General features: G+C 36.3%; 1 protein-coding gene, 1 long non-coding RNA gene and 3 pseudogenes across 3 annotated transcripts; 2 read left to right on the forward strand and 3 right to left on the reverse strand.

Annotated features, from left to right (window-relative positions):
- Positions 1-102,172: 102,172 nt before the first annotated feature.
- On the reverse strand, positions 102,173-278,262 carry DPH6 (diphthamine biosynthesis 6). Of its 2 annotated transcripts, XM_068548892.1 has the most exons (9): positions 278,181-278,262; positions 274,803-274,897; positions 262,122-262,315; positions 171,810-171,883; positions 167,609-167,727; positions 135,479-135,540; positions 111,778-111,872; positions 104,961-105,048; positions 102,173-103,785 (listed from the first exon to the last, which is right to left on the reverse strand). In XM_068548892.1, the coding sequence occupies exons 1-9, from the start codon at positions 278,219-278,221 to the stop codon at positions 103,732-103,734; spliced, it is 822 nt and encodes a 273-aa protein (XP_068404993.1). In that variant the 5' UTR covers positions 278,222-278,262; the 3' UTR covers positions 102,173-103,731. The 2 variants fall into 2 exon arrangements, with proteins under 2 accessions (XP_068404993.1, XP_068405001.1); XM_068548900.1 differs by lacking the exons at positions 102,173-103,785; positions 104,961-105,048; positions 111,778-111,872; ... (1 more) ...; positions 167,609-167,727; positions 171,810-171,883 and adding an exon at positions 245,495-246,000.
- A 10-nt stretch (positions 278,263-278,272) lies between these two features.
- On the forward strand, positions 278,273-624,448 carry LOC137767672 (uncharacterized). The gene is made up of 5 exons (XR_011074556.1): positions 278,273-278,517; positions 287,596-287,695; positions 310,854-310,958; positions 597,811-597,880; positions 624,246-624,448. It is a non-coding gene; the product is annotated as an uncharacterized lncRNA (long non-coding RNA).
- On the reverse strand, positions 312,967-313,555 carry LOC137765026 (MARCKS-related protein-like; annotated as a pseudogene).
- Positions 624,449-762,630: 138,182 nt separating the features above from the next.
- Positions 762,631-763,163, forward strand: LOC137761295 (COP9 signalosome complex subunit 5 pseudogene; annotated as a pseudogene).
- A 364,143-nt stretch (positions 763,164-1,127,306) lies between these two features.
- LOC137761387 (inosine-5'-monophosphate dehydrogenase 2 pseudogene) lies at positions 1,127,307-1,133,025 on the reverse strand (annotated as a pseudogene).
- Between the last annotated feature and the right edge of the window lie 20,408 nt (positions 1,133,026-1,153,433).

Below are 1,153,433 nucleotides of genomic sequence, written 5' to 3' on the forward strand. Positions count from 1 at the left end.
GATGGAAGGTTTGAGGAGAAAACACTGTTTCCAGTTTTTCAGCTTTCCTTGAAGGCAGGAATGTCAATGTTTTTATGCTCAGATAAGAGTGAAATATACCGCATGATGTTTAATTAGTGCCTTTGAGTCAGTATAAAATGAGAATGATTCATAATACAATCAGCATTTTAAAAAATTCCAAACTATAGGCTTTCTATGGCATTTTGCTCCCTATCCTCTTTTTCCTCCCCTCTGGGAACTTGAAGAGTCCCTAGAATGACCTCTTTAGATGCTAAGCTTTCTCTATAGCACTTTACTGTGAAATCTTTTTCTCCTGAAAGCTGGAGGGAGCTTCCTGAATGACTGATTGGTGAGGTGTTCCCTGGACACACTGGTGCAAACACCGTGCAACCACTGATTGACGTGCTCACTCTTTCACGAACACATTCATTTTCTCTTCTCTAACTCACAAAATTTCTCCATCCCATGATGCATTTATGCATCCATTATCACTGTCTTTCCATTTTTAAGCAGGTGAAAAGTTAATGCTTATAAGGTTATAAGGCTTATAAGGCAGGCCTATCTTCACATATATCCAGAAGAGTGTTTCCCTAAGGGTTTCTTCTACTCTGATTAATCACAATTTTAAGACAACTTTGGAATTATGAAAGAAGGTAGCGTGTGATGGGGGAGTGAAGCTAGACTTCTACTATATACTTGGGTTGAGTCAGCTATTAACACCAGGGCTACAATGGGGGTAAGGAGACCAAAATTCTAGTTAGGGTCCTATCATTGCCTATGAGCTTGGGAAAGTAAATTTAACTTGTTGGAGTTCAGCTTCCTTATGTGTAAAATGTGAGGACTGAACTCAATGGCTCTGAAAGCTCCATCTAGCTACAATACTCTATGATTCCTTAACTGCCACCGACAGGTAGTAACATTATGAAGAAATCTGACACTCATGAGAAATTTAGACCAAAGTCAGTACACTTTTGCGGGGAGGTTAATCATGGTACAAATCATGAACGTGATTTAAATATGAACAACATGCCCACTCAGGAAAAATATAGACAATTTATAAAGTAATCTATCATATAACTCAAGATTCTATAAAACCAGAAAAAAGTCTACAATCCACATATAGTTTAGGGGCAAACATTAATCTTGCGAATATTTCTGGGTCATTGTTTACATTGGGGTAAGGAAGAGAAATTATGAGGGAAAGTAGAAATTCAGTTTAAAAACTGGCTAGCTTTTGGGTTTACAAACGAGAGAAAGCCTAATCTGATGCAAGGGAAGGTTGTTTTTATTTTCCTAGAAGACTTATTTCCATATGGCTTATCACTTCAATGAACTGCAGAACAGCTCTTTCAAATCAACCAAATCAACACATTTTAACTTTTCATGAAATTAAGCATTTTGAAGTGTTTTAACTCAAGAGCCTCCCACAATAAAATAACTTACAGTGTTATCTATAAGAAATTAAGATCACATAAGAAGGCTTAAAGAATGTGATCTAGGACATTCTGAAGCAAATGCTAAAAGAGTCTGAGAGATAAGTTTCTTCAGCAGGTTAAAACATACTGGTGAACATTATTTCTTCAATCATTAGTTCAGGTAATATTTGTTGAGCACTTAGTTGTCAGGCACAATCTATTGTTAATTTTGTTCACCCATATATCCTTACTAGAGATGACACAGATTCAGACGATAACTTGAATATTGTGATATCAGTTCCCATGCTCCACCCGTTTCCCTGTGAGAATCTCCCTTTTGAATAGTATTTTCTTCGAAGCTCTGCCTGTCTTTTACTGAGCAATGGGATTAGTGCCATACTGCAGTAAGCAATTTGTTCATCCTTGGAGAGCACATTTGCACTACCCCATGAAACAGGCATTTAAACGATTTTATTTGTTCACCTGTGTTGAACATTAAGGGGGTAAATTTTCAGTCCAGGGATTTGGCTTTAAAACTCCAATTGATGTTAATGAGAATTGGTAATGAGCCCCTTTTTCTTAATTAGTGGCATCATACCTGTGACTGTAGGAGGCATGGCTCAGAGGTGGGGAGCTTAACGAGGTGATAACAAGGAGAAAATTGTTTAAGCCTGGATTTTGGCCTGGTCCATACTTTACTATGCAAACATACTTTAGGAACTGATGCTTTAAAGTAAATTTATTACCTGGCTTTTATGGCCCTGTAGACCTTCCCTAAGAACAATCTGTCTTTTCTATAAAAATACTCTTGTTCCATAGAGAAAGAGTGACACAGAAGAAGGTAAACCAAAGGAGCAAGAATATGATCGGATTTTCTCTCCTTGTTCATGTAGAGCAAATTTGATGTTGAAACAAACTATCTCTTTCTGTTCTGTTTGCCTCAATTAAAGAATACCACAGCTTATAAACCTCATTCCACACTGAGGGGCAAAATTCCTTTCTTCAGGTAAACTGAACCTCTAAATATCATTCAGGGTATTACAGGGATGATTTAAGGAAATAAGAGTCTGACTTTTATAGCATCTTTCCTTGAATATTATATGAGCATTCTGGTACATGGGTAAAAACAAAAGTTTTGATCTTGCATATTATACCTACTTGAGATGCTTCTTACTGCTACAGAACATGACCTAATCCAGGAAGAATAAAATGATCACAGAATAATAAAATTTTCACTGTACCTAGCGAAGGACATAAAAGTTGGATTATTGATTTTGTTTGAATGATGTGCTGTAATTTCATATGCCAACACAGTGGAGCACAAATACTGGCCTGCCAGCTTTCACTACTGGAACTCACTTTCTTGCCACCAAGTAACTTCTACCAAGTCACAAAATAAATCTGGATTTCTTAACTTACTGAAAATGAATCTCTTTAGCCCCAAGTATTTAATAGGAACTTCAGAACTAAAGTAGATCTGCTTCAATCGGGAGAGGAAGGGAAATACCCAAATGCAGATCTGTTGTTATTTCTCTAGTTTACAGTTATTCCATGCCAAAGATAAAGTAACATGCATGCGATTTCTAAATCTTTATCTCTTTGCTCCCTTGACATATCTGTTTCTGGTTCTTCAAACTAGTTTCACTGTGCTGGTTTAAAAATATTAATAATAAAAGTAAAAAGCTGTGCATCAAAACAAGAAATAAAAACCAGGTAAAGGTCAAAGTGGCCAGGTGTGATCACTGCATCTACTGTTTTGCTTCAGCTGTCATACATTCATAGACCCAAATCTGAAACCTGGATTAACTGTCTAACAGTTAAATTTGACTGATTTTTAAGGGGAAATGTGTGGATGACAGTATAAAATCAATGGTAAACAATGCAAAGGGCATAACACATCAGTTTGTCCATGATGCAGTCCTTATGTACAAAAAGTATATATTAGAAATCCACATGTTACTATAGGCATATGGTATGCAAGTCACAAACTATCTCTGACTTATTTAAATGGCAAGACTTATCACACAAATGTACATACCAACAAAATTAGAATTTTACGCAATCAAGAGGAGCTGTTTGTATAATTCCCAATAATGGTCACATCATTAAAGGGCAAGTAATTCTTAAATTTTCATGCATTGCAATTTTTCTCCCTTGCTCTAGTAATAACTCTAATGAAAACATATCTAAAGTATAAGAATTAACAATGAATAAAGATGGTGAGCTTGCAGGACTACAGGAAGCTGTAGAATTATATTATGAAATTCCAGATCTTTGGAATATTTTATACTCACTTGAAGAAGAAGTGGTCCCTATCATACAGAGGTTAATATAGTGGCTGAACAAATTAGAACTGTGCTCCTTTTACCGAACAACAGGATGGCCCACGTACTTGCAGGGACTACAGTCTCTAATGTTGTCCCTCGAGATAGCAGCCTCTTACGGAACCATATTCATTACTGTGGATGAAATTACTCCACTACCTGGACAAAACCTGGCATATTACAGGGAGTTAGGAAAGACGTGGAGAAAAATATCTAGATTGAAAAAGTTGAGTATTTAGGTTAAAAATACTAGGTTTGGGAATGAGAGAAATTTTCATGGTTGCATTCCCTTTTCAAAGCATAAATTCCTTTCCTCAAAATAAAAAGAAATCTTAAAAATACTTAAAGAGATACATGGTATAAATCTACATTCCTGGGGGTAACAAAGGCATGGATAAATTATTTTATGTAAAAATTCTTTATGGTGGAATGAATAATTATTAAAACTTTTAAGACCTTCCACAGTCTTTATATTGGTTATTTTTTACTTCTCGTCTCTTTGCAGGACAGATTTATAATCTTGGTACTACTTAAATAGAGTGGAGAGTAGAAAGTAATATGCTGCTCCAATTTGGGAGTTAAGAACAACTTTAAAAATAGCTTATTAGTTCTGAATTTGGAGCTGATAATGTCTTTTCTGCTATCATTTAAGTTTGTGTGATGTGTTAGGGAATGGGGAAAACTGGCACAACATAAAATTAGATGAAAATACTTACAAGCACAGCATGAGGTAATAGGAACAGCAGTCAACCAACTTCTGATAAAATTGTATAAGATATAAACTAATGGCTTAACATCCCCAGAAGACTAGAGCTTCCTGTGTCTTCGAACAGAAGGCCATGCCAACAAGGAGTCCCACAACAGGGAAGAGAGGCTTATTGTTAAAATAGACGACTCAAAGTGTCAGTTTCTTTGATATTTAACAAACATCAAACTATGAGTTTGGGCTTATTTTTCCACTAATGTTCATGTAACATGGTGGCCCAAATTTATGCTACATGCCAATATAGTCTCAAGGTTTTGAAGGTACAGGAAACACATTATGCAAAAGTTCCTATATGATATTTTATAACTAATATTGTTGAATATTTTTTACATTTCTCTTTTAAGAATGAAATTAGAGTAATGGTGTTTCAAGTATTATGTATTTAAACCTTTCATTAAGCACTTACTATGTATCATTTGTGGATGAATCTGTAAATATAAAGACAAGCAAGATCCAGGATCCAAGAAGCTCAGAATAAGAAAGAGAAGAGGAGAGTGGAGGAAAGCATTGAAATAATAAATATAATAGATATATTAGAAGTGCTTTAGCTGAGCCATTTGTAAAACTTTGTAATCATGCAGATACGAAAGTAATTTTTCACTATGATTTTTAATTTTGCATATGGCATTTTACATTTAATTTTTATATGTGTATTCCCATGTATTTCCAGTAAGTCACTTAGTGAGGTGAGTTAGTCACTTTTGATTTGTATTACCAGTAGTTTTCATGAGTAGTATCAAGCAATCCACACATATATTCCATTAATCCCTCTTGAGAAGAAGGTCATTGTTATAAAACTGATGGCAGGCTGTGGACACCTGGAGGTTTCTTTTTGAGAAACGATTTTGAAAAATAGTGTCTCTATTTATAAAACTAAATTGAATCACCATTTACACAACCTCCCATACTAGACATACCAGCCCTATCCTTGGTTTCTCTACTTTTTTATTCCTCTTCCCCCAATTAATTGGTCATGGGTTCTTGTCAATTCTCCCTCAGACATGTCTCTTTAATCTGTCAAAGTCCTCCCAGTTCCCACTGCCACTGCCTCAGTCCAGACTCCCACCATGTTTCCCTGCCTCTCTTCTCTCATGTCCTCCCAAACCCAGCTGTCAAGTTTTCTTTCCAAAAAACAAGGCCGATCATGTCACGTTCATACGTAAGAATTCTCTACTCGCTTTGGTGTCTGGAGGATAAAACTCAAACTTCTGAGCTTGGATACAAAGGCCTTCACACTTGGGCTCCAATCTACCCTGCCAGTACACTATGTGCCCTTGCCACATCCAAGACCCTGTACTTATTATCCTCATCCCCCAGATACACTAGTCTCTTTCACAGAAAGCAAAATTGTTCTCTCTCTTTGGAATTTCCCTATTTCTTCCTCTGGAAGTTTCTGAGACATCCAGTAGCTTGTCAGCTACTAGGTATAATCTTTGGTGTCTCTTTGAGCTGTCAATAGACTCTTGTCGTCAGCATTCCCATAGTGCTTTGGAGCTTATCTTTGTAGCTGCCTTTACCATTTTGCTCAGTAATTTATCAGCTTACTTGTCTGCTTCCTTTTATTTCTGCCTTATCTTACTCAAAATCTCTAGCTCCAACCCAATGCCTTGCGTACCGTTTAATACATATATACATCCATTAAACCAAATGAAACTATGGCATTGGTCTCAGTGGTAACACTAACAATATTACTATTAATAAACAATACCAATAGCAAATACTTATATAACACAATGTGACAGACACTGTTCTAACTGCTCTACATATATTAGCTCATTTAAACCTCATGCCGATAGATACTATTATTACCTCCATTTATAGAAAGAGGAAATTGAACCATAGGGAAATTATTTGCCCAGGGACGTTCAAGTACCCCCACATTTCCATGAATAACGTTCACTGGTTTTAAAAGAAATAAACATATAAACAAACAAATGAAGATTTTGTGTTCAAATTTTTTTTGGAAATCCTGGGTTAAATAAACAAGTTTCTTTCTTGCAGACTTACAGTCTTTATTCTGCCAACAAGCATTGTGATAATGTGAAACTCCATTAAGGGTATATATATATATATATATATATATATATATATATATATATATATATATATATGCCCAGATTCTTTAGACACAGAACATTTTGGTGGCCAAGCATCTTGTGGACCTAGAGATCCGTGAAACACACTTTGAAAAACACTGCTGGAGGGTTAGTTAAGTTGACATAATAAAATCTGTTATCAATTAATACTTGCATGCCTCTTTCTCTTCCTCTCCTCCCCCAATCCTGAGCTAGGTCACAAGTTCTGTGGTTCTGCCTAAGGGCAGAGGTAAACAAACTGTCAAAGACAGTAGTTAGTTTCCTTTCTTCCTTCTTTCATTCAGATTTACAGAAACTTTAATTACATGTTAAGAAATACATACTCTTCATAATTTTTTTTTACTGATGGTCAAGTATAGTTCTTAATCTTAAATTATAGTATAAAGGTTTTTATGTTATAGCTAGAAAACTTCAGCAACTTTCTATGTCCAGTTGAGAAATGTACATTAGAATTGTATCAATCTTCAACTGAGCTTCTATGTGCTTCGAAAGGCAGCAAGCGGGATGTGTACAGGGTTAGGAATAAAGAGACTTGGGTATGCACCAACTAGCTGCGAGGTCTTACTATATGCCTCAGTTTCTTTACCTGTATGCTAAGAATTTTTGAGTAGTAATCTCTCAATCTAATCTAATTCTAAAATTCAAATACATGCAAATTGCTCCTCCAAATTCACTGAAGCATAGAATAGAAAAATATTAACTAAATATCTAAACTACATTGGTGGGAGTTCTTTCTCCATATTATAAAGAAACTTCTACCGAAGAAATTAAATATAAATAGTAGGTCGTGGAGAGCATCATCAAGAGAAGTGAAGAACAGGAGGAAAAATAAAGTAAAATTTGTACTGCTTCCTTGGTAAAGACAATTTTTTTTAGGCTAGGGAAATGGCAGATTCTTATATTCTGGTGTACAGGAACTATATGAATAAAACATGGCTGTGCAAACGAACTCACAACCTTATTCCAAAGCACCATTCGGGAATAATACGCTTAATGTCTCATCAACTTCCCCAGAAAAGTGAGAGTAAACCTGTGCACACAGACAGAACAACCATAACAAAAACCAAGGTAGAAATAAATCTGCTATGGGGAACAGATTTGATCGACATTTGAAGGTTTTCAAAACTCTAAGTAATATGCTAGTCACAAAAATATTCCCACATTTCTGCTTTCTCCCATCAGTCTATGCCTTAAGATTCATCTGTCAACTTTGATGAATCGTTTTAAGTATCCCTCCAAGCCTAAAAATCCAGACCACAGAAGGGCCCTCTTTGCTTTGAAACTATCTGATCAATTCATAGATCATTTACCTGCCAGGATTATTTGGTGAAGGTAAAGCGGCACATCAACCAGCAGCATCTGAGGGCTGAGGCGGCAGAACGTCAACAACAAATTGTCATTGGCATTCCATTTATGAACCTTCAAACGGCATCAGATCTTTTCCATGGGAAACCAGATCAGGTCAGACTAGAGCTGAATATTTCTTAACAAGCTAACCATCAAAAGAATTTACGTTTTGAATAAAAAGGCTATCATTTGTTGATTTGAATATCAAAGGGATCCACTGCAAACTCCCAGTCTAGAAAAACCTCCCTAAGCTACACTAGACAGGTGTTTAATAATCTATTATTAAGGCACTATTTCAGGTTACTCAGAATTACAAAAAATAGCTGTAACTATGAAGCTGCAAATGGGACTGCACAAAGAAATGAACGCTATTAACATACTATTAACAATTCAAAAGAATGAGTTGACATACCAATCAAACTTGTTAATTGACTGTCAATGGCCTGTCCCTGAATATACAACATGACTGCATTATAGATTTCAAATGCTGACAGGAAGACAGTTCCATTTGCATTAACTTCATAAACTGATCAACAACCAAACTGCCACATACATTTATAATGGGAAGCTGAATCATTTCAATATTCATGGAGCTCTGTAATTGTAAATTAGGTACTGGCAAACAATACAATACTGTACATATTCTAAAATATCCTAAATTTCATTGACCTACTTTCATCCTGATTTCAAAAGACAGAAAAAAGTTTCATCTTGAAGTGATCATTACTTTAATTTATGGTTTGTGCCTCAAGCAAAATTTGTTTGCAACCCAATTTGCAACTGTGGTTTACAGTTGCAGTCTAGAAGCATCAATGGTCTAGAAAATAGGAAGTATAAAAGGTGATGCAAAAGTGTTCCTGCCTTACTTGGGGTTTTTGAAAAGAGAAATATGAAGCAAGACGGTATCATACTTCCTTAGGTGACAGTCAAATGATCCATTATGACAAGATATCTAGCAAATAAACATTAACATAATGAAAAGGAGGTTGCATGTTAGTCCTGCACTGGGGCTTCCTCAAATCTACTTAAATAGACCTGCTGCACTGAAACCATACTTCAAAATCTTCAATCATCCATCAGTTTGAGAATCAATAGAGTATAAGTGAAGATAAATGAGGGCTAAAGATTATGCCTAACAGAAGGCTTCATGAGGAGTGATCTGAAATTCAATAGTTATCAGCATGCAAATATTCCTTTCAAATGCTTTTATGGCCTCTTCAAAAATTAACACTGATTTTTTTTTTTAAAAAGCTGTTTCCCCAAGAGGTAACTGTTACTTTTGTCTCAGATATTTTTCTCTAATCATTATCTAGGCGTCACTTCTCCACCCACTAGAAGTCGCTCAAACTTTGTTGAGTAATCCAGGAGAATTTGAATGTGTCCTCACGATTTTGGATGCACCAGTTTACTCCCACTGGCTTCAGTAAAACCTGTATTAAAACTTTTTTTGACTTTTCAAATCATTGCCTGTTGCTAAATAGTTAACCAAATGAGTTTATTAGTTAAGTGAGGGTCCTGCTAAATAATTTGAATGTTATTCTTAGATTATTATTCATCCTATCAACTAGGATGAATTTTGTCCAACTAAGCAATAATAAATTGTAAATGATATAAAAAAAGTAAATATTTTTAATATTTTGTTTATATTATATTTTATTTATATATTTATATAATATATTTATATATATTTATATTACATTATATTATATATATTTTATATTTTTATATTTATGATATAAAAAGTAAATGATATAAAAGTAAATGATATAATGATAGACATTTACATATAAATGAATAAATGTAAATAAATATGTATGTGTATGTATACACACATTATATATCTGTGTGTATATATAATAAATTTTAAATTTTAGAATCATTTTAGATTTCCAGAAAAGTTGCAAAGTTAGTACAGAGAGTTCTTGTATAACCCGCATCCAGTTCCCCTTATTGTTAACATCTTACATTATCATGATACGTTTGTCACAACGTGTGGACCAATATTGATACATTATTATAAAGTAAAGTTCATATTTTTGGGGAGTTCCTTAGTTTTCACCTAATGTTCTTTTTTCTTTTTATGCCGCAAGATCCCATCCAGGATACCACTTTTAGTCATAATATCTCCTTAGGCTCCTTTGACTGACAGTTTCTCAGACTTTCCTTGTTTTTGATGACCTTGACAGTTTTGAGTAGTACCCGTCAGGTACTTTATAAATTGTTCTTCGATTTGGGTTTGCCTGATGTTTTTCTCATGGTTAGACCGTGATTATGGATTTTTGCAAGGAAGACCACAGGAGTAAACTGCCATTCTCATAAGTAATATATTTTTATCTTTGAAAGTTCTCAGGATATTCAATGTACTTAAAATATAATATTTTGTTTATTTAGAAATAAAAGGCAAGTTACTTACATCATCAGTAATAATCTACAAAAGCGGCTGTGTGGATGTAACAGAAAGGCCCCCATTACTAATTAGTAGTGGAGTAGATGCCAAGATCTGTATTCACTGTAGGATTTAGCTATGTCTGGGCATGTCTACAGGACTGGTAGTTTGGGTCCACTAGGGATCCATTTGCAAAAGTGGGAGTCAGTAGGCTACAGATGGGAGTGGAAGAACATGCATCTGACCTAAGGGAAAACAGAGAAGTTTACAAACACGCGTGTGTGCGTGCGCGCGCACGTGCACACACACACACACACACACACACACAGACAAGCTTGCCCATTGACCCTGGGCAAGCTTGTGTGTGTGTGTGTGTGTGCATGCACGTGTTTGTGTCGTAGGGGCGAGAATAGGGGTAGTGGTGATTTCAACCATATCATTTCTAAATTTTATGGCAAGAAATATGCAAAAAGAGCATAAAGAAAAATTTAAAAGAGTCTGTTGATAGACATTAGAGGCAGTGGGCCCACTACTTCACCACTGATAGAACGCTAGTAGTTTGGTAGTGATCCGGGAGAGTGTTGGTGACTTGGGAAAAGAATGGGTACCATTAGCATAAAATTCTGTGCCCTCATTTAGTGTCAGTAATGACACGAGCAGGTATCACCCCCTAGAGACAACATCTGTATTGCAAACCAGGAAAGGAGGAGAAAAAATAGTAGAAGCTCCATTAATAGCCAAGGGTGTTAGTTTTTCATGTTTATGTAAGCTATTTCTTAGGAACATGTAATATCTTTGGGAAAAAAATTATAGGGTGGGATTTTTCTCAGGGAGGGTAAAGGATCTAGTCAGAGATATACCAGATTAGACAACTGCTTATCTATAGGCCTGAAAAATATAGGCTAGAGCCAAAAGGCCCTGAAAGATCATTTACATTCTCTGAGTTTCCATAACCATGAAATAGGATCCAACATACCTCAAGAGGTTGCTGTGAGACTGTGTAGATGTGGGAATGATTTTGAAAGTATAACGACTTCTTAAGTAGGTTCTTTGGGTTATATTCAACTCAGGTTTAAGAAATAGGGATTTATATAGGGATACAAGGGGCATTATAGGAAAAGAACTTCAGAAAAACGTCTCATGAGTACTGGAACTAAAGTCTTGTTTTGGATTGAAGGCGGTTTTAAGAACCTCTATAGCAGCTGTTCAGGAATTTTCTATTCATTCAAACAAATATACAGTTATTTTCTTGGTCTCAGTTTTTTTGAGTGTGTATTTTCTCACTTCTCCTATAATTACTTCTATGGATTGACTGGTGGTACTCCTAAATAATTTAAATGTGTTATCCTTAGAACATAAACGCAAGCAATAAAGGGAACTTCTCCAAACAGCCATGTAACCCACCATTCCACAGAGCTTCTCTTCCTGTTAGGTTCTGGTTTCTCATGGATTACAACTTTAGCTCTCCTATGCAACATTACGCTTCCCCCTATTTTATGACATCTTTTTATGCATTCTACCTTAGCAGTCTGATACTAGCCCAACCCATATCTTTTGGGGCAGGAGATTATTCTTGTCACCTCTTAGTTTGTGCCAAGCCACTTGATAAGGTCACTGGATGACGGATGGAATAGCTGACCTTGAGCCTTGGACAAAAAGTCACTGATAGTGTGAGAGATAGGTGTGGGGCTCATACTCTGCACGAAGAGCAGGTTAGAACTTTCTCTGTAAAAGAGATGGACAGGACAGTGTCTCTTCGAAGGGAACCATGGACAAGGCAGCTTCCACAAGAGTAAAAGACTAGTGTAAGACATGAAAAAAGACACTGTGATAGTGATATCAGTTGGCTGTACAAATTCTAAGCCAATACTCTAAAATCTGCTCCTCAGAAAATCACAGAATTTTAGAGTTGGAAAGGATATTAAAAATCATCTGGTCTACACTTTTCATTTCATAATTTTTCATTATGTAAATGTATACTGAAGTATTTAGTTATATAATATGTACATTTTCACTATATAAACTTCTCATTTCATTTTTTTAGTGAGAAAACTGAAGTCTGGGTTAAGTGTCTGCTAAGTGTCAGTTAAAGGCCAGAAGGTTCTTTAGAACAGAGCTAGGCTTAGAGCGTAATGTCCCTCTTCTATCCCAAGCTGTCTCAGGAAGCTTAGAGATATGCTAATGTAGCAATAAACCCTTATCAAGATAGAAATTCAATTTTCTATGAACCATTCTCACTCTTTTTCTCCAATACTTGGACACTTATCTTTCTCAGGGTTTCATAAAGACTTTGTTTTCACTAGTTGATGGTATACTTTATTTACCTCCCCAATCCTTTCACGTTCCCTTATATATTTACTGCCCCTAGTACTCCATAGTCTTCTTTTCCTTAAGATTCCTCCTATGTGATCGTCCTTCTGTCCCTTTCCCTGCTTGAAATCTATTAGGCTGTGTTCTAATTTCTATCACATCTTTGTAGAGGCAAGCTTAAGCCAATACTTTTTGCCCCACTTCTCTCAAAATCTATGGGGCAACTGACAGAAGAGAATTATTGGCTTAAGTGTGAATTATTCAAAGTGGAGATTTTGCTACAAATATAACTATGACTATGCATGTATACTGCACTTCCCATGAGGAGGTGCTGTCTTTGACACATAACCTATCATATAAAGAAAGGATAAGTTCCTGTAATTAATGATAGTATTTATTCACAAGTAATATAACATAGATAATAAGATTTCAATTATGAAGCACTGCTTCACAGGATCTCTTCTAGAATATGCTCTACAGCTCCCTTTTACATTTGCAATAGTGAATACACTGACAATTTCGAACAAGTTAGCTGATATACAGAAATAAGTAATGCCACGATGTTTACTATGCAGAATGCAGTCAAGAGCCTTGAAGCAAGGTCCTTCCCTTCTTCCTCCCCCACCCCCCTGCAAAAAAAAAGCAATAAGCAGCCAATCTCAGTCCTAAAAGAGTCATATGCTTAAGTTTACACAATCTTAGTATAGTTTCTCAGATGTTTCCTCAAAACTCACTCTACTTTAGTTATGGTTACACCAAGCTTCTTGTCTGTTTTTTCTGCCCACAACAAGTTAGATCCAACAAATTGGAAAGAAGCAGGGAGGAAGTCACTAGACTCAGGCTCACGGATGATAATAAGAAACGACAGCCAGTAAACTAGTAGCCAGGGAGGGGATATAAGGGCTACATAAAGCAAGTACGAATACCCAGAAATCCAAGCAGGGATAAATGGTCCTATTAACCTCAACCGCTTCTGGGAGAACTGCTTTAGAATAAAATAATTAATATTCTTCATGTGACCACAAATCTTTAAGAACAAATAAAATCTTCTGTACATTCTTTTTATCATGCAGGGTAAAGTGAAATGTATTTTTAAAAGATTTTTTATTTAAAATATTTAAATAACATAAGTAATCTAAATACTTCACTTACATGGAGTATCTTTTCCTCTGAATTTAGAATAAATGAAGTAGCTTTGTACAGTGGTTCCTCAACTCACTTCTGCTTTGATGATACAAATTTTCATTTATTTTACCTAGTTCCTTTTTTCTCCTTCCCTATCTCAAGAGGAGACTTCCTTACAACAAAAATTGAGAAAGCCTCTCAATTCCTTCAGAGTATCCTTTTTTGTTTGTTTGTTTGTTTTTGTTTCTGGATGCACTGGGCCTAAGGACATCAATATGATGTGTAGAGGACTCCAGCAAAACTGTTACTTAGCGATATTCATATTTTTTCTGGAAGAACGCTAAGTCATTCTTTTCACTTTATGTATTTTCTATATATATAATATTTTAACACCTATCCACCCTTATAGTTATTCACAGGTTAACTACTGATTTATGAAAAGAAATCCAGAAACCAAAGCCCACATTCTATTAAATCATCTCCTCTTGGAAGTCACTTCTGCATACCTTCTTGCCCCATCCCCTATCCAGATGACTTAGTTTTTTTCTAGAATGGGATGCCCAAAATACATTCCTTATGCAGTTTAACTAGGCTTCTATAGAGAAATTTTATCCTTCCTGATGCAGCTCAGCGATAAAGCGTGCCTCCGAGCATGGTGCCCATAACCACACCACTGTCTTTGCTGTCATGCAGAACTAGAAATATTCAGCTAATCTGAAATCCGGTATTACCTCGAAGTCTTTGTTGGCTTTAAGCATTTTTTCCCTCCTCTCAAATCTTGTTTTGCCCTGTTTCTCATGTTGACTATCTTTTGCAGAGGCCACTGCATAATTTCTCAGTATTCTGTAGTTCCACCTTGATAGTCACAGACATAGATTTAATTACTCCAAATTATTAGGCATAAACTTTACATATATAATGGAAGGGCTTAAGTAAACCGATATCTCAGGATGAAGTAGAAAAGTAAATCTAGAAAGTTAGGGAAAAAGAAAACTCCTCCTTTGCATTACAGAAAAGAATGAAAATTTTAAGTTAAAGTGACCCAAAACATGGATTAAAAAAGTTTTCATTGAACTTACTGTAGTGAAAGAGAAGTGAATACCATGTACATATAAAAGGTGATATAGGGTGGAGTCATATAATAAAGGGTCCTCTTGAGAACAACTGTGTATGGCCCTTGCACTTATCTGTGTTCAGTATCCTGGGAGTTTTATGTAAAACGACTAATAAATATGTTAGAAAGACTACTTATAACTCAAGATTCTACAACAATCAATAAGTTTATATACATTTGTACCATTTTTTCATTTCATTAGATACTTAAATTAGATTTATTAATAGAGCCCCTTGCCAACTAAAGAATGTCACTCACTTGCCATCTGGCTCTACAAGAATTAGGTCACTAGCCACTGCAGATGTTGACTCCAACACATGCTGAAAGGAATTCAGGATGCAGATCAGGAATGAGGTACTCTGTGCTCTGGGAAAAACTGGCAGAACAGGCCTTCAGATAGTTAGATAATTTCGGGAGGGAATTTTATGAACCCTGTTTCTTGCATCTCCTCATACCTAGAAAAGCACTAAAATCATTAATGAAGACATCTGCTCCTTGTGAGTAGTAGCAACTTTCTACTGAGATGTGTGCTTGATTGCACATACCCGCTTTGCCAAATCATATATACACTGACCTCCCCCCTACCTCCCTGGACCAGTTCCTCGGGATTATTTGAGAGGCTGTCTCCCAGGCTACAGTCTTCAATAAGTCCCCAAATAAAACTGAACTCGCAGTTCTCAGGTTGTGCATTTTTTTTTAGTCAACACCCTTAACATTTCCTATTTGAAAAGTGATACCAAATTTTTTCATGTAACCTCCAAAGTGCTTCAAAAATAAGATGAACACATTTCATAAAAATTTCTAATTCTAATAGTGACTCAGAATACATTTAATCAACATTAACTTTTCCTAGTAATTTTGGAAAAATTGGAAAAATAGAAAAAATATTCCCATAATTTTTCCTAATTCTTTAAAAATTTTTCTAAGTGATTTTTTAGAAATCTTGATGAATAGCCATTTATGCAAAATTTTCTTTACTTCCTAATTGTACAAATATCTCTTTGTTTTCTTGCCAACCTCTAGAGAGATCTTTACCAAGATACTTTCCAGGAGTCTGCCACTAGATTACTCTCATGCCTACATGTCTTAAAGAAGAAAACTAAAATGGGAAAACCATGCACAATTTTGCCCTTACAAATAATTAGAAAATTAAAATTTTACCCTCGAATAAGGAATACCCCTTTAAAATATCTGAGTCTTGGGGAATTTCAGCTCAGGGTGGATAATTAAGTGCCAAAAGTAAGATCTCTACATGATAAGGAAAAAAGACATGAAAACTTTCTAATGAAGAGAGACAGCTCAATGGATTTGAACTCATTACTTTTGTAACTAAGGAAAATATTTTATTCACTAGTTTATCATACCAACTAATAATAATACTCTATCTATATATCACACTTCATCCAGCGATCTCAGACTTCTTATAAACATTTCATTACTCTTCACAACCCCCACTGAGACTATGGTACCTGGGGATATTAAAGGTATAAATTGACTCTAGAAAGATTGTTTCATACTTTCTCTAAATTCATAAGAGGATAATACCAAGAAAATATTTTAAATGGAACATAACAGTTCATAATTTTTTAATGACCTTTTTTCTAGTCCATTCTGACTTTTCACTCATACGGATCAAGTCTCATTTTACAATTCAGGATTAAAGGAAGGATACAAGTATTAAAATAAGTATTTCTTACAGTTTTCTTTTTTCCTCTAGAGCAAGGAGAAAAAATCTACTTCAAGAACTTATGCAGTGTGTTTCTCCAATGCTTTATAAAAATAAAGAATAAAGCTTTGTTTGTTTTCTTTAGTACTATCTGCTCATTAGAAATTAGATTTCATTTGACATTTATTTCACCTAAATTTTTCTTTTTCCTACTACAGGCAATGCCACTCTTCCCTTTCAATATTTTCAAAGCTTTGCTCAAAATAGCATTTAACGTTTCCACTCTGACCTAACCCAGTACTTTAATATCTTTTTTATATTACCCTGTGGCCATGCATAAACCGTAATGGACTCTCTTTTACTCTCAGGAAATACAGGTATACAAGTGTTGTTTGAAAAATAAAAAGGTTTGCTATTTTTAACTTTAATTGTAGATAACAAAGAAATTAAGTAGCTTAAGTAGCGCCTGCATGTCCCAGTCGTGTTGCTGAACTTACCCTCAGACTCAGTGGGTGGGAACAGAGCAATAGTCATGTGGATTGGCCTTTGCATGAGGTATCAGTTTAACAAAACAAAGCACAACACACATATTCATTTGTGCATGTATTCATTCAATGAACATTTACTGAGCTAGGTACTGAGAACACAGAGATAAATACAACATAGTCAGGACTGTAATGGGACCCCAATATAATGCCAATACTGTGTGCAAAGGGTTCTGAGAGCAGAAAGGCAGAGTATCTAGCTCTGTTGGGGGTCAGGGAAGACTTCCTTGATGAGATATTTGGCCTCTATCATCTGATTATGAGCATAACATGAAAGGAAGGGTTTGGAGAATCCTCCTGAACATTCAGAAATGATTGAAAGTATATGTCAATGTTTATAATTATTATTGAGAGAAACAATTATGCCCTTCTAGACTGGGTCATGTTGTCTGTAGTCCACACAGTTAAAAATAATCCATCATGGTTACTAGAAAAATGACCAAACCTACGCTACAGGCTCTAGTGGTCAGAAAATACAAAATACAAAAACAGTACTGTTTTTGACGATAAACATGATAACTTTAAATTAAATGTAGAATATAATGAGAATCAAATAAGATACTTAATTCTAAAGTGTTTTAAAAAAGGAAAAAGCACAATACAAATGTGAGAAGCCATTATTATGAAAAAGCAGTAAACTTTCAAGCCAGTCATAAAAAGCCAAAAAACTTCCTTTTGGTAATCCTTAAATTAAATTACATTTTTCAGAATGTGTCTCTTTCTTGAAGGCATCCACAATCTTCCACATGATGCCTAAGTGTAGCCAGACTGAAGTGACATTCTTTAGGCATTTCTTCAAAGAAAGGAATAAGATCTGACAGATTCCTTTGCACAGGGGAAAAGGCATAGAAGGACAAGGTCTGGTGGGAATCTTAACATTACTCTCTCCATCTGCAAGATAGTCCTTCTCTGCTACACTGTGATAATAGCTTCTGAAGGTGTTAGCACCCAGAAAGACATCTCTCTGTCTTTAAAAAAATTACATAGCTTTCACTTTTGGATTGAGACTAATCTGTTGTCTTTAAAAACATACACACTTATCCCCATACTATGTTAGAGTTCAGTTTACAGATACTAACTTTCACTACTTGACAGGTTAAAAAAACCCAACATAGTCTTTCTTTTATGTTGCTGTCATATGACAGTTGTGGCATTATCAGTATTTTGAAATAATGTAACAGAACACCTAAATTGCTTTGTTAATGTTGAGGAGTGTAGATGGCTACCTCAATAGTCCACGTTTATTGTTTCAACTGGTTGACTCTGAATACAAGTACTTCAGGACACATGTAAGGAATATATTTTTGTAAAAGTATGTGTAATATAAAAACATCTAGGCCCAAAGTAATTTCTACATAGAAAGTAATCCAAAAGCATTTCATTATATCATGAAAGGCATGGACTGCTCTTCAGTGGTGTTTGCTATTGTACCAAATGCATAGTTATGAGAGTAGCCAATGGAGATGCTTATTATATACTGTGGACCACGACACCCCAAATATGATGCTTATGGGTCTACAAAAGTTTGAAATAGACAGTGTACGGAATAGGCAATCATACTATAGTATACATACACAGGAGAGCTATGGTTGCAGGAGGGAGAAAAGAAAGCATGGTCAGATTAAGTATTAAATTAGCTTGATTGGCTTTCATTGGTTTATAGGTAGATATAATGAAAAAATCAGTTAAGATATATAAGGTACGGCTACAGACCCACTGTTAATCTGTGACAAAGCAGGAATTAAACTTTATTTTAGTTCTGAACTATCTGGATTTTGTACTTTCAATCGATTAATATAAATTTGATACTGTACCAGTCAAAAATCCATTCTCATCGGTCAGTGCCTGTTCAATAATGATTGCTATATTTTGAATATTATTCCTTGTTGGCGTTAAATACCTAAAAGAGGTAGACCGGACTACATACTTTCATTATGATTTTATTTAACAGTACCATATAAATATACCTTAAGAATTTGCTTATATAGAGAAGGCTGTATAAAAAAAACCTTGTTACTTTACTAATTTACCCCAAACCCAAACTTCTTTGTCTCACTAGTTCTTGACAAATTTATGGTTTCTTTGTCTAAAATCTGCCTGCTTTGTTCGTTTCTTTAGGCCTTATTTCTATGAGACCTCTGTACGTATGAATTAAATTTTGTTTTTTTTCTCCCACGAATCTGTCCGTGTCTATTTCTTATTTGACCAACCAAGAAAACTCAAGAAAGGTAGGGGGGAAATTTCCCCCTCCCTGGCAGGTTCATGCACTCAAGGGGTTTACTAAGATATATAAAATGGTTAGAGGACAGTTAAGTGCTAAACTGGGTAGAAATAATTATGAAAATCATAGCTATTCAGAGGAATTTATAATCACCGTGGGGAGAGGTAGTAGAATATTTGAACGAAGAGGCCAGTCGCTAACTGGTCTTGAAAGAATGTAAGGATCTGGATAAAGAAAAGATGAAAAGTTAACAATCCAGGAAGTGGAAATGTTCATGGATGGAATAAAGTGCAGTGAAAACAAAACAAAACAGAGAGCAATGAAAAATAAGGCTGCCGGGGGCTTGATTCAAAAAGCTTTGTAAACCGTGGTGAGTGGGCAGGGAGGAGATGCTGATTGGATTGGGTCAGATGCCCTGACCTGGACTGGGCCACTTTTACTTATGTGTGCCAAAAGTCACACACAAGGGTACAGATGCTCTTTGCTGCTTTTCTTCTACCCTTGAAACTACATCTGTAAAAGAATTAAGGCCTTCCTCTTGGGTCAACTAGCACTCTCTCTCTGTCACTCTGCTAATTTTCTCACCCATCAGGCTGAAGGATAAGCCCTTCTCAAGAAAGGTACTTATTCCTGCCTCTCAGTCTGTCTGTCTCTATCTGTCTTCCCCAATCCTACCAGCACTTAGCTTCCCAGGAGTTCTTATTATCTCAGGCTTTATTCTGGGATTTGTTTATGGCAATATCTGGCCTTTGCAGTGTGGAGAAGCTGGGTTTAGGCCTAAACCTCCAACTGCTCATCAGTTTTCTAGAATAATCTAGAGGTTCTGCATACCTTGCTAGTATTACATGTAACTCATGTTCTCATTTGCCATTGCTCTTTGTATATTTATTTCCCTTGAGAACCTCACGAGGGCAAGGTGTGAATGGTAGGACAGGATATGGAAACTCCTGGGTCTCTTAGGGCAATGCTCTAACAGGATCTTAATGTTACCAATTCAATCTAACAGAAGCTAGGCAAAATAATTTGAACTTGATGTAGTATGTTAAAAGAAACTGAAGGGATTTTGAACAGTAGAGAATCAATAATAAAATAGTTTTGTAGTCATATGTGCAGGAAGAATTAGGAAGAAGGGAGATGGAGACAGGTGGACCAGATGGAACACAATTGCAGTAGCATATATCTAAGGTAATAAGGATGGCAATGGAAGGAAGGATGATGAAATGCAGATCTGAGAGGCATGATTAAGGAAAAAATGGCAGAACGTGGTGGCAAATATGATATAGATGTGATGATGAAATATGCAGAGATGACTTGAAGGCTCCTCTTTTGGAAGCCTGGAAGGCTGGTGATTTTATAGCATTAAAGAGAACACTGGGGGGACCTCCCTTGGGGTCTAGTGGATAGGACTCTGTGCTCCCAATGCACGGGGCCCACGTTCGACCCCTGGTCAGAGAACTAGATCCCGCATGCATGCCACAACTGAGCCCGCATGCCGCAACGAAGACCCAGTGCAGCCAAAATAAATAAATAAATATTTTTAAAAAAATAAAATAAAACAATGATTAAAAAAAAGAGAGAACGCAATAAAGAGGAGAGTCTTTTCTCTTTCTCTCTCTCTCTCTCTTTTTTTTTTTTCCTTTTTTTTTAAAGGGAGATGTAGAAAAAACTTAGTGAAGGTGAGGTGACTACAGGATATCTTCTAATACCGTATTTTTCTGAAACACAATATTAGAAGGCACAAAGTTATACATGAAGTCATGCTATAGAACCATAAGGACAGATAGGCTAATTAATAGAGGGTATAAAAAAATAAATAGAAGGTCTAAAAAGGAACAAAGGGCCAGTACCTGGACTTTGTGGGAGTAACCACAGGTAGGGTACATGAGGAGGAAAAGATAGAAAAAGCCAGGCTGGTAAGGTAGGAGGAGACCAAGGAAAGGCCATTAGTTAGGTAAAGGAGAATGATATACAATTAAAATAAGGAATATTAAGTAGGTTACATGTGAAACAATGCCAAGATGGATGTTATCAACATGAAAACCACTTTTTGATTATATAAATCACTTAGCAAATGATTATATTGATGCATCATTTAAAATAACTCCTTCATATCAATCCCAAAGTCCTTTGCTGCTATTCAGACTCATTCTCTGTAGCCTATGAAAGTAGAGAGCACATTGTAAGGATCACCTGAATGAAACCCCTTCATATGTTTGAAGACTATTAATTATTCTTGAAGTCATTCCTAAGTTAAATGATTTCGATTCCTTAAGACCTATACTCCTTGTTTTCTTCACTGCTGTCCTATGAACTCTCCCAAATTTATTAGCTATTGATTGTTCTGATTATAGGGTCTGCCTAAATCTATAGGAGTAGGGAGAACCTACGCAATCCCTGAAATCTTTCAACCCAGTGAGCTGTTTAGACTTATTAGTCAGTAAGAATAAACTTATTTCATTGAGTTTCAGGACCTCATTTTCTGTATTTTTTTTAAACATTATCAAGGGTATGTTGTTAAATTCTTAAAAATGTTAACTGGAATACAAGATGTAATAATCCATAGAGCTGTTAGAATTCTATTCACTGGCACCAACTAGAAAAATAATAAATATGCAATAAAAAGAAACAATGGAAATAAAAGCTTGTTATAATCTCACTATAATCTTCAGTCTGTGTTATGTTGAAGTGGAAAGTCATTTTCAGAGAAGCAATATTGTGGACAGAGTGCACCCCGTCCTGCTAGTCTTGTTAGCTATTTTGTTATTTGTATAGTAAGGTAAAGGCAAGATAATTTCAAAGGAGAACAGAAACATCTGGGCTTTGGTTTCCAAATCCTGGAAGGAAGTAGGTGAGGTGGAATGTTACAAATTTTTTCCAGCCTTCAAAAACTGTACTTCAAGTAGTAGTATGCTGATAATACAGTTATGGCTATTTTTCAGTAGTTATTTCTATACAGCTTTTAGACAATGCATTTGGTCCACAGTAGTGGAAACTTTGTCTATTTTATTTCTTTAAGGCCATCGAGGAAAAGTTTCAATTGTTTCTCAAATACCCTTTGATATCCTGAGGTACTAACTGTTCCTTCAAAACGCTCTTGCATATGTAGGGAACGGCAACTGCCTAGAAGGATCCAGTTCACCACATATTTTTATTACGGTCATATTTTCTTAATAAAGAAACTGGGAAACAAAGCCACTATTGTTGAGCTTCTAACACAGACAAAATACTTAGATATATTTTCATTTAATTCCCATAGCAGTTTTATGATATAAGCATCATTTCCATGCTACAGCTCAGTAAACAGACTCAGAGAAGTTCAGTAACTTGTCAGAGATCACGTCGCCTGTATAATGGCAGAAGTGGGGGTTGAAGGCAAGACTGTCTACCTACAAATCCCTGTTCTTTAGTTTTTATCTGATCAGATAGAGAGAAGGAGTGAAAGTTGAGGTGGGGTATGAACATGCCTATGAAACCACTATCAGCCAAATGTAAGGCCTTCCTGAAAAGGGTTAGTTCAGACAAACTTCGTTCACATCGTGGAGCTAACCCTTATCCCCACAAAGCTGCCCAAACCACAGACAGTTCCCTTAGGAGCAGAGGGATTCAAATAGAGGTAAATTGAGCCAAACAAACAACTAAGCATTACCCATCTTTCCTGTTTTTTCTTTTTCCAGTTGGCTCCCTTGCTTTTCACAATTTGAAGACAAGCAGAAAGAAAACATATCTTTTGCAAATATTTCCTTAGGCAAGAAGATAAAACAAGCATCCGATGAAAACACCCTCAACAATTAAACTCACTTCAAAGGAAAGCATCTGAATCAAGGTGCCATTTCAGGGGGGAACAACAGTAAAAGAAGATGAGTGAACCGAGGCAGAGCATGGCTCACCCATCTTGACCACTAGTGCAACACATATTGAGCATAACAGCAACACATAGTGACTGTTTTTCTACTTCTTTAATCAATATTGTTAGGTACTATGCAGGGCAAAGCTGATCTACGTTGGTAGTAGAATTCTCTTGCTCAGACATATGGGATGGGGCCTGAAAGAACTGTATAATGGAAACTCTGGGGCTGAGGGCTGCCTATATTCCTCTCTGTGGACTGAAGAAGCCGAGGAAGCTATGTTGCAAGATGAACAAATACTGAGATAGAAGGACAGATGACAGAGGGAGTCCTGTTGGCTTCCAGAGGGGAAGTTTAGCTCAGTGTTCAAGGGCATGGACTCTATAGCCAGACAGCTTTGTTTAAACGTGGCTTCATCATTTATAAACTACGTGACCTTGGGCAAGTTACTTAACCTTTTTCTGCTTATCTATTTATAATAGTACCTATTTCATAGAACCCTTGTGAGCATTAAATAACCTAATATATGTAAAGTGCTTATAATAAGGCCTGGTACCTAGGGAGTAAGATGCTAAGGACTGACTTGTGTTCTCCCAAAATTCATGTGTTGCAGTCTTAATCCCCAATGTGACTATATCTAAGAGTTAAAACTTTTAACAGGTAATTAAGGTTAAACGAGGCCATAAAGATGGAGTCCTTGACTGATAGGACTGGTGGCCTTACAAGGAGATCTCTCTCTCCCTCTTTCTCTCTCTCTCTCTCTCCCTTCATGTATATACACTGAGGAAAGGCATGTGAGGACATAGAGAGAAAGCAGCTATTTGCAAGCTGCTTCTGGTCAGGAAGAGAGACTTCACCAGAAACCAGATTGGCTGGTATTAAGATCTTGGACTTCCCAGCCTCCATAACTGTGAGAAGTTTCTGTTGTTTAAGCTGCCCTGTCTATGGTATTTTACTCTAGCAGCCTAAGCAGACCAATACACACGACATAAACCTTTGCTATCATTATTTTTCTGGTTTCAGTTCCTGGTTCTAGTTCTAGCTCCTAGTGATTTTCAGAGGGCTGGCCAATTCCTACCTTGAGGTTCTAGGAGATAGTACAGCATCCTCATAGTACATTTCCTACTGTTTGCTTAAATAGTCTAAGTAGGCTTCTGTAATTGATAACCAAAGACTCTTACCAATAAACGACACTGTAGGTTAGGGTAGACAAAAGTCACTTGCAGCTCATGATTGGGATGAAAGTATCATGGAAAAGACGGAATTTAAGCTGGAACTTGAAAATGACTAAACTTTTAAAAGGTAGAGAGAGTGAAAATGCACTGATAGCAGAGACCAGAGCACAGAGTTGTGTGCGCTGTGCACACCACAGCAGGTACACATCAGGCTCAATGGTAATAATCCAAATATGAAATTTGGATTATTCTATATTTTTCATAGCTATGGAGAACTATTTGCCAATGTATCTTAAACATATTAAATAAAGGCACAAGTCTCAAATTTAAATATCTAGATGCTGTAATAAAACCTAAGGCATTGTTAAATAGGTAAGGTAAAAATTATTTTTCTCTTTTGTGTTATGTTCAGTGAGGATGCAAATCCCATGAGTTCTCCCAGTTTTATTCATAATTCTCATTGCAAAGCATCAGTTTTTTAAAAAGTTCAAGTTCTCTCAGATGTCACAGAAAACGTGTTACCTCTTCTAGGTCTTTGTTGGACAGATAATTCTATGCCTTCTACTGATGAATGCTTCTTCAAATATAATATTAAAATAGACAAACAATTGCCTACCTGTACCACTTCATTTACAATTCTGAGTGAGCTATCTTGTAAAAATCAAAAGGGCATTGTAAGTCTTGTTCCCTTAAGCAAACTCTTATTTACAGATCTCAAGGGTGAATTTCATCACTACTTTCTTTCAAAACTTTAAAGATAATCAACCCATTCTAAAACAAACTTATCAGGTATATTCCCCCAAATAGCTCATAAGACCCAAGAAAGACACTGCCTGAAAACTATTATTTAAATAGTGTCATTTAAATATGCATTAACATACTTTGACTCCAAATAATTTTTTTAAATTCAGAAAACATGTGCTAATAATACATTTGTTAGCGTCATTTAAAATGTCCTAGAGGAGACATGCCTTTTGACCTGAGCAGGCGGCTGGCAGGCAGGGAAGTCATTTTCTTTTCTACGGCTTTTAGCAAAGTCATGACCTCTCAATTTTCATTCTTCTTTCCAAAAAATCGGCCCACTGTTCAGGTATCATCCCTTTTAGGAAGGCATTCATGAATTCCCAGGCTGGGTAGGAAAAGTTCTCATTCATTCAGTTATCTGTTCATTCCTAAAACACTTATTTGCCTGTAAGTGTCAGGCAAAGATTCTAAGCAAAGAATCTCAAAGAGCCGATACAGCTTAAGGAGGAATGCACAGTAGAGACATATACTGTAGATATTTCGGGTAGCCTATGTCAGCCTTTCAATACCGTTTGGTTAAGATATTGTCACATGCCACAAACTGGCTTTTTATTGTTTGTTTTCACTTAAATTCATTTCCTTGTATATTGTCTTCGATTAATAAAAGAACAACTTCGGTATCGTTTTCTTGAAAATGCTTCAGGATTTAGAGAATATTCAAGAGTATAATATTTTTCAATTCATCTTACTAGTCCTTGCTTCTCCAAGACAATCCCCAAATCTTCTGTTCTCTCTTCATAAAAAACTAATATTCCAGATCTTTACTTGCTTTTGTTATTCCTAAGGCATGATGCAGTTTCTGCACATAGATTTTAAAGGGGCTTAGTCTTTACTTTTTTATTGGTTTCCTTCTTTCCCAAACTTGAAAAATAATGTACGATAATAACATAGATTTGAAGTCAGCTAAAATTGAGATTCACACCCTTATTCCACCAGTTACTAGCTATGTGCTTCTGGACAAAATACACAACCTCTCTGAAACTCAGTTTCCATACCTGAAAATGGGAACAATAACATTCATCTGAAAGAATGGCTGTGAGGATTAAATGACAAATGTTTAGCTTAGCATGAAGAATACACTGAGTCTCTATGGCTTTGCCCCTGGCCCCTGACCAGTTTCTTTATTAGATCTGAACTACCTTGCAGTTAAGAATGGCCCAGCTATCCAGTGGAGCCAGCCTTCTTCACTCATTGTTCTCATTTACATTCTGGATGTTCTCTCCTAGTAGCCGTATGGCCTTTAAGGGGCATGTCATCTTTTTCCTGGCCTTGACATTATCACATTAACTCCCTTTCCTGGCCAGAAGCAAGCTTCATGTATCCTCCTTTTACTGGTCCAGCTCTCTCCACTTTTCTTGGTGCTCCTAAATGACTCATGACTCCTATGGTCCATCCATCCCCTCCAACTCCAGGGTAAGATCCTACAGAACCCCGTCATCAACACCAAAACACTTTCAACCTAAAGTATAACCAGTGGCCACCATTTCTGGCAAGAAAGGTCTACCTATATTCATTGGGCATATAGCATTGTGCACATGCATGCACTCGAGCAGACAGTCCAGACAACTTCTAATGCCTTGGAAAGCTAGTTTTGACACCTGTATATAAGATATATGCCATAGCAATATAAATTGACAGTAGGGAGAACTAGTTCTCCAAGAGTTACATTAGTGATTCTTTAGGCTCTATCTGTGCTGTGGTAATTTCAGATGCTTTAGTCTTTCATCAAGCATACATTTTAGAATCCATGAGTTTTAATCCAGTTCCAAGGGGCTAACAGGACCTAGGAACACTGTTTCTTTTCTGGACACAGTTCTGTTCTGTCAACAGGGAAGCTTTCCATTGTAAGAGTGATCTGATCACCTTTCACAGTAAGACTAGTGGTTTTTTTTCTTTTGTCATCTATTGTCACTCATCAACTGCCATGCACTTTCAGACATTTTGAGAGCTTGATGACATCCCACCCTAAAAATTGTTCAGTGTGATCTTACTAGATATTTACAAATAATATATTTCCCACATAGTATACGTAAGAAGACATCCTCTGAATCATCTGTGAGGGATAAAATTACTGTGTGTGAAGGAAATGAAGTGATGCTTTTTTTTTTATTCCTAAGGTAAAATGACTATCATTCTGCTAAATTCTTATCTGAAATGCTACAAGGAGCCTGTCTACATCATGGACTAATAGACTGCAAAAACTGTCTGGGCAATAAAGATGGTGGTTTAAAAATTAATGAAGAAAAAAAATGAGAGAACACATTGCTTTATTTTATAACTTCAGAAACATTTTAGAATATAAATTATACATACATTTTATAAATTATTTTATAACAGGCAATAGACCCTTACTTTTTTTGGGTGGGGTGGATGGTGAAGGTGGAAAAGTAAGAATAAGTGAGGGAAGGAACACTTTCTTTTCCCCATAATCTTAGTAAAAGGACTTCAGAGCTTATATGGCAAGTTTGAGCCAGAAACAAGTACAATGACTTTTGTATTAAAACTTATGACAGATATAAAAGGAACATTCTTGGGTGAGCCTCCAAAACTTATATACATTGAAATGTATTAGAGATATCTACCCTGGTGGTGAAAAGAAAACTGTATTTAAAATAAGCATATTTTATTCCTTGCCTTGATTATTTTTTAGTTGTTTCCCATTACTAACGACTTTTAAAGAATTTATAGTAACCAAATATTTTTCTTTAAAACATAACTTTTATATAAAAATCCAATAAATATTAAGTAATTACTTAATCTGTTTCCTTTATATTTAGAAATGAATACTTAGCCTTAAATTCTGTGCACAGTGGTTTAGTTAACATTCTCATTTATTTAAGGAAGTTACCTATCTACCTTGAAATATCTACAATAGACGTCTCTATGGCACAGGCTCAATGACATTCTTGGCTGACTCAATCATCATTTTATCTTTGATTTTCTTCCTTGAGACATCTTGCCCACCATAGAGAATCCTAAAGGACAACTCTAAAATGACTGAGTTAATAGGGGCAGCTATTGAAGCTAGGGCAAAATGGAAAAAGCATCCAAACACCATTAATAATCTCTGAGGCATTAAGTGTATTAGAGAAGACAGGTCAATGAAAGTAGAATGGAAAATGAATGTAGTTATCTTCCTTAAGTCAATTGTACCAGGAAAAATATCACTTCATTCTCAAATAAACCAGTGATTTGGGTTGAAGCACAGACTAGGTGGACAGAGAACCATAGACTAGATATCCTTTTGTTAACTTGAAGATCACCATATCCTTTGATAATACAATGCATTTTCCAGGCAAGCACCAAGAACTGGATTGAGTCCAGGTGTAATGACAGCGCATTAATAAGCTAATTCCTTTAGCTACCTCTTCATTTTCCGAGGCTCATTCGCAGAGTGGCAACGCCATTAACTCTGGATGCAGTGCTTTGCTCAGTAAATACTTCTTGGTTAAACTCACTGATTGGGCCTTCTCTGCTCACTCTATCTCTCTGGGAAATAAACTCTAGCGTGGTATCCTTCATAGGACACAGAGGAGGCACCATAAATAGTAGGAGAATATACTGACTGAGTGAACGAATGACTGAATAAACAGTTCATAAGACAGCGGAGTTAAACTAGCACTGCTAGCTTAGTGGTCACTAGGTAGAGCAACAGAATAAAGCTTAAAAATACTGCAAAATTTGATCTATCTATTGCATTACGCTGGTTAATCAATTTAGAAAACTTTATATGAAAAATATAATTAAAACTCTTATTTTATTAAAAATTTTGGGAGGTGGGTGGTGAAACATACATATTTGAAAAAGTTTTTCATCATTTGTCATGATATTCTGCAAAGAAAGCTAATAATTTCTTTGCTTTTTTTTTTGTTGGTTTCTCCTCTGAAGGTTATGTAAGAGTACTATGGCTTTGACATTTAGGGGAAAACGCTGAAGAAGTTCTAATCTAGGCAAACTATTGGGCACTGCAAGCACATTTCCTGCAAGGAAAGAAATTTCGCAGAAGCAACAGGTGCCTTTTTTTTTTTTCACAGTAGTCTCCATCGAAAAGAAGATAATGGAAAAAGTAGTTAAAATGTGGCATAGACAATAAAAATGGAGTCTACAATCCCAACTCCAAATGCACCAAATATTGTACAGGATATCTACTTATGGGCACGATGCTGAAATTTGGGCTGAAATGTTACAACCCAGCAAACAGGCTTCATTAAAAAAATCTTTTTATGAGTCAAGAGATGATATATTAGAGAAACAAATGTTCACAAAAAAACCTACCTTTGGACAGTTGGGACCATAAAGCAGTTATTATCTCTGATTATTAAAACAGTTTGTTTGAAAGCAATCAGTTTTGAAGAATACAGACAGGAGGGCAAGCTTTAAAACATATGAAGGTTATATAGAGGGCTATTATTTTACAAACAACAAATGATTTAAAATGGTCTGAACTAACAATTATTCAGAGTCGCTTTCATGTTATAGAACTCAATAAATAATACTTTTTAAAAACTTCACACAGTTCTTCTTGATCTACTTGTAATTGTAGGGCATTATTAGTTTCATATGTATCATGTTTCCCGATACTGGGTGTTGAAAGATTTATTCATGTTGAGCTGTGCCCTGAGGTAATTTTAGTTTTCGTAAAACCTAATTCCACAATTATAACCATCTGAGAAAATGAGTACTCTTCCTATCTAGCACTGTAGTAAGAAGAAACATTTTTATTATAAGCCTGATCCTCACAAGTGATTTTTTTTTCATTTTCCTTAAACTCCTTACTTAAAAAATTTTTTTCTTATTAGACCCTCAACCCACAAATGTTCAACTGTCATGAAAGATCAGTGTTACTGAACTGCCAGCATTAATCTTTTGTTTGAAATGTATAAAGAAAGACAAATAAAGGAGACACGGCAAAATGTCTCTGTGAAGTAGAAGCAGATATTGGAATGATAAACAATATAACCTGCAAACACTAGTTATAATGTTCTTGGGTTGAAGAAATTCCTAAATATCAAAGACAGTGGCATCACTGTCAGGTGCTCCATAAATAAACCATGGACAGTTCCTGACATTGGACCTTTCCTTCTTGCACTGCTATGCTAAATAAGCATGCTCTCCTTGCCTGTCTGAATTCTACATGCCCATTTCCAGAAATGCTGCTGCAGATAAGTAACACTGTCATGTTCGTTTTGTCAACTACATGCCGATTATCCTTTCCTATCTGCAGTTTGGGAACATTATCAAGGTCAGAGGCAATCTCTCAGAAAACCTTTCTTAATGTGGCTGTATTTGATAATTTCTGTAAGGGGCTTCAATCAATAAGCTTTGCAGAAACACACAGGTATTTTCCAAGATCTGACTCCTAGACCAGGGAGAAAGGAAAGACTTACCAGTAAGGCTTTAGTAATGTCAAACTGAAAAAAGAGTGAAGTCAATCATTCTGCATCTTTTCATTTATTCACTGAAAATGCCTGCCGATACCAGAGGATGGCCTATCCAGTTCTTTGAGATGCTTCCGCAATGACCTTACTTTCTCTACCTTTCTAACCTCTTCCTATGTATTTTATTTTATTTTGACAAATCGTTTACGAAGCATTTGCAACTGATGCACATATCATAAAATTATTTCTGCCAAGCTTCCTCTGTGACCTGCCCGTGGGACATGACACGCTCCAAGATGCATCGCTCTATCAACCCGCATTTTTCCAGGACAATGCAAATTATGACAAATTCCATCATCCTGCATTACGTGCTTCATGCTAATCTCACTAATTCTAAAGAATCAGGAGGGCTTGCTGTTCTGCTGAAGGGCATACTGTCTGATTGAATGATAGGAAAACAACGTTTGCCATCCCCTTCTCACAACCCCAGCTGTGGCAACCACTGCCTCACTTCTGCCAGGCAACTGCTCTTGCTGTGTAACTTCCATACGAGAATTATTAACTTCATATCAACTGAGCTGTCTTACAGGAAAAATACATAATCACCAATCAAGATAGTTCTCAAGTCCAGAAAATAAAAGGCATTTGGTGGTAAAATGAAAAGAGAAAACATTTTTACTGACTGTTGGATACTCTATTCATTTTTAGCTATTTAAAATGAAGAGTTAAGATCAAACTTATCATTTTAAAAAATCAGACAGTTTCTAGACTGGAATGCTTTTGATTGGAAGTTTTTCTGCTGCTGGGTCACTGCAAATGGCCACCTGAGAAGTCTTAAGAGTCAGACAGCTAACCTTGAGGACAATCCCTCTGTGCTTCAGAAGGTGGCAGTATTACTACATGAAAGAAGTCTAAAGTCTATGTGCTATTCTATGACCACATTGCTGAAATAAACATGTTTAATTCCCAAAGAAACATATATTTTATCCAGTGGCATAATTTACTTATAACATTAAAACTCAAACATGGAGCAATTTGTAGCAATAACCATGATTATGCTGTTAGTGGCCCAAATGTCACTGTCTAGATTAGGCTAAATGATACCTAGCACGGAAGAGCTTCTATGATTTATTTTTTATGATCATGGGTAGAACTTGCATGCTTAACAGGCTCACCAGAAAACTGTCTTCAATAAATAAAAAAGGATGAAAAGATTGAAAGAATCTCATATTATTGTTTGGAGATGTGATTGTAAAAAATTGTCACAGGAATGAGGTAAATTTTAAATTGCAGAGACACTTCCCCCACCCCGCCAAAAAAAAAAAAAAAAAAAAAAGGTAAATATCTTGAGCATTTCTAATGTTATGTTTCAGATTTTAAAGTATTTCACTGCATATAAATCACCTTATAGAATAGTAAATTAAAATACATCTAAGCTGTATTTATGAGTATCTTCTGAAAATGTCAGAACAAAATAAAGACTTTTAAATACATGTAATGCACTAAAATTGATTATTTTAACTACTTCTAGAAAATGCAGTAAATACAAATCTGTTGATAAGTGTTAGGAGTAAAATATCCTATTCAAACCTTCAATAATTTACTTTTGGGGAATTATGGTCTCATGTGTAATTCCACCTGGAAACTACATACTATTATAGACCTTTTTTGGCCATTATCATGTATCAAATTGAAATTGCTATGCATAATCAAGGAAGAAAGAATGTAAACTGTACTATCTAAGGTAGGAAAAGGATTTTACAATAAACACACATTTTACTAGTTACTGAAGTAAGGGCAAATTTAAGTCAGCATTTATATCTCTGCTTTAATAAAATGCTGCCTTATTGGTTTAATGTTTTAGTGGGTCCGTATAGAAGCTTCATAGCACACAGCACAAAATGACAGGAAAGTATTACTAAGAAGAGACAGGAGGATCTTTATCTTTCTACTTTACTCCCAGTGAGACCCAGACCCCTCAGAGGAATAGACAATGTGAGCGTGACTTCAGCAAAGGCACTGGGCACACCCTGTGCATGCTGTGGCTTGTTGACATGAACCAGGGCAGGCAGACACCAATAATACATGAAGTGCGGTTCAGAGGCAATTAGGATCAGTTGTCAAGGCCAGGCCATTAATGAAAGAACATGTCAGAGGAGCTGGAGACTTCAATGGTTGAGGGCAAGAAGGCGATTTAGTGTGACAGATCGAGTCCTTCCAATGTCCTCAGTGGTACATGCTAATACCAGCCTTAACAACCTTTTGTGGCAGTGTATAATGCGACTAACATGGACTTTGATTCAGCAAAATGACTGCTGCCACTGTTAGTCTGTCTCATTCGAACAACAGTAAAAGCATTGCTACAAATAATTATCCACTTCCGTCCCTCCCTCCGCCACCTAATGCATCGCCCTTTGTGCATGCCATAGTGTTGGTCACTAGAAGGCTGGGGTGTTTTTCACTTCTGGTTTATATGATACATGGTATTTTTTATTTGTTTCTTTGGTAGCAGTATAATCCCGGCTAATCAATTACAATGGATTTCAGAAGGCAAAAGAAATAATTAAACTCATCCCATTCTCAGGTAGTTTTCATTAAAAGTTCCCAACACAAGTCAAATGTGTCTAAAAGAAACAATGTCCATTATGTAAGTTACTTACAGGCAATAGGGGAAGTTGCTTACCTAGGCTCCAAAACCATTAGCAGAGAATTAACTTATTCCTCAAAGAAGTGAAACCAGGAGTTACAGAAAATCACCTCACTGACATTGTGTTTTGTCTTTACAATTTGATAGTAATTTAAAATAAAAACCTACATGCCTATGACCTGACAATCAACAATGAGTAGGAAAAATGTTAAACACTGGTTAGGTAAACAATAACAAGGGAAGCACAATATTCTCACACAGTTCAGCCTATAGATTTTTATGTTATGATAAAACTCCACAATATCACAATCTTAAATTGTTTTTATGTATAAATCCTGTAATTTTTAAATTTTTGGCTCTTCTTCCATATTTTCTGCTTATTTGGATAAGATATTCTTATGACCTAATGGAGGGTAAGTGGCAGAAGTTTTCTTATAAACTCTTAATGTTCGCAGTCCCTCCCAATTTTCCAGGATTTACTTCCAGCATTCCAGCTACAAAAGATGATGTTGTAATACCTTAGGGCTTAAGGCAGATAGCTCAGCCTTGTCTGTTTATGAATGACCAGACAGATACGAAGAAAGGTGTTTGGGTAGAGATTAATGGGAATCATGCTGTCAGGGTGGTAACTTTTTATGATACGTACATTTTTTTTTCTGGGTCTTATTTTTTCTTTTCTTCTGAGATAGTCTTCACTTCTTTATTTCTGATTTCATATACCACTGTTGTTTTTCTTGTGATTTTGTTCAATTCTCTTTGCTCACTCTTTTTTTCTGACCTCAGCAATCGCCACCCCTTTCCCCTACTACTTGATTCATTACCAGCTTACGTGCTTCCTCATATAAGCACTTTTTCCCTTTCTCAGAAAGCTTTCAGAACTAAGCCTTCAAAGGAGTACTAGGGCTTCCCTGGTGGTGCAGTGGTTAAGAATCCGCCTGCCAATACAGGGGACATGGGTTCGAGCCCTGGTCCGGGAAGATCCCACATGCCGCAGAGCAACTAAGCCCGTGTGCCACAACTACTGAGCCTACACTGTAGAGCCCGCGAGCCACAACTACTGAGCCTGCGTGCCTAGAGCCTATGCTCTGCAACAAGAGAAGTCACTGCCATGAGAAGCTCGCACACCACAACAAAGAGTGGCCCCCGCTCCCCAGAACTAGAGAAAGCCCACGCGTAGCAACGAAGACCCAATGCAGCCAAAAAAAAAAAAGAGTACTAGTGTTAAAAGTTCAAACATTCAAATATTCATGCAATCCCAAAACACATTGCTATAAATAAATAATTATTTTAATAAAAATATACTTAGGCAAAAAGGTTACTGTGCTAAAAATATATTTCCTTTTAGTTGTATCCAAAGTAAACATACTTTGCAAACATCTGGCAGTGTTATTAAGCCATTATTACATTAAAAATATACTGTGAATGTAAATTGTCTATCTGGTCCTAAACAATGATGAATATATCCCCTTATAGAGAAATTCAGTAGATGAATGATCAACTCTTGGTCAGTCTATAGGACATTTAGCTTAAGCTCAGCCCTCCATGTCCGGGTCTCTTTTGTAAGACAAGATCTTTCTGCAGCCTGATATGAGAGTATTTGATACCTGTTTTTCTCCCTGAACTGTTAGCACTATTATGATAATGGAACTGATTCAGCTGGCGACAGGAACGAGTTTTCACTATTTTTTCAGGCTCCTAGCCTTCATGACACAGAAATAGACCTACTGGGCTAAAAGTTAATAGCACAAAGCTAGGAATGACACTCCCCAGTGGTAGGACTTCAGATTTTGCTGAAATAACAATGACTATGTTTATTCATTTGTATAATAAAACATTTCAAATCTATCAAAAGAAAATTCTGGGAAACCTCCTATTAAAAAAGTACAGTTTTTTGAAGTGAGCGAATTTTTTGAGATGGCCTTTGATACTGTGTTCAGTCTCTCTCCTTCTTTTTTGAAAACCTGGTATTTGTCATCTGTCATAATGTGTTTACTTTGAGTACAACATTTTAAAGGTATTATTTTGTTTTCTAAAAACTCCGAGAAGATTTGTTTTCCTTACAAGCATAATTATATCTAGTTTCTTCTATCAGTGCTTCATATTTTAATAATATGTTGCCATTTGGGTACAGCTATAACCATAATAATGAACATGGGGCTCAAAGATCACTAAATATATAGATGGCATGAACCATTAGCAAGAAATATTCTACACCATAGAAATCACACATTAAAAAACCCTGAAATTCACTATAGAATTTGCTGTTAAGCAAGGCATCTTTCTGTGTAATTAACATAAATCTCTTTACAAAACATGCTAGTTTTAATAACAAATAGGGACATTTTACAGGAAAAATAAGGAATAGAATACAAATAAAATTATAATATGAATAATTTAGTTATCTCCTTCTCATATCTCATAATGATATTGTGTAGCTATAATGGACCTAAACTGGAATTATTTCCCTTAAAAAATAAGTTTATCTTTTTTTTTTTCTATATGCCATTGAAATTCATATCATCTCTTCCACACAAAAACACATAATTAATCTTAATTGGTTCCAACACTCTGAAGAGAAGAAATGGAATTTGTGGTTTCTCTCTTCTATGTGTGTTAAGCCTTTCTGGCCACAAAGGCACCATTTAGTAAATTACTTCCTCCAAAATGCTGGCCAGTGGCCTCTTGGCCTGAAGGAGTTAATGCAGTTGCAAAAGGTGAGTCACTGAATTCCTCTGTGACAGAAAGATGAAACTCAGCGATTGCTCAGAGGTCTCCTACTCTGCTATTGAATGATGATCCAGTAAGGAAAAAAAATCACTTCTCACACGCAGGTCTTAACAAGAAAAATGAAGAGTATGCACTATGAATGCACAGAGGGGGTGGGTGTGAAAGGAATGTAACGCTGTTCCTGACCGGTACAAAACTAAAATGGAAACAGAATGAAATCTTCCCTGGAGGTGATTCTTCAACTTTGTTATGACTTTTGTCAAAGATGTGCTAACTCTGTACTACTGTCTTATGATATTTGTCTTGGGTGACACTTGGTAGCATAAGGGAAGAGTACAGTTCCCACAAACCTTTGGCATTCCAACCTCTAGACTCCAAGTCTTACTCAGGTAGGAGAGAACCCCACATCCTAGGTAGTTAAATCATCTGCTCCAACTTGACCAACTCTGTCTTTCCCAAATAACTGTCTTTGGCATGGCCACACTCCCTAAAGTGCCCCAGTTCCTGAATCGATTCCAAATATGGCCCATTGCTTCCCGGCTTCAGAATGTTGCAATGCTACTTTCTATCCTGTTCTCTCATTCTTCTCACCCCACTCCACCCCATGCCAAAAGCACCTCCTCTCTCCTAGGTGCACCCTGTCCCCTCAGACACTTACAGAACTGAAACAGTTGTTATTTCCTTAGTCAGGACTAGGTTCTTACAGGAGTTATCTTTGAAGTTGTCTCTAGATTTTTGTTTTCCCCCCAAATTTCCATCTAACAACCCCTCTGGTGATTATTGGTAATTAATATAGTCTTTAGATAGTTCTCTGCTTTCAGACACTAGGTTCACAGTATTGTCCCCTCAAGATCGGCTAGGTTATGTCCATGAGGATTGAGCTGTAAACCTTCAAAAGGAGCCTCACTAACTGCAGCAAGATGTCCTCCTTGCAAATTCAACAGTATCTCCTGTTGGTCCTCTTTAGCTCCCTTTGTACTGCTTCACTCCTATCCCCCAGCCTTTTTTGGTCATCAACATCTTCTAGCTCTGATTTCATTAATTCAATTTATCATTGCTGAGTACCTGCTATATGCCATACACTGTGCTTGAGATACAATAGTGAACAAAAGCAGGTATAGTCCCTTTTGTATGGAGCTTAATCTAGTAAAGGAGTCAAGTTTGATACAACAATCCCACAGATAGGCGTAAAACTGCAGTTGTGACACATGGATAAATAGATTAAAGGTGAGGTGCAAGGTGCTGTAAGAGTCTGGTCAGGGAGGTCATATAGACTGACCTCCCACCTCTCCCTACACTATCATCAAGAATAATCAGATCCATGTTCATTTCAGTCCAAGCCTCCCGAGTCATTTTCATTTGACTGCATCTCCCACCCATCTCTGACCTCCCAAAGCCTCCCCCTGGGCCCTACAGAAGGCCCAAACCATCTCACAGCAATAAAATTCCCCATATCCACTATCCCTTCTCTCAAATTTCTCTTCACCTTATTGCTCACAGTGAAACCAGGCTATATTCCAAGTCCACATCTTCCCCTGAGGCTTTCAAAATGGAGCTCTTTTTTTCTTCCCCACCCCACACTCTAGGACTTGGGGCTGGTGTGTCCTTTCCAGTTCCTTAAAACCTATGGCCTCTTAGAAGCACAAACCACCAGCAGACTGTATCACCACTTCCCCTACTTTATATCCTCAAGCACCTATCACCTTATCACCGAACTCATTCATGGACTAAGAGAGCATCTATTTCACTGTCTTCCACTGTGCCATTACTCCTGTCATCCTTGGTGGCTTCCATGTCGAGACAGATAATCCATCTGCCTGTGGACTCTCAGGGGTCTGAATCGTACATTTCCAACAACCTGTGTCCCCACTCCACCTTAACTACCCATTCCTGGGGTCATTAGAGTACAAACTCTAATGTAGACTCTAATGTGTTTACAAAACTACAAGTTTTGGTCCATTAGTAATCATAAAAATAAATAATCTTTGATTTGATTTAATGAGTTATAAACAGTTTTTTTTCTTTTAAGTATAACATAGATTAGATTTTAAAGTATTAGCTTATTACATTGAGTAAGGTAAACATTGTTTCATAAACATTTCTTTCAGTTACATGTCATATACATATGAGCATTCTAAGTTGCTTTGAAAATCATATTATTTACTGTGTCCAGTCCAAAAAGTGTGAAAAACACTGACCAACTTTGTCATCACCAATAACCAAATTACTTTCAAAATCTTGATTTTAAACATCTCATTTGCTAACTACCACCTTCTAACTTTAGAGTTTACTTGTTCCAGTCTCCTCCTTCTAGATTTTTTAGAAGACTTCCAATTCACTGACTCTACCACTTTTTACTGTACTCCTACCTCCCCCTTCATATGCTCTCATCCCTTCTTGCCTGTCTCAGATTCCAGGCTCTATTACTTTCATCATACCTTTAACTCCTTTGCCCTTTGCTACTCAGTTTTATTTTTTTGTCAAAACCCCAAAAGCTACACGCAACTCTCCAACTGCTTTGTGCCACCATCCAAGCTGCTGAATGTTGCTGGAGAAAAACACATGATTGCGCAGGCAGGCACCACATTAAATTTATGATCACAGATTTCAAGCAGGCCTTTCTTGTTGCCCAGTCCTACTACATTTCCCTAGTATTTTAACTTTCCCATTCTCCTGACAATTTTATTCCTCATCTTCTCTAAGCTGATGACCTGGCTTCTTATTTCATTTTCCCAGTACCAAATCTACAAAGAGATGAGCCCGCATATTGCACCTTCCCTTAGATCACAATAGAATCATCCCTGCTTCTATTTAAGATTAACCACTCCACTTAAAGTTCCCATCCATCTTGCCAACACAAAGGCTTGGATTCTGAAAATACTATTTATCTGTCTTATGTGTTCAGTTTTATCCTCTCATTTGGATTATACCCATTAACATAAAAATATGCTGCAGTGACTTCCACCTGAAAAACAGTAATCTCTTGACCCCAATTTGCAACTGCCCTATTTCTGTTCCTCTATATGGCAAAAATCTTTGAAAGTGTCGTCTATAACCACTGTCTCTTCTCCCACTTGCACTTTAACCAATAGCTATCAGGCTTTTCTCTCCACCAGTCTGTTGAATTCAGTCTTGTCTAAGTTCTCAACAACCCCCATTTTGCCAAATCCAGAAGTCCGTTCCCCATCCTCACCTTATTCTATTCAGAGCAGCATCTGTCCTGCTGCCTAATTCTTCTTTATTGTTCCCCATCGCCTCATTCTTTAAGTACTTCCTTCACTTCTGAGATACCATACTTGGGTTTTCTTTTTATCTCTAACAGATAGAGATCCATAAAAGGAGATTAACTGATCTTATTAAGAGTGCTTCAGGATTTGATCCCTCTTCCTTTTACTCTTCTGTCTTTTCTCTATAGGTAACTTTATTCAGTTTCTAGATTTTAATCTCCATCTAAATGCTATGACTTTCAGTTTTATATCTATAGCCCTGCCCTCTCCCTTGAGCTCCCGACTCATATAATTATTTACCTGCTTGATACAGCCACTTGGATGTCTACCAGATATTGTAAAGTTAACCTGCCCCGGCCAAAAAAAGCAAAAACAGAAACAAAAACTCAATTTTCTCCCACCCCCGCCAAACCTGCTCCTTCTCTACTCTTCCCTATCTCAATTTATAGGACTACCATTCATTTGATGGTCAAGCCAAATATCTAGGCATCATCCTTAATTCCTACCTTTCTTTTACCAACCATTAGCAAATTCTGTTAGCTCTACCTCCAGAATATGTGCCAGATCATCCCTTTTTCTTCATCTCTTATCCCCACCTCCTACCTCTTCAACCTTATCTCTATTTTCTTTCTCACTCACTATGCTCTCCCCACCCCAGCTCCTTCCTGCCTCTTTCTCCAGATCTTCACACAGCTAATCCTTGGGGTAAAGACTTTCCCGACTCTCTAACCCAAAAGTGACACCTCTCCTAATTATTATCTATCTCTGTGTCCTAATTTATTTTCCTCACAGTACTTAGTAGAATGGGAAATTATCCTATTTGTTTGTGTATTTAATGTCTGCTTCTCCATTAAAATATAAATCTATAAGACCAGGGCTGCATATTCAGCTCCTAGAATGTAGTTGAATGAATGAATGGGAGCTGACAGTGTGGTTGAGGTGGAAGGAGCAGCGATGGAGAAGGAATAAAGGGGTCAACACTATCAAATATGCACTTCTAAGAAAATATCCCTCTGGCTGGAGAGCCAGAGTGATACCACGACCAGTGAGGAAGCTGCTAGCATAATCTGGGTGAGTAATGATGGGAGCTTGTACTAAGACTCTGGGGAGAAATGGCAAGAAGTGAATGGATTGCAGAGATATTTAGGAAGAAGATCATTTGATATCCTATCACATTTGGATATGAAAAATGAGAGTAAGGAAAAGGGAGATTTGAAGAGTGTCACCAAGGTTTTGTGTTTATGTGTCACCGACTTAGGGACATTGGAAGAGGCCAAGGTTCAAGGGAAAAATCATGAATTGTGGTTTGGGCATGCTAAGTTTGATTTCTCTTGACACATGTGGGAAGAGATGACAAAATGGCATTAGATATAAAAGGCTGGGGCCTCCCTGATGGTGCAGTGGTTAGGAATCCGCCTGCCAATGCAGGGGATATGGGTTCAAGCCCTGGTCTGGGAAGATCCCACATGCTGCGGAGCAACTAAGCCTGTGCTCTACAACTACTGAGCCTGTGCTCTAGAGCCCATGAGCCACAACTACTGAGCCCGTGTGCCTAGAGCCTGTGCTCTGCAACAAGAGAAAGCCACCGCAATGAGAAGCCCACTTGCTGCAACTAGAGAAAGCCCACGTGCAGCAACAAAGACCCAATGCAGCCACAAAAAAAAAAAAAAAAAAAAAGTCTGGAGCTCTCCATAGGATCCAGCAATCCCCCTCCTAGGCATATACCCAGACAAAACTATAAATCGAAAAGATACATGAACCCCCATGTTCTTAGCAGCACTACTTACAATAGCCAAGGCATGGAAACAGCCTAAATGTCCATCAACGGATGCATGGATAAAGAAGATGTGGTGGAATACTACTCAGCCATTAAAAAGAATGAAATAATGCCATTCGCAGCAACATGGATGGCTCTAGAGATTATCATATTAAGCAAAGTAAGTCAGAAAGAGACAAATACCATATGATATCACTTACATGTGGAATCTAAAATACAACACAAATCAACATATCTACAAAACAAAAACAGACTCACAGATACAGAGAACAGACTTGTGATTGCCAAGGGGGAGGGAGGGTAGGGAAGGAAAGGGAAGGATTGGGACTTTGGGATTAGCAGAGGCAAACTATTATACATAGGATGGATAAATAACAAGGTCCTACTGTATAGCACAGGGAAGTATATTTAATATCCTGTGATAAACTATAATGGAAAAGAATATGAAAAAGAATATACATATATATAACTGAGTCACTTTGCTGTACAGAAATTAACACAACATTGTAAATCAACTATACTTCAATAAAAAAGTCTGGAGCTCTAAGGAATGATCTAGACTAAGGAGATAAATTTGTGAGTCATCTGTATATACATAAGTGGTAACTGAAGTCATATGTATGGATGAGATTACCGAGAAAAGAAGTACAGCATGAAAAAAGAGCCTAGAGCTGAACTCACAAACAAGAGCTCAGCATGCCCGGCAGCCTTCATGCCTGCCTCTGCTTTCATCCTTCTATCTGCACTTAAATTGACTTATCACCAGTTGACCTATATTTTCATCTTGGCTGGTGCCAGGCTCTGCTTTTTTCTGTCCATAATCAGTAGTGGTGATTCACCTATGCTGTTTCTGGCCTTTGTCCTCAAGTGGTTTTACCTTTCTGTAATCATGTTAGTCTTCAAACCCCCCAAAGACTCTCCTGACTACATGGCATCGTTCACCCTACTACACAGAAGGCAGCACAGGGTAGTGGTAAAGAGCCAGAAAACCTGTGTTCAAAATTTGGTTTTGCCAGTTCCTAGTTAGTTATTTATCCTTTCTGTGCTTTGGTTTTCTCGTCTGTAAAGAGAGAATAATAATACCATCTATCTCACAGGATTATTGTGGGAAGTAGAATTCGTGTGAAACCTTAAGGATAGTTTTGGCACATAACTCGTAAAAGCTCAATAAATGTTAGCTACTATGATGATATTTGCCAAGGTAACTGACAAAGCTAGCTTCAAGTCATCATCACTGGTCTAGAACCAGGGTGGGTAAGAAAGGAGCTGGAGTGAGGGGTGAGTTGAAATAGTACTCAGTAAGATAGTCAGGGATGGCCTCATAAAAGATAATCTGATGAAAAAGGAGCCAGACATTCAGAGGCAACATCAAACAAGAATAAGCTTGGTATGCTGGATGGACATAAGTAAAAGATAGTGTGGTTGGAGAATGGGGAAAAGGGAGAGAATGACAGGAGATGAGGGAGATGGGTTCTATCATATAGTGCTCATAGACCACAGTGAAGAGCTTGGATTTTATCCTCAACTTAATGTAAAGTACTGAATTATGTAATCAGATTTACATTAAAGCTTTTTTATAGTATTGTGGTAAGACCATGTAGCATGAGATCTACCCTCTTAACAGTACTGTTAAGTGTACAATTTTTAAGTGTACAATATAGCATTGTTATCTATAGGCACAATGTTGTACAGCAGATCTATAGAAGTTATTGATCTTGTATAACTGGAAATTTGTATCTGTTGATTAGCAACACCTCATTTCTCCTTCCTGCCAGCCTCTGGCAACCAACATTCTCCTTTCTGCTTCTGAGTTTGACTATTTTAGATACTTCATATAACTGGAATCACGCAATATTTGACCTTCTATGAATGACTTATTTCACTTAGCATAATGTCTTCAAGGTTCATCCATATTGTGTTGCATATTGCAGGATTTTCTTTTTTTAAAAGGCTGCATAATATGCTATTGTATGTATACACCACATGTTTGTTATCCATTCATCCATCAGTGGACAATTAGGTTGATTCCACATATTGGCTACTGTGGAACATAAGAGTGCTAATATCTCTTCAAGATTTCCATTCTTACGGATAAATACCCAGAGTGGGATTGCTGAACCATATGGTATTTCTATTTTTATTTTTTTGAGGAACCTTCATTTGTTTTCCATATGAATACCATTTTGCATTCCCACTAACCCAGTGTACAAGGGTTCCAACTTTTCCACATTCTTGTCAACATTTGTCGTCCTTTTCTTTAAATGGCCATCTTAATAGGCATGAGGTGATATCTCACTGTGACTTTGATTTGCATTTCCTTGATGATTAGTGACATTACCTGTTGGTCATTTGTGTATCTTCCTTGAAGAAATGTCTGTTTAAGTCTTTAGACCTTTTAAATTCAGGTTACTAGTCTCTTTGCCTTTGAGTTGTAGGAATTCCTTATATATTTTGGAAATGTACCCATTATTAGATATATGGTTTGCAAATATTTCCTGCTATTCCACAGTTTGCCTTTTCACTATGTTGATTGTTTCCTATGCTGTGTAGTAGCTTTTTAGTTTGATGAAATCTCACTTGTTTATCTTTGCAGATTTATATTCTTAAAAGGTCACCTTAACATTGTAAAGCAACTATACTCTAATAAAAATTTTAAAATAAATAAATAAATATGTCAAAAATTTCTTAGAAAAAAGGTCACCTTGAGTACTATGTGGAGAATGAATTTTGGGGGAAAAAGGCAAGAGGAAAAGTGGGGAAATCTGATAACACAGCTGTTGCAAAACCACGGAGAAGGATGAAGGTAGCTTGGACTAGGATTGTAAGGGTGGGGAAGAAAAACAGACTCTGACTCGGTTCTAGGAGTAGAAGGGGCAGAATTTGTTGGTGCATACAGTGGACGAAAGAGGAAACATGGAAAATCCCCAGGTTTTTGGCTTGAACAACTGGGTGAATATTTATGATGTGATGGGGAAGATTGAAAAAAATGAGTTTGGGACATGGGTGGAAATTAGGTCAGGTTAGTAAACTGTTATGTTGCTTACTGTCTTTTACCCTGCATGGTAAGTCTGGATATTACTCACATAGTTCTGGTGACTGTTTCCTTACATTAGTACTGAGGATCAGCGTTCTAAAATATTCTTTGCAACATTTGAGGACTACAAAATCTCCTTGATCATGATTTCCCGTGCCCCTGTAAGGTCACGGGAACATACAGTATCGTTATGCTGGGTCCTATTCAATTACATTGTCTGCTTCATAGAGTACCACTAGTACAATGCAACAACCTATTCTATCACTATCTCTCAGTTTGAGAAAAACCATCTACTTTCCAAGTGTTAGAATTGAATGATCACAATGGAGTTAGTCAAGCCTATTTCTTGACCTGAGCAACAACAAAATAGTCTTGTTTCCAAGTCAAAAAAAGAATATGAGTCAAGAACCAAGGACTTTTCTGAATTTAACACTACATCACGCTAATTCTTTCAGATAGTACCTTTAGGTTTAAAGAAATTTAAAATTAAATGTATTACTAAAACATCCCTTCCAATATTTATTTGACCACATGATTCAATAGGTGACCATATACTTTGTCATCCAAGCCAGTACATTTTTGAAAGTGAGAGAAGGAGTTATTGATAATTACAGGTAAACAATATTCCTGGGATTGTCCAGGCATATTGGGACCTATGGCCACTCATTTCATAAAGCATGATACTTTAAAAATGAAAGTCCAGAACAGCATATGGTTTCATTTAGCTAAATCAGGTGGTAAAATATAAAGAATAAAATGAAAGGAAAATCAGGAATTCTGCATCTACTTAATGTTCCTTCTTTTCTTTGTCTTCTGTTCTATTGATTTAAATATATTTATTTGATTGATTTAATAACTGAGGTTTTGAAATGTCTGATTACGTACCTGTGACTTAAATTTGTGGCACAAATCCAGATACGGTACTCATTTCATTATATCAACCTAGGTCAGATACTAGTGCTTTAAAAATATAAAGAGAAAAATAAAATAAAGAGGATGCTACAGACATATCATCTATACGTTCAAAAGAAAAACTAAACTTATTTCAAAAACCAAAATAATAAAATTATAAAGGTTAAAAAAACTAATTCTAACATTTATTGTAGTTAATAGATAAAATACATATATTAATAGGTTTATTAAATATATGCATACAAAGGAAATATTGTTTACAATTAGAATAAGACTATCATGTCTAAGCTAAATCTGGCCGAATACCAAATCTTTAGTAACCAAAGGGAAAAGGTTCCCCATAATGTAAACACGTACGTGGGGATGTTTATTTTCTCATTTCAGTTTCATTTTCAAAATATGCTGTATTTTCTGTGAAACCCATTTTTCATCTGCCCAATTACTAGCACTCTTTTTTCTACTATCAAAAATGATCATTTGTTTCTTTATTATAGTAGATAAAACATCCTTTCATTGTTTCAGCTCACAAGCTGTGCAGATCCTACCCACTGTTCTTGCCTCCAGCACTTCACATTATTGGTGTATTATTTCATGCATGCCCTACTCTTTTATCAATTGCTTTTGAAGTAATGTTAATAGACTAGAAAATTGAGACATTTATGAAGTATAGGCAGTGTTTATGAAAAAATCCATAAAATATGACACAGGCAAGACAAGATAAAAGCAGCATTTTAATAGATTATGGCAAAGGGATCCTGTCAGAGTTGACAACTGACTCCTTCGAGATCACTAATTTTTATGGGATTAATTCTGTGGTATAAAAAATGAAGTTAAACGTCCTAATTAATCTGTAAATAGCATACCCACAATTAAACCTTGTGGCCCCTTCTTGGATTAGGACTGCAATTTTTGAAAAGTAATTATCTCATATTCATAATGAAGAAAGTTTTGCTGCTTTCATTTTTTTTTTTTTTTAAGGCATTTCAACTAAAAAATCCACCTGGATTTCAACTCGAATAGCAATCTTCCGATAAGAAAATCAGTTCACAGCTTGGTGTGCAGCCACATCCATTAGACTTGCAGGCGATATGATTATGAACGGTTTATAGATTAAGAAAATAAAATTTGGAGACATGGTACAGAGGTGAGGTAGTGGAGGAAAACCTAGAGTTTCTCCATATTTGAGCAACTGTTCTTTATTCCACAATTTATAGCACCCAGAAAGGTATTTAGTTCCCTTCTGTTATGGAGGTGATAACATGTGAGGCCCTGTCTCTAACACAGGAGTTAGAAAGTACATTATGTAGGAGTTAGAAATAAAGCTGTTGTCCAGCTTTTCCTGACACTGTGGCAGGGTGCTCAAGAAACGTTGGTTCCATTTCCCTTCCCTTCTTCCCCTTTAATATTTGAGTTTTAATAATATGTAGTCAGATGGAAATAAAAATTTATGAAATATTAATTATTTTTGAATATTTTTAAAGGCTTAATGTTAACAATGCATACTAGCCTTTATGATTCACATTCATTATTTCATTGCATCCAGACAACAGCTCCAGAGACAAGTATTATTGCTACCACTTTGTTAAAAATAAGGAAACTGAGGCTCAAAGATGTTAAAAGAATTACCCTAATCATATGTATATGATAGGAGATAGAACAGATTCTTGCATCTAGATCTCCTGACTTGAAATTCTATGCTTTTTTCATTATAAGAATACTGTGAGGTTATGTCTTTGCAATCAGAAATAATCTGTTGATACAGTAAAATATTCTATCAATTTTGGTGAAGAGAAAATTATTCAAATCAGTGAGCTACCAAGTTAAAAAAAGGGTTTAATGACTACTTACTTTCCATTTGGACATTCAGCTTTTTGGAGGAATGGGAATATATGGAACCATCTTTTTTTTAAGGAGGACAGATATTTTCTTCTTTGAATCCCATGAGAAAGTAGGATTGTGAAAGTTAATCACTTTTTTCATTGATAGTCTATGACCCTGGCAGTAGGTAAGCTGTGGTTGTATTCTTTTAGAAAATAGTGCAGCAACATGGTATACTACTATCATATTTGAGAGAAAGATCTTTTAAATTGCTATTACTTGGCAAAGTAGTACCAATATTAGGAAAGCAGATACCGACATTCTCAAGATGTAACAATGTCATTTTCTGATTGTTTTTAGTCTTATTATAAATGGTTTAAATATTTTGGCTGAACTGATCAGTTGATGTGGTTAACATGATTAAATGACTTATTTATTTGATGCTTAACTGATGGAATCCATTTCACACCAGAGGAATCTTGCAGTCTACCCAAAATCTTTTGCATTTCATATTAGAAAATAAGGAACCGAGAGACAGGAAGTGATTTGCTCAAGATCAATACAAATTATGCTGCAGATTCCTGACTAGAACTCACTTATGATTCCAAGTCCAAGTTCCCCTCCAATAACTTATCTTATCTGATTTTATCGGACTATTATTCAGTCAAAACCTTGGCTATACACTGAATGGAACATTCTTCAACAGGTAAAACATTTAAGAACAGTTAGGCCCAGTATTATAAACGTGATTGCAAAGAGAAGTCCTAAGCTGACAGAAAGAGAAAATAATAAATGGCACCTTTTTCATCTCTAAACTCTCTAATACCAAGAAAACACCTTAAAGCCCTTGCCTTGGGTAAAAATATTTGAAATGCCAAATCTGGTTATTAATTCATCTCGATGTGTGTCGGGAAGGATTACTACAGTTAAGTATATTCTAAGCTTGTTTATACCCAGCATTACTCCTAAAGTTCCAGTAAGAGTGCCTATTTTTATTTTTATTTTTGAAGTGACACTAACCTGAGAAGAAAGAAAAAAACAGTATGTTTAAGCCATTCTTCAAAGTTCATCCATGAAGCTATTTTGATGTTTTTTTTTTTTAAAAAAGGAGACAAGCTGCAGCTAAATTAGATAGCTTCACTCTCACATTCTCTGAATACAAATAACAAAAGGACGTGATGTACTTACAGAGTTTAATAATCAAATTTGAAATCCTGCTTATTCATGCAGTTACTATGTCCTAGAATTGAAAATAGAGACAACCAGTCACCGAGGATCACTTTTAACATGATTGTTTTCACATCTTTATTTAAGTGCAAATGGGGAAGCCTCCCTGTATGGCATGGTGCATGCGACAAGGAATTTTCACATGGCCAGCTCATGTACTCAGTAATGCCACAGAGACAGGCATAAAGGTTTTTTTAAGTACTTAATACTCCTTACTAAATAAATAAAGTTGGGTACCTCCGAGTCAAAGAGTTGATTCTACTATATATGGTGGGTGATTCATTTTAAATATCTTTAAATGGTACACAGTGACTCTTTTCTAAGGTATGTAATGCCTCCATGTAATTATCAGTAACATTTCTTACACTCACAAAGTGTTCAATATCACTGATAGAAGACAATGACCACAGTCTTAAAGAAAGTAAAAATATCTTTCATGACTTTAACTGCAACATACTCTGCACTAGCAAAACGAACATTTTCCAAACCACTTTTGTTTTCAGTTCCTGATTACTCCCATGACTCAAACCACTTAGATTTTATGTTTTAGATTACTTCCTTTTACATTCGATTACCACATCAGAAGGGTCATAATTGATTTGAGATCTACCATCTCTCTGCTTGCCACAAAACCACCTGTGTTAAGAGTTTGAGGAATTTTGATGCAAGCATAGAGGAAATTATAGACTCCTGGTTATTGTGCTTAGGCCATTTTAAAAACCTACTTAAATATCTCACATCAATAGGATTCTATATATATTTCTAAGAAAGATCAGTTACCTTTTATTTTTCAACTTTTGTAAGAAATTCTGTCCTTTCTTACAGCCATCAACCAGAAGACACAAAGTAAAATAACATGGAAGTAGAAATAGAAAATTAGTATGTTGGAACAGAAACACATATATTGTTGGATCTCAAGGGTCAACGTGGTAAATCAAGTTGTGTAATTCTTTTGATGGTTATTCTGTAAGTCTTGTGTTAGGTAATGGTATTGTTGGAACAGTAAGCCTTTAACATCTGTGCACTTTGGATCACCTTAAGCCAGCTGGTTCCTCTCAAAATTGCTCATCTTTTGTTCTTATTAAGTTCTGACCTGGGCCCCTAGCCTTAAGACAGCTATGTGCTTTCTGCAGCCAGGATATCCTCTTCAAGACTGTCAGACAATTTCAAATGATTGATGTGCTAGTCTGGTGCTCTGGTATTTTTCCCTTTTGTAAGTCTCCAGTAAATCTACAGCTCATTCTATAAGAATGCTAATTAGGTCTACTCTTACTTAACTTCATGCACATTTTTCTTGTTTTCCTGTATCTTTGGAGGCAAGCTTGAAATTTATAACACAGTGTGTTTCTAAAAACTTTTTTTACAATATTACATACAAATAAAACACATTTTCCACCAAAGGAAACAATTCAATCAGTAAACTTAGTTGACTCTCTTCCCTCTGGAACTGTGCTGCATCCATTGGACAAACCTGAAGCATGTTTCCTAGGTCCACTCTGAAAATTAGAAATCATTTACTCACTTGCCTTTTACTCCTTTCCCCTGTTACTTCTTACTACTTTTACTCTTATTTGGATGGCGCTCTACCCCTTCCCTCATGATCGGAGGCAACCGGTACAGGAGGTCTTGCACTCCTTTATCTCTGAAGCCATTTTGGTTCTGCTCCAGAGGATCACTGAGGGAATCTCATCTCACAAAAGCCACGTGACTACCTGAGTCACAGTCTTCTATCAGGCAAAGCCCAAGCAAGGCAGAATCTGGCTCTTTTAGGTTGTCAAGCTTGCTTCCTTACCATAGAGATGTTTTCATATAAAGACAGACCTCCATCAATCTCAGGGCATTAATTCTAAATCTCTTGGCTTAACACATATAGTACCACGTTTCCCAAACAATCTCATGATTGATTGTCCTTTTTGGGCCTTGCATAACTTCTCATTCTGAGGCTTAGAACTGAATTTCTGGCTTAAACTTTTTGCTTTCATTCTTGACCATATTTGGATTTTTTCCTCTAAATAAGTTACTTCCCTAGTAAACTGCTGGGCCACTAAGGTTCCCAGAGCCCTATAACTATACGGAACGCATCCAACATGTGCAACTTGAGTCCAAAAGTAAGACCTGGGTATCTTACAATGGATACCATTGGGTTAACAAACACAATTGGAATACAGATGGACGATTAGGAAAAAAAATATCTATTTAAAATTTACTTGTATGTAAGACAATATTCTTATTCTTAGAAAAAATACACACTGGAGTATATGAGTAAAAGACTATGCAACTAACTTTTAAAAGGTTCAGAAAAAAATGTGTGTGCACGTGTATACACACATACATAAACACATTCATAATATATACATGGTATAGGGCTTCCCTGGTGGTGCAGTGGTTGAGAGTCTGCCTGCCAGTGCAGGGGACACGGGTTCAAGCCCTGGTCTGGGAAGATCCCACATGCTGCAGAGCAACTAGGCCTGTGGGCCACAATTACTGAGCCTGCGCATCTGGAGCCTGTGCTCCGCAACGGGAGAGGCCGCGATGGTGAGAGGCCCATGCACAGCGATGAAGAGTGGTCCCCGCTTGCCACAGCTAGAGAAAGCCCTCGCACAGAAACGAAGACCCAACACAGCCATAAATAAACAAACAAATACTTTAAAAAAAATGTATATATATATATATACATGGTATATATATATATATATATATATATATATATACACACACATATATATACATACATATATACACACACACACATACACATATGCAAAGAGGGGGGGAGAGAGAGAGTGAGCACACTCATCTGATAAAGGAAATGGGGCAAATGTCAACAACAGGTGAATCTGGCAAGAAGATATATAAGTGTTCTATGTACCATTCTTATTTTCACAATTCTTCAGTGAGTTTGAAATAACTGCAAAATAAAACCAAAAAGAAACAAAAATTGTGCTTCAGAATGCCAATAGCTTTTACATATCAAGATAGAGTCAACTATGGTGAGGGGATGGAAAAGACCTGAGGAAGGCAGGGGAATTTGTGCAGGAGACAGAAGTCTCTTAATTGAAGTGCCTGGTGGTCAAAAAGAGAAAGAAAATACTTGGAAAACTCATAATTGGAAGGGCAATTCCTATAGAGATGAGAGTACATTCATATGCCCAGAGAAGATTTCTTTATTCTTTATATACCATAAACATTAAGGAACTGAAATATTTGTATTTTATGGGGATGTGTAAAAAATGACTTTGTGTATTAATGTCTATGCTATTTGTACTTCTACACATTAAATGTAATACATCTAACTTGAATGTAACAATAAGAGGATCAACACTATGGATAGAGTTAATATGTGCTTATCTGAAACTTATCAGATAAAGAAAGAGTGCCAAAATAAACAAGCCGAAATGAGAAGGGACATTCAAAGTACATTATTGTGTTACTGGAACATCTGGTACTAACACTGTCAAGTTTACATATGTTCTCAAATACTTATTTATGTAACAATCAAATGCTAAGCATTCCAGCTGCACTTGTAAACTTTTTATGAACTGAAGTCATACGCTCAAGCTCAGCTAAACATACTTGACAGAGGGAGGAGCGTGAGGAAACTGTTAACTCTCGGAACTGAAGTTTCATTGCAGTACGACCTTCTGGCAGTGTTATGGACCAGTGTTTGGTGTGACAACTAAGCTGCTGGCTCATGTGAGATTCATTTCATTCTAGTAAGTAGAATCAGAAATATCCAATCAATGGGTCAAAATCATGATTTAGCAGCTACCTTTTATGGACATAAGTTAGTCAGGAAAGAAAATCGTATACAGATTAAAAGAATAAAGCAACATGATGATACTGAGTCATTAAGAAAAGAAATATTTGATACTAAAGTGAAAAAATATTTTCCTCAACACATCCTAGAGCTAGCACGGGTAGGCTGATGGATTGTGGCAATGCATAAATTAGAAAAGATAGCACAAAAAGAGGAGGCGCCGGGCTTCCCTGGTGGCGCAGTGGTTGAGAATCTGCCTGCCAACGCGGGGGACACGGGTTCGAGCCCTGGTCTGGGAAGATCCCACATGCCGCAGAGCAGCTAGGCCCGTGAGCCTCAATTACTGAGCCTGCGCGTCTCGAGCCTGTGCTCCGCAACGAGAGAGTCTGCGATAGTGAGAGGCCCGCGCACCGCGATGAAGAGTGGCCCCCGCTTGCCGCAACTACAGAAAGCCCTCGCACAGAAACGAAGACCCAACACAGTCATTCATTCATAAATAAATAAAAATAAGTAAATAAAAATAAATAAATAAATAAATAAATAAATAAATAAATAAATAAATAACGGAGGCGCTTTTGTATGGTGATCATCTGATATTGCTCCTAATGAAAACTAATGTATGAAACTTGCCTCCTTAGCGATGGGATAAACTATTTTAAACCCACTTTAAAGAGTACAAAGGCAAGAACAGAGGGAAATAAGTATTTCTACGCTGTTTTTCTCTTCTACTAACAAAAGAAACTGGATAGACATTATATTTCCCTAATCATCGTTTTGATCCAATTTCTAGAGTATGCAATATTGCAAAAAGGAACTCACATTGTTCTTTATTTTATGAACAGAAGATCTAAAGTGATTTCTGCCAGGTTGAGGTTAAAAGGACATATTTTGGGGGAAAAATATGAATTTCCTCCCCCCTTGATCTGACCAGCAAGATTCTGAAAGTTTCCTTTAGAATCAACCAGATGTTTCAGAGTGATGCATTGATCTTGAGGTGTGAAAATCTGGAATCTATGTGATCTTCCTGCATGCACTTTACTTATGCCAGCACTTGCAATCACAAACCTTGGGCCTAGCAAAAATCTTTTCTTTCCCCCGTGTAGCTTTAGAATAGTGGCTTTCAACCTTAGATATATATAAAAAATCTCAAACCTAGGCCCCTCCCTAGACCAATTAAGTCAGAGTGAAACTCAGGAATCAGCCCCATGTGATAGTGCCAAGACTGAGAACACTGCTTAGAATGAGGATGGGCATTCTTTAGGGATCATGGGATTAGTTTTGCAAATATAGCATTTCTGCAAAATAATTTGGAAGCACTAGGTGCTCTCCATCCTCTAACTTTTAATTAGGTCTGGAATCTGGGATTATTAACACAACAGCTCTGATTCTTCAAAATATACCTCTTCTCCCATTTTGAGAGTACCTTAAGGGTTGGCAGGTGAGGATAGGCAGTCTAGACTTCTAAGCCCTACTGTTTCCTCCATTTTAGCTGAAGAAGAATGGAACAAGAACAATGGATTTTTTTCATTTTTGAAAAATTATGAAAAAAAGTAGTAAATTTTGCCTATAGAACTACATTGTTCAATCATGAAGGTGATGGAGAGGGTGGGGTTTAAGTGGCATCTTAAATCATAAGGAGAACAGGACTTAATAATGTTTTAAAAATGCCTTTTAGAACTTTTTGAAACAATGTGGCATATATATGCAAATTTCGGGGCAAACAGTATCAGCCAATGGAATAACTAGAATTCAACTTCAAGAAGAGTGACTCTAAGTCCCCCTCTGCCTGGACAGTTCCAGGTTATACCTATTGTCTCAGAGTAGTTACTAATAGTACCTTCTTTGATGCTCAAAGCATCCTGTTTGGATCATAAATTACATTATAAGGAATTAGAGAGTTTTTATTGAGCAGAGAACTCCGTCTAAAAGTAGAACCAAGATACATGAATTACATATAGTAAGTACTCAACAAATATTAGCTGCTACAAGATTATTGTCATTATTATTAATTCACAAGCAACAGGTTTTAAAGACGGTCTATGTATGAAAAGGAAACAAAAATGCACACCCCAAGATTTCAATCATATCTCTACAATTGAATACTGTTTTTCTCTACATTCCCACATGTGGTCATGTAGTGTCATCTCTGAAAATAGATGGCAGTCTTCTTACTCTTTTTTTGTATACAAAAATGTAATTCAAGATTAATTACTAAAGGCTTTTTGTCTTCAAAATGTCAGAGGGATTTGTATAATGTAAAGATAGCTTTTAAATTGTTACCAAATAAATGGCCTTCCTTATGATTATTATTATCCGAGATCAGCAAATTACCTTCAATGCTTTGGGACAAGAAGGCAAAAAAATAAAAAATAAAAAAGACAGGAATGGCATTTAGATCTGCTTTAAATACAGCTATCTGAAGTGTTCTCTTGTTTTGACTTATTCCAGAAGGAAAACTTAAAACAATGAGTAAATGAGTATAAGTTACAAAGAGGCATATTTTAGCTCAACATAAGGATTTTTAAAATAGAGTTGTCCAACAGAATGGTTTGTTTCAGGAAATGATGAGCTCCTTTGCTGAAGATATCCAAATTGAGACCGGATAAGCATATGCCAAGGATGCTGCATGAAACATTTCTGCACTGTGTGGGAGATTAGCCAACAGAAGATGATGTCTTAGGTTCCTTCCAATGCTAAATTTTATAATATTATGTCTATTCCAAACATTAATAACTACTTTAATGATACAAACTCTGAGGGCCTGGTTAAGAAAATGAAAAAGAAGAAAAACAAACAAACAAACTTCTCTTGCGTTCCAGGGAAAGCAGACTATATGAAGGAGCTTTTTTTTAATGCTATGATAAGAAAAGTTAGTACATTTTAAAAGTATATGTTTTATGATGCATGCAATTATTTTATAAGATTTAGTACAAACAATAAAGCATGCATTTCTACAAGTAAATGAACTGAAGAATAAGAAATCATTTGCTGAATTATTAAATTACACCAAACAAGAGAATAAGAAGCTAGGCAGAAAGCCACTGAAGGACTTGCTGAGCAAGGTTTTCTACAGTCTTACCGTCCTAGGGGGACAAAAACTATAGTTCAGAAACTTCCAAGGGGGAGAGATCTTGATTAAAAACTCCAGGATCTCAGTTAGAAACCCAGGTGTCCACATACTAGAAAAGCAGAGACAAACAAAAGGTAGATTGAGCATCACCAAATCTGCGATTGAGTCCTAGAATTAGAATATGGTAATCTGCCAAGATTCTATTGGCAAACCAGACCCATAGAGAAAGATAACATTATCCAGAGCCACTACAGTTTAGCAAACATAATGTTTGATACTAATAACAAAATAAGAAAACAGACGTGACACAAAATAGGACAGGAGAAAAAGTCAGATCAATTGATGAACCGTTTATTGGCATTATCAGGTTGGATAAAGAGAGCTATAATTAGGTTCAAAAAATAAATAACATGAAGAATTTATAAATTCTAAAAAATCAAATAGAAATTCTGGGACTAAAAATGTAATAACTGAAATTTAAAACTCAATAGGTGGGCTAAAGAGAATATTGGAAGATGAAGAGAGGATAAGTGATCTGAAAGAAATACCAGAAAGTATTTGGGTTGAAATTTGGTGAATAAAAGAGATGAAATACTAAAAAGTTTACAGCTTTAACATAAGATGAGTAAAAAAGTATACCTAATTGGCATCCTAGAGGAAAAACAGGACAGGAAAAAAAACTGAAGAAATAAAGGCAAAGAATTTCCAAATTGAAAGACATCAAGTCAAAGAAAACTGCAATAAGTCACATCACAGCAAAACTGCTGAAAAAAGACAAAGAAAAAAATGTCCAAATTACAGAAATAAGAATGATAGCTGACTTTTCAATGGTAATAATGAAAGACAGATAACGGAATGACATTTTCAAGTTGCTGAAAGAAAAATGTCATCCTAAGATTTTATACCCACCAAAAATGTCCTCCAAAAGTGAAAGTGAAATAAAGACATTAGCAAACAAACAAAAAAGCAAGTGAAATTGTTGCCAGCATATGCCCACTAAAATAAATACAAAAATGAGTTCTTCTGGAAAAAGAAAAATAATTCCAAGGAAACACAGAAATTCAACAGGGAGAGTAAAAACTGTGGGTAAATATAAATGAATACTGACCATACAAAATAGAAACTATGATGTGTTCTGAGGAATAAAACATAGATAGGACTAAAATGTTTGATAACAATAACACAAAGAACGGTAATATATGGATTTAAATATTCTAAGGTCCTAGCATTTTCCAAGAAGTTTTAAATGTATGAAATTATATTAGGTTGTAATAAGTACAAGTTGTATGGTGTATTCTTTGGGGTATGTACTAAAACATATAAAAGAATGTATACCTAACATGAAGAAAGTCTGATTAACCTTAAATAATGTAAAGAAGGAAAAAAAAGAAACACGAAACCAGTGAGAAAAGGAGAAAATATTGGGTTGCCCAGAAAGCTCATTCTGGTTTTTCTGTAACATCTTACAGAAAGACCCAAACGAACTTTTTGGCCAACCCGATAGTTAGACGATAAGTATAAACACAAATCCATGACTAATTAAAAGAACTGCTCCGGGCTTCCCTGGTGGCGCAGTGGTTGAGAGTCTGCCTGCCAATGCGGGGGACACGGGTTCGAGCCCTGGTCTGGGAAGATCCCACATGCCACGGAGCGGCTGGGCCCGTGAGCCACAATTACTGAGCCTGCGCGTCTGGAGCCTGTGCTCCGCAACAAGAGAGGCCGCGATGGTGAGAGGCCCGCGCACCGCGATGAAGAGTGGTCCCCGCTTGCCGCAACTAGAGAAAGCCCTCGCACAGAAACGAAGACTCAACACAGTCATAAATAAATAAATAAATAAATAAATAAAAGAACGTGAATTTCTTTAAAAAAAAAAAAAAAAAAGAACTGCTCCAATTAAGTGGCAAATAGTTTCAAACTGGGTTAAAATTACAGCTAGATGCTACTTATAATGGACATTCTTTAAATATAAGAATAGAGAAAATTTGGAAGTAAAAAGATGAAAAAGTACATACCATGGAAACACTAACCAAAAAAATCAGTGCAGTGTATTTATTCTACTTTGAAAGTGGATGTATAGTAAAAGGATATCCATCAGAAAGATAAAACAATTCTAAACTTGCTTTCACATATCTTCAACTATCTAAAGCAAAACTGACAAAGCTTAAAGGAGAACATAATCCCATACAACCACCTCTCTCAATTACTGGTGAAGAAAGGAAAGAAAAAAATCAGCAAAGCTATAGAAGATCTAAAGAATATTAAAAAAAAAAATTAAAGTATAGTTGATTTACAATATTGTGTTAATTTCAGGTATACAGCCTAATGATTCAGGCTTTTGCAGACTGTATTTCAATGTTACAAGTAATTATAAGATATAGGATTTAATTCCCTGTGCTATACAGTAAATCCTTGTTGCTTATCTATTTTTTTTTTAAGATTTATTGATTAATTGATTGATTGATTGATTGATTGCTATGTTGGGTCTTCGTTGCTGTGCTAGGGCTTTCTCTAGTTGTGGCAAGCGGTGGCCACTCTTCATCGCGGTGCGCGGGCCTCTCACCATCGCGGCCTCTCTTGTTGCGGAGCACAGGCTCCAGACGCGCAGGCTCAGTAGTTGTGGCTCACGGGCCTAGTTGCTCCGCGGCATGTGGGATCTTCCCAGACCAGGGCTCGAACCCGTGTCCCCTGCATTAGCAGGCAGATTCTCAACCACTGCGCCACCAGGGAAGCCCTGCTTATCTATTTTATGTATACTAATTTGTATCTGTTAATCCCATACTCCTCATTTGTCCATCCCTCTTCCCTCTCCCCTTTGGTAACCATAAGTTTGCTTTCTATGTCTGTGAGTCTGTTTCTATTTTGTATATGGATTCATTTGTGTTATTTGCTTAGATTCCACATATACGAGGTATCATATGGTATTTGTCTTTCTCTGACTTATTTCACTAAGCGTAATATTCTCTAGGTCCATCCACATTGCTGTAAATGGCAATATTTCATTTTTTTATGGCAGAGTAATATTCTGTTATATATATATATTACAACTTCTTAGGCCAGTCATCTGTTGACAGGTACTTGTGTTGCTTCTGTGTCTTGGTTACTGTAAATAGTGCTGCTATGAACATTGGGGTGCATGTACTGAAGAATACTTTTAATAAACCCTCCTTAATTGGCATATATACAACCCTGCACAAAATAATAAAAGAATACATATATATATATATATATATATATATATATATACATATATATATATATATATATGAATCATTTACCAAAATTGATCATGTGCTGGGCCATAAAGCAAGCCTCAACAAATTGCAAGAGACTAAAATTATCTAGAGTACATTCTTTGACTATCATTTAGTTAAGCTAGAAATCAATAACCAAAAAATTACAAATATATTTGTTTCATATTCCAAACTAAGACTATAACAAATTGGAATTAATTCATATTTATTTTTTGTTAATTACCAAAAAAAAAAAATTTAAATAGTGTTTTAACTTTTCATAGATCAAATGATATATAGAATTGCTTTTCTTAATTATTTTTGCCTATATATCAAGTTTCCCCTTTTAAAGATGTCACTATATATACTTGGGATCACTAACATGATAAAGATTATAGTTGAATTGAAAACTTTGTTATTAAAAAAGAGCTAACTTGTCAACTTCCTTCACATATTTAGTTGATTGCCACAAAAACAAGAAAACATGTCTACTAACCTTGATAGACTGACTGTATGGTCCAATGCTAGCAGGTGCCCAATGAGAAATATTCTGAACATGCGGAATCTCTTTAGGATGAAAGAGACCATCATCAACCTTTATGTCACTCTGGCGGATAAGGCAATCTATTGAGAAAAGTACTTCTTCTGGCAACACAGTTTCTACACATACTCTGAAAAATAAACCAAATTTAAAAGAACAACGTAAAACAAAAAAGCAAAACCAAAACCAAGAAAACCAATGTGGAAAGGATCTTCTCTCATTGTTGTAGTTCAAGGTCACTGATGGAACCTAAACATTAATTTCTTGTCCCTCTAAAAATTCTACTGAAGTGACAGTAGAAATATAAATCTAAAAATATATCTGTAGCAATGCTGCAAAGTTAGAGGGTACTACCAGCATGCAAGAATAGGAAGGAATTTATGGAAGGAACAAAATTGGGAAAGAAAGATTAAGAAAGAATTGCAACAAAGATGAGAATTTGCAGATCCAAAAAGGGAACAGGAAGGACATTATGGGCAATAAATTCTTATACTTTTCACCTCTTTGCCATTTTACCTGGGATTATGTGAGAATTAGTCCATTCACCCTTCCAGTTCACTAAGCTGATCTTTGGCTGTTAAGTCTACTATATAGCCTGAGTGATTTTTTTTTAAAAATCACTAATCATTTCATTTTCATAGCAGCTTTTTTTAAAAAAAAGCTATTATCCACCTGAATGTCACTAAAGATATTAAATAACTTTGAAGTTTTCTTTATTTCCCAAATTAACTTTGTTCCCACAAAGGTTACATTGTTTTATTGCTGAGTTTGATGTCTCTCTGTGCTTGGGTTGGTTATTCTTTTTTTTTTTAAATTAATTAATTAATTAATTTTTAAATTTTTGGATTCATTGGGTCTTTGCTGCTGCACGCAGGCTTCCATTTCTCTACTTTCAGCGAGCGGGGGCTACTCTTCGATGCGGTGCGCAGGCTTCTCATTGTGGTGGCTTCTCTTGTTGTGGAGCACGGGCTCTAGGCGTGCGGGCTTCAGTAGCTGTGGCACGTGGGCTCAGTAGTTGTGGCTCACGGGCTCTAGAGCGCAGACTCAGTAGCTGTGGCGCATGGGCTTAGTTGCTCCGCGGCATGTGGGTTCCTCCCGGACCAGGGCTCGAACCCGTGTCCCTTGCATTGGCAGGCAGATTCTTAACCACTGCACCACCAGGGAAGTCCCTTGGGCTGGTTATTCTTGAATGTTTGGTTCTTGGTTATCTATTTATATTTATAAGCAAGGATCTTGATTACTGAGCATTGTTACCGTTAGTGAATTTCAAGTGACAACATTCACCTGATTCTGAGAGTGACAATGACTACATGGTGCTGGCCACACTGTCAGGCTGGTTTGTGTACACTGTATATCTTTGGGGTGGGTGTACTTCCTTGTCTTCTGGGGCCCATTAATCAGGGGAGACTCTACCTCATCAAAATCTCCTTTGGGACTCTCTCATATCTTATTTGGATTTCCAAATTTGTGGCTTCATCCTGTACACAGTAGAATCATCCTGAAGGCAGGACACTGGTGCAATTGTTCTACCACCCTAGCCAACCAGACATAACCTATTCTTCTCAGTTCCCTGCAACCTTTTATCTTGGGCTTATTTATAGACTCCTTTTGTTCTGGAGGATATTTTCCATCTCTATGGGGCTGCAGGCTCCCCTTTGCTGGTATATGCCATCAATCTTATCCTATTTGCTTTATACCTTACAGAAATTTGCACTTCTGATGGCACCCTTCCCTGCTTTCTAAAGTTGCTATGGATTTATTATTGTTTTACAGTTCTTCTGTCATTTCAATGAAATTTTGGTAGGATAGAAAGATAAAAGCTGTCAAAATGTGAGTCAGCTCTCTTGAACCAGTATATAAATTTCTATGTCAATTCACTTGAATTATCTGACCTATTAAATAAATGTAATCTGATAGCACTTCCTAGTTTACTGAAATGGGAGCCATCTGTCTTAATTCCAACTCTCCACTAATGTTTTAGTAAATTCATCCAGACTCTGCTTTTTCAATCTTGCTTCAGCATAAGAAGTATACCCCATCCCTTCTCTACTCCTACCCTCTTTTGTATCTCCAATCTTTCTCCTGTGGGCTCTTCTTTTCTCTTAAAACAGATTTTAAATTTCCCTATTCTAAAAATATCTCTTCCGTTTCACCTCCCTCCTATCTTTCACAGCCCTCACATTAACTCCTAAGCCCAAAGAGCAATAAACATTGCCAAACACTCACCCTTGAGGAAGCCTTCCTGGGAGTTCCCTGATCCTAATGCTACTGTGGTCCTTGTCCTACCTCTATATCAACTCTTTAGTCTGAAGGTAGTGGGAGAGTGGGGATTCTCTCAATGTTGTGTGGAAAGGGTACTAATGCCAAAGATAGAGAAGAATCATGGAAATTGATCAGAAATAGGAAGAAAAGAATGAAAAACAATGTTGAGGCCCTCATAAGTCAAACCTATGTTCTTTTCTTAGTCTTCATTTGCAGTAATGAATACTACTGAACCCTGACTCTCGTTGAAGGTATCTTCCCAAGGATTCCATGGTCCTACTTGAACTCGGTCCTCTTCCTACCTCTTGGATAATTCCTTCTTAGTCTGAAGGGAGTCATATAGTGGGGGAGGTTTCTATAATAGGGAGGGCAATCTGTAGGAGTGTCAAATATATATATATATATATATATATATATATATATATATATATTTTTTTTTTTTTTTTGAAATTGATCAAAACTTTGAAGGAATAGATGGAAAACAGGACAAAGCCTGAGAAAACAGGGTTGGAAGCAATATGAATTGAAAGGTGGATTTAACCAGTTAGTTGGGAAACAAAGCAGAAATAACCCTTGGTTTCAGAGCCAATGAGATCTGAATAGGAAGTTGTAATCTTAGTGCTGCCTACATGGTGGAATGGCTGGCAGATGTCAGGCGCTTAAGCCCTTAACTGTAGCAAATCAGATGAGCATTTCCAATCTCATCTGCCTAATGGGAAAAGAGCTTCTCATATATTGAGTCACTGTCCTCCCCTGGTTCTGGGGGCAGATGGATTAGCCTGCTCATGGCTGGATGCTGCTCACTGTGGCTACCTGGAATGGGCCTAGAGCAAGGCAGAGATCTTGGAGAAAGTACCAATTTCCCTGCTTAATGCCACAATACTCTATCTTTTTATCCCATGTCTACTAAGTCTTAAAGCATTCTCTCATCAGTAAATTCTTTTCTGCCTATTTACTTCTAGTGGGACTTGGGTTGTTTTATAGAAAAATTATTTTTATCTCTAAGCTTGCCATGGAAAAAGTCTTTTTACTTTCTTTTGTTTTTAAAATATATGTCCCTAGTATAGTGTTCTGCATCAAAATTAAATAAATACCTATTTCTAGAAAACTTCCTATAAAAAATTAACTTTTTTGTCAAACAACTGGAATTTCTTGAAGCATTTTATATTGTACAATCAAAACCATTTTTATTTTCTTCTTTCACTTTTTAAAAATAATTAATTAATTAATTAATTTTATGTTTGATTTGTTGGGTCTTCGTTGCTGTGCACGGGCTTTCTCTAGTTGCGGTGAGCAGGGACTACTCTTCATTGTGGTGCATGGGCTTCTCATTGTCGTGGCTTCTCTTGTTGCGGAGCACGGGCTCTAGGCACGCAGGTTTCAGTAGGCGTGGCTCACGGGCTTAGTAGCTCCGTGGCATGTGGGGTCTTCCTGGGCCAGGGACTGAACCCATGTCCCCTGCACTAGCAGGTGGATTCTTAACCACTGCGCCACCAGGGAAGCCCTTCTTTCACTTTTTAATTTGAAAGTTATATATTCCAAAATAATTGGAAAAGATAATTAAATATTAGCAAATTGTCCTGATTAGTCTTGTGCAGGCAAAACAACAGCAAAACATCTGATGTTTGGTTGTTTGAGATTATGTCTGAAACCATTTATTTTAAGGATAAGTAAAACAAGGCCAAATTAGACAATTTGAAAATGACCATACACTGGAGGTATAGAGATGAGTAGAGGGAGTAAAAGGAAGAGTGTACTGGTTCCATGAAGATTCATTCTTTACCTCACTGCCAATGTCACTTTCCAATATTAATTTTTCTCTCCTTATATCCCAGAATGCCTTTATTTCTTAAGCCTTACCATGAATGTGTATCTCCATTTGTGAATTACTGACAATTGTTGTTAAGAAATAGTAAGAATTGGTAAATAAGAGAGGGAAATAAAAGAAACCTATGATAATAAACCATGCTAGAAAACATGAAAACCACATAAATTTGAAAAACAACACAACCACTATACCAATGGGAGAGAGCATGATAACGAACAGGTTTCAAAGTCAGGGATATCAGAGCATGAACCTTGAGTGAGGATTAAAGGAGATAACCAGAGAAGTGCCTGGTATCAGGCATTCGGGCAACTTTCCCTTCATGTAGCAGTAACAGTTACATACCTTGCAGGCAGGCAATGCTTGAAGGTGGTCACACATGCTGAGTTAATAGATGAGAAATCTTTCATGTTTTTCAGATAGAGATGGACCAAAATAATATCTTTGAATTCCAATCTCTCAGATTTAATAGTAGCTGCAGGAGGAAACATATATCTGTAAGTTTAGGAAAACCATGAAAATTATTAGTGATATCTTGAGTAGATTTTATACAAAATACTTGCCATTTATAATATTTATATTCTTGACAATGGATTAGTGTGATTGCAGTATTTGGTGACGGTATAATGCAGAGGTTAGCAAACTTTTTCGATAAAGGACCAGATAGTAAATATTTTAAATTTTGCAGGCCAAGAGGCAAAATTGAGGGTATCATCTGGAACATAACAAATTATAGAAACTCTAACAAAATGCAGAAAACAAATTGCTTTGTTAACAAAATTCAAAATGTAATAATAGTAATTGAGATCATTAAAAAATACATGTCTACTCATGAGAAGAATGAAGTTCTCTTTTTTTTTTTTTTTTTCTTTTGGGATAACATTTCACTTAATAAGGGTTCTAAGTTAGTATTCCCTGGCATCAGCTGCAAATGTTCATTTGTAAAAATCCTTCTTAGCTTGTAGGTGGTATCAAAATGGCAGCAAGCTGGCTTTGGCCTATGGGCCTTAGTTTATTGACTTCTACACTAATGGTCTTTAAAGCTACCATAATTTGGCCTTTTATAAAAAAAGAAACATGACTTTAAACTTTAGGTTTTATGAAATAAAGCATCTGCAACTTATCAAGGTTTTCTTCCTGTATGAACTTCATGTTAGTAAGATTAAATCAGTGAATATATTTTAAAGTGTTACCTTATGCTAAAAAAAACCCATTGATTTTTATTTCAGAATACTTCCAATGAGTAATATCAACGATTTTAATACCTTATGTCTTCGCAAACGATAGCCAGATTAAGGAAATAAACCATTACCGAAATTTCAATGAAAACAAATTGATCTAATTTCTGACTTCTTAAATTGCTTGTAATGTCCTCTACACTAGATCTGAGCTTTGGACACTTCCCAGTTAGATCCACTGAAAATGATAGATTATAAATACTAAAAAGTTAATACCATTTTCTTAAGGATTGTTGATTGTTTCCGTATACTGTTATCCCTTACTTTCTCCAAAGTTCTGGAAATGAGATAAATCTTGATTGAACCAAGAAACTAAGAGGATTTAAGAAGATAAAGAAGTAAGAAAACAGAATCACCATCTGTTGAGACTGAAGATTACTAATAAAACAGAAAAGGGCAGTAAAATTCTTGGGATGAACTGAATCCTGGGATGATCATTGACTTTATGGGACTTAATTATTAAGGAACTTGAGGGAAAGTACTTCTCTTTAAGGGTATTCCAGTTAGAACTTCGAATTTCAGGCAAAAGAATGCTTAGAAGATAACTGAGCAGCTAATCATCAATAAAGCAGATAAAAGAAGTAGGATTTAATGTATATTATATATTTTGAATAGAAGAAAATAGAAAACAAAATAACCTTCAAAGAGCTCCATATGAAGATCTTAAGCTGCTTTTAAAATTAATATTATTTCATTCTTATACACTGAAACATTAAGTCAAATATAATAATCAATTTGCTTCATGTACCAGCAAACAGCCATTCTTGGGATGCTGCATTTCTTTTTTTTTTTTTTTTTTGTGGGCCACTGAGTTCACTTATTCAACATTCACTGGCTATATTCTTTCTTGAAGTACTAAGAAAAATGTAAATTATTACAATGTAATAATTTGTAATCATTATAAATTATTAAAAATGTAAATTATTCTGAAGTGTTATAGCTTAACATGCAAGTTAATACTTAAAAGTGAACCAAAGTTTAAAAAAGGTAAAGGAAAATCCCTAGGCAAATATTAAAGATTTAGTATCAAAAGCTAAAAAAAAAAAAAATTCCGTTTTTGAGGAACTTCTTGCTTCAAGAATTATGAAACATTTGACTATTGGAAGATTTTCACTTTTTGTACATTTCAAAGAAAAGCAGACTGCTATTTTTCTGAGTTGTAGTAAAATTCTGTGGAAGAGTAGAAATTCAGCCCAGATGAGCTTTTCCCATTCCTTTCTGTTTGGTGATCCTTTGATAAATATGACACCCAACAGCATTTATACCTAGGAGACAGAGGATACCACTAACAGGCAAAGGATTTAAAGTTCCCATGTCAGAATCCTTCTACAACTTCTCTTAGTCTAGAAGTAAAGAGAATTAGGAACTTTCCTCACCCATATCTTTGGTTTAAACAGTGTCTGATAGCTGCAGAGAGATTTTGAATTGGAACTCATGTTACACAAACTGTATCTACATTTGGGACTTGGGGCTCCCAACCCAAAGCTATTCCTTGAGGAAGATGTGCAGGTTATAAGGGTTTCCTGCCCCATTTTCTGGCAGCACCTGGCTGGTTTGCTTGCCTACTAATAACCCTTGGGATGGAGCTGCTTCCACTTGTGATGTGTGTGGAGACACATACGTCTTTGCACTGCCATGTGGGAAAAACTAGGTATCCTGCTAACATGCAGCTACTCTCAAACTACAGTAGGTAACAGATAGGCCAAAAGGTCCACTATTTTATACATAGCTTCCCAAAAGTTGAAGGTCATCTGTTACTGTGGCCAATCTCTTTTTTCTGATCAAGTCTGTACTGGGTAAATGTGCCAAGGAGTGCTACTTTGGGACCATCAAGATACGCTATTGCTTTTTAATCCTTTGGAGATTATCCTTCCCATTATTCCACTGGACTATCTAGGTTCATGACATTTTAATGCTAAGAGTTTTAAACTGAGGGATTTCCACATAGAAACCTAATTTTCATCCTAAAAATTAATTCATAAGAAAAAATTTTATTTATTTATGCACCTGTAAACCTCTCACTCCCAAAATGATTTGAGACAGCCACTTGTGAAAATTTACCTTGCTGGTAACTTTGTTAGAATCTGTTATCACACTAATGTTATAAACAAGAGATAATTGACCAAGACTCTGAAAGTGCTTAGTCTTTTGCATTTAGAAGACGATTTCAACTAGTCTATACTAAAACAAACAAACAAACAAACAAGCAAAAAAACTGGGTTATGGATATCTGAGTGTGTTTTTTTTTTTTTTTTGAGTGTGTTTTTTATATAATATTTTTGATCATTTTTGTATGTCTTGAACATCCCATAAATTTCAATAACGATAAAAAGCTACACCATATTTGCCATATTGGTAAAAATAAAAGACATTAATAATAGCCAGTTTGGGCAAGTTTTAGCAAGTGTGACTAAGCTGGAACTCTTATGCACATTTTAGTAGGCATATAAATTGGTTCAAACTTTTTGAATAGCAATTTAACAAAGTGTTCATAGTCCATATTTGTAATATGAAACATAAAATACAGCTTTTGGAAGACAACATGGTCTTCATGATCTTGAGATAGGGAAAGATTTTTCTTAAATGAGACAAAGAAAGCATTAACAAAAGACAAGAAAAGGAATGAATTGTTCATCAAAAGACATCATAAATAGAGTAAAATGGGAAGCCACAGTATCTGACACAGCTCACATCTAAAATAGAAAAAGAATTCTTGCCAATTAATTAAAAACTATGACAGATAATCCTGTAGGAGAATGTACAAGAGACCTAAACAGACAAGTTACAAAAGAAGATATCCAAATGGCTAGAAAACATGATCAGAGAACTACAGATTAGAAATATATTGGCATACCACCATGTACTCACTAGGATGGCAAATATTAAAAAGACTGACAATACAAAGTGTTGGTGAGGCTATGGAGCCAATGGAACCCTAATACACTGCTGGTGGGAGTTCAAATTGTTTTAAACACTTTAGAAAACCCAGCAATTCTACTCAATAAAAATGAATACACATTTGAACCAAAGATATGTACTAGAATATTCATAGCACTATTATTTGTAAACCCATAAAATACCCAAATGTCCATCATAGAATGGATAAATATAGTACATCCACACAATATGAATGCTTTTCAGAAAAAAAAGAAAAAGGAAAGTAATACCGCGACTATTTATACAACAATATGGATGAATTTTATAGCCACAATGTTGAGTGAAATGAAGTGGAAGAAGCCAGGCACAAAGAACACATAAGAATAAATAATAAATATTTACTTTATATAGAGCTCAAAAACAAGCAAAATTAATTATCTGTGGTATTAATTGTGAGAATGGTGTTCACTGTCAGGAAAGGGAGAAGGAAAAGTGACTGAGAAGGGCACAAAGCTGTGAGGAGGACTTCTGCAGTCTTCATAATGTTTTATATTTTGACCTGGGTAGCAGTTACACAGGTGTGATCCCTGTGAAAATTAACTGATTTGTATATTTGAATTGTGCTCTTTTTTGTGTGCTAATACTTCAACGAGAATGTAAGTAAAAAAGCAGTTTATGGATTTCCTAAAAGAGATCCTCTCAATATCATTTCATTCATCCTGAGGCGACTGAAAAGATGCATTTCTTCTTGCTTCTCAATCTGTACTGCCACCATCTTCTAATAAGTTTTGGTTGTATTATACCTGTGTTACTTAATATTTTCTCTCACTGCCATTTCTGTATTACTGCATTTCTTTTTCCTTAGAGTGGAGAATGTAAATCTGATAGTATCCAAGAGTCTTTTGGGTTGAAGTTTTTTCTGAATAATTTTATCCTTATTAACTGAAAACAATTTCCTTCTATTTTTCAAAAACTATCTCTCCTCTACCACCTATTTCTGTTCTGTTTATTTGAACCTGGGACCTTCCAGATTTTTCTTCCATGTCTCTCAATTTTTCTCCCATATTTTCCAAACTTTTTGTTATATATTCTGGGACATATCCTTGACTGGTAGGAAGTTATCAGATTATTAACTTATTCTTGTGTTTTGAACTATATTATATGCCTCTGAACATCACGTTACCCTCAGGTTAAATATACTTACTTGTAGGAATCCAAATAATTTCTTGAATGAATTTACCAATATGTTTGGGAACATCTTAATTTTCACTGAATTTTTTAAATTTTCACTCAAATATGTTATTTAAACATAGTTAGTGAAAGAATAAAGGAAAAATAATGAAGACACTGCTTCTGGATGAGTTAGAAAAGGATTTTAAACTCTCCCTCCTCAAATCTTGTATAATGCAGACATAAAGTAATTAAATAGGATTTTTAAAAAATCAGTATGTCAATTTCTGAACATGACATTTAAAAGACATTCTATTTAAGGGTGATGTTATTAATGTGCAACACACTTTAGACGTCATTTTCCTATGAATGCCTTTAAATCAGCTTTCTTATAGAGAATTTTGGCTTTATGTCTGGATTGAAACATTTTTTGATTGTGTTAAAATGAACATATTTGTGGAACAAAAGCCAAGAAAATGTGTCACTTGGGGAAAGAGAGGAAAATATTTTGTTTTCTTTTTTTCTTGGGATATTTTTGTTTACAGAGTGAGCATAGGTTGTTATCAAACTTCCAAATCTGAACAGTAGAGGTGACTTTGTCAGCATCACTTTGTTCCCAAAGTCAGTAGCTTTCCAAAACAGTGCAGTTGCCAGCTCACCTCTTTACTTACTGCTACATTTAGACACTTTAACAAAAGTCTATTGTTCACTTTAAGTGGTATCATTTCATTTTTATGTACTGTTTGCCTAAGGTGAATTTATTTATAAGTAAGAATTAATGTTTTAAAGTGATTCTACTACTGAATTGCTTTAACAACAGTGAGAACTTATTTTCACAGTCACTAATTAAAAACTAAATGCAGCACCGGAATCCATCCGGTATTTGTTTTGCTTCAGCACTGAGAAACTATTATTAGAAATCCACTGGAAGTAATTTATTTTATAACCTATGACAAATGTCTACATTTAAATTTCTCACTTAAAAATTTAAAGCTAAGTAGCTTGAGAAAAGTACCTGTATGTTTACTTAATCCTTCAATAACAGAATTAAAACATAGGTATATCACTGACTTAGGGAGAGGCCATATAGAACAGAGGCTAAAAGCAGAAGCAGAAGGGCCAGTTGCTTATGTGTATCCCACCAACTGACTAGTAGTGTAAACTTGGCCTAGATAACTTCTAGTTAACCCAGTTTCATCATCTGTAAGATGGGGATAACAGTACCTAACTCACAGGGTTGTTGTGATAATTGAGTTAATACAGGATCAGGCACATAGTAAATACTAAATAAAATTTAGCTAATTATTCACTCTTTATAGTGAGGAGATAATAGAGAATTGTCAGAAGATGCTAAATCAGTAGAGATATAAGTGTATTGTATAAAGTCATGTCATCTTCCAAAAGACCTATAAATAGAAATTCACAGGAGCAAGGGGAATATGAGGAAAAGATAGACACCCCACTTTTCCTTAAATCCAACAAAAATAGGATGAAGAATATAATAAAGATACGTGTATCAGTTAAATACAAAACCATTCCGTCTTCTCACCGTGCCTTCTGTTATTTTCAAAGCTTTCCAACAATTCCCTTTATGACTTCAAACATTTCCTGTGTCCTATCTCCCAAAGACTAAACATACACATGCAATCATATGAAGCTGAGGAACCTGTAGACCCCAAAAAGAGAAGTAAAGGGTACCAAATGTAACAAACTCCTATGCTTTTTCATCCCTTTGTGATTTTGCACTGGGTTATGTAAAAATTCCTCAGGTTAAGCTTCCAGTTCCCTAAGCTGATGTTTAGACCTGTTCTATTTACAATTCATCCCAAACTAATATTTTTAATTTTTTAATTGAAGTATAGTTGAGTTATAATATTATGTTAGTTTCAGGTATACAACATAGTGATTCAATATTTTTATAGATTATATACCATATAAAGCTGTCATAAAATATTGGCTATATTCCCTGTGTTGTACATTACATCCTTGTATCTTATTTATTTTACATCTAGTAGTTTCTGTGTCTTAACCCCCTTCCTCTATCTTGTTCCAGTCCAATCCTTCTTCCCACTGGTAATGACTAGTTTGTTCTCTGTACTGTGAGCCTGTTTCTGTTTTGTTATATTCATTCTTTTGTTTTGTTTTTTGGATTCCACATACAAGTAAAAACACAGAATTTTGCCTTTCTGTGTTTGACTTATTTCACTAAACATAATACCTTACAGGTCCATCCCTGTTGTTGTAAATGGCAAAATTGCATTCTTTTTTATGGCTGAGTAATATTCCATTGTGTATATATGTTACATATATATATCTCACATTCTCTCTATGCATTCATCTGTTCATGAACACTTAGGTTGCTCCCATGTCTTGTCTTGGCTATTGCAAATAATGCTATGAACATTGTGGTTCAATGTTTTCAAATTTGTGTTTTTGTTTCCTTCAGATATATACCTAGGAGTGAATATTGCTGGATCATATGGTAATTTTATTTTTAATTTTTTAATATAAATGGTAAGAGTAGGCATCCTCGTCTTGTTCCTGATTTTAGAGGAAAAGCATTCAGCTGGAAAAAAAAAATCTAGGTTAAATGTATTCCTCTCTATCTCTCACCTATCTTTTTTGCATAATTATGGGTATTATTTCCACTAGACTCTAAATTCTGTGAGTGCAGAATATAAACCTATTTCATTCTCTGCAGTAAACCCAGAACGTAGCATGGTACTTGGCACAGAATAGGCACTAAAAAGTGCTTGCTGAATACATGTTATGGAAAGAAGGAATCCTAGAGTTGGGCTGGACAAAAGAAGAAAAAGTGATAAAATAAAAAGGTGATAAGAGGAAACAAAGACTTAAAATTATTTATCAAGAAAGATAAATCAAATAAAAAAATCATTCGCTGGACATACCACCCAAAGCAATCTACAGATTTAATGCGATCCCTATCAAATTACCCATGACATTTTTCACATAACTAGAACAAATTATACTAAAATTCATATGGAACCACAGAAGACCCAGAATTGCCAAAGCAATCCTAAAGAAAAAGAACAAAGCAGGAGGCATAACCCTCCCAGACTTCAGACAATACTACAAAGCTAAGTAATCAAAACAGTGTGGTACTGGCACAAAAACAAGACATATGGATCAATGGAACAGGATAGAGAGCCCAGAAATAAACCCACACACTTACGGTCAGTTAATCTTCAATGAAAGAGGCAAGAATATACAATGGGAAAAAGACAAGTCTCTTCAGCAAGTGGTGTTGGGAAAGTTGAACAGCCACATGTAAATCAATGAAGTTAGAACATGCCCTCACACCATACACAAAAATAAACTCAAAATAGCTCAAAGACTTAAACATAAGACACGACACCATAAAACTCCTAAAAGAGCTCATAGGCAAAACATTCTCTGACATAAATCGTACCAATGTTTTCTTAGGTCAGTCTCCCAAGGCAATAGAAATAAAAACAAAAATAAACAAATGGGACCTAATCAAACTTACAAGCTTTTGCACAGCAAAGGAACCATAAACAAAACAAAAAGACAACCTACAGAATGGGAGAAAATATTTGCAAACGATGTGAGCAATAAGGGCTTAATTTCCAAAATATAGAAACAGCTCATACAACTCAACAACAAAAACAACAAAAAATCCAACCAAAAAATGGGCAGAAGACCTAAATAGACATTTCTCCAAAGAAGACATACAGATGGCCAATAGGCACATAAAAAGATGTTCAACATCACTAATTATTAGAGAAATGCAAATCAAAACTACAATGAGGTACCACCTCACATGGGTCAGAATGGCCATCATTAAAAAGTCTACAAATAACAAATGCTGGAGAGGCTGTGGAGAAAAGGGAACCCTCCTACACTGTTGGTGGGAATGTAGGTTGGTCCAGCCACTGTGAAAAACAGTATGGAGGTTCCTCAGAAAACTAAAAATAGAATTACCATATGATTCAACAATCCCACTCCTGGGCATATATCCAGACAAAACTATAATTCAAAAAGATACATGCACCCCTATGTTCATAGCAACACTATTCACAATAGCCAAGACGTGGAAACAACCTAAATGTCCACTGACAGCTGAATGGACAAAGAAGATGTTGTACATATATACAATGGAACACTACTCAGCCATAAAAAGGAACAAAATAATGCCATCTGCAGCAACGTGGATGAAACTAGAGATTATCATACTAAGTGAAGTTAAGTCAGAAAGAGAAAGACAAATACCATATGATATCACTTATACGTGGAATCTAAAATAAGACACAAATGAACCTATCTATCTATGAAACAGAATCATGGACATAGAGAACTGGCTGGTGGTTGCCAAGGGGGAGGGCGTTGGGGGAGGGATGGAGTAGAAGGCTGGGGTTAGCAGATGTAAGCATTTATATATAGAATGGATAAACAACTAGGTTCTACTGTATAGCAGAGAGAACTATATACAATATCCTATAATAAGCCATAATGGAAAAGAATGTATTAAAAAAAAGAACATGTATGTATGTATAACTGAATTACTTTTGCTGTACAGCAGTAATTAACACAACATTGTAAATGAACAATTAAAAAAATCATCTGAAACTAGTGCTACAAAATGATTGCTAAAAAATGAAATTGAAGAATCCTCATAGATAACAATCTTTAATATTGAGATTTTTTTCCTATGAATTGTTCCAAATGGGTAGGAACAAAATTCCATTAGTCCAAGCAAGGATACTTCCTTAGGAGTCAGTAAAAGATATTAGAATGTATAAATTAATGGTTTTGAGGAGCACTTAAGCATGGCAAACCATACTATCAGATGATTACAATATACATTAGCTATATTCACATTCAGAATGTGTTGATTTCAAAGACTATAACACACAAATGTTATCTGGTAATATTTGCCATTCTTTAAAATCTAGGGAAATAGATTTGTGAAGGATGAGAAGAGTGTCAGCTTTCAAAAAAATTAATACAAGACACATGCATTCTCCATAAACTATTTATGTTAAGAAGCAACTGTCTTAATTTTAATATTACTTAAGCTCAGCTGTGAAATTTTAAATTCCTAAATTTAGATTTCTAAACTCCTCTGGCAAAATTTGTCTTCTTTGGGGGTTATTAAATCAATTAACCTTGCAAAGGGAAGGTTAAAAGGACTTCTGTAGGCTACAATCTCACAGCATGAAAGAGAACAGGCAGAAGCCTGAGTGAACTGCTGGTAGGGTTCAAGGAAAGGCTTGTGCTAGCAGATGATCAGCTCTGTTCTTGCTAAAATTTGGCAAAGAATTACACTGTGGTTTCTTCAGATGACAGCATCATAATTCATTTAGCTCTCCCCCTACCTTTTCACAAAAAGGCCAAAAGCCCACAGGAAATGTGAGCACTGACATTTTCTACCCAGGATCAAAAACTGACTATTTTGCCAGAAATTGAAAACACTATAGCTAAAACAGTAAATACATAGCAATGTGTTGAAAGAAATAGGCTGCTGGACTGGCCAGTGACACAATCCATCATTTCTATTTTAACTTCTGATAGATAGAAAGGTTAAAAAAAAAAAGATAAATATATGTTCGGACTGGCAGATTTCCATGCAAATATAATGAAAACCAAATAAATTTTAAAGAATCTCTTTGTATTAATTTACAGATTATGACCTAAAGATTTACACTAAACGCTGTGCCTTTAAGGCAAGTTTGATTATACATTTCTATCTGATTTCCAGGCAGTTAGAAGCTAGCTTAAGGGCCATCTAGAAGGCATGATTTCTTTTCTTTCCACAAAATGCTAACGCTTCTTTATCATTCTGTATTCAGTCATGAATTCAGCTGCACAAGCCAAATGTAAAGATTTTATGGGGTGATCTATCATGCGAATTCGTGAACAAGCCTTCTCATGCAGTCACTAAGAGTGATTTCCATTTTTATGAATGAAAAAGAATCTTGCATAAACATTGTTTATTTAAAGTTTTAAATAAAGAAAGATGCAAAACAAAATGGGAGCATTTTGTTTTATATGTCAATATCTTACAAGAGGGGCAAAGTAAGGAATCTGGCTCACATGATTCCCAAGACAGCAGTATCTCCTTTGCATTAAGTACGTAAATGAGATTTATGGCCACTGACCTAATCTTAGATGCCAAAACGTACAGTAGGAACAGGCTTCTGAAAAACTTAACTTAAAATTATGATGTTAACAAAAGCACTTTAGGAAGCAGACAACACACCCGGCATACATGCACACGTTAATCTAAGATACATGACTACAGAAAGAAGCCATGGTTATTTGCATAAAGCTTTAGAATGCATTTCAGAGATAATTCAAACACACAGGTTTTACTTTTTTTCCCTATCACCTTGATGTTTATGAATTTCCAAATAAATACATTATCACTAGACAGTTGATTTTCATCACTAAAGATCACTTAATACCAGATATTCATAGATTCTGGTTTGGGGAAGGCTTAGAATTAAAATAAATAAATAAACCTGTTAATTGTTTTTCTGAATTTTAAAAGCAGTTTCCTTACTCACTAAGTACTAACTAAATCAGCACCTTGTAGAGAAGAAAAGGCTTGAGCTGCTGCAATTATAACACTTTCTTCACTGAATGAGAGAAAGGCGGCTATAATGCCACGAATCCACTGGTAACCACTTGGAGATTTTCCTGAACTCATTGATTTTTGACCTGAAAAAGAAAAAAAAGAAAGAATAAGAAAGAAAGAAAAAAAACAGTAAATGAAACCTATAATGACAGATGTCAAATCAACACTTTCCTAATATAGTTCCATAAAACAGAACTCCTGGGAGGAAAATAACATCCTGCAGAATAAAATGTCAAGTTAAAGAAACACATTCCTTCCCTTATCACTGGGTTTTAACAAGTGAATTATGCATAGTTAGAGGAGGTAAACATATAGTAACAAATGTTTTTCAAATGATTTCAAAAGTTTTTAACTTTTAAATATAGAGTTGAAGCTCTGAAATGTATTAATACACTTCAGGTATACATAAATATATCATCCCTGAAACAGATAAATTATGCTACTATGTAACTTGTGCATAGGGTTAAAAAGATTTTTAAAGAGTACCATTAAAAAATTGAAGTTAAAATGCAGGATTAAAAAGAACACTGGGTTTTATAAGTTATCTGTACATTCAATTCTAAATTCCTGTCTTAGTTTAGACTGTCCCAAAAGAGGGTCTAAAATAAGAAGTTGGATGTAGGTAACTTATTTGGGAGGTAAGTCACAAAAAGCTGACTGAGAAGGCATGGAGAGCAAGACAGGAGAGGAAAAGCCAACAGTGCTATTGAGTGGGTTAATGACCTGAGCAACCAAGGATCAATTCTACTGGGAATTCTCTGAGGAGCTCTGTAGAAGGTGGCTCAGATTGCTCATCTGAAGGCTATCAGGCTGGTGTATTTATTCACAATATCCTGTCCCCCATTAGTTGAACGCTGCTGCAAGTGCCAATATTTCCCTCACTCTTCCAGGCTTCCTTGCACAAGGGCTGAGTAAGCTCCCTTGGCTTCAGAGGAAGCCCTGAGGCAGAAGAATGGAGAAATGCACATCCCAAGTTTTGGTAGAACATTGCCAGTGTACCCAGAACTATTTGGCAGTGCTCGACAGCATGTGACAAGGGCACCAAAAACCTGTGCCTCAGATGCCAGGTCACTACAAAAGTTATCACTGCATTACTTTGAATCAGCTCACAAGATGGAGATTAGTAAGACTCTTCATAAATCTAAAGTTTTTACATTCTAAAATACATTATTATTCCTAATTTTAAAAATCTGAAAACAATCTAATTTATAAAAATGATTTATGTGTTCGTATAACCAATACAATTTCCTTTTTTTTTTTTTTTTTTTGGTGTGTGAGTGTGTGTGTGCTTTCAGAAGAAATTCATGTTTAAATTAGACAAAAGGATAAATTTGAAGTTTAAAGAAAAAGAAGCCACTGATGCTAAAAGACAGAAAGAGAAAGTATCACCTAAATAGGTATATGACAAATAATTTTCACATTGTTTCTATACTACAAAATTATTTAAATGGAAAATAATGTAATTTGATCAGTTTTATTCTTTTTTATCTCAGTAAAGAACAATCTGGTTTGGATTAACTCCACATTTTCCAACTAGCTGCTTCAGCATCATGAACAAACACATTGTCTTAATTGTACTTTTTTTTTTAAAGGCCATATATCATAGTGGTTAAAATTGCTCAGGCCTTGGGGTCAGATGCCTATGTTTGAATTGTCTCTCTTCAACTTACCAGCTGTACAAAATGGGGACAATGATAATACTTAGTTATATATTTAGTAATTAGTACTTTAGGATTAAATTATATAATACATATGAAGCCCTCAGAAAAGTGTCCATCTCATAATAACTGCTCTGTAACATTACAGATTATTATTATTATGTTTTGCTAATAATCTACAAAAGTTAGGAGGTAAAAAGTCATTAACAGTAAGTGTAATTATGTGTGCACTCATATACAATTATACTACAAAGCAATAAAGGAGAAAAAGACTCTGAGTAAAACATAAACTCACTATTTTGTAGAAGGGGAGTCAATGATTTCCAGATGAGAGGCGGAGTTTCATTTTGGTCTTCTTCCTCTTTGAGAGCAAGGATGTTATCCTCATTACAGTTCACCTCACATGAGCAGTTACCCATAAACAGCCTGTCTGAGGATGTCAAGTGCTCAGAATAAAGATTAGTGAGCAGAATAAGAAATGATGAATCAGGAAGCTAAAAAAAAGATGAAATTGGATAGATAAATGCAACTTACATTTACTCAAGAAAAAACGAAAAGGAAAAGCAAGAAGTTTATCCATTAGTAGGAAAACACAATATCTGAAAACGGCAAACAGTAGATATTGGTGACACAATGTGGTCAATGACCAATGTGGAATAACAGATTACAATCACACAAATGACTGGTGTATTACAATCATGCAAAGGAGCAAAAGCATTATAATACAATAGCATAGAGTTAGGTTGTGAATTGCTCAAAGAAAAGGGAAAAACATCATGAAGCTATTAAAGGCAAAAGGGACAACGTAAAAAAGCATCAATTAAAAACATTAAAAAAATTTTAAATTCCAGTAGGAAAAAAGGTTGATCATGCAGTGGCAGGCCAGCATTAGAAAGTCATATGTTAGCACAATTACTATATAAGTTCAATTAAATAAATAAACATATAAACTAATACCATAGTCTAAAGTAGGACACAGTAATACAAATAAACTTAAAGCACTGAGCATACCTTTAGGAAACTAAATTTATGTTCAATCTGGGATAAATTTGTTATTGCATATTGGCACAATAGATCTAAATTACTATAGGTATCTAATGGGCATCAAATAGGCTTCTTCAAGTTTCCTAATTTTGAATTTAAAAGTAGAATAGAGAAGAATATTTTTTTGAGATTCTATAATTGCAGCTCGAAAAGAAACATCATTTTTTTTTTAAAGATGAGAACTAAGGTTACTTTAAAGAACAACTTTCATCAACTAATCCCAACAAACTATGCATTGAATTTCCAGTTTGGTTTAAAATAGGGAGACATACATAAAATATATCTTGAAGTAAATTTGTATTTCACAATAGAAAATAAAGTACATTTTCTCCCAGTTTTTAAAAGTTGTTTCCAAGCGGTTTTTAAAACTGAGTTTTCATATTAAAACATAGTGTTCTTATTATATGGGTTTTCATAATATGAACCTGAGAAAAAATGTTGAATGTTTTTCTGTAAAACTAACCAATAAACTTTAGAAAAGTAAAATTATTCATGCTCATCTGGTCTGTTTTTTTCAATAATTTTAAATGGAGGTTCAGTAATTCCATGGGTTATCTGATTTCCTTCCTTCAGATACAGTCAAATGAGAGGGCAACTCAGTCCAGTATTCCTGCCAGCCAGCTTTAACATTTATCTACTCAAGGCTAATCTTACTCACCTATACTTTCACCCACTTCTTATCCTCACTGGATAATACTGAAGAAAATCCCAGATATCATAACAGCTCATCTGTATGTATTTCAGTAAGTAAACATACAGAACTATTTTTTTCTTTATAAATATAACCACTATACAATTATCACACCTAAAAAATAATTCTTTAATATCATCAATTATCTTGTCAATGTTCCCATCAAAATTTGATGAAATGTAACAAAATGTAAGATATCTTAACAAATAGTACAGTAAATGGTCAAAGCAAAATCCATACCCAATCTGTATATGTGTCTTAATTTTTAAAATACATTTGGTAATTAACTGAATGTTGTTTTCATATGAATTATTATCAAGTAAAATTCTTAAGTATCCATTATTATTTACTTTAAAGTCTCCATTAAGCAATACAGAAGGATTTTGACCTTAAGATTCAGTACTTGCCAGTGAATTATCTCCAATGTGTTCACTTTTTTTCTGTGAATAATCACCCTAACTTTTATTTGTATATGCACACAAACTGACATGGGATAATGCTACTTCTATGCCCACCACACAAAAGTACATGATGTCTTTCTAGATATATTGCTGCCTCATTTTCTGTTATATACTGCCTCATGTTCCAACAACTACTTTATCTATAGTAGCAACGAATAGGTAAGGCCCTGGACTACTTTAAATCAATCACTCATCCTTTGACAGATTTAAAAAGTTGGCTAATTCACTTCAACTTAATAAATATTTATTGAGTGCCTAATAAATGCTAGGCTCCACGATGTTATACGTACTGTTATGTGAGCAGTCAATAGGCAAGAAATGATCTCCCCTCTCAACAAGTTTACAATCTAGTCTAGTAGGAAAACTGTAAAAATATGCCAAAGCAATGCCCATGTAACCTATTTCTAAAATTAGGAAATGTGATGTTTAAAAAAATCCCTAACAGCATTTGTTTCTCATCTGAAAACTGTGATTTTACTAAGGAAAAAAATGAGGAGAGGCAAAAAGCTTTGCATATAGGAGGCCGTTCAATTAATAGTAATGGGACTAAACTGATTAACCTAGGTTTTTTCTGGATAAGGCATTCATTACTTTTCCTGTTTAATAACAGTTAGCTGTGTTTAAGATGGGTTAAACAACTTGTAATTAAACCTGAAGTAATCAATTAAGATAAGTTTGAAACATCAAGTCTATGTTTTCTTATTAGACAGCTTTCTTTTTTAGAGGTTTATGATTACTACTGATGATAAAGAGAAGCCAACTGGAAGGCAGAATTGTAAGCACATACACTAAGCTCAAAGAAGATATGTAAATTGCCAATCCTAAACTCATTAAAAATTGCTCTCTTTCTTTAGAAAAATATCTGTTCCAGGCTGAAAGCCCCATTATATGCAATGGAACTGAACCTTCACTTATAATTAAGGTTGGGTCAAAAGTCTAAACCAGAAATTCAAAATACACATAAATACTTGACCCGAATAAGGAAAAAAAGTCTCCAGTTAAGTGAAAGCTGTATGTTTGAAAGTTCTCAGGAGACTCAATTACTACCCCCCATTCTTTTAGGAAACATAATTCAGGAGAGGCTTAAAAGGAAGTTAAAAACATGCTAGATTCCTAAAGAATTTATATTCTCTCCTTAGATATTCACTTATTTAGGCAAATAAATGACCAAGTGATAGAAATTGAATTGACGAAAAGAAGCAATTAAATAGTATATGAAATAATACATTGTATAATATTTTCCTACATGTGGATCATGGTCTAAATTATAAATAAAGTAAGAAGGGTGTTACTGGAGTATGTAATTCTGTTCTGAACTTTATTTGGTTACAAAAAAGGTGCGAAATTATTTATGTATTATGTCACAGTTACAGAATGTGCAAAAATATAGGCAGATATCAGTTCCTATCTTATTTCAAACTGAACTTGAACTACCTTTTGGACCTAATCCAGGGAAATTACTTTTAAAACAGCAAAGAATCTTATTTTTGAAGTGACTTTAATTTTTTGTCTTTAGTAAATTATTAGAAAAAAGAGTCGTTTTTGAGAAGAAAATGTTTTTTTATAAGGTTGACTTGGATCAACCACCCATAAACTCATACACACATATAAGACAATCAACAGAGACTGTCAAATATGTAGCTGCAAAGTATCATACTAGATAGCATTTGCTTAATAAGGATAGATTTCTTGATATAATGTGGCACCCAACATACTAACATTCATTGTGAAAATACAATTAATACACTCAAATAACAATTTAAACATTTTCTATGATTAAACTAGCCATTTTCTAATTGATATTATTAAATATTACTATGATTATTTAATATTACCATTATTAAATATTAGCTAATTTCTAATATTTGAGACTGACCTACTTTTGGGGGGTACTGCATTAATCATTATTTCTTCTTGAGACATTTTTTTTTTTCTATTCTGTCCACAACTACTTTAATGCTTCCAAGGACTTACTTTGATTCCTCATCCCACTTTTAATATATTGAAAAGGACAAATATAACAATTAAAGCATCATACTGAAAAAAATATTCTTCTGTTTTCTCACAAAAATTCTGTATTTGCAACAGATTGAGAAGTTTCCCTCTACCTTTAACATGGAAGTAAAAACTGTATCTTTAGATTATAAACCATTAACATATTTTTAAAAGATTATTACGTAATTTTAGCACAAATAATGAAAATTTAGAAGCAAAAATATAGAATTCCTTCCTAACAAATTATTTTCCATGTTTCTTCTTGTCCTTTTTTACAGACGCATGAATTTTACACATCTACATTCATACTATAGGCACAATTATACTTTTATCATTTAAAGATATATAATATGCAATTATCAATGTCATACACCCTGTAAAATAAATACTGTCAATGGATATATACTATTCCAATGAGTTAATGTGCTATAATTTAACTACTCCAGTACACAGAAAAAAGGCAAGTGTGTCCATACTTAAAATACTTAGAAGCATACCTGGTATACAGTAAGTTCTACTTAGTGCTGGCTTTCATTATTATCATTATTATTGTTATCATGCTATTATTATTGTAATTATCATTGTTCTTAAAGTACAGGAAAAAAATGAAACTTGAAAAGAATAAAATGAGATATAAAATATTCAAATTAAATTGATATGTATATGTTCTTGTGAAATCCAAGGGAATCAACTAAAAAGATACTAGAAATAATAAAACTTTTGTAAGCTAGTTCTACAAAACAAATCTATAAAAAAACCAGAAGCTTTCTTTACGCAAACAATAACTCATTAAAAAACATAATGGGGGCTTCCCTGGTGGTGCAGTGGTTGAGAATCTGCCTGCCAATGCAGGGGACACAGGTTCGAGCCCTGGTCTGAGAAAATCCCACATGCCGCGGAGCAACTAGGCCCGTGAGCCACAACTACTGAGCCTGCGCGTCTGGAGCCTGTGCTCCGCAACAAGAGAGGCCGCGATAGTGAGAGGCCCGCCCACCGCGATGAAGAGTGGCCCCCACTTGCCGCAACTGGAGAAAGCCCTCACACAGAAACGAAGACCCAACACAGCCATAAATAAATAAATAAATAAACCCAAAGTTTAAAACAACAACAACAACAACAACAAAAAACATAATGGAAGAAAATCATAATTATATCTAACATTTATTGAACATTTGTTAAGTGCCAGGCACTGTTGTAAATATTTTAAATTTACTGTATTTACTAATCTAACCTTCAAAACCACATTATGAGGTATATGATATCATATTTCATCAAATCTAAGACATCACTGTTAAGACTTACATCATAATTTCAAAGATGTTAAAAAAATGGAAAAAAATGTGCCCTAGAATCACTAAGATACAGTATTATCATTCCTATTTTATAGAAGAAACTGAAAGAGAGGTTAGAAAATTTGCTCAAGGTCACTCAACACAAAAGTGGAAGCACTTGAACTTTTTCTTGTTATACATAAATAAAACCATTTTTCTAACTTTACCTTGTATCCAGAAACCTTACAAAACTTAATTCTAAGGATGTGTCTATAGATCTGCTCTACATTTTCTACTTATACAGTCATAATCTGCAAACAGTGATAACTTTATTTCTCCCTTTCCCTAACTTATACATTTATTTATTTTTCTTACCTTCCCCCCTGGCTGAATAGAAGTGGTGATTTTAGGCACCCTTATCCTGTCCTTAAACTCAAATGAAAAGATTTCATCATTTCACACTTAGGTATGATATTTTCTCTATCTATTGCAGATGATCATATGTTTTTGTCTTTGTTATTCTTTTAATATGGTGAATTCATTAACTGATTTTCAGCTATTAAATCAGCCTTGCATTCATGGAATAACCCAACTTGGTCATGGTGTATTATTCATTTTATATATCACAAGTTTAATTTGATAACATTTTGTGAAGGATTTTTTAAACCTATGTTCATGAGTGAGATTGATTTACAATTTTCCTACCTCTTAATTTCATTATCAGATTATATTATTTCCAAGTATATTAAAAAAAAATTAGAATCATGAGTCTAATGCAAACCAGTATTAAATATCAAAACTGGTTAATGTCCTACAGGGCAGTAATATTGTAACTTTTGGGGTTATCTTTTTCTATTTCACAGAAATAACTCACATCCCTACTGGACAAAAATCTATATATTAATTAGTAACTTCATAGATTCTAGGCTTTAATCAGTAAATAGTAAGTTTATAAGTAATAAGTAATAAATTAAAGTTTATTTCCTAGAGAATAAATGCTCCTTGAGTGGGCTTTTCAGCAATACTCCAGAATAACATTGAAAGGACGTGTAGTCAGTCATCCTTCCCAAAACATTTTCAAAAGAAATGTCAATTATATGTAATAGAATGTAGATACTAACCTCGTAAAATGAGTCCCCTCTTCTGTTTTCTTGAAAGGTTTCTGTATGAAGGAATCATAATGATGTCTTCCTGTTAAGATTTCTGGGACTGATTATTTGTGCCTTCACTCTTTTTATCTCTATCAGTGTTGCCACGGATTGATCGAGTTTAATCATTTCTGAGAACCACTTCTCTGCCTTAGTGGAATCATGCAGCATTTGTATTTTTGTGACTAGCTTATTTCATGTAGTATAATGTCCTCAAGGCTCATCCATGTTATTCATATGATGGAATTTCCTTCTTTTATAAAGGCTGAATAATATTCCATCATATGTATATACCAATTTTTGTTATCTGTTCATCTGTTGATGAACATTTAGGTTGTTCCCACATATCAACTACTGTGAATAATGCTACAATGAATGCAGGAGTGCAAATTTCTTTTTAAGACCCTGATTTTAATTATTTTGGATAGATACCCAGATGTTGGATTGCTGGGCATATGGTAGGTCTATTTTTAATACTTTGAGGAAACTCAATACTTTCTTACATAGCTGCTGCACCATTTTACATGCCCAGCAAGAGTGCACAAAAGTTACAATTTCCTTGCATCTTCACCAACATTGGTATTTTTTCTGTTTTTTTGATAGTGGCTATCCTAATGGATGTGACTTGATATCTCACTGCAGTTTTTATTTGCATATCTTTGATAACTAGTGATGAGGAGCATTTTTTCATCTGTTTGCCATTTGTAGATCTTCTTCGGAGAGATGTCTATTCAAGTCTTTTGCCCATATTTAAATTGGATTGTTCTTATTGTTACTGTTGAGTTGTAGGTGTTTTTACATATTCTGAATACTGGTATGGTTTGCAAATATTTTCCCCCATACTGTAGCTTGTATTCTGTTGACTGACTCCATTGCTGTGCAGAAGTTTTTAAGTCTGATGTTGTCCTATTTGTTTCATATTCTTGCTTTTGTTGCCCGTGCTTTTGGTATCATATCCAAGAAATCACTGCCAAATGCAATGTGATGAAGCTCTTCCCCTATGTTTGCTCTAGGAATTTTATAGTTTCAGGTCTTATGTTTAGGCATTTAATCCATTTTGAGTTCATTTTTGCATATGGTGTAAGGTAAGGGTCCAAATTCATTCTTTGGCATGTGGATATCTAGTTTTCCTAGCACCATTTGTTGAAATACCATGCTTTCCTCATTGAGTAGCCTTATCATTTGTGTTGAAGATCATCTAACCATGTATATGAGGGTTTATTTCTGGGCTCTCTATTCTGTTCCATTTGTTTACATGTCTGTCTTTATGACAGCACCATACTGTTTTAATTACTGTAGCTTCATAATACGTTTTGAAACCAGGAAGTGTAAAGCCTCCAGCATTGTTTTGCATTCTCAAGATTGCTTTGGCTATTGGAGTTCTTTGAGATTCCATAGGAATAGTACTTTCCATTTCTGAAAAATAAATGCCATTGGGATTTTGATAGGAATTGCACTGAATCTGTGGATTGCTCTGGGTAGTGAGGGTAATTTAACAATATTAGTTTTCTAACCTATGAACATGAGATGTTTTCCCATGTATTTGTATCTTTAATTTTTTTCAGCAATGCTTTGTCGTTTTCAGTGTATAGATCTTCCATCTATTTGTTAAGTTTATTCCTAAGTATTGGGTTGGCCAAAAAGTTCGTTCGGGCTTTTTCTGTAACATCTTAAGGAAAAACCTGAACGAACTTTTTGGCCAGTCCAATATTTTATTCTTTTTGAGGTTATTGTAAACAGGACTGTTTTCTTAATTTCCTTTTCAGATTGTTTGTTGTTGGTGTTTAAAAGTGTAACTGAATTTGTGTGTTGATTTTGTATCTTGCAACTTTGCTGAATTTGTTCATTAGTTCTAATAATATTTTTGTGGAATCAAGGTTTTCTGCATATAAGATCATGTTATCTGCCAACAGAGAAAATTTCACTTCTTCCTTTCTGATTTGAATGCCTTTTATTTTTTCTTGACTAACTGCTCTGGTTAGGACTTCTAGTACCACGTTGAATAGAAGCGGTGAGAGAGGGCATCCTTGTCTTTTCCCTAATCTTAGAGGGAAAGATTTCCGTTTTATTTTTTGTCATTGAGTATGAAGATAGCTGTGGGCTTTCACCTATGGGCTTTATTATGTAAAAGTAATTTCCTTCTCGTCCTAGTTTGTTGAGTGCCTTCATCATGAAAAGGGTTGAATTTTGTCAAATGCTTTTTCTGCATCAATTAAGATAATCATGTGGTTTTTGTCCTTCCTTCTGTTAATGTGGTATATTATATTGACTGATTTTCATGTGCTGAGCCCTTTGCATTCCATGAATAAATCTAATTGGTCATGGTATATAATTCTTTTAATGTATTATTGAGTTCAGTTTGCTTGTAGTTTGTTGAGGATTTTTGCATCAACATTCATCAGGGATATTGACTTATAGTCTCCTTTTCTTACAGTATCATTGCCCGATTTTCTTTTCTTGCAGTATCTTTGCCAGGGTATTGCTGGCCTCATAAAATAAGCTTGGAAATATTCCCTCCTGTTCACTTTTCGGGAAGAGTTTGAGAAAAATTGGTGTTAATTCTTTAAATGTTTGGTGTAATTCTTCAGTGACACCACTAGTCCTGTGCTTTTCTTTGTTGGGAAGTTTTTGATTACTGATCCAATATCCTTACTAGTTATAGGTGTGCTTAGATTTTAAATTTCTTCATGATTCAGTCCTGATAGGTCGTATATTTCTAGAAATTTATCTATTATTTGTAGGTTTTCCAATTGTTTGGCATATAATTGTTCATAGTAGTCTCATACTTATTATTTCTATGATACCAGTTGCAATGTACTTCTATTATTTTTGATGTTTGTTATTTCAGTCTTCTATTTTTCTTCGTCTAGCTAAAGATTTGTCATTTTTGTTGATCTTTTCCAATAACCAACTCTTAGTTTTGCTGTTTTTTTCTATCATTCTTCTGTTCTTTACTGTGTTTATTTCTGCTTTAACCTTTATTATTTCCTTCCGTTAACTTTGGGTTTAGTGGGTTCTTCTTTTTCTAGTTCCTTGAGGTGTAAAGTTAGGTTGTTGATTTGAGATCTTTCTTTTTTTTTTTTTTCCGCAGTCATCTAAAAAATTTTCTTTAGGTAACATCAGTTTAAAACATTATATAAGTTTCATGTCTACATTATATTTCTACTTCTGTATACAATACCGTGTGCTCACCAGCAAAAATTTAGTTTCCATCCCTCAACATACAGTTGAGCTCCTTCACCCATTTCACCCTCTCCCCCAACTCTTTCCCCTCTGGTAGCCACTACTCTTCTCTGTATCTAGGTGTTTGTTTTTGTTTAATTTGTTCATTTATTTTATTTTACTATTGAAAAAATATATTTCACATATGAGTGAAATCATATGGTATTTGTCTTTTTACATCTGACTTAATTCACTTAGCATGATACCCTCAAGGCCCACCCATGTTGTTGTATGTGGCAATGTTAAAGCAGGCAGTTACCTAGATATGAGCATAGAAAGGGGGGCACGGGCCAAATGGCAGGAAACCATACAACCTGTAAACAATGGGGGTCCTTGGGCAGAAAAAGAAAAGCAGGAACCTCCAGACTGACAGGAAACCACATATTTTGGGATGATAGCGTCCTAGAGGCAGACAAAGAAAGGTGGGAAAAGTTGGGAATCTCCAGTGTCCCAATGTAACCTTTTGCTCATTATGCTCTCATTACAATAAAATTAGCCTTGCAGATAAGAAGCTTCCATCATGCACCGATGCCATGACACTTCCAATCAAGATTAAATAAGGATATAAATCCCTCCTCCCCTTGGAAGATGGAGCTGGGATGAAAATCAGGGAGTATGACCCCCACACCCCTCCCCCCTAATGAATATTCCACCCCTTCATTTCTATGGCCCACATAACTGGCTTGCCAAAGAAACTTGGGGCAGCTACTGACCTGAAATTGCCCGCTCTCCCCTTGAGAGTGTACTATCACTTAAATTAATCCTCGCTTTATTTTCTTGACCTCCCTGTCTTGTCTCTGAATACTTTCTGTGATGAGACAAGAACCTACACTCCAGTGTCAGCAAGATGTAGTATATATACCACATCTTTTTTATCCATTCATCCACTGATAAGCACTTAGACTGTTTCCATATCTTGGCTGTCGTAAATAATGCTGCTATGGACATACAAATGTGTATATCTTTTTTAATTACTGTTTTTGTATTCTTTGGGTAAATATCAGCATAGAATAGCTGGATCATAAGATAGATCTATTCTTAATTTTTGGAGAAATCTCCATACTGTTTTCCATGGTGACTGTACCAATTTACATTTTTACTTATGGTGTATGAGGATTCCCTTTTCTTTACATCCTTGCCAACACTTGTTATTTCTTGCCTTTATGATAATAGCTATTCTAACAAGTGTGAGATGATATCTCACTGTGGATTTGATTTGCATTTCCCTAATAATCAGTGACATTAAACATCTTTTCATGTGCCTGTTGGACATCTGTATGTCTTCTTTGGAAAAACATTCAGCTCCACTGCCCATTTTTTGATTGTTTTGTTGTTGTTGTTGAGAACTGTATGAGTTCTTTATATATTTTTGGATATTAATGGTTTATCAGATATATGATTTGCAAATATCTTCTCCCATTCAGTAGCTTGTCCTTGTTTTGTTAAACGTTTCCTTTACCATGCAGGAGCTTTTTAATTTGCAGTCCCATTTGTTTATTTTTGCTTTTGTTTTCCTTGCCTGAGGAGACATATCCAGAAAAATATTTTTCAGACTGATGAAAAAAAAGCACACTGCCTGTGTTTACTTCGAGTTTTATGTTTTCAGGTCTTATCTTCAAGTTTTTAACACATTTTGAGTTGATTTTTGTTTATGGTGTGAGATAATATTCTATTATCATTTTTTGCATGTGGCTGTCCAATTTTCCCAACACCATTTATTAAAAAGACTATCCTGGGCTTCCCTGGTGGTGCAGTGGTTGGGAGTCTGCCTGTCAATGCAGGGGACATGGGTTCGAGCCCTGGTCTGGGAGGATCCCACGTGCTGCGGAGCGGCTAGGCCCGTGAGCCACAATTGCTGAGCCTGCGCGTCTGGAGCCTGTGCTCCGCAACGGGAGGGGTCGCGATGGTGAGAGGCCCGTGCATCGCGATGAGAAGTGGCCCCCACTTGCCGCAACTGGAGAAGGCCCTCGCACAGAAACGAGGACCCAGCACAGCCATAAATAAATAAATAAAGTTATTAAAAAAAAAAAAAAGTTGAAAGCATCTCGGAGAGCAGAAAACGAGGGGTGAGAGGAGTAAAGTCAAGGCCGATGATTTAAAAAAAAAGACTATCCTTTCTACATTGTTCTTTGCTTCTTTGTCATAAATTAATTGTCCATATAAGTGTGCATTTTATTTCTGGGTTCTCAATTCTGTTCCACTGATCTATATATCTGTTTTTTTTCTGCTAATCCCATGCTGTTTTGATTACTACAACTTTGTATTATAGTTTGAAAACAGGGAGTGTGATACCTTCAGCTTTGCTCTTTTTTCTCAGTGTTGCTTTGGCTATTCAGGGTCTTTTGTGGTTCAATTCAAATTTTAGAATTTTTTGTTCTGTTTTTGTGAAAAATGTCCTTGGGATTTTGATAGGGATTGCACTGAATCTGTATACCACTTTAAGTAATATAGACATTTTAGGAAGTTAATTCTTCCACACCATGAACATGGAATATTGTTCCATTTCTTTATGTCTTCTTCAGTTTCTTTCAACAATGTCTTATAGATTGCAGTGTGCAGGTCTTTCACCTCCCTGATTAAATTTATTCCTAGGTACTTTATTCTTTTTGTTGCAATTATAAATGAGGTTTTCATAATTTCTCTTTCTGCTAGCTCACTGTTAGCATATAGAAACAACGGACTTTGCACGTTAATTTGTATCCTGCAGCTTTACTGTATCTGTTACTATTTCTAATAGTTGCTTGGTATAGAATTTTCTATAATAAAGATCATGTTATCCACAAATAGTGACAGTTTTACTTCTTCCTTTTCAATTTAGATGACTTTCATTTCTTTTTCCCATCTAATTGCTCTAGCTAAGACTTCCAATACTATGTTGAATAAGAGTGGTGAGAGTGGGCATCCTTGTTTTATTCCTGATCTTAGAGGGATAGCTTGCAGTTTTGCATCATTAAGTATGATGTTAGCTGTGGGTTTGTCATAGATGGCCTTTATTATGTTGAGGTAGGGTCCTTCTATACCAATTTTCTTGAGAGTTGTTATATAAATCGATGTTGAATCTTGTCAAATACTTTTTCTGCATCTATTGAGGTGATCATATGATTTTTATTCTTCAATTTGTTAATGTGGTGTATCACATTGATTGACTTGTGGATATTGAAAAATCCTTGCATTCCTCGGATAAATCACACTTGATCATGGTGTATGACCCTTTTAATGTATTGGTGTACTCAGTTTGCTAGTTGAGGATTTTTGTATCTATGTTCATCAGAGATATTGGCTTGTAATTTTCTTTTCTTGTGTTGTGCTTGCCTAGTTTTGGTATCAAAGTAATGTTGGTCTCTTAAGACGTGTTAGAAAGCATTCCCTCCTATTCAACTTTATGGAAGAGTTTGAGAAGGATAGGTATTATATCTTCTTTGAATGTTTGGTAGAATTTACCTGTAAAGCTATCTGGTCTTGGACTTTTGTTTTCTGAGAGGTTTTTGATTACTATTTCAATCTCTTTACTAGTGATCGGACTATTCAGATTTTCTATTTCTTCATGATTTAGTCTTGGAAGGTTATATGATTCCAAGAATTTGTCCATTTCTTTTAGGTTGTCCAATTTGTTGGCATATAGCTGTTCATAATATTCTCTTATATTACTTTGTATTTCTGAGTATCCATTGCTATTTCCCCCCTTTCTGATTTTATTTATCAGAGCCTCCTGTCTTTTTTTCTTAGTGAGTCTAGCTAAAGCTTGTCAATTATTTTTATCTTTTCAAAGAACCAGCTCAGTTTCATTGCTCTTTTCTATTGCCTTTTTAGTCTCTATTTCATTTATTTCCACTCTAATCTTTATTATTTCCTTCCTTCTACTGAATTTGGGCTTCATTTATTCTTCTTTTTCTATTTCCTTTAGGTGTAAGATTAGATTGTTTAATTTGAGATTTTTCTTGTTTCTTGAGGTGGGCTTGTATTGCTAAACTTCCCTCTTACAACTGTTATTGCTGCATACCATGTAAGCAGCATGCTGTATTTTTATTTTCATTTGTCTTCAGATTTTTAAAAAATTTCTCCTTTGATTTCTTCATTGACCCAATAGTTGTTCAGTAGTATATTGTTTAGTCTTCATATAGTTGTGATTTTTCCAGCTCTCTTTTTGTGGTTGATTTCAGTTTCATATCATTGTGACCAAAAAAGATGCTTGATATGACTTCAGTCTTCTTTAATGTATTGAGACTTCTTTTATGTCGAACATATGGTCTATTCTTGAGAACGTTCCATGTGCACTTAGGAATGTGTATTTTGCTGCATTTGGATCCAATGTTCTGTACAAATCTATCAAATCTATCCAGCCTAATGTTTCATTTAAGGCCATTGTTTCCTAGTTGACTTTCTTTCTGGATGATCTATCCATTGATGTATGTGGGGTGTTAATATCCCATACTATTATTGTGATGTCAATTTCTCCCTTTAGATCTGTTAATAGTTGCTTTATATATCTTAGTGTTCTTATGCTTTTGTTGCCTCAAATTACCCCTTTTTATGTTGTGAATTTGTTACCAAATTTAAGTAGCTATAGTTATTTTTACTGCTTGTTTCCCCTTTAACCTTTATGCTACATTAAAGTGTTTAAAAACCTATTCTGATACAGAGTTGCAATTTTCTGACTCTATCACTTTACTCAAAGCTTCGTGTACTTTTGCCTTTTTGTTTCTGGTAGAAGAGCTTCTTCCAACATTTCTTGTAAGGCAGATCTAGCGTTGAACTTCCTCAGCTTTTATTTGTCTGAGAAAGACTATTTCTCCTTCATATCTGAATTATAACTGCAAGATAGAGTATTCCTGGTGGACCAATTTTTATTTTTCAGTATTTTGAGAATGTCATTCCACTCCCTCCTGGCCTGTAGAGTTTCTGCTGACATATGTGCTAACCTTACAGGAGTTCCTTTGTAAGTTACCATCTTTTTTCCCCCGGCTGCCTTTAAAATTCTTTCTCATTGACTTCTGACAATTTTAATATACTGTATCTTAGAGAATGTCTTTTTGTGTTGAGGTAATTAGGTATTTTCTTAGCTTCATGGACTTTTATATCCAGTTCCTTTTCCAGGTTTGGGAATTTCTCAGTTATTAAAAAACAGCAACAACAAAAACTCTCTTCTTCTGGGATGCCTATGACCTTATGGTGCCCTTCCTAGAAGAGTCAGATAGCTTTTGTAGAATTTCCTCACTTTTTAAAAGATCTTAATTGTCTTTCCTCTTCTACTTGTATCATTTCTGTAGTTCTGCCACTGAGCTCACTAATTCTCACTTGCATGGTCTGCTCTACTTCTAATGCTTTCTAATGCATTCTTCATCTTGTTTATTGAGTTTTCCAGCTCCAGACTTTCGTTTTGCTTCTTTTTTAGACTTTCAATCTCTTCGGTAAACTATTTCTTCTGTTCATTAATTTTATTCCTAAACTCATGGAACTGCCTTTCTGAGTTTTCTTATAGCTTGTTGAGTTTCTTCATGACAGCTATTTTGAATTCTCTATCAGTTAGTTTGTAATATTCCATGACTTTACTTTTGGTTTCTGGAGAAGTGTCATTTTCTTTTTGTGATACAGTGTTACTGTGATGCTTTATGATGCTTGATGATTTGTTCCTCATTTGAAGTAGTGAATACTTTTCTTCTTTAGATAAAGCTTTTTTTTTTTTTTTTTTCCAATAACGGACTCAACAGGTTGGATATTAGAGGTCTTTCTTTCCTCAGTAGGCAGTGCTATAGCACAAGTTTTGGTCTCCCTTACTTGGGCTGCCTCTGGTTGTGCTTTAGAGATGTCACTTTCCATCCTCCACTGCCTCCGTCATTCAGCGGTGTAGCTTAGTGCCCTTTGTTACTGCTTGTTGTTGGCGCCAGCATCTGTGGTACTGGGGTGGCAGGTGCTACTCCTGTGTTGGGGATCTCCTGAGTCACAGACTCCACTGCTGCAGAGGGAGGGGGTTAGATGGGGGTTGCTGGCGTTGTCAGTGCCTCTGCTGTGTCTGGAGTTGCTGAGTTTGTGGCTGCCACTGTTGAAGGTGGGGAGCAGGAGGGCCTAAGTCGTGGGTGTATCGGCTGGAGAGATGGGGTCACAGGCCCTGAACCACTTTTGCCCAATTACCTGTGGCCACGAGTACTGCTGTGGCCAGGAGGACAGAGTTGTGTGTGTTACTCCTCTGTTGCTACTGGGTTTGCTAGGGCGGCAGGTTCAGCTGTAGTGGCTGAGGACCCAGGATAAGAGGCCTTGCCTCTGCTGCTCCCTTGGTTTTGCCTCCCTCATGTGCTGGAGTCCACCCACCTTTAAATGTACAGATGTGTGAAAATTCTGCAGTGTTCTGGTGTGTTAGGCAGAACCACTTTTGCTGACTTGTGGATGTTTTACTGGTTGCAGATTAAAAGGGAGCAACAAAGGGTGTGTCTCACCTGACCATGATGCTAACATCACTGTCTTTTTTTTTTTTTTTTTTTTTAAATTTATTTATTTATTTTTGGCTGTGTTGGGTCTTCATTTCTGTGCAAGGGCTTTCTCTAGTTGTGGCAAGCGGGGGCCACTCTTCATCACGGTGCACGGGCCTCTCACTATCGTGGCCTCTCTTGTTGCAGAGCACAGGCTCCAGACGCGCAGGCTCAGTAGTTGTGGCTCAGGGCCTAGTTGCTCTGCGGCATGTGGGATCTTCCCAGACCAGGGCTCGAACCCGTGTCCCCTGCATTAGCAGGCAGATTCTCAACCACTGCGCCACCAGGGAAGCCCCCTGTCTTTGTTTTTAATGTATGTGTTTACCACTATACATTTACCTCTTGGTACTGCTTCTGTTGCATTTCATAATTTTTGGTACGTTCTGTTTTCACTCTCATTTGTCGGAAGATATTTTCTAATTTCTCGTGTGTGTGTGTGTGTGTGTGTGTGTGTGTGGTATGTTTTGACCCACGGGTTGTTCAAGAGTATATTGTTTAATTTCAACATATTTGTGAATTTTCCAGTTTTGTTATTGATCTCAAGTTTCATACCATTCTGGTTGGAAAAGATATTTGGTATGATTTCAATCTTCTTAAATTTGTTAAGAAGTGTTTTGTGGCCTAACAAATGATCGATCTATCCTGGAGAATGTTCCTTGTATGTTTGAGAAGAATGTATATTTTGTTGTTGTTGGGTGGAGTGTTATTTTAATGTCTATTAGGTCCAATTAGTCTACAGTATAGGTCAAGTCCTCTATTTCCTTCAGTATAGGTCAAGACCTTTAATCTGGTTGATTTCTACATTATTGAAAGTGAGATACTGAAATCTCTACCATCATTGTGTTACTGTCTATTTCTCATTTCAATTCTGTCACTGTTTGTTTCATATACTTGGGTGCTCTGCTGTTAGGTGTACATATATTTATAGTTGTCATAATGTCCTGGTGAGCTGTGGTTTTATCATTATAAAATGTTCTTCTTTGTCTCTTTTGACAGTTTTTGACTTAAAAACCTATTTATCTGATATAAGTATGGCCACTCCTGCTCTCTTTTAGTTACCATTTTCATTGAATACCTTTTTTCATCCTTTCACATTCAGCCTATGTATAACCTTAAAGTGTATGTCTTATAAAGGGCATATTGTTGTTGTTGTTGTTTTCAATACATTCAACCACTCATTTGGTTTTCCATGAGAATTGTTCCACATGTAGATGTAATTTTTGGTGTTTTGTAGATGGTGAGCTCCACGTCCTCCTACTCCACCATCTTGATCTCCACCCTCCCCAATGTCATTTGATTTGGAGTTTAATCTATTTATATTTAAGGCAATTAGTGGTAGAGAGGATTCACTATTGTCATCTTGTTAATTGTTTATGTCTTATAGTCTTCTATTTTGTCACCCTTTCCTCTTTTGCAGTTGTCCTTTGTGTTTTGTTGATTTTTTTTTTTTTTTGTAGTGACACACTTTGATTCCTTTCTCCATTTCTTTTGTGCATTCTCTATAGGTATTTTCTTTGTGGTTACTATGGGGATTGCATCAAACATCTATAACAATCTATTTTAAACTGATAACAACTTAACATTAATCACATATAAAACTCTACTCCTTTATACTTCCTCTCTCTTACCTTATGTTAATGATGTCACAACTTATATCTTTGTATATTCTGTATCCTCTAACAGTTTTATAGTTACTTTTCATGATTTTACTTATAATATTCTATGCCAGAATTAGAAGTAATTTACACACCACCATTACAATATTATAAAACTCTGTATACGTCTATATATTTACCTTTTATTCGAGAGCTTTACATTTTCAAATGCTTTAGTGTTACTGTCTAGTGTCTTTTTTTTTTTTTCAACTTGAATAACTCCCTTTAGCAATACTCATAAAAAAGGCAAGTCTAGAACTCTCTCAGTTTTTCTTTAACTGGGAAGGTCTTTATTTCTTCTTCCTTTAGACTTTTCTGTATGTTTAAAATTTTCCTTAATAAAATGTTGGAGTAAATAAAATAAAAATAAAGTTAAGAAAATTTCAAACAAAAACTTAGAAAAATTATTACTAGCAGACACACCAAAGCATAATAAAGTATGTTAAGGTTTTAACATAAATGTTATTAACTAGAGTTAAAATATTTATTTCTTAAGGATAAATATTACGGTGAAATGGACAAACCATAAGTGTACTACCAATGAATTTTGACAAATGTATTACCATCATCCTGAAAGTACCTTCACTTTAATATATTTTTTTAAAATTTATTTATTTATTTTTGGCTGTGTTGGGTCTTCGCTTCTGTGCGAGGGCTTTCTCTAGATGGGGCAAGCGGGGGCCACTCTTCATCGTGGCGCGCGGGCCTCTCACTATTGTGGCCTCTCACTATTGCGGCCTCTCTTGCTGCGGAGCACAGGCTCCAGACGCGCACGCTCAGCAGTTGTGGCTCACGGGTCTAGTTGCTCTGCGGCATGTGGGATCTTCCCAGACCAGCGCTCGAACCCGTACCCCCTGCATTGGCAGGCAGATTCCCAACGACTGCGTCACCAGGGAAGCCCCACTTTAATTTTTGAAGGATACTTTTTGCTGGCTACAGATTCTAGGATGATGGTTATTTTCATTTAGCTCTACCAAGAATATGACTCCATAGTTTTGGATTCCCTTTTTTTCTGTTTAAAAGTTAGGTTTCATTCTAATAGTTGCTTCTTTGAATGTAGCCTTTTTAAAAAATGCATTTTGATTATTTTCAATTCTTTTCCTTGATTTTTGTTTCCAGCAGTTTTATTATCACACACCTAAATATGGATCTCTCTTTATTCCATCTGCAGTTCATAAGAATTCTTGAGTCTGTACCTTAGTGTGTTTAATTAATTTTGGAAAGTTCTGAACCATTATCTTCTCAATTTGTGCACTTTACCCATTATACCACTCCTCTCTGACACTTTAATTACATTTTAGACCTTTCCACTGTTCTTATTTCTCAACCTCCAATGCGTATTTTTTATCTTTGTTTCTCTCCATGCTTCATTCTGAATATTTTCTTTTGACTTCTAATTCACTGAGTCACTCTTTGGATGTATCTACAGGCTTCTGGCAAGACTCTTAGCCTTTCCCTACCCAAATCCAACCACTCACAGCTCACCACCACTATCTGGTATATGACCAAAAGAACTAGTCTTGCTACCCTAAATCTGGGTTTAAACCTGTCACCAGAGCAGCCTAAGATTCTCAGATCATGTTTATTTCCATCAACTCCAATCTTCATTTCTATGGGCAATGAGGCAACTTCCCCCATCCCCTCTATTTTATATTATTTGATTTGTTTATCTGTCTCATTCCACAGGATAAAAGCTCCACGAAGGAAATGATTTTTGGTTGTCCAATTCGCTATTGTATCCCCACTGAATGAACAGTGTCAGGCATATAAATGTAAGCACCAAATAAATATATTAAATGAATAACTGGTATACCACATCTCTTTTATGAGAAATCATCAAAGTGAAACTTTATGAGAACACCAATCAGACACTTTATTTTTTAAAACAACACCAAGAACAAAAAGCTATATGGGAGAACATAACAACTAAGTAAATATTAAAGAAAAAAAGTTAGTCAATTAGAATTTGAAGGAAGAGAAGGAAATCAACTGATTGGTTATTTTTATGATCCTGCCCCAAACTGATTAAATCTATCAAGAGTTGGGTTCAAAATCTCTTCTACTGCCCAGTTTGATTCATGACTTCCTGACACACTGATAAATTGTTGGTACTACTGAAATCTATGCATTAGGGGCAGAAACGCGTTAAGTAGCTCTCTAAACTTGGGTGAATCTGACGCTTGATTTATTAATCTGCTCCAATGATCATTTATGGCAGCATTGGCACAGTGGTACCTAAGGCCAAAATCTACCTGAATCCCAAGTTATATCAATAAGGTTTATAGAATAAGGTTTTAAAACCTGCTAAATGCCTTGCTCCCTCCTACTAGATCAGTTTTCTACTCTTTAGCTTGAGGGCAAAAGATGGGGAAAGGGTGGGGTGTGGTAGAAAAGTTGTGCTGAACCAAATGTTGACGAATAAAAGTCATCCTTTACCTTTCTCCTTCTTTCGTCCCTCTGTAAGGAAATATTTTTGAGGTGGTATAGAGACTGTGGCAGCATATCTCCATGGCAGGGATCTTCAAATTTATACATGCGTCTATGAGCTGTGAGAGTAAATTCCCATGCACAACATAATCAAGAGGCCAACCATCCAAATACTTTTAGTCCGTCCGTCCGTCCGTCCGTCCGTCCGTCCATCCATCCATCCATCCATCCATCCATCCATTTATTTATTTACTTATTTATTTATTTATTTATTTATTTGCCCCAAGATTCACTGCTCAGACTTTACTATAGGATCAACTAGATTTCAACCCGCATCGTGGGTACTGTTTTCACTTAAGTTATGTGGAAAGTTTTAAAGGGCTCTAGTGCATCTCCTTCTACCGAGACTACTAAAACGCTGTAGAATAACATTTAAATACTCATTTAGCACTGATGAACTCATTTGCCTCATTTTCTTAATCAAATATTTTAAAATTTAAAAACATATGCTCATTGTAAGAAGTCATAATTACAGGTATATAAAGAATTAAGCTTCTCTCTGTTTTTCCCCTTCATGCTCCCTTTCCCCAAAGAAACCAATATTATCAGTCTGGTTATTATGTGCTTACATCTTACTATCCTTAATCAAATATAATTAAATATATAAGCTCCTTGTCTCCACCACTATATTTTAGAAAAACAAGATCATATCCTACACATTACTTTTCACCTTGAATCAACAATATATTATGGCCATAACTTAAGTTCAGATTAGCCAGGCTAGTGAACTATCATAATGCTGGGAATAATGATTACTCATAATAACTTCAATTTAAAATCAGAATTAGAATTGTGCTGTATTCTGTCCATAATTATAGTCAATTCCATGTAGGCCTAACAGTTTTTGAAATAGAGTCGGTGCTCACAGATATCTGTTAGATTGAAGAGAAAAATAAAAGCACAAAGATGATTTAATGTTATAAATTTTTTCAAGATATTTGATGAGGTTTCTGAGAAAAAGCAAAATAAAATGAAAGACCAAGAATGGTCCATGAAATTATGATGTCTTTAAAAGTTACAACCAGGGGCTTCCCGGGTGGTGCAGTGGTTAAGAATCTGCCTGCCAATGCAGGGGACATGGGTTCGAGCCCTGGTCTGGGAAGATCCCACATACCACAGAGCGGCTAGGCCCGTGAGCCACAACTACTGAGCCTGCGCGTCTGGAGCCTGTGCTCCACAATGGGAGAGGCCGCGACAGTGAGAGGCCCGCGCACCGAGATGAAGAGTGGCCCCTGCTCGCCGGGACTGGAGAAAGCCCTCGCACAGAAATGAGGACCCAACACAGCCATAAATAAATAAATAAATAAATTTATAAAAGTTACAACCAGTAGGAATATGAGCTTTTATAATTATATAAAATATATAATTGTCCCATGGGTTATTTCAACAAAAAACAAAAGCACTAAGTGATAGTGGGGTACGTTAGTAAAATTGGGGCTAAATTTCCGTGAACCTTGTCTCTCTAAAAATGCAATGGCTTTGCCAATAATTAATTTGAAATATTATTTCTCATAAAGCTGTTTGAAAAATCTAGAACAACTACATAAGGAAGAGCTTCTGAATTGTTAAAAGTCTTTATTCTTCTGTTAAAGGTTATGCATTTTAATATGATCTGTTGGCTGATTTATGTAAAGCTTTGTATTTTTCATTTTCTCAAGCCTGTCAGAGTAGAGATGTATGGTTCATTTTAGCATCAAGTTTGCCATAAGCAATAAAGTCAGAGCCCCCAAAAGAAATTTTAATATAGTTCCCCATTTTTAACCTGGAGCTTTTCATTATTCAGTTATTTTATTTAGGATCCCATGTTTAGTTGATATAATTTTTACACTCACATAAATAAATAGTTTAACTTAAAGGTAACATTTAAATAGGTTAATTATTCAATAGAAAAGTTTAAGGGTCATTATATATAAAGTGCAAATCTTAGTGATAACTTAAATTTTACACTAACAACCTCTCTCTAAAGGCTGTATTTTATGTTCCAGTTTGCTTGGAGCATTTTTCTCTAACAGGATAAAAGAAAAATGGTATGCACCATGAAATGGAAGCACGTCTATAAAATTCTGTAAGAAGAAAAAATGAAGTATGAAAATAACAATCAGTTAAATTAAAAAATTCTTATTGCAGAACTAGTTGCTGTTGTAGGGGGTATGAAGATGAAAAAAGCAGAGTCCTTAAGAGATTTACAATCTAGTAGAAATAATAAGTCCTTAAACAACTATAACATAGGCTGCTTAAATTAATGGTCACAAGAAAGGAACAAACAAAGTATTAGGGCAGTTCATCTGGTGTGACTAAGTGTATAAGAGTATTTGAATTCAGTCATACATCATGGACAGGATGTAAACAGTTACAAAAGACAGATAGAATAAGCAAAGGCAAGGGAGGAGAGAAGCAGAAGGCATGGTAAGGGACTTCTCCAATGGTTCTGTATTACAAGAGCAAAGGTACATGTGGGGGAGTCCTGGGAGAAAGACTGAAAAAGGATGTTATGGCAACATGTCATAGCTAAACATCTTATTTACTGAGAAAACAATGTAGTGCCATTACGGATTTTTGTGCAGAGAAACAAAAACTAGAAAGAAAAATCTAATATGGCAATGAAGTAGAATATGGGGAGAATAAAAGCAAGGAGTCCACTTAAAGAAGTTCTACCTTGTCCAAGAGTTTGGGCCAGATACAACTTTAACTAGAGAGATGGGCACGGAGATGGAATAGTGTGCAACAGGCGTCTCCAAACCCTGGGCCACGGACCAGCACTGGTCCGTGGCCTGTTAGGAACTGGGCCACACAGTAGGAGGTGAGCGGTGTGCGAGTGAGTTAAGCTTCGTCTGGCTCTCCCCATTGCTTCCCATCGCTCGCATCACTGCCTGAACCATCTCCCACACCCCCAACTGTGGAAAAATTGTCTTCCACGAAAATGGCCCCTGGTGCCAAAAAGGTTGGGGGCCGCTGGTGTACAAGACATTAAAACTAACTTATAAAGGATTAGATAACCAACTGAATGTTCATGGTAAAGAAGAGATGATTTGTTTTTTCTGTGCCTGAGTTACTGGGGGGAAAAGAGTCGTGTTAAATAACAAAAAACAAGGAAAAGGTGCACTTGGAGGGGAAAATGATTTCAAAGTTTGTACATAATGAGCTTGATACTCATTGGCAGTCATGTCCAGCAGCCAGTCAGAAATAAGGATGTAGAGTTAAGGGGAAAAAAAAGATAGTAGTAGAAAGTCCAGAAAGAGAGTGCTTGAGAATTATCTGCATAGAGCTAAAAAGTAAACTTGTGGGAAAAGACAGAGTCTTTGTCAGAGAAAATACTGACAAAGACTAAAATGGAGCCATAAAAAGAACTTGAGGCACATATATATATATATATATATATATATATGTATATATGTTGAAGGTAAGAAGCAAAGAAGCTATTGAAGAAGACAGAAGAAATCTTGAGAGAGTGGAAGGAAAGTCAGAATAGTACAATGACATATACACATTATAGGAAAAAATTTCAAGGAGATGGTAGTCAATATTATCAGGGAAAATGGTTAACAATTATGAAGACAGAAAAGACCAACATCCAAGTAATTGAGGTCAAGCTAGATTGCAAATGTGTTATAAAGTGAATAGAAACTAAAGGAATTTAGGGAACAGATACGGATTTTCAGAGTGGTATTCAAAGTATACATTTGAGGTCTCACTATTATTTGGGGTAGAGTGTTAATTAATTTGTTAATATGAATTTAAAATAACAATGTGAATTTGATAAAACACGTGGAAGAATATCTGTCATTTTTGCCCTCTAGCATTTATTCATCTTTCTTTTGTTAATTATACTTTGTTTTCCCTCTATAGAATCCCCTTCTCTACTACCTGGGTGGGCTCAGGAGTAAAGCTGGTGACTTGGCCAATGCTTTACCCAATCCATTGAGATGTAGTAAAATTTCTGGGAAAGGAACTCTTACTTATTTCTTTCCTGATTCACCCTAAGAATGCCATCTCAAAGCCTGATATTAAAAAAAAAAAAAAAAGAAAAAGTCCTAAAGGAGGCAACATTTAACTGATTAAGTTAGAACGATGAACATTAAAAAGGATGTCTAAGCACATATACATAAACATATATACATAAAACTCTGATGAAAGAAATCAAAGAAGAATGAAATAAATAGATATTACATGATCTTGGATAGTAGGATTCAATATTGTTAAGACGTCAGTTCTTTCCAACTTGATCTGTAGATTCAATGTGGTCCCATTCAAAATCTTAGCAAGTTATTTTGTGGATATCAAAAAACTGACTCTAATGTTTATATGGAAAGGTAAAAGACCTAGAATAGTCAACACAGTATTGAAGGAGAAGAACAAAGTCAGAATCCGACATTATCTGACTTGAAGACATACTATAAAGCTACAGTAATTAAGACTTTGCGGTACTGGCAATACAATAGGCAAACAAATCAATGGAACAGAATAGAGAGCTCAAAAATAGGTTCACACAAATACAGTCAACTGATCTTTGACAAAGGAGCAAGGCAATATAATGGAGAAAATATAGTCTTTTCAACAAATGGTGCTAAAACCATTAGATAGCCACACATAAAAAAAATGAATGCAGACGCAAACCTTATACCCCTTCACAAAAATTAAGTCAAAATGGATAACAGACCCAATTGTAAAATGCAAAGCCATAAAAATCCTAGAAGATAAAATAGGAGAAAACCTAGATGACCTTGGGTTTGGTGATGACTTTTAGATACAACACCAAAGGCATGATGCAGGAAAAAAATAATTAATAAGCTGGGCTTCATTAAAATTAAAAACTTCTGCTCTGTGAAAGACACTGGCAAAAGAATGAGTAGACAAGCCATAGACTCGGAGAAAATATTTGCAAAAGACATAGCTGATAAAGAACTATTTCCAAAATACATAGAAAACTGTTAAAACCCAATAATAAAAAACAGAGAGTTCGAATAAAAAATTGGCAAAAGATCTAAACATACATCTCACCAAATATGATACAGAGATAGCAAATAAATACATGAAAAGATGTTCCATGTCATACATCGTGAGGCAAATGCAAATTAAAACAGCAATGAGGGGACTTCCCTGGTGGTCCAGTGGTTAAGACTCCACACTCCCAACGCAGGGGGCCGGGTCTGACCCCTGGTCAGGGAACTAGATCCCACATGCCGCAACTAAGAGCTCACATGCCACAACCCAAGATCCTGCGCACCGCAACTAAAAGATCCCACAGGCGGCAACAAAGATCCTGAGTGCCAAATAAATAAATAAACATTAAAAAAATAAAATAAAACAGCAATGAGATACCATTACACACCTATTAGAATGATGAAAGTCCGAAACACTGACAACACCAAAAGCTGACAAGGATGTGGAGCAACAGGAACTCTCATTCACTGCTGGTGGGAATGCAAAATAGTACAGTCACTTCGGAAGACAGTTTGGTGGTTTCTTGTAAAATTAAATATACTCTTACCATATAATCCAGCAATCACGCTCCTTGGTATTTACCCAATAGAGTTGAAAACTTAAGTCCACACAAAAACTTGCACATGGATGTTTTACAAAAGCTTTATTCACAATTGCCAGAACTTCAAGCAACCAAGATGTCCTTCAATAGGTGAAAGGATAAATATTATTATGGTATGTCCAGACAATGGAATATTATTAAGCATTTAAAAACTTACGAAAAGACATGCAGGAACCTTGAATGCATATTGCTAAGTCAAAGAAGCCAATCTAAAAATGGCACATACCATATTATTCTAACTATATGACGTTCTGGAAAAGGCAAAACTATGGAGATAATAAAAAGATCAGTGGTTGCGTGCAGGGGTTGGAGGTAGTAAGTGATGAAAGGTGGAGCATGGAGGATTTTTAGGGCAGTGAAAATATTCTGTATGATAACATAATGATGGATACATGTCATCTATAGAATGTACAATGCCAAGAGTGAACTGTAATTTAAACTATGAACTTTGAGTGATTACGATGTGCACTGTAGGTTCATTACTTGTAACAAATGTACCCCTCTGGGGAGGAATGTTGATAATGAGGAAGACTATGCATATGTGGGGGTAAGGGGTAAATGGGAAATTTCTGTACTTGCCCTCCAATTTTTCTGTGAACCTAAAACTGCTCTGAAAAATTGTCTTAATTAAAGAAAAAAAAGAAAAAAAAAAAAGAAATGAGCTGTTAAGCCATGAAAAGACACAATGGAATCCAAATGCATATTAGTGAGTGAAAGAAGCCAATCTGAAATGGCAACATACTAAATGATTCCAACTACATGATACTGTGGAAAAGGTAAAACTATGGCAAGAGTAAACACATCAGAGGTTACCAGGGGTTAGAGGAAAAGGAAGGATGAATAGGCAGAGCTATTCTGTATTATACTATAATGGTGGATGCAAGTCATTATGCATTTGTCCAAACCCATAGAACGTACAACACCAAGAGTGACTCATCATGTAACTACGGTCTTCGGGTAATAATGATGTGTCCGTGTAAATTCCTTGACTGTAACAAATGTACTGTTGTGGTGTGGGATGTTGACAGCTGGCGGGGCTGTGCATGTGTGGGAACTCTCTCTCTGTACCTTCCGCTCAATTTTGCTGCAAACTCTAAAAGTAGTCTGAAGCCAGCATAGGTAATACCGAAAAACTGCATTTTTTAATCAGTTATAAAACAACCGTAAGAGTTAACGGTATTCTTCTTGATTGTCCAATAATGTTGAAACAATGAATATATTCAAAACAAAAATGGTGACGCCCAGTAGAATAAACTTGATTGGCTAAATACAGTGATTGCCTTTTCATCCTCATTTTCAAATGCCTTTGCATTAGGATACTATAGGCAGAGATGAAAGCAGGAACAAGAAAGAGGAAAATAAACCAGTGTGATGAAAGCGAAGAAATGTTACAGAAATGAGGATTTCAGATGAAGTAAAAGGGGAAAAAAGAAGGTACCAATCACAGAGATCATGGATTGGATGTTAACCAATTAATCAATGGTTCTATCAACTTCTGATAAAGATAAATATTTCTAGGGATAAAAAAATGTAATGAAAAAAGTGGGACATTATAATTGAGAAAATGCTATGTGATTTTTAAAATATAAAAATACCAGCTTAGTAACAAAAATGCTTTTCAAGAGTTATGTATATAATTAGATGTTCTGCAGTTGTCAGGTACTGGGGACACCTAAGGAAAAAAAAAAAAGGAAATGCACCATATTTATTCAGTGTCAGTGAGTACTGCACCTTAAAAGAAGTAACATTCTTTTCTGCAAGAGGGCAAATGGACAGAGAAGACCAAAGCAATACCAAAATAGTGTGAATACTGAGCTATTTAGGTAGAGGTGAACATATAATGGCTAATGTATTTAAACCAGAATTTGGTGGGTTTGATTTTTTTGTGTGTGCCCATGGCAGCAAAAGCAGCAGAGACCTAGAAGTAAGAGGCTCCTTTCAGTGGGTCTGAAAGATGTCTGGATAGTTTAGCTTCATTCTCTTGAGGTTTACCAGTTTTTTGGTAAAAGGTCACCAATAGTCATCTTTCAGCCCAATTCAATCATCTCTTTTCAACCCTGTCTTTTCTAGTTTTTCTAGAGAAATGGCACCAAATATTATTCTCTACTTTTGGAAACTCTTGCTGATTGAGAGATTACTGGGGTTCCCATTTTTCTCCTTCCTTTGCCAATCATTGATTCTCTTGGTTCTTCAGATCCTCTATCACATATATGACTGTGGGTGTGCCTCAAGACTTGATGACAGAACACGAAAGATGCAGACTTCTTCCAATCATCTCCTCAAGGAGCAGAGCTTTTAATCACAGGGTCTAATCTAGACCTTAACTATTCCACAAAACATTTTAAAATTGACTTCTGCTGTATTTTGACAGTCAATGTATTTAAAATAAAACTATCACACTTTTTGCTTCATTTTCCATCTTTCATTTGTACGTCTGTTCCCCTGTATATTTTTGGAAAAGCTTTAATTTCTCCCTTTCCTCTCCTCTTAAACTTTGTATAATGAAGATCCAATTTATCCTCAAACCTTTCCCCTAAGGCTGATGCTCAATAACCTAATTCTTAATTTTCTAGCTGATTTAATATTTGGTTATACACCGTCCTGTCTTCTCCTTGATTAATGTATATATGATTCCCTTTTCAAATGAACTGCAAACTCTTCAGAAATGTAATATCTTTTATATAATATAGAGCTCTTAAAACTATAAACATTTGCAGAATTCTTACTGAGGATTTGAAAAAAATCACTTTTTACCCTTTCATTTGTTGTTATAGAATTACATCTATAGAGACAACGCACATATCTCAATTTTCTCTTCAAATCACTGTGAATCTTAGATTTACTTGCCTTGTCCTCCAAGTGCAATTCTAAAAAGCGTAGGTAAGCCACAGGTGCAAATGCATCAGCTGAATGTGTGACTACTTCTGATGAATCCCTGAAATAAAAAAATTTTATAATACATTTATCTACTATGCAAAATCTGTTTTGTGGCAAGTTACTCTTACTAGTGACTAGAAAAGACCAAAAATCCTCATTTATTTCCACTAGTATGCTATTGTATACATATTTACTATATAATTAGTGATTAACATCTACTTTTAATAATCCAATATTTAATTGGGGAAAAGATTGAGAATACTAAACTTTCAAAACTAAGTAAAGACCTTTTCATCTTTATGAGGACACACAGTTCAACTTTCAGGTTCACTCAAAGCTCTCCGAACAGTTTTACAACTTGAAACTTCTATTCAATTTCATTTTCACAAATTTGGTTGGTATGGGCTACCATTAAACAGTAGTGCTTTATCTTCATTATTCTTTTCATTTTCAAGAGGTAATTCATCCAGTGTTTCACACAAAATCTCAATTATCCTTCACAAAGGCAGTACTGGTGATGGTTTTAAGCTCTCGATGAACTCTTCACACTGCAATATCATTGTTATTAAAATTGATTGTCTGACATAGTAATTACCACATTCAGGTAAAATAGTATGAACTGCTTGCTGGCACCATATGGATACATGTAAATTAACTCAACTTTTATCAAAGATACCCTGTAAAGCACATATGAATAACTAAGATTATGTGTGAAGTTCTAATAACTAATTATCTTTTATTGTTGTTTATTAAGAAAGCAATAGTGTTTTTGCATTTTAACTCAAATTCTAAAGGCAGAAATTTCTCATATCTCTTTAATGCCTTAGGAACTAGTTCCAATGTTTATATTAGTACACTGTTAGCACTTTAACCATTGTTGTTCAGCAAAATAAATTCTTACTTTGATTCTTTTCCACTAATGTAAAATATTTTTGAATTAACTTTTGTAATGCAAAGTTACTTAGCGACAATAGAAGAAATCTCAAAAGACTAGGATCCGATATATTAAATTTTCATAAGCAAAATCTGTTTACTTTTCACTTGAAAGATCAGAGATAGAGAAAAAACAGTTTGATGGTTAAAAAAAAAAAAAAATCAACTACCATTCATGAACCGTTAGTATCAAATACGTATCTTGTTAGTGCTTTAAAAAATTACATTAAAACAGGCTTCTATGACTTTAAAAGAAAAATATTATAATAGAAATAAAATCATTAGAGTCGGGATCATGAAAGAAAGTAATAACCTGCCTTCACAGACTACCTAACCGAAAGATGCTTCAATGTATAATGAGCAAGAGGAGAAAGAGAAAGAAAAGAGGAGACCCTCTTGCTTTCTACCACCTGTCTCTCTGCCTTGTTAACTCTAGTCTAGTTGTCTTGTCTATTTACTCCAGAGTTGTCTGTTCTGGTCCTATCTTGGCTCCTCAATAGATTCAAATTCTAGTTCCTGTGTCTGACCTCATTCTTACATTAAATTTCAATCTCTATGTTCCCAATCCCAGCTTTGGAAACTGACCCTGAGCCTGAATTATGCCTGATGTAGGCGGCTTGGTCTTGATATCCCTGACAATGGGTACACCAAAACCATGATTAACCTGAACCAGTGATGTGTCAGTGGAAAGGGTTTCAGGCCCTCCTTTCTCTTGACAGTTATTCCCACTAGAAACAGAAGATTGACAGCAAATAGCTCACTTAATTGATACAATTATTGCATTCTGAATCAAGATTGTTATCCAGAGAAAATATATAACATTCTGAACACTAAATGAAGAGGAATATGGTTTTTATGGATTCTATTAAATCCATAATCTCTAATTGACTAATGTCATTTCACTCAGTTATACAAAGCTAGAATCAACTGGGAGACAGATAGTAGATTCAAATCAATGGCTTTTAGCTTCAAACAGAATAATGCCACTACTGCTCTGCTTTTCTTTCATGAACTATCACCTGAAACTCAACTTTCAAGGGTCTCCGGTTTCTGTCTGCTTCATGGATTTCTCTGAAACCTAGAGCAGAATCTGCTGGAATACCCTCAGAGAGACCCAGAAAATTAAGAACAACTCTACCACAGCAAAAATGCTTTCCAGTTGGCTACCCTCCTCCTCTTTCCCTATTAATACAAGTAATCAGTGCAGCCCCTTCCTCTTACACAACTGAGGTTTCTCGGTAGGCAAGAGCTAGATCCCATGCTCCCTTTCACTGCTGTGTTAGGCTTATCCCTAGTTATGACTTCAAAAGGGCAGCTAGCTGAGTCAGGTCTGAGTCTCTCTTCCCTGACTACAGGCTCTCTCTCGAGTTAAGAGATCAGGCCCTAACCCTCTCACTTCAAAACCCTGATATTTTCTCTTGAGGCTCAGCCATGGTCTTGGTTCCTACTTCCCCTCTGAAAAGACAACTGCACGCAGATATTCCCCGTGGGCTCACACTTATCCTCACAAGACATTTCCAACGTCATTTCTGTGAAGGCTTGCCTGACATCTTCAGACAGTGCTAGTTTTCTGCTTTATGTGCTTTGGTAATGCATTTACAGACCTTTCATAACACATCCACTGTATTATAATTATGTGTCTGTGTGCTTGTCTTCCTTCTTAGAGAGGGACCAGGTTTTGTTCATCTTTGTCTGCCTGTCTCCCCACACTCCACCTCTGGCTCAGTGCAGAATACACTGCCTTATTTTCAATCATTTGTTGAATAAGCAAATAACTGTATAGTTTAACTTTGTTAAGTATCTTCACATTTACACAGTAACTATTGACACTATCAAAAACCCACACTGATTTTTCAATTACCTATCTTCACGCAAATATGTACATTTTCATACAGGCATACTGCATATATATGGATACATGAACATAAGCATATATGTATACCAATAACAATATATAGTTATCTCTAGCATAATAAAAATAATTATATAAATTTAAATACAAGGAAAATGGTTCATAAATTCTAATAAATTCCTAAGTGATACAGAATAGAAATGAGAAGGCAGATAAGGAAAGTACTTGATTCATCCTCACGGCTAAATGCCATATTACGATGCTCTGGGCTGAGTTCTGTCTTGAATAGGTCGAAACTAGGAGTAAGTGGGGAAGATGAGTGCATCGTGTTTTAATCATAGAATTTAGTTCTCCTTTTCATCCCTCCTTCCTTCCCATTGTTTCTTCTATCCATCCATCCATCCCATACACAGCAACTCTGTAGCAGTAGTATATTAATATTGACAATTCAAATGGAAATATGGGGTTGTATCAAAGATTGACATTAAAATTGTGTTCATTAACAGTGAGAAGAAAATTATCACCTTCATTAACACATTGGGATTTTAGTTCCTACTTTTTTTTTTTCAAAATACTGGCTATATTCCCCGTGTTTTCGTTCTTACTTTTGATATGCGTACACATATATTTCAGAGTAAGAAATAATAAGAAAGTAGGTTTTTTTTTTTTAACTTATTTATTTTAGGCTGCGTTGGGTCTTCATTGCTGAACGCGGGCTTCTCTCTAGTTGCGGCGAGCGGAGGCCACTCTTTGTTGTGGTGCGCGAGCTTCTCACTGCGGTGACTTCTCTTGTTGCAGAGCATAGGCTCTAGGTGCGCAGGCTCAGTAGTCGTGGCTCACGGGCTCTAGAGCGCAGGCTCAGCAGTTGTGGCTCACGGGCTTAGTTGCTCCGCGGCATGTGGGATCTTCCTAGACCAGGGCTTGAACCCGTGTACCACGCATTGGCAGGTGGATTCTTAACCACTGCGCCACCAGGGATGCCGAGAAAGTAGGTTTTTTATTTGAGGACCTACAATTGTCCTCTTTTCTTAAAGACTAGGCTGTAATTCCTTTTGTCAAGGCTCCTCAGGAAAAAACTCTCATTTTCTGATCTAAAAATTTGTATCTAGAGGTGAGTAGTCACATCCTAATTGATGTGAAAAGTAAATTGTAAAATGTTCTAGTCAAAAACTTAAAAAATTACTTCCACACAAAAACTGTTATACCAGTGCTTCCTACAAGATTTTAAAAATGTTAGTTGGAATTCGGGGCAAAATGTATCTTATAATAAACTTCTAGAACCACCCTAATTTGTCTAAATTATTTCATTACACAAGAGATTCTATCTGTGTTTTTGAAAAAAAAAACAAAAAACCACACACCCTAATTATAATCAAATCATTTTGCATGCAAAAGTTTATTTTTTCTCCTCATAGAGGTAGTCTCCTTTTTTGACATAAAATTTTGAATTAGACATTTAAAAGGGGATTCCTAATAATCAACTAGTTGTATGCTAATTGTGGAAGATCACTACTATGTCAAATATAACAGGAGAAATTATTAAGTTTGTCCCCCCAAATACATTCTAACTGACAGGATCCGGTATGATTAATAGTCAATTGTTAACAAGTAGTTACCAGGTCTAAACTTATGTTTTAATTGTGTCACATGGAAAACTATCTCTAAATAAAATAACTTTAATTTATATACAGTTTTAGAATGTGCAATGCATATTCATTCACATCATCACATTTAGTGCTTATCAGATAGGTATGATAAGGACATTTTCTATTTTAAAGAGAAGGAAAGATTTTGTATATAGCAGGTGACATTCTTTTTCCATTCAACTACTACAACCTCTAGTTATAACCTGAGAAAGGAACACATAAAAGTGAAATAGGGTATTTAAAACTAAACAATAAATGAAAAATTAATTCCACGATATTTAACATTTATCAGTGCCTACTACTGTGTGTTCTGAGAGTTCAGATATGAGGACAAGCACTGGAAGCAGTAACAACCAAAGCCTTTAAAAATGGAAGGATTTAGCAAAGTGGGGATAAATGGGAAGGCAATCTAGCGAAAAGAAGTCAAATAAGAAAGTTACGAAGCTGAGGTGAGGCAGAGCCTATGAAGAAAAAAATCAAAGAACATGCTTAAGCATCAGAATCAGATTAGTGATTAGCTGATAACTGAGTAAGAAAGAAATGTCAGTTCTTCCCCTTCTGTTCTCAAGGTACACACGCATATGTTAGCACTTACAGTATTGCTGATTTGCCTCTCCATTCTTACAGAAGAACTTTTACAGAGCAGGGTGGCAGCTTGCAGAGTTCCACCCACATAATTATCCTCAACAAATGATTATCCAGTTCAATTGAACAGCTCATTTTGGCACTAGAGGGTTCTAATACACCTTCCCTGACATCCTTCTCTTCAACAGCATGATTAACTCCCATCATGTCATTGTCTCAGTCAGGTTGAGGTTTCTCTATCTACACAATGATGAGGTGAAAGATTCATTTTTCAGGTCTAAAGTACTATGATAGATAAACCTTCTGGTTATGTAGTGTAAAGCAGTACATTTCTTATAATTCTATGTTGTCCATAAAGACTTCTGGGTGCTCCAGGACCTCAAGTTGTCTAATAAACAGGAAGAGTATTATTCTTTGGCCTTCTTTCTCTTATCGTGCTTTTTATTTTTTTCTAATTTGGTTAGTCTAATAAGTATATTGCAAGTTTCCTATTATACTATAATTTCACCCTAGCATGGAAATGTTTTTCTTGAAAAACCAAACAGTATTATTTCATAGAAGTAATACCTAAGGCACAGTTCATTCAATGAATTGTTTTGTGATCATTGAAGCCAGAAGAAATACCTCCCGTTTATGAACTTATTCTTCTGACTCTTATCCTCTACCATTTTGTGTCACAATTTTATGCAGATGTGTCTTCCTTCCACCCTTCTGGAGACAGGAACTATGTTTCAACATCAGTGGTGCCCAGTAGAATGCTTTAGACATAATAGGTACTTGATACATATTTGCCAAATATATTATTATTATGTTTGATGATTATTAATGGAAGAGAGGTTAGAAGAAATGAGAGAAGCAAGAGTGGGTGAATATTGCATAGGGTAATGAAAAGGTCATGGCTATGTTTCCCAAGATAAATGTAATTTTTAGAAAATTCACCTGGAGTTGTCTTAACTTCTTAGAACATTCTTTCCCTCATTATTAATATGTACAAAGAAGTCACCTTTCAGTGTTGAAAATATTAAAGCTGTCCATTTGATACAAGATTCTAGTCTTTCATCAAATGAGGTTTCTGAAATCAAGCATAATTCTGACAATCTTTTCAAGAAGCTGAAGAGCTTAGGAAAAGCAAATAAAGTGCTCTCTTAGCATATGAGAAGAGTGATATAAATTAGAGTATGGATAATAATGTTAACAAACTGAAGAAAGTTCCTATTTTTTGCTACACGAATTTTAACAATTTATGGCAAAGAAATCACACTATTCACCATAAAACAGAATTCATTTAAAAACAAAGTTCATATGTAAAAATAACCCCAAATAATTGAAGAGAAATGTTTAGTATTACCATTCTAAGTTATTAAAGCCAAGAAAAAGGAAAAAGAGAACGGAGTTAATGGAACCCACAGGCTACTGATGTGGCAGTTTATCAAATGTAGCTGTAATGAAAGATAAATAATACAGGCAATTCACACTTCATGAAAGGATGAAAGTGTCAGTGTGTAGGTACCAGTTTTACTGCAGGCCATAATCAGCAAGTAAATGAAAGTGCAATGTCTAAAAAGTTTATAGGCTTCTATGAAGGCCTCCTCTTGTCATGTATTGATTTAGGTATTCAGACGACTTCACTGGTATTAAACAAATTGAGTGTTTGTGAACTTGGAGGACATGTTCTATTTCTCTTAACAAAAGTTGCCTCCAGCTTAATGTTACGTTGCTTCCATCACTTAAATTTGAGGAAGGGGAAGAAAATGCTGAAATGATATCTTACACAATTATTTTCTTCTTAAATAGAGGGCAATCCAAAGTGAACGTTTCATACTCTCCACCTTCTCCACAAACATGGACTCCGTACTTCTCAGAAAGCTGAAAATAGGGAAAAAAAAGAAAAAGAAAAAGAAAGAAACAGGAATCTTAAAATTAGTTAGCAAAAATGCTCACTTAACTTATTTTGTCCTAAAAAATATCCATGCCAGAAACTTTAATTCCAAAATAGATTGTGAGCTACAGGAAAATAACTGTATACTTCTGCTTAAAATATGGGTTTAAACCCATATGAAAAATGTTATCATAAAGCATAGCATTTTTAATAATCACCAAACCCTTATAAAAAGATGTAAGGGACCAACATTTTTGTGTAGAATGAGAAAGCTTGAAGATTACTATAAAGTTTAGGAATGCCACTAGCTTTAGCTTCAAAGGGAGGCTAAGGAGGAAAGATACTAAGTAATTACGTAGTAAATGAGAATATATGCAGCCAAACTGTGCTTTTCCCTGCCCTTTGACCTATATGTAGAAGGGGAAAAAATGTTGTGTTTAGAGCATTTCTCAGAGACACAGAGAATGTAATCTAAGGCCTTTCCTCGGGCCTGGGCACACAAAGAAGTCATAAACATGGTTATTATGCTTAAGGTTATTATTAATAGTAAAGTTCCAAGTTCCAACGCTGCAGACAAGCCCTAGGAAAGTATAACTCCCAGAAAGGTTGGGATAGCTTATAATGTTGTCTGATTAAACCTGAAATTAAAACAAAAAAATAAGCAAAGAAACAAAAAAATTCCCCGTGCTTTGCACTGAATATAAGCTGTGTTATTTAAATGATCCTGATACTGAGAGTACAATCATCTCTTCTTTGGTTGGTACATGGCTGGAATCAGTGCTGGGGAGCACTCTCACTGGCTGTGCCACAGAATCTTTCTGCTCTTGTGCGGAGGCTTTATCACTATGATTCCATCTCTTTCATTCTGAATTTCATAGCTTTCCCTGCTTACAGTCTCTCCCAGCCCAAAGTCCTCACAGCCCAAAGGAAGAGCGACTCCACGGATGTTCTCTGTTACTGCCAGTGCTGGGACTGTGGCCTAAGTCTTCGGTTTTACCTGCATAGTTACACATTTATTTATTTGGTTATTTTTGTGGTTGTGCTACCATTCCAAATCCATTACATTTCAACTACTGACTACGTGTCCTTCGGGATTTAAAGCACACATCTATGAAAATTCTACTACTCCCTCTAAGGATCAATAGTAATGTGGATGACCTGTAAAGCCAAACAGCAAGAGAAGTGAAGGAAAGAAAATGGGGTGGCATTTTCTATAAGAACTCACAAGAGCAAAGTAGATAAATGAAGTAGGGAATCAGCAAGGCAGAATTACGGCAGCTGGTCCTTATGAGAGCAGATAACAGGAATACATTACCGTAGTAAACCAAATTAAATTCATGTCTGCTTTGCAATAAAAAATGTAGGAATAATAATGGGATGTGGATTTCAGGGGTGTTTCCTTGTTCTGTCAGCTGGTGCCCGACCCCTTCTGTACTGATCTCCCTTCACTGGTCTTCCCATTCTAGCAACTGTCTACCAAGTGAACCTTCTACTCTCACCTTTATGGACAGTCTTCTTACGTGGGAGTATACCTTAACAATCATTGGCTTCCTTTTATTAGAAAATGTTTCACTGAAGCTTTGCAAAATTTCAATAATCTACCACCAAAGAATAACTGGATTTTTAAAAATTAAAGTTGGCATGGCTGCTATCCTACTGATATCCTTCTATTAGTTCCTAGTAAAAATAATGCAAGCTGCTATGTTAATCCAACACAGTACTAGGAAATCTAAAATACGGACTCATCCAGTGATATTTCCAGTTCACGTAATATATCTCCATAATATTCATCCAATCAGTTCTTCAACAAATATTTATTGAACAGTGATTATTTGGCAGGCCTTGCTAGATGAAAAAGATCCAAAAGTAAACAAGACAATGTCCCTGGTCTCAGGAAGCTTCCTAAATATACTGCACCTTATATTGTAATACCACAATATGATGAAACAGTGATGTCACTTCTATGAATAATATGTGCAATCTCTTCTCCCCACTACTACTGGTTCACCAGCATGGACACAGATTCCAAGTCGAGAAATTTGGGTAAAGAGCCCAGTGGTTTTTATGGCTGATGAACCAAGAAGTAGTCTGTGAATCCTTAGGATGTCTTTTGCAGCCCCTCTAAACTCTACTAGCTTCAAGCTCTAGTAGATGCAAGTATTTAGAAAATTCGATCTTTATTGGCTGACTTCCAGCCAGTTCCAAGTCCCTTTGATGTCCTGAGAGGCCTCAAGAAGCAAAGTTTATGTTAGCCACTTTCTTTAAGCCACTTTCTTTATCTAAGACATAGCACCCTGTTAGAAATCAACATCCTGGTAGCACAAAAGCATGACGTATGCATGTGATAAAAAAAGGGTCAGTTTAGGTAAGTAGAGAATCCAGATGTGTACATTCCAGAGACATATTTGTGGTACACAACATTCAATTTACTCTTCTAAAACATGTAGGCCAGTGTTACTCATATCTACACTATTCACAGAAAGTAGCAACTTTATTCTAACATGTTTCAGGTCTGTGTTTGGGTTTCAACTCAAAATTAGCATTATTGTATGACAGCACTTAATCACTCCAAATACAGTTTTTGCAGTTCACTTTGATAAGTTTCTCTGTCAATTTCATTGTAATTGAAAATACTAAATAGGTAACAGTTTTTCTAAGGTTTAGTTTCTCGCTGAATTATCATGATTCTTTCCATAATTTAAGTACAAACGATAGCAATCTATATTGAAAAATAAAAAATATTTTTCATATTGCTATTTGACCATTAAGGTCTAATGTCCATTAATGATTAAAACATTGTTAAATAGTTTCAGTTAGTATGTAAAAAGTGGAAGTAGACAGTTGTTATCACTGTAACACCAAAAATATGCCAGATAGGCTACAAAACCATGCCTTTGTGTTTTACCTACAGAGATCCGAGAATGCAAAGAAGTCTGGATGAACTAACTTCAGGTCAGGGTAAGCCTTTCCTAGATGAGTGAAGATCCATGGTCACTCTCCTAATGGGGGAACAGACAGAGTAGAAGCAAACCTCCATAGATGAGGGACGTCTATCAGTGTACACAAAAAGCCAAACTCTTATGGCCATCTGTGGACCTCTGTGATGGATTATTAGAGTCCTGAGGAGACCCAGGGAGTGTGTACAGCCTGCCAGTTCTTTTTCACAGTCTTAACTAAGTGTACACGGTAGCTACACGCAGAGAGCTAGGGCCAGGGCAGAAAAGGGGAGAGAGGTCCCTTTGAGAACACCTGCCCATCAAGTCTTTTCTACTGAACTTTCACTGTACCAAGGACTGGTGACAGGGCAGGAAGACAGAGAGATTTCAGCCAAGACTTGGAAAGCCAGAGAGGAGGCAGGGACAGGCCAAGAGCAGTAAGCCCTTGAAAAGGCACAAAACACTGGTAGCAGGACTTTAAAGCAGGGGGACGGGGTAGGGGGGGAGAAGGAGAGAGAGATCTCTAGACTCACTGGAGCACAGATCACATGCCCTGATAAAGGGAGAGACCTTATCCTGCTTTCAAAACGTTTCAAACAAGTAGCAAACTGAAACAACTCAAACCAGACCCAGCTCAACTGGAGATTAGACTAAAGAGAATAAACATCACAAACTAGCTGTCAGACAGAGGAAGGGGTGTGACTTTTCCGGAGTGAATATTTACTTCAGTCTCTACTGTTCTTTTTATTCAATATCTACTATAATATATATAAAACAAATTAGATGAACAGTGAAAAAGTTAAAAATGTGACCTGTAATCAAGAGAAAAACAAACAAAACAGAAACAGACCCACACATTAACCAAATATTGAACCCAGTAGATAAGGACTTTAAACATAACTACTATAAATACATTAAAGATTTACTGGAAAAGATAGACAAAATTTACGAACAGAGAGTAATTTTAGCACAGTTGGAAAACTAGGGATAGACAGCTGTAGGTTCATATTCTAGCTCCAACACTTACTGAGTACTGGACCCAGGATGAATTGCTTAAGTTCTCTGAATTTCCATTTCCCTAGGTAATACCTGCCCTTTGGGGGATGTTGTATTAGAAGATAATAATACATCCAAAGCTTTTATTTAACCCAGTGCCTAGTGCACAGGAAGCAGTCGACATATGTTATCGTTTCTCTATTAATTTGCCATTCCCTTGGACCTTCTACTCTTTACCTATATACTCCCATCTTTGAGGACCATGACCCCTACTATATCTATTACCTCTACTGCAAATGGCTCTTGAAGCGAAAACCCTAGCCATCAACCCCTCTCCCATGTATTCGCTCCCCCCATAACAAACGTTTATTGAGTGTTTTACTTGGGAGCATTGTTGTCTTACTTCAACATGAATAAAACACAGTTCTTTATTTTTTCCTCAAAACCTTCTCTCCCTGCCCAATTTCTGTTCAATCAAGCTTAAAATACTGGAGTAGAACTTAATTCCTTCCTTTCCTTCTGCCACACAGCCTACATTTTAAAATTTTCATGAATTCATTTATTGAATCTACAAATATTCACTCAGTACTTATTACGTGCCAGATGCTCTTCTATACATTAGGCATATGGCAGTGAATGAGAAAATGTACGCACTCCCTTCCATTCTAACATCCTTACTGATCACTTTGCACTTGAACTATTACAATAAACTCTTGTCTTCCTGCTTTATATTCACCCCTCCCAATCTACCCTACATGTTATCAACACACTAACTTTCCTTAACAATATGAGATGGCATTCATCCACTCAAAAACTTTTGGTGTTTGACTATTGCCTATTCAATGGAAATCAAGCTCTGTAAACTGAGAGTCAAAGACTTCAGCCATTTGGTCCCATCATTCACAAGAATACCAAAACATAAAGCTAATACACTGAATGGGAAAATAAAGTAACATAAAGATTCAAAAGAATCTTGACTGGCTGAAAAAAACCCCAGAAGATTAAATCTTAAGAAGTGAAATATATATGTGATAAACATAAACCCCAACAGGCAATTTCCTTCTCTTCAACTTATAGAAATCACTCTTATCGCCTGTGGGATTGTCCTATGCTGCCTTGTGACATATTTCTGTATTGCATTACTATGTACTCCTTGAATTTAAATGTTTCTCATGAGACTATAAGTTTCTAAATTTCTTAAACCCTCTCATAATTTTTTCCTAGTAGTGTGTAGCACATAGTACACAATGACCAAATGGCTGTCTTCTCTGTGGTCCGGATACCCTGTATACTCCCAGAAAAGGGTCCAATTGGCATGTACTGACAGGTCTAGTTTCAGACAGAAAGTAAGCCATTCCCAAACAGAATTATCAAGTAAAAGGGAGGAGTGATACCGAGCAGGGCCCTGTGGGCCTTCTGGGCACAAAGCCTTTCTGTGTCTCCCATTTCTGTGATTACAGGAAATAGCCTTCATTCAGCCTCCGGAACCTTCCCTGAGTTCCAACATGCAGATTCAAGCAGTTGTTAATTAGGGAAGGGAGGGGATATGAGACAAGGGAGAAACAAAACAGTCAAGAGAAACAATAGTGCAGCCTTGGTGCAAGGTCCTGGTTCCCCATCAAAGGATACACACAATAATATCTTTGAGCTGTTTTGCAGATACTGAAACCCCCTCCAGGTGGGAGAAAGTTAACGGTTAATGATGGTATGCTGCCCACAAGCATGTAGACCCCAGACCAGTTGGAACCTGAAGGTTGATGAGCCTGACTCCTACTTACCTTACCACCAACCCATCAGAAGAATGTCCATGAGCTGATCACACCCTCTTTGAACCATTACTATAAAACTTCTCACTATCCTCTCCAAGTTGGGACACATAGTTTTTCGAGGCAGGAGCCTGCTGTGTCTCCCTTTGTCTGGCAAAGTAATAAACCTATCCTTTTCTACTTCACCCAAATCTCTGTCTCCGAGATTTGATTCGGCACCAGTGTACAGAGAAGCTGAGCTTTCGGCATCAGGAGAAAGTTACTAATTGCTTTTTCTATATCGTTAGAAATAGGATAAAAATTTTCTATTTTTGGAACTCTAAAACTGAATAAAATTTACACATGGTTGTCAATGTTTTTCTTATCTCATTACCCACTGAATCAGGGATGTCACTATCTTTCCCCCTGTCTTTAACCATTTGGGGAATGTTATATAGAAAAAGATTCAGATCAGATGGCCATTGGATACGATTAATACACCTGTTATTTTGTCTGACATCAGTCAAACTGGTCCCATCCTTTGTATAAATACAAAGGTATAAAGCTAACACAATCAATAAAATAAAATAAAATTTCAAAAGGATCTTGACCAGCTGAAAAGAAATATGTTGCTGTTTTCTAACCAGTTAAATTATTTTTGATAAAATAATAAGATCATTTTTTACTTATTTCACATTATAATTTCCATTGTATAAAAGTATATTCCTTGCTTCACATATATCTAAATTGTGCTGTGTTCTCCTTTGGATAAAATTTTTATGGAAGGTGAACATTAATTTTCCAACTAACTATTGTTAAGATAAGCTTTCTAAAACACATTTTGAACAGATGTGGCTGACTTGGGTCATTTCATGGCTTATAAGAATGCCTTGGAGTCTGAGCATTTAAAAAGTGAATTCCTAGTAAATGAAAAGGAAATTACTTATATGATTCTATTTTTTCTGGCACATTTATTCATACAGATAAATATTCATATTCATAGTAACTCCATTTGAACTCTACTAATTATTGAACTGAAAAGGTTATGGGCATCATGATTTCCCTGTTTAATTTTTTTATCCCTTTGAAAGACTGTAATAACCATAATTGTGAGAATTTCTTATTAAATCAAGATATTTCTTCTTTTAAACCTACCTCATTTGCTGTTACTAATCTTAAAACTGACAAAAAAAAAAGAAAGGGCCAAGTGAAACTGCACTTCCCTCATCCCTCCTACCACCTAAAGAAAACCATGAGGTTTAAAAAACTCACCACAATTTCATTTTATAAATGATGTGTTTAACATACAAAATAATTTCATGCTGCATATATTCATTCATAGCATTTATTAAAGAAGTATTTATTGAATGTCTACAGTAGGTCTGGCATTGTTTTAAGTGCTGGGGATAACAATAGGAGCAGACATAAATTCTGCATAAAACAGCTTACTGTCTGGAGGTACAGACATAAAGTTAAACAAGCAATTACAATAAAAGGTAGGGATTGCTTTGGTGGATGCATGAGATGCAGTGGGAATATAAAGCAGGGGACCTAACTGGAAGGAACTCAGAAGGCTTTTCAAAGAATCTGAAGGATGAGTTAACCAGGAAAGTCTGGAGAGAGGGAGGGAAAGAGAAAGAGGGAGAGGGAGAGGGGAGAGAGAGAAAGAAGGCAGGAGAGAAGAAAACTGTTCCAGAAGGAACAGCATGTGTTAAGTCCCAGAGCACACGATGGGTACTAGAAATTGAAGTAAGTTTGGCATAGCTGAAACATAACTAGATGAGTAATAGTGGAGAGGTGAGGCTGAAAAACTAGAAAGAGGACAGATGTTATGGGGCTTCATATGCCATACTAAGTTATTATCCTCAGGTCATTGAGAACCCATGGGGATGTTTTAAACAGAAAACTGACCTGATCTCATTTGTCTTTTAGAAACATCATTCTGGCTGCACAGTGGAGAATGGGCTGGAGGGCAGAAAGTCAAGGAGCAGAAAGAACTGAGAAGTTGCTGGAGGGATCTCGGCAGGAGGTAAAGCTTTCCTGAACTGGAGAAGTAGCAGTGAGGATGGAGAGGAGAGGGCAGATATTTTGAGAGAGATTTTCTAGGCTGAAATAAGTGACTGGAGAAGTGAAGAAAGTTTAAAAAAAGTAAGAAAAATTCCCAGCTTTCTGCATTGGGAAACTGGATGGATGGTGGTCCTGTTTACTGGATTTTAGTATAAGTAGCAATGTGCTGGGACACTGTCTAACGACCTTATCTTTTTCAAATTTTATGTAGCATGTGATACAACTGATGTCTCAAATCTTTGTGATTATTTTCCTTAGGCTTCCATGTTACTGTATTTTCTAAGTTATTGCTAGGCTTCTCCAACGCCTTTCCCTCCTGCTGCTCCTAAATTATAAGTAGCCCTCATGATTCTCTCTATAGTCTTCTTTATCAATTTATTCCCTCGGATAGCTTATGCAGTCCACGGGTTCAACCATCACCTTTATGTTATTCTGCTGCTGCAAACACAAACACTGTCACTACTAATTAAAGACAATTTGCTTTATGCCTTAAAGTTAAGAAAATGATGAAATTATCTTATTTAATCTTCAAAATGCCTTTTAAGAATAAAAAAGAGCATAGGCTCTGAAATCAGATAGACTTAAAGCATAAATTCCAGTTCTGCAACTTCCCAGCTCTGTGACCTTGGAAAAGTAACCCACCCGCTAAGTGATTCCTCATCTGTAAAATGTAAACATTAGTAGTAGCAACATCATAGGCTTGTTAGATGGTTAAATAAAATAATGCATAAAAAGCACTTACCACAGAGTATGGCACTTAGTAAATACACAGCTTAACTATAAAAGTAGGTAAAGCACGTATTGTAGTGAGGCACGGTGAAAGCAGCATTGCATAATTGATTAAAAGCAGTAGCTTTGGAGACACACTGCCCTTGGTTCAAATCCTAGCTCTGTCACTTTGTAGCTAACGTGATCTTAGGTCATGCAAACTCTCAGAGCCTCAGATTACTGATCTGTACAATGGAGATGACAACAGCATCTACCTCATAGGAGTGCTGTTTTCAGTAATAAAACCATGTGAAAAAAGTGTCTAATATACTACACAGCACATAATATATACTCAATGAAATGGCTACTAATTTTATTTTCTTCCTTTTCCAGAGGTGAAAACTAGGTTGATTTGCAAAGGTTATGTAGCTTAGAACTAAACAAACCCAGAATTTAAAGTTGTGTCCTGACTCTGATAAATAACAAACCTTAGTCTTTAGCCTGAACATCTCAATTGTGTGCCAACCTCATAGTTTAAAAACATATGCCTTTGGTTTACATGTTATAATTTAAAACTCAGTATGTTTAAGACCAAGCTTATCATGTTCTTTCTCAACCCTGTTCTCCTCTGCAAGAATGTGTGCTTCTAATTTCCCCAATCATTACGTGTGTATTAATCTTTGATTCTTCCTTTTCCAGCTTCTGGCCATTTGGTGCTAATTTCTTTTTCATTCTTCCAACAAAATCTTTCTTTTAGTTTTGTTCTCTCTCTCCATCCCTACTGTCAGCGGTTTCATGCTCTAAGCCCTCACACCTGTTTCCTATAAGAGCACCTTAGACTCTTTCATTTCCAATTTCTTCTACTCCCAATCCATGAATGCTACTGCCAGACTAAATTTCCTGAGATATATTTTAGTAATATAAATCCCTGTTGATGAGCCTTCTATATCTTGCTATTTCTTATCCCAAATCGCTTGGTCCATCTCTCAAGGCCCTTTATGATTGGGTCCTAAATTCCCACCTCACCTTTTTCTTATTAATCTACCAATACCAACTCTTAGTTTCATTTAAACCAAGTTCCTCATTGTCCCTGCATGTCTTCTTGCCAAGGAATCTTCTTCATATTGATTCACTTTGTTGTTACCACCCATGTAAATTTCATCCATCCTTCAGACCAGTTTAAGTGCTGAGGCTTCCATGACATCGCCTTCAGCTACTCTAGGTCATGTGGTCATCTTCCAACTCTTAGGTCCCAATTACATTGACAGTAAATACCAATTTGGCTTTATCTGATCCAAGTTATTAGGGTCCTCCCCTCATTTACAAAACTCTAAGTTCCATGAAAAATAACTCTTTGACTTACTTTGTACCCCTTATAGAAGCCAGCATAGAACTGAGCATATAAGAAGTCCTTACAAATACTTATCACTCAATTCTATTAGTACCACATGACACTGGCAGTTAAGAGTTCTTCTATAAAACACAATCAGAGGAATGTGAGGGACAGGTTCAAGGTCATATATTAGAACAGCCACTAACTATGGAGGACCTTCACCTCTTCTCTTTAACTACAGCTATTAATGGGCACTACTGCCAGGTCAAATTCCTTAAACTACACCTTTCAGAATTTTAGTCCCTTCCTCTAACTCCTGCAGTTAGTCCTCATTGTTTAGATAATTAAATCCGCACTTCAGTATTCAAAATCTCTCACGATATGGCTTTGACTGCTTTTTTCAGCTTCCTCTCCCAGTACTCAAAATATACTCCAAACAGTTCAGCCAGTCAAAAATCCTATCCATTCTTAAAGTCCAGTATGGCGGTCAATTTGTCTCTGAATTTACTCAGAATTCTCTCAACAACATATAATTTTCTTTGAAATTCTATGGTACATATTTTTTACTTTTTTTAGAGTACATTTTAACATACCTTGTAATTTATAATAGTCACTGGACTCAACCATAACATTCCACATATCCTTCCAACTCAGTTATGTTCAAAATTCAAAATCTCCTCTCAAGGAAGTTCTACCTCCTCTTGACTTTCAAGGTCAGTTAAAGGTGTTCTTTTCCATAAAGTTAGCAGTGCAGGGAACAAGGCTTAAAATTCTGTCTTTCTCACCCACATTATCAAATCAACTTTAGTGAAATTCTCTTTATCTTTTGCTTTTTAAGTGATAGGTAGCTGGGATTGTAAATTGCTCTTTTGTCAAACCCATAAGGAAGACAAGCTAACTCATATAAAACAGAACTTGAAACAGAGCTTTAAGCTTGAAATCAGCATTGCACATATCTGGCTTTAGCTCTTATAGCACCTAGCTGAGTGGTATACTCCTTAGTCAGTACATATCTACTTACCTTTGACTCAAGGCTAGAAGTCCAAGTTCCCAATTCTATGTGAATAGTTCTGGAAAAAGCAACCAATTCTATATATTCACAATTTTTATATAATATGGTTTCATTCTTCCATTTAGCAGACAACTTTTACTTGGATGATCTTAAGAAATCTCTTGATTAAAGAGTAACGGCTGCTGGTAAAGACAGTGGATTGAATCCATGCATCTACTCCCACCCCCTTCTAAAACCTTCATGGGAGGTATTTCATAAAATGGCATACACTCAAAAAGATGCAGAAAAGCAGAGAGCAAGTGACAGGATCAATAAATTTAATAGAACCAAGAACACTGGATCCTAGGCCGACTGACAGTGGAGAATGCAGAGGACCAAACTAATTCACCCAGTAAAATAACTCCTTCCTCTAAAATAATAAGGTAATGAGTTGGTGGCACTGGGTACCTCTGGAAGTAAAGGGAAAATGTGAAAAGGACACCAGAATAAGAAGGGTTGATTGGCAGTGTGTTTAACAAGCAGTCAGATCCCCAGATCCTTTTGCTCTAGGCTGGCAACTGTCTCTCCTCCACCCTGGCAGAACATTGAAGGTTTATTCTCTGCAGAGGGTGAGACAGAGGAACTAGCCTGGGAGAAAAGAGACACAGCTGAGGGCAGAGGTACTATAATAAAAACAGAGGGATTCAGTTAATGTATGCACACAAGATTCTGAGACCTCTAGCCATTTTCCTTGTTCAACTCCCAGAAAACAAAACAAACAAACAAAAAAACCTGCAGCATGCGTTCACTTCAAGAGCAGGCTGGAGAATCCTTTTCTTTGAAATCTAACTAGCTCAGATTAAATGACCTAGATATACTTCCCTATAGTGAAACTCAAGGTCACAAAGCTCCATCCACACACTTAGTGCTTACCACAAAAATTTTAGGTCCCTACTCTTAAATGTGAGTAGAACACCAAAGATTAGCAGAAACATCTCTAAAATGAAAGTTAGAGACCAAAGTAAACAATGGAGAAAAAGGACTATGCAAGAGAGAAGAAAAATTATAATAAGGATAAAATATTATAGATTAAAAAAAGAACATTCAGAGAACAAAAATAAGCTTTTAGAAATTAAAAATAAGATATGAAAAAACTCAATTAAAAATTCTGAAGGTAAAATTTAGAAAGTCTCCCAGAAAGGGGAAAATGATGTAGGTAAAAATTAAAAGAGAAAAGTTAGAAATTAAAGAAACATCTAAATAATAGGAATTCAAAGAAGCAAAAACAAAGGGGAGGTAAACACCAGTGAAGTAATTCAAGGAAATTTCCCAGAAGTGAAATTTTCAAGCTGAAAATTCTACCTGTCTCAGCACAATGCATAAAAATATGCACACCCAAGACACAGCACATAAGACTTTACAATTCTTGGGGCAATAGAAATATCTTACATACTCTTACAGAGAGATGGAGAGAGAAATAAATAAGGTTGCATACAAATAGTCAGGAATTAGAATGACTTTAGGCTTCTCAACAGCATATACCAAGCTGCAAGGGAATGAAGCAATACTATCAAGATCCAGAAGGGAAAATATTCCAAAAATAGAATTTATGACCTGCTGAAGAACCAATCAAATGCAAGGAAAGAATGAAGACATTTATAGATATGCACAGTGTCTCAAAACACTTACCTCCTGTGGACCATTTATTAAAATCTTATAGAGAATGTGCTTCACAAAAATGAGAATAAAACAAAGAAAAAGGAAGAGGCTGGATCCAGGAAATGAGGGCTTCAACAAAGAAGAAAGGTAGAGGGGTCTCCAGGATTATGAGGAGATGATAGGATGACAGCCTTGTAACATAGAAGGAAACTGGCCCAGATTACATACAGGTCAGAGGGCCCTGGAAAAGACTTCAGGAGGAGGAAACTGAAAAACTACTTAACATGTCTGAACATCTGGCTAAGACACTAGAAAACTGGCAGTGAGTACAGCACTGAATTAGTGATTGGTACATGGAATACTAAATAAGTGAATAAAACAAGACAATTATTAATTCAAATGAAAAAATAAAAAGTTGTACAGGAAAGGTTTATTACCAGAGTTTATTATCTAACTCAGCTGTGTTTTGAATTTTCATAGTTATCATAATTTAAACACTTGACTATTCATCCAACTGGAATTGCAGTATAACTGTATGGGAAGATGGAATGAGGGAAAGAGTACACATATGTGATGGAGGCAGAGGGAGTAAAGATAGCTAAATCTGTATAATCTAGAGTGAGAAGTCAACAAATAGTTCTAGAATTGGGGGAAATCATGAAGTAATACATAGACATGGAGGTAAAAATCAACTATAAGAGATGAAAGTAAGATGGTGAAATGAGTGAGAGGCAGGAAAGACTCAGAGGGTTGCTTCCCATAGCAAAGTTTGAAGGACCACTTGAGAGTATTAACTTTGACAAAAATTGTAAAATAACACAGAATAGGAATACTCTTAACAAACATTTAAATAACAGTCCAAAACTTTTAAAATTTGATGTAATTTTCATATTAAAATTCATCTCCTTTTTTTGAACAGTGAGAAAATAATCCTGGGGGAAAAAAGCACAAAAGATAAAATGATTTTTGACTCCATTGTTCAGATGATAATTTTAGGAACCTGTAGAAATTTAAGAATCAATGACTAAAATGATTCCATAGTTAATTTAGAGTAATAAATATATAAGCCTTGAAGTTGTTGTATTTTTTGATCCAGAAATTACATTCTTAGGGATTTATCTAAAGAAAGTAATAATCAGAAATGTACATGAAGATTTATTAGGAAAGATAATAATCACAAAATTATTTATAATAATTTAAAAATAAATAACATTATTTATAATAATTTAGAAAGAAATATTCCCAACAAGAGATAACTTGTTAAATTCACTATGCTATATTCATATGCAGAATATAAATATGATGGAATCTACACAGCCATTAATTAATGTATTTTCAAAGAGATTTAGTTATGTGGGAAAATAAACACAGCATAATATTAGGAGAAAAAAAGGAAACAAACTGTATGTATAGTTGAACCAAATTATGTAAATACAATATGTACAAGTATTTAATGACATGAGCTTGTGTGTACAATGAACACTGTGTGTACAATAAAACAACATGGAATACACCAACATGTTAGCAGTGTGCATCATGGGGCAGAAGAACTATGCTTTTTATTTGCTACCCTATACTTTATCATATCTCAAATTTTCAGCAATTGTCAGGTATTCTTATATATATATATATTTTTTTTAAATTCCCATTTATTTACCAGTGGGAAAAGGGACAGGGGGAGGGGCAACATGCGGGGGGGGAATTAAGAGCTACAAACTATTACGTATAAACTAAGCTATGGGGATATATTGTACAGCATAGGAAATATAGCCAATATTTCATAATAACTATAAGTGGAGTGTAACCTTTAAAAATTGTGAATAACTATACTGCACACCTGTAACTTACATAATACTGTACATCAACTATACTTCAATAAGAAATAAAAAATAAAAATTCCTGTTTATCTCTATTCTTTTTTTTAATCTTTTTTTTAATCTCTATTCTTTACCCCCATTTTTTTCCTTATCACAGGCAAATATTTAAAAGTATTCCATGTGTATCTCTTGTCTATGTCCTTGCAAATGTATTATTTAAATGTATTTAAATGTATACTATATTTTTAATTTATCTCAATGTTGCTTTTTTTCATTCAGCACTTTGCTGCCATTCGCACACTGAATATATTTGTTTAACTGTAAATCTGTAGTTTGTAAGGTGTGCCTACCATGTTTTAACTAAAAGCTCTCCCGGGAATGGACATCCATGTTGCCTCCAACAACCCCAACCCAACACCATCAAAACTAACCCGGCGAAGGACTAGTCTCACTCATGTCCCCTTAGGGACTGATAGGAGAATTGCTTCATCAAGGAGCATAGGGACATTTAATCTAGGTATTACAATATTGCCCTCTAGAATGGTAGTACCTGTCCACATTCTTAGAGGGGTTCTATAAATCCCCACCTGTCAACAACTGGCATTATCCAGCTTTCGCATTTTTGCCAAACTGGTAAAAGTAACATCCCACCGTTGCTTTAATTTGTATTTCTCTGATACTAAATCAGTTTGAGCATCTCTTCCGTCTGTATTAGGTTTTAAGACACTCTCTTCTGTATAGTGGTTCTCCATAGCTTTTGCCATTTTTCTGTTAGAATTGCTGCCTCACATGTTGATATATGCCAGTTAAAAATCCCTTGAGAGTTTTAAATATGACCCCAATTATAGTGTCTACCCAGTTCTCTGTGTATTTTGTAAGGTAGAAAAGTTTCCAAATTATTCTTTAGTAATGGCAAATTTTACTCATAATAGTAAACACTGCTAACATTTAATAGTAAACATTGCTAACATTCTTTAGTAATGGCAAATTTTACTCGTAATAGTAAACACTGCTAACATTGCTAACATTTAACATTATAAATTTTACTCATAATAGTAAACGTTGCTAACATTTAACATTGCCAGATGCTGAGCTAAGCACTTTATATATCATTTCATTGTTATTACTTCCATTTTATATATGAGAAACTAACTAGATCAACGTTTCAGGTAAGCAGTAGAGTCAGGGGTAGGATTCACACCTGGGCTCCTAGGTACAGAGGTAACTTGCTGATTGCTATCCCACACTGCCTCTTACCCTATGGGATCTGAATGAACTATGAAAGGACTCTTGCCCAAAGGTATCATCTTCTCTCCACAACTCCTGTCACCAACTTCTCTGTAATTCTCACAATTAAATATTAATTATTCCTGCATGGGAAAACATTATAATATGCAAAAATTCCCTAACTTAAAAAATATGAACCCTTGAATATAGCAATATATCCAAAGATTAATATATTAGCAAAAGTGACATTACGGTTAATAAGTCATGTCAACCCACATTACACAGTACATAAAAAGTGGCTCAGGGGATCTGAGGCAGGTGAACACACTGGGTTCCTCTACCTAACCTCTTTCTCTCCCACCCCTGCAAGTTCAAAGGTTGTCTGTTTTCTCCCCTTCTTTTGGACTCCTTGACTATTCATGAGAGTTGTGCCAACAAGTTGAAAAATGAATATGTGGTTGATCTTTAAAATCACTTAATGAGGTTAATCACATTATTCATAAAGATAAGGAGATACAGGCATTCCTTTAAATCTGATTTGTCTTAGACAATGATGCAGAAGATGAGAGTCCTAGATAATAAGTTAAAAAAAAACATACTTTCTAAATTCAGAAAGAAGCTAGAGCTTGACAAATGACTCATTCACTTTTATATTAGAATCACTGTACTATGTGTACATCAGGCAATTGATTGAGTCTCCTTTATGAGCGTATGCAAAACTGAAAGGAAACAAAAAGAGAGCAAAAAACCTGGGCAGTCTGAATTAAAATGTGGATTGTGTCAGATAACTGTTGTGAATGAGCTGAGAAACAAATTTCTAACTGTATAAATATTAAGTACTCACTTTACAGAAAATCCACATACACAGATTAGACTACGCAGAAGCCAGAGAAAAAGACACTCAGATTGCTTTGCATAACTTTCTATAACTATCAGGGAAAAGAATTCCTGTTCAAAATGTACAACTATCCATTTATATTCACCCCTCCCTTTCAGAGCAATTTTAAACCATCCTGAGAAGCTACTTGTCAAAATCAGCAAAAATAATCACAGCAAAGCCCTAAAATCTCTTCAAACGCTGCTTCTGTTCTTTCCTTTGTCTCTTCCACTCCTGCAACTCCAATTACATGTATGATAAACTTCTCTTCCTTACATCTCATATTCTTGTCTCTATTTCCATTCTATTCTCTCTGTGCTTCAGGTTGGATATTTTACATTGCCCTATCTTCCAGTTCTTTAATTGTCTATACAACTGTATCTAATCTACGGGTAAACTCATGTATTGTGTTCTTAGTTTTAGGTATTGTATTTTTAAGTTCCAGAATTCTATTTGATTATTTTATATAGCTTTCAAATATCCCCTAAAATAGTTCATCTTCTCACCCAATGCCACAGTCATTTTAAAGTCTACATCTGACAATTTGGTTAAATAGATATCCTCTGGGACTGTTTCTATTTTGTGTTTTTTTCTTAGTTTCAGTTATCTTCTCAGGTCTCCTGATATGCTTGGTAATTTTTGATTGCCTGCTGAAAACTGTATGTGAGATATTTTAAATCTAAGGCTCTGAATCACGTTATTTTTCTCCAGAGGGAAATAGGCAGTAAGAGTAGGATCAGATCACTTTAATTCACTCTAGGATTGATACGATTCAAAGTTGGATATAAGCATTTGCAAGGGCTGCACTATTTCTGGTTTGCCTTTATTCCTAAGTTAGAGTCCATGTAGGAATACAGCTGAAAACTTGGAGGGTTAAGCAGGTCCATTCCACTTTGGTTTGCCCTGAATTCTAATTTTTGTCTCCCTAGCCCTATGAAGCTGCTGAAAGTCCAAGTCGGCTTCTCAGCCGGAGTTTTCTCCTCAGCTTCTTGGCACTTCTGTAGCATTTTTGAATTAGAAGAAGAGGCAATGTTCAGGGCTTCCATCCTCTCTAGAATTCTGGCCCCTCAAATTATTTCAGTTTTGTAACTCTCTAATGCCTTCCAACATTAATTTGTTTAAATTTCATACCACTTTTATAGTTGTTTGAATTGGGAGAGTTGATCTCATGCAAGTTATTCCACCATAACTGGAAACGGATTTCTTAAGTATCTATTAAAATTAAAAACATATATACTTTTGACCCAGCATGTCCATTCTAGAATTTTATCCTATAGATAAACTCATACATGCCCAAAATTATATGTAATGTTCATTCTAGCATTATTTGTAATAGCAAGACATGAAAGGAATCAATAAAGAATAAAATCTATCAATAAAGAACAGGTTTTATGTGTATGTAATAGAACACAATGATGTAGAAACAAATGACCTGAATTTTCATGTGTTAAAATGGAAGATGGAGACTAATGTGCATAGTATACTCCAATTTAGGCTAAAGTGGATAAACACATGCATATATTTTTTACATATGCAAAAATGTTTTTGACAAGATACCCTAGAGCAGAAAAGAGTTGCTGCTCTGGGAAAGGACAGAAAAACTGGAGCTTGGAGTCAGTGGAATATTTTTCACTATATTTTATAGTATTTGAATTTTTGTTTTTACATATTACATGCCTTAACTTTATAATAAACATTAAGAGAAAAATATTATATAGCATGAGAAGTGCTACATACCAGGAGGCAAAGAGGAAAATGGCAGGCTCAAAAAAGGCTTATTTAAGCAAGACAACCCTCACAGTATTGAACTCTGAATTTAGACTTCAAGGACAAATTGGATTTAGTAGAGTGAAGGAGAGAGAAAGCATGCAGAGAAGGCGAGTAGAACATGGAGGTATGAGGGGATGCTCACTTTAGGGAAATCATCAACTATTCAAAGTTGATGAAGGATAGGGTAGATGCAGGAGATTGTATACCTTACAAGTTTCACTCTTCCCCATGGACAGATTGTGCTGCGTTAGAAGTTTAAATTTTATTTTGAGACAATGGGGAGCAACTCAAAAGTTTGCTTTTTGAAATGAAAGTGTGATATGATCAGATTTGAATTTCATATATATCATGATGGCAATATATGGACAATGGAGGGACAAGGGGCAAGACAGGGAGGAGACAGACTTGAAAAAGAAGATAGGGAAGCACTTTGCTATACAGTAGACACTAACACAACATTGTAAAGCAACTATACTCCAATGAAAATTAATTAAAAAAAACCAGAAGATAGGGAAGACTCTAAAGTGGTGACATGAGGACAAAAAGGAACAGATAATACGATATTAGGAAGGTAGAATGAAAAGGACTTGGGGCCTTATTTATGAATAATGGAGTATGTGAAATGATTTATCACAATTCATTTTTAATTTTTTTTTTTTGGCTTGGATACCTGAGGAAACAATGGGGCCTTTCACTGTCAGGAAACATAAATATGGCATAGATGTCAGGGAAGAAATGTTCGGTTCTTCACAGTTGAGGCTGAGGTGCTTGAAGACACCTAAGAGAGAAAGGTGCCCAGTTGGCAGCTGAATATATGTCTTTTTTTTTTAACGTTTTATTTTGTATTGGAGTATAGTTGATTAACAATGTTGCATTAGTTTCAGGTGTACACCATAGTGATTCAGTTATGCATACACATATATCTATTCCCTGGTGGTCCAGAGGTTAAGACTCCGCACTCCCACTGCAGGGGGCACGGGTTTGATCCCTGGTCAGAGAACAAGATCCCCATGCCGCATGGCATGGCAAAAACAAAACAAAACAAAACAAAACACATGTCTTAGGCATAGAAAGATGATGGAGAAATAGGCTTAACTGTCATAAGAATAAAACTGGTAGTTGAAGTCACGTAGGTATTTAATATCACCACGGGAGGAAGGCTGTGGATGGAACCACAATATATAAGGGGTGGAATATAATCGGAAGCCCCAAGAGGAAGTTAAGAAAGTACTCAGAAATTCAGAAGTGAGTGTAAGGCATACACTCCAAGAGATTAATTCCTTCGGGTAAAATGGAGAAAACTTTATGGAAAAACTGGTGAGCATCTGAGACTGATAAACGGTCAGAGGACAGAGAAAGTGGAAAGGAGTAAGGTCCCAGTGGAGTAAGAAGTATCAGGAGGTCCAAAGGAACAGGAGTAGAAATCAGTCCAAGAGACCAGAGCATACGATTCCTGGATGTGGGAGGAGAGGGTGGTAAATATCAGCCTAGGGAAGTAGGTTAAAACCAGACAAAAGAGGGCTTAAAGTATATACTAAGCAGTTTGGACTTTGTTCTATAGCGAATGGGAGTCATCAAAAGCTTTAGAGCAAGGAATGACAGGTTCATAAGTGAGTCATATGCTAATCTTTCATTTCCATAAATGAATGTTTGATTTGCATAAAATAAATAAAATTCTGCTTTATATCTCTCCCTCCCAACACACAAACAAGGCATATACTCTTTCAGAGAAATCTAGAAAGATAGGACCTGAAGTATGTTGTTGGTATTGAGGAACTAGAAGATTATACATTTGATCATTATGTCAAAATTACCTTGTGCTTATTTAAAGGTCAAATTCTTGGTCCTTCAGAACTGAAATTTCTTGGAATGGGAAAAGAGTATAGGCATTTTTAACAAGGTCCCCAGTTTTCCTCTCAGGTCTGAAAACAACAATAGCAGATTGTAAACTCCTCAACAACAAGGATCTTGTTTACTTAATTCGTCATGTATATTTAGTGCTCACCACAGCATCTGTCACATAACAGGTCCTCAATATATGTTAAATAATTCAAAGATGAGAGCGATGAATGGACAGACAGAACAAACAAATGGATGAAAGAACTAAAGAACTCATGTTTCTGCCAAAATCTTGGTAATATTATTGGAGCTTACATTCTAGTGGAGTAAGGAGAGAGGCAACAGAAAATATACATGTAAACAGATAAACAAAATAATTTGAGGAGACCTACCTTAGCTGGGGTAGTCAGGGAGAGCTTTTGAGCTGAGGAAGTAGCATTTGAGCTGTCACATTATGAGAAAGCATTAACCATGTGATGGTCTGAGGAAAAAAAAAACCTCAAGCAGAGGAAAGTCTTAAGGAGAAAAAGGGTAAATAAAGTGTGCTTAAGTAATAAAAGAGGCATATGTGGCTATGGCTCAGTGAGTGAGTTAGAGACTGGGAGAAAACGAGACTGAAAAGATTGATAAAATGCTCACCATACAGGGTCTCAGTGGTTGTGATCTCACAGGAGTTTGGATGTTATTCTAATTGAAATGAAAAACCACTGAAACTTTAAACAAAATAGTTATATCTGATTTACACTTAAAAAAAAATCACTCTGGCATCTGTATGAATAATGGATCATAGCAGGGCAATGACAGAAGTAAGCAGACCAGTTGGGGGTTGATGGAGTATCCCAGATAAGAGATGATTATGGTCTGGTGGTAGCAGCAGAGGCAGTGAGAAGTGCTTGGATTTGGAATATATTCTGGAGATATAGACAAGATATAGAATATATTCTATATTCTATAGAATAGACAAGGTCATGTTAATGGGTTGGATAGAGTAGGTGAGGGAGAGGAGTGTAAAGAATTTGGATTTTAGCCTGTAGGCAATGGGGACTCATTTAAAGTTTTGAAGTGAGTGACACAATTACAGTAGAATATATTCGAACAACGATCTTTAGGCAGTAGCAAAATAAATTCTTTGAGGAATAAAATGGAAAGTAGAGGCAAATTTGGAGGTATCAGTAATACTCTAGGCTTGAAGTGACAGGCATCTGAATTAAGGTGATGACAAAGGGAACGGCAAGAAGTGATGGATATAAAGGCCACAATCAAGTTTGTAGAGATTTAATTTGCAGTGCCTTTGGGCACTAGAATTTAGCAGAGAAATCTAGGCTAGAAATATTTGGGAGTTATCAGAATAGAGCTAGTAATGTAAGCCATGTGAGTGACTGAGATCACCCAGGAAAAGTCTGTAGACTGAAAATGGGGACTAGAATAGGAATTAGCAAAAGAGACTGAGAGTGTCCAGAAGCAAAGGAGAAAAACTAGGAAAGTGTGGCCTCACGAATGCTGGTACAAGCATTTCAAGAAGAAATGTTTATAACTGTCAAATAAGGACCGAGAAGTGTCTGTTGGGTTTGGTAAAACTGGAGATCATGGGTGGTCTTGATCAGAGCTGTACCCATTTAGAGGTGGAAAAAGAAGTAAGATGCTAGGTATATGAGGCGTCTGAGACGCGAAGAAGTACTATGAATACAGATAACACTTTGAAATTTTTGGTTTTGAAGCAAAGAATAAAGAGAAGTGGCTAGAGAAATAACTAGAGTAGAGGGAGCGAATCTTTAGGATGGGAGAGATGGTGGCATGTTTCAACAGTGATGTGAAGGAGACCATAAAGAGAGAGAGGAGGAAGATACTGGAGGGGGAGGGTTGATTGCAAGGTCTCTAAGAAGGCAGATGCTAATGGGATCTAGAGCACAGAGAGTGGATTAGCCATAGACAGGATGAAGGACACTTCTCGCCGTCACAGCAAGCAAGGAAGGATAGGTGTAAGTGCGCATCAGTTAGAAGGAGTGGTGCTCAGAGGTGGAGGGATTCCTAGGATGATGATTTCTATTTTTTCTGTGAAGGAAGAAACAAGTCATCCTCTCATTGTGAGGAGAAAATATGCAGGGGTTTGAAATTTGAGGAGCGGAGAAGGAATAAAATGACCACTATAGAGAATGGGTAGACTATTTTTCTAATGAAATGTAAGATAGCCAGGTCATGTGAGGAACTTGCTGAAGTTGAATAAAATAATTTCTGCATTTCTGTGTTTAAACATATACGATAACATATAGGTTAATTCACAATCAACATCATGGCAATCCTGAAACTTTACTTAACCTTTTCTACAAAGAATCTCTACATGCTTGAAACCTGAACTCACTTCAAATTTTAGAAGCAGCTTACAAAAGCTCTTTTGCCAAAGCTCCAGTCTCCCATTTCTGACGTTCTCTTTCACCCTCATAAATTTAATTTCATTATTTATCTACATTGTTTTTGCAGAAACAAAATTTAGTCTGATGGTAGTGAACAGATGTGAACATAGATATGCTGGCCACAGAACTGCTGTGAGAAGAGTCCTATCAGAAGGGCATGGAAAGCAATCATGTCCATTAGATAGACTTAAATAAATGACACCAAATTGTCTAGAAATCAAATATAATTTGTCACAATTATATAAGCATTGCATTTTAATTTTAATCGTTACTATTTCCCTGGCACATGTTAGATGCTTAATAATGCTTAATAAAAAAAGGAATTAGCATTTTAGGGATTTCTAAGCATTTGGTACATATTGATAAGCCATAAAATAATCAAATACAAATAAGTCTGAAAGAAAATGTGACATCTATACAGTTAGTGAAGAGCACACCTGCTAACAGTTCATATCACAGCAATGGTATTAACAATGTCCAGAGACAATTCTGATGAAGAACATGGGAGGGAAAAATGATAATAGAGGAGTTCACTTCTGTCACAGAAGTAGGGTGATTTTCTTTTTTCTACCATGATTGTAAAATAAAAAAAACATTCTAATAATTACACTATTCTAGCTAACTTAGCATTGCCATACTAATCATAACATTTGACCCCAATTCTAATAAAATATAATACAGTTAATAGAAAAGAGTAAAAATAACAAAACCTTTCTTTAATATTTAGAACACATTCAGGATTTGACAATGATAAGGGTTAAACAATTGTAATTTGAAGCCTTGGGATAATTTATTTACTACTCTGCAAATTAATTTCCCAATTGGTAAAAAAGAAGAGGTTATATTAGATAACCTCTGAAGGAAGTTTCCACTCACATTTCTGATGGAAATGCACCTGATCAGGTGCTGATGGAGACTATCAGGTACTGTATAGTACTTAACAATGTTGATTTTAATAGGAGTAAACCTCTTGACAGAACAATTTGCTTTTAGGTATAGCTTACTTACTCTTTCAGTGAGCTCAACGAGCTGATATAACTTTTGTAATTAATTTTAAACATACTTTCATATCCGCTAGAGGTTTAATTTTTTCGTAAAACTATATCATCAATGTATCTGAGTTTTTCTAAAAATTGATTGTATAATCATTATATCACGGCATTGTGTATTTTCCTGCTTCAGATGCCTATATTTTGAGAAATAGTATAAATTCTTACCTCTAAGAGATAAGGCTCCATTTGGTCCAGGGTTTTTCCAAGATGCTTATCTGGATCTAAACCTGCCAAGAAAGGTTACATTTTTTTTTACATAACGATTAAAATGGAGGTTTAAAGACACGTTTCCCTTCCCTTGGCTCCTCCTTGCCTAGGAAACCAGTGTATGTGTATTTTAAGGCAAAATGTACCTTACTAGTATTTACTTTTCTATTCCCCTTGGGTAACCGGTTTTCTTGCTCCTGAAAAATAAGTTTCATTCCAATTCATGTCAATTGCACTTCATCAACTACCAGACACATTGTTTCAATCCCTTTTTCATTTCTGAGGAATTGTAATTAGGATGGAAAAAAGACGTATCATTTCAAAGATATGAAATTTAAATCCTTGGTATTTTAATTATTATTATTTTTTTTTACTCATGGACGACAGCGAGAATTTTCTGACATTTCTATTTTATCTGTTTCAAAACTTCGTATTTGGAGAGTAAAAGTAGAAAATAAAAGAGCGGTAAACTGTATCCTTATATAATTAATTCACTTAGTAGCATATGGACACAAACAATTGTATTACCAAATTAAATGACAGCTCATTTCCATGACCACTTGTGTGACAGCGTTTTCCAAGAAAAAACGGAAACACTCTGAAAAATCATTATAGTACCAATAGCATTTGCATAATCTCTGATGAAGATGTTCAACTGATATAATAGCAGAGTTTATGTGGGTGATGGGGTATAGGTAGACTACTGTGGACAACAGGAACTCTTCCCACATTCCAAAACTAACCTGCCAGGAAAAAAATCACATGCCGCAAGTCAGCTATGAAAGGAATGAATTCATTTTAGATATTTACATCCATAATACATGTATTAGCTTAGGTTCATTTAAATAGGCTACTTTTATTTATTATTGGTTTAAACCAATCAGCTTATTAATTATACAAACTGAGTAATAATTTTCTTTTTCTAGTCAAATGCCTTCTTTGTAACATGGTATTTCTTATAATCACATACAGAATAATAAAAGGGAAGTCAGATAAAGATTAAAGATTCTTCTCCTACTGATATTAAATTACATTAATCCCAAAGGAAACAACTCAGACTACTAGCACTAAATGGATTATTTGACTCCTTTCACAGCAATCTTATTCTCAAGATGCATTCATTAAAATCAAAATTTCAATTGGCTGGGTAAACACTTGATGAACTAATTGTTGACTTTGTCCAGTTCCTTTATTCCTGTCACCCTTGCAACCTTTGCAATTCAATGTTTAAAATGAGTAAGTAAATAAAATATTTGAGACAAGCACGTATGTAATCACCACCCAGATTTAATAAGCATTAACATCTTGCCCTATTTCCTCCACAACTTTCCTTTAAACACCACCAACATAATAGAATCTCACAGTATATCTACCCTTAATCAATCTATTTTCCCTAGCCTTCAGTCTTTTGAAGTTGGTATGTTATTTCCCAGCTATGCTTTTATAATTTTATCACAAATGTACATATCCAAAACAATATTTGTTATTGTTCATGTATATCAAATTTTAACACGAATGATAACTTTTTACTTGTTTTTTTCAATTCACATTGTTAATGAGATTGACTTATAGTAATTACTATGGCTCTCGTCCATCCATTTTTACTGTTGTATTGTATTCCATTATATGGATATATCAGAATTTACTTATCCATTTTCCAATAGATGCACAGTTGGGCACTGACTTATTTCTAATGTCTGTTTTGCCACCAGTAAGTACTTTCTATGCTGCAGTAAATATGCTTTTATGTGAAATTACTATTGCAATATGATAGAGGAGAAAAAATATATTTGCTATTTTATATATACATATAATCTTCAAGTCCATTATATATTGCCGAATTGCTCTCCAAAGCAGTATTGTCATCAAGGAAATGGAATTCTTATTTCCCATAAGGTGAAAATAATTAATGTTGTTAGATTTTTCATCTTTGCCAATCTGAGTTATATAGACATATAAAAAAATGTTTTGGATACTTGTTTTAATTTTCATCTTCTGATTACTACTAAAAGTAAGCACTTTTTCATATTTCATTGTCCATTCATTCAGGGTTTCACTTCTGTGAATTGCTTATTAAAATCATTTGCCTATTTTTAATGCTGTTTTTTGATGATTCATAGTTCTTGGTATATTCTGAATGCTAATCCTTCATCATTATGGGCACGGTAAATATCTTCCTAATCAGTGGCTTGTCATTACACTTTTTTTAATTGAGGGAGGGTCTCTTGATAAACATAAACTTTTTAACTTTATAGTAGTCAAAAGAATTGTTATTTAAAAATGTTTTCCTTTGTATTGTAATAAACAATGCCCATGGTCATAATGTTACTCTCTTATATTTTCATTTCAAAGTTTTAAAACTTTGCTATTCACATTTAGGTATTCAATCCATGTAGAATTGACTTTCAGTTATCATAGATGTAGTGTTATAACTGTATCTCTTATTTATGGGTAGGTACTGTTTATGGAATCCCTTCCCTATTGATGTATACGCCACCTCTGACAAACATTTCCATACACATGGAAATCTATGTCATGTTGCCTACAACTTACTTTAAAATATTTCAGCATAACCAGTGAAATACACAAGTGTCTGTTTTAATCTACACTCAGAGATGGTTATTTGGCAATTAAAGGACTCTAATCAGAACCCATAACTCCAACTTCTAGTGGTACAGTTATCTTTATCTTAGACCAGCAAGAGAAAGTTTGCTAATTAACATGTCTGTTAGAAATGATTTTTCCTTGTGAAATTTATTTAAAATATATATAGATTATATAGTACTATGTACAAGGCACTGTTATAAGTGCTCTGCAAATATTAACTGAATTCTCATAACAATCCAATGAGTGGTATTATAATTATCCCTATTTAATATATGAGAAAATAGAGGCACAGAGAAGTTTAGTGACTCTCTAAGATCACCCTCTACCAAGAGATAAAAATGAAAATTCAAACCTAGGCAGTCTGGCTACACAGTCCAGGCTTTCAACTGCCAGACTATGTTGCTTCTCTACGTTGGATTAAGGATGTTTCCATCTATAATTCATTTGCTAAGATTTCTTCGCTGTTCTCATGATCATACTTGCTAATTCTGCTGTTTTATAGCATGAACAGACACCAAATTTTATACATACTTTGTCTATATCTACTGAGATGTGTTCTCTAACATCTTCACCAATACTAGATATTATCAAATTTAAAACTTTTGCTATATTGATAGGAAGAAATGATACTTATCTCCTTGGTATTTTTATTTGCATATCTTTACTCTTGTATGATTGAGGTGGAACATGTTCTTCAGAAATTTGTGGCCAGATCTGTAACTTTTTTTTTAACTGTGAAAATGACTATTTTTCTAATAGGCCACTCATCTTCTTTTCTTAATACTGAAACACTTCTAAACCAAGGCCATTTATTTTATGAATTCATATAAGGCAGAATACTTTATTGGTGATTGGTCTTTTATTTTTGATGGATCTTGTCATGCATCTGGCAACTTGGGGAGTCTCATCAAGGTGCTAGCTTTTTGTTGTTTTTAATATTTTCTCCACTTTTCAATTTCATAAATTTTACTCTTACTTTTGTCACTTCCTTATTTCTGCTTTCTTTGTGTTCATTCAATAGCTTATTTATTTCTAGCTTCTTGATTTGAATGCTTGACTCATTTATATTTACACATTTCTTACTTTTTAAATAGAAAGATTTTAAGTACCAATTTAGCTGCATCCCAGAAGATTTGAAAGTGACACATTTATTGTCATTCTGTTTTCAATATTTTGTCATTTTTATTGTTATTTAAGATTACTCTTGTGTCAAAACATGTTTGTTTACTTTCACTACTTTTTGTTGTCTTCTAATTTAATTGCATATGGTCAAGACTGTAGTCTTTATATAATAATTCTTCAAAATTTGGTGAAGCTCCTTTGTGACTTATGGATGATTAAATTTTATAAATGCCCCATTTGTGCTTGGAAAGTGGATCTGCTGAAAGCAAAGTAAGATTTTATACCTAAACATAAAAAATCATGATCTTGTTAATTCTGCTGTTCATATCTTCTATGACTTTACTAGTATTTGGTTTCCATGAACCATCAGTTTCAAATAAAGAGGTGGTTAAAACCTCCCATTATGATTTTGGTTTTAATAATTTCTTATAATTGAAAGTTTTGTTTTATACATTTGAGAGGTGTGTTGTTATGGACACAAATTCATAATTTCTAAAACTTCTTGGGAGGATTATTCCTTTACCAAGAAGTAGTGAGCTTTTCATCTCCACATATGACTTTTATCATATATTCTATTTATCAACATTACAACACCAGCTTTCTTTTTTTTTTTATATGAGCTATTTTTTTTTTTATTAATTAATTTTTATTTTTGGCTGTGTTGGGTCTTCGTTTCTGTGCGAGGGCTGTCTCTAGTTGCGACGAGCGGGGGCCACTCTTCATCGCGGTGCGCGGGCCTCTCACTATCGCGGCCTCTCTTGTTGCGGAGCATAGGCTCCAGACGCGCAGGCTCACTAGTTGTGGCTCACGGGCCCAGATGCTCCGCGGCATGTGGGATCTTCCCAGACCAGGGCTCGAACCCATGTCCCCTGCATTGGCAGGCAGATTCTCAACCACTGCGCCACCAGGGAAACCCACCAGCTTTCTTTTGTTAACGTTTTTCTGATATACATATAACCGGGTTTTGAAATTTTTTATCCTATCTTAAAAATACAAATTCAAAGAATTGATTTTAAATATTTTATATTTTTTATATTTTACAATATTTTTTGTCTGGACCTGTTTCCATCACCTTATTGTGCACTTTTTGTTACATTAAACTTTATATATATTTTTTTTCCTTTGCCACTTTCTGCCTCATACTGGATCAAAAAGGATATTTTGTCTGTTTGTTTTCTCTGCTGATTAGAAAGCTGTAGACTATTTATGTCAATCCCAATCTCCCAATATATATACACTATTGATACTATGTATAAAATAGATAACTAATGAGAACTACCGTACAGCACAGGGAACTCTACTCAGTGCTCTGTGGTGACCTAAAGGAGAAGGAAATCCAAAAAAGAGGGGATATATGTATACGTATAGTTGATTCACTTTGCTGTACAGCAGAAACTAATACAACATTATAAAGCAACTATACTCCAATAAAAATTTTTTTAAAATGTGATCCTTTTCATCGGTCTCATCTTTGTACAGTGCCTGGAACACTTTCAAGTATAAGCTTTCAAGAAATATTTAGTGAATAAATGCATGTCAATCTGAAAAATAAAAAAAAGAAAGCTGTAGACTGAATTTCTACTCTTCCAGTAATCACTTGTAATTTTTAACATTCATTCAAAACCACAGTATTTAAGTCTAAAGTATTAAATATCTAAGAATTTATGAACCTTAGAATATAAATCTAAGAATTTATTTTAAAATTTTTTTAATCTAAGAATTTATGTTTAGCATCTTTTTTTTTTTTTTTTTAGCCACGCCGCGTGGCTTACGAGATCTTCGTACCCCCACCAGGGATTGAACCCACACCCTCAGCAGTGAAAGCCCAGCGGCCTGACCACTGGACCGCCAGGGAATTCCATTTAGCAACTTTTTGACCACAACAAACTAGCATGTTTTAAACTAGACACTAAGTAAGTTTTACCATTTAAGTTGTTATCACTGTGTTAAATTTTAGTTCCATCATTTTGGGCAAGAAAATGTAAGCTTATGAACACATTTTACAGTGTCTGTGCTCACCATTGTTTGTCATTCATTTCTCCTGGAATTCAATTTATTTCTGACTGAAGTCCATTCTTTATTTTTTCACTGAAGATCTGTGAGTGGTAAACTCTCCTAGTTTTTACCTGTCTGATAATGTCCTATTTTGCTATCTCCACCACATAACAGTTTAGTTGTAATATATTATTACTTCTTTAGGCTTTAGTTGTTCTTAATGAGATTTACGCTGTCAAACGGCGGTTCCCATATAAGGAATCTTCATTTTCTCTGTGCTAGACAGTACAATTTTCAGTTTACCTATGGCATTCTATAATTTTAACACAAGGTATCTATTTTTACTTACACTGCACAGCACCTAATATGCACTTTCAATTCCAAAACTCATCTTTCTTCAAACCTAAAAAGTTTATAGCCATTATATCTGTAAATACTGTTTTTCTGCCTTCTATTTTTTTCTGAAACATCTATTACACAAATATTGCAATTTCCCAATCTGTCCTCCATATTTTTAAATTGGTCTTTCAATGTTGTCTTCTGGGTGAATGATTTTTTTCTGCTTCACTCATTCTGTCTTTGACTTGGTTCACCTAGAGTTTATTCTGCCCACTATTTGGTTTTTTAAATGACTCTATGTTTCACCCCAAATTTCTAATTGTTTACTTTTCACATCATACTGTTGCTATTTCATTTTGAGTGATTTACTTTTCTAATTGATTGTTTTTTCTTTAATGGATGTTTTATTTTTATCTCTTTGAGGTTCTCCTTCAGAGGGGGCACTTTCAGTCTGTTTCCCCACAGGACTGTGATCTCCCAGTTGCTTTTGCCTATTTCCTGACCCTCTGTATTACAGCCCCACAGCTTCATTTCTGAATTATTTTGCATGTCTATTCATTCTTAATTCACAGAGATGTTTATAATGCTTTCCAGCACAGCTCTTTCATACTTTTCCTTCATATATTCATCTATTACTGCCATGGCTTGGGGTAGAAATTTGGAAAACTCAAAGCAAGAATGTACAAGGCCAGCCTGGCAGGAAGTCATTTTTTAGCTGCCCTTCCAATTCCTTGATTCTCATATATATTGGTCACATAGCACATACATATCACCTTAGCACTTAGCATCAGGCTACACATCATTAAAATCATTTAAAAAGTCTCTCATGATTGAACCTAAGAATTTATGTTTTGTGTTCTCTATAAGGGTTTGGGAGTAAATAAATGTCTATCTAAAAGGCATGAAAAGGAATTTAAGAGCATGTGATTTTATACAGGTGGGCAGTGAAAGATCAAGCCAACAATCTTCCCATTTTCCTTGTAGCCTTTTAATTCATTGCAAAATCATCATGCCCCAGTTCTGAACTGTTAAAGTAGAGAAATAGCTGTAATATCTCACTTCAAAGATGGCTACATTCCATGCTGTACCAGTAAAGTAATTTGGCTTGCCTTTAGATAAGAGAGTCAGTAAAATATGTAAACATAAGTCACATTGGGCACATTTTTTCCACATGAATCTGTATTCATCACAGAAGTACACCCTGGTAAAATTATTTCAAGATTTTTGTGTATTCATAGAAATATTTTCAATTTATTTATTCCTAGGATAGCACTGAAAATTCTATGGAGCTAAAACAATTAGAATAGAAATTTAAAACTTTAAGGAAGATTTCAAAATATTTTTCTGAAACACATTATAGATCATTTCACTAGGAGATTATTGTAAAACTATAAGATAGCTAAAATAAAAGAGTTACATTTTGTCTCAGAGTTAATAATGAAATAAGCTGCATGTATGAGTCATTATAGTTTGGTAATACGGTCTGCACCATGTTTGGTGAGGATGAGATGCTGTTACGAGTCATGGTCTGACTATTTAGATCTTTCACACAGGGCAGACCAATCAGTAAGGATACTTCACATACACACATCAATAGATGATTCCAATGGACGCGTAAAACCAAGGAAATGCGGGAACTGAGAAATAAACAATTTTGACACATTGTAAATTTATCAGAGGTTATGTCTGGTGATTTTGGTAGGCATCTTTGCATAAACAATGATTTAGGAGTTCTTATCTCATGAGATGATACTGTTTAACTAGACTATAATTCTTTTCCAAAAAACGTCTAAGTTTTAATAATGAAACTGTCTAGATTCCATACAATAATGTACATATTGTTCTGAATGAATCTTTCTACTTTAAATCAACACTATATATAATATATATTTGGGTCAGGCTACCATGTTCTACTGTAGTTGGTAATGACTACTCAAGTGCTTTTCTCCTGATGCTGGTTATCCTGTGCAAGTGCAATCTGTCTTTGCTTCCATTTTTCTGTTCATTAGAAAGTGACAAGTCATTGGGGACCTCACGATCACTGCCCATAAGACGTGCATTTCAAATTGTTTTTATAAAAGGTTTTCTTGGATAAGATCCAGAGACTCCTAGCCATTCAAGCTCCTGTCCTTGAGAAATCAATGGCCTGAAGCCACCCTGATCTCCGAGATCTCTTCTAAATTGGTATACTATTACACGTGGGATGATATTAGTCAGGGATGCGGTAGGAAGATTATTCATCCTACCCTAGAATACACTCAGATATGGAACTTTTCTCAAGAAATTTTTTACTGCCTAAAACACTGATGTTTCCATAAATATTAAACTATATGCAAATGAAAACTCTTTGCAACTTATTTTTATAAATATAATGGATGATTGAATATTTAATTTTATTACACTTACACATTTTTTTCACAAGTTTCTTCATTTAGAAACATCTTAGCATTGTATGTACAATCTGTATGATATTTAATTTCTCTGAATGGAATAAGACAATTATTAAGATAATTTTAAAACAAGCATCTGGAGAAACAGATCAGTTTAACATTAAAAAAAACCCCAAAACCTGTTAGCTTATCTATAATTATGAAGCCCAAAGATGTTAATCTTTACCTCATGTATTTTGGTTTTGGTATTTTCTAACTAGATGATATGCACAGAGAATTCTGACACTGAAGATCCTTCATAATTGAGAATGGAAAGTCAGGGTCAGATTAGTATCAATAAAATATATTTATCATTGGATTTATGCTTTAAGTGCTTTAGAGAGAAATATTTTACATAATAAAGTCAATGTTTGAGTTAAAATTTAACACAAAGCTTAGACAAAATAAATAACTTCTCAGTTTAATTTACTTGTTTTATCAACAAGTATCCACTTATATTTTTAAACTCAACTAAAGAAAGATGCTAATATACCAATATATTTGCTCTCAAATGATTCTACTATATGGAACCACTTTAGAGTACATGAATATATAACACACCTCAGTAATTTTAAAATCCATCTTATATATTCATTCTATTTTCAATTTTTAAACAGTAGCTATTTAACTGGTAAATGCAGCCAGTCCAAAGGCATAATCTTCTCTTTCTTTGAATAAATGCTAGTATCTAGACCCAATACAATTTCAATACAATTTGAAAATCTCTAGCCTAATCTTTGTAATATCTTCATTCCCATTTTATTTTATATAAAACTATATTATGTAAAAACCCTCTGAGGGACTGTGAAAAGCCTATGAAAAAGCCACAATGGTTCATGGGCTTTTTCCATGCAATTCAACTAAAAGCTTCAATTTATCCTAGTCCTTGAAAAAGATGTTTCTTTTTTAGATTCATTCAATTTAGGTGTCTCTTCTCTAGTGAAGCCTGGGTCATGAATGGACATAAACTGTGCTTCACCAGAACCCTAACAGTCTGTTCAGTTTACCTCCTGAATCAGTCAGATGTGGAATCTGAGTCTCAGTGTGTCTAGCTCCCTTATGAAAACCTTTATAATCACTGAGATGGTAACATTTAATAATGTTTATATAAATATAAAGTATATTTAAAGTATATTTAACTCAAATACCTAGATAAGCTACTTTAAGTTACTAACAAAATTTTCTTCAAAGTGCAGAAAAATTTACTATAAATCCTGACACCTAATCATTTAATCATGACTTATAGACATTCCTTGATGGAAGCTGGGTGGATGAATAAACCCACAAGACCTAGGCACTGGATAACTCCATGCAGAATTAAGAAATTAATTAGGAGGAAGAACCATAATTTGCAGAGCTGACATCTATTTTACTTTACTTGCATGTATCAACGGGAAGCAATTACAATTCAATTAAAATATTCAATTTTATTACTTTACTGACTGACCTTGAAGTTAATGCCTGTTCTATTTAATTGTATCATCTATGAATAAATGTTAACCCTACAATGTTATGCCCCATTATTTTCAATGCATTTTTCAACTTCTCAACTGAATTATATCAGTCAATTTATTGTCTACTATCACGAAAGCAAGTGGAGGTTTATTTCTTCAGGACAGCCTAATATATGATATGAGAGAAACATCACGAAATGTTTGATAATGCTACTTTTAACAGAGTCAAGTAAAATGAATTGTGTTCTCAGCTTTTGTAGCCTAGACTTTTAGTGTAAAATCAGTAGGTGATATTAGAAAAGGTATAATCACTCTGAGAAGCAACTTCTAGTCTGCCTATAATTCTTGATAAATTTCAGTGCAGACAGGAATGGAGCATTCTGTGTATCTTCAAAAGTTAAACACAACCCCTCCCCACCCCCAATAATCTCTTCCTATTTTTACCAGGCTCACTGGCCATCAAAACAAGTGAATTTCATTTAAAAAGCTCTAATGTTTTCGTTGGTAAATATAACCTTTTTGTTCCCACCATTATTCTACAATTGAGCACTTTATAAATATAACCACTATATTTGTGTCAAAAGAACAAATAAAAAAGACTGATTATATGATCTCTAAGGTAAAAATTAGCTCACATGTTTTGAAAGTTGACTATTGGGGGAAGGATCTTATTTGAATTTCCAGATTTTCCATTTCTACAATTAGATCACTAAAAGCTTAGCTATCTTAGAGGTTGTGTTAGGACTCATCTCAACATGTAACTTCTTTCTGAAATCTATGAACTGGTATTGTACTTCAGTGTATGTAACATAAAGGAGACTCAGACACTTCGTGGATTTACTTTTGAGATCCATGGCACCCATGAAATGAATGACCAATAAATCATATTAAATATAATTATGCAGTTAATGATAATCAATACTTGCCGACGATAGCCCAAATGGTCCTTCTTCTACCTTTAAAATACTACACAGTTTTAATATGAAAAAAATGAATAAAAAGTGAAAGATATGCGAGTCAAAGAAATTTTTAAAAGGGGGATTTGAAATATTTATTATAGAAATATCTTCCTAATTTTTCATATTAGTTTTCAACATAATGAGGACTGTAAAGTGAAAGAAGCTTGACATGAGTAGGGAGTGTTTAGAGGGGTGAAAGTTGAGGTTAAAAAAAGTAGACAAGGGGGCTTCCCTGGTGGCGCAGTGGTTAAGAATCCGCCTGCCAATGCAGGGGACACAGGTTCGAGCCCTGGTCCGGGATGATCCCACATGCCACGGAGCAGCTAAGTGCGTGCGCCACAACTACTGAGCCTGCGCTCTAGAGCCTGAGAGCCACAACTACTGAAGCCCACGTGCCTACAGCCCGTGCTCCGCAACAAGAGTAGCTTCTACTGCAGAGAAGCCCACGCACCGCAACGAAGAGTAGCCCCCGCTCGCCACAACTAGAGAGAAGCCCACGCGCAGCAACAAAGACCCAACACAGCCAAAAATAAATAGATAAATCAAAAAAAAAAAAAGTAGACAAAAGCCAAATCCTATAGGGCCTTGTGTTTCATTTTAAAGAGTTTCTACTTGAATTCAAGGTCACAGAGAAATTCTAAGCAGAGGATGACATGATCCAATTAGATCTTTAGTGATCCAATTAGTGATCTTTCTTTAGAAAGATCACTCTAGCTTCAGTTGAATTCCTTGGGAGGAAACAAGACTGATGGTAAGAAGGCAAATAAAGGGATTGTTGCAGTAATTAGTGAGACAGGATGTAACAGACAAAAGCAATAGGTATGGAAGGAAGAGAACAGATTTGAGAGCAACATACAGTAGGTAGGATATATAGTACTTGCTGATAAATTGGGTATCGTGAATACAAGAAAAAGAAAAGGCAAGGATGATTCGCAGGTTTCTGATTTGGTCAAATTAAAAGATGGTGGCACCAAACACCATTTACTTCAGATATAGAACAGAACACAAGAAAGTTTGGGAAGGAAACAAAGGGCAAATTCAATTTTAGACATGTGTTTGAGGTTTCAGGGAATCACCCAAGAAGAGATATTTAATTGGCAATTAGGTATACGGGGTTAGAGCCCAGCATGGAAGTCTGAGCTGGGGATACTGATATAGAAATAGAAGCCACAAGATGAACAGTCAAGGAGAACTTGCAAAGTGAGAAGATAAAATATAGGCAAGAGCTTTGAGGAATATCAAACTTTAATGGGCACTACAGTCAGAGAGCTGTCCAAAATGGAAATCTGATCTGGTCATCTTCATTTTTAAATCCTTCATTTATACTTCTGGGCAAGATGGTTACATGAGCACTGGCATCCAATTCTTTCCTTTTCTTCCTGTGATGGTTAATTTTATGTGTTAACCTGAGTGGGCCATGGGATGCCCAGATGAAACACTGTTTCTGAGTGTGTCTGTAAGAGTGTTTGGGGATGACACTGGCATTTGAATCAGTGGTCTCAGTAAATTGCCCTCTCCAATGTACGTGGGCATTACTCAGTCTGTTAAGGGCCTGAACAGAACAAAGGACAGAGGAAAGAGGAACTCACCCCTTTTTTCTTGCCTCATTGCTTGAACTGTGACATCTCACCTCATCTTCTCCCGCTTTCGGACTGGGATGTACGTCATTGGCTCCCCTGGTTCTGAAGCCTTTGAACTTGGACTGAAATACACTACTGGCTTTCCTGGGTCTCCAGTTTACAGACAGCAGATTGTGGGACTCCTTAGCCTCCATAATCATGTGAGCCAGCTCCTCATAATACACTTCTTTTATATCATGTTGGGTCTGTTTTTCTGGAGAACCCTGCTTATTAACACATGTACCCTCTCCATTCCAAACTCCACTGAAAAGACCACTAAATAAAGGAAGAGGAAAATATCAGGACTGAAACTGCCCAAAACTTGAACTAAATTTTGCTTACTTGAGTGAAGTTGGAATCAAATTCAGAAGAAAGTCTATCCTAAGACTTTTCCAGTGAAAGAATAACTTTCTAGAAAAAGAAGTACAGGCGACTTCAGAGAACCCTAATTATTGTCCATACCTTAGGTCTTGCACTGTGAGATGCCTACCTCACCTGGTTTTTATGTAACTTTACACTAACTGTGACCTATAAATATTTCTACATATTTACCTACATATGTTTGAAACATCAACCAATACAATATTAACTTTCTGAAAGAGATTTTGTCAGAAGACAAGCTCTACAAACTTTATAACATATTCTTGTTCCAAGCAGTTTTAATACGTAAATGTTGGGACCTCAGCTAAGACAGGAAAATCCCACTTTCCAACCATGGCAAATATAGAATGATACTGGTATTTTCTACACACAAATATCTGCTTGGGCATATAGTTATTAAATAGTCTTACTACTACATGGATAAACAGAAAAAGACTCAAAGACTTACCTTTCCAGAAGGAATTTTCAGTGAATTGTTACATATTATCATGAAAGTTATTTTAGTGTAAACTGCCTGACACAGCCATAAAGGCTACTTGCTACAGAGGGATAATTTTTATAATAGCAGGCACTAAAAAAAGATCTTATTTATTTGTGAATATTACATTTTGTATATGTTAAAGAATAAAGGGAATCGGTAGGAATGAAGGTAGAAAGACAGGTTTTAGAATTATAACATGGTACATATTTCTTGGAAGGCTATATATATACATATATATATATACACACACACACACATACACACACACACATACATATACATATACATACAAAGTAGCTTGGGATGGATAGAATCTTAATGTATTAAAAAATTCAAAGAACATATCCATATTAGCACCAAATAGTTATATGCCTAACTTATTTTTAGAACAGCCTGCCTTACCTGGCAAAGGAAAAGATGTGCTAGCCATAAAATGAACAAAATCAGCATTTATTTCCTCTGCTGTTATAATCTGTTACTTCACTTTACAGACTGAGCAAAAGGCACTCTATTCAGAGATGGGTAGCTGTGGGACTGGTAGTATTTGTATTTGAACCTTAAGGAAAGATTATATTGCATATACTCAGAATTTGATATTTAAGACTTGATTTTTTTTCCTTCAATTTAAAATGGTAAATATTTACAACACATTTGGGAGACGTTAAAAGTTTCGACTTTTGATGTTTCAACACCTGAGTTTAAAAATTCTGTGCTACAGTACTTTGTATAAAGGTAAAAATATATTTCTAGTAGCAATTTACACTTGAATGCACATTAAGTAACCTTTTTTAAACAAAATAATTATTTGAACAAAGTTCAGGTGTAAAAAAATGTTATGTTAACCACAGAATATGAAAGAATAATGCAAATTGCTTTCAACCTTTACTGTTCAGCAATCTTTTCTAGGAAGGCTATTGCAACGAATGATTTTAATTATGTCCGTTATTATCCAAATGAATGACAGAAGAGTGCAAGGTGTGGAAGCAATAATTAATATGCCTTACCTTGGCTTATTTGGGCAGTTATAAAAGAAGAAATAGATTAATATAACATATAGGAATTACCGCAGGTGAGTATGCGTAGGAGTGGAACTCAGCCATTGGGATGTCGGTACAATTAAAGCTGTTTTCTAATTAGTATTGGCATCTCTTAATGTTAATCCAAAGGGTGAAACTTTAAAAAGTGTATGTTAAAAATTTGAAGAAAAAAAATGGTTGGCATCCCTCCGAGAGGCAAGTAAGGGAGTTTAAAAACTATGCAGGCTGCTTGGAAGACAGAAAAGGACAGTGGCAATGAGAGACATATACAGAGTGCTCAGTATTCGACAGGTCAAAAGAGAAATCTGTGGATAGTTTGGAAAAAAAAAAACAAAACTGGAAATAATTCCAGAGTCACTTATGAATACATTGAAAGTGTCTAGAATATCTTTTAACACTTGCCTTTTTTTTTCTGAATTAAATACCAAAAATACACTGTCAGGGAAAAAAAGAATTTGAAAATTAAAAGGACAAAAGGTGCCATGAGGACTAAGCAGACAACATGAGTGGTTGGACTAACTGCTGAGTTTCTCCCCATCAGTGAGGACTTGAAATGAGGACATAAAAGGATGAGAAGCAGCAGAGAAGTTTAATTCAGTTTTATTTGGCATTGACCTTTGCTGTACAGGACAGTGGGGAAACGACTATTCCAAGGGCACTTTCTGAGAAAATCAGTGGGGCAGTAGCAGAGAGCAATCTCCTAGGGGGAAATAACAGAGCAACTTGAGAAATTCCACAGTAATAAATTACCATGACCAGATGGTATTCAACTGAGAGTTTCTGAAGGAAATAAAGTGTGAAATGGCTCAGCTACAGATGAGGATATGCAATGTATTCAGAAAACCAGCACCTGTTTCCAAATATTGCAATTTTTCTAATATGGTAGCTCTTCTGTAAGAAAGAAAAACAATCAAATTAAGATTTATAGAATTACAGACCAGTGACTCTCTTGGTGATAATGGAGAAACTGATAGAGTCTAATTAAGAATAGCTTCCTTCAACATCAGGATAAGGTTAACCTGCTAAGGTCAAATCACCCACTGAGTCTATAAAGAGAACACTGTTTCTCTCCATCCTATTAAACCTATCTGGAAATGTCAACAAAATACTAGATAGAAGTAAACCAGTAAATGTAATTTATTTGGGAATTACATGAAGCTTTTAACAAGCTCACATGAAACTACTGGAGAAAAATAAGCACAGTCTTTGGGAGGAGAGGCCACAAGAGAAACTTCTGTCATTAACTGTAAAACTTGCTAAGTAATGAAAACAAAGTTTCAGGGACAATTTTCTTCCCTAACACCGTGTTACCTTTTCCAGACACATATAGATCACCTTTAATTAAAAAAAAAAAAAAAAAGAATTTCACTATACACAAGATGCAGAGTAACAGTAGGGAAAGGAAGATATGCTTCCAAATCAAGAAAAAAACAGTAAGAGACCAACATGCAATGGCAAAATAAGCACGTAGCAAAATTTTTACCTAGCAAATGGAATCTGAATGCCATAACTGAGTTTAAATTTCTCATCACTGTGCTCTGTGTAAGCATCAGATTTTAATGAAAACTAAGAAGTAATAAAGTAATGAGAGTGATTTTTACATAGTCAAATGAGGGCTGTACCTTCAAAGTGGTCGCCTTTGCACACGACATATGCTTATTCCGGTAGTATATATTTGCCCTTAATCAATCCATTTCCAAAATTCTCTCTATAGAACTGCCCTCAGAGCCAGTGGCATATTGTTCTGAAGTTATCCAATGGTGGCAAACCTCCACCCTTCAAGAGTGGAGCCAGAAGCCATCAGAGTAGGATGGAATTTCCTCCCCAAAGCAACCTTAGCTAGCCCCATTCTACAACCTCAGATGACTTCTGTTTCAGCATGAAGGAGCAGTATTATATTGGAAAGGGCAAGGGCATGTAGTAGAAGCTTGAAGAAATCCACACAAGGGCCTGTGGCAACCTCCTATGAAACTATCTGAGAGCTCCAAATGTAGGAAAGTTCTGATACCAAATCAAGACTTGTTTCACTACATAACTTCCACTTCCTCTTAGAATTGTTCTCTGAAGTCACGAAAGTACCAGCAGCCTTTCAAATACTGTGGATTGCTGTAAAAATCCCCATTTTCCTTGACCCAGTAACCTGCTGCCTTCACTTCAGGCTAAATATATAGCTCCTTTAAATAGTCCTCCTATGGCACCATTTCTCGTCCTTTCAATGTTCTGGTCACTCGCCACTCACTGAATTATAGCTGTTTCTGTGTCCCATCTTCATCCAATCTTTCCCCCTGTTTAAAAAAGCAATTTCTGGGACTTCCCTGGTGGTGCAGCGGTTAAGAATCCACCTGCCAATGCAGGGGACATGGGTTCAAGCCCTGGTCCAGGGAGATCCCACATGCCGTGGAGCAACTAAGCCCGTGCGCCACAACTACTGAGCCTGCACTCTAGAGCCCGCAAGCCTCGGTGTCATCTCTAGATATTCTGATTTAATTCCTCTGGGGTGAAGCTTCGGCAAAGGGATTTCTAAAAGCCCAACAGGTGACTCTGATGTGCAGCCGAGGTTGAAAACAATTGTTCTAGAAATTTGACCTGGGTCCCTGATATATGTGTCTATGGAGAGGAGAAAAGAAGAGGGGTAAAGATGTCTTTATTTGGCTGTAACATTCCCAAATGTACTGCACCAGGCTGTCCTGTATAATATATAAATTAACTGTCAGGATACCAGAGCATCTTGCACTGAAAATATTTCTATTTGTCTTTATTATCAGCTTACAAACTAGCACATATGAGGCCCAACATGTTAAGCACATTTCTGAAAAAATACAGCAAGTCATTTTGAATCAAAGGTCAATCCTTTGTATCACTGGGATATAAGGATCCCAGATAGGACTATGTTTCTTTTTCTTTTTTTTTTAATATCTTTATTGGAGTATAATTGCTTTACAATGGTGTGTTAGTTTCCGCTTTATAACAAAGTGAATCAGCTATACATATACATATATCCCCATATCTCCTCCCTCCTGTGTCTCCCTCCCACCCTCCCTATCCCACCCCTCTATGTGGTCACAAAGCACCGAGCTGATCTCCCTGTGCTATGCGGCAGGACTATGTTTCTGTCCTGCCTATGGGCTAGCCCCTTAAATTCCTTATATTGATTAGGAAGTATTATAAAGATGATATTGCATTTTTGATATTAATATTTTAGAATTTTTAAGTTGAAAAATATAACTTTGAAAAGATTAAAGCTAATTACTAGTAGAATGAATCCCTCCCAGAGCAACAGAGAACATTAAAATATCACACACAGCAAAAGGCAGAAAATAAAGGAAAACACAATAAATCATGAAAAATAGATAACATCAAATGGATAAAATAAGAAGAAAAATTAAGAAATAACTTATTGATTACACTATATGCTAGGTTATAAAGCATCCCCTTAAATTTTTTAAAAATTGTGATTGAGTTAGAAATCAATAATATAAAGACAAATAGGAAGCCATCATGTTTGGAAACTAAGCAATACTTGAAACTAAATAACACATTTCTAAATAACCAATGGATTAGAGAAGGAATTTCAGTGAAAATTGGAAAGCATTTTGAACTAACTGATAATGAAAATAAAACTAGAGCTACAATTACAGGAAAAATTATAGCATAAATATATATATATTAGAAAACAAGGGTGAAATTTAGTGTATATGTATATATCAAGAAATTAGAAAACACTTCACAATATATACAAATATATAATTATGTTATATACCTGAAACTAATATAATGTTATATGTCAATTATACTAAACAGCAAATTAAACCCAAAGAAAGTATAAGGGAAGGAATAATAAAGACAGCAGCAGAAATTAAGGAACTAAAGAAATCAACATGTAATTTAGAAAATCAACAAAATCAAAGCTTGTCAATAATACAATCAATAAACCCCTACAAGACTGATAAAGTAAGGAAAAGAACAAATTACCATTGGAATGAAAAAAATGACATCACTCCTAATCTTAGAGATGATAAAAAGACAATAAGAAGCATTAAAAGCTTTATATTTATAATTTTCAAAACTTTGGACAAATTCAGAGAAAAACACAACTTACCAAACTGAAATAAGAAATAGAAAATCTGAATAGTCTTAATCTAACAAAGCAATGCAATCACGAATTGAAAACTTTCCCCAAAAGAAATCTCCATGTCCAGATGGCTTAAGCAATAAGTGCTTCAAAACGCTGAAGAAAGAATTAATACCAATCTTACAGAAAATCGTTCAGACAATAGAAAAAGAGGAAACTTTATGAGGCTTTATGAGGCCAGCGTAACCTTATCACCCACATCTGTCATTACCAGGAAAGAAAATTATGGGTCAATCCTTCTTATGAACATACATGCAAAATTCCTAAACAGAGTATGAGCAAACTGAATCAAGCAATTTCAAAAAAGGGACAATTCACTGTGCAATGTTACATGGCAATATATATAAATAAATACTGATCCAGGCTATAATATAGATAAACCTTGAAAACACTATTCCAAATGAAAGAAGCCAGTCATGAATGACCACATATTGTAGTATTCCATTCACAGGAAATATCCATAATAGCAAATATATAAAGACATAAAGATGCAAAGCAGCTTTGTGGGGCTTAGGACTTGGAGTAGGAGAAGGCTGGGAGGAAATGGGGAACGACTGCTAATGGGTACGGGTTTCTTATGGGGGAGGGGGTACAAAAAATGTTCTAAAATTTGATTATGATGATTGCTGCACAACTCTGTGAATATACTAATAAACACTGAATTGTACACTTTAAATGCGTGAATTGTATGGCATGTTAATTGTATCTCCATAAAACTGTTAAAAAATAGTGTACAGTATATAATAGTTATATGCTCAGACAAAACAGATACAGAACTCATAAGAAATGGGAAGTGAAATGCAGGAAACCACATGTAAAAAATTATTTTTAACTGTTCTCAACAATCACATTAATGGTGGTGGTATTAGCATGGTTATTCTGAGACTGTATCATACATTGTTAAAATTTTAATATCTATATTTATTAATAATGCCGAGTGCCAACATGAGTCTCTTGGAGCAGAACAGATTATTATTACTACTTACATATGGTAAGTAGGTAATACCATTCTGGCTCTTCTGGGCCCCAGGTCTTATCCCAGTAGCAAGGTGGTGAGAATGTGATGGAATTTTTCAAGTAATTCCATCTTCTGTAGGTAAGGTATAAATCTGTATATTTACTTAGGAAAAAAGAGACAGTTGTTTTCCTTCTCCTTCTGAGAGCTTCTTTGTAAAAGTAAAGGGAAAGACTTGTGTCTTCATTTTGGAACGTAAAAAAAATCTCTCTGGGGAGGAATAAACCAGTGTCTGCAGCTTTACAACCCAGGAGATGTCTCTTAAGGTCCTGGTCTCAACCCCCACCCCTGAAATGTAAACACAGACCTCCAGAGGAGTAAATCTCTCTGCAGTCCGCTCTGTCTACTCCAACATACATTAAATTCTAATGCTTGTCTTTTAGCCGAGGTCCCAAGTTTCTGCGAAATTTGCTCAGAAAGCCCTAATTATGCAGAAACATAAGCCTATTTTCTCTACAACCCTACATATACAATGTGGTACAAAATAAATGAGAAATTGAGTTAAACCAAAAGACTGGACTGCCAAGTCAGACTCAAACAAATCCAAGACCTTAGTCAGTATCAATCTTTACTGATAATTTAAAGAACAGAAATAAACAACACAGCAAATCAGGGAGAGGTCCAGGACTATCAGAACATCTTTCCAAGTCCTTCACTGTCACACTGGTTATGCTCTGGCCTACGTTGGCATAAAGGGTCAATTAGAATTATAGCACCATTCTCCATTTCTTGCCCAACAAAACCAACTTTTTCTCATGCACATTCACATTCAGTGACCAGGGTAGTGACCAGAGATTACTGTTCAATTAAGTTGTGGATTCCATCTGGTTTGAGAATTCAACTATATCCCAGATATCCCAGTGTAGGTTTTAACAGCCATTGGCTTCCAGATATCATTGTGCAAAATGCTCTCTTCAGGTCAACACAGCGTTACTCCTTTATCTGGCCAATCTCAGTCAACGCACCATGGAAAGATAAATCCCCTTTATATCTATCTGTGGTACCCGGGCCATTAGAAAACAAATATAAGGGTCACACTGTCCAGTAATGTCCTACCATAATCTAGGCTAATGGTAGTATTCCCGTATACTGGCATCCTTAGCTTGGCTTCTAATACTCCTTTGATCTTTAAAAATAGCAACTTCCGGGGCTTCCCTGGTGGCGCAGTGGTTAAGAATCCGCCTGCCAATGCAGGGGACACGGGTTTGAGCCCTGGTCCAGGAAGATCCCACATGCCACGGAGGAACCAAGCCCGTGGGCCACAACTACTGAGGCTGCGCTCTAGAGCCCGCGAGGCACAACTACTGAAGCCCGCGCGCCTAGAGCCTGTGCTCTGCAATAAGAGAAGTCACCCAATGAGAAGCCCGTGCACCGCAACAAAGAGTAGCCCCCGCTCACTGCAACTAGAGAAAGCCTGCGCGCAGCAACGAAGACCCAACGCAGCCAAAAATAAAATAAATAAAATTAAGTAAATTAAAAGAAAAATAGCAACTTCCATAATGAGTAGAATATTCAATAGTATTTCGTGGGTAAGTATTCAGGCCCTCTCCCTATACTGTTGACTGACACAATGTTCCATGAAAGTAAATATTCCATTAGTCCAGGCATTTAAAGCTTTGCTCTCCCTTCAGGGCCGTTTCTAGATGTAGTCAGTCTCCTGGAAAAGCGCTCCCTCTAGTGTCTATATTTGGACTAGCAGGTTCTTTTCACCATGAAGAACTTCCAGGAGCATTCCATATTTTGGTCTGATGTAGTACCGCAAGACCAGGATCAAAAATCCCTACAGAACATCTTGTACAGCAGAGGCAATAGTAATCAACCCACAACATGTGTTATGACCATGGTACATTAGTGGCATTTGTACAATTTAGGAAAATGGCTTGTACACAAAAATAACGTTAAGCCCCGTAAGATTATCAATTGGTGTATTATACCAAATACAGCTCTGCCTGGGTGTCACAGGTTTTCCATAAATGTACTTTGCATAACTCCAGAGAGAAGTTATAAGTAATATCAATTCATTATATCTCTACCAAATCCATCTCCGTCAAGGGTTGTGTTCCAATTTCCTTAAATGAAATCCATTACATTCACATATTCTGTATTTGAAGGACTAGACTAAGCTACGGCAGGCAGTAAAAATCTGCTCTCCATTATACCTAGGTAGATGTCCTAGCAACATATTGTTTTGCTTTATGCCCACAAAGAGTGCAAAAGCTCTACAGTTCAGAATCCTCCACCTACATAATTCATTAGCAATAATCATCAGAAAAATGATCAGAATGGTAGCTATAGACAATAAACCAATAACTGAGTGGTAACTGTAGTAAACTACCCCTACACTGAACCATCAATTGGAACACTGTCATTTTGTTGCTTCAAATTATCTAGGTAAAATCTTCACGTAGAGCTCATATATCAGCAACTTCCCTTCTCTGCAGAAAAGAGGTCCAGAGTTTTCTCTCAACATAAGTTAAGTAGTCAGCATCAGATCTGAGAGGGATGCCTAAGAGTGTTATTCTCTAGCTCAGAGGCTCTGGCACGGAGGTCACATGACTGCACTCTGCCACAGAATTGTAATCTACTTATAAGTGCTTTTCCATCTCCTCTGATTCCCTCCATTTCCATTTATTACCTGTTTTGACCCATACCCTTTCCCCTATGATTGGCCTTTCTGGCTCAGTAGATGTATTATAAACCCACAGGGGCAGTAAAAACAGCAGCCTTGTTAGCACTTCTCCTTGGACTGACTCGCAGGCTGATGTTACAGGATTTGACAGAAAAAGAATCACAGGACACATGGCCCTGTGTTTAGAGATAGGCCTTAATTTATCTCTATGGGTGAAGCTATGAAATACCCCTAGCAGTCTTTAAGAATAAGCACTGTCAAATTTAGTAGTATTAATATTGTGTTTTGTGCATTGATAACACTTTATTTTCGTACATGTAACTTTAAACTCAGGCCTGGGACCAGTATAGATCAGGCAAAACAAAAGAAAAAATTTGTGAAATAGGAAAAATATATAGTTGTGCACTTGCATCATCTCCCATTACCTCATTCCTACCTCCCAATCCTAGAACCCTTGCCAGTAGAGTCTTGGCATTACTTCCTATCATAGTCAATATTAGCACAAAATAATTTAACTAATTAAGCTAACCATAAATCTTTTTTTTTTCCTTACCAGGCATTTTAATTAACGAGTGCATCAATTCCCCATTCCAATTTTCAAATACATCGCTGCTCTGAGGATGCTAACAAATGTAGTAGGTCCATGAGATATTTCTTGCCCATTTCTGTGTATTTATAGCAGTGAAATGTATACAATGGTCAGAATATCCTGAAGTGGACCAAAAGATGGGGAACTGGCTGCTCCAAGCTTTAACTGTACTTCCCAATGTTGCTTAAGTTGAATAAGGCTTAGTGTTGAATAGGCATCATCTTAGTTAACACTCATTTGCAGTCTCTTGGGGCTTCTGGTAAAGGTCCAATATAATCTACTTGACAGCTAATATGCCAGGCCTTGTCTTTGGGAAATTTTATTCACTGCTCTGTTTATTTTCATTTTTAAAATTCGCTTTAAAATAAAATTCACCAATTTTAAGTTTCAGGAAATATATACAGGCATGTAGCCACCATCATAATGATATGGAACATTTCCACCACTCTAAAAAGTTCATGAGAGAAGTTGTAGGCTGTTCTTTTCCTGCTTTACAGTTAGTCTTTCCCCCAACTTCCAGCATCTGGCAACCAGTTATTTACCATGTGCCTGTATAATTTTCTATTTTCAAAATGTCATATAAATGGAATAATTATAATACGAAGCTTTACTTGTATCCCACTATTGTGATGCGTTGCAGTTTTATTTTCATTCAATTCAAATACTTTCTTCTTTGACTAGTGGGTTATTTAGAAGTATATTGGTTAATTTCAAAGCATGGGGGATTTTCCAGATATATCTGTTAATTTTTGTATATTCAGAGAACATACTTTGTCTGATTTCAGTATGATGACATATACTGAGACTTCTTTTATGATCCACAATATGGTTTATCTTGATGAATGGTCCATGTGTGCTTAAATGTGTATTTTGCTGCTAATGCATGAAGTGTTTTATGAGGGGCAAGTAGGGTGAGTTGATTGGTAGTGTTGTTCAAACTTTCTATATCCTAATAATTTTCTGTCTACTGTACCTGGTTTAGCTATTACTGAAAAAAAAAAAAATGTTGAAAGCTCTGTGTATAACCGTGGATTTGTCCAATTCTCCTTATATCAGTTTCATGTTGTGTATCTTAAGGCACTGTTATGGGTGCACAGATCTTTTCGACTGCTATGCTCTCTTGATAAATTGACCCCTTTATCACTATGAAATGTCCCTCTTTATCCCTAATAATACTCCTTGTTCTAAAGACTACTTTGTCTCATATTAATATAACCATCTCAGCTTTCTTTGAATTAGTGTTACCATGGAGTATCTTTTTCTATCAATTCACTTTTAACCTATTTACGTCTTTACAATTAAGGCAAGTTTCTTATAGAAAGCATTTAGTTGAGCCTTCTTTTTCATTTTTTAATTGAATTTGCAAATCCCTCTCTTTTAATTGGAGGTGTTTGAATAATTTACATTTAATGTAATTATTGAAATGATTAAGTTTAAATCTACCATCTTATTTTTTGTTTTCTATTTTTCTCATCTGTTCTGTTTGTTTTTTCCCTTCCTTGACTTCTTTTGGATTATTTTACAATATTCAATTTACTCTCCTATACACCTGTTTTATTTTTTAGTGGTTCTTTATGGTTTACATTTTACATCTGTAAGTTATCAGTCCACAATCAAATAGTATTATATAATTATGTATAATTTAAGAATCTTACACATTGTAACTTCATTTCACTGTACTTTCCCCCTTATACTATTTGTGCTACTATAATTATGTATCTACTTCCCATATAAACCCCACAACTCACTACCATTATTTTTGCTTTAAGTAATCTAGCTTATCTTTTTAAAAGTTAGGAGAATAGATTTAAAATTTATCTACTCTATTATTTCATTGCTCTTTATCGCCTTGTAAGATTCAAATTTCATCAATCGTTATTTCCTTCTGTCCAAAAAACTTCCTTTAATATTACTTGAAATGCAGATCTAAAGGTGATGAATCCCTCAATTTTTGTACATCTGAGAATGTCTTTATATGGTCTTCGTTTCACAATTTATTTTTACTGGGTATAAAATTCTTGGTGACTTTTATTGATTTTCAGTACCTTAAGATCTAAATTCATTGTATTCCATTTTGGACAGCTTTTGAGGCAAAGCCTGTTGATTTTTTTATCTTTGCTTTCTGTATAGAATTAATTTTTTCACATTGGCTGCTTTTAAGATTTTCTCTTGACCACTGGTTTTCAGCAATTTGATGATAATGTGCCTTGTGATTTTCCTCATGTTTCTTCTGCTTGGGTTCATTGAAATTTTGGATCTGTAGATGTAGAGTTTTCATCAAACTGGAAAAATCTTTTGCCCATTATTTCTTCAAATATTCTCCCCATCCTATTTCCTAGGACACTACACCTAAGTCAGTCTGCTTGTTATGGTCCCACACAGCTCACTGATACTGCATTAATTATTTTCAGTCCTTTTTTTCCTCTATGCTTCATTTTTGACAGATACTATTTGTCTTCCGATTCACTCATGTTTTCTGCAATGTCTAATTGCTGTGTATTGTTCATTTCAGATAAGGTATTTTTGAAGTAGTAGTTGGGCCTTTTTATATTTTTTATTTCTTATCATAATCATGTTTTCCTCTAGTTTTTTGAGCATTATGATCATATTTATAAGAGCTGTTATAACTTCCTAGCCTGCCAGTTCCAAATCTGGGTGTATTTTGATTGATTTTTCTCAGTATTAATCACATGTTCTTGCTTCTTTGCATGCCTGGTAACTAAGACGCAAGGCATTACGAATTTTATACTATGTGTTGGATTTTATTATTTTCCTTTAAATAGTTTTAGATTTTGTTCTGGCATAAGTTAAGTTATTTGAAATCAGTTTGATCCTTTTGAGGCTTGCTTTTAAATTTTGCTAGATCAGGTTCGTAGCAGCCTTTAGTCTAAGGCTCATGACTACTAAGGTGATACCTGTTTGAGGACTCTACCTGATATCTCATGTATGATGAGGTCTTTCCACTGGTGGAAACATGGATGTTTCCAGTTTTATGTGAACTCTGGAAATTGTTCAGCCTACTGTTTTTTGATGATTCTTTCTTCAGCTGGAGGTAGCTCCCTTTCACACATATGCAGATCCATACTCTGCCGAAGACTGAGGGAAGCTTTCTATAGGTCTACAGAGGTTTCTCTCCATGAAGATCCCTTCTGTCTGGTATTCTGTCCCACAAAATCTCAGCCCTTGGTCTCTCTGAATTGTGATCTCTGTCTCCTCAGTTCAGTGAAAACTGCCTGAGCTCTCTTTGGGTTCTTTTCCCTTATGCTGCAGTGTAGAAATTACCTCCAGGCAGTTAGCTAAGACAATTGCAGCACTCACCTCACTCATTTTCCTTCTCTTAGGGATTACAATTTGCTTGTTTTAGCTCAGGTCTCCACTTAAATTCAGATTTCTTTATGGTGGTTCTGTGAATAGGGATGAACAGGATTCCTAAATGATGAATATGTTTTTGCCTAAATCCAAAAGCCCTTCTAGTCTTAGATTCTTGTTTATTAGTGAATTCTGTGGGAGATATCAACTTAATTCTCACATTTTGAGGAACGTCCCATGGTTGCTCCAGCCCATATAATTCTCAGGAAACTCAAAGACTGAGCTAGCCCTTGAATTTCAGCTGGATTTGTCAGCCAGCCTCTGTTTTTCATATATATACTATAGTTCTTAACTCCTCCTGAGTTTCTTCCTCTGAAGAGGCAATTCTCACGATTTTATCAATGCAATGCACTAACTTGGTTGGTATTAATGTTTTTCAAGTCCAAGTCTTACCTCACTGGATTGTGATGATGAATTTATACATCACAGTGGCAGCACAGTAAATGTATATTGAGTTCCAGTCCATGAGAATGGAACATATTGTACATGGATGGACTCTGAAACTGGTATTGTAAAGTAGGTGTTGGTCAGGGCTCTAATGGCATACTAGTCCCCCTGGTCCTTTTGCACTTCCTGTTTATAGTCTTTTTATATCAGGTACAGCTATAGCAATAGGAAGAACTACCTTGTATAATCCTTGATTGCATATTGTTAACCTCCAGGAACTAGCCAGACTAGATGATTAAAAATGAGCAGTGATCTTCTATTGACCTCCTGGAATCCTTATTGCTTAATGTTTACTACTAAGAAGGGCCTGGGCAATTCCAAAGGTTTCCATTTAGCATGGCCAGTTAAACCAAAATGAAGGGACAGACTTAGTACACATCCCCTGTAAAAAGGGTAAGGGCAACATACACTATTCACACATAATATCCATACCAATTATGCATTCAGGTAAACATGAAATGACCACAGGAGAAGCTCAAGAGTTATATTTTCCAATTTTTTTTTTTTTTTTTTAAATCCAATTTTTAACCTTAGCCCTACTTTGGTTTTCTCCACTACAGCATTCCTATATACCACAAATTTCACCCTCAGCCTTTCAGTGCACAATTCTTATCTTTCATAGGGATTACATAGGATACTAAGCCCAGTATCTAACTAAAAAGTTCTGCATTCCACCCCAACAGCGTATGTAGCCTAAGATTCCCTGCTAGGGATTGGGCAAACAGATCTGACTTCTCAGTGTTTTTCAGATTCTACGGCTTTCTGAGAGAATAAATTCAGTCTCCTTTTTATTTTCCATTGTAAATCATGATCCTCATAATTGGGCTAAATTTCTCCAGAACAGATAGAATGAATTTGCTGAAGCATTTTAAAAGGTGGTGCCAGAATGCCTCTCCCATTTTCTAAAACTTAATAGTGCTTTATTAGATCCTTAGTAAAAACTCCATCAATTTCCTACTTTGTCAACCCATTTTTCAGAAGTCATCTAAACAACTCCACCTGGTTGAGCCAGTTACTGTTCTCCTATCTTTTCATTTCTCTCCTTTTTGCCTCCTTTCTTTTGGATAGCTTGGTAGTTTTTCACAATGCAGCCCTATGCATGGTAACTAAGCCAGCAGATCAGTTACTGCCCTGAATAGTCTCTTGGCTTCCCAAAAGCAATGTTTTCATGATGACCGACTCGCATGACTTCATCATTTGTGCCAATGGCATCAAATTATGTGTCTCCCTCTGGTCTTAATAAAGCCAGTCTAGGGTTAATTGTAACTCATACCATTTCTATTATTGCTTTGGAAGGAGTATTCCATTTGTAGTTCAGGGAAGGGGCGAGACACCTACTCTTCTCAGGGTAAGATTGCCAAATCCCAACCATAATGCACTGTAGCAAGTTAGTTGTCATACCGTTCAGAAGTATACAGAATGGACTGTCATATCATCCATCTGCTCAACCTAGATACTCCTTTCCATTCAACAATGTCTAGAATAGTGATATGGCTTCCTGATTGTTAATTCTAAAAATCCATGTCAATAATCATTCCCCAGGCTTCTGCTGGTATTTTCTATAAAGAGCACTAACTCTTAAACAGAATACTCTTAGCATTGAGTAGTCACCTGACTTTGGTCTCCAACTACCTGTATGGTATTTCTACTGATCAATTTAGTTACTTTGTTAGCAAATATATATGGAAGCAGAAGGTTTCCCAGTGATGGGTAAAGATAGTCTCAAGCTTTTTCTCCAACTACTATCTCTTTTTTTGTTGTTTTTAAACTGTCCTGCTTTTACCAGGGCTGCTAACAATAGTTAAGTCCTCATCACCATTTTCTACCCTTTTTTTTCTTGCCAAAAGGTGTCTTGTATATCTGTGGGTCTGAAAAACAAAATCCCACTGACTAGGCCAATTTGCAATAACAAAAGACTGTACTGTGAAATCAGACTCATACAAACCAGAGACCTTACCTAGTATCAAGCTTTACTAATAATTCCAAGGATACAGGCAATCAAAGGGCCAGATGAAGCAGGGAGAGGGCCAGAACTATGAGTGAAGCCCTCCAGGTGTTTTCTGGTCACACTGAACCTGCCGTGAACCAGGTCAACAGGTCAGGTCTCTAAGCAATGCATGTAGCTTACATCACTTACACAGAAAATAGCTACCTCAGTCATAAAACATCTTGATTGATTTCCTATTCAGATAGTTACATACCTTACATGACATGTTCCAGGGAGCCATGCCCCCAAACCCAAAGATTCCAGGTTTGTTTACCAAAACCAACCATAGCAACCAGATACGTCCTGCTAAAGGCAGTTTAAAGATAAGGACTCCTCCCCACTAGTAAATATCATTAGTGATTTTGTTTTGTTTGTTTATTTTTGCCATGACATCTGTAATTAATGTTTATAAGGAGATTATATGAGTTCTTCCTTTTCTTCCAGGGGACTTACCCCAGTTACTGGAAAGAATGGGTTACAGACCTACTACTTGATCTTTTGTTCCCAGTAATTATGGGATCTTCTAATCAATAACATCTCCTATGGCCTTGAGAATCAAGAATATTTTTCACTGTGGAAGAAAGCACAGATGGAAGACAGAATAATTACAGTCCTTATATAGCCCTAAATCTGATTTCAAAATATCATGAACTCCTGAGGTTTTACATATACACATACATATATATCATTCCCCATTAAAAAAAAACCCAAGGTCTTCTTAAAGAAATGGATGTTCTAGGTCTGGGGCAGAAAATGTACAAAATGACACTATATGTTCATAGCAGTACTATTTATAATGGTACCAAACTAGAAACTACCCACAGGCTATCGAAGATAGAATGGACAATTCAACTGTGGTTTACTCCTACAATGGAACACTACACTATAAGGAGAAATGAGCAAACTACTGCATCATTCAATAACGTGGATGAATCTCATAAGCATAATGTTGAGCCAAAGAAGCCAGACACAATGGAGCCTATGCTCTATGATTCAGCCATATAAAATTCAAAAACAGGAAAAACGAATCTACGATATTAAGTATCAGAAGAGCTATTACCTCTGGGAGGGCAAGGCAAGTATTGACTAGGGAGATATTAGCAATGTTCTATATCTAGATTTGGGTGTTGATTACATAGATATGTTCACTTTTTGATAATTCATCAAGTTGGACACAAGAATGCAATTTTTTGTATTTATGTTATACTTCAATAAAAGGTTAATTAAAAACAAAACAAAACATGAAGTAAATCTACATTTATTGACATGGAAAAAAAAAATCTCCAAAACATATTGTTGAGTGAAAAAAGGCAAGTTGCCCATCAATACACAGAGTAAGATACTCTTCATATAATATTTCTATGTAGAAGTACTATGATTGTTTTATGGCTTTTTAAATATTACATATACACATACCAAAAAAGTGATTAAAAAGATGATCAGCATCACTCTGGTGGGTATCTCTGGGAAAGGGAATCATTGGCAGCAGAGGAGCAGATAGAAAACACATCAAATCTTTTCTGTAACCACGAAAATTTAACATTACATGGCACGAATGTTTTCATGTAATACTCATACAATTAAAAATAAATATTTCTAAAAGGCAGGATTGTTCTTAAGTCCAATGTGGAAACACTTCTTTAAATAAGTCTAAAAACCAGAAACTCCTTTAAGCACTAAGCCGTTAATGTGAAAATTTCACGAGTTCACTCACACCTGCAAGACACCAAGGTTGTGTAACACAATTATTCGAAATTTGTTTTTATACGTCCATATAGAATCAACCCTTTTATAAGACCATTCCATAATCTCATGGGCCACACAACTTTGCTGACCCCCTCTGTGAATGGAAAGGTCCTATTGGCCCATTTTTTGTTTAAAACTTTTTCTGAAAATTTTAAAGTGTGTGTGGGGGGAAGCTTGGAAACCTATATTGCATCATTTATGTTTGCGTCTTTACAAGGAATGTGCCACTCAACAAATCTTTCTTTAATAGTGTTCTTGAGAATAACTTTCATCTTTGCACACCTATAGGCAATCAATAGAAACCATGTGCTGTAAATGTTCAAATCGGATCTATACTTTTGTCATTGGGATGTCAAGGACAAATTATCTAAGTTTCATATTTTAGCCAAAAGTTTAATACAGTTAATCACCATCCCAAACCTTTACAGAGAGGCACACACACATCCACACACACAAATGAAAAGACAAGCAATATCAGCCACATACTATAATAAAGGTGGCAGTAAGGTCATATTCTATTGCTCTGTCTTTCTAACGGGGCAGGATCTCTCAGGGTTCTAATCCATTCCATTTTCTAGTAGTAAAAGGGACAGAATATGTACTGTCCAGTGAGGTGTCACATGAACTTCATTACCGAACTATGCAATCTGAGAAAATCCAAAAGAGAGCAAGCGACAAAGAAAGTGAGAGAGCATATTCTGTATACATTCATATAGAAACTTACATGACAAATATATCTGTAGTGAGAACTTCAATCATAAGAGTTATTGAGCAACATTTTCTCAAAAATGAGAACACAACACCACCTCAATGTTTTTCTTTTTAACAGCTAAGGAGATCAACTGCATGTTCTCTAAATAAGGCTTTCCACTAAAGATAACACCTCAATTTCCACAAGAAGAGAGTAGCTTGGTGTTTACCAAGAAGAAATATTATGGAATCTTCCTTTTAATGCTGTTTAAAATGTGAATTCATCTGTGAAATCTTCCACAGCTTTGGACCTTGTTATTTTAGAGATCAGCAAGGTGAACACTCTCAAATGAGGTACATGTTTTAGGCTTTGAGAACCCTGAGGCTCCAGGGCATTTACTGTAATAGGTTCATGAAATAAATGAATTGGGCTCAAATCCCATGGTTTCTTGAAAATGAATATAATTATAAAAATTCAAAGCAACAAATTGAATGTGTTCGTATGCAATATCCATTTTTGAATCAGATTACCACCTGCCTGTTGTGTCCATGCTAACTGATCAAACGACATTTTCTCAAACATGAATTTCTCATCATCCTCAACAAAAACCCACTACGCGGCTTATTTCTGATACCACAAACAAAAACAATCCTTCTATTTCAGCATTATTCAAAGTATGTTAAAAAAAATATAAGGAAAATATCATGTGTTATACCAAATACAGATTTTAAAAAGCTTCAAAAAAAATCAAACTATATTTTCTGTTTCCTATGAATATGATTTCCATATCTTATAAAAAGAACTTAAATTGAAGGACCACAATATAATACCAGTTTTAGAGGTAGTTATATACTAAAATAAGAAAAGAGGCTCACTATTAATCACTTTGGTTAATAATCAAAAGCCCATTTTAAAACTTCCCCTTACTCAATTTCTTCAGCTTGTGACTCCACATTTTTGTATTCTAAGTCATTCTTCCTTTTTACTTGCAACTGCTTATTAGTGAACTCAGATTATCTGTGTGGTAACAGACAGCTCCCTTGGAATTCTGGTTACATACCTAGAGCTGCTACTTTGATGATGATTGCTTGAATGTTAGATGATATCATCTCTCGGAGCAAATCTTCCTGGTTTCTTTGCCAAAGGTAAGCTAAAGGCTGGAGATTAAGCCTTTTACACCTATAACATAATTTTAAAAAAATCAGATGATATCTCAATTTTCTATACTTGGACCCACAGCAATTACTTTGATTTTAAACATACTGCTTCTCTCAAGGATTTTAGCATATAAAATACTTTTAAAAACATGTTTTGCATAATGAAGTTTATATATACAACATAAATATATTTAATTTCCATGGGCTATGCATAAACAGATAAAAATGAAATCTCCAGGCAGATTAGAAATATTAATTTTAGTAAGACTCTAAGTTTAGAAATCTATGCAAAAAAGCTTCCAAATGCTAATGGATGTTTATTCTTGTTTTAGAACTTTCTTGGGTATCAAAATTGTGAAGCACAGGCAAATACATTTATCCTAATAAAATAATTATATATTGATTACATTTATAATACCTATGGTTATATGAATTATTCTTATCTAATAACTGAAATTTTTTTTAAAGAATTTGACTCTGAGAGGGGGAGGGATAAATTAGAAGTATGGGAGTTAACAGATAAAAATTACTATACATAAAATAGATAAACAAGGGTTTACTGTATAGCACAAGGAACTATATTCAATATCTTGTAATAACCTATAATGGAAAAGAATCTGAAAAAAATATATACCTGAATCACTTTGCTGTACACCTGAAACTAACATAATATTGTAAATCAACTATACTTCAATAAAAAAGAGAAGAAAGGTAAAATAAAGATATGTTAATACAAACAAAAAGAATTAAGAAAAAGCATAATCATAATGACGGCAAAAAAAAAAAAAAAAGAATTCGACTGAGTGAAAAGAAAATAGTAAGAACAAAAAGTACATTCATTGAATACCTAGTATGCTGCAGGTATTGTACTACGTATTTTACATTACGTTGCTGTAGAAAGAATGCAGATTTTGGATTCCAGACAAATCTGAGTTTGAAACCTCCTTCTACACTCACTACCTGCATGACTTTGACAAGTCAGAGCTAAGCTCCAGGCCTTTAGTTTCATACCTAGTTCATACCTAGGGACAAAAATATTTCCTTCCAAAGTTCTTGAGAAGATTAAAATATTAGAAAGTGAAGTCACTCATTATTCCTCTTTTCGTCACATTCCACATCCAATCTACCACAATGCAGAATATGACCACTCCTCACCAATACCACTGCTAACATGCTGGTCTGAGCCACCAGTATCTCTCCTAACTTCTTCCCATTTCCATTCTTGCCCTTTTAAAATCAGTTTTCAATACAGTAGCCAGTGTGACCCTTTTAAAACATAAACGGATCATGGGATTTCTCTGCTCAGAACTCTCCCCATTACTCCTAGTAAATTAGACCTACATGGATCTCACCCTGGTTGGCTCTCATACCTCATCTCCCACTACTCTCCTCTCACTCCCACCCGCCACCCCTGGCCTGCTCACTCTTGCCTAACACACTTGCCATGTTCCCTACCTTCCTCACTTGCTTTATGCCTTTGCTTAAATGTCACTTTCTCAGGGAGGACCAATTGATTAAAATTAATGTAGATTAATTGATTGATCAATTAAAAGTAATGTAGATAAAAAATGTAGTACAATACCTGGATAAAATAGGTCTTCAGTAAATGGTAGTCAGAGCCAAGTGCCTTGCTCAAGTCACAGAGTAAGTGGCTGAGATCAGATTGCAAATTAAAAGAACATAGCTCTAAACCCCATCATCCCTAGTGTCAGTAAGGTTTCCTGGCTGACTACTCCAGCACACACTGAACTCTTTCTCAGATAATCCCAGTACCTATTAAATGTACCACACGTTTAGTCATTTACTCATATATGGTCTTAGAAATATCACTCCTTTTTTCATGCACATATACCCTGACCTTCAAAGAAATCAAAATCTTCCTGAATGTAGAGACTTTCATCAGTATATAATTTACCTTTGTAAAATGTCCTGAGCATCTAAAGCAATGTGGAGGCAGTTAATAAATACAAAAATAATAAAACTGTAACTACCCATGTAACACAAGCATTACAGTTTTTGCTGTCCTATCACCAATCTTTAATGCCTACTAATCAAACTTCTCTCCACCTTTTTCAGCTAAAAGGTTTTTTTTTTTTTTTTGAAAAAAATTGTATTCCTTCCAGGCCTTATTGCAAAATTCTTGATTGTTTCTTCGGTATCCCTGATCTTTTGGCTATTTTTAGACTTAAGTCATACTTCTTTAACCTATTTAAATTCTTTAACAGTTTAAAATATCATGGCTGAAATAAGCTTCCTCTGTAAATCACTGTTGTATTTGAGCTTGTGACATCTATTAAGTGTTTTATACCTTGAAAATATAATGATGCAACACTAACTACAAATTGAAGATCAGCTAATTCAAACCTGAGTTTGTAGACCAACAGACTCCCAATAACACTGCTTTACAATTTTCAAGGATTAAATTATTACAGATGTGCTTTATGGTATATAATCTGGGCATCTTAAACCATGTGTTGAAGTGTACTTGAGACTGCATTCTGAGAAACAGCTTGCCTCTACCTATGAGTAATCAATGGGCCCTTCTCCCATTTAGATACTGCTATAAGGCAGTTTCACCTCAGGAGCACATTTTCATTCTGCTCCTTAAAGCTTTCATAAACAGATGTCAGCCCTATCTACAGCTTGGCTACCCAGTGAACCATGTAGGTTTGAACTTATTCAAAAACAAAGATTTTTAAACAAAATAATTCTCAGAGAACATGACTTAAAACTTGATGAGAATAATATTATTTTTAACATATGGCTAAGGGATATGCAATCCATCTCCATCAACAAATCAGCTGTTCTCAAATGTAGGCAGATAGAATGTAAGGAAAACTTTTTCCAAATACACGTTTGACCTCCTCCCCCACTTCCACCTCCGCTCTCCATTCTCCAGAGATTCTGATAGTCCCCCAAATATGAGATCATCATACTTCTTTTCGTTTATTTATTCTTTGTCCTGATTTCCCTTCACTTACTTTTAAAATTCTATATATTTAACTGCCTTAAATTCATTGTGGAATTAGAGAGAAAATAAATAAAGTAAAAAATAAAACTAGTTTTCAAGTCTATTAATATGCGAGTGTTTAATGAGATAGTCAATATGAATGTTTCTTTGTCAAGAACATGAAACTATTACCTAAATACAGCCCTTATCTTATTTCCATTTACCCTTTTACATGGCAAAATCATTTATTTCTACATCGAATTGTGCTCAAGATTAACAGTGAAGTCCTTATTTTCTGTTTTGCTAATATAATGACATGTAAAGTCTCTACACAATATTTTATTTATCCGAATAAATTAAAAATGGAAATTAAATTCATTCGGGGGTGTTTTGCCAAGCCAACATTTAATAATCATTATTTTCATTTGACCTTATGTTTTTTGAGTAGATCAAAGGAGCTGACTATTTTGGTACTTGTACAGACAATGTTTTTTACTAGTACTACATTGCTTGGGAGGTGGGGGAGATGGGAGGAGCAACAATCTAAAAATTCCTTTAAAGTTGAATGGCTTTTTATAGAAGTATTTCAATCTCATGAATATTTTTAGTCAAGAACTGAATTCTAAGGACCAAAGAAGAGATTTCTTAATACATTTTTTTTCTTTATTACTGCACTTTTATTACAAATGATGATGTTATTAAAAGGGTGTACTAATTCAAATAAGGAAAAATTGAAAATAATACTTTGACTTCAAAAAAATCTTTGTTTCAATTTTTTATTATAAATAATTTACTTTTCCTTATGGTAAGTTTTCTCATGTGTTGATATAAGGATAGAAAAAAAGTAAAAGTGCAACTTTTGTTACTTAGGGCAATACATTTAGTTTCATGGGGCATGTAGAATACCATATCTATTTATTATTTGGATATAATTATTTATTTATTTATTATTGGGGTATAGCTGTTTTACAATGTTGTGTTAGTTTCTACTTTACAGCGAAATGGAGTTCCCTGGGTTATACAGCAGGTTCTCATTATTTATCTATTTTATACATATTAGTGTATATACGTCAATCCCATATTGAGTTTTTATTTATTCACATTCTTAAAATACATAAACTTTAAAAATATAGGACAAATTAACGTTTTCTTACACATTTTCTACTCGAACATGCTGATAGTCAGAGAGTATAGCACCTACTGATACTCCCTCTACTTCTTCTTTTTCCTGAAAATAAAGAAAAAAATATGATTAAAAAATAAATAACATGTGGCTTTGCATCATGTTCTAAAAATTATAACTGAACCGTGTTTCATTTAGAAGACCACCTTGAAACAGAATAACTTACTGGAAATGCAATCCACATTCAGAGAAAAAGAAATTATATTAAAAAAATATATCTTTAAGTCACCCTCTCAGCTCTGGGGTGAAATAATTATTCTTTTTACCTAAAATCCAAATAACTGGAGACCATTTTCCATGGAGAAGATAAAGGCAGCACTTCCAAAATGTTTTCTCACTTGATATATTTTTAAAGATTCACTGATGTTTGATAGAAATTTCCAAGAAATTTCTATTTAAGGACAATGTATTCCCAGGTTGAGTAACTTTTTTAAAAAATTTAAGCAATGGTATAAGTAGATAAAGGAATACAATGATTTAATCCATATCTTAAAGTGATTGACATAGGAGCATCCAGGAAGCAGAGATGATAGAGGCATTGCCTGTATAACAGTATAGAACAGTGGATAAAGAAATCTAGGATGAGAAGGAAGCAATGAATTATTATCAGTAGAGCTGAGAACATCTAGCAGTATATCCAGCAGAGTCCCCCAGGGATGAGGAGTAGTCTATACAACACAGCCATTAATGACATGGAGGAGAATGTAAATTCAAATATGATCAAGTTTACAGATGATACAAAGCTAGGATGGATTAAAAAGAAAAGAAAATCAATCAAGTACCTGGATGGATATGGACAACTTGGGGATTTGAAAGGACAGGTCTAAGATGAGATTTAATGTAAAGAAGTATAAAATAATACCCTTAAGGAAGAATCACACACAACACAGGTATAAACTAGGGAAATGTTATCTAGAAAACAGATATGAAGAAAGTGACTGGGGGGTGATTACTAATAACAAACTGAATAGAAATTCTCTGAATAGGCATAAAGGAAAAGTCATCCTAGCCTATGGAGTACAGAAGAAACTACTTCAGAGAGATAACTTCATTATTAACATTGGTCTTTCCAAACTTGGAAACCTACAAAAAAGAACAATAGTGTTTCACATAAAAATAAATGTAATACTTGGAGACATTCTAAAATAACCCCGAATGTCCTAAAATGATGCCATAATAAATAAACAAAAATGCACAACAGGAATCTCTCATGCCTTTGAAGATAAAGCCAATTTAAAATTTCCCCTCTAAAATGATAGAGAAACATCTTCCCAAACCTCCCCAAAATAAAATGATTCTTTCTATTAGATAAGGATTCCAGGAAAAGAGCTATTTCCTTTGCTTTCCTATTTCAGCAACTTTGTGAGAACATTTGCTTGTAACCTTTCTCTAACCTTCCTAGCCATTTTCTTTTCATAAAAGTCATTGTATTACTAGAAAAAAGCATGGCATAGTGATCCTCATTAAATGAAAATATGGCATAGGATCATAGGGTAGTGAATAATGTTACCAAAAATCAAAATTTTAGTTATATTCTTTTACCATATATTGTTTAACTGCCAAAAGAAAATATAAGGTACTGAATAGTATGTGTGTGTGTGTGTGTTTCTCTATAGATCATGAAAACAAACACAAGTCATTGGTGTTCTTCTTTCTAAACTAAGTCAAGCCACTGTTAAAATAATAATTGGCATTTACTCTCCACTTAAAATGTGTTAATGTTCTATAATTCTCATTTAATGTTCACTACAACCCTAAAATAATTATAAAATTCTTCTTAGTCTACATGCATTGTGAACATTGAGTAATATAATACAGATAAGTGACTAGCATCTAGTGAGCACTCAGTAAATATTTTCTTCTGTCATTATCATAATCTTTGTTATCACTAATACCACTTTTATAACCACTTCTGTTACTACTTCTACTATTACTACTACTGACCACCACCACCACTACAACTAGATAAAGGCCTAACTTGACAAACAAAGCCCTTCATTCCTGGACTTTAATCTCTTGCTCATTATCACTTTTTAACTAGCTTACTAACCCATGATAGTTAATTTTATGTGTGAACTTGACTAGGCTAAGGGGTACCCATTGCTGGTAAAACATTATTTCTGTGAGGAAGTTTCTGGAAGAGATTATGAATTCGTAGACTGGGTAAAGAAGATTGCCCTAACCAACGCAGGGGAGCATCATCCAACCTGTTGAGGACCTGAATAGAACCAAAAGGTGGAGGAGGGGCGCATTTACTCTCTGCTTGAGCTGGGACATCCATTTTCTTCTGTCCTCAGACAACAGTGTTCCTGGTTCTTGGGCCTCTGGACTCAGAGTGGAATTTACAACACTGGCCCCCTTGTTCTCAGGTTTTTGGGTTTAGACTGGAACTATATACTACCAGCTTTTTAGGTGTCCAGCCTGCAAATGGAGCACGTGGGACTTCTTAGCTTCCATAATCAGATGAGTTAATCCCTCAAAATAAACCTCTTGCTATATATCTTTATATATCCTATTGGTCCTGTTTCTCTGGAGAACCCTGACTAATACATAACCCTTGACAACCAACTCTACAGTCCAGTCACAAATGTTTCCAACCTAGTGAGCCCTGAATAATCCAAGGATAAGTAAGACTTCTGTTGAATCCTTAATCATTCAGAACATACTACTAATTTTAAAGAAAGAGAGACCTATAAAAGATAAAAATCTATCACATTCTATCACATAGTCAATCTACTCTGCAGAAAACACAAAGCTAAGCTCAGGTCCTACCTGAGCTACCAGACTACCAGAATAAAAGGTGTTATACCAAGGCAGCATAAAGACATAGCCAAATAAATCACCCTGTGACATAACTGAAATAAAAATAAATGTGCTGCAGGGACTTCCTTGGTGGTCCAGTGGGTAAGACTCCACGCTCCCAAGCAGGGGGCCCAGGTTCGATCCCTAGTTGGGGAACTAGATCCCACAGGCATGCCACAGTGAAGATCCCGTGTGCCACAACTAAGACCCTGTGCAGCCAAAATAAATAAATAAATATTTAAAAATAAATAAACAAATAAATGTGCTGCAGAAAACAGTTAATATAGAATCTGAGACCCAGAAATCTGACCAGATTCGAACCAACTTCCCATGATCAATCCCATGCCCACTAAGCAACCTTAGGTTGCCTTGTTACTGTCAATCCCAGAAAGATTATGCTAATCCATAAAAACAAGCATTCTCATCCACTTAACAAAAATGGTCTACGTTATAAATCAACAAATTGGCATTCAAGCCTATATATTAGTCTTAAATGAATTTGGTCTGTATTAGTCTATACTACAGAGACTGATAACTTCTTGGTACATTGTCAAAATCAAGTCTCTAGTCTGGAGAGCTATACCACAGTACTCACCAAAGTAATATTCCCAAGCTTAACCAGCCATGTAACCTCTTCTAACAATAATGCTAATTGTCATGTCATCATTCTTTAATGGTTCATCTAATATTAAAACATGTAACCAAAAATGTTTTATATGTCCATACTATGTACCAGTTTAATAAATAAGATTAGCTCTACTGTTGGGAGATTAAGGCACCAAAACTAAGTAATAAAGAAAGTGATATGAAAGCAAAAAGTTGGGGAAGGTTTCACAGAAGAAGTAGACTTCAGGGCCTACTCATCAAGGATATATTTAATTTTGTTGAGAAAGGAAAGAAAGGTAGTAGGGAACAATTCAGACAGAGTGAAGAATATGAACCAAGGCAACAAAATAAAGTGTTTGGCATATTAGGAGATGGTCAGCAGTGTCGGGTAGCTGGAGCTGAAAGCACACATCAAGAAGTGGAAGGAAAAAAGGATGGAAAAGCAAATTGGGATCAGATTGTTCAGAAATGTGGCTTGCATCCTGAAGGTAACAGAGAACCCTTCCCCGTAGAAAATTTTTTCTAACCAACTCTTGCGGTACAATTCACATACAGTAAACTGCATCTATTTAAAGTGCACAATTCAATGAGTTTTGACAAACGCACACACCAGTGAAACTGCCACCACAATCAAGATTACTGATTACTCCCAAAAGATACCTTGTGCCTCTTTGCAGCCCAACCCTTCCCCTTTACTCCTGGCTTTATACTATTACTGATCTGTTTTATGTCAGTATACATTAGTTTACATTTTCTGGAATGTTATATAAATAGCATCCTACAATACGTATTCTTTGTTTCTAGCTTCTTTCACTCAGTGTGATTTTGAGGTTCATCCATGTTGTATGTGTATCCATAGTTCATTCCTTCTATTCCATTTTAATCCATTGTATGGACATGCCACATTTGTTTATCCATTCACTTGTTGACGGATATTTCAGTTTAAGGTTCTTATGAATAAAGCTATGAATTTTACTTTATGGTTTTGTGTTAATATATGTTTTCACTTTTCCTGAGTTACTAAAGAATTTAACAAGTGAGATATGATATTTATAAGTAAAAAGATAAACGTGGCGACAGTGTGAAGGATTGACTAGAGAGTAGAGAAATAGAAGAAGGAGCCTAATCTGAAAGAACTGAAGAATGGAGATAAGAGGACAAACTCCAAAAATGATTTAGAGACAAAATTAGTAGGACTTGTGAACAGTGACATGAAGCACACATAAAGCATGGGGCCAATGACTGTAATTTAAGTGACTATTAACTGAGAAAGGAAATATATGTCTTAAAAGAAAATACTGAGTTTATTTAGCAACGTACGTGTTGTGTTCAATTTGTTTGCTAGGTATCCAAAGTAGATAAGACCATTAGGTATATTGAGTACAGTCATCCCTCCATATCCATGGGTTCTGCATACATGGATTCAACCAACAGTGGATCAAATATATTTTTAAAAAAATTTTCAAGAAAGTTTCAAGAAGGAAAACTTGAGCTTGTCGCACACTGGCAACTATTTATAGAGCATTTACATTGTATTAGCTATTATAAGTAATCTAGAAAGGATTTAAAGTATGGTAGAATGTGCATAGGTTATACGCAAGTACTGTGCCATTTTATATAAGAGACTTGGGCATCCTCAGATTTTGGTATCCACAATGGGGTCCTGGAACCAATCCCCTGTGGATACCAAGGGATGACTATACTCTGGTGCTCAAGACAGTATAGAGAAAGATGGGGGTGCTGTCAGCATGTAGGAGAACTTGAAGCCACAGGAGCAAATAAGAACCTCAAGAAGCAGGACACAGAGTGAGAAGAGGGCTCAATGTATGACCCTGAGGGTGCAGTGACTTATAAGAAAAGGAAGGAGAAGGAAAATTCAGTGAAGACGTTGAGAAAGAGTGGCCAGGATAATAAGAGACACCACCGGGACAGAGTAATGCTGTGTGCACAGAATTTTGTTAAAATTTCTTAGCATCCCTTATAATGTTTATCTACCTTGGAGCAGGGTTGAGGGTAGTAACGAATATAAATGATTAATGACATTATGTGCTGCTGTTTCTGGTACTCAGTGATGCTACTGTTGATTTTATTATTTCCTGAGTTGAACTTACACATCCATCATCGATAGTGATAATGGCCTGAGCTAAACAGTTTCCACTTGTGTCTGGGAGTCCCTGGGGCTTAGTAATGTGCCAGACTATTTAGGGCCCAGGCCCTTGTCTCTAACTTCTCTATTACTGACATTACTAATTTTTATTTTTATTTTTGCCTTCTTTGTTCTTAACTACTTTATGACAGGAATATAATTTAATATGTGTTCAACTCTCCAAATTCTCTGAATTGTGTTAAATTTAGCAATAGATACTCATTAATTGATTAACCATATTTATTTTACTGAGGGTCTGAAATTTATTCTTTGAAGAATTTGGCAATAATATGTGTCAAGTGTTGTGTTCTTGCTTTCATTAAACATCGACAACTTTCCCCTCAGTGGTCATAACCAATTTCCTAATTGTAAAATACAGTGGTTCTGTTGAACTTTCCACAGAATTTGGTACTATGTATACAAGAAAGAACACAAGTATGGTTGGCAGACAGGCCTTAAAGGCTGGTTATTCTACTTACCAGCTATGACAACCTGAATGGGTTAATGTCTGTGTTCTCACATATAAAATCAGGTTAATAATATTTTGGATTGTTATAAGGAATAACTGAGATAATATATACAAAGCACCTAGCACAAATCTTGGTATATAATAGGAACTTGGTAATATTGTTACTTTATCTTACCTTTTCATCAAAATTCTGTTTCTGTGCACACACCATTATTCTATCCCCATTGTGTGTCTCATTATCACGGCCACTCTTTCTCAACATCTTTACTGAATTTTCCTTCTCCTCCCCTCTCTTCTTACAAGTCACTGAACCCTCAGGGTCAGATATTGAGCCCTCTTCTCACTCTATGTCCTGCTTCTTGAGGTTCTTGTTTGCTCCTGTGGCTTCAAGTTCTCCTACATGCTGACAGCACCCCCATCTTTCTCTATTCTCTCTTGAGCATCAGAGTACAGTTGTCCCTTGGTATCCAAAGGGATTGGTTCCAGGATCCCACTGTGGATGCCAGAATCCAAGGATGCTCAAGTCTTTTACATAAAATGGTGTAGTATTTGCATATAACATATGCACATTCTCTCACATACTTTAAATCTTCTCTAGATTACTGAAAATACCTAATACAATGTAAATGCTATGTAATAGTTGTAAATACGATGATCAGATTAGCTAAGCAGACATCACAAGCTTATTTGTTGCTTAGATCACTCTTTTTTCCCAATTCTGTCAATGTGAAACACACCTGCAAGACTGCTGGTGAGCTAGTCCAGGCAGCTACTGACCTACCTCACCAATCATAACAATAGAGAGTTCACTTGCAAAAACAGACACATACTCATAAACTGGTACAAAACACAGCTTCATTATTACGATTTCTACACCTACTTGTGTGCAAAAGGGCAGTTATACCAAGGATTTATTCAGAAAGAGCAAATATATCAATATATCAGCACTCTGTTTAAGAATCCAAGTCTGAATACAGATGGTCAACCATGCTTCTCACAATACATTTTAACTTCTGGAGACCAGAAACAGACCAAATTGTATAATGCTTACTTCTGAATAGTAATTCATTTTTCCTATTTCATTTCCAACTTTATACTTCCTCAAATATTTTTACAACACGTGTATTACTTTTCAATTAGGGGGAAAATTATTAAAATCCACATATGCATATACATACTCATCTGTTATCCTATGTGCTGGTAAGCTAGCAGACAAAATTATTCATGTATTTATTATACAGTAATTTATAAAGGCCTATTGTGACAGGTCCTATACTAGGAAGGATGAAACACATTTGAAAACAGCACAGTTGCTAACCTTAAGAAGTTAAAATCTAGTGGTGAGGGATGTGGCAGAATGGACACATTAAGAAATTAAGTAAAATAAGTGACATAAGTCCATATAGAGCATAATGGACCACAAAGGAAAGAATTCTTGCTGGGGCAATGATATTAGAAAATACTTCTTAAAAAAAATTATACTGCAAATACTAAACAGTCAGAAATGTTGATTCTTTGCCCTTCTTGACCATAAGAAAATAGATAATAGCTCCTACTACTGTCTTCCTCTACCCTCCTTCATATCGCATTTATGTACAAAATCCACCAAGAATTTTTTCTTCAAAGAAATAAATCTGGATCTAAAAAGAAATGCATAAAATTTATCAGCTAACGAATCTACATAATACTAATCGTTTATCTCCATTTGGTATCCGATTGTGTGGTTCCATCTTCCATAGAAAACAGCAATCAATAATCATCAAAAAAATATGACCATGTCAATCTGTCAAGGCCGCGGGGCGGGTCCTGTGCCAGGCTGGCACCTTTCTTCTGTGGCTCCTGGGATGCTCACTGCTTTTGGCCTGGGCCTAGATCCTCAGAAAGCCAGAGTCCTCTGCTGGGTGGACAGCTGCCCTGAGGGCTCCACGAAGCTCCTGTGAGCCCAGCCCAGGTCTGGCCCTAGAAGTCCAAGCCTTTGCACCAGGCGGGGAACTGCATCAGATTATGAGGACCTGCCCATATAAGTTTATAACCTAGTCCTAAAGCCTTATTAACTACTAAGTCTTATTGACTTATCTTAAAATCAATACCCTAAGGTATCAGGAACATAGACACAAAAGGATAGAAATGGGCTTCCACTCTGAAATGTACTTGACGTGTCCTCATGCAAAACTCTACCATATAACAGTTAAAAGGCACCCAATATAGACATTGGGATGATGAAGGCATTCAGTCATATGGTAATAGTGATAATTACAAGTTTTAAAGGTAGAAATCTAGACCCAAATTGGATTTATTCACTCAATATTCACTTATTTTCATAATGAAAAGTTGATTCACAAAGCCAACAACATAAACTTTTTAAACAACTTTTAAATTGCAACTTATATAAATGAGGATTATTATTTTTTATGTTTTTTAAACAATTCCAGCTCTATTGAGTATAATTGACAAATAAAATTGTAAGATGTTTAAAATGTGCAACGTGATGAAAACAAGCTGTCCCTTTTTACAGATGAAGACTAGGCCTACTTATTCCAAAGATGAGAAGATATGCAGCTTGCATTTATTGGGGATATTATTTTCTTTGAAAAATGCCTCCGTTACCAGTATTATTCTGTTAATGAGTTCCTGCCTGTTGAGAAAAAAATGAACTGCTGAATTCAAAATGTTTTTCATCTGAAAGGCATTCTAACATTTTTAATATGAACCATTCATTAAAGAAGCACACTTGCATTATAGCTCTGAGTGGCGATACTTGGACTTCTGGCAGCATGACATTATTAAATAAGAAACATTTGTGAATGTCAATGATATTCTGGGGACTGGATAACTAAACAAGAAGTTTATGTGGCCAGTAAGGCACTAGATGATTTTTCCTTAAACTTCTAATTCTTCATTTTAGTAGAATTAGACCAGTCCAGGTTAGTAAAAATAACCACAAAAGTGAATATTCTTTTATATGAAATAATTCTGAAAGTAACACTGAGAATTTCCAAGTGATATATTCAGGCGTCTGACTAAAATTTTTGTTTGACTTGTTATTGTTTTTCTTAGCATCATCAATATAAAATATTTCCAAAATGGGAAACGATCACCATCTGGAGTTCTTCCATTAAACAGTGAGCTCATGACAGAGTATTAGGTCACTAATTTGTAGCATTACTGTTTCCCTTTGTGAGCTTTCTCAGTTAAATAGGGAAAAATTTGTTAAGGCTGGAAATTAAATGACAAAGAAACTGCAGAAAATCATAATCATTTGTCATTTATTTCCATTTTAAAATTAATGTGTATTCTTTTACTTTTGAGTCTCCATCTGAGTTGCAACAGTATGACACTCCTAGTTCGTAATAAATCAGTCGTTTGCTACAGAGAGTGTGTTCCAACATCAATGGACTTAGAGATTGCTGGTCATCCTAGACCAAATTCAACCCAAAATGAAACTGAACAGAAGTCTAGAACTACAATTACTTATTATTTTTCCTTGAGTTTCCCAAGAATATTCATCTTGCTAACAAGACAAGGTAACGTTTTGAGGACTTCTGTGAAACTCTAACAACAACAACATAAATAAATAAAGGATTAAATTGTTAATCTTTGTTGGAAGAATAAAGAATCAAGAAGTATTCATTTCTAAACAAACAAGTTTGGTGGGAGGTGTTTAACATGTTTAAAAGCTGCTTTCTGAACTCATTTTCTAAGCTCTTAAGAAAACTTCCTTTGATTAGAGATAACTTTTAAAATGCAACTTATATAAATGGGGATTATTATATTTTATATGTTTTTTGATTATTCCAGCTTTATTGAGGAATAATTGACAGGTAAAATTGTAAGATACTTGAAATGTTCAACATGATGATCCATATTATTGTGAAAGGATTCTGACTTAACACATCTATCACCTCACATATTTAACTTTTTTTCTCTTTCTTTTCATTTTGGTGAGAATATTTAAATCCTACTCTCAAAGCAAACTTCAACTTTACAATACAGTATTATCAACTACAGCCACCATGTTATATATTAAATCCTCTGACCTTATTCATATTATAACTGAAAGTTTGCACCCTTTTGCCAACCTGTCCCTGTTTCCCACATCACCCACCCCTTGGCAACCACCTTTCCACTCTCTGTTTCTATGAGTTCATCTTTAAAAAGAATTTTTTTTTTAGATTCCACATATAAGTGATACCATGCAGTACTTATTGTCTTTATCTGGCTTATTTCATTTAGCATTTAGCACGCCTTCCAAGTTCATCCATGTTGTTGCAAAATGTCAGGATTTCCTTCTTTTTTTAAGGCTGAATAATATTCCATTATATACATATATCATACTTTCTTTATCCATTCATCTGTCAACAATACTTAGGTTGTTTCCATACCTTGGCTATTCTGAATAAAGCTGCAATGAACATGAGAGTACAGATATCTTTCGGAGATAATGATTTCACTTCCTTTGGATATATGCCCAGAAGCAGGATGGCTGGATCATATGGTAGTTCTATATTTAATTTCTTGAGATACCTCCATACTGTTTTTCCTAGTGGCTGTCCAACTTACATTCCCATCAACACTGTACAAGGTTTCCCTATTCTCCACATCCTTGCCAGCATTTGTTATCTTTTGTCTGTTTGATAACAGACATCCTAACAGGTGTGAAGTAATATTTCATAGTGGTTTTGGTTTGTATTTCCCTGTAATTAGTTATTTTGGGTACCTTTTCACATACCTACTCACCATTCATATGTCTTCTTTGCAAAAATGTCTATTCAGGTCCTTTGCCCAATTTTTTAATTGGGTTACTTGGGTTTTTTTCTTTTCTTTTCTTTCTTTTTGTTTTTTTTGGTTATTGAGTTGTCTGAGTTCCTTGTATATTTTGGATATTAACCCCTTATCATACATGCAGTTTGCATATATTTTTTCCCATTTCATAGAATGTCTTTTTATTTTCTTGATGGTTTCTGAGGCTGTACAGAGCTTTTTAATTTTATGTAGTCCCACTTGTTTATTTTTGCTTTTGTTGCCTTTGCTTTTGGTGTCAAGTCCAAAAAAATCATTGCCAAGACCAATGTCTAGGAGTTTATCCCCTATGTTTTCATCTAGTAATTTAAAAGTTTCAGATCTTACATTCAGGCCTTTAACCCATTTTGAGTTGATTTTTATCTATGGTGTGAGACAGGGATCCAGTTTCACTCTTTTGCATGTGGCTAACTAGTTTTCCCATCATCATTTATTGAAGAGACTATTCTTTGCCTATTGTATATTCTTGGCTCCTCTGTCAAAAATTAATTGACCATATATGCATGGGTTTATTTCTGGGCTCTGTATTCTGTTCCACTGATCTATATCTCTATCTTTATGTCAATACCATACTGTTTTGATTACTATAGCTTTGTAATATAGTTTGCCTCCATCTTTGTTCTTTCTCAAGATTGCTTTGGCTATTGGGGATTTTTTGTGGTCCCATAAAAATTTTAGGATTTTTTTATTAACGTCTATAAAAAATGTCACTGGAATTTTGATAGGATTGCACTGAACCTATAAATTGCTTTGAGTAGTATGGTCATTTTAACAATATTACCTTTCTGCTTGAGCACTGAATGTTAAGTACATTAACACTGTTGTGCAATTGGCTTTGCATTTTTAAATGATTACATAGGAATATTGATCAGAAAAGTGTACAGAAGCAGAATAACTACTTAGGGAACCCTAAAGGTATCTAAGTAAGAAATGATGAAGGTCTAAAGTAAGGCAGTGGTTATGATGATGACAAGGAAAAGGCAGACTTGTGATACAAGAAAAGATCAACAGATTTTGGTGGCATGTGGCTGAGAAAGAAATCCAGAATGCTCTCAAGTTTTTGGTTTGGTCACTTGATGAAGAGCAATGATATTAATTTTATAAGAAATACACAAATTTGGGGGAGGAATATGATGAGTACTATTTTGGACATTAAGCCTTACGTGTCTTTGGTCATTCAATCAGAGTTGTCCAATAGACAGTTGAGTATGGAGCTCCAAAAAAAGATATAATTGGGTGGTAACTGAAGCCATAAGAAGAGATGGGGTCAAATGGCAAGGAAGTGTAGACTAAAAGAGGGTGAAAAATGAACCACGAGGAACTATAATATTATAAATTGGGTAGAGAAAGAAGGGTCTTGAAAGAAAGCTAAGGACAGAAAAACAGATGGAAAACTAGGAAGGGAGGATATCACAGAAGACGAGACCAAAGAAGAAAAGTTTACAAGTTCCCAAAGATTGGGAGTGAAAAAGAATAAAACGTGTCCACTGGATTTAGTTGTTACTGACCTTAAGAAGAGAAGTTTTAATGCATTGCTGTTGATGGGAACTAAGTTGAAGCAGCATAATAGAATGGGCAATGAGAAAGAAAATAAATATTCCAAACAGATCTGTTGTAGACAGATGGTGCAACTGCTAGAAGAGAATTTAGGATTAAGGAGGGATACATAATGTTTAGTATTACAAGTTCACAAAACATAGTGGTGGCACCACCATGAAAATCAGAATTTGAAATAACATTTCCGAGTTCAGTCTTACTTCTACTAACATACAGAAATGCTATCCAGGTCAAGAATGACACGACCATAAGAAAATGTATGCAGCTTCATAATCTCTAAAAGTACGAGTGTCCTCCAAAAAGTAAAACAAAACGAGAAAACTTACTTTTACCTCAATAATTGTACTCTCAGAAGAAAAACTTTTTAAAAAGTTTCTAACTTTCCTTTAAAAACATGTCCAAAATTAACCTTATTATAATTACTATAGAAGCTGTGATTTACAGTCAAAAGAATATATGATTTTAAATGTGATCAAGGAAGCTAATAAAGTCCATTATTAAAAAAAGAAAACAGGGAAAGAGAAGACCTGAGTTGAAATACTCAGCTTTACAACATACGAAATAACAAAATCCTGTACAAATCTCAACTCTTATAAGCATAGTTTCTTCATAAAATAAAGATGGTACTCTAGTTCATAGGGTTGTGTGAGGCAACTAGTATAACATACGGAAAAGTGCTCAAATAATCATAGAGCAATACAAATATTTCCTCATTAACCTCCTTTATGTTCTCATTTCTCTGTATTTGTCACTAACATCACCCAGCTTCAAAATGTACAAGTGACCTTAGACTCTCCACCCTCTGTGGGTGCTTACCTGGAGCCAGACAGACATTGAGACTAGAAAGACTCCCCATATCCAGTCACTAGGTATGGCAAATTAGGCATTTTACTGCATTAGTACTAGTTCAGATCCTCTCAGCTCTCCCTAGAATAACAGCAATGGAGCCATCATTGCTCTCTCCACCTCTAATTTCTTCTCCCTCCAGTTGATCCAACTAACAGATTTATCTTCCTAAAAGCAATCCCTTCACACTTCCGTATGGGCCAAATACATTTCTCTCTCTAATCTACACTTATTTACATAAAACCTTTATGTATCTTCTATTTAGACTGAATGTACTAATTTCCTGTCTTACTCTTCTTTCCATTTACAGTTTTCTACCAATCCTCTGGCCCCAATCTCCACTAAGTGCAATCCTACTCATTCTTCACAAACCATGAAGCCTTGCCTGATTCCTCTGATCAGAGGTGATCTCTTCTGCCTTTCACCCCTTTATACCTCTTACTCTGTACACTTCTTGAGGCACTTTACATATGTCATTTATATATATATATATAAAATAACAACAAAATCTATTTTATTCTGTTGGCATCCACAGGCACCCAGTATAGTGTCTTACATTCAATCATCAAAAAAGTACACGAGAATTCAGTCATTTCTATAGATCCTACAATGATAAAAGTAAAGGGATGACTAATTTATTAGCAATATTAGAGTTATACTTTATAAAATTAGCACTTTGATGACTGTATCAGTCAAAGTACAAGTAGAAAAAAAAAAACACTCTGAGAATTTAAAGAAAGGTACAGGGAATTAATTACACAGGTTACAGAACTGAGAAGCCAAACAGAGCATTGCGAGAGAACCCAGGAACCAGCAATAGCAGAAAGCAGTTACTATCCCTAGGCTGAAGGGACAAAGGAGGACTTTTCCAGAGCCCAGGAACCAAGTACCTGGTGGAAGCTGGAACCTCAGTGGGCCTGTCCAATAAGAGCTAGGCAAGAGGCAAGCCAGCCATAGCACAAAATCCACCTAGGCAGAGAAAAAGGGAAGAACCAGGGTTTCTCACTTCCTTCTGACCTTAATCTCCCCAGTGGCTCCTATCTAAGGGAAAGCCAGCTACTGGGGAGCTCTGGAATCTAAGCCCACTAAGCCCCCTTGGGATACCAAGCAGGGTCTGGAAGGAGTGAAAAAAAAAGATATGAAGGCAGAGGCCCAGGACCCGTACAATGACCTTAACAGTATGTAATCATTTAAGAAAATGTTTTTAAAAAGAAAAAAACTACTTATGAAAGTAAAATGTCTAAAAATCAGCAAGAGACAAATCCCAACACACTATTTTTTCTCACTCAGTAGATTATTCAACAAATACAGACAGACATCATCTTTACCTTAATGACCTTACTGTCTAGCAAAGGCTTGCTAGAATAATCAACCTTAATAAATAAGACATAGTAATATATCATAAACTTTGCTGGTTTCCAGCATCACCATATAAATGGTTAAGAACGGTGGGCTACCAGCTCTATTTGAAATGTTCTTTTCTTCTGATTCTCTTAGATACTAATCCCGAAATAGAGAGAAGCAACTTTAACTGACTATACCCAAAATAGAAATTTAGGAGGAATAGTCTTTAAGATGGTCAATTTCAACTATAGAATGCTTTGCCAGAAGTCAGGAATAGAAAGAGAATCCATGTTTATATATGCTAATTAATAAACACCATGTAGGTCACTCAGCAAACAGGAGTTGTCTCATTTTTACATAAAGTTTGGTAACAATCCTGGGAAAGAAAACTCATGGTGCCAGCTTTAAAAATGAAGCAAGTACTTTGATTTACATAAGTTCACCAAATAAATCATTATCAGGAAAAGGACTCGGGTCTCCCAACATTCAGTTATGTTTTCTTTTCATTAAGGAAATGAAAATAAAAGCCTTGATCAGTAATAACATAATCATTATGTTAGAAAAAACCCAGTTCCTCCTGTGTTTCTCCTTTACTCTCACAATACTACCACACTCACAACACTTCTGACACCAATGTCAGAGGAGGGTTGTCCCACATCAAGCAATTCTGCAACACCTGCTGAGTGTCCTACAATTTAACTCAACTCTGACACTATCTGCCTGGAAATAGCATTAGATCCCACAGGTTAAGGGCTCAGTCCTACAAGACTGCCCCCACACCTCCTTCAGATGCCAATTACAAGTAGTAGGTCCCCAGGTTACTCACAATTTCTGTCCCATTTGGCTACAAATCGGAGGTCCCCATGAACATTTTGAACATTCTGAATTTTGAACCAGGTGAATGCATTGCCTATTCAATAAATAAACAAGATTAAGAGCAACTTCAACAGCAACATCCTCTGAATCTTTTTGCCCTTAGCAAATTTGGCAGGAAACTGATTTCCAAACCAAGTTAATTTTTTCCCCTCTTTAAGAGAGAGAAAAATTCAAGGGAAAAATTCCAATTAGCCCTGATCTACATATTATTGCCTGAAGTGCTGTTACAACTATAGAGTCACTAGGTTTAAAACTCTAACAGAATGTTGCCACATAAACATATGGAATTACAAAAAGGAGAAGCAAATACTGAAGACCAGTTACATTCTTAACTCTTCTTTGCCCTTGATAAACAAACAAACAAACAAAAAAAGCCACCAACAGACATAACATTAAAGTTTCAAGGCAGAGACCGTAGTTTTCAGAATTCTTTTAAGGTTAACCCGCCAATGGTCTGCACATGGTTAGGCTAATTAAGTCAAAGCACAGATCTATTTGCCAATTTTTCTTGGTAGATCATCTTTTAGTTATTCATCTTAGCATCCCTGAGGAAAAAGAATGTTGACCACCAGCCAAACAGGGTTTCTCTCAAAACATACTGGAATACTATATAAATGTAAAGAGTTAAATAATTAAAGATTTTTTTCAATGTTATTAGTCATCAATAAGCCAGCATTCTCTAATTAATGAATATTAGCTCCATAACTGCACCAGAAAAGAATGCATAAATAAATAATAAAAAATAAATGCAAAAATAAAATAATAAAGGCCTTCATTCAGAAGATCTTTGATATCAAGAGTTGGGACATCAAGGCCCAGTCCTATGAGCGGAGTAGTTAGAATACTGCCCTTCATGCTACCCGCTCACACTTGGGGGGAAAAAACTTAAACAGCTACCACCATTCTTGATTTTCTCTCTCCTTCCAGCTTCATCCCTGCATCTAGATAATGAAGCACTGCAACAACAGACTTAGTAAAGTATACTATCCTGGTTCTAGGTGCCAAACATTAAATATTGCATAGAATAGGGATAGGATGAGAATGAGAGTTAAACAAAACATGGAAACAGTCTTTTATAAGTCTTCTTTCCATACATACATCCAAGAAATTGCTGGTGTGATTTTCTAGTTTCAGGGTCAGTATCAGCTGTAGGGCAGATTTGGAAATAAACCTGAAGATCAGCAATGATTTCAGAATCTATAAACATCAATGTTTATTTAGTTTCCCTGAACTCTCTGCAATCGAAGGCTCTTGGAAATCATAAAACTGGAGAACCTAATCAGAACCAGTATCCCAAACTTGTCAAGGTCTTTCTAGACCGAGTATTGACTAAGATGACACGCAGTTACAATTAAAGAGACTGCAGTGCTATTGGGGACATGTTGATTAAGTTGAATTATATATTTCTTAGGTCAAATCTTTGATATTCTGAGGTCAATTACAGAAAAGCAAAATTTTTTGATGCATTTGGTGAAAAACGGAATTTTAATGTTGCTTTGAAGCATTTTGTATTTTGCCAGAATTGTAGACATGTTAACATTTTAATAGTGTTAATTTCTGCACATAAAGCATCAGAGTAACCTGAAATTATCACAGAAAATACTGGATAAGAAAGACAGTCAAGAAGAGGGGTAAGAGTGGCAGAGCAAAAATAATAATAAATTATAACATGAACCAAAAAAAACCTGGAAAGAATATTAAAAAGCAATGTAAGCCACAGTCTCTGCCCTCAAGCAGCTTACATGTAGCTGGAGAAAAAGATATATGAATAATACAAAACAGTAAATGAAAAGAACAAAATAAAAAATCTTATAAAAACAAAACAGCAAAACATCGTTGCAAATGACAACCGAGGGTGCATAAGACGTGAAAAGAAAAGATCTGGGACAAGAGAAGGCTTACTAACTTTTAATAAAAGGCATTTTTTAATTTTAAAAATTATTAGATGATTTATAAAAGTAAGAAATATTCCTAACTGTTGAGTTCCTATGATAGAAATAGTATCTTACCAGGTATATATTTTTGATAATCACTAACTATGGGTCTTTAGCCAAGATTCCTAATTTCTCTAGATCTCAGGTCCGTCATTGGTAAATAAGAAGTTTAGACTTGGTGTGTCTACTATCCTGATACTGAGCAGCTGAACTAATAAATATGGTTGTGCATAAAGTTAGGATGATGGAATAACAGATGATCTGAGAATATAGAATGTGACTTGGTCCTGCTCTGTTGAATCAAATAAATAAACCAAATAAATCAAATAAATAAATAAATGAAACATGGCTTCATTTTTCCAAAGCAGGTTATCAAAGAAATTAGTACAAATAAATGCTAGGAAAGATCTTTAATTCTCAAATACCAGAAAATTACAACACTATCAATGTATATACACAATCTAAAAATCTTAGTTTTTTAGGAGTCTACACAGAAGCACAAAGATTGGGCTATTTCTACTTGATAATTTTAGTTCATTGCTATTATTGGGTTGGCCAAAAAGTTCCTTCGGTTTTAAAGTAAAACTAAAAGACACATTTTTCATTTTTGCCAAGAACTTTATTGAACAACGTATTCACCCTTTTGTTCTACTATCTTCTGCTATTTTTCAGGCAACTTCGTAATTTCATCTTCCTAAAACTTTTTATCTTTTTGAGTGAAGAACTGTTCCAGGTGCCTTTTACAGTCTTCCAGGGAATTGAAATTTTTTCCATTAAGAGAATTTTGTAAAGACAGAAATAAATGGAAATCCAAAGTGCAATGTCTGGTGAATACAGCGGATGACTCAGAACTTCCCAGCCAAGCTGTAACAGTTTTTGCCTGGTCATCAAAGAAACATGCAGTCTTGCGTTATCTTGATGGAAGATTATGTGTTTTCTGTTGACTAATTCTGGATGCTTTTCGTCGAGTGCTGCTTTCAGTTGGTCTAACTGGGAGCAGTACTTGTTGGAATTAATCGTTTGGTTTGCCAGAAGGAGCTCATAATAGAGGACTCCCTTCCAATCCCACCATATACACAACATCACCTTCTTTGGATGAAGACCAGTCTTTGGTGTGGTTGATGGTGGTTCATTTCACTTGCCCCATGATCTCTTCCATTCCACATTGTTGTACAGTATCCACTTTTCATCAACCATGTACAATTTGTTTTAAAAATGGAACATTTTCATTACATTTCAGTAGAGAATCACGCATGGAAATACAGTCAAGAAGGTTTTTTTCGCTTAACCTACGTGGAACCCAAACATCAAAGCGATTAACATGACCAAGCTGGTGCAAATGATTTTCAACACTTGCTATGGATATTTTGAGTATGTCAGCTATCTTCCACATGGTATAACATTGATAGTTCTCAATTAATGTCTCGATTTGATAGCTATCAACTTCAAGTTGTCTACTCTACCATGGAGCATTGTCCAGCGAGAAATCTCCAGCATGAAACTTCACAAAACACTTTTGACATGTTCAATGAGTCACAGCACCTTCTCCTTACACTGCACAAATCTTTTTTTGTGTTTCAGTTGCATTTTTACCTCTCTTGAAATAATACAGCATAATATGCTGAAAATGTTGCTTTTTTTCTTCTATCTTCAATATTAAAATGCTTACACAAAGATTCACCAATTTTGATAAGTTTTTTTTTAATGCGCACTGATATGACAGCTGTCATAATACAATCTAACAAAATTGTTTTGAATGATGTTAAAGACAGCTAAGTAAGCACTACTAGAACCATCTTATGTAAAAAACTTAATGAACCTTTTGGCCAACCCAATATATTATATTCAATGTACAGAAGAAAAATTGAATTAAAGGAAACAATCACATTTACCATCACATCAAAAAGAATAAACTACCTAGGAATAAACCTACCTAAGAAGGCAAAAGACCTGTACTCTGAAAACTATAAGATGCTGATGAAAGAAATCGAAGATTACACAGATGGAAAGCTATACCATGTTCTTGGATTGGAAGAATCAATACCGTCAAAATGACTATACCACCCAAGGCAATCTACAGATTCAATGCAATCCCTGTCAAATTACCAATGGCATTTTTCACAGAACTAGAATAAAAAATTGCACAATTTGTATGGAAACACAAAAGACCCCAAATAGCCAAAGCAATCCTGAGAAAGAAAAACAGAGCTGGAGGAATCAGCCTCCTGACTTCAAACAGTATTACAAATCTACAGTCATCAAAACAGTATGGCACTGGCACAAAAACAGAAATATAGATCAATGGGCCAGGATAGAAAGCTCAGAAATAAACCCATGCACACATGGTCACCTAATCTATGACAAAGGAGGCAGGAATATACAATGCAGAAAATACAGTCTCTTTAAGAAGTGGTGCTGGGAAAACTGGACAGCTACATGTAAAAGAATGAAATTAGAACATTCTCTAATACCATACACAAAAATAAACTCAAAACGAATTAAAGACCTAAATGTAAGACTGAATACTATAAAACTCTCAGAGGAAAACATAGGCAGAACACTCTCTGACATAAATCACAGCAATATCTTTTTGGATCCACCTCCAAGAGAAATGAAAACAAAAATAAACAAATGGGACCTAATTAAACTTAAAAGCTTTTGCACTGCAAAGGAAATCATAAACATAATGAAAAGACAACCCTCAGAATGGGAAAAAATATTTGCAAATGAAGCAACAGACAAGGGATTAATCTCCAAAATATACAAACAGCTCATGCAGCTCAATATCAAAAAAAACAAACAACGCAATCAAAAATGCACAGAAGATCTAAACAGACTTTTCTCCAGAGACATACAGATGGCCAATAAACACATGTAAAGATGCTCAACATCGTTAATTATTAGAGAAATGCAAATCAAAACTACAATGAGGTATCACCTCACACGAGTCAGAATGGCCATCATCAAAAAGTCTACAAACAATAAATGCTGCAGAGGGTGTAAAGAAAAGGGAACCCTCCTACACTGTTGTTGGGAATATAAATTGGTACAACCACTATGGAGAACAGTATCGAAGTTCCTTAAAAAACTAAAACTAGAACTACCATATGATCCAGCAATCCCACTCCTGGGCATATATCTGGAGAAAACCATAATTTGAAAAGATACATGCACCCCAATGTTCACTGCAGCACTATTTACAATATAGCCAAGACATGGATGCAGCCTAAATGTCCATTGACAAACGAATGGATAAAGAAGATGTGGCACACATATACAATGGAATATTAGTCAGCTGTTAACAAGAATGAAATAAAGCCATTTGCAGCAAGATGGATGGATCTAGAAATTATCATACTAAGTGAAGTCAATCAGGGAAAGACAAATATCATATGATATCACTTAGAAGTGGAATCTAAAAAGATGAAACAAATGAACTTATTCACAAAACAGAAATAGACTCACAAACTTTGAAAACAAATTTATGGTTACCAAAGGGGAAAGGTGGCAGAGAGGGATAAATTAGAAGTTTGGGATTAACATATACACACTACTATATATAAAATAGATAATCAACAAGAACCTACTGTATAGCACAGGGATCTCTATTCAGTATTCTGTAATAACCTATATGGGAAAAGAAACTGAAAAAAATTGATATATGTATATGTATAACTGAATCACTTTGCTGTAACAGAAACCAACACAACATTGTAAATCAACTATACCCCAATATAAAATATAAACTAAATAAAAAAAAAAACTTTGTGATTACAAAGTTTTCAAGATCTATCCTATGGTATCACTTAAAGGTGAAACTTCTTTAAAACACAGTCTGTGATTAATCAGGTACAAGAGAGACTGACTTTAGATTGAGTTTCACTTACTAGTTACATTGCGTATTATAGAGAAATCCCAATGCATTACTTAGCCTTCAGAGCATTCATTATAGAACAGTTATAGAACACTAAGTGTTAAGAAAAATAATCTAGGAAATATAGGTAGCAAAAGACTATGCAGATATCCACGTAACAAAGCTTTTCATTTTTTGTAACATTTTCTTTCCACGGAAACTACTAAACTTTTCTGTTCTAAAAGTGAACACAATGTGAGACTTTCAAAAACCAAACCAAACAAAACAAAATAAAAACAAATACATTTGTGAATTGTGAAAAAAGACATTTAGAGGTAGCACAATACTTTGTTATAGCTACAAAGATAAGACTTCTTAATTATAGGTTTTATTTTTCATACAAGCTGAAATGATTATGTTATTTTCATTTTTAATATACCCTATGCATAACATTAATGAAAATGGGGAAAAACCCTGGAGGCTTACTGCTAGATTAAAATGTACAATTATACCATAACTATATATCATAGTATAACATTTATTGTCTGAATTACATAAAATTTTAAATAAATCTTTTTTTAGTTTTTTTTGTTGTTTTGTTAAGGGATCTTAGGTGGGGAGTAGATTTTCTCTTAAATATTAACGTGGAGTTACTGTACCTTGTTATACAGCATGAAATGTTTTTCCAAGTAAAAAAATGACTCATATTACGAAGTGTTAAGAGCTATATAACAAACAAAGGCACTGCAAAGGCCCCATAGCATCAGTGTACTCCATCAGTGCAGCATATTCATTCACTAGAGTAGTGCCATCATACACATGGATAGTAGTGATGCACTTGTTCCTGGTAATGTATTACTCTTACAGGTTAGACCAGTGCAATATTTTATAGATTTATAGTACATAGTGATTTCATTCATTTAGAAATTTCATTTCCTTGTCACAGCCTAAAATGAGTTTTCTGAACACTCATGGTAATTTCATTGTCTATCTCCAAAATGTTTTAACTGGCCAACTAACCAATTGTTTAAATTGGTGTGACTATATGGGTTTTCTTCAATTTCACATTCTCACTTCTTATCTAGCCATCTTAGGGCTCAGCAAAAAGAAAATTAGTGATAATGCTTTCAATTTAATTAGTATATTACATGCACTGTAATTATTAGCGGGAAATGTTATATTAATGAATGTAAAAGTTAGCAGTAAATTACCTTGTAGCTATTATCAATTTCCCAAGCTACTGCTCCTTAAGATAACCCTCTCCCTATGGTCCTTCCGGTAATTTTTCTTTGCCTGATAAACACGATGATTAAATAGCACACAGAGCAAACCTTTGATACTTTTTAAATTAAATCCATGCCCAGCCTAAGGGCTGTGTCTGATATCAACTAAATGTGTCAGTTAATCAGATAAAAAATTATCAGTAACTCAAAGAAACAGCAGCCTTAGGCTTCATCAGTGCCAGGGAAAGCTGAACAAAATAAGACATTCAGACAATATCACATTATGTGTAAAGGTTACTGATAAGCCTATAAGTAAACAGAACTGCTTACCACTGTAACAATGTCTGTCTGGAAAGAAATGTTATAGTCAACATTCAAATTACTCTAAATGATTTTAAGGACAAAAAAGTAATTTAGAGAAAAGACTAGGAATATTTTACCCACACATAAAAACAAACATATGCACACATATATAAATGAACCCACAAAAAGATAGTAAAAACATGCACTGGAGTAGGGAAATGGAATTCTTAACACTAGATTCTCTGAGAGGTTTTATTGAAACAGTGCTTATTATCACTGAGACTACTTCTAGGACACTTGAAAAATTATACCAAGTAAACCAAATATTTAATGGCTAAGGGAAAGTGTACGTAAATTCAAGATCATTCATCCACAGAGTTCTACCTAGTGCCTGAAATGATACAATTCCACCAATTTTTAAAAAAAATCTGGGGTAGATTAAACTATAGCAAGATCCTAAATTAATTAAGAAAGCAGACAATTTTTAACCTGTAACAATGAGCACCAACAGTCATTTGCAGTGTTACCAATTAAAATAATATATATCATCAGGGGCCTGGTTATTAATAATAGGATTTAAAAGCTCCTACAATTATTATTATATACAGAGGCTGGCAAACCTTTACACTTTCAGAGCATATTATGACTTTCAAAGCATTCTCAGATTCCTAATTAAGATTGCTTTAACTATAGAAGAGGGCTATCTTATAAACTGATATATCAGTAACAAGTGCCAGAAAGAAACTAAATCTGAAAAGAATGGAAAATTATCTTTGAAAGACATAATAGGCAGTAGTTATGAAAAATCCATTTATAAATCAGAGCAGGAGTCCCAAACCCTCTGACAAAGAAAATTTCAAATTAATACTCCATCATCTTTATTCTTCTCTTCTACTGCGATCAGATAATATATTCAACTTCAACAAGATTCTCATACTCTTTATCAAATGCAACTTCTTAGTAAGTAGACCACTGACAGGAGAAGAATTGGGCCAATTCTATGCAAATACAAACAACTAAACATCAGAGGTCCATAGCACAAATTAAAGTTATTCAACAGAATTTCAAACTTGTTACCCACATATGGATAGAGGATCACTGTATCTTAAAGTTTTACTTCTCAATACATTAAAAAGCTTAATACAGACTCTCTGAAATCACTGTTTTTGTCAAGAATTACCTGAAGTGCAGAGGAAGTGGTTTTGCTTTCCTAACTGCTACAAGCAGCAATGTACACCTTTCAGGAAACACTTGGGACGATGGGAGTTCATCAAGGACTAACACTGCTTAAAGCAGGTTAAAATTTCTCCAAGACGTCCACATATTTCAGAGTTCACCACAGAGCAGCTGAAAAATTATCTTAGGGTTATAGAATGAAATTCGAACCGGTCACCAAGAGGTGACTCAATTTAGCTGCTTCTAGCAATCCCCAGGGCTTTTTGGTCTCCTCTCATACCACAGGGTTTAATTAATGCACACTCCCTCTGACCTCTGAAAGTCTCACATTAATGGACACAACACTGTCCCTCTGAACGCTCCACAACTTCAAATCCATGCGAGAGTATTACTTAACATCTTGTTTAAATAAAAAGAGTAATGATTTACAAGAATTAAAAATTCTAATTGAAAAGAAAATTATCCACAGTTTTATTTGAGACTACAATTACAATACTAGGTCCATCCTCTAAAAGTAATTGCAAGGAAAATAAGAATAACCATTTATGAAAATAATGTATTTATTATGGTTCTAAACACAATTTGCTATATTTTCAAATGTATTTTCCTGAACAGTGAAAATGTTACTCTTTAAAAAATTACTCTAGCACTAGCACCAGTGTCCACATGGTAGAAAGAGCTCCCAAAAACGGCTGCTGCCAGTGACTATATCCCCAGGGTGAGCCACAGCTGTCCCTGCTGCCTCTCAAGGACAGTCTCCAAGACCAGCAGATGCACATGTTGCAATCATGCTTCACAGACAGATCTGCAGTGTAAGACATGTTAAGAGAAATCTTTCTAGCAGAAGTAAATTATATCACATGGAAACCTGGATCTACACAAAGAAAAAGAAAACAGCAGAAACAGCATCTACATAGGTTATTACAAGATACTGAGTATACTTCCCTGTGCTACACACCGGGTGGCTGACAGAGTCTTGGTACTCCAGCCGGGTGTCAGACCTGAGCCTCCGAGGTGGGAGAGCCAAGTTCAGACATTGATCCACCAGAGACCTCCCAGCCCCACGTAATATCAAATGGCGAAAGCTCTCTCAGAGATCTCCATCTCAATGCTAAGACCCAGATCCACTCAACAGCCAGCAAGCTACAGTGATGGACACCCTATGCCAAACAACTAGCAAGACAGGAACACAATGCCACGCATTAGCAAAGAGGCTGCCTAAGATCATAACAAGGTCACAGACACCTCAAAACACACCACTGGACGCGGTCCTGCCAACCAGAAATACAAGATCCAGCCTCATCCACCAGAACACAGGCACCATTCCCCTCCACCAGGAAACCTACACAACACACTGAACCAACCTTACCCACTGGGGACACACACCAAAAACAACAGGAACTACGAACCTGCAGCCTGCGAAAAACAGACACAAAACACAGTAAGTTAAGCAAAATGAGAAGACAGAGAAACACACAGCAGATGAAGGAGCAAGGTAAAAACCCACCAGACCAAACAAATGAAGAGGAAATAGGCAGTCTACCTGAAAAAGAATTCAGAGTAATGAGTGTAAAGATGATCCAAAATCTTGGAAATAGAATGGAGAAAATACAAGAAATGTTTAACAAAGACCTACAAGAACTAAAGAGCAAACAAACAATGATGAACAACACAATAAATGAAATTAAAATTTCTCTAGAATGAATCAATAGCAGAATAACTGACACAGAAGAACGGATAAGTGACCTGGAAGATAAAACAGTGCAAGTAACTACTGCAGAGCAGAATAAAGAAAAAAGAATGAAAAGATTTGAGGACAGTCTCAGAGACCTCTGGGACAACATTAAAGGCACCAACTTTCAAATTATACGGGTCCCAAAAGAAGAAGAGAAAAAGAAAGGGACTGAGAAAGTATGTGAAGAGACTATAGTTGAAAACTTCCCTAATATGGGAAAGGAAATAGTCAATCAAGTCCAGGAAGCACAGAGAGTCCCACAGAAGATAAATCCAAGGAGAAACACGCCTAGACACATATTAAGCAAATTATCAAAAATTAAATACAAATTAAAAATATTAAAGGCAGCAAGGGAAAAGCAACAAGTAACATACAAGGGAATCCCCATAAGGTTAACAGTGGACCTTTCAGTAGAAACTCTGCAAGCCAGAAGGGAGTGGCAGGACATATTTAAAGTGATGAAACCTACAACCAAGATTACTCTACCCAGCAAGGAACTCATTCAGATTCAACAGAGAAATTAAAATCTTTACAGACAAGCAAAAGCTAAGAGAATTCAGCACCACCAAACCAACATTACAACAAATCCTAAGGGAACTTCTCTAGGCAGGAAACACAAGAGAAGGAAAAGACCTACAATAACAAACCCAAAACAATTAAGAAAATGGTAATAGGAATACACATATCGATAACTACCTTAAATGTAAATGGATTAAGTGCTCCAACCAAAAGACACAGACTGGCTGAATGGATAAAAAAACAAGACCCATATATATGCTGTCTACAAGAGACCTACTTCAGACCTACGGATACATACATACTGAAAGTGAAGGGATGAAAAAAGATATTCCATGTAAATGGAAATTAAAAGGAAGCTGAGTAGCAATTCTCATATCAGACAAAATAGACTTTAAAACAAAGACTATTACGAGAGACAAAGAATGACACTACATAATGATCAAGGGATCAATCCAAGAAGAAGATATAACAATTGTAAATATTTATGCACCCAACACAGGAGCACCTTAATACATAAGGCAAATGCAAACAGCCATAAAAGGGGAAATCAACAGTAACACAATCATAGTAGGGGACTTTGACACCTCACTTTCACAAATGGACAGATCATCCAAAATGAAAATAAATAAGGAAACACAAGCTTTAAATGATACATCAAACAAGATGGACTTAATTGATATTTATAAGACATTCCATTCAAAAACAACAGAATACACTTTCTTCTCAAGTGCTCATGGAACATTCTCCAGGATAGATCATATCTTGGGTCACAAATCAAGTCTCAGTAAATTTAAGAAAATTGAAATCGTATCAAGTATCTTTTCCGACCACAATGCTATGAGACTAGATATCAATTACAGGAAAAAAATTGGTAAAAAATACAAACACATGGAGGCTAAACAATACACTACTAAATAATCAAGAGATCACTGAAGAAATCAAAGAGGAAATAAAAAAATATCTAGAAACAAATGACAATGAAAACAAGACGACGCAACACCTATGGGATGCAGCAAAAGCAGTTCTAAGAGGGAAGTTTATAGCAGTACAATCCTACCTCAAGAGACAAGAAACATCTCAAATAAACAACCTAACCTTACACCTAAAGCAATTAGAGAAAGAAGCATAAAAAAACCCCAAAGTTACCAGAAGGAAAGAAATCATAAAGATCAGATCAGAAATAAATGAAAAAGAAATGAAGGAAACAATAGCTAACATCAATAAATCTAAATGCTGTTTCTTTGAGAAGATAAACAAAAATTGATAAACCACGAGCCAGACTCATCAAGAAAAAAAGGGAGAAGACTCATATTAAGAGAATTAGAAATGAAAAAGGAGACATAACAACTGACACTGCAGAAATACAAAGGATAATGAGAGGTTACTACAAGCAATTATATGCAATAAAATGGACAACGTGGAAGAAATGGACAAATTCTTAGAAAAGCACAACCTCCCGAGACTGAACCAGGAAGAAATAGAAAATATAAGCAGATCAATCACAAGCACTGAAATTGAAACTGTGATTAAAAATCTTCCAACAAACAAAAGCCCAGGACGAGATGCATTTACAGGTGAATTCTATCAAACATTTAGAGAAGAGCTAACAGCTATCCTTCTCAAACTCTTCCAAAATATAGCAGAGGGAGGAACACTCCCAAACTCATTCTACAAGGCCACCATCACCCTGAAACCATAACCAGACAAAGATGTCACAAAAAGAGAAATCTATAGACCAATATCACTGATGAACATAGATGCAAAAATCCTCAACAAAATACTAGCAAACAGAATCCAACAGCACATTAAAAGGATCATACACCATGATCAAGTGGGGTTTATCACAGGAATGCAAGGATTCTTCAATATATGCAAATCAATCAATGTGATAAACCCTATTAACAAACTGAAGGAGAAAAACCATATGATCATCTCAATAGATGCAGAAAAAGCTTTTGACAAAATTCAACACCCATTTATGATAAAAACTCTCCAGAAAGTAGGCCTAGGGGGAAATGACCTCAACATTACAAAGGCCATATATGACAAACCCACAGCCAACATCGTCCTCAATGGTGAAAAACTGAAACCATTTCCACTAAGACCAGGAAGAAGACAAGGTTGCCCACTCTCACCACTATTATTCAACAAAATTTTGGAAGTTTTAGCCACAGCAATCAGAGAAGAAAAAGAAATAAAAGGAATCCAAGTCAGAAAAGAAGAAGTAAAACTGTCACTGTTTGCAGATGACATGATACTATACATAGAGAATCCTAAAGATGCTACCAGAAAACTACTAGAGCTAATCAATGAATTTGGTAAAGTTGCACAATATAAAAATAATGCACAGAAATCTCTTGTATTCCTATACACTAATGATGAAAAATCTGAAAGAGAAATTAAGGAAACACTCCCATTTACCACTGCAACAAAAAGAATAAAATACCTAGGAATAAACCTACCTTAGGAGACAAAAGACCTGTATGCAGAAAACTATAAGACATTGCTAAAAGAAATTAAAGATGATACAAACAGATGGAAAGATATACCATGCTCTTGGATTGGAAGAATCAACATTGTGAAAATGACTATATTACCAAAAGCAATCTACAGATTCAATGCAATCCCTATCAAACTGCCAATGGCATTTTTCACAGAACTAGAAAAAAAATTTTCACAATTTGTATGGAAACACAAAAAACCCTGAATCGCCAAAGCAATCTTGAGAAAGAAAAAACGGAGCTGGAGGAATCAAGTTCCCTGACTTCAGACTATACAACAAAGCTACAGTAATTAAAACAGTATGGTACTGGCACAAAAACAGAAATGCAGATCAATGGAACAGGATAGAAAGCCCAGAGATAAACCCATGCACATATGGTCACCTTATCTTTGATAAAGGAGGCAAGAATATACACTGGAGAAAAGACAGCCCTTTCAATAAGAGGAGCTGGGAAAGCTGGACAGCTACATGTAAAAGAATGAAATATAACACTCCCTAACAGCATACACAAAATAAACTCAAAATGGATTAAAGACTTAAATGTAAGGCCAGACACTATAAAACTCTTAGAAGAAAACATAGACAGAACACTCCATGACATAAATCACAGCAAGACTCTTTTTGACCCACCTCCTAGAGAAATGGAAATAAAAACAAAAATAAACAAATGGGACCTAATGAAACTTAGAAGCCTTTGCACAGCAAAATAAACCATAAACAAGATGAAAAGACAACCCTCAGAATGGGAGAAAATATTTGCAAATGAAGCAACTGACAAAGGATTAATCTCCAAAATATACAGGCAGGTCATGCAGCTCAATATCAGAAAAACAAACAATCCAATCCAAGAAACGGGCAGAAGATCCAAACAGACATTTCTCCAAAGAAGATATACAGATTGCCAACAAACACATGAAAGAATGCTCAATATCACTAATCATTAGAGAAATGCAAATCAAAACTACAATGAGGTATCACCTCACACCAGTCAGAATGGCCATAATCAAAAAATCTACAAACAATAAATTCTGGAAAGGGTGTGGAGAAAAGGGAACACTCTTGCACTGTTGGTGGGAATGTAAACTGATACAGCCACTATGGAGAACAGTACGGAGGTTCCTTAAAAAACTAAAAATGAAACTACCAGAAGACCCAGCAATCCCACTACTGGGCATATACCCTGAGAAAAGCATAATTCAAAAACAGTCATGTACCACAATGTTCACTGCAGCTCTATTTACAATAGCCAGGACATGAAAGCAACCTAAGTGTCCATCGACAGATTAATGGATAAAGAAGATGTGGCACATATATACAATGGAATATTACTCAGTCATAAAAAGAAACGAAATTGAGTTATTTGTAGTGAAGTGATGGACCTAGAGACTGTCATACAGAGTGAAGTAAGTCAGAAAGAGAAAAACAAATACCATATGCTAACACATATACATGGAATCTAAAAAAAAAAACATGGTTCTGAAGAACCTAGGAGCAGGACACGAATAAAGACACAGACATAGAGAATGGACTTGAGGAGATGGGGAGGGGGAAGAGTAAGCTGGGACGAAGTGAGGGAGTGGCATGGACATATATACACTACCAAATGTAAAAGAGATAACTAGTGGGAAGCAGCCACATAGCACAGGGAGATCAGCTCAGTGCTCTGTGTCCACCTAGAGGGGTGGGATAGGGAGGGTGAGAGGGAGATGCAAGAGGGGGGAGATATGTGGGTATATGTTTATGTATAGCTGATTCACTGTGTTATACAGCAGAAACTAACACACCATTTTAAAGCAATTATACTCCAATGAAGATGTTAAAAAAAAATTATTCTAATGATAAAATTTATTTGGATATGTGATTACTGATATAGACCTGATATAAATATAAATATGTAAGATATAAATATGATGACCTATTAAACTTTGAAGAAAACAAAATAAAAATTAATCTTGAATTTTAAAAAAAATTTATAGTAATAATCCAATTTTGCTCCTGGGATGAGTTCAAGTCAACCAGAAGACTTTATAACAATATCAGCTTAAAAAAAGCTAATATTAGGTAGATGCTTATTTGCAGTGAAATATGTATGAATTTTGTGGTTTCTCCCTTTAAAAGCTCAAATATTTACACAGCATTTTCCTACAGACAATTCCTTCAGGAAATCCTATATATAAGAATGACCACCATTAGCAACCTGACGATGACTTATATTTAAAACTGAATTTGACATAAACAAGCTTCCCAAACTTTAATACACTAAAGTTATTCTGCAGTGATCAGGTGCCAGTGAACAACCACAACAATTAAGTCTAAAGGCTACGTAGTTTTCTATCCAATACCAACCACATATATATCAAATACATTTGTGAGATTTTACATAGGATGCCTGTAAAACTTATAGCAGTTTTACGTTTTTATCCTTAAATGAAATGTTTAACATTTAAAGCAAGCACTATAAGATTTCACATATGGCATGCTGATATTTAACCTAAAAATTCCATTAAAATAATTTAACAAGAGAAATTAAACTACTTTAATATTTAAGGTTGGGTATTATCTTTAAGAAAATATTATTTTCAAGTAAGTTAAGAATTAAGAATTTGTCCTGTCTTTCTTATATGAACTCTATTACGGGTAGCTGCTAAGTAACCAAATAATAGGTGAAGGGAAGTCTTTTTATATAGAATATTCCAACTAATAAATGAAGCAAGAATGGTAGAATCATTAATATCAACATTTTGCAACCTTTTAAATAATAAATCTCAGCAACAATCATCAACAGCTGATGATGTCAGCATCATAAAAAAAGAGAGAGAATTAAACGTTATGTCTCCTAATGGAAGAACATAAAACCATTTGTGAGTTATAACTAAAAAAAAATTCAAACCTGAATTTAATGAAACTTCTAGATTAGTGCTTTTCAACTGAGCTTTCAGCAATGATGGAAATGTTCTTTCTGTACCGTCCAATACGGTAACCACACGTGGCTATTGAGCATTTGAAATGTGGCTAGTGAGACTGAGGAAGTAATTTTTTAATTTTACTTAGATTTAATTAATTAAAAATTTGATGTATTTAATGACATGTAGCTCATAGCTACCATATTGGACAGCAAAGCTTTAGATTGAACTATGAATTTACAGCAAATCAGAGAACAAAGAAACATACTGCACTACACTGTGGGGATTTTGTCAGTCTGCGGGAACCCTAATGGACAACTAACCTAGTTTTTTCAACAGAGAAGTTAAGAGAGAGAGAAAATATAGATTACAAGAGACTTAAAAGATATACCAACCAATTACAATGCATAAAACTGATTTGGATCCTGATTTAAGCAAGACAAAACAATGTAAGGCATTTATGAAACAACTGAAAACTTGAACACTGACTGGATATATAATGAATTAAGAAATTACTATGCATTATTTTAATCTGTGATTATGGTATTACCATTATACCTAAAAGGAAAATCTTATCTCTTAGAGATAGATGCTGAAATATTTGCAAATGATACATGATATCTGGTGTTTGCTTCAAAATAATAATTGATGGACGTAAGTAAGCAGGTATACAGATGAAAGAAGATGGGTTATTGGCTATGTTGTTGTTGAAGCTCTCTAATAGGTGCCGTAATATTTATTACTTTATATTACTTTGTCTTCTTTTTTTTTACTGTTATCTGAAAATTTTAATTTTTTTTCGTTTCTTTTTTTTCTTTGATAGGTCTTTATTGGAGTGTAATTGCTTCACAATGCTGTGTTAGTTTCTGTTGTACACCCAAGTGAATCAGCCATATGCATACATATCTCCCCATATCCCCTCCCTCTTAAGCCTCCTCCCATCCTCCCTATCCCATCCCTCTAGGTCATTGCAAAGCACCAAACTGATCTCCCTGTGCTATGCTGCTGCTTCCCACTAGCTAACTATACTACATTCGGTAGTGTATATATGTCGATGCTACTCTCACTACGCCAAGCTTCCCCCTCCCACCCTGTGTCCTCAAGTCCATTCTCTATGTCGACATCTTTACTCCTGCCCTGCAACTAGGTTCATCAGTACCACTTTTTTTTTTTTTTTTGATTCCATATATAGGCATTAGCATACGGCATTTGTTTTTCTCTTTCTGACTTACTTCACTCTGTATGAAGTAAGGTGGATGGACCTACTTCACTAGGTCCATCCACCTCACTACAAATAACTCAATTTCGTTTCTTTTCATGGCTGAGTAATATTCCATTGTATATATGTGCCACATCTTCTTTATCCATTCAACTGTTGATGGACATTTAGGTTGGTTCCATGTCCTGGCTATTGTAAATAGTGCTGCAATGAACATTGTGGTACATGTCTCTTTTTGAATTATGCTTTTCTCAGGGTATATGCCCAGTAGTGGGATTGCTGGGTCACATGTTAGTTGTATTTTTAGTTTTTTAAGGAACCTCCATACTGTTTTCCATAGTGGTTGTATCAATTTACATTCCCACCAACAGTGCAGGAGCATTTCCTTTTCACCACACCCTTTCCAGCATTTACTGTTTCTAGATTTTTTGATAATGGCCATTCTGACTGGCATGAGGTGATACCTCACTGCAGTTTTGATTTGCATTTCTCTAATAATTAGTGATGTTGAGCATCTTTTCATGTGCCTCTTGGCCATCTGTATGTCTTCCTTGGTGAAATGTCTATTTAGGTCTTCCACCCATTTTTTAATTGGATTGTTTGTTTCTTTGATATTGAGCTACATGAGCTGTCTGTATATTTTGGAGATTAATCCTTTGTCTGTTGTTTCATTTGCAAATATTTTCTCCCATTCTGAGGGTTGTCTTTTTGTCTTCTTTATGGTTTCCTTTGCTGTGCAAAAGATTTTAAGTTTAATTAAGTCCCATTTTTTAATTTTTGTTTTTATTTCCGTTACTCTCGGAGGTGGGTCAAAAAAGATCTTGCTGTGGTTTATGCCAAAGTGTTTTTCCTATGTTTTCCTCAAAGAGTTTTATAGTATCTGGTCTTACATTTAGGTCTTTAATCCATTTGGAGTTTATTTTTGTGTATGGTGTTAGGTAGTGTTCTAATTTCATTCTTTTACATGTAGCTGTCCAGTTTTCCCAGCACCACGTATAAAAGAGGCTGTCTTTTCTCCATTGCATGTTCTTGTCTCCTTTGTCGTAAATTAGGTGACCATATGTGCATGGGTTTACCTCTGGGCATTCTATCCTGTACCACTGATCTACATTTCTGTTTTTGTGCTAATACCATACTGTCCTGATTACTGTACTTTGTGGTATAGTTTGAAGTCGGGGAGCCTGACTCCTCCAACTCCGTTTATCTTTCTCAAGATTGCTTTGGCTATTTGGGATCTTTTGTGTTTCCATAAGAATTATAAAATTTTTTGTTCTAATTCTGTGAAGAATGTCATTGGTAGTTTGATAGGGATTGCACTGACTCTGTAGATTGCTTTGGGTAGTATAGTCATTTTCACAATATTGATTCTTCCAACCCAAGAACATGGTATGTTTCTCCATCTGTTTATGTCATCTTTGATTTCTTTCATCAGTGTTTTATAGTTTTCTGAGTACAAGTCTTGCCCCTCCTTAGGCAGATTTATTCCTAGGTGTTTTATTCTTCTCGTTGCAATGGTAAATGGGAGTGTTTCCTTAATTTCTCTTTCTGATTTTTTGTTGTTGGAGTATAGGAATGCCAGAGATTTCTGTGCATTAATTTTGTATCCTGCAACCTAACCAAATTCATTGATTAGTTCTAGTAGTTTCTGGTGGCATCTTTAGGATTTTCTATGTATAGTATCAAGTCATCTGCAAACAGTGACAGTTTTACTTCTTCTTTTCCAATCTGTATTCCTTTCATTTCTTTTTCTTCTCTGATTGCTGTGGCTAGAACTTCCAAAACTATGTTGAATAATAGTGGTGAGAGTGGACATCCTTGTCTTGTTCCTGATCTTAGTGAAAATGCTCTCAGTTTTTCACCATTGGGTATGAAGCTTGCTGTGGGCTTGTCATATATGGTCTTTATTATGTTGAGGTAGCTTGCCCTCTATGCCCATTTTCTGGAGAGTTTTTATCATAAATGGGTGTTGAACGTTGTCAAAAGCTTTTTCTGCATCTATTGAGATGATCATATGGTTTTTAGTCCTTAATTTGTTAATGTGGTGTATCACATTGATTGATTTGTGTATATTGAAGAATCTTTGCATCCCTGGGATAAATCCCACTTGATCATGGTGTATGATCCTTTTAATGTGTTGTTGGATTCTGTTTGCTAGTATTTTGTTCAGGATTTTTGCATCTATATTCATCAGTGACATCGGTCTATAATTTTCTTTTTTTGTGATATCTTTTTCTGGTTTTGGTATCAGGGTGATGGTGGCTTTGTAGAATGAATTTGGGAGTGTTTCTCCCTCTGCAATTTTTTGGAAGAGTTTAAGAAGGATCGGTGTTAGCCCTTCACTAAATGTTTGACAGAATTCGCCTGTGAAGCCATCTGGTCCTGGACTTTTGTTTGTTGGAAGATTTTTAAATACAGTTTCAATTTCATTACTTGTGATTGGTCTGCTTGTATTTTCTAATTCTTCTTGGTTCAGTCATGGAAAATTGTACCTTTCCAAGAATTTGTCCATTTCTTCGTGGTTGTCCATTTTATTGGCATATAGTTGTTTGTAGTAGTCTCTTACAATCCTTTGTATTTCTGCAGTGTCAGTTGTGACCTCCCCTTTTTCATTTCTAATTTTATTGATTTGCACCCTCTCCCTTTTTTCCTTGATGAGTCTAGCTAAGGTTTCTCAATTTTGTTTATCTTCTCAAAGAACCAGCTCTTAGTTTTACTGATCTTTGCTATTGTTTTCTTTGTTTCTATTTCATTTATTTCTGCTCTGATTTTTATTATTTCTTTCCTTCTACTGACTTTGGGTTTTTTTGTTCTTCTGTCTCTAGTTGTTTTAAGCATATGGTTAGATTGTTTATTTGAGATGTTTCTTGTTTCTTGAGGTAGGATTGTATTGCTATAAACTTCCCTCTTAGAACTGCTTTTGGCTGCATCTCATAGGTTTTGGGTCATCGTATTTTCATTGTCATTTGTTTCTATGTATTTTTTTATTTCTTCTTTGATTTCTTCAGTGATCTCTTGGTTATTTAGTAGTGCACTGTTTAGCCTCCATGTATTTGTGTTTTTTACAGTTTTTTTCTTGTAATTGATTTCCAATCTCATAGCACTGTGGTCAGAAAAGATGCTTGATACAACTTCCATTTTCTTAAATTTTCTGAGGCTTGATTTGTTACCCAACATGTGATCTATCCTGGAGAATGTTCTGTGTGCACTTGAGAAGTGTATTCTGCCAGTTTTGGGTGGAATGTTCTATTAATATCAATTAAATCTACCTGGTTTATTGTGTCATTTAAAGCTTGTGTTTCCTTTTTATTTTCTCTTTGTATGATCTGTCCATTGGTGTAAGTGGGGTGTTAAAGTCCCCAACTATTATTGTGTTTCTGTCGATTTCTCCTTTTATGGTTGTTAGCATTTGCCTTATATATTGAGGGGCTCCTATGTTGGGTGCATAAACATTTATAATTGTTTTATCCTCTTCTTTGATTGATCCTTTGATCATTATGTAGTGTCCCTCCTCATCTCTTGTAACTGTCTTTATTTTAAAGTCTATTTTATCTGATACAAGTATTGCTACTGCAGCTTTCTTCTGATTACCATTTGCATGGAATATCTTTTCCCATCCCTACACTTTCAGTGTTTATGTGTCCCTAGGTCTGAAGTGGGTCTCTTGTAGACAGCATATATATGGGTCTTGTTTTTGTATCCATTCAGCCAGTCTGTGTCTTTTGGTTGGGGCATTTAATCCATTTACATTCAAGGTTATTATGGATATGTATGTTCCTATTACCATTTTCTTAATTGTTTTGGGTTTGTTTTTGTGGGTCTTTTTCTTCTCTCCTGTTTTCCGCCTAGAGAAGTTTCTTTAGCATTTGTTGTAAAGCTGGTTTGTTGGTGCTGAATTCTCTTAGCTCTTGCTTGTCTGAAAAGCTTTTGATTTCTCTGTCGAATCTGAATGAGATACTTGCTGGGTAGAGTAATCTTGATTGTAGGTTTTTCTTTCATCACTTTAAGTATATCCTGCCACTCCTTTCTGGCCTGCAGAGTTTCTGCTGAAAAATCAGCTGATAACCTTATGGGGATTCCTTTGTATGTTTTTGTTTGTTTTTCCCTTGCTGCTTTTAATCTTTTTTCTTTGAATTTAATTTGTGTTAGTTTGATTAATATGTGTCTTGGTGTGTTTTTCCTAGGTTTTATCTTGTATGGGGCTCCCTGTGCTTCCTGGATTTAGGTGACTATTTCCTTTCCCATGTTAGGGAAGTTTTAAACTATAATCTCTTCAAATATTTTTTCAGACCCTTTCTTTTTCTCTTCTTCTTCTGGGACCCCTATAATTCAAATGCTGGTGTGTTTAGTGTCGTCCCAGAGGTCTCTGAGATTGTCTTCAATTCTTTTCATCCTTTTTTCTTTATTCTGCTCCTCGGCAGTTATTTCCACCATTTTGTCTTCCAGTTCACTTATTCATTCTTCTGCCTCAGTTATTCTGTTATTGATTCCTCTACTGTATTTTTCATTTCAGTTATTGTGTTGTTCATCTCTGTTTGTTTGGTCTTTAGTTCTTCTAGATCTTTGTTAAACATTTCTTGCATTTCCTCAATCCATGCCTCCATTCTATTTCTGAGATTCTCCATCATCTTTATTATCATTATTCTGAATTCTTTTTCAGGTAGATTGCATATTTCCTTTTCATTTCTTTGGTCTTGTAGGTTTTTACCTTGCTCCTTCATCTGTGACATATTGTTTTGCCGTCTCTTTTTTTTTTTTTTTTTTTTTTAATGAGTGGGATTGTGTTCCTGTCTTACTGGTTATTTGGCCTGAGGCTTCCAACATTGGAGTTTGTAGGCTGCTGGGTAGAGCTGGGTCTTGATGCTGAGATGAGGACTTCCATGAGACCTCACCCCGATGAATATTCCCTGGGGTCTGAGGTTCTCTGTTAGTCTAGTGGTTCCGACACAGAGCTCCCACTGCAGGAACTTCAGCCCAACCCCCGGCTCATGAGCCAAGATCCTGCAAGCCACATGGGGTGGCAAAGAAAAAAAAAAAAGAGAACAGTAACAAAATAAAACATAAAATTAGACTAGGAAACTAACAGATATGTTAGAAAGAATATAAAAATAAAAATATTTATGAATCAACAACCAGAAGGTACAATAGTACAATAGTAAAAAAGAGGAGGAGGGAAAAGAGAAAAAAAAGGGAGGCGGGGAAGGCCTTGGCTGTGGAGGGTGGGGCCTAAGCAAGTGTGAGGTTTGGGCAGTGGGTGTGGCCTATGCTTAGGACCCACAGGGCTGGAAAAGGCCCTGGGGGCTGTCGGCAGTGGGGCTTAGGCTCAACAGAACTGAAAGGGCCCAGGCATGCCCTCCACCCCTGGTCTCAGAGGGTGGGGGACCTCACCTGGCAATGCAGCAGGCTTCCTGGGCTCGAGTGGGCAGGGCAAATGCCCTCCTCTCCTCTCCTGCTCCTCTGGTCCCGGAGGGCCCCTCCCACCTGCCTCTCCTGATTTCCCCTTGGCCTCCTTCCTATGCCCCCAAGGGCCTACATGGCCTGGAAGGGGCTTTTCAGGGCAGGGGATCTGCCTGGGAGCTCAGCCTGCTCCCTGGGACCCAAGTGGGCACAGCAATCGCCCTCTGCTCCTCTCCTGCTCCTCCTGGAGGGTCCCTCCCACCTGCCTCTCCTGATCTTCCTGGCCTCAGTGGCACCAATCCTGTCTGGCCTCCACTTCTCCTCCCCCCCTCAGTCCCCCCACGTCCTACCAGTTCCCTTGGGGGTTCCTTCCGTCTCCTTGGGCATCAGGGTCCCCCACCAATGGCCAGCAGGCACCCTAGTTGTGGGGAGATGCTAACCCAGCGTCTTCCCCCATCATCATCTTGATTCCATCCCCCCTTTACCTTCTTCTTAAATGTTTAAAATTTTTCGAAAAAAAAAAACAAAAAGGTTAAAGAAAAAGAAAATAAGGCCTGGTGGATTTACTTTCAGCAAATACTATCCCCACAAAAGCAATGATAAACCTGGAGAAACTGTCAGAAACAACTATCTCGGGGATCTGGAAATTGATCAAAGGTATGTACCAAATTGAGAAGTGGTTACATTGAATACATGAAAAACTACTGAACTTTGGGAGTCTGTGGCATTCTTGCCTGGAGCTGCTCCCATATCAAGGCAGGGGAAGCTGAAAAAATCAGCAGTTTTATTGCTAGAGGAGGCTGACTAGATTTGGAATGAGCCATGGAAAAATCTCCACATCCAGTGGCATCCTCAGTACCAACCGTGATTTCCCCGGCAAACGAAGTGAGAAGACCAGGGACTCAGATAGCCTGAGGCTGCAATCCTGGTTGGGTGAAGCAACGGACTGTCAGACTAGCCAGACATATAACAGGAGACCCAGAAAATGAAATAGCATAGAACCAACTGATAAATTCTACACACATATATGCAGGAGACACCAGAGAGGGCCCAAGCTAGCTACACATTCCTGACAATGGTAAGCCTATGCAGGTAGGACACAAAAGGGAATAGTAGCTGATTATTAAACATTTTATATTTACTATAAAATCAAATAATGAAGATGATGGTACTGGAGTAAGAATAGGCATATAGGTCATTTAAACTGTTAGAATTAAGAGTCTAGAAATAAACCTTCACATTTATGGCCAATTGAATTTTGAAAAAGTTTTCAAGGCAATTAAATGGAGGAAAGAATAGTTTTCCACAAACGGTACTGAAATAATTGATTATCTATGTGCAAATGATTAATTCAAATCCTGTCCTCACACCATATACAAAAAAATAACTAAAAATATATTACACCACAGACTTAAAGTAAGAGCTGAAATGATAAAACACTTAAGAGAAAATACAAAAGAATACCCGAATGGCCTTAGCTTAAAAGCACCACCAAAAGCACAGTTCATAAAAGAAAAAATTGACAAATTGGGCTTCTTTAAACTTAAAAAATTCACATTTCAAAAAATACCATTAAGAAGATTAAAAGATAAGCCATGGACTAAGAGAAAGTATTTGCAAATAATATGTCTGATAAAAGACTGGTATACAGAATATATGAAGAATTCTTGCAACTGAATAATAAGAATTCAAACAACATAACTAAAAAGTGAGTATTACCAAAGAGAACATGAATGGCTAATAAGTACATAAAAGATGCTTAGCATCTTTAGTCATTAGCAAAATGCAAATTAAAACAATGAGATTCCAATACACACTCACTAGGATATCTAAAATCAAAATGTCTACAAGTGAGGTGAGAATGTAGAGAAAGGGAAACCCTCATTCACTGCAGATGGGGATTTTAAATTGTGTAGTCGTATTGAAAACAGTTTGGTAACTTCTTTAAAAGTTAAGGATAAATTTATCTTATGACCCAGCAATTCCATTCCTGGTACCTATGCATGAGAAATGAAAACACATGTCCACACACTTATATGTGAATATTCATAGCAGCATTACATATACTAGCCAAAAACTGAAAACAATTTAATTTTCCATTAATTGGTGAATGGATAAACAAAATGTGAGATACCTACATAATGGAATACTATTCAGCAATGAAAAGGAATAAAACACTGATACATGTACAACATGGATAAACCTAGAAAACACATTATGCTAACAGAAAGAAATCACATACAGAAGACTACATATTAGATGATTTCATTTACATTAAATGTTTAGAAAAAGCAAATCCATAGAGACAGAAAGCAGGTTAATGGTTGCCTCGGGTTGGGGTATGGGAACAAGGACAAATGGCACAGGAAAACTGGTGGAGGTAAAAATGTTCTAAAGCTAGATGGTGGTTGATTGTCCAACTCTATAAATTTACTAAAGTCACTGAATTGTACACTTACAATGAGTATTTTACAGCACACTGTCATTTATACCTCAATGAAACTATAAAATACAAATAATTAACAAGGAATTCCCTAGTTGGGGAACCATCCTGCATGCCATGAAGTGCAGCCAAAATACAAAAATAAATAAATATCAATAAACAAATTTTAAAAATTAAAAAAAAAAAAGTCACTAGGCCCAGCCCACATGCAAAGGGAGAAGATTACAAAAGGGCAGGAACACTAGAAAGCAGAGATCATTGGGGACCATCTTAGAGGCTGTCAAACGCAATAGGTAATGGGTAATTGGGTTAGTTACACTATTCTTTCTACTTTTGTGTATGTTTGAAATTTTTCCTAATAAAAATTTCAAGAAGAGAGAGAAAGTATTATTTTCAGAAACTAAATGCAAGTAAACATTTCTTATTTTTAACAAAATTTCAGAAGTTTCTACAAAGTAGCAAAATAATGAAAATGTCGTTAAATGAAAAAACAATAAAATGATTATTTTAACATTTTTTGACCACTTACCACATACCAGATACTGTTCTAAACATTTAACATGTATTAGTGTAATTTAATTTTTGCAACAATCCTCTGCAGTAGGTATTACTAATATCCTTCAGATGAAAAAACTAAGGTACAAAGAGTTAAATAACTTGTCCAAGGTCACACAGCTAGTAAGTAGTAGAGCCAAAAGTTCCATGGGTGGCAGGGAGGGGGATGGGGATTGAATGGCACATGGGGAACACATCAAAAGTTCAGAATTAGGAATTCTTGGAGAAGGGGATTAAGATTTTTTGTGTTGCCATGTGTTGTCTTATTAATGTTTACATCATTACTACACAATTCGGGTATCAAGATATGTTATTATGTCAAAATAATTAAATGGTCTTATTCTCCCTTGTCAACCCCATTACAGGATCAGGTCATTACAGAGACAAGTTTATTCTATGGTTCACCCTCTGCTCAAAAGATCAGCATGGATTATTTTTAGATGTAAGCAATATTTAATAGCTAATGTAATTTCTCATTTATACATATCATAAATGTAGCCAGCTGTTCTTTTCAACTCTCTTTTGTTCTTCTAACAAATCACATGCCTTCATCAGTCTCTGATCAGTTGGCAGGGCAAGGCTTCCTTTACTCATGCTTCACTCTCCCTCTGTCAAAGTCAAATGTCTAAAAACTGTTTGGATAGAATATTTCTGAATTTATGAAGTAATTTCATATATATTATCTTATTTGATCCTTCTCACACTAGCCTGTAATTAAATTGACAGTTTATAGTATTGCTCTATTTGGATTACAGTAATATGGTAAGTGGGGAATTCAAAACTCACACTGGAACTCCTGCTTCTGAGTCCAGGGCCCTTCCTAGTACCCACTATTCTTCCCTAAATGCTTCTGGGGTTTAGGAGACCACAAATCACTAGTTAGTTTAAGTAATTAAATATTAGTTTGAAAAGAACAAAAAAAGAATAAATTGTACATTATGTAAAATAAAGTTCTACAGGGCCATGAAAGAGATAAAAATGATGAGGAAAGGAAATTATAATCAGGCAAATGGAATTTAAAAATCTGGTTGAGGGCCATAGACATTTCAAATCAGAAAAAAATGAGACTGAATTTTATTAATACTAAATTCCCTAAAAATACAAGATTGATACTGCAACTTTGTGCATAGCAAGCTATAAAATCACCTAGCATCTTGTAATTTCAGTCAATGAATACAGTAAATACATACTTAGTTGTCTGTCCAGCATCTCTTTTGTGCAAAACACCCACCTACCATCCATGTGGTAACCACAACTATTTTTTACAAGATGATTTGGTCCCTGTGGGAATAACTAATTGGTTCAAAACTGGGCACTCCAAGCTGGCCAACAGTTTGTTTCTCAGAAATTTGAAATTGAAACTAATAGATTTCAATCTCAGGCTAAGACGGACTCTTGAAAAGGGAGTTATAACCTTGAAAACTAGGAGCAGCCATGTTTTCTACCACATAATCTGGGGATCTGAGGAAACCAGTCTTTTCAGAGAAAATAGAGTGGATTTTTAAAGAGAAGCAGAAATAAGAGAGAAGAGTTTTGAAAGTACTCCAGTCCCTTGCTCTAGAGTTTTATGGCATTGGCTTCCCTTCTGTCCTTAAAACATTTTTTTCTATCTTAAAACAGACCCAACTAATACATCATAAATAGAATAAGATGCATACTAATAAATATTAACTAGAATTACAACCAAAACTTATTCACCAAACTTTTGCAGGAAAGAGCCCATATCTTTCTCATGTTCATATTACAGTGTACACAGAATAAGATGCTTTTCGTTTACATAATGAAATATTAAATATAAAAACCATTTTTTCTCGTGCAATATATTAAAACTACTAAATATTTTGCTTTGGGGGGATGGAAAACAAATTCTATACCTTCATGTGCAATTCTATTTGTCTAATAATGCACTATTTTTTAGAATGTCAGCAAAGGTTATCTGGGTATGGGATTACAAGATTTTTTAAACATTTTTCTTTTTTTTTTATAACTTAAGATGATGACTAGCTATTTAATTTGAATTTATTTATTTATTTATTTATGGCTGTGTTGGGTCTTCGTTTCTGTGCGAGGGCTTTCTCTAGTTGTGGCAAGTGAGGGCCACTCTTCATCGCTGTGCGCGGGCCTCTCACTATCGCGGCCTCTCTTGTTGCGGAGCACAGGCTCCAGACGCGCAGGCTCAGTAATTGTGGCTCACGGGCCCAGTTGCTCCGCGGCATGTGGTATCTTCCCAGACCAGGGCTCAAACCCTTGCCCCCTGCATTGGCAGGCAGATTCTCAACCACTGCGCCACCAGGGACGCCCAAACATTTTTCTTAATTAACAACCTAATAACGATTACTTTTAAAAAGTAGCAAAAAACTATTTTTGGCAAGCAAACAATTAGACAAAATTACTGAAAATGCATAAGCCCTGAAGCAATGCTCTTCATGCAGGAGGTGCACCTAAACTTAAAACACCCAAGGGTAAAAGAAGACTGAGCATTTATCTTTGTACTTGGACTAAATCTACTCTAGGATCACTGGTCCTTTTTCAACTGCACCTCAATTCTTGGGTGAATCTGCACTTCACTAAGTAAAGTCTGAGATTTCTGTGGCTCCCACTTAGTCCCTCTTAAAGGAAAATATATCCCCCAAAACCAGAAAAGAAAGCAGCCTGAATTGTCAGTTATAAAGGGAGATTTGTAGTGGATCAAGTGAATGTGGAATATAGCTAATAAATGAACTACATTCCATCACTGTAAAACAAAATACCTTCAGTCTATTTGACTAGAAAAGGAAAACTATTATAAATTATTATGTGTACGTGACCACATAGAGCCATAAAATGATAGCAATCTGTTGTGCCAACCTTTCACTTTCTTTAGGTCCAGGAATGTACAAAAAGAATATTTTCTTATAATAAATTCTTCTGTGCCTCTTCATTCATGCTATTTTATTTAGAATTTTTCTTTTCTGAGATAGCCTCCTGGGACAAGCATCTCATTTTCATGAGGGTTCCTGAGAGACTTGAGCATACAGTATTTACTTCAGTACAATGTCAACAACATATTGCAGAACATTTCATCTAAAATAATAATAGAAAATGTTGAGCCATCTTTCCATTTGGAAAAATATATCTGGAAGAATGTGATGTCTGACGAAATCCACAATGCTTAAACACACTGTGCCATCTCAGCTTGCTTTGGGAATTTAAAGATACATATATATGTATATATATTCTTTTTTAAAGAATAGAAAAATGAAGACAGATAAAAGGCTGCGCAACATTAGGGAAGAGAAAATTAATGGATATCGATATACAATGCCTGGCACAGAGTCAACAAGAATGCCATAAGGTTAGCTGACTACCTTGCTTGGTCAAAAGTGAAATGACTGGATTCGTAGATAAAGAAAATTTTTCTACAAAGTAAACTGTTACTGAAATTAATGTCCTAAACCAAGTTCTTTCAAGTTCTTCCTATAATCACTTTCTCAGTGGCATTTTCAATTAATCATCTAAACTTCCATGGTCAACATCAAACATAAGGCCAATGAAGGAAGACAATTAAATTCACCTATTACGTTATTCAAGTTTTTCACTCAGAAATAAGAATATTTGCCAACTAACAAATGAAAATTGTTTATCATGTGGGTGCTAGAAGGTAATCCACAAATTTCCCTCCCTCTTTATCAGTAATAGTAATCTATAGGAATAAGATTTCCTAAGATTCAGAAACATTTTCTCACTAAGGATTATTTCCCATGGCCTTCGCTGACTGAGATTTTCAAGTCTGAGAGCACTGCTGACAATCACTGAGGTGTTAAATAAGTGCATGCTCTTTGCTAAGGGTTTCACATGTATTATCTTATTTCATCTTCATTGTAACTTCATAAGATATGTTCCTTTACTTTTGATTTTACTAATAAGAAAACTGAAGCACAGAGGGATTAAGTAACTTATTCAAGAACATACAACTACTAGGGCAGGTTGGCTCCAGAGTCTGGGCTTGTAACCACTACACTGAAACATCAGGGCAAAGGTGTAGAAAAAAATGAATAATGAAGTCCACTATTTTGGTTTACTAGACACAAGACAGAACTTGACAAACATAGATCCAAATGTGTGAACTACTTTTATCTGATTTTTAGTGCCATCTTTAACATGGTTCTATTTTCTACCTTAGGAAGATCACTAACTTTTAAGTTCTTTATTCAAAAGTAGTAGATTCATGCTGATCTACCAACGTTCTCTCATCCATAGTCACAAATAAAACATGTGAAGTGGCTTGATGTAGGAAGGGGAGTAATTAGGCACAGAGTTAGACAAATGGTTTAAGAATAACAGGAGGGAGAGGAACCATGTACCTAGTAAATGCACAGGGACAAATAATGAAGTCATAATGTGAAGAACTCTTGTATTTCAGATGAGGGTATTTTAATAACATTTTTATTGCTCCTGCTGTATTTTTTGAGTCTGAGATTAAAATGTACTACTACCTATCTATTTTAGGATTCTATTTTAAAATTGAAGATTTCTATCCCAGCCTAACATAGCCTTCTAGAGAAAGCTCTGGAGGCAACTGCCTAGGTTCAAATTATGATTCAATCATTTATTAGTTGTGTGGCCTGGCAAAAGTTACTTATCTTTCTGTGCCTAAGTCTCCTTATCTGTAAAAAAGAACGATAAAATAGTAGTATAGAGTTAATGTAAGGAGTATATTAATACATGTAAATCACTTAGAACAGTGCCTGCTCAAAAGTAGGCAATTTTTATTTGCTCAAAAAATATTACCTTTAGTTATTATTACTATTACAACCTTTAGTTATTATTACTAATAACTACTATTATTATTATTACTATTACTATTACCATCATGATTACTCCTTGTCATCCATCTATTTCTGAATGACATACTTTTTAATGATTTTCAGATTTCTCTAAAATGATAGCTATTTGTGCAATGCACAGTTTAACTTTTGCACATACTCACTATTTTGGAGCACCAAACTCCAAAATACCAAAGCAAAGAAACCAGAGCAGTTATTTCCATTATTAACTGAAAATAAACTGGATAACAACATTAGTTGGCAAGAACTAAAAAAAATAAAAATCATGTTAAAATACTCAAGTGTTAATGATTATAAATACCTGTAACTTTAAAAATACTAGATGGCTGAAATTCTTAACTTTTTCAACAAAACTTCATACTTCAAACAAGAAATTTCTCTTTTCCACCATTCTCCATATCAAAATTATCCATCAATAAATTCTACCAACTTGTCCCCATTACAGTAACAATTAACATTCATACAGTCTAAGAGCTTCAAAGTCAGTTCATGATTAAAAAACAAACAAACAAACAAGAAACATGAGCAATAGAAAGAAAGCTACCGTAGTCTGATAAAAGTGTCTACAAAAAGCCCATGGCAAGTATCTTCTTAACAGTGAAATAACTAAAGGCTTTCATTCTGAGATCAGGAATAAAACTGCCGTTATTCACAGGTGATGTAATTATGCACAAAAATCCAAAACAGTTAACAGAAACACTATTAGATTAATAAGTGAGTTTAGCAAGATCACTATATAATTAATACAAGGTCAATATGCAAAATTAAAATTGTATGTCTATATGTCAGCAACAAATAATTTGATATCACTGTATTATAGGTTGAACTGTGTCTCCACAAAATTCGAATGTTGAAGTCTTAAACCCCCAGTACCTCAGAATGTGACTGTATTTGGAGATTAGTCCTTGAAAGAAGTAAATAGGGTAAAATGAGGTCATATGCATGGGCCCTACTCCACTATGACTATGTCTTTATAAGAAGAGTAGGTCTTCTATACCTTATGTTAGGTCACAGATATACTCACAGACACAGGAAGACCATATGAAGACATAGGGAGAAGGTCATCTGTAAGCCAATGAAAGAGGCCTCAGAATGACAGCAATCCTACTGACACCTTGATCTTGGACTTCTAGCCTCTAAACTGGACGAAATAAATTTCTATTGTTTAAGCCACTCACTCTGCGGTACTTTGTTATGGCAGCCCTAACAAACTAATACACATTGGCATTAGCATCAAAAACACTCAGACATAAATCTAAAAAAATATGTGAATGACTTCTACACAAAAAACTTCAAAACATTAAGAGGAATTAAAGAAGACCCAAATAAATGGAGGGATATACTACATTCATGGATTAAAGATTCAATATTGTAATGATGCCAGATCTCTTCTAATTAATTTATAGATTCAGTATAATCCCAAACAAAATGCCAGTGGATTATTTTTGTAGAAACTGGCAACCTGATCTAAAATAGCTGAAAAAAAGCATAGCACTCTTAAAAAAGAAAAAAGTTGGAGAAATTACACTACCAGAGAGCAAACTTATTATAAAGCTGCAGTAATTTAAAAAGTGTTCTAGGGCTTCCCTGGTGGCGCAGTGGTTGAGAATCTGCCTGCCGATGCAGGGGACACGGGTTTGAGCCCTGGTCTGGGAAGATCCCACATGCCACGGAGCAACTAGGCCCGTGAGCCACAACTACTGAGCCTGCGCGTCTGGAGCCTGTGCTCCGCAACAAGAGAGGCCGCGATAGTGAGAGGCCTGCGCACCGCGATGAAGAGTGGCCCCCGCTTGCCACTAGAGGAAGACCTCGCACAGAAACAAAGACCCAACATAGCAATCAATCAATCAATCAATCAGTCTTAAAAAAAAAAAAAAAAGTGTTCTAATGGCACAAGAAGGAATAAATGAACCAACAGAAGAAAATAGGGAATTCAGAAACAGATCCACATGTATAAGATCACTTAATTTACGTCAAAGATGACAATGTGGTATAGTGAGGTCTTTTCAATATATAACACTGGGACAAATGGATATCCATTTGGGACAAAAAAAATGAATCTTTACCCCTAGTTCACACTATACTCAAATCAATTTCAAGTGCACATCTAAATGTGTAAGTGAACAATAGCTTCTAAAAGACTGTATAGGATAATACTTTTCTGACTTTTGGGTAGGTAAAGATTCCAAAACCAAGGTATAGAGATGCCTTATCTAATAATAAAGGAAAAAATTGATAATTTAAAATTTTTAAGCAGAGTAGAAGATATTTTTCTACCACAGAATAAAAAATATTTGCAACTCACCTATCTAACAAAGGACTTACAATATCAGAAATATAAAGAACTCCTAAGTCAATATGAGAGAAAGAGAGGATAAAACAGAAAAACTGTCAACAGATTTGACAGGGCACTACCAAAAAAGAATATCTAAATGGTGCCTTCCCTGGTGGCGCAGTGGTTAAGGATCCACCTGCCAATGCAGGGGACACGGGTTTCAGCCCTGGTCCGGGAAGATCCCACATGCCATGGAGCAACTAAGCCCGTGTGCCACAACTACTGAGCCTGGGTTCTAGAGCCCATGAGCCACAACTACTGAAGCACACACGCATAGAGCCCGTGCTCTGCAACAAGAGAAGCCACTGCAATGAGAAGCCCGTACGCCGCAAGGAAGAGTGGCCCCCGCTCACCACAACTAGAGAAAGCCTGCGCATAGCAACGAAGGCCCAATGTAGCCAAAAAGAAAATAAATTAAATAAATTTAAAAAATAATATCGAAATGGCCAAAAGACATATAAAAACTTTTCAATCTCAGCAGAGAAATGCAAATTAAAATTATAATGCATAACATTATATACCACCAGAATGAGTAACATTTTTTTTTTTTTTAAAGTGGCAATGCCATGTGCTGACAAGGATGTGGAACAACTGGGCCTCTCATATATTACTGGTGGGAGTATAAATTGGAACAACCATTTTGGAAAACTATATGGTAATATCTACTAAAGCTGAACATATGCATACCCTATAACCTAGCAATCTGACTCCTATACACATTTCTAATGGAAATGAGTCTACAAGTACACCAAAAGATATATACAAAATATTCTGTAACAGCCCCAAACTAGAAAGAGCCCAAATGACCATCCAGAGTAGAATGAATAAACAAAATATGGTATATTTATACATTGGGATATATGCTACAATAAAAGTGCACCAAGTTACTGCTCTGTGCAAACACAGAAGTATCTCATAGACATAAAGCGGATCAACAGAAGCCAGATATAAACTCATAAATATTATGATTCCAATTATTTTATGTTTAACAATAGACAAAAATAACCCATGGTAATTGAAGCCAGGATAGTGGCTGCCTCTAGTGAAGGGAGAGTGGTAACCAGGAGTGGATATAAGAGAATTACTAAGGTGCTCTTTTGTATAAAACTTTGAATCCTTCTAAAATATTCTCTGAAGTGAACCCAAACAAATTTTAAGCAAACTTTTTAATTGAGGTAGAATGCACAAATAGAAAAGTGTATCAAACTGGACACCTTGATGAGTACTTACAAAGAAAACCACCTAAGTAAATTCTACCCAAATCTACCTACTTCAGCCTCTTCACATATCACTCTCAACTTTCACTCTCAGCACTGCAGCCACACTAGCTTTCTCTCAGCCTCCTACTACTCACCAGGCTGCTCTCCTGCCTGCTAGAGGCCTTTGCTCACAGCCATCGGTGGGATGGAAACACTCTTCCTTCCCAGCACTTAATCAGATACTGTCCAATTGGAGAAATTTTCTCACACTCAAACCTCACTTCAAGAAAGCCCTTCATAATCTCTGACCAGTTTAAATTCTTCCTCATGGCCTCATGTACTTCTCCTTTGTAATACTTGTCGTAGCTGCAATTTTATGTTTTAGATGGTTTATTTGATTAATATCTGTAGACACTAACAACTAATTATGTAATTAATTAGTAATTAACATAGACATTAATTACTAGACTCTAAGCAGATGCTCACCATTATACTCCTAGCAGTAAGCATAGGGCCTGTCACACAGTAAGTACTCAATGAATATTTGTTAAATAAATGAATGAAATCGAAAAATAAAATATTATGAAATCAAGAAACAGATATTAGTGAGTTCTTCCTTATACAGCAGTTTTTATTTCTGCTGTTGTTCAGGAGTGAATTTACAAATATTTACAGATTTTGGAAACCATCAATGACACCAAGATACAAAGTTGTCTAGTAGAGTTGGAATCAACTCTATTCTCTAAAATGTGTTCCTTTTTCACACAGCAAGTTTTCTTGTCCTGGGAAGGGTACTCCTAAATTTTCTGTAACCATATCCATAGTCAGAAGTTGAGAAAGTACAGCTCAATAATATGGTTAACTACTGACAGTGAAACCAAAATCAAAACCAAAAAAACCTCAAAAAATCTCTTTTTTAATCAATCTCTATATTTTGGGGGTGGGGGTCGGGGGGAGGAAAGAAAAGAAAAAGAATACTAACCCTGCCAATCGGTCAAAATTTTAATCAACTCTCAATAGAATGGAGAGAAAAAGATAACTCAACATCATAGTTAAAAGTAACAAAACCAAGACACAAACTGATCTTCAAACTTATTTTAGTTAATATTATCCACTGTCATTCCAAAGCCATTACTGCAAGTACGAGGTATTTAAAAAAACAATTACTATTCTACTAACATTACTCAATAGTGTAAAAATCATATAACAGTTTAGAAACACCAAATACCACACGAATGGAAGACCACAGAACAAAAGATTGCCATCTGTTAAAATGGCCTATTATTGTTGACTGTACAGAGCTGTATTCTTTTTTCAATACTAGAAGGAAGCCTATGCAACATGAGTTCATCACTCTGCAAACCATCCTCTTCACTTGCTATAGGTTGAGCAGATACAAGACTCTTAAGCCCAGCACCACGCAAGATCATAGTTTAATAGTTAGTACTTTCTCTCTCTTGAGTTGAGATGTCCCTTAGTTCAGAAGTTAAAAAGCCCCTGCCCCTAATACTATCTCAAATGTCTTTCTAACCACGCTCTTGGATGTTTATAAGTTCACAGACAGGCTTGTCTCAAATAGATCTAGAATGATAAAATGTTTAAAATACAGAACAACAACAACAAAAAAAATCCCCTTTCAGTCTCAGGTCTCTCATTTTTAACAGCAAAGTCATGAGTTTAGATGAGTACTAGAGTCTCTCTTCCCCATCCCTCATTCACTCCTTTCTCCCAACTCTCACTTCTAAAAATAAAATCACCTCTTGGGAGAAAATTAGAGAATCCTCTTATTCCTGGTCTACCATAAGACACAAGATATTTTGCACAGGTTGTCACGTGGTTATCAAAGCATAAGGTTAAAGTTATTTAGAAATTTTCTACTCATTCCCCTCACCCCATCCCACATTTCCCCACTTCCCAGGAAGTACAGTTAAGAAATGGCCACCAGTGGGAAGTACAGGCTTCGCTGTTGATAGGAATGGGCCAGCCTACTGTGGGAGTAAATACAATTTGATCTTTTGATCTTCCCTTTTAGTCTCAATTCATACAGTTGTTTTTACATAGATGTTGTCAAAGTATACGTGTAATTTTCTATCTTGTTAAATCACATGCATTTTTATGTGTTAATATATATAGGCTTTAGCACTGAAATATCCCATTGGGATAGTTAATGGGATATCCCATGGGAATAATTTATTTAACCATTCCCACAATGTTGTAGCTCTCAGAGTAGCAAGTTCCAGTAGTTTGCTCTTCCCTGAGAAAGCCACTCTATACTTTTCTATTTTCCTAAATTTGTCTCTTGCCAGTTCTAGAACACTAAATATAGAATGACCTTGTTCATCCTTCTCATACTCCTTTCCAATTCCCTTTGCTCTTGACAAAATTCCTCTTGAGATACTACAACCAGAACCAAATGAAACAGTCTAAGTGCAGGACTTATAGAACTTACACCAAGGCAGAATCCTCTCTCCCCTCTTCCCTTCCTTCTTCTCTTTCTTTCTCTCCCCATCTCTCCTTCCCTCCCTCCCTTCCCTTCCTTTCCCCCCCCAAGTTATTTTTCTGATGATTATGAGACTTAACTTACTTTTTGGCTACAAATGCATTTTAGGCTGATATGTGTACCTCCTCTGTTCCAACCTACCAGATTTTACTAATGACACAGAATACAAGAATATCTCCGGCCCCGAACCTACACCCATGGAAATCTGGGAGAAGGTTTACATGTGAAATAGTAATTTTTCCACTGTGTGTTTTAGGAGGAAAGGGAAGATAAAGAGGGAAGAGTTAAGAGAGATGGTCTGCTGGCTACTGCTATAGGGGTAGAGGCCCCAGGGTCCTAATGTGAATAGCATGTTTGTCATAGCCAAAATCATTTTAGCAATAACTGAACTTGTTTAAGTATTAAAGAGAATAACTAGTCACAGCAGCAAAGGGAAATCACAGGTTCGTGGGTCTAGCAGATGCTTGCTCCATTACTTTCTGGCCACTGTGTATTTGACAGGTGTGCCTGGTGGGCATAGGTGCAGAGGTGTCATGATGGTGAGCTTCCCATTTAACTCAGAAAGTACCTTGCCAACAGCTGCAGCAGTGTCAATAGAAAGAAGCAGGAATAAGGTTCCTGCAATAACATACCCATAGCAACCAGCTTGCTAAAGCAACCATTCAGTCTTGTGAATGTCAACAAGGTCACAGACTGTAATGCGGCTTGTTTTCCACTGTGCAAAGAGGTTAAGAAGTTGATGAGATAAGAGGTGAAGTTAATAATTTTAAGGAAGTTGTCATTATTTTTCTAGGTTCACCCCTATCATGAATATGAGGACATTTTGGTCCTATCCTTTAAGTAAGTCCTCTATTTTCCAGGATAATGAATGTATCAGTGTATGCCACAACATAATCAGTATCATAACCACTCCATATAATGCTGATGGTTAGGAAGACAGTGATGGGCTCTCCCTTGATTAGAAGCTTCCTATTCTCAGTCCTGAATCTTATACCTTCTATGAGTCAAATCATATTGTTACAGTCAATGAATAGATCACTGATGGCTATACTCTCCACCTAGCAAATGTTTTCAGCATACTAACAAGAAGCTCAATATGATCCAAGTCAATTTAATTAGATATTCACTACCTTTTCTCAGAACTGCATCTGCTGGCAATGTGATCTAGTGATCAAGGAGAATGAGAGTGCTAGGGCTATTTTTATTAACAAGCATATATTGATTTGGGGGTCCTTGTCGTGATTTAAATAATAACTCAACCTATCATTCTACAAGCAGTGTTGGTTATTTTACTACATACTTGTTCACATGAAGGCTAAACTTCCACTGCTTTGTTCATTGGCATTTACTTATTCATTTAACAAATAACTGGGGTACCCAAATATGAACAAGGCACCATGCCTACTCAAATCTGGTATTGCCCAGGATTTTGTTTCTACCAGGAATAAACTGCAAGCCAGCAGATTTGAACATGTACTCTCTTTTCATGATAATTTTTAATGTTAAATAAAATGGGGCTTAGTTCGATTTATGCATTATATGAATTTCTCCATTCAAACGACTGTCCGTGTATTTCTTCCCTTTTTTCCCTCTCATTGCCCGTCCTCTTTCCAAAAGATATTTCCCCTAATTTCATAATGACAATCAATGACAATAATAATAAAAACCTAAGATATGGAAAAACATTAGAAGCTTCCTTTCATGGTTATATCACTTTCTGTTGAAAACCATGGCCTCTTAGCTTGTTTTTTCACTTTTCAGCAAAGTGACTCTCATGAATGCCAGAGCAGCCTTCCTGTTAGCATGAGTATTTAGCTTAGTCAAAAACTCAGTTAGTCCTCTAAACTGCTAACATGGGTCAATTTCTAACAAGTGTAATTCTTCCTAGAAATATTCATCATGATTCACATAAAAGATAAAAAACATAGAAAAGTTAGTTGCACATTACAACTTTTCTTCAACTTCCTAGTGAAAAACAAAGGCTTGGTCTCTGTTATATACAGAGAAAACATTTTAGGAACCATTGAGTTGATTTGTGTACTGGAGAGTCAGTCTAGTTGTTTGTTTCTTTGTTTTCTTAATAAATAGAATAAATATGTTCCTGAAAAGTTAACCCTAAAATAAAACTCTGATCATACTTTTGTTCCTTCATTAAGAAACTCGCAAAACTCAAGTTTTTACGTTTATCTTCTAGAGAAAAAGTAGGAAGTCATTCTGATTTTAATTTTGTTCATATTCTTTTAAGGGTGGCTATATTTTAAAATAGTTCTCAGAGATTTCCTAATCAAAGTAAAAGGGACTACACAATGGGTCAAAGACATTCTTAAGCCAGACCTTAACCCATCCAATTTAAGTTTAGCATGGAACATTCTCAAGGTCAGTTCAATCCTTACACCTAGGCAGCAAATATTCTTGACTTCAATCTCTCATTTGATAAATAACCTAGAATTATGATGCTTTAATTTTCCTAACTGGAAAACAATAAAAACAATGGCTTTAAAATGCTCATTCAGAGGAAAAATTTACTCCTTCAAAGTCTTTTTATGCAAATCGACAATTTTAAATGCTACTCTGCAGTTTTCTATATTTATAATTAAGATACAGGTAATTATACTGGCACCAAGACATCATATGAATCTGTATACTTTATATGAAGCATTCCATGAGTGGAAAATTATTGAATTTGGGAGACAGCTATATGGGGATTCATAATGCTATTCTCTCTACTTTTATACATGCTTAAAATTTTCCTCATTCTAAAGTTAAAAAAGAAAAATTAAGCATTAAATAGCCACCAGAGTGATAGGAAACAAAATACCACCAGAATCTCTACATTACTATATGCAACCACTGTTCTCCTATTGACAAATAATTGCCCATTCAGTTTGTTTGTTTTCTATTGGTGAATCCAAACTATAAGCTGTCCATTTCTCAGCAGTTAAAGAACAGTAAGTAGTTGACATTGGGATATTTATTCATCCTTTGTAGTATAAATTAATGTAAACGAAGTGACAATATTTTAAAGATTATTCTCAATTATTAAAAATGAGACTACTGTTTTATAAATTAAATATAGGATAAACATTTAAAGAGGAATATTTGAAAAATAAAAAAGCTACTTGGAATAACTCTTGAAGCAACTTATACATAATATAGAAAAATTGCAACACTAGACTGTTATGCAGACATTTATTTAACTTATTTGTGGATATCTCATTTTGTTTTTAATTCACTTAAGAAGGCAGTTTAGGCACCTATTTCTATTTAGGATCATTATTAATACTAGAAAGGGAGGACTATATTTGTTTGAATCTATGAACTGTTTTCTGGTATGTGATTCTTTCATCACTGACATAGTTAAGTGACCATCATAAAGTGACTGTATCATCTGTTGTTTGTTGCCCAGAAAATATAATCTTTCAGCAGCTGTATTCATTTAAATCCATACTAATGCTGTATTCTCCCCTCTGAAGTATGGAAGATTATTCTCATAGAAATTTTACTTAGCAATTGCTATCTGCTATGGTTTCTGGAATGCTTTATTTATATATTCTATAATAAATTATATTTACTACTTACCTTTGATATAAGTACATAAGTAATCTGCTTCCTTAAAAGTGATCTTACCTACCAAACATCCCTAATTCTTTTCAATTTAAGTGAAAGTTAAATTTTAAAAACTATCTCCTTTTCAAATTTCTGATTTCTAACCACACATGGGCTCTGGGCAGTTTGGCAATCAGTCCCCTTTTCTTTTCTCCAAAGGGATCATTCCAAATGTTTAAAATTCTCCTCAAATCCCTTAATTACTTCCATCATCTCCACCCACTTGAGGTAAATGGTCTTGCCTCCAAGACCACAGAGAAAAATAGCAAAGGACACATAGTCCTTTATCATTCCATTTCTCCTTTCTAAACATATCTATATTCTTCTGTCCAGAGCTGACCCACGAACCTGTGCTCTTCACACCATCACCTCCGTATCTTCCTGGATCTCATTCAGTCACTTGACTTCAATAACTTCCTCTCTACTGACTACTTTTTCTTAACCTATAAACACATCCCAATCTCTCTCATCTTATAAAATGCGTTCCTTCTACTGATTAGCCATTTTTTCCTCCTTATCAAAACACTTCATGGGAAAAAAAAAACCCGACTCTCAATTCTAAATAATAGCATAACATTAATAATAATAATTAATACAACATTAACTTATTCAGTCCTCATCACAACTCTATAAGTAGGCAGTATTTATTTCCATTGTATGGAAAAGTAAACTGAGGCACAAAGAGGCAAAGTGACTTGCCCAAAGTCACATAGCTAGTAAGTGGTAACTGAGACACCAGGTACCAGAGCCCAGTTCTTTCCCACTATGCAACACTTCATCCCCTGGGTAAGGATACTTACTCACATGATTTTGATTATTAATTATACACTAATAATCACTACCATCAATCTATCCAGTCTTGATTTTTCCCTATTTAGTTTCATTACTTCCTATTTTGAGATACCTTGATCTCAATATATTCGAAAGACCTAGCCTCCATCTCTTTTCTCCCTTATGCTTCCTCTACACTGCTACAAAATCAAATCTATCCATTATGCTTTTTAACTTACAAACCTTCAATGACTCTCCATCACCTACAAAATAGGGTCTCCAAACTCTTCAGCAAGGCACACGAGACTCTTCATAACCTGCTCCAAAATTACCTTCTCACTTCTACTCCTGCAATTACTTACACATATCCTCTAATCATCAAACTCTGAGAAGTATGTACCATGCTTTGTCACATCTTCTGCTGCACACAGAACGTTCTCTCAGTTTGGGAAGTCATTTTTCATTCTCTCTTGATGAATCATTACTCACCTGTATTTTCCAAACCGCCCATCCTGCACCTTCCCCAGGTAAAGCTAATCTCTCTCTCCCACTTCTACATCCCCAAAATATTTGTTTAAAAAAAACCCAACTCTATCATCACAATATAATATTGTTCTATCATTAGTAATATAGACTATGAGCTCTTAGAGAACTGGGACATTCTCTTACTGATATTTGTATCCAGTACCCAGAACACAGCAGTCACTCAGAACACATTTGATAAATGAATAGATGTAGCTCTTCTTTACTATTCAAAATCAATGTGCTCTGCACATGGGAAGATAAATGAATACATCCTAAGAGACATCATAACCTTAATTAATAATTACTTGCCTATAAAATGGCTAAAAACCTAGCAATATGCAGAGACTATTTTTGTTTAAATAGTAATACAAGTATAGACTCTTCCTTGAAGTTCCAGTGAACAAAGAACTCTACCATCTACACAAGCAATCTTTAAGTAAATAGTAAAATACATAAAGGCAATAAGAAGTCAGAAATGTTAGGCCTGTCTCCAAGCCACAAAACTTGATCATGAATAGCCATCAGATTATAAATATTACAAGATATCCACATGAACCAAACAAACACTGAAGTTTTAGTCACAATAGTTTTTCCCGCTACTCTAATTCCTACATGTATAAAATATTTTGGCAATGGTATGACACACTATGGCATTTACTAAATGGTTTACTAAATTACATTTATAAATCACAAAGGCATCAGCTTACATGCCCAACTGCATATAAGTGTGAGGTAGACTGAAGCTGTCTCACTCAGCCTTACGTAGGGGAAACTCATAGGACAGTTTTTGCTTGTAAGAGTAGAGGTAAACTGCCTTAAGTAGATCTTTAAAGAAAAATTCAACCAGAAAGCAATGTGGTTTCCACCATGTTTTAAACAGTGGTTTCCTCTGCAGGCGGTTCCTCTTAATTCTATTGAGAAAAAGAAAAAAAAAAATGCAAAGGTTACAAAATAAGGTGATGAGAGAAATGCAAAGTAGCACAAACAGAGCAATGATGAAATACTCAGAGCAGTTTAGTTACTTAAGCTACAATGAAGTCAATTAAATGTGTCTTATTTCTTTAAAAACTATTGAGTATCTCACTGAGAGTTTTTTCCTAATTTATATTAAATTCTCATGTCAACATTCTTGGATTGCATTTAATAATATGAGTGGTCTTGAGTGATTCTGATCCTGAAGTTACTGCCTTGTTTATACACTAAGGTTCACACATGGGCTGGTCTAAAGTTCAGAGTTCAAAATAATTCAACTTTTAATACATATAATGAAAAATTACACCTAAGTCACTCACCAGAACACAAAAGCAACATTAATATTGCTGTTGTAGACTAAACAAAAGCAGGAGTCGGCAGTCTTTAAAACTTTTACTGTTTTTCTAGCCTCCAACGGGAAGAGCATTTTGGAAATATAGGGCTCATTAAAGAAGCCCTTTAAACTACTGTTGGAACTTAGGATTTTTGCCTTATAGGTGGAACTCTAAGCAGAGATTTAATGATCATTCTTATTTATACTTGTCAGTATTTTAAAATTTGATACTCTGCAAAGAACAGCCGATGTTTGACATCACAAGTTCATTATTAAAACCATAGTATGTCAAGCCCAAGACACAAAAAGAGAAATAAAACTAATTTGTTAAGGAAAAACCTTATCATGTACAGTTTACTTTCCTTCCTGCATCACCAAGTCTGTATTTTTATCTTACCTGCAATTTATGGCCTAAAAATTAAATGAATTAAAATTAATTAATTAAAAATAATCTAATGCAAATATCAAATCACCAAAATCCTAGAACAAAAACAATCTCTAGGAATGCTTAAACAAAAATTCTGGAGCTTAAAAAAGAGCTATTTGCAAGCTGTCCTGCATTAACAAAAGGGCAGGTAATAATGATGGCTTGTATGACAATATTGTCTTTGTTAGTTTAGCCCCAACAGAACTAAAGATTTCCTGATTGTGACTTGGTAATCTAAGTCAACTGAAAAGATTTCTGGGGAAGGGAAACAAAGAGGAGTCTGAATGCTAGCATTTAAGTGGAATATATTACCTAAGTTTACTCTTCAGTGTGGGACACTGTAAATAAGAGGGGCTCCTACTTTGACAGCCCATGCTAGGTCACGACCTAAACTCACTGTACTGGTGTAAAAGAGAAAGTTCTGCTAGAGTCTCAGATTTGCATGCTTCTCTGCTTCACCTTCAGGATCTTGTAATCACATAGGGCCTTACAATGAAGTGTTCACTCTGTACTGTATCTCATTGTCAAGATTTTAAAACAGTGGCTTTTTTTATTGTAATGAGCCAATTATGAGCCAGTCACTCAAGCAGTCATTAACAATAGATTTTTCTAATTGCATTTTTAATGAATTTTATTTTGGATAAAAGCCCTTAAAAGTACCTATGGCAAAGGGTAATCATACATTGAATTAACAGAAAAACCTGTTTAATAATGACTTGTCTTTTATTTACTACAACAAAATAAATTCCAGTGAGAACGCTAAAAAATTGACAGTGTCAGGGAAAAAAGGTTGCAGGGCGGGAGAGGGAGTCGTATTCTACACTGCTAAAAAATAAAAATGAAAACATGCCTTATTCTTTCCTAACTTTAAGGTACAAATGAAACATTATCAACACAGACCTTGCTCTATATTTAGAAAATAATTAGTTATTAATATTTTACCCATAAGCTATTAATAATGCTTAATATAATTATAAAACAAGCTAAACTGACAAGGGAAAAAAAGGCTCATTTCAAATTTAATGTACTCATTTCTATAGATGAATATACAGATAAGATGTTAAAAGTTATTTTTAAAACTGTGTTGTTTAAACAAAACACTACAGTGTAAAAATCTTCATTCACCTCAAAATACTTTCTATGCATGTATGAATGGAAATGTCCTTGCTGAAGATAAAAAATGGTCTTAATGAAAATGTGAATGTATATAGTTTGTGATCAGTCAGATATATAAATGTATTCTTTTTAGGTTGACTCTATTGAAACTTCGTAAGTCTTAATCATAATTAAGAGCTCACTACTCACTGTGATTTAATAAATCATTAATTAGGAAGTTTTAAAGATGCACAGTGACACTAGAAAAATCCTCTCTTTGGAGGCTATACACGTCATCCTCTGCATGGATTAAAAAAATTTTAATCCATTTAAATCACTCATTGGTGCAAAGAGACAAAAATTATAAATATGTATATATACATATATATATATATATACACATATATATTTATATATGTATAAGTAAAACTATTCCCAGAAAAACTGTCACTATACACTCTGATTTTGTTAAGAAAATAAAAACTTTTTTGAATGTTCAAGGTTTTAAAAACCTTGTATTTTCTGCCTCAAGAATGGGCTGACTGAAAGCATGAGGCTCTGCAGCCTCTGGTTAATTAATCTGCGGCTGAATGACAGCGTGCCTAGGGGCATGGCACTGGCATCCCACACAGGGTCCCAACATGCTTTAAGCCTTGGATAGCTACATTCTGCACGCCAAGACTTTACCCAACAAATAGCAGAGAGGCCTTCAGAGCCTTTCTTCTTCTGTCTGAGACATTCCATTTAATTAATGTAATCCCTCTTTATCTTAAAGGTTTAATAAATTTAGGTGAGGCAAAACCAACATATCTATGGCACTGAATGCTGTAACTAGTTGCTCTAACACTTTTCTTATGTACCCCAAAGGCTTCTTCACAAGGCGTAAAGAAAATGAAAGCAAAAAAATGTTCTAACAGGTTTAGAAATTTTCAAACATGCTTCTTGATCTATTAAAAATATGTATATTTGTACAACGTTTAAGAATTCAATTAAATGAATCTGGTGATTTCCATTTCACTAGACTTAAAGATTTTATGTTATAAAAATATAAATCATACACCCACCCCAAAACACTTTGAAAATCACTAATACCTAATCTTGAGCAAGGTAAGGCTATTTTTTAGCAACAGGATACAAAGGACATTCTTCTAATCCCTTTCACTGCCAGAACAAAACATCTTTCAAATCAAGATAAAATCGCTACATCATGAATGTTAGTATCATTCTGAAAAAAATAATACCTTATGACTAGAAAAGACCATCTCTTTAGGGAGAAATGTTGTGTTAAAGTGGATTATTCTTTTAGTAGTGTAATAGAATGGCTTCTACCTACTCCCAGATGGAAAATCAAAATCTACATTTAAATGGAAATATTTTAAAACAGATAGGACAAAAGGCTAAAACCATAAGGAATATCTCCATCCTTACATTTTAAAAATCCAAAATGCTTCATAAGAACTTTTCTGTATGGTATGGCTTTAAGATTTTGTTTGTATGTTTGTTTCATTTTTATGAAGAGCTTGCAGTGCAACATAATTTCACAGTTTTGTGATTAACACATACTATTTGTGGCTATTATATCAAATTCACAAATTGGATGAAGAAGTAGGGTTGCAAAATTTTTACTATTACAAGAAACATATTTACTGTTTAGGCTTGTGCAGACTTAAGAATGAGTCCTGTATTTTCTTCCTATTTTTAACTATGCTATTTTATATGGAATTCTTAGAAGGCAATAGCAGTTTGCTGAAATCAAATAAAATCTGAGTTTCTTCAGCATTGACTCAAATCACCACCATGGTTAGAGTAAAAAGAAAGCAAAATGCTAGGCAATATTATAACAACTGCTCTTTGCAACCTGAAAGATTATTTTCAGTTCTTCAATAGTTGGGGCAATTTTCTTAAATCCTGAAGGAGCCTGACAGCACTGCACATTTCTTAATGCTTGCATTTACTTTTACATTATAAAACAATAAAACAGCAGGATAATGTTCATGCAGTTTAGAGACTTGTAACATTACCACAAATAATTCTACTGTATTATGGCAAAACATAAGCTTTTAAAATGTAGGCTGACTAAAGAAAGGGCAATCTATATTCACTGAAAGTACGCAGGCAAGTAAGGTTGAAAATATAACTTAAGTGTTGTACCTAGTTCTAAAATAATGTTTGAAAAGGATTGAAAAAGCAAAATCCATGCTGGATGAAATCTTTTTGTGATATATTAAAATACAATTAATTTCAAGTGCAGTGTTTACTGGCAAGGGAAAGGCTTCCCACCTTTCTTCCTTGGAGTTTATAATAGAGTACATGGCTTCTGCCACCTCAGAAACCAACCGCATTACGTAATTTGATCATTTTCCTCAACAATGTTGTAAACGAAGATACTCAACAATTACCAGCTTCAAAGATGCAGGTGTTTTGATGGTAGTCACATTTGACTACTGGACTCCAAATAATGGGCCAATCTGAAAAACTTGGCCATATCATCTCCTTTCTAAAATCAGCCCATCAGTTCTGAAACATCTTTATTGCTAGAAGCTGCTGGCTTTTGTACAGGAAGCTGTGTGGATCTCTTTATTTAAAAGACATCTTACTCAAAAGTGTAATGGGAAAAAAACTCTTGCATATGTACTGGGTGGTTTTCTCACTTTCAACAGGTAATTCATTTCAATCCAGTTGTCCGTGATTCTCCTAATGATAACCACAGGGATGAAAAATAATAAAAGCATTTCCCTACAGTAACCTAATTCTCATTTACACTAGAGCCTCCATGCCTGCTCCCAATTCCCCACCCCTAACCTTCACTCCCAAACCTCCCAGCAGAAAATATTTCAAATATCAGTGGGAGATGATATACCGTAAAATCTAATCATCAAAAATAAATCTTGATACATATCTTCATTAGTCTACACTAAGTAGCAAACTAAACTAGGGAAGCTGTATATGAAACATCACAGAAGATCCAAGACTCACGGATATTTTAAATCACCTGCTTTACAATTGCCTAAATTAGAGAACAACTGTAGAAACACGGCAAATTATGATTTAAAAGAAAGTACCTCCCTATCCTTGTAGATATTAGACTTTTATAGCTAATGTGTGAAGAAACTGACTTTTAAATTCAAATATTCCTGTTCTAAATGAATGGTACTCTCAGCAGAGAACCCGTCTAAAACCTCACATTTCTAAGTGTGGCCTCAGACCAGTAGCAATGGCATCACCTGGGCACTAGCTAGAAAAATCTCAGGCTCTATCCAGGCCAACTGAATCAGAATGTGAATTTTTAAGAAGACTCCCAGATGATTCATCTGCACTGAGGAGCTCTGGTCTAAGTTTTTCTAGTTCCACCATTTATTCTTCATTGAGAGACATAAAACAGTGAAGAACAGAACAGCTTGTACTCATAAAAACACATAATATTACAGATGACCACAATTTAAATAATGAAAGAGAAAACAGGGAGAAAATGTTAGCAAAACTTAAGTAATTAAATTAGATCTAGATCCTGCAATCTTTGTTTTTAATACTTGCAAATTCACTTATATGTGTGTATGTGCATGCACAGACATGTGTGAGAGGTGAAAGAGGAAGACAGAAAGGAAAGGTAGAATAAGAATGAGAGAAAAAATAAAAGGGAGAGAATGGAACCATAAGAGTGTACAGAGGATGTATATGTAGATGTATTCAGGGCCGAAAAGTAGAAGAAACTAAGTGAGAACCCAGCAGCTTGGAGAAGAGCAGCAATGCCCCTTCTCAACCACATTCCCACACACTCCCTCTTTTACATGCCCAAGACAGTGTGATGGGAATACTTTTCATCTCCGCAACAAGAAACTACCAAGAAATAAGCATTAAAAGCAAAATATGTCACAGAAATCAGTATTCCCTAATTGTATTAAACAATACAAGTAAACATGGAAAGATTACTTCTGAGAAAGTAAAGAGATCAACAGCACAAGGTAATTATAACACTAAAAAGGTGATTTAATACTCTTTTTCCAAAGTCTAAATAATCATTTAGAAATAGTTACCGTAAAATAAACATTATTTGTTTTATTCTTACAAATGAACGTACTATCCTTACTGTTATTATTACTATACTAAGAGACTAAATTCAACATAGTAGCACTATAGTTTTGATTGTTCTTAATGACATCATAAAATAGCTAACATTAATAACATGAGCCCAAGAAAAAAGAGAAACATTTTCTATTGGACATAAAGTAACAACTTAAACCTGCAGTAATAATTTGCAGAGTGTGAAGTTTACCTAAAATGTTACATTTGACTTTTAAATATATATATACACCTAAAATGATTAATCTACCATGATTAATCCAATATTTTATCATTTATTTAATGAGAGAAAATTAGAAATCATTTCTAAATACTGCCAAACTTAATGATACCAATAGAAAATATACCAGTTGATATCCAGGAGAACATAATGGTTAATCAGAAAACAGAACTTGTTGGAAAAAAATGAATTATAATTAATGTAATATTGTATCTGTTTAAAAAATAATATATATGTGTACATATATATCTGTATATATATCTGTATCTGTATTCATCCACATGGCACATTAATAGTATACAGTGTAGTAAAATTCAGCTCACTTTGCAGCTGACCATCTATGGAATGTAGCTCCATTAAATCACTGGAGACTGACTTCTCAAAATAATAGGGGGAAAAAAAATCACCCTATATCTTGCATTTCATGACTGAGCTTCCCTAATACATATCTCTTTGGTTTTGCTCCAAGAAAAAAATGCAGTCAAAGATGGGCAGAATGCTACTCCCAGCTTGTATTCACCAAATGCCAGGAACTGTAAAAACAGGATTCCAAGTTGAGGTTTCAGATACTTATTAAACAAAGACTTAAAATTTCCAAATATAAATAATATTTGCATAAACAAGTTTATTATTTATGGAAGTCAACTAGGCAATATATATCAATGGCTTCAGAAATAATCATATACTTTGATCCATTAATTCCTTAGGATAGATTTGTCTGAAAAATCTATCCTAAGGAATTAATTTTTTTTTAATGTAGACAATAATTGATATACCCACATCAAAGTGCTATTATTTATAGTAAAAATTAGATTCAACCTAATTTACAAAATTAGGGAATCATTAAGGAAATTATTATACAGCCACATGATGGACTATTAAGTAGCCATTAAATTATATTCATAAAGACGTTTTAGTGACATGAAAAACGCTCCTGGTATTTTAAGCTAAAAAAAAAAAAGCAGTGTATAAAGTTATACACACAAAGTGTGTGTGTGTATCTATGTATGTGTGTTAAATATATGGGTGTGGAAAATATGTCAAAATGTTAACTCTGAATGACTGAATTTTGAGCAAGATCTTTTCTCATACTTTTATGTATTTTCTTTAAGAATCAATTGTTTTAAGTATCAAAGAAAATTAAGTAATAATTTAGATAAAAGACAAGGTATGAAGAACAAGGGTGAGGATACTGCAAGGTTACACTGAAGCTATTCCACTGAATAAAGAAATTGTGTGTGTGTCTGCAAGAGGAGTACCAAGAACCTAGTGTCAGAAAAAAAGAAGCTCTTTCTTCTGACTACCTGAGAGGTAAAAGACAGATGCAACAGTTAAGCAAAAAAACAATAAAAAATAGAAAAAAAGAATGTAGAAAAGTCAGATCTATTAGAATCTAATAATTGGACAAAGAAAGCAAAGGGGATATCATCAATGCCAATGTGATTTTTTACTCTACAAAAGTACCAAATAGTTTCAGTAAATAAGAAAATAAATTATAATAACGCTTAGTTTTAGAATGTTTATTCCAAGTCTTGGACTGAATACAAGGAAAGAAACTAGTTACTATTAAATAATAACAAAACAAATTTCTAGAACCTCATTTTGTTTTCTATGAAGTTGACAGATACAAAGACTGCTGTTTTCATTTCTTTCACAAAACACAGTTAAAACACAACTTTAAACTGTCCAGGTGATAAAAATTATATACTGAAATGTGTACAATCTACAAGCTATGTCTTTTATAAAACAATATTTTAGCTACTATGTTAATTAGTAACAGTAAGTTGTAACTTACTGTGTTTTCCCTTAAACTTTTCTTGACTGTAAGTGCTTCATAATCATTTTCATTTCAGATTGCTTGATTGAACTGGATTCCAAATCAATAACAACATGGAGTAAAGAGTAGTCACACTAAATCCATTATATAAAACAGGGAATTCAGTGAATGCACTGATTTTATACACAGTAGGGAATCAGTAATTATCAAATAACCATAAAGTATACAGAAAGCATCAACATAAGTTTGGTATCTTATAACTGTGAAATCTTCACAAACTAGATTAGTTTTACCTATTATACATCACTGTTTTGTCTAAAATATACACAAGTGACAGTCTGAGAAGAAACTATACATGCTCAATAGCATGAAGGAAAAATCAAGCTACTCAAAGCTGAAGACAAAATTTCTACATGAGCATAAATGTTCAAGAACTCCATCTGAAAACAAGGCCCCTTGATATTAACCTAAAATTAATGTTTAAATTACCTAGTCTTTGATAGAAACTAGTCTATGATAACTCTAAAGAATATTTGAAATTAATGTGATGATGCTTCCATAAATAAAGGGGAGAGGTGGTTTCTGGCTTTCCAAAGCAACTAATTTAAAACAGTAGGAAGTGTCTAATTAATGACCTCAGGATACACTGAATTGGAAGTCTGACCTAATTTAAGTACAAAATCACACTTCACTTTGGCAAAACTAGTACTGTGGTGGAAGCACTGAAAAACTGTTAACATGTAATTATCCACTCTCCATTGTGGAGGACCAGGACAAGGAAGAAGCTTAGAGACTCTAAGACTAAATTGGTTAAAAATAAACTACTAAGTTATTTGAAGGTATTAATCAAAATTATAAGCTAAATCAAGATTCGTAAGTATAATCCACAAACAGGCTCAGATGGAGCAATACTGAGCCTTAAAGACCACAGGACTCTTAGGAGAACCTCAGTGACAATGGCCAGACAAGGAAGGATGAATGCAAACTCATGGAACAAAGGTACACTACAAGAAACATGGAATATTTTTAAAAGAGCAAAGATCTCATCACAAATAATAATTCTGATGAATACGTAGCAGTAACTTTTTCCCTTAAAACTCAAAGTGCTAAGTCCTTGAGACAGGCACTGTGCCTTAAATCATCCACATCTCTAGCAGCTAGACAAAAAAAAACCCTAGAAAAATAACAAGAGAAAAAATAAACGTATGTTAATGTTCTACAACTCACAGAGCATGTGTAAACATTATGAATAATGGTTATATAGTATGTGACTTCCTATCTTTGCACCTCTTGCATTTATCACCTTACTGAAGCTCAAAGAAAAAAGCATACAGAATAAAATCATCTGAAGAATTCCTCCTCACATTGTTTTCTCATATAAACTTTTCAAATTCTACTAATGTGACCATTTTCTGTCTACAAAGCTTTTCCAGTTAATAAGATTTTAGTAGGTGGGCACCTGCAAGACCCTTTAGAAAAACTGAACCCTGGAAGATATTCAATTAATTCCAGCAATATCAAGCTAAAGCAAAGTCAAAAACACACATAGTGAAATGCATAAGCTTTGACATTATATTCACCGATGTCAAAGAAACTGATATCTGAAGCACAAAGAGGAAAGACAATTAAAGACAAAATAAAGAGTAGCAGAATTTCTACCACACTATGCCTGAAGACACAGAAGAGCATGGTTAACTGCTCTAAGAACCAGATCAACAGATAAACCAGGACAGATAACAATGATCTTAAGTTAGTTAACTACGAGCAATGCTCTATTGCTCTAATGCAAAAGAAACATAATACTTAGTGACTAAAAATAATAATAATAATAATGATAATAATGTAATAGTTAACATTTATTGAGGCTTCCTTTATGATCTATTTTACTGTCCCATTAATGCTCATGACAATCCTATGATGTAGGTACTTATCATTAGCCCCACTTTACAAATGTGAAAGCCCCACTTTACAAATGTGAAAGCTAGAGAAATTAACTAAACCAAGGTCATACAGCTAGCATGTGGTACGGTAGAGCCTGGAACACAGACAAGTCTGACTCCAGAGTCCCCACTCAGCCCTTGGAAACAAAGAAAGAAATCCCCAACATTTCTTGTTACATACAACCTTGGTTTTCTGAAATATATGTAATTATGAAGATATCATTGGTCATCATTAAAGTAAAAGGTGAAAATATACAGTGTAACAAGGGCTATCAACCTCTTTTTGGTCTCCAAACACTGACAACGTATTATTCCTCATCACAACCCAGTGATGGAGCTGAGGAGGAAATACCACCCAGCTAATCCTGATATACCCACCTTGAGAATTCCACAGTATACATACACACATCTTTTTTTGTAAGCAATATTACTTATGGCTCCACCCAAATCTTGCTTGTGGCTCCAAAAGATTTTTAAATAAAATGTATATTCAAAGATTTTTGCCACATTTCTCTCATGCAAGACTCACATTAAAAAAATTTCATCACATATTTCAACTTATAATAAAGAAAACTGAATTAGTAAAAAAATAATAAAATGCTATTTTTTTCTCAGGTTTCATTCTTCTTCATTCAGCAGTGGTAATGATCTCGTCTCACATTCTACCACCTTGAAGAAATTTAAAGAAGGATTTTTTTTTTTAGAGGACTGCTATAAAATTATCACTGACATTTTAATTAAAAAAAGACATGTATGTAGAATAAACAGGACATTTCCTCTAACAGTCTGCAGTGGCTGCTCCACTGCTTCTTTGTACAGTCTGGGTAAATCATGCAGGCTCTAACTAGACAGAGCAGCTGTATTTCACTGTCTTCAGTAATGTAATCTACATTTATCACTATTTTAATTAAGCGGATTCCTAATTTGGTACTTCCACTGCAAAGAAAAAATACCTTATTCGTTTTTTTTGGTAGACAGCATCTTGTCAGTCTTGGAAACCAGAATTTAATTTTAAACATGTTTCCTACTGCAACTGGCCATTATTTTAAAAAGAACTACCATATTTGTTTATTAAGAGCTTGTTCATTTTCAATCTAAAGGCTTAAACATTGGTTGCTTCTTCAAAATGATTTAAAAAGATGCTTTTGCAGTTCTCAATGTTAACCCAAGTGATATACTAAAAACAATATGTGCTTTATTATAATATTAAATTCAAGGTTATTCAAAATCAATATGAAGCACAAGTAAGAACCTTACAAGAAAAACAATGCTTTACAGAATGTTGAGAAAATTCAGTTCAGTACTTCCTAGAGAAAGATTATGTTTATCATCGGGTTATGTGAAATGCCTGAATATTTAGTTAAATCCATCACTGTGGAATAAAGCAGCTTTTACGTTTTGAAGACAAGTTCTGAATTTTTAAAAATTCATTTCCCATTATTATTTGTAGTTAGAACAATTTGACTTTAAAGAATAAGTATATGAATTACTCTAAAGGTGTGCTTGTTTTAAATGGTTCACAGAGAAACAATTACTGTAATATTACGTCACTGCATTAAATTGTGAATTTTTTTTTAAAATTAATTAATTTATTTATTTATTTATGGCTGTGTTGGGTCTTCGTTTCTGTGCGAGGGCTTTCTCCAGCTGTGGCAAGCGGGGGCCACTCCTCATCGCGGTGCGCGGGCCTCTCACTATCGCGGCCTCTCCTGTTGCGGAGCACAGGCTCCAGACGCGCAGGCTCAGTAATTGTGGCTCACGGGCCCAGTTGCTCCGCGGCATGTGGTATCTTCCCAGACCAGGGCTCGAACCCGTGTCCCCTGCATTGGCAGGCAGACTCTCAACCACTGCGCCACCAGGGAAGCCCAAATTGTGAATTTTAATACATATGATATCTCAAATCTTATATATCAATAAAAAAGGCCTGATGTTAAAAAAATTTTGTATTCAGCACACATTAATTGTGCATCTTTTATGTGCCAGGTAAAGAATTAAGTACTTTGTATTCAAACCAAAGTAGAACAAAGCCTTTGCACAATAGAGGGGGTGTGTGTGTGTGTGTACACACATATACATTTACAGTACAGTACCAAGTGATTTTTAAACTTTGTTCCTTCGAAGGGGAGGGTCTTTATTGACCCAAGTCCACTTCGACCAGAAAAGCTCCACCTTCATCTATTTTTCACGTCTGTTTTTGCAGCCAGGTGAAGAAAGCAAAAGCCGCTTGCCTAGAAAGTAGAATAAGGGCTCTAGACTACCTCTAAGAACACAGGTAAATGAAAAGTATCCTAACTGTTCCCAGATATACTGAGGGAAAAAAATAAAAGACTCCCTTTTTTTTTGTTTCATTTATTATCAGTTTCACATGTTGCCAAATATTGTTTTGTGGGTAAATGTCTACTAAAGTAAAGTTAATAAACATGGCCTATTTAAGAAGTTTGGGGATGAGGTCTGAAGGGAATTGAAAGTTAATGCACCATCTCACTTTGTCAGTCCACGTTACCAAGGAATGCCATGCCAGCTTTCAGATTCACATAAATCATCAGAAGTTATGAGATCAGAATTTTTAAAGAAATCTATAGTGCATTAAATGTGTTCTAGATTTATATTAAAACTTCCCCATGTAAAACAATACCACTTACCTTCACACTGTGATTTTTGGACTGAAGTTACCATTTGAGCATCTATAATGACTTGGCCAATTAATATACATTATCTCTCATCCCTTACAAAACCTCAAAAGATAAGCTATTTTCACTCCCGTTTGACAGATGAGAAAGCAGGCTCAGACGTTAAGAAATGTGTTCAGTATTACATAGTGAATACAAGGAGAAGCTAGGATTTGGGCCCATGGTTTTTTTTTATTAAAATACTTTCAGAAGCAAAATAAACTTAGCACATGAAATTTTTCTCTTCTAATCACAGCTAAATATGATGCCTTCTATTACTATCATTTAACAGCTGTACATAAAGCTGTTTTACAATGAAAAATTTAGCTATCGACATATATGATCAAAGAGGCTACCAAAAAAGAGAAAGGAAAATCTAAAATTTAAATCAATGCTAATTAATGACAAATACTTTAGTCATTGTGTAACTTCCTTAGTTTGAATTTAAATAATGTCATGTATAAAGCCTGGGTTACCCAATTCAGGACCAAGTAAAAGTTAAGTTCTAGGCAGCCCACTCAGGCTCTAATTAAATAGAAGAAATGAGTACAAAGGAACTAAATTATTTTTTGAAATACTCCTATTGGAACTCAACTTCAAAAAGATATTTCATGAAGAGACGGTAAAGCTTGTAAGATTCCTTCTATCTCAAATTACTCTGATGAATGTCTGATAAAACTTGAGATTTACCACTGGATAACACCAAGAGGTAGCCAATAATTCTAAATGAAAACTCAGAATGGTCTTTTGTTCCCTTTGTTTAAAGTAAAGCCGCTAGTGAAAAACAAGAATGTCTGCTTAGGAAAAAGGAGTCTCTTGTCTGAGCAAAACTTAAATTTAAATATCCTGCTTCTTACCTGAATATTCCAAATCATCTACATTTATCTACTGTTCACTAAAAGACTATAGAGGGCACTGTTGCATTAGCTTTGAAGCTTTACAATAGAAGCTGAGAAAAACGTCTAGAATGTGTAATTTCTTTAAAGAGTCAAATGCATGGTGATCTACTAAGCCTAATAAAGGGAAAAAACCAAAATGTATGTTTTTCTAAAATAGGCTGAACTTCAATGGGGCAAAAAACTTAACAAAAACAACTGTCAAATTGAGAACACCACATTGCACACATTTTGCATTTCCCTTTGTAGTGCTTTCATGAGAAAGGTAACTAATCATAGCACCTCCTTATCCAATGGAAACAGCACCCCATTGCAAAATCCTCTTCACAATCAATAGGAAAACGAATGTGGCACCTCATGCAATCCTTCCATAATTCTATCAACAGAAAGAATGCAGTCTGTTTGCATACTTTTGTCTAAAAGGCCAATTCCATTTGTCCCCTCTTTGGGAAAAATGACAGCTACAGATCAATCACTCTCACATGAAAGTAAACACACTGCAAAAAAACAAAACAAAAAAAGGATCAAAATTGAAATCCTCACCTTTTTTAAACAAAATTCTATTACATGTAAAAACTCAAACTCAAAGCAAAATAGAAAAAACAAGTTTTCCTTCAGAGATATGAATTTTGTGCTATTGTGCAACAGTTCTGGGATATAAAAGAAATAAGTTATATACAACAATATTCACTAATCATATAATTACATACGGATAGCATTCAAGTTTTCCACGTATTTTCTGTCCTCTCACATCATTCCTGTAACAACTCTTTGCAACTAAATTCGATTAAGTACAGTGCCAAAGATCTTTTTTAATATATATGTTTGCAATGTATTACAATGAGGCTAGTATATAAAATACAAAGCTACTTATTACCCTACCACTTAATTTTGTTCCACTTGTTTATTCACCAAAAATTAAAATTTTTGACACAAATAATATAAATGGGAAAGGAAAATTAAATTATTTATTTTGGTAATTTAAAAATAATGTCCTGAATTGCTGAAACACTATACAGCTATAAGAATTAAAACATCATGACCAGACTACTAGAGATAATATGTAAAATGAAAAATGCATTAATATATATCAAATCATAACACCACATTAGAAGTTAGATGAATCAACATTAATAAAGGTACCATCATAAAACTAAGGCCTTGGGAATTCCCTGGCTGTACAGTGGTTAGGACTCTGCGCTTTCTACTGCCAAAGCCGAGGGCCTGGGTTCAATCCCTGGTCAGGGAACTAAGATCCCAAAGGCTGCACAGAGCAGCTCAAAAAAATAATAATAAAATAAAATAAAACTAAGGCCTCTAGTAAAGACTCCCAAATTTCCTAGAAAAACGGTATACAACTCATTTTCACTCTCAAACTTCCAGAGAGATTAGCACGTTCTCTGAAATCAAAGTGCAGAACTGTGAAAGTGTTAAAAATTCTTCAATAATATGTCAACCCACTCATAAATCAAAAAGAGGGGAAGGGGCTTCAGATGGTATGTAGATTTCATTTTATTACCAAAGCCCCAGTTTAACAAGTTATTTTCAGCCAATAAAAGTCAAAAGTAAAGCACTGTTGAAGTGGCCAGCACTGACTCTAAGGCTTTAACTTATTAACTTAACCAAAATGCTACTTGAGTATTGCTCCCTTAAATTATTAATTTATGAGTTTTGCTTAGTCTCCTCCTGAGGCAAGGCAGTTTGTAGGTATATTGAGTGCATGTAAATAAACAGAAAGCTTTTATAATAGTCTAATAATACACTAAACATAATAAAACAACCTCTTTTAATGAACATTGAATGAGCAATCCTATGAACCAAGTTTATATAAATGGGCCATGTAATTTAAAGAAACTGTAAGATCCTCTAGGAAGTAAATGCACAAAACCAGAAAAATTAAACATAAGCCTATTGCTTTTCACTGATCTGATAAAATGCATACAACAGAATCAAAGTGCTGCTGTGACTATGAAGAGTATGTCACACGCAATTTCAAAGAAATCTAAGAGAAATGTCGTGAACTATGAGAAAATTTATTTGCAATATTGTTCTTCATCTACCATAAGGATGATTGAAGAAAGAAAGAAAGAAAGAAAGAAAGAAAGAAAGAAAGAAGAAAGAAAGACAAACAGGTAATGTCTTTAATATTCAGGATATTTAAGTAGATATTTTAGTTTCCTATTATAAAAAGAAATGTAGCATACTAAAATCAATTTTGGTTAACTCTAATTTATGCAAAGCTTGACTGTGAGCAATAGCTGCTAAAAGGATGCAGCATTGTTGATTCATATACAAGCATTTTACTTAACTACACTGGATAATAGCAGTGCTCCTAAAGGAGTATAAAAAGCAAAGTGATTAGCAGTCATTACTGTTAATTAGTGCTCACATTACATTCCTTGGGATGAATCTCCTTTAAGTTGAATACATGGAAAGTTTATTTTTGAAGGACTGCCAAACCTTGCCTAGGTAAGTAGTGGAATAAGCCGTCAACTACCAGTAAGCAAAATAAAAAACAGGGACAGATCAGCATCCAATTAGTATGTCTAAGTTTTTAAACAGGAAAAGGGTTGAGGAGAATGAGTAAAACTGGAAACTCATACTTCACATTCTGCAATCTCACTGATAAAAGGAGGAAATGGTGTGTTTATCAAACTTGCTGTGAGCGCACAGTTCATTCAGAGTCCTGTAAACAATCGCCTGGCTGCCCACTTCCAAATGCATGTGAAAATCTTTGAGATTCAGAGCGTCATATTCAGCAAGCAAGGTCACTCTAGTGATGCCCTGGAAATGGGAAATTAGGAAAACGTGGCAATCAGAGGTTTAGGGCTGACCAGAAAAAGCCCTGAGGCTGGCTCACCATCTTTCACCACCAGTCAGGCTGTCTCTGCCTATTCAGTATTAACACAGCAGGGCTGCAAGTGAATGAAAAGAACCCCACACACCTAACTGGGACATTGGCTTTCTTGTTTAGAAAATGATAGGCATTTGTCATAGAAGGAAAAAAAAACCCAAAAAAACAAACAAACAAAAAAACCCCTCAAACACAGCTTTCAAGAACCAGCTCTAAAAAGAAAAGAAAAACAGGCTCCTGATGAACCTTCAGTAAAGGACCTGGGGAATGGTGACATCCTGTTGATTACCAGGTTTCCTTGACTCCTATACCATTCTGTGCATTTTAAGATGGAAGCCAAATCTTCAACAAAGAAGCTTCAAAAGCAATGCATGTTCATTAGAGGAAAGAATCAAAAATTCCAATGTGCAAAAATTACACCAATGCTCTTAATACTTTCCATATACAGACTTAAAAATTTATCCTTCAGGGCTTCCCTGGTGGCGCAGTGGTTGAGAATCTGCCTGCCAATGCAGGGGACACGGGTTCGAGCCCTGGTCTGGGAGGATCCCACATGCCGCGGAGCAACTAGGCCCGTGAGCCACAATTGCTGAGCCTGCGCGTCTGGAGCCTGTGCTCCGCAACGGGAGAGGCCGCGATAATGAGAGGCCCGCGCACCGTGATGAAGAGTGGCCCCCACTTGCCACAACTAGAGAAGGCCCTCGTGTAAAAATGAAGACCCAACACAGCCATAAATAAATAAATAAATAGTACTTTAAAAAAACAAAATTTATCCTTCAGATATTTTTCTATGCATATATTTGTACAAATACTTATACAAAAATGTAATTATACCATACAGAGTATTTGGTACTCCATATCCTCCTCCTAATAATATATATAGATATATATCTGCAACTTCAGTTTTGATCCTATACAGCATTCCACTGTATGGATACACCATAATTTAGTTTGCCAGCCATTTCTAAATCTTCCAGTACAACTTTATTTCCTTAGAATATATCCCCCAAAGTGGAAGGGCTGGATAAAGAGACAGTATATTTTTTGTTTTCTGATGAGTTCTGCCAAATTACACTCAGAAAGGCTGAACCAATTTCTAGGGCTGTTGGCAGCACATAAGAGTACTCACTTCCCCAAAACCAGTATCATTTCTTAATCCTGCCCAAGTGATAGCTGCATTTTTGAGTTAGTGAGGTTGAACATTTTTTGGCTATTTGAATTTCTTTCTCTGTGAAATGCCTGTTCATATCCTTAGCCCATTTCTCTATTTGCAGACCAGCTTTTAAACATCCAAAAAAAAAGTGATGAAAAGAACTCATCAAATGCTACTTTACGGGATCACCAAAAAGAGATTATTTTAAAGACAAGATGGCAATTGTATGGACACTAAAACACCCTATTAGGATTGGTAACTGAACACGTAGTTATTTTACAGCATATTATATTGTAGAAGAAGACTTCCCAACCCACCTAAAAAGAAAAAGAAAAATTAAAAACTGAACTGGTTTAACGGATAACTAATAAGAACCTGCTGTATAAAAATAAAATTCAAAAAAATAAAAACTGAACTGGTTTTGCAAATATTATTTCAGTGAAGATATCTTTGCTTTCCATAAATGTAGAAGCTATCACACCAAGGTGGCATCATCAGCAATGTTCTGTTGCTGTTATTATCTTTTTTCTTTTCTGTTATTCCAGGAAAAAATTTGAACACAAAAAAATTTGAAGTACCTTATTAGCTACTTAAGTCAAGGAAGGAGGCTGTAACTGTAAATGATAGACAAGTTCCTCATGCTATTATCCTGGATCAAGGAATCAATAAAATGTGTCATTCTTGAGAAAAGTACTAAATATAAGAAAAAAAATGAAAACTGCCCTCCTTCCCTAAAAAGTCCATTCAATTTAGGGCCTTTTCTCACAGAATCAAGAAACTGACAATGCAGCCAAATATACCAATTCCTAATTCATCTTCAGAACCAGGTTTAGATTAGAATGTAATTTCAAGCTACAGATCATATCTTTTCTTTTTCAAACAATAGCCTAAAAACTTGAAAAGCTGTTACCTAGACCAGTGCTTCTCAAACCAAGTTAAGGACCACTTTTTAAAAAAAGATTTCCAAACCTTCAAAGACCAACACTTTTGTAAAATGCAATTAAAATGAATTACAAAAAAAAAATTAAAAAGATAAAAAACACAAGGCCAAATTTTTATTATTAGATTCAACAAATATAAAATTACTCTCAAATTACTATAAAAGTTTCTAAATACTTACCTTCAATTTCTATAAATAGCTGACCTTGAGCCAACAGCAAACACTTCTTCGACTAGCACCAGCCCCTAGACCATACTCTGAGTAGCAATAATCTAAAACTATTCTGAGAGCTTTGAAATGAGATGAGATCGCAGATGATAGATCAATTTAATCCAAGACATAATAACTCCACCTCCCCTTATCAAACCACATACCTGCCCCCTCTGTCTCACTGCTAATTCACACATGCCTTATTGGTCTACATATGTATTATATATGTATTGTTATATGGTAATATCTGCATGAATTAACACATATGTAATGCTGGGAGGCAGCAGAACACAGTGATTAAAAGTACATGTTCTACTTTCTAGCTGTGTAACCTTGGACAAGTTACTTAACCTCTGTATCTCAATGACATATCTGTAACACAGGGATAATAAACCAGGGTTGAGGTAAGGATAAATTAGAATATAATGTGTAGAGATTAGGACAGTGCCTGGCAGGTAGTGCTACATGAACAACAGCAACTATAATTACAATAAGACAAAAATAATTGAAAAAAAATCACATGGCTCTGGGCTTTCTAACAATCAATATAAAGAAGAAACTAAAATGAGTTGTGTGATTTAGTGTTCATACAATAAAAACCGTCTTAATAGTTATAGTAAGGCAAACCATTATAAAGACTAAGTCCTGAGAGAAATTTCACCCTTGGATCGTTATAAAGTTGAACATGCAATACGGTGAAAATCTTCAACAGCATCCCTAGGGCAAATATACAATGACAAATTCTGCACACCTCTTATGGACAAGGCACCATGATGAACACTGCAGAGTATCCAAAGTTGAAAAACACAAAGTTGTGCCTTCAAGAGGCTATAAACTGACAAGGAAGATATAATACCTATGCAAATAATGATGTAACACAAGGCATAATGTAATAACAACCCAAAAAAGTAACTAAGCACAACAGAAATTCAAAAAAAGAAAGCTACATTTGAGAAAATCAGGAACACTGCTTTTTGTATCCCTATCCTTTTCTCTTTCAACATAAAATCCAAAGGCTTATTAAGAACCATCCAGAACACACACAAGGTCCAAGCCTGTTGGCCCTTCTCTGGTCATCATTTCCTACATGAAATTATAAGATGCCACTTTTCACTCTATTATTTTTGAGATCTTAATATTTTTCTTGAGAAATGCCTGACATCCCCATCTGCTCTCAGGTGCTACCTCCATGGTACGTTCCTCTTCACTCTTTGGAAGCCACAGAAGCTCCCTCTGATCTCATAGCACATAGCTCAGTGGACAGTAGATGCCTAACCTGAGTAGTCATGTGTACCCCTAGGCTACAAGGCTTTCTGAAACTGATGGTTAAAATAGTAGTTCTTAAACTTTTGAAAAGAACAGATCGCTGTGAGTCTATGATAAAAATTTGGACCTCTCCCCAGAAAAATTTACATTCACAAAAAATTTGCACAAAATTTCAGGGTTCAAAAACATCTCTCCCCTCTAAATTAAGAAATCCTGTCTTAAAGTATCAAGTTATTTTGCACTGAAGTCCACTAGCCTGATTCCTGCTAGCTTTCTGTGATCAAGCCCAGGTTATATGACCACTCAAAATCAGTACAAGTTGAGTGAGGGTTAAGAAGTCACAAAAATGACTGTAAAACCAATAAAAATCATTAAAGGAGGGAAACTGTGAAAGGCTCAAAAGGGAAGACCACGGGTTATGTACCAAGTGATGATGATTCTTCCTCCTCTCCTCACCACCTTGCAAAATTAGTATGTAGGAAAGAATCCACAAGGGAACTGGTTTTAAAAGAGACCACAGACCATTTCAATGGCTCTAGAACCAATCTTATAGTAGGCAGCAAAGTATTTTGCACAAGGAAGGGAAAATAAATATCTGATAAATAGTTCTGCCTCTTCTGATTTGTCTCTATTTTTATAGAAATCTATAGGGATCAATATTAGCTAAATTTGGTGAAGGTTAGATAGACTCAGATTAGTAAGTCTAATTTAACAACTGCTCATTGAGCACCTACGCTGTGCAAGTACACAAAGTGACCACATGCCTCAGCACCATAGATTCTATGAATAAGGGTAGGAAAATTCTGCTGGCATTGAGAGGTAATTGCTCTTATATACAGGAGTGCACATAATTGTCCCATTTTACTGCCTCTGGACATTCTAAGAGCCATTTTTAAAATCTGTTAATTCTTTACATACTATTTCAAAAGTCAAAATTCTCTAAATTTAGTTCATTAACCCTCAATGAAAGTCCTTGCTTAAGGCTTTTTACAAATGAGTTAATAGCAAATATACTGCTTCAATTTTAAAAATAAAGCATAGTTTAACCCTAAAAGAACACGCCAAAATAATTTTTAATGGAAAAAAAAGCATCTATTAATAAGAACCTTTGTCATCTTTGGGTTCACTTCTTTATCTTCTTTTGAAACAATCCATGCCTCAGTTTACTCATATAGGAAACTAGACAGAAAACATTATTTCCACACATCTCTTGGAAGGTTGAACTATCTGACTGAAAGAGTCTAAAAAAGACTCAGAGGGCCAAAAATTATAGGCAACAAATGTAGTAGAATAAATTCAATCCAATATATAATATAAATTTGCCCCCATTAAAACCTCTTTCACAATTTGAACGATTACCATTCTTTTTCTTCTCTGCATTAATGTACTAATAAAGTCAAGAGGAATTACACTCATCTCCATGCCAACTTGCAGCTACTACTTAATATTAATATACTAATGGAAATTGTATGCAATGAAAAAAACTGACTTTATTTAGCTGTACTGGATTATTTTGGAAGCTAGAGAATAAAGGAGAAAGAAAATCTGAGACTGACATGAAGTTGACAGGCTTTAAAAAAAAAGTAACTTATACAGCATCTTTTTTTCTAGAAACCTAAAGAGGCTCTCATATATTTTCTCATTTATTCTCAAAACAGATAAAAAGGATAAAAGGAAGATATATTCAAATTTTACAGATGGAAAAACTGAATTCCAGAGGAGAATAGTTGAACACAATGCCTGTATAGTCCATAAGAAATAAAAAAGAACGAAATACAATCCTTGCCCCTTGAATTATAACCTTTAAACAAAAACCCACAACAAAAACAAATTACACAACAAAACAGAGCCAGTAGCTCTGGATATCAAGATAGATTAAGTACTATAAGAGAAATACAATGTTACATGAAAGGTCCAGAGAGAAAGATATTACATTCAGTGGGGGCATATCAAGGAAGACATCAAGAAGGAGATGCCATGTTAAAGAAGGAATTGGAGAGGAAAGGTTATTTCTGAATAAAACATAGCACTCAGCAGGAAAGACAAGGACTATATGGGGAAGAATGAGTTCTGACAATAGTCTAGTGCAGGTGGAACACAGGTTCTATGTGGGGGAATACTAGGAAAATATGAAAGATAAGATGAAGTCATACTGCAGAGCACCTAGGGGGTCAATGGTAAACAGCAAAGGTTTCTGATGAGGAGACAAATGTGACTGGATCTACACTCTAGAAAGACTAACCTGGCAGGAGTTTGCAGGATACATTATAGAGTGTGAGAGAGTGGAGAAAGACCATGGTAATTTGAATCCCACCTACATGCATAACTATTATGTTAAAAGCATTAATATCATACATTGTGCTTCCCTGTAGGTGCTTTTATTTAGAGTCAAGAAATATGATGGACTATTTTAGCTGATGTGTACTACATATAACCCTATGAAGAAGATGTAAAAGGACCATCAAGACTAACATTTATTAAGAGTTAATCTTGATTAAATGAACCCAGATTGATATAAAGCACCTTCTATACCATCCTATACCAGATTAAAGAGATGACAAAGATAGGGTGCTGCAAAATTGAGGATCACAATATTTGTAATAGATAGCTATTGTAATTCATTTGATTATCAACAGTGCCCAGTGAAAGCTGAGTAGATTAGCCATGGAACTGTCAGTTCACAAGGTACCTTACATAGACTCCTTGTCACTTTTTATTTAAATATTACCATCAAGCCCTATCAACCCACCTCTTCAATGTCCTCTCTTCAACTTTCCCACTGGTACTCCCCCAGTTTAGATCCTCAGAACCTTTCAGCTAGCCGAGTATCTCAGTTTCCAATTTGAACTCATCTCCAGAATTCCACTTCCCTAATCCATTTCTTACATTATTAGTGGTTCAACCTAATGGTCTTGAAGTTCCCTTCAACCATATAATTCTATGTCATTTCTTTTGCAAAATCCTTCAAGGTAGTGGCTTTCAAACTTGTTTGACCATGACAATTTGTTTAACAGTAAGAAACACATACATACATGTAATGTTAACAGCCTAGCATGCACACACACACGTGCGCATGTTTCCCAAAATAATAATTAAGCTTACTACATACACTGCATTTTGATATTTTCTATTTTATTCTAGCCTCTTTCATTTAAGGAAAAAGATGTGACCACCAAACTGAGTTTGGAAAATACCGCCTTAGGGACTCTTCACTGCCTGAACTTGGTCTAAAATTTAAGACACTCTTTTTTGTGGCTTCAACCTACCTTTCCAGACTTATTTCCCACTACTCCTTGAACTCTTGAGCTCTAGCCAAATTGAACTACTATTTCCCTAATATATCTCATGATTTCCTGCTTCCATGACTGTGGCTAAACTATGCCCTTAATTTGCAACATTCTCTTAGTCATTTTCCATGCTTGCCTTTGTCAAAATTGAAACAACCTTTAAGGATATCAAATGTAACTTTCCCTGTAAAGCCTCTCCTGATTCCCCAACACAGGGGACTTTTTTCTCCTCTGAATCCCCAAGCATATTAAATGCACACTCTAATGGCAACTCTACATTATATTAGTTTCTTTGTGTATATGTCTTATCTCATTAGGGTCTGTGAAAGCAGAGACTACGTCTTGTACATTTTTTTACTCTACAGTAGTGGTACATTATAAGCATCCAATTAATGTTTGCAAAATGAATGACATAAGAAAAGTCTCTAAATGGTAGTAGTATAGGTTAAAGTTAACAGGAAAAGTCAAGGTCAACTAACACATCCCTTTGATTCACTCAATTTTTTCTCACATGTCACAGAACAAGCCCCTATTAAATCATTTCTTACCAATAAAAAAGATAAGCTCTAAATATTTATTGATATTATCTTTGATTTTATGGCTACTTTATGATTTAGGCACTATAAACTTGCTGAATGAAGACATTCCCTACTTAAAAGGGAAAGCTGACATAAAAGTTCAGTTCAAGACCTATCATATTATTGTGTGACCACCAATAAAGTCTTATGTAACAAAAAATGTAAAGGTAACAATAAAGGAATAAAGTAATTTATACTTATAAATCTTTGTAATGTGTTCTCAGTCATTTAATAGAGAACATAACAAAGACATGGTAATAATATAATGAAATAATATAATAATATAATATAATTATATAATTATATAATTATATAATAATATAATATAATAATATAATGAAATAATAGACTGTAGGACAGCAACATACATCTAGCATCTTAGACAACACAACTCCAGAAGTAGACATCAACAAAAGGTTTCTTAAAAAATAAATAGTAGCATAGTCCAAAAAGTTAATAGGACACAAGCATCAGAGGTTGAAAAGCATAAAAGCAAGAAATTTGAAAGACAAGACAAACATACCCAACATACTTTAAAATATATAGAGTAGATGATAAGATAGAAAAAAATCTATAATTCGTAGAAGAAAGGAATACAAGGACATAAAAGTTAGTCAGTTGGTAAATTTATAGAGAGGCAATGAATCAGGCAAAAGATAAAAAGAAAGAGTATATAAGTGCATGTGTAATATACACACACATTCATTGATACTAAGTGGAGAAAGTTCAAAGTTGAGGAGACAGAACGATAGTTTTGCTAGAAAGAAGGAGTCACGTTTTCCAGGCTTTAGGGGAAATCTATAGATGAAGACTCTAGACCTGTGATAAGTTTACAAACTGTAATAATTGATGAGTATGATCCAACATTTTATTTCCGGACAGATCATCCATCATGTACTTTCTCATGCATAGTTGACTTTATCATTGAAAGGGCCAGAGATGACACAGCCTCAATAAAGCCACACCTGGGAGTCAAAATGACACTGGCCTGTGCTAATTCCGAGTTTTCCTATTTGGAGTCCAGAATCAATATTAGCAAAGCATTTCTTGTGCCAAGGGATTAGGCTTAATGTCCAAAATCTTGGGAACCGACAGGGCTTGAGGCAAGCTGTGCAATGCTGAAGAGCCAAAAGCAATCTGTACAGGACTATGGGCCTGTTTAATTAGCACTATGGGTTCTCCCTGAAAATCTTAAGGCCATCTTATATGTGCCTCCCGCTCTAAACCCTTTGGATTTGCCTCAAGCCACCCAATTATCTAGGGTTTTTCCCTGAGATCCAAAGTGAAAAGAGATCCACAAAGTAATTTTCCACCATAATAAGCAGGTTTTCTAAGATATATATACCAAAAATAACTTGAAAAAGTGTCTGCTTAGCATTTTTATAAAACATTCTGCAGCTGGAAATTATTCTTGGTACACTTAATGGTGACACTGCCAAATCTGATAGGACACCCTATTTTGAAAAGTTTCACTATGATGAATAGAAGTTCTATTCTATGAACTATGAATAAAAGTTTCACTTCTATTTAAGCTTCTAAATGAAAAAACAAAAATAAAATGAATTTGCCAATGGTTTTACATCATATTTATAAACAATGTTGTGGCTCCCCTGCATTAGATAAATTATTATATAAAAGATAATTCGTTAAATTTTGGACTAATTTGTTCAACTATCCTTTAAACGTCATCCATATGCCAGGAACATAGCTGGACACTAGAGATATAAAAATGAAGAGTACTGAGATTGTCTTTGAGGGTCTCACAGTCTAGCAAGAGACAATCATATAAACAATCCTAGTATTGATAATATCCTAAGAAGCACAGTAGAGGTATGGACAAGCTGCCAAGGAAGAGACAGGAAGGTGAATTAGAGCCAATTCCACAGAAGGGTATGAAGCAACAAGAGATTCTTCAGGAGAACAAAGAGATAAAGGCGTAGAAAAGCATAGGCAAAGACTCAGATATGAAAAAGCAATCTCCTGGAAACGTAATTAGTTCATTATAACTCAAACCCAGAAGCTTGGGAATGTGGGAATGGCAGGATCAGACAGGCAGGCTTGCAAGGACCTCTTCCTAAAGAGTCTTTTTTTGCCAGGCTAATGTGTTTGGACTTTATCTTAAGGGTGGGTTATTTAAGTATGTATGCAGATCAGCTGATGACAATGTGGTAGCAAGGCTGGAGGGTGCACAAGGCAATATTGAAGGCAAGTGGACCAGTTAGAAGACTTGCACAGTATAGATAAAAAAAACACTTATGGTGGGAATGAAGTCAAAGGGTCAACTTCAGAAGTCACAGAAGTAATATCAAAAGGTCTTGTAGATCAAATGGTTATGGTTGGGGTGGGAGGCAACTGAGAGAAAGTGGAAGTCTGGTAGTGAGGCCCCAGGTTAGACTTAGGTGATGGGGTAAATGACGATGTTTTTAACTAAGAGGGAAATACAGAAAAGTGAGCACGTTTGTGCAGAAAGATAATGAATAAGTTTTGAACTTGTGGAGTTTACCATGCCTACAGGATGTTAAGGTGGAGAAATCATGAGCAACTGAATATATAGGTCCTAGAGTATAAGCTTACTGTTGTAGCTCCAATGGTCAACTATTTTTGAAAGAAGCCAAGAAGGAAGGAAGAGAGGGAGGGAGGAAAGAAAAGAAGGGGGGAGGGGTGGGGAGAAAGGGAGGAAGATCTCAAAAGAAGAACCATTTAGAATGGTTCTCAAGTTTGTAAGCAGTTGGAACCTATTTATTCTCAGGAAACTTGTTACTCTTTACCCCCTGCCACAGTTCAGCCTTCTACCGGCAACAGCCTGCTTTATATCTGGAGACCTACCCTGCCAACAGTGGGTTCTGTTCTTCCCACAGAACCACAGTAGATGTGGTTACAGCAATCACGACTCAGTCTCTTGCTCCACGAACAGCACAGGATCTAGGCCTGTCCAATCAAATGAAATCATTTTCTCCCAACAACAATGCATTCATGGATGATACGTGTCAGGCCACTGAGTGACAATGAAACATAACTGGATTTTCCCTCTAGCTATTTAAGAAGATTAGAGCTTTTCCTACTAGGTAGGAACTAGAAAGAATGTAACTGTGAACCATCTTCTAACTACAAGGGTCCAGACCGAGAATAGAATCAAAAGAAAAGAAAGGCAAGAGATAAAAACAGCCCAGCAGGCGGGTTGGTCATATAGCTTGTATCCTGTTTCTAATCTACTTGAAGCTAAACTTATCTTTAGGTCATTGTCAGTAAATTCTCTTATTATTTAAACTAGCTTGAACATTACTTTCTGCTCCTTATAATCAAAAGAATTCTGACCAATACAAAGAGTAAAGTAGCAATTGATGTTTTCTAAAAATTTTAAATTAAAATCCAGTTTTAAAAAATAAGTTTTTCACAAGCCTGTCTATCAATAGTAAATATTATATCTAAAAAAGAAAAAAGATCATTATTCACTTATTGTTGTATTCAAATTAGAAAACAAGTGTCCACTAGGTAATTTAACATCATATTTAACATCATCAATACCAAGATAAAATGCCTAATGCAAAAAGGAACATGAAAGAAGAAAAGTACCAAAGATTAGAAGAGGAAGACTGAAATTGAATACTCAACTTTGGGAAGAATATTAAATGAATTCCATTGGAATGAAATTAAGAAAGATTTCTGGATTCAGAGATTCCATTAAAATGAAAACAAAGTTATAATCTCCAAAAACCAAAGAAAACAGGGGGGAGACACCAAATGGAAAAGGAATTTCATTTAGTTTTCTTGAGTCAGAAAGCAGAAGAATAAGGAACAACAACTGATAAATCAACAGAGGAAGCTGTAACCTACTGTTGTATGGAAGAGAAGAAAGTCAAGAAAGGAACCAAACGAGGCCACATTATTCTGAACTCTAGGTATAACAAGGATGAAATGCGAGGCTGGAAAAACTCTAATGTCAAAAGCATTCACAGTCAGCTTTCCTCTTGCCTTATGCTTAGATATGAACAAGCAACCGAGACATCTGAGAAAAGCCTACAACATGAAAGAGAAAGAAACATGAGAAAAAAAAAACCCAAAGAAAACATGAATATTTTAGGGAATGAAAGATAATGTTTAAAATCTCTAATCTGTATTTTAAAATGGATGTAGGGACGTTACATCTATAGAAGAAAAAACAGATTGTTATTAAAAAAGGGACAACCAATAAACAAGTTCTTGGCTACTGAAAATACGATTGCTAAAATAAAAAGAAAATTTCAACAAGAAAGCAGGGCATTTAAAATGGAAACCTCACAGAATGTACAACAAAAAGATACAGAGATGGAAAGTATGTGAGAAAAGACAAGAGACATGAAAATTCAATCTGGGAGATTTAAAGTCTGATCAGTGAGGGCACCAGCAAAAGGGAATAAAGAAAGTCAAGGGGGGTAAATCATCAAACAAATAATGAAAGAGCATTTTGCAGAGTCATCCTCATACTGCAATTCTACTGACTCTGCCATTTTTTGTGTGTCATATTTGACAGCATGTTCTCTTCCCTGCCTCCCCCAAAAAAAGCCACAACAGTTCTAGGTCTCACATCCACACATCCCTCTGCACAGGAGAAAGACCTTATCTTCTGCCAACAATCCATCATCTTATGCTTCATTCTATTTGGTACAATGCAGGTTAACAAAATCATCCCTGACCTAATGGCTATGGCCAGAATGCCATGTTGTGACTGGCTTTCACCTGCATTAATGCCACCCTAAACCATCATTAAGAGAAAGAGGACAGAGATATGCTGCTACTCAATAGGAAGTTGCAGAAGGGATACAGGGGAAACAACCTTCAATGTCCAGTGCACTGTTGTGACATTTCAGCATGTCAAACATAAAGACACAATCATAAAAGATAACAGAGAAGAGGGCTTCCCTGGTGGTGCAGTGGTTGAGAGTCTGCCTGCCAATGCAGGGGACATGGGTTCGAGCCCTGGTCTGGGAGGATCCCGCGTGCTGCGGAGCGGCTGGGCCCGTGAGCCACAATTACTGAGCCTGCGCGTCTGGAGCCTGTGCTCCGCAACAAGAGAGGCCACGATAGTGAGAGGCCCGCGCACCGCGATGAAGAGTGGCCCCCGCTTGCCGCAACTAGAGAAAGCCCTCGCACAGAAACGAAGACCCAGCACAAGCCATAAATAAATAAACAAATAAATACAAATTTTAAAAAAATTAAAAAAAAAAAAAAAAAAGATAACAGAGAAGAAAAACGAGTCAGCTGGGGCTTCCCTGGTGGTGCAGTGGTTAAGAATCCGCCTGCCAATGCAGGGGACACAGGTTTGAGTCCTGGTCCGGGAAGAACCCACGTGCCGCAGAGCAACTGAGCCCGTGCGCCACAACTACTGAGCCTGCGTGCCACAACTACTGAAGCCCACATGCTTAGAGCCTGTGCTCTGCAACAAGAGAAGCCACCACAATGAGAAGCCCATGCACCGCAATGAAGAGTAGCCCTAGCTCGACGCAACCAAAGAAAACCTGCGTGCAGCAACGAAGACACAACGCAGTCAAAAATAAATAAATAAATAAATTAATTAAAAAAAAGAGTCAGCTAAAAAGGAACAAATATCATATTAGCATCAAACTTCTCACTGGCAAAATGCTAGGGGACAATGGAGCAATGCCTTCAATGATTTGAGGAAAAATGACCTTCATTCTAAAATATTAAATTCAACCAATTTATCAATCAAATATGAGGGCAGAAGAAGAACGTTTTCAAAATGCAAGGATTTGAAAGTAACTTCTCTAAGGCAGTCTCTTAATGATGGATTCCACTGAAATTAGGGAATAAACCAAGAAAGAGGGCGATATGAGATCCAGTAAGAAGTGGTTCCCAACAGGTGGAGAAAGAAAGAATACATGATCCCTAAACATATTCTCTATAGAGATATGATGTTTAGATGTATCCTTCAGTAACTATTTCATTGCTTTATGTGACTTAAAAGGAAAACACCCACACAATTTGAAAATTACTATATTTTCAGGAAATAATACACGTTATCTACATACCAAACTAATCCAGATGAGAACCAAAATGACATTTTAATATTAAAGAAATTCTAAAGAATAAAAGACTAGCTATATGATAACCAGATATTTTTAAAACAGCTTGATATAAATAAATAAATATATATATATATACATATATATATATATATATATATATATATATATATATATATATATCTACCTGTCATAATCACCTGAAAATCTATGAGACATAAAGGCTTATTGCATTTCTATTAGTTTTCATGACTTCCAGAAAAGTTAGGAAACTTTTAATTCTGTAAATTCTTCCAAGTCTTTCTACTTATTTTCAGCAATTAGTCAATTAAACTCTTTGCAAAAACAAGTACCTCCTACTCAAAAATTAGCTCTAATATTTGGGGGGGAAAAAGAGTTTACAAAAACAAAAGACTGACATACACATGAAAGTCACAAAACTGCAACCTGTTATAAATGAATGTTTAAAATGAAAATGAATCTAAATGCTTTCAATTCTTCATTAATATTCAAAGGATTAAAAAAATGCAATTCCATCTTTTCCTTAGAACAAGTGATGTCTAACTTGAAGAATTATAGCTCCTCTCAATTCGTTTTTTCCATAATTACTCAATTATTCATTAGAATATGTAAGACCACTATTGGAATCTTTTTTTTTTTTTTTAAATTTACTTATTTATTTATTTTTGGCTGTGTTGGGTCTTCGTTTCTGTGCGAGGGCTTTCCTCTAGTTGTGGTGAGCGGGGGCCACTCTTCATCACGGTGCGCGGGCCTCTCACTATCGTGGCCTCTCTTGTTGGGAGCACAGGCTCCAGACGCGCAGGCTCAGCAGTTGTGGCTCACGGGCCCAGTTGCTCCGCGGCATGTGGGATCTTCCCAGACCAAGGCTCGAACCCGTGTCCGCTGCATTGGCAGGCAGACTCTCAACCACTGCACCACCAGGGAAGCCCTACCACTATTGGAATCTTTGCACCATGTTTTATAAATGGATTTAACTATAAAAGCCTGGTTATACAATCTCTTCCATAAAAGCAATATATTTCCAATATTTATGTCCTTAAAATATCCTATAGTAAAATTAATATTTTTGCACAGAAAAAGAAGGAACTATTTAGTCCCAGACAACCTGATAACATCTCTTTCAGCTATAGTTATAATTATCATGTACGAACTTCCAAAGCAGAAGTTGTCAAGATTTAACATTAGCATTAATTTATGTCGTAACTGATGATTACTATAAAGATAATGGCAAAGCATCCATTTCTCCAAAGACAGCATGGATTGAAAGGGAAATTTCTTCTTAATTACTACTAATCAGCCCATTTTTAATTAAACTGATTAGTAATTTATTATCTTTCCCTTTCTTGGAAGCCTGTTATTATCACGTAGTTTCCCCAAAGTTACCAGTTATCAGTGATTTTTAAGCAATCCAATTAACTCTAGTGTTGAGTCCCACCATTCTGTAATATTGGTTTATACTAAAAACTTAATACACAGTTTCTCTGTACCCTGAGAAAGAAATTTTGAAAATGCAGAATTTGCGCTCAGTATTTCACACCTCAAAGTGAATGCTGTCAAGGTCTTAGCTGTGCACATGGGGAGAAGTGAAAACTTCTTTTATGCCTTCCCCTTTGTTTGATAATCAGAATAGTTGTTATTAGCATGTACATCCCCAGAGGGAAGAAATCAGGTCCCTGTGATTTCCTTTGAGAAGTATCTACTTCTTATGCCATCCATAACTAGACAGTAAATTATGTAACAATTCTAAGTGATTTCCCTACCAGTTTCTTTTTTAAGTAATTGACTATCAATGAGAATGAAAAGATAAAAGATAACTGCTTAATATAAAAGGATCTCTATTAATTAACATTTACTAAGTATAGTACTTACTAGATATATGAGTCCCATACTTTCTCTCCTAAATTTTCTGTCTAGAGAAATTAATAATGAATACACATTGACTGCCAAACTCTTATATACAGGGACTTAAGTATTTAATTCATACCTCTTACTAACTTAAAGTAAGGCTCAGTCTCTCCCTTTCTTTAGGTCTATTTAAATTTCACCATATCAGAAAGGTCTTGCTTAACCACACCCTGCCATCACTCGTGATCACCTTGACTCTGCTTCATACTTCTTCATAGTACTCTTCACCACCAAGCATATAAGCATATTGTTTGCTTATTGTCTGTCTCCTTCTACTGGAAAGTAAGCTCCAACAAAACAGGACTTTGTTTGATCTGTTCATTGCCCTATCCTCAGTGCCTAGAACTATATATAACAAGCACATAGTAGGCATTCAAAAAGTACTTGCTAAAAACATGACTGAAAGGTCATCAGCTCCAAAATCCTAAGGAGAACTTAATTAAATATCATTTGATAGTTATGGGTGCCAGACTACACCAAAAGTTCTATTTTTAAATACTATGTAATATAAAGGCATAGTAATAGTTTTCTATCCAAAAAGACAAAATATTCTTTCAAAGGATAGTTGGGCTACTAGCAGTTGTAAATTATTTATTACTAAATAATTCAGTAAATGTAATTTACTAAATTACACACTAAATTCAGTAAAGGTAATTAGTCACTCTGCATACCTTAACAAGTTTCAAAAGCTCATAAAGATCTTCAACCTCATCACCTTCACATTTGGTGTACACTCGTCCTGTATCCATGCTCTTTCCTCTTATGGTGCGGCGATAGAGGGGGAGAGCCATTGCTTCTGCATACAAATCAATGGCGTGATGACCCACTGTCTGATACATGTAGCTATCCAGTTCATCTGACCCCACTGCAACAATTAAAGTGGAAATAATCAGTCAAACAGAGTGAAAGAGAGTGGATTTGAAAGTCCACTGAAGTTTTACTGCTTGGAAAGCAGTCAACACAATTTAAAAGCTTACTACACTATCTCTCTCTTCAGTTATTAAATGAAATAAAATATATAAGAGTTACACATTTGTTCAAGCTGCATCCAGTTCACATCAGCTCTGGTCGTTTCTTCTGCAATTAGAAATACAAGTATACATAAATTTTTAAAACTATATATAGAACGTTTAAAGAGAAGAGTAGGGAGGAGAGAAGATGGCAGAAGAGTAAGACGCGGAGATCACCTTCCTTCCCACAGATACAGTAGAAATACATCTACATCTGTGGAACTGCTCCTACAGAACACCCACTGAACGCTGGCAGAAAACGTCAGACCTCCCAAAAGGCAAGAAACTCCCCACATACTTGGGTAGGGCAAAAGAAAAAAGAAATAACAGAGACAAAAGAATAGGGACGGCACCTGCACCAGTGGGAGGCAGCTCTGAAGGAGGAAAGATTTCCACGCACTAGGAAGCCCCTTCGTGGGCAGAGACTGCGGGTGGCAGAGGGGGGAAGCTTTGGAGCCACAGAGGAGAGCGCAGCCACAGGGGTGCGGAGGGCAAAGCGGAGAGATTCCCGCACGGAGGATCAGTGCCGACCAGCACTCACCAGCCCGAGAGGCTTGTCTGCTCACCCGCCGGGGCGGGCGGGGCTGGGAGCTGAGGCTTGGGCTTCGGTGGATCGCAGGGAGAGGACTGGGGTTGGCGGCGTGAACACAGCCTGAAGGGGTTAGTGCACCACAGCTAGCCGGGAGGGAGTCCGGGAAAAAGTCTGCAGCTGCCGAAGAGGCAAGAGACTTTTTCTTGCCTCTTTGTTTCGCGGCGCACAAGGAGAGGGGATTCAGAGCGCCGCCTAAACGAACTCCAGAGACTGGCGCGAGCCGCGGCTATCAGCGCGGACCCCAGAGACGCTGGGGCTGCTGCTGCCGCCTCCAAAAATCCTGTGTGCGAGCACAGGTCACTCTCCACACCGCCCCTCCCGGGAGCCTGTGCAGCCCGCCACTGCCAGGGTCCCGTGATCCAGGGACAACTTCCCCGGGAGAACACACTGCACGCCTCAGGCTGGTGCAACGTCACGCCGGCCTCTGACGCCGCGGGCTCACCCCGCCTCCTCCGTACCCCTCCCTCCTCGCGGCCTAAGTGAGCCAGAGCCCCCGAATCACCTGCTCCTTTAACCCCGTCCTGTCTGGGCGGGGAACAGACGACCTCAGGTGACCTACACGCAGAGGCGGGTCCAAATCCAAAGCTGATCTCCAGGAGCTGTGCGAACAGAGAAGAGAAGGGGAAATCTCTCCCAGCAGCCTCAGAAGCAGCGGATTAAAACTCCACAAACAACTTGATGTGCCTGCATCTGTTGATTACCTGAATAGACAACGAATCATCCCAAATTCAGGAGGTGGACTTTGGGAGCAGGATATATTAATTTTTCCCCTTTTCCTTTTTTTGTGAGTGTATATGTATATGCTTCTGGGTGAGATTTTGTCTGTATAGCTTTGCTTTATAATAGCTTTATTTTACTTCACTATATTATAGCCTCTTTCTTTCTTTCTTTCCCTTTCTTTCTCTCTCTCTCTCTCTCTCTCTCTCCTCTCTCTCTCTCTCTCTCTCTCTCTCTCCCTCCCTCCCTCCCTCCCTCCCTCCCTCCCTCCCTCCCTCCCTCTCTCTCTCTCTCTCTCTCTCTCTCTCTCTCTCTTTCTTTCTTTCTTTCTTTCTTTCTTTCTTTCTTTCTTTCTTTCTTTCTTTCTTTCTTTCTTTCTTTCTTTCTTTCTTTCTTTCTTTCTTTCTTTCTGTTTTTTCTCCCTTTTACTCTGAGCCGCGTGGACGAAAGGCTCTTGGTGCTCCAGCCAGGCATCAGGGCCGTACCTCTGAGGTGGGAGAGCCAACTTCAGGACACTGGTCCACAAGAGACCTCCCAGCTCCACGTAATACCAAACGGCAAAAATCTCTCAGAGATCTCCATCTCAACATCAAGACCCAGCATCACTCAATGACCAGCAAGCTACAGTGCTGAACACCCTATGCCAAACAACTAGCAAGACAGGAACACAGCCCCATCCATTAGCAGAGAGGCTGCCTAAAATCATAATAAGGCCACAGACACCCCAAAATACACGACCAGACGTGGACGTGCCCACCAGAAAGACAAGATCCAGCCTCATCCACCAGAACTCAGGCACTAGTTCCCTCCACCAGGAAGCCTACACAACCCACTGAACCAACCTTAGCCACTGGGGACAGATACCAAAAACAACGGGAACTAAGAACCTGCAGCCTGTGAAAAGGAGACCCCAAACACAGTAAGATAAGCAAAATGAGACGACAGAAAAACACACAGCAGATGAAGGAGCAGGGTCAAAACACACCAGACTTAACAAATGAAGAGGAAATAGGTAGTCTACCTGAAAAAGAATTCAGAATAATGATAGTAAGGATGATCCAAAATCTTGGAAATAGAATAGACAAAATGCAAGAAACATTTAACAAGGACGTAGAAGAACTAAAGAGGAACCAAGCAACGATGAAAAACACAATAAATGAAATTAAAAATACTCTAGATGGGATCAATAGCAGAATAACTGAGGCAGAAGAAAGGATAAGTGACCTGGAAGATAAAATGGTGGAAATAACTACTGCAGAGCAGGATAAAGAAAAAAGAATGAAAAGAACTGAGGACAGTCTCAGAGGCCTCTGGGACAACATTAAACGCACCAACATTCGAATTATAGGGGTCCCAGAAGAAGAGAAAAAGAAAGGGACTGAGAAAATATTTGAAGAGATTATAGTTGAAAACTTCCCTAATATGGGAAAGGAAATAGTTAATCAAGTCCTGGAAGCACAGAGAGTCCCATACAGGATAAACCCAAGGAGAAACACGCCAAGACACATATTAATCAAACTGTCAAAAATTAAATATAAGGAAAACATATTAAAGGCAGCAAGGGAAAAACAACAAATAACACACAAGGGAATCCCCATAAGGTTAACAGTTGATCTTTCAGCAGAAACTCTGCAAGCCAGAAGGGAGTGGCAGGATATACTTAAAGTCATGAAGGAGAAAAACCTACAACCAAGATTACTCTACCCAGCAAGGATCTCATTCAGATGTGATGGAGAAATTAAAACCTTTACAGACAAGCAAAAGCTGAGAGAGTTCAGCACCACCAAACCAGCTTTACAACAAATGCTAAAGGAACTTCTCTAGGCAAGAAACACAAGAGAAGGAAAACACCTACAATAACAAACCCAAAACATTTAAGAAAATGGGAGTAGGAACATACATATCGATAATTACCTTGAATGTAAATGGACTAAATGCTCCCACCAAAAGACACAGGCTGGCTGAATGGATACAAAAACAAGACCCATATATATGCTGTCTACAAGAGACCCACTTCAGACCTAGAGACACATACAGACTGAAAGTGAGGGGATGGAAAAAGATATTCCATGCAAATGGAAATCAAAAGAAAGCTGGAGTAGCAATACTCATATCAGACAAAATAGACTTTAAAATAAAGACTATTACAAGAGACAAAGAAGGACACTATATAATGATCAAGGGATCGATCCAAGAGGAAGGTATAACAATTGTAAATATTTATGCACCCAACATAGGAGCACCTCAATACATAAGGCAAATACTAACAGCCATAAAAGGGGAAATCGACAGCAACACAATCATAGTAGGGGACTTTAACACCCCACTTTCACCAATGGACAGATCATCCAAAATGAAAATAAATAAGGAAACACAAGCTTTAAATGATACATCAAACAAGATGGACTTAATTGATATTTATAGGACATTCCACCCAAAAACAACAGAATACACATTTTTCTCAAGTGCTCATGGAACATTCTCCAGGATAGATCATATCTTGGGTCACAAATCAAGCCTTGGTAAATTTAAGAAAATTGAAATCGTATCAAGTATCTTTTCCGACCACAACGCTATGAGACTAGATATCAATTACAGGAAAAGATCTGTAAAAAATACAAACACATGGAGGCTGCACAATACAGTACTTAATAACGAAGTGATCACTGAAGAAATCAAAGGGGAAATGAAAAAATACCTTGAGGGGGCTTCCCTGGTGGCGCAGTGGTTGAGAATCTGCCTGCTAATGCAGGGGACACGGGTTCGAGCCCTGGTCTGGGAGGATCCCACATGCCGCGGAGCAACTAGGCCCGTGAGCCACAACTAACTGAGCCTGCGCGTCTGGAGCCTGTGCTCCACAACAAGAGAGGCCACAATAGTGAGAGGCCCGTGCACCGCAATGAGGAGTGGCCCCCGCTTGCCACAACTAGAGGAAGCCCTCGCACAGAAACGAAGACCCAACACAGCCAAAAAAAAAATACCTCGAAACAAATGACAATGGAGATACGACGACCCAAAACCTATGGGACGCAGCAAAAGCAGTGCTAAGAGGGAAGTTTATAGCAATACAAGCCTACCTCAAGAAACAGGAAACATCTCGAATAAACAACCTAACCTTGCACCTAAAGCAATTAGAGAAAGAAGAACAAAAAAACCCCAAAGCCAGCAGAAGGAAAGAAATCATAAAGATTAGGTCAGAAATAAATGAAAAAGAAATGAAGGAAACAATAGCAAAAATCAATGAAACTAAAAGCTGTTTCTTTGAGAAGATAAACAAAATTGATAAACCATTAGCCAGACTCATCAAGAGAAAAAGGGAGAAGACTCAAATCAATAGAATTAGAAATGAAAAAGGAGAAGTAACCACTGACACTGCAGAAATACAAAAGATCATGAGAGATTACTACAAGCAACTCTATGCCAATAAAATGGACAACCTGGAAGAAATGGACAGATTCTTAGAAATGCACAAACTGCCGAGACTGAACCAGGAAGAAATAGAAAATGTGAACAGACCAATCACAAGCACTGAAATTGAAACTGTGATTAAAAACCTTCCAACAAACAAAAGCCCAGGACCAGATGGCTTCACAGGCGAATTCTATCAAACATTTAGAGAAGAGCTAACACCTATCCTTCTCAAACTCTTCCAAAATATTGCAGAGGGAGGAACACTCCCAAACTCATTCTACGAGGCCACCATCACCCTGATACCAAAACCAGACAAAGATGTCACAAAGAAAGAAAACTACAGGCCAATATCACTGATGAACATAGATGCAAAAATCCTCAACAAAATACTAGCAAACAGAACCCAACAGCACATTAAAAGGATCATACACCATGATCAAGTGGGGTTTATCCCAGGAATGCAAGGATTCTTCAACATACGCAAATCAATCAATGTGATACACCATATTAACAAATTGAAGGAGAAAAACCATATGATCATCTCAACAGATGCAGAGAAAGCTTTCGACAAAATTCAACACCCATTTATGATAAAAGCCCTGCAGAAAGTAGGCACAGAGGGAACTTTCCTCAACATAATAAAGGCCATATATGACAAACCCACAGCCAACATTGTCCTCAATGGTGAAAAACTGAAACCATTTCCACTAAGATCAGGAACAAGACAAGGTTGCCCACTCTCACCACTATTATTCAACATAGTTTTGGAAGTGTTAGCCACAGCAATCAGAGAAGAAAAAGAAATAAAAGGAATCCAAATCGGAAAAGAAGAAGTAAAGCTGTCACTATTTGCAGATGATATGATACTATACATAGAGAATCCTAAAGATGCTACCAGAAAACTCCTAGAGCTAATCAATGAATTTGGTAAAGTTGCAGGATACAAAATTAATGCACAGAAATCTCTTCCATTTCTATACACTAATGACGAAAAATCTGAAAGTGAAATTAAGAAAACACTCCCGTTTACCACTGCAACAAAAAGAATAAAATATCTAGGAATAAACCTACCTAAGGAGACAAAAGACCTGTATGCAGAAAATTATAAGACACTGATGAAAGAAATTAAAGATGATACAAATAGATGGAGAGATATACCATGTTCCTGGATTGGAAGAATCAACATTGTGAAAATGACTCTACTACCCAAAGCAATCTACAGATTCAATGCAATCCCTATCAAACTACCACTGGCATTTTTCACAGAACTAGAACAAAAATTTTCACAATTTGTATGGAAACACAAAAGACCCCGAATAGCCAAAGCAATCTTGAGAACGAAAAATGGAGCTGGGGGAATCAGGCTCCCTGACTTCAGACTATATTACAAAGCCTCAGTAATCAAGACAGTTTGGTACTGGCACAAAAACAGAAATATAGATCAATGGAACAGGATAGAAAGCCCAGAGATAAACCCACACATATATGGTCACCTTATCTTTGATAAAGGAGGCAAGCATATACAGTGGAGAAAAGACAGCCTCTTCAATAAGTGGTGCTGGGAAAATTGGACAGGTACATGTAAAAGTATGAAATTAGAACACTCCCTGACACCATGCACAAAAATAAACTCAAAATGGATTAAAGACCTAAGTGTAAGGGCAGACACTATCAAACTCTTAGAGGAAAACATAGGCAGAACACTCTATGACATACATCACAGCAAGATTCTTTTTGACCCAGCTCCCAGAGAAATGGAAATAAGAACACAAATAAACAAATGGGACCTAATGAAACTTAAAAGCTTTTGCACAGCAAAGGAAACCATAAACAAGACCAAAAGACAACCATCAGAATGGGAGAAAATATTTGCAAATGAAGCGACTGACAAAGGCTTAATCTCCAAGATTTACAAGCAGCTCATGCAGCTCAATAACAAAAAAACGAACAACCCAATCCAAAAATGGGCAGAAGACCTAAATAGACATTTCTCCACAGAAGATATACAGATGGCCTACAGACACATGAAAGAATGCTCAACATCATTAATCATTAGAGAAATGCAAATCAAAACTACAATGAGATATCATCTCACACCAGTCAGAATGGCCATCATCAAAAAATCTAGAAACAATAAATGCTGGAGAGGGTGTGGAGGAAAGGGAACCCTCTTGCACTGTTGGTGGGAATGTAAATTGATACAGCCACTATGGAGAACAGTATGGAGGTTCCTTAAAAAACTACAAATAGAACTACCATACGACCCAGCAATCCCACTACTGGGCATATACCCTGAGAAAACCATAGGTCAAAAAGAGTCATGTACCAAAATGTTCATTGCAGCTCTATTTACAATAGCCTGGACATGGAAGCAACCTAAATGTCCATCGACAGATGAATGGATAAAGAAGATGTGGCACATATATACAATGGAATATTACTCAGCCATAAAAAGAAATGAAATGGAGGTATTTGTAATGAGGTGGATGGAGTTAGAGTCTGTCATACAGAGTGAAGTAAGTCAGAAAGAGAAAAACAAATACAGTATGCTAACACATATATACGGAATCTAAGGGAAAAAAAAAAAAAAAAGGCCATGAAGAACCTAGTGGCAAGACGGGAATAAAGACACAGACCTACTAGAGAATGGCTTGAGGATATGGGGAGGGGGTGGGGTGAGATGTGAAAGGGTAAGAGAGTGTCATGGACATATATACACTACCAAATGTAAAATAGATAGCTAGTGGGAAGCAGCCGCATAGCACAGGGAGATCAGCTCGGTGCTTTGTGACCACCTAGAGGGGTGGGATGGGGAGGGTGGGAGGGAGGGAGATGCAAGAGGGAAGAGAAATGGGAACATATTGTATATGTATAACTGATTCACTTCGTTATAAAGCAGAAGCTAACACACCATTGTAAGGCAATTATACTTCAATAAAGATGTTTAAAAAAAAAAAAAAAAGAGAAGAGTAATGTATCCAGCAAATTTTGAATAGTTTATTTGATTAAAGATTTTATTACATAAATATTTTTTCAAATCATTCAAAGTTATTCATGAAGTCACCTAGAGTTGTAGAAGAAACTCTTAATTAAATATGTACTTAGTTAATAAGTGACAAATATTTGTAAGAAAAAAATTTAGATGCTCTTGATATATTCTATATTCTTACTTCAATAAAACATATAAACATATATAAATTCAGTATTGTTAGAGCAGTTACAAATGTGTATAGAAACATAACTTAAGCTAATAAGTAACACAATCACTGGTTGTCACAAGACTCCAAAAATATCAATGAGTGAAATATTCAAAACAGATGAGTCACATCAGACTTCTTGGTTATACAAATAAACTTAGAAATATATTGGAATATGCTTTCTGATTTCTTAACACTCTTGTTTTTAGAAAAAGGAATCATGAATATACACAAAGATTATTTGCAAAGATGTTCATCACAGCATTGTTTATAATAGATTAAAATGATAGTATATTCACATAATAAAATACTATGCAGCCATTAATATAATTTTGAAGAGGAGTATTTTCTAAAATATGTTCTGCAGAATAGAAATTCCATGAGATATTAATAGGTATTGGATGAAAAAAAAGGACTCTGTGGTCAAATAAATTTATAAAAAATGAGGATAAACCATATTAAACAGGTGTTTTAACTGCAGTTCTTCCTAGGCTATTCTTCTTTAAGGTGCTCTAACAAGGGGAGAGTGTATGAATTATCTCTCTAAGTTATCTATCCACAGAACACTTATATTTTCATAGGGTATTTGTGTTCCAAACACAATATCTAGAAAATGCTATGGTAGAATAGTACTTAATGACAGGGAAAATGTTCACAATACATTATTAAGTTTTCAAAAAGTTACAAAACAATGTTTGACATATATGTGTTTCTATATGCATATATGCCAAGCAGGTCTAGGCTTTCCACTGAATGTGAAAGAATTCTATCAAAAGGCATGAAAAATGATATTGTAAGGGCCCTTCAATAATCAAAACTGCCACCATATGCTATCAGATTTTGGCTCACCAGATTTCTGAACCCACAGAACAGACTGGCTTCCATGTACTCACATTATTATTATAAAGCTGTCTAGTCCTGGTCCCAGTAGGAAGGAGAGATACAGCTAAAGTTACCTAAAAACCTTTCAGATTACCTTCATCTCAAGTTTAAACTAGATCTTTAAATGTATTAGTTTTAAAGGCAATTAATACAATCGAATTAATATATTTAAATAACTTTGAGCTACTTAGCAAGAAACTTCCTGATGTTAGCCTAATAATTAAAACACTTTACTGACTTCGAAAACCTGGAAGACAATTTTCCTTTAAGGCTCCATTTAGTCCCAACCACAATGTAACTTTTATTAATGGAAGCTACATAGCAACAATGGTATGAGAGCAAATAAAACCAAAAGTCTCCACTGTTGCCTGAAGCACTTCAATTAACACACCACAAAAGTTCCTACTACAAATTTAAAGAGATGGCTTTGTGAATTTTATGACAAGTTCACATTTATCCCCATTAATGGGGATAAAGTCTTTTCCAGACTACCCATTGAAAACTCAGTGCTGTGAATTTACTTTAACCAACTTTGTACTGAAGTCATCTCTACCAGTCATTCTTCATTAAGATTCCTTTTACATGGTTGGGGGAAAAAGTCAGTCAATGATTCATTCAATAATCACCAACTTCCTGCTGACTTTAAATCACGATTAGCTAAACCCTCTCCATCTACCAACCCACAGCCATCTATTCTCTTCCATTACAATGAGAGTTGCCTCTGATTTTTTCCAGCTTTTACTTTGTAATATTCCAATTCCATTTACTACTAAATTTTTTCTCACTAACAATATTCTAAATAAATAGCTCCATTCCATATGAGGCGTAATTTAAAGATATACTTTGCGTGTCATCTTACCACTCTGCTAGTGAACCCTGAGCACATGGAAGGTTATACAGTCCTCAACTTGGTTAAGGTTAGGATTTTTGGTTAAATGGTTAAACGTAGGATTTTTCAACTTTACGATGGTACAAAAGCAATACGCATTCAGTAAAAACTGTACTTCGACTTTTGAAGTCTCATCTTTTCCCAGGCTAGTGATACGTGGTCGATACTCTGTGTGATGCCCAGCAGAGAGCCACAGCTCCCAGTCAGTCACACGATCACAAGGGTTAACAACCAATACACTTAGAACCATTCTGTACCCATACAACCATTCTGTTTTTCACTTCCACACACTACAGAATTCAATAAACCACATAAGATATTCAACACTTTATCATAAAATACGCTTTGTGTTAGATGTTTTTGCCCAGTGGTAGCCTAATGTAAGTGTTCTAAGCACAGTTAAGGTCGGCTAGACTAAGCTATGATGATCAGTAGGTTAGGTGTATTAAATGAATTTATGACAGGATATTTTCAACTTATGTTATTTCAACATAAGCCTACTGTAAGCCAAGGAAGCTCTGTACGTTAATGATTCAGTACAAGGTAACTGTAATAATTCATATAGAAAAGCTGAAGATAGAAACTCCAGGGAATGAAATTATATCATGTACGTATTATATATTATATAAAACAATCTGCTTTTTAAATCCCAACACCTCTAAAGATAGAAAGCTTAAAAAACTCACTTGCCTGACTGGCCACAAGGGATAAGAAAATTCTTTCCTTTGGTAACAGAACACAACCTGCAAGGAAATTCTGCTTCTTCTTTTATAATATAGAAGTTATAGTATAGTTCCCACTCACCCTTAGTGAAAGAATTTTCTCTTTATTATTTAAAGTCAGAAATAGGAGGTTATTTTCTAAACATATAACTTCGAAAAAGCTATTATTATTAATCATCAGAAGCCCAGTACAAAATCCTAAAGTGTATGTTTACCCCTGATCCTCTACAGGACCTGCTCTATTTCTTCCTATAAAATATTTCTAATCTCTATCTTCCCCACTTCACTTCCAGCATTACTTGGGTCTTAATCAGAGAAGGAAAGAAAATTCAAATATCTGACTGAAATAACTGCTCGCTCTTGCAGGGCTAATTCTAGTTAGTTCATTATTCATCTGTCCACCAATAAACCTTGAGTGAATGCTTATCAGAGGCACAGAGTTGTCCCAAGTGCTGAGGAACAATTAAAGGAACACAAAAGATATGACCTCTCCTCTCAAGAAGCTTACAAACAACCTATTTGGGCATAAAGAAAAAAAAGAAAAAGACAAAATAAATAGAAAACAACTGTAAAATGATATAAAAACAAAAATTCAATATACTGGCAGCACTGAGGAAGGAAGGAAGGAAGGAAGGAAGGAAGGAAGGAAGGAAGGAAGGAAGGAAGGAAGGAAGGAAGGAAGGAAGGAAGGAAGGAAATATTTAGTGCTAGATGCAGATTCAACTAAATTTACTGGGTGCCTACTTCATGCCAGGAACTATGATTAGGGTTTTCACTAATAATTCATCCTAAAATAATAGTAGAGCAAAAGCATGGAATCTTGAAAGAAGTTAAGTAAAGGGGATGATAAAAAGATCTTACTAGAAAAGTAGTAATAGAGTTAGACAAGTGTTAATCTTGCCCTATTACATTTTAGCAGTTAATATCTATGGTTGTATGGGTATAATAAAAGAGTATAAAAAGCAAATCAGTGAATATTTTTCTTTTTTTAAAAGTCTGATTGGGAAAAAAAATTATAATTATGTGTGGTGATGGATGTTAACTTATTGTGGTAATCATTTCACAATATATATATATATACACCAAATCATTATGTTATACACCTAAAACGAATACAGTGTTACACATCAATTATATCTCAATTAAAAAAAAGATATTGTTGCTGTTTGAATTGTGTCGCTCCCAAATTCTTGTGCTAAAGTCCTAAAGGTCATTGCAGACGTAATTAGTTAAGATGAGGTCATTAGGGTAAGGCCTTTATCCAGTATGACTGGTGTCCTTATTAAAAGAGGAAATCTGGACACTGACATGGGCACAGAGAAAAAACAGTTCTAAATGGGGAAATTTCATGGGAGAAAAACTGAAAAAAGTAGCTAAAATAAGGTCTATGGATTATTTGTAGATGTCCTTATTACCACAGACAAATAAAAAGTAGAAATACATTGCTCTATGGCTCTCTCAAGTCTCACACATTTAGCTTACATCTAAGGTGGCTAAACTGGATGCTTTTAATAACAAAATTCATATATTATCATTTATTAATATATGTCTTACTTCCCAAGCTCCAAGAAGCTGTACCTTATTTAACTGTGCATTGCCAACAACACTTGGAAAAGTGTTGTAGTAGAAGAGCAGTGCACTCTGAAGTAAGAGGATTCGAGTCTCAGCTCTGCAAGTTTATTCTAGCTATTTCACCTTGGACAAATTTATAAAACTCTAAGCTTCAGTATCTTTGTCTAATAAAACTTTCTAGGCGTTCTTGCGAGGAGTAAAGGATATGTAATCGAAAACACTTAGCATAGAACATAGCAGGTAATCAGTGCTAAAGATATATGAGTTCCTTTTATTGTTTGCATACTGCATACAATAGAATGCGATTATGAGGTTGGAGTTTCAGTCATTTAGAGAACTTTCTGATAGTTATACACTTACCTTGGTTTTCAGGTGGTCTTAGATTTGCTAAAGCAACAATCTGATGCCCAGCATCAATGCACTGCATCATATTATAACAGCTGTCCTTCCCACCACTAAAAAATAAATAAATAGATGAGACAAATATCAGGTTACTGACCATTATTTGACATAGACTCATTAGATATCGAAATAGAACATTTTTTCAGCTTTTCAGAATATTTGAGGGACTATTTTACATTAGAATGCAAAAAACACATGTAATTTCCATAGCATACGCAACTGATCAAACGACTCTGATTATCTAAGGCTGCTACTCACAAGGGCTTATGAAATTATATGCCATTATAACAAAGACTATGCTAAACAAAAAATGGCAACTCTTTGGTTTGCGATAGTGGCTTTGCTTAATATATAAAGTGTTTTGCAAATAAAATGATTTAATTTTACATTTCAGTTAAACTATTATATATACTTCTCAGATGAAATTTTCTATGAAAAAGTAGGAAAAAACATCTGTTCTGTTCCACTTTAAGAACTCTAACAACGGTCACCATCACCAATTAAAGGATCAAATTAAAGATCTGAGATCCAATCAAATGACAAAGTTTGATGTACTTGGTGGGTTCAAATTCTGTAGAGGTTGAAAGCAAAATGCTGAATTACACTGATAAAGTTAAACATCAGTACTATCAGTACTTCATCTTTCAGCCATCACTACATATGATGGCAGGATAAGGCCTGAGTCATAAATCTGATAAACAGATTGACAGGAAATTCTAAATTCTGGTACCAAATCTACCTACCTGGCAAATCACTTATTCAAGACCAATAGTCATTCATCTATAACAAGGTTGAATGGCAACCTCTATACTATTTCAGTTTAGTGCTCTGTTGCATGTTTCTTCCTTTGTTTTATCTTTGTCTCTCTTCCTTTGTTTTATTCCTGTTTCCCTTCATTCTAATCTTCGCTAAAATCTGCAAATGTACCCCCAGATAATGTTTAGACCTATTTATAAACAAAGAAACCAAGAGACTGATTACCCTAGAAGTTGGCCATTTTGCCTTTTATTTTAGTTCCCAGCATTTGTCAGCCTCTACCATATTCTGATCAGTAACAACTGTCATTCCAGAACTTCTCAAGGGGAGGGAGACTGCAAGGGGCAAAGTGAAGTTACACATCATGCTCTCTCTCCTCAGCTTCTGATGTTTCCCCCAAGTACCTCTTTCACAACTTCTCCTATTGAACCTCACTGTTTTATTTCCCCAGGACAAGATGATCTAATTCTTTACAATAGTTAGAATATTAAAGATTAAAGGGTATACATCCACAATCAGAACTTGTCCTTTTATTTTAAAATATGCTAAGATTTCAAATATGATTTTAAAATAGTATTTCCCAAATTGTGTTCTGTGGAACACTAGTGTCCAACAAATACTCTAAGAACAAAAGGTTTTCAAGGTCAAATTACGTTTGGAAAATGCTGAGTACCTTACTCACTTCTTAGAACATCACAAAGTACATCAGCATGTTAGGGCAGACATCCTTCACAAGATCAGAATTTCAGTTCCCAATTCTGGAATACCAAACTAAGTTACTCAATGTGCTTGGGTTCACATGCTTCATTATAAAATTAGAGAATGGTCTAACTAATCCTCAAGGTGTCATTCAACTGTAAAATTCAATGATGCAATCTTTTGCGTATTAGGAAAATATGCTCTTCATGGTCTAAAGATAATGTAGGAATCTTGGTTTCACTTATTCCCTAGAACACACACACATATCCCATCTCTTAGTGCACACACTAAATATATTTATTGCAAGCAGATTCACTGTATCAAGTTTAAATCCAAATACATTCAAGTGTATATGCATACAAATGTATATATGTATTACGTATGCATTCATATTTGTATGTACATATTATGTTCTGTACTCCTACTTATGTCTTCCAACATTTATACAGATCGTACATTTCAGCAACAATTTTCCAACATTGCCTTTTTTTAAAAGTAATTTGCTTTTTTATTATAAAAGTAACATATGCACATTACAGAATATTTAGTGTAATGGATTATACCAATCTCCTTCTCTCCTTCCCTTCAACATTTCTGAGACTTTAGTTAAGTGTCTCACTTTAACGGTTAAACTTTTGGTAAACTGCATGTGGATATGAATTACTCATTTCCTGGACTGCTTTTTGTTCTTACTTATCTAGATCAAATGAAGTCCATAATGTTGGAAGCTTAATCACATTGTTTACAGAAGAAATTCATTGAAAAAAAAAATATTTTGGCATTATAGTCCAGTATCCTAACAATGGCATTGCAGTAAAAGATGTTATATCGAGTCCTTAATAGGTCACACTATTGTCAGCCAGTATTAATTTCGTAGGTCACTGAACAAAATCTTTCATGAAATCTTCAATGGGCTTTGCATGGTTGCCCTCTATTCATCTCACTCTATACAGATCCAAAACTCATCAAACAAATGTTCAAGTAGTCTAAATTCCCTTTTGCATTTTGTTGTTCTTTTCCCTTTTGCATTTTGTTGTTTTTTTCCCTTTGGCTTCAGTTTACAGATTGAGTATGGAGACATTTAAGCTGACCAATCTTTGGTCGTCATAGGACTTAATTTAGACACCTAAACATGATGGGTTACTATAGATTTCAAACTCCTTTTAGAATATGCAGTATGTTACCGTAAGGTCACTTTTCTAAAAGCAATCATGAGTGTCCAAAGCAATGGCAACTGGATCTCAGATAAAACAGGATAATTCCATCTCTATCACTTGAGCACCAAAGTAAAACACATCTATGCCATAAACAGTCCAGTCACTATTGGGACGGCAGGCGAGGGAGAGGTGGTCTTTTGCGGGAGGGGGCGGGGCTGGTAACAACCTAGGGAACCAGGCAGGGCCCGAGGACCGGCAGAAAGACTGAAGGGAACTATAACAGAGGATGAAGAAAGAGAGAAAAGGGTGGGAGAGACTGAGTAAGTGGCGTCAAGCAGTGCCCCTCAAACTTCACAGCCCATTACAGTTTTTGAGAATCCGACCCCGAGTCGGGTCGGAGTAATTTAACCAGCTCTCGGGCGGTGAGAGCCAGACATCAGTAGTTTTAAAGTGAAACCAATCTGAACCCAAGTTTGGGGCCCAGAAGACCAAGGAGGCGGCGACGGACAGAAAGGAGGAGCGCCAGCCCGGGACCGGGGACCAGCCGGACCGGGCGGTAGCCCGAAAGCTCCGCCTCTTCCTGCTACCGGGAGGACCCGCCGAGCCCCCGACACGCGGCTTCTGCAGGGACACCGTCAGTTCGGCGGTGGCGGCAGCTCCCGCCGCTCAGCAGAAAGGGACTGGAGACTAGCAGGGAGGAGGAAGGCGGCACCGGGGCGGTTACCTGATCAGAGCCACGACCCTCATGCTGGGCGCAGTGCGCATGCGTGTGGCGGGGGCGGGGCGCCGCCGCCGCCGTGACGCGCGCAAGTCCTCGCCCGGGTGTTCGTTCCGCCGCCTGTCAGGCGACCGGTGCTGCGGCCCCTGCGGCCGCCCACGGGGCACCTGGGCGTAGAGTACGCGCCACGTTGGCGCCTAGTCCCTGAGGCAGGGACGTCCCGGCCCGGAAAAGAACGCTGTTTAGGCGCGGCCTAACCACCTAAGTGAGGGCACTGAAGCTGCCTAGGGAAGGGCAAGTCCCGCGTCGTCGCGCTCGGACTCGGAGCCCTGGATTTGTTTGGGTAGGAGAATGTTCAAAGTCCTTTATGCCGCCCATTGAAACACTTATGGACATGCAAAGGGAAAGCAAGTTGGTCTTTATACTTCCTCAGCCACCCACCCACCCCTTCCCCAGAAAGAGCTGCACCTTTTAGTTTTTTAGCTTTTGTCTCCTCAGTGCTTCCAACTTACCTCTGGGGCCACTCCCAGGGCCGCTAGGCTCCCTGTGGTTTGGGCCCTTTGTGTAATAAGCTCAGAAGCTGATTAAGGCTCATCACCAAAGAGCAGTGTCCTTGCAGAAAGAAAATCTAGTTTCTAAATTTATTCACCAAGTATTTATTGAGTGCCTTTTATTTACCTGGCGCTGTTTTAGGCTCTTGGGATACATCCGTGAATAAAACAATAACGTCCCATGGGAGATTGCCAGGTGTGGTTTGCAAGGATAGAGCGGCAAAAACAAACAAACAAAAAACACCAATCACCTCCCTGCGGGAGTTTACATGTGGGTGGTGAAAGCAGACAGTATACTGCCAAAAGGTTACATAGCATGTTGAAACATGTTAAGTGCTGTGAAAAAGAATAGAGCTTGAGAGGAATCAGGAAGGAGGTTGTCGGCCTGTTGGGAACAGACCCAACTGGTCCGCAGCCTGTTGGGAACTGGGCTGTACAGTGGGAGGTGAGCGGTGGGTGGGAGAGCCAGCCAGCAGAGCAAAGCTTCATCTGCCGCTCCCCTGTTGCTCGCGTTATCGCCTGAGCCATGCCCCCACCCCCAATCCGTGGAAAAATTGTCTTCCACAAAAACCAGTCCCTGGTGCCAAAAAGGTTGGGGACCGCTGCTCTAGGCAGAAGAAAAAAACCAGAGCCGAGACCCTAGATGCATTATGTGTTTGTGGAAAAACAAGGCTGGCCAGTGTGGCTGAAGCCTCAGAGTAGTGGGAGATGAGGTTCCAGTGATGGAGTGAGGGAGATCATATAGGTGTTACTGATACCAACCATGGTTCTTGACCTTGCCCAATCAATAGAAGGTGACAAGAAGCCAGACAAGAAATTCAGGCAAGCAGGGAAGAGCAAAAACAAGTAATAGTTTCCCTTGCTCGCTCCCCAGGGGTGGGGGTGGGGGCAGCTGGTTCCTTATATGGGATGAGGGTAGGGGGGTGTCCAGGGGTTGGCCGGGAGTGGTGGCTTAGGTGGTTTGCCCACCCCTTTGGTGGTGTTGCGTGCAGGGGGCATGCACAGCACCCTGCTTTTGCTCCTGACACCCTGTTTTTGCTCCCAGCTCTTTTTTTGGTCTTTTGTATCTTGTTTTGTATAATTTGCCCCAACTGAGCATGCACACAGTTATTTTTAGTCCCTTATAGTTTCCTTGTATTTTGTTGCTCAAGGAGCCGTTTGTCCATGTGAAAGTACTACAGCAGAATGTACCATGTCCCAGCCTGTCTTATTATTACCAACCCTTTCAAGTTGGGCTCCAACAAGGGTCCTCCTGCCTGGTTCGTTCAGAAGCAAAGCAAAGCTTTGTTCTTTGGTCAAAGAATGGAGAGGTGTGAGCTCTCGCTGTAGAAGACAAGCTCTCCCCAACAGGCCATGGGCAGGGCAGCTTTATGAGGTTCTTGTCAACAGGGTGGGGCACAGTTGTGTTCCCGGGGGCACTTTAGACTTAAGTGCTGGGTGCAGCATTTCTGCACAGGGTATGTTGTCCCCATCTTGAATTGAGATGCTGTGCGCTAGGGCTTTTGCCCACGGCCCAGGCAATTTGGGGTGTCGGGCGCAGCAGTTTTGCGCTGGGAACTCTGATTCCACGTGTTAGGTGCAAGGCCTCTGCACACGACCCCCTGTAGGCAAGTGAAACTAGACTAAGCACAAAAGAAGAAGTTAGACCTTAACACCTAGATTCCATCTTATTTTTCCGTGGAACCCCAGTGGGCTTTGCCAGTGACATAGGTTCTTGTAGGCCGCTAAGGACTTCATCTTTTCCTTTGAAGTGAGTGACCGTTGCGGGATTTTGAACAGGCATATGACTTAAAACTTTGAAAGAATGACACTGGGCTGTGTTGCGAATACACCTATTAGGAGGCTTTTACAATAATCCAGGAGAGAAATGATGGGGCCTGGAATCAGGATGGTACTGGTGACTTCGGTGAGAAGTGGGAATGTACCAGATCTATTTTGAAGGTAGAGCCAATAGAGTCACATGGACTAAACATTGGATGCGAGAGGAAGAAAACCATGAAGGATGATGTCACCATTATGAATTAAATAAATAAATATATGTAAGGGACTTGTACCCAGTAAGCATTCAATTTTATTATACTATAATGTTCTCATTAACTCTGCTATTCTTAGTATGGGTGACTAGAGCAGTGACAGTCTGCATACCAATTTCAGCATCTAAAATGCAGTTTTAAAGTTTTGTGATTGTGGATATTTACGAAATGAGTCAAATATTTAAGGAGCTTGCAGTCTAGTTGGGGAGATAAGACAAATGCATGAAACAAATATTCACAATACAAGAGGGCATATTTTGAAAGTAACAAGTTATGTAATGCATATGGCAAGAGTCCCATGAGTTGAATCCACAGGATAAATTCTAGAAAAAAAACAGGACTTGAATGATGGGCAGAAATGAAGAGGAGGAATAGGTGGACCTTACAAACAAAGACAGATAAAGGAATTCAGAGCATGTCACCCCAAAAATGCCCCTTTGGCATATTGATTATTTTAAGTTAAGGGCACTTGAGAAATAGCAGGTGCAATAAGGGCATTCTGAACTCCTTTTTATTTCTGAAAGCAGGAGATAAAAACCCAATGTAAAAGGTGCCTTCTCTGTACTTGGGAGAAAAAAAGATATTCTCTTCCAGAGATGGGAAATGGGGAATCAAGGCCAAAAGAAATCTGTGCAAACAGAACTTGTTAAAAATATGGATTCTTATCTTCCTTTCACCTCTCCGTATAGTTTAGTTACTTTTCTACAATTACCTCTCTTTGTTCAACCTACTATAAAAGCATGTAGGTTCTGCCATCTTTTGGGGGCTGGTGGGGAGGATCTTCATTCTGTTGTGAAGGCTCCCATGTCCATGTAAGAAATTTTAGTAAAAATTGTATGTTTTTTTTGCCAGTTAATCTGCCATAGGCGAGTTTAATTCTTAGCCAGGGAACCTAAGAGGGTTGAAGAGAATTTTTCCTCCCCTACAGGAATGAGTATGGTGTGTTCAGCAGTAGTGGGCAAACCTGCCTGATAAGTTGTAAGAGTATATAAGAGAGAAGGGAAAATAAGTTGGATGGATAAAATGATGCCAGATTATCCAGTGTCATGGAAAGCCAAAATGAGGAATTTCAACACCAGTATTTTTAAAGAAATGCTTTAATTTACTTTGAAACAAATATACTAATCCTGAACATAGTAACATACTAATATTGAAACTTCACAAAGTATTTTTAAAAAGACTCACAAGTTAATAAGGAGAACTCATTTTTAAGTAGTCAATCCATTTGTCGATAAGTAATTTGCCCAAACTTCAAGAAAAGGTGGCTTAGCAGGACCCCTATATGCATAGCATTCTACATGGATAGTGTAAAGGTAGCTGCAGCCCAATCAATGTCAACAAGATAACAGATTTTATATCAGCATAGTCTAAAGTCATTCTTTTTATAATATATTGAAATGACTTGCCCAAGATTTGCCTTTCAAGGGCATTGTGAGCTCACTTCCTACAATCTCAAACTGTTATAAATGACTATGTATTAGTTTATAAAGCCAACAAAATAGGTGAATGGAAAATCAGCCTCAAAAAATCTCAGTTCCTTGCCAGTTTACTTAGGGGAGACTCTTCATAGCCAAATACTGTTGCTGGTAATAAAAAGTTGCAAGCTGTCACTGAATTCTGCTTCCTTGGCAGCACATCTCAATGATGTACTGATTGATAGAGATTCAGATAATCCAATCAAAAACCCTATAGGTAGATACTCCTCAGAGATCTTGAGAGGATTTACCAATACAACTCAAGCCAGTGCATCTCTCTGAAGTCATGCCATACACGGAATCATTGGAAGATTTCCTGGTGAGGATTTAGGAAAAAAGGAATTAAGTGATTATTTGGAAGATTTAAGGGCATCGTTACATGAGTGTCTGATGCATTTATATTAATAATGACAACTTATATGGGCCAGGCACTCTCCTAAGTGTTTTAGGTATAGTGACGTAACTATCACAGCAAATATATGAAGTAGGATACATTGTTATTCCCATTTGCAGATGAGAAAACTGAGCACAAAGAAGTTAAATAAGCTGCCTGTTTTAGTCAGTTTGGGCTGCTTTAACAAAATACCATAGTGTAGGTGGCTTAAATAACAGACTTTCTTACAGTTCTGGAGGCTGGAAAGTCTGAGATCAGAATATCAACATGGTCTGGTTCTGATGAGAGCTCTCTTCCTGGTCTGTGGATGGATGTACCTTCACGTGGTGGAGAGAGCCTTTTCTTATAAGAGCACCAATCCCATTCACGAGGGTCCAATGTCATGACTTAATTACCTCCAAAAGGCCCCACCTCCAAACACCGTCATATTGGGGATTAGAGCTTTAACATACGAATTTTGGAGTAACACAAACATTCAGTCTGTAGCACTGCCTTGAATCCTAGAGCTAATAAGTGGCAAAATCAAGATTCAAACCCAGGAAGCCTAGCTCTAAAGCCTATGCTCTTAACCACTGTACTATATCTGCAACTGAAAAGGCCAGCTTGTTATTTTGGCAAATATATCCTATTTCCAAAATATGTTTGGAAGGACATTGCCATCATTCACTTCCTGAATTTCCTTTTTCTATGCTTCCAAGCTGACCAATACTTTTTCTGAAAGACACAAATTTTTTTTTTAATTGGAGTATAGTTGCTTTACAATGTTGTGTTAGTTTCTGCCGTACAGCAAGGTGAATCAGCTTTACGCATATATATATCCCCTCTTTTTTGGATTTCCTTCCCATTTCGGTTATCACAGAGCATTGAGTAGAGCTCCCTGTGCTCTACAGTCAGTTCTCATTAGTTATCTATTTTATACATAATGTATATATGTCAATCCCAATCTCCCAATCCATCCCACCTCCTCCCTTCCCCCCTTGGTATTCATACATTTGTTCTCTATGTCTGTGTCTCTATTTCTGCTTTGCAAATAAGTTCATCTATACCATTTTTCTAGATTCCATACATATGCATTAATATACGATATTTGTTTTTCTCTTTCTGACTTACTTCACTCTGTATGACAGTCTCTAGGTCCACTCCACGTCTCTGCAAATGGCACAATTTTGTTCCTTTTTATGGCTGAGTAATATTCCATTGCATATATGTACTACATCTTCTTTATCCATTCCTCTGTTGATGGGCATTTAGATTGCTTCCATGTCCTGGCTATTGTAAATAGTGCTGCAGTGAACATTGGGGTGCATGTATCTTTTTGTATTATGGTTTTGTCTGGGTATATGTCCAAGAGTGGGATTGCTGGATCATATGATAGTTCTATTTTTAGTTTTTTAAGGACCCTCCATACTGTTCTCCATAGTGACTGTATCAATTTACATTTCCGCCAACAGTGTAAGAGGGTTCCCTTTTCTCCACACCCTCTCCAGCATTTATTGTTTGTAGATTTTTTTTGATGATGGCCATTCTGACCAGTGTGAAGTGATACCTCATTGTAGTTTTGATTTGCCTTTCTTGAATAATTAGTGATGTTGAGCATCTTTTCATGTGTTTGTTGGCCATCTGTATGTCTTCTTTGGAGAAATGTCTATTTAGGTCTTCTGCCCACTTTTTGATTGGGTTGTTTGTTTTTTTGATATTGAGCTGCGTGAGCTGTTTGTATATTTATTTTGGAGACTAATCCCTTGTCAGTTGCTTCATTTGCAAATATTTTCTCCCATTCTGAGGGTTGTCTTTTCATCTTGTTTATGGTTTCCTCTGCTGTGCAAAAGTTTTTAAGTTTAATTAGGTCCCATTTGTTTATTTTTGTTTTTATTTCATTACTCTAGGAGGTGGGTCAGAAAAGATCTTGCTGTGATTTATGTAAAAGAGTGTTCTTCCTATGTTTTCCTCTAAGAGTTTTATAGTGTCCGGTCTTACATTTAGGTCTCTAATCCATTTTGAGTTTACTTTTGTGTATGGTGTTAGGGAGTGTTCTAATTTCATTCTTTCACATGTAGCTGTCCAGTTTTCCCAGTACCACTTATTGAAGAGACTGTCTTTTCTCCATTGTATATTCTTGCCTCCTTTGTCATAGATTAGGTGACCATAGATGCATGGGTTTTTCTCTGGGCCTTCTATCCTGTTCCATTGATCTATATTTCTGTTTTTGTGCCAGTACCATACTGTTTTGATTACTGTAGCTTTGTAGCATAGTCTGAAGTCAGGGAGCCTGGTTCCCCCATCTCCGTTTTTCTTTCTCAAGATTGCTTTGGCTATTCGGGGTCTTTTGTGTTTCCATACAAATTGTAAAATTTTTTGTTCTGATTCTGTGAAAAATGCCATTGTAATTTGATAAGGATTGCATTGAATCTGTAGATTGCTTTGGGTAGTATAGTCATTTTCACGATATTTACTCTTCCAATCCAAGAACATGGTATATCTCTCCATCTGTTTGTGTCATCTTTGATTTCTTTCATCAGTATCTTATAGTTTTCTGAGTACAGTTCTTTTGCTTCTTTAGGTAGGTTTATTCCTAGGTATTTTATTCTTTTTGTTGCAATGGTCAATGGGATTGTTTCCTTAATTTCTCTTTCTGATCTTTCATTGTTAGTGTATAGGAATGCAAGAGATTTCTGTGATTAATTTTGTATCCTGCAACTTTACCAAATTCATTGATGAGCTCTAGTAGTTTTCTGGTGGCATGTTTAGGATTTTCTATGTATAGTATCATGTCATCTGCAAACAGTGACAGTTTTACTTCTTCTTCTCCAACTTGGATTCCTTTTATTTATGTTTTCTTCTCTGATTGCCATGGCTAGGGCTTCCAAAACTATGTTGAATAATAGTGGCGAGAGTGGACATCCTTGTCTCGTTCCTGTTCTTAGAGGAAATGCTTTCAGTTTTTCACCATTGAGAATGATGTTGGCTGTGGGTTTCCCATATATGGCCTTTATTATGTTGAGGTAGGTTTCCTCTATGTCCACTTTCCAGAGAGTTTTTATATAAATGGGTGTTGAGTTTTGTCAAAAGCTTTTTCTACATTTATTGAGAATATCAGATGGTTTTTATTCTTCAGTTTGTTAATATGGTGTATCACATTGATTGATTTACAGATAAGGAAAAATCCTTGCATCCCTGAGATAAATCCCACTTGATTGTGGTGTATGATCCTGTTAATGTGTTGTTGGATTCTGTTTGCTAGTATTTTGTTGAGGATTTTAACGTCTATGTTCATCAGTGATATCGGTCTGTAATTTTCTTTTTCTGTGATATCTTTGTCTGGTTTTGGTATCAGGGTGACGGTGGCCTCGTAGAATGAGCTCGGGAGTATTCCTTCCTCTGCAATTTTTTGGAAGAGTTTGAGAAGGATAGGTGTTAGGTTTTCTCTAAATGTTTGATAGAATTCACCTGTGAGACCATCTGGTCCTGGACTTCCCTTTGTTGGAAAATTTTTAATCACAGTTTCGATTTCATTACTTGTGATTGATCTGTTCATATTTTCTATTTCTTCCTGGTTCAGTCTTAGAAGGTTGTATCTTTCTAAGAATTTGTCCATTTCTTCCAGGTTGTACATTTTATTGGCATATAGTTGCTTGTAGTAGTCTCTTATGATCCTTTGTATTTATGCAGTGTCAGTTGTAACTTCTCCTTTTTCATTGCTAATTTTATTGGAGTCCTCTCCCTTTTTTTCTTGATGTGTCTGGCTAAAGATTTATCAATTTTGTTAATCTTCTCAAAGAACCAGCTTTCAGTTTCATTGATGTCTGCTATTGTTTGAAAGACACAAATTGTATTACATGAATTAATATATTGCATGAGGTCATGGGTAAGCATTATAGGCCTGAGACTCATTCTGTCTCCTTTAGATATCTTTTTTCTTTACTCCATAATGGAGAATGGCAAATTCAGAAGCTATAGGAGCCAGTCAGATAACATAGATGAGTGCAGTAGGTTGGTATAAGAAAATTTGGAATGGTGAAGACTGTGGCAAACCACTACGCACTCATCACTTTGCTGTAGCTGCCCTGTGCAAATGTGAACCCAGTGTTACCAGATCTTCCAATTTTCCAAGAGATGATAGAAATCTCCATTTTAGTTAACTCCTTTTTTCAGTGTTGGAAACTAATTTTAAAAGTTTTAATCACTATGCACAGCAAATAAAACATATCTGCTTATTATTAATTTTTTAATTTAACTTTAGAGAACAATCTTTATTCCTTTACTCAACTAGTATTTATTGATGGCCTATTACATGTTTATTTATCAAAATTTTAAATGTTTACATGGCTACAGAAATATTTTGCCCTTGTATATGTGCAAAAATGTATAAGAATGTCCAGTGCGGCAAAATGGAAATCTCATCAGGACAGGGACTTTTAAATTATTATATATTTATATATAATATTATTTATTATATTTATTAATTGATATTATTTATTATTCATTTATTGAACAGTCCTTGTATATAGTAGGTACTTACTATATATTTATTCACATACATATATATGTAATTAACCTAAATTTCATCAACAGAACTAGTTAAATAAATTATGGTACCTCCACACAGTGAAATAATATGTAACAGTTAAAGAAAAATGAAAAATTATTTAGGACATATTTTCAAGTGTGAAAAGCAAGTTGCATAAGATGTTTTCATTTATATCAAAGGAAAATTAAGCATACATATGCATAAATATATTAGTAAATATTAAAGGCTCTACAAAGTTATATACTAAACTGTTACAATGATACTTCTGTGAGAAAAATGGGAGGTGGGACTTCTACTTTCACTTCATATAAGTCTGTATTGTTTGACTATTTTTGATGAATATATATGCATTACTTGTATATTTTAAAAGACTAACAATTTAGCTCCAATAACAAGTAAATGAAATAAAATAACGTGTGATATAATTTCTTAACTTTCAGGTTAGCGGAGATTATAAAAAAGCCAAAACTGGTGAGGATAGAGACCAATGCTGGCAGGAATACAGGGAAAGGGAAAATCTCATCCTCAGTTGCTGGAGAAGTAAGTACAACTTTTCTGGAGGGCAATTTGGGACTACATATTAAACCTTTAATGTGCATAAACTCTGACTAAGCATTCCCATCAGTAGGAATTATCTTAAGGAGATAATTGAACAATAGTACAGAGAATGTTCTTTGCAATGTTGTTTATAATATTGAAAAACAGAAAACAACTAAATATCGATAATTAGGGATTGGTTAAATAAATGTACCATGTAAATATAACCATGAGATATAATATGATTGCATTAACATACAAAGAATATACACACACGTATACATAGGCATATATATGAGAGACAGTGCAGAAGCATGGTTAAGTACTTGCAGTCTGGATTCAGACTGCCTTAATTTGAATATCAGTACTGCCACTTACTAAGCTTTGTAATTTGAGACAAAGTACTGAAACCTTTTTTTCTTTAGTTTTATTATCTGTATGGTGGGGTTAAAGTATGATCTACTACACATAGTTGTTGTAAGAATTAAATTAAATAGTTCATTATAATAACAAAGTCTTTTTATTTTACATAAAGAGAGATCTGGAAAAAATTCATTAACATGTTGGTGGTAGTCTTTGGGTGGTAAAACTGAATGGATTATTTTTCTTTCTTATATATACCTTTCTATATCATTTTAATTTTCCAAAATTAAAACCTATCTTTGTAAATAGAGGAGATATTTGGAAGAATGGATGATTGGGAGAGTGGAAGGAAGGAAGGAAGAGAGGCAGGATACCCGACTGCTTCAGGCTAGGTCTCACGGGTTAGGCAATACTCTGATGAAATTACAGAAAAGTATAGGAGCTAGTTTTCAGCTCCATAGATTCAAAAAGTCTTTACCATTCATCCAGTGTAGTTAAGACTGTAGGGAACTGATAGAAGCTACACAGCTTCATGGATGACTCAATAATAAACCAGAATGTACGTAAGTCAGTTGTGTTTTTGCCAATAGGAAAGCACACATTGGAAATATAGCTCTTTCATTGAAACATTGCCTAACAAATGAAAACCACAATGAGATACTAATACATACCCACTAAAATAGCTAATGTAATAAAGACTGACAGTAATAAGTGTTGACAAGGCTATGGAGCAACTAAAACTCTAGTGCATTGTTAGTAGGAATGCAAAAATGGTACAGCCTCTTTATAAAACAGTTTGGCAGTGTCTTATAAAATTGAACACATTTTACCTTATGATCCAGCAATTCTAGTCCTTGTATTTGCTTCAGAGAAATAAACACATATATCAATGTAAAAATGTGTAGTTGAATATTCATAGCAGCATTATTTATAATAGCTAAAAGCATAAAGCAACCCCAATTTTCAAATGAATAAATAAATTATGGTATATTCATACCATAGAATACTTCTCAGCAACACACACAGCAACATGGATGAATTTTAAAAGCATGCTAAAGTGAAAGAAGTCAAACACAAAAGACTATATTTCATGCAACTCCATTTTTATGAAATGCTAGAAAAGGCAAAGCTACCCGTAATAGAAAGAGTATCAGCATTGCCTGGAGTCAGGAATGAGGAGAGGTCATCAAGGGCAAAAGGCCTTAAGGAGACTTTTTTAGGGTGAAGGAATTGTTCTAATACGTCTTGATAGAAGATGTGGTTACACAATTATATGCAATTATCAGAATTCATCAAACTGTACACTTAAAATTGGTAATATTTATTGTATGCAATTAATATCTTAATTAACAAAACAGTTATTGGAAAGGATAGAGTCAGTTTTTATTATCTGATAAATGGTATCATTCCATTAAGTCTCTTTCTCAATATATATATATTATATGTATGAGTATATGTACCATAAGAATTAAAATTTGAAGGAGACCGGAATATCTACATTCATTGGTGGGGCATCCTTTTCCCTTTTCCTTTCATTCTTTTTCCCAAACAATAGGAGTTCTAGAATCTCTATATAAAAAATGTTTTAGGAGTGGCTATCCAGTTAAAAATGGAGGCAAGAGATTATAAGGGGGCTAAAGCCTCCAAAACCATCTTTAGTGGCAGTTGCATTTTCAAATACTATAGTGATTTCAATCAGGCACTAGTCAGTTATAAATATATGAAAGGAAATTTGCACTACACATTAATATTATCAGTGACATATTTTAAAACTTTGCCTTAAGGGTAAGGTTTACTTCTGCAGATAGCTAATTTCTTCATTGTTCTGTTTTACTATAGTTAGCTTCAGAGAGAGAGAGATAACAGTACCATATTCTTGAATTTATTTCCAAATTCTGGCAATCCATTATGTTTAGACCCTATATCTCTTTGCAATCTTCACGTATATATTCAATAATTAAAAATGTAATAACAATTCAGTTTTTAGCCTATGTCTTTTTTATAGACTTCTGATTATATCAAGGTTTAAAGTTATTATAAAATTTTCCTGGTATTACAATGTATGTTTTGGAGTCAGGAAAACCTGGGTTTGAATTCTGGTTCTGAGGCATTCCTTTGTAATTTCAGCAATATGTTTTTACTTCATCTGTGAAATAGAGATATTCACATTTACCTTATGAGGTTAGAATTTTATACATATACATACACACACACAGTGGTCACAGTATCTGTCACATGTAAACCCTGAAGCAAACACTAAAAGATTACGAAGCAAAGATTTATAGCGAAAAAGCCAAAAAGGAGTCAAGATGGAATCCTATAAAAATACTGTATTAGTCCAAAAGAAGGCAAAAAAAAAGAGGATGGGGGGAAAAATGAGACAGAAAACAAATATCAAGATGGTAGATTTAAATCCAGTAATATCAATAATCACATTAAATATCAATGTTTAAATACCTAAAATGCAGGTTGAAAGATTAGACAAGGAAGCAAGACCCAAATATATCATGTTTGCAAGAAACTCACTTTAAATATGAAGACACATACAGGGTAAAAGTAAAAGGATGAGAAATATAAATATGTACTATGCAAACGCTATTCAAAAAAAAGCTGGGGTGACTATATACATATCAGATTTCAGAGCAAGGAATAAAATTAGTCTCTCTCCTTCTTCAGACCCTCAGTCCTCCAGATCATTCCTGTGAGGCAACACATTACCCACTGTTCTGTATCTTTCCAGAATGAGTTTATGAATATATAAGCATATATCACTTTTATTTTTCACCAAAGGGAGCATACTATATTCACTGTTGTGTACTTTGTTTTTCTGAATATATCTAGGGCATTATCTTGTACTGTTATATATAGTTCTATCTCATTCTTTTTATCAACTGCATAGTAAAGAATAAAGTTTATTTTTTAACATCTTTATTGGGGTATAATTGCTTTACAATGTTGTGTTAGTTTCTGCTGAATCACAAAGTGAATCAGTTATACGTATACATATATCCCCATATCCCCTCCCTCTTGTGTCTCCCTCCCACCAAGAATAAAGTATTCTTTTTTTTAAGGTCTCCATCAAAAAAAACCAGGGTGTCCAAATTCTAGCTAATGTGGCTAGGTGAAGCCCCTCTAAAATAAGATTGGAATGTAACTAATTTAAAGAATGCTGGACACCTGCATCTCCAGCACATTCAAAGCTAAGGTCAATATCTTAACATGTCACACTCCTACACCATTACACCAACTCACACTTCTACCAATCTATTGTTTTTTGAAGACATAAGCTTCCACCAATTTAGTCTCCAAGATAATTCTTAACTTCTCCTTCTCCCTTATCCTTCCCCAAACTGTAATCAAGTCTTATAGATTACACTCTCAAGATGTCCCAGTAAGTTGGAGATGGATGATGAAATTCTTTTTGAAGTTCATTGCTACTGATTCAATGTACTGCAAATAAGACTAATATATGCATCCAATTTCAGTCTCCACTGCCAGACGTTTTGTCTGTAAACTTGCATCATAGAAGAAACTTAGAGTTATTTAGTGACAAATTGATACTTCTAATATTCCATATTCAAAAAGTTTCTTTCCAGATTCCTTCTTTATAATTTTATACATTGTTCTTATTTATGAAAATGTTTCTGGTCTGGTAGAATATATAGTGTTGTATAACTATAATGGGGATTTGTGGATCATCTTTCTTTTGACAAGTGCCAAGTACTTTAACAAGTTCTGTTTCATTTGTCCTAATAATATCCCCTTGAAATAGGAAGAAAATATTGTCTTTTCACTTTATTAACGAAAGAACAGAAACATAGATATGTCAAGTAATTAGTGTTTGCCTACAAAGTGTGCTAGTGACAGAGCTGGGACTAGAACCCAGGTTTCCTCATGTTCAAGCCAGATTGTAGGTTTCAGAATCATAAAACTGTCACCTCTGCAGTTTTGCAAAAGTAATAGCATATACTCTCACACATTCTGAATTTCTAGAGCTTAATAATAACCCATTAAAAAAAGAAAAAAAATCTTCCTTCTAATCTCATTGGAAAAGAACATTTCTCAAGAAATGTAGAGAATATGTATTCAACCACTGATTCTCTTCATCAGAACTTTGCTGATGAGCTTAAAATGTGATGACATCAGGCTCAATGTTACACCTATTTTCATTCTTGTAAATTATTGTCCAAACATATAAATGCCCTAGACTCTAAATCAATCATTTGAAACTGGTCGACTACACTCTGAAAATATTGGGAGCATCATAAACATCATGCCCATCTCTCACTTCTTTTTCATCATGGAACATATATAGTCTATACTCATTCATAGCAATATCTCATGGCTCTGGTAAAAGCTTATGAATAAACTTCTCTGTCCAGCTGTGTATTTCTGAGTAATTAGATGAATTAAATAATCCAGCAAACTAAATTCTAAACAGTGACTCAGTGGCAACAGGAATAGTTGAATAAACGTGTTTGTTTAAATGGAAAACCTATATTTCTCTGAAGTAGAGCAATTTGCAAGAAAAACTGAAAAAAACAGTCTATAAAAATAGAATTTAAACTTGGAAAATTTTCATTGCAATTATAGTAATATGTTAGAATTTGATTGAACAACATTTTAATTATGGTCATTTTCTCTTTGAGCTTTCATTTCATAGATTTCTGTACATTGGCTTTGCTCTTTTTGTAGAACTCAATAGATTGAATTTTTATTGTGTTTAGCAATGTGTATTTTGGATTATGTGTGTGCATAATTCTAATATTGTTTTTCATTTCTTATCTCTGTATCTGAGCATGTGCACATGCTTGGAGAATAAGTGATATCTGAGAACTATTCAGCTGTGAGGAAGGAAAGCATATAGTTGACATGATTTAATTTATCTACAGTAAAAAAACATGACAGAAATGAAATAGGTAGGATTTTTAAGCAAGCAAAATATACTATGTAAGCATTAATGTAATGAAAATAGTGGGAGATTTTGATGATAAATAATAGGCAATGAACACTTTAAATTATTCATCACACAATTGGTATTATAATTCTAGAAATTAAACAAAAAAATTCTGTATCTCCTTACCAATATTAATTTTAATTTTCCACATTTAATTTTTGTTTGTACCTATATACAAACATAATTTTAACATAATTGTTATTTTGAGTGGATGTAATTTTGTGTTCTGACTTGGGAAAATGAATACTTTTTATAGATAAGAAATTCTTTGAAAAAGTGCAGTGGATATTAATTTTATTTGATGTTTTAAAATATTGAAAATAAAAATAATGAGGAAGAATCGTTCTCTAAAATCTCCTCCAATTTTTTTAAAATAAAAGGTAGACATATAAATCAATAAAGAACAAATAACCTACCTGATTTGTTTATAGGATTTTCTTTGTTTTTCTTCATCACTGACTCCTTTTTCTCTCTCAGGCAAAAGGAAATTTATACACCCTTAATTCTGCTTTCTTTCGAAATGCAAAATTGTCCAATCAGTTGAAATATTCTAATGCTATTAGTGCAGAACACTATTGTGTGGATGGCTGGGAACATTTTGCCCATATCAGTCCTAGTTAAAAACTCAACATTAACTTTGTATCTTATGGAAAAGACTTTTGCTTCCTAAGACTTATCAAAACTTTTCAATCATCAATGGATGATTTCCCATCCATTGGCAAGATCCCATCTGGTAAATGTAGTAGCTTTTATTACTGTTCACCAAATATTCTGTCTTTCTTCCCTTTGAAGTCCCTTGCTGAGAGACCATTAACCTCTGCCCAAAGATCATGTGGTTTGTTTTGACCAATTAAATGAACAGAGGTGACAGAAGTCGCTTCTGGCAAGAACTTTTAAGAACCAGTACATGGTTCACTGGTTCTCTTTTTCTTTTGCCAAGGGACTGGTAATCAGACTGCTCATTGCTCTGTTAGCTTAAGTCCTAAAACAAAGCCCCTGGCTGTCTTGGGATGTATACTTAGAGTGATTAAGAAGTAAACTTTTGTTGTTGCAAACTACTGAGATTTTAGAGGTCACTGAAATTCGAAGTCCACCAAGTTATCTCAGGGAGGAGATAATCCTGCCAATTTGCATGAGCAGCAAACTCTAAAGAGGCAAAGGAAGAAAATGGTGTCATTGGATCTTTTTAGATACTGGAGTGATGGAAGAGGGGTCAGTCACTCAATAGGAGCCGTAGTGATAGAGGAATCCGGTCATTACCATAATAGTGCACCAAGAAAGAGAAATCACTGACCTCTTTCTGCATCTGCTTTGCCATCTCCTACCAGTGCCTCCCACTGGCTGAATTTCACAGGAAGAGGATAAGGAAGCATGTGGATACAGTTCACAGAGATCAGCCCTTTGGGGTTGGCAGAGAAGGCAGAGTAGGATGAAGGGTTGGTCTTAGAAGGGCAAATAGAAGAACCTATACACCTCCTTATTGCTATATTCCCAATTCCTGTTTGTTTGCCTGGTGCATAGGGAATACTTAAAGATATTTAATGGATGAAAGAATGAAGAACATAGACATTAAAAGCAAAGTAATTAATCTGGATGCTAAGATCAGGCTGCATTTCTTGGCTTTTTTAGGAAATTAGTTTACTTCAATAAGTTGTCTTGTCACTGAATATTGTCATGAGAGGGTTTTAGCTATTGATATTAAATACTTTTAAACCACATTTTGAACTCCTATGAAGAATACTAAAAAGTAAAGTAACTGGGGAAGGAATTGTGAAAGAGATCGTATTGGTATGCAAAATTGAGGTGACTCAATTTGAACAAGTTTATTGAGTAGATAATTAAGTGAAGAAGGTGAGTCAGAAAATGTAATTCATGGCATGCAGTTACACACAATTACTCAAATTATCACTGGTATTGATATTTGGTGGAGTGTCAGCTGGGGCAAGGCATTAGGAGATCATGTGGCTGTGGCATTTGATCACTATGGCAACAATGATGATTAAGAGACTGTGAGATGGGCAGATTATCTCTGTGTTGTAAAGCTTATAAAAAAGAAACAAATAAGCTCAGTGCTTGAACTCTTAAACCAAAGGCATGAAGAGAATATCAGAAAGCTTCTATGGAAGCTTTAAGCAAGATTTCCTAACCTAGAATCCACGTTAAGAATTCATGTTTCTTATCTAAGGTAGGGGCAATTGTTGGGAAGAAGTGAAAACTATTATTTGAAATAGGGACATTTGGGCAGGCATAGATGAGGCTGAGAACTTAGAAACTCAAATTCCTTTGAAGCTGCCTTGACAATGGAAGATGCTTTCTCCCACTGTCTAATGAAACCAGTCTTTCCTTCCAGAAGAACTTTTCAATAACTTCCCTTGGGGCAGTTGCCTCTCAACGGAGTACCTGTTCTCCTCAAGACACTCCTGCCCCATTCACCATGCCTTATTGCCTCCAGGACCATAATGAGAATTAAATCCCAACATAACCATGAGACCCAGCATAATCCTGAGAGAAAATTGCAAGGTCTGCTCTGGGAGATCATCTTGCCAATTTATATAAACAAGAATCTGGCAAGCATGAATTAGATTGAATGCTAAAGAGTTAGGTCAAGGTGAATGAATTGTAAGATTTAATTGGCCAATGATTCTCAAAATGTGGTCATTGGACCAGCCAGCATCAGCATCACTTGAGAACTTGTTAGGAATGCAGATTTCCTAGACTCCATCCTAGACCTAATGAATCAGAAATTCTAGGGCATGGGGCCTGGAAATCTGTTTTAGCAAATCATCCAGGTGATCTGGTACGTGTTAAAATTTGAGAACCATTGGAATATGCTAAATGTATGTATGTGGCCTCTACTAGAATATGAGATTTTAGTACGTTAGCTAGAAAAATTGGGAGTGAGTCAAACGGTTGGCTGGTAAATGAAAGCCTGGACTCAACAGTTTCCTGTAGTTAATGAGTTTAAGATTACAGAACTACCTCGACATAATGTAGAAAAGGAAGCTTGATGGCTTAGAGAAATAAGAATGTTAGAACAGATTTAAAATGTGCAATTTGCTCCACACCCTCTCACCTTCCTTACTCCAGAACATCCTGGAGGACACCTCCTTCGTTCAAAACATACTAAAATGCAATGGGTTAAGGAAGAGAGCACCCTTGAAAACCTCTGTGGTGGCATCCCTAACAGCTGAGGATGGACATGAGAATGTTGCCATGAAAATGAACTCCCTGAGTAGCAGGGCTAAGTGGCTGCTCTTAACTGTCAGAGACAAGGTGGGCACAATTATCCCAATATCCTTATTAATAATAATACCTTATTATTAACAATAATATATTTTATTATTAATAATAATATCTTATTAGACGCAGTTTACAGAGTGGTAATCAGAGTGTTTTGACCAACATGGACATGTGCCAGTGACTAATTGATCACAAGGTCACTGGCAATTAAATATATGGGCAATCTTGTAAGGTGTTTCTTGACTTATATAAAATAAAAACCAATTTAAGTTGTCAGTGAGAATTAGCCTCAGGCCCAGTTCCCAATTCACAGATCTGAAGTCCTTTAATTAAGGAGCAGGCCAGGTCCCTTTGAGGAAGAATGTAGCCCGAAATATGGCCACAAATGGCATCCATGGCTTTTCCAGATTAACCTATGGTCATTTACCAGGATGATTTTTACTGGGGAAGGGAAATCCCCAGTCCTTCTGGGGGTTTTTAGATAGTGAATTTGAGATAATGCTAGTCCTTAGGAGACAAAACACTATTATTGCCCAGTGGTCAGAGTATGGACTTAACGGAGGTCAAGTGATAAATGAAGTCTTGACTTCATTTAATCTGACAGTGGATTCAATAAGTCCACAGACCCATCCTGTAGTTATTTCCGCAGTTTCTGAATATATTAAAAAATAGACTTTTTTATCAGCTGAGGCATCAACTTAGAAACAACAACTGGTGAGTTTAGGTTGCTATGCTATAGAATGTAGTATATGCCTTAAACTAACATTAGATATATAGTGCCCTTTTAGCCAGAATGCAGAGATTCAGGAACCAAAGAATGGAGGTGGGAGTTACCTGTCTTAGTATCTCATATATCAATTAAGTATTCAGAAGATTTAGAAATCCTAATTTCCAAGGTAGAACAATTTCTGCCAGGAAACATAGTCATTGTTCCATTAAATTAAGAGCTGAGTCGATCTTTTGGCTATTTTGGGGCTTCTCATGCTGAAGAACCAACAAGAAGATCTTACTCTATTGGCTAAGGTAATTGCTATGTGGAAATTGGGTTACTGTGATACAGTAGAGGCAAGAAAAACACGTGTGGAACTCGGGGATTTCACTGAGGAACTTACTGTTCCATAAGAATAGTCCGTGGGAAACTGGAATCGCAATAAAGTCAGCACCACTAAGAATTTTAAATTGTGGAAATAAAGGTTTAGGTCACCCTTCCAGGTAAATAACCCCAATCTGAAAAATACATGGAAGGAGTGATGGATATAATTTTAGGTCTCATGACCAGCTACAAAAGCAGATATTATAGTGGCTGTATCATATGTTAATTTCATTTCCCCCCTTTTTCTGCTACTGAATATAAAAAGTTCTGATGGGATGTTAATTATAATTTAAATTTCAGGAAGGGGCATGAATGAACTGAAATCACTCCATATTTATGGAATAGCTGATGTCACTTTTGTGTGAGGGAGTTAGAGTTTTTTCATGTGATGGAGTGGCAAAAATTAATGCTATGAGGCAAAAATTGTAAACTAAGCTGTTTATGCTCTGTCCCGCCCCCCTTCCCATCTATTATGGCATAACAAATTACTTCCCAAACCTAACATCTTAAAAGAACAATATTTTATTATCCCATAATTTCTGTGGGTCAGAAATCCAGACATAGCTTAGCTAGATACTCTGACTCAGGTTCTCTTGGAGGGCTGAAGCCCATCCAAAGACTTGTCTTGTAAAGGATCTACTTCCGAGCTCACTCACATGGCTATTGGCAGGATTCTGTTCCTCAGGGTTGTTGGACTGATGGCCTCAGTTCCTTGTTGGGCTGGAGACTTTTCTCATTTTTTTGCCATGTGGGACTCTCTATAGGGCAGCTCATAAGAAGGCAGCTGACTTCCCATAGAGTAAGGAAGTGAGAGAGCAGGGGATGGTGTCCAATATGGAAGCCCATGATGGAAGCCAGGATGGAATCATATCATGGAAGTGACTTTTCAGCACTTTTATCATATTCTATTCATCAGAAGTATACGACTTTTCCAGCCTCACTTCAGGGGGAGGATACACAAGGGAATGAATACCAGGAGGCAATGATCATTGGGAGCCACTTGGAGGCTGCTTCTCATACCCTCAATTCATTCTCTGCCCGATTCTGCCCTGATATGGATCTCAGTTGGACTGCAACACTCAGGCTCATACCCTCTGGCTTTCTGTTGGGTTTTACCAATGGCAAGTCCAGGCAGAAGAATAAAAGATGAAAGAGAAATAGAGTAGAAATATTTCTTTTCCTGCTTTTTTTCTGCTTTCATGCTGTGTTTCTGGCAGTAGCTGTGCTCTTCTTCCTCATAATTCTGCTCGCCTAGCTCCAGACTTCACTAGGTGCTGGTAACACCATTTCCTCCTCTTCCCTCTTCAGGCTTAGGAATGATTTAGGCTTCCCACAATTGCCAGTCCCTGAATACCTCAACATCTCTTGCTGATTCTTTAATTCTTCACACACATCTACAAATGTTTCTTTCATTAAATTCTTTGGTTTCCCTAATAGCACCTTGAATAGTACACATTTCTTAAGGGAAGAGATTATGTATTATTATTTCTTTAGTCCTAGTGCCTAACATGGTAAGCATTTAATCAGTGTTGGATGATTAAGTGGATGGGTGGGTGGGTAGATGGGTGAACCTAGTTTGAGTAATACGAAAGAAAGGAAAGATAAAATATTTTAAATTATACGAAAATTCTTCACTGACACAGAGACATTAGGCCTCTATGTTTTGTCTGAGACGAAACAGAGAAAAGAATTAAATCTCTAGTGAAAAATGGCAATTTTAAAGAAGAATTTTCTTTTGATGGAGAAGGAAAAAAAGAAACTTATTTAAATCAAGCCAACAAGTCCACAGTAGTGTAAGAGGAGATTTTTCAGAGGGTTACCCAGTTTATGGAAGCAAAATGCATACTGAATTGGCTTAATATTAAATAGCCATAACCAAAGAGTGTGGTTATTTTTATACCATTTCTAAACAATTAAGTTTGTTCCAGCTATGTGTGTCATGAAAAAATTTTTGTCAGTGATTTTTAAATTTATGTTAATGATCAAGGGAAATTAAGCTGATGTTTGAAAGTATTTGAGTTTTAGGCATAAAATGCTCCACATAAAGTAAACCATACTGTGTTCTAAATATTAATGTACAATTAGTAAAGAACTCTGACCGCTTGAAGAAAGACAACTAAAAGTATTTACTGTTAGATAACTTCATTCTGCAAGATGTAATATTGTAGAAATATGGCATTTTCACAATTTACTTTGTCAGGGCAAAGTACAATATTCTCTGAGATTTTGGCTTCTATCATTTTGCCACCATAGTAAGAAATGGCCTTAGTGTTCTGGGTTAGAATTGCCCTGTCAGTATAAGGCAAATTCTAAGGACCATCTGTTTTCTCTCTGTAAAGTGTGTTATAGCAGCCTTGCAAATAATTTTCAAAAATTGACTTGTTCATTATTTTCCCTACCTGCCCTCACCTCAGGAGAAATATATTTGAACAGTAAATTCATAGTCTTTATTACTCCTGAAGCCCCCATGGTTACTTGCAATGGACAAGTGAATAAGGGAATATTTGCAAGGCTGGTATAGAGACCATGAGGAAGAGTAGTGTTTATAGGTAGAATTCATTCGACTCAAAAGCATTTTATTAGTGAGAAATTTATTTTTTAATGTATTTTTATACAGCCCAACTACCTAGCTAATTTATGTTTTAAAAAATCTCTAGGCGTACCTTTTCTTGTCTTAATTGGCAGTTTTATTGGCATAGCGTTGACAACAGCCCTCATTAATACAACATTCATCGCACTTAAAGAAACCTAAGATGGTGTGCTGCAGGGGGTAAAAATATCTCAAACAACTCTGCACCTTCTTCCCAACATTTGCAATCAGTATAATCAAAAAGTTGAGAGAAATTAATAAAGTGACAGAAACCAATAATGTTCAAAACGGAACTCTAACACTAAAAGCCTCAATTTCTTAATTACATCCTCTCTTCCATTTCAAACACACACATGCACAGACCTACATATATCTTAATATCAGCATATTCAAAAATATACTCACTTTTTCAGGCTTGAACTACCTTACAGATCCCCAGAGAGGTGCAAGGTCTAGGAAATTGTTCAGTTAATAGAGAACCAAGAATTCTTTTAACTAAAAATATTTGTAATCAACCTCCCAAGTGGTTAATAAAACATGTGACTGAATGTGAAGCAGGCCAAAGAAAAAAGTGACAAATCCATTTATTTCTTAAAAATCAAAACATTATATTGAGAAATCTGTTACTCACTCACCTGCCAAGTTCTAAGATTAGAAATCTTCGTTTTCACTGCAACAGTTGATGCTACTGCAAACTGCTAAGTCACTTGAGGAACTTGCTCCCTGTTCTATTTCAGATGTTTCTTCTTCGATAACTTTTTAATTAAAAAGCTTTACAGATAACCCTAAACTTAGAGTCATAAGAACAATGCTTTTAGATTTCCCCCCTCTCTTATGTGTGTATATATGTCTATAATTCTCCAGATTTATTAAAATAAGTGCTGTCCTACAGGCTGAAATAAAGCTACAAATACAACATCTGTCTCATTTCTCTAATTATCTCATGGATATCTACCAACGTATTAATTAACTTCTAAATTTCATGACTCTGTCAGCCATACAGTTCCTTCTCTCAGTATCATCTGCTCTCAGTATTGTTCATAGTTTTAAAAATTAAATCAACCTTTTTCTATAGATTTCATTTGAGTATGACTTGACCAATCACTATAGCTATTTAGTCCACCATTTTATTAAGACACTACCTCTTCATGCATAATAGTATCATGGTATATTTATTCCTTTGTTTGCAATAGAGAGAAATGTAATAAACCACTAATAGTATCATGGGTTAAGAGATGCTAAAAGGCCAGAGTCTGCTGTAAACCATTCTTCTTCCTATATGGTGTGGTGTATGAAACTCTCACCATTAGTGTCACTGTTTTTAGTTAAGTTGGATAGGTCATGACAATTATATAATCTAATAATGTTACAAGGAAGTACTCTAATATCACAACAATAACATGCTTGATGTAACTTGAAACCTATCTAAACAAAATAAAACCCATAATCCTTGCCAGTGGGTTTGGGACCAAACTTAACTTTTCACTGAGTCTTCAAATTCTACAACTTTTCCACTATTTAAGACAGATTCTTCAAAACTCCAGAAAAAAATTAAAGAAAAAAAAAAGAATCTTCTTTTTCCCCACACACTGTTACATCGCTAAGGTTTAGAGAAAGCTCCAAAAGTTGAGGAATGTGTGTAAAAGATCTTGAACGACAGAGCTGTTTTTGTTCACTCTCCCTCCTTTGCTACAAAGAAAAACAAGAACATGGGTGACCTATAAGGATAAGGGAAACAGATTTCCATCTGTAAGCCTATAAGGGGCCATTGAAAACAAGGGTATGAAAAGAAGTTTTAAAAGTTATAAGGAACACATTCAGAGAGGAGTTTCAAATGAAAACAAGCAATTAATGAGGTGGGTAACAACAGGAATTGAGCATATGCCAAGGCCTGCCCCCTATCTCATGCCTCTTTGGTGAGAGAAATTGCTTTTTTTCCCTTTACTGTGTAACCCTATCCTGAACTTTGTGACCTTTAGAAGAAAGAAAGATACTCAGGAAATAAAATTAGGATTATCATTGCTGGTAGCAAAATGAGAGACTAGTGGGTTTATTGTTTAGAAACCATTCTAAGAAAGAATACCAAAGCAAGGAAATTAACGTTTGTCTGAAAATGATACAAAGAACACATTGTAGCTGCAAGTCTATACACTGCATAGTGTTCTAGAATAACTACATGGGCAATATGAAATGATAGTTTAAGGAGTTTTCTTATATATGCAGGTACTTAATCTGGATAATTTAAAGAAGTAGTTGTGACCTTGGGCAAATTTGATAATCTCGCTTTGTGTGCCTCAGTTTCCCCATCCTTAAAATAGAAATAACAAAGAACCCATCTCATAATTTGTTTTGTTACTACTAACCTATATAATATATTTAAAATATTTAGAGCTGTGCCTGACAAAAAGTAAGCACTCAATAAATATTACTACTCTGCCGTTAAAAGCATAGACTTTTGTTAAAATATCTGAATAAATACTTCAGTTCTCCAGTATACCTTAAAAAGAGGTTTTGTATGAATGCCTGTAATAGGCTGAATAATATCCTCCAAAGAGATCCTGGTAAATCCTAATCTCTGGAACCTGTGAATGTTACTTTATATGGCAAAAGCATCTTTGCTGATATGATTACATTAAGGATCTTGAGATAGTGAGATTTTCCAGAATTATCTGGATGGGCTTTAAATGTAACCACAAGTGTCCTTATAAAAGAGAGGCAGAGGGAGATTTGCATACAGAAGAAGGCCATGTGATTGATGCCTGTAGCAAAATGATTACTTTGCTGGCTTCCAAGATGGAGGAAGGAGCCCCAAGCCAAGGAATGTAAGGAATGCATCTCTTGAAGCAGGAAAAGGCAAGGAAACAGATTCACCCCCTAGAGTCTCCAGAGGGAGCAAGTCCCTCCTGACATCCTGATTTTAGCCCAGTGAAACTGATTTTAGACATCTGTACTCTAGAACTGTAAAAGAATAAATTTCCCTTAAGTCACTAAGTTTGGGGTAATTTGTTACATCAGCAACAGGAAACTAATGTAATGTCACACATGTTAATTAATTAAATTAACCATGTGCTATGGCGTGAAATGGTTATGGGAAAGTATTATTATCTGGTTTATGTAGTCAAAATAGGGATCTGTTTGCTTAAATTTTACAAACTGATAAGGTTTCTCCACCCTCCTCCTCCCCATCCCAGTGTCCAAAACTGATTTACTGCTCCATTCTCAGGCAGTGAGTGGAGACTTGAATTCAGACAGAGCTATGGGCATTTAGTGGGAGACCCTTTTAGCTTTCTTTCTATGCTTAATTTACCACTTCAGACATGCACACTTTAATTTGCTAATCTGAGGTAAGATGATACTACTTTTTAGGTAGCTGTCTTAAATACAAGCATAGAGACCTGCCACATTTTACAAAGCAAAAAGTGGATGGATCAGGCAGGGAAACTCTTAGTGTTGTGGAAAAGTACTGGCTTTGGAGCCAAGGAAATCCAAGTTTGAATCCTAGATCTACTATAAACTTTGAGACCTTTATCCTCTTTGGATTACAGTTCCCTCCTGCATAAAATAAGAATTTTTTAAAAGGGCCATTTGTGATAAAAATGGTCTCATTTTATTTATAACCAGATTATAGTGCTCCAAGTCCACATTGCCTTTAGAATCAGGAATTCCAATCCTTTTTCCAGAGTCTCCCCTCATTGAATGTTTCTGGGAATTCGTCTCCACTCACTGCCTGAGAATGGAGCAGCAAATCAGATGGTGCCTCTAGCTGGATTTCAACACTGCTGGCCCCTTATAAAATGTTGGTATCTACTGGTCCCAGAGGCCCTGGTGCTACCTCCGCTGCCTGCAGTACTTCTGAGGCAGGCTGCAACATGCTCTGGTGCCCTCTGAGCATATCTACACTGGGTCTTCAAGAAAAAAAAAAAAAAAGGCAAGAATGGATTCTTGAGGTGAATGGCCAGGCAGGAGGTGAAAGATGTCCTTACTTCTATGTTACACTTAGTCAGGGTGTGTTCCATAGCAGATAGCTGGCCACAAAGAGGCATCCTGAAGATTTTATGTTTTTAAGCTCTTTTGATTCTCCCACACGATTATTTTCCCCTGGGCATTATCGCCAATACTGAATTTGATGAATCCAGAAGGATAGTGCCAAGTAAAATTTAGATGAACCCACAGTTGACAAATCCAAGTATTAATTGGGAGATGTCAGCTCTATTTAGAAGAGTTTCTTAATCTCCTGTAGATTATATCAAGAAAGAACTGTGACCTTCTAAGAACTATCCAACAGTGTCACTAAGACACAGCACTTGGCCCAGATCAGAAATGTAATCTCAGTGCTCCTCTCAGCATAAAATAGAATTCACCAAATTTGCAGACGTTTTCCTTAGAACCTACCATACTGCAGATTCTTTAGAATTTATGTGATCCTTATGAGTCCAGAAGCTACAAACCAGTAAACGGTCTTAGAAAACATTTGGTTACCAGAAAACAATGGTTAGTCTTGTCCTCTGACAAAATTTGCACATGACTTATTCACTGAGTCAAGCGTCTCACTGTGGACCAGCCAGATCATTCATTTGATGGTAAATGATTGTACATCTAAACCTGTTAATTAAAATATACAGCATCAGATTTTTTTTTTTTTTCCCATTAGAGAACATCTCTATTGCCTACTGATTGGTCAGATAGAAACAATACCCCAGTTCTTAAATTTTGGAGATGACACACTCCTTCGCATGACAGTGAATGTATGCAAAGCCCACAAAATGTGGTGTATAAGAAATATCAAGAGGCTTTTGTGGTCTGTGGACCTCAGGTTAAAAACTATTGAGACACAAAGAATTTCAAATATGGAGCAAGATTTTCAGACATTTGTGTGACAACACAGAGCTTAGGGCGTCAAATTGGATTTTTGTTGATAACTTATAACACTGAGTTGATAATAATTAGTTGTATTGTGTGTCTTTAATGCATTTGGGTGGTAGAATGGGACAAAATAAATATTATATTTGATTTGGTGTTGCAGATAGATTTTTATTAAAATTTTCTGTTTATATAGGATGTCTAGGGCTGCCTTAAGAAAATACCACAGACTGGGTGGCTTAAACAACAGAAATTTATTTTCTCACTATTATGGAGGCTGGAAGTCCAAGATCAAGGTGTCCGCAGGGTTGGTTTCTTCTGATGTCTCTCTTTGGTTTGCAGATAGCTGCCTTTTTGCAGCCTCTTCTTATGATTGTGCCTCTGTGGGTTCACACTCTTAGTGTCTTTTCATGCGTCCACATTTTTTCTTCTTAGGACACTAGTCAGATTGGATTAGGATCCACCATGTGACCTCATTTAATCTTTATGACTTCTTTAAAGGCCCTATTTCCCATACAGTCACATTCCTAGGTATGGGGGTGGGGGGATGGGGGAGGTAGGGCTTCAACATATGAATTTAGGGGGAGACATAGTTCAGGCTGTAACACATAGTATATGAATTTACTTGCCTTTATTTGCCCCTAAAAGTGTTATTTCAAATTCCAAATTTTCATGCTTGAATTATCCTTCAGAAACATTACATTGTATAGAAATTGCACCTCATTTTCTTATGTTAACCTGATGTCAATAAAACTGGCAATGGTTAATTTGTGGCCCAAAGAAAACAACCACAGACAAAAGGCTTTATAAAGAGAAAATAGTAATAACTGTAGTTTGAAGAGCTTTTCTTGGTCTTAAATGTCATCATGGAATAAGTAATGTAAATAATTAATATGTAGTTTTGAAAAGATTTATAATATTTGTTTAACTGTCATGTTTGCTTTTTATGTAGAAGAATTGGTGTACAAGTTATTCTTGGCAACGGAAAGACTATACAAATTATATTTTAATTCTCACCACACTACTGAGTTTGCTATGTTACAAACATATCAATAATATATTTGCAAATCTGCCAGCTGAGGTTGGAAATTGCAAGGGAGAAAGAATTGGTGGGTTTATATTACAATGGGCTAAAAGAGCAAACATTAGACATTTATTTAGAAATAGTACACTTATTGTTAACTTTCACTGTTAAACTAAACTTCCCAAATGAAATATCTTATATTGGTGTGCATGCAGAAATGACAAAAGGTGAATACAAAGAGGTAAAAATTATACAGCTGAAGCATGGACACAAATCCAAAGCAAATGAAATTAATATTGGATATTAAAATGGTAAATATTTAGGCAATAAATCTTACAATATCAAGGGTATCAGTAGGTCAACTTCCACATTTGTGAAAAAGGTGTCAAAAAGAGACCAGTCTACTTAGTCCTTCTCCCTTACCAAAAATCTTTTTTACAAAGAGGAAATCAGTATTTTGTGAGAATTGGATCTTTTTTTTTTCATTTTCCAATGAGCAACCAGTTTTAAGTAATATTAAAGGCATTTGAACCCAGAAAATATGCAAAATATAAACAAAATTTTAACCCTGTTGCATGGTGCATCAGATGAACGACAGCAAAAATTGCTGTCAGTTTGTGCTTTTTTGACCAATAATTCTCTGTATTTCCTACAAGTAACTTGAGTGATGCAAATGACCTTATTTTTACAGCATGCTTTTATTAAATAGTTTATTATTTTGGCAGACTAATAAAGATTTTGGTATTTGCTTTTATTTGCAATAATATTACCACCACATAAAAAAGGATTTTATGTTCTTTTTGAGGAACAAGGAGGATAAAAGTGGTGATGGATAGCGCAACTGAGGCATCAGCAATGAGCTGGAAATGAGACACATAAATATGAAAGCAGAGCTAAGAAAATAGAACTGCACCCTTGGCCTTTCTTAAAAGAACATGCACACTTCATGGTTCATTCACACTGCTACAGAAACTCCTTTTGTTTCCAGTGAATCAGGGAATGCATGTAAAGTCTGAAACACTATTCTTACTCATAGCTGACTGACTTCTTCTATTTAATTAGACTCATTCCGGGGAAATATCTCCAAGCTTTCTGAGGATGTTTAGATTTGAGGAAAAAAAATAATCAATTGACTAAAAAGTTGGTGGCCGGAGGGACGGAAGGGGAATCAAAACAGATTTACTATTTTTACCATTAATTAGCACAGTGCACCGAAATGAAAGCATTCCACACTGTCGCATCTTAGAGTCAATAGAGCAATTGTGTAGTATTTAAGGATATTCGATGTAGGTGGCTAGGCAATTGAATGTGACAATTAAGGACAAATGTATTAAGGACAAATAATATTATATATGTATATAAACATTGGGTAGACCACATTAGATGGAGGCTTTGGGAATTATAGCATTATATCTTGCCAGTGATGGTACGTGTTTATTCAAAAATTATAATTGTTTTTGTGTTGCATGTTTTCTGACAATGTCAGTATGTAAATTTTACATGTCAAATATTATATATTTATTGTCACCAGAGTATGTTTAGTATTAACTTTATCTTTTTCCGTTAATAACATGTTTCCTTGTAGCAGCATTTAATTGTTACCATGAATGAAAGCAGATTGTGATGAAGAAATGAAGGGAAGGTAAATCTTTTATTCAGGGCCAGAACCTGAATTGGCAGCTCTTAGCTCAGTAATATTCAAATGTGGAACTATTTTTCTTTGCACATGAAAGTGCAGCCAATAGATGAAAGTAGGAAGAAGTAATATGTTGTGAGCTGAGAAATCCACTGCTTTCATTATTGACATAATTCTTCAGATCTTACAGAGGGAGAGAGCTCTACCATTTGGACTCTTGCTGCAAAGACTTACAATAGACATGATTCTGACAAGAGGTTGGTGGTAGCTGAACAGACTTAACAATTAATGGTATGCCAAGGCTGAGTTCAGAGAATTGCTTTACCCAATGCCAATCATTCATTCCTGGCAGTAGCACTTCACATCTTTCCTGGGATGCCGTCCAACCACAGTGGCATCTAAAATATATCGAGCAGTGTTACAGTTGGAGGTGAAATTGAAATTTGCGCCAAACAGAAGTGACAAATTCACATGGCTGAGTGTTGCCTAGCAATCAGGTCCAAGGGGGATGTGGCAATTCTGCGTTTACCCATGGGGGTGTGTAAAGGGGGAAAGAAGTATTTACATTAGAGCTTAGGTGGTCTCACGAGTAGAGCCAGGTGTATGAGAGACTTCATTTCACTTCCAGAGTGTTAGGAGGTAGGAATTGAAGTGGCATAGGGAAAGGAGGGCAGCAGCTGAAGTTGGTAGGATAAGCAGCTTTCAAGTCGGAGGTTCTCAGCAATTAACCTGGGGGAGGGGGAGAGCAGCAAGATGCCAAGATGCCAGACTTGCTTCAGAAATTCATGGCAATTGGCCATCCTGCTGCCTTTTGACTGCAGGCCTCTGATGCACCTCTGTTCAGCTGACACTTGGCAGCTGGGTGGCCCCAGGGTAAAGCGAGCAAATGGTGGCCTTCTCTTCCCAGAAATCCACCTGGGAGCAAAGCTCCCACTGGGCAGCCAGACTCAAGAGGTTAGTGGAAGGAATGGAACACTCAAACTGAAATTCTAACCTTGTGCCCTCATTTACTGTTTCTTTTGGGGGTTTCCCATTCCACCTATTTTTTTATTGGTCTTTTCTTTATCTTGGAGAATGCTACTCAAACTCCCCCTACCCTATACTCTATAGTACGAAGTGACTGTCAGAATCAACGATGAACATACGAAACAGCAAGTGGATACATCAAAATACCAACTCTGGGGAAAGAGACACAGTGCTTGCCCTATAAAATTTTCTCAGGTCACAACCTGAGAAATTTTGTGCAAATAATTTTGTCTTGGGTTTTCCACCCCTCCTTATTTGGAAGAAGAATAAACCTGGAAATTTGTAGTGTAGATTTAACTGTTTAGTGGAGGAACTCATGGAGGTATTACAGCCACCACACCGTAGATTGTTTTCTTCTTTGCCTACTTTTTTGTTGTTCTCTTTCTTTTGAACTGTTAGGACCTCATTAAACTGATGAGTCTAGACTGCACAGCCCTGTGTGAGAGAAGAGCCCAATCTAGACTGAGACGGTGGACATTGTCATTCCCCCCTGTGGTGCTCACTAATCCATAGACTTACTCTTAATGAATCTCAGGCCTGAGTGAGTGCCCATTCCCAATGTTGCAAAACTTCAATACTATGTCTAGGGTGTTTGGCTAAATTTGTATGTAATCTGTTGTTTTCTCAAGGAGACTATAACTTCTAAGGGCAGGAACTTCTAAGGAGGGTCAGATAAGATAAAAAGGTGAAAATGTAAAGTGCTATGTAATTGTAAGGTATTTTTGTTATTTCTATTATGTGTAGTATGCTGCTCATTTCACAATAGATGTTTAATAAATGCTGGTGGATCAATGGACAGACTAGACTCATGGATGAATTGATAATGACTGATGAATGTATAAAACCACACATACATTTAAGAGATTCAATAGATCATAAAGCTGGCTAATAATAATAACAACAACTAAATTTATGGACTGCTCATTTTATGTCAGCCTAAATTCTTTACATTAATTAACTCATTTAATTCTCACAACAACAATATGAGGTAGATATTATGGTTCTCATTTAAAATGAGAGGGTTGTTGCGCAGAAAGGTTAATCAGTTTTCCCAAATTGTTAGTAAGTGAGGAGAACTTCTTTCTAACTGGACTTCAGAAGTGACCTCCATTAATGGTATTAATTACCCATATATATTAAAATTTGGATCTATTCTATTTAATTTCTGTAAGCATGAAAAGCTAAAGCAGAATGCAGTCAGTACACTCTTGTGGTAGGCAGAATAGGACACTTCAAAAATTACCATATCCAAATCCCTGGATCCCCTGAATATATTAAGTTACATGGCAAAAGGGAATTAAGGTTGCAGATGGGATTATGGTTGCATATCAGATGACCTGGATCTAGGGAGAGGTTATCCTGGATTAATCAGGTGGGTCCTATGTAATCACAAGAAAATACAGAAATAATGAAGAGAGAGGTAGAAGAGTCAGTGTCAGAGGAATGCACTGTGAGAAAGACTTGACCGCCATTATTATCTTTGAAGATGGAAGGAGACCATGATCCAAGTAATGCATACAGTCTCTAGAAGCTGGAAAAGGCAAGAAAATGGACTTTCCTCTGGGCCCTGCCCATACCTTGATTTTAACACAGTGAGACCCATTTTAGACTTCTGACCTCCAAAACTGTAGGACAATAAATTCATGTTGTTTGAAGTCATTAGGTTTGTGGTAATTTGTTACAGCAGAAACAGGCGACTAATACAGCTTTCAAATTCCAAGATTACAGAGTGAATTTTGATTTCTCACTAATCCAATGCTGGAGTTTATTGACATAACTTCAAGAGTCAAAAATTGGAAGTCTTGGCCTGATTTAGATTCATTATTAGTCTTATTTTCATTTGAACTATGTACGAGGAAAATCTCTCTACATAATCTATAATTTCTGAACACTTTTTCTCTAAAACAAACAATGTCTATTTTTATTCCATTTTAAGTATATTATGATCGTTAAAATTATGGACATAGGCACCCAAAATTACCTGGAAAAGAGAGACACCAAGTTCCATGGTCTATGATTTAAGCTTTTCTGCCCTGTTACTTCACTTTCCTTCCTCTTTGTCTCTCCTGTTCTTTCCCATCTTCCTTCACCTGTCCTTTGTTTAACTCTCAAAACAATGATCTCCTCAAACCTGATACTTCTCTGGCTAAAGATCCATTAAGAATGCATCCCTTTTTTAAAGCCTCAGTATCCTAATATTTCTATTTCTCTTCTTTTCCCCTTTAGTAATAGTAGTATTAATAATGATAATAGATGGAATCCATTAAGCACTTCCTATGTGCTAATATTGTGATAAATGTTTTACATACACTGTATCATTTAATCCTCATAAAAAATAAGAGGTAAGTACTCTTATTATTTCTGTCTTTCAGATGAGAAAAGGGAGGCATAAAGAAGAAGGTTAGAAACTTGCCCTAATTCTGTTAGCTCAGAAGTGGAAGAGCTGGGATTCAAATCCAGAGAAGTGTCCACTTCAGGTGAGTGATCTTAACCTCACATTCTGCTGCCTTCTGGTTTAGTTTCTCCCCGGAAGCAGCTACTAGACTGCCTCCTATGCAAAAAGTACCTGAATTATGCATAGTGCTTAAGATAACAAAAGATAAAAGTGTTAAGTGCTCTGTCCTGAAGAGAGCCCTAGGTGGTTAAGAAATAAACAGAGTAAAAATGGGGGAAGTTAGAAATCCAGGCAGGTGTTGTACACGTGAAAGCCAAGGTTATCCACAATGGGAAGTAGACCCTGAGAATATCAAGGCAGGGCCCTTGGCTTATTTAGTTTCATATTTTGAGCACTTAGCACCAAGCTCAGTGTACAGTGAGTGTTCCAACAGTGATTTTAAACCTGGGTTTGCTGGACCACCAGGGATGTGATGATAATATTGGAGAATCTATGTGTTTTACAGTCAGTATTCTAAAATGTCAAAGAAAATGATCCATCTACAATGATAAGACTGCACAGACTGTTTAAAGAGATGAGTTTCTCGGCTGTTGGCTAGGATTCTACCAGTTCAGTAAGATTATATCCTGGTTACTTCATGATGACCGGAAACTTTGATTAACAGATATGTATGTGTAATAAAACAGGAAACCAAATATTGCTTAAAATAAATTTGTTTGCTAAACAAAATATATCAAAACATAAGGACTGTGGAGTCTAATGAATTAAAAAGCTTTACTTAATGGTGAAAAATCTGAGAACCGTAATGTGTACTCAAATATTAATTAAAAGTTGAGTGAATAGGTTCAAATTTTGTGTCTCCAAATAGCCCCAGTTATAATCTAATGCTTCTATTAACAGATTAATGAACTACTTCTTGTAGTCATCATACTTTAGTGCTAATTGGCTTATCAGCTCAACTTCTGTGACAGGTGACATGTAGCTGAGATCTGGGCACAGAAGGAATGTGAGTTTTAATCAGAGGGAAGACAAATTTTCTGGAAAGGGCTACATAATTTTATCTAGTAGGAGGTATTAAGGGGCTAATTTCTTTTGGGCTGGGGGGTGTAGGTGTAGAAGAGAGTAACATAAAAGAGGAGAAGAAGTATGGAAAGAAGAGATAATACAGCCAGAGACAAACATTATCTATTACACAATTTGCCTACTCCTAGTACTTTCAACCAAAACAGAAGCAATTAATAAATAATTTCTGGGTCTCTACATTAAAGGACTGTGCCATTCAAAATATGATTCAAAAAAGCAAACAAACAAAATATGATTTTTTTTTTAAAGGGACGACATTTATTCCTTTTCCAAGTATTACAGTAAAACCAGGTGGAAGAGAATGGTTTTAGCAGCTGGGAAAAAAAAAAATTACAAATCTGGGGTTTGGCCATTAAAAGTTATTTACAACAATGGGAGGGGAAAAAAAAAAAGACAACAAGAAGTTGTTTCACATTACATACCTCTCCCCCACCCCAAAGCTTAATACTTCCTTACCAAGTCAAAAAAGAGACACAGTTGATTCACAAGCCAGAGGTTTGAACTTGAGTAAGACATTTATAAACACCTAAAAGGGGGCAGTGTCCTCCCCAGCCCAGGGGCCACTAGGCACAGCACAAGAGACTAAAAACTCAACAGGGGAAGGCTGGACACTCAGGGTTTGGGAGTGTAGGCACCCCCAGATCTGGCTCAGGGATTTGGGGAGTAAACAAAACCTACTTGGAAAAGAATTGGGGAAGAAAACCAGCAATTGCCTTCTGCACAGGTGGGGACAGGGAAGGAGGTAGGGACAGGGGCAGGAGCATTTCCCATCACTAACCTAACTTGGGAAACTGCAAGGGACCATCTTCAACTGGCCTTAAGAGGAAGACCAGATGGATGAGTGGAGAATCCACAGGAGGAAGAGGACGAGAAGGAACGTGGCTAGGGGACAACAGCCCCTTCCTTTCTGGGCGCAGGAAGGCAGCCAGGGCACCAGGTCCAGGCAGTGACCTCACAAGGACAGCACAGTTTTTGCAGCTTAAGATCACCCACCTGCCCCCACCCAGCTACTCATTCTGCCCGCCCGCTGGTGTAGGGCCCCTCTCTGCCCAGAGCGGTGGATGGCTCTGCGCCTGGGGCCCTGCCTCTTCTGTGTCTCCTCCCTTGGAGGCAGCACCAGCCTCTGCCCCTGTGGCCTGGGGCTCCTGGCTCTCAGGGGTGGCGCATGCCTTCCCTTCCTGGGCAGTGCCTTCCTTGCTGCAGGCACCGACCGCCCCTGCTCCTGCCCTTCCTGTGGGTGAGGAAGCAGACGGGTCCCCCCACGCCCCCTTCCGATTTCTCTTGAAGGACAGGCCACTCAATTTGGAAGCCTTCTTGAAAGAGAATTTCTTCTTCTTCTTGGGGGTCTCCTTGGGGGGAACCTCCCGCTTGCCCTCAGCGCCCTGGCTAGGGGGTGCCGGCTCGATGGCATCGCCAGTGGCCCCGGCTGCCTCCTCTTTTCCGTTCACGGGGGACGACTCCCTTCACCTTTGGGGGATAAGTCTGCTTTGCTTTTCACGTGGCCGTTCTCCTGTCCGTTGACCTTAGCGGGGGAAGCGCCTGCTGCCTCCTCCGCGGTCACGTCGCCCGGGGAGACTTGGAGGTCTGGCTGCCCATGGCGGGGGTTCTGCTGGGGGGCGCCCGAAGCCGCCCCGGGCTCGCGCCGCAGGGGGTAGTTCGGTCAGGGTGGGCCTGGCCGGCGGAGGGGTGGGGCTCGCGCCTGAGAGGGGTGTGTGGGGGGGGGACCGAGCTCCACGCCCGCTCAGCGCCCGACTCGCTAGCTGCACGCCAGAATGCCTAAAATGTGAGTCTTGTTCTTTGTCCTCAAGGGGAAATGAGATTTAAGCACCAGGCTAGCAATAGGATGAGGAGAGTAGGGCACTTCATTTAAGCATATAAAAATGTATATAGTGACATAAAGTAAATCATTATTTCATTTAACAGTACAGAGATATCATCAGGTAGTACCAGAAGAATTAACCAGGAAATGATAAAAATTTGGGGGGAGGGAGCCATCATTATGGCCTGGAATCAAGAGGTATTGAACCTCTTGAATGTACTGGGGTCTGGAGGGGCATCTGTCTGACTTGCCCTATATTCCTAGACATGTACCACACTGGATTACTCTTACTAAAATAGATTTTTTCACTCTCTCTTCTAATAAATAGAAGAGAGCAACTGAAGCTCAAGGTACCCCTTTTTCTTCTCATGACAGCCCTAAGATTCTCAACCTAGCTGGCAAATGCTATAGTACTAATCAGAGTGCTGGGCCCATAGAGCCACTCAATAAATACCTTCTAATTATATGGTAAGGAATAACAAACATTTAACTTGGAGAAGGTCTCACCAAATGGCGACCCTACCACTTCCTAGCAGTATGAACCTGGGTTAATTACATATTGATTTTATTTTCCTTATCTGTGTAACGGGATTGCTAACTTCTACCAAAATGGTTAACTAATCTATAAGCGTAACTGAAATAACATGCAGACATATCTGATGCTTATTAGAAAAATGTTGACTATAAGTTTGAAAGGTGACCATATTGCTATAGACAGATAGAGGCTAACACCTTACATTGAGGGAAATTGTGTGGTATTTAGAAATTGGGCCCTGCTGGTCCTTGATTTTTTTACCTACAAAATGAAGGCCTTAAAACAGGTAGATTTGGAAGATCACTGAAATTCTAATGGTCTCTGTTTCTGAGAAGCAACCATCTAGTCAAATTCTTTCTAGGCCCTAAAGCACTGATACAATGTTGAATATACAAAGAATAATGGAAAACTTAGCACTAATTAAAGAGACAGCATATCATCTCTTTCCTCATTGTGCACATGCTTATATCTTGGATACGTATCAGTTGGGGTTAGTGGGTGATGATATTATTAGGCTGGCAAAAACAAAAACAAAAATAAAAAGTAGTGAGAATTTTGTTTAGCCAAATTTATTCAATTTAATAAGAAACTACATCTTCTTCAGGGGTTCTTCCTACAATTTTGGTATCAAACTGTCTTTTCTTTATACAACAGTGATAAAAGATAGTACTTATTTATTCAAATTACCTTTCATAGGAAATGAAAAGTTGGCAGCTTTATATCACTTTCCCAGTTTTTTCTATTGCTGATTAATTTTTAGGTTCATAAAATTTGAAAATCTAGAAATCCCTGACCTATGGCACCAACCAATAAATAGTTTTTATTTTTATCATTAACATTGGCATTGTCATGAACAATGTTAAGAGGAAACTTTCTGAAAGGAATATCTGATTGTTTATTGAAAAGTACCAAGTTTTTAAAGCCTCACTGGCCTTTCTCAGAATCAAAGCCTAACCAGCCCGTCCCCCAGCTTCCCACCCCCACTCTGAGGAGGAAAGGATGTGAGAAGAAAAAAGAAGCAAGAGTCAGATTTTTTTCTGCTCCTGTGGGATCCTACTATCTGAAATATTTACAAGTGTGGAAATGGCACAGAGGAAGCCCACTTACTGCTGGAGAAGAAAGGTCGGAATTGGGCTTGCAGCATCCTCAGTGAGCCAGCTCAGAAGGCTTCTCTGCCCTGACGTAGCTCCAGGCAAGTAGCTATCAGGCCTGTTTGGGGTAAGTGATGCAAAGAAGATAAAACACCAACAGCAGTTTTAATGTCAGAACTGCTGCTTGAGTTGCCACACTCCCAGCAGAATAATACAGCCACATTTTAGAGGATTTTCATGGGATGAAATTTTAACAGGTATATTAGAAAAACTGAGGGGAGTAACTCTATAAAAGTTTAAAGTCCATGCATAGTGGACTTGGTGGTAGATTTTTAAATCCACAGTAAAGGCTTGGTTCTGACTACCTTCTGACTAACTTTCAAAGACATTTCTATTGTAAATTAATAATAAACAAACTTTTATAATGACTGGAGATATTTTCTGACTTAAGAACTTAATCATGAAATTGTTAATCTGTAAATGATTTGCAAATGTAAAAAACTGCTATTGTTGCTACTATTTTTTTTATTTACCAGCAATATTTTTCATATTCTTATCATTGTCTCTCTATTGAATTTGACTTGAAAAGTAATATTTATTTGCATATGTCAACTTTGAGTGTTATGGTGAGTTGTATAAGACCTGCTGTTCAGACATATTGACATTAAGTAAAGAGGAACAAAGGGAACCTAGGAACTGACTCTGAGAGCTCACCAGATTAATCTGTTATCAGAACCAAGAACATATATTTAGAAGTTTGGTTTGCTCAAACTATATCAAGCCCCATACATAGTCCCAGATACTTATTTAGTCTGAACATAGATTCACATATAAGGAAGTATGCCAAACAACCTCATGTCAATCAGTGACAGGAATAGTTGCAATAATACAAATAGACTCAACAACAGCAATGATAATGTATATTCCCTAGAGAACGAATATGCTCTCCAACATGGTGGCATTACCTGGTCCTCAGTTAAGATTTGATATTTTCCTGCTCCGGAGAGCATCCCACCCTTTGACCTCTTCTTCTGAGTTGAGAATTATTAATTGCTCTTGTTGTGATTCTATTTATCTCTTAGAGAGGACGGGAAGGAGTTTCATCTCTTTCCCATTTTTGTGCATCATTTGTGACTGGATAACCTATATTAAAATGATTACAATGTGTACCAGAACGCCACTCATGCATGCACCTGTCTTCCTCAGGTTTATTCTGACAGAGTGTGTGTGTGTTTGGTAGTGTTGGAAGGGAAGATAATAAGTACAGCCAGGTATATTTTGACAAAACACTTGAATGTCATAAAGCAAAATTTACTATTTTTCTTTTTTAAGCCAAAAAAAAAGACCATTCATCAGTTAATCTATTAAAGCTGAATTGCCTAGAGAAATATGTTTATTTTCTTTAACTGTTTTATTTTGTATATTGATTTTGAAAATTATTCTTAAATTCTCCCCCAATCCTCATATGTCTGTAATTTTTAAAGATAGTCTCACCAGTCAGAGTGGATCTCCAGGTATATGAGTGTGAAATCTGGGGAAAGGTGGCACACACAACTTTAATATCTCTCCTGTCTTTAGACTTATGGCAAAATCCTTTAAACATAATGTTGTGTTTTAATCACATCATTGAAAAAAGATCAAAAATAGAAATTTTAAAATAATTTTTGTCAAAACTAGAGCACTATGGTCTAAAGAATATTTATGAACTCATGCTACCTCAAGATTGCAGGTCAGGCATGGTTATTCAGGTGTGGCTCCCTGACCAAATCACGCAGGGTAGGATTTTTACCTCTAGACTTTCAGACAAGAAGTTTTAGAGAATGAACATGTAGCTTACCTCTAAATTCATTTCCTTTGAAATCAATATGTACTATTCTGGGAAAGTAAAGGAATATATAGACTACATTAATGTGTAGGATTTGAATGGACCACTCTAAGAACAAGCTATATATTTGTATGTAAGGATGTGTGTGTATGTACACACACATGTCTAATAGTCTAGTAAAAAAGAGCCCATAGACCTATATTCAAACGTAAGTACACATATTCATACTTCATGCTCAAGCACAATTCTGACATCATTGACACTTTGCATTGGAATAGGACAAGCTGGTATCACCAAACAGGAAAATTAATTCACTCAATCCTTAGTATGCTCATGGAAGCCGTACAATTCATTATAAGCATATTGCCAATAGAAATACAAACAAACAGCATGTGTATCCTATTAGATCTAAATCATAGCAGGGAGCCGAGCTGGTGGAAATAAAATGCATCCAGCCTTAAGCATTCTGAGTTGTACTCATGAATGACTTACTGTATGCCTGGATTCCACTCCAGTTCCTTATAATTTACACTGGGTTATTATATGTTATGCCTCTTCCCAAATCAGCTGTCTCCATAAGGGACTCATGCATTATGGAGTCAGGGGAACACTCAGGACCAGTCCAAGAATGCTTTGTCCATTGGGGAAAAGTCAAAGTAAAAACTAGTCCCTATGTAAATGCACAAAAAATGCTGGTTCCTAAGCATCAGATGCTCCTGAAACCCCGCCTAAGTAAAGTCTAATAACTGGTCTCAAGAAGAGTGTGGCTGGCAGTTTGGAGTAGATAATTTAAGCTGTCATGAAGTTGGGGAGCCTGGCTGGTTAAATCTTTTGCAAGCCTATTGCTTCTCCAAACACTCCCCACGGTATCTAACACACAAACATGCTTTACTGAGCATCAGCAAAGGTTGTTTTCCACCCACCCCTACTACATTATTCAGACTAATATAAGAATTAAGAACAATGAAGGAGAAAAGTAAAACCATAAGTGTCTAAAAGTCCATTGTTCAGACAAGATTTTTTTTTTTTAATTTGGAAATTGCAGCACTCATTCATGGATACCCTGCTTTTAAATTTCAATATAACATTAGTAATACTTTCCACTTTAAACACTATATTCTTGAACCTATATAGAAGGGATGTTTTGAGTTCTATATGTTACCAGGCTAACCAGTTAAAAAGTGAAATATTCAGTTAATGCTATTCCAATCAATGAGCATGTTTCTTAGAAAACAAGATATTTTTTATGGAAACTAGATATATGCTCTAATAACAGACAGATTTTATATATTTTGCTCACTATTGTATTGCTAGTGACTAGACCATAAGAGGCGTTCAATACATATCTGTTGAATGGGGGAAAGAAATCAATTGTTTGTGACATGTTAGAGAGAGGACACAGCTCTGAACAGGTGATGTGTTTATCACAGTGGAGTTTATTTCTCTCTGTTTGTATGCTCAGAAATCCAGAGGATAAGACTTGAAGCAAGTTTTAATAAAGGGTGTACTAATATCTGTTCTGATCTGATATTTGTCTATGGTCAGAACAAGGTCAAAGGGGTCTGTTAGAGATGTATTTGGCTACAAATAACAGAAAACTACCACAGTGGCCCTAAGAGACCAGGTTTTGTCTTCTGCAGCAAGAAGTTTGGGAGTAGGTAGTACAGGGTAGGTGTGGCAGCTCAGTAATTCTACTAGGAACCTCAATTCTTTCCATCTTTTTGTTCTGCCAAACATAGTTTGCAGGCTCTTGCTCTCAAGCTTGGCATCTTATGATTGCAAGAAAGATGCTTGCTGCCATGTCTTATGCTAATATTTTATCAGACAAAAAGGAAAGATAAAGTGAAGAGGGAGTCAGGCATGGATGGTGACTGCATCAAGAAGCAACAGATTTCCCATCAATCCCAGCAGATGTCTGCTTACGTTTCATAGAGCAGGACTGTGCCACATGATTAGATTGCCATGGAGTATGGGAAAGCAAATGATTTTAGCTAGACAGTTTGTTACGTCTCCAAAAAGCCAGGGTCCTATTAGACAAAGCAGAAGTGAGGAAAGACATTGGGTAGGCATCTAGCCATGTCTGCCCCAGGACTGAAGTGAAGAAATTAGTCTGTCATAACATAAAATCTGAACAGCGCTCCTCTGATTTCACCCTTCTAAAAGTAAATTCAGACAAAAGTAGTTCTATGGGGCAACAGTTTTAGTGCACATTTTTTCATGATTGAGTTAATTCAGACCTTGTTGTTTTCATAAATAGCTTAATAGGTGAAGATTTCTTGATGAATTCTCATCCTGTATTTGTGGCCTAGGGAAAAAAAATTCCTTTCTATTGCCCTGAACTTAAAGTCTTCTATTATCTGGACCAACTTCTTCCTTATTTCTCCTTTCAAAACCATTTTCTCTAAATAGCTCTCTGAGAAGGAGTATTATAAAGAAATTCATACCCTAATGTTAATGTTTGACAGTGTCTTTCTATATTGTCCTGTATGGGGGCTATTTGAGGTTTAATGGGATAATTGCCTAAAAGTCTAGCTCTAATTTCAGAAAGAGTGGCCAAGAGAGATATTTTTGAATTCAGGAACCTTAACCTTAGTTATGTAGTCACCCATCTGGGCAGTGGTCTTTCTTGTCTAAGAACTGAACTTTGTTTTTATTTACCAAGAGTGGTATAAAGGTAATAATAATCTTTCTCTCTTTAATACTTGACAATGTGCCAATGGAACAGTGATTCCTTTAGCAGATGACCTACGTGAATCATGTAATTCTATGACTCCTTGCTCGTAGAAATATAAACAATTTAATACTTGTTAGGAGTTGGAGATGCTCAAATCTTTGTTAAGGTTCTGGCCCTTTCCTTGGTTTCATTACTTTTATATTAGGCCAAGCCTTTTATTAATATAATGTAGGGAGATGTTTGGCAGAAAGGTATAATGTAAGCTGATCCTTTGTAAATTTAAGAAAACTAGAAAGAGGGGAGGGAATAAGTCGTTCATGACTAAAACAGTGGAGGCTGTCGTTGCAGGTGTTCATGAATGTTGTATGTGCACCCAGAAAGTCTTTATAGTCTTCAAAACAATTTGTCTTCACCTACAAACCACACAGCCTTATTATGTATTTACTGCTCACCACCCCACTTGGTCCTGTAATTTTCCTTTTTTGCCTTCAGGCTTAACATTCTTGGCAAAGAAGAAGGCTTATGGGAAATATTCATTGACTTCTTATTGAAGCAGTGTTGTTTCTGCATGGGAGCCAGGCTCAAGGAGTGTAGCTACAGATCCCAGAACAACTTCCTTGATTTTACAAGAAGGGCTCTGAGGGACCCTTATACTGCAATAATATGAACAGAAACTCTCATTCTAAAGTTTCACAGAAATGCACACCACCCTCTCCTTACTCATATTGCTAGAAGACCTTGCCCTTAGAGAATGAGAACCTGGGCTCTAGGTGTATCTGGACAAGAGACATCTGAGTGGGCATTGTCTCTTCTGTTATTTGCTCTAGGACACCCTCTCGTCTCTGTCCTATTATCTCCCATGCAGGCCTCCTTCTGAGGCTGTGTGGGGTCTTCCTCTCTGTTGGACTATGTAATAGCCCCAAACTTTCTGCCCTAGGGTGGGAGTGGGGGATGAGGATGTGTAGCATAAATGTAAATGGATCTTTTCCAATAATTGTCAAGGAACAAGAAACGTTAGAGAAGAATTTCTTTGCCCCTACGTGGAGCACATTGTCCCTGACTGTTCAAAATAAGTCTCTCAGTTTCAGAGAATCCCATCCCTCAGGAATGCCACAAGAATAGCCCCAATTAGCAGAATGTAATTACTTGAGTCGGAGTCATATACTTAATGATGAACCTTTCCTCCCAAATGGCATGAAGTCTTGAATAATTTAGAAGGAAAAAACAATTAAATATAAGGGGACCCTCCTTAGAGTAGGGATGCTTGTGGCCATGCTCATGCATATGCATGCTGTAAGGGAGGGCTAGTACTAGAGAAGTTTAACCAGCTTTAAAGTGGAACAGAGTTGATATTTTCAACCTATAAAAAGCTCATTTAAATACATAGAATGTCATCAAGATCCCATATAGATAAATGGACAAAAGTTACTGAGATAATTATTCAGGAGAAAATAAAACCAGGAAATAAAGAAAATGTTCACCTTCAGGAGGAATCCAAAACATGCAGATTAAAACAACAATAAAGGCCCATTTTACATCTATTAAAGTAAGTAAAACTTTAAAAAGTGATATTATGTAATGTTAGTGAGATTGTGGAGAAGCCGGTATCTGTATTTATTGCTGGCTGCAATGTAAAACTTTTGGAAACAAATTTGATCATTTTATTATATCAAAAGCCTTGAGACAGGTTTATGACCAGTGATCCTAAGAAATAACTAAATAAAATCTTAAAAGCTGCATGAGCTACGAGTAACTGCTATATTTTCTATAGTAGCAAAACGTAGAAGCAAATATGAAAAAAAACACAATAGTTACAAATTATAAAATAACAGTTTGATGGAATGTAATGTCTTTTACAATGGATGATTAAAATATGCTACCATATGATACAGGAAATAAAAAGATTCAAAATTTAAATTACACTGTGGATATAGCTATGTAAAATATGTAACTATATGTGTAAACACTAAAAAGATATTTATAAAATAGTATCAATGTATTAATGTAGTATGATTTTCAGGGATTTATTTTTATTCTAAAATTTGTTTTAATATGATAAAATTTTAAATCTGTAATGAGTTTATTGAGGAGCTTCAACTTGTTAGGGATAAACATGAATTAGATTTATTTCTCTGATAACTCTGTACTATGCTGACCTCTCTATTTTTTGCTGAGGTACTACTTCCAATTCTATGACTTAACAGTCTTTTCAGTTATCAGAACAGTCTTTCTAGTTTTTGAAAACTCAGTCCTGTGTGTTTTGCAACTTCAATCTCACATTCAATTCAAAACTTTCCCATTTCCCCCCCCCCGCCCAGCTCTAATTAGATTTATGACTTGCTATGGACTGCATGTTTGTGCTTCACCAGAATTCATGTGCTGAAACCCAAACCCCCAATGTAATGGTATCTGGAGGTGGAGCCTTTGAGAGGTAATTAGGTTTAAATGAGGTCATGAGGGTGGAGTCTTCACGATGGGATTAGTGCCCTTATAAGAAGAGGCCTGCTCCATGCCAGCATATGGTGAGAAGGTGGCTGTCTGTAAATCAGGAAAAGGGGCCTCACCAGAACCCAACCATACTTGCACCTTGAAGTTGGATTCCCCACACTTCAGAACTCTGAGGAATAAATTTTTGTTGTTTAATCCACCCATCTATAGTATTATGTTATAGCAGCCCCAAATGACCGAGACAAGACTCATTTCCCTTCCCTCTTTCCTGTACTTCTATTCTGATGGACATGGTTTCTTATATGTTTCTTTTCAACAGGCTAATCTCTACCTAATGCTGATTGGCCATCATTCTCCTTTGGTTTCTTGGAGGGCCCTAGGAATGCCCCCTCTATAATCTTCTGGAATGGGAGATCCAAGCTGGCTTTAATCTTTTCCTCCCAGGTCAACCCTTCTCACAAGACACCCACTCTATATCTTCTTACTGCTGGGATCCTCTTAGTTAATAGACAGCCTTCTTGGGGTTCATACCAGCAAGTCAGCTCAAGCCAGCCATCCTACTCAGTGTCTACATAGGAAATCATGGATCGTAGTCCACATTTAACAGTGGAATGCAGGCTGTTTCACTGACCTCTCTTACATGCCATCTTCTTCTTGCCCTTTGTCCACACTCAGTATCAGACATTCTGCTGGCCTAGTAGCCTGGAAATTTTTAAATAAGGACTGTTCAGACAGTCACTGAGAGTAATTCTCCTGGAGCCCTTCTCTCTCTGTTTTGGTAAGAAGTATGCCATCTCTATTCTTCCTTGGGAAAGCAATAGCCTTGATTTTCAAATTTACAGCTCTTGCACTCTCCATAAAAGCCATGCCTCATTTCCCAAACCCAGTCTTTCTCTTATATTGGTAGTGATGGTGGTGGAGGTGATCTTTATGGTTATGTTGAAAGAGTGCCCTTCTACAGGCCCTATGTGGAAGATGATGATGGCTCCAATTACTGGCATTCCTTTGAACTTAGAAGGTGGAGTATTCAGATGCCAGTTCTGGCACTCAGCATCGAACACCACTTAAAAACAGGGAATTATCATTAAGTGATAGTTTGAATGTAATTAATTTATAGAATCAGGAGAATAAAGAAGTCACCCTCTTACTACTAAGTATAGTTAATGCCATTGATATTTATCGACTGAATTATTAAATGCTTTTTGGAAAAGATCAGGGCAATAATTCAAAATGTTTCAGAAAGGATTCCTGAAGCATCCTAACACAATCACATAGATGTTTTATTTTCAGAGTTACTGCCATGGAGTCCTATCTGCTGAAAATCCTTTCTCTCTCCAAAATACTTGTCTTGTATACATCTTCTTCTACAGAAGATGAGTTAAAATTGTCAGTATTATGGGTAGAGGAAGGAGATTGGAGTGAAGAGAACTGGAGTGATGGAGCCGATGGGGAGATGGGACTTCTAAAGCAAAGTTTACTTGCTTTATGTTTTACCAGGGTTAGCACCAGCACTCACATGATAATCAGCAGGAATTTTGTGTTTCCTTCTCAAATCTATTTATGAGTACTTATTAACTCACAGGCAATTAAAGGGCTTGAGGGCACAAATTCTCTGTCTTGTTAGTAAAATGCCCAGGTATTGCCTAACACTAAATAATATGGACACTACTATTTTGAATCTTTCCTTGAATTAGAATACAATGGTACAACTTCAGATACATCAATTTTTCAGAGCTAAAAATGGAAATACTAGTTAGAGTTGACAAGAGACAGAGAGAGAGAGAGAGAGAGAGAGAGAGAGAAAGGGAGAGTATCTTATATTGTTCCTGTTTATGAACTTTTGAAAGTTAGAAAAATGTCATGGAAACTTAAGTCTTTGGGATGCTTTTGAATTTAAGCCAAAATATTGTTCTAGTGGAGTTATTTATCTAGATTCCAACAAACACTGTCCATTTTTTTCTTATGGATTTTCTCGAGATGTGCATCATAGATATATTTTTAAATTGATCAATTTGACATAGTAGTTTAAAATACATGTCCCTTAAGACCCAACATCTTTGAAAATGGGAAGCTTGAAGTTGAATAGCTTAAGGCAGAGTTTGAAAAATGGGCTATATTAATATCAGTAAGCTTGTTTTGCTTTTGATCATGCACAGACAGAAAATCACATCTCAGAGGTGAAATTGTTGAGTATTATCAACATGCCTCTCCATTGTTCTTACATTCTGCAGTGAAAGCTGCTAATGATTCTTTATTTAGAGCTATGCGTTCAGTTTTATTAGACTATCTTTAAAATAACATGTAATTGGTTATAATAGACACAGTAAAATGTAAAAAATTACATGCTAAATGAATCTATAGTAGCTGCTATGGTAAATTGACTTTGGAAAGGCCAGAGCTAAAGGGTCTGTTGATTGTAATTTTGGTCTATACATGATGCCTGCCTCCCAAGAAACAATAGCCAAACAGCATATTTAAACGTAAGCTTCAAATGAGCCAAGTAAACAAACATTTGACCTTTCTTGAAAATTATTTAGGCTCAGTCTTATATGTTATCACTATTTATCACTATGTTATCACTAACATGCAAACTGTTTTGTTTTCTGTTTAATTTTATATGTATAAATGTATGTATATGCAAAGCTTTTCTATTATATTTCTTTTCTATTTCTACCCTGTGACCACTTTTCATCTTATCAGAAAGATAAAGAATATGGAAGATAAATCCCCTAAACTACAAGATCAATCTTTTCTTGTGTTGTTCTGCCTATCTGTGTTGTACTTTTAACTTGATACAATATTTGGATGCTTGATTTTTCCTTCCTGCAAACTTGTGATATTTCATTACAACTTGGCTAAACTTCTGGTACTCAGGCCTCTCTCCTAGTTTCAGCCTCACTTGCATTGTATTGCTCACCCCATACCTTGGAGTAACAAGTAACGACTTAGTAGCTAATTGATTAGGGATAAATACTGGTAGTCTTACTCATGCTTCTTTTACTGGGAGTCAGGAGTCTAGAAGTAACAGGCAGAAGGCTAGAAGTAGCTCAGTTTTGTCAAATGATTTGAGTTGATTCATGGTAAATGAAATCTGATATTTTCCCACTTCCTACATGGTTAGGAATTTTCATTCTCAAAAGGTATTGAATTTAAATAGTAAACTAGTGGAAGCCACATCTATGCCTCTGAGAACAATGATTAATTATATAGGTTCTTGAAAATCCAGTTCCAATCTTTGTTACTAAAGAAAGCTGCTAAAATTAGATTTTTTCCTACTTCAAGAAATTAGTCCTGAAATTACAAACTTTTAAAAGCCATGGTCTTCTTTGAACCACATTTCCCACATGTTTTACATTGTCACTGCATGAATTCTCTGTTCCTTTGATGTAGTCAATAATTTATTACTTTTGCATTTTTCTTGTGACACAGATCAAAGAGCTATAAGAAACTGACCATTCACTTCATATGATTTGGGCTTAAAATATGATAAAAAAAAGAGTGAAAATAGTCATTGTAACAAATTACTTTACAAAAGGTGTTCTGTATAACAAAGCTTATTCCATTCAACGAGCTTCTCTATAAAAGAATGATCTTGTTAATAACAAATTTTATATAACGAATATTTGTTCTACAATAAAATTCTGCTTATCTCTGTTACATAATCACTGTCACTAAGCAACAGACTTATTTGCTGCTTATAATAATGAGCTATGGATGAATTCATTTCAATTGCTTCATCCTTCCATCAAACACCAATTACACATCACCTTTCCTGAAGTTTTCACTCCTTTCTTACCAAAGCCAGTTGAGCTAGACAAAAAGACCCCAAATATTTAAAGTTTGATATCGGCCATCACTAAACCCAAACAATTATGGTAACTAAAGCTCAAAATGGTGGATATAACATAGCATCTCCCACTTTTCCTGACCACAAAACATTTTTTTTTAACTCACAAGCTAACTCAGACTAGGAAACCTATCAGATTCTTTTCATCTTTATCACCTGTGGATGACAAATTAAATTTCAAGTAAGATGCCATTATGAAGCAATTGGAAAGCCTCATGCAGTTTTTGTTTTGTGTGTTTTTAAGCTACAGTAACCTAGCAACATAGGTAAAAGCCCATTATAATTCAGTGTGTGTGTGGGGTGTGTGCGTGTGTGTAATTTTGTGGTCCATGGAGAGAAGTGGACAAAGATACTATGTACTTCTCCCCACCAAAAGTCAGAAATATAACACCTCTCTGCAATCTCAAGAATACTCATACTTTCTATGAATAGTTAAAATACAATCACTCATCTGGATTGATATAAAACATTTTAAAAGACTAATATTGGAAAACATGTCAGACCATATTCTCTTTCAACACTTAAAATAAATAGGATGGAGGGAATATACCAAGGCACACAAAAAATTGTATTTTATCAAAGACAACCACAGCTACCTACTTGGAGATAGGCATGAATCTATCACTCTTGAACGCTTTTTCACTCCTAATATTTTCTAATACTGAAATCCCGAGCAACAGAAGGCAACCATGATAAGGGTCTTAGCATTCTTTAATTACTGTTAGATATTCTCTCCTTTTTGTTATGACATTTAAATTTTTTATTTTTGCCTTTTAAATATAAATTACTAGTTATTGTTACTTTTCTATGGACAAGAGTTACTTTTTGTTACTATAATTTTATTGGTTTTTGTCCTCACACATTTTGTAGCACATATATTCCTGTGGGGTTCACTTTCCTTTTTGCTGAAGTGCATGTCTTATCAATGTTTATGGTGAGGATTTGTGGGTGGCAAACTCTAAGCCTTTGTAGGTCTGATGATGTGTTTACTTTGCCCTCATTCTGAAGTAACACTTTAAGCAGATATAAAATTCTAAATTGACAACTTTTTTCCTCAACATCTTGAAGGTGTTGTTCCATTGTTTTCTGATTTCTATTGCCTTAGATGAGGTATCATTGTTAATCTATTTTCATTCCTTTGTAGATTTTCAGATGGCTTTTAAATTTTTTGATATTTTACATTTAATACGGGTTTTGGTGTGGGCTTAATCTTGTTATTTTGGATACATTCCCTATTTCATGTCTTTCTTCAATTCTGGAAAATTCCCTTCAAATATGTCTTCAAATATTGCTTCTCTTTCATACTGTCTATATTATTCTTCTGTGACTTTTATTAGATGAATGTGAGAGTTTCTCAATTTGTCTTACATTCTCAAAATTGCTCTTCCTATTTAAAAAAGCTCATTGTCTCTGGCATACTGGGTGGCTTCCTTGCTCCTTTTTCCTACTGTCACTAATTCTCTCTTCAATTATATATAATTCAGTTTAATCCAACCATTGCATTTTTAATTTTAATGGCTATATTTCCAATGTTTCTAATTGGTCATTTTTGATATAAATAATTCTTCCTTTTACATAATTAATTTCTAAATAGAAGTTATTAACTCACATATCTCTATGAGCATTCAAAATATACTTATTCTGAAGTCTGTCAATCCTTTCTATGAAATTAATTTCCTATGAAGCAACTTCATGTTCTGATTGTTGTTTTATGTTTTTTTCTTATTGGTAAATTTCTTCATATGTTTAGAAACATTGGTCTGCATATGTGGGATAGCCACATTTTCTATCTTATTGATGGGTGTAAAGAGCACTGAATTGGCAGAGATACTAGATGGAATCATCCCAGATTCCCATATCACTGTTGGAGGACATCTGTCAAGGAGAATCATGTGACCTGCATGGACGGTGATGTGAACGTGGAATAAATTTTTTTCCATGTCATCTAAATCTGGTTATATTTTGGTTTAATTTTTTTACTGCAACATAACTTAGCCCTAGCTGATATACCACATGCCAACCTACCCTTTTCCCCAACCTCTATTCCAGAACTATGTTATAAAATGATGGTTCAAAGTTCCTACCCTATTATGATACTTGAGGTATTGAAGATTAATCCACCAAGCCAGCAGGCAGGCTTCAGTTCGTATTAGAAGGCTGGTCTCTATACTCCCAATTCCATAGGTCTGAGGCCTTCTTTAGTCCCAGGCAGCAATCACCATAAGTTCTCCAACCTCTGGCTACAAGTTGTGAAGCTGACTCTTGTTCTTCATCTAGAGTACCTTATGCTTCTGAGGCTGAACTACCTCCTGCCCGTCTCTTCTGGACCTGATACCCAGCAAGTCAGGAGCTTCAGCCCCACGTACCACTATGAATTCTGGTTTACAGAGATGCTTCTCTTTTGAAAAAAAATGCCTATTTTTCTTTCCTTTTCAAACTTGCTATGTGTTTGTAGTAGAGGGGTGTGTCAAGTCATGAATTTACTAGCTTGACTAAGAAAACGTTCGAATGCAGTTCTCCAATCTGGAGTTTAAAGACTGGAATTCATGAAAAACCATAGTGGTTCATGTAGGCCTTCTCAGAGCACTGTGGGGGTAGGAGAATGTGCAGTTGTTTCCAGCTATGGCTTCTGGGGTCATAATGGGCTTTATGAAGTTCTTGGCTTTTGGTATGCATTCACCATCAATTGTCCATTTCACACTCTGACAATTTTTATGATGCTTTTAAAAGATGTTTTGGAAGCTGTGGTAGAAGCAATGAGCTAGGCTATTGAGTCTCAGATCTGAATGATATATGGCCTTCTTTTGAAGGAGAAAAAATTCAAGGATCTCCTTAGTGTTGATTGACATTATTATTATTATTTATTAATTTACTTAACATACAAACATGAAACTAGGTATACACTTATGATTAGAGCTTAGATACAACCATAAACAAAAATAACTTTATAAATTAAATAAAATGAAACTATAAAACCAATCAAATTCAGAGTAATATATTTATTTCAATGTGACAGATGTTGTTTTGCTGAAACCAAATTGATGCTTGTAATACGAACAGAGTACTGATCATTGAGATTCATTGTATCAGATGAATCATGGTGGAAAATGAAAGGCATTTATTTTAGCTGTATTTGAAGAGGATTTAATAAAAGAAATATATACAAAGGTGTAGACAGGCTCAGAAGAAACTAAAGAGTATTGAGTATTTTAGTAGTGAAGAGCCACTAACACTGTGAGACTGTAAAGGCAAATGAAGAAGTGATCATCACAGCTTGGAGAGAGTGGCTGCAGTTATAGGAGAACAATGTAGAGAAGCTATGCTCTTTGTTAGAGCGATACAGTGAATTTGCAGGAATCCAGCAGGGAGGAAGACATCAAAATAAATACCTTGATCTTACTCTTCTCATTCTTCAGCCTCCTGCTACTAACTCCCATTTGCTGAGCCCAGTCAGAAACCAGAGATCAAGGAAACCCCTTGATGAAGGTTATGGGAACAGAATAGAATGGAGAAGGGTAGAGAGAGTTGTCTAGAGAGGTAAAGAAAAATATTTATTCAAATTCTTTGGAGTTCAGTACTATGTACTATCAGGTACTTTGTGATGACATAGTTCTCTCATAACATTTTTTTAAAAATTCAAATGAATAAAAAATATTTGTCTTTCCCTTGGCATGAATACAAATTTACATTTGAAGTCCTGTTTTTTTTTTCTTAGTAGTCCATGACAATTTAAATTGTAATTCGTGCCAACATGATGATAAACAGAAGGAAGACGTAAGCACTGAAATTTGTGGCATATTTAATTATGATATGGTCATCTAGCTGAACATAAATTACATTTTAAAATTATCATCAGTGGAGAAAAGGGAACCCTCCTACACTGTTGGTGGGAATGTAAGTTGGTGCAGCCACTATGGAAAACAGTATGGAGGTTCCTCAGAAAACTAAAAATAGAATTACCACTCCTGGGCATATACCTGGACAAAACTATAATTCAAAAAGGTACATGCACCCCTATGTTCATTCACCCCTATGTTCACTCACACAAATCATAGCTTTTACCCATAGCACTATTCACAATAGTCAAAACATGGAAACAACCTAAATGTCCATTGACAGATGAATGGATAAAGAAGATGTGGTACATATATATATAATGGAATACTACTCAGCCATAAAAAGGAAGAAAATAATGCCATTTGCAGCAACATGGATGCAACTAGAGATTATCATACCAAGTGAAGTAAGTCAGAAAAGGACAAATACCATATGGTATCACTTATATGTGGAATCTAAAATATGGCACAAATGAACCTATTTACAAAACAGAAACAGACTCACAGACATAGAGATCAGACTTGTGGTTGCCAAGGGGGAGAGTGGGAGAGAGAGGGATAGACTGGGAGTTTGGGGTTGGTAGATGCAAACTGTTACATTTAGAATGGATAAACAACAAGGTCCTACTGTAGAGCACAAGGAACTATATCCAATCTCCTGGAATAAACCATAATGGAAAAGAATATTAAAAAAGAATTTCTCTATGTGTATAACTGAGTCACTTTGCTCTACAACAGAGATTGCCACAACATTGTAAATCAACTATACTTCAATTTAAAAAAAAAGGCCATTTCATGGCATGCAGTATTACATGAATTAAAAAAAATTATAATCAAAATAAATAAATATTCAATATTTTTAAATGTAAAAAACAAATAAGCAAATACTAACAACAGCAAAATCCTCAAAAAGAACTTAAAATTGTGCCTAGACATCCACTGAGTTCATAGACCTCATTTGAGAATCATTGAGCTAAGCATTTCAAGCTTCAATCTGGAAAATTTTTCCACCTTCCAAAGCAACCTGCACAGATCTGCTGGAAAAATCTACTGAAGCTCTGCTGTGATACTGTTATTCTCTTTGTAAAAATCCTTTAATGGCTCCTCATTTTCTACAGAATTAAGTATAAAGTCCTCAGCCTGGAATTCAAAGCCTCCACTTACTTTTCAAGCTTTATGTTCATGACTGTTCCCTTAGATATAGCATATACCCTAGCTAAACTAGGATGTGTATTGTAGCCTGAATATATCCTATGTTTTTCTACTTTCTTTTCTCAGTACTTATTGTGTCTCTGCTTGGAATGCCATTTGCTTCATTTCTGCCTTTTAAAATCCTAAACACCTCTCTAAACTCATTTCAAATTCTGCCTCTTCCATGAAGACTGAGTTAACACCAAGGATCAGATTGTCAAACAAGACTCACACAAATATAGCTCTTACCCAGTATCAAGCTTTTGATACAGTTTCAAAAATGAAAGCACTCAAAAGACACAGGCAGGGCAGAGAGAAGGTTGGGACGTGCCACAAGATTCCCCACGTCCCTTTTTTGGTAGATGTGCTCTCCAGCCCAGAATAATAGATGAGGTCTCTAATGCGGACTGCAGGTCACCTCACACAGTGGGAAGCATTTAAGTTAGGAAACATCTCCACGTTACGCTCCAGAGAGGTGTTTAGCTTATATCACATTCTACAGGGAACCAAGCATGATAAATCCATAGATTATAGGCTTGTTCATCCTATGCAGTCCTAAACCAGAAACATCCTACATCATTAGTCTATTTCCCCAGAATTCCAGTAATCATATTTGCAAGAATATTAGAGTGAGTCACTGCCTTCTTTCTTTCTCTAGAGGCATCCCTATGGTAATTGAGAAAGAAATGGATCACTGGTCAACTGCTTTTAACTTCCTTTCTCCAAAAATACATTCCTGATTGCTTCAATCTTATATAATCTTTCCCTTCTATCTCTTTGTGACTCTATCATAGAATTATTTTTCTGCTTTGCATTATACTTATATAAATTATGTCCTCCCCTCTTGCAACTCAGCAGAAGGGACATGATTTATTCATTTTGAGGTCACTAACAGCACTTTACAAAGTGCCTTGCATATAACTGTTTTACATTTCATAAATGTTGGAAGAAATTAAGAGAAAGATAATTTTCTATTCTCATTATTTCCCACAAATACCACTGTTGAGTCCAGGACAGTGGAGAGGAAGAAGACCAAGTTCAGCTGAGTCTAAATATCTGCTTGTGTAGGTAACTTAATAACAACCCCACAGAATTATGCAAAATTCTGCAGTAGGTGAAGTTGTTTTCATGGTCTTTCCTTCTTCCTGAGCACTATTTCCCTCTCTACTCAGGTGCCTATATCTGGATCTTGTTTGGGGGATGGACTTTGCCCAGGTGAGATGCTGGCTAGGAGAGTGCTTCAGTATTACCAGGGAAAGTCCTAGGGGATGTTATCTGGAAATTCACCCTTGGAGTATCAGAATAAATGGTAGGAAAAATAAGAGCAATAATGGATCCATGCTTGGAGGTGGGGAAATTGGAAGGTAATCAATCAACACATCAACTGGAAGGATAAGGCAGAGACATTAACCAGGAAAACACAACAAGGAAGATAGAGGACAGGGAAATGTGCTAGCTGTTGAAGTGAATGATTCAATGTCCAGGTCTGAAAACCTGTAGTATCTTTGGCGGTGTTGCTTTTATGCAGGTCTTAGAAAGCTTTGCTAGGTTAAGAGCATAGACTTAAAAGGATAGAGCTGACCTGACTAACAGGGTTCTTATGCTTTTCTTGACTCATATAAAATTTCATTCTCAATACGTGAAAATGATTGACAATAGTTTAAAATATTTTCCTTCTGAGGAATATATACATATGCCTATAACCCGAAGTCTTAGGCTAAAATGATGAAGGGTGTATTTCTGTTATTGGGTTGAGGAGAATTAGTGCCATAGGAACTTTCCTAATGCTGCTTAAATTACTTTGTTGGATGTCATGATGTGATACTCTTTTTTATTTGGCTCCCTAACATTGAGAACTTATATACATTTCTAAGCCTCACTTCTCTAATTGGTAATAAAATAAGTTTCATGCTATTTCTTTTTCCCTGCAGAGAGAGTAAAAAAGCCCACAGCTATCCTTACTTAATTCACGTTTTTGTTGTTTGCATAACCGTGTTTTCCCTTACCTGTTTTAAACAGTGTACTTCTTGGAGGTTTTATTATTTTTCTATTACTGCATAAAAAATTACCACAGACTTAATGGTTTAAAGCAACACACATTTATTATCTCCCACAGTTTCTGTGGGCTGAGAATCTGAACATGACTTAACAGGGTCCTTGGTTTAGGTTCTCACGAGGCTGCAGTCAAGGTGTTGGATAGGGTTGGGTTCTCACCAGAGGCTTGACTGGAGAAGGATCTATTTTCATACTCCTTAGGTTGTTGGTGGATTCATTTTCTAGCAGCTGTAGGATTCATGGCAGCTTCTTTCTTCAAAATCTGCAACAGAGAGAGAGAGACTCGAGCAAGTTGGGTGCTATGCTAGTATGTAATCACATACATTCCATCACTTTTTCCATAGTCCATGGGGTAGAAGCAAGTCACAGGGCCTATCCATACTCTAGGGGAGGAGATTACACAAAGATGTGAATACCAGGAGGCAAGGATCTTGGAGGGCTGTCTTAGGATCTTTCTGCCCCAGAGGTATAATGCTGTTTATATAAATTCAAAGTGCAAATCAGTCTAGACTCATGTAGATTCTCCATGGCTATATAGTGACAATGACTCTAATAATGATGAAGATCATGGAGATGCAGGGCCAGATACCAGAGATTTGTGTAAGGACTCTAAGGAAGAAAGAACAGCTTAAGGTTACAGACCTTCTCCAGCAATGGGGACATGTATCCTGATAAAATGTTTTATAACCAGGAACTAAATTTCCATCCTATGCATCTCATAAGCTTGCAGCTTTTAAATATTTTATTCCCTCCACAATGTTTTGGTGACTTAAGGTGTCCATGTCCTCTGCTGTGATTTAGATATATAAAGTAGATGGTTAAAATATCTTGGCCTCTTTATATCCTGAAATCATGGAAAGGCAAATAATCACTCTGGTAACTTGTGGCTGTTTGGGGTTTTGTAACTAACAAAGCTACAACAGGAAGGCTGTCACTGCTTGTCAATGTTTAAGAATTTTATACCCAGCAAAGGACCACTTGAGAAGACAGACTGTTGTTTCTTCACTGCGTCAAGAACTTTTCATGATTAATTGTCTTGTTTATCCTAAGTCTATTCAAGATAAAAAAGAAATATGGGGAGGAAGGACACAGAAAAAACTTCCAATTTAGGCATTTACTATGAGAATCATTTCAAGGATCTGTGTTTCAGATCTGCTTCAAAGAATGTCCTGTCACAGCTCATTGCCAAGAGTAAATGTATCCTGTAGGAGGAAAGAGCAGCACCTGATTTTCCAAACTACGTGGGCCCCAATGTTTTCTTTTACTACTACCTTTTACCTATCATATGACTGCTAAGCAGGGCTGTCAACTGCTATCTGCGCATGACCTACATTTTCCTGCCCTTTCTTGCCCCACTGAAAGTGTTCTCTCTGCTTCTACTGCTATTCTTCCTCTAGTCTGTCCTTAAGGCCTAGATCAAACACCATTATCTTCTTTAGTGTTGTGATTGCTCTAATTCTCACAGTGCTTGGCAAGTTTCTTATGGCTCATCACATTGTATTGCACACACATTTTTCAGGTAAAATTAACATAACATAAAATTGACCATTTTAACCATTTTAAAGTGTACAGTCCAGTGACTTTAGTACATTCACAATGTGTAACTATCACCACTTTCAAATTCCAGAATATTTTCATCACTCCCCCCTGAAAAAAACCCTGTACCCATTAAGCTGTCACTCCCAATTCTTCTATCCCCCGGCTCCTAGCAACCACTAACATGCTTTCTATCTCTATGGATTTGCCTATTCTGGTTATTTCATATAAATGGCATCATATAATATGTGGCCTTTTGTCTGAATTCTTTCAGTTAGCATAGTGTTTTCAATGTTCATTCAAGTTGTAGCATGTATCAATACTTTATATGGCTGAATAATATTCCATTGTATGGATATACCACATTTTGTTTATCTACTTATTAGTTGGTGGACATTTGGGTTGATTCCACTTTTTGCCTGTGATGAATGCTGCTGCTGCTATGAGCATTCATGTACAAGTTTTTATTTGAATACCTGTTTTCAGTTCTCTTAGGCATATACTTAGAAATGTAATTGCTAGGTCATATGGTAACTCTATGTTTAACATTTTGAGAAACTGTCAAACTGTTTTCCATAGCAGCTGCACCACTTTACACTCCCACCAGCAGTGTTTGAGGGCTCCAATTTCTTTACATTCTCACCAACATTTGTTATTTTCTGTGTGTGTATATGTGTGTGTGTGTGTTTTAATTGTAGCCATTCTGGTGGATGTGAAGTAACATCTCCTGTGGGTTTGATTTGCATTTCCCAAATGACTAATGATGTTGAGCATCTTTTCATGTGCTTGTTGGCCGTTTGTGTATCTTTGGAGTTATTCCATAGACTTTTATGTTCATTTCTTATCTCTCCTCTGAGACTACAAGTTTCTTCAGGATGGAATTGTTATTAATCTTTTAATCTCTCAGGGGACCTGTTAAATTGATTTGGGCACACTGAGTGCTCAACAAATGCTTATTGACCTGAATTTAGGAGTCATAACAAAAGACTGTATTGCCTGAGTCAACCCTGAGATGAAGTCCTCATATCATGTAATTTCAGTGTTAAACCATTCTTACTCAGAACATCAGTAAACTGTTTGTTAATAAATCTATTGGCTCTTTCAGTGGCATCTGAACTGTTGACCATGTATTCCTTGAAATATTTTCTCTGCCTCCTTCTAGGACACCACACTTCCCTGGCTTTGCTTCCTGATTCTCCATTAGAAGCAGTCTCCTTTGTGGGTTCCTCTCCTCTGATGAACCCTTAAGGATGAGTGTTCCCTGGGCATCTGTCCTTGGTGTTCCTTTTCACCAGTATCAGTGTTTCCCAAATGCTGGCCTGTGAATGATACCATTTCATGATAGAGTCATTTTGTGATGAAGGACAATGTAGTGAGCATTTTATGTGCCTTAATTTGTTAATTAGAAAAATTATCCTTCTTTTTAAGGCTATGTTATCCATATTTTTAAAAGGTTAAATGTCTTCTACTTCTTCTATGAAATAATAGTGATAGTACATGGCTACTTATGTATACTTTTAATGTCCTTAAAAAAGTAAAAATTTAACAACCATTTATTGGCTCTCCCTTCCAACCATTTAAAATTATACTGGACATTGAGAAACTATTCTACAGTTATTCCTGGTTTATTTCATTTATGGATATAACTTCAGTTATCACTTACATGATGGTGAGCTCCAAGTAAAAAATGTCTATATTAAGCTCAAATCTATATATACAGTTTCCTACTGAATGAATCTCCTTGATGTTCACAAATCTTTTGATTTAGCACATCTAATCTTGAGCTCGTTACGCACCAACTCACCTACTTCCCCCTTAACTGTGTTTCTTATCTTATTGAATGGCATTATCTGGTCACGTAAGTCAGAAACCAGGAAATCCCTCTATTTCCCCCTCTTCAACATATTTTCTACATCCAATTACCAACTGAAAAAATTTTTATCTTTATAATAGTTCTATAGACCATCCACTTTCGTCGATTCCCCATCTTCTTGCTAACTTATTTAAGACTACCACCAACCATCCATCATCCATTCAGCATACATTTGCAAAGTCCATACTATGTACCAAGCACTGGGAGTACAACATGAGAGCTTATTTTAAGGGAACAGTTTTTGGCATTATAACCTAGTTTAGGTTATTGCTGATTTTCAAATAATGAGTATTTTGAGGTTTTTTTTCCCCATGCTTGGTGGGTGCTCTGCATACGTTAGAGATTCATATTGGAAATATTTTGACTTGGGGAAATTTAAAGTGAATTACTTACGTTGAACAAAGAAGTTATTCCCTGAACCTGAACTGTAGCCTAAGGAAATTCCCTTAACCTCTGTTCCAGTTTCCCATTTGGAAAATGGAATAGTTGTGTAGGAGGCTAAGATAAATTGGTTGTTTGCTGTGGTTCAAGAGCTCTATGGATCAAAATTTAAAGTACAGATTTCTTATTTATTCATTAACGAAAGTTTTAGCTGTGAGTTTCATGTTCTGGGCACAATGTGTTATAATCATTAATGCATATTTAAGTGCATTCAAATGTTGCCACTTATTATCTTACCAATGAAAGGAAAATCAAAGCATGACACTAGGAGTTGGTTAAAGGGATTTGGCCTAGGTAGCATATCAGGCTCATAAAAAATTGGGACCAGAATCTCCATCTTCTTTACTGTGATTCAAAGCATGGGCTATTGGAAGATGCTGCTTATCCTATAAGTAGGGCTTGCAAAAAGTGGAGGTTCCAGACACTAAGGGGAAGGGTCAATGTCCTGAAGAAAAAAGGAAAGCATTTGGCTGGGTTCCAAGGAGGCGATCAGAAAAAAAAGCAGAACTGACTATCTGGAATGGATGATGACACCATCTGCCTTCATAGTCTTACCTTGAGCAGTGTCCAGTACTTGATGTTTCAGGAGAAAAAAAATCCCACTACCTTTTATATTTTTCACTTGGTAAATTATTAAAATCTGGAAGTTATCCTTCCTACTACCATTATTTTGGCATTTTTTCCCTTTGATACTTGGTTCTTTCAGATTTATTAACTGGACTAGAACTTGAAAAATATTAATGATGATAGTTCTCTTGCTAAAAGGCTGGGATGCATTAGTATTATAGCTGCTTTGCCAAATTCAGTGTTGTAGAGAGTGCCTAGTGGGTCTAGGAAGGTTTGCAGAACGAGCAAGCACTTCACATGCCCTAAGGTCCTGCGATGTACCACTAGGACTTAACATTTTTAGTTGTTTCTTGATTTTTATTAGCTATTTCAGCTATATTCTGGGTAAAGAAGTGGACAGAAGAAATCAAGAAGTGGAATAAAAGAAATGCGTGGAACAGCTTTGTTTATAATCCTTAACTCTTGGAGTGGGCATGAGGGAAATTGCCATTATGATAACTAAGATGTTATAGATTCAGAAAGTTACCCTTAGCATTTCTTTAGGGTCCCCAAGCTAATGTTTTACTTCTGACTTGACAGTCTGGCACAGCATGCTTTTGAACAACATTCTCCAACCTGGATCAAAAGAGGAGAGTTCATTGTCAATAGTTGTTAGAACATTTTCAGGTACACCTCCTCCATGACTTCTGGGACATTTTATAGAATCATAGAATTTTTGTACTGAAAGAGACTAAGAGATAATAAAATCAAAACTCTTCAATTTTGAGTCCAATCTTTGGCCTCAGAGGTTTCGATTCCATAACTTGTTCATGATTACTAAGTTGCTAATGGCACAACTGTGACTAGAACAAGATACCCCCTCGTTTTCTAGTGTTCTTTCCTTTTACCTGATGCCCAATGTTCTCCTTTCTTTTCTGATAATTTTCTCCAAAACCTCCTCTGAAGAAACTGAACAAAGCCAGTTTAGAATGGCTGCTTGCCAAGTTTTTTCTCACGTGAGCTCCATTTTTATTCTTTCACAAGAGTAAGCTCCTCTGATGAAAAGAATCATAAAGTATTAGAATTGAAAGGGGTATTTATGGATTCTAATCTCCTTATTTACAAATATAAAAATCAAGGCTGAGGGAGTCAACTTGCCTGAGGCTGCACAGACATTGGTAACACTGGGATCTGAACTCAGCATTTCTCTGAGGTTAGTGACTTGCAGAGAGCTTCACTACCTTGGAAGAGCCATCTCTTCTTCTGAGCCACATGCATAATGGTTGAACACATTATGGCTATTAATTTAAATTAAAGACAAGGAAGGCTTAGGACTCCAGATTCCATGAGACACAGCTGTTCTAGTATACCATGTGTCTTAGAGAATTAGTGAGGAAAGAAAATAGCAAAAATTTAAAGAAACAAAATTATAAATAAAAATCAATATTTAAAATGGAACTTAAAATGAAATTCCATAGATAATAGTGATTTGTGCTTTTAACAATTATGGGTTCATTAATTAGCAGCTTTCCTGATGTTAAAGACTAGTGTCCAATATTTTTTCTTCTGGAAAATACAAAGATACCAGCTTGTTCTAAGGCTCCAAGCCATTCCCTGTGGACTGTTCTTGGCCTCTGCTGTCACAGACTATAACTAGAAAAAGAAAATTGACAGACAGAAAGAAAAAAACCTTAACAGCTGGAGCTTTAATTTACCTACATGGGAAAAAATATTTCATTTTCTGAGATTTCTCCTGGGTTGCCTGATTTGAAGGTAGAGAGAGAAGCCAGAGGAAAAATCACCAAAAAAGCTTTTAAAAGAAACACTATGAAAAGAGCAAATCCTGAGAATTGTGTTTAATAACAGCAAGGATGAATTTCCTGGCAGTCTGTACTGAGCAGTTAAAGACCAACCAGCATGTGAGGGAGGCTGAATTAGGATGGTCTAGAGCAGCCTAATAAAGAGTGCCAGAAGATTTATTCTCTCATATGTATAATTTTGAGATATGAATGATTCTATATTTAAGAAATGTGTTACAACCATCACATTAATTTTTACTAAGAGCTTCTAGTTTGACTCAAATCAGGGTCTGAAAAATGGAAGAACAGTGCTTTGAGCCACCAAGTTAGTGCCCCACAGAATATTTTAAAATTATTTAACACATCATCTCAGTGTCAACAACTCATCACAGATAAACTATCTAATTAACAGAACCCTTCATAGTATTTGATAACTGAGTCTTGGCTCAGTTTTTATACCAGAAGGGCAATCCTTGATAAGCAGAAATTATAAAAGCAGATTTTAAAAGCATTAATTCAGAAATAAAATCAAATTGGGTCCAAATTAACCCCCTATTGGTATTTAAACTTATTTAAAACCACTTGGCTTAAAGATAACACTTGGAGAGGCTGCCTTTGACCAGAGTCAGGCTTTGTCTAGATTGTCAGTCTCTGTATTTTGATTCCTTTTGTTGTGTACCAGCCTCCCCATGCCCAGGGTAATTGATATGGGTCCTGTGCTAGGGACAGATGAGTTTATCCTGTCATTGAAGCCCTTCACAAGATGCCTTAATTATTAGAGTTAATTCGAGGATTTGTGCTCTTAGGAAGCTCGATTGTTTTCTCTTTCTAATTCCACGTTGGCAACATTTCCCATGACAAATCCAATAAAGAATTAGTAATTTGGCTCCCTGTGGTTGTGGAAAAAGGACAGTAAGAATGAGCAACAATAATAATTTCTGTTTGTATAGTATTTTTTTTAAATATGAGAAAGTTATTACTGCTACAGTTTAGGGACAAAGACTCATGAAAAAGTAGGAAGGAATTTGAATTTCTGTAAGGATGGTAAATTTTGATCCTTTGATCTCTGCTGATAATTAATAATCCATTTTGCAACTAAGTGGGAAAGTGTGGTTTACAATGGAGAGAATTGGAGAAAAAGAAAAAGTAAGACATTGCCATTAAGAATGGCATCCCTATGTTTAGAATACAAGGTGACAAGGAAGAAAAGACACAGTTAAATTGTGGTTGTTGTAATCAGATAAATCAGGTTACCAAACTCTCAACATACATATTTGGTGTAAGTGAACTCTTTTTGGCTAGGAATCTACTCTTACATTTCTTTGGGACCACATGTTTAATTAAGGCTTGCTGAATTTCATCCTGCATAATAGCTGGAACAGCAGAGGCATCCATATATTACCAAGAGAATGTACTTCTCAAGATCACAAGCAATATGTACTGACTGCTTCCATTTTGGTGTTATGGATGGGTCAGCACATAGATGGTTGATACCCAAGTATTAATTGTAATTATCTCTGGGTGGTGGAACTATGAAAATTTTTATTTTCTTTGTGTGTGTGTGTGTGTTTAACTCTATTTTCTAAAATGAACATGCATTACTTTTGTAATAATAAAAGAGTTATTTTCAAAGTGCCTGCTTTGTGATTTTCCTTCAGATGCAATACATCCTGATTTCCAGCATTCAGTTGGGGGAAATCAGGGTATAAAATAAAAACAAACCCTCAGCTATTTCACTCTTGCTATCTCACTGGTTTCTAGGGTTGATTATTAACTAGATTTTACCCTGGCACATACTCTTGCTACCTGCAGGGATCTTATTGCTGACACACATAAATTCAAACAGTTTAACAACTTTTCCTCATCTCCCTTCTTACCCACTACTCTTTGCTTATAAGTAGACTGACAAAGAGGAAACTATCACGTTGTAGTTTTTCAATATTACATTAACATTGTACAACTGAGCACAGGGACAGAAGGATATAGATTGTTTGTGTAGGAATTTTCTGGACACCCAGTTTGCCAATTTCTTGGCAAATGGACTTTGATGTCACTATTTGAGCTTAATAGAGTGGCCCCCTTGAGTCTAATCCAGGGGTCCCCAGCCCCTGGGCCACGGACAAGTACCTGTCCGTGGCCTGTTAGGAACCAGGCCGCACAGCAGAAGATGAATGGCGGGCAGGCGAGCGAAGCTTCATCTGTATTTACAGCCACTCCCCATCGCTTGCGTTACCACCTGAGCTCCGCCTCCTGTCAGATCAGCAGCTGCATTAGATTCTCATAGGAGCGAGAACCCTACTGTGAATTGTGCATGCGAGGGATCTAGGTTGCACACTGCTTATGAGAATCTAATGTCTGATGATCTGAGGTGGAGCTGAGGCTGTGATGCTAGCGCTGGGGAGTGGCTGCAAATACAGATTATCATTAGCAGAGAGGTTTGACTGCACAGAGACTATAATAAATCAATTGCTTGCAGACTCATCAAAACCCTACCAGGGAGTGGCAAGTGAAAACAAGCTCAGGGCTCCCACTGATTCTGCATTATGGTGAGTTGTATAATAATTTCATTATATATTACAGTGTAATAATAATAGAAATAAAGTGCACAATAAATGTAATGCACTTGAATCATCCAGAAACCATCCCCCCCCAACCCCAGTCTGTGGAAAAATTGTCTTCCATGAAACTGGTCCCTGGTGCCAAAAAGGCTGGGGACCACTGGTCTAATCCCCTTGGAGAAAAATTTAAATTCTCTAGATAATCTTCTTGTGATTAGGATAATTTTACCTACTGAGTGACAATTTATCTTAATGAGCATTTGATAAGATTTCACAACCTCATTTGGAAGCTGACTATCAAAAACGAGGTTTATTTTTTTTAGCCTAAAATTCTTATATTTATTTTTCCATTCTTTTAATTTACTGCATCTGTGTCCAGATCTCTGCATAGAGATCATTCATGCACTTGCAGGCCAATATTAATAGATCCCTCTAGGTCTAATTTCCTTTAGAAAATATATGTCTTTTAAAAATTGAAATATATTTGATGTACAATATTATATAAGGTATAGGTATACAATATAGTGATTCACAATTTTTAAAGGTTATACTCCATTTATAGTTATCATAAAATGTTGGCTATATTCCCTGTCTTGTACAATATATTCTTGTAGCTTATTTTATACATAATAGTTTGTACCTCTTAGTCTCCTACCCCTGTGTTGCCCCTCCCCACTTCCCTCTCCACACTGGTAATGACTAGTTTGCTCTCTATATAGGTGAGTCTGCTTCTTTTTTGTTATATTCACTTGTTTGTTATATTTTTTAGATTCCACATAAAAGTGATATCATACGGTATTTATCTTTCTCTGTCTGACTTATTTCATTTAGCATAATGCCCTCCAAGTCCATCCATGTTGCTGCAAATGGCAAAATTTTATTCTTTTTAATGGCTGAGTGGTATTCCATTGTATGTATATACCATATCTTTTTTATCCATTCATCTGTTGAATAACACTTAGGTTGCGTCCATATCTTGGAAATTGTAAATAATGCTGTTTTGAACATTATGGTGCATGTATCTTTTCAAATTAGTGTTTTTGTTTTTTTCGGCTACATACCCAGGAGTGAAATCGCTAGGTCATATGGTAGTCCTATTTTTTGTTTATTGAGAAATCTCCATAGTGTTTTCCACAGTGACTGCACCAATTTACATTCCTACCAACAGTGTACAAGGGCCTAAGGTGGTAAAAGAGCTGTACTTGGAAAACTATAAGACACTGATGAAAGAAATTGAAAACGACACAAACAGATGGGAAGATATACAGTGTTCTTGGATTGGAAGAATTAATATTGTGAAAATGACCATACTACCCAAGGCAACCTACAGATTCAGTGCAACCCCTATCAAAATACCAATGGTGTTTTTCACAGAACTAGAACAAATAATCCTAAAATTTGTATGGAAATACAAAAGACCCTGAATGGTCAAAACAATCTTGAGAAAGAAGAACACAGCTGGAGGAATCATGTGCTCTGACTTCAGACTATACTGCAGAGCTACAGTAATCAAAACAGTATGGTATTGACACAAAAACAGACACATAGATCAATGGAAGAGAATAGATAGTCCAGAAATAAACTCATACACCTATGGTCAATTAATCTACAACAAAGGAGGCAAGAAAATACAATGGAGAAAAGAAAGTCTCTTTAATAAGTGGTGCTGGGAAAACTGGACAGCTACATGTAAAAGAATGAAAATAGAACATTCCCTAACACCATATACAAAAATAAACACAAAATGAATTAAAGACCTAAATATAAGACCAGAAACCATAAAACTCCTTGAGGAAAACATAAGCAGAACACTCTGACATAAATCGTAGCGATATTTTTTTGGATCTGTCTCCTAAAGCAAAGGAAATAAAACTGAAATAAACAAATGGGACCTAATTAAACTTAAAAGCTTTTGCACAACAAAGGAAACCATCAACAAAACAAAAAGACCACCTATGGAATGGGAGAAAATATTTGCAAATGATATGACCAGTAAGGGGTTTTTATCCAAGATATATAAACAGCTCATACAACTTAACATCAAAAAATGAAAAAATCTAATTAAAAAATGGGCAGAAGACCTGAATAGACATTTTTCCAAAGAGGAAATACAGATGGCCAACAGGCACATGAAAAGATGCTCAATATTGCTGAACAGGGAAATGCAAATCAAAACCACAATGAGATATCACCTCACACTTGTCAGCATGGCTATCATCAAAAAGAACATAGATAACAAATGTTGGTGAGGATGTGGAGAAAACAAAATATATGTGTTTTACTTCTCCATATGACTCTTCTACGGTTCATTGTGGAGACCATGAATACAGTATAATAAAATTCTCAAGTTTTTGTTTTTGAGAACTTAAGGCAGTAATTCTCATTAGTCATGTTTCAGAATGACATGTGGAACCCCATCTTTGGAGATACTAATTTTGTAGCTCTCGAGTAAGATATAAGCTTGCCTTTGCATTTTTTAAACACTGTCTTTCGAAGAAGAAATTTTTAATTTTAACAAAATATGATTTACCAGTTTTTATAGTCTGTAATTTTTGAGTCATTTAGGAAAACTGCTTGATCTAAGATGACTAAAATTTTCTTCTAGACGTTTTGTAATTTTAGCTTTTAAATTTGGGTCTCTGATGGATTTTGGGTCAATTTTTATATATAAAGGTAAGGGTCCAGAGTTGTGGTCTTTTTTTTTTTTTTGACATGTGTATATTGTCCTAGCACATTGTTCTAGCACATTGGAAATCAGTTTTCTACACTGAATTGCCTTGGCACCTTTATCAAATATCAACAGACCACATATATATTGGTCTGTTTCTGGACTTCTATTCCATTTGTCTATATATTAATTTTTGTACCAATGTCTTGATTATTGTAGCTTTATTATGCCTTAAAATCAGGTATGTAAATCTCACAATTTTTTGTTTTCAACATTTTTTTGGACATTCTAGGTCCTTTGCATTTCCATATACATTTTAGAGTTAATTTATCAATTTCTGAAAAAAAAATCTGTTGGGTTTTGAATGGGGTTGCATTGAATCTATAGATTAATTTGGGGAAAACTGACATTTTAACAATATTGATTCTTTCAATCCATGAGTACAGTATATATTTACGGCATCTTTAATATCTCTTAATAATATTTTGTAGTTTTCAGTATAAAGGTCTTACATGTATTTTATTTTATTTTTTAAATTTAATTTTATTTATTTTTTTATACAGCAGGTCCTTATTAGTCATCAATTTTATACACATCAGTGTATACATGCCAATCCCAATCGCCCAGTTCATCACACCCCCACCCCAACCCCACTCCCTGCCACTTTCCCCCCTTGGTGTCCATACGTTTGTTCTCTACATCTGTGTCTCAATTTCTGCCCTGCAAACCAGTTCATCTGTACCATTTTTCTAGGTTCCACATATATGTGTTAATATACGATATTTGTTTTTCTCTTTCTGACTTACTTCACTCTGTATGACAGTCTCTAGATCCATCCACGTCTCTACAAATGACCCAATTTTGTTCCTTTTTATGGCTGAGTAATATTCCATTGTATATATGTACCATATCTTCTTTATCCATTCATCTGTCGATGGGCATTTAGGTTGCTTCCATGACCTGGCTATTGTAAACAGTGCTGCAATGAACATTGGGGTGCATGTGTCTTTTTGAATTATGGTTTTCTCTGAGTACATGCCCAGTAGTGGGATTGCTGGATCATATGGTAATTCTATTTTTAGTTTTTTAAGGAACCTCCATACTGTTCTCCATAGTGGCTGTATCGATTTACATTCCCACCAACAGTGCAAGAGGGTTCCCTTTTCTCCACACCCTCTCCAGCATTTGTTTGTAGATTTTCTGATGATGCCCATTCTAACTGTTGTGAGGTGATAGCACATTGTAGTTTTGATTTGCATTTCTCTAATAATTAGTGATGCTGAGCAGCTTTTCATGTGCTTCTTGGCCATCTGTATGTCTTCTTTGGAGAAATGCCTATTTAGGTCTTCTGCCCATTTTTGTACTGGGTTGTTTGTTTTTTTAATATTGAGCTGCATGAGCTGTTTATATATTTTGGAGATTAATCCTTTGTCCATTGATTCATTTGCAAATATTTTCTCCCATTCTGAGGGTTGTCTTTTCGTGTTGTTTATGGTTTCCTTTGCTGTTCAAAAGCTTTGAAGTTTCATTAGGTCCCATTTGTTTATTTTTATTTTTATTTCCATTACTCTAGGATTTTTTTACAAAATTTTTCCCTTTTGTATTTCATATTTTAAAGGCTACTTTAAATTGAATTATTTTCTGTGTTTTTATATCTCTTTTAGTTATTTTTTCCACCCATTTATTGAGGTATAATTGAAGTACAACAAAATGCACATATGTAATGTATGCAGTTTTATCAGTTTTGACTTATTTATGCACTTATGAAACTATCATCACAATCAAGACAAAAAACATTACCATCACCTTTCAAAATTTCTTTATGCCCTTTGCAGTTGACCCTTTTCCCCACCCATAGCCCCAGACAACCACTAACCTACCTTCTGTCATTGTAGATTAGTCTGTATGCTCTAGAATTTTATGTAAATTGAATCATCTAATATTATCTCTTTTGGCTGCTTCCACAAAACATAATGATATCAAGATTTATCTATGGTGTTGCAAGTATGAATAATTCATTTCACTTTATTGCTCAGTAGTATTCTATTGTAAGGCTACACCAGGATTTGTTTCTTTCTTCACCCATTGATGGACATTGGGTTGTTTCCAGTTTCCAGTGGTTACAAATAAAGCTGTGAATTACATTGGTGTACAAGTCTCTGTGAGGTCATATGCCTTTGTTTCTCTTGGGTAAGTACCTAGAAGTGGAATGGCTTGGTTGTATGGCATGTGAATGTTCAATTTTTAAAGAAACATTTTTGTGATTTCAGATTCTGATTGTTCAATCCTAGTGTATAGAAATGCAATTGATTTTTTTTTTTTCAATTTGCTAGTATGTAGAAATACAACTTATTTTGCATTGTATCCTATGGCTTTGCTATACTCACTTATTTATTCCATAGCTTTTTTTGGTAGATTCCTTAGGGTTTTCAATGAAGATGATTGTGCTGTCAGCAAATATAGACAGCTTTACTTCATTTTCAATTTGTAAGCCTTTTATTTCTTTTTCTGGCCTGATTGCCCTGGCTAGGATCTCCACTATATTACTGAATTAAAGTGATAAGAGTAGTCATTCTTATAATTTCTTTTTCTGGTTTTTGTATCAAGGTAGGATGGTCTCCTTGTTTGAGTTAGAAAGAATTCTCTCCTCTTTTACTTTTAGGAAGAGTTTGTGCAGAATTGGTTTTATTTCCTTTTTACATATTTTGTAGAATTCACCAGTGAAGTAATCTGGGCCTGAAGTTTTCTTTGTAGGGTGTTTTAAAGTAATAATTCAATTTTTCTAACAGATATATAAGAACATTCAGCTTATCTATTTCTACTTTAGTGGGTTTTGGTTGTTCATGTCATTCAAGGAAACTGCCCATTTTATCTTAGTTATCAAATTATTTAGCATATAGTCGTCCATAAAATTACCTTATTAATCTCTTAATGACTATAGAATCAGTAGCGATGTTCTGTTTCTCATTCATGATAATGGTACACTGTGTCTTCTCTTTGTTTCCTGATTAGCATGACTAAAGGTTTATCAATTTTCTTGTTCTTTTCGAAGAAGCAGCTCTTGATTTTCTCTAGTGTTTTTCTGTTTATATTTTATTGTCTTCTGCTCTGATCGTTATGATATCAATTCTTCTCCTTACTTCAGTTTAATTTTCTCTTCTTTTTCTAATTACTTAAGGTGGAAGCTTAGATCGTTGATTGGATTCTTCCCAACATAAGTATTTAATGCTATAAACTTTCCTCTAAGCACTGCTTCAGAAATATTGTTATATTGTATATTAATTTTCATAGTTACAAGTATTTTCTAATTAATGTGATTTCTTCTGTGACCTAGGATTTACTTAGCTGTGTGTCATTTAACTTAAAATATTTTAGGATTGTCCAGATATTATTTTTAAAATTTGATTTCTAATGTAAATCAGTGTGATCAGAGAACATACTGTGTATTTTTTCAATCTTTTAAGTTTTATTGAGTCTTGTTTGAAGACAAAAAATGGTCTATCCTTCCTAAATGATTTATGTGCACTTGAAAAAAATATGCATTTTACTATTGCTTTAGAATATTGTATAGACATACACTTGGTTAAGTTGGTTGATAGTGTTGTTCAAGTCTTATATAGACATACTGATATTCTCTCTAACTTGTTTATCAATTATTGAGAGTATTGAAATCTCTAACTATAATTATGGATTTGTCTAATTCTGCCTTCAGTTTTATCAGATTTTGCTCCATGTACTTTGTATCTCTGATATTAAGTACAAAAACATAATAATTAATCCCTCTTGAAAAATTGACTCAATCATCATCATGAATTCCCCTCTCTATCCCTGGTAATATTCATTGTTCTGAAGTCCACTCTGTCTAATGTTAGTATAGCCACTTCTGCTTTCTTTGACAAGTGTTTTCATGGTATACATTTTTGGTATGCTTTTACTTTTAACATATTATAACTTTATATATCAAGTGAATTTCCTTAATACAGTATAAAGTTGGCATTTAAACTTTATTTTTCATGTAATTTAATAATGTATGCCTTTTACTTGGAATATTTGGAAATTTATTTCTAAGTAGTTTATATTTTTGAGACTTTTAAAAATTGCATTATTTTCTTTCCTTTTCTATCTTCTTCCATTACCTATTTTACAAATTTATTGAGGTATAATTGAAGCACAATAAACTGTACATATTTAAAGTATACAATTAGATCTTTTTTGACTTATATATGCACCCATGAAAACATCACAACAGTCAAATAATAAAATTTTCCATCACTGAGCTATTGTATTATATGAGTATAAGCTATTATGTGAGTATTGGTACAGTCAGGTTTAAACCTGCCACCTTGCTATTTAGGATTTATTTATCCTATCTTTTCTTTGTTTCATTTTTTCTCTGTTACTTTCTCTAGTCAGATTACTTTTTTTTTTCTAATAAATCTATTTTATTCCACTATTATCATGTTAGCTATGTGTCTTTATTTCATTTTCTATATGGTCAGTGTAGAGTTTACATTATATACTTTTAATTTATCACAGTCTATTTTCAAATAATGTCATATCATTTGGCATATGATGTAAGAAACTTGTAATCATGTATTTTCATTTTGTCCCTCCCAGCCTTTGTGCTATATTTATAATATATTGTACTTCCAAATCTACCAGCCCCACAGTATGTGATCATTACTTTTGCTTTAAGGAGAGAAAAAAAAATCTTTTATATTTCGTTACATACTTACCTCTTCTGTGATCTTCATTTCTTTGAGTAGATCTACATTTCCATCTAGGTTTATTTTCCTTCTTCCTGAAGAACTTCCTTCAGTATTTTCTGTAGTTCTAGTCTGCTGGGGATAAATTCTTTCAGCTTTGGTAAGCCTGAATAGCTATTTATTTCATCCTCATTTTTAAAATATATTTTGTTGGGTATAGAATTCTAGGTTGACAGGTTTTTTTGTTGTTGTTGTTGTTTTTCTGGGGACTTTAAAGATATTACATTGTCTTTTATGTTGCTTTGCATGGTTCCTTATGAGAAGTGCATTCTTTTCCCTTTGTACACAATGTGTCTTTTTTTCCCTCTGGCTGCCTTTATGACTGTCCCCCACCCCCACCTAAAGTTTACATTAATTTTATTACGATATGCCTTTGTATAGTTTTCTTGTTTTTCTTCTGCTTTACTTTTGCTGAGCTTATTGGACTTGTGGATTTATGATTTTTATCAAATTTGGATTTTTTTCAGCCGTTATTACTTCAAATATTTTTTCTGCCCTCCCAGACCCCATTCTGGGATGTCAATTACCCTTAGGTTAAGTTTCTTGTTATTTTCCCACAATCCACTGGTGCTCTTTTTAATTTTAATTTCACTCTTTTTTTTCTCTATGTGTTTCATTTTGTGTAATTTACATTGCTCTGTTTATAAGTTCACTGACTTTTTCTTCTGTAAAGCTTATTCTATTCTTAATCTCATTTCGTGTAGTTTTTATTTCATATATTTTATTTCTCATCCCTAGAAATTTAATTTTTCTTTTTGATTTTCCATTTCCCTCTCCAAAATATTCATGATTTCCTATAGCTTCTTTAACATATGGAGTATATATATTTTAACTGTTTTAACATTCTATTTTTTAAATTAATTCTATTCTCTGTGTAATTTTTGTTATGTTTCTAATAATTTTCTCTTGGTTTTAGGTCATATTTTCTTGCTTCTTTGCATGTTTGGTAAATTTTGATTGGAAGCTAGCTAGGATTTTAAGTTGTTGTTTTGTGGATTTTTTGGGGGGTGTAATACTTTGAATATTTGGGAGCTTGGTTCTGGGATAAAGTTAAGTTACTTGGATCCAATTTTGTCCTTTGGGGTTTCCTTTCAAGATTTGTTCACATAAGTGCAGACATTCATTAGTCTAAGTTAATTTGCTATCATTATTTAGGTAGTATACTTCTGAAGACTCTACCCCCTTTATGTATTAGGAAGTTTTTCTACTATGTTGAGAATGGAACCTATTTCTGGGCCAATTTAGCCTTCAAGGATTTGATTTGCCTCTTCTTTTCTGGTGGTTTCTTTCCTGGCCTCACACTCATGTGCAGATCAGTACCCAGCCAATGACTCAAGAGGAATTTTTCTGGAGCTCTCCTGCATTCTTTCTGTTAGTGGCAACCTCCTCCTTCTTTGGTTCTTTGCTCTGAAAATTACACTTTGGCCTCCCCAAACTCTGAATTATTTCTCTGAAACTCAGCAAGACTGCAGTCTCTTTTTGGTGTCCCCTCCTTGTGCTGTGACCTGGAAAATCTCTTTAAGTAGTGAGCTAAGGCATTTATTGGGATCAAATATTTGTTTCTACTGTCTCAGGGAATCACTGTCTAGTGCTTCCTGTTGTCCAGTGTGTGTGTTTTTTTTTCTATCTCTTTTGTCTGTTTTTTTTTAAGTTGTTTACTGATATGGCGTAAATTGAGTACCTAATATTTTATCATGGCTGGGCATAATATGTTTTAAATGAAAAAAAAAAGGGAGGGAGGAATTTATTGTATAGAAGGCATATAAACTCAAGGAAAAAAATACAACCAAGATTTAGGAATAAGGAATTTATAACCTTCAGCATCCCAGGCAATACTTTCTTTTCCTATCTCTTATCTCTGCATCTCTCTGTCAGTCTCTGTGGACTGGCTTTCTCTGTTTCTCCATTCTGTATGGTTAAATGTGTCCACTCCACAGTTGCCAGATTTACATATTATTGTTCCATTGACTTGTAAAAACTTCTTTTTTTTGTAGCATTTTCCTTTACAAAATGAATTTATTTGCAAAACGCTTTGAGATTACTAGAAAATATATTATTAAATATTATTGAAACAATATTATTTTACCTATTTTCAATAATATGCTTAATGCTACTAAATCTTGATGAACTTAGATAGTGCTTGGTAGGTAAGAATACTAATGTGAATTCACTATTTGATATGGCAATATAGTTAGTATCAAAATATTCTCCACATTATTTTTTTTTACCATTGCACAGTCTAAAGTCCCACTCACTTTTAAAGACCACTGCTATTATTGTTTTATTCATTGACTTGTTGTGATGTCTATTTGCTCTTGAATGATTACAATTGATTTAGAACCCACATGTATACAGACATAAGTAAAAATTTCCTGCCATTGTGTATTACTTTATGTTCATCTGGTCTCAATTTTGTTTCATTCCATTGTCTAATTGACATTATTAAGGCTTTTCTGGAAGCCATCATATCTTCTCAACTTTGCCTCAACTAAATTGCTTCTTGGTGCTGTCAATAATTTTTACATCTGAACAGTTTATTAAATACATAACATATCAATTGTCTTTGTAGTAAATTATGCCATCACTTGACACCTACTACTGACCTTTTTCCATCACAAAACAGATACTGCTCCTTTACCTCTAACAAATTACGGATTGCTTTGGAACAAAACTGAAAGTTTTTAACTTTACATCTTCTGTGGACTTAACGCAATGTAAAAGAAATACCATTGGTTTAAGATCGATGTAAAACTACATCATTAAGGGTTTTGGAATGAAAGTGAGACAGGTTATGACCAGCATGTAGTAATTGTTCAAAATATTGGTTGAATGAATAAATGAATAAATATTGGATGCAATGTGAGCTATCCCCATTCATAAGTTAACCATGAATCTCACTGAATTGGAAAGAAATAGATCATCTACAAATATTCTGTAAATATATCTGTAAATATATCTGTAAATATTCTGTAAATATATCTGTAAATATATCTGTAAATATATCTGTAAATATATCTGTAAATATATCTACAAATATATTTGTATATATCTACAAATATTCTGTAATATAGTAATAATTATAATTATAATATAATTATATTCACTGTTGTACAAGCTGGCTGTCTTTTATAATTTTTTCACTTTGTAAAGCTTCCTGCTTTTTGATTTAAAAAATAATTTGTATATGCTCCATAAAAACACATACATTGTTGATTTTATACCTTCCAGGACTGTCTGAATTTTATTTTTACCTTGTACATATACTAACTTGTAAAAGATAAAATAAAATTCTTATTACACATTCAAAAATGAAAAAAAGTCATAATGAAAAATGATTTCTCAGACACCAAAAGCACAATCCATTAAAACAAAAATTGATAAATTGGACCTTATCAAAATTTAAAACTTTTGCTCTGCCAAAGACTCTGTTAAGAGAATGAAGAGACAAACTCTAGACTAGGAGAAAATATCTGCAAACCACATTTATGACAAAGAACTTGTATCTAGAACCTATAAAGAACTTTCAAAACTCAACTGTAATAATGCAAATAATCCCATTAGAAAATGGGCAAAATACATAAGCAGACATTTCACTGAGGAGGATAAACAGATGGGCAAATAAGCACATGAAAAGATGTTCACCATTATTAGCTGTTAGGAAAGGGCAAATTAAAACCACAATGAGATATCATGCACCCCTTTCAGAATGGCTACAGTAAAAAATAATGATAACACCAAATCTTGGCAATGGTGTAGAGAAACTGGTTCACTCACTCCTGGTGCAGATTTAAATTGGTACAGCCACTCTGGTAAAGAGTGTGGCAATTTCTTACAAAGCTAAACGTGTGCTTACTGTATGACCAAGTGAATGCACTCTTGGGCATTTGTCCAAGAGATATGAAAATGTACATTCACACAAAAACCTATACATGAATATTCAAAGTAGATTTATCTTAATAACCAAAAAAGTAGAAATAACCCAAATGTTCTTCAGTGGATGAATGGTTAAACAAACTGTGGTACATGCTTCCTATGGAACACTGCTCAGCAATCAAGAGAACTATTGCTACATCCTTTGGATGGATTTCAAGGGAGTTATACTGAGTGAAAAAAGTCACTCTCAAAAGGTTATATACTGGATGACTTCATTTATATAACAGTCTTGAAATGACAAAATTATAGAAATGGAGAATATATTAGTGGTTTCCAGGGTTTAGGGAGGAGAATTAGAAGAAACACTGCTGTGGTTATAAATGGTAGCACCAGGAAGCCTTGGGATGGAACTGTTCTGTATCTTCACTGTTAGGGTGATCACACCAATCTACATATGTGATAAAATTGTATAGAATTACATACATACACAGACACAAATGAACGCATATAAAACTAATGAAATCTGAACAAGATCAGTGAATTTTATCAATCTTAATTTAGTGGTTGTGACATTGTACTCTAGTTATGCAAGATGTTACCATTAAGGGAAACTGGCTGAAGGGTATTTGGGACCTCTCTGAATTACTTCTTAAAAGTGCATGTGAATCTACAATTATCTCAAAATAAAAACTTAGAAAATGATTATTCACTACCATTATGAATCCACTACGGGCGTCTGTATTACCATTTCTGCAGACACTAGCCTGAGAATGATATCAAGTGACTGATTGGATCAGGTCATAAAGTGTTGGGAATTCTGCTAAAAGGAGTGATTTACTGTGAATCCTGAATGGATGCCAAGATTAGAGGCTGGAGTATTCAGTCCAGTTGGAGGACATGATCAAGTGGTAGCATTCATGTCATAGGTCCAGGTTGAGCAGAAGGGCACTGACGTGAGCAGAAGCTTGACTGTAGGCTAGGCTTTCTAGAAGCAGATGATGAGATGGAATTTAGGGTGTTTGTTGAGGATTGACACCTATGAAAGAAAAGTGAAGGATTGAGTAGACTCAAGCTCTGGATGGAGTATTGCTTTGCAGAGTCATTCTGAGCTGTACCCAATGGCCTTACTCAGTCATCAAATGTAGACAGCCCTCAGAGGGCATGACCTCAGGTGAAGTGGCTCTCTGTAACTGAGACAGATCCTGAAAAAGCTGGCAGCTTCAGGCTCTCTGCTGACTGCATTCCCCACAGCTGGGCAGCAAGTCCTGCCTGGAATGAGGATTCAGGCAGTGTACCTCTGTGTTGACACAGTTGGCATACAAAGACCCAGGTCAGTGACTGAGCCAATACTGAACTCAAGTAAGTAGTCAAAAAATGTAATTTGGAGAATGAGACTGAGAACACACATGCAGTTCTTCTTAACAACATGATTGGATGTAACTTCATCTAAGAACAAGAGTAATGCTGGAAGGCATTGGCTTCTCTCCGCAAGTTGTAAAAGACATGCAGGGAATGTGGCATAGACTTTGGTCTTTTGGGTCTTGCCTTTTTAAAAATACCTTATTCTAGATAGTGTTTGCAATTGTTGGATTACTAAGCAATACCAGTTGAAGTGATGCAAGGGCTTTTATTATAATGGATATTTTGGCTTTGCAGAAAAAATGTTTCAACCCACTCACTTCCAAATTTAAGAGGCAGCCTGCTACCTATCAATATTTTTTAGCATAAAATATTGACAAGGCCTCACTCACTGAGGGTGAACTTATTTCACCCTCCATTTGAGCAACATGATATTTTACAAATATGACTGTTTATCATCCACTTAGAACTCTTCCAATGCGTTCATAAGAAGATGGTTAGAACTGGCATGTAACACAGGACAGCTCTTCAAAGGAGCCTCTTAGGATTTCCTTATTCCTGCTGAATGGAACCTGAAAAAAGCTATTGTTACATTTCTTATGGAGTTCCCCAACGCCTCTTATAAATGAGCCATATTTAGTTTTAAACAAATTTCCTGAAGTAAACAGTATATTTCCCTGATTTTCGTCTCTCTTGGTGAGCTTCCAAAAAACTTGGAAGTGAATTAGTGTGCAATTTGCATCCAAATCTTAGCCAAGGGGATGTGGTTTATTATAATACATGGTCCTCCTAATTATTGAACAGCCCAAGAAAACTCGGCCCAGTGTGCATCTGTTCTTGCTTGACCACACTGCCAAACATAATTTGGCAAGCACAGAAATGTACATTGAGCAGACCTACAGTCTAATTTGCATTAGAGTTTGTGGTAATTATATGAAAGCTATAACTGAATGAACTTGTCCTCTCTTTTTAGATCACTTCATTTCTGAAAAATAAACAATAAGCAAACCCCCAAAGAATTTCCCTTTTTATGTGTCTTTGAGGTTTCTCAATGTGATTTAATCATTGCCCAAGTGTTAGTTCTACTTATACGTGAAGAGAAAACCTCTTTCCCACATATTTCACGCAGACTTTCTTCTATTATCCCTGATATCTCTGGGTTGACTGTGCGTGTTTCAATATATATTTGATATCATTGCTCAAGAGAGAGAGTTAGGCTACTGATGACCAGATGTCTGCATTACTTGGGAATTTGCATCCAAGAATCAGTAAATAGATTCATCCTCTAATTGTTTAAGGAGTAATAAGGAATTGTAGAAACAGCTGTAAACTAGAAATCACAAACTTCCCCTTGAATTGTTATCTTTGCTGCGCTACCTTAAATAAATCACTAAGTTTCTCTGAGTCTCAGTTTCCTTAACTATAAAATGGGGATATTCATGCCTGCTTTATCTACATCACATAGTTGATGTGGGTGCCAATTGGAAGAAAAAAAGATTTAAAAGTGTTTTGGTGTGAAACTTATAAAAGACAAAGTTGTTTAAAATGAGATTATTATTAGGTACATACCAATGCATACACGGAACCTCTAGCCAATAATGTGGCGTACTTTAAGAACTACCCTCAGAGACCATTAGGTAATCTGAAGCTCCAGCCAGGGTGGGAGTTCTGGGAGTTGAGAGTGATTATGACCTAAGTGCTCTATAGCTGCATGGTCCAATATGGTAGCCACTAGCCACATGTAGCCATTGAACACTTGAAATGTAACTAGTCCAAAATGAGATATAAGTGTAAAAGATGCACAAGATTTCCAACTTAGTATTGAAAAAATGTAAAAGATCTCATTAATATTTTTATGATGATTGTTTTCAGTATATTGGGCTAAATACAACGCATTACAAAGTTAATTGTCTCTGTTTCTTTTTACTTTTTAAATGTAGTCACTGGAAATTGGAAATTTTGTATGTGGCTCGCATTGTATTTCTCTTAGACAGTGCTATTCTGGGGCATGGAGCTATGGGATATCTGAATTACATCCAGGGCTAAAGCCAGAGTTGGGAACTAAATAAGCAATTGAAACACAAAGCAGGAAAAGGCAACAGGGTAGTGACTAGAAACACCAAGCCAAAGCTAGTGGATTTGGAAGGGTGCGTAGGAAAGAGAGCTTAGAAATATTTTTTGGAACATGTATTGGAATTGTGGTTATAGAAAGCACTTGGCCTTGTTTGTGGGTAGAGAGGGAGCTGTTAAGGGCACCAACCAGTTCAGACATACCAGTATTATTCTTCAAAAACGATTATATTTAATAAAACCACAATAGTCTAGAGCCTTCAGGGAATGCATGATTTTTTTGCGTTTGCGTATTCTGGTTATTTTAGTGTTTATCCTTTAAATATCAAAGCTAAGCCAATATGTGAAGCATTTTGTACGGAAATATTTCCTTAAATATATTAAAAACTTTTTGCCTTCTTTTAAAGAATATACTGAACATAATTTTTGTGACATCCTATTTATACAAGATAATCATCATGGATGTAAATTATAGTTTTCTATAATATATTAATGATCCACATAATACTGTGGGGTTTGAATTTCAAGTAGCTGCTTTCTCCAACATTAAATGGCCCCAGGTGGGAATATGGTTCAAGTTGTTCTTATATTTCTTTACATTCCCTCTTGTTATCAGACCACTAACTAGCACATTCTTGTACTTTCAATGTGTCTGCAGATAACAACCATCACCCATTAATTTGTTGTATTTAATCGACTGTGGGACTGGAAATGGGGAAAAAAAGGCTCTTTTGAACTGCAGGAAAAGCAAGTGTGAATATGTTCTGAGGATTCTCATCTATGCATAAGTTTTGGGACGTTTTGTTTAATCACAGGCAGTTTTTTTTTTGGTTTTTGTTTGTTTTTTGGTTTCAATGTTATAAGCTGTGACCTAAGATTGTTTGCCTGATAACTAAAGTTTCAAATATCTGAGATCTAAATACGATAAATTTCACTGTGATAACAGAGTCAGAAATAATGGACCTGTTCTGGCTTGCCAAACAGGAATTCATCTCTTTGTATTGGGAAGAGGCATAAGGCTTTCAGCTTGTTGAGATTCAACACTAAACTATCTCTTCCAGAGCACCAAGCTCATGAATCAATTTAGAACTCAGGTGTCTTCCATTATTTCACACACTATTTCTTAACATGGCAGGCTGTGCAAAGTAAGGGGATGGGAGTGGAAATAATGACAAAATAACTTTGCCAAGTGCTTAGTAATGTTACTTTATAAACTTATTTAGACTATAGCACTCTGTTAAGCATAACCATGTGGATTACAAAAAATACCCATGTTAAACATGAATTAATAAATTTAAAAGTAGAGAGTCAGATTTCTGGTTAGGTCAGTGGTCTTGGATGGATATTTTTATCTATTTTACCATATTTTATTGTTAATTATATGTTTATTGAGGCATTTCATCTAAACTTTATAACCAAAAATATAGGTTCAACTACTGAAGATTAACTCGCAACATGTACAAAAAAATGTTCCAGTGTGCTGCTTTATCTCTGTCTGTAACACTTGAACTTGTTGGAGCTGCACATGCCACAAATTACAGTCACTAATCGTTGAGTCTGAAAGGGCAGTTTGTTATCTCTAGGAGATGCCCATTTATTGTTTAGCCACTGAGGGTTCTGATTCCTTTGAGGTGACAGTTCAGACATAATCCCAGGAGGCAGTGCAACTGGGGTTAAGGGCTTGAGAGATTGGAGCTAATCTTGTTTTGGCTGTGTAACAGCTGTATGATGCTTCCTTTCTATTCTACCCTCCTCCCTACTCATCTGTGATATAGAGATAGTAATAATACCTACTCCCTGGCACTAAGTTAGTGTAGCTATTATTATTGTTGTATTTTGGCCCAGTGACACTTTTTAAACAAAATTGAGAAAATAAAACATGAATCTTTATATATAGTTTTTCCTTCTGAAAAAGAGCAACATACAGGTTTATTTGATATTGGGTTTTAAAGTAATTCAACCAAGGATAACGTGACCAGCTTTACAGAAAGGCATCTATGGCTTGTGAGGAAAAGCAGTGACAGCATACATAGTGAGAAACCCCGCAAAGAGCTGATAATATTTCACACCAGAAAGAAAGACTATTAATTTGGTCAATATGAAGTACTACATATTCATGTACCAGAAAAGATACATGTAGGAGGACGGATACGATGTAAGTACAATGAATCCAGGACTTTTAAAAGGAATACTATTGGATTAGTAGAAATGATCAGTAAACTTTCTGCCATCATTCTTTATTTTTCCCTAACATTACCATCAACATTAAAGAAATAGAGGTTCCAAAATTGAAAAAGAAACAATTCACTACAAATCTAGTGAAACAATTATTGAATTGTTTTAGATATGTTGTTGGAATATAACTTAAATTAAAACTTATTATCATTGTTAGCATTGTTATTTTAATATATGTCCAGTGCCTTCTACAAGTGTTGTTTGTTTAATCTTTACAGCATCTCCTTTAGTATCCCCATTTTACAGATGAAGAAATTGAGGCACAAAATGGCTTATTAAATTGTGTTAGGTTACCTAGCTAAAAAGAGGCAGAGGCAGTATTTGAACACAGGCAGGTTGCTCTTTGTGTACGTGTGTTTTATTGAAGCATGGTTGATTTACAATGTTTCAGGTGTACAGCAAAGTGATTCAGTTATATATATACACATATATATATTCTTTTTCAGATTCTTTTCCATTATAGGTTATTACAAAATATTGAATATAGTTCCCTGTGCTATATACAGTAGGTCCTTGTTGTTTATCTATTTTATGTAACGGTAGTATCTGTTAATCCCAAATTCCCAATTTATCCCTCCCCACCCCCTTTCCCCTTTGGTAACCATAGGTTTGTTTTCTATGTCTGTGAGTTTGTTTCTGTTTTGTAAATAAGTTCATTTGTGTCATTTTTTTAGATTCCACATGTAAATGATATCATGTAATATTTGTCTTTCTCTTTCTGACTTACTTCACTTAGTATGATAATCTCTAGGTCCATCCATGTTGCTGCAAATGGCATTATTTCATTCTTTTTTATGGCTGAGTAACATTCCAGTGCACATATATACCACATCTTCTTTATCCATTCATCTGTTGATGGACATTTAGGTTGCTTCCATGTCTTGGCTATTGTAAATAGTGCTGCTATGAACATTGGGGTGCATGTGTCTTTTCGAATTAGAGTTTTCATCTTTTCCAGATATATGCTCAGGAGTGGAATTGCTGGATCATAACTATTTTTAGTTTGCTAAGGCACATCCATACTGTTCTCCATAGTGGCTGCACCAATTTACATTCTCACCAACAGTGTAGAAGGGTGCACAGGCAGGTTGATCTCAATTTTCAAGTGAGGTCAGAATGATTTTGATAGCTATTTTAGCTTAAACAATCAGCAGGGATCAGTTTATATGACAAAGACTCGGAAGCATCATTGTATTAATTGTTCTTCCTTACAGAACACATAGACGATTGGTTTTACCCAAATTGTCCTTAAAATATTTCATAAAGTCATCTAATACCTATAGATAGAAGAATTCAAATCATTTTTTACTGTTATTGATATTCATAGAAAGTATACCCCTGGATCTAAATAAGAACAAATCCTGTCTAAAGCTAGAGAACTTCCTGAAGATCTTCATCTTTTTAATGAGCAATCTGTGGGGTCTACACTAATCATGCTAGATCTTTCTTTTAGTTTGATGTCTTAGTCTATTCAGGCTGCTATAATAAACTACCACAGACTGAGTGTCTTATAGACAGCAGATACTCATTTCTCACAGTTCTGGAGCCTGGAAGTCTGAGATCAGGGTGCCAGCATGGTTGGGTTCTGGTGAGGACCCTCTTCCAGGCTGCAGACTGCCAGCTTCCCATTGTATCCTCACATGGCAGAGAGCAGAGAGGGGAAGCAAACTCTCTGGTGACTCCTATAATTGCACTAATCCCATTCATGAAGGCTCCACCCTCATGACTTCATCTAATTCTAATTATCTCCCAAAGGCACCACAGCCTAATATCATCAACTTGGGGTGGGTAAGGTTTCAACATTTGATTTTTTTGGGGTACAAAAATATTCAGTCCTTAACAGTTGAGTATAACTATAATCCATCTATCAGATCCTAATTCTAACTGTCCCATCAAATGGCCAAATTCTTTGACATTATCACAGTAGATTACCTATGTGAAAGCATTTTGAAAACAACCACTATACAATTAGTTATATTTTTATTTTGAACCCCTATTTTCCTTAGCCATGTAATCCATAGGTAAGGGTTACTGTTTTAATTTAAGGCTTCCATATCTGTCCACTTAGACTCTCTGAGACTTTAGGCCCATCAAATTCCTATTAGGAAATGTTTATCCCTCTGTTCAGTGAGGCATACAATATGCCACCAGAGAGCATAAGCTCTGATGGTGGCGTGAGGGCCTGAGATTTGGAGAAAGTAAGAGTTGTTCTTGCCTGGAACTCTGTAAATTATGTTAAACTTCTTGAGAGTAAAGGCTAGGATCTTGTTTAACTTGTATTCCCAGCATAAATGTCTGTGGAATTGAACTCCCTGTGGTGACTCCATTGGTGTGGTGGTGGCAGGGAGGGAGAGAAGCTGTGTGTCCAACACCATGTTCCAGCCTGGCCACTGCCGCAGCTTTCATCCTTATATCCTGCACAGGGTACAGGCTAAGGGATTCTGTTCTGGTTTAGAGTGAGGTGCTTATGCTCCATAAGGGTTCTATAAAAATCCTGTAACCCACTATCTGCATGCAGGTAACTAGGGGGCAGTGGGCTTGGTAAGCAATTCCAGTTGTTCTTTACATGTAACTCCTCAGAACCCCCAGTCCTGCTGACCTTCAGCAATATGGGGCAAAGAAGCATCAAGGCCTATCCAGTCCCAAGGATTATCAAGTAAGGATCTCATAGCTCTATGAGATAAATGTGCATAACAAAATTCTAATCTGCACTGTTATTCCTATCAATAATAATACTTTCCATTTCTCTTTTTGAATTTATATTAAAGATGTATATGCTTAAATTAATAGGAGTTCTGAATTTATTCATGGTGCATTAATATGCTTCCTTTGACACCATTTTGATACTTAATCTTTGTCTCATATGCACAGTATTTTATGGTGCCATAAAATCTATACCAGAGAAACACAGTGAAGTCTAGATTACTTAAGGTCAAATTTTATTTTTAACCCCATAAGTGTTTAGAAGATTGAGATGAAAGAGGCTGAAATTTTGTATTTGATATCACTCAGCAATACCCTGCAATAAAATCAACTTTCCTTTGTGAAGCCCAAAAGTAAACACTAATATCCGAATCTTCTACTGAATCTAATATCAAAGTAATACTTAGACTGGGCTTGAGGCTGGAGGGGATGGAGAAAGAGGAACTCTTCTTTGTACACAGACTGTAACACTCTAGCATTTCTCACATTTCTAGAAAGACTTATCTAATCCACCTTGTCATGTGCTGACATTTAATAAACACCTCATTCCTCCCCAGGTATTCTTAACAGTGAGCTGCAGAATGCTAAATCCCTGGCCAGTTAACAAATATTGAAATGACCAAACATTCTTTCTTGAAAAATAAAGTTAATGGAAAAAATTTCTATTTTAGTATGACTTTTTTTCATTCTATCAACTGTATACATGTGCATACCTGCAGTGTTCGTTGCTTGCTATGAGGGAACCATACTCTTTTTGTGATGATAATGATGCTTCTGTTATATTATGCATATAGTTCCATTTGAATGACATATAATTCATTACTGTCTTTCATTGGTTAATATTTTTATGAGAATTTTTTCTCCCTAGACCAGTGTAAAATGTGCCTCCCTAAGCATTGTACACATCTTCAAAGAATGCTAATACTTTATAAATTTGCTGGCTAATGTGTAATCTGCAGATAATATCCGCCTCATCTGACAAACCCCATCTCAGCTCAGGAAGCCACGTTCAATCAGTCTATCAGATCTGACACTGGTGGTATCCACGCAGCCCTTCCCAGCACACACCCTGCCTTTAAAGGCCTTCGCATCCCTGTTATTGGTCTCACAGATGATAGAGTATGACACTCCATAAACAATGAGCTAGGCCTTTTGTAGGCTGCTTTGCTTTTCTTGGCTTCAAACTGCCACTGAATGTCAAATCAATTTGGCTCTCATTAGAACAGCTTTATATGTGCAAATGTATTTGGGTCTGGTTGCCACTTTTTTTTCCTATTTTTTTCCCTCCTTTCCATTTCTCCTCTTCTCTTCAAGATGATGTAATTTTTCTCTAATCCATGCCAACACCTGTTTCTTTAAAAGAGAGAGGAGAAAAAAATGAGAGAAGAGAAAGAGTGAGAGAAAAAGCTGTGCGCTGCTCTTTATCACAATCAGCATGAACACCAGGCTGGCACATTATGGCTCAAGTTTCCCCAGAACAAAGAGAAAAGGCCTTGTTGCCATGATATTGTACATCACAGGGCCCAGATAAAGTCCAGAGTCTATGTAAACCTTGGTTCCTGATGTCTGGAGAGACGGCTGTCAAGATAGAGCAAGGTGTGTAAGCCGCTTTTATTGATAAGTGATGAAGCCAGCAATAAATCTGATGCAGTGCTTAAGGAAGTCTGAGCCTGAGCACCATGTTTGATGGAAGACTGTTTTCCTCTTGAGCTGGGAGAGATAGAGGACTACACCTTAGAAAAGAGCATAGATTTAAAGAGGGAGCGGGAAGCTGAACGATGAGCAGACAGCCGGAGAGAGACAGATGAAAATACAGACCAGAGTCTGACCAGTCTTTATATGTTGACCTGCATATACTTTTCAGTTTATGTGAGAGTATTTCCCTCCCCATACGTGGACTTTAAGGTCTCTGATTCAAATAAGTCATTTTACTACTGAAAAGAAAATGTTCAATGTTACTGAGTGCCTTTTAAAGGAATGTATGCAGCTGGATCTATTTTTTCACTGCTAACATACTCTTGTTGAATTTATTGATTAAAAAGAACTATAAAGTAGGGTGGGTTGAATCTAAACTCATAAGTCAGGTAATTATTATAATTCTTAATACTGTGTGATACTCCTGAGAGATTCAGGTGTTTAAGAGTTCACAAATGTATGTGTGTTTACATGCATATTTATTCATTTATTGAGCATCTCTTATATACACTGTTTCTAGGTGCTCGGGATACATCCATGCATGAAATTTAAAATAACACCTGTCCTTGTGGAGCTTATATTCTAGTGGAGGGATACAGACAATAAATAATGAGCCTAAAAAAACAGTTGAAATATAGTTTGTTAGAAAGTGATAAATGTTACCTAAAAATGCTGAGTAGTGTAAAGAAGACTGAGAATTCTTGACTGTTTGGTTATAATTTTTAATAGGGGGATCAGGGTAGATATCATTGAGAAGGTGACTTTTGAACAAAAACTTGAAGAAGGTAAGGGAGTAAACTGTCTGCAAATCTGGGGAAGAAGGCACTAGGCAGAGGAAACAGCCAATGCAAAGGCTCTGATGTGGGTGCAAAACTGGAAGGCATGAAGGGCAGTGTGGCCAGAGAACATGAGCCAGGGAGAAAACAGTAGAGGGGACTACCAGAGAGGTAAGGGAGGTGGCCCAGGTTATGTAATGCCCTCTAGGTTATTGGAAAGCCAAAAATTTAGTACTTTGAGCAAGATGGAGGTTTATTAGAGAGTTTTGAGCAGAGGAATTATATGATGTGTATGCCATACATTTGTTTCTACAAAAACATGTTTGCTCAGATTGTGACCAGTTTGGAGTTTGTAGAATTTTTCAGGAAGCCTGGCAGATGAAGAAGAGTAAGATCAGCACACTTTACACCTTTTGTGGATTTCTATGAAGGACTGCTATGAGGATGAAAACCAAACCCATATCAGAACTCTGTTAGGATGTCAGAGCCAAAATCTTGCTGAGTAAGTTACTGAACAATTGACTGAGAAATTAGAAGTAATGACCTATTTATGATCCTAGAAGTAGGAGCACAGAATTTGTGTAGATTCAAGGAAATTAAAGTAAAATTAATATTCATTCCTGTGCAATAGACATTGCAACTAGACAGACTTAGGTTTCTACCCCACTTATGATGCAATCTGTGTGATGTTAGGCTACTTAATTAATATCTTTGAACCTGTGTCTCCTCATTATAAAATAGGAATATCGATAACAGCACCCTCACATAATTGTTTTGAGGGTTAAATTATATATCCTATGTGTGCTTGGCATAAAGTATTGTATATGTTCAACACAATGTAGTTTTCTTCCTCTGTATCCTCTATGGAAGTCATACTCAACAAATATTTTCAAATTATTTGAGAGATGTTAGTGACCAATTTAAGCAGTGGGGAGAAAAGCACAGTGAAATAGAATACACCTGATTAAATCAGGCTCCCATAGTTGCCTAGGTAGGTGATGCATAAAGGTTCACTCACCTACACATTTCTTAGGCATCCCAAACCCTAAAAGTCACAATGCAAATCAAATATACTAGAGATACATAAACAAAGGGGGCTTCTTTTGGTGGACATCTCTCTGGCCAGTTCAGGGACTGCTGTAGATTCAACTCAGCAAATATTTGTTAAAAATGGCTATGTGGGCTCTGAGGTAGAATAAAACATTGTCCTTGCCCTTCAGAAGTTTCTGGTCTGGGGGAGAAGTTCCTAGTTGGACGTGATTATCTGATTCTTTCTCCTCAGACATAGAGTTTCAACTCGTTAATATTTTGTATTCTGGATAATAATGTTATCATTTACTCCTTCCAGAAATATTCCTTTTTTTTTTTTTTTAAGGGTGTGTGTATTTATTTATTTATTTTTGGCTGCGTTGGGTCTTCGTTGCTGCACGCAGGCTTTCTCTAGTTGCAGCGAGTGGGGGCTACTCGTTGCGGTGCGCGGGCTTCTCATTGCGGTGGCTTCTCTTGTTGTGGAGCATGGGTTCCAAGCGTGCAGCTTCAGAAGTTATGGCATGCAGGTTCAGTAGTTGTGGCTCATGGACTCTAGAGTGCAGGCTCAGTAGTTGTGGCGCACGGTCTTTGTTGCTCCGCGGCAGGTGGGTTCTTCCCGGACCAGGGATCAAACCCGTGTGCCCTGCATTGGCAGGCGGATTCTTAACCACTGCAACACCAGGGAAGTCCCTCCTTTTATTTTCTTGTTTGACAAGCAGTCGCTATTATGTAAATGAAGCAGGAATGAAGGGATGGGGAGAAGCATTTCTGTTGTTATGTCAGTGCACAGTTACAGAACTCATCATTCTCCAGAAGATTAATTTTTCAAGGTTAGGGTAGCTGTACTCAAGGGTGGTGTCTGGATTGGAGGGGGCAAGAGTTAAGACACTATTCTGTCACTGATGGTAAAGAACAAAACACTTGAATTCACTATTTTCTCTTAGCTACAAGCCAAAACCCTTCTAGAATTGACTTAATAAACTGAAGAGGAAAAATGAAGTAAAACTTTTAAGCCCTGAAGATTCTTAAAAATAGTCTTTAAAGGATAGAGAAAAAAGCCAGAAAAATTCCTTTAAATTCCTGGGTCCCTCAAATGAGATTTTAGTAGTGGCAAGTAAAACATATTGATTGGCACCAAAGTATAAGATCTTTGTCACCATCTGTTTCCTGATTGTGTCAGCAAGTATTTTTTCCCCATGAGAGTGTGAGAATACACCATAGCCTAAAAGTATCAAAGTGTCAATTATGCACCACATTTAAAAGTTGGAAGCCCAGTTCATGAAAGTCAGTGACAAAAGTCCTGATTCCTGTTTCTTCCTAAAGTGAAATCCTTGTACTTCATTATTTTGTGACCTACAATAAGACCAATGTCTCCATGGCTCGGTGGGATGGGGAGCTATGACAAAAGAAGAGTGTAAAAAAGTCATCTTAAATGAATATTTATTGAAAACCTCCCCCATGCAAGTCACTTTGCTAGGGTATGAAGTTATTATGAGTGTTATATGCAAATAATTTTAACAAGTATGGGTGACATGGAGGAACAAAGAAATGAAAGGAAAGAGGATCTGGAAAGGGAGAAGAGAAGGATGGATAAACAGGCAAGCATTTGGGAGTTTGGGCTAGAAAATAGAAAATAAGAGGCACTGATGGAACTAGTTGAAAAATTAGGCCACAGACGATGGAAGTTGGAAAATCTTTCAGAAAGATTCAAAATCCAACATTTTCAGGCCGAAATTAAGATTATCTCCACCTGTCTTCTCTTTTATCTAGTAATTTTCCTGTTGTTGCTTAAATTTTCCCTCCTACTATGATCACTGCTATTGCTGATCACTGTAGTGGCTAACTATGCTGATTTTCTTTGAGTTCCTGCACATGTCTCTCTGTGTTCTGGGTAGGGAGAGGAATTCTCTTCCTTTATCTGCTCCGATTATTTTTTGATATGTCTGTAGCCAATAATCAGTGGGGCTATCAGCTTCTATGCATTCTTTTACCCAAGAGTATTGCAATAATGTGTTGAGGCCATTCCTGCACCAATAGAGGAATGATCTATGCTCAGGTCAGGTGGTCACAGATATCATCTGTCTGCTCAAGAGTTTCTTCCTTTTGTGGTAAATCCTGGGGAGTTGTTTCTCTGGGCTGGTGTACGTCCTTTCTTAATTTTAGAGATGGGTGACTTGGGTTCCCATAGCACACTCAGTTTTGTTAAAAGATAAACTGAGACATATAAAGATTTTTAAGAGTTTAAGCAAAAATCAATTTAAATCAGGCAGTGCCAAAGCAGAATCAATTAGGACACTTCATTGGCAGGAGCTGGGGATTTATACAGAGAAGGTATGGAAGCAAAGAGAAGAAATTATTTAATTGACTATATAGTTGGCTGTTTGTGATTTGTTGTCCTTGGGTTTTGCTTTCATAACCTTGACACATTTACAGGCTTAGATTTTGGTTTGCTTAAGCAGGCCACCTCAGTCTAATGGTCTTCTTGTTAACGCCTAACATCAAAAGTCAACATGAAAACACAAGAATTTGTGTTCTCACCAAGGGGTGTGTAGACTTATAAAGATGGAAGCCTGGATGGAACAATCAAAAGCTTGTGCCAATCAGAACAAAAGCAGGCCACTCTGCTTTCTTGTACTCACCTGGGTTAACCTGTGTTGTGGCAGGAACACCTTACCTGGTGGAAGGACCAGCTCGGCATTGCAACCAGCCATGCCCTCAAGTCTGGGGCTTCAGATGTAACAGGAGAGTAAACAGTCAAGTTATCTGTTCAGATTTGATTAAATAAAGTTTTAGAGCCTGCTAGATGGGTCTTTGGTACTCTCTCAAATCATATGTAACCATAGTTCAAGTTAAGCTTGTTTGTGTGAGTCTGGAAACCGTGGGATACATTAGGTGTTGTGAGTTTGATTTGTGTTTGAATACAGTGATTCTATGAGGAGAGGAGAAAGTGAAGAGTCTTTTGTCAGAGAAGTATCAGATAAAGTATCAGAGCCATCAAAAAACATGTCATTCATTCATTTATTCAACAAAACTTAAATTGAGTACCTACTATTTGCAGGATGCCATAAAAAACACTGGATACATAATATTAAATGGGTTATCTGACAGCTTTTTACTGAGGGAGAAAAAACTAAGTACAGAAATTAATAAAACCAACATTGTATTATAATAATGCTATAAAGGAAAAAAGCAAAGAACCTAGATAGAGAGGGATAGGGCCAGTAGTATAAGGGGGTAAAAGTAGTATACCTGAACTGATAGCAAACTGAGACATGAAAGATAAGATATCACTATTTTTATTCAAATATTTTCAATGGCTTACCATTGCTTTCTTTATAAACTACTTAGATTGAGAATCAATTATCTGACAATATCCTTTTTTAAATTTATTTATTTTTTGGCTGCCTCGTGTCTTAGTTGCGGCATGTGGGATCTTCATTGTGGTGCACGGGCTTCTCTCTAGCTGTGGCCTGCGTGCTTTCTCTCTCTGGTTGTGGCGCGCAGGCTCCAGGGAGCGTGGGCTCTGTAGTTTGTGGCACACAGGCTCTCTTGTTGAGACGCACGAGCACAGTAGTTGTGGCACGCGGGCTTAGTTGCCCCGCGGGCTTAGTTGCCCCGCGGCATGTGGGATCTTAGTTCCCCGACCAGGGATCGAACCCATGTCCCCGGCATTGGAAGGCAGATTCTTTACCACTGGACCACCAGGGAAGTCCCATCTGACAATATCCTTTTTTTCCATCTTTATCTTTCTCTACGTGCCCTTATTACATATTGTACTTGAAACAGATGGAACTACCTCTCGTTTCTCATATATACCCTGTACGTTCCTGACTCAGTGTCTTCACTCATCATTCCCTCTGCCCATCAGGCACTTCTTCAGGGCTTTCGGATGCCCAAATCCTGTTGCACTTCAAGGTCCAGCTCCAATGTCACCTTCTTCAGTTCTTCTGTCCTGGTCCTCTGAGCTCCCTCTTTTGCCTCTCACATTTGTAACTTTTTTATTACTCCAATTTTATATACTCTAGTACAACTTTTTACTTGCAGCTCTTATTTCTCTTTCTAACCTAAGAATTCCATGGTAATATAAAATTGTTGGTATTCAATGAATATTCTCTGAGTAAAAATAAATCGAATCCAATCGGCAGAAAGCCTGGCAGTTGAAATCACAGAAATTTTGTGTATGAGTAAAAGACAGGGTCTTAAATTAGGTCTCCTCCCCGCCACCCCAAAGCAAATGTTATGACAATGATTGGGTATACGGAATTGTTTTTGGAAAGTTACCTTAGGAAGCACTGTGAGTGAGAAAGTGAGAGATGGAAGAAAGGGAAGTCAATAAAGAGTACAGTTTTCCCCTGATGTTTGAAAGTAGAGCGTTCCTATGAAACATTTCTAAGCTGAAATGGCATAAGGTGAAGAAGATGCAAGTACCCTAGGACACATCTTGCTAATGGATGTATAAAATAAATCCAGATAAAGCACAGTTGCTCAAAGAAACAGTTCAAAGCTGTGGTGGCCTGATGCTGAGATGCTGAATGTAGTTCCCGGGCAAGGAGCTTGGGGGTCCCACTCTCGCTGCTGCTCAAGGAGCCTGATGCCTCTGTCAGGGCTCACTGCAAAAAAAGGCTGAATGCTATTTTTACTTTTTGCTTTTTTTGCAAAAGTTAAAATCCTTTTCGTATTTCTTTCAGTTAGCAAAGAAAGGTACTAATGTAGGTCTTTTGTAAAAGTGAAGCGGTATAAAGCGAATTTTTAGAAAGTCGGGGTAGGAGGGTGGGAGTGGGAGGTGGGGAGGCCTGTATATTAATAAGTGAGTTTTCACTGTGGGCAACTGGGCTTAGCCTTGCTGGGGAACTCTGAGAGGCGATGTGAAATATGATTCAGAATTTTCCCTATGAAGTGTGAGGAAGGGTGAGGAACCATCCTTTGTTGGTTAGAGCTTGTTTTGGTGATATTTAGCATTACATTTACCCTAATTTTGTCCCTTCAGTACCCTTTCTCTTCCATGACTTGTGCTTATTCTCTAACAACTGGGCCGGGGAGGTGCTATCTGACCACTTAGGGGTCCATTTTCCTATGGGTGGTGGGGCTCTAAGAATAATCCCAAAGTTGTGCAAGAGCCTGTGCTCTCTGGCTTAGTGTTTTTTTTGCTCTATGTTTACAAAAACAATTCTTTAAAAGGGTCATTTAGCCTGCCAGTGGTAACAGAACCTGCTAAACTCCCTAAAGGGTGTGCCTGAAGGTAGCTAAGTAAACCTTCCTCACGTGACACAGAGTTCTTTAAGAAAATGGTTTTGAGATAGTACCCATATGAATGTGGCAATAGTGCTTGAAGTAGAGCGGACAGGTAGTAATGATATAGTGGGCCTCTTTGGTGCTCTTTGACATCATGGCGATCCAGCCCAAAGCCCTGGGATGAGGCATTCTATAAGTGTTAGAGCTCTCCCCTATTGAACCCCGTGTCTATAAAGGAGTTTATGCTCAAGTCCTCTTTTCGCTCCTGGAAAGGAAGCATTTGAACCTTGAGTAGCATGCTTGGATGAGATGCTTCAGGAGGGGCAAGTATCCATCACTTAATATCTGAAATGTCCCACAGAGAACCTGGGGCCATCGCAGTAGTTGTTATATGAACTCTTATGCTTGATCCAGTCTTCCTAAAGGAGCAGTGTTTCAAGGCCTCTGAAGAGATCACTGGGAGCACTGAGAGTACCAAGGCTATTATGGCGCTGGTTACATTTCAATAAGAAAGTCTCCGGCTGTTAATGGCAATAAAAGAAACTGCTGTAGATAACCTTAGCAAAAGGGACTGCCTCTAGCTTTAAGATATATGGATCAAGCCTGGAGTCAAGAGTTCTGCTTAACGAAGTGTGTGGAAGTCTTAGCTACCTGCAAAGAAAGCATGGTCCCTCAGATGGTAACTTTTGATTGATGAAGATTATAAGAGACTAGGAAAATCTTTCCAAAGAATGAAGATTGTTGGTAAGGCTCATCCAGAATCAAGAAGTTAGCCATGAATGTAGCATCAGAAGGGAGTCACAGATGATATATTCCACCTTGCTCCCCGCTGTATCCCAAATTTCAGAAGGAGAAACATTTATAACTAAGAAACTTGATAATTTTGTCAAAAATTCATGCAGGTCAGCTGCCTAAATTGTGAAACAGGTCATATTTGTTCTTTGGTTGTGTAAAAATATAATTGTTTCCATCAAGATAGGAAATGAAAACACAGAGAAGCTATGGAATCTAGATGAAATTGGACTCTTTACTAGTTATTAATGACCTAGGGTTAAGGGAAAGAATTATGACCTGGATACCTTCTAAGTTCTATCATTCACCCTCAGAGTTAATACTTTGTGCCTATGTCTTAGACCTTAGCTTTTTACTGTCGTGTTCACTCATAGCTGCAATCCATGAGAAGATATTTTGGGATGCCTAGCCTTTGCTTATTTGCTACATTGGCTGAGTGACACTTACTGTAAAACCTTAATTTACTTCGTGCTTCCTTTTCATATTTATGGCTAATCCACATGTGTCCATGCTGTCATCATGGAAGCATGCATAACCCAGAAGGTTAATCTGATTTTTGAAAGCTTTATCCACAGACCAGCTCTACTCTTTTCATAGCCTTTCTATTCTGAAGTTTTCAAAATGAAAAAAAGATGAAAAGTTACTCATATCCCTAAGTCTTTTTTAAGTTTTATTTTTCAAATGATCATACAGTAAAATTGACTTTTTTTCGGTATAAAGTTCTGTGAATTTTAACACACGGATAGATTTATGTAACAACCACTACTATTAGGAAACAGAACAGGTCCATCATCACCAAAAGCCCTCTGTGCTATCCCTTTATAGTCACATCCTCCCCTTCCTTTAGCAGCCACTGATCTGTTAACTATAACTATAGGTTTGTCTTTTTGGAAATATCATATGAATGGAATCATACAGTATGTTATCTTTTGAGACTGATGATCTAGATAGACTAGATAATAAAAGTACATTCTAGATTGTGTGACATAGAAAAGAGGTAAAAAGCTTCATTAAGGCAGTATTATTATTGAAATAGAATTGGCCGGGATATGTCTCATGGAAGATGTCAAGCGTGGAGTTTGGGTCTCAGAATCCAGGCATCTTTGTTACTCTCAAAATGGAGAGCAACATGAACAAAACGATAGTTTTTGAAGATTAATTAGCAGAGATACATGAGAAGTGTTACCTGGCATGTAACATTTGGAAGACAAAAATGATGGTTGAAGCCTCAAGAACTCTGTGAAGAAGAGAAAGCAGAGGGCAGTTAGCATAGGGTCAAAGACTAAAACTTGAATGACAGCTGGGGGACGGGGAGGGAAGGGAGACCTCTAGAACTATTAAATGAGGAACAGAGAAAGAGCAGTTATAGAGGTTAGATGAGAACCAATTTTTTTAAAGGGAGGCGGGTGATCAAAATATTAAATGTCATACAGAATTTGAAAGAGTATGGTGTAGAAGAAACTATTGATAAGGTTGGAGAAATTTAGTTGCAGTGGAATTATGGGGATAAAGGCCAGATTGCAATGGAGTTAAGTGGTTACACTGAAGGTGAAGAAGAAGAAATTAAGGCAGATTGGTTATGAATTGGTCCCATATTTAGAAGGAATGGCAGGACCAAGGCAAAGGTTTACAAGTTGAGTGATAAGCATAAGCATTGAAGGCAGAGAGGAGATGTAGTGAGTAAAAACAACAGAGCCAAGAAATTTCCCTCAGAATCCAGAGCTTATGAGGAGCGACTTTAGTCAAACTACCTTTATGTGTATTTTATCTCATCAGGTTCATGGGTCAAATGGACTGCCAATAGCTTTCATCTGCTTCTCTCATCACTACCAAAAGCAGTCCTATTACAATTGCTATGTTACTTAAGTTTTCCAGTTGTCACAGAATTTACTCTCATCTATCACAAGCTCTGATCGATTGAAAAAGAGGACTCTACTAATTCTGAGCAAATGAATTAATATTGAAGTAAACTGATAGCAACTATTTACAAATGTAAGCACTTTAATTTATGAAGACTTTCATAAAGATTTTTATTTCACCTACTAGTAATATTTAGAGTGATAATAAAACTACTACTATGGTATAGCAGTATGTGAAGCTTTTCCAAACCTCATTGTAAAGACAACACAATTCTGTCCTGGAACTCAACTATGTCAATCACACAGTCGTATCCCAAAGCATTTACCTCCAATTTTCTTGAATCGAAGAATCTCTCATAGCTGTTAGTATCTAGCAAGCCGAAATTTTAAACAAGGCTTCGCTTGCAACCAAAATTGATTTCTGTTATTCTCTCTAGCATGGCTTTTCTGACAAGGCTATTTCTAGATTACCCAGCATTTGGACTTAGTTCATGCTGCTTATGCAACTTTAATTCTTGGCTCTAAGCTGCAACCTGGTCCCTCTGCCAATCACAGCTGGAAGCATCCTCCCAAGTTATGGACCTTTTCATCAACTGGGCTCTACCAATCACTACTATCGATCCTCTGCTCCTCATAAAATAAAAACAGAGATTTCGAGGGCTTTTTGACATTTTGCTGTGGTTCCCTGAAGACCCATCCAGGACACCTCCATGGATCTGCTTTACTCTGTAAGGATGATGTATTTCACAAAGACCTTACCATAACTCAAGGTAATCTTTAAAATAAACCTTGCAGGATAGGCTAGGGCATATTGATTACCTCTCCTCTACACTCTTGTCCTGGATAGAAGCCAGCCAGACTCCTGTGAATTCTGGAAACATAACTTTCTATTAAAGAAAGATAGTGCTGTGGTAGAGCTAGCACCTGGGGTTCAACCAGAGTTTAAAACTGTTAGTTCCTGAGGCTCTTCAGGTGCCATTTTCTCTTAGGCTGAAGAGCAGGTAAATTCGGCTCTTAATATTTGCAAAGGGCAAGGGTTTTGCAAAAACCTTATAAATCTTTATTATATTCTACCTGGAATTCACACCCTTTCTACTTCAGTATATCTTTCTAAATTTATTGAATATCAAAATGTGGCAGAGTTAATAATTGGGAACTATGTTAGTCAATTCTCTGTAGTTGATTATTGTCCACATTCCATAGAGCTCAAGGTATACAGGGATTGAAACTGGGCTCTGCTTTTATTTTTGCAGAGGTAATAATGAGCAATGGGAAATGGGCTGCCTTTCCCTGACAGATGTGAACTCCTTAGGAGATGAATGTCTCTTTAGAAACAAAGTGAAACAAGGCCTTTTCCAAATTGGGCTCTGGGTTAAATCTCTATGAAGATGCAAAAATCAGTCACCTACATGGCACAATTGCCAGTCACCCCTGCTTCCAGTTCTTCTCCTGAAACACATTTAAGGGACCCTGAATTTCCGAATGAAAGTAATATATTTGAATTAAATATTACCTTCCTTAAGCAAGTTCTCTTACAAGAGGTAACACTATAAGTCAATAACATATTAATACAAGTTAGGTTATCAAATTTATCTTTTGCCATATAAGAGTGATCTTAGGTACATGGGAATGTTGGGTTTGAGGGAATGGCACACGGGCAAAGGGGAAACAGAGTTCATTCAGAAAGGGAAAAAGTGAGAGTTAAACAGTTTGATAAAATCTGCTTTGGGCTGCTTTTGCTAAACCAGTGGTGATTGATTCTGTGCTGAAATGTCTCTGACCCCTTTGCAGACATGGCCATTGCAGTACTATGTGGCATGTCCCAGTGAGCAATGGAAAAGGGAGCAATACTCTGCTGTGTGAGGGAGGGGAAGGCAGAACAGACCTTCAAAGTCATCAACATTGTTTGCCTTACGTAAAGGAGAAAATGATAATTCAAAAATTCATCAAATTAGAATAAATTGTCCTACAATTTATTATTATAGTGAGAGAACCCATGTTTATTACACAGTGACTCCCTTGCTTATTACTTTGTAAAAAGTGAAATAACTGCAGGGAAAGTATCTAATATTTCAGGAAATAGAGAAAACCGTCTTCACAAAAGGCCTACTTAAGCTAGGTCACCGTTTTTGGAAGCAAAGAGGTCAGGAGAGAATAATGTCAAGAGAAAAACTGTTTAGTCTATACTGAAATCTGAAGGGACCGTTACGCAGGGAATAGCTACAGGGCTTTAGTGCTCAAATTGAATTGAAGAATAAAGAATCATGCATAGATGCCAAGGAGAAAGGTCAAGTGAAGCAGGAGAAAATGAAGGATTTACCAAAAGGCCAAGAGCGTCTCCGAGAACTAGGAGGCAGTGGACATTTGAAAAATAAATTAGACCAGAGGTCAGTGGAGAATAAAGCAGTACTGCTGTGGTAAGAGATCTGTTCTAGCAACAAAGGTAGGATATAGCCAAGGGAAAATAAAATGTTGGGGAAGTTGGATTCAAGGCTGCTTCCCAAAGGACCCTAAAATAGATGGTTAACAATAAGTGAAACAATCTGCTGGTATGAAATTGTAAATGACAGACAGGAAAAGGGGAGACAGCTAAATAATTTACTGTTACTGCATAGGAGATCTCAAATGAATCCATCCTTCCAACAATCATTAGCCAAAAAAAAATTACATGGCTAGGGATCAATATAGAGTTTGGCGCAAATCAGTTAGAATGAAATAATATATTTTTTAAAAATTAGAATGGGATCAGGAAACTAAAGGCAGAGGTGTGGAGTCAGGTGAGAATGCTGGTGACCAAAGAGTTTGGTTTCAGTTACGTTCAGAACAAGAAAACTAAAAAGGCGTTGATCTTCCACTAGGAGCGAATGGAAGAACGATAACAGATAAAACAGAGCCAATTAATCCCAATTTTGTCTCCTCTCTGTCAAGAAGGGATGAACCTACCACAATTAAGAGAGAAATGTTTCTGTGAAAATGGTTAGAAAATAGTAAGATGCTCTCAAGATCTACCTAGTATCCTTAAGAAGAAATGAGTTTTTGTGGATGTGATTTTATGCTATGATCACAATGAATGCTAATAGCTACTTTATTTTGACATGACCTTACACATTTTCTTTATGATAACTGCATGTCAGTTATTTTTAAACTTCTTGACCCTGACCTACAGTAAGAAATAACTTTAATTGTACTCCAATATATACACACACACATAACTAAAAATTTTCATAAATATCTGTCTTTACTACTTGAGTTATATCTGGATCTATGCTATTCTATTCCTTTTCTCAACAATGAAACCCTGTGACCCACTAAATTGATGTCATGGCTCACCAATTGGGTGGCATTCCACAGTTTGAAAATCACTGGTCTAGATTATGGACAGTTTATTGGCTAAATGGATTCAGTCCTGTCATTTGTTCCTTTGTTACTCAAATACATTTTGCCTTGTTCTTCTTATTGAAAAGAGTAGTTAGTGTTTCCTTTTTCCTTTGGTAAGATAAGTAGCTTCATGAGACTTAATATCATGTATAATAGCTTGATTGCAAATATCTGAGCTAAACCCCTTGACTTCCAACAAAGTACTGACTTGCTTTAGGGTTAATGACAGATGAAGCTGAACAATGTTGCCAGGGATAACTTGCAAGGAAGTGCTTTGCAAACTACTTTTAGAGACTTTAAGTGAACGATTTAAACATAGAACCATATTTAAATATATCAGGAAAAAACATTTAAAGGAAATAGTTGCTAAATGTTTGTAAATTGAACAACCAATCCTATGGTTCAATTTTCTTGTAAATTTGGCTTTTTTTTTTTTTTTTAACAAGGTTTCTAAAGAGAACCACTAAAACACCTACAAGAGCCCAATTATCTATACTCATTCCCTGTCCAAAAGAAATGTTTTCAGTATAATCATAAATAAGTTATAAATATGTATAAAGTATTTTTCTAAATAATTAGACAATATATCCTGTTTGACTAATGCACCCAACCCAACTCTGAGTTCCTTTCATATCTTTGAGTTATTTGTCATTCATAGATGCCTAGGGCTCACAAGATTGGTTGAAGTTTGCTATACCAATTTCATGGTCTATACCTTTTAGTCTATATAGTTTGGCATTGCCATAATGTTGGGGCACTTATTTTACAGTGGTTTAGTGCAGGAATTTATACTTTGTATTTACCCTCCTGATTTATTTTGAGACAGGACTTTCACTCAAGATCTATATCTAGAATAGGCTTGAGGACAGCATCAGGAGCCAAAACTACCTCTGTGACCTCTAGGTTGCTACTCTTTGTTCAAAACTTTTATCTTGTAGGTTGCAGATAGTCATTTAAGTTTAAATTTCTGAATCTTTTGCTCCAAACTTCTCTCACAGTAACTTTCCTAGATTGATCTTCTTGTCCTACCAGGTCATTTGACCTAATGATTCTCAAACACATTTTGCATTTGTCTATTTGTATATATTTGATCACAAAGGTCTCTATCAGACATGACCTTTTTCACTGTCCAAATCTTAACTGTTTCTTCAATCAAATCCCACCACCTTAAAATAAAATAAAATAAAATGAAACAAAACAACATAATTGCCTATGCCAGTACCAGGTGGTTGCTTCCATCTCTTAAGTATGTGTGATCCGTATAATTTACTTGTCAGTTATGTGCAATATAAAATGGTATAGTGTTTGTTTTTCTTGTATTTTATTTATTTATTTATTTATGGCTGTGTTGGGTCTTCGTTTCTGTGCGAGGGCTTTCTCTAGTTGCGGCAAGCGGGGGCCACTCTTCATCGCGGTGCGCGGACCTCTCACTATCGCAGCCTCTCTTGTTGCGGAGCACGGGCTCCAGACGCGCAGGCTCAGTAATTGTGGCTCACGGGCCTAGTCGCTCCGCGGCATGTGGGATCTTCCCAGACCAGGGCTCGAACCCGTGTCCCCTGCATTGGCAGGCAGATTCTCAACCACTGCGCCACCAGGGAAGCCTCTCTTGTATTTTAAAGTAACTTTTCATTTATGCATTTTTTTATATTTGTGTAAATCATTAGTTCCACTAGCATCATTTATTCTTTGCTATATTTCTCAAAAATTTATCGAGTGTCTGCTATGTATTAGACTTTGTGCTGGGAATTAGCTTATACGTGGACATTAATATTCTACATTTCAAAATATGAAGTAATACATTATGGGACAATATCTTTGATGAACGTAGATGCAAAATTCCTCAACAAAATATTAGCAAACGAAATCCAGCAATACACTAAAAGGATCATACACCACGATCAAGTGGAGTTTACTCCAGTGATTCAAGGATGGTTCAACATTTGAAAATCAATCAGTGCGGTATGTAACATTAACAAAATGAAGGAGAAAAATCACATGATCATCTCAATAGATGCAGAAAAAGAATTTTATAAAATTCAACATCCATTTATGATAAAAACTCTCAACAAAATGGGTATAGAAGGAATGTACCGCAACATAATAAAGGCCATATATGACAAACCAACAGCTAACATCACTCTTAACAGTGAAAAGCTGAAAGCTTTTCCTCTAAGATCAGGAACAAGACGAGAATGCCCACTCTTTCCACTTTTATTCAACATAGCATTGGAAGTCCTAGCCACAGCAGTTAGGCAAGAAAAAAGATGAAAAGGAATCCAAAATTGGAAAGGAAGTAGTAAAACTGTCACTATTTGCAGATGACATCATACTATATAGATAGAACCCTAAAGACTCCACCAAAAAAACTGTTAGAACTAATTAATAAATTCAGTAAAGTCACAGGATACAAAATCAATACACAGAAATCTTTGGCATTTCTATACACTAATAATGAACTATCAGAAAGCAAAAATAAGAAGACAATCCCATTTACAATTGCATTGCAAAGAATAAAATACCTAGGAATAAATTTAACCATGGAGGTGAAACACCTGTACACTAAAAACTATAATACACTGACGAAAGGCATTGAAGAAGACACAAATGAATGGAAAGATATTCCATGTTTATGGATTGGAAGAATTAACATTATTAAAATTTCCAAACTACAGAGTCAGTACAATCCCTATCAAAATTCTAATGGTATATTTCACAGAACTAAAAGAAATAATTCTAAAATTTGTTTGAATCCACAAAAAAGATCCTGAATAACCAACCAAAACAATCTTGAGAAAGAAGAACAAAGCTGGAGTTATCACACTCCTGACTTCAGACTATACTACAAAACTACAGTAATCAAACAGTATGGAACTGGCACAGAATTATACACATAGATAAACGGAACAAATAGCCCAGAAATAAACCCACACATATATGGTCAATTAATCTGTGACGATGTGGCAAGAATATACAATGAGGAAAAGACAACCTCTTCCATAAGTGGTGTTGGGAAAACTGGACAGCTACATGCATGATGATGGATGGTGACTAGACTTGTGGTGATGATCACTTTAAAAAAAGAAAAAAAATGAAGTAATATGCTCATTCATATATGTCTTAGAAGACTGACAGGTATTACTTTCTCACACCATATACAAAAATAAACACAAAATGGATTAAAGACTTAACTGTAAGATCTGAAACTATAAAACTCATAGAAGAAAACATAGACAGTTTGCTCTTTGATGTTGGTCTTGGCAATATTTTTTTGGATATGTCTTCTCAGTCAAGGGAAACAAAAATGAAAGCGGATATAAACAAATGGGACCACATCAGACTAAGAAGGAAACTATCAACAAAAGAAGGCAGACTACTAAATGGCAGAAGATATTTGCAAATGATATATTCTATAAGGGATTTATATGCAAAATAGACAAAGGACTCACAACTCAACATCAAAGAAACAAATGGACAAATTGAAAAATGGGCAGAGGATCTGAATAGACATTTTTACAAGAAAACATACAAGTGGCCAACAGGCACATGAAAAGATGTTTAACATCACTAATTATTAGGAAAATGCAAATAAAACCACAATGAGATATCACCTCACACCTGTTAAAATGACTATAATCAAAAAGACAAGAAATAATGAACGTTGGAGAGGAGGTGGAGAAAAGGGAACTCTTATACACTGTTTGTAGGCCTGTAAATTGGTACAGCTACTATGAAAAATAGTATGGCGTTTCCTCAAAAATGAACTACCATATGATTCAGCTATTACACTTTTGCGTATTTATCCAAAGAATACAAAAACACTTAATTCGAAAAGACATATGCACCCCTTTGTTCACTGCAGCATTATTTACAGTAGCCAAGATTTGGAAACAACCTAAATGTCCATTGATGGATGAATGAATAAAGAAATTGTGGTATATATACACAATGGAATATTAGCCATAAAAAAATGAAATCTTGCCATTTGTGACAACATGGATGGACCTCAAGGGGATTATGCTAAGTGAAATAAGTCAGACAGAGAAATACAAATACCATATGATTTCACTCATATGTGGAATCTAAAAACACAAAACAAATGAACATACAAAATAAAGCAAAAACAAACTCATAGATACAGGAATCAGATTAGTGGTTACCAGAGGGGGATTTGTGGGTGGGTGAAATGGGTGAAGGATGTCAAATGTATGATGATGGATGGTAACTAGACTTGTGGTGGTGATCACTTTAAAAAAAGAAAAAAAAAATGAAGTAATATGCTTATTCATATATTTCTTAAAGGACTGTCAGGGAATATTGGTATTTACCGAAACTTCATTTGCTCCTCAGTATTTCCCAGTTCCCATGCATTTGGGTGGGGTGTTTGACTAATTCTCACTAATAGAATATGAGAATAAGTAATGCCATTCTGGCTGGAGGCAGGAGAGAGTAAGGGATACATTTAATCTCTGGGGCTGGCATTGAAAGACTTTGAGATGGCAGTTTTAAGTTGGAAGCAGCCTAGTGCTCTGAATTTCCACCTGTAGAGACCAGCACAGAATAGGCATGCAACCTGTATCAGATTGTAGCATGAATAAGAAATACATCTCCATTATTCTCCATTATGTTAAGCCACTGAAATTTGGGGGTTTATTTGTTACTACTAAAGCATAGCCTATTCTATCCTGATTACCAGAGTAATGATTTTATTTATGTGTTTTGATGATCAGATCATTAAAGATGATTGAATGATATTAACCCTGACTCAATTATACTGTCCTTGAGAGTAGATTAAAGATGTTTGAATGATAATAACCTTGACCCAACTATATGATCCTTGAGAGTAGAGATTTTGTGTTCATGTATACATTTTTAGTGTCCAGACCAGTGCTAGGTATATGGCAGGCTTTCAATAAAAATTCATTGGATAGATTAATACACAAACTCAGGGTAGTTATAAGGAGAAAACATTAGGACAGAGCCAGAGGAAATAATTAGTGATAAAATCCAGAAATATCTAATATACATATCTAGAGTTAGAAGCAGAATTTAGCAAAGAGGAGATTAAAGATTATCAAATGAAAATTGCTATTGAATTTGCAGAATTTGTACATTTTGAACTCCCTTAGTAGTGTCCAGTGGTCAACTGTTTTTTTGTGATTTATTGGGAGCAGGAAATGGGTATGGGCTAATGAGGAAATTTGGTCAGCTTCTCAGTTATCTCTTGGGGAGTCTCTATGTAGCTGATACTTCCTGACTCAAAGGACATCTTCTCCATAGAGTTGGTAGGATCATAATAAACAAAGTACAAGGAAGGGACACATTCTCCCTATTGAAAAAGCAGAAATTATTTCTCTAGTCATTATTACCTTGCATCCTCTATCATGTGACCAGGGCCAATTCTTTCTATTTGCTCTAGGGCAAACCAACATTCCAGATCCTTGATGGAGGATGGGTATTGTGGCTAGTAGATGTTTAGCTAGGACATCAGACTGTGAAATTGTGAATACATTAATTAATTAGTTTTCTTTTAAGGATGTAAAATGACAGGAGTTATCTATCTAAGATTGATATATCTATATAGTTACCTAGATATCTATAGATAGATCTATGTATAGATATCTCCTGTCATATCAGGACTTTTACCTCAATACTGTTAATGAATGTTGAAATTAGTATGCAGAATAAATTAAGAACAGTACACTGAAATTACAGAAAAGGCATCTATGTGCCTGGTATATAGATTAAAAAAAAAAAAAGAAAGAAAGAAAAGAAAAAGACAATCCTTGAGTATATATTTACTACAAAAAAGAAACTAGTATTATTGAATGATGTGCCTCTTATATAAGAATAAATAAGCCAGACACAAAAATGTAACAGAATTGATAAAGTACATTCAGCCTCAAAACAATTTCACTCTGCATTTTACATAGTCTGTTTATTTATTATAAAGTGTTATCTCTTTAAATCTTTTTGGCAGTCTCAGAGAGGAAGAGAACTAGGTTTTATCATCTGCAGATTGGAGACAAGGAATTTTCAACCCAAGTCCATGATCTGCTTGCTCAGGGCCAATCGGCTCCTCTGTGGTCAGGCTGGCCCAAGCTCAGTTCTGCTGACTCCTAGTCTAGGGCTGTTTCCACTCCGTCACATTTTAAGATGTAGGAAGATCGTTACTCTAAGACCAGTCATAGATATGACAGCTAGGTGTGGGGAGGGGGACAAACCAGCAGACTTTGCCACTACGGTTCACTGACAGCCCGAGATGCCCTAATATCTCATTCAGGGCCGTGCACACTTAAGACACAAAGAAGCACAGTTCAGCTCTATCCCTTTGATGTCTTTGGCCTGGCCCTCCCAGACAATCAGGTATAGCACCCTCGCTTGCATAGTTGATGGCCTTTCATGAAGGCTATCAAACATATCTGCTGAGATGGCATTAAATAAAATGGCTGTCACCAAGCCGTCTGGTGCATTTGAGCTTTTTCCCCCTCTAAGATGCAAGTTTTCAGTTTGCACAGCACTTCAAATTCTTAATACACTTGACTAAGTCATTAATATTTCACTTTCATTACCAGGTACTAATAACACAAGAATTTAGAATGATCTTGTTCATCTAACTCCTAGAAAACAAATAATAACATTTGTGCATATTGATTGTCAGATAACTAAAGATGTTTAGCCTGGAGCTATGAGAAATCCACCAGCAGGCCCAGTTTTGGTTCTTAGCCATGTTCAAAGTATATCAAGCTGATATCTCTGAAACACTAGAGACAGCAGGAGAGGAGTTCTGGGAGTTATAAGGCTACCCCTAATGTCCCCCATATAGGTCCCCACAGTCCTTTATTAGGTGGTTTCTTCAGCAGGGAGTTGGAAATCCTGAAGGATACTCAAGGGATAGGCTAAAAATTTTGTCCTGGGAGGTTTGTTTCATCTCGTTTTATTTTTTGGTGTGCAGAGGTGGGGACTCATTATCTTCCCTTTCCTTCTCTTTGTCTTGATGGTAGGTTCTGATGGTGGGAAAGTGCCTTAGACATTATTCAATGATTCAACATTCACTCAAATAAAGAGTTAGTGTATGTTTACCAAAAGCTGGGTACTGGGCTAGATCACTGGCAAGTTAACGTGGACAAAACCGTCCTATTTCCTGCTTACTAGTGGGTGAGACAAACAATATGCAAGTGAGCTAACTTTAAAAAATTCCTTATGACTGTTTTTTTTCCAGCTTTATTGAGATATAATTGACATATAACATTGTATAAGCTTAAGGTGTACAATGCAGTAATTTGATATACATTTATATTGTAAAATGATTACCACATTAAGATTTGTTAATATCCGTTACCCCACATAGTTACCTTGTGTGTGTGTGCGTGTGTGTGCATGTGTGTGTGTGTGTGTGTGTGTGTGTGTGTGTGTATGTGTGTGGTGGGAACATTTAAGATCTACTCTCTTAGTAACTTTCAAGTATACAATATGGTATTGTTAACTATAGTCATCATGCTGTACATTAGGTCCCCAGAACTTATTCATATTATAACTGGAAGTTTGTATTCTTTGACCTCTATCTCCCATCCCCACCACCTCCAGGAAACTGGCAACCATCAGTCTACTTTCCTTTCTATCAGTTTGGCTTTTTTAGATTCTACATATGAGTGATATCATAAAGCATTTGTCTTTCTCTGTCTGACTTATTTCACTTAGCAGAATTCGCTTAAGTTCATCCATGTTGTTGCAAATAACAGAATTTCCTTCTTTCTTATGCCTGACTAATATTCCATTGCTTATATATACCACATCTTTATCCATTCATCCATTGATGGACACTTAGATTGTTTCCATGTCTTGTCTATTTTAAATAATACTGCAATGAACATAAGGGTGCAGATATCTCTTCCAGATAGTGATTTCATTTCCTTTGGATATATCCCAGAACTGGGGTTGCTAGATCACCTGGTAGTTTTATTTATAATTTTTTGAGGAACCTCTGTATTGTTTTCCACAGAGGCTTTATGAGTTTACATTCCCACCAACAGTGTACAGGATTCCCTTTTCTCCACATCTTGTTCACTTATATTTTGTCTTTTTGATCAAAGCCATTCTAACTGGTATGAAGTGATATCTCATCATGGTTTTGATTTGCATTTTACTGGTGATAGCCGAAGCTGAACATCTTTTCTTTGGTCTGTTAGCCATTTGTATGTCTTCTTTGGAAAAATATCTAGCCAGGTCCTTTGCCCATTTTTTTTTTTCTTTTGCCCATTTTTAAATGAGATTATTTGTTTTTTTGCTATTGAGTTATATATTTTCCTTGTAAATATTGGATATTAACCCCTTATCAGATATATTGCTTGCAAATATTTTCTCCCATTCCATAGGTTGCCTTTTGATTTTGTTGATTGCTTTTTTGCTGTGCAGAAGCTTTTTAGTTTGAGGTAATCACATTTATTGATTTTTGCTTTTGTTGCTTGTGCTTTTGGTGTCATATCCAAAAAAAAATCATTGCCAAGACCAACATCAAAGAGCTTTTTTCCTACATTTTCTTTTAGGAGTTTTGTGGTTTTGCGTCTTACATTTAAGTCTTTAGTCCATTTTGAGTTCATTTTTGTGAATTGTGTAAGGTAAGGGTCCAATTTCATTCTTTTGCATGTAGTCGTTCAGTTTTCCAAGCACTGTTTATTGAAGAGACTCTCATTTCCCATGAGTATTTTTGGTTCCTTTGTCAAATATTAGTTGACCGTATATGCATGGGTTTATTTCTGGGCTCTTGATTCTTTTCCATTGGTCTATGGGTCTGTTTTTATGTAAGTGAGCTAACTTGATAAACAAGATAATTCCAGACTATGATAAATACTATAAAGAAAATAAAACAGGCTGCTCTGATGTGTGTGTGTGTGTGTGTGTGTGTGTGTGTGTGTGTGTGTAGGGAAAGATACCCTTTTTTAGATGGGGGTCAAGGAAGACCTGTTGTAGAAGAAGATGCTTGGGTTAAGATGAAGGATGATAAGCCAGGCATATGAAGAATTAGGAAAAGTACATAATGGGCACAGGTAACAGCAGTAAAAGGTCACAAGGCAGAAGAGTGCTTAGCTGATTCTAGAAACAAAAAAGACCAGAAGATAGAAAAACAACACAAAATAACATGAGGTGAGGTTCAAGAGATAGGCAAGGGGCAAGGTCATGCAAACCTGTGTAGGCCATGATAAGGAGTATGGATTTTCTTCTTTTGAGTGCAGATTATTAAGAAAGGGAGTAGCATCTGAGGTGAGAGAAACGTGGGAACAATTTTCTGGCACAGTCACCTGGTAGATGGTGATACTAACCATTAAGTTGGAGAAGGCTGGGGGGAAGAGAGGGAAGCAGAGAACCCAGTGAAGAGAGATCAGTTAGGAGGCAGCCTTTTAAATGCTGGTGTCATTTAAGTAGTGTGATTATTTGTTTTTGCTGTTCCCAGGACAGTCTAATTTATGGCTATTGTCCCACAATTATGAATTATGCCATTTTTTTACTCAAAAATATACCAGTTTGGGCACTGGGCATGTTAACTACCAATACTACCAATACTTCTCCAGTTCCTTTCCTGGCTTCATTATGTTCTCGTGGCAGAGAGGAGAGCTCTTAATCCTAGCAGCTTGCTTTTCCCACCATTTTCTGGCCACTTCTCTCCTTCCAGAGTGGGGAGTTGGTAGTTTAGTCCAGAGGAGGTATACTTCCTCCTCTTGCCTTCCCATGCTGTTCACCACTGCCTGCTCCCCATTACTAACTCCCAATTAAGTTATGAAGTTTCTTCCATATACCACTGGGCACTGCTTCACTGGGGGAAAGTTCACTATACCACACTATGAAACTTTCTTCTCAACCCATTCTCTTCCAGGCAGTACAGAGTAAGGTTGTAGATAGCAGCTGTGGTTTGGGTGGAGAAGACTCCATGAGGCTGATGACAGCTGAGGTTTTTCAGGACTCCTGTGCTCCTGGATACACAGCCCATATAAGGAGTTTGTGCCAAGATTACTCTCCTTTTTGAGTCTCCAAATCAAGGCAGCTGCAACAACTTTTCTTGCCCTTTCTTATTCTTTGAAATGAGATCTTCCTCAAACCAAGGGCATCAAAATTGAACTTCAGGACTTACAAGCCAAATCAGCCTTAAATAACTATGAGGTTTTTCATAGTCTATATTTTGTCTTCCTCCAGTTCTCTTTCATTTGTTTCTTGCTTCTTCTTTATTCATACCCTAAGCTTTAAAAATATCAAGCAATTTATCCTTCTATAGATCACATGCTCTTAAACTACCCGTGCATGTGGACTTTTTTTTCTCTTCCTGTAACTATCATCTGCCTGATCAGTTCCTATGCATCTTTCAGGACTTTAAGTGTATTGTTTTCAGGGAAACCTCCATCTTATTATCATAATATCTGTATTGCTGAGATTGGGCAAAGATGCAAAGATGGAAAATAAAGTACCTGAATCTATAAGGTTAGGTGGTGGTGATATAAGGGAGATAGGGCCCTCAAGATTTATCCACTGGCTACATGGGCAGAAAAAGCAGCTTCAGGCCCTCAGGTGTGTGACACCTCTCTTTCTCTGAATCCACAGGAGCACCTTCCACTCCTTCTACAAAGGCCACTCAAGTCCCAAACTGTCTCATTTGGAACTGGAAACCATAGCCTTTTCTCCTTCCCCTGAATCTGTGGAACTGGCATAGAGGATTCACCATGCAAAAAAGCTGGCTAAGAAGGGAGGAGAACACTCTTTTTAATAAGCAGATGGTCTCTATAGATGAGGGAGTGTTAACATTAAAAACATATGCTTAGTACTAGGGAGGGAGAAACACAAAAGAGGATCATGTGGCACATGGTCTCTGTAAACAAGTAGTCTTTGTGGAAGTTTCTTATGTGTGGGAAACAGCTTTACAGGGTGGTATGAAGAAACTTGCCTGAATAATTCTGACTTCATCTGCAAGACTGTTTACCTGACATGAATTATAATAGCACATTACCAAGAAACGACATCTGCAGAGATGATAGCTAGATGAGCTTGTGTTTACTTGTTTGGTTTTGTTTTCCAACCCATCTGATGAAATAAAAACATTAGGAAATAGTCACGATGATCTTGCACTCAATTTCTGTGTCTGTAGCAGAGAAACATAACTGACATTGTGTCAGCATTTGATATTTGCTGTGTAGCTATCTAACATATATAGAAGAAAACAAAAGTAGGTATTGAGACAGTCCATATTTGTTATTACTTTAGTGATGTAATTCTAATTAATGTGCTACTTTGATTTTAGAGAAGATGGAGAGAACTGGGTAGACAATAAAACACCTTCATGTCAAAGATATTTTATTGCATATGGATTAAATTTAGCCTGGTTTATCTTATTCTTATTTCACTGAGTTGAAATTGATATAGAGGCATAACTTGTATTATGATCAGGTTAGTGTATTTTTTCCCCTTTTTACATTAAAAGATAACACAACACATAGAAGTGATGAGAAAGATGATGAGCTAAAATTATTGTGTAATGAAATGAGCACTGGATCAAGAGTTAAAAGATTTTTGTTCTGCCATTAGCTAGCTGGTGACCTTGGTTAAAGTCATGTTATTACTACTGGTTTCATTTCCTAGACTATAAAACAAAGAGGTTAATCTAAGTAAATGGTAACAAATTCAAATTTCTACATGGTCCAGGCTAGTATCATACATGAGTACATCTGCCCAGGTGTAAGCCTGTAGGTGGTGGTGGGGCTTGCAATGAACTGGAGAGAGCATGTTTCCTTTAAAGGAGCAGCTGCTACCAAGCTCCAGACAAATACTGTTATTTGGGAACGGAAGGACACGTGTTTCCAAAGCTTCTAATTTTTCAGCTTAGAAATCTAGATTTTGTGTAAAATAGCTCAGTTTTTCAAGGAGGGTAATTCCTTCAAATTTTTTAAAAAAGAAAAGAAAAAAATGTGTGGATCAAATAATCACGTCAACAGGCTACATAATGCTCCATGAGCTAAAAGTGCAGACTCTAGACTAAAGGATCTCCAGGGGGTCTTCTGGTTTTAAAATTTGAGGACTCGAGGACAGAAATTGCAGCAAGAAGAAACTTACTTCTGCTCAAAACACACTATGTCATTAATGATCTGAAAAGAGAAAGGCCTGCCAGAGATGCGGCATGTTAATTCAAGGATGGAGGTGCTAAAGGAGAGGCTAGATGGCCATTGCTGCAGATGTGGTAGAGGGGATTTTCATATCTGAGATGTGTGCATGTGTGTGTGTGTGCGGGCATGAAAGTGTGTGGTATGTGTATGTGTGTATTTGTGTACTGGTGAAAAGAGTGGGAGCTAAACTAAATTATTCCATCAGTTCTTTCTGGTTCTGTGAGTCTATGATATGATTCTTGCTTTGTACTCATTCTCACTTCTCTATTTTTTCTCTCTTGTTCTTCTCGTTTTGTCCTTATTCTTACTTATTTATCTGTGATTTTTCAAGTAAGGGGTCTGGGTATTTAAAAGTCTGGGTAGGAATAGAAGAGGGACAATGAGTTTGAAGGAAGGTGTAAAGAAGGAGGGGAAGGAGGTAAAGGGAGTTGAATTACCTGCAGATATTGTGGTTGGGAAAGTCTGTTATTTCAAGCTTGACTTATCTTTACTGTGGACATAAAATATGATCAGGGAGTGTGATGTCAGTGCATCTACTCTCAATAATTGATATGATGAATAATCTCAACCTTCCAACACCTCCTGTATCTCCCCACATCTCAGGAAAGTTCATTCATCAGCCATGTTTGAAATGTTTAAGTAATCTCAGTGATGTATGGAACCCTGACACTCCCTTGTTAGAAATTCGTGCTACTAACATTCTATCAAATTAAAAAGCCACTGAGCTCTTGTGCATAAAATTATCATAAATTACCTTCTGAAGGTTCATTGCTGTTTGGAATGTTTAATTGCTCACTCAGCTGAACTTTAACAGCTCAGTAGTATTAATCAACTTGTCAAACGTTTTTTCATTATGTAGTCTTTAGATAAAATTGGGCAAGGTACAAACTTGTGCTTAAGTTAGTCTGATTATAGCAAATCGCCAATAAATCTTGATAGAGTTTGGCATCTTTTGTTCATTAATTATGATATTTTTACAAAAGATTCTTAGGTAAACTGGGTTCTCCTATAGTCTTCAATAAAGAAAATGAACTCCTTTTTAAAGTAGAGAATTGTATGGACTATTTAAGATGCAAAGAAGGCAGGTGAATAATTGATGACATCTATGAGTGATCTTATACATTCCTATTGAATTATGACAAGCATGATGGATAAACTTCAAAATGTTATCTACGTTTCTGTGATGGCATGTAATGTGATTTTATAGTAACCTCTTGATTAAAAACAGTGTTTGGAAGAATGGGGTGTTTTAGATCACTGAATTGTGTTCAGTACACCTTTATAATGAGGCCAGGGTTGTCTCATTTCCCAAAGGAATGGAGTTTTTTTCTTCATCTAAGTTAGCAAAGCCACATCACAGATTAAGAATTCTTACTGAGCTCTAGTTCCTTCGACTTTCAGCTCCTAAAAAATTATAGCTCAGTGGACATGGTCACTACTTTCATAAGCTCAGGAATATGAAAATACTTTAAGAAAACTAAAATAATTTGGCATTTACACTGTGCATAATTATTCCCTGTTCTTCTCTTTCTTTCTCAATCTCTCTTTCTGTGTGTGTGTGTGTGTGTGTGTGTAATTTTTTAAGACAATTGTGCACATATCTGAAAAAATTAACGTGGAATCATGTTTTTCCATTAACCATGTATTTTCACATCTATAAAGTACATCTGTTCCTAGAAACCCAAGAAATAAATAGCATCCACCAAAGCAATTGGTGGTGTTTATGGGTTATGCAGGGGTGGCATTCAGAAGGGTAATACTCTGAGCCTACTGATAATGTTGCTATATGTAAAATTTTTGCAAATGCCTGCTTCCTATGGCCACAAAAATAAAAACTGGAATCTCATTTTGATGCTGTCACTGGAATTGAAGCTGTAGGACCACCCGGTGGATGGCTAAACCTACTAAAAAGACGTTTGGTATTGAAAATGAATCCTTGGTCAGGAAAGAAACTGCCTTTGCCAGATATTCTTCTTTAAAGAAATAATTTTGAGTGAGGTTTTAGTATACTTGTCTCATTACTTTTCACGTGGCAAAGAATGGAAACAAGACACCCACAGAAAAATAATTCAGATGCAGCTGGATCCTGAGATGACTACGGATTCTTCTCCCTACCCACATCCCTCTCCACCCACCCACCCAAAGCCAGAATGACATAATTTCACTCAAAATACCCGTGAGCAAAGAGAAGCCTGCGCACCGCAATGAAGAGTAGCCCCCGCTCGCCACAACTAGAGAAAGCCCGTGTGCAGCAACGAAGACCCAACGCGGCCAAAAATAAATAAATAAATTTATAAAACAAACAAACAAACAAACAAAAAACAAATGGCATTTATAACTTTGGATTGGGACCTCCCTGTGGAGGGACCAGGAGATGCCAGGTATGTTGCTGCATGTGAATTCTTAAAAAACAAAACAAAACAACTAAAAAAAACCAAAGACTCTGTAATTTAACTTATGCCTTCTCTCCTGCCATCACTGCTTTTGTAATTTTCTGTCCCCTCTGGACTGAGAAGAGTGGTGCAGTTAGGGAGGGAAAACAACTTACAAATTTGAGAAATATTTTGCGTTAATGAAAATGATATAAATGGATAATAGGTAGAGTACTGACTGAATATTTCATTTCCACTAAGATGGGAAGACTGGTGCTGGATATACCTCACTGGTAGAAGTCCCACAGTAAATACCTCATTATAATGATCATGGTATCAATTATAATTGTGCTGGGCTGTAAGTAACAGAACACTTGATGAATGACTAAAACAAGGTTTCATTATTTTCATATAACGAGAAGTCAGGAGACAGGCTATTATAGGTGCTGGTGCTATTGGTCAGTTGCTCAAAGATGCCATTGAGGACTCAAGCTCTTTTTCTATAGTTTTGGTCCACTGTCCTTGCTGTGTTGATTGTTTGTTCACTTGCTTGCTACTGCATGGTTGGGAATGGAGATTTTCATGAGCCAATCAACTGTTTCAGCCACAAATTAATCAACTTTGTTTAGTGATCATAAGATTAAATCTCACTGTTGACGGCTCTACTAATTTTTTTTCGGTCAGATTTTTACTCTAGCTCCTCTATGTTTAACAGAAAGATTTAAACTTAGAAGCAAGGTTGGAAAACAAGATCTAATGAAAGTTTAAAAGAAGCTTATTAAAGAAAAGTTGAAACAGTCTTTTCTCCAAGTATAGGGAAGATGATTAGAAATTTGTTGGCCAAATGCATTACTTATCCAATACAAAGGAAATGAAAAAAATCTACTACCACATGCAGAAGAATTTATTAACAATAAGGATTTGGGGATCCTGCAGTGGGTAACTTCTTTGAAAGCTGAAGAATACCTTACAAAATAATGTATTTGAAATAATTCAAGCAAACTTGCTTTGAGTCAGGCAGCATGAAACGATCTCTTGGGGTCCTGTTCACTTTGATGTCTCTCTGATTCTGTGATGCTAAATTTTAGTATGATTGACTAGAATGCCTTAGGACTAAATTTCACTGAATGATCCCAGTATCACATAAGAAAAAAACCTAAAAATTACCTCCTTATGCACCATTGCAGCAGCTGGCTTTTTCCCCCAAGCTTTGTAGTGATGCATATTGGAGAGTAGAGTGGAACTCATAGTGTAAATTTTCTTTAGTGCATGGATTATTGATTTAATAGATCATGACAATCTATTTTGTCAGACCTGCTACCACATGGGTTCTGATTCAGCGGGAAGACAAGCCTTATAAAGTATTTGCTGTAAAAAAGCCACCGCATAAGATGAAATTAAAGCTCAGTTATAGTCAGTTTTCAGATAAGTAAGGTGATCATAACCCAAGAGCCAGAACCATTAGAGGAAAATAAAGTAATAATTTTGCTTTTTTGCTTCTGCTTCTGTCACCTGAATGACAAATTCTGACCCAGAGGAAGAAAAAACAAAATTTGGATCATTTAAGGATGTATAATATAAAGGATGGAATTATATACAGTTGGATTCTTGGTTGTCAAAGACAAGGTCCCCTGGGAAACAGACTGATTTGGCTATTTGGCTGCAGGCAGTTTACTGAGTAGCAAAGGAAAGTGGGACTGGACAGAGGGAGGAATCAAACTGTGATGCAGTTGCAACAATAGCTTCAGCCAACTCTGAGGGAGCTCTGAAGCTAGAATATCCCTTCAGAGATGTCTCAAGTGGAGGCAAGGGGATTGAAATTTTGCACCCTTGCAATGATCAGTCATTGGATGTGGTCTGTCCCTAGGTCAAGCAGCTCCCTTTAGCCAAGGGCAATTCTTGGAGAGGGTTACAGTTGAAAAAATAAATGGCTTGGTCCTTGGGGAAATATGAAGGGCACACTACAGAATCCAGTACAGTCCACTCCCTCTGCCACTCAAATCTGTTTCCTTCATATAGTAAATTCAACCCATCTGGGAAGACCTACTTCATTCTGGATGGTTTCTTTTCCTGGGGAAACTTTCAAGAGAAAGTTAAGAGGAATTCTAGCCCCAGTCAGGACAGCTGGTCTCAAAGCAGTTCCTGATACTCACCATCTCTGTCCTTAACTATACGTTCTAGATTTCCCCTCACCCTTGATTAACAACTCTGCTGGTCCAGGTGGCTTACCTGCAAGGGTGACTAGACTCTCATCCATGAGCCTATGGTTACCATGCTCTTCTTAGGCCATGACTGAGGTACTTGTCCATTTGCCATTAAAACTGGCCATTGGATTGCCAAGAGATGCCCCAGTGGATCACCTGGGCACAAAACTTATTCTTCCTTGTCCTTTTTGTGTGAAAATAGACCCACATCTTCCTGATGATCACGGTCAATTGTCTCTGTTAGGATGGAGACTCCTTTCTCTATCTGCTAATCTCTTGTTCAGAGGAACCCAAAGTAACCACGAGTCACCTGAAACTTAATGTTTAATGAGACTCTGGATGTATCCAGAAATGAAAATCCCACTTTAGAATCTGTCCCACTGGACTCTTGTGCTAACCATCACAATTCAGGATCCTGGGGAAATAGACTTGAGACTTGGAGATTTGTATGCAGGAGATTTATTGAGGTGCCTTCTCAGGAACAACACCTGTGAGAGGGCAAAGATAGCAGGAATGGGCAGCTGAAGAAACTGAACTGTAATGTGGTTGCAATAACAGCCTCAGATGATCCCACTGGGAGTGTTGAAGCTGGAACGATCCTTTGAAGATTTCCCAAATTTAGGCAAAGGGCCCAGGCTTTTTAGCCTTGCATTGACCAGTCATTAGATACAGGTGGGCTCCAGGAAGAAACATAATCTTGGGCCAAACAGTTTCTGTTGGCCAAGGGCAGTTTCTATAGGAGGATGCAGTTGTGATCTGTGAGTTGGGAGAAAGAATGCCTCAGCCCTGTAGGGGGACCTGGCTGCTGCACCACAGCATTCTCCACTTTCTGAATTTACTACCTATACATTTAAGGTAAAACTCTGGTCTTAGAGTCAGATGATGTCTATTCCTTCATTGTGAATACTCAGTATCACATTTGAATAAATGAATAATTGAAATGATTGCGTGTTTATGGTATGCCAGAACTCTCCTATATATGTTCTGGTAAAACAAATATGGGAGGCAGTCACAGTCTGCCTTGGAGTTATTGATGAGTGTCATTCCTCTCTGCCCCTTACTGAAAGAAGACGTATGCAGGCAAGTTATTTAAAATCTTGTACCTGTTTTCTTATCTGTAAACTGGAAAAGAATGTTGTTTGCCCTGTTCACCTCAAGATTATAATAATCAAAGCAGTGTGTGGAAGTTCTTGGACGAAGTAAAAAGTGTTTCATGACTCTGTATATAGAATCATTATTATAAAAGTTGTAATATTTAACATATAATTGACAAGTGCTTCACTTTATGTTGGCTGGAGTTGCCGTGAAGTAGACCTTGAATGTTATTTGAATACTTTGGGAAGGATGCTGTTAGAGGTACCCATTTGAGAATGAAAGTTGCAGTTTAATGCCCTTTACTTATAGCTTACTGGATTTCATTTCATTGTTACTATTGTATCAAAACAGTAAATCACAATAGGCATTTGGACAATTTAAACACTTGGATAAAATATATATTGACCAAATTCCACTGTATTACTATTTTGGTCTTTTTAACAGTTAAGTGTATTCAGTTTCTTACTATTATAATATTAATAATTTTCTTCATTTTCCTCCATTTTTCTTTCTTAATAATTGTTTTTTGATATTTTTCAAATTTCATGATAGACAAATATATATTTATATCAGTATGATAAATTTAATCTGAGAATTTCATCTGAAAACTGAAGTCTAAAAACTTATCAATATACAGAGAGAACTGATAGAGGCGCTTGGTAGTGCCATTGCAGACCACACCTGTCTCTGTACCACAAGACTGATCAAATATGAAATCAATAGCAATTACTGTACACTTAAACCATACAAAGCCCTGGGCCAGGTGATATGAAGACAAACAAAGATGAATAAGATATGATCCATGGTCTTCAGGGTCTCATGTTGTAGTGAAATATGTTCACATTTGATCAGGCATAAATAAGAAAAATGCATTTTCCCCATGTCAGTCCAGTGGAAGGAGGATGGAAATAAATAGCTTATTATTCTAACTAGAATAGCTATTTCAAGAAAATATTAAAAATGTGGATGTTAATGACTTATTGTGGTGATCATTCACTATACATACAATTATCAAATCATGTGGTACACCTGAAACTCATGTTATATGGTGCTTATACCTAAATTTAAAAAATCAAAAACATTCTTTTTCTCTTCCAAATTTTAATCTTCTCAGGAGGAATTGGCTTCTTAGGGCTTCGTTTTCTATCTTTAAACTATTTATTATCTATCTATCTATCTATCTATCTATCTATCTATCTATCTATCTATCTATATCTCCCAGAGTATTAATTGACACCAATTATAGACTAAGACAGAAGAATAAAATTAGAGCCCATCCTTCATCCTTTGTATCACACAATGGCCAACAACTCAAACACTTTCTTGCCATGAAGATGGAACTGTTTGGGAGGAAGGGGTCAGGCCATAACTTTTTGATCTGTGTGCACAAAGCCATCCTGGTCCAGATGATTTGCAAATATCTGCTTTGGAAACAGTATACTTGGCCTAGATTTATTTTTTACCAGCTAAATTTCTCCATAGCTTGGAAGGTAGTTTGGTTTCTACATCACCTTGCCTGCTGAAGATTTGTGCATGTTCTGTTGCTGAGGCTGTTACACATATCCTAAGGCCAAACATGGCAGCAGAAACCAGAACTGCCAAGCCTACCCTCACTGTGTATGGTAAGTAACATGGTGATCCACAGGTTCTTTTCAGTTTCATAGACCTTACTGGGTTTGGGGGGGGGAAAAAAAAAAAAAAACTGTCTCAGAGGTGGTAGAAATGAATTAGTGCTTAGGCAAAGCAAATGCCTGTCATGAATGCATGGCCCTCAGAGGACTAAGCAATATTCCATCCTTGTCCTTAAGTATACTAGTCTTGTAAAAGTCAAAAGGCAATAAACTAAAAATCTAGAAGCAACGTCTTGGCCACCCATACCATTCATATTTCCCAGTGTTTCTATGAAGTAGTTTAGTTATCTATTAAGCTGACAAGGAACAGGTTTTATTTTACCAGGCAGAAAAAATTTTCTAAGGATATCAACAATGAAACAGGCACTGCAGAATTAAATAGCTTAAAATGAGCAGTTGGAAGGCAATGTAGGACACCTGGTAGATAGGTAAATCTGTGCGTAAAGAGGTATAAGGAATCTTAAGCATCTATTTTACCAAGCAAATCCAAAACCTGGACTGGAATGAGAACTTAAGGACAAAACTCAGATATTTCGTGGGCTGTGGTGACAAGCATATTCAAATTAGAAAGCACAATATTTGTAGAACTAAGTATTGGTTACAGTTTACTGGCACTACATATTATTTAGCATTTATAAGTGAGAACCTGTCAACTCTGAATTGTCCACATGAATGCAGTGGAAGCCTAGGCATTGATTTTAGACAACTGATTTAGAAAATCATGCTTAATTTTAACAAATATTTATTGAATGCTTACTTTGTTGAAGGAACTGTGCTTGGCCTGTTAGGGTCTTTCTTCAAGGAGGGGGATAAGACAAAGTCAATCCACTAGTAGTACATTTACCAGGTACAATGTAATGAATACCACAAAATGGATGCAGAGGAGGGAGAGGATTCATCTGGAAGGGCAAATAATAAAAGATTTCATGGAGGAGACAGTGGTAGCACTTCGACAATCAAATGGGGGTTGGGGTGGGGTGGTGTATGGTCAGGCCACTCAAGATGGCTGTTCTCTTGCTCTCTGTCCATCCCCTGCCAGACCAGTGCCTGCTTCACCTATACCCAATGCACATGACTGACCTTCCTATGTACTTGCCCCAGGTCCCAGCTAGTGGTAGCTTATCAAAGGGGTGGTGAGGGGCTTGACCCTCTGCTGGTTTCTCTGGTAACTAATGAGCCAACCTGAAGTCAACTCCCCCTATAACTGGCAATCTCCCCTCCACCTTGGGAGCAAAGACTGCCACCATGTCCTGCCCGCCTTGTGCTGCACATGGTGGGGTGTTGCTCCAGGACCTTGCTTCAGACCTGTAAGTTCCCCTGCTATCCATTAAACCATTGATGTCTCTGTTGCTGACTCCGGGCTCTTTCTTCAGTCTTGAAGCTGGGCAAGCACAGGACTTAAAGGCCTGTGGCGTGCAGTCCAACAGGTGGTGAGAAAATGTTCCTGGGTGAGAGAATAATATTAAAAGAAAGATTGGTTAGGTGGAAAGTGAGAGGTATATTTGGGAAATCAGGAATAGGTTGTTTTTGCTTGGTCTATAGAAGACTTGCAGGGCTATAGGAATTTAGTCTGGAAAGGAAGCTGGGCAATATTTTGAAGAGCCTTACATTTCAGGGTAAGAGATCCACTTGATGCTGTATAGCACAGTTGCTGAACCTTGCCACTATGGATATTTTGGCACTAAGAATAGAAACCAGATAATTCTTTGTTGTCAGGGCCTGTCCTGTGCTCCAGCCTAGTGGCATTCTTCTCTTTATCTCCCCTTTTCTGATGACCAACAATGTCTCCAGACTTTACCATATTCCCTGGGGGGGAAAATTGCCCCCCCCCTGCCTCCCAGGGCAATGTTTAAAGAATATCATGTGACAAGTGATAAATGCAAAATATTTTATGTTGAAATGGTTCATAGTAAATTATTACTTTAGTTTCTGGGTACTTAAAATCTCTACTGTAGACAATGGGAATCAGGGCAGGTTTCACCAAGCCTTCATATAATCAAAGAAATGCTTTTCCTTCTTTTCTACATATAAGCCATCACCAAGTAATCTAAACCCTTCCTAAATATCTCTTGAATATTTTCTTTGTATCATTATTGCTGCTGACTTAGGAAAGGCCTGCATCATTCCCACAGAGATCTCTGCAATAGCATCTCACCATCTTTCTGCTTCAGGCCTTGCCACCTAAAAACCATTTTTCATATCCTTTCACACCCTTTTTCAAAATACAAATCTGATATTGTCATCACTCTACATAAAGAGCTTCAAAGACTCTCCATTGCTTTCATGGTAGAATCTAAATTATTATCGTGGCTTATGTGACCCATCTTACCTGTATAACCTCATCCCTCCTGTCTTAGAATCACATATTCCAGCCATAATGGATTACTGAAGTTTCTTGAAAGTGTCACATTTTTTATACTGCCATGTGTTTGTATATGGTATTCTTTCTGCCTGGAACTCTGGTCTCCCTGATTAATGGCCAACGCTGATCCAATTTAAAACTCAGTTCAGGTGTTATCTCATCCAAGCATCAGAATACCTTCCTACCACCATCACCCATGCCCCTAACATACTTCTATAACCGCTGTATTTTGTGTTATTCTCTGGCCAAGGGCCAATTATATTCTTTTGTGCATATTTTTACCTCCTCCACTGGAATGTACTTTTATTGAGGGCAAATATTAGTCTTACTGCTTTTGTATATCCATGGTAGACACTCAATAAATGGTTAAATAGAAAAGGAAGATGAATGTGACCATAAAGTAGATGCAGTACAGTGGCAAAATACTAAAAGTGGGGAAATGAATTCAAGGCTAATGCAATAATACAGGAAAGAGATGATGAGGATCTGAACTAGAGAACAGGAAAAGGGAAACGAAAGGAGGTAGTGGATGGGAAAATATTTAACAGATAGATATACAGGATTTAGTTAACTAATTTTAGGAATGTGAAATAAGGAAAAAGAAATAAGAGGACAAATGATGCTTTGCTATTTGGTGGTAGGTTGAGATGTCATTATGGGATTTAATGAGTCCATTTCTGGCATAAGGCTCAGCTGGCAAATGGAAAAATTAGTCTTGAGTTAGAATAAATAGCAGTGTGGATTGGGGAGTCATTGGTAAAAATACTGATGTGGTAGGGTAAATGAAAATGCAAAGAAAGTTTGAAAGGATAAAGAATAGACAGGGTTGAGGACCAAAGATCGTCAAATACCCAAATTTAGGGGTGAGTGAAAGAAGAAGAACAATGGGTTAATGAACCAGAGTCAGACAGTTAAGGGCAAAAACCAAAATGTTGAATATCAATCTCATCACTTTGGCTTGCCTTAACTGCCAATAGCCCAAGAGTTCACTGAAGTGATATTGTGAAATCTAGTGGTAATTCTCATTACTTATTGTTTAGAAAATATTAGAAACTTAGATCCCACTGTCAGCCAGTGACCTGGCTGTAAAATTTTGGGTACTTACAAGGTTGTCAGCTGAAATACGGGGTACCCAGTTAAATTTAATTTCAGATAAACAATGAATAATTTTTAGTATAAGCATGTCCCATGCAATGTTTGGGACATACTTGTACTAAAAATTATTTCTCACTTACCTGGAATTCAAATTTAACTGGGTGTCCCTCATTTTGTTTGCTAAATCTGGCAAGTCTACTCATTATCACTCTGAGACTCTGTATTTCCTTAAGGAGAAACAAAGCAGTTTTTTTTTTTAATTGAAGTATAGTTGATTTACAATATTGTGTTAATTACTGCTGTACAGCAAAGTGACTCAGTTATACATATATACATTCTTTTCCATATTCTTTTCCATTATGGTTTATCACAGGATATTGAATATAGTTCCCTGTGCTATACAGTAGGACCTTGTTGTTTATCCATTCTATATATACCAGTTTGCATCTGCTAATCCCAAACTCCCAATCCATCCCTCTCCCCGCCACCTCCCTCTTGGCAACCACCATCTATGTCCCTGATTCTGTTTCTGAAACAATGTAGTTTTGACTGACGGTCATTGGAAACCAATATATTCTCTAAGGAGTTGGCCTTCTAAGGAGACTTACACATAAGGGCTTGCTGGCCTTTGGGATAACCTCTGCTTTTCCCTACTTTCCAGAATGAGAAGAATCTACCAACTGCCAACAGCTGCTTAAATTATATGGGCTCATTAATATTTATGTTTTGTGAAGGAATTCTATTCCTATCTACTAGTAAAAACTCAATCTGCCAGCTGTATGATTATTTCTGTCTTCACTTAGACAATGGTCCTTAACCTGAGGCCCTTGGAATTCTAGGTGTTCCACATAGGTTTGTGATCTTGCGCAGTTGTTTTCTGAGAAAGAGTGCATAGTTTTGACAGATTTTGAAAGGGCTCAGAATTCTAAAAACGTTAAGAATCATCTTATAGAGAGCACCCTTTATAGAGAGCACCAGATCTCAAGTAAAATTTGAAATCTTTGCTTCTTGTAGAATCTACTTGCCAATTATCAAAAGGTTCTTTGACTAGAAACACAAGGAAATGTCTGAATACGGTAAAAAAATATAAATCAGACATGATTAAAGTGCTAGTTTAAAAATAAGGGCAAAATGCCCTGGGTTCTTTTCTCTCTTTAAAAAAAAAAAGAGAGAGAGAGAGAAAGAAAAAAAGATAAGCTGAGATGCTGAATTTTCTGGAAACAATTTCAGCATCTGTAAAAGTCTATACTGTTTTTGAGTGCTGGCTACTCCCAGGTCTGACATGTGCCACCTTAATCAACACTTTGGTGCAAGCGTAATGGAAAACATGTTTTCTCTGCCATAACTCTAGCATAAGTTTCTGACATCAGCCAAATGGGACAGACAGTCTAAGTCCTGCGATAGACAGGCCTTCTGACAGCTAAATAGAGGACACCCTGCTCATGAAAGATAGCCTTTATAGATACCACAGCCTCCAAGTGGAAAACCCTCTCTTGGAACAGAGAAATTTGGCACCACTTTTCCCAGAAACTATGTGGAAGACCTTTAATACTAGAGAAAGTGCTTATAATCACACACTCTATTGGTTGGTCTACCGACACAAGTGCTTGGTGCTTTTCCACCTAATCAGACTTGAGCATGGAAACAGCCCAAGGTTTCCTTGGGTGTTTATATTATTTCAATGGCACTTCCTTTGATTTACCTAAGGGATGTTTTGTTTTAATTAAAGTTTATGACCAAAGACGGGCTGAAAAGTATTGAAGTGGATGTACATTGTTTATGGGTTTTGAATACAATTATATCAACCATAAAAATAGACCAAACAATTTTGCTTGTCTGCCAGCAGATTCTTGATCACAAGATTTCAGGTCTTCATTTTGTTTTCATTTAAAGTAATAAAAGGTGCTTGCTGATCATTAACTAGAGAAAACTGTAAAGTCAGTGAATCTGGAAACTAACATTTATTAAGTTTCAATGGGGAATGCAGTGAGGAGATCTGATGTTGGTTAAATTATGGACTCTTTCCAATTAGTTGGCTCTCCCTCCAAAGCGAATGTACTAAAAATAAAATGACTTCCTTTTTGATGTCAATTATAAAGTGTGTATTTTTTCTTCTCTTTTCGTCTTTTAGGTTTTGATAAGATTTGGCAAGATAGTTGCTTATGAACCTATCTGACACCTGCCTCAGAAATCATGCCAAATGTCATAAGGTCATGATCCATTTCCTTCACACTCTCTGTGCTTTTATGTACCAGATTCTTAAATTAGAAGCAAGAGAATTGATGCACTAGCTCATCCATTTTTATTGAGGACTTTTATTAAAACCCAACGAGCTCTCCTGAGGCAAAATATTAGATAAAAATGGCTTCCAAAATATACCCATCAACTTGTTGGCAGGTCGTAGTACTCCCTTGATACAGAACCTTCATTCTTAGAACAAGATTTCCAACTACTGGGGCTTTCCCCAGTGTTTGCAAAGATGTTGAGGAACATAATAGTCCTGCTTCAAGGTCACCAGATACATGTGGCCTCAGGTCTGAAGCTACTTTGTGTGCTCCTCACATTTAGCAAATAGAGCAGTATGAATCAGGGTTGTGGTCCTCAGTCTCAAGACCCTCCTTGGGCACTAATGTGAGTGTTTCAAAGAAGACATTAGCATAGTGATAATATCAATGTTTTGTTTAATATATAAAAATGCCTTGCTTCAGGCATTTTTACTCCCCAAGATGAGTTTTGAAGTTGGGATTTAGGAAACAAAGGTATTATTTGTGAATATACAAATCTTATCGGGCAGATTTGATTTAATAAAACATTAAAGTTTTCATTTTAACTAAGAGCAGGGAATTTGAAGTAGAAAATCTGAATTCCATTTCTAGTTTCATTTTTTATTATTGTATGTTCTTAGTCAAGCCATTGACAACCATAAAGCCGGGATACTAATAATTCTTTGCAGGAGAAAGTAGCTGAGGGCTTCTTCCCTGGAGGATTGCTGCTGTGAATTGTTTGGGTTCATTTTGTTGACACAGCACTAAGAGCTGTGCCAGGTTAAAGACTGGCTCACACTTGAACGTGGCCCTTTTAGTTTCCCTTTCCCTCTCCCCACGAGCTTGGATAAGTTATCTGTAAGGGGAACAGGCCATCTCTTGGGTTGTCACATGGATGATGAAATGAGAGTGACTTGGAAGACTGAGATCTAGGGCAGCCACTCTCTTGATTTGAATTTCTACTATGGCCTAATGGCACATGCATTCTAGATTGGTCTTTTCTTCCATTGGAATGGTAAGATCTGATAGTCAGGCTTGGAATGCAGTGGTAAGAAGCAGTATAGGCCTTTAGAATTGCTTTGACATTGCTCTACTTAAGTCTACTTTGCTAGGGCAAAAGAAGTCTTCCACATGGCCCATACCAGAAGGCTAGAGTCCACGTCAGTGTTGGGGTCAAAGCCCCAGATAGTAAGATAATAATAAATTGCTCTTTGTCTCTTTGGGCACTTTTTTTTTTTTTTTTAAATTCAGAGAACTTGTGGAGAGATGACTGGTGTAGGACAGGATTTAGGAATTTAGAATCTTATTTCTTGGCCATTTATCTCTCAATAGATAAGTATCTACTGGCATTACATTTTGACATGATTTGTGCTTATCTCACAAGGTGGTTTACAAGATTAGTTGAAATAATATATGTCAAAATACACGCTTCAGGCACTATAAATAATTCTACAGATATTTGTTATTTGTTATTATTTATTGCAGGCATACTGTACAGGTGTAGTTCTGCTTATTATTTATTACAGTATATTGTACTAGGGAGTCAACAATTGTTTATTAGTCACAGGTCAGTTCTCTGGCTTCTTCCTTCTCTTTACTGCATTCACATTTTCCATCTTACTTTTTTCTGCTTCTGTGCAGTTCATGTGTATATTTTATGGACTTTCAGATTCTCTTTACACTTACTCAATGACTAGTTACTACGTTTCAGGGGCTTTGTGGTCGCAACTACAAAAAGGTCTCTGGACTACATTTTTTGCTGTTTTTCTCTGAAGTATGATAATGTCTTTTCTCACTCTCTCTTTAACCTCTTTGTTCTTTTCACATTGCTGCATAGGGTACAGATGTCTGACTGGTCTTTTCTCTGCCTTTAAAGTTAGCCTGCCCTGCCAACACCACATTTTCCAGGGAAGGTAAAAACCAATGGGGAACAATGCCCCATTTACTCAGGAATTTACTCAGCATAGCCCTCCTACTTTGTCTCCTCTTGCTGTCTCTGCTGTCATCTCCATGCCTCATTTTTCATTAGCTACTTCTGATTCCCTCAGTTTGGGATCTCATTCACATTTTTGCAGGATGAATGTTGCAGAGCCTTTACCTGCTGGGCTAACTCCTACTCTCCCATTTATTCCCCACTTAAGAGTAGAGAATCCACTACATTTTAAACATTATACCTATCCTTAAAGGACCAGTTAAAAGCTCCCCTCCACATCAATGTTAATGTCTTCCTTTGCCTTCCCTTCTCATCTTGTTTGTATCTTCTTATGCCACCTACCACTGTTTTCTGTATATTTATGTATGGCTTTGTCTCCTTCCCTGAATTGTTAGTTACGGAAGAGGTGACTTCACCTCACTCATCTTTGTATAATTCAGAATAATCACATCATCCCTTGTATATGAATAGTATGTGAATAGGGATTTGTGGAGTTTGGTATTGAAATGCTTCTTCTCTCTTCACACACACACCACTACCTCTCCCTGGAAGACTCTTCATCTTCCTTTTATCTACTTAATACTTGCTCATGCTTCCTCTTTCCATCTAAACACTGCTACCTCAGGTATCCCCTGGATTAGGTTAAAGTTCTTTGAGGAATGCTCTGTTAGCATATGCACTTAATAAGATTCAATACACTTAAAATTATCTGTTCAGTATCTGTTTTCCCTGGTACATAGTAAGTTACATGTTGGCAGAGGCAAGACATGCCTGCCTTGTTTACCACTTTTTACCTAGCATGGCACAACTGTCTGTTGATTTGTGGATTGAAATTAACTCATTGTTTTTTTCTTCTTCCATTTTGTTTTTTTTCAGAAGCTATCCCTTAATGTATAGAGTACAAGGGCTAAAATCTAGCTATAAGGATTTGTATCACAGCTCTCTCACTTATAGTTGTATACCCTTAAGCTCTCTGTTCCTCAGATTCTTTGTGCTTAAGATGGGTATTTTAATGGTGTCTATATACCGTGGTCAGGAGGGATGTGGTCAGGAATAAGAGAGAGAATGTGGATTGCTCGGCACAGTGCCTTACACATGGAGGTAGTCAATAAACATTAACTATTATCACCATCCAGCCATCCTTATTGAAGGGAGAACAGAAGCAGATAATATAGAACATTATTAAAGACTCTCTCCTTTCCAGCTCTGGATTCTCATCTATTCAAACCAAGCCAAAGAATCACTCAGAAATGAATGTGTTAATTCATTCATGCCAACCTTCACCCCTGGGAGGGTCAGTATTCCCATGAGCTGCCTTTGTGGGACTGAGGCCTTGTGTGGGTGTGCCGATGTGAGCAGGGGCCTCCCTAAGACTGAGATCCCGTGGTGAAAACAATGAGTGTCCCTCCTGCTTTGTGCCTTCCCTCTGAGATCAGGTCTGCCTCAGAAGCACTGAACTAAAATGGGCTAATCAGTGCCTCTTTGTTTCCAGGGATACATATTAGAGCTGATGCAGCAGCATCTTCGAGCAAATAACTGTAGATGCATAAAATTCTCTCCTATAGTACTTTTCAAGAACCTTCATCCAAGTTGTGCTGGGTTGTTTTCATAGCTGCAGCCAACACCAATACCCTTCTGTTTCTTCGTTTTCTTGACATGTTAGCCAATCAATTATGAAGTAAATTGCTCTTTGCTCTCAAAATGGCATGGGTTTCTTTCTTTTGAACAAGCTTATGGAAATGTCAGAAATTGTTAAAGGAAGTGAAGTAACAAAAAGCCACAGAGGAGAAACGTGGCTTTTATGTTTGATTGACATACAGCCTGTTGTTTAGCCCTCGTGATTCGGAATTGTGTGCGTTAAGGGTAAGGGAAAGTCCATGTTAATTATTCACACGCCTTTTCTCATTTGGTCCATGTAGCAGCCCTGTGATGGGGAGGGGCAGTTATTTTTAGACCCAAGTTAGAGATAAGGAACCTGTAACTCAAGTGACTCACTCAAAGTCTTAGGCTCTAAATTTTCACATTCCCTTATTCCTAACCCCAGCCCCACCACTTACTAGTTCTATGACTTTGGGAAAGATACTTTGTCTTTTTGTGTCTTAGTTCTTTCATCTGTAAAAGTTGGGATACCACTTCCATCTTAGGGTTCTTGTTAGGATTAATTTAATTAGTTTTCTAAAAACTGTGACATGCATGTAGTAAGTGGTCCGGGTCAGCTGTTAACACAATAGCGTAAAATAATAATATCTACCTTTTAGGTTTAAATAAGATAGTTCATGAAAAATGCTTGGACATTTCCTGGCAAAAAAGAAGCAATTAGTGTTTGGAGTCCTTTCAATATTATTTTTATGTTTATTCTATGCCATCATGGTGATGAAATAGACACTCAAATGAGTTATTGGTTGGAGACTGAAAGACAGTTTTAGTCCTTCCTTCACATGAATGGTGGGGACCACTCTCTCAAAGTACTTTTTAATGTCCTTTACTATCATATTTTTAAATAAACTGTTAAATAAGTTGTGTGGATTAAAAATGTAAAAACTTATTAGTTAGATAAATTGGTAAAAGGTAATCATTTGGCCATGAATACTATTTACCAATTCAACAACTGCCATAAAGAAAGAGAAGTGTTTATTATTTTCTATCATTCTTGGGTATTATTTTATATGCAGAAGTTTTAGAGAGCACTTGAGGACATATGAGGAGAAAGGCAGCTGGTGATAACAGACTTTGTGCTTGGCAGCATTGCTTTCAACGTATAGCCTTCTCCTCCTCCCTGCTACGCTTTCCTGAGGTTTAGCCGCATAGGCATATCCTGACACTAGGCTTGTCCAGGAAGTAAAATGTTTTAAACCAAGTGAAATTACTGACAACATTATTAAATAAGCATTTTAACTTTGCCCATTATAAACCACCTAACTCTAAGAAACTGATTTCATAAAAGGATGCAAAAGCTAGTAACATTTTTTTCAAGTTTGGGTTAGGTTTTCCGAGCTTGAGCTCTTTGCCTTTTTAGTATCAAGAAGTTATTCTGTTAAGTAAATACACATGAATAAGGTTTTTGACTGTCAGTCTTTTTTTTCTGGCTGCGTTGGGTCTTCGTTGCTGTGCGCGTGCTTTCTCTAGTTGTGGCGAGTGGGGGCTACTCTCCGTTGCTGTGCGCGAGCTTCTCACTGCGGTGGCTTCTCTTGTTGCAGAGCATGGGCTCTAGGCGCGCAGGCTTCAGTAGTTGTGGCTTGCGGGCTCAGTAGTTGCGGCTTGCGGGCTCTAGAGCACAGGCGCGGTAGTCATGGCACACAGGCTTAGGTGCTCCGCGGCATGTGGGATCTTCCCAGACCAGGGCTCGAACCTGTGACTCCTGTGTTGGCAGGTGGATTCTAAACCACTGCACCACCAGGGAAGTCCCTTGACTGTCAAGTCTTAAGCTTTCAGTATTTCAGAAAGAAATTTGAAAAGCCACACTGTCCTTGCCTGAGGTGTGAGGTGTGACTAAGCAGCAATATAACTTACCTCATCAGTCTTACTACCTAGCTCAAAGAATAGTGATTTTGAATATCTCTAGTAAGCCTAATCTGCATGGGTGAGCAAAATGGATTTAGCTGCTAATTTGATGTGCAACTATAATATCCTCTGCCTCTCTAGGTTTAAATGTCTATGTCTTAAATTCTCAGGCTTGAAGAACATAAAATGATATCAGGTCTAGTTCTGCAGGATAACTAGAAAAGAGAACTTTCTGGCCTATGATATAATTTAAAATATCTTAGATTTGAGTCTGAAACATCTAGTGCAGTTGTCCATACAGGCCAAATTCTTCAGGTAATTGTCAAAACACAAGCACCATTTGTGGTATGTAGTAACTGTTTCCAATACAATATCACCATATTTAGAGGGCATCTTTAGTATCTCAACCATGGCAGCCTATTTGTCTGAGAATCCAGCTGTTGAGTGGAAGTTTACATGGGTCTTCTCCCCAAGGGCTTTCAGAGTAGTCAGTATAAAGTCCGGAAAAAAATGAAGGGTAGATTGTTCTTGGCATGCAGGAAGGAAGTTGTCAGGCGGAAAGAGGATATAGGTCTGTTTGCATGCGAGGGTCAGTATTTGTGGGTTAGATATTTCCGCTGTGTCCACACGACAAGAAAATCCTCAGTTTCCTGTGCTGGACAAATAGCAGGAAAGGGTGTGAGGGTTATTGAATGACATTATCATGTTATAGCCTCATGGGTGAGGAAAGCCTGCTTATCAAACCTGATAGCAGCACAGGGTTTGTTTGGGGAGGAGACCCAAGGTGCTGGAGTCATTTCGGGTGTTTTTCCTCTTGGGTGCTTTGGATCATTTGGCTTTTGCAGACCTGACATTCTTCCTCTCAGATAGAAGGGACTGTTCTTACTCACTGGAAAGTTACTATCAGTTCCATTATTTGCCATCTCTTATTCAGCAAACAGTCCAGGTGCAAAGGAAATAAGAAACAGCCTGATTGGCAAAGTAGAAAATATCAAGACCTGAAACTTGCCCTGCGCCCCACAGCAGCCTTCTTGTGTTTAGCCATAGATACTCATGCATACTCAGCCTTATTTAAGTTTAGATTTTTTGTTTAGTACAAAGCTCATTTCCAGTAACTGCTGGTGCAATAGCTTAAATGAGCATGAGAATTAAAAGTACAATTCACTCTGCCAATTTAAAGAGTCCAGGTGTAAAACTTGTTTCTTAATTTCTAACTCCTCCAGTTGGAGAAATACACAGGTAATGTCTACATTCCTGACCTCTAAATCTATTCAGATCATGATTTAGAAGTGTAATTGGGCATTTATTAATTTGCCCTACAATTAATTAGTATTTATCACTTTTAGTAATTACTGCAACCCCAAATCAAGCAATTTGATATAAAATGAGTAACTGTAGATGCTTTCTTATCAGCAATCTATTTTCTACAACAAGCAGTTTTAAAATTAGCATTCTGGAAATCTTCAAAATTGGAAAACACCACGAATAAAACAATTTGGTTAGAGTGATAATATTTGTATTTACTGAAAGGTATTCTGTTTTTTAATTCAAATTTAACTGCAAACTCTCTCATTTCCAAGCAGAAATATTTAAGTCCAATAAGAAAGGAAAGGATCAAGGCCTATTTTCAAGGAAAAATCTTGTTCTAAAAATAAATAATGGGAAAAATTAATCTTCTGAGAAACACATTAAAGAGAATTGAATTAAATCTTTAAAGGAAATAATAAAATGACTAACAGAAAACATTGTGGACTATTATAATGCCAATAGAAGAGACTTTCAAAAATATTCTTCAGGAAATATATCAAGTCTTTAATGACACCCTGGGGATGAGAGTTGTAGTTTATCTTGAAGTCAGGAAATCATTTATTCTTTTATGTTAATTTGGAGGTACCCTTTTCTCATATAGATTTATCGAGTAAAACATTCTACCTAGGCCATAAGTACTTCCAAAAAACTTACAGCCAAGTTACATAGTTTTTTAAAATTTATAATATGAAGAATAATCATGATTATAAATTTTTAAGGTAAAATTACTAATATTAAGTATACTCATGTTAAGTAAATGGTAAATTTCTCCATTTCACCACTGAAAACAGTGATGTTTTAGACACTAATGGTATGAAAAATACTATGTATGGTTATTTGTGTATACTCTAAACTTAGGTGAAGCAACCAAAAGTCAAATAAATGTCTTTAGATTGCTTGTCTTAATTTTATTGTTCTTCCTGTTTGGGGAAAAAGGCTGGTTCAGGTTTTCCGTAAGTCAGTGAGATGTTTTCTCATCACTATATATCTACATGTTACTTTTCTGTCTTCTCATCAACATGTGGGGTTACAGATAACTCTATTTACATACTGGAATGTAGTGCGTTGTTGATATACTCTACTCTTTCCTTGGGGATGGATCCTTCCTACTTCTAGGTCTGTGGGAATTCTGGGAAGGCGGTAAAGAAGAGGCATAATATGCTATAGAAGAAAAGGGCCTTCTACTGTTTCAAGTGTGTTTGTGCATTCAGTAACTGGTTCCAGAATGCGCCAGAATGCTTAGGGTTTCTTGCTGTTGGAGTCACTGTCATCATTTTTTCTGTTTAGCTTGATTCCCAGCCTCCCAGGCTCTTTCCACTTCAAACATTTTCTACACACTTCTCAGAATTATTTCGCTTTCCGAGCGCTCTGACCATGTCACTCTGCTTCTCACAGGCCCCCAGAGGCTTCTCTTCACTCTTTAGCTTGGATGTTGACTGCTGCCTTCAAAACTCTCTCACACTGTTCCCACATTACCTATGTGTCCTTCCCTCCCCAAAGTCACAGCAATATGTTGTGTGAAATGGCTAAAAGGGCTCAGGGAAGAGGCTTTGGCTGTGCGCTTCTTTGTAAATCTGGCCACGTCCTCCCTGCTTGTTTTCACCTATTCCCCAGGTAGTTGCAAGCTAAACGAGGAGCTCTGAGTCAGACTTGCTTGGGTTACAGGGCTTCATGTGATCCTAACCTTTGTACACAAGTAGAAGGAATATACACGTTCGATAGACATTTTCATAAGCAATTTTTCTCTTTTTTAACTTTAATGTCTTCCCATATTGCATTCATCTGCATAACAGTAAACACATGCCCTGACAGAAAGTTGCAGGCAGGGATATTTATTTATAACAGATGGCACAAAGCAGGAGCATGATGAATTGATGTGTGGCTCCTGAACTAGCAGGCCCATAAATAAAGTATCCTCAAAGCTACTTTGGGGATCTTGCTTTCTCAGAACGAAGAAAGGAAAGATGATGCTTACAGTTTTGTTGCCTTATATAATATAATCCCAAACATGTGCAATCCCACATGCAACCATAATTTTATAACTTTGAATTTTTTCATTCAAAAATCTGTTCATAGGTACAGTTTTAGACCCATGACATAATTATAGCAGTAACAATTTTCCTTCCTTAGTTCCTTCTATGCTTATTGATCTAATGACTTAATGCACTTTAAAAATCATATGATTGCAAACTGATAATGGTCTAAACAAGACATAGACCAATAACATTTATATAACCCTTTGCTTAAAACCCTACGTATTGACAGCTAGAATAATGAGATTATTTCCAAGAATACAGTTATCAAAGACACAAATGTTATTCCTTGAATTTTAAATAATTTTGTTGATTTTTCAATATATAAGATATACTAGGATAGTAAATATATAGGCCAAGTTCAGCAGATCTTGTGAATGCAAATTATTCACTTAAAGAATTCAGAGACTAAGCATTTGAATTTGTGCATCAACTTTGGGGTTTCATTGATCTTGTCATTATTTGTAAAGTGTCTTGAGGTTGAAATTTACCAGTTTTATCAATTCTGGAACACATGTAGTAAGCCAATATATATAATACACACATGTAGTTTACGTGTGTGTATTATAAAGTAGTCCCCCTTTATCTGTGTGGCATACCTACACCTTCCAAGACCCGTAGTAGATGCCTAAAACTGTGGATAGTACTCAGCCTTATACATACATACCTATGATAAAGTTTAATTCATAAACTAGGCACAGTTAAGAGATTAACAACAATAATTAATAACAAAATAGAAAAACTGTAACAATACACTGTAATAAAAGTTACGTGAATGTGGTCTTTCTCTCTCTCAAAATATCTTATTTTACTGTACTCATCCTTATTCTTGTAATGATATGAGATGATAAGATGCCTACCTGATGAGAGAAGCGAGGTGAATGACGTAGGCATCGTGAGGTAGCGCTGGCTACTATTGACCTTCTGACGTGTGACATACGAGAATTATCTGCAGATGAGTATCATATGCTTCAGGTGATCCTGGATCATAGAGCCATGATGATGTCGATGGTTGGATGTCATGAGTGGACAACGTCAATTGTTGTAGATTTTGGGCTGGGTGGACAGAGTGGGACAGTGTGAGGTTTTAACGCGCTACTCAGAATGGTGCGCAACTTAAAACATGAATCATTTCTGGAATTTTCCATTTAATAATTTTAGAACTTGGTGGACTGAGGGTAACTGAAACTGTAGAAATTGAAACCATGCATAAGGGGGGCTGCTGTACACACACAAGCATGTATACATACATAAATATACATATATGTTTACATGTATATATACATATGTGTATATATGTACTGTATGTATACATATATCTATAAATGCTTGTATTTTTTTTTTTTTTGCCTGTATATTTTAACATTGGAAAAACTACTGCTGTTATTTTGATAATGGAAAGAAAAAAAAAACAACTGATGCAGATAAGTCTTAACCAATGAGGAAATATTTTCCACTTCTTAGACATATAATCTGGACTTAAGTTATGCTTTATGAACAGATAATATTTACCATTGTGTTTGAATTGGCAATTCCTTAAGTGAAACAAGTAATGTGACTCAACATCAAATTTACTATTTTTACTCTTTTTTTTTCTTCAGAGAGGGAAAGGAACATCAGAGGCTCACCATCTTTATAAATTAAACAAAATATGCTAACATCCTAGAGGTGAACCAGTCCCCACAATCACAGAGTCAAATTGCTGTTAAGCCCTTTTCAGAGTCTTACTAGAAAAAATTTTACTAGAGACAGAAATTAAGGACAGTATAACTTAATGAAATAATTGAAGGGGAAGAACAAAGTTATTATAGAAAAAAAGTTGAAGACAATTTTTAAAAGCTTTCTTTGTTTAATGGACAAACATTTACTGGATACTTACAACAACGTTATATGAAGTATGCTAGGTACCTTTATTACAAGGTGCATAAGAAAATCTTGTTGGGTAAACAGACAGAGATAAGTTTAATAGAATGTGGCAAGAGATATGATGGAGATGTTCAAAAGTTGTTCTGGGAGCACAGGAGCAATACCCAATCCAGCTCAGTGGGCAGGGTGGAAGGAAGAATGTCCTGTCTTGAAAATACTACATAGAACTGGAATATGGCTGACTGCCTCTTACTGACATTTCTTGGGAAAAACATTTAAAAAATGGCTAAGAATTATTTGCACTTTGAATTTGAATTTGATAAGTATTTAAGAATGATTTGTGGTGTGTTTTTGAAACTAATAGTTTAAAAAACTCTTGGGTTTAAAAAGACTAAGTTTAAAAAGACTAAGTTTAAAAAGACTAAGGTTCCTATTAGATAATGCCTTATAAAACACTAAGCATGGGGAGCAGAGACTATCTTGTCCCCAGGGGCTGCGTCTCTCATCCGAGGGCTTCCTGAGGGTGTCAGGCAGGAGCGATCCAAGAGCCACCAGTTGCCACCAGTGCATCCTCGCAGCCATGAGCAGCCAGCCATGAGCAGCCAGCAGGATAAATCGCCCAGCAAAGAAAAATCCAGGACACCAGTAAGATTTTTACCACAGTTGTCTACACAGTGTGGCTGACAGGGTCTTTGTGCTCTGCCTGGGTGTCAGGCCAGAGGCTCTGAGGTGGGAGAGCCGAGTTCAGGACATTGGACCACCAGAGACCTCCTGGCCCCAAAATATACCAATCGGTGAGAGCTCTCCCAGAGATCTCCATCTCAACGCTAAGACCCAGCTCCACTCAACAACCAGCAAGCTCCAGGGCTGGACACCCCATACCAAACAACTAGCAAGACAGGAACACAAACCCACCCATTAGCAGAGAGGCTGCCTAAAATCATACTAAGTTCACAGACAGCCCAAAACACACCACTGGACACGGTCCTGCCCACCAGAAAGACAAGATCCAGCCTCATCCACCAGAACACAGGCACCAGTCCCCTCCACCAGGAAGCCTACACAACCCACTGAGCCAACCTTAGCCACTGGGGGCAGACACCAAAAACAATGGGAACTACGAAACTGCAGCCAGTGAAAAGGAGACCCCAAACACAGAAAGTTAAGCAAAATAGGAAGACAGAGAAATACACAGCACATGAAGGAGCAAGGTAAAAACTCACCAGACCAAACAAATGAAGAGGAAATAGGCAGTGTACCTGAAAAAGAATTCAGAGTAATGATAGTAAAGATATCCAAAATCTTGGAAATAGAATGGAGATTATACAAGAAACGTTTAACAAGAACCTAGAAGAACTAAAGAGCAAACAAACAATGATGAACAACACAATAAGTAAAATTAAAAATTCTCTAGAAGGAATCAATAGCAGAATAACTGAGGCAGAAGAACGGATAAGTGACCTGGAAGATAAAATAGTGGAAATAACTACCGCAGAGCAGGATAAAGAAAAAAGAATGAAAAGAATTGAGAACAATCTCAGAGACTTCTAAGACAACATTTAATGCACCAAAGTTCGAATTATAGGGGTCCCAGAGAAAAAGAAAGGGACTGAGAAAGAGAAAAAGAAAGGGACTGAGAAAATATTTGAAGAGATTATAGTTGAAAACTTCCATAATATGGGAAAGGAAATAATCAAGTCCAGGAAGCACAGAGAGTCCCGTACAGAATAAATCCAAGGAGAAACACACCAAGACACATATTAATCAAACTATCAAATATTAAATACAAGGAAAAAATATTAAAAGCAGCAAGGGAAAAGCAACAAATAACACACAAGGGAATACCCATAAGGTTAACAGCTGATCTTTCAGCAGAAACTCTGCAAGCCAGAAGGGAGTGGTAGGACATATTTAAAGTGATGAAAGGGAAAAAGCTATAACCAAGATTTCTGTACCCAGCAAGGATCTCATTCAGATTTGACAGAGAAGTTAAAACCTTTATAGACAAGCAAAAGCTAAGAGAATTCAGCACCACCAAACCAGTTATGCTAAAGGAACTTCTCTAGACAGGAAACACAGGAGAAGGTAAAGACCTACAATAACAAACCCAAAACAATTAAGAAAATGGTAATAGGAACATACATATCGATAACTACCTTAAATGTAACTGGATTAAATGATCCAAGCAAAAGACATAGGCTGAATGGATACAAAAACAAGACCCATATATATGCTGTCTACAAGAGACCCATTTCAGACCTAAAGACACATACAGACTGAAAGCGAGGGGATGGAAAAAGATATTCCATGCAAATGGAAATCAAAAGAAAGCTGGATTAGTAATTCTCATATCAGACAAAATAAACTTTAAAATAAAGGCTATTGCAAGAGACAAAGAAGGACACTGCATAATGATCAAGGGATCAATCCAAGAAGAAGATATAACAACTGTAAATATTTATGGACCCAACACAGGAGCACCTCAATACAGAAGGCAAATGCTAACAGCCATAATAGGGGAAATCAACACTAACACAATCATAGTAGGGAACTTTAGCACCCCACTCTCACCAACGGACAGATCATCCAAAATGAAAATAAATAAGGAAACACAAACTTTAAATGACACATCAAACAAGATGGACTTAATTGATAATTATAGGACATTCCATGCAAAAACAACAGAATACACTTTCTTCTCAAGTGCTCGTGGAACATTCTCCAAGATAGATCATATCCTGGGTCACAAATCAAGTCTTGGTAAATTTAAGAAATTTGAAATCGTATTAAGTATCTTTTCTGACCACAACGCTATGAGACTAGATATCAATTTACAGGAAAATAACTTTAAAAAATACAAACACATGGAGGCTAAACAATACACTACTAAATAACCAAGAGATCACTGAAGAAATCAAAGAGGAAATCAAAAAATACCTAGGAACAAATGACACAGAAAACATGACGACCCAAAACCTATGGGATGAAGCAAAAGCAGTTCTAAGAGGGAAGTTTATAGCAATACGATCCTACCTCAAGAAACAAGAAACATCTCAAATAGACAACCTAACCTTACACCTAAAGCAATTAGAGAAAGAAGAACAAAAATACCCCAAAGTAAGCAGAAGGAAAGAAATCACAAACATCAGAACAGAAATAAATGAAAAAGAAATGAAGGAAACAGTAACAAAGATCAATAAAGCAAAAAGCTGGTTCTTTGAGAAGATAAACAAAACTGATAAACCATTAGCCAGACTCATCAAGAAAAAAAGGGAGAACACTCAAATCAATAGAATTAGAAATGAAAAAGGAGAAGTAACAACTGACACTGCAGAAATACAAAGGATCGTGAGAGATTACTACAAGCAACTCTATGCCAATAAAATGGACAACCCGGAAGAAATGGACAAATTCGTAGAAAAGCACAACCTTCCGAGACTGAACCAGGAAGAAGTAGAAAATATAAACAGACCAATCACAAGCACTGAAACTGAAATTGTTATTAAATTCTTCCAACAAACAAAAGCCCAGGACCAGATGGATTCACAGGCAAATTCTATCAAACATTCAGAGAAGAGCTAACAGCTATCCTTCTCAAGCTCTACCAAAATATAGCAGAGGGAAGAACACTCCCAAACTCATTCTACGAGGCCACCATCACCCTGATACCAAAACCAGACAAAGATGTCACAAAAAAAGAAAACTACAAGCTAATATCACTGATGATCACAGATGCAAAAATCCTCAACAGAATACTAGCAAACAGAATCCAACACTGCATTAAAAGGATCATACACCATGATCAAGTGAGGTTTATCACAGGGACGCAAGGATTCTTCAATATATTCAGATCAATCATTGTGATACACCATATTAACAAATTGAAGGAGAAAAACCATATGATCATCTCAATAGACGCAGAAAAAGCTTTTGACAAAATTCAACACCCATTTATGATAAAAACACTCCAGAAAATAGGCATAGAGGGAACTTACCTCAACATAATAAAGGCCATATATGACAAGCCCACAGCTAACATCGTTCTCAATGGTGAAAAATTGAAACCATTTCCACTAAGATTAGGAGCAAGACAAGGTTGCCCACTCTCACCACTATTATTCAACATAGTTTTGGAAGTTTTAGCCACAGGAATCAGAGAAGAAAAAGAAATAAAAGGAATCCAAATCAGAAAAGAAGAAGTAAACCTGTCACTGTTTGCAGATGACATGATACTATACATAGAGAATCCTAAAGATGCTACCAGAAAACTACTAGAGCTAATCAATGAATCTGGTAAAGTAGCAGGATATAAAATTAATGCACAGAATTCTCTTGCATTCCTACACACTAATGACGAAAAATCTTAAAGAGAAATTAGGGAAACACTCCCATTTACCATTGCAACACAAAGAATACAATACCTAGGAATAAACCATCCTAAGGAGACAAAAGACCTCTATGCAGAAAACTGTAAGACACTGATGAAAGAAATTAAAGATGATACCAACAGATGGAGAGATATACCCTGTCCTTGGATGGGAAGAATCAACATTGTGAAAATGACTATCCTACCCAAAGTAATCTACAAATTCACTGCAATCCCTATCAAATTACCAATGGCATTTTTCACAGAACTAGAACAAAAAATTTCACAATTTGTATGGAAACACAAAAGACCCCGAATAGCCAAAGCAATCTTGAGAAAGAAAAACGGAGCTGGAGGAATCAGGCTCCCTGACTTCAGAGTATACCACAAAGCTACAGTAATCAAGACAGTATGGTACTGGCACAAAAACAGAAATATAAATCAATGGAACAGGATAGAAAGCCCAGAGATTAACCCACACACATATGGTCACCTTATCTTTGATAAAGGAGGCAAGAATATACAATGGAGAAAAGTCAGCCTCTTCAATAAGTGGTGCCAGGAAAACTGGACAGCTACATGTAAAAGAATGAAATTAGAACACTCCCTAACACCATACACAAAAATAAACTCAAAATGGATTAAAGACCTAAATGTAAGGCCAGATACTATAAAACTCTTAGAGGAAAACATAGGCAGAACACTCCATGACATAAATCACAGCAAGATCCTTTTTGACCCACCTCCTAGAGAAATGGAAATAAAAACAAAAATAAACAAATGGGACCTAATAAATCTTAAAAGCTTTTGCATGGCAAAGGAAACCATAAACAAGACGAAAAGACAACCCTCAGAATGGGAGAAAATATTTGCAAATGAAGCAACTGACAAAGGATTAATCTCCAAAATACACAAGCAGCTCATGCAGCTCAATATCAAAAAAACAAACAACCCAGTCCAAAAATGGGCAGAAGACCTAAATAGACATTTCTCCAAAGAAGAAATACAGATTGACAAGACATGAAAGGATACTCAACATCACTAATTATTAGAGAAATGCAAATCAAATCTACAATGAGGTATCACCTCACACTGGTCAGAATGGCCATCATCAAAAAAATCTACAAACAATAAATGCTGCAGAGGGTGTGGAGAAAAGGGAACCCTCTTGCACTGTTGGTGGGAACGTAAACTGATACAACCACTATGGAAAACAGTATGGAGGTTCCTTAAAAAACTAAAAGTAGAACTACCATATGACCTAGCAATCCCACTACTGGGCATATACCCAGAGAAAACCATAATTCAAAAAGAAACATGTACCACAATGTTCATTGCAGCACTATTTACAATAGCCAGGACATGGAAGCAACCTAAGTGTCCATCGACAGATGAATGGATAAAGAAGATGTGGCACATATGTTCAATGGAATATTACTCAGCCATAAAAAGAAACGAAATTGAGTTATTTGTAGTGAAGTGGATGGATCTCGAATCTGTCATACACAGTGAAGTAAGTCAGAAAGAGAAAAACAAATACCGTGTGCTAACACATATATATGGAATCTAAAAAAAAAAAGTTCTGAAGAACATAGGGGCAGGACAGGAATAAAGATGCAGATGAAGAGAATGGACTTGAGGACACGGTGAGGCGGAAGGGTAAGCTGAGACAAAATGAGAGAGTGACATGGACATGTATACACTACCAAATGTAAAACGGATAGCTAATGGAAAGCAGCCACATAGCACAGGGAGATCAGCTCGGTGCTTTGTGACCCCCTAGAGGGGTGGGATAGGGAGGGTGGCAGGGAGACGCAAGAGGGAGGGGATATGGGGATATATGTATACGTATAGCTGATTCACTTTGTTATACAGCAGCAACTAACACAACAATGTAGAGCAATTATACTCCAATAAAGATGTTAAAAAACAAAACAAAACACTAAGCATACTGGCAGCACGTGGTAATTCCTATAAATCTAAGCTATTATTATTATCATCATTATTACTATTGTTACTATAATTGTTAATCTTGTTACTGCTTCTACACTAATACTTAACTTACTTCACAGGTTTGTGGTTAGAAATAATGAGGGGAAAGTGTGTAAAAATAGGAGACATTTTCATTAGTTAGGAGTGTGTTCAACTTTAAGTACCAGAGTAAACAATAGCTCAAAAAAAAGGTTGGGTTTTTTTTCTTTTTTTTCTTGCATACAACAAAAGTCACAAAGTGTTGCTTCTGGCGATGATGTAGTAGCTTTGAACTACCAGTGTCTACATCTCTGGGGTTTTCTTCACCTTTATATTACTGTGTTAATTCATTGGTATAAGGATGACTATTGAACCTCCAGGCATCTGTATTTTCAACAGGAAAAAGGGGAAAACAGTACTTTGTGATGCTTTGCCCTTTTATTCTGTAAGGAAAGCCTTTTTCAACAGAATTCTGCCTATCTCCCATGGTAGAGAACTATCACATGGCCACCTTAGTTACAAGAGAGGCTGGGAAATGGAATATTCAGCTTTCCAATATTTAGAGTAGAGGAAGGCAAGGAAGAAAGTTTTGGGGGAAAAAGTTTTGAGTCAACTAATCTACACTGTCTGGCATGATGTTATAATTAATATTGCAATGTATCTAAAATGCCAGTTTATATTTTCATAGTCATAACTAGAGTCCAACATCTGGAGTAACTTCATTGACTCTGGTCAGGTCTCTATGAATGTTTTCTTTATACTTGTGAACTCTTTGTTAGATAAATTAACTAGGATCTTGGACAAACTGTAATCTCTTTGATATGCTTTATTTTTAAAGAAAATCTGGTAATAAAATAAACATATTTTTCATAAAAGAAACTTACAGAGTATGTCCATGCATTACATGCATTTATGGTAACCTGTTATAACTTCTTAATCTGCAGATCTATATGAGGTTGCTGATATTCAGCTTGATAGCCTCAAGTCTTTACAAAATCCGGATTGAAAGATTAATGGAAGCAGTGTTGCCAAGTATTTGAAATGGGAGCTGTCCCAGAAAATCCAATATCCATGGTTACTGTAACTATATTTTACTTCTAGAACTGTAAAGGTCCAAAAGCACATTTTGGAAAGTTTTTAAATGATAAAAATGTGTGTGTGTGGTGCTTTGCCATTCCCCACGCTCAAGCTAAACACATATGACTGAAAACCTGAAATTAATTTCAGTCCATGTTAATTGCCTAATGGTGCTGGTTAATGGAATTTTCGTGCATATTAGTTTACACTTGCTGATAATCCATCACACCAGATAAGTCAGTTCGTGTGTGTAGGTATTCTCCTCCCAACTAGATTATAACTCTGTGATTTCTTTCTCCTTTTCCTCCCCCACACCTAGACTGATGATCCCAGCCCTCCTTAACCATTCTGCATGCTTCTTGCTCTTTTTTGTTTTTCATTGTCTCATAGTACTTTAGCTCAGGGTTAGCTTAATATAGAAATAGCAAATAGAAAAGTGCCAAGGGTCCCACGATATACTTTCCTGGGAAAAGCAAGCTGGTGCTTTTATTTATATATATTTTTTGCTCAGCCTTATTTGCATTCCCTCATACCAGAAAATAGCATAGTTTGTATACACAATTGCCATTTATAAATATTTAGCAGAGTCTCATCTTCCTTAGGCAGTAAAAGAGGGTATTGAGGTGATTAGATATTTACAACTAACAAATGGCCTAAAGAACATGATTTACAGCCAAAGATTCAAGTCAGTGCATTGACACTTGTTCTGTCTTATCCCTTCATCATATATTTCTCTCTTATCAGGAGCTAAATTAAAAAAAAAAAAACAACAGTTCTCAAAAGAATAACGTTATTGTAACATCTTTTAATCAGACAGTATGTTATTTTGGCTCTAGCCACAAGTGCCTCTGTTACAAAAATCAGTAACTTTCAGGGAATGTAAAAATATCCGATAAAGATAAACAGTTTTCTTTCTTTGCCTCATACTTGGGGATCCATTCAAGAAGAAGAGACCTAGCCTCAAGTGGATCTCCTTATTTGTAGACTTAGCAATCACACCTGGGTAACTAGGGAAGACTCCTAAGGATGGAATTAAATTTGCAATAGGTAGTCATCAAGACAAAGAGGGTCAGAAGGAACAGATTTATTGTTCTGTTTTTGCTAATAACAGAGGCATTGAATCCTAATGTGTGACCCTGGTTAAGTCATTTTACTCTTTTGAGTTTTTGTTTTCCTATCCAACATGAGGTATTTGTATTTCCTTTGCTATTCTAAAGTCTATTGAGAAAATAAAAGTGGAAATCCTTTTTAAATACAAAATACTCTGAAAAACACTTTGGTTAAAGTCACAAATTTCACCTCCTAAAACATGTCAAATATTTGCTATCTGTAATCTTTCAGATTATTTCTTCTAGTACCATTATTTGCCCAAACGGATTGTACAGGTTTTTAGAAATTTAATAAAGAAGACAGCATTTTTTTTTCTTTGTGGTCCACATGTTAGTCTTCTGTACCTCAGTGGGTTAAGTACTTGGGATTTCAATCTAATTTGACATGCTCAGCTGTTTTTGACCTTTTTCTCAGAAACTATTTAGTCAATCCAGTGCTCAGAAGAACGTTACTCTGTCATGGACCCCATAGGCATAACTGCTTGGAGAATTTGCCTGCCTGCTCTGTAATTGTCAGCTAAATTGGGAAGATTAAACCCCAAAGCAGCAAGAAAGTATGATAATAACAAGTTCAGAACAGGTTGAAATGCTTCTGTTTTTGAAAACTGTTCTGATGGAGGGAAATTCACCATACCCTTTGGAATGCTTGTGTTGCAGCTGTTTCTGGGGATATAAGCAAGGGTAGGACAAATGTTATAAGAAGGTGGTTGTGAATGTGTGGTGGCAATAGAAAAAATATTTTCATCATCTAAAAAGTGATGCATACAGGTGATTTCAGGGAAACAAAACAGAACATGTCTCCAACCACCCTCCCCCTCCATTGTTTACGTCTCTTTTTATCTTTGCTAATACCTACTTATTTTTTGCATTTTAAAATCAGTTCTGATTTCTCTTTTCTCCAGAAATCCTATGTATTAGCCACTGACATCCTGACATCTAGTATTAAATATAGAGCACAGAGATCCATCAAGTTCTACTAAACTCTAAGTTTCTTTAGGGAAATTACTATGATCTTAATTCATTGTTATATCCCAGAATCTAGAATAGTAATTGGTACACAGTTTTTGTGTTAAATAAAGTAAGTTAATCTTTATATAATCAAGTCTTTGTTAGCTCTTTGAAGGCTATTTCAATGTGAGAATAATCCAAACCTGGAGAATAATCCAAGCTTACTCCAAAGGGCAAATTGAAACTGTATGTATATAGAACATACACACACCTAGCACTGTTTCACCAGACTACTGGTTTGAACAACTTGTTTGCTCATACATGCATATATAATTGACCCTTGAACAATGTGGAAGCTAGCTAGGGGCACTGACCCCACACAGTTGAAAATCTGAATATAACAGTACAGTCTGCCCTCCGTATATACAGTTCCACATCAGCAGATTGAACCAGCAGTGGATAGTGTAGTACTGTAACATGTATTTATTGAAAAAAAATATGCCTATAAGTGGACCTGTGTAGTTCAAACCCCTGTTGTTCAAGGGTCAACTGTATATAGATTTTTGTGCATTTATATTTTGAAGTTTTTGCTCTAGAACTATTTTCCAACGTGACTTTCAAATTTACCATTTCCCCTTCCACTCTGAATTAAGTATGCAAGTAATATATGAGTATATTCACAATATAAAAATACTCAAACAGTGAGTACGTAGTCCAAAACTTGAACATCCCCTCTTACCCTATGTTCTCCTCACTTCCATTCTTAATACTTAAGAAATAAAATATTTATTTACATAAATCTATACCTAGTCTTAGAATTTGATATTACATAAATGGGTTTATACATAGGAATTACTAGAAATCTTGCTGTTTTACCTAAAAAATGCCTCTTAGAGATCGTTTCATGGCACTACATACATACATAGTTATATATCACCTAAGTGCATGAGCTGTGGTGTAAGAAGGCCTCAGTTTGAATCCTGTCTCTGTTGCTTACTCTGTAACTTTGGGCAAATTAGTGAAGTTCTGAGATCCAATTTCCTCATTTGTAAAATCATGATAGTAGTCAACTCAGTGGGTTGATTGTTCTGAGATTAAATGAAAATATACAGAGCATTAATGTTGAATTAACATTGCCGATTATATTTGTCTCATGATTTTTATTGCTAGTTGGTATTCCATAGACCATATAGTTTCTTCTAAGTACTGCTTTAGCTACACCCTTCAATATTAATGTGCAATATATTCATTGTTCTTCAGGTTTAAATTTTGCTAATTACCATTATGACTTCAATTTTGATTCATTATGTGTGTGTTTTTAAATTTCCAAACTTAAGAGTTTTTTGTTTGTTTCTGTTGTTTGTTTTGGTGGAGGGACTACCTTTTAATACTAGGGAGTAGCTATCTTATTGATATAAATTTCTGATTTTTCTCCTTTTGTGCTTTGTGGTCAGAGATATAAGATGGTAGGTATGGTATAATTTCTTCAGTACTCATTGGTACTTTGTTTTGGGCCAATTACATGGTCAGTTTTGTAAATGTTCCAATATAAGCTTAAAAGAAATGTGTATACGTCAATGTTCAGATGCAGAACTCTGCATATATGTTAATTAGATTAAATGTGATTATATTGCTGTTCACATCTTCTATATCCTTATTAATTTTCAGTCTTTTTGATCAATTTGTGTGGTCCCTTAATACCGCTCATTGTAATTATGAATTTGTAAATTTTCTATGTAATTTAGTCAGATTTTTTAGAGTTGTTTTTATTAAGTAGGTATAGGTTTGACATTTTTATAGCTTTCTATGACATATTCATTTTTCATAAGATATACTGGTTCTGATTATCTTAATTGCTCTTAAAATATATTTTCTATTATAGTGTAGTTATTGGCTTTATTTTTGTTTGTACTTTCTGAGTGTAGTAGTTTGATTGTATTGATAATTCCAGTTGATGGCCTCTATAGATGTCCATGCTCTTTGCCATGACTTTGTTGTTCCTCTTGTGAAAAGGTGGAGTCTATTTCACCACCCCAAGGTGGTTTGTGACTTGCTTTGGCCAAAAGAATGAAGTAGAAATGACAGAGTGCCACTTCTAAGTCTGGGCCTTGAGAGGCCTTTTGCATTTCTTTTCTTTCTTAGAATCCTGCAAATGTTCAAGCTACCCTACTGGATGATGAGTGATATGGCCCATTTCCTTCCTTGCCTCATCCAAGAGCTAGCATGCAGTGAAGCCATCCTAGGCCAGCAGCCTCTGGCCAACTCCCTAGCTGAATATAGATGCATGGGTGAGCCAAGTCACGGGCAGCTGAACCTGGTCCATATCAGCACAAGTTCCCAGCTGATTTGGGACTTGTGAGCAAGTATAAATACTTACATTTTTAAGTCACTGGATTTTGGGGTGGTTTGTTATAGAGCAATAGCTAATTGACACAAACAATATGCCTTTAAAATTTTTCCTTTGTCACTTTAATTTTTAAATTATTGATAATATTCTTTTTTAATATGCCATTTTACCATTAGTTTTCTAGTTGTCTTACCTCTGCTATATTTTTGAGTTCCTTTAAAATATCCTATAACTGTAAATCCAATCTGAGCATCTCTAGTCTATATACTTTCATTGTGATTATGTTGTCTGTATGTGTGTATGTACATAGCATCTTTTGTGATTTCTGTTGACTTTTTTGTTGTTATTCATTGTTTATTCTTCTTTTCTTTATATTGAATTGACAAAGTTTTCTTATTTTCCTGTTTTCCCCTCTATTAGTTCGTTAGAAATACTTTCGATTTCTCTCAGTAGTTATCCTGACATTTTTAATGTGCATGTTTGACTTAAGAATCTCTAAAGATGATCAATATATCTATGTTCCATTTTAAGCAATGCAAGATCATTAGAGTATTTTAACTTCTATAACCATCTCTATCTAGCATGCTTTTATTACCTAGTATTTTAGTACAACCTTGGCTTTAGTTCCTCCATCTAAATAAGTGATCATTACTTCTTTTATATATCCTGCTCAGGACTTGTGTTTCTTGAATCTGGGTATTCTTGACTTTCTTTGATTTTAGAAAAACCTAAGCTATTGCTTCTTTGAATACTATTTTTATTCCATTTATTTTATGTTATCCATTAGAGATATATTGGTAATTCTTGGTCTATCCCCTAAGCTTTTAACTATTTTTAATATTTTTCATCGATTTTTTTCTTTTACTGTCTGTGCTGTATTCTTAATAGTTTTCCAAGATTTATGCTTCTGTTTACTAATTAACTCATGTTTATGTCTAACCTTCTGGTTAACTCATTTACTAAAGTTTCATTGATGGCAATTTTTATTCTGTAACTTCTATTCATTTCTTTCTAAATATGCCTTTTCTTTTGCCCATAGGTATAGCTCTTGGCTTACAGTTTCTATCCCTTCTTTCATGTCTTTAACACTGTTAAATGTATTTGCTTTATATTCTTGTTCAAATTGTTGTTCTGTTATTTTATTAGCTCTGGTTTCTCCAGAAGTCAACCTTGAGAAAATTCAGGTGCAAGTGGTTTATTTGGGAGGTGAAGGAAATGTGTGGGAAACAGCTAGAATACTTCTCAGAGTTATCACACCTCCCTCCCTTGCCCAGGAGCAAGGGTGCTGGGATATTTACATATTAGTCATTGGTTGAGGGCTGCTCTGAGGGTGTTAACTCCTTGGAACACGTAGCCTGCTATGTGCAAGGATAGAGTGGCTTATGCTGCTGCTTTTTTTTTTTTTTTTATATATATATATCTTAATTGGAGTATAATTGCTTTACAATGTTGTGTTAGTTTCTGCTGTACAACAAAGTGAATCAGCTATACGTATACATATATCCCCATATCCCCTCCCTCTGGAGCCTCCCTCCCAACCTCCCTATCGCAACCCTCTAGGTCGTCACAAAGCGTCAAGTTGATCTCCCTGTGCTATGCGGCAGCTTCCCAGTCATACTGGTACCTGCAGTTGGGAGTTGACAACAAACATGAAGTGGTAAAGTCCAAAGCCAAAAGCATACTGGCAGGGCAATCAACATTTGCTACAGGCAGTTAATCCTCCCATTGGTTTGTTGCTGACTTTTGCTTATGTGTGTTTTGTCAGTTTTAACTGTGAGCTCATCTTTAGTGGTGCTGTGTCGGTGGGCGTGCGGGCGTGTGTGTGTGTGTGTGTGTGTGTGTGTGTGTGTGTGTGTGAATTCTCTGCCTTTGGATTTAAGGAGTATCCCTCCAGAGTGGTTTTACTTTTACTTCTGCTTTGTGTCCCTAGGGAAAATTTAATTTTTAAATTAATTTCTCATTTTTAGGGGAATCTTGAACTATGAAGGTGATCTAAGTTCAGTCTCTAAATTTGTGCATGTTGCTTGAGATTTTTATCATTTTCTTTTCCCTAGAGTTCATAGACAAACTTCCTTGTAATCTCCCTTGGGTGGTGGTCTATTTTCTTTCTGCTATCCTTTACTCTGAGGGTGTGGCTTTGAAAGTTCTGACTTTATGCTCAGTTTCAGTTCTAATACCTTGCATCATAAAGGCCCAAGGTTTTGTCTCCTGTGTTTTGTAACCCTAAGCCTCTGGCTGTTACCAAACTAAAGGACCCTACCTCAGGGCAACTGCAGAGTCAGCTCATGTGCTTACAATTAGGGCTTTTAGTTCCCTGGTTTCTGCCACCTGGGACTTTCCTTTTTTTCCTTTCAAACTTAGACATGCATTAAAAATTTTGTTGTGTTTTTCCATTATTTCTAGATGTTGGTAGCAGGATGGTTTCAGATTTATCCAAGTTTGCTTTTCTTGCTGAAATTAACTATTTAGATTTTAAATATTTAAAACATGCATGAGTATTTAAAAGTAACATGAATATGTACGCTTTTAGTAAGGTATTGTGCTGTTCGAGTAAAAAAATTCCTGGGAGTCTGGACACTCTGTCCTAATTGGGAATCTTCTATTAATGCGCTGTAGTAGACTTAGACAAGCTATTTAAACTTTTTATGACTTAACTTTTATCATGTAAAAAAGACAGTAGATATTTGCTATGGCCCCTTGAAGGAATAAAATTCCACCACCTAATTTACAATCTGACACACAATGCTGATGTAGCCAATTTAAGATAGTTAATGTAATTTATAAAGTAAGTCTATTTGCCACCCTTTCCACTAGATGGTGAGTATTTCATGGGGCAGGAGAGGATGGGTTTACGTCTCTACATACCCAGTGCCTAGCACTGTGCCTGGCCCTAATTCCATCAAAGCTTGCTGGGAAATTTTTGGATGTGCTCCATACAGGGATTCTAGTGGTGCAAAAATGACTGTTTCTTTCTTTCTTTCTTTTTTTTTTTTTTTAATACTTTCCCCCTTCCTGTTGCTTCCTCACTGTAACCAAAACCACCAAGTTTCTCTCTAACAAAGCAAACTGTTGAGAGCTGCATCATTTTTTTCCTGCTACTGCCCTTTGTCCTTTCTTCATGGACAAGCTCCGTGAAATCACAATCTTCCTCCTTTTATAAACTCTTCTCCATTTTCTTTTCTAACCCTGATTTCCCATCCTACTTCCATCTCTCTGATTTTTCTTCCTCAGTCTGTTTCATGGGTTCTCTTTTAATTCTGCACCTAAACTTTTAATATGATTGAGGGTTATGTTTCTTCTAATTCTACATACTCTTTCCAAGTAACATCATTTATTACCAGGGGTTCAATTACAACCCATGCTGACAATTTTAAAAACTGAAATAATATATTACTATATTTATATGTCTTAGTCTATTTAGGTTGCTATAACAAAACACCATAAACTGGGTGGCTTCTAAACAACAAACGTTTCTTTTTCATAGTTCTGGAGGCCAGAAAGTCCAAGATCATGGTGCCAGCAGATTTGGTGGCTGGTGAGGGCCTGCTTCCTGGTTTATAGATAGCATCTCCTTGCTGTGTCCTCCATGGTGGAAGGGGCAAGGGAGCTCTCTGGGTCCTCTTTTATAAGGGCACTAAGCCCTTATAATCACTTCCCAAAGGCTCTACCTCCTAATACCATAACCTTAGGGATTAAGAATTCAACATATGAATTTTGGGGGACACAAACATTCAGACCATATCAATGTATTATTTATTTATTTTATTGGTTAGCCTGTCTCCCCTCTTGAATTTAAGCCACATGCAAGCAGGGACCTTATCTACCTTGTTCACCACTGCATCTCCAAAGCTTAGAACGGTACCTGGCATGTAGTAGGCACTCAACAAATTTTACTTGAATGAATGACCAATTTCAGTATGCGATGCCTTACCAAAGCACAATGTTTGATTCTTGTCAACAGAGAAAGAAAAGTATTCCTGAAAAAAAGGAATCTCAAAAATTCAAACAAATGTCAACCAGGGATTTTAAGAAGATGGAGATAGCATTGGCCGTGCAGTTTTTGGAATTTCCTTTATAAAATCTGTATAAAAACAGAGAGAAAAAAATAGCTAAATAAAAACCCCATAGATAACCCTTAAGGTAAAACTAGGTGATAAGGTATCCTCATGAACCCCAAAAGACAAGTGGATAGGGGCAAACCACGTACAGCCATAAGAGCTGCATGCTATTGATGTCAGTGAGAGAGAAAGTGGAAAGAAGCAATGGGGTGAGAAGAATAGAGCCTCAAAGTAGACAAAAGGTGCTCCCTGCAATGTGGTAGATCAATTTAAGAAGCAGCTCAAACTGGAAGAGGTTTTGCTTACTCTAAGAGCTGAAAAGTTCAAGCGTCCCACGGCCCTTGCCTAGCTCCCACACACTCTCAAAACTAATGCCACGGCTCCCTGCCAGGACAGGGTCCCATAATGAGGAGGAACTGCTGGAGGTAGAATTAAAATTTAATGGAAAAAGGAAAGAGAAAGTCAATTAAATGTAGGTGGCAGAAAACAGAGCAAAGAAGTCTCAAAAGGCAAGCCACTAGATTATTTTTATTGGGATATAATTGGCATACCATAAATTGCACATATTTAAAGTGTGCAACTGGACAAGCTGTGACATGTGACGCCATCACCACACTCAAGATAGTGAACATATCCATCATCCCTGAAAGTTCCCTAGTGCTCTTTTGTGATCTCACCCTCCTGCCTAACTCAGCTCCCCTCCAGGCAATCACTGATCTGCTTTCTGTCACAGTAGATTAGTTTGCATTTCTTAGAGTTTTATATAAATTGCATTATAAAGTTTGTTATCTTTTTCTATTTTTTTTTTTACTTAGATTTATCCATGTTGTTGCATGTATATAACATTAATTCATTCTTGTTTAATGCTCAGTAGTATTCTAGTGTGTGGATATGTCACAATTTGTTTATCTGCTCACCTGTTGTTGGATATTTAGGTTGTTTCCAGGGTGAGAGTGTTATAAATAAAGCTGCTATGAACTTTTGCATACAAGTCTTTGCATGGACGTATGCTTTAATGTCTCTTGTGTAAGCACCAAGGGGTAGAAAGACTAGATCATAGGGTAGGTGTGGGTTTAAGTTTTTCAGAAACTACCAAACTGTTTTCCAAAGAAGTTGTAATATTTTACATTCCTATCAGCAGTGTATGAAGAGTTCCAGTTCCTCCACGTCTTCACCAATATTTGGCATGATCAGTGTTTTTAATTTTAGCCCTTCTAGTAGGTCTGTAGTAGTATCTCATGGTTTCAGTTTTGTATGTCTCTAATGACTAATGATATTGAGCATCTTTGTATCTTATCTCTCTTTGCATGGAATTTGCCATCTATGTATCTTCTTGGTGAAGTGAAACGTCTGGTCTGTTCAGTCTTTTGCCATTTTTCAAATGGATTGCTTGTTTTCATGGTTTTGACTTTTAAGAGTTCTTTATATATTCTGGATGCAAGTCCTTTATCAGATATAATATATATATATAAATATATATAAATATAAATAAATAAATAAATAAATAAATAAATAAATAAATACATACATACATATATATATATATATATATATATATATATATATATATAAACCATACACAAAAATAACATAAGAGAATTCTCTGTGAAGGTAAAAAAGCTATGAAAGCTAAGCGTCCATCTAAAAGTTCAGGAAAACTAAATGCATAAATATGAGCAACAAAAAAGTATTGAGCTCAAATTTTATACAGAGTTACTATAAGAAAAAGAGGATTAAAGGGTTTCTAGGACCCTGCCTGATACATAGGACAAATCTCTGTCCTAAACAGTATAGCTAGTTGCATTATAAAATCAAAAAAAATTCAGAAGGCCAGTTGCTGAAGCCTGCATTTCCATCTTATATTTATTTCTCTGCCTTAATAATACTAAAAAGAATATACTATCAAAGGGATGATGTATTAAGTTACCAACAGTTCAATGAATGTAATTTTATATGATCTTTTGAAATGTGATAGAGAACTGAGAGAAACTTCTCAGACAAGTGATCCACCCAACAGAGGGAAAATAGAGAGGGCCATCTATCACATAAGAAGATTTTAGTGAAGATTATCTTAGGCTGCAGGTGTTGTACCCTGCCTAGTGGTAGTATTGGGGACAGCATGAAGTCTAGTTTCCTGTAGAAGAATAGAAGAAAGGTCTTAAATAAAAGGAGACAGAGTAATAATTGCTCACAACTTCACTTGATGCAATCATGATTCTACCCTCCACGTGGAAAAATAAATAAGATAATACAAATGCTTGGCTCTGAGGAAGGTAAGAAATAGGAAGACTTCTTATTGATAAAATGTTTATGATTCAGGAAAAAAAATACAAGGAAGAAGGCAGATGGAGAAATGGAAGCCAAAAAGTGGTGTGTATGGGGTGGGGGGAAGGGATGGCTAGAAAGAGAAGAGGGAAGAAAAAAGAACACAGAAAATTAAAACAATCTTTTAAAGGTTTGCTCTCTCTTTCTGAAAAATTTAAAAATATTGTCAGCAAACAACATTGCTTCTTTCTTGGTTTTGTTTTGTTCGGTCTTCCTTTCTACACTGTTGTCTGTTCTTTGTTTTGCATCCTAGTTTTGCAGGGGGAATTCTGCCTAACCAGACACCAAGGGAACTGCCAGCTATGTCAATCAGCTGTCATAACTAGGGCCAGAGACCAAAAAAGAACAGCATAAGCCAAAGAGGAAGAAAAAAATAAAAAAGAGACAGAGATGGTGTGTGGGAGTATGTGGTGGGGGCAGGGCGAGCTTGCAGTGCTGGGAAAATACATTTTACCCATTTCTCCCAAGTCACTTCAGCTATCCTTTTTTTTCCCCCTCAGTTCTGTGGGAAATCAAGAGCAAAGGCTCAGCTTATCAGTGATTTCACTGAGCCAGGATTCAGAAAGCTGAAGGGACATCCTGTACCAAGCTCCGAAACACTGACCTCAATAGAATCCCCACCCTGAAGATCTAATGGGAAAATATTTGGCTTGTTGTTTATGGTGGCTCTGTAAGATATATAGGCTGGAGAAGACAGTAGGAAAAATTTACAGTTAAATATTGACTTCAAATAAAATTTGGGCAAAGCAGTGGACCTATTTCTTATTTGAAACGTGGTATGCTGAAAACTTTACTAAATCCAGCCATTTGCCTGTGTTTGGATTAGTCTTGGGAGGATCATTAGACCTGCATTTCTGCCAAACACAGTTAGGATTTGCCCATGCTGAAGCCCAAATATAGACCTGGAGTTCAGTGTTGTGTCTACCATGTGCCTTGTCTAATTCAGAATGGGCTTGTTTGTCATGCTCTTTCCAGACATAACATAAAACACCAGGACAACTGTAATTAACACTGAGAATACTGAATAGCCTTTGGCTAGAGTTAGTTTGGCTCAACAGTTGAATAAGACATCTAGGTTCATAACCCTAGCCGAGGTCTGATGCCCTCTGTGACATGTTTTTTTGAAGCCAAATGAGTTCTATGTCCAAGAGTCCTGAGTTGCTTAATAAAAGTGCATTCAGATTTGCTCTTTTTGTGTGTAACTTATTCCAGTTGCTGGCTTCAATTTTCACTCATTAATTATGATGATGTGATGTGATATTAACCTAGATTTAAATATGCCAGGTTTGATGGAGAATAAGAATATATGAATTCCTGTTACATCCTTTTTAACATTTGATATCTGTACCAAAAGATAATCCAACTCAGCTAAATAATAAGTTGGACCACAAACTCTTGTTATTAATGCTAGTAGATATTGGAACTATAATATATATTCTTTGGGTAATCAATATATTAGAACCAATTATACATAAACACTTATGAGGTTAGTTTGTAAGGTCCACAAAAACATGAATAATATTTCTGATGCCCAGATTTATCTTTAAGACTTTGACTTAACTGAAATATAGATAATAAATTAAAATAGCCACATGACTATCTGTACATCATTATTGAAGAGCACGCATTTTAGCAGAGGTTGGCAGTAACACTCCTAATGTGTCTCCAGAGTCACATCCCTCATATACTTTATCTGAAATATTTTTATCAATTTCTGGCCAAAACCACTTTTGATCCAAATAAAATCCATTTTTTAAATTTGTGGCATCTCTTGGGGGAAATTCACATCTATTTGTGATTATTAGGTTCAGGACAAGCTTTTTTAAACAGCTACTTCCAGAGCATTCAAAATCAAGTTAGAACAGATCAGAGGCAAGATTTCTCTTAATATGCAGTTCATCTTGAACAAAGTTGTGTTCAATATATGCACCATAACAGGAAATTGTGTGCATGCAATAATATTTTTACAGGGAGTAACATCTTGTCATTTGTCAACACGTTTGTCTTTTATATCCCTCTGCAGCTAAATTTGGTCAGAAAAAGCCTATGTAAAAAGACATCTATGTATTTATGTATTTCTAGTGCTCATCTCTGAAAAGTCAAAGCCCTTGACAACATGGCTATTTTAATACAAAATGTTAACAAAAGGAAAAGATACATGGGGAGAATATTAGCTTTTTTGTTAAATTCCAGGCTTCTCTGAAACTGAAAATTTTTCACCAGCTCAGGTCAAAGACCAATATGAAAAAAGAGTAGCTTGCAGAGATACAGTGATGGCCAAGATCCATCTTTCTGCTCTAAGTTCTTAGTTGTATTTCTTGGGGTAAATTGATTTTTAAATAATTATATTCACTTTCTTTGCAAGCAAGTAACAAAACTTATTTGATATTCAGAACCTATTACTGTGACTTGGTGTGCTGAATTCACAAAGTGGACACAGGGAAAGGTGTAGGGAGTAGTGGTAAGAAAAGATTATTATTGAAAATGTATAGAAGGAGGAAGGTAGAGAAAATCCTTTTTTCTTTTTTTTTTTGGTGGATTCTAATTTCTGTAGTAGGATCATACTCAAATAAGAGACAAAGTTAACGATACCCATAATTAATATAGGTGGACATTTTTGGATAAGAAAGGAAAAAGGTGATTGTCCAAGACTTGAGTTATTTTTAGCACTTCCCAATTAAAACACACACACACACACACACACACACACACACACAGAATATTAACTTCCCTAAGCCTAAAGTTGGAAAAATTTGTGCCTTAACATGTCTGCCATAGTCCTCCATTGGAAGAGTTTTTACCTAAATTCCAAATATTTGACTCCTTTTGTCATTCCATATAATATCTGGAAAAATTTTCCATAAGCTTTCTCAGAGGCCAGTTAAAAATGCCCTTTCAATGTCCCCTGGCTGTCACCCTCCCATTTCCTGTACACACCTACTTCTTGGACAGCTGCTTTTAATGCTAGGTTCATGTCCTGACTCAAAAACTATGATTTCCAAAGATAGGAAAATTTGAAGTGAGAGATGCTTTTATTTGCATTCTTAGAAAAGAATTTTTTCCCTTGGAATGTTGGGTAAGAAGCTGGCAGATCAGCCTCCAAGTCCAGAATGAGAGAATTTGATTCACTCTTAAATTTCCTTTGCTTGTTTTTGGAGTGAACATTCAATGACCATTCTTTTCAGAAATGCATTTCCTCCATATGAACAGGAACTAGGAAGAAAAATAATGACTTGCCTTAATCCTAGAGATAGCAGCATCTTTGATGAATGTTCAGAACATTCCTAGGCATATTTGACTATAATTCCTGGGATTTTCCATAAAGTAATATTGATAGAAGGGGACTCAGTGTTAAAATTTCAGCATTTCCCTATAACACAGCATCATTTTTTTCTGATGAATCTGCTCTCTAGAGGTGATAGTTCTTGGAATAATATAAATTCGTTCCAGCAATTGTGCTGCGTGACAGGGTCAGTGTGCAGTCAAACATCTGACCTGATGTGCCTTCTGATGGCTCAGGTGTGTGTGTTGGGGGAAACTCTATTTAGAGCCACTCAAAATTTTCCAGGTTTCCCTAGCTTAACTGTTCTTTTCATTTTTTTTAGCTATCTCTGGGCTTTGAAGTTTTGCATTATATTGTCCCTTGAGTACATCCAGCAGGACCTAAAGTTCATGGTTAACGATAAGAAGGTGAACACTGTTAGCAAGGCACTCTACAGTAAATTCCTAGAGTCCATAGAGATGAATGGCATTCACAGGACAGTTATGAAGACATAAGGTCAATTTCTGCTGAACTATCTGATCAAGCATAGACAATTGTGCAGGTACTTGCCTAAGTTCTTTGGGCCACCCCTTTTAGTAATTTGTGAGGTTTGTCATAACTTTTCCACATTTATTTATGGGAAAAATTCTGAAAGATAAGTAAAAATGATGTGTGTCTCCTTTGCACAACAGTTAAAGAAATGTTGTTGCTTATATTGTGATTTTATCATTAGTAAGACAACCTAGATTATAAAATTCCACTTTAGATTTCAGGCTTAAAAAAGACAGTAAATATTAGCCATATTTGTGTCTTCCATAAGAGCTGACACTGCTTTGTGCACCATAGGTGCTCAATACATTTGTTTTAAAAAATTAATAGACCATATTTAATTTTCTCTGACAGTTTTCCTGGAAGACTCCTAAAGTGTTTTTACCAAAACAGAATGTTACCAAAAATTTCTAGGAGTAATAGATCAATAATAACCCCATTTCATTGAAGAGGAAATTGAGACAAAGTATGGCCAAATGACTTCAATGGGGCCATAATATTGAAACAAGCTATTAAATTCTAAATTTACTTTGTGGTTTTTACCTAGAGCCACATATAGTTTGACTAATATAATCTCTTCTGGCATGAACATATGGTTATGTGGGGAAGGAAGGGGAGATGGAAGGAAAGACATTGGGAAAAAGCTAGAATGACTCATCTGGTTTAATTCTTTTTATGAATTCAATTCAAGTTTATATTTGGCACCTATTACCAGATCTATACCATGTTAGATGTTATAGGATGTGTAGAAAGGGTTAAGACATATTCCTGACCTTCTGGAGTATAAACATTGTCTGTAGAAGGCTTCTTAAAATGCAAACCTAGTTAACTGGACAAAGTAATGAATTAATTTATCAACACCACTAAATACTTATCATTTTATCAGCAAACAACAGGGCCCTAAGGTAAAAAGACTTGGAAAGATAAATGATGATGGTGGAGGATAGTGAAGCCAAGCACACTGGCCTTTGTCCAGGAGAAATGTGTGGGGGGTGGAAGTGGGGTGAGCCACAGGGAGGACCCCTGGTCAGTAGAGGTGGTGTGAGGATTCTGAGAGCCTGTCTTGGGAGAGGATACTAAAACAGAGCTCTGCTTCACAACTTCGCTTGGACTTGGTCCTGAGCTCATCTATGGTGATGACGGGGAATTGATGGAGAATTGGTAGGAAATAAGACATGGGAGAGGGAGGTGATGATTCGGTGTCTTTATGACCTTCTTGAAGAAACATGAAATTAGTGATTATTCAGAAAACATAAGTCTGATTGTAAGGATCAATGTCTCTAAAAGTGTTATTCCTGATGTATTTGCCTGACAATGGGCAATGTACGTTGATAGTCCAATGAAAATGTTCAGTCTTCTCATAGATATTTTCTTCTCTTCAGACCTGTACATGAAATTAGTGAAATCAACTTTAACCATAGTCAGTTGTTTCTTTGCTCAGATTTATTTAGGAATCCTTATTATAAAACCAAATTTCTTTTATAAGTATTTTATTTTAAATAATTGTCCCATGCAATTATATAAGCATATTTTTGCTTTACTAATTGTTTTAGAAAAGCAAACTACCATATTAAATTATATAAATATTAGCTTGTAAAAACATTAAGTAACAACATTATTTCAAGTCTTACTTAAAGTGGGACTGCTCTGATAAGTCAATACACTAGGTGTTAGGCAGCACTGGAGATCCCAGTGGGCACTTCCTTAAATTTAATTATTATTTTAAAAGCTGCTAGGAGGAATCTGATTTTAGCTAACTGGTCTTAAATCCTGTTTGAACTTGACCATGCTATTCCCTTGACAGATCCAGAGAGTGAAAAAAGATATGGACAAGTTTGGATTCACTCTTAATGCTTGGGGATAGGTTGGTTCTGGAATTAGATGGTCAGGAAAAGGAGACATTTTTTTTCACATGGAACTACTGGGAAAGTATTCAAGTCCAGGACTTAAGTTTAGTTAAGACTCTTTGGTTACAAGCAACAGAAAACAACTCAAACTACTTAGGAATTTATTATAGGAATACAGGGACATCGCTAGGTACCTGAGGGCAAGAGTGCAGCCAGTCTTTGGAAAGGGATTGAAGTAGTGTCTATGAAAGCCAGCTCCAACTATCTTTCTGCTTCAGGTACACATGGCCAGTACACAGCTCTCACAGGAATTTGTTATACTTCCAATCGCATGTTGACACTAACTGAACTCTCTGATAATCTAATTCCAAATTCCTGGGAGAAGTGGATTGACCCAACTTGGATCAGCCATTGAACCTTGATCGAATCACCTCTTTGTGATAGAGATGGGTGGGGTGAGTGGAGAACTGAACTAATGAAGACTAGCCAAATGACCATCTGCTACTTTGAGCAATTTCCAAAGCGGGGTAAGTCAGCTGAGTTGGATAGATGCCCAAGAGTGGTAGCGTAAAGTTTGAAATGGGGTTCAAACTTTACAGTGGTGTAGGGAAAAGTGAAAGGAAGATGTAAAAGATAAAAAAAAATAAAAGGCAGTAGAGATAAAAGTAACTTTTTATCAACCAGGATTAGAGTCAGCCATTCTTACACTTCTAACTGAGAGTATTTCCTCTCCTTTACCAGCATGGAGGTGGAGAGTGCTGTGAGAACTTCACCTCTTACTTAAAGCATTTTCTGACTAGTCATTTCTCACAGATGCCTTTAACCTCTAAAAGTCTATAATTCTTGTTGTACTCTTGCTAATATAATATCTCATTTTAAGTGTTGTGTTATGCAGAGAAATGGTAAGAATATACATTTATACCTTCTTCAGAGTAGGAATCATGTTTTTGTTTCTTTATGACCCACCTTTTCCCAAGAGCACTGAAAGCAGTGATTCACCTGGAGATTGGGCTACTTAAGGGCTTGTACCCTTTCTTTACTCCTCAGCATCTATTATTAACTGGAAAAATCAAAAAATTGTACTGGATGATCTCTCAAATGTCTTCTAGGCCTAACATTCTCTGATTCCAGGGTCTAAGATATAAACTCTCCCCAGTGAATGGAAAATTTTGTGACAAATCACAACCATGGGGTGTTTGTGATAATTTTAGCCTGCAGGTGTTGCTGTGGTGTAAGAAGAATTAAGAGATGGGGAGGAACACATCAAACAATAGCGAGAAAAAGATGTTTTGAAGGATTCTGTTTACATCCCACATGGAGAAGTAGGTTTCCCTGCTTCAGCATCTCTCTATGAAAGGACTGGGGTCAGTTTCCCGAACTGGGCAAGAACTAGTGGCTGTGTGTTCTCACCAGCTGGACCTGGATATCTGAAAGGATGTCCTGTTTACATTTGGCACCAGAGCCTAGTGATTGCACTGCCTGAGTGCCCCAGAGATGAGATGAAACTCAAAATGGATTTTTCACACAAGTTTAAAAAATAGCACTCAGCTGACCCTGTCATTATGCCACCTGGGATTGGTTTATCAAGGGCTTATATTTTAAAAGAATGCTTACTAAGAAGGGTGAGGCCATGGCATCCATGGAATGCAGTTTTTGGTGGCGTGGAGGATTTTCTTTATCCTTTCTCTTCCTTTTTTTTCCTCCCTCAATACTTTTTTTTTGAACAAAGAGAAAAGGGAGAGGCAGAAGCTTGGCTGGCAGCCAGACTCATTTCATGAAATGACCTGCATAGGTAACTGAACACTGTACAGTGTAATATTTTTATAACTAAGGGTTCAGTAAAGAGAAAATGAACAGAGCAAGTATATTTTAAGGCCAGAAAAGTTTTTCTTTCTCCCTTCTTTCCTTCCTTTCTCTCCTTCCTTCCTTCCTTTCCTTCTTTCTTTCTTTCTCTTCCCTTGTTTCCTTCCTTCATTTTTTCTCTCTCTCTCCCTCTCTTTCTAAAAACACAATTTAAGAGAAGGTGTGGGAGGTGAGGTGGGAAGCCAGAACTAAGAAGAAGAAAGGAATGAGAAACTAAAAAAAAAAAATGTTACTTGTGAAAAATCATTGTAAAAAACGGAAACTCTTAAATAACTCATAAATAACTGAGTTTGTTTCCAATTCACAGTTGGAATTCTGTGACTGTGAGAGTTGTTGCATATTTGTTCATTGCAAATCTTTATTAAGAGAAGACATTTTCTTATGACACCTTCTCAAAAGGCTCCTGTCCTTTCTGACAGCTTGCCTTTCTGACCTTCTGGTTTATAGTTAGTACTAAATACTGCCATCTTTTATTGTTGGCTACCATTCTGCCTTAAATCGTTCTGGCATTAAATGGGTGGGAAAATACATATATGGGTATGGTTTCAGGGGTATGAATTCTGTCTCCTCAATGAGATTGTAAGCGTCCGCAAGGTAGGTCGCCACAAAGTTCCATTTTTAGACATTATAGTGCCAACACAGAAATGAATCAGGGAAGAACAGTACATCTAGAGGTCTCTAACGTTTGGTCTTCCCCCCAAAATTTGTACCACATTTCATTATTTCTTTGTTTATTCTTTATCAAGTATGCCTAACAAGCTTCAGATACCGATTTGTGTGTATTTGATGATGCCAAAGCTGCTCTTGCAATACGTGGAGCCAGAATTAGCAATTGAATAGCCAAGTAAATAAAGACCAGGTACTCATAACCCACCATTTATCATGGGTTTGCCAGACAACTGCATTTATTTCAATCTACGTGTGAGAGAATGTGCCTAGCAATCAGGTCAGCACTATGAACGTTGCACTGTATTTATCTTTAGTCCCTAAACATTGTGTGTAATCAAGGAGGTGAGATGGAGTCATAAAAAACCATTATAAAGTTCTGAAAGCCCTCAATTTCATATTTACATCTTGGAGCCAGCTCATTCTGACTTCATAACTCCTTAATTAGAGGCAAAGTCGTTCTCTTTTCTGTAGGGCATTTTTTTCACCCTCACAATACAAGCATACTTTTGGTAACTAATACCAGCAATTAGCCTCATCTGCTATGTAAATGAGTGTAATTGCAATTAAATACTTTAGTAGGCCCAAAGGGAAAACATGCAATCATTACAAAGTAAGTAGGAGAGCATGGCTAAGGGACATTTAGAAGTGTTAACAGAAGTGCCTTTTCCCTCTGGTGTCAGGAGCCTTTTCTATGGTGAATTATTTCAGTGGGAGCCCTGGAACTTGACTTGCATTTCTTGTTCTATTTTCCTACAGAGATCAGGAGAAAACTGTCCTCTTTTAGCATTTCTAAGGGTTGATTAGTTTTGGTAAAAATTAATTTAAGAAATAGTTTCTCCTCAGCATGGATTCAGGGCTTAAAAATATAAAATATCAACTTTCAGCTACTTTTGTTGTACAGGTTGGAAAAACAGCACTATACTCTCCAAAAAGATACTTTTTAGTATCAATATTTACTTATTAGTAGACCTTATGGCTGAGAACTGTTGAAAGAATGTTAGCACACATAGGAGAGAAAGATGGCCTACTAGGGAGTCAAGCGGGACTGGCTTACAGCCCAGGCTCTGGAGCCAGAGTTTGGGTCTCCAGCTCTCACTAGCTGCATGCACTTGGTCAAGTCATGCACCTATTTCCCCCATCTGTAAAACTGGAAGACTTAGTATGTATCTCACAGGGTTGCTGAGGATGAGATTGGTTCATGCACATAAAGCTCCTAGAACACAGCCTGGCAAAGAGTAAGTGCTCAGTCAATAAATCTGTGTTGAAAGATCTTTAGTCCTTCCAGTGCTTCATACAAATTTTCTCCCAGATAAAGCCAGGCCTCAAGGCTGTATACCTACATCGAATCATTTTGGTCTCTAATAGGAGTGAGCTTATTGAATTTTCAGCATTATGCCATAAGACTGTTTTGAGGGACATGATCCCCATGGGACTTACTATTGTAGGCAGGCATTTACTCTAGGAGTGATTCACACTGTAATGCAGGGACTTCTTAATGAGAATCTGGGTAAAAACTGGTGTTTTAAAATCTATGGACAGTGAATATGTAACAGATAATTTTTTTTTTGTTTTCATTGGTTGCTAGGAATCTCAAAGGCAAATCTGTAACCAATGCATCTCTAGTTATCTACACAGGACTCTTGCATCATAGGCTTTTGTTTCTCCCTCCTTTAGTTTCATAAACTTCCAGGTCCTTATTTGTAAAAATTAGTTTACTGTATGCATATTGTAAACCACATCAATTATTCTTTTATAATTGTGCACCATTGAGCAAGTCATTTTGCTTCTTTGAGACACAGTTCCTTCTTAAACTGTAAAGCTGAGCTAGGTGATTTTTACATTTTTTTTCCAGCTTCAAAATGCAGATTCATAATTTAAATAAGTTCTTCTTGTTGTTGAAGATGATAGCATGGATAAATGAAGAGAAGACTCTCCAGGAAACAAGTGATGCATAATATTATCAGAGCCAAAGGATATAGGAAAATCTTTCAGATCTTATCACTTCGGATATTTCTTTTCTCTCTCACTACAGATTTACCCAAAGAATTTAAAGAAATGATTATGAATATTGCAGTCAGTTCTTGGTTCCTTTCTAACAGTGAAGGAAAAGCCAGAAGGCTTTGTGTCTGGCTGTGGAGATGGGTAAAACATTTTACTGACTTTCTCTGTTTTTTTGCCTATATCCTATTCAAGGGAAAGGGAATAATGAGACCTCAAAGAATAAAGAAAATAAGAGAAGACTGTAAACCTCTTTTGCCAATTTTGATAGAAGGGAAAGATCTAGAGTTCTTATCTCTTTCTCTTGTTCACCTACCACTTAAGAGTTACAGGGAGAGCTTCAAAGGCTTAGCATTGTCCACCCTATTGAACTACGTTATCAGAGAAAAGACTGCCAGATGTTTAGCAATCAAACTTGGTGCAGAACATAACTTTAATGGAAAACAGAAGGGCGTTTTGTTTCCTTCCCACTGTGCTATCTATCTGAGAGACTTTCAGGAGCCCACTTTCCTTAACCTCTTTGAAAAGCACACACACTTTCTGAAGTGCTACAATTTGACCCAATCTGATATAATAATATGATGAATCTTTGCATATACCTGTGAAATAAGTAACTTTGCATCCTTAGGGAAGGAGTTTATAAAGCCTGCATTCTCTAGTGTTAAGACCCCTTTAGAGAGCAATTAATCAAACCTAAATAGGAACATTTGTTATTAAAACCACTCCAAAGGGATCAAATCCTATTTTCTCTGCTTATATCTGGTGAGCCCCCATGGGACCTCAGATTCAATACCATATATATATATTATATATATATATATATATATATATCCTTTTTTTTTTAAAGATCTGGTAACTTTTTAATGGGCTAATTGGGGTAGGAGTGTAGGAAATGTGTTTCTTAGAAAGAAGGAGAAATTTAATTATTTTCCCTTCATTAAGATGCCTTTAAAAAAGAAAAGGAAATATCCATTACTTTTAGACTGATTAAAAAAGGTATGCTTTCAGTAAAAGATCATTTGGATCCTTTTGACAATGAAAGAGACACTGCCCAAAACACTAAGATATTATCTGAACTGACTGAGGTGTAAAGTCTCCTTATAGCTGAAGAAAACAGAAGGTGTTCAACTTATTCAAAACATTTTTTTGCTTGAGGTGAGACTGCTTGTTTTTAAAGGGTTTGTCCCATACCCTAAAGTTTATTCTTTACTAACATCTCACAGTTAAGTGCCCGTCTGTGGGTTGTAAAACAACTCTAAGACATCTAGCTATAGTAGAGCCATGGATAAGTGTAATGAAAATTTGATTTCCGTGGCTACTTCCTCTAGATGCTATGCATTCTGACCCTCTCTTATACACACAAAAACAACAAAAATATAAAATAAAGTAAATGGAAATTCAACTGTGTAATACAATAATTTATAGATTTTGTTACTTTTTATTTTGTTAGATTTTGACTTTCAGATATAGTGAATCCAGGAAGAAAAAACCTTGGTATGATTGCAATTTATAGAACTGATTCATTGAGCAAATGTTACTCCATTATTTATGACACAGCTCCCAGCCTCATCTCAGGTCTCTTGATACTCTCCTTCCTCACCCTGCTTGTCTTATTTTCCATTGAATTTCCAGTGTTTAGTAAGCAGAAGAGACTAAAAAAATAGGCACTGGGTATTGGATTGGATGCTACTCAAGCCTACATAGGGAAGTTTTCTTTCACAGACCTTTGAGTATGCTCTGTATGCCCAACTTGATTGACAAATGGTGTTTGGAAAGGGAAATTGTTCAGAAGGGAATAAAAATATCTTTGTTTATAGTCTGACTGCAAAACAAAGTGAAAAGGTTCTCAGGCCCAATTTCGAGTTCTCTGGTCCAGAGAGATCACCCAGACTCTGCTGGGCCTCACTCTGTTTCCAGTTTGCCCCTTGAGAGGCAAGCTTAGGCTCTTGAGGTTAGGGTCACCAACCAGATGATTCTACCCTCCATTCCTCTGCATTCCTTTTTAATAACAATGCTTTTCCCTTGTTAGACTGCCTGTGAGGGTCCTTAGAGTAACCTCTGTGTAAACGAATCTTTTATTTTCACTCTTAAAAAACTGCTTCAAAGAGAAGTCAAACTTTTGGCCTGATCTCTTTTCCCAAGTTCATGGTCATGATTCCAATTAAACAGAAGTTCCTAGATTGGATTCCAATCACCTATTTTAGGTATCACCTCTTTTAGACAGCCAAAGAAGGACTTGGTTTTTCGGGAAATGTTTAATGTCAAATATATAATTTATTTTTGAATTATTACTGTTAAATATTATGTATGCTTATTTTTCATGCTCATGTAAAACAAAATCATGAAAATTTCCTGAAATTAGGTATATTTTAAAAGGGGAGCAACTTAAAGGAGGAAAGAAAAGAGATTGGAAAGGGGGTTGTTCTTTTTTTTTTTTTTTTTCATTTTAAGGAGTGATTTATTAGATACTTATTTTTATAATCATTATCTTAAGAAAAAATAAATATGAAATGGCATGAAAATGAGTTGACAGTAGAGAGCTGATCACTAAAGAAGGGATATTTGTCTGATGAAAGAAAACTATATTTTAAGTCATCTCAGCTATATACTTTGGTATATGCTAGTGCACAGGTATAATTTTTTTTCTTTAGATTAACAGTTTACATTCCTGAAATGCATTAATCTATGACTGCTACTGGAATACTTCCTGTTTGTTAGGCATAGAAACCAAGACAAAACAAATTTCTTAAAAAATTGTTTAAAAAAAAAAGAAAATTCTAAGCGTACAACCCATGTTTTTAGGATTCTTTAGTATTTTAAACAATAAATCTTGTTTCTTTGTTTGCTTTTTTGGTTATGATAACAAAAATGCTTGATTTATGACCAAGGGGAAACTGGGGGTAAACCAAACTAAAATTTGAGAACTTAGGAATGTAGTCAACCTGAACTACCACTTTACAGTGGATTTCAAAGGTCTCCAAAGAGGATGAATTGAGAACATAGAACCAATAACAGTATTAGAAAAGAAAATCAAAAGCATCTTCCCCACTGATGGGCAGGTAGCATCATGTTTGTGCTACAAACCACATAGAAGCAGAGGCTTAGTGTTTAAAAGAAAGGAGGTTGGGGTGATGGTACTAGAAGACTGTTGATTCAGGCTGTACGATCTTTTCCTGTAGTACTTAACTAAAAAGGTGATTCTTAGAGATTATATCTGCCCCAAACGACAATTAAAAGGTTAAAGCAAAGCAATACATATACTAAATACTTTAACAATTCAGTAGTTGAGTCTTGAATGCCCATTGTGGCACTGCTTTGTCATAGGGTGTCACAGAGTTGGGCTTAAGCTCTATGAGTCCAGAGACCTTGTCTGATGTTTAGGAAAGACCCTTGCTCTTCCTGGAATGTAGTAGGCACTTAGTAGATATTTGTTCAACGAATGCAGTGGAAAAAATAATGCAAAGATCTGTAAGATGAATTCTCTGCCCACAAGGAGCCTATTGATTCTAAAAGCATTCATGGAGTGCTTGACAGTTCATAAATCTATTGACCTACATTATTATTATTTTTAAAATAGATTTATTTATTCATTTTTGGCTGCATTAGGTCTTCGTTGTTGCAGGCGGGCTTTCTCTAGTTGCAGCTAGCGGGGGCTACTCTTCATTGCAGTGGGTGGGCTTCTCATTGCGGTGGCTTCTCTTGTTGCGCAGCGCGTGGGCTTCAGTAGTTGTGGCTCGCGGGCTCTAGAGCGCAGGCTCAGTAGTTGTGGCGCACGGGCTTAGTTGCTCCGTGGCATGTGGGATCTTCCAAGACCAGGGCTCAAACCCATGTCCCCTGCATTGGCAGGCAGATTCTTACCACTGCACCACCAGGGATGTCTCTGACCTACATTATTATCTATAGTAGTCAGTGGTTCCAACTCTGGTTTGTATCACCTGGGTAGACTTTTTTTTTTTTTTAATGTGCAGATGTTTGCAACCCAGCGTGACTTAGAGAATGGAATCTTTCTGGGAATCGGTATTGATGGTGGGTGTACAGTATCAGAATTCATCAGGTTATTCTGGCACACAGCCATATGCTAACAGAATGTGTCCCTAGTGGAGAGAACAGGCTGCTGCCAAGTTCAACCAAGACTGGGTTTCAAAACTGGCTCTAGCCCTTTTTAGCTTTTTAACTTTAAGGTTAACTTCTCTGAGCCTCAGTTTTCTAATCTATAAAATGGGGAGAATAAAAATAACTACCATCATAGGACCGTTGGGTGGATTCAAGGAGATAATCCATATAAAATCCAGGAACTCTGGTCTGAAGCAAACCATGCAAGGCCTCTGAATGCTGCCCTCTATGGGCAAGTGACACTAGACTCAGCACAAAGGGAAAAGAAAAAAAAAAGTCCCTCAAAAAAAAAAAGTGCACATCCCAGGATGTGGTGCAGAATAGGGATTCAATAAACTTTGCTATTGCTAACCATCAGAGACTGTGGCTTATTTTATTTTTAGTACTAGACCTAGGCTGAAGAACCGCATTCCCTGGTCTCTTGGATGAGGCTGTCATATCATTTTCTCTCATCTGTTTAACCACAAAATGGTCTGAGAAAGTCGTTCCTTCTAAATCTCAGTAAGGACGAACTAGACATTTGGTGAGGTCAGAATAGAAGAGACTGGCATTTCCGATCCCCATTGGACTTCCCTCTAGGATGAACATACTCATGTTGTTTCAGGATTTCCAGCTAGGCCTGTCCTGGAAACCAGAAGCTAAAGTTATCCCAAAGCTGTAAGCTCAGGAACTCCATGAAATGTTGATTTGGATCTAGTTTCAAAGGTTATCAAAGGTTCAGGAGCTGAGAAAGGGATGGAAGTTTAAGTGTTGGTGGGAGGGCATCTAGCATTTTACCCATAGGGGAAAATTATTCTGTAGAGAGGAAAACAAGTTTTGACTGAAATAGTGGCCAAGAGAGCAGGTAACTTTAAATTAATGATAAACTATAATCTGAGTCTCTAAGATAAACAAAATAAGCAGCTGTAATAGAATGAAGTTTATCAGAGTGCGATAGGAAGGTCAGGCGTGACAAATTGGGAGACTGGATGTTGAGCTGGCTCATGACTCTTATATAACTAACATCTCCGCTAAATTTAAACACCAGCAGCCTTCTCTGGACGTGTGTGGGTGGAGAGGTGAAGGGGCAGATTGAAAACAATGGTCTTTATTTTCATAATGTACTTTAATTTTAGGCCAGTGTTGGAGGAGAAATTTCAGCTAATAGTATACTTTTTGGCAGTTCTGTGTTTTTCTGAACTGAGGCTACCCTTGGCCTCATGGAACACCCCTATTTTTCTGTCAAACTACTATATCCAGTGCATTTTTCTCTGGCCTCCCTGGAAGTGGGATTGTCTCGGTCTTTCCCCTGCAGAGCGCAAAACATAAACACAAGGGCATTAAAATGGAAACAGGATCTTGGTTCTCACTGTTTCACCAGGCTCCTTAGCACTGACCTCTGACCCTCATTAAGATCCCATGGAAAGTCTGGGCATCTGGGGTGTGTAGCTCACTGTGGGAATTTTTTTGTTGTTATGATTGTTGTTTTCCTCCTCCTGGATTATTTTGGCTTAACCTGGGGCTATGATGTAAAATAAGCCACTTTCAAGAGCTTTTCCTGACCTTTGGGGATGGGGTTAGAGGATGGGATTTGACTACAGTTGCTGTCAACTCAAAGAATCCATTTTCAAGTCTTCACCTAAAATTCATGTGAGAAAATAAAGCATAGCATTTCTTACATTCTCTTGATTAATGAGAGGTAAGTCCTTGTTTTTGAACACCCATGTAGAATTATTGAAGATACTGCGACTTCATGATTTTTTTACTCACTTGTTACTTTTTTTAAAGTAGGCCTCTGGATCAGATACCCTCTCCCATATTTTTTAAAATTTATACTGTATCGCATCATACTGTCATTAAAGAAGGCATCTTTCCTGATCATTTTATGGGAAAGATCTCAGAGAATTTAGCTTTTTTTTTTTTTTAATGGAAGTCTTTGTTTTTCCTAACTAGTTTGAGAAGCTAAAGTCCAGAAATATAATTGGAAGGAAATTTTAACTATTCTGGTTGAGTGGCTAATTTATGTATACATTTAGCAGTAATTAGTAGAGGATTTAGAAAATTTTCAATAAAAGCAGAAGAGCAGTCATCCACGATGAGGTAGAATAATCCTTTCTTCTTTGGTTGGATACCTTTCTGCGCATCTCCAGGTCATAGACTTCCGTTCAACAAGGGCCAAGTTTCATCTTAAGCTTTTCTTATCTGTCGCAGACTTTCTTATGGCTCAGTTCCAGCTGATGTAAGAGTTAACTATTATGAAAATGTTGTGCTCAAGGAAGGCTGATAAGTTTTTTTTACAGGTATTTTAGATTTTGTTTTTAAGAGAGTATTAACAGAAATAAATAATCTTTATAGTATTTTTTTTTATGAAGAATTCAATATACTCTGTTGTAAAAATTCTGGCTAGCACAAAGAATTTTTATTTTGAAATAGAAAAACTGAGATTCAGGAGGGTAAGTGACTTGCCCAGGGGCACCAATTCTCATTGTACACAAACCTCACATTTTCAACCTCTAGTGCTGGATTGTATCTATGAGTAAAAAAAAAAAAAAAAAAAAAAAAAGCCCAACCCAACCCTGCTCTCCCTTGGAAAAGAAAAGAAAAAGGAAAAACTAGGAACGTATATGTGTGTCCATTGAAGCTCACTGTGTAAAAAGAAAAAAAAAAAAAAATCATCTTTTCCAAGAAGCCCTCTTTATTGGAAGGGCATATGTGGAATATTTTAAAATCTTCCTAATAGAGTTCATTTTTTGCTTTAATTTTATTTTAGGATTTATGCTTCTAAAAGGCAGATATATATTTAATCTCTACAGCAGTCAAGACAAATGTCAGGAGGAGAAGCAAGGGGAGAATATATGATTGCTAGATGAAACAGGCAACTGCAGAAGGCTATGGACTAGGTCCTTGCTGTCCGTACTATTCTTTCTCCCAGAAGATGCCATTCCCCCTTGTACTCTGCTATTCCACGACCAGGCCTTTTAAAAAAGTTGCCTCTTTAATAAAGCCTCCTTTATTGACACAGTTCAGTCATCTATGAATACCCAGATAGCTTCATTTCACCTCATATATTTTTCACATCCCTTCTTTAGCTCTTTGATGTGTCTATTTAGTTTTTTAATTACACTCCTCTTTTTAATCACTTTTTTTTTAACTCCAAAGGGTCTAACATATAGCTCCATACAGAGCATGCAATAGATATGAACTTGACTGATCATAATATGACATGAATCATGGGCACAATAAATTACTTCACAATGTATAGGATTAGTACAACTCTTTCTTCTCTGTGGAGATGGGATAGAACCAGAAGAGGAATGTGTCTAGTAGCTCATGTATCCTGTTCAGGGAGCGCCAAATGAGAGCATGATCTGACCCGGCCAAGTTGAGTTATCTTTATTAATAACAGCTCTTTGGAAATTCAAGTATTTTTAATATATATTATCTCATTTGATTCTTACAAGAAAACTGGGAGTCAATATATTGATTCCATTTTATGGCAGAGAAAACAGAAGCTCCCAAGGATTTAGTGATTTGTCCATATTCACATCTTACAAGTAGTCGAACCTTGAACCCAGTGTATTGTTTTGTTTCTTTTTACCTCTGGGGTTCATGCTCTTTCCAACCCACCAGGCTGCTTCTCATTCCATAAAGCTATCACTGCAATGCTCACAGTTTGTGACTCATCCTGAAGTAACAACCCTGCCTCACGTGATATTTGCAAATACTATTAACCAAGAGAGCCCCTTGACTACTATATGCTTGGTAGCTTCTAGCATAATAAAATTGTAATACTGAAATAAGAGGCCTTAAAGAACTGAAAGTTGCATGAAAAAGAGCCACATGTAGCTCAAACATTGCACTCTGAGCATATTGAGCTCTCATGCTTCATTTGACCAGCATGATTCTGGCTTCAGCTCAAAAGGAAGTTTAGTGTAAGCTTCTGGGCCAATTGACCCACCAGGGGGAAGATTAGAACATCCTTTACCTTTTTCTCAGATACCTTTTTCTCAGAATGAGGAGGGTACATTTAGTAGCAACTTTCTTAAGGAGCAGAAAGTCCAAAATATGTACAAAATTGTCAAAGAAAGATGATCTATTAATACAAAATAGTCATTTCCATAATGTGTTTTTAGAACAGTGTGAACAATCACAAAGCATTAGTAAAACTCCAATTAAGCAACATAGAGATACTGGTGGATTAACTCCTTCCCACCTACCCCCAAACAACACCACCACCTCACCATCTGTGGTACTTCCTGTTTGTTTTGTTTTTAAGCCTTTGTTTGGTCTCAGCCAGTTTAGACTTCCTAGTCTCCAATCTCTTATGAAGCATAGCTGTTCTGGCTCAGATCTTTCCATTGAACCCCAATGCATTGCCCACCCCCAGCTGCACAGACCCAGTCTTCCAGATTTAGTAGAGATCATTACCATCCATAAATTTTATGTGCATTAAAGGTAGTTTCCCCCTCTTGTAATCATTATTAATATTTGATGGCCAAGGTATTACTCTTTATCGATAATTTTATAGATCATAGTTAATTTAGAAAGAAAAAAATCAGAACTGTAATGCAAAGTAGTGCAGCTCCACTTTAAAAAGTGACCTTGTCAAAGAGATGCATTTTTGCTTCAATTAAATTCAAAGTCAGTCCCATACGTAATGTTAGCAATTATAAGAATACTTTGCAAAAGTAGTTAAAAAACACTCAGAGAACTTTTATGTGATGCTAGTTTTTAAAGCAAGAATGACTTTCTTCTAAAACTTCAGTTCTTTATGAGATCATTTTGGAGTGTACTGTTACATAAAACATGAGGTCAGTAACTAAGGCTAATTAAATTTTAGTAGGAGCAAAAGTCACCAAAAGGTTTTTGCATTCATCCTACCAATTCTAAAACAGTGATACAGTACACCATTAATAGCCTTAGAATTGCTAATTATTTCAACATGAATAGCGATATCAACGCTGTCAGTTTAATTTAATACACTCAGGAGAATTCCTGCAGAATGCATGATTTCTCTATTATTTCCTGGTTTTCACAACCATTAAAAGCTATAAATTCTCTTTCGTTTCTTCAGAGAGAGATTAGTAGTCTAGAGCCTCTCACCCTTTTGAGGAATATTGTAGTTGTTATTTTTTAAAGAAATAGGAAGTAAAAACAAAATAGAAATTCAGGAATTGGAGTAGTCTAGGTTTAATTCTGTGATTTAGTATGAGGCAAAAATGTTCCTAACTCTAAAAGAATTAAAAGACTCATGCCTTCTATTGGCTTAGTGAAGTTCCTACTTAAGGAATGACCTTAGACTTGGGGTTGAAGTGTCTTCTTTTGGGAGAGGAGCTAAAATGAGAGTCTGGAGGAGTGTAAGTGAAAAGAAATTATTTGCTTGAAGAGATAAGTAGGTTTTATTCATTAGAAACTTCCAAGTTGAAAGGAAGGAGTAATCGACTCATTTCACAAAAAACTTCATGTAGAAGGCAATAGAGAACAATCACAACTTTCTCATGGGGGATGAGTGAGTTAAAATTTATACTACAAAACAATAATTTGATAGTAACTAATTAAAAAGTACTAGATTAGTCCCTAAAATCATGGAATCTCAGGGTTGGACAAAACCTTAAGGATAATCTATTCTAAGTTTTTAATGCATATGATCCCTCTACAATATCCCTTAAAAGTGATTAACCAGTCTTGACTTGCATATCTTTAGTGAGAGGAAACTTACTACCTAGTTTTCAGAACATTCTAATTGTTTGAAAATTCTTCTTTCAACCAACCATCCTTGGATTTTCACTCATTTGCTGGTTTAGTGTCTTGCAAAATGTGGTATTTGACATGGTTTTAGGTGATATACAGGAAATTGTCTTTTAATTTTAATGATACTATATATTTCAACATACATTCAAAAAATATACTAGTGTACCAAACTCATGATTTCACAGATTATTATTGCATAAGATGAAGTTAAGGAAAGAGAAAATGAGTCTTTGTAAGGCTGAGTTGATAAACTATTAAGTAAATGTTAAGTGTATGTAAATATGAATATGACTGACATTGTGAAGGTGATTACAAAATGACCAAGTATGAAAAACAATACCCTAGGTCTACACTGTGGGAACCAGAACAGATGCCATACTCCTGTATAATGGCAGACTGTACTGTCATGAGATTAGTCAGGAGGTATATATAGATAAACTGTGGTAGAGAGAAGTGGTAGAAGGCTACTGCAATAATGGAACAGATATAATGATGGCCTGAACCATGGTGAAGGCAGCAGAAATGTTGAGAAAGACGTCTATTAGTGAAGAGACATGGAAAGAACACTGTCCCGCATCTCAAAGGATTCAGGTCTTAGTCCTACCTCTCCTCTAACTAGACCTCCCCTTACTTCTCCAGGCCTCCGTTTTCCTCATCTGTGCAATGGGGATGGTTTCCTATGCAATCACCTAAGTTCCTCCTAGCTTTGAAAACTTTAATTACATAAAAATTATTGTGAATGTATGGGCTGGGCAAAAGAATATAAATACAAGGAAGGGAGAAGAAAGAATCAAACATGGTTTGAGGAATGGGTGACTAGTGTCATTCACAGATAAGAGAGTCAAGCAGAGAGAATAATTTGGAATCAGTGGGCAAGGAAAGGTTTGGATCTGTTGCAATGGAGAGGCCAATGACATCTTTTTCTGATATCTGATAGCTCCTTGGAAACTTGAGAAAGAGCAAGACTCCAGTTTCTCATTTGCAAAATAGAAATGAGGTGATCTATAGAGATTTAGGGTCACTTACAGAGAGATAGTAGGTGAAGTCACAAAATGGAAAAGACAAGACTCAATAAAAAAAGACAGGAGAGAAAACTGGAGTTAAGGGAGTTAACATTTATTGAGAGGCTACTCTGTGCTAGGCATGTTATTTACATCTCATTTAAACTTCACAAAAATCTTGTGACATATATATAGTTCTCCCCATTTTACAAAATAGGAAAAGTGATGCATAGCAAGGTCCAAGATCATACAAGAATGAACACACAGCTCAGATTTGAACCTGTCTGTCTGACTTCCAAATCCATGTGGTGCAGGTCCTAAGAGGACAGAGATGTGTGAAACACAGACAATAAGGAGAAGGGATGAGGACACTGCATGGATGTTCTCCGAGGGATGGAGGGAGAAACCCCTCTATGTTGTATGAGGCAAGCACAGCCAAAGCTAGAGAGAAGGAAAGGAGGGAACAGTTACATTAAATGTGGCAGAAAAGAGGGGTGAGAACTTAAAAATTTGGGGTGAGTGGCAAGATGGCCCATGATGCCACCTCAGAGAGTTTTCTAATATGTTGATTGGGGTGGACCTCAGATTGTTAAGTATAATAGTAAATATATACTGAACTCTTACCATGTGCCAAACACTTTTCTAAGTGATTTACATGTATTAAGTCATTTAATGCTAACTGGCTCACTGAATGGACTGGGCTCAGTAGAGTTCAAGGCAGGAAATAATTTTTCTCTTCCTAACACAGCCTTTCAATCCCATTCCCTTAGTTCTCCATGACTACCCCTGGTCAATATATTGAGCAGATCCCCTAACTTCTCTTGATCACTTTTCAGGTACTGTATTAGAAATTGTAATCCATGCATTAATATAATGGATACCATGTGGTGGCAAAAAGAATGAAGATGTTCTTTACGTACTGAAACAAAATATTAAGTGGGAAAAAAAACAGGAGAGTGAGTGAACAGAATAACCTACCAATATGTAATAAAGGGAAAACATACATATTTATATTTAATTATATGTGTATTAAATACTACTTGGAATATCCCCAAGGAATTAATAAAAAGATGTGCCCATGGGAAGGTGAAGTTGTTGGCTGGGGTAACCGTAGAGGGAAGGAAACTTTTCACTGAATGTCTTTTTATTCTCTTTGACTTTTAATCTACTTGAATGTATTACTATTGAGCTCAGTCAGCTAGTTCCACAATAATGATGCATAATAACAATTACTCCCAAACTCAGGGCCGTAAGCATTGATTCTCATGCTCATAGACAAGTGGTTCGGCTGAGTGGCTTGCTTCAGGCTGCAACTGTGCAGATTGCCTGTGGTGGCTCTACTTCATTTGTCTTATTTTGGGGCCCCAGCTGGAGGGGCAGAGACTTTCTGGGACATGTTCTTTTTGTAGTGAGGCCAGAGGTCCCAGAGAGGTGACAAAAAACACTCATGCTTCTAACTAAAGGTCTAGGCTGGGAATGTTCACACAGTCACTTCCAACCAACATATTTGAATAATGCATGCATGCTCCTCCAGGAGGTAGAGAGGGATGAATCATTGCTGGACAATCATCTATATACTATTAAAAAAAGTTAGGTCCAGTTGAGTTTAATATCACATTTTTAATATCCTATCTAATCCTAAATTTCTCCTTTCCCCACTGTAGTTCAGGCTTGATCCATATTTAGAAGTCTGTAGTGGGGAAAGGGAGCATGGCCAGTTTCTTTTCCTTCCTCCCTCCCTCCCTTCCTTTCTTCCTTCCTTCCCTTTCTTTTTTTCTTTCTTTCCGTTCTTCTCCTTTCTTCGCTTTACCTACTTTCTAACTTTACATGCTATTTCTGGCTTCTTCAAAGTTGAGTGCCAGAAAGAAGGATGGTTAGAAGGAAAGAGCAAGTTCTAATGTGGCTAGTCTTCTGTAATATAAATTTGGGTCCTATGTATAGCACATGGCAAGGTACTGGTCCTTTGTATCATGACATATTTTGTGGATTCTTTTGAAATCCCTGGCAGGGACCTCTTGCTTGACCATTCCTTGGAACAGATGATGTACCTTCTGCATGACCACTCCTGGCTCCTGCTTCTGGTGATACACGACTCACAGAGGTTTTCAGTCTATCAGATCTATTGGGTGGGATTTTTCCAAGTACTCAAGTTCTGCTACTATATGCCACTTAAGAGAAATAAGCACCTTTACCTGCGGTTGATTAAAGTGTTGCATCTATTGTAGTCCTTATTCTCTGTTAATAGAGGCAGCTACTCATCATTAAACTTTTCCAGGTGAAGGACAGTTCTAGTATCCTCAAGGTTTTCTTGAATCATTTTGTCAACTTGGCTTGATCATAAGGAAGCACCTTTTCCCTTCAAATGTATAACTCTAATCAACTCTTTCCAAAGAAATCCTGACCTCTTTTCTCCCCAGTCTATACAAGCTTTCTATTACATAGGTTGGAAGAGGATGGTGCGTTAAGGAAGTGAATGGCATTTAGAATCATAGATCCTAGACGCCGCTCTGCCACTACTGTAGAAGTGACATGAATGAGAATCTAGTTCAACACCATTTTTCTAAAGAAGAGGAAACTGGGGCTTATACACTTTATATAACTTGTGCTTTTCAATCTGATAGCTAGTGACAAAGCTCTGCCTAAATCTGTGTTTGGGGGATTGTAGTACTGTGTTTTTTTCCCCGCTGAATCAAAGCAGGAAGTCTTTCCTTATGATTAAACAACCCTCTTTTTGTGATTTAGATCCTTTCTTCTTGTTCTGGTCTTGGCAAGGACCAGACCAGGAGAACAGCTTGTCACCATTTTTTGTATGTGAACCTTATAAATAAAAAGTCTTCCAAACCTGCCCCAAGAGTTAGGATTTCTTTTAGAGTCTTAAGCCTCAGGGACTCATTTTAGTCCATTCAAACTACAAAATACTTTGGTTCTGAAGATCTTCTGAAAGGCCCCAGTAAAGATCTCTCCTCACAGTCCATTCTTCAATAAGTCCCTCTGTAGCGATAGGGGGAGATGTGCAAAGCCAGCTGAACTTGGAGCTCATTATTCCTAGAGTAAGGTGTGTTTTAAACCTAATACTTAGATTCCAAACTCTTTCCTCTGTACAACTTATTTTGCTTAAGTAATATAACATTCTTAACTCTGAGTATAGAGTTCTTAAATAAGAACATATATCTTCTTTTCCTCCCTTTTTTGGAAATTTAAAGTTCATTAAGTTATTAACCTTTGAAAGCTTTTATCCTCCCACTTCATTGTCTGTCATCCGAAGGTCTCCCCTCCTCCTTGTCACAGCCTCTCTCCCTATAAGGATGCGTTCTCTTCCTTTAGTGCTGCTTTTATCACACTTCTCAACATTATTGCCCTTTCTCTGCCTATCTTTGAAGCCTTGTGAATATGCATGTGTGTACCCCACAGTCACACACACAATGCAGATAAAAAAACAAAATCTCCTGTCTTCTGAGAAAAGTTCTAACTCTCCTCAGGTACTGTAGATGTCTTGTTTCATATTATTGATTTAAGATATAAGAGGAGCCCTGAATCGTAATCTTGCATTATGCCTCAGAGCAGACCTTCTTAAAAGTACAATTCCTTCCCCAAAGGAAATGAGAGAGCTATTTAAAACAAGCAATCAATCCACTTAGAACTCACCACAATCTGAAGAACATTTCTCACAGTGATGAATTGAAGGAAGAGAGGCAAAGAATTTTTAAAAAATGGATTTAAAAGGAGATTTTGGACCCATCAGCATTCACTGAGTCCAAACATAGAAATTCAATTCAATTTATCATGTAGAGAAAAGATTACTCACTGCAGAGTTCTTAAATCAGTGTGCTGCATTCAAAGTTGTTAAATGAGAATCATTTTTAATTACCACTATCTGCTCAGTATTAAACTTTTCTACATGATTTGATTGCCTTGCTGCAGCATGAGTTGCCTTTAGCTCCCCTCTCTTTCAATCCCCAAATTAGCTGCCCCCTGACATTTTTTTCAGAGGGTTCAGATTCATCCCTTCTTTTGAAAAGTCAGCACCTCCCAGGAAGTGACTACCTCACATGAATGCATACTATTCCAGTAATCGATTACCCCACTATTGGTTTTATCTTCTTTACTTTTTTGTCCGGTACACAAAGTAAGGATCGTCTACTAGAAGTACATGGCATTTAGGGAATGCCATTTCCATGTGCAGTCTACCTACTATACCTTCTAGTTATTTATTAAGCCAAATCTAAACTCAGTCTTATGACTACAGGATTACATTTCTATTGCTGGTTTTGGTGGAACTTTTTTTTACCACACAACACTCATTTCTCCTGGTAACATTACCTCAATTTTGCTCTATTGTGTAAAATCTACTGAAACTGTCAATAAAGGTGCCCTGACCTCCTTTGTCCTAGGCAAAAGTCCATGATCCAAACCTTTTCCCTGAAATTTGGCAGAGCAGAATGACAAAAAGCCTGAAAATGATTGGAGCTCATTCACCCCAAGGAGATTGCCCATCTGCCCCTGCTCCCTGCACCCCTAATGTTGCTATAGCTTTTATCCTTGCTGAGTCTGACTGTTCAGCTTTCTTCACGATGATGTGAACTACTCATTATCCTTCCAATAAACTTCTGTTTAGTGTTGTTTTTTGTTGATTAAATTAGAGTTGGTTTTTGTTGATTACAAACCAGAGACTTCCAATTGAGATATAATGGAATTGGCCTCAAATATCCTCCAGTGCAGTTGGTTTTCCCACCTCTGGTCAAGAGCAGGACAGGCTCTTTTGGGACTAGAAATTTACTCTTTGGTTTTCCTAAAATTTCTTCCTTCTTCATGCTACTAAACTTTACCTTTCCATCCTTTATGGTATTTATTCAAACTTCACTCTTTTTCATGAAAACTAACTTCATTCAGCGTTCCTCCAGAATTTGCTTACCAGTCATTTGCTATTTGCCAAACATCAAAGGTGGCTCTCCCTGCACAGAGAAGATCTCTTAGCATTTGCATCAGAATAAGCCACCGAATATTAAGCAAATAAAAAATTAAGCCACCACATATCCACTCCTGTACTTTTTAATGAAGTAAACCAAAATAACTTACTGGTTAGACCAACCCTGAATCGCTATTATAAAATGTAAATTATCCACAGGGAAACCATTATCAAAGTTCTGTCTCCCTCAAAGAGCAGGAGATAAAGTACAGCAGAGATATGGTCAAATCTAGGCAGATGGTTTATGCACAAAATTTACTTTTGATCCATAGCAGTAGAATAGGCTAGCAAATGATCCTAAAATTTCAATGACTTAACACAACAAAATTTTATTTCTTACTCATACTTCATATCTAAGATTGGTTACCAGAGATTCCTATATGTTATAGCCTCTCAAGGATCTAGTAGGTAAAAGTATCCTGCTGATGAACATGTTTTCTTTTGCTCATATTTCATTACGAAGCAAATAACATGGCCACAATATCTTTAGTTGGGCAAGGAAATGAAATCCCTCCATGTGCTTGGGAAAGGAATAAATACTTGATGAATAGTACTATTGATTACCCTAGATGCCTCCCTCCTTCTCTATACTTTTCTTTCCCTCACCATGATCAGCATTCATCAGCTTAGAACTACCCACCTCAGTCCAGGCATTTTTCTGTTTTGCACTTGATTTAACTGAGCTGTTACTTGATTTTGATCAAGATATTAATTGATAATGATAACATATTGAATTGATAGAGACTTTATAGTTTACATAGCATTTCTATATAAAATATCTCCTTTGACCCTCACAACCACCCAGGGACATATGTGGGACAAAGAGTATTAACTCCATTTTATACAGATGACTAAACTGAAGCATAAGAGAGCAAATTGCCTGATCCTAATTCCCAGTGATAGAGCTGGGACTCAAAATCATATCTTTCCACACTAAACCCATTGCCATGTTTATTTTTTTCCACACTATACTTAATACAGTGAACAAATAAAGCATGTAGCCCCTACCAATTTCATTACCATAAAAAAGACGACCCCAAGAAGATAGAAATTTTTTTCCAAAACCAAAGAAATGAAGCTACAGTGATAGTAAGGGCAGCCCCTCTGGACTGCTGGAATGGAGTTATTCTAGAATTATGACTACTACTGGAAGAAGGTTTTTTCCCCTTTCCTTTTACACAGCACAACGGTGGCTGCCTGCTTCTCTACCTACTTCTAGAAATAGCTTGAGGTAGGGGACCAGGGGGTATGAGTGTGTCTCATTGTCAGTTGATTAAAAAGATGGGAGATGGTCATGTATGTGAGAATTGCTTCAAAGGAAAGCAAAGAATCTCTCTGATGTTGCTAGTGAAAATGAGTGGCTAAACTAACCTGAATGCATAGTAACAGTTTCTACATTTCTATCAAAATAATAGCATCGTATACATTTTTAATATACACTTTTCAGGTTAGGAAATTGGCCTAATGTAGATCAGTTTAATCACTGAGCCACTAAGAACTAGTTTGTTGTAAAAAGTTAAGGTCATTACATGTCCTGGAATTTCCTGTTTCAGACAGGTGTCAGTATATCTCAGTTTTTGGATTTGAACATATTTGTCGTCACCAGGGGAAAGGGAAACAGTGTGGCTGTGATCTTGGGTACCTCATGCCATTCACTTCTCTTGTCAACCTCTCAAAGGCATGAATGTATTACAGGAGCATGTTGTGGATAGTATAGGAACTTCAAGGTGACAGGAAAGGAACAGTTGACATGTAATTGAAAACTGCACTAAAAAAACCTATAAGACAGATGAAAATGTGAAATTGTCTAACAACATTTGCCCCTGAATATCAATCACTGCCAATCACTGATAAACTTTTCCAGTAATTCAACCTCATATTCCCCATTTCTCTAGGAGGGGTCATCATCTCCTGTGCATGCAGCACACCTGCAGGCAGGCCTCTTCTGGCGTTTGCCTATAGGAAGGTCATTATAAGGCAGAACAAATTAGGACAGCTTCCCTAGCAGCAGCAATTAACCTTCAGGAACCTGTCAGGCATACGTATATTTTAGGACTGCAGAAACCATTAACCTTCTTGTTATTTAAAGAAGTGAACAGTTGGAAGAAAATCTAAGATCTTCTTCACCACCTCTCTCTTCACTTCCCCCTTCTTCATCCACCCCGGCCCCTTCCCATCCCACCCCACCATACTCTTCCCCTCGTTTTCATTTATGCTATAGCTGTCTTTGAGATGTGTAGAGTCCCCTACTTACATGTGGATGGCGGCAGTTGTAACTTGGTGCTCATCTGTAAAGTCTCAATGTGGGCAGCCCTCAAGGAGATCACTTACACATGGTTACGTGACATCTTTTCTGCTCTGGATCGACCCTGAGGACCAGAGGACCTGAGGACCAAGTCTGGGGGGGGGACTTGATGCAGGTCCTAAAGCCTTCTGGCCTGGTTCCATGTGGTGGAAGGTGCTACTGATGCCTGTCACACATACAGCGCCCCTGCAGGTACCTCTTAAATGCCCATCCATCTCCTTCTCATCTTTTTCCCTCTGGCTCTCTAGAAAAAAAGGAAGCTCGCCCTCTCTGCAGGGGAGAGCAAACAGCAAGTTGGCTCATTCATCATTGCCTATGTCAGGTGCAAGCTGTGGATGAATGTTCAGAGACTGACACAGCCCTGGTTAGAACTTCCATAACAATGCCCCTTTTCCCTGTTAGCTAGGGGTTTCTGACTGGGAAGAAAATAATATCTGCATCATTTTAAATGTTAACATTCAAGAAATAGCATCTCATTTTGAATAACTGCTAATCTGATGTCTATTAGCTAGGGTAACTTACATTTGGATTCTAATGTACAAAAAATAGAATCTTTGGGGTTTAATTTAATTTTCAACTAATGATGCTTTATTCTAGAAAAGCCACAGTGAATATCAAAGGAAAAGCATGGGACAATAGTCTTGAGTCTCTTATATCAAATATCATTTATGCACTTACATTTAAGAGACAGAGAGGATAATATTGATTTTATTAAAGAACTAGGTGCTATTATTTCACTTAAAAATAATCCCTAGGTTATTAAGCAACAGTGTGAAAATCTAATCTGGCAACATGTTTATGATTGTCACAAGAAGAACCTATGAAGAAATTCTAAGGAAATAACTGATTCAGTATTTGATGTGTCTTCTGGCAAAGTGAAGAGATGCGAGGATTGCCTCAGCCTCTGAGGAAGCCTCTTTAATTTAAATGTGCATGCTGAGATGCAGCTGTGCTGATGAATGCATATTTATTGGACCTGGACAGGAGGCGAATGCATAACTAATTAAACTATCCTGGTGTCAGATACTCTGGCCAATATCCACTTAAAAAAAAGCATCACTGTTTAAAGTGCATTTTGGAAGCAAAAAGTTATCACTCAGAACTGGTTAACAAATAATATCTAAGAAAGAATGCTAAGGTGATTTTTTTTTTAACATCTTTATTGGAATATAATTGCTTTACAATGGTGTGTTAGTTTCTGCTTTATAACAAAGTGAATCAGCTATACATAAACATATATCCGCATGTCTCCTCCCTCTTGCGTCTCCCTCCCACCCTCGCTATCCCACCCCTCTAGAAGGACACAAAGCACCGAGCTGATCTCCCTGTGCTATGCGGCTGCTTCCCACTAGCTATCTATTTTACATTTGATAGTGTATATATGTCCATGCCACTCTCTCACTTCACCCCAACTTACCCTTCCCCTTCCCCGTGTCCTCAAGTCCATTCTCTATGTCTGCAACTTTATTCCTGTCCTGCCCCTAGGTTCTTCAGAACCTTTTTTTTTTTTTTTTTAAGATTCCATATATATGTGTTAGCATATGGTACTTGTTTTTCTCTTTCTGACTTCACTCTGTATGACAGTCTCTAGGTCCATGCACATCACTACAAATAACCCAATTTTGTTTCTTTTTATGACTGAGTAATATTCCATTGTATATATGTGCCACATCTTCTTTATCCATTCATCTGTCAATGGACACTTAGGTTGCTTCCATGTCCTGGCTATTGTAAATACAGCTGCAGTGAACATTGTGGTACATGACTGTTTTTGAATTATGGTTTTCTCAGGGTATATGCCCAGTAGTGGGATTGCTGGGTTGTATGGTAGTTCTATTTTTACTTTTTTAAGGAACCTCCATACTGTTCTCCATAGTGGCTGTATCAATTTACATTCCCACCAGCAGTGCAAGAGGGTTCCGTTTTCTCCACACCCTTTCCAGCATTTATTGTTTGTAGATGTTTTGATGATGGCCATTCAGACTGGTGTGAGGTAATACCTCATTGTAGTTTTGATTTGCAGTTCTCTAATGATTAGTGATGTTGAGCATCCTTTCATGTGTTTGTTGGCAATCTGTATATCTCCTTTGGAGAAATGTCTATTTAGGTCTTCTGCCCATTTTTGGATTGGGTTGTTTGTTTTTTTGGTATTGAGCTGCATGAGCTGCCTGCATAGTTTGGAGATTAATCCTTTGTCAGTCGCTTCATTTGCAAATATTTTCCTCCATTCTGAGGGTTGCCTTTTCATCTTGTTTATGGTTTCCTTTGGTGTGCAAAAGCTTTTAAGTTTCATTAGGTCCCATTGGTTTATTTTTGTTTTTATTTCCATTTCTGTAGGAGGTGGGTCAAAAAGGATCTTGCTTTGATGTATGTCACAGAGTGTTCTGCCTATGTTTTTCTCTAAGAGTTTTATAGTGTCTGGTCTTACATTTAGGTCTTCAGGCCATTTTGAGTTTATTTTTGTGTACGGTGTTAGGGAGTGTTCTAATTTCATTCTTTTACATGTAGCTGTCCAGTTTTCCCAGCACCACTTATTGAAGAGACTGTCTTTTCTCCATTGTATATTTTTGCCTCCTTTATCAAAGATAAGGTGACCATATGTGTGTGGGTTTATCTCTGGGCTTCCTATCCTCTTCCATTGATCTATGTTTCTGTTTTTAATGTCAGTACCATACTGTCTTGATGACTGTAGCTTTGTAATATAGTCTGAAGTCCAGACCCTAATTCCTCCAGCTCCATTTTTCTTTCTCAAGATTGCTTTGGCTATTTGGGGTCTTTTGTATCTCCATAAAAATTGTGAAATTTTTTGTTCTAGTTCTGTGAAAAATGCCATTGGTAGTTTGATAGGGATTGCATTGAATCTGTAGATTGCTTTGGGTAGTATAGTCATTTTCACAATATTGATTCTTCCCATCCAAGAACATGGTATATCTCTCCATCTGTTTGTATCATCTTTAATTTCTTTCATCAGTGTCCTTTAGTTTTCTGCATACATGTGTTTTGTCTCCATAGGTAGGTCTATGCCTAGGTATTTTTTCCTTTTTGTTGCAATGGTAAATGGGAGTGTTTCCTTAATTTCTCCTTCAGATTTTTCGTCATTATTGTATAGGAATGCAAGAGATTTCTGTGTATTAATTTTCTATCCTGCTACTTTACCAAATTCATTGATTAGCTCTAGTAGTTTTCTGGTAGCATCTTTGGGATTCTCTATGTATAGAATCATGTCATCTGCAAACAGTGACAGTTTTACTTTTTCTTTTCCAATTTGGATTCCTTTTATTTATTTTTCTTCTCTGATTGCTGTGGCTAAAGCTTCCAAAACTATGTTGAATAACAGTGGTGAGAGTGGGCAACCTTGTCTTGTTCCTTATCGTAGAAGAAATGGTTTCAATTTTTCACCAAAGACGGAAGATGTTGGCTCTGGGTTTGTCATATATGGCCTTTATTATGTTGAGGTAAGTTCCCTCTATGCCTACTTTTTGGAGAGTTTTTATCATAAGTGGGTGTTGAATTTTGTCAAAAGCTTTTTCTGCATCTATTGAGATGATCATATGGTTTTTCTCCTTCAATTTGCTAATATGGTTTATCACGTTGATTGATTTGTGTATATTGAAGAATCCTTACATTCCTGGGATAAACCCCACTTTATCATGGTGTATGATCCGTTTAATGTGCTGTTGGATTCTGTTTCCTAGCATTTTGTTGAGGATTTTTGCATCTATGTTCATCAGTGATATTGGTATGTAGTTTTCTTTTTTGTGACATCTTTGTCTGGTTTTGGTATCAGGGTGACGGTAGCCTCATAGAATGAGTTTGGGAGTGTTCCCCCCTCTGCTATATTTTGGAATAGTTTGGGAAGGATAGGTGTTAGCTCTTCTCTAAATATTTGATAGAATTCTCCTGTGAATCCGTCTGGTCCTGGGCTTTGGTTTGTTGGAAGATTTTTAATCACAGTTTCAATTGCAGTGCTTGTGATTGGTCTGTTTATGTTTTCTATTTCTTCCTGGTTCAGTCTCGGAAGGTTGTGCTTTTCTACGAATTTGTCCATTTCTTCCAGGTTGTCCATTTTATTGGCATAGAGTTGCTTGTAGAAATCTCTCATGATCCTTTGTATTTCTGCAGTGTCAGTTGTTACTTCTCCTTTTTCATTTCTAATTCTCTTGATTTGAGTCTTCTCCCTTTTTTTCTTGATGAGTCTGGCTAGTGGTTTATCAATTTTGTTTATCTTCTCAAAGAACTAGCTTTTAGTTTTATTGATATTTGCTATCGTTCCCTTCATTTCTTTTTCATTTACTTCTGATCTGATCTTTCTGATTTCTTTCCTTCTGCTAACTTTGGGGTATTTTTGTTCTTCTTTCTCTAATTGCTTTAGGTGTAAGGTAGGTTGTTTATTTGAGATTTTTCTTGTTTCTTGAGGTAGGATTGTATTGCTATAAACTTCCCTCTTCATACCGCTTTTGCTGCATCCCATAGGTTTTGGGCCATCGTGTTTTCATTGTCCTTTGTTTTTAGGTATTTTTTGATTCCCTCTTTGATTTCTTCAGTGATCTCTTGGTTATTTAGTAGTGTATTGTTTAGCCTCCATGTGTTTGTATTTTTTAAAGTTATTTTCCTGTAATTGATATCTAGTGTCATAGCATTGTGGTCAGAAAAATACTTAATACGATTTCAATTTTCTTAACTTTACCAAGGCTTGATTTGTGACCCAAGATATGATCTATCCTGGAGAATGTTCCATGAGCACTTGAGAAGAAAGTGTATTCTGTTGTTTTTCATGGAATGTCCTGTAAATATCAATTAAGTCCAACTTGCTTAATGTATCATTTAAAGCTTGTGTTTCCTTATTTATTTTCATTTTCGATGATCTGTCCATTGGTGAAAGTGGGGTGTTAAAGTCCCCTACTATGATTATATTACTGTTGATTTCCCCTTTTATGGCTGTTAACATTTGCCTTATGTATTGAGGTGCTCCTATGTTGGGTGCATAAATATTTACAATTGTTTTATCTTCTTGGATTGATCCCTTGATCATTATGTAGTGTCCTTCTTTGTCTCTTGTAATAGTCTTTATTTTAAAGTTTATTTTGTCTGATATGAGAATTGCTACTCCAGCTTTCTTTTGATTTCCATTTGCATTTAATATCTTTTTCCATCCCCTCACTTTCAGTCTGTATGTGGCCCTAGGTCCTAAGTGGGTCTCTTGTAGACAGCATATATATGGGTCTTGTTTTTGTATCCATTCAGCCAGTCTATGTCTTTTAGTTGGAGCATTTAATCCATTTACATTTAAGGTAATTATTGATATGTATGTTCCTATGACCATTTTCTTAATTGTTTTGGGATTGTAATTGTAGGTCTTTTCCTTCTCTTGTGTTTCCTGCCTAGAGAAGTTCCTTTAGCATTTGTTTTAAAGCTAGTTTTGTGGTGCTGAATTTTCTTAGCTTTTGCTTGTCTGTAAAGGTTTTAATTTCTCTGTCAAATCTGAATGAGATCCTTGCTGGGTAGAGTAGTCTTGGTTGTAGTTTTTTCCCTTTCATCACTTTAAATATGTCCTGCCACTCCCTCTGGCTTTCAGAAATTCTGCTGAAAGGTCAGCTGTTAGCCTTATGGGGATTCCCTTGTATGTTATTTGTTGCTTTTCCCTTGCTGCTTTTAAAATTTTTTCTTTGTATGTAGTTTTTGATAGTTTGATTAATATGTGTCTTGGCATGCTTCTCCTTTGATTTATCCTGTATGGGACTCTCTGCACTTCCTGGACTTGATTGACTATTTCCTTTCCCATATTAGGGAAGTTTTCAGCTATAATCTCTTCAAATATTTTCTCAGTCCTTTTTTTTTTCTCTTCTTCTTCTGGGACCCATATAATTCGAATGTTGGTATGTTAAATATTGTCCCAGAAGTCTCGGAGAGTGTCCTCAATTCTTTTCATTCTTTTTTCTTTATTCTGCTCTGTGGTAGTTATTTCCACTATTTTGTCTTCTAGGTGACTTATCCGTTCTTCTGCCTCAGTTATTCTGCTATTGATTCCTTCTAGAGAACTTTAAATTTCATTTATTATGTTGTTCATCATTGTTTGTTTGCTCTTTAGTTTTCTAGGCCCTTGTTAAACGTTTCTTATATTTTCTCCATTCTATTTACAAGATTTTGGATCATCTTTACTATCATTACTCTGAATTCTTTTTCAGGTAGACTGCCTATTTCCTCTTCATTTGTTTCTGCTGGTGGGTTTTTACCTTCCTCCTTCATCTTCTGTGTCTTTTTCTGTCTTCTCATTTTGCTTACCTTACTGTGTTTGGGGTCTTCTTTTCACTGGCTGCAGGTTCGTAGTCCCGTTGTTTTTGGTGTCTGTCTCCAGTGGCTAAGGTTGGTTTAATGGGTTGTGTAGGCTTCCTGTTGGAGGGGACTGGTGCCTGTGTTCTGGTGGATGAGGCTGGATCTTTTCTTTCTGGTGGGCAGGACCACATCTGGTGGTGTGTTTTGGGCTGTCTGTGAACTTATTATGATTTTAGGCAGCCTTTCTGCTAATGGGTGGGGTTGTGTTCCTGTCTTGCTAGTTGTTTGGCATAGGGTGTCCAACACTGTAGCTTGCTGGTCGTTGAGTGGATCTGGGTCTTCTCATTGAGATGGAGATCTCTGTGAGAGCTTTCACCATTTGAAATACGTGGGACCAGGAGGTCTCTGGTGGACCAATGTCCTGACCTTGGCTCTCCCACCTCAGGGACTCAGGCCTGATACCTGGCTGGAGCACCAAGACCCTGGAAAGAAAAAGAAAGAGAGAAGGAATAAAATAAAATTAAAAAGTTATTAAAATAAAAAATATATTATTAAAAAGAATAAAAGAAAAAAGTAATAAAAAAAAGAAAGAAAGAAAGAAGAGAGCAACCAAACCAAAAAACAAATCCACCAATGATAACAAGCGGTAAAAACTATACTAAAAAACAAAAAAGAAAAACGGACAGACAGAACCCTAGGACAAATGGTAAAAGCAAAGCTATACAGACAAAGTCACATAAAGAAGCATACACATACAAACTCACAAAATGAAAAAAAGGAAAAAAATATATATATATATTAAAAAAGGAAGAGAGCAACCAGAGTAATAAACAAATCTACCATTGATAATAAGCTCTAAATACTAAACTAAGATAAACATAAAATCAGAAACAAATTGATGCAGAAAGCAAACCCCAAGTCTACAGTTGCTCCCAAAGCCCACTGCCTCAAGTTTGGGATGATTCGTTGTCTATTCAGTTATTCCACAGATGCAGGGTACATTAATTTGACTGTGGAGATTTAATCTGCTGCTCCTGAGGCTGCATGGAGATATTTCCCTTTCTCTTCTTTGTTCACACAGCTCCTGAGGTTCAGCTTTGGATTTGGCCCCCTCTCTTCGTGTAGGTTGCCTGACGTGTCTGTTCCCTGCCCAGACATGACGGGGTTAAAGTTGCAGCTGATTAGGGGGCTCTGGCTCACTCAGGGCAGAGGGAGGGAGGGGTACAGAATGGGGCAAGCCTGCGGCGGCAGAGGCAGCATTACGTTGCAACAGCCTGAGGCATGACGTGTGTTCTCCCAGGGAAATTGGCCTTGGATCACAGTGCCCTGGCAGTGGCTGGCTGCACAGGCTCCCAGGAGGGAAGGTGTGGATAGTGTCCTGTGCTTCCACACAGGTTTCTTGGTGGCTGCAGCAGCAGCCTTAGCATTTCATGCCCGTCTCTGGGGTCCTCGCTGATAGCTGTAACTCGCGCCCGTCTCTGGAGCTCATTTAGGCAGTGCTCTGAATCCCCTCTCCTCGCGCACCCTGAAACAATGCTCTCTTGCCTCTTAGGCAGTTTCAGACTTTTTCCCGGACTCCCTCCTGGCTAGCTGTGGCACACTAGCCCACTTCAGGCTGTGTTCACGCAGTCAACCCCAGTCCTCTCCCTGGGATCTGATCTCCGAAGCCCGAGCCTCAGCTCCAGCCCCCACCCTCCCCGGCGGGTGAGCAGAGAAGCCTCTCAGGCTGGTGAGTGCTGGTCGGCACCGATCCTCTGTGCGGGAATCTCTCCACTTTGCCCTCTGCACCCCTGTTGCTGTGCTCTCCTCTGTGGCTCTGAAGCGTCCCCCCCTCCCAACCCCCGTCTCCGCCAGGGAAGGGGTTTCCTAGTGTGTGGAAACTTTTCCTCCTTCGCAGCTCCCTCCCAGAAGTGCAGGTCCCATCCCTATTCTTTTGTCTCTGCTTTTTCTTTTTTCTTTTGCCCTCCCCAGGTACGTGGGGAGTTTCTTGCCTTTTGGGAGGTCTGAGGTCTTCTGCCAGCGTTCAGTAGGTGTTCTGTGGGAGCTGTTCCTCATGTAGATGTATTTTTGATGTATTTGTGGGGAGGAAGGTGATCTCCACATCTTACTCCTCCACCATCTTGAAGCTATATGCTAAGGTGATTTTACTAAGATTAGAAAAATAGAGTTTAAGAATGTCTTTAATTTAGAGGTGACTTTATAAAAGTTTACTTAATGAAGAATGCTGATCAATTATCTTTGCTTTCTAACTGAGACAACTTTCTTCTTATTTTATGAGATAAAAAGGATGAATTGTCTAGAAAAGGTACAGAATGGCATGTTAGTGCACATCTAGTCTACCTGTCCCCTTTACGGCTGGGATATAAACTAAGTTTCTCTGTTTCTCAGGTTAGAGTTCTTCCATTGCATTACTGTAAGCCAGTGAAGAATTTTATAATGCTAATCTTAAAAGAAATGGAAATGGTTAACAAAGAAAGTTCTTGAAATTTGTTTCAGCAAATCTGGAGAAGATAAGTGGCCCTGGCACAGATGGAAGCAAAGAGAGGGGACTGGTTAGCATCAGAATGCTGGAGTTCTGTTATGTCCTACACTCTGCAACATATTAAATGATTCAACCTAGACATTTATTTCATCCATACTATGCACACTTTGGATTTTTATTATCTCATGACTAAGTATCTATTGATAGATCTAGGTTGAGGAGAATATTCCAATTTGGGGGTTTCTGAGGCAGTGTAATAAATAATGCTTCTCTACCTTGCCCAGATTCTGAACTAATCAAGTAATAAATCAGCAGTAAGCTAATGGAGTACTGAAAGATCACCTTTATTACTGATAAAATTTGAACAATATATCTTAGAGTGCATTCAGATGGGCTAGAGCTGAATCCCAGAATCCAGTGGGCTTCACTCACTAGTCACAGGCAACAGTGACCTATGGCAGGTGGGCAGGACTGCTCCCAGGGGCAAGGGGAGGGGCGGGGTCATATCACATTTATTAATCTGATAAGTAACTCCATTTGCCTCTTATGTTCTCATCTTTGCTGGTGAAGTGAAAGGAGAGCAAAAAGATCAGTGTTACTCTCCTTGAACTCCCTCACAGGAAGACATAGGAGGGGGAAGAAACATTGCCTCCTAACAAAGGTGCTTGAATTTTGGTGGATATTGCCTTTTATGATTTTTCCTTTCAGTTGGCCACGAAAGACATGGAACCTAAGAGTTTTTGGAAGCACCTTCCTTCTTTATGAACTTTGGGGCCACTAAATGTGTGTGTGTGTGTGCACGTGCATGCGCATGCATGTGTGTGTTTGAATGGCCTTCTTTCTGTGGGCTGAGGGAACTATCTCCCTCTGTGAGAGGTGAGAAGAGAGGAAGGAGGAAGGATTTAGGCTCATTAGAGAAGTGATACAAATTTTAAAAAGTTAACATTCAGTTGCTGATATTCAAATAAGGATTTTGACAAATAAACTTGAAACTAGGTAAGAAGACAGAGAGAGAGAGATTGAGAAAGGATTTTCTTCCTTTAGCGTGGCAAGAGCCAAGCCTAGAAAATTCACTTCTCCCAAATATTTATTGAATGATGACTATGGATTAGAGACCCTTCTAAGCACTGAGAATATAGCAGTGAATAAAATCTATTGATAAATCTCTGCCCTTGCTGAGCTCTTATTCTGGTTGGGGTAGAGTTGGGATCCAGTGGGCCTATGATGGGATGGTATCTGCTCTGGTGAGGTAAATCAAAGCACGGCCTGAATGCTGGATGCCCATATCAAGTCAACAGTAAGAGTCAGGGGGTTACCATCTGACCCCAATCAAGTTGGAACGGGCCACCCATCAAGCACACCAGCTACTGACTTCAGACCTGAGTGCCAGCAGAGGGAGTAGCAACCAGGCAAAAAAGAAATATGATAGCAGAGTTACCATCAGCTCTGAGGACTCCTTCAGTCCACTGACACAAAGACCTGGTAAGCCCCTTCCCCAACATATACCCAGATACCATTTTGAGAAGAGAAGGGAGAAGGTGGCAAAATTTGCCAAGTGCAGATATCCAAATGAGAGTACTTTAGTGGATCTTGATTTAAAATGAATTATCAGTGAATTAAATGCCTAAACTAAAAGGAAGCTTTACACTGGAATGACTGAGGTAATTTATTAAATTTAAATTTACTTCATTTTTCCTGATATCTGCCAGTAGGGAGATTTGCCAGAGTGGTGTGGGTAATTTCATGACCTTGCCATATGATGCTGTGGAAATGATATCACATAAACACCAAAGGCACTTGGGTGCCTCACTGCTGACCCTTTGTCCCAGATTAATTTTGAGAAAAAAAGAACTTTTTTCCTTCCTCTCTTTGAAGCTAGTGATCTTTGGTAAACTCTATCTACTGGAGGCAGATGATTTGTCAGTGATTCCCACTGTACACTGTACTCTAAATGTACCAGAATGTTCAGAGGGTACTACTGAAATTAGTGTGGTCCCAGGACCTAGGACTACACATTTTCTTAGGTATAGACACTTGGGTTCCTTCTGGGTAAGTGAAGCGGTACCTCAGTGGGAGAGAAAGGGAGTTGTTAGGTCGCAGCAAGGCTGGACCAAGGACTGCCTAAGGATTTATGCTTGTTTTATTTGATCCAGTGGGTCTCTTTAATCTTTTTTGTGAGGTCTTCACTTATTCCCCTTCCTATTCTGAGTTCCACCCCCAGTTTTATCACTCAAACTGCTTTTCCAAATGTCAACAAAGACCTCCAAATTATAAATCCAGTGGTTCTTCCAACAACTCATCCACATTCCTCCCATTACATTCTTGTTCTGGGCTTCATTACTGAAATTCTACTTCTTTAAGATTTTGAGAGTGCAATGCTAGTTCTCCCTATCTTTTTGAAAATTCTTTGTCATTCTCTCTTATGGGCTGACTGTGTTCCCCCCAAATTAATATGTTGAAACCCTAACTCCCTGGATCTCAGAATGTGACTATATTAGGAGATAGGGTCTTTAAAGAAGTAAATAAATTAAAATGATGTTATTAGGATTGGCCTTAATGTAATATGACTGGTGTCCTTGTAAGAAGAGGAAATTAAGACACAGACATTTACAGAGGGAAGCCCATGTGAAGATACAGGGAGAAGATGGCCATCTATAAGCCAAGCCAATGATAGAGGCCTCCAAAGAAACCATCCCTACTGATACCTTGATCTCAGACTCCAGAGATCAAGGAGTCTGAGAAAATAAATTTCTGTTTTAAGCCATCCAGTCCATTTACTTTGTTACAGCAGCCCTCGCAAATGAATATAGACTCTTTCATTTTTTACTCTCTATCTGCTCATCTCCTAAATATAGACATTTCCCAAAGTTCAGTCCCTACCTCAGTCTTCATGCTTACCTTTGCTAATATCACATATCTTCACACATTTAGGTATTACCTCCATGAAAATGATCCTCAGATTTATTAGGTTGAACCATATGACACAGCCATTTTTGTAGGTTGAAAGTTGTTGGCTATTGGCAATTTCATATGGCTCAACCTGGTACGTCTCTACTCTAAACTTTCATGAAGCTCCAAACTTGTATGTTGCCCTGCCTTTTATACATATCCACATGATTACACCATAGGAACCTCACGAGTAACACATCCAAAATGGAACTTACCATCTTCTTAGGAAATTTCTAAGCTTAAAGCTTTGACCTTATCTTTGGGTCATTCCTCTTTCAGTGTCCGGTACCATGGTTATCACATGTGTGGTGTTTGCCTTCCACACCTACTTCCTTAGTACAGGCTCTGTTGGGGGAACTATTGAGAAGCCTTCTAACACCTGGCAAGTTAGAATATGGTCCCTGAACTTGAAACATCCCCATTGTCTTGAAGCTTGTTAGAATGAAGAATCTCAATCCTCACCCAGACTTATGCAATCAGAATCCACGTTCTTAAAAAGATCCCCAAGTGATTCTTAAATTAAAGTTAAAAGGAATTTCTTAGAATATGGTTGTAGCCATGGGAATTCTAACACTCCAGGAAGATTGTATCAATTTATTTTTCTACTGGTAGCAGGACAGTATAAGAAAACTCAACTCACCATAATCTCACCAGCATGGAGTATTACCCTTAATTAAAAGAAAACTCTGCAGTTTTAATAATTGAAAATTCATATTTTAATATTATTTATCCTCTTTCATTACTGGTGATGTTCCTTATTAATATTTGTCCATGAATTCTCTGTACATAGCATTTGGTAGCTGTTTTTCTCATCTAAATATCTGTATACTTTTCTAAACTCTATTTTTATTCTTACCTTTGTTATTGCAATGCAGACAACTCCTAGGACCATTTGTTAACCTGCTGAATTTGAACTGAAGGATTCTCAATATTCCTGACAGACATGCTTTTTAACTACATAAAATTTGAGGAATAAATTGTTTTCTTCCCAAATGGTTATAGTCAGCTACACAAGTCACCCATCTTTGCTTAATTCATGAGCACAATATGAGGAAATTAATGGATAATTATTATTTACAAAAGTGCTACAGCTCTTGACACACAGTAGGAACTGAGGACGATTCTGAACCGAGTTTCAGAGCAGAAAATATAATAAAGTGTGATCCCATTCAGCAGCCTCTTTTCTAAACCTAATAGTTGTAACACACACACACACACACACACTCAGATGCAGAGTGCTTCTGGGGAGCCAAGATGGATACTGAGACACTGATCACTAGGAATCATGCCCTTTCTTATCATTCAGAGTGATTAGTCTGCTGGTTGTGGCCATCTGGGCAACCTGGGAGGTGGCTTGACAAGGTTACTTAGGTCAGAGCAGGATAACAAGCAGCAGAAGAAAGAGCTATATGCTATTTAAGAAAATAAATAAACAGCCGTGATCATGCTCCTAAAGCCGGCAGCTGCACTTTGCAGTTGAGTAAGCTGTACTTGTCTTCCTTGTTTCTCTTTGTTTATGAGGATTTCTAAGCCCTTGCCTGTTGATGGTGTAATTTGCTTAGCCAGACAAGCAGGTACTGTACACAGTAAGTTATTCTAAGTAAAAGGGGTGATTAATCAAGGAAAATCAAACTGTGAGCCCTAGTACCACTCCTTCCTGGCTGGTCCCAGACTCCCAGCTTGTTTATTTAGTGTCACCCATAGTCTGTCATGGCTGACCTGAAACTATCAGGAACAGCCACAATGGCAGCCAAGCATAAACAAAAATCTGAACTGAAGGTGCAGAGGGACTGCCATTCTACAGATAAGATCTATTGCTGTAATAGCCCTTGATTATGAAGACCAAAGGAGAAAAAACACCAAATACACAGACACTTTTCTGTTTATTTATACATGAAGAAGGAGGGGGAAGCAAATCATTTACAAAGAGGAGGGAAAAAAGGGAATAAGGTTTCATTACATGTCAGTGTTTCTCAGTTTATACAACAAGATTCTGTGATAGCAGAGGTTTGCTTCTGGTCTCCTTTGTTTGTGTATTGACATTTTGCAATGCTTTAAAAAAATTGCACACTGGGGCCAGAGATAGTAGAGAGAAAAAGGAATCGAGGCGGGAAAACCTACTAGACTGTTACCTAGGGAAAGAACGTTTTTCTTTTCTGTGAAACTATTCCAACGGAGCTATTATAGACTTAAGCCAAAAATGAGTAGATTGTTGGATGATCTGTCATGTAAAATGATGTGTTAGGAGATTATGCTTCTCAGATGAACAGGATCCCTTAATTATTGCACGTGTGCATGATGCATTTTTACCATGAAAGAAGCAGTCTTTGGTGAAATCCTCACTTTTCTGTTTGCCATGGTATTCTTTCTGCAGTGGAACCCTTTCACTCTTTCCATCAGCTTATTTAATTATATAAAGTTTAGGAATTACTTGGAAAGAAAGTCAGCTGGAGATGCTTCTTGTCAGAATGTGACAGATGCAGGTGCAAGCTTCAGAGCCAATCCGGTCACTACCTCAAGATGGAATGTGAAAAGATTGCTTTCATCCTTAAAGAGGCCCACAAGTTCTGGGAAGCAATGGAAATGGATCTCCTCCTTGTTGTTTGTAGGTGCTACGCTGCTGTTGCTCATGTTCCAGGGACCAAATTTATCCATTTAATGGAGAAGTGTGCTTGTCCTACTAGCATTCTAATTTATAAAATGTGTAAGAGGAAGGGCAAGAAGCTTCCAATAGGATACTAGCATTGAGGAATACTGCTTTATTGTTCTCTATTGGTCAATTACTGGGACAAATGGCTGCAAGAAGTTCTTCCCAATCTATTTTCTTGCAGCCCATGCAGTATTACATTTCACTCCAAAGAGTAAAGCTCTGATGCTTTATCACATCCCAATGCTCAAAAGGGAAATTGCTGGTAAGGTACTTAACACTAAATGCATCCATTTTGGTATACTGACATTGCCTGGGACTACAGATAAATTTCAACACTTGTACACTAAGGAATTGGGATCTCATTCTCTGAGGCACTGGTGGAACTAGAAGGCTCTGCCTAGGGAGGGAACAGAATGAGGGTTGGTGTTATCAAGATACTGCATCAAAAAGGTGAAATGTTCTATCAGCTCCTGTGAAAAACCCCAACGGTGTTCACTTGCATGACTACTGAAAATTTATTTTCTTTTCCCTCTTGGATGTTTTGTGGCAAAGAAAAACATCTGGGAAAGCCTGGCATTAGGACTAACACAGGGTACGCAAAGCGTCAGAGAAACGTCATGTGGTTAGCACTAAACTAACATCCAAATTTAGATGGATACTTCAGTCCATTTTCTGCAAGCTGTTCTAAATTCGTATTTCTACTGCAGCAGTCTTCTAATGCAGCGGTCCACAACCTTCTTGGCACCAGGGATCGGTTTCTTGGAAGACAGTTTTTCCACGGACTGGGTTGGGGGGATGGTTTCAGGATGATTCAAGCGCATTACATTTATTGTGCACTTCATTTCTATTATTATTACATTGTAATATATAATGAAATAATTATATAACTCACCATAATGCTCACAGGAGGCGGAGCTCAGGCGGTACTGTGAGCCATGGGGAGTGGCTGTAAATACAGCCCACTTGCCCGCCGCTCACCTCCTGTTGTGTGGCCTGGTTCCTAATAGGACACGGACCGGTACCAGTCCATGGCCCAAGGGTTGGGGACCCCGTTCTAATAATTTAGGATCCAAAGTCCCAAAGGTGCTTCTGAAGTGCAACACTATTTTTCTTCTGGGCCTGCTTACAACTTACACCATTCTCTTTCTCTGGATCCCTCCCAGTCCTTTCCAGTGTGACTCCCACTCTTTATTTCATGTAAATGGAATTATACTATATGTGGCCTTTTGTGTCTGCCTTCTTTCATTTAGCATAATATATTAAGGTCCATCCATGTTGTAACATGTATCAGTATTTCATTCTTTTTATTTTTATAAAGACTTCATTTTTAGAACAATTTTAGGTTTACAACAATATTAAGAGGGAGTTACAGATATTTCCCATATTCCTCCTGCCCCCACACATGCATAGCCTCCCCGTTATCAACATCACTCACAAGAATGGTGCATTTTTACCAAGGATGAACCTACGTGGACACATCATAATCACCCAAAGTCCAGAGTTTACATTATGGTTCACTCTTGGTGTTGTACATTCTATGGGTTGGAACAACTATGTAATAACATATTTCCATCATTATACTATCTTACAGAGTATTTTTACCGACTTAAAAGTCCTCTGTGCTTTGCTTATACAGCTCCCACTACCACTTCTGTTAACCACTGACCTTTTCATTGTCTCCATAGTTTTGCCTTTCCAGAATGTCATATAGTTGGAATCATACAGTAGCTTTTACAGGTTGGCTTCTTTTACTTAGTAATATGCATTTAAGCTTCCCCTATGTCTTTTCTTGACTTAATAGCTCATTTCTGTTTAGTGCTGCTGAATAATATTCCTTTGTCTGAATGTACCAAATTTACCTACTGAAGACATCATAGTTGCTGTCATAGTTGCTGACAATAATGAATAAAATATCTATAAACATTTGGGTACAGGTTTTTGTGTGGACATAATCTGAATAATACCAAGGAGTGTGATTGCAGGATCATATGGTAAGAGTATGTTTAATTTTGTAAGAAACTGCCAAACCATCTTCCAAAGTGACTGTACCATTATGTATTCCCACCAGCAATGGATGAGCGTTCCTGTTGCTCCACATCTTTACCAGCATTTGGTGTTGTCAGTGTTCCAGATTTTTGCCATATTAGTAGGTGTGTAGTGGTACATTATTGTTTTAGTTTGCATTTCCCCAATGACACATAATGTGGAACATCTTTTTATATGCTTATTTCCATCTGTATATTTTCTTTGGAGAGGTATCTGTTAAGGTCTTTGGCCCATTTTTAAATTGGGTTTTGTTTTCTTATTGTTAAGTTTTAAAAGATCTTTGAATATTTTGGATAACTGTCCTTTATCACAGGGGTCTCCAACCCCCGGGCCACGGGCTGGAACCAGTCCGTGGCCTGTTAGGAACTGGGTCACAAAGCAGGAGGTGAGTGGCAGGCGAGTGAGCGAAGCTTCATCTGCCACTCCCCATCACTTGCATTACCACCTGAACCATCCCCCCTCCCACCCCCACTCCCGGTCCATGGAAAAATTGTCTTCCACAAAACTGGTCCCTGGTGCCAAAAAGGTTGGGGACCACTGCTTTATCACATGTGTGATATTTTCTCCCAGTTTGTGGCTTCTCTTCCAATTCTCTTGATATTGTCTTTCATAGAAATTTTTTAATTCATAATTTTAATAAAGTTCAGTTTATCAATGATTTGATGTTGTATTTAAAAAGGGATTGCCACACCCAAGGTCATCTAGTTTTTCTTCTATTTTATCTTCTAGGAATTTTATAGTTTTGCATTTTACATCTAGTCTGTGATCCATTTTGAGTTAATTTTTTTTAAGTGTGTAAGATCTGTGTCTAGATTCATTTTTTTGCATGGTGGATGTCCATTCGTTTCAGCACTATTTGTTGAAATGACTGTCTTTTCTCTATTGTGTTGCTTTTGCTCCTTTTTCAAAAATCAATTGACTATATTTATGGGGATCTATTTCTGGGCTCTCCATTCTGTTCCATTGATCTATTTCTCTATTCTTTCACCAGTCCCACAATGTCTTGTTTACTGTAGCTTCAGAGTAAGTCTTAAAGTTAAACAGTGTCAGTCCTCCAACTTTGTTCTTCTGCTTCAACATTGTGTTGGCTATTTAGGTTCTTTTGCCTCTCCGTATAAAATTTGAATCAGTTTGCTGATTATTTCCTTCTTTGTATGGCTGAATAATATTCCATTGTATGAATAAACCATGTTTTGTTTATCCAATTATCAAGTGAAGGACATTTACATTGTTTCCACATTTTGAATAATGCTGCCATGAATATTCATGTACAAGTCTTTGTTTGAACAACTGTTTTCAATTCTCTTGAGAATGTACTTAAAAGTGTAATTGCTGAGTCATATGGTAATTCCAGGTTTGACTTTTTGAGGACCTTCCAAACTGTGTTCCAAAGCAGCAAAAATATAAGTATTTATAAGTTGATAATGTATAATTGACATTCAACAACTGTCCTATTTCTATCAATTTACCTATGCTTTCTTTTTACTTTAACTTCTCTGTACAAATTATTCCTTGGTTAGAGTTCCATTTTATGTATTGGATAGTTAAGTTGAATTTAGTTTAAACACCCATTCCTTGTTCGTTAAACTTTTCTGACTCAAAATTTTTACTATGCTATGCAGCCAGTATTAGAGACAAACCAAAAAAATGATTATATTAATAATTGATAATCAATGTTACATAGTTGATTATAGATAGATAAATAGATAGATAGCCACTTTTAGGAATTACATTGATAATAGTTATTATTTATGGTTCCTTTTACTCTTTTTTGTTTGTTTATTTATATAATACCCCATTTTCCTGAAAAGATTACCTGGACCCATATCCTAGCTGTGAAATGTTCTATTTTATTTAAACATATTTATAAAAATCAAACACGTTTTAATTTACAGTAAGGAAAGAAGCCTTAAAAAAAAGAACACATCACAATTAAAAGAAAACAGCTATTAACCTTGACAGTAGAATAGTAAATTAATGGCTTTCCCAACTGTTCTCTAGATACTCTATAAATGATTAGCTAATTGATTGTTTAAAATGTTAACCTGAACTGTGTTGTTGGGACCAGTAAAAATTTGGAGGTTAGATACCTTTAAACCATCTGATGATAACTGAGAACTTTTTCAAAGGTAAGTACAAATATTGGAAATAAATCCTACTGTTTGTGTATTTAGTAAAGGAGAAATGACTCTTTATTCTGGGTCTTGATTGTATAATCATTCTATTTTTAATAAATTAAGAATGGCCTTGGGGGAAAATAATGGTCTGCATTGTCTGCTAAACTTACAATATTGCCTGCCTCCTACCTTTATACTTAGGATCCGTTTATCCAGCTTTCCCAATTTATAGCAAGTTTCGATATTCTATTCTTGTATACCGTTTTGTGATGAGAATGGGATTAAAGACCCATGAGAAATTGAATAGGAAAAGAGAAAAAATCCTCTGGGAGAGAATATGAGGTGCATTTTAGAAAATATTAAGTCAAAAAAATTAATAACTAAACATTTCTAAAGGTAAATAATATTAGACAGGAAACAAACACGCACCATTATGGTCAGTAGTCAGATTAGAGACACTTTCCCCAGCAAGGACCTTGTGGCACCAGGGAAACCAACACGAACTCTGTTAAGATGTTGAAATTGTTATTCATTTAGAAGAGTGTCTCATATAAAAGATGTACTACACTGTTTGAGACTACATATCCCACTCAGGTGGAGAGTTACTTGTAGGCTTAAAAGGCTGATGTGCTTTTGTGGAGTAGCAGATCAATTTGAGTGTAGCAAATTAGCAGTTTAGACCTACACAGCATGCTTAGGACAGGTAAGAAAGCCTTCTTGAGAAAAGCTTGAAAATTTTGTATGTAAAAATAATTAGTAGTTGATTCCAATTTTAAAATGGCATTCATTGTTCTGCTTGTCTACTACTGAGATTTATAATAATAATGTCATCATTATTCCTGTTTCAAAGATGAAGTTTCTACACAGAACCATATTAGAAAATTCCTTGTTTTTGTTATGAGTCACAGTAGCAAGTGACATAAAGCAATTCTAGTAAGCTTAAGTTGGCAAGAAGAATACATTATAAAGATACAAGTATGTCTCATGGAATCTAGTAGTGGGAAGGAATTTGGGATTAGGAAGGAGTTGAAACCAAGGACTAGAAAACTTTTTTTTTTTCCTTTCTGAAGACTGGTTTCTTCTGCATGACAAATGAAATCTTTTTCTCACATTTCTAAGTGTACATCTCACAGGTCCAAACACCCCTAAAAGGACTGCCTTTAGGTTGTAAATTCAGTTTCTGAGAGAAGGGAGTCTGTTAGCCTGAGATTGAGGCAGGTGCACATCCTTGGTCCAATCAATCATGGCCAAGGGAGTGGGGTTATAAATAAAGTGACAGCTGATGTGTCTACCTTCATGGATGGAGTGGCAGTGGATGTAAAGTGCCCAGCAGTGTAATATAGCATGTTGTGTGTGATGGGGGCAGAAACTGATCCAAGCATGTATCAGCTAGAACTAATTTCAACTAAGTCACATAGAATGAGAGTGTGAACAAAAACCATTTGTCCCAATCTTCAACAACAGTAGCTTTATTGTATTACTGTCCCAGAAAATTCTGCATGTGGTTATTATACAAAGAAAACAAATATTGACTTATATTTTTTTTTCAAAGTACAAATCAAAGGATGCATTCTTAAGGGAGAACATGGTGGATATTGTTTACCACTCTTTTGAATACATACTCCAACCAGGGGGAAAATCAATTGCTTTTTAGTTGTCTTTATTAAAAGTCTTGTGAGGTCTTCAACAAAGAGCTGTCGGTTCAAGAAATTTCAGAGCCAAGTAACTATTTATTCAAGGGCAATATATAAAAGTGCAATTGAACACAGCAATTGGGAGGTTGCTAGAGTGACTGCTGAAATACAGTGCACAATGTTGTCTTTTCCCCACACCCTTGAGGAATAAAACTCACATAGACTTTGTTATTAACATAGATGTTTTAGGAGTGTCCAATATTCTATAAATACTCAAATAAAAAGCCATAATAGTATGTTAACTCTTTTCCAGGAAAATTTTGCTTTGGAATTTTTATATTTATTAAAAATAAAAGAGAAGTTCTAGTTTTCCCTTCCTTTATCCATTTTGCCTTTATTTTTATAGGCACATGTTCAGCTATATGCCATTTTAATCACACAATTCTCTATTTGCAAAAACATAGACAAAAAAGAAGACCAAAACCAAAGCCCAGACATATATGGCTTTACAACAAAGGTGTATTAAGAGGTGCTTGTTGCTAATTCTAAAGAAGTATTTTTATCGTAGTAGGCAGAAACTTCAAAGGAGGGAGGGAGGGATCCCCTTAATTTGGGGAGCAGGAAATCAGAAAACGTCTTCATGAGGGAAGGTGAATTTAAAATTGTAAGAGGAAGAAATTATAGGGTATGGAAGTATCAATCAAAGTCACTGGGTGGGGAGGGAGTGGTGGAAATAAAATTTCTTAAGCCAATATCATGTGGCAGAGATATTGCTAGGAGGTATAGAAATATTTTAAATTGGTGTTAATAATGAATATTTGACTGGGATATGGAGTATAAAGGATAGAGTAGAGGCTGTTGTAGTTTTGCATAGTAGTGTGGGATCATAAAAATGGCTGTGCAAGCTGAAACCATACAAAGTGAACTAAATAATCAATGGGAAAATTGTAATTGTTCAGTGACTTTTAAAAAATTATTGTCAGAAGAGTAAAAACTGTGTTGTTGTCAGTTATAAATATATAGGGAAATTAAAACATTGAAACTATTTAATACACTGTAATCAAAGACATGAGAAACACTGAACATTAAAATACATTATTATTTTTGTAAAAAACCTATCAAAAGTAGTTTTAATGGTACTTGTTATTTTCTTGCCTATAATTTATGATAGGGAGTGAACATTTTTCTATGCACTGGCATATTGTTATACTCCTTTCTAAGTTTTGATTAATTTCCAACATTTTATTCTTCGTGCTTTCAATGTCGCAAAATATTTCTGAGAGCTCCTTTAATGTTGAAGTTGTTTGCCAGCATCGTCTCCTCTGGGACATCTTCATTCTTTTTGTCAAAACCACTTTCCTCATGTATGTTGATAAGTTCACCTTTACTAAGTTCCTTTGGCTGTATATCCTGAGTCTCTCAAATGGTAGCCCTGTCAAAAATCCCATGGTCAACTATTTCTTCCATAACTCTATTTACACTGGATTAGAATTTCACTTTTGAAGTTATCACTTTTCATTTCTTTGCTAGCATTTTTGTATTTGTTGGCCAATTCCCTCTTTCACTTATCCATTTTTATAGAATGGCATGTGAGTTTATCACTGGGAAACAACACAATTGTATGCTTCCCTGTTCATGCTGGAACTGAGTATCAGATGTGCAGTCTTCACTGGCAGACTTTGAAAAAGTGATGTGACTGGTCACTGATTATGATGCTTGGCTGTTATTTACATAGTGATTTGTGGACTGAAGACCTAGGTACAAAGTTTGTACTTCATGCAATTACTCATAGTAAGTATACTGTGGTTACTGAAATTGGAGCCATTTTGTTGGGGGACTGGTATAATTGAACTTAACTGTGGTAACTGAAATTCACACAAGTGCTGCACAAGGTGAGGACTACCTGTATAGAATAGGGATATAGTTTCCAGAGAATATTAAAGTAAGGACGGAAAAGGGCCATTTTAAATATCTTTTAAAAAATTAAGGTGAAATTCACATAACATACAATTAACCATTTTAAAGTGTACAGTTCAGTGGCATTTAGTGTATTCACAATGTTGTATAACTACCACCTCTCTCAACTTTCAGAATTTTTCATCGCACTAAAAAAACAAAATCCTGTACTCATTTAGTAATCACTCCCTGTTTTCCCTCCCCCATTCCCTGGTAACTAACAATTTATTTTCTGTCTCTGTGGATTTGCCTATCTGGATATATTATATAAAAGGAATCAAACAAAATGTGACTTTTGTATCTGGCGTCTTTCACTGAGCATGAAGTATTCAAGGTTCATCCAAGTTGTAGCATGTATCAGCACTTCATTACTTTTTATGGTTGATTAAGATACCATTGCATGGATATACCTCCATTTGTTCTTGCATTCATCTATGGACATTTGGGTTGTTTCTACCTTTTGACTATTTTCAAAATATATATTGTATAATGCTGCTATATACTTTTTCAAACATGTTTCTGTGTGGATGTATGTTTTTATTTCTCTTGGAGTGGAATTGTTGGGTCATATGTTAATTCTATGTTTAACTTTTTGAGGAGCTGCCTGTACATACTTGTAGTGCACATAGGTATGCATTTCTTTTGAGTGGAATTGGTGGGTCTTAGAGTTAGTATATGTTCAGCTTTTTTTTTTTTTTTAAACATCTTTATTGGAGTATAATTGCTTTACAATGGTGTGTTAGTTTCTGCTTTATAACAAAGTGAATCAGTTATACATACACATATGTTCCCATATCTCTTCCCTCTTGCATCTCCCTCCCTCCCACCTTCCCTATCCCACCCCCTAGGTGGTCACAAAGCACTGAGCTGATCTCCCTGTGCTATGCGGTTGCTTCCCACTAGCTATCTATTTTACCTTTGGTAGTGTATATATGTCTATGCCACTCTCTCACCCTGTCACATCTTACCCCTCCCCCTCCCCATATCCTCAAGTCCATTCTCTAGTAGGTCTGTGTCTTTATTCCTGTCTTGCTACTAGGTTCTTCATGACCTTTATTTTCCCTTAGATTCCATATATATGTGTTAGCATACTGTATTTGTTTTTCTCTTTCTGACTTACTTCACTCTGTATGACAGACTCTAACTCCATCCACCTCACTACAAATACCTCCATTTCATTTCGTTTTATGGCTGAGTAATATTCCATTGTATATATGTGCCACATCTTCTTTATCCATTGATCCGATGATGGACACTTAGGTTGCTTCCATGTCCTGGCTATTGTAAGTAGAGCTGCAATGAACATTTTGGTACCTGACTCTTTTTGACCTATGGTTTTCTCAGGGTATATGCCCAGTAGTGGGATTGCTGGGTCGTAAGGTAGTTCTATTTGTAGTTTTTTAAGGAACCTCCATACTGTTCTCCATAGTGGCTGTAGCAATTTACATTCCCACCAACAGTGCAAGAGTGTTCCCTTTTCTCCACACCCTCTCCAGCATTTATTGTTTCTAGATTTTTTGATGATGGCCATTCTGACCGGTGTGAGATGATATCTCATTGTAGTTTTGATTTGCATTTCTCTAATGATTAATGATGTTGAGCATTCTTTCATGTGTCTGTTGGCCATCTGTATATCTTCTTTGGAGAAATGTCTATTTAGGTCTTCTGCCCATTTTTGGATTGGGTATGTTCAGCTTTAATAGATGAGGCTGAACAGTTTCCAAATGCAATTGTACAATTTACTCCCCCAGCAGCAGTGTATGAGAGTTCCAGTTGTTCCACAACCTTGTCAACATTTGATATTGTCAGTCTTCCTAATTTTAGAAATTTTAGGTGGGTATGTTGTGGTATACTGTGGTTTTATTTTCGATTTCCCTGATTACTAATGAGGATGAACACATTTTCTCATGATAATTTTCTATTTGCATAGCCTCTTGTGAAGCCTTGATTCAAATCTTTTCCTGTTTTTCTATTGGGTTATCTGTCTTTTATAAATTGATTTATAGGAGTTGTTTGTCATTCCAGAAATGGGTCCTTTGTTGATCATATTTACTCTGAACATTTTCTGCCCCTCTGTGGCTTGCCTTTTCTCTCCCTTAATTGTGTTTCTGATGAAAAGAAGTTTCTAATTTTAATGTATTTCAAGTCAATCATTTCCTTTATGATAGGGTTTTTTGTGTCTTGTTTAAGAAAATTTTTGCTTTACTCCAAGCTAATGAGAATATTTCCTATCTTCCTAAAGCTGAATTGATTTTCCTTTCACATGTAGATCTACAGTCTAACTGGAATTAATTTTAGTGTATGATATTAGGTGTGGAGGTCAAGATGAGTTTTTTCTCCCTATAGATCACTGTTTGACTCCGAAGACCACCTTTTTCCTTATCACACTGTCACACCACCTTTGTCATAAAGCGGGTGTCTCTATATATACATGAATCTGTTTCTGGTCTCTTTTGTTCTATTGATCCTTTTGGTTATCATTGTGCCAGTACCACACTATCTTAAATATTATAGTTTTATAATAAATTTACATATCTAGTTGTATAAATCCTTCACTTTAGTTCTTCATCTTCAAGATTGTCTTGGCCATTTTTGACACCTTGCAGGTCTATATATGCATTTTGGAATTTGTCTCTTGATTTCTACACACATGCATACCATGTATTCCCAAACAACATCAAAACAAAACAAAGCAAAAATAACCACCTCATTTGGTCAGATTTTGATTCACTCTATAGATCAATTTGAGGAGGATTAAGATCTTTAGAACACTGAGTCTTCCAATCCACAACCATTACATATTCCTCCACTGTTTAGGTCTTAGTTTTCTATTAGAGGACTTGTACAACTTTTTGTTACATTTATTCCTAGGTATTTATTGGTTTTAATGCTATTGTAAATGATATTTTTGTAAATTTTTAAATTTTGTTTTTAATTGTTTTTGCTGATGTATAATTAATTTTTGTACAGTGCTCTTGCATCCAGTGACTTTGCTAAATTTGTTAATTCTGAGAGTGTATGTGTAGATTATTCAGCCACAGTCATGTCATCTGTGAATAATGAGCTCTCAAGTCTTATAAACTCTTTGTTTCTTTGTTTTAGCCTCTTTGTACTCTCCAGGACCTCCAATATAGTGTTTGATGGAAGTGGAAATTGCAAACATAGTTGTCTTGTTTCTCATCTCAGGGAGGAGGTGTTGGTGATTGTGCCATGCAGGTGATCCATACACTCAGTCTGCACTCACTTTACTCAGATCTCTACCACTTAGGACTTCAGTGTTGCTCTTTCCTGCACTTTTAAGGTACACAAACATATAGAATGCCAGTCAGAATGGGGTGACAATATTTGAAGTAACAAGTGTTTTCTTATGTAATCTGGAGCTCTTTGTAAAAAAAAAAGAAAAGAATACTCTCCAAGTCAGGGAGGAAGAAGTGATGGCTTGCATGGTCAGTCCTTAGGCTGGTGGAAGGGAGGGAGAAAAGGAAAGCTGGGCATAATTGCTGTTACCACCATGTTCTCATATGCAAACATCAGGGATCACTAGCCTCGTGTGGGCTTAGCTCTGTGCTTTTTTTTTTTTTTTTTTAATTTTTGAATTTTATTTCATTTAATTTTTTATACAGCAGGTTCTTATTAGTTATCCATTTTATACATATTAGCTCTGTGCTTTTGAGAATGGCTTCCAGTGAGAGCTATCTGGCTGAGTGATGTGAGTGAAACATGTAACATCTACACTGTCTGCAGGTTGGAGGTCCCTTCCTAGCTTTACCATGAATCCCTTCCTACAGTTTGTTGGCCATCACCAACCTTCCTTGCACCAGGGATACCCCTGCACCCCCTCAATCCCTGAGCCTAGAGGAAATTCCCAGAACGCCTTGACACCCTGGCTGTTTCACACTTGCTTACCTTGGAGAGTCTAGAGAATTGCTGACTTCATGGAATGTGCCCAGAAGCCAGACCAGAGAGAGCAGAGGGGAAAGGCAAGGAGAAAAGGACCATTTTGTAAAGGGTCTTAAATGCTAAGCTGAGACCTTTGGACTTAATTGGGTTTATGGTAGAGAGCTGCTGAAGGCTTTTGATCAGATGAGTGAAATGATCAAAGCTATATTTTAGAAATATCAATCCTACGGTGGTGGGAAAGCTGGTTTGGAAGGGGAGAGATCTATTAGAAAATGATTTTAAGAATCCAGCTGAGAATTAATGAGAGCCTGACCAGTGACGTGGGCATGGGAGGAAAAAAGGCAAATAGGAGCGACATGGTTCCTGTCCCCACCCCAGTCCTCTGCCCACACTGGGTATTCATTAACTGCTGAGGTATCAGGTAGACACAGGACCACAGTGCCGTTTATAGCTCTGTTTCTAATAGTAAAAGAATGCTTATTAGATTATCCTATCACTGTTCTCCATCCTACTACGAGGCCATATGTAGCTGGTGCATTCTTGGCAACTTTACAGGATGGAGTTGCTGCCTTGTGTACATCTGTATCCAATATAGACTGCACAGGGTCTTTTTATTTTCATTTCCTGGTATAGGGTTCTTGACACTTTCTCCCCAGCTCCCCCACCCCAGCTCCTCCCATTCATTATTCAGAATTTGCCTGAAGCGTCAAGACCAGAGGGAGAAATCCTAGGAACGGATAGTGTGAGAGCACCAAATTATAAACCTCTAAGGTGGTTGGTTGTGGCTAAATTTTCTGTTATAAGATGCACTCCACTGCACTTTGGAAAAAAATGCCATGCTGAGCTGCTCATTTAGAAACTCAATGCTTACCTGCTGCTCAGTCCTCTCAGCCAAATTCTAATGACTCCATAAAGAATAAAACAGGTGCAACTAAAAGCACCCAGGGCTTCAATACTTAGACTCCCCTGGAAATCTTGCTGACAAAGGAAAATCTTGAAGAAATGGGTCATAAGGCAAGGTAAGGCGAATCTTTGGCCTAGCAAACAGCTTAGTGCAAGGAGAGTGAAAGGAAACTGTCTAATAAGAACAGGCTCGTGTGGAGCCGATGCCAAGCGTTTGGAAGACTCAGAGGGTCTATAGCGTATGAGGTGACATTATCTGGTTGGGAAGTTTCCGTAATGAAAATGTAAATGTTGCTACTGCAGAAACCCCTGAGACTCTACAGAACCAGCAGATGTGAGTCCTTATATGAGCCAGGCCTCCAGACCTCAGGCTGTTACGAGGCATGGAGATCAGTTAAATTGGAGGAGGATAAGAAAAAAAAAACATGTGATTTTTGTTAAATGAAAAATCTTTAGAGTACTTGGTAATATCACAGCATTGGGAAGGCATGTAGATGTTCAATAATCATTGTTGATTCTTGCAGTACCAGATAGGCTGTCAAGCCTTGCCTTAGAGCTACTTCTATAGATAAAATTCCTATTGTCACTGTGGGTTATCAAGAGTTAGAATGGACTCTTGGTTAAAATACTTCTATACATTTAGAAGTGTTTTAGAAGTCTGGGTAAGTAACTAATTGCCGTATGCTTTAATTTCCTTAACTTTATAAATTATTTTTCATTTACTCAGTTCCGTTTTAAAATGTCTTGAAATCTCTCTACCTAGCCACCGTCTTTGAATTTCCTGGGTTTTCTGACAGTACGCTATAGATAAGGAAAACTCTTCAAGATAAACTATTCGAATTTACACTTGACATCTTAGTCACAAGGCTTTCCTGGTGAGGTTTCCACTTGACTTCATTTTGGATTATAATAACTAACTTATTGCACACAACACACTCTTGTGGTAACGATTGCTAGTATTGTCCTCATTTCACTATGAAAAAAGTGAGGGTCAGTGAATTTGGGAATCTGCCTGAGGCCATTTGGCCACTGAATGATGGAGCCCTGGTTCTCTGACTCCAAATCCCTCCTCTTTCAATTTTACTATTACATTATGAAAATTAACTGTTTACTTTTTTCATTCTTGGCTTTATTGCTTTGAAGGGTTTCAAGTCTCTTTTGTCCCCAGTAGTATCTATTTTTCCTCTCAACGGGATTTTCTGCTTCTCTAGAATAAGAAGAATGCTTTTTTACTTCTTTAATTCTCTTGAAGCAATGGTATCATGCCTCTAAGCCTTTAGCAAAAGTTTTTAGTGGGCTATACTGTCTCTTCTAGTTCTTTCTTTAGAGGACTGAACAGCAGGTAAACACTGAGTTTCTCTCTTCTTGGTTGATCAGTCAGTACTCCTTTACTTGGTGATTGTCTTATTCTTTTTATCATTGATCTATTGACTTCTGGTGTATGAGACTGTTATCATGAAAGTGGTCCAAGGACACAAAGTATTGTCTTCATAGGCATGTGTAAATTACCCATATCTTTAATATAAATGCCTACATAGCCTTGCCAATCAGTTCATACATGTGGGTATAGTCCTTCAACACAGTGTAGCAGAAAATAGTGACAAAGAGGAGAAAGACCACATGTACTTGTCATTGAGGGATTTAAAACAAAATCTGAGGTTGCTAGAATCATATTTTGTCTATGTTAGCATTTCCTCTTGAATCCAAAAGGCGATCTTTTGGGCAGCCTCATGGCTTTTGGCTACGTTTTGACCATGAATCTCATGGTTTGCTGACCCCTAATGTGCAGAGCTGTCAAACACAAAGAGTATGGAATCTCTCCTTACCTACTTTGGCTAGCTGTGTGGCCATTCTTTCCCTCAGTGTCTCATTTGTAATGTAGGAATAGTACTAATGCAGTTCACAGGACTGTTTTACAGGCTGCTACAAAAAAAAAATGGAGTATCAGACATTAGCAAAGCTAAATGGCACACATTAATGAAATTATGGGAAGCAGAGAAATAGCTCTCGAAACTCTCACTGTACCTGCATACTTCAGGCTACAGCTTCTGATTCTCATTTCCTACTGGATTTTATTCCTCCATTCTATTTACACATGGTATGAATTTATATGCTTACATTTTTCACGTGTAGTTTGGTAAGACAAGAAAGAAAAGATTTATTGAATGTATTATTATCATTTTTGGGGGGCTTGTACTTTTCATCACTACTCTCCATATTTAGGGTTTATGACTAGCCTATAAAATATTTGCCCAGACTGAAGCTCAGAAGATGAGATCGCAGTCAGTTTTGAAGTGTGAATTAGTACAAATTTTCAAAACCAATGGAGTGCTGTGTTTAATATGAATGGGGGTCTAAATTATGGTAAAGTGTAGTTCAAAATAGTCTGCTTTAACCCTAACAGGTTATGGCAGTATCTTTACAAATATATTCTAATGGGTAGATGGCATCACTTCTACTAGGAGGATCTAGTGGGCTTTTCAACTATGCCGGCTTTTATTCAGTTATGCAGGTGTATCACCATTTTCAGCTTTATTGTATGCCTAAATGGTTTCACTATATATAAATATATATTCACCTGAAGTGGGAGAACAAGAACCACTTCATTTTATTTTTTGGAAAGATTAAAGTTTTAGAAATTCTGTCTTCTTTCTCAAAGGGACTTAAGGACACTGTGTATTCTAGAATACTCTGCTCTATTTACTAATTTTGCCATATGCAAATTGAGTCAGGTTAGTATTGGTAATTTTTTTTTGGTTTTGGGTTAAAATAGCACTTTGCTCTAGGCTGGCAAGATACATTTTTGAGGTTCTCTGATGCTTCAAAGCATCACTGTCATGTAAGGAGTCATTTTTAGTCCATTTTACAAAAGAGAAAGGAGGTAGGATCTAAAGATTTAGGAAGTCACTTGATGGAAAGGAATTATTTAAATATGAGTGTTCATAATCAGGTATGAAAACACATTTCCCTCTGTGTGTGTGTTTACTATTTAATGTTTTCTATTTACAAGCCACCCTAAAAATGTCCAAGACACCAAGAGGAGTGAAAACATTTCCTCTCTCCTTTATGAAAGGAGGTTGTGTATTGAGGATTTGGCACCTTCTACTTCAAGGAAGGTAAATAAATTACATGTGGCTGAATGCTGAGGTCTTTGCTGACAGTCTCTTTCTGATAGGATGTTAAATCCTATGGGGAGAAAACAAGTGGGATGAAGGACAAAAGATAGAGGAAGTGCAAATAAAGAAAGGAAGCTCGAAAAATAATGAGAGTGGGGCAGGAATGTTTGGGCCTGTATCCCCCACCCCTGAAACTTATCCACTACGCAGCCTGTGGTCAAAAGGTGCTGTGGCCAGTTGCCTGGGAGAAGAACTGCTGTGAAGCTAAATTCTCAAGTACCCAGGGGCTATGTAGAAGAGAATCAGAACCTGCCCCAAAATAGAGGCCAAAGGAGGATTCATCCTACCAGCATGTTGTCCAGTCATTACAGGAGGGAATCAGTACTATTTGGGGGCTGAATGTATGCTTACTTGATGTTTGGACCCTTGAGGAAAATGATTATTTGTGCCCCAGGAGACCAGGAGACTTAGAATCCCTAACAGGACCTTGGACCCAGTAGAATGGAGGAAGAGACACTCCTGTGCCTGTAGTTTATGTCCGCACTTAAGTACTTCAAACCATCCGCAGCTGGGGTGAGCAGCGGGTAGATATCCCTGGCACAAATTTCTTAATTAACAATATAGGGATGTTGTAAAGGAGATATCCTGCTTATTTTGTTGATCTTACATTAGTGTATGCTTTCCCTTTATCCATGTTTTATTTGGTTATGTATTAAGGTTACCATTGAAATTCAATTATGTTCGTAACAATCATATTACTTTTGGTATTCTCTCCCCTCCTTTTTTTACAACATTAACATTATAATTAGAAATATTAATCATTCCATTCTTATAATCTATGTCAAGTAGAATATTGACTATGGTTCTGTTTTTTTCTTAGAAGTTACATTCAATGGTTATTTTATTTTTTTCTGCAAGGATGTTAAGAACAATTTATATCCAAAGTAACGTCTTTGTTGTCATTTACCTACTTTTGGTTGCATTCTGAATCTTTACCATGCATTTAAAATCTATGTTTACTTGATGTTCACAAATTTGGAATTATATTAGAGCCCAGTACATTCTTGTTTCATAAACAACATTACTAGAAGAGTGAAGATGAATATAATAGCTACCTTGGTCATAAAGATAAAATATCAATGAAAGGGATTTTTAATTTCTTGATAACTACTAGAATATCAATCTTCAAGTGGACTAGGAAACCTTCTGAAAAGCAACATTTCATTTCATTTTAGAATCAAGAGGCACCCAAGGTACTTTCCATTCTCTTGTTATGCTCCTTTATCCAATTTTATTTATCCTTTAACCACTGCTCCTACCACAATCACTGTTACTCTTGGACTCCTACATAGGCTTTCTCCTTCAGCTCTACTGCTATGATTCATATTCTCAGGCCTCCCTAACTAACAATGACTAACACATTGCTAATGGCATCAGGCCATCTCTACTCCTCTCTGTCCTGCATCCCCCTGTTGCTACAGATTGCATGGAGGGATTTTGAGGTGGAATGGAATAGTAAAAACCTACAGCATCACCATCTGTCAGCTAAGTGCAGTGAAAGCTTACTAATCCATGAGTTCCTCCATATATTATATTTAGGGCTGGAAATTCTTTGACAACATTGTTTTCGGCCTCTTTGGAAAACCGGTATAAAAAAACAAAGAGCTAAATGTTCATCATCCTTCATGGGCTGTTATTTGCATCTTATGGTGCTTCCATCCAATCAAGGCAGGAAGGCTGCTAAAGATATATTTCTTTCCATTAATAGATTGACCTTTCCTTAAATTGCCCCTCTGAGGAGAAATACCAGACCTGAAGCACACCCAAATGTGTCACCAGAAAATAAAATCTGGCTCAGGGTGATTAAATGCATGCAATTCAAATTCATTGTCTTATCTCCAGGTCCATCCTCCTTTAACCCCTCCCTTCCTGCCATCTCTGGCCAAATATATATATATGGTATGTCATATATATATGACATACAATATGTAAGTATATGAATAATTCTTAATCTCTTACTTTCCTTCCTCCATCAGCAAGTGAAATTATATCACAAATTTACCCATCTCTCCTCTATCTCTAATACTGCCATCCTAGTGCAAGCTAAAACCATCTTTCTCTTGGATTTCTGAATTGGCTTCCTAATCCATTTTCTTGCTTCTACTCACGCTCGTCTTCAGTCTATTCTTCATAAAGAACAGCCGGCGTGATTTTTGTCCCCCTGCTTAGAATTTCCCAAAAGTTCCCCACTGAATTTGGAATACAAACCTTAACTCTTTACTGTGACCAAAAGATCAATGGATGATTTGACCTCTGCATACTTTTTCAACCCTTTCAGTTTGAGTGTCTGCTGTCTGCTAGGTATTGTTCTAAGTGATGGAGACACAGCTTCTAAGATAGACAAGCTTCTTCTTCAAAAAGCATATGTTCCAGGAGATGAAGATACACCATAAACAGAAAGTTAAAAAGAATAAATATAATGTGCTAGAATGAGCAGGTCCCATCTTGGATTGAGCCATGCAAGAAAGCCTCATTTAGAAGGTGGTGTTTAAGTGGAAATCTGAGAGACAAGATGGAACACATCATATGGATATCAGAAGGAAGAACAGAGGAAAGCTATTGGAGGGTTTTATGTAGGCTAGGTATGTGAACTGTTTTACATTTTTAAAAGATGACTCTGGCTGCAGTGAGGAGAATGGAATTGAAGGAAGCCAGGTAGAAGCAGGCAGCCCAGTTAGGGAGCTATAGCAGTAGTCCAGGCAAGAGATGAGTATAAGTTGGACTGGGATGGGGAATAGAAGAGGAGTGGATAGATTCAGAATAATGTGTTCCAGCTAACAGGGCTAGTTGATTGAGTGAATGCGGGGTGTGAGGGCCAAGAGAAATTGAGTACAACTGCTATCTTTTCAGCTTGGACAGTTGGGTGGAGGTGATGTGACTGAGACGGAGAAGATTGGTGGGTGGATGTGAAAACAAAGACCCTTCATTTTGGACCCTTGGACTCACCACACACCTGTTCCTGGTGCATACACACTTTGGTTTCTCCTAAAAATATTTTGTTTGATTTTCCACTACTACAAAAACTCCTTGAGGGCAGAAACAGGGATACCTCCATTTTGCTCATCACTGAATTCATACCACTTAGTAGACAGTGGTACACACTAGGCATTTAATAAATATTTTATGAATGATTGCATCACATAGATCATTGTGCCAGTTTATTAGTTCATATGACTACCTGTAAGTTGTCTTATTTCAATTGAGTAGACTTAAAAGAAATCAAATTTTGTGTGTCTCCCCTTGGTTTATACACTGGTACAAAATTGTGTTGGTTTCTTCAGGAAATAGAAGAAACTGCCCTTCCCCCTATCTTTGAATACCCAGTGCCTAGCTCATGGTGACATGGAAAAGGTGTTTTACTTTTTCTCTCTGAGCCTCAGTTTCATAATCAAAAACAGATATAAACATCACCCCTACTTTAAAGAGTTATTGTGAAAATTAAATGGGATAATTCACATAAAGTACATAGCACAGTCTTAAGTATATTGTAAACACTAATGTGATGATTGTTATTGCTATTGATATTCAATGCTGAACAAACAGGAAGTTTGTGACATTTAGGTTCCTTAGAGGTGAACAAGCATGTTGCTATTCATTCTTATTATCCATAAATAGAAATCGTTAGGTTAATATTCAAAATCTGCATTCCAAACAATATTTTACAATTGTATGCTCTTTCAAGGTAATCCTCAGAACTGGTGCTTAAGTGATTTATCTTAATGATTCTTTCTATGATTTGAACAGATTTAATTAAAGGACAGCCTTCTTAAGCTTCATGCTTAAAAAGGGTTTAGTGGTATTAGGCTTTTAGAAATTCTAAAATGTAAAAAGAAAAACCTTTGACTCCTCAGATACGTGCAAGCGATAGCAAACAACTATATCTAATCAACTAATAAGTAGATTAAAAGTACCACTGAACATTAGCTTAATATCCTTTTATTTTCAAAATGAAAAATACCTCTGACTTCCACATAGCAGGTTACTTTTTGACGTGCTTGTTTTTCCTCAGTAATCATCTATAGTTTTGACGATATTGTGTCATCATGAGGTAAAGCATCAATATGCTTAAGGACCCAGCATTGTGAAAACACACATTTTTAATATTTAAAAGGTTTGTGCAATTGTAAATAAGACAGTGCACCCAATATCAGATCATGCTTCATGAGAAAAAGATGCTAAATTTCCTCGACCTACTTTCATCTTCATGTTTAGGAAACAGTGTCTAAGAAGTAAACAAAGTAGTTGTGCCTCACGTAGGATATGATTATTGTTTGAATTTATGATTCATGCCTTGAGCAAAATTTTTTTTGTGGCCTCATTTGCAACCATAATTTACAACTTTACCAGGGATATGCTGTGTATTTGGGAGGTAATATATCAGACTTGCTTTGTACCAGAACAGTTTTCTAGCTCTGGGTATAGTATTTTCTGTGTTTCTGTTAGCTATAAAATTTCTAGGCATAACATTTATTGTAGCAAATATGGAAATTTTTAAAAAATTGTATTCCCCTTAGGAATGTCTTATTGTATTTATATTCTTATTATAGCCAAATCTAACTAGTGTTTAAAGAAGTTGTTAATCCTGCAAATATCTGGTTGCAAAAGAAGAAAGAATTAACCTTTTCAGATTTTGTGAAACTAAGGATTGCCTCATTTTTGCATTTTGTGTACTTCTTGTCTAAGATATTAATAAACAATATGTGACTCGGAAACACTGTATGTGCCCTTCAAATCTAGAAATATTTTTTCCTATTGCAAATAATAAGTAGGCTATACTGCTGAAAAATGAGTTTTGCCTATTCTCTTTGATCGATGAGTTAGTGAAGAATTTCCCACAGTACTCACTGGAAGTTTTATTGTTTGTTCTAATTTCAACTATCTTAAGCAATAGATCTAGAAATACTGAGGATTTTTAAAACAAAGCAAACAAATAAAAAAATAAAACAACTCCAAGTTGCTGAGATTCTCAACTGAATGTAACCTTCTGCCTAGCTCTGACATTTCTTTGCATCTTCCCATTTTGTCATTTTTATTAGAATTATCTTTTATTAAGAGTAATACTTATTTCCCAAAATAAACATTTAAAAATTAACTTTAAATCCCCATTAGTATGGGGAATTTAAAGTAGCTTAATTTGAAAGTATTCATTTTCATAAGCACAAATAACAAGTATGATCCCAAACTGTAACTTTAAATTACTAAAATTATAATTTTGTGTCTAATTATATAAGTTTAAAGCATAATTAAAACCAGGAAGTACTGCCATCTTTTCTGTCTGCTTGATACAATCAGTGAGAAAGGAAGCTAAAAGCCTGAAGGAAGTTTAAAACTTTAGAAAAAAATCTTGGTAAGGAACCTAACATGCTTCATACTGCATGTGCTTACATCATAAAATACAGACTCCGCCAGGAATTTTCTCCCCTCATCAAGCTCTTAGCAGAGTTTTCCTTGACATACCGGTAAGCAGACTGGATAGTCTGCTGAGAAGGGAAATGGTGACTTTTATTGGTAGGCACAGTAGGGTAAGGAGAAGTAGGATAATGCCTTTAGTCACAATCCTGGGTCTTCAAAACAGAATTAAAACTTTGTTTAGTGGTAACACAGGCTCAAGAATTATTTCAGCACTATTACATACTTTTGTTCTTCTTGCGGTAAGTATTCATTCGGCTTTTATAACTAACCACAGTAATTTTCTTAGAACAAAGGAGAGCATGGCAACAATAGCTTTAAAAATGACGAAGTTTAAATGCCCAAGGTCAGAGTGTAACATTTTGATTTCCATAAGTATTTCAAATGCTACAGGCTTTATGTAATAATTTTAATGTGAAAAATATGCAGGCCACGCTTCAGTGCTCTTTGCATATACTGCAAAGAGGAAAAAAACCTTAAAAATTGCTTAGCTTTAATTGAGCAAAAGGATTCACATGTGATCTGAACTTGTGGCTCATAATTCCTTTAGACAGCCTCGGTTGCCGTGTGATGATCCTAATTAAATTATGTAACGGCACTGAACTAGCTAAGCCAAAGGGCCTGTGCTTTCATATCACCTGGCGATTTAACTCTTTGCGGGATTCTGAGTTTGGGGCTCTGGTCTCCTACCACGATTTGGCATGTTTTTCATTGTAAAGCGTCGGAAAACAACATTGATGGAATCCGCCTGGAAAGTTTTGGCCTGTAGGTGGCAGCATTGTAAGGTTTTGGAAGTCTTGAGCTCTGAGGTCTTTGCCTGTTCTGTTCTGCCTTTCCTGCACCCCTCAACAACAGCCCACACCCCCCGCACCCCCCCGGCCCCACCTCATCAGGCCGAGCTAACATCATTACACACTCAGGTCAGGTAAAACTAAAAGGGAGAGAAATGTCATAGCCAAAAAATTAGGCTTTGTTCACTTCGGTCTGTGTTTCATTATATCTCTGATAATATGGTACATTTGTAATTCTGACCCAAGATTCAGCGAAAGGAGGCTTCTCTGTAGTCCAACATTAACCCATTACAAGCCATACACCTTCAAGATAGGCATTGTACCAAGTACAGGAAGGGAAATTAAATTTTGGGTGAATAATTAATTTAACTTAAGCATACCTATTTTAATCACTTGGGAACAAGTCAGAAGGCTTCGAGAACACATATCAAAACCACCTCATGAGGTCCCCACAGCAAGCTTAGCATCCTGACAAAGTTTGCTCTTTCTTTATTCTTTCTTTCTCTCTTTTCTCTGTGCTTGGCCACCTGTTTCAATTAAGTTCCAAAATTACTTTTGTGATGTGACCAGAGAAGGAACAAAGATTTACCAAATTTGATATATATGATTTAAAAGTTATAATGATTCATGTGTCTTTTAATAATGTATTACTTTACACAATATTAATATTGTTTGAGCATATAAATCAAAGTATAATAAATAATAAATGCATATGTACAGATACCAGCATGGATTTCATTGACTGTGATGTTTTTTCATAATATCCACAGAGATCTTGCAGTTTCCTCTTGTACACTTCTCCATGAATGTTATACTTGAAAAACTTCCCTAGGTGATAATGGAAATAGTGTAGTGTAAGGACATTGGTATCAGGCCTTGTATGAAATCTTTTGTTAACTGAATCCTTGGGGAAATTGTTCCTGAGGTCAAGATTGACAAAATTGTTTAAGTATTATTGAAAATATAAAACAGAATTGTTTCCTCAATAAATATAATTAGCTGTATATACTGCAGTTTCGAGAGCAAGCACTGATATTGGGACCAGCTCTTTAAATAAAATAGGACCTCTGTGGTCTCTGGAGAGAACATGCATAAAGCAAAGTAAATGATTTTCTGTCAACACTAAGTAGACAGGTGCTTACATTGAACAGCATTCTAATATGTCTCTGAATATTTATGTCTTCTTTTTCAAATGCATTGCCCATGAATGTCACAGCTGTCAAACGTCTGTACACAAGAAGATAAAAAATGAAATTAATAAAAGGCAGATCAACATTTCGTTTGTTTGCAACACTTTTCCTCCCTGCTTCTTTCCTTTTCCTTTCTTTTTCTCCCCCCCCACCTGTTTTTTTTTTTTTAACTCAGCTGTTTTTTAGGATTTTGGCACGTCTGCATTTTCTAAAAGGCCAAGGGAAATGTGAGTTGACTAGTTGTATTTTTGGCTGGCACCAGGGCCTGTCTCAGTATTTAAACACCAAAATCATCCATGGAATTAATGACCAAGAGAACCAGGGTCTAAGGATTTTTCTAGCCATTTCCGCTGTCCATGTGCTTGGTTTTTGCTTGGGTGCCACAAACGAGATTCTGACAGGTTGTCACTGCCCCAACCTGAAACTCAAGTTTGTGAGGTGAGAGGCTCTTAAATCTTTCTGCTTCTGTAGCCCAGAGTTTTAGCTCCACAGAGTCAGTGCCAAAACAAACCATCGTGTGCCCTCAGAGTTACGGAGAAACTCGGTTTTCAGAGCAGAGATGACTAAATAGAATTGGTGGTGGATCAAAGCAATGGAAAAAGGGCCATTTAGTTGTCAGATCCCTGCCTCTCTGCTTCTCATGGTTACTGAAAGGACCATGTGTACAAAGAGTGTACATTGGGATGAACTCAGCAGTCACTTGACAAGCATTTATTTATTAGGAAGCAACAAATTTTGATGTGTCTGGTTATTATTATTACTAACTGGTCCTCAGCAAAAATATCCCCCCCCCACCAACTACTTCTGTATCCACCCTGAATTGTCTGAACAAACCATTTGGCCACAGGAAAGAATGTAATTTAAATGCTGAACCAGGGAATTTAAGCTTAGAAACTTTCTCCCTGCGTTTTGCCTTTTTTTTTTTTTTTAAACATCTTTATTGAAGTATAATTGCCTTACAATGGTGTGTTAGCTTCTGCTTTATAACAAAGTGAATCAGTTATGCATATACAATATGTTCCCATTTCTCTTCCCTCTTGCATCTCCCTCCCTCCCACCCTCCCCATCCCACCCCTCTAGGTGGTCACAAAGCACCGAGCTGATCTCCCTGTGCTATGCGGCTGCTTCCCACTAGTTATCTATTTTACATTTGGTAGTGTATATATGTCCATGACACTCTCTTACCCTGTCACATCTCACCCCACCCCCTCCCCATATCCTCAAGTCCGTTCTCTAGAAGGTCTGTGTCTTTATTTCCGTCTTGCCACTAGGTTCTTCATGGCCTTTTTTTTTTTTCCTTAGATTCCGTATATATGTGTTAGCATACTGTATTTGTTTTTCTCTTTCTGACTTACTTCACTCTGTATGACAGACTCTAACTCCATCCACCTCACTACAAATACCTCCATTTCATTTCTTTTTATGGCTGAGTAATATTCCATTGTATATATGTGGCACATCTTCTTTATCCATTCATCTGTCGATGGACATTTAGGTTGCTTCCATGTCCTGGCTATTGTAAATAGAGCTGCAATGAACATTTTGGTACATGACTCTTTTTGACCTATGGTTTTCTCAGGGTATATGCCCAGTAGTGGGATTGCTGGGTCGTATGGTAGTTCTATTTCTAGTTTTTTAAGGAACCTCCATACTGTTCTCCATAGTGGCTGTATCAATTTACATTCCCACCAACAGTGCAAGAGTGTTCCCTTTCCTCCACACCCTCTCCAGCATTTATTGTTTCTAGATTTTTTGATGATGGCCATTCTGACCGGTGTGAGATGATATCTCATTGTGGTTTTGATTTGCATTTCTCTAATGATTAATGATGTTGAGCGTTCTTTCATGTGTCTGTAGGCCATCTGTATATCTTCTGTGGAGAAATGTCTATTTAGGTCTTCTGCCCATTTTTGGATTGGGTTGCTCGTGTTTTTGTTATTGAGCTGCATGAGCTGCTTGTAAATCTTGGAGATTAATCCTTTGTCAGTTGCTTCATTTGCAAATATTTTCTCCCATTCTGATGGTTGTCTTTTGGTCTTGTTTATGGTTTCCTTTGCTGTGTGAAAGCTTTTAAGTTTCATTAGGTCCCATTTGTTTATTTGTGTTCTTATTTCCATTTCTCTGGGAGCTGGGTCAAAAAGAATCTTGCTGTGATGTATGTCATAGAGTGTTCTGCCTATGTTTTCCTCTAAGAGTTTGATAGTGTCTGCCCTTACACTTAGGTCTTTAATCCATTTTGAGTTTATTTTTGTGCATGGTGTCAGGGAGTGTTCTAATTTCATACTTTTCGTTTTGCCTTTGATGAGATTTATTCTAAACAAAAACTCTCCAAATGGTCAAATAGTCGTTGTAAAAGCCTCAGTTTACTAAGACTTAAAATTCATTGTTCAAATTTTGGTGACCTAATGGGTGTTTTATTGATAACCACAGATATGAACCAGATGTAATAAATATCAGTTTAGCTCAGATTTGATTTTGAGAACATGCTGATTGCCCTGATTTTGTTATTTTTATAAAAGTAAAAACAATCAACTGTAATGTAAACTGTGGACTTTGGGTGATTGTGATGTGTCAATCCATTGTTCATCAATTGTAACAAATGTACTATTCTTGTGGAGGATGTTGACAATGGGGGCAGCTGTGCGTGCGTGGGGGCAGGGGGTAGATGAGAAACCTCTGTACCTTCCCCTTAATTTTACTATGAACCTAAAACTGCCCTAACAAAAGAAAGTCTTAATAAAGAAGCCCACATAGATTCAGTTCTAATTCGAAGAGATTCACTCTACTCTTTTTTTTCTTTTAAGAAAATTTCAGTTCAGTTGGCAGTCTGATTAAACAAATATTTGAGTATATTTATATTTGGAGTTCTACAAACAAAATTTGTACATGGCTCAGTTCAAGTCCCTTTGGTTGGCATTGGGCTATTGATATGGATCACTTAGAAGTATTCTTTTCTCTCCTCTCTTTTTACTTAACACTTTGTATGTAGTTTATTTAAAGTAATTATCACATTTGCTTTGGATAATAAATAGTTGTTTATGTGTTTACTTCTCCCAATATACCATGAGCTCTTTGAAAGCAGGGGATTTGTCTGTTTTAAAATTGTGTTATCACAGTTACAGTATTCTTGTTTGCTGATTACTTATAAATGTTGGGGCTTTCAGTGTTGGTTGAATGTTGTTGCTTGTTTTGTTTATCAGTTTGTATTGGTTGGAATGGGTAATTTGGTAGGAAAAAGGCTTGTAGCTATGAAATATCATCTAAATGCTTGCTATTGAAAACATTCTAGGGCATTTCACAACATAGACATAGAATATCTCAAAAATATGCAACCATTATGAGCAGTTCACTCTTAAGTTCACGTTTCAAATAGGTTGCATCTGTTTCTAATCAGGTAACAATGATTAGCAGGAGAAAACATATGATTAGAAAGCATGCAACTCTTGCTGATATGTATTATTTTTAAAGCTCTCCCAAGCTAAGGTCAATAAAGAAATAGTACATGTAGTGAGAAGAGCTAGATTAGAGGAAGAGTTTCAGCTGTAAACCCTTTGTGAGCTGTTGTAAAAACAGAACTAATTTAACTGATGGGTTGAGGTATTTGGGACTGACATGCAAACTAAAGAATGTGAAAATAGATGAGAAGAATGGTAACTAGTAAAATTATGAGTGCTGTAGTTGGAGGAAAAAAAAGTTTACTGGATAGAAAGTTACTGAACAGATGATTTCATTCCTTTTTATAGAGCCATACTTTAACTCAAAGAAAGCTAGTAAGGATAATAGGGAAAAGCCCCAAGCATGATAAAACAACATAAACAGGGACTATTATAAACAAGAAATTTTGGAAAGGCCTTTGTTTACTTCCATTATTAATGGGAAAAATGATTTTTTTGAGGTATTATATCACTTTAAGATCATACTTATCTCTTGGCTTAATCCATCACACTCCCTTTTTGAACAGTTTTACGCCACGGAGCTTGAAGTTCACAGAAGGAAAGAACAAAAAGCTCTGTTCTCTACTCCTGATTTGAACCAGACACAACTTACTTCAAAACTGCATGCTGTCCTTCAGTTAATTACTCTCCTGAATTCTATCAGATGTCCCCTTCTCTGTAAGCTACAGACAGCCTGCAATGTAGAAAGGCATGATGAAACTTGCTTTTGGTGACTTGCGTTTTGAATTGACTTGGTATATTTTTCCCGGATTTATTACGAAGACTAGCTATACTTTTCTATAGACCATCCTTACTCAACATAGTTGAGGCTCACTCACTTAACAGCACTTAATGTCTGAGAATACTAGTATACCTACACAGAGATTCAGATAAGAAGAAAATTTTGGTTTGATGTGAAAGTCCATTTTACACACAATGCCTTATAACACTGGGTTTATTATTATGACTTTTTAAATTGGAATTTGAGACCCAAGTGAGACTTAGAGTTCTAAGTTCAAAGAAAGCCATGGGGCTTTTAGCCTTGGGAAAGAGCCTTGAGCTCTTAGCCTTGAAGCCATGGGGCTCTTAGCCTTGGGAAATTTTCAGAAATCTTGGAGGGCATGGACCTTTCAAGGGACATGGGGCAGGGACCTTGAGCCAATTTTAATTAAATGTAAAGGACAGAATGACCTCACCTGACACTGGGTTTACTTTGTATCATTATTTCTTTTTCTTCTGGATATTTATAAGCCTACAATTTAACTACATGCTGTAGTTAACATAATTTGAACAAATTACAAGTCATAGTAATAGTTTTCCTGAAGCCTATGCTGATCAAATCTGAAGGCTTGAAAACCAAAGTTTATAAGAATTTGTAATGCAGAATTTGAAATGTGGGTCTATTTTCTATATGGAATGCCACTATGTCGTCTTATAATCCTAGTGTCTAATTAAGGAAAAAAAACAAACCTTTAAGAACAGTTATAGATTCATATTATTTCCATCCCAAATTGTTTCTATTGCAACTTTTGCCTGTTAAGCTTCGTGTCCATATTCAAATAGAATAGCTGATTGTCTGTTTCCTATATGGCTTTCATAGGCTTGAAGATCTTTTATATTAATCCTCCACCTTCCTTGCTCTGACACCAAACAATTCCATGTTCCTTGATCCTTTCCCAGGGATCTTATTTTCCATAACTAATCACAAATCCTCTGAACCCATAAAATCTTATAATCCAGAATCTGTTATATGTCTTTTCTTTTCCCCCTTTTCTTTTTTTCTTTTTCTCACTGATAGGAATCAAGAGGCTAAGAAATGCTTCTTCAAAAATCGTGGTAAGACTGAGCATGTAATATTTTAAATTTTACCCTTAATGTTGTGGGTTTTCCACATAGTTAATCTTACGCTCAAGACATTCAATAAAACCTCTTTTCTAAAATTCAGACTACAAATTTATGTCAGTCAATTTACACCCTGCAAAACAGACCAGCTCACCACTCATATCAATCTCTAAGCACATAGGAATCTAGGAGAGAACTTGTCTTTATAGGACAACTTAGCTTTAGCAATTAACAATCAAGCCCTGTACACATAAACACACTATAATTAACTGTTTAATAGTGGAAGCTTGCTTTTCAAATTTTTCCCTTTGAGTATAGTCAGGGTGAATTACTTGATTTTTCCATCACTAAATGCTACAGCAGCTCAGTCTTTTGCAAGTCTCTAGTCTCCACATATTTTCCTATACCCACTATATTTGACAGTAAAACTGCCAAGCTCCATTATTTCCAACTGGCAGCAATTTAATACATAGTTGAGTCAGTTATTTAGCTAAATAAATTGCTTAAAGTTAACTCTATTTGTAAGACCACAAGGTGTTTCTAAAATGTGCTGCCCTTTTATATCATAAACCTGGATTAGGTTTACAACCCCATTTCCCCTCAGCAGTTTGCAAATCAAAGAACATAGAACAATGCATAAAAATCCCTGTGAAACCACCCTCAGAGTTTTTGTTAATGACAAAAGCATACTGAGAACTTGATTTACTCTGTATGATGAAGAATAAAAGTTTGGTTTAAAGTAACCAGAATTTGTAAGGGTTTATCCAAGCTCCTTTAAGAGTGATCAACTTTAAAACTAGAATTTGGTGAAGCCACAGCTATCTGTTCAATGCTTTATCTACAGAAATGGCAGGCCATGCTAAAAAGCTTTGGGCATGCTCTTCCATCTCCTTTCCTCCTACCCATTAGCAAATAACCTGCCAAATGTTCTTAAAAGTACGTGGGAGAATAAATATTGACTTACTCATGATGTTTCTCCACAGGCGCTCATTAAGTATAAATGAACAAATACACACACACACACAAACACACAAAAATGCATAATGCCTACCATGAACACCATGTAATCTGGCCCAGCTGTAAAGTTTTCCTTTTCCAGTTAACTGGGTATGTTTCTGAGCCAGATTAAACGAAGCCACTATTTCCACTGAAGATATATTTAAAAGAATAGAAGGAAGCTGAAGATTGGGGCATTTTCTCTAAAAGTCCAATGACTAACTCTCTTTGAAAAGTGAACATACTTCATTTTTATGAGTTACTTCAAGATCTGTGTTTACATAGAAAAAAAAAACCGTAATGGTTCAATCTGCAAAGGGTAGAAACCCATAGATTAGAAACCCATAGATTAGAAACCCATGCCATATTTAAACGTATATCGTTTTGTTTAGGTTTAGAAATCCAAACATGGTGATGTTTTTAGGGAATGGTTTTATTTATTTAAGTGATAGCGTTCGTGCTCTGTAGAGCAGAGCCTGGCATTGCTTGGCTAGCTATTTTCTGAAAGGATAAAGACTGCAGGGTAGATAGCCCTAGCTAGCAAGGTACTGTCAACTTCTAAGTATCGGCACTGATAGAAGGGAAATAATCCTCAGAGCGTTTGTATTTGTCTCTGGAGGGACATTTTTATATTCATTTACATTTGAATATGAGGGCATTGCCCTACTGAGAGAATGGAATGTGCTCTCATCCTGTCTCTATTCACTAGGGCATAGAGAGTTCACCACTTTCTCAACTTGCCTGCCTCTCTCCTCACTTCCACACCCTGTTCCAGTTCTTGCAGGGAGAGACTGATGTCTGGTAGACAGAGCTCCAATTTTAAAAGATCTGCATAATTTATTTCTTAAGTTCAAATTGAGGAGCACAGACTTTTGAGAAATGAAGGTTGATTGAGCAAAGATGGTAGTATGGAGGCAGGACAAATTCCTCAACCAAAAGTAGCCTGGAAGACCAGCTTCAAGCTTTATTTCCCAGGCTGTTGTAAACCTACCCCTCTATTCTGTTGCAGGCCACCATTGACTGTAATCTAGTTCTGAAGTAAATCAAAAGAGATCATGAAATTTCACTAGAGAGGTTAAGGCCAAAGAGTTGCTCAGGTTGTTTCAATTTCAGCTTTTACTGGTAAGAGCTGAAACATTTGCAGAAGACGTCAACAAAGCAGAGAAACATCCACAGCTAATCAAGGGCATACAGATAGGAACAAAAGCAATTATTTACCAAGCCAACTTTTGCTTATAGGAGGAAAGAAAATAAATACAATATTAAATGAAAACACACAAAATACAAAACTTAGATTAATTAATGATCTTAATTTTTCAGTACGCTTACCAAACTGCCAATAAGCAAGCCAAATAGTGCTCTCTGTGATTTATTATCTTTTTGCCTACCTTGACTTTTCATGAAAAGTTAAAGAAGTGCAAATTTGTCAGAAATCAAGCAAACAGGAAGCAGTAAGCTATCTAAGAATCCATAGAGTTTACTCTATCAAAAAATGCTTGAAAGCAATGCTTAAGACAATAAAACAAAGCAAGACTCAAAAAACAACAACAAAAAACAAAGAACAAAACAGAGTTCAACTGCATAAAAACTTACATAATGTGAGTTTATGAATCACCTCATTGCCTAGAGAGGATGAAGTTAGCAAAGGAAGGGAAATGTCACAAAAAGTACACACTAAAGAGACAGGATTTGACTGAAATAACTGGACATGTTATATGAAGAAGTACTGATGTACTTTGGACCTCAGAATAGTTGTATCACAGTTCTATTTGTTAAACTTTATTATTAAACTGAATTGTATAATATTTACATACAGTAAACCAATCCCCTAAGAAGATATATGTGAAAATCTTAACTAGGAACTATAAAGAGAGGTGACTACATCTTGCTTCTGATCTGAGTTCTGCTCCTTCTTGGTCTTCTACCTCTGGATCACTTGTTGATTCTCACTTGTTAAGCTGCTCTTCATCATTCTTGCACATACTGGAACTTCAAGAGGTCTTGAAATCCTCTAGTTTCTGTACATATGCCTACCACCATTGCACTTAAATGCTTTACCATCTCTCTGTGTTGCTCTAGTGAGAAGAGATTTATATATACTGCCATATCCTCCACAAAGCTAAAACTCTGTGGAAGGGACTCCTTAGTTAAAAGCCCTTTGCATCATATATATTACAATGTAAGATTTTTTCTTTCTTCCCTATGCCATTGTTTTGGTTAAAATTGCTCACTGTTTAACTATTTAGTGGACTCATGAGTATATTGCAATAATTTAATATATTTAATACATTTTATTGAGAACCAACTATTAGTAATCAAGCCAAATCATAAACTCAGGTTTCTGATCGTAAAGCCATCCACTAGACCACAGGCCTTGCTTGCCATGGATTTACACTATGGAGTATAGGATACACACCATTTGAAATAGAAGATAATCCTTTATGGAACCAGTTTCCAATATTGTTTTAACAGATTCTGGGCATTTTAATTTCATAGCCAAGATCCATCAATTTGCTAGAGCATGTGCTCCAGGGAACTTGTTGCTGAGACAGGGAAATTTGTTTTAAAAGGTGATGTTAGTTTTGAGAATGCGTTGATATTTGTTTTATTGTTTGTTTGTCTTGCTGATCACTTACATGGCATGTTTTGATTTAATTGTAAGAATTTCTTTTTTTTAAAAGTCTGCCTAAGGGCAGTAGGGCTGGGTTCATTGAGAGATACAAATTGAAAAATAATAAATTCAGAGCATATTTCAGGGTTTGTTATTGCCCTTTGGAAAAAATAGCTGAAAGTATGTCTTACTTTTCTAATATCATTTATGTATTAGAAATGACATCGATCTATAGAAATAAATACTCTATACCTGGAAGTTTTAATTGATAGAAGAGATAACTACCAATAGACACAAAGGTTCTGTAATACTGAACATACTGAAATCTTAAGACCTCAAAGGAATTTGCAAATAAAACTTTTAAAATTCATCATTCAGTTACATATATATAATCCTGAAGTTTGATGCCAACAAGGTCATGTGCGCCTTATCTGGAATCAGCTTAAATCTTTCTAAACAATTTGCAAATCCTTGCTATGATAAATACATATTTCTTGAAATTTTAAATTAATTATTTATTTAATTGAAGTATAGTTGATTTACAATATTGTGTTAGTTTCAGCTGTACAGCATAGTGATTCATTTTTTTTGCAGATTATATCCCTTTATAGGTTATTATAAGATATTTCTTGAATTTTTTGCACTTAAGACCTTTTGTGGCATTGATTCAGAGTTTAAATTCTTACCTGGAAATTTTGGTAAATTTGTGTTACTCAGTAGGTTGAAGAAAGACTTTCTGGGCGTGAGGAGGAATAGACTTAATTGGCATTTACTAAGTGCCTGTCACTGTGCTAGACAGTTTGCATTTATTATCCCATGTAGTCTTCGTAACACCCCTTTCCTTTTTCAATGAATGGAAACTAAAAGTACATTTGCTATCATGTGGAACTTTTGCAAATATTTTTGAAGGTTAAAAAAGATGTCCTTAGACTTAAAAAGTCATAATCTTATTCATGCTCATTTATCATATGAGCTTACAAAATTACCAGACAGTTGGCAGTATGTTTGTAAACTAGTCCTGCCCCTTACATGAGATTTATTATATTTTTAACTTCTAACCTTGTTTTTAGTAGTGCCAGGATTTAGTTTGCTGAGCCAATGAATTCAAGCCACTTCGCTGTTCAAAATTGATAACTCAAAAGCAAATGATAAAATAATTCTACCCATAACAATTTATAATCTGTGGTTCTCAAAGTGTGGCTCAAGGGACCCCTAGGAGTCCTTCAGATCCTTGCAGGATGTCTTCAAGGACAAAGCTATTTTCATAATAACACTAAGATGTTTTTGCCTTTTCACTCTCATTCTCTCAGGAGTGTAAAGCTTTCCAGATGCCACATAACTTGTGCTACTGTTATTGATTTGACAATAATAGATTTTTTTTTTTTGCTTGTGAATTCTTTTGTTTAATAGAATTTTCTAAGGTAGTGATTTGGGGGTATAAATACATGTGTGGTTTTAGAAATTAACTCCGTTTGTTCTCAATTATTTCTCTCTTGCTTTTACCAATTATTTTTGATTATGCCTCCTATAATCTCTGTAACTCATTATTATTCAATAAATTGTTACTTTTAAATGCTGAAATTTCCCTTGCAACTACATAGAAACACAAGAAGTAAGGGCACCTTGTGTCTTGTTTTACAATAATATTAAGAAAAATATTTTTGAGTGTTATATAAATGTTTGTTGTATTTAAGCTGTATTTAGTATTTAGTAATATTTGTTCTAAAATTTTAAAATTAATGTATTTTTGTATTTAAAGTTGGATCATTTGCTTAAAAAAAAGAGAGTAGAAGACTTGCCTTCTCTGTATAGTTGTGTGCTTTGTCTAAAGTTGCCAAAAAGGATGAAATCTCATGGAAGGAAAAATTTACTTCAATGAAATTGGGAAAAACATAAAAAAGAAATGGAAATATGATGCAAGTTATCTTATCCTTGGTTTTATAGATGTTAGACATTTACCTTAGTGTATCTTATGCATCAGAATATTTTTGAATAGTAGTAGGGTGCCAGCTATGTTGTAGCATTCTTTTGGGATATTAAATGTAGACATGCTGAACTCTTTAAAAGGCAGAAATTGTTCATTACATTTTTTCAAACTAGAAATGAAAAATGAATCATCTTACAGGGTAAGTTATCGCATTGCCTTGACTGGAGAAATACACACGATAGCTTGTATGGTTTACAGTGCTGACTTCCTGCTGGATAAAAAAATCAGTGAACAAGAAAAATCACGGCAGTGCCAATTGACTCATTGAATTAAAGATTTAGCTCTAAACCTGAAGGCTGAGTTAATATCTTTGTGCAGATGATGCTTTTTGCCTTACAAAAGGGTGACTCCACAGCCACGGCTGGACTTATTGTTTTGCTTATGTTTTCCTGGTCTCTGCACCAACAAATCAGCAAAGATCTTTGTTTGTGTGTGTGAATACTTGGCAAACAAACAAGTGCTGCTGAAATATTCACAGTACTTTAAAGTATTGAATAGCTGTTTTGGATCTCACAGTTTGTCCGGGACCAACATTTTTTTGTTATTTGCTCTGATGGTGCAAAAACATTGCTGGGTAAAATTGCTGGTTCCTTAGCACAAATCAAGGCAGTGGCACCCAACTGTACTGGCAGTTATTGAATTCATCACCAACATGCACTCACAGTAAAATAAACACTAGTTTCATTTAAGAATGTCCTTTTGAAACAATAGCAATTATAAATTTTATTAAATCTCATTCTTTTAATGTATATATTTTTTGTAATCTATGGGAAATATGGATAAAACACTTCTGCTGCATGCCTAAGTATAATGGTTATCTTGAGGAAAAGCACTTGTGTAATTGTGTGATTTTGGAAAACTCGTATTCTTCATAATGAGCTTAATAGAATTCCAATATTTTTTAAAAACTTTTTCATAATTTTGGTGGTGATATAATTAAATGTTATTTTTGATACTATACAATAAAATGTGACATTTGAAATATCTGTATAATTTGGTGAGATAATATTTTCTAAATGACTAGTTTATGATGTTACAAAATCATGTATGAGTAAAAGACACGTAAATGCAATCAGTGGATTTTAATGGAAAGAGAAATGAAAAGCTTATTGACAAATTTCAGATTCTACATTGCCACTAACCTTTAAGTAACTATTAATTGTCAAGTTTTGATGTATTATCAAATAAGAACATCCATAAGTATCTGAAAGGATAATTATATTACTCCTTTTTCTATCTACATGTCTATGTGAAGCTGGATTTTCTTCATGTACTACACCAATACAACATATCACGACAGATTGAATGCAGAAGCAAATATGAGAATCTAGACTCTTTTGTTAAGTCAGATATGAAAAAATATGTGAAAATGCCATCTTCTCACTAAAATGTTTGAGAGTTGCTGCTAAATAGAAACAAATTGATGAATTTTTGATGGGATATAAAACATCTCCTCCTCCTCCTCATATTTCTCAGGGACCCTTCAAGAAACAGATGGCACTTAAATGGGGTGACAGAAGAGAGTTTACAATAGGACCATTTCAATAGATATGGACAGAATTAAGGGAAACCAACAAGAGATAGTGAAGCATATTAGGACTAGCAGGGACAAGATGCCATTACTATTAAGCTTGAAGGAGCAAGAAGATGAAGTATTTCCCAGAACCTGGAAGGGGATTGGTAGCTGCAGCTGTAGAATGATCAATAAGAGCTGTAAAACTTTGGTGGAGAAATTCAGTCTCTGCCAATCTGCAGTCTATCTGGGAGAGAGCCTGGGCAATAAATACCCCAATCTCTCTTCTGCCACCTGATCAACTGCTTGTGCCTCCCATTGTCTGAGCAAAACTGGGAGCTACACTGGTGCAGTCCATAGAGGTCAGGATGTAAAGGAGACTGAGAAGGGTGGAAGGTGGATCTAGAAGAAGGGCGAAGAATATCCAAAATAATTATTGTTAGCAGAAACAGCAGTAGGAAATATCTAGTGTCTATTATGGAATTATGAGTCATAAAAACATATTCTTTGCCCTTGAAGTGCTTACACACTTTTAATATTGAAACTAAAGTACACTTTATCCAGGTTTTGCTAGTTTTCCCACTAATGTTCAGGTTTTACTTTTTTGGGTACATAAATGCATGGGGGATGAGAGAGTAGAAGAAAAAAAAAACATTGAGAACAGTGAGTATGAAAGACAGGAATGAATATGGAAAGTGAGTAATTGTGAAGGCTCTTAATATTTTTTAAACTCTCTCCTCCCATTGTAACTCTATGTCTTTAGTCTTAATTTTTGTTGATATATAAAAGCTGTAGAAAGTTGATGTATATAACTTGATGATTTTAAGAGTTAAGTTGTATTAGTTTCTAATTTGTGTAGATTTGTTAACAGCAGTAAATGCTGGGGAGTCAGTGATGAGGAGAGATGAGAAGCTGGGATGAGTTTGTGTTGTTAAGGAAAGATTTCATGGTTAAGTATAGACACAAGTAAGAGAAAGGAGAAGAGAAATCTTTCTAGGTGGCAGGGGCTATTCCATGGGGTAGAAATCATGTGAATAATAAATAGACAAAGGGCTGACTGGGCTGAGGGTTGTGAGGGATGGAGAGAGAAGAGACAGATGTTTGTACATTAAGGCAGGCCCAAATTATGAAGTGCTTTGAATGACAGAGGATTGTACATGACTTAACTGGCAAGAAACAGAACCATCAGCCATGGCCAACCTGCCATAGGGCCACCTACACAGCGTGTCATAGAATCAGAAGAAAGTTTATGGCAAGACATTCTTACATGGTTGTAGAGTGGACGATGGCCACTTTTTGTGGTGTGGACATGGCCCCTTGTCGAAAGGGCAGCAAGTCCCCCATCATGAGTTCCTGTCTCCTGGCACATTTTTCACTGTGTTTGGGCTGAGTTGATCAAATAACTTTAGGAGCATGTCTTTGAAGCCAGAGATGCATCAGTAAGCTGTGGTGCATTTGCTTGTCTCCTTACTTTATATATTCCTCACAGAATTTACTTGCGAGTTCAGTAGTGAACCAGAGTAAAAGCAAAGTTAATTTTAGTCTGAACTGTCCTCCTGCTGATCTTCAAGCACAAAACTGACTTTGGGTCTGCCCTAGATCCGTCAGTCACCCAGGACATTAGGTAAACACTTGGCTTGAAAAGTGTTTTCAAGTCTGGTCTCTGGAAAAGGAAATTCTTGAAAGTAAAAAGCACTGACAATCTCATATAAATTAGAACATAAAAACGTTAGATAGATTTGGCAAAAACTAGTCCTGAGACATAGGAGCAGTTTGTTTATTCATCTTTGACAAACAATGGGAACATGCATTATTTATATGAGTTTCAAATAAACGTCCATTGTAAGTGAAGTTGCCTTTTACATGAGGAAAGAACAAGTGAAGATCATGTGAGACCAGAAGGAATGCTGGCTGTGACCTTATCTGCAGTAGCAAAAAATTTTTTTTACATAATATTCCTGCAACAAAGCATAATCCTTTGTAGACTTTTTTTAAAAAAATGACAGCTTGTTGTAAAGGATTAATGATACTACAATTTCATGAAAGTCATGCTTTTAACCTGATAATGAAAAATATTTATTGATGAAGACTCTGCTCCGCTCGGCTCATGAAAATAAATAGAATGTCCAATATTTGGCAAATATTTTTGTTACTTACCACATTGTAAATAAACAGAAATTGCATTTTCAATCACTTCTTTTTTTCACCTTAAAGAAGAAAGACATCATTGAAAGGAAAACAATGCCATGGCTTTTGTGTTTGTAACATTGTGATTTTCAGTGTTAGGAGTTAATGATCTTCTAAAACCCCTGCCCTACTTTTCCACTGAGGTAAAATATTTTTTATTGAGATTTTTTTTCTTTTGCTTTGGAGACTATGCATTCTGTGTTCTTTGAGAATTTGCACTTAAGTAAAAACCTAGCATTAATGTGGAAAGTTATATCTCCTCTGTAGAGTTCTCTCCTATTTTGGGCAACACAGCAGGCCTGTAGGGAGAAGCAGGGCATGTCATTTTGTGATGATGAATAAAAAGAATAGAAATTAATTACCCAACTCAAAAGTGAACATAAGAGGAATGAACAGAAGTTAATTTGTAAACTACAAGAATTAATATAGTCTAAAGGTCTTCCTACATATGAAACCAGTCAGTAAAGTAGCATACCAATAAAAGGCACAGACCCTAACTAGAGTGGCCGCCCAAGCTATAAGAAAGACTTTGAGGCTGATGAATGACTGTCTTATACAAAGATTCGAAAGAGACCTGATCTGTGCTAGGATGAAAAATAAGACAGGTAAAATCTGTCTCCTGTTACCAGAGAAACTGCATTTGATGATACTTTACAAACCATTTGAGTATCATAAGAAATTCTTACTGGTGTTTGAACGACACTCAGTGGGAGCTTTCTCGCCAGGAATGCAGATGGTATTCCTATGTTATGCAGATTTCATAAGTCTCACAGAAGTTAGACTTTACCCAAGTGTCTAGTTTGTTAGTTCAAAACTTGCATCTCAGACCTTGTAAAGATGCTTCAAATCTTTTTTTATGGTTGCAAAGACTTTTTAAAAGTCAATAAACTAACAGAACTTGTTTTGAGAGCCCTCCTAGGTAATTTAAAATTTCTATCTCCATGATGCATTTCTAAAGGTGGAAGCAATTGAAGAAATGACTAGGGCAACATTCTAGACTGTAAATATTTCTCTTTCATTTGTGGCTTACTTTTCCCCAATTAGGACAGCTGAAGGTGTATCTGCTGCTAACAGTTAATTATGTAGGACAAAGAATAAGTTGTAAGTGTATCACTTTTCTCCTTGCCAAACTTTAAGAATCATGCATTTGATGTGCTAATAAACCCTAAGAAACTATCAATTAGTTAAATAAAACATGGTAAAAAAAAGTGTCAATGTAGAATTGGTCTGCTGATAAGTTGATGTTGTTGGATATTCACTAGTTGAAAAGTACCAGTCATAGGAAATATCGTACACTTTTAAGACTGTATTTTAAGTAGACATTTTTTACAGAACTTTAGAGCCATTAAATTGAGAAAAAAAAAAAGGCGGGGGAAACATTAATTAAGGTCATAAAACTATTTTGTCATGCTTGAAAATATCTTAAACTAAAAAATGTAGGAGCTGTTATAATAATAACAAACATTAAATCATAAAAATTGAGTGATTTTTATGTGGCAGGTGCTAAACAGATTAACTCCTTTAATCCTCATAACAACCTTTTGGGATAGGGATTACTATCATAATTCTCACTTATGGAAGAGAAGTCTTTAGAAAAGAGTGTGAAGTCTCTTGGCCAAGGATTATCAGCTAGAAGGTGGCAGAGCAGAGATTTGAAATCAGGCAGTATAGCCTTGAAACCCAATTTCAGAGTCATTATGCTAAGATTATTAGAAAACATGGAAAAAAAAAAAAGGTTTTAATGCATCCCAATTCTGCTGATTTATAGAAACCCAGACTAAAAGAGGACTTGGAGAGATAAATTCTAGACATTTGAGATGTTTGTTAGAATGTTATTATTAGTTGTAGACATTCTTATGGCCTGGAAACAATCTAAATGAAGAAGGAAAAAAGGAAAGTCAAGTAAATGATAAGGAGAGATGCCATAGCTAAGAAGATATGCTAAATATGAAAACACACTGCTCTTCAACTCAATTTTTCAATTTAATTACTTGTGAGATTTTTTTCTTGTAGAAAAGTCATGGAAAGCAATGAAAAAATGAAAATTATATAAGTTTACGTAAGCAATATTTACTTAATAGCCCTCTTTCTTCCATAATATATAAACTAAGGGTTAATGCTACATACATTAATGTACATATTTGAATAGTAGAATATATGTATAACTGAACAGAGCAATTTGAATATTTCATGTTTAAGAATAAGATAGACAAGATTGCTGCTGAAAAAATTCCATGTTATCAAAGGAAACTCAAATTAAACTTTAAATAATCTTTATCACCAGTGGTGCAACCCTTTAGTTTCTCACAATGGCTACAAATAATTATAATAATTACATAAATTGTTATTAATTATAATAATAATAGCTACTATTTATGGAATGTCTGTCAGCCTTAAGCGCTATGCTAGGTGATGTATATAAATGTTCATGTACAACTTCCAGTAACTCCATGTGTTAGGTATATTCAGATCATTTTACAGATAAGGAAACTGAGACAATGAGACAAACTAATTTGTCTATTGCTGCATGCATTAAACCTGTATCATTTGCTTTCCATCTATTCTACTTGAGCAACACTGTTGAATTTATTGTCCTCACATATTTCAGAGGCCTATACTACAGTCATTATAGTGATATGTATTTTTAAAATTCCAAAGCAGGATTTACTGAGACAAAGTAAGATGAGTTATAATTGTTCTCAAAGCATTACTTAAGATAATCAGTGATGATTTGGTAAAATTACATTCCCTACTAAAGAGCTCCATTAGACCAACTTTACCCTCATAATGGTCCAATTACTGGTGCATACATAGTATGTTCTATTTTTCCTTTTTCTCTAGATTCTAGCTATAGACAGAAAAAGAGGGACTCATCTACTGTTTTGCTCCTTCAGCTCAAAAATAAATTCCTGGACAAAAATTTCAGTCCCTTGGAGGAGAAATGAGCAATGATAGGGTTTTCAAAAATTAGTTGTCTTTTATTAATAAAAGTTGCTGTCCATAAACTAGTGTTCCCTTCAATACCTAGACACAAAGGAAACCATGTTTAATAAGGCAGCACTGAAGCACGAACACACATACTCTTTTTCTTATTTTTTTGAGTCTGTCAGCAGGTGATGTGACATGCTGTGTTAAAGGGCTGATGTTTCTCTTGTGGGTGGAGACCCAGCCAGTTTTGATTGGAGTGGTGGGTGGGGAGCATCATGCTTCACCTTCTGTTATGTTGATAACTTAACACTGACAAATGATCACATTATCATTAATCAGGGTGTTTGATATGGGGACCTGCATATTCATCATGTAGACACTAGCTTTAAACTAGAAAGATACCTAAATAATCATATATATCAGGTTTAGAAGAGAGGTAGCAATGACATGGATATATGGACAGTAAATTTAAATTACCCAACTTGAAAATCATTTCATTGATTTGGAAAGAAGACCACAAACTCCATCCAGTTATTCATGAGCTGAAGTAAAAATAATGAGAATGGGAATGAAGAAGTACCTCCGCCCTCCAATGCCCCATGCTTAGCTCTGTGGTGTCTATCATTAATATTTGTGCTTGTTTTTAAAGAAAATTATCCTTATGTTGATAAGTGCTTTTTATTACTTATTGGACATATAAGAGATATTAGCTAGCTCTTATGTAGTTATGGGCTACATAGAATCCCCAAATCAAATAATTAGATGATGGCTCTTTAGCATTGCCCAAACATAGTTGATGGCTCTGGTGTATTCTCATAGCATATATAAATGGTGCAGGGTGATATTAAAAGCATGAAGCAGACTGTCTGTGTTTGTGTCCTGGAACAACTCCATACTGGGCCTGAGACCTTGGGCAAGTTTCCTAATCTTTAAATAATAGTACCTACCTCATAGGGTTTTATGGGGTTTAAACAAGTTAATACATGTAAGCACTTGTGCCTAGCATATTGTAATAGCTTAATAAAGATAACCTGTTTTATTTTATATATACGTCTTTCATAACATCAATTATTCTTCATTGACAAGTCCTTTGGTAAGTAGGCTGATGTCTTACCTAATGCCTAACCACCTACGGTTTGCTATCTATCTTCTATCTAACTATCTATCTATCTATCTATCTATCTATCTATCTATCTATCTATCATCTACCTATCTAATCATTATGGGTACTCTACTTGCTGAATATCAAATAGAGAGTCCTGTATACAGTTTTTAAGTTGAAATTTTTTACCAAGGTAATTTAGTAGAATGAAAGGTCCCCAAACTCTTTGTTTGTTATAGGAGCTAGTCTCCTTCTCATTTTGGAGCCTGGTGGATGCCTGGAATTTGGGATGGCAAGGTGTGTAATGAATTTCTTAAGTCAGGGCATATTTATTGACACTGACTATGTGTTAGGTACAGTTCTAGGGGATTGGGGATATGTAGGTAAATAAGACACATGAAGTTTCTGTTCTGCAGACTAGGGGTGGGAAGGGGCAGACAACAATTTAAAAGATGAATAAAAAAGAAAATTGCCATGTAGTGATAATTTTCTGCTATTGCAAAAGAAAAAAGTAATGACATACAGAGTGATTGAACAGCCATTTACATCAGATGGTCAGAAAGAGCCTTTCTGAGGAAGTGACACTTGAACTGAGCTTCAAATGACAGGAAAGACTCAGGAAAGTAAAGACAGGGGGAAGGGACATTCCCAGCAAAGAGACTGGCTTGTGCAAAAATTCTGAATAGGATGGGACTTAGACTGTTTAAAGAGTTTAAAAACGGCTGGGAGCAAGGAGGAGGATGGGGTTAAAGATGAATGCAGAGGCTTTGTAAAAGAGGAGTTTGGATTTTATTCTAAATGCAGTGGAAAACCACTGGAGAATTCTAATAAAGCAGAGATGTTTTAAACATGTCTCCCTGGCTGCTATGTGGAAAATAGATCATGGAGTTCAAGAATGTCAGACTCTTTTAGTTAATCCTAAGCCATCTTGGGAAAAAGGAAATCTACTGAGTAATGAAAACCCAGGACGGGTTGGAGACCCAACCCATGGGAAAGCGAGAGATGTAGCTGGGTCCAGGTAGGCACAATGGAAAACCAGAGTCTTAGATGCTACCAGGACTCTTTTTCTCTATCTTTTTATCCTATATATCTTGTATAAACTTTATTTTTCCTTAATTTAGATGGAACTATTTCTTTCTTGTGAGGCAAAATGGCTACAGACCATTCTTAAGTTTTATATCTTCATGGCTTCTACCATCAGAATCAAACCTATCCCCCAGTAACAGAGTGAAATATCTCAGGGGAGGACTTTAATTGGCTACTCCTGAGCTAAACAACTGTATTTGGGGATGAACTTATGAGTCTCACCATATAGATATTGAGGGACAGAGGAGGTAGTTTCACCAGTGCAGATCCAAGGGGAAGTAAGAGGGGAGGGATTGGGCAGGCAATTCCATATTGTCACTACCAAAAGAAAGAGTATTCTTAGGAGAGGGGTAGAGAGAAAAGTGAGTTTACTGAAGTATCAACTCTTCTAGGTGCTGGTAATGCAGCAGTAAACAAAACAGATTAAAATCCCTGTCCTCATGGTGGTTCCATTCTAGATCCAGTGCTATTTATGCCACCACTAAGCAGTGCTTGATGCTGTTCCAGTAGCTGGAAACACACCAAGAAAGCAAAACAGCCAAAGCCTCTCTATCTTGATGGAGCTTAGGGTCCGCTGTAAAGTATAAAAGGAGAGGGGACAGGTCTAGGGCACTCCTGCTCTGCACAGCTCTCAGAGATAAAAATGATGAGGAAGGTGATTCCAGAACTTGATTCAGCCCCCTGCCATCCCTAAGCCCTCATCACCATTGTAAATAGTGCAGCATGAGGAATGTTCCCTGGGCAGAAACTGCCATGGTGATGGCACCCTCCCTGTGCCTTGGTAGCATATACCAAGCTGAGGCGTCTTAGGCTTTATGCCAGCTTTGCTTCTGCAAGCTTTACTTTCCAAGTGCAGTGATGTAGGAAGTCCCTGTGCTACAGTCAACCTGTTGTGAATCTCCTCTCTTAGTCTAAGCATTGCCTTTGTAAAAGCAGACATTCTGGGTTTAATGCACTGGGGTGTTCACTGCCACATCTGTCAATCGGTTTCAATCACTTGCCAATCAGGTAATAGAGCCAGAAGCCGAGAATCTGCCCAGGGCAGGAAAAGATCTAATGGGTTTGTCTGTCAAATGCATTTTAATCCTCTGTTTTAGTGAAATGTTTTGAGTCAACTAACAAACATATTATGAATTACTCAACTTTTTTCTGTTTTGGAAAAAAAAAAACAAGAAAGAAAAAGGAAACTGTTAGAAATACACTTTGATAGAATAAATGGCTGGCTATTAGACTGACAGAGCATCATAGTCTATGTACACTTACTAGACTAATTGAAGGATTAGACAGTCGAGCCTAAGGCTGTATTTGTTCTGGTCAAGGGAATTGTGTATTTGAGCTTCAGTGGTATGCTGACTATGCCTGTGTGGAAAGCAGAATGGCCAACTAATGTTTTTAAATGTTTTCCTCAGCAAAAAGTATATAGAGAAATAAATTTAATGAGGTCAAATTTGTGGATTTGAGTTCTACATAGGCCAATGATTTCACCCTATTCTAGTACTATGGACCTTTGCCGCTTGTGGCAGTTATCAATTTGATGCCTCCAGCTCCAAATCCACCCATCATTGAGTGATTTGCAAAAACAGAGATGAGCCCTTCAAATATTTTCCTTTTTCCTGCTGTACCATGTTAAGCTATGTCCATGGAAGGCACTGGCAAGACACTGCAGGAGGAAAAGGTTTTTCTTCCTGGTACTTTTGTGCTTCTTTGGGCAGGCTCCTATAGCACAGAGGTCTTCTCTAGCACCTGCTTTCTACACTGAGGGGCCATTTTCATGAACATGCAATCTGTGCAGAAACCCAAGGCCCTATGCTTGGTTTGTGCTCTGCTGTTGCCATCTTGAAATTCTCAATACTTTTTGAACAAGAGGCTCCACAGTTTCATTTTGAACTAGGCCCTGCAAATTATGTAGCCAGTCCTGCCTGCATCTCAGGGTAACTTCCAGTACAAGGCTCGTGCAGCACCCAGTTCCTGCAGGCCACTGTGGTCAACAGCACCTGGTGTCTGACAACTTCCTGCAGCACCCTCAGATGCAGTTTAATAGCAGATCCCTCCCTGTGAAGAGCCTCCTCAGCACCCTAGATATGAAGTGTTTTTTGGTCCCATTCTGCTATGACCTTCTTTTAGGATGAGGGTATTGAGTCCTCCCTCAGCGCTGGGCTTGACAAACCAGGTGGCAGGCTCCTGGGGGTGGGGATGGGGTAGAGTTAATCTGACCCAAGGACCCTGAGGACTGCAATGGACATCAAGCAGTCTTGGAAAGGAGGGGCAAAAGAGCAAATGGAAGAACAAAGGAGAGAAGCAGAAAGAATGCCTTAGGGATCATGAGCAGTTAAGAATTGATAGCAGGAAAGGCTGGGGGAAGCCATTGGAGCTGCCTGAGAGCATGTTGGACACCACTTCTGGTGATGTCAGCTGCTATTGAGGCTTTCATATGCTAACTTTAAAGGACAGAACAGACCAATCATCTGTCTTAACAACACGTCCAAATACAGACACTAGAACAGACATTTCTTGCTTGTCGTCTGTCTCTCTGTCCCTCTTCCCTTCCTCCATGCCTGGGGCAACCAGATACTGTTTGTTCCACCTTCTAGGTAACAGCATCAGATAAAACCCCTAGACTCTCAAATGAACTGAAATAAAATGCTGATTACTGAAGAGTGAATCACTTTCTATAATTTATGATTCCTTAATTCAAACATGTTGACTTGTATTTTATATTCGTATTAGCTGAGTTTGATGGACCCAGGTTTTCAGAATAGATACAAATCTCAATCCCTTGTAGCTAGTTTCCCCTCTATAAAAATGTGGTGAGAAATAGTTTCCAGTGTTTCATACGCTCTGGAAACTTCTTAGGAACTTTAGCAAATGAGGCACCATTATTATGTAGCAGTACAGTGACCAGTTTCCTATCTTATTGTAATATGAGGCTGTAAAAATTTGCTTTTTCTTGTATCTTATTATCATAAATGAAAGTGAGATTATAGAGTTTCTGAGATTTAAAGTTTGCAACATTAACAAAGTTTTATGCTAAACACATTTAAAATTGGATAAATATCTAAAGTGGGTTTCTTGTTTTAAATTTTCATGTTCTCTTCAAAATATGGCAGAAGTAAAGATAAAAAACAAAAGGTGAGAAGAAATTTTTTAAAATGGGACAAATAAAATTGAGCATACACAGAATATATTAAGAGATGGGTTAGAAGGGTTGTATAAGTGATTGTATATTTATTGTCCATGATTCTTTCTAATTTTGGAATATTTTGAAACTCTTAAAAATAATGTTAAATTTGACAAACACTATATTTTAGTTCATTTTTCCAACTCTATGTTTTACATTTTACACTTAAACCTGTCTTTCTTCAATCCTGGAATATTCCTAAGTGTTATCTTTTTTAAAATTTCACTTTTCTGCCATGCCACCAATGTCTTATGCTGGAATTTATATTAAATGTATGTTGAAGCCTCAAAAGTTAATTTCCTTCTCTCTTAACTGCTATTTCATGTCGTTTATTCCCTTATCTTTCGGTGCTACATTCTGGGGCAATTCATTAATACTTTCTCCTTATTTACCCATTTTCTCTTCAACTATGTCCAGTTTAATTTGTGAGATTTTAAATTTAAATTATTTTATATAGTTTTTCATTTTCTGGATTTTTAATTGGTTCTTTTTCATATCTACCTGACCTTGTTTAATCTTTTTTTATGATATCTTTTCTTTTTTAAAAAGCAGTGGTGAGTTTTTGTTTGCTTTTGTTTTCCTAATTCTTCTTTAGGCACTAAACATACCTATATTTTTAAAGTAACTTCCAGATTGTGGTGGTATTTTCATTTCATCAATATTGAATTAATCTCCCAAATAGCTTTTGTTGGCTATGGCTTTCCTTTCTTCTTCTTTACTTGTTTCCTCCTTAACTCCCTCCCTCCTTCCCTCCTTCTTCCCCTAAACTCTTCTCTGATATGCTTGCCTCAAGGTTGTCTCCTAAGTTCTCCAGTTCAAATCTAGGTCTTAAACTGATAACTCAGGTCTGATACCCCACAATGCCTTTAGATAATTCTTAGATTCGGTCACCAAGCCATTTGATGAATTGGACCAGATCTAGACTGCAACAATCTTGCTCCCTGTGAGATGTAGCCTTTGGCTACAGTCAGTAGCAGTGTTATTCAGATTCTTTTCTTGAGTGGGATTTGATAATATGGGGAGGCAAGAGAAGGAGAGAGTCTTACTAAGCACTTGTTCTTAAGCAGTGAGCTTTCTTTTGGCTTCCTGCCTCCTGAGGGTGCATTTTAGTTCCTGTTTCTCTGCAGAGATTCAACTAAACTCTGTATTTGGAAGGTGTCTTAAGGCATGAATTTGAATGACAGTCTTGACCAGTAGTCTCAAGTTCTTGAGTATTATTCGTCTAGCACGTGTGTGTATGTGTGTGTGTAGTTTTCATCCAAGGTTGGGGCTAAGTGGTATATTATGTTAATGGATTTGAAATACAAATTCTTCCACAAGTAGTATAATTCAATCAGCCAAGAATCACTTCACCAACACATAGTATGAACTAAGTAGAACACTAGTTCCTGTGGGTACAGAGAACAATTAGGTAGAGACCCCTCCTTAATGCTCTCTTAGGCCAGTAGAGGAGGCAGAATAGATAACCTCCCTTGTCCTTGACTTTGCTGCTGAAGTTTGACCTATGCCATTTCTACTTAATTTTGAGATTTTAGGAATTACTATGGTTCAGGTGGTTCAATAAATAAATGCACCTGCACTGGACATTCATGAAATGTTCTCATCAGGTCTGCAATATCAGGTACTTAAGAACATGAGAGGGTAAGGCCACATGTGCACGTCAAAGGATTGCGTGGATTTGGTCAGCACAGCCGAAGGAGTTCAGCTTTTTCTCATCTGCTCTAAAAAAATCAGCACAGCTTGTGATATGCTTATGAAAATAACTGAAACTTTAAAACTCTATTTTTTTATTTAAAGAAATCAGACCTACCCAGGATTAGTAAGCAGTGCCCAGATTAGCTTTATTAGTATAAATTGTGAGTCAGAAGGGAGAATCACCATCAGGAGGACCAGCAGCTGTGCCCAACATGTGCTGTTTTTACCCATTTTTATCTTTTACTTGTATTGTTTTTGTAAAGTAAAGCGGCAAGCAAGAAGGAAAAGATAGACGAAGTAGAGCAAAAGACTTGAGGAAGGAGAACGGTTGCAGAGGGAGGAATTATTCCATAAAACAAAAAGCAGAGAGTTTATTTAGAATAAGGAAGAAAATGAGACAGGAGGTCAGGAAGAAAATAAAATCAGACTAGGGACAAATGAATTGTCCTTTCCTTCACACAAATGGAGTATTCCATGTACAATATCCTTCTTTCACTTGCTAGTCACCATCATATATACTCAAGAAAAAATATACTACAAAACATCCACCTACTTTTCAATACAAGCAGGAGAATAGCTCCCAAATAAACTCATCTTTCATTCTCCCTGTTCCTGTAAGTCTTAAACAGATTCATTCTCCTAGGAATAGAAATTATGGAATCTAAGAGTAAAACAATAATCTGGAAAAAGAGTAAGGAGAGAAAGGGCAAAATTTTCTTTTGTTTGCAAATCTGGTGCATTAATTGCATTCCTGGGAGACTTTCTGGACAGAGCCTCTGGTAAACAAATTAGATATAAACCGAAGGCGAGGGCACCAGGGTCACTGTGGTGAGGGAACATCAAGTGACAGGCGCTGGGACCCCCGATGCATGGCTTGCAGAGCAGATGTTCGCAAGGATGCAGTGATTATTGAACTGGTAATAAAAAAGCATCAGCTTACAGGCAGCCACGATGGATGCTGGTAATTATAAAGCATCCCCTGGGAGGAAAATGACACAAGTCAGCCACAACTCCGTAATCACCGGGGCATAATTAAAGCTCCAGTAACAGTTGTTAATAGGGTGCAAATAAAACGGGGAAAATTTGAACACAACCTTTCCCCCCCCATTTTTTTAAGAGATGGCAAAGGGCAATGTAATTACAGGGATAGCAGATTTTATAATTCTGCTTCACATCATAAAACAAAGGGTTGGGGCTGTTAGGTGGTCATTGATATTTAAAGTATGGGAACCCAGATACACCTACATATATATATATATATATATATATATATATATATATATATATATATATATATATACATATACCAAAGGGAAAAAAGTGTGTTTGCTCTTTGAATATGTAGTATGTGGGGGAGAACAGATTTTTAAACAGAATGTTTATATTCTAATTTTCAAAATGGTAGAAATACAAATATGTAAAGAAAACGGAATACATGTAAATATTTGGCCATTTCATCCTTTCCGGAAGATCTGTAGTGGTATAATGTGCCAAGCTATATGATACTGTTGGTTAAAATGGTTTAGATATTGTTAAATAAAGTCAGCAAATCACTTACAGTGTTGAAAGTGTCACTTTTTCACAGAATGCTGCCAGCCACTCCCTAACCTAAAACATCAAGCAAAACAGGGCTCATTTTCCATGGGCTAAATGACTGAAGCTATTTGCCAGAAGAGCTCCTAAGAAAAATACATCTACACCCATTGCGACCCAGTTGCCTGGGTGATTGGGCAACTAACTATGCATCTGGATGTGCATTACCAATTAGGCCTATGTGTAGATCTATTTTAAGAGGCAGATGGGTAGTACGATGAGAAGGAAAGGAACTCTCTTAAGTTCCTATTTAGCCAGTTTTCCATTCATGGATATTTAAACGATTAGGTTTAAAGGGCTGATAAATGTAGAAAACACACTCTACAACCTTGCGCTAAACTTCATGTGAGAAGTACATGAATACCCATATATGTCACATTTCAATAAACTGTAAGAAATGAGGGGAAAGGGAATAGCAATTTTCAGTAGAACTCTCATTTATGGATTTTAACATGATCACAATTAGCTACTGAAAATCTTTCTCCTGCTTTCTTTTGGTATTTGGAGAGCTGGCCAATTAAAACATAACTAAATTCTGATGTATTTGGTATGGAATGCATAAAGAATAAATTATATTTCCAATATGAACATAGATTCCTAGAATTGAAAAGGACCTGACAATTTATGACCTTAATTACCCTTAAATACCTACTGTTTGCAATGCACTCGTAAACATGAAATATATTAAAATACAGTATCTGCCACATAGAAGACTCAAAATAGACACAGGAAAAGTTAACAGATCATAAAATGTGAAGTCCTTGACTTCTTTTAGACCCTCAGGTCATGGAAAAATAATAAAAACTTCAGGAGAAACTTCTGTTATTACTAGAAAGATTCAGTGGCACAGGACATACTATCCCAGGACTAAGATATTAAGAAATGTGAATATTTTGGCTTTTGGGGGACAAGGCTTCCTTTAATTGAGAATTAGTTCCTAAAGGAGTATAAAATGTACAACTGTAGGACCCATCCTGAAAGGAGTAGGACAAAGAAGAATGGGGGAGAGAGAAAAAGGGAAATCCTATCCTCACCTGAGGAGGAGAACAGGGAAGAGTGTTCTTCAGGTGGCTCAGGATTCTGTAAGAAAAAGAGGGGTTATAACAAAATAAATGGGAAACGCTGTTTATCGCATCTCCCTATTGGAGATTCACAATCACATTAGCCTACTAAATGCTCTGATAAAATCCTGCAGGGAGACTATATATCAAACTGGTTAAATGTACAGCTTGACTTTGGAGCTAAATGGTCTTAGTTTGAACCTCAACCCTGCTAAAAACTAAGCAAGTTACTTAACCTATCAAAATAGTAAGACATTCCTACCCTTGGTTTCCTCAACTACAAAATAGAGAGGACTATAGTCTCTACCTCTGGGTTGTTGTGAAGATTAAATAACACATTCCATGTAAAGTATTTAGCACAGTTCCAGGTGCCTAGGAAATGCTCAAAATGTCTTAGATATTATTAGAATTAATATATGTTACATAATAAATGAGTCAACCTATTTAACTTTGTTTATTTCAGTATTTTCTACCCTTTGACTATGGAACTCTCTTTTAAAGGACACCTACAAAAAGCTGAAGATATACTAGTTTTTTGGGGGGAAATAAACGAGTTTGAAGCACCCTAAAGTTACTCAAGTTTGATGTGGGGAATGGGGCTCAGGATGGGAAGGGTAATAGCCCTGGGACATCAGAAAGATGACCAGAAGAAGGCCAGTTGAAGAAGGTTTAATAAAGAGGCAGCAGACCTTTAAACCTATTTCTGTTTTTGTCGTTGTTGGCAATAATTGAACAATGATTATCCTAATGGACTGAGGTTTCACTTATAAAGTTACCACTGTCTGTCTATGTCTGTCTCTTAAAACTTAATCACTGCATTATCTAAATACATTTCCTTACTTATCTTTATATTCTTAATAACTTCCCGAAGGCTTCAAATAAAGCTTTCGCACCCATTCCTTAGATGGGGGAAGCAACAGATGATTCTCCCGTTTTCCTTCAATCTGCTCATGTCCTTTAGGAACCTCTACTTCTCTCATTTTTTCTGTTTTTTTTTTTAAATTTAAATCTCTCCTCTCTTTTGCCTAAAGTATAGAAATGTAGAAGGAAGAAGAATGTGAACAAGGAGGTTGATTGGGGTGAAGGCACAAGGGGAGTTGAGAAGGTTTTCCAAGATAGGTAACATATAATCGTGGTCTTTCATTTTTCCTGATTCCAAAACAAATGAAAATAAAAAACAATCTAACATAACTAACTCCAAAACTTCCCAGGAGGATGATAGAATCTAGGAACAAATTGGAATAAATGTGCTAATGTGTAAAAAAGAATTTCCATGGAAGAATATTGTATAAATGTAAACTATTTTTAGTATATTTGCTATAAATTCAGGGATTTTTGTCCATTTTTTAAAAAGTAAGTTTTCCATAGACGTTATAAAGTGTTTGTTAACAGCAGTTTTCAACTATTATATAAATCAGTACTTAGCAATCTGTTTTAGATTTTAAATAATCCTAGGATAAAATATATTAATTTTAGGGAAGGCTTTGGATATTTTATAACAGTTATAGTTTATCCTAAATAACAGACAATTCTATAAATTTCTTTTGTTTTGTTTCCACAATAGTTCAACATAGAGCAGACTATTTTGACATCAGAGAAATAAGAGCTAGACATGAAAGAAGAGAAAATATAGATCAGATTATTTTCAATTTTTTAAAGTGTTTCAAGAAGTGGTCTTACAGATTTTTGCTCTCATTGTCTATAATTTCAACTATTCAATATGCTTAGGATTCTTGCCAAAAATTTTAACCAAATTTGTTTTGGATTTCTGATAGGACTTCTTTGTAGCAGATTTATTTTTAATTCTTCCTCTGGGGATTTGTGCTCTATTTTAAAAAATTATATGTACCTCTCTGGAATGTTACTAATTTCCAGGTTCATAATATGAAAAACTCTTTGTTTGTCCTAGAAAAAGCTGAAATAAAAATGTTAACCAATTCTACCTTACACTAGTGAATCTTTAAATAGTACCGTATTTTTCTAACTAATGGAGTAGTAAATGTTCATTCCTTCTTTTTGGTCAACAAAGTTAATGACCGTGTTCTATATTTCAGCAACCACAGAAAATATTGAGGGTGTAATGATAATTAGTGCAGCCCCAACCTCAGAAACTTCAAGTTTATGGCATGTTAAGAAAACCCAACATTGTGTCATTTTGTGCTATTGCAATGGCATGTATAGGATGCTATGGGAGCAGGCAGAGTAGGGAAACCTTGATAGAAAAACTACCATTTAAATTGAATCTTAAAGGATTAACTGGAAATACAGAAGGAGTGGGTTGTGTGTGGGATTGATAAGGATTATTACCTACCTCCTTCCTTGGCCCTTTTCTCTTTTCTAGGTATTCTCACTTTCTAAGTTATCTCTAGTTACGTGACTGTCAATTCCATTTATATTCATGTGATCACTACATTTATTCTTTAGCTCTGACCTTTCTCCTAAATTCTGGATTCACATCTAACTGCCTACCTAATATTGCACCTGAGTATTTAACACCACATTTTACATGCTTAAAATAAAACTGCTTTTAACCATCTGCCCACCAATTTGTTCTTCCTCTAGTGTTCCATGTCTCACAAAATGGCACCACATTTTACCCAGTTCATAGATATCTCTTTTGCACCTTTCATACAAACTCTCAGGAAATTCCATTGGTTTTACCTTCAAATTATATCCTGAATCTGACCACTTGCTGCTACTGCTCTGCCCAAGTCATTTCTTCTCTGGATCATTGCAATAGACTCCAAAATAGTCTCCCTGTTTTTCATCTTACCCTACTCCGGCAGCAGGCAGACTGCTTCTTTTGAATAATAAGCCAGATTATGTTACTCCCTGGTTAAAAACTTCCAGTGGCTTCCTATTATAGAATAAAATTTAAAGTTCTGAGCATGGCTTCTAAGCGTACCCATGATCTTGCTGCATATCTCTCTATCTGTCTTCATTTATCTGTTTAAGCTACACTGGTCTTCCTGCTGTTTGTTGAACATGGATGCCACATCTTAAGACCTTTGCAGTTGTTGCTCCCTGCCTGAAATGTCCTTCCTCCTAGAGCTCACAGGGCTGGCTTCCGCCACTCAAGTCTCAGCTTAAAAGTCACCTTCTTGGAGAAGTCTTCTCTAGCAAACTTAGCAAATCCTTCTTCCCCTAGCAAGCTCTATTCATTCTTCATCACATTGATTACTATGTGAATTTTATCATATATTTACATAAGTGCCATAATGACAGCAGCCCAGTTTGGTATATTTACTGCTGTATCCCTGACACACAGAAGAGCACATAGTATGTGCTCAATAAATGTTTATTGACAGAGTTCCCAGTTTCTTGTTATCTTGGTAGAAATGTGCAGTTGTATATATGGGTATGAAATTAGAAAGATGTGGTTTGTGATAAGAAACACACAACATAGGGTAAGTTATTGAATTCAGAGAAAGGATGAATACAGACCATGTAGGTGATTTTCTAAAATATGAGAAGAGAGGAAGTTCACAGAAGCCCACCTTCCTCATTTAATGGGTGGCCTATCTAAAAGGAAAGGTTGCACTAGTAAAGTTGTAAAATTCTTTCCTGTGTCTGTGACAGATGAGGCTGCTCTTCCCTCCCTCCCTCCTCCCATTCTTCCTTCCTTAAGCATAGCAAGCATACTGCACTACGCAGCTTATGTTCAAGGGTGGAAGATTATATATATGTGTGAAAACTTCCCTTAGTCCTTCCTAGGTTCTTTGGCTGGCCTAATAATCAAACTGATATAAGACAAATAAATAGGAGAAAAACAAATTTAATTATGTACATATGGGAGCTCTTTAATATACATATGAAGCAGTGTCCAGTTGGTTAGGTCACTTCATGATCGCCAACTGTAGGAGTGGAAAATTTTCCCTTCTTCCCTTCTAGGTTATTGGCTGGTCTAATAAACTGATATAAGACAGATTAACAGGAGGAAAACAAACAAAATTATGTGCATACAGGGACCCCATAAAGATATGAAAACTCAAGGCAGCCAGGTAATTAAAGCTTATATAATATTCTGAGCTAAGGAAAGGGGTAATGGTATGAGGACATGAAGGGGAGGAAAGCCATTCACAGGAAGAGAAAAGGTATGTTTAGAAAATAAAGGTTGCCCTGTTATGCAGACAAGTTTCTTAGGTAAAAAGTTATATCTGATAATAGATTTCTACTTGGTAAAGATCTTATTTCTAATGTAAATTTAGGTAGCTGAGGGGGAGGAAAAGAGCTTTTCCTGAGTCTACTTGGGTTTTTGATTGCCTTTAGCTCAAAATAATCTTTATGCCAAAGTGACATAGTTTGAGGTGGCAAAACTTGTTCCCTTTCAGTCCTGTCTTTGAAACTTCAAATAAGAAATTTAATAATCTGGAAGCTAAGTTGTTAGATTGCTCTGTATATCATTGAGCCAGCCTCAGAATAGGTCAATTCAGTTAAACAGTTGTGTCTCATTTCAGGAGGCAGTGATGCAGGTGGGCCTCAAAATTAGGCCTTTATTGTATAAGCAAGCAGTAATGTATTTAATAAGAGGCATTTCTATGGAAACTAAAGAAAAACAAAGGGTATGATTGGAGCAGATGATAAACCCAGTCTGGGTCCAGAAGGCAACCAGTTGAGAGAAGAGAAGATTTTCAGATGTAAGGATCAAAGCACCTTTTGCAGTTTGAATGTCTCTGGTGATGTCATTAGGTGTTCATGTAAACTTTCTGAGTGGCCCACACAGCAGCAGCACAAAGATTGTCTAAACATAGCTATTACAGTGATTTCTCTGAGGTTTATATCGGGATGTCTATATTCAGTTTTTCAGGGCTACAGGGAAAAAGGCAGTTTTTTTCTTAGTGATTCCAAATCAAAAGAGTGGGAGAAAATTGGAAATGTTAGTTTGGAGATTATTAGACAGATATTTGAGGAAATTAGAAGAATTCAGTATCCAGCTGAGCTTAGAGGTAGAAAAGAAAACCTCAAAGACAATTAAAAGAAATAAAACCTGATATCCACAAGTGTGTATTATAGTTATTACTGAGACATAATTTTTCTCTCTAAAGTCACCCTTGTTTCTACCAAAGAAAGCCAAAGTAAGACTAATTTGTTTGCAAAAATAAGTCTAATTTCAATAAACCTGGCCTGATTATTTCCATAAGTGCAGCAAGAATAGTGATTTGACCATATAGGCTCTTTTAAATCTGCTTTGCTGGAACTTTTTGTAAGAAATCTCAGATTAAACTTTGAAAAGCCTCTGGAGGCCAAGAAGCCAAGCCAAGAACTTGAGATCAGATTTTGCCTGCAATATATACAGATTTGGGTGAATTCCTTTCTTCTTGAGGTCCCCCAAATATTCTGAGTTTCCTGCACCAGCCAGGAAGTGACCTTTGTTACTTGGTTAGGCTGTTTAGAGCCCTGTATGCAAGGTACCAGGATGTTTTACCAAGAGGCTTTATTGGCTCCAAAAAGTCAACCTTAGTTCCTTAAAGCTGTCTGCCATATCTGATTTTATGCACATCGTTCTCAAATATGACATTCCAGTGAAGGCCTTGATAATATAACCAATGTTTCCAATTGTGTCCTATTATAAGAAGAACTGATTCTTATTGAACGTATGCAAATAAATATATTGCCATGAAAAATAAGAATATTCAGCGTTTTCAAATTCGAGAGGGATTAGGTAGGGAGAAAAAAATAATTGTTTTATTTTGTTCACAAAGTTACACTTTACCAAATTGCTCTAGGTCATAGTTAACTTAAGAGAGATAAAAAACATTTTCTTAAATCTCAAAAAACAAAATATTAAAGAACCATCAGTTTTATCCAAAAAGTTATAAAAATTATAATCATCCTCATCAGTTCATTCAGTCCCATGTTATTATTTCTTATTCTGCTTGAATCCAGTCTTTCCATTTGTTCTAGTTCTTTCCCGGTTTAGTTTTATAATCTTAAAGGTAACAGAAACCTGAGCTTGTCAGAGTCCTTTCCATCTCCTAGAAGATGAAGCACATTTGCAAAAGCATGAAACAATAACTGTAAATGACAAAAGGCTTAAAAATGGCCATGGTTAAAGATCTGATGAGAGTTTGTATTAATGCAACTGACAGGGAAATTTGGTTCTTTCTGTGACACACACAACATTTTAAGATAACTAGAATTACAAGTGATTACATTATACCAGGACATCTGATTTCTAGGAATTTCATACAATTTCTGGAATGTCTATATACCTATACGAATACAACATAAAGAAGGCTTAGTATTAATCCTTATTTGACAATGCTTCCCATGTAGTTTAACATATCAAATAAACCTAATTAGCTTAGCATTTCTTTTTTCTCTCTCTCTTTCTTTCTTTCTTTTCTTTTTTTTGAATAGGAGAGAAAACACTCTTTTGAGATGTTCCAAGAGCTTTCTGAAAAAATCCCAAAGTTAGTTTGATGTTGAAAATACTTCATTTAGAATTTCATTTTTGGAAGTTTGTCATAAATAGCAAAATGTTTGGACACGGGACTAAATAAGGATCACAGATTATTATAAAACAACACTTAATTATCTATTTAACCAAAGTGACAATAAGAGATTTCAAAGGCAACTACAGAAGGTTGTGAGCAAAACTTAGCTCTTTTAATATGGAGAAGATTCAGTTTTTTTAAGTAGTCAGATATGTAATTAAGACAACATGAAGCACAGGAAATTATTTTAAGACACAAAATCTTTGCTTTCTAGGTAGATTACTTAAAAAGTAAAGAAAAAACCTTTCACAATATCTTATCAAGAGCAGATCAATAGTCCAATAAAACTTTGTCCTTTTAGCAGATGAAAGGAAATCAAGTTTTAGTTTCAGAAAAGTAAACTATTAATATTAAAGGTTATTTTTCAAACCCTTATAATAACAGCTTAATTTGTAGTCAACTTGACTGCACAAGGTAAAATTCTCTCTTTTTCTTGCTTTCTTCTCAACTTTCTATACCATTTTGTCCTTTATATTTCTCTTTCCCATTCTGAAATAACCATTTTTACTTTAAGAAAAATTTAACTCTCTTTTCCCTAAACAAAAACGTGTCTTCATACTCATACCTTTCCTTACCCCAAAACACTTTTACTTTCCTTGCATACAGAGTTGTTTTGCTTATTATTTCTAGTAGCTTTAATTACACATGTTAATTAGAATCCTTTACCCTTAGAAACTTTAATTTCCAGTGAAAACTAACAAGTCGGCAATTATAAACTGCCTGTTACACCTGTATTCTTTAGATTGACAAATTTATGAATATATTTTATAATTTCTAGAAACATATGTCCTTTTAAAAAATAGTACACTGTTTCAATGTGGCACAAGACATGTTTACTAACAAACCCAAATATCTTTAGTTTCCCTATAATAAGAAACACAAAGTATATAAACCTATGTTCAGTAATTAATGTTTCATTACTTTATCTTATGTGTAATGATCTAGATACTCAGTGAATTTCCATCATTTAACCAAACTTAGTAAAACTCTAAGGTTTTAAATTACCAAAAAGATTTGGGGAAACTATTTTAAGTACACAATCCATAAAATATAATTATTGTTGAAAAGTTTACCTAAAAACTCTTATCTCAGGTATATCTATCAAATTTACTTGCTCCCAATAATTATGTTTAGACTACTCACAAAAACTTCATGAGAAATTAGACAGTGTCAGCCATCATTCTAAGTTATTATTTTTTTCTTTTTGACAAATTTTGTAATAGATGTGTCCAGAATTTATTTGACTAATAAACCCAGGTAGAATAAAAGTTGTATGTCTGCATTATATTCAATGTTGATAACTCTAAAGACATGTCTATTCAAACAAACTTAAACTAGCTTTTATTTACCAAAGATTATCTCAGATCACATGAACTTCAAAAATATGTGGCGTAGTTTCTATATTTCTGAGTTTTAGGAATATTTACTTCATAGGCACTTAATTTTAATCCAGTTAAATAAACCTCATTACAATTTAATTTTGGCAATACCATATGGAGGTAGAAAAATATCACATCTACAGCATACATATATAGGCAGACACAAACATACAGACAGATACAGAGATCTTATATAACTTTTGTTCTAAAATTTCATCCATGAGTCACATAAAATAATACAAAACTCACTAGTTTACAAAAGGACAGTTGGATCCAAATTTTGTTTTGGCAGTTGGAATAAATTAATTTCACCTGCTCAGATGGCTAAAGCTTTTCACTAATATTTGTAGAGAAGACATTTAAGATTTTTCATTAGCCCAGTTTCTAAATAGTTTTTTTTTCTTCTGATGAGAAATTTCTTCTTAAAGTTTGCATTTTAAAGAATGGCTCTTAGATCTTAGAGAAGATAGGGGTGGAAAATCTACATCACAAAGACACAGAAAAAGTATTCAAGTTTTGAAGGCATATTTGCCTATTATCAGAGATCCAGAGTAATTACTATTTAATTTTTTTAAAAAAAGAAAAAAAGCTTTTTAAAAGTACAGGACAATTGTATTCCCAATGTCCTGACTTTTTTTTTTTTTTTTTTTAACAATATCTGCATATGTCTGAAGACAAATAGAAAGGGTCTGAGTGGACTTTCAGTTGCTTTCAGAGTTATACTTTTGTTTCTTTAAAGATTCAAGTTGCACATTAAGAATTGTGATTTTAACTCATTTTTTTCCCTCCTGCATTTTTGCAACCTATCTTTAAAGAATTGGGTCGCTGGTTCTATTATAATGCTTAGAGGTTGACTAGCCCACTGGAACATACTCTTTTGAATTTTTTTTTTGATCAGGAAGGAAATTTGTTACTAAGATGGAAATTAAAAGATTTCTATGCTCTGGAGCTTCAGGGTTTAGTGCAGTATGCCTTCGAAAAGTCTTTATAATGGGTTCAACAAAAGCCTTTGGATTCTCTCCTTCTTTCTGAGTACACAGTTCAACCTTAGACAAATTCACCTTAGGGGGGAAATCCTCTATTATTGCTCCTTTCAGCCTCTGAATATCAGCCTCCAACTGAGACTTTCCTGGTCATTTATAGGAGGATCTGGGAGGAATTTTAGCATCTGTTTTCTCTTTGAGGACGGTTTTCCTCAGGGGGGGTGCATGGATTGTCTGATAACTACAGTATAATCATGGGTTGGAAGAACATTCCTTAACAGCCAATCTAGCTCCCTGTGAGTGGGATTGTGAATGGCCACTAATCTTTCTAACTCCTCTGTAAATTTGGTAGGCTTTTTCTTAAAGGGGAAGTAAAGGAGTATTATAATTTAGAAAAGCTGCTGTTGTCCAGGGGACATGAATTCTTTGTGGTGGAGGTCCAGGATACATCTACAAAGGACACTGCATAGGAATGTCTGAAGCTGGCAAAGCCTAATTACAGAGCTCTGGAAAGTAGGATGACTTGTAAGGAATAGCAAAGCAAACCATACCACCTGTCCTGGCTGCTTCTGATAAATTTATTTCCTGGCTTTTAGTATTTACATAAGTAACCAGTATACCCTGGACCTAGAGATCAGGCTGGAGTGCCCTCTGTAAACCTTATAAAGAATGGGAAGTCAAAACAGGCAGCTGGGTGCTTAAGGGATTTCCTGGGGAAGTTGGAAGAGTTTGGGGGTCTAAAGAAATTTGCTGAGGGAAGTGGGGCTGGATTTTGAGGGCAGGGGGTTAGACCAGGGGCCCAGAGATCCAAAATATCTTCAAGAGGGGCAGGTACAGGGATTTGGGGATAAAGGGGTGTATAAGAGGGTGGAGAAGTGGGATTTTCATAAGGTGCAGACCTTAATTGTTGTTTTAGGTCCAATTTCTGTTTTTTCATCTTATCAAGGGAGTCCCCAAGGCTAGCTGTTATATTCCTTTGTATCCACTTCTCAACTTGGTCTTTCCATAGGTACTAATGTCAAATACAAATTGGCACTTGCCATTGGCACTTGCCATCTATCTCTATAAGGACTAAATCATGTGCTGCTGCAGCTGCTGATTTTCAACACCCCCTGAAAGGAGTTCAGGGTAGAGAGCAGAAATGAGGCTCTCTGTGCTCTGGGAAAAACTGGCAGAACAGGTCTTCAGATAGTTGGATATTTTCAGGAGGCTATTTTATGAACCCAACTCTTGTATCTCCTCATATCTAGAAAAGCACTAAAATCCTTCATGGTGACATCTGCTCCTCCTGACTATCAGTAACCTTCATGAGACTAGCAGAAAAGTTCTGCAAAAATTATGTGCTTGATTGCATGTACTCCCCCTTCACCAAAATCACATATATACTGACCTTCCCCCCTACCTCTTTGGAGCAATTTCTCAGAGCTATCTGAAACGCTGTCTCCCAGGCTGCAGTCCTCATTTTGCCCCAAATAAAACTTAACTTGCAACTCTCACGTTGTACATTTTTTTTTAAGTTTACACTAATAAGACAATTGCTTAGAATGAGAGCTCTCTAAATATTTTTTTAAGTATAGCCAATTCAAAGAATCCATTGTCTGACCATTAATGAGTAAGATTTTATATTAATCTTAATAGTGACTCAAACTAATAAGCCTTTTTATGATTGACCATGGACACAAGAGGCATCCCACAGGAGAGTGCAAAAGATGCAGTCCTCACAAGATCCAGAAAATTTACTCCCAGAGTTAGCCTAAGAAAACAAAGACGTTTGTCATCACAAGCAGTAAGAATGGTGTAGTACAAATGGTGTCTCTGGCTTTCCATGAGAATGTGAGACACCTCAAAGATTGAGATAGCAAAGGCCCTTTATGGACTGGGACCCCTTATGACAAACTCCCCTGAAAGCTGGCAAAGTTGAACGAAGGAAACACTACTTATCAGATCCACAGCCTAGTCAACTGTCCACCAGATGCATCCTCCAGTTGGTGGATACCAGAGAGAATAGTCTCACTGTTACCAAACTGAACTTGTGTCTGCTCGCCTGCCATGCAGCAAAGCCAATCTACTGACACTGTGTTGTGGTGAAGGGAAGTACAGCGTTTATTTGCAGGGTGCAAAGTAAGGAGAATGGGCAGCTTGTGCTCAGAAGACCCAAACGCCCCAATGGCTTTCAGGGAAGGGTTTTAAAAGGAAACATTTGGGGTAAGGATTACAGCTCATGGACTTTCTTCTGACTGGTTGGTGGTGAGGTAACAGGAAGATGTTTCAGAAGTCTTAATCATCAACCTTCTGGTTCCAACCACTCTGGTGTCTCCAAGCTTGTGGTCAACATGTAGTCATCATCCTCTACCTAGGTGAGGATCTCAGTGTCTGCAGAACAACTCAAAGTTATGCATCAGACTGTTATGTATATCCTCTGAGCAGGAACTAGGACTCTGTTTTATGACTGAACTATTGTTTAAGCTATCATTACTTTCCTTGCTTGACTGCTTTTCCTTTGTTTCTGCATTCCCTCACTTCCCTAATTAGTAACTGCTTGAGTCTGCTCTTTGGAACTCAGGGAAGGCCTAGGAAACTAAAGCGTTTTTCTATAAATGAGAATCAGGGAATATGGAGGGGCTTTTGTACCTGGGAGGGCCCCATAGTGTCCTGCTTGGTTTCAACTGGTTAGAAGCTCTCAGGACATAGAACGAGATGACAGAGACAAAAGAAAACAATGACCATCTCTGGGAGAAAAGGGAAGAATAGAAAACAAGAGTACTCACTCACATCAAAATTTTACCAAAGTTGCTATACCCAAGAAACTAGTTCACACAAATATTTTCTTCTGCTAATCTACATTTAGAAAAGGAAGAGGAGATCTGGGAGACTGACGTGGTAAGAATTTTTACCTTCTGTTGGCTTTTATCAGAGGTCCCAGGATATCTCAGCTGCAGCAATCCTGGAGCAAACAGTGTCCAGGTAGTGCAGGTCCCTTCATGGTCACCAACTGTAAGGGTGGAAAATATTTCCTTCTTCCTTTCTAGGTTCTTTGGCTGGTCTAATAATCAAACTGATATAAGACAGATTAACAGGAGAAAACAAATTTAATTACATATGTAGGGGAGCCCCATAAAGATCTGAAGACTCAAAAGGCAGCCAGATAATTGAAGCTCATATAATATCCTGAACTAAGGAAAGGGTTAGGGGTCTGAGGATACAAAGGAGAGGAAAGCCATTCACAGGAAGGCAAAGGATATGTTTAGAAAACAAAGGTTGCCCTGTTATGAAGATACATATCTTAGGTAAAAAGATATCTCTGTTGATAGCTCTCTTTCTGATATAGGCCCCCTTTCCAATGTAAATTAGGCAGTTGACAGGGATGTAAAGAGTTTTTCCTGAATCTGCTGGGTTTTTGGTCCTTTAGCTTATAATAATCCTCATGTCAATGTGGCATATTTGGGGGGACCAAAACCTATTCCCCTTCAGATATGTATGTGTGTGTGTATGTATGTATATGTATATATATAATGTATATATATTATATATATAATATTAATATGTTAGAAAGTACTATATATCTTCACAGTAATGATCAACTACTATGAGAATTTGTAGGATGATTCTAAGCTGGAGAGTCAAAGAGGGAGAAGGTATTCAAGTTGGATCCTAAATTGATAGGTGGGATATTGAGGTAGAGAAGGGGACAGCAAAGAAGGGGCAAATGCATGGAGGTAGGAAAGCGCAGGATATATCTGGGAAAACTTATTCTCAGCTGGCCAAATCATAATCTAAGAGTTCTTATTTTAACAATTGAAGTTATACTGCATTCTTTTCTCTTATTCACTTTTCCCTTGCATGTCAAAGAAAATAAAATGAGTTAGTTTCACTGTATCTTATAGCATCATTATGTGGCAAAAAGCTGTTGTTTTATTTAGCCCATATATGTTTGAAAATCAGCATTGCAAACCAACAAGGTATATGGCTAGGACAAGTATATCTCTTGGTTTTCTGTTCTTCCCTGATTTCAAAGGTCTTTCACAATTTTTATAGGATTTAAACCATCAGTAGTTTATTAATAATGTGGCCAATCTCAGCCAGACTCAAGGCCACACCCAAGAAAATGACTTGTATGATTTGAAAAGTTATCCTTCAGGAAATGTCTCTCCCAATTGCTCTCTTTGCAATTCTAGAGGCCAGCGTTTTGAGTTATTACTGTTTTCTTTAACAATGATTCCCTAAATCATTTCCATAACAACCAACAGGGGAAGTTGTTTAATATGCAGCACTTCTGATTCAATAATGGGCCCAGAAATATGAATGTTTAGTATGTTAGTATGTTAGTATTCTACTGGAGTAGAATGTTAAGTATTGTGGGGGAAGAAAAATAATTTTCTCTCTACCCTTCTAGGTTCTTGGCTGAGACATCCATGTAATAAAAGATAGATTAATAGGAGAAAAACAAGCAGAAGTTTAATAACATATATACCTCCTGTATACATGAGAGATACCCAGTGAAAATGAGTAACTCCCCCAAATGGCTCAAGCCACCATCTTAAATATCTTCTCCAGCTAAAGACAAAAGATGTTGGAGGAGAAGAGGCAGGTTACGGAAGGTTACCAGAAAGCACAGTAAACAAGAATATGATTATTATGCAGATTTTTCAGTACCTTTTCCATTGATAAGAGTTTCTAGAAATGTGGTCATCCTCCTTTTCCTGGTATAGAGAGGGAGGCACCCTTACAAATGGAGATTTCCCTTATAAATGTAAATGTATCGTACAAAAGGGTAACTTCTACTTGGTTTTCAGAGCTTCTTCTGTGTCTGCTTTCTTAAAATAATCATCCTAAAATAATCCTTTTGCCAAAGAGCCATGTTTTGGGTTGACAAATTCTGCTTCCCTTCATTAGCATGGTGCAGCAATCCAGAAATGAGACTTTGAGAAACACTGCTTTAAGGGGCAAACAAGTTATAAGGGTAGTGATTCATATGTTAGTGTGAATTCATTTAATTAAATTGCTTTCTTTCTAATAGAAGTTTAAATTCAACTAGCATTACATAAATAAGGAAAAGGAGTGAGGAACAGGGCTTCATCCTAAGTAGGTGTGCAGTGCTGAAGTGAAAGTCTAAGTGAGAGCACTGGGCACCTATAAAGAAAGCATGTATGGCCTATTTTTGTTAGTAAGTGGGAGAGGGATGTACAACTGTGAAAGCACTGAAGATGCTGTTATTACTTTGCGATTTTTTTTTTTTTTTTTTTGGCTAATTTCTGCCAATATTTCTGTCTGAGCTATTTCGTGTGACTTCATCTTCTTTCCACTGGACATGTCTTACATATAGTTTAAACCATTTGGGAATGTGCTGAAGAACATTTGAAAATTGAATGACAGTATTTTGGTATTAGAAAACTGTAATGTGGAATTATTTCTGTTCAGTCTAACAAGAGCCAAGTGGATTTGGAAAAGAAGCTATGTTTCCACACAATATTTTTTCTGGTCAATTCTATACAATTGTTGAAAATTTCTTTTAAAACTCATCATACTCTGTTTTTTTAAATGGTATTTCTATTTCTCTCTCCTTGCGGCATAATAACTACACGAACACATGCATGCCTCTTAAGACCTAGTTGCTACTCTTTGGCAGCCCTGCTTATGAAAAAGACTTATTCACTAGTCTCCATCAGTTTAAGCATTAAGAGTAATGTCTTTGGCTTGACCAGCAAGCGATTTTATTGTCTAGCTAAATGGTTAATCTCAGAGAAGCTCTTCATAACTCCTACTTCATAGCTGCACCAGTGACACTTCTTATTTTAACAGTGTCAAATTATGCCCAATTTATTTTGCTTGATTTCCTTGTTGTGAACTGTTATGTGTTCTCCAAACCTTCCTTCTGGAAGTTAACCCACAGCGGGGAGACACTTGTCACAAGGTGACTTTACTAGCAGTACTTTCTCCTCAGTGATAGAATTGGCTCACCTGCCAGCTTCAGATGGCTTCCCCCAAACATATAATGGCTGCCTCCCACTGAGATCTAAAGCAACATCTTGGAATCTGGCCAAAATGACACTGCTGAGATACACAACGAGGAACTTTGTTATGTTTTCTGATGTGGAAATGGGATAATGGAACAGTGAACAAATCTCCCTAATTTGAGACTCTCCTTCTTGGTGGATACCTGTTATAATCTTAAATTTTAAATAGGAAAAAATTCTATATTTAACTTAAGGTTTAAAAATAGGTATATAATCTTGTAAAAGGAGATTTGAACAAATGAGCAGCTGATAGATCTGAATAAAAGTCCTAAAAATGTATAACACATAGTGTTGCCACCTAGTAGCTTAGAGCTATTTTTGTAGCATTGGGATTTTTGTTCAGTTGTATCACAAAATGTTTAGCTATTTCTGTATTACAGTTGAAAAAAGATAATTTATTACATTCAGGAAGATAATATGCTGTAAAAATATAATAACTGCTAAGTATTGTGGGGGAAGAAAAATAATTTTCTCTCTACCCTTCTAGGTTCTTGGCTGAGACACCCCTGTAATAAAAAGACAGATTAATGGGAGAAAAATAAACAAAAGATTAATAATATGTATACCTCCTGTAGACCCAAAAAAGATACCCAGGAAAACTGAGTAGCTTCCCGAAATGGGCCAAGCCATCATCTTAAATATCAACTCCAGATAAAGACAAAAGATTTGGGGGGCGGGGAGGAGGCCAGTATGGGAAGTTGCTAGGAAAAGCACAGTGAATAAGGGTAAGGTTGTTAAGCAGATTTAAGTCCCTGCCTCTACATTGATAAGAGTTTCTAGATATTTAAGGTCATCCTTCTCTTTCCACTACAGAGATGGAGACACCCTAAAAATGGAGATTTCCCTTATAAATGTAAATACCTCTTTCAAAAGGGCAACTTCTACTTGGTTTTCACAGCTTCTCCAGTGTCTGCTGTTTCTTAAAAATAATCAGCCTAAAATAATCCTTATGCCAAAGAGGCATATTTTGGGATGGCAAATTCTGCTCCCCTTCAGTATTATATTTTGAATTATTGTAGTTTATTGTGTTGAAATCACTATGGATTAATTCTCCTTGACTGGAATTTCTTGTGACAAGAAATTCTAGAATCTGAGTTTTAGGGAGTCAGTTCTTCTCCTTATTTGGTTTTTTTACTTTCTCATCTCAACAGTGATGATTTTCAGTTTGTTTGAGGCAAATTATAGTGATATGCATGCATACTTCCCATTAGTGTCAATAGGAATTACACACAGTGACGGAAGAATAGACCCCATATGTTTATGAGAAATGAATGATTTGAAGCATCTGTGAAACATTCTTAAAGGCATCTCTATCACTGCATGCAATCACAGCAAGTTTTTTTTGAAAAAGTACAAGAGTTTATATAGACTTTAAGGAGCTTACCACTATAACTAAACTATGCATTAAAAAAAAAAACTATAGTGAGACACTTCTGTAGGTGTGAAAGTAACTTAAAAATATGGGCATCCTATTTCAAAAAATAATGTTTCTTTTGTGCTACTTCCTCTGTGTATGTGTGTTTCAATACTGTATTAGCATTTTTATTATATGAAACTCTACTCAGAGATTATAGTCATGTTTGGCAGATAGTTTTTAAAAATTTTATTTTGAAAAAAGTTTAGTTTTACAGAAAACTTGCAAAGGTGGTATAGAGAGTTCCTATATACCCTCCCTCCAGTTAGCATTAGGGGAACCTAATGCTAATCTTTTATATAATCATAGTGCATTTGTCAAAATTAAAAATTTACATAGGTTCAATATAATTAATAGACTTCATTCAGAATTTGCTGTGTTCTTTTTCTATTCTAGCATCCAACCCAGGTTACGATGGGGCATTTAACATTCATATCTCTTCATTTAAACCTCATGGGAGTTTCTTAAGTCTTTCCTTGTTTTTCATGGCATTGACAGTTTTGAGGAGTACTGATCAGGTGTTTTGTAAAGTGTCCCTCAATTTGGATTTGTCTGATGTTTTCTTATGATTAGACTGGAATTATGGTTCTTTTGGAAGAAAGCACGGGGGTGAAGTGCCCTTTTCATCACATCAGGGAGTACATGATATCAACATGACTTACCAATGGTGATATTAACCTTGATCACTTGGTTAAGGTGATGTCTGCTAGGTTTCTCCAGTGTAAAGCTACTATTTTTTTTTTCTTTTTCTATACTCAAATCACTATCAATGAGTCACTAAGTCCAATCTACCCTGAAGAGGAGGGAAATTAAGTGCCACCTTCTGGCAGGAGGAATATTTATGTGTATTATTTAGATTTCTTCTGTAAAGATTTGTCAATTTTTATTTATCTATATATTTATTTATTCATTCAATCATGTATTTATATCAACATTGACTCAAGGGTATTTATTTTATTCTTTTGGTTATAACTCAATACTATGTTTGTTAATTTTTTTGTTGTTGTTAATTTTGATGCTCAAACAAAAACAGCTTTGACCAATGGGGGCTCTTTTAGGCTGGCTCCTCTGTCCTTTTGACATGCTTCCATTCTTTTTTATTTTAAAATTTTTGAGCACTTCCTTATTTGGTGCTACAAGATGCTTCACGTTCATCTCGTATTTTCTCTGTTCCACTTCTGAAATAAGCCATTTCTCTGGAGAAATGGATCCTCTTAATGAAGAATGATGCTTAGGAACAAAATCTGAATGATGGGTGTGCTCATTGCTGCTGAGGTGTCACTGCATCTAGACCCTCTAGTAGACAGTGCTAGGAATCATTTCATGTATATTAAAACACATTCACACATCTATATTTCTGTATCTATCTATCTATTAGTATGTTAAAATAAACATGAATTTATACTGACATCTGTGATTCTAATCCAGCACAAAAGGATTCATTTAAATCTGCCACCCCTCACCACTTATTTATTTGTAATCTCTTTCTCTTCCAATGAGATATTCTCTCCCATTATCTACAATTTATTTAATTATTTGTTCACATCTGGAATATGTATAAAGTAGTTTCAGAATTACTAACTCATTGCCCTGTGAGAAAAAAACATACCAATTAAAGTACAATGTTTATGTGCAGCTTTGTTGTTGTTGTTGTTTTTGTCTTTAGAGTGTCAAGTACAATAAAATGACCATTTTCCAAAGATACTGAGGAGAGCTCCTTCTTCCACCTCTTGCTCCCTTCAGTGAGTTTATGTCATAGACATTTGTAATACAGTTAGATTCATTTGTTACAGTGTACGTTCCATCCTACATCCCTTATCATCCTAGTTGATTTTCAAAAACATTTTAATAAAGTAGTATGCAATTCTGTTTTCCCACCCCCTTTTGCTTGCTTTAGGTTTAGTTTGCTCCTCTTTCTCTAGTTTCTTAAGTAGGAAGATAAGTTATTTATTTTACATTTTTGTTCTTTTCTAATACAAGCATTTAATGCTATAAATTTTCCTCGAAGCACTGTTAGCTGCATCCCACAGATTTTACCATGTTGTATTTTCATTTTCCTTTATTTCAAAATATTTAAAATTTTCCTTGAGTCTTCCTTTTTGTCTCACAGATTATTTAGATGTGTTTTGTTTAATTTTCAAATATGAGGGCATTTTCAGATATCTTTCAATTTTTAGTTAAATTCTGTTATGATCTGAGGCCATACTTTGTATAGTTTCTGTTGATATTCTTTCAAATTTATTAAAGATTTTTTTTTATGGCACAGAAGATATCTTTGTGACTGTTCCATGTGCACTTGAGAAGAATGTGTGATATACTTCTGTTGGGTGGGATACTCTATAAATATCTATTAGGTTATGTTAGCTGATCATACTGGTCAAGTCCTTACTGTTTTCTTCCTACTTATTCTATCAGTTACTGAAAGAAAAAGCCTCTAACTCTAATCATGGACTTGATTTTTTTTTTTCTTTTCTTTCTTTTTTCTTTTTATTTAACACCTATCAATATTTGGTTCATGCATTTTGAAGTTCTGTTGTTAATACACATTTAGGATATTTATGTCTTCTTAGAAAATTGACCTTACTATTATTGTATGAAGTCCCTCTTTATCACTAATAATATCCCTGTTCTGAAGTCTATTTTATCTGAAATTAATATAGTTATCCCAGCTTTCTTTTGGTTAGTGTTTGCATGCTATAACTTTCTCTATCTTTTTACTTTAATGAACCTATGTCTTATATTTAAAGTGGGTTGCTTTGAAATGACATCTAGCTGGGTCTTGTCTTTTTATCCAATCTGAGAATCTCTGTTGTTTAATGAGTATGTTTAGATAATCCTTTTTTTTTTTTTAATTATTTATTTATTTTTTATTTTTGGCTGTGTTGGGTCTTCGCTTCTGTGCGAGGGCTTTCTCCAGTTGCGGCGAGCGGGGGCCACTCTTCATCGCGGTGCGCGGGCCTCTCACTATCGCGGCATCTCTCGTTGAGGAGCAAAGGCTCCAGACGCTCAGGCTCAGTAGTTGTGGCTCACGGACCCAGTTGCTCCGCGGCATGTGGGATCTTCCCAGACCAGGGCTTGAACCCGTGTCCCCTGCATTGGCAGGTAGACTCTCAACCACTGCGCCACCAGGGAAGCCCCTAGATAATTCTTATGTAAAGTGGTTATTGATTAGGTTGGATTAAGATATAGAAAGATACTAGCCTTTTACTATTTTGTTTTTATTAGCTATTTGTTACTTTCCCCCTCTTTCTCTGTACTCTGGGATATAATTGAACATTTTTTATAATTCCATTTTATTTCTATTTATTTAATATTTATACCCCTTTTAAAAACTTTTAGTAGTTTCTATAGGATTTGCAATACAAGTTTTTATTTTTCAATTTAAGTATATTCCTTATAAACTGCATAGAACTGACTTTTCTTTTGTAGACCCAATTTGACAATTTTTTAATCTTTAATGGGAGATTCAGGCTATTTAGTGTAATGACAAATTCATTGATTTTATGACTCTCATCTTACATTTGTGTTTATTTATTTAATCTGTTTCCCCCTTAATTTTCCTTTCCCTTATTTTTGTTGGTTAGATTAAGTTGCCATTTATTCTATTTTTCTCCCATGGTTAATTTGGAAATTCTTTTCTGATTTTCCACTTAACTCGTGGTTATATCCCCTTCCCAGCTCTCATATTCACACAAATATTTTTTCTACTGCTATTTGGAAACAAGATACCACGTCATTCAGCAAGATGCTCTATTTCCTTTGGTTCCTTACTCCTTCATAAAAAGAAAACTATCGGGATTATTTTACTTATCTTTCCATCCCCCTACCCCAACCTAAATTTTAGAACATTATTTCCTCCTGTCCTTACCCCTACCCAGATTTCTAAGTTTCAGTTAAACAGTTTAGTGTTTTTGGCTCTAGACTATAATTAGAACTTTCTTTGCTGTATGTTTTCTCAGCTTCAAAAGACATAAAAAACACTCATATAACATTTTCCTGTTATCCTACAGTATCTATCTATCATCTGTCTACCATCTATCTATCTATCTATCCTATCTATCTATCTTTTGGAGTTTATTATTCACCCTGGTTCCTTCTTCTCTTCACCTCTCCTCATTATACAGTCTGATTTTTGACTCATTTGTTATTTGGTTAGAGTCCTTATTTATTTATTGGTGATATGGATTGAGTGATTACTCTCTGATTTATTGCAGTCTAAAATTATCTTCCATCTTGATGTGTGACTAATTTCTCTCCATCAGTAATCTCTAGTTTGGTAGCTTCAAATGTTGCAAATGAGAGGTCTGATAACTGTCTGATTAATTTTTATTTATTGGTAATCTCTTTTCTGTCTTGACGTGTGATTTCTTTATTTACACTTAGATTTCCAGTTTTTTTTTTCTGAATGTGCCATATTCCATTTAAAAGGCAAAAAAATGGTAAGATACTTAGCAATAAATGAAACAATGAGCGTGTAAGATCTGTATAAAGGAAACAACATAATACTAATGGAAACTCTAAAATAATGTACCTGGAAAAGAAGTTGTCAATATTATATAGAAAGACTCAATATACTATAGGTATCAATTATTTATAAAATATTGTACACATTTAATGGAATCCAAATCATTCTTGGCAACTACATAAACTGATTTAAAAGAATTTTGGAAGAATAAATGTGCATGAATAGTCTGGAAAATTCATAAGTAGAAAAGTCATGTGGAAATTTATACCCTAAAAGACGTCAGAACATACTATAATTCTACAAGACTGAAAATTATTAGGCATTGAAAAGAATTTACACATAGATTAATGGAACAGAACAAGTATTCAAGAATGTATCAAAACATAACAGATATGTATATGTAATAAAGGCGACACTGCATATCAATGGGGAGAAGGTGGTTTATTCAATGAGAAGTGTTGGGACAATGTGATAAATGTCTTTAAAAAATTATTCACTCCTTACCTCCTTTCTTTCAACAAAATGCATTTCAGATAGATCAAAGATTCAAATGAAAAGTTCAAACTAAGTTATTAGAAGAAAATAAAGATTAAAAAAAATCTCAGAGGGAGGAAGGCCTTTTTAAATGTGACACATAATTTAGAGACTTAAGTAAGTTAATAAATTTGCATTAAAATGTACATGGGAAAAGCATCATAAACATATACAAAGGACAAATAATAAATTGAGAAAAAATAATTTGTAAACACATATTATAGAGCAAAGGCTAATGTTCTTAATATGTAAAGAATTCATCAAATTAATGATAAAATTATCAGCAACCCAGTAGAACAATGGGAAAAACCCTGAACAAATGGTTTATGGAAAAGGTAATCCAAATAGCTCTTAAGAAGAATTTTTAAAAAGCTTAATATCTTTCATAATAATAGAAATACTATTAAAGCTACAATGGGAAACCACATATAAAGTTTTATATATGCCAATGCTGGTGAGAGTGTAGGAATAGATACTCCCATACATTGTTTTTGTATGAGTCTAAATTGATATAATTTCTATGGTGGGCATTTTGATATGAAGTTCTGTACATGATCTATTACTAAGTAAAAAAAGATCCAGAAGAGAGTGTATAGTATTATGTATCTATGTGTGTATATTGCATAAAATCTCCTTGGAACTATACATTAGAAACTGCTAAAGTTGAAGAAGAGAGGTCAAAGAGTGTATTAGTTTGCTAGGGCTGCCACAACAAAGTACCACAGACAGGGTGGCTTAAACAATAAAAATTTATTCTCTCACAGTTCTGGAAGCTAAAAGTTCAAGATCAAGGTGTTGACAGGTTTCATTTCTTTGGAGGCCTCTCTCTTTGGCTTATAGATAGCCACCTTCTTGTTGTGTATTCACATGGGCTTTCCTTTGTGAGTACACATCCCTGGTGTCTTTTTGTGTGTCCAAATTTCCTCTTCTAAGAAGGACACTAATCTCAGATTGGATTAAGGCCTACCCAAATGACCTCATTTTACCTTAATCACCTCTTTAAAGGCCCTGTCATATAGTCACATTCTGAGATATTGGGGATTAAAGCTTCAACATATGAATTTTTGGAGGAGACCACAATTCAGCCCATAGCAAAGGGTAACTTACTTTTCACAATAGTCTCTTCTAGCCCTTTTGAATTTTGTATAATTTGATGTTATACCTCATTAAAAATAAATAACTTCAAAACAACTGCTAGGGACCAAATGTTTATGTCTCCCAAAGTTCATATGTTGAAACCTTAATCTCCAATGTGATGGTATTTGGAGATAGGGCCTTCGAAAGGTAATTGGGTCATGAGTGAAGCCCTCATGATAGGATTAGTGTCCTTATATGAAGAGACATGAGAGAGCTTGCTTCACTTCTTTCTTTTGGCCATGTGAGGATACAGTGAGAAGGCAGCTATCTATAAATCAGGAAACAGGCTCTCACCAGACACTGGATCTACAATTGTCTTGATCCCGAACTTCCCAACCTCCAGAACCATGAGAAATAAATGCTTGCTGTTTAAGCCACCAGTCTATGGTATTTTTATTATAGTAGCCTGAATTAATAAACTGACTCAGATAATGACCTTGTAATAAAAGATATCAAGCCGAAAATTTGACTTCCTATTGGCCCAGTAGAAGAGGGCTCTATACAATTTGGTGTGACAGTTAACTTGAATATTAAAATAAACTTGAATACAGGTGAGTGTCAGTTTAGGTGAAAATATGCTTGAATTCATGAAAAAGATTATTTACTTTGTAAAGTATTTATTATATGATTACTTTAAATGGAAAGCTTTCAATATGATTCACCTTGCAGACATTTTCAGAAGTATTTTACTGCGTAAAGGGTATCACACCTGAACATTTTTATTAATTTAACAATTTAATACTGCCAAAGTAATATAACAAGATTTTCATGTAGAACAATTTTCATTCTTTGACATTCTATTCTCCTTTGAGTTACATAGGTTATGTATCTGTTTAACAGTGAATTCACACTTACATTTGAACAGAATTTAAAATGGAATGAATGGAAATACTCTTAACGCAGTAGCCATAAAAAGGCAGTTGTATATATTACTCACAGATATTGCATTATTACCATGATAATCTAACGACTATGTGCTTCCTCGGAGGTTTTAAAGAACAGCATGAACAGCCATCTTTCTGGTTTAAATATAGACATGTCTAGAGGCAAGGGGCTATTTGGGTAGTTCTTAAGATCCCATTCTGCCTTGTGATTACCGTAGCAACAGTTGTAAAGAGAACACAAAAGCTACACCTTCTGTAAAACTTGATACATAATTTGGAATTTTTATAAAGATGGATACCAAACACATTTCATCTACTAAAATCATTTCTTTTTTAAGGTAAATATAGGACTACACTAAATGTTAATGAAAAGAATGTGTCACCAGAACACGATCCATTAATTGCTGATTTTTCATGACAGTTCTTTAAATTCTAGACTACACACCACTATCTCAAGAAATTAGAGAGATGTTTTTGCTCTTTAGAGCTGGCATTATATCAAGGCATGAACTACCTAGTGTTTTTCACTGAGAATGCATTCACTGAGAATACAGTTTGTGAAAAAAGTGGTCTGCAAATGCTCTTCTTAGTTCTATAATAATTAGGGTAGCTACCTGTAGAAACTTTCAGTTGTAACTAAATCAAAGATCATTTCTCTTAGGGATGGGGTAACTGTCTTCAGGGAGGCTATAGTTTTTGAGTAATGACAGTTGCATAGAGATCCTTTACAAACACATAAACACATGGCCCATCTCTCCCTCAACACCATGGCCCTCACTTCACACTTTACAAATACATTTGTATATACCATAGTAGGAAACTGGATTAAGTATTTTGACAGCAGACATATATTTGTACTTAACTCGACAAGCTGTAAAAGGCTACATGAATTCTAGACTTAAGAAGAAAATATTAAGTACATGTAAGATCACAATTACTGATGCTTTTAGTACATGTTTACTCCAACCTGGAGTGTCTAGTGATAGATTCCTTCTTTTTGGGAAAATTAGACATACTTCCCCAAAGAACTGAAATCATACTAAATGTCAAGAACCCAGCTAGAAAGACAAATTCAAGTTTCACTAAATGATACCACCACCATTATTATATTGTAGCCATTCTACTAGATTATTGCCACACTCAAATCATGCATTAACCACTATTTTGGAATATAGTTTATCATGTTAGAGTAGATCACATTTCTGGCATTCTACAAGTGAAAATATAAGGTCAAACACTTCAAAATGGTGTGCCTGGCCATTGGTACAGCATAGATGAGCTCCAGATTAACATGTTCAGGTACAACAAATACTCTTGTTGCTGTACATAATTTCTGATGTGTCCCCTCAGCCACAAGAAATAGAGGAGCAATATTTTTGAGAGTGCCGTAAATTAGGTGGTGACCATTTGTTCCTACAAAAGTAATATTTTTCCATCTGCTGGCAAACAGCTTATGAATACAAACAGCAGATTTCCCAAATGCCTGTTTAAAAGTTTCAGCACAGTATTTGTAGCATCATTTTACCTCACCTGTAGATATTGCTCTCTGAAGCTGCCTGTTGTAGCAAAAAAGGCAAAACTGGAAAGACCCATCCTATCAGCTTGTGTGTGGTTGTGCGTGCGTGTGTGTGTATGCATGTGAGTTTTCTTCTTTTCAGTGTCCCTTTGTTTTTCCTTTTGCTTGGTTTCTTGACTCCCTGGAAACCATGACTGTGCCTGTCTCTTACCTTCCTGCTGTTGGGTCCAGCTTAGGTATCTGGTTTCTAGCCATGAATACATCATCTGCTGGCTATTGGTCTTATATTAGGGTCTGTCTGTGTCCCCTTCTTTCTTACCAAGATGCAATGTGGACCTCTTTGATTGCCCAAGGACACTCAGTTTTGGCTTTAGACTAAGTATATACCCACAGAGGCTACCATAACTCAGTCCTGCCAACAAAACATGTTATTTAACCCTATATAGACTTTTGAGGGCTGAAAACAATTTAAAATTGGAAAATTCATCAGCATAATCTCTGCAAAAGTGGGAAAGAGTTAGTCTTCCCAGGAGTCCCTATGACTGAGGGAATGGTCTTGGGAGGAGACTTAAGGCTTGCTTTCTTGTCAGCTTTGTGATCTTGAGCAAACTTTTTCTTAGAACTGGTGTAATGCAAACCTTAAGGAGGTTGGCAGACACATAATTGGCATGGATTGAATGGGTTCCTACTTTTAGAGGCATTATCTCATCTCAACCTTATAAGATGCACATTTGACCTTATTTTTACTAAGAAAACTGAGGTTCATAGAAGTTTATGTGACATATCTAAAATCACAGCTATGACGTGACACCTCAGGAGTTCCAACCCAAGTCTGGATTTGTATCCACATAGCCTTTCTATTACATTAAAGTTGGCTGTGAGGATGCAAAATAAAAGCATAAACAAAACAAACATCAAGAACAACAAAACTTATTTAAAGATACTGAAGAGTAACTATGTTATAAATAACAGCAGAATTAGGAAGAAATTTACCTTTTGAGTAAGACTCTATCATGGGTGAAACTGTCCAAAGGATTATTTGATATTACTCTTAATACACTGTCTGGGGAGGTTTGTTTTGAGTTTTTCTTAAAGCTTATAAAGTTTTAAATAAGATTTTAAGATAAAGGCTATTCTTCAAATAATTCTTTCTTATGTCAAGTTCTTGGCAAGGAGCTACATTCAACTGCTGCAGTACAAAGAACTGGCAGTTGTAGCAGAGTTTCTGAACATTCTGACTCTTTGCTGTGTTAAACCTGGTCTCCCTCCTTCTATCTGGTAAGGTTAATCTGGCAAACTCTTACAGTAGCAATATTCTATTAGACACTCTCAGAGCTCAGCATGCAAAGAAACACTTGGGGTTGAATTGTCTGATCTGGGTCTACATGAGACTCAATGAAGTTGATTTTCCTAGTCATAACAAGACTGTATTTTCAGAAAAAAAAGTGCCTTCAGCTGGTCTAATTTGGTACTCTTATTCCTCAAATATTTTTATTAAGGAAGATAGTAAAGCTTAGATTTTCCCTCTTCCCTTTGTATCATCAGCTGTGTTTGAAGTAGATTTTAATGTTGTTTTTACCAAGGTTCCACCTTCAGACAGCAGCTTTCATCACCAGGTTGGAGTCCTCGTTCAGCATTTTTAGAGCAGTCAGGGGTGAGGCCTTCCTGCTCCCACAGCCCCATTAATAAAGGGAGAGCTGGCTCTGCAGCCACTGGCCACAGCTCCCAGCGCAGCAACCGATCACAGTGCAGTAGTAAATCAGCCCTGCGTGTTTTCCTAATTTTAGGTTTGGTCTGACTTAATCCATCTAATAGGAAAAACATCTGGTCTAGTTTTACTTTTAATCTGTTCTTTACATCAGGAACCTTATTGCCCTGGGACCAAGTAGTAACAAGAGGTCGGTTCTTGTACCTGGGCATGGCTATGCATGGTCCATGCCTAATAAGGGCCTGATTTCCATTTATGCTTTTCAGTCCTTTATAGGCCTTCATTAACAGTAAAGCATTGACAGCACAATCAATTTGGGATTGTAAATTCCTGATTAGTGAAAAGCCTGTATTGTGACATATCTTGGGTCAAGGGGAGCTGAATACATAATCTGGGGTAAAGGAGGTGGTTAAAGTTATTTTTCAGTGATAAATTTGCAAAGATCTGAGTGTTTAACAGCATTTCCATTAAGGATAAATATTCTAAAATATTGCGTCTGAGTTGAATTTTACTTTTACATGGTTGTATTAGGGCATACAAAATATTATTTTTTAAAAATGTATGGAAATATCTTAGAGGAAGCAATAAAATACTGTCATATGGAGTCAGTTTAGTTTCTGTTTATATTAGGCATACAAGAAAGCACAGCCTATTTAACCTTTTTGAAATGACCATAAAATGACTTCATTTTAACATTTTTGACTATAGTAAGAAGCAGTTTGGGGTTTTAGAAATCATTTCATTGAAAAGGACCAGGGGTCATTTGGTTTCCCAAATAGCATTTTCCACTTACTTTGTTTTCCTCCTGACATTCATCTCTGATTATTTTTCTACTCCTAGGTCTCCTTCTTCCTGATGCCCTAGCTTCCAGAACTCTTTCTCTCTCCCTTTTGTTTTTTTGTTTTTTTTTCCTTTTGTTTTTGAGAGAACTTTGATATAGTGTGAAGATGGATTTTCTGATTCAGCAGAGATCAATTGTTGCAAAGATGCCTATCTCTCCACTTGGCTTTCTACTCCTCTGAATTGGTTAGAAAATCACGGACAACATGAGGTAACAGGGGACTCTGTAGGAATTAACCTTAAATAGCCCCAGGCCTAAAAGCTCTTCCCAAATCTACAGTATGTTAGGGGACTTTCACTCCCCAAAGTAATGTAGCTGTTTATGCACTCCTGCCTCTGAGTTCCTTTTAACTGGGGCCAGAGGAGGACTGCATAAGCAACATTACTTCGGCAAGAAGGAATTAATTATTGAAATCAATTATTACATCTTTCCGATGACTGTAGTCAGTCCTCAGCGAGTTGACATAAAAAATACTTGTCTCAATGGCTGTCTCTGTGAAAAAAGACTGAAATAAATCAAAACGAAAGGGGACTGACTTTAGACTTGGTTCCATTCCATCTCTTAGGATTTCTCAAAAACTTTACTATTTGGGAGTTAAAAACAGAAAGATTTTAACTCTTTTCTTCCATGGATGGAGAATTATGTTTCCTACATAGTAAAAGGACTTTTTTTTCTCATAATGTGGAGAGTTGTTTTGAATTTCTGACATGTAACTATGAAAACTGATTTGAAAGTGACTGGAGCCTTGCCCTCATTGGTGTTGTCTGAAGGCTAAACTGGTATCTCTTGAATCCGCTGACTGTATTACTTGCTTCCTAATCTTTGCCAGGCATGCCCTCTTCCTTTTAACTTGTTTATCTTGGAAACATTGAGAATTTACTTGGCAGGCACTCTCTAATAGGCGAGGTCATTTACCATTAACAGACTTTTTAGTATATAGTAATAATATGGGTGAACATTCAATGGGAGTATTTCACAAGATTCTCTGGGAACAGAGGGTCACCTTATGAGTAAAAACAGTTAAATGTAAACACATTTCCATTAATTTCAAGTTGGGTTGTCAACTTTTTTAAATCGTGAAACTAACTCGTCATCTATGAGAAAGTGATTGATTTGCAATAGCTTTTGGAGATAGTATGATTCTTAGAAAATAAATGAAGATAGAGCCCAAGACTGGAATATATGCTTAGTCATTCCCCTGTGCAAATTTACTACTCAGTGGCAGGGAAAATTTGAGGACCCAGCAAGCTTGAGGCCCTACTGATACCTGAAAATGCAAAAAAAAAAAAAGGGGGAGTGCTTTTGAGGCAAATTTGAAAAGAAAGGGATAGGTTTTCCCTTAGAATAGAAAGGATTCCTCTGGATCAGGAGGAGGAGGTGAGATACAGAATAGTAATGAGTGTAGAGAGGTCAGTAAACTCCTGGGAAATTAGTCCAGTAGACTGGACAGTTGCTTTGACCCCAAAGAGAGGAAGGCTGAAATATGCGTGTAGATGGCCTCACAGAGATGCCCAGGCAAGGCCCTGAAGGAAGAGCCACTGCTCAAGGAAGCCTCGTGGACAGGAATCAGGGACAGGTCAACCACAAACAATGTGACTGCCAGCCATCACTCCCTTCCCTATGTCCTTACTCACATTGTATTTTCAAAGTACCCTGGCCCTATGTAAATCTCCTGGGACCTAATCAACCTTGAGGAAGAGGAGTAGGAGCCCCCCAAAATAGTGATATTAAATTTTCTGCTAATTCAGCAGAATCAAGGGATAGGGCTTGAAAGAAAACGGAAATAGGCTTATAGAAAAATGAGGTAGTGTGTATTTCTTGCACCCTGAATTTATGAACTGTGATTTCTACCTGTTGGAAATCCCATCCTTCATGCATATCCATTCAAACTGTCCCCAAATCTCTGCAGCTCTGGACTGGCTTATGGCTTATCTCTTTCCCACTGTCCTTCTTTTAGAGCTTACTGTTAGCAGAGACTGTGGCACCTAAAAATTATTGCTATGTAATCCAGATTCTTAATAGAAATTCCAGGAAGCTCAATTCTGGGAAGCATATGTGAATTGAAGGGAAATAAATATTCTTTTTTTGGGGTCAAGAGGAGTCATGAGTAATTTAATGTTGGCATCCTCCTGTGTCTCTGGTCCTCTCTGGAACCAGTGACAATGATTAGGGACGAGTCTCTGTCTCTTGCCTCAGAACCTGTGTGGGAATGTGTGGTTTCCCATTCTTTCTCTCTAACTGTACATGGGCATTTCAGTAAATGTTCCTGCTTTCTCTCTTTGACCTTAATAATTGATTTATATAGCCAAATAGATTTAACAAATATTTAATAATTCCCACTGTGTAAGGTACTGCTCAAAGCCTTGTCCTAGAAATGAGAGATATAATAATACAAAATATTGAATAGAGTGGGAGAGAGGCTGAGTGAAGAGACAAGATGAGTGTGATGTGTATGGGCTGACTTCAGAAATAAACCTCAGGTTTTGTGAAGGGCTCACTCTGTGGCTGCGGTGCTGCCTGTGCCTCCAGCTGGGCCTGGGCCCCAGAACAGCAGGCGGTGGGCCGGGCACAAAAGGGAAGGGAGCTCCTGGGTTGAGCAGGCTGTTTCGGGAACAGGACTGATTAGTACTCCCCGCATTTATAACCCTCAGTCATCGGGTCAGAAGCCGAACCCCGCTAGTCCTCTCAGACCGCCAGCTGCCTGGCATTTCTCAACATCTTCCTGTGGTTCCTTAAAACAGTTCAGGCCATGCAGCCACTTCAATTCAGTCAGATTTCTCTTTGGGACGAAACAGTGCAGTGTGTGGTCAGATTTCTCTTTGGGATGAAAGAGTGCAGCATGTGGTAAAAGCTCAGGGTTTCCGTGGTGTTGGCACTCCAGCATCTTCTGCAGGACATCGTTCTTCTCAGCGCAAACATGAGGTTCTGCGCACAGCCTGGTGTGGATGCAGGGGAGAAGAGAAGGAGGAGAAGACGCTCTGACACAGCAGGAGTTGGTTTCAGTGAATGAAAATGGGAAGGATGGACTCCCTCTTGTTAGAGCACCGGAATCACAATTAACTGCTGAATAATCATTGACAGGAAGACACTGGAACTCACCAAAAAAGATACCCCACAACCAAAGACGAAGGAGAAACCACAATGAGATGGTAGGAGGGGCGCGATCACAATAAAATCAAATCCCATAACTGCTGGGTGGGTGACTCACAAACTTGAGAAGACTTATACCACAGAAGTCCACCCACTGGAGTGAAGGTTCTGAGCCCCACGTCAGGCTTCCCAAACTGGGGGTCTGGCAACGGGAGGAGGAATTCCTACAGAATCAGACTTTGAAGGCTAGCAGGATTTGATTGCAGGACTTCGACAGGACTGGGAGAAACAGAGACTCCACTCTTGAAGGGCACACACAAAGTAGTGTGTGCATCGGGATCCAGGGGAAGGAGCAGTGACCCCGTAAGAGACTGAACCAGACCTACCTGCTAGGGTTGGAGGGTCTCCTGCAGAGGCAGGGGGTGGCTGAGTCTCACCACAAGGACAAGGACACTGGCAGCAGAAGTTCTGGGAAGTACTTCTTGGCGTGAGCCCTCCCAGAGTCTGCCATTAGCCCCACCAAAGAGCCTGGGTAGGCTCCAGTGTTGGGTCGCCTCAGGCCAAACAACCAACAGGGAGGGAACCCAGCCCCACCCATCAGCAGACAAGTGGATTGAAGTTTTACTGAGCTCTTCCCACCAGAGCAACAGCCAGCTCTACCCACCACCAGTCCCTCCCATCAGGAAACTTCCACAAGCCTCTTAGATAGCCTCATCCACCAGAGGGCAGACAGCAGAAGCAAGAAGAACTACAGTCCTGCAGCCTGTGGAAAAAAAACCACATTCACAGAAAGATAGACAAGATGAAAAGGCAGAGGGCTATGTATCAGATGAAGGAACAAGATAAAACCCCAGAAAAACAACTAAATGAAGTGGAGATAGGCAATCTTCCAGAAAAAGAATTCAGAATAATGATAGTGAAAATGAACCAGGACCTCGGAAAAATAATGGAGGCAAAGATCGAGAAGATGCAAGAAATGTTTAACAAATATCTAGAAGAATTAAAGAACAAACAAACAGAGATGAACAATACAATAACTGAAACGAAAAATACACTAGAAGGAATCAATAGCAGAATAACTGAGGCAGAAGAACGGATAAGTGACCTGGAAGACAGAATGGTGGAATTCACTGCTGCGGAACAGAATAAAGAAAAGAGAATGAAAAGAAATGCAGACAGCCTAAGAGACCTCTGGGACAACATTAAACGCAACAACATTCGCATCATAGGGGTCCCAGAAGGAGAAGAGAGAGAGAAAGGGCCTGAGAAAATATTTGAAGAGATTATAGTTGAAAATTTCCCTAACATGGGAGAGGAAATAGCCACCCAAGTCCAGGAAGCACAGAGAATCCCATACAGGATAAACCCAAGGAGAAACATGCTGAGACACATAGTAATCAAATTGGCAAAAATTAAAGACCAAGAAAAATTATTGAAAGCAGCAAGGGAAAAATGGCAAATAACATACAAGGGAACTCCCATAAGGTTAACAGCTGATTTCTCAGCAGAAACTCTGCAAGCCAGAAGGGAGTGGCATGATATACTTAAAGTGATGAAAGGGAAGAACCTACAACCAAGATTCCTCTACCCGGCAAGGATCTCATTCAGATTCGATGGAGAAATCAAAAGTTTTACAGACAAGCAAAAGCTAAGAGAATTCAGTGCCACCAAACCAGCTCTACAACAAATGCTAAAGGACCTTCTCTAAGTGGGAAACACAAGAGAAGAAAAGGACCTACAAATCCAAACCCAAAACAATTAAGAAAACGGTAATAGGAACATACATATCGATAATTGCCTTAAAAGTGAATGGATTAAATGCTCCACCCAAAAGACATAGGCTCGCTGAATGGATACAAAAACAAGACCCATATATATGCTGTCTACAAGAGACCAGCTTCAGACCTAGGGACACATAAAGACCAAAATTGAGGGGACGGAAAAAAATATTCCATGCAAATGGAAATCAAAAGAAAGCCAGAGTAGTAATACTCATATCAGATAAAATAAACTTTAAAATAAAGAATGTTACAGGAGACAAGGAAGGACACTACATAATGATCCAGGGATCAATCCAAGAAGAAGATATAACAATTATAGATATATATGCACCCAACATAGGAGCACCTCAGTACATAAGGCAACTGCTAACAGCTATAAAAGAGGAAACTGACAGTAACACAATAATAGTGGCGGACTTTAAAACCTCACTTACACCAATGGACAGATCGTCCAAACAGAAAATTAATAAGGAAAGACAAGTTTTAAATGACACAATAGACCAGATAGATTTAATTGATATTTATAGGACATTTCATCCAAAAACAGCAGATTACTGTTTCTTCTCAAGTGCGCACGGAACATTCTCCAGGATAGATCACATCTTGGGTCAAAAATCAAGCCTCAGTAAATTTAAGAAAATTGAAATCATATCAAGCATCTTTTCTAGCCACAACGCTATGAGATTAGAAATCAATTACAGGGAAAAAAAGTAAAAAACACAAACACATGGAGGGTAAACAATACGTTACTAAATAACCAAGAGATCACTGAAGAAATCAAAGAGGAAACAAAAAAATACCTAGAGACAAATGACAATGAAAACACGACGACCCAAAACCTATAGGATGCAGCAAAAGCAGTTCTAAGAGGGAAGTTTATAGCAGTAGCAGCCTACCTCAAGAAACAAGAAAAAACTCAAATAAACAATCTAACCTTACACCTAAAGCAACTAGAGAAAGAAGAACAAATAAAACCCAAAGTTAGCAGAAGGAAAGAAATCATAAAGATCAGAGCAAAAATAAATGAAATAGAAACAAAGAAAACAATAGCAAAGATCAATAAAACTAAAAGCTGGTTCTTTGAGAATATAAACAAAATTGATAAACCATTAGCCAGACTCATCAAGAAAAGAGGGAGAGGACTCAAATCAATAAAATTAGGAATGAAAAAGGAGAAGTTACAACAGACACCGCAGAAATACAAAGCATCCTAAGAAACTACTACAAACAATGCTAGACCAATAAAATGGACAACCTGGAAGAAATGGACAAATTCTTAGAAAGCTACACCCTTCCAAGACTGAACCAGGAAGAAATAGAAAATATGAACAGACCAATCACAAGTAATGTAATCAAAACTGTGATTAAAAATCTTCCAACAAACAAAAGCCCAGGACCTGATGGCTTCACAGGTGAATTCTATAAAACATTTAGAGAAGAGCTAACACCCATCCTTCTCAAACTCTTACAAAAAATTCAGAGGAAGGAACACTCCCAAACTCATTCTATGAGGCCACCATCACCCTGATACCAAAACCAGGCAAAGACACTACAAAAAAAGAAAATTACAGACCAATATCACTGATGAATATAGATGCAAAAATCCTCAACAAAATACTAGCAAACAGAATCCAACAACACATTAAAAGGATCATACACCACAATCAAGTGGGATTTATCCCAGGGATGCAAGGAATCTTCAATATACGCAAATCAATCAATGTGATACACCATATTAACAAATTGAAGAATAAAAACCATATGATCATCTCAATAGATGCAGAAAAAGCTTTTGACAAAATTCAACACCCATTTCTGATAAAAACTCTCCAGAAAGTGGGCATAGAGGGAACCTACCTCAACATAATAAAGGCCATATACGACAAACCCACAGCAAACCTCATTCTCAATGGTGAAAAACTGAAAACATTTCCTCTAAGATCAGGAACAAGATAAGGATGTCCACTCTCACCACTATTATTCAACATAGTTTTGGAAGTCCTAGCCACAGCAATCAGAGAAGAAAGAGAAATAAAAGGAATCCAAATCATAAAAGAAGAAGTAAAATTGTCACTGTTTGCAGATGGCATGATACTATACATAGAGGATCCTAAAGATGCCACCAGAAAACTACTAGAGCTAATGAATGAATTTGGTAAAGTTGCAGGATACAAAATTAATGCACAGAAATCTCTTGCATTCCTATATACTAATGATGAAAAATCTGAAAGAGAAATTAAGGAAACAATCCCATTTACCATTGCAACAAAAAGAATAAAGTACCTGGGAATAAACCTTCCTAAGGGGACAAAAAGACCTGTATGCAGAAAACTATAAGACACTGATGAAAGAAATTAAAGAAGATACCAACAGATGGAGAGATATACCATGTTCTTGGATTGGAAGAATCAATATTGTGAAAATGACTGTACTACCCAAAGCTATCTACAGATTCAATGCAATCCCTATCAAACTACCAATGGCATTTTTTTACAGAACTAGAACAAAAAATCTTAACATTTGTATGGAGACACAAAAGACTCCAAATACCCAAAGCAGTATTGAGGGGGATAAAACGGAGCTGGAGGAATCAGACTTCCTGACTTCAGACTATACTACAAAGCTACAGTAATGAAGAAAGTATGGTACTGGCAGAAAAACAGAAATATAGATCAATGGAACAGGATAGAAAGCCCAGAGATAAACCCACACGCCTATGGTCAATTAATCTATGACAAGGGAGGCAAGGATATAAAATGGAGAAAAGACAGTCTCTTCAATAAGTGGTGCTGGGAAAACTGGACAGCTACATGTAAAAGAATGGAATTAGAACAATCCCTAACACCATACACAAAAATAAACTCAAAATGGATTCGAGACCTAAATGTAAGACTGGACACTATAAAACTCTTAGAGGAAAACATAGGAAGAACACTCTGACATAAATCACAGCAAGATCTTTTTTGATCCACCTCCTAGAGTAATGGAAATAAAAACAAAAATAAACAAATGGGACCTAATGAAACTTAAAAGCTTTTGCAAAATAAAGGAAACTACAAACAAGACGAAAAGACAACCCTCAGAAAGGGAGAAAATATTTGCAAACGAATCAACAGACAAAGGATTAATCTGCAAAATATATAAACAGCTCATGCAGCTCAATATTAAAAGAACAAACAACCCAATCCAAAAATGGGCAGAAGACCTAAATAGACATTTCTCCAAAGAAGACATACAGATGACCAAGAAGCACATGAAAAGCTGCTCAACATCACTGATTATTAGAGAAATGCAAATCAAAGCTACAATGAGGTATCACCTCACACCAGTTAGAATGGGCATCATCAGAAAATCTACAAACAACAGATGCTGGAGAGGGTGTGGAGAAAAGGGAACCCTCTTGCACTGTTGGTGGGAATGTAAATTGATACAGCCACTATGGAGAACAGTATGGAGGTTCCTTAAAAACCTAAAAATAGAATAACCATATGACCCAGCAATCTCACTACTGGGCATATACCCAGAGAAAACCGTAGTTCAAAAAGACACATGCACCCCAATGTTCATTGCAGCACTATTTACAATAGCCAGGTCATGGAAGCAACCTAAATGCCCACTGACAGATGAATGGATAAAGAAGATGTGGTACATATATACAATGGAATCTTACTCAGCCATAGAAAGGAAAGAAATTGGGTCATTTGTAGAGACGTGGATGAATCTAGAGACTGTCATACAGAGTGAAGTAAGTCAGAAAGAGAAAAACAAATATCATGTATTAACGCATATATGTGGAACCTAGAAAAATGGTACCGTTGAACTGGTCTGCAGGGAGGAAATTGAGACACAGATGTAGAGAACAAACGTATGGACACCAAGGGGGGAAAGCGGTGGGGCGTAGGGGTGGTGGTATGATGAATTGGGAGATTGGGATTGACATATATAGACTAATATGTATAAAATGGATAACTAATATGAACCTGCTGTATAAAAAGTAAATTTAATAAAATACAAAAATTAAAAAAAAAGAAAAGAAATAAACATCAGTAAAGCCACCACTGAAATATTAGTATTAGGGAATGGTAAGAGTCCAGGTATCAAGGTAAGAACTCACAGCAAGTCAAAATTTCTAAAGCTGGAAATTTGAATTCTGATATATGAAATTATTCAATCACCTGTCACGGTTTCATTTTATTACACCAATATTTTTCTAAAACTACCTGTTAAAAACAAAACTGTTGGTAAGATTTTATTAAGGAAGAGCTCAGAAGTGTGTGTTTTTCTTCTTTTTGGAAGTCCAGTACTTAATTGATATTTTGCTCAGGTTCTCTGGAGGTAGAGCCTGAGACAAGAATTTGGGTGCATGTTGTTTACTGAGTGGATGCTCTTGGGAGAAAAAAGGGGAGGAAGTAGGATACAGTAAAGAAAAGATCTAAACAAGGATGTGGTTCACAGACTGATCCCCCAGGGAGTTCTGAAGCATAAATTGTACCTTAGATTTGGTCTTTCACAATGAGGTTAAGAGTTGACCTTATATACTTCCATGTGAGTCAGTCATTGGCTGGAGGTTGTTCACACCACCTCGTCCAGTGTGTGTGTGTGTGTGTGTGTGTGTGTGTGTGTGATTTCCCAGGTGAAGTGGCTCTCCTTAGGTCAAAGACTATTCTCCAACACTCACAGCATCTTACACTTACCCAGTGAAGGGGATCTGTAAAGGGTACCAACGGCATTCACTTTATTTGAAATTCTTCATTCCTAACATTTTTAATATTTTTGAAAAAGTTATAAATTTAAAATGTTTAATTTAACATTAAATTAATATTATTTTTAACATCTTTAGTAATTTTAACAGCTTTCCTATTTAATATACTAAACATGCATTTCATATTCTGATACTTTGTTACAGCAAAATTGTTTAGCTGCTCAATGAATTATTTTTGATGAGTGGTCGAATTTTGGAGTGTTCTTAAGCAATATAAATATTAGTAAATCCTAATGTTGAGTTACTTTATAGCAAGGGATACTAGAAGTGTTACATGTCTATATTTTATGGATTCCTTACCCATTCCTATTCACCCAGAAAATGTTAATAGGATATGTGCTTTCAACAAAAGAAATTGTTTTATTTTACCCAAACTTTTCCATAGAATGAAGTAATAATCTTAATAAACAAAGTGATAGGAAGAATAAGTGGGGAAAAGTATAATTGGCATTCATAAAATAAGAGAGCAATGGCAGTATTATAAGTACAGTATTTGGAACTGCCTTTATACATTTGGAGGTTAGCACTAAGATTTATAAATGGCTAGGAAGCTTCAAATTTCTTACAAAGGTCATCACTGAGTGTTAATAATAGGTATTGAGAATATGCATTTTGGTGAAATGAATGGCTATTTTTAAATTTTTTATAAGACCACACCAAAAAATGAATTTTAATCTATTAGTCAGCCTTAAGAAAGGAGGGGGAAAAATTCTTGATTATAAGAGGTCATAAACCACAATGAACTCCTGACTTGGTTCTTCTCTACTTTCACCTTAATGGGCCATTTGGACTTATGCAGGAAAACACAAAGCTCTTCGGGTTAAATTGATCATTTTCTCTTCTAACAATGACCATGTAAGAGTCTTTGTACATCAGATACTGTTACTGAGGATTCGAACCATTTGTAAATTTGCAGGATTCATTCCACATTCGGGGGGTTAATGTTTCCTTACTGGCTAACTAGGAACTATTTGAAGAGTTTGAAACTTGTTATTTTCACAGTGTTACTGTACATAGGTCTCCAGAGTGTGGGAGCTTCATAAACAACACATTTTGATCGGAACAGATGTACTGTCTCTCTAGAGGTTAGGAAGTTCATTATAACAGACAGCCCACCTAACATCCATTTGGTTAAACTCCATTAGGTATTAAAATACAATTCGAGATGTCTGAATGAAAAGTTTATTCAGTGATCAGCAGAGTATTCACATCTCTTCCAGATGAGGAAATGTTTACTCTCAATAGCAGTGGCCACATTCAAGTGATATATATTTGTAATATTGACTACTGTGTGGGTACTACTGATGGCTTTTACTGGTTCCTAAAATAAATGTCTTCTAGCAGCACTTAAAAGACATGATCTTAGCCACTTTCATATTCCAGGGAGGGACTAATGCTATCGTCCTCATAGGATAGAAAGGAAATACGGAAGCAGACAAAGGGAATACATGATATTCTTATATGTTTTTGATTCATGTTTCACCTATGTGGTCATTCTGCTCTAGCAGAAATTATTCTGTTCTTTCAGGGGAAAAAAACATCTACTTTAGGATTAGCTGGACAGCAAATGGCATCCCTTAAAGCAAAAGGCTTAAAGAGGAAATTATGAAATAAATTAAATTCCTTTCAAATGAAATATGATTCCTAGGAACAGTGATCAATTTTTAGTTGAGAGGTAGTGAATGAGGTTAAATCATGAATTCACACTTTCCCTTGTGATCTTCAAATCAGCACTCTTAAATTATCTTCTTTAAAGGCTCAAAGTCACTTGTTGTTTTATGCTTCTCTCACGTTCCTGGTGCTAGCATATTAATGGTCTTTGCCATTTGTAGAGTAGCAAGCTGCTAGATCAATAAACGTGCTTAGCTGCTTGCCATTAAAATTGATCTGTACTATCCTTCCGATTGACGTCACATCCAGTTGTAAATATCATCAAGTAAGCTGTCAACTCATTTTCATTATGAGTGTTTTTCATTTCAAAAGATGGACTTCAGTAGGACAGCATGTTAGGATTTTTCTTCTTTATTTCTGACATTTCCCCAATAGCGTCAAGTGCATCATTAAAGGAAAATCAGGATTGGCCAAGAACTTTTTAAAAGAAGGGGAAATAACAACAGCAATAAAAACAACAAACAAACAAAAAAGACAAAAACTAGGGGCTTCCCTGGTGGTGCAGTGGTTAGGAATCCGCCTGCCAATGCAGGGGACACGGGTTTGATCCCTGGTCTGGGAAGATCACACATGCCACGGAGCAACTAAGCCTGTGTGCCACAACTACTGAAGCGCTCGCGCCTAGAGCCCGTGCTCCGCAACAAGAGAAGCCACCGCAGTGAGAAGCCCGTGCACCGCAACAAAGAGTAGCCCCCGCTCGCCACAACTAGAGGAAACCCGTACACGGCAATGAAGACCCAATGCAGCCAAAAATAAATAAATAAAAAATAAATAAATTTATTTTTAAAAAGACAACTAAAGAGAAAGAATGTCAGAAATTTCTATAAAAATTGAAACTAGCAAGATGTGGATGTTCTCTTTCACATGTGAACCAGGCCCAGGAGGCCTTTATGAGTGTCTGGGTTTGCATAAAAAAAAATTATAGTGTTATATTCTTGGAAAGATATATTTCCAACAGAGTTTACTATTCGGACTTCAAAGGTGTATTTGTTTATATGATAGTTGACCAAAAATTCTTCCTGAGAAAAATCCTGGTATCATCTGTAAACCATCAGAATTAGTGTCATATGGTGGCAAGAGTACCTACCTGGATGTCCATCAATGTGAAAATCCTGGAACGGTCATAGTTTTTCTAATGGAATGTCAAACTTACTATGTTAGTTTGGTTTCTGAAGAATATTCCTCTGTCCTCATCTAGCAATACGGAACATAGGTCCCTAGGTCTTTGTTTACTATTCAGCTCCCACTGAAAGTCTGAGGAGCAATATTTATTGTAGATGATTTAAAGGTCATTTATGCCTCTAAAAACTCTAAACTGGTACAAATATAGTAGAATATATATGTGTTTATATGTACACATATATAGTTTATAAATAAACAAGCATATAAATATATTGGGGGTGATAAGATGCACACAGAAAATTAGAGAGCGTTTTTGGATTATCACATAGTCTAGTTATTACATATTTGGACCATGTTAGTTCAACTCTTCACAGAATTATTATTACTCAACTGTTTTTTACATTAGAACTCAATTGTTAGTTAAAAGGTATGCAAGAGCCATTTCTATAAAATTTATAACTAAATTTGTTACAAAAATAATTAAGATTATAATCTGTATCGCTCCACATATCCTATATGGAGTTTCTACTAAGATATATCTTTTTAGAGTTCAATGCTAAGCAAACTTTATTTTTATAAGAATCTGGAATCTTCTTCTTTGCTGATAAATAGAATTGTTTAACTGATATTTCCATTTAGTTTCTGCTGCCAGGAAGCTCAGAATTAAATTTGAAATACACAGTAAAAAATTAAATAGGTGTCATAGCATAAATATGTTCTGCATATATGCATTCTTGATTTTATATTTTTATCATTATTATCACTTTACATAAACTCTCTCAAATCTTTTGTGAAAAGAGACAGGGTATAAGTAATTATAAACAAATAAAATATTGTTTATCAGGGTGCCAGTTTAGGTTGTCTTAAAAACTTGTCAACTTTCAGTAAAAGTGAAAACCATGAATTATTCACTTCAAGAAAGTCCATATTCTCTTTGACAGAATGCACAGAATTTACAGTGCTAATATGACCTATGCAGTGAATGCCTACTCAGTAATATACGCTAGAATATTTACTGTATCTTTGCTAATCTTTCCAACCACCTTGCAAATAGAGACAATGTATCCCCATTTTTCTGAGGGTCAGGGAGCTTAATTTATTTATGATCACCTACCTAGTAGGTGATAGAGCCACTGCCCAAGTCCCACACATGAAATGAAGAAATAAACTCTGTAGAGTATAAGTTGCAGAGTCTAGTGTACTTTAATTATAGGAATGATAAGTTCCATGTCTTGTGTATCTTTGTTTTCTTGGGTGCCAGTACCTGGCAAAGACTAAACGCTAAAGAATATTTAATACATAATAGATGTAACAAATGAGTAAATGAATTGTGAGTAATATTACAAATAGCAGAAGTCATATAATGACTATAATAATATGTAACAGTTATATAATAAAATATTTGGGCTCATTAATATTTGTATTATTTGTATACATGTTATATTTAAACTTAGAACCTATTACTTCACAAGCATTTCATTGGTGATTCTATGCAAATTATTTCACTGAATTTTACAGAAAGTCTGTGAGGTAGATATCCAGGAAACCAGCTTCAGAAAGCATAAAGCAGTTAGCTGGAGATTGTGAGTTAGAGCTCATAATCATATAAAACTTTGCTGTTAAGTGATCCTTATTTAATTGGTCTTTAATTTTAATGAGTGGGTTCCATATTTTATAAATCTACTCCATCTGCTCACAACTGGATATCAACTTAGTTGATCATTCCTCCTTCCTGGAGACACTTTCTTCACTTGGCTTCTAGGACCTCATACTCTTTCAGGTTTCTCCCTACCACACTGGTCAATCCATTTGTCCTTTTTGTTGATCCCTCTTCTTTTCTTCAAGGAGTAGGATGCTGGTGTGATCCAGTGCTTAGTCCTTGGTCCTTTTCAATTCTCTGTCAACACTCGCTCCCTTGGTGATACCCAGTATCATGGCATAAAATACAATTTTCATCACTATTTCATATGACATTTCTTTTTGGATATCTACTAGGCATCTCAAACTCAACCTGCCCAAATCATATCTTTTCTCCTAAACTTGCTCTCAGTTTATCCCCTCCCAATTGAAGGCAATGCCATCCTACCAAGTGCTCAGGTCAAACACCTTGGTGTCATGGTGTAATACCCTCTTTTTCACTCTCTTTCATATCCCATTTTCATTACATTAGCAAATCCTGTTGGCATTACCATCTAAATATATTTAGAATTGGATTATTGGATCAATTTTTATTGTCTCTATTGATACCACCCTGATTTAAGCCTTCCTCATTTCTCTTATGGATTATCACAATCTCCTCCTAACTGATCTATCTGCTCCTACCCTTGTCCGTTACCATCAGGAGAGCAACCATGGTGATCCTTTTGAAACTTAAGTAACATTTCATCAGTTCTCTTCCCCCAAATCACATAATGGTTCTCTATTTTACTCAGGTGTAGCTCTACACGTCCTGGCCTTCCAAATTCTCTTTGACATCCTCTTTACTACTCTCATCCACCTTACTATTCCTTTAATATGTCAGGGAGGTAATCATTTCAGAACTTTTTATTCATTTCAGAACTTTTTTCTGGCTGTCTCTTCTATGTGGAATAAGAACATTCCAAATGTGCCTTTTCTCAATGAGGTGAGGTATATAATTGAAAAGGGCCGAGGACTAATCACCTAATCAAATAGGGTGATTAGGTGTATACCCTAATCACTCTATTTAAAATTGAATTCTTATCCTAATTCCCCATACCCTGATCTACTTTTTCTTTTTTCACCAACTTATTTCTAATATAATACATTAATTATTTCTTGTGCTTTTCCTTTGTTTATTTTTTATGTCAACTTGCTGGAATATAAACTTCTTAAGGGCAGAGGTATTTTTTTAAAAAATTATCCATATATCTCAGTCTCCTGGAACAGTGTATGAATTATAGTATATGCACAATAAACAGTTGTTAAGTTATTTCTCAATGTTAAATTCACATTGAGAAATTACAGTGCATTTTTGAAGGTACTACAGGGTCAACTATCCTAGGACAAATTGCAACTAACTTTTTGTGATTATAGGCAGTTACTATAGGCAGGTTCATATTGCACCCTGCTTTTAAGGTTAAATCAGAGATGATTGTGATGTAATGCAGTGTGTTCCTTTGACCAAAGAAGCCCCTAAACCTGTTAAGGGCACATAGAGGCATGCCCTTTTCTTGCCATTTGACACATTGCCACTCTGTTTATTGATTATCTAACAAAGATCTAATAAAATGTAGCATTGCTTATTACAGGTGGTTTCTGCTTATGTTTTAGCAGAGGTAACATCATGTTTGCAGGCAGATACAGCAAGAGCAAATAACATTTCTCTTCCTGGCATTCATTTTCAATGCCTTGCCTCTGGGAAGTCATTGTCGAAAAGTGTAGACTATCTAGTACATGTATTTTTTGGAAATCAGAGACTCATACACATCTGACTCTAATTTTCACCTTGGACTATTTTATCTCAATCCTAACTAATAAGTTGTAATTGACATATGATCTTTCATTTGTCGTTAGGAAACCTCCTGATTATTTTTCTTTGTGTGTGTGTGTGTGCAGGCCCAGAAATATTAAACACATTTTTAATAAAAACATCACTCCATAACACAAATATTTTCATTTTAATATATTATCAGCTTTTGTCTACTTATATGTATATTTTTCATAGTTGAATTTGTAAAATTTGTTTAAATTTAATGTTTTTCTTTCTCCAAACATAACCTCCAATTGTTAGCTAACCATCTATGCTGCTCAGTGCTGAAGCATTGAGTTTCATAAACATTGGAATCCAGTAATGATAGGGAAACCCATAAAAAAAGGGCACAACTCTCCCTTTAAAATAGACTTTTTTTCTTCAATTTGGTGTATTTATTTTCTTTCAAGCATCTGAGTGAATTTCCTCTTTAATCACAAACAGAAAATGAAGTGATTAAATTTGTGATGAGTGTTATTAAGTATACCATACTACAAATCATTTTTCTAGGTCTAAAACATACAGTGAAAAAAATCTTAGTATTCTCCACAATTTCATTTCCTATTTTTAAGGAAAATGTTTAAATTTAATTTATTGCTTTTATTGCTATTACTTTGCTTTCTCAAAAACAACAGGTACTCTCTTATAATGTGTTGCTTAATTTTCTTGTCTTGATTAACAATTTAGATTGTCTTGGGTTTTCAGTCTGTTTTGTGAGTTTAACCCTCCTCCCCAAGTTCTATATTCATTTTGCTAGGTTGATTTAATTCACTCTAAATTAATTAATTTACAATTAATTAATTAATTCCCCCTTGACAACTGCCTTAGTGGCATCACAACTCATGGTGGTGTGCCTGTTCTAATTAAAATCAATATGTAGTGCCTAATGACATAGTCTTATCTACTAGAAATACTAAAACACTAGATGAAACACATTCTGTTTTTAGACCAAGATCCATATGACCTAACACCATTCAATAGTACAACTACAATAAAATACTTATTTTGTATATTAAAATATAATATGATTAAGATCATTTATATGCCAGTCACTAATACCCTAGTAATCAACACATTGTCTGGAAATTAAAATGACACTGACCTTTTAAATCAGATAAATCATTACCCCTCCATACAAGTTATCCACTTTAGATTTCAGGGATATGTAATGCATTCATTCAAATGCCATCTAATTTTCTAGACTGATCATGAAATAAATTCCAAATTTGTTGCAAATATTGCTAAATTTGTTGCAAATATTGCTAAATTTGTAGAGTAGGGGGGTTCATCTTAAAAGACTTTTTAGTTCCATTTGTGAATCTGACACTGACCTAAAATAACATATTGGGAGGAGACAATGTTACTTCTGTATCCATCCCTCCTGGAACAGTACTGATAAAATTTTATAGTGGGCTGGTATAAGAATTAAGTTATAGTCTCCTCCCAATTAAAGAACTGCCAGTTTATTATACTCTGTATGGCAGAGAAGGCAGAGAGAGCTCATTTGATACTAGTTGAAATTTGGCATAGAATTTTATATAGCGTGTGCTTTGTCTAATTAATGGTTATGGCTATAATTTTAAAAGAGATGTTTCAGATCATATGCATTAAGCTGAAGAGAAGCTATGCCTTCCTGAGTTGACCAAAAGGTCTAAAATATGTTCTCTACAACCCAATTTTCTAAAAACATGTTACTCTATGCTTGTTTCTCAGACCTAATTTCTTAGGTCAGCCTTATGATTTCTCCTTTTTCTCTTTGACTATTTATGTGTCATGTAAAAAATTAGCATCTTTAGATACCATCACAATCTATATAAAGCTAAACAATCAATATTAAAACAGTGCTTAATCTATGCAAAGGTCTGTGTGGAAAGCCATATAAGATCAAAGAAGTTCCTGCTGTCAGAGAGCTAACACATCTGTTTTCTTCTTAATGTCTATTTCTCCCTTCTCAACACTCAGAAATGATCAATTTTGATCTTTTTAAAAAACTATTCCACTTTTCTTTTTTTTAATTCAGATGCTTTCATTTTGGCTTTTTTTGGATGATTCTTCTTATTTTATCTGGATTAACTCTTGCCACAATATTTTGCTCCCCAATTTAGAAGAGTTTCCTTTAATTTTAGTCCTTTAGTTTACTCTCTCTAATGAACCATTGAGCAACATAACCCCTATCTCATATATGTGGAATGGTGAAAGCTTACTTCAGTAGAAACTCGAAACAAACAAACACTAGTTCTGTAATGCATCTGTGAGATGCAATTCAAATTATTTATCCCATGGGAATCACTGGTTATACAATATAAAATAAAGTACCTTTCAAGGGAATAACCTAACACGAGTGTTTCTCCTTATCAATGGCAATATTAATCTTTGTTGAAACCTACATGGAGGGTAATTCTCCTAGTAAATCTGGTGACCAGGGTAGTTTGTGCATTCAATGACGTGTACTAAAATAGCAAATCAACATTTTAAGTTTAGAAGACTCTTGGGCTTTCTGTTTTTAATCAGGGTATTGATTCTCTTGCCCAATTGCCTCTACCACCAAATACAGGCACACAACTCTGGCATACACTATTCATTATCAAAACCAGCCACTAACATTTACTTTTCACTTGTATGCACTAAGGCATTCTGGGATCTATCATGAGGTGCAAAGAATGATCATTGAGATCACTGATCTGGTACTATTCTTCATTGTAAAAACAATATCCATAAAGCAATGTGACCATTTATCTCTCCTCTGTATTGTTTTAACCTACACCCATAGATGATTATATTTTACATTTTAAATACTTAAAAATATAGAAGGGCAGAGTACATAATTTAAGAATACAAAATTGAATATTGTATTCAGTTGTAAATGAGGTATCTTCCCGCACTGTTCCAGTTTCTCCTCCTAAAGGAAAACATGTCCTTGGTTTATGTGCCCTTCCATATTCATTATATTATCTTTACCTATTTCTACCTTTATCTATTGATCTATCTATTGTCCTTTTAAAAATACCTATACTGACAGATTATATATATTATTACAAAGTGAATTTTGTACACTAAAAAGTATCTGTTGAACGACTCCAACTAATTTATGTAGGTACTTCCCCTCAAGGAAGGGGAACAAAATTCTCCACTGCTTAAGTGTGAGATGCTCATGGGAATTTTGTTCTAAAAGGTACAGTATGGGAAGGGAGGAAAAGAGTAACTTACAGTGGAGAAAACTGGCAAACACTACTTTAGCCAGTTAAGAGATAAGTCATCAGTAATCAGTGGTCATGGGGATAGCATGTACCCTTGATATCATGTGATAAGGATGATTTACCTCTGTGGTCTTCCTTCCTAAATCCCATAAGCTCATCTAACCATTAGAAACATATCAGACAAACCCAAATTAAAGGACATTGTGCAAAACACCTCAATAGTGCTCCTCAAAACTGTCAAGATCATCAAATACAAGAGAAGTCTGAGAAACTTTCACAGTCTAGAGGAGCCTAGGGAGATTTTATAACTAAATATAAAGTGATATACTGGATGGGATCCTAGAACCAAAAAAGTACATTAGGTAAAAACAAAGGAAACCTAAAAGTATGGACCTTAGTTATTACTAATACACCATTATTGGTATTAGTTGTGAAAAATGTATTGTAGTACTTGGGTATGGGGTATATGGGAACTCTCTGCAACATTTTTCCAATTTTTCTGTAGTTCTAAAATTTTTCTAAAATACAAAGTTTGTTGAACGTTTAAAAAATACCCTTTGTGTATGGCTGTATTGATATTTTTGTTTACTATCATAACCTACCTCGTACAAGAATTTACATATTTCAGATATGATTTAACTTTTGGAAATAAATTATAATTTTAAATAGAATGTATAGAATATTCAAGATTACTCTGTATTATTCTCTTAATCATATTCAATTTTATATAGTATATGACCAAAGAAATGTAAATGAGATTGCTTCATTTATAACAGAAGTATTGGAATATAAATGTGAATAATTTCCACAGCTAAGAGTATTCTACATTCCTATCACTCTTGGACTATATAGTGTTTAACATTTTCATCAATGATGAAGTAGATTTCATGCAGTTCTCCTATGGTGAATATAACTCACTTTGGATTCTAAGCCTGGATAATAAGTTAAAGTCACAAAAGAACAAAATAATATACATACTTGGAAAAGGTTGGCTGGATTTAAGTGTAGCTATAGAATTAACTGTATATTACAGGACATGATAATGTATTACAATAATGTGCAAAGTAGGGATGTGTAACTGTTGGCCTAACACCACTTAATAGATGTCCAGGGTAGGGCTAAGGGGGTTTCTGAACAGGAGCACAGAGCTTATCAGGCTGGTCAGACAGAGACAGTGGTAGCCCTGGAAGCCAGACCTGCTCAGAAAACCAGATGCAGAAGTGGGGGAATGTTTAGTGAGGCAAGTGGAAAATGAGATTCCGGGAGAGGAAAAGGATCAGAGCTGGGAAGGTTCAGCAAGAAATAACTTCGAAATTCATTAAATGAGTAGAAGAGGCCATAGGACCAATATGAATGTCAACATCTGGACCATTTGCCAGGAGCACTTATTTTCATATCTTTGTGACTTTATAAATGCTGCTTCTTTTATTGGGAACACTCTTCTTTTCCTTTTTCATTAACTTCAATTCCATCTTTACAATTCAGTTCTGATATTATATTTTGGGTAGTGGGGCAAAGGTCTCTAACTCTCCAGGTTGAGTTAGGTGCCCCTTCTTTGTGCCTTCATGGTGTCCTGAACTTTCTGTCTATTAGAGACAGATCTGTTGACCTGAACTGTTTCTGTTTATCTGTGAGTCTCCCGCAATCATTTGTGAATTCCTTCTCTTTTCTGTTGTTTGAATCTCTGTATGTTCCATTCTTAGTGCGATGTGCAATCACAGTAAATACTCTCCCTATGCTTGCAGAATAGGAAGACTGGCAAAAATGAGGCAGGGTACCCATAGTGAGGCCTCTCAAGTATTTGACAGGGTATCAACAGAGAAGGACCTAGATTCCAATATTTTGTAATTCAGTGCAGACATCATGAGCCATGAGGCAATCCTCAATTAATACCTTGCATTGTTTAGATCACAACACAACCTATACACAATCTGCAAACACACAACCAAAAGCAGATTTTAGGGAATTGAAAGGAACTAGTGACACAAAGATGACAATCTGTAGGGAAATAAGACTTCAAAAGAAAGAATAAAGGAACTGGCACTTTGTTTCTTTAGGGGCCTAAAAGAGAAGACAATTTAATAAAAACCTTCACGGCTAGACAAGGAATTTCCATTTGAACTAATGACAGAAGAGAAAGTGAACTCAAACTTGAGTACGAGAAGAAATTACCCAGCAGTTACAACTGTTTATCATTAAGATATATTTAAGGAAGTTGTCGTACAACTTTATTCTGGATAGATTTTTATCTACTGGAGTTAGTTTATGCCTAAGCTTGTATGAAGTTGAGTCAGGGAGCTAAATGATTGCAAAATACTTTGTCCAGTCCTAAGATTCAATGGTTCCAGTGGTGAGAGTTCATTTCTACTTATAACATTCATCCTGGAGATGTCTGATTCTCAAAGTAAACTTTAAGATAAGGCATTACAGTTTGGATCTTCCCAAATGATCTCCTCTAAGTTGTTCTACACACTTGAGCCTCCGATGGTCATGAATCACTGCTAATCTCTTAGAAACATATTTCTCCAGATAACATCAGTTTCTCTCAGAATATGGAGAGGAACGAAGGATTGCATTTCTTTTATGCCTCTGCTGAGAATAAATGTAGACATTTACTTGAGACCGAAGAAGTTAAGATCATTTGGGGTTGGTATCTGGTTTATAAACAGGCAGTTCTTTGTATATAAACCCAGCTGACCCAAAGCAGCATCTGGCTTGTTCCTTGTGGTAATTGTGTGCTCAGACAAAACTCCCCTTATATTTTCCTTTAGTCACATTTGCCAGTTACCACTAAACCAAACAAAATCTACCTTCTTTGTCAGCCTGGTAACTTATTCTTCAGTGATAGTTTAGAGAAATCTCTGAAAATATAATACATAGTAATATTAATACTATGAGAATATTTATTTCGGGTGTTATTTAACTAGTTATGAAAGCACTTGGAGTTTTACAACAGTAGAATAAATTCTGTTATTATGTCGTTTCAAGGACTGTGAAGTCTGTTCTAAAGCAGCTACAGAAGGGATGGTCCCCTTCTTCCTCCCATTTACTTCTGCATTTAGATCTCTGGAAGAAAAAACACTCCAAAAGACCTAAAAACAAAAGGCAAGATGAGCACATTCAAGTTTTCTTTTGAACTTGTAGCTCTGATATGCAAGTAGCAAATTTTCACTTGAAAAATAAACCCTCACAACCACCCCTCCGCCCTGCAAGGGGGAAAAAAAAAGGCCTGAGGCAAACATAATCAACTATTCTAGGAAAAATTTAAAATATGTATGCAGCCATAGGGAATTCCAGTATTTGAGTGGAAATACGCAGTTCCAACTGCAAGATGCTGTTAGGGTTACCGTGCTCTGACCACTTAGGCTGAAAGTGAAAGAGGCATTAATTAAGAAATAACGATCAAGGTATGGGGCATTTCCTGGGGATTAATGACCAGCTGGGGGAGTTGATAGCCCACAGTGCAGCCAAGGACCATTAACCCCAGCTGGTCATCAATTCCTGGGCCCTATGTTATAGTCATTATTGCTATCATAAGCCAAAAATGAAAAGCAAATGGGTCTATGGATTACTTTATGGATGATGCAGTTTCAACTGGTATCTACAGGGCATTCCTGGGGAATGAATGCTCTGCCCACGAGCCAATCATGTGCTTCGACATTCCATTCTACCTAGGATGCTGCCTGGGAGGAATGGAGGGCGAATGAGGTAGGCAGCCAATGGTTGAAAAGTTTCAGGTCTCTGTTGATACTTGAGAGCTATTGAAATCATAAAGACCACACGGAGGAAGATTCAGAGAAAGAAAAGAAAATGTGCTATATAGGTAAGTGTGCGTGTTTTCTTGTGGGTGCCCCAGTTTAGTGCCTTTATTGTGAAGTGGAAAAAAAATCCCTGAATGGTAATGAAACTCCTAGAAGACAGAAAGTGCCAATTTGCAGAAGGAAAGGATAGAGATGAAAGGACAATGTTCTCTATTGAAAAAAAATACACATACATTAAAAATAAAGAATATGAGGGACTGTCAGCTTACAGTGATCAGATTGGACAGATAGAAATTAATTATATTTGGTTTAAGAAGTTGTTTCTGCAGCCTTGGTCAGTTTTAAAAAGCACATTAGAAGATATCTCAAACTGACTTTCCAATTACCATGGATGGCAGCAAAGTGCGTGGAAACAAAACTCATTTAAAGTAGGTAAATGCATTTGATGCTGACTGACAATATTTTAAAAATTCACAAATTTAGTCACTGGTCAAGCTATTTTGAAGGTGATTCTGAGGAGAGATGACTTTTGCTAAAGGAGAACAATATTAATGGGAGCCCTTCACCATCAAATTAATAATTTCAGATAAGAAGATGCAGTGGGACAGAGTGTGTCTATGCACACGTGTGTGCCTGTTGCAGGATGCCAGGAGTGAAGAAAGGTTGAACTGAAAAATGATTTTGTACCAGACTTTTATTTTTAATTGCAAAATAATTTTACAAAAACCAATACCCAAATTCACCTTTTCCTAGTGCCTTATAATGGTTTGAGAGATGAATTTTCTAATACAGATATATAAGAAATGAAGAAATTAGCTTTTAGGCAATTATTCTATGATCAAACCTTTAAAAATTGTACTTTTTCAGTGGAGAGGAATGGCTTACAAAACAAAATATAGTACATTGCGTGTTCTACACACACGCACCCCCCCACCCACTCCAACAGAAGCAAGGGTTAAAGCTAGGCTGAAGGAAGATTAACAAAAGCTCAATGAAGAAATAGTAAACAGTGTTTCTATGGCTGAGTGGTAAACAACAAAAGCAGACCTTATTAAATACAAATCAAATACAAATGGCATCACTTTGTTTCTATGTTGTGTTTTTAATCAGCATCATTTTTTCTCTATCTGTGATGGTGAAACATTTCAAGGAAGGAGATTCATTTTTTTATTTTTAACATGAACATGTTTTTAAACTCAGAGCATAGATTATAGCCTGGGTTCAGTTATGTTTCTTTGACTCCCCAGTATGCAGAGAAGAATCAGCCTATTGACAGTAATCCTTGAATATTGATATTCTCTTCAACTCATCTAATATTCTTCACATATTCCTGGATCATTAAAGATGGATAAGAGAAATTCACAAACTTTTTTGTATCATCTACCTAACTCGTAATATAATAGAGCCGAGCAAAATAAATCATGTTGTGTTATTTATTTTTAACTTTTCAACTTTGCTCCCCTCCAGAACATTATTTACCCTCAGGGTTTCAGATATCCATCCAAGTGGATGACTTCCAAATCTCCATTTTCAGCATTGATCTTTCACTCAAACTTCAGTACTCAATTTATAACAAGCTTCGAGACCTTTATGTCTTATGGTCTTGCAGACTCCTGATATTCAATAGTTCTCAAACCGAAATTGGGCACATTTCCCATACCTTCTCTCACTTTTCAAAATCTCACTCTCTGTTTCCAGAACTACAATTTTCCCATTCATCCAGGCTAAAGACCTTGAAATTATCCTTGATTTTGCCTCTCCGTCATCCCACATAACCAGATTGTTACCAAATTCTAACTTTCTTTCATGTGCAGAGCACTTCATACCTTTCCTTAGACTCCTTCTTTCATCTTATCTTCCCCACCTCCATTGGTACTAGATGAATGGGCTGATATAAACATGAAGGGAGCTTTCTCTTGGCTGGGCTGTCCTTGTCAACATTTTAGTCAATTAATTTGGACAAAATATACAAATCACTATGAAATAGGCAGATGGCAGGACTATGAAAGGAATAGGGAGTCCTTTGCTTGAAAAGAATCAGAATCCACAAGATACAGACTCATCACTCCCTTTCTTTATAACCTCTTGATGGTTCTCTATTGTCTTCAGCCTGGAGACCATGATTCTCATCCTGGAACATTAGTCTTTATTTCTTCTCATTGTGTTCCCTGCACCTTACAATTCCTTCATGTGTTGTGCCTTTTCACACCTCAGAAACTTTCCTCAAGGGGTTCCGTCATTTGGAAATAATCTCGTACTACAGGTATTTCTTCTTCTAAAAAAAAGCCTACTTACTCTCATCTATGCCATCCAGCAATCACATTCCTTGATATTTACCAGAATGAGTTGAAAACTTATGTCCACACAAAACCTGCACACAGGTGTTCATGGCAGCTTTATTCATAACTGCCCAAACTTGGAAGCAACCAAGATGTCCTTCAGTAGGTGAATGGATAAACTGTGGTACATCCAGACAATGAATATTATTCAATTCTAAAAAGAAATGAGCTATCAAACCATGAAAAGACATGCAAGAATCTTAAATGCATATCAGTAAGTGAAAGAAGCCAATCTGAAAAGCTACATACTGTATGATTACAGCTATATGACATTTTGAAAAAGGCAAAACTATGGAGAAAATAAAAAGATTGCCAGGGGTTGGGGTGGGTGGGCACAGGAGGGATGAATAGACAGAGCACAGAGGATATTTAGGACAGTGAAAATGCTCTGTATGATGCCAAAATGATGGATAAATGTCATTATATATTTGTCCAAACCCATAAAATATACGACACCAAGAATGAATGGTTAACTGTAGACTTTGGGTGATTATGATGTGTCGTGTCAATGTATCAATGCAACGAATCTGCCAGTCTGGTGTGGGGGGGGGGTGTTGATAATTGGGGGAGGCTATCCAGGGGGTGTATGGGAAATCTCTGACCTTCCCTTCAATTTTGTGTGAACCTAAAACTGCATTAAAAAAAAAATAAAGTTAGTAAAATAAAACAAACAAAAAACTCCTACCTATCCTTCAAGGCCTAGCTGAATATCATATTCTCTCTGTTGTTTTCCTCAATTCCCTCAACCCTCCTAATAAGAATAAATGCTTCTTCAGCTTTTGTTCCCACAGCATTTTCCATAAGCATTCCATCATAGTATTTACCATTTTGTGGTTTCTTTTATTTACTTTTCAGTGTCACAGCAACCTGTGAGCTGTTTGATGGAAAGTAGTTTTACCTTTATCTCTCTCTCTAAATTGTTAGCGCCCAAAGAAACAAGAGGCACCTAATGGGTACTTGATTGGTTGCTGTATTTTGTTCATTAGAATAAGGGGCCAGCCCTAACTAGGTGAAATTGAATGTGAAAAATATTCTGTTCAAGTATAAGCCACATAGTGTGGGCTTTGTGGCTTATCAGCTACATGAATAAAGGTGACCTGGAGGTTTAGTCAACAGTAACCTCATTTGAGAGCAATGTAATTATGGGTAGCATCAATAGGAATAAATAAGTTATGTAGACCACTGGAAGATATAATCCTATATTCTCCTTCATTGGCATGAAAAAAGCTATAATGCCTAAGATTTCTATAATACTCTCTCCTATAAAATTTTGGGGACCACATTTTAAAAGTAACCCAGACAGAATGAAACATTTTTTCAAAGGTGAACAGCAAGGATAGTGAAGGAAATAAAAAACATATCCTAAGAAGACACTCAGAAGGAGACAAGAACACTGATTTCTGATGATCCACTGAATGTCTAAGGTATGAGTGGAATTAGGCTAGTTCTGTATGACCACAAGGATGAAATTAGCAAGTAAGGGGTATGAACTTACAGGAGTCAGATTTTGCTTCTGTGAAAGAATATTTTCTGATTATCAGAGTGGTATCTAGGTAGCCTAGCTCACCGCTAGAGGTGGTGTCACTTGGTACACACTGGGCATCTACTTTTTAGGAGTGATCAGATGGGATCAATTAGATACTCTCATGGATGTATTTTTTTCTTTGATTGACCCATTTATTACCATCAAAAATTAGAGAAAGAACCTATATACATTTAGATGGAGCAGAACTCGTTAGTTCATTAGTTGCCAGAGTCCACATTATTTTATTGTCATAATTATTTGCTGCATACATTTGTTTTCAACCTGCCTAGTTCTTGAAGACCTTTGAGTTTTCAACATCTGATGTGAAAGATTTCTTCCAATTGTGAGATTTTAGGCTTCTCTTCCTCAACATAAATTTTCCTCTCTATCTGCACAGTCCAGTGTCTTCATTGGTCCATCGTAGTTTTCTTCACCTGCCTTGGAGGACCTAGTGTAGTATGAGACCACTGGCCTTGTAACTGAAGCTCTAAATTGGGCAGGCTTATCCACTTTGTTTTGGGCAGTAAGACTTGGACATTGAGGTGCAGAGATGAACTCGAGGTCTCTTCAGTAAGGATTGCTCACAAGAGGAAGAAGGACAGCATAGAACTAGGCATGCACAGTGATCCTTTCCAAATTAAACTGTAAGATAAAGCAGTCTACTTCCCCAAGGGCAGGGTGAAACACAGATTTACACTTTTTGGGTTCCCTTCATAAGAAGGAAACACAAGGAATGGGAAAAATATATTTTCCATTAACATCAGTGTCTTTTGCTAATTATTTTACATGTGTAGATCTAATCTCCCCCAAAGATAAGATGTTTGAGATCAGGCATTTACCATATTATTTCTTTGTTTAACTCAAAGTGCCCAGGACTGTGTAAAGACTTTATAAATACTAAATACCATCACATGATATAAACAGTAATGAATGAGAAATCCAGAGACTCAAGTTATAGTCCTAGCTCTGCTACTATGAGATCTTAATGTTTCAGGCCTCAGTTTCTTATCTGTGAAATGGGAGGATTGAAAATAAGTACTATCCAGGAGGGAATCATAAGCCTAAGACCAATAAGTATGGTTGAAATAGATTGCATGAATTAGTTATAAGAATCTATTCAGAAGTTAAAATGAAATAAAATGTAGTTATTCACTGATCTTGCAGAAATGACTTGCTATAATTGAATTTAATATAAGTGAAAGAACTTGAATATCTACAAAAGCATCTGATAATGACATAAATGTCTGTTCTGCGCAGTTAGTTCCAATTTGCAGGTGCCTAGAGCATCTTCTTCCTGGGCAGAGTCGTATACTCCATACTTATCTTTTTCCATCTTATTTTATCTTTAAAATACTAATGTTCTGATCTGGCAAAGTGTTCTGGAGGAGAAGGATCTGGTAACCTAATTCACACAAAGGTGAGAGGTTCATGTTCTGTATCTGTTCATAGCAGAATTGTAGGAAAGTGTTACACACTAGGTGGGGAGATATTTTTGGACATGGAGCCTTTTTCCAGCATCTTTCATACCATATTACACAGGCATCTGTTCAGTCTATGCACACTTATAAAGCCAACTCAGCCTGTGTTTGAGTGAGATGATGATTGTGCATGTGTGCGGGGTGAGGTTGTGTGTCATGCACCATAAAGGCTGGCTGACAGGGAGGTCCATGGCTGGCTGTTCCACATACAAATGGATTATCCTGTGAACTATCTTGAAATATATAAATCTGCTTGGATTCTCAAGGGATGGACTAGATAACTTAGTAGGGTATTTTTTTGTTGTTTTTTTGTCTGTCTCTATTTCCTGAGATCTTTTCTGAAAAAAAATTTTGGGTCTCACATGTTGGAACAATTATCCAAGAATATTTCATCCCTGAGAAAAATATAACCCTTGAGTTGCTGCCAAAGTCAATGAGATCTATGGCAGCTTGCCTTCTGCACACAGACCTTGCACATTAACACTTTAAGGACGCGAGCAGAGAGTACGTTTCACTGTCTCCTGCAGCTCACTTGTGAATGAAGGCGGGAGACTGACTAGGACCTCAAGGAAAGTGCCCTATGGCACCTGAGGAAAATTTTATTACAAATTATGTGCTAAATGGGCTCATTCTGTTTTTAGGGTTGCCAGTCATATGCTGTAAACATCATTTCTTTTCACATAACTGACAACTTGAATAAAATATTTAAAAGGCATTCTTCAAAGTTAGAGAATATTGTGACACGGATCATCAACCCGTTTCCTCTACTCCCTGGTGGCAAAGCTAACTCCACTTCCCAGCCCTCCTTTGCAGCTACTGGGTTTCAATCAATGAAACAGGGTTTCAATCAATGGAATGTGATCAGAAATGACATACCCGCTTGTGGGCCTGGCCCATAAAAGCTTCCCAATCATGACCCTCATCTTCTTTTCTTTTTCCAGTTAGCTAGGATAGAGTCAGCCCCCAGGGTGACATTGGGAGACACTTGTTGAAGATGGTGGAGCCTGAGTCTCTGACTCATCTCTTAATGAAGATCTACCCAACTAGAGACTCCTACACTGGACCTTTATGCGACTGAGAAATTACCTTGTAGTGTGTTAAGTCACTGATATTTGTAGGTTTATCTCTTACAGTGGTTAGCATTGCCTTGATCAATACAGTTATGATTATATTAATTTTCCTGAAGGTCATAATTTATATTGAATGGTTTTTAGGAGGGACAACATGTTTTTTGGTATGGTAAAATTATGTCTGATAGGAAATTACACTCTTTGACTTTGAGATTTTTCCCTCTTCCACACCTGGCATGTACTATCTGAACATTTTCTGCTTCTGCCTAATCTTACCTAAGCTTATACTGATGCCCATTTGCCTTCTTGTTTTATTCTTTCCTCCTTTGTTTCTTCTCTTCCCTTTTCAGCTCTTCTGGCTCCCTTTTCTCACTTGGCATGTTCATTCATTCATTCAGCTAGTACAATATTAACCACATACCTATTACATATTAGATGTTTGCTGGGTACTGAGTAGACAGTGGTAAAAGAAATAGGCTTGGCTCTTCTCTCATCTCATGGAGTTTCTGTTGGGATATAGGAGATTGAAAATAAATAGATAAACTTATAATAATAAATTATGGTGTGTATTATGAAGGAAATGAATATGATCCAGGGATGAACAATAATGATGGAACGATGCAGGGAACCCTGATTAGAGAGGATTATCACAGAAGGTTCTGAGGAAGTGACATTTTAGCTGTGAACTGAGGAAAGTAGAAAATTAAACCATGGGAGGGGTAGGGGAGGAGCATTCCAACATGTGTAGTGGCACTGAGGCAGGAAAGTATTTCGCAGGTTCAAAAAAATGAAGGAGGCCACTGAGTGTAGCTCTGTGGATGATGGAGAAAGCTATATTGAACAGATGAAATTAGAGGGTACATGGAACTGTACAGGACTTCAAATGTTGTGGGAAGGAGTTTGGCTTTTAATGGAAGTGCAATGACAAATGATTGAAACATTTGAAGTAGGAAAGTCATACAATTAATATTTTAAAAATACTCTAACTTTTGTTTGGAAAATAGATGGTAGGGAGCTCATGAAGAATGATAATCATCAAGGAGAATTTCATGGTTGTCCAGGTGAAACATAATGTAATTTGAACTGGAGGAGAGGCAGTGGGGACAGATATCAATGTATTTGCTGCACAATTTTAAATACTTGTGTGAAAAATAAATAAATAAATAAATAAATAAATAAATAAATAAATAAATAAATTCCTGTGTGACCTCCAAGTTGAGATGTTAAATGGGCATTTAGATACATGAGTCTGGAGATCAGAGGAGGGTTCTATGCTTTAAATATAAATTTGGGAGTTGTATTAGTGTATAGTATTTTAGTCACAGAGAAGAGTAAAAGATCCAAGGCCTCTACTTATGCTCACAGTGTGCTTTTGGGGTCAAAAGTTCCTATAAAGGGAAACAGGATACTAGAGTGTCATTCAAACATGGCTGTAAGTTAGGCAATTTACTAATCAACCCACAGCAATTAGAAATATATTTCCAGGTGGTGTTCAGAAAAGGTGATGGGCTGCATCAAGCCATCTGCATCCCCCTTTCAATCACCATTGTAAAGATGCAAAATTTACAAAAAAGGAAAAAGTTGACATTGAGGCTTGTAAACTATATACTCGTAGATTTCCTGAAGGGCAAAGGGATTGAGCTTGGAAGGAAATATGTAAGAACCAGGAAGTTGCTTGGTAGACAATGCTGAACCTCTGCTTGAACTGAGCTTTGTAGCTTCGTCTACGCTGTGGGTTGAGTCAACTCCACCCTGGTGACAGTCAAGAATGGTTTCTGGGGTGAGAGCCCTGGCTGGGTGGTGTTCTGCTTTAGTGCCAGGTCTCAGGTGTGTAGATCCACAGATGGTGGCCACTTGTGAGACTTATCACGGGACATGCCCTGAGATAAAGGCCCCAGTGGAAGGAGCATGCTTAGCTAAAATGTGAACCGAACCTTCTTTCCTTTCTCAGGCAATTAAAGAGCTTCGGTGCACACTGTTCACGCAGGCGATTCTTCTATTAGAGAAGCAGATTGACTCCATTTTGATCATCCTGCCCTCGTCTGCTTGGCAAGCGCAGTGTGATGTCCATATGCTCTATTGTTCCCGTCAGCAGGGCGCTAACGTTTCTTTTGCTGCTGCTCTCACTTCTGTGGGGGATGTTTTTTTAGCCCCCTTTTCAATGTTGCCAACACATACATATATATTTTTAAAACATAGCACTTATTCTGGAACTGCAGAAGGTGTGAGCTCTGTGTCCTCTAGCCATGGTACTGCATTTTCATTCAAACTCTGCTTCCTGCCTTCAAATGCAGCGTAGATTAGTTTTCCAAAGAGGTACAGATCACCAGTAAGTGGCAGTAGCCTGGCTTAAAGACAGGCTGCACTTACACTTCAGAGGCGACTGCCTGGAACTGGGAAATGGTTGCAGCCAAACGGAATTTATTAGCGGGATCTATAGAATGTGTTTGAAGAGCTATGGTGGTGTGAGCCGGCAGGCACACAGGTTGGCCCAACCATCACACAAAGTCAAACAGGCCAACTGCTCAGGGGATTCAGACTGGCATGCCTTGTCAGCATTTCTTTATTTCTTCCTGCAGAGAGACACAAATGGAACAAATTTTCAGTCCCAGTGACTTATGCTTCTTGTGCAGTTTTCTCTCTTCCTTAGAGCTTCCTTCCATGTTCTCAGCCCCCACTCTAGCGTCTCTTCCCCAGATGGTGTTAAGGAAGCAATTGTTTCTTTAGTGGTTCCAGCTGATTCCCTCCCTGCCAGTACCTGGATTTCCTGTTGGGCTGGATTTTTAGTGGGGCTGAATTTTCTCAGTTCCTCAAGTAAGGATTTTAAACTCTATATTCAATGAAAGGGCTGTGGAATTTCACTTTTTCACAAGAACTAATCAACGTAAATGTGGGTTACACTGCACCTATTCTGAGAGACCCCCACAGGAGTGGGAAAGATCCTTTGTTCTTCTTGGGGATATGGAGCATTCAAAACCCATTTCAGAATGTTGATTTAGTTCTTCCAGATGGCTTCTGTGCAGAATGCCTTCCCTGCTAGGGATCATTCAATCTCTACTGGAGATAGCAAGTTATGGTGGGAAGAGGATGGCCTTTGCAGCCAAACTCAGGTGGACTCAGATGTCAGCTCCATCTTTACTGACTGGGAGACCTTGGAAAAGCCAGCCTCAGTTTCCCTCTCAGCCAAATGGGATGAGGATCTAGTGGTGTGACTTACAGTTTTGGGAGTGGGGCAGAAGAACAATCTGATATTGTAGTGACAGGACTTCCTGTGGGATAATATTCCTAGGTTTTCAACATTTTAACTTTTTGTCATGAAGGAAATCTTGTAATTTTGACATTTTAAAAACAAATAGACTTATAACCTTTTTTTTTTTTTTTCCACACAATAGCCAACTTAATGCTAACACATTTCGTGATCTATTCCTTTTTTGACAGAAATCTGAATTCTCTATCCTAGGACCTTGGATTGGGATGCTGGGTGGGGCATGTTCTAATCTGTGTGTATTTAGTTGAGATAGGCAGATTTTCCCTCCAATTTTCCCCTTCCTCCCTACCAGCCCTCAGCATCAGGATTAAGTGAGGTAATGTTTGTTACATAGCTGGAAATCAATTTGAACTATTTGAGGTTTAAGCGACTAAACTGACTTATTATCTCAATTTCCTTCCACATTCAATTTTATTTTTCAATACCAAACTCTCTCGAAAGCAGCCTAAACCTTCTCATTTCTACAACAGGGATTTTTTTTTTTTTTAACATCTTTATTGGAGTATAATTGCTTTACAGTGGTGTGTTAGTTTCTGCTTTATAACAAAGTGAATCAGCTATACATATACATATATCCCCATATCTCCTCCCTCTTGCCTCTCCCTCTCACCCTCCCTATCCCACCCCTCTAGGTGGTCACAAAGCACGAAGCTGATCTCCCCGTGCTATGCAGCTGCTTCCCACTAGCTATTTTACATTTGGTAATGTGTGTATGTCAATGTTACTCTCTCACTTCGTTCCAGCTTACCCTTCCCCCTCCCCGTGTCCTCAAGTCCATTCTCTACGTCTGCATCTTTATTCCTGTCCTGCCCCTAGGTTCATCAGAACCACTTTTTTTTTTTAGATTCCATATATATGTGTTAATATATGGTATTTGTTTTTCTCTTTCTGACTTACTTCACTCAGTATGACAGACTCTAGGTCCATCCACCTCACTACAAATAACTCAGTTTCGTTTCTTTTTATGGCTGGGTAGTATTCCATTGTGTATATGTGCCACATCTTTTTTATCCTTTCATCTGTCAGTGGACACTTAGGTTTCTTCCATGTCCTGGCTATTGTAAATAGTGCTGCAATGAACATTGTGGTGCATGACTCTTTTTGAATTATGGTTTTCTCAGGGTATATGTCCAGTAGTGGGGTTGCTGGGTCGTATGGTAGTTCTATTTTTAGTTTTTTAAGGAACCTCCATACTGTTCTCCATAGTGGCTGTATCAATTTACATTCCCACCAACAGTGCAGGAGGGTTCCCTTTTCTCCACACCCTCTCCAGCATTTATTACAACAGGGATATTGTAATTATCTGTAGTTATCTGAAACTGCTACTACTGTTGTTGATAGAACATCTCTGTAATTGTGGTGGAAATTTTTTTCCTCTCCTCTTTCATAATTTGGGTGAATTTTATCTGAGTGTGAAGAAGCGCACAGCAGTAGTTTAAAAGAGAACCACAATGATGTCTGGCCATTCCCACCAGACTCTCTGACTCATTCCCACCAGATGGATCTCTGCCATATGAATATTCAGAGAGCCCCGAACAGTCCATTAAAAACAAAGTTGAGCTCTACCTGTTTATACATTACTTCTCTTTGTAATTACACTATGTTTCAGCAACTAATGGGAATGAAACTTCTTAACAAAAACAACTGACTTTCCATAACATGAATTAAAGGAGAAATTAAGGTCAATTCTGTTTCAAATAACTGTCTCAAAAGGAAAAAAAAAATCTCTTCGTTAATCAAAAGCATCCAGATCTACTTCCCCCTATTAATCCAGGTATATAGAACCTCCTAGCACTTGTAACCAATCTCTGTCTGCTCTAATGGATATTTGGAACCTTTATTGATTTGGGTAAATTTGCTTCTTCTAAGGTCAATAATGATAAATGAGTCATGTTCTGCATGAAGTGACTTGGTACTTTGAATTAAATGATTGTAATTATCTGTAGTTATTCTGTAACTGCTACTGTTACCGCTGTTGACAGAACATCCATGTAATTGTGACGGGGATTTTTTTCTCCATTCTTTAATAATTTGAGCGAACGTTATCTATGTGTGGGGAAGCTCACAGCAGAGGCTTAAAAGGGAAACAGGACAGTGTGGGGCACCTTCCCTTGTACTTTTGTCCTCATCTGCCACATTCCCACTCTTCTCACTCTGGGTTGGTGTTGGTCACAGCCTGCCACTCAAAATGATACCTGGGGACATTGAGGAAGGGGCCAAGCCATGTACTGCCACCCAATGCCTTTCCAGTGGTGAGCTTAATCAGGCTCAGAACCCAGAGGTGAAAGGTTAATTGCCCACTGTGTTTCCTAGGCCATCCTAAGAGGGTATCTGTTTGGAAGTGATCATCTACCCTGCGGTGTTAAGTAAATACTCACTGGAGATGAGAAAACCCTGCCTGCCCACAGCCCTTGCTGTGCTTCCACCTGCAGCCGAGGTTTGAAGGGAGTCATCTATGTGTGGTACAAAGCCTGCATTCTGCTTCCACGATGCAGGACAAAGTACAATAAGTGCTGATGGCACGTGTGCTTTCAGCTGACCTCTGGTTCAAGGGCTTGGCCATCAGCGCCTCAAGACTCCAGGTGAGGGCAGTCTAGAGGCAAATTAGAATGGAATTAAAAGGAAGGAAGTTCCACTTCATACCCTCCACTAGATGCTTCTCCTCTTAACCAAGGGCCTAGAGATTTGTGTTTTAACATGCATAAAGCAAATTTTAAGTTTTTAAAATGTTCTAAGAGAAAAACACTAAGTTGGACAAAGTATTTCATCTTTCTGTGCCTCAGCTTCAATTCTAGCAAAATGAAGTTGAAAGAAATGACTGCATTTTGAAGATGTCTGGTTGCTCTAATCTAGGATTCTGGGACAATGGGGCTTTTAGGGAAAGGGTGCAGATATTACCTTTGAATGCAAACAGGTGTTAGAAATGTCTTTATTATGGACCCTCCCAGCCAGCACCAAGGAGATGGGTGAGAGTCCCAATTTTAGTCGTATGAGTGCTTCAAAACTCAGAAAGGGAAGAGAGAGGGAGTCAAATCTTGCTGGGATGAGGAAGTATTTTGCTAGAAATAAAATGAAGAGAGAGAAAAGCACTCACTGGGTTAGGTCCCACACATGCCAGCAGACTTGCAGCAAGAAATACCTTTATAAACTACAATTAAAGCAGAATACTCAATAGGAGAGAGCAGGACACAACTTGTGCTTTCAGAAAGTACAAGGGCATAGATGACAAGAGCTTGCTTGAGTTTAAAATGATAGGCTGAAAAGGAAGAGAGGGATGAAAGCAGATGCAGTTCAGAACCCAGGAAAGAGGCTGTTTAATGTTGAAATTCACTACAAGGAGAGCTATGTGACTTAATGCAAGTTGCACAACTAGACAGGAGCAGACCAGGGCAGCGGATACCTCTGTGCTCTCTCCCAGCTGAGCTGATGTTGGGGCTTATCTCGCCTTTGGAGGAGCAGCTGTGAGTGGGGTAGGACGTTTTGGACTGGGCGCCTCCCTGTCTTGAGGGTCCTTCGTGGTGAAGAGGGAACAGTAAGGATTAGTCTTTGATTCCAGGACCTCTCAATCCCTTCCTCATTCTCCCCACCTCTCCTAACCTCTCAGGTCTAGAGGTTCCCAACTGAGATCCATTCTCATTTGTTTGTGCTCTGTTCTGGGAGTGGCTGGTAAGACATTTTCATCTGGTTCTCATTTCCCACATAAGTCTGAGACCTCCCCCAAATGTGGGTTTGTTTCCCATGAGAGTAGGGGAGTGGGCCATATCCCTTACCACCCCAGCCTGCACATGCTGATGAAAAAGGAAAACCTATAAATAACTGAGGTCACCTTCAGGCACTTCTGGCTGTCTCAGCTGAGGAAGGCATTTGTGGCTACCTCCACTGGTCTTATTTCTGCGGGCATCAGTAATGAGGTGGAAGCCCAAGAGAGGACAGCCATGGTCGGTCATAGCATGGCTGTGAAGGCAGCAAAATGAGAAAAGACACAGAAAAAATGGTACACCATGATTGATAGGGCCACTGCTCCCTTCTCCATCTTTCACTGAACAAACTGTTGAAACAGCCGACACTGCTGTAAAGCCAGCAAAAACTGATGAACTTGTAACAGGTGTTAGCACTTGTAGCCATCTAATTTCAGCTTAAACTCCCCAGTCCCCCGAGAACGTAGTTATGGAGATGGGGGAAAGTGAGAGCATTCCTGTTTAAAGTCTGGAATCAGAGGTTTTGGCTAAAGGCCAAAACCTTTAACCCAATTAACTCCTCTCTGAAACAGGAGAACATCAAGAAGAGACTGAATCTACTATGTATTACAGATAAACCAAGTGGAGGGTCTGGTTCAAATAGTGAACCTGTTAAGAAGAGAATTAGCGCTAATGGACTGTTCTTTCTCTTTCTGCATATGAACTATATCAACTGCAGCCCTAATCCAACATCTGTCTGCCAGATAATGTGCACAGCTGTATGTGGGTCATTATTTGTCGAGGAACAGAATATCACATGGTAGATGCTGTGCACTTCACATGAATTGAAAGGAAAACTCTTACAGGAGGCAGCAAATATAGTTAGCCTTGCCTTTCAGTTTGGCCTTTATAATTATTTTTCTTTGAGCGCCCATTCTGCAGAGAAATTTACCTTAGAAAACAGAACAATGGAGTGGGCATTAGGGCAGCCAGCTCACTCATTTGCCAGGGCCTTTGTTCTTCACCAGCTCTTGTTGCAACAAAATACTACATCCATTGCATCATCTGTGCCTTGACTATCCTGCAAGTATTCCAGATTGAGGAGTGCAGGCAGAACTGGGTCTGTCATGGCCTTGGTGGACATCAACTTAATGTCAGACAAGGAAGTGATGCTGAACAGAGAACAGCAACTGTTCAATGTCATTGTCTCCCTGACATTATTAAAGAGGCACTTAGTAGACAACTGGGACTTGCTGGCTTGTTGGCTATTACTTTAACCTTTTTTTTCCCTCCTACCAACCCATGGGGGTCTCTTCTGCTACTTCTTTTTCCTTCTTTCTTCCTCTCTCCCTGACCCAGGCCTCATCCTAACATGAACACTTCAAAGGAAAAGAGTATAGTAATTATTAAAATTCATATAAAGTGAAGGAATGGAAAATATGTTATAGATCGTATATTTGCAAAGGGTGAGAGGGAAAAATGCTTGTTGCTGGATATACCCCAGGGAAAATGAAGCATGTTGTCTGGTATCAACCCGTAATAGCCACACACATCCCAAGAATCATTTCACTGAGCCCATTGGCTGTCCCTGCTCAACAGGATTCTTGTAATGAAATAATGTGTAATAACATATCTTCCTTCTAGAAAAACTTCCTTCTTCACTTGTGCAGGTGAGGGATAAGGGCACAGGGAAGATGGAGATGGGTGAGGTGGGTTCTGTTGCAGCTGCATTGCATACCTGGGCCAAGATGAGGCAGAAGCTGAGAGACTGGGAGAAGGATATTTCACAGACAGTTTAGTGCCCAAATTCTGAGAAGCCCTTTCATTGTTGTTGATAAATGAGAAAGGAAAGGACAAACAAGCTCAGCAAATGGAGAAGCAGCAGTTATAAACACTAGGGGCCCTGAAACATCCCATGGAAATACTTAACTTCTGTACCTTTGTGTTGGCTTGTAACCTTTCATTACAAACAGAAATGCCATGGGATCAGTGCACAGCTATTTATAGGCTGTGATCCCACAGCATTTCATATCATCCTAGAGAGTTATAGACTACGCTGTGGGGCAGTCACTTTTGTTGAGGTCATCAAAAAACTCTAGTTACACCAATCAAGCAAAAAAAAAAAAAAAAAGTAAACTAATGGATAATCCCTAAAGCAAAGAACTAACTTTGAGCGGTATGGGATCCTACATTTCCCATCTTCCATAAACTGGAATTTCCCTTTAAGGAATTAGATCAAAAATTATAATTATTATTGGCAAAACTGGCAATGGGAATGAAAGGATTCATTTTCTTCAGAAGTCAAACACCACGGGTTTGTTTGAAAAGAAAAAATGCTAGCAACTGCAACCTCTATCACTCTTTTCCTGAGCACTGATGGGAAGAGAACTATTAAGAAAAGTTATCCTCAGCAAATTATCAGTTGCTGAATTATGAAATTAGAGAAATTGGAAGCAGCTCTGGCTCTGGGTCTATTTCCCCTTTCCCACACCAAAATGGAATCTTAAGTGAAAAATTGCAGCATCTCCACCCTGTAATGAAATGTGTAGAAGAAATGAAAAATGCATTACTTTACCCCATGTGTATGTACTACATCATTACACCACTGAGAATTTCACTAATGATACAGAACATATGGGGGTCTTGCATAATGAACTACAATGAGGTACATTAAAAATATAGATGAGTTTAATTTAATATATTTATTTAATTGCTTACAAAAAACTTTTATCAGGCAGTTTCATAAGACTTCTATAGATGTCTGTTCTTCCCATTGGTGGAGTCCAGGCTCTGTGTTATTGCCAGATTTACACCAGCATGAGTAGAAAGTGATTTAGTTAGCCACAATGAAGGATATCCTAAGGTCCAAACTCATGCTTGTTTTAATGATTTGGGTTGTGAATTCATTCTATTCATATCTTCTTCTGAGTGTTGGCTCAAACTCTGGGCAAAGTTCTGTGGTTCAGTTTAACATGTTCCCATTTGTGATAATCATTTTATTTCCCCCATAGGTTGTTGCCTTCTACCTTCTTTCTCTTCAACAAAAAAAACTGTTGGGAATATTTCAAAAGTTGCCATCCTAGTGCCACAGAGATTTGAAAATATAATTTGATAGAGAATGTGAATGCTTTTTAATACAGAGTATAATTAGATTTTACATCCTTCAGGAAGTAGGAAGTAGTTTGGCTTATAGTTAGTATTGGATGGTAAATGCATTAGATTTAGATTACTCAGTTTTTCATTGGCTCTAGTTCAAAATTGTTTGTTCAGCTTTACTTGTGCAGTATAACCTCAGTCTCTAGTATTTTAAGAGAGTGAAACTTTACCTTAGGGTTTCAAAGAGGAAGAGAAAAACCTTATTTTATCTTGTACAGTTCTGATTTTTGTTTAAGAGTATTTACATTCAGGGCTTCCCTGGTGGCGCAGTGGTTGAGAATCTGCCTGCCAATACAGGGGACACGGGTTCGAGCCCTGGTCTGGGAAGATCCCACATGCCGCGGAGCAACTAGGCCCGTGAGCCACAACTACTGAGCCTGCGCGTCTGGAGCTTGTGCCCCGCAACAAGAGAGGCCACGATAGCGAGAGGCCCGCGCACCGCGATGAAGAGTGGCCCCCGCTTGCCGCAACTAGAGAAATCCCTTGCACAGAAACGAAGACCCAACACAGCCAAAAATAAATAAATACATTAAAAAAAAAAAAGAGTATTTACATTCAGCAACAGGTTGCAATAATTCAGAAACCTCATCCTAGCTTAAAACTCAGACCAAAACTCAATTTTCTGTTACGATAATTTTATATAACCCCTGTTACATCTCAATTTATGGAAATAATTAGAGCAAATTAGATCACAGGAAAGTTTAATTAACCAGGCATAGTTTTGAGTTAAAGTTCATTTTCTGTGAAAATTAGAAAAGCCTGAGTACTTGGTTCTTCATTATATGATGATTCGGCATCATACATCAATGGCATCCTGGGCAAGTGAGGGTGGGGCAGTGGCCTGGAGGGTGATGTCCCACTGACCTGGAACTGGAGATAATGACATGAAACCTGAACAGTCAAGAAAGAGGAACACTGCAAATAGAGACCCAACTATTTCCAGTGCATTAAACTCCAGGCTAAAATTTCCTGCACTCGATTATGCATTTTCCACATTACTTAAGAAGCTATTGTTTGATTTTTAAAAAAAATCAGCCTCATGGGAATTCCCTAGTGGTCCAGTGTTTAGGACTCGGCACTTTCACTGCCGTGGGCCCAGGTTCCATCCCTGGGTCAGGGAACTAAGATTCCACAAGCCACACAATGTGGCCAAAAAAATGAATAAATAAAAAATCAGCCTCTTATTCCTGTATCATATCTGCTGGAAGCCATAGGATAGTGTTTGTATCTGAATATTTAGGCATGGGAATTATATTTTATACATGAAGGAGTAACTTTTCCGATTTTACATTCACTATCATGCTTTAGTTTTTCTAACATTCATATTATAGAGTTTTCTACAAAAGCAATATACATAACATGTGGCTTAATATTTACTTTGTATACTCATAGAAGATTTGGCAAATCTTTTTCTGATGATTAAGGCCTTGAATTAAAATGTATCTAGTCATGGTACCTTTAAAGCCTGCTTAAATCTCTCTTTCAAGAAGCCTCCTTGAACCCTCAGTCAGTTTGTTTCCCCTGCTCTCTTATAATACTCTTTCGTAGTCTGCCTTGATTTACGGTTACTTATGCATACTCCCTACACTCTTGTAAGCCAGGGACCTTCTATCATCCATCTTTGCATATGCTACAACACTTAGCACAGGGTTTTGCCTATAGTATGTGTTCAATAAATATTTTACTGATTGTTAATGTGAGGAGCTGTTTATTATTCAGACCACACGGTTTTGAAACACATCTATGTGCAGTCTACACCTTTGAATTTCTTCTTTCAGTGCAGCAGCATGGAGAGCAAAGACTAACTCGATAACTCATACTGGAAGCAGCTCAGGGTCCACATGTTCACCACCACCCATTTCCCCTGACATTTCTATCCAGCTCACTCAGACAACAATTCCACTGTGGAAAGCAGGAATCACACTAGCCAAAAATCATGTTAAATCAATATTTTGTATCATAAGTGGAATGCCTTCAAACATGGAATTTGGCAGATCATACAGATCAACCATGAAATTAAATTTGACTTCCCCTGAATATAGTGGGTCATCTCAGAAACTTCTTGCACAGGGGAGTTTAAATAAATATAGTAAATCTTTATTCACTACAAAAATAACTAAATGCATTTGTATGTAACTTACTCTCAAATTAAGAATATGAATCATTTAGTTTGATTTAAATTTGACCAAGTACATTTTTTTCCTATCTCTTTTCTATAATCACTATAGCATAAATTCTAACCATGGCCACTGTTTCCCATCAAAACACATAACTTTTTAATTTAGTTTTTTAAAATGATTTTCTTCACCCCTTTCTCCCACCCCCACCCCTACCCTCTACCCCCAACCTCTGGCAACCACTAATCTGTTCTCTGTATCTATGAGCTTGTTTTTTTTTTTTCTCTTAGATTCTACATATAAGAGGGATCATACGGTATTTGTCTTTCTTTGTTTGACATATTTCACTTAGCAGCATAATGCCCTTGAGGTCCATCCATGTTGTCACAAATGGAAAGTTTTAATTCTTTTCATGGCTGAATAATATTTCATTGTGCATATATACCACAATTTCTTTATACAGTCATCCAATAATGGACACTTAGTTTGTTTCTGTACCCTGGTTATAGTAAATAATGCTGCAATGAATATGGGGTGCACATATATTTTTGAGTTAGTGGTTTGGTTTTCTTTGGATAAAATCCCAGAAGTGGAATTACTGTATCATATGATAGTTCTGTGCTATTTTTATTTTTTGAGGAAATTTCATACTGTTTTCCATAGTGGCCACAGCAATTTACATTCCCACCAACACTACACAAGGATTCCCTTTTGGCCACATCCTTGCCAACACTTGTTATTTCTTGTCTTTTTGATAATAGCCATTCTAACATGTGTGAGATGACTTCTTATTGTGGTTTTGATTTGCATTTACCTGATGTTTAATGATGTTGAGCATCCTTTCAGGTACCTGTTGGTCCTCTGTATGTACTCTTTGGCAAAGATATTCTGCCCCTTTTAAAATCAGATTGCTTGTTTTTGTTTTACTGCTGAGTCGCACAAAAGTTCTTTATGTATTTTGAATATTAGCCTCTTTCTAGACATATGATTTGTAAATATTTTATTTAATAGGTTGCCTTTTCACTTTGTTGTTTCCTTTGCTGTGCAGAAGCTTTTTATTTTGATGTAATCACACTATATTTTTGCTTTTGTTGCTTTTCCTTTTAGTGTCACATCCAAAAAATCATCACCAAGACTTATATCAAGGAGCTTCCACCTATGTTTTCTTCTAGGAGTTTTATGGTTTCAAGTCTTATGTTCAGGTCTTTAATTCATTTTGAGTTAGTTTTTGTGTATAGTATAAGATAGTGGTACAGTTTTATTGTTTTGCATGTGACTGTCCAGTTTTTCCAATACCATTTATTGAAGGGAATATCCTTTCCCAGCTGTATGTTCTTGGTTTTTTGATCATAAATTAATTGACAAAATATGCATGGGTTTATTTCTGAGCTCTCTATTCTGTTCCAATGATCTATGTGTCTGGCTTTATGACAGTACCATACTGTTTTATTTACTATAGCTTTGTAATATAGCTTGAAATCAGGGAGTGTGATGCCTCCACATTTTTTTCTTTCTTAAGATTTTTTTGGCTTTTCAGAGTCTTTTCTGATTCTGTACAAATATTAGGATTATTTTTTCTTTTTCTGTGAAAAATGCTATTGGAATTTTGATAGCGATTGCATTGAATCAGTAAATTGCTTTGGATAGTTTGGACATCTCAAGATTATTGATTCTTCCAGTCCATGAACATGGTGTCTTCCTCCATTTCTTTGTGTACTCTTCAATTTCTTTCATTAATGTCTTGTAGTTTTCAATATACAGGTCTTTTACTTTTTTGGTCAAACTTATTCCTAGGTGTTTTATTCTTTTTGATGCAATTGTAAATGGCATTATTTTCTTAACTTCTCTTTCTGATAGTTCATTATTAGTGTATAAAAATGCAACAGATTTTTGCTTATTGATTTTGTACCCTGTAACTTTACTGAATGTTTATTAGTCCTAAGAGTTTTTTGATGGAGTCTTTAGGGTTTTCTATATATACTATCATGCCATCTGTAATTAGTGACAATTTTACTTTTTCTTTCCAATTTGTATTCCTTTCACTTCTTTTTCTTACCTAATTGCTCTGGCTAGGACTTCCAATACCATAAATAAAAGTGGCGATAGTGGTTATCCTTGTTCATTCCTGATCTTAGAGGGAAATCTTGCAGCTTTTCACTGCTGAGTATGATACTAGCTGAGGACTTGTCATATATGACCTTTATTGTGTTGAGGTATGTTCCTTCTATACCCACTTTGTTGAGAGTTTTTTCATAAACTGATGTTGAATTTTACCAAATGATTTTTCTGCATTTATTGAGATGGTCATATGGTTTTTATTCTTCATTTTGTTAATGCAGTATGTCACATTGACTGATTTGCAGATGCTGAACCATCCTTGCACCCCTGGGGTAAATGCCATTTGATTATGGTGTACAATCCTTTTAATGTATTGTTGAATTTGGTTTTCTAATATTTTGTTGAGCATGTTTTCATCTGTGTTGATCAGGGATATTTTCTTTTCTTGTGGCATCCTTGGAATTTTCTTTTCTTGTGTCATCCTTGTCTGGTTTTGGTATCAGACTAATGATGGCCTCATAAAATGTGTTTAGAAGAATTTCCTGTTCTTCTGTTTTTTGGAAGAGTTTGAGTAAGATTGGTATTAATTCTTCTTTAAATGTTTGGTAGAACTCACTAGTGAAGCCATTTGTTCCTGGACTTTTGTTTGTTGGGAGGTTTTTGATTACAGATGCAATCTCCTTACTAGTAATCAGTCTGTTCAGATTTTCTGTTTCATCATGATTCAGTCTTGGTAGGTTGTATGTTTCTAGGAATTTATCCATTTCTTTTAGGTTGTCAAATTTCTTGGCATGTAATTGTTCAGAGTAGTCTATTATGGTCCTTTATGTTTCTGTGGTATCATTGTAATATCTTCTCTTTCATTTCTGATTTTATTTATTTGAGTCTTCTTGCTTTTTTTTTTCTTGGTGAGTTTAACTAATGGCTTGTCAATTTTATTTCTCTTTTCAAAGAACCAATTCTTTGTTTCATTGGTCTTCTCTATTGTCTTTTTGGGCTCTATTTCATTTATTCTTAGCACATTGTTTCATTTAGTATATATTTATTATTCTTCTCTAATCTTTGTTATTTCCTTTTCCTTCTACTAACTTTGGACTTTGTTCTTTTTTCTAGATCCTTGAGGTGTAAAGTTAAGTTGTTCATTTGAGACTTTTTTCTTGTTTCTTGAGGTAAATACTTGTTGCTATGAACTTCCCTCTTAGAACAGCTTTTGGTATATTCCAAAAATTTTGGTGTACTTTCATTTTCATTTGTTTCAAGGTACTTTAAAATTTCTCTTTGATTTTTTTATTTGATTCATTTGTTCAGTAGCATGTTGTTTAATCTCCACATATTTTTTCTTTAATCACAATTGCATAAAATTCCAACCATGGCCACTGGTTCCCATCAAAGCCTATATATTTTATGGTATCTGAGGGCCAAGATTTAATTTTAGAGAATAGTTAAAATTAATATCATATGATATTTATTGTAATTAATAAAAATATCTATCATTGTCAGACTTATAAAGAGAGGTTGTAGTATAATTGACTGTATTTTATCAAACAAACATGAGAAAACAAAGGCATAGAGAATTTGCCAACGGTCACAGAGCAGGCGTAGTTTAATGTCAGGTGCATGTCTTTTTCTTGTGTTGTTAGGATGTTGAGCCGTACCATCTGTCTGTGAGTCTCTGACTATTTATTATCTGAAACTGGTTTGCCTATCATAATGTCTTAAGCAGAGTCCTGAGTATCCCCCAAATACATTTCATTTGTCTCTGAAATGTTTGTAGACATATTGGAGTATTATGTCTGATATCATAGGAATTTGAAATGCATCAAATAAAATGAAAGGACACTGAAAAAATATAACTTCAGTGACCTTCTCACTCTACCAATAGGTTTAGTGAACTTGCCATACATTTAAAAAGAAGAATTTATGGTCTAAACGACCCCTCCCACTTTACCCAAATCATGGAATTTTGACTAAAAAGTACCATTGAACTGTACACTTTAAATGGGTGATGTGAATTTATGATATGTAAATTATATTTCAATAAAGGTGTTAAAAAATAAGTATACTTCCTGGATTGCTGCAAGTGAGTAAACGTCAGCAAACACGCATAAATTGTTTAGAAAGTCACCCAGATGTAGCTATTCAAAGTGTCATTTTAGACCAAAGGTTTGAATGCTGGAAGATAATTTATAACTCTTCTGGTTGCAAAAACTAGAGGCCCAGAGAGGTTGTGTAATCTGGCCAATATCTCACAGAGAGTTAAAGGCAAAGGCAGGTTTTGAAGCCCATTCTCCTACACAGATGAGAGCAAGACTTGTAACTTTAGGTTCTCATGAGTTTACGGCATTGGCCCTGTTTTTCATGGTCTATACATCTTCTAAAGTTTATGATCTCTCAGTCATATTGTAGTCTTATGCTTAAAACTGTCAGATCACTTGGTACTGGCCACAGAACCTAAAAGTACCTAAATGAAAAAGGCTGAGTCTAAATAAATATTTCTGTGGGAAAGAAAACAAATGCTTCCTTTTCCTTTTCTTGGTTCTTATTTAATTAACCTTATAATTCATGTCCTTTGTTTTAAGCTATTCCAAGTCATTTTTGGGAATGGGTTAAATTTGAAATTTCAAAAAAATGAAATTATCAATCATAAACTTGGTGTTACATTGTCTACTCTGTTGATTTTCTCTGAAATCAAAGGTTGCAGATACTTAATAGTATTAAGTCTGCACTGAAAACTGGTAAAAACTGCCTGTATGCTAGAAGCCATTTTTGAATTAAAAATTTTTGAACTTTTATCTGTAAACTGAAATAGATCACTATGCTTGGAGCAAGTATCCATTTCATTGTACCATATTGTGAATGAATTCACTATAATGGAAACAATCTTATTTTAACCTTTATTTTTAGCTGTAGGTCTAATTTCGCTTTGAAAAATATGGGCTTCATATTTGCCGCCAAATGAACTTCATGTTTGCAATAAGAAAGATGTGCTTCATTATTTGAAATAATAACCCATGTTTTACTGAGAGACATAAAAGAAGACTGAAATGAATGGAGAGACACACCATGTTTCAATGTAGAAAGAGAATTCTTCAAAAACTAACTTCTTCCTAATTTCCAGGTTTAATTCAATTTTATTCTAGATCCTAGAAAGTTTTTTCCCCTTAAATTAGATATTTTTAAGTTGACCTGAAAATATAAAAGAGTGATACTAGACAAGAAAATAAGGCAGGGGGGCAGGTATCAGAGGAAAAGTGATATGTAATTTTTAAAAACCCATGATAATAGGTATAATAATAAAAAATATGTACTGGCATATGGATCAATGGAAATAAAAATGGAAACCAGGGGAAAAAAGACCCAGTATTGTATATATATATACTAGAATTTTTTTTTTTTTTTTTTGTATCTTAGTTCCCCGACCAGGAATTGAACCTGTGCCCCCTGCAGTGGGAGCGTGGAGTCTTAACCACTGGACCGCCAGGTAAGTCCCGATATATACTAAAATTTAAGTGAAATGGAAAGATAAAAAAAAAAGCCACATCCTCTGGAATTTGCCTTGGATAGCAGGAGAATAAATACTGTCTTTGAGACCCTGCCCAATATCTTCTCCCCTTTTGCTTATAGAGGTGTTAGTGGGAAATTAATTCAACCAAAGGATTTAATGCACAAAATTTGAAGCCATTTTAAAGACAAACTCTGATTCCAAAGCTCTGCCTGTTCTTTGGCCCCAAGTCTAACTTGGCCCCAAGCTAAAGCCATGGGGCTAAGTTAGACTTCCCATTTGGTTATGAATGCCATCTTAAGAAGAGGACCCTGAGATAAGTATTGGAGTGCAAGTAGTTGATTTGGGAGGTAATCCTAAGAAATACTGTCAAGGGAATAGAGAAATAAGACAGAGAAGGAAGGCAGCCAAGAAAGTTTTTGTTGTTAACCACCTTACCATTGTGGGCAAATGGAGCCTGATCTCGCTGGGAAAATCTGGGAGCTGGTGTAAAACATGCACCTAGACTCTTCTGTTCCAACCCATCAAGGGTAAGAGAACTTGGGTATTTACACAACAGTTATTTGTCGAGGGATGCTGGGTTGGGAAAGGGGCAGGCAGTAATCTCTGGGTACTTCCAACCGTCTGCTCCCATGGACCAAACAAACTTTGGTGGCCAAATAATGCCTCAGGCAATAAATCCAGGTGTTGGCAGCTGGAAGTCAGGCCAGTAAGCTCTGTAGTGCTAAGGGCAAGGGGATATAGATGAAGAAATAGCAGTGTGTCTGATACAAAAGCCAGTACTCTAGGCATTTACTTTGCACAGCAAAGAAATCAGACTTTTTAGTTTTCCTGTGATAACTTGAACTGAAAAAAGGTGGTGAAGGATGGTTGATAATTGCTGAGCTCAGGAAAGACATATGACAGGTGAGAGAACTCAGTAGGGAGAAAGCAACTGGCATTTGGGCAATCTAAGGAGAAATCTTTGTGACAGTGATTGGAGGGTGCTGCTGTGAAATTTTAGACACAGTGATGTTTTATGATGAATCTTAGGGTGTTTCCCCTTCCATGTTATACTCTCCATCAATTATCTCCAAACTTTCAGTAAAAATCTGTTATGCATAATAGCCCTGTGTTAGCAGTGCCTTGGGAAATAAAGATGAAGGGACTGTGCCCATGCTGAGAATGAAGCTGTGCAGAGTGGTGATGAGATGGTTAGAAGTGGTTGACAATTGAGCAAGATTTTTATGTGAGGTGAGCACCAGAGTATGTAAATCTCCACAGGAATCCCTGGAATATTGGGAAGACTGCTAGTAATCGTGTGACTTTATGTAGATTTTATTTTAAAAAATAACCACAGAAAGCTACAGGACTTGATTCTGTCTCTACTTAAAATTTTAATATATTGCTTATTACAAATTTTTGCATTAGTTTTGAGTTTTTAAAATATTGCATCAAAATATTATTTATCTTGATTATTGAGGTTTTCTTAGTGCCTCCTTAAATTTTGCCCTGCAAGTAAGCTCCTCACTCATTTCATCCAAGTTCTGGTCCCAACATAGGGCTATTTAGGTCATCTGTGAAAGATAGTATTGTAAATTACTGGGGAAAGAAAGTGGTGGTGGGAGAATTGATTTATCTATTTAAGAAAATATACCCTAAGTTCATTCTTTGTAGCAAATATATTTTAAAGTGTTAAATAAATAAAATTAAAGTATAAGAGAATAATATTTGCTCTCAGGATACAGAAGTAATTCCTACACATATAGCATAATTGAACTACAGAACAACTTAAAACTTCAATTTGTTTCAAAAAATGTGAAAGGTAGACAAGGAAGGAAATTTACAACAAATATTTTGAAAGGACTAAATCATCAATATGTTAACTTGATTTTGGAAAAGTAACTTTGAAGTTTGAATAAGGATCCTTAAAACTGTCTGTACTCCTTAATACAGAAATCTCACTGCTAAGAATCTATCCTTATGAAATAGTTGGAGATGTGGCCAGAGACTTATGTATAAATGTAGTATTATGTAGGGTTATCAGCAATAACAAAAATTCTTGAAGGAATCCAAATATCAAAAAATACAAAGATGGTTGAAGAAATCATGGCAGAGTGATAGGACGAAACATTATACAACTATAAAAAATATGCTTTTAAGAATATTTAACCTGGGCTTGAGCTACAGCAGTGTGTCCACATGGCTGGGGATGGCATAGCAGAGAAGGTGCCAGGAACATACATTTGAGTTGAGATCATTGCAATGGAGACTACAGATGACTCAAGGACAGAGGCCCCTCTTCCAAAATTTTCTGGATTTTCAATCCTAAGTTCTGTGCAAGATTGTTAAGGAGTGGAAATAAAAGGTGACTTAAACTGTATTTCTATCAAACCCTAGGGAGTGAGTTTCTACGTCAAATGTGATTTGATTTAGAAAAATAAATATATATCACACAAGATATATAATCTCTTAGTGATGGGATTATGGGTGATTTTCATTTTCCTGTTTATACTTTCCAGCATTATATTTAAGAATGTATTCTTGGAGCAAAGGATTTTTGTATCTCAGCTTATCACTTTGGCATATTTTCCAGATGTTTAGGAAAAATGTCTTTCAAATAAATGTTGTAATTTTTTGCTATAGGGAAATAGAGGCCTCAAAAAATGGAATTATTTTTTCCCAGTAATTTTCATATTTTGATAGTAGAAAGCCATATATGTGTAAAAGGGAATGAGAGGGCAGAAGTGTATTCTATGCTACAGCAAACAAATGTCATGACATGCTCTTTGGAATGAACTTAAAGATAGTTGATTAAAGATCATTTTCTGCGTTTCTTATATGGTCAGTATTCACTCACTTCTGTATGAAGCCACAGGTTGTAACAGGAGCACGGAACTGGATATCAGGGGACTGAGAATCTAGTACCCCTTCTATCACTCCCATCAAAGAGATCTTGGCCACCGTTCACCACCTTTGTTGATTCTAAAAGGAAGGATTTTCTGTAGGTATTGATTTTTGGTTGGGTCTCTTTGAAATATTTGCAAATGTGAATCTTGATTTACTAAAATCTTAGGTAGAATTCATCTTTGGATCTGCCCATTTGGAGCTTACAAAATACATGCCAACCAATGATTGTATTTTATTCAATCCTTGGTATCTTTGAAGCTGGAGACATAAATGGTCACAAGAGAACCAACCTCAGTTTCTAAAAAAGCAACATGTTTTTGGTCTGGGCAAATGGGAAGTAATCTCCCATTAGAAGAAGATTATATATATATATATATATGTGTATATATATATATATATGTATATATATATATGTGTATATATATATGTGTATATATATATGTATACATATATATATGACTAAACTTTTCATGTGAAGACAATTGATAGTATTTTTCTTTTTTTGATTGATGGCATTTTAATGAGCATTTTGATTCTAGGCATGCCATGGCCTCAAAAACTAACAGCAAATGTGCTTTATGAATAACAATGAATCTAGTCAGTACAGTACCATCATGTCATTTGCTCAGTGGGAATATCCAGTGCTGTACCACAAATGTTAAATTGTTCTTCCTTAAAGGAGGTGACATCATGCAAGAACTTCAAATCCAGTATTAAATGATTTTTTTTGTTGTTTTAATTACAAACGCAGCATCCCCTCCCTGCTTTTTCCCTCATGAGTTGCTTTTTTTTTTTGTCTTGACTCCCTGACACAACGAACTTAGTGAATCACTGGGTGCAGTTTGCTATTTGACTCACAAGATATATTGACTTGCAGACTCATATATTTTCTCCCTATATACAAACAAAAACCAAAATAAAGAAGAAGAATGGAAGACAGGAATCTTTAAAAATTTTATTGAAAAATTATCATTTTGTTTGAGCACAAAGATGAATATCCTAGAGCTGTGAGCTAAGGAAAAGGGGAGTGGCCTGGGGGGCACACTTTGGATATGATGCCACCTTTCAGGTGGCTTTCATTTTCATGCCTGGGAGACGAGCATCTTAAAAAAAAAGCTGGCTATTGCATATAAAGTTTAGAGAATTGAGTATTGTCTACTAAAGCAACAAGATTTATGAGAGATGTCTGGCTCAATTGCATTAGGGAAAAAAAATGATTTCAAAAAAATCACTTCCCTGCCTTTTAAAATGAAAACCATCTGCAATGAAAATTTTTAAATGATAAATCTTCTCCTTTCACACTGCTACTGATAAATGGTTAGTTTTCTTCCTCTTTTTGGAGGGGGCAGAATAGATATATAGGAGTATGTGATATTTGTGTACACATACCTTTTATTAAATGTCTGTATACTTTTTTTCGGGAATTTTAAATAAGACTCTCAGTTGTTTATTGTTATTATTATTATTATTATTATTATTATGTGATATTATGAGAGCTATTGCATGGAAAATCTGGACTGTAACTTTTTGGAGTTGACATTCAATAACATTTGACCTTTCTTACCTCTGAAGAAAATATTATTCTGTCTCAATAAATATAGTGATTCCAGATCCATAGGGTATATTTAAGTCAAGGTCTGTTCAATGTAATATTTTAAATTAGTCAGTTTATACAAGTTAATATTTATATTTGATGTTAAACATTCAGTCATAGATGCTTTTTGTAATGCAGTATACTTTTCATTTTGATAAAAACCTACAAATTCTAGCATTTATTCGAAGTGTAAAAGAAAGAAATAACTCCATAATTATCATGTGCTCACATACACATGCGTGTGAGCAAACACATACAGGAGGGCAGTGACTGAAGTAATAAAGTTACATGTTAGCCTCTCTTTTTTTTTTGGTTCTCTACTGTAAAAGCATTTAGGCAAGTGTGTGCATTGTTTCGTTTTACCCAAATCCTGACAAAGGGTGAGAACCTAATAAATGGCAATGACAATTCACATAAAATCATTCTATATATTCTGTGACTCTCAGTTTATTAATCTAGAGTGCACTGAGTCTCATCTGGCTTACTGTGAAGCAGTAGGGAGTAGAACTATCTGTAATGGTGGTTTCTCTTCCTTTCCTCAAATATAGGGGCACCCAGGCTCCTTTGGAAACACGCGAGTTTAATTGGAAATTCTGGCGCCTACTTTACTAGTCATAAACTAGGTAATTGTTTCCTAATGCAACCTGGCAGTGCCATTGAGGGCAGATTATACAGAGCTGCCATCCTGAGCTGTTCTAAACAAGTGACAAATCATTAACAGCAAGTCTCTGGATCTCCGTGAGTGAGCTCTGTGGCTGCCACTGGAGGGGAACAAGACCAGAGAGGAGCGAGGGAGATCTGAGTAGGCAGAAGCTGCTGCATTAATGACTGGCATTGCCAGCACTGTGTGCTGCAGATGACTGCGGCATCTTCACTTTCACCTTATTCTCAGAGCTGTTGCTATGGGTACCATCTCAGAGGTGTCACAGGAAAAAAGAGCAGGAGGTAGACTGATGAACAACATAGGGAAGTAAAGGATATGCAACAGCACAGCAATATGAAGACATCCTTCCCATACAAACGAGTGTGTTGCATACTTCGATAGGGACCCATTAAATATAGAGGATGGCAGACAGGAGAGTTGGTTGAATTGTCAACAAATGACAAATAAAAGGTGCTTTGGAACTATTTTATGGCCCCAATTATCCATAAGATAATAGTAGTACTGGACCTTTATCACTCAGGGTACAATCTTTGTCACTAAAGTAATTTATGAGACCCTGGGAATTGTATGCATGTGTGGTATATGGGTGTTTTTGTGATATGGAAAGACTTGGGAAAGCTGTTCATTATTTTAAAGGCTATGTTTTTCTGCACTCTTTTCAAACTCCTGCTCCCTCCCATGATCACAGATTCTATGAAGGTGCCAACTCCCTAGCATTTTGACTCTGAAATTAAACGTGGTTGTAACCTTCCCTCCTGCAATATGTTAATCATCATTAGCCTAATTCTTTCTCTTTCTCTCTGTCATATGTTAGTCTTTGAATAAAAGTCAGGAAAAAATTATTAGGAGCATTTTAACAAATTGCAGCATTTCAATGATTATGTCACAGTTGTCAGATTCCTTCCTAGCAGAGTTAGAAAAGTGACATTTTCGTAGTCTCCTAAGTTTATTCAACTTATTAAAATAGCATAAACAACGTTGAGGTGGAAAACAGGTTTTCCTACAAACCTTTATTAGTGTGTTATAATCATAGAGTCCAACCATGTATATATTTATAGGGGACATTTTAAAAAATACTCCGGTGGAAATGCAGAACAACTTCCCCTCATAGTTTGTTTGGAAACTCAAAGTTCATATTTTATGGGTCATGTGGCATTCAGCCTTTCCAAACTGGCTGGAATAGTTTCTGTAGAGATATAGCTAGAATTTTTTTTGTTTTCTTCCCTTTTCTCTTATTTATTTATTTTTTTACTTTTGCTCTCCCATTTTAAAATCATGGTAGTTGCTCAGAATGTCAACCAAAATAACATTCATAATCTGAAACCATTGCCCATTATTTTCACACATATATCATATAACTGTCATTGGAAACCAAATTCTGGGGTGATTTGACCAAACTCTTGGGAGGCTATTGCAGATACTTTTCTATAAAAAAAAATATGTTTTTACTAAAATCATACAAAAGGACCCTTGGCCCTGACCCTACTGCATATTTATTTTTTGTAGGCATCAATTTACTCAGGCAAAGAAACAGGAGAAGTTCTTAGAGAAAGATGAGGTCCTAACTTTCAGACACTTCTCTTTTTCTGGCTCTAACTTAAGGTATAGATCGTTGTTAGAACTAGAAGCAGATATTTATGGGAAAATGAAATTGAATTTGACTAAGCAGCAAGAGCTAAGACAGTTTAGAAAAAATAGAGTAGACCTAGTCTTTATTTATTAATTTGTTCATTTATTCAGCACTTAAGGAACAGCTCTCATGCACAAGGTACTATACTTGGCAGAGAGAAACAAAGACAAACAAGAGACAGACCTCTCCCAAGGAGCTTGCATCTAGAGGATGCCATCTTTAAATAGCTTCTTTTATAATGCTGTGAGTAGTGTGTATGTATACTAGTGTGATCTGAGATGTTTAGAAATGAGTGAAGTAGAGAGGAGTATAATTCACAGAAGGACTTCCAGAGTATCAAATAAAAGAAATTATTTAGTTTTCAAAGGCTTTTCAGGTATAAAAAACAACTTGAAGTATTAAACACAAGATGAGCACAATGAAGGTAGCATTACAAATTTATTGTTAGACAGGGTATATGGGAGCCAATGTAAGGACTGTGATTGAGAGAAACTTGGGATAGATCTCCAAATTTGGGACTTTGTTACTTACATATTACTATTTCCACCTTGAGAAGAAAATGTTCTTTGCTAAAAGGCATTAATTATTCCTGTGAATTGTGCCATCATGGAAAGTAAGCTTTAAGAGGTTCTTACAGTCGGTCCTGGGTTTGTACTATATGATCTGGACATTTTCTGTAGCAGATTTTCTTGAAATCAATTATTGTCTTTTATTATAAGGTTCAAAATAATTTTCCGTCCAACTATGATGTTAAGTTGCATCTAGTCCAACAAGAATAGTATTGGGGAGGAATTGTTTGTTTTGAAAAACTCAATCATTAGTCAGTTAACTGAAATTCTATCACTAAATTTGGCTTTTTTGTTTTGAATTTCTCTCATTTCCCAAGATTTAAAAATTGTCTGGAGATAGTAGAAACATTTAGGGTAATATAAAGTTACTAGCTCAGCACTTGTACTTACTGAACAATTAATAATGCCACCTGTCATTATTAGTGACAATAAAGGTAACACATATTAAATCTTGCAAGACAGCTAGAGGCCATCAAGTCATCCTCCTTAATACTACAGATTTTAGTAAATTTTAGAAAATGACCCAGCTGACTTAAAAGTTGAATTTAACATATTTACAACCTCCAAATATATTACAAGGTGATTATAAATTGCTTTGGGATTTTTTTTAATACTCAAAAAAGAGGTCAGCTTTTACTACAATGTAAAATTTAGAGGCTTTATTGAAATACATCTTCAAGAAAGCTGCTAAAAATTTTTATGAAACCATTAAATATGCAAACACTTGTAAAGGACAGTGTATCTCTATATACATACATATGTATATAAGTGTGTGTACGTGTATTTATACATATTTATATAAAACATGTGTGAATACACACTCTCATATTTATCTGTACATATGTCTGCCCCTGCATCTGGAAGAATATATTTGTGTTTGTAGAGAGTTGGTCCAGTGTTCATATCCAAATGCAAATTTTGACTCTTCGAAGCAAATTTTCATATTTGCATGTCTTCCTTTCTCAGTAGTTTTGCCAGTTGGTGTATTTCTTTGCTTGTTTCCACTTTTTCTTCCTCTGCAACATCCCCCATGAAGTGGCGCTGAAAGATCACGTTAGCACAGTTCCATGATGTGAAATACCACAAGTCTGCAATTTTTCAGTCTTGAGAGCATAGCTGGGTTGAGAGGATGGAAATCTTTCAGTAATTATACCAGTTTGTATTCGTCTCACATTTGGGACCAAATACAAATCCGATCCACTCTTTCTCCCTGTGAATATTCATAAAAAACAAAGTGCCAATTCTGGGCTAATCATGTATGGAACCAAACATGTTGGTAAGTCCTAAGTATATACTGTATGTATGTATACATAAGAATATATATATTTATATACACTAATTTTGCTTGTGTCCTCCTCTGTGCAATTTGTTTGTTTAGTATAGGGGTTGCTGTTATAATGTGTTAATAAGCTGCTGAAAGCTTGGCACCTATTACTTGAAATGACAGCTATGTTAGAGAAGCCTATTAACACTCATAGCAGCAGTTCTGCAGCTACTAGAAATGAATTTCAAAGAAAGTAAATGAACAAAAGCAATTTATATCTCTAAGGAAAGCAAATACCATGCCCAGAACCATATATATACTTTGGAAATGTACAGTATATAAAATGAAAAAAAAAACCCTCCTCTTCCAGTTAAAGAAACAACGGAAGAGAACTTTGGAGAAAGGAAGACTGCCTAAAAGATTTCCAAACAACCTTGAAGACATAAATGTTAAAGATACCAAGCATAACTTCCTCTCTTTGTTTCTATTGTATTTAAACTAGAACCATGTCAAACTCAGTTATAGGAATAGAACAGTATAGGTAGAGGAAATTCACTTTTCTCTCTGCAAGAAAAATTTAAATCATCTGGATTTAGCTCAAACTTTTTCTTAGTCTCTGAACTTAGAAGGATACCATTCGTTATTGTTCTCTGAGGCAGGGCACTTTATGAGTTAGTTCACCCTGCCTTTGAACTATTTTACTTACTTTTGACTGTCACTGAAATTTTACAAGGTGGCTAAAAGTCCTGGTTAAACCTTAGCCATGATAATAAAAATATGGTAAGTTAGATTGGGAGTAGGTTTTTTTTTATGATATAGCCTCTGTGTGTGTGTGTGTGTGTGTGTGTGTGTGTGTGTGTGTATGTGTGTGTTGGGAAGGTTATATGATGATATTGGAGAGAGGATAGTTCCATAATTTTAGGCTAAACTTAGATTAAACTGTTAATTTTTAAGGCCCTTGCTTTTGAAACCAAGTGAAAGGAAAAACATCAAAAGACTTTTACATTTCAACTTACACACAGAACTTAGAAATTTTAGACCACTTTCAGGGTTTGTATAAAACTATCAGCCAAAGGTTATAATAGGCAGTTTCATCCCTAGAGTAATTTACATTATTACCCTTATCTCCTTAATATTAGGATTGCAATGTCTTGGACACATAGTAGTACTGTCTTTGAATTCATAGCAACATCTTTGTATTATCTATGTATTGATCCTCTGCCCTCTAAAAATAAATCTTGAAAAGTCTTTGGGAGTGATAGAAAACAGGTGCATACTCTAAAAATCTGTATAAATGTAAACTCAAAACCATTCTCTGTGTGTGTGTGTCTGTGTATGCACGCACATGTACATGCATGTGTTCATACACTAATAAGGCTCAAGTTTGGGACAGATTATTGTAATGTCAGAGGAAAGAGGTGAGCAGAAAGGCAGTTCTTCTGTCACTGAAACTCAAGGCAAAATATGCTTTGAATATTGTCCAAATGGAACTTCAGTTTTCCAGATAGGGAGACACTATAATTGCCCTTTGAGACACTAACTAGAAATGCTCTTATTTTAAGTTCCATTAACCAAAACTTACTTTTACCTGGCCCTTCTAAGACTCAACAGTACAATGACAATTGATACTCATTATGATTATCCTAAAGGGACTCAATTAAGGTAAATTTTTGCTTTTCAAATTACTAATAGTTTAATTATGCCCAGTCTTGTTAGTATAAAGTGATTTTTAAAAAATGGATTCTAACATCTTAAAAATATATAATTTTTATATGATACAGATAGTAACTCTACTATTTAGAGTAGTTGAATAACCCAAATACCCTATTCCATGTCTAGTAGAGAACAGGCCTGACTTAAAAGAAGCCGCATTTATTGGAATTTTCTAAAGACTTGTATTCAGAAATGCCAATTACCAGTTGTTTGTGAGCTGCCCAATATTATATTGTTCTGAAATAGTCTATGAAGTAGAATCTGGTCATTCAAAGGATAACAACAAAAACAAAGACTATGTAACATTAACATTTCCAATGGTAAGAATTAATTTTATAATTTTACTTTTTAAAATGATTAAGACTTTTATTAAAAATATGGCATGTATATGGAAAAATTTATGAAGCAAGTGTGTATAGTTTAATGACTTACCATGAAGGAAACTCCCAGGTGGCCACCTCTCAGATGAAGAAGTATCAGTTGCAGCATCTTAGAAACTTCTTTCCAATCACTGCCTTCCCCTGCCTCCCATCACAGTAACCACCATCCTTACTTCTTTTCTTTTACTTTTATCACCTAAAGTCGAAGTTTAGTTTTATCTGCTTTTTACACTTACATAGATTCAATCGTGCAATGTGCATTCTTTTGTGTCTGGCTCTTTATAAAGTTCCATGTTGTTGCAGGAACTGTACAATATTTTATTGAATGGATGGATATTTGGTTACTTTTCAGTTTGAAATGATTTCAGACAATGCCGCCTTAAACCTTTTACGTGTTTCCTGGTACACATGTGCATGAGCTTTTGTTGGGTAGATGTCTATGAGAAGAATTACTGAGAGATAGGGTATATGCATGCTCAACTTCAGAAGATAATGTCCATCTGTTTTTCAAAGTGGCTGTACCAATCAATTTACACTTCTGTTAGAAGTATTAGAGAGTCTTGATTTCTCTACTTCTTTGTCATCATTAGTTATTTTTAATCTTTTAAAATAATAGTCATTCTTGTGGTGTTTTATTGTGGTTTTAATTTCCTCTTCTCTTATTAGTAATGGGGTTGAATACTCCATGTATGCATTGGTTTACTTTTTGTGAGAGGCAGTCTTTTCTTTATTGATTTGTCACAGTTTTCATTTTTTAATGTTTTGTAAAGGAGCCTATTATTAGTTATGTGCTCCAGATATTCCACTGTGTGGTTTGTCTTTTTACCCTCAAATTAGTGTATTTTGATGAACAGGTAATCTATTCAAATTTTTAAAACGTTGGTCACTTTTTTTAAAGTTAATTTTTCTAGATAGTCTATTTAATCTAAATTTTCAAATTTATTGGCATAACATTGTTATTATCTGTAGCATCCATAGAGAAGTCACTTTTTAATATTGATATTGATTATTTATGCCTACCATTCTTTTAATTTTATCAGTTTTATCGGGGTTTATCAATTTTATCAGTCTTAAAAAACAAATTTGATTTTATTGATGTTCTCTATTATACATTTGTTTAATTTGCAATTTCTCCCCTTTTCCTTATGTACTTCCATCTATTCTCTTTGGGTTAAATTTCTGTTCCTTTTGTAATTTAAAAAGATGGATGCATACTTCATTGAGGTTTAGTTTTTCTTCTTTTCTAATATATGCATTTAAAGCTATAAATTCCATTATAAATAACTTTAGCAACATTCCATGATTTGAGAGGTCATAGTTCATTATCATTTAGTTCAAAATATTTTCTAATTTCCATTTTTCTTTTACTTTCATCCATGAGTTATTTAAAGTATATTGCTTAATTTTCAAACATCTGGGGATTTTCTAAATTGCTTTCACTTATTTCTAGTTTATTTGCATTGATATGAGAGCACATATTCTGTATGGTTTCATTCTTTTGAAATTTGTTAAAATTGCTTTATGACCCAAGAAATGGTCAGTTTGGGGAAATTGTCCTATATGCTTGAAAAGAATGTGTATGCTGAAATGATGGCCATGTTTAAATATGTTTATGATCATATTGTTAAATACTTCTATATAATTTCTAATTTTGCCTGTGTGTTTTATCAAGTTACTGAGAAAAATCTTTCATTATGATCGTCCATTTGTCTATTTGTTTAGTTTTGTCAGTTTTTTCTTTATATATCTGAGACTATGATAAGGGCACAAACATTTTAAATTGCTATAAATTTCTGAATTATACTTCTAATCATTACAGTGTCCCTCTAGGTCCATCCATGTTGCTGCAAATGGCAAGATTTCATTCTTTTTTATGGCTGAGTAATATTCCATTGTGAGTGTGTATATATATGTATATACATGTGTATATATGTATGTATATATATATATACATACATACATACATACCACATCTTCTTAAGCCAGTAATCTGTTGGTGGGCACTTGGGTTGTTTCCATGTCTTGGCTGTTGTAAATAATGCAGCTATGAACATTGGGCTCCATGTATCTTTTCAAATTAGAGTTTTTGCTTTTTTCCAGATATATACCCAGGAGTGGGATTGCTGGATAATATGGCAGCTCTATTTTTAGTTTTTTTAAGGAAACCCCATACTGTTTTCCAGAGTGGCTGCACCAATTTACATTCCCACCAAGAGCGTACGAAGGTTCCCTTTTCTCCACACCCTCTCCAGCATTTATTATTTGTAGACTTTTTGATGATAGCCATTCTGACTGGTGTGAAGTGATGCCTTATTGTGGTTTTGATTTGCATTTCTCTGATAATTAGTGATGTTGAGCATCTTTTTGTGTGCCCGTTGGCCATCTGTATGTCTTCTTTGGAAAAATGTCTGTTTAGGTCTTCTTCCCATTTTTTGATTGGGTTGTTTGTTTTTTCAACATTGAGTTGTATGAGCTGTTTGTATATTTTGGATACTAACCCCTTGTCAGTTGCATTGTTTGCAGACATTTTCTCCCATTCTGTAGGTTGTTTTTTTGTTTTGTTGATGGTTTCCTTTGCATTCTTTTTAATCATCTCACAATTTGTCTTTAATTGAAGCATTTAGTCCACTTACATTTAACGTATTTATTGATATATTTGGCTTAAATCTACTATTGTTTCAAGTGGTTTCTATTTGTACCATTGGCTCTGTGTTCCTTTTTCTCCTTACTATTTTCTTTTGGAGTAATTATTTTTCATAATTTTACTTTGATTCTGTTGGCATAGAAGTTATAAATTCATTTATTGTCCTTTTGATGATTACACTAGAAATTACAGCATTCATCCTTGACTTACAAATTCCTAATATTAATTGATGCTCTTATCCTCTTCTTGAATAATTTAGTTTCATTTACCCTCTCCTTTTATATATAAATGTAAATGAAAAAATTTAGTTATTTTTGTAGTAAATATTTATTAATATCTACTCTAATATTTGTGTTTTGTAGGTTTCCAATTTTTGCTTAGTTTCCAGGCTTCCACCTAAGATTATTTTCCTTCCTATGAAGAAAGCCCTAGAGTATTATTTATTGTAGGTCTCTTGCTGACAAATTCTCTTAGTTTGTCTGAACTGTATTAAGCTCTTATTCTAGGTGAATAATTTTTATTCTAGAAGAATAATTATAGAAAACTAGGACTCTAAGTTGACAGCAACATTTTTTCCTATACCTTAAAGATATTTTTGCATTATCTTCTGGCTTTCATTGTTTCTGTTGAGAAATAGGCTATAATCTGCAACGTTTCAGTGGTTTTGCTATTATATCTCTTGGTATAGCTTTCTTTGTATTTATTTTTGTGGGGTTCATAGGGTTTCTTGAATCTATGGCTTGATATTTTTCATCAGTTTTAAAATGTTCTCAGCTATCATGTCTTCAAATGTTACCCTTGCTTCATTCTCTTTCTTTTCTTTCTCAGACTTTGAACTATATATTTCAAACTGTAGATCTTTTAACTGTGTCATCTGTGTCTAACCAGATCTACAGGATCTATACTGAGCCCTTGTGAGTCTGTTTCTAATGTGGTTTTTACTATTTTTAAAGTTACATTATTTTTGTCTCTCCATGTCTCTGGTTAGTTTTTTTTATTGTATGTGAAAAATTGTTTACAGAAATAATATGAAAACTAGGATGATGTCTTCTAGATAATATTTTATTTGCTTCTTCCAGATGCCTGGAGAATATTCTGTAGAAATTTTCATGCAGGGAAGTTAATCCAGTGTCTGACATTGGGATTCTTTAAAGCTGCCATACAGTCATTCTAAGGTCTTATCTAATTCTAGTTTACCCTTGCTTTTACAGTACAGCTTTTCTAGATCCTAACCCAAAGCAGGGAGAGTTCATAGAGCCCCTTTCCTTGGAGACCTATGGACTCTGATACAGGTCACTTATACTTAAGAGGCTTCCCCTTCTTAAAATTAACAGATGCCCTCGAAGGAAAAGGGGCCCTCAAAATATTCTCATCTCCCTGGGTCTCTGTTCTTCCCTAGATCTTCAACTGATAAGTCTTTGCTACTTTAGTAGCTCTCCTATGCCTTTAAACATATATTTTTTGATGTGTATTTTGTTCAGCCTCTGGACTTCCTAAGGAGGTGGTTTAATCTGAATTACCGGGTCTGCTATTACTGTAAGTGGAAGTATTCTCCTTACATTTGTCCTAAATCTTTCTCAGTCTTTTATGAGTTTGAATAGTTTATGGTTAAAGTTTAGATTAAATTTTATTTGGGAAATTATTGATTATTTATACAAAGTAAGCTGGATCATATATGTCAATATTTTACATCTTGTTGATCTGAGTCTTAACCATGATGTGTCACTGCCTTGGGTTCAGAAGCAGATATTCTGATGAATATTCTTGTGAATGTTTTTTATGGGGAACTGTTCCTGGGAAAAACTGATAGGGACCTAGAAGAGAAGGATGCAAGATCCAAGAATTGTAACTTTGACATAATGATGCAGAGGGACTCTGAAGACCATGTTGGTCACACCTCAGAAGGATTCAAGTTGGGGCAAAAGAAGCTAGAATATTTTGACCCCTGTATCTCTCAGTTGTTGTTTAAGGGATGTCCCCAAGGTGACATAAATATGTATACTTCCTGCTTTCCAGTTACAGATGCAGAGACTGTTTGCATAAAAGCACACTGGAAGCTGGTATGCATCTAATTAGTAAAGGAATCTAAGGAGATATGTGCAGAGTAATGATAGTGGCTGCAATAACTTATAAGGCTCTGTCTTAATGTAGGTCCATGGATGCAATTCAGGGAGTCCACAACTTCAATGGGAAGAAAATATACTTGTATTTTTACTAACCTCTAATAAAATTTAGCATTTTCTTTAACTATGTGAGTAGTAATATTATCAATACCTGCAAAGCAGTACTTGTCCCTAAGTAGCACAGGACCTAGCACATAGTAAGTAAATTGCTCAATATATTTCACGTTTTTAAAGGTATAAAATAAAGAATACTGAAATTATGTTAAAACTAGTCTCTGAATTATCCACATTTCTAAAGTGAACCTTCTATAATTTGACTAGACTGCGAACATGTTGGTATAATCTCTGATCATCCAGTATGCTATTTAGGAGTATAATAACAATCTAGTTTACTAGTCAAAGATATGATGAGGATTAATTTCAGAAGAGAGCATATGCCCAGAGATTTGGTTAATATTATATAAAAACATCATTACTAGCGTGGGGTATTTTCCATATAATAATTATATACAAAGAGTCCCTGCATTATTCTTTTATAGTCCCATTCTGGGGTCACTATAGAAGAATGGATTAGAGGGTGGATGACAGTGACTTTAAGCACTTATTATCTTAGATTCCTTAAATTTTATAACAAACTCCATGGCTCCATATATTTAGGAAGAGAAAGAAAGGAGAATCATTTTAAAAACTTGCTTTAACATATAATCAAGCATTTTTAGTTAACCTTTATGTTGCAGTTTGAAAGAAAAACATTTTTAGCTAATTAACAATGGACATTTTTCTAAAATTAATACCTATACAGGGAAAGGAATGCTGTCCAGAACCAGAAGTTTTAAAAAAAATCTAAAACTCCCTTGTGAGCCAAATATCAACCCCAAAGTCAGAGATAAAGAATCCTTTTCAGTGTTATTCCAACATTACTTGTGGAATATAGTTTTATATCAGGAAAGCTATCTTGGATCCCACCTAAGGCAATTTCAATACTGAAGAGCCCAAGCATAATGTTATAGACCAGTCAGGTTGTTGGGATGGTTTGGCACCATAAGAAAGCAGCACAAATAGGCTATTAAGTATATTTGATTTATTCTACTTCCTTCCTGATATGAAATGTGCCTGTCCATTTTATGGAAAGCCAACTTTTTCTTTAAAGTGGTTACTTCTAGCTTGATGATCTTTTTAAAATTATGGAAGGATTCTCAGAAACTTGGAAGTTCTGTGAAGACTCATCCCTACTGATTCATCTGTCACCTCAAGTTCATGTTTACTTGGGGTTAGTATTACCTTCTTAGAAAGACTGTTCAACTCCAGTCATTTCCTGAATTTAGTAACTAAATCTCAATTACATTCCTAGCAGACTCTCATTTCTTCCTGGGCTTTGTGTATTCTTTTCTGGGCCAGGAGCTTCCTTGTATATCAAAGGCAGCTTTTTGTAGAGAAGGGAGACATGAAGGGGCAGAGGAGCCTGGAACCTGACCCTGTGTTACTGCTTCTGCTTGAGAAAGCTGAGAAGTTAAAAACAGTCACTAAATAATTCCCTTTAAATCAGAAGAAAAATGATTTTTTACAGTTAACAGTTAGATGCGAGATGATTAATGTTTTCAACCTTGAGGGCAAACTCTGACTGTTTAGTATGAATTTTTTATTTCTGTGTTTCAAGTGAAAAATATCCTGGGGCCCTTTTGAATGTCAAACAATTAGTCCAAATTCAAAATGTATTAGGTTAATTGTATATTTTTAATCTAATTTTAATATTTTTTGATGGTGAAATTGATAAGCTAGCATTTATTTGCTTTTGAAACCTTTCAAAGTTTATAACAATTTTTATCCCTTTTAAATGATATTAATGGTTAATGATAAAAGCCTGGCCTAAGGAAGAGATAACATTGAAGAACTATACCAACTCATGGGTCCAGGGTATAAGCTGTCTATCTGGTCTGCTTTCTTCCCATGAGTATGCAGTATATGTTCTGGAATTTAGTGTGGGGCTTTCTCCTCTGGGGGACAATTGACTCAGTTATAAGTGAGAGAGTAGGCAGATGTGAATGCCATCCTTAGTTGTAACACTAGATTTCACAGAAAGACCTATATGGTCTTTGTATGAGAGAATAAGAGGTAACTGCCTGTTTTCCCTGATAGGAACATAGGGACAGGCCTGAGTTAGGATCCCTTCTCATCTGTGTTACTCTGAGCAAGAATAAATTTCTTCAGCTGTTAAATGTAGAAAATAAAACCTACCCTAATATGTGTACCTTAAAAAACAAATCTGGAAGGTTATACAACACACGGGTAACAGTGGTTATCTTAAGGAGGTGATTTTATTTGTCTTTTACCTTAGATAGATTTAAACATTTTTTTAAACAAGAAAAAATGTAACAACCTTGTAGGACTATTTAAGTTTTGACTGTTCTCAAAAAAATTTTTTATCAATAGAGACCCTTTTTGAAAAGGCATCTTATGTGAAACTTCGTTACATAAATATATGTATGCGGAGCTACTATGCTGACAAAGCCCCATGCCCTGGCCTTGTCTTCCTTCTTCGGGTAACCCCTCAGGCATCTCCATGAAGCTCTGAGCTCCATGGAATAGTGACAGAAACCCACTTTGATATGGGTTATTGGAGACCATGAAAGTAAAGGACCTTGAACAATGCCAGCCATGTAATATTTACTCAAGTAATGCTAACTATTAATGTTATTATTGTCACCAGTTGTTTTTAGACTTCATTCTGGGAGAATGTAGTATAATTTACAAAAGGAGAAATGAGATAACACGTCCTTTCCTAGAAGAGCATTTACCAATTCCCAGTCTGTGGTGCTTAACTGGTGAGTCCATTTTGCTGGTCCAGACTTTGTGCTGAGCCTACTGGCCGGTCAGCCAGTGTTGTTGGCTCAGGATTACATAGTTGTACTTTTTCCAGTCTAAGCCATGCAGATAAAACAGTATGGGGGCAGCTGAAGTGTAGGCAGCCCAGGGGTGTGGAGCTTGCTGATATCTCTTCTTTCCACTGGGGCTTCCTGATTGCCTCCCTTAAAAGCTTAGCCTTGCCCTGTGTCTCAAGATCATGCTCGACCTTTAGCATAAGAAAGAAGAAGGTCTCGTTTACCATTTGGTGATTCAGCATTGATATTCTGACTTATCATTGATATTCTTGAAACGTCTCCCTCAATTCTGAAAACCAGGACTCCTACTGTGCGCTGGAGCTGACTTGTATTGGCTCATGGAAATCAGTTTTTCATTTTTGAGGAATTATGCAAGCTGGCAGTTGTTGCATAGTAGCTTGAAATCAGCCATGTTGGGAGTATTTACACTACAGAAATTGGCAAACTCTAAAAAAACAGACCTTTCCCCTGAAGAGTTATTGGAACATCTACCAGAATATCACTGGTTTAGGCCACCAACTCATGCTCTGTTTCTCATAACTGGATTTTTATTCTTTCCTAGACCAAATTTCCACCTTCACATCACGAAAAGATTTGGATCCTTTATTCTTGTCAGACTTGACTCCAATGGCAGGAGTTTGATCTTATATCCCAGCTCTAAGCTGGGACCCTGCTCTCCATTATCTGCTCACAGATCTCTCCCAAGGCCTGCCTAACTAAGATTTATGAATATATCACCATTGCAGTAGTCCCCCCTTATTTGCAGTTTTACTTTCTGTGGTTTCAGTTACCCACGGTCAACCACAGTCCAAAAATATTAAATAGAAAAATCCAGAAATAAACAATTGATAAATTTTAAATTGCACGCCATTCTGAGTTGCATGATGAAATCTTTCACTGTCCTACTCTGTCCTGTCTGGGAGGTCAATCATCCCTGTTACCCACCATTGGTCACTTAGCCATCTAAGCTATCAGATCTACTATTGCAGTATCCTAGTGCTTGTGTTCAAGTAACCCCTATTTGTACTTAGTAATGGCCCCAAAGTGCAAGAGTAGTGATGCTGGCAATTCCACTATTCTCTTACTGTGCCTAATTTATAAATTAAACTTTAGCATAGGTATGTATGTATAGGATAAAACATAGTACATAGAGGATTTGATACTATCTGCGTTGCAGGCATCAATAAGGGATCTTGGAACGTATCCCCCATGGATAAGGGGGGACTACTGTACCTAGATTTTCTTGTCTCACTGGTATGGGTCTTGAACTACCATTCTGCATTCCCTATTATGTGGTAATAGAGCCCTTAGTGCTTGTCCTAATATCCTTTTATTAACTTCCTCTTTAATTGATATGTTTTATCTCATAGTCTGCAATTCCTTCCAGTCTGTGTTTCCAGGTCTGCTTTGTCATAGTCTGTCTCAATTAACTGAAATAACTCAGTAGTCTTTCTGTAGAATTTTTTTAAAGTTTTGAATATACTCCTCCTAGGAATCTTTTTCCATATTGTTAGCCTCTAAATTATTTAAATGTAATTTGTTAGTGGTTTTAATTTTAAAACCTAATTTAACATTTTAATAAATAATAACATTTAATACCCATAATGAGGGTTCACCATATATAGTATTTAATTTCTTAACACAGCACCTATATCTTCTCATAAAATAACTAACATTAATGGTTGCTGTCCGTGTCCCAGACACTGCTCTGAGTGCTTTGCATGTATTAATTCACTTAGTCCTACAGAATTCCTGTGAGACATGTACTATTATCATCTTCATTTTACAAATGAGGGAATTGAGATAAAGAGAGGCTGTGTAGCTAATAAATGGCAGGGTGATGGTTTGAACCAGAACCATCTGTCTCCAGAGCCATGCTTTTAACCATTCTACTATCCTGACTCTTCCTAAAATGAAGCGCAAAGCTATTGCTTTTGAGAAACTCCATATTCTTTTATTGTTAATGTTGTCAGTTCACCCCAGGAAGGGGAGAAATGAGAAAGGTATAACCCAACAAGAGATTGTCAGACTGAAAATTCCCTTATATCCAAGGAGAGTGGGGAAATGACTTAATAGAGGGACCATTGAACTACATAGACTCACAAGCTAAGAAATATACTACCTCACTCTCTGTTCCTTCATTTTAGTTTTTTCTCCAGTTATAACAATATTCAGTAATGTGGCCCACTATAGCAGATGCAGAAACTTGCTGAAGGAGTGGTATGCTGACTTAAGGAAAATATCTAACAAAATTCAATATAAAATGCATGTACATAAACGTGTTAAAGTTTATTTTATTTGAGCATAAAATTAAATATATAATATAAAAATCTGTGTTCATTATAATGTTCATACTGTCTGGTAAAACTGAGGTTCTGGAGTATCATTAAAGCTAGGATAATTCTGAAAATTTTTCTGTAATGATATTTTTGCCATTTACCCTCAGAAAAATAACACCAAATTATATCTATCCAGGCCATGACATTAGGCATATTGAGTAGGAAATAATGAAACTGAATTGTAGCAAGACAAGGATGAAGAGGCAATAATTTTTGATCCAAGAGCATTTTCTGGAAAGTTCACAGGAGAAAGTAAAATCTAGCAGATTGAAAGGCCTCAGGAATCATCTGCATTAAAAAAAATTCTCCAGATGATTCTTATGAACCTCATAGTTTAAGAACTACTCTTCAGCAGGTCAAGCTAGTAGTCTAGCAAAGAACTGAGTAGTTCACTGAATATTCCTAATTGCAATTCTTAGTCTCACTCACAGGGTGAGACTCTCAGGATAGAACCTAGAAAAGCAGAAATGGGCGGATAGTAAAGGAACATTTGTAAATGTCAATCCATGTGTAGGGGTTGTATCCTCCTTTGGGCTCTCATCACAGCTGCTTATCAATGGAGTTCATGGAGAAAAATGTGTGGAAAACATGGAAACACATTAGGCAACTGGAGTCCCTAAAATGTGATTTCCACTTTGGAGTCTAAGCAGGAGACAGACCCAGCAGTGAGCCTGGGCTCAGTTTACCATGTTAACCCATTTTCTTACATCTTATTGCCAGAAGAATAGTGGAGGAGAGTTTGTTGTTTCTTTTACTGCATATTGTCAGTGGGAGAAATGGTTGATCCTCTTGGGGATATGCTTAGATTTACTCTGTCAAGTCCAACAGATACTGTTATCATCAATTTCATCAATTTCTAGTTGAAGAAACTGAGACAGATAACGTAAATGCTATGAATATATAGCTAATATATAGTGGATTTGAACTACAGACCAGGTACATGGTTCCTAGTGTTTGAATACTGCCTTCAGCCCATGTTTGTCAAATTTTTACAGAAAATATTTTGTAGAAAATATTTGTCTATGATACTCATGCTTAATTAATATCTGTTGAATTGAATGAGAATGAGGGAAAGACCCTGGCAAGCATTTGTAGCAGAGGCAAATCTTTTGTGCTTTTCCTTTCTTTCTTCAGTTGGCACTTCCTCTCCCTTCATTGCTCTCCGATCTGGTGCCTGAGCCCACTGCTTGTTTCCTACATGCACAATGTCTTCTGCTTTGGTTTTCTACCTGTTCCACTCAGCACCCACAACACCTACTCCCCCATTTGTGCTTTGACTTTCTCTCCTCTTCACAAGATAATGTACTCTTCCTCTGTCCAGGACCCTCAAGACACAAAATTCTGCTGTGTGATGGTCAGATAAACTGTTCCTTGCTGCTCTCTATAAGGTATCAAGTAATATCTAATCCAAGTTAAATTAAGCATTTCCTTAAGTAAGTACTTCCAGGGCTATAGAAATACTTGATAGGAGTTCCATTTTCAGTCAGGGATGCTTTGGTATGTTTAAACCCAATAGGCAGAGGCTTAATTCACTTATATATAAGGCCAGCCCTGAACATTGGAATTTATTTAAATACCCTCCAGAGACACTCAAGTCTTTAATGCTGCACACATAGAGATTCAAACCAAGCACACACACTGACATTTTCCTGCCCCTGCTTCCCTAGATGCTCACAATATTTAAGGCCGAGCTGATGTTGGGAACTCCCATGAGAATGGAGCTGCTCCTCTGTGAGTTTGCCTAATGGGGCAACTGGCATTTGTTAGTCTGCCAGAGGAGTGCTGAATGCAATGACTGCAAAGTCTCCAGGGGTTTCAGTTAGCTTGGAGCCCAATACAGCAGGCTGTTCAGACTAGATCCAAACCACCTAAGAAATCAAGTATGAGGAAGACTGGTCTCTCTTTTTTCTCTCTCATTTCTCAGCTGCAAATTGCTATCTGCTTTGCAAGAGGCATTAAACAATGAAGAATAACTGATGCCACTCATATTTTAGTATCAACAAGACATTTTTGCATGCATATTCTCCTTTGATCCTCACAAGTACTATTTTTCTTTTTTTAGATCTGGGATTATGATGAGGCTGTAGATTTGGGATTTTTCTAGGTCTTTTTCAAGGCCACCTAGCCGCAGGTGTGACAGATTTATTCATTAAGATTTTAATTTGCAATTTGTTCTCAATTTTTCCAACCTCATCTTGAAATGGTAACCTGGCCTTTTTGTTCTTGAGCCCTTTGTGATGGGGTCAACATCAAAGTAACCCACCTTTGTTTTCTAACCTGGACTCTTTGAGGGGGTTATTCCAGGGAAATGGAGAGCAGTCAGAGCATTGTAGGGGAGGGGAATGTTTGCTGCAGTGAGCATGAAGGGAAAGGAAGACTTTCCCAAAGGAGAAGCAGCAGCGATCTGAGATACCTTGGAATTGGTGCTTTCACTTCTTCACAGAGCCTTGGAGTGGAAGCAGGACATCAGGAGGAAATGACTGTGATTCACCTAAGGAGGCTGGACCATAGGTAACAAGGTTCCCAGGCTCCACAAAGATATCCTGCCCAAGAAGGTGGGCACATGCCTGCCTCTTAGGGACCAACATGGGCTTGGACAAAAACCGTGTCAGGGGTGATCAGAGACCAGAGAGGCCACCATAAATTTCTGCTTTACATAATATTCTGAAACACTGATGTCATCCTGGACTGGGGAGAGATACACTCTAACAACTGGGATTAGATTTGAAGGGACAGGATTACTGACATTTGATCAGGTTTAAAAGCCTGAGTTTGTTAGGTAAAATTTAAGCCTATTAAGTTGGAGAGTTCAGAATAGCAAATTTCGTTGTCTTTCCACAGCGCTTACTGCTCACAAAATTTACATTTAGGTGGATCTCAGTGGGGGAAGATCTAGTCATGCCATTGTTATGTATGCTTGTGGCAAAAGAGAAATCCAGCCCCTGTCCGTTATCGGATTTTTCCAATATTAATTCTGTGGCCATGAACCACATTATATTACTGGATAACTTGATCTGTCAGCTAGTATCAGGAGTCTAGGATGCCCATTTGGGCAAGACTAGAGGCACAAATTCGTCTCATGAAATAAGCTGATCGCTTTCTTTGGTGGGAGTAATGACTTATAAAACACACTGGAGGAGACTGGAGAGATTGCTTAAAAATCAAATCGCTTATTAGATTTTCCAGCTCCTTGAACAACTTCTAATATTTTCTAGACAGAGCCATTTACATATACGCTCTGCCTTTGGATGGTAAAACATAACAATTTTATTGTTATGTTGCTTCATAGCAGAAAAAATTTTATGATTCTGTGTTTCATTAAAAATCTTTGATCCCCAACTTAAATTGAGCTGAAGCTAAGAACTAGCTTACATATTTACATATGGTATTTGGTCATTACACTAAAAAACAAAACAAAAACAAAAGCAGGGAGGTTAAACAGAAAATCTCTCTGTCATGCTAATCTCTCATCTCCTCCTTCTCTTCCTCCTTGTCTTCTCTCTTCAATATACAGACCTCAGAGAAACACTACAGAACCACAAATTACTGTGGGGTGCAACTCCTACTTAATAACGACATCCCGTAAGTTAGCAAAAATCTGCCAACATCTGCAAGCTCCTCTACAGAGTTGTGAGCCAAAGTTAAAAATCATGTGTGACAGTGCTGTGGAAAATACAATTGATTCCAGTCTGATTGTGTCAGTTCCAAACAGAGACAATATTGATGATGCTGAACAGTAATCTTATTGGGCTTGGACCCAATTGAACATTGGTCTTTGTCAACTCATTATTCCACTATCAGAGGGATCTCCGCGGATTGATCTTGCCAGCACTTCTTGACGTGTCTCACAAATCACTGTTCTCCTGTTGGCAGGCAGATTTGAGTATTGCACAGTAATTGCTGGGCTTTTTCCCCTCTTTCCCCACCTCACTCCCTGCTAGGAGACAGCAACTACACATTACAAGTCATTGTCACATGAAAGACCAAAAAGTACTAACAAGATAGAGTAGGTAGGTGTGCAGTCCTGGTGATGCCAAGAGCTATAATGCCAAGAGCCATACCACGGATATTTTTTGATTGGCAAAATAAAGTATTAAATCCTCTTTTTTCCCCTTTAGACTGTTAATTAGAGAGATCCCTGAACTTTTCGGAAGACTGCAGCATTGCCTGTAGGAAAGTTCAGCTCTGTAGTCCAAGGGTCTAGTTTGGGTGATTAATGTTGTCACTGCATTTTTAGCAAGTTTGAAAAGTGTATTGTCTCATAAGTAGTGGTGGGTAGGAAGAATAAGGCAATGAGCATAACATTTTGTACAAGTGACCCAATTTGACATTCCCCTCTATACATAAAAGCCTTCAAAAATCAAAGTTATTAATCTAGTTAATAAGATACCAAAATATAAATGGATTTCTGGTGTTTCCAGGTGGACTGGTCAGGATAAAGTCAGGCCTTTGTAATGGTGCCACAGTTAGTTTTCTTCTTGGATCAAAGCCTCTGACAATAGTGTATCCATGTATTTGTTGGATAATCTAGCTAATTGGAGGGGAGCACCACCAAGGATGATCTAGGATCACATAGTTTTAGAATGTGTATTTGACATCACATATGTCCTCAATCATAAGGATTTGTCTGATGTTCTGGGAATTCATAACACTTTGAATCAGTGATAGAAATTTAAATTCCAAACTTTTAAGCAATAATGATTGCTTAAAGGGCCCATAACCCTATATCTTTTGTAGTTTAAACAGCAAGAAATGCTTATGTGGTGTTTACACATATGAGAGATGAACACTGAGGCTGCTGGCTGAGATTGCTTCTTTTCTTCTGACTCCCTTTAGCTTTTACACTTTCTCCACTCAGACCTGTATCTTATGAAGAGTTACCAAAAGAGAGATCTTCTGTGAGCTTACTGCAAGTTAAAACTGGTTGTAATAAAATTTTTGTATACAGTATTTTGGAGGTTCCTGATAATGATGCCTGTGGAATTAGCAGAATCCTCATTGTGACTTCTTCCTTGCTGTCTGTCATTTCTGGAGTCAATAGTATTCTTTTGGCAGGAGCCATTCCTATACGATAAACTCCATCACAAAGCTGTTTGGTGATGCACTGTCATTGGTTAGAGAAGCTGAAGGTTGTGCTTGCACTCTACTCCTTGCATAGAATTGTTGTCTGCTTCCTACTCTGTGCCAAAAACTATAGTCAACTGAGAGTTCATATGATGGATCAGCCTAATAAAACTTGATTTTTCTTTACTGACTTCACTGTATTTACTTTTCACACCTCTCCTGGGTTGGAGAAGGTAATTGAGTGTTGGGATTTGAAGTCCTCCTGCTGGGGTGGCAGGCTGCATAGGGAGGTAAAAATAAGCAAAAGATAGTTAATTGGGTCCACGTATCAAGCTTAGTTATTCCAGCCGAACATGAAAGCAAGAATTACACCAGAGGACTGACAGTGCAGATAATGGAGTGTTGACTGTTTAGAATCCATTTGACACCACAATCAGAGGGTCACCAGAGGTGAGAGTGAGGGCAAAGTTGCACTCTTCCTCACCCTCCTTCAACGACATTTTTAACAGCACAACTTGATCACCCTGGTCAGCCTTGAAGATATGCCGAGATGAGGGAATATCTCAAGGGTTTCTCTTTATCTTGGTTTTAGGTGAGAATATTGATGCTCCTGAGCTGATTGGATATGTGAAGAGCACCTAATTGAGAAACTGCGTCTTATTTTTTTACTACTGATGCATCATAAAAGAACAAAATACCTTTTTCTCTCCAACTTCAAGAATTGGAAGACTTCACCACATCAAGAAAGTTTGGTCACTGTAAACAGCAATCACTATAATTATTGGAATATACTGATAGTAGTCTTTAGTGGTTTGAATGCTTAAGAAATCATCATGTATCATCACTAAAAGAAAATCAGAGAGCAAGTAAGATTTAACCAAATGACAGCCACAAAAAGTCCATGCCTAAAATACTATTTCCTTTTTGCCTATTTTTTCATTTTATTTACATATTTGAGGGGTTGAATTTTATTGTTTGTTTCTGGCAATTTCTCATGCCTTCTTTGGGACATCTACTTTAAGTGGATAATAGATATTTATACAGAATTCTTGACTATGAGAAAATCCAGGATTAGAGGAAATCAGGGGAGGGGTCTTGGCATGATTCTCTTAAGCACGTATTGATGCTTTCATGACCACCTATGTAGTTGAGGATGTAGAATGACTTAGCAGTTGCTTGTGGCCTTCAAGTTCTAAGACATAAGATAAAATAAAACTTCTAATGTTTAGAAAATGTAATGCTGGCTTTCATCTTATTCCAAGATGCCATTTTAAATGGGAAACTAAAGGACAGCACAAAGATTCTATAGTTCTCAAAACACCCAATCCAGAAAGCCTTGTTAAATACATTTCTTGAACCCCTCCGAGTGAGTCCCTCAGTACCTTCCTTTCAGATCAGAGATGTCCTATTAGCGGCTTGGCCTGAATACCAAAAACGCATAAGATTCTTGATTTGAGGCCTACATTTCTTGTGTTAGGAACCAATACTAACTTCATGGGTATGTGACCTGTGCAGTTAGGGCTCCGTGCTTGCTTCATGCTCTGCTGCTGCCATCTTGAGTTTCTTAATAATATTTGAACAAAGAGCCTCACATTTTCCTTTTGCACTGGTCCCTACTCATTATGTGGTCAGTCCTGTCAGGAACCTCTGATTTGCTCTCATACTAAGTTGCTTTCTTTCTTCTTCCATCCCTTATGAGCAGAAGGAATGTAGAGATCTGTAGGCAGAGATACATAAGGGAGTTGTTTGGCCTTTAAGCATGTCTCATGTCCAGCTGTCCAGACTTTCATCCAGGGAAGACCCAGCATCATGTTCCAGGTCATACACACGGCCATCACAGGACTCATCAAAATCCCTTCCCAGTGCTCTTGGTAATACTCTTCCAATGGGACCAGTCAACTTTTTATCCTTTAAAGTAACAACAAGTGCATTTTATTTTAAATTAGATTTCCCATAAACATTAAAGTGACTTACAAAATAAAAATAGTACCCCTTCCCGTTTGAAAACTATAAATCAAATAAATCTGAAGTCTCAAAATAATATTCCTCAGATAAAGATAAGAAGAACACTGCCAGAGCAAATAGTCACCCTCCACAAAAAATGCCCATTCTAATTTCTAAATCTTGCCTACCATTGTACCATTTGCAGATGTTTAATGAAAATTATTTTATCGCTCGTAATATTTGGCATCATGACTGTCAAAACTTAATTTCGTAAGAAATACACCCAGGATTTTTTTTTATAGCATTGTCAGTCCATAAGATGGGACTTCAGACCTGGCTTTGTCAAATGAGTTGTCCTTTGGAATTCTCTCTAGCACTTCTATCTGTGGTATTGTGCCCAGCTCACTGCAGAGGCTCCCAACAATTACTGTTCCCACTTTGTAAATATTTGCATGATTAATTTTTCCTCATGTGTGTATTTCTAACCATGAATACAAACAGCTTTTCATTTCAAATAAGCGAGCAGGCACCCTGAGGGGCAAGATCATACATTTTTATGAAGTTGCTGCTGTGGAAATTTATAATTTTTGCAGAAAATTTCACTTTTTTCTGCGGCAAAATGAAAATTTAATCCCTGTGAAAATGAATTTTCATTTTAATAAAGTGACAACAATAATAAAACATGTAGATTCTTATAATTTTTAGGGGGAGCGGCAGTACTCTGTTCTCTTTGCATTTACATAGCACCTTTCCCAACAGTAGTGGGTACTTACAATTTTGAGGATTGTGTGTGCCTCTATTCCCATAAGAAAGAACTCTTGGGGAGCTTCACAAGTTATGAACATAATAAACCAAGGAAATAAAACCTAGGTTATTAAACACTTTGAGAAAATTTCTCTGATGTGAGGAGTCAATGCCAGAAATTTCTGTGATCATGGGGAAATCATTAAGACATGGAAAGCATTGAGAACAAGAGAAATTTCCCCTTACAAAGTTCTAGTAAAATAAATGTGTCATTTACTTTGATTTTATATTTTGAGTGATCAAGACAATTTAAGGGTCTGTGACTTTTTAATCCAAGAGTCTTTGACCACTTAATTCACGTTAGGAGTTTTAGGTGACTAGTCTAAATGTTTGTCTGACGGCAAGGCATTGTTTCCCAAGGTTAGTTCTCACATAATCACCTTTGGGTGGTACATGAGATGACCTTAGGTGCTACAGTAATGAGCACTTTTTGTTTTAACTATGTAGATATTTTAATGAGTAATTGAATATACATACACACACACACACACACACACACACACACACATATATATACATAGTGTGTGTATAAAGTTTTTAACAAATCTTGTTCGCAGTACCTTAGAAATATCCAGTATGTGATCTCACCATCTTCACACTACATTCATGACCCATCCACCGTGATATCTCTGCTAAATTAAGACCATAGTCTCCTAACTGACCTCCCTGCTTCTACTCTTCCTACCTGCAGTTGATCTTTCTCATGGGAATCAGAGATAAGCTTTAAAAACATAGGTTAGGTCCTGATTTTGTCAGCTCAAAATCTTGCGGTGGCTTTTCCTCTCGCTCAAAATTAAAGCTAGGATCCTTGCCATGGCCCACAAGCCATGCCAGGTCTTTCCTTTGGCTACTTGCCTGATTTTATCTACTGCCACTCTGCTTCAGCTTCCTTGCTATTTCTCCATCATGCTGAATGTAAGTTGGTTTCAGGCCTTTGGAATTTCTTTTCTTTCCTCTTTCTAGAATTCTCTTCCAAACTATTCACATGGCTCTCTTCCTCACTGAATTCAAGACTTTGCTCAAATATCACCTGATTTGGCCCCTTCCCTAGTAACTTCACTTTCTATCTCTTCACTCTGCTTTGTGTTTCTCCATAGCTGTTATGCCCAGTGGTAGACTGAAGAAATGGCCTCTATTTGTCATCCCATCCTGTATCTGCCCTCTTTGCCATGTGACTCTAATCTCTCTCACTCTGACACTGGGCTTGGCTATATGACTTTCTTTGGCCAACGGTATATTAGCAAATATGATGCAGGCAGAAGCTTGAAAAAGTGTGTGCTTGTTTCTGTTTGAATGTTGCTCTTATGCACTTTCTATGAATACCTGCTGGAGGATAAGTTTCCTGGAGTAAGACTGAATCACCCTCTCATCCCAACCACAGCAGTCTAGAGTAGCCCACAGCTGGCTGACTTTCAGCTTTGTAAGCAAATTCGCTGGAGACTAAGAGAGATGAACAGCCAAGTCCTAAATAAACGACCCACAAACTCACGGAGGAAATAAATGATTATGTTTAAGATGCTCAATATTGGGGTGCTTTGTTATGCCACATTATTATGGCAAAATTATTATGGCATATATCCCCTAATGACATATTGCATTTTAAAAATTTATCTACTCCAGAATATAAATTCCTAAGAATGAATGTTCTGTCAGTTATAGTTACTTTTAGTACATGATGTTTGGCATATAGAAAATATTTATCTAATAAAAGTTTGTTGAACTCAATGTGTTTTATGGATAGCAGTGCTTAGGTTAAGTGTAAGGTAGGCAGTGCCATGACAATTCACCTAGGCCATATGAATTGCAGTTGCAATTGTAAGATGCTCTGGAGTCTGGGGATTGAGCAATTATGATGTTGGTCTACTAGTGATTAAAGTTTGGTAAACACTGTCTTAAGGTACTGGGGTGTTACATAATATCATGTTTCAAGCCTTTCTAAATAGTCAAGCAGAGGCAGGGATTTGCAGATGCCTTCTGTGGAACTTCCATAGACATTTCCTCTAATCCTAATATACATCAGATAAGCAACTTGGACAGGGTGCCTAATCAATCCAGGAAGATGCTGTGATGACATTTTCAGAAATGTACAATCACAGAGAACTTTTACCACTGCTGCCTAACATTAAGGGATAGATAGTTTGAAATAGCTTTTTGGTTAATTCACATTCACTGTTAAATACAACAATTTATTGAACACCTAGTATATACATACATAGCCTTGGTCTGGGCCCTGGGGATACAAACATCAAAAGACATAGTTTGTTTATTAATACAGCAAAAGAATCACACTTTTTGAAAAAAATTGCTCAAAACAATTAATGACATTCACTAGGATAGGGGATGGGGGCTACAAAAATAAAAATATATAGATCTCTCTAGTCAGGTACTACATATAGCCTAAAGCTGAGTCTCTTTCTGATCTCATTCACTGAGGTATCAAGTCCCATGACCCACAATCATTTACCACTGAACATTTAAATAATAATTTGTAATTTGTTTAAGTGCTTAACCATAGTTGTCAACCACCATGTATCCAGTTTCCAGAAGTCAAAAAGATAATTGAATGTATCTAAGTAGCACACTCAGTCACAACAACAGAGCTTAAATGCAAGACTTCCCTCGTGTAATTTATAAGGCAGGAGAAGTGACTTTCTTGATGTTTTACTACTGTGATCGGAACTATTCTGTACCTGTTTTGCAGAACATCGTTTTTTAAGTTACTATGGTCTTGAGTATGGCCCCACATACACTTGTGCTACCCGGTGAATTTGATATTTTGTTGTCATTGTCCAAATTAGCCAGCTGTGCCAAGATGGACTGACTGACTGTTGCATACTTGGTCTCTCCCAAATATATGTGTAGTATACATATATATCTAGTACATGAGAGCTCTCCCTTCACATTTTCTTTACTATTTTAAAATTTTTTAATTCATAAATTTAAGTATCAGATGGAATGTTTTGAAGCCAAAAAATGACCGACCTGGACTCCTGAGCTCCATGATTTATGTGTTCCTTGAATGCCATAGAGTGACCATATTACCCATAAAATATTCACCAATCAAACAATTATATGTAAATCAGATTGATGTTATAGAAATTTCTTCCTTCTATATTTTATTTGTAACAAAGGCAGTATATATATATTTTAATTTAAGTTGTCTTAGCTGCATGACAACTTTTTCCACTTTGGAGCTAGAAAAGTTACAATTCAAACTCTTTACATTAACATGCATTGGATATCTTGGAGAGAGAAAGTATGACTATGCATGTTTCCGCAATCTATTTCAATACAGAATCTGTCTCCCCACCCCCAGTGGTACACCTAGCTGAATTAATATTTTATAGAATATGGTTTGGGAAATTCTATGTAATATATACATATTTGAATCATAGCTTTATACCTGACCAATAATAATATTTCAACATTTAGTTAACTAATTACTAAATTCAACATTTATTAAGCACCTACTATGTTTCTGACTCCCTTCTGGGTTTAGGAGGAAGATACAAAGATGGTCTTTATACTCTTTATAATTTATTTTGTTATGTATTTTTAGTATATAGACTAGTTTGGGGTAGTACTGACCAGAAGCAATAATAAAACAAAGATACACATTTCAATTTATAAACCAACTAGTAAAGGTAAAAAACTTGTAATTTGGTTGTGAACACTGTAACACACAAAGGCAGGAGCTGGATGTATTTCTCCATTTCACTTTTTTTTTCATGTATTTCTCCTTCTACCATTATCTTTCCCCTTTATTCCTGACTCCTTTTCTGTTTCAATTTATTGTCAAAATGCATACATGTATGTCTTTTCACTATCTGTTAAATCAATATTTTCTTAAATATTGTACTAAGTTAACCTGGTCATATTTACCTGGCATTTTGCCAATTTGACTTTGCTCTCATTGAGGGCAGGCAACTTTCAGAGCACCTTATCTTGCACAAGTTGTCTTTTAGTTATCTTTAGTTGTCTTTTAGTTATCTTTAGTTGTCTTTTAGTTATTTGGTAACTTGATTTAATTGAGTCATCACTTCTGTATACCAGTAGTGCTCATGACATCGAGCATTACTAATCCCATCGGTGGCCCCCAGGGAAAAGGGAGGTGAATGTTGCTGTACTAACACTAACAGGAAACACTGGGGAGACTTTTAAGTGAATTTTGAAATTGGTGACCTGGCTGGAGAGAAGGTATTTTTTTGAGCTTAGGCTGATATGATATATTCAAACATATATGCTCCTCTTTATTTCTCAAGCATATGTATCAAAGATTTTACCATGATTTAAATCTGATTCAGGTGGTGAAACATCTGGAAATCATGATGGCATTTACTGAACATCATAAAATGTTGACATATAAAGCTAAAATTGTGTAATGTACCATTTTGTGCTAAATCACATGCCATCTTATGCTAGATTCTCCTATAGATGAGGAGTGGCAGGTGCCAAATATACAAGAAAAACTATGATGAAAATACTTTAAAGAAATTTGATTTACAAATTAATGAATTGGGAAAAAGTCTGCATTGTTCAATTTTGGTCATGAAACCTCCAAATACAGCTACCAGAACGATCGTTTAAATAGCCTAAATGTGTACCCAACAGAAATGTGATTTTTTAGTTAAGAGCAACTCTACAATATTATATTTCATAGGCTGAAAGATGGAAGTACTAGTCTGGATAAAATTATTCCCCATTTTTAAACTAAAAAAAAAAAAAAGTAAAAAGCAAAATTGGTTACAGCCCTGTTTCTGCAGTTAGAGAATTAGAAGAATTTGGGTTAGTTTGACTCTTTTGTTTTGCACATTTCTAATCCATCTTGGTATTTCGAGAAAAAAAAAAGAAGAGTTATAAGGAGAACATCTGTTGCTATTCATGTCATTTTTCATCTACATCAGGTTCCATCGTAGTTTAAGAGGGCCTCTCTCCCTCTCTTTTTTAAAATTGTAGTCCTTAACCAAAATTCTAAGGATTTTGCATTGCCTTTTTCACTAAAATTATTAAAGCAAACTGATATTGTTCCCCTCATCCTTTCCTATCTCTGTCAATAAAACTCTGTTTTCTTCCCTTTCATATTCCTCCCAGGTAAGGGATTGCCCCCTCATCCTCTTCCTGTTCCTTCTCCTGCTCCCCCAAACCCTTCCATATGTGCTGTGCATGTTTTCCTTTCCAGTTTACTTAGGTTTATATTTTCATATTTACTGCCTCTCTGTATCCTATCCTTCATTCCCCAACCCAATCTTAAATTTCCTATTTTTTGCCCCTTTGCTTTCAAACTTGGCAACTTTGGAATTAAATAAATAGTAAAAAGCCTATTTCTCTTTCATTCACAAGCATCTATTGAGCACCTACAGATGCCAGGTGATGTTCTACATACTGATAGGCTGGGGAAACAAGACTGGTGAGGTTTCTGGTTGAATGGAGCAAATATTTTAGCATAGGGGGTAGGGGAGGATAGATAATTAAGAAAATCAGGTAAATTTAAGTGTTATATAAGGTTGCCAGATTTAACACATAAAAATACCAGCTGTTGAGATAAATTTGAATATCAGATAAATAATAATTTTTTAACATAAGTATGTCCCATACAATATTTGGGGTAAAATTTAAATGTAGTAGAGATTGACTGGGACAGTTCGAGGCAATTTTGCAGCTGTCCTTTTCCCAGGGACATATATGTACAACTTGCACCCATGTGCCCATACTCATATTATTCTCTTGTGTACAGTCTCTCACTCCTGCACTCCAGTCTCAGCTGATCTAGATTTTGCTCATTTTCAGGTTCTGCCTTCTTTAAACATTTTCCTGCAATGATGCCAACTCACATCACTCTCTTCTTTAATAAATCACCTTTACAGTTACTATCTACGTTACACCATTAACATGAAAATACATGGTTCTAGTCCAATGCCGACATCCTAGAATCAATCTGCAGTGCTCTGCTGCCATATTCATGAACTCTCCTATATGTGTATTTCTTATACCTCCAAGTTGTAAGTACAGCAACTGTGAGCAAAGGCTCTGGAGTCAAACAGTTCAGGGTTCAAATCCTGGTTCTGCTACTTACTAGGACCTCACACAGGTTACTGGCTGTGCCTCAGTTTCCTCATTTGTAAAAAGCGGAAAATAAAAGTCTCTCTCTCTCATAAAGTTCTTATTAAATATGACTATGTATGTTGAATACCTGCCTTACCCATATTAGATTTCCTCCTCCTCCTCCTCATTATTATGATTATTACCATATACATACAATTTCTAGCATAGTGCAGATTTGGGCAAAATTATTAACCAATACAGAGCTTCAGTATTAAGTGATCATTGAAATTTATAATGCCTCTATAGTTTTGCTTATATCTTATATGTACCTGGCCCTCTTTCTGGTCACAGTGAGCAGTCAGGAACAATTTGCTTTGTATTCTTTTAGCAGAAAAAAAATTTATAGATTACATTAACTGGGGAATGAAAAAAAGGGAACATGTTTAAAAGCACTACCATCCAAAAAAAAAGAAAAACGCCAAAACTGTAATATGTGAATTAAATGCTATCCATGCCTATTGTCTCTCATCTCCTTTGAAAAGGAAATTTCCAGAGGGCCATTCTCTTAAATGCAGAAGCTTTTGTAAGAGGCCATTCTCTTAAATGCAGAAGCTTTGGGTCACTGCTAAAAGTATTTAGTGACAATTGTGGTGATGGCCCCCTGATGATCTGTCCAAAAAAATTGGATTCTACAGCAGGTTTCTATATCTTCCATGCAGCAGGAAATTACTCATTTTATGTTATGTTTTTGTAATTATTTGTCGTAGTTATGTCTGTAGCCAAGTTTGTAAATTGAATTCTACAGCATACCTTCTAATGTTATGAGAAATAAAATCTTTTGGGTTGAAATAGTGTATGTTTGGTCTTGCCAAAGAAATATGGGGGAAGCCTAGAATAAAATAATATGTCCCATCTGCATGAGAGATTAGTGGAAATGAAAAAATCATTATTACTATAAGTCTACAGTATACTTACTATTAAAAGTCTATAGTACACTTCTTAAATATGAGAATTGTGAAGGAAATACCTCCAAAATAGCCCACTAAACTGTGGTAGCTGAAGGTGAAAATTCCATTAGAATAAAAAACCAGAAGTTATTCTGAATGTGGTGCTCTCTATTTGGAAAAATAAATCTTTGGGATAAATAATAGCATGTTAGAATTAAAATGACTATAAGACTATGGCTAGAAAAGAGGATCATAATAAGCTCTTCTCACCCCACTCTCAAAAACTGGATTTCTCTCCTTTTTTTAGATTGTGTGAATACTCTAAATTACATCCAGAAGCAAACTGTCTTCTAGAGAGGCCTATGAATGGTCGCCTACACCACACACACGTACACACACATACACACACAAACACACACATAAAGATTTTGAGCTTGAATGACCATAAAAAGTTGATTTAACAACAAAAATAGAATAAAATTTGAATTACCATTATTCTCATAATCACTTTATGGATTTAATTACTATATGTGACTGAAGCTAAACTTTTAATTTTTATGAATTGAATTATACTTTTCTATTGCCTTTCATATTCAAGATGTCTTATTACTTATTTTAAACCCAAATCATAATGAGATTTAAGGACAAGGTATATTTGTCACCAGTGTTTTACATAGTGTGATATATGAGCTTATTCCATTTTTAGATAACTTCCCCAATTCTATTTTGAGTGATAGGGATCTATGTTGGGTGATATGAAGAGAAGAAAAAGGCCTAACCTTCTCCAAATATCTCTCCTAAATGCCTGGATGTGGCATCCTTTGCTCCTCCTTTCCTAGATGAAATTCTGACTGTTAGTATAATTGGAGGAATAGACAAAGGCCTCAGGAACCATTACATTTACTCCAGAAAGCTGATATGCATGACATCAGGGCAGTGTGTGTGAGTGTGTGTGTGTGTGTGTGTGTGTGTGTGTGTGTGTTGAGGGTGAGGGTTGGGGGAGAAGTTCCCTGAAAATGCCCCTTGATCCCCATAAGGACCCACTACTTTTCTTCAAATCAACTAATAGGTGGCCAGTGAAGTATATCTGATCTAATGGATTTAGGATTTAGGAAACTCTCAAATGAGGGGGACACAGATGAGTAGCAGAATACTGGATAAGAAAAATAGAGCGGTTGCAAATGAGGAAGGAGGTAAAGGACAAGTTCTAATTTCATACTTCCTATGTGTGAAAAGGAGGAAACTGAGGATCAGGGAATCTAAATAATTTGGTAAAGGTGCTGCAAACTGTGCAGACTGATATTTGAACCTGGGTTAAATGACACCAGGAAGGTTCTTAATAAAATTCCTAACCAGACCAAAAATAATCTCCATGATATCTGCTACTAGAAAAAGGATACACTTAGAAGTTAATTTACAATTTATTTTAAATTCCTCATCTTCAACTGCCTTGGGACAGAAAGCTTCATTTCCTTTGCCCAGAGCCCCCTCAGTGAGTGCTGGCTGGTCTTTTCACTGAGTCTTGAGCAGCCTGCAGTGACCTGCCCTTGAAGTGCGAGTTTAACAACCTTTGCCCAAGCACTCTCTGGCTCTTTGTACATCTTTAATAGTTTCCTTGACGGACTATGAAGAACTGCCAGATGACAGTTCTATTTCATTTTTGTCACTGCCTGCTGCTCCTTTTTTCTCTCTGGCTTTTTCTCAAGGGCATGATTCTATAAGTCAATGTGGCAATGTTCACGATGGGTATTGCTCTTTCAACCACTGTATATTGATGCAGTGCGAGCAAGTCATGGACATGTCAAGATTTCAGGCCTTCAGAAAAGTAATCAAGGAGTATTTTATAAACTCTAATGTCCTTTCCATTGAAAGCAAATTGAAACTGGGGATTGGGATCTGATATTAAGGGTTTACTTTAAAACACTGCTGCCAGAGGCATAAAAAAGCCCCTTTGATTAATATACCACAGGATTGTGTTCGCTTGGAAAAAACACAAGTGATGTGCTTTTGTTTGCCAAGTTTTAAATAAAACATTTGTCATTCTTGCACGCTGTTTATTACTAATTGCACAATTATTTTATTATATGGCACCAGAAAAATATGATTTAAAGCTCCTTCTGCGTTTTCTGTTTTAAGTAAATAATCACTTTAGTCAAAAATTATTTATTAAAAATTTTCAAACATAATGGAGATGTCAAGATTTTTTATTAGTGCTGCATAATGAAATAATTGAGGAATTAGTAATAAATTTTTCTTCTTGTAATTTAGAATAAAGAAAAAACAATAACTAAGGCTTTCTTTAAGAACGTGAGATTCTTAAAATTATCTCACATAAAATTATGCTGATGAACGTCATGTGTTTCTTTAGCAAAAACAAAATGAAGTGACTTCTCCTTGTCGTCTCTGCTGGATCAGTATAGCTATCATACACTGCATGGATGTGCAGATTTCTTTATATGTTATTTCTTTTGATTATCTCAGTATGGAGGGGGCAGGTTAGTTTCTTTTTTAAAAAAATTTTTTATTGGAGTATAGTTGCTTTACAATGTTGTGTTAGTTTCTGCTGTACAGCAATGTGAATCAGTTATATGTATACATATAGCCCCTCTTTTTAAGATTTCCTTCCCATTTAGGTCACCACAGAGCACTGAGTAGAGTTACCTGTGCTATACAGTAGGTTCTCATTAGTCATCTATTTTATACATAGTAGTGTATATATAGCAATCCCAATCTCCCAATTCATCCCACCCCCGCCTTCACCCCTTGGTGTCCATGAGTTTGTTCTCTACATCTGTGTCTCTCTTTGGCAGATTAGTTTCAAATATTAGTACCTTGATATTTTCAAAAACACTTTCATAATGATCATTACCTTTCATATGTTACCAAATTTCAGCTTTTATACGAAGAGTAGGAAATATCTTTAAAAGCTAAATGATACCTTTTTATGACATCATGATCAATAAATGCTTACTATGACATCTACTGTAAGGCATCCTCTCAGGCACTGTGAGGGACATGAAGGCAGACAGGTATGGACCTGCTTTCAAGGAGCTCACCATCTAGCAAGGGTGATAATGAATGTATACGGATCATTAGAGTGCCAACTAAAGAGTAGACATTGGCAGAGTGATATGGGTTTTCAGAAGAGAGAAAGAATCCTTATGGCTTGGGAGAGAGAGATATGGAGGGCATGAAAGGGAAACTATCAAGGGATTGACATGTGGGCTTAAAGGATGGGTATTAATAGAAACAGCTAACATTTACTGAGCTCTTATGTTACCAGGCACTCTTTGACTCTAAAGTCTTTTTTCTTAACCATTAAACCATAGGATGTGGTTCCTATGGAGGGACACGTATTCTTAGCAGAGGAAACAGTATGAGCAAAGGCATGAAGGGGACTGAGTTCTCTCTTTTAAATCATTTGTAGCTAGTGCCGTAGGTACTGGTGCATATAGGAGATGGAGCCACACCATTCAATTCCCTGCAGTAAAGACTAGTTAGTGCACGTTCAGCTTGTAATGTATGCCAACAGCAATATGAGCCCTAAAAAAATAATGTTTTCACCATGCAATCATATATTTCTTAACAAAATGTTGTTCTCTATTCTTCCAACTGTGAAATTCTAGAATTAAGCACCAAATATACAATAGAATTAGAATCATAAGGAGGACATTCAGGGCCCTTCTGAGTCTGGCCTCGATTTACTTCTCAATCTTATTTTCCTCTTCACACACCTTATGCTCTAGTCAATTAAGTTACTGTTTCCCTCATGTGCCTAGTCCTATCACATAACCCACTGCTCTTGCATGCCCTTGGGCTTCTACGACTAGTTGAGCCTAGAACGTCTTCCCTGTAACAACTAGAGCTCTTGGAGCCACATTACGTTTGGGGGATGTTGAGTGGCATGCGTCCTGATCTGGAGGATAAATTCCCAGATCTTTTGTGGGTGCTTACATTTCTATTACATTTATGAGATTGCTTATTGTCCCAGAACTGACTTGGAAAGATTGTGGGCCTACAAGTTAACTAAGTCAGCTCTTCCTCTCAGCCCCTTTCAAGGGCCATGCCCCTCTAGTTTATATTAGAGAATAGAACCCTTTATTTTACCTACCTCCAGAGCTGTTCCCTTTCCAGGATTCCTCATCAATTCTCTCACTGTTCATGGTGCTCCAGGTAACACCGTTCACTTTCCTGAACTTCATTGTTAACTCTCCTCTTTTCTAACACTGGGAAATTCTGGGAAAGTATCTTTCTTCCTACTGCTACCATGTAGTTCATTACTCACTACTTAGAAAGTCCTCTGGATCATTACACTCCTATAAATTTACCCAAGAGAAATGAAAACATATGTCTATACAAATCTTTGTAGCAAATGTTTATGATGACATTGTTAAGAAACCACTATCTGTTTTCCAAAGTAGTTAATCATTTTGCATTTCCACCAGCCATGGATGTGAGTTCGTTGCAAATTTAGCAATGTCAGTATTTGAAATTTTAGCTTTTCTACTAGATGTGTAGTGGTATCTGATTATGGCTTTAATTTGCATTTCCCTAATGACTAATGTTATTGAGTATATTTTCATGTGCTTATTTGGCATCCATATCTTTTATTTGGTTAAATTCTATTCTTTTTTGACTATTTTTAATTGGATTGTTTATTTATTATTGAGTTGGTTACTTCTAGCTTTTGGCAATTATAAACAAAGCTACTACACGTTTTTGTGTGAATGTAATTTTCAATTCACTTGGTAAATACCTAGGAGTGCAAATGCTGGGTCATGTAGTAAGTCTATGTTTAACTGTATAAGAAACTGCCAAATTGTCTTTCAACGTGGCTGTACCATTTTGCATTTCTACTAGTAATTTATGAGAGTTTCTACTGGAATTTGAGTTGAACTGCATTGAATATATACCTCAGTTTGGGGAGGATTGACATACTGACAGTATTGAGTCTTATAATCGTTTTTTTTTTTTTTTTAAGTAAGAGTGGTTTTGTTTATTAATTAATTAATTAATTAATTAATTAATTAATTTTTGGCTTTGTTGGGTCTTCATTGTTGTGCACAGGCTTTCTCTAGTTACATCAAATGGGGGCTACTCTTCGTTGTGGTGGACGGGCTTCTCATTGCAGTGGCTTCTCTTGTTGAGGAGCATGGGCTCTAGGCATGCGGGCTTCAGTAGTTGTGACACATGGGCTCAGTAGTTGTGGCTGGTGGGCTCTGGAGAGCAGGCTCAGTAGTTGTGGCGCACGGGCTTAGTTGCTCCACGGCATGTGGGATCTTCACAGACCAAGGCTCGAACCCGTGTCCCCTGCATTGGCAGGCTGATTCTTAACCACTGCGCCACCAGGGAAGTCCGGAGTCTTATAATCTTAAGAATGATATATCTCTACACTATTAATCGTTAATTTTTCTCAGCAATATTTTGTAGATTTCAGTGTACAATTCTTATACACCTTTTATAAAATTTATCCCTAAGTTTTTACATATTCCCTAATATTGTAAATAGTATTTTTAAATTGAAATTTCCAATTGTTTGTTACTACTATGCATAGATAAAATTTATATTGACTAAAATATTCTATATAGATGATCATATTTTCTGCAAAGAAATTTTTATTTCTTTCTAATCTGCCTTTTCTTTTTCTCTTCTTTCCTTATCAGCAAGTACCTTCAGTATAATGTGAATAGAAGCAGTGAGAGGGGGAGTCCTTTCCTTGTTCTTGATCTTACAAGGTCTTTCACCGATAGGTATGATGCTAGATGTGAGGTTTTCAAACATACCTTTTAACAAATTGAAGAAGTCCTTTTCCATGTTTAATTTGTTGAGCATTTTTATCAAGAATGGATGTGGATGTTTGACAAAGTGGTCAATACATCGATAAAACACGACAATCCTAACTGTATCTGCCCCAATCCTTACTCTGAAATCTATTTTGTCTGATATTAATGTAGCTACTCCAACTTTCTTTTTATCAAGCTTAGCATCTTTTCCCATTCTTTTACTTTTAACCATTCTGTAGCTTATATTCAAAGTGTGATTCTAATAGACGTATACAGTTGGGTCTTGGTTTGTTAGTCATCAGACAATCTGCTCTTTAATTGAAGTATTTAGACTATTTATACGTAATGTAATTATTATTACATTATGGTTGGGTTTAAATGTACTATCTTACTATTTGTTTTCTCTTTGTCCCACCTTTTTTGTTCCCCTTTTGGGGCTTTTTTTTAATATTAATTAATTTTTGTTTTTCCATTTCCTCTCCATTGCTGGTTTATTAGCTGTACTTCTCTTTTCAGTTGGTTGTTCCTCACTGAACAGATTAGACTGAGCTTTACAATGGTTAACCACTTGTCCAACATCACAGAATAGTTAAGCCAAAGCCCTTACAATAGCTTACAAGGCCTTACATTTTCTAGCCTTCAATAGCTCTCAGACATCATCTTTTTGTACCCTCTCTGTCACTCACTCTGCCCCAGCCACACTGGCCTCTCTGCTGCTCCTCAGACATGCAAGACACAGCCCCAGCTAAGGGGTCATTGGCACTGACTATTTGCTCTGTCTGGAAGTCTCTTTCCCTAAGTATCTACAACGTCTAACTCACCTCCTTCAAGTCTTTGCTCTAATGTCACTTTTTAAGGATGCCTACCCCAGATATAATATTTAAAATTTTATCCTTCTCCTCAATCTTCACTGCCAACCCTTCTTACCCTGCTTTATTATTTTTAAAAATAGCATATACAATTTTTTAGGTATTATGCTTATTGTTTATATCTTTCTTTCTTCCAAAAGAATGTAAGCTGCATGCAATCAGTAATTTTTTTTTGTTTTGATTAATGATATATTCTAACACCTAGAATGGTGCCTGGCACGTAGTAGACATTTAACAAATGTTTGTTGAATGAATGAATACATTAGCAAGAATAAAACACAATCAGTAAAGCTGATTACACTGAAATATAGCTATGTAAAAACACTTGCAAAAACTATGTTCGACATGGGACTATATATGAATTTTATTCTGAAAATATCATTCAATGTTGTTAAAACTCTGTAAAACAAATATAATGTAGATAAAGTCAAGTATTTCATGTAGCAAGAGGCCATGTAAAGAGAGAAATAATTGGGAGACAGAAGAATAGGAGGTTGCCTGTCTGCTGTGATTCAAGAGGTTTTGAGCAAAAACCTTTTCTAAGCATTTTTCCTTTCCTCTCTCTCCATCATCTGACAGAGTCTACAATTCCACTATTAGAGAGGTACACCTTTCAATTTTATGGAATTTTTTTCTTAATCTTTAGGCATTGCTATCAAAATGCAAATACTCCTGAAAAGGGTGGTAATATACTTTAATCTAGTATAAATTTACACTTTGGAGAGGATTTACTGACATCATGTTTAAAGCAAGTGCTTCTAAGAATGGGACCTGTGTGCTGACAAATAGAGCCTTCCCATGACTAACTTGACCAGCTTCATAATTCAGGCTGACGTGGACATTTTATTGGCCAGTGTAGCCACTGAGTGCACACTCTCATGTGTACATCCTGATGAAAGGGAGATTCAGAGGGACTTATTGGTAGGCACATTCCTTTTTGGAGCATTAAAAACCAGATCCTTTTATACACGAAGCTTCATCTTTGGTAGATAAATTTAGTATTTACTTAAAAAAAATTAAACAGACAGTGGTTTTCATTAATTCATAAAATTTTAAAATAAGATGGACCTTGTCAGGCAATGGCAGAGACAAGGTTGTGTGCCTGCTTTTCTATTTACAATGTAATGAAACCTTTAAATCCAGAGGTCCTCATGACTTTGTTAACTTCTTATTTATCCAAAGAGATACCAGAGGTGATGGAGGCAAACATCAACAATCGTAACCCATCTAGAAGAGAACACACATGAAGGTAGGATAAGGTTCACTGAATTCAGAGGTGAGGTAATGTCTATGTGGTTCACCCAGAGTTATAGGAGTTTGAGTGATTCTCTTAAATTTGTAAAGTGAACTAAAAATAAAACTTTGGCATTTTCCCCCATGCTGTGTGGCCCTGATTATAAATGAATGGTCAATTGACAATTTCTTCAACAACTAAGAAGTTCTCAAAATAGATAACTAGTGGGAAGCAGCCACATAGCACAGGGAGATCAGCTCGGTGCTTTGTGACCACCTAGAGGGGTGGGATGGGGAGGGTGGGAGGGAGGGAGATGCAAGAGGGAAGAGAAATGGGAACATATTGTATATGTATAACTGATCCACTTTGTTATAAAGCAGAAGCTAACACACCATTGTAAGGCAATTATACTTCAATAAAGATGTTTAAAAAAAAAAAAAAAAGGATCTATTGAAAGATGAGATAAGAAATGAATGCCAAGGCATAGGAGTAAATTTTTTAAAGCAGACAATTCAATTACTCTTCCAATGAAATAGTCTATCATTATTATTCACATACCTTATCCCTTCTCATATTTTTCCAGAGCCTCTCTGAGCCTTAGTAGTATTGGATGCCTGCTTGTATCTTAAGGGTCTTTAGATTTGTAGGAGTTCACTACCGAAATGTAAATGGCACTAAGAGGACTGTGCACAAGCCTTCAGAAGTGTATTGGGCGACATCACCCTGAAAGCAATACAGCGTTTTTAATCAGGAGACAATACTGTTCACTTTTCCTTTGGATGGTAAGAGGGAAATCACTTAAGGTTTGCTTTTTTTCTACCTCATATTTTGACTATTTATTCTATGGTTGACTCATAAGCAAAATGGGAGACAGGTAATCTGGCTAATCCATGGTTCAGCAATTCCTTTTAATTTCTGAATTATTCAGGTTAATTACAGTCAATAGTCTATTCAAATATCTAATAATTATCTGACTTCTCTTTGACCACAGGATCCCTGAAAACTTAGTATTTATCATGTAGATGATAACAGTGGACCTTTATCAAGTACTTCTTATGAGGAAGGACCCATGTCACATCCTTTTTTTAAAAATAAACTTCTAGTTTTAGAATAATTTTAGATGTATAGAAAGATTAAGGAGATAGTACAGAGAGTTCACATATACCCTGTACTCAATTCCACCTATTAATAATTAATTATATGTACATGTAATGCTACATCTGGTACATATACATTAATATGGTACATTTATCACATTTAATGAGCCAAATATTTATACATTATTAACTAAAATTCATTATTTATTCAGATTTCCTTTAGTTTTATCTAATGTCCTTTTTCTATTCCAGGATCCTATCCCAAATAATACATTACATTTAGTTGTCCTGTCTCCTTAGGCTCCTCTTGGTGTGACAGTTTCTTAAACTCCTTGTTTTTGATGATCTTGATGGTTGTAAGGAGTATGGTCAGGTATAGATTGTAGAATGTTCTTCTATTGGTATTTTTCTGATGTTCTCATGGTTAGACTGAAGTTATGGGTTTGGGGAGGAAGATAACAGAGATACTTTAATAAGATAATAGGAAGATACTTTACAGAATAAAGTATCATTCTCATCATGTCAGATCAAGGGTTCATGCTGTCAAGATGACATCATTATTGATGTTAACCTTGACCACCTAGCTGAGGTAGTGTGTGTCAGGTTCTCTCAACTGTAAAGTTACAATTTCCCTCCCTCCCTAACCCCTTCCATACTGTTCTTTGGAAGGAAGTCACTAGGTATAGCCCACATTTAACAAGTAAAGAGTTATGTTCTACCTCCTTGAGGGTGGAGTAGATACATAAATTATTTAGAATTTTTCTACATGAGGGATTTGTCTGCTCTCCCCAACTTATTTATTTATCCAAATGATTTGTTGTATCAGTATGGACTCATGGTATTTGCTTTATATTTTTTATTATAATCTAACATTATTTATTTTCCTGCTTAAATTGTTCCAACTTTGGCAATAGGGAGTTCTGTTGATTGGCTCCCAAGTCCCTTTAACATGCCCTGATTTTTGTGGGTTTCTTTTCTTTTTTGAGCACTTGCTTACTTTCTGACACAACAAGATGCTTCAGCTTCATCTTGTATATTTCCTGCCTCAGTCCTAAACTCAGCAATTTCTCTAGGATCCCTGGTTCCTTTCAGTGGAGAATTAGAAATCAAGAACTGGGTGCTAGATGTGCTCATTGCTACTGGGGTGTTGTCGGTTTTCTCCCTCTTAACTGACATAGCAAGGAAACATATGTGTATACTAACATCTGTATATACACATATTTATAAATATTTCTACATGTAACCATCAATATCTATATTAAACTAAATATGAATTCATACTGATGTTTCTAACTCGAATCCATTACATCATGGATCATTCTAGCCTCAACCTCTTGCTTATAAGTAGTGGTTGCAGAATTGTTAACCCATGCCTCTATGGGAAGCAACTTAATCAACTAGAGTATAGTACTTATGTGCAGTTTCTATTGCCTTTAGTCATGCAGACTCTACTCATTTCCATAGTTACAAAGGTAAAGACCTTTCCACTCTACCTCCTTCAGTGAGGTTGTTACATATATTTGTAATACAGTTAGATTATTTTGTCACATTCTACAGTTCATCCTGGGAACCTCCAACATTCTAAATGTTTTGTTTTTTAATGTGTATATATTAAAGTTTGCTTCTGTGCTGCAAATTTCCATGAGTTTTGACAAATACATCTTGTCGTGTATCCATAATTACAGTGTCATACAGAACAATTTGACTGCCCTAAAAAAAATCACCTGTGTGCCACTTACTAATACCCCTGCTCTGAACCCCTGTGATCACTGATCTGTTTACCATCTCTATAGTTTTGCATTTTATAGAATATATTGCAACTGAGATCTTAAAGTATTTAGCCTTTGCAGAGTGGCTTCCTTCACTTAGTAATATATATTTATGTAATCCATGTCTTTCTGTGGCTTGATAGCTCATTCTTTTTAGTGTATGAATAATATTCCATTATATGGATGTGCCATAGTTTATTTATCTATTTTCCTCTAAAGGACATCATGGTTGCATCCAGTTTTGGGCGATTATGAATAAAGCTTCTGTAAGTGTTTATATGCGGGTTTATGTGTGGACATAGTTTTCAAATCAGTTGGGTAAATATATACAAGTGTGATTGCTGGATTATATGGTAATTCTATGTTTAGCTTTACAAAAGCTGCCAAGTTGTCTTCCAAAATGTCTGTAACTTTTTCATTCCCACTAGCCTTGTAATTTCTGTTGAAAGTGAAAATGTATTGAGTAATAGGAACTGAGGTAAATAGGATTGAGTGTGAGGAGTTACATTAATCTGTCTAGTAGTTGGACTATGTTTAATATTTGCTGTGGCTATAGATAATAGAGTGTTTAAATTTCTCCATTGTCCTAGTTTTTGTCTCCTTTCTTGACTTTAGGCTTCCCTAAATACTCCTTCCCAGAGGGAGTCTGCAGCTTGCAGCTCTTTAGCTATAATATATCACTATTATATATCAATAGGAGCCCTGTTAATGTGATGGTCAGGTATGGGGGAAGGGAAGTGTTCTATAATCTTGTGAATAAATCTTAGTCTTTTAGAGAGCCTGTGTCTCTGGGAAGCAATCTTCACAAGTATTTCTCCATGATATAGCTTTCTCCTCCTCCCCCATTCACTTCTTTGGCTTCAGCATTCCTAACCTATTTCTTTGAAGCCCTGACCCCTGTAGATTTTTCTTTTTAATCTTAGGTGAGACAGGAAGGCTATTGGGGGAATATCCCCCAGCTGAGATAAGGCTCTGGCAAAGTCTTCTCTCTTTGAGGGTAGGCCTTTGTTATGGAGAAGGTCTGGGTTTACTACAGAGTGATTACTTTTCTCTAACTCCTACCAAAGCCAGAGCCATGAACTAGGAGATCTTTTGCTGATTTTCACCATGAGAACCTTGTGAGATTCCTGGAGGTAAAACCCATGAGAGTGTGGGGGCCTTCCTAAGACTGCAGCCCCCGAGAGTTTCTCACTCTCATGTTAGTCCAGACTCAGCCTTCAACAATTCATCAAAAATATCATTTAAGTGTTCTTACTAGTTTATGACTCCAGCTGTTCTGTTCCAGGTAAGCAGATCTTGGCTGTGACCCCACTAGATTTGTTTGTCTTTCCAGATTGTGGATGCTGGTTTGCCTTGTGACCTCATTTCTCTTATGAATCCAAAAAAGTTGTTGATTTTTTATTTGTCCAGCTTTTTCTTATTATAGAGACAGGAGTGACAACATCCAAGCTGTTTCCATGTTGGAGCTGAACCTAGAAGTCTTCCATGCCAGGATCTTTACATGCATTATTATATTTAATTTTCTCAACAAGCCAGTTGAGTACAGACATACCTGGTTTTATTGTTTCACTTTACTGTGCTTCGCAGATACTGAGTTTTTTACAAATTGGAGGTTTGTGGCAGCACTGCAAGTCTGTTGGCACCATTTTTCCAATAACATTTGCTCACTTCATATCTCTGTGTCACATTTTGGTAATTCTCACAATGTTTCAAGCTTTTTCATTGTTATATTTGTTGTGGTGACCTGTGATCAGTGATCTTTGCTGTTACAATCGCGAAAAGATTACAACTCGTAGCAGGCTCAGTGACGGTTAGCATTTTTTAGCAATAAAGTATTTTAAAATTAAGGCATATACATCTTTTTTTTAACATAGTGCACACTTAAAAGACTACAGTATAATATAAACATAACTTTTACATGTACTGGAAAACCAGAATATTTGTGTGACTCACTTTATTTCGATATTTGCTTTATTGCAGTGGTCTGGAACCAAACCTGCAATGTCTCCAAAGTGTGCCTGTAGTTACTATTATTGCCCCCATTTTATATATGAGAAAAATTAATTGACCCATTGAATCTTAAATTTTGTAAATGAGATTAAAAACTAAAATCAAAATGCTATGAATATTAGAGAGGGGAAAAAAAGATAGTTTCTTAGGAAAATGCAACTTCCCAAAGTGTTGCCTATATCTGGTTTTACCAAAACTTGTTTGATGGTCACGTTATAGATAATAGCTTCTTTTAAGAATCAGTGTTGAATGATTTAAAAGCACTTTTTTTTTTTAAAGCAGAGATTAGTTATAACACTGGGTTATTTTCTGCCTAGGATAAAACTCATATATGTTCAGTTTGCATTATAGCTTCATTTTCATGCTATAATTTCTACTCATGCCTCAAGATTGAGTTATTGGAAAAGCTAGCTTGTGATGAGGTTCTTCTAGTAATTCCAAATAATGAAATACCTTGGAATGGATTCAACAAGTACCAAAAATGCCAAATTCAGTAGTTTATTATATTTTAATAAGCTTCAGAATCTTTCTTAATGTACGACAATAGCAATTTTTCTGTATTTGAATATACATTTTTCACTCTATCAGAGGCAACACAGAAGTACATATTCACAGAATAAAATCAAGAAAGTTACATTTCTGTTCATTCTTATATGTAAGTATACAGTAGTTGAAAGATGGATTGAAGTGGTTAAGTGATGTTCTCACAGATTCACTGTGATGTGTCAGATAAAAGAGAACCATTAATTGTATATCTTATTTATAAGATAGTAATGCATTTTTGCTAATCATTCTATTGTTTTTCTGAACCTCAGCAGTAAAATAGTTTGCTCAGTAGTTGCTCAGCGGTTTATTTGCTTTCATGGCATTTGGGGGACTGTTTTCATAATTAATGTTTAAATTACGCTAATGAGTGGTTTGTGCGTTCTTTTTAGAGAAGGCCCTTGGTCACATGACACAGAGCCCTGGCAACATGCCAAACCTAGGAAAGTTCATATAATATCAAAAGCATTGAAGAACCTGGAGGGCAACAGAAAAATACAGGCGCGCTGTTGTGCTGAGGTGATGAAAGGCATGCTGTTTCATGGCCAGTTCTCTGAAGTAACCTGTCAGGCAGCAGTTGACCTCTGAATGGGCAGGGATATGGTCTTTGGGTTAAAGACCCTATTTTCACAGTGGCTTTGTACTCATTAAGTACAGTTTCTGAGGTATGAATTCAGGGAAAACTATACCTTGTAAGTACAAAGTATAGTCACCAAGAAGGGGTTTCTGCTGCTAATATCTGCAGATTGACTGCCTGTGTCTAGGGGCATTTTAAACCAAAGAAATAGGAGCACCATTACAGAAAGGGTAAATAGCTTCTGTACCTTAGAAACAAGTAACACGTTCAGAAGTGCAAACAGAGGAACCAGAGCAAATAGTGTAGATTACAGTCCTAAAGTAGGGAAACACTTCATGTTCCTTATTGCAGGGATTCTTAATCTGAGATTCATTTGGGCATAGGGAGGAAAGGGGAAGTTTTCACAAATATCTTGAAGTTATTGACAAAATAAGCCATGTACGTCCATTCTGATAGGAGAGATGCAAGTGCTTTCATCACATTCTCCAAGGTAGGTATTCATTAACCAGAAAGTATAAGAAAGATTAATAAACAGTGAGTTAGTTACATCTTTGAGTGGATACTAAAGAACTATGTTTATATTGCTTAAACTGAAAGATGGCTGAAATATCGCTTTGGGGGTAGGTAGACTTAGATTTGAACTACAGCTCTGTCACTTCAAATGACTTTGGGTAAATTACAGTTCTTATTTGTAAAACAGGGACATACAATGATACCTGCTTCATTGAGTTATTATATAATTTTCTAATTGAAGAATATAAATGTAATTTTAAAACACCTAGCAGACCGCCTGGTATGTGGTGAGTACTCAATAAATGTTATTTCAAAGGTAGGATTCAAGAGTTGTTATGATATCTATAATTTACTTTAAAACACTTCTGCAAAAAGAAAAAAAAACAAGCAACATGTGTGATGTATGTAGGTACTTCTTAGTTTGAGTCACATGCTATGCACTGTCCTAATCAGAAATTCAGTTTTCAGGGGTGACTAGATGATGACCATCTCTCATACAAGGTGTGGCAGGCACACTTAAGACACAGAGAATTTGTTTCTTTGAACTTATGGAGCAAACTGTACAAAATGTTCTATGCCTGCTTGCTAGTAAATGTTTAATAAATGTCAACACATTTGGGAAACTTTGGTCAGAAACGTGCTCTTATTGAAGAGGCTATGACTGTAATTATATATAGTAACTATAATTATGTACCAAAAAGGTCAAAATACATGTGAGCAAATTAGCTTAGGCCAGTTTGCAAAAAGAGTTGAAGAGTAAAGCCACCAGGCTGAGCAAAGTAGTTTCATGCATAAGGAGCCCAAGTCCAGGCAGCAATGAAAAGGGAAGGTAAAACAGGCCCACTGTACAGGTGACAACCAGGAGGGCACAACTAACTAAGATCAAAAGAGGTAAAGGCTTCGAATGAAGGCGAAAGGGTCAGGAGGACTGAGAAATCTGAAAAGGCAGGGGAAAGGAAACAGGTAGATAGGCTACAAAACAACCTTGATAATCTAAGGCAGACCTTTGTCTCGTCCAGGGACAATTCCTACTAGGGCAATACCCATTTCTGAGCATCTGCAGGTAGAGGTGAGTGAGGTAGATGAGAGAGAAGGGCAGCTGTTGGGAGGTATCTCCCAATATAGAGAGATCCTGACAAGGGCTTCATATTGTACCAATCCCTCTATCTCCTTCTGTTATTCTTTCTATCCTCCTCTATAAGTTACTTGCCTTGAGGATGAGGAGAAACTAAAACCCTCATACGTTGCTGGGGGGAATGTACAATGGTAAACCACTTGGAAAACAGTTTGGCCATTTCCTATAAGGTTAAAGATGCATTTACCATATGATCCAGCAATCTCACTTCTGGTTATTTTTCCAAGAGGAATGAAAGCATACCTTCATACAAAGACTTGTATATGAATTGCTCATAGCAGCTTTATACATAAGAGTCCCAAGTGGAAAAAATTCAAATAGTCATCAACTGGTAAATGGATGAACAGATTGTGGAACATAATACAATGGAATACTATGAAATGACAAAAATAATAAACTATTGATAATTTAATATATTATTTGCTCCAATATTATAATGTACGTTATCAACTTTGTTGCTTTGTGAGCAGCAGGGAGTAGGAGAATTCTTATAAGGAATGTAGAGGCACAAAGGGAAAACATACCTGGTAGGGATTTTGGGCACAGAGACAACTCAGTGAAGAAAATAGTTTTAGTTTGGAGGCTACCCTGAAGATTCTCTAAGCAAGTCACAGAGGGTGTCTACTCCATCTATGAAAGGTGTCAATTTTGGACATTCAAATGACATACAAATGAGGCATTTTGGAAACCATGCCCTCAAGAATTGGAAACTAAGCAATATTTTTTTTTTCACTATCTTCATTCCTTTTTAAAAATAACACCTACCTTGTTTCCCCTTTGAAAATAACTTATGCTGTTATTAAATAATAAAAAAATGTTTTAATTTGCCATTTCAAATTTTAGCGTGACAATTGAATTTCCTTTGAGAACTCTAGTTACTGTGCCCGAAACCAGGAAAAAACAAGGAAAATAAATCCTCTTTGGGGATCTGTAATGGAACCTCTAAACTTGCATGAACCTTTTTGTACATATAGGAGTCTATTGGAAGAAATACTATACCCAAGACCAAGAACATAGTCCCATGGCATTTGGAAACTGAAATTTATAAGCAGGCTAGTAATCAGTGGAAAGGTTTTTAATTTAGGGTTTAATCAGAGGATGTTTGATTGCCAAGACTTTAAAAGAAAGCAATTTGTTTCTGTAGGTATAGGCCTTTATGTCAATATATGATTATTATGTATCTCAATAATCTCCAGTAGAATTAGCAGAAGAGTTTTCTTTAACAATAGTTCCTGATGAAGTTTCTCCACAAACTTGTGTTCTCCTAGTGAAAGTTAACTGTAAATGCATTGTCTCCCTGAATTCCCCCCTTTCTGAAGGGTGGGAAGGGGTGGCACAGGATTGCAAAAGGGAAGTATCTCTAGCAATGGAATTAGAAGCTTTTAATATAGTACAAAAGAGAAAAAATTAGTGAACTGTACCTTCTTATAGGTACAAGTCTCTGCCCCATCCTCTGGAATAGATTGTACAGAGCCTTTGGATAACTACTAGTCAATTTTAAATCAATGTCTTTCATATGATGAATTCAGAGAAACTGGTATAATACTTGATGTTTTGCTTTCCCACCTGCCCTCCTAATGTCAGTGCTATGAGGCAAAATGGGTGTAGGGGAACAGAAATCAGGCATTGGAAGCAAAGAGTCAGGCACGCTTGGGCTCTCAGAGGACATTAGGAATACACTAGGTAAAGTTATTGAGGCAACTGTCTCTATGACAACTAGTGCTTTCTTAAGAGAATAAAGACAAGCCACAAACTGGAGAAAATTATTTGCAAAATACATATCTGATAAAGGACTTATAACCGAAATATATGAAGAACTCTTAAAACTCAACAAGAAAACAAACAATCCATTTTTTAAAAACGGATAAAAGAGGTGAATAAGTACCTCACCAAAGAAGATATAGAGATGGAAAAAATAAGCCTATGAAAGATGCTCAACATTATATGTCTTTAGGGAATTTAAATTAAAACAACAATGAGATACACTACTAGATACACTACTAAAATAGCTAAAATACAAAACACTGACAATATCAAATGCTGACAAGTATGTGGAGCAACATGAACTCTCATTCATTGCTGGTGGGGATGCAGAATGGTAGAGCCACTTTGGAAGACAGTTTGGCAGTTTTTTACAAACATAAGCTTACCATATAATCCAGCAACCGTGCTCCTGTGCATTTACCCAAATGAGTTGAAAACTTATGTCCACACGAAAACTTGCACATTAATATTTATAGCAACTTTATCCATTATTGCAAAAAATTGGAAACTACCAAGATGTCCTTCAGTAGGTGAATGGATAAACTATGAAACATATATATACAATGGACCATTATTCATTAAAATGAAACAAACATACATTTTATATTTAAGTATAAATGTTACAATACAGTACAGTACATTACAATAGCAATGAAAGAAATGAGCTATCAAGAGCGGAAAATACATGGATGAATCTTTAATGCATATTGCTAAGTGAAAGAAGCCAGTCTAAAAAGGATACATACTATATGATTCCCACTTCATGACATTCTGGAAAAGGTAAAACCAGAGAGACAGCAAAAAGATCAGTGGTTGCCAGGACTTCAGGCGAAGGGTAGGGGGATGAATAGGTGAAGCACAGAGAATTCTTAGGGTGGCAAAACTATTCTATATGATACAGTAATGGTGCATACATGACTTTATGCATTTGTCAAAACCTGTACATTGTGCAGCACAAAGAGCAAACCCTAATGTAAACTATGGACTTCAATTAATAATAACGTATTGGTATTGGCTCATCAGTTATAACAAATGTACCACATTAACGCAAGGTGTGTGTGAAGGGACAAAGGGGTATATGGGAACTCTCTGTACTTTCTACATGATTTTTCTGTAAAACTAAAACTGCTCTAAAAAGTCTATTAAAATAAAAAACAATAACAAAAACTATGCTTTCTTGAAATTATTGGCCTCTAGGGCCATTAATTTCCCTAACCAATTAGGGAAAAACCTCTAAGCTTCCCTCCTTGATTTTTAGAGGTTATAACATGTGCTGACCTTTATTATTCATTCAACAACTACTTACTGAGAACCAATAGTGCCAAGTCTCTACTGTTCTAGATTCTGGAGATACAGCAGTAAACAAAATGGATCAAGTACCTACCGCCATGGAGCTTGCACTTTGTGGCAGACGACAAATACATTAAAAAATCATTAGAATAATTTCAGATCATGATAATCAATGTGAAGGAAATTTTAAAATAAAGCATGGTAGTGGAATAGAGAGTAATATGGGTAGGAGCTGGGGAATCAACTTTAGTTAGGGTGATCCTGGGTGGCCTCTCTGAGAAGGTGTCTTTCAAACTGAACCTTGAGTGTTGAGAAAGAGGCTGCATGGGGAAAGGTATACTAGGTAAGAGAAACAATAAGTTTAAATGACTGAGGCTTCAAAAAGACAGCTGGTGTCACCAAGTACGGAGAATAAAGTAGTGAGTGGAGGAAGATGAGGTTGGAGCAATGGGCTGGCGATGGGTCCTACTGCTGCCTGTTTCCTTTTATTCAGGGAAGCTTCCAGAAGAGAGGTTGTCCCAAAGTTCTTTCCAATGATTTTTGGAAGTCAATATATGTATACCACTGGACAGACCTTCACTGTCCATTGTATTTATTCAACTGATACCTACTGCATGGCTGCAGAAGTAATGCAATAAGAAATTTCTGTATGAGCCAAGAACGTTTCTTAACCATCACAGACTTATACACAAATCTATCTCTGCCATAAGAAATTTCTGTGTGCGCCAAGAAACAGCAACTGCCATCAATAACACCACCCTGTGCTGTGCGTAATATTCTATAACTAAATGTTCTGTTTATAATCATGAAATGTTTCAAACATGATGACAATAACAAAGCAGATATCAAAATACTCATGGCCTAGATTTAATGGAAGTTAACAATTTGCCATTTTGCTTCAGAACTTTCTTTGTTTTTGCTTGTTTTTTAAAGAAGATGTTATAGAATACAGTTAAAGCCCACTCTCCCATCCTTACCCCCTTCTCTCTTGGGATAGTTACTCTGACATTCATACCATTTCCAGACATATTCTAAACATTTTCTATAAATGTATTTTTGTCCACAAACAATACATAGTATTGCTTCATGTATTTTTAAAATTTGTATAAACAGTATCACTTCATATATATTTTGTAACTTGCTATTTTCCCTGAAAGTTGTTCGAGATATATCTAGATTGATTTAAGTAAATAAGATTAATTATTTTAAATCGTGAATGTTGGTGTATGGTGTTCCATAGCGAGAATAAACCACAGTTTATTTATCCATTCCCCTCATGATAGGCAGTTTAACTACTTGACATCGTGACACAATGAAAATTTCTGTCCATTTGTCAGTCTTGCCGTGTGATAGAGATTCTCTAAGGCATGCACCCAGATATGGACTTGCTGGATCATAAGGTACGTGCAGGTTCAATTTTATTAGGTGGAGCAAAAATTGCTAGTTGCCAACCCTAAAACTCATTCTTCCTTGATTTTCAGTTAGATACATGGTTGTCTGGAAGAAACATTTCCTACCTTTCCTTGCTGCTAAGTCTGACAATTTAACCAAATGTTGGCTAATGATACGTAAGTGGAAATGTTGTATGACAGTTTTCAGTATATGACCTTAAAAGATAGCTGCCATATATCCATTGACATTTCCTTTGCTTTGTTCCCTTCCTTGTTTCTGGTATCAGAATTACAGATATGTTGACTAAAGGTCTAGGGACCATTTTGGACTAAGAGCATAAGGGGCCTGCTGTAAGGAAGTCAGAACCAGGAAGAACCTGGGTAACTTCCTGGAGCTGCCTTACCAGCAACAGACTTTATTCCCTGAGACTTTATTGGAGAAATATGAACTTATTTCTTGTATAAGCCTTTGTTATTTTAGACTTTCTGTCATAGCCAGTCAGATATAATTCCAACGAATGCAGTAATACTCCAAGTTAGTTCTCAGTGATTGTATTTAATAGCCCCACAAGCAACAAATGAGCATGTAATTATCATATGTTACTTTATAATTGTTCAAAGCATTTTATAACTATGTCTTATTTTTATCCTTACATACCATGTGAGAAAGAAGAACAAGTACCTTAAGATCTCCACTCAGTAGTTCAGAGGGGTGAAACTGAGGGAAGTTCAGTGACTTGACCAATGTCTCATAATTTAGTGTCTGGTGATAGGTAAGGGTATCAAGGATAAATATGGTGTCTTACAGAGAAATGCTGTGCTCCTGTGGGGCTATGTAAAGGGACATTCTCCTGAGTATGATCTAGTTGCCCTGACAAACCTTACCTGTTCTACTCCCAATAATTCATAGAACATTGTGATAAAATCTATCATGAGCTGTCCTACTGCTAAATAGGAACATATTGAATTGTATGCTATAATGCCCACTTTGGGCACTGGATTGGACTGGAGAGAGTCATGGCAACTCATGTGGCTAACTGGGTTACAGAGAAGGGGAGGGAAAGTGTACATTCATCAGAGGGCACCCACCAATTGCCTGGTGTCTTGGCACTGCTTACCAGACAATTTGCAGACTGATCATTGGCATTGAATGTGAAAAAGTCACTGATCTCCATGCACAGCTGGAGGGCACTGGGCTAAAGAACATAATCTGAAAGGGATGAAGGAAATGAGACCTAATCCTATTTTAAATATAATTTCCCTCCTTCCTCCCTTCCTTCCTCCCTTCCTTCCTTCCTTCCTTCCTTCCTTCCTTCCTTCCTTCCTTCCTTCCTTCCTTCCTTCCTTCCTTCCTTCCTTCCTTCCATGCTACTGTGAGTGTGACTTAGAAAGAAAATGGTGTGGTGTCAGAACTATTCGGCCTGCTAGGTATGGTGGGAGAGGCTGTGCTGAAGGAGTGCCCAAAGACAGAGATAAGTTTCCTAGGAAATATCCAGAAGTGGCTGTTGACCGGAATTTGAAATGGCCTGAAGATGTGCTTCTGGCTACTGTGCCCCTAAAAGGACTTTGTAAGCATATCAAAGGGCACACTTGTGTCAGGGGGCACTTTGGGGTTTGGTTGATGTCTGTCTGAGGGACCATGAGTTTCCATCTCCTGCCAAGAAGATGATTGCCACCATCACCTTCTTTGTCACCGCTTATGTCAGAGTGAAAAGGGCCTTTGAGTAGAGAAGCATGTTTGGTACAGATATGTGAAAAGAAGAGACTCTGGGGAAAGAAGAGAGACAGACATTATGTATACTTTGGCCGCTTATAAACTGAACCCTAGATCAGGTAACTTTAAATATACTCTCTTTAAAAACTTCGCCTGTACCAAATGTGTTTTCAGCTATTATGGGAATTAAGCTGGCCAATTTTAAATCTATTTTCAACACGAGTAAAAATTATAAATAGAGAAGAATAACCTATAAAACAAGCTCACTGTGCTGCAAGATACAATCCAGTTCATATGCGCCCAATAAATGCCAGCAAATTTTCCAAACCAGAATTTAACTATCTGCTTGATGTGGGAGGGCAACATACATGCTTAATAAAAATTTAAAATCCAAGCCTCAGGGCTCAACAAATTTAGTTTCTGCCTACTGAAATTCTCATTGAAAATAACATACTGTATGGAAAATGGAAAGTCTAAGGAAATGGAATTTCTACTGAAATTAGATAGACAGCTCTAATCCATTTAATCAACCGATATGAGACACTTGGCTCTGATTGAACCGTAAAGGCTCTGTTTTTATCTCATTCTGCAGCCTCCTACTGATGGGGAAGCCACGTAGAATGCCACGTGGACTGTGTTTTGAGAGGATCATTATGCAGTGAGAAGAATATACTGGATAGAGATTCTGGACACCTAATTTCCACTTCTGGTATTTCCTCTAAGTAGTTCTGAAGCCATGGATGATCTTTCAGCCTCAGTCTCCTTTATTATAAAATAGAGGAATGGAAGATACTCCCTAATATCTAGTCCAGCTTTAGTGGTCTACTATTATCTCAGCGTTCACTCCACTGATTGAGATTGCTTCTGATAAGAATATGATACAACAACATGGTGGAAACTTTCAGCATTTAACCATATCTGGTTCTCCTCTCCTTCCTGGATCCATTACAGTTAGGTAGGGACATGTGACTCTTTCTGATCAATGGACTCTAGATAGAATGTCTCTCTGGAGTAAAGAATAGAAGAGCAATGAGAGTTCTTCATTGTCTCTACTCCCCTGACATAGCAGCCTTGCAAGCTAAATGTTGAGATAGCAGAGCCACAAGATGGAAATGATCAAATCACTGATACTTGGAAGAGAGCTGCCCTGGAGAGCCATTGAACTTGCAAAGAACTTGGGAGAGTAAGAAATACATTTGAATAAGTGAGATTTTGAGGTCTTTAACTGCAATGTTATCTGTTCTGTAGACAAGAACATATCATTGCCTCAGACCCAGGTGGCTCACCCAGGGGACCCATTTATACTCATGCAGCAAATGAATAATTATTCACAGGCAAAATCACACAATACATGACAAAGAGAGTACATGTCCTTGTCTATACCACTGAAAGAAGGCACAGAAAGAGCATACAACAATCACTCGAAAAAGGCTTGTTTAATGAAAGAATAACATGAAGTTCCCTCTCCTGTGTGTTTGATGGGAAAAGGGAATGTGTGGGAGGATAAACTCATTGAGAACATCTTTGTATCCTGAGCACTGTAGCACATGGTAGTGCTCAAGAAGGGTTGTTGAATTCAGATGAATTGAGTGAACACTTAGTATGGTGGAGAAATGGCTGACTTTAAAACTGACAGTATAGAAACAGATATTGGTCCCATTCCTTACTCATAGCCTACACTTTAAAAATAGAAAATATCTAAAATCTATACATGTATATGATTGTCATTCACACATTCATTTATTCAGGAAATATTTATTGAGTGTGCCTGAATTGCTCACAGCACTATGTTAAATATTGGTGATATAGAAGTGGATGAATCCTCATGGAGTTTACATTCTGGGGGCATTGGGGCTGAATGATATCATGGACAGAGGAGTGATAGACACTAAATATTATTTAAATAAAATTGTTTTAAGTATTACCATGGAGAATCAGAGGATGCCTTGAGAGTATACCACTGGGGGACCCAATCTAGGCTGGTGGTCAGGGGAGGCTTCCAGTTTTAATCCAAGTCATAATCCTTACTCTGATAATTCGGTACCTGAAAGACTTGGCTGAATTTTTCAGCACACATGTGGAATCTTGCGACTGTGGCTTTACTTACAGCCACAGTGGTTGCCAACGGAAACCAAGGCAGATGTTTTTCCAGCATTTGCCTGGCTTTCACTTGGCTTGAATTTCAGTGCAGCAACATTAGTCGAGCACCCTGTTGCAGGACTCTGGTCTTGGGAAGTGGAGAAAAGTGAGGAAGGGATTCTATCTTTTATCTGCACCAAGATTTACGTGTGGTTTTGCCACTCTGTAACCTGGAGTCCCTCCTTATGAAAGAGAGACTATTCTACAGATGAGGAAGCTGAGCATGGAAGGGTACGCAACTTGCTCAAAGTCACACAGTTAACAAATGCCAGTGCAAGAATTTGAACTCAATCAATCTGGCTCTAGAATAAAGGCATTTAACCTCTGATTTACACTATATTGCCTCTGTCAGTGCTGGGCTAAATAAGAGCAGAGTCATCTTACTAGGGGATCAAGTTCTGAGCTTATTATGTAGCTTAAAATCACTGTTAGCAAAATTAGCCTGAAGATTCCTAAGAAAGTCTCTTGATAAATCCAATGTGGTATTTTTTTCTGACAGCTTGAGACAGATTGTTGCTTGCTTGGTTGAATACCTGATAAAGTAATTGATGCATGTTTGGGGACCATATTGATAGAAATGTCCACATGTATAGACACCAGAATCACCTGCAGTTGGTGAAATGGTCACTTTGAGAGGTGCAGTGATGCCGAGCCTGGCTGATGACACATGCCCTTTTCTAAAGAATCGCTTACACTGTTTATAGTTTTTCTCTCTATTTGTTTTGTTTCCTTTTTCTAAGCCTACATAATTGAATCCTAGCAGGCTAAGTACACTTTGGATACAACACTACTGTATGTTGATTTGTTACATTTTTTAAGGAATAGAGTCCTTTTATAGACAATATTTATTTCTCTCTTCCTCCCAATTTTCCCAATTTCCTAATAGAAATTGTGGGAAACTTGGGAAGGGAGAAAGGAATATTCTTTAAATGAAGTAGGACTCAAATCATATCACTTAGGTTAGTATTTCTGAGAGGATGACTGGGACATGGGATTTTAAAAATAATTTTTAATTGGATATAGTTGATTTACAATGTTGTGTTAGTTTTGGGTGTACAGCAAAGTGAGCCAGTTATACATATACATATATCCACTCTTTTTTAGATTACTTTCCCATATAGGTCATTACAGGGTATTGAGTAGAGCTCCCTGTGCTATATAGTAGGTCCTTATTAGTTATCTATTTTATATAAAGTAGTGGGACATTGCATTTTTTAAACAAGCTTCCAAAGTGATTCTTATGCAGCCTAAAGTTTGAAAGTCTTCTATGGTTCTATCCTATCCTAGTGAAAGAATCACAGTGGGTCATTCCATCCACTGGGTTAACAGTGGAGTCTGCCTTTCATTTTAGCATTTCCTGCAGTTCTATGTTCTGGTGTTACATCTGTGACCCTTAGTTCTTGTTTGCTGATTGTCAGATCTAATGGATCTCAGTGGACTAAGTAGGTCACTTGTCTAGTGCCAGAGAGAATTTCATCAAGTTGAGTTCATGCTACACTTACAACAAGGAACTTGAGTACCCAAATATCACTCTAAGCAAGATTGGTGTCTGTTAACTATACCTGTATTAGTCAGGGTTCATAGCTGCAAGCATCAGAAATGGCTGTCTATATTCAGCTGGAAGGGAATTTCCTGATTACCTGGAAATCTCTGGGGACTACCAAATCAGTGGGGACCTGGAGGATCAGGTGGAAAAACAGGCAAGAAGAGAGGAATTCTGGAGGACTGGGAACCAAGAACTGAAGCACAGATTCTGAAGCAGGAAGAGGCTGGAGTTTCTCGTTGCACCCCGTTAAATTCACCTCCCAGAAAAGGGTGTCTAATCTGCTGAGCGTGAGTCAGGTGTGTCTCCTTGATTATGCTGAGGCAGGGAGGGGATGGTCTGGACACCATAGCTCCTATAGAAAGCAGTGGGCACCAACTCCTAACACAAATGCACACAAGGGAAGGGGCTGCTCTCCCAAAGGGAGGCTCAAGTGGGGTTGGAGCCTGGGTGGAAAAAAAGACAAAAGCATATACTCCCATGCCTACCTGGGAGACAGCCTCCTCCTTGCAGGTGACCACATATCTTATTCTAATTTTGGCACCACAATCTAAGCTCTTCTTCTCATCTGTGTTTAAAAAATAGCTTATAGGGAATATTGCTATGACAAATATATAGCCTCTTAACACAAAGAAAAATACATCCACAAATGTTCTTTCTCTCTTTTTCTGCGTATCAGCCAGGTGCTTTTGTACGCTATGGAAAATAATAAAGAAACTAACTAAGGAAGTTGAAACTGTCAGAAGTATGGAATGGCTTAAAGAAAGTATATTTTGTTTGTTTGTTTTTTTGTTTTCTCTACTAATTCACTTCCAGATGCCCGAGGTCACTTATCATTCATTCATTCATTTGGTGTGTCTTAAGATCACGTTGTTGTTGAAGATGTCCTGCTGACTTGGACCAGCAGCTATTACATGTGGTCTCTTATTTATCACTCCTTTCCTGGATGGCTATGCCTAAGCTCTAGGTTTTGCTTGAGTTTGACTTATCTACCTCTACCAGCTTGTAAAATCTCACTTAATTGTTCATTTGTAACTTCGGAAAAACTATCTGAATCATTCTACTGGGATTTACTCAGCCAAATAATGTCCTTTGGTAGAGAAGGGTATTTACATTGCTGTTGTTAATTTTCTCTAACTGTAGGAACCAACTTGACATGGCCAAAGGGGCTGGCTGACAGGAGACAGGAAGGAAATATATCCTTATAGATAGGTAAACACTGAGAGAGAAAGCAGTCAGAAATGTGCAAATATTTATGAAGACATGCACTAAAATGTTCCTGTAATTCTGACTCAGATCCATTCTGGAAAAAGTAGGGTGTACATTATAAATAAAATACCAACTATTATTTGGGGGTTAAAAATTGATAATCAGCTTACAGTGTTTGAAAGAAAAAAATTATACAGTTATGGCAAAGGAAACCGAGGCAGCAGGAAAGTTTTTGATTTGGAGTTGATGGCATAGTAGGTAGCAGCTCTACTAAACCAGAAACAGAGTCGGTAAAGGAAATCCATGCAGGATTCTAATGGTAGACCCTTAAGTAAACACTTGCAGCCATCACTGAATATGAGGTACAACATGCCACCTTTTGAACTTCATTACCACTTACTCTCCTAAATTGAAGGCATATTTGAAATGCTAAGCAATTTACCCTGTATATCAAGGATTACTGTCTTGCTTAAACTATAGGTGCCAAAAATATTGACACATGACCCAATCAATGCAAACAACCTATTACTTACTTTCTGATTGGCATGTAACCCTTTTGCTTAGTTAAAAATTTCTTTCCAAATCATTCTAACAGTTATCCTCCTGACTCCTCACGTATGAGAGGAAGGGTAGTCACAATCCCATTTTTACTTTTCCAAGTCAAATTCTTAGCAAATTTATTCTAGATTCAAAAAATAATTGCTATTTTCTTTCTATCTCTTCTCGGGGGGGGGGGGAAAGAATCTTCAAGGCCTGCCATGCCTTCCTCTCATGGTGTAGCTGGGAAATGTACAACTCAGAGCTGCTAATGCATGGAATAAATGGACGGTCTTGCTAACTCCTATTATCATCATTGTGTCTAGAGTCTATGTCAGTTCGAAACTAAAATGTCCTCCTTTTCATTGACAGTACTTTAAATATCCCAGCAGTATCTGCATTTATATAATGCCCATCTGCACAATATCAAATCATCTTGACAAATGTTCCATATTTCTATCTTTGTGTTTGTGTGGCTAAGAAAACTGTGAGGTTAAACAAGAACTTTTGGGGGTTATATACATGTCTAAAACTTGCAGTCTTCACTGATAGTAAAAGGGTCATGTACCTTGGAGAAAACATGGGCAAAAATGAATTCAAGTAGATCAGAAATAATTAGTTAGGCCCATTTTATTTTCTACCACACTATTTTACATCATTTATATTAAATGCAAGAGACTGGAAAAAAATGACTTCTATTCAATGAGATTTGATTTATTCAACCTGTGTTATTACTGAAAATAGGATACCTTGTTAGTTGGAAAATACACTTAAAATAATGCATTGTTTTGAATGAATTATCAGGTTGATGAGTATATAATGATAATATTGATATTACTTTACATTTGCACAGAATGTTGGCAGTTTACAAAGTGCATTCATATGCATCCCTTTGCTCGATCCTCATAATTCTCCAGGTATTATTGTTCATATTTTATAGATAGGATCTGAAAACTCAGAGAAGGTTAAGTGACAGCTAATAAGTGAAAAGCAAGGCCTCAGTCTCTGGTTTTCTGCCTCCAAACCCTTTTCAGTAGTCACTTTTACCAAAAATAACCAAACAGAAAGATGGACCTTATTATTTTTTTGCCTGCACTGTTTCAATGGCCCCTTATCCACTACCTCTAGCATCATCTTCATACTGCTCTTGATGTTCCCAGAAGCAATTCAAATCAGCATTCTCTCCTAACCGACTCCTCTTGGAGCTCCTTCACCTAGCAGTTAAATTTTGAACTCTTATTTTATCATCCAGTGTCCTTCACAATCCGAGTTACATTTGGCCTCAGCCTCATTCTTTAGTCCCTTGTCCCCTCCACATGGGCTATGTTCCAGCCATAGCAACCTCGAGATTTCCTCAATGTGGTGTGTTGTTTCACAGCTAGTGTTTTTGTACCTGTTGTTTCTTTTCCCTAGAATGCCTTTCCTTTATCCTCTACCTAGTAAGTTTCTACTTTTGACCTGAGAATCAGCCCAAAGATTACCTCCTGGATGAAGCCTTTCCTCCCTTCTTAGGACTCACATACATTTTATTATTGTTAATACAACAGGAAGTTGAAATCATGTGAATGAGCTTCCTAAGGTACAGACCATGACTTGTTGATCTTTGCATGCCCCCCTCTCCCCTGGACCTAGTGCAGTATCTGATATTCAATAACTATTTATGGAATTAATGAATAAGGTATCAATCATTTCTTTAACTGCAGTAAAAATATCTTCATTTATTAGGTATCAAAATTCTTTTACAGCAATCTACTTCCAGGTATATATTCAAAAGAATTGAAAGCTGGGTCTTAAAGATATATGTGCATACCCATGTTCTTAGCAGTATTATTCACAATAGCCAAAATGTGGAAGTAAGCAAAAGTGTATCAACAGAAAAAGTGGGTAAACAAAATGTAGTATATACCCACAATGGAATATTACTGAGCCTTAAAAAGGAAAGATTTTGTGACATATGCTACAACATGGATGAACCTTGAGGACATTATACTAAGTGAAATAACCCAGTCACAAAAATACAAATAGTGTATGAGCCCACTTATATGAGGTACCTAGAGTAGTCCAACTCATAGAAACAGAAAATAGAATGGTGATTGCCAAGAACTGGGGGGAGAGAGAAATGGGGAGTTGTTTTAATGGGTATAGAATTTCAGTTTTACAAGACAAAAATGATCTGGATATTGGTTGCACAACGGGGTGAATATACTTAATGCTACTGAACTGTACACTTAAAAGTGGTTACATTTTAAATTGCATGTATTTACCAGTTTTAAAAGATTAAGTAAAAAAATCCTTTTAAGTAACATTTCCTTCTTCATTAAAGAAATGAATGAACTAAAGAGATTATTTTGAATATTGCTGTGTGTATACGTGGTATAGAGAAGAAGATAAGATGGAGCAAAAAACAAAATAAAAATATAAAATATTTCTACTCTCAAGAGCTGGCTTTCTAATTGGAGAGATAGAAATCAGACAGATAAAGTGCTGATATAATTTCAAAACAATAAATTCCCAAAACAATAGTTTAGTCACTACTGGAGTCCTGAGGTAAGACTGAGTGGAAGAGATTGGAGTTAAACTAGATTGATTGCAGAGCTCTTCAAGGAGGAAGTACATGTGTAGCCTGGTTTTGAAGATTCAGTTGAGCAAGTATTGACAAAGCAGCAGGCAATGGGCTCTGGAAAGATATAGAGGGGGACATGGATGAGCTATTTATGAGAGATATACTTGCTTTACAGGAAGTACTTTACTAAATTCTACAACAGCTATATCAAGTAAGTACTACCTATAATCTCTTTTATTTGGGTAAACTGAGGCACAGATAGGTTAGGTAACTTATCCAAAGAGAACGGATAGTAAATGGTAGAGGAAGGTTTTAAACACAGCAACACCTATGCAATTACCCGATAATGTGCTATGCTCTCCAGTCAATTCCCTTATGAAGTGATCCTCAATGTCTCTGTCTATATCCTCTTCCAAAGGTCCTATGGTTTACTGATGATTTTCAAAACTGGAACCCACTCCTTTAGGAGAGCTTGGAATCCAGCTGATTGAATGTTTACAGATAACTTGATGAAATAAAATAATTTAATAATAATATGAGATATTCAGCTTAGAGAAAAAAATATTTTGACTGTGTTTTGTTAGTCCATTTGACATCAAGATTGAGGTTAGGGAATCTACTTCTCTGGAAAATAGTCTCTGTCATCATGCTGTAGCACTCTAACTCTATTGCTCCATGACTGTTCTTCACGTATAGTACTCTTTTGTGGTTTATTATTTCAGGAAATTTCCTTTGCATCTTGCATAGTCTTTTCAAATGTATCGGGCTGCAGACTGTCATCAACATGTCTGACTTTCCCAGAATTTACATATTTTTTTGTTTTTTCCACGATTGCAGCAGATGTGTTACATTATTTTCAAATGAAAATCAAATATGGATAATAGGGATTCGGTGTGTATGACTGTGGTGGTAAGAGTGGTCAGGAAAAGCCAACTCTTCCATATTAAATAATATATATTAATATTAAATATGGGAAAAGACACATCATGGTTTGGATGCTGCTTACAGAAAAAGAGACTGTATTAATCTACGTTAAATTATCTAAAGTAGAGTCAAATAGCAAAAAGAACAAGGTGGTGATTATTTAATCTTCATTCTGACACAAACTGGCAAGCTGCGAGGTACTTTACCATATTCAGAGTTCTTTTTTTTATTTCTGTTTTAACATAAAAAAAGAAAAGAAAACATATAACTCAGTAAGGTTGTGTTAAATATTTGAAAACTATCTTTAAAAGATCAGGTCATAAGAACTTTGATAAAAAGTGAGAAAAAAAGTGCACATTTTACCAGGTTTCAAACTAAAAGGAATCTTTTACTATTTAAGCATCACTAGTTAGAAAATGTCATTTGGAATCAGATCAGTGGAGACATGAAAGACAAGGAGAAGACTGTTCAAGAACCTCCAAAGCCCTTTTGGACAGCAGACCACTGACAAAATATTTCACTTTATTAAATATAAATGAATTAGAGATACGTGGGTTGTGTTTTCCCCAGAATGAGCAGGGAGGGCCTTAAAATGTAAGGGAAAATAACGTTTGGCAAATCCTATTTGGTATTTTGCTGAACCTGAACCATTTTTGCCAAAAGTTTACTTTTGTGGCTGAGTTTGGAATAGAATACAGGAGTACAAAAAGAACTCATTGACTTACATAGATGTATGTGTTTTCAAGCTGAAAATGTTATAAAATCAATGACAATTTAAGATTCTTCTAGGAACAGACGGATTCATGCCAAAAGTAATGAATAACTTCATTGTCTTCTGGCCCCATGTCTGGGTGTGCCAGAAAATTTCAAATTATGCCTTATAAAATGTAAAGACCTGATGTAAGCCTGAGAGGTAAGTATGTTTCAAGAAACACTCTCTTTAACAAAATCTAAATTTCAGGTCTCTGCCTTCAATTCTGATCTTCCAACCAGTTGTGGCATGTGTGTTGCCTTCACAGGATCAGCAAAAGCAAATAGGCTGGTGGGCCATATGTGTGTAACTGGTGGGCCCTGCACTGCTGTATTAAGATTATTGTGCTGCCCTGACTCAGATTCCCATGTGCTGTAGGTTTATATTAGGGCAATATTGTTATTTTGACAATTTTTTTTCATTTACTTTGATTTATTTTAAACAGCACTAAAACTTCATCTTTTTTTTTTTTTTTGTCTTTATTTAGGCTATTAAATGTGACCTAGAGAGACTTGAATTTTAATTTATTTATTTATTTATTTTTGGCTGTGTTGGGTCTTCGTTTCTGTGCGAGGGCTTTCTCCAGTTGCAGCAAGCGGGGGCCACTCTTCATTGCGATGCGCGGGCCTCTCACTATCGCAGCCTCTCTTGTTGCGGTGCACAGGCTCCAGACGCGCAGGCTCAGTTGTTGTGGCTCACGGGCTTAGTTGCTCCGCGGCATGTGGGATCTTTCCAGATCAGGGCTCGAACCAGTGTCCCCTGCATTGGCAGGCAGATTCTTAACCACTGCGCCACCAGGGAAGCCCGAAACTTGAATTTTAAACACATCATAGTGACAGACCAATGGGAAATCTTTATCTTGAGCTATGTCTATCAATGCCATGGCAACTGGTTAAGTTGGGGTACGAGGAGCAGATAGGGAGGATCAGGTATACTGGTCATTTGGCATCAGGTATGGTTCCTTAGTCAGCAGGCCCTCTTCTCATATATCACCTGCCCACTCCCTCCTGCACATACGCATACATGCATATATCAGGAAAACAAACCCCCAAATATTTCATGTTTTAATAACATTGTCATCATAAAGATAGCACTTCAGGATAAGATATGTTAGAAGAATAAATAAAATTTCCTCATGTCTACAATATTCTATCAATAAATGATTCTATTCATGGTGCCTACATCAATGTTATTATTATTCCTCAAGAATGGTAAAGCAATTTTTTAATATATCCTTGGAATTCCAAGACTGAAAGCTCTAGAGATGTATCTTACAATTTTATCTTTGAAACTTAGGACAAAAACAATAACAAATAACAAAAGACAATAACAAAACCAAAGGGCATTAGTCAAAGTTTAAAGTCTCATTGTCAATTCATAATTTTCAGTCATACCTCAGGATGCATGCAAATTCTGCAAGAGAAAGTCTCATCTATGGATGAGTGAGTTAGGCTATTTATTCTAGTGAGCTCAGAAAAATATAGAAAGATTCTAGAAGTCCTTTCCTCTTCATCTTTCTTCTCATTTCCTATGTGCTTTAAGAAGTAACAAAGACATGCCTACCATTTTGGCTGTGTAAATAAATAAACAAGAACTACTCTGTCTGCAAAGCTCAACCAGTGCTTGCTTCACTTATATCCTACTCACCTAACTGCCCTTCCTACATGCTTGCCCCAGGCCCCAGCTAATGATTTTTCTAACTTTAACCACTTTATAGCTTATCAAAGGGTCGATGAGGGATGTGCTCCTCTGCTGGTAACCAATGAGCCAACCTGCCCTCAATTCCCCCTGTAACTGGTAGCCTCCCCCTGCCCCCGAAGGGAAGCTTGCTGCCATGTCCTGCCCTGCGATCAGCTGCACACATTGGGTTGTTGCTTCAGGACCTTGCTTCAGACGTGTAAGATCCCCCATCCATTAAACCATTAAAAAACAAAACAAAACAAAAAAAACTACTGGGTCTGAAATCTTGTAATTCTAATATGTTTTAGTAATCCATTTTCATGCTATTTCAGTTGAATTCCTTCCTTTACGTATAAGCAATCTGCACCCCAGTGCCCCAATGCAATAGGGCAATAGGCTACAGGCATCCACACATTTATAATCAGCTTTGTTCATCATTTATTTATCTGGTTTCAGCCTATTAGAACAAGATCAGGAAGGATTCACTCTAAAGACAAAATTAATTGTATACACACATACTGGTTCAAAGCCAGTGGTATGCACACATGGATAGGCAACTACCTATAAGATGACATTATAGGATGCTACAAGGCACACTATTTAGGAAAGGAATGGGGATTCTGGCCTTTTGCTACTGCCTTGGTTGAACATTAAAATTAGCTCTGTTCTTTGTAATGCATTTGTGAATAGACGTCCTAGGTTTTGAGATAGTTATGGACATGTACATTGGAGAAGCTTTGTGTAATGAGGAAACTGATGGCTAGGGCAGGAGAAGGAGCAATTACCAAGTTCTTCATTTATAGGCTAGTGGTAGCCTTGACTTTGCATTGGTAATTATATGTTTCAGGGCAAATGGTTTGGATCATAGCATTTAGATTTTTGTAATTAAAATAGGTAATTAAGAGGGAAACGTCATGTAGATGAGGTTTGTAAGTGAACATCAACTATGAGCTATCATTTTCCTTATATTATCTCATTTCATTACCCAAACAACCTTGTGAGGTAGGAATAACCTCCACTGTTCAGATGAGAAGATAAACTTAGATGAAATATCTTATCCAAAGTCACACAGCTAGTAAGTAGAAGTATAGAATCTGAACCCAGGTCTCCAAGGTACATGCCACAGCATGTAAGGAGCAATTCCATTTTGACTTTTAGACCCCGCCAGGACATACATCTTCAAACTATTTTGCATCAGAAATGCCTAGAAAAATTGTGAGTTTTTTTTTGGGGGGGGTAGTGGGGTCATTATGATGGATCTAAAAGTATCTTATTCCCTGATGATTGCCAAAAATTGAAATTTAAAAATGCAAGGAGGCGATATGAACATGTTCGAACTTTACCATTACACTTTTATTATAGGTAAACACCACAAACTTTTGTTTTCGAAAGAAAATTATATACTCTAGAAAGTGGATTTTTCTTTTTCTTTCTTTCTTTTTTTTTTGTTCTTTCCCTTAAGTGGCATTCTTCTGGTCTGGAGAGGATTTTACCTTGGGTACTAAAAAGTAGTGGTGGAAATAGAGATGTTCAAGAAATTGCTAAAATTGCCATATTGTAAAGCAGAGTTTGATTTTGTGTACATATTCCTATGGGAAATTCATAACACATCTTAAGGCCCGTTACTCTTATTGTCACTTTTAAAGTTAGGAAATTGGTTTAGTAAACAAACCCAGGATTCCCAATCATACCCTGTCAAGTTCTTGACTCTGTGGCTCTTGCACTCAGCCATCTCCCAGAGCTATCTCCAAAAATTTTAAGGTATCAGATCCTTCCAGACATAAGGGGGAAAAATGAGGCTAATCACCTCCTTAAAGATTAATTATTTGTCAGCCAATGAAACTGAGCTTTTCTTTATCTAAGGAGTTTCCTCCACCACGATACATGATAGATAGTTAACACTCTGACTTCAGGAAATCCACAGCTCGGAGTAGTTTTGCTAATCCATTTCAAATACTATAGCTAGAGCTAATAGTGTCTGATGATCCCACTTGCTTGTAGAAAGGAATAGCAGACGTAAGAGAATGCTACTCCTACTACATAAAATTGCTTTGCTATGGATTTGAAACAACACAGGTTAAAGCACTATGTACCAGACAACTTACATATATCTCTTGGCATGTTTCAAAGACAAAACAGTATATGCGGAATTGAAGCAGGGAAATCATTAACTAAAGTATCACCTTTACCTGATAAAATTTTCTGTTGAACTGCTGAAAACTCCTCTCTCTGTGGGGCAGACTGAAGGCTGGCAGCAACTAGCCTTTAAGCTCAGCACATTTTCTCAAAGGGAGTAAAAATAAAAGATGTGGTCCCCCCCCACAACTCTCCTTTGTTATTGGTTGCCCTTAAGTATTGGAACATTCGGAGGCTTATGTGTGCTAAATGAAAGGCTGCAAAAATTAAAGATGATATGGCAATACTTTGGACTGTATATTGTTATGTGTGAATTTCCTTTGCCAATTTCTACATTTCTCTAACAATGATAACATTAACACACTGCATACCTTTTCAGAAATTTAAATTTGCCCAACTATTAGCTCTGCTATTACATAATTCTCTTACCCTGTTGCCTTTCATTTGTCCTTCAATAGTTCCCTTTATATGCCTTCTGTTGTGGCTTTTCTTAGGTGGGACATTTCATATTAAAAGTTTTCTCTACTGTTTATATCTGAAAGTCTCTCCGTGAAAGCTCCATCATATACAGTTAAGAAAACTACATTAGAAGTCCATTATAACATGGCTTTTATATAAGTTCTGATACCCTCTTGGTCTGTCACATTTATTCATAGGTTAAATGAAACAACTAATTAATCACACACTGATATAAAACTAGGCTGTGTTTCAACCAGGTTGATCTTGTTTGGGGAATACATGAAATCAGGGGCATGTAGGTCACTTCTGAATACAAGTGAAGATGGTATAATAGTCAATGACTGGAAAAGTAGGATAACTGGTAGAAGTCAAGTTAAATCTAGAATGTTACCAAAAATGTCTATAATTTGCATAGTTCAGAATAAGAGCCAAGGATAGCATATCAGTCAAGAAAACAGTAACCACTCCAGGCAAGAGAAATTTTAATACAGGGGAATGCTGAGAAACCAAAAAGATGACAGTATGGTAACCCAGATAATTAGCAACAGCAAAAAGCCACTATCACCACTAGGCTGGAGGCTTAAAGGGAAAAGACAGTATTAGTTCCCAGTCTCTGGGACCACATTCAGAAGTAGAAACCACGTTAGGTATGCCTGATGATAGCTGAAACCAGTAAGGCAGAAACATCTGGCCTGATTTGGAACAGAGGCCCAGTTGCTATCATAGATGTCACTTAAGGGAAAGGGAGAGGGTGAGACAGAGACAGATACAGATAGAGACAGAAAAATACATTGATTTTTCCTTTTATGCACCCTCCAAATTCCTTTTGGTGCCTCCTTTCAGCTGAACCTAGTTAGAAGTCAGTAAGTGAGACTGGGAAAAGTAATTCCCTGGAATACAGCTAGAGTAGCAGAGGGTAGGGAATGGATCTGACGGCAAACAGGCAGATGACATCTCAGATACATAAATTATGAAGGTAACGGGATTAGAATGTAAGAATAAGAACTCAATAACACAGATGTGTGATCTGATTATTCAGACAGATAGTTCCATCAGGTATGAAACTTTAAATGGTCATATATCTATGGGTTAATTGTACCTTGGTTTTTTCAAGGCACCGCCTGGTTGCTAAATGGGTGATATAGATATTTAATGTGTGCTTTCTTCCTACAAAGGTGAGAATTACTTCTGTGTAATTTTCCTCTGTGATTCTAGGTCGTTTCTCAAGGTGGAACTACAAGATATCAAATTCTCTTCAGTAAAGTATTTAGGGCATTGGGTTAGAGTTGACAGAAATGTAGTAAATGAAGTCATTTTACTCTTTTCAACCAAAATTAATCTTTTATTTACAGGTTATAAGCTAATTTAGAGTATGTATTAAGATGCTCTCACTGAAGAGTTAAAACATTCATTTCGATTTTTCCTCTTCTGTTAGCAAATGATATTTATTTAAACTGAAGACCAATAATCTATTTTTACATATCTTTGAATCTGTGTTCAAACTGGTGTTTCTTCAAGTGTTGCCCATAGACATATTTTAATCTCCTGAGTCACAATCTTTGAAACAGGGCATGAGAGAGGCTATCTAAGTAGTTCCTGTTTAACCTGAGAAACTCTGGCTCAAATTAACTTTTCTTGTTACTGGTACCTCCTAATAGATTAATTACACTTAGTCAACTATCACACATCTTACAGAACAGACCCATGATGATGTTTCCCCTTTTGCAGTATTATGTCTCTGTGCAGAATGAGAGTGACCTAGAGGATTATTGCTCTTATGTGGAAAGACCAATGGAATCAAACTTATACCTTTTTCTACTTATCTTCACTGTAATTTTTGTAGATGTTAAAACAAATATCACCACATCTGAGTTAGGGTAAATAGGATACACTTTCCATCCTCTGCCAGTGGTTTTTCATTCTTCCTTATGAGAAAGCCTTGGATATGATGCTCATATTTCTTTAAATAAATAAGGAACTTCAATGATGTCATGAATCATCATGATTAGGAATGATACATCATTTCATTTGATACGTTCAACAGTAAGTTGCAGAAAACTCAACTGAAAATGGCTTATACAAAGCTATTATTATCTTTATGATCTAACAGTAAGTCCAGTATAATTGTTTTGGGGGTTTGTTGACTCAGGAGCTCAATGAAATCGTCATCTTTTTCTCTGCCATTCTCAGAACGTTGGTGTTCATCCTTAAGCTAGTTTCCTGCATTCCAAAGCAGTTTCAAGCTTTCACACCTAAACAATAATGGCCTCGCATTTCACTGGACAGAATGGCATCACGTGCCTATTTCTAAAACAACCATGAAAATAGGAATGGAATTTACATGACCAATTTCAACTAAAGTCGATATGCATCTTTGGACTAGGACTCGGCCTCCTTTGAAGGACACAGCCACCAATACTCGAACAAAATCAAGAGTTTGTTAGTAGTGTTTGTGGTATTAGTAGTAGTAGTAGTAGTAGTTTTAGTAATAGTGGCAATAGTAATAGCTAACTCTTACATGGCATTTACAATGTGCTAGGCCCTTTTCCACTGATTATAGTATATTAACTTATTTAATCACCACCACAAGGATATGAGGTAGTTAGCACTATTATCTATGATTTACAGAGACATTAAATAACCTAAAGTCACACAGTTATTTAGTGGTGACACCAGGATTGTAACCCAGGTGGTCTGGCCTCAGAGGTGGTACTTTAAAAATTAATACTAGGCTGCCTCTGTGGAAGGGTGTGTGTGACGGGATGAGGCATATATCTATTAGGTAGACAACCAATAACTTCTGTCATAGTGAACAGAGCCTGGCACTGAATAGGCGCTCAAAATATTTGTTAAATATGCAAAAAAAAAAAAAAAAAAAGAATTGAATGAGTAAACCCTTTGATAACCTTCAAATACAATGCCTTGTATCTAATAGTCACTCAATGAATGTTTGGTTGATAGTATACAGTTGTATTTCTGTACAATTTAAGTAGAAAATTTGGCATATGCCACAAGCTGTTCTGCCATTTAATATGCAAAGGTAAATGAGGGACAGTTTTCAGAAAGGAGGCAATTTTTCATAACTGGAGTGAGATAGATTGATACCAGTTTTACCTGGGAAGCCCCAGAAGTCCAGGAAGCGGTTGTTGTCATAGAAAATACAAGTTGGTCCTATTGTTTAAACTTCTCATTATGCAAAAAACTAGCAAGACACATCCTGTGCTAAGATCCTCTATGAACTCTATCCAGAAGATGTCTGACATTTTACATTTGCTTTCCAGCCCTTGCTTGGGTTATTCACTGGAGAGAACACATCTCATTCACTACAGCTTCAAGTTCCCATAGCATCTGCATAGAGCACAGGTTTTATATCTATGCGCTGCTCACATTTTTCAGAGAGACTATGAACTGGCTTGGTCCTCTTTTACATGCTATTAGGCTCAGCTCTCACATATAGTTTGGCAGAGATATGCATTATCTCATTTAATATTAAGTACGAATTCACATGTAGCAATCCACAGCCATAGACTTGGGTCTATCCTGTTCCTACTTGAAGACATTCAATGAATGAAAATATGGATTTATAAACCAATATTAAGAAGTGATTATTCTGATTAAAAATAAATTAATAAACTTCCACCCCTGAGAGCAGACCAGAGATTATTTACTGGAGTTTAGATTGGAGTGAAAAGCATAGAAAAGAGAAAAACAACTTAAAAGTTTTTCCATTATAGAAGATCACTAGGAAATGCCTTCCTAGGACTCCAGAGCCAAAGGAATAATCTAGCAATCAATGCCATCAATAACTTTCTCTACAGTATTTAATGTCAACTATTGATTCCCAGAAAAGTCAACCCTGCTGCAAATGTGCTCTTTTAATTTATAAGCAGTTCATTCATCATATCATTCCCTCTGATCCACAGCAGGCAAGTGACCATTAAGTTCATAGCTTCCTAATTATTAAGAATGGGAAAGCCTCTCATAGATCATTCAACTCTGAATTGTTGTTAGTAATACAGCGATATAAGGTCTACTTACTATCCCAGGGCTACATAGTTAACAAAGTGCAGAGCCAGGAGAATTTTAGTCTAGGGCTCTTTCTTCTCACAATATTACATAATGAATTCCTTTTCATGCCAAGGTCACCACAACTTAGAGTTCACTGCCTACACAACTTTACACAATACCTAAAATACTATCCCCCAACCCAGATTACTCCTGTGTTTGTGGTTTTCCTTTAATAACCCTTCATTAAAGAGTGCAGAAGCCTCTTGGAGGATATAGTAGATTATATTTTCTGAAGATAGTCACATAATATTTCCCATTTCACATACTCTTCTACATTGTGACCTTTCCATTTCCCCATTAAGAGTTTATTTCTCCAACCTCTTTGAATCTGAGTGAATCCTATGACTGTTATCTTCAGTAGGGCACAAAGGAAGGGGTGGTGTGCCAGTTCTGAGCATAACACTTAAGTAGCCTGGCAGCTTCTGCTTCCTGCTTTTTGGAGCGTCTACTGTTGAGACATTTCTCTCAGAAGTCAGTCTCTGTACTGTGAGAAGCAGGAGTCACATGACAAAGGCACGCCTAGATGCTCCAGCCCTGCTACGCTTCCAGCTGACAGCCAGTATTTTTTTTTAACATCTTTATTGGAGTATAATTGCTTTACAATGTTGTGTTAGTTGCTGCTGTATAACAAAGTGAATCAGCTATACGTATACATATATCCCCATATCCCCTCCCTCTTGTGTCTCCCTCCCAACCTCCCTATCACACCCCTCTAGGTGGTCACAAAGCCCAAAGCTGATCTCCCTGTGCTATGCAGCTGCTTCCCACTAGCTACCCATTTTATATTTGGTAGTGTATATATGTCAGTGCTACTCTTTCACTTCATCCCAGCTTACCCTTCCCCCTCCCTGTGTCCTCAAGTCCATTCTGTATGTCTGCATCTTTATTCCTATTCTGCCCCTAGGTTCATCAGAACCTTTTTTTTTTTTTTTTTTTTTTAAGATTCCATACATATGTCTTAGCATATAGTATTTGTTTTTCTCTTTCTGACTTACTTCATTCTGGATGACAGGCTCTAGGTCCATCCACCTCACTACAAATAACTCAATTTTGTTTCTTTATATGGCTGAGTAATATTCCATTGTATGTATGTGCCACATCTTCTTTATCCATTCATCTGTTTATGAACACTTAGGTTGCTTCCATGTCCTGGCTACTGTAAATAGTGCTGCAATGAACATTGTGGTACATGTTTCTTTTTGAATTATGGTTTTCTCAGAGTATATGCCCAGTACTGGGATTACTAGGTCATATGGTAGTTCTATTTTTAGTTTTTTAAGGAACCTCCATATTATTCTCCATAGTGGCTGTATCAAGATACATTCCCACCGACAGTGCAAGAGGGTTCCCTTTTCTCCACACCCTATCCAGCATCTATTGTTTATAGATTTTTTGATGATGGCCATTCTGACCGGTGTGAGGTGACACATCATTGTACTTTTGATTTGCATTTCTCTAATGATTAGTGATGTTAAGCATCCTTTCATGTGTTTGTTGGCAATCTGTATATCTTCTTTGGAGAAATGTCTATTTAGTTCTTCTGCCCATTTTTGGATTGGGTTGTTTGTTTTTTTGATATTGAGCTGCATGAGCTGCTTGTATATTTTGGAGATTAATCCTTTGTCAGTTGTTTCATTTGCAGATATTTTCTCCCATTCTGAGGGTTGTCTTTTCATCTTGTTTATGGCTACCTTTGCTGTGCAAAAGCTTGTAAGCTTCATTAAGTCCCGTTAGTTTATTTTTGGTTTTATTTCCATTTCTCTAGGAGGTGAGTCAAAAAGGATCTTGCTGTGATTTATGTCATAGAGAGTTCCGCCTCTGTTTTCCTCTAAGAGTTTTATAGTGTGTGGCCTTACATTTAGGTCTTTAATCCATTTTGAGTTTATTTTTGTGTATAGTGTTAGGAAGTGTTCTAATCTCATTCTTTTACATGTAGCTGTCCAGTTTTCCCAGAACCACTTATTAAAGAGTCTGTCTTTTCTCCACTGTATATTCTTGCCTCCTTTATCAAAGATATGGTGACCATATGTGCGTGGGTTTGTCTCTGGGCTTCCTATTCTGTTCCGTTCAACTATACTTCTGTTTTTGTGCCAGTACCATACTGTCTTGATTACTGTAGCTTTGTAGTGTAGTCTGAAGTCAGGGAGCCTGATTCCTCCAGCTCTGTTTTTCTTTCTCAAGATTGCTTTGGCTATTCAGGGTCTTTCGTGTTTCCATACAAATTGTAAATTTTTTTGTTTTACTTCTGTGAAAAAGGCCATTGGCAGCTTGATATGGATTGCACTGAATCTGTACATGGCTTTGGGTAGTATAATCATTTTCACAATGGTGATTCTTCCAATCCAAGAACAAGGTATATCTCTCCATCTGTTTGTATCATCTTTAATTTCTTTCATCAGTGTCTAATAGTTTTCTGCATACAGGTCTTTTGTCTCCTTAGGAAGGTTTATTCCTAGGTAATTTATTCTTTTTGTTGCAATGGTAAATGGGATTGTTTCCTTAATTTCTCTTTCAGATTTTTCATCGTCAGTGTATAGGAATGCAAGAGATTTATGTGTATTAATTTTGTATCCTGCTACTTTACCAAATTCATTGATTAGCTCTAGTAGTTTTCTGGTAGCATCTTTAGGTTTCTTTGCATATAGTATCATGTCATCTACAAACAGTGACAGTTTTACTTTTTCTTTTCCAATTTGGATTCCTTTTATTTCTTTTTCTTCTCAGATTGCTGTGGCTAAAACTTCCAAAACTATATTGAAGAATAGTGGTGAGAGTGGGCAACCCTGTCTTGTTCCTGATCTTAGAGGAAATGTTTTCAGTTTTTCACATTTGAGAATGCTGTTGGCTGTGGGCTTGTCATATATGGCCTTTAATATGTTGAGGTAAGTTCCCTTAATGCCCACTTTCTGGAGAGTTTTTATCATAAATGGGTGTTGAATTTTGTGAAATGCTTTTTCTGCATCTATTGAGATTATCATATGGCTTTTATCCTTCAGTTTGTTAATATGGTGTATCACATTGATTGAATTGTGTATATTGAAGAATACTTACATTCCTGGGATAAACCCAACTTGATCATGGTGTATGATCTTTTTAATATGCTGTTGGATTCTGTTTGCTAGTATTTTGTTGAGGATTTTTGCATTTACGTTCATCAGTGATATTGGTCTGTAGTTTTCTTTTTTTGTGATATCTTTGGTTTTGGTATCAGGGTGATGGTGACCTCATAGAATGAGTATGGGAGTGTTCCTCCCTCTGCTATATTTTAAGAAGGGTTTGAGAAGGATAGGTGTTAGTTCTTCTCTAAATGTTTGCTAGAATTCACCTGTGAAGCCATCTGGTCCTGGGCTTTGGTTTGTTGGAAGACTTTTAATCACTGTTTCAATTGCAGTGCTTGTGATTGGTCTGTTCATATGTTCTATTTCTTCCTGGTTAGTCTTGGAAGTTTGTACTTTTCTAAGAATTCGTCCATTCCTTCCAGGTTGTCCATTTTATTGGCATATAGTTGCTTGTAGTAGTCTCTCATGATCCTTTGTATTTCGGCTGTGTCAGTTGTTACTTCTCCTTTTTCATTTCTAATTCTGTTGATTTGACTCTTCTCCCTTTTCTTCTTGATGAATTTGGCTAATGGTTTATCAATTTTGTCTATCTTTTCAAAGAACGAGCTTTTAGTTTTATTGATCTTTGCTATTGTTTCCTTCATTTCTTTTTCATTTATTTCTGATCTGATCTTTATGATTTCTTTCCTTCTGCTAACTTTGGGGTATTTTTTGTTCTTCTTCCTCTAATTGCTTTAGGTGTAAGGTTAAGTTGTTTATTTGAGATTTTTCTTGTTTCTTGAGGTAGGATTGTATTGCTATAAACTTCCCTCTTAGAACTGCTTTTACTGTATCCCATAGGTTTTGGGTCATTGTGTTTTCATTGTCATTTGTTTCTAGGTATTTTTCGATTTCCTCTTTGATTTCTTCAGTGATCTCTTGGTTATTTAGTAGTGTACTGTTTAGCCTCCACGTGTTTGCATTTTTTACAGTTTTTTCCCTGTGACTGATATCTAGTCTCATAGCATTGTGGTAGGACAAGATACTTGATACGATTTCAATTTTCTTAAATTTACCAAGGCTTGATTTGTGACCCAAGATATGATCTATCCTGGAGAATGTTCCATGTCCACTTGAGAAGAAAGTGTATTCTGCCACTTGTGGGTGGAATGTTCTGTAAATATCAATTAAATCTATCTGGTCTAATGTGTCATTTAAAGCTTGTGTTTCCTTATTTATTTTCATTTTGGATGATCTGTCCATTGGTGAAAGTGGGGTGTTAAAGTCCCCTACTATTATTGTGTTACTGTCGATTTCCCCTTTTACAGCTGTTAGCATTTGCCATACGTATTGAGGTGCTCCTATTCTGGGTGCATAAGTAGTTACAATTGTTATATCTTCTTCTTGGATTGATCCCTTGATCATTATGTAGTGTCCTTCTTTGTCTCTTGTAATAGTCTTTATTTTAAAGTCTATTTTGTCTGATATGAGTATTGCTACACCAGCTTTCTTTTGATGTCCATTTGCATGGAATATCATTTTCTATCCTCTCACTTTCAGTCTGTATGTGTCCTTAGGTCTGAAGTGGGTCTCTTGTAGACAGCATATATACAGGTCTTGTATTTGTATCCATTCAACCAGTCTGTGTCTTTTGGTTTGAGCATTTAATCCATTTACATTTAAGGTAGTTATTGATATGTATGTTCCTATTACCATTTTCTTAATTGTTATAAGTTTGTTTTTGTAGGTCCTTTTCTTCTCTTGTGTTTCTCACTTAGAGAAGTTCCATTAGCATTTATTGTAAAGCTGGTTTGGTGATGCTGTATTCTCTTAACTTTTGCTTATCTGTAAAGGTTTTAATTTCTCCATCGAATCTGAATAAGATCCTTGCTGGGTAGAGTAATCTTGGTTGTAGGTTTTTCCCTTTCATCACTTTGAATATGTCCTGCCACTCCCTTCTGGCTTGCAGAGTTTCTGCTGAAAGATCAGCTGTTAACCTTATGAGGATTCCCTTGTATGTTATTTGTTGCTTTTCCCTTGCTGCTTTTAATATTTTTTCTTTGAATTTAATTTTTGATAGTTTGATTAATATGTGTCTTGGCATGTTTCTCCTTGGATTTATCCTGTATGGGATGGTCAGTGCTTCCTGGCCTTGATTGACTATTTCCTTTCCCATGTTGGGGAAGTTTTCAACCATAATCTCTTCAAATATTTTCTCAGACCCTTTCTTTTTCTCTTCTTCTTTTGGGACCCCTATAATTTGAATGTTGGTGCATTTAATGTTGTCCCGGAGGTCTGTGAGACTGTCCTCAATTCTTCTCATTCTTTTTTCTTCATTCTGCTCTGTGGCAGTTATTTCCACAGTTTTATCTTCCAGGTCACTTATCCGTTCTTCTCCCTCAGTTATTCTGCTATTGATTCCTTCTAGAGTATTTTTAATTTCATTTATTTTGTTGTTAATTATTGGTTTTTTGCTCTTTAGTCCTTGTAGGTCCTTGTTAAATGTTTCTTGTATTTTCTCCATTCTATTTCCAAGATTTTGGATCATCTTTACTATCATTACTCTCAGTTCTTTTTCAGGTAGACTGCCTGTTTCCTCTTTGTTTTCCCCCATTTTATATGTTTGTTTGTTTGTTTATTTATTTATTTATTTTTAATAGATCCTTATTGGAGTATAATTGTTTCACAATACTGTGTTAGTTTCTGTTGCACAACAAAGTGAATCAGCCATATGCAAACACATGTCCCCATATCCCCTCCTCCTTGAGCCTCCCTCCCATCCTCCCTATCCCACCCCTCTAGGTCATCGCAAAGCACCAAGACAATCCTCTTGTGCTATGCTGCTGCTTCCCACCAGCCAACTCTTTTACATTCAGTAGTGTATGTACGTCGATGCTACTCTCACTTTTCCCCAGGTTTTCCCTCCCATCTCATGTCCTCAAGTCAATTTTCTATGTCTACCTCTTTATTACTGCCCCACAACTAGGTTCATCAGTGCAGTCTTTTTTTTTTTCTTTTCTTTTTTTTAGATTCCATATATATGTGTTAGCATACGGTATTTGTTTTTCTCTTTCTGACTTACTTCACTCTGTATGACAGACTCTAGGTCCATCCACCTCACTACAAATAACTCAATTTCGTTTCTTTTTATGGCTGAGTAATATTCCATTGTATATGTGTGCCACATCTTCCTTATCCATTCATCTGTCGATGGACAATTAGGTAGGTTCCATGTCCTGGCTATTGTAAATAGTCCTGCAATGAACATTGTGGTACATGTCTCTTTTTGAATTATCATTTTCTCAGGGCATATGCCCAGTAGTGGGATTGCTGGGTCATATGGTAGTTCTATTTTTTGTTTTTTAAGGAACCTCCATACTGTTTTCCATAGGGGTTGTATCAGTTTACATTCCCACCAACAGTGCAAGATGGTTCCCTTTTCACCACACCCTTTCCAGCATTTACTGTTTCTAGATATTTTTATAATGACCATTCTAACCCACATGAGGTGATACCTAATTGCAGTTTTGATTTGCATTTCTGTAATAATTAACGATGCAGAGCATCTTTTCATGTGCCTCTTGGACATCTGTATGCCTTCCTTAGTGAAATGTCTATTTAGGTCTTCTGCCCATTTTTTAACTGGATTTTTTGGTGTTTTTGATATTGAGCTCCATGAGCTGTTTGTACATTATGGAGATTAATCCTTTGTCTGTTGTTTTATTTGCAAATATTTTCTCCCATTCTGAGGGTTGTCTTTTTGTTTTGTTTATGGTTTCCTTTGATGTGCAAAAGTTTTATGTTAATTAAGTCCCATTTGTTTATTTTTGTTTTTATTTCCATTACTCTAGGAGGTGGGTCAAAAAAGATCTTGCTGTGGTTTATGTCAAAGAGTGTTTCTCCTATGTTTTCCTCTAAGAGTTTTATAGTGTCTGGTCTTACATTTAAGTCTTTAATCCATTTGGAGTTTACTTTTGTGTATGGTGTTAGGTAGTGTTCAAATTTCATTCTTTTACATGTAGCTGTCCAGTTTTCCCAGCACCACTTATTGAAGAGTCTGTCTTTTCTCCATTGTATGTTCTTGCCCCCCTTGTCATAAAATTGGTGTCCATAGGGGCGTGGGTTTATCTCTGGGAATTCTATCTTGTACCTTTGATCTATATTTCTGTTTTTGTACCAGTAGCATACTGTCTTGATTACTGTAGCTTTGTGGTATAGTTTGAAGTTGGGGAGCATGATTCCTCCAACTCCGTTTTTCTTTCTCATGATTGCTTTGGCTATTCGGGGTCTTTTGTGTTTCCATACGAATTGTAAAATTTTTTGTTCTAATTCTGTGAAGAATGCCATGGGTAGTTTGCTAGGGATTACATTGAATTTGTAGATTGCTTTGTGTAGTATAGTCATTTTCACAATATTGATTTTTCCAATCCAAGAATGTGGTATATTTCTCCATCTGTTTATATCATCTTTGATTTCTTTCATCAGTGTTTTATAGTTTTCTGAGTACAAGTCTTTTGCCTCCTTAGGCAGGTTTATTCCTGGGTATTTTATTCTTTTTTTTGCAGTGGTAAATGGGAGAATTTCCTTAATTTGTCTTTCTGAGTTTTCATTGTTGGTGTATAGGAATGCCAGAGATTTCTGTGCATTGATTTTGTATCCTTCACCCTTACCATATTCATTGATTAGTTCTAGTAGCTTTCTGGTGGCATCTTTAGGATTTTCTATGTATAGTATGATGTCATCTGCAAACAGTGACAGTTTTACTTCTTCTTTTCTAATTTGTATTCCTTTTATTTCTTTTTCTTCTCTGATTGCTATGGCTAGGAGTTCCAAAACTATGTTGAATAAGAGTGGTGAGAGTGGATGTCCTTGTCTTCTTCCCGATCTTAGTGGAAATGCTTTCAGTTTTTGACCATTGAGTATGATGCTTTCTGTGGGTTTGTCATATATGGCCTGTATTATGTTGAGGTAGGCTCCCTCTATGCCCATTTTCTGGAGTGTTTTTATCATAAATCGGTGTTGAATTTTGTCAGAAGGTTTTTCTGCATCTATTGAGATGATCATAGGTTTTTAGTCCTTAATTTGTTAATGTGGTGTATCACATTGATTGATTTGCATATATTGAATAATCCTTGCATCCCTGGGATAAATCCCACTTGATCATGGTGTATGATCCTTTTAATGTTTTTTTTTTGGATTCTGTTTGCTTATATTTTGTTCAGGATTTTTGCATCTATGGTCATCAGTGATATTGGTCTATAATTTTCTTTTTTTGTGATGTCTTTTTCTGGTTTTGGTATCAGGGTGATGGTGGCTTTGAAGAATGAATTTGGGAGTTTCTCTCTCTGCAATTTTTGGAAGAGTTTGAGAAGGATCGGTGTTATCTCTTCTCTAAATATTTGATAGGGTTCACCTGTGAAGCCATCTGGTCATTTGTTTGTTGGAAGATTTTTTTTTTTTTTTTTAATTTCACCATGACCAATACAGTGGTTCTTTTTTTTTTTTTTATAAATTTATTTATTTATTTATGGCTGTGTTGGGTCTTCGTTTCTGTGCGAGGGCTTTCTCTAGTTGCGGCAAGTGGGGGCCACTCTTCATCGTGGTGTGTGAGCCTCTCACTGTCGCGGCCTCTCCCGTTGCGGAGCACAGGCTCCAGACGCGCAGGCTCAGTAGTTGTGGCTCACGGGCTTAGTTGCTCCGCGGCATGTGGGATCTTCCCAGACCAGGGCTCGAACCCGTGTCCCCTGCATTGGCAGGCAGATTCTCAACCACTGAGCCACCAGGGAAGCCCTGTTGGAAGATTTTTAATTACTGTTTCAATTTCATTACTTGTGATAGGTGTGTTTATACTTTCTAATTCTTCCTTGTTCAGTCTTGGAAAATTGTACCTTTCTACGAATTTGTCCATTTCTTCATGGTTGTCCATTTTGTTGGCATATAGTTGTTTGTAGTAGTCTCTTATAATCCTTTGTGTTTCTGCGGTGTCAGTTGTGATTTCTCTGTTTTCATTTCTAATTTTATTGATTTGGGTACTCTCCCTTTTTTTCTTGATGAGTCTGGCTAAAGGTTTATCAATTTTGTTTATCTTCTCAAAGAACCAGCTTGTAGTTTTATTGATCTTTGCTATTGCTTCCTTCGTTCCTATTTCATTTATTTCTGCTCTGATCTTTATCATTTCTTTCCTTCTACTGACTTTGGGTTTTCTTTGTTCTTCTTTCTCTAGTTGTTTTAAGTATAAGTTTAGATTGTTTATTTGAGATTTTTCTTGCTTCATGAGGTGAGATTGTATTGCTATAAACTTCCCTCTTAGAACTGCTTTTGCTGCGTCCCATAGGTTTTGGGTCATCGTGTATTCATTGTCATTTGTTTCTATATATTCTTTAATTTCTTCTTTGATTTCTTCAGTGATTTCTTGGTTATTTAGTAGTGCAGTCTTTAGCCTCCATGTTATTGTGTTTTTTACATTTTTTTCCCTCTAATTGATTTCCAATCTCATGGCGTTGTGGTCAGAAAAGTTGCTTGATATGATTTCAATTTTGTTAAATTTTCCGAGGCTTGATTTGTGACCCAAAATGTAATCTATCCTCCAGAGTGTTCCATGTGCACTTGAGAAGAAAGTGTAGTTTGCCACTTTTAGGTGGAATGTTCTGTAAATTTCAGTTAGATCTATCTGGTCTGTTGTGTCATTTAAAGCTTGTGTTTCCTTACTTATTTTCTGTTTGGATGATCTGTCCATTGGTGTAAGTGGGGTGTTAAAGTCTCCTACTATTATTGTGTTACTGTGGATTTCTCCTTTCATGGTTGTTAGCATTTGCCTTATGTATTGAGGTGCTCCTAGTCTGGGTACATAAACATTTATAATTGTTATATCTTCTTCTTGGATTGATCCTTTGATCATTATGTAGTGTCCCTCCTTATCTCTTGTAACAGTCTTTATTTTAAAGTATATTTTATCTTATACTAGTATTGCTACTCCAGCTTTCTTTTGATTTCCATTTGCATGCAATATCTTTTTCCATCCTTTCACTTTCAGTCTGTATGTGTCCCTAGGTCTGAAGTGGGTCTCTTGTAGACATCATATATATGGGTTTTGTTTTTGTATGCATTCAGCCAGTCTGTGTCTTTTGGTTGGGGCATTTAATCCATTTCTATTCGAGGTTATTATTGATATGTATGTTGCTATTACCATTTTCTTAATTGTTTTGTGTTTGTTTTTGTGGGTCTTTTTCTTGTCTTGTGTTTCCTGCTTAGAGAAGTTTCTTTAGCATTTGTTGTAAAGCTGGTTTGTTGGTGCTGAATTCTCTTAGGTTTTGCTTGTCTGAAAAGCTTTCAACTTCTCCATTGAATCTGAATGAGATCCTTGCTGGGTAGAGTAATCTTGGTTGTAGGTTTTTCTCTTTCATCACTTTAAGTATATCCTGCCACTCCCTTCTGGCCTGCTGAGTTTCCACAGAAAAATCAGCTGATAACCTTATGGGGATTCCTTTTTATGTTATTGTTTGTTTTTCCCTTGCTGTTTATAATATTTTTTCTTTGAATTTAATTTTTGTTAGTTTGATTAATATGTGTCTTGGTGTGTTTTTTCTAGGTTTTATCCTGTATGGGATATCCTGTATGGGACTCTCTGTGCTTCCTGGACTTGGGTGACTATTTCCTTTCCCATGTTAGGGACATTTTCAACTGTAATCTCTTCAAATATTTTCTCAGACCCTTTATTTTTCTCTTCTTCTTCTGGGACCCCTATAATTCGAATGTTGGTGCGTTTAGTGTTGTCCCAGAGGTCTCTGAGATTGTCTTCAATTCTTTTCATTCTTTTTTCTTTATTCTGCTCTGTGGCAGTTATTTACACCATTTTGTTTTCCAGGTCACTTATCCGTTCTTCTGCCTCAGTTATTCTGCTATAGATTCCTTCTAGTGTATTTTTCATTTCAGTTATTGTGTTGTTCATCTCTGGTTTTTTTTGTTCTTTAGTTCTTCTATATCTTTGTTAAACATTTGTTGTATTTTCTCAATCCATGCTTCCATTCTATTTTCGAGATTCTGCAACATCTTTACTATCATTACTGTGCATTCTTTTTCAGGTAGATTGCCTATTTCCTCTTCATTTATTTGGTGTTATAGGTTTTTACTTGCTCCTTCATCTATGACATATATTTTTGCCTTTTTTTTTTTTTTTTTTTTTTTTTATGAGTGGGATTGTATTCCTTTCTCTTACTGGTTGTTTGGCCTGAGGCTTCCAACACTGGGGTTTGTAGGCTTTTGGATAGAGCTGGGTCTTGGCGCTGAGATGAGGAACTACGTGAGACCTCACCCTGATGAATATTCCCTCGAGTGTGAGGTTCTCTGCTAGTCCGGTGGTTCGCACTCGTAGCTCTCACTGCAGGAGCTTCGGCCCAACCCCTGGCTCATGAACCAACATCCTGCAAGCTGCCTGGGGCAGAAAAAAAATAAAAATAAAAATAACAAAGTAGAAAATAAAGTTAGACTAGGAAACTAACAGATATGTTAGGAAGAATATAAAAATAAAAATATAGATGAATCAACAGGTGGAAGGTACAACAGTACCACAATAGTAAAAAAAAGAGGGAAAAAAAAGGGAGGGGGAAAGCCATGACTCTTAAGGACAGGGCCTAAGCAAGGGCGAGGTTTTGGCGGTTGGCAGGGTCAATGCTCAGGACCCACAGGACTGGATAAGGCCCTGGGGCTGTGGTGGGTGGGGCTTAGGCTCAAGGAACAGAAGGGGCCAAGATGTGCCCCCCACTCCTGGTCTCAGAGGGCAGGGGACCTCACCTGGGAACCCAGCAGGCTTCCTGGGCTCGAGCGGGTGGGGTAAATTTCCTCCTCTCCTCTCCTGCTCCTCTGGTCTGGGAGGGCCCCTCCTCCTGCCTCTCCTGATCTCCCTGGCCTCCCTCCTATGCCCACAGGGACACATGTGGCCTGAAAGCGGGTTTGGAGTGTGGGGGGGTGGGTATCGGCCTGGGAGCTCAGCAGGCTCCTGGCCCTGAGTGGTTGGAGCAATCGCCCTCTGCTCCTCTCCCACTCCTCCTGGAGGGCCTCTCCCACCTGCCTCTCCTGATCTCCCCGGCCTCAGGGGTGCCGATCCTGTGTGGCCTCCACTTCTCCTCCCCCCTCAGTCCCCCTACATCCTAATGGTTCATTTTGCGGTTCCTCCCGTCTCCTTGGGCATCAGAGTCCGCCACCAGTGGCCCGCAGGCACCCTACTTGTGCAGAGACGTTAACTCCACGTCTTCACACACTGCCATCTTGACTCCACCTCCCCTATTTCCTCTTCATTTTTTTGGTCTGGTGGGTTTTTACTTTGCTCCTTCATCTGCTGTGTATTTTACTGTTTTCTCATTTTGTTTAACTTACTGTATTTGGGGTCTGCTTTTCGCAGGCTAAAGGTTCATAGTTCCTGTTATTTTTGGTGTTTGCCCCCAGTGGCTGTGGTTGATTCAGTGGCTTGTGTAGGTTTCCTGGTGGAGGGGACTGGTGCCTGTGTTCTGGTAGGTTGGGCTGTATCTTGTCCTTCTGGTGGACAGGGCTGCGTCTGGTGGTGTGTTTTGGAGTGTCTGTGAACTTAAGATGACTTTAGGCAGCCTCTCTGCTAATGGGTGGTGTTGTGTTCCTGTCTTGCTAGTTGTTTGGCATGGGGCATCCAGCACTGGAGCTTGCTCGCCATTGGGTGGAGCTGGGTCTTAGTGTTGAGATGAAGATCTCAGGGAGCGCTCTCGCTGATTGATATTACGTGGGGCCAGGAGGTTTCTGGTGGTCCAATGTCCTGAACTCAGCTCTCCCACCTCAGAGGCTCAGGCCTGACACCCGGCTGGAACACTGAGATTGCCAGCCACACGGCTCAGAAGGAAAGGAAGAGAGAAAAATAAAACAAAACAGAAACAAAAACAAAAAAACAAACAGAACCTTTGGACAAACGGTAAAATCAAACCTATACAGACAAAATCACACAAAGAAGCATACACATACATACTCACAAAAAGAGAAAAAGGAAAAAAAATATATATATATATATATAAAAAGGAAGAGGGCAACCAAACCAATAAACAAGTCCACCAAAGATAATAATCACTAAATACTAAACTAAGATAAACATAAAACCAGAAACAAATTAGATGCAGAAAGCAAACCCCAAGTCTACAGTTGCTCCCAAAGTCCACCACCTCAATTTTGGGAACATTCGTCGTCTACTCAGGTGTTCTTCGGATGCAGGGTTTATTAAGTTGATTGTGGGGATTTAATCCGCTGCTCCTGAGGCTGCACAGAGAAATTTCCCTTTCTCTTCTTTGTTCACACAGCTCCTAGGGTTCAGCTTTGGTTTTTGCCCCGCCTCTGCATCTAGGCTGCCCTCAGAGTCTTTTCCCCTCCCAAACAGGAGGGGGTTAAAGCAGAGGCTGATTAGGACTCTCTTGCTTACTCAGGCCGACGGGAAGGAGGGGTAGGGTAGTCATAATTGGAACACGGGGTGAGACTGAGGTGGCAGAGGCCGGCATGACATTGCAACAGCCTGAGGCGTGGCGTGTGTTCCCCCCAGGGAACTTGTCCCTGGATCACGGGACCCTGGCAGTGGTGGGCTGCACAGGCTCCTGGCAGGGGTGGGGTGTTGTAGATAGTGACCTGCGCTTGCACATAGGATTCTTGGTGGCAGCAGCAGCAGCGTTAGCAGTTCATGCCCGTCTCTGGGGTCCAAGCTGATAGCCACGGCTTGTGCCCATCTCTGGAGCTCGTTTAGGCAGTGCTCTGCCTTCTGTGGGCACATGAAGTCAGAATCCCCTCTCCTCACAAAGGTCTCTTGCCTCTCCGGCAGGTCCAGACATTTTCCCAGACTCCCTCCAGGTTAGCTGTGCTGCACTAACCCCTTCAGGCTGTGTTCACGCAGCCAACCCCAGTCCTCTCCCTGGGATCTGACCACTAAAGCTGGAGCCTCAGCTCTCAGCCCCCACCCACCCCAGCTGGTGAGCAGACAAGCCTCTCAGGCTGGTGAGTGCTGGCCGGCACCAATCCGCTGTGCGGGAATCTCTCCACTTCGCCATCTGCACCCCTGTTGCTGCACCTTCCTTCGTGGCTCCGAAGCTTACCCCCCCCCCACCCACCCCTCATCTCTGCCAGTGAAGGGGCTTCCTAGTGTGTGGAAACCTTTCCTCCTTCACAGCTCCCTCCCAGAGGTGCAGGTCCTGTCCCTATTCTTTTGTCTCTGTTTTTTCTTTTTTCTTTTGCCCTCCGCAGGTACATGGGGGGTTTCTTGCCTTTTGGGAAGTCTGAGGTCTTCTGCCAGCGTTCAGTAGGTGTTCTGTAGGAGTTGTTCCACATGTAGATGTATTTTTGATGTACTGTGGGGAGGAAGGTGATCTCCACGTCTTACTCCTCCACCCTCTTGAAGGTCTCTGACAGCCAGTATTTATAGCTACCCATGGAGTGTGCCATTTTCAACGCCCAGCCCAGTTGAGTTTCAGATGACCCCCAGACCAATCTGACAGCTGCCTGTAAGTGCATGAGAGACCCCAAGTGAAAACTTGATGAGACCTGTTAATTCACAGACCCTAAGATACACTAATTTTTATTTTAATTCTACTAAGCTTTAAAGTGATTTGTTACAGAGCAAAAGCAACTGGAATATTTGGCACAGAAGACAGCAGTCCTGGCTGCCCACAGATTCATAACATCAAACCTCAGATGCACTCTCACCTCTGCGAGGCAAGCCCCTTGTCAAGCCTCACCGACTCCCGCGAGTACCACTCACCTTGACAGATCCAGCTCTCCCACTCTTCCTGTTAGTGAAATCTGTCAGGTTTGAAGCTGATGGCTGGGTATGTGGATTTTCAATAGAAATTCTAGGAACTTCGAAGTTTCTTAACATAGAAAAAGAATACTCTACTTCACCATATGGGTATCTCCCTTAGGTAACAAGGGACAACAGAGGTCATAGAGCCCATGAGCAAGTTGGATATAGTGTTGACCTTTCCAGAAGCCACAGAACCAAGTTTAATACTCAACAAAGTAACTATTTTAACCTGGAGGAGCAGTATATTTGCTTTCTTTTTCTGCAAGTTTCTGATATTTACTTTTTTTACCTTAACATTCTTTTTGCATACATGTCTTAAGTTGGCTTTAAATCCTTCTGATGCAGGATCTAAATTGCAAACAAATAATATTAAGTCCCTTCCCCTGGTCCCTGCTGGTCAGGTCCTCCTCCAAAATCTGTGACAGACGTTTCACTCTTCATATTTAGAATAGAGTTCCCAAAGCACAGGACTTGTACCAAAGGCAAAACATGAGAAATTTTAAGGTAGACCAGAGATTCCTAAATTTTTAATTTTAACAGTTATGTATTTATTTTAATATATATTAGAAAAGATAAAAGATATACCACATATATTATCACACAGAACAAGGCTAGGTAAAAAAGTAACTAGGTTGATTTAAGTAAAAATATTAATTTAAAAATATTTGTGGATATGCCTAAACCAGGAAGGTGGTAAATAGATCATTGGGAAACACTGATTCAGAATATCTGAAAAACTGTCGGGTTCTAGGTTTCCCTTGTCTTACCAATGGTTTGTTGCTGGATAGTTATACCTTTCTGACTTACTGATTTCCTGCCTTCTTTCTGATTCAGCAAGCTATTACCTGCCACAGTTGGAACTCACACAACCAACATTTTCCCTATATCTCATTTCAGCAGCAAGCCTAATTCACATTTTTTTCCATTTGATAGGAGCTTACCAAGGCCAGCTCAGCAACAACTTCATGGACGAAAGGCCTATTTTCTAGAGATACTCTTGCTTTTCAGAAGCTTCCCAGAGCTAAGTAGCACAGGGTTGGATCTCCAGACCATGCTCAGCCCAAGAGAGCCCTATACCTGAGACAGAGGCATGACTCTCTCTCCCGTCCCCTTGCCTCCTCTGCCTCAGCCTCACCCTCAGATTCTTAAGATGACTGAGTGCGCATATGCACTCACCTCCTGCCTCTATCTCCACCTTTAGTAACCACCACCATTTTCTTTATCTCTGCATCTTCATCTACCCCCTGCCACCTTCACCTTACACATTTTATGTTAGAGTTGGAAATAGTGTATTAACGCTTTCTGCAAAGTTACAATTCATGTGACTCATTTAAATAAATTACCATTGAAAATGATTCTGGAGACATCTTTAAAAGGATAGCTTATTATGTTCTTTTATCAATGGGAAAGGGAACTATTTCCATTTTGGGACTTCAAGCACCGCTTAGGAACGTGTGCCTCTTCAATCTTAACATCAAATCAATTATCCCCTGTAAGCCAGATCAAGATCCACGGGCACATGCCCTGGTCTTAGATGCCTCACAAACGTCCTCATTTAGGACCTTTGAACTTACCGCCTGCTCTGGAGATACAGTTCTCATCAATTCCCATTTATTAGTAGGTGCTTAAAAAGAGGCACTTTCTGACATGCAATAAAAAGCAAACCTAATGAGCAAATGGCAGTGAACTTGAGGGGCACTTTAGGAGAAGGTCTATCAGTATTCATAGCTCTGACACACTATAAAAGACATTTCAGTGCAACGAAAATGTGTCAGAAAAGATATTGAGTTAACCAAAGGGAGAATTTTCTGGTAAAACACATAAGAGCACCCATTTCAAGTGATCTGCAGTATTAATATATTTTCACCATTACTGACAACTCATTTACCAAGTGTCAGATGAATGGTACTGGAGACAGCCCTGATATTAACTCCCAAATGAGGTTCTATAACAATGAAAGGTACATAAGTATTCCTCCCTAGCATCTTCTCTATAATTAATACCCTTGGCCTTGCTTAGGCAGCTGATGCCACTCAAAAATTAGAAAAATTATCTTTGAGAATAATTCTCATCATGCTATAAATGGCACATTATAGTTTATTTATCACACAACTCATCTTTCACATGATACAGACAAAAGTTAGGATGTCTTCAGATTCTTAAGGCAGCTTAATATTTCAAAGCACCATAGATAACGTCACATTAAGATTTTTTAGTCGATATTGTTTTCCTCAAAACAGTTTTTTAAAGCTAACTCAGCAGAAACAAAGCCCCAAACCTAAATAACAAAGTCAAGGCACAAACTATGCATCTCACATCATGGAGGGAAAAATGTAGGATCACATTTGCACTTAATTAATGTAATGGTAAGCATGGTCAATAAATGTAACCATTCCCTAAATCATACTGGTATGCTATTTATATAAAATAATGGGAAATTTTTTTCTTTTTTATCCTCTTTTTTAATAATGAAATTCCAAATAGCTTTCTGTTTAGCCCTTGATTTATAGCATCTATATTTTTATATTTTCTTTAAAGCATGCATATATGAATGTTGCACATTATGAAAGTTAATAATAATATTCACAGAAAATGGAAGACAGTGCTTGGAAGCAACATGAATAACGAACCTAATAAGAGCATACTGTGAGTTTTACTGCCCACGTCAGACTCAATTATTAATACTTTTCTGTAGGATTTCCACAGGTGTTAATGTGGTTTATGGAAGGGCAGCATATTTCCAGAACTATTACCTCTTTTGATCTCTGTGTCATTTAAATGAAAATACAGTTCATAAAGGTAATCTGATTAAATACTGGACTTTATCATGTGAAATCTAGAGAAAAAAAGGCAAAGGGGAAGAAAGCAAATAATTCTATGGCACTGGCCAGAATTCAAGACCATCTTAAATTCCATTTAATGGTGAAACTCAAAAGACTCCAAGTTGGCCTGCATTACATTTCTACATTCATTATAAATTTGCTATGAAAGCCGTGAGGCCACTTTATGCAGAAAATTGCAAAAATAGACACAAGAATTTCACTGGATAATTTCAGGTCAGGCTATGTTAGTTTATTTGTTTTCTAGCTAGTGTAGGTAGTAAAGACATATTTTATGTTATCATGAATCTTTTACTTTCATCTGTAAGCTGTATTGCTAAATGCTCCAATAAAAACATGCAAAGCTCTCAGGGTATACAAGAAAATACTAATCCATTGTTGCTAATATTCTTTGTGATCTTACTGCATTCATTTATTCCTTCATCTATTTGCTCACTTATTTGTCATTCTACCATAATTTATTGAGCACGTAACATGGGCCTGGTTCTCTGCTAAGGCTTGGGTGATTCAGATGTGGTTACTGCCCTTGCACAGTTTATAGTCTACGGGGAGGCTGAGTGGTAAGAAGAGACTCTTGATACAATGTGGTAAATATCATGTTAGTGCTTACCCAGGGTGCTCAGTCATTGTGTGTACAGAGGTGAGAGTGTGGTGATAGGGTGAGAGAGGAGTTAGCAGGGAAAGATTTCCTGAGGAGAACTCTGGACAGAATTTTCAAGGATGAGCAGGAAATACCATCATTTAATGGACATTCAGAAGACAAGTACCATCCAGCAGAAGGAGACTAGGAACAGATATTTAGGGTGGTAGGATGAAAAGCAGAGTAGAGATTGAAGGCAAGGAAAGAACAACTGTTGAGTGTATTTTGATCTCTACAGGAAAAGATATTGAAGATTCAATGAACTCTTTTAACTGGAAGTGGTAGAACTGAGGTTTCAGCGCATGGGTGAAGTGGTGAGCTTAGTTGTGGATTTATGTTTGAGGCAGCAGTGAGCCATGTATTGGGCTGCCAAATATCTAGTTGAAATTATATGTCTGGGAAACAAGAGATTTCGTTCCTATATTTGTTTATTCATTTATATGTCAGGCAAAGGAATTATTCTACAGGTTACAGCTGTAGACATAGGACACAGCTCAAAATTCCTGCCCTCTTGGAGTTTATATTCTAGTGGGAATAGGGTGAGGTAGGGGGAGAGATAACAAGTGAAAATATTAAAATATATAGAATGTGAGTAATATTCAGTGTTAATGAGAAAATAAAGAAGGTAACAGGGATGGTGGCATTACAGTTTTGAGTAGGTGTCCAGTAAAGACCTCAATGAGATGACATTTATAAAGGAGTCAGGGGAGTGAGTTATGTGGATATCAAGGGAAGAAGGAACAGCAAGTGCAAAGGCCCCAAGCCTGGAACACGCCTGGCAAGTTTGAGAGGAAATGAAGATGAGCAGTGAGGCTAGAGCAGAGTGAGGGAGAGATTAGCAAGAGGAAGCAAAGAGCAAGCCAGATTATATAGGATCTTGTAGGACATTGTAAATGCTCTGGCTTTTACGCTGACTGAGAAACCATTATAGAGTTTTGAACAGCAGCATGATGTGATCCAACTCACATTTTAACAGGATTACTTTGGCTGTTGTGTTGAGAACAGACTAAATGGGACAAGGGCTGGAAGCAGAAAAATCAGTTGGGAGGCCATTGTGATAATCCTGGAGAGAGATGATGATGGTTAGACAGGGTGGTAGAGGTGGAAAAGGAAAGAAGTAGTGAGCTTCTGGATTTATTCTGAGGAAGAACCAACAGTATTTGCTTATGGATTAGATATGGAGTGTGAGGGCAATAGAAGATGTAACAATGACTCCAAGGTTTTGGCATGAGCAAATGGAAAGATAGAGTTGCCATTAACTGAGATGGTGCAGGGAGTGAAGAAGATAGAAAACTTGGTTTTGAAAATGTCAAATTGAAACGAGTATCAGATACCCAAATGGAGATGTTTAATAGTTGGTATATGAGTCTGGCATTCAGATGAGAGATCCAAACTAGAAATATAAATTGATAGTCACCCATGATATTTATGATGACATTTAAAACCTTGTTATAGGATGAGATGACCAAGGCTAGCGTAGATGTAAAAGAGACAAAGTCCAGCGTGAGCCCTGGGACACTTGACAGTTGAGACATCTGGGAGGTGAGAAGTAACCTGTGAAGAAGAATGGGAAGAAACAACTAAAGAGGCAGGAGGAAACCCAGGGAAGTATAACATTCCAAAAGCAAAGTGAAGAAAGTATTCCAAGAGAGAGGAAGTGATACCTTTGTCAAATGCTGCTGATAGGTCAAGTTGGATGAGGAATGATCATTGACCTGTGAGTTTACCTATATGAAATCCTTTGGGACTCATTAATATATATACATGATACTAGAAACCAGCTTGAAAATTAACTAGTTTCAAAGATTGATGCGGTCAGAAATCAGATTACAGAGTTAAGGGTGGAAAGGAGGTGAGAAATTAGAGACAGCAAATGATGACTATTCTTTCCAGAAGCTTGATTATAAGAAAAGAAACAGGCAGAAATCCTTGCAATTAGTAGGATACCAATGTGGCAAGGAGAAAATATATTTTTTTGTAAAGACAGGTAGGCCAGAATTTATTCCTCTGGGCTAACAAGAGGAAGGAGCTAAGGAACAAGGAAAAGTTGAAGATTTAGAGGAGAACGAGTGTGACAGACAGAGGTTCCTGTGTGATTTCAGAGCTCCTTCAGCTCCTAGCCCCTACATTCATATTTGCCAGTGAATTGTCACCTAAGCAAATTCTTCAGTAGTCTGATGACGGCAGCCAGTTGTCAGGGTACCACAATCCATGTGATCATCAATAAATGTGATAAAAGGATATATGTAATAGGTATATACACATATGGATAAGTAAGTATGCCAACTGGTGTGTATGTGTGTGTATATGTATATATGAGTATATATATAAATGAGTATATATTATAAACAGTATATTTCATATATAAAATATAAAAATATATTTCCTCCCTTCCTTCCTTCCTTCCTTCCTTCTTTCCTTCCTTCCTTCCTTCCTTCTTTTTTACCAGTATTACTCTTGAAGAAAGAGTATAAGAAATTTCACATTAATTGCTTTCACTAAGAAAGGAATCTGCTAAACATATCCATAAAAGAATATTTGGCTGAGCCTGGGACCCAGTAAAATTCTATGGTTCTCTAATGAAAGCTAAACTGAATTGTTTATAATCCAGTTTATATATCTAGTAAAGTAAAATACCAACAAGGATAACACAAACACTTCCAAGACAGATGTCTTCAGAGACAGCAAACATATCTCTGATAATATTGCAGTAAACTCAGAGTTTTATGATAAGAAATAGATTACATTTCCTTTATCATATAGAATAAACAATAGCATAAGCTGTGTTTTCTTTATTCAGTGAAAATAATTGAAATATAGAATGCAGTGTGTTTCATCTTTTCCCACATGCAAAGAAAGCCAGTCACAAGGGGCTGGTGTGGGTATAATGGAGGTAATTTGAGTTTGGTTTCTGGATATTTTATCTCTTTCAAACACAATTTGTTTACCAAATCTAAAAAGAATAACAGCATAAAAACAAAAAAACCCTTTCACAATCTTAGATGAAAGCTTATCTTTCTTTGGACCATACTTTCCAATGCCCCAAAGTGCTAGCATAAATTGAAAATTAAACAAACTGCAGCGTTGTCAGAAATAATCACACACCAGGCCAGCCCTCCCACTTCTGTTCCTCTCCTACACAAAGCAGCTACAGTGCTGCATGGAACAGCCCCTTAAATCTTTATTGTATTTTGCCTCTGGGGTTTGCTCATCACTGCAGGTCTAAAAGTGTCTGTTACGGTCAGAAATAACTTAAAAAAAATATTGCACCACTGAGCCCACGAGGAGTTCAAATGACTTCAAAACTGTAAACTTGTAAAATGTAAGGTAGAGTAAGCACTTCAGCATTTGGAATAAACTGACTACTTCACTATGTCATCCTCGGTGCTCCTGTTTTATGAAGGCTAGAAATACTAAGTTGAAGCAAGAGAACCTATAAAGCCCCTGGAGGTACTTGAGAGTGGTCTTTCCTTCCTTGCCACGAAGATGAATAGCAAAGTCTGGATTCTGCAGCTGAAAGCTGTTCTTGAAACCTGCTGCACACTTCACGGAATGCTGTCCACATGCCTGGGTGGAGAATGGCTGGGTGAAAAACATTCTGAACTGAGAATTAGAAACCTGTGTTTCCTAGAAACCTGTATTTTTAGACGTAACCACATGCAAGGGGCTTTCTGGTATCAGTTAAGACAGTTCACGAGTACCGCTTCTCAGTTACTTCTTGGCAACTATGAGAAGAGTTTTCATGATCTTATGTTTTCATATTACTGATGTTGTTGGGCCATTTGCTTGTTGTTCTGTTGTTAGGCTGATAGCTAAAAGATGTAAAGTTTGCTTTAAGAAGGAGGTTACAGAGAATGGGAGTAGACGGTTTTTTCTACAGGTGGAATTTTTATTAAAATAATTTATACACGTTTCAAAAGCAATACATGACTTCATGTTGGTTAGTCAATCTATTTGGAAGTTGTGATCAATCCAAATAAATAAAAATGAATATGATATTGAGAACTTAGCATAATAAAACAAAGGCCACCTTTCTTACTTTCTTAAAATTAATTTTTTATTAATTACAACAGAAGTTTTAACATATGCTTTGATGATGTCATCCCCTTAATTTGGCTTTGGCTTAGCTGTCACAAATGGGGCTTCTATTTGGATAAGACTGAGAAGTATATGTGTATATGTGTGTGTGTATAAATATATATATATACAGATTTTTAATGTATATACATACACACATATGTAGATATAACTGTATATAGTATATATATATATACATACACATATAAACATTTTATATATATGTATGTGTATATTTATGTATATATGTGTGTATAAATACATTCATGCAGAGAAAGCAATAGTGAGCATGGGTCTTGGGCAGCATTTCTTGGAACATTTGGCCTTTAGCCCACAAGGCTAAAACTTATTAGAAAGTATAAATTATTTGTCACCAGGGGAAATCTCTGGTAAACCTGGAAGCACATCTCACTTCCAGATTTACATGATTAAAATTAAGCTGCCATATAGTTGGCATTTGTGCAGGAAGATATGATTGCACAACATTGGAGATTGCATACAGGAGTTGGCAGGCAACTGTGTTATTATCCAATTCAGAAACTATGAGATCTGTGTCTTCAGAGTTTAATGACAAGGCCATGACACTCTGTTTGCATTACCGGATCTCAACGTATAGCTCATACTACCTTAGGCCAGTTCAATCTAGCACTAGGACTCCGCATGCTCTTTTCCTTCTTTTAGGCCCAAGGCTGTGGCACTTATGCAACAGAAGTTCTACGGAAGTTTTTTTTTTTTTTTTTAATAAAGAAAGAACAAGCCTTTTTTTTTTTTTTTACTTTATTTATTTACTTATTTATTTTTGGCTGTGTTGGGTCTTCGTTTCTGTGCGAGGGCTTTCTCCAGTTGTGGCAAGCGGGGGCCACTCTTCATCGTGGTGCGCGGGCCTCTCATTATCGCGGCCTCTCTTGTTGGCGGAGCACAGGCTCCAGACGCGCAGGCTCAGTAATTGTGGCTCACGGGCCCAGCCACTCCGCGGCATGTGGGATCTTCCCAGACCAGGGCTCGAACCCGTGTCCCCGGCACTGGCAGGCGGACTCCCAACCACTGCACCACCAGGGAAGCCCTCTATGGAAGTTTTAATGCCATCTTTTGGAAACACATACCTTTTTTTAAATTTAATTTTTACTTTATATTGGAGTATGGTTGATTTACAATATTGTGTTAGTTTCAGGTGTACAGATAAGTGATTCAGTTTACATATACATATATCCATTCAGTCTTTTCCCCTATAGATTATTATGGAATATTGAGCAGAGCTCCCTATGCTGTACAGTAGGTCCTAGTTGATTATCTATTTTATCAACATATATAGTAGTGTGTGTATGTTAATCCCAAGCTCCTAATTTATCTCTCCCCCACCTTTCCCCTTTGGTAACCGTAAGTTTGTCTTCTAAGTCTGTGAGTCTGTTTCTGTTTTGTAAATAAGCTCATTTGTATCTTTTTTTTTTTTTTTTAGATTCCACATATAAGTGATATCATATGATATTTGTCTTTCTCTGTCTGACTTACTTCACTTAGTATGATAATCTCTAGGTCCATCTTTGTTGCTGCAAATGGCATTATTTCATCCTTTTTTATGGCTGAGTAATGCTCCATTATATATATATCTGTACCACATCTTCTTTATCCATTCTTCTGTCGATGGACATTTAGGTTGCTTCCATGTCTTGGCTATTGTAAGTAGTGTTGCAATGAACATTGGGGTGCATGTATCTTTTCAAATTATGGTTTTCTCTGGATATGTGTCCAGGAGTAGGATTGCTGTATCATATGGTAGTTCTATTTTTAGTTTTTTAAGGAACCTTCATACTGTTCTCCATAGTGGCTGTACCAGTCTATATTCCCACCAACAGTATAGGAGGGTTCCCTTTTCTCCACATACTCTCTAGCATTTGTTGTTTATAGACGTTTTGATGATGGCAATTCTGACCAGTGTGAAGTGATACCTCATTACAGTTTTGATTTGTATTTCTCTAAAAATTAGTTATGTTGAGCATCTATCTTTTCATGTGCTTTTTGGCCATCTGTATGTCTTCTTTGAAGAAATGTCTATTTAGGTCTTCTGCTCATTTTTTGATTGTGTTGTTTGTATATATATATATATATTATATATATATATAAAATATATATATAGCTGCATGAGCTGGAAACACAAACTTTTGATTTTTTGCAATCATGTATATATCCAAGGACTTAGAAGAGCCATGGGAGGACATTCAGAAACTTAAAATTGTCAAAAAAAAATAGTAATAGTTTTCTTACATTTTCTTCAACATCAATAAAACTTCATTAAATATTGTTTATTCAATGCATACTGTATTTCAGGCACTGTTAGAAAGTTTAGGAAGCATTATCTCATTAAAAAGTACTTTAAGTACTCTGTCCAAAGTCACACAGTAAATCTTTGTAAAACCAAGATTCAAATCCACATTTGCCTACTTCCAAAGCACATGTTCTTTTAAAGAAACATTTTTTAACTTTGTATTTTGATATAAGCTTAGACTTAAAAGTTGCAAAAGAATATAAAATGTGTTGTATATCCTTTCACCATCTTCCTCTGAAGTTATCTCACATAAACGTAGATTAACTACTGCAGACAGAAAATTAACGTTCACACGATATTATTTATTAATCTATAGACTTCATTCAGATTTTGCCCATTTTCCCACTAATTTCCTTTTTCTTGTTCACAATCTAATACAGAATCCTACCTTGCTTTTGGTGTCACGTCTCCTTAATCTCCTCTAGTACGCAACAATTCCTCTGTTCTTCTTTGTCTTTTCATACCTTGACACTTAAAGAGTATTGATCATTTTTTGGGTAAAATGTTCTACAATTGGGTTTGTCTGATGTTTTCTCATAGTTAAGGTTATTCATTTTTGACAAGAACACACCAGAAGTGGTGTGTTCTCAGTGCATAATATTAGGGGGTACTTGAAATCAGTATTATGTATTACAAAGTAGAAATTTACTTTCCTACATTATCTTTGCCTTTTAATTGTGTGACAATATTAATGAACTATAATCCAGCATCACAGATCTCACAAGTGAGAAAGTTTAAACAGTTCAAAACATGCCATGTTACATCACTTAATAGAAATCACATTAGCTTCCAAGTCGTCATGATTAATTCGAAGGTTCTTTAAATTCTTAACCCAATTAGCACTGATTCTGTGTGCAGAGAAATGCTAGTAAATGTTTAATAATCAGCTTTCTGGGAGAGAAAACGCTCTTATTTGTAGCATTTGCTGATTCTGTGGTGTAAATACTCCCACCATGGCCCATTTCAAGCTACTAGTATTATGTCAGTGAACTCAGAGCTGGGAGGAGATACACACAAAATCAATTCTCAGGATCTGGTACAAGCAGGCTCCAACACATCACTGGAATAATATATATTTATAGATGGCATTTTCTTGATTCTAGGCTGCAGTTAGTAGAACCAGGGGACAAATACATAAAGACAAAACAAAATTTAAAATATTCAAAGAATAGAATTACCATAAAAGACAAATCTAGTAATTCCTAGAGAGTCATATTTAAGAATTAGGATGAAATAATAATAATAATAACCTGTTGTCTTTTTCTCACATCTTTAAATAGTAAAGTTATTTGATTCAAAGTATTAAAGGATGTCATTTTAATTTGCCCAATTTCTAGGTGTTATTAAAAGTAACTTCAAATACATAGGATGAGATAGTGCTTGCACAAGAGTCACAAAAACTACCCTCTGCCTTTACCTCAATTAATTTTGGTGGCACAAAATTTCCTTAACTCCTCATTCACTAGGACACCATTAGATTGGAAATCAGTTTAATAATACACTCTGGCCTTCCTTACTGCTTATTTTACTAATGATGTCACAGCTAATCTTATAGAGGCTATTGGCAGGAGACTCATGAATGCCAATTTTAAATGAAAACTATTTTTTAAACATATTCCACAGTACAAGTTTGGCTTAAAACACTTTTTCAAAATTTAAATTTTTGCATGCTACTCTAAAAGAAGAAACACACACTCACATATTGGAAGACTGCTTTCAGGTATTGGATTTACTAATCAAATAGTAAGTGTATTTCAAAACAACTGACAGGTAATATTAACATCCCATGCTTTTTCTACACAGATCCCAATATCCATTTAAAGGAATCAATTCCACATAAGAGTATTTTTTTTCAAATATGTCATTATCTCTATGTTGATTTAAAAGTTATAATATTTTATGCACATTGTGAAGGGCAGAATGGCCTCCCAAAGATGTCCACATCCTAATCTCCAAAACCTACATGGAAAAAAGGACTTTGTGAATGTAATTAAGTTAAGGACCTCAAGATGGGGAGCTTATCCTGGATTATCTGCATGGACACATTATAATCACAAGGGTCCTTATAAATGGGAGGCAGGAGGGTTAGAGTCAGAGAAGGAGATGTAACAATGGAAGCAGAGGTCAGAGTAATGTGGCCACAAACCAAGGAATGCAGGCAGTCTCGAGAAGCTAGACAAAGCAAGGAATGAATTCTCTGATAGAACCTCCAGAGGAACTCAGATCTTTTGACACCTTGATTTTTAGCCCCATAAGACCCATTTTAGACTTTTGACCTCCTGCATTGTAGGATAATAAATTTATGCTACTTTACGTCACTACATTGCTGGTAGTTTAATAAGCATCAGTAGGGAACTAACACACACATAAAACACACTTTTATTGAGATTAGCTTCATTCCTCTATTTTATGATTCATTTTAGCCTCTATCTTCTTCATCTTTCTTACCTTCCTCACTCAATATGTATGACATTCAGGGGAAAAAATGTATACTGCATTTATAGGCCTGGTTTTCAAGTGAAACTGATGATTACTGCATATATCTAAAATAAATATTCCATCTGAAATCATAGTAAAGTGTATTTTCAAAATATTTGCAACCATCATTTTAATGAGAAAGAAGCCCTTACTTAGAAATAGTACACTCACATAATTAAAAGCCTTTTTTGTGTGTCAAAATGTGCAAGCATTTAAAATGTTTCTGCTCTGAAAAACAACAACAGCAGCAACTTATTACTTTGTGGTTTATTTGTATTGACACAAATGCCAGATAGGAAAAAAAAAATGCTTTGGTGTTGGAAATCTCTTAGCTGACATTATCTCTATGAAACAATAGAAATTAATGGAAGAAATTAAAACCCTAAAGTCCTACAAGACTTTGAAGTGTTCTTTGAATTAATGTTAGTTTAAATTCTCTCATGATATTAAATGTATTTTTTCCAGGTTTGAATTCTTGGAAATAGAAACCAGAAAATAAAATTAATCAGAATGCTCCTTTCCTTCATCACAAATAGAGTATGATGGAGTAAGTTTTTATAACCTTATTCTGTTTAAAGAATTAAAGCTTAATTTTCACTTTAGGTAGTACATATCTGATCTAATATTTAAGTAACTATGTAAAATAGAAAGAACCATGAGCTAGGAATCAGAAGACCAGGTTCAAGTCCCAGATTAGTACCTGACCTTGGAAAACCATTTAATTGTCCCCAGTACCATTCCATTTCTAGTATTACTTGCCCTAGCTACCTTGCAGGAAGTAAGTGAGATACAATGTAGACTGTAAATTACTATTCAGAAGAAATTTATAACTCAAAAAGAATTCTGAAATATCCCATAGAATTGTAATACCTGGAAGTAAAATGTCCCTAAAAAAGGATGCTTTCATTTTCTCATTTGGAATCATATAAGTATGTCTGTGTGTGTGTGTGTGTGTGTGTGTGTGTGTGTGTCCCAGGCTGCTCATCACTGGCTAACAAATTTTAGAAGAACACAGATTTTCACAATAACTATAGATATTAAATTTTACATAATTAATTTAAGCCTATTTTTCAAAATTAAAAAGTAATAGAGATTTACTTATTTGATTATTTGATTGTAGATATCTAGAAATAAAAAATAAACAAAACTGTTGTAAGCCTCTAAAGATGTTGTTATGCTTAGAGTTAAGGCTCAGGTTGATCTTTTTAATGTTGCAACAAGCTCACACATCATTAATCACTTAGAAGTGGCCCCAGGTCACGGTAAATTGATGGCCTAATAATCAGACGAGATGTTTGCTATTTCCAAATTATTGTCAGTGACTAGAATGAGGAGGTGACAATTCAATAACTAATGCTTATTAACTGGACTTTTTATTTTTCTAATGCTAATCAAGAACACAAGAAGTAGGAACGTAAACTGGAAGCATAAAACATACAATTACAGACACCTGCACAAAGACAGGAACAATCATGGTAAAAGATGTGTTTATTAAAAACAACTCACAACTATCATTATGTATGAGTTGTTCTGTAGTTGGATATATTGTTTCTGCTTGTCTCAACGGTGTGTATGCAACCCCAAAATGGACTCAAAATCTTTTTTATTCTGATGTGGGCAAGAAAATAGCGGTGATGGGAGTGTATGGAAAGCATGAAGAGGATGCGTGGGAATTGAGCAAAATGGAATGCTAGAGGGGCATGCACATGTGGAAATAGAAAGGAAAATAAAATAGTAAAAAAATGAACGGAAAATGGGAGGAAAAAGGCAAGAGTTTGAGAGGAAACACGATGGGAATATAGTCAATGCAAACAATTTTGGTAATAAAGGAGGGTTTGAGGCCAAGGACATAATCAGATATAGAGCGTATCTGGTAGTGCTGTGCTTTGTCTCCAACCAACAAACCACGATATAGAAAGAATTGGAGAAAATTTCAGGGTGGTATTCAGCATGAAGAATGGTCTGCATTCTTAGGAGCCTGGTCTCTTGATATTAGAGTGCTATAGGAAAAGCTGGGAAAATATTGGAAAACACAATAAAATGAAAAACAAACATTAGCATTGGCCCAGAAACCATGTGATAAACAAAATTAAAGGGAGAGTTCTCATTAGAGAGTCCAAGGGTCCTGGGTAGGCCTGGATAAGCATGGGATAAGGAAGAGGGAGGCAAAAGGAAATTGCAAGACAGAGAAATAGAGACAATCAGCTACATTTTGATGTTCTTAACTTCTATTAGGATAGTGAGGTAAAATGGAACTTGTGCACTTACAGAAAACAAAAGATATAGATTCAAATTCCAATTCTGGTTTTGGAGAGATGGGCATGGCTAGTTGAGAAAAGCACTGACTCTGGAGTAGAAAAACTTATGTTCACATCTCAGCCCAATCATGAACTAGCAAAGTAAGATCTTTTATAACACGAGTTGTTATAAGTCTAAGATTTAATTGGTTTCTTGGTCTTTAAAATGAGGATATTAACAGTCCCAACCTCTAAATTCTGTGAGAATTAGAAGAGAAAGCCCGTGAAAAAGTCATAGTATTTATGCTGATGGTAATGTTAGCTAAACCACTGTTAATATTAACTATAGAACCTCAAGAAAAGCCCTGAAACTCTGTCCATCTTGGATGCCTAATACGTAAAATGAAAGTGATGATAACACATCCATGTTCTGGAGGGAGGCCTAAATGAGCTCATTGATGCAAAGTGTCTGACGTACTGTAGGCTCAAGGTAAGAAGTAGCTATTATTATTTTCAAATGCACTGGTTCCAAAATAACCCATTCCAGTTTGTTCAGATAACAAAAATATATTTAGAATGCCTGATTTATTTTTTAAGTTATATGCTTGATGCATTTTATATCAAGAAGAAGGGATCCCACACAGATTGATATTGATATTTATACTTTTCTTAGGAAAAGCTCTGAAAATAAATAGCTTCTGAAAGTCATTAGACCACCAAAATTCTGTTTGTCTGTCAAATTAGCTTTAATTCTGCTTTCAATTTTCAAAATTCCATCCACCTCTTTTTACCATTATCATGTCCTCTGCTGGTGAAAAGACATAAGTAGTTGCCTCTGGGAAATAGTTCTGGATATACCAAGAGTTTTAAGATTTGTTCTCTGAAAGAGTAGATGGAAAAGACAAATCAAATTTATTTTAAAAACACAGCCTGATTTCCATTTACCGTTGTTTCCTTCGTATTGCCATCATTTTTTCATATGCTATACAGCTAGCACCATGCTGAGTGCATAGAAGCCATGAAATAAGTAGTTGTTCATTCGGGTGTTTAGAAACATAAGACTTGAGTTTTCCTCACAACATTTTCTATTTAATTGTATTCAAACACCCACATCAGCCATGTTTTGCAAAGAGATTTAGAGTAGGTGCTTAACTAGAAGCTACATTATTATAATTGATTTCCAAATTTTAAAAAATGCACACACAAATTTAAATGGTTATAATTAGAACAAAATACAACCCAGTCTTCTTTATTGGGGATCCATATTGCTGTCATTATAAATGTCACTTTTCAGCACCATGTCTCTTACCAAACAGAACTCAATTTGAAGTGCCAGTTTTTGTGAAAAACTTTATCCATTTGTCCAAATGGTACTTGGACAAGAGAAGAAGATTTTCTCTTTGGGTTCATTTTCAGGTTGTTAGCCTAACCTAAAATAGAGCTTCTTTAAAAGTCTGCCCAAATGTTTACTTAAAACAGAGAAGGGACAGCTGAGTGTTGAGTGGTAGTGTTACATTGAGTGAAGACACGACTGTAAATAACTCTGCAGTTTGGAAATGAATGATGCTTTTGACAGAGACGATTATGTCGTATTGACAACATTGATGTCAAACGTGGAGTGAAAATACGAGATTGACTATCAGCAGTTTCCACCAGTGATCACTTGAAATAGCTTCTCTGAGATAAAGGAACAGTAACAAATGCATTCCTTTTTACTTACACCCTTTTCCTTCCCTCAGAGCTAGCTTAGTCCGGTTCCATTTTGGAGGAAAAGGATCTAGTGTTCACACTTCATCAAAGGAGGATCAAATACTCTTAGCTGTTTCTTTTTAAGTTAATCATTTCCAGGGCATCATTAGTCACTTTCCCCCCTAAACAAGGGAAGCCAAAATACCCAAGAAAAGAAGTCAAGCCCTGAACTTCTATAGAAATAATTACAATTTCCAAGTTAGACCTGACATATCTGAAATAAGGTCTTTGTAATGAAAACCTCACATGGGGCTCTTAGCAGCCTTCAAAGTCATTGTTCACATAACTGCTAAATACTGGCTTACATTTCTGGGGTGGAGAATATTCTGTGTGGTAAGTTTTCCAGCTTGAAAAATGTCACATATTGGAGAGTCTTGATGAGGAAATAATTTCTTCCATATCTATCTCTCCCTTCCATTCATTTGTTGTATTATTGAGGCTCTTTGACAGGTATTTTTATTGAATGGAAATTTACTCTTTTTAATATGCACTAAAAGTTCTTGCATTCTTTAACATTCATATTTAAGCATGTAACATCATTTTAATATTTATTAAATTTAGGATACAGCATAAGAGTTGGCTGACCATATGTACATTCTGGAGTTAAAGTACTGTGCATAAGATCTGTGAGTCACTAAATCTGGATTTGGTCAGAAGAATTTGGAGAAGAATTTGTTAGGGCATAGAATGTCTGTATGAAAAATGTTTGGCCTCTCAGAACACTCTCAGAAGTTACAATGGGATATTTATATTGGCATAGAGCAGTGTTTCGTATGCCCTTGAGTTAATCCTGCCATTGTAGCCTTTCACGTTGCCATACGGCAGTGATGCTGGTCGTCTATAGAAATCACATTTCTTACAATATGACCTTTCTATTTGGGGTGGGGAGATAGATTGGTGACTCTTTTGTTTTGGAAAGACAAATGGGGAGAGCTTTCTGTAAAGGATATGTGATTTTTCACATGGCAAAGAAAGTATCTGGTATATGATGCTAGAGCCAAACTGTTTAAAGCAAGTACCCCTCTGTGAAATATGTGTCAGTTTTTGAAGGCTCAAAACTTAGTGAGAGATTTATGAATTCATTGTCAGAATCACTTACACAGAGGTATTTTCTTCATAAAGTGAAAAATAAAAGCCATCAAAGGAGAGAAAACTAACCAAGAACACATTTTAATTAAAGAAAATAAAGTAATTCATTAACTATACGACAATAGTTGATACCTTATTTCACTGAAAAAATGCTTTGAAATGTAATTTAATAATTCACCTTTCAGCTGGGTTCTACAAATTTGATTGTGTATTTTTTCACCACCACATCTTAATTTCTCCCTCATATTAGACCGATGGGTAGAAGATAGTTCTTAGTATAAAAGATTACCTAAAGGTCATCTTCTTATAGGCCTAGTATATTTATTTTCATTTCTAAAGAAGTACATATTATGTATTATTAAGATTTTGTATCAGTCACTATAAAATAAATATTTTTGTAATAGGCCTGTCTCATTATGCAGAAATTTGGGAGACAATTCATTACGGTGGACTTTCTAACTTTATCTGCAGTCCCTGTGTCTCAGCTCCTTTCCTGCAAGATGATAGAACTGAACTAGCTCATGTCCAGGGACTTCTGGCTCTAAGACTTCATCAATCTATGATCCTTAATCAGAGAACTAATTTGGTATGTGTTCTCATATGAATGCTTTTTTGTTTTAATCTGAATTTTTCATTAAGTATGTTATTTTCTTTTAATTTATTGTTTTGAGAGAGCTAATAAGATAATAAAGCTCCCCTATTGATCAAGGCATTTTAAACTATTGCCTGTGTGAAACTTGTCTCCATTGTGCTTAAATGATTTTGTTCATTTTCACAAAGTACTAGAAAATTTTATGTGCACCTCGTATGTTGGTGTTTTCTTTCAACATCTTCATTGCACTCTAGTAGGTCAGAGTAGGAAGAGGTTTTGTATTTATTCAGATTTAGAAAATGGGTGTATTAAAAGGCCTCGTTTGGTATTTCTCTCTCCTCTGTTCTCCATTCTTTTAACAATGTTAGAGAACACCCACAGTGGGGTCCAGGGCTGTGCTGGAATATACATTACTAAGTGGAGGATGTGTTTTCTTGCCTTCATGCTCACTATATAATGGGGAAGGTATGTACTAACAAATGAATGTACAAATAAATTTATAATTACATTAAAAATGAAAGTGAGAGGATAAAAAAAAGGAAACGTCCTAGTGGAAATATTTATATGACAAAATTGAAAAAAGGCTGTTTTAGAAGGTGGCCTTAAATGGATTCTTGATGAAAGAGTAGGAGTTGCCCAGGTGGAGGCTCCAAGAGAGTATACTGTACACAGAGGGAACAGCATGTGCGAGGAACCTGAAGCAGAAAATAGTTGGTGCTTGCAAGTTGGCTAGTGTGTAATAACATGAGATGAGTTTGGAGTAAGTCTAATTACAGGAATTTGTATTTAAGAGTAGGGTGATCATATGATTTATTGTCCAAAATGGGGCCCTTTGGATAATGAAAGTGAACACTGCTAATAGTTAAGCTGGCACAAACCAGGACTTGTCCCAAGAAAACTCATACAAATTGTTATCTACTTAAAGATAATATGAAGACAAATCCTTTAGGCAGTTGAATAATAAAATTTGATTTATGCCTTTGAAAGATCATTCTGTCTACTCTGTTCAGAGTGGATTGGTGGAAAGCAAAAATGGAAGCAGACTCTTGCAGTAGTCTAGATGAGGAATGAGATAATAAAAATTGGACAAATTTGAGACATAATTTGGCAGTAGGATTAACAGAACTTGGTGATGGATTGGATGCAGGTAGGGAGAAGAAGGGGGTTGTCAAATGACTTCCAGGTTTGCATTTGTATAACTGAGCAAATGGAAGTGCCACTTACTAAGATGTGGAAAATTAAAGAAGAGGCAGATTTGGGCCAGAAGTGGGGAAAGATCAAGAGAATTCTAAATATGAGATGCCTGGTGAACCTCCAAATGGAGATATCATGTAGAAAGCTGTACTTGGAATAGCAATCTACATTGTAGATAAAGAAGGAGATGACTAGATCACTGCAGATGCAGATTTAGTCATGAGAAGATTATGTAGTATTTATTATGTCTTTTCTATATTCTCAGTGAACCATAAGGTTGGGTTATCTGCTGCGAACAAAAGGCGGTGGGACAATTGAAGGGGCATGGAGAAGGTGTTGAATAGTCACTGTGGTGATGAGTGCACGATCACTTTAGTCTCTGTTGAATGACCATTTGAGGCTGGTGACCATGAATGAACCATGATCCTAGTCTTCTCTATTGTAAGATTTTTGTCCAGCAGTGCTTAGTTCTGTGGTTGCTACTCAGAGAAAATGCATTGTTGGATTCATCACTGGGATTTGCAAAGTGGATGTGATGGAAGGAGAAAGCTCAGAGAATTGAGGACATTTGCAAAAGAGTCATTATAAAGAAGGGTTCTGGAACAAGAGCAATTGAAGGAAGGAAGTGAATTCCTGAGGGGGTTGGTAGATAGAAATGAAGCAGAAAGGATAAAGTACTGGAGTTCTCTGTGAGGTCAGTGTCACAGTGGGAATGCTCCAGAAGAATACAAGGTATGATAAGAGAAGAGGATCTTTAAAAGAATGATTTTGCTTGTGGCATAGTTGTTGTTGATGAACTCTGTTAGGTATTACATTTCTCTAAACTCCTACAAATTCTGTTCTATGCTCTGATAGGGCTATGCAAGGATAATATACATTTTATTTTGTCTTAGAAAAAATTGCCTTTACTTTTTCCTTACTTGTGAAAGGCACTCCTTTGAACTGGGCTTGAATGATCACATTACCTATTTCTGGAAAGCGTCATGAATCTGATGGGTTTTTCTAAGATTCTAGGAGCTATACCTGTCTCCTTTTGCATTACCCTGGGACTTCAGGGACAAGCCAAGTTGAGGAGATTCTGATACTGAAAACAAATCACATTACTTCCTCCCAGGAATTTATAATGTCCAAATTCAGCAATATGCCAACTGTCACCTTATATTCTTTATATGCCAAACTACTGACAGCTATGTAACACTGTCATGTTGTTGTTGTTTTCTTCTGGGCCTTTGTATATGCCTTTGCCTGAAATGGCTTCCTTCTATTATCTCATATTCTTCCTTCAAAAACTGTTCAAACATTAACTTCTGTGTGATGTCCAACTTGACCATTCCTGACCTTCCACTTAGTCAGTTAGTTCATCCATTCTCTGTGCCCAAATGTAATTTTATACATTAATTATTTTTTGTCATACGCTGTTATAATAATTTATTTACATGACTGTCTCTTGACTTGACTGTGAGGTTTTGAAGGCAGAGAACATGTTTATTCATCTTTGTATTCTTAATGCCTAGCCCAATTCCTGGCATATTTTAGGTGTTAAGCAAATATTTGTTTTAAAAAAATTAAGAAATGAACTGATGAATTCCATTTACCTTTTTATAAAGCATGCAGCCATCACTAGCAACCATCAAATATTAAATGGCATACACAATTATAAGTTGTTTACTGAATCTTACATTGTTGACTGTCAGAAGAAAAGTGTCACCAAACATTTTCATAATGAAGCAGATCTATAATCTGGCATTTTATAATTCCTGTGCTGTTGTGGACTGAGTGTGGTTTTAGGAGGTGGAAAGAAAGGGGAGATGCTGTAGTACTTCCCTATTTATGAGAGGACTGAGGAGCAGAGATTAAAATGCAGAATGGCAGTCAGATTAAAAGGGCTGATGAGATCCTAAATACAACCCTCAAGCCACAGGAGAGCCCAGGGGCAGCAATCTTGGGAGGACTACAGGCCACTGAGGGGAAGAAAAAAACTAACCTTCCCACCACTAAAATAACAAGAGATAAAATGAAACCTACTTATCAGATTTTAGAATTTTATCTGGACATAGAAAACCTTCAAATTATTTATTTATACATAGTGATATGAAGCTCTATCTACTTCCACTCCAAAGGGAACTCTTAAATAATCAAATAAAATGTTGAGGTTTCCTGCTGGAGTTATTCAAAGATGAAGAAGAAGAAGAAAAAAAAGATACGCAGGGTTTTGAGATGCTCTTTTTCTAATAACATGTTTAAATGAAATATCAAGAGTTATTAGTTGTTTTATTTTAATAGAGAAAATGTTCACTTTTTACTAAGTGCATTTCTATGTATCAAATCTACATATTTTTAGTTTTACATAAGCGTAAGTACAAATACTTCCTTTTATCTTTATGTTACAGAAAAGTAGACATTTGCTAAATGAGAAAACCCTTCAAATAGGTCAATTTTTACTCGAAGTTAGGGTTTAAATGTTTCTATATTCTAATTTACAATAAAAACTCATTTTAAACACTTACGTTAGCATACATTATTAAAAGCATTTTGAATAACATGCTTTTAATAATGCCAATTTTACAGACACACCAGCTTTATTTTGGCTTTAAAAATATAGTACCTTTTTAACATAGTAGCTTAAATTATTAAATCTGTTAACAGTTTCAGGAGAATGATGGGGTAAATGATGGATATTTTTCCACATAGGGGAAACTGAGGGAGAGAACTTATCAGAGACCATTGCCAAAACTTGGTAAGTAAATAACTAGTTTGGGTTTACAAAATACAAAGGCAAACTAATGACACAAATAGATTTGGATGCCCCGGTGCCCAAACAGATAGATTTTTATTTACATGTCTGTCTTTGTTTCTCCAGCTTTAAAAGATTCTAGGTTTGCAGGTGACGGAGAGGAGCCAGCTGGGTAGCTTCAGAATATCTGAGAATAACTTTAGATTTAAACAAGAAGCTGGGAGGAAATAATAAAAAATAAAGACAAAAGGAAGTAGGAAGTTAGGATGATAGGAAGGAAGAAAAAAAAGAAGGAAGAATGCAATGGAAAGCGCTATACATGGTTGGCATTCTAGGGTTCCAATGATCACCTCCAAACCCCAGCAAGCCTCTGCTTAAATGGCCCCATTTTAGACAAAAGGCAAATACAAAGTCTCCTGATGACAATTAAATAAACAGGTTCATAATCTGCTTTATCTGCAGTGTCAAAGAATAATGAAAATAATGACAATGTCTACCTGACAGAGGCCAGGAGTTAAAAGTCATGTGATATGGGAGTTGACATGAACAATAGCCAGATATTCTAGGCTGAGAAGCAGAAAGTAAATCTCAGATTTGGGCCCTTGCATTTGGAAGAGAAGGAAAAGTAAAAACAAAACCAAGTGCCTTGAATTGTTTCTTCCGATTCCCATATTTCTAAGCAGAATAGAAGTCAACTTCCTAAATTTCAAGTTGTTGCTTACAGATCATTGATTTCCTGCATTTATTGGGAAAGTGCTGTCTTTTTTTGATTGCCATGCATTAGATCATACTGTTTTCATCTTTCTTCATGGATATTTTCTACCAATCACCAGGGCACTTGCCTGTATTCATTGAATAATTGAGCCCTCCCCTAGATATTTTCTCATGTCGATTATGTTCATCATCTTGGAAGATTTCCACATTCATGTGGATGACACATTCAGCACCCTTCCTTAACTTCTTCTACTGCAATGATCTTGATCTTTCCTCCCCTTCAGTCACCCAGTTCATGGCTAGAACTGGTATTCAAACAGTATACCCTGGCTGTTGAAACAGTAAAATACGTGTGTACTGGATGTTAAACACTGTCTGCCCAGATGCTCCCTCCCCACTCTGCCATGTCCCTCCACTCCTATGGGACCTCTCCAGAATTCTCCACAGTCCAGCAACTAAAGGGAAGATCCCTGATTCTGAGGAACAGCAAGACGCTGCACCAGCTTCAGGGGCAGCCTGACCTGTCATGAAATGGTTTGAATGTCAGCCCTGTCCACGGCCATACACACAATTTTATCAATATCTGAGACTATTTCACCTCTGAAATGATATGCCCCTAAATTTATACTCTAATCCCTCAATTCTGTCTTTCCATTTTTCTTATTCGTTTGCTCTTCTTGGCCTGTTCTTCCACCTCACTGAGCCCCCCACTACTCTGAGCGCTCCTTTTGCTCTCAGACTAACAGCTTTTCTCCGCCTTCACTTGCTTCTCTATTAAACTTGGTCTGGTACTTTAACTCCATTCTCTCCAACACCCTCTTTTTATTGCCTTGTCCTTCTACCACATCTGCTCTGTAAGATATAAATTAAATTAAGCCCACAATCCATCTACTTTGATCTTAAACCACCCACGCTTTGAAGAGAGCTAGAGAAAACCAAATAAGCTCACAGACCATTATGTGCCTCTGTGCTGCCTGGTGGCTTTTACAGTCCTTGGTCAGCTTCCTTGTCCCTTGTTATTTATTCCAAATTCTTAGCTCTCTCCTCTAGTTCCTAGTCTGCTTCTCAGGAAAGCCCCTTCACTTTCACCAGAGACTTCCCTCCAATTTTAGAGAGAAATTTGATATTCTCTGGCAGTACACTCATCTTTACATACTGCTACCTCAGCTTCTAGAATGTTGACCATTCATTTAGGTCCTTCGTTTCAGAGCCAAGGGAAGATGTTTCCCTTTATTGTCCAAGGCTAGGACCCCCTTTTTTTTTTTTCCTTCTTTTTTTTTTTTTTTTCTACTTCATCCTTTTCCATCACCTCTTAGACTCTCCTCCATCAATGATTCTTTCTTCCTCTGCACTGGGTCACTTCTCTAAGCTTGAAAATGTGCTCATGTCCCTTCCATATTAAAAAAGAAAACCCAATCCTTTTCTACCTGATGACTCTCCTTGCTATCACATTGTTTCTCCCTTTACACAATCAATTTATTTATTCCCTCAGCTCCCATTCACTCTTCCACCTCCTAAAAAGAGACTTTTGCCCAAGTCATTGAAACCATTGTAGTTAAGGTCACCAACGTCTTCCCATTTGTCAAATACAATGGACATTTTTTGACTTTTATTTTACCCAACCTTTCTGAATCATGTGATACTGTTGACAGCTTTCTCTGTCTTAAGCTGCTGTACATCCTTGACCTGTATATCTTCTGCTTTTCTTTCTGTATGACTATTCCTCAGCTTTATCGAGTTCATCTATCAACTAAAGTATTTGTATTCTCCTGGATTCTATTAGTCCTTATTTCTTCAAGTGTTTCTCTCTCTCTGGATGATCTTATCTGTAATAAAGTTTTAACAACCATCTGTATGATATTTTCATCTCTCTATGGAATATCTCCAGCTAGCTAATGATGATGACATTAAAATTAATAATAATTATTAGTATTATTAACATTTATTAATCACTTTCAGGCGCTCTGCTAAGGTCTTTTCTTATATTAACTGATTAACTTAAAAGTCTGAGTTTTTTTCCCTACTCTTACATCAGAACGGTAAAGCAACTTGCCCATGTCACATAGAAATTAAGTGGCAAAATTAGGCTCCAAACCCAGCTTATTGGACCCCAAAGCCCACACTTTTAACCACTTTACTAAACCTGATATATCCAAAATTTAATGCATATTCCCTAAATTACTCATCTCCCTATATAATCCATTTCAGCTAACATAGTCATCTAGAGCAGAACACAAAACAGGAAATTGGAAGTCATGCTAGATTCCTCCCTTCTCCAAGCAGTAAGCCACCAGATCCTGCTAAATTTTTGTACCTTTTTCCTACATTCTTATCTAATGGTACTTAGTTCAGTGGGCTCATTATTTCCCTGATGCTCCACTGAAAAAGCTTCCTGATTGGATTATGCACATCCTTTTAGTCTTGGTGTCCTGCAATTTATCCTCTTCTGGGAACTATTTATCTTCTTATCCCATATATCTGATTATATCACTCCCCTGATAAAATGACTTTTAGTACATACACTGCAGCAGTTTCTCAGAGTGAGTTTTGTGCATCACCTCACCTTCCATCAGAATCACCTGGAGAGCTTGTTAGAAAGCAGAGTCTCAGGAATCACCGCGGGATTTCTGAATTAGAATTGATGGTGGTAGGACCTAGACTCAGTATTTTTAACAAGCTCCTTACCCGTGATTCTTTTTCACCCTAGAATTTGAGCCTGTCTAGCCTCCATATCAGGTGCAAACACTTCAGAATTGCTGATAAGTACCATCTGACTGTGGCTTTGCCCCTTGTTTCCCTCAGTGCTTTCCACTCCTCCACCTACTCTCTGCACTCCAGGTACGCCAAACATTTTGCAGGCCCCCCCTAACATGAAGCTTGCTTAAATGTTGGTGACTTCATATGTGCTGTGTCTTCTACCTAAAGTCCCTTTTCCCTGTATGTCTGGCAAGTTGCTTTGTGTGTGTTCATGTGAATGTGTGTGTGTGCTGTGTACCTTGAGTCCTCATTAGACTGAAAGTTTCTCCCAGGACATTGTGAGCTATTTAGTCATAGGAACTGTGTGTCCTGAAATCATTAAAAAAAATACCATTCCAAGTTCAGGCTGTGTGCAACACTGTGTTATAGCCTGGAAAAATAGAATTAATGTGAATTTCGTATGTGCTCCGTATGTAGGGACTTGAATCTTTCAGCAATTTCTCTGTGGTTCATGACTGATTATTTGATTGAGAATTCATATAAGCTTTTTGGAGGGAAATTTCATATTTGTTGGTATCTCTACCAATGAGCACACTAATGGAAATGGAATTCAAAAAAGCTGTTTTGGTCCTCTACAGAAAGCCCTAATCAGAGAAATGTTGGAAGGAGTAATTTAACTGAAATCTCTGTATGGTCTGTTTATATCAATATTTCACACTCCCTGTAACATGAATAATCCAAGGGAGGGAGGGATATGAATAATTGTGTTTATGTGTCAGATTTTGAACTAAGCATTGCTCTTCATTATTTGCCTGTAAATGTGTAATCTTCGTTTTAGAGATGAGAAGACTCTGCTCAGAGGTGTCAAGCGACGTGGAAGAATCACCTAGCTAATAGGAGACAAATTTGGAAATTGCAGGTATCCTTTTTCCTTTCTTCTATTATACCTATGTTGTTTTAATTTGGAGTACATACGTATGAAGAATTTGCCTTAATAAGTAAAAGCTGGTTCAGACATTTTCTTTTCTGTGAAGAGCGGAAATATTCTATTGGGTTTTTCCAATAAAAGACAATTTTACCCACCAAGTAAATTAGATTATTTCTCCAAGTTTTAGAAAACAACATTAAGGATATATATTTTTTAAATTCCTAGTAGGTCTTTACGCCTTCAACAAGCACAGAGAAGAGTAATACACTGCCCATTACTTAGTGAGGGAGACATTTAATGCTCTTTGCCAGATTGGTTACCTGGCTGGTGGTGACACAGGTGGAAAGTGAAATTTGGGGGCTACAATCAAGGATTTCCCCATACCCTTCCTTTCCCCCTCCTTCCCAGCACCCTCTCTCTTCCATGCCCCATCTCCAAGATGCTGGGACAGCTGGTTATCCATCTCATTTCCCTAACAGTTGCTTGCTAACTCTGTCACCAAGCTGTGCATTTGCTAGAACAGTGGATTTTCTTTATAAGACTGATGAGGAAGAGAAAAAGTACTTTGCATTGTTTCTGTTAAGGTTCATCATGGTGTGTGTGTGTGTGTGTGTGTGTGTGTGTGTGTGTGTGTGTGTGTCCCCCTAAGTCAGGGGAAACTATTAGGGGAGAGCCAGATCTCTTTAATGAGCCTAGAGGTAATGCAAAATTCATGTGCTTTCACCTGCAGTCGGGTGAAGCCTGGTGCACAAACAGAGAGAGGGAGGTGGGAAGGGTCAGTTATTTATGCTTTTGCCAAAGCAGGTACCCTGGCTGCTACTGGGCATCCTGACCCACTTGTTCATTTTTTAGGAAGAAGTGGATACTTTCAATGGGGAAAAACTGAAGCATCAGATTTGCTCCTTGGAGCATTAATAAAAGGGCTCAGTTAGCTTCATCTCATTATTTTACTATGAGTATTGACTTTGGCCTAGAGTCATGTATAGATAAAATGGTGCAAGGGCTTGTCCTAAGTGATTACTCAGAATTACAAATCATTTCACGTGTAACTGAATACTGCAGTCTAGCTGGCACCCTGCCCCTTGCTTCTCCCCCCCCTTCCCTGTCTTTAATAGGAGCGCAAATCCAGCTTTGTCTGAAGAGGCAATTAATCTTATTCACTGAAAGCTGAATTTTAATTCACCAGCATGTGGAGGACATATTTGCCTATCACACAGAATTAGTTTAACAGAATTCAGGAAAAAAAATATTGGAGGTCCTGGCATTCTTGGGCAGGCAAAGTATCTTGTAGGTACATTCCTTTATTAGCTATCTACATACTACGGAGAAGCTTCTTTTTGTAACGATAACTCTATTAGGGTAAACTGGGTTTATTTTGTATTTGAAAGTGGCTGATAACGTTTTATTTTCTATAAAGAAATCCACAAGATATGTGTGTTTTGGAAGAAAATGAACATAAGGTGAGAAAGATAAATTTTAGTATTCTAGATATTCTAAAAGGCTATTATTTTTAAGGGCACAGTTTAGAGATGATCATTAAAAAAGGCGACACATAAAAATCTTAGCCTACATACATCCAAATCAAATCACATAGAGGGGTAAGTGGTGAGGTACAAAGTACCTTGGAGACTTGTGCAAAATCTGTTAGGCAAATACTGGGTTTCTGTAGTGCTTCTGCTGTGCTACGTTTTAACAGTTTTCCCCTGAGCAAGACCCCAGCCTTGTGTCTGAGGTTTGTTTCCCATGTAGACAAAGTGTTTAAAAAAAAAACAACAACGTCTTCCTGCAACAGTTTCTTAATTCAAGAGATTTGGAGATTTGGACAAGAATATGATTTAATGCATGTCCGTGCTTAGTTAGATATCAAATTCCCATAAGGTCAGAAAACGCATGGGCTTGGTTTTGTACTTCTACTTAACATGGCACTCCTCAAAGACTACTTTAAGGTGAGGCAGATATCAAAACATGTAACTGTTTCTCCCCAGTGAATAGAGGGAATTTAATAATTGTAAAAAGCACAGATGATTGTCTATGCCAAATAATAATTAGTACAGCACAAATCTTAAGAGTTTAAAAGGTGCTATTGGCTTTTCTGTGGCTCCTTCCCCACTTATGACTGTCTCATGGCCCTGGAATTAACCCCCAAATATGATTGCTTCCATTACCTCTCCCAGGGATGCACTGTTGAATACTTAATAATGAGATGAGGACTCCAGGAACAATGGAACTCTTCAAAAATTATCCTAATGTTCTGAGAGTTTTCTTTTCTTTTTTTTTTTTTTTTTAACTCTTGGTGGGTGTGGAGTGGGAGTGGGCTAAGTGCAGGGAAGCTATCAGATTAAGTGTGCCTAATAGTCACCAAATGTCATGGCATAACTAAGCACAGGGCTGTAAAGTCACAAAGCTTTATTGCCTTGTCAAACCATTTGCAGTGCTAAACCAGGCAATTATTCTTAAAGGAAACATTTAAAATCCGAGGTTTTCACATTATTACCAGAAAATGTTGCTTTAAGTAGTGTCAGTGCCATAAAGATAGACTTTTGGAGTCCACATGTAAACATTGCATTATCTACATGTTAAGAATTTAAATTATGCAAAATTGGAATTTGGAGATGTGAAAGCCCAGGAACACATATTTGCACATAAACACTTGCAAATGTTCCAAGACGTGAATGATGCATTGAAGGTACAGCAGTGTTCATCCATTACTTAATTTTTTGTAAGCTCTGCCACTGTACTAGGTGCTTAAGCTTATTTTGAGAGACGGGGAGCTCTTCTGCAATTCTTTGGTCTGTTTTATGGTCAGATCTTCAGTGCTGTGACCATTTGACCTGGGGAAAAAAAAAAATCAAAGGTGAGATATGAGATCAAGGAAATGGCAGAGCTTTCAATATTTCTTGTTGCTTCTCGGAGTATATAAAAATGTTCTATTTCCATTCCTCTTCACAGACATAACATGACACATACACCCTTCAGGGAAGGTTCTGGGTGATACTCAACTTGGTGCTCTCATCTCAGCTTGGCAGGGCTCATCAGTAGTGTCCATTCCAGTACAAGGGTGAGGAAGCCCTCCATCAGCACTCTTTTTGGATAGAGGGCTTTTTTCTCCTGTCTCCTTCAAGAGACACAAGATTCTGCTCAGAATTCTTAATGAAGCCCCAAATAAGCCGTTATATTTCCATGCCTAGTTATTCCTTCTAAGCCTGTAATCCTCTATCTGGATTGTCCTGAATATTCCCGAAGTCTGTCTATTGGCGGTCTGTCTGTCAAGGTAAATTTAATTGAAGTTCTAATGAATATAAAATAAGTTTATTTCAGTCAGCGCTAACTATTTTCCAGGTATAACCTTATGAGGCAGGTTCTATTACATCCATTTACAGATGGGAAAGAGAGGCCCTGATAGTTACAAGTGTCATAATTTGCTCAAGGTAAAGAAGATCATAACATTTGAACAGGGACCTTTGATTGCAGAGCCTATGTTTTAAACTACTTTGCTATCTTGCCTTTTTGCAAGCTACAGAAGATAAATAACTTCAATGGTTTAAGAAATTAAAGTGGCAAAATGAAAAGCAGAGAACTAAAATCAGGAGAGGAATTTCTTTCCATGTCTTAAAATCCAAGATCCCATCTCTGTTACAGCAGTGAGTGAAGATTTTCAGATGATTCCTTAAACCTCTTGCCAAACAGCCCTAGGAGTTTAAGGGCCTCAGACAAGGATCAGCCACTGTAGCAAATAAGACGATTCCCAGATTCAGAGATGCAGAGCAAGGCGTGTTTTTAAAATTCATTTTGAGAAATGTTAGGATGTTTTAGGTTGTAATTCATCAGAAATCTCAAAATATCCCAAACAGTTGGGAAGTTTTAAAAAATGTCATATAATAAATCTGAGGGTATGGAATCTCAGGATTCGGTAATATAGCAGCTTAATTGCATCACTGAGAATCCAGATCCTATTCCGTTTCCCACTCTGTCATCCTCAGCGTAACTATTATCTCTACTGGTCTCAAGATGGGGACATAATTCCACGTGTCACATCTCCAGGTATCACATCTCCGTACACCAACACTAGAGACAGAAAATGTAACTGCCTGTATTTCGTGTATTTTTGTTCAAGAAAGAAACCTTTCCTAGAAGTGTCTTTAGAATGTTTCCCCTCACACATAACATATAGTGTCACCTACAACTTGGTTGCATGTCTACCCCAAAACCAACCTCTGTTAAAGGGAATGAAATGTATATATACACACACATATCTTTTTTTTTTAAATATGAGATGAGAAGATGAGGATGGAGTAGAGAAATTATTTTCCCTAGGAAAATAGGTAGCTTTATGCCAAAGTCCAAATAATGGTGAGTTCCCAGAATCTTAGTGGTTAAAAAATTGTTTGAAGAGAGGAAAAGATAGAGGGAATATCAATGTGTACTGGATATTTCATTTGAGAGTCTAATATCCTAAGGTGTATCTTAAGTCCTGTTCCCCTTGCATCTGTGGAGAGAGGACGAGTGGGCAACATACTAAAGTTTACCATCTATTCCTTCTTTCATCTTCCTAGGAAATAGAGTGAATGCCTCCATGTGCTATGTGCTGTGTCAGGTACTAGAGTGAGGAACAGTGGGAGTAAGGTTAGAAAAGTAGTAAACAAGTCAGAAAGTCTGTGTGAACTTTTGGGCCTTTCTCCTGGGCAAATCAGACAGGATCTGCTGAGATCAGTGAACTGTAACGCACTAATATATAGTATTTTTGGGAGATCCAACTGGAAGCAGATGGAAGGGGCTCATGTTCTCTGTTATAGTTCCATGTTGTTATCATTCCTATAATTGAGTGCTCTTAGAGGGGAGCTTCCCAGTGGAAAAGATCCCCATAATCTTTATTCCCTACCTTTTCTTAAAGATCTTCAAGCCATAAAAGGACTGAAAAGACAACTACATTTTTGGGTAAATATGATTGTCATCAGTTGTCTGGTTCCTTAAGGCATATAGGAATTCAGCCCTTCCACCAAAGGAAGGCAAGTCCTGCCAGATTATCTAAGCAGAACCATATTTCTATTTGAAAGAAAACCTAACTTTAAAAGTATTTCTATATAGAAAACTTCTGACTTATGGTGAAGTCTAAAAAGCTGCTGTTTATCCAACTTATCCTCTGAACCATTTTAAAATAAATGCTCAAATTTATATATCTAAATAACTATTCAATAAAATGTCATAAAAATAAATAAATGTCATAGGCCCTAAATACAACTTCAGAAGGGAAGTTCCAATTTTTTTTGTTTTTAGTGGTACCTGTTTTGTTGGGATAAGTAAATAGCCTACGAAGGTGACTATTTTCAATACTCCTCTGTATAATTAAAAAATGATTGACTTACATTGTGCTTTAGGGTAATGCTTCATGTAAAGCAGTTTCCCTTTCCCTCTATGTCAGTGCCTGGTTAATGATCCAGCTGACAGTGATTGGAATAAAGCTTGTTGGATGACCAGCATTTGCAGAAATGAAATATGGGGAAATGGGATATCTACCATACTATCAATAATGTTTTTTTCAACAAGTAAAAGGAAAATGGAAGGGGGAATGGGAGAAGAATAAGAGGAAGGGTAAAGGAGATAAAGAAAATGAAGAAGCAGAAGTAGAAAAAATAAGAAAGAGGAACATATATCTGAAATCCCAATGGGTTATTATAAAAGTTACAAGGATAACTACAGAAGTGAAGTCTAGATATTTTTATAAAGAGATAATACATGAGGCACCTTTGAGAATTAGAATTGCTGACAACAGAATTTAAAACGATGTTATATTTATTGTGAAATTGCATTGCTTCTACTTATTTCATAAAATATATGCCTTTAGGGACTCTGGTTAACATAGTTTGGTTGATTATTGTGTTGTTTTAACATCCTGTGGTGAAAGCAATCTGGCAAACTAACCACATTACAGGACAGATTCTAAGGAAATTTACCAAAAGAAAGAAATCTGTCTGCTTCAACTCTATTTATACTTGGTGGTCCTATTGAGAATTTGATTTGGAAACACTTTTAAGAGCTTAGACTCTCTGAAATACATTGAACATTCAACTACCTGATGCTGGATACTTGTTATTATCAACTTGTAAATATCATGCATGAAGCTCTGATTTCTATTTTATACATGCTGGATGCAAATGTTAATAAAATATAAATCCCTCTTCCAAGGAGCTTATAGTCTGGCATGCCAAATAAATATTTAGGCTTCTATAAGAGGAAATAAAAAAATCAAAAGTTATGCTTCTATGATTATTATAGAATCTCTGGGTCTTAGAGATTATTTTTCTATTACCCTAACAACTTGAATATGGCATGTGACTTGCTAATATGACTTACTAATTCAACCCTATAGAATTTCTCGAGTTCTTTGGCATTGGTCTGAAATAGCTGACCTGAGACTGGGGTAACAACAAGTTAGGAGTGAATTATGGGCAGGGGAGTACAAAAGAGGTTTCTCTTTAGCAATTCAATTTGACAAAATTTTTTTCAGCCTTACACATTACGTATTGATAGTAGATCAGGTATTGGTTATCCTAGCCCAGAGAGTCATAAAGACATTGGTGAGAGGTATCTTGAGGGACTCTGGGATGAAAGTGTGTGGCCCAGATGATCTGAGTTATATCATGGAGATAAAGATCTTCACTGACCAAGAGGTTATTGCCTCTTTACAGCAGGCTCAGGTTCTAATTCATCAGAACTTTGATTCCTAGAAGCAGTGGGAAAAAAACAACTTCTAAAATTGAGTCATTAAGGATGACCTGTTTCTTGCTCTTTGAGATGGAGAATGCATATTTACAAGTTGCTTGTAAATGTGTTTTTAAACATTTTAGAAAAATCTAGCATAAACAGCAGATCCCTATTAATGAAACTACACCTTGTTTTTCTGAACACTGCATTTTCTTATTTCATTGTTACTTTGGATTTTAGAATAAAAATGATATGAATAAGGGGCATTAATTCTGTACTCAAAAGTCATATAGTTCTAGTGAAGATATAAAGTATTCACTAAATGTAGAGGGAGAAATCTAAATAAACAAATTTCTAGCAACACAGGAGAACACACAAGTTCTCAGAAGATTTTTTAGAAAGATAAGCAAGATGCAAAGCACCCCAAATTAATTCCTGTCTATTTTTTTCCTGTATCTTTGTCTTTCTCCTCCTAAGAACAAGGTCCAATGTGATTTCAACCCTGAATACATTTCCTCTTGCTTTTGTAGGGTTGAAGACAAAACACGAGTTAATACAGTAAATATGTTTAGAAAATACAGCTCTCTTAGGTTAATTTTGTAGATCTGTTTTTGCAGGAGTAAGATTGTATTTTGTGGCACTTCTGGTCTTTCAGAATATTGACTGAGGCTAAGTCCCTGTTAAAGTGTCATTCATATCTATGGAATTCAAACACCTTGTTGATGGTACATAGTAACTATTGCATAAGTGTATATTGAATTAATTGTCTAAGTTATAATAAAAACAAAATAAAGCTCAATTCAAATGAACAATTTTCTATTTGATAGGACACAGAAGCTTTCATGTGAGTCGCTGTTCCTCAATTATGTAGAAGAGTCCACATTTGTCCTGTAGCACAACCACTAGACAAAATCATGCTTATTTTTTTTTATTTGACCATCTGAGTTAATTAGCCCCACCTGGCTGAGTTATAGTTCAATGAAAGGGAATTCTGAAGAGTTTTTCTTTGTTAGTTTCATGTTTTGAAGTAAACACCCTGAACCTTTTATAAATGTAATGATTTTCTCTTAAAAACTCACTAGTATCATAACTACACTAATAAAAGCATAATGTATATTATTAGGTCTGAACTCTTGGTCATGGGTATCTGTGCATTTTAGAGGTGGTCTGTGTACAAGTGTCATAAATGACCATTTTACAGATAGATAATGTTCTTAATCCATAATTCTTTATTGCTGATGGTTATTGCATTAGATGATGAGCCATAGCTGTTAAGAGTCAGTTTTTAATATCACAACCATTTAGGAAGGTTAATGGACTCGGTTTTGAGACTTAACCTTTGGAGGCTGCAGGTTAAGAGGTTATATTTTGTGCACTGAAATGCCAGAAAATACCTACTTATTTTCATTTCTCTATGTACTTTTAGTAGTGTGGTTATGTACAGTAACTGTTATTTACTAAGCAAACTGAATGAAAGTGTGACATATAAGATAACAAGTTTCTAGAGCAGTGAGATTCTTTCAAAATATACATTTCATATTTGGCTTCTATTATTTTTCATTTAGACACAAGAACTGAAATGTGAACAGATGTAACCTAAATCAGTTGAGGAATGTTTATTATGGTTGTTCAAAAAAAAAAAAAACAAAAGACCAAGATAATAATTCATAGTTTTCTTAGCTAGTCTGAAAAGTTCACATGAATTGTAATGGGAAACTGGTCATTTAGGAAAATCATGAATCCCTTCTGGATGATACCTATCTCCAGCCCAGAATTTTCAGAGGAATAAAATAGTGTCTATCTGGATTCAGTTAATTTCATTTCAGAAATCTAAATAGGGTTCCACTGTGGCCATTTATCATTTATTTTGCCACCCATTACCCATTTTCTTCTTAATATTACCCTAGTCCCTTTTATTTCATTATTTTGTTCATTGTGAATAAGCTTTGTTGGAGGAAAATTGCAGGCACTCCCCTTCTATGAAGCCAGAAGCTGAATGTATAAATAGAGTAATGGCTCCCGATAAATTACACCTTCCGTACCCATTGGGTTGTGTCTCCCCACCACACTGACTCTGGGCTTGACCATGTGACTTGTTTTGGCCAATAGGATATAAGTAAACATGATGCAAGCAGAGGCTTGAAAAGTGCTCATCCATTAGGTTACCCTCTCTTGCTTGCTCCTTTTAGAACCCATCCACAATGTGAAAAGGCCTAGGGTATGATGTATGAAGAGAGACTCCTGAACCAGTGGCTTCTTTGCAAAATTATTATCAGACGTGGGAATGAGGTCATCTAGAACCAGACAGTCCTCAGCTGATGTGCCTGTCCCCATTTTCTGTTACCTAACCTCTCATTGGCTCTCTGAGCTTCTTGAAAGTTTTCCAGGAAATTGCCTTTTACTCATTTAGCCAAAATTAGTTGCTAATGCAACCAAGAACCCAAAATAACATAGGGACTTTGAAAATGCAAAGGGATTACTTGAGAATAACACACAACCACCATGAACATACTTACACAGATTCACTTACAAGTTACGAGTGAATCATATGTATGTTAATTAGTTTTGGTTATCAAATATTCCTTACCAGAGAGTAGTTGATAGAACATTTTATAAGACAGATGGTGGTATTAACTTAGCCACCTCTGGGTAGGAATCTGAGTTTCCATTTACTTTTCACATATGTTGTATGGAGCTCAGTCTAGAAGTTACTCAAAGAATAGTAACAGTATTTGAAGACTTTGTGTCCTAAGCAGCATTCTTTTTCCCAGTTTCATTGAATATAATTGACATAGAATGTTGTATTAGTTTAAGGTGTACACAGCATTCCTTCTTTATTCCTGTATTCTCCTGAACTTTTTTGTGTGTCTATTTTTTCCCTTTGCCCCATGTTTCTACATTCTGTTCCCCATGCCATCTGGGGATTCTGCTGTTGCAAATTGCGCTACCCCAGTGCCTCCCAATGTTGTTCTGACATTTGGCATGTGCTGTTGCTCTCCTTTCACATCTGCTCTGAGCTCATCACCTGCTTTATGCTATTGGAAACTTGGTGTAAAATTCACATACAATGTGAATTATCCTAAAAGACAATGCATTAATTTTTTTTTTCCACCCATAGCTCTTCTCACAGGCTAAACTGCGTATTGATACATGTTTCTGTCCTTACCACTTTAAGGGCAGTAGCTTTTTGTCATTTTATCGCTTCAGTTCTAACCTGGGGTTGATGGGTGGTTAAATTGGGGCATGTGTGGATGTAGGCAATTTATAGCGAGAAGATCCTCGCTTTTAAAGTTGGCTATCATCACAAAGAGGCAAAGAATCATGTTGCTACTACCAGGCACACTGCTTTACAGGTAGTTGATGCTCAATAAATGTTCATTGAATTGAAGTTAAGTAATTTTCCAAATTTGGAGAATTGGTCTTCATTCTAGAACAAAGGAACCCATAGTTTGTGATATTAGGTAACTACTTTCATGGTAAAAAGAAAGTTATTCCCTTTTGATACACAGATAAATATTCAGTCACAAAAGATAAGGGGCCATGAGAAGACAGAAGAGGAACATGAAATCTAAAATCCAAGAGAAAAAGAGGCCTTGGAGGTTAAGTAACATTTCCCTTTTCTTGCACAGCATCACTCCACCAAAGCTGTCACAATCTATTCAAAGACTGTAAATTTGGTGTTTTGTACATTAGAAGGTACATTCAACTGACAATGCTAGGAAATCCATTTTTACAACATAACAATTTCTGTCAACGTTTAAAAAATGTTTTCTCTATCCATTTCTTGGGAGACTCATAAAGCTGGCTTTCCTGAGTGTTCTTGGTTTCTGCTGTTTGTTCGTTCTTTAACTTTTTTTTTTCCTTCCATTTCGAGAAAAGCTGTTGGCCATTTTCTCATCTTCTTTGGCTTTGGCTGTGATGCTAGGTGATTCCAATATAATTAGGTGAGATTTTTTTATAGGCCCTCAAAGGCTAACAAAATAATAAATGTGGCAGTTCAAATAATAGCAATCATAGCAGGTCAAGCAAAAAAAAAAAAAAAATCCTTTGAACTGAGTGACAAACCTTAACATAATCAGAGTTTGGAAATGCAACACTCTTTCCTTATTGTTAGTTTTTTTAAACTTTTTTCGTATTGCATAGGGATATTTTCATTCTGTCTCAACTGTTGCTGATATCTTTTAAAATTTGCAATGCATAGATTCTGCTTACTAAGAAAGACTCAAATATTACTGCAAAATGAATCCTTTTCCTTGATTATATTTTTTCTAGACTCTTTCAAAGGATACCTATTTGTCTAATTACTCTTATAAATCAAGATGTTACAGATGTCTTTGAAATGCTTTTTTATTTGATTTTAAAAGTAATGTGTTTATTGCAGAAAATTACACTACAGAAAAGCACAAAGAAATTACAATAATTATTTTTCTAGTGATAACTAGCATTACCCTTTTATTTTGTATCTTTCTAGTCTTTTTTCTATGACTAGATGTACACATGTTTATGACATATATGTAACTGGATTCATGCTTTTTGAGTAAGCAGTATGAAACATAAATTTCTTGACAATAAACAAAAAGGCTTATAAAACTTCAAGTGATAAAATTTCAAATGGAACCCTTTTATAATTAAAATGTGACAAAAATCTATCAAATTTCTATTGTTTGGGTGGGAGTACAGTTACTCCTTAGGTACGAATAGCTCTTGCTGTTTTGATGGGAGCATGTCAAAAAAATTAACTATGGCATATGTGAAATGATAGATTTCAGACGGCACTACAAATAACGTCCTGAGATCCATTTTGATACTTATTTTCCAAGTGACTTTAAGGCTGCTCACCTCTCAGTCCCCACCTGGCATCTTTTTCTCATGAAATTCAGCTGTTACATGTAACTGGTTGAAATAAGCAAAAAGAAAGCTCACAGCATTTTACCTTTTTAAGCATAGCTTTATTCATTTTTTTCCCTCAATGCTTAGAAATGTGGCCTGTGAAAGATAACAAGGCATGGTTTCGGAGCATGCCATAGCCTCTCTCAGTCTCCCCCACTCAGTGCTAACTCTTTTGTTTGTACAATATTCTTTTATTCTGAGCAATATAACATTTTAGTTCTTGTAATAAATGCCTTCATGTGAAGCAGTTCAGCTAAGAGAATGTTATTAGACTGTGCTCCCAGGCAGTGCACCTCCACACGATCAATACAAAGCTGGGCCTCAGCTCATTCCCTCTTTGCTTAAATTCCCTGCAAATGTGCAAGAGAAGCAGCAGAGGGTGTCATCAATCACAGGCCACTGTGACATATGCTGAAACCTGACCAGGGCCGAGATGTTTTAATAAGGCATCCATTAAAACCCTCAAATAAATTGCAATTTGAAAACAGAACATAATACCAGCCAAGTTTTCCTCATCCATCTTGTGGCATGTCATGTAATGTAATTGCGTTGTTAATTTATCCAAGAACTTTCTCAGTACACTGTTACATTGGCACCGCTTAATTTCCCTGTAGACTGTGTGTGTGTGTGTGTGTGTGTGTGTGTGTGCACGTGCACACGCATGCATGTGAGACAGAGAAGGAAAGAGAGTGAGCAACTGTAGGAGAAGAAAAGACAGAATCTGTGTTTATTTCTGTGTGTTTGTGTGTCTGTGTGTCTGTTGGTTCCTTGGAGGAAATAGCCATGTTTCTGCTTAGCATGGCATTAGCCAGAGAGCTAGTCAGAAATTTGAAATGTTTGACATTTTGTCAATGGCCCCAGAGCATCCTGTCGCTGCCTCACCAACTCTGGCCTACAGCTGGACCACCTCTCTGCCATGGGTTTATGCCACTCCAGAGTGGGATCACTCAGAGTGCCTGTGGATCCCATCAATAAATATTGACAGAAGTGTTTAGGGGCTACTTAGGATCACCACACAATGACACTCAGGACAGTACTTGTTTTGGTTCCCTAGCTCTTGGGTTATAAGTGAAAAGTTTTGACAAGTGTAAGAAAAGTAAGAATTTATTAATCAATAGGAGAGAATGAAACAGTATTTCTCTGGAATAATATCAAAGTGATTGCATTGAATATAATATATATATGTGTGTGTATATATATGTGTTATTTTTAAGAGCTTAGAGGAAAGATGCAGGCAGGCAAGGGCTCATATAGATTTCTTTGTCTTCTAAAAATCTAAAAATAAGTAATGCAATTCTTCATGTAGGGCTGCATCAGCAGATTCTTCATCTTTATTCTTCTAGGTTTTCTTAATCTGTTCTCTTTTTTTTCTGTAAGAGAAGCCATTGGAAAGCAGAGGGTAAATCCACCTCACACATTCCATCTATATCTAGGATGTCACAGTAACCATGTTGCCAATCAAATATTGGTTTAAAACTCTCAGATATCTTTCCTAGGCCTACTGTTTTTAAGTGTTGAACCAATGACAGAGGAGAGAAGACAGTGTGACAAAAGGGAAAAAAAAATGCACCATTAATCTACTTGTGTAGCTGTTGCTTTATGGTTAATAATGAAGAGTAAAATAGTTATCTGAGACCCAGTTAAATTAAAAAAGACAGTTAAATGTGAAGCATGCCAGTTAATAAATTAACAGCCACCTTCTCTCAATAGATTCTTATGTCTAAAGTTGTGTTATAAGTTGGCCCTAAGAATACGGTGACATTCTAATGTGCAGCCTGCATACAAAGCATTCTCCAAGGCTCCACCTTCTCACTATGCAAACTATTAGACAGTCACTGAGTATGAAAGGTGCCAGGAAAAGCCAAATTAGTTTCTGCTTTCTGCTAATGGATGACCTTTGTGATTTGGATCAGGGGCTGAAATTCACTTAGTCAGAAAGGCAGGAGAGTGGGGAAAACACCTAAAATCATTTTCTCTCCCTATAGAGGAGACGCCTGCCTACCACCTGTCCAATAAATGTCAATTGGGTTATTTTTTTTAAAATAAGCAGCCTGATTCAAAAGCACGGAATGCTTGGTTGAGAGGTACAGGGCAGTAGGAGTGAAATTGCTTAAAAATATAACATCAGAAGACATAAAGCATGTATAGATAACAAAAAAAATAATAAAACCATTAAACATTAGACAGGAGAATGGTTAGTTCTTTCCTAGGGACTTGGTTAACACCTCAGTGTTCTACGTAGATTCTTAAAGCTTTACTGAAATTTGAGCTGATTTATTATGCTTAGGAGAAATCATGTTTGGTTTCTTAGAGTTGAAAATATTTTGAGGTTTAGCTGAAATTTGTTTGGAATTGGGAGTGTAATACCCCCAGCAACATTCAAGGGATCAGAACCAACAGGAACTGGAATATACAAAAACACTTTCTTTAGCTCCACGTGAGCCTGGGTTGCCAACTTTCACATGCTTCTAATGTTAGCTCAAGCTTTCTGGCAGTCCCATTGTAAGCTCCATTTCACAGGAATCCTCTGCTATTTTGGCATTTTAACGTTGGCCTTGCTGCTTTTTATTTCCTTGTCCAGGAATACAGTCATTTTAAAAACAGCATAATTATTATTGGATGTGCATTTTTTTTTAAAGTTCCAGCTTGAGATGAATTCTTTCTTGCATTTAGCTACTACCCTTGAAATGCACGGAAGGAATGCAACATGAAAGACACCGAGGACATGGACCTTTAATTCCTCTTGTGTATTGCGAGGGCAAAAATGAAATGTCAGTTCCCAAGGTGATTATATAGTGCATGTTGGCAAGAATGGAATAATTGTGTCCTACCCAGGGTGTGAGAAATGTATACATGGGGAGATAAAATTGTAAGGGGAGAGAGAGTATAGGGTAAGCACATGTACAGCACAAAAGAATTCAAATGGGTGGATGACACAGGTCTTTGGCCTTTGTGGAAATCAATGAACTGCTGTTTAGGTGTCTTTTTCAAAGCGCAGGGATGTTGAAAGGATAAAGCCTTGACTCTCTGATCCATTGAGGCTTGCTCAGTTAACCCTAGGATATTTTTAAGAAAGCTGATTTGTTTTTCTTTTTGATTTCCTTTTTCTCTCCCTTCCTTGAACTGATTTACAATTCCTGCATCTATTGCTGCCTTTAGCTATGAGCGCCATTATTCAGCTACCCTTTTTGTAATTAAATTCTGCTTGAATTGCTTATAGGCCTAACCCTCCTTAACTTCTGTCTGTGACCTCCTGTTTCTAAGTTAGTTAGTGACATTGTATTGGACGCACCATGAATAACCTTTGCTGGCTGCTAAAATACCCAGGTCTGAATTCAATTTGAGGTTTCTTTGTACAAATTCCCTGCAAACTTGCATTCAAATTCAAAGCCTGATCCATAAAAATCTTCTAGCAATATCATTCTAATTTCAGAAGCCTAGTGAGATGAAGCCATGTGTTATGTTATAAACACCCCAACAAAAGAACTGTGATCTTACCATGTTATTTTTTTCCCCAACGTAATTTTGTAAATGTTTTTGATTCTGCCTCACCATTTGGAGACTCTTGCATGTGTTACTCTTCCAAATTCCCTGCTTTAAAATCCCCTAGAGCCCCATAAGTGCTGGGTTTCTTAAAGAAATAGGTTACCCTCGCCCCTACCCCCTACACTCCCCACTCCTCCAAAAACAATCCCCATACAAAAGTGCCAATAAACTAACTCAGCCGCATACAATGATATTGTGGAGAAAACCTCAGGAGAAAACCATTTAAATTTCATGGCATAAATCTGAGCTCTTGGCCAGCCTTCGGTTAGCAAGTAGCAAGCACCAGTCTCGTGCTAATTCTCCACCAAACCTCGAGTTTTATGAAAGCTACATTTTATCTGTTTGGTTATTTGCAGTCACTCCAGAGTTTGAAAAGGATTATTAGCACCACTCACATTTTATTGTGGGAGTCACAGTACTTGGTTGACCCCCTTTTCAGGTCCTATTGAATTTCCTATACAAAGGAAATGAAAATGTTTTATATTTAATACAGCAGCACATAACAAGAGACTTAGTTATTACACAGAGAGCTGCAATTTTCTACCTTTGTTTCAGCTATTACTGTGGAGCTGAAATTTCCAAGCACATTTTTTTATGATTTGCTTATTGCTGGCTTTAGAGATGACAGTGAGGGGGAATGCCACCTTTATGCTACCTCCTCTATAGTAAGGGGCTTTCTGTTTGTACTTATTTATCCCACAAAAGAGTGGCCCAGCTTTTCACTGATGTCCCAGTTTCTTGCAGACAGATCAATTTAAAAAGTTAAGGAAAAAAAGTGATCTGACAGAAACCATGGATTGAACAGAGAGCATTTTCCTGATTTTACTCCCATGTGCTCTGAGATTACGCTGGGGCAAGAACTCCTGTTGGGCTCTTGGCATGGGCCACACCCTGGTGCTAAGCACTTCACCTTTATTATTCAATTATTACAATGATGACATTGGAATAACAGGTAGGTATTCTTATAATTATTAACCTCTTTCTATAGATAAGGAAACTGAGGCTTAGGGAGGTTTTCTAACTTGTCCAGTGTTGCCACCTAGGATTGGAACCTGATCTGATTCCAGACCCTGCTCCTCCCTCTTTTTTTTTTTTTTTGGTAACAATAGTCATTTATTCTATCACTTTTAAAAACTTACTTTCTTTGATGCTTCTTTATTTTAACATTTAAAATTATTATTTTTTAAAGTAGTATACAACACACACATACTTTTTCAGATGGCTAAACCACCTGAAAGTAAGTTAGTCATTATGATACTTCTGAAAATGAGAACATTCTCCCATTTAACCACAATGCCATTGCCACACCATAAAAATAAACATTTCAGTAATGTCATCTACTAGCCAGTCTATATGCAAATTTCCCAGATTGCCCCCAAAATAACTTTTTGACCCTATTATTTTTGATTCAGGGTCCGATCAAGGAAGAGCTTGCCCTCTTAACTACTTTATCTACAGCCTCTCCAGAATACTGGATTTGGAGTGAGATTGTCACAGGTTAAAAGAATTAAGTACAAAAGCCGGTGCCTAAGTGCAGCTATCATATTGATTTATATATTATCATAGTAAGTCTATACATTCTAAAGTCCCTTTCCACTCTGACATTCTTAGAACCTGTGATGTGTGACACTGGCTATCCAAAGAGTGGAATAATGGAATAGTTTCGTGATTCCCTAAGCTGTTCTACAGTCATTTAGTCTCAGAATTAGTTATAGCTGCCATATTGAGCCTGGTTCTATCTTGTCATTGCTTAAATGATTCTAAACTGGCCTCAGCCAATCTGTTCCTAAACAGGTAACTCCTGACACTCCGGGATTCAAAAAGTCATTATTGAAGGATAAGAAAAGGGAAAACATGAGTAAGAAATCAGAAATGAGGAAGAACGAGCGAGAGAATGTGAAGAGAAAAAAAAAAAGCAATCAGAATCAGGTTGATTAAATTTATAATTACAACAACATAGCAATAAATGGCCAAAACATATTGGTGCTTAGCATGCCTGGCAGAATAATGAGGATAATTATAATAATGAGGATTTTAAATAATGAGGATTTTAAAATACTACATTTTAAATAATGTAGTATTTCATTTAATCCTTAAAAAATAATGTTCCAAAATAGGTTACTATTACCCCTTCACCATTTTATGGAAGAATTATTGAGTCTCACAAAGGTTAAGTATCTTGTCCAAGGTCACCTAGATAATAAAATGCAGCTGTGCTCAAACCCAAGCTGAAGAAGTGGGGAGGGAGAGGGGGAGCTAAGGAATGGTGACATTGGCAGGGATGAGTGGGCACTTCTGTTCCTACTGTGCCCTCTCTTTCCACAAGTTCTTAGTCAACACATCCTGTCACTGGTCGAGAATCTCATTTTTTTCTGTCTCTACTACCACTGCTTTAGTTCAAGCCAACGCCATGTCTTCACCAGATGCTTGCAGTAACTCTTAACAGACTCCCTGCCGCCAGCCTCGCCCTCCTTTACTCTCTACTATACTGGTCAGACCGTTCTTCCCCGTGATCTTTCTCAACATGTCATTCCTTTGTTTGAAACTCTTTGACTGTTCATCACTTAGACCAATTGTTGTTAACCCTGCCTGCACAGAAAAATCCTGGAGAGCTTTAAAAAACGTTGGTGGCTAGGCCCCCACCTCGGAGATTCTGAATTGATTATTCTGAGGGAGTAAGTTTCCCAGAAAAAAATACAGGACAGCCAGTTAAATTTGAATTTCAAGCAAACAAATACTTTTATTTTAGGTATGTTCCAAATACTGCACTGGACATATCTACGCTTTAAAAAAATTGTACTAAAAATAAATTGTGTTTATCTAAAATTCTGATTTAACTGGGTATCTTGTATTTTTATTTGCAAAATCTGGCTATATGCTTGCATGTGTTGTGAGGAAGCTGAACATAAGTATTTTAAAAATCTCCCTGGGTAAGTCATGTGAAGAATGGAAACCACTGGCTTATAGGAAAAAGTTTGAATAAAATAATATCTAAATGTCTTCTTATGGCATAAAAGATCCTTCAGACTTTGGCCTCTGCCTCCTTTCCAAGTCTCACCCCCCCATACCTCACCTTCACCCTCCTAAATGCTGTATAGTCTATCTCCATGTCTTTGCACATGCTGTCTCCCAAGCCTGGGATTTCCTTTCTGGGCTGTTTGATGAACTCCCAGTCATCCTTTAAGACCCAAATCTGACTTCCTTAGGTGAAGTGAATTGCATGGTCTTCTCTACTCCTGCAGAGTTTTGTGTGTGTGTCTACTGTTCTGACTACTCCTGCTACTGACAGTTGTATACATTGTCTATCCGCTTTTTACTAAGCACTGTATTAGTTACTTTACATTCATCTCAAACTCACATCAATTTTGTGCAAATTAACATATATTATACTTTTAACTTTAGTATATTCTAAGGTAATAATATATATTAAAAACAACATATACTAGAATTGTATACTTTTTGCCAAGATGCCTTTCTTTCCCTCCTACCCACCAGCCAACAGAACAGAGTAAAACAAAGCAGCTAGACAAACACTTGTCTCCATGACTTCAACATTTAAAAAGATGTTTATATTTCTCATCTCCCCAGCTACAACTTTGTAGTGGCACTACAGTTTTCCTCAATAACATTTTAGATGTACCATATATTAATTTATGTAAATCTTTGTTAAATGTAATTAAAATGTTACCATATTTGGTATTATGTATTTTGATGTATTTTCCATACCTAACAATGTTAACATATATAGTATAGTAAAATTCAGTTAATTTGGATTCTATTAATAATAGATTATGATTTGGGAAAAGATTGTGCTGTGGTTACTTCTCATACTCAATGTTCATTTTACCAGATCCCTTCTTTTGGAGTTGGAAACAGGAAGAAAGGTAGAAATGCCAGTTGTTTCATAGTCCCTAGGTTGAAACCTAACACAGATTTCCAATTGAGTAATGAGAGAAAAGCCCACTGAAGGAGGAAGTCAGGTGGTTGCAGTTGCCCCAAATACGTTGTTCATGTTGGCATTTCCCATTCAGAAGGCAGGTGGAACCTTCATAGCAGGATGGTGACTTTTCCTATCTGAGCTCTGGGATTTAGAGAAGCTGCTGACAAAATTGATTTTTGATAAATTTTGTCACCTGCTATATGAACTTGTAGCATGTCTCATCATTTTACAAAGCAACCCAGAGTTTGCAATGTGATCTAAATTTTTGGTTGTATAGGCATCATATATTTCACTTCTTGTAATGGGAATAATGTTCTGCTCCGCTGAGTTTTTCCCTTGTCCCATGTTTTCCTGTTTTCATCTTGTAGTGGATTATGGCCACTTTCTTCCATGTACTCTTAGGTAGTGTCAGGCTTCTCCTGCTTGATGTTAAGCCTTTCTAACTTCATTCGTTGGTTAAATGCCTGGCTCCTCACTAGGTGGTGACTTCCTTAAAGACAGACTGTCAAACATTTAGAGAAGAGCTAACACTTATCCTTCTCAAACTCTTCCAAAATATAGCAGAGGGAGGAACACTCCCAAGCTCATTCTACGAGACCACCATCACCCAGATACCAAAGCCAAACAAAGACGTCACAAAAAAAGAAAACTACAGGCGAATATCACTGAACATAGATGCAAAAATCCTCAACAAAATACTAGCAAACAGAATCCAACAGCACATTTAAAGGACCATACACAATAATCAAGTGGGGTTTATCCCAGGAATGCAAAGATTCAATATACGCAAATCAATCAATGTGATACACCATATTTACAAATTGAAGGATAAAAACCATATGATCATCTCAATAGATGCAGAAAAAGCTTTTGACAAAATTCAAACCCATTTATGATTAAAAAAAAAAAAATCTCAAGAAAGTGGGCATTAAGGGAACCTACCTGAACATAATAAAGGCCATATATGACAAACCCACAGCCAACATCGTTCTCAGTGTTGAAAAACTGAAACCATTTCCTCTAAGATCATGAACAAGACAAGGTTGCCCACTCTCACCACTATTATTCAACATAGTTTTGGAAGTTTTAGCCATGGCAATCAGAGAAGAAAAAGAAATAAAAGGACTACAAATTGGAAAAGAAGAAGTAAAACTGTCACTGTTTGTAGATGACATGATACTATACATAAAGAATCCTAAAGACGCCACCAGGAAACTACTAGAGCTAATCAATGAATTTGGTAAAGTAGCAGGATATAAAATTAATGCATAGAAATCTCTTGCATTCCTATACACTAATGATGAAAAATCTGAAAGAGAAATTAAGGAAACACTCCCATTTACCATTGCAACAAAAAGAATGAAATACCTAAGAATAAACCTACCTAAGGAGACAAAAGCCCTGTATGCAGAAAACTATAAGACAATTATGAAAGAAATTAAAGATGATACAAACAGATGGAGAGATGTACCATGTTCTTGGATTGGAAAAATCAACACTCTGAAAATGACTATACTACCCAAAGCAATCTACAAATTCAATGCAATCCCTATCAAACTACCAATGGCATTTTTCACAGAACTAGATTAAAAAATTTTACAATTTGTATGGAAACACAAAAGACCCCAAATTGCCAAGCAATTTTGGAAGAAAAACAGAGCTGGAGGAATCAGGCTCCCTGACTTCAGACTATACTACAAAGCTACAGTAATCAAGACAGTATGGTACTGGCACAAAAACAGAAATATAGATCCATGGTACAGGATAGAAAGCCCAGAGAAAAACCCACGCACATGTCGTCACCTTATTTTTGATAAAGGAGGCAAGAATATACAATGGAGAAAAGACAGCCTCTTCAATAAGTGGTGCTGGGAAAACTGGACAGCTGCAAGTAAAAGAATGAAATTAGAATACTCCCTAATACCATACACAAAAATAAACTCAAAATGGATTAAAGACCTAAATGTAAGGCCAGACACTATAAAACTCTTAGAGGAAAACATAGGCAGAACTCTCTATGACATAAATCACAGCAAGATCCTTTTTGACTCACCCCCTAGAGAAATGGAAATAAAAACAAAAATAAACCAACGGGACCTAATGAAACCTAAAAGCTTTTGCACAGCAAAGGAAACCATAAACAAGAAGAAAAGACAGCCCTCAGAATGGGAGAAAATATTTGCAAACAAAGCAACTGACAGAGGAATAATCTGCATAATATACAAACAGCTAATGCAGCTCAATATCAAAAAAAGCAAACAACCCAATCCAAAAATGGGCAGAAGACCTAAATAGACATTTCTCCAAAGAAGATATACAGATTGCCAACAAACACATGAAAGGATGCTCAACATCACTAACCATTAGAGAAATGCAAATCAAAACCACAAGGAGGTATCACCTCACACTGGTCAGAATGGCCATCATCAAAAAATCTACAAACAATAAATGCTGGAAAGGGTGTGGAGAAATGGTAACCCTCTTGCACTGTTGGTGGGAATGTAAATTGATACAGCCACTATGGAGAACAGTATGGAGGTTCCTTAAAAAAAACAAAAAATAGAACTACCATATGACCCAGCAATCCCACTACTGAGCATATACCCTGAGAGAACCATAATTCAAAAAGAGACATGTACCACAATGTTCATTGCAGCACTATTTACAATAGCCAGGACATGGAAGCAACCTAAGTGTCCATTGACAGATGAATGGATAAAGAAGATATGGCACATATATACAATGGAATATTACTCAGCCATGAAAGGAAATGAAATTGAGTTATTTGTAGTAAGGTGGATGGACCTAGAGTCTTTCATACAGAGTGAAGTGAGTCAGAAAGAGGAAAACAAATACCGTATGCTAACACATATATATGGAATCTAAAAAAAAAAGTGGTTCTGATGAAGCTAGGGGCAGGACAAGAATAAAGACGCAGACGTAGAGAAGGGACTTGAGGACATGGGGAAGGGGAAGGGTAAGCTGGAACGAAGTGAGAGAGTAGCATTGACATATACACATTACCAAATGTAAAATAGATAGCTAGTGGGAAGCAGCCGCATAGCACAGGGAGATCAGCTTGGTGCTTTGTGACCACCTAGAGGGGTGTGATAAGGGAGGGTGAGAGGGAGACGCAAGAGCGAGGGGATATGGGGATATATGTATATGTATATGTATAGCTGATTCACTTTGTTATACAGCAGCAACTAACACAACACTGTAAAGCAATTATACTCCAATAAAGATGTTAAAAATAAAAAAGACTCATTTTCTCTATTCCAGTGCCAAGTATTGTGCTACCACAAACCAGGATTTCAGTATGTTAATTTGTTCAAAAGCTGACATGTGACATACAAAGTGCAACTAACAATGTTAGTTGTCATTAACTTGAAATAACAAATCAACAAATGATTACATTTTAATCATGAGAATTGAGATATTCAATATAAAGAACCAAATAAATTGCTTAGCAAAAAGCAAACAGACAGTGCATACAATGGTTAGTAGGAGTAGTCAGAATAGCAGATGTGCATGGAAAACCCTGCCGGAATAGTATAAGGACTATACATTGACTTTGCCTAGGAAAGTCAGATTTGGGTCTTAAAGGACCAGTGGGACTTAAACAGCTTAAGGAAATCTCAGGCTTGGGAGATAACACATGCAAGGACAAGACAAGAAAGTGTAGGGAATTTAGGAAGATAGGTGTTCGGAGTGGAGGGACAGAGGAGATAAGACTTAAAGGCAGCAGAAAATTAACACATACAAATGGCCAACAGGTACATGAATAGATGCTAAACATCACTAATAATTAACGAAATGCAAATCAGAAGGAGATACAACCTCACACTTATTAGAGCATCAACAAGACCAGAGATAACTAATGTTAGCAAGGAAGTAGAGAAAAGGGAACGCTTGTATACTGTTGGTGGGAGTGTAAATGGGCACAGCTACTATGGAAAATAGCTTGGAGGTTACTCAAAAAATTTAAAGAAGAACTACCATATGATCCAGCAATTCCACTTCTGGATATATATCCAAAGGAAATGAAAACCTGATCTCAAAGAGATACTTGCACTTCATGTTCACTGCAGCATTATTCACAATAGCCAAGACATCAAAACAATCTGTGTTCACTGATGGATGAACGAATAAAGAAAATGTGGTGTATATATGTATAAAATAAGATACTATTCAGCCATGAGAAAGAAAAATCCTGTCATAGCAACAACATGGATGGACCTTGAAGGCATTATGCTAAGTGAAATAAGTCAGAGAAAGACTGATACTGTATGATATCACTTACATGTGAATCTAAAAAAGGCAAACTCATAGAAACAGAAATGTAGTTACACGGGTTAGTGGGGTGGCAGAAATAGAGGTGTTTGTCAAAGGATACCAGTTATAAGATCAGTAAGTTCTGGGGAATCTAATGAGTAACATGGTGATTTTAGTTAGCAATACTGTATTATTATATATTTGAAAGTTGCTATGTGAGTAGATCTCAAATGTTTTCACACATACTAGAAATGGTGATTATGGGAAGTGATGGATATGTTAGCTAATGCAACAGTGGTAATCATTTTATGATACATAAGTGTATCAAATCTATACATTATATACATTAAACTTAACAATGTTATGTGTCAATTATATCTCAATAAAGCTGGGGGAAAAAGGGAGGCAGAGGCCAAACTCTGAAGGACATTTTATGCCATAATAAATAGTTTAGAAAATACTTCATTCATAATTTTTTCTGTAAGCCAGTGGTTTCAACCTTGCATGCACACTTGACTTACCTGCATGCGTTTATTCACTAAACGATTAAACACTGATCTCTTTCTAGACCCACAGAGTCTATTTTCACATGACCCATCTGCCTAATACTCTGATGTTTTTTAAAAATCTTTTAGAATAATATCACTTACATTTGCATGGTACTTTATACCTTTCAGAACAAATAGTTTTCAAAGAAAAAATAAGTAATTTATTTTGATCCTCACAACAACTTTGTGAAATTGATAGGAAAGTTGTTACAAGTTGAAAAGTTAAATTACCTTATTCTTCGATATAACAAGCAAGAATACTAATAACAAACCATCTCCTGCCTCATTGCCCATTCTTATCTTTTTTTTGTTTTTTTCCAGCTTCATTGAGATATAATTGACATGTATAAGTTTAAGGTTCTTCTGTTTTTTCCAGTTTTATTGAGATGAAATTGACATACGGTACTATATAAGTTTAAGGTATACAACATAATTATTTGACATACATATCAATACATCATGAAATGATTACCACCATAAATTTAGTGAACTCTTATTATCTACTGAACATGGAGCTATAATGCAAACAACACACAGAATATTTTATTTTCTTAGGAGCTGGTCTGAGAATTCTATGAAGGGAAAAGTCCGCATTTGTTGGGACCCTTCCATGACGAGCCCCTTAAGATGAGTCTAAGACTTTTAAAGAGCATGCTAAAAACACAAGAAATAGCTTCTAATTTGTTTACAAAGACTAGTAGGGTCTGATAATTGTCAGGTCTTTGGTTTAAATGAACAAAGATATGCAATTTAGGGATATAATTTTGACCTAGATGAATTTCTCTGTATAATAGAGGGGAGAGGCATTCGAGGTTGGAGATTATCATGTCTGGGGAGGAAAAAACAAGAGCCAACAAGGCTACATCACATGGGAAGAAGAGACTGCCCCATCGCATACCAAAAAGAGATAAGAACAAGAGCTATGTCTGAGGTTGTGAATGTGATTAGAATCTTCCCTTGCACCTCCCTAAGTCATCTTCACTTTCATACATTGCTCACTAATAATTATGTGTGGAAGCTAAAAATAAGGATGAAAGGATGTCTGGTATTTGGATGCTATAACATAGCCTTATAGATTAAGGCAATTTATGTACATTATAAAGACCATGAATTTTGAAACCAGGCAAACATACTACCTGTGTGACTAAGGAGACCTTTTTCCTAAATTGGGATAATGATACTTAAGACAGGGGATCATCTCAAGTTTTAAAGTAGTGATAAAATATGTATGGAAGCTAGACTGAGATAGGTACCCTATATCATGCAGTAAACCATGGCTACAATTACTGATGCAAATAGACTCATCTAAATTGACGGGTCATAGAGACTCACATATTCATGTCAAGAGACCCTTGGAGCTGGAAGCCAGAGAACAAAGTAGTCCTGGACGGAATGAAACAGGCTAGGTTCAGTGAGCCATTTTTATGTCATTATTTCCCTCTACCTCCATTAATCTTTATACGCTCTCCAATTTTACATTTTTTAGACAAGGATTAAAATCTCATTTACACTAAGGTTTTAAGATACAAGTGGCTTACAAGGTTCAATGATATCTTTCTAGGGGTTGAAAGAGCATTTTATGGCTGATGAAAGTAAAATTAATCTTTGATAATGGAATTTCAGGCATCAAAAGCTGAGGCAGTGGGATTGAGAAACACCTCAAGCACTTGAATTCATACCAAGCTGATAGTCTCTTACTCTCCTTGTGCATGAGGTACTGCACAGTTCCTTTGTTAAGATCACTTTCAGAGGGTCTTGGAGTCCTATAACTGAGCAGTATTCATGCAGGATACATGTACATGGGAGGCATGCATTTCCAAAGTCTATGTGGCAGCAGTAGTTTTTAAGGAAATAAATTTCCTGGTCCTCAACATCCACATGAACTTTTGTCTGGTAATGGGTCTGTGGCTGATGCATCATCCTGATTCTTTTTTCGTATCTCCTCTTTAACAATTATCCTCCTACTTTATAAAAGAAAGTCATACCACTCACCAGTTTGGCCCCAGGTGTAAAAAGGTCCAGCATACCAAAAGAAGGGATAATTTTTAATACTGTTTGTCTGTGAAGCCTCCTGTAACCAAAGTGCTGTGAGAATGAAGAGTGACATTAGAACGGGGTGGTGTGGCACAAGATGACATTTTCTTTTTTTTCTTTTAATTGAAGTATAGTTGATTTACAATATTGTGTTAGTTTCAGGTGTACAGCCAAGTGAGTCAGTTTTTATATCTATATCTATATCTATATCTATATCTATATCTATATCTATATCTATATCTATATATATTCTTTTTCATTTCCTTTTCCCTTATAGGTTATTACAAAATATTGAGTATAGTTACCTGTGCTGTACAGTAGGTCCTTCTTGGTTATCTATTTTGTATATAGTAGTGTATATGTTAATCCCAAACACCTAATTTATCCCTCCCCAGCTTTCCGCTTTGTAACCATAAGTTTGTTTTCTATGTGTGTGGGTCTATTTATGTTTTGTAAATAAGTTCATTTGTATCTTTTTTTTTTTAGATTCCACATATAAGCAATATATGATATTCGTCTTTCTCTGACATATTCTAATTCAAGTATATTTGTAAAGTAGGTAGCAGAGGTTATATTTTCTTCCAAGAATCTTGCCTTTTTTCCTTTGTGAACTATTGTCAAAGAATGACTGATTCTCATTGGAGAGACCCTTGGGAGCAAAGCAAAGAGAGAGACTATGAGAAATATGGAGGGTCATGAGGTAACAGATTTATGGCAAATTTTCATGCCTAATGTATCTTTATAATTACCTACTTACCTACCAACCTACTTACTTACCTACCTAGTGTACCTTAGAGCTGGAATTCAGGAGTGATATGTGTAACAGGGTGATGTAATAATGTCAGACTTTTTTTCTATTAAAGGTAAATTTGATTTGATTGTTTGGTTAGACAATGAGAACTGGTTTTGCCAAGTTGGTTAAATGGCGACCATTTTCCAAAAACGGAATGAACAAAATCTTCAGCTCTAAATTTTGAAAAAAATATATTCAAAGCATGTGATAAGATAAAAGCATTTTATTTAAAAATATACTGGCAAACATGTATTGAAATTAACCATATTTTAATTTTTCCAGCCTTCTTTTGAGTGTATCATGACTCATACAAGATGCTTCAAAGTAAAAGAGTGGCAGGAATAATTAATAGTTATTTGATAGGTATTGATAAAACCTTCTTTGTATACTTCCCAGAAACTGAGGCAATGAATGACTCTAATGACTGGGTGACAGAGCCTTTCTCAAGACAGGTTGTTTATAGTTCTTTGTTTTCAGTGAAATTAAAGGAGCACATAGTCAAGTTGTTAGCTGATAGAACACTAGAAATATTTTTTGATGATAGATCACTATGTGATATTTTGGCATATAACTCAGAGGAATACCAAGAATTGAGTGACGATGCTATAATAAAATTCCTTCCATTTCCATCTACCTACTTGTGTGCACAAGGTTTTGCAGTGTTTATATCCATAAATGTGGAAAGGAATAGAATTGATGCTCAACTCTGTTTCCTTCTGGCAGTAATATTCATCCATAAACACAGGAATCAATTGAAAATGAAACCAGTCCCATCCATCTCATTATGAAATGAATTTCCAATGAAATTTATCATATATAATTATTATTTATACGATTTATGTCTTATTTCTACTCTTCGTCCTTTGTTTACTAGTACTAATAATATTTGTAATCATAACCAAATTAGAAAATTCTTTTGTAGAGCCTTACACCAAAGGGAAATAAATAAGATTTTAATTTACACACATTTTTATTTGAGAGAAGTAACATAGAGCAATCAGTAAAAGACCTTCACAAGTAAAAATGTGTGTCTTGGGATTAAAATTTAGTTGGGAAATTGGAATAATATACAATTTGAGGAGAAGGCTATAAAATTCAACTGTTAAGGCAATCTCATTTATTTATTTATTTATTTTTTGAAAGTAGATTACGGTAGATTGAAATTCCAGAAGTATTTAGGGATTTTGTTTTTTTAAATGTCAATATTCATAGTAAACCAGGAACTTTATACTCTGGCTGTTTAACTTGTTATGAAAAGTTTTAGATGTCAACTTTAAAGAGATTTTAATAATTATTTCAGGAATCAGGAGAGCAAAAAAAAAAAAAAGAAAAGAAAAGAAAAGGAAATTTAAATACTGTAAAGGGGAAGAGACAATTGTGAAATTTTGAGTCATCTTCTCCTTTTGCCCATTAAATAAGTTTCTGTAGCTACAGCCAGGTCCTCACACAACTGCTTGTAAAAGCATCCCCAATGCCCCTTCTGCTATGAGAATGTGCAATAAAAATGCACCTGGGTAGCCGTATACCAGCACATTTTTAAAGGTTCCTAAGAGGGACCAAAAAAAAAAATTTCTGATGTCACTATTTTACATTAAGATACAAATATTGCTAATGTAGAAGCTTAGACCCCCAAGTGCTCATTGTTTAGAAACAGTACACATTGAGTTTTTATGAAGACACTTCCCTCTCCAGTTCCTTTATCATTCTTTTCCAGTGGAATCCAATGAACATGATTGATATAAAGTTTAATGGGGATTTGGCCACAATCCAAATATACACTAACCATGGGAAACCTGGGACATGACACTGTGCTGATTCCACAGAAAATCCCTTCGCTCCTATTAAGAATAGGTGATTTGGGAGTTAAGGATGAGCAGCTAAATTTTATCCAGATGTACTAAGAAATTGCATTTTCATGAGTATAGATGCAACTAGAAGTGGTCCCCTATAAAGATTTTAAAGACTACACAAGGTATATAGCCTTGACTAAAGACAGATTAATGAATCAAATGACTAATAATTAGTATTCTTTAAAAAATAATAATAGGGTGGGGGAAGGAAGGATTGGGAGTTTGGATTAGCAGATGCAAACTACTATATATAGGTTGGATAAACAACAAGGTCCTGTGTATAGCACAGGGAACTATATTCATCATCCTGTGATAAACCATAATGGAAAAGAATATGAAAAAGAATACATATATGTATAACTGAGTCACTTTGCTGTATAGAAGAAATTAATACAACATTGTAAATAAACTATACTTCAATAAAATTAAAAATAAATAAATAATAACCAACCATTTGAGGTCTTATACTGTGATTGTCCTAGTGCTTACCAAGCTGTTTGAATACATTACCTGAGGTAATCCTCACAATAAATCTAATTTCGATGAATATCACTCTTGTTTTATAGATGGGGAATCCAAGGTACAGAGAGGTTGAGTAACCTTCCAAAAGTCACGCAGCAAATAAGTGGCAGAACTGGGGTTCTAGAGGCTTGCACTTAACCCCTCTATTACCCATTATTTTATGAAAACTCTGCTGCCATAGACAAAGAAATTTATACTTCTTGAAGGTGGGTTTTTTAAAATATGGCAAGGGCAGATGGAGGAGGGGGTTTGGGATAGTTTGGCCCTCTGCCTAGAATTAAACATTCACTAATTTTCTTTTGCTCTCTCCTGTTTCTGAGTAAATTGCTATACACACTTATTTTATTATCATTATTTCTATCTGACATGCTGTGCAAGAACATCACGATTTAAAATATCTTAATAACAACCCAAAGAAAGAGACTTAAAAGTAATGTTCAGAGAGAAAACAGATGGCCGCCAAGTGCGAATTCTAAATTCTTATATTTTTGTATGTGGAGTAGATGTGGTTGGTAAAAGGTTATGCTAATAAGCAAAATGTTCTTGTATTGTTATGAGCTTATTTAAAATCATTTCTGAGATCTGTAAAATTGTTTAAATAGTAACCAAAGTAGATTCTGGCAAAATAAACTTCAAATCTTCCTTAAGAAGCTGATCTGATTTAAGCAGATTGCTGAGACTCAGTTAAAAACTCAGAGATTAAATGTCATCAATAGGATAGAACAAGGGCCATTCGTTTAAGGCCTGGCTATTAGCTCATATTTGAAAATACCAAGGTACTTGTATAAACCTGGACTCTACACTGAAGCTATTTTTAAATCCCTATAAACTTCCCGGGGAAAAGCTCAGTAATAGGGCCGGGAAACTTGAATCCAGGATCCAAACTCCTGAGGTCCTTCTTGGTTGCCTTTGAACCCTGTCTTGCTGTATCCACAGTGCAGTCACCCCCTCCCCCTCCCCTTTCAGTGGCTGGCTGGAGTCTCAACTTCATGCAGGTTCATGCCCTAGTTCAAGAGCCCCACTGTCCTTTTCTTCACCTTTTTCTGGATGACAAATGTTTCCTTCCGTTTTAGTGATTTTGGGTTAAAAAAAAGATAAGTCATCTTCAAAACCCCCTATACAATTCTACAAAAAGGATTTATTCCTATTCCTGGTCTGCCCTTGGCGTTATCCTCCTAATCCAGCTGTAGTGATGTATTGTACTGGCTGCCTGCCACATGCAAAATTCTACCTCAGGACATCCTGCTGGAGGCAAAGGCCAATCTGGCCTGTTTCTCAGCGGCTGGCTTGACGAGCCAATACCCTAAGGATGACAACAACAGTATATGTGTATATATTTAGAAACACACATACATTCCATGTGTGCTTGTGTGTGTATGTATACAAACACACACATATATACTAACTGTGCCATACATGCTCTGTGTTTGTATACATATGTATACATGTATTCAAAGTCCAGATGTGCTGTACACCTAGTCTAATTTCTAGTCTAATATGAAGTCAATATGCCTCCGACCTTACTTTTTGTCCCTCTTAGTCTAAAAGGATATTGCTCACCCTTCAGTGTACTCTCAGAGCACAACTCTATCCTATACTGTGTTGACATGTTTTCACTTTGGGAATCCTTAAAGTACTAACACACCTTCTGACTTGCAAGTGGTAAGTGTAATGTTAAACGTTATGTTTTGTATTTCCGGGTTACCCATTCACACATCATTTTATTTTTATAAGCAAGGAAACGACATACCAATCCAAATAGATATCAACATAAACCTTGAACTTCCAGACCTGAAGGTTTAACATGGATTTCCCTCTACTCTATAAATCACTGTCCTAGATTCTACTAAATCTAGCTAAGCAAGGTCTATTAATATTTTGTCTGACAACACAGATGCAGTTTGGAAACAAGTGAAGGAAAAAAAAAGGTTACAAGTCCTGGAGATTCTTGGACGTTTCTCTAAACCTCCTATGCAATTAGAGAACACAAATTTAGATGGATTTTAACAGATTAAAAAGAGAATTGTAATGAAGCCAGGGCTTCCTTTAGAAGACTCTTTATTCAAAAAGGGTCTGGGATAACTGTGAATAAGACAGCAATGTGTTTTTTAAATAAAAAGATAGTGGGAAGCAAAGGTTAGGGCCAGAAGAATGAAAAACACCTAAAATATATCTTTCTTGATAAAAAAAAAAGCTTATTTAAATGTATAAATATATACTATAAATATTTAAAATATTAAAAGAAGTCAAATAACTCTGAACATATTAGGTGGTTCCAAAAACACTGTGCAGCTTAACACACAGGCTCTCCTCTTAATTATCTTTTTTTATTGCTCTAAATTTAGCAGCTCTTTCTATTTGAGACTATAATCTGATGAGGAATCATTTTCTTCTGGATTTTTTCATCTAGAAATAATTTACCACAGACTTCTGGCTTTACTGAGGCACAACGTTTGAGTCTCATGCTTGTGCCCCTTTTTCACTCTAGTGATGAAATGAAACACAGGTTATTATGAATGGAGTTTCAAATAGCCTTTGAGGTATTTGTGCACAGAATAGTTCAGTTTGGGACAGAATCAGAGTGAGAAATTTTAGGGAGAAAAACATGAAGTACTTTGAGGAATTGAACAATTAAAAACAAATATAGAAATAGTTACCCATGTGTGAGTACAGTAGAAACACAAAATACAGGATGATCAAATGAGTGAGTCAGGGAAACTTGGAGGGTGTGAGGTTTTGATTTGGACATTATATCCTAGTGCTATTCATCCTTTCTTATGGCAGTTGTCTGTAAAATGGGAAGTAGCTATCTCATTTAATCATACACAGTGAACTAAAATTGATTTGTTCAATGTCAATCAATATGTTATCTCTCCTGAAAGGCATTTCTGACCCTCCAATAGAAGAAATCACTCCCTCCTCTGTGCTATTTTTGTGCTTTATGTGTACCTCCACTGTGTATGAATCACCCTCTGTTATAATTTTGCTTTTTAATGGTGTTTTCCTGTACTTGACTGTGAACACCTTGAGGGTAGAAACTGTGAATCCTTGCGCTGTGTGTCTTACTCAAAATAAATGTTTTATGAATTGATAGATGGTTGATGAATAGGTAACAATATTAAGCTGAATACTTGTCATTAAAAGTGAAAAGGCTCTTCTGAGACACCTCACATCAGCTCTTTCACTAGGGCTTCACTGAATCACCTTTCCTTTCAAGTGCATTCAAGAGTAATGATTCTGAACTACACTTCCTAAAAAGTTTCTTTGTCCCTTTTTGTAAGGTTAGGAGTAAGGATTCTGAATGACATTTCCAAATACCTTTCTTTTTTTGATATTACTACATGAGGTGTCATGAAGTAATTTAAAGAATTTTATCCTCCTTCTTAAAATTAATCCCTACAATGAGATGAGGACCCACCAGGGAACATTAATGATTAGGTGAGAACTGCTGAATAGACAAACTGTACAGCTGTTATGAAATCCAAACTCTATGAGTACTATTTAGAATATATCAAGTCTGTTTTTCTTATCCCATACTAATAGTTTATTTATGATATCCATTGTAGCCAAAAATCTTCCAACTTATTTCTAACCACAACTGAGAAAAAAAAAGTTTCACTGATCTTGGGGGCCGACTTCTGAAGTGATATATAGAGCAGTATAGCGTTAAAGAACCTGATTTTGACCTGAGTTTTTGACCGGTTAAGCAATTAATTTTTTTAGAGTTTTGTAATATTCATGTATATAAAATCATGCCTTTATTTGTAATACACTGTTTAGTTATAAAATATTCCTTTCCAGGTCTCTTGCATATTTGCTGCAAATTGAGAAAAAAATGGCAATCATTTTACTGGTAGCATCGTAGACTTTCATTGCTATTGTAATCACCACTGCTCAGAACAAATATTTCATTATTATTCATTGAAGAAGCGTGTTTCACCCAATGTTACACAGTAGTTGGCTGCAAAACTAGTTAGAACCTAAGTCTTCCTTCCAACAAAATACCCTAATATAAGTCATTTGACCTTCAACTGGTTGGTAACCTTAAAGCTATAAAGGAATCTGTGAGTGTTTTATGGGATTGTTTCCAAATAGAACAAAAATCCAAGTAATCAAGAATCAGAACTTTATTAAGTTCTCAACACTGCCTGCCAGCTCAGGTGTCTTATCAGCTACACAATTATTTCAGGTTTCTACTATTTTCCTCAAGCCCATACTCCACAGCCTCTCTTCTCAAAGAATATGCTCAACTTCTAATTCTGCCAAGTTTATGGGCATCTCACTACCTTCACCTCTCAAATCTTGATCTAAGAAGATTCTGTCCTCTAACTCAAGGCAGGAAATGGCTACCTAGACCCCAGATCCCCTGCCTAGCCCCACCCCAGTCCCTAATTCCCTCAAAGACTTCAGTCATAGTTCAGATTGGACATTTATCTTTAGCCTCAACTTTCAGCAGCATATTGATATTTTTCTTCCTTTCTAACTTTAAACGTCCTCTACCTTCTGCACCACCACTCCACTTACCTTCACAGATAAGGTATTTGAAAGAACAGTGTCTATTACTTCACTTACGTTACCATCTCTTTATTTCTGAGACACATTGCAATATGGTTTCTGATACCATTAGTCCAAAAAAAAAAAAAAAAGCCTCACCACTGTGGTAAGTACATTGGATGCTTTTCAATTATTGCCCTGACTATTATAGAATTGGAAAAAATGAATCATTCAGTTCTTGAAGATCATGCTTACTTTGGGCTCTATGACCAGTGTTGTCAGTCTTTCCCGGTTTTTCTCCTACTTCTATGTCCTATGGCCTCCTCTACACATATTTACATGCTCCTCAGTCTCTGTTTATTTCTTCTCACCATATAAGTCACTCTTAAATGAACTCATCCATTTCTGTGGCTTAATAAACTAACTGATTTCACAAGTATATTTATTGAGCACTGTATGTGTCAGTGAGCTATAAACCTGCATCCCTAGTCCTGACCTCTTTTCTGACCTCCAAACCCATATTCATATCACAATCATCCTAGTTCATAACAACATAAAAAAAGCCAACAGGACCCTCAAGTTAGTAGGTCCTTGATGAATGTAGGCACAGAATAAAGAATCAATGACTGACTACTGAAGGAATTGATGAATTTCCCCTGAATCATCCTAGGAATTGCAGAAGACTCAAAAATCAGAAGAAACTCCATACCTGTGAAAGAGAGAGGGGAAAACTATATAAATACATGTTTAGTTGTGATTAAATAAGCCTTCAAATGAACACTAGGTGCATATTTTAGAGCCTTGCATTTAAACATATGTCAATTCCTAGTTCCTCCTCCTGCCAGCTAGGTAACCATAGATAAAGTACTTCATTTACTCATTCAACAACAACAAAAAATGGATAATAATACCTACCTTGTAGAGTTTTGTGAATATAAAATGAGAACTAATATGTGGAGTTCACCTAACACACTGTGCTGGTAATAAGCAGGTTCTCAGTAAATGGCATTTATAATTATTACAAGGTTTCACCTATGTAATTCTGACAACTTGGTTTTAAACGACAAAATGAATCCTGACTATACTGGGTCCTTGAAAGCTTCAGAATGGAGTGAAAATTATCAAGCTTTTGGGAGAAAATGGTTAACTGGACAAACTAAGGTAAAGTGGAAGGAGAAATACCACTGGATTTTGTTGGTTATTTGAGAATCTTAAGGCTTCTCTTTATTGTATTATTATAATACCCTATATTATAATAATATCTATTATTTATTCTGTAGAATTTTAAATAATAGTAGTAATAATAATGACAGTAATAGTACCATCTACTTATTGTGCACATCCCATGTGTCTTACCTTTTGTTTAGATTGTCCCTAATGCATGATAGAAACTACAAAGAGGTAGTGCTGTTACTTAGTATTTTATGAAAGAGAAAATTAAAGTTCAAAGAGTTGGATCAATGAGTTAATGCCACATTTAATAAATACAGGGGTAAGATTTTCATCTGGCTGTTCTGACTTAGAGCCTGTGCTTTTCCTACAGTATATCACATTGCCTCAGTGACTCTTATGATTGTCTCACACATCTTTACTCCAGTTGAAGGACCTGATTCTGATAACTCTGTTGTTGACTATTTTAAGCTGTGTGTGTGCTAGTGGACTGTAGCCAGGAGGCCGAGGTTCATTTCGGTCAAGGTCTAGTGGAGTCTCTGTCCTCTAGTCTAATCTGTTTCCAAACCCTCCTAACAACAGAGGCTGGATTGTTCCATTGGTCTTAATGCTCTCTTGTAGGCTTCTGAATCTTGTACCCTATTGGCTCTAATTAACTAAGATGGAAATTCAAGAAAAGAGGTCCTTCATCTTTTCCCCTATGACCAGTTCCAGCCTTTTCAGTGACAGAAAGCACCACCCTAGAGAGAGTGGTTCAGGATTACAACATTAATCTCTGTTCTGGGCCAGGACTGGCACAATAGCCTGGCCCCTAGCTGCAATAGAGGTTCTTAGACCTTGCTTGCTTGAAATTCTCCAGGGCGTGTTTCTCCAGGTCCCCAGCTCTCTGAACCCTTCGTTTCCCTGATCTTTGCCTTCACTAGGCTTTGACCTATCTGAACTATGGTGTCCTGAACTTACTTCTTGGCTAAAGCATAGAAGCACACACACAGCTTGACCCTTTTGCTCCTAATCCATCACTCATTGACTACATAGGTCACAAATCTGACAGTTGAAACATCTCATTCAGAGTCCGAACTCTTTCATGGTTAAGAAATTTTTGTAATTTCTTTGTGAAAATTAGAATTAAAATAATTATAAAACTGTATATGGTGACTCAAAAACCTATGTATTAAAAAAGTCAACAAAATTGTAAATAAGTAACACATATTTATTTTTATAAGGTATGTTTGATATTCATTTTCAATATTTATGATAGCTAAAGTACAATAAAAAAAACTGCAATTTTCCTGCAAGATTCTCATAGACATTTTCCATGCTAAGTACATAAGGATGTTTAATTTATGAAGTGTTCCATTAGTAGTCCCTTCTTCGTAAAATTAATAAGCAGATTTGAAAAGTTAATTAAAACATATTTTATAAACATTTTAAAACTAGCACTTATTGCAATATATGATTTTAAAATTTCTTTAGACATTTTAGATAACAAGACTACAAGAAGAAAGAGCTAAATTCTAAGATCTATGAATGTGTATTTCAGCTGACTTCTGAGAAATCCCTGCCTTCTGAAAAATCCCTATGAGTATAGAAATTTGATGACAAATGGCTGAAGATATATATTTTTAAAATCCCAATTAACAACTACTTGTGTTCAAGAATATTCACTTCTGTTTAGTTTATGACAGTAAAACATAGAAAATAGTCTAAATGTCTAACACATAGGACATTTTATGTTTTCAAAGGAAATTTAGTATCAGTGATTTTTAATATATTATGTTCTTTGCATTTTCCAAATTATCTGTGAATAGCATAAAAAACACTGTGGGTAGATATTAAAACACAGTACCTAGCAATGAATTTTTTTTTTTCCAGTTTTGAGGGAAGGGGTAGTAGAAGACCATATAGCTATGATCTTATGTAGGAAGTCAAAACGAAAACAAAATCTATTTAGATCAAACAAAGACTAGGGTTTGTTAAAAATCATCTCCATTTGTACAACAGATGTTTCATATAAAACTTCTCTACATACATATTTCAACCCCACCTAGTTATCTGGAATTTAGCCTGAAGTCAGCCAAGACTTAGAAGAAAGTTCTGAGATAGTCTCCATTGAGTGCCAAAATAGGCAAATTCTGACATGACTTAAAAGAAGCAGAAGAATAAGAGAAGTTCGGAAGTAGTGAAGAGGATGCATTATGGAAAAGTGATGAAAAAATAACAGATGGTGTGGAGGTTGGTAGAATTCACTTGTTTTAAGTACAATAATACCCTGAATTTTCGATGGCTTTGGTGAGCTCTATATTGGCAGTGCAAGGTTTACTTGAATTTATGAAAAGGGTCCTTTCCTATTGTTTCCAGGAATGCATATGATTTTAGATACTAATAATATTGTAAGCATCAAACTACAGGTCAACTAAATTTTATAAGTAACATGATTCACTGGAAGAATGCATATCATTGAGAAGCCTAGATCTTAAAAAATAAAAAATTAACCAGAAAGAAAAAATAAAGCAGAACATTTGTTTAAATCATTTATGTTTACTTTTATAGAGGTTCTAAATCATCACCAACCCTGTTTACTTTTAAGCACATGTGACGTGGAACAATGTGCTATGTAGTATCCTGGTTGAATTAAAGCTTAGGATGCAAATATTAGCAACTATGTGTCTTAAATGCCTAGTACCTATAGCGTAATGTGCATACATCTGTTTTATACACATGTAAAATATTAGCACATTTTGAGCACATATTTTCATCTGGAAATGTGATAGGCTTCAAGAAGAATCTGGGTGTATAGGACAAAGAATGAGTGGAGGAAAAAGAGAGAGTTGAGAGGTAAGAATGAACATATTTTTTCTGGGAATTTTCACATGGAAGGTATAATATTATTTCCCTGCTGAGCTCTTGTCATCCTTTCTTTTTACTTCATAAACTCTTCAGTCTATTCTAGTTGAGTTTTCCTTTGAAGGCCACCCAGAAGCTCTGACCTGGCAGGCAATGGGGAGAACAGCTGACTTAAAGACTGTCTCAGAGAAATCTAAAACAACGTGGTTTATACTGCAGCATTAGGGATTTGGGTCGTTTAAATGGTAAAGATTACCAGACACAGATCTGGAGTGTAAATAAGCTTTCAGATCTTCATTTACCTCTCAGCTCACCTTCTCTCATCATATTAGTATTAATGAAATGCTGTTCCTAACACAGAGAAATGTTTTTAATGGCTTGGTATAAGTTGATACCTTGTTCTTTGATTTATTTTTCTGAACATGATGATAGAGGCAGTATTGAAAAATGCTTCAAAGTGCAGCCTCAGACGCCAGATGACCTGGGTTCAAATGCTGGCTTGGCCACTGCTTAGCTGCGTTTAAAAAAAAAAAAAAAAAAAAATTAGCCTCTCCATCTCTCAGTTTACTTATGGAAGTAGAAATTGTAAGGATAGTACATATTTCACAGAGGACCTGTGCGAATGAGCTATTAAGTGTAAAGTGTTTGGCGTATAGAGGGTGCTTAATAAACACTGGCTATTGTCATCATGTTATTCTGTTTTCCATTCTCTCCTCTGCTCACTTTCATGAACATATCATTCTGAGGGTTAGAAATGCAGTCTGTGGCCACAAGTGTTTTACCTGTCTAGAAAGCATCTTGCAATGGTGACTTTCTCTTCATAGTTGATCTGAGCACCAGATAACCTGAGAATGTGTCAATGGTTAACATTCTCATGGATAGAAATCTTTGGGGGCAAAAATTGAGTACTTGATTAGGTCAGAATATCCCAAGGAAGTAAGACATTTGCCTTGCCTATGACTTCAGAGGAAGCTGACAGCCGTTTTGAAGCCAGGTCCAATTTTTCCAGAAGGCATCAGGTCTCAGGAAAGCCAATAGCCAGCTCTACTGGAAAGCCTCTTTGCTGACTCATACCTGTACGTTGTAGCTACTACTACTGGGAATCCATAGATTTTGGTCAAGAAAAGTGGTTTCTAAAATTCATCTGGAGTGTCTAATAATACCTTTTAGTTTTTGATGACATTATTGTTTTCATTATCTGTCTCAGAATTTATTTCTAAAATCTTTTCTATGTATCATTAAGAACAATCACAAGATAAAATGATCTGTGTCATAATCTCAGAACTATTTCTAGCATGTTTGGAACTGTAAAGGAAGGATGAGGAGATAGAAGCTAATATTTATTGGGGGGGGTGTGATTATGTGCCATCCAATCCATTTAATCTTCATAACAATTTGATGAGGGAACTCTGAGGGTCAGAGAGATGAACTGACTTGCCTAAGGTCTTCCAACTCATAACTGGTCAAGCACAATCAGGTCTGCAGGACACTGAATTCTCTTTTCATCTCACCTTCTACACCATTAGCCAACCTATCTACAAGTCCTGAGTCCTAGATCTTCAAAAGTCGCAAATCCAACTACTTCTCACCACCCCCATTGCTACTATACTCATCCAAGCCTCCATCATCTCTTGCTTAGATTATTGTAAGAAGCTCTTGGCTGGTCTCTCTTCTCTACTTTTGCCCTGTTAGAGTCTATCCAGCACAGAGTGACAGCAGAATCTTTTCTTGATCAGAACAAAACCCAGAGCCTTTATGCTGGCCTGCAACATCCTACATGATCCAGCTCTGCTAAGTCCCTGACTTCAACTCCTGTAACTCTGTATCTCAAATGGTTGGCCTCTTTGTGTTCATTCTAACATATTCACTTTTTATAAATAATACTTTGATTTGCAGCCATGGGAATTGAAAGCTAAACCTATGAAAAATGTACAAAGGCTTGATTTCTGATATCAGAAGAAGACAGGGGATGGGGATGATAAATTCGTGTGTGGTGGGGTAGAAGAGAGAAACATATTTCCTGCACCTTAAAAGACATGGGCTATGAAGAATGGTGGGAATGGATTCTGCTAGCCTTAAGACAGAAACAGAAAGATATAACATTTTAATCCTTGTATTCTATAACTATTGAGTCTACTATAAAAATGCATGACTTCTTTCTCACTTAATTCAGGTCTGTAGTCAAATGGCATCATTAGAGAGGACTTCTCTCACCATTCTGTCTAAAAGAGTATGACTTGACGTTACTCTCAAACCTCTTACCTGCTTCATTTTTCACGACAGTTTTACTTGATATTGCCTTAACTTGCTTACTTACTCACTTTGTCTCATCTACTAAAACGTCAACTCCATGAGGACAGGGACTTGTCTGTCTTGCTCATAATGGATCCCCAGTACTTAGAAGAGTCCCTAGCACATGGAAGTGATCAATACGTATTTGTTGAATGAATAAATGATCTGGAAGGAATTTGGAGTGGGCAATGGGAGAGACAACTGGGGAATCAAATACTTGATTTCATCTAGATGAGTTAAGGGAGTTGCTCAAGCTCAATTTCTTGCTTATGGGCAGAACTAAGACTAAAACCTACACCTTCTCAGTTCATAGTGCACTGATCTTTATACTTTAACAACATACCTCTCTTTATAATAATTTAGTATATTAACTTAATAGCATACAAGAGAAAAATTTTCAAAAGCCTCTTTTGCAGTAAAAATATCATCCTTGTTTTTAATAGTATTTAAATCTGGGGCTCATACTTCAATCCTTAGGGTGCCTTCATGATAGAATATGTCACAGAAAAAGGAAATAGAAAAGAAGGAAATAGAAAATCCATGGCCCTCCCCAAAAGTATTTTCCCAAGAAACATTAATGTGAATAATGTATAATGTTATGGCCTCTCTATAATGGCAAGAGAATATGCAAGAGGTTATAGGGATGAATGAATTAATTTTTTATTGGTCTGGATTTTCTCTAGAGAGAGATTATAAACTAGTTTGATTATCGTCATCATCATCATTACTACTGTCCATTGAACACTTGTTCAGCACTAAGCATTGCACTAGATACCTGACAAGTATTTGAATCTTTAATTCTCACAATAATTCCACATGCTCATTTTATAAGTATAGAAACTAAGGCTCAGAGAGGACACATTATACAGCTAGGAGGTGACAGAACTGTATTCAGATTGTTATCTGACTGCAAAGCTTTAATGCATCCCTCTATTTCATAAGATAAAAATAATTTCTTATATGTTCTCCAAAGCACCTCAGTGCTAGCTATACCATGTAAGCTTAAACTATTCAGAATAAAATTTAGAGTTGGAAAGAACTTTAGAAATTATTTTTCCTAGGAAGGAATCTGTGACTCACCTTTTGGAATACAACTTTAAGGAATATCTTATTTCTTTAGAAGCAGAATTGGCCAGAGAACCAAGACCCCTTCGTTGTTGGTTGTTCTTTCACCATACCATGGCCCTTTTGTGTTGACTGGTATGAATATGATGCTCATAAGCATATTAAATTATAAATATAGTTTGGTATATGAGATTGTACCTTGAATCTGTAAATCATTTTCATTTAGTAGAATTCCAATTCAAATCCTTCTATCTTCCACACAGATTAACCAAGAAAGCTGAAACTTAGCCTGAATCAGAAAAAAAATTTACTATAAAACTGTACCCTCATCGCAAAAACTCACCCTTTGTATAACGGGTCAAATAATGCCAAGTCTACTTATGTGTTGCGTACTATCTGCCTACATATTATACGTAAGCACACACGTATAATCTGGCAATACACACTATGTGATATAAGGATTATGTAAATCAGAATTGTGAATAAATCCACTTAAATCCTTAGGTAAAATTAACATTACAGGAGAATTGTGTTGACATTCATAAGTTCATGTTTGCTTTCCAAAAATATTCATCCTGTAGATTGTAAGAAAAACTGGCCCCAACCAAAAGATTATATACCAGGTAGGGATACCAAAATGCAGTTCACACAAAGCAATTACAGTAAAAGCTGTGAGTTTTACTACTGCTTGGGGAATACTTTACACATTTACTTTTCCTCTATGAAAGAAACTTGTGCTAAGAAACCACTGCCTTCTCTATGCAAATGGAAAATATGGGATACCTGAGGAAAGGGTAAAAATACAGTTTAATTTCTATGTGAGCCTGGTCAAGTAATTTTAGAAGTCAAGCTGATGTGGGAGAAAAGTAAAATAAAATCCTTCTCATTTCTGAACGGGCTCTCCTTAGCATTTTCTTCTTAGGGTATAATCTGATTCAGAGCAGGAACATACAGTACAGTTAACATTCAACTTTAATTGCAATGAGGTGACAACAGACTGGGTAATGAGTTGTTTATGAGTTGTAGATGTGTTTACAATGAGTTGACAATGTGTTGGATAAAGTGTTCTTCTAAAGTTGTATATCTATTTACAGTGAGCCGTGGGGGATGTTCATTAGTTGTCGATTTGTTTGTTTACATTGTTTTCGATTTGCAATTGCTATGAAACAAATTGCACGTTGATGAAGGATGATTGTTTGTGTGCCTTAATGATTTACTGTAGTAGCTTGTCTGAAAAAGTACTTAACCCGGCCTCATCTGTCAGTTTCTACTGCAAAAGCTCCAAGTCACAATAGTTTTATTAGCATAGCATGGACCATTTGTAAGTACATTACGCATCTAAGAAATCTCGGGACTTTGTATTCAGCCCATTGTATTTGGGCCAGCAGACCTGAACTGAATTCTTTCTGCTTGGTACACATTTATATCTTTTGAAGTTATAACATGATTAATAGTTGGTTCTCAAACTCCCAGCTACAGAAAGAGTTCTACAAACCCTTTGTAACTCAAGGTACTGCTAATTTTTAACCTTATCTTTGATCCACTAACTTCTGTAAAAAAAACCTTTTTTAAAAAGATCAGACTGATTTGAGGGTTACAATACAATTTTATAAAATATATTTTAACATATTGAGGGACAAAAGAGTAATATGCACCCTATATTTAAAAACACAATTTGCCAGTTCAGTCTGCATCAGTATGTATTATTTCTACATCTTGTGTGTTTCAAGAGATTTTATTTATAGAAGGGAAGAAAAAAGAAACTGAACAGTACCCTCAACTTTACCATCTCAAAATTCACTTCATGTCCCCTTATACATGTACTAGACCTATGTGTATTCATATAAGGGAGGTGATGTACACTGAGCCTCATTTATATTCCATTCATACGTTATGATAGATAAAGTCATCTTTTAATAATTTGAATGGAAAAAGTTATGAGTCAGAATTCATGGGCCAAGCCTAACTAAAGCTGTAGTCTTCAAAGCATCATGTATGAAATATTGTGGTTAATTCCTGAGATCATAAGAAGAAAAAGAACTAAAAAAAATTAGGAGAGACAAAAGAAGCTACTAAAGTCAAGAATAATATGAGTTTAATAAATGGTAAATAATACTAATTTCAAGTTTCCAAAGTATATAACAATATCTTATTCACTCTACATAAAGGACACAAAGTAGTAGATTATTTTTATCCCCATTTTACAGATAAAGCAACTGAGACCATAAGTCTATGTTTTTATGCAAAAACTGATTTTTAAATGCTGGCCTTAATTTTTTAAAATATGTGGAGCAAGTTCTTATGGAAAATCCTCATTTTATATATACAGCATATAATAGAAGCCCGATGACTTTTTGAAATCACATATCTAGAAAGGACAGAACTGGACTGTACACCCAAATGTTCTGATTCCAATCTGGTGGTGTTATTGTCATTTCCTGTTCTATTTTGTTTTTATTATGCGAGAAGTAAAATCTCAAACCATGAGCCAACAATTTTTCTTGTTTAAGTCATAGATAGAGATCTAGTGTTTTATTTTTCCTCCTACTAGTATGTTATTATTTGCTATAATATATTTACCTCCGTTTGAGAGTTCTAACTTACAGAAAAATAAGGGAACTTGATGAAATCCCACAAAACTGATGTTCTCCTAAACTCTTGACCCTCACTTTTCAGAAGCACCCCAAATAGAAAGACTTACTAAGTCTGGTTTCTATGCTTGTCCCTGAGAATCATGTTTTGCCTCCATACCTTCAGTCAGCTTCGTAGGCATGGTTTTCCATGCTTAATAAGGAAAAGGAAGACATTTTAATTGTCTTAAAACTTTAATAGGTATATCAAGCAGTTATTTCTAAAGATATAATCCAAAAGGTCCTACATGCTAAATAGGGCTTTTGATTTCCATATAGGGGCCCTCATTTACTAGCATCAGTGGTGCCAAAGAAAACAGAAGAGATTACATTTTCCTCCCTCAATGTGCCATTTACCACTGTGAGCTTGAAAAAATAAATTCTTACTGCTTTCCAACATGCTGACCCTAAAACAAATCTGTCATTGGAATCTAAAGAAAAGACACTGGACGAAGTGCTGAGGTGTTGCTTCCAGGGAGTCATGTTAGCATATTCATGTTGGAAAAGATTTCATCTTGGAGGCTTCTGTTCATCTATCCAGATACTTTGCAAGTAAAAATGCATGAAATTTAAACCAGCTTTTCACATGGCCATTTTTTATGGCAGGCCATTTTAGCAGTGTAACAGGGGTAGACACCTATAAATGTATAATGTGATGGATTCAATTGTAATGCAGCCTGGATACATATGGAGGTAGTGTTTGCCCTTCAGTGCAAATCCATTTTTATGTCAAAAGGAATCCATTGAAATTAATAGGGCATTATCCAAGCAATAAGTAATACTGTATATACAATGCAAAAATTTTTAGCAGGAAGACAGATTTTCTCTAAATAATGTGAAAAATAACCATTCAAAGAAAAGTAGTAAATTAATGCATTAAGAATAATGCATTAAGAAACAGTAAAGCTTCTAATATTTTTAGAAGAAAATAGGCAGATAGATGACTGAGATCTCAACCTTTATTGGAATAATATCAACTAGCAAAATGTATTTTCTAAACCCACGTTTATTTTGGACACTGGCATTCAGGTCATTTTTAAAAATGTTAGTGAGTGTACCAATGTCACTGTACATATTTTCACTGTATAATGCAGTTGACTTTGCTGATCGAGAAATTATTTCATTCATTCATTTAAGAAATATTTTGGCGTTCCTATCAAGTGCCAAAAAACATGTTAAGAAGAGGATAGAGTAATAAACACAAGAGACATGATCATTATGTTCATTGTGTTAAAGGGTGAACTTTTCAGTTTCTGAATCTGATTTCTAAACTTTCCTCTGAAGCATTATTTTTTAATATTGAATTATTTTTTAGTCTCTTGACTATTTTCATATTTCACCTTCTTATGCCCAGTGTTTCTTAATAATGATATGCTCTCATACTTTTGTTCTTTAAGTAACTTTTATCACCTTATCTAGGTTTTACTGTTGTGTGTGCTCAATTTTCCTTTTCCCATCCCCAAGAAGCATTTTCTTACCATAAGGAAGATCACATGTTCAGCTCTCAGCTGGTACTCCACACATATTAATTTCTCTACCCCACCTCCAAGATGAACTACAATCTCTTAATTCCTCTTGGGCTTTATGGAAGTCAGTGAAGAATCATTAAAGGGAGTTGGGAACTGGGGTTATATTTTTATACAGTCAGTAGTTCTTTACTTTCACTGTCGGTACAAAGTCATGACTGGCTATGTAGATCTGGAATGACCAGATCCAGGAGTCAACTTGATTAAGAGAACTTGGCAAATGTTATCTACAGAAAGCAGGTGCTCAAGAAAAGGAGGGCGACAGACATGTAAGAATGGGAAAGGCCAGTGGCATGGCTGAGTATTGAGTCTAGCTTTCCATGGCTCAGAAAGGGACAAACAGGAAGCATAGTCTTTTTCAGGAGATCCAAAGCATATGAGGAAAATCACAAAATATTAATTGGCACAAATAAGCCAGTTAGGCACAGGACCCTGAACCTGAAGAATCAGTCAAAGAAAAGATGAATTCTCCCAGTGTAGGTTGATAAGACATCCAGTGTCTCAGAGCTAGTGGAGCATGGGAAGGAGGGACACTAGGAGTTAGGACCCCAAAGAATACATTCTAGGCAGTAGGACAATAGTTTATAGCTGAAGCTCACTAAATATTCTTCCTTTTCAACAAATTATACCGGCTGATGGGTATGATCTGAGGATAGAAGGATATGCCTCATTTCCTTTCTCAAAGCTGAATGAGGACTCTTTCATAAGATGTGTGAGGTGACCATTACCTGGGCCTGGAATGTATTGGGGTCTTACTGGCTTTTTGAGCCTTGACCTCCAGGGCAGGTGCATTTAGGAATGAGGAGACTTGATATGAATATGTTCCGGCCTTGTTACCCTCCTGCAATTTGCCTAACCTACAATGTATTTTCAGCTATTTTGTTGTGGGGAGATTGCTTTTTGGAACCTTTAAACCACAAAATTTGTTGAACTAAATATCAAATACTTATTTACAATCAATAAAACTTATTATGTAGTGGGTAAAGGATAAAACAGGTACAGCCTTACTTTTTTGAAAGAGCAGTTATGTCACCTGCACTCTTGTGATTGTGGCCCACTGACTGAATGATGGGACCACTGGCTGATTCAACCAATTCATGCTCAGCAAAGCCCTGATCACACTCTGCTCACACACAGACCTGTATCTGCTGCAGCTCTCAGACATTTCTAACAAGGCTGTAAAAGAAGTTTATGTGGCACTTCCTACACTACATAGGACAATTGAAAAGAAAAATTATCCACTCCTAATAAAATGATGTTATACACATCCCCAAAATGTCCACGAGCAGTCCACAATGTGCGAGACAGATCCTTTGCATCAGTCTGGACAAAAAAGTCAAGGATGAGTCATTCTGGAAAAAGGCAACTTGTTTTTTCATCTTAGAGTTAGAAATAGAAGTGACTTCCTGCTGGATGAGAATATGAGAAGTTTAATATGTGTGGAGGAAGAGAGGCAGGATTGAGCTCAAAGTCGTCCAATGGTCAGATTACCTGTTTTTGGCACAGAGCTGTGGTTTTCAAAGGTATACTTAAGAATTACCTGGAGATCTTGTAAAAATGAGGTATCCTCAGCTCCACCTTCAGTGATTCTGATTCAGTTGATCTGGACTTTGACTCAAGTATCTGCATTTTTGATAAAGCACTTCAGGTGCTGTTTTAAGATAGATGGTTTGTGGGGTCATATGGTAAGAAACACTGACCTGGAGTCCTGGTGGAGTTGACCCTGATTTCCACCCTTGAGCAATGTGATACACACTCGTCACAGTGGTTGGAAGAAGTTTCCTATAAGTCTCACGAGTGGGTATTGGTGTAGAAATATTTCTAGTTCTCTCTTAGGAAGGGAGCCACTTGTAACCACACAGATCTTCCCAAAGGAGTCAACTCCTTGACTCCTTGACTCCAAAGTTAAATTCTTTGTTGAAAACAGAGTGAGGCTTCAAGTGATAGCAAATCTGGATCAGAGAGGAAAAGATATATCGTCTTCCCCTTATAATAATGGAAACCTCAACAAGTACAAAAAAAAACCCCAAACAAATAGACTGCCAGGGATTTTATTGTGAGAAGAAAGATCTAGAAGTGGAACAGGCTATTTATTTGAATTTTCCTATACCCTTTAAATATAAGCTATTTCAATGTTACTTTTCAGAGACCGTGACCTTTTAAGAAGTGAAAAGGCACCAAAATGCTATACGCTATATTGAAGCAGTTTATCAAAATGTCACCCAACAATTGATGCCAATTGCTAACAAGATATTGTGTTTCCTTATTTAATTGGCCAGCTTACCTAATTATGGCTGTCTTTGGATATCTATTGATGGGCTCTTTCAGAGAAAAAAGAAAGCATCATTTGAGGCAATTTCATATAAATACATGAGAAAGGGAGATAAATTAAGGGAACACCCCCAATGAGAATTATTATTAGATAAAGAAATTTACCTGTTTGCATGGATTCCTAATTTACAGAAACACCTCCATAATGTATCTAACACAAACCTGGATAATTGCCAATTACCCATACTGCTATACCTTCCAAAAGTTATCTTGGCATACAACTCAGCAGAAAAATAGGAAGTACCCTGGAAATTACTCACAAAATGTGAATACCACATGTCAGAGTCAGTGAGCTTTGGATGAACTACAAAGAGTTTTCATTATTTAGGTCTAGGGTCTATGAAAGCAAAGGAAACAGAAATACATCCAATAATGTAAGGCATCGGAACCAGGAAACTTATAAGAAGGCTTAATCTATGGATGTAATTTAAAATACTGGGCCATGTTCAAACTGCGATGTTAAAAACATTAGCCCTGGCCATAGTAGTGATCACTCAGAGGTCAGGAAGAATACGATGTCAAACTTCCCGAGGTTTTTAGACAAAGGACTTTTAACGAGTCCTTTCCCTTAAGCTTTCCTTTTTTCTTACGTGGACATGAAAGACAAAACCTTAACACATTCCACAACCAATGGAGAGTCTGCCCAGTGCCACTTACCTTAAATACTATATTAATCTTATTTATTACCCATAGGCTGAGGCTTTAGATAATTAAGTGGACTTAGGTCAATACATCCTCTGTAAAAATGCTAATAAAAAATTCCAAATCACAGAGAATTAGACATAATGATGTCAAAACTCACTTCTCTAGATGCTATCACCAACATTGTTCAGCTTTGGGAGATACAGAGAACATCAGAGAACATCAGAGATACAGAGAACATCATGATCTTAGGTTCTGTGTACAATGTTCATCAGGTTTGGAGCACTTCCTAGAGAGGAAGTTTGGGTATGTCTATATTGGATGGTCCCATTAATTCTCAGGACGTTTATACCCGGGGCTTGTTTATACCCAACAAGAACAGTATCTGCAGGCAAAATGAATCTTGGAACCTTGAGGACATACCCAAGGAGTTACAAACCTCTTGAGAAGGACCTTCTGAGTACCAGACCCCACTTAATAAAATAGAAGGCTTTGGTGTACACTGCAAGCAACATGTCTTAGAAGTCTCATATTTCAAATCCTCTGGATCACAAATCACTTGAATTTTCATGGAGTAAACACTGGGTAAATATTCTGTGTTCCTCTAGCTTGCTGATTAATGCAAACTGTACCACTGGTCAGCTGTTTGATTTGTCTGATTTGTTTTAGAGCAGTCAAAAGCCCAGGTGAGATGAGGGAGTTTCATGTTCGGTGTAGAAACACATGACCAAAAGTCAGAAGACAAACTTGCCAAAACTACTTGAGAATACTGTAAAACTACCATAGAAGGTATCCATGGATTGATGCCTCAGGTTATTAAGGATAAACTGTTTAATCAAAGCAACATCTCTTAATCACTGAGTAGTACTTTTGCTTGAAAGTAACAATGAGAAAAATACTTAAGTAACACTTTAAAACCAGTTACCAAAACGCTGATTAGAAGTACAAGGTTGCTCCAAAGTGTCCTGAATATTAACATCTTGTGATAAAACTATTTAAAATGAAAACACAAAGAAAAAAAAAAAAAAAACCATGGTGTGCCATGGTCAACTCCAGCAGCTAAGATGCATTTGGGCCACGTGAATGGTGTCCTACTGATTTGAGCAACCACAGTGACCCAGTTTATTTTGTTTCTGAAATATTTGTGGTGCTGAACCCTAAGAGAAAATTAAATGATGTAAACAAAACCAGTTAAACTTGTGTAGGGTGCTAAATTAACAATGTAACAAAACCAGCAACTGCCTGACTACATCCTGAGAGAGGGTAGAGGCATAAAGATTGGGCTTGAGACCATCAAACAGCCTATTACATCTTCCCTCATCTGGAAGGCATGACAGACAAAGAACTCACACTGAGACTTTCATCTAAAACTACCTAAAAATGCCAACTACTACTTTGGAGATAAGCATTTTTCTTGAACCTAAAATTCTTTGTTTCCCCCCATAAGCATAACTACATGTAGGTTGCATTGTAAGAAAGAAATATTTATTTATTCATTCATAGATATATATTCATATATATATATAAAGAGATGATCATTTACATAATTGTGGTTCTAAAAATGGTGAATTTATTCAAACTAGTTCTTTGAACGTGGGCTGGGTGCAAAAATGACAGTTCTATCTGGCTTTAGTAGTAAGATTCTGCATGGTGTTGCTTCTTTTCTAAAAATGTTGAAAAGAGCTAGTAGCTTACTTAATCATTTTCAAATATTCAAATTAACCATGAAAGCAGCTTTAGGATGAGCTATTAGAGAGAAAGTATAATATGATAAAAAATAACAATACAGTTAACTTGGCTTACCCAGTAGAATTCCAACCTCCTGCAGACCCTGGATGAGGGGGTATGAATAAGATGGTTTTTATAGAATAGGGGTGGAATGGTGTTATGGACTAAATTGTGTCCCCTCAAAATTCCTAAGTTGATATCCTAACCCCCAGTGTGACTATTTGGAGATAAGATCTTTAAGGAGGTAACTAAGGTTAAATGATGTCATAAGGGTGGGACCCTAATCTGATATGACTGCTGTCCTTATAAGAAGAGAGACATCAGAGATGTGCACACACAGAAAAAAGACCATGTGATGACACAGATAAGTTGGCCATCTACAAGCCAAGGAAAGAGGTGTCAGGAGGAATCAAAACTGACTAAAGCTTGATCTTGGACTTCGAGCCTCCAGAATTGTGAAAAAATAAATTTCTGTTTAAGCCACCCAGTCTATGTAATTTTGCAATGGCAGCCAAAGCCCAGTAGGATGGATTTCATGGGTGACTCCCATGTGTTCGCAAATGACCATGTTTTCCCCTTTTATCCCCCTTTTATCCTGTACGTGGAGTCTCACTGCCATGCCTTCCATTGTTCCCATGATATGCTTGGTGTGCATTTTTGTGGCCATTTGATAGCAGTTGACACTTCTGTCTTGTCTCCTGTTGTCCCCACATTGATTGTTTGAATTCCAAACTCCTAAGCAGCTACCATGATGGCCTGGGCTGTTTCCAAAGGAGATACCCTGGGGAGATGGAAAAATGCCTTCTAACTTATGGGATACACTTTGACACCAGGACCACAATGAGGCTTCCTGGTGCTCTGTTTGTTTGAGACACTGAAGTGAGACATGCTTTTTCATTTGCCTTATTATAGCCCACCTCTCCCCAGAACTCTGCCCCTAAAATCTGAATAAAATTGGAGTTTTATGTTTCCAACTTAAGATCCATCTCAGCATTGTGTTATAACCAAACAAAATACCACTCCAAAGCATTAACAAATATTTCAAGTCTTTTTTTAAAAAATCAAGATATAATTGACATATAATATATGTACAATATGATGTGATATTTGTATATGTTGCAAACTGATCACCACGATAAGTCTAGTTAACATCTGTCACCACAGATTTACAAAATCTACTTTTATCGTGATAAGTACTTTTAAGGTCTACTTTTTCAGCAACTTTCACATATGCAACAGAATCTTATTAATTATAGTCACTATGCTGTACATTATATTCCCATGACTTATTTATTTTATAACTGGAAGTTTGTACCTTTTAACCCTTTTTACCCATTTGCTCACTCCCACTTTTTCTTTTAGATTCCCAATGTAAGTGAAATTATGCAATATTTGTCTTTATCTGACTTACTTCACTAAGCATAATGCCCTCAAGGTCCATCTATGTTGTCCAAATGGGAAGATTTCATTTTTTTTTATGGCTGAGTAATATTCCTTTTTGTGTGTGTACTTGTATATACAGCTCCTTTTCTGTATCCATTCATCCATTGATGGACACTGAGGTTATTTTCATAACTTGGCGATGGTAAATAATGCTGTAATAAATATGGGGCTGCCTATATTTTTTCAAATTAGTGTTTTTGTTGTCTTCAGATTAAATACCTAGAAGTAGAACTGTTGGATTACATGGTAGTTCTTTCTTTAATTTTTGAGGACCCTCCATACTGTTTTCCATAGTGGCTGGAGCAATTTACATTCCCACCAATAGTGCATTGGAGTTCCTTTTTATCCACATCCTCGCCAATGCTTGTTATTTCTTGACTTTTTGATAATAGCCATTCTGACAGGTGTGAGGCAATATCTCATTGTGATTTTGATTTACATTTCCCTGATGATTAGTGATGTTGAACATCTTTTCATGTACCTGTTGGCCATCTGTATGGCTTCTTTGGGAAAATGTCTATTTGTATTCTCTGCCCATTTTTTTTTTTTTAGTTGGTTTGTTTGGGTTTTGTCTATTGAGTTGTATGAGTTCTTTATATCTTGGATATTTACCTCTTATCAGATATAATTTGCAAATAATTATTTTTTCCCATTTGGTAGGTTGCCTTTTCATTTTGTTGATGGTTTTCTTTGCTGTGCAGAAGTCTCCTAGTGTGATATAGTCCCACATGTTTATTTTTGCTTTGTTGCCTTTTGGCAACACCTGTTTGACACCTGTTTTGGTGTCAAATCCAAAAAACCATTGCCAAGACCAATATGGTTTCAGGTCTTACCTTCCAGTCTTTAATCCATTTTGAGTTAATTTTGTGTATAGTATGAGAGATTAGTTCAGTTTTATTCTTTTGTATGTGGCTGTCCAGTTTTCCCAACACCATTTATTAAGACTGTCCTTGCCCTATTGTATTTCTTGGCTCCTTTGTCATAAATTAATTGACCATATATATGTGTAGTTTATTTCTGGACTCTCTGTTCCATTTATCTGTGTGCCTGTTTTTATGCTAATACCATAGTGTTTTGATGACCATAGCTTTGTAATATAGTTTGAAATCTGAGAGTGTTATTCCTCCAGCTTTGGTCTTCTTAACATTGCTTTGGCGATTTAGAATCTTTTGTGAATTCATACAAACTTTTGTATTGTTTGTTCTATTTCTGTGAAAGATGGCAATGGAATTTTGATAGGGATTGCATTAAACCTGTAGATTGCTTTGGGTAGTTTGGACATTTTAACACAATATTATTACAACCCATGAGTACATAATATCTTTTCATTTATTTGTGACTTCTTCAATTTATTTTCATCAATGTCTTAGAGTTTTCAGTGTATAGGTCTTTCACCTCCAGTTAAATTTATTCCTAGGTTTTTATTTTTTTGATGCAATTGTAAATGAGATAATATTTTAAATTTCTCATTCTGACAGTTTATTAATGTATAGAAATGCAACAGAGTTTTCTGTTTTTTTTTTTGGCTGTGTTGGGTCTTCGTTTCTGTGCAAGGGCTTCCTCTAGTTGCAGCAAGCGGGGGCCACTCTTCATCGCGGTGCGCGGACCTCTCACTGTTGCGGCTTCTCTTGTTGCAGAGCACAGCCTCCAGACGTGCAGGCTCAGTAGTTGTGGCTCACGGGCCTAGTTGCTCTGCGGCATGTGGGATCTTCCCAGACCAGGGCTCGAACCCATGTCCCCTGCATTAGCAGGCAGATTCTCAACCACTGCGCCACCAGGGAAGCCCGCAACAGAGTTTTATATATTGATTTTGTATCTTAAAACTTCACTGAACTTGATTAGTTCTAACAGTTCTTTTGGTGGGGTCTTTAAGGTTTTTTAATGTATAATATTAAGTCATTTGCAAATAGTGGCAGTTTCACTTCTTCCTTTCCAATTTGGATGCCTTTTATTAATTTTACTTTATTTTTTTGCCTGATTTCTCTGGCTAGTACTTCCAATACTATGTTGAATAAAAGTTTCAAGGCTGGGCATACTCGTTTGTCCCTGATCTTAGAAGAAAAGCTTTCAGTTTTTCACCTTTGAGTAAGATATTAGCTGTATCATTGTCATATATGGTCTTTATTATGTTGAGGTATGCTTCCTCTATACCCACTTTGGTGAGAGTTTATAATGTAAATGGTTTTGAATTTTGTTAAATGCTTTTTCTGCCTCCATTGAGATGATCATATTATTTTTATCCTCAATTTTGTTAATGTGGTGCACAACACTGTTTTGCAGATGTTGAACAATTCTTACATCTCAGGAATAAATCCCACTTGATCATGGTGTGTGATTCTTTTAATGTATTGTTCGATTTTGTTTGCTAATATTTTGTTGAGGATTTTTGCATCTAAGTTTTCTATGTTGATAAGGGATGTTGGCCTGTAATTTTGTTTTCTTGTCCACTTTTGATATCAAGGTAATGCTGGCCTCATAAAATGAGTTTGCAAATGTTCATTCTTCTTCTATATTTTGGAAGATTTTGAGAAGGATTGGTATTAATTCTTCTTTTAAATGTTTGGTAGAACTCAGCAGTGAAGCTGTCTGGTTCTGGGCTTTTGTATTTGGTTTGTTTTTGATTAATAATTCAATTTCCTTACTAAGAGTATGTTCATATTTCTGTTTTTTCATGATTTATTTTTGGTAGGTTGTGTGTTTCTAGGAATTTACCCATATCTTCTAGGGTGTCCAATTTGGTGTATATGAATAGTAGTCTCTTATGATCCTTTGCATTTCTGCAGTATCAGTAATAAATCTCCTAATTCATTTCTTTTTATTTTTAATATCTTTATTGGAGTATAATTGCTTTACAATGTTGTGTTCCTGTTGTACAACAAAGTGAATCAGCTATACGTATACATATATCCCCATATCCCCTCCCTCTGGAGCCTCCCTCCCAACCTCCCTATCGCAACCCTCTAGGTCGTCACAAAGCGTCAAGTTGATCTCCCTGTGCTATGCGGCAGCTTCCCACTAACCATCCATTTTACATTTGGTGGTGTATATATGTCCATGCTACTCTCTCACTTTGTCACATTTTCCCTTCTGCGCCAGTGTCCTCAAATCCATTCTCTACATCTGTGTCTTTATTTCTGCCCTGCCACTAGGTTCATCAGTACCGTTTTTTTTAGATTCCATCTATGTGTGTTAGCATACAGTATTTGTTTTTCTCTTTCTGACTTACTTCACTCTGTATGACAGACTCTAGGTCCATCCACCTCATTACAAATACCTCAATTCCATTCCTTTTTATGGCTGAGTAATATTCCATTCTATATATGTGCCACATCTTCTTTAACCATTCATCAGTCGAAGGACATTTAGGTTGCTTCCATGTCCTGGCTATTGTAAATAGTGTTGCAATGAGCATTGTGGTACATGTCTCTTTTTAAATTATGGTTTTCTCAAGGTATATGCCCAGTAGTGGGATTGCTGGGTCATATGGTAGTTCTATTTTCAGTTTTTTAAGGAACCTCCATACTGTTCTCCATAGTGGCTGTAGCAATTTACATTCCCACCAACAGTGCAAGAGGGTTCCCTTTCTCTCCAGCATTTGTTGTTTGTAGATTTTCTGATGATGCCCATTCTAACTGGTGTGAGGTGATACCTCATTGTAGTTTTGATTTGCATTTCTCTAATAATTAGTGATGTTGAGCAGCTTTTCATGTGCTTCTTGGCCATCTGTATGTCTTCTTTGGAGAAATGTCTATTTAGGTCTTCTGCCCATTTTTGTATTGGGTTGTTTGTTTCTTTAATATTGAGCTGCATGAGTTGTTTATATATTTTGGAGATTAATCCTTTGCCCGTTGATTCATTTGCAAATATTTTCTCCCATCCTGAGGGTTGTCTTTTTGTCTTGTTTATGGTTTCCTTTGCTGTGCAAAAGCTTTGAAGTTTCATTAGGTCCCATTTGTTTATTTTTGTTTTTATTTCCATTATCCTAGGAGGTGGATCAAAAAAGATCTTGCTGTGATTTATGTCAAAGAGTGTTCTTCCTATGTTTTCCTCTAAGAGTTTTATAGTGCCAGGTATTACATTTAGGTCTCTAATCCATTTTGAGTTTATTTTTGTGTATGGTGTTAGGGAGTGTTCTAATTTCATTCTTTTACATGTAGCTGTCCAGTTTTCCCAGCACCACTTGTTGAAGAGACTGTCTTTTCTCCATTGTATATCTTTGCCTCCTTTGTCATAGATTAGTTGACCATAAGTGCATGGGTTTATCTCGGGACTTTCTGTCTTGTTCCATCGACCTATGTTTCTGTTTTTGTGCCAGTACCATATTGTCTTGATTACTGTAGCTTTGTAGTATAGTCTGAAGTCAGGGCGTCTGATTCCTCCAGCTCCGTTTTTTTCCATCAAGACTGCTTTGGCTATTCGGGGTCTTTTGTGTCTCCATACAAATTTTAAGATTTTTTGTTCTAGTTCCTTTAAAAAATGCCATTGGTAATTTGATAGGGATTGCATTGAATCTGTAGACTGCTTTGGGTAGTAGAGTCATTTTCACACTGTTGACTCTTCCAATCCGAGAACATGGTATAGCTCTCCATCTGTTGGTATCATCTTTAATTTCGTTCATCAGTGTCTGATAGTTTTCTGCATACAGGTCTTCTGTCTCCCTACGTAGGTTTATTCCTAGGTATTTTATTCTTTTTGTTGCAATAGTAAATGGGAGTGTTTCGTTCATTTCTCTTTCTGATTTTTCATCATTAATGTATAGGAATGCAAGAGATTTCTGTGGATTAATTTTGTATCCTGCAACTTTACCAAATTCATTGATTAGCTCTAGTAGTTTTCTGGTGGCTTTTTTAGGATTCTCTATGTATAGTATCATGTCATCTGCAAACAGTGACAGTTTTACTTCTTCTTTTCCAATTTGTATTCTTTTATTTCTTTTTCTTCTCTGATTTCCGTGGCTAGGACTTCCAAAACTATGTTGAAGAATAGTGGTGAGAGTGGACATCCTTGTCTTGTTCCTGATCTTAGAGGAAATGCTTTCAGTTTTTCACCATTGAGAATGATGTTTGCTGTGGGTTTCTCATATATGGCTTTTATTATGTTGTGGTAGGTTCACTCTGTTCCCACTTTCTGGAGAGTTTTTAATCATAAATGGGTGTTGAATTTTGACAAAAGCTTTTCCTGCGTCTATTGAGATTATCATATGGTTTTTATCCTTCAATTTGTTAATATGGTGTATCACATTGATTGATTTGCATATATTGAAGAATCCTTGCCTCCCTTGGACAAATCCCACTTGATCATGGTGTATGATCCTTTTAATGTGCTATTGGATTCTGTTTGCTAGTATTTTGTTGAGGATTTTTGCATGTATGTTCCTCAGTGGTATTGGTCTGTAATTTTCTTTTTTTGTGACATCTTCCTCTGGTTTTGGTATCAGGGTGATGGTAGCCTCGTAGAATGAGTTTAGGAGTGTTTCTCCCTCTGCTATATTTTGGAACAGTTGGAGAAGGACAGGTGTTAGCTCTTCTCTAAATGTTTGATAGAATTCACCTGTGAAGCCATCTGGTCCTGGGCTTTTGTTTGTTGGAAGATTTTTAATCACAGTTTCAATTTCAGTGCTTGTGATTGGTCTGTTCATATTTTCTATTTCTTCCTGGTTCAGTCTTGGAAGTTTGTACCTTTCTAAGAATTTGTCCATTTCTTCCAGGTTGTCCATTTTATTGGCATAGAGTTGCTTGTAGTAGTCTCTTAGGATGCTTTGTATTTCTGCGGTGTCTGTTGTAATGTCTCCTTTTTCATTTCTAATTCTCTTCATTTGAGTCCTCTCCTTTTTTTCCTGACGAGTCTGGCTAATGGTTTATCAATTTTGTTTATCTTCTCAAAGAACCAGCTTTTAGTTTTATTAATCTTTGCTATTGTTTTCTTTGTTTCTATTTCATTTATTTTTGCTCTGATCTTTATGATTTCTTTCCTTCTGCTAACTTTGGGTTTTGTTTGTTCTTCTTTCTCTAGTTCCTTTAGGTGTAGGGTTAGATTGTTTACTTGAGATTTTTCTTGTTTCTTGAGGTAGGCTTGTATAGCTATAAACTTCCCTCTTAGAACTGCTTTTGCTGCATCCCATAGGTTTAGGATCGTCGTGTTTTCATTGTCATTTGTCTCTAGGTATTTTTTGATTTCCTCTTTGATTTCTTCAGTGATCTCTTGGTTATTTAGTAACATATTGTTTAGCCTCCATGTGTTTGTGTTTTTTACATTTTTTCCCCTGTAATTCATTTCTAATCTCATAGCGTTGTGGTCAGAAAAGATGCTTGATATGATTTCAGTTTTCTTAAATTTACCGAGGCTTGATTTGTGACCCAAGATGTGATCTATCCTGGAGAATGTTCCGTGCGCACTTGATAGAAAGTTTAATCTCCTGTTTTTGAATGGAATGCCCTATAAATATCAATTAAATCTATCTGGTCTATTGCGTCATTTAAAGCTTCTGTTTTCTTATTTATTTTCATTTTGGATGATCTGTCCATTGGTGTGAGTGAGGTGTTAAAGTCCCCCACTATTATTGTGTTACCGTCGATTTCCTTTTTTATAGCTGTTAGCAGTTGCCTTATGTATTAAGGAGCTCCTATGTTGGGTGCATATATATTTATAATTGTTATATCTTCTTCTTGGATTGATCCCTTGATCATTATGTAGTGTCCTTCCTTGTCTCTTGTAACATTCTTTATTTTAAAGTCTATTTTATCTGATATGAGTATAGCTACTCCAGCTTTCTTTTGATTTCCATTTGCATGGAATATCTTTTTCCATCCCCTCACTTTCAGTCTGTATGTGTCCCTAGGTCTGAAGTGGGTCTCTTGTAGACAGCATATATATGGGTCTTGTTTTTCTATCCATTCAGCAAGCCTGTGTCTTTTGGTTGGAGCATTTAATCCATTCACGTTTAAGGTAATTATCAATATGTATGTTCCTACGACCATTTTCTTAATTGTTTTGGGTTTGTTTTTGTAGGTCCTTTTCTTCTCTTGTGTTTCCCACTTAGAGAAGTTCCTTTAGCATTTGTTGTAGAGCTGGTTTGGTGGTGCTGAATTCTCTTAGCTTTTGCTTGTCTGTAAAGCTTTTGATTTTTCCATCAAATCTAAATGAGATCCTTGCCGGGGAGAGTAATCTTGGTTGTAGGTTCTTCCCTTTCATCACTTTAAGTATATCATGCCACTCCCCTCTGGCTTGTAGAGTTTCTGCTGAGAAATCAGCTATTAACCTTGTGGGAGTTCCCCTGTATGTTATTTGTCGTTTTTCCCTTGCTGCTTTCAATAATTTTTCTTTGTCTTTAATTTTTGCCAATTTGATTACTATGTGTCTCAGCATGTTTCTCCTTGGGTTTATCCTGTATGGTACTCTCTGCGCTTCCTGGACTTGGGTGGCTATTTCCTTTCCCATGTTAGCGAAGTTTTCAACTATAATCTCTTCAAATATTTTCTCTGGACTTTTCTGTCTCTCTTCTCCTTCTGGGACCCCTATAATGCGAATGTTGTTGTGTTTAATGTTCTCCCAGAGGTCTCTTAGGCTGTCTTCATTTCTTTTCATTCTTTTTTCTTTAGTCTGTTCCACAGCAGTGAATTCCACCATTCTGTCTTCCAGGTTACTTATCCGTTCTTCTGCCTCAGTTATTCTGCTATTGATTCCTTTTAGTGCAGTTTTCATTTCAGTTATTGTATTGTTCATCTCTGTTTGTTTGTTCTTTAATTCTTCTAGGTCTTTGTTAAACATTTCTTGCATCTTCTCGATATTTGCCTCCATTCTTTTTCCGAGGTCCTGGATCATCTTCACTATCATTATTCTGAATTCTTTTCTGGAAGGTTGCCTATTTCCACTTCATTTAGTTGTTTTTCTGGGGTTTTATCTTGTTCCTTCATCTGGTACATAGCCCTCTGCCTTTTCATCTTGTCTATCTTTCTGTGAATGTGGTTTCTGTTCCACAGGCTGTAGGACTGTAGTTCTTCTTGCTTCTGCTGTTTGCCCTCTGGTGGATGAGGCTATCTAAGAGGCTTGATGGGAAGGACTGGTGGTGGGTAGAGCTGACTGTTGCTCTGGTGGGCAGAGCTCAGTAAAACTTTAATCCACTTGACTGTTGATGGGTGGGGCTGGGTTCCCTCCCTGTTGGTTGTTTGGCCTAAGGCAACCCAACACTGGAGCCTACCTGGGTTCTTTGGTGGGGCTAATGACAGTCTCTGGGAGGGCTCACAACAAGGAGTACTTCCCAGAACTTCTGTTGCCAGTGTCCTTGTCCCCACTGTGAAACAAAGTCACCCCCCGCCTCTTCAGGAGACCCTCCAACACTAGCAGGTAGGTCTGGTTCAGTCTCCCCCGGGGTCACTGCTCCTTCCCCTGGGTCCCGATGTGCAGACTACTTTGTGTGTGCCCTCCAAGAGTGGAGTCTCTGTTTCCCCCAGTCCTGTTGAAGTCCTGCGATCAATTCCCACTAGGCTTCAAAGTCTGATTCTCTAGGAATTCCTCCTCCCATTTGCCAGACCCCCAGGTTGGGAAGCCTGACGTTGGCCTCAGAACCTTCACTCCAGTGGGTGGACTTCTGTGGTATAAGTGTTCGCCAGTCTGTGAGTCACCCACCCACCAATTATGGAATTGGATTTTACTGTGATTGCGGCCCTCCTACCGTCTCATTGTGGCTTCTCCTTTGTCTTTGGATGTGGGGTATCTTTTTTTGGTGAGTTCCAGTGTCTTCCTGTCGATGATTGTCCAACAGCTAATTGTAATTCTGATGTTCTCACAAGAGGGAGTGAGAGCACGTCCTTCTACTCCACCATCTTGGTTCCTCCTCCCGGGGACCTACTGCTGCTTCTGAAGGCATCGATTTGATGCCTTCCTTGTTCAGGCCCCTGGACGCCCGTTCCCAAGACCTGTCCCCACGGTGAACTGCTACATCACAGGGGGGACATCCCAGTGGCTACATATCCACTCTGGCTGGCTCAGCACTGCATCCTTCAAGTGTGTGGTCACATCAATCCCCTGAGGGGCACCTATTTGTGATTCTTTTGTTTCTTGTGGTAGGATTGTATTGTTACAGGCTTCCATCTTAGAAATGCTTTTGCTGCATCCCATAGGTTTTGGGTCATCTTGTTTTCATTGTCATTTGTTTCTAGGTATTTTTTGATTTCCTCTTTGATTTCTTCACTGACCTCTTGGTTGTTTAGTGGCATATTGTTTAGCCTCCATGTGTTTTTTTTTTTTTTACAATTTTTTTTCCTGTAATTGGTATCTAGTCTCATAGCGTTGTGGTCACAAAAGATACTTGATACAGTTTCAGTATTTCTTAAATTTATCAATGCTTGACTTGTGACGCAAGATATGATCTATCCTGGAGAATGTTCCATGTGCACTTGAGAAGAAAGTGTATTCTGTTGTTTATGGATGGAATGTCCTATAAATATCAATTAAGTCTATCTTGTTTAATGTATCATTGAAAGCTTGTGTTTATTTATTTTCATTTTTAATGATCTGTCCATTGGTGAATGTGGGGTGTTAAAGTCACCTACTATTATTGTGTTACTGTCGATTTCCCCTTTTATGGCTGTTAGCATTTGCCTTATGTATTGAGGTGCTCCTATGTTGGGTGCATAAACACTTATAATTGTTATATCTTCTTGGATTGATCCTTTGATCATCATGTAGTGTCCTTATCTCTTGTAACAGTCTTTATTTTAAAGTTTATTTTATCTGATACTAGTATTGTTATTCCAGCTTTCTTTTGATTTCCATTTGCATGGAATATCTTTATCCATCCCCTCACTTTCAGTTTGTATGTGTCCCTAGGTCTGAAGTGGGTCTCCTGTAGAGAGCATATATACTATTCTTGCTTTTGTATCCATTCAGCCAGCCTGTGTCTTTTGGTTGGAACATTTAATCTGTTTACATTTAAGGTAATTATCAATATGTATGTTCCTATTACCATTTTCTTAATTCTTTTGGGTTTGTTTTTGTAGGTTTTTTTCTTGTCTTTTGTTTCCTGCCTAGAGAAGTTCCTTTAGCATTTGTTGTAAAGCTGGTTTGGTGGTGCTGAATTCTCTTAGCTTTGCTTGTCTGTAAAGGTTTTGATTTCTCCATCGAATCTGAATGACATCCTTGCTGGGTAGAATAATCTTGGTTGTAGGTTTTTCCCTTTCATCACTTTAAATATATCTTGCCACTCCCTTCTGACCTGTAGAGTTTCTGCTGAGAGATCAGCTGTTAACCTTATGGGGATTCCCTTGTATTTTATTTGTTGGTTTTCCCTTGCTGCTTTTAACATTTTTTCTTTGAATTTAATTTTTGTTAGTTTGATTAATATGTGTCTTTGTGTGTTTCTCCTTGGGTTTATCCTGCCTGGGACTCTCTACGTTTCCTGGACTTGATTTACTATCTCCTTTCCCATGTTGGGGAAGTTTTCAACTATAATCTCTTCAAATATTTTCTCAGACCCTTTCTTTTTTTCTTCTTCTTCTAGGATGCCTGTAATTCAAATGCTGGTGTGCTTAATATTGTCCCAGAGGTCTCTGCAACTGTCCTGCATTCTTTTCATTCTTTTTTCTTTATTTTACTCTGTGTTTTATTTCCACCATTCTATCTTCCAGCTCACTTATCCGTTCTTCTGCCTCAGTTATTCTGCTATTGATTCCTTCTAGAGTATTTTTAATTTTAGTTTTTGTGTTGTTCATTACTGTTTGTTTGCTCTTTAGTTCTTCTAGGTTCTTGTTAAATGTTCCTTGTATTTTCTCTCTTCTATTTCCAAGATTTTGAATCACTTTTACTATCATTGCTCTGAATTCTTTTTCAGGTAGTTTGCCTATTTCCTCTTCATTTATTTGGTCTTGTAGGTTTTTAATCTTGCTCCTTTGCCTATAAGATACTTCTCTGTCTTCTCATTTTGTGTAATTTACAGTATTTGAGGTATCCTTTTTCCAGGCTGCAGGGCATAGGTCCTTTTGCTTCTTTTCTCTACCCCCAGTGGTGAGGTTGGTCCAGTGGCTTGCATAGGCTTCCTGATGGGAGGGACTGGTTCCTGCATTCTAATGGGTGGAGCTGAATCTTTTCCCTCTGATGAGCAGGGCCATTTCAGGTGATGTGTTTTGGGGTGTCTGTAAGCTTAGTATGACTTTAGGTAGTCTGTGTCCTGATGGGTGGATCTGTGTTCCTGTCCTGTTTGTTGTTTGATGTGTGGCATCCAGTGCTGGGAGCTCCTGGCAGTTGGGTTAAGCCGGACCTTGGATTCAGATAGTGGTCTCCATGAGAGCTCTCAGTGATTAATCTTCTCTGTGGCCAGAAATTCTCTAGTGGTCCAGCAGCCTGGACTCGGTGCTCCCACCCCCAAGCCTCAGGCCCAACTACTGGTGGAGATACCAAGAACCCACAAGTTGCTCATCCTGGTAATAAAGGTGATTTAAAAAAAAAAAGACTAACAACCCCCCAGACAAATGGTAAAAAGTAAAATCAAACAAACAGAAACAAGGAAACACAGGAAACAGAAACAGAACCAAATAAATAAAAAACCAAGAGAACAACCAAACAACAGAACCCAAGAACGAAATCAAACAATTAAAAAGAAAGCTGACAAAAACACAAAACCAAAAAACAAAACCAAAGCAGAGAATGGACTTGAGCACATGGGGAGGGGGAAGGGTAAGCTGGGACGAAGTGAAAGAGTAGCATTACATATATACACTGGCAAATGTAAAATAGATAGCTAGTGGGAAGCAGCTACATAGCACAGGGAGATCAGCTCTGTGCTTTGTGACCACCTAGAGGGGTGGTACAGGGAGGGTGGGAGGGAGGCTCAAGAGGGAGGGGATATGGGGATATATGTATACATATAACTGATTCACTTTGTTATACAGCAGAAACTAACACAAGATTGTAAAGCAATTATACTCCAATAAAGATGTTAAAACAAAACCCAAAAAGTATAGTGCCAACTGGAGAATAAAGCAAAGAAACAAAACAAACCAACAAAAATGATTAGGGAAGAAAAAAAGAGGAAGGGGAAAGAAGACAGAATAAAAGAAAAGCAACATAGAAATAGAATTATAAAAAATTAAAATAGAAAATATATTAAAGAGAAAAAAAAGACAAAACCCCAGAGAAAAGGTAAAAACAAAATGAAACAAACAAAAACAGAAACAAGGAAACACACACATGTAAAAGAAACAAAAACAGCCAAATAAAACAAAAAGCAAGAGATCAACCAGACAAATAGAACTCAAAAATGAAATCAAACATTTAGGATTAAAACTAACAAAAACACATAACCAAAAAACAAAACCAATGCAGTGTGCCAACTGAAGAATAAAGCAAGGAAACAGAACAAACTAATAAAAATGATTTAAAAAATAATAAAATAAAATAAAAAGGGAAAGAACACAGGACAACAGAAAAGCAAAGTAGAAATTGAAATATAAAAATAAAAATAAAAAATATGTTATAAAACACAGAGATCCCAAAAGACTAAATAACAGAAAAACTAAAACAGCAAGCAAACAAACAAAAAGAAACCAAAAAACAAAAAAAGCCAGAACCAACAACAGAATGAATCAAAACATAATAAAATTAATAGTAATAATTTTGTTTCCCTGAGGTCTCCGTTGTAAGTGTCCTTGCACACACCATGAGCCACAGCCCACCTCCGCCTCCGCAAGAAGCTCTCCTCTGCCTCTGGGCTGGTCTCTGGACCTGGTGTGCATCTTGTGGGGAACACTTAGACTCTGATCTGGCCCAGTTCCTGCATGTGCTTGCCCCCAAAGTCCACAGCTGCCAGAGCTGGACTGTTTTCATTTGTGGGAACACTCATTGTCTACTCAGATATTCCATAGATGCAGGGTCTACCTAGCCGATTGCAGGGATTTAATCTGCAGCCTGTACAGCTGATGGAAAGATTTTCAATCTTCTTCCTTAGTCAACCCATCCCTGGCGTTCTTCTTTGGTTTTATCCCCACTTCTGTGTGTGGTCCACCCACAGGAATCTGGTCCTAAGGCTACCTTGGAGCTCTTGGGTCTGCCCCTGTGAGGACCAGGCACAGAGGTGGTATGACTGCTTGGATTGCAGGAGCCCTGGCAGTGCCAAATGTGCAGGGAAGCTGGTGGCCACGGGTGCAAGAGATATGGCCCTAGTCCTAATTCATTTTTTATTTTACTTGAGTCTTCTCTCTTTTTCTCTAATTGAGTCTTGCTTGTCAATTTTATCTTTTCAAAAAGTCAGCTCTTAGTTTTATTGATTTTCTTTTTCCTATTGTCCTTTTTGTCTCTTATTTATTCCCTCTCTGATCTCTATTTCCTTCCTTTTACTCACTTTCTCACTTTGGGCTGCATTTGTCCTTTTTCTGGTTCCTTGCAATGTTATGTTGTTTATTTGAGATTTTTCTTGTTTCTTGAGGTCAGCATTTACTGCTATTAACTTCCCTCTTAGACCTATTTTTACTGCATCCCATAAGATTTTGTATGTGTATTTCCATTTTAATTTAAGAATTTTTTGATTCTCTTTTGAATTCTTATTTGACCCATTGATAAGAAACATGTTTAATCTCCACATATTTGTAAATTTTCCAGTTTTTCTCTTATAACTGATTTCTCATTTCATGCCATTGTGGTTGGAAAAGATGTTTGATATGAATTCAATCTTCTTAAATTTATTAAGACCTGTTTGTGGCCTAACATATGGTCTATGCTGAAGAATGTTATGTGCATTTGAGAATGTGCATTTTGTTGCTTTTGGGTGGAATGTTCTGTATTTATCTTTTAAATCCATCTGGTCTAATGTGTTGTTTAATGCTGATGTTTTCTTGCTTTGTAGTGAGATTTGTAGTGTTCAACTTAGCTGTTATAATCACCTACTCCACAGCAGAATGAATAAAAAACAATGATCCAGCTATATGGTGTTTATAACAGACTCACATTAGGTCTAAAGACACAAATAGGTTGAAAGTGAGAGGATGGAAAAACACAGTAGCCAAAACATAATTCACTTGTTCCACTACCCCACTATTAGTTAATGTTTTTCAGGCAATGCTGACATTTGGGTGGAAACAACCCAATGTCCATCAACTGATTAATGGGTAAACAAAATATCATGTGTCTATACAATGGAATATTACTCAGCCATAAAAGGGAATGAAGCCATGAAAAAAGAATACATGCTACAACAGGATCAAACCTTAAAAACATGCTAATTGAAAGAAGCCAGACCAAAAAGGCTACATATTGTATGATTCCAGTTAAATGAAATATACAGAATTAGTATATCTATAGAGACAGAAAGCAAAACCAGTGGTTGCCCCAAGTTGACGGTTTGGGGAAGAATTGGAACTGACTGCTTAATAGGTATGGTTTTCATTTTGGGGTGATGAAAATCTTCTGGAATTAGATAACTGTGATGGTTGTACAATATTATAGGTATACTAAAAGCCACTAAATTGAACATTTCAAAATGGTTAAAATGGGGAATTTTATGTTTTATGAATTTTATCCCAACATAAGTAATATAAATCAATTTAGCCTCTCTTAGCTTCTTTCAACTCTTTTCTTCTTCTAATCAGGAGTCAATAATCACCATACATTTTTAGAAACCAATAATAATAGTAATAGCTAACATTTTGGGTACTTATTCTGAGACATGCATTCTTCTTGTTTTAATCCAATCACAATAACCCTAAATAAGTAGTGATATCATCCACATTTTATAGATAATAACTTTGAGGCAAGGCCAGACAGTAAGTAAGCAGCAGAACTGGGATGCAAACTAAGGAAAAGCTGCATTCTGAAAAAAAATTTTTTTTATAACACTCTCTTCCTGGGCAAGGGAATAGAGGTGAAACTGTGTGTATGTTTATTTTAATATTTTTTCACACTGTCATGCTACAACTTCCTAAAATTTGGGTCAGAGAATAATCTGAGGGATAAATGCAGGGATTTGGTAAACATTTATCACTCCTTTTTGACACAAAAACATCTTTGGAGCAAGTTTGTGTACAAAAAGCCATCACCTCTTAGAGTGAGCTCCTTCCCTTGGTATAAATCTTGGAGGTGAGAGTCCTTTGTTTAGGTCTTAGTTTAGGGGGCTATGGTGGGAAATATTGCACCCAACTGCTGTCAGGAATCCTACTGTTTTACCTGTGAAGTTCTTGGAGTCACCAGGCAGGAATTCCAGAATTTTTATTAAGTACACAGAAACCTCCACCACATGCCAAACAGACATGTACATCAGAGAGACAGAGACAGAGTGAGTGAGTATGTGTGTGGGGGGGCGGGGTTGGGGGAGGTGTTAGGGAAAAAGTTGGGACATGGGCTGAGCAGAGGGAGAATTTGGGCTTCTGTACTTAAAAGAAAATGGACACTCAGACACACATTCTGTATGAAGAAATTATTCTGTTTTTTAAAGATAAATGATCAAATAAGAAAAATATAGGAAAAATATCAGGGCACAGTAAAAAGCAAGTAAGATATAGAGGCTGGTGGGGCTGGGATAGAGACCTGGCTCAGACGTTTATGAGCTTCATGACCTAGAGTAACTTATTTGAATTCTAAGTTTCCTGACGAAGACCACCCACCTCTTAGGAGGGTGAAGGTTAGAAATAATAAACTCACATTCAAAAACAATGCCTGGCATAAAGGAGATATTGCCCCTGGGACTGCACACTGCAAAAATCAAAGTTGAGAGTAGGAGGCATCACTAACCTATGCCCAAGTTAGACACTTTTTCAGAGCATGAGGGTCTAAGTAGGATGCCCTGTAATGAGTACTTGTCATGGGAGACACAATGATATAGTTTGAGGGACACTTTATACCAAATACACAAAATTAACTTGTGTTAAGAGACATGGGAGATGTATGCCAAAAAACTTGTATATTCAATAAGTGCTTTCAGAGGAGGAAAATGTTATGCCAACTGGAGAATCAGGAAAGGCTTCGTGGAAGAAGTGGAGACCATAGATGGGCCCAAAGTAGTGAATATTGCAGCTGGGGCCACTACTTGCACAAATAGTAAGAGGTTGAAAAGCAAGAGGCTTGAGTAGTCGATTTTGGCTAGAGCTGAAAATTTGTAAATGGAAGATAAAGAGGCAAAGAGGAAATGCATTTTAGGGCAAAATTCTGGAGAGTCCTTCCTGCTTGGCAAGTGTTCAGGATTTATCCAGGAAGCAGGGATGAGAGTTTGAGCCTCAGGTTGTAGGGAGCTGAGAGAAATAATGGGGCAATGGACAAAGACCCATGTACATGTAACACTCTTTCATAAACACAAGGTTCTATACATTTGGCCCTGCTCAATTAGGATGCCATGAATCAAATATCTGCAGATCACAAGAATTATTTATAAACCTGCAATGCTTCACTAAATGTATACTCAGGTTAGAATTCAATTTATAAATTGGGTGCTGAGTTAGCACTGAACTGTCTGGACATGGAAATAGTCTCCTCCATTCCTGAGATTTTTTTTTCCTATCAAGCAACTATTTATAATTGATCTTTCCTTATTTTTATTCATGAGCCCCATTTGGCACCCATCTAAAATTCTGGCGATGTCTCTGTCAATTTTAATTATGTAGCTGAAGGGAAAACTTTACTAAGTAAAAATCTGTAGTTAACCTCTCCTCACTGCTCTGCTTCCTGAAAGTGTGTCCACAGGGCAAGAGTGTTGTTCTAGGAGGCTGAAGGAAAATATCTGAGAAAGTAAAGCTTACAATTAAAGTCCTTGTCTTAACTAATTAAAATGGTCTTATTTTCTGTTTATTTTCTATCTGTGCATCTTTCCTCATTTGTTTTGGCTGTCCTTATTACTAATTCCAGTTTCTGTAATCCTTCCTCTCCCTTATACACAGTTCATAAAGCAACTCTCCTGTTTCCATGCCAATGGGAGAACAGATGAGTACAAATAATCCAAAGGTCATTTGCTTTTAGTTTTGGAATATGGTATTGTTTTGTTAAAAGCAGACTTACTACTTAAATTTATTTTGCTTAGAAACATATAAATATTAATTAGCATTGCCTGAAAAACATCACCTGAAGAGTGGGACAGTGGAACAAGTAGATTAGGTACTCTGCTGTGAGGCAAGGTGGACTAACCATGGATTAATAATCACTATAGAGAAGTCACTAAGTAGACAGATATATAAGAATTGATCAGAAATTTATGCACCAGGAAATAATATTACTTTATTTGGATGACTATTTTTTCTTTTCAAATTACTGGTTAAAATATATTTGACATTCCCCTCTCTAAATAGAATGTGATAGATCTCCAGTTCTGAACCATCACATATAGGGCAAGACTGAGAATAGACATCCACATCTTCCCAAATTCCTAAGAGATACTTTCACATGAATATTATCTTATCACCTCAAAATCATCTTGTCTGAACAGAGCATTGTCTCTCTAAAAGCTACTGGCAATTTCCATCTTCTGGTTATCCAAACTTCAGATCACTTTGCATTATTTTCCCTTTTCATCAATCTGTGCTGAGGGGGCACTCCTTTTCCCAACTAAACTTTAATAATTCAGAGTCAGCAAATGTCATACTACGAAGTATAGATGAGGACAAGGGTTTCCAGTTCCGCATGTAAGGAGTTTAGAGATTGCTAATCTGTCCTAACAAGTAAAATGCCAAACAGATTGAAAAATCAACAACTCTTCTAGCATCTGCAAGTGGTGGGGACAAAGGGAAAACAGCTGCCCCGCAAATTGGAGATGCCAACAGGTGAATACATAGACTAACAACTTTATCAAAGCAGAGACTCCTAAGTAGAAACCACTGTGGTACCCAGGGCTAGGTAGGAAATTCTGAACTGTAATTGGCAAATTCCTAGAAGCTCAGTGTAGACAACCCTGAGTTAAAAACTCCAGGGGGGGACCCTCACAATTCTGTGAGATTTACCTCTAGGAGCCTGACCAGGTTCCCACAGTAAATACAGGAGAAAAATCCTCTCGTGCTTCTGCAGGAGGAGAGGAAAGGGAACCATTTTGAAATATGCCAAAGCACTCTGTTTTTCTTAACAAGTTCTACACTCAGGAGAAACTCATTAACTAGAGCCTAAGCTGCTATGTTATGTCAGAGCCTAACTGACCTGGGGAAAGGATATTCCCAACTCCAGCCCACTCTACCTATACTCTCCCACCTAAGTGGGGAGAAAAAAACCTGAGAGACACTTGTGGAGTTCACAGTGCAGAAACATAAGATCACTAAAAGATTGAGACCTAATCAGGACTATAGAACATTTCTCTCCACCCTCATGCCTCACCACCATATTACAAAGGCCTATTGACAGCAGTTCTTTTTACTCAGTATATAGTGTCCAGTTATCAAAACAAAAGCCCAAACAAAACACAATTTGAAGAGTGGGCAAGCATCAGAAACAGACATCACAGGGATGTTGAAATGATCAGACTGGGAATTTAAAACAATTATTATTAATATGCTAAGGTACTAATGGACAAAGTAGATAGCATGCAAGAACAGATGGAAAATGTAAGCAGAGAGGTAAAACCTCTAAGGGAAAAAAAAAAAAATGCCAGAGATTAAAAAAAAAAAAAGCACTAGCAGAAACGGATAATTCCTTTGCTGGCTTCATTAGTAGCCCATTAGTAGTAGATGTGGCTAAGGAAAGAATATCTAAGTTTGAGCATCTCAATAGAAACATCCAAAACTGAAAAGTAAGGATAACAAAGACTGAAAAAAAGAAAGAATATCCAAGAACCATGAGACAACTTAAAAAGTTGTAATATATACATATATAATGGGAATATCAGAAGAAATATTTGAATCAATAATGACTGAGGATTTTCCAAAATTAATGTAAGATACCAACACAGATCCAGGAATCTCAGAGAACACCAAGCAGGATAAATGTCAAAAAAATCTGTGCATAGGCATATCATTTTCAAATTACAGAAAATCAAAGAAAAAAATATTGAAAGAAGCAGGAGGAAAGAACTTCCATATAAAGGAACAATGATAAGAACCACATCAGACTTCCCAAACTATGCAAGAAAAAGGGGAGTAAAGTGAAATGCTTTAAAGCATTGAAAGAAAAAAACCTCACCAACCTAGAATTTTGTACCCTGTGAAATTATCCTTCAAAATTAAGGAAAAATACTTTTCAAACAAACAAAAATTGAGGGAAATGTGTTACCAGTAGACCTGCCTTGCAAAAAATTTTAAAAGACGTTCTTTAGAAATAAGGAAAATGATATAGATCAGAAACTCAGATCTACATAAAGAAAGAAAGCACATAAAAGAAGGAATAAAGGTAAAATTACAGCTTTCTTTTTTTATTCTTAATTGCTCTAACAAGTAACAGTTCAAAATAATAGCAACAATGTTTGATTATATATGCTTATGTATATATCTTATGTATGCTTATGTCAGTGTATATATAAGTATATATATTTATATGCTCCTAAGCATAGTTACATATGTGCATGTGTGTGTGTGTGTGTGTGTATATATATATATATATATATATATATATATATATATATATATACACACACACTTATGTATGCTTATATATAAAAATAAAATAAATTACAGTATTTATACAAGGGATGGAAGGAAGAATTAGGATGATTTTGTTGTTATAATGTACTCACACTACCTATGAAGTGATAGTATTATTTGAAAGTGGACTTGGATTAGTTGTATATTGCAAACTCTAGGGCAACCATTTAAAGTAAAAAAATTATAATTAATATCTTAAGAGAGAAAATAGGATCATATAAAATTCTCAATTAAAACAAAAGCAGAAAAAGAGTAAAAGTCAAAAATGGAAACAAAGAACAAGCACAGCAATTCAAAAATAGTAAGAAATATGGTAGCTATTAATCCAACTATGTCAATAATTACTTTGTCAATTTTCCAAATGCATCAATTAAAAGGAAGAGTTTGTCAGAGTGGATCAAAAAACATGACCCAACCAAAGGATGTCTACAAAAACCTACCTTACCTATAAAGACATATTTAGATTAAAAGTAAAATGGGTAGAAAAAAATACACCATGCTAACACTAATCAAAAGAAATCAGGATGTTAATTTCAGACAAAGAATATTTCAAAGCAAGGAAAGAGATCGGGGTAAAGAAGGGTGTTACATAATGATAAAGGCATCAATTTTCTGAGAAGACACAATAATCCTTAATGTCTATGCACCTAACAAGAGAGCATCAAACTATGTGCGGCAAAAACTGATAGAACTGCAAGGGTAAATACATAAATCTACTATCACATTGGAGACATTTAACACTCTATCAGAAATGGACAGATCCAGTAGGCAGAAAATCAATAAGTAAATAGTTTAACTCAATAACACCATCACTCAACTGGATATAAGGACCACAGTGGAATTAAACTAGAAATTAATAACAGAAAGATAACTGAAAATCCCAAAATGTATGTAGGTTAAACAATATACTTCTAAATAACACATGGGTCAAAGAAGAAATCCCACTAGAAATTTAAAATATTTTGAACAAAATGAAGTGAAAACACAATTTATCAATTTGTGGAATGCAGTGAAATTAGTTTTCAGAGGAAAATTATAAAATCAAACTATATTATAATTCTATAAGTATAATAAGTATATTAGTATCAGAATAATATTTTCTGTCTACTGGTTCTAAAATGAATCATCTAATGTTCCAGCTTAGGAAACTAGAAAAATAAAAACAAATCCAAAGTAAGCAGAAGAAAAGAAATATTATTTCTAAGAAATACTTCTTATTAAGAAGTAATGCAGAATTTTTTTCAGAAAAAAATGGACTTTAACAAAAAGACAGTTGTTGGATCAAAGTACCTACTGTTTTTAATATAAGTATATGTGGTCAAATATATATGGTCAAATTTTAGAAAATTGTGTTAATTTATCCATTTGCCCACATTTTTACTCACACTGATTTTAAAAATCTGGTCAACTTGTTTGACAAAATGTAAAATCCCATTTTTAATTTGCTTTTTTCTAATTACTTAATTTCTTAAATTACCCCAAATAACAGGGTTTAGGTTCAGGTTTTGGGAGGACATATGGTAAATAAATACTATCTGAGGTAATGGTTAAGTGAATAAGAATGGTAGACTTGAATAAGTAGTACTAAAAAATGAACAATCCATTTATTTACCCTAAACTTTTGTTTTCAGTAGAAGTGTGTGTCATATTCTATTTGAATAAATTTGTGTCTTAGTTTCTCTGGATTTAAAAAAAAAAAAAGTAATGCAGAAATCAATGAAAAAGAAAATAGTAAATCAATGGAGAAAAATCAGTGAAATCAAAAGCTGAAATTGGTGACTTTCTAGCCAGGTCAACAAAGAGAGAGAGAGGATACAAGTTACTAATATCAGAAATGAAAAGAGGTAACATCCCTACAGATTCCATGAAAATGTAAAGCAATAAGAGAATACTATGAACAGCCATAGGCTCATGAATTTGATAACCTAGATGAAATAGACCAACTTCTTGAAAGACACAATATGCCAAAACTCACACAAGAAGAAATACATAATCTGAATAGGCTTATAGCTATTAAAGAAATTGAATCAACAATTAATAACCTTCCAAAAGAGAAAGTACCAGGCCCAGATAGGTTCACTAGTGAATTCTACCAAACATTTAAGGAAGAAATCATAACAACTTCCTACAATATCTCTTAGAGGATAGAAGCAGAGGGAATTTTTCATAACTCATTCTAACTCATTCTATGAGGCCAGCACTACCCTAATACCAAAGCCAGACAGAGACATCTTGTTATAAAAGAAAACTACAGGCAAATATCTCTCATGAACATAGGTGTGAAAATCCTCAACAGAATACTAGCAAATCAAATCCAACAATGTATAAAAAGAATTATACACCATCACCAAGTGGGATTAATCCCAGCTATGCAAGGCTTGTTTAACATTTGAAAATTAATGTAATTCATCACATCAACAGGCTAAGGAAGAAAAATCGCATGATCATATCAATAGATAGAGTAAAAGCATTTGACAATATCCAATAGCCATTCATGATAGAAAGTCTCAGTAAGTTAGGAAGAGAGGGAAACTTTCTCAACTTGATAGAGATGATCTACCAAAAAACCTACAGCTAACATTATACTTAATGGTGGGAGACTGGAAGCTTTCCCACTAAGAACAAGTACAAGGTAGGCATGTGCCCTCTCACCACTCCTTTTCAACATCATACTGGAAGTCTTTGTTGATACAATAAGACAAGAAATGGAAATAAAAGGGACAGAGATTGGAAGGAAGGAATAAAATTTTTTGTTCACAGATGACATGACCATCTATATAGAAAATCTGAAAAAATTGACCAAAAAAACCCTTTTGGAACTAATATGTGATTATAGAAAAGTTGCAGGATACATGGTTAATTATACAAAAGTCAATTGCTTTCCTGTATACCACCAGTGAACATGTGGAAATTGAAATTAAAAACATAACACCATTTACATTAACACTGCTCAAAATGAAATACTTAGGGATAAATCTAACAAAATATGAACAAGATGTATGTTAGGAGAACTACAAAACTCTGAAAAAAAATTGAACAAGAATTAACAGGGATATTCGAAATTCATTGATAGGAAGACTAAATACTGTCAAGATGTCAGTTCATCTCAACTTGATCTATAAATTCAATGCAATCGCAGTCAAAATCACAGCAAGGTATTTTTGTGGATATAAACAAACTGATGCTAAAGTGTATATGGAGAAGCAAAAGACCCAGAAAAGCCACGACAATTTTGAAGAAGAACAAAGTTGGAGGACTTACACTACCCAACTCAAGACCTACTATAAAGATACAGTAATCAAGACAACGTAGTATTGGTGAAAGAATAGATGAATAGATTAGTGGAACAGAATAGAGAGCCCTGAAATAGACCCCATAAACATAGTCAACTGATCTTTCATGAAAGAGCAAAGGCCATACAATGGAGCAAAGATAGTCTCTTTAACAAATGGCACTGAAACAACTGCAAATCTACAAGCAAAAAAAACACACACAAAATCTAGACACAGACTTTACACCTTTTACAAAATTAAAATGAATCATAGACCTAAATATAAAACATAAATCTATAAAACTCCTAGATGTCAACATAGGATAAAACCTAAATAACCTTGAGTATGGTGATGACTTTTTAGATACAATGTCAGAGATACTTTCTGTGAAAGAAATAATTAATAAACTGGACTTCATTAAAATTAAAAATGTATATTCTGCAATAGACAATGTCAAGAGAATGGAAACACAAGCCACAGTCTGGGAGAAAATATTTGCAAAAGACATGTATGATAAAGGACTATTATCCAAAATACACAAAGAACTTTCAAAACTCAGTGATAAGAAAACAATCAATCTGATAAAAAAAAAAAATGGGCCAAAGACCTTAACAGATATTTCATCAAAGAATATACACAGGTGTCAGATAAACATATGAAAAGATGTTCCACATCATATATCATCAGGGAAGTACAAATTAAAACAATCAGATAGCACTAAACACCTTTTAGAATGAACAAAATGCAAAATATTGATAACACCAAATGCTGGCAAGGATGTGGAGCAACATGAAATCTCCTCTGTTGTTGGTGGGAATGCAAAATGGTACAGCCCCTTTGGAAGAGAGTTTGGCAGTTTCTTCCAAAACTAAACATACCCTTATGACATGATCTAGCAAACACATCCCTTGTTATTTACCCAAAGGAGTTGAAAACTTATGTCACAAAAAAACCTGCACATGGATGTTTATAGCAGTTTTATTCATAATTGTAAAAACTTGGAAGCAACCAAGATGTCCTTCAGTAGATAAATGGATGAGAAAACTGTGGTACGTCCAGACAATGTCTGGTAGGAGCACAACCACGCCTGATGGTTCAGTCTCATGGTTGATGACAAAACCCATTAAAACAGAGATGGAAAATCTAGAGACCTATAGTAACAGGATGAGAGTGAGCCTGGTGAGTTCTATAGTAAATTGGAGAAAACATGGCCTGTCTTGAGGATATAACTTTACCTGGCCCAAGATAAATGTTGCTTTCTATATTGAAGACACAGTGTTACCAGATATTTTGCATTTTCAGTAAAAGTTGGCCTTAGGATTATTGTTTAAAATATCCTAAAGCTTTAAGTGTTGGCAGCTAATTTTAAAAATATTTAAATACCCCACAGACCCATAGTATTTCTAACAGTCTGAATTTTGTTGATTGCTCCCATGATGTCATTTAGCATACTTCACTGTCCTCTGTATTTCCTGATTAGTGGTAGTTAGGTCTAGTGGCTTGATTGAATTCAGGTTTGACTTTTTTTTCTTTTTCAGTAAGAATACTTTTGGTAATACATATCTGTCAGGAGCCACATTGTATCTGATTTTTTTCTTTATCTGATGTTTGCATTAGGGTTGAAAATGGTGATATTCTAAATCTATCATTCCTTCTTCATTTTTTTGTTGAAACATTTCTATCAAGAGAAACTTTCCTTGTCAAGTAATTTTGTAGAGGAAGTGCAGGATAAACACTTGTTTCTTTCCATTTTTTATCAGTTGTTAAAACAAGGAGTTGCTTCCCTGGCATGTTTCAAATATGACAAATTAGCTGTTGTTTTAATATCATTGTGATCTCATGGATTTAAGTATAGTTTTATGCTTTAGTTGTCTTCACACATTGTCCCTTATTGATGCTCAAATTGTCCTGTGTAGGACAATGGGAGCCTCTTTCAGCTGGTTTCTGAAGTTTTTGTTTTGTTTTGACATGACCCTAGTAGTGATGAAGAATTTTATTTTCTAAAGTGATGAAATATTTCAGGCTCAGATTGTCAATTTTCTCACTCATCCCTAAGATCTCCTTTATGAGCAAATTTGAGCATCTTTTCATATTGTTAAGAACTATTTGCATGTCATTTCTATGAATTGCCTGTTTATGTCTAAAGTTTTTTTTTTCTCTATGGTTATTGATTATTGCTTATCTCTTTTTAGAAAATTAAAGAATTGTTTTCATCTTGTCTAGGCAGGCCAACAAAATGCAACATTTTGGCCCCAGGCTGAAAGATAATATTCCCATTACAGATCTACAAAATGACTCATTAGTCAAAAAGTACACAGAGATCATGTAACTAAAGAACATATTCCAATATAGGACTGCTCCAGTAATTCTATTCCACAGAAGAAACCAGATTTGGCCCAACTCCATTGTACAATTTCCACTATATGATTAAAATCTAAAGTAGCTTCTGGCTTCAAAGGCTTCAACTTTGACATTTTCCTAAAAATTCCCAAATTAGGTAAGATCCTTATGCCTGTTTCTCACTCAGCCTAAAGTTCTATAACGCCTAGTGACCCCACATTTCAGGTTTGTCAGGGTACCCAAAGTAGAACATGTTCTCAAAGATTGATTCTGGCAAGCCAAACCCTTGAGAGATTTTTAAGTTAGAACAAAAGCTCATTCTTTTATAATGAGGGAGGCGTGTGCACACACAAACATACGCACACATGTACACACATTAAATATATACACACATACATATATGTATAAAATTATTGACCAGAATATGCCTCTTTCTATCCCCTATTTCAGTAACAGAGTTCCAAAGAAGCTAGAAAGCAGTCAATAGGTGGTTATGATGTGTATACGTCAGGGTCCCAGGAAGAAGCAGATGACATAGAATGGGTAATTGAAGGGCATATAGTTAAATGTCTCTTTAGATAGGCATGATCAGGGCTTAAGGATAACGATGAGCTGAAGAAGAACCCAAAAAGTCTCAACACAATGGTCAGTATTCCCAAAGCTTGACCGGAATGGTCAAAGGGAGCTAGCTGTGACCAGAACCTGGTGAGAGCTGTAGACTTTGAAGAGAGGCCACCTAACAGAAACTGTGGCCTTAGGTCAAGGACTGCACCCTGACCTCTCCTCCTGGTTCCCTCCCCATCTTGGTGCACTCCCACCTCTACCCCATTGACTGAGACCAAGTAGAAGTTTGAGTTAAAGAAGTCCTCACACACAGGCTGAGGAAGGTAACATCCTGGGGCACAGAGCAAAGCAGAGAAGAATGGAAACTGGATCTGGATGGGCAAATAAAGTTTATTCAGTCCATTGAGTCAGAGCCCATGGAAATCCTAAGTGAAATTTTATTGATGACATGGAAGGGCATAGAGAATGGTTCCTTCCTCAGAAGGCTCCTATCCTCCCACGTTCAATATTCCTCTCCCTCTGACAGTGTTCACGAATGTTCATAGTCTCCAACTCATCTTTTTTTTTTTAGACTTCTTTCAGACCAGCCTGTTTCTGCTCACATCTTTCTTTAGACTGGTCTCAACGTGACTGATTCTTTTCTGGTTTCCAAGTTCATTACATTTCTGGGCTAAAGTTGAGGTTGCACACTCATTACATAAATTGGGCCCAGGCATTCTCAAGGCTTCTCCGCCACACATCACAAACAGTGTCTTGGGTGATTTTCTGCAGATAGCTATTATAAACGTTTGACTTTTTCTCTTATTTTAATCTTGGATTTCTATGTTCTTATAGTGGGAGAGGGGGCCCCCTATAGATTCTAATATTCTTCTGATGCTATCCATCACACACTGAAAAACCACCATCTCCCCATTAAAGATAGATATATGTATAAATCTGTATATTTATCCCATGGCATAGTTTAGTCAACAAAAGTATTGACTGAATAGATAGTAGGTGCTGAGCCTGGCAAGCACTGTTCTAACTTTGAGTGAGAGAAGTAGAAGAGTTAGGAGTCTAATTGCAATGGCAGAATGCTGAATGCAACTGAAATTTATGCAAACCAAGAATAGAAGGGATTTATTTGAAAATAGATTTGGGAAGAAAGAAGAAAATGGTATATTCAAAAGAAACACACAAATTGTATGTATTGAACAAAACTTACCTGAAAGAGAGTGAAACCAATTTAGCAAGTCAGACAGAGTAATTCAGATTTAATGTTACAAGCACAAATAAGTCCAAGGACCAAGGCAGTTCAAGGAAGCTTTACTAAAGTTAAAATCTGTGTGATTATCCATGTTTGGATAATGGTTAGGGCCTAACTTGTGATGGGTAATATGGAGATGGAAAGAAGATACAGGTCTCTTTGTTATATCTGGTGCAAAGTTGCTGATAAGAAAGAGAAAACAGAAAATGACTGCAGGTGTCAAAGGAAAACAAAAAAATGGTAACAGTGTAGAAAATAATGAAAAATTAAGGAGTGGCAGATTGTGGGGGAGGAAAAGTGCCAACTTTAGTTTCTGACATATCCACCTTTAGGTTTTGATAGTTAATCTAAAGGATACTTTTCAGGAGACACCTGAACCTTCATAGCTGCAAAAGGCTACGTTATCAAACTGAGAGCAGACAAAATAAAGTTGGTAAAGTGTTTCTTCTGAGTATATGAATTCCCTAAAGCAAAAAGGAGAAGGAATTCTGTAAATATGCTTAGGAGTTACTAATTTCACAGCAAAGCGTAATCAGAGAATAGCAGTCAGAGAACTAAGGTCAGGAGAGTAATATATCATGGAAATCAGGAGGGGAATGCAATGTCAAATGCCCAGAAGAAAAAATCATTGGTTTCCAAACAACAGACCATAAATATAATGTAAGCTTCCATTTTTGAAGACTGTTCATTCGTTTCCTGTACTAAATACAGCATTAAGATTTATTAAATATGTTGCATACACATAAAATAATTACATCTACCCAATAATTACTTGGATGATAAATCAATCATCACAGCATTCAATATGGATTTTTGCATTGCAAAGTCTGTGAAGTATTACATGTAAGCAATCAAATTCTCTTGAATCCTGATCAATTAATACATTTGTTTTTTCTGAATAAACTTAAGGAATTTGCTATGTTACAATTTGAAAACTTTTAATGTAATTAATGATCAAATGAGAGCTGTAACTGGGTAGTTTGTTCTGCTGTGGTGATTATATGGAATGCATCATGTATTTTAGCTTTTGCAAAGACAATTTTGACTACAGTTTGTGTATACGTGAAAGTGTGAGGTGACTGTGTGTTAGATCATAAAATGGAATATGTTAAAATTTCTCTTGTTGGTAAAAAGATCTTGAAGAGAAACAGTTGAGATTCCTTTCCTAGTGTTATTCAAAGAGTGTTTGTTTAGCACTTAACTTTTTGATGTATATGTTTCTGTGTGTGTGTTTAAGAGAAGGGGGTTCTTCAGTAAGGTCTTCCAGAACTATGTTGCTATAAGTAGCAATACGGATGTAAGTGGGATCAAACTTTATTGGAGAACATCAAAGACCATATCAGGAAGCCAAGTGATGTCAGATTATTATTCAGCATACTAAATAAACATCCATTGTAAAGTACAGTGCACTAACTAGAATTGCTGCTTCAATGAAAGCAGTATGGGAAAGTTAATGAATATCACAGTCTTCAATATGGAAAATAGTCTAAATGCAAAGCTGGAATAAAGCTTGTTTCCAGTCAGGTTGAATTAAGGATAGATGTTATGTACCCAAATATAAGTTATACAGTTATGGGGGTAAGCCCAGTTACATGCTTCTGAATTTATTAGTTGGTAAATGTCAATCTCCTACTAGTATTAAAAGTAAGTTTGGGGAAGTTAGACCATAAGCTACTAAGGAAGGAGAGCTTCACATACAATATTATTGTCTCTAATTTTTTTTTTTTTTTTTACAAGTAAAACTGTACTTTTAGAAACATGGTTCCAGTTCTTCACCTAAAGTCAAGTATTCTATTTTACAGATATTTGTATTCTTTATTACACACTAAAATTGATTTTTTTTCTTTTTATTTTGTAAATTCAAAGATAAAACACATTTAAAAGGAAACAAATTTGCCACCTGAAAGACTGAGGAAAATTTTTTTTTCATCTTGAAAGGAATGTGTATTTGAAATCTTCAAGAATAAAAGTTGCTTTGTAATGCCTTGTATTACGATTTTATTGCTATTTTCCTTTTTTATTTGTGCTGTCCATAATGAAAGTGGTAAGTTTTATTTATAAAGCCTAATTGATATCTTGCTGCTGGTAACGTACATTGATACATACAGTTTGTAAAGCAATTTGGTAATATATAAAAGATCTTAAAAATGTTAATTCTACCGACCCAGTAATTCTAATTCTGATAAACATTTCTAAGGAAATAATCCCAAACATGCAAAATGCTTTATATGTAGATGTTCATGACAGGTCTACAGTTGTGAAAAACTCCAGAAATAACAAAAATAGCCAACAATAGAATGATTAAGAAAACTGCTATATATAGATAATGGAATTGTATTAGTCATTAATTAATATGGGTTTAAATACCAGACAGTAGCTTGGAAATTCTTATGATTTAATAAATTTAAGTGATAAAGGCAATATAAACCAGCATCAAAAATAGTGTTTTAATAGATGTTTATTGATGAATGAATGAATTAGTGAATGAAATGATTGCAGGTATATCAGGCACACTATTGCTTCTAGGCACTTCTACTAGTAGAGTTAGAAAAATTAAGCACTAATTTACTGCATGACAGTTGGGAATCACCACCAAAATGAAATTTGCATAAACAGAGAAAAGAAGAGTTAAATATATATTTTTTTCAGTCTCCAATAATGTTTTGACACTATTTTTTATTGCTGACATAGAATTTTAAAAACAATTTAAAAGTTTTATGTACACTCCATAATCAACCAAAGAGAAAACTCATGGATGGCCTTATACTAAAATGATGAATTATTTTTTCATATGTATTTTTCTTTTATTATTGAGGCATAATTGACACATAACACCATATTTGTTTCAGATGTACACCATTTGTATATATTGCAAAATGTACAAAAATCATAGTAAGTCTACTTATATCCATCACCATACATAGTTCTAAAAATTTTTTTCTTGTGATGAGAACTCTTAAGATTTATTCTCTAAGTTATTTTCAAATATGCAGTTTTTATTAACTATAGTCACTATGCTGTACATTATATCCCTATAACTGGAAGTTTGGACATTTTGACTGTCTTCACTCATTTCTCCCACTCCCTTACTCCCCATTCCCCACTTTTGGCAACACCAATCTGTTCTCTGTATCTATGAGCTTGTTTTTCTGTGTATTTGTTTTTGTTTTTGTTTTTGTTTTAAGATTCCACATATAAGTGAGATCATACAGTGATGTCTTTTTCTGTCTCGCTAGCATAATGCCCTCAAATTCCACTCATGTTGTTGCAAATGGCAACATTTCCTTCTTTTTTAAAGCTGAAAAATATTCCGTTATGTATATATAAACCACATTTTCTTTATCTGTTCATCCTTCAATGGGCACTTAAGTTATTTCTATATCTTGGCGATTGTAAACAATGTTGCAATGAACATGGCAGTGCATAAATCTTTTTCAGTTAGCATTTTCAAATTCTTCAGATAAATACCCAGAAGTAGAATTGCTGAATCATATGGTAGTTTATTTTCAATTTTTTGAGGGACCTCCATACGGTTTTTCATACTGCACGCAACAATTTATATTCCTACCAGCAGTGCACAAAGGTTCACTATTTCCCACATCCTCTGCAACACTTCTCATTTCTTGGCCTTTTGATAATAGCCATTCTAAGAGGTGTGAGGTGATAATCTCATTAGGTTTTGATGTGCATTTCTCTGATAATGGTGATGTTTAGCATCTTTTCATGCACCTGTGGCCATCTGCATGTCTTCACTGGAAAAATGTCTATTCAGATCCTCTGCCCGTTTTTATTCATGTTGTTTGTGTTTTTTTGCTATTGAGTTGTATGATTTATTTATGTATTTTAGATATTAACCCCTTATCAGATACATGACTTGCAAATATTTGCTCCCATTCAGTAGGTTGCCTTTTCATTTTATTGATGGTTTTCTTTACTATGTAGAAGCTTTCCAGTTTGTAGTCCCACTTGCTTAGTTTTGCTTTTTTTCGCCTTTGCTTTGTCAAGTCAAAAAAATCATCAGAAAGATCAATGTCAGAGAGCTTACTGCCAATATTTTTTTCTAGGAATTTTATGGTTTCAGGTCTTACATTCAAGTATTTAATCCATTTTGAGTTAATTTTTGTGTATGGTTTAAGAGAATGGTCTGGTTTTATTCTTTTGCAAGTGGCTGTCCAGTTTTCCCAACACTATTTATTGAAGAGACTTCCCTTTCCGCACTGTAGAGTCTTGGCTCCTTGGTCATAAATTAATTGACCATATATGTATGGGTTTATTTCTGGGCTATCTATTCTGTTCTAATGATCTGCGTGTCTGTTTTTATGCCAATACCATACAGTTTTGATACTATAGATTTGTAATAGTGTTTGAAATCAGGGAGCATGAGGCCTCCAACTTTGTTTTTTCTCAAGATCGTTTTGACTGTTCAGAGTCTTTTTTGGTTCCTATAAACTTTTGGATTGTTTGTTCTATTTCTATGAAAAATGCCACTGAAATCTTGATAGGGATTGCATTGAATCTGTAGATTGCTTTGGGTAATATGGACATTTTAACAATATAATTCTTCCCATCCATAACCAATGAATAGCTTTCAATTTATTTGTGTCTTCTTCAAATTCTTTCATCAGTGTCTTATAGCTTTCAGTGTACAGGTCTTTCACCTCCTTGGTTAAATTTATTCCTAGTTTTTTTTTTTTTTGGATGCAATTGTAAATGGGATTGTTTTCTTAATTTCTCTTTCTGTAAGTTCATTATTAGTGTATAGAAATGCAAGAGATTTTTGTATATTGATATGGTATCCTGCAACTTTACAGAATTTGTTTAATCTAACAGATTTTTGGTTGAATCTTAAGGGTTTTCTATATACAATATCATGTCATCCACAAATAGTGACGGTTTTACTTTTTCCTTTTCAATTTAGACGTTTTTTATTTGTTTTCCTTGTTTAATTGCTTAGGCTATAACTTTCAATACTATGTTGAATAAAAGTGGTGAGAGTGTGCATCCTTGTCTTGATCCTGATCTCAGTGGAAAAGTTTGCAGCTTTATATCATTGAGAATGATATTATCTGAGGGCTTGTCATATATGTCCTTTATTATGTTGAGGTATGTTCCCTATATACCTACTTTGTTGATTATTTTTATATCATAAATGGATGTTGAATTTTGTAGAATGCTTTTTCTGCCTCTGTTGAGATGGTCATATGCTTTTGATCTTTCATTTTGTTAATATGGTGTATTACCTTGATTGATTTCTGGATATTGAAGCATCCTTGCATCACTCAAATAAATCCCTCTTGATCATGGTGTGGGATCCTCTTAATGTATTGCTGAATTCAATTTGCTAATATTTTGTTGAGGATTTTTGCCTCTCTGTTTATCAGGGATATTGACCTGTAATTTTTTTCTGTGGTATCCTTATCTGGTTTTGGTATCAGGGTAATGCTGATTTTAAATGAGTTTGAAAATGTTCTTTCCTCTTCTATTTTTGGGGAAGAGTTTGGAAAGGATTGGTATTAATTGTTCTTTAAATGTTTGGTAGAATTTACTTGGTGAAGCCATCTGGTCCTGGGCTTTTGTTTGTTGAGAAGTATTTGATTATTGATTTAATCTCCTTACTAGTAATCCATCTGATCAGATTTTCTATTTCTTCATGATTCAGTCTTGGTAGGTTGTATGTTTCTAGGAATTTATCCATATCTTCAAGGTTGTCCAGTTTATTGGTGTATATTTTTTTATAGTAGTCTCTCCTGATCCTTTGTATTTTTGTGGTAACAGTTACAATGTCTCCTCTTTCATTGCTGATATTGAGTCCTTTTTTTTCTTGGTGAATCTAGCTGATAGTTTGTCCATTTTGTTTATCTTTTTAAAGAACCAGCTTAGTTTCATTGATCTTTTCTAATATTTTTTTAGTCTCTATTTTATTTGTGTCCACTCTTATCGTTTTTATTTCTTTCTTCTACTAATGTTGGGCTTTGTTTGTTCTTCTTTTTCTATGCATTAAGTTAGGTTGTTCATTTGAGATTTTTCTTGTTTCTGGAGGTAGGCATTTATCTCCATGAACTTCCCTCTTAGAACTGCTTTTGATGAACCACATAAGTTTTGGTATGTTGTATTTCCATTTTTATTTGTCCAAGTATTTTTTTTATTTCTCTTTTGATTTCTTGACCAACTGGTTATTTAGTAACCAGATAAAGCATGCTGCTTTATCTCTACTTGTTCGTGAATTTTCCAGTTTTTTTCTTTTAATGATTTCTAGCTTCCTACCATGATGGTTGGAAAAGATGCTTGATATAATGTTAATCTTATTAAATTTACGTGTTTTGTGGCCTCATACAGCAGTCCCCAACCTTTTTGGCACCAGGGACTGGTTTCATGGAAGACAATTTTTCCACAGACCGGGGTGGGGGAGGGGGGTAGGGTTTGTTCAGGCAGTAAGGTAGCGATGGGGAGTGATGGGGAGCAGCAGATGAAGCTTCACTCGCTCACCCACCACTCACCTCCTGCTGTGTGGCCCAGTACCTAGCAGGCCGCAGACTGGTACTGGTCTGTGGACCGGGGGTTGGGGACCCCTGGCCTAACATATAATCTATCATAGAGAGTGTTCCATGATCACTTTAGAAGAATGTGTATTCTGCTGCTTTTGGATGGAATGTTTTCTGTCTGTTAAGTTGCTCTGGTCTAATTTGGTTAAGGACAATGTTTCTTGTTGTTTCTCTGTCTGGATGATCTATCCATTTATGCGATGGGGTATTAAAAGTCCTCTACTTATTATATTGCTGTCTACTTCTCCTTTTAACTTTATATTTGCTTTATATATTTAGGCGCACAAATACTTACAAATGTTACATCCTTTTGTTGAACTGACCCATATATCATTATGTAATGTCCTTTTTTGTTTCTTATTACAATATTTGTTTTAAACTTTATTTTGTTTGATATAAGTATAGCTATCCCAGCTTTCTTTTGGTTTCCATTTGCACAAAATATCTTTTTCATTCCTTCACTTTCATTCTTTGTGTGTCTTTACATCTAAAATGAGTCTCTTGTAGGCAGCATAAAGATGGGTCTTGTTTTCTTATCCATTCAGTCACTCTATCTTTGAAGAATTTAGTCCATTTACATTTAAAGTAATTATTGATAAGTAAGTACACATTGCCATTTGTTAATTGTTTTGTGGTTGTTTTGTAGTTCTTGTGTTCCTTTCTTCATGTTCTCTTCCTTTGTAATTTGATGACTTTATCTTTTGTGCATTTGCTATAGATTTTTGCTTTGTGGTTACCAAGAGGCTTACGTATTACAACTTAAGTGAAAGCATGCTAAACTGTACATTTTACTGCCCCCCCGATGATTTATATATTTGATGTCACATTTTACATCTTTTTAATTTGTGTTTCCCTTAGCTAATTATTGTAGTTACAGTTATTTTTACCATTTTTGTCTTTTAACTTTTATACTAGCTTTATAAGTGATTAATTCCCCAACTTTACTATGTATTTAACTTTATCAGTGAGATTTACACTTTTATATGTTTTTTTTTTGTTCGTTTCTTAGTAATTAGCATCCTCTCTTTCATCTTAAAGAAGTCTCTTTAACATTTCTTGTAAGGCTAGCTTAGAGGTGATGAACTCCTTTAGCTTTTGCTTATCTTGAAGCTCTGTCTCTTCTTCAATTCTGAATGTCAGTTTTTCCTGGCAGAGTATTCTTAGTTGGAAGTTTTTTCTTTCAGCACTTTGAATATATTGTGCAACTCCTTTATGGCCTGCAAAGTTTCTGCTGAAAAATCTGCTTATTATCTTACGGGGATTCCCTTGTACATAACAAGGTTTTTTTCTCTTGCTGCTTTTAGAATTCTCTCTTGGTCTTTAAATTTTGACATTTTAATTGTAATATGTCTTGGTGTGGGTGCCTTTGTATTTAGCTCTGTTGCTTCTATTTGGTACTTATATTTTCTGTCTCTTTATTGAATTTTCACTGTGTTCATCTATTCTTCTCCCAAGTTTAGTGAACACTTATGACCATTATTTTCAACTCTGTATAAGGTAAATTATTTATTTCCAATTCATTAAGAAGTTTTTTTTTTCTGATATTTTGATCTTTTTTTTCACTTTCTGTGTTGGTTTCTATGCACTAGATAAAACAGCCACCTCTCCCAGTCTTGAAGGATTGGCCTCAAGTAGGAGATGAAACTTATTCTTTAACCCTGCCCTACATCTTGGTTGTCTCTATAAACCTTGAGATTGTCCAAGAAGCCTATTTTATTTTTAATGGTTCCCAGTATTTGAGGGTATGCCAAGACCTGTCTGGGTCCCAAAGGGGAGGATCTCAGTCAGCACCTAGATTCAGGCTGATTGGAAGTCATACCCTCAGGCAGCAGCTTTTAAAGTATGCATATATATACACAGTTCTGTGGGACCACAAGTATAAGCCCACTGGCATTCCATAGGTGTTTACTGGCAGCAGACAGAAAAATCAGGGTACCAGACAAGGGCATAAGTTCCTTCCTGGGAGATACTGGTGAGCTGGAGTAAGGCAGAGGGAGAGCACAAAGATTACATCACTGGCCTTTGTTCCTTGAGAATATCTCCACTGATTCCTAGATGTAGGCCAAACCAGAAGCCTGCCTTCAAGCTAAAGCTCTGGGACAAGCAAACAGGCCTCTTTCACTGAAAGACTGGGGCTGCGTTTCAGTCTGCTGTGTGTGCAGCGTCCCGGGGGTGTTAAGAACCATCTCTCTGATGGTTACAGTCCCATGGGACCTCGGAATGTTAGTCCTCCTGGCCACCAGTGCCATGTGATCAAGAGCAATCCCCTGGGTGGCACCCATGAAATCCGTGTCACCAGACATAAAAATCGGGGCTGCAGATGCATGTAAAAGTTTTCCTCCAGGAGATGCTGGCACCCTGGAGCATGACAGAGGAAGAGTGTAAAGATGGTACCTGTCTTCTGAGGTCTTAGGAGACCCCTTGGGTTGTAGCTATGCATATATGCTAATAGATCTCTTTCACAGAAAAGACTAGGCTCTTCAGAATGTTTCCTCTTGCTGTACCCTGGAGACGATAGTCATTTAAAAACTCTTTCTCTGTTGGCTACAGTCCTGTGGGACCCTCATGTGTAATCCCTACTGGCCAACAGAGTCAGAGGATCTAGAAGTGTCCTGTGGGTGTCAGCCATGAAAATTGGGGCCCCAGAAGAGGGTACAAGTTCCTTTCTGGAAGAGGTCAGCACGTTAGAGCAAGGCAGAGGGAGAGTGCAATGATGGCACCTGCCTGCTTCTGTTCCCAGAGATTACCTCAACTGCCCTTAGATGTGTGTTCAATTAGATGCCTGCCCCTCAGGCCAACACTTTAAGATAATCATATCAGCCCCTTTCACATAAAGTCTGGGTGCCTCAATTGGCTGCTTCTGCACTGGGCCACGGGGCAGTGAGTCTAAGCTTGTGAACCCATTAAAAGCCATTTCTCTATAGCCTTTTGTGTCTTGGGGACTTGAGCCTCATTGATTTTCAAAGCTAGATGTTTTGAGTGCTCCTCTTTCATAGGCAGACCTTAAAATTGGGGGTGCCGATGAGGGGTTCAAATCTTTGCTCATCAGAGAGAAGCTCTGGGCTTTGAGTTTCTTCCCAATTGTGGGTGGCTGTGCTGGGGGTTGGCTTTATAGCGAGATTACGTATCAACCCAGAGGAAATTGTTCCATGTGTAGCTATTGATTCAATGTGTCCATGGGAGGAGATGAGTTCAGGATCTTCCTAAGTCACATCTTAAACTGGAACCCTACTAATAAAGATAATTCCTTTTAATTTCCAGAGTATTTTCAAAATATGTCTCTCACACACATTTTGCCTGTAAGATAGGCAACTAGTAAAATATTTTTTTATATATAAATCTAGTAATAAACTGAAATATTTTCATTGAAGTCATTGTAACCTCACAACTAAGCTATGAGATCTCTAAACACCAGATAGATAGGTCCATAGAGATCATTAGTATAAGAGGTACATGTCCCCTTACAAACAGTTCACCATCACTCACTTTTGCACTCTTGATGATATTGTGTCTGTAGTTGTTTATGCTTGTTAAAAGCCCTGATACTCACTGGATATTTTATTGGCCTGTTGCAAAATAACCTCTTGTCCAAGTGATTCTCTCTGTTCTGTGAGAAACATGAACACATTTAGAAAATCACTGTGTAGCTAGGGACCCAAACAATGCCTGAATATTCTAGACTCTATCAGTATTATATCTGAAAAGAAATTAATATAATATAGTTTCTGTCAATAGTCACTTTTGCTTTTTGGCATACTCAATATTCTAATTTCAAAGCAGTCTCATAAAAACTATTATGCATGTAATCAAGCTAGAGCTCCTCTTTCTTTTGGAATTATAACTAGAATGACCATATAATTTTTCAGCCAGAACAAAATACTTTTAGAGTGAATGGAGAAACTGTTCATAATTATTTGGGGACAACAAATATAAACTGGGAATGTCCCAGGCAAACAAGTATGTATGGTCACCTTAATTGTAATGGTCAATATAAATAAACTTACAAAAACTTGTTAGCTTAGTAATTTTAAAAGTCTTTGGTTATGTTAATTAAATTACAGTGAAAATGGAACCCTAAAGACAATCATTTTCTAAGCCTATCTCTGATTTAATTACTTACTATTTCTTCTTATTATTATGATGATGATTCTGTAGGATGGCCTACGACAGTATATCAAATTCTACTTATAAACTAACAAAAGTGTTCAAATCATGAGAATACAAACTCACAGAATCAAAGAGAGTATCTTGGAGCTTATCTAGTCTAATGTTTTTAATTTTCAGATAGGAAAACAAGGATGTAGGAAATCAAAGTAAATTGCCCAATGCTATATAGTTCATTAATTGCAGAGCCAGAGATATATCCCAGGTGTCCTAATTCTCAGTTAACAAATCAGATTTTTGAGTACACTACAGTTGAACTTTGAACAATTCAGGGGTTAATCCACATATATCTTATGATTGGCCCTCCGTATCAGCAATTCCTCTACATTCATGGATTCAACCAACCACGGACCATGTAATATTATAGTATTTATTATTGAAAAATATCTGCATATAAGTGGACCCATGCATTTCAAACCTGTGTTCAAGGGTCAACTGTATTTCAATTACTTTTACCTACTTCTTTTCTTTTGAAATGATATTTAGGACAACTCTAGAGTAGAGTAGAATAGCTTTTAACAGACCAACAATCCCATTGAGAACCACGAGAAAAGTCATCCATACCACCAAAAAAAATAATAATCTGTTAAAGACATTGGAGAACTACTGAAGCAACCAGGACAAGAGAGAAAAATGTTTACAGAGAGAGAGAAGTGCAAAGATGAGCTTACATGTAGCCATTTTCCTTTGAAGTCGTTTGTTGATTCCAGCACATGAAGAAAACTTGAAAATCCAGACTTTGTGTGGATAGAGAACCACTGGTGAGTCACAGAGAAACAAGCAGTCTTAAGAGACTGGGAGATAAAATTGGAAACTTGAGTACTTAAGGTCACAGTGAGAAGGAAGGGATAAAGAACTGGGCCTGATACACAGCTGGTTTCCCCCTCAAGGTATTTGCTGAGTTCTGAAGCTACAGAAGACAGGAGAACATGAAACTAAGCAGAACACCTATAAAAAGCAGAGGGGAATTTTTTGCAGTCTTGCCTTACTACAAAAAAGAGTGTTGAGTATAGGAGGAACCCCCACCCCACCCAAGAAAAGGGGGGATCCTGGTGAACACACCACCTCCTAAAATGAAAAACCATGGACAGCTACACCCTAAGAACAAGAGTGAACTACTCTGAGCTTTACTAAGCTTGCACTCTTGTCTTAGCTCAGCTCAATGATTGATTGGATTAAGGTGATAAAACTCTATCTGCCTAGTAGAGGAAAGGGTGAACCTCTCTAAAAGAAGATAATATCAACTGAATATTAGTTCCTGTGATATTCATATATGCAATGTCAACCATTCTGTCAAAAATAGTCATGCCAAGAGAGAGAACCATACAACTCCGCCCAACAAATAAAACAAGATTTTTTTTTTAAAAAAAGGGCAAGATAAGCAGGTGATCTAAATATTTATATTAGCAAAGACTGAAATAAACTATTAGTAATATATTTGAACAGATGGTTAAAAACAAATAGAAAATGGAGAATTTCACTAGAAAATTAGAACTATGAAATAGAATCAAATGGAAATTTTGGAAATGAAAACTACAACTAGTTTTCATGACTTGGTATGTGGATGGATAGAAAATATAGATAGAAAATATCCAAACTAAAACACAAAGATACACAATAATGGAAAAATTAAAGAACATAAGAGACACATAGGACACATTGAAAAATAAAGAACATATTATAATTCGAGCCCCAGTAGGATAAAAGAGAACGGGGCATTACAGTATTTGAAGAAACAGCACCTGGGACATTTTAAAATAATTTTCTAATAACTATTAACAACCTATATATATGTGAGGAAAAGCAATAGATCACCCAGCAGAAGATTAGTTCTAACCATCCTGGAAAGCTAATCAACACTGTAACTTTGTAAGCCAAAGCCTCCTTCCTGAAGTCCCTTGTTTCTCATGTGAGAATTTTTTCATCAGGTTCCCTCTTCTTAAGTGACACTCTATGACAAGCCATGTTCAACATTATCTGTCTCTGCACGCAGATGCATAAAGGATGTATCTGGTGGTAATATTTTAGAGTCCAAAATCACTTATGTGAGTTAAAGCACTGTTTCTGAAGACCCATGTTAAAAAAAAAAAAAAAAAAAAAAAAAGCAACAAGAATAACAAATTAGTATTTTCACATCCAAAACGATCTTAACTAGTTTGCCAGGTATATTCTTTTTTCTTTTTTAATTTAATTTTAATTTTATATTGGAGTTTAGCTGATTTAAAATGTAGTGTTAGTTTCAGGTATACAGAAAAGTGATTCATTTATACATACACACATTCCATTCTTTTTCAGATTCTTTTCCCATATAGGTTATTACAAAATATTGAATAGAGTCCCCTGTGCTATATAATAGGTTCTCATTTGTTATCTATTTTATATATAGGAGTGTATATATGTCAATCCCAATCTCCCAATTCATCCTTCCCACCTTGGTAACCATAAATTCGTTTTCCACATCTGTGACTCTATTTCTGCTTTGCAAATAAGTTCATCTGTACATTTTTCTGGATTCCACATATAAGCGATGTTATACATTTGTCTTTCTCTTTCTGACTTACTTCACTCTGTATGACAATTAGACTCTCTAGGTCTATCCATATTTTTGCAAATGGCATTCTTTCTTTCTTTTTTATGGCTGAGTAATATTCCATTATATATATGTACCACATCTTCTTTATCCATTCCTCTGTCGATGGACATTTAGGTTGCTTCTGTGTCTTGGCTATTGTAAATAGTGCTGCAATGAACATTGGGGTGCATGTATCTTTCCAAATTATGGTTTTCTCTGGATATATGCCCAGGAGTGGGATTGCTGGATCATAAAGTAGTTCTATTTTTAGTTTTTTAAGGAACCCCCATATTGCTCTCCATAGTGGTTGTACCACTTTACATTCCCACCAACAGTGTAGGAGGGTTCCTTTTTCTCCACACCCTCTCCAGCATTTATCGTTTGTAGACTTTTTGATAATGGCCATTTTGACCTGTGTGAGGTGATACCTCATTGTAGTTTTGATTTGCTTTTCTCTAGTAATTAACGATGCTGAACATCTTTTTATGTGCTTTTTGGCCATCTGTATGTCTTCTTTGGAGAAATGTCTGTTTAGATCTTCTGTCCATTTTTTGATTGGGTTGTTTTTTTTGCTGTTGAGCTGCATGAGCTGTTTGTATATTTTGGAGATTAATCCCTTGTCAATCACATCATTTGCAAATATTTTCTCCCATTCTGTGGATTGTCGTTTCGTTTTGTTTATGATTTTCTTTGCTGTGCAAAAGCTTTTAAGTTTAATTAGGTTCCATTTGTTTATTTTTGTTTTTATTTGTATTACTCTAGGAGGTGGATCCAAAAAGATATTGCTGTGATTTATGTCAAAGACTGTTCTGCCTATGTTTTCCTTGAAGAGTTTTATAATATCTGGTCTTACAGTTAGGTCTTTAATCCATTTTGAGTTTATTTTTGTGTATGGTGTTAGAGAATGTTCTAATTTCATTCTTATACATGTAGCTGTATAGTTTTCCCAGGACTATTCATTGAAGAGACTGTCTTTTCTCCATCGTATGTTCTTGCCTCCTTTGTTGTAGGTTAATTGACCATAGGTGCATGGGTTTATTTCTGGGCTTTCTCTCCTGTTCCATTGATCTATATTTCTATTTTTGTGCCAGTACCATACTCTTTTGATTACTGTAGCTTTGTAGTATAGTTTGGAGTCAGCAAGTCTGATTCCTCCAGTGCTGTTTTTCTTTCTCAAGATCACTTTGGCTATTTGAGGTCTTTTGTGTTTCCATACAAATTTAAAAATTTTTTTGTTTTAGTTCTGTGAAAAATGCCATTGGTAGTTTGATAGAGATTGCACTGAATCTGTAGATAGCTTTGGGTAGTATAGTCATTTTTGCAATATTGATTCTTCCAATATAGTGGTGTGTAATTTTCTTTGTGGTGTCTTTGTCTGGTTTTGGTATCAGGGTGATGGTGGCCTCATAGAATGAGTGTGGAAGTGTTCGTTCCTCTGCAATTTTTTGGAATAGTTTCAGAAGGATAGGTGTTAACTCTTCTCTAAATGTTTGATAGAATTCGCCTGTGAAGTCATCTGGTCCTGGACTCTTTTTTTGTTGGAAGTTTTTTAGTCAGTTTCAATTTCAGTACTTGTGATTGGTCTGTTCATATTTTCTAATTCTTCCTGGTTCATTCTTGGAAGGTTGTACCTTTCTAAGATTTTGTCCGTTTCTTCTAGGTTGTCCATTTTATTGGCATATAGCTGTTTGTAGTAGTCTCTTGTGATCCTTTGTATTTCTGCAGTGTCTGTTTTAATTTCTCCTTTTTCATTTCTGATTTTATTGATTTGTGCACTCTCCCTTTTTTTCTTGATGAGTCTGGTTAAAGGTTTATCAATTTTGTTTATCTTTTAAAAGAACCAGCTTTTAGTTTCATTGATCTTTTCTATTGTTTTCTTCATCTCTATTTCATTTATTTCTGCTTTGATCTTTATGATTTCTTTCCTCCTACTAACTGGGTTTTCATTGTTCTTTTTCTCTAGTTGCTTAAGTGTAAGGTTAGGGTGCTTATTTTGAGATTTTTCTTGTTTCCTGAGGTAAGATTGTATTGCTATAAACTTCCCTCTTAGAACTGCTTTTGCTGCATCCCATAGGTTTTGAATCATTGTGCTTTCCTTTTCGTTTGTCTGTAGGTATTTTTTGATTTCCTCTTTGATTTCTTCAGTGATGCATTTGTTGTTTAGTAGCATATTATTTCGCCTCCACATGTTTGTGTTTTTTTAAAGATTTTTCCTTATAGTTGACTACTAATCTATAGCATTGTGGTTGGAAAAAATGCTTGATATAATTTCAATTTTCTTATATTTACCAAGGCTCACTTTGTAGCCCAGCATGTGATCAGTCCTGGAGAATGTTCCATGTACACTTGAGAAGAATGTGTATTCTGCTGCTTTTGGATGGGATTCTCTATAAATATCAGTTAAGTCCATCTGTCCTAATGTGTCATTTAAGGCCTGTGTTTCCTTATTGATATCTGTCTGGATCATCTGTCCATTGATGAAAGTGGGGTGTTGGGGTCCCACGCTATTATTGTGTTACTGTTGATTGCTCCTTTTTTGGCTGTTAGTATTTGCATTATACATACAGAGGTGCTTCTATGTTGGGTGCATATATATTTACAATTGTTATATCTTCTTTTATTGATCCCTTGATCATTATGTAGTATCCTTCTTTGTCTCTTGTAACAGTCTTTTATTTTATTTATTTTATTTTTCATATTTATTTATTTATGTATTTATTTGGCTGTGTCAGGTCTTAGTTGCAGCATGTGGGGTCTTAGTTGCAGCATGCAGGATCTTTGTTGCAGCATGTGAGGTCTTTTGTTGTGGTGTGCGGGCTCTTCATTGTGGCATGTGGTCTTCTCTCTAGTGGTGCAGGGGCTCTAGAGCATGCGGGCTTAGTAGTTGCAGCACGCAGGCTTAGTTGTTTCGCGGCATGTGGGATCTTAGTTCCTCGACCAGGGATCAAACCCATGTCCCCTGCATTGGAAGGCAGATTCTTAACCACTGGACCACCAGGGAAGTCCCCAGTCTTTATTTTAAAGTCTATTTTGTTTGATATGAGTACTGCTACTCCAGCTTTCTTTTGGTTTCCATTTGCATGGAATAACTTTCCATCCCTTCTCTTTCAGTTTGTATGTGTCCATAGATCTGAAGTGGGTCTCTTGTAGACAGCATATATATGGGTCTTGTTTTTGTATCCATTCAGCCTATGTCTTTTGACCCAAGCATTTAATCCTTTTACGTTTAAGGTAATTATCTATATGTACGTTCTTATTGCCATTTTCTTAATTGTTTTGGGTTTGTTTTTCCAGGCCTTTCTTCTTCCCTTCCTCTTTTGTTCTCTTGCGATTTGATGACTATCTTTAGTGTTGTGTTTGGATTGCTTTTTTTGTGTGTATGTGTGTACATCTATTGTAGGTTTTTGGTTTGTGGTTAACAGGAGGTTTTGATATAGCAGTCTATATATATACAAGATTGTTTTAAGTTGCTGGTCTCTTAATTTCAAATGCATTTCCAGTATCCTGCATTTGTACTCTTCTCGTCTCATGATTGCTGATTTTGATATTATATTTGTGTGTGGATGATACCTTTACTGTATTTTGCCTTTAGGGGTGAGCTTTCCCATTTTTAATTTTCTTGTTTCTAGTTGTGGCCTTTTCCATCTAGAGAAGTTCCTTTAGCATTATTGTAAGCTGGTTTGGTGGTGCTGAATTCTCTTAGCTTTTGCTTGTCTGTAAAGCTTTTGATTTCTCCATCAAATCTGAATGAGAGTCTTGCTGGGCAGAGTATTCTTGGTTGTAGGTTTTTCCCTTTCATCACTTTAAATATATTGTGTCAGTGCCTTCTGGTCTGCAGCTTTTCTGCTGAAAAATCAGCTGATAACCTTATGAAGATTCCCTTGTATGTTATTTGTTGCTTTTTTCTTATTTTTTAAATATTTCCTCTTTGTCTTTAATTTTTGTCAATTTGATTAATCTGTCTTGCTATGTTCCTCCTTGAGTTTATCCTGTATCCTATTCCTCCTTGAGTTTATCCTCCTTGAGTTATCCTGTATGTGCTTCCTGGACTTGAGTGAGTGTTTCCTTTCCCATGTTAGGGAAGTTTTCATCTATTATCTCTTCAAATATTTTCTCAGACCCTTTCTCTCTCTCTTTTCCTTCTGGCACCCCTATGATATGAATGTTGGTGTGTTTAATATTGTCCCAGAGGTCTCTTAGACTGTCCTTATTTCTTTTCATTCTTTCTTCTTCATTCTATTCCACAGCAGTGGTTTCCACCATTCTGTCTTCCAGCTCACTTATTCGTTCTTCTGCCTCATTTATTCTGCTATTGATTCCTTCTAGTTTATTTTTCATTTCAGTTATTGTATTGGTCATCTTTGTTTGTTCTTTAAATCTTCTAGCTCTTTGTTAAACATTTCATATATTGTCTCAGTCTGTGCCTCCATTCTTTTTTAAAGATCTTGGATTATCTTTACTATCATTATTCTGAATTCTTTCTCAGGAAATTGCTTCTCTCCACTTCACTTAGTTCTTCTTCTGGAGTTTTATCTTGTTCCTTTGTCTGGAAGGCAGATATTTCTCTGCCTTCTTATTTTGTCTAACTTTCTATGTTTGTGGCCTCCATACCACAGGTTGCAGGATTGTAGCTCCTCTCGCTTCTACTGTCTGCCCCCTGATGGGTGAGGTCAGTCCAGGGGCTTGTGCAGGCTTCCTGGTGAGAGGGACTGGTGCCTGTTCACTGGTGGGCGGAGCTGGGTCTTGTCCCTCTGGTGGGCAGTGGTGTGTCAAGGGGTGTGTTTAGAGGTGGCTGTAGGATCAGAATGACTTTAGGCAGCCTGTCTGCTGATGGATGGGGCTGTGTTCCCACCCTGTTGGTTATTTTGTCTGAGGCATCTCAACACTGGAGCCTGTAGGCTGTTGGGTGGGGCCAGGTCTCAGTGACAAATTGGTGACCTCTGGGAGAGCTCACACCAATGAATATTTGCTGGTTCCTCCGCCACCAGTGTCCTTGCCCCCACAATGAGCCACTGCTGACCTCCGCCTCCCCAGGAGACCCTCCAAGACCCACAGGTGGTCTAGCCCATGTTCCTGTGGAGTCATTACTTTGTCCTGGGTCCTAGCACACATAAATAAGAGAATAACTGAATTGTGTAGTATTTTAAGAAAATTAATTAGATTATTGAGAAGATGAATAGAAGAGAAAATAGAAAATAATTAGGAAGTTTTTGTGATACTAAAAGGATTTTGAACTGAGCTTACCTGAATTCCTACAACCAGAACTTAGAATGACTTAAATACCATGTAGAATGTAGGGTGTTAGAAAGGAACATCCTCATTGAGCTATAGGAAAAGAAAATTAGATTAATGAGCTGATTTTTCTTCTACCTTCTACCCATGCACCACTCCATTCTATATCCTCTGCCCTGCTTGGTGCCTCAGTTGGCCAACCCCTACAGATGCATCAGCGACTGGGCTCCCTTGCACTCTGGCTTCTGGCTGAGTTGAGCCAATGGGAAACATCAGCAGGAGGAGAACATGTTTGGGGCATATCTTCCTGCTCTCTGCCTGCTTTGTCATCACACCTCTAGAAATAGCTGCCTCCCTCTATGACTCCAGCTCTCTCTGAGCTCCAGTAATACTGTTTTTCCACTTGCTCCTTCAGCAGTAGGAGTGTTAATGGTTTCTTCTGCTGCTGGTTTCTGGGTTCCTCACCATTCTTCATTGGTTCTCTTGGCCCTGCCTACACCTCCAAAAGGTTTCCTTTCATAAGAGACTCTTCATTTGAATATCTGGGGAAAATTCTGTTTTGTACTGATAACCAGACTTATCCAATGAAACACTAATGGGTAAACTAGATATTTATAGAAAATAAACTAAATTATTATCTTATAGGTGCTTATTTATTTTTAAACACAGCAAATATTTTTTGAGGACAAAAACCCTTAGTGGTCATCTTCACCAACTCTTATTTTTAAGTGTAAGGTCTATACCTGGGATTGGAGGAGACTTGGTATAAAGGACAGACATAAACAAGGGTGCAGGAATAAGAGGGAACAGGCATCAAAGCAAACTTGTGCCTACTTTGTATTTTTCTTCAGTGCCAACTTTGGCCTTGAGCTTGAGTTGCTGATTTTAGAAGAGACTGAGGAAAAAAATCAGGAAAATCTGGCTAGTGGGCAGGGCTATGACTACCTGATACTCTGGGGACGCTGTACTATGTAATGCACAAAGCAGATGATTCTATCTATTTGATGGAGCAACACACACTCCCTTACATGTTTGTTTTGTGCAGTTTCTAGGACTCATATTTTTTGTGCTGACCATTAGTCACTTAGCATTAAGTAAGAACTCAGAAGTTCCATAACTTTTCCAAGAGACCTATTTTAGCTTGTTATATAACCTTGTCATGGCTTTCCTGCTTATGGCAGTTTGAGGACCTGGTGGCAGTTTTTTGTCTCTATTTACATTTATCTACATCCTACATTCTGTGGCAACTTCCTGAACTTGGGAAACCTCTTTAATAATTCAGACTATGATTAGCAAAGCCCTAGGGTCCTGGTTCCTGTCCTGTCACTGAGAGAGGTCCCTTCAGACCAGAGACCATCTGGGAAGCCTAGATACTCCTGATGGAAGTAGTGCAGACCCCCAAGAAAGACTGGAATAAGACTATAGCTTCTGGCATCTTCTGGATGTGGGGTAAATTCCTGCTCAAGGCTTCTTTGATACAGACATGCAGCTCTGAGGGCATCTTAGGCTCCCAGAAAACTCTTGAGCTATCTCTGGACTAAAACTACAGCCCTGGGAGCAAAAGTTGTCCTTAAGTGACTGAATGAATAGCACTCATGTATTCTCTCATCCCTGCTCTGCTACAAACCAGGAATGGGCAAGGTGTCCTTGCTTCAGTCTCTCGTGGCTCTAGTGTGTGTGTTTCTTTCTCCGTGATCAGCCCAGATTTGATCAAATCTGAAAACCCTACATAATGTATGCCAAGCACATTCAGATTCATTTGCATGTAAATCATCCCAGATGACGCTTTATAAAGATTTCTAAGATGCCTCTTAATAAGCATTTTCAAGCCTCTTTTATTTTTCTGTAAACACTCTCTTTAATCTCAAGCTCTGGAAGGTTTGAATTTGGTTTCAAATGGCAAACCCAGGAATTTTGAGCAGATTCTGACAGGCCCGAGTTCTCCCAGTACTACTTTTCATCCGTCAGAGATTGACTCAGAATCCCTTGGCCAGACAGATGAAGAGTCCCAGCTGTCAACTCACGTCTCCCACTGGTACTTTATACTCATTGGCTTTAAAAGCAAGAGTGTTTTCATGTTTTAAATGCTCATTTACAAACCGTTTCTCATCTCTTGAATTTCTCCAATGTTCCCCCTGAGGCCTCCATGCTCCCAGGGGAATTTTCTCTCGTTTAGGAATAAATAGGAAGAAGGGGGGTGAGAAGAACAGCCCTCTTCTGATAAGCTGTCCCAGCTGACAAGCCCTTCCCCTCAGACCCATCCACTTAGATCAATGAACATTTCACAGGCTTAACCAGTTATCTTCAAGAGAAGACAAGGCCGTTACGTAACCATACATACAGAGAGGTACGCAACATAAAAAATGCTTCCCACAGATTTCAAATAGGAAAAAATGTGAGTTTCCTATATTATGCAACCCCATAGGAATACCCTTCTCCTTTCATTCAATTCTTCTTTAAACCAGTCATTCATTTTGTTATTGTTTCCTTATAATTAAAAAAATAAAAAATTCCACTAACCGTCTCTTAAGCAGTGTCCTCATTTGTCCTGTATATTTTTCTGTATGCATATTTTCTATATTCATAAACACAGATCAACAAATGTGCAATTTGGAAATCTGCTCTTTAGAGACATTTGTTTTAGAATCTTGTGTGAATATTTATCTGAATTCAAACATATATGAAACTTGAGTTTTTGTAGGATCACTGTTACATTGACCTTCTATGGTATATAGTCAGGCCCTTCTGCACATGGTCCACAAATACATACTGAATGAATGATTGCAAAGATTGAAACATACCATTTTCTGATTTTTAAAGTATACTTTAAATAATAGCAGAAATATGTTCTGTTTAGGCCTCTGAACTGGATAAAACACAAGTAATAATGATTATTATTGGTAAAATAATCATTAATAATTATTATGTAACTAACACTTTGTGGTCCACAAAATTCTTACATATACAATCTATTTTTACATACAGTTTCATTTTTCATCTTGAGATACTGGTTCGGTTTATTTGCAAGCTATATTAGTCTCCATGTTAAAGGTATCCAGGCATCTTTTATTACCATTTCCATGATGTAATTGTGGGATTATTTTCCCCCAAACCTAGGCTTCCAAAATATAGAAGCTGATTGAGTTCACTAATTTACTACACTTTCTGGTATATGATATAATGCATGTGGAATGTCTCCTCTCTTCTCAAACCTAGTAAATTGGTTAGAATAGAGGTCAAAATGCTGTAATAAAGATACTCAACAGTAGAGTAGAACAGATGAGTTAGAAGCCTATATTCCTCTCGCATTACAGCTCAGAGTTGAGCAGTCCAGGGGTGGAGGCTTCCTTTTGTCCATAGGAAATGTAGTGCTCAGGCTGCTGGATACTCTGCCATCCTCAGTGTGTGCCTCCCATCTCTGGCCCAAGGCAGCTATTCCAGCTGTTGCCATTTCCCAGCCAGGAGAAAGAGGGAAATGTATGTGGGACAGCCTTTAAGGTTAAAACCTCAAAAGGCCACTTCTTGTCAAACCTACTGCAAGAACTTAGTCACTAAGTCATATGTTACCATAAGGGAGGCTGGGAAGTATTGTGTCTAGCTGACTTGCCACATGCCCTGCTGAGATTCTATAACTAAAATGAAGAAGGAGCAAATGGACACTAGAAGAAAATTAGCAGGGTCTGCCACAATTTGGCCAAACTATCTGTGTACTTGGGGTATGTTCACTTGTCTGGGAGTCGGGATGAGCAGAGGAGACATCTGAAAAAAAAAAAAAATTGTCCGAAGAGGAAGCCAACGTCAAGAGCTTTGTCCCATAGCATTTCTTCCATTGTTGAAGGAAAGGAACAGCACTGAGGATAACATCAGGTAGGTCACCTGCACATCTTTTTGACTGGCCCCTATGCACATGTATCTGAGTCCTCAGGAAAGAGAAAGCTAAACATTTTTAACAAGAAACAACATTTTCCACCCGAAGTCTGTTTGGAAAGAGCAATGCAGAGTTAGTTGGGAGCAACCTTCCAGGGTCGCCAGACAAGGCAATACAGGGAGGCAGTTTCAATGGTAAAACCTGTCTCAGTGGTGCTGAGGCAGCACAGGTGGCTTCAGGACTAGATTGTTGGATTGGAGTTGGCATTAGCAGGCATGGGGCGGGGGGCACATGGGCCGCCTGGAGGTCCTACCTCAGTAGAGGAAAGTAGCTGGAAATGACTCCATGGAAGGCACAGTTGGCAGTGAAAAGGCACTGTCTGCCCAGCCCCAATTCCCAGAACCACCATATTGGAAGATGATTGATTGGAAGGAGTCCCTGGGAGAGAAAGTTGACCCTCAGCTACGAATAAGAGTACAAAGTTAGTGTGATGTCATTCGAAAAGTCCATTTTTATTTTTCTACTATAAAAACAGTAAAACAAATTTACACCTCTGTCTACTTCCCCCCAAAAATATTGACACATGGTATAGTTTCTGCTTATCTATGCCTAGGTGTTAGTTTCCCAAATCCAACAGTCTACAGTAATTGGGTACACAAAAGTTAAAATAATAGCATTTACTCAAATGACTCTTTTCATTATTTAATGGACAAAGTACCAAATAATCCAAAGGGCAAATGCATTTCTCAGATACATTCACCAGCAGTTTTTCTCTAAATTACAAATATAGAACTCAGAATTGTCCCCCTTCTAAAATTATCACAAAAGCCAAACAAGACGAAAGCTATTTCCCCTCTTCATATATTTATAAAAGGTCCATCATTTCTGTCTCTCATTACACAGTAACCCTATCTTCAAAGTGACAAGAGATGCATCTTTATGTAAATGCTTTGAACTACATGTAGTACAGATTTCCACATGAGTCAAGTTAAAATTCATTTCACGTGGTCTGAAAGTATAATACTCTACCAGATGAATTTGGGTGGAAGCAAAATGGTTCAGCACATTTGATTTTCCATTGACTTGATATTTATGTTGGGTATTCAATTGTTTTAAAGCATGACTAAAGAGTGTAAAAATGCTATAGGAATCCATGAGTCCAGCAGAATTCTCTGCTCGGCTGAATTCCCTGAGCTACATCTATATGTATTTTCTAGACCTGTTAGAACACTCAAGCCTTTTGAGTATTCTGGGATTGCAGTGATTGAGGAAAGTGGTCATTGTAAATAACAATTTTCTATTTAAAACCCTTTCAGCAAAGAAGCTTCTTTCTTTCCCATACAGGTGCAGGATTCCTCAAAAATTTCAAGCGAAAGAAAATGAAAAATAAAAGGTGATTTTTCCATAGGGCAATGAAATGGCTCAGGGATATATTAGTTGACTTTTATATTTTTATTTCTCTCCTTAAAGCCAAGGAAGATTTCTAAATTTTGACAGTACACAGGGTGGGGGCCAGCAGGGAAGAAAGTATGCTTGGCAATGTGGAATAGATCCGTAGAAGTAATTGACTTTACTTAGGATCTAACTCTGAGGGAAAATGTTGCAGGAGGCTCAAGTTTTATTGCCATTTTTTATTATTTTTGTTTAGTATTGGCTTTACCCTTAAAATATTTAGCCTCTTTCACTTGCTGTGATCCTCCCCAGCAAACACTGAACACTGCTTATCATGTGGTCAGCCTTGGATAAGATTAAGTATTAGATTTTCACTTTCCTCTCCCCTCCACCTCCTCCTAAGACTCTGAGGTTCTCACATTGTAATTTCAAGATTTCTCTCTTTTTCCCTTTTTTATGCTGGCAAAAACTGCTTTTCACTTGTATTAAAACTGTCAAAACTGCCCAAAGGGGAAAAATATATGTTTTCCCATTGGTACTGAAAAGAGTGAAGAAGCATATTTTGGCAGTTTCAGTGTAGGTGTGAAATTTTCACACAGCTCTACTAGGGAGGTACACAAGTCTGGCCCTGTTGGAGCATCTGATATTTCATGGATGGCAATTTCTTTAAAAGGTATGGCCTAGGGCTAAACCAAAAGATGGGGATTTAAACTAGAAATGATAACATTACGTTGAAACAGTTGTCAATTATGTGAAAGATGCTTTTGCATATTTAGAAAGCAAATGGTGCCCGTTTAAATTTTCCCTATGGCAAGTTTTATTGTAAAATAGATTTGGAGTTATACATCAAAAATGTAGTTTAGCCTATAGAACCCACACCATAACAATGCAAAATATATTAGACTGTGAGGTATTGATTTTACATGAAAGCATATCAGTTAGTGAAATGCAGAAACCAATAAAGCATCACCATGGCTGGGTAGGAGATCTCTAGACACAATTTATTTTTACACTTAAACCAATTATTGGCTTTGTTGCATTTTTAAAAAGTATGGCATATATTCTTAGAAGGTTTTTTAAAAATTCAATCAAATCAATTACATCGATTTCATATCCTATATTAAGCAACAGTCTTAGAGTTGACACATTTTGATGAGTACTGTGAAAGTTCCAAAACTGGGCTAAATTCTCTGAATTTTTTCCAAGGATTTGGCTGCCCAACATGAATATAAATATTGACTTTTATTTTACACACGATTTATAGGCTGGTCCATTGCTGATATTACCTTACAATTTAACAATGGAAATTTATTGAAATAAAATGTTTACCGCCCAACCTGTTTTCAAGACAGTTTTAGAATATTAGATTAATAATTGATCAGCTTCACAGAAGAGTGAGCTGTAATTTTTAAATCAAATAGGTTCATGCAAGCCAATCCTCTATACATATACACAAGGATGTCTCAATACAATTGAATCTTATTTTATTATATTTAGTATACCTAAAAATTCATGACATATAAGAACTAGTTATTTCTATTCCTAATAGAAGATATCTAAGAAATACTTTAGGTTCACAGTCTCTTTCCAGTTCTTGCATATTAGGTGTTGTTGAATCTTCTTCTCAGATTTTATATATAGCCATAACTTTTATTTTTATTATAGAATCAGTTTTTGAGATACGGGAAATCTCTAATGGAGGAATCTCAATGTATCACTCAGTCTTTGCTTGAATTTTTTTTTTTCAGGAAAAACAGGTATATTTTGTAATCACTCAAATTTTAGAAGTGGATTCTTATGGTAAAATGAAATCCTTTTTCCTATGATTTTTACTTAAGTTAATTCTGTCTCTGGAGCCATAGAGAATAAATCCAGTTCATATGATTATAATTCAGGTATTTATGGATGTATATCATTCTTTCCCTTGGCCTTCTTTTCTTTAGGTTTAAAGCCCTTGGTTTCTTTAGTCTACTGGCCTCAAGTTTGTAATCTCTTATCTAGGACATTCATTAAACTCTTCTCACCATTTTGAGTTCATCTCAATCTTCATGTTTCGACCCTAGTAATTTCTCTCCCTTACTATCTTTTCAGTTATTAGATGCTGTTTCTGTAAGGAATTTAAAACATTAATTCTGATCAAGAAACCAGAAAAAGTTGTCCAGAATTTTGACATTTCCATGAATCACAATTTGGGTTCTCAGGACACTGTGTAGATCCTCTTGCCATTGTGCATCTCAGTATTCACCCCATGCAACCATCAAACCAACAGCTTAAGAACCAGGCAGGGAATTTCTCAAATGCTCCAAATAGCTGCACATCACTATAGATTATGACTGCTTGGATTTAGGGAACATTTTTTTTGGCTGGGGAAACATTCCAATGGGATAGATTAATCTATGTAAACCATGTAGCTCAGCTGAAACTGCTGTTCCGCATTCTAAATTGCCAGCTCCGCCTCCTTTCTGCACAGAAATGCACATTTCTTCCTATAATAAAGATATTTTATAATAGCAATAAGGCAACTCCAGGGTGTGTGGTTATCACGAGATAATCATACCCTAGAGGGATTACAGACACTTGGCTGTGCCTCATAACACCCCATGTGTGTGTTTATCTCGTGATAACCACACTCGCTTTTGTATCTTATTGCCTAATTATCCTCTTCTAATGCAAAATACTAATTTTTTGTCTGAAACAATATGCGCAAGGATGCATTGCTAACAGTCACATGAAGACATTGACAAACAATGCTGCTGTTACCCTATATTCACTTCCCACAAGAAAACTGATACACAAGAAGAAAATTCTGAGAGTGAGAGGAGAACATTCCAGTCCATTTCTGAATGAGCTGCTTCTTAAAATGACTATATAGAGCCTCTGTTTTACCCATTAATGCTATAAGATAAATTACCCAGACATTTTTTTTTCCTCTTTTAGACTTAAGTTCTCTCAATTATAATTGAAAACTAGAGAATAAGCAGGAATTTCAAACCTGAAAAAATAAAAAGACACTAAGTTCATTTACTTCCAGAAAGTTAATGGCAGAGATTGATTTTGATTTATTGAGTTATCTAATTTAATAAGAATATCTGTATGCTGCTTAGTATTCCTTCACATATATTTCAACTGTCAACCTTTCCAGTTGAAAAATATAAAATTTTGTACCTTACAGTAGTGGGATTCATACAAGTCTATCAATCTTGAATCCTTTTACTAACTTTTATAAGATGAAATTATTGCCTACATAATTATCTCCATTGTGCATAGTAATATTTATTATTTTTACATTACATTATTATGTAACAGTTAAAGCCAATAGTGGTTACATGTACAGATTTCCTATGAATCTGATCTCAGGAATGAACATTTTCCAGTTTTATTTTCTGAAGTTTTATTTATAGATCTTTGAATATATTTAAGACCCTGCAAAGGCCATTAAGGACTCTACTGTATTTCAGTACTTCAATTAAATTTAAATTATTCTGAGTAAAAAGAAAGCCTAGTTTTAGAGGACTTTTGCAGAGAAAGTAATGATATATTCTTAGAAGTTCATTTCATATATGTATGTGTGTGTGTGTGTGAATTCATGTGTGTATATACATACTACCTGTATTTTCAATAAATATTCTTTCAGTACTTATTTCCGCAGAACATGACAATTGTTCTCAAGGTCACTCCTTATATTTTCTTAACCTTACAAACTCAGTTTCCTCTTCCTGGTTTCTGACTTCATAAATAACACTGGGTCGAATTTGCCTCAGGTTATTAAGCCTGTTCTTTCTGAACTGTCTGGTTACGGGATGCAAGATGAGCTATCGCTCTCTACCGGGAGTCCTGTTCCGAGGGTACATACTTGAACTTTGATTTTAGGGATGGATTACCCACCTGCATTTACTAACAAAGACTGCGCTAAATCTCAATCCATAAATCACAGGTAAATACAGCAACAATTATTAGTGACTTGAGGGCATTAGATTGTTGTAAGGACTAAAGGGTGAAAAGATACTTTAGAAGTTGCTACTCCATTAACAGGGAAAATGCAATGTTTACTTAACTCTCATTTATTTACTAGCACATAATTAATGGGAAATACTGTTTTATTGTTTATAGACACAGGCATATTTTCTTAGAACTGAAAGGCATCTTAGAGCTTATCTATTCCAATCACCTCTTTATATAGCCAAGAAAATTTGACAATACCATCTATTCCGTTTACTTGTTTTTCACTAAGAGCCAGAAAGGAAGATCTCTTAAATCAATATACATAATTACGTACACCAGAAATGGTGTGAGCCTGAAATTAAGCAAACTTAGTTAAAGCAAACCTTTTTAGACTACTAGTTCTGGACATTATTCTTCTTAGCATGCAGTTGGGGAACCATAAAGAGTTGAGTAGTCTGAATAGGTGAAAATATTGGACAACATTCCAAGCTTTTGAATGCCCTATATTTTCATTTGACTTTGTGAATAAAAATTGCCAACATGTAGTTGGAGAAGATTCTTAGAGTTTTCTAGGTATTAAGCAGTTGTTATGAAAGGCTTCACTACTAGAAACTAACTAGGTTCTGGATACACTAGCACAACTATTCTTTAATGCATTGCTGAAATCATGTGTAAGAGCAAAACTTTCCTAGAACGAATAAACACATAAGAAAAAGAACAGTGAGCTGAAAGTGGAGAAAGAGTGGCAAGATAAAAGCAAATAGGAAAGTAAATTCTGCCCTTGGGGTAAATGCTAACACTAGTACTGGGATAAGGAAAGGAAACTATGCCTTAGGCCCATGATTTTTTGTGGCAATCCAATTTAGTAAGAAATTAATAACAAAAAGATACATTTTAAAAACAATTTAGAAACTAAAAATATAGTTCACAATCACTGACAGTATAAAGAAGATAGAATGGAATTGGAGGAACAAAACAAAACTGAATGTAATTAAACTATACAAAATTTGTAGATGCAGCAAAAGTGATAATTTGAAGGATCTTTACAGCCCTAAATCATTACATTACATAAAAAAATTGCTGAAAAATAACAACCTAAGCATCTAATATAATAAATCAGGAAAAGAACAATAAACTTAAATAGAAGACTAGAAATAATACAAATAAAATTAAAAATAAAAAACAAAAATGCAAGTGAGTATCTACAAAGAAATGGTTCTTTGAAGAGAACCTAAAGTAAAATTGATTAAAAAAAAAGAAAAATGGAGATGATGCATAAACAATATTAGTAAGAAAATGGGAAATAATTGTATACAGGTTAGATTTTTTTCTTTAACAGTAATTTAAAAAAATTTTTTTATACAGCAGGTTCTTATTAGTTATCTATTTTATACATATTAGTGTATATATGTCAATCCTAATCTCCCAATTCATCCCACCCCTGCTTTCCCCCCGTGGTGTCCATACGTTTGTTCTCTACATCTCTGTTTCTATTTCTGCCTTGCAAACCGGTTCATCTGTACCATTTTTTCTAGATTCCACAAATATGCATTAATATACGATATTTGTTTTTCTTTTTCTGACTTATTCCACTCTGTATGACAGTCTCTAGGTCCATTCACGTCTCTGCAAATGACCCAATTTCATTCCTTTTTATGGCTGAGTAATATTCCATTGTATATATGTACCACATCTTCTTTATCCATTTGTCTGTCGATGGGTATTTAGGTTGCTTCCATGACCTGGCTATTGTAAACATTGCTGCAATGAATGTTGGGGTGCATGTGTCTTTTTGAATTATGGTTTTCTCTGGGTATATGCCCAGTAGTAGGATTGCTGGGTCATATGGTAATTCTATTTTTAGTTTTTTAAGGAACCTCCATACTGTTCACCATAGTGGCTGTATCAATTTACATTCCCACCAACAGTGCAAGAGGGTTCCCTTTTCTCCACACCCTCTGCAGCATTTATTGTTTGTAGATTTTCTGATGATGCCCATTCTAACTGGTGTGAGGTGATACCTCATTGTAGTTTTGATTTGATTTGCATTTCTCTAATAATTAGTGATGTTGAGCAGCTTTTCATGTGCCTCTTGGCCATCTATATGTCCTCTTTGGAGAAATGTCTATTTAGGTCTTCTGCCCATTTTTTGATTGGGTTGTTTTTTAATATTGAGCTGCATGAGTTTTTTATATATTTTGGTGATTAATCCTTTGTCTGTTGATTCATTTGCAAATATATTCTCCCATTCTGAGGGTTGTCTTTTCATCTTGTTTTATAGTTTCTTTTTCTGTGCAAAAGCTTTTAAGTTTCATTAGGTCCCATTTGTTTATTTTTGTTTTTATTTCCATTACTCTAGGAGGTGGGTCAAAAAAGATCTTGCTGTGATTCATGTCAAAGAGTGTTCTTCCTATGTTTTCCTCGAAGAGTTTTATAGTGTCTGGTCTTACATTCAGGTCTTTAATCCATTTTGAGTTTATTTCTGTGTATGGTGTTAGGGAGTGTTCTAATTTCATCTTTTACATATAGCTGTTCAGTTTTCCCAGCACCACTTTTGAAGAGACTGTCTTTTCTCCATTGTATATGTTTGCCTCCTTTGTCATGGATTAGTTGACCATAGGTGCATGGGTTTATCTCTGGGTTTTCTATCTGTATACAAGTTAGATTTAATTGTGACTAAGAACTATGAATCTCTTAATGACAAATTTGAAAATTAGAAAAATGACACATTTCTAGAAAAATGTAACTTAGTACAAATGACTTGAAAAGACATTGAAAAAGTATATATTCTATATTCATTAAAGTATTTGAAAGCCAGAACCAGATGATTTTCCTGAAAAGTTCTACTGATCATTAAAGGAACATACCATTTCAATCTTACATAAATTTTTCCAGAGGACATAAAAATAGAGGGCACTGTAAGTCATAATATGACTAGTATAATTCTGAAATCAAAAAATAGTGTTCAAGGTAGGAAAATCACAAGCCCATTTCATTCATGAATTTATATGAAAAATTCCACAAAAACATATTAAAGCCTGATTACATTTATTATAGGAATTTCAGTGTGATTTAATGCTATTAAATATACAACTATAATTTACTATACAGGTAGATTAAAGGAGAAAATGATTTTCTTTTATTTATTTTATTTTATATTGGAGTATATTTGATTTACAATGTTGTGTTAGTTTCAGGTGTACAGAAAAGTGATTTAGTTATACATATACATGTATCTTTCTTTTTCAGATTCTTTTCCCATAGAGGTTATTACAGAGTATTAATTACAGTTCCCTGTGCTATACAGTAGGTCCTTGTTGATTATCTGTTTTACATATAGTACTGTGTATATGTTAATCGCAACCTCCTAATTTATTCCACCCTGCCGCAACTTTTCCCCTTTGGTAACCGTAAGTTTGTTTCCCAAGTCTGGGTGTCTGTTTCTGTTTTGTTTATAAGTTCATGTGTATCTTTTTTTTTTTTTAGATTCCACATATAAGTGATATCATATGATATATTTGTCTTTGTCTGACTTCACTTAGTATGATAATCCCCAGATCCATTCATTTTGCTGCAAATGGCATTATTTCATTCTTTTTATGGCTGAGTAACATTCCATTATATATATGTACCACATCTTCTTTATCCATTCCTCTGTCAATGGACACTTAGGTTGCTTCCATGTCCTGGCTATTGTAAATAGTGCTGCAATGAACATTGGGGTGCATGTATCTTTTCAAATTTTGGTTTTCTCCTGATATATGCCCAGGAGTGGGATTGCTGGGTCTAGAGCTAGATTGGTAGCTCTGTTTTTAGTACTGTTCTCCAAAGTGGCTGTACCAATTTACATTCTCACCAACAGTGTAGGAGGGTTCCCTTTTCTCCACACCCTCTCCAGCATTTATTGTTTGTAGACTTTTTGATGATGGCCATTCTGACTAGTGTGAGGTGATACCTCATTGTAGTTTTGATTTCCATTTCTCTAATAATTAGTGATGTTGAGCATCTTTTTATGTGCTTTTTGGCCAACTATATATGTCTTCTTTGGAGAAATGTCCATTTAGATCTACCACCCATTTTTCGATTGGGTTGTTTGTTTTTTTGCTATTGAGCTGCATGAGCTATTTATATATTTTGGAGATTAATCCCTTGTCAGTCACATCGTTTGCAAATATTTTCTCCCATTCTGTGGGTTGTCTTTTCATTTTGTTTATGGTTTCCTTTGAGGTACAAAAGCTTTTAAATTTAACTAGTTCTATTTGTTTATTTTTGTTTTTATTTTCATTATTCTAGGAGGTGAATGCAAAAAGATATTGCTACAATTTATGTCAAAGAGTAAATTTATGTCTACCTATGTTTTCCTCTAAGAGTTTTGTAGTATCCAGTCTTACATTTAGGTCTTTAAACCATTTTGAGGGGTTTTTTGGTATATGGTGTTAGCAAATGTTCTAATTTCATTCTTTTACATGTAGCTGTCCAGTTTTCCCAGCACCAGTTATTGAAGAGACTGTCTTTCTCCATGGTATATTCTTGCCTCTTTTGTCGTAGATTAATTGACCATAGGTGTATGGGTTTATTTCTGGGCTTTCTATCCTGTTCCATTGATCTATAAGTCTGTTTTTGTGCCAGTATCATACTGTTTTGATTGCTGTGGCTTTATAGTATAGTCTGAAGTCAGGGAGCCTGATTCCTCCAGTTCTGTTTTTCTTTCTCAAGATTGCTTTGGCTATTCAGGGTCTTTTGTGTTTCCACATAAATTTTAAGATTTTTTGCTCTAGGTCTGCAAAAAAAAATCTGTTAGTAATTTGATAGGGATTGCACTGAAGCTGTGGATTAACTTGGGTAGTACAGTCATTTTGACTATATTGATTCTTTCAACCCAAGAACACGGTATATCTTTCCATCTGTTTTTGTCATCTTCAATTTCTTTCATCAGTATCTTATAATTTTTTGAGTACAGGTCTTTTGCCTTCTTAGGTAGGTTTATTCCTAGGTATTTTATTCTTTTTGATATGACAGTAAATGGGACTGTTTCCTTAAATTCTCTTTCTGATCTTTCATTGTTAGTGTATAGGAATGCAAGAGATTTCTGTGTATTAATTTTGTATCCTGCAACTTTACCAAATTCATTGATGAGCTCTCATAGTTTTCTGGTAGCATCTTTAGAATTTTCTATGTATAGTATCATGTCAACTGCCAACAGTGACAGTTTTACTTCTTCTTTTCCAATTTGGATTCCTTTTATTTCTTTTTCTTCTCTGATTGCCATGACTAGGACTTCCAAAACTATGTTGAATAAAAGTGGTGAGAGTGGCACTACTTTTTTTTTTTTTAGGAACATACCCTTTTATTGTCTAGCTCCTTTGACAGTTTCATGTCTCTCTAAAGGAGACAGGAAGTTTGGAGTATTAGTGGGTCTTTCAGTGGAAAAGAGGAGTGGGCAGGAACACTGGAGGTGAGTGAATATCTTAACACATGGAAATGTGCCACTGGAACATCCAAGCCCACACCTGGCATGCTCCCCATCACAGTCTGCTTTATTGTCCCTTTAAAAGAAATATGGAACAATATGTAGCAAAACAAATAAATTACTCTCCATCTGTCAGAAAGCAAGTTCACCTTCTGGACAGGTGCTTCCAAAGAAGTGAGCTTTTCAACTTCCTTGGCTCCAGCCAGTAGGAGATGAGAGGCCCCTGCTTCCCACATCTCAAGATTTCTTGTGGTGTTTAGTTAGACTTGGGCTCTTGTTGCTTGGGCATCTCTCTTCCATCTTCCAAATCCATCTCTGCAGCAACTGACATACATAGGACCTGGAGATACCACGTGGCAGATGCCACAATCCTGTGGAGGCAAAGAGGTCATTTGTGTTCTGGCACTCTGACGATAAAGAAGTAAAAGGGCACTTCTTGTCTTATTCTTGTCTTGTTCCTGATCTTAGAGGAAATGCTTTCAGCTTTTCACCATTGAATATGATGTTAGCTGTGGGTTTGTCACATATGACCTTTATTATGTTGAGGTATGTTCCCTCTATGCCCACTGTCTGTAGAGTTTTTATCATAAATTGGTGTTGGATTTTGTCAAAAGCTTTTTCTGCATCTTTGAGATGATCATATGGTTTTTATTCTTCAATTTGTTAATGGTGTATCACACTGATTGATTTGCAGATATTGAAAAATCCTTGCATCCCTGGGATAAATCCCACATGATCACGGTGGGATTTTAATGTATTGTTGGATTTGGTTTGCTAGTATTTTGTTGAGGATTTTTGTGTCTATGTTCTTCAGTGATATTGGCCTGTAATTTTCTTTTTTTGTGGTATGGTATCTTAGTCTGGTTTTGGTATCAGGGTGATAGTGGCCTTATACGATGATTTGGGAGTGTTCCTTCCTTGGAAATTTTTTGAAATTGTTTCAGAAGGATAGGTGTTAACTCTTCTCTAAACGTTTGATAGACTTCACCTCTGAAGCCATCCTTGTTCAGTTTTGGGAGATTGTATCTTTCTAAGAATTTGTCCATTTCTTCTAGGTTGTCCACGTTATTGGCAGATGGTTGCTTGTAGTAGTCTCTTATGATCCTTTGTATTTCTGTGGTGTCAGTTGTAACTTCTCCTTTTTCATTTCTAATTTTATTGATTTGAGTCCTCTCCCTTTTTTTCTTGATGACTTTGGCTAAAGGTTTATCAATTTTGTTTATCTTTTAAAAGAACCAGCTTTTAGTTTCATTGATCTTAGCTATTGTTTTCTTTGTCTCTGTTTCATTTATTTCTGCTCTGATATTTATGATTTCTTTCCTTTTACTAACTTTAGCTTTTGTTTGTTCTTCTTTCTCTAGTTGTTTTAGGTGTAAGGTTAGGTTGTTTATTTGAGACTTTTCTTGTTTCCTGAGGTAAGATTGTATTCCTATAATCTCCCCTTTTAGAACTGCTTTTGCTGCGTCCCATAGGTTTTGGATTGTTGTGTTTTCATTGTCATTTGTATCTAGGTATTTTTTGATACCCTCTTTGATTTCTTCAGTGATCCATTGGTTGTTTAGTAACATATTGTTTAGGCTTCATGTGTTTGTGTTTTTTACAGTATTTTTCCTGTAATTGATTTCTAATCTCAGTGTTGTGGTTGGAAAAGATGCTTGATATGATTTCAATTTTCTTAAATTTACCAAGGCTTGCTTTGTGGCCGAAGATATGATCTATCCTGCAGAATGTTCCATGTTCACTTGAGAAGAAAGTTTATTCTGCTGCTTTCAGATGGAATGTCCTATAGATATCATTTAAATCTATCTGGTCTGTGTCATTTAGGGCTTGTGTTTCCTTATTAATTTTCTGTCTGGGTAATCTGTCCATTGGTGTAACTGGAGCGTTAAAGTTCCCCACTCTTATTGTGTTACTGGCCATTTCCCCTTTTATGGCTGTTAGCATTTGCCTTATATATTGTGTTGCTCCTATGTTGGGTGCATATATATTTACAATTGTTATATCTTCTTCTTGGATTGATCTCTTGATCAGATCATTATGTAGTGTACTTCCTTGTCTCTTGTAACAGTCTTTATTTTAAAGTCTACTTTGTCTAAGAATTGCAACTCCAACTTTCTTTTCATTCCATTTGCATGGAATACCTTTTTCCATCCCCTCACTTTCAGTCTGTATGTGTCCCTAGGTCTGAAGTGGGTCTCTGTAGACAGCATATATATGGGTCTTGTTTATCTATCCATTCAGCCTGTCTATGTCTTTTGCTTGGAGAATTTAATACATTTACATTTAAGATAATTATTGATACGTATGTTCCTATTGCTGTTTCTTAATTGTTTTTGGTTTGTTTTGGTAGGTCTTTTTCTTCCCTTCCTCTTTTGTTCTCTTCTCTTGTGGTTTGATGACCAATGTCGTGTTGTGTTTGGTTTGCTTTTTCTTTTTTGTGTGTGTATCTATTGTAGTTTTGGGGTTTGCTGTTCCCACGAGGTTTTGATATAGCAGTCTATATGTGTACAAGGTTGTTTTAAGTTTCTGGGCTCTTTCCCACCTAGAGAAGTTCCTTTAGCATTTTTTGTAAAGCTGTTTTGGTGGTGCTGAATTCTCTTAGCTTTTGCTTGTCTGTAAAGCTTTTGATTTCTCTGTTGAATCTGAATATGAGCCTTGCTGGATAGAGTATTCTTGGTTGTAGGTTTTTCCCTTTCATCATTTGAAATATATCATACCACTCCCTTCTGGCCTGCAGAGTTTCTGCTGTAAAATCAGCTGATAACCTTATGGGGATTCCCTTTTATGTTACTTGTTGCTTTTCCCGTGTTTCTTTTAATATTTTTTCTTTTTCTTTAATTTTTGTTGTTTAGATCACTATGTGTTTTGTCATGTTCCTCCTTTGGTTTATCCTGCCTGGGACTCTCTGTGCTTCCTGGACTGGGCTGATTGCTTCCTTTCCCATGTTAGGGATGTTTTTAGCTATTATCTCTTCAAATATTTTCTCACATCCTTTCTCTCTCTTTTCTCCTTCTGGGACCCCTATAATGAGAATGTTGGTGTGTTTAATGTTCTTTTATCTTTATTCTGGTCCATGGCAGTGGTTTCCACCATTCTGTCTTCCAGCTCACTTATCCATTCTTCTGCCTCAGTTAGCTATTGATTCCTTCTAGAGTATTTTTCATTTCAGTTATTGTATTATTCATCTCTGTTTGCTTGTTCTTTAAATTTTCTATCTCTTTGTTAAACATTTCTTGTATCTTCTTGGTCTGTGTGTCCATTCTTGAATCATCTTTACTATCATTCCTCTGAATTCTTTTTCAGGTAGATTGCCTATCTCCACTTCACTTAGTTGTTCTGGAGTTTTATTTTGTTCCTTCATCTGGAACATATTTCCCTGCCATCTCACTTTGTCTAACTTTCTGTGCTTGTGGTCCCATAGGCTGCAGGATTATAGTTCCTCTTGTTTCTGGTGTCTGCCCCCTGGTGAATGAGGCTGGTCTAAGAGGCTTGTATAGGCTTCCTGGTGGGAGGGACTGGTGCCTGCCTACTGGTGGGCACGGCTGTGTTAAGGGGTGTGTTTAGAGGCAGCTGTGGGCTCAGTCAGACTTTAAGCAGCTTGTCTGGTGGCTGATGGGTGGGGCTGTATACCTGCCCTCTTGGTTGGTTGGCCTCAGGTGTCCCAGCACTGGAGCCTTCAGGCTGTTGGGTGGGGCCAGGTCTTGGTGTCAAAATGGTGGTCTCCAGGACAGCTCACACCACTACGTACTACCTAGAATCTCCACCACCATTGCCCTTGTCCCCACAGTGAGCCACAGCTACCCCCAACCACCCCAGAAGGCTCTCCAAGGCCATCAGGTTGGTCTGGCCCAGGCTCCTATGAAGTAAATGCTTTGTCCCTGGGTCCTGGCGCACATGAGACCTTGTGTGCACCCTTCAAGAATGACATTTCTGTTTCCCCCATTCCTGTGGAGTTCCTAAGATCAAGCCCCACTGGCCTTCAGAACCAAATGCTCTGGGGGCTCCTCCTCACAATGCCAGAGCCCCCGACTGGGGAGCCTGACATGGGGCTCAAAATGCTCACTCCTGTGGAAGAACCTCTGTGATATAATTATTTTCCTATTTGTGGATCACCCACCCGGCAGGTATGGGATTTGATTGTATCATGAATGTGCCCCTCCTACCGTCTCATTCTGGCTTCTTTGTCTTTGGAAGTAGAATATCTTTCTTGGTAGGTTGCAGTCCTTTGTTGATGGTTGTTCAGCAGTTAGTTGTGATTTTGGTGTTTTCATGAGAGGTGGTGAGCTCAGGTCCTTCTACTCTGCCATTTTGTCTGGGGATTGATTCTGAGAAAATGATTTTCTTAATTGATAAAATGCAGTTTATAAAAGTCAATATTAATATATTTTTATAAAATCTTTTAGCAAACTACGCAAATAACATCTTAATGGTGAAACATTATAATCATAACTTACTATGAGGATGGATGTCCAGTAACACCAATTGTTACCAACATTGTCCTAGAGTTTCCAGCCCATACAATAAGAGGAGAAAAAAAAATTTTAAGGTTTGGAGAGGAAGAAACAAAACATTTGATAAACAATTGGTGTAATATTTCTCAATATAGACAACTACAAAGAATATGCAAAACAATTTCTGGAAGATTAGATAGATTAGTAAGTTTGCTAAATATAAGATCATTATACAAAAACCCATTACATTTGTACACAACAGCAAAAAGTAGAATAGTTACAACGTACAATAACAAAAGATGGTAACTAGAAATCTAAAAAATTCAAGGCTTTTATGAAAAATATATATAGAAAGAGAAAATCTCAATAAATAAAGCATATACCATATTCATGGTGTACAAAAACTCAAAATTACTAAAAAGTGTCAGTGTGATTTTGATCATAACCTCAATGGGTATTTTTACAGGAAATTGACAAACAGATCCTAAAATGTATAGGAAAGAACTAAGACTAAAGAAAGTGAAACTCTTCCTGAAGAAATGATGGGAGCTTACTCTACCAGACACCAAAATTCATCATAAAGCTGTGGTAATTAGGGCAGTAGGGTACTAGTGCAGGGATAGATAAATAGATAAATGTAAGAGGAAGGAACAACCATAAACAGATACATGCATCTATGGAAATGTGATGTACAACAAAGGAGATGTTACAGATCACGGGAAAATGAGCAACTCTATTAAATGGTGCTGTGGCAATTGTTAATCCATATAGAAATATCAACATATAGCCTTACACAATAAGATACAAGAAAATAAGCTCCAAATAGATTAGAATTAAATGTGTAAGTCTAAACTTTAAGCTTTTAGAATAAATTATAGGAGACTATCTTTAAAGACTCAGAATTGCAAAGGTTTTCTTCAGCAAGACACACACACACACACACACAAATGCTAACTAAAAAAATAAATCTTGATAAATATAATTACTTTATAATTTTAAATTTACTTATTAAAATACGAACATGAAAAGATAAACCACAAACTGGGAGAATATGTAATCAACAAGGATTCATATCAGTATATCAAAAAAAAAAAAAACTACTACAAATTAATAAAATAACCCAATAGAATAATGATGGTAAAATTCACTAAAATGAGGAAATTCAGAAGGGAAATTAGTTTTAAGAGGAAAATGAAGTTTTGGGGCCTGTTGAGTTTCAAGGTTATGATAGAAGCTGTAGATCAATCTGACCAATAGACCACAAACTGTTGTGGAGATGCAGGGTGTAGGAGGGGACATTTGCTTAGCCTCGTAACCTGGGGAGGGGAGAGTGTCAGGGAGCTGAACAAATGTTAAACCAGTCATCTTGTTTCAGCCTTGTCCTGCATCCTGGCTTAGTGCTCTGTTGCCTCCCCCAACCCCCACACTCCTACACCTCTACAACCCCAACCCCATTCTGCAGCATGAATTGACTTGCTTCTCACTGGCCTTGCCTTCCCTTATCCCTTGTGGATAAGAAGAGTTCAACTTTATTTTTTTGTTGTGCTTTGTTATATAATGTGCATCATTCTCAAATGCCATCTTTTTGTCTCCTATTAGCTTTGTCCTTGTGAGCTTGCAATGCTTTTTATCCTTTGTTGTTGATTTGGTGAAGGGTAAAGATAAATTCATATGTCCAATAGGCCATAATTTACTTGAAACTCTCTACTTGAAAGTTATCACTGAATTATCACCATGCCTATCAGCTGAGGTCTGTAGGTTCTCTAGGTCTCAATTGTGTGCTATTACTGAAAACTGTATTCTTTGGGTGTGAATTTTTGGCTCCAGCACTTACTAGTTGTTTCAGGCAAGATAAGCTATTTAATCTCTTAGCTGACATTTTCTTATCTACAAAATGAGGCTTTTTGTTGTGTAACCCACAAAAATCTTTTAAGAATTGATAATGTAAATAAAATTACTGAGCGGTGTGGCATATGTGCATTATCTTGCCACTTCCACCTGGTAGAATAATTGTAACACCTACAGTATGAAATCTTGACTGTAATAGACTATGTTTTTCCTGAATTTTCTGGGCTGCTTTCAACTAGAGGATAAATGTCCTTCCCTAAGAGACATTATAGAGAGGATTTCTGTTTTGGTTGGAATATTGGACTGAGTGACCACTGAGATATTTTCCTCTGGAGATTCTGATTCCACCTTTCTCTTTTGTTTTTTTCTTTACTTTGAGGGTTGTCAATAGCAGCATTTAACCTGACTGAGAAAAGCTTAAATTTAATGAAACTGATCATTCATCTATTCTTCTTGGACCCCTCTTGGGGACCGCCATAGAATAGCCTACTGAATTTGACACTGTGGCCTGGATGCCCAACAGTTTGGTGATCCGATCTCTGTCTCGTCTCGAATATGCTAAATGTTATATTCTTAACCCCAGCACACTGCTTTAGTTTCTTTATAGGAAAAAGAAGGGGAGAGCTTGGCCAAGAAGGTTTGGTCCAGCCGTGAATGAATATGAAATCGTAGGAGGCTGGGCTCATAGTGAGAAAATAATGCTGGCATTAATCCACTCAGAATTGCACAGTGCTCCCACCCCACCCCCCCCAACACACACACAATGTGGATTGGTTTAACACCCTTTGTTGGTGTTATTTGGCCATTCCCTTCAAATGCTAATGACCAGCTAGTTTTAACACCCTTTATTGGTGTTATTCGGACAGTCCCTTCAAGTGTGAATGAATAGCTTGCTTTGTTTCCATAGACAGGGGAGCCAAATAACTTCGGGGCCTAGAAGCAAATTATTTCTCTGGTATAGACCCACCCTGAATGATGAATTGGGCTCTATGGTGGCTGTTTCACTGAAGACTGGCATTTCCCTACCCATCGCAAACCAGGCCAAAAAGGAGCTAAACCATTTTCTCCTCATTATCACCTCATTAAGTTCCCCAAGCCAGTGCAGGGCTGGAGTAGAGGCCTGCTACAGGTAGCTTAATGAGTTTCTTATTTATAGGTCCCTGTGCTGTTATGCAAAAGCTTGTTATTCCCAGGCCTAGAGTATGGCATTTTCTAAAGGGAGTTGAGAAATGCAATTATCAAGCATCTTAGTATGGGCCTCACACCGCTTCTTGGCCACTTGATCGACAATAAATAAATACATTTGTTAGATTTGTAGAATTTGATATTGTGCTGTGGTGTTTACCCTACTTTCCTTGTTTTTTTCTTCTAGCAACACAGAACAGATGCTGCCCCAGATGTGGAAGATGCAGATGTTTGCCAGTTTCAGAATAACTCCAAATTCATAACTATATATGGCATTCTACAGATTCCTCAGTTTGATTTTGAGGAGAAAAGTTGTCCCCCCCCCCCCCAAAACGTTGTTTAAATATTTTTTCCTGCTTTATATGTGACTTGGTGGTCACATTTAATTGAGAATTGAAAACCAGTTCCATTCTTAGTTACCACAGAAAGATACTAAAAATTGCTATAATATGCAAACATACAACTCAGTGCTCCGTATTTTGAGTTTTCAAAAAATCAATTTACTAAACATTCAGGCACTGAACATTTACTAAGCACTATGTGTCTGGTAGTGAGTGAGGTACTGACAGGATGTAAAAAGATAAACACACAAGTCATTGTCATAGATTCAAAGAAATGTATCATCTAAAGACGTCCTAGCAGTTATAACTTAGATGTATATAGAGCCATATATTTATTCAGGTATATGCATATAAATATGTATGTGCATATATTTCTTTACAAAGATATTATACTAAAGGAAGCAGAGAATAATATTAAAGCAAAATAAAAGTTGACCAGTAGAAAAGAGATCAAATAACAGGTACAACATCTGTTGTCATATAAAAATATAAATAATTAGACTTCTGATGTCAGAGCAAATGCCACACCACTGGACCTAATTAAAAGGGGGGAGAATCTGGCTATATTCAAACTATTATAAACAGTTAGTTAAGCAGGCACAAATAGTTCAAATATTTGAGTGCCTGTGATGGACAATATGGAATATACAGAAAGCATATTATGAACTCTCTCCTCATCTTGTCTATAAATAAGCAGGGGTAAGGTAGGTACATAAAGACATATAATACTGTACAGAAAATAGCTCATTGGAGAAGTTAAAGAAAATGCTAAAAGTGCCAGGAGAAATTCTTCCAATTTAAAGAATCAAAGAGTGTAATGGATGTGTTAGGATTTGAGTTTAGATTTAATAGGATGGGAGGGTTTCAAAAGAGTGGTTGCTTCAATATTTCCATGTGGGACAGACTTAGCAGCAACATGTGATTGTCAGGAGCTTCAATGATAGAGCCTTGTCTTGAAGTTATAGTTTCAGTACCAGTTCCCTATTTCCACTTGGGTTAGAAAGTGTGGGTTATATTTGAGGTGACTAACTGGCCAGCAGACATGGATAAGGAAGTGGTTAAGATGCACCCAACTCTGTACTACTTCTGCACAAAAAATTAGCAAAGGTGTAAGATTTCAGGTTACATTCAGAAAATATGGATTAATTTTTCCTGGTAAGAATTCGAAGTATATGTATAAAAGAATAGTACAAGATACACATCAAAAAATAGAATAGAGAAAGAGAATATGAGGACTAGAGAAAAGTTGGATCAATAAAGCAGATTAGGAATTTCAGGCTTTGCTCTCTAGCCAGTAGAAAGCATTTTTTTCTTCCTCTAATTGTTTTGTTTTCCAAGCAATAAGACAGAATGATCAGACGGTTAATATAGAAGTGACTTGATGGATAGACTGGAAAAGGGAAAAACTAAAGGTAGGGAGATCATTTAGGGGCCTATTCAATAGTCTAGGTTAAGGTGAAAAGATGAATTTATAGATAAGGTAGAAAGAAGAAAATGAATTCAAGATGAATTCATCACAGTTTAAACACTAAGTAATTTAGTTAGAACACTTTCATGGTGAAAGGTTGTATAATTAAAGGATAACTAAAATTTCAAGCTTGGATAACTATGGGAATGTTATCCCTAGTTAACAGTGACAGAACTATGAAAATCTATGTGTGTTTTGCTTTAGAATTTAACAGTGGGAGAGATGAAAAAAACCTCTTCTTTGGACTTTTAAGGTTGGAAGTTGATATCTTTTACAATAGAATATCCAACAGGCAACAGAAAACTGGAACTGTAGTTTTACAAATAATTGCTGCTATAGAATGAATGAGAGAGACTTAAGACAATGTAGAAAGAAAATAAAGAATGGGAAGATCAATTAGGTACATTGTATGTAGGGAGGAAAGAGAAATCGGAGGAGAAAATGAAGAATCAGAATTGTGAGAGCAACAGTAGATTAGTTCATTTTTGCAGTAGGTTATGTAAGAGGAATATTCAAGAAGAAATGGTAAAAGTGTCAAACAGTCTAAAAAAGTCAAGTTCAATAATTGAGAAGAATTCATTGTATTTGTTGAATAAATGGTAAAAAAAAAAATGGTAAGAAATGGACAGTTGAATATTAACAGTTTTTAACTTTTATATATATATAAATATATATTTATATTTATATATATATAGAACAGTTCATCCCAAAGCAACAGAATGCACATTCTTTTCAAGTGCACATGGAACAGTCTTTAAGATAGATCATATATTAGGCCACAAAACAAGCCTTAATAAATTTAAGAAGATTGAAATTATATCAGGCATGTTTTCCCAACCACAATAGTATGAAACTAGAAATAAATTATAAAAAGAAAACTGGAAAATTCACGAATATGTGGAGATAAAAAATATGCACTGATAACCACTGGGTCAAAGAATTAAAAGAGAAATTTTAAAAAAACCTTAAAACAAAAACGGAAGTACAACATACCAAAAGATATGGGATGCAAAAAAAAGCAGTTCTAAGAGTGAAGTTCATAGTGATAAATGCCTACATCAAGAAATAAGAAAAACCTCAAACAACATAATTTAACACCTCAAGGAACTAGTGAAAGAAGAGTGACTTAAGTGCAAGGTTAATAGAAGGAAGGAAATAAGAAAGATCAGAATGGAAGTAAATACAATACAGACTGAAAAGACATTAAATAGATCAATGAAACTAAGAGCTGGTTCTTTGAAAAGCTCAACAAAACCAAGAAAAAAAAAAAGGACTCAAAATCAGAAATGAAAGAGGAGATATTACACCCCAAACCACAGAAATACAAAGGGTGAGAGAGCCTAAACAATTATACACCAACAAGTTGGACAAACTAGAAGAAATGGCTAAATTCCTGGAAGCATACAACCTGCCAATACTGAGTCATCAAGAAATAAAAAATCTGAACAGACTGATTACTAGCAAGAATATTGAATCAGAAATAAAAAAAAACTTCCCAACAGAAAAAGCTCAGGACCAGATGGCTTCACTTGTTAAATGTTTGGTAGAATTCAAAAAGAATTAATACAGAGGCTCCTCAAACTCTTCTGAAGAATAGAAGAGGAAAGAACACTTTCAACCTCATTTTACGAGGCCAGCATTAACCTGATACCAAAACCAGACAAGGATGTCTCACACACACACGAATTACAGGCCAATATCCCTGTGAAGCATAGGGGAAAAAAATCCTCAACAAATATTAGCAAATCAATTCAAGAATACAATAAAAGGATCATACACCATGATCAAGTGGGATTTATCCCAGGGATGAAAGAATGGTTCAACATCCACAAATTAATCAATGTGATATACCCCATTAAGAAAATGAAGGATGAAAATTACATGATCATCTCAATAGATGCAGAAAAAGCATTTGAAAAATTCAACATTTATGATAAAACCTCTCAACAAAGTGGGTATAGAGAGAATATACCTCAACATAACAAAGCCCATATATGATAAGCTAACATCATACTCAACAATGAAAAGCTAAAAGCTTTTCCTCTAAAATCAGGATCAAGTAAAGGATGCCCACTCTCACCACTTTCATCCAACTTAATATTGGAAGTACTAGCTTGAGCAATTAGGCTAGAAAAAGAAAAGCATCCAAGTTGGAAAGGAAGAAGTAGGACTGTCAATATTTGCAGATAACATGATATTATTTATTCAAAACCCTGAGACTTCACCAAAATAACTGTTAGAACTAATCAACACATTCAGTAAAGTCACAGGATACAAAATCAATGTATTGTAATCTGTGGTATGTCTATTCACTAAAAATGAATTATCAGAAAGAGAAATTAAAACTATCCCACCTACACCTGCATCAAAAAGAATAAAACATATAAGAATAAATTGAACCAAGGAGGTGCTAAGACTGGTACACTGAAAACTGTAAGACATTGATGAAAAAAATTGTAGAAGAAACAAAAAAAAGTGGAAGATACTCTGAGTTCATGGATTGAAAGAATTAATATTGTTAAAATGTCCATACTACCCAAAGCAATCTATTGATTCAATGCAACCCCTATCAAAATCATTAGAGAAATGCAAATCAAAACTACAATGAGGTATCACCTCACACTGGTCAGAATGGCCATCATCAAAAAATGCACAAACAATAAATGCTAGAGAGGGTGTGGAGAAAAGGGAACCCTCTTGCACTGTTGGTGGGAATGTAAATTGATACAGCCACTATGGAGAACAGTATGAAGGTTCCTTAAAAAAATAAAAATAGAAATACCATATGATGCAGCAATCCCACTACTGGGCATATACCCTGAGAAAACCATAATTCAAAAAGAAAGATACATGTACCACAATGTTCATTGCAGCTCAATTTACAATAGCCAGGACATGGAAGCAACCTAAGTGTCCATCGACAGACGAATGGATAAAGAAGATGTGGCACATATATACAATGGAATATTACTCAGCCATAAAAAGAAACGAAACTGAGTTATTTGTAGTGAGGTGGATGGACCTAGAGTCTATCATACAGAGTGAAGTAAGTCAGAAAGAGAAAAACAAATACCATATGCTAACACACATATATGGAATCTAAAAAACTAAAAAATGGTTTTGAAGAACCTAAGGGCAGGACAGGAATAAAGATGCAGACATAGAGAATGGACTTGAGGACATGGGGAGGAGAAGGGTAAGCTGGGACGAAGTGAGAGAGTGGCATGGACATATATACACTATCAAATGTAAAATTGATAGCTAGTGGAAGCAGCCACATAGCACAGGGAGATCAGGTGCTTTGTGACCACCTAGAGGGGTGGGATAGGGAGGGGGGGAGGGAGATGCAAGAGGGAGGAGATATGAGGTTATATGTATATCTATAGCTGATTCACTTTGTTATACAGCAGAAACTAACACACCATTGTAAAGCAATTATACTCCAATAAAGATGTTAAAAAAATAATTCCAATGACATTTTTTACAGAAACAGAACAATCCAAAAATTGAATGGAACACAAGACCATGAATAATTAAGGCAATCTTGAGGTAGAAGACCAAAGCAGGAGGTATCACCCTCCCTGATTTCAAACTCTTTTACAAAACTCTAGTAATTAAAACAGTATAGTATTGGCATAAAAACAGACACACAGATCAATGGAACCTAATAGAGAGCACAGAAATAAACCCACTTATGTAGTGCATTAATTTACAACAAAGGAGCCAAGAACAATGGGAAAAGGACAGTCTCTTCAGTTAATGGTGTTGGGAAAACTGGACCATTATCTTACACCATGCATAAATATCAATCCAAAATACATCAAAGATTTGAACTTAATGCCTGAAACCATAAAATTCCTAGAAGAAAAATAGGTGGTAAGCTCCTTGACATTGGTCTTGGGGATGATTTTTTGGATTTGACACCAAAAGGCAAAAAATGCAAAAATAAACAAGTGGGACTATATCAAACTAAAAACCTTCTGCACAGCAAAAGAAACTATAAACAAAATGAAAAAGCAACCTCCTGAATGGGTCAAAATATTTGCAAATCATATATTTGATAAAAGGTTAATATCCAAAATACGTAAAGAACTGATAGAACTCAACACTAAAAAAACAATCTGACTAAAAAGTGGGCAGAAAATCAAAATTACTATGAGGTAACACCTAACACTGGTCAGAATGGCCATCATTAAAAAGTCTACAAATAACAAATGCTGGAGAGGGTGTGGAGAAAAGGAAACTATCCAGCACTGTTGGGAATGTAAATTGGTGCAGCCACTATAGAAAATAGTATGGAGGATCCTTAAAAAACTAAAAATAGAGTTGCCATATGATCCAGCAATCCCACTCCTAGGCATATATCCAGAGAAAACTCTAATTTGAAAAGATACATGCACCCCAATGTTCATTGCAGCACTATTTACAATAGCCAAGACATGGAAACAACCTAAATGTCCATCAACAGATGAATGGATGAAGATGTGGTACATATATACAATGGAATACTACTCAGCCATAAAAAAGAATGAAATAATGCCATTTGCAGCAACATGGATGGACCTAGAGATTATCACAGTAAGTGAAGTAAGTCAGAAAGAGAAAGACAAATACCATATGATAATCACTTATATGTGGAATCTAAAATATGACACAAATGAACTTACCTACAAAACAGAAACAAACTCACAGACATAGAGAACAGACTTGTGTTTGCCAAGGGTGAGTGGGGTTGGGGAGGGGTGGATTGGGAGTTTGGGATTAGCAGATGCAAACTATTATATATAGAATGAATAAACAACAAGGTCCTACTGTATAGCACAGGGAACTATGTTCAATATCCTGTGATAAACCATAATGGAAAAGAATATGAAAAAGAATGTATATATATATATGTATAACTGAATCACTTTGCTGTATAGTAGAAATTAACACATCAATGTAAATCAACTATATTTCAATAAAATAAATTAAAAAATAAAAAGTGGACAGAGTCTGAATAGACATTTTTATAAAGAAAACATGCAGATGCCAACAGTTACATGAAAAGATTCTCAACATCACTAATCATCCAGGAAATGCAAATCAAAACCACAATGAGATATCACCTCACACCTATTAGAATGACTATTATGAAAAAGACAAAAAATAACAAGTGTTGGCAAGGATTTGGAGAAAAGGGAAGCCTGGGGCACTGTTGGGATTGTAAGTTGGTGCAGCCACAATGGAAAACAGGTGGAGGTTCCTCAAAAAGTTGAAAATAGAACTACGATATCATCCAGCAATTCCACTCCTGGGTATTTATTCAAAGGAAATGAAAAACACTAACTCAAAGAGATATATACTCACCTATGTTCATTGCAGAATTATTTACAATAGTCAATATATGGAAATAACCTAAGTCTATCAATGAATGACTGGATAAAGAAAATGTGGTATATATATATACAACAGAATATTATTCAGCCATAAATAGAAGGAAATGTTGCCATTTGTGACAACATGGATGAACTTTTAGAGAGTGTGCTAAGTGAAATAAGTCAGAGAAGGACACATGCCATATGATCTTTTACATCAATCTTAAAAAAAAAAACCTCATAGAAACAGAGGTCAGATTGGTGGTTGCTGGGGGCAGGGTGGGGGACAGAGTGTAGGTTTGGTGAAATGGGTATCAGAAGGTACAAACTTCTAGTTATAAAATAAGTCATGGGGATATAATGTACAGCATGGTGATTAAAGTTAATACTGTAGTGCATATTTACAAGTTGCTATGAGATTAAATTAAAACAGGTAGAAAAAGAAAAATATAGTTAGATAGTAGAATTCAATTCACAAATATTACTAATTGCATTTCATGTAAACAGACTAAATATTACACTTGAAAGACAAATTCTGTCAGACTGCAAGTGAACAACAATATGCTAATCACAAGAAACACACCTTAAATATGAATATACAAAAAAGTTAAAAGGATTAAAAAAAATTAGCAAACATTTTCTTTTGGAAAGCTAGTATAACTACACACATAGAACATTTACCAAAACAAAGTATTCAAACCATACAGAGTATGTTCTTTGACCATAATTAAACTTGAAATCAATAACAAAATGTTAATTAAAAAATACCCCAAATATTTTGTAAAAAAAGCAATAGATTAAATGAAGAAATCCAAAAAATTTTTATTTTGGAAAGATGAATAAAAGTAATAATCCTCTAGAAATATGTATTTTAAAACAAAGAGGATAAAGCACAAGTAGCCTTAATAGGAATGAAAAATGGGGTATTCCTCTATATGTACAGACATTACAAAGATTATACAAGGATATGATGAACAACTTATCAATAAATTTGAAAAATTAGATGAATAATTCCCTTGAAAAACATATAACCAAAAATGGACGAAAGACAAGAAAACTGAATAGTTCTATATATTTTAAAGAAACTGAATATTACTCTAGAAGGTGCGTCAAAAAAGATCTTGCTGTGATTTATGTCAAAGAGTGTTCTACCTATGTTTTCCTGTAAGAGCTTTATACTGTCTGCCCTTATATTTAGGTCTTTAATCCATTTTTGAGTTTATTTTTGTGTATGGTGTTAGGGAGTGTTCTAATTTCATTCTTTTACATGTAGCTGTCCAGTTTTCCCAGCACCACTTATTGAAGAGACTGTCTTTTCTCCATTGTATATTCTTGCTTCCTTTGTCAAAGATTAGGTGACCATAGGTGTGTGAGTTTATCTCTGGGCTTTCTTTCCTGTTCCATTGATCTATATTTCTGTTTTTGTGTCAGTACCATACTGTCTTGATTACTGTAGCTTTGTAGTATAGCCTGAAGTCAGGGAGCCTGATTCCTCCAGCTCCGTTTTTCTTTCTCAAGATTGCTTTGACTATTCAGGGTCTTTTGTGTTTCCATATAAATTGTACAATATTTTTGTTCTAATTCTGTGAAAAATGCCATTGGTGGCTTGATAGGGATTGCATTGAATCTGTAGATTGCTTTGGGTAGTATAGCCATTTTCACAATATTGATTCTTCCAATCCAAGAACATGGTATATCTCTCCATCTGCTTGTGTCTTCTTTGATTTCTTTCATCAATATCTTATAGTTTTCTAGTACAGGTCTTTTGCCTCTATAGGTAGGTTTATTCCTAGGTATTTTTTCCTTTGTTGCAATGGCAAATGAGATTGTTTCCTTAATCTCTCTTTCTGATCTTTTGCTGTTAGTGTATAGGATTGCAAGAGATTTCTGCTTATTAATTTTGTATCCTGCAACTTTACCCAATTCATTGATTAGCTCTAGTACTTTTCTGGTGGCATCTACAGGATTTTCTATGTATAGTATCATGTCATCTGCAAAGTGACAGTTTTACTTCTTTTTTTCCAAATTGGCTTCCTTCTATTTCTTTTTCTTCTCTGATTGCCGTGGCTAGGACTTCCAAAACTATTGAATCATAGTGGCAAGCGTGGACATCCTTGTCTTGTTCCTGATCTTAGAGGAAATGCTTTCAGTTTTTCAACATTGAGAATGATGTTTGCTGTGGGTTTATCGTATATGGCCTTTATTATGTTGATGTAGGTTCCCTCTATGCCCACTTTCTGGAGAGTTTTTATCATAAATGGGTGTTGGATTTTGTCAAAAGCTTTTTCTGCATCTATTGAGATGACCATATGGTTTTTATTCTTCAATTTGTTAATGTGGTGTATCACACTGACAGATTTGCGTAATGAAAATAAAAACAAAAATAAACAAATGGGACCTAATTAAACTTAAAAGCTTTTGCACAGCAAAGAAAACCATAACCAAGATAAAAAGACAGCCCTCAGAATAGGAGAAAATATTTGCAAACCAAGCAACTAATAAGGGATTAATCTCCAAAATATACAGTTCATGCAGCTCAATAACCAAAAAAACAAAGAACCCAATCAAAAAGTGGGCAGAAGACCTAAACAGACATTTCTCAAAAGAAGACATACAGATGGCCAACAAACACATGAAAAGATGCTCAACATCACTAATTATTAGAGAAATTCAAATCAAAACTACAATGAGGTATCACCTCACACCAGTCAGAATGGGCATCAAAAAATCTACAAACAATAAATGCTGGGGAGGGTGTGGAGAAAACAGAGGTCTCTTACACTGTTGGTGGGAACGTTAATTGACACAGCTACTATGGAGAACAGTATGGAGTTTCCTTAAAAAACTAAAAATAGAACTACCATATGACTCAAAAATCCACTCCTTGGCATAAACACAGAGAAAACCAAAATTCAAAAAGACACATGCACCACAATGTTCATTACAGGACTATTTAGAATAGCCAGGTCATGGAGTCAACCTAAATGTCCATCAACAGAGGAAAGGATAAAGAAGATGTGGTACATATATACAATGGGATATTACTCAGCCATGAAAAGGAACAAAATTGGGTCATTTGTAGAGATGTGGATGGACTTAGAGACTGTAATACAAAGTGAAGTAAGTCAGAAAGAGAAAAACAAATACTGTATATTAATGCATATATGTGGAATCTAGAAAGATGGTATAGATGAACTTATTTGCAAAGCAGAAATAGAGACACAGACGTAAAGAACAAATGTACAGATAATAAGGGGGGAAAGCGGGCTGGGATGGATTGGGAGATTGGGATTGACATATATACACTACTATGTATAAAATAGGTAACTAATGAGAACAGACTGTATAGCACAGGGAACTCTACTCAATGCTCTGTGGTGACCTAAATGGGAAGGAAATCCATGGAAGAGAGGATATATGTATATATGTGGCTGATTCACTTTGCTGTACACTAGAAACTAACACAACATTGTAAAGCAACTATACTTCAATAAAAAAAAAAAACTGAATATTGAATTTAAAATCTTTCCACAAGGAAAACTGGCCCAAATAGCTTCACAGATAAATTCTTTCAAATATCTAAAGAAAAAATAGCACCAATCAAACACAACTCTTCCAAGGATATAAAAAGAATACTTTCCAACTCATTTTATGAAAATAGTATAACTGTGCAACCCAAACCTGACAAAAACGTTAAAAAAACGTGTAACCATGTTAACATACTAAAGGAAAAAATTCCTATGATTTCAATAGATCCAGAAAAGTTTGTGATAAAATCCAACACCCCTTTCTGGTTTAAACACACACACACAAACCTAGAGCATTATGCTTCTATTAAACACTGTACTAGAGGTCCTAGTCAAGAAATAGAAACTAAAAGTATAGGGAGGGCAAAAACTTCCATTTAGAAGTTCTAGATATAATACAACAATAAAGTACACTTGAGGATTGCTAAGGAAGTAGATCTTAAATGTTCTCACTACAAAAAAGAAATGGTAATTATGTAGGACGATGGAGGTGTTAACTAACCCTACTGCGGTGATCATTTCACCACACATAAAGGTGTCAAATAATGCTGTGCACCTTAAACTTATACAATGTTATATGTCAATTATATCTCAATAAAGCTGGAAAAAATGACATGGAATGGAAATGTAGAAATAAAACAGTAATTATTCACAAAAAACATGATTGTTTTCCTGAAAACTCCCAAAGAACCCACAAAATCCAATAGGATTAATAAGTGAATTTAGGTGGGGTGGGGATGGTGGTGTGCTGAATTGGGCGATTGGGATTGACATGTATACACTGATGTGTATAAAATTGATGACTCATAAGAACCTGCAGTATAAAACAAACAAACAAACAAACAAAAAAAAAGTGAATTTAGCAAGATCCCTGGCTACACAGTGAATCAATGCATATATATAACTAAATAGTTTTCTGATATACTAGCTACAGACATTTGGAAAATGGAACTTAACACCATTTACAAGAGCATAAAATAAAATACTAGGAATAAATCTAACAAAAAATATGCAAGTCCTCTGCACAGAAAACTACCAAACGCTACTGAGAGAAATTAAAGAAGACTAAAATAAGTGGGAAATATGATGCATTTATAGATTGGATATCAATTTCCCCAAAATACAATCTCAATCATAATCCCAGAAAATTTCATTTTGCAGATATTGACAAACGTTCTAAAGTTTTTATGGAAACACAAAGGACCAAGAATAACTAAAATAATCTTAAGAACATATTCAGAAGATTCATACTACAATCTATACTACCAGATATGACCTCTAAATCTACACTAATTAGAATGTATTATTGGTACAAAGATACACAAATAGACCAATGAAGCAGAAGAGTCCAGAAATAGACCCACAATTATATAAGCACTTGCTTTATAAAGTTACTGCTGAAAAAGTTTCTACACCAGTGTCAGCAAAATTGCCATTGTCTTAAATACTTATATACCTAATATTCATATCAGTTTGAGAGATATTGTCACACCATTTTACAGACAAGAAAAATATAAATTTTACCTCATCTTAAGGTGAATTCTCTATTTTCCTAAATATTGGCAGGACTTCACAATCTTCTCAGAACAAATCAATTTTGACATCTTTCAAGTTTCATTTAGTAAATTGACATTTCAATGATCATATTAGTACCTAAATATATGTTAAATGAGATTTACTGGCATATTAAAGTAAAACAACTTTAAAGAGATTATATAGACATAACTGAAATGATATTTTAATTTCTAGGCCATTTCAAAAGCTCATTATATAAATTTCTGTATTCATGTAAGAACTTCAAAATGTTAAATTTATGTACCTCCAGGGAATGTCTAAGATGTCGGATCTTCCTAAATACACAGTTTTCACACGTAACACCATCTTGAAAACATCTGGACTTCCCAGAAACCACAGGGAAAGGAATAGTCCTTCAACACCTAAAACAACCGCATTCCTATCAGGGTAAAATAATTTTCTAAGAAAATGTTTGATTTTTCTGTAACTACAATTAAAATATAAATATATACAGCCCTGTTGTTAGTGTAGCTATCTGATCTTTGTATACTTTTGTGGGAGGGTCAGGCATACTTGCTCTCTTAAGATTCAAAAAGCTGCTTTTACCCAGAGACAAAATCTCGGAGAATTCAGTAGGCTGACAAGAGAGACGACCTTTTGGTAGCATGTACATGTAGCTGAGTACCAGTGCAATTTAGAAAACAGAACAGGTTTCTTTTCAGTCGAGAGTTACAAACAGTATCCTTTTGTATCTTCCTGGTGCCTCACAGTAAAAGGGAGATAAGTTTGAATGTTTGTCAGCCAATAAAACAGAGAAAGTATACCATAACATAAGACAGGAACAAGGAAAAAATCCTGTATGATAAAAAAAATCAAAGAATCACAAAAACAAAAAATTAATATAATGATGAGAAATAATATTTTAAAACATTTTTTGTAAGTAAATCTCATAAAAAGTTTGAAATGGAATTCTGTGGGGGCATTTCTTCTGTAAGCAGCCCATCATTTTGTGTTGCTTTGCCCACAAGTCTCAAACTCACGCCATAAGGGAAACGTGTGCTACCTCTCCAGTTTGACCTGAGCTCTAGTACCTCCCAACACGGGTGTATTCTCTGCCTGCCCTGGAGTCAGGAGAGACATGTCAGGGCAAAGGACTGATTCAGCACGTTTAGAGAAACCGAGCCTACAGGGTTTCCCATCCAAACTGAATCAGAACTCAATGCAAAGAAGTTCACAAGGCAACAGTTTGAAGAGAACTGACCCTGAAACAGATGCTGGGCGATAGCTGTCAAAGGGGCACTTCTCATCCCAGGGCTTGCTGCCACTGGGCTGCTGACATACACAATTCCTGCCAACTCACTAGGATTCAGGGATTCAGGCAGGAATCTTGGCTTAGGCTCTCATTCCACCATTTATATAGGATCTTGGGTAAGCCACTTTCCTCCCCTCTAGACTTCAGTTTCCTTAAATCCATAATCAGGATTAAAACACCTGTCATAATTACCTTGGGGGATGGTTCTGAAACAAAAATATAATGACAAGGGAGCATTCCTTGGGACTTCTCTATAAATACGATCTTTATCTTTGTACACGTTTAACAGTATCAGATACTACTGGAACGGGTCTCGGGATGGGGAATAAATTGAGTCAAAACACCTGGGTTTAAGTTCTTAGTCAATTACTAATACTCTGGGTCAGATGGAGTGATAGGCATTTAGGATACAGAGGTGAAAAATCACTGGGACATCTTCATCTTTAAGGTAAAAAATATGGACTAGATAATATCCACTAATATCCAGAGCCACTCCATGCCAGAGTATTTATACACTTCTACCCTGCTGAGCCAGGGCTGAGCCCATGTGGTTTGCTTTGGACGATAAAATATGAATGGAGATTGTATTTATTTCTTCCACACAGAAAGGTTAAGTTTCAGCATGTAGGTTGCCTCACTCTCTTACTTTTTCCATGCTTCTCACATTATGGAAAGATGTAGTAACCCCTCCAAAAACAAAAACAAAATGAAACAAAAAAAACAGCATACACATGGCTTGACCAAGGAATGCATTTTGTTTTAAGGGCCCTAAGGTTTTAGGCTTATTTTTTTCTGCAGAATGATCAAACTTATCTTGACTGATATAACAATGAAATGATTTTTCCATAAAGTTAAACCTGTTCAGTTTAAAGGACTGGACTTTATCCTGAGTTTATATTCTTCCAACATTTTTATGCTGTGATAAAATATCATTTCCTGTATGAAACAATTATCATGCTGTTAGGGGTAGAATTCCAAAATGTTGGAATTATGCAAATGCAAGAAGTTACATGAATACAATAAAAATATACCATATGACTGCTAGTTTAGGAGAAATTAATTCCAATAACTGCTAAAGTATGCCTTCAAAAGATCTGCTCACTAAGCCTTACATCATAGCCCTTCAGACTTTCTATGTGAGAATATCAAGTTTTGGGTTTCACATTGGGAATCATGATAGCTTTGTTTATGACCTTAGAAACACTGTGACCAGTCTCTGAATATCTAACTGATACAATCTCCTATGGATGGATGAAGTTATCAGATGGTGTGTACTAGATGGCTGCCTTACTATGTTAAGGCATTTCAAGGCCATATTACAATTGACTGCCTTCAAACATCTGCCCAAGGATTTTAAGTGGTGTAAAAACTGGTCTGTAATTCCTTTACAGACTGGTCTGTAATTCCTGGTGTAAAATCTGGTCTGTAATTCCTGAAAAGGCTTCTGATCAAACACCAAACAGTCCAGGACTCAAGCCTGTTTGAAAGAGCTTTTAGGCTAGAAGAAGCAATTTTTAGAAAAATAAGGTAAAATTCTAGAAGCACGTCAAAGACTGTTATGATATGAGCAGTTTCACGTAATGAGTAGATTAGATTGGAGGTGAGGAAAGAAGAGAGAGAGTAAGAAGGATGAAAACTGTCAAAGTGGGTACAACTCGGCCTTTGCCAGTTCAGAATTATGAAGGCCTCCCTACAGCCCTGCTGAGTCTTTGTACTGCTAATTCCTTGTGTTTTATTTTTCTTTTAGCCTTTCCAGTGGAGCTAACAAAAAACAAAACAAAATAAAACGCTCCCCAAATACTAAACAGCTGTCTCCAAGACCAGAAAGCATCAGAAAAGACCCTAAAGAGTTGTCTAATCCCAGAGGAAGATCTTATTTAAGTGGAGAAGTGCTTACAGCAGAAACCTTGGAAATTTCAGAGAGTGGAATTTTATTGTCAGAACTTTCAATAAAAGTGCAGCCACAGATCCTGGGAGCATTAAATAAAAATTACCAACAAGCTGTCTTACCTGTGTGCACTCTACTGAAAGGAAGGGCAAACGTGAGCAAGTAGCACTTGTACATCAGTCAAAACTCTGACAGCTACCCTGTGAAGTCTGACGAGCTGCCATGTGCTCGACTACCTAAGATACTCTTAACTGAACCATAAAAAGACAAATACATTAGTAATTGTATCCCTCCTGTCAATGTCCTTTTTCGTGAACTTCTCAAGCTGTTGGTTAACATTGTCTGGAGTGATTTATCAATATCTTCCTAGCTTTCTTATATAAGACAGAGGCACTTGATTTTTCTCCAAATTGTTTTTTGAATTGATTTAAGAAAATGATACAGATGTTGCCAGTTTCTGGACCTCTCCTTTCACTCCCTGCTCCTTCTCCTCCTATTAGGAAATCAAACCAATAAGATCAACATAATCTTTCTTGGAATTGACTGATCTTTTTAAATAGATCCCATGATAGACATGTGTAAAAATCAATAGCAGGCACCTCATTTGTCAAAGCTAATGACTAAACTCATTTTGAAGTTCAATAGTGGTTACTGAAGAGTGGCCACACATTATATATCTAATCCTGTAGGTCCCTCCACTCATTCTGCAGAACAGAGAAAACGTAGGCTTTGTTGCTTGAGGCACAATATAAAAGCTCGGGTTACCATTTTATTTGTATATGTTCATTTTTCCTCCAAAGCATGACTATTTCTTGATTGTTCAAGCTAATATGTTAAAGAAAGAAATGAAGAATCAATTTTACAATTTGTACCACCTTCCCCCTTTTAAAACCAGTTCGATCGTAAGCTCCTTCAATTATAATCTTAACTCCTTGAGGTTATGGGCCATGTCTTACATATTTTTAACATCCCCAGAGAGACGAACATAGCGATCGGGTCACAGGTTAGCACAAAATAAAGATTTGGTTGAATTAAACAGAATTAAATTATCCAATATTTTGGTCCATCCCATAGCAGTTATCTCAGACCAGACATCCATACCCACTATAAAGAGCAAAAGATGCAGTTTTCTAGCAGACCCTTCTTTGATGGATGCCCTGCATCACAGAGTGGTTTAAGCAGTGTTTGCTTCTGAGGTGTTCTTGCTACCTCCCACAAAACCTTTTCCTGGATTTGCAAAAGTGTGAAAACGGACAGTTTTTTATACAATGCCCTCCCCCCTTTTAAATATCCTCTGGTTATGGGTGTATGCCAGCAACAAAACATCCTGAAATCCAGAAGAGAGATCTGGATGAAACACATGTAGCTCCTAACAAATTCAGATTAGATTTTAAAATTATTATTAATAAAGGCAATATCTTATACCTGCCTAATGCTTTATGCTTTACTTAGATTCTTTACATACACCATCTCGTTTCCCAACCCCATATCAGGACACTTCATAAATATTTCTTTCATTTCCCTGGAAATTCCAAATTGTGGTTTACTGTTCCGTATTCCTTATTTCATCAGTGAGTTGCCTTTTTCTGGGCTTCAGGTTGTATATTGTATTGCATGCCCATTGGACACAGAGAGCCCATGGAATCAATAGGTCAGATACAATTTGAAACTCCCTAGGTAATGGATTTTAAAAACTGCTTGAGGGTGGGGGAGAGAGACAGGAGGAAAAGGAATCCACAGAAACAATAACTGAAGTGGAGTGATACATTCACGATGGGAGCTGGAGAACTCCTGTTCTTTATAATAGCTTCTCAGGGGAGAAGCCGCCCTTTTCCAGAAGGAAGTGTCCTGGGAATAGCAGAGCCACTGCCATTCCACTGTTTTGATGAACAGAAACCTTATCAGTGCAATTCCTCTTGAGAGTTGAAGGGAGAAGGAAGGAGTTTAAAGACTTTTGAAAAATGTGGGTTGTGAGGGGATGAAAGCCCAGCACTTGGCTGGTTCCTTTGGAATATCTCTTGTGAAGGGGAGGGTATCCTACCAAATTTAGGTCCCTCTCAGAGCTCACAGATCCTGACAGCTGATCAGAGCTCCCTGCATGAGTTTGTTCTTGCCAGGGTAGAGAGGGAGCACTGAAGTGAAAAGGATGTTGAATGGAGTAAATACAAAGTATAAAAACAAAAATGCTTGCCCCCAACATAAATATCACAATGTGATCATATTTTCAATTGCAGCTGTGCAATGAGAATGTCAAAGCATCAGTCATTAAATAATAAACAGCATAAATCATTTTGACTTAAGAATAAGTCACAGGCACCTTGCAGCTTCTAATTATTTTTGCATTGCATGGCTTTGTCTCTCATTGCTATGAGACTCGCGGAGGTTGGAAAAATCAAGGAAGCAGGTGAAACTTATACTGTCTCACATCCTGGTTTTGTGGCATTTATGAGGCAAAATAGGCTTTTTTTTCCTACTCATGGAATATGGAATCCTCGAAGCCTTAATTATCTGGTGGCTTAGGAGGGGCAGTCTAAAGCCACTCCATATCCAGCAATAGGCTGTTTATGTGGTACCAAAAAATCTGGGTTTTTAATGAAAAGCATCTTGGTGTTATTAATACCTCTCATTTATATTGTGTGTATTTTTTAAAAAAAAATATTGATATTTCTCCCCAGTGCCTTTATGCCACAAGGGTCTGTTTCCGGCTCACAGCCCGTGTTCACTGTGGGGCGGTGGGCTGCTCCTTCTTTGCTGTCACACAGAGGCCCAGGCTGATGGCAGCTGTGTCGTAACATTCCCATGACCACTGAGTCAGAGGAAAGAGATCAGGTGACTCATGTGCTGGCTGTCAATGTTTCACCTGAAAGTGACACGTGTTCAGTTTACTCATGTTTTGGTTACCAAAGCACAATCGCACCTCCTTTTTTTTTTTAAACAGCCTTATTAAGGTATAATTGATGTACCATAAAATTCACCCATTTTAAGTATTCAATGACTTTTAGTAAATTTACAGAGTTGTGCATCCTTTACCTCAATCCAATTTTAGAACATTTTTCTCACCCCCTGAAGAAGCTGCATGCCCATCTGCCATCTACCCCCATTCCCACGCCAGGCCCAGGCAACCAGTGGTCTCCTTTCAGTCTCCATAGATTTGCTTTTCCTAGGCATTTAAGATAAATAGACATAAAATAGATGGCCTTTTTCATCTGGCTTCTTTCACTTCGTGTGATGTCTTTGAGGTTCATTCACAATGCAGCCTTATCTGTAACTGTTCCTTTTTATTGCTGAGTAGTATTCTATTGTACCGATACTTTACATTTTGTGTACCCTTTCACCCATAGACGGACATTTGGAATGTTTCGACTTTTTAGCTATCATGAATAATGCTGCTATATTTGCATACAAATTATTGTGTGGAAATATTTCCCTTTTAAAAAGAAGTATTTAATAATGTAATAAGATGGGGAAATTTTTATTCTCCATTAATTCCTTTTGAGAAATGAGTGAATAAGAGGCTAGAAGTCTCTTCACACTCCCTACTTTAAATCCACTGCTGCCTGATATCAAGACTTCCTAGACAGAAAAAGAAATCAGAGAATCTGGACACTTTCTCTGGGAAGAGTCTGAGGGAAGTAACACCCGATAAGGGACAGTTGAAAAGAAAATTGGGAGAGGAAGGCAATCATAGCTAAGATGGAATTTTCTTATCAGTTATGCACTGTGATATACATATAACACAACTAACTCTGTGTTGCTCAGAAAATCTTTGGTAACACCCACATTTTTCATTAAGCTTTGTGTGTAGGTAGAGTCTTTGGAAACTGACTTGTATGTCTGGGTGTATATAGTAGACATTTTTGCTTATGTACCAAAAATCAGTAGTCTGTTGTTCGCCTTTCTTAACAAACTCCAGATTTCATTCTGGTGTCCATCCTTCAATCACTGTTCTTGTGCTTGAGGAAGGATAACTCCACCCCATACAGTACATTATTTTCCTGGCCATAGCCATAGCTTCAGTGGTAGGCATGTAACCTTAGCTGGTCCAATCAGGGTGAAGTTTAGGAATTCTGCTGGAATTTTAAGAGGAAACCCCTCTCACGTGGACTTGAATGAAGAAGAGTGCAGCTTTGGTTGCATCCTGTGACCATGAGGGAGCCAGGCTTAGATGAAGCTTACACGGTGAACAGCAGAGCACAGAGGTAATGATGTGGGAAAATGGAGTTCACTAATCTTCACCCTTCAATTTAATTTTCCAGATAGGAAATTCAGTAAATCCCCTTTAATATTTAAGCCCCTTATAGTTTGAGTTGGAATTCTTATTCTTTGCAACATAAAGATTCCAAACTGACATATACTTGGAGTAAAACTACACACAGTACAGGTTGTAGGTGGCAGTAGCCCTAGGACCTTGAGATGATAAATTCTCGAAATTAGTAGATAACATAGGCTATGGAGTTGTCTGGAGTCTGGGTCAATTATATACCCTGAAATCCAAAGGGCAGGAAGCCCCCAGCTGATATATAGGTTACATTTATTTCTTTCCCACAGTGTTTTTGTAACTAATATGTAGTGGAAAATAAAGAGCTAAAAGTACTTTGACCCATCTCTGTGATACCTGGGGAGCTGTGCCCTTTGATCCTATGTAGCAGTAGGGACCTTTTAAATGGAGAAAATCGGAATGTGCTATAGTGACAGGATTTGTTTTGTTTTCCTCCCCAACTGTCTGACTAAATGAATCTCCTTGTCCTCTGTTTATGGGAGAATCCTATGCACATGTCTATGACAGCACTTAACACCTGAACTCATCATATGTTTACTTTCTTGTCACCCAGCTGGACTGGTAATCCCTTGAGGGTAAAGATAGTGCTATTACTCTGTCTATTTTCAGCACGTAGCACAGCACCAGAACAGTAATGGGATACTCAGTAAATCTGTTTAACAAATTGAGTCTACATGCTTATATTTTTTTCTTCAAAACCATAGTCTTTCTTATAAGAGACAGCCTCACTTCATAGTGGAAAGAGAAACAATACAAAAGGTTGTGATTGTTAATGTATTTCTACTTCAGTTAGTGACTAGAAAATCTGAATAAAGTCTGAAAAACATCTATTTGGAATCATCAGAGACTTTTCAGGGAGTTCATAACTGGAGGGACCAAAACCCTGAATAGAAGGAGAGTTCACTGAGGTGATCCCAACGGTCTGCTTACTACTTTTCTCCTTGGGACATATGACAGTTCTTAAGCAGTACAGGATAGAAGGCTGAGAAGCCAGAAAAAAGTAACTGCTAAGAGGAGACATATAAGCAAAGTTTTGGTGATCTCATGGCACTAAGGAGATAAAAATTAGAGTTAGGATTTCTAAGGTAAGCAGGATTTGAGATACCAGGATCTTGGAGAAAAGTGAGGTCCCTGACACTCCACATTAGTTTCCCTTTTGAATAATTTGCCAACTCTTAAGTAGTGTGGTACAAAAGGCAAACAAAAAACTCATTAAAACTTTCAATCGTTCTCGGCGTTTTGAAGAAAAAAAATGTGAGTTCAGGACCCAGCAAATGTGAAAGGTCCTGATAAACACCCTAGAATCTCATTTGGGGCCCCTATGGGGACTTCACCTTAGGAGTTGAGATGAAATAGAGGTAGGATTGATATTAAGAGCTCTGAAACTTAGTCTGAAATCAAATCATTTTCTCATAGGATTTAGATGTCTACTCTAGTCACTTACCAGAAAAAAAGGGAATCCTCTGTAGTGAGAGAATAACACCCATTGTCTACAATTTCTCACATACAAAGTCTGTCATTCAACAAAGATTCCCTAACATACCAGGAAAGAGGACCCAAAGGAAAAATTGACAATACGAACAGACCCACAACTGACCAAGACACTAGTTTATATAACTGTGACTAATTTGTTCAAGAAAAATGGGTAAAATAATGAAGAATTTTACTACATATAAAAAGTCTATAAAAATAATAAAGTGAAAATTCTGAAACTGAAAAATGCAGTCACTGAAATAAAAATTTTAACATATGGCTTTAATATCAGATTGGACAAAGAAAAAGAGATGAGTATAAACTGTTCAAGCTCACACATGGAGAGGAAAAAAAAAGGGAAGGTACAGAAAATATCAATAGAGATATATGGAACATTAAAAAAAAAAGGTCTAACCTATTTGCAGTTATAGGAGTTATAGGAGACAGAAAATGGACAGAATGAATTTTTAAAGAGAATGGCCAAACATTTTTCAAAACTAGCAGAAGTCATTATGCCAAAGATTCAGAACTCTACAGCCCAATGAAGGATAAAATACATAGAAATTATATATATATAAAATAGAAGTGATAAAAAATATATTTTATATATATAAATAAAATAGAAGTGATTAAAATCAAAGGCTTAACTGCAGTTAGAGGAAAAATGCACATTGTCTTCAGGGGAGCGACATTAAGGCTTACAGCTGGTTTCTCAACAGACATGATGGAGTGCAGAAGACAGCAGAGTGCTATCTGCAAAGTGCTGGGAAAAATTAAAATTCAAATTTAGGATTTTATATCTGATGATAGTAATCTTTAATAGGAAGACAAAATATATGTCTCTAGACAAACATGTACAGAGAGAACTTATCTCCAGTATATCCCAATTGAAGTAAATACTAAAGGGAGTTCTTGAGGTAGAAGGAAAAATGTTTCTATATTAAAACTCCAAGATGCAGGAAGGGATGACGATCAACAGATATGATAAAAATGTAGCATAATGACTGTACAAAACAATGATAATGACTTCTTGTGAGGTTTGAGATGTATGTAGAATAGAAGTTCATGACACAAAAAGGGGATGAGAGCAGTATTCTAAGGCTTTAGCATTACCTGAAAAGTGGTTAAAAATTACTAATTTATAAATCAGGTGAGACAAACAGAAAACTAATGTAAGATGATAGACAAAATATAACTACATTAAATGTAACTGGACAATAAATGGTAAGGTGGATTTAATAAAAATAAAAATATATGGTACATGTGAGAGGCACACCTTAAATACAAGGATGAAAGTAAGACGTTGAAACAGGAATACCATGAAAACACTAACCAAAAGAAAGCTGGAGAAGACAAAGATCTTAGGTAAGATTCAATACCAAAGTTAAAGAGGAATATTTCACAATGATTAACAGTTAAACCTGTAAGAAAAACATAACAAATCTAAATTTTTATGCACCTAATAGCATAGCTTCCAAATATACACTTAAGGAAGATTCAACAGTAAAACAAGAGAGGAATATTTTATAATGATTAAGAGTTTAATCTACAAGGAGAAGATAAAAATTCTAAATTTTTATACCTCCTAATAATATAACTTCAAAATACATAGGACAAAAAAATAAAAGGAGAAATAGTAAAATCTGCAATCCTTTAAGGAGACCATCAGTAACTGATAATGTGCAGTAACAAGCAGACAAAGAATCCACATGATAGAAAATAAAAGAAATAACAAAATTAACCTTATTGACCTCTATCGGGAATTCCTGAACAGTGGCAAAATATTCATTAATTTCAGGTGCACACGGAATTTTTACCAAAATGGATCATATGCCGGGCTATGAAACAAGTCTTCAAAAATTATAAAGAGCATATTCTCTGACCATAGGGCAACATATGGGATTGCTTCCGAGGGAATGTGATTGGAGCCTGCTCAACATTGGTCACCAGAGCAGTGGCTGGAACTAGAAACAGGTGAAGCAGAGAGTATCTGCAGTGGTGCCTAAGGAGGAGGTGTCCAATAGGCTTGGGCTTTTCTGTGCAGAAGTATTTTTAGGTGTTGCGGTGAATATCCATATTTTTACATTGTCAGTTAATGGAAAAGGTTAGAACAGCTGTACCAATCAAGGAGAAGGTGAGGTATATGCAAACACACACACACAAACACCTGCTCTTAAAATAGTGGGAGAGCAGGCAGAGTTTGGAATGGCCCACCAAATCACATGTATTCTATCACTCAGGTCAACCCTTTGTTACTCTACCTGTGTCCGCTTGAGTGACTATATAAATGAGACTCTAGTCGCTAATAATGCTGAATATATGTAGAACTGGTGCTGGGTCCTTTTACTCCCTGCTGCCTTGTAAGAAAATAATTAAGTTTGCCCTCTCCCCCTGGAAGCCTGGAAGATATTTTTTGAAAGGTAGAGAAGAAGTCTAAATGTTACTAATTCAGAGTGTGGGCTGTGCAAGTCTTCATTCTAGTTACATTTAATCAAATAACTTAGGGTTAATTTATGGGGACCTGACCCTTCCCACGAAGCCCATTTAACTGTTTCCCAAATACCAGCTACAAAATGAATAATTAAAACATAATATGAAAGGGCTGAAATAAAGGAATGGTTAACATGATGGAAAACAGAGAGAGGCTTTTGAGAAATTCCTTGAGGGCACAGGGGTAGCAGGGAAATTTTATCTGAACTGAGTCCTAGAAATTGATTAGGACTTTATAGATGGATCTGGGCATGTAAAGGGAAAGAAGTTGGCCACAAACAAGGGCACAGGCATTTGGACATACGTAACACATTCAAGGAATGGTGAGTCAGGGATTTGTCCACTGTAGGTACAGCACAGAGTGAACGACAGGAAAGAAATGAGAAGAGATGTCGAGTGTAGGTGTGGAAAGTCTCACATAACTTGTTAACATGTTTGCATGTTACCCTGCCTGTAAACAAAGAGTCAATAAAGGTTTTTAAGTGGGGAAGAATCATGATCAAAGCAAAGTTTTCCAACAATAATTTCAAGTCACAGGAAGGAGGATAGAGTGAGGAGAATTAGAATCATGGTTTATGGGCACATTTCAGAAAAGAGATAAGGGTTTAAATCTGAGCAGTGACAGCGGAAATGAGCAGAATGGGAGTTATTTGGGATCAAAGACACTTTGAAGGTAGGATTAAAGAACTTGGTAGCTGAGTACGATGACTGAGTGAAAAGAGTCAAGAAAAGTGTAGCATGGCCTACAGGGTGGATGGAGATACTGTTAGCCCAAGTGGAGAATCCAAGAAAAGGGTGAAATCTGAAAAGGAGGTACCAGAAAGAGGTCTTGTGTCCCAAAAGCTACATGGTTACAACTGAGATTTTTTTAGAAAGTAATGGAATGATCTCTTCTAGGAAATTTTTCTCCCAAGCTTAAGCAACAATCATTATTATGACTTCAATATTGTATGACATTTATGTTGGGATATACAAAGAGTTTTTAAAAGGTCTGGAAATGACAATAGAATCAGGATGGTAGAATGGAAAAGTCATTAGATTATAAATCAGAAGTCATAGTCTTCATCAGCAACCTGGTTGACCTTGGACAAACAACTTGCTCTCTACAAATATCCATTTTGTAACTTGTGAAAAGAGAGTAATAATGCTTTCTCTTCCCTTCTCCCACTGTGTGAGGATCAAGTGAGATGATGAATTTTTCGTGAAAACTACAAAATGTAGCACAAGTGATTTAGATAGCATTTTATTGTCTTTTGTTAGTTTGATAGTTAAAAATAAAACCTCTTGATTGAAAAGTTCTCAAAATATCTGCAGGGAAAGGGATTTAAATTCTATTGAAGGGTTTAGTCACAGTGGGGTTCCTCTCTCGCTCTCTCAGTAATTCCTGAATACAGCAAATCTTCCCCTTGCTCAAATATTAAATCTTTGAGGCTGCAAATGTAACATTACACATGGTATACATTATAAAAACAAACCCTCAAACATTTGTCTAGGGTAAAATAAAAGAAACTGAAAAATTGAAGATGTCAGGCATTTTTACTTAATGCAAGATATTCCCATTATTTCTTCTCCTTTTAATAAAGTTCACACTTAGTTGCTCTCTTGAAAACCAATTCCTCCTAAAGCTTCTCTCTTCATCTTTAATATGACTCTTCTCTGAAGCTCTCATTTCTATCCAGGCAGTATTATTACATATCTTACAAAATTGAGCATTAGAGATTAATTACATGTGAAGTACATCTGATGGCTCTGGGGTTTCTTGGGGGTAGTGGTGAGGGCTACCCACTGGTGTCATAAAAGCTGCACAAATTTAATTAAAATGTAGCTATTTCATTGGGTCTACTATGCAAGTAGGGCCTCTGGTCTTCTGTTAAAAAAGAAGTTAAAGGAACAAAATACTCTGTGGAGAGTGATAGGCAGCTAAGAGCAGCTGAGCACAGGATGGAGAAGGCTGACAAAGAGAGGGAGAAGGTCCGCGATGGAATAGTCACTCCTTCTAACCTCTCCAAGCCTCTTTCCAAGTGTTTCAAGTCAGAGAAAATCCTAAGTGCACTTTTCAGTCCCCACTTGGCTGTTTATTCAGAAAGCCCCAGGGGTTTGTAAGCAGATACTAGTCTACTCCATGGTGATTCAATTGGCATTTCATTCTCCCAAATAATGAACCTTTCCACCCTTACTTCTCCCTGGCACTTCCCCAATATTGAGTAAACTTGAAGAGCTGAAGGGTCAAATTCAACATCAGGAGTCTAACCAGGAGACCCAGCCACAGCTCCTAAGCCTCCCTGTAAACATCTGTGAGGAATGGGTCAGAGGTTTTGATTCTCTGGAGGAATAGCTTTCTCTGAAAGCCCCAGCAAATTTGGTTGTCTCTATTTTGTATATAAGTAATAAGTAGCCACAATGTGATCTAAAAATGGAAAGCAGACGTTCTATAAATTACTTCTATAAAAGTAGCACAGGACATGTGCTAATCCATTTGGAGGAAATGTGCAATAACAGTAATGACTGCTAGCATTTATTTCATGTTACTACTATGTGCCAGATATGCATGTAGTGTTTCCAGCCCTCACACTATACCACCGCACTGTAGCACAGAGAGTATAAGCTTAGAAGAGAGACAGAAATGGTTTGAATCCTGGCTCATCTCCTTTCTGGCTCTCTGAAGCTCAGTTTCTTTATCGATAAACTATTAATATTTGGCTGGCAAGTTCTAAGTGATGCTTAAAGATTGCACACATATATACACACATCATATATTCCTACACACACACACACACACACACCCCTCCCTAACATATTATCTGGCACACAATATTAGTTTCCATCTTAGTCTTCAGGAAGACTATTTGGGTCTTAATATTATTTTTTAAAAATTCTCTGAGGATGGGGATTTGGGGATTTTGTGATTTCTCCACTGGTAGTAGCTTCTACTAGTGTTTGTTTAATTTTATAATATAGTGTTTTGTCCTATCCAATATAAAAACATGCAAGATGTGAAAGAAACCGTTGTGCAATGTTAGATGAGCCCTTGTTTCTCTCATCTGGCATGAGCAGAGAACTGTAGGTTACCCTGCATTAGAACATCTCTAGAACATCTCCTCCAGAACTATTCTTGTTCCCTTGGTGTGTGTGAGTAAAAACAGGGAATGGGTAAAGGAAGTGAATTTCAACATTTAACCAGGTCCAGGGGTTCCAGGTCAAGATGTGATGTAGAAAGATCCTGAACCTACCTCCTCCTATAGACACACTGAATCCACAGCTACATATGGAAACATTTCCTCTGGAAAAAAACCCTAAAAACCAGCTAAGCAACTGCTACCCACTGGGCAAATGAGAAAAAACCCACATCGAAGCGAGTAGGGGAGGCTTAGACACAGTCTCACCATAAAACCCACCACCAGCACGGTGTGACCCATAATCTGGAGCGAACTCAAAACCCAGAGCTTCTCTCTGAGGGAGCGGAGGATTTGAACCCCACATCGGGCACCCCAACTTTTAAGACCTGCACCTGAGAGATGACATCCCCCAACGTCTAGCTTTGAAAACCAACGGAGCTCATATCCACAAGACCCGCAGGCTATAGGGAACTGAAAAACGCCTCTTAAAGGGCCCCATGTGCTCAGACTCTCTCCTCCAGAGTCCGGCACAGAAGCAGCCTATTGAGAGATGCCCAGGCTTCCTGTCAAAGAGGCTTATTTGCTTAAAGTGTTGGCCTGATGGGCAGGCGTCTAATTTAGCACACACCTAGGGGCCTGCTGGGGTACCCTCTGGGGCCGGAGGCTAGCAGGCACCATCTTTATGCTCTCCCTCTGCTCACGAGTACCCCCAGAAAGGAGCTGGTACCATCCTCTGGTGCCCCAATTTCTGTGGCTGCCACTGGGGACACCTGTAGACCACCTGGCTCTGACGGCCCGTGGAGCTTATGCTCGCGGGTCCCACAGGAGTGTAACCAATGCAGAAAGATTCTTAAATAATGACCACCCCCAGGGCACACAGCAAGAGGTAACAGACCCAGGACCCCAGTCTCTCTGTGAAAGAAGCCTACTAGCATATCTTCATAGCAGCAGGCTTCTAATTAAACATACTTCTAAAGGCTGGCTGTAATCCTTTGCAGAAACCTCCAAGGACAGGCCCTACCGTTGCATCTCCCTCTGCTGTGCTCCAGAGAACCAATATCTCCGATATCTCTGGAGCAGGGGTTTTACACACCTCTAGGTAACCTTGCATTCCTGGGTCCTGTGGGGCTGTAACAATCAGAGAGAGTTCTCAGCCAGCTATCAACCCCAGGGCCCTACACAGACAGCAGACTGAAACACACCCTCGGTATTTTTGTGGAAGAGGCCTGTTTGCTTGTCCTAGAGCTTTGGCCTGAGGGTCAGCCTTCTGGTTTGGCCCACATCTGGGGGCCTGCAGAGGCGCACTCTGGGGCCAGGGGAGTCTGTCTCTGCATGCTCACTCTGCTTCTTTCAGCTCCCTTCTTTCCCCTGAAAAGAACTCATAATCTCATACAGCAATATACACAAGTGTTGAATCATTATGTTCTACATCTGAAACTAATATAACGTTATATGTCAATTAGACCTTAACAAAAAATAAATGAAATAAGAAAAAAATTTAACTAGGTCCTACTGTGAAGTTCTCTTTTGATCAGAATTACTTTTGCCCAGGATATTTTTTTCTTTTGTTCTTATAGCCATCATCCTTAATCCTGGGAAGTCTATGTTGTCTCCTTTGTCCTCTATCCGTACATGTGAGACATAGCAATCATGAGGAACTCTCGTTCCATGTAAGGTCAGGAGCTGTCCAAACTCTGAAGAGTCTGGAGTGTGGACTGAGGGCGTGGGCAAGATTGGAAAGAGGACCTGAGATAGATTCTCTCTGTTCATACTTCAGCTGTTGACATAGTTATGGAAAGTGGTTAAAATTCCTCAGAATTATTATCTGCAATTTTTAATTCTCCATTCTTGGATATTTCATTTCTCAAACTTTTACTAGTCTCATTCACTTATTGGGACCATTTCTAAGTTATCTATACCTTAAAAATTGGGGAAATTATTTTTAGAACATCTAAGTCAACAGCAAATATCAGGAGCTTTGATTTATTTTTAGGATGACGTATTTAGGACACAGAAAAGATTATAGTTATAGCTTTTTCTAAATGAATTTGAAAACTCCAAATTGAGACTCTCTCAGTGCAACTTAGTGTTTGTAGAAGGGTACAAAAACGTGGATTTTCCCTTCTCCCCCCAAAAAACTCACATATAGAAAAAATTAATTAAAAAAGGACACATACAAAATAAAGTGTCAAAAGAAAATGGTTTCCACGAGCTTTGTGTAACTATAATTTTCCATTAGGCACCATTCCTTTCATTTAAATAAGAATTCAAAAAAACATAATCTAAATTTTTAAATTCTATGATTTTATCTAAAATAAAAAGTAATAAACATCCAGCTGCCATAGGACAGTAAAATTACACTTTGTAGTATTCCTCTGCCCAAATACACATAAATGATTGGTAAAATATAAACGTAGAGCACCAAAATACACAGCCAGATTAAAAAGGAAAACAAGTAACTTTGCAAAGTGTAAGTTTAAATAATGCAAATCAGTGAAAGGGTCTGAAGTTACAATCTTGCTCTCCTCCAGGGTAAGAAGCAGGTGATGAGCAGAATTTAACATTCTGCATAGTAAACAAGACTGCTTAAAGACAAGCCTCCCTAGATAAAATAGGACTGAAAAAAGTTTCTGAACATTCCCTACAGCTAAGGCTTTTTAACAAGCTTCAGGTTGAGGTGAGAATGTAGACACATTCTTGCAACAAGGTAGTGGTCAGAGAAGCCTAGCTAGCAGCCCATTGACTGAAACTACATTACTCCCACAGTGTGCGGGACAGGTGCCTCAGAAGGCCACCATGTGCTCTTGGATGCATATGGGCTAAGGATGGAAGGCTGGATAAATGCTATGCTAAAACATCTAAAACATAAATAAAGGGAGAGAACAAAATACAAGTGAAATTCCTCTCACGAAACAAATTCCAAAACATGAAAAGATCTAATCCTGTAATAGATGCTCTTGGTGCTTTGACTTTATATCCTTGCTCTCACGACTTGAGTGCCCGCTGGTCTGACTCCCAACACCTGCATTTAAAAAAAATTTTTTTGGCCCCACCAGCTTGTGGGATCTTAGTTCCCTGACCAGGGATCGAACCCACGCCCTCAGCAGTGAAAGCGTGGAGTCCTAACCACTGGACCCCCAGGGAATTCCTGCATTTCTTTGTTTTAGTTTTCTTATGGTCACTGAAGCCTGCTTTGCCCACTGATCTGACAAACTAAAAGTGGTGGAGAACTAATGTCTTCTTGGCACATCCTTACACTGACTAAAGGAAAACTATGCATAAATATTCTCATGATCTATGGATGGGATAACCCTGAGACATCTGTTCTACACTGAATCCCAGAATTTTCCTAGTAGAAGTGACCTCTAGTTACACACAGGGGTAACTGACTTGGTGATGTATCATTTTATTACCTGTTTTGCTTCCCTGCCTCCCTTCTCTATTCTTCTATCGGTGTTTCTTCACTTCCCAAATAAACTAGTTGCACTCAAATTTTTTTCTCAAGGTCTGCTCCATGGAGAATCCAAACTAAGGTGGATGCTGAGAAAGACAGCCAAAAACATCAGCAGAAGAAACATATATTGTCTCTAGAAGAAGTTAATATGATGAAACAGTCTGATAAATCTTTAAAAAAGCAACAACATGAAACAAAAAAAGGCAGAAATGAAGCAAGATCAACAAGATATGAAACAAATCCAATTGAAAATGTTGGAAAGGAGTTATACAGCCTTCATAATCAAACACTAAAGGATGTAGTAACTTGGCACTGGACAAAATTAAGAAATAAATTAGAGGAATAAATTAGTGAATTAAAAGAGAAATTCACCAGAATGCAGCATGCAAGATAAAACAACAAAAAGATAGGCAAGTAGAGTGGAAGATAATAAAGCAATGGAGGATAGATTGTGAATGTGCAGTTCTAACTTCTATCATATTATAGTTTCAGAAGAAGAGAATAGAGGAAATGGCACAGAAGAAATTTTTGAAGAAATGAGAATTTCACAAGTGTCCTAAGATCAACAGTGGACCCAAAGTAACAAGCAGGGTAAATACAAGCATATGAATAAAAATAAAAATAAACTTAGACACAGCTAAGCTAAATTTCAGAACAATAAACAAAACTATTTTAGAAGCTACCAGACAGAAAGGACAGATACCCTACAAAGGAAAGGTATTCACACTGACAGGAAACTTCTCATCAAATGTAATAGAGAAAGACAAATATCATATGATATTGCTTGTATGTGGTATCTAAAAAAATGATACAAATGAACTTACTTACAGAACAGAAATAGACTCACAGACATAGAAAACAAATTTATGGTTACCAAAGACGAAAGGTGGGGAGGGATAAATTACGAGTTTGGGATTAAAATATACACAGTATTATATATAAAATAGATAACCAACAAGGACCTACAGTATAGCACCTGGAACTATATTCAATATCTCATAATAACCTATAATGGAAAAGAACCTAAAAAGAATATATATACATATATATATGAATCACTTTGCTGTACACCTGAAACCAACACATTGTAAATTAACTATATTTCAATAAAAATTTTTTAAAAAAAAGTAAATGGGGAGGAACCAAGATGGCGGAGTAGAAGGACGTGCTCTCACTCCATCTTGCAAGAACACCAGAATCACAACTAGCTGCTGGACAGTCATCGACAGGAAGACACTGGAACTCACCAAAAAAGATACCCCACATCCAAAGACAAAGGAGAAGCCACAATGAGATGGTAGGAGGTGTGCAATCACAGTAAAATCAAATCCCATAACTTCTGGGTGGGTGACTCACAGACTGGAGAACACCTATACCACAGAAGTCCACCCACTGGAGAGAAGGTTCTGAGCCCCATGTCAGGCTTCCAAACCTGGGGGACCGGCAACGGGAGGAGGAATTCCTAGAGAATTAGACTTTGAAGCTTAGTGGGAATTGATTGCAGGACTTCGACAGCACTAGGGGAAACAGAGACTCCACTCTTGGAGGGCACACACAAAGTAGTGTGCCCATCGTGACCCAGGGGAAGGAGGAGTGACCCCGGGGGAGACTGAACCAGACCTACCTGCTAGTGTTGGAGGGTCTCCCGCAAAGGTGGGGGGGGTGCTGTGGCTCACCATGGGGACAAGGACACTGACAGCAGAAGTTCCGGGAAGTACTCCTTGGCATGAGCCCTCCCAGAGTCCGCCTTTAGCCCCACCAAAGAGCCCAGGTAGGCTCCAGTGTTGGGTTGCCTCAGGCCAAACAACCAACAGGGAGGGAACCCAGCCCCACCCATCAACAGTCAAGTGGATTAAAGTTTACTGAGCTCTGCCCACCAGAGCAACAGTCAGCTCTACCCACCACCAGTCCATCCCATCAAGCATCTTAGATAGCCTCATCCACTAGAGGGCAGAGAGCAGAAGCAAGAAGAACTACAATCCTGCAGCCTGTGGAACAAAAACCAAATTCACAGAAAGATAGATAAGATGAAAAGGCAGAGGGCTATGTACCAGATGAAGGAACAAGATAAAATCCCAGAAAAACAACTAAATGAAGTGGAGATAGGCAAACTCCCAGAAAAAGAATTCAGAATAATGATAGTGAAGATGATCCAGGACCTCGGAAAAAGAATGGAGGCAAAGATCCAGAAGATGCAAGAAATGTTTAACAAAGACCTAGAAGAATTAAAGAACAAACAAACAGAGATGAACAATACAAAAACTGAAATGAAAAATATACTAGAAGGAATCAATAGCAGAATAACTGAGGCAGAAGAACGGATAAGTGACCTGGAAGACAGAATGATGGAATTCACTCCGGCGGAACAGAATAAAGAAAAACGAATGAAAAGAAATGAAGACAGCCTAACAGACCTCTGGAACAACATTAAACACAACAACATTTGCATCATAGGGGTCCCAGAAGGAGAACACAGAGAGAAAGGATCCGAGAAAATATTTGAAGAGATTATAGTCGAAAACTTCCCTCACATGGGAAAGGAAATAGCCACCCAAGCCCAGGAAGTGCAGAGAGTTCCATACAAGATAAACCCAGGAGAAACACGCCAAGACACATAGTAATCAAATTGGCAAAAATTAAAGACAAAGAAAAATTATTGAAAGCAGCAAGGGAAAAACAACAAATAACATACAAGGGAACTCCCATAAGGTTAACAGCTGATTTCAGCAGAAACTCTACAAGCCAGAAGGGAGTGGCATGATATACTTAAAGTGATGAAAGGGAAGAACCTACAACCAAGATTACTCTACCCAGCAAGGATCTCATTCAGATTCAATGGAGAAATCAAAAGCTTTACAGACAAGCAAAAGCTAGGAGAATTCAGAACCACCAAACCAGGTCTACAACAAACGCTACAGGAACTTCTCTAAGTGGGAAACACAAGAGAAGAAAAGGATCTACAAAAACAAACCCAAAACAATGAAGGAAATAGTCGTAGGAACATACATATCGATAATTACCTTAAACGTGAATGGATTAAATGCTCCAACCAAAAGACACAGGCTTGCTGAATGGATACAAAAAAAAAGACCCATATATATGCTGTCTACAAGAGGCCCACTTCAGACGTAGGGACACATACAGACTGAAAGTGAGGGGACGGAAAAAGATATTCCATGCAAATGGAAATCAAATGAAAGCTGGAGTACCTATACTCATATGAGATAAACTAGACGTCAAAATAAAGAATGTTATAAGAGACAAGGAAGGACACTACATAATGATCAAGGGATGAATGCAAGAAGAAGATATAACAATTATAAATATATATGCACCCAACATAGGAGCTCCTCAATACATAAGGCAACTGCTAACAGCTATAAAAGAGGAAATCGACAGTAACACAATAATAGTGGGGGACTTTAACACCTCACTTACACCAATGGACAGATCATCCAAAATGAAAATAAATAAAGAAACAAAAACTTTAAATGACACAATAGACCAGATAGATTTAATTGATATTTATAGGACATTCCATCCAAAAACAGCAGATTACACTTTCTTCTCAAGTGCGCACGGAACATACTCCAGGATAGATCACATCTTGGGTCACAAATCAAGCCTCAGTAAACTTAAGAAAACTGAAATCATATCAAGCATCTTTTCTGACCACAATGCTATGAGATTAGAAATGCATTACAGGGAAAAAAACGTAAAAAACACAAACACATGGAGGCTAAACAATACGTTACTAAATAACTGAGAGATCACTGAAGAAATCAAAGAAGAAATCAAAAAATACCTAGAGACAAATGACACTGAAAACACGAGAATCCAAAACCCACAGGATGCAGCAAAAGCAGTTCTAAGAGGGAAGTTTATAGCTATACAAGCCTACCTCAAGAAACAAGAAAAATCTCAAGTAAACAATCTAACCTTACACCTAAAGGAACTAGAGAAAGAAGAACAAACAAAACCCAAAGTTAGCAGAAGGAAAGAAATCATAAAGATCAGAGCAGAAATAAATGAAATAGAAACAAAGAAAACAATAGCAAAGATAAAGAAAACTAAAAGCTCGTTCTTTGAGAAGATAAACAAAATTGATAAACCATTAGCCAGACTCATCAAGAAAAACAGGGAGAGGACTCAAATCAATAAAATTAGAAATGAAAAAGGAGACGTTACAACAGACACTGCAGAAATACAAAGCATCCTAAGAGACTACTACAAGCAACTCTATGCCAATAAAATGGACAACCTGGAAGAAACGGACAAATTCTTAGAAAGGTATAACCTTCCAAGACTGAACCAGGAAGAAACAGAAAATATGAACAGACCAATCACAAGTAATGAAATTGAAACTGTGATTAAAAATCTTCCAACAAACAAAAGTCCAGGACCAGATGGCTTCACAGGTGAATTTCATCAAACATTTAGAGAAGAGCTAACACCCATCCTTCTCAAACTCTTCCACAAGATTGCAGAGGAAGGAACTCATTCTATGAGGCCACCATCACCCTGATACTAAAACCAGACAAAGATACTACAAAAAAAGAAAATTATAGACCAATATCACTGATGAATATAGATGCAAAAATCCTCAACAAAATACTAGCAAACAGAATCCAACAGCACATTAAAAGGATCATACACCATCAAGTGGGATTTATCCCAGGGATGCAAGGATTCGTCAATATACGCAAATCAATCAATGTGATACACCATATTAACCAATTGAAGAATAAAAACCATATGATCATCTCAATAGATGCAGAAAAAGCTTTTGACAAAATTCAACACCCATTTATGATAAAAACTCTCCAGAAAGTGGGCATAGAGGGAACCTACCTCAACATAATAAAGGCAATATACGACAAACCCACAGCAAACATCATTCTCAACGGCGAAAAACTGAAAACATTTCCTCTAAGATCAGGAACGAGACAAGGATGTCCACTCTCACCACTATTATTCAACATAGTTTTGGAAGTCCTAGCCACGGCAATCAGAGAAGAAAGAGAAATAAAAGGAATACAAATTGGAAAAGAAAAAGTATAACTGTCATTGTTTGCAGATGACATGATACTATACATAGAGAATCCTAAAAAAGCCACCAGAAAACTACTAGAGCTAACCAATGAATTTGGTAAAGTTGCAGGATACAAAGTTAATCCACAGAAATCTCTTGCATTCCTATACACTAATGATGAAAAATCTGAAAGAGAAATTATGGAAACACTCCCATTTACCATTGCAACAAAAAGAATAAAATATCTAGGAATAAACCTACCTAGGGAGAAAAAAGACCTGTATGCTGAAAACTGTAAGACACTGATGAAAGAAATTAAAGATGATACCAGCAGATGGAGAGATATACCATGTTCTTGGATTGGAAGAATCAATATTGTGAAAATGACTATACTACCAAAAGCAATCTACAGATTCAATTCAATCCCTATCAAATTACCAATGGCATTTTTTACGGAACTAGAACAAATCATCTTAAAATTTGTATGGAGACATAAAATACCCCAAATAGCCAAAGAAGTCTTGAGGGAAAAAAACGGAGCTGGAGGAATCAGACTCCGTGACTTCAGACTATACTACAAAGCTACAGTAATCAAGACAATATGGTACTGGCACAAAAATAGAAACATAGATCAATGGAACAAGATAGAAAGCCCAGAGATAAACCCACACACCTATGGTCAACTAATCTATGACAAAGGAGGCAAAGATATACAATAGAGAAAAGACAGTCTCTTCAATAAGTGGTGCTGGGAAAACTGGACAGTTACATGTAAAAGAATGAAATTAGAACACTCCCAAACACCATACACAAAAATAAACTCAAAATGGATTCGAGACCTAAATGCAAGACTGGACACTATAAAACTCCTAGAGGAAAACATAGGAAGAACACTCTTTGATATAAATCACAGCCAGATCTTTTTTGATCCACCTCCTAGAGTAATGGAAATAAAAACAAAAAGAAACAAATGGGACCTAATGAAACTTAAAAGTTTTTGCACAGCAAAGGAAACCATAAACAAGACGAAAAGACAACTCTCAGAATGGGAGAAAATATTCACAAACGAATCAATGGACGAAGGATTAATCCCCAAAATATATAAACAGCTCATGCAGCTCAATATTAAAGAAACAAACAACCCAATCCAAAAATTGGCAGAAGACCTAAATAGACATTTCTCCAAAGAAGATATACAGATGGCCAAGAAACACATGAAAAGCTGCTCAACATTACTAATTATTAGAGAAATGCAAATCAAAACTACAATGAGTTATCACCTCACACCAGTTAGAATGGGCATCATCAGAAAATCTACAAACAACATATGCTGTAGAGAAAGGGAACCCTCTTGCACTGTTGGTGGGAATGTAAGTTGATACAGCCACTATGGAGAACAGTATGGAGGTTCCTTAAAAAACTAAAAATAGAATTACCATATGATCCAGCAATCCCACTACTGTGCATATACCCAGAGAAAACCATAATTCAAAAAGACACATGCAACCCAATGTTCATTGCAGCACTATTTACAATAGCCAGGTCATGGAAGCAACCTAAATGCCCATCGACAGATGAATGGATAAAGAAGATGTTGTACATATATACAATGAAATATTACTGAGCCATAAAATGGAATGAAACTGAGTCATTTGTTGAGACGTGGATGGATCTAGAGACTGTCATACAGAGTGAAGTAAGTCAGAAAGAGAAAAACAAATATCGTATATTAACGCATGTATGTGGAACCTAGAAAAATGGTACAGATGAACCGGTTTGCAGGGCAGAAGTTGAGACACAGATGTAGAGAACAAACGTATGGACACCAAGGGGGGAAAACCGTGGTGGAGTGGGGATGGTGGTGTGCTGAATTGGTTGATTGGGATTGACACGTATACACTGATGTGTATAAAATTGATGACTCATAAGAACCTGCAGTATAAAAAAACAAACAAACCAACAAAAAACAAGTAATACTAAACTTTCTTTGGGTTATTTGTATGGAAATATGTTAATATAAATGTTTCAGACATTACATGAAATTTCCAAAAATCTTATATGTTCTGGTATAATGTTATAAGTCATAATTCTAGTTATTACTTTAAAATGTATATCTCAGAAATAACTAAATTTCCTTGTCAATTGCATTATTATGAACTTTCATCAAATCTTTAACTGTGGTTATTTTTAAGTCTTTTGTCATTTACAGACAGTTCTGGGTGTACTCTGTTGCTTTCGCAATAATGTTCCTATAAAAGGGCTTCATCTTCAAGGAATTCATGGAAAAGACTCTGACAAGTACAGGTTTCTGGTAACTGACTATACTACTGAACTGAATGAATAAGCATATTCAGAACTCTAGTGGAAAACTGATGAATTCATAAAAGTGCTAACAAAAGAGCAAGATGAAAAAAAAATTAATTACATGGGACTCAGTGAACTGATGAGGATGATTATAATTTTTGTGACTTTCTGTTTGAATAAAAAATAAATAAATAAAATAAAATGTAATAGAGATCAGAATATAATGAAGGAATATCAAAATTCTGATGGTAATTATGTAATATTATAATTATTTAATATTACAAAGGGAATATTGCGTGTAAAGGCCGTGAGTGCACAGCACTAGCGAGATATGATATAGAGGCAAAAGTTTATGGAAAAAAGTCACAAGCTTAGAAACGTCAGTAAATGTGTTCTCCCCAAAGCCCATTATTCCATAGAGAGACTTGGGTCAGGCACTTCTTGAAGCACCATGGAGAGCGTTCTAGGAGATGGGTAATGCCCCTTTATACTCTTACATATTTATTAGGAAGTTGGATTTGGAGGGGTGGCAGAGAACCCCCACTCAACTCCATACAAAAGGGCACTTCCTGGTTGGGATGTGACTTTGTTAGAAAGAAGATCTTTGGAAGTTCATCTAGACACTGTTTTGTTCTTCTGCTGTATCAGCTCTGCTGAGCTGGCTCACTGAAACGCAAGCACAAGGGGAAAAACAAGAGCCACCAAGGCCATTTATGAAATCCATGTTTGTTTCCCCTAAAACATACACACATTAAGACACACAAAGACTAAGATATTTGCCATTCATAGATCCCAACTGCCGCATGGCAAGTCAAATACCCTAATTTGGCTCTACTAATTTTCACCTAAACATACTGATAGTTTTGTTATTTTAATGTGTTGATCAGCTGGCAAGAATTCTCAAAGGTGAAAAGTAAGTGGAAATATGAACTCAGAGATGCAGGAGCCCGCATTTACTCTGGGGCTTGCTAACCCTGGGTCATCTTGAGCTGTAGTTTCTAGGTCTTCAAAGGACCTGAAGATGGTAAACACAGCATATTCCAGATGAACAGTCTTATAGAAGACATGCCATATACATAGATCTAAGACCATGATTGTTATATGCTCAATGTAAAGAATGATGGGAAATAAACTGGCCTCCTTTTACCATCACCATGTAAAGACAAGTTATAAGAAAGTTGGGAATGGATGTTAAGTGCTAACCTTTCAGCTATGCAGAATCCACACAACTGTTATGATTAATTACCTTCCAAATAATAGTGAAAACAACATATTCTCATTTTATGTAATACAGCTAACCCTTGTATCATAAACAATCATGCTAGTCCTCTCCTTAAAATAAAAAGAGGTCCAAAGTCCAAAATTGCTAGGACCATCCTGGAGAATGTTTTTGCCTTTTCTAATTGGTAACAATTCTATCTTGGTATCCTTTAACTTAAAAATTAAATGACAAATCTAACCATGAAAACACATTTTATATAGATGTTAGGGAAATGAAAGGTTTTCCTCTGAGAAAAACCTAAAAACTATATGAGGGACTCCTATACATCAGGAAAATGAGAAAAAATCCACATCAAAGTGGGTAGGAGAGGTGAAGACAAAATCTTGCTATAACCCTACCCCCAGTGCGGTGACCACAACCAAGAGGGAACTCAAAACCCAGAGCTTCTCCCTGAGGAGTGAAAGGTTTGAGTCCCCATTGGGTGCCCCATCTTTTAAGACCCACACTTGAGAGATGAGAACCCAAAACATCTAGCTCTGAAAGCCAATGGGCTTGAATCCACAAGACTTACAGGTTCAAAGTGAATTGAGAAAACATTCTTAAAGGGCTCACACATGGATTCACCTATCCCAGGGCCCAGTGCAGAGTGTTTAAACAGCACCAAGACTGTATGTGAAAGAAATGTATTTGCTTATCTTAAAGCATCAGGCTGAGGACAAGGCATCTAATTTAACAAACAACTAGACTACTGGGGTCCTCTCCAGGGATGAGGGTTGGCAGGTGTCATCCTTGTACTCTCCCTCTGACTTGCTGCAACTCTCTGGTACCTCCCAGAAAGGAGCCTGAATCTCATCTGCCACCCTGATTTTTGTAGCTGCTGCCAAGGATACATCTAATTCATCTATAAGTTGCCTACAAAAGGCTCACTTCAAATGTAAGGACACACAGGACTGAAAGTGACAGGATGGGAAATGATATTCCATGCAAATGGACACTGAAGAAAGCTGGGGTGGCTATACTGACATCAGACAAAAGAGACTTTAAAACAAAGACTGTTATAAGAGACAAAGAGGTCATTACATAATGACAAAGGAGGCAAACCAATGAGAAGAAATAATATTTTAAAGTATTTATGCATCCAACAAATGAGCACCTAAACATATACAGAATACTAACAGACCTAAAGGGAGAAATAGACAGCAGTACAATTATAGTAGGGTAATACTCCACCTTTATCAATAAATAGTTTACCCAGACAGAAATTAGTTAAGAAAACATTGGTCTTAAACAACACATTAGACTAGAGGAACTTAACAGATATATAAAGAACATTCCATCCAAAAGCAACAGCATAGATTATATATTAGGTCACAGAAAAAGTCTTAATAAATTTAAAATGATTGAAATCATATCAAGTATTTTTTCCAACCACAATGGTATGAAACTAGATATCAATTACAAGAAGAAAACTGGAAAATTCACCAAGTTGTAGAAATTAAAACATGCTACTGAATAACCAATGGGTCAAAGAGGAAATCAAAAGAGAAAAAGAAAAAATATCCAAGACAAACACAATGAAATACAACATACCAAAACATGTGGGATGCAGTAAAAGCAATCCTAAGAGAGAAGTTCATAATAATAAGTGCCTACCTCAAGAAACAAGAAAAATCTCAAATAAACAACCTAACTTAACATCTCAAGGAACTAGTGAAAAAAACAAAACAAAACAAAACCCAAAGTTAATAGCACGAAGGAAATAAAAAAGATCAGAGAAGAAATAAAACAGAGATTAAAAAGACAAAAGAAAAGATCAAAGACAAAGAGGTGGTTCTTTGAAAAGATAAATAAAATTGACACATCTTTAGGTAGACTCACCAAGAAAAAAAGAGAGAAAAATGAAATAAAGAAAATTTAAAATGAAAAAGGTAATATTACACCTGATACCACAGAAATACAAAGGATCATAAGAGACTAGTATGAACAGTTATATACTAATTGGACAACCTAGAAAAAATAGACAAATTCCTAGAAAAATATAACCTACCAGGACCAAATGATGAAGACATAGAAAATCTAAATAGACTGATTACTTGTAAGGAGATTGAAGTAGTAATCAAAAACTTCCCAATAGGGACTTCCCTGGTGGCGCAGTGGTTAAGAACCCGCCTGCCAATGCAGGGGACACGGGTTCGAGCCCTGGTCCAGGAAGATCCCACATGCTGTGGAGCAACTAAGCCCATGTGCCAGAACTACTGAGCCTGCACTCTAGAGCCCTCAAGCCACAAGTACTGAGCCCGTGTGTGACAACTACTGAAGCCCATATGCCTACAGCCCATGCTCTGCAACAAGTGAAGCCACCACAATAAGAAGCCCACGCACCGCAATGAAGAGTAGCCCCCGCTCGCCGGAACTAGAGAAAAAAAAAAAAACCTCCCAATAACATTAAAGAGTCCAGGACAAGATGACTTCACTGGTAAATTCTACCAAACATTTATAGAAGAATCACATCAATCACTCTCAAACTCTTCCAAAATACAGAAGAAGGAACTCTTCAAAATCATTTCACTAGGCCAGCATTTCCTTGATACCAAAATGAGAAAAGGATGCCACAAGAAAAAAGAAAAATTACAGGCCAATATCCCCAATAAACATGATGTAAAAATTCTCAAAGTATTAGCAGACTGAATTCAATAGTGTATTAAAAGAATCATACATCATGATCAAGTGGGATTTATTTCAGGGATGCAAGGAAAGCTCAATATTTGCAAATCAATTAATATTATATAGCCCATTAACAAAATGAAAAATAGAAACCATATGATCATCTTAATAGATGCAGAAGCATTTGACAAAATTTGATATTCGTTTATGATAAAAACTCTTAACAAAGTGGGTATAGAGGGAACATACCTCAACATAATAAAAGCCATATAAGACATGCCCATAGCTAACATCATACCCAATGATGTAAAGCTGGAAGCTTTTCCACTAAGATCAGAAACAAGATGATCTCTCACCACTTTTATTCAACATAGTTTTGGAAGTTCTAGCAGGAGTAAGAGGCAAGAAAAAGAAATAAAAGCAATCCAAATTGGAAAGGAAGAAGTGAAACAGTCAATATTTGCAAATGACATGATGCTATATATTCAAAACCCTAAAGGCTTCACCAAAAATTGTTAGAACTAATCAAAGTTCTAATTCTGTAAATTTTCAGGATACAAAATCAATATACAAAAATCTGTTGCATTTTTGTACACTAATAAACTATCAGAAAGAGAAATTTAGAAAGCAATCCCTTTTACAGTTGCATCAAAAAGAATAGTATACATGGGAATAAATTTAACCAAGGAAGTGAAAGACCTGTACACTGAAAAATATGACATTGATAAAAGAAATTGAAGAAGAAACAAATAAATGGAAAGATATTCTGTGTTCATGGATTGGCAGAATATTTCTAAAATGTCCATACTACCCAAAACAATCTATTGATTCAATACAATCCCTATCAAAATTCCAATAACACTTTTTTACAGAAATAGAACAAACAATCCTACATTTTTTATATAACAACAAAAGACCCGGAATAGCCAAGGCAATCTTGAGGTAGAATAACAAAGCTGAAGGCATCACTCTCCCTGATTTCAAACTCTACTGCAAAGCTATAGAAATCAAATCAGTATGATACTGGCAATAAAACAGACACATAGATCAATGGAATAGAATATACAGCCCAGAAATAAACCCATACATATATGGTCAATTAATTTATGACAAAGGAGCCAAGAATATACAATAGGGAAAGGACAGTCTCTTCAATAATGTTTGTATAAGTAACAATTTGTTGTTATCAATAAACAATGTTTAGAAAACAGAACAGCCACATGAAAAAGAATGAAATTGGTAGACTATCTTTCACCAAAGAGAAAAATTAACTCAAAATGGATTTAAAACTTAAATATAAGATCCGAAACCATAAAACCCCTAGAAGAAAACATAGGTGGTAAACTCTTGACATTGGTCTTGGTGATGATTTTTTGTATCTGACACCAAAAGCAAAGGCAGCAAAAGCAAAAATAAACAAGTGGGACTACATGATTAACTTAAAAGCTTCTGCACAGCAAAGGAAACCATCAACAAAATGATAAGGCAACCTACTGAGTAGGAGAACACATTTGCAAATCATATATCTGATAAGGGGTTAATTTCAAATCTATATAAAAAGCTCATACAACTCATTGGTAAGAAATAAATCATCTAATTTTAAAATGGGTAGAAGATTTGAATGACATTTTCAAAAGAAGACATACAGATGGCTAAGAGGTACATGAAAAGGTGCTCAGCATCAAAAATCATCAGAGAAATGCAAATCAAAACCACAATAAGGTGTCGCCTTCCACCTGTTAGAATGGCCATAATCAAAAATATAAGAAAAAACAAGTGTTTGCCAGAATCCACAGAAAAGGAAACCCTTCTGCACTGTTGGTAGGAATGTAGCTTTTGGTGCTGCTTTTGTGAAAAATTGTATGGAGGTTCCTCAAAAAATTAAAAATAGAACTACCATATGATCCTGCGATCTTACTTTCCAGTATGTATCTGAAGAGAATGAATACACTAACTCAAAAGTATATATGCACCCCCATATTCATTGCGGCATTATTTAGAATAGCCAAGATATGGAAACAACCTAAGTGTCCATCAATAAATGAATGGATAAAGAAAATATGGTATATACATACCATGGAATATTTTTCAACCATAAAACAGAAAGAAAGCTTGCTATTTGCAACAACATGGATGGAACTTCAGGGCATTATGCTAAATGAAAAAAACCAGGCAGAAAAAAGACAAATACTGTATGATTTCATTTATATGTAGAATCAAAAAAAAAAAAAAAGGGCTCATGGATATAGAGAACAGATTGGCGGTTGCCAGAGGCAGAGGATAGGGGGCTGTTGAAATGTGTGAAGGGGTTTAAAAAGTACTATCTTACAATTATAAAATAAGTAAGTCATGGGGGTTTAATGTACAGCATGGTGACAATAGTTAATAATACTTTATTGTATATTTGAAGGTTGCTAAGAGAGTAGATCTTAAAAGTTCTCATCACAAGAATAAAAAATTTTGTAACTATGTATGGTGGTGGAGCTATTGTGGTGGTCATTTTACAATAGATACAAATATTGAATTATTACGTTGCATATCTAAAACTCACAATATGTTAATTATATCTCATTTAAAAAATACATATGGAGAGAATTAAAGTACTGTTAAATAGGACCTCTTAAATAGAGGTAAAACGCTTTAAGGTCCAGAGACCTTAGCGGTACATTCTTATGTCTTATGGCATAAGACTCATGCATTTGACTTTGACTTATGCATTCTAAAACATAGAAGGTTGATTGTATAAATCAACTTACTGAAATTAGAGGATTTAAAAATAGAATGATATAAATGTACTCAACCCACCCAAAAAAAGGCAAGGAGGAGAAGAGAAAAGGAAAACAACAGTGGATCAAAGAGAATGCACAAAATAAATTTAAAAATCAGTCATATAAAATATGTGACTGCATTTGCATTTAAAATATTTAAATAAAAGAGCTTTATTTTATTATATTATTATAATAAATATTTATTATAAGAACTATTTTAATATTTAAAGTCTAACAGGACTGAAAAAATAAAAAGCTATATAATATTTACAGAAGGTCAATCTAAAATGTAAGGATAAAAAATGCTTGAATATAAAAGTGTTAAAAAAAAAAAAACAAAACAGAAGTAGAGTCACAGATGTAGAAAACAAACTTATGGTTACCAAGGGAGAAAGTTGAGGGTGGGGTGGGATAAATTTGGAGATTGGGATTAACATATACACACTACTATACATAAAATAGATAACTAATAAGAACCTACTGTATAGCACAGAGAACTCTACTCAATACTCTGTAATGAGCTATATGGGAAAAGAATCTAAAAAAGAATGGATATATGTATGTGATAACTGATTCACTTTGCTGTACAGCAGAAACTAATACAACATTGTAAATCAACTATACTCCAATAAAAATTAATTTTAAAAAAAGTGTTAAAGAGCACAGAAGACACATAACTATCCAAAGAAACCCCTCATAGACATGCTATATCAGACAAAAGAGCCTTTAAGGCAGAAGCAAATAAAATGATAAAAGTTCATATATAAGAATTCCAAGCTTTATGAAGCAAAGCATATAATGCAAAAATTGACAGAACTACAGTGAGAATCTGATTAATTCACCATTATAGTCAAATATTTTAACACACATTTCTTAGTAATTTATGGATAAAGTAGGCCCAAAAAATCAGATAGAAACAAAGAGAATCTGAAGAAACAACCTTGATTTAATACACACATAGAGAATTATACACTACACCAGTAGCAAATAAATATTCCTTCTAAGCACATAAAATATTTATGAAAAATGATCACAAACATAGCCATAAAGAAGTCTTCACAAATTTGACCATAGTGCAAGAAAATTAGAACTAATAAGAAAATAATACTAATAAAACAAAACCCACACCATACTTTTGAAAAGTAATGAGCTCCTTTCTAAATAACTCATGAGTTAGAGAGATCATAGTAGAAGTTAAACATTCAGAATGGAATTATACTGAAAATACTAAATATTATAATTAATGAAATACAGCCAAATTAGTACTTATTCATAAAAGAAAAGAAGAAAAACTCAATGAGCTAAGAACCTAAATTTAAAAACTTAGGAAACGAAGGGGGTGGGGGTGGGGATTAAAAGAAGGAATAATAGTTAACAATAAAAAAGAGAACAAACTACTACTACTTTACAACAATCTGGATGACTGTCATAAATATAATGTTGATTGAAAGAAATCAGGTGCAAAATGTTATAAACTGTATGATTTCATTCTATGAAGTCCAAGAGCAGACAAAATGAATCAGTAGTGATAGAAATGATAGAGGTTTCCTCTGAGGAGGTTAACTGGGAAGGGGCACTAGGGAACTGAACTCTCTGGAATGTTCTGTATCTTGATCTGGATGGTGGTTTCACAGATGTATTCATCTGTAAAATTCATTTAGCTGTATATTTAAGATTTGTGGACTTTATGGTATACGTGTTATACCTCAACAGAAACGCTTAAGAAAACAACACAAAGTATTTTAAAAATGAATCTGTAATAGAGACAGTAAAGCCACAAGTTATGTTTTTCTAAATAGACTAATGAAATATACAAGCATCATGTAGATTGACCAAGAAAAGTAAGAGAGGACAAATAAAACAATTTTAAGAAAAAAAAAGAGGACAGAACCTAGATGATGTAGGGATTTAAAAGATAAAATGTGAATATTAAGAATAACTTTTTAACAACACTTGAGAACATAGATGAAATAGATTAATTTCTAGAAAAACTAACTAATGAGGAAATAGAAAACCTGAAGAATTGTATAATTAGAGTTGCACTCAAAGCTCATTTTGGTCATATGCTATTGCCAAATATTAAACATTCAACCAAAGCCAAGGCCAAAGTCAAATAAAATCATCACAGAATGAATTTCTGGGATACAGTATTAAATCTGAAATTTATTTGAAATATTTATTTCTAATAGCAATTATAATGTCGAACTTTCATAATTTGCTAAAGAACACTAATTCTTTTCAGGGTCAGCTGCTGTATTTCTCCTGTAGCCATGCTATTGTATAGTTGTGATACCAAATATACTCTTTTTCAACTGGCATATTTAATAATGTCACAAACTTCTTTATGGCTGGCTGAATATAATAGAGGAAAAAGTTTTTCATAAAATATTTTCTACTAGTAAATTCATATGTGGAATCCAAAAATTGGAAAAATCTTGTTTTAAAAAAAGAAGTCCCTCTACTTTTAGTTACTAAAATTGGTTATGAATCCATGGCTGTTATTTGTACAAACATTTTTTACATTTTTAGCCTTCATAAACTAAAAATCCTAAGAATCATCTTAAATTATTTCCAAGACAACTTTTTTCAAGTTTTATTAGTAAGAAGAAAATTTCTCTAGCACATTATTTTCTTCATATTGCTTAAACATTTATGTGTGCACTTAAGGTGATTCATGGATTAAATTTTGTGTGATATTTGAGTTTTCTTTTTCATAATATTTATAGCTGATAACATATATATTATATTTATAATCCATTTGTTGATGGAAATCATGGCAAAATAAATAACTTTCCAAGTTTAGGATTAAAATATAACCCAATATCCACTCTTCTCCTTGATATTAATACTTAAATTTTTAAAAGCATAATTTGGCTCAAAACAGTAAAATAGTCTTACTAAATTAATATAGTATCTTTTTTTTCTCTTAATATAGTTTTTAACTATTTGAATGTTTATGCTGATGGTGAATGCTAGGATGAGTATAAAAGTTATTTTAGCATTTATCCTGAATATAAATGTTCAGATAAATAGATAAAAACATATATTAAAAGAAAAAACAGCTAATATATAAGGTAGAAATGTATACTACCTCTAGAATGCTTATCTACATGAAGATTTGTACTTTAATAGTAAATCTGAATATCCAACTTGTTTATATCGAGACAGTGTTATCCTCATTAGATGTGGTGGAAATTGTGCATGACCACATGATCATTGATCATGCATAAATTCTAGTTTGCAGAATTCTTATCGAAGTGGTATTTGGCTTCTCAGCCTTCCAGAGGTGGAGGAAGAAGCTAAATAGTGGCTTTTAACCAAATATTAAGACTGAGGTCAAATTTAGCATATATCTAAATCATAACTAAAATTGAAATACTCGTAAACAAAAATAAACAAACAAAAACCCTCCCAACAAAGAAAACACTAGGCCCAGATTTTTTTTCAAGAAGTCTATCTAGTAATAAAGGCACAAATAATTCTAAAGATACACAAACAATTACAGAACACAGAAAAAGAAGAAAACTTCCACCATATTTTATGAAACTGGAATAAATAAACTTGATGCAAAAATAAAGAAAAATACATAAAAGATATAAGTATTGGAAAGGGGAAAATGGATATTATTCACAGATAATTTGATTGTCAACATTGTTCCAAAGGAATCAACATACAATTTGTTAGAATTAAAATTTGTATATAGCAAATTTCTTGGAGACCAAATCAATTTCATTTCTGTTCATAAGATGCAAAGAATTAAAAGTGCAATTCACAAAATAGCAATTATTTATAAAGAATAAAAATATAAAATACTTAAGGATAAATGTTACAAAGCATGTGCAAACTCGTTATGGGAAAATGTATAAATTTTATTGAAAGAAGTTCTAAAAATAGAGAGAGATATCATATTCTGAAATTACAACACAATATTGGGAAAATGTCAGTTCTCCCCAAATTGACCTATGGATTCAATTTGATCCAATCAAAATGCCAACAGGGTGTGTGTGTGTGTGAGAGAGAGAGAGAAAGAGAGAGAGACAGGGAAAGAGAGGGAGAGAGACTTGGAAATACCTGAAAAATCTAAAATTTATGATCTAAAATTTATGAAGAAGAGTAAAGGGACAAAAATAGCACATTGTTCCTGGGGAACATGACTTAATAGGGGAATTTTGTCTTAGTAGATATCCAAACTTAGAATAATACTGTACTATTTCAGACAATGTGGTACTTTTGCAGGGATATACCAATTAAACAGAATAGAAAATCTGGAAGTAGAATAGAGATGTAAATGTTTGACTTATGGCAGATAAGTGTAAGATATATAAATTTTTCAATAAATGGCATTGAGATACTTGGTTATGCTAATGAAAAAAAAAAAAAAGAAACAATCTCTATGTCATTCCATAACTAAAAATCAACTCCAGGTAAATTAAAGCTTAAATTAAATTCTTAAGGCAAAAATGATGAAAATTTTAGGAAACAGTAAGAGAATATTTTTTCTGTCCTCAGGGTAGGGACGTATTTTTTGCGTAAGACACAAGAAGTGCTCGATGCAAGGAAAAGATGATATTTTCAACAATGTGAAAATTGAGAACTTCTAGTTCATCAAATTATGCCACTAAAAAGTGAGTAGACTTGGAGGAAATCTTTGTAGCATAAGAACAATCAAATGATTCAAATCCAGAGCTCTAATGAATCATTAAGAAAAAAGGCAATACAATGAAAAGTGGGCAAAAGACTTGGACAGGCACTTCCTTAAAAAAGGAAAGGTAAAAAGCCAACATGCTTTAAAAAGATGAACAGATTCATAAATAACTAGAAGAATATTGGTTTATGTGATTGAGGAGGAATTTCTCTACACTGCTGGTGGCAGTATAAATGGCTGCAAGCATTTTAAAAGCTTTTTGCCATACCTACTGGAATTGACAATGACTCTCACCTGTGACTCAGAAATTCCATCCCTAGGTATGTGTCCTAGAGAAATTTTTGTATATGCTCATTATCATGACGTATGTGTAAGAAACATTCATATCAGCACTCTTTGTAATAGGAAAAAATCTGGAAATGGCCCAAATATTGCATTATACTTACACAATAGAATACTATACAGCAGTGAAGCTATGGGCAACAAGACACATAATTCAGCAGGACAACATTAAACTACAGTAAATCACAAAATATGATTGATATAAATACACATGGTACAATGTGCATTTACAGTTATCTGAAGTTCAGAAATATACAATAAATAATATATTGTTTACGTTAGTGATATGTGTGGTAAAAATCATAGAAAATAAATACATTAACACAAAAAAGGGACAGTAATTACTTCACAGTTGGGAAGGTTTGAATAGGAGAGGAACACACAAAGGGACATTCCAAGGGACACACAAAATCCTTAAAAGAGTTTTCCACACTTAACTGCTCAAAACACGGATACAATAAAACAAACAATGATAAAGTTGAATTCATAATTTTTTAAAAACCATTTTCATGAAAAAATTACTATAAACAAAACACTAACAAACTGAATAAAAATATTTGTAATATATCAGAGGTAAATGATTGATATCTCTAGTATTTCAGGAAATCTTAAAAAATAGAGGAAAAAAGAATCAAAAACCTTAATAGACAAATTAGCCAAAGATATAAACAAGACAATTTTTTTAAAAAAGGTATTAAAATAGTCCTTCAGTATATGGAAAGATATACAGTATATGGAAAGATATATACCACCTCACAAGAGAAAGTAAATTAAAATTACAAGGAGACAATCAGATTAGCAAAAATTAAAAAGTATGAAAATACACTCTTTTAGAAAGGCTGTGGAGAAACAGGCGCTCATAATTTGTTAGTGAAAATGTCAATTTTTCTTATGGAGGGGGATTTGGCAATATCTACCGAAACTATTTATCTTTAACCCACCAATGCCACTTCTGGGATTTAGCCTAAAGATACACTTCTACATATATGTAAACTCATATGTACAAAGCTATTTATTGAGCATTATTTGTAATGTCAGGGCATTATAAACAATGTGAATGCCTATACATAGGATAGTTATTGAATAAATATGATTGTACACTCTCTCAATAGAGTATTATGCAGCTATGTAAAAGAATGAGAAATATCTGTAAATGCTAGATAAGAAAAAAACATAACAAAGAAAGAAGATATGTAAGGAAAAAAAAGTGGAATAAGAAAATATGCCTGTATCTGCTCATGTATGCAAAATGGAGGGCTCAATTAAAAACTAATGATACAGATGACCTACATGAAGTGGATGGAATGGGCAGTATTGACATGGAAGAAATGAAGCGGAGATTATAGACACTTCTCTAAGTATACTTTTTTGTATAGTTCTTATTTTTGGAATCACGTTAAAAATATACTAATCAAAAATATAACCTAAAAGGATAAGGGAAAAACCTTCAAAATGAAAGATAAAGAACCAAATGGACCAAACTCAATTTCAGTTGGATAGTATAACCACGGTGAAGGGGAGAGGGGTAACATAAGTATTTCTGCAATGGTATTTGGATTTTATGCCCTCAAGCTAAAGACAAAGGAATTGTAAACAAATGTTGAACCCTGATGGTAATTTTCTCTTCCCCTGCAGAGGTATGAGTAAGCGATTTTGAAATTACTTTCTATGTAATCTAGGATTTAGTAAAATAAGTTAATAAACTGTGGACAATGAAAGACAGATTTCTCATCGTCCAGAAGGAAATTACAAATAGGGAAAGGGGAGAAGGTAGAATGAACCTTGTGGAACTGGGTTGGAATTAGAGTTATCTGAATGAACTCATGATTATACATGTGTGCGTATACACATATATATATGAAATATATATTTGTGCATATACATTGGGTTATATATGTTCATATATATCCATCCATACACATCTATATCTATTTCTCTATCAATCTACATATGTACCTATCCACTATATATGTAGATTGATAGAGATATAGATATAGATGTGTGTAGATGGATTCACACACACAAAAGGAGAGAGAGGGCTGGGTAGGTGGATATGTGTTTGCATATACGTTTGTATATATGTGTGTGTACATACATATATTTCCTAGCTCTGTTCACTGAGGGTCCTAGAAGTAACTGGTAGCAAGAAGCATGCCCCGTGCTCAGAGCTTTGTTTCTAAGTATCATCCTCTTCACTAAAGGAAAGAGGCTGTCTTTAGGGGAATGGCTGATTTCAGTGCTGAGGAAGTACAAAGTGAATGTAAAATGTCTCACTGTGGCAGGGAATAAGGACGTTTTCAAAAATGATGGAGACATATCAGAAAAGCCTATATGCAATACAGTTAAGCACATCGAGTCTTCAGCATTTTAAAAATGGTTTAGTTATATAAATCTCAGATTTTGAAGTATTATAAATCCAGAATATTCCCACTGTATCTCCTCCCACCTCTTACCAATGGAGCCTTGCCATGGATTTGAGATTGACAAAAGCCAGACTGAATTGATGCAATGAATCTGGTGCAAAGAGTTTCACTACAAAAAAATGAAAACCAGAATTATGATTTAATGTTGAGAGCTGGTGATGATATAGGAAATTATCCTTCTCAATTGTTATACAAAATCACTGGTGCCTCAGAATCATCTGGGGAGTTGGTTGGTTAGTTGGTTGGTCTTGGTACAGATAGCCATCCTCCCAATTTCCGCTCTCTCCTCTGATTACAATAAAGCCCATTGCCCATTGTACCACCACCTCTATCATTTTATAGGACATGAGATTTAAGTTACTGTATTTGTCTAACTTCACATCACTAGTTCATGTCAGAGCCATAATCGTAAGAAAAAACTGTAAAAACTGAGATAGAATTGCCTTGCTCACTTGGGGCCATTACCACAAGGCTTCCTAGGTCACCACTTCTACCAGCACTGCTTCTTCTGTTTTGTCACTTCTGTCCCAATTGAGAAAGCCACCAAGGGTGAACAGAGCTGACAGAGAAAGGAATTTGGAGATGATTATGCCTTGGAAACCTAAATATTTATTCTTACACATAAACTTGTAATATAACAAGCGGAATCATGAATTTTCAAACCAGGAAACCCTGGGTCCAACATCACTCTTCCATGTACACTTGTGTGACCTTCAGGGAGTTACTTGACTTCCCTTAAGCTCACATTCTCTGTCTGCAAAGATCTTTAATGACACCCCACCCTTCACCCCCACAAAGTCATAAAGTGGCTACTCTATATCAGGTGCTTAGAAAAAAAGTTAATTTTTCTCTCTTTACCCTTCCTTTACCTCTTAGCAATAGCCTTGTATAAATCTTAGCTTTGGAAGTGGCTTTTTGAGAGGAGTCTAAAACTAAAGCATCAAAAACCTAGCAGAAGATTTAAAACACTGAACCTCTTCCCCTACATTTCAAGAGTTTCTGTTTTGTCTCCATGTCTCTTCCCATTTCCCTAAACCAGAATCTTTTTGCCATTTGGGATTCAATAAATTTGCGAACATATCCAAAGTATTTTTCTTAGAAATTGTAATATACACTATGCTCCTTGAATACAGACTAGAAAGGGAGCTATTATAACATTGTACAAGCACCACTATTTGTGTTTCCCTAAAAATTAAGAAATTCTAATTTATCTGAGATCTCTTTATTCATATAACTGATTACTATGTGGTAGGGAGCACCAGTTAAAAAAACAAAAACAAACAGAACAAACAAAACAACCACTTAGGGTCAGAACCCCAAATTGTTTATTGCAGAAATTTCAGGAAAGAAACACTTACACAAAGAAAATGCTACCTTAGTTCTCCTTATGATAATAAGATTATTTCCCTCAGTCAAGCTAATAAGTTAATACCATCAATATTTCCCCAGCTCAACATTAGATTAAGTATCTTTATCTTCCAATTAACCTGCAATTATGTGTCTTAATATCTGACATTCTCTTGGATTTTGCTTAATCCATACAATGCCAATATTTAAAGATAAGGTCCCCAGGTCAATCAGCTAGAAACCATTCCCAGAAGTTGATGCTAATCAAATTTGTTCATGCAATTCAGTGACTATATTGCCATGATAAGTTTTAGAACAGATGTTTGACACTGAAGAAAGCTCTTTATAGAAGAATTTAAATCCCTTTTGTTCAGTAATGACAAAGGTTATTAAAATACACTTTTTTTTGGTGACCTAATTAAGGCACTCGATCAAAAACAATCAAAACAGCAGCCTCCTTATAGCCGTCCCAAGAATGAGGTTTCTCAGCCTCTCAATGTAGCCCTGATGAAAGCACAGCATGAGAAATGAATAAAATTATGATCTAGGCTGAGAAATTAGCCTTAAGCACTTGTTAATAAAGGCAAATAGAATTTTACAAACCAACATATAAACTTTGTGAGGTTATTTTATTGCTTTCTGCACCAAGGTAAAGCAGATTGATATAATTATCTCCCTTATATTCTTATTTAATTCATTTTTAAAAATCTTGGTTGATGATGGGAGGTCTCAAAACTAGAACAGATTGAATCTGGCTATTATTTTAGCTCTATGCTGCTTGATCCTTGATTAAACAGGTTTTTCTCCTGAAAAACCAAATACTCTGCAGTCCCTACTTCCATGATTTTCCACAATAAAAAATTATTATACTGATTTTCTTAGAGTATTCCTGTTTTGAGGTGAGTAGTGGAGAATACACACACACACACACACACACACACACACACACACACGTTTCTCTCTCTCTCTCCCTCTCCCTCCTCCCTCTTCTTCTTTCCTCAGTGTCCAAAATTTATCATTCTATTAAACTAGCCATTTCATATTTAAAGTAGTCATTGAAATATTAAGCACTAAACAGTTAAATTGAAATGTTTCCCTCACCTAATTAAAAACTGGAAAACTATGGAACATTGAATAAAATGTCTAAAAGAGTATCTTTTCACAAAGCTAGTCTTTCCCCTAAAATATTTTGAGTATGGGGCTTTGATTAGATTTTTTCTTTTCATCTTAAAATTTTTTCAATCCATCCTCATTTAGAAATTACCAATGCCAGTAAACTCATCTTACGCACCATGATGATGAAATTCAAGTGTATGTCATTTGGTCTCTATAGGCTGACATTGTGAATACATTTATAAAATGACCTCAAGTTTAAATACTGTATTGCTTAATCAGAAAGTTTCCCAGTACTATTAGCATTTTTTTGTTGTTGTTTTAATAAGATATAATCATAGAAAGCTAGATTATTATCAGGCTAATCAGAGCTCCTTATAGCATTTACTAAGAGAAACGATGATGTCCCTTGTAGACTAACCCTTCAGACCACATGCACGCTAAAGTTTCCCTGCATGATCCATATCCTTTCAACCAGGTCTGCAATGCTATAATAAAAAAATATTTCAGTGACAATCTTCATCGTGACTCCCCATGGTGAAAATGAAATTCAACTTTTCGCTAAACAAGTTCACTAAACAAGTCTCTTTACCCCTCCACTATCCCCTTCATAGATTCTAAACCAGAATTACTTAACCAAAGCTATCAGAATGTATGTGAAAGAGCTGTTCCAATAGCACATCTGTGAGAAGTTAAAATAGGCTGTATCAATTAAAGGCACATGACCACAGGTCACAATATTTTACTTCCAGGTAGAGTTAAAGCCGATCTTTCCTTTTAAGGATGTTAACGATGCAAGTGCTCATCTGTACACCAAGCAAATTCGCTGCTGGCTTATACGTTAAAGGAAAATCTCAGAATAAGGGTGAAATCTATATTATTAGATAAACAAATTTTGTAAAAAAAACAATCTTGTAAATGAGCTGTAGCTTTAAAAACATACCATTGCCTAGTCCAAAAAGGGACCTTCCCGAGATCAGATGCCTATTAAAAACCAGAAATGTTAGCCATCTGTTGCTGTGTTGCATGAATGCAAAGACAGAGATATATTAGTACCGTATGTGAAGGGATAGGGTTCCAAAATCCAGCTTTGCTGGTATTTCCCAAAATAAGTTGCCAGGTTTATAGAATAAATAAAATCAAAGATAAATGGCTTAAAAAAGAAAAAAAAAGAAACCTCATCTTAAAAATTAAGCAATCCATCTATCAAAAAATGATGTATCTTTACATAGGCAACATATCATAACAGGTGCTTACAACTGGCTCCTTGAAGCAGACCACAATTATAGGTAAAGTACAATATATATTCAAAGAGAAATATGTGAGAAAACCCTTTTAGTAAAACGTGACTCCTGGGTCAGTTGCTTGAGGGTGATGGGGGAGGTGGGGACCAGAGCTGAAATTGGATCTCGTTTTGTTTGTTATACTAGCAGTTCCTGATTCTTTGTAAGTTCAAGGGTGATCAAAATTTGCCTCACAGGGCCGCAGCTTTACTCTGTGCTTCTCATTTACAGGCCGATAGATGGAGTGTAATTAACAAGCTGTAGTGTTGACTCTGCTTGAGACCTTTCAGCTTGGATTGTGACTTAGGGTTTGGTGACTGGTTTAAAAAAAAAAAAAAAAAAAAAAAGCCTTCTAATGACCCAAAGAAAGCCCCAAGGTCTGAGGAATGGCGTTCATTCTTTTGACAGAATAACTACATCACTAATTCTTTCAGGACATAGCTGGGAAAATACCAACCTTCCCATTCACAAGTTGGGGGGTAAGGGTGTCACATTTAGTCATGAGAATTGGATCCTCTTAGTAGAAAAAAAGCAAAACAACAGTTGAATTATCTTGGCAGTGGTCAAAATGAGGAAGTGGCTAAGGCACTATCTAATTTAGGAGGGCTCACTAACCTTGTAAGGTATTGATTAATCTAACTAATCTTGTGTAATCACATTGTTTCTGAAGTAATAACTAAGCCTATCTTTAAGAAAGGAGAGGGTGGCTTCCTTAATCAGTTTATAGCAATAATTTCCAAACAGGAAAATAGTCTTAAGGGGGAAATATCTCAGGGAGTAGATGCAGTAACTAGATCTAGAGTCAGTAGAAGCAAGAAGTCTATAGTCATGAAATTAAAGCCAATATATTACTAAGGGACTCTTCTGGAAATGAGAGACAAAAGGAGGAATTGCTGCCTTCCTGGGGTGTGTGCAATAAGGCCTCTGAAGGAAAAGAGAAGGCCTCATGAGGAAGCTTATGTCCTCAGGATTTCAAAACAATTCCATCTTTTCCCAGGAACATGGAATATTTTCCACCATCACTGGGGAACTTATAGGAGAACATACTTGCAAAGAATCAGCAAAAGGAGCACAGAAGCAATGTTTCATGCCAGTGCCCCAGAATCATATTCATCAGGAGATGGGAAGCATGACGAAATTCCTTTTCATAGAAGTTCACACGGAGAAAGAATGATAAACTCTAATTTGGGCTCGATGTGACCAAGTATATATGGAAAATAGCAAAGAGAGGAGAGAGAAGAAGTCAGCCTGCACTCCTTGATTAATTTCATGTTTTCTTGGTATGTTACATGATGTACGAGTCAGCTTTTCTAGGTTACACGGAGGGAACAAACCTCTCAAATCTCAGAGGCTTATAACAACAAAAGCTTAGCGACTGCTTAGGTTAAATGTTGGCTGGAGACAGCTGACTATCTCTGCTCAGCAACTCCGCTCAGAGCAGTATCTTCTTTCTGGGTCTGTGATGAAAGAGCAGTTTCTTTTGCAGGCATGCCTTCTCGTTCTCAGAGGACTAGCAAAAACCATGTGGTGGCTCTTCAGGTTTCTGCTTACATTTCATTGTCCAAGTAAGTCATATAGCTGCATTCCCACAGCAGGCACTAGGGATCATGCAGCAATGGACAGGGATGAATAATGTTTTCACAAGGAGGATAGAGAGTAGTTGGGAGCAGTAACACAGTCTGTCACAATGGAAACTTTGGACGTGAACAAGAAGAGATAATCTTGACTTTCTTAACAATTGGCCAAGTAAATTTCAAAACATAATCTATTGACATATTTTAATTGGGGATACATAGGGACTGGGCAAATAAATAACCAAGACATCAGGCACAACTTTTTAAAAAAATATTTTAAGTAAGCTTTTCTTGCTGTTGGAAATTATGTCATTCAAAGGGTACTTCTGGGAGTAAAGAAAGCTCAGGTAAGTTCAGATGAGTTCCAGTCACCAAGCCAGACCACTGACTTAACCTAGCCAAGCTGAATGGTACAAACTCCACAGTCTGGGCTAGGATAATATTAAGAGATTAAAATATATAATGAAAACTTAGTTAGCTATAACCTAATGAGTTGGAATATTAAATAAATTGGTATATTTTACTCTGCTCCACTTTCAGGAGAAAAAAAAGCAAACAATAGCAAAATATGTTGAAGGATCTGGCATATTGTCTTAGTTTCTTAGAAATTCACCTAAATTTCCTCCATCTCCACTGGACTAGATGGTGACCTAGGTGTGCTGCCACACACACAAAAACAAAGAACGGAAGAAAGAAAGAAGAGAATTCTCCAGTAACCGTATGTTTAATCTATATTATTTAAAAAGAGGAATTTAGGTGTGGATCTGCTTTAGAAAATTTGAAACCACTTTTTTTGGAATTATTTTTAAACACTAGTTTTAAGAGTTAATCAGAAAATTCAATAAACTACTCTGTTCCCTGAATTTCTAGTTAATCTAAGTTTACATTCTTAAGCCCTAATAGGAATAGGTTAGCATATATCCATACAAGTGTGAGAGAATTTATTATTTACATCAGACATTTGGCCATTCATGATTACAAAGTTCTTTAAGACCTATCGAACGTGTTAGTCTCAGTTTCCTTTTTTATAACAGGAAATTAGTTCTTATAAGCACCAAATGAGATAGATAATTATCCAAAGATTTAGACCAGTACCTGACACCAAGAAAATACTTGATAAATGTTGGTTATTTTTAAAATAATTTATCCATCCATTTAACAAACATTACAATTGGGTCTTATAGTAAACTGGGCCAGTTGTTGGCAGGGGTGTGAACATAAATGAGCAGAAAACTTGAGCCGAATATAAGAGAACTTTCTGTTCTCTTTGAAATTAGCTTTTCTAAAACTCCTTTCTCAATGGCATAACATTGCTTAATCTGAACAACTGATTATTTCTCAACCTTAAGTAAAATGTTTAAAAAAAAAGGATTATTAGAAAATTTTGTTAAATAGATAAGTAAAAACTAAGCCTTTTGTATAAATACCACTTTAAGATAATTCCCTAGTTCCCCTCCAAGTAGATAACTGCTTCGAAACCCCAGTGTCAAGAGCTGTTTATTTTCATTTAGAAAAAAAATAAACGTAAGCAGTAAAAGGCAAATATATTTAACCAAACTTTTAAGAAGCACATTTTTATGTCTGAAGTAGTAATTTTTTCTTCTCTAATATAGGTCCAATTGATGGCCTAAGCTGACGACCTACCTACTTTTGTCAGAGGTACAAGAAGATTTCAAGATGAATAAGGAACCATTCCTTCTTTCTGGAGGCTTAGAATTTAATCCAAGGGTTAATTTTCATATGCAACTTGCTAACTAGAGTAGAACATTAAATTACTTGCAATTCTCTGAACCTCACATGTTCTCTTACAACCGGGGGTGTCCTGGTTAACTTGCTTTCTGCAAACAAATCAAAAAGCCCTGGTTTATAATGTTTGCCCATATCCATGGTATAAATACTCCCAGCACGGCGGATGTCAAGTTATCAATGGTTGAACAAGTGGCTCTTAAAGTTCCTGAATATTTAACAGTCATTCTTGTGAGGCAGCACAGCCCAGCTCAGTATCCTACTGTTCCCACCTCTATGCCTTCTGCACTAACTTCGCTTAAAACTCCCTTTTCCTTCCAGCCTGGCTAATTTCTATACACATTTTAAGCTCCCACTCATACCATTTGCTTCAGGATGTCTTTCCCAAATCATCTAGTCGGAGGGTTTTGTTTTCTTCCTTTATTCTTTAATTCTCCCCCAGGACCCTGGACTTACCACAGGGCTTATCAACACGATATTGAGAGCACTTGTGTGTTTTCCCAGCCTTTTCCAGGGAACTGTGAACAACTTGAGTCAGGATCTTTGACTTACTGCTAATTTCTCATTGTTTGACGCACTTCCTTTCTGGTTCGATTAAATCAACACGTGTCTGAAAATAAACGCCAAGGGAGAAGTACCACATACCCTTGGAGTTCGGCTAAGAGAGAAACAGTGATCAAGAAAGGCCTCATGGGACAGATGACACTTGAGGATAGGCTTGAATGTGGGTAGAATTTCCATTAGGGAAGATTGGAAAGTGGGAAGAATGTTTTATGCAGAGAAAAGAGAATGAACACAAAGTTCCAGGATAAGACTATGGGGCATGTCCAGTGGAAAAATGAATCATCCAGTAAGAGAGGAGTGTCAGTTACAGGATGGAAAGGATAGTAGGAAATCAGTCTGCTTGGATTCTGAGGGTTGGGTAAGGAACCTGCATTTAATTTGGTAAGCAGTGGGGAATTATAAAATTAGATCTAAGCTTTAAAAAGACTATCTGACAGGAGAGTGAGGGAGAGACTGTTATAAGGAAAGAGGAGGTATGGGAACATATGAAAAATAAGGAAAATTTAAATTAAGGGGTTTCAACAAGGGTGTGGATTGGGGATGGTGAATTTTAGAGATGTAATATAGCCAGAAATTGTAGAGCAGAGGCATAGCAACTTCAATTTTTCTCTTCAAAAACAAATAAAGAGTAAGCAGACAGATCAAACAACAGAAAAAGTGAAACTGTATATTTCCTTGGGCTTCAAATCATCTTCTCTCTCTCTCTTACCCTCCTTCCCTCCGCCTCCCTTCCACTCTCTTTCAATTTTAAAAAGCTTTATCTCTGTATCAGAAATGAAAAATTCTTTCTCTACCACAAGAGTGGTAGTAATAACCAATATCACTCTCTTTACTTCCAATATTTCTGCCAAAGAAAATGTATATTCTTATTAATATGAGAGTGATTTTTATATTTAAAAAATGACATACACAACCATCATGCTTTGCACGTCCCAAGTACTATGGAATAAATTTTTCCATCAGCTCTTTAAAAACATTATGTGAAACAATATATCATTATATATTGGTGAATCTAAAAATAACTTTATAAACAAAAATCAGAATCATGCATCCAACTCAGGGTTATAAAAGCCAGATGACATAAGTAGTAATTCTCCTGTAGCATACCATATAATTACTAACAAACTCTCTCCCTTGACTTAATCATAAGCTTGCTCTTCAAAGCAAATTTATATGCTTTGTTTTAATCTCTAATGAGTAGGTCACCTCTGAATTACAAAAATCCCAAACAGGAGGTGCTCTATCTCAATTTTTATTATATCTTTAGAGATTATCAACGTAGGTAAGCTGCCTTTCACAATGTATTCTCTTGTCAATTATTTTAATTTTTCAAGTTTAGGGTTATGAATAGCTCACAGACAGCTGATGGATGAATTTATGTTATGCCATAGAACTAAGATGTATATCGTATGGATTTTCTTGGTAAAGCTATATATTAAATAAAAAGACTTTAATAAGTCATTAAGGCCTAACCCCTTTACACAAATCACAAAACTTTGGATAAACAGAGAACTAAAGCCCGCTGGTACTTCGTGGTAGTATAATTTCTACCAGCTTCTCTTATTTCCCGAGTAGAAAGAAAATGAGGATTATCATGGGTCCCCACCCCGGCCCAAATCCTCTTCAGCTATCACCTTCTTTATTGAGCCTACTTTGGTTCTATATCATATGTATAAAAATATTTATTATTCTATGTGTCATATTTCACTGAAATGATCTTTATATGTCTGTTTTCCCTCAAAAATGGGGGGGATGTCTTGTTTTTGTATATCTCAATGCCCTGAACAATGCAGAGCCTAGCACACAGTAGGCCCTCTATCGATGCCTGTCAAAATGAACTAGTGTGTGCTCACGTTGAATTTTTGCTGTTTCACATTTATGCACGTACAAAACACAGCCACTTCTGTAGTCCATTTGCCCAAACTTCTAGGGAAGAAATATTAGTCATTTCATTATGAAACCATAAGTGCTCATTAGTTGACTGGAGGATACTTAAAATACAACAACACAATGTGAAGTGTGGCAATAAACAGACATCATCTTAATGAACAGCCTAGGTGTAGAAATTTTCAGGTTAATGTTGGATTTTTTTTTTATTACATGGATAAAATGTCAATAGAAAAGAATGTGCCAATACCTTAAAAATTCCATTAAAGATGTAATTGTGTCAAATTGCTGCGTTAAGCTAATGCTAGATAAACGTAAAAGTTTCAGTTTATATCAGCCTATCAAAAGACAGGTCCTAGTGTGAAGGCAATCTTGAAGGCTATGCTTTTAATCACAAGAGATGGTGGTAGAAGAATGTTTTCCAATTAGCAGGACAAAAGCATAACTCTTTCCAACAGGTATGTTGAATATCAAGCCCAAGAAGAAACCCAAGGAATAAACTGGACAGTTAATTCAGTAAATGCACATCTGCTGAAAAGATGAGTAGCCATGAGATCAAGTATATAAAGATATTGCCTCCTAAATGGGTTTTGAGGTTTCCAATAGGTAATACAGTAGATAATATTTCCCTTAAAATTAAGCCAACAGGGTAACTGCTTATCCTATTCAGAAGACAACCATACTAGCCAATGGTTATTATTCAAGAGGAGGAAGAGGAGAGGAAAGGATCCCCCTTCTGGGTACCACTTTTATAGGACAATTCATTTGTGTTAGACATACTCATTCACCCAAGGCCGGTATTCACATCACCATCCTTAATTATAATTGTTGGCTGCAGTGAATAATCTGTGGATGGTTTTGAGTAACTGCCAAAGATAATATATCTCCAGGGGCAGGGGAAGGGGGAAGTGAAGAATAAGCTTGATGGGAAGAGAAGCTCTTTTCCCATAAATGATGAATCAATCCATTATATTTGTGATAATCAATGCCCTGGATCCTCTTCATGTCATGGTGGGGGGAGGGAAAACCTTAGTGGTCAATCATTATTAATTCATTTGTTGCACTAATATTAATCACTAGGAGCGTATGTGATAGTAATGTGACTATAATGCAGGCTTCAATAAGAGTTTCTCTCTAGAATAAAAACACGGTATAGATTTTGTTTTCTAACTTAGTTACCTAACATGTGCTTTTTAAAGATTTTAAGGGAGAAAGGTAACATTTGACATGCTCTCTACTTGAGTATGGAGCCAGGGGGAATTAGACTGAGGGCTCACCCGTAAATTTCCTGGTTGGCACAAGGCTTGTCTGAGTCAATCAGCACTTCTGACATTGAAATATTCTTCCAGGAACTACGTGTTGCTGACTGCTGGGGCAGCAGTGGCAACGGACGCAGGTTCCTGGGAATAGAATCTAATCTCTAATGGTGCCTGTCATTTCCTGAAATGAGTTTGAGGAGGATGAACAAGTAAGGCAATAAAGCCTGACTTCCAGTCTTGGATTTGAGAGCTTTTCTGGAATGACTTTAGTCCAATCTCTTCAAATGTGTAACAGGATTCACTTCTGAAGACTTTGAGGCAAAAACAATCTCAATTCAATAGATTCAGTGCTTCAATAGTCAAGGAAAATGTGATCAATGTCCATTCCTGCTGGCTTAGCCCTAGTGCAGGCCACCATCTTATTGGACTAACTCAACAGCTGGGTGATCTGGCAAACTCTTGGGGCTATAGAAGCCAATAAGGTCCAGTACGATCTGGACCTCCTCACTTATCTCTTCCTGCTCATGTTAAAGGAGCAGCTCAGAATTCCTCACATGAACCACATTGTTTCTTGCCTCCTTGCTTTGTTCGTGTCAACTTCTCTGCCTAGAACCCCCTTCTTTCCCATCCTCAGACTAGCTTCCTCCTCCTGTTTTAAAGTTCAAGTCAAGCATCCCTTCCTCCAGGAAGCCCTCCCTGTTACTTCCTTCCCCTCACTCATTTCTATGCTCGTTGAAATATCTGGGCACCTGTTTATTGGGATACTCATCACATAGTTCAAATGACCATTTTACCATTCTCCCACTAAACCATGAATTACTCAACACTTAGGTGTATTTCTTATTTATCTTCCTATCCTCAGCACTTACCTGAATACCTGCCACATAGTAGAGAACTCAAAAAATGTTAAATGAATAAATAACATGGATATAGGAACTAATATGTTAAGAGCATGTTTGAATATAGGTCTTTCATTTTATTTTAAGATCCCTTTGGTCATACTAGGCACATCAGTAGGCTCTCACGTAATGTTTTCCAGCATGCTTCTTCAATCTGTTGACTGTTTTACAATTTATTCATCTTTTTTTCTTGGTAATCCCCAATGTCACTCTTTTTCTAATTCAGCCAAGTCTCTGCAGCCCAGTCTAAATTTACACTACCATTAATTTCATCTTTTCCAAAAAGGTATTTCTTTGGTTGATTATGTTTGGGAGAAAAATCTTATGGATGTTTCTTCCTGACATAATCCATGATTTCTCCACCTATAAAACTGAAAAACTAATAATAATTAGATCCAAGTCTTGTGATTACAAATGACGTGATAGACCAAAGGGGTTGTTACAAAGCCATGCTAATAAATGTCAGGCCTCTTCCTTTTCCATGCCTCTGATAGATTTTGATATACCTTGGAGCAAAGAGAGGGATGAAATACTTTTCTCCTTTGGATCAGTGTTCTCCTAATTTTCCATTACATAGGAGTCTAAATTCCCACAGGCTTATAATTCCATGGATCCTCTTTAGGCTTGTCAAATTTGACACCTCTAAAAAAATTACTGGAGATCTTCAAACACTTTCCTCTTTATTCCCTACGAAAGTCAATCACAGTAACACTGTCTCAGTGACCGAAGGCTAGAAATCTTAGTCATAGCTTCCTTTCAGTCCCCACGTGTGGTCAGTTACCTAGTGTGGAGTGCTATCACTCCACTTTCAAATTCTCTCTTGAGTATTTTCCTTCTTTCCCACTCCAGGGCCTCTATCTATTTATCTTTCATCCAGCCTATATAGTACCTCCTGAATTAACCCCTGCCATCCAGGCTCTCCTCCCTCTATCATGTCCTTCCCACTTGAAAACAGTTATTTAATCACATCATGCCCCTGCTTAGGAGCTTTAAGTTACTCTGTATAGGATTAACTCTGAAGTCCTTAGGCTAATATACATGGCCTTTTCCAATCCATCCCCCAAACACAGTTCCAAGTTCATTTCATGCCATTGAAAACTCACTTTCTTTCCTCTGGTCACATTCGGAGTTAGAGCAGAGTAGTTTATACTGAGAATGCTCTGGGCAGGCAGGAAATAAATATTTGTAAAGGGCCAAGGGTTATGCTGGGTCTTGTGTGTGTTGACTCCTTCCATCCTCACAAGAACTCCAAGAGGAGGCTATTAGTTTCCCCTATTTTTTTAAAAAAAATATTTATTTATTTAGTTGGGGCTGTGTTGGGTCTTCGTTGCGGCACACGGGATGTTTTTCGTTGAGGTTGCCCCCCGGCATGTGGGACTTAGTTTCCTGACCAGGGATCGAACCTGCGTCCCCTGCGTTGGGAGGTAGATTCTTAACCACTGGGCCACCAGGGAAGTCCAAGTTTCTCCTCTTTTAAAAATGAAACAACAACAGCAACAACAAACCACGGCCCAGAAGAGTTCCATTCCAGATTTCCTAAACAATGGAGGAGGCACTCAGCCTGAGCTCTATCTGCTCCTACGGTCTTTCCATGGCACCACGTTGATTGGTGTTCCTCAGAAGTGCTTTTTGTCTGCACCGGTGTGCTCTTTCAAGGGGAGTTTCTTCTTTCTGTAACACTCGTGTCCCTTTTTTCCGATTCTACCTGATAATCTGTTTATTTAGCTTTTAGTACCCACATTTCATATAATTTATGAAATTTGCTTCATTTTCTTTTCTCTCTTGATGCTTCACACGTAAATCTGTCCTATTGCTTATTCCATTCAATTGCAATTGTGATTACCAAACTGTGCCACCTTCAGTGGCAAGGAGAATGCCTTACACATATTTGTAATCCCACACTTTATATGACATCTGGCACATAATAAGAGTTCTAAACACACTTTAAGGGATTGAGTGAATCAATGTGTTCCTAAAAAGAAGGTATCAGGTTAATATCTTTCTCTGAAAATTCAGGTGTAAAAGAAATATAAACTTCATTTATTATCTTTCTAAATCAATTTTTGATCGTATTAAATCTTACTCTAAGTCTCCATCCTACTGAGCTGATGATAAATTTAATCTCATTTTGGGAGTCCTCAAATCTAGAAATTTTATGAGGTGCACAAACAGAATAAAAGCACTCGTTTAAACTCCACCATGGCTACCTCAGATTTTTCCACTGTCCAACCTACATGTCCTTGCGGACAGGTGGTCCTGCTACTTGTGTCAAGCCTGAGGAGAGGAGCTTTCCTTAGGCTGAAAGACTAGTGCCTGGAGTCCTGCCTTTCTATATGTACCACCTGGCCATTCCCCTCTGAGTTTCTGCCTTGTCCCCCACAGAAGTCTTGGTCTTGGGGAATATCCACACTCTCTACTACTACTTTCACACCCCATTTCCTCCCCAATAAGCTAGAACTTGCCTCTGTCCCTCCCCCTAACATAACTTCTTCATAGAGTTAATGAGCTGAAGCTTCCAGAAAAAGAAATCAAGAGTGAAGTTTTGTTCAGTTGACTTTTGCTTTAGGTCCTAGAACACAACAAGTGAGTGAGGTAAGCAAACACAGAGGCTTTACCTACTTTCTTTGAATGAGAGAAAAGCAATAGAACAGGGAATAAAAGTCTGAGAGTACTTATTCTTTCTTATCCCTGTCAACTGTGAAAACACAAGTTCATATCTTAAAAATGTATCTTGCCATAAATGTCTACACACTTGTTTTGGATACCACGTAGTATATCATTTGGGGGGAAACTGGCAGTCCAGTGTAATAGTTTAAGCATGTACTCTGGAGCCAGATTGCTTTAGGTTTAAATCCCACTTCCATTACTTACCTAGCTTATCTCTCTGTGTCTTCATCCACTTAGTTGTAAAATACGAATAATAATAGCACCTTCTTCATAAGGCTGTATGACTACTAAATTAGTTAATGTACACAAAGTCCTTAGAATAATGCCTGGCACATAGTAAGTTCCATATATGGGTTAATTAATACTTCTGTGCACTGTGTTCTTTAGCTACCTAATCCAATATCTTGTCTTCCTCTCTTTATGGGTGACTCACACCAAGACTTTTTTTATCTTTGATATGTCTTCTAAATACTAGTTCAAATTTCCAAATGGATGTTGCATACTATTCCTAGATATTTGCTGACATCGAAACTCACATGTTAAAACCAAAACTGTCATTCCATCCAGACACCTCTATTCTCATTAACTTTGATTTTTTCCTTTCCCATGGCCCTCAAAGCAAGTCAGTAAGTCCTACTGAATCTCTACTCGCCTTCCTTTTCACTAACACCACGTTAGTTGAGACCTAATTACAGTAAGCCCTTAGTATCCATGAGTTCCACAACCGAGGACTCAACCAACCACAGATATAAAATATACAGAAAAAAAAAAAATTTCCTGAAAGTTCAAAAAAGCAAAACTTGAATTTGCCAGCCTGGCAACTATTTACATAGCATTTACATTGTATTTATAACTATTTATATAGCATTTATGTTGTATTAGGTATAAGTAATCTAGAGATGATTTAAAGTATACAAGAGGATGTGCATAGGTTATATGCAAATACTCTGCTATTTTATTTAAGGGACTTGAGCATCTACACATTTTGTTATTTGACGGGTCCTGGAACCAACCCCACATGGATGCAGAGGGATGACTATACATACATATGTCAGACAAACAAAACAGCATATGAATTTCCTCTAATTAGAAAGTATTTTAAACTGAATGAAAATAAAAACACAATATTATCAAAATTTGTAGGATGTCATTTAAACAGGATTGAGGGAAAATGTATAGCACTAAATGACTATATTCAAAAAGAAGAATGCTCTCGAATTAACAACTGCATCTTTAACAAATTATAAAAAGAGAAACACAAAAGACCTAGGATACCCAAAACAATCTTGATAAAGAAGAACAGAGCTGGAGGAATCTAAAAAATACAACAAACTAGTGAATAAAACAAAAAAGAAGCAGCCTCACAGATAAAGAGAACAAACTAGTGGTTACCAGTGGGGAGAGGGAGGAGGGGCAAAATAAAGATGGGGAAAAAAAGGGTTATTATTGGATTATATGAAATCATGTGTGTGAAACTTTTGAAAATTGTAAAGCACTATAGAATTTAAAGGATCTTTTATTCAATTAAAAAACATTAAAATAGGAAGGGAGGAAGGAAGGAAGGGAGGGAGGGAGGGAGGGAGGGAGAAAGGAGGGAGAAAGGAAGAAAGAAAGAAAGTTAAAACATAGTGGAAAAAAGAGGTAATGAAGAGGATCAGAGCATAAATCAATTAAATAGAAAATGAAAACATCGATGAAACGAAATTCTCTTTCTGTGGGATCAATAAAATTGATAAACCTTGAGTCTAAATGAACAGAAATAAAAGAGAAAAGCACAAATGACTGATATCAAGAATGAGAGGGGTCCTCACTACAGATCTGACAGATATTAAAAGGATACTAAGTGGACACTGTGAATAATTCTATGCCAATAAATTCAATAATTCAGAGAAAATGAAAAAATTCTTTGAAAAGCACAAACTACCAAAGCTCACACAAGAAGAAATAGATAACCTGAATACCTGTATTTCCATTAAGAAATTGATTTATCTATTAAAACAAAAACAAACAAACAAGCAAACAGAAAACTTTTCTGAAGAAAACTTCAGGCCCAGATGGCTTCACTGGTGACTACTACCAAATATTTAAGGGAGATAAAAATACCATTTCTACACAAATTCTTCCAGAAAATTGAAGAAGGAATGCTTCCCAACTTATTCTATGAGTCTAGCATTGCCCTTATATCAAAACCAGAAAGAGACATTACAAGAAAAGAAAACCATCTACCAATATTCCTCATTTACATATAGATATGTTTACAATTACATAGATCTATAATTTACATAGATATAAAAATATTCTAAACACAAATTTAACAATTCAAATCCAAAAATATAAAGGGGATAAATGCATCATACAAGGTAGGGTTTATTTCAGGAATGCAAGAGTGGTTTAACACTCAAAAGAAATCAATATAATTTACCATATTAACAGACTAAAAATGAAAAACTATATGATCTTAATAGGCATAGGAAAAGCATTTGACAAAATTTTGACAAAATCCAACACTAATTTAAATGATAAAACTCCCAGAGAAACAGTAATAGAAGGTACCTTCCTCAATCTGATAAAGGATATCTACAAAATAAAACAAAACAAAACACTGCAACCAGCCTTAACACTTAATGGTGAGAAGCTACATGCTTTCCCGCTCAGATCAGGAATAAGATAAGGATGTCTTTACCACTTAATTCAACATTGTATTAGTACAATAAGGTAAAAAAAAGAAAAGGCATCTAGATTGGAAAGGGAGAAGTAACACTGGCTTTATTCACAGATGACAAAACCATCTATGTAAAAAATCCACTGGAATCTATAAAAAGACTACTAGAACTAATAAGTGAGTTTAGCAAAGCGACAGCTTACAATATCAATATTCAAGAATCAATTTTATTTCTACTCATTAGGAACAAATAATTGGAAATCGAAATTAAAAAAACCCATTTACAATAGCATCAAAAATATAAAATATGTCAGATAAATTCAACAATGTGCATAATCTGTAGTTTGAAAATTACAAAACACTGCTGACAGAAATTAAAGGTGACCCAAATAATTAGAGAAATATATACCCTGCTTATGGATAGAAAAATGCAATATTGCTAAGATGTCGAATATCCCCAAACTGATCCATAGATTATCTGGATAGTGGTGACTATTTTCACCTTTTTGGACCAGGATGCTCATGTCATGAGCATGTATATATATCAAAATTTACCAAATTTTACACTTTAAATATGTGAGATTTCTTTCAAGTTAATTATACCTTAATAAAGCTGTTAAAAAATTACAGAAACCTCTTCAGTAGTTCTCCATAGCTTTCACGTGATAAAATTCAAGGTTTTTAGTGGAAAAATATGGGCTTTAAGGTTTTCCTACCAGCTAAATCACTTCAGGAAAATCATTTCACTTTTGTGAGTGCGGGTTCTCCCATCTATAAAGCAGAAATAATATCTGACTGAAATGGTTATTGTTAGAAGTAATTATAATATCCTATTTAAAGTGCCTAGGATGGTAACTGACACCTAGTTTTTAAAACACCTTAAACTCGAGATAACAAGTGTAAGCAATCATCAGCTGTTGCCTTAGAGATCAGTCACTGTTTAAAAAGAAGAGACTAGGGCGTAAAAGAAGTACTGTATGTTCCTTAGTTCACATTCTGCCTAGGGCTTATCCTGAGTTTACATCACTTACTAATTTATAGAACCTTATGTTACACAATTTAAAAACTTACAGATGATCACAATGAATACCATGATTTGTTAACACCTGAATTTTCATACACTTTCCTTGGCAAATATGTGTTCATACAATTACAACCTTAATCTACTGAGAGGTAACTCTATTGCCATTGACTTTTTAAAAATGAATATGTATGAATCTCAACCTAAAACAAATTTGATAAACCACATATGCCATTTGAAGTGTATAGTTTTCTTTTCTTTAAAGCTTAACATGTATCTCTGAACTTCAGCAGTGAGTGTAACTAGCTTTATGACCATTGGCAAGTCCATAACATTTCTAGATCTGTTTCTTCATTTTCACAGAGTAAGCCTTGGATTCCATGACTTCCAAGATCTTTACCTGCTTCCAAATTGTATTGCTGGGATAATATATGATGAATTATTTGAATTCTTGAGTGCTATGAATTAATCTTGGATATTTTAAAGCATATTGTTGAATGTTTAATTTTATAACTATCATTAAAATACATCTGTGTTTTATCATAGGGCATCATTACAAACTTATGGAGTTTTTTTTTGGATAATTTGGTTCGGCAGAAAATTCAGAGCTCTCACAAACTGGAAAAAGAATTGACTGGATCCACTGATACCAATGTCGTAAAGTCTGAAGGATACCATTGTTTTAAAATAAATGTCAGTGAAAAGGGCCAAAGAGTGGCATGGATTGGATTATGTTATTAAAATTATATTAATTGTTAAAGCTTTTTTTCTTTTTCTAGTATGCACAAATATTTAATTTTTCTAGTTTGTCGTACTTGGAATATTTACTTCAGAATACTCAGTTTTATTCTGTTTCAGAAGGTGAGGGGATAAAGTGTACTCATATTAAAACTGGATTTCTCAATAGCTTATATTTTATTTTGGGTTACAAAATTTGGAAACAAAAAAGAGAACATAGGTAAGTAGGATTGATTTGTGTGTGTGAGCACATGTGGGTGTTACTGCCAAGCTTTTAAAAGAAAAATAATAGTCAATAAATAGGCAACTTTGTTGCTCATTTGTCTCATTTATAAGGTTTTATCCTTAAAAATCATTGTTCTTTGTCTACTTGCCTAATACATGTCTGTGTGTATGTGCTGGTAAACCCATGTAAATATACCTTGCTGAATATAATGCTTTAGAATTCACAACAGAAAATTTAAACATAATGATGTCTTTAATACTTTAAGAACAATATCAGGGAAGCTGAACTTGCATATTAGTAAAAATACTCTTGTACTTCTTACATTTGTTTGTGTTTGTATATAGAGAGAGGCACATAGATATATACGTACAACTGAGAATATTTTAAAAGAAACTTGTCAAGATCACCACAGAAGTTGAAGAGAGCACTCACAAAATCTCCAAATCTCTAGATAATACCCAGAATAATTTTTTTAGAAATGGAAAAATTATAAAATATATTGTGTTAATAAATCAGAAAAGGCGCTTGAAATAATCTCATAAAATGTTATAGCTTAAATAATGCCCTTCATCAGTATTCTTTGTTTAACATTTTATGTTTATTGATAAATGAAGATGCATTTAAATAATTCAAAGAAAACATTAGCTGCAAGCAAGGAATTAATAATTGATAGGACTGGAAGGACTCTTTTCACTTGGGAAATAGATAATATTAGCTTAATGTGGGGCTGTAGGAACAGAGGAAATGTAATGGATATGCCTGCTTTAAACTGCTGATGGTTATTGTGGTCTAAAAGTTGCTACAAAGGCAAAAGCAGGACAGCTCGGCAAGTGCAATAGATTTCACTCATAGGAGCTGACAGTGCAAATTGTGGTCTGATGTGCCAGATTTATACATGGGAGGAGACCTAATGAACATGACATATACTAAGGAGATGAGAAAAAAAAAAATGCAAGTTAACCATAATTGGAAAATAGCTTTTTTTCTTTTAAAAGCCCTTTGAACATATCGAGATGATAAAAATAAAGAGATTTTACTTTTCTCCATCATTGTGTTTGAGGATGGAGGTCAGTTAGAATGTAGCTACCTTGCTTTTGACCAGAAACACCCACCATAATGTTTGAGTTAGATTCTCAGAGCAGTTCAGGCAGGGGCTCCAGCTGCACATGTGCAATGCCAGCATCTTTGGGGAGTCATGGAAGATGAACGCCCCCAGACAGAAGAGACACATATGCTGGCTAGTTTCATCTCACCTGTATTTTGTCCTTCTCCAAATATTAGAGAAAATTGAGTCATACACATGTGGGAGTTCCAGAGATCTTTAATTTTGTGCTTTCTTCTCCATCTCCTCCTTCACTCCCACTCCCCAGGTGAGAGAGTTATTCTTGTGAGTGCCCAGGGAAAGTTCAGATTACTCCCTGGTAAATTCATCTTTGCCACTGGGAAGGACTCCTTAATTTCTAATCTGGCATAATTTAAATATGTGTCTTTAATAGTTATGTTTAACCCATCTTGGTCAAAAAGAACCTCTACATACAAACAGCCATTTCATAAGTCATCCCTCAAATTTGTCACTTTTACCTTAGAACATTAATTTCTAAAAATGCAGATTTGGAACTAGTTTCAGAAAAATTATTTATTTGCTAAAATTTCAGCCACTTACAGCCACTTACAAAGTTTACTGATTCTGCAGCCTTCCCTTTTGGGCTGATGTGGAATTTCAAGTTTCTGTATATACTCAACTCTAAGGAAACAATTATACATTACATAATTTCTTTTGGTTAAATCTTACAGTTCAACATCCTTCTCTTCTCACCTCCATCCTTAACACAAAATTCACAAAAGAGACCACATAAAGAACAGAAAGGTAAAGTAAATCTATATTTTTTCCAAAGTTCTGTTTCTTCACTTGAAGGAAAAAGAGCTAGAATTAAGTCACATCCTCAGATACCTCTCTAGGCCCCAGGCAGGTAAAATAAAAGGGCACAGTGAGCTGGATGAAGGGGGGAAAAAAAACTAAATGAAGAATGTGTGACCAACTAATGGTGCTTAAGAGCTCCAGATTGTTGTTGCCATGCAGAAGTGTGGATTAAGTATTGCCATATATTCAATTTTCAAGAGAAACCAGAAATGTGATTTTTATTCTGTGTGTAGCATCTTGCAAGCTTGAAATGTCAGACCAAATTCAAACAAACAAATCTTGCTTGAATTGGTCCATGTTGTACCAACCAAATAGATGTGCCTGTGTGACCATAGGCCAGGAGAGTGAGTCTAGCCAGAAACCCTACATGCACCCCGAGCTCCCCGCCTGCCTTCCCACTAAGGCATGAACTCACTTCCACTAGAAGTCTCTCATTTGTGCAGACTAAAATTTACTATCATTTTGATCACCCCTTTACTTTGTAAACCAGTCTTCATGTAGTCAGCAGATACCATACTATTAAGAACTTTATATGACTTCGCATTTTCAAAATTATTCTTAAAATTAACTTTTTAATTGATTGATCATGAAGAATGTGTGCTTCTTGTAGAAACACAAAAATTACCCATAATTCCACCATCTCAGAGCAACCATTGTTCCTAGTTTAAGATATTGCCTTTTCTTTTATTTTCCTATACATATAAAATTTATAGTATATAGTAACTAAAATAATAATGTTTATTTAGTTCTGTTGAGACACTATTTTCTATGTTATGAGTTCTCACGTGCAGGCTAAAAGCACTTTTAGAAAAGGAAATTATAACTTGCATAGCTTTAAAAAATTTTTTCTTCTAAGACCTAGATCTGATAGCTTAATAAGTAGAATTGGAATAATTGAAATACTACTCCGCCAAAAAAAGAAATAAAATTTTGCTAATTACCACAACATAAATGGACTTGGAAAGTATTATGCTTAGTGAAATAAGTCAGACAGAGACGGACAAATACTGCATGATATCACTTATATGTGGAATTAAAAAATAAAATTAGGAAATATAACAAAAAAGAAACAGACTCACAGATATAGAGAACAAACTAGTGGTTACCAGTGGGGAGAGGGAAGGAGAAACAGGCAAGATAGGGGTAGGGGATTAAGAAGTACAAACAACTATGCATAAAATAAATAAGCTACAAGGATATATTATACAGCACAGGGAATATAGCCAATATTTTATAATAACTATAAATGGAGTTAACCTTTTAAAATTGTGAATTGCTATGTTATACACCTGAATCATAATATTGTATTGATAAGTCAAGTATACCTCAATAAGAAAAATTCTCTTAAGACCTAGATCTGGTACATTAATAATTGTCTTTGTTGAGGCCAAAAATTTTATGCTAGCCAATAAGGAAGCAAGTTAGAATTGGTGTAGGTCATGGACAAACTTACAGATGTACAGGAAAAATTTAAGATCAATTAGGAGATTGCTATTAATCAGCTGCTCACCTCCATTCTGAGTTTTCCAATTCCTTAAGAATACGTGTATTAATTCACCTATTTTTTTCATCCACATATTCTTTCAATTATCTAGCTTTATTTTTAATCTTGCTTTTGGTGTTCTAGGTGTTGCACTATGTTTTAGCAATACAAATGTGACACAAACCCAACCTCCCACCAACTTTTTAGTAGGGGGCACAGTTAAGGAAATGTATAACTAAAATCCCATAAAAGTACTAGGAGAGAATACTACAGAGGCTTAAAGATTTCATTCTTTTTTCCTTCTATATATTTTTTCAAGTTGTAAACACAATTCTATAATTTTACCTCTCTAGTTACTAGTTTTGAAATTTACTACTCACCTCTTGATCACATATTCATTCTCCTAAGCATTAAAAAGCACTTATAAGTTCAGTTAATTTATATTATTATACACACCTTGTAGAGTATCCATAGTCTCTGTGCTCAAAGAATTTTCATCTTAGGTAATAGACAGAGATGCTAAATGGTACTTAGTTTAAAGTTGACTCCTTTAGACTTTTAGAATTTCCAAACCAGTCTTAAATGTATTATAAAAGAATCAAATGACAAATTTATATTGTTATATAAAATATTTCCTTTCTTGCCTAGTTAAGTGTCTTAGCTTGTACTGATAGGAGAGGAGTACATTGGTTCCAGCTGGGAACAGACACAGTGATACTTGGAAAGCCTGTGCCCAAGAGCCTGTAAGTGGGTATCAATATTTTCAGCCGTCTAGGGACTTCCCTGGTGGCGCAGTGGTTAAGAATCTGCCTGCCAGTGCAGGGGACACAGGTTCGAGCCCTGGTCCGGGGAGATTCCACATGCTCCAGAGCAGCTAAGCCCATGCGCCACAACTACTGAGCCTGCACTCTACAGCCTGTGAGCCACAACTACTGAGCCCGCGTGCTGCAACTATTGAAGACCGTGTGCCTAGAGCCCGTGCTCCACAAGAGAAGCCACCGCAATGAGAAGACTGTGCACCGTGATGGAAGAGTGGCCCCCACTAGCCGCAACCAGAGAAAGCCCGTGCGCAGCAACGAAGACCCAACGCAGCCAAAAATAAATTAATAAATAAATTTATATTTAAAAAAAAAAAAAAAAGATTTGCAGCTATCTAAACTGCGGTTGGCTAGAAGTATAAGCCTGTCTTATCCTGTTCAGGCTGCTATACCCAAATGCCACAGTCTGGGTGGTTTATAAACAACAAGAATTTATTTCTCACAGTTCTGGAAGCTGGAAATCTACATCAGATTTCCAGAGTGGTCATGCTCTGGTGAGGGCCCTTTTCCAGGCTGCATACTACCAACTTCTCAACTTCTCTGTGTCCTCACATGGTGGAAATAGGGAGGGGGAGTGATGGGGTCTCTTTCATAAGAGTGCTAATCCCATTCCTGAGGGATCCACTCTCGTGACCTAAGAACGTTCCAAAAGTCCCACTTCCTAATATCATCACATTGGGCATTAGGATTTCAACATATGAATTTGGGGGAGACAAAAACATTCAGGCCATAGTAGAGCCAGAGCAGACACAGTGAGAAGATCAAGTCTAACAGAGGAAATCAGATAGCCAGACCTGACCAGATAGCATGGTGAACTCTGTAGGAGGAGCAAAGGCATGTATACTCCAGGACCCAGATATAATTCTATCTGATTACTGAGTATCACCTCCACCAATTTTTTATTCCAGCTTGCAGGTCTTTCTGTCCCATGCCATAAGAAGCACAATTTGGCTTCTGGTTTTAGAACTGTCCCACTATTGTCTATCCAACAAAATTGATATCAAATATGGTTGCAGATATAAATTTCAGAAGCCCAGACATTCACTGTGCCTACTTACTTATAAAGCAGGCATAGCACTTCCTAAGAACCATCGTTATAATCTGTTGTAAGAACTATCAATACTTAAGAAGCTAGAAATTTAAATAGCTTAAGTTAAATATTAAACAAAATTTAGCTATTAATCAAGAATATATTCAGAAATAAACACACACGTACATAGTTAATTTATGACAAAGGAGTCAAGAATATAAAGTTGGGAAAGGACAGTTTCTCCAAAAAATGGTGTTGGGAATACTGGACAGCTACATGAAAAAGAATGAAACTGGACCACTTTCTCATTACCACCGTCTCATACCAAACACACACACAAAATGACTCAAAATGGATTAAAGACTTTAATGTAAGACCTGAAACCATAAAATTCCTAGAAGAAAACAAAGGTGGTAAGCTCATAGACATTGGACTTGGCAATGATATTTTGGATTTGACACCAAAAGCAAAGATACCAAAAGCAAAAATAGGCAAGTGGGACTACTTCAAACTAAAAAGCTCTTCACAGAAAAGGAAACCATCAACAAAATGAAAAAGGTAAACATGGAATGGGAGAGAATATTTGCAAATCATAAATCTGATAAGGGATTAATATCCAAAATATATAAAAAACTCATACAACTCAATAGCAAAAAACGAACAATCCAATTAAAAATGGGCAGAGGGTCTGAACTGACATTTTCCCAAAGAAGACATAGAGATGGCCAACAAGTACATGCAAAGATGCTCAGCATCACTAATCACCAGGGAAATGCAAACTAAAACCACACGGGATATCACCTTACAACCTAGAATTGCTATTATCAAAAAGACAAGTAATAACACGTGTTGGTGAGGATGTGAAGAAAAGCGAACCCTCGAGCACTGTTGGTGGGAATGCAAACTGGTGCAGCCACTATGGAAAACAGTATGGAGACTCCTAAGAAAGCTAAAGATAGAACTACCGTATGATCCACTTCTGGATATTTATCCAAAGAAAATAAAATACTAACTCAAAAATATATGCACCCCATGTTCACTGCAGCATTATTTACAACAGACAAGATATCGCAGCCACCTAAGTGTCTATCGATGGAGGAATGGATAAAGAAAATGTGGGATACATACACACACAATGGAATATTATTCAGCCATAACAAAGAAGGAAGTCTTACCATTTACGACGACATGGATGAACCTTGAGGGAATTATCCTAAGTGAAATAAGACAGAGAAAGACAATGTTGTATGATCTCACTTATGGGTGGAATCTAAAAAAACCAAAATCAACAACCATCATCACCACTAGCACAACAATAACCAAGCTCTTTGATATGGAGAAAAGACTGATGGTTGTCAGGGAGATATAATAAGTCACGGGGGTGTAATGTACAGCATGGTGACTATAGTTAATAATACGGCTGTGTATTTGAAAGTTGCTAAGAGAGTAGATCTTAAAAATTCTCACCACAAGAAAAATATTTTCTGACTATGCATGGTGCCAGATGTTAACTAGACTTATTGTGGTGATTATTTCATAATATATACAAATATTGAATCATTATGTTGTGTACTTGAAACTAATATAATGTTATACTTCAATTATATCTCAATTCAAAAAAAGAGTTTATTAAGCCCTCTCAAAGTCCCATGAATGGTGGCTAGTAAATAAACAGCCCCTACCTTCCTCTTACCTCCAAACTTACTGATGAAAAAAGACATACATATGTGAAACAATTGGAAAACAATACAAGGAAAAATTGCATCATTAAGGTCCAATACCTCCTGCTACTGCTTGGAACTTCTCTGTTACAGAGAAATTTGGTTCAGGAAGAAATTCATTCTAGTTTATCCACGGTAAACATCTGAATGTGCTGAAGTTGTGAAAATACTCTAACCTCAACCCTTTATGCTTAGAAGCTTTCAAGCTGATTGAAAGTGGCCTGTTCAACAATTAATGAAATTCAAATTTCTGAGATTCTCCAGGTTGAACCTCTGACTTTGCCTGATGGGTTAAATCAGGACATGTTAGGTTAATTAATTATTTCTGGCAAATAGGAGAGAAAGATGAAGGATGATACACTAAAACTGAAAAGCAGAATTCAAAGTGATATTAGAAATAACCAATCAGTGGGAACCCCCTGAACTGACCCTTGAGTTGAGATTCCTCACACTACCCACATAAAGGATGGGCTAAGGTAGCAGGGATCTCCTGGGTTTGAAATATCATGTCACTCAGATTCTTGCTCACAGTTGCTCACCAGCCCTTCTGTCTATGTTCGACCATAGACATGTATATAATGTTGGGCTTTAGAAACTGCAGTGGCAGAAAGCAACCTTGTTTTTCCCAGCCAATATGGCTCTTCTCAGCACAACATTGAGCTAGATGAGCCAGAAATGACAGTAGACACATATGTCTGGGATTTTGCTTTTTAAACTATATGTACTGCTTTTAATAGCATGATTACAGCTGTTCAGTAAGTGATGCCTCTAGACTGAAGAGGACCGCAATGAGAAGCAACCCAGCCAAGAGGGCCGGGAGCAGCACGTTTTTCTCATTATTGCCAGCTAGTGAGGATAGAACATATGGTCACGTTACAAAGGTGAGTTACCAACAAACAAGCAGGAATCCCAGCCAGATGGTCCCCAGCCAGATTCCTTCTTTTAAATTCATTTATGCTCTCTTTCTATTTTTCCTTCTCTCTTATTTTGAACTATGTGTTGTTGTTTTTTTTTCTTATGGGGGCAGGATATATATTAGGAAATTCATTTGCAGCCAGGAAAATAACTTAGGAAATAAGTGCTCGGAGTGACACCCTACCCATAACCTATGAACAATGAAGAGCTAGTTGCTGTAACTAAAGAATGTTGTCCCTGGCACTAGAATGGGCAGACCTGATCTCAATTCTGGTTCTAATGTTTGGTAGTTGGGTGGTCTTACACGAGTCATGGAACCTTATTTTACCCAAGAATCTTCAGCTATAAAATGACTAAGCACCACCTTAAAGTCTGCTGTAAGGATTAAGTAAAACAATGCATCTGGCTAGACCAGCACTATGCCTGCAGTTGGTAGGTAGTGGATACTCAAGAAGGAGTAACTGTTATTGATATTAATCTTAAAATGGCATTTTTTTCTTTCCTGATGACAACACAGAGCTGGAGAGAATTTTGACTGTAACTAAGAGGCCTGAAAGTGAATGCAGTTCCAGTTTCTTATCTCTAAAATGGAGAGAGCTGCTGGAAACCCCCAGCCCAGCCACCCTGCTCCCTTGTGAGAATTGCCCCATACCCTTCCCTGGCTGAAGAGTTGGAAAACACTCACCTTGGTGGCAGCCCCACTGATCCAGCCTTTGCCACTGGGGTTGACGTTCGTCGGCACCAGGCCCTCCACCAGGTAACTGGGAGGGTCAGAGGAGAGGGAAGTGCCTTATAAGGTTTCAAGGTGCCTTGTTGACCCAAATGACTACAGCTGGGAACGTGCCTGGGCTCCACTTCCAGCAGCTCCCGCTCTTGCTTCTCCCCACCTGGGACCTTTCAAATTCTTTGATGTTCTTTAGAATCTATGCCTATATCCCTATTTTCCACCCTTTCAGTATATCTTTGAAGATGTTGCTATTCTAAGACTAAGGATTAAACATCTTCAATTTTAAAAAAGGATTGTACTTTTGTGTGTGCGAGAGAGAGACACACACATTGTTTGTTCTTTGTGGAAAGCTTGAACAAGGTAAAAAATATCCTTAGAAGGCACTGATCCATCCCCGTCCTGCAGGTTCCTGGTTAACTTCTTCCACCTGTTGGGGCTTTCAGTATCTGCAAAACAGCTCAAGGATATGGCTCAGAATATTATCTACAGCCTTTGATGAGGAACTAAAGGTCCTTGACTTTGTTGAATGGCTAAACTATTATTATTTTGCCTTGCTTGACTGTTTCCCTTTGTTTCTGCATTTTCTCACTTCTCTGATTAAATCTGCTCTTTGGAATTGGGGAAGGCCTAGGAGGATAAAGTTTTTCTACAAACAAGAGGCAGGCAGAGGACATGGAGGGGTCTGTCCCAGGAAGGCCCCATAGGGTCTTCTTTGATATCCCCTCTTTTCTTTGATACTCTTCAATCTTGAGGGGGAACAGGTATGGAACAAGAAAGGAAACAAAGTTTTGGATAGAGAGGTTAGTCATAAAGTCAGCAGAGCAACTCAATTTTAGGGGGAGTCAGTTTAAGAAACTTCTACTCGTGTGAATGTGTGATGTAGACATGGGAAAAAGAAGGCTAAAACCATAAGAACTCTGTAATATTTTGAGTAAAATCATGATGTTGAGAATCTTGCTATGAAGAATTTCATGATACAATTGTTCTTCATCTCCCCCAATCGTATTGCAATGTATACAGGCAAAAGAATTAAAAAAAAGAAAAATACAGTATTTACTTATACAGTCATCCCTCAGATACCTGCAGGGGACTGGTTCCAGGACCCCTGGGATACCCAAATTTGAGGATGCTCATTTCCCTTACATAAAGTGGCATAGTATTTGCATATAACCTATGTACATCTATGTATACTTTAAAGCATCTCTAGATTACTTATAATACCTAAACAATGTAAATGTTATGTAAATAGTTGTAAATACAATGTAAATAGTTGCCAGGCTGGCAAATTCAAGTATTGCTTTTTGAAACTTTCAGGAATTTTTTTTCTGAGTATTTCCAATCTACAATTGGTTGAATCTGCAGATGTGGAACTCACAAATACAGAGGTCTGACTATATTATTCAAGGTTGCTACCAAATACACATGCATGCACAGACACACACACACATACACTATAAAGTAAAATATTTAAAATGGTGATGAAATTAGGGTAAACAAAAAATTAGAGTAAAAAATTAAAATAAAACCAAAAGTGAAATTAACTTACGGAACCCTCTTCGTAAAGTTTTCTTTCTACACTGGCTAGAGGGAAACCACAGGTTTTATTCTGAGCTTGCATTACAGTGGAGTAAGCCAGCTACATTTTAGCTACCCAGAGTTATTCTTGCCTCTCACATGTTGAGTACCACTAGAGTTTGTTTTTATATTGGAAGCTCCAAAGCAAATATCACGACCTTCCTAACACAGAATACAGTCTACAGAAATTCTGTTTATTTGGTTGAAATCTTTATGATGTTTAATTAAACATATTCTGCATCCTTTAGAAAAATGATGCTGTTTTAGGCCAGGTGCATTCTCAGATGCCTGTCAAGGCCAGAAGGGGAGATATAGGAGAGAACTGAAGCTGGCTAGCTAGAGAACATACACCCCCATCTGCTGCTCAGCTGCAGACAATCTTGTCCTGTGGAAATGTGGGCCAGTGTGGCCAGCATTTATTTGTCAGTTCTTTCGTTTCCAGGGATTACTTAGTTCAGCTTCTCAGATCTACTTGTTTACTGGGCAATGAGCCTAATTAAAAAAAAAAAAATGTAAGTAGATATAGAAGACAATGACAAATTCAACACTCCAAATAGAATAACACACTGGCAGTTCTATGTAAAAGAGTAGAAGTTAGATAAAAACCAGTTTGAAAGTCTACAAATAATAAGTGTTGGGGAGGACGTGGAGTAAAGGGAATCATTGTACGTGTTGCTGGGATTGTAAACTGGTGCAGCCATTATGGAAAACAGCCACTCAAAGAAACTACAAAAAGAACTACCATATGATCCAGAAATTCCACTCCTGGGTATACACCCCCTAAAAACAAAAATGCTAATTCAAAAAGATACATGCACCCCAATGTTCATAGCAACATTATTTGCAATAGCCAAGCTATAGAAGCAACCTAAGTGTCCATCAAAAGATGAATGGATAAACAAGATGTGATACACACACACACACACACACAATGCAATATTACATAAAAGAATGAAATTCTGCCATTTGCAACAACGTAAATGGACCTAGAGTGTATTATGCTTAGTGAAATAAGTCAGACAGGGAAAAATAAACACTATATGTTATCATTTATATGTAGAATCTAAAAAATAAAACAAATGAATATATATAACAAAACAGAAAAAGATTCACAGAAATAGAGAACAAACTATTGGTTACCAGTGGGTAGAGGGAAGGGCGGAGGGCAAGATAGGGGTAGGGGATTAAGAGATACAAACTACTATGTATAAAATAAATAATCAACAAGGATATATTGTACAGCACAGGCAAATACAGCCATTATCTTATAATAACTTTAAATGGAGTATAATCTATAGGAATATTGAATTACTATGTTGTACATATACCTGAAACTAATATAATATTGTAAGTCAACTATTCTTCAATAAAAAATTTTAAAAGAAAATTAAATAAAAATAAAGATATTTCCTGTTATAAAATAAAAAGGTTTTTGAGAATGCTCTCTTCCTTGACAAAATTACTAATGAGACCACAATCAAGATCATGCATCAGTAGAGAGTTTTAAGTCTTTAAAAATGCTTTACTTTACAGGGTTTATCAAACTTCTTTAGTAAAGAATCACAAACAGCAGACAAGTATTAATGGTTGACACTGAAGTTCTGGGAGTATAGACCAAAGTAGTTCCCTAAAAGTAAGAAAATTCTTTGAAGTCTCACATTTTATCTCAAAAGTTCATGCAAAATTCATGACATAACTTAGTTTAATTAAAAGGCCAACTTCAAAACAATTTCAAGTATTCTTCAAAATCTTATAATAAAAGTGATGCTCTAGGAAGATGCAGTTTTTATCCTGCGGTTTCAAGGACCTGTCACCACTGCTACGTGCTCCCCAGGAGAATGGGGAGCCCATCTGAGAGGCAGGCAGTTGCATAAATTCCTCCAAGTCTCATAATAGCCTTTACATGGAGTATGAGTAGGCGATATTCTTGTTCTTTTTTAGTAGATATAGAAAGTTAGACTTAAGGAAATGAAACACTTACTTTTTACTTCTAGTTAGTGATGACTCTGGACCTGAAATCCAGGTCCTTTAATTCTAGGATGTTTTCCCATTTGGAACCTCCAAATGCAGCTTCTATGAACCTTCAGTTCATACTTCGGGTGAATGCTATTATAAATTGAGGTAGTCTTCCAAATCTTGGAGATGCAAAATTTGTCTAAAGAATTAGAGGGAATGAGACAGCGTTGTTAATGCTGCTTAATTTTCAAAATGTCTTTGTTTCTGATAGAGGATAGTCAACATATTGCATGTCAGGAATTTGATGTGCTGAGAAGTTCTGCTTTGCCATATATTTGCTCTCTGCCGGTTTTGTTCACACATGTGAAGCAAGGGAATAATCTCTTGTGTAGCAGCGGTGGCCGTGTTATAGACTGTTGACAATGGGGCATGAAAATTGGCCCTATTCTTTTAGATGACTGGTATTAAATGAAACAGTCTTTGAGAGGTACCAGTTCTAACTGATGGTGGTCTTTTGAAAGAGGCTTTTGCAAAAGTGTTTGCCTTCTGAAAGAGTAGTGGATGGGGGCAGTCTATAACCCTTTCCAATAGGGAAGATGGATTAGTTTCGACTGACTCTGTGTAAGAAGCTTGGTTCTGGTCCAGCTGGCAAGGGCATAAAGCAAAGTAATTACTTGAAAGTAAAAAGGAAAGAAAAGAAAAAGATAAATATTGTATCCAGTTACTTGGGATTCTGGCTTTCTTTTGAATTAAAAAAAAAAAATCATCTTTTTAGGGCCAAAAAATAAAATTCCATAGTATCCCAGTGGAAAATCCCATGCAACAGCGGTTTGGGTGTTAATAGTGGTATTCATTTTGTTTCATCATTTCAAAATCTTTATTGAAATCATATTAATTAGTTTTGTGCCAGAGTTCCAGAATATACATGGAATCACGTGTAAGACAAGTGAAAGCATTAACTACAATGGAAAATGTGAACACAATTCATTTCTTGAGACAACTGTTATCTAATATATAAGCTATATTAACTCTATAACCTCTTCTATAGTGGTGAAATTCTAGAGGAACAGTTGGCAAGTAAATATATATAAGTATAATAAATATATACAATGTTAAACTGACATTGTAAAATACAATTTATTTTTTTATAGTTTTTAAGGGAGGAGAAGAACAAAGAAATAGCTTAAGATCTCAAAACATTTTAGTTGCATGATCTAATTTGTATAAATACCCTTGAAAATTAATAAGATCAGGGACTATAATTCCTAATTTATAACTATCAGAAGTGAGGCAGAACGGTTTCATGACTTGTTCAAATCACCCATCATAGGTTTATCTAGCAATAACGCTATAATTGGCTTATTCACACACTACTAAGAATTTTAGAATTTGGTGGAACTCAAAAATATTAGAAAAATGTAAGGGCACTGAAAGAAGAAAAAAATGCTTTGAATCGATCAGTTTTCTCCATGATTACCCTTCCCCAGTTCTTCAGGATTAAAAATTTAAAAAGCATTTTCATATTCAAATAACTCATCCAAACTATTTAATCCCACAAAAATGTTTCTTAGCAAGCAGGTCTCAAGAACATATACTTTTCCATTTTTAAATTGTTCTTCATAATTCACTGCAATTCAGGTTATTAAAATCTTTCCAGTGGTGAGCTCTACTTAGCAGGAACAAAGCTGGAGAGGGGTGCCACCTAACCCACAGATGTTAGGCAAACAGACTTATTGCTGGGTGAAAGCTACTACGTGAAGAAGGACTTTAGAGGGCAAACAACCGTATTTGAACACACAACATGGCAATTAGATATGCTTCCGCACAGGACTTAGAATCCAGGTAGAGAAGGATAATTTCTGTATAGTCCTATGCCCTCACTACCCAGTTTTAAAAGCATGTGACTTTCCAGAAATCACAGTACCACGTGTTATAATAGTACTGTAGGAAGAGCATGCTGGGGATGGCAGGGAAACTATTCAGCAAGCAGTACGGCTTAGGCACTGACCAATTATAATAAATGCCAACTGCAGGAGGGTCCAGGAGGTCCCTTGCTGATCTGGGCTTCAACCCTTAGGATCTGGATTGTGGGAGGTCTGTGAGTCTTAAGGGGAACTGGTTGTGAGGGGGTAGAGTAAAGCAGTGGCTATTTAGCAAGTATATAAAAGTATTGCAATATTGTAGCTACTTGTATGGCTGTATCAGTTCATACCACTGATAGCAGCCCTGGTGCTATGTAGTAATATTATTGAGAGATTGTTTCTTTTTTTTTTTTTTTTTTCAAATATTTCTTGGCATCTCCTGTCTTTTTTTAATAATCATTTATTTATTTATTTATTTATTTATTTATTTAATATTTATTTTTGGCTGTGTTGGGTCTTCGTTTCTATGCGAGGGCTTTCTCTAGTTGCAGCAAGCGGGGGCCACTCTTCATCACGGTGCGCGGGCCTCTCACTGTCGCGACCTCTCTTGTTGCGGAGCACAGGCTCCAGACGCGCAGGCTCAGTAATTGTGGCTCACGGGCCTAGCTGCTCCGCGGCATGTGGGATCCTCCCAGACCAGGGCTCGAACCCGTGTCGCCTGCATTGGCAGGCAGATTCTCAACCACTGCGCCACCAGGGAAGCCCTCAGTTTCTTTTCTTTAAATTTTTATTTTGTACTGGAGTACAGTTGATCAGGTGTACAGCAAAGTGATTCAGTTATACGTATACATGTATCTATTCTTTTTCAAATTATTTTCCCAATTAGGTTGGTAGAGAATATCAAGCAGAATTCCCTGTACTATACAAGTAGGTCCTTGTTGATCATCCGTTTTAAATATAACAGTGTGTACGTGTCAATCCCAAACTCCCTAACTATGGCTTCCCCCGCTTCCCTCCTGGTAAGCATAAGTTCATTCTCTAAGTCTGTTTCTGTTTTGTAAATAAGTTCATTTGTATCTTTTTTTTTTTTTTTTTTTTTAGATTCCACATATAAGCAAGATCATATAGTATTTCTCTAATTTGGTTCACTTGGAACCTAATTTTAAGTTTTCAGTGGGAAAATGCATTCGGAGTTCTCTTTGCTATCCATAAATTTTTCTTTACTATATGTACATATGAACTTTTGAAACACAAACTGATTTTATATTGGACATCATCTGTAACATTGATATTATATCATATTACCATCTGTGGTCTTCTCAAGAGATACATTTTGGACAATAAAATTAATCTTTCTCAAGCTCTTCCCTAGCCAAATGATAACTGAGTGCCCTCATTGCCTTATTTTATTTTATTTTTCTTGGTCGCGCCAGGTCTTAGTTGCAGCAAGCAGACTACTTAGTTGCGGCTTGCGGGCTCCTTAGTTGCCTTTTCAATATAACTTCTACTTCTTAAGCTTTAAAAATGAGGCCTCTATTCAGCTATTTCAGATTTTCAAATTCCAGAATTCACTCTAACTTATGGAATCCTAGTTAGATAAATGAGACAAAGTTGTGACTATGGTAGAGGAGGCCCAACCTGATGTAAAAGGAGATCAGCAAAGGGCCTTGTGAGACTGGCGACATCTTCTACTGTACTGAGGATCGTATGTATGATGTTTAACAACTCACACTGTCTGGACCTGCACTATCCAACCTAGGAGCCACATGTGAGTATTTAAATTCAGATTTATATTAGGTAAAATTAAATAAACTTAAAAATTTAAGTTTAGTCACATTAGCCCCATTTCAAGTATTCATTAGCAACATATGGCTAGTGGCTAACATACTGGACGACACAGATACAGTTCTATTGCATTGCAGAAAGTTCTGTTCAGAAGTTGATTACATCTTACTTTAATTTCTCTCACTTAAAGTAAAAACACTGCATCTTTTTCTGTCTCCAGGGGAGAGAGAAACAGTTTAGCTCATCAGTCAGAATTTATTTTCAGGTTTCGAAAAATGATCATTGTCATGTTTTTCACTTGTGTGCTTTTAACCAAACAATTCTACAAAAGGACCACTATCGGTCCTTTTATTCCAACACATGGTGAGAGTCTCAAAATTCAAAGTTTCCTATGCCTTTTTTTTTTTTTTACATTATAAGTTTGAGAACTGCATATAATTCTCTAATACAAATCTAATATTAAATGTCATAACGTGGCTCTAGGAATTTCCCTTAGATAATTTTCTGTTAAAAATAATGACACTGGCTTTCTAACTACCCCTCCCACCACAAAAAAAAAGTTTTACTTCTTGTTAGCAGTATATCAGTGTAATTCTGAATCATAAAGAATATTCATGTAATTTTCTTATGTTGTCCACATGCAGACTCACCGAGAACAAGGAAAAGGTTTTTGGATGAAGTTCAAGTTTTCCTCTGCTGTACTCATGGGTAGACACCTCCAACATTCTCAGCCTGACTGCTGAATATAATTTGTTCATGCTTCAGTGATGTTTTGACTAGACTATAGTACACTATACCAACCAGATAAAAAGTAGGGAGAAAATTCCATCCACTGTTTAATCTACATGATGCCAAGCTCGGGTAAGATCAATCATTTCATTGGGTTGACCGATTCTTTTGGCAGCATCTATCTATCTGTGAAGAGACGTAATTTGGAAACTAGCAGTATCTTAGTTTTCCCATTTGTATCACCAGACTACGCAAGTGACAACAGATTTCTCCTTTGCAGAGATTTTGTACGTGCCCTTTGGTTCTATCACCTGCAATAGAAGGAGCTACCCCTCAAGAAAAGTTTCCAGAACGTTAATTCAATCCTCGTGCCCTTCGACGCTGGCACACAGGATTGCAGATTAGCATGTGTTTTTATACTTTCGACCTTGGCTCTGATAAGGGTTGTGCTGGCACTGGGCTTGAGAACATTATTGAAAGGATGTTTTTGCCAAGCTGGCTGGCATTTGGTATGCTTGTATGGTATTGATACAGTATTTGCATTGGCATCATGAATGCTATCCTTCTCAATTTTTAAATGTAGCTATTAAGAATGCAATATTTTGTTTATTTTTATACTGTTAGAAGAAAAAAATTAAAATGTCCTGATACTTACAATCAACAGATGTGATATGCTGGGGTAAATTCCGTAAGTTAATTTTCCCTTTAAAATATTTGACTTTTAGTTTTAAAAAAAGTTATGGCTCTTTATTGTTTGTATTAAGTTCTGTTTAAAATAAAGATAGGAACATAGAAGAAGAATTACATCAATTCTACCAACTCAATTTCTGGAATGTACCTAGTGTAGATAAACCAGGCTTTTCAATTTTCTTTTGTTTTGCTTAATTTTTGTTTCTGACTTAAAAAAAAACTATCTATCATCTCCAAAGCTTTTTTCTGAATTGACAGAAAGTTTTTATTTTAATTCTTCAGGTTTCTTCTCAAGCCAAAGATCAAACTACGTCATACCGCTCTTGAAATACATCCATTGAAGGTCTCATCAAGTCTTTTTGGTATAATTGTGTTTATAAACAGTGGTGAAAACTAATCAGATTTTCCCATGTTTTGAAAAGCAAAGAAATTTGGTTTGTGAGATGTCAAGGGATAACTCATTGCTAACACATGTATGTCAACAAATCAATTGCTAAATTTTGATCACCTCTCTTGCTGTAATTCTCATTTATAAGTCTGTTTCCATGCTTGCATTATCTTATTCCTGGACCATTATAATAACCTCCTAAAGATTCTCCCTGACTAGGTTCCTGTATTCATCTACCTATGAGATTCATCTGTGTAAACAGTATTTCTAGTCATATTGCAAATAGGCACCTATCTAAAATGTTAAAAAGTTATGTATTGTGTAAATCTCTCAGTCTCTATGTCAGATTAGAAGCTCCCCAAGGTATGGCCTCAATGGCTTCTTCCGGGTCTCGGGGGCAGGTCCGGGTTTTAATCAGCGTGCCTGGCACACAGGTAGTGCTCAGGAAAATTTGTTGAAATTTCCCACACTACCTATGGCTGTTGATGGAACCAGACCCCAGCAATTTCCCCATTCCCACTCTCATATCTTTATACGATACGATATCTTTATATGATACGATATCTTTATATGATATGAGAGTATTATAGTGTTTCCCCTATCTAAGATCCCTTCTTTTCCTTCATCTCCTTTTTACATCTTCCAAACCATTCTTTTAAGAACTACATCAAATGTTTCTTTTTCCAGAAATCTTATCTGAAGTCCCTTTTAGAACATCTACAGCATATGTTAACATTCTGCATTGTGTTATACCTATTTTTAAGTATGTCTTATTTACCCTGCTAGATTGTAAGCTCCTTTGGGACTGTAAATTGTATTACAATCATTTTTGTTTTACCCACGGTGCATAATATAATATTATTAATCAGGCAATAAGCAAATTCTGTCTTATTTTGAGACTAATTGTGGAAGAGGCTCATTATTTAACAGATAACCTAGAAAAATCCAGCAAAAGGAATCCTATCTTGTACACTTAGTACCTTTCAAATGTTTACATTCTCTTACATTACAATTGTACAATACCTTAAATGAAACTCTTTATAAAGACATTAAATAGAAATAAATTAACTTACATGAACCAAAATAACAAATAATTTTCCATATAAAAATTTACTAAACTCAACTTAAGAAAATACATATACCCAATTAATTCTTTGTAATATAGGTAGAGCTCTCATTTTATCATTAATTTCTCCTTTCTAGAAAAAGATTTTCCTCTTCTAGTCACTCTTGGACTCTCAGCGTTAGGGTCTAATCCACTTCCTTGTCCTCCTTTTTTTTTTTTTGTCCTCTTCTTGAGTTACATTCTTGACCTCACTGACTAGTGGTGGGTCTCTCAGGCGCCCTCTGGGTGTACTTACCAGCCAACTGCTGTCGTGCTTTATATTCTTAGTTCTGTAGCATACAAATTTTCAGCTTCTCTGTCATCAAAGTCTCTGCTGTTTCTCTTTACAATTGAACAACTCGTGGATTGTCAAACTTACTCTGGAAAAGAGTTAATTTCCAGAGATCCTACTTGGAAGACAAGCCATTTCAGGAAAGGAGCTCCCCTTCTTCTATGTTTACCCATCTTCCACTTAACACCAAATACATAAACCCATAAGTGATTGTGTAACACACTGCATTTATGGTTAAGAACTTGGGTGCTACAGCCAGTTGGAATGAGATTCAAATACTGATCCTGCCATATCCCGGCTGTGTGAACTTGGATACATTACTTAACTTCTCAGAGCTTTACAAGTAGGGCTAAGGGGGACTTCCCCGGTGGCTCAGTGGTTAAGAATCTGCCTGCCAGTGCAGAGGACATGGGTTTGATCCCTGATCTGGGAAGATCCCACATGCCGTGGATCAACTAAGCCTGCGAGCCACAACTACTGAGCCCATGCGCCTAGAGCCCGTGCTCCACAACAAGAGAAGCCACCGCAGTGAGAAGCCTGCGCACCGCAACAAAGAGTAGCTCCTGCTTGCCACAACTAGAGAAAGCCCGTGCGCAGCAGCGAAGACCCAATGCAGCCAAAAATAAAACAAAATTTAAAAGAAAAAGAAAAAAAAAAAAAAGTAGGGCTAAGAGTACCTGACGTAACATATGTAAAACACTTAGCCCTGTACCTAACAGGAGTAGGTTTTCAACAAATAGTAATTATCGTTATTACAAGTATAAAGTTGGGTTTGCAGCAAGGAGGAAAGAAAATAACAGATTAGGAACCATAAACTACAGAGATTGAGGTGATCAGGATGTGAATAAGGATTAGAGGGATTAGTCTGACCTGAAAACAAAATCAAAAACAAAACAAACAAAATGTTGAGGTGAAAAAATGAAGTCAACAGAGGAACAATCCAGAATATCGTGCTAGAAAATGTGTGTGTGTTTCATTAAGTTAGAGTTACATGATACAGGTTCCTGAAGAGGGTGGCAGACAGTATTAAAAGTTTGAGAGCAGCATGCAGGAGACTCTGAGGTAGGGACAGACTGATGCTGGGAGCCCTTGGAAGTGTGGCAATGATTCAGCCAGGTGACCCCGAGGATGCTGATCCCTGGCAACAGAGAGGTGGAGGGGTAGTGTTTAACTGAAGTGGCACTGACAAGGAAAGACCAGTAGGACTTGGAAACTTCTGGGATATGGAGAAGGATATGGACAGGTCAGATAAGACCTTTAGAGAATGGTGGCTCCGTAAGTAGAAACTGGCCAATTGGGAAGCAGAATTATTTTTGCAGTGGGATACGTCTTAGTCCATTCAGGATGCTATAACAGAATATCATAGACAAGGTGGCTTATAAATGACAGAAATTTATTTCTCACAGTTTTGGAGGCCGGGAAGTCCAAGATCAAGGTGCCGGCAGATTTGGCGTCTGGTGAGAGGTCACTTCCTGGTTCATAGATGGCCATCTTCTTGCTGTGTCCTACACCTACAGAGGGTGGGGAACCAACCTTCAGCATGTATCAGGATACTAAATTCAGTTTTAGACGATATCAGTTTGAGTTACGATAAGATGACGGATAATGAATGTTGCTTAGGTCTGAAATAGAGAAATCCTTAGTCAGAAGTAGGTTTTAGGTCACTCCAAAGAAGAATATTGTGGGATGAGTCCAGCAACCAGCTTCACTTACTCCATAATTCTGATTCAGATCTGCTTTAATGTTTGAGCCTTCCTTAAAACACAAGATAGGAAAGAGGTTTGCTAAAACCCCTCTTGAAAGTGCTTATCACCACAATTACTAATTCATTAACATTCACACACCAAGTAGCATAGTAATGGGGAACAAAAGCAACGTTTCCCATATTCCCAGAGTCATAGGATGGCTTTGCTGTAAGAGTAAATTTCTACCCTTAGATACAAATAGCCTGGAATCTTGCAATAATCATACTCACATGGTAGGTCCGATTAGAGCAGTGGTTCTCAACTGAGGGTGATTTTGCCCCCCAGGAGACTATTGGCAACATCTGGAGACATTTTTTAGTTGCCACAACTTGGGGAGGGGTGCCACTAGCCTCTAGCTGGTAGAGGCCAGGGATTCTGCTAAACTATGTACAATGTACAGAATGGCCACCCAGAATAAAGTGCCGTCTGACCCAAAATGTCAATAGTGCTGATGCTGAGAAAGCCTGAATTTACAGTGACTTTCAAGGAATTTACTCTACTGGAGAAGTAAATATTTGTTCATTGCTTACTGATGTGTTGATTGATACACCAAAATCAGATCCCACGTAGATGTATTCACCCTCAAGGTTTTCCTATGGCGTAGATGCTAAGGCAGCATTTACTCTGCTTCTGGTTCTAGAAATTGGCAATGCTGTATAAAAGACCAAGGCAATATTCCTTTTCAGCCCTTAAGTGCAAAACCAGTATTCCTGCTCCTAGTTTCTTTATTCGACAGGTTTACATTGTTTAAAAAAGAAAATAAAAATCTTAATAATGTTAAGGATCTTACAAAGAATGTGGTATCCAGAATTCCACTGAGGAAAAGGAAAAAAAAAAAAAAAAAGAAAGAAATAGATTCAGAATGTCAGTTTGCCCTTAAGTGATGTATTAGCTACAAGAAATCTCATTACAATTTGATGCCTGAATCCCTTGAAGGAAAGATCTTATATTGTGAAGGTAGCATATGTGTCATGTGATGTAAGTACTTACTTTTATTGAATAGGTAAGTATATAATAGCTAAAAGCCCCATAAATCAGCTAAATGTCCTCTCAATTTATAGAGGATATTTGATCTGAGAACATTACTATCTGGTGAACGATGGGGAGGAAAAGGAGACACGAAATGCAATAGAGATGGATATGGTGGGTAATTCCTTTCGATTCAGAGTATCAGATTTTAAGTTACAAATGGACGACCTGCACTGTTTCTCTACTGTCCATAGACCGCCAAGGCAATTTTAAAAATTTAAGACTTGCGTATTAGACTTGGTGAATGGGGAGTTACATGCATATAACCAAGTCACTCCAGAGGGACATCCAAAAATAACGGGAGAGGATGGATGCAGTATAGATATATTCAAGGGAGTCATTTTTCATTGGACTTTTTATTTAAGCAAATTGAATGGTGATGAAAGAAAAAAGCAACTATATTTGGTCAATATCTGTAAGAGAACCTTTTAGGCAGGGAAAGGAACTGCTCTGTCTGGCAGCTAGGAATGAAGGACAGATTTCAATAGCCCAGAGGATTAGCTGGCATTTGCCTAAGGGGTCAGAGGAATGAACTGGGTTATTTTCTCTTTTCCCATAGAAGGTGGGGGGAGGGATAATTTCTTGCCAATCATGGAAATTCTTCAACCCTTTCTCTGTAACTTTTTACTTTCTAACATGGATAGGTTCTCATATATTAAAAACCTCATTCTTTGTCATTTTATAATTAGCATCTTAGTTCCCTTCTCTTTTCTGTCAAATACTTGAATGAGAGATCTAAAGCTACCTCCTTCATTTCCTCATCAACCTCCTAAACCCTCTGCAATCTGGCTCTCAATTGCAGGACTAATACCACTTTCTAGTCACCAGTGGTCTCTTTTCAGACAGTTGAAGCACTGCATGCCATGAAGAGGAGCCTTGGTCTCCAACTAACTCTATCTAAATACAATCATTTTTTGGTTGTTTGTGTGTCAACTTTATATACCACCCTGAAAAACTGAATAGTACTGAAAATTCTCCTGGTTCTCCAAATTCCCTGACCACGCCTTTCTCCTACTCTAGTTTCTTTTGGACTTCCTGGCCCAAAGTATTTTTTAGAGCTTAGTCCTTTGTTATCTGCTAACCCATACAGGTTCTGATTTCATTTACAAAGAAGCTTCAGAACCATGCTTGCCCTCAAGCAGTTTATGATCTCATTAGGGAGACAAGCCTACTATGTGAAGCAAAAACACAAGTCAGCATATGAGCCAGCGTAAGATCTCCAGGGAATTCCCACAGCCTTTCACACAATGATGTCTAATAAAGGTGAATGGATAGGTGGATGAATGGATGGATGGATGAAGGAATTAGTGAATAACTGCATAGAGGGAGCCACATTAGTCCAGAAAACTTAGGGAAGATTGCAGGAAAGTACATGAAAGAGATTTTAAAATGGCCTTGAAGAGAGAATAGCATAAGTAGTGAATTGAGAGAGAGGAAAACTTCCAGATAAGGCAACAAAATAAACAAAGCTTTAGAGATAAAAATAAGATAGTTTTTGGTGCTCTCTCAGCTATAGTTTTTTCATCTGTACAATGGGGTTGATAACAGAAATCACTCTATAAGATTGTTAAATTAGTTAATGTTTATAAAATGTTTCTGTAGTGCCAGACATAGAGCAAGCATTCAATGCGTTCTATTATAATTATTACATTTGGAGAAAACGAGATTTAAAATACCTACTTACAGTAAAATATACCAAGCAGCTGTCTGCTAATATTAAAGTGTACACAGTTTTATTATTTATTACTCTAAGGAATATTTGAAAAGCACTGAAGCATTTTAGGAAACAAGAGGATACTTAAAAATACCATGTTCTTACCTGTTGCTGCTTACTTTCAATAATTTAAAGTATATATTATTTAAAAATTCTGCTCATGTAGTAACCTTTACTGTGATAAATTTGGGTATTAGCTGCTTCTGAACTTTTGAACCTGTTGTGGGATTGAATCCACAACCAATACAGAAATGTTTCTTGTCATTTTATAATTCATGAAGTTAAATACCTCTGCTTGCTATGGTTATTGAGGGAAAAGGTATTGAACTGGTAGGCCTGAACTCCAAATGGATCTTTCATATACCTAGGAAATGTTGATTTGTGAAAGCTTTGTTGTACATCTTCTTGGGTTTATCACCGAGTAAGATTTATATTGTGGCAAAAAGTGCAGTGTAGCCCAGGCCTGCCCTCTGATTCTGAGGCTTCAGCTGTTTGCTGGGCCTGTTTTAATCCTCTTACTTCTATTTTTTTCCAGATTCCTTCTCCCCACAATGAATGTCACACATTCATATCCAAATCTCAAAAAAACCAGATTTCTTCAATTAGATTTTTTTTTTGTTCCAAAAGTTCCTGAAATCTCACTTAGCATTAATTTATTCATCAGATATACACTCTATAACAGGCACGGGGCTAGGTGGTAAAAATATAAATACAAATATAACATGGCCCCAAATTTCCAGGACACACTCTCTTATGTGGCAGAGACAGAGGGGTAAATTAAATGACATAGTTAACTGCTAGAGCACAGACACTGGAATTACACACACTGGGGGAGTCAGGGAAGACTGCAAGAAAGGGCTGGAATTTGAGAAAATGCTGAAGGATGGCGGGTGTAGGAGGACATGTATGTAAAAGACTAGTATTGAATGGTGACACCTTCAGTGAGGTCTGGAAGAAAGCGGAAAGAAATGAGGTTGTAGAGATGGGTAGGGTTGGAGTTGGGATACGCACATTGAAAATGACCTTGTATGCCTAGCCAAGAAATGTGAAATTTTATTAAGAATTTTGTTTTCCAAACTGCTTCTTTCCATACCTGAAACTTTGATAATTCCATCACTATGTTCAACACACTCATTCTTCGGACACTATAAGTACTTTATAAGTTGCATATAATACAAATGTCTACTCTTCAGCCTCAACTCTCTCCTCTGCTTTGTGAGGCTGTGACTGGGACTCTACAAACTATATTTCTAATTTGTTAAGTTTTGTTAATAAGGGGTGCTAGAGAAGGGTGTGAAGACAGGAGGATGAGGGAAGGGACTCCAGTGTTTCTGATCTGCTTGTTATACCTGCCCACGCTGCATGAGCAATGAACCTTCATTGTGGCAACAGGCTACAGAACTAGCTGTGCAGGATCCCCCTGAGAGTTACCAGCCCCACTCAGGTAGTAACCCTTCCCCTGTGGCTGAGCCCCAGCTCGGCAGGCCCCTCCCACAAGCACCTAAGCTGGGCAGCACTTCCTCTTTAGAGCAGAAGCTCCTCAGCATAGGGCCCCTTTCTCCACACTGTCCCTCCTCGAGGTTCTGAAAACCCCATCTTTTCCCTGAGCCCTCCCCAGCTCTAGGGTCAGTAGCTGCTTCCTGCAATCACTATCTCTGAGCTATATCAATGGTCCCTCTTTCCTTTTGCTGCTTTCCAAAATCTGAATAATTGAGTCCCATAGTAAATCTCTCTGATGAAATATTTAGTGTGGTTCCTAAGTTTCTGATTAGAAACTGACAGATATGCATCCCTAGTGAGTCTTGAAAAATTTTTTCCTCTATCCAAAAGCAATGTATTAAAAAAAACTATTTAGAAATTTCATGTTAGATTTGGTCCATCTCAAAGATAAACATAGCCTTTGGTTAACTGGTGTTTATATATGTATATACATATATATATATATTTATATGCAGAGAGAGAGAGAGTGAGCGCTCTAATGTACTTAAATTAACCAAGTCATCTTTGCCTAGTTCTTTACATCTGATCAACAATCTCTTTTTAATATTTGTTGTAGCTTAAATATTATAATCAAGCCCTTCCATATTTGTTATAATTATTATTTTATAATTTGGAATAAAAGTTAAACTTCCTAGGGACAAGTTAATTTATTCGTGACAAAGGGGGATTTCTTCCATATTTAGAAATGAAAAATACAACACGTTTCTGGATATTAACTTATGTTTACAAAATACTATATAGATGATTTAAGTGTAAAAAAAGACAAAAATGTATGGACTGTGTTTTCTTTAAATTTCAAATAGGTTGAGAAATAAAAGAAAAAAAGTGCCACTGTCAAATGTGTTTAGGTTTTGCCAAAATCAAAACATTTGGGGGAAGTAGGGGTGATGGGTTAGGTCCACCAAAGTTGTTAAGTGAAAAATCGTAAATAAGCCTAAACTTCTCTAATGGCTACTTTAGACCTACTCTTCCTATCATCCTTGAAAAGAATAAACTAAATAATGAGCAATGTAGATCATCTATCAGATATGGTCTACTGGCAACGATTCCATAGCAGAAGTGGGGAACAGATGTTTATCTTTAATCTACCTCACTAGCAGGGCTAGTTTTCTATTGGCAGCATTTACCATTGGCTCTGTCCTTGGTGTGTCTATGTACTGTGATATGAATTAACATGTCCCAATAGTGTTTGGCAAGGTAGCTAAAGAAAAATATATATTGCCTCCTTGTCACTCAATGAAAAGGTATTTTATATTTTAATTTAATTTATTTTTTAATAAGTAAAGTTATTTTTTTTAATATAGATAAATGTTTACCAAGTTCCTAAGAACAACAGAAAAGGTTTTTATTCCAGTACTACAATTTTTAGCAGGAAGTTTTATTAGTAAATCCATAGAGAATGATATAAGATTTACATTTTTCAAAATGAACAATGCATTTCTTTAACCTTTTAAAAATCATTAATCATCTGATTTTTGGCATGTTGCTTTTTCAAATGAAATCATAAAGTATTTCCATTAAGATTTGATAGCAATAATATCAATAAATATTAGATTAATGAATACTGAAAAATTTTACTACGGTGCTGAGCTTGGTAATAAGGTCAGAAAAATAAACAATGAAGAAATGGTTATACACCAAAATTAAATTGCAAATATGTTAAAGGAAAATGACCAACAAAAGGGAAAAATGATAAAACAGTTAATATTCCAAATTGACGTCAACTTTATGTGCCATATTGAATTTTTCTAGTGGAGTTTTTTAAAGCAAATTCTGACATTAAATGATCTAAGAGGAATTATTAGATATTAGATTGACAAGGGATTTCTTAGACTTTGATTTTGAGCTTATATCCCCAAATGGTCCTGGCTGCCCTATACCCATCCTTATTAGAACTTTGGTCCTAATAGCAAATCTGTGATTGTATGCTTCTGACAGGAGGTAATATGAGAACTGTAAAAAGAAATATTGTCCTAGAAAATATGTTTTTCTAGACAAGTCTATTTTCCTCATAGCCAAATATGGTCAAGAAGAGTGAAAAACAGGGTGATGGGATTTTCCAAGACTGTGGTAATAATTAAATTGTTAATACTCAAATATTATCCTTAGTCACTTCACTCCTCAAAGAAATGTGATAGATTGCTTCATATCCCCACCTGTAAAGGGCTAGTAATAAGAGAAGAATGCTTTGAAATAATTAGTACCAAATTTTCCTCAACTCTTCTCACATTTACCTAATGTAATGAAAAAGACGTCTAGGTTTAAAGAAGGGTAGGAAAATAAAAGTGAAGAAACTGCATTCATTTATTCATTTATTCATCTATTTAGTCTACAAAATGTTAGCAAACATCATCCATGAAGGTGAATGGCTCTCCTTCTGCAAGCATTATTTACTAAGCATCTTGCCTATAAAACAGTACAGGATGAAAAAGCTAATGTGCCCTGCATACAAGTTCACAGTCTGATGAACTTTTCCTTCTAATGGCTCCTTCATTTTTGGCCTTTGTCATCCCTCCTGCCAAGAAGTACCATTATATTAAGGCAAGCCATGCATCCCATGATTTCATAATGTGCAATGCTCTGAAAGGAAGGCAGTTAGACTCAACAACCACGAATAGAACCCCACTACTGCGGAGCACTGAGAGCCTAACAGATACTCAATGAATACTTGTAGGTTGTTTAAGAATAGGGAGAAATATAGCATTTACAGGGAAATACCCCTTGGCCCAATAGGAAGAGACTACAAAAGAAAAAGAAACAAGGAGGCAAAAAAAAAAAAAAAAAAGGAAAAAGACTTTTAAAAGACGAGAAGATAAAGAAAAGAAAGAAAGCAAAAAGAAAAAGTGAAAAAGTGTAAGTGGAAGAGTAATGCAGATGAATGTTATATACTCAGACTGGGAATGATATTAAAGTCCCCATGAAAGAACTGGAAGACCATTCTACTTCTCTCCATCATATCTCAAGTTCAGCTTACACACAAGTCTTACTTCATTTCCATTATGAAAAAACCTAGGGTAGCTGCTGCATTATACTATCCTCATCAGTCACTGACATGGCCCTCAAGTAAATAATGATCTCTTGTTCAGTGTGATGCTGCCGCCAGTAATGAGCATATAATAGTGATATATTAGCATGTTAAATAATGACATGCAAAGTTACGGTATATGTGTTGATGTCATGTCACTGCTAACCTGCTACTCGCACCAAATTTGTCATTCTCAACCTAATGTGTTGTTCCAGATGGAGAATTTAATTTTGTCTTGCTTCTCCCATTCACTTCCAGCTCTGGATAATCACAAACCACTTTGGGCTCTCTCCTGTCTCCCTACTTTTGCCACCTCCTTTAATCACTCTATTACTAAGAAAACCAGACACATAGCAGGCAATGGGCACACAGATGGACAAAGGAAAAGTCTTCTCCTGGAGACCTCACACTTACTTTGAAGTCTGCTCATCTGGGAGAAATCCAGGTCCAGACCCATATTTATATTTGTTATGCAGGCAAGGCAGCAAAAGAAATTAGAGTGCAGGGATGGAGAAACATATGGGAAGGCTGGCTATTCTGGGTCCCTGGTGGGGTGGTGAGGCATCTCTGATGGAATGAGCTTTCAAAGTCATCAGGAACTACAACACAAACAGTGTGCCACATGACACCATCTGGAAAAGGGCCTCCAAAGTTCAAAAGAAAGGAAAACAACTTAGCATTCAATCCACAACTAAAGTTTAGATTATCATGAAAAGTTACATGCTTAAGATTAACTCTTATGTGATCAAAACAGCTATGTGGAGTCTTTCATTGAAAGAAAGAGTTATAGGGTACAACACAAGCTGAGTACAACACAAGCTGCCTATAGTAGAAGACGTCTGATTCTTATTAGTAAATAATATTATTATTCAGCTTATCACTTTCTTTCATCCTTACAACAATTCATGAGTTGGGTTGAGACTTTAGTGATGAGAAAAATGAAGGCAAGTGATGTGCCCAATGTCACAGCAGTAGTTACAAAGAAGGAGACCCAAGTGTCTTGTTTCTCGGCTTAGTTTTATTTTTGTGTGTGTATGCTATTTCATCTTGCTGCTTTAGAAATTAAAGGGAGCAAGGACAATTGTAAACAAAGAAAGAGCACTTGCAAGATGGTGTATATTGGAAACTAGGTTTTATGTAAATCCCAGTGCAGTATATAAGGTCCTTCCCTCTATGGGCAAAACAACATGTACTAAACTGTTACTAAGATGAATTAGAGCCACTCTCTTTCTAATGAAAACACCTTGTTTTCAGTAAGGCAGCTGTAATGGATCACCAAATGCAAAAATATTTTCTGGATGTTTTAGACTAAGAAAGCTAGTCATGTGTACAGAATGTACAGGTTAGTGTTTTTCAATATGTGAGAGGTGTACAATCATGGTAAAAGAGATAGCGGGTATGATTGTTTAAGATAGCACGCAGACTTTGTATTAAATAGTGGTGGTAATCATTGCAATAAGTTTAATTTTTGCTTATTTCTCAATCTTTCAATCATATCAAGTGAAAAAGCTGAGTTCGGTTATAATTTTAAATCTCTCTTCAAGTTCAAGACTCCCTTTAAAATGAAGAGAGATCAGGCTTTAGCCTCAGAACCTTTAGCAGGCAAAATCATCCAGCTAGAATTTATTATATTTTATATTATATTATACTATATTATATTACATTATATTTTATTTTATTTTATTTACCTCTTATTGTGAGTCAGTAATACTAATGTCTGTTTATAGAAATGATATAAAGTTTCTTTATAAAATATATTCATTTAATTTAAAATGGAACTGGTTAAAAATATTAAGTAATAATTATATTAACATAATATGGTACTGAATGAAGTTTGGGAAACCCTGGTGTTGGTCCATTCTTGTCAGGAGTTAAACTCAAAATAAATGGTTAGGGATGCCTCCTTGACCTGTAAGTGTTATCCTTTGAAAATGAGAAACTTAGAGAGGAAAGCAGCCTCTGATAGCTGGGAATTGGCCAGGCACTATCACAGGACCTGTCCTGGCACTCTCAGCCAGGCAGTGGTGTAAACTGAAATTGAACATAAACAATTTCACAGAATACCAGCATGGGAAAAGGCCACTCTGTGACTACAGTGGGTCAAGACAAAAAGACTACTAAAAAAAGATTAAACCACAAAAATGACCAAGAATATCCCCGTCTTGGCTGATATGAGTGACTGTTCCTTTAGCCTTACTTTATTCCTTCCATGTCTAGCTAAGATTTATTAAAATACTCAAGCATAAAATTACTCCTGCTTCCTGACAGCATCCAATCCAATGCAAATCTCCACTTCCTTGAACCTGCCCCCAAGTCATCTACCACATGCTCAAATCCCAGAAGTTCTTCCTACGGCCATCATTCTTAGAGGTCCATGGTGTGTTCTCCCTCTTTGCAATGAGCCAATAAACTGAGCTTTGTTCAATTAGAGGTGTGCTTCTAGTATCCCTTGGCTTGAGGGCATTACACATTGCAGTATTCGTGTTTAATGGTTCCTCTTAAAAATGAATCAAAACTTGAAATTCTCCCTAACCAGAAAAATAATATTTAAAACATCTGTAATTATTTACAACTGCAATCTCCTTTTAGTCCATCTGGTAAACCAATTACTACTTCAGACCACTACTTCAGAGTGGACCTCACACTCTGACGAACCCGTGTTGGTCCCTTCTCCCTCTCAAAGCATTTTGGTTGAGAATATGAATAATGTGACAGTAGCTAGCAACATAATAAAATAATTATAATGACAATTATAATAACTACCATTTTTGCTTGCCAACACATCAAATTCTGTGATAGACGCATTTTCCCATATCTTATCTCATCAAATCCTAATTACAATCCTCCAAAATAGATATTATTATCCTATTTAACAGACAGGGAAACAGACTGGGAAGACTAGGCGGTTTACCCCAAATTACTCACCTAATATAATGGCAGAGCAAGATTTGATCCAAGAGCTGCATGATCTCAAGGTTTATGCTAGTTCTATTCCTGTTTTCTGTCTCGTAACTAGGAAACTCAAGCTCAAACTCAAAAACCGACTAAGAGTAGGAAAAACTATTACACTTTGACCTAAATTTTTAGTATTGTTTATATGGTATTCTTCTTTTGAATTGTTTAATAAAAAAAAGATGAAAAATGTTTAAGAGCCATAAGACTAGATCCCTGTAAACAGAACAGTATATGAACTGGTTTTTCAGAGAAAAATCATTACTTATATATAGTAGAAACATTAGTGGGGAAATTACACAAGCTAAAAGATAATAACTGATGCCAGAGCATCAGATCCATTGACTAAAGACTTTGCTTCTTTGATCCCCTCATACACTTATTTTGTGATCCTTCCCCAGTGGGTCTTATTAGTTTCAAGAAGCTGTCAACCTGAATTGTCAACTATTTCCAGCATATAGTATAATACTACTCCTCCCAAGAAGAGTTTTATCTCAACAGAGAAACCATGAACAACAACATAATACTCTGTTATGACTCAAAATAATCAGTCTTAAAACATCAAATGTTATTTTGTTTCCACAAACATATACAGTAATTTTTATGCTCCAGGTCTACACTGGTTCACTTACATGATTTATTTCATTTTCCCCCAATCCCTGTGATATACATAGTATTATATCCATCACAGAGCTTTGAAAGACTAAGTAATCTACTCAAGCTCACACAGATAGCAGATGGCAAAACCAGGATTTGAAACTGAAATTTCAGATCTCATGAGAGAAGCCGGAGGGTGGAAAAGCAGGGAAGGTCCTCAAAGGCAATCCTCTACTGGTCTATACTGTAGGATGGTCTTGATCAAATGATACACAGAAAACACACGAGAGGTGACCCAAACCCGGCCTTAATCCATCTTTTTTACCGTATGACCCCACTGTACTTTAGGTGGTACAGTTGATGTGTAGCAGAGTAAACCTTCAGGGAGCACGCCATGAAAGTACACAGTGCAAAGCTCAGTGAAAGGCTCAACAACTCCTAGTTCCCTTAACCCTGGCATATGGGAACTATATGTCTTAGTGCTGACTCGCCTGTCTGTCTCAATGCCAGGAAACCTGAATGTGCATTCCAGAATGTATTTGGATACACTGCAAACAAATGTCAGAGCAGGCATTATACCCCCCACTAATGTACATTTGCAGGTCAAGAGGGTGATGCTGGAAAAGATTAATCCCTTGCTGAGTATTATCCATCAGAATGCTTTTAAATGTTGGCATATAGGCAGCTAAAAGATTATATACCATAAACACAGCTGTTGGAAGAAAAACGGCATTTTACAAGTCATACAATTAAAATCTCTAATCTCCAAAAGTACCAGAATAAGAGCAGGAGGAGGGGCAAGGAAGGATGAAAATAGAGCTTTTCTCGGAAAGGGCTATCTGTCTCCTGGATGGTACACTTCTTTGATTCCTGTTGAGTACAGAGCACTCTTACTGAGCTCTGGGTAAAGGAGCACCAGAAAGGACTGCTTCAAGGTGAGCAACATGTGGCAAAAGGAAGATGGATTTGAGAAGAGAAGGAAAAAGAATATCTTATCTGACACTTGTGTTTTTCCACAATATATGTAGATTGTGTGTGTGAGTCTTTGTTTGTTTGAATATATACACATAGCACTGGGAACAACGGCAAGAGTCTGTCCATACTATATATTCTTAATTGTATTATGTAAAAATTATGAAGAATTAACAAAGAAATATCAGTAATGTACCTCTATCCTTCAGAAATAAAAACATAACATTTTGTTGTCTTTCAATTTTTCTAAGTATTTGTACATATATACATGTTTTCCCACAAACTGAAATCATACAGTATGTACTATTTTATACATTATATTTCATGGCTGCGTAGTATTTTGCCACTTGGATACAGCATACGTTATGTAACAAATGTTGTTACTTATTCTGGTGTTTCCCGGTTTTCAAAATTAGGAACAAACATCCTTATATGTAAACCCATGTGTGCATCTCTGATTATTTAAGATATATTTCTAAATTAAAAATGCTGGGAAAAATGTAACTATTTTAAACATATATTTATTCTTAATTAAATTCATAATAAAAAAATCTTTAAATTATTAATGAACACTCATGTTGGAATTTCAAATAATATAGAAAAGTGTGAAAATTAAATTAAATGAAAAGTCACCCTAAATTCCATCACTATTATAACTGTGTTCAATATTTTTCTAGACTTCAGGTGATTAGACTTTTTTTTTTTTTTTTTTTTGGCTTAAAACAATAGAAATTTATTGTCTTACAGTTCTGGAGTTCAAAATGAAGGTGTCAGCAGGACTGTGTTCCCTCTGAAGGCAATCATATATGGCCTTTATTATGTTGAGGTAAGTTCCCTCTATGCCTACTTCCTGGAGGGTTTTTTATCATAAATGGGTGTTGAATTTTGTTGAAAGCTTTTGCTGCATCTATTGGGATGATCAAATTTCTCCTTCAATTTGTTAATATGGTTTATCACATTGATTCATTTGCATATATTGAAGAATTCTTGCATTCCTGGGATAAACCCCACTTGATCATGGTGTATGATCCTTTTAATGTGCTGTTGGATTCTGTTTGCTAGTATTTTGTTGAGGATTTTTGCATCTATGTTCATCAGTGATATTGGCCTGTAGTTTTCTTGTTTTGTAACGTCTTTGTCTGGTTTTGGTATCAGGGTGATGGTGGCCTCGCAGAATGAGCTTGGGAGTGTTCCTCCCTCTGCTATATTTTGGAAGAGTTTGAGAAGGACAGGTGTTAGCTCTTGTCTAAATGTTTGATAGAATTCACCTGTGAAGCCATCTGGTCCTGGGCTTTTGTTTGTTGGAAGATTTTTTAATCACAGTCTCAATTTTGCTGCTTGTGATTGGTCTGTTTATATTTTCTATTTCTTCCTGGTTCAGTCTCGGAAGGTTGTGCATTTCTAAGAATTTGTGCATTTCTTCCAGGTTGTCCATTTTATTGGCATATAGCTGCTTGTAGTAATCTCTCATGATCCTTTGTATTTCTGCAGTGTCAGTTACTTCTTTTTCATTTCTAATTCTATTGATTTGAGTCTTCTCCCTTTTTTTCTTGATAAGTCTGGCTACTGGCTTATCAATTTTGTTTATCTTCTCAAAGAACCAGCTTTTAGTTTTACTGATCTTTGCTATTGTTTCCTTCATTTCTTTTTCATTTATTTCTGATCTGATCTTTATGATTTCTTTCCTTCTGCTAACTTTGGGGTTTTTTTGTTTTTCTTTCTCTAATTGCTTTAGGTGTAAGGCTAAGTTGTTTATTTGAGACGTTTCTTGAGGTAGGATTGTATTGCTATAAACTTCCCTCTTAGAACTGCTTTTGCTGCGTCCCATAGGTTTTGGGTCATCGTGTTTTCATTGTCATTTGTTTCTAGGTCTTTTTTGATTTCCTCTTTGATTTCTTCAGTGATCTCTTGGTTATTTAGTAGCATATTATTTAGCTTCTTGGTTATTTAGTAGCATATTATTTAGTGTTTGTATTTTTTACAGTTTTTTTCCTGTTATTGATATCTAGTCTCAGAGCGTTGTGGTCGGAAAAGATACTTGAAATGATTTCAATTTTCCTAAATTTACCAAAGCTTGATTTGTGACCCAAGATATGATCTATCCTGGAGAATGTTCCATGAGCACTTGAGAAGAAAGTGTATTCTGTTGTTTTTGGATGGAATGTCCTATAAATATCAATTAAGTCCATCTTGTCTAATGTGTCATTTAAAGCTTGTGTTTCCTTACTTATTTTCATTTTGGTTGATCTGTCCATTGGTGAAAGAAGGGTGTTAAAGTCCCCTAATATGATTGTGTTACTGTTGATTTCCCCTTTTATGGCTGTTAGCATTTGCCTTATGTATTGAGGTGCTCTTATGTTGGGTGCATAAATATTTACAATTGTTATATCTTCTTCTTGGATTGATCCCTTCATCATTATGTAGTGTCCTTCTTTGTCTCTTGTAATAGTCTTTATTTTAAAGTCTACTTTGTCTGCTATGAGAATTGTTACTCCAGCTTTCTTTTGATTTCCATTTGCATGGAATATCTTTTTCCCTCCCCTCACTTTCAGTCTGTATGTGTCCCTAGGTCTGAAGTGGGCCTCTTATAGACAGCATATATACAGGTCTTGTTTTTGTATCCATTCAGCCAGTCTATGTCTTTTGGTTGGAGCATTTAATCCATTTACATTTCAGGTGATTATCAATGTGTATGTTCCCATTACCATTTTCTTAATTGTTTTGCATTTGTTTTTGGTAAGTTTTTTTCTTCTCTCATGTTTCCTGCCTAGAGAAGTTACTTTAACATTTGTTGTAAAGCTGGTTTGGGGGTGTTGAATTCTCTTAACTTTTGCTTATCTGTAAAGGTTCTAATTTCTCCATCGAATCTGAATGAGATCCTGGCTGGGTACAGTAATCTTGGCTGTAGGTTTTTCCCTTTCATCACTCTGCATATGTCCTGCCACTCCCTTCTGGTTTGCAGAGGTTCTGCTGAAAGATCAGTTGTTAACCTTATGGGGATTCCCTTGTATGTTATTTGTTGCTTTTCCCTTGCTGCTTTCAATATTTTTTCTTTGTATTTAATTTTTGATAGTTTGATTAATATGTGTCTTGGCATGTTTCTCCTTGGATTTATCCTGTATGGGACTCTCTGCACTTCCTGAACATCATTGACTATTTCCTTACCCATGTTAGGGAGGTTTTCAACTATAATCTCTTCAAATATTTTCTCAGACACTTTCTTTTTCTCTTCCTCTTCTGGGACCCCTATAATTTGAATGTTGGTGCATTTAATGTTATCCCAGAGGTCTCTGAGACTGTTCTCCATTCTTTTCATTCTTTTTTCTCTATTCTGCTGTGTGGTAGTTATTTCCACTATTTTATCTTCCAGGTCACTTTCCGTTCTTCTGCCTCAGTTATTCTGCTATTGATTCCTTCTAGAGAATTTTAAATTTCATTTATTGTGTTTTTCATCATTGTTTGCTTGCTCTTTAGTTTTCTAGGTCCTTGTTAAACGTTCCTTGTATTTTCTCCATTCCATTTCCAAGATTTTGGATCATCTTTACTATCATTTCTCTGAATTCTTTTTCAGGTAGACTGCCTATTTCCTCTTCATTTGTGTGGTCCCTGGGGTTTTTACCTTGCTCCTTCATCTGCTGCATATTTCTCTGTTTTCTCATTTTGTTTAACTTACTGTGTTTGGGGTGTCCATCTTGCAGGCTGCAGGTTCATAGTTCCCGTTGTTTTTGGTGTCTGCCCCCAGTGGGTGAAGTTGGTTCAGTGGCTTGTGTAGGCTTCCCGGCGGAGGGGACTGTTGCCTGTGTTCTGGTGGGTGGGGCTGGATCTTGTCTTTCTGGTGGAGAGGGCTGTGCCTGGTGGTGTGTTTTGGGGTGTCTGTGAACTTAGTATGATTTTAGGCAGCCTCTCTGCTAATGGATGGGGTTGTATTCCTGTCTTGCTAGTTGTTTGGCATGGGGCATCCAGCACTGGAGCTTGCTGGCCGTTGGGTGGAGCTGGGTCTTAGTGTTGAGATGGAGATCTCTGGGAGAGCTCTCGCCGACTGATATTATGTGGGGCTGGGAGGTCTCTGGTGGTCCAATGTCCTGAACTTGGCTCTCCCACCTTGGAGGCTCAGGCCTGACACCAGGTCAGAGCACCAAGGCCCTGCCACCCACATGGCTCAGAAGAAAAGGGAGAAAAAAAGAAAGAAAGAAATAATAATAAAAATAATTATTAAAATAAAAAAATAATAATAATAGGAAAAAGAAGAGAGCAACCAAACCAATAAACAAATCCACCAATGATGACAAGTACTAAAAACTATATTAAGATAAACATAAAAATCAGGAACAAATCAGTGGCAGACATCAAACCCCAAGTCCACAGTTGCTCCCAAAGTCCACTGCCTCAATTTTGGGAACACTTATTGTCCATTCAGGTATTCCACACGTGCCGGGTTTACCAAGCTGATTGCGGGGATTTAATCCATTGCTCCTGAGGCTGCACAGAGAAATTTCCCTTTGTCTTCTTTGTTCACACAGCTCCTGGTGTTCAGCTTTGGTTTTGGTCCCACCTCTGTGGGTATGTCACCCTCAGGTGTCTGTTCCCTGCCCAGACAGGAGGGGGTTAAAGCAGCAGCTGATTAGGGCACTCTTGCTCACTCAGGCTTGGGGGAGGGAGGGGTACGGTAGTCATAATTGGAATGCGGGGTGAGCCTGTGGTGGCAGAGGCCGGCGTGATGTTGCAACAGCCTGAGACGCACCATGTGTTCTCCTGGGGAACTTGTCCTGGATCACAGGACCCTGGCAGTGGTGGGCTGCACAGGCTCCCGGGGGTGGGGGTGTGGACAGTGACCTGCGCTTGCACACAGGATTCTTGGTGGCTGCAGCAGCAGCGTTAGCATTTCATGCCCATCTCTGGGGCCTGAGCTGATAGCCATGGCTCACGCCTGTCTCTGGAGCTTGCTCAGGCAGCGCTCTGCCTTCTGTCGGTGCATGCAGCAGGAATCCCCTCTCCTCGCACACCTGGAAACAATGGTCTCTCGCCTCCTAGGCAGATCCAGACTTTTACCCTGACTCCCTCCCAGCTACCTGTGGCGCACTAGCCCCCTTCAGGCTGTCTTCACACAGCCAACCCCAGTCCTCTCCCTGGGATCTGATCTCTGAAGCCCGAGCCTCAGCTCCCAGCCCCCACCCACCCCAGAGGGTGAGCAGACAAGCGACTCAGGCTGGTGAGTGCTGGCTGGCACTGATCCTCTGTGTGGGAATCTCTCCGCTTTGCCCTCTGCACCCATCTTGCTGTGCTCTTCTCTGTGGCTCCTAAGCTTCCGCCCCATCCATCCCCCTGTCTCGCCAGTGAAGGGGCTTCCTAGTGTGTGGAAACTTTTCCTCCTTCACAGCTCCCTCCCAGAGGTGCAGGTCCCGTCCCTATTTTTTTCTCTCTGTTTTTTCTTTTTTCTTTTGCCCTACCCAGGTATGTGGGGAGTTTCTTGCCTTTTGGGAAGTGTGAGGTCTTCTGCCAGCATTCAGTAGGTGTTTTGTAGGAGCTGTTCCATATGTAGATGTATTTTTGATGTACTTGTGGGGAGGAAGGTGAACTCCACGTCTTTCTCCTCCGCCATCTTGAGGGTTCTGCTAATTAGACTTCTTGATGTGCGTGTGTGTGTAGGGGGGCACACACATAAGATCATACTGCACATGCCCTTTTTAGCCTGCTTTTGTCAGTCCACAATTTGTCATGGAGATCTTCCCAAATTGTTAAATAGAGATGTATTACATGTTTAGTGAATGAACATAATTCCATTTCATGAATGGAGAATAATTTATTTAACCAATCTCTTAGTTTATTTCTAGTTATCCTTTCTTATAAATAATGCTACATGAACAACTATATATATAACTGTGGATGTTTGACCAATTATGTCTTTGGAATAAATGTTTTATAGTTTTACTGAGCTACAGAATATATATAATTACATAATACATCATATTTATATTTATATTACTTATATATTATATATAGAATTTATATTCTGTCATATAGAAAATATCTCCATTGTATTAAAGTACCATTTTAGGGTAAGTCCTTTTTTTACTCATTCTTCTGGAGAATATTTCTACACAGTCTATATTTATTTTACCATATGAACATCAGGATGATTTAGTCAAGTTTCTAAAACATTATGCCACTGAGATTTTTATTTTAATATTGTAGAATTTATTGGTTAATTTAGGGTGCAGTTGCATGCTGATAATGTTGATTCTTCTTAAACAAGGAAATGGTATTTCTGTCCATTAATTCAAGTTATTATTCGTATTCCTCAGTTGAGGAATATAAACTCTGTAATGTTTTAATTTTATTTCTATTCATTTGTTGTTATGATTGTGAAAAGGGTATTTCTTCATTTTGTTTTCTAGGTGGTTATTGCTGATATATAAGAAAAGCATTGGGTTTTTTGGATACTGACATTGCTATCAGTCTTACACTGAATGCTCTTATAGACTTTCTTTGATTTTCCAGATATACAACCATATCACCTGCATTAACAAGTATTTCTGGGTTTACTTTTCTCCTTATACTTTCTAGGAAGCCTGTCTATATCTTGGGGTATTTTGTGCTTTTTTTTTTTTTTTTTTTTTTTTTTGGTTAATGTGCTTACTTTTGTGTAGCAGACCATCCTGAGTAATCCTTTTAGAATTAGTTTGTAGACGGTAAAATTTCTAAGTCCTTGGACATCTAAAAGCATATTTATTCTTCATACACACTTGAATGTTAGTTTGTCTAGGTATAGAATTCTAGGTTTACCACTATCTAGCATTTCCAGTATGATTTCTGATGTCAATCTGATTTTCTTTGGGAACTTTTAGAATTTTCTCCTTCCCCTTAAAATTTTGAACTGTGGCCAAAATATGTGTGTATGTGTAGGGCAATTTAATCCATTCTGTTTTATATTTGGTGGATTTTTCAAGATAAAGATGTGGGGTTTTTTTCAGCTCTAGAATTTTATCCTGTTTATTCACTGACTATATCTTATATGCATGTTGAATATATATATTTTGCATAAATTTGAAGTTGAATATATACATAATTTTGAATGTATATATGTGTATATATATTTATGAATGTATCTATATGAGTGTTGAATATATATAATTTTGTTATATTGAAGTTTATATATGACTAAATACATAAATATTTAGTGTATGCTTTGATGAGTTTTGAAATATACATGCTAGCAAGATATATAATATTTCTGTTATGCGCTAAATTGTGTCCCCTCAAAATTCATATATCGAAGCTCTAATCCCCAGTGTAATGGTAGATGAAGACAGGTTCTTAAGTAGGTAATTAGGTTTAAATATGGCCATGAGGGTGGGGCCCTCATAATGCGATTAGTACTCTTTTAAGAAGAGATATCAGAGAGCTTGGGTCCTCTCTCTCTCCACCCAAACGCATCAAGCAAATATCATGTGAGGACACAGTGAAAAGAAGACCATCTGCCCAGGAGTACAGTTGCCTTAAAACTGTTCTGTATTATTCCCCTGTACACTACAGCTAGGTTATCCTCTCAGCCCTAATTCAAACTGTATGCTTTTCTCAACAATCTCATTCTTACTGTGTTCTCAACCATTCAACAACCAGTGAGAACTTATTTTACTAAGTATATAATGCACTGAATTAAATGCTAAAGAGACAAGGAAATAAAAACAGATGCTCTTAAGCAACCGATCATCTGATAGAGGAGATAAACACACACAGGGAAATGTTAGCCAGAATTATCTGATCATTAGAATCACCTGGGATGGTCATTTATAATACAGTTTTCCAGGTTCTATTCCTAGAGATTCTAATTCAGTACTTTGAGGCTGCAGGGTGGGAGGGAGGCAGGGGCTAAAAATCTTAGTGGTTATCAATAACAGCTATAGTTGCATAGACTCACCAGGAGAACTTGTAAAATATATCAGTGACTGGGCCCTACACCAGACCAGTAAAATCAGGATGTCAGATGTATGACTTAGGACATTGAAATCATACACATTTGGGCTTGACTCCTGGTTTTACCACTTACAATGGTGTCATTGAACAAGTTACTCAACTTCTGTAAATTACAGTTTTGCTTTGTTTTAATCTTCAAATGGCAATAGCAATGCCTCCTTAATTGGGTTGTGAGGTTAAATGAGATAAGGTATGCAATGCCTGACGTATGGTAAATATCTGATAATAGTAACTAACATTAATGAAACATTTACTATGTGCTTGACACTGTGCTAAGCACTTTACATGAACTGAAACAGCTGTTATATTTTTATCTTCATTTTGTCAATGACGGAACCAATGCATGGAAGAGTAAAGATACAGTTATACAATTAGTAAACAGCAGAGGTAGGGTCCAGTACTTGTGACTATCACATCACATACCTCAGTAAATAGTAAATATTTTTATTTACTATTATTATAATGTCAAATGGACAGAGTTGATATTAATTGTGAATATGAATTTTGAGTTTTGTAAGTTGATTTGGGCCCTTTTCTTCCAGGCTTGTCATGTGAAATCTTTCAAAATTAAATCCCTGATAAAGAATGTCTATTTTCCCCCTCATACTTTTCTGACAAAGAAACTAAGGCTTAGCAAGATAAGGAAATTGCCCAGAGTTACGCAGCTAGGAAGGGAAAGAAGGTGGAATTTGAACCCAATTTTGTCTGATTGAACGTTTACCTTCAGAGGAAAAGCAGTTACCCCAGGATGGTGGTGCAAGTCCAGCCCATGTGTTTGTTGTTTTCCAGGAGATGGGGGGGGGGGAGCCACTGAAGCATTCTGAATAGGAAAAGTAGCACAAATGAAATTCACAGGATCATTTCACCATATATACTCTATTTGTAATGGCAGGCACCTGACAATAATCATCAGGACGTAATAGTGTGGGTGGACTTCTTTTTCACTCACAAGCAAAACCCAGAATTAACATTCAGTTAGGAACTTCTTCTTCTCAAAGTTACATTTCCTTATCTCACAAACAATCTAGACTCCTGCATTTGCATCAACAGAGATAAGACCATTCGAGGAAGAGCTCCTTGACAAGAGTCACTTCAATCAAGGATTGCAGCTGATCATCCATCCATTCATTCCACAAACTTAAATAACGGTGCTATAGCACCTTTCAGGTTCAGTGATTGATGGAAAGATGTGGCTCCTGCCCTCAAAAGCTCGTATTCTACAGTAACTTAAGTATAATTATGCACATCATGATGGACCCTCTCTGATAATCTTAGTGACTCTATGAAGTCCAGTCAATTTCTCTTGTCTCAAAACAGATTGCACAACTCTGTGGAATGCTGGTTTACCCCTCAGTTGACGGCAAAATCAAGGCTGAGCTGCCAGATGGAGCTTGGCACCATTTAAAGGTACCAAATAGGCCAAAGTTTCTCTCTGCCACAGGACCTGGTCTTTGCATTTCCTTTCACATTTTTTTCAACATCTATTGTATTCTTAAAAATAGAAACACATGCCTCTGCCAGTCTCTCCATGGGATCCCAGATGAGAAACCTCTCAAGGAGAAAAACAATATGCAATTTGAATCAGTGTGTGTGAAGCTTCCCAGACACACCCAGCCAGAGGCACTAGGAAGCAGCTGGGAAGATGCTGACAGCCCACCATGAAGAGACCGCAGGATCTGTTGCTGGGAGGGCTTCCACTGTCATCCTCCACTTACCAGCCCTCTCCCTCTTTGTTTTTCATGCAGTTTCCCCACACTAGGGTTTGCCCTAAATGAAAAGAGGCTTTGGAGATGGCTTCAATAGAACAGAGCAGCTGTTCCTTACTCAAAACAACCCCATTTGTCCCCATGGCTTTTGCTCTGGATTCTCTTTCTATTCAATACTTTGGGTAGAGCAAGACTGCGACAAATGCACATGACTGGAAGTAAAGATACAACAAAAAATTATGAAGCTTTCTCTCTTCTGCAGTGTTAGGTTTCCCTCTCCCTGCACCTTTATGCTCCTTGCTTCTTTAAAGCTGCTCCCAGGGGAGAAGCTAACAATCTCTATTACATTTATTGTTTGCCTCTTTCAGAGGTAAGAGTTTAACAGCCAGGCAAAGGGTAAAGCTTACATGGTGGTATTTCAAACATCAGTAAAATGGTGAAGGTTATTTTTCAGCACTCCTGATATCATACTATGTGAACAGCCCTGATGGAAGGTCAATGCAAACTGTTTTCACAGCAATTTGCCTTGACTATATTCACACTTAGCAAGAGGTTCTGTTGATGGAACTTGGTCATTAGTTGTGATATTATTTATTGCTGTGTATTAACATAAACTGAAATACTACTCACTTAATGACATTTAAACTCTCAATAACCTGATCCTGTGTTATTTTTCCAACTCTATTTACTACTACTCCGTGATTCAGCCAACCTCTCAATTGTTTATTTTCCATGCTTGTTCCAGGTTTGCAATCTTCATGCCCTTACTCAAAATCAGAGTCAGCCTGGCATAATGGAAAGAGCACTCAACTCAGATGGGGCTGAGTGGGAAACATGGCTTAAACAAATTAAGTGGCTTATGCAATATGATAGTTATATAATTTTGAGCCTTTAGCTTAATCATCTGTAAAATGACACTTCCCACTGTGCAATGTTCTTAAAAGGGTAATGTAGGATGTAGAGGGACTGTACACAGACAAGGCACTCAATAAAGTCATCTTTCCTGGGTATGCAAACCTTATTCATCCTTCAAGATGCAGCTCAGGTAACACCAAAATCGTTCATTGATTGCCTCCACTGGGATGCAATTCTTCCCTCTTCTAAACTCCCATCTCACTTTGCCCTTATCTATCTATCATATGGTGAAAACATCTATTTGTGTAGCATGGGGCCTCGAACTGCCATTCATATTGTGGCATGTGTAAAAATAAAGGGCAGAGAACTCCCCCGGGGATCTATGTGCTTTGTTGCTCTGCATGGGGGCTCCTCTTTTGGACAGAAAGAAGAGTAACCTCAGGCCCTTGCCAATTCCCTGGACCTAATTTTGTATTCTTGTGGTTTTATTTATTTATTTTCTTGAAGAGGGCCCCAGATTGCATAGGTGTCAATCCCCACAAATCCTGACCAGCACCTGGGGAGAGGGAAGGAGAGGAGCACAGTGGAGGGACCCAGAGCTGAAGGAGTTGTGTTGATGAAAGACATCATGAGACTGGAAACAAGTGTGTTATTTGGGATCTGGATATAAAGTCTGGCCAAAGTTGAGAGTGTGTCCATAATCCATAACTGTCCTGACAATATGAGGATTAGCAGTGATGAAACCGGTACCCACAGGACCCTTGGCAGGGCGATCGGCATTCTCTTGGTGGACATTGACATCGGTAGTCACTTCTCATCAAGTCAAACACTCCTCTTCAGAGAGGCCTCCTCTGACCATCTTTCCCACCATTTTCAGTCTCATCTACCCTTATCTGAGGCACTTGTCACTATCTGAAATCGTATTTGCCTTTCCTTACCACCCTCCCGCACAACACACACGTCCTAAGAGTCAGGGATTTTACCTGTTGTGTTCATCACTTATTCCTAGAAGAAAGGGAGTGCTTGGTTTATAGGAAACACTCATTAAATATCTAAGGAATGAATGAATGTGATGATTTCTCAAGGAGCTTCGTAAAAGGAAGACAATGATAAGGGGAAGCTCCCATGGAAGAGGAAAGGCAGGGTAGATACCTCAGCGTAACTGAAGCTGCCAACTCGGTTTGTGAACACATGGGAAGCACTCCTCCAGCTTTCCTAGAAATGCTGGAGGGGATGCTGTCTGGAGTTCCCATGGGAGCAGGTGGGAGATGGGAGATTTCTGTCCCCGTTGGCTAGAGAGGACTAGGAGCAGTTAGGTTTCATGTATTCTTGAGTTGTTTTTATGGACCTTATCTTCCCTCTTAGGCTCTTTGGAGAAGTTGGGACACAGCCTCAAATTCTCCAAAGGACCTAATATAGGGTCTTGCAAAAATTAAAGAATTAAATTTGAGTTACAGAATGAATGAAAGAATAAAAGATTATCTGATCTTGTTCCATCTAAACAGTCTATGTGTTAGAAAAAAACAACATAATAAACGAGAGATAGTCATATGAGTGACATGGTATAAAAGATTTCTATTGGGAACTCCTAAGAAGGCGTCCATTAGAAGGTAGGAGTCCCTTGCTTTGAAGCCTAAAACATCTCCTCTTGCCACAGAATGAAATGGTACACAAACTCAAATAAGTATAGCTGGTAACTTAGCAACAGCAAATATTTACACATATGCAAGTCAGGCCCCATCAAAATGTCAGGAGAATTATTGGCAAATTGTACATCATGCAAATCCTTTGTGTGTTAACATAAACTAAAATACTACTCACTTAATGACATTTAAACTCTCAATAACCTGATCCTGTTATTTTTCCAACTCTATTTACCACTATTCCCTGTGATTCAGCCAACCTCTCAATTGTTTATTTTCCATGCTTGTTCCTAGTTTGCAATCTTCATGCCCTTACTCAAAATCAGAGTCATGATTTTGAGCAAAACGAGCCCTGTTGTGGGTGATTGCTACAACCGCTTTTACCTGCTCCTGGAAGTCTCTCTCAGTCTTTTGGGTTTTGTTGGGTTGAATTGATGTGACATAAAGTTACAATGCAGGCCAACGAGTGTGTAGTTTAACCTACCGTGCTCTACCACCAGGGTCTTCCATTTGGGTGTCATGTTGGGTTAGCCTAATTAACAAGTCGCAGAAATCAGAATTATTTACTAGATGGTCACCCTCAAAAGACAGTCAATAACTTTAAAAAAAGGTGGGGAATCTGGAAATTTGTGGTAGTCTAGAAATTTAAAACTTCACTCTTTCATGAACTGTTTGTGAAGTTTTATATTACACACTTTAACGTTTTTCAGTATTAGCTTCAAAGATTCTCCAGTAATCTATTCGAAAGTGAATGTGTGTGCTTTTTTTAAATGAAAGAAAGGAGGGAGGGAGAGAAGGAGAAAAAGGGAGAGAACCAGAAGATAGATTGAACATATGTGCATAGTGAATAAGAGTTGGTGGAAGAATTAGTACTAAGTGACTTGTCCTTTATTTTGGGAATCTGAATGATGCCAAAATAGGCAGGCAAAATAACTGCCTGATGTGCCAATTAATACTTAAACTAGAGACAAAGGGATCAACCGGGTTTCCTACTGACCTGATTGGGAGAAAAAAAAATCCTCAAATTGCTTTACAATTAAATTTGAATACAATTTTATTCTCCCTATCCCTTACAAAAATTTTTAAAATTTAATTTCTAGAAGCTCTCAAAATCAAAACGTATTCTAATTCTCCTTCTGCTGTCTTACATCTCCTGTACAATAGAGCAGACAGTTGGAGCCAATTTATTTTGCAGTTCACAGTATTTCAAATTCTTGGAGAGAAGAGGTTTTTTCTGCCAAGATTCACACCAAAGCAACTTGATAGTCTTGCCCAAGAAGGATCAAATGTGAAACTAGATGACAGTGAAAATTGTGCAATGTACCCTTCTCTGTAGCCAGTCAAGTGCAAAGAAATTTGCATTGTTGTACTTGTGAGGCTTTTCAAATGTGCAGAGAAAACAGTAGAGCGCAGGGCTTCTGGCCTGCAGCGTAGCCTCACTAACCATTTGTTTTCTCATCTAAAACTCTAGGGGAAAAAGAAAAGGCAAGCATAGCCATCCCACCTCTCCTTTTTAAACAGGGTGGCCATGCCAGATATTCTGAGTAAATTATTCAGCCCAAGGCTAATAAGCTGAACAACTTGTTTTGGCTAGACATTCCTCATCTCCATATGGAATTGCTTGTGTGAGTTTTTGGACTATTATGTGGTCAAAGGGAGGATGTTAGACGAAAAATATTCTCAGCACTTTCCTTTTTTCTCTCCTATAAATCCACTTTCAAGGCTGAAGTAAACTGCATGAATTGTCCAAATCCTTAGGCAGAAGACATCACAGAATATCACATAAGCACCATCTTTAATAGGTTTGAAGGCATGCCTCTTCAATTGGGCTCAATTTGCTGATAAATCCACCATAGCTAACCTTGCCTATTCTGAACCTGGCCTGGGGCTTTCTTTATAAAGAAGGCATATTTTCACTCAACCAAAGTAAATCTTAATTACATATTGGCTTACCATAGAGAGCCATTTAGCTTCTGAATGGGAGGTTGTAACTGACAGAAGGTGGAAAGTGGGTTGATGTGGTATATTTTACAGAAATCTATCAGAAAACATATATAAAGAGGAAAAAAAAAAACACTTCCAAATTCTCAGATAGAGTTAGGTAGTTTTGAATTTAGCAGACTTGATTATTCAATGTTCTTTATGCCTCATGTCTTACCAGGGAAATGTATCAAAATATTATCTGGTGCTTCTTTAAGTACCAAATAGGATCCTTCCTTAACAGACTGATTCAGGAGTTCTTGTATGGGACTCAGTGTTCTCCTGTTTCTTAAAGGTCAATATATAATTCTGAAAGTTACTTCAAAATCCAAAGAATTGAAGATTATTATTCCTTAATACTTATTTATAGTTTTCTAAAAAGGGATTAATCTACAGTGAGGCTCTGCAATGAGTCAACAGGCTTCAGAAAGATGCACTGTTCATTCATTCACTCATTCATTTATTTAGTCATCCATTTGGAAAACATGCATTGAGCAGTTTTAAAAGCCAATCACTGACGTAGGTGCTGGGGATATAAATATGCATAATTGCTACAGTAATGCTACCAGAAAGTCCATTCCCAGTGTGTGGCTGCTTTGAGAATTCAGGCTGAGTAACTGTCCATGATGGCAACTTCCTAGAGAGATTCCATAGTTAAAGGCCATTGCTATGTATTTCATCTTCCAGCTCAAAGCTCAGAAAAAGTACGGTTAAACATGTAGGTCATGAGGGAAATTCCCAAACATTTCTTTTTTTGTGTTTTGCTTTTCAAATTGTTTGTGTGAAATATAACTCATACAGAGAAAAAGCGAAAAAAAATTGTACAAGTTAAGAAATAATTTTAAAACAAACACCCATAAACTCCTCTAAGGTTGAGATACAAACTCCACAGTGTTCCTTCAGAATCAAAACCCCTTTCTTTCTCCAGAGGAGCCAAAACCCTGATTTTTGAACTTTATGTGAATGGAATCATACTGCGTTTTTTTGTTTGTTTTTGCATTTGCTACTTTTAATATTATTATTGTTTAATTAATCCAGGATGTTGCATGTAGTTCTAGTTTGTTTATTTTCATTGCTGTATAGTATTCCATTGTATGAATTTACCACAATTTATTTAGCTATTCTACTACTGATGGACATTTGGGGTGTTTCCGACTGTCTGGCTATTATTAAACAAATGTCACTACTAACACTGGAATTGTTGGGTTATAGGATATGCTTACAGTCAACTTTAATATATATTACCAAACTGAATTCCAACTGAATGAATCAAATTCACACTCTGACAAGCAGCTTGTGAGTTTCTGTTGCTTCATATGTTCACCAACATTGGTATTGTTGGACATTAAAATTTTTAATCAATCTGAAGGGTACAATTCATTCTCTTACATCACCTTTCAAAGGTTGTGTAGTGTTCTCATTCATATTTAACTCTCTGATCCATTGGTAATTTTTGTATATAAGATGAGAGAAGGTCCAATTTTATTTTTATACGAATGCTCAATTCCAAATGTTCCGTTTATGGAAAGTCCTTTATTTTTTCACTGATCTACTATGTCACATCTGTCATATATCAAATGTTCATATCTACAAGAATCTCTTTATCTGGTCTCTCTTTTTCTACCTCTAGGCCAATTCACACTGTCTTGGTTAGCAGAGGTTTTTTTGAGTCTTCATATCTGGAGTACCAGCTTCCCCTACTTGTTTTCTTTCTTCAACATCTTAACTACTCCTGGCCCTTTATATTCATATATATTTTAGAACCAGCTGTCAAATACTAAAAAGATCCTCCTGGCATTTAATTGAGATTAATTTGATACGCTTGAGGTGCATTTGATGGGGCTATACAAAAGCCTCAGCCTCTAAGTTCCAGTTCGGGACAAACCTGGAGGCACATTCGAGCTCTGGACGTCCCTGTAGGGACTGGCCGAGGCGAGGCCTTTGTTGTGGCTGCTTCCCAATTCAGTTCCTCCATTCCAATTCTCATTCCTTCACTCTCCCACACGGAATGACCCCAAGAGCACTCTTCCATACACATCCTATCTACAAATCTGTCTCAGAACCTGCTTCCTGAAGAATCCAATCTGTGACACAGATTAGATATTTATCACGGATTTGAATTTTTTTTCTCTGCCTGCTGTACTATCTCTAACCCTAAAACCTGCGGAGTTTCTGAGCACTTTATACTCCATCAGGAAATTCTACCCAATATTGCTCCTGAACAAGGTAAAACAAGATGCACAATGGGCTACATTCCATGGCTTCACTAACTTTATCATCCATCTCATTGCACAGAAGCTGCTTACCTAGAAGAGAAATGTGTGCTGCAAACCGGAAATAATATATGATGTTGTTTCTTTTATAGCCATATTGCAAGCAATTGGAAACCAAGCAATGGATGTAGAAGTAGTGGCTCCTATTTGTCCTAGTAATGACTCATTAATACTTTTAACCCTATCCTTCTTGGTTCTACTGATTTAGAGGTTTAGTACCTCTGAGATGTATGCTTCCACCATGAAGCACTAACAACTTAAGGATAAGCTGACACTGCAGTCCCACAATTTTGGAGTCTTTGTGCCAAAAGGCAAATGGCAAAAATAAAAGCTTACAATACTGCCTCGGGGGATAATCCTAACTGTCAAGGGAAACATTTTGTAACTGCCATACAATGGGAAGTGTTTACATAGAACCAGCAGACTTCTGAAACGCCTCTTTATATGAGGACATTTAGTGACAAAAAGTTAGTAAAAGTCACTACAACTCTAAACAAGCTGGATTATCATGCTGCGATATCCTTTAAATAAATACTTTTAATGCTCAAATAGTCCAGGGTCACTTTTTGTTTCTTAGAACAAGAACCTTGACCAATTCAGAAATGTGTATACCAGCAGGATAACACAATGATTTACTGGGTTCAAAATATGAAAATAAGATAATTTTTTTTTTCTACTTAATTCATAGAATAAAAATATTCAGTTTAAATATGTTAGATGTGCCAGAAATGCTGAGGTTAAGACCACCATTTTGACCCTGTTTCACATAACTTTCTCACCAGGAAGTTACAGTCCCCAGAGCTTCACAAATCTGTCCAAATTCACTTCTGTTCTCACACTGCCTAACACTTCTAAGTGAATTCCAAGACAATATCTTCTCCCTCTCTTTTTTAATTCTTTTATAAATTGACTATCACTTGAACTTTCTAACTTATTCTCATATACTTTTATTTGTTAAGTAGAGTGAACCTTGGTACATTAGAGTGTATTTAAATGGAGAAGATGTTAGCAACCAAACGTAAGCAACCAAAATCTTTCTTTTTTTTCTTAGGGGTAAAGTTTTGCTCATTCTTTACTAAAACATGTAGCTATCAGATAACTGTCTCATGCCCGATAACCATCAGCAACAGAGCAGATTATCCCTGTGCTAATCATTCTATTTCCAGCCAAATGGTTTGTTAATTTACCTGATGGCCAGCGTTCTGATGATGATCTCTTGACATATGCTTATATTCAATGAAATTCCAGTCACCGTTACACATTAGATAGTTAATTTATAAAGCATGCTGTTATAAAATTTCCTACTCGAAAACTCTATTTTCAGGTCATAGGTTTAAGGTCTGATATTGGTAGTAGATATTCTAAATTTAAACCAAATTGATAAAACTAGATGTTGTCCAAATGACGTCCGTTAACAACTTTGGGGAAAAACTCACAGAGAAATTATTGAACTCGTGGCTAAATCTATAACCTGTCATTCTAAAGTCTCTGGGCCAGAGGTCAGTCAGATTGCTAATGTAACTCACACCTTTCAGTGCATTCAGGAACGTTAGAACTAATAAGTGATTTCATTAATAAGACTATAAAATAAATATATAAAAATCAAGCAGTCCCCTATTATATCATCAATAACCAATTACTCTATTTAATAGGGGGAAAATCATCAACACCAGCAACCAGCTAAAAATAAAACAAACAAACAATAAACCTAATAGCCTAGGAATTAATAGGAAAACTGTGGATTTGTAAAAATAGTTATAAGTATTTCCTGGGAAATAAACATCGTAGTTTAGGAAAGAAAACTTAATATTATCAGATGTCAATTCTGAAATTAATATGTAAATATCATCCAGTTCCAAACAAAACACAGTGATAATTTTTGATTAACTTTCCAGAATAATTCTTTCCTAATAACAACTTTACTGAAGTATATTTCACATATTATAAAGTTCACTCATTTCAAGTGCACAATCTAATGATTTTTAGTAATCTTACTGCATGGTGAAGCCATCAACTTAAATACATTTTATAACATTTCCAGGACTTCCCTAGTAGTCCAGTGGTTAAGACTCTGCCCTTCCAATTCAAGGGGCAGGGGTTCTATCCCTGGTCGTGGAACTAAGATCCCACATGCCGCGTGGCATGGCCAAAAAGAAAAAAAACAACAACTCAGTATTTAAAAAAAAAAGAGAGAGAAAAATAAAAGGAGGATGTTTAACTAACATAAGAAAACAATCTTTAAAAAAAAAAAAAAATTTCCATCACCCTGATAAGATCCCTCATGCCTATTTACAGTTCATTCCCACTCCCACTCTTAGCCCCCATGTAACCACTAATCTACTTTCTGTTTCTATAAATTTGCCTTATAGAGACATTTCATATAAATGGAATCATACGTTATGAGATCTCTTGTGCCTAGCTCTTTCACTTAGCATAATGTTTTTGAGGTTCATCCTTGACATAGCATGTGCCAGTAGTTTGTTCCTTTTTATTGCTGAATAGTATTCCACAGTATGAATATTGCTGCCAAAATAACTGTGAGATTACCAATAAAATAAGTATGTTAAAAGAACTAAATCATTTTGAAGTTGCAAAAGATAGGGGGCTCTTATCCATATGACATTATAAATCTACAATAATATAAACAATGTGATATTAATACAGGAAATGACAGACACTTCAATAGAGAAAATTGTATTATTTAGACCTAAAATGCAGTATTTATAAGAACTTAATATATAGTAAGAATACACCTCAAATCAGTGTGGAAGATAATTGATTATTCAATAAGTAGTGTTTAGACGACTGGCAAACATAAAAATAATCTTAAATTCTAACTGCACATTGGACACCATAATGAAATTAATCTCAAACAGTTTAAAGATTCAAATGTAGAAAGTGAAATTAGAAACATACTAGGTGAATATTTATACAGTCTTTAACCTTACAGGAAAGGTAGAAACTATAAAGAAAAAGGCTTACTACATCACAGTTTTGAAACTTATTCATGACCTAAATCATAAAAAGTAAATTGCAAATGACAAAAAGGGGAAATATTTACAGAATATAAATGCCTAATAAGTGGTTCATATTTCAATATATAACATTTAAAAAGTACTTACAACCCACTTAGAAAGAAATTCAACCCCAATGTAAAATATATCAAATAACCATATTAATAAATGAGCAAGGAATAACAAAGAGCCAGTAGAAATAAGTTCAACCTTATTATAGTAAAAGTGAAAAGGAGAACCATAATGAAATATATGTATCAGATAAAATTTGATGTTGGACAGGATTTTTTAATGCTAATCCCTAGAATTAGCTGGGGTGTGGGCAACAGCTGCTCTCATATTCTCTAGGTGAGAGTGTAAATTGGTGTAACTTCTATGGAGGACAATCAGGAAAAACTTCACAAAAGCCATACAATGATGCATACTCTGACTCAGCAAGTCATTGCTAGTATTTTTTTAAAATAATCATTGCTAGTATTTTAAGGATAGTCATGAGTAGTTGTTTATAATATAAAAATCTAAAAGCACTAAAATATCTAACAATAAGGAATTACTTAATAAATTATAATAAATGCATACAATTTAATTTTCTTCAGTCAATAAAATGATGAGAAAGAATTAAGTGGAATGACATGGAGAGTTGCTAAAAAATATTGTTTAACAAAAGCAGATTTTAGAATAGTTTTTGCTATACGATCCATTTTTGTTTTAGAAAAAGGAATAAAACTTTTTAAAACATGGATAGGTGGTAGAGGGAGACATTTAGTAGTGATTATGATCATCACAATTCCTGCTAATGGAAGGATAATGAATATGTCTAAAATGAATTTAAAACATGTTATTTGGCTCATCTGTATTTTCCAAATTTTCTACAAGAAACATGCATTAAGTTTATCACCAGTGATTATTTTTAATAAAATATTATTTAAAAGTATGCTCACTTTCTTGGATAAGTGATTGGACTCATAATAAATGATAAGCTTAATGAGAATTAGATTCAAAATCCAAGCAAAGCCTACCATAGGATATCTCATAGGATGTAAATAGGCATATTTAAAAAGGAGATTAATTTAAATTTTCAAAAAAATTTAGATAGAATTGTATATCAGTGATCTTGTTCTAATCTTTTTTTGCTTCTCCCTGTTACTGGCTTTTACCCTCCTGGTATCACTAATATTCCTTTCTGCCATTTCTTTGCCCTTGGTTTACCAATAATGGATTCAATTTCCTCACTGAGAAAAATGGTAAGAAGAAAATGGCCTTTTAAACCTGGCTCCCCCCAGATTTCTCCCCTCTCTCTTGTTCTTTTCATTAAACTTCTTGGAAGAATGTTCCATACATTCCACTGACTTCTACAGCTTGTATTCATTCTCAGCCCGTTGCAATCTGGCTTTAGTCCCAAATATTCTGACGCAACTTTTGACACCAAGTTTACAAATGCTCTTCTAAATGCCAAATATGTTCAAAAAACTCTTTCCAAGCCTCCAGGGTAGAGGACTTCTCTTAAACATTTTGATTCCCCTCAAGCCCCAGGCACAGTCTTTTCGTTCGTGGTAAATCCACCTTTGGCACCAGGCACCATTCTAGTTACCAGATACAGATCAGTAACAGAGTAAGAAACAGAATGCATTCTGGCTCCCAAGAAGTTTGTGTTCAGCTATGATGACATCTCTTTTGTTGTACCGGTAACTGTCTTTACCTGTTTCTCCTGTAATTGAAAGGTTAAATGAGATAATGTATATAAAGCACTTGGCACACAGACTGTAATTCAAACTAAGAGCTCGATTAATGGTAGCAAATGTCCAAATTCTGTGTGTTCAGTAGATGCTATGACCCAGGGTAAATTTGCTTCTCAGAAACTAAAAGTGCATTTGCATTTCAAAAATATGTTTTACATTGGGAATCACACTTTGTTGCTACCTTTATGATTGAGCCTTCCATGTTTCAGTTTTAGATCTTACTGATTCAAGGCTTTCCTATGTCTTAGCACAGAATTAGGTACTGGAGCCGTAGAAATGAATAATAGACAACCCCTGTCCTCAATGGGTTCACTGTCATGTTGATGGTAAAAGTAGAGTTATAATGCAACATAAGAAGCATGATTACAAAGTTATTCATCATACAGATATGAGCTGATATTTAAGCTTTTAAAATCGAATGAAGCTCCAAACACAGAAAAGCCACTGTACCTCTGAAATAGACATAGACATAATATGAGCTAAAGACTGTACTTAGCCCAGCATCTTCCAATAATATTTGGAAGAATCCAAGGTGTAAACAAAAAGTGCACTACTCAAACATTTCAGCATAAATGAATTTACCTCTCAAAGGAGCAAAAGAAATTTTTATCTAAGATATTGTGTCATCAGTACTGAGAACAGCTAGGCTTTTCATTCAAAATTGGAATTTAGAAGATATACATAGAAAGACTATGAAAAATCACAAATACCAATGTGCATATTTGTGGGACTTGAGACATGTAGTTGGTTCCTTTAGCTTTCTAAGGTTTAAGAGAAGCAGAATTGGGAGAGATTCCATCTGCCATGTCTGTATTCAGCGGGAAATATTACAACCTGTTTAACACCTACAGTAAAAGTGTATTTTGAGACCTGAATAGGTCTAAGAAACCTAAGTTTCTTTCCAGCTCAACAGGTAAAATACTCTTTGTTCTAAAGGGAAAGGGAATTCTTTCTTGAACTCTCATGACTATTTTGTATCTGGTCAGAGAAATCTCAGTTACCTTCTGGGGCCTAAGGCTGAAAATAAGTTTTTCCTCACATTCTGACCACCAGATTACGAATGGACAAGCAAGGCCATCATTTGGCAGATAAAACACTTTGGCAATATCTATGTGTGTGCAAGTGTGTGTGTGTGGGCACAGATGTGTGTGAGAACATGCCTGAAATGACAAGGTCCCTGAGAGCAGACGTTGGGTCTTATTTTTCTTTATACCCTCAGTGATTTTCTCGGAGTAGGCACTTACTAAAAGTGAATCAATGGATCAGAAAATGGATAGATGAAAGAAGAATGTACAAGTGGTGTGTATGGTAAGACATAGTGCTTCATCACTTTGTTATTGAAATAAACATGAAGCGATTAAACCACATGTGGGTTTCTTGGTAAAAGCCAGAGGCCAAAGAGAGAGAGAGACAGAAGTTTGAAATATTGGTGTTGCCTCCACAAGTTTCTTTAAATTTGCAACACTGATTAAACCAAGCCCTTGCCTTTCATACAGTCGGTTGAATTCTGGATGACTCCACTCTTAATCTAGTTTAAAAAGGGGTACCATCATTGGTTTCCACAAGTACATTTGAAAAACAAGCATTTTTGTTGAATAGATTTTAACTTTCACCATGGTCTCCCTTTTCCACATTTTTGAAACTTTCTCTCTTCTCCATACTTTTAACCTTGCAGAGATGGGTAGAAAATTTTTAAATATATTTGTAAAAATAAATCAAAAGCATTTTTTTATTTCATCTATATAAATTAAAAAAATTTTAAACACTAATTTATTGGCATTAACTTACCAATGTCTACTAAAGTTAGTTTCAACTTGATGGTCATCACTGACTTAGAACTTTCCAGAAACACTGGCTAGGAGTGAGGCGGAGGGTGGACAAAAAGATATGAAGGACTGTGCACAAGAAAAAAGTGGAAAATGCTTTGAGCATTACTCATTGCCCATCTGTATAGCATGGCTCAATTTTATGCATGAAAACATGTGTGGCTCATAGGATCATCAAGGCGAAAACAGTGGCTCTTTAGATTCCAGCCGTAAACAGTACAGAAGAGCCTCTCTGATATCTTCCAGTGATCATTATCACAAAAAATGATGCTTTTTCAAAACTCAGATATCACTGGGGATTTTTAAGATTTACTTGAAAAATATAAGCAGTGGGGTAGTCAGTTTGCAATTACTCCCAAATTCAGTGAATTTAAGTTTACTGAGTTCCATATACTGTATACTGTATCTATGAAGGTTGCTTGCGGCACTGTTTCTGTCCCTGTGAAGGCTACAGCTGTCACAAAGCTCCCGTGACATGTCATTGTCTTCTGTTATCATCCTTGCTCTGCAGCCTGTATCCCTGCATCACAAACCACCTCCTTGGCTTGCCAACATGGCCATCAGAAGAGGTGATGTTGCTTTAGTGTCGCTTTTGAACCAAAGGGAAAGAGCAAAACAAGCCCCTATGCATAGATGTTTTGGCTTGGATACAGGACACTAGCTCAAATAAAATGTCACTGCAAATAGCACAAATCACTGTAAACAAATACTGCCTCCACGCCTGGTGTAAAACATCCACAGATAAGGCTAAGACTATCAAATGCTGCTTTGGGACATGCTTTTGTCTCCTTCATCTTTAAGCTCAGAGCTCAATCCAATTATCCACAAATTTAGGTTCTGTTCCTGATTTATGTATACTAGGGTTGGAGAGTTGTTGTTTTAAAAATATTTTTGGTATGACAAGTTGAAAATTTTAGCTCATAAGCTAAGATTACCTCAAAATAAATATGTTAAGTAAATCCACAAGATATGAATGCAAGGACTCTTGGCATACAAGAAAGTTAAAATATAAATTTTTCACAAGGAATTGACATAATTCATAAGATTCTTTACATTCTCACCATTTATTTTGAGAATGTCCAATTTGTGCATTTTTCATCAACTTATACTGTTAAGCATAAAATGTTTTCCCCAAAAAAGGATTCCTGAAAGATTCTTGAAATTGCCTTCTGCAGTTTCCTTCCTCACTGTAGCTAACTATAAAATCCTTACACTGTGTTACTAAAATGCTAGATTCTTTCCATAATTCATATTGATTTTTGCATAAAAACGCCAATTCTGAGCTCAGAACTACATAATCAAACACAACCATCAGTTTCTGATGCTAAACAAAACTATCCCTTTGGGGGGATTTAGTCACACCTTCTCTGGAGATAAAGGGGAAAATAATCATCTCACTTCCTGAAACATTATAGCTTACATTAGATAAAATAGACACCTCTATCTGGAGTCAATTTCCATGTCAGGTAAATCAAATAGTCATAGCTCCACAGTAAAGAACAAAATTTCATCTGTAAGTCAAACTTCTAGACAGTTCCTGAGGCTTTTAAACCTTCAAATACTCAGAGAAGGAGGTGGTCATGAAGGAGTTTATGAAAAGTGATCTTTTTCCCAGGGAATTTTTATCTACTATTAGCCAGATGATGTCTCCTTCATGTTAGTCCCTCCCCACAACAAATTAAGACTGCCAAATCAATCTTCAGAAGAATTCCTCTTTGTAGAAGGTGTAATCCTAAAACCCTATCACATCCGTTCACATCCAGAGTTGCTTTGGGGAGCAATACACAAGCTCATCTCCTCCCACCACCCTCACTCTGCCCCCTCCTCACTGGGGACACCCACATTGCCTTTCCTCCCCTTCTTGGTACAGAGCAAACAGCTTTGATACCTGCTGCTGTCCCCTCTTCCTGAAAGTGTTGTCCTCATGCATTTGAACTGGGGCTTTGTCACACTGTCCAAGTCTCAGCTCAGATGTCCCTGTCCCAGAGACAACTTCTCTGACCACTCATCCAAAGTGGCTTCACCAGGAATGTCATATCTCATCCCTTTGGTTTCATTGACTTCAGAATAGTCATCTTGATCTGAAACTAACTTGCCTACTTGTTTTCTTGTTTATTATCTGGCCTCCCCATTCCCCACTGGAATATAAGCTCTATGAGAACAGGGCTTTTACCTGTTCTCTGTTGTCTTCTAGGTCACCAGAAGTGTACTGTGTACTGTGTCAGTACACAGTATGTTTAATAGACCAGAGACAGAAGCAGATTCTGTTGTGTCCGGGAGAAAAATATTACATCCTTAGGCTCCTAAGTCTCCTTCTCCCCAACCTCTTAGCTTTCTCACCCAGATCAGGAATTTCTGTCTTTGAACTGCTCAAACATCCTCAAACCAACTGCCTTTCATTTAGTCACCACAAAATGAATTCTAGGTCCCAAGCATGCATTCTGCCACTTCTCTACCAAACTGATACTCCATGATTCTCTGAGGAACGTTTCTTCCTTCCAGGTAGCACACAGAGCCTGCAGTGCAGGTTACTAAATGTGAATGCAGGCACCATGGCTGACGACTTCCAAATATGGCATCAAAACAGCCACGGCAACTTGTCTAAATGATATCGTATCTCCCAGCGGCTGGATTTCGGTTTGTTAATTTTAAAATGAGAGGCCGGTTTAAAGATTAACAATTTGCTTGGATAAAGGAAAAGGGAAAAATATAATTAATCATTTGCCTGTCCCCCAACACTAGTTTACAAAACCATGGTGCAACTTTACTGAGCTCAAAATTGAAGGGTGGCAAGGTTAATATGTAGCTTTAGACCTCACGGTTTCATTAACAAACACATTACAGGCTGTAAAGCTGAACTGACATTAATGCTAGGCCCAAACAAAGTAAATAATTACTGGCTTGGCAAATGAGGAAGTACTTGCAGAGTTTGTTTACATTGGGTTTTTGGAAAATTCATGTTGGCAACAAGTCAAATACAGTTTGACTAGTAATTGTGACAATTGCTCACAGATGCTGCTGGAAGAACAACAAAAGAATGGATTTATGGCTTTTCTTTCCCCCTACATTTTCCCCCTTTGTTGCCTTTTTTTTTTTTTTTTCTTTACCATTTTGGATCAATAAAGAACTTGCAGCCACAAAGATAAGTGGGTTACATGGCAGATGGGCCTTGGAATGTTTAAAAATCTCATGTTGCATTTTGTCTCTTGGCTCTAGATTGGAAAAGACACAGCTGCATTCAAGCTGCATTCATAAAATCCATGCTCCTTGAAAATGCCTATGAGTCCTCTCAATATAACAGAGTTGAGATGAAGCCGGTGTAGAAATTTTCCAATAGAAAGACTGGTTTGTTTTGTGCCGGTGCACTGTTAACAAGCCACTGAGTTCGTAAGACTTAAGGAGAGAATTCCAGCTGAACAGGATCCGTTTCATTTTCCCTAGCTAGACTGGAAAAGTATAAACAGGAATCAAGGAATAAAACAACTCACCAAACTGGAAAATAGTTCTGCAGAGCAATTGAGGTCTGTGACATATAATTTGAAACAATTTTGGTTTCCCTCATCAAAGATCAGTATTTTGCCAACTAAAAGCTAATACTTCACACACACACACATCCTAGTCCTTCCAAACACTTGAATCGAAATCTCTTTATTCTTGAAAGATAGAATTTCAATGATTTTAAGTGTAAATGCAAAGCCTGGATCTTTCTAATTCCATTTCTACTAACTTCAAGTAGTAAGAGCCAGAATATCCTGGGATTTTATAGTGCTTAACTGAATCGTTCAACATGAGAATCTAAAGCCTTCATTATTATTTAAGTGCCTTATCTAGATCCGTAATCTTTGTGATATCAAAGCCATATCCATTGTCTGTTCCAACACATTGTTCTATCATTCTCTAAATCATGTTTCTCTTACTACTCCTTTGGGTGATCACTGCATAAAACTGAATAAAAGTAGATCATTATCTGCTAAATAACTAAAGTAGAAAGGAATATATGCCCCAATAGGCCTTCTTTTAACCATTTAAATACTGTGCTCATCTGTCAATAACATGCTCAATTCACATCATCCAAGTTTTCAGATTTTTATTATCTCTAATCTTGAAACCCTAACTATTCCTTAGAAGGAAAAACTCTTACTGTGATACCAGCTTGTAGTTGAAACACAAATAGCTATAATATTTTAAACTCTAAAATTTCCTGTCTCCCAACTTACCTATTGCCTGGACTTCTCTGACAGTGGAATTTGAATGTCACAGGCAGGACACAGGGAAAGGTTGGCTGGAAGCAAAATTCTTCAGATTTAGAGGCAGAATCTTTGACTCATGTCTGGATCATCATTGGCCATTAGCACAAGGCCAGTGATAAAACTTCTCTGATGCCCCTGAACAAACTCAACCTAAGAATTACCAGTGAAACTTTCTGATACACTTTTAAACTCTAGGCTAATTCTCAACGGTAATAATACAGGGTAACATTCTACTAAATAATGTGTCATACATGACTGGGATCATTATAACAGCCTCTTAACTAGCTTGGTTGCCTCTAACTTTTCACTTTTGAAGTCTTTCTCCCACATTACAGTCAGCCCCAGATTTGATCATGCCATACCATTTCTCAGAATTTACTGAAGGAGTCTTACTGCCCACAGGATAACGTCCAAATGCCCACACATTTCTTTGAATGTTGACACCATCTAACCTTGACTTAGCTTTAGCTTATCTCCAACCCGATTCCATTGCCCTCCTGCTGTTGATGGTTCCTCAACCTCCTGATGGTTCCTTTCAGGTCTGCTTGGCATTTTCTCAAGAATCCTTGCACTTTGCCTAACTGAAGACTCAGGCAAGAGATAAATTGCTCTTGTAGGCTTATTTTTGAGTTTCTTTTACCACTGACCTTCTTTTGCTACCACAAAAAATTATGTTCTTTTACTCAAGACCTGGTAGGCTACATTAAAGATTTTGAACATTTTTGCAGTAAAATTTCTGGAATTTTAAGTTTGTGCTTATATCACAAAGCCAGATCATAAATTTTTTTTAAAAATAGCTGTCTATACAAATTTGGAGAATTCACTGATTCAGTCTTATCTGCTGTTTGATAAATACTTTAAGCAATAATGGCACTATAAAGTAGAACTCAATATATAATAGGTATAGATATAAAAATATATAGATATATATTTCAACCATAAAGTCATAGAATGTTACCTGTCTCTCAGAGTAACATTTCTTGAGTTATAAAACTGACTCACTGACTACTCTAAAGTTATACTGTTGAATAACATACATGGAAAAAAACCAGAATTATAACCCCAGGCAAAAATGAATATATTAGAGGTGAATTTTGGAAGAAGTAAAAAAGAAATAGAAAGCAGTTATAGGGGGAGCACTTAAAATTAGGTATGAATGGTTTGCACTATTGATTAAAGCATTTTAAAAATCAATAAAAGAACACTTTGCACCAAGGAGCTTTCAGGAACCTTAGGAAAGACCACTTGATTCAGTTCAAAGGTTAGAAGCCTTTGACCCAACAGGTGAAGAAGGTGGTTCCATCTCCACTTCAAGAGAACCAAATAACTATAAGTTCAGAGTCTAAAATCAAGTGTTAATTGTTCGCTCTAAGAAATTTTTTAAAGAAACAAGCTATGTTCAAAAAATGTAATATCTAATATAAAGATTGTATTCTTTCATTATTACTTATCTCATACCTTCTATCATATGATAAGCTCCTTAAGGTACCTCTGTATTACATAAATCCAAAATTTAATACCATATCCCTTATACAAAGTAGGCTAACAGTGTGTATTTTGAGTTGGACTATATTCACATATATTCATATATTCTTACATATGCATATATATTCATATATTCTTCATTCAAGAAGTCTTTTAGATCTTCTCAGACTTTCTGATTATCTGTTATCCTACATTTTCCCCTTTTAACTAAAGAATATGTTTCAGAGATGAGCTACACTTGGTTGTATATATGTTTCCTCTCAATCATGTTACTGGGCCATATGCCTATCACTAATGCAATCATTAGGAAAAGCAGACTGGAGGTCTCTGACTAGCCACCTGGTCCTGTGCCCACCTCTAGTGGATAATGCAGAGGTAGGGAAAAATATGAATAAACATAACCCTGAATGTTGTAGGGAAAAATAGCACATTTTTATAATTTCATCTCTAATAGACCAGTTTGTTCCATAAACTTGTTGTAATTTATTTCTTAGCTTTCCCTAATGCTTGAAAGGCACTCTTAAAAAATCATTTGTGTTATCTATGCTGGATCACTGTACCTGAATTGTTAGGACTCCTTCAGTTGTAAAAGAAATCCAATTCAAACTAGATTTTAAAATAAGAGAATGGTCCACATAACTGAAATGGTTTCATGCAGAACCAGATCCAGGGGCTTAAGTGAATCATCAGGACTTTCTTGCTCTCTGTTTTTTATCACTGCTTTTTTCTCTTCTACTTCAGATAGTTTCCACCTTGCAACATTGCATTTGTTACTCTCCTAGCAATAAATATCAAATATTAGAGAATTCTCTTGGGCCATATGTCTATCACTAATGCAATCATTAGGAACAGGGGACTGGAGGTCTCTGATTGGTCACCTGGTCCTATGCCCACCTCTAGGATGATGGTGGTGTTGGTGGCACCATGACCAGCATACCCACCAAGCCAACATGGGGCTGTGGAGAAGTGGTTACCCACAAGAAAAGCGGACTGCCGTAACCAGAGAGGAAGGAGGGCAAAAGCAACAGAGGTCTCTTACAATCACCCAAGCTTATTAGTGTTTATTAGCGTGGATAGCTAGTCAGCTGTGGGTCTAGTTTTAAGCTTGGGTTTCTGCCCTCAATGAGTAGAAATAGCTGGGTAGAAAACAGAAGAAAAGATTGTAATAAAATTCCCACATTATGTTCTGTAATGATTTTTAAAATAGGTTCACAATTTACACACTTCTCTTCAAAAGGTGGAACCTAACTCCTTCCTCTTAAGTTTGGGCTGGACTTCATGACTTGCGTTTAATGAATAATGTTGTGAAATCATGAAAGTGATGTTATTTCACTTCTGAGGCCATGTCACAAAAAAGAATAGCTTCTGCATGCCCTCTCTCTTGGATCACTTGCTCTGGGGGAAGTCAGCTACCATGTCACGAGGACTCAGGCATCCTACAGAAAGATCCACGTGTGAACCTTTCTGAATTGAAGTCTCTGCCAGTAGCCAACACCATCTTGCCAACCACCTTGTAAGCCACCTTACAGAAGCTGATCCAGCAGCTCCAATCAAGCTTTCAGATGACTGCAACGTGACGACCTGGGGGACATCATGATTAAACCTCCCAAGAGACCCTATGCTAGAATCACCCAGCTAAACTGCTCCCAACATCCTGACACATAGAAACTGTGAGAATAATAAAGGTTTATTGTCATTCTAAACCACTAAGTTTGGGGGTCATTTGTTATGTAGAATAGTTAAATAACACATGTGTCTACTAAGATGATAATGGATGCTCTATGAAACAAAAGGTCAAATACATGTGGTTAAACATGTATAACAGTTATCTTTGCTGTAGGACTTCTCAGAACCTTAATATGCTAATATAACTGTGTGTTTCCAGAGAGACAGGGACAGAAGCAGATATTGTATGCAATTTCCCAAACGTCTTTATAAATGCCTTTCTTTTTGAAACACCTAATAATATCTCTGAAACTCTGAAGTTCCTAGGACATTTGGCTAGGAAGTATATATTAGGGAAGACAACCAAGAAACGTTTTGCTTCTTAAAGAGCAACTTAGCATCTTAGGCAAAATCTGAATAACAGATTAATAGGGCCAGGATTAAGGTGAGGCAAGTGAGGTACTCACCTCAGAGGCAAAATTTCAAGAAAACTCAGTAACCAAAATAAAGAATTCTAAATAATATTTTTAAGATAAAAATGAATGCACGAACACCCATGGTGAACAAAATATCAAAAGTTTAAATAAAGACAGGTGTTTGTTATTTTGTTTGTTTATTTTATGATCCTGCATTACAGTGCAAAGAAAACAGTTATTTCCAATTAGTCTGGTTGCTGGCCCACATGGTGATCATGTTTCCCTCCAGGCAGGTTTATAAGGGTTAACAGTGTGCAAAGAGATTAGGCAACACATGTGGTCTTTTTTTAACTGTAGAGATTGTATTAAATTTTCTACTTGGCTGAAAATGTGGACAGATATTTTGATACATACGTATGGGAGCACATATTTTTTTTCCACCTCTGGCTCCAATATGGCTGAGCAAGGCACTGCAGATCAGTAACCTCTCCAGTGAGGGGACATCACATGATGTAGGTATCATGTATTCTGCAGGAACTAGAGTTTCCAATTTTCTCCTAAAGTTGGTGCCACAGATGGGCATTCACTTCTGGGGTCTTTTAGGCAGGATTCATGACATTATCCAGAGGCCCTGAGAAAATGGCATACAGGACAAGTTCTGATGCAAGGGAAATATCCAGGACCGCTAAGGAGATCAAGCCTGATCAGCAGAACTGAAGACACTCTGGACCATCCTGGGCAGCATAAATATATAAAATTCCTAGGACAGGGAAGGAGGGTAACACCAAAAATGGAGGGAGGAAGATGAGGGGAAAACAATTTTGCCCAGGCCATAGTTTTGCTTATGGTCTTCCATGTTAATTCCTTCAACTGCAAAGGTAGATTTTCATCTGTCTATTTGTTAATTCACAAATTGAAAATTTCTACACAGACATTTTAAACATCCTTTCAAATATTTGTCTTTTTCTCTCTTTCCTTTCTTTCTTACATTTCCTTTGTGGAGTCCGGGATGCATTTCACAGAAAGAAATTAAGAGTAAATTGGTTTCTCATTTGTTTTCCAGATAGGAAAAAAAAAAATTTATAAGACAAGAGGACCTTTTTAAAACCACCTCCCAGATATAAATTACATCTGCTGGATCCTGTTGCTGTGTAGTTGATAGAACAGAAACTGATTTCGCTACAAATGGGGGTGTCTCTTCAGATGCTAGTTTTCTACCTCCAAAAGCAGTACAGTATGTCTGAATGTTAATTTGACTTATTTTAGATCTGTTTAGTCAGCTCCTAAAACTCTCCTCTTTGGTGAACACTGCATAGTGAAGCATAGGATTTTTTTTTCTTTTTTAATAAATGTATTTATTTTATATTATTTATTTTATTTTTGGCTGCGTTGGGTCTTCGTTGCTGTGTACGGGCTTTTCTCTGGTTGCGGTGAGCGGGGGCTACTCTTCATTGCAGCGTGTGGGCTTCTCACTGCGGGGGCTTCTCTTGTTGAGGATCACGGGCTCTAGGTGCAAAGGCTTCAGTAGTTGTGGTGCATGGGCTCAGTAGCTGTGGCTCACGGGCTCTAGAGCGCAGGCTCAGTAGTTGTGGTGCACGGGCTTAGTTGCTCCGCGGCATGTGGGATCTTCCCGGACCAGGGCTAAAACCCATGTCCCCTGCATTGGCAGGCGGATTCTTAATCACTGGGCCACCAGGGAAGCCCCAAGCATAGGATTATTTGGCTCACCTTTTCTGTTTTCAAATTGAAGGGAGCCTGAGCATTGTGACAGAAAGAATTTTAATGCAATTCATGTTGCAATTGACAGTACATGCACTATTCCAACACACTCTGGCCTCCTCTGCAGCCACTCAGCACTGTGGCATCTAATTTTTCAGCTTTACCATATGGAAATAATCTCTTCTCAAGCAAATGTCAAATCTGTAATAATTAGTCAGTGCTGTTCATTTCTCCTTCCAGCCCATACTGACCTCTTGCTGGGTAGATTGAGAACTAGCTCTAATGTCAGGTGTTTGTGAAAGCTTCTCTCAGCGTTTCTTATTCTTCTCTTTGACTTCTCTGACTTGCTTATTATTTATAAAATTCTATAGTAGGAATGCTCCTATAACTCAGGGATTGACAACATTTTTCTCAAAAGGGCCACATAATAAAAATTTAGGGTTTGTGGGTCATATGGCTTCTGCAGTAATACTAAACTCTGCCATTGTAGTGCAAAAGCAGTCATGGATAGTATAAAATGAATGGGTGTGGCTGTGTTCCAGTGAAACTTTATTTGCAAAAACAGGCAGACAAGGTGGATTTGGTCCCTGGGCTGTAGTGTGCTGACCCCTGCTATAGATTATGGCTCTGAACTTGGCTAAACTGAAGAGGCCCATGCAAGAATTCTCCTTATCCATTTTCTTTTCTTTACCAAGAACTGATTTCAACAAGGAGACGGCCATCTAGGAGATACTAGACACTAGAAAAGAGTTTGTTTTTATCTTTTCTTTTAAGAAAATATCTATAATTTTCTTGATGTGAATTGCCCACAAGAGAATTTTTAGTTGCCATTTTTTAGTGTGATACCTTCTAGTTTTCTGGGTAAGGAGACTAAGCCAGAAGTGGAAAAAATTTGTAAAGACTCATTCAATTGAAAACTTGAGAAGAGTACTAAAACATAGGATCTAGAGACTGTTATAGTCTCTCTTGACTAGGTACTTATATCTGTTTACTTTTTAATTCAGTCCTGGGTGTCAAGAGTTTGCATATCATTGACAAACTAAAACAGGTTTGGAAGAGAGTAAGAGAAGTTGGATGACTTGCAATCATGTTGTATGAGGAACAAAGAAAATGGGGTTGTTCAGTCAAGAGGAGAAGATTCATGGGGAAAACAATACTTTTCTTCATATATTTGAAGAGCTGAATTTAGAATAGGGAGTACATTTTCTTAGCATGATTTTGGAAGATTTAAAAACCAAAAAGGGAAAATTTCAAGAAAAATCTCAGCTAAATTTTTAAAGAGTTTTCTAAGAAAACTGAGGATGGAAATGACTATGTAGAAAGTGGTAGAATTTCTTCTTTTTAACCGTAATATGGTAGGTATATTGTGCAGGAAGTTCAATAATCAGATGAGCCATTTGATTAGGTCAATTATTCCCAGTCATAAAGTTTATAGACCAGGAACATATACACACAAATATACTTCTAAAAATAAGAAACTGAAAAAATGCTTACTAACTTTTTATAATGCCAAGTAAGGACCTTCAAACTGAAACTGATGATCAGTATCATTTCAGAAAATAAACTATATTTTAAATAAAAACATAAGACAAAATATTAAAATTAAAGGCAGTCTGCAAAAATAAACAAAAAAATTTTACAGTATAGTTTCTAATTTCATCAGATAAAAATGTAGCTAGTTAAATGAAGAGATGACATGGGTTTTGATTTTCTCACTTTGGTACAGAATGGCAAAACCTGTGTCATGAAGCATGAGTCCCTTGATTATCATTTGGGAATTACTGAACATTTATAGTTCTCTCCAATTCTAAGATTCTGAACTTTTGAGTGAATATGACAATACTAAAGTATGAACTGGGTCCTTCTTCTAAGCACATAGTAGTGATTTAATAAAGGTAAAAGTTACTTTCAAAATGCTCTGCCATGTGAATTTATTATTCTAAATGATTTCATTTACACACAAGTGGCAACATGCTACACCATGGGCAAAGCATAGCTTCTAAGTGTTTTGCTATCCTTGTAACAGAGTTAAAATACAAAACACCATAACTTGATAAATAATAGTTACACAGCAACTAGTTATTATGGGTTAAATTATGCCCCTCCTCTGCAGGAAAAAAAAACAAACAAAAAGCCTAGCAAACTAATACACTAATCTTGATCATTTCAGAGGCAAAAAGAAAAATCCACTAGCAATATGAAATGAACAGTTAGGCTTATCCGGGAAATTTTCTAATAACACTTAGCATTTCAAGATAACTTAACCAAATTATATTTTCAACTAAAATTCTAACTGAAGAGAAGTTAAAAATAACGTTCAGAAGATCGGGCCCATTGTAAAAACTCTTTCTTAAGCGATTTTGCCCCTTTACTCCAGTTTTCCTCAGGACATATATTGTAATGCTCTTTGTACAAATGCTTTTGTGAAAAATTTTTGTGAACTCAATGCATTCCTGGATTTTGTCTCCCTAACACACACACACACACACACACACACACACACACACACACACACTAGCCCTGGCAAGAGTAAGGCATAGTGAATATTGAAGGGGGCAAACACTACACGAGCTTCTACTCACTGCTATGTCAATGCACATAAATTCTAATTTGTAACACCCCTGCAGTTCCATTGTATGGCTCCATTAGTCTATGCATGAATTATTCACACATGATACATCATAATGGCATCAGAACCATTTGTGATATCAATTCACACTATTATAAAACAGGTAATCTTCAACTGTCCAACACAACATGTGTTAATTAGCTCTCCAAGAAACTTTGCTAGTCAATCACCTTCTTAAAGCCCAGCTCTGGCCTCACCTTCTCCAATAAACCTTCCAATCACTCTATCCTACATCCATATCTTTCATTTTCAGACTACCCATGGAATACCTGACAAAATTTAGTAGTTTAAACTACATTTCTTTGCGTTGTTCTTTTTATTGTTTTGCAGATTTAACTCTTCTGTCTCTGAATATATTATTGATTCTTGAGGGATGGAACCACTATATATGGTTCTTTTGTAATTTCCACAGTACTTAGCAATGTTAGACACAAAGTAAGTTTTCAGTAAATACTAGTTGACTTGTTTAACTGCCATGCAAATAGATATAATTCACAATTTTTTAGATGCTGGGCTACTTGGCTTAGCAGATTTCAACTTTTTGAATAATCATGAGTTTTGATGGTATGGTTTATTATTTTGTTATAAAATGTTTACTTTGTCTTTTTATTTCCATTAATTCTCTGAAGAAACAAACTGCTTTTCGTGTAATATTATTAAAAGCATGATTGCTGTGAGGTTAGGAGAAATGTATATAAATTTTCAAAGCACAGTAAGAGACACAAAATAAACAATCAATGTATAATTATCATTACTATTTTGCCACTCTACAATTTTTCAGGGCATGTAACAATGGCAAATTACTAGCAGAGTACTTATTATAGCAGAAAAGCAGTTTATAAGGGAGATTCACACAGTTTAGTCCTATGCATTCAGTAGGTACTTAATAAGTTATAAGTAAACTTTCTATTGAAAGACGGCATACATACCAAAACACACAAGTTCTCCCAATGCACAGCACAAACGAATGGTCACAAAGTGAACATATCTGTGGAACCAGCAACCAGGTCAGGCAACAGAAGATTATCAGCACCCCCGAAGCTCCTTTAATGCAAAATTCAAGTCCGTACCCATAACCGCTATCAAGTAAAACCATTATCCTGACTTCTTATAGCACTGATTAATTTTACCTGTTTTTGAACTTTACATAAATGGAGTCATATTGTATGCACTCTTTCTTGGCTGGCTTTTTCCACTCAGTTTAGTGAGATCAATGCATACCACTGCATGTAGCTGCTTGGTTTTTTGGCTGTTTTTGTCCTTCTGTTTTTTATTTATAGTACTGTATATTATTCTACCCTATGAATATACCAAAATTTATTTATCCATTCCATAATATGTGAGTTTTTATGACTAGTACTATTTTGGATATTATTAAGCAAGTCTTTGGGTGAATTTACGTATACATTTCTATGGAGTATAAACATAAGGGGGGAACTGTTGAATTATTCTATTCATATTCACCAGATAATATACTTTAGTAGGTTTAGTTTTTACAAGAAATTGCCAAGCGGGCTTTCAAATTGCTTTTGTCAATTTACACTTTCACCAGCAGTGAATTGTAATTTCTCCACATTGTCTCCAATCTTTAATGTTACCTGTCTTTTTAAAATTTTAGCTATTTTGGAGTATGTTTAATAATATCTCAAAATAATTTATACTTCTATGATGAAATTGAGAACTTCTTAGGTCTATTGGTCATTGGGTAATCCTCTTTTGTAACTGCTTAGTCAAATATTTTGCCCATTTTTCTACTGGGTTGTTTTTCCTTTCTTAGAGATTTATAGATATTCTTTGTGTGTAATGTAATCACTGATACATTTAAATTTATATCTACCATCCTGCTTCTATTTTCTATTTGACCTGACTGATAAAAGTAAGAATTATTACTTTTATCCTTTCCCTAGTAATGCTACAACTTTGGAATATTTTATCTCCCTCTTGCCTTTTGCATTTTTATGTTTACTCCTGGGACATTTTTTCTCTGGTTGAAGAACTTCCTTTAGTATTTGTTTTAGTGAAGGTCTGTTGATGACAACATCTTTCAGCTTTTATTTTCCTGAGAAAAAAATTTCACTAATAATTAGAGGCCTTTTTAAACTTTATTTTTACTGTTTTATTTTCACTGTTGATGGATAGTATAGTCTATTTTATTTTATTAATTTTATTTTGCTACTGATGAATAATTTGACATCTTTTTCTTTCAGCACTTTCCATTCTCTATCAGTTCCATAGTTTGTGTTGAGAAGTCAACTGTAAGCTTATTATTTACATATAATGCCTTTTTTTCTCTGCATACTTTTAAGATTTTTCTCTGTGTTTTCTGGTCTTTAACAGTCCAACTATAATATGCCTAACTCTTGTTTTCTTTATATTGTTTTGCTTGGAGTTCACTTAGCTTCTTGAATTTATGGGTCTTTACCTTTCATCAGTTTTGGAAAATTCTCTACCGTTAGCTCTTCATATACATGAGAATATATCATTCTCCTCTCCCTTTTTTAAGAGACAACTACATGCATGCTGGAGCTTTGGAAATTGTCCTACATGTCTCTTATGCTCTTTTCTGTAATTTCAATCATTTTTCTCTCCATACTTCAATTTGGATATTTTCTATTAAGCAGTCTTCCAGTTTACAAATTCTGTCTTCTGCTGTGTTGAATAATTGAATAATTGTAGCTATTGAGTTAATTTCAGGTATTGTGATTGCATCAGATTTAGAATGTTCTCATTTATTTTATTTTATAGATTCTAATTATCTAGTAAAATTTTCCACCTTTTCATCTGTATGTCCTTATCTTTCATCTAGTCCTTAAAACTATTAATCTTTGATAACTTTAAAGTTCATGTCTTCTAAATTCCAATATATAGATTACCTTTAAGTCTGTTCCTTATTTTCTTATATTCTGATTATTATCTTGAGTTTTAGTTTCATGCTTCTGTCTTTTGGCAGGCCTAATAATTTTAGATTTAATGCCATAAATTTGCATATAGACATTGTAGAGGCTAAGGATGAGCTTGTCCTCCAGAGTTCCTTAACCCTTTGTTTAGCTGGGCTGTGTAGAAGCTTATCAACTTGATCCAATTAGGGAGTGAGCTGAGTTCAATCTAATTTTGGTTCGTTTCTTCTTTACATGGCATAGCTCACCAGGGCTCTCAATGAAAGCCTGGTATGTTACCAGAGCCTCTTTCTCTGGAAGCACATGAAATCTTTAACTCTTTACCATAATTTTAAACAAAACTCTGCTCTGCTTTTCTATTTTTTGCTTAGCTGTTTATCTTCCCACACCCTAAACTTCAGAATTCAGCATATGTGTTAAGGGGAAAACTGACCATCAATTTGAGGTTTCATGAGTTTCCAATTTTGTTAATGCAGTCCTGCAAAACTGCCAAATGCTCTGTGGATTTCTCAGTCTGCCAGCAGCTACTCCCTTCCTGGGCAAAGACCAGGAACTCAGCTTCTTGTTTGTATCCAGACCTCAGAAATTCTATGGTTCTCCCCTCCCCATATTCTTAGCCCCCTATTCCTCATTGCTTTAACAACTCTTTGATGCTCTTCAACGTATCATCTTTTAATTAATCTATCCTTTCTAGTTGTTCTCAGTAGGAGATTTAGTATGGCAACAACTATTCCATCTTACCCTCATTGTTATAGTCCATATAGTAATGTTTTTGATTCAATCAAAAGATCTATTTACAATGGGACAGGATAGAAAGCCCAGAGTTAAACCCACGCACATATGGTCACCTTATCTTTGATAAAGGAGGCAAGAATATACAATGGAGAAAAGACAGCCTCTTCAATAAGTGGTGCTGGGAAAACTGGACAGCTACATGTAAAAGAATGAAATTAGAACACTCCCTAACACCATACACAAAAATAAACTCAAAATGGATTAAAGACCTAAATGTAAGACCAGACACTATAAAACTCTTAGAGGAAAACATAGGCAGAACACTCTATGACATAAACCACAGCAAGATCCTTTTTGACCCACCTCCTAGAGAAATGGAAATAAAAACAAAAATAAACAAATGGGACCTAATGAAACTTAAAAGCTTTCGCACAGCAAAGGAAACCATAAACAAGATGAAAAGACAACCCTCAGAATGGGAGAAAATATTTGCAAATGAAGCAACTGACAAAGCATTAATCTCCAAAATTTACAAGCAGCTCATGCAGCTCAATATCAAGAAAACAAACAACCCAGTCCAAAAATGGGCAGAAGACCTAAATAGACATTTCTCCAAAGAAGATATACAGATGGCCAACAAACACATGAAAGGATGCTTAACATCACTAATCATTAGAGAAATGGAAATCAAAGCCACAATGATGTATCACCTCACACCAGTCAGAATGGCCATCATCAAAAAATCTACAAACAATAAATGCTGGAGAGGGTGTGGAGAAAAGGGAACATTCCTGCACTGTTGGTGGGAATGTAAATTGATACAGCCACTATGGAGAACAGTACGGAGGTTCCTTAAAAAACTAAAAATAGACCATATGTCCCAGCAATCCCACTACTGGGCATATACCCTGAGAAAACCATAATTCAAAAAGAGTCATATACCACAATGTTCATTGCAGCTCTACTTACAATAGCCAGGACATGGAAGCAACCTAAGTGTCCATCGACAGATGAATGGATAAAGAAGATATAGCACATATATACAATGGAATATTACTCAGCCATAAAAAGAAACGAAATTGAGTGATTTGTAGTGAGGTGGATGGACCTAGAGTCTGTCATACAGCGTGAAGTAAGTCAGAAAGAGAAAAACAAATACCATATGCTAACACATGTATATGGAATCTAAAAAAAAAAAAAAAAAAGTCATGAAGAACCTAGGGGCAGGACGGGATTAGAGATGCAGACCTACTGGAGAATGGACTTGAGGATACGGGGAGGGGTAAGGGTAAGCTGGGACAAAGTGATAGAGTGGCATGGACATATATACACTACCAAATGTAAAATAGATAGCTAATGGGAAGCAGCTGCATAGCACAGGGAGATCAGCTTGGTGCTTTGTGACCACCTAGAGGGGTGGGATAGGGAGGGTGGGAGGGAGGGAGATGCAAGAGGGAAGAGATATGCAGATATATGTATATGTATAGCTGATTCACTTTGTTATAAAGCAGAAACTAACACACCATTGTAAAGCAATTATACTCCAATAAAGATGTATAAAAAAATAAAAAATAAAAGATCTATTTATTAAAAAATGATTTAATTTGAAAATTTGACAGACAAAACCAGCCCATATGAAAACAAATTGTTGATGAGAAATGTACAGTGATAGCAAAAGTCTTTTTTAGTTAAAAAATAATGCTTTAAAATTGAAGGAATTTTACATATAAATTTGATAGACCCAATATCTCAAAAATTTTAATCCTATTTTTATCACTCACTTATACAAAGCAGAAAAGGAATTTGTAAAAGTAAATAATTATTTTGTGGAAAGACAATCTTATATTCCAAATATGTTAGCAATTCGGCTTATTTCTAGGTGTTAACAAAACTGTAGGATCTGGTGGACTTAGCATCTTAAAGTAATAATTGAATGGGTTTACAGGTATTTTTCAGAATAAGATGTAATCAGAAGTCTAGATGTAAGACTAAATGAATTTACTATTATTTTAAAACACATTCCCATGTTTCAACATAATTGAAGTAGATGTTGAGTTTTGGTTCCTAATTTTTTCCAATATTTTTATAAGGTCTTGCCTAAATTTTATGTTATGATTTTAGTTAAACTAAATTTGAATGGATTACATTCAACCTCAACAGCAAAAACTTTGAGATCCAAATCATGTCGCTGAAAACCTGGTCAATGACATGATAGTGGTATTTGGCCATTGATTACACTTTATTAGAATACCATGTCAGGCTTGGTAAATATAACAAGTAAATGTTATATGTTTATTTTTTTCTAAAAATCTCAGGCAGACTCTGAAGCCTTCAAGTTTGACATTCGAGATTTGGTAAATAATTCAAATATTACTGTTGAAGCCAGTGGATCCTCAAGTAGATCTAAAGTTTGTTGAGCAACTTTTTCTTGGATTCCGTGCTCCAATAAACTCTTCTTTTCACATAACTGAATTTGCTTTGACTTTCTCTCACTTACAAAACAAACAATTTTAGACGTCACACAGGAAAAATGAAGATCAAATAATCAAGGGGGAAACAAACTGCATATTAGAGCCTAAGGGCTAATCAACAATAATCAGAAAAAAGCTGCTGATAACTTCCAGGATTAGGAAGGATTTGAACAACAGGTAGATAAATGGTGTTTGTTTGTGACTGAAAGAGGGGGTAGATCCTTTGAGGTATGGATTCAGGGACTGCTGTTGACTCTATCCATCCTTCCTTCAAAGGACATTTCCCCTCCCAGAACTGAGAATCCCTCTGACCTCGACAAGAATTTATTCAGAAGGCGTTTTGCCTAGTTATTAATTCACTTTGGCGTAGCAATTGCTGCATCTGGTAATCTTCCTAACCTTAGCCAGCTTGATTGCTAGCAGAGAATTCTAGCAGGGTGGAGGAAAGGAAAGGGGATAAACATGGTGAGAATCAACACTTTGCTGAAAATATTTTGGCACTCTTAAACACTGCCAAATTATTAGCTCTACTGTTTTCATTTTCTCTCTCAAAATATTATTTTGTGACTGTTACGTTAACTACAAGATGCAAAGCAAGAAACATGAAGCTATCAAAGAACACTTTCACTGAGTTACTAAGATTATTTTAACTCAAACTTAAAAAAATAAAACAGTAGTAGTTTTTTTTTAAGTTAATTTCATTTTAATGCCCTTTAACTGGGCTTTTTCTGGAATTGGCAGTGAAAATGTAGGCTTGGAAATCTCACTTCAAAGTGGGTCTGTATAAACTATTCTCAAAAAAAAATTGTCACCAAATTCTTAAATTTATTGCATTAAGATATTTATTAACCCATCATTTCTTTTTACAACAGCTTCTCCAAGAACACACAGAATAGTCAGAGGAGGAGATATATTATAGTGTAAAGAGCATTGTGTTCTACTTTTGACCTGTCAGGGATTAGACCTGTGACCTTGGACAAGTTATTTAATCTTTCTGAGTCTTAATATCCTCTTCTAAATATTGCAGAATTTGATACCTGCTCCAAAGGGTTATTTTAAAGATTATTTGAGTTAACAAGTCTAAAGTGTTAGTATAAGACTACACATAATACATGTTAAAAATGGAGGAAACTGGGTAAAGAATTCACAGGGTATCTCTGTACTACTTCTTATAATTGCAAATCAATCTATAATTATTTCCAAATAAAATATAGATTCCTGATTAATACATATTGAATACACTTGTCCCCTTCCTCTTTTCCAGAAACACACACAGATATCTCTGTAGCATGATATAGATATAAGAAAGCCCCCATAAACATGTGTTTTATTACTCTTTAGAAACAAAATTCAAACATTTAAATAATTTTGCCATATTATCCAGCAATACAACAACTATGAGGGATAGAAGAATAAATTTGGGTAATAAGAAAAGGCAGTTTTAAAAATAATCTAGCCATCAGGAGACCTATAGGTGCTGCATGAATGCCACACACCAGTTATGTCTATGCCTTTTTAAATTATAACACTGGGTTGAATGCTTACTGTGTGCCAAGCATGATGCTATGTGCTTAAGTTACACTAGCTCATCTAATACTTAAAGCAATGCTGTGAAGAACTGTCACTTTTTACTTATTACAAATGCAGAAATTGAGGCTCAGAGATGGTAAGTAATTTCCCAAGGTCACATAGCCACTAAGTCGCAGAGCCTGGGTTCAAATCCAGGCAGTCTACTTTCAGGGTCTAGTGCTTTTCATATTATACCACTTCCCCTAGATAGACAATCCTGGGTTTCCCTAACCAAATGCCATCCCCCAAAGCACTGCTGATGCCCACACATTTGCTCCCCCTTGTTAGCTGCATGGACCATGTACACGGTGTGCAATAAGCTCTCAGATTCCCTCCTGAGAAAAGGTTTTAGGGGATATTGAGCAGGCAAAGTGAGAGCCCAGGTAGTCTGAGAGGATAAAAAGCAGGTACAAAATAAGAATAAAAAGGACAGAAAATGCAGGGTAAGCTTCCCACAGCATCATGAGATTTTGGAGTAGAAAAACAAGAATATTGAGACTCAAAGTCACACTGCTCATGAGTCAGAAGTAACATCTGTGGGTCTTGTACGACCCACTTGGAGGTCTTCAAATAGACAGATCCAGGCAGGTTAGAGAAGAATATGAATCCTGAGAGGAGCAGAATATACAGCTCTCTAAGAGTGAGGGCCATTTCAGTATAGTAATGAACTGTGTTTACTGGAATGATAGAAAAATACATCACAAGTTGCCAAAACTTTCAGGAAAGATGAAAGTCAGTTGAAGGAAAAGATAAGCAGGTTTTAACGACAAGAAGTAAGACTTAAACACAGTTTCAGACCTGTTAGTCTGGGACCTGAGTGATGGGCAGGCTAGTCCATGGTGCATTTAACAAAGTTCTTAGACTCTCCTTGCGGTGAGCTGGGGAACTGGTGAGGATTTATGATAGAAACTAGTTAAACGAGCATAGTAAGAATATACTGTACCTATAGAATAAATAATATTTTAAACACATGGAGTATAAGTAAACATAGGGAAATCTGAATAAGATCAGTGGACTATATCAATATCAATATCCTGGTGATGATATAAACTAGAATTTTTGCAAATTGTTAAAAATGGGGGAAACTGAATAAAGGGTACACAAGATTATCTCTGCATTATTTCTTAAAATTGCATATGAATCTATAATTATTTCCAAATAAAATGTTCAATTAAAAAATATAGGTTTCCTGGGCATAGAGGGAACCTACCTCAACATAATAAAGGCCATATACAGCAAACCCACAGCAAACATCATTCTGAATGGTGAAATACTGAAAGCATTTCCTCTAAGATCAAGAACAAGAAAAGAATGTCCATTCGCACCACTATTATTCAACATAGTTTTGGAAGTCCTAGCCACGGCAATCAGAGAAGAAAAAGAAACAAAAGGAATACAAATTGGAAAAGAAGTAAAACTGTCACTGTTTGCAGATGACATGATACGATACATAGAGAATCCTAAAGATGCCACCAAAAAACTACTAGAGCTAATCAATGAATTTGGTAAAGTTGCCAGATACAAAATTAATGCACAGAAATCTCTTGTATTCCTATACACTAATGATGAAAAATTTGAAAAAGAAATTAAGGAAACACTCCCATTTACCATTGCAACAAAAAGAATAAAATACCTAGGAATAAACCTACCTAGAGGGACAAAAGACCTGTATGCAGAAAACTATTAAGACACTGATGAAAGAAATCAAAGATGACATAAACAGATGGAGAAATATACCACGTTCTTGGGTTAGAAGAATCAATACTGTGAAAATGACTATACTACCCAAAGCAATCTACAGATTCAATGCAATCCCTATCAAGTTACCAATGGCATTTTTTACAGAACTAGAACAAAAAATCTTAAAATTTGTATGGAGACACAAAAGACCCCGAATAGCCAAAGCAGTCTTGAGGGAAAAAAACGAAGCTGAAGGAATAAGACTCCCTGACTTGAGACTATACTATAAAACTACAGTAATCAAGACTATATGGTACTGGCACAAAAACAGAAATATAGGTCAATGAAACAGGATAGAAAGCCCAGAGGTAAACCCATACACCTATGGTCAACTAACATATGACAAAGGAGGCAAGGATATACAGTGGAGAAAAGACAGTCTCTCTCTTCAATAAGTGGTGCTGGGAAAACTGGACAGCTACATGTAAAAGAATGAAATTAGAACACTCCTTAACACCATACACAAAAATAAACTCAAAATGGATTAGAGACCTAAATGTAAGACCAGACACTATAAAACTCTTAGAGGAAAACACAGGAAGAACACTCTTTGACATAAATCACAGCAAGATCTTTTTTGATCCACCTATTAGAGTAATGGAAATAAAAACACAAATGAACAAATGGGACCTAATGAAACTTAAAAGCTTTTGCAAAGCAAAGGAAACTACAAACAAGACGAAAAGGCAAACCCTCAGAATGGGAGAAAATATTTGCAAACGAATCAACGGACAAAGGATTAATCTCCAAAATATATAAACAGCTCATGCAGCTCAATATTTAAAAAACAACCCGGGGCGTCCCTGTTGGTGCAGTGGTTGAGAATCTGCCTGCCAATGCAGGGGACACGGGTTCGAGCCCTGGTCTGGGAAGATCCCACATGCCGCAGAGCAACTAAGCCCGTGAGCCACAACTACTGAGCCTGCATATCTGGAGCCTGTGCTCTGCAACAAGAGAGGCCACGACAGTGAGAGGCCTGCGCACCGTGATGAAGAGTGGTCCCCGCTTGCCGCAACTAGAGAAAGCCCTCGCACAGAAACGAAGACCCAACACAGCCAAAAATAAATAAATAAATAAATAAAAACAAAAACAAATAAACAAACAAAATAAAAACCCAATCCAAAAATGGGCAGAAGACCTAAATAGACATTTCTCCAAAGAAGACATACAGATGGCCAAGAAACACATGAAAAGCTGCTCAACATCACTAATTATTAGAGAAATGCAAATCAAAACTACAATGAGGTATCACCTCACACCAGTTAGAATGGGCATCATCAGAAAATCTACAAACAACAAATGCTGGAGAGAAAGGGAACCCTCTTGCACTGTTAGTGGGAATGTAAATTGATACAGCCACTATGGAGAACAGTATGGAGGTTCCTTAAGAAACTAAAAATAGAATTACCATATGACCCAGCAATCCCACTACTGGGCATATACCCAGAGAAAACCATAATTCAAAAAGAGACATGCACCACAATGTTCATTGCAGCACTATTTACAATAGCCAGGTCATGGAAGCAACCTAAATGCCCATCGACAGACGAATGGATAAAGAAGATGTGGTACATATATACAATGGAATATTACTCAGCCATAGAAAGGAATGAAATTGGGTCATTTGTATAGACGTGTATGGATCTAGAGACTGTCATACAGAGTGAAATAAGTCAGAAAGAGAAAAACAAATATCGTATATTAACGCATATATGTGGAACCTAGAAAAATGGTACAGATGAACCGGTTTGCAGGGCAGAAATAGAGACACAGATGTAGAGAACAAACGTATGGACACCAAGGGGGGAAAGCGGCATGGGGGTGGGGTGGTGGTGTGATGAACTGGGAGATTGGGATTGACATATATACACTAATATGTATAAAATGGATAACTAATAAGAACCTGCTGTATAAAAAAATAAAATAAAATTCAAAAATTCAAAAAGAAAGTCTTCAATGAGAGCATTCAAAAAAAAAAAAATATATATATATAGGTTCCTGATTGAAGTATAAGATGCCAATCCTTAGCATAGTGATAAATATTAGTGGAATAAGTGAATGAATAAATTATTTACATCATCAGGTCATTTTGTGCTATGCTGTAAGGTCACCCTATAAAAATTGTTTATTTTCATCTTCCCATTAGCATCATTCTTGGGCTATTGGAATAGTTCTCAGATTGGTCTTATTGTTTGCAATGTCCACTTTGCACATGACTACCAGATATTTTTTTTTTCTAAAACACAATTTTGATGACTCCTCCGTATCACTTAAAAGCACCAATGATTCCTCATTGTCTATAGAATAAAATTAAATAAATTCAACCTAACATTCAGAATTCCTATCTTTCTGGGTTCCTGCCCCAATATTTCTTATGAATTTTTCACTCCAGACAAGTAAATCAACTTCTTATTGCCAGCAGATGCCTTAAGCTCACTTTCTTCTGTAAGCTTTCTATTCAGACACACCTGGACTCATTCCTCATGTTGGTGCTTATTTTCTAAGTGATCTCAGCGAAGTCCCTTGTTCTCCCAGTCTTAGTTTATTCACCTGAAAAGTGGGTATAATTATAATTGCTTCCAGAACTTTATGAGGAATGAGATAATATATTCCAAATTCTGAACATAATACTTATTATATACAATTTTGGTAAAGAGTCATTTTCTTACTACTTTTTATCTTACAATTAAACATATCAGTCCCTTTTCTGCCCACTATGGTCCTTCTCTCAGTGTACTTTTTACCTACCAGCCTCCACTAACTTCTCTAAATCACTTTTATCTTTGATAATCATTTGTTTAGAAAAAAAATCTGTTATTAGAGAAAGAAATGATTTTCCTTAAAGCATTCCAGCACCGTCTTCTTTTGCAGGAAAACTTTGTACAGCTCAGCCTCACACCTACACAATGTCAATTCATAAAATAAAAAGCACCAGCACCCCACTGGGTTGGAATATGATGGGAACAGGAACCACATATTGGTGTGTTTTTTCAAGCAGATTGTGGTTGCTGAACGAATAGCATTAAACAAACATTGAGACAGCCACTCAGCTTTCCAGTATTACCATGTGGTCTGCCTGAGGGCTATTTCAAGGGATACTGAGCAGATATGGCCTGCATAAATCCAAAGAACAGTTCAAACATAAATGGTGTCTGTATGAATGAAGGAATTGAGATCTCCTGATGTAGGAGCTATAAATCTAGACAAGTAAAATAATATTTAATTGTCCTCTTACTAAAACAGGACTAAAAGACAGACAGTCCTCCTCTCTGTTCTTTCCAGGCTATCTTGCTCACATACCTTCTCCTCTCCTGAGTGAAAGGAAAGAAGGATGTCACTGTTGTGAACTCTTTCTCAACCTAGACATCCTGCTACTTTTCCGGGAGTTGGGAGTCAAGAGGAGTATGAGGTGCACAGAGGAACAAAGAAGTCTTCAGAGAGGTTTATGTTATTTTTTTTAAAAAGCCACTTAAGATGTCCTATAACCCAGGGACAAAGAGATGAACTGTGCATCTGGGAGGAGCATTTTGCAGGAAAAAGGCTTTGACCAGGGTGGAGAGACCTGGGTTCTGCCACTGGCTTTGCCATTACTGAGTGCCTGGGTCTCAGTTTCTTCACATGTAGAGTCAGGAATTGGACCAGGTCCCCTCAAGGCCTTTCAATAATGACATTATCAGCCTCACATTTTTGGCCCTTGATTATGCCTACATGTCCCAAAGGGTCAATTCTGTTTCATAAGAAAGAAAAATAAGGAATTCCTCATAATCTTAATTACAAATTTATTAGTTGAAAACTGAACTGAAGAGAGAAAGGGTAAGGCTCAAAAGAGATGCATAATACATAAGGGATACCTGCAGAGCAGAACAAAAAGGAATCCAATCAGTTAGAAGTGTTAGACATTAGGAACACGGGCTCTGCTCTCAAAGAGCTGGAGGACTTTTCTGAAAGTATAAGACAAACAGAGAACCCTGTGTACTGGCTTGGAGGAAAAGACTGGCTTTCTTCCCAAAACATTAGAATATGACTGCGGTGAGAAATAACCCTGAGCCTGGCGAGCCACATGAAGCAAAGTTAAGCAGTGATCAAAGAGGCACGAGGTGATTTTTTTTCCCTCCTGCGATGTCCAGGAAGAAGTTTACTCTATAGATTGCTCATTTACTTGCTCACATTTTGAGAGCGTGTTTTCTCCATCATTTGGCATTTGGAAAAAGAAGATAAGTCATGATGTTTGATTCCTTTACGATCTTCAGTGCAGTGCTTTCCTGAAAGTAACAAACTCCCCATCCTTTCAAAGAACTTAATTTTGTTGTCAGGTTTTCTTCGCAAAACATCTTGGCAAGAACTGTGGGAAAAAGATTATCCAAAGGAACAGTGGATGGCAGTATTGGTTTGCAACTCCAAAGCAGAAAGCAACGAAAACTACTATTTTTTAAAGAAGAAAAGTAGCATATTCTCAATCTTCTGAAACAGCTTCACATGGGCATGGGTCTAAAACCATGAAAAGTTCACATTTGCAGTTTCAAAACTTGTTAAAGCAACTACACCAGATGATCTGAGAATCTTGCGTTACAAAATATGGAGAAGGAAAATGATGACCCAGCAAAAATGATGGCCTCTTTTAATTCAAAGTTTTACATAATCATCTCACAGTATCTAAATAGTAGTTAACATACAGAACTAGCCAGTCAATAGACTATGACCAAAAAACACAAGCGGTATAATATTTAAAGTACAGTAGCAATCCTATGTCTTTTGTGGGAGTGGAAGAATTTAGATTAAAAGAAACAGAGGCTAGGATGGAAAGGGGAGTAGAATGGAGTACAAACAGGCAGCTTGTTATGAATTTTATTTTTAGCGATGAATATACATGTTTCAGTATTTAAATAGCACCTGTCCCTTAGGGATGCAGTTTATTATTTTTGCCTAATTCTTCTCCTTTTGAGGATCTCATATCTGCTTTTGTACACTGTTTTGAACACTGATATTGTTCATGCATGTATTCCTTCATTCATTAACAAATACCTTTGAACATGCATGAAATGCGAGGAACTAGGGATATAGGTGCCCTAGGTGGGGAAATAGACATGTAAATAGAAATACCATGCAATATGGTATGTGATAGCTAAGTGGTTTATGGAATTATCACAGATTGGTGGAGTGAAGACATGATATAGCTTTTATTCGCAAACCATTGTCCTTTTCAGTATGTCAAATTGCCCTATCCTGTGGATATGTACTAAATTACATCTTGGGCAGATTTCAAACTCTCTTGAACACTTCCAGTTATTAAAGTTGTAACTTTTCATTTTCAGCTATTATCCTCTTTAAAACTTCTTTTTTCTTTTTTTACCACATTTAAATACTCATTTACCTACTGCAGCTAAGGTTTATGGCTGCAGGGATCCGAAGAAGGAAAGGGTAGGCTTCCCTTTCTAATTCCTCTTTCTTCACCTTGACCTTGTTGCAGGGGCTGAAGGTTTTCATGATCTGCTCTGGGACACATGCTCCATCTGAGACATATCTCCTTCCACTTTCCATTTTCCAGGCCTAATTCTATGGGCATCTTTCCAGGCTGCCTATCTCTGTTTTTCTGGCTGCTGTGGACCTCTGTGTGCAGGCATTAAGCAGCTCCAGCTCAATTTCTTCCAAATCTTCCAGCTCCTGCCCCCAGCAAAAAACACACAATTTCTTTCTGAGTCCTTTGACCCAACCTCTAGGGCTCTGTGATGCCCACTGACCTGTGGAGAACTCACACACCTTTGTGGATGACAGAGGATGCTCTGCCTCTGTTCCTCTGCTGTGTGCTGTCATCTCTTTCTGTCTAATGGCTTTTGTCCTGCCCAGGTAGATGCTTGGCAAATGAACAAGTCAGCTGCCCAGCCAAATAACCAACTGAGAAACGAGATGCCAATCTCCATTCTTGCCGGCATCCTCAATCTTCTGGAACTCCCCTCACATAGCTCTACATTATAAAGACTACATCTCCAGAAGTGATGGTACATGGCATAAGGAAGAATAAGGTGAGGCTGTGGCAATGAGGATGGTGAACTATTGGATGAGGAATAAGAAAAAAATGATGCTGAGGATGATGCCAATGTTTCTAGCAGTGGAGACTTCGTGGATGATGACATCATCTTCTAAGAGAGGAAAGAGGGCACAGGAGCATTTTGGGATGGGAAGGTAATACATTCAGTTTTGGACATAAGATGATTGCTATCCAGCCAGAAATGGACTACATGGAATGTTAATTAGAACTAAAAAATAAATAAGATTTACAACATAAGTTGGAAGAGATTCTAAATCCAAAGGGAGAATCTAGGCTTTGATGAATACGCAATAAGAAAACACAAAAAGAACAGGGTGGGCAGAGTACTGAAATTTCTGATTTTTCAGATTTCTGAAAGATCTCAGGATGTCCATGGACTAAATGCAACCTTATGAGAACTGGCAAACAAGATCAAATTCAAAAGTAAATCATTCCGGGCTTCCTTGGTGGCGCAGTGGTTGAGAATCTGCCTGCTAATGCAGGGGACAAGGGTTCGAGCCCTGGTCTGGGAAGATCCCACATGCCACGGAGCAACTAGGCCCGTGAGCCACAACTACTGAGCCTGTGCGTCTGGAGCCTGTGCTCCGCAATAAGAGAGGCCGCGACAGGGAGAGGCCTGCGCACCGCGATGAAGAGTGGCCCCCGCTTGCCACAACTAGAGAAAGCCCTCGCACAGAAACGAAGACCCAGCACAGCCAAAAATAAAAAAATATAAAAATAAATAAATAAATAAAAGATTACTATTAAAAAAAAAAAAAAAAGTAAATCATTCCAAACAAAGAGATTAGGGAACAGGAGAATTAAAAAAAAAAAGTATTTTCAATTTAGCAGTCCAAAAATAACAGGAGAAAAAGGTGGGTCAAATAATAAAAGACATGAGAAGAAACTATTCATTCTAAAAGAGCTTATATTTAGACTTTTTTCAAAAGTCCATTAAAGAAGGCAACAAACACAAGAACAGGCAATCGAACAAAACAGTAAAGATGTCACAAAAATAGCTTCAAATAACCATGAGCAAGGAAATGCTTGGGAAAATATACAAATGACAAATCACTGGCTGTTAAAAAAAAACAAACTTGGGATTTGAAGGTAGTTTACAAATCTCATTCAATGTCCTCATTGGATAGATGAGGAAATCAAACCCCAGGCTGTGTACATGAATTGCATAACTAGTGAGGAAAAGAAGATCAGGAGAATTCAAATCTCTTGAGTCCAGGGACAGCCAGCTCTTTTCCACTAGCCATCAGCATTACCCTTCACTAACCAATTTAAAGTGTCACTAAAGGCCACCCTCAGAAACCCATGAGGCATCTTTGAGATGAACCAGTGCAATGGCCCCCTTTTTAAAAAGACTTCATTTTTAAGAGTAGTTTAAGTCTACAACAAAACTGAGCAGAAAGTACAGAGATTTCCCATGTACCTACCTCTTGCTCACACACATACATAGTCTCCCCCATAATCAACATTCACTCATCAGAATGGTACATTTTTTTTTTTTTTTTACCAAGAATGAGCCTACATTGGCCCCATAATAATCACCTCAAATCCATAGTTCACCTTAGGGTTCACTCTTGGTGGTGTACATTCTACAGGTTTGGATGAATGTACAAGGACATATATCTATCATTACAATATCATGTATTTTCACTGCCCTAAAAATCCTCTGTGCTCTGCCTATTCATCACACCCTGCACCCCAACTCTGGCAACCACTCATCTTTTTGTTGTCTCCATAGCTTGCCTTTTCCAGAATGTTCTATTTTTGGAATCACACAGTATGTAGCCTTTTCAGATTGGCTTCTTTCACTTAGTAACATGCATTTAAGGTTCCCAATGGCTTCCTTTTTGAAGAAAGAGTAAAGAAATCTAGGGAGTCTTCCCAACCATGCCCACCCTGGATTCCCCATGACATTAGGAATTCCTGAACAATGTCACCAACCTTCTGACTTGATTATATAGAAAATATCGTTCAAGTCTGCAGGAAGTACACACAGACATTTTTGAAAGATTGGTTGGTACATTATTATGACTAGTTTCTATTCCTACTGTTTATTAAAAATTATATTTCTGAGCAAAATGGAGGGTTTTAGTAAATCACCAGCAGAAGCGGTCATGATGGTCCTTGTTTATATTTGTATCATTTAATATAGGAAAGAGTTTCTATAATTCTTGATGAGATTGTGACATGGAAAGAAAAATAGTAGCCATGGCCCGGGATTCTTATGATTATCACTGATTCTGCCAATAATTTTCTGTATTTAAATATCAAGTAAAAGAGCAAAATACTTAAGAATGCCACAAGTGGCTGCCTCCCATGATTTTTGTGTGTCTGTTTGGTAATTCAGTTCTACAGTGTAAATAGCTGGCAGCAGCAGTGTTGTGTGCTAAATATCTCTTTACAAAATGCTAGAAAACTAGAGAATTACTAACAATTAAGGGTTGGTACACACAAGTGGCCAAAATTGCAGTTTACAAAAGAATGATAATTGCTCAAGAAGATAGGATTGATGCATATAATTGGATTTGGTCATTTAACTTTTTTCATGTGTTCGCATTACCTCAAATGGATGCACGCAGTTGCTATATGAATTAACAGGCATCATTTTGTATCCCAGCTTTCCTTCCTACACCTTTGCCCCTAACCTTCAGTGGCAACTACACTCAGAGTTTTTACTTTCTATCTGACTTCTTTATCAAAGCTTTCTTTTCTTTTTTGGACTCTGACAACATTGGTGATATAGTTAGACAGCAAATTTCCAAATGCAAGAGAGTTATAAATATTTACATTAATATACATATAATGGGACAATACTTGATTATATTCAATTACTGACCAGTGGCAAAACCAGATTTCAAAGTGTGGTGTGAGGACCGCAGGTTGTATTACTGTTTGCAGTATTGCAATGTTTATTCCTTTATGAGTATCATCACTTAACCATTGCTGCATTTGTTCCCATCAAGACTGTAACTGTTCTTAACATTCTTTCTGGTGAACAGACCCATGGTTTTCAAGAAAAAACATAAATGACTGCCCATATGGCAAATCTAACAGGTGTCATAGACAGCATACTGTGGAGGTATAACAAAACCAAACATTGTTGGAGAAGGCACAGGCTATCGAGACAAGATAATGATTGATCTTTTAAAAAAGTTGACCACCATAGATTTTTTCTTGCTATCTTTTCCTTCTAAGATGAATCAGTCTCAATGTTAGCACTGTAGGGGAACCAAAGAATATTTCCTCATACTTGCCGATTTGCATAACAGGTTTCATATACCTGATCAGTTCTATCACATTTCTGGCAAATTACAAAATATTTCTCTATTACATCTACGTGATTTTGAACATTTGGAAAACAACTGAAATTTGGATGGATTAGGTGAATTGACTCCATCTCCAAGAACCATGGAATTATCTGTGCAAAGAGCATCTTGTTTAAAAGTGTCACCTGCACACCTGAAATCTTGAAGCCTTTTGTATGCAAAATCTTGTTAAAATCTGAACTTTCCTAGAATGAATACAATCTTCATCCTTTAAAAGCCAACTCCAAATGGGTGGGAAAGGAGCTGCTGAGAAGGAGGAAAGAATGCTGAAAGATATAGAGAGGGCTGGGGATTATTGATTGGGGTTTAGGATACTGCAAGCGGACCACAGGGACTCTTGTCTTCTGCAAGCACTCATTTCAATGTCCTAAGCCCTTGCACCTAAATGAAGCCCTTGAATATCCTCCTCCAAAGTGCTGTTTTAGACACCATCCTCATGGTTTCTCATCACAAAACTTGCCTGTTTCCAATCACTCCACTCACCCCAGCACCACCACCATTCTTCTCGCCTAGAAAGGAAAGAAAATCAACTTGTATGTCAAATACGACTTTTGCCATTTCATCCCAAAGTTCTGTTAATACAAAATAATAACATTTTAAGTCAGTTATTAATTTTACTTTAAGACTATGTACCCAAAGATGGTGTTAATGATTTCTCTATTATATTTTTGCTGTGCTCACTTTTGTGACTCAAATATAGTTGAAATAGTTACCAAGGTTGTGAAAGGTAGCTCAGAGGAGCAAAGATAAACAATAAAGATAAACAATAAATATTTCTCATCCTATTTGGCAAGCCTGGCATAACTGAGACAACTTACACAGGTAGAGGGAATAAAGATCACTTGAGATTTACCCTGAAAAAGTCAAAGTATATGGATATTCAAAAGAAAGAGACGCAACAAGTTAGCACTGAAAAGCTCTCAGTATATGATTTTCTTGAGCATCCTAAGTTGGGCTACATTATTAGAGATTGTGTTTACAAGCTAGAAAAGACTCTTTCTTCTTACCACTTATAAAAGCATAGTTAAAACACTATCTTGCCACAGATTTACCAAAAAAAAAAAAAAACAAAACAGTTTAAAATGAGAAAAATAAATACCTTTGATTAGAGGAATTGAACCATAATGAAAACATACAGAATTAAATGTAGCTTGAATAGGTGGAAACTGAGGGAGGGTATGACTAGTCAACCAATTTTTGAAAGGATCACAGAAGAAATGGAGCAATTGAGTCAGGGAATACTCAGACTGTGTATTAAGAGGTATTTTCTAACACTGATGTTGTTGGACTCTGGGAAAATTACTCTTTCAAAGGAAATGGTGGAAACCCTTTTTCTTACCTCATTTAAACTGGATTGGATCAAGCTTTCCCTCTGGGGATATACGTCTATTTGGACAGACTGTCCTGAGATGATTCTCATAAATTGTTTTTACTCCTGATTTATTTGAACCAAAAATTCTAGGGCGTCTGGTCATTGATTCTAAAAATAATTTCTCCTTCAATATGTTAACTCTTTTATCTCTTCTCCATCCCCATGATCTACTTTTTTTTTTTTTTTTAATAAATTTATTTATGTTTTATTTATTTTTGGGCTGCGTTGGGTCTTCGTTGCTGCGTGCGGGCTTTCTCTAGTTGCGGGGAGGAAGGGCTACTCTTTGTTGCTGTGCGCGGGCTTCTCATTGCGGTGGCTTCTCTTGTTGCGGAGCACGGGCTCTAGGCCCGCGGGCTTCAGTAGTTGTGGCGCACGGGCTCAGTAATTGTGGCTCGCGGGCTCCAGAGCGCAGGCTCGGTAGTTGCAGCGCACGGGCTTAGTTGCTCCGTGGCATGTGGGATCTTCCTGGAGCAGGGCTCGAACCCGTGTCCCCTGCATTAGCAGGCGGATTCTTAACCACTGTGCCACCAGGAAAGCCCCCCATGATCTACTTTTGAAAGAAATATAAAGGAATATAGTACTATTTCATTATTTTCCAAGAGTAAAATGAACCAAATAAATAAAAGTATTTGAAAGTGGTGCATTTTTGCTTTGGAATACTCTTGGAATGAAAATTTACGTCTATTAAATAAAAACTAGACATTTGACTATTATTACCATAAATATAATTCTGAAGTGATATAGAATTCAGCTCTAGTTACAAAATCATCTATTAAACTAATCACTCAGAAAGACCTCCATCCAAATGCTGTTATTATTACATAACATTTGTGGTGAAACCTAAAATTTTATTTCACATACTTAATAAAAGTATTTATACAATTTTATTTATAGCTAATAGAAGTATAATATATAAAATACACTTATAGTATCTATGTCTTAAATATTATTTTTATAATAGTGATAATAATTTCGACATTTAATGAGCTAAGATGCTATCAATGTATTAGTTACAGCAAACTGTGTTATTTCCTTGGGCTTTACATAGCTTTTCTACATAATAGGAAATTTTCAGAGACACAAAAAGGAAATTTTGTTTGTTTTGGAATGGATTACAAATTCTGTGTGTTGAAATAAAAATAGCAAGTAGTATTCCCACATTTGTCCTTCAACCTAAAGTCCAGTGCTATGGTGTGTGAGAAAAGGAGATTTCTCAAATATGAGAAATATGAAAAATTCCCAGGTAAGACGAGTGATTTTGATGGGGACAGCATTACCAAAACAACTTAGGACCCCAAATGAAGGATCATGTCTTATAACCAAACAATAATTGACTGAGGTTTAACATCTATATGTGTTGCTGGTAGAGAAGTTGTCTGGGAAGCCACTGTCCGTGTCTTCTTGTTGACCAGCCTGAACCGAGAACATTTGATCATTCCAGGCAAAGAGCAGGCTTGCTGACATAAAACATTTTCAGTAGACCTGAGCACAATGATGCTATTTGCCTCCTTTTTAAAATGAAATGCTCAGTAATCTAGGGGGCTTCTAATCTGTTTACCAGCTGTACTGATGAGCTGGATTTATTTAACTGTTATCACCAACCTGACCTATGTTATAATGACAGATAATGTTTTAATGAACAAAAGTATCATCTTTCTCAGGCTTTGCTTCTCTATGAAAAGAGAAATTTATGTTCAAAGATTCCACTTTTCCCTACTCTTTAAATGTAAATATGTCAGAGATATATTAAAATGGCATTCGATATAGACTACTATTTTTAAAACAAAGTTGTCATTTGACTCCTGGTGAATTCCTCGTAAATTCAGGACTGAATAAAGAGATCAGATTACATTAAATGCATTTTGGTATCTATAACTTTCTGCAATGAATTAAAACTGGCTGATCGTGTCTCCGGTGCATTTCATTTTACGTTGATTCATGTACTGTAATATAACCTTCAAAATTCCCTTATGCCAACAAACTCACTCAGATATGCTGAGTGCAAGAGGAGATTAAAGTGGCTATAAGATTGAAAACTGTATGAAGGCATCAGATAATGCAGTAGAGGTATAATGAAAGTGTAAACAAAGCGGGTAAATGTAAAAATTACTGTTCATATAATCCACTGCTGAATTCAATGGAGACTTTAGCTCCCTGCCAAATATATATTAATACCAAACAAATTGGCAAGATCAATACACCAAGCCTGTTTCATTCTTATTAAAGTATTTTTCTCTTTGAGAGTAAGCATAAGTAAGGCATGTCATTCTCCTTTGGAAAATGTAATATTTCCCCCAGTAGGAATTAAACATTCAAGTATACTCAGACTCCCAGATCTGAGAAACTCACATTGGATGATTTTCCTCCAATCTTTAAAATTGAAGTTACTTACAGAAATAACCTTTTATATTTTCCTGAGCAGAAGCTTTTTGTTTCTGCATTGTGAAAGCCAATCCATCCTTTAAAGGCTCTTTAAGCTGGCAAAAAAAAAAAAGAAAGCATTATTACTGAGCTAGGAGCCTCTATTGTTTCAGTAGTAGCTAGTTATGGATGAATGCTTTCAACAGAAGTTAAAAGAGATAATGAGTCTTTAATGATACAAAATCAGAGCCTTGTGTGCCTAGTGAAGCCTGACACAGGCTCCAGCTTGCAGCTAGCAAGGAAAGCTCATCCGCTATCTGTTTTATAGGCCAAAAATACCCACAAAGTTCCTCCGTGGAAAATTGTATATCCTTTAAGATAGGATCAGTGGTGTTTGTCTGTTAGATTAAACTGTTCTGAGATGCAAACCAAAATAGGACAATAAGGCTATATTCTATCCTTTTCCATACATCTCTTTAAAAGTTTAAGGTAAATACTCCACCTTGAAAGAAGCATCTTCTAATTTATTCCAGACTTTTTCAAGAGCAATTTCCTTTATTTTTCTTCCTCTCCACCAAAACTACAAACAAGAAACTCCAGAGTCACCCGCTTGGGTACACCCTCTGCTATGCTGACCAGATGGTAGATTACTTGGCTCAATTGAGAGATTTTTGTCCACCAAATATTAGGAAACTGGTTTGGATCTCAGCTGTGTAAATGTGTTAAGTCCCAGCTAGAAACTTCTGGGAAGCAGTGGGGAAAAACCTCCTCCTCCATGAACACAAGCCAGGCTCCTTGATGTTAAATCAGATTTGCTTCTGAAAGGATTGGCATGTCTGATATGATTAGGAAGCTTCAGTTGTGCTGATTATAAATTAAAATTAAGAAAAACAGATTGATCTGGAAAATAAGAAACATAAGAGCACATTGCTGCACTCTACTCTTTGCAGTGATGCTTTAAAAGTGATGGATATGGGAATTATTTATTGTAGGAATCCTAACTAGGTTACTGTATAAAGATTTGCATTCTATCATCATTGTATTAAGGTGCCAAAATCAGTTACAGAAATGAAGAAAGGAAAACATCAACATAAATTGACTTGGTATATATTTAGCATGCATTTTTCTTTCATTTTCAAAAAATGTTCATGGGTGTGAGTGAATCTGGGAGCTGTGGGAAGGTGGGATTAAAAGGCAAATAGATCATCATTTAGTGAAAGGACGTAAATTATTCCGCTGTTTTCTTTTTTGGAAAGGAATTCATTTTAGTATTTGCTCCTTTCTCATTCGTTTCCCCCCCACCCCATTCCCATTTCTAGCCATTCACCTCCTCTGTTCTAGACACATTGGCGCAGGAGAGAAAAGATCATTAAAGTTAAAATAAAGAAAGGGGATGTGCTGCATATTTAAAAGAGTTAAAATGTATGAAGAGGGTGGGGGGGAAAGACAACTGTGGTTTTTTTTACTCCAAATTACTATTTCAAGCCATGTTATTATTACGACACAAAGAAGCAATAATTGTTGACAATGTGGGCATATATTTAACTGGTTAATTTTAACTTTACGATGGTGAGGTTTCTAATCTATTACCTGGCATTAATACCAAATATGACTGTAAAGAGGTGAGTATATTCTTAGAAAATCTATCCTATCATCACCAAATAATTGGAGTTTCTTTCTCACAGAAAAATTAATTGTTAAATAGAAGAATTGTTATAATTATGCCCACCATGACAGCTTATAACCTTTCCACGAATACAGAAAATACCAGGTGACCACATAGAAACTCAATGTCTAGAAAGAGCCATCACTTATTTTTCCCCACCGCCTCCCTCAGATTCTCTCAGGGACATTAGACAATAGATAAGGTCATGTGAACTGTTTCCTTTTTATCAGTAAGCAGGGTATATTGGATGTGGTTGGTTTTCTTAACTTTGAGTTAATGAATCAAGGGCCACTGACAGCCTCCCCCCAAAAATGGGTAACACTGTTTTCTTCTGGAAAAATCTTCTACCTCTATACAGCATAATTTAAAGTATCTAAAACAAATAGAGAATTTCTGAATTCTGAATGCAATACTTTGCAAAAGCACACAAGCCTAAAGATGGGCAAGACTGTAGCACTGCTTTGCAAAACTAGTATATTGCTATTATCTGAACAACCAAAATCTAGATGCAATCTGTAGCTATATTTTTTAATGTCATTTACTATTCTACGTTCTGGGACTACAGTCACGAGCAAAGCAGACAAAAATCCATGCCTTACACTCTAGTCTCTAGACGAGATGCTGAGAACACAGCAGTGAGTAAAATAAAAGAGATCCACGCCCTGTACCTGGAAAAGATGAAAACTCTAAGTCAAAAAGATACATGCACCCCAATGTTCATAGCAGCATTATTTACAATAGCCAAGACATGGAAGCAACCTAAATGTATCTCCATTGACAGATGAATGGATGAAGAAGATGTGGTATATTTATACAATGGAATATTACTCAGCCATAAAAAAAGAATGAAATAATGCCATTTGCAGCAACATGGATGGACCTAGAGATTATCATACTAAGTGGAGTAAGTCAGACAGAGAAAGACAAATATTATATGATATCTCTTATACGTGGAATCTTTAAAAAAGGATACAAATGAACTTATTTACAAAACACAAACTCACAGACATAGAAAACAAAATTATGCTTACCAAAGAGGAAAGGGGGGAGGATAAATTAGGAATTTGGGATTAACAGATACATACTGCTATATTTAAAATAGATAAATAACAAGGACCTAATATATAGCACAGGGAACTATATTCAGTATCTTCTAATAACCTATAATGGAAAAGAATCTAATAAAATATACATCAGTGTGTGCATGTGTGTATAACTGAATCAATTTGCTGTACACCTGAAAAATTGTAAATCAACTATACTTCTATTAAATAAATAAATGAGATACATGCCCTTATGGCACTTAAAGTCTAATGGAGATGATAGCCAATAAGCAAGTAAATACATACATACACATGTACATACATACATAACATAAAGCAGATAGAGAGTGTGAATGTGTGAAACAAGGGAAGTGTGACAGAAGCATAGAAGAAGCTGATGTGGAAAATCAAGATTAGAAAGGTAAGTCTTTCTGGAGATGGAAAGGTAAGACTTTTGGAATCTTTTTGAGACTCTTCTCTCATACCTCTGACAAACTTTTCAAAAGAAATACCAGTGAAATATAATTCTATCTCATTATTTTTCTAGAATAAAATGAATCAAATAAGAACATGTGGGGCTTCCCTGGTGGCACAGTGGTTGAGAATCTGCCTGCCAATGCAGGGGACACGGGTTCGAGCCCTGGTCTGGGAAGATCCCACATGCCTGCCGCAGAGCAACTAGGCCCGTGAGCAGCAACTACTGAGCCTGTGCGTCTCGAGCCTGTGCTCCGCAACACGAGAGGCCGCGATAGTGAGAGGCCTGCGCACTGCGATGAAGAGTGGCCCCCACTTGCCGCAACTGGAGAAAGCCCTCGCACAGAAATGAAGACCCAACACAGCCAAAAATAAATAAAGAAAGAAAGAATTATTAAAAAAAAAAAAAAAATGTGAAAGGGATGGATATATCTTCTAAGAATATTTGTAAGGAGCTTTCTTTTTGATAAAACAAACCAAAACAACCACAGATCAACATAGTAAGATAGTACTTATTCAAACAAAGTGTAGGGTTTAAAATTATTATCTAGATGATTCCATAAATAAATACTGTTTGAAGGGAAAAATATGATTAAAATTTGGGGATTGAAAGATTCAGATTATTGGCCAATATTAATCACATACTTCAGACAGATTTTCAACTACTTATTTCATATTATTGATATAATATGCATCTTTATATAAAATATCCTTACAAAATTAGGAGCTTTGCCAAAGGTGTTGCTTCCAGTGCTCTGATTATGTTTTAAAATATAATATTAAACATTTAATAGTAGCTTAAATGAAAACTAGTTTAAAAAGATATAGTAATCCATTTTAAAAATCCCATAAAATTTAAAGATGGGAAGATAGTTGGGTTGGTCATTTTGTCATTCTATTCAGACACTTTAATTTTATATAACATCTATTCCTTAAAGGTTTTTTCTAATCTAATTTGCATGACCCAAACAGTTGGGTTTCCAACATATCTCTGGAAAAAAATGGCTGTGTTACCAAATATATTTCACTGCTATAATTTTCTCTTATTACAATTTAAATAATGTAAACATGCAAACGATAGAGGTTTTATTGATCCATATCATTTCCTACTATTAATAGCAAATAGAGTTACAATGAAATAGTACAAATAAATGTATATTACCCTTAATAATAGGAATAAAATTACAAAAGCTAATTAACAAAACTGTGAACTACATAATGGGACTTAATTCTCTTTGTTTAGAGTTAGACCATAACCTACAGCTTATATTCAAGAATTCCAAATTTGTTTCAAGACCTGAATGTCTGTGCTACACACAATAAAGAGAAGATAGGCTGGTTTTGTTGGATCAAATAGGTAAAGAAGCTGATGAAGAATAAAGAGAATAGTACCTTTTGTTGAAGCAAATGATTTCAAACTGATTATTTTTGCTTTGCTTTCTGATCATTGAATTTGATAATATCCAATCATTTTACTATTTTTGAGCTGAATAGATCCTACAGTACCCCTTTCCTTTCTATTTAAATGACATTTTTAAAAGCTTAAATGTGAACTTTTACTAAGAATCTGATTCTTTCCAGCTCTCAGAATCAACTGCCAAATAAATGAACAAATTTTTTCCTATCATCCAATGCTTTCATTTAATAGTAATAATAAATTTGCAGGTAGATAAAATGAAAGTAAATGTGTGTGCTTAATCAGAAGTTTAATTGTCAATCAATATCAAAAAATTTAATGAAATGTGAATATAAAACAGAACATAAAAAATATTCTCTTGCACTAATATAAATACATATAGCTTCCTACTATATGTCCAATATCTTGTTCTGCTCTATAAAAAAGATAAAAATGAACATTCAGCTCTGATCTTTGAAGAGCCTAATACATTGTATCATTAAGGAAGGAAATGGCAGTAGTAGCAGCTGTTACAAAGGCCTTGGAAGCAAGGGCACTTGATTTTGAGTTCCCATTCTGACACCTATTATTTATGTGACTTTTCTTTTGCTGCTAGGTGTGTCAATTTTAGAAACTTTGACCTAGGGATTCAGGTTAGGTGGACTAGCAAATGAAGTCAAAAGAATCATCATGGGTCAGGAGAACTGGGAAGAGCTATGAGATTGGTAGTTCTCATAACAATAAAGAGCAATTTTAATGAGGAACAGGGATAAATGGAAATTAGCTAAAAAGTAAACACATGTTAGCCTTTATTTTTTACTTTGAAGTCTCCACAAATCAATATTTGCATGTGTCTGAATGGATATTTTTAAAAACAAACTAAAAATATGATATGAATTCATTAAAGTTTTCCTTAAATGATTCTCCTCTTAAATCTTAATATCCATGTCCTTCATCTCTAACTACAATTGATTATCAGCCAAAGAGTATGTGCTTCATACTCTACTGGAGAAACAACACAAGACATAGTAATATTTACCATTCTTAACATTTTGTTGTTTTGAATTGTATTTCTTTAGACATCCTAGCACACATTTTATAGCTGATCTCTATGTAACTAAACATTCTATTATAATGAAAATCTCATGTGCAGACTTTCCAAAGAACATCTATACCAAAGTTGGACCAAAGACAAACTTTTGATAGACACTGGTATCCTGAAAACATCTACAATATTAATAAGATAGCCATTTCCAATGAAAACATTTGCCTTATCAGAGAGCTCTTAATAATACCTAGTAAAGATTATGTAAGGAGAAGTAAGTGCCCTACCTTTCCATTTCAAGAAAGGATTTTACATGGAACAGATACAACGTTTTAGCTATCCTTGGACACCTTTTCTTCCTTAATATTTAAAATTAGCACACAATCTCTGCACTCAATCTATTTTTATTTTCAAATATACATAAAAAGTTTCAATCTCACCAAGTGTTTTTGGGAATTTATTTTTGTGGTGTAATTCATCATAACCTAAATAACTTTCTATTTGTTGTTATCCTCATTCTTTTGGCTTTATTGAACATCTTCCTTGTCCAGCTTCTTTCATATTATAATGATTACTGATTACACCTGACATAAAATAATAATGTGCAAATAAGTACTTATATTATTTTAGGACTCTTTTAGTAGCAAGCAACAGAAACCCAACCAGGGCTAGCTACAGGAGGAATGTCACCAAATCAAGGGGAGGACAGGGAAACACCATTATAGTCTGGCTCCATTTGTTGTCTCTCCTTCCCTCTATGCATCAGTTTTAATCTCTCTTATTGCAGGCCAACTGCTTCCATGTAGCAAGCACATGCCCACTGACAGTTTCCATAGTCATTCTCACAACTTGGACATTACCAGTTTGAAAATCCCTGGGGAAGGACTCCAATTGACCTAGTTCGAGTTCCTTGCCACCTCTCAAAGCAGCTGTTCTCAACAGGAGTCATGCATTTCCTAAGAGGCATTTTGGAAATTTGTGAGGGTACTTTTGTCTATCTAAATAATTGGGAGATGCTATTGGCATTTAGTAGGCAGAAGCCAGAGATACGGATGCTCCACAATACAAAGAACAATCCTACAACATGAAATGTTCCAGTAATGGTTTGCCCTGAGTCACCTCATTAACACTTGGTTTCTCCTGTAACAACAACAACAAAAACTGTGCGTGAGTGGGGGTAGAGGTATGTGTGTATCTGTGTAACAAGTGTGTATAATACACATACACATCATATATAAGAATATCAATATATAACACATTTATCAAGACTGTCTACTGTTCTAATTAAACAATATTGCTTTCTTATTCATACTATGCAGGTTGTAAAATTGGCTGGATGCCCTGAAATGCAATTTAAAGTGTCATATAAGTTATTATGCTCTGTTCTGTCCTTATTTACCAAGAAATCCCTCCAAACAAAATTAACAAAATGGGCTCTGCTATTTCTTTGGAAGCTGTCTTCTTGTCAGTAAAGTTTACACATTTAAATGAATGCTACTCTGTATAATTTTCAGATTATATTACACATTTACAGCTGGAACAGACACTAAAAACTGACATAAAGTATGCTCACTTTCTACGCATAACAGTTGCTTTAAGAACCTTGATATTCTACATATTTCCATATTTTTCTTGTTTAAATGCACATTTTTTGAGAATTTTGGTTTTGGGTGTAAGGGATTCTTTCTCTGGATTGAGGTTGGGACAATGATTCTCATAACCTTTGGCACAAAAAAGATAGTCTTAAGCTATTTTTGCTGCTCAGTGAGTGTACAGGTTTAATTTTATCAACGTTTTAAGTGATTAAGTGTGAAAGGCAGTACCAAAAATGAAAACAATTCTAAAAATGCCATAATACTTGATAATGACTATAAAGCTGTTCACAAAATAAGACTTACCAGCCGAAGGGTGTTAGAAAACTAATATTCATATCTTCTCTGTGGCACTAAATTAACTATATGATCACGGCTAAGTTACTCAATCATCCTAAACTTTATTTTGTGATTTGTAAAAAATGGAAATAATGAAGCCTACCCAACGGAGTTCTTTCAAAAATTAATTGTGATGATATATAAGAACAAACCCAGTGCACTATCAGTACTTGGCTAGTTTGATGGGTTTAAATCTCTATCTAATAAAACCTTTATGTTATGTGTTGCTAAGAGCACATTTATGAGCCCACAAACTCACCCCACAAGTGAGTGAGTTGTGACAGTCGTCAGAAGCAGTCATTGAAGGCCATTTTCAAACTTGAAGTCCTAAGATGACTTCAGGAGACTCAAGATCACCACAAAACTCACCCAGGGAATCATTCTATCATCAGTGGTTTTGAGGCATTTTCTCATGTTTCATTCCAATCATTGAGAAACTCGAAGAGAAAAGATTAGTTAGTTGATAATAAAGATAATCATATTTTTACTGCTGCTGTAATCTGAGCACCCCTGAATTCTCCAGCATTCTGAGATCATCCTTTTCTTTGGTATCCAAAGAAATTAAGTTACACCCACATCTGTATAACTACAAGAAATCAAGTCTCCTTAAAAATACTTCTGCCTTTCCCTAGGGGAGAAATGTTATATCATTACTTGAACTAAATTTCTGCTCTTAGTTTTCTCCTTGAGAAACTCAAGTTGTGTCATTACTGCCTCTAGACGCTTCTGTGGTCCCTAACCCCAAATCAAGGATTTGGTTTGCCATATAATAAAAATGAAGTTTGACTTCTCATTCATTCATAACTCATGCATACAAAAAAATGTTTCCCAGGACTCATGCAAAGGATATGACTGTGAATAGGACAGTCAGTCCCTGTCCTCCTAGAGTTTATATTCAAATGGGAAAGACAGATATTAAGCAAAGAATTACATGATAAACTAATTTATTACAGTTGTGATACTTCCAAAAAATATACAAGTTTCTGTGAAAGTATGTATTAGGGAGACTTAATCTAATCTAGGGACTAGAGGAGAGTTCTCTGAAAAACTGGCAAAGTGAAAGTTTAAATATGAGCTGAAATTACCCAGGGAATGGAGGAGCATTATAGTCATAGATAACTGCACATGAAGTTGGAAAGAATGTTTCATGAACTTAAGGAGGCCAGTGTGCATGTAGTTATTGAATGAGGGGAACAGTGGCATAAAATGAGGCAATAGCAGGAGGCAGGACCAAACCAGGGAATAACGTTCTGTTCTGTGCCCTAAAAAAATGACAAGCAATTTATAATTGTTTAGGTTGGAGTGTGACAATCTAAAACATTCTAAACAATCAGTATTTATAAGACACCCAGAACTCTAAGTACATAAATTTAATGGTACATACTCATTTGGGAAAAAACACCCTTCAAATTTTGCCATCAAACATTTGATAGACAGTCTTCTGTTTGGTTGCACAGAATCAAAGCACTTTTGCTCTTTCAGAGAAATCTCATGTATGAGAGGCACAGCTTAGTTTTCTGTTGCTAGAGAAGCCTCCTGAAATGGAGGACTATAAATACTGAGGAAGTGACACAATAGTTTAAGAACTGTTACAAATTATTTCAATGGATCCAAGAGTTCAGTGAGGAACTTGTGATTTCAGTTCTGACATGGGAAAAGCTTGGAAGTCTTCATTCTAGCTTTACAACCAGAAAAAACTAGACAAATGAAAATCAGTGATATTTCTCAGATCCATCAGACAACTGAGGTCTTGGGGCCAACAGCTACACCAAAATCAAACAATCATAGCTGAGATCTGCTTACCTAGAACTGAAGCTGCTGTGCCATAAACTGGTAGGAACATGTAAATAATCATTTTCACCAATGGCTGGAGGCTGAGTTTGATGCTGGTATGACAGTGAGAAACTTTTCAGGGGCCACAGTTTTGGAGAAGCTCCCACACTTTTGTTAACTTTACCTCCAGGAATGCTACTAGGATCTCATGGTAAAGATCTGAGAAAGTTTCCCTCCTGGCTCTGGCAGGGAGAGAAGAGTAATCATTGCAGAATATATCCAGAGCCTTCTCTATAAGGCTTCTCCATAACAAAGACCTACTTTCCAGAAGAAAAGACTTTGCTGGAGACTTATTTCCTTCCTTGAGGATGAAAATTCCTCCTACTCCAGGCTTCTGTAGCCTTCCTGTTTCAACTAAGTGGGAGGGGGAAAGTACAGTCAACAGTCAGGTCTTTAGGAAAATAGATTGGGAATACTGCAGTCAGGGAAGAAAGTAGAGGGTAGAGGATAAAACTAAACCACTGGAGGAGGGCAGAGTCAAGATGGCGGACTAGGAGGACGGGGAATTCACGTCTTCGCACAACTAGGGCACTGACCGGGCACCAGTGGGGGACCATGGGCACCTAAGGGGATGGGAGGAACCCCCAGTGACCAGGTAGGATGTGGGGCACAGAGGGGAGAGGAGAAGTGGAGGTGGGATGGAACTGGCGCCCCTGAGAGGTGGCTGGGGGAGGGGAAGGGATCCCACGCCTGAAGGGGGAAATTGGGGGACCATGGGAGGGCAGAGGATCAAAAGAGAGCATGGCCAGGTTTCTCCTGCCCACTTCGATGCCCGGGAGCCTGCTGAGATCCTGGACCAGATCCTCCACCCCCCAAGGCCCCCTCCAGCCACGCGGGTCCTGAGGGAGTGGGAGGGAGGGAAAGGGGAGCAAAAGTGAAGTCCAGACCTACAGGACTGGCACCCCTGAGGGGTTGCTGGGGGAGAGGAGGAGTTCCTACACCCAGAAGGACCCACCCATGGTTAGGGGCCCAGCAGGGACAGGGGAGACCCTGGGGGAGATAGTGGGGGCAGGGGCATGACAAAACAGAAGGGAATGCAGCCAGTGCGTTCCCTGTCCACTTAGGCACCTAATCTTCTGCCCTCGGAGCCTCCCTCCTGCTGCTCAGAGCCCAAGCCCCACCCCTACACCCCCACCCAGGGCCCTACCTCTATACTCGGAGACGCCCTCCAACGCTGGGCTTAAACCCACCCACACACCCTCACTCAGGGCCCTACCTCCAAACTCCAGAACTCCACACTCCGGAGGCCCTCCTTTCCATGTGCTGCCTCTCCCCTTCTGCACAGGTCCTAAGCAGAGGCCCTGCTCCATGCTTGAACATCACCCTGCCTAGGCCTTGCCCCCAGGGCCTTTTCCAGCTGCATGGGTCCTGAGCCCAGGCCCCGCCCCATGCTCAAACGTCACCCCCCACCAGCCTAGGTCCCACCCCATCCTAAACCATGCCCCTGCCTAAGATCCACCTCTGCTTAAACTCCGCCCCCATAGCCAAGGCTTTTTTATTTTCTTTCTTTCTGTTGTGGGTTTTATTTTACCTTCTTGCAGTTGTTTCAATTATATTTTTACTTTTCCTAATATATGTTTTATGTTTCTAATTTTATTTTGTTTTTTATTCTTTGTTATTGTATTGCTCTTTTTTTTTCTTGCCATGCCACATGGCTGGAAGGATCTTGGTTCCCAGGGTAGAGATCAGGCCCGAGCTGCTGTGGAGGGAGCTCGGAGTCCAAACCGCTGGACTAATAGAGAACCTCAGACCCCACGGAATATTAATCAGAGTGAGGCCTCACAGAGGTCCACATCTCACCACCAAGACCTGGCTGTATCCAACTGCCTGCAAATTCCAGTGCTGGATGCCTCAGGCCAAACAACCAGTAAGACAGGAATACAGCCTCACCCATCAAAAAAAAAACGAAATGACAAAATAATATGTTACAGATGAAGGAGCAAGGTAAAAACCTAGAAGACCGAATAAATGAAGACAAAATAGACAACCTACCTGAAAAAGAATTCAGAGTAATGAAAGTAAAGATGATCCAGAATCTCAGAAACAGAACAGAGAAAATACAAGAAAGATTCAACAAGGATCTAGAAAAACTAAAGAGCAAACAAACAATGATGAACAACATAGTAACTGAAACTAAAAATACTCTAGAAGGAATCAATAGCAGAATAACGGAGGCAGAAGAATGGATAAGTGAGCTGGAAGATGAAATGGTGGAAATAACTGCCAGGGAGCAGAATAAAGAAAAAAGAATGAAAAGAATTGATGACAGTCTCAGAGACCTCTGGGACAACATTAAAGGCACTAACATTCGAATTATAGGGATCCCAGAAGAAGAAGAGAAAAAGAAAGGGTCTGAGAAAATATTTGAAGAGATTATAGTTGAAAACTTCCCTAATATGGGAAAGGAAATAGTCAATCAAGTCCAGGAAGCTCAGAGAGTACCATACAGGATAAACCCAAAGAGAAACACACTGAGACACAAATTAATCAAACTATCAAAAATTAAACACAGAGAAAAAATATTAAAAGCAGCAAGGGAAAAGCAACAAATAACATACAAGAGAATCCCCATAAGGTTAAAAGCTGATCTTTCAGCAGAAACTCTGCAAGCCAGAAGGGAGTGGCAGGACATATTTAAAGTGATGAAAGGGAAAAAACTACAACCAAGATTACTCTACTCAGCAAGGATCTCATTTAGATTCGAATGAGAAATCAAAATCTTTACAGATAAGTAAAAGCTAACAGAATTCAGCACCACCAAACCAGCCCTACAACAAATGCTAAAGGAACTTCTCTAAGCAGGAAAGACAGAGAAGAAAAAGACCCACAGAAACAAACCCAGATCGATTAAGAAAATGGTAATAGGAACAAACATATCGATAATCACCTTGAATGTAAATGGATTAAATGCCCCAACCGAAAGACACAGACTGGCTGAATGGATACAAAAACAAGACCCTTAAATATGCTGTCTACAAGAGACCCACTTCAGACCTAGGGACACATACAGACTGAAAGTGCGGGGATGGAAAAAGATATTCCATGCAAATGGAAATCACAAGAAAGCTGGAGTAGCAATACTCATATCAGACAAAATAGATTTTAAAATAAAGACTGCTACAAGAGAAAAGGAAGGACACTACATAAGGATCAAGGGATCAATCCAAGAAGAAAACATAAAAATTATACATAATTATGCACCCAACATAGGAGCACCTCAATACATATGGCAATTGCTAACAGCCATAAAAGTAGAACTTGACAGTAACACAATAATAATGGGGGACTTTAACACCCCACTTACACCAATAGACAGATCATCCAGACAGAAAATTAGTAAAGAAACACAAGCTTCAAATGACACAATAGACCAAATGGACTTAATTGATATTTTTAAGACATTCCACCTGAAAACTGAAGAACACACTTTCTTCTTAAGTGTACATGGAACGTTCTCCAGAATAGATCATATTTTGGGTCACAAATCAAACCTTGAAAAATTTAAGAAAATTGAAATCTTATCAAGCATCTTTTCCAACCACAATGCTATCAGATTAGAAATCAATTACAGGAAAAAAACAGTACAAAACACAAATACATGGAGGCTAAACAGTGCTCTGCTAAATAACCAAGAGATCACTGAAGAAATCAAAGAGGAAATAAAAAAATACCTAGAAACAAATGACAACGAAAACATGACGATCCAAAACCTATAGGATCCAGCAAAAGCAGTTCTAAGAGGGAAGTTCATAGCAATTCAAGCTCAACTCAAGAAACAAGAAAAATCTCAAATAAAAAATCTAACCTTACACCTAAAGCAACTAGAAAAAGAAGAAGAAAGAAAACCCAAACTAAGAAGGGGGAAAGAAATCATAAGAGCAGAAATAAATGAAACAGAAACAAAGAAAGCAACAGCAAAGATCAACAAAACTAAAAGCTGGTAGTTTGAGAAGATAAACAAAATTGATAAACCTTTAGCCAGACTCATCAAGAAAAAACGGGAGAAGATGCAAATCAATAAAATTAGAAATGAAAAAGGAGAGATTACAACTAACACTGCAGAAATACAAAAGATCATAAGAGACTACTACAAGGAACTATATGCCAGAAAATGGACAATCTGAAAGAAATGGACAAATTCTTGGAAAATTACAACCTTCCAAGATTGAACCAGGAAGAATTAGAAAATATACACAGACAAATCACAGGTAATGAAATTGAAACTGTAATTAAAAATCTTACAACAAGAGGGTAGACAGCAGAAGCAAGAACTACAATCCTGCAGCCTGTAGAACAAAAACCACATTCATAGAAAGATAGACAAGATGAAAAAGCAGAGGGCTATGTACCAGATGAAGGAACAGGATAAAACCCCAGAAAAATAACTAAATGAAGTGGAGATAGGCAACCTTCCAGAAAAAGAATTCAGAATAATGATAGTGAAGATGATCCAGGACCTCGGAAAAAGAATGGAGGCAAAGATCCAGAAGATGCAAGAAATGTTTAACAAAGACCTAGAAGAATTAAAGAGCAAACAAACAGAGATGAACAATACAATAATTGAAATGAAAAATACACTAGAAGGAATCAATAGCAGAATAATGGAGGCAGAAGAATGGATAAATGACCTAGAAGAGAGCATGGTGGAATTCACTGCTGCAGAACAGAATAAAGAAAAAAGAATGAAAAGAAATGAAGACAGCCTAAGAGACCTCTGGGACAACATTAAATGCAACAACATTCGCATTATAGGGTTCCCAAAGGAGAAGAGAGAGAGAAAGGACCAGAGAAAATATTTGCAGAGATTATAGTCGAAAAATTCTCTAACATGGGAAAGGAAATAGCCACCCAAGTTCAGGAAGCACAGAGACTCCCATACAGGATAAAGCCAAGGAGAAACACATCGAGACACATAGTAATCAAATTGGCAAAAATTAAAGACAAAGAAAAATTATTGAAAGCAGCAAAGGAAAAATGACAAATAATATACAAGGGAACTCCCATAAGGTTAACAGCTGATTTCTCAGCAGAAACTCTACAAGCCAGAAGGGAGTGGCATGATATACTTAAAGTGATGAAAGGGAAAAACCTACAACCAAGATTACTCTACCCAGCAAGGATCTCATTCAGATTCGATGGAGAAATCAAAAGCTTTACAGACAAGCAAAAGCTAAGAGAATTCATCACCACCAAAACAGCTGTACAACAAATGCTAAAGGAACTTCTCTAACTGGGAAACACAAGAGAAGAAAAGGACCTACAAAAACAAACCCAAAACAATTAAGAAAATGGTCATAGGAACATATATATCGATAATTACCTTAAACATGAATGGATTAAATGCTCCAACCAAAAGACACAGGCTTGCTGAATGGATAGAAAAACAAGACCTATATATATGCTGTCTACAAGAGACCCACTTTAGACCTAGGGACACATACAGACTGAAAGTGAGGGGATGGAAAAAGATATTCCATGCAAATGGAAATCAAAAGAAAGCTGAAGTAGCAATACTCATATCAGATAAAATAGACTTTACAAGAGACAAGGAAGGACACTACACAATGATCAAGGGATCAATCCAAGAATATATAACAATTATAAATATATATGCACCCAACATAGGAGCACCTCATTACATAAGGTAACTGCTAACAGCTATAAAAGAGGAAATCGACAGTGACACAATAATAGTGGGGGACTTTAACACCTCACTTACACCAATGGACAGATCATCCAAACAGCAAATTAATAAGGAAACACAAGCTTTAAATGAAACAATAGACCAGACAGATTTAATTGATATTTATATGACATTCCACCCAAAAACAGCAGATTACACTTTCTTCTCAAGTGCTCACGGAACATTCTCCAGGATAGATCACATCTAGGGTCACAAATCAAGCCTCAGTAAATTTAATAAAATTGAAATCATATCAAGCATCTTTTCTTACCACAATGCTATGAGATTAGAAATCAATTACAGGGGAAAAAACCGTAAAAAACACAAACACATGGAGGCTACACAATACGTTACTAAATAAACAAGCGATCACTGAAGAAATCAAAGAGGAAATTTAAAAAAACCTAGAGACAAATGACAGTGAAAACATGATGACCCAAAACCTATGGGATGCAGCAAAAGCAGTTCTAAGAGGGAAGTTTATACCTATACAAGCCTCCCTCAAGAAACAAGAAAAATCTCAAATAAATAATCTAACCTTACACCTAAAGGAACTAGAGAAAGAAAAACAAACAAAACCCAAAGTTAGCAGATGGAAAGAAATCATAAAGATTAGAGCAAAAATAAATGAAATAGAAACAAAGAAAACAATAGCAAAGATCAAGAAAACTAAAAGCTCGTTCTTTGAGAAGATAAACAAAATTGATAAACCTTTAGCCAGACTCATCAAGAAAAAGAGGGAGGGGACCCAAATCAATAAAATTAGAAATGAAAAAGGGGAAGTTACAAGAGACACCGCAGAAATACAAAGCATCCTAAGAGACTACTACAAGCAACTCTATGCCAATAAAATGACAACCTGAAAGCACTGGACAAATTCTTAGAAAGGTATAACCTCCCAAGACTGAACCAGGAAGAAATAGAAAATATGAACAGACCAATCACAAGTAATGAAATTGAAACTGTGATTAAAAATCTTCCAACAAACAAAAGTCCAGGACCAGATGGCTTCACAGGTGAATTCCATCAAACATTTAGAGAAGAGCTAACACCCATCCTTCTCAAACTCTTCCAAAAAATTGCAGAGGAAGGAACACTCCAAAACTCATTCTATGAGGCCACCATCACCCTGATACCAAAACCAGACAAAGATACTACAAAAAAAGAAAATTACAGACCAATATCACTAATATCACTAATCAATATAGATGCAAAAATCCTCAATAAAATACTAGCAAACAGAATCCAACAACACATTGAAAGGATCATACACCATGATGAAGTGGGATTTATCCCAGGGATGCAAGGATTCTTCAATATATGCAAATCAATCAATGTGATTCACCATAATAACAAATTGAAGAATAAAAACCATATGATCATCTCAATAGATGCAGAAGAAGCTTTTGACAAAATTCAACAACGATTTATGATAAAAACGCTCCAGAAAGTGAGCATAGAGGGAACCTACCTCAACATAATAAAGGCCATATACAACAAACCCACAGCAAACATCATTCTCAATGGTGAAAAACTGAAACCATTTCCTCTAAGATCAGGAATGAGACAAGGATGTCCACTCTCACCACTATTGTTCAACATAGTTCTGGAAGTCCTAGCCACTGCAATCAGAGAAGAAAAAGAAGTAAAAGGAACACAAGTTGTAAAAGAAGAAGTAAAACTGTCACTGTTTGCAGATGACATGATACTATACATAGACAATCCTAAAAATGCCATCAGAAAACTACTAGAGCTAATCAATGAACCTGGTAAAGTTGCCGGATACAAAATTAATGTACAGAAATCACTTGCATTCCTATGCACTAATGATGAAAAATCTGAAAGAGAAATTATGGAAACACTCCCATTTACCACTGCAACAAAAAGAATAAAATACTTAGGAATAAACCTACCTAGGGAGACAAAAGACCTGTATGCAGAAAACTGTAAGACACTGAAGAAAGAAATTAAAGATGACATAAACAGATGGAGAGATATACCATGTTCTTGGATTGCAAGAATCAACACTGTGATAACGACTATACTACCCAAAGCAATCTACAGATTCAATGCAATCCTTATCAAATTACCAAGGGCATTTTTTACAGAACTAGAACAAATCATCTTAAAATTTGTATGGAGACACAAAAGACCCTGAATAGCCAAAGCAGTCTTGAGGGAAAAAAACGGAGCTGGAGGAATCAGACTCCCTGACTTCAGACTATACTACAAAGCTACAGTAATCAAGACAATATGGTGCTGGCACAAAAACGGAAACACAGATCAATGGAACAAGATAGAAAGCCCAGAGATAAACCCACGCACCTATGGTCAACTAATCTGTGACAAAGGAGGCAAGGATATACAATGGAGAAAAGACAGTCTCTTCAATAAGTGGTGCTGGCAAAACTGGACAGCTACATGTAAAAGAATGAAGTTAGAACACTCCCTAACACCATACACAAAAATAAACTCAAAATGGATTCAAGACCTGAATGTAAGACCGGACACTATAAAACTCTTAGAGGAAAACATAAGAAGAACACTCTCTGACATAAATCACAGCAAGATCTTTTTTGATCCACCTCCTAAAGTAATGGAAATAAAAACAAAAATAAACAAGTGGGACCTAATGAAACTCAAAAGCTTCTGCACAGCAAAGGAAACCATAAACAAGACAAAAAGACAACCCTCAGAATGGGAGAAAATATTTGCAAAGGAATCAACGGACAAAGGATTAATCTCAAAAATATATAAACAGCTCATGCAGCTCAATATTAAAGTAACAAACAACCCAATCCAAAAATGGGCAGAAGACCTAAATAGACATTTCTTCAAAGAAGACCTACAGATGGCCAAGAGGCACATGAAAAGGTTCTCAACGTCACTAATTATTAGAGAGATGCAAATCAAAACTACAATGAGGTATCAACTCACATCAGTTAGAATGGGCATCATCAGAAAATCTACAAACAACAAATGCAGGAGAGGGCGCGGAGAAAAGAGAACCCTTTTGCACTGTTGGTGGGAATGTAGATTGATGCAGCCACTATGAAGAACAGTATGGCAGTTCCTTAAAAACTAAAAATAGAATTACCATATGACCCAGCAATCCCACTACTGGGCATATACCCAGAGAAAACCATAATTCAAAAAGACACATGCACCCCAATGTTCATTGCAGCACTATTTACAGTAGTCATGTCCTGTAAACAACCTAAATGCCCATCAACAGACGAATGGATAAAGAAGATGTGGTACATATATACAATGGAATATTACTCAGCCATAAAAAGGAACGAAATTGGGTCATTTGTAGAGACGTGGATGGATCTAGAGACTGTCATACAGAGTGAAGTAAGTCAGAAAGAGAAAAACAAATATCGTATATTAACGCATATATGTGCAACCTAGAAAAATGGTACAGATGAACCGGTTTGCAGGACAGAAATTGAGACACAGATGTATAGAACAAACGTATGGACACTAAGGGTGGCAAGCGGCCAGTGGTGGTGGTGGTGGTGTGATGAATTGGGAGATTGGGATTGACATGTATACACTGATGTTTATAAAATGCATGACTAATAAGAACCTGCTTTATAAAATAAATAAAATTATATTTAAAAAAAAAGGTACCTTCAAAAAAAAAATAGAAAAGAAAAACAACAAAACATATGTCTACACTCATGGCCAAAGTTAATTTAAGTTTTTGTCCAGTCTCCATAAAAAAAAAAAAAAAAAAAAATCTTACAATAAAAGAAAGTCCAGGACCAGATGGCTTCACAGGTGAATTCTATCAAACATTTAGAGAAAAGTTAACACTTATCCTTCTCAAACACTTCCAAAAAATTGCACAGTGAGGAGCACTCCCAAACTTGTTCTACGAGGCCACCATCACCCTGATATGAAAACCAGACTAAGTTATCACAAAAAACAAAATTATAGACCAATATCACTGACGAACATAGATGCAAAAATCTTCAACAAAATACTAGCAAACAAAACCCATCAACAAATTAAAAGGATCATACATCATGATCAAGTGGAATTTATCCCAGATATGCAAGGATTCTTCAATATATGCAAAACAATCAATGTGATATACCATATTAACAAATTAAAGAATAAAAACCCTACGATCATCCCAACAGATGCAGAAAAAGCTTTTGACAAAATTCAACACGGATTTATAATAAAAACTCCCCAGAAAGTGGGCATAGACGGCACCTACCTCAACATAATAAAAGCCATATATGACAAACCCACAGCAAACATCATTCTCAATGATGAAAAACTGAAAGCATTTCCTCTAAGATCAGGAACAAGACAAGGATGTCCACTCTCACCACTATTATTCAATATATCATTGGAAGTCCTAGCTGCAGCAATCAGAGAAGAAAATGAAATAAAAGGAATACAAATTGGCAAAGAAGAAGTAAAACTGTCACTATTTGCCAATGACATGAAACTATACATAGAAAATCCTAAAGATGCCACCAGAAAACTACTAGAACTAATCAATGAACTTGGTAAGGTTGCAGGATACAAAGTTGATGCACAGAAATTTCTTGCATTCCTCTACACTAACAAGGAAAGATCAGAAAGAGAAATTAAGGAAACAATTCATTCACCATTACAACAAAAAGAATAAAATACCTGGAATAAACCTACCAAAGGAGGTAAAAGACCTGTACTCAGAAAATTCTAAGACACTGATGAAAGAAATCAAAGATGACACAAACAGATGGAGAGATATACCATGCTCCTCATTTGGAAGAATCAGTACTGTGAAAATGACTATACTACCCAAAGCAATCTAGAAGTTCAATGCAATCCCTATCAAATTACCAATGGCATTTTCCACAGAACTAGAATGAGAAATTTTACAATTTGTATGGAAACACAAAAGACCCCGAATAGCCAAAGCAATCTTGAGAAAGAAAAACGGAGTTGGAGGAATCAGGCTTCCTGACTTCAGACTATACTACAAAGCTACAGTAATCAAGACAGTATGGTACTGGCACAAAAACAGAAATATAGATCAATGGAACAGGAAAGAAAGTCCAGAGATAAACCCATGCACATATGGTCACCTTATCTTTGATAAAAGAGGCAAGAATATCAATGGAGAAAAGATAGCCTCTTCAATAAGTTGTGCTGGGATAACTGGACAGCTACATGTAAAAGAATGAAATCAGAATACTTCCTAACACCATACACAAAAATGAACTCAAAATGGATTAAAGACCTAAATGTAAGACCAGACACTATAAAACTCTTAGAGGAAAACATAGGCAGAACACTCTATGACATATATCACAGCAAGATCCTTTTTGACCCACCTCCTAGAGAAATGGAAATAAAAGCAAAGAAACAAATGGGACCTAATGAAACTTAAAAAGCTTTTGCACAGCAAGGGAAACCATAAACAAGAGAAAAAGACAACCCTCAGAATGGGAGAAAATATTTGCAAATGAAGCAACTGACAAAGGATTAATCTCCAAAATATACAAGCAGCTCATGCAGCTCAATATCACAAAAACAACCTAATCCAAAAATGGGCAGAAGACCTAAATAGACATTTCTCCAAAGAAGACATACAGATGGCCAACAAATGCATGAAAAGATGCTCAACATCACCCATCATTAGAGAAATGCAAATCAAAACTACAATGAGGTATCACCTCACAGTGGTCGAATGGCCATCATGAAAAAATCTACAAAACATAAATGCTGGAGAGGGTGTGGAGAAAAGGGAACATTCCTGCACTGCTGGTGGGAATGTAAATTGATTCAACCACTATGGAGAACAGTATGGAGGTTCCTTAAAAAACTAAAAATAGAACTACCATATGACCCAGCAATCTCACTACTGGGCATATACCCTGAGAAAACCATAATTCAAAATGAATCATGTACCACAATGTTCACTGCAGCACTATTTGCAATAGCTAGGACATGGAAGCAACCTAAATGTCCATCAACAGATGACTGAATAAAGAAGATGTGGCACATATATACAATGGAATATTACTCAGCCATAAAAAGGAATGAAACTGAGTTATTTGTAGTGAGGTGGATGGACCTAGAATCTGTCATACAGAGTGAAGTAAGTCAGACAGAGAAAAACAAATACCATATGCTAACGCATATATATGCAATTTTAAAAAGCAGTACTGATTAACCTAGTGGCAGGGCAGGAATAAATGTGCAGATGTAGAGTACAGCCTTGAGGGCATGGCGGGGAAGGGGAAGCTGGTATGAAGTGAGAGAGTAGCATTGACGTATATACACTATCAAATGTAAAATGGATGGCTAGTGGGAAGCTGTTGCATAGCACAGGGAGATCAGCTTGGTGCTTTGTGATGACCTAGAGAGATGGGATAGGAACTGTGGGAGGGAGGCTTAAGAGGGAGGGGATATGGGGATATATGTATACATATAGCTGACTCATTTTGTTGTCCAGCAGAAACTAACACAACATTGTAAAGCATTTATATTCCAATAAAGATGTGGAAAAAATTAAAAAATAAAAAAACAGACAAACAAAAAACTAAACCACTGGAGAAACACTTGTGAAGGTCACAGCTTTGGGGCACAGGTTCAGTAAAAGATTAAGAGATAATTAGAGGAATATGGAATGCTCCCTTTTCCCAACAATTCCCAACCGCAGCAATAAAACAGCATATAACAGCTAAAAAAGCTGCAAGACACATATTCTCTCTCTGAGGAGGAGCAATTAGGGAAGCCCTAAGTCAAAATGGAAAACACAAACAAGGACACAAAAGGAATCTGAAATCTTTGGCATCTACGGCAAATATTAACACAACACAAGTCACAGTCAGAAAACACGAATCCTACACTAAAGGCCTAATTACCTCCTAAAAGTTCCTCTTACGTGATTCAACATGTCTGGCTTTGAACAAAAATTTAAAAGGTATATCAAGGGCTTCCCTGGTGGCACAGTGGTTGAGAATCTGCCTGCTAATGCAGGAGACGCGGGTTCGATCCCTGGTCTGGGAAGATCCCACATGCCGCGGAGCAACTAGACCCGTGAGCCACAACTACTGAGCCTGCGCGTCTGGAGCCTGTGCTCCACAACAAGAGAGGCCGCAATAGTGAAGAGGCCCGCGCGCCGCGATGAAGAGTGGCCCCCGCTTGCCGCAACTAGAGGAAGCCCTCGCACAGAAACGAAGACCCAACACAGCCAAAAATAAATATAAAAATAAATAACTAAATAAAAGAGCCTTCCCTAAATTAAAAAAAAAAAAGGTATATCAAAAGACAAGAGAAGACAGTCTGAAGAGAAAAAGCAAGTATCAGAATCAGACTCCGACATGACACTACTGTTGGAGTTATCAGACAGAGACTTTAAAATAACTATAATACGTTTAGGGCTCTAATGGAAAATGTAGAGAACAAGAAAAATTTTAAAAAAACAGGTGAGTAATGTAATCAGAGAGAGTGAAACTCTAAGAAACAGTCAAAAGAAATTTTTAGAAATAAAAACACTGTAATAGAAATAAAGAAAGGCTTCAACGGGTTCTTCAGGAGACTTGACACAACTGAGGAAAGAATCAGACAACATGAATATAGATCAGCAGAAATTTCCCACACTAAAATGCAAAGAGAAAAAAAATGAAAAAAAAAAAAAAGAACAGACAGCCAATAATTGTGGGACAACTTCAAAAGATGTAACATTTGCATAATTATAAAATGAGATAGAAAAAAAAGAATGGAGCAGAAGAAATATTTTAAGTAATAGTGACTGAGAACTTTCCAAAATTAATGACAGACACAAAACCACAGATCCAACTCAGAGAGCACGAAGCAGGGAATATGCCAAACACACACACACACACACACACACACACCTACTCATATAAAATTCTAATTGCCGAAAACCACAGACAAAAGGAAAATCTTGAAAGAAGTTCAGGGCCAGTGAGAAGAAACACCTAACCAATAGGAATAAGCATAACAATTACGTTGGACTTATACAATATGCAAAAGTTAATTACTTTCCTATATACCGACAATAAACAATTGTATTTTAATTAAAATATATATAATTTCAATAGCACCAAAAATGCGACGTACTCAGGTATAAATCTAAAATATATATGTATATATAGATCTGCATACAGAATACTATAAAACGCTGAAGAAATTAAAAATATCTAAATAAATGAAGAGATATTCCATGTTTACATTGGAAGATTCTAAATTGATAAGATATCCATCTTCTCAACTTGGTTTATAGATTTAATGCAATCCTAATCAATATTCCATAAAGCTGTTTTGTGGATATCATCAAGCTGATTCTAAAGTTTATATAGAAAGGCAAAAGACCAAGGATGGACAACATAATACCGAAGAAGAAAAACAAAGGTGGAAGACTGACATTGCAGGACTTCAAGATTTACTATGAGCTATGGTAATCAAGAGAGTGTGGTATTGATTGAAAAATAGACACGTAGATAAATGGAACAGAATAGAGAGCCCAGGAATAGGCCCACACAAATATAGTCAACTGGTCTTTGATAAAGGAGCAAAGACAGTTCAGTGCAGAACTACCTTACAAGAAATGGGGCTGGAACAATAGGACATCCATATTCAAAACACTAAATTTAGGCTCTGTTATGGACTAAATCTTTGTCCTACCAAAATAAAACCATTCTAAAATAAAATGTTTATCAAAAAAAAAAAAAAATGAGTTCAGTACCATGGCCATGGGTGCCCAGTGGCTGCAGTAGCAGCAGTGATGACAGCAAATGTCCAATGACATTGGGACTAGCAGCTGGTCATGGCATCTTGGCTGTATCTTTTGTTTGTTTGTTTGTTCATTTGTTTTTGGCTGTATCTTTGCCTTGACTATTTCTCCAGCCATTCTGTTGATTCTGATATTTGTAAATTCTTTTCCTGCCTAAGTTAATCAGGGTCAGCTTTTTTTTGTTTGAAAACAAAAATCTTGACTTCTAATGAAATTGGTAACAGAGAATGGGATGCAGACAAGAGAATCTTGGGTTTGTTATTAGGCCCAGCTGAACTTAAACGTATTTAATGAGAATATTCCTTAGAGACTCTATTGTTCCCTTCCAGAGGCAGTGATCTTTTAAGAGAAAATAAATTCTTCTCATGTCCCACTCCCCCATCCTCCACACAATACACTCCTCCTTTACCATCTCCCAAACTATAAGTTAATTCAGAATCCAGCAGTCTTCATAGAGAAATTATGAAATCAAACCCAGAAAAAGAAGGCTTATACTCCAAATGAATTTTTGAGCTGTGCTACTTTATTTGGAGATATTTGGTATTTGAGAGTATGCATGGGAATAGATTCAGAGTGTGACAGAAGAAGAGAAGAACAGATTTTGAACTTATACTATTTTATGGAATAAATGTGCTTCTTTGAGTGACTGGAAATGGTGTTAACTAATTACTTGATAGTGCAGCTAAATTCTAAAACAAAAAAGATCTAAATTAAGACAAAACGCCATAAGTCTCTTGATTTAAAATAGAAGATCAAATCCAAAGAATTAGGAAGATGGAAATACTGGAGTAGATTTATCATGTGTCATGCACCTTCCAATAAGTTAATTATTTCCTCCAAGAGGATCTAGAAGACTCTCAAAGAAACCAACAAGAAATACAGATAGAATCCGGGTGATACCTTGAAGTACCTCCAGGTATTTCTATGTCTGGGGATAAAAGTAAATGAAAGGTACTGTAGCTATATAGCTACATTGTTTAGTAAGTGCTTATTTAGCATTTAATTAACAATAAATATAATTAAAAACTCAGTTTCTCTGTCTCATTAGTCTTATTTCAATTGTTCAATAGTCACATGTAGCTAGTAGCTATGGTATTGAAAAGTGCAGATGTGGAACAGTTCCCTCAATGCAGAAAGTTCTACTGACAGTACTGCCTCCATGCAATGCTGTTTAAGGGCTCTAGATCCTAAGAAAGAAAGACTTGGGACACCACACTGGATAGGACTATCAATTAGATGAGGTATAGGATGACAGCAAAGAAAGCATGGAAAGTGAAAGTCATAGACTTTGTGTAAGGCCTCATTAACAACTCTAGAAACAAGATCTATAGCATCTACACAAATTTCTTTTCTTGCTTTTCATACATATAGTTATTTAAGCTAAATATTTCCTTTTTCCTTTCTCTTTTCCTTGATCATTGAAGATAAGGTATGTTGGTTGTTAAACATATTTTAGTCCATAAGGTACAAAATATTAAGATCAGATTGTGAAAAATTTCAAAGAGATATGACCAATACTCTTAAGACTTGAAGCTAGATATAGTCAATTATACGATTTTATTAACTATTCTATTCGGGAAAGAGTAAATACATTTTTTAATTGCACAGAAATGATGTCATTGTTACTGAAGATTTTATCGTTAAGGATATTTGGGGGGAAATGGTACATGGGAATGTTTGACAGCAAAAGAGATGGGAAAAGACATTTGTTTCTTGGCTGCTTATAATTTTAAAATCCCTCTTACTTGCAACACATTCCAAAATAGATGCGAGCAAAGGCCCATTACAGAAGTGCAAAGCAATTAGATATTCCTTCTTTCAGCCAATCAGAGGTGTCCTCACTTAGAAATTTGAAATCTTGTGGGGATAAATTAATGACATGAGGATTGTTGTAATTTATTTTGGTTAATTAATTGGGATTTTTTTCTGTCATTTGCCCCAATAACACTGATTAGTTCAGCCTCCTAAATAGTAGTTCCCTAAAATAAGTTTGTGAAACTCAACAGTATTTTCCTCAATATAAAAAAAAGTCTCAGTGCTTTCAGTGTTTCCAGAAAATAAATTAATTTTAATTCATGTAATTTTATAGAAGAAGGATATCACATAGCCATTATGGAGAAAATAAATAACACAGCAAAACCAAAAGCAAAAAATATATTTTAATTATAACACATTGGGAATTACTACTCAAACTGAAGCATAAGAACTTGGAAAGAAATCCTTCTTTCCTTACCCTTACCAATCCTGTCTGGACACTAATAGCTGTCTCTGGAGAAAAGAATATGATACACGGTCATTTAAAAGAGAGAATTTGGCAGATAAATTGTAAACCCAAAAATGAGCACTATAGAGCAAAACCACAGACTCAGGTGGACCCAGAGCTTTACATACTACATAGATAGTTCAATGTTGACTAAAATAATATCCAGTCTTCTCCTTTGAATCTATTTGAATCTAAATCTATTTAAATCTAAACCTATTTGAGTCTAAAGCTATTGCTGTATAGGAAAATGTACCTTAAGTAAGCTTAAAAAATAATCATCTATGTGGGTCATGATATTATGGGTTAGAGAACAGGTTAGACTCAGCTAGATGGTTCTTCTGGTCTAGGCTAAGCTCACTAATATGTTTGATGGGACAATGTCGGTGACTGGGCCATGTGTATTTCATCATCTAGAAGGTTAGGATAGGTATATTCTTCTGGAAAAGGCAGAGGGGTAAGAGAAAGAGAAGATGTGTGTATACAAGACCTCAAGAGGCTTAGACTCAGAGCTCATACACTATCAGTTCTATTGTATTCTTTTAATCAATAGAAGTCACAGCTTAACAAGGCCAGTCTGGATTCAAAGGATCCCTACCTCTTGATGAGTGAATCTATAGGGACAGGTGGACATTGGGGTCATAATCCTAATGTACTTAATCTTACACATACTTATAATTAGATCAAGAATTTACAACAAGAGAAGAGATGGAGGAAGGTGTAGGCCCATAAAACAAAATTTTGCAAAACCTTAGCTTGCATTATCACAGCATTGTAAGGTCAGACACACAAATATATGAAGTCCAAAGATAGGAAAACTAGATTAAGGCCACTAAAGATAATTGCTGGCAAAGCTCACATCCTTTTCATCTGAGTGAAAACATGGAATTGGTGAAATGAGAAGTGTTAACACGTACTGAGAGGGGTTTGTACCTAAACAGTGAAATAATATGGTGAGCAAGTGCAAAATATTTCAGTGTGCTTGACTAACTGGCTAACTCACATTGAAAGTAAATATCACATTAAGACTAGAAAGGTAAATCACACTTCTATTATCCCTCAAACAAAAACCTATGACCTATAATACCAGAGAAAGATGAGGGGAGGGCTATCTGCTTCTCTGTAGGGTATTTTTCTTTCTTTTTTTCTTCTGTTTTATTTGTTTGCACAAGTAGTATTTTAAAGAAGACAATATAACTTACAAATTGTTATATATTTAAGAAAATATTTAGGCATCACAAAAGAATACATAGATATAAAAAAAATCCCAACATGCAGAAGTCAAATTTGTAACAAGAAAAACATGGGGATTTATTTTTTGACTATGTGGTTATTACTATGCAACCTTTACAGCAAAATAAAATTCCTCATCTAGAGTCCAGACTGATAGTTAAACCCTAAAAACAAAGAAGAAACAAGAAAGAAGGGATGAATTATCATTTGGTCATCCCTTAGATCCTCTAAAGAATGTGCCTCCATTGTTGGCTGATGGTTCTAAGCCTTTAAGTTTCTGGATTTCATTTTCAAAGAAGTGTAATATCTGATTTTTAAAGGAAATATATAGCAAAAGAAGAAGTTTCACTTGCTGCAAAGGTCATGATAACCACCAAATAAGTAAGTTTTTCATTTTTATAAGGAGTTTAAATAAGTGCATAAGAACTTCAGGTAGAATGTCTAATCCAGGTGTTGGGCCTAAACAGGAGGCAAAATATTAACCCTCTGGTCCTCTGTTATTAAACAGAAAATGTTCTGAATTAAGAATCCTGATAAATGTCAATCAAGTTTCCATCTTATATATTCTATGGTGTCTTACAATTTGATAGTTTTTAATAAATGGTGCAGCCTCTAACACCAAAATCTAGAAATTAAGGAATAATAATGCTACATAATGCCTGAAGGGTTATGTTTATGAAAAGATTTATGCTTCATTCTCCTATTTGTAATTTTATTTTCATACTCCAAGGGGCAAGAGTATTCTGAGCTGAAATAAACTTTTTTAGAAATGAGGCACATAACACTGACCAACAGTCTTCAGAAAATAATACCTTTCATCCTAGAATGATTCAGCACTAGTGGTGTTGATAATGAAAGCCTGGCTCACACTCATGAGGGAAGCGTCCACCAGAGTCTATTCTCACTTTCAAAAATCACCCACTAGGGCTTATGGATGACGAAGACATAAATGAGGAACTTGTTCTCAGAGGCCTGGTGGGTTTGTCATGAAGCTTTTCTATATAAATAAAAGAGACACTGAGAATGGAAATTACATTATTTTTAGTGCTGTGTTAAAGGGAAAGGTCAAGTTAACCCCTTAAGAATTCAATGAGCAACATGATGTACTATGTGTCCAGCAAAGCAATCCCCGAATGGCCCTTATGGACATCTGGTGTAAATCATCCATCTTTTTGCCCCATTAAAATCAGTGGCACCTCATCAAAACAGTTCAGCACCTGGGCGCACACATTATATGGTTTTCAAGGAGTTAACGGAAATAGCTGTAGGGATCAGGAAGGTTTTTGTCTTCAAGTGTTCACAGTCACCCAGACAAAGAAGCTGGTTGAAGCATTTCAAGAAGATCTACTTTCCCTGTCAAGGTGAGAAAGGTATAGCCATTTTTGAAATGGGATTTAAAAAAAAACATCATCTCTATTTCCTGCAGCCCATCATATTGCTAGCAATTACATCTTTTGGGGTCTGATAATTCTCTGGTCAGTAACAGCACTGTCATATGTACTTTAACCCTGACCTGAGAGAATTAGTGAGTTGCTAAGAGGATATTTCAAACAAAACAGATGAGTGTTTTGAAGTGTCACATTGTGGTGACCCCAGTCACTCAGCCTTTAAGATAGGGAAGTTTGGTGGCTTGAAAGCAAGGACCTGCACACTTTCTTTGGCAAGACAAAGTGACTTAGGGGCACAATTGGGTTATACCATTTAATGCTACTCTGAAACTACCTTTCCTTACGTTCCCTGTCTTCCTCCACAATTCTTTGTGTTCTCTTGCTAAGAATCTTTAAAAGTGTGTCTACTGTGGCCTTGGAAAGTGAAACATTTCAGGCAACTAGATCAGCTTTTTGAAAACCACCTTTAAAAACACTTTTAGTTGAAGAGTAACAACAATAGTGGAAAAGAACCCCAGGTGACATACACTATGTTGCCTATGACACAGCACTGCATACAAGTTTCCACATACCTTATATTTTCACAAGGTAAACCATATGAAATTGTTATAAACAACCAACTGCTACTATATAGAGTAACTTAAATATTTTCTCATCTCTATTACACTTCTTCAATGAGTTTGAAATGTCCTACCTTTAAAAGTAGTTAATATAGATAAGCAGTAAATCAGTAAAAATGCATAAAACCATTTGTTAAACTAAAATGGATCACCAATTTAGTTAATTCTGGAGCACCATTTAAACATGTCCATGGTTCAACATTCTTGCAGCTTTAAGAGAAAAAAAATCCTTTATGCACACCAGTATCTGCAAAAGCTCTACCTCATATCTATACATCTATACATGGGATGTACCTTACAGCTAGCAATTGGTATGTATCATATTGACAGTGTTCTAGTAGTAACAATGATGTTCTTGCCAGTGAAAGAAATTTCAGTCACTAGTAGCAGAAGTATAAATTGGTATATTATGTTCTGAAGGGCACATAAATGTTATCAACATCTTAAAAACATGCAAACACACTGATCATCAAATCCACTTTTCAGGATTTTTACTATTGAAACTATTTGAGAATATGCATCAAGCCTTATTACCTACAAGTTTATTCATTACAACATTGCTTAAAATAGTGAAAATATAGTTATAATTAATTGTCTATTGTAGGAATGGCTAAAATTATGGTATATCCATACAATAGATTATGAAACCATTAAAAATGGGATTGTTGTATACTAATTATATACAAAAAAATTATGCCTATAATTTTAGCAAAGAAGCAGATTATGAGAAATGTATTTCTAAATATTTCAATGTATACTTGTGTATATATACACAGAAAAATTAATGACTGGATGTATTCCGTAAATATATGATGGTGTATAGGTGTTAGGATTATAAATAGAATGTATTTTCTTTGCTTATTTCTAAATTTTCTACTATTAACAGGTGTGCCATTAGTATCTTCAGAGTTTCAGAAGACCCAACCAAAACTAGTTTATACCAAAAAAAAAAAAACCAAAACAAACATTCGAGGGCTCAGATACTTGAAGAGCCTGGTAAGGTTCTTTCCAGGCAAATTTTCTTGTTATTAATGGAGGGGTTTTGTACTTCAACAGTGAAATAATATGCTGAACAAGAGTGAAATTTTTCAGTGTGTTTGATTAACTGGCTAACTCAGAAAGTAATGTTAACTGTTTTACCTTCTCCTTTCTTTTCTATGTTTCTGTGTTGTCGATCCTTTTCTCAGGCATTTTCTACCCTGGCGATCCCAAGATGGCTCTGGCAATTCCCAAGACTCTGTGCTTCTTTCTTTAAGTCCAGAGGGAAAAAGAGAATCCATGTCCCAACATTTCAACTTGTTGGAGTCTCCAACAAGACTTACAGGTTTTAAAGTGCTCACTCCAAACCCACTCTCTGTTAAAAGATGTCAGCTAATGTGCTGATGGGATTAAAGCATTCCAGGTCATCTCTAGGAGCTGAGTGTGGCATCAATCTCATGCAAACCACTTAGCTGAGACTAGGAAAGAGGGTAATTTATTTTCTGAAAGATATTAAGGGACTGCTCCCAGAAGAGATGGAAAGGGTCCTGGCAGAAGAAACATAAACATCTACTGTAAACACGTAGAATATCGGTAATATTAGAAAAATAAAAGTTACAATGTTAAAATGTATATTTTTGTCTCACAACACCTTCTGGATCTGAAGGACATAAAGCAATTTCCCACTCTCTCAAGGCAGGCAGCATTCTGGAGCCAGCCATTAATAAAAGAGTGGACTCATTACAATTAATCTGTTACTTGCGCTTTCTGTACCTCCCTACCTTTCAAGGTTTAAGCTTTCCCAAAGCTTCCGGCTGGAGTGCGCTCCTTGGCCATGTCCAACACAAATACTGCCTCCTGTTTTCAACCCCCATTTACGCTACTTGATCAACAATCTCCAGAGCTTTCCAATTATCCCTTAACGGACACACATGGTCGGCTACTCTAATAATATCACTAACATCTCTGGTTTATCCAGCACATAATTTCTGTCAGGTGAAGATTATCTCTAATTCTAACAATGACCCTACCAGGTAGGTGTTATTATCCCCATTTATAACTGAATTAGGAAGAAGAAGCTCAGAAAGTTTAAATTTTCCAAGGTTAAATTTTTAGCAAATGGCACAGCCAAGATCAATCCCAGTTCATTTGGAATCAGAGCTTTACCATAACCCCATGATGCGCTGTGTCCCAGGGCACAAAGTGAGCCTTGCATCCTGACCAAAGAATCCAGAAGCAGGACAGAAGTCCTTGATAAGGTAAAGGATAAGGGGAACACAAAGTAAGCCTTGCACCCTGACCAAAGGATCCAGAAGCAGGACAGAAGTCCTTGATAGGGTAAAGGATAAGGGGAGCTCTTCCTAATTTGTATCACCATGCCACCAAGCTGAAATAATTGACATGTAAATATTTCTTAAAAAGTCTTTTTGTTTCAGAACTACTTAAACCTCTGTCCCTAATACTATCTTCCAAAGTGTGCCTTTGGGTTTGGCTGTCTCAATAATTATAATTTGCAGCAAATTCATAATGAATACCTACACAAACCACATCTGGTTTCTGAGCATTTAGTGCTCCTGAAGAGAATTTCTTTCTTTCTTTTTTGAGAGTGAGAGTAAAATTATTCTTCATGTTAGAATATGTAGTCCAGGCCCAGATTTAAGGGGGGAAAACTAGAATCAGGATTACACTCATAGGATAAGCCAAGTCAATGAGATTTTCAGTGAAAATAAAGATTCAGAAAAAATATATATTTATAGAATTATAGAACATTAAAGCCTAAAGTGACATATTACAGAGAAGAACATTGGGATTTATGGAGGTTCATTGTCTGATCCATGATCAAAATTTATAGAAATGCCATCACCACAATCCAAGTCTCCCAAAGAGTCAAATGTTTTTTTCTTTTTTTGTTAAATCACAAAGCTTGCTGTTAAGAAAACCTGTTTTCTTAAAATTCAATATTGTCTTAATTGTCCTTTTCAGAAGAAAAATGTATTAAAAATTAAAATGGTGCAAAAGGAATTTTCACTAAAACAATTAATAATATGAATTTTACTTCTCAGTCTTTCTATTACCTGTAAAATCATTAAACACTAATTAAAATCCCATAATATTGTGATATTGCCTCATTTCTTTTAGCCAAAATATTTGGCTTTGTGCAAGCCCAGCATATTTTTGAAAACTCAAGTAGTTTAATAAATAGATATTTTAAAAACTTACTTCAAGATTTAAAAATCTTCCTTCACTTGTTTATCCATCATTTCATTTAGTTGTTGAGGTCTTAGGGGATTATTTCCCTGATTTTTCTTTGAACAAGCAAAAATAGTATTCAGTCTTTCAAATTGCATCTTCTATTTATGGGTACAAAGCTCTGTCTAAAACTGGGCAATTGTGAAATTGCCTAGTCTCCTACTTTTCCAAAAAGAGTAAATTCTTAGGCAGGTGTGAGATATAGTTGACTATTTAGGTGACTTTTCCAGAAAAAAATTTAGAACCACTTTATTTTGCTTATTTATGACCAAAAAAAAAAAAAAAAAAAAATTGAACAAAGATGCATGATCTAAGTATCCGAAAGAGAGAAAACATTCAAAACGGAAGTTTGTAGCTCCCTCTTCCCCAGATCAGAAAACAAGTAAATGTAAATTATGATCTTTGCTGTGCATTTCAGATTAAAGACACATGACACAAGAGTCGGCTTTAAATCCAAAGGGTCAGAATGGAAAGTGTAACTTTTAAGTAATTCATCTTCTAGGATTGGTATCAGACTACTGTTATACTAGAGGAGACACATGCAGAAAACCTGTGTTTCTCCCATCAGGGCTTTGATGTGGATTCTTCTTTTTTCCTTTTCATAAAAATGTAACTTGAAAGAAAAGAATAGCTCTACCTCTGAAAAATGATCCTGCTCTATTAAGAGGCAGACAAGGCAGTAAGTTTAAAACAAAATTTAGGTGGGAGGGGGAGAAACAGCTGTAGGAATTAACCTAAAAGTTCAGTAAACCTTGCCAAGACATGTGACAGTGCTTAACTTGCCCAGGGTAGGGACTCTCCTTGGAGACCTCTCCAAACATTATCAAAAGCATTCCCTTTGAAAGAGGCCAACTCCTGATAATAATACAAGGGAATCAAACTCAGGCATCTCCCCATAATGGGATTCAGATTCCTCACAAACTTGGGAGTGTTGAAGGTTTAATTACCCAGTAAAACAAGAAAAATGCATTATACAGTAGAGATAAATGAATGGGAACACCAGGGAAACATGTTCCTCCATAAGTCATTTGGTCACATGATTTCTTCCCCATTTCCTTTCCCTATTATTAATAGCCATTTTATTACACTGCCCCTAAAGACAGAGGGCAAAAAAGCAAAATACTCATAGCTTCCTCAAAGTACCTCCTGGACTGAATGTAATAGGGCACAAGTTTCTGAAATGGCTTAAAGCTTTATAAAGTTTCCTTTTTATTGTTTCACAGATAGGAAAAAGCTGGCCACCATCAAGAACCATAAAACCAAGTAGGCAACAAAAATGGCAAGATAAAGAGAAACTGTGGATTGAACCCACCCCCCTCTCCTCTCTCCTCTCTCTCATCCTTTACAGGAGCATTTTTTCTGTGATTTAATTTTTACTCTTTCAAGGCTATATTAATCTTTGAAAAATATCTAAATTAGTTAAGACTCAGTAACAATGTCCAAGAACTAAATTACTCCTTTTCCACACCTCACCCAGGAGTTGATGGATTTTAAGTGAATACTCCCTCATCATTTTTCACCATGGACCCAATCCTAGCCTCTTCTCCACATCTTCTGATCCCTTAACACTCCACTTTCCTGTAAAACTTTAAGGTTTAATTTCATTTATGTATGTTAAACCAAGCTTTGAAATAAGGATTCAACATTATGTGATACAGATATAATAATAAGGGAGACTGCAAAATTTTCCTTTCAAGCTGTTGCAGAGCATTGGAATGTTACCAAGGAAAAGAATGGTTACACAGATTTCCAAAAGTTACACAATATGAGACTAATAGTAAGTTGTGGACACAAATGAAAAAAAGAAAAGTCGGAAAGAAAAACCTGTTATATTGCTGTATTTATAATTCTCCCCCAAATTATGAAAGTATAAAATAAAATACCAACTAATACTAGGAATAAAATGGCTTTAAAACGGCATGAATACGGCTTCCCTGGTGGCGCGGTGGTTGGGAGTCTGCCTGCCAATGCAGGGAACGCGGGTTCGAGCCCTGGTCTGGGAAGAATCTCTCATGCCGCGGAGCGACTGGGCCCGTTCATCACAACTACTGAGCCTGCGCGTCTGGAGCCTGTGCTCCGCAACGGGAGAGGCCGCGATAGTGAGGCTCGCGCACCACGATGAAGAGTGGCCCCCGCTTGCCCCAACTAGGGAAAGCCATCGCGCGTAGGCGAGAACCCAACACACCCCAAAATAAATAAACAAATAAATTATTTTTTTAAAAAAAGAATGTAACACAATTCTAAAAAAAAAAAAAAAAAAAAAAACCACTTAATGAATGGATAACCATATAAAAACACACTCCCCAAAAAACCGTTTATGATTTCTTTAGAGAGGCAATATGAGCAATAAAAACTGAGGACCAAAATGTAAGAAAGGAAAAATGCTGGCTGTTTCTGTTACAAAGTAGAAAAAGATTTTTAAAACACCTAAAGCCTGATAAATGCATGTAAAACTTTTATTTGAATACTATTTGTAATAGAAATAAAAGCAAAAGAAAACAAAACCTGTGAGCATATTTTAAACAGAGGAGATTGTTATTCATTTGTCTAAAGTTACAGCCCTATCTAATGAACAAAATTCTTACAGAACAACTTAGCATCTTTAGTTCTCCAGGACTATACAGTATTCTTATAAGAATTCTCAAGTTACAATCAAAGAAAAAGTCATCATACAAAGGTGAACCTAAGTTAAGGTATGCCCATAGTTATTCTCACATTGAAAGTCAATAACTGTTCATTGTTCAATAACTAAAACCTCTGAAAACATTTCCAATCAGATTTGTTTCCCCTTATCTGTCTTTCTAAGGTAGTCTTCCTCAACATCCCAACAGCACAGAATGATCTAGCCAAAATACCCCAACAAAAGAGTTTTTATTCTCTGGTAGCTGCCAAATCATAGCCATTTGACTGTAATTTCAGAAGTAATGACAGGCCTTAGGACTATCATTACAGTAGTTCAGGAAAGAAAGTCTAAACTGGGGTTTTTGCTGTGCACGTGTAGGACCAAGCTAATTTACAGTTAGTGCGGTCAGGAACCCTGACCAAGCTGTCTAACGTGCCCTCTCCATTTCTGGTTGACCACGAAGTGCAAAGATCAGTACTCGTGCCAGGTCAGCTAGAGTGACACGAGTCTGACCTTTCTCCATAACAGGAGGGAGGCAGTGCTTCCACAGCCTCTTCCTATATGAGCTCTTTGCAGGGTGTGTAACATATCATTGCCAAAACATCACTGCCAAGGGTTGCCATTTTAGAGAAAACATACAAAGGGCCCAATAATGAGTTTCTTCACGCATCAATGAAAGCTGGTAAAAGGAACTTTGTTTGTGTCCTTGTTGTCTAATGTACTGGAAGTAGAGTGCCTTCTTGACCTTTGTAATGTCACTCTTACCTCTCAAACATGATACAGCCAGGCTAAGAATTCAAGAAAAAATTGTTTGTAGAAATCCATGGTAACCGTGCTGTCTCATCTGGCCAGTCTGGGACCAAATGTGTAGTCCACCACCCATTCACATTGATCTAAATGGGAATAAGGATTCAGGACTTACTCATTCCCTTGTGCATGTGGAGCTGGCCCAGCTGGCTGAGTCAGTGGCACTAGTCTCAGGGTAGCCACTGCTTTATCAAGCCCTCCTTTGTGAAAGCTCGGATTTCAGTACAAGTGGGGTTAATCATACCACCTCAGCCTCACGGCTGTTTACAGAACAAGGAGATGATGTTCATAAATATACTTATACATAAATAATTTGAAAGCAGAGTATTCCAACCTAGAGGAGACTGTGGCTTTTGTCATTCTAAAGTATGTATATCAAAGCAAAGGGAAGGCTGATTCCTAAAAATGTAGTGAGCATGTTTCTTTGACTCTCTGGTACCTATTTCCTCTTTTTGGCAACAGCCTGGATTTGGTTCGTCTCCTCCCGCCCTCCACTCAGGCCAAGTGTTGGGATGGGGCTCTACCACTATCTCTGCAATGGAGTTTGTGCTAAAGGCCTGAGCCAATCTGTGGGTGGTACTTCCCTGCAAAAGGACTGGAGGAAGGAAAAAAACTTAAATGTATACATGTTCATACAAGCTTTTACAAATGTAGGGCTTGAACCTAGTTCATTGATTTGGGTAGGCTTTTCATCTGTTATCCTTATCAGAGAGAACAGGATTTATGATTTCAAGGTTATAAGCACATCTGCTAAAATTAGTAGCTTACTGTTAGAAACCATGTAATACATTTTGTTTGACAGAATATAGGCATATATACTGCTAACAATATTAAATAACAATCTAGATTGGGGTGCCTTTATAAAACTCAATTGCTAAACAATAGCTCTGTGTAAGATATTCAGTTTTATTATTCTGGAATAATCCCAAGGAGAAAGAATCCCGAGGAGATGCTTTAAAATCAAATATGAATGTAATTAATAATATTTTTCAGTGATACTGCTATTTCCTTATTTTTATGTAAAAACTAGTAGATATCCTGCTAAAAATTGTTGTTTTTGTGACTGAATATATTATTTCTTTAATTCTAGAAAGCCAACCAAAGCAACTTTTATAGTCATGAGCAGAATGTGAGACAATGCCATTAATTATGCTCCAAAAATTAAAAGAGCCTATCATTTTATTCACACCAGGCTGAAGTTTGGTTTTGTTCTAATTTTTTTAACCTTTTCGTTGTGAAATATAACATACATACAAAAAGTCCATGCAAAGATGTAAAGTTCAATGATTTTTCATAAACTGAACACCTGTGCGCTACATCAAGAATTAGTATGTTGCCTGTGCCCCACACATGCCCCCTCATTTCCCTTCCCAATCACTACTCCTTCCTTTTCACAGTCGTTATGCTGATTTTTATGGTAAGGGGTGGGGGGGTTTGGTAACTTTATGCCTAAGTATGCATCCCTAAACCTTATAGTTTATTTTTCCCTGTTTTTAAAATTTTATTTAAATGGAACTATACAGTATATCTTCTTTTGTACCTAGATTTTCATTCAATATTGTCTTTGTGAGATTCATCCATGTTGTTGTGTATAACTCTAGTTTGTTTACTTTTGTTGATGTATTTTCAATATTCCTGAATGACATTTTAACAGTTTCTAGCTTTTGTCTACTACTAAAGTATACAGTATTGCAAAGAACATTCCTATAGTTGCTATAAATATTCTTATATATGTTTTTTGAAACACAGACATGCGTTTTTCTTGGTTATATGTCTGGGGTGGAATTGTTGGGTTTTTAGTAAGTGAAAAGGCAAACTAGGATCTCAAGCCCATGTCTCTATAACTCCAAAACCAATACAAGGCACTCAGTTTCTAGTACATACCATATTAAAATAACAGAAATAGAGATTAATAGATTATATTTTGATAAAGTTGTGTTTTGCCCTTGGCATATCAAAACAACTCACTTTAAATAATAATGATAAATAATGTCAGTAATTTTCTTCAATATTAGAGAGGGCAAAAGACTTAAACACTGAGCAAAACCAGGGAGGTGATTTTCTTGGGTACTGATATCAATCATATCAGAGAAATTTCTGAGGTTTTCATCTCTCCTGTTCTTAAGACAGACAAATGCAGTGAGCCAATGTGTGTTTAGCGTTTTATATTTTAAGAAATCAGTACAAGCAAAGTCTTGTAGGTTTACATTTTAAGTAGATATGTCCCTTGGTCTCAGGGTCTTGGACATCTGAACTGAACTAGCTACGAGCCAAATAAAGAGAGTTATGATCCCCCTTCAGGAATTACATCAAGTTTGCTTGGCTCATGAAATAACTAGTCAGTAAAGACAACTGCTGCCTGAGCCCTAATCTCATAGAACTGTCATCTGCAAGTCTTTGGATCCACTATTTTGATATGGGATGCTCTGTAATTTTTTAATGGAATTCAAACTGTTATCATTTCATGCATCTTTTGGAGGGTCACCTCATTCTTGCAAGAAACCCAAACTTAAAGTTGCCAGATAAAATACAGGACACCAGTTAAATGAGAATTTCAGAGAAACAATGAACAATTTTTTGGTATAAATATGCAATATTTTTATTTGCTCAATCTGGCAACCCTACCCACACATAAGCTTTTTCATGCTAATCGGTCTCTACTGTCTCTGTATACTTTTAACTGTCTCATCATAAACAGTAGGAAATATGAATTAAAAGGTCATGTTCTCCCCACTGTTCTTGATCTAATGGCAAAATAACAGAGCTGACTTTGAATATTGTCTCCTTTGACAACTTCAACGTTCATGTTAAAAGATCTTAAAAAATGATATCTAAAATTTACTAATATATAAGTCAGATGTCAGATGGAAGCCTACATGCCTCTAGGAAATTAATGAACTTGACTTAATCACTGCTATCTCTCCACTCTCCCAGTGAAATGGAAAATATAAACTCCTTGCCAAGATTTCAGAACATTCCTGAGGACTTGACTTTCATGACACCTTCTTCCCCGGGCTCCTGTCTCCTTGTTTATTAACTCAAATGCTCCCCCATAGAGACCCCCAAATAATACTCAACCTCCCTTCAACTTCTACTAAAAATATCCATGAACGCAAATTTTTCACAAGGAGAGTAAAGTTAACTTTACATAAGATGACTTTCTATAACAACAATGCAAACAACTTAAATAGTAATATTTTTGTTTGTTTTTAAAATAATAATAGTACTCATGTAATATTCCTGTACCATTGAAACTCCCGACTTCCATGGGGTTTTACTACATTCACCTAGTCCAGGACTCTCACCACCTTACACAACTCAGGACGAAATTTTTTTCTCCCCTTGCCTCATTGACTTCTAAGCCTTCAGAAAGCTTATCTTCTACTATGTGTATTTAAAAATATATATAAATATAAAAATAAAACATATATTAATATTTATACAAAAAGAAAGTATGTGTTAAAGTTGTTTGCAAACAAAAAGTTTTATTTTAAAATAAACTTTCATATTAGCTGTCAAAATACCAACATTTCACCTTCTTATTTTATAAAATTAATATACTTACACTCTTGTATATGAATGTAGGAAGAATGATTTGCTATAGTCTTTCTGGATAATAATTTGGAGATAAGCATAAAATGAGTAAAAATGTATACTTCCTGTGATCTAGAATTTCCACTTACAAAAATTCATCCCAAGGAGATAATTATGGGTAGGTATAAAAAATTCACTATATGGATATAAACTGCATTATTGTTTGTAATAGTGAAAAATCATAAACAATGTAAATATCCAATGATAGGGGATTAACTAAATTAATAATTTTCATTCACAAAGTGAAATACTATTAAGCTATTAAAATGTCAGGTAGAGTAACATTTAATTATAATATGAGAATATATTTTGATACATTATTAAGTGGAAAAAAGAAGTAGGTTTCAAAATACTCATAAAATATAATACCAATTCTTTTTAAATCTCACCCAAAACATACAAGTTATATATCAAATTAACATTAGTCACCTCTGATGATGAAATAAAATTCAATTTACATTTTCTTCTTAGTGTTTTCCAATATTTTCTAAATTTTTTATAATATATATAGTTCTCTTATAAAAATTAATTAATAATAATTACATTCTGATGAAGAGGCATATGACTTTTTAACATTATTCAATTTTCAGAGGTTTCCATTCCCTGTTTATCTTTAAATAATAATATTAATGTTGTGATCCCCTTTTTTTCCAGAAGAAAAATACCTATTTTTACTAATGCAAAAAAACTTCAAGTTATTATTAGCACATACACTTTATTTTACATGACATGAATTATTACTGTTGAAGGTTGCATGTTAAAGCATCAACAAAGCATATGAGTAGACAGGGACTTAGCTTATTGTGAATGAATTATAAAATGTACATTTATTTCCTAAACAAAAAGATGTTATTTAAGAACTCTTCATGGCCAGCTGTCCATAATTTCATTCATTCAACAAAATGTTTTGAGCACCTGCCATGCACCAAGCAAAATTTACACACCAAGAAGATGACAACAGCAAAAATTGAAGTTCTTTTTCTCACAAAACTTATAATAAGAGATGACAAGCACTACAAATATATATATATATTATTTACAATATAAGTTCTATATATTTACACACATATATACCTATACTCACATATATATATGTGTGTGTATATATATATACACATAGATATACATTTCACAGGTAAGTTCTGTATGGAGAAGTAAAGCAGGAAGCAGGGTGTAGGCACAGAGTAGGAAGGATTCTTACTACTTCACATTAGGCCGTCAGGAAAGGCCCCCTCATAAGGTGACACCTGAGCTGAGAACAAAATGCAGATATCAGTGTAGAGAATTTGACAAATGCAAAGGCTCAAAGAAGAGCAAGGTGTCCCGCTGAAGTGGAATTAGAAAGGAGGAGACAACTGTATGCATTTTTACAATAAACTCACTGTTTATAGGCTCTGAGTAATTTAAAAGCTACTTTTATTTTCCTTTCAATACCTCTTGGTAAGCAGTGTCTATCTCCACTACTCTTCATGACTCCTCTCCTAAATATAGATAATTGTTTTCTCTTTCTACCCCATTCGGCTATCATTTACCATACTCAACAGTGTCTTCTCTTAGTAGCAAAAAGCATGCCCTTACAATCATAATATTTACTTTATATATTTGGTTTATATATTTGGCTTTGAACTGCTTCAGAGTGAATTACCAAAATAAAATTCATGGAGTTGAATAGGTTATAATACATAAAACAGGAACAGTCATTAGTAAGCATAATGATTTAAAAATACCAGTGTAAAATCACATAAACTCATTAAAAGAATACAACCACTGAAGATGGCAGTGTGGGAAGATGCAGAGTTAGTGTCTCCCCACAATTAGGGTGCCTGCCGGCGGCTGGTTGGGGACTCTTCCCCCAAGAAGATGGGAAGAACCCCAAAGTGAACCGGTAGGGCACAGGGGGACCAAGGGAGGAGGACAAGTGCAGGCCAGACACAAACTGAAAGTGAAGGAATGGAAAAAGATATGCCATGCAAATGGAAATCAAAAGAAAGCTTGAGTAGCAATACTCCTATCAGACAAAATAGACTTTAAAATAAAGACTGTTACAAGAGATAAGGAGGGACACTACCTAATGATCAAAGGATCAATCCAAGAAGAAAATACAACAATTATAAATGTTTATGCACCCAACATAGGAGAACCCCAATACATAAGGCAAATGCTAACAAACCATGAAAGGAGAAATCAACAGTAACACAATAATAGTAGGGGACTTTAACACCACATTTACACCAATGGACAGATCATCCAAATAGAAAATAAATAAGGAAACACAAGTTTTAAATGACACAATAGACCAGATAGATCTAATTGATATGTATAGAACATTCCACCCAAAAGTGGCAGAATACACTTTCTTCTCAAGTGCACACGGAACATTCTCCAGGATAGATCACATCTTGGGTCACAAATCAAGCCTCAGAAAATTTAAGAAAATTGAAATCATACCAAGCATCTTTTCTGACCACACTGCTATGAGATTGGAAATCAGTTACAGGAAAAAAACTGTAAAAAACACAAATACATGGAGGCTAAATAGTGTACTACTAAATAACCAAGAGATCACTGAAGAAATCGAAGAAGAAATTAAAAAATACATAGAAACAAATGACAACGAAAACACGACCCAAAACCTATGGCATGCAGCAAAAGCAGTTCTAAGAGGGAAGTTTATAGCAATTCAATCTCACCTCAAGTAACAAGAAAAATCTCAAATAAACAATGTAACCTCACACCTAAAACAACTAGAGAAAGAAGAACAAAGAAAACCCAAAGTCAGTAGAAGGAAAGAAATCATAAAGATCAGAGCAGAAATAAATGAAATAGAAACGAAGAAAACAATAGCAAAGATCAATAAAACTAAAAGCTGGTTCCTTGAGAAGATGAACAAAATTGATAAACCCTCAGCCAGACTCATCAAGAAAAAAAGGGAGAGGATGCAAATCAATAAAATTAGAAATGAAAAAGGAGAAATCACAACTGACACTGCAGAAACACAAAGGATTATAAGAGGCTACTACAAACAACTATATGTCAATAAAATGGACAACCACAAAGAATGGACAAATTCTTGGAAAGGTACAATTTTCCAAGACTGAACCAGGAAGAATTAGAAAATACAAACAGACTTATCACAAGTAATGAAATTGAAACCATAATTTAAAATCTTCCAACAAACAAAAGTCTGGGACCAGTTGGCTTCACAGGCGAATTCTATCAAACATTTAGAGAAGAGCTAACACCCATCCTTCTCAAACTCTTCCCAAAAATTGCAGAGGGAGAAACACTTCCAAATTCATTCTACGAAGCCACCATCACCCTGATACCAAAACCAGAAAAAGATATCACACAGACAAAAAAATTATAGACCAATATCACTGATGAACACAGATGCAAAAATCCTCAACAAAACATTAGCAAACAGAATCCAACAGCACATTAAAAGGATCATACACCATGATCAAGTGGGATTTATCCCAGGGATGCAAGGATTCTTCAGTATATGCAAATCAATCAATGTGATACACCACATTAACAAATTAAGGAATAAAAACCATATGATCATTTCAGTAGATGCAGAAAAAGCTTTTGACAAAGTTCAACACCGATTTACGATAAAACCTCTCCAGAAAATGGGCATAGAGGGAACCTACCTCAACATAATAAAGGCCATATATGACAAACCCACAGCAAGCATCATACTCAATGGTGAAAAACTGAAATCATTTCCACTAGGATCAGGAACAAGACAAGGATGTCCACTCTCACCACTATTATTCAACATATCATTGGAAGTCCTAGCCACAGCAATCAGAGAAGAAAAAGAAATAAAAGGGATACAAATTGGAAAAGAAGAAGTAAAACTGTCACTATTTGCCAATGACATGATACTATACATAGAAAATCCTAAAGATGCCACCAGAAAACTACTAGAACTAATCAATGAATTTGGTAAGGTTGCAGAATACAAAATTGATGCACAGAAATCTCTTGCATTCCTATACACTAACAATGAAAAATCAGAAAGAGAAATTAAGGAAACATTCCCATTTACCACTGCAACAAAAAGAATAAAATACCTAGGAATAAACCTGCCTAAGGAGGCAAAAGACTTGTACTCAGAAAACTATAAAACACTGATGAAAGAAACCAAAGATGGCATAAACAGATGGAGAAATATACCATGTTCTTCGATTGGAAGAATCAATATTGTGAAAATGACTATACTACCCTAAGAAATCTACAGATTCAGTGCAATCCCTATCAAACTACCAATGGCATTCTTCACAGAATTAGAACAAAAAATCTTACAATTCGTATGGAAACACAAAAGACCCCGAATAGCCAAAGCAATCCAGAGAAAGAAAAACGGAATTGGAGGAATCAGGCTCCCCGACTTCAAACTATACCACAAAGCTACAGTAATCAAGACAGTATGGTACTGGCACAAAAACAGAAATATAGACCAATGGTACAGGATAGAATGCCCAGCGATAAACCCACACACATATGGGCACCTAATTTATGACAAAGGAGGCAAGAACATACAGTGGAGAAAAGACAGCCTCTTCAATAAGTGGTGCTGGGAAAACTGGACAGCTACATGTAAAAGAATGAAATTAGAACACTACCTAACACCATACACAAAAATAAACTCCAAGTGGATTAAAGACTTAAATGTAAGGCCAGACGGTATAAAACTTTTAGAGGAAAACATAGGAAAAACACTCTTTGACATAAACCATAGCAAAATCTTTTTGGACCCACTGCCTAGAGTAACAGAAATAAAAACAAAACTAAACAAATGGGACTTAATTAAACTTAAAAGTTTTTGCACAGCAAAGGAAACCATAAACAACACAAAAAGACAACCCTCAGAATGGGAGAAAATATTTGCAAATGCAACAACAAACAAAGGATTAATCTCCAAAATATACAAACAGTTCATGGAGCTCAATATCAAAAAACCAAACAATCCAGTTAAAAAATGTGTGGAAGACCTAAATAGACATTTCACCAAGGAAGACTTACAGATGGCCAAGAGGCACATGAAAATATATTCAACATCACTAATTATTAGAGGAATGCAAATCAAAACTACAATGAGGTATCACCTCACACCGGTCAGAATGGCAATTATCAAAAAAGCTAGAAACAATAAATGTTGGAAAGGGTGTGCTGAAAAGGGAACCCTCCTACACTGTTGGTGAGAATGTAAATTGATACAACCACTATGGAAAACAGTATGGAGGCTCCTTAAAAAACTAAAAATAGAACTACCATATGACCCAGCAATCCCACTACTGGGCATATACCCTGAGAAAACCATAATTCAAAAAGAGACATGTGCCGTTCATTGCAGCACTATTTACAATAGCCAGGACCTGGAAGCAACCTAAGTGTTCATCAACAGATGAATGGATAAAGAAGATGTGGCACATATATACAATGGAATATTAGCCATAAAAAGAAGCGTAACTGAGTTATTTGTAGTGAGATGCATGGACCTAGAGTCTGTCATACAGAGTGAAGAAAGTCAGAATGAGAAAAACAAATACCGTATGCTAACACATATATATGGAATAAAAAAAAAAAAATGGCACTGATGAACCTGGTTGCAGGGCAGGAATAAAGAGGTAGACATAGAGAATGGACTTGATGACATGGGGTGGGAGGGCAAAGCTGGGGTGAAGTGAGAGTAGCATCGACATATATATATTACCGAATGTAAAATAGTTGGCTGGTGGGAAGCAGCAGCATAGCACAGGGAGATCAGCTCAATGCTTTGCGATGACCTAGAGGGGTGGGATAGGGAGGATGGGAGGGAGGCTCAAGAGGGAGGGGATATGGGGACATGTGCATGCATATGGCTGATTCGCTTTGTTGTACAACAGAAACTAACACGGTATTGTGAAGCAATTATACTCCAATAAAGATCTATTAAAAAAGAAAAAAAGAATACAACCACTAATCTGGAAGCCAAAAGCAGATTTCACTCTCTTTCTAAAGGTTATCTTGCAGAGAAAATTCATTAAGATTGGGAGAAGATAGGGTATTCTTCAGTAGGGGTGTCAAGTTCTTGACAAAAAGATTCTGCTTTCAAAAAAAAAAAAAAAAAAAGATTCTGCTTTCTGTTCTCCTGAGACTCCACAACATGAAAGCAATATACAAGGAACTTGGCTTCTCAGTTACAAATGTTTGGTCAATTGCTGTACATCACAAAGTAGAGCTCTTCTCAATTCCTAGAAATTTCTAGTGAGCCAGACCTCACCTGTTTCCTTGCCCCTTATTTTGAGCTACAAAACTCCTCTCAGGCTGAGTCAACATCCAATTATGACTCTTTGTGACTAAGTATAACTTTGCCCACTGAAATTGAAAAATGACCTGATGATCTATTAGCCATTTATGGTCACTCTTTGAAGTCTGGCATCTGTGCCCAGATAGTTGGTTATCCTCAGAATAGCTTTCCTATAATGAATTATTTTGAATGATATTTCACCATTACATGCAGTTTTATGTGCACTCATTATGAGTGGATTGTAAAGGTGTGCTCATCTGTATTTCCCCATCAGGAAAGCAAGAAAATGAAGCTATCATTTGGGTTCACCAGTTCAGTCCTCTTAGCCAAAGGGGTTCTTTAAAGTTTGGATTTTGTAAAAACAACAAAATGATTCATTTAAAAGGACTGAACCTACACTATGGAATCAACCATAGACAAATTATTAACTATTTATCTGAAGGAGAAAAAGCAAGACATGATTCTGGATATAAGTACAGATGGGGAACTTCGGTGGGTAACTGCTGAGTGAACTCTGCTCTAGGTTTTGGTATAAGCCTTCACGGGTGTGGCAGAGGGTCACATGTCTGTCCTGTGATTGTGTGGACTCTCTTCATTTTCCTAATTCTGTGTTATATCCTTTTACATCTTGTGCAGATTAGAACTGTGAAAACTTCAATTCTTTCTTTTGGACTTCTCAAAGATGCCCTCTGAAACGTCTGTTAACACTTTCTACACCTGTAGTTGTAGAAGTTTCCTTAGTGTTCAGAGAAAAGAGACATCTTCTGGACTAAACTGCTGTGTAGAATACTCTTCTCTATTTCCCAAGAGACATTTGTTTTATAATTCTTACTGGCCACCTGGTGGTATGCTTAGAATAAAAAGCAAATCCCTTTGGTCAGATTACAACTTTAGTAGAGTTTTGCATTTAGCTATGTCATTCCTTACTAAGTGAGAGCCACAAAAGCATGGCTGAACTGTCTAGAGATGGGTCTACACAAAGATTAATGAAACAAAGACTTGTCGATTCAAGTTTGGGACTCTGAGCAAGTATGCCTTGCTGAATCCTCATGACCCAAAGCGTACTGTTACATTAATTCACAATCTAGCCAAGCTTCCTATGTTACCTTCATTGTGCTTTATTTATTGAGTTAACTAAAATGTGAGTGCCTACAGTTCAGTGAGCCCCCTATTTAGGTTTTGAAAAAGATGGACATGGGTTCTGGCCTCATAAAGCTTATGATCTATCTTATGTGTTCATGACATTTTCTTGTGTTATTTAGACATGTAGACAAAAAACAGAATTTTGAAAGCTACAACAAAATGAGTAGGTAATGAATGCCCTACGATTTTCTTAGAGATACTATAGTTTTATTGATAAAACAGTTTATACAAGATTCTTTTCAGGTTCTAGGTATGTGTCCAAATGTCTAGGATATTATTTACTTGAAATATACCAGTATTTTACTTGTATCTGCCTGGTGAAATGAAGTCTGTTTTTTATATCTCCAAATAAGTCTTGCAGAATATTTTTCAGTTTAAATAGTTCATGATGTCAGCATGTCAGAAGTTTAAATTTACACAGCTAGGAGTCTTTCTAATGGGGCTCAATAGGACATGTATTCAGGCAGAATTTTGCCAACTTTAACCCTGAGCTTTATAGTAAATGTTTACTATATTTATTTAATGTGAGAGAATGTGAATTGGCAATACATTATTCCATACTTTATATATTTATGAGGTCTGCTTATCCAGAGCTCACAGCCCAATTACGACTCTAGCCAGAGACTTTGTTTTTGGATTCATGTTTTCTCCTGGTGTACAGCTGTAAACCACAAATGAAGTTTTTAATGTTAGACAAGGTGTATCCATTAGTTCCGCTAAAAAGCCCTAACCACCGGAGCTCATTGATTTTTAGTTTCATATATCTTTAATGAGGAGATTAAATACTTGTTTAGGAAGCAGAGCCTAGCTTAAGTGGTGTTTGTTCCTTCAGCATGTACAGTTGAAGACCTCCATAATCTCTCCCATAGGTCATGCCATGACAAGTCTTTTTACCCTAAAACATAAACTTAAAGTACTTCTGTAATTGTGTAAAATGAGCATATCATAATCATTTTAAAAGAATTCAAAATTAATAAACCACAGGAGAGGCAGCAAATATTTCTAAGTGTCTGATATCTGAGCATATCTTCTAGGCTATCTATTATTAATTCTCCATAAATGCCTAGCAAAACACCAAGTCCAGTTCTCAAGTGAGGATAAAATATCTTGGTCATGAATTGGTCAAGACTGATGTTGACTATGGGGTTGGCTGCTGTTGACTTGGGGTAAGAGAAATTCTTAACTCAAGGCCAAAAGTACGCTACCTACTTCTCCTGGGTCAAAAATAATTAAACACTGGTCAGTGCTTAGAATATTCCTTAAGTATATAATAACTATAAAGTAACCGCAGTGAGAGATTATAACAATTCACTACTGGCGAACTAAATAGACGTGTGAACAGAACAAGGAGTATCAAGCCACATTGCCTGGCTGATTATGCATTGTAACACTAAGTATAATATGCTGCAAGTCCTTTAAAATAGGATCAAGCAGAGTGATATTAGCATTTTCTGCATGCAGAGCCTTTTGTGTGTGGTAAGCAAACCGTACTCTAAGAGATGTGCTGCAGGTCCCTAGGTAATCTAACCAGACAGTGGGAAGAGAAGATCAATTGATTGCTCACTCTACTTTAAAGGAAGCAAAGTTTTCTCCTTCAGGGAAGAACAGAGAGAAGGTGGTAATGGGGGAGTGAGGGGCGTATGGAGAAAATGGAAGAAGCATGATCATCCAGTGAAGACTAAATTAGTTGAAATGTATCTGGCTCCCTTAGAAAATGTTTTATCACACCTTTAACAATGTTGTGATTGGTTCTCCATAATACTGAAGCAATTACTCATGATTTCTGAGTACAAAATTGTTTTTATTTTAATAATCTATATAGTTCTAAAATGGGTCATTTAAAGAAGTTTATTTAGAGGCTATAGCACCAAGATAAGAATGTGATAGGAGGTGCAAAAAATAATAATTCTCAGTCTAGGAGGGGGGAAAATATTCGTAACAAATACAGAGAAAAAAGGTAATATCCCCAATATGAGGAACTTTTAAAAAATCACTAAGAATAACACAAACATTCTCCAAGAAAAATAGGCAAATGACAGGATTATGAGCAAAGAACATGAAAAGAGTCTAAAGCTAATAAGCATATTTTAAAACATTAAACCTCTCATACTTTTATAGAGCATTTCTAAAAAAACTACTTGACAATATATATCAGAATCCTTAAAATATTCAGAACTTTTGGCCGAATAATTCCAGCTGTAGCAATTCATCCAAATAAAATAATTAGAATTATTTCTACCTATAGAGAAACTATATACCAAGAGGTTGGGGAAATTCTAAATGTCTAACAGAAAAGGAATGCTGAAATAAACTATGGTGTATTCATTTAATGAAATATTCTTCAGCCACTAAAATTACATTGAGTAACAATTTTAATGATATGAGAAAATGCTCATGATATAACCTATGTGAAGAAAGCACTTATTTATAGAATGATTATAATTATGGAAAAATATACACAGAAAAAGAGAAGGAAATATCTCAATATTTTAACTGGTAATATCAACAGTGTGGAAATTTATCTGTAATTTTTTTTCTTTATAACTTCCTTTTTTTTCCTAAGTTTTCTAAAATAAGCATGTGCTGCTTCTAATTTGTTTTTAAGAAAAAAATAACAGCAACCAAAATGTCTAAGAAATACATTAATCCTCTAAGGAGAGCAGAAACACAGTTAAATCTGACAAGTGTCTGACAATATCCCAAGAATGTTTGTGAAATCAAAGTTTACTTTAGCTAAAATAAATCATTGAGCTACTAGGAGAGTCTGGATGTACAAAAATAAAATATTCCTACACCATGAAGATTTTGTTTATGTTCATAAAAATTTTCTACATGTAAAATATTAAATACCCTCCACATTAATTCCTGCTCATCCCAGGAATCATTTTCAGTGGACACAATAACTCAAGAGAACTTTTTTCCTTTCATACACATAGACAGGCTAAATCTGTTATAGTGTATAGTGAATCAATGTGCCACAGTTTGGCATAAAAGAACTACTAGGCATCGAGGGCCCATTACAAGTCATCTATTTATTTTCAAATACAATGTTTGGGTTATGTTTGAAGGAGATATATGTTCACCATGTTTCCTAAGGGGAAAGCCTCAAAAGGTGATCAGAAACGAACTGGCTGCATAGCTAGTGCCACAACCCAGGTTCCAAATTCTCCACTTCTAACAGGCGTGATTGATCCAGAGGTAGGGACTGTGCAGTGGTTCAACGTTCATGTTTAATCTTTGCACCGGTTTCAAGTAGCCTTAATTTTGTCCTCATTTTCGTCTGTCTCCTCATTGAGCTAATAACACTTTAGAAGATGACTCAGAAAATTATCTTTTGCATGCCCTACAGGCATAACAAAAATGCCCTTTTCTACTGAGACCTGACCCCTAATATTTTTTTAGGCAAGACCTTGAGAGAGGTAGAAAATTGAGAGGGTGAAGAGGAAAATCTTCAAAAGCAGCATGCCTCTAAATTGATACCATGTAAACCTCTCCTAGCATCAGGAAACCACTGCTGGGGGTAAATGAAATGAATTCACTGGGGCATCTAATCCTATTCCTGGAACATTTAAAGGAGTTAAATGCACTGGCGAGCAAACAAACTTCAAAGCAATCATTACACCCCAGACACTGTTGCTTGTGTGGCTGAAATCTTTATGAGATTAGCCCCCCATAGGGAGAGAAGTTAAACACAGCCAGAACCACTTTGAATCTGTCGGGAGGATACCCATTTACCGGCTGAGAATCAGGGCAAATGCACCTAATTCCCAGTGTAGCTCTGCCCCAGACCCAGACATCACCCACTGAGCCTAATACTCAACTCCACTCTCTGCAGCCTTGGTTTCTCAGCTTGGAAACCATTTTAGCACTGACAACACTGGACCAGCATAAAAATGCAAAGTTCTTGTCTTCACTGGACAAGAATTAAATGCTGGATGGCATATATTGAACCAATATTATAAAAAACCCTAAGAGATTTTAGTTGTTTTTTTGTTTTTTTCAAGTATATAAAAAATGATGAGCAAAGATAGAAAATGTGTTGTTAGGGTTTTTTTCTGCCAACTTTTACTCAAGTCAAATATTCCCCCAATTTATCTTCCTTCCTTATCCCAGATCTTAAATTTATAATGCAAATATATCTCATTTGTTAACCAATTTATGACTAAAACATTTGTTATTCTTAAACTAGAAAGGTGATTTTTATTTATGTGAGAAGGGCTTTAAAAACAGCAATATTAATTCATTCAACCAACATTGACTTGCCTACTATAATACACAAGTAAAACTGATATTAATTGCTGTGAAGACATAAATGGAATGGAATCATTCCATCATGGGGCTCCAGTTCCATGGTGGGTATGATAAGGTAGTCAAATCTGAGGATTCTAGGTGTGTGTTCTAGGTACACAAAGGAAGAACTAGTAGATGGTGATGGAAGCTTGACTACATTTTCTTACCCTGATCTTTTCATTCCCCTGGTTCTTAATTTCTGAAATTCCACATCTCCTGGATAAGTTTGTGTATCATTTTTCAGACTCAAATTTCTGAGATTAAAGTTATTTCTATTTGATTTGTCTTTGTCAACTCACACTGAAAAATTTATGAGAACATAAATCAGTTTTTATTTATTCCCTGACCTGATGCTGTCAAATTAATTTGGTTCCCTCTGAACATCATGGCCAAGATGTTTCTCCATATCCTTAAAGAGATTGTTCCTCTTGAGAACAATGCTGGCACATCCTGGGTCCAGCTCTGTGGGGAAGCAGAGTGGCCTATTCAGGTAAATGTATTTGTTGCTCCTTAATTTCATGAGAGTATTTAATCCCGGTACCAGCGGCAACACAGTTGAAGCATGTGGCTCAGCCAAGCTAACCAGTTACCTGGACCAGGTACTTAAAAATCTCAAGCGGGGCTTCCCTGGTGGTGCAGTGGTTGAGAATCTGCCTGCCAATGCGGGGGACACGGGTTCGAGCCCTGGTCTGGGAAGATCCCACATGCCGCGGAGCAACTAGGCCCGTGAGCCACAACTGCTGAGCCTGCGCGTCTGGAGCTTGTGCTCCGCAACAGGAGAGGCCACGATGGTGAGAGGCCCGCGCACCGTGATGAAGAGTGGCCCCCCGCTTGCCGCAACTTGAGAAAGCCCTCGCGCAGAAACCCAACTCGCACAGAAGACCCAACACAGCCAAAAATAAATAAATAAATAAATATTAAAAAAAAAAGAAAAAAATCTCAAACTTAATGAAAAAGAAAAAAGAAAAACGAGAGAGAGAGAGAGCAGCAGAGAGACAGAGAGAAAGAGAAAGAGAGAGAGGGAGAGGGAGAGGGAGAGACAGGCTGGAAATAACTTTAAGAGGATGCAGAGCCCATCCAGTCCTTAGTATATTTTAAAATCTATTTTTCATTATGCCATTCCAGCAGGAAGCATCACCCCTCAAGCACATTTTATTAGTTCCCCAAAGATTTATTAGTTTGTTGCTTTGGGGTATAATTCTATCAGGCTATGTAGCAGAAAATTATAAGTAAGCTCACTGTGAAAGTACTGTAGGGATATTGTCTCCCATGTTCCAGGTCTCTCTCTGGGAATCCACAAGAGAAATTTATCCCTGGGCCTAGAATGGGAAAAAAAAATTAGAATATTCATGAGCAATGACCTGGTTTGTTTTTTATCTCACTAAACACTGTGAATTATAAAGCTGATTGAGTCTCCTTTAAGTTGGCTGCTCAAAACGTCAGAGTCACATGCATGGCCCAATTCACTCAAGAATAAAAAACTCGCAACATTTGATGCATACACTACTCGCAATTCCAATTTATTATCTAATATTCTTCTCCTTTACTCTATTCCTTCAACTATTTTAAATGTTGATTCTCTTTTGTTGGATCGGGTGTATCTTGTTAAATAATCTTAAATCTTGTGTTGAGTATAATATTTATACAAAATAAAACCAATAATTAAATATCACCATTCTCAGAGATGGCCCTTTCCCTCTCATCCTTGGAAGACTCCAGCTTTTGTTTCCTATCTGACAATGATACTAGTATTTGCCAATCCAGCAGAAAGTTTTATACAAATGAACTGGTGTAATACGATGTTAACCTATAATAAGATTTTGTCACATCACAGTCACAGTATAGGAGATCTGCCATTGATTTTTCAGTAAATATGGCAAATAGTGAAAAATACAGTGTGTGTTCCTCAGCACTAAATTTTTCAGTGACCGTTTTTCTTTTCTGCTGTTTTCTATTCTGCTGTCTTCAGGTGATATTTAACAAAATGCTTTCATTTCTTAGTATATGAGTTTGTACTGACGTGGCTAATAGGGCCCATACTGAAGTTGTCATCTGTTTCGCCATGAATGCATTTGTAAAGCTTGCCTTCATTTTTGAGTAGAGCATGAAAAGTAAATCAAATAGAAAAAAAAAAATACTGTGTCATGGAATTAAAGAGCAAGCAGGGACCAAGCCTCCCCCAGTTCATTTAGGTTATTCACATCATTATAAGCCAAAGGATAGTTTCTTGACATCTCAAAAAGGGAACCTCAGAATATGGTTAAAGTGCATGGCAATTATTGGAAAGTTCTTTCCGTTTAGCCTAAGTTGTCCCTTCTGGAACTCAGGTACCTTTGCTTATTATTCTGTTCTCCTTTAACACACACACACACACACACACACACACACACACAAAATCATTATTTCTAATTTGAACCATTTGCAAGGTCAGGTGTGATGAGGTCAGGATGTAATTAGAGAAGCCTACTCTCTCTCATAGAAGATGGCAATTGCTTTGAAAAATTATTATAATCCACTGGTTCTCTGACGTGTAAAAGCTCAGGAACCTGATTTTGTCAGCAAGGGGAGAATTACTGGTCATGGGAAGATGTAATCAACAAAGTTCCCTGAGATTAACACATAGAACTGACTTCTCGGTGGCATGACTAATTCTCTAACTAACATCATCTCTCTGTTCCTACGTACACAGGGCATCAGAAAATGGGAATACAGGGAATCTATTCTTCATTTAGTTGTTCCACAGATGTTGAACATCAAGGATGTAAAGAAACACAAGATACCAAGACAATAAGATGTATTCCCTGACCTTAAGAAATGTGTAGTCTACTAGGTAGACATAGGCATATAAACACAAATTTAATAATGATAGGGGCTATATTTGAAAGTCTATACTGTGAATGTTTAAAGACATTACATCAAGTTAGGCTCTGTTATAGGAAAATGTGAGCTCGTGGAAGAGGAATATTTAAAATCTGCTGCCCAAAACTCCCTCTTCTATAGAAAGTGATTGATTGGATCTGATCCTTTGTATGATTATTTTATAGTTTACCCATCAGAGAGGAATCTTCTTTCCCTGTCAATTCTTTCACCTTTATCTACATACATACACCCACCATGTAAAGCAGACAGTTTTAAAGCCACAGTTGTTCATCTCCTCTTGCTTGATATAATTAAAAAATAAAAATCTTTAATGACTCTCTATTGTCTAGAGAATAAAATCCAAATTATCAATGTTGGGATATCATGGGAGGCCTGTATTTCCCATCTTATATTCTTTATCTCCTTTCCGCTTACTTTATACTTTTGCTAAGTAAACTGTATACTTTATTCAGTTGATCAGTCTGTAAATATGTATTAAACACCTACTGTGTGGCAAGTACTGTACTTATGATGGTAAACAGGAGAGAAGCCAAGAGACCATGCTTGTTTCCTCAGCCTGGAAGGTGATTCCTGTTCCATTTGATTGTTTAAAAGCTACTTAGTATTCAATGTGTAGCTCAAATTTCACTTCCTTCATTATATTGCCTGGAATCCACCCAGCTGAAAAAAATCATAGCCTGTTACATATTCCAATCCTCAATCCCACTTAACTTTCTTGTAACACTTAATTACCTTCTAGTTATTTTTGCCTTCACTTTTCTACTACTATGTAAGTCTCCTGAGAGCAAGATTTGTGGTAAGATTCATCTTGATTTCCTCCCAGCATTTTAAACATAGTAGTTGCACATAGCAGAAACGAATAGAACCAATTTCCTTCAGCATTTCTGGAGTTGCAAACCTAAAAATACAATGATTCAAAAAGACCTCATCACTAAGTTTTGGGCCATCTATGGCTAGAGCAGAATGTTTTTATTTTGTCAAAAAAAATTAAGTTTGCTACTGTTCAAATATGCCATGTCATTTTGGTTTGTATTTGTATATTAAAATAAATGAAAAGGTATTCTTGTTACTTGTTTTACAGCTCCTATTACAGAAAAGAAAATTTCTCTCTTGTTAATACCTGATATACAAATATGTTAGTAGATCATTTCCTCTCAAAAGCCACAGTGATTTTCATGGTCCTTTTCAGTAAATCATGCTAAGTATGCATCTCATAGGAAATGTATCTTTGAAAAGATTTGCTGCTCGGTTGGCTATTGGCTTTAAAAGGGTCCCAAGATATTCATTTCTGGATAGCTTTACACCTAAAGAAATTAAAATAGAGTGTCTTAGTTTCAAGTTGACCCAAGAGAAGAAGAAAACATGACCCCTAAGGAATTGTCATTTAGGCATTTATGACCAGATCAGTGTAAATTTTACTTTAGCACCTGCTGTTCTCTTTATGTCAGCATCTTGGAAATGACAAGGCCATGCAGCTCGGTGGCCACCTTGGAAATGTGTGCCTTCAATCCACCAGAAAACCCACATCAATGAAAGAGCCAGGACAGCATCTCCTCCTGAACACTTTTTCTAATTCCTTTATTTTCCTAGAGGTAAAACCTACTGCTTCAAACTAACTCTGTTTTTTGTGACTTCTTATAGCCTGGTTGCCCTCTTCCTTTCCTAAATTTTATATTTGATACCCTTGGTTACAAAGAATTACTTCTTTTCTTTTGTCAGATAAGCTACAAACTTGTCCTTTTAAATAACGATTTCCAAGTCTTTCTTGCTCTGGTCCACAGGATCTGATTAATTTCACCCATTTTCTAAGTGTTCTCCCTCAAATTAGTCTGGCAAATATGATATTCATGAGAACATTCTTGGGCTGTATGCCATTTGGGCTTGAACCCTAGTTAAATGGTAAATACTAGAAAATATGGGACATCTATATTTTATATTCTCATTGACTAACTGCAGGCATGTTTTAAAATGTCCAAGTGATGATTTTAATCTCAAGAAGAATGTAACTTGTCTGGTTTACTTAGAAAAAAAATTGGTTATCTTCCAAAAACCTTAACCAATGATGAAGTTCATAGATGTTGGCATTACCCACCTAGAAAAGAGAAAGAGGTAGCCTTTAAAACGAAAAAGAACTTCTCTTTTTCTCTCTTTTTAAAAAAATTTTATTACGAGAGGCATTTCAGGAAGAGTGGCTTTAAATATCAACTTAGCCCTTCTTGCTGAATTAGGTAATACTGAAAGTAAAGAGAACTGACCTGTCGGGGGGAAAAAGTTAAATTCGGTGAGAATAGAGTTTTTGGAAAGAGTAACTCTAGTTCTAACAGGATTTTATTCCAAGAATTTGAATACTTAAAAGACTAGACACCTACATCCACAAAGAGTAGTTGCCAATTATCTGGTGAGTTGAACAGTTAGTTTTCTGCTGAATTTAGCCAATTGGGGAAAAAAAAAAAAAAATTCTAGCCTCAAACTCCTACTTTCTCTTCAATAGTAGATTACTTTTACCTGAAATATCTGACTAATTAATTCAGTTTTGCACTTCATTTTGCCTGTGTGGACAGAGGGTGAATGTCGCATTCTGATCCAATTCTCAGAAGTAGGGAGGCATTGGGAGGGCATCGTTTACGTTAGAGTTTCTCAGAATGACATTATAGTTCAGTGAATGAATATAGAATTAGATGAACTTGCACATTCAAACAATTTTTGATTACTTAGGAAAACAGAGGTAAAACCCTGGCATGGATTACCCTAAACCACAGACATTTGACAGAGAATCAAATTAGGCACCAACTCAACTGTTAATGAAAATTTCCACTTAAAAGGAGAGTTGTGTTGAATATATTTGTGCGCCAGTTCTGACACTTCTGTAAATGATTTTAACATCTCAAAGCCAAGATGAAAGTATTATAATTGCTGAGAAATAGAAATATCACCAGCAAGCATAAGAGGATCCTTTTATTACTCTTAGTAGTAGAGAAATAGGTCCAAACATTTCAAAGTGTTGGTGAGACTGATGCAAGATCATAAATCAACATGTGAAAGCAACGACTACAAACTCCTCTCTTCTTGCTTCCTTTGCTCAACCCAGATGTAAATTCAAATTATATAATGGTAAAATAGTTAAAGGAGTATTAATGAAGTCAAGCGGCAGAAAACTGAGCCAAGAAATAAACCAGATAATTCATTTCTGAATAAACAGAAATTTTTCAAGAAGTTTTTTAGGAAAAATCATGATATACAGGAAGAAAAAAAAACCCAAACCTTTAAATAGTCATTGTTTTTAACTCCAAGCTACTGTGTAATTTCCCCCATGAAATTCAATAAAGCACAGTAAGCCTTTCAAAACCTTTAATAATCCTATAAATACAGGGTTAAAATAATTTATAAAGCAGTGGGAATCCTTTTCAAGGATAGCTATTTATATCAACAACAACCACAAAAAGATACTGCTGTTGCTTTGCACTTCAGTGACCTTACTTTGGACTACAATGTACAGAGAACCAAAACAATCTTTTATGATGTGGATGTTAAAATGGTGCGTTGACTCACCTGGGGCCAAACCACTGTCTGAAACAACCCAACCAACAGTCAAATTTCTGCCTCAGAAAATTAAAAATTATATATTACTATAGACCTTTGGTATGTAAAGAGCTATAGCACCAGCTAGTAAAGAAAAAGGCAAATACCACTCAACAGCAAAGTTAATCTCACCTCAAACCAGCCAAGCTGCATTAGATAAATGCCTACATATTTAGCTGGGGGCTATGAACATCATGTTATTCTCCAGCAAAAACACCCGCAGTATATTCTAACATTCCACCCCATCCACACATTAACCATAAAAAATATCAAAGAGATTATATACAGTCTGTTGTTTGGCAGGACCTAGCAAATTCTCTCCACTTTTAAGTATAAGCAAAGCAAACAACAAACTAGCTAAGGATTATATTTTTAAAAATCTATAACATAAAAGAAAGGAAAAACTGATCTAATGAGACGGAGGGAATGAAATCTACAAAAATTATTTTTAAAATAAAATAAATAAGAAAAATTAAGAGTATATTCATTTCAGAATGCATTACTTTGTGTTCTCAATAAAATATCAGAAAATATAAACTTTATCAAACCAGATAAGATGAAAGAGAGTGTTATTAAAAGATAAAGTACACAGCAAACCAGCTGCATTAGGAATGAAGATTGTGGCATCATTTCAGTTTTCCTTCACTTCTATCATTCACATTAAAAAAATAAATAAAAAGATGAAAACAACAATCTCTATCCTTATAAAACCAGGACAGAGTCACAATCCCAGGCCTCAGGTTATAAAAAATAGCTGCCAAATATATTGAATTTAGGATGAAATTCAAGAAGGTTCTTGGGAGCATGCACAAAATTCTACAGTTTTCTTAGGATACAGTGTTTCTTGAAGGTTCTAGATGCCAAATCAATGAAAGGTCCAAGGCCCAACCAGCTATCTTTTAATTAGAATAGATCTGATGGTGTGGGCAAAACAAGTTTGTCCAAACAATGCTTTTTCACACCATAAATTATGAAGTGAAAGCAAGGCGAAAGGGAAAGCCTTCAGATAAGCCATCTACCTGCTTCCTCCAAAGATGGCTTATCTGAGCCTAATATTAGGCTCAGTTTTAAAAAATATTTTAAAAATATTTTTTATATATATAAAAATATTTTTATTTATATTTTTAAAATATATTTTTAAACATTTAAAAAAATATTTTACACATCACTCCTATCTCACAGGACAGATTTCTACTCCTCATCAGAGTAGAAGGTTCATGGTAAATTTTTACTTCATTTCATGATTTAGCCTATATTTCTCTCATTTTCATTAGCTGCCTCCAAGTTGATTGCTCCTTTTTTTACCATCAAGGTAAAAGATGCAATCAACTTGGAGGTAGCTAATGAAACTGAGAGAAATATAGGCTAAATCATGAAATGAAATGAATTAAAATTATAAAATTCACCAAAAATCAACATATAAACCAAAAGTAATTTTAATATAAATAACAACAGGATTATTGGATGGAAAAGGGGTACCTGGTAGCAGTCAAAAAACTTTGGTGGGGCTCAGGGAGAGCATCTAAGCAGAGTATGCATACAAGATAAAGAACATATTTTAAAGCTACAGAAATTAAAACAGATACTTATCTAGCCTTACCCCAAGATTTTTTTTTTTTTTTTGGTCACATTGCGTGGCTTGTGGGATCTTAGTTCCCCAGCTAGGGATCGAACCCGGGCCCTCGGCAGTGAGAGATTGGAGCCCTAACCACTGGACTGCCAGCAAATGCCCCAAGATTTTTTTTTTTTAAATAATATTCTAGTACTGTTACAGTTCCATGTTTTTACTTGTATAATTTGATTCCATCTGAACTATGTAGCAGATCTATTGAAATATATAGCAGATCTATTGAAGAGACTAGAGAGTTTAGAAATCGAAATACATTATTCAATATTAGTTTATAATTAATATGACATTTTAAATCAGAGCAGTGGAGGAAGAGTAATTACATAATAAATGATGTTGAAAGGTCCAGTTTATCGTTACAAAAACATACAATCTATATCTAACTCTTTATATTAATATAAATTTCAGATGGAATCAAGTAAAACAAGTAAAAAATGAAGCTGTAACAGTACTAGAACATTATTTTTAAAAAATAGTCTTGGGATAAGACTGCTTTAAGCAAGTCACAAAGCTTAGGAAACATACAAAAAATTACTGCATTTTATTTGATGAAAAAATTAATATAATAAGCCTTACACATTAATAAGAAAAATGTGAACATAATGGACATGAACCAAAAAAAATGAATTAGAAATTTATGAAAATTGCTCAAACTCTCTTCCTTAAAATTAAGGAAATAAATAAAACTGGATAGTGTTTTCCAAATTCATTTTAGGAAAAGAAAGTATGTTTAATAATATACAATGCTGGCAAATAACAGGGATAAAAGGCTCATTCAAAGGCCATTGTCAGAAATGAAAATTGTCATAAATTCGTAGGAGGGCAACTGACACCATCTATATAAATTTAAACTACACATTAGCTTTTGACGCATCAGTTCACTTCTAGAAATCATTTTATAGTTATCATCTGTGGAAAGTGAAAAACCCATGTACAAGGATGTTCATTGCAGCACTTTATAATAGCAAAAGACTAGACACAATCCAAATGTTCATTCTTAAGGAATGACGAAATAATTATAAATGACTAAAAATAGTAGTATACAGTAGTTAAAAAGAATGTGGCAGATTTATATATGTGAAGGTTATATTATGGTAATATACCATACCCTTAGTACTGTATGAAAGTTTTACCACATGCAAGTATTATTTTCAGTTTTTTAAAATATTAATTAAAATGTGCAAATGAAAATAGCTGGGTTACATATAAACATATCCAGGGGGAAAAAAAAGAATCCAATGGTAAGATTAGCATTCACATATGAGACAGGAAAGGGAGAGGAATAGGTCAAAGAGATGAATATGATAAAGGACAGTAGCAGAGATACACTCAATTACATGTTGTCCCTTAAGGCAGTGGCAGGGAGGCAACAGACACAAACATAATATAATGTTAGAAATTATAATTTATTATTTCATCAAATCTCAGATTCCATTTGAGTCTAAATCATACCGTTATTTTCAAGTGTACTACAAAAGAAAAAATGCTGCCAATTATACTATGATATAATCCTTTCTAATCATTGATTGTAATGGGTATGTCAATTTCTGAGACATTGAAACTATTTTAAAAAGTACATCTTATAATTGATGAAATATTGTATACGAAAAAATAGCCAGTACCTAGAAATATCTTGGCAGCACTTTTGAATTTCAAGGGTAAATACAAAATTCTCTCAGTGAACAGGAAAGAAAAAAATTATAAAGAAATAAAAATTAGACCAACCTTAGCTTTCCTCTTAATATTGTGTGCCAGAAGATACTGGATTAATCTTGAGAGTTCTGAGTAGGAAAGGATGAGATCCAAGAATTCCATGGTCTGCTAACATATTTCTTCTTGTACAAAGGCAACGAAAAAATATTCTCAAATAGAAGGCTATTACTATGTTCCAGAAAAACTTACTCAAAAAACATGCACCTGATGATCACACAGTGAATCGAAGATACACAAGTCAGAGTATAAAGGACTACAGTGATTATTAATTTCACTAAATCAGAACTAGATTTACAAATTCATTAAACAAAAATTAAATGTAAAATAAGTAATTTTGAAAGATTTCATATATAATGCCAGGAATAGTTATATAGTAACTAATAATTTCAAAATAATCTGAACCTCTTACATCAGATTATATCAGCAACATAGTATTGGGGAAGCAGGAAAAAACAAGCCACATTCACCATCTTAAGTAAGAAAAATTGTCCAATATCACTTGTTTCACAGTCTTAAAAATTAATTTTCATACTTAAAATTATAAAGTAGGAAACAAGTTGACCCACAATGTCACAAAATATATATGTTAACGTTTTAAAATAAATAATTAAAATAATAAATGCATAAAGATTTATATTTTCAGACAATACAGACAAGTAGAAGATGGAAAGTAAACCTGCTCAAGACACACACACACACACACACACACACACACACACCCCTTAAAAAATGTTGGGTTTCCCTGGTGGCACAGTGGTTAAGAATCCGCCTGTCAATGCAGGGGACACGGGTTCGAGCCCTGGTCTGGGAAGATCCCACATGCCACGGAGCAACTAAGCCCGTGCGCCACAACTACTGAGCCTGTGCTCTAGAGCCTGTGAGCCACAACTACTGAGCCTGCGTGCTGCAACTAATGAAGCCCATGCGTCTAGAGCCCGGGCTCCACAACAAGAGAAGCCACCACAATGAGAAGCCTGAGCACTGCAACAAAGAGTAGCCCCTGCTTGCTGCAACTAGAGAAAGTCCGCACGCAGCAACGAAGACCCAACGGCAGCCAAAAAAATAAAATAAAATAAAATTAAATTAAATTAAAAATGTTTATACTAAAGGGATATAGAAGGATAACATATAACATAATATATATTATCTATATGGGTACATCAGATTTTACTGCTCAAAAGTTGTTTCTGCTTACTCAGCATCTTTTGTGCCCCCTTCTGGTAACGCATTTGCTTTTCCCAGTGGACAACCAATTCCATGTGGTCTCAGGGGAATGGGAAAGCTAGCCTTGCCTCCTTCCATGTCACAGGAATGAACATAAAACATGCACAGAACTAACTTTCCTCCATGAAACTTAAGACTGCTGAAAGAGAAGACTCTCTCCTCACCTGAAGTTGTGAGCAATTAAGACCTGAAGAAACCTGGAGATGTTGGTCATCTTTTCTGCCATTTGTCAAGACCTTTCCTCTATTATTTAGAGTTAGCTAACTGCTAACAAACAGGTCAAAAAAACAATAATAGCCCAAACACAATAGAAGTTTATTTGTTGCTCACATAAAAGTTGAAGATGGTTCTAGTGTGGAGAGGGATGGTGGGGAGAAGTCTGATCCAAATAGCAATTCAGGGACCCAGGTTGTCAAAGGTCTTGCTGTCTTCAGCAACAGGCTTTCAGGGATACCTGGGCATGGAGGATGGCGTGCACAAGGTTTGGGGGATGCAGGCGTAGAAGTGGCTTCCATCATTTCTGTTCACATTCTATTGACTGGAACTCAGTCATATGGCCACACCAAGCTGCAAGGAAGGCTGAGAAACACAGTCCAGCTATATGACCAGGTTTTGGTGAGCAACCAACAGCCTCTGCAATGGTCTTACTTTAGGCAGATACTGCTTCCAGCTAAAGTCCAGGATTCCTCCATGTTGCACAGACCTTTCTTAAGGTCAGGTAACCCTTAACTCCAACCCAACATTTAAAGGTAAAGCAAGAATAAGATGACAGTAATGTAAGAATGTAGCTGGAATTGTCTGCATACTTGGTTGATGAACCTTGGCTTTGTTTTAAATTCTCCAAATTTGTTAAACGTCCTATGCCTCCTTAGTTAGGATGTATTCTCTCACACCACTCCTAAGAGGTTATCCTTGAGTTTTAAATCATCTCCTCAGTTCAATTCAAAGTTCTGAAGCCAAGAACTCAGTATTTCAAGAATTTTTAAATGAGCAATATTAGTTATATATTTTGGCCCATGTACTAGGGACTTATGGTAGGAACTTCCTGGGGCTTCTTAATACAGCTCTCCCTACATTTTCTCTTTTTTCCAGAGATCTTTGTATCACTGATTTTAACTCTTGACTACCAGTAATGCTGAGCCTCCTTTTGGAGGAGGAGAATGAACTCTGAGATTATGAATTTTTCACATCAGTGTTGCATTTTCTCCCGGTCAAAATAAATCAATATGGGGAAATCCTAAATTTTTACTTCTTCTGCTATGATCTTTTGCTCCTAGGTAATAGTTTTGCAGGGGAGGAAAAATAATTTTCCCTCTACCCTTCTGAGTTATTGGCTGAGACGCCCTATAATAAAAGACAGATTAACAAGAGAACAAACAGAAGTTTATTAACATGTATACCTCATATTACATGGGAGATACCAGGAAAACTGAGTAAAACTCCCTGAAATAGCCTGAGTCACCATCTTAAATACTATCTTCAGCTAAAGACAAAAAAAGATGTTGGAGTGGGGGACAGGCAATTCACAAAAGGTGTGAAGAGGAAATGTTTGAGATGCGATGTCATGTAGCTAATTAAAACAATGCTTTCAAAGACTATTTAATAATGTGAAAAAAAGACATAATGCTATTGTGACAGCATGATCCCAGTCATTAAGCCATATGAAAGCCTGGAAGAAAATAAAACTAATATTAAATATGGTTGCCTTTTAGTTTTAGAATTATTGATGGTTTTCATTTTTTCTTTTTTACTTTACTTACATTTCTCAAATTTTCTATATGTTATAACATATCTTAAAAATAAAAATAAATGAATACCAGGCTTCCCTGGTGGCGCAGTGGTTAAGAATCCTTCTGCCAATGCAGGGGACACGGGTTCGAGCCCTGGTCCGGGAAGATCCCACATGCCGCGAAGCAACTAAGCCCATGTGCCACAACTACTGAGCCTATGTGCCACAGCTACGGAAGCCTGCACACCTAGAGCCTGTGCTTCACAATAAGAGAAGCCACCACAATGAGAAGCCTTCACACTGCAATGAAGAGTAGCCCCTGCTCGCTACAACTAGAGAAAGCCCACGCGCAGAAACGAAGACCCAACGCAGACAAAAGTAAATAAAAAAATAAAATTTAAAAATAATAATAATAAAATTAATGAATACCAACCATTGCTCAGTTCCCTCAGGTCTAAAAAAGTTAACATTACTTAATTCATTCTGCATAATTCTCAGAAAAGAAATGAAATAAAATTAATCAGTTCATCTGTGGATAGACTGTGTTATTTCTAGTGCCCAGAGGATTTTCCTGAGCTCTGTTTACACTTGTGTTATGGGGAAGGGAAGAGGGAAAGAAAACGCAGCATGAGAACAGTGTGAGGCATGTTCAAATCCATTGCTCACAGCAGGGAAAAACAATTGCTTCCTCTCCTGTTTCCAGTGACCTAGCGTGTGTGCAGATCACAGTGTCAGAAAAAGTATCCAAAATTGCCTTCAACATGGCTTCCCTGTTATTTTTATGTTAGTAAATGCCTAGTCCAAAGGACCTTCTGATAAAACTCAAGGCCTTGTACTGCCCTGGTTGTCTTGGGCTAAAAAGGCTTCAAATAGACATCTGCTTATTTTATGAGAAATGCAGGTTCATAATAAGAGTCTATGGGCACCTACAACTACCTTAAGCCCTCAGAATGATTGCGTTATTAATTTCTAAGTACATTACTAAACTCTTTAAAATAATTCTCTGATTTGCAAACCCTGTAGACTGGGAGAACTCTTTTGTAAATACCTACGGCTTCTTTGAAAGGAAGATCATTTGCATATTCTTCTTCCCAGATTGTTTACTGCTTCTATCAACTCCAATCATGAAAGCTTTCAGTGTAGGTGCTGAGAACGAAGATGGAAATAGGTGAATTTAAATGCTTGTTTATAAAGATGTTTGAAGGGCTTAATTTTTATCTGGCCATTCAAATAGGATTAAAGGGATTAACTTGAATAATAAAGGCACATTATAAATACGTATGTTGTCTCTAATTAATAGGTTCAGATATGAATATAAGGTATGTCAAATTATTACAGAGTAGCCTATGATTACATTATTTTTAAATAATGAAAAGAAAACCCATGAGTCATTAGTAAAAGAGATGACTTTGGAATAAGGAAAACTCATTCAGCAAATATAATGCATTGCAAGACACATTTCCTATTTATATGTACAGTTAATAACATCTATTATGCAGTCTTAGTCCTAGAAGCCTGTGTTTGTTGAGAGAAATACTTTAAAACAGAAGCTTAAGTACATAGTACTCAAGTTTCTCTGGCAACCTCAAAAGGGAGAAACTCATTTGTGCTTTAATGAACATTTTGAAAGGGAAAAGTAAGCTCTCAAGTTCAGAGCTCTAAAAGTTAGATAAAGGAGAATACAGAAGGAAGAAAATGTTAGATCATATTTGTTTTTTCAGTATATGAAAAAACAAGCAGCTGTAAAGGGAGAAGACTGATGATAGATAGATAGATAGATAGATAGATAGATAGATAGACAGACAGACAGATAGATAGACATAGATATAGATAGATACAGAGATACGTAGATATAGACTACAAGAGCCTTGGGTTTTTATTCCAGAGTTTTGCCTCTGAGAATTACTCAGGCACATTACAAATGGAAATATTTACTCTCAAGGGAAAGAATCCCCTTCACCTCTCTTTAGCCAGATTACTCCCTAAACACTATAACTATCACATTTTGAAGAAAATCACTGAAGAAACTTAGTGACCCATTCTAAGGAGCCAGTGGGTAATAACAGCTTTCGCAAAATGGTTTTGATCTGACTCATGATTCTAACCAAAAATTCCACAAATTAGTATTAAAACTGATTATCAATTTGTGCATGTGGGCTATAGGAGATATAAACCTGGTATTGTCCAGTTTAATTTGGAGTTCTTAGAAGTGAACAGATAGGCTTTATCCTCTGGGACAATGCATTTTATAAGGTAGAGAGATGTCAGACACCATTAAATACCCTCATTTAAGAAAATAAATGCAAAGATGCTGACAGCTCATAAATGGCAGCCAAGCTCTAACCTCCAGTCTCTGGATCCATCAGTGTTCCACTAACTAGTGTCTTTATCTAACAAAGAAATCAACAACGTTTTGAAGGAGGAGTATTTATCTTAAGGACAATTTGCTAGAACTTACTAGAACTGTGTTCAAGGCCAGCTTTAGGCAAATCTGAGAACAAAATCAAAATTGGTCTTTGGTTTTTCCCCCTGTGGGGACCCCTGCCTGTATGTATTATCCCTTGTCCCAATGAGAACCCCTTATGTCAACCCACAGCACTCTCATGCCACACCTACACCCACCAGCACCTCTTTTCTCCCTCCTCACCTCTTCCCTTTTAATAAATTAACTTGCACAATGCTGTTAGTAATCAATTACATTTTACCTTAGTGAAGAGTATTCTCTTTTTAAATTTGGACTCCTGAAAGCACAGTATCAAATGAATGACTCCTTCCTTTCATCTCCTTTTTTTTCATGCTTTCCTTTTTGTTTTCAACCAGGGATGAAACCAAAAGCGTCTACTCACTTCTGTCACATACCAAACATTTCTATTATAAGCTCATCTATATGCAAGAAAACTAGGTGACTATTGTTTGCTTCTTATGTTTCATGTAGAACAGTTTTCAGCTACTGACAGTGTCTTTTGTTACTTTGATGAAACTACATTTAGGAGAATGTTCTACAGACCAACTACCAATACCTGTCCCAAAATCTCCGGGATGCTAAAATCATCAGCAACTTTCTGACTATGCCTCAATATCACAATACCTAAAATAAAATGGGAACCATAGGTCCACTTTCTTCCTTTCCCAGCATTTTGCCTAATTCTTCTACCTCTTTAGCACATGCTGATTTATATATTTCTCTTAAAGTGATGACACCTCCTGCCCCTTTCTCCCAGGAAATGGCTCTTGAAGTCACTGATTAAAATGGAATACAAGGTAAGATGGAACATGACTGTTACAGTCATTGTGGTTCTGAGTTCCTGGTATGGTTTTCATACATGATGCTACACTTGAAGACACCAGGTATACCTCCATTATTGCAGCAGAAATCAAAAGGAAAACCAGATCATCGTTTAACACTATGGCACTCGACTTTCAATTTCACATCCTGGGCTCTCATGCTTGCCTTATTTAAAGCCCTTCTCTTTGCGAACACTTCTTTTGAACTCTGTGAGATACATCCATCACAATATGAGATTGGATCTGCAGCTTGAGGTACTGGAATAATAATCAGAAGTGTATGTATAAACTGAAAGCCTCTGCATTTCTCCAAACCATCCCCTGTTGTAAGAATGCTAAAATAATGCTAATGCAAGAAAAGATATTCCAGTGTCATTTTAGATTTCAGGCATTGCACATTTGTACCCATGATTATGTCAAAATATACACATAAGCATCATTTGAGAGAGAATTTATTATAAAAAAATATATAAAAAAACCAAAGTTAGCCTGACCTTGCTTTATTTATTTTTTTAAAATCAGTGCTTGAACTAGAGTTGAATAAATTTGTCCAGCTTAACATGAAATTGTGCTGGTCTGAGCATAAAAAATAAAACTGGTAAGCCTACTCATGTGGAGGCAAAAGAAGAGAACATAAAAGAAACATAAAACATCTCCCTTCTGGCATAAAAAAATGCATTGATTTTTTTGTAAATCAAATCTACTTTTAAATAATATTATGTTTTATGTAAAAAATAAAAAATTGAAAGCTTCAGAAGCAAAGAGATTCACATTTAATGCTGGGGATACCTACCTAGGGGGAAAAAAAGGGAAAAGTATAAGAACTGATATTTGTAGAGGTCTTTTAGGTCTGGGGGTCAGATACATCCAGACATGAATGTAAGAGACAAGAATTGATGAATGTTTATCCTTTCAGGTTTTTTATAGCCTTGTGAATTTTACTCACGTCTCTTACGCCTAGACTTGTGTGCCGAGGAAAAAACAGTCAACTTTTTTCAGTGATTCACCAAATCATTTATTTTAAACCAAGTAGAAGCAATTGATTTCAATTTTGCTTTGTGGACCCAAAGATCAATAGGACTAGGGTAGCATTTCTACTTAGCTTTTTCTCTGCTTTTGAAATGCAGTATTCAATGAATTCAGTATTCCCAGTCTCCTTCTACCAGAACTGAACAACATAGGCATAAATTGATTTTCCTTTGCTATTTTTTGTTTCTTTTTGTGTCTGTTTGTCTACTATAGCTAGTAGATGCTCTTTGGCCCATACTTCTAGAGGTATGGCATAAAGCTATATGGGTATGACAGCTCAAAAATGGCTAAGAAATTAGTTACAAAAACTCGCTAATTTCAGGAAAGGACTTCTAGTTACTTAATTCATAGCCTTTCCTTAGAATGTACTTGGCGAAACATTATGGTGAAGATGAGATACTCATAACCTCCAAGACTTCATTTATTTCTAAACGGTCCTCTAAGGCATACATCTGAGATGTAAAGGCTCAAAATCTGTAAGTGGGAAGTTCATTAAGCAAAACTGAGTTGAAACTGGAGGGGAAATCCTCAGTCTGATTTTCTCCATCTCTGGCCCTCTTTAAGCTCAGCTGGACTTATTCTTCCTTTTCAGAAGAAAGAAAAAATAGCCAACAGGTAAAAAGATCAGATTGTAGTTTCCAATATTCAGCCTAGTGGGAATTTTTTGCTTTAAGTTATAAATTCCAGAAAATAGGAGTTTTTAAGGGAAACGGTGACAGAAACTTAATTATGGCATTGCAAAGGGCAATGCTGCAATAAAAAGGAACTGCCCCTGGGCTTCCCTGGTGGCGCAGTGGTTGAGAATCTGCCTGCCAATGCAGGGGACACGGGTTCGAGCCCTGGTCTGGGAAGATCCCACGTGCCGCGGAGCAACTGGGCCCGTGAGCCACAACTACTGAGCCTGAGCGTCTGGAGCCTCTGCTCTGCAACAAGAGAGGCCGCGATAGTGAGAGGCCCGCGCACCGCGATGAAGAGTGGCCCCCACTCGCCGCAACTGGAGAAAGCCCTCGCACAGAAACGAAGACCCAACACAGCCAAAAAATAAAAAAAAATAATAATAATAATAAATAAATAATAAATTAAAAAGTTTAAAACAAAAAAACCAAAAAAAAAAAAAAAAAAAAAAAAAAGGAACTGCCCCTAAGATGAAATGCTTAATCTCTGAGTGAAATCTGGCCTAATCACTCAAGAGGAAAGTGGTGCAATGACTCAGGTCCTCCCTGACAACAGAATGTTGTGTGTATTTTATGAAATTCACTGTCATCTTCCATTCCTTCCTTTCTGACGAAGCCTCACTTCACTCTGGACCAAGTAGAAAAGAAAGGTCATAAAGAACCAAGCAATGTCAAATTACTTTTTGGCAAAATCTGTTTTCCAACATATGTATCAAAGAAACAGTGAAGCTGGAAAGGACCAAGGGGGGCTATCTGGTCCAGTCTTTCTGTCTCTGCAGATAAATCCTAAATCATCTAAGACAGAGTGGGAAGGTAACCCACTGCTCACTTCTTCAGCTGAAGGAGGGAGAATTCATATCCTTCCTTAAAAACTCTGTGCTAGCTTTAAAGTTAAGAAGTTTGTTATGTAAAACTCAATTCTTATTTGCAACAAATTTGACCTCCTTAGCCTCACACCATTGTCTGTAAACATGAAGTGTCCTCTATAAACATACTTTGAACACTTGGAGGAATTTATAAAGCCAATCCTTAGCTTTCTCTATCTGTCAAACAATTCAAAGTCTCCTAGTATTGTTTGGCACAGTGAAGGGTCAATTTCCCAATCTTTTTGTTTTAGTTTGTTTTAATTTTTCCCTGAAATCTTCTTGGTATTTCCATATTTCTCTTACTATGCATATTCATCATTATAACCCAAACAGCTTACACAGTGCCTAGTCCGTAGCAGGCATCTAGTAATAGTTTTTGAGTGAATAAATGTCAGGGGCTACGTGATAGATGCTCCAGTATGCATTAAACAGCAAACCAATTAAAGAACAACATGAAAAAGGATTTTGGGGTTTTTGTTTGTTTGCATTCCAAATAGCCATCTCTCCAGCTTCAGTTTCCTTAATTTAATCTGTCTAAAATACAATTAATTCACTGTCTTTCTTGGTTTAAATGTTACACTGATACATGCAAACTATGCATCTGTCTGGCAGCAGGGTTATGACACGAATAAGTCACAGTTTATATCCAACAAAGCAATATTTTCAGAAAGCATATAAATTAGCAATGGTCATTGTTTTACTCATAGGAAAGCAAAGCTGAACAGATGTAAAGCAATGCATTCATAGATGGATATGGTATGCATCCCATTTTTACTTAAATCTAGGTCCTAGGACTCTGAATATTGGCAGCAGTTTGCTAGGACTCCAAAGTCATGGCTGGGATAGTTCTGGCTATTCAGCTCCACACACCTATTGATACCAAAGAGTCACTTAAGAAACTCCTGCAAGACAAGATATAACCCACCATGTTTCAGATTCCTACTGGAAAAGAAATAGAGGAAACAGGAAAGAGAGAGGAAGTCAGGGACACCAGACTGAACTAAGACGTGCTCCGGATGGTTGTTTTCCCATTTCCTTCCCACAGATAAAAAGAGCCTCCTGGATTTCTATTGTCTTATAAAGGAAAAGGACTTTCTGAGTCCACAGTGTGCTTTCTAACCAAGCACCAGAACTGATCAAGCTTCTCAGGATTTCTCCAGAAGAAAACCTGCCAGTACTCTCAACAGAGGCAGTTATCCCTCTGGCTAGCGTTTGGGGAAACAAGAATATATTAGGATCATCTATGGGTGCAACTTACAAATGAAAGAAACGAAATTCTTTTTCTGTCTGAATCTGAGACACTGAATAATTTAGGAAGGAAAAACAGCAAGAAGGTAAACCTCAGTCAGTTGACTACATGATTACGCATATCAGCATGGCATTTTGCCTAATTCTACAGTTAGGAGCGTTAGTTTTTATGCTCATGTGACTCGCATAGGATTTTACTTAGATATATTTTTATGTGTTATCTTTTGAATTTCCTTTTGCATTCTTTTCTGGAAACAGTGAAAGCGTAGTTTATTTTCAAATCCTAGCCAAGCACTGGCACCAGGAAGGAAAGAAGAAAGGAAGGGAGGAAGGGAGGGAGGAAGAAAAGGAAGAAAAGAAAGAAGGAAAAGGAAGCAAAGGAAGGGAGAGAAGGAGGGAGGGAGGGAGGAAGAAAAGACCTTTTTAACTGTTTAAATTTTTTAAATTTTTAGAGAAACTATAAGTAAGTAGTCTTGTGCTTGATTCTTTTATATAGTAAAATGTTTATGACTGGAACAAATTAAAGGATGTTTAAAATATTCAAACGCAGATAGATTTCTGGAGGAAAAACTAGAGTTTCCATAATTACTATAAGCTAGATCCAGGATAAAATATGTCCAGCTACTACTAAGGTGATCAAATTTCCAAACTAGATACAGAGGTAGAGCTACAGAAACACATATACATACATACGTATAAATCTGTGTTTATGTATGAAACATTTACAGCAGATGTATATTTTGATATACACCTTTGTTTGCAAAGCTTACACTAAAAATACTGGATTCATCTCTGGTCATGAAAATTCCAAAATTTGTGCACTTTTTATGTACTTTGTACATAAATTTAAGATTGCATGTGACAGACTTATAGTGATATAATACTGTATTCTGAGATAGAATCTTTCCATTTTGACCTAAAGTCTATCAGCATTATGGCCACAGATAAGAATAAAGGCTTTACAACAGAGAATCTCAATGATTATTATATTTTATCTTTTTTGTCATGAAAGTTAATGATCATTTGGGGAAAATAGTTACATTTGCAAATAATACTATGCTAAAGCAGTTATGTAGTTTAATAGAAAGCATACATACTACTAAAAAGGCTTACTTTAAATAAAAGTGAAGAGTTGACTGCACTACCAGACTTGATTATAGCAACACAAGAATCCTTAGGATCAAACATGAAATCTGAGTTGGCTGTTGATAAGATCATGTTCAGAAGCTTGACATTTTGTAGATCAGCCACCTGCCATTCATGCTTCCCCATACCCTGTTCAAACTTGCTCGAAAGAATCTCATATACTTTAATCCTCAAAACCTTGAAAAATGATCAGTGTGCCACAGGCATTAAACCTGTAAACTTTTTTTAACCTCTCCATTAAATACCAGGAATCTTAGTCTGGTTCTGGCAAGTGACCTGGGTAAAGATTTTGATGCCCATGTGAGGCACACACATTTTTGGGTTCCATTGCTAGTGCTTACTCGCTGTTGATAAATGCCAAATGCATCTGGGGAAAGAGTTTTGAAAACAATTCGACAGCATGAAAAGTTCCAACAATAAAACAGAACTCTTTACGTTGCAAAGCCAAACAAATAACTTGGGCAAGTGTAATTGAATAAATCCTGAGCTTCAGTGCAGATGGCTGTTTTTACTGTCTATGCCTGGATCTGCTGAAAGTTCTTTAGTTCCAGTGTGTGTGTGTGTGTGTGTGTGTGTGTGTGTGTGGTGTGTGTGTGTGTGTGTGTGTACAGGGCATTTTTTTATATGAGATTTGGCGTATTGCATGTGGCAGGCTGTTGAAAAATGAATAAAGACAGGAGGAAAAAGGCAATGTACATCCCACTGGTAATGAAGGCAAGCCAGGTTGCTGACTGCCCACGTGCCACTTCTCTAGGATTGCCCACGGGCTCCCAAGATCATTTCCTTGCCCCCAGATTTTCATGTTGAATTATCACTCACGATCTCTAAATGAACATGCCTCTTATTTTATTTAAGACACGTTGGGCACTTGTATTTGACTTCCTGCTAAGCAATACAATATTTAGTGTATGCTCCATACACAAATGGGAAGAAGTGAAAAATGGACATATAAGCATAATTTCAAAATTTTTTTTTTCTATTTTTGCAAAGAGATATCTTTGCCCTAAGCTTTCAAGAGGCAGACATCAAGTGTAAAGCATTTGTTCTGCACTGATTTTGCCTGAGAAACTCTGACCACAGAGGTCTACAAGGATTCATCAGGAGCTTTAGGCTATAGCCTCATGGCTTTGGCCTGAGGCAAGGCTGGGGGCAAAGAACTTTTCATGTGGGGGGTAAAGAATAAAGCAAGAACTCATCATGTCTGGATTCTTACAGTTGCTCTAACTGGTACCCAGAAGCCTCTCCCTCTAAGATATGGCTTGTCTGTGCCTGTGCTGCTGTTCAAATAGAAACAAGCAGCATCATAACTTATTTGTGACCTACTCAGGAGAAATTCGGATTTGTCTACAATGGCCAAAAGGAATACAGGTTGAGAAGAACAAAAACGCTTTCTCTTAATACAATAGCCAAAAGGAATATAGCTAGAGATGAACAAAAATACTTACTTTTTCCTTAATATGTGGATGACATTCTTAGTTCAAATAATCACCTCTATTTTTATGTGGTCACTAAATTTTTTTTATTTTAAATGTTTGGCCATGAGACAATGCTTTATATAATATAGTAATAATTTTTTAAAATAAAAGATCTTTTAGATAGATTATCTAAAAGACATTTAGATAATTAAATCTTGTCTGCTTTTATATCTTTAGCTCCATCAGGAACTGTAAAAAGAATCTGCTAGGCTGCTTATTTGTTAAGTGCTTCTTAACTCATCTCTGACCCAAAGGATGCTTTTGCCAGAATTCAGGCCTATTAATAATTAATAGTGTTTTCAACTTTTGATCTCCAGCCACAACATTTTTTTAGGCTCCAATTATGACTCTAAACACCTGCAAAACAGAGGGATAGGGCATCTGACAAGGTTCCAGAAAATGCTGTGAGTTATAGAAGTGGTGATAGTAGTCTGTTTCCTGTGCTGTCTTCTAGGTTTCTGCCCCTCTGAGTTCCCTTGCCCCATTCCCCAAGAGAATAGTGGCTTTAATAAAAAATGGTGTGAGAGGATGAAAGCATTTAGTACAATAACCTCTCAAGTATGATCTTTTCAGTAAAATTATGTGCTCCATTTTAAAGCCCACTTCTTTGGAGGGAAAAACAAATTCCTAGAAAGCAATAGCTGAGAAATGTTCTATTATCCCTGCAAATAGCATCAAGGGTAGGCTAGGGAACCAGCTCTCAGCAAACCTGAATCTGAATGTTAAAACACATGGGGTATCCCATAAAACTTCATTATTGAAAATATTTTTTTCTAGAAACTTCAGGTGTTCTATGCGATTATATCAAGTGCTACTAGATTCATTATAAATTAAATGTAGACTTTAAACAGTCCAGTCTTTGAAAGTATGTCTCCGACAGGCAGGGAGATATATACAGACTAAAAGAGTGACACTATAGGCCCAATAATGGCCTATTAACTATACCTCTATACCTGAAGAGTTGCTCTGCCTCAATGCTGTTAATTTGGAGGAATTAGTGTGGTTAATCTTAGGAGTTTAAGTGCCTAGTTCCAGATCTAAATACAACAGACAGATCTGACTCCCTTTCAGCCTGCCCACATATTCAGCTCAAATACAATTAGGCCACTTTGCCATTACCAATCCCATAGGTTAAAAATAGTACACTGGGCAGGTCAAGTGTGGAATGGCGGAGTCATTTACATGTTTCACTAAAATGATTATTAAATATTCTCATGGGAGGTTGCTTTTCTCGTAATTTCAACTTTGGCATATCATTGTAAAGTGGGATAGGAAGTGGGGTTGGAACTGAAGGGAAGAATTCATTTAGGATCTTCCAATGATCCCCTGAAATTTTTCCCAAAATTTAATTATAAAAATTTCCAAACATACAAAAAAGTTGAAAGAATTGTATAGTAATCACCCATATAGCCAACACTGATATTCTACAGTTAACATTTTGCTATTTTGACATATTACATATCTATCCATCCATCTGTCCTTCTATTTATCTATCAATTCATGTTTTGCTGTAATTCAAAGCTAGTTGCAGACATCAGTATATGTCACCTCTAAACATTTCAGCATGCATATCATTAATCAGAGGTTAATATATGATTAACATTTTTTATTTTCGGTAAAATTTACATACCATGAATTACATAAATCTTAAGTGTGCCATTCTTTGAGTTTTGAAAACTCATATACTTGGATAACTAAAATTCCTATCAAAATACACAAAATGTAACTTTAGAAAATTCCTTCATGTCCCTTCTAAGTCAATCTCCACTGCAAACAGCTCCAGAGGCAATTACTATAGTGGTTATTTTCACAATATATTTGTTTTGCTTGTTCTTAAAATCATATAAACTAATTACATGATATGTACTCTTTGTATAAAGCTTCCTTTATACAGCATAATGTTTTTAAGAAGAATTTATCCATGTTGGTGCTTGAATCAGTTGTTTGTTCTTTTTATTGCTGAATATCTTCCCATTGCACAAATATACCACAGTTCAGTTTTCTATCCTCTTGTCGATGTATACTGGACTGTTTCCAATTTTTTGCTACTATGAATAAAGCTATAATAAGCATTTTTGTACAAGGATTTTGTTGATCTAGGCTTTCATTTATCTAGGGAGAATATCTAGGAATGGAATTTCTCGGTCAAAGAGTAGCCATATATTTCACTTTATATTAAGTTACTAGAGATTTTTCCAAAGTGGTTATACCATTTTTACTCCCACCAAATGTATGAGAGCGCTACTTTCTCCTCTTTATTTTCAAACAATCTGGTGGGGATATAATGGGATCTCATTTTGGTTTCATTTGCACTTTCCTGATGACTAATGATATTGAGCACTTTTTCATGTACTTATGGGTCTTTCATATACCTTCCTTTGGGGAGCATCTATTCAAGTCTTTTGCCCGTTTTTAACTGGGTTGGTTGCATTCTTATTCTTGAGTTTTAGGAGCTATTCTATATATATTCCAGATAGAAATTCTTCACCAGTCATATTTTTTTTGCAAATACTTTCTCCCAGTCTTTGGCTTGCCTATTTGTTTTCCTAATGATGACTTCTGATGAACAGAAGTTTTAATTTTGAAGAAGTCTAACATTTTTTAAACGATCGTTTTTTGCGCTTGCAGAGATTTGCCTATCAGTAAGACAAAAATTTCCATTTAGTGTTTTATTATTTGAGTTTTTATGTTTAAGTCTATGATCCACCTCAAATAACTTACTGTTATGTGTGGTGAGACATAAAGATAGAGAGTACTCTCTCACTGTGTCTCTGTCTCTCTGTCCCCCTCGCTCGCTCGATAGAAAGATATGAAAGACAGAGAGATACATACATATATACACACACACATAGACAGATAATCCTGGAACACCTCTATATCATTGTTCAGGGTCATTTGTTGTAAAGGTTATCGCTTCCCCACATATAGTCTTACCCCTTTGTTAAAAATCAATTGACCAATTAACCATATATATGTGAGGTTTTTTTTCCTGGACTTTCTATTTTGTTCCATTGACCTATATGTGTACCCTTTCACCAACACCATACTGTCTTGATTAATAACACTTTATAGACAGTCTAGAAATAAAATAAATACTCCAACTTGTTTTTTTTTAATTGTTTTTCTTATTATAAGTCCTTTAAGTTGAATTTCCATATATTTTAGAAGAGAGAAAGATTGCAGGGTTTAATTTCTTGGTTACTATATGCTGGGCTGCAGTTTGACAGTGATGCTTTCCTCTTCTCAAAGCCATAGTTCCTTTTTCTTCAGCTATTTCTTATAGCTACAGCTACATTCATTCTGGATAATGGGCAGTCCTCCAGCTCTTGCCCCTTCAGGCCAATGTGTGGTAATAGTTCATCGCTGTTGTATTTCACCTTCTCTTGTTGATTATTCTTAATTCTGTCCATGCTTTTATAAATTGTCCTGTCATTAAATATTCAATATAGTTCTTTTTCAATCACTATATTTAGGTATGTCAACTCTTCACAAAACTAACTCCTTTTATCTTTTTAGCCTCAACTTAAATATCACTGCCTTAGAGGTGACCAACCACTCTATTGAAGTAGGTCCAACTCCTCTCACACTTAACCACATTCCTACACTTCTGCATCACAGCATTTTGTCCAATTTCTTCATAACTTATCAGAATTCCTATTATTTATCTGCTTACTTTTTATTGTCAGTTTAATAATCAAGATAGTGAATTCTATGAGCGCGTGGATTGTATCTATTTCATTCATCTCTATATAGCCAGTGACTAGTAGAGTGCTTAGCAAATATAAGCCAATCAAATAAATGTTTATTGACTTGGCAGTACCTTAAAAAAGATTTGGCAAGATTTTCTGTTGATAGGTTCCACTGAATTTCTATAATATTAATTAAAGCCATCACTATCAACAATGTAGAAGATGAAAAAGTACACAGCAGTTATCTTACTTCAAGGGACAACAGATTAGTAGGGAAGATGAAATGCATTACGAAGGATACAAAATCCTTTAAGAATTTTCAGATAACAAAAACGCAGCTTTGCAAAATTCAAAAAGTATTGGTACCACTAAAAAAAATCTGGCAAATAAATACCTTTAAAAATAAAGTTAGGTTTTAAAAAATGTATAAACACTAGCAAATGATTTTTTCCTACTTCGAGGTTTATTTTTCTGTATTTAAGAAGAGTAATTCTTTCCTAAGTGATTTTGAGTGTTTAGAAAAATGCTTAGAATTCCTTAGGGAATTTAGGAGGAGACTAGGATGCCTTTTGAAGCTGCCATTATGCCCTCAAAAAGAAATTGAGACTGTACTTCTCATCTGAGGCCTTTGAAGAAAAGCTGCCCTCCCTAAGACCTCCCCTCTGGACTTTAATCGTCTCCTAGTAGGTCTTTTTACCTCCAGTTCTTTTTCAAATTTTATTAATTATGCATTCCACTGCTTAATTAATCTTCTTAAAATACAATATTCTTCATGTTTTCCTATGAAAGAATCTGAAATTGTTTTTACTGCCTCTTGGATCAAATCTGATTCCAAATTATTTAGCAGATAATTAAGGTCTTCAACCAAGTGGCAAAACCAGCTTCTTCACTTTCCCATCACGACCAAGGTCAAACAAAGCAGTATCATGCATTGTATACACTGTACACATTCTGTCATTGTCCTTTTCATACACCATTCCATCAAACCCTGCCCTACCCATCTCTGCCAAGTGACCTTTTCTTCTAAATGAATTCTTGGAATTTCTTCCAGGTCATAGCTCTCATAATTCAAGAAGAAATTATGATCTTTTAATTAGTTCGATTTCCTGTAATAATTATCAATAAATATGTATTGAGTGTCTATCACATGAAGGACACCTACAGTAGACCCTGTATATACAAAGAGGTAGAAGATCCAATGCTCAAACTCAGGGAGTTTTACGTTTATCTAGAAAGTTAAATAATAATGCAAAGAGACAAAAAGTGTCCTCAGAGGTAACAACCCAACCATGCAGTTACTTAAAATCTTAGAATTGTTTCCAAGAACTTTTATATTATCTTTCTTCCCAATAGATGAATTCTCAAATGTTAGAAATCACATCTTTTTTGTTTGAGGTTAAAAGAAAATGTATTGAATTAAATAATAGCTGATACTATATGTTTACTATGTGACAGATGCCATTCTAAATACTCTGCATGTATTAACTCATTTAAACTATCAGGAAGGATGCTACTACTATTTGACAGATAAGAAAATGGAAACCCAGTCAGATTAAACAACTTTCCCTGGATCAAACAGCTACTGAGTGGCAAAGTTGCAATTTAGACCTAGGTTTTCCACCTCCAGAGGCTATACTCTTTACATGGTGCTTTACTAGGTAGATTCTATGTCTATATCACATATGCCATGGAACCATGGCTGTTAAAATAAAGAAGGCTATACTCTGTAAGCAGGAAGTCTGCCTGGGGACAATGGAGAGACTACTGACACCTAAGAGAGAAACAGAGCTGAACTTGAAGCTCAGAAGTTCTCCAACCCCAGTCAAGCATTCTATGCTTGGCAATCATGTAGTTTCCACCTTCCTTGCCAATTCTTTGCCTGTAACTCTGCATGGAGTCCTGATGTGTCATGCCCACTTTCATAGAACCTTCTGCTCAAGAAGACGCCTAGTAGGGAAACACATCAGAGGAAACCAATTCCAACAACTATGCTCATCAACAAATAAACTCTGAGTTTGTTTGAAAAAGCAATGTGTCCAGATAAAAAATAATAATAAAGTTTCCCAGGTTTCCTGGAAACAATGAATGGCTATGAGGCATAGGTTCAACCAAAGAGATATAAGCAAAAGTATATTGGAGATATATGTACCTATGTGACTCCCAGAAAAAGCTACTGCCTTCCTTACAAAAATAAACTGATTCAGATAGCACAGGAATTTTTGCCCTTTGTCCTTCCCCTTCTTCTTGCCTGGAATGAAGGCATAATTCCCATTGGTACAGCAGTCATCCTGCAACCATGAAGCCAAATATCACACTCAGATTCACAAAATGAGAAAAAGAAAAAACTGCTTCCTGAGTTCCCTAGCATCTCTATTAGGTGAGAAAAATTAATCCCTTATTTGGTTAAGCCACTGTGTTCAGGTTTCTGTTTACCTGCAGCTTAATGCAATCCTAAATGATAATTTGATTCATAGGAACAAGTTCTCTCAGTTTCTGACAAACAAATAATTTTAAAGGTACTGATAAAACACCTCTACTATATTCATTCACTATGTGTAAACTTTTTTTCTAAAGAAAACTAATAAAACGTCTATTTGATATTTTTTTCCAAAAGGAACAAATGTGTTGCTACCATTACTATCAAAGTAAAATGGAAGACCATTAAATGGAGCTTCCCACCATACCTGAGCCAGTAATTTTGAAGTTCAATACACTTTTATGTTAGGCCAGAAAGTTCACATCAGTAATAGGGTGATTCATCTTTTCTTAATCAATGAATCATTAATCTTCATTAGTATACTCAGGTCAGTTTAAATGTGCAGTGAGATGCTGGATATTAGCAACGAAGCCTCAAACACAATGGAAGTCATTAAAATTACATTACATCTGGCATTCTTGATGAGGCAAAGCTGGCACCAATTCCACAGTAATCATAAGTACTGAGGCTCATGGCTGAGTCATCTGGAGAATGTGGACAAATGTGTTAAGTATCATCATTTGTCCCCAAGGCCAAAGTACAAACTGCCTGCAACTCTGAGGGTCTGAGGATTGTTCCCTTAGTGATCCTTAAATGTGTCACATTTTTGCCTCACTCACCTTTGCTCGTACTTCAAGGTCCACTTGGTTCTGATCTCTGAACTCTGAGGTACAGTCTTCGAATACTCCAGCCTGTACAGGTATTCCTATTAATCTAGTTATTTTCTGCCTCTCACTTGGGGACATTATTATATCATCATCAGCATTCTCATCAGAGCCCCCGTGTACTGAATGCTTAGTGTGTATGAGGCTCTCTCCTAGGAAATTGATGTCTATCATTGCAAATGTAAGGTTAATCATCCTCTTTCCACTTTACAGATATGAAAACTCAAGTTCTGATTCAATAACTAGCCCAAAGTCACACAGAGGCAAGCTAAGCTTGTCTGCCTCCAGAATGAGTCCACTATACCACTGCCTTTCAATTAATTATATTCTGTCTTCTTTGTTGTATTTGCCTCTTGCCAGCACACCATTCTGCCAGTTCCCTGAGGAACTGATTTTGCCATATATTTCTAAGTGTCCCTTAAACCCCAACACATGCTGGACACAGTCTGGTAATGTTATAGTGAATGCAATGGATTTGACTCTAGTCCAATCCTACTAACTCTTGGTGTCTTGTATCAACTTATTTGATGCAAGAATTATCTGTAGACTCAGAAAATGATTTTTAAGACTGCATGGTTGGATTTGGTAGATAGCAACTCTCATGAGCTGTTTATCCCTCTAATCATAAGCATAAACAGAAGAGGGGCCTGGGTAAGGCCTTGAAAAGACCAAGTTGACTCATCAGATATATGTCTCTATCAGTCTTTTGAAACAGGCAGTCTTTTTTTTTTTAAGACTTCAATTTAATTAGAATTCCTTCTCCCATTGAGATAACATCTTCAATTGATTTAATCCCTTCTTGTACATTCCTTGCATCCTGAGAGGTAGTAATCGTTTTCATTTTACATTCTGGTCTTAAAGCATGATAAACAGCTAGTGTCAGTGTTACTTCCCCCGACCACTGGCTGCAGCAGTGGGGGTAGGAAAAGGTCAGGGAGCTGGCCTCCAGTCATCTGTAATTTTCCTCACCCTTACTCTCTACTGCTTCATTCCTTTTTTCCTTTGGTTTGATTCACCCTTTTGCTCTCAGAGATTGGATGACTATAGTTAAAATTTTTAAATCCTTTCATATTTTACAGATTGTATTTATTATAGGCATTTATGAAATAGCAAGCATCTTCTTAAAATGCAATTCAATAACGCTTTTTACATTATAGGTCTTTAAGTACACCTCTGTTTTGTTTATTATGAAAAATAGCTAGAAGAGAAAGTTGGTTCTATAATTTTCCCTCCTAATTAATTGTTATTGAAGACTACAAGTCTGAAAAAATAAATAACTACAATACAGCCAAGAAAAAAAATTACAGAATTTAAATAAAAATATATCCAACATGGTATTTCACAGAGTAATACAAGTCATATGCATAGATATCAATAAATGATCCATATAATAATTAGCATGTCATGAATGTCTTGGAGGACTAAATCTCCTGATAGGGGATACACTTGGCCACAAAGTGTTAATGCCTGTAAATGACCTTTCAAATTTGACTTTTATTGTATCTGATATGGTTACACAACTCTGACTAGTTCTAAACCTGTCCCTTTTGAGTTTATTTCCAAGGGCAAATGTTTCCATTGGGGTAACTGTAGGATTTTTTTCTCTAGGCAGTCATTATGCCAGGAGGAATTTTGTTTTCTCTTCATGTAAAACTAAACTATTTCACTGCTTCCATTTTTCTTATGTATCCAAATTTTAAACTAATTTGCCAGCAAAAAGCTAGATATGGCACAAAAAACTGCATCATTTTATTAATTTATTTACATCAGAAAAAAACAGGCAGGCACAGTGATAACATCTCATACTGGTTACATTGACCTGTAAGAAAACAAACCACTGAAATCCAAATTCTTGCCTATACTGATCTCTTTAATAAATCAAGTGACTAAATGCAATTTAATACACAACTATATGTTTTATAGTGCTCTCATTTATAACATTTTAATATTTTCTTATATATAAAATACAAACTAGGCAGACAAATAATATACTGTTGATAAGCTAGTTTATATAAATAATTATTCTGTTTACCTCTATCTAAAAGAGTAGCGGCTTTTGACTCAGGCACCCTTAGGTCCAATTTATAAGTTGTATGAACTTAACCCAGTCATTTAGTCTTTTGGGGCCTCAGTTTATCTGTAAAAAGGGAATAATAATATCCACATGAAAAAAAATTATCTTCAGTAATAAGACCAATAAGGTTAGAAAACATTCTGAGAGGCAGTCCAAGACAGTAGTTAAGAGTATAGAAACTGAGCCAGGCAACTTACTTCACGTCTCTGTTTCTCAGTTTCTTTATCTGTGCAATGGAGATAACAGTAGTTATGGGGTGAGGTGTTAATATATGGAAAGTACTTAAAATAATGCTGGATTCCAGTAAGTTGACACAAGAATCAGTATTATTGTTACTAATTCATGTGAAAATACTTAGCATAGACCATGGAACAAAGAAGTTTTGCTCTCCTCTTATGCTGTCATTAACATCTTCTTTTTTCCATTTACTTATTATTGCCCAACAGTGGCAGCTACAGAATGTCTTTGTAGGAGTTTCTGTGGGTGGGGGAAATGCGGTAGGAAAAACAGCTGTGAGATTTGTCTTGAAGCAATGTTTGCACAGTGGTTTAAATAAGGCCAAGAAATATTCATTTTCCATAGAAAACTATTGGGAAAGGCTACAGACGGGACTAACACCTCTCAGCACTGTGGGTCACACAGGTATTTCCAAGTAGCAGAAGGAACCATTGTTGTAATGAATTCTCAGTTAATCAACCCAGCATTTTCAGCATAACCAGATGAGAACATCTGTAGGGTAATGCAATACACTACTCAGTACAAGACAATAATGGAAACCTAAAATGAATGAATTGATTGGGGTTTTGTCCATTAAGTGATCCAGATAAGTTCATTCTACCCAAGACATTCTACCTAAGAAGTATATAAAAAGTGGCAATGTCTTCATTTATTATTAATGTCAAGTTTCAGAGTATTTCAATCTATAGAAAAATTCTTATCCCAATCTGAAGCATCCTGATTTACCTTCATATGAGCCTACCTAACCCTTTGAACAGAGTGCATCACCCACCCAGTAATACTAATACATATACACATTCACACACACACACACACACACACACACACACGTGCATGCATACCACACTTCCATTGCCATTCTCTAGAAAGTGTAAACCTCTTTGGGAAACATTACTTTGTAATTATTTGCCTGTTCCCTCATTCAACAAAATTTTACAGCAAATCATAAAATCATACTAGGCACAAGGGAGGAAAAGCCATAAAGTCTGGACTTACACTCTAGTGGGGAGAGCGACAAGTAAACAAATGTTAAGGACAACACGGGATCAGTGAGGTTAGGTTAAAAAAATTTGGTATCTTGAATTTAAATTGGTATAATGATGTACTTAAATTGGTATAAAGCAATGATGTTTTTATTTACACACACATATACGCACACATACACACACTTTCTCCACTACAAAAACTTACACCAACTCAGTAGTAATGAACACAACTAGTACTCAGTATTGCTCTCCTAATACCATTTCCTACAAAACGGAAAAAGAAATCCTTTAAGAAATTGCCAATTCCAGATGTGGAAGAGGAAACATACAGGATTATCCTGGCACAAGCAAGAAAGCTATCAAAGATTCTCAGGAATGCACCTGAATAAGCTCTCTTTTGTCAAAGAGAGACCAACTGAGCATCAATAAATATTATATCTGCAATATATTGAAAGACATTAAATATGTTTAAAACCAGGCATTCTTGATAATACTTAAACAAAAATTGATCATTTCTGGAGCATGCTAGGGTACCAACTCATTATTTTAAAAACTGGTAAGTAAAGGGAAAAAAAATAAATAATTGAATTTGTCTTTCCTACATGAGCTGTACTTTAGAGTAACTAAATCTGTGACCAGCAGAAATTTATTTTAGATGTATTAAGATAATAAATTAAGAAGAAATAATCAATTAAGGTTAAGTAGAGAGTGTGTAGACAAAATAATGGTTGCCATAAACGGATAATTGTCAAAACTGGGAGGTAGCGCATAAGCATTACAGTATTATACTATTCAGTTCCTTTGTATGTGTTGAAACTTTTGTAATATGAAGTGAAGAGAAATATGTTCTGATTACTGTAACTTTAGAGTAAGTCATCAAGTAATGTAGTGTTAAGTCTTCCAAATGCATTTTTCTTTTTCAGGATTGTATTGGCTATTCTTGTTTGGTTCCATACATAGTTTAAAATCATCTAAGCTATTTCTACAAGACAGGGATTTTTTCATTGCATTGAATCTATAGATCAGTTTGGTGAGATCTGGCGTTTTAGCACTACTGAATCGTCCTATCCATGAGCATCTCTCCATTTATTTAGTCTTCTGTGAGTTCTTTCAACAATGTTTTATTCTTTTGGGTGCAGAGTCCTTGCACATTTTCTGTTATATTTATTCATAAATACTTTGTCTTATTTTTGCTATTTTAAACTGTATTTTTAAATTTTACTTTGAATTGTTTGCTACAAATATGTAAAACTACTATTGATATTTGTATATTGACCTTGTATCCTGAAACTTTGACTTACCAACTTTGCAGTTACTACTAGTAGTTGCTTTGTAAATTCCTTAGGATTTTGTATGTAGATTCTCATACATGCACACTTTTACATAGTGTGCAAATACAGACTGTTTTGCTCTTTTTTAAAAAATTTATTTATTTTATTTTTGGCTGCATTGGGTCTTTGTTGCTGCGTGCAGGCTTTTCTCTAGTTGTGGCGAGCAGGGGCTACTCTTCGTTGCGGTGCGTGGGCTTCTCACCGTGGTGGCTTCTCTTGTTGCGGAGCACGGGCTCTAGGTGCACAGGCTTCTGTAGTTGCGGCATGCGGGCTCAGTGGTTGTGGTTCGCGGGTTCTAGAGCACAGGCTTACTGGTTGTGACACACGAGCTTAGTTGCTCCGCAGCATGTGGGATCTTCCCGGACTAGGGCTTGAACATGTGTCCCCTGAATTGGCAGGTGAATTCTCAACCACTACGCCACCAGGGGAGCCCTGTTTTGCTTTTTCTTTTCTAATTTTTATTTCTTTAATTGCTTTGGCTCAACTTATTGCAAGTAAAATATTAAATACAAGTGGTGGGAGCAGGTATCCTTGCCTTTCTCCAGTCTTAGGGGGAAAATGTTCAGTCATGCAGAATTAAGAATGGTGTTAGCTATAGGTTTTACATAAATGCTGTTAGAAAACTGAAGGGATTCCCTTCTATAACTATTTTCTTAGGTTTTTGTTTTGTTTTCAGGGAAAGAAGGGCAATGTCTTTCTCAGGTTTTGGTCTCAGGGTTATGCTAGCATCATAAAATGAATTGAAAAGTGTTCCCTCCTCTATTTCCTGAAAGTATTATACTTTTTCTTTAATAGTCGTTTTATGTCTTTTAAAAATATTTGATAAATTTCACCTTGGAAGTCATCCAAGTCTGGAGTTTTCTTTGTGGAAAAGATTTTTCTTATGAACTTTACTTAATACATTTCTTTTGTGTTTATTTAATAAATTTAGTTCTATTCTGATTTTCTATTTCCTCTCATGCCAGTTTTGGTATATTTTTTAAGGAATTTGTCTATTTCATCTAAATTGTTGATTTTATTGAAATAATGTTATTCATAATATTCTCTTTCCTTTTAATATCTGGTGCATATATAGCGATATCCCTTCTTTCAATCATGATATATATTTATCTCTCTTTTTTTCCTTGAACAGTTTTGTTAGGAGTCTATTAATCTATTAATTTTATTACTATTTTCACAGAAGTCACATTGGGCTCTATTCATTTTTTTACTGTTCATCTGTTTTCTATTTCACTGATTTCTGCTTTTCTTTGTTAGTCCCTTCTTTCTACTTACTTTGTGTTTAATATTCTCTTCTTTATCTAGTTTCTTAAGGTGGAAGCTTAGATTATTTTAAGACTTTTTTATCTTTTCTAATATGAAACTATATATTCCACTCTGAGCATTGTATCACATAAGTTTTGAGACGCTGAATTATTGTCGAGTTCAAAATATTTTCTAATTTCCATTACAACTTCTTCTATAACCCATTGGTTGCCTAGAAAATTCTGTTTAATGTTCAAATACTTGGAGCATTTCTAAATATGTTATTGCTGTTGATTTTTAATTTAATTCCAGAGGCCATCATCTATAAGAATTCAATCTTTTAAAATGAGTTGAAAATTATTTTTTTAGCCCATTATATGGTCTATCTCTGTGAACATTCATGTTTACTTGAAAAGAATGTGTAGTCTGTAGTAGTTAAATCTAGCATTCTATAAATGTCTGTTAGGTCAGATTGGTTGCTAGTGTTATTCAAACCTATATTCTCAATAACTTTTTTGTCTACTTTTTCTGTGTATTACTGAAAAAGGATTGTGAGTTTGTTTATTTCTCCTTTTGGTTCTGTCAATTTTTTCTTCATATATTTTGAGGATTTATTATTTGATACATACACATTTCTGATTGTTATGTCTTCCTGGTAAATTGCTTCCTTTCTCATTATGAAATGTCCCTCCTTATCTCTGGCAATCCTCATGCTTTAAATATCTACTTGACTCATACTGACATAGCCACACCACCTTCCTTGTACTTACTCTTCACATGATATATTTTCCATACATTTACTTTCAATTTCTAATGCCTCATATTAAGCTGTATCTCTTTATATACAGTTAAATCCTACTGTTTTTATCCAGTCAGAAAATCTCTCCATTTTCATAAGATTATTTAGTCCATTTCCACTGACATAGTTATGATACAGTTGAAGTTAAATGTACCATATTACTATGTCTTTCCTATTTGTCTCATCTGAATTTTGTTCCTCTCCTCTTCTTTCCTTCTTTGATTTCAAACTAATTTTTTCCATATCCCATTTCATCTCTTACTTAGACTTTTCTATAAACTTCTGTATATTACTTTCATTACTAATACTAGCCTATGGATCAAAATATACACCCTTAACTCATCACTATCGACTTAGAATTAGTAACGTATCTCTTCACATAAATAAAATATAGGAAACTAACTTTTAAAATTATAATTAACTTAATACCCTTCTGTTCATCCTTTATCATTACTGTTTTTGTTGCTTTATTTTACTTCCAGATTGTGCTCTAACTTCACAATAAAGATTATTATTTTTGCATTAAATAGTCCATAGTCTTTTAAAAATTTAAGAGAAGAAAAAAATTTATCTTTCATATTTACCCATATATTGCCGTTTCTAGTTCTCTTCAGTCCTTCCTGTAGATCTGATTTTCCATTTAGTGTCACTTCTGAAGAATTTTCTTTAGCATATCTTATAGTGCCTATCTGCTGACAAAGAATTTCCTCACATTTTTTAATCTGAAATGCCTTTATTTTGCCTTTATTGTTGAAGAATGTTTTCTTGCATATAGAACTCTGGATTGAGTGGGGTTTTGGTGGGGGAGAGTGGGGAGAGGACCCGTCAAAATCTTTTTCAACTGTCTTCTGACATCCATGGTTTCTGATCAGAGATCAGCCATGATTTGTGTAATTGCCCTGCATGTAATATCCCTTTTTTTTTACTGATTTTAAGATCACTTTTTATTTTTAATTTTTAGCATTTCAACTAAGATGTGCCTAGGTTTTCTTTGTATATATTTTGCTTGGGGTTCACTGAACTTCTTAAACCTGTAGTTTATTTTCACCAAATTGTGAAATACTCAGCCATTATATCTTTGAATATTTTTTGCCCTATTTTCTCTCTCATTCTCTTTTTGGACTCCAATCATAATCACTTAGACCACTTGGTATTGTCTCACAAGTCACTGAGTTTTTGTTCATTTCAATGTATTTTTGCTCTGTACTTCATTTTGATGATTGCAAATGGTTTCTCTTCAGTTTTGCTCATCACTTTTCCTTTAATGTCCAGTCTACTGCTAAGTTTATCCATATAGTGAATTTTTAATCTTAGATATTATCCTTTTGAGTTCTAGAATTTGTGCATGGTTATTTTTTACAGATTACCTTCTTCTGCTCAATAGTCCAGATGTCAAATGTTGAGGACTATGGTAGTAGGGATGAAGAAGAGACAGATTTAAGAAACAATTCAAATATAGAACCCAGTAAGAGATTAAGAAAACAGAAAGGATAGATATGCAAGGTGAAACATGGTAAGATCTTAAATTTTATGGGCATAGATCTTCAGTCAAAGTGCTTACCAAGGCATTGTATTTTAAGTAACACAAAATACTTTCTTTGGCTTAAATATAGCGTATCCAAACTTGCCAGTAAGTGGTTTGCATAATTCAGTCTAGATCAGTTTGCATGTAGTCACAGGCTGCTTGTTCTGAGCTGGCATCCTAGAATTCAGGATATCAGCATGACAATCTCAGGTCCTGGGGTTCTGTTTTTCTTTCAAAGAGTTGATTGATGTTTTTATGAGTATATAAAATAATCAGTTATTAGACTGGTATCCTCCTTCAGACTTATTTCAGGGAAATACTACAATGAACTGCCGGTGCAAAGATGGGAGTAGAGATAATAGTAACAGATAACATTCACTGAACCCTTCCATGTGCCTGCAACTGTACAAAAAGCTTTATTTAAATTATTTTATTTTACCTTAATAATAACATGTGAAATTAGTACTGTAATTATGTCCATTTTAAGGGGGGTGGGGAGAATGTGGCATAGTAAGTAATTGGTAGATCTGAAATTCAAGGTGTGGTCATTTGACTCCCAAAGTAACTCCACAGCTCCTTGTTTAATCACTGCGTTAGAAAGCAGAGGTTTAGTCCAGAGAGAGCATGGGCAGGAGTCCAAAATAAGTTGCTTGAATCAAAAGTCAGGTTAGTTTACTCATTAAAATGGCAAGCAGCAAAAAATTTGAGCTGAGTAAATGCACTGGGCCTCCACGTGCAGGTCTGAGATTAAAGGCATTAGAATTGGCACATAATTACTAGGGCAAGTAGGGCAGACACTTTTGGTGACACAGCCATTTTCTACCTTTTTATCCCTGGCAGAGTCCCAGTTTGTATGTGTATTTTTCCCAGCAGTCATGTGCTTGGGGAATAGCCTAAGTCAATCATGGTGATTCCACGCTCCTTACCAGTGAATTAGCCATGATTATGTGAGCCAATTCTGTCCAATGAGAAGTTCGTTCTGTCCAATGAAAGTCTGTTTTGGGGTGGGGATGGAGGGATACAAGGAAAATCTTCCTCTTTCATGAAAAGTGACATAGAAGGAAGTTATCACATGTATTCTACCTCTAATGAGGTTGCATGAGCATGCGACGCCTAGAAATGTAGCAGCCATCCTAGGAACATGAATAGCCTATACACCAAGCCAACATGCCGAGACTGGCAGAGCATAAAGGATGGAAGGAACCCAGCTCCTTGATGACTCCTCTGAGCCATGTAATTAATAAACATTGTACTATCTTTACATGCTATAATACATTTTCTTCATTATTTAAGCCACCAATAAACACTGTTACTTGATGCTGAAAACATCCTAACTGATATTGAGTCCCTTGTTGGCTTATATCAGGGGTTGACAAATTTTCTCTGTAAAATGGCCAGATAATACTTTCTCCTTTGCAGGCCATATGGTTTCTGTCACAAATACTCAACATTATTGTTATAGCATGAAAGGTGCTATAAACATAATGTAAACCAATGTGTGGCTGTATTCCAATTAAATGTTATTTATGAAAACAGGGGGCTAGTTCGGTCCATGGACCGTAGTTGGCCAACCTGACTTAGATGAATTCATGTGAACTTTGGTCTGTTGAGATACAATCTTTTTGGCCAGCCCTAGGTTAGATAGATTTGGGGGTACACTTAGCAGTCTCTGTCACACGACTCTTATTCAGCCAACCGACCCATGAATGCTGCAGAGCACTCAGGACCAGCAGTATTCCATGTACTCAGTCTATAAGAATGTTCTGTCTTCTACCTAGTACTTCCCTTTTAACAAGGGTGAAGATGACTACATATTATTTGATATAGTAGTCATAAAACAATTGCCTTTCCCATATGTTTTCCAAGAGATTAGAGAATAATCTGACATAAATAAATACTTGTTCCTTATGTAAATAGATAAATAGATAAAAAGACGTGGATGAATGAACAAAAAAGTGAGCAGAGATTGAATTGATAAAAGTCTTAAGGTAAAGTTGTGTGATTAAGCAAAAGGAAGAAAATTTAAGGGGAAGGAAAAGCAGAACACATTAACGAATTTGGCAGGGTTAAGAGTCTCCAAATATGTCTACGTCTTAATCCCCCAAACCTGTGAACTTGTCCCCTTATGTGGCAAAAGGGACTTTGCAGAAGGGACTAAGGTTATGGACTTTGAGCTGGGAAGAGTATCCTGCATTATCCAGGTGGGCCCAATCTAATTGCATGAGTCCGTAAGCAGAAAATCCCTCCCAGCTGCAGAAAGAGACATGATGATGGAAGAAGTGTCAAACAGGTGGGATGCTGCTGGCTTTGAAGGTGAAGGAAGGGGGCCATGAGTCAAGGAATGTGGGCAGCCTCTAGAATCTGGGAAAGGCAAGGAAAGGGACTCTTCCCAGAGCCTCCAGAAAAGAACACCACTCTGCCAACACCTCAGTTTTCACCCACTGAGACCTGTGTTGGAGCTCTGACCCACAGAATTATAAGAGAAAAATTTATTTTGTTTTAAGCCGCCAAGCTTGTAGTAATTTGTTATAGCAACAGTAGACGCTAATACAACTAATTAACTGCATAATATCTCTAATTTGAAGCAGTTTCTTGGAGATACGCTATTTCTATTTCCATTATTCCTTCTGTATTCTTCTACAACTCTATTCCCTACCGACTGGAGGAGGTCACAGAGAGAACGTGACTGCCAGTTGAGCCACGAACTGGACCCAGGCAGTCAGAGGCTCCTTACCCCTCCCCTGTCCTTGGAACGTGCGTTCTGCCCACCGTTCCCAAAGTGACAGCTGTTTTCAAGGATGCACCCTTGAGAGAGCAATGAGTTATTGACACCACCTGGGTGGTATATGTGATTGAAGCTTGTTAAGGACGCCATATAAATTTTTAAGGTTCTGGTGGGCAGGTGCAAAGATCTGCTTATCTTGTGGTCGCCCAAGACAAGCTTCTTATGTAAGTTCCCTTGCTGATTAATTCTGCTACCTACCAATCTGGAGTGACCTGCCTCTTTCTTTGCTCTCTCCTGGCCCTCTGTGTATAGGGGCCAGATTCAGATTTAACTCAGGGAACTCCCAGGTTTGTGAACCAACACTTCCCCCTCTCACATATATATAATTTACTTCTACATTTAAACAATATTGTCCTCTATTTTAATAACATCAGGACTAAATTTTTTTTAAAAAAACAAACATGGGCTTCCCTGGTGGCGCAGTGGTTGAGAATCTGCCTGCTAATGCAGGGGACACGGGTTCGAGCCCTGGTCTGGGAAGATCCCACATGCCGCGGAGCAGCTGGGCCCGTGAGCCACAACTACTGAGCCTGCGCGTCTGGAGCCTGTGCTCCGCAACAAGAGAGGCCGCGACAGTGAGAGGCTTGCGCACCGCGATGAAGAGTGGCCCCCGCTCACCGCAACTAGAGAAAGCCCTCGCACAGAAACAAAGACCCAACACAGGCAAAAATAAATAAATAAAAAAAAACAAAAAACAAAACAAAAAAAACAAACAATATGATGGTTTCATAGTGACAGACCTGACAAGCCAGGCATAAGGCCCAAATAGCCACTATAAAGCGACCAAGAGAGAAGGGCTCTCGTCCTGATCCAGTGTAATTGGCTAGCATGGATCCCCCTTGTGCTACTGGGGACAGAATACGTTTCAGTATCAGTGGATCTGATACACATAGAGGCATTATGGTAGCCTTCATGTGTAGTTTCTTACCTGTGCTTTACTCGTCTGTGTAAAATTACAGGTGAAATATAATTTTCATTCACCTCTTGCCATTTCTCAAAGATGTCGTATGTTTTAACTAACAAAAGTATTCCACAGGGCTTCCCTGGTGGCGCAGTGGTTGAGAATCTGCCTACTAATGCAGAGGACACGGGTTCGAGCCCTGGTCTGGGAGGATCCCACATGCCGCGGAGCGACTAGGCCCGTGAGCCACAACTACTGAGCCTGCGCGTCTGGAGCCTGTGCTCCGCAACAAGAGAGGCCGCGATAGTGAGAGGCCCGCGCACCGCGATGAAGAGTGGCCCACGCTTGCCACAACTAGAGAAAGCCCTCGCACAGAAACGAAGACCCAACACAGCCAAAAATAAATTAAAAAAAAAAAAAAAAAAGTATTCCACAAAGAGAAATTGCCAGACCAATGTTAACTAATAATAATAATAAACCTATAAAACCATGTAGGACTCATGTTGCTTCTTTCATGCTCTTGTTCTCTCTCTTCAGCTGCCGTAAGCAAAGAGACTGATAGATACATAGTGCCAGCTTAGTCACTCACACCAAGGGCTCACTCTCCACAAGGACTTAAGTCAGAGTGACTAACTCAAGAGCAGTGAGCTCCCCACCCTTCACGTTCATGTCTCTATACTCTGGGCAGTCAGGCTGGACCAGGATGGGCACTTCTGAAAATACGGAAGGCTTGGCCGTGGTGGCATTCCTATTTCTGGCCATCTGGGCCGTGTCACTGCTCCATGTATCTGTGTATCTTTTAAGCACTGTCCCAAGTCACTGTCCATTACTTGAAGTTGGTTTCAGGGAATACTGTGCACAAAAGACAGATCATTAGCCTCAGCAGAAGACAGTGCTTCTCCAAAGCAGTGGCCTTCCCAAATAACCTGACTTTGTATGTGGCTAGTTCAACTCTCCTATTCTTCCAGCAAGTTATTTTGCTATAAACTGCCTTGCAGTCTGAACAAAAGGCAAATCCTTTTTTGTTGTTTATGACACATATCAAGCCAATTTTTTTGATCTGTAAGATGCACTAGTGGCTAACTTTCACTGCTTACACTGAACACCCTCTAAGGTAACTTTTAAACTTCAGTCTCTTCCCAAGAGTTTGCCTAGTAATAGATAAAATGTAAATTCATAATGTTACCAAATATTAATCAATGATACTCCAGCTTCTAGGGCACCCTCAGGCTTCACTCACCTATTTCAGTGCCAGTTTTCAGACTGCTTCCCAAGATGCAAAAACAGCAATTTGACACTAGTCAAAGATTTCTTTAAAAGTCATATTAAGGAAGAGAACAGGTTCCTGGCTTTCCCAGGAAAGACAGTATGTGGCATTTACTAGTTTTCTAAGATAAGCTTTGGTTTCAGATTAGAGGTCTTAGGACGCTTAGACAATAGATTCTAGAATCTGGTCTGGTATGATTTCTCCAGTTTGCAGGTTCTAATAAATTGGTCAGGGAAAGCCCCAGAAGCTCTTTTATTGTGGACTAACATCGGGGTCACCTAAATGAAAAAGGAGATTTTTTCTCACAGACTGCACAGCTCAATTCCAGAAAGAAGATGAAGGTTCAGACTCTATTGGTGTTTATATTGGATTAAAGAAAACAGGATAGTAATAACCTAGATGTTACTTATTTACTGGACGTGATGAATTATTGTAAAATTCAACTTTTGTGGCGCCAATAGTTTTTTTGATGTACTAAGCAAAAATAAATTTTTCTCTAAATACCAAAAGATTATAGACAAATTGTCATTAAAAAAAGATGCAAGCTATTGTATTAATACAGAAAACTGTCGCTCTTACCCTTATATAATGCTTGGCTACCTAAGTCTTAATTTGAAAAAATAAATAAAAATAATGAGCAGTAACATCAGCTATTTGCTACAAAATACATTCCAGTCCCTTCACAATTGTTAACACATGCAAATAAATGGGCAGTGATTTGGATTCACCCACAGGGCAGCTGCAAAAGATCCCATAGGTTTGTATCTCAAGGACTGGGTTTGACAGTTCAATGAGCTTTCCTACCTCAGGTCTCCTAGTAGTAAAAATTCAGACTTAAACTGTATAGAATTTCATAGAATGGCCCATACAACTTTGGAGGCATTTATGATTAAGATGTATTATATTTATGTTGAATTTATAAAACTCTCCATATGTTATTGTCCTTTTGCAACTGTTTAATCCTATATCGCCCTCTACAATAAAAGGTGGCTGATTGCAAGCACAATCAAATTTAACGATGTTTTGGAAAAAAACTACATACTCTTATATAAGACCAACCCTGAATATAAGATCAGCCTTTATACCTCTAATGAGAATGTACCAAAATCATTTATGACCAAGTTTTATATATATATATATATATATATATATATATATATATATATGTATATATATAAAACTTTTAGGGATGTAGATGAAACTGTCAAATATTTACTTATTTCATTTATTAATTTAGTTATACTTTCATATTTAAATTGTCTATATTAAATATGTTACTTGGGACTGTTGCTTCATCTATTTATGCAAAATAGCACATATTTTACAAAATAATTTTATTTAAACTTTTCACATGCGTCTTTAATTAACATCAGTTTATTGGTCACCACCAGGGCCAGGGCCTGAGTCATCTGACCCAGCTCTCCAGTGTGCTCTCTCCATTTGCTTCTGCCTGGGTCTGTGAGATACAGGCCTATTTCAATCCACATAAAATGCTGATACTCGCTGTTTTATCCAAAACACCTGTTCACAACATTGAAACCGATTTTTTCCCCTGTGGGTGTATATTCTTGATTTCCATGCTAAATTGCTGTGATTTATGTAATAATATCCAACACTTGCACTTTTAATGTTTCATGAAATTATTACGAAATCTGTGTTAAATTTCTTTGTCCTCTTTTGGAACAATTGATTGAGGGAGTTTCAGGCTAACATGCGTCTTCCACAAATAATCACTTGTGTCCAAAGTAAAATTACTGAGAAAACACCACAAAAGATGAGAGACTTTGCAAGGACTTGATTATAAAGTCTCTTTCTCTCTCTCTCCCTCCCTCCCTCCCTCCTTTCATGTGTGTAAAACATCTTATCTTTTTCTATGTATAAGAGATAGTAACATCATCAGTTTTTCAAAACTAATTTACAGTTCTTTAGTATATTCAGTTTTTCTTATGTCCCACTTATTGGTAGGGCATAAATGGCAAGCCAGAATTTTTATCAGGGACTTAATACACTGCACATTCAGGTGAATAAAGAAAAAATACTGCATTCAGCTCTGGATTCAGCTTGTTAACAAGTGGAGAGGACTAATGAAAACCACAGATAATCCTCAAACCTCATTTCAGCCATTAGTTTCAATCTTGTCCCCTGCTCCTTCTTTGACCAGAATTGCTGACAAGGAGTAAAGTGGGGCTGACTAGGACTTCTCGTCCTACACACTTCTGGTAGAGGTGCTAATGAACAGCAGAATGGCCACAAGGCAGCTCACCCAAAGGAGAGAAGAGGCAAGAGAGTCAGGTAGTCCTCCAGCTAAATGATAAACCACTGATAATGCCAGCTTAATCTCCACTTCTGTCACCTATCCAGAGGCAGCAATCCTATCATTCTACTCATAAATACTAAATTATTAGAAAGACTTGGCATAAACGATGGAGTTCAACTATTTTATATTCAATTATGATTGTTTGCATTAAAAGGTTTAGTTTAATATGAGTCTTCTAGCAGAACGTATAGCAAGGTGCGTATGAATTGTTCATTTACATTACCAATTAATAGCACAGCAGAATGATCTGCTAACCAAAGACATTTTGTTCCTGCTGAAACTGTCTGAGCTGGCATAGATTTAATATCCTATCAAGCTTGCCTTACAATTATTTGGAGGATATGCTGTATCCCATCTGTGTTTATTAAATATATACGGTGCCTACATTACCAGGATTTATAGCAGACATCAAGAGATAAAAATTAAAGACTGTAACATATCCATTCATATTATAGTGCTTCAACATATTTCAGCATAATTATGAAATTTATTAAGCAACTGAGAAAATATAGAGGTACAGATAAAGTTTGACTTTTCTTATTTCAAAATAAATCCAAGTTCCACACAATTCCATTCCTATCCCCGTTAAAGTATTCTTAACCCCAAATTTAAATTTCCTCTAACAGAGGATTCCAGGCTTCAAAAACCCTCAAATATACTGAAATGTTTTCTTTCAATGACCAAGAGCTTGTTGAGAATACGGATAATGCCAGGAGTATGTAAACCCCCAAAACAACATCACTCAGTGAGCTCATGGAAAATCAAAAGTGAAACTGATTAGAAACAGGCAAAGTATAAAAGAAACCAACCAATTTAGTTTCATTACTCAAGCTGAGTGAAATGCAAAACATAAACAATGTAAGGAGATGCATGTCCTTTGTATTTTAGCAATTCTTAAATTTTTAATGATTCTGGGTTTTGTGGTAGCTTGGGAGAAATGTTTTCATGTAAGATTCATCTTGACAAGAATGTCTACGGCAATGGTACTGCTTAGAATAGTCCAATTAAAATTTTCACATTTGGTAAGTTTGCATTATATAAAAAGTACACAATGGAATACGGATCATTATCAGTTTTCTTTCTTGAAATCAAAGTACTGAATGTTGCTTGGCACCAAAATTGCCCCTCTGACCCCTGAAAAAGCCTAAAACTTCTGAATATCAACCAAGTTAATTAAGTCCACATGGGGAAACAGGAACCCTGGGTACTACTTACTTCTTAAAAGAAAATATATTGATTATAATCCACATATGTTAGCTTCTATTATTTTTATCTTTGTCCAACTATTTTTAACTATGTAAGTATTTGTTTTTATTGTCACCCCCTCCAGATTGTACATTGCATAAGTTGAAGGACTATGTCTGTTTTTAATTTTTTTCACTATTATAGACCCAAATGCCTAGATTTCATGGTTAAAATACGGCAGAAAACTAAACTAGTGCTAGCCTTGACTTATCTAAATAGTTGTATCCGTTCCTCACATCTCTTGGCCAAATCAGCCTAGCAGCTGATTCACTAATGATATACTTGATCTCCAACAATGCCATCATTTGCAAAATTCCCTTTAGAGTCTAACGCCTCCTTCTCTCTATCACGCAGCCCAGGATTCCTGGAAAGGGGGACCCATGTAGGATAGGCCATGTAAAAAAGTCAGTAATTTTGCATATAAGCCATGCACAAGAGTCAAAGGTGGAGGTGGCCTTTGAGGTAGCTGCCCTCCAAAGCAGTTCCTGGGTATCACTTTACCACTGCCACCAGTTTTCTACAAATAACCTCCCCATTACAAAATAAAACGATAATTGGGGGTAAATCAATTTCACCATCTCATTTCACACATGAGTAATTTAAGTCAGGAAGAAATCTGGAGGACTTTCTTCACAACACTAAAGACCACCCATGACACCCATGACCTGTGAGCCTCAGACCACTGTTCAACACACAGAGGACATTTCTGGAAAATCTTAATCATTTCTGTCCCTCCTGCCTACAGTTATCCTTCAGCTCAAGGAATTCACAGAACTTCATGGAACTGCTAAAGATCCAGCAGTAATAAGTAACAAAAGTATTTTGATCGGTTAGTGAACAGAAAATTCCACTTAACAGGGGGTTTTAATGATAAATGTTGTGTTCCGACAGTGCTTTAGCACATTGTGGGCATGGAATAACTCTTCAACTGTGACTTCCATTCCTCTCTGTCCCCCAGAACCTACTGCCAGGCCAGACACAGCACTGACTGGTGATAAACAGGATTGCAAGAAAGAACAAAAGTTGAAATAGAATGTCTTTGGAGACTGCATCTAGATCTTTTCTCCACTTTATGACTAAATTAGCATACTTTTATCAGATAGCTATGAATAATACAACAAATATATAGTAATTATGGTTTCAAAAATATCTTGCATGTCATATTAAAACTCACAAAGTTCAAGGCTTACCAACATAAAGATGTTGTCTGAAAAAGAAAAATTAGATGACATAGATAAAAACCGTTTAAAACTTTATGTTGTTACCCTTTGAAACCCTCCTATCTCCTCTTAAAATAATATTTAATGATACTTAAAGCCAGAGATTTTTGCTTTAACTGCTACTTTATAGGCTGCCTTCGTGTTAAATAGCATACTTTAAGGATGATGTAACAATTGGATTTTGACTCCACTTATGGGGTCAGCCTCAGACTAGAAACTGGTTTTCCTCTGGGGAGGGAGGCTCCAACACGCCTCTTACTTTGTACAGACTTCATTGTAATCTACTTCAAGGAGCCACATTGTCTGGCAAAAGTTGAAGGAAATGTCTGTGTCTGGCTTCATTATCACCCTACCTCCGGTAGGGGTGTTTAAAAAGTGGACTCCCGAAATTGGGGTTGTGGTGATACTTGGGTCACAGCCCACTGATAAAATATCATCAGTTTGCTTCCTCCTTCTTTCTAACCTGGGAGGGTGTCATCTAAGAAGGTTCTGGGGGGAAAATAACACATATGGAGGGAAAGTTGTTGCATAAAGTAGGTCCCAGGCCCTGCAGGGAAATATTGAACTGAATATCAAATGACATGGTGTGGGACAGTGTGGATTAGCTCTCTTTGAGGTCCCCAGATTTCAGTCAGTTAGGATAAAGGGTGTCAAGTTAGCACCAGTCAGACCAAAGCAGAGTATAAGATAGAGATGGTAGTTTCTTGGGGAAAAGAAACAGAATGTGTAAAAATTCTCAGGTATAATTTTAGTGGTAAAAAAAAGAGAGAAGAAAAAAGAAACCTTAATATTGACCAGAAAAATGATTTAAAATTCAAGCAACACATATTTGCTAGTGTGCACATGTTTCTCACATGTGGCGAAACAGCCACATATCTGTTCAATAAAACATTCACAATATTAAATTGTGGGGTTTTCCTGTTTTTAATTCAAAGGAATTATGTTAAACTTCTAGGGTTACCAAAACAAAAGACCACAGAATGGGTGGCTTAAACAACAGAAATCTATTTCTCACAGTTCTGGAGGCTGGAAGTCCAAGATCAAGCCATTGGCAGATTTGGTTTCTCCTAAGCCCTCTCTCCTTGGTTAGTAGATGGCTGCCTTCCCACTATGACCTTACATGGCCTTTTCTCTGTGCTCAAGGGCCCTGGTGTCTCTTCCTCTTCTTATAAGGACACCAGTTATATTGGATTAGGACCCCACCCTAACTGCCTCATTTTAACTTAATCACATCTTTAAAGACCTTATCTCCAAAAAGGGTTACATTCTGAGGTTCTGGAAGTTTCAACACACAAATTTTTTTTTGGGGGGGGTGTGGGGGACACAGTTCAGTGCATAACAAAAACATTTAGGACAAAGTATAAATTCCAGCTTTAAACTAAGATCCTCTTTCATAGTTACCCAGGACACTAAATGCATTAGTTTTCAACATTCATTAGCAAATGTTTATTAAGCATCTACTATTCAAAAGGCATGCCAACCAGGTTCTATGCTGGATATAAAATGAGTAACAACAAACAGTCCCTTGTTATGTAAATGTTTATAACCTATTATAACCAGGGGACACCTATCCCAAACACATGAAGTTCTGTGATCAGTCTAATGAGCCTGTGTCATATTCATCAAAGGCTTTCTCCAGGTCGTAAATGCTGCTCAAATATTAGGAAGAAAGAATAGTTTTCCAATTAAGTATTTTGTAGTTCATAAAAGAAACTCTTTATGAACTATAAAAGTAGCTCACTTTTTTAGGGAACTTTGCCCTATTTCACCATTTTGCCTAGAGTTGAATATTTATTCATTCATTTATGTATTCTTTTTGTCCAACATTTATTGCTTGACTACTGTGTTCCAGGCACTGGACTTTTTAATGATGCCAATGCCGTAAGTAACAATTAAATAAAATCCAAATACAGAGTAGTGTCACTGCCCTAAAAATCCTCTGTGCTCTGCCTATTCATCCCTCTCTCCCCGCAACCCCTGATCCTTTTACTATCTCCACAGTTTTGTCATTTTCCAGAATGTCACGTAATTGGAATCATACAGTATCTAGCTTTTATAGATTACCCTCTTTAACTTAGTAATATGCATTTAATTTTCCTCTGTTTTTTTTTTTTTTCATTGCTTAAGAAATTACCAAATTATCTCCCAGAGTGGCTTACCATTTTGCATTCCCACCAGCAATATATGCGAGTCCCTGTGGTTCCACATCCTCACCAGCATCTGGTGTTATTAGTGTTTTGGATTTGGGCCATTCTAATAGGTGTGTAAAGGTATCTTATTGTTGTTTTAATTTGCAATTCCCTAATGACATATGATGTTGAGCATCTTTTTATATGCTTTTTGTCTATGTGCATATCTTCTTTGGTGAAGTGTCTTTTCAGGTATTTTGCCCATTTTTAAATCAGGTTGTTCATTTTCTTATTGCTGAGTTTTAGTGTTCTTTGTATATTTTTAGATGACAGTTCTTTAACAGCTATGTCTTTTGCAAATATTTTCTCCCAGTCTGTGGCTTGTCTTCTTATTCCCTTGACAGCATCTTCTGCAGGACAGAAGCTTTTAATTTTAATGAAGTCCAGCTTATCAATTATTTCTTTCATGAATTCTGTCTATATATATCTAAAAACTTGCACCATGCCCAGTGTCATCTACATTTTCCCCTGTTATCTTCTAGGAGTTTTATAGTTTTGCATTTTACTCTTAGATCTATAAACCATTTTGAGTTAATTTTCTGAAGGGTATAAGATCTGTATTTAGATTCTTTTTTTGCATGTGGATGTCCAGTTGTTCCTGTACCATTTGTTGAAAAGACTATCTTTGCTCCATCGTATTGCCTTTACTCTTTCGTCAAAGATCACTTTACTATATTTGTGTGAGTCTGTTTCTGGACTTTCTGTTCTGTTCCATTGATTTGTCTATTTTTTTCATCAGTACCATACTCTCTTGATTACTGTAGCTTTACAGCAAGTACTGGAGTTGAGTAGTGTCAGTTCTCTGACTTTGTTCATCTTCAATATTTTGTTGGCTATTCTGGGCCTTTTGACTCAGTATAAACTTTAGAATCAGTTTGTCAATATCCACAAAATAACTTGCTAGGATTTTTATTGGGATTGCATTGAATCTATACATCAAGTTTGGAAGAACTGATATTTTGACAATACTGAGCCTTCCTGTCCATGAACATGGAATATCTCTCTATTTACTTAGTTCTTTGGTTGCTTTCATCAGAGTTTTATAGTTTTTCTCATATAGATTTTACACATGTTTTGTTAAGTTTATGTTATTTTTTGGATTGACAATGTAAATGGTATTGGGTTTTTATCTTCCAATTCCACCTGTTTACCATTGGTATACAGAAACTCCAGAGATTTCCTGGAGTTTTCTCTCAGTCCCCTAGCCCTGTCCCCTGGCTTCATATGGGCTCACGTGTCTGTGTTTTATGAAATGGAGGAGAATCTTATTCTGTTCTGACCCTTATCAACTACATGAAACTTTATACTACAAAAAAGACACAGTACAGGGAAAGTGTAAAAGCCATTATAAACCTTTGTGAGTTTCTAATATATAAAACTTCCGTATTTTAGCAGAAGTTAGAAAGATAGATGCAAGTGTGTTGCTGTCACTTATTCATTTTCAAAATACTGTCTGCTCTCAAAAATAAATAAATCAATGTATACGAGCTTTCAACTCAATGTTTCATTGTGTGATTTGTTAAGTCTTGGGAACGACTTGAACATGAAATGATGGCAAAAACAACTTATTTCTGTTGTTTATAATTTAAGCTCTCATTCACTATGAAAATATAAATATTTTCAGAAACAGGAGGACATCAAGGCAGGGACAAGCCAGCTACAAACTGGTCACAGCATTTTTTAAAGATACCTTTAAAAGCTATCAGAGAGACTTCTGCTTCCAAAAAGATGCAATAGAGATCATTTCCCCTATTTCTTCTGTTGCTTACAACTAAAACCCTTAGACAACATATTTTTAAAAGAAGAAGAAGAAGACAGACTTGTAAGGGATGTAAGACCCAAGAAACAACACATTAGTAAGTTACCTGAGGTTTTCTTTGGCCTCATATATCTGATTCTAGGAGCTAAAGAAGCTGGAAAGCTGCAAATGTCAACTGGCCCAAACAAACAAACAAAAAATCTCCAACAAAGCCTGCTCTCTCCAGAAAAAGGACCAGGAATGGGGAAGCCTAGCAAGATAGAAAATTTTGACAAATGTTTTACTCCAGCCCAACACCACGGGAAAAAACTGTGGCCTCACCCTAACCACACTGGCAAAGACTGAGTGGGCAGCCTAGACTTCTACCCTGCCAGGCTGCCACCACCTGCCAGGATGGTATCAGAGAAGATCATGTAAAGAGTCAGACTTTTATCACCACTGAACAGATATGAGGCCCTCCCAATGGATATCACGTGGGCACCCAGAACCTACACCCACCCCCATCCAGTGGTAAAGAACTGCATATCCCCCACCCTTCTGAAGTAGAGCCAGAGGAAGTTTAGTGAAGAATAAGGACTTTTACACCAAACAGCTGTAACAAGACCACTTCCCAGTGGTATCAGTGGAGGATTAACTAGTGAGGAACTGGAAATCTCACTCCTACCCAGCAATAATGAGGAGCCCCTCCCCAACTTGTGTGTCAACAGAGGCTGAGTGAGGAACATGGACTTTTGTTCCCATTTGCCAGTAGCAAGGCAAAACTTCCACTTCCTATGTCATAGTGGAAATTAAAGAAGCAAGCTAAAACAGAAGGTGTAAATCAGATTCACAGTGTTATAATATCCAAAATATCCAGGTTTAATAATTTTTAAAAATCAGTTACTAAGCACCAGAAAAAATCAACTTCAGTAAAAAAAGACAATCAATAGTTGCAAACACAGAGATGACAGAAATATTAAAATTATCTGAAAAAATGTTTGTCAGCCATCATAAAAATGCTTCAATAAGAAATTACAAACACACTTGAAACAAATGAAAAAAAGAGAAAGCCTCAGCAAAGAAATAGAAACTCTCAGCAAAGGATATAAAATATAAACAAGAGCCAAATGAAAATGTTGAAACCAAAAAAAAAAAAAAAATTAAATTAAATTAAAATTAAAAACTCAGTGAATGGGCTTAACAGCAGAACAGAAGGGACAGAGGAAAGAATCAGTGAACTTGAAAGTAGAATGATAGATATTACCCAATCTGAACAATAGAGAAAAAAATAGACTGAAGAAAATTAACTGAGCCTAAGCTACCTGTGGGACTATCACAAAAGATCTAACATTTTTGTCATTAGATCATAAAAAAGAGAGAATACAGAGGGCAGACTGAAAAAGTATTTAAAGAAATAATGGCTGAAAGCTTCCCAAATTTTGCAAAACACATGAACCTGGAGATTCACAAAGCTGAGCAAACCCCAAACAGGAGATAAGCAAAGCAATACATGCCAAGACATATTGTGGTGAAACTCTGAAAACTAAAAACAAAAAAAGTCTTGAGAGCAGCAAGAGAGAAACAACATTTTACCTATGGGACAAAACCATTTTAATGGGAACAGATTTCTCATCTGAAGCTATGGAAGCCATAAGGAACTGGCATGATGTTTATGAAAGAAAAAGAGTCTCAATCCATAATTCTATATCCAAAGAAATTATCTTTCAGGATTAAAGAGGAAAAAAGCCATTCTCAGACAAAAGAAAACTAAGAGAATTTGTCATCAGTACATTACCTTAAAAGACTGGCTAAAGAAAAGGAAATGATAAAAGAAGGAATCATGAAATATCAAAAAAAGAAGAAAGAACAATGAAAAGAGTAAATATATAGATAAATACATTTTCCTTCTCCTGAAGGAAATTCTAAATTATTCTTGATGGTTGAAGTAAAAAATTATAATCATATCTGATATGGTTCTAAATGTATGTAGAAAAATATATAAGGCAATTATATTATTAACAAAGAAGAGTAAAGAGACATAAAGGGAAGTAAGTTTCTACATGTTACTCAAACTGGTAAAATGTAGATACAAGCAGACTGTGATGAGTTATGTATATATAATATAATACCCAGAGCAACTGCTAAAAGAGCTATACCAAGAGATATTCTTAAAATACTACAGATAAATAAAAAAGAAATTCTAAAAAATGTTTATGTGACCCACAGAAAGGCAAGAAATAAAAAAAGGGAAACAAAATACAGAAATAACAAACCAAAAACAAAAAATAAAATATTTGACTTAAGCTCTAACACATCAAAAATTAAATTAAATATATATGACCCAAGTATGGTGATTTAAAAACAGAGATTTTCATAATGTATTATTAAAATTACCCAACTATATACTGTGTACAAGAGATGCACTTCAACTACAATGTTATAGGCAGGTTGAAAGTTTAGGGATGGAAAAAAGATAGGTCATACAAATATTAATCAAAAGAAAGCAAGTGAGGCTATATTAATATCAGATAAAGTAGACTTCAGAGGAAAGAAAATTAGCACAGACATAGAAGGACATTACATAATAATAAGAGTTAATTCACCAAGAAGACATAACAATTCTAAAATACAAGCACCAAATAACAGCTACAAAATATGTGAAGCAAAACTTATAGAACTGTAAAGAAAAATAGACAAATCTATAGTTATAGTTAGAAACTTCCCCACTCTTCTGTCAACAATTGATAGAATAACCTTCTGACACACACACACAGACATACACACACAAATATATACACACTTACATACACACAAACAGATCCAGGCAGAGCCATGCAAAGCCTGGTAAAGTCTAAGGTCAGGATAGGAGAAATAAGAGAAACCCTTCTGGCACTTTGAATCTTACAATGAATGCAAGCAGTGGCCTCCTATGGCTGGAAGAGAGGTAAAAAAGCTCAAAAAGTTTCCCCATCTGATGTGTAGGTGTGTGAGACCTGCTAAAGAATAAAGGCAATGCAGGAGAACGAAGGAATATCCTTCAGGGACTCAAATCCAAAGCTGTGATCAAAGGAGTATATTGAACTTGCCCTCAAATCATTTGAAGACTGCTAAACTAAATCTAACTAAAAAACAATGTGGCCCAAACTCTATTCAAATAAAAATATACTGACAGTGCTTGCATGACAGAAGAGGCTAACCCTTCTCTTGGCACAAATATTTATTCAATGTCTACATCTATCTTACACAGATATACAGCATTCAGTCAAAAACTGAACCATGCAAAGAAACAAAAAAATGTGACCCATCATTAAGAAAAGAAACAGTCAAAAGAATCAGACTCAGATATGGCCCAGATGTTAGAAAAATCAGAGAGATTTTTAAATAAATACGATAAATATGTTAAAGGAATTATGAGTGAATGGCAAACAGAAAATTTCATCAGTGAGATGGAAACTATATAAAAGATCCAAGTGAAAATTCTAGAACTAAAAAAGATATTAACAGAGCCTATCAGAATTATTTTCATTCATTCTTATCAACAGACAAGACACAGAGGAGGAAAAAAATAAGTGAACCTAAAGTCATTCTCATAGAAATTATTCAAACTGCAAAGCAAAGAGAAAGAAAATGAAAAAGATACAGCATCTGAAATCTGTGGAACAATATCAAATGAGCTGATGTACGCATAATTGGAATTCCATATACAGGAGAGAAAATGAGGCAAAAAAATATGTGAAGAGATAATAATTGAGAATATTGCAAAATTGATAAAAACTATCACCCACAATTGCAAGAAGCACAGTTCCTGTATTTACCCAAAGCAGGATTAATACAAAGAAAACCGTACCTATACACATCATGGTCAAAGTGCTGAAAGCCAAATATAATCATGAAAGCAGCCTGAGGGGGAAGAAAAAAAAATCACACTTTATGCACCAATGAACAACAGTAAGAATGAAGTATGACTATTCGTCAGAAACAATGGAGAACAGGAGAAATGGAATGACATTTTTAAGTTCAGAAAGAAAAAACTGTCAACCTAGATTCTATATCCAGTGAAAATATCCTTTATGAAGGAAGAAAAAGAAATTTTCAGACAGGCAAAGGCTGAAAGAATTCATCCTTAGCTGACTTGCACTACAGGAAATGCTAAAGGAAATTCTTTAGTCTGAAGGGAAATACTAGAGAAAAACTCACTCTGCATGAAGAAACAAAGAACACTAGGAGAGACACATATATAGATAAATATAAAGGATTTTTCAACTTACTCTGATATATATATAAAATATAAAATATTTTACATATAAAAATGTAAAAATATTTTAAATCCTATAAATTATTCCTATTATGTATAAAATATAAAGTGTATTTTTAAATTCTAATATATCTATGCCTTTATCAGAAACAGAGAGAGAGAGAGATAAAACTTTTAAAAAGTCTATTGACTGTTAAAGCCAAAATTGTATCAATGCATTATGGGGTTTATAGCCTATGTCAAAATAAAACATAATGATAACAGGAGCACAATGGGCAGATATGACCAGTAACTGGAAGTATATAAGTTTAAGGTTCTTGCACTGATTATAAAGAAATAGAATATTTTTTGAATGTAGGCTATGAAAAGTTAAAGAAGAATATTTTAATCTCTACAGCAGTCACTAAAAAATAATACCAAGAGACATAACCTAAAAGTAGAGAACATCCAATGGAATATTAAATACACTCATTTCATTCAAAAGCAGGCAGGAAAGGAGAAATAGATTATCAAAAAGCAGATAGGACAGAAAGAAAACAAACATCAAGATAGTAAATCTAAATACAAACATCAATAATTACATTGAAAGTAAATGGGCTAATTACTGCAATTAAAAGGCAAAGACTGTCAGACTGGAAAAAAACAAAAACTAAGCTTAACTACATGCTGTTTACCAGAATATGGTTAAAAGATTAAGACACAGACAGATTGAAAGTGAAAGGGTGAAAAAAGTATATCATACAAACATTAAGCATAAGAAAGTTAACATGGTAGACTTGTGTCAGCCAAAGTAGACTTTGAGAAGAAAAGTACTATGAAATAAAGAAGAAAGTTTAATAATAAAAACACCAATTCAACAAGATGTCATACATAACAGTCTTAAATGTCTGTGAGCCTAATAACTAAGTTCCCAAATATATGAATCAAAAATGAAATAAATAAAGAAATAGACAGATGCACAGTTGGAGATATAATACCCCTCTCTTGACATTTGACAGAATAAATAGATAAATTAGAAAGGAGATAGAAGATTGGAACAACAATATCAACAACTTGGCCTGATATGCTTTTATAGAACACTATAACCCACAATAACGAAACACATTCTTCCCAAGTGCAATGGACCATTCACCAAGAGAGACCGTAGCTGAGCCATTAAGCAAGTCTTAGTGAACTGCAAAGGATCAAAATGATAGAGTATGTTCTATGATCAGAACAGTATTCAATTAGAATTCAGTAACAATAAGACATCTAAAAAATCTCCAAATATTTCAAAATTCAACAACAGACTTCTCAATAACACAAAGATCAAAGAAGAAATCTCAAGGGAAATTAGAAGCCCACTAAGCCTCAGCCACCTTTCGATCTTCACGGGCATGAGATTATCAGATCATTTCAGAGAGAAAGTTTTAATTAGTGGAACAAAAAGGAAGACTTGGAGGAGATGCACCTAAGAAGAAAAAGATCACTGAACATAGAATTAGAGGACCTAACACTGCTACTTACTGGATGTGGAACTTTTTGAAACCTCTTAGAGAATGCATTTGTTCATCTGAAAATGGGAATAATAACACTGCATGTCACATCTTTGTGAAGTTTAAGTGTAATGCTTGCAAACGCATCTACCATGTCAAGTGCTTGGTCCATCCTTTGGATGCTCAACAAACACTGGTTGGATGAAAAAGTAGTTTGGAGCAATGAAACACAAGCTCCATACATCTGTCTAGAACCCAAGCTAGCAAGAAAGAGAAAAAAATATATTAGTTACATATGTGGATTTCAAGTCATACCTAACTAGCCCATATGAGAATTCTTTAAAGATAATTGAAAGGACAAAAGTTTTTTAAAGATATCTCTTTGGAGGGAACTAGGAGTTGAGGAAAGAGTGCATGTGTTCATATTCTTCCACTCTCTCTCTTAACTGAACCAATGCATTCTAGCTCTTAAACAGTATTTCCACTTCATTGCTATTTACAGCCATAGCCTAAAGCACAAAGATCAGACTTAGCGTCTGATTAAACTAAGTTTTATAAAGAATGACAAAATAATTGGTAAAAACATTTCAGCTTGGGTATGTAAAATAGAAAAAACAAAGTAGCAAACGTTCAAAGCACAATGGGTTTGGGGGAACAACACTGTCTTTTCTCTTTGGCATTTCTCTAGGATTCCTATCTTGGCTGGGTGACAAAAACCTGTCCATCAGCTACAAGTCTGAGCCTATCAGCCTTACAAATCAGAGTTAATAAAAGTCAATCAGCGATGGTTTAACTTGCTTGCTTCTGCCTGAAGCGGGATTGAGCCCCAGTGTCTGTCATCCACTTAGAAACACTTTCTATGGCCGCCCATAAATTCTAAAAATTTACTTATCTATATTTCTATAGATAGGAAAAAGTGATTTCTATAAATATGTACCAGGCTAACACAGGTGCCTATGAACCCCCTAAAGGTAAATGCCCAGATATAAACTTAATCCTCCACAGATACAGATACATAGACGCAGTTTTCTTGAACCAAAACAAAGAACCGCACAGCCTCTTTACTTTAGCATTTTACCCTGTAATACATGTCTTTCAGTATGAAAGGCATATGTCATAATTGCCTTTACATGTATGTTGGCTTGTGACTTTTTCAATAAATCAAATATGTATTGATGTATTCATTTGCCAAATCCTTATGACAACCACCACCAGGATTATGATATTGGGTCTAAAATTCACAAACTAGTAGAGTTGACGTTTGCTCCTGTCAGATCCAAGTCTTTGTCTACACCACCAATAGCAGAATTTTCTGCCTCTACTAGGAGCTATCTGTTCTACAGCATACCCAGGTAACTCTCAGAGGGACGCAGTAAGAGAGAGCTGGGAGAATACAAGAATCTAAGAGAGGCTGTTAGGACAAATATTAATCAGAGACAAGTTCTCTTCTAACCATAAATCCCATAGTTTTTGAGTCAAATTTAAAATTCAGAGGTCATGTCAAACAGAATCAAGGTACAATACAATGTGCTCATTCATTCATTCAACAAATATTTGCTGAATGACTACTGTGTGCCCTTTATGTCTACGCTTTTGACAGAAGTATAATGTGAGCCACATATGTAATTTTAAATTTTCTAATAGTCACATTTTTAAAAGTAAAAAGAAATGAGTAAAATTAATTTTATTAATATATTTTATTTAATCCAATATATCCATGTATTATCATGTCAACATGCAATCCATATAAATATTTATAAATATTTATTAAAGAGACAGTTTACACTAGCCACATTTCAAGTGCTCATAGTCACATGTAGCTACTGGCTACCATATTGAACAGAGCAGTTCTAAATGCTATGGGTATAGTGGTGAACGAAACAAAATACTTACCCTTGTAGAGATTAGTCCTTGTGGGGAAGACAGACAGTAAGCAAATAAATATAAAATGTCAGGTTGTTAACATGGCCTAAAAGGCCATATGTGATCTGGCCCCAGCCACCTCTCCAAATTCATCATCATCATCACCATCTCCCACTGCTCCCCTGCACTCACTGGGCTACAGCCTCAGTGCCCACCTGCCAGTCTGTGAATAAGCCTGCCAAGCACATACCACCTGGGGGTATTTCCATTCACCTGGAACATTCTTCCCCAAGACATTAAAGTACTTTGAAAACTTTAAAGAATAATGTACATAATAATAAACAGCTATAGAGTGCTTACTCTATACATTACATACATTTTTCTCAATTAATAAACTCCACAACAAAATAATGAGATAGAAACTGGTTTATGTACATTTTATAGATAAAGAAACTGTACTTTACACTTGTTACGCATATATAGTTTATTTAACCAATCTCTCTTTTGTTCAATTTTTTTTCATTTTTAAACTTTCATGCTTAGTGAATATTGCCTTAGGATTCATTCTTAGAGGTAGAATTTCTGGGCCAAAAACTAGGGGCACTTTTAGGCTTTCAGGATAGATTGTTAAATTACTTTCCAAAAAAGTTATACCAATTAAAGTCCCACCAGCATAAGCAACAGCCTATCTCTCATCTCTCTCCTGGTCTTCAATTTAATGTGCTTTTATTTTTTTCAATCTTTACTCGTTCAATATGAGAAAAATAGCTTCTCAATGATGTTTTAAACTTTTTCATTTATTTGATTCTTTGTGAGGATAAATATTTTTCATGTTTGTCGAAAAATTTTATTTCTCCTTATTTAATTCTCCTTGTGACTACTGTTATTTTTCATTCACATGTTTATCTTTTTTTCATTGCTAATAAGCACATGCTAAACAGGGATATTAACTCTTTGCTTATTTTTTTTGTGATGCAAATGTCTTCTCCTGTTTTCCCCTTTGTCTTTTCATTCTGTTTTACTCCTGTTCATTTTTTTTTTCTTCATGATTGCTACTTTTGTTGGCATGCCTTAAAAATTCTTCCCCCCAAATTTTGGAAATGCTTCTCCATCCTCTTCTTTCTAGCTGCCCTAACTGAGCAGCCTATGGGGCCATCACGTGAGACACTCTCCACTCCAGTATATCACAGAAGAATGGTTTATCTGCCTGTGTTCCCATTCTCCCCTTTTTTCAATCCTCCCTTCTTAGATGCCCAGAGGGTTCACGGAAACTTTGCGCTGGAGCCACCCCATGCCCCATATCCCTTTAGGATCTAGCTTCCACCATCTTTCAGCAAAGCATTGATCTTATGCACTCACCTTATATCATTGTATTTTTGACAAATATCTGACAGATTTTTAGGGAAGTAATAGAAATGGAGACAGGCCTTAAGTGGAGGAGAGAGAGCACTAAATTAGAAGTCAGATCCCTTAATGCTAATTCTGGTTCTGCTATTAACTACATAGTTCTTACACTTAAGTTCTCTGGATCCACTATTTCTTATAAGATAAAAGGGTTGGCACAATGACTGTCAGCTGCACTGCATTCAAAGGCCAACATTTCTCATTGAACACTATGATATGAGTCTTCCTTTTCATCTGGCTTTGGAAGAAACATATTCCAAAGTACAGAAGAGATAATCTAATTAAATGACCTGCATAATGAGAGTTCCTGGCATAAATAATTCTGAATGAGGCTCAATGGTCTAACTTTCTGCTTCTTAAGGCCATTTACTGTATGATAATACAGGGAAAATCAACTTCTCAACAGGCTAAGAAATGTTATTTATCAGTGAAGAGAAATAATCAAGGCTTGACGATTCTGTACATGGTCATCAATTCAAACAGGAAATTACTTCTAATTCAGAAATATCACAAGTAATAGAGAGTTGACTTTTTACCTGAATTAGAAATAGCAAACTTTATTGGGCTTGGAATCATCAGTAAAATATTAAGCTTCTCTTTCATATCCTACCCAATGAATAATGAACTGCTTCACTGGACTTGAACTTGTTTAGGACATGAATTTATTGGACCATTTTCTGAGGGTAGAATTCCAGACCAGAATTATATGTTAGTAACTGAATACAAAAGTTGGCCTTCTTTGTCTAGTGTAGAAACTGCCACCTCTTCTAAAACACAGAACAGATTTTCCGGTTCGCTTTGCAGAAATGGCTTTCATGGGATTTGACAACACAAGAGTCATTCACTAATCTAATTGTCTTCTGCCATGAAATTATGCTTAATGTTAGTAATGTGGAGACAGTAATATTATAAAATATGAACTACTAAAGTAGCCTGGAATACGCTGGCAATTTCCAACCACTTGATGGATTAATGCCCAATTCTGGTAAATTTTAGATTCTGATTGATGAAGCCATTTAAAAGCAAATGTAATTAGGTTTAAACTTTATTTACCATTAAATTCCATATCTTTAAACCCTAAATATAATAACAAGTATGGATGAGAAATTCTTATCAGAAATGACCATCTTTAAAATAATCACTCACTGAAATTATTGCAGCATTTATCAGAATCCAATCCTAGTTCATATTTTCTCCTGTACTGTTGTCTACCTAATATTATCTTGGTAGTATCAATTATAAGAGAATTCATCCACATACATTCACACACATACATACATTTTCACTTACTCTTTTTTTACCTTTTTTTAGAAACTGCTATCATCAGAGAGAATCTAAAGTCATATTTTGTCAACATACATTTCCCCTGTGGGGAAAATATACATTTTCCTAATTTACTAAATAAGTTTGATAAAACCTAGGTGTTTTGGTCTTGAACACTTAAAAATTTTGAGCTGTTTAAACATCATTTATCTTAACCTATAAAATTTAAACTTCTGTGTGTTTGAGGTGTCAGACATTTCTGACAAAGGTCTCAGCCTAAAGAATTATACCTGTGGGTCTTTTCCCCTGATCTTTAGCTTTTTTAGAAGTGAGCCCACAGAGTATCTTCATGCCAGTTATATTAAGACTTAGTCTCAAATCAAACAAAGAGCAACATTTGTTTCTATGGTGAAAAAATGGGGAGAAAGTATTTGTGCAGTGTTCATTGCTCCTACACATTCCCTCAGTGAACAAGTGCTCCCTGCGTTTCACAGGATGATTCCACCAATAGCACCATCTCTGGCCAGTCCAGCCCCTTAACATTCCCTCCAGTCATAAACGAACCACAAAGTCATAAAGTATTAGCTGAAAAGCTTTCTAGGACAGGATTCTCATCGTGCTCTTCTCTCCTCTGAAAGTTATTCTACTTACAAATTGATTTACTGGGAAAATGACACCTAGTTGTTACATGTTGTACAATTCAGAGCATCTGAAATCACTGTGCCTTGGTTTATCTTTCAAATGCTGCCATTACCTCATCTTAAAGGATTACTGCAAAATAATATGTCTTGGAAAGGTCCTCAAAATCCAGCAAAGCCTAAACAGAATAAAACCCATCTGGTGGAGAGCTATTCCCCAGGGTGGACAAACACACAAGGGCAGTAATGAACACAGTTGCAGAGTTCCCTTTGGATGCATATTGCTCTCCAGGAAAAGGCAGGCTCACTCAGCAAAACCCTACCATTTGTTATTTTGTTGTCTTCTCTCTCTCCTTGCCACCTAAAGAGCAACTACACATTATAATAATGACCATAATATATTATTAGAGCTCACATCTATTTAGTGCTGAGTTAAGCAATTTACATCGGTTTCCTGATGATTCCTCACTACAACTCTATGAAGTTACAGATGAGAAAACTAGAGTTTAGTCTAAGGTCATGCTATTAGGAGGAGAAAGAACCAGAAGTCAAGCCAAGATCATTTGGCTCCAGAGGCTCAACTAGGAAATACAAGAGGAAAAAAAAAAAGCCTTTCAAAACTATTTTCCTGTCCACAGGTGTTTACAAAGAAATTGGCAAAGATAACCTCTCAACCTATCCCGAAAAAAAATTTCCCTATTACTTTTAAAACTGCAAATTATCATTTGATCTCTGAGAAAGTATGGTAAATGGAAGTAGACAGTCAAACATGAAAATGAGGATAATAATGTCAACTTCATTGCACACCTATTAGGTACCAGCTATTGTGCTAAATGCTTTCCATTCACTAGTTTAATAAATCTTCTCAACAGTCCTTAAGCTAGGTACTGGTATTATCTCCATTTTACAGATGAAGAAACTGAGGCCTGGATACGTTTCAGAGAAACTCATACATGTTAAAAATATTAATAATTTAGTATCTAAAGACAGAACTTTGCCTTTGTCAAAAAAAATTAAAAGGCACAATTATTTATCTAACTTCTTCTGGTTATGTTTTATTTTATCAATCTGATGTTCCAACTATGAAGTCTGAAAATATTTTAAACAACTTGTTCCCACTGTGAGTGATCTAAGGAAGGAAGGAGGGAAGGAATAAATATCCTTCCCTCTCTCCTACCTCCAGTCTCCCAAAGCCAGGGGCCAGGGGAGTGTGGTTAATGCAGCCCCAGAGCAGCAAAGATAGGTGGAGGATGGATTAGACGGAGGAGGCTTGGGCAAACTGAGAATAACCAGCATAGCCACTCTGTCTCCTAACTGGAAATGGTATTCAATAAGATGCATGTGATTTGGTGCCTAATGTCCACCTAGAGATAGCAGAAGTGATATGGGAAAATTTCCATTGCCTGATCTGCAAAAAAGTAAAATAATAATAATGCCAATGTATAATTTTTAGAGTGCCCTATAAAGTATGTATACATACATAGAGCTAAATATTAAAAATGTAGAATGAATCCTGATGTTAGGTCCCATCCCCCTTGCCTAGAGAACAACCCTTAATCAGCATAGCTGAGGGAATAGTTCTGAACCCTTTTCTGTGTCTTCCACGTGGATTTGTGCTGCTGTGTTTGGGAAGACCAGCATTCTAAATTTGGGATTAACCAGAGTTGGTGGTATGATTCCTTAAGCACAGTTAATTTCTTGTTACTTCTCTTTGTTAACGTTGACTTTATTTTTTCTATAATAAATTCTTAGATGCAGGCTCCGTGTCTACCTAAGTACAGGAGAATAGCTGTCATCCTGCTCCACATTCTCTTCAGTGCCCAATAAATGGTATTTGATTTTAAATCATCAAGAAACATGAAAAAAGTTTTTTTTTGCAATGATTTGGTCATCTTTATGAAAACTTGAGATTGAAGGGATTGAGAATGCAGCTCTACGTTCGTTATAACCATTTGGTCAAAGTGTTGTTCTTGAGTCTCAAGTAGGTGAAAAATTGTCATATATCTCCATTCCGGCTGACTATAAAGAGCTAGCCTCATTTTTTTTTTTTTTTTAAATATGGTTTGCCAGAGTCTAGCCCTCCATCTTATCTTGACTACACATATCTCTTGAGACAGATATCCAAAGTCAAGTTTGAAACAGAGGTAAGAGATAATATTGGGCGGTTCCTACCTTCATTGGGATTACGTTGGTTACACGTTTCTACTTTATTTTCAATGGGGAGACTGCATAGAAGCCAGAGAACAGTGGCCTCAGTCTGAGTTTTAGTAAGAAAATTATTCTTAATCATTCTGGAACAGAAAGTTTGGAGCAGTAGAGATTCTGATATACTAGTGGTAGAAATATAAACTGGTAATTTGGCAATAGCTAGTAAAGCTGAAGATGTGCATACTCTGTGACCCAGAAATCCTGTTTTTTTGGTATGGGTCCTAGAGAAGATCTCATACTTGTGAACAAAGACATGTGGCTGAGATTTAAATGTGTTCATACTATGAAATACTATGCCACAGTTAAAATGAATAACTTAAATCTACATGTATCAACACTGGTAAATGCAAAACAAATAACGTAGATGAAATAAGCAAGTTGCAAAAGGATGCATAAGATATAAAACCATCTTCAAAAGGTTTAAAAACCTGTAAGATAGCATATGTGTTGTTCGTAGTTGCAAAAACAGATAGCAAAAATAAAGTTCAAAAAATAAAGTATTTACATGCATAAGCTCATGATAGCCATTCCCTTTGAGGAAAGAGAATGGAAAGGGATACATAGGAGTCCTCATCTGTATTTATAAGATTTACTTCTTTAAAACACACATACGCACACACACGTACATCTGAAGCACAAGGTTAAGATTTGATAAAGTTGTGTTGTGGGTCCATGGATTTTTATTATATTATTCTCTATACTTGCCTGCATGTTTGAAATATTTCATTATACAATATATATTTTTAAATCATCCAAGCACAAGAATATTTCTCAGAGGGATCACCAAAGCAAGGAAAAATAAAACATCCCACTCAACTTCTTTCCCCTATAAGAAGCCATGAATTTATGGAGCCAAGAATGCCTTGTATTTATGAGAGGGATCTTTCTAAAGGATGCCTCACATTTATAAGTGAGTATCCGTGTAAAGATCGCTGCTTTTTCATTCTGAATTCCAGACAAGGATATCCCACATTGAATTTGGTATAAGCTCATGATCCCCAAAGTATTAAGGCTAGCTCTGCTTAACATTTTATTTCTTAGCAGAACACTTCAGGAATTCAGAGAGAGGATCACCCAGCTAGATCAGGGTGTTACCCTGCCCTTGGAGCATAGGGGAGATAAGATAACTGCAGAAATGAATGATGGAATGAACTGAGCCCTCAGTGTGCTATGTTGTTTATCAAACTCGTTAAGACCACAGCCATCAGAACATGTGTGTGCATTTTTCCCTTGAAACATCTTTTGAGTGGTAGTTGTGTGAAACAATGATCTGTTGAATTTAATTCACAGATCAAAGAGGGAGGAAATTAACCAACACAGTAAATTGATTATTTCATGGGTGACATAACCAAGGCAATGATTTATCTTAATAAAGAGCAACTTCCCTCTAGTCCTTAACTGAATTCCAGCCAATGCAATAATACTCGGCTGTTAATGACTTTGATGTTGATGTGGAAAAGTGAATGACTGCATAATCACTGAAATGGGACCTCATCACAGTTGGAAACGTTTAAGCCAAATCATTTTGGACTGTGAAAAGAGCCCTGAGTGGTGGAGATTGGCTGGGTCCCAGCTCTTCAGTCTTAACTAAACAGGGCCTGAAAACTTTATCATGTTGCACTGCTCTGGGCTGGACCATAACTCTGACAGCTCACAGGGACTGGAGTTTAATGTATATGTCTGTGGCCTCACAGAGGAAGAAAGAATTCCAGGGCTTATAGCACCGATAATAAATACATGTCTATCAGCATTCAGCTGAAAGTGTAATTAGTTAAATCCGTCTTTGGGAGAGGGAATAGAAGAAAGGAAACAGAAGTCTGCTTAAAAAAAATTGAACCAAAAGCTTATTTTTATACCCCATGTTACTAAATATGGCTTAAGAGCTTGCAAGACAGCATTAGTCATAGATGGCAGCCTCCACCTCCTCCCCTCCTCCACTCCCCATCTCTAAATAATAAAATGAACTAAAATTAGAGCTGCTTTCACGTTTGTTCACTTGTTTATTGTTATTGAATTACAGCTGAGAAGTCTATAAGGAAAGGGAGCATCCTTGGGAACATAAGTGACTCCCCAATACCCACATTTTTGACTTCCAAATGGGGAAAAGGAAAACATCTTCCATCTCAGTGCAGTCACCATCAGCCAACCCAATAGATTTCCTCTTGTGCTAATCAGATCCTGGATAACATCAGCTTCCTAGAGTTAAATTATTACATCCATGTATTATAATGCTGGTCTTTAGCATGTCCCTCCAATACTCCCCCTTTTTCTCCCCATCCCCTTGTCTCCACCCATCCACCCTCCTCACCACCTCCCACTGTCCTCAGATGCTCCTAAGCAGAAGTTCCAGGGAATTGGTCAAGAGAGCCAAGACCAATCTCTGCAGCCAAAGCTTGGTGACCCAGCTTTACAAGAAATACAGCCGCAGGTAGAGCTGGAGGAGTGCCAGGCACTTGGCCTGTTTAAACCCTGCAGAGCCCCCAGGCTCAAGAAACTCAAGATGCCACATTCTGATCATGTAAAAAAAAAAAAAAAAAAAAAAAAAAACTTTGTTTAGAGGCAAGAATTTTTAAACTGCTCATCCAGTCCTGCAGCTGAGGTTGACTCAGAGTGCAGAGCTGGAAAATGCCCGGGTGGCAGGATTAGAAACTCATTTGTGCGGTTTGTGTGGCCTTGCCAGGAGCCTCCTCTTTTCCTCTCCTCTCTCTTTTAATCCAAGCCTTGATCAGTTTATTACTTTAAAGGCACCCTTTTCCTGCTGGGAACCCGGTCTGGCTGTGTCCCGGCAGATTTTCTCCAGGGCACTGATGACCCTCGAGGTTTCATTCCTGTTCAGCCATCTACTTATGTGAGATCATCTGGGAAACTTTCAAATAGTCTGTATCTTTTTCTTCCTCTCTCTCTTTTTTTAAAATTTTGCCCTCCCCAAGCTGTCCTACCTCATGCACACACAATTCTTTTGTTTTATCCCCTCTCTTCAAGTTCAATCTGAAGCCAAGTGCTTTTGATTTTTAGCTGCATTTTGCAAGCCTGGACTTTCAGGAATATATGTTATGAAAGCAGGGAAAGAAAAGACTTTCTTGTCATCAAAACCATAATAATTATGTGTCAAAGATAATTACTGCTTGGTGTGTAATACATCTAATGCCAAATGACAGAGAAAGTAGTCTACCGGCAGACGAGGGTAACTGCCGGCTGGCTGAAATCTGATATAAAATTAACCACCAGGCTCAAGCTCTCTGCCCACTGGAATTTTACCAGATAAAGGCCAACCCCACCCCCAAAAAGAAATTTGTAGCAATGGCTAGTTTATTTGTATTTGCTGCTGAGGTACTTTTTTTAAAGTGCATGTATCTGCGTACATATAAAATATTAGTTGGGTCTCTCATAAGGATACCAGACTACATTTCAAGTGCCTGCATCGCTGTTTGAGGAGTAAAATTATTAACAAAATAGCTAAGGAGCACAAGCAGACTCTGGGCAATAAGACTGAAAGCTTTCAGAGATATGCTAGTAGTTTTGCCCTATAACACCTAGATTTAGAATCTAAATTTTTTCTGGAAAACCAAAAATTAAAAGCAAAGCACTAAAGGTGTTTAGAAGATGAACTACACCACCACTGGAACAAAGGGAGGTGAAGAGAAGTCTGGAGATGCTACTCAAGTAAAATGTGATGTTGTTTGAGAAATTTCCCTACATTAGGCTGGGAGTGATGTAGAGTAAGAATATCAAGATCAGCAAGCACGAGAATTCTGCTCAAAAGCTCCTTCTGCACAACTTTATAACTGAGGACGAAGCCCGGCTTCTTGTGGCTCCATGATCCCTCTGTCCCATTTCACCGTGAACAAAATCAGCTGTGCCAGGGAAAAGCTGGCTTGAGCCCAGCAAAGGCAAATGCTGGTTGCCTGTAGGCAGGGCGGCATGGTTTATGCATCACTTGGTGTACATCTGAATCTTACCCACTTCATCAGCAGCAAAAACTGTCTCCGTGACAGCAGGAGAGGCCAGAAAGTTAGATAAAGGACTGAGTGCTTGGAAACTCTTCCCTGATTAGCTAAAACCACTCATCAGCTTGCAGACCTCCACCAGTCTGCTCACTCTCGTGCAATAGACAGGCTTGGGTCCAGTTTGTACACAGAGGCACAAGCATGGAAGCTTTTAGAGAACTTCAGTGACCCTCTGACGTTCCAAGGTGACTGGTGGCCACCTATCCTCTCTGTTAGAACTAAGCCTGAATCTAGCACCGCCTCATCTCTGCAGTCTTAAAAATGAGTCTTAAGGGGGCTTATTGAGTTCATACTCATCCCCATCAAAAACCCTGCAACTGCTTTATTGGAACATCATTTTGATCTATTGCTAAACTGCTCCTGTACCGTTTGGCTGTTCTGCATCAACTACACAGGAATCCCTCATTAACTTTGTGGGTTAACTTTGGGGGGTAACTTTTCAACATTCCTGAAAAGTACTGAGGTTGGCAAAACTAAATTTGGCAAGACCAAGAATCAGAAAATAATTAAAATAGTATTAAGGACATATACCTAATAATAATGTATAAACTTTCTAGAAGGCATCTGATTTCAGAAAACTAGAATAATTCACATTAGAAATCTTCTCTGGTTGGTAATCATTTATTTGTTTAGGAAATATTGTTTCATTATCATGACTGGCTGAGGCAGAACCTCTTGCAAATTTTTTGCAACTCAAACTGCACCAGCTCAAATAAAATTTTTTTAACTATTCCTCACTGGATTTAAATTCAATGTCCTTTGCACTTAGGTCCTTCCTTTTGATTTTGCTACCTCTGTGAAATTCTGAGATAACTGTCTATCCTTTTCCTAAGCATTAGCTTGCTTAAGTGTATATATTCCTCCTCAGTTTGAGGGGATAGAGCATAACGATTTTCCCTCTACACCATCCTATAGACCCCAACATATGGTCTGCTGCAGGGGTGATGGGACAGAGATGAACAGATTTGAACTGTGCATAAGGAAAGCGACCGATTTTTTAAAAAAATATTTACTATACAAGTACAAAACTGTGCTGATCTCAAATCAAGAGCTAGTGAAGCTCAAATTTACTTTCCCTTCTCATCTCTAAGATTTTGATATAGAAACTAAAGCTGTCTTCCAACTTGGCTGTTCGCAAGAGAAATTGGTGATGATTAAAACTGAAGTGCTGAGACATGAAAAGAATGACACAAAGTGTTCTCAAGAAATAAGGAAAGTATTCATATTGTGGCTTCTATGTTAATGTTTCAGAATTTTTTTCACAAAATATTAAAAAGTGTATTTCCACTATGGTTTTCTCAATACAAACTACTGTCTTGAGTCCACATTGCTTTTCTGAAGACTATTGTTTGAAATGGTTTAGATTTTTTTAAACTCCTGACCTAAAGATATTATTATTTCCAGCTAAAGAAAAGGTAAAATAGCCTTTTGAATATACATATGTATACATATAAACATATTCATATTACATGAATATTAAAAAATCAGTCCCAATAACATTCTTAGTAAGTCATAATGTAACAGAATTTGTGGTAAAGCTTAAGATGGAAAGTAAAGGCAAATATAGACTCTATAATCCCGAAACACATACAAATAAAGACAAATAGAAAAGAAGTGAAATGGCATTCACAGAATAAGTTCTTGACAGTTTTATCATATGGATTATTTAAAATCTTAAATAAACAGTAGCCATTAGGATACTGTATTGTGTTGTACCATATATATATATATATGTATATATACATATATATATACATATATATATATATATGTATATCCGTATATAGTCAGCAAGATAAAGCTTCTCTAAGCTACATCTCTGTGAGCCACTAAGGGTAGATTTCTTTCTGGCACTCAAAATAATATTTAAAAACCTGTCTCAACCATACATTTATTTATAATCTGGTTTCCGATATACCAAGTTATTAGATGTCAGTTCTCAATTTGCCAAGCATAAGGTATTATCTCTATTGAAAAGCCATGGCATACTTTAATGTTCCAGCACACTCCACCTACATTGAATTTTGATCCTGGACAGGCTTCAGTGATTCATCATTCCTGGCATCCACTTCCTTGAGACATCTGATTGGATTGAAATGATGTAAAGAGAAAGGCAACATATACAAACCAGGGAAATTCACCAAAAATTACAACTGGATTTCTCTTATTCTTGCTGTTACTGAAGAAAAGTTTTAAAATGAAACATATTTATCTTCAGCTACACACAAAAAATAAATAACCTTGGAAAATTGTAAAAGGAAAGCTAGCAAACAAGGTACAAATAACAAATGGTTAAGATGCTTGTTTTTACAAATCCAGTATCACAGCATACAACAGACAGGCACAGATTCTCAAAACATGCTAGCCATGATATTGCAATAGCAATGGCCCCTAGAAGAAAAGTGAGAAAATGACTAAGGCTGTTGTGAATTGCTTTGTCCAGTGCGATGAATGTGTGGGAAACATTTCTGGGTGGCCCTGAAATGTGACCTGGGCCACTCATTACTCAAGTGTGCCTTATTAATTCCTCTTTGATATAAACGTTGTGTATCTAGTTTACCTGCATTTAACTATCTCATGAGTCAAAGCTAACCCTAAAAGCTTTCTAGATTTCTTTAATTATTTTCTAGGAGTAAGGGCTGCAATGATTCCATCTAGTAGATACTGCTATTAGTTCTACTACCCAGCTGGTGGAATATAAAAATTACCTAAGGGTCAAAAGAAGCTTTAAATGTTAACAAAATCCTCTGGATTTTGTGTAAGGAAGCTAGCACAGAGTACCTACTCACATGCTATATCTTTACTACCACGCTTCCTCTTTGTTTGGAAATGCTTTTGTTTAGAGTGATGTTAAATATCATCTAACCAGACAGTGACAGGAGCATTGATCTGCTTAACCTTGCAATGAACTGAACATTGTTCATCCATTCCCACAGCCAAAACCTGGGCCAAATGGGCGAATGGCCCTGACAGGGAAAAGTGGGAGCTTCCCTGATTAATAGCTAAGATGCAGAGTATTTGCAAAAGAAATTAGAAGAATGCATTATCTGGAGACATTTCCTGCCACCAAATCACCCCCACTTAGGTCGATGACTGAGAAATCCCAGAAGGCGTTCTCCTCTGAATGTGGCCTACGTCAATGGCACATTTCTGAATTGTCAGGCTGAAAGCCCATCAATAGTCATAAAGAGAAGGATGTGTCTTCATTGGGGGTGTGTTGATGGATCTGATCCAGAACATGAGAGGTGATTCCCGGGTTAGTTGGATGTTAGACATATTTGGGTCTGGTGACGGTGCTTCTGATTTTAAATCAAAACCATTCTCCCCGCTTCATTCAGTACATTACATAATATGAGTAGGGCTGTCTATATGCATAATTATCACCGCTCATGAGAAACAGGCCCAAAAGAATTCTCTGACCTTGTGCTGATAAATTGTGCTGAAGGAACAAGGGGCTCAGAACTGCCAGTCTCAGTTACAGAGTCTGAAAAATTAAGTTGGACTGAAGGGAAATCAAGCTTCTGCATGGCACATTTCTCGGTAGACTGATACTCTAATCTATTGAAGTCTGTTCCTCAGGACCCCAGTTCAAGCCCTACCTCTGCTCGTCGGTCAGCACATCATTCCTGGCACTAAACAACATGCTTTGTAATTTCCAACCTGACTGGAATTAGCTCCTGAGAGGAGCGGGGCGGGGGGCGGGGGGTGTGAGGGGGAAGGAAGTTAGAAAGAAATGGTTCAAAAAGTACTCTTTCTCAATCAGAAACATCTGGTAGAGTTATAAATGGTTTTAAGTAGACACCAGCAACAAGGGGGTCCACGTAGCAGAAGTAGAAAGGAACGAAGCTGCCCCTCACTGAAAGTTCCCAGGTAACCGAAACAAAAAATATCACCATATATTAGAGAAAACTTTTGAACCTGCTTGGTGGCTGACACGCTAGCATTCTGAATTTGGTTCCTATTACAAAGAACCACATAATATGAAGGATCTCCATGTGCCGTTCTGAATGCCTGAAGGGCCAGGGCATGTCTTAGCCGCTTTATACTATCTGTCGTCCATTAATCTCATGGAAGACCCTTCTTACTGTAATTCCTAAGGGGGCTTTTCTAGAAAAAGCAAGAAAAAAGAGGGCTGCTCCTCGCCCTCAGCTCTGATAAAATTCACACTCTGACTTACAGGATCTTTCTAAAGACACGAAAAATATGATGCAAAAAGGAGCTTCTACCTCTCTGGTGTCTGTGTGTGTGTCAATGTGTACTTTAGAAAGATCTTAACATTGGACATCCTAAAAGGAAATTATAAACTACTTGTCTTCTGTGTGAAGCCCTCCCAAACCTGCCTTGAGAAACCGAATTTAAAGTTTTTAACTAAAAAGTGGCGGTGTGAGTTTTAAAGCAGTGTTGTCACAAGCACAGAAATTCTTTAGTCATACTTTAATAAAATCAGTCTCACCACACACAAAAAATAAACCTCTCTTCCTAATTCATGTTTTGATTAAAATTCAGAGATTGCCAGAGTTAAGCTAACACATAACCAACCGTGCTGTAGGTGTTTGCCTAAAAGAGGAGTAGTTCAAAGAAATAACCAGGTACCTCAAAAGCAATTGGAAGTTTAGGGGTAAAAATTAGCCAGGACTTCGTCACAATTTGCATTATTGTAACAAATGTGGAGTTACTAGGGAGGGGAGAATAGGAAGCACAGAAAACAGAAACCAACTTTCTTTTCATCTAACCCTGGAAGTCTGAATAAGGTGAGTATTGCTTCGTGACAAACTATCTGGAGGAAGGAGAGGGGGCAGGTGGTAGGGGAGTAACAGTGAAATAAAGAATTTCTTTAAAAGAAAACATCAGATTGCAACCACATCAATCATTCCCTGATTTTAAAAAAATAAATGAGTGCTTTTCTCCACAGTTGGAAATTTCATTACTTCTGTATGTTCTCCTCTTTGTTTATAAGCTGACTAAGAACTCCTGGAAGTTTTGCTTTCGTTTGGGAAGAGGGGTCAGATTTTTGATGGCCCCAAATGTACCCCAGGGATTCTGCCCCAAGACTAAAGTTTAACTTTATTTTTCCTTCTCTTCTTGGTTTTTTCTTGAGGCGGAACAATAAATATATCTTTCAAATATACCATCATAAAACAGGCTCCCCGCCATGCTACAGTATCCAAAGAGTCACTCACATTATGGGATCCTAATGAAACACAGATCTTTCCAACTCACATCTAAAATGTCATTTTTCATGACATGACTATTTTATTGCGTAAAATGCAGTGGTCAAGCAGGCAAATGAGTCATTATTCTAAATTAAAAGACAGAAAAAATGAGAATGCTTTTTACTTTGCAAAGTATTATAAATTAATAATTGGCTGTTCCCCTTGAAAATGCAGGGTTTCAGAAGCCATAAAGAAAGTCCAGAGATGAGCAAGAACAAAAATGATTAATGAAAATGGTATTAGTTTCTGTAAAAGAATAGATGAAAATTCTGGAATTAATTATCTCTGAAAAGAATACAGTAAGGAAAGCACAACTTGGAAATGACTTTATAGCAAATAAGTTCTTCCTACAGAGCCCAGAGTGGAGGCAGAGAAAGAAAAATAAATGGGATAATAAATGATGCAGACAAACACCGGCCAAGTATCTTTCCAGTGTTATCAAAACACATTTGGTAAAATTTGCAGGCTCTTAAAATCTTACTTTAAGATACAGGTGGGGGCTTCCCTGGTGGCGCAGTGGTTGAGAATCTGCCTGCCAATGCAGGGGACACGGATTCGAGCCCTGGTCTGGGAAGATCCCACATGCCGTGGAGCAACTAGGCCCGTGAGCCACAATCACTGAGCCTGCGCATCTGGAGCCTGTGCTTCCCAACAAGAGAGGCTGCGATAGTGAGAGGCCCGCGCACCGCGATGAAGAGTGGCCCCCGCTTGCCACAACTAGAGAAAGCCCTCGCACAGAAAGGAAGACCCAACATAGCCAAAAATAAATAAATTAAAAAAAAAAAAAAAGATACAGGTGGAATATCAAGAGATCTAAAAGTAATTTTCCTTTATATCAGATGACCTGCTGGTACTGTATTTTTCTAAGAATATTTAAGTTTCATGCTGACATTTAAAGTACTATTCTAGTACCCCATTATGACACTCAATTCAGAAATACATTCAGATAAAGCAAATAGACCCTTTTTAGCTAATGTAAAAGATGTACATGTCCTAAATCGAATTCTGCTCTCAAGGAAACTCTATGTAATTAAATGTGCTTTAATTGTGTCTCACCAGATTATGTGGTTTGATTGTAGAGGTAACATGAGAATTAAAACAAAGCAAAACAAAACAGTAACTTCACCACTGAGGGATTTCTTGTTCACTTTTTCATTTCTGGGAATTTCATAAGAGATGCCAGTGTAGTGGAGGCAGAAAGGCAAATAGCTTTAATTCTTCTGGATGATATCACCCTTGAACTCATGTCCTCAGTTTTATTCTCCAGGACTTTGCTCATCATTTGCTTCCTGGAGTTGTTCTCCTTCCTGCCCCAGTCTATGCAAAGCATGGAGCTCTGCTTCATCACATCTATTGCATGTGATAAAATGTTATTATAGGTTTGCACAGAATGGAGAAGTACAGCACAGATTAATAAGCAATTTAAATTTTTTCTGCCAATCCTCCCAGTGGAATTTCTTACCAGCCAATGTCCTCTTTAACCCCATTGCTGCCTTGTGTCACTAAAGCCCTTTCCTACATCACCCTTCCATGATCCACAAACTCCAGTTTCTTGGCAGCTTTGTTACTAGTGTAATGTAATGGGTCAGACACTTTGGAAAGACCTCGCAAACTAAGTTTCCCTGATATTTAGGCCATTCTTTTCCTCTTTTCCATTTCTGTCCTTGAATAATACTTAGCAAAAAGGCTGAAGTTCAGAAGAAGGAGACTAGGATAAAGAAGAAGTCTCAGTTACAAAGTAAGAGGGAATATCAATTTACATTCCCACCAACAATGTATGAGGGTTCCCTTTTCTTGATACAGCCACTATGGAGAACAGTATGGAGGTTCCTTAAAAAGCTAGAAATAGAGCTACCATATGACCCAGAAATCCCACTACTGGGCATATACCCAGAGAAAGCCATAATTCAAAAAGACGCATGCACCCCAATGTTCACTGCAGCACTATTTACAATAGCCAGGACATGGAAGCAACCTAAATGTCCATCAACAGAGGAATGGATAAGGAAGATGTGGTACATACATACAATAGAATATTACTCAGCCATAAAAAGGAACGAAATTGGGTCATTTGTAGAGACATGGATGGACCTAGAGACTGTCATACAGAGTGAAGTAAGTCAGAAACAGAAAAACAAATATCGTATATTAACACATACATGTGGAATCTAGAAAAAAATGGTATAGACGATCTTATTAACAAAGCAGAAATAGAGACACAGACATAGAGAACAAACGTATGGATACCAAGGGGGAAAGGGGGGTGGGATGAATTGGGAGACTGGGACTGACATATATACACTCTTGATACTATGTATAAAACAGATAACTATTGAGAACCTACTGTATAGCACAGGGAACTCTACTCAGTGCTCTGTGGTGACCTAAATGGGAAGGAAATCCAAAAAAGAGGGGATATATGTATACATATAGCTGATTCACTTTGCTCTACAGTAGAGAATAACACAATATTGTAAAGCAACTATACTCCAATAAAATTTTTTTTAAAAGGCTGGAAACAAAAACAAACAAACAGAAAAAAACAAAGTAAGAGGAAGTATTTTCTTAAAAATCTTGCCTCATTCAGTCTTGGAGCGTTCTCAGAAGAAAAAGGAGGAGGGAGCATGAGAAGTTGGGGATGAGAAAAGTGAATTCCCTTCTCAGATAAATTGAGGTGAATAGCAGCCTGAAGGACTCTAGGAGGAAACTGGTTCACAGGTGCCCCCATCCCAGGCACACCAATGAGGTGGCCATAGAAAAGTTAATTTGACAGTGATAGCACAGAAATTTGGCAGAAGAGTTGCCTGAGTTTAGTTTTCCTGAACCATTTTTGTTAATATGCTATGTATGGATGGGACCTAGAAGTCTCTAGAAGAAGGAGCTCAGAGAACATCTGAGTTGAGAGCCAGCAGGATTCTCAGTGAGGCTCATCATGGGAGTTGGCTACTACAGAGTGAGTCCAGGCAGAGACTCAGAGGGCAACTGTGTGAGGCTGCAGTAAGGGCCACAGCAGCCAGGATGCATCACTGGGCCTTTTTTTTTTTTTTTCAATATCTTTATTGGAGTATAATTGCTTTACAATGTTGTGTTAGTTTCTGCTGTACAACAAAGTGAATCAGCTATATGTATACATATATCCCCATATCCCCTCCCTCTTAAGCCTCCCTCCCACCCTCCCTATCCCACCCCTCTAGCCGACATTGACTTTTAATATTGTAATGTTGCAATGTCTTCTGTAGAAATCAGTGGCTTTAAGTTTTCATTTAATCTTTCACCTAGACAGAAGTTTGCAAAATAAAAGCTATGTATGAGACTTGAATTTTTTTTGAATTTCATTTTATTTTTTTATACAACAGGTTCTTATTAGTCATCTATTTTAAACATATTAGTGTATATATGTCAATCCCAATCTCCCAACTCATCCCAACACCACCACCACCCCGCTTTCCCCCCTTGGTGTCCATAGGTTTGTTCTCTGCATCTGTGTCTCTATTTCTGCCTTGCAAACCAGTTCATCTGTACCATTTTTCTAGATTCCACATATATGCGTTAATATACGATATTTGTTTTTCTCTTTCTGACTTACTTCACTCTGTATGACAGTCTCTAGGTCCATCCACGTCTCTACAAATGACCCAATTTCGTTCCTTTCTATGGCTGAGAAATATTCCATTGTATATATGTACCACATCTTCTTTATCCATTCGTCTGTCAATGGGCATTTAGGTTGACTCCATGACCTGGCTACTGTAAACAGTGCTTCAATGAACATTGTGGTACATGATTCTTTTTGAATTATGGTTTTCTCAGGGTATATGCCAGGTAGTGGGATTGCTGGGTCATATGGTAATTCTATTTTTATTTTTTTAAGGAACCTCCATACTGTTCTCCATACTGGCCGTACCAATTTACATTCCCACCAACAGTGCAAGAGGGTTCCCTTTTCTCCACACCCTCTCCAGCATTTATTGTTTGTAGATTTTTTGATGATGGCGATTCTGACTGTTGTGAGGCGATACCTCATTGTAGTTTTGATTTGCATTTCTCTAATGATTAGTGATGTTGAGCAGCTTTTCATGTGCCTCTTGGCCATCTGTATGTCTTCTTTGGAAAAATGTCTATTTAGGTCTTCTGCCCATTTTTTGACTGGTTTGTTTGTTTTTTTTAATATTGAGCTGCATGAGCTGTTTATATATTTTGGAGATTAATCCTTTGTCTATTTACTGGTTTCCAAATATTTTCTCTCACTCTGAGTGTTTGTCTTTTCTTCTTGTTTATAGTTTCCTTTGCTGTGCAAAAGCTTTTAAGTTTCATTAGGTTCCATTTGTTTATTTTTGTTTTTATTTCCATCTCTCTAGGAGGTGGGTCAGAAAAGATCTTGCTGTGATTTATGTCAAAGAGGCATCACTGGGCCTTTAACAACAGAGACCCAGACCGGTAGACCTGTGGACCATCACTTTATCCAAGACAGCCAGTTGGGCAAGCACAAAGGAACATTTTCACAGAAACCAGAGGAACTGGCGGACTTCATGGGTCCAAGGACCCCTTTCCCTCGAGAATGTGTTAGGCCGTCTCATACACCCAGATCCCATCTTGGGAAAGAGGAGGAAAGGGGAGTGAAAGATTTTGCACTTATCCAAATGAGATTGAAATGACCAGATTAGACTAAATTTACTCCCCGGCATCCATTCCCCTATTTACCTAGCCAAGAAGAGCATGGGACCTATATACCTCTCCATATATCCATCTAGTATAAATAAGTTTTTTCAAATTTTTACCATTAATTATATGTAGAATTTTGGCCTCCTACTTCGTTGTATTAACAATTCCACCTTAAGAGCTTCTTAAAACTGTGAAAACCCTCTGAGGTAAATGCTGTCCCTCCCCCTCCCAATAATGCTGAAGCAGGGCAGATATTTGTTATTTGTCTTTCTCCTTCCTTCCTCTTTCTCTCCCTCTGTCCTTTCCTTCCTCCCTTCCTTTTTTTCTCTGTCCCTCTTTCTCTGCTTTTTTTTCTTAAGCTATTTCTTTTCTTTTTATACAAGATAGTTTTATCATTAAGGCAGCATTTTGGTATTTTCCAGTATGGATCAGCCTTACAAAGAGGATCTGGGGCAAAGCTAGCAAATATCTTGAATTCCTTGCTCACCGTGAAGCATACTTCCCTATTCATTATTTAGTAGGTAAAAAATATTTTCTGTCTTTTTTCAAGGTATTTCATTAGTTATTTTTAATATACAATGGGAATTTCAAAGACAGAAAGCAAATGAGTAATTAAGGAGGCCCTTCTGTTTGTTTTATTAAAGCTAATATATAAGATTTCTCTATTCTATAACATTAATATGCAAACAACCTACTGAATTCTAAGGGGATAAAGGATACAATGACCCATTCCTACGAACACTGATGTCAGAGAACCAATGGGAAAGTCTAAAACCCACAAGTTGATGTTTTTATCTTTATAATTTTAAGATATCACAATAGGATAATCAAACTTAAATATCATCAGAGTAATCCTGGCTGTCTTTGCCTTCTCTTTCCACATTATTGCTACTGCACTTTTAGGACTGTAAAGGCCTCAATATTTCCTTTTCACTCTGTCTCATTAGGAAAAAACTCACCTGTTCTTGCTGCCTCTGGCACAATAAAACTTCTGTTTGCAAAATATTGGCAACTCAGCTAGACAAAGCTAGCATTATGTTCCTTAAATATCAATGCTTTTTGAAGGAAATTAGCTTCTGGTTTTGTGGGGGTTTTTTTCACAACTAACCTTGTATTTACATCGCACATTTCCCTCAGTGACTTAAAGTGATTTACAGGTGTTAACTGATTCATGCTAAGAAAGGAGTTGATGGACGATGCAATAGTTTAGTCCCAATGTTAGAAATAAAGGTACAGGGAGATCATCACTCGCATGAAGTCAGAAAAGTGGGAAAATAAAAATCTGCCAATTGAAGCACACTTTGGCCTCATTCACTCGCTCACCAAAGAGAGGCACAGTATGAAGAACATATCAGGAGTCAAAGGTGTAAGATAAGCCAGCTTTACTGGATCTCAGTTTCCTATCTTTAAAAAATATAGTGCTTCATATATACAATGGAATATTACTCAGCCATAAAAAGAAACGAAATTGAGTTATTTGTAGTGAGGTGGATGGACCTTAGAGTCTGTCATAAAGAGTGAAGTAAGTCAGAAAGAGAAAAACAAATACCGTATGCTAACACATATATATATGGAATCTAAAAAACAAACAAACAAAAAATGGTCATGAAGAACCTAGGGGCAAGACGGGAATAAAGACGCAGACGTACTGGATAATGGACCTGAGGATACCGGGAGGGGGAAGGGTAAGCTGGGACAAAGTGAGAGAGTGGCATGGACATATATACACTACCAAATGTAAAATAGATAGCTAGTGGGAAGCAGCCGCATAGCACAGGGAGATCAGCTCGGTGCTTTGTGACCACCTAGAGGGGTGGGGTAGGGAGGGTGGGAGGGAGGGAGACACAAGAGGGAAGAGATATGGGGATAAATGTATAGCTGATTCACTTTGTTATAAAGCAGAAACTAACACACCATTGTAAAGCAATTATACTCCAATAAAGATGTTAAAAAATATATGTATATATAGTGCTTGATTATTGAGCTTGGAAGCCCATTAAACTCAAAACTGATCATTGCGTTTATTCAGCTACACACACGTGTGCCTGCACACGCACATATATTTGCTTAATTCCATTAAGATGAAATTCTACCCTCAATTTTTGTTTTAAAGAAAAAGTCATTTGGTCACATTAAGAATAGGCAAAACCACATTATTTCATTGATTTCCAGAGAGAAGTATACCAAGAAGGCAAATATCTATACTTTGTACAGGCGCAATTTCTTTCACATTTCTTTCTGTTCCACTCCTGCTTCCCCAACACACAAACATTGGCAATATTTATTTCCTGCTAAAGTACTAATGTAATAAGCCAAATATTTCACAATTTTGACAATTAGTTGTGTTTCCGTAGTTGAAATTCTGAGCACTTATCATTTTTAAAATGCCTTCTCATATGCCCATTCTTTATCAAGAAAAAAATGTGAAATTTGAGAATTTCAATGGCAGAATTTTTTGTTTTTACTTTTGTTTTTACTGCTTTTGGTCCTTTATTTGGTTCCTGAATGGATCTGTGAGTGTGTATGGTTACGCAACCTGCACTATTTCCTCATCCCTCCTAGTCTTTCTCACTTGGTTCTACACTGAGTGAACTTGTGCCTACCATTGACATCCAGATAACATGATACTCTGCTCTGCTATTCAGCTTTGACCACTTCCCTTTCCACCTTGCACCATAGCACTACCATTGAGAGATGAAAGAAGCAATTAATGATAGAAAATAACAAAAGGTTTTTTTCCTTATCACAGGATTGAGAAATCTACTGGACTAATATCCTTCCTGGGGCCATATTAAAAATGATGAAAATGTGTTGCGTTTGGTACAGATGTCAAAATTTTCCAAGGGCACAGAATTAATTCAATTCTGTACTTCCCACACACTTCCACAAACTTTTTTTATTAGAATGAACTGGTTTTTTTTTTTTTTTTTTGTATGCCCAAGAACGTTTGGGTTATCATTTACAATCAAGGTGAAAACGAATCAGAGTGATAGATCATATGGAGTTGCTTTTAACCACAATATGGTAACTGGGACCAGAAACAGTGGACAAGTTATTTTTTAATTGTTTTGTTTTGGTTTTGGTTCTTAATCTTTTCCACTTCAACAGCCTTACACTATACCAAAATGAGATCACAATCTTGATCAACTTGTGACTTAAGAAGAATACTGAGAGAATCTAAATATAGTGAAAAACAAATGACTGTCACTGATATCCAGGATAAAATATTTCAACCTTGTTTTTTAGAGGATGGGGTTATTTTACATATCCCAAATTAACCGCAACAGGAAAACTGCCTTATTTTGGGTAAATCAGGAAAACAGAATGAAATTTATGAATAGCAAGAATACGTAGTCATTCAAGACAATGCACTTTCTTTTTTGAGGAGTTTTTTTTTTAACATCTATTTGAATCGATTAGTGGGAAACAGAGGTAGAACAAAGCCTAGATTTGGGGATTCCTCTTTCCCAAGCAGATATATTCTTCCTGTTAGCAGGGTCAATGTGGAGAGAATAAATAGCAGTGAGAAAATAATTCTTTTTTAAAGGATCATATGCATTATAAAAAGATGATTTGTCAAATAGAAATCCATTAGTAATTTTTCTTTACAGAATGATATAACTTTGAAAAATGAAGATTATTAAATACAGAAAGTAACCTAACTCACAATAAATTCATTCTCATCATTACTGATAATCACTCACAAAACATATCCTGAGGTCCTTTGCATATTCATTCATTAACCAAGCTGGCAAATCATCACTTTGACACACGGGTTATCCATGACTATCAGGCACATGGCTCTGTAAGTTTTCCGGCCAGGGACCCCTATTTTATCTAAAGAGTGAGACATTGGTCAAAATTTTTTTTTTCAAACTTTTATTGAAAAACCGAGGGTGTGCTGGATCCCTTTTCAGAAAAGACGCTTCTCATATGAGTGGAGGCTGTGGACAGCACCTTCCACCTGAGCTGAGGATGTTCCCTTCTCAAACTTGAGCTCTCCAGAATACATCATGGCTTGGGCTTGGGTCGAACTCTTGGCACCAGTGTACTGGCAGGAGTGCTAGATGCTGGCAATCAGGTAGGGAACAAATTTGTGGATGGATCCTTTATCCTGCACAGCCCCAGAGAGCCCCCGGGCCACCCTGATATTGTCAGCTTCACTGAAGTATCAGTTCTGGCTGCTGAGATGTTTGTCCATGGCATCGAGAGAACCCATACCATGATATTTCTTTAGCTGGATCCCATCAGAGAAGAAAACTCGCCAGGGGCTTCAGTGGTAACAGCCAGGAGGGAGCCCATCATGACTGTGGAGGCCCCAAGGGCCAAAGCTTTGGCAATATGGCCCACATTTTGGATTCCTCCATCAGCGATGACAGGGACACCAAAGCGCCATGCATATTCTGACACTTTGTACGCTGCTGTTGCTTGGGGCCGCCCACAGGCCAGCACTTCTTGAGTGATGCAGATGGAGCCACTGCCCATTCCCACCCGCAGGGCATCTACACCAGCATCAGTGAGGTTCTTGGCCTGAGCAGCTGTGACCACATTGCCTCCAATGACTTGGAGACTGGGGTATTTCTCTTTGATGTATTTGATGTTGATCTGGAAGATGGAGTTTTCCCTGGGAGGAGTCCAAAACCATCACATCCACACCAGCCTGGGCTAGCAAGTCCAGCCGATACTTGTCATCCTCATGAGTGCCGATGGCTGCTCCACACAGCAGCTGCTTCTTGGCGTCTTTGGAGGCCAGCGGGTAATCTCAGTTTTTCTTCAGGTCTGTCTGGGCAATGATGGCAACCAGCTTATCATCTTCATTTACAACTTTCCCTGGTCATGCTCCTCCTCCTTGAGAAAATCAATGTCCCTTGAGGAGATGATGCCCACCAGGTGGCTCCCCATCCGGCCTGTGTCAGTGATGGGGATACCGCAGAAGCCATGCCGGGCCTTGGCTTCAAAGACATCCCACACTCGATTCTTGGGACTGAGGACCACAGGGTCCATGATGAATCCCTGCTCATATTTCTTCACTTCACGAACTTCATTGGCCTGGAATTCTGATGTACAGTTGTGGTGGGTGAAGCCAATACCACCTGTAAGCGCCATTGCTATGGCCATCCCAGCCTCTGTGACTGTGTCCATGGGTGAGGAAAACAGTGGGGTCTTCAGAATGATCTTTTTAGTCAGAGCAGAGGTCAGGTCCACTTGGTCTGCAGTGAAGTCGATGTACCCGGGGAGAATGAGAAAGTTGCTGTAGGTGAGACTGTCCTCGCGGTTGAACAGCTGCTGTGTAGTGAGTCCATCGTCTGGCACGTGGGACGTGCCGCCGCTCTCAGGTAGTCAGCCATGGCTAGCACAGGGCAAGGCCGAGAATCTCCAAGGACCACGCCGCAGAGCCAAAATTTTTATATACTGGTAATTTGGGGGGAAAGCTTAAATCATCATTATAAATTCTACTCACTTAATTCTAAACGACTCAGACTGATTTTCTTATAATGTGTGTTAAGCTAAAAAGAAAAAGTACTTTTGATTATTTAGAAATTTCAAAATTCTGAAATTTGTGAAACACAGTTCTTACAGCAATGATTCATCCTCTAAGAAATAATATAAATGGGGTTGTCTATTATTTTAAGAGTCAACACATTTTTACTGACGTGCATGTCTTCTTAAATAGCCTAAAGTTCTTTTCTATTATGTTAAACAACCATTATCCTCCAGATCTGAACTAGACAAACCAAGGTACACATTATTGAAAGTCTTGCCATGAGTCATTTGGCAATTATCTGAGAATAATTACCCTTGGAATCCTGACTCACAAATAATTTAGCTATTCAGCCCACCTTCTTTGTACAAAAGCTTAGTGTGAAATGGGAACCAAGGAAATAAAATAAACGTCTGTTTCCAATATTAAGAACATCTGCATGAGTAAAAATTATTCAAAAAGATACCATGAATTTTTTAAAAGAAATGCAGCATGTAAAAATTAAGCACCTGGTCTTTTCCTTTATATTTCATTAAAAAATTCTAACTAGACTATCACCAGCTGTACATTTTACTACATTTTATATTATGGCGGGCAGTCAAAGCAATATTGCATTCTTTCTCATCTGAATTCCACATAAAAATTAATTTTAAAAAAAAGGAAAAAAGCAGAGCATGTCTTTTGTCAGATGCAACAAAGAGTTAAGGATGTCACACAAACTGAGAAGAGACGATAAAAATGATCCAAAAACAAAATTGATTCCAAATAGAAAGTTTGAGATAAAAGAAAAGTGATATTGTTTGATTTCTTGTTAATTCAGACTTCCTAAAAGAAATGGGAATTTGGATAAGAAATTTTGTTTAGCTTTGGAGAAAGGATGTACATAATTTATAAGTAAAAACTGAGGAAATGGAGAAGGTCATCTTACTGGTTATTTTTTGTCCTGTAGCCTGATGATTCATAAACCAAGCAAGAAGAATATGCAAGTTATAAATCAGGAATCAACCAATACCAATCAAGTTTCCATATTTTTAAGAGAAACAAAGAATAATTAGGGAAAACATTCCTAAGACAAGCAAGAATTATTGTCTTAAAATGGGCAGATCAAACAATATCACTTAGGTTCCAGTTGGCATATCCAATTGCTTTATGTAAATTGATTAGTCCAAGGATTTGAAAAGTTTTCCTCTTTACTTTAAAAATATTCATTCTGTTAACAAGTAAGCAAAACAAACATGGCTCACACCCTTAGCTTCATCTGTAAAATGAAAAATAGCATTGAGATAGCATCTCAATAAGTGTTGTTCCCTTCCCCATTCCCTCTCTATCTCACATTAATGGAAAGTCACAGGCCATACAGAATGAATACCAGATAGATAAGATCCTTTAGGTTAAGTGACAACATGTGTCTGTTGCTTCGCTTTTGGAAAATGTTGATTGCCTCTAACAACAATATTGCCTGTAGTCCTCATCATATAATAAGAAATGAAAATAAGATATTATTATATTTTTCTCTTTTGAAAAAAATGTCTTTGAATTTTTAAGATAGATGTATCATATTCTTACATGATAAAGTTTTTTTTAGAAATGCTATACATTTCTGTTACATTCAAAACACTAAACATTACTAAGATGTACCATAAAATTCAACTATAATGTATGTGTTCATTTTAAGACTTATATCCATGCTGTAGATAACGAAAATAAATTGAATGTTCTATAATATTTGTCTTTTAAACCAAAACCCAGGGTGGACAGAGATGGGAAATAATAACACGGATTTACTTTTTTAATACTTAGCCATGGGTGATCTCATATTTGTAAAGAAAAGTAAAATTATGTTAATATTGTAGAACCGACAACACACTTAAAAGAATGTAACTCTACACTGTTTTCTATTGCCTATGAAATCCTAAGAAAACAGAATTTTATCAACAGAATTATTGCTAGGAAAATTATAATAATAACTGGCAGTATTTTCATGATTTTTTCTATTTACTAGGAAAAAAGTAGAAAAAGGATGAAGCATGTGATGCCTTTATTTAATATCGCACTACCTCACCTTAGCGTATGGCTACATAAGGATTGAAAAAATTGCATGGATTTTGTTTTGAATTTCATTTAAATTAAAATTTTCTCACATGTTCAATCTTGTGAAATTTGCTAACGTTTGATCTTCGCTTCAGTAATCAATCTTTTGTTTTCCTTTTTTGTTGTTCCTGTTATGACTTTTTTCCCACTTCTACTATAATCTTCCTGAAAAAAGTTATTAACATTTGGGCCTTTAAGAATAAACAGTGTCAATGAAAAAAAATCTAATATCCCTATATAATTTATACTATAACTTCTCATTACCCTCCAAAGAAGGGTAAAAACATTTTCATGAAAAAAAAAGCTATTTTAGTGACCTTTTGTCCCTCCCTAAGAGGAAGAAGTCTGACAGGTAGATATATGGAGAGTTTGTTATTGTAAATTCCAGATCTTGTGATTATCTCTGACTCAACTTCTGGGGTTTTATCTGGAATTCCTGTGAAGGGTCAACAAGTGTATTACTGCCTGTCTTCACCTTCTTGTGACCTTAATTTTAAAACTACACCTTATAGGACTCAGAAAGCAGATTATATAGTGCTGCATTTCAGCAGATAGACTTTGGAATGGGACGCATCAGAAAATATATAATTATCTCAAGCAACCAGAAATTTACAACTTTTTAATATATTTATGTATATCTACTTTTGTTTATCTTTAATTGTAGAGTTTAAGGAAAAAAATTTAGGAACTTTTTGACTCCAATACTTTTTCAGAGCCAAACATCCCACTGCATTATTTCTTCTGGAGGAAAATGTTTTTATAGTATTTCTATAATTAAATGATATCTAATATAGATAGATGTAGATGTATTTACATAAATACATCTTAATAGATAAACCATGGTGAATATTCACATTAAAATTTTGGAAAATAGACAAATGTAGATAAAGCAACACATTTTGATGATATAACTTGTCCACGTATACTAGAAAACTGAAATGAGCAATTTCTGAGTAAATTTTAAGTATAAACTTAAGTTCACTGGTTCCAAGCCTCCAATTATTGCTCCAGAGACCTTGAGCAGTGGTTAAGAATAACAGAACTGTTACTATTACGGGATGGTGATAATTGGTTTACTAAAAAGAACACATAACATAGATAACAAATGGTGGAAACAAATGTACAAGAAGAAAGGAAATTAAAGATGAATATATAGAAAATTTCCTGGAAAGGAGATATTGCAGTGTAATGCTTCAAGACTATGGTTTTGATGTTGTGTAATGGGTTTCAGACCACTTGCTAGATGTGAGATGTGTGATCTTAGGCAGGTCATTTAACCTCTCTAAACGCATTTTTCCATCAGTGAAAAGAATATAAAATTGTGCCTATCTTATAGGTCTGACATGAGGATAAAAAGTTACACATTTGGCACAATACCTGGCATATAAGCCTTTGTTGTTATGAAAATGTCCACTGTAAATTTAACAAAATAATTGGATGATAAACAAAACCATCCAAATATTATAGATGATCCAAAATGTTACTATAGTCTAAAATGTAAGGTCCCAATTAATCTCAAATGCAGTTATGGGATAAAATTAAATTCTTATTATTAGAAAAGGAAAAGAATTTCAATAAAGAACCAAGCTATGACTTTGGTTTATTGTCTGAAACAGAATAATACATGGAAATCATGAGCTATGGGTGCAACCGTCTTTTGTGTCATGCTTTATCCCTGTGACATTGTTAAAGACTTACAACAAATCAAAAGTTGAGAACACTTGAATACTAAAAGCACAAAAAATACCCCTAAGAATAATGATTACGTGAGATTAAGAAATCTAGCACATTCATATTTTCAACAGCAATTTTTCAGTTTCTTTTAATTTGAGAAAAATTTCTGCCATCTTAAACATTTTTCCCTGCAATCATTTAAAGACAAACAAGACTCAGAAGTAAAAATCTATGAGACCATTTCCACTTATTACCACATAAAATGTGAGCGGGAGCTTTTCCTTTTGATCAAGTTTGACTGGCAAATTTTGCCAAGCTACATTTAAATATCCCATCATGATTCCAATTCTTTCTGCACACATACCTTTCCAGTCATTTTGTTTCAAATGATTGTTAATACCCTGAAGTCCTAAAAAAGTTCAGTCAGTATAGTCAAACTGGATATGTACTTAGAAATAATCACAGAGAGCTCATGACAATGTGTATTTTACACACTGAACTTGTCTCCTGGTCAGTTATGCCTGGTCTGAAATTAAATATTCTTGACCTATTTCTGTGATTTCTCTTACATTGTTGTCCTAAACTATTTATTATCTAAACATTATAATTTTATATGTTTATTCCATTTCTCAAATATTTATAGCCAAATCTTTTTTAGATATCTTGATGAAGTAACCTCACCATCTATCTATATATTTACTAGACAAAATAACAGTAAAAATATTTTTTGAGATCTCTGATTCTCTTGGTACCACTGATAATTTAGCATATTGCCCTATCAACAGACAATAGAATCCTGATTATCTATTAATTAAGGCATATTTTCTATGACAGCTAGGGCCTAACTAAGCCCAATATCTTTGTTTTGCCTTTTCAGTTCCTGCTTGATTGATTAGTTCATTTATGTACCCCAGTGTTCCAATAAGACATTATATATAGGCTTCAAAATATCAAATAGATCATGATTTCTACATTTCTTTTATTTTAATTGAATTTTATTATTAAATATTCATAAAGAGGAGCATATTTAACATATATGGCTAGCTCAAAGAGTAGTAATAAAATGTATACCGGTTTTCCCATTAACCAATTTATGTAGTTGGGGCCTTGTATTTTCTAAAGCTTCATATTTTGTCATCTTTGCTTGCAATTCCCCCCATCAGAGATAACCAATAAATTTTGTATTATTCATTATCTCTTTTCTCTATGGATTTTGCCACATGTATCTATATACTTATACAACCTGTTCCTTTTGGCCCAAATTTGAACTTAACATGAAATCATACTGAAGAAACTCTTCTGTGACATGATTTGACACTCGACATTAAGTTTTGAGATATGCTCATGTCTATCATTGTGCATTATTCCATCTTAGTATGATGCCATTGTCGACATATATCAAATTTTATTTATGCACTGCTGACAAATGTGTTGAGGGCTATGTTTTAGTCTGAGCCTCCTATCACAGTACAGGAGAGACTTGAGGAGACCTATTGCTGGGTCATAGGGTACATTTTGAACTTTACTTGGAAAAGGCAAACTGTTTTCTAGAATACACCAATCTATAATTCCCACAGCAGTGTGTTAGAGTTCCTATTGTTCCTCATGTCTGAAAATATGTGATCTTATCGGCTTTTAAATTTATGTGTGGTAGGTATATCATTGGACCTTTAACTAATATTTTCCTCAGAACTAATAAACTTAAGCATCTTTTCATATATTTATTAAAATTTGTGTTTCCCTTCTAAGAAATAACTGTTCATAACTTTTTCACATCTTTTTCACTGGATTGTTGGTTTATGTATTTCCTTTTGGTTCATGGGAATATACATGGCATATATATATATGCTAATCTGTTTTTTACTTTTCTTTTTACTTTTTTAATGAACATAAGTTCTTAATTTTAATGTAGATGAAACTATCAACTTCTTGACATCGTTTTGAGCTTTTTTAATATTAAGAAAGTATCCTCTACTTCAAGTGCATAAAGATATTCTCTATGATTGATGCTAAGGTTTGAAGAGCTGGTTTTCAGAGTTAAGTTTTTGTCCATCTAGAATTGACTTCTGTGGATGCTGTGAGCTATAGATCTAATGTTCCTGAATTTAATAAGCCATCCTTTCCCAATGCCAACTTTCACCTGTATCAAATGTTAATATAAACACCAGTTTATTTCTGGGTTCTCTGATTAATCAATATAGTTTTCCAACTCTGCACAAATACCAAACTGTCTTATTACAGGTTTATTTTGTCTTGATATGTCCTAGAGCTTAGGTTTAACAAGCCAGATACATTGCTCAGAGACAGGAGGCAAAATGTTGTTACTCTCTTTATTTCTAGAGATGTTTGTACCTTACAATTTATCTCATCCTCCTCTTTCAATACAACTATACACACTTTGTTTTGTATAGAATGTGCTTGGTATATCTTTCATTGTACCTTTTACTTTGAACCTTTCTTTGTTTTTATATTTTACTTGTGTCTCTTATTTAGAACATATAGCCAGATTTTCTTTGTATTTCTATTTTGATAATCTTTTATTTTATTGAAGAATTTAGTCTATTTACATTTGTTGTGTTGTTGACATAAAATATTTGGAATTATTTCTATCAACTTTTTTCTATGTTTCTTATTACATTTTCCTCTACTAGTTTCACAGCTCAGTCTTTAATTCCTATTCATTTAGTGGTTACCCTAGATATTTAATTTATGTTACTTAAAAGGTTCTAAAGTTAATAGTATCATTAATTTGAACAATAATAGCATATAAGTTGGAAGGGAGCTAATTAGAATAAAGCAAGCCTAGGTCCTTGTATTATTTGAAGAGAAAGTTACATCTGGAGAACTTTATACCAGAAACACTTTATACTTAATTTTTTGCTTTTTTGTGGGACCACATAGGTAATATGGCTTGGGGCCTCAAACCAACAATAGGAAAGAATTCTTAGGGATTCTCATGGGAGACTTTCTTCATTCACCCAGAGCCGAAGTATCCTCACAATGCCACTCTGCAGAACAGCTTTATATTGACATGGTTTATTTTTCATTATTTGCTTTTTGTTATTGTTACCATGGTTTATTCACTGAACAGATCACCTGTGCAAGAATATCAGATATGATCTCCCAATTTTTGTAAACCCATCATTTTGTCTCCCACCTCTGAGTGGTGCATCAGCCTGTTAAACCTAAAGTTCTAGGCCAAAGCTTCTCAAGTAACCTGAGGTGAAGAAGCAGGTTTTTTTTGTTTTTGCTTTTTAATTTCCAATCCTTTGCAAGCAAGCCCTAGAATCACCCTCTTTTCAAAGGTTCCTTTTATTGAAGAATGGGTTCCAGTGGAACTTAGAAACCAAGATCTGGATACTGGCTAGCTTGTTTCTACTGGGGTATCACTGCTTCTAGATCCTCCCAGCAAAGAGAGCTATGAAATATGTGTATATTAACCCATGTACATGAACATATCTGTAATTATCTATGTGCATATATTGATATATTAAGCTGAAGATAAGTTTGTACTGCCTTTGCTTGAATTCTATATGACAAGGCATATATTTAAGCTTTAAGAATGGTATTTTCCTTATCCACAAAATAAAATTAATTAAAAAAAAATCACCTGGAAACACTAGCTTTTAGAAGCTTTTTGCAAGACGTATATTGATATTTTAAAATAATAAAACTGAGGTCAAGGCTGGAGGTGCCTTCAAGATGGCAGAGGAGTAAGATGTGAGATCACCTTCCTCCCCACAAATACATCAAAACTACATATACATGTGGAACAGCTCCTACAGAACACCTACTGAATGCTGGCAGAAGACCTCAGACTTCCCAAAGGACAAGAAAATCCACACATACCTGGGTAGGGCAAAAGAAAAAAGGAAAAACAGAGACAAAAGAATAGGGATGGAACCTGCACCTCTGGGAGGGTGCTGTGAAGGAGGAAAAGTTTCCACACATTAGGAAGCCCCTTCACTGATGGAGAAGGGGGTGGGCAGGGGGGGAAGCTTCAGAGGCACAGAGGAGAGCACAGCAAGAGGGATGCAGAGGGCAAAGCGGAGAGATTCCTGCATAGAGGATCAGTGCCGACCAGCACTCCCCAGCCTGAGAGTGTTGTCTGCTCACCTGCTGGGGTGGGTGGGGGCTGGGAGCTGAGGCTCAGTCTTCAGAGGTCAGATCCCAGGGAGAGGACTGGGGTTGGCTGAGTGAACACAGCCTGAAGGGAGCTAGTGCATCACAACTAGCCGGGAGGGAGTCTGGGGAAAAGTCTGGAACTGCCTAAGAGGCAAGAGACCATTGTTTTGGGGTGCACAAGGAGAGGAGATTCAGAGCACCACCTAAATGAGCTCCAGAGACGGGCGTGAGCCGCAGCTATCAGCACAGACACCAGAGACGGGCATGAGACTCTAAGGCTGCTACTGCAGCCACAAAGAATCCTGTGGGCAAGCACAGGTCACTATCCACACCACCCCTCCCAGGAGCCTGTGCAGCCTGCCACTGCCAGGGTCCCGTGATCCAGGGACAACTTCCCCAGGAGATCACACGGCACACCTCAGGCTGTTGCAATGTCACACCGGCCTCTGCTGCCACAGGCTTGCCCTGCATTCTGTACCCCTCCCTCCCCCTGGCCTGACTGAGCCAGAGCCCCCTAATCAGCTGCTACTTTAACCCCATCCAGTCTGGGCAGGGAACAGATGCCATCAGTCAACCTACACACAGAGGCAGGGCCAAATCCAAAGCTGAACCCCAGGAGCTGTGCCAACAAAGAAGAGAAAGGGAAATTTCTCACAGCATCCTCAGGAACAGCAGATTAAATCTTCACAGTCAACTTGATGTACCCTGCATCTCTGGAATAGACTTTGGGAGCAACTGTAGACTTGGGGTTTGCTTTCTGCATCTAATTTTTTCTGGTTTTATGTTTATGTTAGTTTAGTATTTAGAGTTTATTATCATTGGTGGATTTGTTTAATGATTTGGTTACTCTCTTCCTTTTATATACATATATAGATATATATATTTTTTCCTATTTCTCTTTTTGTGAGTGTGTATGTGGATGCTTCTTTGTGTGATTTTGTCTGTATAGCTTTGCTTTTGCCATTTGTCCTAGGGTTCTGTCTGTCCATTTTTTGTTTGTTTTTTTATTATAGCTTCTAGTGCTTCTTATCATTGGTGGATTTGTTTTTTGGTTTAGTTGCTCTCTTTCTTTCTTTTTCTTTATTACTTTTTAATTTTTAATAATTTTTTTATTTTAATGACTTTCTTTTATTTTATTATTGTTTCTTTCTTTCTTTCATTTTGTTCTCCCTTTTCTTCTGAGCCGTGTGGCTGACAGGGTCTTGGTGCTCTCGCCAAGTGTCAGGCCTGATCCTCTGAGGTGGGAGAGCTGAGATCAGGAGATTGGTCCACCAGAGACCTCCTGGCTCCACATAATATCAAACAGCAAAAGCTCTCACAGAGATCTCCATCTCAACACTAAGACCCAGCTCCACTCAACGACCAGCAGTCTACAGTGCTGGACACCCTCTGTCAAACAACTAGAAAGACAGGAACACAACCCCACCCATTAGCAGATAGGAGCACCTAAAATCATAATAAGGTCACAGACACCCCAAAACACACCACCGGACGTGGTCCTATCCACAAGAAAGACAAGATCCAGCCTCATCCACCAGAACACAGGTACCAGTCCCCTCCACCAGAAAGCCAACACAACCCACCGAACCAACCTTACCCACTGGAGGCAGACACCAAAAACAATGGGAACTACAAACCTGCAGCATGTAAAAGGGAGACACCAAACACAGAAAGGTAAGCAAAATGAGAAGACAGAGAAATACACAACAGATGAAGGAGCAAGGTAAAAACCCACCAGACCAAATAAATGAAGAGGAAATAGGCAGTTTACCTGAAAAAGAATTCAGAGCAATGATAGTAAAGATGATTCAACTTCTTGGAAATAGAATGGAGAAAATACAAGAAACGTTTAACAAAGAACTAGAAGAACTAAAGAGCAAACAAACAATGATGAACAACACAATAAATGAAATTAAAAATTCTCTAGAAGGAATCAATAGCAGAATAACTGAGGCAGAAGAATGGATAAGTGACCTGGAAGATAAAATAGTGGAAATAACTACCGCAGAGCAGAATAAAGAAACAAGAATGAAAAGAATTGAGGACAGTCTCAGAGACCTCTGGGACAACATTTAACACACCAATAATCGAATTATAGGGCTCCCAGAAGAAGAAGAGAAAAAGAAAGGGACAGAGAAAATATTTGAAGAGATTATACTTGAAAACTTCCCTAATATGGGAAAGGAAATGTCAATCAAATCCAGGAAGCACAAAGAGTCCCATACAGGATAAATCCAAGGAGAAACATGCCAAGACACATATTAATCAAACTATCAAGAATTAAATACAAAGAAAAAATATTAAAAGCATGAAGGGAAAAGCAACAAATAACATACAAGGGAATCCCCATAAGGTTAACAGCTGATCTTTCAGCAGAAACTCTGCAACCCAGAGGGAGTGTCAGGACATATTTAAAGTGAGGAAAGGGAAAACCTGCAACCAACATTACACTACCAGCAAGGATCTCATTCAGATTTCACAGAGAAATTAAAATCTTTACAGACAAGCAAAAGCTAAGAGAATTCAGCACCACCAAACCAGCTTTACAACAAATGCTAAAGGAACTTGTCTAGGTAGGAAACACAAGAGAAGGAAAAGACCTTCAACAACAAAACAGAAACAATTAAGAAAATGGTAATAGGAACATAGATATTGATAACTACCTTAAATGTAAATGGATTAAATGCTCGAACCAAAACATAGACTAGCTGAATGGATACAAAAACAAGACCGGTATATATGCTGTCTACAAGAGACCCACTTCAGACCTAAGGAAACATACAGACTGAAAGTGAGGAGATGGGAAAAATATTCCATGCAAATGGAAATCAAAAGAAAGCTGGAGTAGCAATTCTCATACCAGATAAAATAGACTTTAAAACAAAGGCTATTACAAGAGACAAAGAAAGACACAGCATAATGATCAAGGGATCAATCCAAGAAGAAGATATAACAATTGTAAATATTTATGCACCCAACATAGGAGTGTTGGGTGCATAAACATACATAAGGCAAATGTTAACAGGCATAAAAGGGGAAATTGACAGTAACAGAATCATAGTAGGGGACTTTAACACCCCACTTTCACCAAAGGACACATCATCCAAAATGAAAATAAATAAGGAAACACAAGCTTTAAATGACACATTAGACCAGATAGAATTAATTGATATTTATATGACATTCCATCGAAAAACAACTGAATACACTTTCTTCTCAAGTGCTCATGGAACATTCTCCAGGACAAATCATATCTTGGGTCACAAATCAAGCCTTGGTAAATTTAAGAAAATTGAGATCATATCAAGTATCTTTTCCAACCACAATGCTGTAAGACTAGACATCAATTACAGGAAAAAATCTGTAAAAAATACAAACACATGGAGGGTAAACAATACACTACTAAATAACCAAGAGATCACTGAAGAACTCAAAGAGGAAATCAAAAAATACCTAGAAACAAATGACAATGAAAATACGTCGACCCAAAACCTATGGGAGGCAGCAAAAGCAGTTCAAAGACGGAAGTTTACAGCAATGCAATCTTACCTCAAGAAGCAAGAAACATCTCAAATAAACAACCTAGTCTTACAGCTAATGCAATTAGAGAAAGAAGCACACAAAAAACCCAAAGTTAGCAGAAGGAAAGAAATCATAAAGATCAGATCAGAAATAAATGAAAAAGAAATGAAGGAAACAATAGCAAAGATCAATAAAACTAAAAGCTGGTTCTTTGAGAAGATAAACAAAATTAATAAACCATTAGCCAGACTCATTAAGAAAAAAAGGGCAAAAACTCAAATCAATAGAATTAGAAATGAAAAGGAGAAGTAACAACTGACACAGCAGAAATACAAAGGATCATGAGAGATTACTACAAGCAACTACATGACAATAAAAAGGAAAACCTGGAAGAAATGGATAAATTCTTAGAAAAGCACAACCATCCAAGGCTGAACCAGGAAGAAATAGAAAATATATACAGACCAATCACAAGCACTGATATTGAGACTGTGATTAAAAATCTTCTAACAAACAAAAGCCCAGGACCAGACGGATTCACAGGCGAATTCTATCAAACATTTAGAGAAGAGCAAACACCTATCCTTCTCAAACTCTTCGAAAATATAGCAGAGGGAGGAACACTCCCAAACTCATTTTACGAGGCCACCATCACCCTGATACCAAAACCAGAAAAAGATGTCACAAAGAAAGAAAACTACAGGCCAATATCACTGATGAACATAGATGTAAAAATCCTCAACAAAATACTAGCAAACAGAATCCAACAGCACATTAAAAGGATCATACAGCATGATCAAGTGGGGTTTATCCGAGGAATGCAAGGATTCTTCAATATACGCAAATCAATCAACGTGATAAACCATATTAAAAAATTGAAGGAGAAAAACCATATGATCATCTCAATAGATGCAGAAAAAGCTTTCAACAAAATTCAACACCCATTTATGATAAAAACCCTCCAGAAAGTAGGCATAGAGGGAACTTACCTCAACATAATAAAGGCCATATAGGACAAACCCACAGCCAGTATCGTTCTCAATGGTGAAAAACTGAAACCATTTCCTCTAAGATCAGGAACAAGACAAGGTTGTCCACTCTCACCACTATTATTCAACATAGTTTTGGAAGTTTTAGCCACAGCAAACAGAAAAGAAAAAGAAATAAAATGAATCCAAATTGGAAAAGAAGAAGTAAAGCTGTCACTGTTTGCAGATGACATGATACTATACATAGAGAATCGTAAAGATGTTACCAGAAAACTACTAGAGCTAATCAATGAATTTGGTAAAGTAGCAGGATACAAAATGAATGCACAGAAATCTCTTGCATTCCTATACACTAATGATGAAAAATCTGGAAGAGAAATTAAGGAAACACTCCCATTTACCATGGCAACAAAAAGAATAAAATACCTAGGAATAAACCTACCTAAGGAGACAAAAGTCCTGTATGCAGAAAACTATAAGACACTGATGAAAGCAGTTAAAGATGATACAAACAGATGGAGAGATATACCATGTTCTTGGATTGGAAGAATTAACATTGAAAAAATGACTATACTACCCAAAGCAATCTACACATTCAACACAATCCCTATGAAACTACCAATGGCATTTTTCACAGAACTAGAACAAAAAATTTTACAACTTGTATGGAAACACAAAAGACCCTGAATAGCCAAAGGAATCTTGAGAAAGAAAAACAGAACTGGAGGTATAAGGCCTCTGGACTTCAGACTATACTGCAAAGCTACAGTAATCAAGACAGTATGGTACTGGCACAAAAACAGAAACATACATCAATGGAACAGGATAGAAAGCCCAGAGATAAACCCACACACATATGGTCTCCTTATCTTTGATAAAGGAGGCAAGAATATACAATGGAGAAAAGACAGCCTCTTCAATAAGTGGTGCTGGGAAAACTGGACAGCTACATGTAAAAGAATGAAATTAGAACACTCCCTAACACCATACACAAAAATAAACTCAAAATGGATTAAAGACCTAAATGTAAGGCCAGATACTATCAAACTCTTAGAGGAAAACACAGGCAGAACACCCTATGACATAAATCATAGCAATATCCTTTTTGACCCACCTCCTAGAGAAATGGAAATGAAAACAAAAATAAACAAATGGGACCTAATGAAAATTAAAAGTTTTTGCACAGCAAAGGAAACCATAAACAAGACAAAAAGACAACCCTCAGAATGGGAGAAAATATTTGCAAACGAATCAACTGACAAAGGATTAATCTCCAAAATATACAAGCAGCTCATGCAGCTCAGTATCAAAAACACCAACAACCCAATCCAAAAATGGGCAGAAGACATAAATACACATCTCTCCAAAGAAGATATAAAGATTGCCAACAATCACATGAAAGGATGCTCAGCATTACTAATCATTAGAGAAATGCAAATCAAAACTACAATGAGGTATCACCTCACACCAGTCAGAATGGCCATCATCAAAAAATCTACAAACAATAAATGCTGGAGGGGGTGTGGAGAAAAGAGAACCCTCTTGCACTGTTGGTGGGAATGTAAATTGATACAGCCACTGTGGAGAACAATATGGAAGTTCCTTAAAAAACTAAAAATGGAACTACCATACGACCCAGCAATCCCACTACCTGGCATATACCCTGAGAAAACCATAATTCAAAAAGAATCATGTACCACAATGTTCATTGCAGCACTATTTACAATACCCAGGATATGGAAGCAACCTAAGTGTCCATCGACAGATGAATGGATAAAGAAGATGTGGCACATATATACGATGGAGTATTACTCAGCCATAAAAAGAAATGAAATTGAGTTATTTGTACTGAGGTGGATGGACCTAGAGACTGTCATACAGAGTGAAGTAAGCCAGAAAGAGAAAAACAAATACCATATGCTAACACATACATATGGAATCTAAAAAAAAAAAAAAAAAAATGGTTCTGAAGAACCTAGGGGCAGGACAGGAATAAAGACTCAGATGTAGAGAATGGACTTGATGACACAGGGAGGGGGAAGGGTAAGCTGGGATGAAGTGAGAGAGTAACATTGACATATATACACTACCAAATGTAAGATAGCTAGCTAGTGGGAAGCAGCCGCATAGCACAGGGAGATCAGCTCGGTGCTTTGTGTCCACCTAGAGGGGTGGGAGGGAGATGCAAAAGGGAGGAGATATGGGGATATACGTATGCATATAGCTGATTCACTTTGTCATACAGCAGAAACTAACACACCATTGTAAAGCAATTATACTCTAATAAAGATGTTTAAAAAATAAATAAATAAAATAATAAAACTATATTGCCTTCCAAAAAATTTATATGTTTCTACACATAATCTTTTTCAAAGACACCATTCCAAACCACAAGATATTCTATACAAATGAAATTTCTAAGCTTCCTGTGTTTCATAATGCCAAAAATGGGAGTCCCATATTTCTTTTCCTATTCTTGAAAAATTATTTTATATAACTATACTATATTCTTAAGTTAACCTTAGAAACTACTTCTTTTCTGAAAATACTGCGCTGCTGACATCCAAACTTAATTAAACTCATTTCTATATTACTTTCATAATAAAATAACTAGTAACTCTAAATTTCACTATTTATAAAGATTAATATTTTCTTCATCAATGCACATGATAGAGGTGAAGCTTCTATCTTCAAGACAATATTTTTCCATATGATAGCTTTATATTCACATATACACACAGAATCAGGTTTATAAATTTAATTGTGTTGAAAAAGTATATTAACTACTTAACTGTACCTAAACTGCCTTAAATTTAACTTATACTATTTTATGTACTGTTTGCTGTCAAGATTGTTTTCTACTTAATAATTAAACAGAAGGGGGCAAATATGACATAGACATACAAGATTTGTGATAAAAATAAAACCAGGCAGGATGAACTCTGCATTCTAACTTATATACACTCAATAACTGTTATATACCAAGTATGATTCCAGTATCATATATGAGAATTTACTGCATTAGGCATGGTGCTACGAAACACAAATCCAAACAAGAAATAATTTTTTCTGACATTGCACTTCATTGAAGAAATTAAAGAGTTATTATGTCATGACTGCTGACAAAAGTGCAAAAATTAATAGAAAAATTAACCTGTGAAACATGGTATCTGACAGCTAATACTGAACCTGTACTATGAAAGGTTAAAGATATTTAAGGTTATTGCTGATAATGGAAGAAAGCAAAACAAGCAGAGACCCTGAGTTATAGCTTTAAATATATGATGTGAAAATAAATCTCTGATTTAAAAGAATGATTTGCTAACCCATTTCCATCCTGTGAAGAATATATAACCTTCTCAAAAAATTTTAAACATATTTGTGTTTGTTATACATTAATATTCTGGATATTTTGAAAATTATGCAATCACTATCTAACACAGGAATGAAATCAAGAAATAATAAGACCTTAGCCAAAGGAACTCACTGTGGCTAATGCGGGTAGAGGTAGTGCACATTTTTCCTGCTAAGTTTTATATTTAACCTAATGTTTTCAAAATCATTTGTAAGAATGATTGAAAAAAAATTACTTGCTAATGTTGTCCTTCCAGTACCACCCCTTCATAAATGTCATAAATTACAATTTTTCATTAGACTAGAACAATAAATACATTTCTACCAAAACATGTTTATTTTCATTATATTCCCATAACCATTATAACAGAATTTTAATGTATTTTAATAAATAAATGGGAATGAAAATTTATCAGTGCCTGAAAACTCAGATTTTTTTAAACTACTAAATGATCATGATATTTTAAATATACAATTCTACATTGTTAATATGTATTGAAATAGAATTTATAGATGAATAATCATGCCATAAAGCACCTGTACTTTCATCCAACAGGACACGGAAAACAGCACTGTAACATTTCCAAGAAAATTGATACTCTGTAAAAATCTTGGAATAATTAGCAAAGATACCTCAGCTCCTTTTGCTTAAATATTTTGATAACTATAGATGTTCCATTCAAAAATCATTCACATAAACTTCTAACAGAATATATTCAGTAACAGGCTTAGTATAGATGCCAATATTTTCCCATAAAACTTCGTTTAACAACTGAATGTACAACTGCCATGTTTTCGTTCCACATATACTTATGAAAGAAGCAGTCTTCAGTGATACATCATGTAACAAAATATGCAAGAAACAGCAAATCATTCTTTCAAATCAGAGTTTTATTTTCACATCATATATGGGTTAAATTTTTTTAATATTTCAAAGACTATAAGTGAAGGTAATAACTGAACATATTATATTCAAGAATTATTAGGTACAATAGTTAAGAAGCCCCTACTCAGTTACTTTATACTAAAATTTTTGTGTGTGTATTAATCCAGAATAGAACCTGTAGAAAATATCTAATATTAGTCATTTGTATTCTTTACACACAAATGGATTAAAATTGTTCAGAATGTTGTCTCTGATTGAGCTGTACCTAAATTTTAAAAAAAGAAACTTTTAGAAAGTTGCTTTTAATAAAAATAGATAAATTATTAAAGTTGACTTTATCACTTTCAAATAATCTTGGAGTATGTATTTAAATAAAGAAATTATTATTGGACACTTTCTATGGGTTCAACAATTAAATTCTATACTTGTTTTAGCACATCTTATTTCACCTCTTCTACTTCTGCAACCAAAATTATGTCTTCTCACTGGAAAAATATCCTGAGTATCATTCCCCAAAAGAGAATTATAGAATATAGTGAAACAGTATCTTTACCAAGTGTGAATTAAGTATTTTATATGGCTAACACTACATGAATTTCTCTCTGTATAAAGCCTTTCATTTAGATCATTGTATTCATAATTGCAGTTCAATTTCAGAAAAAAAAGTCCTCTGTTTAAAAAGAGAAATAATGACAAACACCTGTTGAAGAGAAAAAATTGTATAAAAATAATTAGGCATGTTTTCATAGCTATTTTGGCTTTGCAGAAGGTAGCAAAATCTTTTTCATGCTACTGAAATCTCTTATTTTCTTACTATCTTCCAGTGTCACTACATATTATAGGATTCAAATTGTGACATCAGAAAAATTAAACCCAGGACATTTGTGCATTCTGCATTCAAGCATACACTAGCAATGTAGCGATTTGACCTTTGAAAGAGGACAATTCATGTGCGCATATCTCATGCCTGTCTGCCTTCCATATACTTAGCAAGATGATGATTGCTCCCAGCTATGTTGATATACTTCTATCCACTTGACTGGCTGTGGATAGGAGGCAAATGATCTATCTGTTAAGAGGTGATCTTCTTTGTAGATGTCTCACCTAATCAGAGTAGAATATTTGTAAACATAAGCAGGTCTGCTACTTCATCTAGTCCCACTACAACCTGCATAGCTTTCACTTGCATTATATAAAAGGTCACTGCAAATACTGCTGTGAAATGTCCCAGGGAATGAGTTCCTTCAACAAGCTACCTGTGGCAATGCACAGTAGGAAACCCTTTCTGAGAAATATATTGCACCTCTTCAAAGATAATCCAACTATAATGTTGGTTTAATTTTCCTCAGGGAAAGGAATACTTTCCATTACATACTAGATTAAACTATATAAAATTGCCAACATGCAAACATTTTTGATCCATAAGAATGCTGATTTCTTATGGTTCAACCTAATATATCTTATAATGTAATATAAAATTTAGGGGAAATTTGTCATCTCTATTTTTCTTTCAGATTTATATATTATTAAAAACAGAAATTTCTCTTTGGTGGCCTATACCTCTGCCTGAATTTCCAGAAACGTGAAAGAGTGACCAATGTAGCAGAACTCCTATAGCATTTTCTGTCAATACTGATGGTTTTTCAAGGTGTGATACATGACTCACTCAGGTAAGGAGAATTTTGTGGTACACTGATAAACATGAGAGCTACTAGAAAATTCATAGCTAGCATTTTAAACTAGCATGCTTTAATGAGTAATACTTCTTAAAATAATTTATTTAAGTCTTAAAAAGTGAGTCACTGAAAAAAATTAAGTAGACAAATGGTACTCATATGGATGACAAAAATGTGAAAAGCATTGACCTACACGACTACAATTTTCCATATATTACCACATATTTTATTGCTGATATCCCAAGTTTCTCCAGAGAAGACAAAAGAACTTATATTTGAATGTACCATATGAATTATCATTTTTATTGATAAAAAACAGACTAATATTATCAATTTCATATGGTTTGACCTAGGTGTAGCTCTTCCACCACACAGCATTCAATGACTAAAAGGTATTAAGTAAAAATTAAATTTTGATTGAATGACTGAATTAACACAAAGACTGAGTTTTTCATGTCTCAATATGAATACAAAATATATCAACAAGTTTAAGAAAACTTGCCTGTAAACAAATGTCAACTGAAACATAAGGATAGAAGTCAACATGTTTAACTCATGTGTAAATATTAGAGATGCATGGATTCTTTTTACACAACACTCTTCCCTGATAGCAACACAAAAATAAATGATTATGCCTCCTAAGAACTCACACCTTTGTTGGTCTGCATCCAAATTGGATCAAGATCAAGGATAAATTCATTTCTCCATTTCCTCCAAAGATATGGAGTCTAACAAATTAAGAAAAAAAGACAAACTCAGACAGCCTATATGTCCATCCCCCTAGAATAACATATAATTAGAAGCAAACATTCAAAATCCAACAAACAACTTAAGAGGACTAAATCAAGCATACTTACCCCCCAAAATGTTCCTCTCTGGACACTGAGCACATAATAATGCAATGATGTAAAATATTTACTTTGGCAAACTAACTTTAAAAATTAGCTTTGTAAACATCATCAGAACCCAAATATCCCAATCTGCCTTAGCAGATCTCTCATTAGTTCTTTGAGAAAAGAATAGAAAGACTATGTATTAGTAATCTCCCCAATAAGCAATTAGAAATCTATAATTCTTTGAACACTACTTGTATTGTTACCAGGAATAGGGATGCAGGCCAGAGAGAATGTCGAAGGATGACCAGAGTCAGCAACAGGTAAATAACCTTTAACACACTTTTCACTATTGTATGGTTTCCACCCTTGTTTACTCCACTCAATCATACTCCTCTAGCATAGAATTTCTAGTTATGATAACAGTGACATAAAGAACTTAGGAAAAGGCACCCTTATTTAGAAATGTATGTAGGCCAACAATATAGAAACACACTCTATAAATAGATGTAAATGTTCTTGTGAATTCTGTATACAAAAAGGGTGGTTTAGTTTAGAAAAACATTACAAGTTTGAATTAAATTGCAAAGGAAGAATACTTGCATTTTTATGCCTTTGAGGATATTTCATTTCAAATCTAATGTCTGAATTTATTAACCAATGCTAGTGCAATAAAATCCAGGAAGCTTAAAATAATTAGGGTTATCAGGTAAAACACAGGATTCCCAGTTAAATTTGAATTTCAGGTAAATAATAAATAATTTTTTAGTATAAGTAGGTCTCAAATATTCCATGGAAGCACTTATACTAAAATATTATTCATAGTTTATCCAAAATTTAAATGTAGCTGGGCACCTGGTACTTTTATTTCCTAAATCTGGCAACCCTAAAAATAACGCATATGGAAAAGAAAAACAAAAGAAAACAAAAGTCTTTTTATTGAACAATCTAAAGAACAAAAGAGCATTCCTGGGTTGGTGAGGTGGTCAAAGGGTCAGAAGTTTTGATTGTTCCCAAAACTAATATCTCCAAAACTTCTTTCAGTAGGTCTCCCCCGACTTCACCATGTCTAGAAGTTGTTGGTTCTGTCATCTCTTCCCAGGTATTGTCTTTAGTACTGGCTATAGAGTGCATTGGTTCCTTCTCAGATGTAGAAAATCATCAAGAGTTTGCTTTCATCACTTAGATTTAAAATTATGTACAGATTTATATATTTACATGAAGCCAATGAAGACCATCATTAAAAAGTAATACAGCCAAACAAAGTAATTAATTATAAGGTTAGAAGATAATATACTTTTGCTAATTACTCACAGCTTGGTGCCTATTTTTTCACAGCAGCCAACAACTGCATGTTTTTAATCTCCATAATAACAATAATGGCATACATCATTAACCCTATTTTATTCTTTTTAAAAATTTTTTATAATACCAATAACAAAGATCATTAACCTCTATTCTGTTTAACATCTAATCAGCCATTTTAGTTAAATAAATATCATAGAAAACATTAAATATCACTTTGCTAAGTAAGCTACACTGGCTCTCAGGAGGGGAATTCTTCTTAATGCATTATATTAACATCAGTGTACTCCACAAGTGTCAAACCATGAATGGTAACAAGGAAATAGATAAACAATAATTTATGACTTTAATCAAATTAGTTCAAACCTGTCTTTTTCAAAGTAGTTTTAAATCTTATTTGTATAATTGCATTGTGTTTATGAAGTTATTTTCTGAAGCTATTTATAGAATAGAGCTGTCCCATTACTGAGATATTGTAAGACAATAGCTCATGAGCATGCCAAGATAGCGAGACCCAATGTGTTTTGGAAGGGAATTTCTGAGAACAACTGATCTCTGAAGTGTGGAAACCTGTACAGTATTGCTGGCCTTGGTAACAGTTACTCTGAATCAAGACTCTTATTAAGGCCAATATACCTGCTTGCCATAACATTTCTATGAGTTTATGACCTAAGTAACAATTTCACACAATCAGTGACATCAAAAGAACCAAAATGGTAAACAAGACTCCTACATAAAATATTTAGCAAAGCCTTGTCCCAGATCCCAAATAAATGGTCATTTCTCTACACGAGTCCTTATTAGCTCCTTATGAGAATAAGTACTTAGGCAGTCCCGCACTACTCAGTCTGCCTGCCCTATCAGGCTTGGTTTAGGAGACAGGTGAAAGAAAGATGGGTCAGAACCACAGATAAGATATAATATATATAATTTTAAGTGTTACCCCAACCCTTTTCTCCTTCATAATATTTAGAGAGAGAGGGAGAATCTTAGCAAAGGCTTTTAGGGGAAACTAGTACTTACTTGATAAATGGCAGTACTTGTAAAATACCTCTGTGCCTCTCCCTAATTTCTGGGCCCAAGATTACAGATTTGCCTATCTTTTGAAAAGCAAAAAACTGATATTATGCCACACTGATTTAACAGCTAGAAATAAAAATGTGCTATTCTTTCCCAACATACATTTTAGCATCCGGTCTAATTTCCTGTCATGCACATCCCAGAATACAATTTTGGTGGTTTTCTATCAAATACACTACATTATATATTTCTCAAAAAACATTCAGTTCCATCCATGATGCTTTTGTCTAATATATCTCTCAGTCAGACAGAGGACAGTAACTAAGAAAAGAAAGGAGCTTCTATTGGAGCAGGAAGAGAATGGCTTAAGTGGACTCTTTCTAGCTGGCTCCGATACCTCATATGCACCATGGGATGTACATATAAACCGTAATATGGCTTTATCCACCCTCCATTGTTTGACTCAGCATTAGTTAATCCTCTTTCAAATACTGTGTTTGGCTTCTGAATGCCATAGGCACAATATAGAAAACACAGGGGTCAGAAAACAGAAATTCAAAAATGGTTTGGACAAAAACACGGCTTAGGAGAAGAAGTTAGAAGAATTAGGGTTAGTTCTTCCCCAAAATAATAAGCTAAAAGAAAACCTAGCAATTACTTGATTTGTGTTCTTTTCCCTGAGTACATTTAAACCTTTGCTTTATTTTCTGAAGGAAAAGGAACATGACTTAATAATCAGAGAAGAGGCTCACTTCTCTTTGATTGACTTATTCTTTGACAAATTCACAGAGCCCATTCCACAGCCAGCATCAATGTCTCTGTTCCCCTCTTCCCTAGATGTATCAGAGAGGTGGCCTGGTGAATAGGAAGCACACTGGAAAGGACAGTAAGTGGGACACAGGATTCGGGAACACCAGGCTGTAGCAGGCACTGCCACAGTTCTGCTCTCTCCTTTTTGGACTACATGTATTGCTTCCTTAATGCCAGTAACCAAATGGTGTTTATTTTTCCTGAACCTAACTTCTCCACTGAAAATTATAATCTGTATTATACTACTTCCATTCCTACTGTCCTATATTTATTTAGGAGTTCCTCTACTTTATGGACATTCTGGTAGAATACGGTAGGATGCTTTGAGCAATCTTTGATAAATGCAGGTATCTTATCTTAACTAGCCACAGACCTGGATATGTACAAAACTGAGTAGTGAGGGCAGAAACACTTTAAATTTTCTGTACAATGATGTCAGGAAAAAGAGAAAGCCTTTCTGCATTTTCCTATGCCTTATTTTGTCTAAAAATCCTGGTTGCCTAGCTCCCAGTGCAAAACACTTGATTTAAGACACTAAATGAGCTACACTGTCATGTAAGATTTGTTGACATTTCACACTGTCTTTCAAATAATTTATAACTAGTACACAGTTCAAGGAAACAAATAATGATTAAAATTTATATTCATCATAAATTAAAAAGTGATTCCTTTGGTTGTAGCACATTAGAATATCAGAACACAGTAAGTATTTGTATTTTAAAATATGAAGCAGCAATGCCAAGAAATATCTTTACATAACTCTTGAGTTTGATAGGATGGGCTTTGGTCTAAGAAGAAATACATTGTAAGTAAAAAATATCACTACATGGACATATATGATTAAATATTAGATATGTTTATCACAATAAGTGTTTTGAATGGACAAACTTATAAATATATTCTTGCTTCTTATTCAAAGAAAAGTATTATTACTATACTGTTATTATCATGGTGAGTTCTAATACGACTGATCAGTAATAATAAAAATGAACAATTTTAAGATTTGTACTAGTCACCCTGCCCCTGACGGCTAGTATTTTGATTTCCAAAAAAAATTAAATCAGTTTTCATCTCAAACAAAATGTTATGTATTGGAGTCAAAAACAGAGGTGATAACTGATGAATTCATCATAAATTTCTAGACCGTCTTGAATCTTCCATCATTAGTCAAGACTCATCCCATAAACCATGCCTTCAAACTTTTTCAGAAACCTGCTCCAAGATGACTCTTCTTGTTAAAGTATGACCTAAATCCAGCCTTAGAGAAGGTAAATATTCTCCTTAATATTTTTTTAAAAGAACACAAATAGGCGCGGTGGTTAGGGATCCGCCTGCCAATGCAGGGAACATGGGTTCGAGCCCTGGTCCGGGAAGATCCCACATGCCACAGAGCAACTAAGCCCGTGCGCCACAACTACTGAGCCTGTGCTCTACAGCCCGCCAGCCACAACTACTGAAGCCCATGGTCCTAGAGCCCGTGCTCCACAACAAGAGAAGCCACCACAACGAGAAGCCCGCGCACCGCAGCAAAGAGTAGCCCCCGCTCACCGCAACTAGAGAAAGCCTGCGCGCAGCCACGAAGACCCAATGCAGCCAAAAATAAATAAATAAACTTATTTTAAAAAAGAACACAAATAGACTTTACTCTCCTATCCATATTAGTAAAACCCATATGACATTTCTGCTTTTATAGGTTTAAAAAATGGTCAAATATTAACAATTTCATATAGTTCAGCATAATGTGTTCCGGACAGGTTCAATGTTCCTTATAAAAGTCATTTGTGAGACAAATATTTTGAAGTCAAATTTTCCTGGCCTTCATCAGGTTTAAAACAGAAAGTGCTACTGTTAGGCTATTTTCCAACTGTAGAAGTTGTATATTCCAGGCTATAAAATTTTCTGAGACATTATTTGATACCTAAACTCAACATTTCACTGAACATATTCTTCTGGTAGCAGTTATAAGAATCTAAGGAGATTTGTAAAACTATAAAAACAATACCACTATTCTAATTTCTTTTTTTGCTTTTGGAAAACATTATTTATTTTGGAATATACAGTTATTTGCTTTGGAAACGTTTTTATGTTAATTACCATGGTTTTTTTGTTATTTTTAAATGATTTAATGAATAAATATGTTTCAACTTCTCAGTTGTAATATCTAATGTAGTAAATATCAATAGATATAACCCGCAAAAGTCAAAGCTCTGTGGAGTTTTCAATAATTTTTAAGAGTGTAAAATGTCACTGGGACAAAAAGTTTG

This window comes from Eschrichtius robustus, chromosome 1, assembly GCF_028021215.1.
Source record: "Eschrichtius robustus isolate mEscRob2 chromosome 1, mEscRob2.pri, whole genome shotgun sequence".
Lineage (NCBI taxonomy): Eukaryota > Metazoa > Chordata > Mammalia > Artiodactyla > Eschrichtiidae > Eschrichtius > Eschrichtius robustus.

Bases quoted from the DNA above. Each gene is read 5' to 3' on its own strand.
- DPH6 (XM_068548892.1), bottom strand. From the start codon at position 278,221: ATGCGCACTGCGCCCAGCATGAGGGTCGTGGCTCTGATCAG. The intron at 274,898-278,180 runs GTAACCGCCCCG...TTTATTTTTTAG, and splicing joins AGGGTCGTGGCTCTGATCAG to TGGTGGGAAGGACAGCTGTT. The intron at 262,316-274,802 runs GTAAGTGTATAA...TAATTGTTGCAG, and splicing joins AAGACCACCTGAAAACCAAG to TGGGGTCAGATGAACTGGAT.